The 1,153,433-nt window shown below is 38.9% G+C and overlaps 5 protein-coding genes and 1 non-coding gene across 17 annotated transcripts; 3 read left to right on the forward strand and 3 right to left on the reverse strand.

Moving 5' to 3' along the window:
- Positions 1 to 9,360: 9,360 nt before the first annotated feature.
- On the reverse strand, positions 9,361 to 39,546 carry ESF1 (ESF1 nucleolar pre-rRNA processing protein homolog). Of its 3 annotated transcripts, none has more exons than XM_056487331.1 (14): positions 39,458 to 39,546; positions 37,140 to 37,824; positions 36,078 to 36,406; positions 35,186 to 35,299; positions 34,372 to 34,472; positions 33,164 to 33,316; positions 31,635 to 31,749; positions 30,537 to 30,675; positions 24,724 to 24,885; positions 18,577 to 18,698; positions 17,324 to 17,414; positions 12,647 to 12,714; positions 11,839 to 11,985; positions 9,361 to 11,700 (listed from the first exon to the last, which is right to left on the reverse strand). In XM_056487331.1, exons 2-14 carry the CDS (start codon positions 37,822 to 37,824, stop codon positions 11,401 to 11,403), a joined length of 2,526 nt encoding a protein of 841 aa, XP_056343306.1. In that variant the 5' UTR covers positions 39,458 to 39,546; the 3' UTR covers positions 9,361 to 11,400. The 3 variants fall into 3 exon arrangements, with proteins under 3 accessions (XP_056343306.1, XP_056343308.1, XP_056343309.1); XM_056487333.1 differs by having other exon boundaries at positions 39,344 to 39,509; XM_056487334.1 differs by lacking the exon at positions 39,458 to 39,546 and adding an exon at positions 37,938 to 38,034.
- NDUFAF5 (NADH:ubiquinone oxidoreductase complex assembly factor 5) lies at positions 38,685 to 47,328 on the forward strand. The gene is made up of 12 exons (XM_056486988.1): positions 38,685 to 38,695; positions 39,414 to 39,810; positions 40,357 to 40,397; positions 40,633 to 40,696; positions 41,343 to 41,390; positions 41,492 to 41,595; positions 42,048 to 42,087; positions 43,784 to 43,981; positions 44,819 to 44,879; positions 46,096 to 46,179; positions 46,508 to 46,590; positions 46,724 to 47,328. Exons 1-12 carry the CDS (start codon positions 38,685 to 38,687, stop codon positions 46,808 to 46,810), a joined length of 1,218 nt encoding a protein of 405 aa, XP_056342963.1. The 3' UTR covers positions 46,811 to 47,328.
- Positions 47,329 to 93,387: 46,059 nt separating this feature from the next.
- Positions 93,388 to 935,096, forward strand: MACROD2 (mono-ADP ribosylhydrolase 2). 9 transcript variants are annotated; one of them, XM_056486344.1, is made up of 19 exons: positions 93,388 to 93,657; positions 97,367 to 97,483; positions 115,839 to 115,946; positions 275,787 to 275,816; positions 352,075 to 352,191; positions 583,401 to 583,522; positions 656,042 to 656,072; positions 681,486 to 681,559; positions 849,575 to 849,656; positions 861,379 to 861,420; positions 870,025 to 870,093; positions 882,161 to 882,217; positions 885,479 to 885,544; positions 894,642 to 894,719; positions 895,309 to 895,383; positions 895,879 to 895,968; positions 924,794 to 924,877; positions 930,113 to 930,181; positions 931,971 to 935,096. In XM_056486344.1, exons 1-18 carry the CDS (start codon positions 93,612 to 93,614, stop codon positions 930,172 to 930,174), a joined length of 1,350 nt encoding a protein of 449 aa, XP_056342319.1. In that variant the 5' UTR covers positions 93,388 to 93,611; the 3' UTR covers positions 930,175 to 930,181; positions 931,971 to 935,096. The 9 variants fall into 9 exon arrangements, with proteins under 9 accessions (XP_056342319.1, XP_056342321.1, XP_056342320.1 ...); XM_056486346.1 differs by having other exon boundaries at positions 93,390 to 93,657; positions 870,028 to 870,093; XM_056486345.1 differs by having other exon boundaries at positions 93,390 to 93,657; positions 870,028 to 870,093; positions 931,975 to 935,096.
- Positions 189,858 to 204,294, reverse strand: FLRT3 (fibronectin leucine rich transmembrane protein 3). 2 transcript variants are annotated; one of them, XM_056486342.1, is made up of 3 exons: positions 204,145 to 204,294; positions 196,186 to 196,930; positions 189,858 to 195,106 (listed from the first exon to the last, which is right to left on the reverse strand). In XM_056486342.1, the coding sequence occupies exon 3, from the start codon at positions 195,059 to 195,061 to the stop codon at positions 193,112 to 193,114; it is 1,950 nt and encodes a 649-aa protein (XP_056342317.1). In that variant the 5' UTR covers positions 195,062 to 195,106; positions 196,186 to 196,930; positions 204,145 to 204,294; the 3' UTR covers positions 189,858 to 193,111. The 2 variants fall into 2 exon arrangements, with proteins under 2 accessions (XP_056342317.1, XP_056342316.1); XM_056486341.1 differs by lacking the exon at positions 204,145 to 204,294 and having other exon boundaries at positions 196,186 to 197,059.
- LOC130251944 (U2 spliceosomal RNA) lies at positions 474,610 to 474,800 on the forward strand. The gene has a single exon (XR_008840265.1). It is a non-coding gene; the product is annotated as a U2 spliceosomal RNA (small nuclear RNA).
- Positions 935,097 to 999,207: 64,111 nt separating the features above from the next.
- KIF16B (kinesin family member 16B) lies at positions 999,208 to 1,140,226 on the reverse strand. Its single transcript, XM_056487991.1, has 26 exons — positions 1,140,079 to 1,140,226; positions 1,125,251 to 1,125,320; positions 1,124,143 to 1,124,256; positions 1,120,092 to 1,120,208; positions 1,115,558 to 1,115,655; positions 1,114,941 to 1,115,050; positions 1,114,195 to 1,114,337; positions 1,113,465 to 1,113,633; positions 1,113,183 to 1,113,314; positions 1,108,682 to 1,108,857; positions 1,106,754 to 1,106,819; positions 1,103,014 to 1,103,073; positions 1,079,241 to 1,079,360; positions 1,078,639 to 1,078,690; positions 1,077,236 to 1,077,373; positions 1,072,856 to 1,072,938; positions 1,072,530 to 1,072,618; positions 1,064,537 to 1,064,590; positions 1,061,873 to 1,063,228; positions 1,057,615 to 1,057,773; positions 1,056,671 to 1,056,776; positions 1,056,091 to 1,056,141; positions 1,049,214 to 1,049,336; positions 1,042,608 to 1,042,697; positions 1,020,008 to 1,020,091; positions 999,208 to 1,000,483 (listed from the first exon to the last, which is right to left on the reverse strand). The coding sequence occupies exons 1-26, from the start codon at positions 1,140,123 to 1,140,125 to the stop codon at positions 1,000,325 to 1,000,327; spliced, it is 3,966 nt and encodes a 1,321-aa protein (XP_056343966.1). The 5' UTR covers positions 1,140,126 to 1,140,226; the 3' UTR covers positions 999,208 to 1,000,324.
- Between the last annotated feature and the right edge of the window lie 13,207 nt (positions 1,140,227 to 1,153,433).

The raw sequence follows: 1,153,433 nt of genomic DNA on the forward strand, positions 1-1,153,433 counted from the left end.
GGAGGTACCAAGTTTTTATTAATTTCTGTCCACTTTGTTGTGGAGGTGACGCACTCTTTTTGGAAACAGCCTTCCCGGATCAAGGACAGCTGTATATGAATCCCATTTCCATGATACCTTCTCTGATGGTCACTATTATGAGTCCTGGGAATGAGCTGTCTATGTGTGAGACACTTCATTCTCACAGTCCATGCTGTCCACTGTTCCCAAAGTGCCTCCACACTTCCAGCTCCTTGCTCCTCTTCTTTGTAGAACCATGAAATGAGTCCAGATGTCCTTATGTAAATTTATTTTAGCTGATGCCTCAAATTCTCATTTGCAAAGCTCGGCCTTTTAAAGTTGAAACTCTAAAGCGTTTATTAGATCAAGAGGAGGTTATTCTGGTAGCAGAATTCACTTGATCTCTTGCTCAAGCTCCACTATGAGAAGTGAAAGGATATCCTGACTGCTAAAGAGGAAGTAAATTTTTAACTCCTCAGTTTTCTTTTCCTAGAAACCCAGCTTGTAGCTGCTACACAGTGGACAGTATCATTCCTTCTCTGCAAACAAGCTGTCAGAAAATCACCTGCTTCAGCCAAACAATTTTTGCAAATAGAATTTCTGTGCTACCTCTCTGACAATGAATTCATTCACTACTAATAAAAGCTGTATTTCTAAATAAACAATTTTAATAATAATAAGCTGTATGAAGACTCTTGCAGTGCATTGCTCCATTGCCTAGCAGGAGTTGCGTTCTCAATCCGAGAAAAGCGCTGCCTCCTCGTCCAAGTCCTTCCACACTCTGCTGCTCCTCGCTCTCTGCAGCGCGTCCCCCCGCAGGCAGCGCTGCCGCAGGTGCCTCAGGAAGCTCCCGATGGAGGCAGAGTTTTCCTGCTGGCGGCCGATCCCCTCGATCCCCTCGTCACTGAGGGGGGAGCGGTCAGCCAGGCAGCAGCTCCGTGCCCAGGCCGGGCGTGTCCGGGCCTTCTGCTGGGAGACAGGGCAGGGAGCTCGGTGAAGGGGGCAGAGGGGCTGCGGGCCGGGCCCCCTCGGGCTCTCCTGGGCAATCCGGGGCCTGGCTGGGCTGCCCCGGGCTGCCAGGGGGTGTGGAGAGACCCTCGGCAGGTTCTGTCTTGTTCTGGTGGCTCAGGCCGTCCTTGTTTCCTCCTGGGAGGAAGGGAGCCCACCTCTGCTCTGGGCTCGGGCACGGGAATGGGAAGAGGCAGAGGAGCCCTGGTGCCTGCCCAGGCTTTCCTCTCCGCAGGGGCTGGCGCTCCTCATCCTACAGCTCGTAGCTCCCGGCCCCCGGCAGCACCGTGCCAGCTGCCCGGTCCCCATCCCTCACCTCTGTCCGCTGCCTCTGGGCTTTCCTGCGCAGGCTGCAGCCGAGGCAGAGCGCGGCGAGCAGCAGGGCCAGGGCCAGGAAGGTGCAGCAGCGCCCCTGCAGCGCCCACGGGCTGGCACTGCCCGCGCCAGGGCCCGGCTGCCGCCCGAGCTGGGCGGGCACCGGCAGCCGGGCCCCGCTCCTGGGACAGCTGCGAGCCCTGAGGGGGCCGGGGAGCAGCGAGGCCACGCAGAGCGCCAGGAGCAGGGAGAGCCCCGGGCGGAGCATGGCCGAGCTGCCCGAGGAGCCGCGGGCTCTGGCCCTCAGCCCCGGCTGAGCTGAGCGGTGCCCACGGGCTCTGAGCGGGGTGCGGCATCAGCTGCGATGTCACAAGGCTGTCGCCTGGCAGCCAGAGGCCGGGAATGTCGAGGCAAGGCCACGCCAGAGGGTTGGAGCGCGTGGCTGCTCTGTGTCTCTCTGCCATTGCATTTGAAAATGAAGATAAGAAATCCCACTTCAACTAGGAGCACAACTCCAGACTGAGAATCTTAATTAGGCCTTTGCATATATTTTGGGTCAGGATATATTTATTTTTACATATGGTTGACTTATCTCAATAATTTCATAACACTTCCTTCTCATCGGGTCAGTTTGATTGAACCACTTCTATCTCAAAATATTATTCATATCCATTTACATTTAATTTAGGAAACTGTTGCTTCCACTTTGTAAGATCACACTGGACCCTTTCACTTTCAAGCTTCTCCTAATATTTATCATTTCTCCTTGGCTGTCATCCTTTCCTCAATCCTGATCTTGACCCTCCTTGTCATACAGTTTGCTGTTTTACATCTGTATAGCTAATGAAACAGTAGTGGAGGAATGCACAGTAATGTGACTCCTGAAGAACATGAACAAAAACGATTTAAAAACTTGGGGGGTGCTGGTGTATGAGAGGCTGGACATGACATGGCAATGTGCTCTGGCAGCCCAGAGCTAAACCCTGTTTGGGGCTGCATCTAAATCCCTGTGGGCAGCAGGTGAGGGGGGATTCTGCCCCACTCAGTGTGACCCCACCTGCAGAGCTGTGTCCAGATCTGGTGTCCCAGCACAGGAAGGACATGGAGCTGTTGGAGTGAGGCCAGAGGAAGCCACCAGGATGATCAGAGGGATGGAGCAGCTCTCCTTGAGGAAAGGCTGAGAGATTTGGGATTGTTCAGCCTAGAGAAGAGAAGCTCAGGGGTGACCCAACTGTGGCCTTCCAGTAGCTGAAGGGAGCCTGCAAGAGAGATGGAGAGGGACTGTTCACTAGGGCATGGAGTGACAGGACAAGGGGAATGGCTTCACACTGACAGAAAATAGGTTTAGACCAGATATTAGGAGGAAATTTGAGGTGTAAGGGTGCTGAGGCATTGGCACAGGTTGCCCAGAGAAGCTGTGGCTGCCCCATCCCTGGAAATGTTCAAGGCCAGGCTGGACGGAGCTCTGAGCAACCTGGGGTAGGGGAAGATGTCTTGACTGCACTGCAAAATTAATCCTAAGCAGGCAGGGGCCGACGCTCCGACGTCCGTGTGTCAGTGTCAGCAGCAGTAGCAGAGTTTGTTGCCGGGCGGGTTTAGGTTTCACAGCCGGGCCTGACCCGGGCGGGCCGAGGAGCCCCGGGGAGCCGCCTCCTCCCGCCTCATGGCCCGTGACGTCACCCGCAGCGGCCCGTGACGTCACCCCGGGGCCTGCGCGCTGCCCCCTCACGGCGCTGCCCCCTCATGGTGTGTCCCCTCACAGCGCTGCCCCCATGGCGCTGCTTTCTCATGGCGCTGCCCCCATGGTGGGTCCCCTCACAGCGCTGCCCCCATGGCGCTGCTTTCTCGTGGCGCTGCTTTCTCATGGCGCTGCCCCCATGGCGGGTCCCCTCACAGCGCTGCCCCGCTTGGCGCGGTCCCCTCATGGCGATCCCCCTCATGGCGCTGCCCTCAGGGCCCTCAGCTCCCCCATGAGCAGCCGGCAGGAACTCGCCCACCAGACTTTGGTTTTTTAAAGGGAATTTCGACAAGTTGTATTTCTGCAGCACTTGCTATAGGACTTGCTGATAACACCAGTTTCATTAACTAGCCGAAATACATTTCTTAGCAAATAACTAATGACAGATTGCTTACACTTCCTGCCTCACCAAGAGGAGCGCCATTTTCTTCTCATGTTTGTGGTGAACACAGGTTATACTGTGTATTAAACGTTAGCACCGAATTAAACGTCGTGCACTAAACTAGCAAGAGCCAAAGAATCATAGAACCATAACATGGTTTGGTTGGATGGAGCTTTTAAAGAGCATCTCGTCCAAACCCCCCTGCTGTGGATGGGGACATCTGGAAACTAACTTTTTCACCCCCAGATTTTATCCCATCTTCACCACATCCTAATTGTCCTACATCAGATCTCCCCCAAGAGTTAAGGCTCCTTCCTGGCCTGCCTAATACCCTTTCTATGGCTTTTTTCCCAATAAAAATGTGCTTCCACTTTTGCATTATTGACTTCTTTTTTCAAAGACCAGCCTTACATTTTTTTAACAGTGCAAAATATGTCAGGAACAAATGCAAGTGTTTCTCAACACAAGTTTTTTGGCACACAAAACTATGTGGCTTTTGGAGAGCAGCTTTTGTCTTCCACATTACCAGGTGCTTCCTATTCTGTTGGACCAAACTACAAGGAAATAACATGCAGCCCACAAACCCTCAGGAAACCTTTGGCCTTATTTCACAGATTTTAACCTGAGCTCCAAATCCCAGTTGCGAGTTGCTTTGTTGCCATATTTTATTTGGGTTTTTTTTTTGTTTTATTTAAAGCCCTCGTTCTTCTTGACACTGCTGAAGTGAGCCAAGGAGATTCCTCAAAGTACTTTTTTTTGCTTCTCAGATGACCATAGGTACATTTGAGCTAGGACAGACTGATCTGAGGGAAAAGGAAGGTGTTGTGGAAGTGTTGCAATGCACTTGCCTTCTGGCTGCATCCCTTCTTCGATGTGCAGACTTGGCCACCACAAAAGTGGTTTGATTTTTTGATCAGCTTGAATTTGGCCTTGTGCATTCGCCTCTCTGTCCTGTGTAAGGTCCTGCACACCCTCTGCCTCCCATTTTCCCTTTCTGTGTCCAGCTGTTATGTGGCTAAGAAAGAGGCAGCACATCTGTCTGACTCTCAGCTGCACATATTTTGACTTGACCTGACTGTCAAATCTCCTTGAAGTAGGTTCAAATTGCGAAGGCAGGGCTGTCGTACTGATAGATGGACAATATCATTCTTTAGGGGAGGAAGCTAAAGCCTTGTCAATGTTTGGTCCTATAGCGTTTTCCAGGACTGGATTTCAAATCCAAATGTCTGTTTTCACTTGTTTTTTGATGCATTTACTTAACTTGTCTTTTGCTGCTGGTGACGGTTTTCAACCTGGCCAAATATTTCTTGAGATTTTTTCCTATTTTCTGGTCCTTACTCTTCTGTAGATTTGTGTTGCTACTCCAATAAAAAGGTGATCTCATTCTGTAAATTGTTCCTCAGCAACCAGGTTTGAAGTGAAAGGTTTTCTTTATTCCTTTTACAAAGATTCCAGTTGTGTTTTAAGGCCTGTGGGGTTTTTTGTTCTATTTCTTGTTGATTAATTCCGATTTCTTCTTGCACTTTGTCTTTTGAAACACACTCTACTGGTTTTTCTTCCTAATATGATAAAGAGCTTATCTGCTCCTTTAATTTATTCTGGGTAAAAGTTGCTATTGAAGTCTTTAGACTTCAGTGAGGTTTCACAAAAGATATTCCAGGCAAGAAATACCTGAAGCTTTGGTTTGGGAGGTTTCAGTGCTTTTGGACACCTGTTAAGGACAGAGATGCTGGGAAAGGGCAGTAGAAGAGGAGAAGACTCTTTTTTCCATTTCTTTTAACCCAGGTGAGAGGGCACCCTTAAACAATCAATTAAAGACAACTTTAATGCTTTGGTGAAGGATATGTCTGGAAAGTGGCCATGAGGAAAAGAGAGGGGAAAAAAAAGGGTAAGCACATACAAACCATTACAGCTTCATTTAGGAACTTTGCAACTCACTTCTACAGTCAACAGAAAAAGAAGCTGAATGCAGCAGTAAATACAAACAGGAACTGTTGTCTGGATGATGGCATGCAAGGGGGGAATAGAAACTGAAGGCTGGAATCAATCCACTCGAACACCACATCATCAATCCCCCTGAAAGACTGGCTGATCCTTGCAGGTAGCATAAATAAGCCTGCAGTCTTCTCCAGGCATGCTCGTTGCTTCCTCTCCATATGAAGAGGCCCCTTCTTTGACTCCCAGCCAGTAAAATAATGTTTTTTCCAGATAATGAGCTACTTCAGATGAGGAAATACTCTAGCATCCTGGACCTGTCTATTGAGCATTCCACATACTCCCCGCTGCTCAACACCCACGCGCGGTTATTTCCAGCGCTCATTCCATGGCAGCTCAGAAAGCTCTAGCTCGGTGTGATTGCGATCTGCCAGCCAGCTTTTCAGGGGGGCCAAATCATGAGACACGGGACTTTTGAGAAATGCAGCTTCAAAAATGCGTCCATCACTTGTTGCCAAAATAATCACAAGTAGCGAATCCCTGCAAGGTTTTGTCTTTATTCCTTGGAAAGTGAGCTGGATGCGTGCTGGGTACATACTGGCCACTGCAGTAGGTAGGGCAGTCATCTCCCAGTGACAGCTACAGGAAATCAGGAAGCCAAGACTCGCAGAAAAGTGCTTTTCAGAACCAGAGAACATTTTCCTTCATGCCCACAAAGCATGGTGAAGGTTTAAATATGACAATTTAAAAATACGTATTTTGGCAAAACAGATCAAGTTGGCGACTAAGTAATTCCTGAACTAGGCTCTCTCCACAGGTTAGATCATCTCATTATTGTTGTGGATTTTGACCTGCATGGTTCTCTCTGCAGCTCTCAGTGGCTAATGATTTAAAACCAGAGCTGGTTTATTGCACTCAGGATATTGATACGATTTCAGCAGTGCAGTCTTCGCAGCATCCTGCTCTTCAAGTTCTGTTATACTGATCCCATTGCAGCAGAGACACTTCAGGATTCCTAAACTCACGATAATTTAAGAATAATTAGCAAAATCATTCTCCTACTGGGGAAGTTCTGATCTTCAAGCTACAAATTGAGGGAAAAAGGTATCCATTCTCATCCCTTAGACAAGCCCATGAGCTCTATCAGCAAATTCACATTTTGGTGAAGTTGAGATCAGTACAAAAATCAATGCAGGTTTATCTTAGGACAGAATTTTCAGTTTTAAACTACATCTTAATATATAACTAAATTCATTACTGTTACCCTTTTCCTGTATTTTGTACCTTCTGTCTTTCAAAAAATGTAATTCAGAAAAATGAAGCAGTTATTCTGTGACAAAATAATCTTTGTTTACCAAGGCAACTTGCTTTGCTATCAAAGGTGAATTTTGGGCCTCTTAAGAAAAGCAGATAACTTAAGTGAAAGATTAATTTTCCTTTCAAGTGTGGTCTGCTACAGTTTTGATTTTTCTATACAAGTGTTGCAGTAGCTGTATGGCCACCACCCTGTGAAGCATTTCTACTCCTCTGCAGAGGGCATACAGAGCACAGAATTGTGCCCTGCTAACACTTGGGATGTTCACTGAAGTGCCCAGTCTCCTCTTCTGGATTGAGTGAGACATGAGACAGATGAGCTTCTGTGCAGCATAAAGGTTGTGGCTTTTATTTCATGAAAATAAGTGAAAATTAATACACTGCTGACAAAAATTTCTTATTAAAATTTGTCATTGTTAAAATTTGTCAAAGTTATTTTGCAAAGTTGAGCACTTGGACAGCAAAATATAGAGTAATGAAGACTGCTTCCCTTAACGTGGTATTTTCATGTCAGATTAGAGCTTAAAGAAAAGCATCTGTTTAAGCAACTGCAACAAATGCCAGACCTGATTTCACATGTACCATGCTTGATTTTCTCTCTGACCTGGTTTTGGTTCCTAGCCACTTGTATTTAGTTTCCTCATAGGCAGCTCTAAAATTATCCAAACAAGAAATATGTGGGGAAAAAAAAGTCTATCTTCTGCTTGGTTCAAGAATTGCAGACCTTTCCTCCCTCCAGCTGCAAGGACACCCTTAAACTCTTGGCCAACACCAGAGGCATTGCTCATCAGTGCACAACTCAGGCTCTCCCTGCTGACACTCCTATTGTTACTTCTGCTGAGGAGAAGGACCAACCTGTCCCCAAGTTCTCCAAAGCCCAAGGCATCCATTCTTGGGCCAGCTCATGTACAACTCCGAGTGCCCAGGCATTAACCTAAGGGGAGAAGCAGACAGGGCAATGAGCAAGGGGAGCAGCTGATGCCTGAAGGTTTTGCATTCCACAGAACTGATACCAACTCTTAATCACCTGTAGCAATCACAGCCACCCTAAACCATTCCTTTGCTATTCCCAGTCCTTTTGGTAACCATTTCTGTTAACTTGCATTTTTCATGGACAGCCTGCCAGCCCCTTTGAGCAGCAGTTCAGCCACACACACTGCTGACTGCACTGGGCAGTTTTTCTGATCACACTTACAATGCCCATCCTTGATCCCACTGTCAGAAATCACTACAAACCCCATCTGCCTCAGTCCTTTCCCTCCTTCTTTGTCCCAGAATTACAGAAGGAGGAAGGTCTAAGTGCACTGGGCAGGATTTCAATGCAAAGCCAAGGGATTTGTGCAGTGCCAAGGAGCTCATGGGAAGCAGTCCAGGAGCATTTGCCCATGAAATTGTGGCAGCCAGCCATGAGATCAGGTGTCTGTGAGGATGGGAGAGGAGCAAGGTTTGCCAGTGGAAGCAAACTGGAGGCTACAAGCAATGTTGTTTAGAACTCAACAGTGTTCTCTCTTGTGAAATACAGAGCTGGAACAGTCCTGAGTGGGGATTTCTCTTATGTTAGTGATGAGATGGATAGAAAGTAGTAATGACCTTAGGTGACACTCATCCAGACTGGGTCCAGAACCCAGACAAAAATACTGCCATTTATAATGCTGTGTGTTAAGGACAGAAACTTCAGAACAGAACCTTTCTGCCATGTTGTCTTGCTTCTTACAGGAATGCAGTAACATAGTCCTCAACATGAAAAGTCCATTTTTACATTAAGAAAATTACAGTTCTTTAAAGTATTCCAGGAATTAATGAAAATTACTGTGCCATCAGAAGTACCAATGCTGTTTTTCTTAGCAGAGCTATAAAACCCAAGGCATTTTACATGATTTAAGACAAATGCAAAGCAAACTAATCACTCCAGTACTTTTAAACATAGATCATATATAACTTAAGTTTCTAAGACCTTCTTTACAAAACCCACAGTATTTTGGTTGTTTGCTTTGTTTGCTAAAAAAGTATGTGATGGCACAACTTACTGTTATTTTTGGATACTATCAAAATACAAAAAGAACAAAAAGCCAACTTGCTGTTAATTGGAAATAATACATTTAATTTTTGGATGGAAGGAATGATTGAAAACATACATGGCTCTTCATCTCTTGTCTGATCTTTCTCCGTTTTTAAATAAATCAAACCCTCTTGTGATTTCCACTTGTAATACTAGAGTTTTAAAGGCCTGGCTTACATTCAACATGAGCTCTGCTGGCTGCCAACTTGGAGACAAATTACTTTATAACAGACCTCTGTTAAGTTGCTAGAAAAATTATTTGTCTCACTTTCAACAGTCCCACTTTTTAATGTGTTATTTTACTTCACTGCCTTCACTTTTGCTGCTTACATGACATCTAGTAAATGTGAAAAGTAAAATCATATTTTAAAGTTGAGAGGTTTGGATTTCTACATCCTATTTTCATGTTTCAAAGAATGAGATGGTCAAAACTATAATTTGTTTTGTTTACAACAAGGGATATGGATTGCAGGGAATTCTAGATTCTTACCAGATTTCCAAGATATGCTTCTGCTGGAGACACAGAAAGCATGTCAGATTTTGCTCTCATTGATCTGGAATCATGGAGAGTAGATGATGTGATTTGAATTACTAATTAGTAATTAAAACTTTATTTTATTTTTTTTTAAGGAAAAAGAAAAAAATGCTTAAGAGCTATTAATTTATAAACAAAAAATCCCATCTAAGATGCACGCTCCAGCTCTTCCCAACTAAGATGCCCCCTCAGCACTCGGTAACTTGAGAACAAAACCATCAACAAAACCATCTGATTACATAAAATGGTCATACATTAAGAATTTACAGGATACCCAGTACATGTTACAACAAAATAATTATTCCAACCAATAACTGAAATCACTGGGAAGTCTGCCTTCATCTTTCCATGCATTTTGTCTTGCTATGACATCCAAGTAGAGGCCAGGCTTCCTAGCAGGATAAAGTAGCCAGCATACATCCATGAAAACGTAACATAATTTACAGCATCTAATTTTAATAAGAAGTCCTCACAATTTGTGACTTTTAGATTTTATAACCGGATTTTTCAAATGACTCCTCCAGCAAAGTTCATGTCAAGGATAGAGGCACTGCAGGAGTAGAGAGGTTCTGGTGAGGAGTTTTTCCCACTGAGTCACTCAGCACATCTGGGCAATCTGCAGGAGCAGAGATCCACTGATTCCACATCCATTTCCAGTTCTAGAAGAGCTGAGCCGGACAGAAAAGCACTGATAACACAGATGGAACTCGGCAGGGTGAAGGGATTCAAGGGACAGTGCAGTTTGTTGTTGCCTTTTATTTCCCAACAAATTTGTTTTCTATACAAATTACTAAACAAAGTTATGGGAGACTCTCTGTGGAGCCAGTATTAAAGTAACGCTGAAAATATTCCAATGTTTATGGAGAGTAATTTCATTTAAAATACTCAAGGTCTGCAAGTATTCCACAGGCACATCATTGCAAAGCACTCTTGTAAAATTCATTTCCACCTGTCTTTATATATTATGTTCCTTAATACCTTTGGCTGTTTTGGTCATTCTGCAGCCTCCTATGTGCTAATCCAACTCTTATCTTCTTCACATACTGAGATAAATTTACTTGATATAAACACTGGCTTTGATTATCTACAGTTTTAACCTCTGGTTTAATGGAAGTCTTTGTTTAAATTAGTAGAACATCATAGAAATTGAAAATTATGTATTTGAAATGGAAAATTACCTTCCAGCTCCTTGTTTCCAAAGTTTTCAGCCTTTCTTGTAACACCATGTTGTATTTCCATTAGAGCTGATACAGCAAACCTTTAAACAACATCCTAACAACACAACCCAAACCTTCATCACCAACACTAACATGGGCAAATAACATGGTTTCTAAAATTATATCATCTAGATCTTTGATTTTTTTCTTTCCCCCTCCTCTACTTATTTTTTTTTTTGCAAGACTTAGTGTAAGTATCATATTCATAGAAATGTAATAACAATAGCAACAAGTTTATTTTGATGTAATTTCATTTAAGCGTAAAAGAAAAAGCCACAGCTAGTACCCAAAATTCTTTTGGGCCAATTTAAACTATTTATTTCCAAAGTATGTTAATGAAACACTTCTAAATGGCAATAGTTCCATTAATTAGTTCTATTACCTTCAATTATTTAAAGGAGAAACTAATAAAACATTTATGCAATCTTTTAAAAATCTACAAAAAACTTGTATACAAAATTTCTTCCATTTGTAGTTATATTATTACCTTCTTCATCAAGACACATATGTTTTACAGACTTATGTGGAATTAAAAAATTTAAAACGACTTAATCTCAGCAATAAACCTCAGTGGAACTGTTTTTCTTATTTATAAATAAACCCATAATTATGATTTTTGTAGCCATCTTCAGCACTTCTATTATTTTTAAGAGATGACATGATACAAAATAAACCACTCCAAAACCATAATTTCCTTACATATGTGCAAAACAGTATTTGTTTTTGCAGAAGAAAAGAGTGATTATTACTCTAAATGCTTCAAAATTCACCAGCATAGTTAAATGATATTTCAGAATATTTTTGGTGGACAGGAATTAGAGCAGGCTGCAGTAACTTTAAAAGATGTCTCCAGTTAAAAGGGCTGGGACTAAAGTAAAGTCTTGAGTAAAAAAAGAGTTATTTGAATTTCTGCTTTTTCCTTGCCTGAAACTCTTCAGTTTTATTTTTGACAGACTTTATTAGCATTGATAGGGCAGGATCTATGGTTTTCTTGGCAACCTCTCCTTTCTTTGCCACCTTGTTCTCCTGGCCCTTGTTTGCCTCCTTAAGATCTTGCTCCTTTTCTTCTCTTCGGCGAGCTTTCTCTTCCAGGATCTTTTCTACTGCTTTTGTCTTCTTGAAATTTGGGTCTGACGGATCCAAATTGAACAGGGGAGAAGTAAACATGGCTTGGAATCTTGTATCAGCAACATTTACCTGAAGGAAGAAAAGAAGCATTTATTTTAGGTAAGAGCAAAGCTTTTAATCCAAATAAAACATGAGCTGCTTCAGAAGTCACAGCTCATGAGATTCCTGGAACTGCTCCAGTCACAAAGTCAGGAAGTGCACAATTACCTGGAAGTCATCTTCTAGTAACTCTTTCTTTTTCATTAGAAGTTTCTTTTTCTTCTTGCTCAAATTATGTTGTTCTACAATCTTTTTGTAATTGAAATGTTTTCTGGTGTCATCCTCATCATCCATCATCAGTAGGGCCATTTCAGCCTGTTACAAAATAAGGAAGTCCATGAACACAATGAAATTTTTCTATTAAAACATTCAGCATCTCATTAATAAAGCCTGTATGAGTCTACATTTATTTAAGTAAGTTGAAATAGGGTTAGTATTATTTCATTCCTAAAAACATTATTGGTTTAACATTTTGAGTTGTGGTATTATAAAAATTGTTTTCCTTCTCATTAGATATAAAATAAATGCAAATATCCAATTTTCAAACACAGTAATAATCTCATCTGAAAATTATACACCACAGCTTAGAAATAACTAATGGATAACATTTAATACTGATATTCATATAGCCAAATAAAAACTAATATATCTGGATTTAAGCAATTTCTTTAGTTAACTTGTTTTGAGAAAGAATGAAAAGAAAACACAAAGTAGCAAATAATCTTCAAGGACAAAAATATACACGACAAGGTTTAAACTCACAAATGTTTCATACAATATTGATGTTAAAAAAAATAAAAACTTGGCACTGCCCATCACACAAACTTCTTCTTGGTAGTTTTTGTTCCAAAAGCTCTCACTATTAAAATTGTATAGTTTTATTCTACTGCCATCCTATGAAATTCTGCAATTCCACTCACAAACACATACAAGTACTTGTAGAATTCATGGAATGCAACATTTTACATCACTTTACCTTCTGTTTTTCAACTTCATCTTCATCTTCTGAGGTACTTTCTACTGATTCTGGCTTCTTCTTTAAACCTAGGTGCAAATACAGGGCATGAACACATTTATTCAAGCTTATGCATGAAGGCATAATTTACCTATAGCTAGAACTTTGAACTACATCTCATTTTCTTGCAGTCAGTATTTAAATGTCAGATGTGGCAAAAGGCTGCAAAGTTAAGAAAACACCAAGAAGACATAAAGCAATAAAAATCCACTGAATAGTTGTTCAGTTTAAGGAGGCAGCAACATTCAAATGGCATAAATAAGTCAAAACCATGGTTTTACTGTATTTTTCATAGAGCAGTAGAGAGAACTATCACAATAGTGCAAGCAAACCATGACATCACACCACTCCCAGGGTGTTTTCTGGTAGAAATTAAAATATGATTGACTCTGCTCAGACTGAATATTGTTCTGAAGAAGCTCCCCTACCCCCTAAGCATTCAGATACACAATGCTGATTAGACAGACATAATCAACAGTAACAGCATGAGACATTAGTCAAACCTAACTTCTAATGAAAAGAGACCTGTTTACAAACCCTACAAAATCAAACTATTCTCTTTGGAATGCCTGTAGATCTTGATCAAGAAAAAGCAGGAAAAGCAGAAGGTTTCCTGACCTGAACCACACACTCTGACCTATGAGCTTGGAATGACATTCCCAGGCAATTTACTGCAGTCCACTGGGGGTACTGTTAAGGAAGATATCTGGCTTCATTTTGTTAAGACAGGTTTGTACTCAGACTAGAATTACAGACATGCCAGACACATGTCAAGTTATATCACTAAGGATGCCCTGAAAGATGATGTAATCCTTGAGGAAGGTTTTTTCCTAGTTTCACTATTCCCTTGACTATTTCTACATGGATTCCAAAGTGGAAATGGATTTCCAGAAGAAATATACCACCACCACGAAAAAATAAACTATCCTGATGCACAGTGTCATCAGGTCAAAAACTAAACTATTGATTAGTAGTTCCAGAAAATGTGCAGGAAAATCAGATTCAGATATGATACTGTTACTAAACGATACAATTTAAGTTACTATGTAGAAGGGAGAAATAAATGCCTCCTGTAGGACTTCAACAACTATGGAATTTCTCTTTCAGAAGTGGCTAAACTACAGAAAAGGAGCATAGAGATACAATTAGAGACAATTATATGAGTAGTCAGATCAGTGGATTTATTTTCTTTCCACATATTTTCCAAAGGAAAGTCCTTCAAGTCACCTTCCCTCCTCTTTCCCTCTATGGGGAATCACAGAAGGGATCCTTATGCCTTCAGAGTTTGCCGTGGCTGCAGATGGGACTGAGCAAGGAGTTGGTACCAAACTGAGCTCTTCTCCATGAAAACAAATAAATTAGTAAAACCTTTATTTCTTACTTTGACGCTTGCAGCTAATAAAACCAGCTTGGGATCTAAAATCACCCTTGGGACTCAAAAATTTGTATCATACTGAAAATGGTTCTGCTTGCAAATTCAGAAATTTTCTGTATTTTTAACATACTCCTGCCACAGTCCCTCTTCCCACATACATTCTGCTAGCACCACCACACACACTTGCTGCACACTTACAGCACACTGATTGCAAACCCTCTGGTTTTTCCTAGCACTTCATCCCCACTGCCATCTTTTAATCAGATTTACCTCACCTACAGCAGAAGGTACTTCAGTGTGATGCAGAACTAACTTGTAGCTGCCACTAGCCAGTATAAAAAGTGTCCAGTTTCTGCTGTAATCCCCACTCAGGCTGCCATTTGACTCTTTCTCAGCTCGAGAATTTTGTTTGCAACACTAACTTTGTGCATCAACAACTTTCCAGCTGCCAGTAAAAGCTAATCATAACTTTGAGACTTCAGACACAGAAATTGACCCCAAATCAAAAACTCCTCTCACAAGACCTTAGTCAGAAACTTGAGTCACTCTCAAAAGCCTTACAAAGAGACACAGTAAATTAATCTTTTCATCTTCTTTATCTTCCAAGTACAGGTTCTACAACTGTACTCTGATTTTGTTGTTAAGCTCTTAGGTCCTTGCACTCATACTGCTCCCTTCTGGCTATAAGAAGCCACCAATTCCTACATACATCATATATTAGATAATGAAAAGGCATCTAATGGTTTGGAACTAATAGGAATTACAATAATGTGTGAAGAATTCCTCAAAGGTTCAACAGAAACTATGTTTAATAGTTTGATGTGATCAGTCATCTCCAAAAGCAGGACCTTGCTATCATGTTAATAAGCAATTACACTATTTAGCTATTAAACAGTTTAGGCTACAAGAGTAATTCTGACTTCTCTAAGACCCCACAGAAGCTGATGCAGTAACAGTGAAACTGGCCAAGCCAAACCTGTCTTGCAAGGCTTTTTAAATCAGTATAGGCATCAGTGTAAAATGAGAGTGATAATTTTCTTTTTCTTGACAATATGAAACTGTAGTCAAGCTTCTAGAATGCATCATCAAGGCTCATGTATCTGCAGCATCTGACATTTCAGCCTGTGGTACTACTAAAGAGTCACATGAAAACTGTACAAAGCAAGTACTACCATGAATCCCACACAGGCAGCTTTTGGGCACAGCAGCCACAAAGAATTTGTTCTAGCTTGCCTCTTCCAAGGTGAAGCACCCACAGTGTAAGAATCACTGCCTGCTTATGAGGAACAAAGACACACCTGAGGAACAGGTGCTTTAGTAGACTTCCCATATATGCCAGTTTTCCTTTCACAGCACTCAGAATTTTTATGCCCTTGGTCTAGCAGCTCCTTACACTCTTGCTTCCCTTCAATTGCTTCAGCTTGACAGAAGCCAAGCTACACAAGACCCACACATTTTACAGCCAAAAACTGAATCCAGCACTACTGCATCCTCAGTTTCTGCACTAATCCACATGAGTCTGCAAATGAACCCTGTCATATGCTTTTTCAGCATACTCTAACATAATCTGACAGTCAATTTAAGGGTGAAATTTCTATCTTCCAGGGGAATTGTGGAAGGCTTGTGAAAAATGATGGTCATTGAAGCTGCCTGTACCCTAAATACAAAGTTGGCAGAATTACAGCCAAGTTCAAAGATGACTGTAACCCATTTTCCCTCACTGGGTAAGTTGTGCTTAAAAGCAACCCCAACTGTACACAGAGGCTGTTCTGGGTAAACTTGGTGAAAGCCAAAGTTGTGCTGTGTCATTACCATTAAAATGTAAACTGGCCCTCAGTCAGCCACTGTACTGTCCCTTCAGAAGTTCTCCAGGGCTAACCACGTTCTGGTTTTCTCCTGAATCTCAGTAATTATCAGTAATCTTGAAGACAAAAGCTTCACTTTCTTAATCTTTATGTGTATTTAACTATCCTCAAAGACTCCACAAACATTAAAGTCTATTCTCCATGTTATGGACAAGGTTAAAAAAATGTGCAGATAAGTTCAATCTCTACTGAGCCCCTTTAGGACACACTAACACAGAAGAAAACACTCCTTTAGAGATTTCACAGAGAACACCACACGTCATATGAGACTATCTAGGTAATCTTGCTATTAAAGAAAAATTAAATAAGGAAGGAATGCTTACCTTTACATTGAGTTACTCAAACCTATAAACAAGCCATGCAGAAAGCAAGGAAGAAAACAGCACTGCATGATACTTTGGGCTGTGTTTTTTTCTAAAACATGGACAGGACTCACTCTACTGTTCTGTATTCCAGATTATTAAGCACAAAATCATGCAGATTTTGGGGTTTAATTATTTATTTTATCCTATGATAGGTTTTAACATTCAGGACAGAAGCCTGTGCTAGCAAGTATAAAATTAAAAGTAACTTACCATTTTTAAATGGAACTTGGATCTGCACTTTTATGCTCAAAAAACCCCCAACCAAACAGCAGACTGACAATAATACTAAATATGTTGCTATCTTCTTTATGTTTATTTCTTTCTTTTGTTTTTATGTCATTTTTCTTCTTCTAATATACAATAATATGAGCCACCCTTAGGATCCAAAAGTATGGAACACTGAAACTTACCTTTATTGATTTTACTCAGCAAAATCACTCAAAACAAATTTGCTGTTACCATGGCAAAAGCTAATTTAAACATCAGAATAGAAAATCTGTAATAAAGGTATCCTAAAAATCTAAACTGGGCAAGTTATTTTCTAAAATATTACATTTCACCATCGGGGTTTCTAAGCAGCCAAGAGTACTCCAGTAAAAATGTGTATCTGACTAAGAGAAAAGTGATTTCTCCTCAAAGACAACTTTGTTTATGATACAAAAATATTTCACATTTTTGTAATTGACCCCAAGGTTCAAAGGGACGAAAATATATATGGCTCTTCCTATATAAAAAGAAAAAGACTTCCACAGCAATGGAGTTCTTTTCTCTGGAAAACTTAGGGGAGCAGCTTGTTTTTAACAGCATCATCAGAACTGGATAACCAATGGTCTCTGGTGAAAGCCAAGAGGATATTCCCTACCATTCCATGTATTACAATATGCATAATTATTTTACAGGAACAGTAATTTTAGACAAATTACACCCACTTCACTTAATTCTGAACATTCTATCTCTGTGTTTAGTCCAGCCTGACTTTGTTTTGAAAACTCAGTATTTAACGAAAAGGTAGGAGCTGCCTGTCTTGACTGACCTGTTTTCTCAAATTCTTCAGCAAAATAGGGGTCATTGAGATCAACATCAGGTGGAAGTTCATCTTCACTGTCTTCTCTCTCAGCAGCAGCCTGTAACAAAGCACAAACATTATTATTTCAATCAACATGTAACTACTGTTTAAGTTTCACTGGAATGAGATGTTCTGTTAGTAGCTATGAAGATGAAAACTGAAATACTGTACATGGAACATCAAAAAGCCAAAGCACACTAAAAGTTGATAGCAAAGACAAATCAACAATTTCAACCCTCTTTTACACATTTTTATTAGGCATATCCCCAAACTGTCATGCATCAGACAACTATGCCAACAAATTACAGGATCAGCACTGTTATGTCCTTACTTTATGTTCCACAACAGCTGTGCTTGGGGACAAATTTGAATAAGAAAGTTCATTTTGTGCTGCAGATTTCAAAAATCTGGAGTTTAGATTTAAAATAACAGATTTTCTTACTGGTAGCAGTGTGTCATACACCTTGCTCCTTGACCTGATTTATCAAACTGCCCAAGAATGTTATGGCAAGACAAAGTTACTTTGCTACTAAACAGTGCTGCTTACTCCACTTTGAGCACTTATCAACTTAAAGAAGTTACTCATCAAGTGCCAGTTAAAACTAACTGACATGCACTGAGTAACTCAAGGTGTAGAGTTTACTCTTAGAAGTGTAATTCAGCAATGTGAATTACATTGTGAGAAACTTAAGACTTTAGAGAACTTAGATAATGCATGCCACATGCTTTTTTTTTTTTTTTTTCTCTCTTGCAATTTGAAATTTTAATAGTTCTTTGCAGCCATTAATTCTTTGCTATTACAGCTTTGGGAAACAAGTCTATATTTTAGCACCAAAACCTCCAAACCTACAATTATCACTGGTATAACAACTTTGAATTGATATGCACACAGTAGCAAAAAGACCACTTCTAAAACATTAAAAATGCAAATTAAAGCAAATTGTTATTACTAATTATTTATCTTTACAGCAGCACAAGTAGATAAAAGATGTTTTGTGTAAGCATATGTATGGTCAGCAGTATGCTGAATATCCTCTTGCTCTGTAGGTTTGATGAAGTACTCTCAGTACTTCCATGTGAGTGACCACTGCATATTCTAACCTTAAAATAGCACTGGCAGCTGCACAATTTATTTTGTTTATCTGAAACAAACATTAACAACAAATTAAGAAAACAAACAAACAACCAACTCGCCCTCAAATGGCCAATACAAACATTACCTTTCTCTTTTTCTTAAGAATTCTTTTTTCTTTCTTCTTCTCTAGATATTTTTGCCATGGAGTCAGGTTATCCTTTCCTTCCAACCTGTTTTTGACCATTTCTTCAGCAGTTTCTTTGAGGCCTAGGAAGAAAAAAAAAAAAACCATAGTAAATTAAAATGTGATGAATTTGAATTTTTTTTAATCAACTGTTCTCTCCTTTGTAAAAGAACAATCTAGCTTTTCTTCAACCAGTCTGTGGAAACAACATAAATATTGCTTAAAAACACATCTTTATAAAGATCACTTTACAGGATGTGTTTTTCCAAATAAAACACACTTTCAGCAAAAGCTGTACAAGAGTCAGAAGAAGAGTTTGCTATGTGGTATCTGATCCTCAGCACTGCTGCTGTTCCTCAGAAAGGTCTCTTCTCCAGATATTCAATTGTACAGTCCACAATGAGTAACAGACAGACAGACAGACAGAGAGCCTTTATGTTTAATGTACCACACTGTCATTAGTTAAGATTCTGAATTAGTAACCTTGCTGAAACGTTGCCTCTGTGACAATACTCTGACAATGCTGCAGGATCTCTGGTGACCACTATGTTTTTTCTTCTAGAAAAGTAAACCCCATGGAAGTGCAACATGTCTGGCTCTTAATAATTCTGGCCTAACAGGATCAGACAGTTAAGTCTGGATGTGTTAATTAGGTTTAATTATATTCCATACTTTAGCACAGACACCCATTGTTTCCATGCCCAGCACTTGCACCTGCATAGACAAGTGTGTCTTAACCTTTAAGCTTTTTGTAAAAAGAACAGAATGAAGTTTTCTATAAATATGCATCATTAGACTATTCAAAGATTTAATAACATTGCCCTGCAATGCACTGGAGCACAATTCAGTAGAAGAAACAGAATCCACTTCCCTGGCAGGTGGTAACAGCCTGGGAAATCAAGCATTTTTCTCCTAACTTGCTTCATTCATAACATACTTTTTTCAAACTTCTGCAACAAATCAGTCAGATATCCTACAAGTAACATTGCCCCCATACAAAGTGACTGAATAATCTTGGGAGTTTGTAGGAATCTTGTTTCTGCTTCACCCTCCAAGCCTGATATTTGTTGTCTCTTCCCTACTACTTCCAGTGGTCTCTCTTCAGCATTCTCTTCTGCCACCCCAGTCCAGCCCTGACCTGAACCACATCCTACTCTCTCACTCCTCATCCCAGTTTTATTGCTTAGAAATCACACTCAGACCTCCCCAGATGACCTAGACTAGGTCCCATTCTTTCTCCCAGACTTCTCAGTTGCCAGGTCCCCACTCCTCATCATTCCTCCCAGCTCTTCTCAGTATGGAGGAACTGAAAACAGTGATCATGATGGAAGAAAAGGAGCAGTTTTCATGGACAGTTCTAGCTGTCCCCAGAAGAGCACAACATTTTTTTTAAAAAACTGCAAACACTAATCCCTGGTTCTGTGCTCGCTGACACTTCAAAAATAATTCCAAAGCTGGGGAACTGGTTACAACTTGTTTGAAATACAAAGTGTGAACAAGATCTAAAATATTAAACCATAGAATCATAGGAGGAAAAGAGTAAAGCAAAAACAAGATAAAGTATCCTTCTACTACTCTGGAAAGGTGCCACAATGAACAGTAAGTGGCAAACTGTTACAGTCACAAAAACTGGGTACTTAACCATCAAAAAAATCAGAGCCACGATAAAGGGAGGACTTTGCATAGATTCACTAAAAACATGCCATTAAGAAACTCTTATACAACAAGAACAAATATTTAGTTATCTTCAAAGTCTGTGGAAGCAGAGTCATCAACTTCCTTGAAATTGAAGCACTATAACTTTGGATACTTCATAGTACTTTTAAGGAAAAAATTACTGGTCAGGTAACAACCTTGCAGATTTTCTTTGAAGATAGTAAATACAGAATTTAAAAAAATACATTTCACATCTCCAGCAAAAGAGAGACCCAAAATCTGAAAGGAAGTTACAATATTTCTGATTTATTTGCCTGGAAAATGGAATCATTTGATCCATCTGGCACTGAAGAACTTGGAGGAAAATCCAGCCCTTTCTTGTGGTATTTGGCAGTCTCATGAAAGGCATTAGAGTTTCTCCACAGATTAGAATGGCTTAGAAACTACTGTCCAGACCACTTCCTGAGAATAAGAGTGTATTTAAGTGGTCAAAAGGATTTTGATTGCAGAAGGGGAAAGGAATTGTCTACTTTAGGTAGAAATATTAGCTGGCCATAGAAAGCTCTAACTTATATACACCCTTATAGATATAATTTCTTTTTAGAATTAATGAATCACAATAGTTTTATTTAATCTTCACAAACAAGAGCAAGAAAAGAGAGGAAAAAGGTCATCTATATTAGCATGCAACATCATACTTCAGCTAAAGGATTAAATACTACAGCAAACCTAAATACTCTGCTGTTCATGCTGATGGGACAGAAAGGGATGGGTGCAGGCCAGAATTTTTACTTCTCCAAACACACAGTTTTGAGAACTTATGGAAGTTTAACAGTCTGCAACTGTCACTGTTATTAGAGGCTAGAAAGATACAATTCTGTTCTGAGGAAACCTAAACAAACAAGTTCATGCCTCACCAGAAAAATGAAACCTTGTTGCAGGCAGCTGATAGGAACAGCAAATAGAAATACTCTGATAACAGTATAATTTGTCACCCCCAAATATAAAATATGTTAAGCCAACCAAGCTTTCCTAAACCGTAAAATGCCTGTGAGAAGCCACCACACATAGCAGCTGTCAGGTGTGAGCCCACAGCCTTCTATTCTACCTCTGACCAAAACAAATTTGAAATTTTCCTTTAAGCCTAGCAAAATATTTACATCTCATTTGTCCCAAAGGAAAACTTTTTAAGTTCAAAAAAACCCCTCCAAAAACCTGCATAGACATATGTATGAATATCATCAAGAAACACAGTTGTGATCATCTCTCTTTCCACTTTCTAAAAGAAGCCTTGGAAGCTGGATAAGGATTCATAGTAATTGTTGCTTAAATCAGATATGATTAGGAAAACAGATGGATGCTTAAATATAACACTGATTTTGTGCCTAGAAGAAACAGACCAAAGAGAGTTGGAACTACATCTAATTTATTTTTGCTGGCACTGTGGTTTATTTAAAACTATTGTGATTCAAGAATAACTGAATCATGACAAAGTATGCTTTCTATAGCCATGTGTAAATAACTGTGCCAAAACTCAAAATTTTAAATTAATTCAAATATCTGCCTTTCAATTGAAAAACTTCCTAGATTTAACTGTTGTAATTCTTCCATGTATTAAACATTTGGGCAGGAAAAATTTTGCAATAAGTCAAGCACATTAAAGCAGAACTTGATAATAAAAATATTTCAACAGACATAAACTAGTTCTGAAAAAAATTAAGGAGTCTTCAGAGATTACAAAAACTATTTCTGAATGCCCAGAATGCTCCAACTGAACATAGATGGTTTTGAAATTTAAAAGAGCACATTTGTTCAAGAAAAAATAACATAACAACTAACGTTCCTCCCTCCCATAATGAAGCACAGCCTGAAGCATGTATAAATTGCCAGAGCTATAAACTACTGTTCAGCATGTGCTGCCTGTGCTCCACCATATATAAAAAACATATATAAAAGGGTATTCCCTTCAGGTGTGCAAGACCTCTTCTCTAACTGCTCCAAATCAGTACTGGCAGAATTTTTGACTCAAAAGCAAACTTAAGACACACATTTGCACTTTTACAACTTGTGTTTTGGACAAAACAATATTGTAGTGGTCAATAGCAACAAGTGGCACTGCTGACCTTGTGGAGATGAACAGCCTCTAACAAAGGCAAGTGAACACTTCTATGATTTCCAAAACCTTTGCTCTTCAATAACCCTCTCACTTTTTCAGAGTAAGAAATGAGGAAATGTTAGCATATACTCTAAAATCATAGTTGCTAAATTAACATCAAATACTATAAACCATCCATGTAAAATTCATTGTGCACAGAGTGCACATTGAACCTAAAATTATATGAACGAACCTGACCCTGTGCATGGACATCCAACTAAGTCAGACAAATTTATCCAGGTAGGGGGGGTTTGTTTGATTGTTCAGGTTTTTTTACCATCCCTCCCTCAAATGAGATAAGGATGTAGAAAAATCCTAGGAGTCCTACAAGAAGGTGCAGTAAGGAGGGCTGGACTAGGCATAAGTATGCAACAAATTAAATTTTCTAAAGTTAAGTTCTATTGCAAAAAAACAGAGGGTGCATGCACAGGAAACTGGATTCCATCTCAACTACAGTTAATACTCCATTGCTACTAAATATTGCAATTTACATGTAACATGCAAGGTAGTATTAAAGAAAGCCTCTTAGAAAACTTCTTGCTCTCTCAGGGCAAGCAAGGCTAAAGAGCTTCCTTTGGTCTCCCTTAAAACAATTTTCCATCTCCTCAAAGGAATGGTTTGCTCTAGATTCCTGACTATATTACCCCATTAAGTTGCCCAAACTTTTAATTTACAGGACTTCTTTCATACAATTTGCAAAATTCTTTGAGATAATAAATAAGACAAGTCTCCAAATGTGTTTTTCAAAACCAACACAAAAAATGGTTCCTTTAACACCTAAATACAAACATACATGAATACAAAACACACTCCTAGCAGCAACTGATTCACCTGTGGTTTCCACCTTCACTCTGAAAGGCAACAACAAATCTCTGTAAAAGTCTTATAGAATGACCTATGTATGAAAACTCCTTAGCCTTGAATGCTCAGTGACACAATGAATTAACTACTGAGTGAGCAACATCATGAATGCAAGTACTGACACGCTGTGGACAGATGGAGTACGGCACTGAGCTCTTGTCCTGGCTGCATGATACATGCTTTTTCAAAAGGGTTTTGACAGAATTCATACCAGAAATTACTGGAATTATAAAAGCATGGTTGAAAGCACACAGCCATTTTTAATGCCCATGTATCCTTTGGAATGCAGGTCTGATGAAGAAAAAGGAGTAAAATTGTTCTGTTCAGTTTAGTCCATTTCAGTGAACCGCTACAGACCAGAACATTTCAAACCGAGCAGAATTTCTATTCAGCTGAAGTTACCTGAGTGAACTCAGAATAATATTTGTATGAATCATATCATTAGATATGCATTGCTAGCTGGAATTAACCCATCAGCAGTGAAGGGCCTGGATCCTGGTGTGTGTTTGGTCTTGCTATATGCAGTACCACAATGGGGCTGTGTCCTGACATAGGCTGCAGTCCCACACCTGCTGCACCTTGCTGCTCCCAAGAAGGGAATGTTATACTTCCCTAGGCTTTCAGCTGCACATTTAACCCTCTGAACATCTGTCTATCTGACATGCTAACTCAGTGAAAAAGATCCAGATTTTTTCTTTTCCAGAGTAGTTCTGTTCTTTTTGCAAACAAAATCAGGCTTGCAAAGAGACCTACCAAGTGCAAGGGCTGGTGCAAGCAGTCACAATGAGCTCTGGACCAGGATCAAGGTGATGTCACAGTGCAAACCTTTCCCCTCTATCATAAAGAAAAAAAAGAACTAGACACTGATGTTTGGGTTCTGCTGGGATGCTATATGGTGAAGTTACCATTCACTGATTTCCAGATGTCAATCTGGATCTCACTGTGCCCCAATCATTCCTGGTACCTTGCTTTCTCCCAGAGCAGTTTCACTGGAAGGTCAGTCTTCTCCCTCTTTGCTCCCCCAAGTCTTTAGCATTATGCAAGCAACATTTCCAAACCATTCTCTTCTAATTATACACCATGTTTCCAAATCATACTGGTTTTCATTTTTAAAAGTGTAAGTATGTTTTATGACTCTATAGCAAACACATGAATTCTACTTAAAAAACATCCATAAAGTGATAATTGAAAAAGCAAGTACAAAAAATCCTGGCGAAAAATAATCTATTAAGTGAAACTTACAGCTAAGGAACTAAGTTCAGTTATGTTATTTCTTCTATTGCCCTCACTGTAAACAATCTGGATTTCAATTTATGGGGAAAAAAAAGGGTTTGCTTCTCTGACTATAAATTCAGCCTCTTACACTATATCCCTGTCAGCAGACCAGCACTGCATATCTGCCAAGGCAGGAAAAGAAAGAAAAAACTAAAGCCTACCTGGAACCCACTTAATCTCCATTCCTATATCCTTTTCTTCCTGTTTTTTCTCTTTTTCCTGGATACTTTGCAAAAGTTCTCTGTACTTGGCAATTTGCTCTTCATCATCTTTTTGGCTTTTCTTCGGTTTGTCGTCTTCCATTTCATTAGATACATCACCATCTAGGAGGAGAGAGCAAAGTCATCACAGAAAGCCTCAAGAAAATGAGCAACTGAAGTTATTAGGAAATAAACCTAAGACACACACATTATTTCCAGAAGATAATATAAAATATTTTCACCTATTATTACCCCACAGAGTAGCCAGTTTAAGAATTCCCTTATTTAGATGAAATGAAAAGAGTATCTGAAAAGTCAGAAGAAAATTTGTCCAGTAAATCACTGACTGGGCACAGCATTCTTCACTGTTTTTTAGAATTATTAAAGTCCCTCCCAGCAGAGTAGAATGTAAATCTCCAAAACCAGACCTTCCAGCCCTTTGTGTAGATGGGCATTACATCTGCTAACTTCCACTCAACTAGGACCTCCCTGATTATCCAGGACTGCTCAAAAATGATGGGAAGTGGCTAAGTGAGCTATGATATCTGCCAGCTCCATTAGCACCCTTGGGTGGATCCCATCTGGCCCCACAGACTTGTGTGTCTCTAACTGTGTAGCAGATCACTGACCATTTCCATTTGGATTAAGGGGGCTTCTTTCTGCTCCCTTTTCCTGTCTCCCAGTTCAGCTACCCAGAGAACTGGCATTACTATTAAAGACTGAGGCAAAGGAGGCATTAAGTACAAAAGTCTTTCACTCATACTTTGTCACAGTGCTTCCCTCTACATCCAGTAAAGAATGGAGATCCTCCTCAGCCCTCCTCTTACTGCAACTTTATTTATAGAGACAATTTATGTCTTTCACAGCAGTAACCAGGTTAAGTTCCAGCTTGGCTGTGACCCTTCTAATTTTCTCCCTGCATAAACTCCCAATATGCTTGTAGTCCCCCTGAATTGCCTGCCCCTTCTTCCAAAGTTCATAAACCTTCCTTTCTTTCCTAAGTTCCAGCCAAAGCTCTCTGTTCAGCCAGGCTGGGTTTGTTCCCCCCCAGCTCATCTTTTGCACAGCACATGGGGACAAGTCAGCTGCAGCTGCTATTCCACTTTCCTCCTCAGAAGCTGAGATCTAAGAGGGAAGCATCTGCTCATCCAGAAAGCAAAAGGCAACTCTGTTTTGAAGACAAGTAGAAAAAGAAGACATTTGGTTGTTTCTTCTTCCTAGTGTCCTGAGAAACAAGAAGCTGTACTGGATGGGAACTGAAAAAATCCTTAAGCTAAAAGAGGATCTCTACAACCTGGATAGGCAAGGGGCTACTAGTTAGTATTTATCACTTGTTTTGCTAGGAGAAATTTAAGTGGCAGTGCATATTGTCATTCTTTCTCATTTAGATAGAACTTGTATTTCTTCTGTCAAAACCAACATTTTGAAAACAAATGTTCAACATTGCCTTCAAAAGAACTGTAGGAGCTTTTAATTCTCTAAGCAAATAAAGCACATTTGACAACAGCTGCAAGAAAGGAAAGTGAGCTGAGTATGTTCTCAAAGTTTGTTCAGAGTTCAAATAACCTTGTCAGTGGCTTTCAAGTATCACGCTGTATTGCACAACATCAGGAACCACTTTCTGATGGATATTGAGGCAGCAATGCTTTCTGCCAACAGCTTGTTCAAAGGGTTTTTGAACAAAACACACAAACCAAAAAGTTCTGGGGCATTAACTGCTGCACTGCAAGAGAAATACAATCAACCTGGGAAGGAGAGAAAGGCTAAAACTGACAAAATTTAGAGGAGAAAATACAAGTATATTCTTACTGTTTTCAAAAGAAAGTAGTAATAGAAGTGCTAAAAGATTTTAAAAGAAGAAAGTTCAAATTGTGAGGCTGGTCAGAAACATTCCAATAGCAATTTGTTTTTAGAAGATGACATTAATACAGAGGTTCAATATATTAAATTATATAAAATTTATTATATAAAATGGCAGCTGAGTCAGCTAGGATCACATTCTTGTAATCACAGCGTTGTGAAGAGATCATGTTCTTAGTTTAAGAGATTATATTGCAATAACTGAGTAGATTATTCCTTTCTTGAAAAAACCTCAGTCTTAGAACCAAAAGAGAGTAGAAAACTTGCAGCAGATATAACATCTGACAAGAGAACTGCTGCAAAGCTGAATTTTTTTAAAGGTGAGGGTGAATTTTCTTTCCATGATGTAATGGCAAACCAGAAAACTCAGTTACTGACTTGGATGATGGCTGATGGCTTTACCATAAAAATTGCCCTAAATATCTCAATTCTATCCAGGGTAGTTATCCAAATTCAGATAGATAAAAAATAAAAAACCAAAATACCTACAATGCACATAGACTCACAGAATTAAAACTAAAAGCTTTACACTCCAGTGTTCAGGAATGAAGTCTGAGATAGAGGTTTTTGCACTGCACAACAGCATGCTATGAAAAATTCAATCTATTGACATCAGTCTTGAGCCAGAAAATAATGTCAAAGAAAACATTGGGGTTTAACCCCGTTTCCCCCACTTTCTAAGTACTTCCTGAACAAGGAGCTGTGCAAATCCCATTAGTTCATCCCAACAATAATAAAAAAAAATGAAAAATTTAGAATACAAAAAGAAGTTTATTCAAAGCCTATCACAGTTGATGCCTTTTTATAAGATTTTTCAGGGAGAAAAGATACTGGAAGAAGACAATGCAAACAGGTAATATCAAATGAATGGTAAACATTGAATGATGACATTTTTTTAGATTTTTTGCATTTTCCTTCAGGTCTGTGTAGTCTCACCGTTGTGGGGTGTGCACTGGGTGTAGTTTTTAAACCTCCCCTTGCAAACCAGGTGAGTTTTGTAGCTGCAGCCTTTAAGTGCCTGTCTGTGCAGAGGTGACCTGGCACGACTAGATCCACACCTCTGAGCCAGCCAGACCTGATGCAAGGTTAACACTGGCAATCTGAGTCAGTCCTGGGCAGGGACTCACTGGCTTCAAAATCCCAGGGAGATGTGTTCTTGAACTCCAAGTTACTGGACACCTCCATCAGTTCATATTAACCTCCTAGAAGGAATGCTGACATGACCCTTCTAGGCTTTCCAAGCACCTTTAATTACAAAACAAACCCAACAGTTCCTGCAAACATGCTTTGGAAAAGTATCCAAAGCCTGCATCAGTTGTATCAAGTTTCTGATGCTTCACAGAAAGAAAATAATCAGGTTGTAGTATTTGTATTCTGAAATTTCTATGAAATTTCACCTAGGCTTGGCCAGCTCATAAACTGCTAAACCCTCTTGCTTCTTCTTTCCAGAGACAATAATAAATAACTGCATGTGCTACTTCTGTCACCCTCCATTTCTCAGCCTTCTGTAATAGCTTTAGCAAGTATAAATACATTTGGATACTACTCATTTAAAAAAGGCTGTATCATTATCTAATAAAATGTTATATATACATTTAAATTTATATATGTAGTCGTGAGCTCTTGCACCAAACAGATTTCAGAATTATAAAAAGATTTAATAACTAGTCTGATTCTATTTAACCTTAATTATTGAAAATAAGATTTAGCAGCATTATTTAAACAAAAACTCCTCCCTCCGAACCACTTGATTTCCTTTCTCTCCACCTGTGTACCTCTGGCATCAGAGCAGCACCAAAAAAAAGAGCTACTTGGCTTTGTGGAGTCTTATATTGAAGTCAAATACCACAGGAGACTGGGTTTCCTGCTCAGATTCCTACTGGGGAGAGCAAGGATCTACACAGAGTTCCCTACAAGCCTGGTGGTGTTCAGTGTTTGGAGAACTCCTAGGTTTAACTTTTAAGTTGCCCTTTGTGGAATCACAACTCAGACCCAATGATCCTCATGGGTCCCTTCCAACTCAGGATATTCCATGATTCCATGATTCTATCAAGACCAGCTAATTAAAAAGATTCCTATAAAAGTATTTTATCATATAGTCTGTTTCAGTATTTGTGTGCTGTGCAAAGCAGAACAGAAGAAAAGATTTTGCTCCCGTAAAGATTAAAAAAAAACAACATTAAAAGCTTAGACATAAACCCCACATTGATTAATTTGCAGCATATTTAAAGTGCCATACACTAAGTCACTGGTCCTTATTGTCAAAAAACTTCCTAATTGGGATATAAATGTATCCAAATAACAGAAAATTCAGAAGCAATGTAAAGGAGAAATTTTGTGCTATGAACCACAAAATTTCAGGTCATCAAAATCCCTGATGTTACAGACCTGTTATTTAACAGTAACACTATCATTCAAGATGCACATATTTAAAATTCCATGAAAAAAAGTATTAGAACTGGCCACCAACACCCTGTTTATAAATAAAACATTTTAGTAAGTTTGAAAAGTACAAATAGAAGTCCAGGACATTTTTTTCTCCTTATCAGACTCCTACATTTCCATTCAGCAAGCTGACATTGATTTTTACCATTTGTACATAGCACCACATAATTCTGCTGGATGGAACCCTGACAGATGGAATCCTGTTTTGTATCACACAACTGAATGGATAAAATGTCAGGAACACATTAAAGACATGACAACATAATTCCTCTATTAATAACTTACTTTTCAAAACATCATTTGAATCTAGACATTTCCAGGTTTAAAATTTATTAGTGTGATAAGATTATTTAAGGTCATTTTTTTTCTTTCCTAGCAATGGAATTTTACTCTTTAAAATTGCTGAAGTGTTGCTCACATGAATATTTGCTTTCATCACCACCCTGTCACAGATGCCTTCTTTAACATCATGGTAGCCTTGTACATGAGAGAAGATGGAAATGCTTTACTCTGCATCCCCTGCTCCCCTTTACAGACTTCACTAAGCACTGCTAGAGAAACTAAAGCTCACTATGCTGCAGTTTGAGTTTTTATGTAATGTAAGAAGCAAATGGACATCATCACTGCCAAGATAATGCCAAGATGAGTATGCTGCCACAAGACTTACCAACCTGAGTTTTTCAAACCTATAATGTTTCTTTGCATGCTCCAAGCTCATCTCTGATTGCAGCAACCTGCTTTAATGCAGTATAAATCAATTTTAACATCTGTCTGAAAGACCTAATTGAGATTAATGAAATTTTATTTGCCTTGTAATCTAGGCTGTATATATTATTAAGAGCAGGATGAATTTTAGAATGAAAACAAGCAATTTAAATCAGCAATTTAAACTATATGCAGAAGACTCATGTACCTCACAAAGTTAGATGAAATTCTCTTTATATTCTTAAGAAGTATGTGAATCAAAAAGCATTTTTGCTGTTCATTTAGTCATTATCAACCTTGCATTTCAAACTAGGACTTTTCCTCTGAAAAGGAAACATTTCAAGTTCTATGGGCCTACAATTTATCTCAGAAATTAACAGATTAAACGTAGATATTGCTAAACTTGACAGAGATGTCAAGGTACCCTGAAAAAAAGAGAAAAAAGGGAGTAAGAGGAGAAATAAAATGCAAGAAAATTATTTTCTACTCTGAGGTGCAAGCTCCTATTCAGAAAGCAACTACTGTAGTCCCATGGAAGGTGCCCCTGTCCATGGCAGAGTGTTGGAGCTAGATGGTCTTTAAGGTCCTTCCAGTCTGAACCATTTAGTGATTCTGCTCAGGAGCACAATCATTATACAACTAATATAATATTGTCTGTGTAAAAGATGCCATTCAAAGCATATATGACATTTAAATACTTGAATATTTTGTATTAAAAACCCTGCAACTACTGACTTTGTGTACAACATCAATTACCAAAGTACCTTGCTGCTCTTCCTCCTCTTCTTCACTTGATGAAGCCAAATAAGCTTGGAAATCCATGTCAAGAAGCTCCTCTTTGTTAAAAGTTCTGCTGAGTGATGTTACCCGCTCATGATCTGTCTCATCCCATGTGATATCTACCTTAAAAGTAAGAATGTCAGTTGTAGAAGCTGGAACACTAAACACTGTAAATGCTCTCTTTTTAGGGAAGATTATTTTATACTTTCTATTCAATATAAACCTGTTAGTAATGCTCTCTACAATAACTCACTATAATAAGCATTTAGTAACATGAATTTAATTATAACAATTTGGAATTTATTCTACAGTCAGTTTCAATGAGTTTGAGCTACAAGAAGAACTGAAGAAATCTCCTAATGCACTGAATGGCTCTTCAACAGTAGGTCCCACAACACAAAAACCTCTGTAAACCAAATTTCCTTTGTGGCAGCAGATACTGGTGTTGAAGCTGCCACCAGCTCCTCTCTTTTCCTCTTCCAGCAGCAATTCACTGCTGGAATCACACACAGATTGCAAAGGAGACAATGAAAATCGTTTGCGCAACTGCACCCTCAACCAGAACGTGAAACAGATCTGACTGAAAAATGATCCAGCAGAAAGTACTTATTTCTCAACTGATCACTTCTCCAATCTGCTTCATTTCATGGCCAGATGGAAATTTGGTTGTCAGGAGGACAGGGTAGGAATGAATTTTTACAAGCAGAGGAAGCAACTGTTGAAGCCTGGCATTACTACCAAAAAAGCTCTTACTGATTTATACACGAATATCCATTTTAGGCAAATTAAAAGATTTAACTGTAAATTACGAAGTAATTTCATGTGCAACTTCTCACAGAGATATAATGAGGTCAAAATTCAGTATTTAATTTGTATCAGAGAAGCCCAATCTCCTTTAAAATCCAAACCAAGGTTGCAACTTGTGGATCCATAGCATGCTTAGATCTTTTAATACATTTGATGTCTTTATTTTGAAATGGTGGAGATAATCAGGAATCTTTTCCCCAGTACATATATCATTCATAAGCTGACAGCAAAATTAAACAAATAAGAAAAACATTACAAAACCACTGTAAAGATACCTTTGATGTTCCCATAGCAGCAGATGTGAAGTACTTTGGCTTATAAACAGCTATGTTCACTTCTGAGGCTACATCTTTTGGCTTATCATCAAATGTAACATTATCTGGAATAAATCTAAAAGGCAAATAAAACATGTTATTCCTCAAATACACTGGGAAATTGCATAGTATAAACAGTCTAAGCTTTCATGAATATGGTACATCAGCATGAAAGAATTAGCTCAAATAAAAAGGGGGTAAGGCTGAAAAGGGAACAAAAGAGATGGACAAGTACTCCACACATGTAAGATTCATTGCCTGGCTTCTGCAGATCTGTTCCACATGATTTCAGTGTATAACAACACCCTGTTTGGGAAGTATTTCAATTTTCAGTCTGGTATAAACAGTGTAATGGGTACTTTTTTGGGTGATCTTCTTTGTTTTAAGAGCCATCTTTTCAGAAAGTTTAATATTAGAAATTAAAAAGAAAAAAAATTGAATAAAATAGAACTTGGAAACAGATGAATAAGAAATTCCAAACCTTTTATGTTTGGAATTCATCTTGAAAATTATAATTAGTTTGGAAAAAAATGTTAAAAAGACCAAATCATGAATAACAGCTTGAAAAAAGACCAAAACCCTTAATAAACTACATGAGAAATTACTTGTGACTTTTTAAAATCTTTGCAAATGTAATCTGATAAATAGTATTCAACATTAAAATTTAACAAAGCAGAAGATTAGGAAAACCACTGGAGATTTTCAAACAGCTGTGTTTGTTGTAAAACATTATCAGTGTTTAAAATGATGAAAAGCTACATGTTCCCCTAGCAAAGATGTCTTTTCCAAAATGGTTCAAAGCAAATTTACTGAGTTCCTCTAGAAAATGATTCAAAGCAAAAAACCCTAACTTTCACTGACTTCCAAGAACATCCATAACAGAGGCCCCACTAGACAAGGCTTTGGTCACAACTTTTTATGATTTAGTAACTTTTCTGATTAGAATGAAAGGGGGTTTTTGCAACAAAAGGAAATACTAACAATAAACTAAACCACAATTTTAAATCCTTTCTTTCCCAAACATGACTTTTGGAATATCAGAGCATCCAGCTCATTCACAAGGACTAACATATCTATTGCAGCTTCATGACAACAGCAACAATATCTTGCCCTGTGGTAAGGAATCATGAAAAAAACCCAATTCTGGACCCCTGGGGAGAGAAAAAGAAAAGTTTCCTTTTCTGAATTCTATCACTTTCCCTAATTAAACCAAAAGCTTGAAGATGTAAATGGAACTTTTTATCTGGCTTTTCTGAAAATAGACTCCCTATGCAGAGATCCTCTTGAACTTCCCATATTACAATAAAAATGGTCAAAAAGAAGAAAGAAGAACCAAAGAGAAACCTAACAACTCACTGGATGTCAAATTTATCTTCATATCTCATTTTGATTACAGAATAAAGTCAAAAGAGTTTACTCCAAATTATTACAAGCTGCCTTTAATTTGCTCTCCCTGGCCCAACATGCAAAAATATCACCAGTGGAGTTACCTCAGGTCTATGAAAGAACAGCTACTTTCAAACTCCAGTCCATCACATTCCTCATAAATTTTATTGGCTGTTTCAGGAGAATCACATTCTACAACTGCATAGAAGTATTTCAGTCGCTTAAACTGGTATTCCCGCAGTTTTTCCCTATAAATCCTGCAAAAATGGAGAAATTAATTTTAATTCAAATCATTAAAAACATGTGTCAATTATTCACTCTTCCTAATCTTGTAAGACTAGATGTTAAACAGCACAAAGTTCCACCAGTATTGAGTTTTCTTTGAAGTAAAAAGACTATTTCAGACAGTTTTATTAAGTGTAAAATTTGTACATGACTCCACTGAAAGGTCACAGGGATGAGGTTCAATGAATCTGAAGGGCACAGGTATCACTGAGGTACCTCCAAGATACCTGGAGTTCTCTGTGTTGGATTCCAAAGGCTCTCCAGCCCACTGAGCAGTAAATCCAACACTTCAGGATGCACCTTGATGCACACAATGCAAATGACCTCAGAACATGCTCTACATTCACTTTACACTCTCCTGATGCACTAGAGAATGTCTTCAATGGATCTGCCCTTATTTTAGAAACATCTAGATTTTCTAAATACAGAGCAGTCCAGGATGCATTATACAAAAATGGCCCCAGTTAGGCTGCCAAACATCTGGAAATTCTGGAAAAATATCAAAGCAAAACCTTGAATGAAAGTTTAAAAAAGACATGCCTGAAGGAGCCAGGACAATGGCAGGACTGAGAAGCTCAGCCTAGGATGCCAGGGCTGTTGCTGGTGGCACTCAAGAAATCCCAGTCTGGGAATTCTTGGACTAAGGTCCCTGTTGATTCATCAATAAGAATTTTGACAGTGAGCACTAAAGGGAGTTTACTGCACAAATGGTAATTTGTAGAGGAGAAATGCTGTTTTTTAAGCTACCCATGTATTTGTTCCATTGATTATTCCAATGAGCTACATTGTAAAATTTTGAATTCATATCAACAAGCAAATCTTCTCAAGTTTCATCACATTCATTTATTAAATGCAATGATAATGAACCAGTGCCTGTTGTAAAACAACTTTTGAAATAAACTAAAAAATTATGGTGTTCACAGGACACTTCCACATATGAACTCCTGGAAACATGAGTTGATTGGGATTTCCACTAAGAATTCAATATATTATATCTCTCATTTGAAGACTAAATTAAAGTTAATACCCATCATCCTCTGTGGTATTCTCGGGAAGCTCAAACAGTTCCACAGGTCCTTTTTGCTCTTCCTCTTTTAATCTCTCTTTCCCAAACTCTGAAGGATAAATCTGCAAATACAACAACACAGAACTAATTTTTTAACTGTAGTGTAGTGTACACTAACTAAGAAAAATAATCTCTCCAGGCTTTTACACTTCAGAGTTATTTTTAAGATCAGTAAAGAGATCAGTTTCATAAACTTTAATATCTCCCTAATTTTAGCATAAGCAAAAGACAGTAGAATAACCAAACTGCCAGCTAGGAATTTTAAGGCAGATGAAGAACAACAGGAACCCTGACTTTGTTCATTGTACTGTGGCCCTTTTCAGAAAGAGGTATCTGATTAAAATTTCTCACAGAGCTGAGGCAGACACTAATAATGGAAACATGTAACTTAATGGGCCAGAATACAACCAATTTATTAGTAAGGTCTAAGGCTGGGTGTTAGGTCTAAAGTTGGGTTTTCTGTCATACAGACCACTGAATATTAAACTGATCAAGGAAATGTAGTTTCCTCCTACTAGAACTGAGAACTTCAGTTTTAGTCTGAGAAAACCAGCACTAAGAGCCAACCTCATGAGAAGTCAATGGCTTTGGCCTTTAACTCTGCCAAATACATGCCTGTTACAGCAAGTTAAATTGCAACACAGCTTCTCTTTAAACACATTAATATTTCTTTCCATTCTCCACAGCACTGTCCTACTTCTTATTTTGTAGTCCTTTTTTTTTTTTTTTTTTTTAACAGTAAAATTCAGTATTCCTTTTAGAAACCAGGTCTTACCTTAACTGAAAATACTGTTCCTCCTTTGGGTGTGAAAGAATTAAATAGAGCCAGCAAATCCTTAGCCTTCAACCTATCCCAATCCATATTACAAACTGCCAATCTACTTGTAATCTGAAAGGAAAAAAACATAAAATTCATAGGTTTAATTGTTGACTGTTGTGGGGAACACACAATTCTCTAGCAGAACTCAGTGGTAAAAATCAAAGTCAGCAATAAACTTTGCTGAAAACAATAAAAGCAGCATTGTCGCCATGACTTTTTATCACTTAAACTAGCAAAGATGAGAAGCAGCAATTACCAGGGCACATAAAAAGGACATAAATAGTGAAGTACCAAAAAACAGGCTGCCCCAATCACAGATTTAGAACTGCAGCAGCAACAACACAATTGCTTAGGATTTTGTTATCATCAAGCATTGTCAGTCTTAGGAGCAACCACTATCACTATTGTGAAGCACCACAGTGATTTCTTACACCATGATTGTGCTAGTTGCACAATCCTATTTCACTGTCTCATGATGCCTTAATTTCTTAAGATCTGAGTTAAATAATTAGATTTTTGAAAAGTGAAAAAAACCCCAGTAATGAATAAAAGCCGTACTATTTAAATTCTGGAATTTCTGAAAGGCTCAATTTTGTTTGTCCTTTCACCTGCAGACAGCTTATCCACAGGCATAGGTAAGTGTGGTTAGGGGAAGAGGAGACACCAGTGAAAACTGCAAGTTTCATTGTCAGAAAAATTCATCATCACTTCCATTCTGTCACTAAAGACTGAAAAACCTTTATGAAAAATACTTCCACAAACTGTTCCATAGATGATGGTTTATAATGACCTCATAACATTTCTGAGTTTGTCATGTAGCCACTTTCCACATGCAAAGTATTGTTACCTCATCTCCACGAGGGGCATCTTTATCCAGCTCACGCCACGAGTGCTCGATCTCCGGCTCCTTTGGAAACAGCTCATTCAAATCCTCATCATCCTCTGAGCTGGTTTCAATGTTCCCTATGCCTCTGGCTAGATCAGGCCCACTGTCACTTTCTTCATCATCTTCTGAATCACTGTCATCTTCACCCATTTCCCCATCATCTTCTGGCTCCTCTTCTTCATCTGTTACTCCACCATCTTCTAATTCCTCCTCTTCTGATTCTGCCTCCTCGTTTGCAGAGCTTTCTTCCTCTAACTGGCTTTTACATTTTACACTTTGGTCACAGATGTCTGAGCACAGAAAGATAAACATTGGATACATTTTTATGTTAGAATTACACATGATCCTTTGCAAAAAGGAAAATTTCAGGGCTTTTGCATACCTATTTACAGGAATTCTGAAAGGTGTAATGATGCAGGAACAAATAACAGAAAATATCAGTGTTGTCTCCTTTGCTTGTCTGGTCAAACCTAATTCAATTACTCTTTAGGCCCAAAATTGTATTATCAATCTCAACTGTAATTAAATATTCTGTTGTTTTATTTATATTACAGAAGTAACAGATAGAAAACTATTTCATAATGGAGGCTATACACATGCACGAGCAATATAAATAAAGTTTTTCTTCAAATTACCTGTTCTTTCTAGTCCCCTCTAGTATCAATGGCTCAATGCTACTATGTTTACAATTTCAGTACACAAGTTGTGATGTGCCTTCATGGTATCAGTTCATATATCTTCTGTTCAGTTTGATAAATACAGCAGCGTATATGCTGTTATACATTTTACTTTCATAACTAACCAACAATTTCAGTGCCAACAACTGAAAGGACAGGGATGTTCACAATCTTACTGAAGAATCAGAACTGATCCTATACAGAGCTGACCAACTCCAATCCTTCAGCAGTACTGAATCTGAGTCAGTCGGTGATTTTATAACTAGTCTTGCAAAATATGGATAAACCAAAACATCAATACCCAAATAAACACAGCTGAATTCTCCTTGTTATTCAAACAACTAACCTGATTCTTTTATTTTCCCTCCTAGGGAGTGGTCCCTCTTGGGAGCTTTGACTGACTTAGTAGCACTTGCTTGTGAAGGCTTTTCCTTGTTTTGAATAGAAACGGATCTTCCCCCTGATGCATCTCCTTGCTTGTTTTTCTCTTTAGGTAAAAGGCCCTTTTCCCCCTGAGGGCAATCAACTTTCACTGCAGGTTTCTGTGAGTCCTCTTTCAAGCTGGCCTTAGATTTACTCTTTTGTCCTTCTTTTTTAAGGTCATTTAGTTTAGTCACCACTTCACATGTTTGGTCCACTCCTTGTTGGGTTTTTTTGCTCTCCTCCTTTGAGAGGCCACCAGCAGAATCTGCTTCTCCTTTACCTTTAGCTTTCTTTTTCTTTTTTTTCTTTACCGTGAGTTCTTTACTATCCCCTTCTGAAAGATCAGAGTCAGATTCTGACAAGGCATAAAACTTCTTGAGGTTCTCTGTAGAGGTGTAGTTAACAGGGCGACCCCTTTTATCCACTGTGTATTTCAGCTTGAACTTCTTGTCATGGAACATGGCTCGGAATCGCTTGTCAATCTTGACTTTCCGTTCCCTTTCGGGCATCTCCCAAAACCTGGGATCCCTGGCCACACGGCTGAACCTGCCATCGCTCAGTATTTCCTCCTGGGATGACATTTTTGAAGCCATTGAAGACTTGGACATCTACAAAAAAACCCCAAACATTTCAGATTAAAAAAACCTCAACCAATTAACATAGATTTAGATACGTAACTGAAAAAAAAGAAGGATTAAACAAAGTTGGATTTCTAACTTACACCTATAAAGTTCTTTCCAAAAGCACATATGGAAATTTCATGGCATCACACGTCACCTGGTTGGAAGGAACCTTAGAGATCACCTGGCCCAACATTTCTTGGCAAAAGCATTGTATACACAAGATGGCACAGCACTCTGTCCAGCCAAATCTTGCAAATGGGAATCCACCAATTCCCTGGGGAGATTATTCCAGTGATTGAATGTTGTCATTGAGGAAAATATTCCTCTTGTATCCATAAATGGAATCTTCCCAGTAATAACTTGTACCTATTACCCCTTATCTTTTGCTTGTGACTTGTTTTAAAAACAGTCTCCTTCTTCTCTGTAACCACCTGTCAAAGACTGGAACATGAGGATAAGGTCTCTCCTGAGCCTTCTTCCCTCAAGGTGGAACAAACCCACCTCTCTCTGCCTTTCCTCATATGGCAGCTTCCCAGTCCTTGGCTACCCTTGTGGTCCTTCTCTGGACCCTCTTCAGCCTGTCCACACCTTTTCTGTATGGCAGGAACCAAAACTGAACACAGAATTCCAGATGTGACCTGTCAAGCACCAAATGAGACTTCTTTATCCCTGCTGGTGAGGTCTGGTTGATGGAACCCAGCAACCTGTGGGCTTTGATACAGCAGCAGATTTAGCAAAGCACAAATAATCCTGAACCTGCCACAGTCTTAGCCACAAATTTTGGCTTTGTCAGCTGTGCTGGCAATCCAGAAATCCCCTGTGCCCTGGGCTGCATCCAAAGCTCCATGGACAGCAGGTGAGGAAGGGAATTCTGCCCCTCTGCTCTGGTCAGGTGAGAGCCCACTTAAAGTGCTGTGTCCAGATCTGGGGTCCCAAGACAGAAAGAACATGAAGCAAATCCAGAGACCACCAAGATAATTAGAGGGAAGGAGTTCCTCTCCTATGAGAAAAGACCGAGAGAATTGAAATTGTTCAGCCTGGAGAAGGCTTCAGGAAACCTAATTGTGGCATTTCAATATCTGAAGGGAGCCTACTAGAAAGATAGAGTACGATTATTTACAACGGTCTAGAGTAACAGGACAAAGGGGAATGGCTTCAACCTATTAGAAGGTAGGTTTAGATTAGACAGGAGGAAAAAATTCTTCCCTGTGAGCGTGGAGAGGCACTGGTACCAGGTTGCCGGGAGAAGCTGTGGATGCCCCATCCCTGGAAGTGCTCACAGCCAGGCTGGATGGGGCTCTGAGCAACCTGATCTGGTGGAAGGTGTCCCTGCCCATGGGAGAGGGCTCCGAACGAGATTGTGCTTAAGATCCCTTCCAACCCAGGCCATCCTATGATAATGGATACACCTGGGCTGCAGACACATCCCTCCCTGACTCCCCACCAGACCCACGCACGGGACCTGCGACGAGATTAACCCGGCGCCCACCGCACTACAGCCCACCTGCAGCACCAGGTGCGCCAAGACGGCTGCAGCTCCCGCACCCGCTCTGTCCCCGACCCCAGTGAGGCAGGCGGCCGCCGGGAGGAGCCCCGAGGCCGCTCCGCTCGCACCCACCGCGCCCGGCGCCCGCCGCTCCCTCACGGCGCTGCCCACACGCCGCCGCCGCACGGCCACTTCCGGCGGCGCTACGGCGGCCGCGGCGGGACACGGCTCCCCCGGCCGCGCTGCGCGTGCGCGGCGGGGCCGAGCCGATGAGGGGCCTGGCGCGGCCGGCGCTGCGGGCGGGATGGTGCCGCCGCCTCTGGGCGCTGCCCGCGAGGGCCGCCGCCGCTTCGCCGCCTCCGCCCGCCGGAGCCTCGCCGGGCTCGGGCGCGCTGAACCCCTTCGACCGCCGGCTGAAGCGGAAGCAGAAGAACTGGGCGGCGCTGCAGGCCGAGCCCGCCAAGTGCGATTACCTGCGGGAGGAGGTGCGGGCCCGGGGCGCTGGCGGGGTCACCTCGGGTGCTGTGGGCAGCTGTGGGCCCCGCACTCAGGGGCGATACCGAGAAGCTGGAGCGGGTCCAGAGAAGGGCAGCGGGGCTGGAGCACAAGGCCTCTAAGGGAACTGGGGTGTTCCGGAGAAAAGAAAGCTCAGGGGTCGCCTTACCACTGCTACAACTCCCTGCATGGAGATTGCAGCTGGGTGGGGGTCGGTCTCTTTTCCTAGAGGGTAAGAGGGCATCGTCTAAAGCTCTGCCAGGGGAAGGGCATTAGGAATTTCTTAGGAAATTAGGAATTAGGTTGGGCATTAGGAATTTCTTCACAGAAAAGAGCCATCAGACATTGGAGTGAGCTGCCCTGAGGGGTGATGAAGTCACCGTCCCTGGAGGTGTTTAAGGAAAGACTGGACGTGGCACTCAGTGCCATGGTTTAGTTGACGAGGCGCTGTTTGCTAATAGGTCGTACCTGATTATCTCAGAGGTGTTTTCCAGCCTCATTGATCCTGCGTTTCTGACCGCCGGCTCTCCCCTTAGGTCGGCGGCAGGATCGCGGACCGGGTGTTTGACATCACCAGGTGGGTTCCTTCGTGTACCCCGCCCTCCCCTCATCCCCAGGGCTTGGGGAGAACCCAGGGCATGGGATCCCTGGGGAGACCTGCTGGATTCGGAGCGCCTTTCCCCGAGCTGCCACAAAAGGATGCTCTTTGGGCTGAGTTCGATAAAGCCCTTAGAGATTAGCAGGTGAAACTTAATATATAAAAAATATTTTAAGAGTCGCTTATGTTCTGTATCACTAATCTTATCCTTTAGAACGTTTCCTCTCGCTTTGGATGTTGGCTCTGGGAGAGGTTACATAGCTCAGCACTTAACCAAGGTACTGTCTCTTCATACTTAAAAATGTTTTAAGGAAGCTCATGTGTGTCCCTCCCTGGGGCTCTGTTACAGCTTAAAACAATCATATGAGTCTTGATGAAATCTTCCCCCTTCTACTCCTATACCTATAGTTATAGTCCAAAGCTGTGTGTTGTGCAAGCTATTCTTAGTTCGTTGCCACTGAAGACTGGTCAAATGGTAGTGCAAGGGAAATTATCTGTTCTATAACAGTGGACTTCTAGTTTTGTGTAGGAATATGTGGGTTTTTTGATGAATCTATTGGCCATAGTTAGTTGTTAAAGAGAAGTGTCATATGGAGACTTCGAAGCTATTAACAGTTTACCCTTCCTGAACCACACTGTAAGTAAAGGTGCTTCCTTGGCTGTTAATCCATGATTTATATTTAATTAAATTTATGCCTAAAATTACAGAACGTGTTCTCTGTCACCACTTCTACCTCAGCTGTTCTCCCTGGGAGCAGGTGCCATACTGGGTGGGGAAAAGTGCTTTCTGTATTATATAAAGCTTTTATCAAGAATAAAAAAGATTCTTACTTACTGTAAACAGATGTAAGTGCCAAAAAATTACTTATGTCTATTTAACAAAATAATTTACATATTTAAGAGACTTTTAAAATTTCATTTCAGGAAACAGTTGAAAAACTTATTCAAGTTGATATCGCAGAGAATGCTTTAGTAAGTAGTCTTTTGAATGCTGAAGTGCTTCAATTCTGTGATACAGGAAAGCAACAGAAGTGAGTTTCTGATGAGCTGTTTTTCTTCCAACCCAACATTAGAAAAACGCTGTAGAATCTGAAATCCCGACGGTCAGGGTCGTAGCTGATGAGGAATTCCTTCCTTTTAAAGAAAATACGTTTGATCTTGTTGTCAGCAGCTTAAGGTATGTATTAATAACTTATTTTGTTTTGTTAAAGTTGTTAATATGTTCTTTCCAGAGTAGTTTTAAGAAAATAAATCCAACAGAGATTTCTAGTCCATTAAAAAGGAATAAGAAATGTACTTGCATAGGTAATATGAGCATGCATTGGGAGAAACTGCTATCCTGGTGATTCTTCCTGTTTTGTGTGTTTAATTTCCTTCAAAACTTGGAGCTTCTCTCACTCCTGCATTTTGATGACCTAGGCTCCAGGACTTGCATTTTCTCACCAAAAAAAGAAACAAAAAGCATTATGTGGAGAAACTTCTGTTCTTGTTTGGTATCAGTTTCAAGCATGATTGCACCTTGAGAAACCAGTTTGTGGGTTTGGCTCCTGAGACTTACTTAGTATTTACTGGTATTCCCTAAATTTGATTTAATCTGAATTGATAAAATGTACTCTTCTGTTATTTCAGTTTACACTGGGTGAATGACCTTCCTAAAGCTTTCAAAGAGGTAAGAAATTGTTTTTTAATACTCTAAGTCAGTACTTGCCATTATTTGCAGTGAGAGCACTCTCTATTTCCGGATCTTGTTTAAATAAGAGGCACACAACTCACATTGCACACAAGTATTTTTTGCAATACTTTTGGCAGTTTGAGGAGCATTACTTGATATTACTAATAATTTGCTCCCAAAAATCAATTTTGAATAAATAACTGAAGCACCATATTTGTACAATGTTTTGGGTTCTCCACAGCTGAGATCATGATAACTACTGTCACCTGAAGCAGTGCTATTGATTTTTATTTTTAGCTCTTACTGTTTGTAGTACATATTTGTAGTACAATACTTCTCCAGATCTGCTTTATGGAGCTTGTATTTTTTTTTTACGTCTCAGCTGTTTATTTTGAAATACAACTTTGATCAAGGCATTTTGATTTTGAGATGAGGCAAATAATTCTTCAGGACAGAAACATGCTTTATTTTCAGTAACAGTTTTGGTTATTTTGGATTAGTTCAACTCTTTCTTGCAGGTGTAAACTTTAGTCAAATCAAAAATGTGGAGAAAGAACAAGGAACAGGTTAACCAGTTTGCTGTTTGTTCATTTATTTCAAATTGATCAGTCATTGCATGCTGTTCTGTCACATGTTGGTGGTAGGAATAGGACTACCCTACTATTACTGAAATAATAAAAATCAATTGAAATGCACTCAGTACTTAAAAAAACTTTGAAAGGAAATTCACAATTTTCACTGAAATTTAAGTATTCTATAGAGCCTCAAATATTTTCTCCCACAGTAAATGTAACTAACACTGTGTCACAATAGGGAGGGAACTGGGCTTCTTGGCCAACTTTCATGATTTCTGTGGTACCACTGTCTTTAACTGATGGAAATTGCCTCTAACTGCACAATTTTCTTACCTGTCAATTAAAGGCTTTTTTATTAGCACAGAAAATGTAGCTTGATTAGTACTTCATTTAAAAACTATTGAAAATATTTTTTTTTCAAAAGCGTTGGAAATGCTTGCTTGCTTGTTAGCCTGGTTATGTAATCAGGCTCTTCTGAATGTCTAAACTAGAGATAATGTCCAACTCTTAAAGAAACAAGACAGCATGAATTTAATGGCCTTCTCACTTGGAAGGGGGCTAGAACTTAGACCAGAGAGGAGCTTGTCAGCCTTGGTGTTTGAGTTATGATATTGCCGTTTTGGCAAGTTAATAAGTAATCTTAGACATAGTAAAAATGGCAATACTCTATTGTCTCAGAAGTGCAGAGGTCACTGCTGGAAACTAAAGCCTCCATTTCTCTTAAGCCATTAAAAAGTAAAAAAAAAAAAAAAAGAAGTAAATAGCATACTTACCTTAATCAACCCTCTTTTTAGAAGTAAATTAATTGAGACTATTGTCTTAGGAGTATTCTGCTGAAAATAGTTTTACCCTCAATTTCCACGGTTTGTTCCATGTTTCCTGACTGTAATTTCTGAGGATTTGCTCTTAAAAATAGAAAATAGTCTCTGTTCAGCCAGAGTATTCATTTGCAGCATGACCAGAAGCTGTGTCACAGCTTGCCCTGCAAAATACAGTCAATATTAAAAGTCAACCTTAAAAGTCTGTCACAGCTCTGACAATGGTTGTTTTTGAGTTCATGAAGATAAAAAGCCTAAGAACTTCACATAGCAAAGCCATGCCCTGTTTGTGCCTTGCAGATCCACCAGGTGCTGAAGCCAGATGGAGTGTTCATCGGGGCCATGTTTGGGGGGGACACTCTGTACGAGCTGCGCTGCTCCCTGCAGCTGGCCGAGCTGGAGAGGGAAGGGGGATTCTCTCCTCACGTGTCGCCCTTCACCGCCGTCGCCGACCTGGGACATCTGCTCTCCAGGGCTGGCTTCAACACCCTCACTGTGGTAATTATAAGTAAGAAACCATCAGTCAGAACAATCCAGAGCATCAGAGCTGCTGGAATATTGTAGTAATTATATCAAGATGGACATGTCCCTTGCCCCTCACAGCACAGCCAGCAGACTCTCAGTCTCAAGCTGCAACTGGTGGCCAGCTAACACTCTTTTATATCACCCAAACTCATGGGGCAGGCACAGATGTTTCTACTCTACTCCTCAGTAACCAGTACAGCTCTAATTCATTGGGAGAGATTGCCTTCTCTACTATCCTGCACTATCCTTTCAACCTGTCTTCCCACAGAATATGGAAAAATCAGTATTTGCTAATGTATTGACAACACACTGCTTCCTTCTGTGTGTGGTGCACCTCACTGAACAGGCTGCAGAAATATCCTGGACTGCCACTGTTTTTGGCTTTGTGGTGATTAATGGAACCAACTGAAGTGTATCTTTGGCTTGTGGCCCAGCAGAATTTGGATGGTTTTCTTGGAGAAATGTCAGAGAATGTTAGACCTGCATGAAAAAATATAGACATTTGCTCTTTCTTCTTAAACCAAGAAGAAAATAGTGGTATTTAAAATAAAATTTGATTGCATTTGGGCTACTAAGCAAAACTTTTTAGAAATGTTAAAATAGTACCTGCTTCCTAGAACTACATGATTTGAGCAGAAGAGGCAGATGAATAGAATTGTAGAATGGTCTGGGTTGGAAGGCACCTTAAAAATCATCTAGTTCCAACCATCCTGCCATGGGCAGGGAATAGTTTGGTAGTACAGCAAGGTTGAAATAATGCTATTGGTTTAGCTTGATATGCTCTAAAACTGAACTTCTCAATTCTTCTAGGATACTGATGAAATCCAAGTGAACTACCCAGGGTTGTTTGAGGTTATGGAAGACTTACAAGGCAAGTATATTCTTTGTGGAAACAATGTTTTCTGTATCAGTGGAGCAGACACAGAAGAGTTTTACTGTGTGTTTCTTAACTCCATAGAGTCATGTGAGTTGGAAAGAACTTTAGGAGGCCCTCTAGTCCAACTCCCTGCAGTGAGCAGGGACATCTTGAAGTAGATCAGGTTGCTCAGAGCTCCATCCAACCTGGTCTTGGATGTTTCCAGGTGTGGGTCATCCAGCACCTGTCTTAGTGTTTCACCCTCTTCATCACAAAAAATTTCTTTCTTATAAAAATACGCATAAATCTTATTGCACCAGGGGAAGCATTAGTTTTTCCCCTGCTACCTAGTGAGTCAGGAGATGATGCCTGTCAGGAGATTTGCGTTGAGAAGCACAAGTCAAAGATCTGCTACTTCATGGTCTGCTGTGAATGTTCTGTTTCCCTGGGGTTCCCATTCTGCACGAGCCTGTTCAATGTAAGATGCGGAAAAGCCCTTTATTAAAGGGAAACAGAACCAGTATCCCACACAATGACTTTTCCTGTGAGCCTTTCTAATTACTAGAGCAATCAGCAAACTGCTTTGGAATGAGAATAAATGTATCCTTAATTTGGAGTCTGCTGAGGAGCAGCAAACAATTGAGTAAGGATTTTGTTAATATTCTGATTGCATTTGTCATGGATTGTGAAGCAGTCATTCGCATGCAGTCTGTTGTTACTGACAGCAACTCAGGGCATTTCTTATCTGCATTGATTCCTGTTTGGAGTAATTCCTTAATGGAAAGGCAACTTTTATGCTGAGCAGAAACATTCAGATGCAGAATTGTGGTTAATTTATTTTGTATTTTAAATCTCTTGGACTAGTAATTTTAATTGTTATCTGCTAAAACAATACAGTCTGAATAAATACATGTCTGAATAAACTCTTTGTACTCATTCTTAAAATTAGTTACACTTAAAAGCCTAAATGTTTGAAGACTCAGGCTGAACAAGTAATAATTTGAAATGATTCCTAGCAAAACAAACTGTCAATTGCAAAGCACAGGAATTGAAAGTTTTGGAATCTTACACAGAAGATACTCATCTAATGATCTGTGGTATGTGCTCTTTTACAGTGAAGTGCAGATTCTGTACTTTCTCTGGTTTAGTAAGAATCTGTCCTTAGTGCATGACACTTAACTCATGGCATTTGCTATATCTTCTTTTTCTTAAAGCTGAAACATATTTTTAGGTATGGGGGAGAGTAATTGCTCTTGGAATAGAAAACCTCTGCTACACAGGGAGACAATGCTGGCAGCTGCTGCAATATACCAAGGTCAGTATTTGAGAGGCAATGAGTTCATCTAAAATGACTTTAAGACCATATTTTCTGTGTCTTTTTCTATGACCTTTGTGTAAAAAAAAACCTAAAAACAAATACTGCAGAACAAAATGCCGTTACCATAAGCTATTTTTAACCTTGATTATAATGCCAGGATTTGAACTATATTGATGCAGCAGTATGAGATATTTTTATTGTCCCAAATCTTTCACCAGGAGTCATTATGATGAATATGTCATGTTCAGTTCTGATGTTCTGAGAACTGAGTGTTTCCTGGAGCTGATGGTCTGTACCTTCTCTCTCTCCCTTCCTGCCCTAACAGAAATGTACGGAAACAGCGATGGCTCGGTACCTGCCACGTTTCAGATCTACTACATGATTGGCTGGAAATATCATGAGTCACAGGTAGTCTGAAACTGTTATTTTTTCCATGAACGTGCTATTTAAATAAGTGATATTTTTTAAAGCTTATTACAAAACATTTTAATTTAAAATTAGCCTTATATGTATTTTCTTCTTTGTTTTCTTTTTTCTTTAGGCAAAACCAGCCCAGCGAGGTTCTGCAACTGTTTCATTTGGAGATCTGGCAAAAATAGAAGGACTTCTTAAAAGAGGAAAAAAATAATTGTTCATCAGCAATAACAATAATGTCTTGAAACTTCTATAAAAGTTTTAATTGCAGACAGTCTTCACTTGTCCTTATTTAGTGATGACATCCTGAAATGATAATAAAGTGCCCACAGTAGAGGTTTTTGTACTGTGCCACAGCATCATCTGTGTGAAATGGTATTAATTTTTTGTTTCTAGAAAATACTTGAGCAGTTTGCTCTCTGCAGTCTTTGAGAGAGCAATTCAACTCTTAACTTTTTATTAAATTTACTATTTTCAAAAATAATGCCTCTTCCAGCATTTCAGTATCACAGGCTGCTCCAGGTATGGTTTACATGTCTTGAATACATGTTTTAATTATTTCTCAAGGATAATAGATCATAATAAATAATGATGTACTATAAATTAAAGAATGGTAGCAGGTGTATTTAGGAGACATCCTATAAGAGAAACTACCAGCAAATACAAAGATATAAGTTATGGATTTTATGAGTTGGAAAGTATGAGTAAAATGTTACTGTAAGTATTGTTTGAGATTTGAATACTTGATGCTTTATCTAGACATTGGCTGAAAATTATATTTACACATTACTTTCTATTTTTCAGTGTCAGAGGCTAAAAGAGCAAGAAGACTAATTTTTCCTTCAGCTGTGCCATGGAGCTATGACTTTTCCTGTCTATAACTGCATTACCAGAAATGGACATTAATTGCTGCTAGGACCCATTAATATAAGAAGTTTAGAAAAAATATCTGCCCAGAGATTCCACTTGTTGTAGTGCTCATAGAGATGGGGAGAAGCAGAAAGGATGATGACTATACAACCAAATACACAGTTCAGTAAGTTTTATCAGAGTATCTGACTGGTTTATCAATCCTTGGGGAACTAAGTTTTTAAGTTTATTTCCTAAGCTTTTTTAAGATTAGCCACCAGGTGGAGTTTAGCAGAACTTGTGTGTGGCACAAGCCCTACAGGGCAGGTAGGCAGAAGCCTTCCCGTCTGTAAGGTCCTGAACTAGGGGGTTATTTTATCAACCAGATTTTGATTTTGAATCAGAAATGGGTAGAGAAGGTACAAATCATGAGAAGGAGGGCAGCAATTTTCTGTCCTGTTTTTGCTTACCAGCCTAAACCATAGTTCAAGGCAAATGAGTTCATCTTTTGTTTTCCTAGAAAGGAACAGTAATGCTGCTTGAAAAAGGGATAGAGACTCTAAATGGTCTGATAACCTTTAAAGGCCTCTAAAGACTGAATCAAATGGTCTAATAACCTTTAAAGACCTCTAAAGACTGAATCTAAAACAAGAGCTTGTTTCTGTGAAAGCTTCTTTTTTTTTCAATACTACATCAGTGGACTCAGTGTAAGATACTGTGTCTCTCTACAGGTCTTCTCTGGCTTAAATAAAATTCCTTTTTTTCTGGTGGAATCTCTGGTTCCCACATGTAGACAGATTTCTGTGATGTTATGTGTCAAATTAATGTAACTTTATAAATCATTGCTTCAGTAGGTTAATTTCCAGTCACTTGAACTGGTGGTTGTGACTCAGATGTGTTAAGGGAATGAGGAGGTGGAATGTGCTGGGTAAATGTTAATTGGAGAAGTGCTCCTACTGTGCTTCTTTGAAGTTCTCAAGTTATGGAGAAAAGGAAGGATTTCCAGTTCTTTGATGTAATATTTCATAGATGGCATGCATGAATAGTACACTGTTTTGGCAGTGGGGAAGCATACCTTCTAAACAGGGAGAAACGATGAGTAGCTTTCCTCCTTGTCCTTGGGGGGAAAAAAGGTGTGGGTATTCCATTAATCTGGAAAAGGGGTAGGAAGTGATAGAAGTAAGGAGTGGTAAATATGGCATTGGAGCAGTGTGGGTTGGAATGGGGGAACATGTAACTGGCAGGTTACTCCTGGTTTCTGCTAGTTGCTTAAGTAAGTAACTTTGAAAACAGTTTACTATGAACAGATGTTTTTGTCACAAGACTCTGTTTCATTTTAGTTCTGTTTCAGATTTAAGTCTTTATGGCTTTATAAAATTTAATGGAGAAGAGCATGGTTGGCAGTTGCTAGCCTAGTACTTTGTGTATGCTGAGAGTCAACTTTTGCAGAGTAACTTATAAAAAGTAGTTGTGAAGGTGACATAATGTCTCTTGTAAGCTTAGTTAATTTAAAAAGCTTTATGCATAATACAGAATATCTTTCTTCTGAATACAGAATGAGAAAAGAATTCAAGGAGATAATTATTTTGATTAATCAAAAGCTAGGAGCCAAAAAATAAAAATAAGTTTAGAATGAGCATGGTTGCACTTAATAAAACATGAGTATTTTTATTTTAGAGTTTGAGTCACAGATCAGTGAGTATGCTTAGTCTGGGTCTTTGGTTATAAGATCTGTCAATGTCTAGTTTTATTCAAATCTGTTTAGGGTAAAGGAATGAGATCCTGTACTTTCAAGACTAAGAATTTATGAAGTTAAAACATGAGAGAGGGTTCTTCATTACCTCTAATTTATAAAAATGTCATCAGCAGAAGTACAAAAGGGAAACATACAGAATTAAATTTAACTGTATTTCTTTATGCAGTTTAAAAAAGAAAAATATGATTGACGCTCTTTTAATGTTTTCTGGAAAAACTAGGAGCTAACACTGAGCTTTCAGTTGCAGAGGGAAAAACACACCAAGCTTTCATGTGGTGTTTAATTGGAATTTCCTGAAGCAAAACCTGATCTCGGGGATTAAATTCATTAGAGCATCCTGTTTAAGAAGCCACATTTTAGAAGGCTAGCATGTATGTTAAACCTCTTAAGTTTTCATTTGTCTAACCCAAAGACTTAATATGTTCTTCTCAAACACATGATCCATTTTTGCCCAAGTTTTGGAGCCATTACTTTGGAGGAGTGCAGTTATTGTCATGCTTTGATTGGAGTACTGAAGCAAGTGTGACCTATGTAGGTAGGTTTGATTTCCTGAATATCTTGGGTGCCTTCAGGTGAGAGAAAAGGGAAAGAAAAATAAAAACCTGAGATAGGTAAGTTTATCAGTGTGAGGCAGAAGACACTGAAGGAGTGTATTTGTTGCTTGTAAGGGAAGAACAGCTCATGCCTTACGTAAATCAAGTTGGAATTGATTTGTTGATTTATTGATAGCTTGTAATTAACTGTTAGTCCATGAACTATACATGCAGGATTAATAGCAGCAATATAACAGATAAATGACTACTAGACCCTTAGAAAATCTTAGTAAACACTTTCATATACCTAAGCACACTCATAAAGCAACCCCCACAGCCCCCACACATACACCCTAAAATTTGCAGGTAAATGCTCATCCCTGTCCCTTTACCAGGAGGTTTCAGTGGTATGAGCCCACCCTTCTCAGAATATGTTATCCTGTCTGCTTTCATCATCTGAGGAGATGAAGATGATGTGGCTGTGTTCTTGCCTGGGCTGTTCTGTCACCTGCTAATCCACCCAGTTGTTGGGGCAGGACCCCAAATGTGACACCTCAGGAGTGACCTGTGGTTCTTGTGCCTTGTGTTCTCAGCCCACTGGCAGGGGAGCATGTTCCCACAGAGCTTGAAGTGCCAGGGGCACCTTTTTGGTATCAGACCAGGTTTTCACTGCTTTTTCCTCTATATTGGAAATGTTAGGTCTTTTTATGTTTGATTTTTAAGCTGTTTTTTCTTTCCCACCTAAGCTTTCTTGGTAACTGCCCGATTGCTGTTTCATGTGACTGATGGTTATCTTCATTTTCACACAATCACAGCAGATTCTGACCAAACACCCTCCTAGTACTGGATGTTTTGCTCACACACATTGCACTTGTATTTCTATCACAGCAGAATATCCTATATCCAGGATTTTTTGCCACATTGTTCTCCATATAAGTTTCCCCCATCATTTGGAGCTGTGTCTTGGGATACAAGGCACATTGTTAAAGGAACAGACAAATTCCACAGAAAAAAATGTATCAGTTTGGAGCCTTATTTTGAAGCAGTGAATGATGAATACTGGGGAATTCTACTTGGCCTCAAACTGTGATAGGCCAGAATATATTAAAATTTGCAAGTTTTCTATTCGTAGAATAAAGAGGTTTCATTATTCACGTACAATCCATATAATATATATCAGAGGGAATTTCTGTTTTCCTAGATGACAAAACTACAGGGACAGAAATATCTTGGATACATTTCAGCAGCCTTCCAGTACCAAAGGGGCTGCAAAAGAGCTGGTGAGGAATTTAAAGGTGATGGCTTTAAAGTGACAGGGTGGGTTTAGATTGGATAATAGGAAGAAATTATTCCCTGTAAGGATGGTGAGGCCCTTAGACAGATTGCCCAGGGGAGCTGTGGATGCCCCATCCCTGGAGAAATGTTCAAGGCCAAGTTGGATGGGGCAAGTTTTAACATTTATCTCAACCCAAGCCATTTTATGATCCTTTGTATAAAATGCCACCTTTTTAGCCAAATAACAGCATAAAAAAAGTTATTGTTTTACTTTGTACCTGCATTGGTTTAAATTATTTGAATCTCTAACCTTGAATTTTTTGCATCTAAAGCAAAGCACTCTAATATTAAAATATCACTTATTCTGTGGAAATACTAGCCAAAATGAACAATTTACTAATGGAATCCATTGGGTAACAGGTCTAAGAAGTAGTGACTTAAAGTTTTTATCAATAGTGGAATCATTGTACTCCCTGAGGTTTTTTTTCTTCCTGGAATTGTTTTCTCCCTAAACTGAAGCACAGATGGTTGTATGTGATGCCCATTTTTTTAGCTGTTCTATCATCTTGTCTTCACAAAGTGTGTGTTGCTGTAGCATTCAGGTGCCAGAGGATGGGTTCTTACCAAAAACTACTTAAGGAATGTTTAGAAGTCTCCAATTTCCTTTTCTATCATATATTGTATTTCTAGTTTTGTGAAGATCTATTACTTTATTCCAGTTATAGAAATATTGATTGCTTTAATTTGATGCAGAACTTATAATGTTGCAGAACTCTTGGTTTTATTTCCTAATGTCAGTTGCTTTCACTTCTGTAATTAAAAAAGTAATTTCCATCAAGTACCACTTCAGATTTGATGATTATATTCCCAGTCAATTTCTTCTCTGACTCAAAAGCACGATGCCCAATCCTAGAGTAATATTGCAGTTCTGAGGCAGCAGCTGTAGTAAGCTTTACTTGGTAAACTAATGCTGAACTTCATAGGTAGCTAAGTTCAAAATGTAAGCCAGTCATGACTCAGTATCTACTTTACACAGATTTGCATAGCATCTTGTCCAGGCCTGACTTTTTGTCTGTGATTTTTTTTTTACCTATGACTGTTTCTGAAGTTCTAGAAGAATAGCTGAGCTGGAGCTACTGCCAAGAGGTTTTGTTAATCACTTCTCAAACAAAGCATTCCTCAGATGATTTTGCCTCCAGGATTCAACTTTGAAGGCATTCTCAGGAGGAGCTGTGGTGCTGTCACTGCACTGTTGAGTCAACAGATGTGGAGCACTTACTTGATGCATGGATGACTAATCTTTGATTACCACCTTTCACAAAACAAATGAAAACATCTGTTCTTTTATTTATATGTGAGCTTTCCAAGTAGATGTGTACAATTTTCTTTTGTTTATTTCTGTTGTGTGTGTTCTTTTTCCCTCCTGACTCACTGTATCTTCATTGTATGGAAAGTGAAACTTTGAGCACTGAATGGACTGGGTGATTGTGTCTCTATTCAGGATGTTTTACAGAGTGGTGGCTGGTATTTTTTGGTACCTAAAAGTTTATTGTCCCTTAGAAGATAGCTGAGCACAGAGTTTTAAATTAAATTCTATCCCAAAGATAAGGCATTAAGATAATAGTATGTTTATTTATTAGTCTGTGTTTGGAGCAGACTTAGTTGTTCTGCAAAGGCTTTCCAGCTGCAGGGAAGTGTTTCCCTGCAGAGAGCTAGTAAATCTTCACAAATATAAACTTACTCAGTCTCTGCACTCTTACTCAGTCTCTGCACTCCCTTCTGGCATTTTCTGCTGGACAGCTTGGCTTTGTTATACTGGCTCTCCTAGATCTCTGAATAGTCACATAGAGACTGTGCATAATTTTAGAAGCCTTGAGAACTGAAATCAGAGCCCCTTAGGTATAAAAAGGATCTGAGAGTTAGATCACAGAATGGCAGGGGTTGGAAGGGACCTTAAAGCTCATCTAGTCCCAGTCCACCTTTCACCAGAGCAGTGCCCTGAGTGCTACAGCAATACAAATGCTTCTGTGCACCTGCTTGTTCAACCTCTGCTTTTGAGTATTGCTGAATAACTCCATTTAACTGTACTGTAAATATTATTTGTTTTCAAGCAGTTAACCATCTTGAAAACACATCAGCATGACTTAGTAGTATAACACTTGATGAATTTACAAATGAATCTTGGCATAAGGCAAATGCATTTTAATGCTGTGGTTTGTATGCCTGCCCCCTGCATATTTATTTTCAACTTCCAGTTGATTAGCTGCTTTGTCTTGTGTGTAGAAATGGCCTGTTTAATGCAGTGGGAAGTCGAGTAGAAGCCAGCATTTGTTAATGGATGCTTGGAACAGGCACAGTCAGACATTTTAAATTATTCTAAGCAGAAATTCTAATTTATTTCTAAAGATAGAAGTACAACAACCCAATTACCTAGTTTTCTCACAGAGTGTAATGAGTATAATTAGCATAAAATTGGTCTATAAATTTAATGGGCAATTTCTTGTGTGGACATTGAAAACACTAGTAAAAATATGGCAAGCTATATTAGAGTCCATATAGTAATTTGTTTCCATTGGATGCTTCCTTGACAGAAGGCATTACTGTAAAATACCAATCAAATCTGTTCTGCACAAGGAGTTTTTAAGATATTGCTTCAAACAGGCGTGCCAGTAGGTTTGAAAGTTCCTTCAGTCAAAGAATTTTTTTGGCTGGGTTGGCAGTAGGGATTTTTATCTTTTAAAGATGGTATTCTGACTGTAAGTTCAAACTTGTAGTATATGTGAGGCCAGTTCTGTGTGTAGTCTCATAAGAATAGCTGGATCAGTTGTTCTAAATGTAGAATATACACACAGCTGAAAATAAAGATAATAAAAATACTATTTATTACTATTGAAAGTTCAAGGGGTGCTGGCATCCCACACCAGATGCAGAGGCTCTCAAATCATGATTTGGCTGGTGCCAGCACTTGTACAATTGGCTGGATGTAACCAGCTGTGGGGCATTTCAGAAATTCTAGATGGTGGAATTGAAAGGTTCATTTTCCCTCCCTTCTACAGCTGATTTGTTTATGATGGAGAATTCTCTATGTAAATTTTTTCATTCTCTATGTAAATATTTTCATCTAGTACAGTAAAAGCCATAGCAAAGTTGTGATGACCTGCTGAGACTAAAGTGGTGAAAATTAATGCTGTAGGAGAGAATAGAACAGGAAGTTTCTTCTGCTTTGTCTCTTCCCTAGAGAGTGAATAAACAAACAAAAAAATCCAATCCTGAGGCTTGAAGATTAGGACCAAGTTCTTCAAAGTATGTTTTCATGATGGATTTTTGATTTCATCCTAGTGCAAACTGACATTACTGGAAAGGGAGATAAATGTAAAAGACTTCTCTGAAACAAACTTACCAGTCCTGAAAATGCTTTTAAATCCTTCAGGAGTGCATCCATTTTAAAGGTACTTTTATTGCATTATTCTGTTAAGTACAATGAATAAAACTACAGCTGTGACTGTGAAAACAGCAAGTTATTTCTTGTGCATTAGAACAGCAACTCTCTTAGGGATTTATGCCCTACCACACTTTTCCCTGTCTGATAATTTCATAGCGTGCACTTGCCTGCCTTCCTCTTTTGCCTTATCACTGAAGAAATGAAATAGTTTGGAGGTCCTGGGCTACTTTGGGAAGCTGGTGGGCTACTGTGTGTACTTTGCAACTAGCAGCCTGCCAAAAAAAACAGGTAGTGTGTCCAATTTACTTGGTTGTAGGGCCATTAAAAGATTTATCTTTACATTTCTAGGATTTAACTCAATGTAAATTATTTTATTAAAATATATTAACACATAATTAATAATTCTGTTCCAGGTTAAATCCAAAGAATGTTAATTCTGTGGGATTTCTAACATTAGTTTATTCAAGAAATAGTATTTTAAAGTAGGTATTAAAGAAAAAGGATTTTTAAAAGTTCCTGTACTCAATGTGAACCCCACAGAGAGGGCTGAAAAGCATGGGGCAGTCCATTGCTGGTCTCCTTCAAACTGAGCTGTACTCTGCTAAAATAGAACTTCTTATGGAGAAGTGTTCTTAGGTCTTTTGTTCAGAGAGAGTCACAGAAAAGATAGGTCAAAGTTTTAAATAAATCCCTTGGGAGGGTGTATTCATATCTTACCTGGTAAATCAGTGCATCTCTCTTCACTAGTAGCTGGAGATTGAAGATGTGATTCTATAATAAGGATGTTTTGGCAGTAGAACTTGTAAGAAGTAAAATATTTTGTTGGTCTGTGTAGGAATTCAGATGTGTTTGACTTGGATTGTGAGAACCACCTCACTTAATCCTGATTATAGGAATAGTTATTCACAAGCAGTGCATGCAGGAAGGGGCTGATTTTTGTGGCTGTGCACACAGGGGGTAGATGCTTCCAAGCCCCAGCAGTGTTTCAAGGCTGCCCTCACCTCTGCAGGCAAAAAAAACCCCAAACAAACAACAACAAAAAAAACCAACCCCACAGCATTTAAAAGTTCCCATCTCTGGAAATATGGTCAAGCTGGATGGGACAGTGAGCAGGCTGATCTGGTTAAAGGTGTTCCTGCTCTTTGCAGAGAGGTTGGACAAGATGGCCCTTAAAAGGCCTTTATACCCAAACTGTTCTATGATTCTGTGATCTTACTGAAGTGGAAATTATAATGTATTTCTCCCATAAAATGCTTTGTGTTTGACAAAATAGAAACCAGATGTAAGCACAAAGCAAACCCCTGTTTCCCAAGAAGTTTCAGAAGTTAAAAAAGGACATATGGGTAAATTTGGAAGTTGGCTGCAAGGTCAGGTAAGTAGAGCAACATTATTGCTTGTAAAAGTAATTGTGTTGATTTTTCTCTTCTGTGAATTATTTTTCAGCACAGGCTTTTACCATCTACTGGAAGCAGAACACTTGTGCTCTGAAATGAATAATTAGCTGTTGAAGTAGGTCTGTGCTGTGTCAGTACTGCCTTCCACTTGCCTTTCTTATATAACAGAAATTGAAACTAAAATGGGGAAAAGTTACTAAATCCTATATAGAGGCTTAACTTTTAAGTGGAAATGGATTGTGATGTTAGGAAGATGCTTGGGAAAGATACCTTTCTTTCTAGTGTTCTAGTAATCATGTTTTCAGGATTGTTCTTGTACTGCTGAATTTCTGAGCATATTTCATTAAAAAAATAATAGTAATTCTAACATGGTGCCATTAACTGGCTGTTTTTGCAAAATGGTACTCTGAAAAGCAAATCCTTTAACAGTAATAAGGACATGAAATTCAGCATTGTATGGATCAGATATAGTTTCTATCTTAGGGTTAAAAACATATACCTTTAATTTTTTTGTAATGTACTTTGCATAAATGCTGAATGTGATTACTTTTTTTGTCTGTAGTTGCAGTTATTGGTACTTGTATTGAGCTGTTTTGCAACTTGTCCAGCTCTGTGGAATACAGCTAACTTTATGTTGCTGTCTATAATTAACTTGTTATTAAAAGACATAATTATTTATAGAACAAATTATATGAAAATCCCTGTTCTGGTAAAGTTTACTCATTATAAACTAACCACAGGAGAATGAAATCAGTGATGGAAGGGAAATGTAATTTGCAAAGGTACAGCTCTAATAGAGGAATGTGTGTGATAACCATGAACATCTGTGTCTTTCACTGAGAACTGGAATAGTGAAGACAAGGGAAGGAAACTGAGGAGAGGAAGATCACTCATAACCTAAATGTTGAAATTCACACTCAGAACCAATGAGAGACAGGTTATTACCAGCTCAAGATTTTAAAAAGTAAAGTATCATGTTTTCCATTAACCTTCTTTAATAATTTAGATCATGTATGGTTTTCCATTTCACCTTTTCATGCCCTGCCTTCTCCTTTATATACTGTAGACAACTCTCTGCTAGTTTTTCATTTCCCAGCTGTGTTTCTTAGAGGTACTCAATTATATATCACAATGGTGTCTTCCTTTCCATTTACTGAGTGACAGAGTGCTTATCATTTCTGCATTGATTCATATGTTAGGTTGCCACAAATGCTTAGGCTTAAGACCTTGACATTAATTCCTTCTCTACAGCCATTTATATCAGGAAAACTCCATTGTTTGAGCACTCGTGGAAAGTAAATGCAAGAAGTGCCCTGATACCATTAAATCAAATTCATTGAAAAATATAAGAAGGAAAAAGGTGAAGAGTGAAGATAATATATGGTTGCAGATCTGGAGTTTGGTTAGAATGGAGGTGAGCCTTGTAGCCTGCTTGAGCTCAGGTATTTTTATTGCCTATGCAGAAATTATTAGCATGTAAATCTGACAGCAGGTCACACAGCAGTTTGGCTGGAACAGGTCTGGAACTTTGACCTCCAGATTGCCAACTTCCTCCAGTTGGTTGTTTTCCTTTGCTGCAGGCACTTGTAACTGGGTTTCTATTATTGTTATCATATGCTCTTCTTAAAGGAACCAAAGGCTAAAACTGCAAGCAGTGAAACTGTCCAAAACACAAATAATGTCATTGTTCTAAGCAGTCACAGGTAGGTGCAGGGATGCAGTTTAGGCTCCTGATGAGGGAGCCTCTGCAAAGGAAAGGCAGAAGGCACAAAGAGATGAGGAACAAATCTTAATTGTTCTTTCCGTATGCTCCTTGTTGCTCAGGCCCTGAAGTGCCAAGGTTGCTAAGTGGCTTGAAAATTCCTGAGATTTTTTTTCCCCCAAGTGGAATAAAAGCAGTGCAGAGCAGCACATTTGTTATAGCTCTGTGTTTAGCTGGAATGTACAGGGACTTCTGAGGGCAAAACCCTTGTTTTGGGACCTGACTCAAGAAAGCATTTTTGCTTCCTCCTCACATTACCAAAAATAAAAATCATGATTAGCACTGATGACTGCAGCTATGCCAGGGAAGCTGTATTGCTTCCATGTGATTGCATAGAGTACTGACAGGGAACACAATGCAAACTTCTCAGAACTGCTGGGACATTTGGAGAGGAGAGCTCAGAGGGCACCACAGGCTAAGCTAAAGCCTGAGATACCAATTCACATACGAGGCAGAGACTTTTGAATCTGAAATTGAAAAGCCTAAGTGTCAAAGGTAAAGGAGTGATAAAAACAGCTGTCAACAGTGGGGTGGTCAGCAGCTGGATTCCCAATACACTGAAGAACTTAGGGTGACAAGCAGGAAAAGGGGTACTGTCAAAAGGATCCACTATGGTTTCAGGATCAGAGAGAGAGGAAAACAGGTTTATAAAACAACATGGAAGGAAGGCAGATAGGATTTAGCAACAGCTTCACTGAAGGAGAAATAGATTGACTGTTCTTATGATGGAAGAGAAGGACAAGATTGAATGAGGGGAAGGGATCTGACAAACTTAAAACTTTCTTTTTGTTAGTTAGCTGGAGGTGACAAGGCACACCTTTGATTCTGGTGCTAAAAATGAGAGCTTGGAGTACAGCCAGAAGATATTTAGATCACTCAAAGGCAGAAAATACTTTTGGAAATACTGAGAATAGGTGATGTCATTTAGGTGAAAGAGAGAAGGTGCACCAAAAGAGGCTGCTGTCTTTATGTCAGCTTATTCAATCAGGTTAAGTTTTAGGAGGAGAAATAGTTATTGCTTCTCCTTTCTTCTTTGACATTATGTAGATTGATAGGTGCAGTCATTGAAAATATTTAAAAAGTTATTATGAAGATAAGGTTTGGACTTTGTCATCCTAGTCACTCAGATATGTCAAATTTCAGTGAAGGAAAGAGTATGTTGTAGATTGAAAGAATTAGAAGTAGTAGAGCAACAGGAATTACTTTGCTGTACAAAACACTGATGGGTTTGAGAGGGTTTGACTGGAACAGGTTCAGTGATGAAGGTGAGAAGCTGAAAATGAGAGGAGTCAGTGTGGAGGGGAGTGATGTAGGCTGACTCCTACTCTGTGAAATTCGTGGTCAGCTCAGTATTTCTTGGCACTGTGAACAAGGTTGAGTTTTAATGCCTAAGAGGTGAGGGGAAAATAAATTTCATCTCCCAGAGAGGATGAAAACCAACTCCTGTGGCTGCTGCTACCTGCTAGAGAGTGAGTAAAGTGCAACTATTTAAGACAAGAAGTCAGATACAGTGCCATGGCAACTGCTCTGAGACCAAGCAAGTCTGCCTCTTCTTGCTTTCTTATGTTATGCTTTTTCCATCCCATTAGTCTAAAAGGTTATTTATACTTTGTCTCCCTCCACCCCAGTAATTGTTTGCTTTGGAAAAGGAAAGACATGATTCAAATTGTTAAAGAAAGATAAGAACACAGACAGAGATTTTGAGAAGGCATCAACGATACTGATTGTTTTTAATGGATAGATGAGAAGGTATGCTTCTGTTTTCTGAATAAAAACTTTTCCAGTACATAGTAAAATTAAGTCTATCAGTAGGATTGCTTTCAGGATACAGGTCAGGAAGTACTTCAGAATATCTGTTTTATGTTGGCAGCTTCATACAATACAGTCCATTAGTGTTTGAAGGCCCCAGAAGAATCATGTTGGCTTGAAAATTTCTCAGAGTTTTCATGCTGATCAATAAAACTTTTTGTGCTTGGGGTTGTCAGGAGCTCAGTCTATCTTTGGGGCATCACCTCCTAGGGACATCCTTCAGAATACTAAAGAAGACTTGGTGATTTCAGCAAAGGACCCAAAAGATATTTAATCTTGATTTGACAGCTCAAATGCAAGAGGAGCTACCACAGGCCTTATTTGCAATGATTAATTATTCATTATTTTAAAATGGTGAACCTTACTTTCTGCCTTAAATCTGGAGCTTGCAGCTGTTGCATTGATTATGGATTGCTGTGTAAGACTGTAGCCCTTCAGAGTAAAAACATACCTGAGATTGGATGGTGATCAAATCATATTTTAACATACTTGGATGAAAAATCAAGTAATTGTCTTTAGAACTGCTTATTCTTTAAATAGCATTTAATTGAACTAAGCATGGCATATTTAACAGGGAAGATCTTTTTACTAATTTCCCTCAATTTCTATGCTTAATTTATTTCAATTTTTTGAGGGAACATGATGACTTTTTTCCTAGAAGAGATTAATTTAGCTAAAGACATTCTTTTCTTTTACAGTTTTACTGACTGTAGATGTGGTACAGAACAGATAACTTTTGATGCAAAGAATATTTATGTATGATGATTATGTAAGTGAGAGGTATGGTTGCACAACCTGAGGATGTGAAAACCTGCTGTGCATCATTTTTAATATGCATAAAGTTTCATAGCACATGTTATTTTGTGAAATGATCACAGAATAAATCCTTTGATGACAGAATAACTGCATTCTCAGGACCAAATGTGGATTGATTTCACCAGTGTGAGAAAAAAATATTCAGTACAGAAGTTCTTAGAGCAGCTTTCTAGTTCAAAAGCACTTTTGTAAAGCTGGACAGAAAAGTAGCAACAGAAGTAAGTGAGATTTTACATTTCTGCAGCACAGCTAAGCAACGAGCCAGACCTTAGTGTTTTAATATGCAGAAAGTATTCTGTGCTTTAATGAGATCTTGAGCTTTGGCTCTGAAGATTATTGCCCCTGTGAAGAGCCCTTCAGACTTCAGGTATACAATGAGAATTTGCTTCATCTTTCAGTTCTTCAATTCTTGGAGAGAATTTATTATTTCCCAAAATATAAGCAGCTGTCAAAAAGTATTATATATTATAGTACCCCTTTTTGCTATTTTTAACTCCATCTCATTAAGTGGATTACATGGTTTCTTTTCATAATTAAGTGCAGATTAAGTATTATATTAAAAACAGAAAAAATTGCACCTTTTCATCTGCCGTTATGGAATTTTTAAAGGCAAAAGAACAACTCTGAATTTTTTTTTTCCACTAATGTTGGTCAATCAAATAAATATATCTTGTCCTTGTTGTTGTGATTGTAGAATCAAAAATGTCAAGATGAAATGTGCTCTGTTCTTTCCTACTTAAATTCCATTCAAAGATAATTCATTTTTTCTCTATTCTATTCTTCCATTCTTTGGGTAATCATTACTTCCTTCCAAGATTTTTGTTGGATATGCATTATATTGACACCAGGAAACCTAAATATTAGTAGAGTCAGGGAACAGAGAAAAAATGGAAATCTACTAGGGGCTTGCATATTAATTTGGCAAGTATTGGCTTTATTTGATAAAAGAGTAACATTTCTATTTCCACCAGCTACTTAGAGTCAAAACATCCCATGAAAATTACTTGTAAAAACTCTGCATGTTTTAAAATTTGATCAAGAGAAGCATTATGGACCCAAACCTTTCTTCGTATGAACTTGCTGAGTCCCAAATCTATTTAACAACCTATTTAACATCAATCAATTAAGACTCTCTATAGAAATAAGAGAGGGATAAGTTCTTCCAGAGATTTGATTCCCACCTAAGACTTCCATCACCCTTGTAAGCACCTCTCTGCCTTTACTGCCCATAAGGCAAGGCAGCCCTCTTGCTCCAAGTGCTCCCTTAATGCCTAAAGTTTGGGGAATATAACTTGGTGGTCCCCACTGAGCTCAGTGAAGCCAAACTGCTCAGTGTAACTTTGTCCTGTGTCTCTGGAGTTAAGCTTTACATTTGCCTCCTGCTTTTCTTTGAGTTTGGTTCAGGGATGGTTCAAGTATAAAGTAAGTGTGTTATTAATTATCTCAATCTGGATCCTGGAGAGATTTCTTTGGGTAACACTGTTGCTAATTCTAATTTTTCTGATTTCAAACTAAGTCACCAATTGCATGATTTCTAATAGCTAAATGCTGCTCCCCAGGTTGGGATGTAGTGACAATCAGCCCATTCTGTCACCAAGTGCTCAAGTAAAGCTACAGCATTTTCTGGGAAAGAACAAAAGGCAGCCATCACACTACCCTTATGCACCTGAGCAGCTCCATTAGACTTAGCCATTATCAAGTCCTTAATGATAGCAATTTATCAAATTAGCCTTAAAATAATACATACCTTTTTCCAAAGGCTATACCATTAGCCAAATTGACTGTCTTTATCAAATAGTAAAAAGTTTTCTTTAAAATTAGTCTTTCCACTCACCCCCAAAAGGTGAAATGAGTTTGATATATTCTACATTTTCATTTTGTTTCATACAAATTGAGAAATACTAAAATGCACAGAAATGTTTCCCTGATTAGCTTTTAAATCTGATTTCTTGCCACTAAAAGTGATTATTATTGCAGATGCAGTCCCACTCAGCTGATTTGTCATGACAAAATAGCCGTAGATTAGCGTGGGAGGTGGAAAGTGGCTGAATTTGAGGTCGTGTGTCAAGAGTTAGATATTTCTGCTGGAAAAAATTATTTCTAAAGAACAAGGTCAGATTAACTCTGCTAGAACCAGACAAACCAGCAATTTGGAATGCTTGTTGCAGTGCATTTGTATACATGGAAGATGTTACATTTTGTGAAAACATGAAATGATGTTCCAAAGTATTTTCACTGAAAATACCCTGCTCTGCCCAGCTGATGATGCTATCTCTGAAAGTGCTCAGCAAAGTATAAAATTAATAAATATATATTTATGTGTGTATGATTTATATATATGTCCTTTGAGAGGGCAAGCCTTAGGCACAAGGAAGTACTTAAATCTTTGTTATTTTGTGAAGCCTTGCAGACTATGCTGACCTAATAAGTAAGACTTGTTCCTTTTTTTTCTGACAGTGGAGAGAGAAAGAGACTAACCTTCTGATTCAGTTGCTTTTCCTTACAGCACTGAAGTATAAAGGAGCTTTCTCCTAGTTTGATTCTGTCTGGAAGCCTCAGTTCCCCTTTTGCTGGAGACCTAGAACCTACTTTGATTCCATATTTGCAGCCTATTATCTTTCTTTTGTATTTCTAGGTTCTGTAACTATTGCAATATTGGATCCTAGGAGCTAGATTGAAGTCTTATTGTCCTGGGCATAGTGAAAACAAACACAAGAACCAGCTTCCACCCTGAGAAGTCCTAAAATACAATCTGCTCTTCCACAAGCTTTTCAGTTCCATGAGATTTTCAGCAAATAGTGTGGAGCAGTGGATGTGGATTTGCAGGAGCAAACAGGCTGCAGGTACCCACTTGTGGCTTTACATCAGGCCAGTTAAGATCTCATTCTGTGAACTAATTGCCCATTCGTGGTTGATGTGCCCTTCCAGTTTAGTTGCATCTTAAACTCATCAAGTTAGTGCACATCAGAACTGGTCCATAGTGTGAGCCAAATCAGGTTAATGGGGACAGTGAGGTTTGCTTTGAAGAGCACATTCTTGAGCACAGCAAGCAAAGCCAGGACTGTTTGTGTAAAACTTGCTGATGTAGTAGCACAAACATGATTGATGTCCAAGACACACATCTGCTGAGTGCCTAGGGAATCCTTGTATCCAGATGGATCCTGTTGAAACCAGTGGCTTAATAACTTCTGCTTGGTTTCTATGGTTTTCTGTGCCCAAAACACAGGCCCTAATGACCACACAAGTTTTTTGTGTGTGACAGTGCCTACCTTGAGCACAACTCTAGAAACACTGTTAGAGCAGAGGGCTGAAACTCATCCCCATAAACACATCACTATTGCCTTTTGTGTTGCTCCTGTTTTGCTCCAGACCCCCAGATAATTTTAACAAAATATCTGAGCGTCACCCCCCAAACTTTCGATACCAACACATAGTTTAGTGCTTAAATGCTCCACTTTTGTCCATCTTCAATCTTTTTAATCCAACAACAGTTGTTAATAAACTGTAAGACCTAAGACTGAGATGGAAAAAGAGCAGTATATAGTGACCCAGAGATTTCATTATGCTAAACATAATGAAACTGCATAAACATGTGGGGTAACTAGAATAAACATACACAAGGAAATATTTCCAGTATTCATTTCACTTCTTAGTAATTACTGGATGGTTCAGTAAAAAAAAGAACAGTAGCTGGAAGAATTCAGTGCCAGGGCTTACACTGGAAATTATCAACAATTCATGCTTCATGTGGCTGCAGATATAATGCCAACAAGAAATGAGAAACAATGCTCTTATTTTCCACAATGTAGGGTTTCTGTTAGCTCTGGATGTCTCTGTTAGTTCTGGATTTGCTATTGCTGCACTAAGGATACTATTTCAAGACTATTGGTTTGCAAAATAAGATTCATTTTCATTTTACCATCACTCATGTAAACTGGATGTTCTACTGATGATGCTTTAAGGACAAAAATATCTCTAACAAAAACAGAATAATGTAAGAAAACTCAATTATATTAACTTCAAATGGTAAAATATGGTCTCAGCCATTAAAAATAGAATTTTTTATGAAGCTCACTATGCTTTAGAAACAGATTTAAAAGTAAAAATTTATGACTTAAAGTACAACATGGCTACTTTTTGTTTAAGTGCAGCATAATCTTGGGAATTAGGGAAGCTTCTAGTTAGTGCTTCAGTATCAGGGCCAGAAATGCTCCTACCCACCTGCAGAACGGAGCTTGGCACCATTTCCCACAGGAAGCTTAGTCAGCTCTGTTAAGTAAATTGCAATAGTATGGTTTAAAATTGTATGACAAAACTTAACACCTACTCTTGCAGTTAATGTAGGGTACAGTCATTTTGAAAGAATAAAGTATTTGGGGAACTCATAACTCAGAGGGCTGAGCTGGTTTTGCTTGTAACATCAGGGAAGCAGAACAGGTCTCGTTAGCTAGGGCTCTGCTGGCTCAGCTTGATTTTTAAGAAGTCTTAAATGTAGATCTCTCATGCTCTGCAAGACTAAATAGGATATGAGTACAATCAAAAACAAAGCCATGAAAGCTGTAAAGCTGTACAGTCACGTTCATTTCTTGGCTTAAAGCAGTAGTCCACAGTTGAATTTGAGATTTAAGGCAACAGTGTAAAAAATGCAGCAAGTTATGTCTGATGGAACTTCTGGTGGGGTTATTTTGTTTCATTTTTGGGGTTTTTTCATTGGTTTTGTTTTGTTTTATGGAATATATCGACTACTGAACCTAGAAATGTTTTTTTAGGAATAGGTGTACCTATTTGGTTTAGTAAAGTTTTCATAGGCACACTTCAGAAATTCTGATGAAGAATTGGAAGAGATTTCATTGTCTTGCAGCTTTCATTAAAAAAAAAATCAACAAAAAAATAACAGAAAACCCCATCCACCTCAAAACCTTAAGTTTTGTATGGAATTTAGAATAAGAATGGTCTTGATTGCACTATCTTTGATATTTCCAGTGTAGGCTCCTGAGAACTGGACATAGTCTAGTGAACTCAATGGCTCAGAAATGCAGATAATCACAAAATCATAAAGGCTGAAAGCCCACAAATTAAGCCAATGGAAACTGATGTAGTCTGGGGTATGCTATTTTTGCAGTGTATTCCAAGATTTTTGGTGGCTACAATCTGGAATTAAAAACATGAATGATAATTGAGATTAGAAAGATAGAAATCTACAGCAGATCCTGCAGATACTCTAGTGAAGCTCCTTCCATGTACCCAAGGAAATAGTACTGTAGCATATTCAAAATAGAAGTAATAATTCTTAGAGACAATTCTAGACATATTATTGTATCAGACATTATTTTTATTATTTTGATTGAATTAGTGTCCATTTTATATATTAAGTTGTTTTTGTAAAGAATATGCAGTTCTTCAGAGCCTTTAAAATGAATGAATAGGAAAGGTAAGTGCATAATTCATGGACCATTTGCAGCCCACCATTCTGCACAAGAGGGAAAGTTCAGAGAAAAAAGAAGGCAATCACCTGTACAATTTAAAAGAAGTTGTTGTGGTGTTAAATAAGGAAAAACTAGAACTTCTCTTCCACAGTTTCCTCTGAAATGTGAGTTAAGTCTAAAGGAACAGTGCTAAAGCACTGGAGAGATTTTGACCAAGGCAGTGAAGGTTTTACAGTCGAGAATGACAATTTCTAAATATAACTGCATAGTTTCTTGCAAAGCTGTAACAAACTGCCATCCTAACAATCTCTTATTGTACAATTGCCCCTTAAATTGTCACTCACTACAGAACTCCTTGCTGGTCATGACACTTTTTAAACTTGTCGACTGTAAAACTACAGGAAATATTGCAAAGGAACATTATAGGAAAAAAATAAATGTTTTTTTTCAGGTTCTCTGCAGGAGACCAGAGCAGGCTGCCAGGCAGAAATTTCAAAAGCAGACTTGCTGTCTGAGATGCTATGGGAGCATGGAGCAGCTGAGGAACAGAGAATTAGTGTTATACAAGCCTTCTATTTCCTGGCTGAACAAGACAGGTCTCTTGTTGAAACTTGAAGCCACGAACTAACATGGATCCCTAATATGTGTGACAAAGTGAAGTGGGAAAAGGCAGCACAAGTGTCAGAGGATGTGCCCCAGACAGGGAGCTGCCCCACGTGTCTGTCTCTGGGGTGCATCAGATGAAATGTAGGTGAGTGGAATTGTTTTAGTGATAAAAAGCTTTCATGCAAGAAGCAGTATGGGCAGATCTGATTTGTAGGGATGAGGGAAGGGGTAAATGGTGCTGGGCCTACATGTTCCTTCTCTCCAGATGGTGCCTTCCGTGGCAGTTTTTACCAACTCCTTTGCAGTGGGATGCAGTCACCAAACTGTGCCATGTGTGGTATCTCACTCATTTGAAGTTCATACTCGAAGGAGAAGAGCAAAGAGATCCTGCCAGAGTACTTGGGTGGATTCAGTTCGGCCTTCTTTGTATCTTAACAAGGAAGGAAAAAAGGCAAAGTAAGTGCAGAGGGAAAAGAAATTCTTGCTCAATCCCGGACTTGGTAAAATTGATGCAAAACTTGGTTTGATTAGCATCTATAGGAGTAATTTACAGTCATTTATCTACTTTTTCCCTAGTGCTTTTGTCCTAAACATATTTTGCACTGCAAAGTAAGGCAGTTATCAGCTGCTTTTCTGTTATCCTCCGAGGGGAGCATTTTCTGCTGCTGCTGAATTGCACTCAGAACAGTGGAGAATGATCGCCATGATTTACAAGGAGGCTTCAGGTGAATACCCTGCTGAGGAAGTGAAGGAGCAGGGGCTGATCAGACAAAGATAACTGCTTCTGCCTGGAAGTTAAACGGCTGCCCTTGAGGGGAGACCACATAGGGATCACAGGTTCAATCGTTTCAGGGATGTGGTAATCACTAGATGGGTCATTTACCTAAGCAGCCTGGAGATAGCAATAGCTATTCATTAGGTAGAGCTATCAAACGGATGACTCTCTTTTTTTCCTTTCTTGGGCTTCCCTTCCCTGAGCATACAGAGATCAAAACAGGAAAGCTGTTATATTAAACAGCTCTTAAATTCGGTGTAACAATGAGCTTGGTTTTAAGTAGTGTTTATAAATGGTACTAAAAAAGAATGAAATCCAGAGATGACAATCTACTGCTATTAACACAAATATATTTTTCCACTCATGGATTTGTAAAGTTCTTAGTCCAAATTAACTGAACTTCCTACTTTGGAGAGAGTAATGTCTCAAGAGATTGACAGTCTTCCCTTTTGAGCACAGGAGTAAAAGGAGAAAGATGGGCATTCAAATCGGTGTCATCAGAAGAAAAGTAGACTGATGTCAAAGAAATCTGTAGTTCAAACTCCCCAGGGCACTATGTGGCACAAGAGTTTAAACATGTTATTCAGAGTGCATGGCTAAAGAGCATAGGTAATAGAGGCCAGACAGCTGAGACCCAGTAAAGGGATTCTGTTCCAGTGTCCATAAAACTGATGTTTTGGCTTAGACATTTAGCTTGGATGCAGGAGACTTGCATTCTACTTCAGACAGCCCATGCTCCCTAGACAGATAGTTATCCAACTTCTGTGGTTCCTATGTGAGAAATTGATGTAATAATTCTCTTGCCCATGGTCATGTGCTGGTAACCACCAGAAAAGATCACTGCCATGGTGCTTTAACTCCATGCTCCCTCCACTGAAAGTTCAGAGAAACAAGGATGAATGTGTTTTTTCAGTGGGCTTTGCTTATGAAATATGTTCTCACTGAAACCCATTAATCGAAGTAGAGGTTGATGCATGGTTATTTGCTTGATCTAATGTTTACTGAAGTCAGCAGAAATCTTTCACTGGGTGTTTAATGTCTTCCCCTCCCTGTCTTGCTGTGATGCTTTATGGTCAGTCCAACAGCTGAGGAAAAATGCTTGAGATTAAAAACTCTTAGGATGTGTATTGAGGCAACAAGGATCCAGCAAAAATAATCTGAAGGGTCACATAGTTTATATTATAAAAGTAATTGTAGCCCTACAGAGACAGTGTTAGTGTAAGGACTATTGCAGCCTTGATGGTTTGAAAGTATATGGGAAATAAGGTTGTTTAACTCAAGGTCTAAATAAAATTTAAATGCATTTATTCCAACTTTATTACACTTATCCCCATAGTCTGACCTGCAGAATAAAGTGCCCTATAAGCTGAACACTGAATAAATCTTTGTATTTTATCAGGTAAAGCAATTGAATTTTGAAGTTGAAAATACCATTGTTTAAACTCTTGTAACTCTTTGCTTGAGACATTAGATAACATTAGATAACACTGTCTTGAATTTGCCTTCTTTTCCCAAAAAGACTTAGAAGAATAACTGGAATACAGGCAAGGAACAGAAGCAGGAGGAGCACGTGGTGCAAGGTGTGTCCAGCCCCAGCCCACCCAGCTCTGCTCCAGGACAAGTGGTCCTGGTCATAGAGAGGAGCTTGGTGACTGAGGGGTCACATTCAAGCTCTGGGGGCACCAGTGTCAGCTCCAGACAAACTCAATGCAAGGATGTGGGCAATGCTGAAAGAAGCCAGGGAGGTAGTTCCTGAAATTGCAGGATTTTATTTAGGACAGGAATGAAGAGGATTTCAGTTTTTACTTCTCTTGGGAAAAATAAAAGTTTAGTATAGTCTTCTTTCTCCTTCACTCCTGTTCTGTGGCTCACAAATCCTGACTTATTTTCTCATATGTAAGAGCTATGTGATGAACTCCAGCCGTGACTTTGGCATGTTCAGGCTCTTTTCACATCAAATGCTGTAGGAATGTGTAGGAAATACCTGGAGGACTACTATGACACACCAGTATGTCCATTGAGTGTTTAAAAGGGGATTTACTTTACTTCCTTTATCTTTCTGTTCATAGTCTCCAGAGTGATTTTTATGTCTTTAAGACAAATTAAATGATGAACCTGGCCTGACAAGCAGCATTTAGACCTAAAGACCAAAATTCCTAAAAGGTCTTCAAGTTCTACAGCTATGGGATTTTTATGAATGAAGTAAGAAGCAGACACAAGAGGTCTTCAGGTAAGACACTTTCCACAGTCTCAGTAGTAAGTGAAAATGTCTTGAAAAGTCTGCCATCACTTGATATTTATTCTTCTGTCCCTTGTGAATTATCTTTTAGACTACCATATGGTTTTCTATACCATATTGTTACGCAGTGGTAAAGAGTTCAACAAAACGAAAAATTATTTGAATGAAAAATGGGAATAAGGCTATGACTTATCTGGTTTGTACAGATAAGGGAGTATATGAAATATCATGTTATCAGTTTAATCCATGTTACTTTGGACATTACCACACTTAGAGTTTATTAACAGCAGGATTTCTGCTCTGTAGGTTTTGTACCAGCTAAGTTGCTTAGCAACCTTAACTCCAAGATAACGATGTCTTGCTGCCTGTGATTAAAACATGATTTTTCCTGTATTCTGTTTATGATATATCTAACTTACATATTGTGTTGTTTGCAAAGTCTTTCCCTCAATTTTCATTCCAAATATAGCAAGGTGTATAGAAGTTCCTTGAAGCACTTTATCTTTGAAATTCACCACAGTCACCTACTTGAGTGAATGCAAGTAGTACAATAGTATTATGAGAAAACCCACACTGTACAATAATGCCAAGATCATAAAATGGAGAAGCAGCCTATAGAGCTGCTCCTGATACTGCTGTATAAATCCTTAAAACCTTTTCAGCACAAGTGCATTGCTAATAACTGTGAATAATGCTCTAGCTCTGTGGTTTAATTCTCCTCTTAAATAAATAAATAGAAAGCTCTGGAACTTGCCCATATGTGATGCTGTGCTTTGGAGCTGGTCCAGAAAAGTGCAATAGTGTACTTTAAATGGTAGCAAATGCCTCTTGATAAAACTGGGAGCTGGATCTGGATTCTGTAATACTTTGTTAGTATTACAGAAGTCCACTGGACATCAACACTGACAATATTGTGAGCTAGCATCTGAAGGATGGCACACATTCAAAAGGATATGGGATGGCATTAATATATTTCAAAATATTCTGTTAATTCCCGAACAGCTTATCACCATGGTTACTGACAGGAAATTAAACAAACAGGAAAAAAAAATTAAATGAATCCATCCTGAATAAGATTCCAATGGAATTTAGAGTCTCATTTAAGCATTAGGACCCACAATAAAGAGTTGACAGCTCTTTGGCTAATAATGTAACCCATGCCTACTGGAAGAGGAGGAGTTCTGTCCTGGGATTTGGGTTGTCTGTCATAGATTACTGCCCATATTGTAGGAAGTGGTGGGTTTGCAATGGAGGCCTAGATAGGAGCTACTGATGTAAACTGTCTGCTTCCAGCAGACAGGAATTAAATTGGTAACTCTTCATGGTGTAGAGGTTTGTAACTGAAGTACTGATATTGATATGGATGCAATGGGAATATCTCTATGTGACAGCACCAGAAGTTACAGCAAAGTGTTATGAAACTGAGATCTGTCTTGAACTTCCAGGACATGGTACACAGTGGTAACATGCTGTTTAAATCCAAGTGAGAAAGGAGCACAGCACAGATGCTTCCTCAAGGCAAGACTCTCCATCCCAAACTCAGGATGCAACAAGTTGCAGCACATCATGTGTGCCAATCCTTTCCTTTTTCTCCAACAGGAAAACTCACCTTTCAATCAAACAAAAGTAAAGAAAAAAAATAGACAATGCACAATGAGCTTACCCAAAGCTTACAGCACTACTAGAGTCAAAAGCAAAGTACTAGCTGTCAAAATTGGTAAATGTGTTGTCTTTGTGCTTAAGTATTAACTTAATGCTGCATTCAACTCTCTTCATCTGAGAGATGTGAACAAGTCCTGCAGTGTGGCATTTGCCTGCTGCTTTGAAGGGTTTCTAATGTATCAAATTGTTTGCATTTTCTAGCTGTTTATTTGAACAATTATCATTACTTAACAATTCAGCAATTCTGCTCTGAGTATTTGGAGTAAGTTTTTAGTTACTCACCTGGAATGGCTTCTGTTGCAGTGTTGGGTGTGTGAGAGTGTTATAGAAGTAGGAGGGGAAGGTATCTGTGATACACAGTAATGTTAATGTCTGTAGTGAACGTTCTGTAGACCAACAATTGAAAAACCTGAGCATTTCTACAGTGCTGGATCAACCTGGTTTTACTCGAATATTTTTGTAAAGAACACTTTAAAGAACAGAATTTTTGCTTCAATGGAAACAGAAGTTGTCCCATGCAGGATATAGTTCCCCTACATGAAGCATTTGTTTCAAATGTCTACCTGCCAGGTGGATAAAATCTGAGGTTGTGTTTGGTGCTTAGTTTAAAGTGGAAACTCTGCCTGTTCATATTACTGTTGCTTTAGGTGCCATGGGATCTGAAACAGATGACAAAACTATTCTTTCCAAGGAAATTCATACAACCAAAATGAAAAATCTTGGCTAGACCTATACCAAGGCATAACAGGAATGCAGTAACCTCAATTAAAATACCTTCTTGGGTGACAGGTTTAGGTCACAGCATTTTACTTCTCCAAACAAACAAGTTTATACAAGTAAATATTTGGCATCTGGAAATCCTCCCTGACTTGAAATTAGGCATCAATTAAAGTACTTTAGCTTATGCTGGATATTAGTCTGTGCTAAACAATACAGTGAGAAACAATGGATATACATGTTGAGGATCTCATCCACTGATAATTATGAATGAAATTAATAGAATCTGGAGTACCTGATTTTGTAGTGACATCCCCAGGGAGGAGTTCACATAGTAGTGCTGGCTGGCTCTGGAAATGAAGGTGCATTAAATGATAGTGAGCTGTAATGGGGAGTGAATCTGGTATGAGTCATCAGAAAAGAGCAGCAGGGAAAAACATAATTTTTAAGGGAAGACCTTTAACCCATGTACTTAGTGCATATGTAGTCACAAAGGAGTTTCACTCAGACTAAAATTCATCAGAATTACATCTGGTATTCAAGAGACTTAGGCAAATCAGAAAGTCTTCACTGTGAGAAGTTAAAGTATTTTCTATTTTTGAATTATAGTTAATGTTTTTCCACAGGAAGATATTTTGACCTTGTTAGCATTTAAAGATCAACCTATAACTTTGACAGCTAAATATAGTTTTTGGTGGTAGTGTAAGAACATCTGAATTAAAACAGTCAAAACATCTCACATTATGCACTCAGTCAAAATTCAGGTTTAAAACCTTCTTGGGGATTCATATTTAATATTTAGTTAAACATTGCCAATTATCTTTGGAAGCACAGAATAAAACAGAACTTTAGTAATTGTCACAAAAAGTGACATGGAACAGCATATTCCAATGTGAATGAAGCTCTGAACATAAGTAATTCTTTTAAAGAATAAAAAGGAAGTACATTAAAGGTTCAGTAGCACTCATTAATATTAGTTACTTCCAACATTGATCAGGAAATGTGATCCTCTAAAACTATCTCAAAGAGGATGCTGTCATTTGGATAATTCCATGTGACCCCAATTTATGCCAAGATATATGTAGAAGTAAACTAATTCTTACTGCTTTTCAAGTATTTATAAACTTTCCAGCTGAGGAGTGCTAATTAAAGCTTTATACACTTACAAAGAAAATTTAAAATAGTGCTTTTAGCTTGGCTTTTATAAAATCTTTTTCTTTATCTCTTTTCCTGGAGATGTCATACAGCAGCACAGCTGCAGTGGCATTGTGTGCAGAAGCCCACGAGGTCTGAAGAATAAACCAGGAGCTATTCTTTCCCCTGCATTCAGATTTCCTGTGGCTGTTGTTTTGCTGGCATTGATAGACTCTAATTCAGAACTGAGGGGTTCAAATTGAATTTGAATGTTTCCTAAGGCCTTTAAGAGTAGCTACAGAGCAATGGCCTGAACACCAATAGCTACTATTCCACTGTCTGCCAGCTAACTACAACACATTTTTTTGGCAACAAAGGAAGATCTTTCAAGTTCTGTTTCTCCTCCCACACTCCCAGAGTAGTAGTTCCCATTTAATGTGACTATTACTTGGTAACATTAATATTAACATGAGGTTAGAGTTAATAATGTTAAGGAATAAAAATAATGACCTGGAAGTTAACCTGCAGGAAAAAAAACCTGGTGCAAGCTTACATAAAGCTACATAAAGCAAGAGAGAAAGGACTTCTAAAGCCCTTTGCATTTATTAAAGGCAGGGCTGGATTTACACCCAAAGCTGCTTCCTTGGCAAAGGAAGCCACCAGAGGGTCGGTAAAATACTGTCAGGTCACTGATAGCCCAGATTGGTTTCTTCACCCAGATCAACACTTGTGCCAGTGCAAGGGGACGATGGCATGAGGTAAAAATAAGGAACCAATGATTATTTATTTTGGTGCCAATGCATCTCCAACTTTAACTTTGTGTGAAAAGATAGGATAGTTGTCTTTGGTGTAAAGGAAATTTTTCTTGAAGATTAAGTGGAAGAGAAAGAAACAACATTTTCCTACATTCTACCTAATGCAGCAATAATTCCTCAGGTTGGAAGTGTATCATTCTGAAGCCTGATTGCTGGGTATAAAGTATGTGCTTTTGGAAACCTTTTTTCTACCACAGCCATAGAGATTTTCTCTGAGTAAAAGAGGAACAGAGCATGTAACATGTGTGTGTGCATCTATGCATGCTACACAACTGCTCTGCACCTTGGTAGTCAGCAGGGCTCTTCTGGGGAATAGAGCTGATACTTCCATCAAAAGGGAAAATACACACCCTGAAATTTGTGTTTCCAAATGTTTGTCACTGGCTAAAATAAAATATCTCCCTGTAGTTACTATTTGATAAGTAGAGTACTGGAACAAGAAGTGCTCTCTCTGTAGTAGTCTTGTGCTTCAGGCAGCTGTTCTTTATAGGAAGGTGCTTTAGGTGCTAAAATCTCTTTTATATTCTTAGTGAGCATGCTGGTTGCTTATTTTCTTGTAATAAAGATGAGTGAGGGAATGCCATCACAAGTTATTTCTTGAATTCTTTAGTAGACTTCTGTGCTATGAATGGCTGCTAGAAAAGTACAAATTGCTGCTCCCTCACAAAGAACACACTTCCTTCTCAATCTGTCTTACCTCATTCTCAGCTTCTAAATGAGGATTTCACCTATTTTTGTGTGTGTTTTTAAGGATTACAAGTTAACATTATCTTACATATTTCTTCCTTTGGTTTCGTTATGTTAGAACCTACAGCTACTTGAAGGAGAAGGTTAGAGATTAGTACCTATAAAATCTGTTAAGTCTTAATATGTTTTATTAAGGTATGGCTGTGCTCATTTTTATCTAAGCTGAATTTTAAATGAATATCACTGGTTTTCAGAAGCTTAATTTCAATGCCTAGCTTTTTTTTTAAACATATATAATACCTCAATTTTATAATTATTTAACTTGTAATAGTCACACATTGATGTGAGACAAATTAATCAAAGCATTTATCACTTGGGTAATCATATTAATATACCTTCATAAAGTAACATAATCTTCCTACAGTTATACTGTAAAATGATACATCTTTTTATCACATTTACTGTGAAGTTTGTACTGTGTTTGACCTTTCCCTGTGGTCACACAGTTCAGACCACAGACACTGACCAGTGTCCACCAGATCATGTATTTGAAGATAGCAGTAAGTGCTGTCAAGGGTGGTCTGGATCTCTTACTTTTAATAATATTTTTCTTCATTTTGGTCTTCCCCTCCACCTTTTCTGTTTCCTGTCTTCTGTAATTATTTGTTTCTTCCTGCATTGCTGAGGGAGAAAACTTCAGCCTATCCTGAAGTGCAGCTCAAAGGAAGAGAGAATGAATGAGAATGTTCCTGAAAAAATAGGGAGGGCGTAAGCATGCAGGATACTTTCTAGCCTCTATCTGCAGAGAAGGTCAGAGATTTTTAATCTAGACACAGTGCTTGAGCATTTAATAACTCTCAGTGGTTTTATTTTCTGTGAAGGTGTTCAGTGTCCTCTAGGGCTCCTGCAAGTTTTTGGCACCCACCGCACTTTTGGCATGTAGTTCCTCAGATCTCCTCTCTGCTACATGAAGAAAACTTTCATTTGTCTCCAGTGTAGCTCCTAATAGCTTAATTTGATCCCCCACAGGTTTTGTTTTGGAAGAGGCAATGAATACTTGGTGTCTATCCAACTTCTCCATACAACTCATGATTTTGTAGATCTTTGTCATACCCCTTTTTAGTCATCCCTTTTTCAGATTTTAGAAAAATACATCTTGGGCAAGTTCAAGAAAAAAACCAAAACAGAACCATTTTTAAGGCCTTCAGGAAACACTACTGCTTAGGTACTACACCCTCCATTGTGTAGAGCAATGGGCACCATTCTGCTTTGCTCCATGATTAATAGATGGTGGAGCTGTCTAATTTCATGCTTGTTATGCCTTTATCATCACTAGCAAGGCATTTACATGCAAGGTAGCAATCCTTATCATGATGGGGTTTGTTGTGGTCTGCCAGGTTGTTTTGCAGGCAAAAAGAACCACCCAAATAAATGGCAGCACCAAGCAAAGCTGAGAGATGTTTTCTTTTTCCCCATCTATTATCTTACTGAAGCAGCTTCAGTAGTAAACAGTTAACAGAAACACTTCTCAATGTCTTTTTAAAAAAGGTCTGCCAATCATAAGGAAAGCTAGGTAATGCCATCTCCAATCAGACAACATCAGTAATAATCAAAATAATTCTACTATCACTATTTGGAAAAATTCAGCAGTCAAATTAAATAAGAAATTATTATTTTTGAGTATTTGAGTATAGATTAGTTTACATTCAGGGAAAAATACAATGACTCCAGCTTCTTTTGTAGTAAAGAAAATTTGCTTTCTTTACCTAATTTTATCACAGAATAACAGAGTGGATGAGATTGGGTGGGATCTCTAGGGATGACCTGGTCCAGGTGGTGATTCATTGTCTCCAGAGAGGTTGTGGAGGCTTCATCCTTGCAGATATTCAAAACCTGATGGGATGGGGTCCTGGGCAACCTGTTGTAGTGATCACCTTCACATAAATAAGCAGTCTCTTATATTTAGCTGGAGTTTCCTGTATTTTAAGATGCTTCTTGTCCTGTCTAGATACCATTAAGAAGAGAGAGGCAGTTTTCTTTACTGAAGGTCAGATTGAAGTGAAGAAGGCATCAAGTACTTTGCTTTTTTCTGTGTCCTCTGTCATCAGTTCCCTGTCCTACTCAGGAGTAGTCTCACAATTTCCCTAGACTTCCTCTTGCTGCTGATTTACTTGTAGAAACTCATCTTTTTGCACCTCACATTTTTCAATAATGCATCTGCAGATGAGTTTCAGTTTAAATGTAACAGACAAGTTTCAACAGATTCAGCTAATTCCAAAACTTGCAAATCAGTCTGGTTGAGTTTTACAGATGCTACTTGTTACTTGTTTCACTGAGGAAAAAAATGTCTTTATTGCTCAGTTTAGCTGGAGCTTATGTAAAACAAGTGTCTTACTAGAATTAGCCTATATATAATATATGCTTTCTAATTATATTTAATTGATTTTTGAGTAATGATAAAAATATATTTGGTCTAGATGGTTTAGCATTCTAAAAGCTCTAGGTTAGAAAATTTTTTCACCTCACAAATCCCTCAGACATCTACTGCAGCACTGAAAATCGCTATTGACCATGATATAGATCTAAAGACTGTGTATTTCACAGTTAAAATACATCAAACATTTCAGAAATATTCATGATTTTCCTCTGTGACTGCTTCTTCATTGTGATGTACTCACTGCACACTTCCCCACTGAGTCACTTTCTTGGATCATCAAACAATCTATAATCTGCATTTTACAGAGCAGTTTTCAAAAAATAATAACCTACTTGCAAATGCAATCAAGTGAACAATTATGAATTGGGCCCACATTCAATTAAGAGTTCAGGCAAATGCTCAAACACCTTACCCCATGGAAGCACTCCGGAATGTGAATTGAAAATTAACCCTGTATAGGATTAAAATGCTGAACTGGGAAGGCAGGTCATGTGAGCTCCCAGAAATCAAATGTGACACTTGTATTTATTGACTCATTCATTGTCCTCTTTTATGCCAATATTAGGGAAGATTAGATTGGGGATGTGTTGAGCTTGCATGGCCTGATTTGGTAGTGGAGGGCTACAGGGGTGGCTTCTGTGAGGATCTACCAGAAGCTTCTACCATGTCTGGCAGAGCCAGTCCCTGGTGGCTCCAAAGATGGACATGCCCTGGTCAAGGCTGGGCCAACTAGAAATGGTGGTAATGCTTCTGTGAAAACACATTTTAGAAGAAAGAAAAAAAAAAATTGCACAGTTGTAATTGCCAGAGAAGAATGGGGTGAGAATATGTGGAAGGAACAACTCTGGAAACACCAAGGTCAGTGGAGAAGGAGGGGCAGGAGATGCTCCAGGCACCAGAGTGGGACTCCTCACAGCCTGTGGTGAAGACCATGTTGAGGCAGCTGTGCCCTGCTCTTGAGAAGGATGAGGAGTTGACAGGAAGATCTCACAGGTATGTATGTATAATAAAGATTTTTGAATGTAGAATCTGAAGAAGGTATAGAGATGATAGCAAGTTTTGATGTAAAAGAAAAGAATTGCTGAATGAGTTTTACTGGCTAAGAAGGCAAAGGGCAAGTGAGTTGGAAGGGGCTTTTATGACTTAGAGCAAAGGATAAATCCACCTCAAACAAAAGATGTTTTTACCAAGCAGAAAGATTTTCACAGACAAACAAAAATGTCATTTTGCAAGTAGAGAAAAGATCTCAGAATTTTCCACTGCAAGAAAACTGAAAAACAACTTTTAGCTTAAACTGTAACCTACTAACCTTTTGTGATTGGAAAATAGTAACATGAATATGGTAATGTTAGAGTAGGTATGATAGGCTATAGGTAATAGTAAAGGTATTGATTGGTTGTCGTGTTTTAAGGTGCTCTGTGATGAAAAGTATTTAATGCATTGTAACCAGAACTAGAGGAAGCTTTCAGAGGAACCCACAGCTGTGGCTGAAAAGGCTGTGGGCTGGGCTCTTGTCACCCACGACCCGTGAATTGCTGCATCATTTTGATACAATAAACAGCATTTTAAAGAGCCTGCCTGGAGTTGCATATCCCTCATTTTTAGGCTCTTCCACCCTGCAGCCCATGAGATGCAGAGATCCACCTGCAGCCTGTGGAGGAGCTGTGGATGCCTGAGAGGAGGCTGTGACCCTGTGGAGACCCATGGAGACAGGAGCCCATGCTGGAGCAGCCTGTCCTGGAGGGATGCACCCCCTGCAAGAGTGACCCACCCTTCAGCAGTTTGGAGAGGACTGCTGCCTGTGAGAAGGACTCACATTGCAGCACTTGGCAGGGAGCTGCTGCTCATGACATGGACTCCCATTGGAGAAATTCATGGAGAACTGTCTCCTGTGGGAGGGACCCCACAGTGCAGCAGGGGAACGTCTGGAGTGGACATGGTGTAACACATAAAAGTAGAAGAAAGTGAAATTTTGTTAAAGATAACGCTTTAAATTTTTGAGAGAGATCTGCTTTAGAAAAGCTTTGTAATTCCATTGTCTCACACTGCCAGCATGCTTTACACAGGGCAAGCAGCATGTGGGGAAAGCAGATACTTAAAACCAAAGCTGTTAACTTCCAGTGAGGTGATGTGTTCCAGTCTTAATCTTTGAAATTCATTCAGTGTGTCCTGGATATGAGAAGAAAAGAAATGATGCACCATTTCTTTCAAAGCAATCTTTATTTTGGTGTATTTCTAGATATCAATCATATTAGCAATAACTGATGTAAAATGTCACTCAGTTCTCTGCTTTTATTCTTGATATACAGGATTTAAACAGTCTTGTTATGCTGCTGAGCTGTATTTGCAACATTTGTTAAGACTGACATCCCATACATAAAACATCTAAAAATTCAGCTTATCTGCTTTTGAGATGGCACAAATATGTTCACATAATAGATGAGCTGGAGGAGTCTGGGCTCCTTGGATTGAAGAAAAGCAGGTTATTGGTTGCTGGAAACAGTGTGATCATTGAGAAAATATACTCTGTGTGTGTTGACGTTTAAAAAGCAGGATTAATGGCCCATTCACTGTTTAGAAGACACTTCAGTAAGTATTTAAAGATTCTGTTTTATTAGCACTAGGAATTTCATAATAACATATCAGAACTCCAGTGTTATATATAAAATCTTATATTTAGTGGTATTTAATATTTATCAGATTTTACAGAAAACAAAAAGAAGATATAGTTGTGTAGTAAACATCTTCTGTTTGTCAATATTCATTATTTTGCACCTGTGCTTCTCTATTTTATTTTATTTTTTCTTAAACAGTTCTCATTCAAGGAGGCTGCTCTTTTCCCAGGCACAATACATTTGCTTACATGGGCACCATGTCAACATGTTCCTAGAACTCACAAACCTGGAACCTAAACACTTGTCTCAATAAGTAAGTAAATCTAATAGACCCTTTCCAAGTAGAGTATCTGACAGAATAACTGAGATAAAAGTTCAGTGAAAATAAAAGTTCACTGAAATTCTCAAAAAACTATTGTTTCATTTAGTGTGCCATGGGCATCACAATCACTTGAACATTTTTTTTTTTCCCTGAGTGTTTGCCTGATTGTGTTTCACATTAGCCTAACCTAATTTACTCACATCTGAAAAGCCATGCCAGGTTTCATTCCTTGTAAGTCAGTGTAGCCTCCACAGACAGCCTGGGGATATGTACAGATCCAGTGAATGTAGCTATAGCCTTGTTTTATTATTGCTGGAATTTGACCTAAAAGTAGGAACCTTGCTTCCATTTTTATCCTGACAAAGCTGTTTATTAAGCCAAGGAACCCAAATTCTGATTTTTCCTAAGAAAACAAACAAACTCCAACAAAACACATACACAATTTCCCACCCCTCTCCACCCACCAAAAAACTGTCCATGGCTACTGATATAAATCTTGTTAATGCCTCTCACTGTTAATTCCTGTTTGGAGCTATCCTTGATCTACTTTTTCTTCCTGGAGAACACTCATATGATCAACTTTTCCATAAGGGGAGAATTTCATAAGTCTTTGAAGAAATAAAATTTTAGCATTCCCATTAATATTTCTTCAGATTCTGGAGAACAGTGTCTGGTGTTCAGGTAGTTCCCATTTTAGTTTTCTCTTCCAGGGTGTTACTTTTTCAACTGAAACTTGACATCACTTCTGAAATGGCATTTGTGACCACAGATGGCATCCCATCATCATTGAAGGTAATGGGCACTTTTGCCTGCAGCATCTGCCCTTTATGGGACTAAAAACCTTTTCAGGCTTCTCTCTAATCCTGTTCAGATGCAGGAATAAACCAGGAGAATCCAACAAAACTGACATCAGACCAGTTTTTATGGTTTTATACAGTTTACTTATATTATACTAGCATACAAAAAAATTCAAACATTTTAAACCTGTAGCTGTCATTGCCAAATCATTGCACTATTTCATTTAGATAGCATGATGTGAGTGCCTAAAGAGGGTGATGGCCAATTAAGGATCAAAAGACAGGCAGAGGCAGACCTTGTATGAGGCTGGATAATACACACAAAAAATTCTGCTGGCAGAGTTATATCAGTAAATAAGTACTTTGGCAAGGATTGGTTCATCAAGCAAAGCTGTGCTAACAAAAGCACTTTAATATCAGCCTTGTTGTGGCTATGCTGGAAGGACAGTGGAGAACTAATAAAAATTAAATTCACCAGTGTTTTCTCATTTAGAACTTTTTTTAGACTGGCTTTAAATTGATTTTTCACTAAATAACTACTGCTAGGATTTCTGTTTTCTGTTTTTTTTATTTCCATCTATGCATGATTTGCACTAAGATCAAACTATCTCATCCTGGTATTATATGCTTTGTTTTTTTCAGCTAGGCAGCCTTGTTCAAAAATGCACATAATTTATATTCAGGTAAGTCTTTATTTGCATGAAGAAGTTCAAGTGCAGCAGCTTTTCTATTTTCCCTGGAATATTTTTCATATTTGAAACACGTAACAATTCTAGATCACCTTTTCCATAGCTTGTGTAAGTCTATCAAAATCAAATTTGCTCTAGGCAATAAACCAACCTAAAGCTGAAATACTGGCTGTGACCCTTTGGCAAGATGTAAGGAATTTATCAGTAAAAGTGTTATGCCCCTTTGGCAGTCTCAATTAATTATCCTTGTGCCACTGTAGGTCTGGCAGGTATATTGCCAACCAAATGGCCAGGGTGGACTAAAATAAATTCTGTTACTCCATCTTTCACACAAAAGCTATTTTAAAGCTAAACAGATGCTGTTATTATAGAAATGGGAAAATTGTGCAAATTTACTGCAGAGCTCTGCTGAGGCAGATGTGGTCATACACTGTTAATCTGGTGTTTTAACTTCCCATAAAGGTGGTGGTCTATACCTTCTAACACTATCCTAATCTGTGTGTTTAAACAGAAGTAGAAACCAGAGGAAAATTGTAGCTGATCTTGTGATAGTTTAAGGTGAATATTGCCTGCTGCATCTGGATATTTGGCTTAGTGTTGGGGGACTGGTAGAGAATTGTTCTGTCAGCTCCACTTGAACTAGCCTCATTACTTTTGGATTCTTCCCTGAGGCTATTTCTACCCCATTTTGTACAACTAGAGCAACATGATGAGACTGAAGTTTTGCAGACTTGAGTCTACAACGCGAAATACTAATTTATCTTTTTTTTTTAATTTTTTTTTTTTTTTTATTTTAAGGAGTAGTTGATTTCCCTTGTACAGGAAACTTGTCCAATGAAATTGTCCAATTAGATTGCCAGAAGAAGCAATTTATTATTAAGGTCTGAGAAGTCATATTCTAGGTGGATTTTTTTGTGGATTTACATCCATTATGATTAAATAATATTTTCTGGCAACATTTCATATTACTTAATTTTTAGGATGATGTTAAATAGGGCAAAGTATCAGCAAGTAAGATGAGTGTCAAAACCAGAAATCATCATGAAAACTGTTCTGCTGCCTTACAGAGGCAGTCTATAATAATAACATTTTTAAAAACTGGAATATATATTCCATACACAGAAAGCTGTTAATATTTCACAAACCACAGAAGTGCTTCATGATGAACATAGCATTTTTCTTACTGTTTAAAGTGCTATTTACCAATCCAAAAGTGTTAACCTTGTTTTGAAATGCAATTGAAGCAAGGCCCAAAGAACTAAATTATTTAATAAATACACTGGTTTCAGATGGATTGTTATTAATAAACCTGTTTACTATCCCACATGCAAAGCATCAGCACAAAATAAATTTGGTCTAAAATATGTGCAAGTCTCCAGCAAAAAAAAATTAGCAGTAAAAAGCTTTTGGAGAGTAGCCTATGATTCTCTTGTTCACAGACAAGACTGTCTCTGGTTTAGCTTATTTCCAACGAAAACATTCAAATGCAAGTGGTTTTGGCATAAAATAAGATGTTATTTCAAAAATTTACTACTAAAATAATTGCATCTGGAAACGAATATTAGGTAAGCATTTCTTACATACAAGTCATCTATAGTTAGCACTTGAAATTGAACTCATTTAATAAGTGCCCTCTTCACAAATCACCTCTATGAGGTATTGATTGGATACTAAAAATGAGCAGAACCAAAATTAATGACCACTTCACAAAAGGTGATTGCACTCAAATGTTGTGGGGCAACTCCAGCTGTATGTGGTGAATTTCCATTTTCACCTGATTCTTAGTTTAAGAACCTGGACTGATTAATCAATCTTGGAGGGATTTTCAGATTCCTGCTTTATCAGCAGCAAGGTACAAGACATTGATCGTATGTGTTGCTATATATAACAGCAGCTTAATGCTATTTCATTTTTCCAATAACAACAATATAGCTCACCACAGTAATGATAGTGCATTGTAAGACTTTTTTGAAAATTGCAATTTTTAGCTATTGCTTGAGAGAACACTTACTGTAAGAAACAGTTCTTAAGACTCAGGACTTAAAAATGAGCTCTCATTAGCTCTACCCATTTCTGTGTTCAAATGTATGTCACTGCCCAGTTCTGTAGTGGTGAACAGCTACCAGAGAGAAGGACAGATAATGAGAGATGCTTGTGGCTCAGCTAATCACTAGTAAGTCCATCTGTAGTAAGATGTATGGCTGGGGGAGGGAGAACAATTTCTGTGAGCTGACAGCTGTTCACTGCATCAATTTCTGGGTCCTGGGGACAAATGCTAGGCGATGTATCCCACTGATGGTCCTGTTCCTCCTGAGCAGAGGACACGGCTGCTGGACTTTACTGCTGTGTGAAGTGCAGACCTGAGATCTCCAGCAGCTTCTGTGACAAGTCATTTGGGAACAAGCACAAGGTCTCAACACCTGTGGTGTTGGTCTGGGCAGCCAAATTGCAAAGGGGGGCAGTTGCACTCTGAAGTGTATGGACTTACTTTTCAGCACCTTCTCTGTGGAAGCTGCCCTCCAGAGACTTGTTTGGATTGTATCCTGTTATAGCCATTCATAAGAGCTGTGAGTGTCTCTGAGACATCATCTGATCTCTCTTGTTCCTGCCTGCTGTGTCCTTGTGTCATTCAGTGTCCAGACAGAACAGTAACCTCTGAGTGAGGGCTCCACAAGAACACAAGTCCCTGCAGTGCCCCCTGGGAGTAACTGGAATTGTTGTCATTGCTTTGTGATCTTCCAGTCCTGGCAGGCTCTGCAAGTCATTCACACAAATATCAGTGGTGCTGTGGCCTCACCTCCTGCAAACTCAGGGTACACCCAGTGACTGACCCTCCGTTCCTGTAATTCCTCAGCCATGTGAGCGGTTCATGCTGATTTTTGCCAAGCTTGGCCAGCCTCATTCCCACGGTACCCAGCAGGTTCTCAGCTCCTGCAGGCCTCCACTGCACTGCTTTGGGTCACCCCAGACACCTCCACAGCCTGCCTGAGCCTCCTGGAAGCTGCTTCCCAGGTGGGCACTAAACGCTCCAGCTCCAAAGGTTCCACTAGCAGTGAGTGTGGGGAGCTGCTGCCTATCCATGTTACCTTCAAGTATCTGTGGATGCAATTTGGGTGCTAGTAAAAAATACTGGCATTTCTGATAGTTTTTCCAATTTATTAAGAGAAGTAATGTTCAAGGCAGTTTGTGACTGTGTTGGAGGGACGAAACCTTCTTCCTGATAAATTTTACACTTATGCTTTGAAATGCATTTACTTGTTTTGAAACATTATTTCTCTGTGGTTTAAAAAAATGTTTTCTGTTGCTGAAAATTAGCAAGTTATTGGTATCAAGGTTCATTTAGTTATAAAACTAAATTGTTTTGTTTCTATCCAAACAGAATGTATCTGAGAGACATGAGAGATTAAATTCTACCGAGAATACCACAGACTGCTTCTTGAAAGGGCTTTCAGGAAGGGATTGCTAAAAGAAGAAAAGAAAGAGTAAATTCATTTTCCAGCTTATAACAAAAGGCAGCATAGTAGCACGGAGCTGTAGCCACCCACATGAATAACTATAAATTAAGTAGCTGGAAACAGTGTGATGCTGGTGTTTTAGCCATCCAGCTATCCCTTAGACTGCTATGCATGAGCAGGCAGAAAGTCTTCATTTTCCCTGGAATGGATTATTTGGAGAATTTGCTATAAATCAGCCTCAACTGTACTACTTCTTGTACAAAAGTACAGATGGATTAACAACAAAGAGGACATCAGGACCGCTGTCAAGCATGTAGATATCACAGAGGAGGATGCACAATGCAAACTGCTGTGTGTTACTGTGCAGCCAGCAAATGGCCTGGAAGCAAGGCAGCATGGCAGAGCCATGGGAATAAGGCTGCTGGATCACGGAGCTCCTCCGAGCAGAGTGGGCAGTGACCAGCACTAGAGCCCTGCCCGGCTCCCAGCAGGATGGAACAAAGTGTTTTGTACTCCCTGCTCTCACTGACAAGGTTAGCGCCTGCCTTTGGATTCACTGTTGCAAAGAACATTCTGTATCCGCAGTAAATAATTCACTCACCGTCAAAATAAAAGGAGGGTTTCACGGGGAGTTCGATAGAAACAGAACAGAACTCATAATACAATTCTTGACCAACTTGAGGGGGGAATAAAAACAAACCTGCCTCCTACAGGTCAAGAAACACTTGTGGCCTAATAAAAAGATTAGCGTTGTTTTGGGCACATTAGGAAAAGCTATTACCATACAAACAACAAAAACTAGTGTAACAAGGCAAAAAATAGCTAATAGTGATGAGGACTATAAAAAATGGAAGTCAGAATTACAACATCTTGTAAGAATTGTGATGTAAATATCCTACTTTTCTAGTACATCACATAGTATGTCACTGATACAGTAACTGCTATTTACAAAGCAATAAATTCCAATTGTGGGGAGGACATTTTAATTAACATAATTCAGGCTCAGTATTATAATTTATGATAAAAAATATTTTAAATTTTATCTCCTTTAAAACCTGAACTCCCAAATTTTGAATGAATTTTTGTCAAGTAATATAATTACACTGAATACAGTACACACAAACTGTTGTGATACCCAGGTTCAAAGGTAAAGCAGATATTTTTTCAACATTTCTGTTCTCCCTTCACATCAAACAAATAATTTAAAACAATTTAATTGAGAGGAAAGTAGTGAAGTGAATATGGTGTATATTGCATTAAGATGGGAAAAAAAGAAAAGGAAAATGTAGATATGTTCGTGCAGTGCTGGAAGCATTGCAAGAAAAGGAGCAGGAGCTTGTGTTGTATTTACAGGGGATAAAAATACACTGTGCTAGTAATGGAAAGATGAGCAATAAACAACACGAAGAAGACAAAAGAGTAAAGTAAAATTAGAAAGAAAAATTACCTGGAAAGTAACCATGCCATTGCTTCAGCAGACACCCTCCAGCCCAGCTCTTTCTCTTGTGTTGGACTCTACACAGTATAAATATACAGTTCTTTGCCTAAAAGCCATGCTATCCAGTAGAAGTCTGAGGATACAGCAGGATCAATGCAGTGCAAGAAAGGTACAGAGTGTGGGGAAACACTCACCCACCCTATGTATTGGTAGTCCAGTCAATTGAATTGGAATTCCTCCAACTATTCCTTTAAAGCTGGATTCTAGATGAAAATGTAAAAAGGGTGGTGGTAAACTTCAGCAAATCCAGCCAAGGCTGGGACAGGCTGCCTGGAGAGGCTGTGAATCCACTACCCCAGGAGGTGTTCAGCACAGATCTCTGAGCATCCTGGTGCAACCTTGCTTTGGACTTCTGTGGGCCTTTCAGCCACAGTGTGTCCATGGGTCCTTCATTTTATACGTGGGGTTCTGTTTGTATCACACACACAATCTCGCTGATGTTCACTAGCACCTGTATTTTCATAATCAAAAAGTGCCTTGGTGTTTGTTTCCAGTCTGTGCACCAAAAGGTGTGTAGGAATGGATGGATTTAACAAAAAAAAATCAATCAGAAATGGTGAGAGTAGCAAGCCATTAATAGATGGCATCATTTGGAGGGAATAAAGCTAAGCCAAACAAAATAACCAAGGAAAGGAGAGAGATGGGAAAGCAGACTCGAAAAATTAACTGTTATTTCTTGTTATATATGAAATAAACATGTATTTTGTAGTAGTATAATTCCACGGATTTTGATGATGCGAGTTACCTGTTGAAACAAAAATAGTAAGATATATAATGTCTACATTCAAAATAGCCTCACTTTTTATCAACTGTTTTGTACCAGCTTTATACTGTAAGTAATTTTAAAATTTTGAGTTATTTTTCCAATTCTTACATCATTTATCTATTTTATCTGCTCATTCTTCCAACTCTCAACCAGCTCTTAGCTTCTCCCCACCCTGGTCTGGCAACAAAGTTGTTATAAAAGACAAAACAGATAAAATAGCAGAATAATGACAGTGGATGTCCCCTCTGGTGAGATCTAGATTTCCTTGGTGGAGAATGTATGACATTCTTTCATTTCTGACACTTGAAAGCTTTCTTAATAATGTATTTCAGCCTAATTTAACTATCAGCACGTTAGATGTCTTTTAAAGGTACTCCCATCTTTTATTGGTTTTAGTAACCAATTACTTCCCAGCCCAACCAGCCCCAGTTCAGCTCTATAGTGGCAGAGCATGCTGGAATAAATCACTCGCCTTCTACCCTTTGCAGTCTTTAAATAAAAACCCAAGCATAGATGTAGATGTGTGCAGTGATGAGGGAAGAACCAAAACAAGAAAATGCATGTTTGCCCCTTCTTATGGTCACCTGGCTTGAATGTTTCTAATGCCAGGATGTTGTTTTTCCGGAAAGAAGAGAAGCTATTATTTAAGGAATTTTATAACCAGGGATTTTTTTTACTACTACTGCAGATTAACATTATGCTTTCCTCTGCTAGATGTGATCCCATTTAATTATGCTCTGTCCTTGCAGAGACACTTGATGATAAGAAGGTTGTACACCGCCTGCTGAGGTCGAGTTCCCAGCAGTCAGAGTATGTCAGTGGTGCTGGTGAAGTCAATGGAATTGCTTTTATGTACTTTATGTTTGAGCACATAGTTAAACTCTGCTCTTTTTTCTTTTTTTTTTTTTTTTTTTTAACTCTTATTCTCTATTGAGGTCATATTGGCTTTCATTCTGTTTGTGCTTTCAATCTCTGTTTTTTACTGAGGACATTGTAGGCTGAACAGGAATTCCATTCTTTCAAGAAGAGTAATTTCCTACTTAAAATTTTCTTCTCTACCAAGTAATTTGTGGAATATGTCTTAGTTCATTCAGATACATCTTAGTTCGTTCAGATACAGAATGACTGAGATTTAAAGTCACTTCTGTTTCCAGCAGCCACTGGCAGAGGTCTCAAAAGGCTTGTGCAAGCACCACCAGCAACATGTACAAACACCTGAACTGTGGCAAGCTCCCAGAGAGCCAGTGTGGCATTCCACTCCACTCTGCATTGAGTCATCTCTGAGTTGGGACACTTCTCTTTTCTTCGTCTTTCTCTCTCTGAGCCAGGAATAGTTCCAGGAGCAGAAGACAGTTGCAGTCTGGATCAACTGCTGACTTTTTCAGCATGTATTTTTATCTCTTCCATATGATACTGATCCTGGAGAGGAGCCTAAGTTGAACATTCCTGCCTTTTTTTCCCAGTCTTCTGCTGCATATGAAAAATCAGGTCTGTGGGGTTATTGTGGAAACTGAATAGCTCTTTCTCTTTTCCTTTCTCCCTTGCCTCCTTTGCCTGTGGATGTAGTGAGCAGCAGCACTCACTGCAGAACTCAGGTACAACATGGTAAGCACATGCAGCAATTATAACATGCATCAGTCCCACGTGGTGTACATAATCACACCCAGTACTTTGGAACTGTAATTAGGTTTTGGGAAAATGCTCCATTCATTTATGTCACCAGACTGAACTGTTCCAATATCACTATATTGGAACAATGTTTTTCAAAAGAGTTGATTTAAAATAGGTCTGACTTGAAAGGATCTACAAAATTCTCTTCTAAAAGTTTGTAATGCTGCAACAAATCAAGAATGAGACAAGTGTATATCAAAATACTAAAAAATTAGTCTTGTCACAAGTGTCACTTGATAATGGTCGTGTCACTTAATAATGTGTATATATTATATTATTTGAGCAATTATCTCAAATTATTTATGTGTTTAATATATTATTTATTTACAATAAAAATGATGATATCCAGACACAACTATAACCTTAGTGTTTAAACTGAAACAATGTGCATTTGTTACTTATTAAACAATAGAATCATGCAATCATATCAACAGACATATCAAAAGTACAGAAACATTTGTCTTCTCTTTCTTTGAATAATTTAGCTATCACAATATTTGATGAAGCAAAAGATAGTTCCCTGACAAAGTGGATGAAAATCATAAAGCTGTGAGTAACACGAGTTTATTGCCTTTCATCTTCATCTCCACTCACCCACTTGGACAAATGGGGCTTGCAGTTACTAGTTTCCTCTTTAGCACATTTGCCCAAGGCAGCAAACCAAAGAAATTACAGGTAACAGTTTATCAAATGCTTGCAGGCAGTTAACTCCCACTCTTCTGTCACTCAGCATGATTTTATTAACAGAACCTTGACCCAGGTGTGCCATGAGCTTGAAAGTTCAGTAGGTGGGTTGCAGCTGTCACATGAAAGATGGATGATGTGCATTTTATGTTTTCAATGCATGTTAGTGTATCTCAGAGTGGATGTGCTAATAAAAGGTGACATCTCACCAGTGATACTGGGGGAACCTTGGGAAAAGGATCAGAGCAGTTCCTCCATGTGATAGGAATGGACAGGAGGAGAGACTTCATGGTTAATGTACAGGGGCTGTGAGTTTGCATTCGAATTTCCAGCAGTGGAAACATGCACGGCACAGGCTTTATCAAAATCAGCACGACTGTGTAAAATGCACAGCTTGCTATAAGGTTTGAGAAGAATAATGATGGCTGAAATAAATTTTTATTAAATATAAATAATTTATAAACACATTTTAGAATATTATATTGCTCTGTTATTGGTGTAATACATCAATTTTGTTTAATAGCTACAGATATTATACATTTAAAAAGGTAATTTCACATATATGACAAATGAATTTTTTCTTAACGTGTGAAACTGTCCTCAATGTTCTGTTGCTTTCTTATTTAATGAGGTAGAAACTGAGGAAATAATCTGAATATAGATCTGCATTTTAAATTTTTATAAATAAAATTGATATTTAAATTATGAAATTTTGAATTATTTAAGATACCTTAATTTCATATTTACCTTTTTCACAGTATTCAAGGAAAAAATGAATAAACAGTGTAAAAACAAATAAAAAACTGTTTTCCACTGTAAACAATGAAAAGAGCTGCTTATTGCCATTTTCATACAAATTGTCTTCTTGTTAAACTTTGCCTTCTCTCACAAAACTGCCCAGTTTTGCTACCCATAATTCAGTGTCCACAAACTGACCCTGTACTACATTGTGAAGGTGGCACCAGTTTGCCCTTCCCTCTTTGACACAGAACTTTTCAAATGTTTTTAAGACCACCAAGACTTGGAACAGCCAACTTCCATTCCTATCGTCTCTATTTCTCCAGCACCTGATATTTTGATCTTTTCTTTAAAATCTGCACCTCAAACCAACTCTGTCCTGGTGTGCCACTGCTCCCACACCACAGCTGACCCAGTGCTCATCCACTGGCCCCAAAGTGCCTCCTGCAGGACTCTGGATCTGCTCAGCTTTGCAGGATTGCTCTGCCACTGCCTTCACTTTGGCCAGGATGGTTGATGGCAGTGGAAATGCTGCACGTAGGGGCCTTAATGCTGGTTCGCTTGGATGATCCAGCAGTTTGGATCGAGGCTCTAGCTCTCCTTTGGTACATTTATTCACTCCTATAGCATAGTATTCACTCTCATATTAATTTACATTTCCTATTATATCTCTAATGGGAGCTCTCTAACTGGTCATTACTTTATCCATATGTTATATGTTCATTTGGCAGCTATTACTATTCTGACTAGGCTATATATCTCTTAAATACTAATTTTGGACATTGCCCAGTTTTCCTGTCTTCCTCTGCAGAATATTACCATTCTGAATCTAGTTCACCAGGCCTTGGATGGACTAAATACACACAGATCACTGGACCCATAGCAATTTTCTGTTGGGGCCATTTTCATGCTCATTTTTTCAACAGAACATTTTTAAGCCCTTCTGAGCATTGCTTTTGCCCTCAATGTATACAGCTTGCTAAAGTGTTCTCAGAAAATAATCTCCAAGTTTGCAGCATGATGTTTTCATCCAAATGCTGAAATGTTACTTTTTAGGTGAACTTTCCTACCATGTATGGTAATGCTGATTGTTTCTCTGCCTTTGGGCCTCCAGAATCAACAAGTGTAAGAAGACAGGTCGTGCTCATATCAGTCAGTGGCACAATTTCTTGCTTTTTCAGTGGGATCCATTGTATCACCAGCACCTGAAGAAAAAAACAGTAGGAATTTTCTTACTGGAATTGTAACATTTAGACACTTCTATTTTTAAGTTGAAGACTGGTTTTATTTCTGTGTTTTACCTTGTCTTCCATTTTGGTGCTGGTGTAAACATCAGGTTTAATTTTTTTTCCCCTTTTATATATGTAGCTACTTGCTTTAGATATTTTCCAAAATTATGGCTATTGTAGCTGCTTTTACCTTAAACTGCAGAATGCATGCAGATGGTGTCTACAGGAAGAGAGCTAAATTTTCTCTTTCTCCCCTTTTGGTCCAATAAACATTGATTTATAAAATGTGGAACAGATCCCACAGGACACTAGAATATTCAGTAGCTTGGTAAATATTCAATGATCTAGAATATGCATTCAAATATTTGCTCCACATAATGGATGTAAAAAGAAGAAAGGAAAAATTTACCTGGTGGGTTCTGTCTCATTTTTATTATCAAGATGAGAAAATTGTGCTTGGGCTACCAAGGCACATCACCTAGGCAAAGTGAAGAAATCAGGTAAAGATAACAACAACCCTTCAGGAGGTGATCTAATATAATTGTTCAGATATGCTTTGTAAAGAGGACTCAGTCTGATTTATTAAAAGGTAAACTGGGTTCTTCCCTGCATCACTGAGTGGGATAAGATTAATGATTTTACTGTAAGAAACTGTACCAAGATTAATGGTTAGAGATGCTAATGTTTGTATTTAGCAGAAACTATGAGAAAAGAAGTGAAATGTTGCAACAGAAATGTTGCTAAGTTGTACCTAACCTTTCTTTGGTACCCATGAAGCACAAGAGTGTACCGAAAGAGAAAAGTCAGTCCTTGACCAGGGGCTGCACACAAGACATTCTTTGTATGGTTTAGCTGGAATTCCATTTTCCATATGAACAGACATAGATGCTGTTTGAGTGCAGTCAGACATCTCTGTACCCCTGTGAACTGCTCTGTCCTGGTGAAGCTGTGTCAGATAATAAGCACAGCAAGGCTGTGACGTGTCTTTTGTCACAGCAGCCCCTCATCACTCCTGCTCTAAGTCAAGCACCTGCCGTGCTCCAGGGGTAAGTCCATTCACCTCCACGGGGTCACAAGTGAAGCCAAGAACATCTGTACAGCTGCAGAAAAGCTTTTGTATTTATTTACTTAGTCCATGGAAGTTGGTGTGAAGGGAGATTACTCTTGGTACAGAGCAGGCTGAGCGGCACAGGGGCCAAGGGGCCTTTCTTGCCTTTGGAGCCAGCGGTGATTTTCACAATAGGCGGGAATAAGGCCTGGGGGCGTGGAGAAGTCACGGAATCTCAGAATCAATTAGGTTGGAAAAGACCTTTGATATCATCCAGTTCAACTTTTGAGCGAACACCAGATTGTCAATTGCAATAATGCACCGAGTGACACGTCCAGTCTTTTCCTAAGCACCCCCAGGGGTGGTAACACCACCACCCCTCTGGGAAGCCCATTCCAACGTCTAATGCGAAGAAATTCTTCCTAATGGCCCAAAAAAAGGCTATGTCCTCTTGTTCTGATGCTGGTTACTTGGGACCACAGGGCTGCAGCCTCCTTTCGGGGAGTTCTGGAGAGTGACAAGGCCCCTCTGAGCTTCCCTCTCTCCGGGCGGAACACGCCCAGCTCCCTCCCAGGACCTGCGCTGCAGACCCTGCGCCAGCTCTCCTGCCTTTCTCCGGACACACCAGCGGAGCCCCGCTCCCGGAAAGCTCAGCCCGGCATGGGCAGCTCCAGCAGCTGCTTTTCACCCGGCCGGGGCGGTTTCCCGTGTCCCGGACGCTCCAGGCCCTCACGGCTGCCATCGCCCCACGGGAAGCGCAGGCGGGCGGGCGAACCGGGCCAGGCTCGGGCCCGGGCCCCGGCGCCGTCGCTCGGCAACAGCCCCGCCGCCCCGGGCACAGCCCGGTACCGCCGCAACCCGGAAGCAGAGGGGCGGAGGAGGCGGGCGGGGGGCGGCGGCGGGGCGGGACGGGACAGGGCTGCCCGCCCGCTCCCTCCTTCCCTCCGCCCCGCGGGGCTCCGAGCGCGCAGTGTCGCACCCAAGCACCCGCCGCGCAGTGTCCCCTCACAACGCGCTCCCCCAAAGCCCGCCGGCCCGGCGGCGCCGCGCTCAGGCTCCTCCCGGTCGGTGCGGGAGGAGGAGGAGGAGGAGGCGGCTGCTGAGCGGCGGCTGCCGGAGCCAACGGGCGGCGGGGAGCGGGGCGGGCGCTGCGGGGGTGTCGGGGTAGAGCGAGGCGTGACCCGGCTGACGGGCACCGTGCGGCGGGCGCGGAGCCGGAGCCGGACCCGGCGGGATCAGCGGTGCCAGCGGCGGCGGCAGCGGCGCGGGGCGTCGGTATCGCTCGGCTCTGGCTCTGGCGCGGCGTCTCCTCCACCCCCTCGTGAGCCTGGGGAACCTGCAGCTGAAAGCCGCCGCCAGCCACACCACCATGTACCCCGGCAACAAGCGGAAAAAGCTGTGGCGGGAGGAGAAAGGTATCGCTGCCCTTCCCGGTGGCCGGGCCCGCTTCTCCCGCCTTTACCCCCGCGCTGAGGCGGGAGGGAAGGAGCCGGGGCAGGGGGGAGCTCCCGCTGCCCTCAGAGCCGCCGCCTCGCCGCGGGGTGTCCGGCGGCGCTTCCCGCCGAGGGGACGCGGTGGGCGAGGGGCAGCTCCGGGCTGTGTGCGCTGCTCCTGGGCTCTCCTGGCCGCAACAGCCTCCATGGCAGCCCGGGCGTGCGGGAATCGGGCATGTTCCCCCTCAGCTCGGCGTGCCCGCGAGGAGCGGAGGGAGGGCGGTAAACAACCCCTCTGCCGAGGGCTGCCCGCCCCCGAGTCACCTTGTGGGAGTGTTCCGGGCCGAAAAGTTGGGCACATGCTCTCCCAACGTGCTGCCTCTCCTTTCGGCGCCGCTGTTTTCTGAGGGGAAGCGTGGTGTGTCGGGATCCTTGGTGTGATCCGTTCAGATTCTGGCGTCGTTCAGCCGGGGTGGGATGTTTGGGGTATGGGAGTGTCGGAGCACCCCTACGTCCCATCTTTTGAACTACTTACGTATTTTTATATATATTTAAGGGACCCCCCCACCTGTGTGTTCTCAGTTTATAAAAGCTAAACTCTAGAGCATGACAACTGTGGGCCAAACATTTGGTGCAAACATTGTTTTTTATTTTTTTGGTACTTTCTATTGATCCCGGGGAGAGCAGTGTAAAAATTAAGGAAAAAAATTCACAGAGTGGAGATGCAACATTTATATCTGTGAGAAAAAAAGCTTAATGTAGTAATAGATGAGGAGAGGAAGAAAAACAGATCAGAAGGTCATATTTTAAGTTCTCTTTTTTTCTTCCATCACCTGTGTGACTCTAAGTATGTTTCAGGCTAAGAAGGCACAAGACCAGTTCAGTGAAGAGGATTCAAGTGCACATTTCTGAGGAAAAATTGTTAAAACACAAATTAACTTATTTTTCTGTAGGTTAGTAGCTGGTGTCAAACTCCTCTCAAATGAAGTGAGTCTTTTTCTTTCAAACTGCCTTACAATGCATGTTTCTGTAGTAAAGGTGAGGCAACAAATTTCCACCTGGCAGAAGTTTCTGTTTTCACTGAAGAAGGTACAGTTAAATTGTCTCAAGCATTGTTTGTGTGATCGATTATATCTGACTTTTCCCTTAATGCTGTGTGCTTTACCTTCAAAAAATGCAAGGGGCAGATGGGGAAAAGTTACTGGTAGGCTCTAGTGAATGTTCTTATTACTCCCACTTGTCTTTCAGCTCTGTGTGAATTCATAGCCTGGCAGGTGAACTCAAACCATTGGTAAGGAGGGCAGAGAGGAGGGTCTGGGAAGAACTGGAGCTGCTGACACACTTTTGTGCCTCAGTCTGCTGTGAGGAGGGGGGTCTCCATCAGCGTGGTGATGTTACTGAGTGCAAGTCAGTGCTGCTGAGGTTTTTCCATTCAGGAAGCATTTCTGGCCACAACTCCCTGTCTTTTTTTCTGCCCAGAATGAAGAGCATTTGCAAGTCTTGTGGTCCAGTAACTTTTCCAGCACCATGCTGATGGTGTTGTCCCCAAGTACTTTGAGTGAGGAGGGCAGAAAAAGCTTTTCCTTTCATTGCTGGCATTGCCTTCAGTTCTTAACCCTGTATGACTGTTCTTATCAAGTACTTAGTTAACTAGAGAGGAAAACTACAGAAGCCCAACTTCCTTTGCTGTTACCCTGTCAGTACTTTGGAAATCAAATCCTGTCAGGGTCTGCCTTCACCTTTCACAAGTACCCCATAACTCCTGCACAGCTGGCTGTGCTCACTGGATCTGTTCTTTCCATGAAGCTAAGTGCAGTTGTTCTCAGTCTTTTATATTCTGAAGCACTTCTTAAAAGGAAAAAAAAAAAAAAAAAGCACTGATTGCTAAATATTGAGTTCAAACCCACTGACAATACACTTGCTTTTCTTAATTACCTTCTTGGTAATTAAGGGCTGGTGCACGTCCTCCCAGGGGAGATCATCCTTGAGGACAGCTGAAACCAGCAGGAGTGGAGGTGATTTTAGAGCCTTAGACACAGGACTGGGCTGCTTGCAAACTCCCCAAGTTTCTGCCACAGGCAGAAAACTGTACTAGCAGTGAAGGCTGTTGGGAGCATCCTCTGGGAGGTTTGTGTATAATTAAGACTCAGTTTAAGTTCTTGCTGCTGACTCACATGTGCAAACTTTTGTAAAACTTTTCCTGTAGAGAAGAACTTGTGTTTTGAAGGCACAGGACTGGCTCTGTTGCCTCTTCAGCAAAAGGCACCTGGACTTGCTCTGCTTGTCACATCCTCAAAACTGACACACTCTCTCAGGCCTGCCTACCTGTAGGACTTCCAGTGTCAGATACTTGGAGTTTCCTGTGCCTGGAGCTCAGGTAACAGATGGATGTGCAGCTGTGACCCTCGTTGGTCAGTTCTCCTTGGCAGGTGTAAATATCCCACTGAGATACCAGGCTGAATAAGGAGAGAGAAACGTTTTTATCAGCTGAAGAAACTGGTAATAGTGTCAAAAAATACCAAAATAAACTTATTTTGTTAAGGGAGGCTGTGCTCAAAACTTGCCATATTAGACTGTGCTGACTGCAGCCTACTTAATTAGGAAACTTCATTTTGAAAAAACACAAACAAAAGAACACCAAACCAGACCCCAGTGATTTTCTTTCTTGTTTTTCTTTTTTAAGGTTTGATCTGGGAAGCAGTTTCTGTGTTCATCTCTTGCTGCTTCTTCAATTTGAGATAAAAATATTCTCTTAATGCCTTTATGTAAAGTGCAAATAACATAGGTCTAGTCTTTCCCTACACCCCTAAAAGTTCTTCATTCGTTTAAGAGCATTTATCACTGATTAACGTGTCAAGGAAAACTGTTAGTGTGGTTAAAGTAGCTCAGTGCTACTGGTAAAAACAGGCCCAGAAAGTTGAGTAGAGTTTGGGTGTCTTGATGTTCTCTACTGTTCTTTTTCTTTTCCCCTCTTCTTCTGGGAGGGAAAAAGCTCTTTGTCTTGTGCTGAGCTAATACTAAGCATTGATGAGGTAGGGAGAGAAAAGAGGATGTGACTGCAAAAATGAGTTGAAGTGGTGGGTTTGCTTGCAGTTTTGGGTCATTTGGTTGGCTTTTTTCTTTTTTTTTTTTTAATGTAATAGTCCATTTATAGCAGGGTCTGAAGAAGACTGAGGTTGTCAGTAGCTGTCATACTTGTGTGATGTTTGAGGCTTTACTTTTCACTAAACATCTGAAAAAAGAGGTGGAGAAAACAAAAACAACTGTCTATGTGTTTTATTTAGTGTGGTAACCAGGTGTGCCCTATGAATGTTCAAGTGAAAAATCTCTAAAGCTAAACTTGCTTTTTTTGCCACCCTAGACACCTAGCAACTGACAGAATGTTTGCTGCAGCTCTGATCTCTTTCGTTATGTAGTAGCATTTTGTTAATTTCCCACCCTGCTCCCTGCCTTTATTTGAACTTTTGTTTTTTTAGTTCTGGTTTACAAATGCAGAACCTACAGAACAGACCTTCAAACCTGAAAACTCCCTATCAAACAACAATTCCCGACCAAAGTTGGGAATTTTCCCAACTAAATTCTTTGCTGTTCTCTGATGCAGGAATTAAAGTGGCATTGGTCACTGTGTGGCTCACATGCAACAATGTTGAAAGCTTGCAAAACTTCTCTTATTTCTCTTTCCCCTAAACAGAGCGTTTGCTGAAGATGACCTTGGAAGAAAGACGCAAAGAGTACTTGGGGGATTATGTTGCATTGAAAACTATTCCAACATGGATGGAAGACTTGAAAAGTAAGAGTGAGAGTGATGGTAAGTGAAGTGGGGGAGTCTTAATATACAGACCACTCTGCTTTCTCAGTCTAAAGTTACTTCTAGGAAGGCCAGGACTTAGAACCCATGTTGTTATGAATAGTGATAGCCTAAAATTGGGAGGGGAGTGAAAAAACCCCAAGAAATTTGTTCAAGCTTCAGTAGTGTTCCAGAACTCTGCTGGTATCCCCAGGTGGAGTCACTAACCCCTAAATGTGTGAAATAGATCTCTGCATGAGCCTTACTTTCCAGATACTCCAGCAGTCAACCATGCTGAAATTTACTGAGCATAATGATTTGCCCATAGTCTGGGCAAAACAGTGTTGCAGGTGACCCAAAAGCAGAGGGGAAGTGTGCAAGTTGTGTTGTTTTCTAACTATCCAGAAACTGAAGATGGGGCCTCCCTTAGTTTTCTTTCTTGGGCTGTGGAATGTCAGTCTGGCCTGGATTAACTCCCATTTCCTGAGCCTGTGCAGCCTTATCACGGTTTTGATCACCAGTGGAGTTGTTTAAATACTTAGAGTGAGAACTGACCAAAACTGTGAATCCTATTTGCTTACAGACTTCTCTGCAAGTAATTCTGCAACAGTGCCTCGTTCTTTGTCTAGTTCTCTTTCATTCACACAAGGGTATGGAGGACTAGGGATGGCTTTTGAGCTGGTTTCCTCCTCCTCTTTTTTTTCTGTGTCTTGTTATCCTACTTTGCTGAAGCTTGTGAGTTTTTTTTGAAGGAGTATGAGAATCTAAAGTGCTTCCTGCCTCTGCAGATATAGGACTAATTTCCTGACTCTTTTGTATCATTAAAGGCAAATACTGGCCTGGGTGAAGAGGTGTGTAGAATAACCTTATGGCTGCAGGTGAACATGTTCTTTATGGTGATAGTCCAGGTGAAATGAGGTCTAGAGCTAATCAGCTGTTTTTAAACAGGAAGGCTGTAACACTTATTTTAGCACAATCTGAAGGAGCTCACAGATTTTCAGATGTCCTTGTCAAAAGCAGCTATTGCTGTTGTCGGCTCCTAAAAGCATCTGGAATAAGTTTTGAAGTGAAAATATGTCAAGAGATTGCTGAGCTCTTCAGCCCTGCTGAGTAGCTGTGTTACATCAGTACCCATAGATCTCTCTCTCCCATTTGAGTAGGTCATTTAGATCTTGCAACATCAGAAAGCCTGTCCATCTAGAAAACAAAGGCTGCATAAAAATAAAAAAGATTACCTGACTTCTTGCAAGCTGATTTTGGAGACCTGTGCTATGTGGGAATGTATAGTATGTCATGTGGTTTAGCTGGGAGACTCTTTATCCCTCCTTGCCCAAACTGTTTTTATTCCAGCTACTCTCAGGTTCTCTACAAAGCACTGAAATTCACAGATGTTGTATTACTTGGGCTGCTGAAGGTGACAAGGTGTGGATTTACGTTGTGATTGCTGTTACACTTCACAGAAGCAAAATGTCAGTGTCTAATATGTGGGTTTTGAATCATGCCAGTGGTGAATTTATTTCCTTGTAGCTGCTCTTGCATTCTTTCTGTTAGTACCAAGTACACTGCAAAAAATGCTGGAAGGCAAAAGTTGTGCTGGAGCACTTCTCTGCTACTCAAAGGTTTTGTTACACTGTACATTCAGGAGAAAATATCCGCAGTCACTCTTTTTCTTTGATGTATTTGTTCTAAGCCATGTGTAGTAGTGAACTTCTGGAAGGTTGGGCTGCTGAAATGCTTCCACATTCCAACTGATTAGGACAATTAAAAGAAATGTGTGTATTAATGTGAGTGTTACTGCATCTGTTTAAAACTATTTCTCTTAAGTGCTGGCCCTGTTCTGAAGGTATCAAGTGTGTCTAAAAGCTGTCTTTTTGAGCTGAATTGCAGAAAAACTAGATTTTAAATCTTGCTGCTGATGAGAACTTGTGCTCTGTTTGATGGGACATAGAGAGGGCAACAGGTACAGCCTGAATGAGATTCTGGAGAGAACAAGTGAAGCCCCAGGTGTGATGGAATCGGTGATGATCTGACAGTGCCATGCTCAAGTTCTGATAGTTTCTTCGAGGAAAGGTGGCTGCTTGCACTGGCAAACAGAAGAAGTCTGAAGGGAGGTGGTGGTGAAAATAAAATCTTCTGTGTATTTGTCAAGCCAAAACAATAACTGATGGGGAATTCGGAAAAAATTCTTTACAATTCACTCGCAATACCATATACAGTAAAAAATGACAGATTGATTAGTAAAGCATAGAGTGGCTGTTCAGGAAGAGTGATGAGGAGAAATCAAGAAAGCAACCAAGAACAAATCAAGTGAAGCAGGCACAATCAATCAGCTGCTGGAGTTGGAAGCTGCAGGAGAAGGGCAGAGCATCTGAGCTGGCAGCCATCCCCCCAGACACTCAGTACTCAGCTGGAGATTACAGGTGTTCAGTACTGCACAAATTTTTGTACTGGCTATTAGGAAAAATTGCATGTACAACATAAAACCTTGACAGTGCCCATTTTTAAAAGTTTTGAGTGACTCACTGGAGGGTGTTGGGAGATTCCAGTTAGGCATACATTTTTTGTTATGTGGAAGTCTAATGGAAGATCATTGAAAAGTCTGTATGCAGAATTATGGAAACTGAAATGAGATTTATATTGGGAAGGGACCAATCTCACTGTTGGGGTACTTCATGGGCATTCATTATTGGCAGATTGGAAGAACATACCTTAGCTTGTAGAAGAATGTTTTTTTCCTAGCCTTCCTTTTCTCTTTGATAGAAGTTGTGTTCAGAACTAAATTCTGAAGAAAACCAGCAAAGCTTGGCAGAAGTTTGTGTTTTGGTAAGGATGGAAGTCTGTAATACAGCAACATAACGGAGGGATGTGCATCTGTATAAAGTCTCCTGAGGAGTAAAGTTACTGAATTCGGAATGATAGCTGACAAGGGCTTTGTCTCTTTGTAGCAGCAAAGCTATTAAAAACATTTAAAAGATCAAAGAGGTAGTGTCTTTTACAATTCTCTCCTGTGACTAAAAAAAAATACCTACATTTTTTGCAGATCTCCTCACATGGACACAACTAGCCATAAGGAATTTGGTTGGTGTATGTTTTGGCATGGAATTTGGTCAATGTTTGTGTTAAGTCTTGGTTTTGGGAAGAGGGTGGCACAATGTGGAATGCAAAGACTAAGCTTGGTGCCTAGTTTTCTGAGCAAAGGGAAGCAATCTGATGTGGGCCTGTTCGTTTCCAGAAGGACTGTCAACACCCCTGATTTTTGGTGTGCTGCTTGCCAGGCTGCACAAGTGGATCTCAGAGGTCAGGTGTTGCAGCAGTGGATAGAAAAGGGATAGTTAGTGACCAGTGGCCCTCTTTAATGTCAGGGGGTAGTGGTAGGAAGACAAAACTTTTGTTCTTGAAGTGGTCCTGTAAATATAAGCTTTCTCTGGTTTAACTGTATTAAGAAATAAGGAGTTGCCCACTTTGGAGATAAAGAATGAGCTTGCCGTAGAGGTCTGGATAATGTGAATATTTTGTAATGCATCATTCTCCCCACTTGCTATCCTTCAGATACACCAAAAGCATGTACATCTCATCTGTTTTCTCATGTACTTTGAAACAGAGTGTCTTCCTGACATCACGTGAAGAATGAACTTGTTTTGTGAAGCTCTGGAATTTATATCCCTTTGTTTCAATACTATTTATTACATACCACTTTGTTAGGCACTCATCTTGTACAGCAACAGGAGCTAGTGTTGCTCGGTGAATAAAATGCCACCATGCAGACTAACAACTAGAGTGTGTTTTGAAGTTAAATACATATATTAGTTTTTTGTTGGGTACACACTAATTCCCAAAGATATCTTTACTCTGCAGTGGTGACTTTGAGAGATGACTTTTGAAAACTTTTCTGGAAAGTGTTTTTAAAAATTAGAGTCTTGGGAATTTGTTGTTGCTGAGTTTTGTGTGTCACTGGTAGAAAAACATTTGTTGTATTAATTGGGTAATTCAGAAGATGGAATAAGTGATGTTTAATTCCAGGCAGCTGATAGTCCTCCTGACTCTCATAGCCCCTGGCATTCATTGATATGACAGTGATGCTAAGAAAACAGCTAATTCAGGTGGTGATTTAAAGATCTTTGCTAGTGGTAAGAATGACTTTTCATAGGATGAAGTTAAAATGGAAGGAGGTCTGCAGTCCTTTTAAACAAATCTTGAAATGCGTTTAGATGTTTTGGCAGTCTCTGAGTCTTTAATCTGCTATTTTTAAAAGAAATTGATATGGCTCTGACTATTCAAATTAATCTATTTTAATACTGAGGGTTTTATGTTTAATAATAAGGTTTGGCTTTAACAAAAGCATCGTTGTACTATGAATGCTTAGCTTTCTAAATACTCCCAGTGGGTTGACACAAGATTACAGAGATGAAGCATGTAGATGAGCCACTTCAAATATTTCATGGTGGAAAGAAAATGTGTGGTAACACTGAGCTCTGACCAGCATTCCAGCCAGACAAGTAGGAAATAGCATGTTTCTAAACCACTCAGTATTATCAGTGATTTATACAGAAAAAGAAATTATGTTCAGCTAGAACATTGAGATTGTTAGATGAGTTTGACAATCACAAGTTCTGTCGGTAAGAGCTGTATGAAACCTGTGTGTTTCAAGACCACCCCCCCACTAAAAATCCATCAGCTTTCATTGTGATTTTTTTTTTCTTATAATGATGGTAACAACTGTCTTTATAAGAGATTTGTAGCTGAGTGACAGGGATGAAAGTAAATTGAGGCAGCTGAGTGCAATTTTTGCTATCTTTCAAAAAAAGAGATGCTTTTGCTGCTGAAACTCTTGGTTTGATGAAGTTCAGAGTGCAGCAGTTTTTCTGCTGAGTATACACAGAAAACAGCAATAACTTGTGTGCCACTGTTCAGGGTCTCCTCTGTTGCCTGTGGCCCTGAATGTGAATTCCAGCTTCGCTTAAACTAGTGCTGTATTCGGTTTTGTCCTTTCTTTTCATGTGTTGGCATACCACTGTTACTCATGCTAAACATCACCAGGTCTCTTCAAGACTGCTGTGTTTAAGGTTAGAAAGCTGTCTCCTAGATGCACATGGAGAGCATTGCTTATTAATTGCTGTGTATAATAGCTGGGGAGCCCCATGAAGAAAATAACAACTGTGGTTTCTGTGAAATGTGTGAGGATCATGGTAATTAATTATTTTGAATACTTGTGAAATTAACATGCTTTTTGTGGACGTGGCTCAAAATCACGTTTGTTCATTTCTGCTCTCTGTCCGTGTTACATGCATATTAAGGAAGCAGCAAAGGAATAAGAAGGGTAAGAAGAGCAAACTATGTTTGCAGCTTCTTAGTCTGTGCTGAAGGTATCCAGGAGTCTGTGTGCCCATGGCATAATGTGGAGTAACTTTAAGGCTGAGTTGGTATTTGGCTGTGATAGATATCCAAGACTGCCAGGGCAGGAGGGTGTAACCAGATCTCTGTGTGCTCTTCTTTGCTCAGGCTCTTGGCTGTCCTTTCAGGATGTGTCCTGAACAGATACAGAGCTGCAGAGTGGTGCAAATCTGACCATGATCTGGTGACCCCACACACTCTTCTGGCTTTCCTGATACATACCTTGGCTATTGATTTCTGAAGCTAGACTTGCACAGTACAGAGATGGAAAAACTCTTTGTCGTGGTTTAACGTAGTTTAGTTTTAGCTGGGGGAAAAAATCCATAAGCAATGGAAGTGATTCCCTGTAAGGACCTTGGCAGCTTCCTTTGGACCTGACAGAACCAATCAGCTGGCTAGTTTTGAATACTGACACCCTGTTAAACCACTTAAGAGATGAATACACCTCTGTGAAATCACATTTAAAGATGAACAAGGCATCAGTCCTGTGAGTGACAGAAAGGGTGGAGACACTTAAAAAAAACCCAACACGAACACACTGAGGTCAGTGAAGAAGGAGTCAAATTCCAGATGGGAGGGCAATGACAAGATGCCTTAGTCTTGGGCTGAAATTCTCTTGTAAGGCTGTGTTGGAGATGTAACTGATACATCAGACTTTTTTTCCCCTGTAACTCATGGAATGCATTGAGGGTATGTAGGGTTGTACCCATAGCCATGAGCAGAAGTACCAGTGTTGAAGCAAGCCGATGTTGAAGTAGCTGTGATCTAATGAAAAACTTGAACAGAGAGAGAGAGATGAGAAACCTTGTCTCAGGGATAGAAAAAAACCTCTGTTCCCAGAGATAAGACAGTTTTTTGTGTCTATACTAGAAGAGCTCATCCTTAAAATTCACCCCCATGAGTGACCCATAGTGGTGGTTGTGGAAACCAAACTGTGGGAGGGACTTTATGATTGCAGATTTCTGGGTGACTGCTATTTGTGAAAACTAAAACCACGAGAGAGCCGTTTCTTGTGGAAAAGTCTTGATGGCATGGTAGGAGAGATTCTTAAGTTCCTCTAAGTGAACTGAAGAAAGATTATTTTAGAAGTGGCAAACTCCCTGAAAATACCAAATTTGTCTCTATATTGTCAGTAGAAAAGCAAAAAGAGTTGGAGTGAGAAGAAGCGGTCTGAAAGTTTATTCTGATTTATTACTATTTCTTTTCTTTTAGTTCTGTTAATAAGGTTGTTTTTATACTGTTTAAAGTTTTGAGCCTGCTTTGCTCTCCCTCTAATCCTTATCTTGCATCAGAAAATAAGCAGAAAATATTTCTAGTGGGTGCACTGGTGTTTGGCCAGCCCTAGACCCACTACATTACTTGGTGCATTGGCTGGAAATTCGCATTGGTGAACCAAAACCACTATACTCTTCAGGTAGTTTAAGTTTACTTGAGCATAAACTGAGCAATAATCTGTGTGTGTGCTCCTTTGTTTCTGGAGGTGAATCATCTCTAGTTACTGATATCCCTGATATATGTAGATAAATTGGTGTGTTTAGTGTAAGGAGTGGAGGGAAACTACAGTAAACAAAAAGACTGAAGATATATTCAGTTGACCTTGTGATTTGCTGGTAAGCTTCACACAAATAACTTTCATAGGATGGATTAGCTGCTGAAGAGATGACACTTCTTTTACAGTTTGCATTAAAATGTTTTTGGGAAAAACAAAAAAGTTTTCTTGCTTTCAGCAAGTATGAGATAAAGATTCTTAAAAAGTTCAGATCTGTTTATATAGATTAAGAACACAAAATCCAGTGTAGCTAATCCTCTCTCTAAGAAAGTAAATCACTTGTCTTTGATGTAATTAAGATGATGACTTCTCTTTAAGCTGCTGCTCTGTGACTTTTTTAACAAGGTAACTTCCATACAGCATTAAGCTTATACAGGTCCTGGATAGAGTTATTATTTTATGGTTCTGCATGCAGCTGAGAAAGCTCTCTTATCTACAGTGACAGACAGCTCCTTGAGGGGCAAAAGTTAACCATAGGAAAGGATGCTGCTCTCAACAATAAATTGATAAATTGTTGTCCTTACTGAGGCCCTGAAAGCTCTTGATGGGTTTTAGGGAGGGATAGTAGGTGGAGATGCAAAGGGAAGTTAGGCACATCTTTGCCAGAAAGAATAGTTTTAATGTTTAATTAGTGGTGACATGAATCTTGACCAGAGGAATAACTTTCAAGCTTCTGTCCTATGCAATTTGAGAAACAATTTTTTTTTTTTTTTTTAGCTGCTGAATATCACGAGGCTGAAGTTTTGTACAGTGGTCCCTAAGGAAGTACTTAGTAGAGTTGGGAAGTCAAGATGATGCAGTGTGCTGTCAGCTGGCAGGCTTGTTCAGGGTGTGAGGGAGGATGGCTTTAGCAGCAGTGATGCTTTAAGTTGGGATGTGCTGTTCCTCAGAAACTGCTGAGAAAAATTGCAGGTTCCATCTTGGAATATTTTGGTGGCTGACTTCAGTAAGATAGTTTAAGATACGCAGAGGGAAAAGTAGCAGGTTATACATTTTGACTTCTGTCTTTTATTTGATTTTTATTCTTTTCCATTCTTTTTTTAATATATAAAAGATGAGCTTCTTTTGAGTGTGGGGGATTGCAGGATTAAACACCCAAATTAATGTATTGCTCTACAAAGACAATTTCAGTAAATCGTTTAGCTTTGCTCAGTAGGGTAACTTGGCTAGTGCCCTAATTCATAATTTATGATGGATTGTGGCATCTGTCCTCGCAGTCTTTTGCAGACAGATGTGAGCCAATGTGCCAATCTGATTAGAAGCCCTGTACCTATGATTAGGTTGAGCCCAAAACCAAGCTGTTAAACTGTACCCTTGTCATGGCTCACTGATGTGGATCTGTTGCCTGGCTATGTGACTTTAAGATATTTTCAACTGCAGGTGGAAAAAGCTGATGTCTTTCTGCAGAAGATGGAACCCTCTCTTGATTAGACAGGTAGAGACGTGTATGGCTTGGTTTAATTTGATGTAGCTTAGATATGACAGGTATTTATGAAGGTGCTGAACTACTGCCTCAATGAGGATTTGCTGCCTGGTTCTGTATAATTAGTGATGACACATGGTTGACCACCCAACTCTGGGTGTGGGAGGCTTGCAACAAGTTTGAAAACTAACCTCACACTGAAAGGAAGTAATGATGCTGCTTTAACTCCCTTGATGGTGTTGGGGGATCACTGGTGCAGTTTAAGCACACCAACCTCTCTGTTTGGATCATGTTAACTAACTGTCACGTGTAGCTGTATTTGCTTCATGCACAGTTGAACACTTGATTACACGTGTTAAAAACCCAGTCACTGGAAATAACATAAGTCTGGCTTCCCTTTTTTGATTCTGTAGACCCAAACTGCTCAGCATGTAGAAATGTCTCTTAAGCCAGCGAGGGTCTGTATAATTGTAGTGTAGAATCATAAGATTGTTAAGATTGCAAAAGACCCCTAAGTTCATTGAGTCCAACCATTAAATGGTAATAGTTACTCTGTGAAGTGATACATGGCTTTCTCCATGTGAGGACATCTAGCTGATGTGTATTTGGAAAATCCAATTGAGAGAAAAATTCTCAGCCCTGTAGGAAGTGCTGCTTATTTTTTATAATGCCCAGAAAAAGCTGTTCTGTGGTGGAAGGAAGGCTTAACAATCCAGTTGAAAGATGTTAAATTTGGATTTTGCACAGATTTAAAAACCATTGAAATGATATTGAAAAATATTTTCTATTTCAATGTGCAATGTGAGGGAGAATCATAATATTTGTGCACAGAGATTGTCCCAAGACTTGCAGCCTATTACATGTTGACTTGGCATGTTTACAGAAATGTGTCACAAAGGCCCTCACCAAAGTTTTCAGTTGGTTTTTTTTTTGGGATGGGATGCTGTAGAATGCACATGTTGGAAAATGGAGCCTCTCAGCCTTGTGCTGATGTAGCCAATAAATGTATTTCTGAGCGGAGGTAGTTCTCTGCAAGCACCTTTGCACTGATAGCATCCCTGGCAGTTGGTGGTCAAATGTGTAAGAAGAGAGTTTTAATTGCTCTAGAGTTTACCCAAAGGCTCCTGTCCAAACAATACAGTCCATCTCTAATGCAGAGTAGGCATGAAGAAAAGTGTAGATATGAAGAAACTGGTTGCACATCTGTCTTTCTTTAAAACATTTCCCTGCCTTATCTTGCCCTTTGCTTTTTCACAAAGCTTGTTTATGCACTGATGGGCTTTTTTGATGGTCTCCTTGGTATGGCTAGTTAGACTGTAAAGTGTTCCAAGTTCTGTGTTTTCCATTTGCTACTCAGGTATGACTTGTAGTGGAAGTTCAGCCTGCACTGGACTTATTCCCATGTGCTCAGTGTAACCTTTTCTGTGTAAGGGACTCTACTGCTGGCCCACAAATGTATTGTGTATTGCAGTGCTGTCCTTCAGTGGTGTTTCCTGTTGAATCTACATCCGCTGAATACAAACCCCACTTCACGTAACTGAGAGTATAGGTCAGTCAAGTTTAAAGAAAAAATAGAGTTCCTTTCTGGTTTTTTCCCCTCTTTCTGCATTCCCAGCAGTGTTCTTACTGAGGAAGGATTCTTAAGTCTACTGCAATAACTAAATCCAGGAGAATAGGTGATGTACACTGACACTCTTATATTGACTTAAAGGCTTTAAGGTTTGGTGTGTCTTTTATTTCTAAGTAGATAGGTGAAAGAAGATAGAGCTAGATCTTTCTGCTAACTGCTTGAGAGTTTGTATTCCATTTTTAAGTCTTTGAATGAAGCAAGCATGACTTGCAACACAAATGAGTAGTGGTAGAGTTGTCTTCAAGTATTCAAAATTTCCTCTGTCCCTTGCTGTTTGGGTTGAACCTCCAGTATTCTTCAGTGTAGCAAATTACATCTGGTATCTCAGGGAGTAAGGGAGAGAAAATGCTGCAAGGTAGCTCTTACCTTGCCTTATGTCTCCATTTAGAAAACATCTTTTGCACCTGCATAAGAACTTAGTGTCTTGGTTTGAAAGACAGGTGTCTGCCAAGAAAGGTGGGAAGTTCCCTTGGAATGAAGAATACAACCTCCTTCCCTCTGAATTATTATAACTTGGAAACTAAGGGGCTTTCAGGCACAGATATAGGAATAACAGTTTTTTGCTGGTATGTGTATGTATAAGAAGGCAAACAAACAACAACAAACAAGAATAGAAAACCCAGTAAGTCTCTTCCCACTCTTTAAAGCCATTTCCCCTTGTGCAGTTCCGGGCACAGCCGGCAGGGGGCGCTGCTGGCTCCCGGCGGGGCAGGGCGGCGATTCCCTGCTCCAGCAGGGGGCGCTGTGGCGCGGGGCTCTCCCTCACGGGGACAGTGGAGGGTGGGCGGCAGGAGAGAGAGAAAAGGCGCTTCCTTTATAAACCCCACGGGGCTGCCGGTCCCGGTGCCTCTCTGGATGGTGGAATGAGCTGTAGCAGGAACCTCTGAGCAGCAAGCTGGAACTGCAGGGAGGAGCAAAATCCTGGAATGGTAAAGGAGGTGTATCAGAAACTCCGCAGCTCTAGCTGTAACCGCAGGGGTGTCCCAGCAGACAGGGTTGTGTGGCTACAGTAGCAAAAAACCCAAAAAAACCCAGAGCAGTGGCAGGGGCTGGGCAGTGGCTGCCAGGCTCTAGAACAGGGCAGGGAGAGGCACCCATGGAGGGAAAAGGGGCTCAGAGATCCCAGGATTTTCCCTGAGTCACCTCAGCAGATGGTGAGGGGCCTTTGTTTGGTGAGGTCGGGTGTTAATAAGGTCCCAGTGCATCGGCCACTCTCAGGAGCAAAGCTCCACTCATGGTAGGAGAAGGCAGAGGAAGGAGAACCCCTCTGTGGTAACCAATTCTTCCCACAGCCTGTATTCCCTCCAAATGCCAAGAGCACGGGAGAAAGCTCGGAGCTGCACCCTGCCCCTTCCTCCAGCCCAGATCTGGTGATATCTCTGCCCTTCCCAAAGGAACCCCCAGGCAAAGAGAGACAGTAGCCACCTGCACCTCCCCTGAGCCTGGCAACTTCTTTTGTCTCTCTCAAGTGCCCAGTCGTTTTTGTCTCTTAGCAACATATGGGAGAAAATTCCCTGAAAGAACAAAAGGAAAAAATTCTAAACCCCAACACTTAGCTACCTGTCCAGATACTAGAAAACTGAAATTCCTTCTCCCACCTGCTAAGCTGTTGTCACTCTATGTCAGGCAGAGAGGTTTTTAAATGACAATGCCATGAAATATTTGCTGATGGGTTTGCACAAGTTTCATAGTTTTCTGGTAGTAACATTTTAATTCCAAGCTGTACTGCAAGTACTACAAAAGCCTGTAATACTCAACTAGAGAAGTCATTGCTCAGCAATGGTGTAGGGAATTAAAAAAGTAGAAAGTGTAGAATAAAAATTCTCTGACAGCTTAATAAGTTAATGAATGAAAGTAATGAATTTGTGGTTCCCCATTATAAACTTGATTTAATCCTCCTTCATGCTGTAGTTGCTCACCAATTTAAATGGGTTCTCACATTTTGGTAAGTAAAACAGGTTAAAATACCTGTTTGGTCATGAAAAGTAATTTTTCTTCCAGACTGTTTATAAAGGCACTGCTGGTGGGATGTTTAGGATGAAGGCTCATAGTTATCCCAAGTGGTAGTGGATCAATTTGAACACACCAGGAATAGTTGTATGAATGCTGTGACATTTTTCTTGAAGTGGAGGCATCTGCTTTTGCCTTGGAAGGAATCCAGTAAAGCAGAATCACCTGTAGTCCTCTAGTTTTCTAGAAAAGTATCAACATACTCATGGGGCAATGAACAGGCATCTAAAGCAGTGTCATGTATTTGTGTCTCCATTTTGGGACTTACTGTTAATTAGGAGCTCTCTGTAGTAGAGGGAGGTTATAAAGTAGGAATTGAGTTTGAGTCAGTGCAGTGTAGTTCTTGCCTCCATGTGACCTTGGCTGGCCATTTGATGCACTTCAGTACAACTCAGGCTGCCATTCACTGAGAAGAATCTATATTGGAATTCTTGGTATCACTTGGAGTGAGGTACTGAAAATCAGGCTTGGACAAGAACTTAGCAAAATAGTGTAGCCAACAGTGTTTTTATTCCACTGTACCATTACAAAGTCTGGAAGCCCTCTGAATGTCCACGTTATAAAACCAACCAAACAAGACAGTGATTGAATGGGTTTCTTCACACAGACAAAGCACAGCTCCTTCTGAGTCACAGCTGAACCAGCAGCCTTTTCTATGGACCCTAAATCATGAAATCTCCAGTAAGCATGGCAACCAGAGCAGCTGGATGCTGACTCTCCAAGTAAACATACAAATACCCAAGGGTCTCAGCCTACTTGTGTTGTGTCTTTGCTGTCAATGTACGTGCTGCTGAAGTGAGAAGACTCTGATTTATGAATTGACAGTTGCATGTCCCTGCAGATAAGGGTGCTTCACAAATTAGAATTGGGAATGTTTTCCTGTTCTTGTTCTCCTCGTTTGTTATTACTCCTTTCTCAAACTTCGTTTTTTGTACTTTAGCATTCCATACCAAGTCTTCTCTCTGTTTACAAAAGCTTCATAAAAAAGGCAAGCTCCTCCTTTCCTTCTACTTCTTTCTCTTCCAGACTTAAAGGGTTTTTTTGCCTCTCGGCTTTGTTATTTCCAGGATGTAGAAAGCTGTGTGGGATAGACTGAGAAAAAGGTTGTTTAAGGACTATGCAAGACCTTGTAACACAAGAAAACTGCATTTTGCATGAGCGTTGTGTGGGTTGTTCAGAGTGACTGGGTGTTTTGATCAATTCTCATGGTACACCACTCTTTCTGTCTGTAATGTGTAAATGTTTTCAGTGGCTCCCATTTAAATGTGGCTGAAAAGTCAAGCCTCACATTTACAACCTTATTTGAGGGCTGCTGGTAGCCATATCACTGTGTTAGACTTGGCCTGAGTGAGCGAGCTCGAGGCTTTTCTGGGTAGCTGTACAGGAGCGAGTTAAGGCCCCTCAGATGGGGGATATTTCCTGTCTCCTGTAGAGCCTTGAGTAGGAGATACCATGACCTCCTGACCTGGAAGAGGGGAAAAGTGTGGCCTCAGGCAGTGATGCAGAACTGGAAGTGTAGTTCATGCACCAGATGAGCCACAAAGATGATTAAAACATGACTGGGGGCTGGAGCATGTCCTGTGCCTGGAGAGACTGAGAGAGCTAAAGTTCAGCCTGAAGAAGAGATACCCCAGATAGGATCTGATCAGTGTTTATAAAGATAGAGTGGAGGGTGTAAAAGAGATCTCTGCAGACTCATCTGTCATACACAGTGATGGGACAAGAGGTAGTAGACACAAGTTGAAAGAGGAAATTCTTTCTGAGCATTGAAAAACAAAACTATACGCATACTGTGAGACTGGCTGAACACTGGGACAAGTTACTTAGAGAGGTTGTGAAATCTCTGCTTTTGGAGATAGTTTAAATTCAACTGGGACAGGGTCCTGGACAGCTTGCTCTGGGTGACTTGGTGACTAGAGGTGCCACCCAACCACATCCATTCTGTGATTAGTGGTGAATGTTTGCCTCCAGAGTTTGGTACTTGGCTGTAGTCCTCAGCTCATCCAATTATGCCACTTGGTAATTAGCTGAAACAGACCTTACTGGCAGTGTGCAGCCTGGGAGAAGGTGTTGGTGTTCATCATCAAATGCTTTTGACTTGCATGTTGTGCTGCGTTTCTGGCTGGGTAGAAAGTGATTTGTCTGCAACAGATGTTTCTTCCTTGTGCTCAGGTTCTGATCTCGTTTAAGTCCAAGAAGTGATAGAGCAGATCTGTACTACAAATCTGAAGTACTACAGTGCATCTGCGAACGCTTTTCCCCTGGTGATGGAACATATGGAAATAATGCTTATCTTGATTTAGATAAGCAATTGCCTTTCCTGTACAGTCATCCAGGCTTAGTAGGAGTAGAAGCAGACACATAATATTACAGGTCTTACAATCTGTCTTTTCTAACGCTCCATAAGCCTGTGCAGAAACAAATGGAATGGGAAGTTGTGTTAGATGTGAGATTAGTAACCGCTAATAGTTCATCATTTTTAGTCTGTACAGGAAATTTATGGAAACAAAGCATTAAGAAAAAAAACAGACACTGAACGGAAAAAGCACAGTGTGGGTAGCAGAATTGCTGCTGCACATTCCAGCAGGGTCAGATGCACTCCTAAAGCTTGCTCATCTCCTTTCTGTTTTCAGCAACCCAAGAAAAGTCATTAGTGTCCCAGTGAAGTGTTTGCTGACTGTTCTTCCAGGAGTGGAAGGGCTGCCTCTGGTCTGGGGATAATGTGATTCTTGTCCTTTGCTCAGGTTCTTTTTCCAGATCCTCTTAGAGAAGCCTTCCTCGTGGGGATGTGTCTCTGCTAGCAGCTCCTGTAGCGGGGTTCAACAGACTTACTTTGGTTGAACTTGGAATTAATTCCTTCAGCTGTGGATTCTAAAGCTGACTAGAAATGATGGAACTCCTATTTTCACTTTTTTCCCCCCTTTCTACAGTCTGCTACATGTTTTTATGAACTTGAGGAGAAATGAGTTGTGTGACTTGTTTAACAAACTTCCCTCATAACAGTGTGAGCCTCACTGCCAGCAATCCTCACTTGTTCTCTGATTTCTTCTCTTATTGGCCTTTGCTCATAGAGTGCCAAGAGACTTTTACTTGGCCATAGGTATTGCTTTATCCTATGGGGCTTTGGTATCTATTTTTATTATTTCGTGTGTGCTCTACTCTTTCATTAACAGTCGTTTTAAAATGCAAATGTAGTGTTTTTCTGTAATAAACTCTTCAAGCTGTAGATTTTCTCTTCCCTCTAGTGGTAAGCTCTTTGGTATTGCTGTAGGGATTTCTGTAATTGGATGCTTGAGACCTGTTTAAAAAATGAATACACTTTATATTAGACTTCAAATCTCTGGTTATTTGAGCAGGGATTGAGTTTCAGGGCTGATTTTTCAATGCTGTAGGTTTGTGCCATCCTTGTTCACTGCAGCAGCTGAGTACAGTTATGTCCTGGGCAGGGGCTCCCTCTAGTGAGATGTTCTGACAGTCCCTTGGCCACTTGGTTCAGATGAACTTCATCCGTTTTCTTTTCAAGTGCAGTTTTCGTGGACTCAGTCTGATGTGTTTTTCTACCCTTGTGCAAGCTGTAAAGGCCCTTTTCCTTAGGAGTGATCAGGAAGGAGCTGTAAACAAAGCTGAGGGCCAGGACTGCCTATTTTCTCTATTCGTGTAAAGAGCTGGGGTAATTAGCTGCATCCTACTACAAGCTGTGGCTCTGTGGACTCTGAGGTGTTTTAAACACGACTGAAGGACAAAAGGATCGTGCAAGAGGAAAAGCTAAATGAAATTGGACTGTATAGGCAGAGGGGTAGAAGATGATCTAGAGGGGGAAAAAGTGGGTGTGGGATGTGAATGTTCAACTGTTTCTGGTGAAGATTTTCAGCAGTAATGTATTAATGATGCTGGGGCAGAGGAGACAAGAGGAGGACCTACAGGAGTGTTTCCACTTTTGTGTGTTGTCAGTATTAGCTTAAGCGACCAAATTTTGGAAAGGAGGTACCAGGATTAACTCCATTCTTCGTGAGTGTACATGCAGAGATGATTTAGTGGCCATTGACTTCAATTTCTCATATTATTTCTCATAACAATCAACTTGTTTGCAAGACTAAAGTTAAAACAGAAGTAAAAGCTGTCTTAATAATTTTAATAATAGTAATAACAATAATAATAAGCTGTATGAAGACTCTTGCAGTGCATTGCTCCATTGCCTAGCAGGAGTTGCGTTCTCAATCCGAGAAAAGCGCTGCCTCCTCGTCCAAGTCCTTCCACACTCTGCTGCTCCTCGCTCTCTGCAGCGCGTCCCCCCGCAGGCAGCGCTGCCGCAGGTGCCTCAGGAAGCTCCCGATGGAGGCAGAGTTTTCCTGCTGGCGGCCGATCCCCTCGATCCCCTCGTCACTGAGCGGGGAGCGGTCAGCCAGGCAGCAGCTCCGTGCCCAGGCCGGGCGTGTCCAGGCCTTCTGCTGGGAGACAGGGCAGGGAGCTCGGTGAAGGGGGCAGAGGGGCTGCGGGGGGCCGGGCCCCCTCGGGCTCTCCTGGGCAATCCGGGGCCTGGCTGGGCTGCCCCGGGCTGCCAGGGGGTGTGGAGAGACCCTCGGCAGGTTCTGTCTTGTTCTGGTGGCTCAGGCCGTCCTTGTTTCCTCCTGGGAGGAAGGGAGCCCACCTCTGCTCTGGGCTCGGGCATGGGGCTGGGAAGAGGCAGAGGAGCCCTGGTGCCTGCCCAGGCTTTCCTCTCCGCAGGGGCTGGCGCTCCTCATCCTACAGCTTGTAGCTCCCGGCCCCCGGCAGCACCGTGCCAGCTGCCCGGTCCCCATCCCTCACCTCTGTCCGCTGCCTCTGGGCTTTCCTGCGCAGGCTGCAGCCGAGGCAGAGCGCGGCGAGCAGCAGGGCCAGGGCCAGGAAGGTGCAGCAGCGCCCCTGCAGCGCCCACGGGCTGGCACTGCCCGCGCCAGGGCCCGGCTGCCGCCCGAGCTGGGCGGGCACCGGCAGCCGGGCCCCGCTCCTGGGACAGCTGCGAGCCCTGAGGGGGCCGGGGAGCAGCGAGGCCACGCAGAGCGCCAGGAGCAGGGAGAGCCCCGGGCGGAGCATGGCCGAGCTGCCCGAGGAGCCGCGGGCTCTGGCCCTCAGCCCCGGCTGAGCTGAGCGGTGCCCACGGGCTCTGAGCGGGGTGCGGCACCAGCTGCGATGTCACAAGGCTGTCGCCTGGCAGCCAGAGGCCGGGAATGTCGAGGCAAGGCCACGCCAGACGGTCGGAGCCTGTCACCGTCTCAGCCTGCTGCTCTTTCTTGCCACTGTGGGACAGGCCTCAGGAACTTGGGGATGTGCTCAGCAAGGAACTGCTGACATGTCTGAGTTGGTATTCTTGAGCTGATGGAAATGGAGGGTAAGACTAGAGAGACAAATTTGTTTGGACTGTTTCTACTTTCTCACTAAATATTGAGGACTGTTTTTGCTTATCAACAAAATTCACTTGTTTTGAAGATGTGAATTTGATTCACACTTTTTTACCTCAGCAAATGGATTCTGTTTCTGACCAATAGATAAACTCAAGTTTCTTGCGACTTGTGTTGGAAATAATTTAAAAAAAGTAATAGTAAAAGTGAAAAGTTCCTTCCTCGGTTCATTTCTGGTATGTGCATGTCTAACTTGGTGAAGCTTTGGGCAGTATGTTTGTGCAAGGGTTCGAGATAACTGAGCTGTTTTATAGACTGAATTGGATATAAATGAGGTGATGCACAATTGCAAGAATTCACAGGAAAAAGGGACCTATGGTCACATTATTTAATAAGAAATCTGTTGCAAGCTAGTGTATGTTGTCTTCACCACCTGCCTCCTAGCTGAGCAATTTAAGGTGATAAAACTCCAAGTTTAAAATTCGTGTGGATTTTTTTTCAGGCTTGTTGTCTGGCTACATGTCTTCAGAAGTCATTCTGAATTTTGGGGCTGTTTGCAAATGGTGTGCTTGCATATTTTTGTACTTATTTGGTATATTTCTGGATTGGAGAAACTATTACTGTGGTTAGGATGGTAATCTTAATTCCTCAATTTGTTTTTGCAATTTACACCCTTGTGAGTACCAAATAAATTTGCTTGATGGATCTCGCTCCAAAAATATGTATGTTTCTACGGTTTTGTAACCAGATGGTATGTGGATAAGGATTCAGTGCTTCCTACTAGCTTGTATTTGGAAACAAGTAACAAACAAGCCCTGCGGTGTCAGGGCAGTGCTGGTGTCTCTGTGGGTTACCGGTGCCCTCTCGAGGTGAAACCGAAAGATGCTGCAGGATGACAACAGCAGTGTCACCGGACTGCTGCCTCTTCAGGGCTTGGAAATAATGGCCTCAGACCCACGCTTATAACCTGATTTTTCTGCTTTCTTGGTTTGTAGGTGAAAACACTAAAGAAGATCTGCAGGGGAAGAAGAGTCTGAGTGAGAAAGTTTCTCTCTACAGAGGTGACATTACGCTGCTTGAGGTTGATGCCATTGTTAATGCTGGTAGGTAGTTAAATATTTTATGTAGCTGTGTCCTGAATCCTTTCTAGTTCCATGGTACAATTGTGAACTCTGAAAGGTTGCCTAAAACTGGTGAGTCCTGTGGAAATCTGTTGGAAAATGTGGCTTTTCCCCCAGTTCCTTCATACTCCATCTGTTCATCCTGTGTGCACTGCCTGTAGCAGGGATTATTGTGAAACTTTTATAGCATGGTCACCATGAAAAAATTAATGATCTTGTGTCCATCTTTTGACTTGGTTAGCTCAGACTTCACACTTTGCATTGTAGAAAGATCATTTTTGTTGCTAAGCTAATTCCAGCCTGCTTTTCTAAATCAAGCCACTTTTGGACCAGGTAATGTGAGAACTTTAACAACAAGGTGCTAGTAAAACAGAATTTGTTTTATATTATATTTATATTATATAATTTGGTTTTCATATTTGCTTTCTTGTTGGGAGGTTGTATTTTTCAAGTTTTTGGCCATGACCTACAGATTTTTAAGTGATTTAGTACCTCTTAATGCTCAGTGACCGTCTTTCCATGTGTGCAGCCAAGGTGAACAACTGTGTGTAGAAATGCCTGTGCAATTAATTAATTAGTGTATTAGATTATAGTAAGATAGCTCAGTTTTTTTTTTTTTTACAAAAAATGATGGGAAGGTTTACCCCTATGCATATGCCCATAGCCAAATCTTGCCTGCACTCTCCACTCCAAAAAGAGTGTGTGGTTTGTGTGTCCTGAGGCTGAAACTTTTTTTCCCTTAGTATATGAGTGGCATTGATTAATTTTCAAGAACTAATTTTGGTGGTGTTCATTTCTTGGAAGGAAACGTGCTGCAGTATCTTCTCTGTGATGGAATAAAGTTCAGAGGGACTCAGGGTTGTAATGGCCAAAACGGATGTGTTTGCTTATCAAAGGAAAATGTCACGTGGAGCTACTGGTTCATGTCTGTAAAGAGCACAGCAATGTCTGCTCGCACAGCATATAGGGCACTGAACAGACTCTCTTGAGTGTTTGATTGTATAACATCCCACTTGACCAGTGGACCTCTGCTGATGGGTTTTGTGAAGTACAGGTGGAATCTTCAGCCATTTCAAAATATATTTTTGCATTCCAAGTACAGAGGCTGATATTCCCATTCAAAAAAAGATTAATTAATCTTCCTGTTCACTGATGCAGAAAAGCCTTCCTAAATAACAAACAATACAGTAGCATCCATGTAATATGATCCTCTCCTCACTCTGTTGACAAGGCCCCTGAAGCTTTAATATTTTAATATTTTTTCTTCATTCTTTTTTAAGATGATTTTTTCCAGTAGTGCTTTTGCTAACTTCTTTACTTTATTGCTTTCCGGTAAGTCAATATTAGCATACTTCTCTCCATTTATATTTAGCTTCTCTTTGTTCATAGACCTCCCTTGAATTCCTGGCTGGAGCTACTTATGGATGAGCTTTAGAATAGGAGTGCTTCACATTTCTTGATTTAAATCCCCCTTAAATTCTCCTAAAAGGTCCAAAAAACCTATATCCCAGACTGCAAATTATATTATCTGCCTATAAAAATATTATCTACCTGCCATCCTCGTGAGAAATGTATCTTTCTGAGGAGGAAAAAAAAAAAAATCAAATCAACACGCATTGATATGCAATATTGAGAAAAGGTTTAAAGACCACTCAAAACAGACTGAGGTTGAAAGACCTGAAGAGGGACATAGCACTGAAAGTATCTAGAAGGCTCAGTTGTTTCTACTGTTGTATTCTGTAAATTGAATTTGGGCTTAAAGGGAGATGCAGATTAGATGTTGGCAAAGCTGTTTATTGAAAGGAACATGTTTATACAGTGATATTTTTGTGTATCAGATGGACACAGAACAGCAGTCCTACGGTCAGGGCATTGGCACAGGTGGATTTTCAAGATTCTTTTAACTCTTTTGTAATATTCTGTAGGTTTTAAAGGACATAATATGTTAACTATTACAAGATATTAATAAGTTTAGATTAAAAGACTAACCTACAGTTGCTTTGGAAAAACCATGTGCTCTCTGTATGTCAGTGCAGTAATTAAGCTAAGCCTTTCATAGCTCATGGTTTCAGTGTTACTTTTTTCTGTTAACCTTTCAAACTGTGGAAGATAGCTGGAAAGCTACATGAGGAAGGTGTTTTGGTTAAAGATCCATATTATTGATGCAAAACATCTGCTGTGCTGCAATTCTTTTTAAATCCAACAGTTTCAGTGAAATTGTACTGTCTCTTAGACAGTATCTAAACACATGCTTCTGCACCATTTGATGCTTTTGCAAAGAACTCCAAGCAGAAAAACTGCTTTTTCTTCTGCAACTGAAGTTATCCAAGCCTCCAAGACATATCCAAGACATAGAGCAGTAAGTAGCCACAGTACCAGTTTCTGTAAGTTAAATAAAATGCAGCCTGTTGAATATGAAACAGGAGACAGGTTTATTGGAGGTAAACCTGTGCAAGTTTTTTTTTTTTTTAATTTAATGCCTTTTTACTACCCCAGATGTTAATGATTGTTTCCCTCCTATCTGCTGCAAGCTCTGGGTTAGGAAGGGAGGAAGAGACCCTCTGGAGACTTTCTCTCTGAATTTAGAAATACCATTAACTGTCTCCTCTAATAAATAGTTTAAAATACAGCAAGTCATATCCAAATTAAAACCACAGGAAGATACAGGTTGAATGTTTACATTGATTTATGTGAAAAACTAAATACGCTTGAAATAAAGGAAATGGTCTGGCAAATTTTGGGAAGGGTTCCAGATGGTTCAGATTGTCTCCAGATTTGGATGCAAACATATTGGTTAAAAAAATGTGTATTCTTAAATTTGTAAGGTCGAAATGAGGCATAAATTAATATAAAAGGTGATCTTCTGTAGCTAAATATCAGGGTATCATTGATGAACATTTCTGCAAAAGGATCCTTTTTTGTCCTAGACTTTCAGCAGACAAACTGGATGCTGCTTACTTTCCAAAAATATTTTACATCTAGTTTGTATCTTTGCTCATTGTGAAAAGAAACACATCAAAACAGCCTCTTTGAAATCATTCAAGACTGTAGTGAGAAACTGAGATGCATTGTGAGAGAGAAAGGAGCTGATGTGCGATTTTGCTAAAATTGATGTCAATTATCTACCCCTGTAAATGTCTTATGCTTACACAATGGTTTCCTAAAACTTCCTTACTATTGATGGCATCGCAGACGGGTATTAGTTTAACTTGATATTTTGCTTAAGGTGTTCTCTTATGCCATTTCCTTCATACATTTCTTAAAGGATTCGGGTAAGACTTGTATAAAAATTTTACTTTTACTCCTATATCCTCTTCTGCACTTTTTAATTACACTCTAAGAATGTAAACAGCCTCTCCTTGAGGCATGTGCTTACTGCATTAATCTGTGCTGACTGGCCTTTTTAACAGATTAAATGTTCCTGGATGTCACTTCATCCTGATGCCAAAAGTGCTTCAAGCACTTGGAAGTCAGATAACCACAATTAGCCAGCATCTGAATAAATTGTCAGAACAGAGCTCAGAGGGGATGTGGTGTGTCTGTGTCTAGGGAGAGGAGAGAGGGGCCATTTAGTCCCTCTGGCAATACCAAATACAGAAAGAAGCTGTAAAAGCCTGAGTAAGCTTTGAAAAACAATTTCTTTAGTATTTATAGTATCAACTGAGCTGTAAAGGACTACATTTCCTCTGCATTTTTAATAAGGAAATCTGTGTTGCTGCTTATGTCTTATGCAGTAACTATCTGAAATAGGTACAGGAATGGTATTTTGGGAGTGGGTGTGTGTGATGGGGATGTCTGTGTACCTCATATACCTTAAGCAGCAGTTTATCTCTACTGACCTCAGGTATTCATTCACTTCCTACCTGTTAATAAATCTTACTGCCCAGTTATAAGGAGGCATGTACTAATATGCTTGTGCGGGAAGATCAAGGGGAAACCGTTATGTCAGGGGGAAAAAAGGATTCTCCTTATTTTTATCTGATAGGGAGGAGGAGGATGACGACTTGCAGAACACTGGAAGAGATAATATTTCTTCTTATCTTTGAAAAATATTCTTGGTATCAGTACAGAAGTATGGTACTGAGAACAGAAACCTTTCATCTTCAACAAAAAGGAAGATGTTCATGTCTATTCAATTAGATATTACCGGTAATATGTCTGTACTATTGCATCCAAGTTTGCAATTAGAGAGTTGCTGCAGTTATAGCAACTAGGTGTCTCCCTTTAAACTGTATTTGAGTGCTGCAATTTCTAATTTCTAATACTCAAGAATTTGGGGAAGAAACCCTCAATTTTTAAAATTAGTATCTTTTCCATGTGAGAAAACAAATGTGATTTACAGTCTTCCTCTGATAAAGAGAGAAAAGAGTTGGTGACTAACATAAGATCTCTTTATGTCTGATTTTTACCAACCTCTGATGCTGGAATTTAGTAACTGAGCCTCACATTGCTCAAGAAGAGCATCACACATCTTTCTGTGTGATGTGAGTTGCCTCAGCTGGGAATGCTGGTTTGGTAGGAGTGGGTTCCTCAGCTTCCTTGGCACAGTGTGCAGGGCCAGCTGAGGGAAGGTGCATGGAGGTGATGGTCTCCTGATTGCTTTAAGAGGCAGAGGTGTTTCCAGGGAGAGAATTACAGCTGAGTTTAAACAAATTTGTAAGAGTTTGGAATGCTTGTTGTGCTGTACCTCCCTGTCCTGGTACGGAACGTGTGTGGGATTGAAAAACACTCAATTTTAAATACCCTGTGTTTGCTGTGCTTGTTGCAGGACTGGTTTACACTGGAGCCTCTGCATGACAATTTATAGGATGAAATAGATATTTTCATATTGAATCTCACCTTTCCTTGGGAAATACGCTTTTCTTCCCTCAGGCTTCTGACTTTACAACCATGTTTCAGTATTTTTGTGCCACAGCAATATCTTTATCCAGCTTTTTTATCTGGAGATAGCAACATATTTTCTTCCAGATTCATAATTTCCTGCCCTTGACCTTGAATATGACTGTTTAACTTAATGAGCTTCTTTTCTCAAGCTGAAAATTACACATCAAGGTAGAAGAGCTATGTATTGATACTGGGAACTGAATATATTATCAGTGAATTGCACTTATACAAGTGTGTAAGTATAGATAGGGACTGAACTCTGCCTTTGCACACAAACAGCTCGTTAATGCGCAATCAGTTACTGCAGTTGCCTTGAACTTGGTGCTTAATGAACAGGTGGGGAAAAAGGATGGATTCTAATCTGGAACAGATCTGACATCAGGCAATTTCACTGATTACTAATCCATTTCATTTGGCAACTTAATTTATCACACAGAATTTTCATCTTGTAACTTCTGAAGTAGAAATTACTTAAGAAGTGGCCTGTCTGAATATTATAAAGGTATTTGAGTCAGTCACTGAACCTGATCTGGTATTGTGTATACACTTATTCTCCGCCTTTTTATTTTACAGTGACCAGTAATTCTTACTCTGGAGCTCATTTGAAATTATTCTTCAATAATTTGCTATGAAAACAAGTCCATTAACTCAAGTGTTCCTGCTAATGAACATGGAAGAAACAAAATGTAAAATCTGCCCTTAAATTGCTCATAGCATTTTGACATGGGATTTTTACATATATTAGTATTGATTTTTTTTTTTTTTTTTTGTGGGTGGTTTTTTTTTTTTTTTTTTCTCCCTTTGGTTGAGCTAAACATAATTGGTTGATTATACTGGGAGCTTCTTAGCAAATTTGGTGTCCATTAGAATGTTTTGTAAACATACTTTACATGTTTTATCCCCAGTGTAGATAGGAAAATGGAAAACTTGCATTGAAATCTCTTGTATGGAGTCATCTGGTATCTGCCTATGTAACTTACACTGTTGTAATTTCCTCTAGGAATAGAACCAATATTGCTAACAAATTGTTGTTAATTTGGTTTTCATCTTTACTGTGAGCAGACTGTGGTGTTAATCAAAGGTTTCTCAAGTTATTTTACAGTTGGTACAATTACACTTGTGTGTAAAACCCCAGACTAATTTATATACAGTCCTCACTTACTCATCAGGAAAGTCGATGTTAATAGTTGAGGGAATCAGTCATGCTCAATTGTGACATCTGTGAGTGAGTTTATTACTGCTTTCTGTGGAAAATGCTTTAAGCCTGGCTGGTGAGCAGTAGATGTGGTTAAACTTGCCCTCTGCTTTTGGTCTAATTTCATTTCAATGCTGTTCTTCCCTGCAGTGTAATATTCATTTGGATAAAAAGGCTGTCTATAGTGACAGTGGTCAAGAGAATGAAATGGAAGGCAAGTACTTCTGGAGGAATGGTTTAATTTAGGTGGAGAACTGTAGCTACTTGTCAGTCAAACACCATTTACTGTAACTGTTGCCAAGGGTTATGACTGAGGAGGCTCACTCAGAATTGCACTGCAGAAAAGGTGGTTGCAATGCACTTTAAAAACATCTCAGGTATAATTAGTACAACTCAAAACTTAAGCATTAAAAAAAGAAAGGTTTGGCAGTGCTACAGACACGTGTCAGGGAAGAGCTTTGTTCCTTGTTCTAGGGTGCTTTGGGAAAGGGAAATGAATAGTGGTGAAATATTTTCTTTCCATTGTTTGACCAGTGTGCTCACAGCCATCTCATGTAGCTAATGGAGATGGCATCTGGGTGGAAATGTGCCTCATACCTGGATGTTATCCTGCCACACTGTGTGTGGTGCCAGTGAGCCAAGAGTCTTGGTTGGTGGAATGGAGGCCTCAACCTCGCATGCCTCAAGGAGAGCTCTGCCACTCAGCCTGCCATATGGCCAGGCACTGCAAACAGATAGGCACTGCATGTTAATGATAATCAAGTGATGATTTCAAGCAGTGGGATGTGAGCATTCAGTGACTTACTGAGAAGCCTTAAAAAAAAATAGAGAAGGAAATGTACTTTCCACTGGAACAAAACACTCAAAAGGCTCCTTAAACTAACAGATTGTGGGCTGAAGCACCAGACACAGATGTTGAGGTTCAGAGTTATGCTTTTTGACTTTGTGTTATTCTGTGCTCCCAGAGAAGTCTGAGTGGAATGAGAGGAGTGTACATGATCCTTATATCTGTTACCTTACTATCTAAAATGGTTTGCCCAGACAAGTTATGGATGCCCCATCCCTGGAAATGTGCAAGGTCAGGTTGGAGGGAAGTTGAACAACCTGGATTATTGAAAGATGTCTCTGCCCATGGTGAGGAGTGGTTGAACTAGATGATCTTTGATGGTTCCTTCCAAAACAGGCCATTCTGTGATTGTAGGAAATACTCTGACACAAAGTTCATGGCCAGCTCTCTCCTCTGACAGGATTCAGCATAGTCTGTCTTTTGAAAATCTAATATAAAAATTGGCAAGATGAGTGTTTTAGTAGCCTTATCTAACCTCTGATGGTCTATAGTAGCTGGATTTATTGACAAGTCTGTCAGTGTTGATGCTTTCAGGACAATATCTCTTTTACCTAGACCAGTGTGTTCTCCTTATTTCTTTGTGCAGTTACTGAACCCATTTATTATCTCTTACCCCAATGTGATTATTGATCCTTCATGCCATGGTTACCTTGAACCTTTTCTGTGTGTGCTTATTCTAGAGAAAACCAGCAGTACACAAGCAAAACACCCGCAAAGTTGGATTTCTTCACAAGTCTGTGACTTCTCTGCTTTGGGAAGCGTGGGTGGGTGTGGGATGCTGTGAATCCTTTCTGACAGCAGGTGGCAATAGTGCCCCTGCTATTGTAAAACCACTTTTAGTCCTGTGTACCTTAATTTTTCTGGACATAAAATCGGTGATGACTTAAGCAGGGGGAACAAAATGCATGTATTCGAGGTGTGCTTTTTGGATTGGCCATCGATACAGCTCGGGCTTATTAAATGCCGACTCCATTTCGTTACGTGTGTTCAGTGCGTGTTTGAAATAGAACAGGAGACAGGCGCGGTTTGGAAGAACTGTAAGCATCTGTTTTACTTCATAGAGGAAAATATTTTGGAGAGACCTTGCTATCAGCCTGTCTTATCGTACATTTGACAGTGCAGCTGTCATCTTGACTGTGCCAATGGAGCAGAGTGGTGTAAGAAACTGCTCAAGGTCGTCTTGAACAATTATGCTTAGTTTCAAAATATTAAATCCACTTTTAATCAGGACTTGTGGGGGATTATCTAAAGGATTGTGGGTTTTTTAAGCCGATAGTTGCAACAGTGTTCTCAGTCAAGATAGGCATGCAACATTGTTGGTTTTTTCAAGCTTTTGCGTTTAAAAAAACCCAAACAGTCAAGTATTTCCCAAATGTTGGGACACAAAAGAGAAGACTACTTTGAGGCCTCCTCTCTCTACTTACAAAATACTGGCAGTGAGAGGTCAGCTGGTGGGCTGAAATTATCCCTGTAGTGTTAATATTGCCCCTCACACTCCCCTGTCCAGATGTTTGTACTTTCCTCCCTTTCTGTTTCTAACCATGAATATATTGGGTTGTTGTGGGTTTGCACAGATCTTGTCTCAACACTATCCTGGTCACTGTAAGTAGTACAGTAAGGTCAGCACAGGAATTACCATTTCTATATGTGACATCCATCTCATTAAATATGTGCAGTTAACTATTGAATAGGGGAAGGTCTTTGATTGGAGCAAGTAAGCTTTAGGTTTTTCTTATCTAATTTGGTAGACGCAGAAGATGGGGAAGCACAGCAGTAGTCAGAGTTGATGTTCAAAACTGTGCAGCTGGCTGACCCTGTCTGTCTCCCCTGCCTTCTCGGGCAGGAGGAGTTGCTTTTGCTTAATTCTCTCAGCTGCTGAATCTTCTACCCTTTCCTAGGGTTTTGGGTTTGCCTAGTGCTTTGCCATTTGCTGCAGGTCTTGGAAATATTAGTCCCTTGAAATACAGCTTCCATTACTTGTTAAATAAATAATTACGGACTGTGAAATGCAGTTTAGGTTTTGTTTTGACCTCTGGCTGTTAACAACCGATTTTCTGAGAAAAGAAAATCATTTCTGTTAGCAAAAATGCAAGTTGCTTTCTTTAGGAATTTAGAATGCCTCTCGCCTAGAAATTAGTATTAAGGGTACAGCTTGGCTTTAAAAAATCTGGGCTCCAAACTCCTTTGTGTGATGTGCTGTCACAGTCATAAAAATTAGTGATGGCAGCTAAATATACATCAAAGGTCGGTGGAAGCTTGTGAGAGCGGAATTTGCTTGTTAATCCGAGCACAATGGCAAGTGTTTGCAACGTGTGCAAGGAGTAGCCACTGGCATGTTAATATACTGTTGTTCAGAGCTGTTTGGATGTGTTTGGGAATTGTTTTAATCACAGTATCGAAGATGCTGCAAGGCCCTGTGCTTTCCTCACAGCAGTGGGGTGATGAGCTGCTGTGCTCCCACACTTCTTCTCTTCACTCTTAGGTGACAGGAACATTCAGGGCTCACCTGGATTTTCACTTGCTCAGTGTGTTTGAATGGCCAAGAGGGGACGTGGGTGGTCCCGATCGCTAACACGTTCCTCCTGGCTGAAGAGGAGCTATGTGGAGCTCTGCAGCTTCTCCCTGAGCTGTGCCCCAGGGCTGGCAGTCTTATGGAGAAAAGGTGCCTTGGCTCTTGTAGGAGAGGATGTTGTAATGGCCCTTGTTCTCTGACAGTTTCACCTGTGAAGCCGTGGAGCCTGGGGCTTTCATTGTCTATTGTGTCTGAGTAGTTGAAACTTGTGGGAAAAACTCTTGATTTGGAGAACTTTTTAGGATTATTGCTCCTTCTTTCTTTTTATCACTTGCATGTCTGTGCTGCAGTAACTTTAATCTGGTATGCAACATGAATCACTTAAATATGTCTCTGTAGCACCTTCATTTTATGCTTGAAAGCTGGTTTCTGTTGAGTAATAAATAGAAATAGTTAATATCTGGCATGCCTAGTTGTGGGCTGCCTGAAAAAGATGGTTCTGTCAGCTATATTTGATTTGTATTTAGAATGTTTTGCATTGCAAATCCATGTTAGAAATACTTTTAAAATTTGAAGTGTGAACAATATTCCTTTTTCAAGGGAACTGTACTCTTGTGTCATGTGAAATAACTTCTTATGTGAGAAAGAGGTGGTATTGCTTTCAACTCTTATCAAACCAGGTTATGGAGGAATCTAAGTCTTCCCTGTGACTTGATATGCCAGATAATGGTAACTGGCAACATATTCCCTTTACGTTTCTAAGAATTTGTGCTGTATAGGCTATTTCAGGGGAACTCTCTTTTCTCATCCTGTCAGGTACTGTCCACTTTGAAGAGATTATGTTGAGCAGTATGGTCCAGGTCACTTGACTAGTTCTGAATTTCTACAAATATTTGTAATTTTATTACTCTTTCTGAAATGAAAATCAAATTTTAGAATGATTTTCAGAATAGTCAGTCAATGAAGAATGGTGCATTTTACCTGCAGTTCACCAAACCAGGGAAGCTGAGAGAGAGAAAAAACTGAGAGAATTTATTAATGACAACTTACTTCCTAAGTTCTGAAACAATTTTCATTTTAGATTGTCCATTACCTTAAAAAAAAACCAACTAATTCAACCTTGGGGGAAGGGTAGACCAGGGCAAATGCTTACTTATTGGTTTTCTTTGATTCTTTGGATGAAGGCATCTCTGATTGGAGGCCAGACAATTTTTGCGACGTCCCAGCAGAGTTTTGCCAACCAGCAGTTCAAGCTTTGGCCATGGTTCAATTAATTATAGTCCCCTTCCCCCACTAGATAACAGCATTTCAGGGGGCTGAGTGATCAGTATAAGGGCTGTCTCACCTCAAAGAGGGATTTCTCTGTCTTCCTCCTCCCTTCTGAAATAAAAGAACCTGCTTAGGAGGCCCAAACGTTTTGGCAGGGCTCACAGCCCAAAGGCTCTTTGGGTCAGGAGTTTACAGCTTCAGAGGCTGCAACTCCAGTTCAGACTAGTCCCCACTGCCAGTAATAGATGAGGTGAAACCAAAAACCGTTTCTTGAATCTGAAGTGAATCCCTGATGGACAACCAAAGGGGTGTTTTTAGGTGGGAGTACTTATCTCTGTAGTTCTTATCAAAGACCCAGCAAAAGATTTTGGGCTCCCATCTCCTTTCTTAGCGCCCATGTCCATGGGGCTGAGTTCCATGTGGTTTCTCTTCTGCCATACTGGCCTTGTCAAACTGAAACCAGGATTTGACACAGAAAGCATAGCTCAGCAATATCTCTTCTGTCCTGTCCTCCAGTGCTAGCATTCAGCAGAGCAGCTTCTGTTGACTACAGCTTCCCTTCCTGCCCTTTCTACCCTCCTCTCTGGGGAGAAGGATGTGAGAGGGGAAGTGTGCATGGTGTTGTCTCTCCTTAGAAAGGCCCCTGTGAGCTGTAACTGGATGTAGCCTTGTAGTTACAAATTGGTGTCTCAAATCATGACTTCCTGCCTGTGCTTTCAGCAGCCAGGGAAGCTGTGCTGATGTATTTAAAATTTTTTATTTGGGCCACTGCTAATCATTCAGGAAAGCCAGGCTTTGTTCTTCTTGGCGGCCTTTTTTAGAGAGCCAAGGCTGTTGTGCTTTGCCTGAGGGTGAGAGTGAGATGGATGGCACTTTGGTGTCTCTGCTATAGACACTGTGCCTCAGGAGTCTCCCTGGAGCGCTGCTGGAGTCACTTCATATTTCATAATTCCTTGCTGACAATTAAGTCAATTTGCTGGTGCAGGCATGATGGAGCTAAGCTAGGACATGTTTCTTTTTTAGCCAAGATATGTAGTGGAAAGCTCACTCTTTTACTTTGATTAAATTGAAAACTGAAGTCTATCGTTACCTCCCCTGGCTTAGAACCTGAATCTGATTTATCAGAGGCATTGTCATCCTCTCTTGCTCATGAATTTATTTTCCTTTTTTTTTTTTGTTTTTTTTTCTTTGGGATGCATGTGTTTGTTGCAGCGGGTTTTTTTGGTGTATTTTTTTTTTCTTTTTTTTTTTTTTCTGTCTAATGAGAGGGAGACTCAAGGCAGGCATGCTGTGATATTTGCTGCTGAAGGTGGTGTAAAGCATCACTCCTTAGTAAGAAAAGATGCAGCTGTGAGCTGGGGCCTGTGGAACTCCAGTGGGCTTGGACTTGTTTGTGGCAGTGATGCAAGAGCATAGTTTCATAGGCTTTAGGAAAAGGGCACAGACACTTTGGATCTGTGCAAGATGAGTAGTCTCTCCTCTCCAGTGGTCTCCTGAATCAAGGGATTTAAAAAAAAAAATTCCTTGGCCAAATGCAATATGGCTCCTGCTAGGAATATTGCTTTGATTTTTAAAATTTTTAAGAGTTTTTGTTACCTCTGCTAAACACCATTATCTTACAAGTCTTGCTAAATATATAATTTAGAAATTATAGTCGTTCTGTCTTGGGTTTAATTTTTCTCCAGTCCTGGCATGAATACAGTGCTGCAAATATGGACTCTAGTCTGGTGAGACAGACAATGATTTAATGTCAGAAGTGGAATTTTGGGTGCTTTCTGGTTGTGGTGAAATCAGTTAATGAATTGGCATAACTTCTTTGTTTGGGGTTGTTAGGCTGTTTAAACATGGGCTCTGTCTAGATGATGTTTATACACTTCAAGCATAATATTTAATTTTCAATATCTGTATTGTAGCATAAAATGTGTGTGTATATTTGCCCTCTTTGTATTTTGCTTAAAAAAAAAATTAACTGCAGTTTTAAGTGTTTCCTCCAGACCAGCTAAAGAAATAGTCTGAACCGTCAGCAATCTATGTGGCATTGTGCAAATACAGAAGATAAATCCCATATAATTCGTAAGACTGAAGAGTTTTTAGTTACAATTCTGAATTTTGATCCCTTGTCAGTGCACATAATGAATCTGTTAATTAGGTGAGAAAAAAAAATGTGCATATGCACAGGAAATTAAATCAGTTGCTGAACATTCCTAGGCTTTTAGTTCCACTTTGGTACAAACTGGTCCAGGTAACCCAGAGGACTGGCTCTTAGCAATATTGAGGTAAATCTGTTAGTACAATTTCAGTGGTGCATACGTGAACGGAGTGTTTTTATATTCCAGAAGTTTCTTTCAATTATATCTTCTTTTAAATTATTTTTTTCCCTTTTCCGTAGAGTGTCATAATTGAATTTTGTATCATGCATGCTTGTGTAGCTGATGAGAGAAGAGAATAGTGAGAAAGGTGTTTGAAGGGATTGTTACTACTGCTTTTCTACACCAGTGCAGCTAGTGGCTCACTTTTTTAACACCTGGCTGAGATTAAGGTGTTAACTGTTATTTGTTAATGGTTATAGGATTTCTATTCTCAGTTTATGTCAATTATTTCATCTTCAGGATGGGAAATCCCCATCTGTTACTTTGAAAGCATTTTTCTTCCTATTTGTCCAAAATATTTCCTTTTCAGACTGTATGGATGACTCTTTTTGATACCAACACATCATGCTTCTGAAGCTTAATACCCACCATCACATGTAATAGCTTGCAAGTTTAATGAAAATGCTGATTTTAAATAAGGCATTTGTGTCACTCAAAAGATTTGAGTTTAAGCATTGAACCTGGAAAAAGCTGCACAAGTTCTTAAATGTAGTGCAGGTGTAGTCACGTTCACTTGGGAAGGATTGTTCATACATAATTTAAGGACATATAAAAGTCTTGAAAAGTGATGTGTTAAAGTACTATTTCTCATTGAAGTTTCCCCCCCCCCAGTATTTAATAAAAAGGCACTAAGTTTTGTTCTCTTTAAAAGCTGCTCTCTAATCTTGTAGTTCATTATTTCAGCTTCAAAGTGTAGTCTGTACAGAGAGGCAATGAGGTGTATCCACATCTAGAAATTAAGCAATAATCATGTAGTTTAGTGTTTCAACAGGCTTTGTTCATTAGAAGGTACAATGATCCATTGTAAGTACTTGCTGTAGTCATAATTTTCTTAACAGTCTGAAACTTAAACTCTCCAAAATTATTTTTTTGAGTATATATTCCTGACTGAAGTGGTGCTACCATGGGTACCAAATGTGTCTTGTGTAATGGTAATTGTTCTGTAAAGTCTTTATGAGAAGAATGTCAAACATTGTGTGTTGGTGTAGTGTGTGTGTGCATGTGTACGTGGCTTTGGATTAACCAGTAACTCATGCTTGCACTAAGAACAAGAGCAACAACTGCAGACATGGCAGAATGATTGGAAAAGCTTCTTTAATTTAAGCACTCCTAAACAAATTGAAGCAAGAGAAGGAGTAACAAAGGCACACTGGGAGTCCCAGACAAACGCTGAGAAAAACAGAGAAAGGGAGAATTAAAACTGAAGTGCTGCAAATGAGTGGGAGAAGGAAGTTGGCGCTGAAATGCAGGAGGACAAATGGGGAAGAAATTTAGTTGTTTGATGGGTTTGAATTATTGAGGCTTATCTAGTCACTGAGTCCATGGAGTCACTAAGACAACACCTCCAGATTGTGCAGATTGGTCAGTAAAACCGTAGGATGTGAAAAAAATGATGCTTTAATTTGAGAAGATGAAGGAATGATGGGCTAAAGATGTGAGTGGGAAAGGGCCACTTGACCAAGGTGTTGTGAGTTGGGGCTGTAGTTCTGTGGCAATTTGGAATCTTCTCAGCAATCAAAATGAGTAATACTTTACTCTGAATAAGGGGGGGGGATGGTGTCTGTGTGCTTGAACTCTTCCTCTAGGACCTGCCAAGCCATAGCTCTCCTGGGCAAGTGCATGAAAATGTGGAAGTCAGCTGTACTGAATTTCTTTTATAGTTTTTTTCTGGGTTTCTTAGACTTTTCCAGCCCTAGTGAAGCAATTTGCTTTGGGACTGTAGATACATTATTTTTATTGATATTGTTGTGCAACGTAATTGTAAAATGCTTACAGAGGATGGGGAGGGAGAGAAGTCTGTGTTTTTAGTTATTTTTGGTATTGCAAATGGACTGTTTGTTGCAGTAGCTGAAGCACGTTTTGAAAAGCTGCTGATTTTCAGTTACATTTTACAGTGCAGACTGTATGTGTAGCCTAGAAACTGCAAGAATAAGCCATGGTGTCCAAAGATCCCTGGAATCTGGTAGTTTGTGGGGAGCAGTGTCCTGGTGCAGTCGTGCTGGAGCTGGGGTGCTGCTGTAGGATCTATATACAGGTCCCATGCTGTTGTCTGCTGCACGTCAGTTCTCAGCCAGCAAGACCAAGTGCAAAGCCACAGATCATCAGTTGTTAATTATCAGTGTTTAAATCTGCCCCAAAGAAATGGCAAACTGCATGATAACCACAGTTGCCTTCACAGGGCAAGAGGGGAAAAAGGTTTGTGATCTCAGACCAACACTGGTCAATCTTTTGCCTCTTAACAAGCATCAAATGTTTTATAAATGGAGGCATAGTTAAAATCAATGCTGTTTTGCTTTTTTGGGGCGCTCAGCAGTGAATTTATTTAGTTTTTACTGTGGAGACTTCGGGTCACTAGAGTGTGCTGCAGTCCCAGCCCTGGGCTGGTGTTAGCTCGCCCCAGTGCTTTCCCTGCCACTGGGCGACTGGGAATTTTTCATCACGTTGCTTTGCTGTCGCCCGGGCAACTTAAGTGAATTTCCCTGCTGTTTTCTTTGTGTTGCACCCCGCTTCCCTGGCAGTGAATGACTTGGTGGCTCGTTAGCTTGGTACCTGTGTGCCCCTGGAGAGCATCTTGTTGTTAAGTATTGTATTGTCCCTGTGGCTGCCTTTATTTTGCTGACTGAGGAGCCCATGAGAGGTTGCCACGCTGATAGCTTGTGAAGAGCTGGTATCAACAGCATTTAATTAAACCGTTTATAGGTGCTGTGTAGTAATGTTTATGGAGTTCAGCTTTGGAGCTTTGTAGTGGTGAATGTGGGGAAGAAAATGCAGACCTCCTGCACAGGGCTGTGTATGGAAGAAAGCACATTGTGTATACAGAGTTTGGAAATGTATTCATTTTATTTATCAAAAACTTTGGTCTTTTTAGAGTAAATATGGTCTGTTTTCTATGTTGCTGCAAGTTACTCTTTGATAGAAAGGCAGAAATTGAAAATATAAATTTTTTTTATTTTTTTTTTTTTACATTCAGTGCTTTTTTGCTTGCTCAGGAAAACTTTGCAAGTTGAATTCCTTTCATTTTTTTGGTGAAGGCTGAGGCAGTCTGGATGTCTAGCTTGAGGAGAAATCCAAAACCGTAGAAATGTAATTAAAAGGTTTTTTATTACTTCTGCTGTCCTGTCTTATTTTAATTAAGTTTGTCCTCTGATGAAAATTGCGCTCTGAATTATAGTGGGAAATCCATAATGTCGTCTCTTCTTCTTGGATGAAGATCACGGTTGACAATTCTCCTCTGCGGGCACAGTGAGTTTCTAATGTGAGGAGAGAAGCTCAACCGTGCAGGGAGCAGTTCTTGTAGGGACAGGGCTAAAATTGTGAGGCTCCATACAGAAGCAAGGGACAGTTGCCTTCCATCTGAAATATGAGATTAACCTGTGTTCTGTGTAAATATATATTTTTCAAGTTGTGATTTTCCAAAACCAAAGCCTGTTAAGAAAAAGCACCATCATGTGTACATTTCTATACCTGCACATTTTGCATCTTGTTACTTAAAACTCTGTTGGAAGGAAAAGGAATGCAAATGCAGAGCTCACCTGAGCACCCCAATCCACAGCAGGATTACTCAGAGTTATGAGCTTCAGGCTCCTATCAAAGCCCTCTCTTCCATTTCCCTCACAGCTCCGTGTGCTATTCCATACTCTGGGTTCACCTCATGACTTATTCTGTGAAGCAGGCACACCTTGTGCAATTCAACAGAGAACTCTGGGAAATACAAGTGTGGATTAGGACAGTTAGGGAAAAATATTCTGCTGAAGGGCCCCCTTTCCTGTTCTCTCTGTTAACTTTGACTTTATGCAAAAATAGGTTGTCCAGATATTTTCCCTGTAGAGCTTGTGAGTGAGGTGGCCAGATCAGAGTGGCTGAATCTTTAAGTGCTGTTAGTGTTTTATAGCAACGTGATAACATTATTTAATCTGGAACTAGTTATGGCTACTAATATGTCTGGAATTTATGCCAGATGGTAATTTTCTTGTCTAGAATGATAGAAGCTAAACCTGAAAAAAACCAAACCCCAACCATACAAACAGGTCTAGCAGCTTCACTGTGCATATACTGCACAGAGCTGTTGTGTCCGGTGTCTTTAATTGAACATGAAGAACACAGGTTTGGCATAGCAACTTCTGAAAAATAAAAATTCTCTTTACAGGCCAGTGAGAGATGGAGACTTCCTGTTAATTTTTGTTTCACTAATATGAGAAATATTGTTTAAATTATTTTTGAGCTATATGTTAAGACTGTAAATTTCCTTGGAAAGCTAGCAAATGGAACATGCCTGTGAAGAGATTAAAGTAATTATACTGCAATGCTCCACTAGCAACAGAGAGCAGTGTGGGATAAAATTATTTGGAGACATGCCAAAGCCAAGTTTGGTTCCGTTTTAAGCTAAAACTAATTAAAGTTGTCAGGTCTTACAGTGGTCAAAGGTTGCTTAGCTGCTACTTGAAATAAATGAATCTTTTCCTCAGTCAGTAGTGCTAACAGCTATGTGTTTGCAGCTGTCTCATAACAAAAAAGCTCCAGGAACCTTCTAGTTCTAGTGTGTATGTTTCCCTTTGTGCATGTCTATTTTAGCATGTCAAATAGTATATCCTGTCCACAGTATGGAGTTTTAGAGTCTTTTTGTCTGTCTGCCTTCTCCTTTGTGATTTAATTTTGCTTTTGAGGAGGAATTCTTAGGGAAGAAACTTCCTCAGGAAGCTACTTTAACTCTTTCTGATTCAGAAAGGCTGCTTTGTGTCTGTATGTTCTGTGTACTTAAAATAGCTATACAAGAGTTATGAGAACATATATGAGGTCTTTTGAGTGTAAAGTCTGATAGAATATTACATTTCCTAAAATATTCCAGTACCCACAGGGAGCCTACTTTTTCAAGAGCATGTAGTTACAGGACAAGGTGGAATGGATTCAGATTGGAAGAGAGTAGGTTTAGATGAGGTACTAGGAGAAAGTTCTTTGCTGTGAGGGTGCACAGAGGAGTTGTGGCTGTCCCATCCCTGGAAGTGTTCAAGGCCCAGCTGGATGGGGCTCTGAGCTGTCTGGTCTAGTGGAAAGTGTCCCTGTCCACAGCAAGGGGTTGGAAATAAATTATCATTAAGGTCTTTTCAAATGCAAACCATTCTATGATTGTGTAGCTCTAAATTTTTCGAATGTCTTGTGCCAGATACAATTGGTTCCAAATTCTGTTAAATGGGGAGCTGTTGATCAGTAGCAATGTTTCCAATAAACACTGACATCAAGGTATTCCAGTCAAATCAAAATACTCTCATGGCATTTTGAAGGAGTTTATACTTCTGGTCAGTAATGGGTTTTTGCAAGAATCTGTATAGGGAATAACACTATTTGTAACAAGGGTACGCTATCCGTATGTTCCTAAAAATCAGAAGTTATTGAGAAGAATGGAATTGAAGATTGTTCTTTTGTTCTTGTGATGTGGTGTTAGGTGTATTACTCCAAGTTTGATCTTGGCATGTTAAAACTGAATTTCTTCCATCTTGCATTTTGCAGTTTGTAGGAGGAAAGTTTGCAAATGTGTTTTGATGTTTTACATACTCAATTCTGGCAGCCTGACACAAATTTGGAAACTGCTTCACTTATGCACCTGTGCATATGTGCAAGCACACATGTGTTAAAAAATACAGCCAAGCAGGCCGTTCCTTCATGCTTTCCTTATGGATGAGTTGTAAAACTTAGGCACTCTTTGCCTTTTTTTTTTTTTTTTAATTTTTTTTTTTTTTTTTTTTGGTAGTAGGGCTCAGGAGTGGTTCTGGGCCAGGTTGCTGAGTGGAAGTGGTGGTTTTGCCTGTCTAGAAATAAATTTCTTTGCATTGGTTCAACTAAAACCCCTCCAAAAACAACAACAAAATGTTGATAACTTTCCAAACTAGTTTTAAGTTTTATTTTTACATTTAGTGTGATCTGTTTGTATACTGGGAGGAAAAAAGATCTGAGAGGACATGTAGTAAAAAGGATGATGCCAGTTTTATGTGCTACTGCTGCTAAATACATTTTATCTAAAATTTCACCAAGCTCTACTGTAGATTTACTATGAAATTTATGTCAGACTTGTCTGGCTAAATTCAAAATGGGATGATGAATAATTTGGCCTTGCAATTTGTTTTTGAGCTTGAATTTTTAAAAATTTCTTTTGTTTTAGGGAATAGCTTTGAAGTGGTACTTCTCGGTATACTATGTGTGTATATATGTATTTTACTACTGATATCCTTAGTGTGTGAATATAGTTAGGAGAATTGAGGAGATGAGCTTTAAAGTATGAGTTGGGATTGGATGTCTGTTGACTCCTGTGGTTTTGGGTGTCTCAACCCTGCTATTTCATTAAAGGTATTGAGTTAAATTGATGTAGGGTATTAGTCTTAGGAAGTAAAAGAGCTTGAAGGATATTGGAGGCTGCAAAGAGGTACTTTTATAGCAACTATTTTGCCAGGGTATTTTTCATATATGAAAATTGTAAATTTATGAGATCAAACTGGTTGTGTAAGACTTGAGTCTTTACATCTATAGCGTCTGTGTATAATTTCAGCAGTCATGTTTAAGTGCAATTATGAAATAATACTGTTGCCTTTCCTGCAAGTGTTTGGTGTTGTAGACTTCATCCTTACAGCAAATTCTCTCTGTAGCTCTTCACAACAAAAGCCACTGCACAGAGGAGGCCTATTTAACCTGACTGGAGTGGCAATCTAAAGCGACGCTAACAAACCCTGTGAGATTGGGATAGCTTGTACTTGGAGCAGGTGCTCTCTAAGCTGGGATTTAGCAATTTGTTGCCTCAAACAGCCTGTCTGACCAGAATGTCAGTTTATGAAACTTCCATGGAGATGACTCGAGTGATCAATGTGTAATGTTAAAAACTTAATCAACCCTTTCTGTTAAAAGGAAAAATAGACTTATGCTGAGGGCTTTTAGAAAATCAAGGAAGTGCAATTCCTGGGCTTCATTTTTGGGTGAAAGAATCTTGAAACTATTTATTAACAATAAAAAGAAGGTACATGATAAGCATATTAGACTGGATGCTGTCTTTAGATGTTGCTCTCCTGAGAGCTACTCAGCCATGGCAGTTCCTCCACTGTTTGAATCATTTTGTTCTGTTCTGTGCTCATGGTTGCAGGGAACTTAGGCTCTACGTGGAGCAGCAGCCTCTAAATGCCAACTTTCTTAAGGCAAAAAGTATTTTAGGCTGTTTGCTGCTGTTGCTGTAAATTTCTTTCACCGATTTCTTTACCAAACTCCTCTGTTTAGGCCATCTCTCTCCCCATGGGAGTAGCCTTTCAGAACACATGTAGCTTCAGTGTTAAACTTCTCTTATGGTAAAAGTCATTAGGCAGATTCGTAGTCAGCAGGTCATAAATGGATAGCAAAAGGACTGGACATAAACGTATGCTCTAACGTCCTTAATGGATCAGTCGTGGATGCAGGGGGGATGCAAGGGGAAGGGACTGTGCAGTTGCCAGGCTGATGATCTCGCTGAAAATCATTCCCTGTTGCTCCCATCAGCGAGAAGATCCTGGTTAGACAGACTATTAGTCTTGTTGGTAAGGCATTTCTTCTTAACAGTATCATGGAGTAGGTGTTTCTCAGTCTTAAAAACCAAGCTGCTCAGGTTTCTTAGGCTCATTTTCACTAACTTCACCTGTCAGCAGGAATAAGTTTAAATTTTCATAAAATATGGAGGAAATGCTGCTGCATTTATTTTTTCTATTAGCACTGATATCTGGAGCCATTCTTCCTTTGCAGGAGCAAGTTCTGTAAGCCAAGTCCACTTTCTCTAAATCCTTTTTCTTTTGCCTTGTAATGAGTGGCAGTTGAGTTATTTCAGCACCATGAAGCTATTTGGGATGCCATGGAGTGGCAGAAATATTTATATGTATGCACTTCAGTAGTTAAAGCTGACCAAGGCAGTGATGTGAAGTGGTGCACTCTATTCCTTGAAACAGGAATAGGCAAGTTGGAATAGCCAACAGGAATACCTGTTGGGATTTGCTGTTAGGTGCATTAATAAACAATAACCACTAAAATGGAGATGTGCAGCCATATGCACACACGTGTTTCTCACCACAACATTTGAATCAAATACAGAATATATAGAGGAAAGTATTTTGTTCTTTCTGTGCACGCAGAAGTCTGGCGTATTTTCTTGTGAAGTTCACAGTGGATTACCAGATTTTTTTGAATTTGCTTTCAAAACTACACTGTGTCAAACTGCACTTGTCACTCGAGTTGCTAATGATACCTAGAAACCTTATGTTAATCACTGAAATCCACAAGCCCCAGAACAAGCAAACAAATCAAAGAAGTAATGGATTAGCTTGTTACACTGTCCTGGATGACTTGTTTTTCAGCATGTGTATGGGGATTGCTTTCTGCTGCCCACTGGTTATTTAATCCTGTTTTAACACAGAAATTTGGTGGAAAAAGCTACTAAATCTCCTTTTCTAAAACAGGTCTTCATTGTTTATTATGGAACAATTAAAATGAGTGTGACTATCTATTTATGAAGGCACTAAAGCTTGTAATACTTTTCATGTTTGCTTTGGGTTTATTAATAGTTTTTCTGAGGGTACCAGTGCCAGGTAGGAAATAACGGACTTTTGAAGCAGAAACTGCATGGTTTTGTAATTTTTTTTGTTTGAAATTTAGGATTAAGCTATGATTATAAAGGAGACAGGCCTTCAAACTTTGCCAGAACAGAAACTGTAGTGTTTCAGTTACATGTCTTGGTTAATCAGTAAAATTAATGAATTTTCAGTACTTACACATCAGAAGATCATTTGAGTACACATCTGTATCTGTAGTGGTTTTTATCACAGAATCCTTTGCTGTAAGTATTGAGTATTTCTGATATTCTATATTTCATGGAGAAATACAGAGGCATTTTTTTGCTTACTACTGGTAGAGAGTAAATATGCTCTTCATCTTTCTCAGCAGTGCTTGAACACATAAGTATCTACTGCTTTACCATGAAAAGCCTCCCAAGCTTCCAGGTTGCAGCTGGTGAGAGAGGTCACGTTTATATGTGAGAAGAGATTGATTGAACCTGCTGGCTCTGCTGTAATTTGGTTATTACCCATTGCATGATCGATACCGCGCAAATAGAAAACTCAAAGTACAGCAGGAGTGAAACTCTCGCTTTTCCTGGTCAGCCTTAACTGGAGGGGCTGCTGCTGGTCTCAAACTGAAAAGCTCTTACTTTCATCTCTGGTCTGCAGTGGAAGGACAAAAGGGAGACTTTCAAAAGCAGTAATGAGAATCAGGAGCCGAAATCCCATTGACTTTTAATGAAGGTTAGGGGCAGATGCTTTTGTTGTGCATCAGAAACTTCCTCTTTCTCAATTGTTCAAGTTGCTGATGGTGGATGAGATCTGTCTGTGCCACCTTTTGGACTCCTACAGGAGCAAAAGTTACCTTGAGTTGTTTGCTGTGTGGCCCGAGCTAAACACAGATCCCCTTTACTTGTTTCCATGCGGAACAGTCAGTAATCACACCCCCACCTTTGTCCTTCTCTTCTGTGTGCTGCAGAGCCTCTTGAGAGATAAAAGCACTGAAAAGTTACTGCTTGGTTACTCCGTGCTGCAGCATTGGGTATCTTCAGAGAACAGAGTGAATATTTTCCCAAAGTTAAGTTGTTCTGTTGTGTGAGAGAAACTTTATCTGGTGACCTACAAAAGATGCTGCAAAGGCCTCTATCAAGCAGTGTTGGAAGTACCTTCTGTGTACCTACATGTGGCTGTGCTTACAGGAAAGTGAGTTTAATCATTAAAATACTTCACTGCCTGAAAAAGTCACCTCCCTAATTTTTCTTTGATAATATGTGAAGCTACTATAATAACTTCCACATTTTATATAGTGCCAGTCACAACCTTGGAAGAAATGCTGCTATGATACTTTTTTGGTTTTTAAATTTTTAAAAGACATTTAGATTTTCCTCACCAGGTATTCTTTTCCCATGCTGACAGGAAGCTGCTCCCGTGATGAGGATTGGTTGGCGCACACGCTGCTTGCAAAATGCTCTGCAAAGTGCCCACGCAGCTTTCCAACTGTGGCTCTGGTACTCATGGAATAGGGTCACAGCCTGCATGAGTGAAGCAGTGGGGAGGGAGGAGCATTGCTTTGGGAAGTATATGGGAAAAGCAGAGAATTATTTCTTTGAGACTTGATACAACATGGAATTAAAACTAGCTTTAAGTCTTGTTTGTAGTCTCCTAATTGCCAGCTGGTTCCCATTTCTCTGCATCTGTCAACGTATTGTGCGCCATAATCTCTGGGAATTTAGGACTTGATTTGTAGTAATTTTTGATAGAATTCTTGATTCCTCTTTTTGTGCTTGAAGATCTTCATATTTTGTGTGCTTATTGTAAGTGTTTTTGGTTTTTAAACATGAAACTAGTTTAACTATGGGGAACCTGCAGCAAGTCCCTCTGTATTTCTGCCTTGTGTTAGGAGTTGAAAAGGATCTGTATGCAATCCTTACTTCTTTTGAAAAAGGTCTTTAGATGCATTATGGATGAAGTTAGAGACAAAGTGGTTTTTAAAAAGTTTATTTTGCATAGTCATGCTCTATATGAATGTACAATCTATACTTATTACAGTGACTAACCTGGTGTCCATCTTTTTTGCTTGTGGCTTTCCTCCACAGTTCAATAATCTTCTTTATTATTCATATATGAAATGATGAATGATTGCTTTATAAAATTTCACCAATACGGTGTTGGGGAATATTGAAAGCAGTGTAGGTTCACCATTTGCCATGAGCTGGGTTTCACAAATATCTGCTCTTGCCTGAACTTTTACTTGCCAAAGCTGCTCTTCCATATGGGCTGTCTGTAGGAAATCAGTGTTCTTGCAAATTCATGGGCTTACATCCATGGGTGTTGTGCATGGATTTCACTTTACCATTCCATATCAGAAAACTCAATATCACAAGAACAAACATACTTTCAATAACATTTTGAAGTAATCTACATCAGTGCTTGTTTTTCTTAAAGGTTAGAATATATTTTTATAACCTGAACAGATACTATTGGAACACAAAGCTGAGGTCTCTGATTTTGGCTATTAATATTACACCCTTCAGCTGTTCTGTCTGCATCTTTATAGTTATGTAACTTTATTTTTGGTTTAATCTTTTCATTATGTAAGCTTTTGTCATTTTTTAAGAACAGATTATGAAAGCACAAGTCTGAAGAAACTAGTCTTGGGTGCTTCAGGAAAAAACTGAACATAAGGGCAGAAGTATGGCAAATCTTTATTACTAATTTAAGAAAGAAAAACAATAGGAAGGGAGAAAATAATGTTTTCAACCACTAGAGCAATGTTTTTTTGGCTATTGCCCAGTAGGGTCTTTGTGCTGGATAGTAACCTCCTGTATTACCTTTATCTGTGTTTTATGTTACATTTGCTCAAAACCTAAACTGTTTTCTGTGTTTTGATTACTGAGAATGTGACAACACATTATTAAAAAGTACAGATCTTGGAAGTCTGCAAAGTAATTAAAGTACATAAACCACCAGTAAGAAGCACATAGCAAACAAGTGGTTGAATTAAACCAATAACTCTTTAAATATAACCTTAGCAGCTCATATACTGACATGGAGGCTGTACTACAATTCCTACCAGCATTGCTTTCATAACGGTAAGAGCTGAAATACAGTTTTAGAGACTTCATATAAAAAAAAAAGCTGCTGGGAAAGATAAACAGGAAAATCTTACAAATATGAATGCTCAGATTCTGGGAATATAGAAACCATGAACGAAGTTGAAATGAAAGCCACGTTTGAGATACCAAGCCTTAGTTACTGAATAACCATGAAACAATAGGATGGCCCGCTGAAGGTAATCCTCTCTTGATAGAGCAATGCCCTCTGCCAGAGAACAAGCACAAAGGTCCAAAGAGCAGCTTTTACAGTTTAAACTGTAACACACTATGGTAATATAAGGATTCCTAGGCTCTATGTAAATGCTATAGAATTTGTATCTTGTATTACATTGGTTTGTGGAAATTAGCATATTCATCATGGAAGAAGATTTATTGTATTGTAAATGGGAAATTGCTCTCTCTTCTCTCTCCCTCTTACTTACTCTCTTTACTCTCTCTTCTTACCCCTCTCTTACCTCCTTCCTATTACCCCACCACCCTTTTATCCCATTACTCTTTATCTCCCCCCTTTTATCTCATTTTGCCCAACTCTGGGCTGTGCCGAACAGCTCTTAGAAGGGCTCTCTTATAATAAACTGCAACTGTAACTTTTAGCATATACAGAGGCTTGAGTTTTGTCCCTGACCCTCTATCTTGACACAAAGACTCCTGCAAAAAGCTTGGTGGGTTTTAGGTTTGGTCTCATCCTCCCTCCCCCATTCACATGGATTTTATTCCTCAGACTGGTGTTCTGCAAACTCTTATGTGGGCTTGAGGATGGAGTCAGTACCTCTCGCTTTTTGGTACTTAAAAATTAAAATGAGAGTAGGTTTTCCATGTGAGTTTCAGTAAATATTGTCAAGGCTCGAATCATGTTTGTTGCTTTGCAAAGGGAAGAAGTGTTGCGTAGGAAGCTTTGAAGGGAACACAACTGAGAAAGTGATTCTTGCAGGTTTTTGATGGACTTTGATTTAACATCATTCCCACAGTTTGCTTTCTGTTAACTGGTGAAATTTGGACTCAGGATTGGCAGAGTGAGCTCTAAGGAGAGTTTAGACTGAGGCTTTTCTACCTTTACATCCATCTGGTTATAGTATCTGTGTTCTGATGGGTTTGCAAATGGACTTTTTCTGGTTTTGCCATGAGATTCACAGAATGACAGAATGAACTAGGTTGGAAAAGACCTTTAAGATCATCTAGTTCAACCTAAAATCATCTAGTCCAACCTTCATTTAGTTTCAGCTGCTAGCATATTTTGGTTCTGGGCTTTGCACAGCAGCATTGCCAGCTCAAGGATGTCCTTCATATTTCTGGTTTTGCTAAGATCAGTCAGATGGTATCCGATGGATGAATGGCTTGCTGTGACAGCATGTACAGGATCACAACTGCTCCTGCCTCCCTGGTGATGGACGTGCACGCAGAGCTGGGATGCTTCTCCTACTTGCAGCAGGAGAAATGGGCTTTGCTGCTAATTCTCCAGTTTAAACTACAAAATAGAATTTTGAATGGTATTAGAGCCATTAGCTGGATATATATAGTTATGGTAATAAGACCTGAGAAAATGCAAGCTTTATCTAATTTTTTAAGAGACATGTTTTTATGGAGTATTATTTCTTTCTTACCTCTGCAGCTTAACTTACCCCTTGGGAAAATAAGTTTGCTCAGTGTACCTCCTACCTCAAGTCCCATGTCTTTCCAGCTTGCAGACCTGTATCCATGTCAGGCTGCATTGTGGTTTTGATCAATCCTGTGCCAATCTGCAGGACAGATGTCAAGCTCATTTTTAGGTATCTAACTTTCATCATGGGGGGAAAGAAGAGCAAGAGCCAAGGAGAAATTGGATCTATGCAAGTATTAATTCATTTGTGTGCTTCAACTGTCTCACCTTTCTTTTTTTCTTTAAATCTCTTCATTAAAAAAAGAAAATCTAAAGTACTACTACAGGTTTTCATGAAGTCTTAATAACCTCTCTTTTGGTGGTGGTAGCTTTAACTCAGCAGAATTCCTTGGAATGATTCCTTGGTGTTGGTGAATGTCATAATTAATGGGATTTCTCTGGAAATACGACAGGTAGCCGGGGCTTTGGAAGCAGAAATCCTTTGTAGGGAAGAAGTTAATGAGACAGACAAGTCGCAAAAGCATCCACTGAAGTTCTTCAAAATTTTCCTTGTGCTGGGGCAGCTTTCTGCTTCCCTTCCAGTGCAGGCTGCTGCACTTAAAAAAAAAAAAACAAAAACCAAAAAAAACCCGATTTAAACCTCAACTTCCCTTGTCTTTCTGCCTCTTAGGAAAAGCAGGGGTCTGGGTTTGGTTACTTATTCTGGAGAGGGGCTGCCCAACTTTTGTTTTTTGTCTCATCAATGCAGCTTTATGAAACCAGAGATATTTTTGTGGAATGATAATACTGAAGACATTTTGTTTTCTTAAAAGTTTAATGTGACTTAATTAGGAATTTATATTTCCAAATGAGAGAGAGCAAGATTTGTGAGTGTATGTTCTTAGGTTTCTCTTAGTCATATCTTTTCAAATTCAGCGTTCTTGATGCTTTTGGAAGAAAACAACAAAAATGTCTGAATAATTTAAAGCCATCTTTAAAGCAATATGTTACAACAATTTTCTTTTCGAAATTTGTGGCAAGGCAAGATCATTCTCTTAGAACTGTAATGCAGGAATTTAGTAGAAAATAAAGATGCATCTACAGTATATGGTAACAGAAGGATATCACTGAGTATTGTGCTAGTTATGGGACTATTAAAAGTTACAGAAATATTTCTTGTTCTTTCTATGGAAATTATCATCTTTCCTTGACTCACAACAGGAATGCTCAACTAGTAATTGAAATATCATTGCCAGATATTTTGAATACATTGTTTTCCTTGAGAAGGAAAAATTATCAACAAATTCAAGCGTGTATTTGGTTATGCCATATGTAGAAATAAGAAATTTGAATATTCATAAATAATTTCCCTTGGATTGCTAATGAGTTTGACAGGCAAGAAAACAAATGGCATGCATTTTTATTCATTAACATCATTATTGAATTGAAGAATTATTGAAAACTTCTTGAATCTTATCTCTGTATCAGACTCTAATTGCTTTTAATTCCCTCTGACTTTTTTTTATCCCCAGCCTTTTTAAGCATTGTACATTATCTGAAACCAGACATGTGGGATTTGAGTTACGCCGAATCTGTTCTTCTGGTGTTCTCTGTGCTTTTGGCCATATGGGCCTCTTTGTTTTTCTTTTGTGAGCCTCCTTAAAAGCCTTGTAGCCTACAGTTAACAGGAACACTTGCTTTTTCCTTAATTTATATTTTTTCCACTTTTATAAAGATATTAAAATCCAGGACAGGAGAGCAAAAACAAAAAAAGGGGTTATTCTTGTGAAGCATGGATGTTGTTAGTGGCACTTGAGTCAGGGCAGCCCTCAGTATCAGTCCAGGATGGGGGATGAAGAGATTGGGAGCAGCCCTGCCAAGAAGTTGGAGGTGCTGTTGGAGGAGAGGCTGGGCCTGAGCCAAAGAGGGGGGCCACCAAGTTGATAAAAAGATGGAGCTCCTCTCCTAAGAACAAAGGCTGAGAGACCTGCGATTGTCCAGCCTGGAAGAGAGAAGGCTTTGGGGTGATGTAGTTGCAGCCTTCAGTACCTGAAGGGAGCCTACAAGAATAATGGGGGGCGATTGTTGACAAGGGCATGAGGGCAGAGGGCGAGCTTAGATTACATATTAGGAGGAAGTCCTTCCCTGTGAGGGTGGTGAGGCACTGGAACAGGCTGCTCAGAGAGGCTGTGGATGCCCCATCCCTGACACTGTTCAAGAACAGGTTGGATGGGGCTTGGAGCAGCCTGGTCTAAGGGAAGGTATCCCTTCCCATGGCAGTGGGTGGGAATGATCCCTTCCAGCCCAAATCATTGTGATTCCATGATTTTATCTTAATACACTAAAAAAAAAAAAAAAATCTGTTGGCATTTCAAGCATAAATACTTTGATATGGTGACATTTTATTGAACTTGTTTAAGCTCTACACAGACTGGGTTTTTTCTCATTCATCTATCTGGAATTTTTTTCTTTTCCTTGCTGCACAAAAAAGTTTTTAAGCAGCCAACATCACTTTGGAATGTAAATACAAAGGATAAAATTCCTCTAAGACTGAATTTAGGTTTGAGATTGCAGTGTAATGAAGAGAGATGGAGGTAGAGGTAGAGCTTGGTCTTTTTTAATGACATTAATTTTTCTTGTAGCTACTTTGTGCTTAAACATTTTAGCTTGATTAAAATGAACCTAAAGGCACTCCTTTATTCTCCTTGAAATTTCCTACTGGGCTTCTGGAAAGCTTTTGTTAACTAACGTTTGCCTAGCTCCTAACAGCAGAACTGTGGCTTTCAGGTATGTGACAGCAAGCTGGAAGCTGACCCACACCTGGTGGGCTGCATCAGTAGTGAGCCTCAGGGTGAGGTTCCCCATTGCCTTGGCAGTGACAAATTTTCCTCTATCAGCTTCTATTTACCCCTTTGTTTCTTAGCTGTTTCATACAAGTAACCAAATTCTTGAGAAATATCTGTGTTTTGAATTCCAAGTGTTTAGAAATCATTGTGGTATTTGTGTTCCTAAATTATGCAGTTGTCTGGGTGACAGCCTGGAGAGGCATCCCCTGGGTGAGAGGAGGAGGGTGAAGGTGTCCTGTGGGGGTGACAAAGGCACAGTGCACATCCACTCATTTCTGAGGAGTGTGCCTGCAAGGAGAAATTATGGTTTGGAAATTGGAATAAATTTGAGAGAGCAGAAATTTCAGTTGGATGATAGAGAAGATTTCAGAGCTTTCTCCTGTGGAATACAGTCACAGCAGCTGAGCTCTAATGTGAAAGCAAATGCAACATGCTGCCTGCATCAGCTCCAAGATGAGGGATGGCCTGGCTCTGCACAGCTTGTGCCTCTAAAGCAGCCAGGAAGCCTGAGAGCATTTGCATTTTCTGCCTAGAATACAAGCTTTTCCAACACACACATTTATAATTTTGAAGTTTGTAATAGTAATGGAGTCAAAACTGCTTCATGGAATGAAATTTGCAAGGAAGTGCTGCAAAGGAAGGCATTTCTAGTGCAAGATTTAGATTCATTCACCAAATAACCTGTTGCAGAATTGAGCTCTCTCTGGATTCAGCAGATGAGATGCTCACAAGCCAGGTCTTCATAAAGCTTAACAGCAGAAGTTTTGTGCATTGTAAACAGGAGCGGTGATCCTTTTCAGGGAACTTGCCAGGCTTCTTGTGAGTCACCAGTGTCCTGGTTTGAAGGACAGGTGTCTGCCGATAAAGGCAGAAGTCTTCCTTTGAAATAGAGACCTTAATTCCACTCCTCCACATTATAAATGTTTGAATCAAAGACTCTGAGGCAGAGATAAGGCGGTAGGCATAACAGCTCTTTTACTAATATATCTAACCATACAAGCAAAAACAGCAGCAGTTAAAATTACCAACAAAACAGAACAGATAACTCGGTTCCAGTCCTTTCTTTAGCTGCAGGCACACTCTCTGCACTCGGTCCTGGTGCTGCAGACGGAACAAAGCCCAACAGCTGCAGACAGGCGAGAGGGGGCGGGAGCGGCCGCGCCGGTCTGGGGTGGGAGCGGGCTGGAGAGGGCAGCTCCTCGCTCACCGTTGGGTTCTGGTGCTCAGCTGTGTCCGCAGAGACTGGAGGCTGTAGCGGGGCGGATACAAGGGCAGGTGATCGCAGAGGGTCCGGCTCTCCTGCCTTCAGCTGCCTGGCTCCAGATGGGGGGAGTCCTCCTCCGAGCTCACTGGAAACAGGAGTCTCCTCCCCAAGCACGAGAGGCCCTCGTGAAGCCGATTCCACCTACCCCTTTTGTCTAGAGTTGTCAAAGGTCCTGGGTGTAACCTGGTGTCCTGGGTTGGTGTTGTGATAATGGGAAAAATTCTTTAAATTGACACAGTAATAGAAAAACACTCAACCCCCAACAACCAAGTTCTTAAATTAGTCTTGAAACAGGGCACTGCTGAAGGAATTTATGGGATAGGTTTATAATCAACTGATAGTTTAATTAATGTAGCATCTTAACTTCTTGTCTCCAATTTAATTTTTCCCAGATGTTAAGTTTTAATGGAAGTCTCTTCAGAGACTCATGAGGTAAGTAACATCTGGGGAGAGCATTTAAGGCAAGCTTGCATGGAAGTGAAACAGTATTCCCCTCGATGTTACCTTACATGTCAGCACAAGGCAGTCCTGAGGTTTGGAGAGCTTTTATGCATTTTTACATTTTTATGCAAAACACACACACAGTCTTTCTGATCGGTCAGCTTGGCTTAAATGCAGCTAATCTCACTCCCATGTTCCACTTTTCAGTCCTTGTGTTGACTCTGTTCAGAGCAAAGATTGAGATAAAGACTACTTTTCAGTATCTTAATAAGTTTTTGCTTTTATAATACAATGTAGGAATTATAGGACAAGTTATCTGCATTTTCTATCCATATGCAAATACTTAAAAAATCAGTATTGTTAAAAAAACAATATATCAGTCTTCAATGATCTAGTTGCTGTTTCTTTAGTTTGTGTGCCAAAGTGATTTTATTTCCAAATGTTTCATGTTTTATGAGAATACATATAAGGACTTCTGAATGGTAGTGCCCAAACCCAAAGAGTAGTAAGAAATGCTTTCCTGAAGTCCTGTGCCAATGTTGGGACAGTGAAGCACTTGGAGATATGTTTAAAGGGTTTAAAAAAAAAATAAAAAATCCCAGAAAGCTTTATGTTAAAGCACATGTTTGTCCATATGTTTTAGATAGGCTATCTATATTTTTGTAGAAAACTGATATTAAATGGAAATTCAAGCCTTGGCAGCTTTCTTAACAAAAGACACTTGTGGTCGGAGCACTGAGGTCCCAGGACAGTTCCATTACTGTAATTCCACAGCGTGAGCTTTAAACCTATCTGGAGATTTTAATGGATCACATGGGCAGTAAATCTCTTTGTACCTGCCTTAAGCCATATGTTACTGATACAAGATGTTGAGCTGCCTATCTCTTTCACTTGGACGCAGCTGTGCGCTTCCATAAGGGCTGGGTTTTGAACTGTAAAGGGAAGTTTCAGATTCCATTCTTCTCCCCTGTTACAGGAAATCTCATGCTTTCTAATTTCAATTGTGCAATTTCATAGATTTTTCCAGAAGATGTGTCTTTTTGATACATTTCTAAATCTAATGAAGCTTTTAAAAATGCTTTATGACTTTTAATGTAGTCCCTTCGTTCTTCCATTCTCTCATGCATTTCCTGTTGATCAAGTTTCTTTGTTGTTGCTATTTAAATAGCATGCACAAAACCTATTTGTATCCAATTGATATTGCTGAGTATCAATGCAAAGCAAAATTAAACATTAGATTTAAATAATGGACTTGTTTTTCCTACTCCTTGTTTATTATTTTCTAATATAATTGTAATCAGTGAATATTGTAAACAATTCATATAACTGGGAGACAAATAAAGCAGGATTGAAATTTTATGCCTGATAGAACACACAAACTGTTAATGTCCAAGATGCAATTTATTTGTAATAAACTAACAATTCCCATTTGCAACTCTAACCACTTTTCTGAAGGCTGCTTGTTTTATTTGTTTTTCAGAAATCATATTAGTTACTTCACATTTCTTTTGGGAACACTTTATATCACTGGTTGAACTCCCACCCTGGATATCTGAGACTGATGTTCTCCCTCAATAACCAGGACCTTCTTTGCTGCAGTTTCTGGAAAAAAATATTTATGGCCATCATTCAGTAAATCATCTATAGCAAAGGGAAGCTTCTTCCATCCAAAGTATCTTGGTAGTAATTGTAAACCCAGTTCTTCTCTCTTACATGTAAGTGGCACAGAACGTAAGGCAGTTACTTACCACTCTCTCTATGCTCATTTTTTTTCAGTGTCAGAGGAAGAGTATATTTAAAAATGGAAACTGTAGGTGAGGAGGAGGTGCTTAGCAGTCTGCTCCTCACAGAGCTGCAGTAGTAGGCAGCTCCTTTCTCAAAAGTATATTTTAAATAGCAGAGAGGAGGAACCTCTGTAGAAAAATTTTTAAGTAGTATGGGAGTAGGGTGATGACAGCAGAGAGTAATTTTTTACTACATTTTGTCTTTGTAAGGAGTAGCTGGTTTTGAGAGGGTGTAAGTGAATGAGGAGGAAGAGCCTCCATGGACAGGGTTGGAGTGGTGGTGGGTATATGGTGAGGTCAAATGGCCAAGGAGGAAATTAGCAGAACTGAGGGGGGAAGACAAAGTCTGAATGTTGGTGTGAATGTTTTGAGAAGAAAAGAAGTTAATGATGTTTACTTGACTCTTCAGGATAAGCTTAATCCTGTCAATGATGTTAAAGCACATTTTTAGTATGACTTCTGTGTCTCAGGGAATGATGACTAGAAGCTTAAATTTCTGTGGAAATCTTAATTTCTTTTAGCATTAAGCAATATGAAGCTTATTCTTTCAAAAAGAAAATTGATGCAGTTTTTGCTCATTTCAGCAAGATGCAAATTATATGTGTAGTATTGTCAATAAAGTTTATACAAGATGCTCTGTATTCATTGTCTTAGGTTTAATGAGCTGGGCTAATTATACCGTACCATAACTAACCAAGTAATAACCAAATTGATTTTTTTCTTCTACAAGATGCTCTGGGCTTGTAGCTCTCAGATTTAATATACCCATGTAATTGCATAATGTTGCAGTTCAGCAAGTCACCGGGGAGTACTTGGATTGTTAGTAGCAGCGTGAGAGCCAGTAGCTTCTTGTCCATTTTGTCCACACTTACAAGCCTGTCCTTGGGAATCACAGAATGATTTGGGTTGAAATGGACCCTAAAGACCATTTAGCTCCCCACCCCCTGTCCCTGGGCAGGGATTGACTCTGGCTTCTGAGGAAAAACCTTGTTATCTTAAACACAGAGTAGCTGAATTTCACTTGTCTGTGTGTGGGAAAGAAGCCTTTCTCAATTTCACATTTTAATTTTCTCTTATTTCATTGAGTCAAAGGCATGATGTTTTTGTAATAATGAGTATCTTCTGTATTTTTTCCTGTCTGTGGATGAATTTGCTTTCTTTTCCACTGTCCAATTTGGCCCTCTGCTTCTTCTATAGTAGTGGAGCAAGAGCACCTCTCTGAAGGCAATCCAGCCTTTCCTTAAAGAGGTGCCCCAGAGCTGAGGTAGATTCTTCTGATGTAACTGATATCTCTCCATTCCCTATAGGCAGAGATGGGAAGTACTTAACCCAAGAAAAATGTCTAATTTAGACATTTGTCTTGGACATAACACATTAAAAGAAGCATCTTTCTCATCTTTGCTTGCAATAACTATCTGTTTCAGTCTATTTCCAGTTAGTTGGACTGGATTTTAGTGGATGTTTCTATCTGTTTACGCCAAGTCAAGTGGCTTCTTCTTCAGGAACGTGGGCAGCCTTTGAACTGAGACACCTTAACCAAGTGCTTCCCAACATGTTCTCCAAGCAGCCAGGTGGTGTTCCCAGGTAAGGCAGATAGACTTGACTTCCATAAGCAGATACAGAAGGGTCAGAGCCACATAAACTGACATAAGTTTTTTTGTTTTGCAGCTTGGTTTGTGCTGAATGATTTTGTCGTATTTTCTGTTACCTTTCTTTAAGCAGCAAATAAAAAAAAACAAAAACCAACCCAGTGGATTTACAATCATTACTTGACCATCAGTGGCTTCTTGATTGAGGTAAAACTCTTAAGCCATAGGGTAAGTTGGCCTTTATACTTGTCTTTTTAATAGCTCAAGAAGGCTTGCTTTTACCAACAGTATAATTTGTTTGCTTTTTTCACCCCTCACTTTCTTGAAGAGTCAGCAGAATATAAATGACAGATACTCTTCAAATAGGTACCTGGTATTTCACATCATTCGAACTAATGCTGCTGTTGCCATAATGTTGCAAAAATGCCTCCAATGCATCTGTTTTCCTGGGACTGAATTAAATGTTAATTTACAGTGCCATCTGCTTGGTTTTGGTGGCTGTGTCAAGTTGCAGGTCAAAATTATTACTTGTTTGCTGTCAGGAGAAGGGCAGCATTTGCAGCACTCAAATCTTACGCGGAATGCTTGGCTGTAATTGCAGCCTAATGTGTATTTCCCTTACCTCGCTAGGGGGAATGCACACATAGCTAGGATCTGCTGTAATTGTCTGTGGCCCTTCTCGTGTGCTCCTTGGTTTCTGCCGTGCAGAGCTGCCAGGCTGTGCAGCTCCTCATTTGATGCTCCCTGAGCCTGTGGAGTGGGTGTGGCACTGCCGGGAAGCAGACGGTGACCTTCTCATCTTGCACAAGTGTTGAAACCCCTCCTTTCCACAGCGATCAAAAGCTGTTTGTAATTTCGGTTCTACGATGGTAGTAAATGTTGTAATCTCAGTCTTATGACAGTAGTAAATGTTGGGTTTATTGCTAGGTGAGAATACTTTTAGCTATTAACTATGGAATTATAAACTGTACCTCTGTGACAGCAAAAACTAAATTCCATTCTCTCACTTTGAACTCTGGCTGAACAATGTGTGCTAACAAGGTAGTGTGATTATTTTTTTCCTAAGAACCTGTGTTTGAATTAATGTGGAATTTGTGACATGCAGCCTTACTTGGAAACTCATTATAGTTCTAATCATTACCTAACACTTCAGAAGATAACTACACTTAATCTGTTTTCAGACTTAGGTTGATAGTTGGTTTTTTCCACCAGAATTTGTCTTTGTTGGTTTGGTTTTATTCTTTTCATGATCAGATAAAAAGGTAGTGAAGAAAGGGGATGATTGATGCTTCTTTGCTGTTGTTTTTGCCCTGGGGACACTGTAGGAGTTTGTTTTGATCCAAAAGTGATAAATCATAGAATCATGGAATGGTGAGGGACCCAAAAACCATTTCATTTCCATCCCCTGCTCTGGACAAGGACACCTTCCACTAGACCAGGTGCTCAGAGCCCCTCCAGCCTGGCCTGGAGTCAGGTTCAGCAGACACACATGAGCAGAGCCGTGCATATGCACAAGAAATGGGAGTAGTCAAAACCCCTTTAATTGAGCTTACAGGCAAGTCTTCCCTGTAATTTGTCATCCTTGCATTCCAATAGTTCCTGTTATTGAAGTTCCTTAAAGCTGTAAAGCAGCAGCTGAGGATGCTCAGTTCTGACAGGAGAGTACCTGGACTGTCTGCTGGGATTTTTATTCGACATTGAGAATTGTGCTAGACGCTTTTTAAGAAGTAATTGACTTCACTTTTGCAAGATTTGCATTTCGGTGAATTTCATTTTTCTAATGTAATGTCACACACTGAATTTTAAAAGTTTTGGCTTATAAACGCCATATAGAAGTAGTTAAAATTACTTTATTTTTTCATTTAGCTTCCAGTAACTTGAAGTTATGACATATCTGTTATCAGGCATATCCCTTTCTTTTTTCCTGGTCAGAAATATGTTCTGATATTTTAACTTATCTTCCCTCTTTAAATGAAAGCTGCTATTGAGTCACTCATTTGCAATGGGCAGTAGCTTCACTCAGAAACCCTCTGTAATAATAATTTCTGGTAGGTGCTCTTAACACATCTTTTTTGCCATTGACTTAACTTAGCTCATGTCTATTGGCACTGTGAATGGCTGTGTAAAAATTCATTCCATTAAAATGCTTCATGCTTAGTGCTACCATGCAAATGAAATAATTCAAGACAGTTTTTTGCATGTAAATTTTTAAAAGGGATAAAAGCAGTAGAGCAGTAATGTGAGTCTCTAATGTGTTCATAGAATGAAAGATCAGGTTGCAATGACTTCTTGAAAGGCAACAAAAAACTTGTATCTTTGCTTTTATAACCCAAAATTTGTTAAATGTTCAGAGGAGGGAGCACTTACAGCAGTTTAATTAATGTATACTTTGTTTTTCTATATAAGAAACAAAACCACATTTTGATGCAGCTAAAATGGAAATATTTTTTCTGTAAAGGTTACAAGTTAGACAAAATAGGACCTTGTGTTTCTTCCACAGATTTACTTCCATCCTTCACCTTCAGCTGGCACCAATTGAATTACCTTGCTCTGCATATAGTGGTTTACCCAGATGTATATATGACGGTAATTGACAGCCCTGACTTTATTGCTATTTCCTGTTTATTAAGAGCTAAAATCCACCTCTAAATCTCAACTACAATGGTTAGGATTAAATTGCAGCTGTCAGTTTTAAGTCAGGAAAACAAATGGTCTTTAAGATTTCAGTTACCTCTGTTAAGCAAATGTTGGGGCTTGCAAATTCAAATAAAATGAATAAATTCTCCTTGTAACTTAAATTTTCCTCCAATATTGCAAAAGAACTGAGATTTTTGGCATGGTTTTTATTTTTCTCTCCTACTATGTGTTCACTGTATATTGTATTAAGTGTAAGCAACACATGTTTAAAGAACTGAAAACCTCCAAATCCTGGAACTGGAAAATATTATCTAAAGGAATGAGAAGCTTCAAGGAGTACTTTTCTCCTGGCAAATTACCTTTTTTCTGGACACAGCTCTTCAGTGTTGGATGGCTGCACTCTTTTGCTCGTTCAGGGATTTGGAGCGGGGATGGTAGTGGTAGAAATTCAGGATGATGGAGAAGGTGGACAGGTGTCTTTGTCTCTGCTTCCCCTTGCTTCAGTTACTGAAGTTTTTTTACCAGTGGTGTGTGTGCATCAACAGGCCAGACATTGTAAAAAATTCCCATACCTTGTCATGGCCGTGCTTTTGGTTTTGTAATAAAATCTGATAAGGAAAGCTTGTGCAGTCTTTAAATAATTAATCCACAATTAGACATTTGTTCTAACTATTCAAAGTACATTTGAATAGTTTCTTTTCCTGTTCTGTCTCCCTAACCTACTTATGCTCGTTAGCAACAGCTGCCAAACACAGTGTAACAAAGCAAAAGACTGAACTCAGGCACAAAAATGTCAGATCTTGAGCATTGTAGTTGGAAGCACTTTGCCGTGTGTGTGTGCCCATCACCAGTTTACGTGGGATTTGGTACTGGATGTGAAATACAGATTTGTTGACCTCTTAGTTTGCATTTAGCTACTTTAAATGACATTGTACTTAGTTGTGGTAATTTTCACAGGATGAACTGCAGTTTGTTAGCGTATTTTGTTTCGTAGATGTAATGAAACCAAATTATCTTCTTATGTATCTTGTTATGCTGTAAAAGATAACAAAGGATTTCCCTGAGTGGGCACAGGCAGAAGCTGTAATCAGGAGCTGCTGGGGCCTTTCAGTGGTGGTTGTGGCACTTACGAAATGTCCAAGTATGGTGTATTTTTTGGCAAAAGCTCTTTTTTTTTTGCACATTTGTATGCCCTCAATGGTGCTGCTACCAGCCAGAGGATCATGGTAATAGTTCCCTTTGCTGAGCTTTTTCGGACAGAATTCGCATGAGGAAGGAGGAGGAACATCTTAGATATCTGATATTTAAACTTTGTCTAAGGAATATTAGTGAGTGTTTTTATTTCTTTAAAGAAAAATAAAAGGGGGGGTGAAGAAAAAGTATTGGTGACTGGCTCATATTTGTTATGAAATTGTTTGGTTTGTACATTAATGGAAATAGAAATGTAGTCATTGTTTGTGCATAAATGCAGCTGGTACTGCTTGGTGCCAAAGAGAAGTTCCAGCAAATCCTATGGAACAAAAACAGTAGGGGAGAGAAAGGATGATTCATACCAGTAAAGAAGTTAAAATACCATGAAAAAGGAAAGGCAACTCCCCCAAAATTGGTTGAGGCAGGGATGTTCCAGGGGATGCAGTGAAACTCCTTAATGGTGTTCAGCTTCTGCTGAGAACTCTGAGGGAATCCATTCCATGCCCATACACAGGTGGGTGCAGTGTTGGTCTCTGAAGGGGATGATACTTTCCTTGCCCAAACTGCTTGAGCTTTATGGGCACAGTGCCAAACTTATTACAGGCACCTGTGACTTGCTGTTCTCTGTGAAGAAACATGTTGCTTTGACTCAAAGTTTCTTAAGTGTTTTTTACAGACAGGTAAAAGGAAAGTTGAAGCTACTGGGTGTTTTTCTGGGGATGAGCAGGGAAGGTACTGCAGTTGGAATTAAATTTTGTCAAAACCCCTGAAGACTCAGCAAGGTATTCATAAGATTTGACAGAAGAATCCTACATAGGGTAGGAGCTGGCAAAGCCCTGAAGTGCCACATTGTGGGAATGTGACAAAACGTGGCAGATTTCTAATGGTCTATAAAAATAGAGCCTGAGAGGCAGCGTGTGCTGGTGTCTGCATCAGTGAATTTCTTCTCCCTTAATAACGATGCCCTGAAGGCACCATTCAGTTTAGCTTCAAAATGGTTATGATCATTAAAAGCAACAAGCTGCTTCAAAAGTATATTGGAATTTAGGATACTTGATTTCAAAACAAGAAAAGAAATTACAAGGCTGGAGCAAACAAGCCAGGACGTGTGGTTTCAGGTTGTAACTCTTCTGCTTTATGAAACCAGCCATGATGCAGCTGTTCAACTGCAGCCTAACATAAAGCATCAGTCAATAATGAGTACTTTGAAAATAATGGAATTATTACCTTGCTAAAGTTGAAAAATACATGAGGGAAAGTTGGTTTCTGAAAGAAATGAACTCAGAAAAAGAATTTTGATTGCATTGTGCAATAGGGGATGTTGCACTTGTGGTACAAGTGCTTAAATAGTTTAAAAGTTTTGCATGAAATAGTTAGATAAAACAGATGAGTAGAGTAAAATCAGGCTCTTAGAGGAAAAGTAAATCTGCAAGGCACAAATGACTCCTTATGGAATTTTTATCTTAGAATTAATTATTGATATATATGCATGTGTATATAAAAAAATATGTATCCCAGTAGAGATAATAGCCAGAATTACAGGCTGGGTATGAGTCTCAGTTAATTGTTTGATTTTTATCACTTCTGCAATATAAATTTCTAAATTTAGTATTTAAACAGTAAGTCACTGGAACGTTCACTTTCACACAAAGTGCACAAGGGCTAATTAAAAGAGCAACTTGCACAGAATTGTTTATATGATATCAGCATTCATGTTTAAGGTAGCACATAAATCTGTAATTGCTGTTTTCTTGTTAATTACTATTACTACAAGGGTTTGGATCGTTTGAAAAGGAGTAGCCGTTTCTACCACATGTAGCTTGAGTTCCATGTCTAATTATCAATAACTGTAACAATAGTTGTGTATCAGCATTTTTTACAAATCTGACAATGTCTTTTAAAATAAATGAGAATAATTTCCTCTGATGGAAATGTGAAACAATTCTTAGACTTCATAATGAGAGATGATGCCAGTTCTGTTTTGGAGTTTATGGATTGAGTAAACAGTGAATCAGTCAGACCTGTTGCCTGTGCTGTCTGTAGGGTACCAGGATCACCAGCAGTTCATTGCCCCTGTGAGAGCATGGACTGACAATCTCAGGTGAGGTGTTTTGATAACACTTACACAGTGTTGTCAAATGCAGTAACTAATTTGTGCTGTGGTGTCTGTTACTACCTTAAATTAATACATTTTCTGAACTCAGTTTCTTACCTTCAAGTGTGCACAGTAGTCACATGTGATTCTGCTCCTGCAGCACTACTTTCGCATCTTTACACAAGAAATACTACCCTAGTACTACCAGAAATTGAAGAAAAATCAGTTATCTTATGAGCTAAAACATTATTTTTATAAAAATCATCCTAGAAACCTGTGATACTTCAGCTTTCTCAGCAATTTTATCTGAATTACTGTTTCATCTCTTACACCCTCCTGCATAGTAGCACCTGGAGTTTATTCTCCTTTGATGTATTCTGGACTCTTAAACATGTCAGGGATGTTGTTTTTGTGTATGTTTTTAGTTTTCAAATGTTTTAGGGCTTGTATATATACAGTCAGTTTGTACTATAAACATTTCAAGCTAGCCAGTCAACAATTTGTGGTGTGCAAGAGAGTAGCAAAATCAAGGTGTAATGGTTAATAAAAATTGCTTGTTTTCTGAGAGGAAGGAAGAAGGAATTATTGAAATTATTTGGAATTTTTCCTTTTGCTTCAGTCACTAAGCCTGGATTGAGCTTTAGATAGCCAGACTTGAAATGGATTAATTCTCATGATACTCTAAATGAAGACTTAGTCAAAATTTTGTGAAATCTGGATCTTGATTAGATAACAAAACTTCTAGTAATGATCTAGGCTAAATTGTTTGAACCTGTTCTCTATTTGCTTGAGGGAAAGATCCCTCAAGCATGAAGAATAGTATTTTTTTTCCAGTTTCATTGTGTCACAAAAAAAAGGGAAACAAGACGATATTTTGTGCTTTATATAGCACAAGAGGGTCACCATATTTTTTCTTTACTGTCTGCTTTTCATCCCTTTCATGGGCACTGACCAGGAGTAATATACTGAACATTTATCTCCAGTATAAACTCAGTACCATGTCCATGCATTTCTGCAGGAGTGAACACAATTTTCTTATTCTTCGTGCTGTAAAAGGCCCATGATTTTTTCTCTGGAGTGTCCATGCAGACGTGCACTGATGTAAATATGTTCTTAGACCCAGATGTCACAATGCATCTTTCCCTCCGTGTCTTCCAATGCCACCTTTACATGTTTCCTTCTTTTTGTTTTGTGTTTTTTATTTTTTTTTTTATTTTTTTTTTTTATTTTTTTATTTTCCCACCTGGCTGCTGGCTGGGACAGGTTTCTGTGCCCTGGCAGATTCCTGCTTTGTAAGACTGGCAAAATGTTAACCAGGTCTCTGTAATCCACACCAACTCCATTTGTTGCCAAACATATAACTTAGATAAAATACAAACATACAATAGCTTTAATCTCTGCCTCTGAAGTTAGCAAACTGAAAGTTAATGCAGGAAGGAATGATCCCAAAAGTCCCTGTCCTTAGGAAATAAGATTACATTGGCAACAATTTTGCCTGTGGTATGATATAATGCTTTCCTATCAATCAGAAGTGTAGTCATTTGTTATTGTTTTATCAAGTATTATAGCTCACTCAGGCACAAATGTTATTTACTGCCTTGAATTGAGTTCATGGATCACTGTACTATTCAAATACTCTTTCTCTGCTCTTTTTGACCCCAGTTGCAGCTGAACTTCTGAATGTGAAGGCTCATTGCAGTTCGGACTAATATTGATTTCTGCTGCTCTTGTGGGGTGTATCTGCTTCCAAGCTGAGTAAAATAAAGAAGGTTTTTGCTTAGCCCTGACTAATCTTTTATTACAGCCTTTCTCAAGATCATGATGAAAACCAGCTGTTTTTGTCTCTGAGGTACCTTGGCAAATATCTTCCCTTTTTTACCTTGGAGAAACTTTGGAAGATGAGGTTCAAAGACTCACAGTACCTTGAGTTCCAGAAAATGCAAAACCAGTATGAATTTCGTTTTGTACTTCTTAAAAGCAAAATGATGTTATTGCTAACAGTTGTTAATTCTGCATTTGAGAACATAGTTGCTGCTTCTGCAAGTGTTTTCTGGAAGAAAAATTGGCATGGTTGGAACTGTAACAAAATGAGTATTATTACAAATCTGCTGAATACTTGATTGTGTGTGTGTGTTTTGCAGGAAGATGAGATTTTAAAAAGTCTTAATGCTGTGAAGTTCATGATCTGTCCTCTTGGTTTCCAGGCTTTTTCATTCATACATTTTGTCATTCATCAGAATTTCTCATTTCTCTCAAATGTTCTGTAATTCCTAAGGGAATAGGGAGTACTGCCCTGGGTCACATTCCTGTTCATGCACAAAAATTTTCATTTCCCTGCAAATGTTCGTCATTTGTTTATCAGATATTTTCTGTTTCCATTTAGGAAAATTTCTGGAATTTACTATAGCAGATTGTTTTTTCTGATATCTTGAAATTTCACAGAATCTTCTTTCCTCAGATGCTTCTGAGAAAAATCTCTGGGTTTTTTCAGTAACAGTGGCAATTTTTATATCTTAAGACCCTGTATCCCTCAGTCTTACTTGGCTTTTGCAGTCACGCCAGCATATTTCTCAAGGTAGTTAAAGAATGATTTCTTTCTTTCTTTTTTACTTTAGAGTTATTTTATTCTTCTGAGGGAACAAGGAAAAGAAACAAAGTGGAAGAGAATTGATAGCATCACACAAACCCCTGAATATAAAACAGCTGCAATGTGTTCATGTGTTAGGGGAACTTGTGGCTTTATGAATTAACTGCTTTACGTAACTGCTGAAGCTGACTTATTGCCTATGAGAAGTACTGACTAAGGCTATAAAAATCTGAGGTTTTGTGTCTGTAATGTTGTGAAATAGGTGGTTATGAATAAGATTGGTGGTTATGAATAAGCTTATGGATTTACCTCTCTTTATTTCCCCTTCTGGGGCATTCAGAGATGACATGTCTAATTTCTCTGGGTAGCTTTGTTAGGTATCTCAGGGAGCCAATAATTTCATTTGTTGGCTGTGTGTAATGTGTGTAATACCTAGTTTATAGAAATGTGCTTGTCAGTTTAGCAGAAATGACTCCAAGATCTTCAATTTTATTCCTTCCCATCTGTTAACCTGGCTTCTTTGTTCACCAGGCTACATCTAGGAAATACAAATGCAACGAGCCAGAAAGCTGGTAGGGATCTAAATCTGCATAGAATCAAAGTAATCTAATTCTATTGCTGCTCAGGGAATTCAAGACTAAATCCTGGTATTCCTGATTGATCAGTGCAAGAGCACTGATCCAGAAGCCTCGAGTGCAGCAGCAGGAAGGCGATGCAGCAGCAGGAAGGCGAGTCCGTCTGTCTCTCTGCCAGCGCTCCTCTGACATATGGTGGGACATATGGCTCTGGCAGGGCTGCTGCCTGGGCTGGGGATAGGTGACAAGCTCTGGATGGGCAAGGTGGGATCAAACCTCACCTCTGATGGCTTTGTCTTACCCTACACCATCCCAGGGAGGGCTCCTTACCTCGAATTCATCAGTTGCTCTGGTTTTTGGCAGGTGATGAGAGGTGATTGCACAAAGGTGGCTGAGACCATCTCTGAGCTGATGCTGCAGGCTGCCTCTGCTGCCAAGAAGCTCGCAGGGTCCTCTGCCCACTGGGTGAAAAATTATTTTAACTGTTTTAAAAGGGCTTTATCCTACTTTTAAATATCTTTCAGTTGCATGTGGTTTTTTCAGCCTCTCCACAGAGGATGCTGCTTTGTAAACTTGGATTTCTGCTCACCCTTACCTTTCCCATTCCAGTCTGGAGAGTCGCAGCCTTCCCAGTTTCCTGCTAATGTGAATGCACAAATGTTTTCAACTGTACAGTTTTAAAATTGTAGGTTGCTATGTAAGGTACAGTACTTGAGCAGCATTTGCAGTGAGGATTTGCTGGGAAATAAGCAGGAGTCAGACCAAACCTTTTTCACCTAAGAGAATAAATGTCATTGTAGAACTGTACTTCATGGATTTGTGAAGAATTAAAAAATGCCTTTAATGAAACTTCTCAAGAGATTTCAGATGATGAAAGCATAACGTAAGGGTGAGGCTAAGCCACTGTGTGTTTGTGTTTCTTGAGTTATTCTCAAAGTCTTCTGTGTCACTAGAGTTCTTGAAAAAGAAGAAACAAAACCCTAAAATTAAGGGAGATTGTTGGGTTTGACGTTAAATCATCCGTCTCTTTTATTTTCCCCAGCCCAACTTTGCCACACAAACATTGCATTCCTCAGATATCATTGGGTTACTCTGTGCACAGGAAAAGCTAGGAAGCTTTTATGGACATCTTCCCACCATCTGCTGAAGGCAGACAACCTGTGTGAATGTGTCTCTGATTTCGCACCAGTTGCCCAGCTGGGGTTGAAGTGGTTAGTTCTGTTTCAGAGTGAAGCATTCCTGCTTTTTGGACGTTTACATCCATCTCACGACTAGGCTTTTTTGACAATTGCATGGTTTTGTTCTCGTCTTGTTTGTTGCAAAATGACTCCCCCTTTTTTTTTGGTGTTAATTTTATGTCCATTATATCCCAGTACCTCAATGGCTGGTCACTATGTCTGGGTAGGCTGCATGAGGAGAGGTGGGAGGCTCATGTGTCACCCAAGTCACTTCTCAACTTCTAGCAGTGTTTTGGAGCCCTGACTCTGGTCCTAGGAGCTACAATTGTTGCACAGTAGTTTTTACAGTGTTTTATCTAAACAGATTAACAAGCGTATGTCTAAATTTTGTTTCCAGCCCTGGTTTTTGTGCTCTTTTTTTATCTCAAAGCATCTTCTATTTGTCTCTACTTCCACTCTCTTGCTGTGTGCTTATTTCTCCTTCATGGTCTTTTTCTCAGTCAGTGACTTCTTCAATTTTTCTGCCTTCCAAGTTGTTGTAGTCAAAGTCTCATCTCTGTTTCCTAATAATCTGACAGTTTTTATTTCACATTCTGCAACTTTCACAGAATATGTGTTTGCTAAACCTCTTTCCATGGACTGTTCACTATTTCACTGTTCACCAGTCTTGGATGCACTTACATTCTCTCATGTATATCGATAGTGCTTTCGATTTTTTAGTTCCAAATCCTCTTGTTTTGCTCTGGTTCCCTGCTGCTCCACATTACTTACCTCCAGTCTTACTCAGGAGCTCTGAACTCATATAGAAAAGCCAGTCCTTCTCCAATATCTTCCCAAGAAAGGTGGGGAAGAGCAGAAATTGAATCCAGCCTCTCCAGGAACCTTTGCAACTGTGGACTTTTTATGGAGGTGTCACTTATGCCCAAATAGGGAACCTTGCCCTGTACCTCACTTAGCAGGTCAAGCTTTATCCAAACATGCTTGGCATATAAAAATGTGACACACTTTTCTACAAAGACTTATTTTACATAGTGGGATATGAAGATAGGGTTTAAATTATTTTGCATAAAATTGTAACAAACTTTATGAGGAAAAACCTACGACTTTTTTTAAATCCCTTGTTCTAAGACAGGATATAAATTACTTAGAGACACAGGTAAATTTTATATATTCATCACTGAGTAATCAGGTTTTAACTTTTTTTTTTTTTTTTCCCACTTTTTTACCCTCCTTTTGGTGTTCCATCATAATGATTCATTCATGAAAATCTGCTACTCATTTCTGGAGACAGTGACATGAGGGACAGATGAGGTTACATGAGGCAGAAACTACATTAACATTATATATATACATTATTATATAATTATATTAACATTACTTTGTTTTTCTGAAAAACTTATTAAAGGGAAGTTTAATTAGAGCTTACCATTAATGTATAATTTTTTTTGTTTGTGGATTTTATTTGTTAGTTTCTTGTTTTGTTTTTTAAAAAAGCTCTGGGCATGATGGTTTTTAGGTGTAGTTTTAGGGTCCTGCTGCCAGACAGAGCTTAAAGGTGGGTCTGCAATGACTTCAATGAATGTTAGAAGGCTTTGAAACAGGGGGAAAAAGGGTAGATTTTATTATACTATAAACTAGAATAATTGACTGTTTAGGCAGAAGTCAAATTATATGGGAAGGTGTAAAAGAAATTAAGAGGTTCACACAGAAGTTGTTCCTTGATTGCTGTGTCTTGGCGAGCAGATTCATTTTCCCAGCCTTGATTTCAATTGCCCACTGACCCTGGTGGCAAGTCCTTACCTTGAGCTACAGTGTTTCCCTTGTTTAGTGTTGTAGTTTTTAATAAGGGTATGGGAAGGCTTTTCCAGGCCTGTCTAGTATTGGCTGCAGTGGCATCTGAGCACTGAACATGCAGTAGTAAATTTTCCTAGAGTGCTTTCAGCATCCTCTGATGGGTAGCTCAGAGACTGTCTGAATACAGGTGCTTAACCTGTAGGGTCTCAGCTGCACATCCTTGACCTTTGCAGTGGGAAGTGCTGTGTGTTGGAACCTGAACTTCAGCACATCCCTGTTTTATCTTCTCCCCAGGTCATGGTGATGAACACCACGGCTTTACACAGTGGGGGTTTTGTCAATGGTACTTCTTTGGCCTTGAAACTGGCCACATTCTCTCTATTTCAGTCTCCAGCCCATCTTTTTAGCCACTTTGTTATCTTGAGAAAAGAACAAATGTTAGTAGATTATTTAACTGTATTCCTTTGGAGGTTGGCTTATTTTTTCCTGAGAAATCTTTCTTTGCTTAGTTCCTCTTAATCTTTTGAAAGGTTTGTTTTCAGGGCACAGTTAACATGATTGGGACACACAGCTATGTTAAAGGACTGAACACTGAGAAAACTTAATATGTTGAGACAGCAAGAAATGGGAATGGAAACTTTCTTGTCTTCCTCAACTCAGTTTTCTATTTCAGTAGTAACGGAGAAAACAAAGTAGGGTGACAGCACTGGGAAATATGAAAACTAATTGATGAAATTATAATTATTTTTGTAAATAACTCTTTCTAATTATAGTTCCAAATGGGAAAGGCATCTGGGTGTCACAGCAGCAATAAAAGTGATATAAATCTGATAGGAAATTACATAACTTGTCTGAGACTTGATCCCTTCTCTGTTAAATTCAGGCTGCTGCATGTATTTGCATAGGAGTATTTTATTCTTATTGAAATAATTGTGTGTTTAGCCATTTTCTTTTTGGTGAAGTGGCAGCCTTAAAGGCAGCTTTGCAATTGCAGATCAGTAGTGACTGTGTTCAGAAAAAAATAATCCATTCTGTTGCATTTACTGGAGCAACAATACTGTAATGTGTCTTTTTGTCCAAAGCAGTCTGAGAAGTGCTTCATTACAGAATTGGTGAATTCAAAGGATAACTGTAGTGCTGACTAAAGAGTTCATTAAATTAACATAATTTTAAACTCTATCAAAAGGGTTTTAGTTTATATTTAAATCTTAAAATGATAGGGAAAATAAATGTATTTTTCTGATTAATTTTTATTTATTTATTGAAAATTTGAAGGGAATAACTCTGTTTTTTATATAGCAAATACATCATATTCTTTATAAATACAAATACAGCTTTTCCTAATCTGAAATGGTCTCATTGACTTTGGCACTTTACCTGTATGTTGTAAACTTCTGTGTAGCTGCACAGAAGAGGTTGTTTTCAATGAAAATTACACATTTTGAAATGACAACAGATAGCATCTTAGAAATAACAGAAATAAACCCCCAGTCTAGAGGCAATTTTTCCTCTTTGATTTGTATTTGGGAAAGGGGAGAAAAAAGCACAGCGACATATTCAGTATGTCAATGTCTGATTACAAGATACTGGTGCACTGACAAAGAGTAAGAGGTCATCTGTGTTTCTAGCCAGTTTCTGCCACTCTTCTCTCAATTAAATATGCTAACATGGCAAAAAAACTTTGTGTCACTGACACATGCTTTAAAATCTTCATCTGGAGGCCTGTTCTTATTTCATTAATTTTCCCTCAGGTAGCAGTGCCTAATTATGAGCTGCATTAAATCTTATATAAAAGAGGAAAAATCAGATGCAGATAAAATCAAATTTCCTTTTTCTTTTATCGGCTTTCTGGGGGCAACATTTGAACGCAAATAACTGTAGAGACAATTAAAAATATATCTCTGACTTCAGAGATCTTTTTGAGCCACAGGAACTGGACAAATTGGAGCTGAAAGGACCTTGGCAATTAACATTTTGCCTTCTGCTTCTGTGTTGGACAATGCACTGAATAGCCAATTAATTACAGATGTTTCAACTTGTGGTTTTAGGTCAGATCAGAGATGGGGCTCATGCCTCTTGATAGATATTTTTTTTCCTCTCCTTCTCTAGTAACCTAATGAGAAAAATAAGTAGTCCAGGGACGGGGGTAGGTTGGTGAACTAAATGTCACACTCACAGTGTTGGACCAAAGTGGGACTGGTGGTGTGGGAGGTGTTTTCTCTGTGATGGCTTCTTTGCAGTGGCCTTGCTTCTCTTCTGCACAAAGGTTTAAAAAGCAAGGGTAGGGTAGCATTGAACTAATTAGAATAAGTAAAAATCTGCATATTCTACTGGTTTTCAAGAAAGCCTGCAAAGGGTAATTGCTGATTATTTTCCATCACTGAAAATTTTGTCTTTTTTGAATTGTTTTTGTTATAATAGCTATTGGGTGCAAGAGTTGCCGAGTGGGTGTGGTGGTTGTACTGCCCTGCTTATTTGCAACCTCAAAAGTAGCTGAGCTTTGATACTGTTGTCAACAGATTTGGAGATGAATTCCGAAATTCTCTGGGACAAGGGATTTACTGACTGCTATCTCAGCCTGGGTTTTTGTGGAAAATTTAAAATAACATGAATGAGGGTAGGCTCAAAAGCTTTCTGCATCTTGCTGGCATTCTTTTGCTAACTCTTGTCCCCCCAAACTCTCTGGAAACCAAAATTAAGGCTGTTAATCTGTACACATTTATTGTACAACCTACCTCACCCAAAGGCTCTCTCTCAGGAGACATTTTCCTTTTCCTTCCTTCAGTACGGCCGTTTGCAAGGCCAGCAGTTCACTGGATGCTGACTATGGATTTCACTTGGCCTATAAACTATATTTTGCACCCACAGAGCAGAAATCTGTGCACCTTCTGCATCTAGGTAGTGCTGCCAGCTTTCAGCAGCAAAGACATTGGTTTAAAAAAACCTAAGCACAGCCATGAGAGAGGATTTTGTGTTTTTCTGCCTTTAGTGCATAATATTCTCCTCTACCCTTCAAACTTTGAGGGAAGTCTCCAGCGAGTGACATATGGCTGATTAGGTAGAAAATGTGTGCCTGAGCCATATTAATAGAAATGTTGGTGGCTGAACCACATTAGTACAGACCTTGCTTGTTGGGATCCTGGGAGATGATGATAATGCTTGTTATGAAATCTGGAAGTGACAAATTAGCCATTAGGACTTTATAGCCAACATTTTTATTAAATGCTTGATGCAGGGTCTCAGAAATCGATGTGCTAAGGGTGTAATGTTATTGCTGGCTTGGGCCAGCTGAGAATGTTACTCCCAGAGCAGCAAGAAAATATTAAAGATCATCTAATTACATGCAGCATCTTAAAAGGAGGCTCAGAGCATTGATATGTACTTCTAATTTTGCTCAGTTCGAGGGACAGTTATGGCCTGATCCCTGAGAAAGCAGCTGAGTTTATTTAGGAGATAGAAGTGGGGAAGATCAAGGTGAGGCTGAAGGAGTGTTAGGACGTGGAGGAGGATGCTGAGCACCAGTTCAATGGTTGAACCAGAAGAACCAAGAGTCAGAGCTCTTCTTCCCCTCAGTATTGTCCCTTTGGGCTGGCAGGGGACAGCATAGGCTGTGCTCTGCTGACCACTAGATGCAGAACAATGTGGATATTTAAAGCTGCCATGCTCAACAGTGCCCGGAAATATGTGGTTTCCAAAATCCTGGTTACTCTGGTCCTGGGGGAGATCTGGTGGTGATTTTGGGACTTCTTTAGTTCCTTTCTTTTGTTGTGTGAGAAGCTGTTCAGTTGGGTGGTTATGGGCTGATAGTGAAAAAATCTCAAAGTTCCCTGATATTAAACAACACCTCTCCTTTTCTCCCTGTAATGGGAAGATGGGATAGAGGGCTCAGGAATAATTCTGAGTCTGTAAAATTGTATTGGATGGAACAAATGAAGTTTCCAAATAAATAGGTGTATATTGGCATGATCTAATTTTAAGCTAATAGAATATGTTTGCTGCTCAAAACCCGTTTCATTTTCTTATATCTGACCATTCAAAATGGGTCTGACTTCAATTGATTCTTGACTTTAAAATATCATGTTTGGACATCAAAACATGAATTAATAATTCCATTATCCTGTGTACCTCAATTTCAAATTTATCTGCATCAAGGAAGAAGCCTTCTAGGGATATTTTTTTTTAACTGGAAAAAGTCTGTTATTACTTGAAAAACCTATGTAGAAAGTTGCACAGTTGCTAATAATCTGGGACTCCCCCAGTGTATATTTTTTCCTTGCTTAGAGTATTTGCAATTAGCAGTCTCTATCTCAGTGGAATAATTAAAAAATAATTTACCACTTGGAAAGAATAGGTCTCTTCAGGCAAACTGCACTGCTATTGGTTAATTATTACTAATTTTTGGTTATCTGATAGGGTTCTTTCTGACCTGACATCTGCATAATGTAGAAGCTAATGAGAACAGAAATTAAGCCTGGTAGTTGACATGTCCTCTACTCAATTTGAGAGAGTAATGTGGAAAGAGATTAAAAATAAAATTGTCAAAGTGGGACTTCAGCATTACTTTATATGATGCGCCAAATTTTTATATAGATGGATAGATATGTGGAGAGAGAAAGACACACATGTGATTTAGCAACCTTCACTTGATTTTTTTTTTTTTTCCCTGCTAACTGAAATACTGACAGAACATGAATATTGCTATCTACTCTGGGTAACCTTAATACCTAGTTGTGGTGGGACTTGCCAGAAAATCAAAATTTTCTTCTTTGTTTGCAATAAATGAAGTTTTTACTTGGGCACTTCCTAAGGATATATTTCCATTGCATTTCCATCATTCTATCTTTTACATTTTTAATGTATCTGAGTATCACTTCCATTTACAAACTGCACCGTTGTCTCTATTCTGTTTGCTCTACTTGGTTGGAGAGGTGAGGTCTTGCTGCAACTTGTGAGAGTCACTCTTGCTCTACCCTACTGGTTCTTGCCTGGTGTTAGACCCAGAAGGTTTTCTGCACCTCTCCTGGCCACAAAATGTTTATGTCAAAGCTGGAACTATTAAAGGGGCTTATTTTGAGACATGATGGGAGATGGACACTCTGGAATGTGATATTGTTTGGAGTCACAGAACCATAGAATGGTTTGGGTTGGAAGGGACCTTAAAGGTCAACTTCTCTGGGCAGCCAGTGCCACACCACCCTCATAGGGTGTCTAGTCTAACCCTTCCCTCTGGCAGTTTAAGCCATTTTCTCTTGTCCTATCACACTCCATGCCCTTGTCAAAAGTCCCTCTCCAGTCTCTTGTAGCCCCTTTAAGATAGTGGAAGGTGCTCTGAAGTCTCCGTGGTACCTCCTCTTCTCCAGACTGAACAACTCCAACTGTCTCAGCCTGTCCTGAGGATTGGTGCTCCAGCCCTCTGATCCTATTTGTGACCTCCTCTGGACTCCCTCCAACAGAATATTTCATACTTCAAAATACTCTGTGTTTTAGCATTGTGAAAAGTAGCACATAAATTTGGGAAAAGAAGACAATCCTTAGGCTGCTAATACAAATTAAAACTGACTTACAGGCACATGGCATAAATAGAGTGCATGTGCAAAATAAACTGATTGTTTTAAAGCAAATAAAGGTGAGATACGTGACAGGAGCATTACAGAAATACTAATCTGATGTTCACCTTGGGTTTTGCAGCTCTTATACAGTGGTAAAAGGTGGTTATATTTGGATAAGACCAAGTTATTCCTATTAGCTGTGGACACAGACATGTATTCAGAGACAAAAGGCCGCCTAACATATTTTGGAGGTAGTTAACATGTGTGGTTGTGGTTTTTATTGATCCAGAAGCATTATCCCATTTTTAGAAAATGCTTCATTTTGCTTCTGTTGGCAGCAGAGAAATAGAATAATATTACATTTTTAATTTTTCTTAGTGAGAAAATACCTGTATCCCCATTCAGGGAATTATTATGATAAATGAGTAAAATCTGCTCCCCATCTCAAAAACAAAACATTTTTTTTCCTATTCAGAAGGCACATAGCTCACGAAATATGACGACAGATGCAAACAAGCGAGTTACAAAGCCCTTACAATAAGATTGCAGCACAACTTTTGAAAAAGGGGGAGTGCAGCACACGAGCTGAAGCCATCTGTCTCTGTTACAGAGCATTCCTTCCCTTGGAGAGCATAATTATGGGTCTGGCTTTTCTGTGCTGGATTTTTACACAAAATTGTCCCTAAGAAAAATAGAATTGATCCAGAATAAGGTGATTGGACTGTGGCCATGGAGTTAAAATTACAATTGCTGTTCTCTATCTCTGCACTGGCACTCGGGGAAGAATAGTGGAATCTGTGGTAGTGGGTTACTGATCTTGTGGCTTGTCATTAAAAAAAGCTTTATCAATAATAGAATTTATTACATTGGAACAATTTTTTTAGGGGTGGCAGGTAAATTCTCAGAACGCTGCTTTAAGTGATAAATTGCTTTTGGGCTTGCTAAAGATTAATGATATCTTTTAACTAAAATTGAAACAGCAACTGTATTTTATTTCTTATAAGGGGGAGATGGAGCAAATGTTAGTATTTAGCTTAGAATTCTGGAATGTAATTTAAAATCTATTTTCAGATAAAATACTACTGTTTTGAATAATGCACACTGGTATATCTGAATCAATCAAATTAGCTATCTCTTGTTCCATTTAGTCATAAATGACTTATGAAATAAAAAAAAAAAATTAAGCCTTTATATTGTAATAGAGCTGTATCAGGTTATTTTTACTTGGACCACAGCTGACTTAGTCCTGTCCCAAAGTTAAGACAGGTGGTGTAGAAGAATTTAGCACTGCTCTGTGCAAGCCATTGTATTGCTTATGCAATTTCACATGTTTAATAAATGAGTCTTCTAAAATAAATACAATGTAGAACAGAATCATCTCAAGTGGAAATAAGATTGTTTTTATCTCCTCATGTTGGCTCTGAACTTCGTTTCATGATGGAGGTGGTGTCAAGTATGGAAGCGGTACTGAGATGTGTCTTGACACAAAAAGTAATAATGCAGTTAAGAGAAACATTAGGAGGAATGAATTACAATGATCTTTAAATGCTTTTTACTTGGAGAACTTGAGAACATTCAGCATATTATTAAAAAATAAAGAAGTTGGTTTATATTTTGTATGTACCTATTCCCTCTGAATAACTCTGTCATTGATCTTGCAGTGGCGCATCCTTCTGCTGGCCATGTGCAGACTGTCATGGTTTGCTATTCCTGAAATTTAATGGGATATCCAGGAGAATCCTGCTCCTTGAAATAATAATATTTATCTTCTTATAGTCTTGACAAGTGTTTCAGGAACGTCAGATTTGCCATCAGTTAGCTTAGCAACTTTTTACTAGCTTACAGTCATGTAGCCTCTGTGCACATATTTGCTGCTTTTCCTGCTGGGCTAGAGGAAAAGCAAGCCCAAGGAGGTGAGGGAGGAGGGAGAATGGGAGGCCCCTAAAATAGAAATGAACCCCCAGTTGTCTCAGATCCAGTATCAGGCTCTTCCTGGCTTCAGGTGGCCACTTCTTTTTATTGGTGGTAAGAGGGAAAATCTCTCTTTTCTCTCTGTACACTCAGAATCAGTTGGCTCTATGAAATCTAGAGTTGTCTTTAATCTCTATTTTAAAAACTTGCACAAAAGTTTGGCTCTGAAACGGTTTCCAAGCTTTGTTTCTGTCTGGTCCCTCCTTTGGTCTTTCCTTAATGAGATTCAGCTTTAACATCCTTGTTCCCTTACGGTGGACAGGCAGATGCCAGTGACCTGCAGCCTTCATTTTCCTAAACTGTTCTGGAGCTTTGGGTAACATCTGATTTTCTGTTCTCTTCCAGTCTTCCAGTAGCAGATGCTTATTTTAAAAACAAATATTAATGCATTAGTATGCAATGCTCAGAGCGGCAATTTGAGAACACAGTTAATGTGATTTTCCTGTTCTGTAACACTTGTTTTCCTTGTATGCAAACTCTGGTGGAGCAACTGTGACAGTCTTCTCAGTTGAAATTTGAATATTAATTTTGCATTGGCTATAGGAGCTGGTACCAATGTAGACTTTAATGAGGCTGGCACTCAAAAGCATTCATGTGTAACTGGTGCTGTCTTGAGAAAAGATGAAAACACTCTCAAGTCACCAAGGGGCAGCTGGAGTCGAGGAGCAGCTTGGCAGCTTTTATTGTTTCCTTGACTGTCTCTTCTAGCTGGTTTTTCTTAGCTCAGTTGATGTTCTACATGAATGTGCAGGATTTCTTGCAGTTTCTGTTTAAGATTTTCCTATTCATTTACTACTCCGTCTTTTTCTTAAAAGGCCGAGACTTAACATTTTTGGAATCGAGTGTCAGGCAGCCCCTGAGATAAGAGAATTAGGATAACAAAAGCTATAGGGAATGGAGGATAATTGTTATGTAGCTTCTGCTCACTGACAGAAACAAAATCTTCTCTCTTTCTGTAAGATAAGTCAGTGAGGATGTTTGGACATCCTACCACATCCCATGCAGGGAATGAATTATTTGAGATGATGGTTGTTGTGGTTTTGCGCAATTTCTCTGTTGCACAATTTCTGTCTGGTGTTCAGTTAACTTAGAAGAAAAATTGATGCATAGCAGTGAGTTGCATTCTTTGACAGTGAATTTAGACCTTTGGTGTGAGTTTTCCCAACAGGTTTTTATTTATCTTGTAGGTATATAGCTATTAATATTCACAAGTGTTCTTAAAAAAAGAAACGCCAAACATCCCACGCCCCCCCAACCACCTGTAAGTAAATGGCCTCCCCACAGTGCCCAAAAATAAGTGGTAAAACCCAGCTCTCCAGTACTGTTCCTTAAAGGATCTTTGGCAGAATTTGGCTATGAGGTTTCCAGTGCTGAAGCTATAACTTTAAGTACATTAGTAGGCTTTTTTTTTTTTTTTTTTTTTTTTTTTTTTTCCCCCTAAGAGGATTAATTGGACAGATTTTCAATCTAGCCTGTTAAGGAAACTGGGACAAGTTCTGCTTGCTTTCTGCCATCAGTAATTCCTTCTGTTTACTGGAGCTGCTTATCTGGAGAGAAACACTAACAGAATTTGGTCCATTATGGATAAGCATTAAAAAGTAAAATAACTGAGTCATAGCAAAATGTGTGTTCTCTGTGGACAAATGCAGTGAAAACTCTTGGGGGCACCTTTGAGTGGAGAAAGGGCATTATTTTGCATGGTGTTATCAATCCATTTCCCATGTGGCATTTCAGGGAGCTGATTCTTACTCTGCTCAAGCTGTAGCAATTCTCTGGTTGGCTATGGCAGTGCTTGGGAGAAAACTGAAGACTTGAATTCTTCATAAATCTGTGAAAGGATTCTCAGTTTGAGAAACATAGGTTGAAGGATTTTCTGCACATTTTGCAGTGTGTATTGATTTCCTGTTCTGCACCTGAAATATGAAATGTGAGGTAATTTCCTAGTTACATGGAGTATTGGACTAATTCCAGAGGGGGACAGATGACTGCCAGTGGAGCAGAGCTGGTGTGTTCTGTAACATGTGTCTTGTTCTGTACAGAGACAGGCAGGTAAGTAAGTGATCTGGTGGAGTGACTTAGGAGAAGAGGAGTTGTGGGAGTGGATTACAGCCAGCAGCTCTGCTTCTAGCTTGTGCCACTTGGGGCAAATCACTTCAACTTGGAGTGAAATACTGTTTTCATTAATTCAGACATAAACTTCTCCTGGTTTCAGTGGAATGTGTTTTCCTCCTCTGCAGTTTCTTGTGTTTTCTTTCAGATATAAGGCACAGGTAGGAAAAAAATGATACAATATTGAGCATCATCAATGTTGTTGCAATGCTGCCAGCAGAGATGCAAGCAAATAAAACCGGTTGTGGCTGCATGTATTAAAGGTTTTCCTTACATTGATGCTTTCCTTGGTTATTGAACAATTTTGCATTTTCTCATTTCCATATCTTCAAATCTGTTGTTTTAATGATATTTTGTTGACTGTCTTTTAAAACATATGGTTTCTGCCAAATTTGCCTGTGGTGTTTGCACATCTAACATTATTGTACTTGTGTGACTCTTTTGTACACTGGAAAAAACCCCACCCAACAATGGAAATTGTCTTAGGAAATACATGTAAAAAATTACTTAATGCTGTAAATGCATAATTAATCTAGCCAACCATCAGAAAAAATACATTGTAATCTATACAATTATTTCCAGATTATGACATAATAGACAATTGTCTTGGGTTCCACAAATTAAAGCATGGCCAATAAATTGCCTATTGAAGATGGTTGAATAATTGCTGGTGCTTAAGGCTGGACTTTTCTTCTAGGTTAATCTTAGAGCAGCTTATATGAATTTATAAATAAAGCTCTTCTTTCCCTGCTGGCTTCCCAGCCTGCAGTGCAGTCCATGCACGTCCAACTGGTCTTTCTTCTGCTGTTACATGTCTGTCTTTAGGCTCTAGCTGGAGTTTATGGCATGCAAAAGTGCTTTAAATTTTTCACAGAGTTGGAAGAAGAGGTAGAGAGGAGAAGTTTCAGGTACCAATCTCCCAGGTTTTTAGAGGGAAAAGAAAGATAAACATTGCCAAGGAATGAAACCACTGTCTAACTTTCCATAATCGGTTAACTTTCAGTCACTGCTAACTGTGGCCTGATTTGAACAAGCCACATAATAGTGAGCAATTATGTATAGGATTATTCAGTATAAGCTAAACATTAATTGTCATATTTGGAATGAAACAACAGCATCTTTGCTCTAACACCAGAGAAGAATGCTTAGCAGTTTGTATTTCAGCATGAGAATGCGTTGGGAATTGGTCCATTGCTAATGAAACGAGTGGGCAGAATTCTAGTTTTAATAAAAGGCTCCTAAGGACCTTCTCTCACTTGTTGGTTTTTTTGAACTTCAAAGAAAATCTTCTTTGCTGAGAATATTTGTTTGAATTTAGTCTTTATTTTTAACGTGAAGTTAAAATCAACACTGCCAGCCCAGTTCTAACAAAAGGTAGAATGCAGTGTCATTATATATTTCATTATAAATAATTCATTGTATTATAGGTGAAGTATGTGTTTACTTAAGAGACTGAGTATGTGACAAGGAGGAAAAACAGTGGCTAAGAAACTTCTTCGGAGGCAGAGAACAAGGTCTCATCCCCAGCCTCTTTTTTCCAGCAGGCTTTCTATGGTTCATTAAGGCAGCTGCTTTCCTATAATCATGGCTATACAGAAAACCAGAAGCAGCTTCAAATGTTTCAGGGCAAAAGCAAATCTGTGAATTCCGAAGATTATTGAGACTCTTAGTCAGCAACCCACCACTTTCCCACTTTGCTGGTTGTAGATAGTTCAGTAAAGCAGAAATTATTATTTAATATGTGCATGGTGTGGTCTCTGTTCATGAGCTTACTGGGGTTGGCTGCTGCAAACTTGTGCTCTGCCACTTGTGGCAGCACCTGAGTCTGAGTTTGGAACTGAGGTTTCTGTAAAGGGCTTTTAGGCAAACAAGTATTTTCTTTCCAAGTGCTTCTTGGGAGTAGTATCTCCTGAGGAGGGCTGTTCTGAAAAACTTCTGTGTGTGTGGTGGCTGTAACTCTCATCTTGGAAAAGGGTTTAAAGTATTCCCCTATTCCTTGTGGTGTTTTAATAGTTTTTGCCTTCAACTATGACTACTGGAGTGAAAATATGTTAAGTATATCTCACTATGCCCTGTGACAAATTGAAGGTATAAAAGTACACACTGTTCAGGTGAAGTTGTTATATGTTACTTGTAGGGAAATGAAAAAAAAAAAATCTATTATTGAAATTAGTGGCCTTATATTTTTTCTAATTTAAAGATTAATCTCTTTGAATTGATAACGTGCTACTTCACAGTGAAGAGCTCAGTATTTTTGAATCCAAGTCCTTAGTTTTGGAGGTGTGTTTTATGTAAGTATTCTTCATTTCAAACTATGGCTATGATATAGCCATTTATTGACTTAGTGTGCAGCAATCCTGTGCAACGCTGGAGTTCTTTGATGTGCAAGCTTTAGGAATAACAGATTAACCTCTCTCCCTGGTAGATGAAGAGATTTATTTTTCATCTTTTTATGAAACTTCGTCCAGCAGTCATCAAAGTCTGTGGAAACCATCCTATTTACTTCAATGGGAATTGAATGAGGAACATGATTTTTGTGGTCCAGTGTTTAAAAAAAAAACCAAAACAACAAAAACTTTGCAGTAAAGTCATAATTGCATCCAGATGAGTTTCCTGAAGTGCTTATGAAGCAACTGGAGATGCCTTGACATGACCAAATTCAGAATGCCACTTGTTTCTGTGTGTGGAAAAATCCGACACAATCTGGAAGTAATTAGTCTGGAACCAGCAGCACTCCCTGAGCAGTCCTTTTCAAATGAGTTGCAAATAAAAAGGCTAGGAAATCCCTAATAATAAGTATATTATCCGCTGTGTGTTGTGGAAGATGTTTTTCCAGTAACATGACTTCCATTTTTTTAATGTGTTTTTGACCTGTGTCATGCTGTCTGTGCAGCATGCTGAAATAATAGTTCCTATAGTTTGATTTTTTTTTTCTATTCTTCTGTAAATTACGCAGTCTTCTGGGCCAAAATCTCTTCTTTCATTAGCAACTGGGACACTAGATTGTAATTTCTAAGCAGTACTAGTTTGGTAATGTAGGCACAGGGGCCTTTGCTGTGGACAATTTTCTGTACTCAGCTGGATCCTCTTGTGAGGAACTAAGAAATTTGAATAAAATACTTAAGAATAAAACCAAAAAGAAACCCAGTTAAACAGGGAAATGGAGATAAGTGCACACATAATGTTCAGCAGTGGATTTTTTCCTTGTGGTGTTGCTTTGTCTGTTGTGATTCATTCCCAAGTGCAGCCATCTCAGGGCAGAGCATCATCCTGCCTCTGATGGTGTGCAGTAGCAGCTGTTTAAGGAAGACAATAAAAAAGGCAAAAAGCTAGTAACAGCCCACCAGAATTATGTTCCAATCTTCAAAAATGGGCTGTAAATGTATCTCCCCAATTTAAGTGGAATTACTTGTTCTGTTTCAAGTAAGGGAAATATGAAGGCAGTGTGGCCCTGTATATTCTTCTGTGAGGTCAGTGCTGAACTGCTGAGCTACTACTGCTTGACCCTGAGAAAGTAGGATGGAGCAGAATAGAGAAGAAACTAAAAATTATAAAGATCTGATTTTTTTGAGAGGCAGAATGTACAAGGATGGAAGCATTTTTTTATATGCTTTTTAAAACACAGTACATAGGAGGTGTATTTCTTAATGTGAAACAGGAAGAGGGAACAAAAGAGGAATTTCAGAAAAATGTACTGATTGGAAACCAGCACGACATAATATACTCTCTAGCTTCTGAAACAGAGAAGCAAAATTAACTTTTTCAATTCTGTTATGACTAGCTGAGCTGTAATGTAATATAGTAAATCTCTCAGTATTATGTAATAAAATTAGTCGAAAGATGACAAAAGCATAAACCATGTATTAATGAAAAAGCCTTGCAGGACTTGTATTTAAATTGGATTGTGCCTGTTTGATTTATGCTGCTGTGTAAGTACACTTGGCTCAAGTGTTTGTGGAAGCATGGACAGTAGCCTCTTATTCTGTGTTTGCTGTTCTTTTTCATTGTTTGCTTTTTTTCCCAGCATTTGGAAAGACATTACTAAACATTACAATAGCATTGTCATTTATAGGATAGTGGGAATAGATGTCTGTTGTGCAGTCTGAGAATATAATCAGGAAGAAGCAAAAAGGCCTTATTTTACTGCAGCATGGTAAATGATAGAGTTGCTAGATTGTCTTGAGCTCACTTGGCTCAGCTTAGATGAACATAAAACCCATCAGCAGCAAACTTTTCACTCAAGCAGTATCAATGCATGTTAAGAGGAAGCACTCCCTTGGTTTCATTTAAATTGCAGGCCAACTCTGCATGTGTTGATATTTCAGAAAGAAAAATATACTCAAATACCCTTTTTTCACCAGCATAATTTCTGATAGTATCTCTCATGATGCTGTGGGTTTAATGATGGTGGTGACTCTTTGTTCATACATAACGTGCATAAGACTGCATGCTGTGCAGACCCTGTTAGCAGCTTTTAAAACAGCCCCCCGAATCAGTTATGAAGATCTAATTTATAGCTGTGAAAAATGAGAGGAAACAGAGGTGGCTCTTCAAGATCCAAATCAATTCCTTTCCTTCTGTCTCATCCTTATTTCTGCTCCCTGCTCCCCTCTGCTGATAGAAGCACCCCTTGATGCTTCATCAGTATATTGTTTTCAGCTGCAGTGTGCAAACACTGTCAGTGTTTTCCTATCCTGAGACACTAGAGCTTAGCTCTTCCCTCTTTCCATTTAACTTGACAGATGTGTTTGAAAGCTCTGTCCTGAGCAAAAAAATACACAGATATGGGAAGCTGCTCTCTAGCAGAGAAAAAGAAAAGAAAAAGTAAAAGTAAAGAAAGTAGCATAATGCTGTGGGAAGGATTAAAGAAATACATTAAAATTGAGCTTTTCTTTCTAAAAATGAAGTTAGCTTAAGTGAGGTAAAGCAAAGGATTGAATATAAGCAAACATGATGCTAACTGCTCTGGAGTGAAATAGCACAGACTGGGGACTCAGATGTGTTGCTGCTTTCCAAATCCTGTTTGCTTCCAGCACTATTCCTGGATTGATTCCTGCCTTGCACTTCAGCCAGGCCAGGAGGCTCTGTGCTGTAGTTGCACGGTGATTAGGACTGTGCCCTTTTCCCTTGATTGGTGTGGGATGTCTGTCATCCCATTGTCTGCTGCAGAAGGCACATCTGTCCTGTGTCTGGGGCTGCATCTTCCATGGAGCAAATCCCTGACTGGGTGCTGGGCACTCTCAGGCCTGCAGGAGGTGGGGATCCCGTGTCCCAGCCGTGACAGCACGCCCTGGCGCAGTCTGTCCTCGTGTCACCTGCCACCTGCACGGCGTTACCTGAGTGGGAGCAGTGGGAGGCAGCGTCTGGCTCACAAAGGCTTTCTGGAGCGCTGCAGGGATGAGGTAACGTTGCAGGATTTAATGGGATCCACGTGACTCAAGTTGCTGATACCAATGCACTGATTTGTGTGCTGATGGATCTGACAGGCGCCCAGTCTCCTGTGAGCCCTCCACCCTGGCCTGCGTTACGGAGATGCAGTGAGGTAACACTCATGCCGCTGTGGTTTCAGTCCACCCACACGCACCATATGCATAATTTTCCATAAAGGATGACTGTCGGGATATATGTGATCTCAATTTAAGACAGTTGCACGTACTCTTATTTTTCACATACAACTGTTTAGCTATGTAATTTATCTAACTAAAACTAGTTGTTGAGCACCCAAGCAAATTGGGTTGATGGAATGCATCGTGTGATGCTTATTTAACAAGATTCCTGATACCTGCTCTCTTACTTTTCTGTTTCTCAGTTCCACTGGATATCTTGTGTTTGTTAACATAAATGCTTTTACAGGAGGTTTTGATAAGTATGAGGTTATTGTTTGCATTCCAAGATAAAGGTAATGGTCAGCTTTTCAGAAGTGCTCATTTAAGTTAGTGGTAAATCCTTCATTAGTATCAAAACTAGTACAGTTACGGGAGCACACAAGCAGTTTTGGAAATGATGTTCTAAGAAGGTATCTGCTACAGGATAACAAGCTCGTTGCTTCTGTTGCAATGTTAGAATTTGTCTATTTGCATAATACAGAGCAGTAATATTTCAATTTACAATTCACAGATAAGCATTTCAGATAGTGGTTTCAGACACGACTGAAATTTGTGAATGCTTTTCAAATAAATTGAAGGTTTTGAGCACATTTTGTTTATATTGGGAAGCTGAAATTGTACTCTGATGCCCAAGCCTGAAAACAGAATGTAATTTGGCTTTCGTGTGTAAATGCTTCCTGAACAAGGGGAAATACTGATACAATTTGGTGTTTAGTTGTGCATGTAATAGATATTAACCTAGTCATTCTGTACTTGCATTGTAAACTTGATGGTTTTGTTAATTTTTTGGCTTTAAATAGAAAAGGCTGCAGTTCAGAGGGGCTCAGGATAAACTTTTTGGTATTTTAATCAATATTTAAGGGTAGTGCTAGTACCAAAGAAGCCTTGCTTGCGTTAGAGCTGTAATAAACCCTGCTAGGTTGAAAAGGCCTCCTGTTTAATTGTGCACTTGTCTCAACTGAACAATATTGCCGGAGTTTTTCCCCTGGTTGCTGTGCTGGGGATTTTGGTTTAAAGTATGATAAGCACAGGGTGGGGCCTGGGAAGCATTTAGAGTTGGTGGTTCTCCTGGGCTGCAAGAACATGTCTCCCAGCCACAGGATTGTGGTGCTCCCTGATGCCAGGGGAGCTGTGTGAAGATGAATGTAGGAGTAGTGGCAGATGTGCTGACTGAGGAGCTGCATCAGGAGATGCAGAGTGAGAGAGAGATGGATGTAAAGTCACGTATGATGTCTGTGATAAACATGATAAAAACTTGCTGAGGAGCAGCTTGGATTACAAAGAACTTTGTGCCTCTTTCATGTCTCACGATAATTAAATGCTCCATTTTTATTCAACTTCTTTCAAATGGGATTCTAATTAAGCAATAACTAATGAAATAAGAGATAAAGCATCAGCAGATTTCTGGTGGTCAGAGATGTGCCCAGGGCAAAGTTTAAGAAAGTTTTGTAAAACTTGTGTTTGAAACAAAGCAAAAATATTTGTTACTGAAGCAGGAGACAGATTCTGTGAGTGTAAATGCAGATTGAATTAATTTTCTTAGTGTTATGCTGAACTGAAACAACGTGAAATTCAATATGTATTCCTTTTAATGTGGCTGCGATATCATCATCGCAAATTAAAAAAAAATGCATCTCTAACTAGATAAGAAGATGCTATCAGGCACTTCTAATTTTAATTAAGGTTCAACCTATTGGAGGAATATATATTTAAAGAATTAATTAAAATGCCGTTTGCTGTATAAGAGATACCAGTATAGGAAATTAGCTAATTGCAGTATCAAAGGGGATCTGTGCTTTGCAAGCTGTTTTGTGATACTAAGAAAGCATCTTCATGTGCATGAGAGGGACATCTTGGAAGAACCAGGGGATGATGACAATGACCTTCTTTCTGGGTTGGTTTCAGTAAAAGTGGTCACTGGACTTGCTGCGTCTGTGCACGTCAAACAGTGTTATTTCAGTTTTTGTTTTTCTATGGGGTGGGTGGCTGGCACCAATGCTCAAAATACTTGAGGTAATTTGACATAATTTGATTGCATCATGGTAATCTTGTCTCCTGCAAGAAGGGCATAGATATCTTTAAAGACTGGAGCCTTTCCATGCTATCACTCTTGATAACCTTTTTATCGCTGCAAATTTGGGTGAAGGTACTGCTGGAGCTCCTCAAAGATCAAATTGTGCTTTATTTAATATTTTCATTAGCAGCCTTTACAGAAGAATTCAAAACTTGCCAACAAATTTGCCAACTCCAAAGCTGAGAGACAGTGGCAAGGCGGGGGAGGACTGGATTATTAAGTGAGAAGAACTGCTTTCCTCTGCCATTAATTGGTTTTAGGAGAATGTCATGTGCTTAAGGACGGATGACATGAATTCCTTCTGTAAGCTCAACATCCCCATTTGCGAGCAGTAAAGAATGAAGGTGTCCTGTCTGTACTTAGGAAGATGAGTTTAAACTGCCACAGGTCAAGGAAGGGTAATTAGGATAATGGTGGAAGGATCAGCCTGTATTTTACCCGTAGCCTGGAAGAACTTGGCTTCAGCCTAGAAAAATAGAAGCTGAGAGGAAGTAGGATTGTTTTACATTAGTTCATGGTAGAAAAAAAACCCAAGCAAACTACATTTATTTCAGCTAAAGGATAGCTTTAGAGGGTTGCATGTGGTGTGAATTTGGACTCAGCTTCATCTGACAGGCAGGTGATTCCTCACCCTTTTTGTAACTTCCATGGGCACGGTGCCTTGAGCATTTATTTGCTGGTTTTGGCAAACTCCAAGGTCAAGTGTTGGAAGTGTCTCCCCCGGAGCACATTTATTGGCAGCTTGCTTTCTTTGAAAAGGAAAAACAAAGCTTCTAGGAAGAAGTACTTAAAAAGGGAACTTAATGCATAGGCAGGCCTGTCTTCTTTAAGAATTTAGTGCTGCTCTTGGTGGGTGTGTGGATGCGCCAGACGTCTTCCAACACCTCTGAGTAGGTGCCAGTCTGTCAGATTAGCTCAACTAAAATAAACCTTTCTCCCACTCCGTGCCTGCTATCAGCCCTTTGAGAGAGAATTGCCTTTTAAAATGTACTGGGGTGTTCGCTGGGCTTTTATTCTGTGGTTTTAAGCTCGTTTTGAAATGAGCAGAGAGAAGGTGAAAAATGTTGGATGCTTTTAACACTGTAGTTTAATGATCTCCTCCTTTGAGCCTGTTTGTGGAGAGGTGGCTTGTCTTGAGCTGTTCTCTCCTTTCCTTGCCTGTTTTCCACTAGAATGTCTCCTATTGTGTTAAGCCAATAACCCTTTTTAATAGGTCAGCATAGAGTATTAATGAGCTTTTACACTGTGGTTATAAATGTCTCACGTTTCTAAGAGTAGGAGCAGGAAATAAAAAATATTGCCTGGATTTGTTCTCTTTTTTTCAGCAGTGTGAAACAGTTGATCTGATTTAGAAAAAAAAAAGCTTTGATCAATCAGAGCCTTTTAGCTTTTGTTATTTAAAATGCTATCCTAAGGACCAAGCATTGTAGCACTTGCCTTCATAACCACCTGTTTTAGGAAATAAAAAAAAATACAAATTTGCTGTGAAATAAATGTGTTTGTAACGAGAGAATTTTGCAGGGCAACCTGCAGATAAAAGTTGAGAGTTTTTTGTTTGTCTTGTGAACCCACAGTATGTTTGCTTGGCTGTGATGAACCTCTGCTTGCAGCACAGCAGAGTTTTGTCACTTCCTCAAAAAGCAGCAGAATTAGTGCTGACAGAGGTATAAATGTGGCAGGTTTGGCTTATACCAGGGCTGGCCAGTGTGATTGACTTGGTGTAACGTGTCCAGGTCTCCATATGGGTGGCAGGTCTGAGAAAACATATTGTACAGCCCAGAAAATAGCATAGTGGGAAAGGGACACTGTGGTTCATAGAAGGTGGTGGTGGCAGCTCTCACACTCCTGCCTCCCTGCCAGTCTGAATTGCAGAGCTCCCCAGTAATGTCATCCTTCAGAGTTTCTACAGTTTCATTTCCTCCAGCACAGCGTTGCTGCTGGCAAGGCGAGGTAGCCCTGGTGCTGTCACTTCCATCTGGTTTTCAGCCACAGTTGTCTTAGTAAACAAAGGGCTGAACATCTGCAGTTTTGCTTTATCCAATGATCCTATAATGCTGCAAACAAAGAAAAAGCTGAAGGCATTTGAAAGTAGCTTAATAAATTAGTATTAGTATTGTAGTTTGCTCACTCTTTACTTTTCGCTGCTTAGCAGAAATTGCTTGGAAGACCTATTAATGTTATCGTAAGAATGATGATGCTGTATACCAAAAAATATCTGGCCATATGCTTGTATCTTTATTTTAAAGGACAAAGATTAATGAAATGTAATTTAAAAGGAAAAATAATTTATTATTATACATTATGCTTTCAAAGGAAATGAAGAATAGATTTAGAGCACTAATATTCCCATTTGCACTATGGCTATGTATATAATAAGTGGTTTTGAGAGATGAGGTGTCATGCAAATAGTGTTCTTGAATGGCAGAGTAAATATCACAAATTCTGCAGTGTTAGACAATCTGATGAAGACTTGCATGGATTTCAGTATTGTGTAGCTGACTTCCTATCTGGTTAGTACATTTTGCATTCCTCTGGCATGTTGTGCTGATTTCTTCTATTGCTGCTACAACTGAGCCAAAAATTACTGGTCCCTTTCAAGCTGATTAGAAGAACATTTAAAAATCATTAGTAAAGGAGAATGTTAAAAAAAAAGGCCTTTCATAGCACATTTTTAAAAAAGACTGTTCTATAAACAGAATATTTTCAGTTTTTAAAATAAAGTTGGAATGTAAGTTGATCACTATGGTTGGAGGAGTGAGCAGAAGTGGTGTTTGGTTTTCTTTTCCTGCTAGTTCTCTTCTAATATGAAATACCTGGAATTAATGCTGTTGCCTTTCCCCATATAGAAAATACTGATTTTTTTTTTTCTGGGCAGGTACAACGATTACTCCTGCAAAACTGTCGATTTAACAACAAATACCCCCAGCACTTTGCAGTGTTCAAGGAACCTGCATCATCAGCATATAATCCTATACCACAGGTATTAAGTAGTGAGTGATTTTTTTACCATTAAAGTAATAGTCAAATCTGGGTCAGCTCCCAGAAGAATAAGGGTTTAGAGGTCTTGGACAACATCCTAGTGCCCACGTATGAATTGGCTGCTTCCCTGTTGTGCTTCAGTGGTTCAGGGAAACATTGGCAGTTTTTCATGTGCTCTCTGAGTCCTGGGCTGAGGTTGCTCATCCGTGGGCTCACAGTGCTGCTGCTCTCTTTCGAAAGAGAGAGATGTTTCAGGCTGGCATGTGGCATCTTGGCACTGAAAACAGAGCTGCTTTTAGATGTCTGTCCTGCACCTGAACAGGTGACTCCCTAAATTTATTCTATTTACTCATATCAGCTCGTTGGGATGCATAATATTATAAAATAGTCCTGGTGCTCCTGCTAATTTTTCTGTTAATGGACCCAAAAGAAAAAAAAAATCGTCTTGCAGAAGACAGGTCTACTATCTTGGAAATGTTTGAAAATGGCTGTGGGCGCTCAGGACCGCTCCTTGCCTCCCTGTTCTTACTGCTATTGAGCTTTACAGCATCCTTTTAACACAGCACTAACCTGCTCAGCCAGATGGTAAATGTCATAGAGATATCTTCGTGTTTGTTTGGGGTTTTTTTCTGTGTGAGGTGAAGTAAACTTCAGTAAATCTCTCATCTGATCACGGAGAGTAAATTTGATGTTGCTTTTGGGCATACTTATTCCACATCCTCTTTCCTACTTGTTTTCAGGACATAAGTGACACTAATTTGCACTTGTACAGTTCCTCTATCTTGATTACTGAGCAGGCTGGATGATGTGGAGATTAACGATGACATTTTGAAAGACCAAACGCTTGCCAGTGTCTTTAAAATTCTGTACTTTTCCTTCGTTGTATGATCAAGCCCTGAGGGGGGATGGCAGAGGCAGCTTCCTACAAATGTGAAAGCTCTAGAAAAGATGATCCCTGCCTTGTTTGACAGATGAAAGTTTCTCCCAGTGTTAGTTTTTTGCAAAGGAAGCAGTATTGACTGTCTGCTTACCGGTCCTAGCTCAGGTAACAGCACCTGCTGGAGCTCCTTCTCAGCAGGGGAAACATTGTTTTTTCCACTCATTAGTGGCACTTTAGCTGATTGTGAGACATGGGAACAGATGGATGCCTTTGCAGTGACACCTAGCATGGTTTATTTCCCTATCCTCAGGAATTCTGCTTCATTCCCAGGAAGGCTCAGGCCTGTCCTAGATGGGTTCCTCAGCTGACAGTGATGCACCCAAGCATACCCTGACATGAGCTGCTTCTGTTGTAAGACATTTTCATACTTTGTCCTTAAGCACCAGTTCATAGCAGCACTGTAGAGATTTCCATGAACTACTATGAGAGACTTCACTCACCACTCATATATTGACTTGCAAACCTCAGAAAGAGGTCAGTGTTGTGGGGATTTGACCTAACAACTTCCTAGAGCTGCTGAGCAAAAGCGAGTAAGAAACATTTTGGAGAGCTAGATTTATTTTCTCTTTCCTGAAAGTATTGCTACAGAAATCTTTGCATTAGTCAATTGCTGCAAAAATTTTGCATAATCCAAACCAGGCTTGCGTTAATACTTCACTAGCATCCTTTCAACCCGCTGAACGCATTTTAATTGATTTGCTGGGATTATACTGAAGGATAAAGTTAGTCTTTATTAGCACAAAGAAGAACAGTAGGTAATTTTACATTTTATTTTCTCTAAATAAACCAACGGTATTTAATGTAGTGAGTGCTTTCAATGGTGTTAGGTACTATGTAGAGAAAAAATACAATACCTGTCAGAAATAAGCTGATGATGGCAGCCTGCTGGGAACTGAACTCATTGTAATAAAACCTCCCAGACTGGATTGGGTGCTGTTCCTGCTTCTTGCCTGTTCATGCCCCTGCAGGCTGTTTTTGCAGGGTGTAAAGCCACTGCCAGCAGCTGTCAGGCTGTGCAGTGCTGGGCTTTGGGGCTCCTGTCCTTTGCAGGAGGTGTCAGCCAGGCCATGGCAACGGGGCTGGAGCCTGGAGGAGCTCAAAGAGTGGGATTAGAAGAGCTTACATCCTTTGACTGTGTACCGGATCACTGCATTGAAATCACTTTGATAGGTGCTTTTTGAGGATTTTGCAGGGTTGGTTGTTTTTTGATTGGGGGTTTATTTGAAGTCCCTGAGACTGGGTTGCTTTCCTCCCTAGTTTTGAAACAACACCAGCATTGAGTTTAAAATGGATATTGAGACAATCCAGTTTATACTGACTGTGCCAGCAGGGTGCTCCTTCATGGGACACAGGATATCACCTTCAAATCCATATCAAAGAGAGACACTGTCTTTCCCTCCTTTCCCAAAGTGGTGTGGTTGCTTTGGGAAAAAGATGTGTTTCTTGCATGAGCAGCTCCATAGGTCCTTTTGTCAAAATAATTGGGTTTGTGAAAGTTTGGTTTTGTTTTTTTTTTTCCTTTGAGTAAAACAAGGAAGATCTCTCTACAGCATCCAACAGCACCCTTTTCCCTCTAAATAGCATCCTAGTATAATGTCTCTGGTCTTTCCCTCTCCCATCTCTAAGACTCTAAAAATTTTTTGACAAACCATTTTTTGCACTTCTAGTATTTAATTACTGAAATTATTTAAGTGTTAAAGAAGTCAGTTGATAACTTATATGGAAAATGGGAAGGGAAAATGGATAGGAACTGTACTGCACAAGCACCCATTTACTTCTGTGCAGAACATGTTTTAAAGAACACTGGGGAGGTCCTCAATAAACGTGTGCTCATCATAGCATTGGTATGAAGTCATATAAACAAAACCTTTAAAACTTATTTTACAGGTAATGCTGGACATTACATCAAATCTTCCATGCTTGAAAGACAAACTATTTGTTTGGTTTTGATTTTGGTTTTTTAAAGAATAGTGTAGGATAGTAATATATTTCAGAGTTTGGGACAAAATATTTTAGACAAAACACAGAAATTTAGGACAATGTTTTTTTTAACAAAACCAGTCTTATTAGTTTTGTTTGGGTGTATTTGGCTCTTTGTCTGTACCCATGGAATGCTTTGATCAGTGCAGCTCTGTCCCTAGGCCAGCAGATAATGAAAGACCTGAGCATTTCCTGAGACAGAAGTTATAACTAAGTAGTTGTTATTTTTTTTTTCAGTGTAATTCAATTCTCAGTAGTAGAAATGTGATTTTGTGGTATTGCACCTCTCCTCCTAAATTCACTTTAATTGATCCTTGTTTATTTAGACTTCTTAAATTTGTATATGGAACACGGGAAAGCAAGGATGGTAAGAGCAACTTCTTAGGAATGTATTATTATTATCTTGTTCCCCCCACCCTTAATATCATGTATCTGTAAGTTCAGGGAATAGTGGAGATTTCCAGGGAAAATATTTTGTGATGCGCCTGCCCTAGATTTAAGTGCAAACTCTTTAAGGAGAGTTCAGCACTATTCCACTGTGTATCAACAAGTGTGATTAGCAATGAAGAGGTTTTTACACATGTAACAGTCCTGTTTACCGAACAAACTCTCTCAATTAACTTCATGTAATTAACAAAGGGAAAAAAAAAAGGAAGAGCTTAGAGATGGTGGTTGTCCTGCTGGTGCTCAATGTTTTTGGCCCTTAAAGGTACTTAGAGATTTTCCTGTAGTCAAAAGCACCAAGGTGAGTAACTGGGAGAGGTGAGGGTCTGTCTGAGACAGCCATAGTTGAGCTGTGAGGTCCTACATGCAGTTCCATAGCTGCCTTTTTTTCCTTTGTCCAAGGAAATTGCACGAGATCAGCAATTTAGTTCCCCCAGTGAGATTCTCCTGACTGCTTACTTCATTTGGCTGCCAAGTGCTGAATTTCAGCAACCAGAAAAACTTTCAAGACCCGGAAATACTGCGGTGTTTTTCTTAATTTTTATTTTAGCATGCTGTATGTCATTTCTGTATCAGGGAGAAATGAAAAGGTTTTTAGTGGATGAAGTAGGTTACATGCCATTAAGGAGTTCTTAAGGTAAAATAATTGCTTTAAAGACATTAGGCAGAGATTCTGTGTTATCAGCTAATGCCCTAAAATTGTATTTACTCACTGGGTTAGCATTTCCCTGTATATGGCTTTCTTTCTGTTAATGAGCTCATGCTCCTCGTGGGCAGTAATTTATTCCATCAGGCTTTGGAAATAAGTGTCTTAATGTTTCTTGAGAAGATTACTGAAACTAGGTAAACAAACAAAATACCACAGATTCTGTACCTATCTACACTCTTACGTTGTTGCTCAAACTGTGTAGAAAATGAAATAGTTTGAGGAGGAGTGCAATGCAAATAACTTGTGTCCATTAAATGTACCTGAAAAAGGGTGAGCATGTTATACACACAATCAGGAAGAGCATAAGGTTTATACAGGCTTGTATTTGGGCTATAATTCTGGAATAAGGGTTAAAACATAACTTCTTAAATCCTCTGCTTTTTAAGCATTCCTTGGAAGAAGGGTTTATCTTTTTAAAAACTTACTTCTGTACTTCCTCATTGAATCCATGGAAAAACAACACTAAAGGAAGCCAAATTAGCTCCACGTTGCAGACACAAACTGGTAGCTGAAGATGATATGTAAGGCAAAGAGGCTTTCTCTTACTGCCTGTTGAAGCTGCTGATGCTTGGTCTAGTAATTTAGGAAATTCTCTTAATACAGCAGGCTCAGAGGTGACAAAGGCTTAGATTTGCTGTGGCCTCCTGTGTGTAACCTAGCCTGAAAAGACACTGCTTCTAAGCTATTACTGCATTATGTAAATGCAACTGCTCATGTGCATCACAAAATCTAAAAGTCCCCAGGTTTTGATCATACAGTAGTGAAAACAGATTTTTTTTAGCTTTTTGCAATCCTTGCAATAAAAGCAAGGCTTCAAGTTAGAACCCTGGAAAGCATTATTGTGAGGTGAGATGGGAAAGCAGAGCTTGTGGGGACATTCTTTATATATTGTATCACACCAGCACCTGCTGTGTCTGAGGGCATTCAATTAAAATTATCAACCAGATGAATTTATATCCCATTAAAATTGGGAAGATTTGCAGTAAAATTATTTATTGTTCTTAATTGCAAAAAAACCAAACCAAAACAAAAAACAAACAAACAAACAAACAAACAAACAATAAAAGTCAAGAAAAAATATTAAACAAAACTGATCCCCACATCCACCAAAAACATCTGTTTCCATGTTGAAAGCCAGTTCCCTGGTAGGCATTTATCAGGGACTAAGGCCACTGGAGGAAAGCAGCATTACATAAATCGGATGTGCAGTTCTGAGCTAAATAAATTTTTAAATATTTTGCATAAATTAAGGACATTAAATTATGCATAATGTGCATAATTTCATCCTTTTGTAAATGATGTTCCCACAGTTAGTGATTAAAGAACGTGGTGCAGCCCCTTGAGTTGGAACAATCAGACCTTCCAGAGCTCTGTCTATAGATAGATATTCCTTAAGCTCAGCAAGGGGATGGGAGTGTGTGCTAGCACTTGGCTATGATCTACTCCCTGTTTTTGATGACTTAAGAGGGCTGTTCAGGACAGAGTATCAGCCTATATGAATACTATCAACCAGCTTGAACAAGTCAGATTACTTAATTAGCCCTATTAAGACCCTTCTATTTTTATAACTTATTTATGAGTTTCTTGCAAAGCTTAGAAGGTCCAGCTTCAGATATTAAAAGGATGTTCTCAGCTCATGTTGTTAATCTTGAGGGGTTTTATACTCTGACTCCATTAAATTTTCATCCTAAGAAAACAAAAAGAGGCTCTGAAAAGCAGTTAAAGTTGGGAAATTCACATCTGCAGTCACGACCTTTGGGTTTCAGGCATAGGGCATTTATGATGTCCATGTATGATGGACATTTTCTTGGTTGCCAAAATGTGTATGATATGCTTTTGCCTTAGACCATGAAAATCCAGAGAATGTTTATTTAACACCCATTTGAAGTGTCTTGGTTTCCCCCCAGGGGAGAAATGTTCCTCAGACATCACTTAAAGACTACTGTGCTTTGAGTATCTTACTTAATGTCCTGTGCTGAGAAAATAAGGTGATGCTTGCTTTGAGAATCTGCTTTGCCACCCTTTTACTGAGATCCATGTTCTGCTTTTATCTAGGTTTTTAAGAGGAGCAGGAAATGATTTTATGGAATTACTATTAAATCAAACATTGATGTTTACCAAAAGAAAAAGCTTTTAAAGCAATTGTGTCTAGAATTTAATACCTGTGTCATGGTTGTACCTTCAGAGTGTTTGAAAGGGCTCTAATTTCAACACAAGGGTGGGGACTCTTATCCACCACCCCAAAATGAAATTCATTTCCAAAGAAAAAAAAAGAAGTCAAATTTTCATGTCCGAATTCAGTCAATGAGCTTTTCTCTGATGGAACGACCATGAGCTAATTTGGAAGATGAAAACTCCTCAGGTATGGAGTAACTTTATGCTTTGAAAAAAAGAAAATCACTGATGGTTAAATACTGGCTGTGGCTTGAAGCTCTGGCTGTTCTGGTGTCAGTAAAACAGTTAATTAAACAAAGATCAGTCCCAAGGTGATGCTGAAACAGTACATGGATTTGGAAGTAAGGTTAAGGTGTTGTTCTGAAAGTAGAGGGTACCTGTGTGAATTTTGGTTCTGCTCAAAACTATCTCAAACAAATGTGGTTTGGATAAATCCAGGCAGATGACATCTGACAGCTCACTTCTGAAGATCTTATCCAACTTTAGCTGCATGTGAATGTGCAAAATTTTATTCTCTTAGCAGGAAAGTCTATATATATGCTTTAGTGCATTATGTCATCAGTAAATTATTTTAATAGCAAATAAGCCTTTATTAGTTTTGCTCTTGCTTTATTGCATTTGCTGCTCTACATTCAATATGTACAGCATTGGCACAAGATAGCTTGCATGCTCACTAGTGCATTAGCAGGAGAGATGGAAACTGTGTTCCAAGACCATAATACTTTGAATTTGGTACTGTTAAAGCCAGAAGAAAAAAAATAATCAAGAAACCCCAACAGTTGCTGCACATTAGGCTCTGGTAGAATGCTAGGAAATAACAGCTTATAAATTAATCAAGTTTCTCACAGAATCGTAGAATACACTGAGTTCAAAGGAACCATAAGGATCATTGAGTCCAGGTCCTGGCCCTAGTTCTGGAAGGTGCCAAGATGAGACAAAATTAATACAGCTTCCAAAGTACCAGGGTGTTTTTGGAGACAGCTTTCAGGGTAAAACAGAATTGTGGGCAATTCAGAATAGCAATATAAATTTAAAAAGGGACAATGATAAAGAATGTAAAAGATACTTAGCACAGTACTTTAATATGGAAAGTAGTGGTCAAGTGAACTGTGCACATAGGTTTAGGCAAAAACTGAAAAAATTCCCACCCCTTGCTCCACAATTAAATATTGAACAGTACACAGAAATAACATGGAATTCGAAAACTGAGATAAATTTAATGGGGATTAATGTTATTTTGATAAATGTGTTGAATAAACTGCCTACTGTAGTAATCCGCTTTGCCTGCGTATATACCTATCTAACAGAAGGGATTTATGGTGGTGCCAGGGAGCATTGCAGGCAGCAGCTGCAGCACTAGGAAAAGCAGCAGTCTTGAAGAGACAGGCCTGACAGGGAGAGGAATAGAAATTTGTATTAACAGCCAAAGGAAAAAATACAGTTTGGTTTGAAAGCAATCTTTCACTTGCCAAATTGATTTTAACTTTATGTGTGTGGAGTAAAAGTTGCTGTAGAACCCAAGGAAGGTCTCGTACACTCCAGTGTGCCATTTTTTGCATTGACATCACATGTGCTAAGAGGACACCAGCCCTCCTACAAGCCTGATGTGGTTCCCTGAGGAAGACAGAGCCTTGTCCAGGTTTCACTCTTGCTGGTGGAAGGTGAAGTAGGAGCAAATGGGTTGATTTACTGAAGTTGCTTTGGATTTGTACCCTACTGCCTCACAAAAATGTCACATGAAAAGTCATTTTACTTAAGACTGTCATACAATTATCTCTTCAAATGCCAACTTTTTTATACCCTTATGCCCTTGAGTAGCATCACTGGAGTTAATATATACCTGTGCTTTACTTATTTTACACCTTACACCTTATTACCAGGCACTTCTGGCTTAGGTGCCTCAGAAGGCAAAGTACTCAGTGTTGTTTTACCTTTTTCACAACATAAATTTGGAGCCAGCTGGGAGAGAGGTTTTTTAAATAGCTTGAAAATCAAACAAAACCTGTTTAATTTTGTTACTGGAGAACTGCTGGCAAAGAACCAGGCTCTCTTGCCAGTGACCCAGACATTAAACAGGCTCAGATATCAGGAATCCCCGTGTGAGTGTGGACAAAGAACAGGTCCATCCAGTCCCTCTGTGTCATTTTCCTTTCCTGCTCACTGCTCAGGAAACTTTTTGCACATCAACATAATGAAGTTCCCCATGCTCAGTCTTGACTTTCTTGCCCTTGCCTAGATTGGCACCTGATGGGACAACAGAGCAAAATAGTTTTGTTTGGTGCATTACACTGAGCTGAGCACATCGTTGTTCAGTGTAACACTCCCCTCTCCATGGATCCATTCAATGCTCCATGCAGAGGAGACATGGTTTGTGTAAGGTCAGTCAGTGCTGTGCCTCCACTGCTCAGGAAACTGCAGGAGACACTTCTGAAAGTGATGTGTCAACGTTCCATGGTACAGGGAGTTTGGAGAGGAACTCCCCAGGGCACATCTGGAAAATGAGGATAAAAGAATGTGTGTTACTGGAAATTTTGGGTCTGCACGCCATGCACCACTGAAACTCTCATAAAATTGAATTGCATTTGGTATACATTCCTTCTTGCCTGAAATATTGTCTGAAATATTAAATATTTTTCATTTGCTGTTTCTTTTAAAAAACCTCTGTATTTCAGAGGATTGTAACTCCACGTCTTCCCTCCCTTTCATTGTTCACACTGTTCACTGTTGTGAAAACTTTTTTTCCCAGCAGTTAATAATGAAGAAAACCTGCAAGTGTAATACTGTTAACCTGAACACAGAGAGAGGTGAGGCTCATGACCTGAAAAGTAGTAGCTTCCGAATGGGTTTCTTATCAGTGCACTGCAGAGGTGCAGCATAATTTTGAAGTAGTTCTTCAGCTTCATTCATGAATAAGACCAGTATTTTTCATAGTTAAGTTATGTATGAAAAAGTGGGTATTTTATTATTTCCTTTTTTCTTAGTTTTTAAAAGCTGTGATACATGTAGCGTTGGATCAAGGCACACACAAGACTGGCCAAAGGGCATACAAAGCACTTTGGTTTTTAGTTGAAGAAACAGAATGATTATTGCAACAAAGAGCAGCTTGGGGTTTAAACATGAAATAGCTCATAGTTCAGCAGGAAGGCAGAAAGAAACATGTTAGCTTACATATTCACCAAGGAATTTCTGGATAACTGTGACAGTAATGGGCAGTATTCCTGACTGTAACAGCAGTACACTGAACACACTCATTTATGCTTCAGGACAGCTGCATTCCCCTTTTGTCTGCTCACCTTTGGGACCACAGTTTTTGAGACCTTGCTTTTATTGCCTTGGGTTTTGTCCTATTCTCTTTTCTTGTGAAACTGCACTTTCAGCCCTTTTTCTTTTCAAAGCAGTTTCAAAGCATTGTCTCTGCCTTCCTGCCCTTGTCTCCCAAATGCCTGTGAGCATCCATCGCTATTTTCTCTGTAATATACAGACCACTGATTCTGATAAACAAAAATCTATTCCTGAACTATATCTACCCCCTTGGTTTATAGAGCCTACCACTTTTTTTTTTTTTTTTTTTTTTTAATTCCTTGTTAGGAATTTTGCTTTCCTTTAGGGATTAGGTTTTTGAACTCTTGTCAAAAGGTTTAGTCTCATGCATGTCATCAATTTGGTTATTCTTATTTAAACTGGATTTTGCCACTGTTGAATGGATATATCCAGACAGCTGATATTGCCCATTACTACACACATTTTTGTTTATTGAATATTGTTGTGGTTTACAGATTTAATAGACCCAACACTGGAAGTTCTGTGAGTTTTTGTAACCACGTTTTGATCTTCCTGATTTGCCAGGTTCAACATCATTTTATTGATACCAAAGTGAAAAATGGCCTGTGCTTACACTTACAAGGATCTCAGATGAATGTTCTGACTGCTCAACACGGCAAGAAAATTCACTTTCACAGTCAACAAGTCATCTTACTCAGTAGAACACAAAAGTTAAATGGTCTGTAACTTCAATATTAGCAAGGAAAATACAGTACAAATTACTAAAAAATACTAAAATATAGAATTGTGGTCAGGTATTCCCACTACATTAATCGCAGCAGTAGCCTGAAATTTGAAACTTTTAATAAAAAGTTCTTAAATATAAATTATATGGCAAATGTACAGTACATTGCTTTGTCAGTCTTTTAATCCAGTGTTTTGCAGTAGAACAGCAACTGTTAAGTCAGTCTTTTCTTGTTTTCTTTAAAAAACAAAACAAACCCAAAAAACCCAACAAAACCCAAAACAGTTTTTCACGTCCCTCAGTATCATGAGTGTGAATGATCTGAATCTGGAATACCACTGTCTCTGTAGCTCCTGTTACTACTGCTTTCACTGTGGCTGTTCTTGTACAGATTCATGCCGTTAGGTGGGAAAATGGTGTGTATTACAAATTCCTCCTTGGACACTTGGTCACTGGTTATTGGTATCATTTGGAAAGAAGTCTCCCTGATTTCCAGGATGGAGTTATCCTTCTTGGTTCCCGCTTCAGCATAGTCATCTTTTCTCCGGCGTCCCTTGCTGTAGGTGCAGTTCCGGGAGAACAGGGACCCGTTTCTGTGCACGTACCAGCAGACCAGGGCCAGCAGCCCTATGGCCACCAGCGCCACCGCGCCGCCGATGATGGCGGCCAAGGGCAAGCTGGAGTTTTTGTAAGGCTCTTTCTCCTGCTCCCGGTTGAGGGTGGTGGTAGGGTTGTACATCTTAAGCGGCGCCGTCTCGGTCTCGATGCATTCGGGTGTTTCATCGGAGAGATAGATGTTGCTGGTTTCCATGGGAACCATGCACACACGGTACGGTGACTCTGGTTCGAGAGCCGTGAGCAAATAGTCATTTCTGTCGCCTGTAACTATCGTTTCAGTTATAGATCCAAAGGCAGGGCTGTGACCCATCTTGAGCCAGCTCAGTCTCAAAGCAGTCATGGGTAGTGCAACTTTCCAGGAGATGTGAATAGTCTCCGTGCTTACGGATTTCACAAATATCGTAATGATTTTGCGTACCGGGCTTGCTGTGGTTCTGTAGTTTTTGTTTAGGTTGGGAGTCTTGATGTCTGGTTGTTTGGTCACAGAAATGGGCCAGTGTCCCTGGGCCGGGTATAAGGTGTTTGGTACTGCAGTAGTGATTTGGATGGTGCTTATCACACTATCGTCCTTACAGTCAAACAGTTCTGCGCTGAGGTCTTTGATAGCCATCCCACGTACTTTTTCTGGTGCCTGACACATCAGTCCACGTACGTTCACTTTTAAAGGCAAGGACTGTAACCAGTCACGTACCCATTTCATTTTGCACCCGCAGTGCCAGGGATTGTTGCGAAGAAAAAGTTGAGTGATGTTGTCCAGATCATCAAAGACACCCTGAGGTAAATTGCTGAGATTGTTATTGGACATATCTAGTCGATACAACTGCCGTAAGTAAGAGAAAGCATTGGGTGGCACACGATTGATGTGGTTTTCTTGGAGATAAAGCTTTCTTAGGTTTGTTCCTGGCAAATTCACCGGTGCAGCTGTGAGTGAATTGCGGACCAATGACAATTCTGTAAGATTGACTAGATTCATGAAGACTTTGTCTCCTAATCCATGATTATTTAGGAGATTTCCATCTAAAACAAGGCGTTTTAGATTTGTAAGGTCTTGAAGGGCCAGCTCAGAAATTGTGGAAATGCGATTATCATCCAAGCGCAGCTCTTCTATGGTTTTAGGCAAACCCCAGGGAATGGTGCTAAGGTGATTTCGAGAGAGAAAAAGAAGTCTGAGATAGATGTTGTCCCGGAAAGCTCCATCCTCGATGCTAACGGCAGAAACAGAATTATCATCCAAATGCAGTTCTTCCAGATAAGGAATTTTTGAAAGTGAATCATAAGTAATGGTCCTTATATTGTTCTCCTGCAAATGCAGTTCCTTAATGTACTTAGGGAGGTTAGTGGGGAATTCATCTAGGCTGTTGCGGTATAAATATATTCTTTCCACCCTAAGCAAGTTCTTCAGTTCTGAAGGAATCCCAGCATTATTTATTTGATTGTTCTGAAGGAAGAGGGTAGTTGCATCCTCTGGGATTCCTGTAGGAATAGACGTCAAATCGCGATCATTACAATATATGAAACCCATATCACAGCGACATACTGAAGGGCATGGTTTGGCACTAACAGAATAAGGTGCCATGTCAAGTAACAGCCCTATTTTAGTCCAAACTAGGAAGATGCTCCAGGTAACACTAATCATGGTCAGGAATGATGAGATTTCTATACAGTTCTGATCTTCAACAATCTAAAAAAACCAAACAAACACAATTATCCAGATCATCAGTGAAGAAACCGCAATAAAAAAATCAACATTACAGAAGACATCTGAAACACACATTAAACCAAAATTCAAGTGCGTAGATGCATTTTACTCCCTTTTCCTTATGTCAATAATTCCACTACTTGTACTAATTCAATCAACTTAATAGGTTATTCTGCATAGTGATTGAAAATAATATAATCAAGTATGTCTAATCTGTGAATTATTTTGCTTAAGCAACAAGACTCTTTCTAAGGATTCTTTCATGTGTACTGACAGTCTTTGTTCACAGATACCAAGTAAGTACAGAACTGAAGTCACACCAGAGTTCAAGTAAATCATTCTATATCTGAAAGATAAGAAGTAATTCCTAAGCCAGCTAACTTCCTCAGGAGCCCTTAAGTGAACTATAAAACCCTTACCAAACCCACAAGTCTAGTGGTAGCTATTTCAGAAGTTCAGAAAAGCCCTTAAGGCAAAGCATAAAATGCTGACAAAAGGGTGAACGCCAGTAAAGACTTTTCCCAAGTCTTTCGCAGTGCTCAACTTCACAGTGTGTAACTTACAAACACTGTGGACTATTTTGCTTGGTTTTCATGCTTAAGTGAGTGTTCAGAAAGGTGAATGTTACAACTGGCAGGTAACTGGTAGAGCTATGGCTTTCTAGTTCACTGGATGAAATATTTCATTACATGCTTAATTTCATGTTTAAATATTTGTCATTCTCAAAAGTCGTCTTACTAAGTAGCACACTCATAAGAGTCTATTTGGCAGGTTTAACCACATTTTCCCATCTTATTAGTAGCATGGTATAAATTAACTTTTGAGACTGAGATTGTACTTTGCATTGGTAGTGTGTTTGTACACTGAGCTCAGGTAATTAGCATTTTTATAGCTTTTAAGACAACATAATTCAATTACCATTGTAATTAGGGTTGTGAGAACTCCTGCAAGATGACCTATGCATTAAGCGGTGTCATGACCTTTTCTCTTATGGGTTCATGTATTAATTGAACTTTACTCTCGGAGGCATGAAAAGGAAAATAAATGAATATTGATCCTACCGTATTTAAAGGTATGAGTAAATTGTGTGCTCGAGGATATCCAGTAAAGGGATGTTTTTCTGCCCAGTCACTCTTATGGTTTACTCCATGAAGCAGTTTTTTCTCGATGGTGTTTACTCAGATGTTCCTTGTTGGTGGTGTGTGTTTCCTGGCTCCTGGCACGACACTCAATGAGCATTCCAACCAAGATTTATCATGGTACATAAGCACACCAGGTCCCAGTGTAGAAAAGCTTCAGCTTCCCTCTATTTTTGTCCTCATGTAAGGTCTGTGAATGAAGAGCCTCTTTTGTTTGCTTTAATGCCTTTAGCAGGAATTACTTTCTTTGTAACTCTTACAAACTCTTCTGTGCAGAGTAGTGGTCAGAGGAGGGAACTTTAGCGCCGCGTGATAGAAACCATTCATTATGCTGAGGCTCGAAGGATTGCACCCTCTTCAGGAGGTCAGGAAAGGGATGCTTTTTCCTATCCAGAATTATCCAAGTATGACCTTTGTACAGTAGCTACATCCTGATACATCCACACCTCTTTCAGAGAACCATTTTCCAACTCTCACTTTTTAACACTTCTTCCAAATTTGTAATGCAGGAAATAATTCCTTCTGTGCTGCAAGAATGTAAGTTACTTTACCACAGAAACATCAGGCAATGCAGATGGTTTTCTTCATTATAAAAAACCCCCACAAAAATACGATTTCTTTCCCAGAAAACTCCCCTTTGAAAAGCTTTCCTCGAACTCTTAATGTCCTGCAAAAGTAAAAACAAAAAAATTGGAATTAATAACAACTGGTGCACACTAGTTTCAAGAGTTGCATCCCCTTTACATGAGTAGAACACCTTGTTTTCCCCAAAGCATTGGCATTTCAGCAAGATCCACAGAGCTCTTTCAAAAAATGTTTTGCTGTGTAGTTTCATGTTACTGCAGTTTTGCTGGAACTGTATTTTCCCCTTGTTTCAGTAAAAAAAATAAAGGCAGGGAGTAACAAAGTATTTGGAAATTATGTTTCTCATCTGATGTCAAATACCAGTGTTACCTCCTTGGAGGTTGCTTGGCTTGTGTTGCTGGTAAATAGAGATAGATGATGACCTTCTCCTTGGTTTTAAGTGTAAAGAGAATTACTAATAATTACTGTTCAATAGTTACTGGGTGAAAGTGATAGCATTTTTGCAAAGATATTATATGAATATTTCCCATTTGCAGCATATTGATTCTGAGTTAGGGACTGGCTAGGCATCTGTGTCAGCTTTTTGGCAATACATAGGTGGGTTTAGTCTGTAAAATTTCTATAAAGAAGAAAAATATTATTTCTTTAATTTGCATTTCTTACAGAACACTATTTTAAAACAGCATTCTTAACTTGGGCTACTTAGTATCACTACTGCATAAAGTATCCAGTGATATACCAGCCCCCTGGAAGCCTGTAGGTAGCATGTCTGAAACACAAGTGGTTAAATCTGAAATGAAACAAATCCTTGAGGTTCACTTGCTTTTCCCTTTTGTGACTTCACGTTTCTCCAAGGGACTGAGCACAATCCTCAGAACCAAAATGCTTGGCAGGAACAGTGTGCTGAGTAATGCTTGCTTAGCTGCCTTCCTGGGAGCTGAACTAGAGCAGCTTCTGGTCCTCCGTAAAATACTTTACCTAAAAACAAACGCTGTCTGTTTTAAAACTGCCTTCTGCAATTGGTAGCAGGTCTGTTACAAAACAGAGCACTCATGCTCCTTACAGCAACACAGAATATGCAGTGATATATTTAAATAGATACAAATTCTGCTGCTCTTTTTTCATAGAAAAATGTTAACCATTTAAACAAAAACAAACCTAAAGCCCCTTATTTCAGAGATGGTGTGACTACCCAGGGAGGGAGTGGGAAAGACTCTTCTGCTGCTGCTTTCGTGCTCCTCTGAGCTTTGTTTTCAGCATCTTGTTTTCAGCAGTTGTCCAATGAAAAAAGAACTCAAAATGAGAGACCCCCACTGTGGCATAAATAAGTATTTTTATGTATGCTTTATTTAAGGCTAAAACTCAATCTGTGTGGCCACGTTTTAGAATAGAAGGGAATGCATGTTTATTGGCAACTTATGTAATTTGGGTAAATTATATAATCATTATGAAATGGAACAAAAAAGCTCTGTATTCTTCTAGTGTGTAGTTTTCTTGCTCTGTATTACTCAAGTGTTTGGGGAAAGAAGCCCAGGCCCTATTCCTAAAACTTTGAAATAAACAGAAACTTAGCAGCTGTGGGGAAAAAAAAATGGTGTCTCTTAGGAGCTAATGTGAAGTTGTGATAGGAGGTATTTTCTGGAAGAGTATGGTGAAATAGGAATATAAATTCCTTTAATAGGCCTTTGAAGGTTACAATAACTTTTAAGTACTTAAAATCATAAATTTTCTTTAGAACTCTGAGCTGTAAGAAACTTGTTAGTATTAAGCAAAACGTTGGCTCTAGTATGCATACATTACATAGATCCATGCACACACAGAAAGTTCATTTGTTTTACCCTTCTAGCACATAAACTATTTCCTCTGTGCTTCATTTGATAGTCATCTCTTCATTTATTGCCATTATTATAATAGCAGTAATGTGTAGGATTAAAATGAAAGCACTAAAGCTCATTAAGTTCCTGGAATTTTTTTATCCCTTCTCTCAAAATTACATGAAAACAAGAGCAAGAAAAAGAAAAGGTCTCTTTGGAGAAGACGACACTGTTTCAAAAATGTGGATTAAGACTATACCCCCCACTCCCTTTTCTAAACTTAGAATAGTTTTCTTCAGGTCTTGATTGTTTGATATCTCGCACTTCCCTTTTATATCTCAAGCTATAGCTGAAAACAATGTTTTTGCATATCAAAGGCTCCAGTGATCTGTCTACAGAGAAGAAGGGAATCCTGCTGCCATGCTCCAACTTTCCCCTTCTTGAGCTGTCTCTAAATATTCCCTGACACCAAGTCATTATAGCTGATCCGGCAGGATGAAAAGAAAAGTGACCCCCACTGGTACAGACACTGTGTCCAGGTTTCTGCAGCATCAGATTGGGAGGCTTCATGGACACATGGTTTTGAAAGAAGCCATTATTTTTGAGCAGACCAGATTTTAGAAACTCTGTACTAAAATTAATTTTTAAATGCAAAAATAACTCCTTGTTTTTTGGTAGCATAAGTAACATTGGAAAAAGTGAACAGCAGCCTTTTTGCTCTTTATTCCGAGCTGAATGTTTTCCTGAACTTCTCTGAACCACGTGGTTAAATTAGTTTTCGTGGACTGTGTAAGCAAGTGAATTACCAGAGATAGCAGGAACATGTGGGCATTGCATGTGGACTTACCACTGTGGTACAGCTAAGGGGACATCTCATTTTAAAATGTTCAACATAAGCTGAGCTATAAAAAAAAGAACTACCTAAGAAGAACATAGTATTTACTCCAAAGTATGGAGTCCAGCTGTACTCACTGTACTGTAGGCAGGCAATGGCTTAACAAAATAAATAGTTGTGATATATTTGAAAAGTTGGGATTTTTTTCTAAAATCAATGTCAAAGATTTCTTTCCAAGCTGTGATAAAATCTGAATAAAATCAAGACCTGCCTCACTTGAGGTCACACAATGCTTATTTGAATTTCTAATCTACCTCTGTGTTCTCCAGCAGGAACTCTGGCAGCTCAGTGGCTTCTTTCTTACCATCAAAGTAACAGAGGAAAGGGAAACTACTAGGTATTTTTAGGTTGTAAAAGACAAAACTATTATTCAAAGCCACCACTAGAACATGCATACTTGATAAGCCAGTTTGCTTAACCAGTGTACTTCTATTCCAAAATTAGCTTTGTATTTGTTTAGAATCTGAAACACATCAGAAACACAAAATGTGCTTATTTTTTAAAATACTTGCAAAGTCCATCTACTGCTTATAATGTCAATTGTGCTTAGAAAGGTCACGCTGCAGCGTAAATAGCTTCACCAACTTTTTTTTTTTTTTAAGAAAGAAGTTCCACAGTGCTAATCTAGACTTAAAACAATGTCCACACTTTGTTTTCTTTAAGTGCATTACTCAGGGTTAGTTGATAGTGACAGCAAAATGCTTTCTAAGCACCCTGTCTAGGAGCTGCAATTTCCACGATCATCATATTTCAGGAACGTGCCCCAGTCTTTTGTTTGGTGCTAGGCAAGCAGAAGGTCCTCTAGCTGTCTTTCCAAGGGGTAAAAAATGCAAAGGAGTTTGTTAAAGTGAGAGTGAACCCTTCAGTTAGACTGAATCACTGTGTTGGTGAATTTTTTTTTTTGTTAGAGGTTTCATTTACTTGCAGAAAACTTGCTCCCACTTCTTGTGCAGTAGGAATAATACTGCTTGTGTCTTATTAAGCCTGACTCAAGTGTCCTAAAAAATGCAAATTTTTATGTGATCTTCTCTCAAATGCAAGTAAATCTGACTTAGAAATGAATTCTGAGTAAAAGCTTGACTCCACGCCTAAGATCAGCCAAACCTGTATTTGCTGTAGAGGATGGAAATGAACTACGAGTGGTTCTCTTCTGAAGTTTACTTCTAAAATCTTTCCTAGTTTTGAAGATGCTGGGTTGAAAAGACCCAGACTATTACTCTATTCCTTCTCACTCTCTTGTTTTGACTACTCTGTTGCAGGAAAAGGTTGCATGTTAAGAAAACACTTAGAGGGGGAGTCTTTTGCAATGGATTTTTGTTTTGTGTTTTAGTGCTCTTTGAGCTTAGCCAATTATGGCTTCTAGGTTTTCTTTTGAGAGCTGCTGCTGAGGTAACTTGTCTGGGCATTAAATAAAAGAATAGAGAACAAATGCTGCCATTGTTTCAAGGTAAAAAAATCTATTTTTCCCCTCTTGACAAGTTTAGGTAGAATTATACCTGATAGGGAGTTTCTGGCACAAAACTCCCAACATGTAAAAACATTACTTAAACACTGGATAAAGTTTCAGTAGTTTTATTTCTTTCCTTTTTAAATGAGTTATTTGCTTATCTCCTGATTACTAAGTTTGCTCCTCAAAAAATTAGAAAAAATGTGGAGCTGTAAGAGTGTTTGGATTCTTACAGCTCATGAAAAGCTGAAGAGAGTTAGCGATCCCGTAAGATATGTACTGAACACTTTTCAAGATTCCTGCCCTGAGTGGTATTTGGCTGCTTATTAAAAATAAATGTAAGCAATCACATATTAATTCTTCTGTGCATTCCTGTGCTTTGAAGTGATTAAGGAAAAAACTTGAGAGCTAACTAGCCATTAGCATCCATACTTCCTGCTGCAAGGAGACAAAGATGGCCATCTCCCAACTGAAGCCACTTCAAATACGTGCAACTGCAAACTTTGCAAACTCCAGCAATTGCTTTGATTAGTCACCATTGCCTTACACAATATCTGACAACTTTTAGCTACTGGTGACAGAGGGAAAAGACCAAACCAAAACAAACACCAAAAACCCCAACCCAGAAACTCATCTTAATTTTGTTCTTGCTGTAAAATGTATCCACTTTATTTCTGGAGATCAAAGCTCTCTGTCAGTTTACTACAGAGTTTTTTTGCCCACTGGGGGGTGGTACATGCTACAAAACCTCTGCTTTTAAGAGCCACAAGTCAGATGTTTTTTGCTGCTGTCCAGTCTTCTCTGCTTTAATTACAACAAAGTCTCCTGTTGAGAAAAACAGAGGCAGCCTGCAAAGGAGGGATTTATAAAAAAATAAAATAAATCACTCTTTTAGAGAGTTTACAGAATTTCCCATGCTGATTATTTGCAGTATTTATCTGGTTGTTCTCCAGTTAAAATGGTGTAAGTGTACCAAAAAAACAAAAAAGAAAGAGAATTGGCATTTTAAATAAATGCCAAGGGCTGTCAGTGTTTCTGGTACACAGGAGGAGCACAGAAGACAGGAAAAAATACAGCTTTTAGAAGTGATTAAATGTGGATGAAAAAATAAAAAAGCTTGATAGCAGCATGAAGTAGGATTAAAATAAACTCAGTGTATTTTAAGATAATTGGCTTTCTGTAAACCCAGGTATACCTTTTGTTTATGAAATATTTGAAACCCTATCTTAAACAGGGCTGTATTGTATGGTTTTGGAATAAATTAAAGGAAACTTGAAGGTGGGTTTTCTTTTGAGGGAGGGAAGGGCACTGAAACCTCTTGAGTATGATCTAATGCGTGGCATATATTGACAAGGAAAGCACAGACTGATCTTTCTGTTTTATAGCAAATAATTATTTTCTTTATACACTTGAGTTGATAAAAATGCATTTTTCAGTCTAATTCAAAGAAGCGTTCATTAAGATGCCATATCCCCAGGCAGTAGATGGTGAGCATAACTGATGCTTCTTCTTTTTGGGCAGTATATTTTAGATAAGGAAATTGGGGTCAGGATAATAAACTGTTTTTTGTTTTTTTTTTAAAGTCTGAACATTTTCAGCCTCTTTGTATACTTTGTATAAATGACTTGCACGGAAATGCAAAATGTGAATAATTTTGTTTTGAAGAGGCAAAGAGAAAATGCATTCAGCTAACGTGCAGGAATAAGATTTAATTGTAAAGTAATTCTTCATTTTGATGTGAATCTGGTGTAGAAAATAGTCCCCTGTACTCTGTTAACTGAGCAGAATTGATCCCTTGCAGAAGGGAAGTGACTTGCCTTCAGCCCAAATTAATAACCCGTCGGTAACAGCATTCCATGAATTAGTTAATTACATACACTCGTCCTCGCGTTTGCAACACTCGGTGCAACTTTGCCTGGATGTGCCAGGGTTGAGCTCAAACCCCTTTGTGGTCAGAGAGATTAAAATTGAGGCGACCTCAAAGAGCAGGACTGAGCCAGAAAGGCAGCTGTCTGTGCAAGAGCTGAGCTTTTATTCACCAAGGGGATGAGCCTGGAAACTAGACAGGAATAAAAAAAAAAAAAAAAAAAAAACACAACCAACCAACCCCAAAATCAGAAAGCTGTGCCTGGGTGCTGTGAGCTATGGCAGATGCTGGCAAGCAGAACCACTACGTTGGGAAATGCAGGAATACTCGGGCTTTGCCTGACCAACTTAAGTTGCAGATCCTAATTGTGTTTAAGGAAAAGGGTTAAAACAAAAGATTCTGGTACATCCAGCAGTCGTGAAACGGTTTTTGGGGTCAGAATCACGTAGAGATGCGTAGTGAATTATTTATTTGCAAGCCATCTATAAATTAATTATCTGCGCGTGTACGAGGGCAATCACTTAATACACTGAAAACAGCTGAAAAGTTGATTAGAACTAGGCGAGGACCTATGGAATGGCAGGAGGATTATGAGCCAGCTCTTCTTCCCAAAGAAAGTGGGGCGTCGGGGCGGGAATTTGGGCCTGTTGCATTCTTTCTGTGCAACCATTTTGTTGCCCATCTTCTCGCCCGCAGACTTTGTGGTGCGGGGGGCAGCGCTGCGCAGGGGCGCGAACGCATCGCCTCAGCTTTTTTTTTTTTTTTTTTCCCCTTTTTTTTTTTTTTTTTTTTTAATAGATGCAGCAAGAAGGGATGGAGGGAGGGGGAAGTTTCCCAACCGTGGAAGCGATGCGGGTACGGGCAGGAGCAGCCCGCACCACCCGCGCTGGAAGCGCGGCCGGGGTCCCAGCGCCGCGGGGCGCGGGCGCTGCTCTGCGGGTCCCCCCGCGCCGCTCCCCGCCCCCGCGCACGGCGGGTTCGCGCTGGCTCCTTCTCCCGGGGCCGGGCAGCGCAGGCACCGCTCGCCCAGCTCGGGCAGCCCCCGGTGCGCTCCAGATGTGCGAGCGGAGCCCTCGGCGCTCCTGCGCGCCCCGCCGGGAGGGCGGGCGGGCTGGCTCTCCCCGCCGCAGCGCCGTGCCCGCACCCCGGCGCTGGGAAGCGGCTGGTGGTGCGGGGAGCGCGCCCAAACTTCCCTCCACATCGTCCTCCTCCTCTGCATCCCCCGACCCGCGCAAGTCCCGCGGAGGAGAAAGAGCGCTTATCCCGCGCTTACCTGCGGCGAGGCCGAGGGGCGGTGCCGGCGGCGGTGCCGGCGGGCCGGGAGCGGAGCGCGGTGCGGAGCGAGCGCTGCGCTGTCGCGGGGCGGCCGCGCACGGAGCTCGGCGCGCGCCCCTCAAGTCGCGGCGGCAGCGGCGGAGCCGCGGGGGCGGGGCCGCACGTCACGGGGGGCGGGGCCGGGCCCGGGGCGTGGCGCGGGGCCGCCGCTAGGGGGCGCAGCAGGCGGCGCCACGGCCCCGCCGCGCGGGGGGTGTGTGGGGAGAGCGGCGGACGTGGCGCCTCGGGCCCGCGCGGGGGGCTTTTAAAATTATTTCTTCACCCTTTTTGTTCCCCTTGGCAGAGAAGCGATGGTAGCCGTGCCGGGAGCGCGGTGGCTCTCTTCCGTCCCTCACTTCATTCACCAGTTTATCCCCTAGTGCCCGGTTTTGGGCTGGGCAGGTGATCCCGGTTCCCTGGTTTTGGGTGCAAGCGCCAGGACAAGCCGCGAGTTTCACGAAGGCGCTTTAAAAAAACCCAAACTTTTGAAAACACAAAGAAATAAAATTTCCTCCGTCCCAGTCGCCACATGGCTGTGAGCGGCCTCGCTCCCCTGCATCTCCGTGTCTGTGGCGCTTCGTGTCAGGCGCTGCAGGCTGGGGCAGCTTTGGAAGATTTGAGGCTTTTCCCGAGGTGACTCTGTTTGGAATCATCGGGTGGATAGGAACTGCCTCATTCCTGCCCCACCCGGGATGGCGCTCACCGCCAGATACCTTATCGTGCCCGGCGGGACTGAGATCGAGGATGATTGTCACCTCGCCAGGCTCCAGTCCTGAGGGATTTTCCCTAAAGTTTCTGCTCTTCAAACACAACCAGAAATTTATGGTAATTAAAGGGCAAACTAGAAAATATCTTCTCCAGGTGTTTTTTTGTAAACCCCAGTTTCCTTTACTCATAGCTTACACAAGTAGTGCTAGTTTTGGCAGATGCGGTTGATGTTTCTATTATTTTGGCTTTTTAAAATTTTTCCATCAAATGGGGTTTCTTTCCCTCCAGACAGCTGCTGCCTTCATGAGCATCCTGTTTTCTTCATTAGCCGTGCACAAGTGATCTTGGCCACCTTATGCAGGGTTTTGACCAGCACAGAGCCAATGTCTGGGAGAAGGCAGACTCCCAAAAACTGTCTCTGCTGATCCCAGTTCTCCTTCAGTTGCACTCTTTGCTGGTATCAGAAGAATACAAGACCAAGCTCCATTGATTTCAAAGAGGGCTTGACTTTTATAAATCGTATGGAAACTACCACATAGATGCACCTTTGTGTACAGTTTGAATACTTCAATTGCTGTTGATATCTTTTGTCAAGAACAAAACCAGACAAACTTAAAGGTGGCAAACCTCATTCTTTTTCAAGAGGATTTAAATAAATTTTTAAATGCTGGTTGATGGATTTGATGCTTAGATGTATGAAATGTTATATAGATACTGTATTTATTCTGCTAATTAGAAAAAATCTGGATCGATTTCCCTTGATAAGGAAGGAAAAGGATTTTTTTGCTGTCACTTCAATTCTAATCTTTCCCTGAGGAATGTTAAAACTAATAATAAATTTACTTCAGGTTAGGGTGCAATTGTCTGTATTGATAGTCCTGGCAGTGAGCTGTGCCCTAACCAGCTCAGAATAATAAACTGTATTGCATATACATCTTAATGCACATCTAGCACATTGCAGGCATATGGATACATATGTACATGCATTATATGAACAGTGATACATCAGGTACTACAACATGCCTGGGTCTCATCATGTGGGACAGAAGAATGGGCTGTGCAAATGCCAAGAGTTTGTAAATGCTGTAGCTATACTGTTGATTTATTTTTTTTTAAACTGAGATTCTTTTAAGATTATAGTAGTATTTTCCAAACACGCTGTATATTTGGTATTTCTCATGCCTGACTTAGCTGCATTAGTTAACAGATTCCAGGGTTATGTTGCTGTGCCATGTTGCTAAGCCTTAACACAGATCTGTGGGATGCTTTTAAAAGATGTATATGGTAGTCATCCAGCTATCTCTCAGCTTAATTCCAAGGCTGGCCCAGTGCTTATGGCACTGGTTGGAAATTACAGTACATCTTCCTAGAGAATTCCAAAGGGCATATGAAAAATAATTAGATTTTACCAGGTCACAGCTGCTCTGGAGTACTGAAAGGTCTTTAATGTGCTGTTGCAAGCAGATTTTTGACTGTATTCTTTTATGTAAACTCCATAAATATACTTCTTAAGAACGTGGGTAGCCTTTAAAATACTCTCCACAAAAATCCTCTTGTACATGGCGATCTTAACCAGGTTCTCTATCTTTTTCTTAAAATGTAGGAATTCAAGGTGTCTTCAATTCCAGGAGAACAGAGAAGTTCTCTTAATAGGGATGGAGTTACTCATATGTTGGGACTAAAGATATGAATATTTAACACAGGCGAGCCAAAGACTAGGAATATAATGAGATATTTTAATTGAATTTTTAAGTTAAAATAGTGTTATTTTGTTTATAGAATTAATTAATGCTCATGACACTGAGATTGCAGTTCTTGTCAGACCTACAGGGAAATTACCTTTCAGAAGACACGGTAATCTTGTTAATGCTTCATGGGCTGAGAGGGTTTAAAAGGTGTCGGGTGGGAAATTCAGAGTACTTACACTTCATAATGCGTTTCACAGAGTCTTACTGCAAGTTTATAACATGCTATTAGGTCAGTGTGTAATGATGATGCTTTTTTTTTTTTTTTTTTTTTTTTTTTTTTTTTTTTTTTTCCTTCCTGAACATCCTGATGGTGTGATAAGAATTGAAGTTCTGGGAACTCCCTCAGCCAAGGGTTGACCTGAATGACTCTCCCTGTGACTTGACAGGCTTTTTGGATATACTTTGTCCTGCTGTAGATCAGGTTCCAGTCATATTCATTTCCAGTCAGGACATTTATGAAATATTGAGAAACCAAACACCTTGACTGGGAAGTGAAATTGAATCTGAGATCACTCATCCTCAGTGAAGGAGAGGACTGGCTGTCTTCAAGAATCAAAAGTGAACCCTTGCTTCGTTGAGCATCTCAAGGACAGATTTCTGTCAGATAAAGCTGAGAGTATACTTTGATATTCAATGGAATAAGCTGAAATGAATGTTAGTGGGTTTTAGCTTCAGGCTTTTATGAGGTTATATTGATTTTCCAAAGCAAGCCGTCCCAAATCCAAGTTAGGCATAGGCTGATTTGTAGAGACATGTAAGGAAAGAGGACACTATGATATATGAACTTCAGTATGATACATGTTCTGTAAGATTTCCTGATATACAATAAGTCGAGTTTCTCAGCAAATACATATTGCATTTTGTGTTAAACTTTAGTTTTTAAATGGTCAGAACCATTTCAGAATTAGAATCCAGGTTTGGATACATTCCTTCCAAGTACAAACATTTGTCAAATTCAGCTTTCAGCATTGTGTATGTGTATAGAGTACCTGGTTAAAGTTGGTACTGCAGTTCTGTATCAAATGCAACAAAAATGGGAGTGTAATCAGGCAAGACACTCCACAGTAGAGCTAGAAAGGTATGAAGAGTCCAAAACTAAATACTTATTTAAAATTAGGTTGGCTCAAGTGTGCTTCTTTTCCCTGCCAGAGGAATGTGAGAGATAGTAGTTGTAATTGTGGTTATTTTGTCTCTCTGTAAAGGCCAGGAGGTTAGACCACTGCACCTGTATTTTCTGCCATTCCTCCCATTTCTCTCCATGTTTTCTCCCCTTTCTTCTTTCCAGCTCTCCTAAACAGCCCCAGGGAAATGCCCTGTCAACTCAGAAACACCAGTGATGCAATCACATCTGTATTTTCCCTAAGGCAAATAAACAATTTTGCTTGTGAGATCATGTGCTATGGATAGCAAAATTAAATAACTTAATAGGGTACTTGAAATTGCAAAGCCTTTGAGTAAGGTATTTATTTTTTTATTATTTACAGGACATACTGCAGTGGGTATAGAAAGATGACTACATAAAGTCCATTCCAGCAAAGTTTGCTCCTAATACCTGAAGTTGATATTTGTATTTTAAAAGCAATTTCTTCTATTTGTTAGATGTCAAACCAAGAAGCCACCATGACAAGATTTTTAGGAGAAACAGTGCTAACTCCTTCACAGATACGAAGAACATGGAGTTTTTCCTTGCTTACTTGACAAAGTAAGCGATGCTGTCAGAACAGAATAGACTTTCCTTTAGCTTGATGTGACTTTGAAAGTGTGTTAAAGGGAGGAAAAATAGTATTCCTCCAAAACAACCTTGAAGACTTTAACTGAGATTGTTAGTAATGTCTAGTGTGTGTGAGGAAGAATCCTGTGAAGGAAAAAACCTGCTGTTCTGCCCTCAGGGTAGTTATGCATTTGCAAATTCACATTTTTATGGATGAGGCCTATACTGAGCTGAACAAAGTGGTAAATGCATTTTTACACCTGCCTCTCTAAAAAGAGTTCCAGTAGTACAGAAATAGATTAAAAAAACAAAAACCAAAAGAAACCTAAAAAACAACCTGAAACCTTCTGAAATTGCAGGGGAAAAAAAATCTGGTGCAGTTTTGGTCTTGGGCTCTTTCTTGGAGCTTTATTTGCTGCTTATGCAACAGTTGCCCAGAGCCAGCCTTTGAGGATGGAGAAATATGCAAGGCAGGGGTGATTTGGGGCTTGCTAAGAAGGGGCTTTGTGGTGGATGACTCCTTTCTGCCCATGTTCCTGTTTTGCTTGTTAATGTTGGAACTCATTGCTGCTCCTGCTGTTGCCTGTTTAGACACTGGTCAAACAATCAGTTGAGCTAAGTTCATGTTTCTTGTTATATTTTCATATGCAGCTTTCATAAATCTCAGTTCTTCTTAGGTTTATTCTGAAAGCTTGAAAGTCACATGGCTTTCTCTCAAGTCTTTTTGCAGACCATGAAAATAATTCGTCTGGTCCTTTCTCTTTGTTTTTACTTCCTGATAGCCCCAGAGGATTTTCCGCCCTTGTCTTTCCTCTCCCTGTACTCAGCCTCTCTCTGCCAAGCCTTCTGCATTGGCCCTCCCTCTTACCCAGCTCCTCTCCTCCTCCCCCAGTGCCCGACAGTTGTTTCTCCACACATCAACCCACATGGGAACATTCACATTCCAGCTTTTTGTGCATTGATCTTATGCCGAGAGAAGCTGCTTCTGCTGAACTTTTTTCTCTCCCTCGCTGTCCTTCTTTGGCCCCTTTTGCATGTTAGAGAGTTTCCTATTTTCTTTCCTCCTCCTATTAGTTGAGCAGTTTCACTTAGGTCTAATCTGGTAAAATTACAGTGGCCAAGTTTTCTGCGCTTGTATAATGTATGAGTTCCCCCATTTGAATATTCAGCATTCTCAGTAAACACAAAGTAAGTGTATGGGGATGCAGTGCTGCTGAAGGCATTAGGTGGTGATCTGTAATCTCTACAAAAATGTACACCCCCTGCTTTGCAGGCAAATCAAATCAAAGCATTAGCACACTATTTTGGCCAAATGTGCCACCCCAGTTGTTTGTGTCTAGTCTGTGTTAACATCTAGCAACTAGCCGGAGTCTGTGCATTTGCTGATTTGCTTGTGTAATACCTGGGTTTGAAATTACGAAAGACTGTGCCAGTGTTGAATATATGAATAACTCAAAAGTGTTTATTCTCAGGAAGGACTAAGTTTACATTGTCTGAACGGATTTATTTAGTCGTGAGCAGGGGTTATTATTCTGTCTTCTGTTCAGCAAGAGAGGCTGTTTCAGGAATAGCTTTGCACAGCAGCACTTAATGGGGTTGGCAGAAAGTTATGGGTTGATATGGTCATTAAAAGTGAGTTAACAGGAATTTTGAAATTTCCCTGGCCATGAGAAATGTACTTACATTTGATGAGATTCTGACTCAGGAAAGGGACACACATGCATAAACTTTATCATAGTTAAGAAGACAAGTAAGTTTTGTACAAGGCTCAACCCCACCAGCACCATCTGCGTGAATCGGTGTGGGCGCTGGCGTGTTTTCAGCATCTGCTGGCTGAATGTGCTGTGGAAGGATCCTTGAAGCTAAACAAAAAAAAAAAAATAGTTGTAAGGCATATGTGTGTGTTCTTTCACATTTCCTTTCCTAGTAGTACATTATTAATGGTGATTTTACTTTTTAACCATGAAATTTTGTTTAGAATTGGCCTCAAATGTAAAGGAAATCTCATTCCTCTGCAGAGGCATCTTACTTCCTCTGAGTCTCAGAAGCACATTCAAGTTGGAGAGTTTCCCAAGTATTCCTAGAGCAATCCCTCTTCAGTCTTCACCCAGTTCCAGCACCTAGAATGACTAGGGACACTGAGGAATGAGAGAAGCTCTCCCCCACCAGGTGTCTGCCCAGAACTTGCTGGTAAGCAGGGAAGGGATGAGAAGACCTAAGACCTGGGAATGACTTTGAGCAGGTGATGTACATGCATTATTTAGTGGGTATGACTTGCTGCTACTGAGGATGAAGTTCACTGAAGTGGTAAGAGGCTGGATTTTCATCGGGCTCGGCATCTGAAATTCATTTTAAGCTTCGTATCTGGAGCAGTGTTCCTCATTTTCTTTTTTTCTTTTTTTTTTTTTTTTCCCCCTTCCTTAGTCCATCTTTAATCTCCTTCCTCAAAGGTTTTGTTCTTTGGCCTTTGGTGAACACACACTAATTGCTGCTGCCAATCCCAAGGCCTTGGGGTAAGTGTTGGGAGTCCTAAAGAGAAGTAACTAGTAGGAACCCATAAGAGACTTTCGGCTCTGTGACTCAGGAAAAGAAAGGCATTTTGGCTGACCCCGGGGAGGATGTGGCTGTGCGTGATGTGCAGCACGTAAGAGAGTTGACTTGCCTGAGAAGGTGACAAGAGCAGCTTTGTTAGTGAAGAACAGAGTCTGACTCTTTCTTTGACTTTCTTGTTTCTCCTCTCACCTTACAAGTAAGAACCAAACTGCATTTCACATACAGAGCTGGGTGTGTTTTTGTCTCCCCTAAGAGTGGTCTACACTGTAGTAGCTTTGTATCCAGTTCATTGGTGGGGAAAAAGATTTTCAAAGCTGCTTTATCGTCACTCTTCCACCTGCTTCTCCACCCTAAACCCCACCTCTCTTCCTGAAGGTTTGTGACATTGCCAGAGGCTTCGTCTCCATACCCTTTTGTAAAAAATGTCAAAGGCAGGCCTAGCTCTGCCAGAATAGCAGTTTAAGCACGAGGTCTGTAGCACAGTCATTAGAGTGTAAGTGATGCCATGGGATAGAGAGATCAGTGATATACACCCTTGAGTGGTTTGGCTTTTCATTTCTTTGCTTGGTACTCTAGATGGGTTTTAAAACCAGAATATAAATCTATTTCTAATCTTCAGGTGTTTTGACAAAAACTCGGAGGTGCAAAACGCAGTTTTGCACATTGCTGTGAAAGCAAAATCTGTGTGGTGGTGGTATTGACAGGGCTAGCTGGACCCATGATCTGAATTAAATATGATATGTCTGTAGTCCTAATTAAAGCATTACTGGATCTCTCTCCACATAAGCAGGCTTTCAGATACAGTAGAATGTGTGAGAACTATTTAATTACCACTTATTGACAAAGAAAAAATAAAATCTTCATCTGAATGAGAGAAGCAGACAGAGTCCCTCATTAAAACTGGAGTAGTTCTTGACCTTAGCAGTGATTCTTTAAAATCATGCATTTCTCAAACCACCAGCAGCCCAAACTAGCACATCATTTATAGACTTTGTTCACCTGATATGTACCTCAGCGTATCTTCATGTAGATAAAAAACCATGCAAGATGCTTGTTACAATAACAATATAGTTCTGTACATAAAACCTCAAACCTTTTACAAATAAATTGACCATAATACCTCCTGAGATGCAAAGCATGATTTTTGAAGGTGATTCTTGAAACATCTGCTTTTGTAGTTATTATGCACTGAAACCAGAAGTTTGCCTTGCAAATGCCAGCAGATGCAACACCCAAACTCCAAGAGAATCTCAGGAAGAGCTGTTAACAGCTGCACTGGGAAATTACCTTCATATTTAAATATGAATGCATCTAAAAATAGCCCCAGAGAGAAATGAAAACTCCATTTGTTGTTAGCCTGCCTAGTATTTGTCTTTATTTCTAGTTGATGTTATTTCACGTTATTTTTTGTGGATATAACAAAGCCTATTTCATTTCTTCTTGATCATTTTCCCAGGGGTTGTAGAGAGGTTCTGATTGCAATTGTAAATTCTTTAGTGAGTAAGTCGTGATTGCTATGGATTGTTCAGCCACAATCATTTTGTGCTGTGCCGGGTCAGCTCTGTGCTCTCTGTGCTCTGTGCACACAGCAGAGCCTAGAAGCACATAACAGAAGGGATTCAGGTTATTGAGTTCAGGTCCTCAATACTGCAGGCAAGAGCATCTAAAAATGGGTTTGCGGAATGCATCTGGTTGGCTGCTGCTGCAGAGGGCAGCCCCATCTCCACTTCTGCATCAGCTTGTGTTTGGCCAGGCCTTTAGTCAGCCCAGCTGCCAAAAATTCAGACTTCCTCCCAGAATGAAATACGTTTTGCTGGTGCTGCTTTTCCATGCAGCCCGTGATGATGCCAGACAAGTGCTGTGGGACCATCCTGTTCCACCGCACCCTTGGGTCTGGTGTGCTGCACTGTGGAGCTGAAGTTGGCTTTTGTGGTCAGCTTTAACTGTACTGCAGGTATGCTTTTCAGAGAGGTGAAAAGTCAAGTTTTAAGCCTCATTAGGTGCTCTGTTTAGTCTCCATGGATTTAATGGAAACTTTCCGTGTATGTGTGCGTGGAACAGTTTCAAGTCAAATCCATCCACTCGAAGAGCAGATGAGGCGGCTCTGAATGACAGCCAGTCACACTGCACGTCACAAATTGCTGCTGGCTCAGATTCACGTATTTGTTTATTTACTTCACCGTTCTCAGCTGCCTGCAAAACAACTGCAAAGCCCTGCTGCTTGCTAGTTATGGTTTTCCACCCACCGTCACCATTCAAAACTGACTTCAGTGCTGCATCTGTGAACTTCTGCCTTAGAGGTCTCGTACAGACTTGTTCCTAGTAAGCGTACGAGTTTGGCATATGCAGCTGTCACATTTCTTACGGTTTATGTCGCCTGTCATATTACTACAAAAACATTTTTCTTCTTTGCTTTTCAGTTTCTGAAACTAAAAAAAAATACTCATCTCTTTTTGTAACCTGTAATTCTAGTATTTTTAATAACAATAGATGCCATAACATTCTGTGGCTGTTACTGTGGAATTACTTTGTTGTTTTCCCGATGGTCTAAGGATTTTAATATGTTGGCCAAATGCCTCATTGAAAGGATTGTGGTATTGGCATGGAAACTGGCACTTTCATCAAATTGTGTGGCAGCTGTTCATTTTGTCGTGACTGTAGCAACCCTTTGCTCTCGCAATGTGGTGCTTGTGTTACTTAAGGTTTCAAGTAGAAACAGTCTCATGTAACTATTGATGAAATGTGCAGTGCTTATTCTGGGAGTCCCTGAGCAGTGGGTGCTGCCAAAGACAGGGCAGGATCTCTTCAGTCTTGTGACCAGTGGCTCGAGGAAATGGAATGAAGCTGAGTTAGGGGGGAGTTAGGTTGAATATCAGAAGGGGTTTTTTACGCGTAGGATGGGTGTGTACTGAACAGGTTCCCCAGGGAAGTGGTCACAGCACCAAGTCTGACAGCTCCAGGAGCATTTGGGCAATGCTCTCAGGCACATGGTGAGATTCTTGGGATATGCTGTGCAGGGCCAGGAGTTGGACTCAATGATCCTAATGGATCCCTTCCACCTCAGCATATTCTGTGATTCTATGATTATTAATCTTATGTAGCCAGCTCTGAAATCTACCTGCCTTCTCATCTTAGGGTGGTTTGGGTTCGTTCCCTTCTTAGAGGTGAAGAGAAGTTATTAACATTGGCCATAAGCAGCTTTTGGAGTGACTGCTGGGAAAATACCACTGTACCTCTATAAACCCAAGAATGCTGTGCAGAAACACAAGGAACGTCAGTTTGTCCTTTTCTATGGTACCCCAATCTGTAGAATGCTGTGTACAAGGAAAACATATTTACATAAACTGGGCCAGAGAGCCAGGAGGACATGGTAGGGATTTGCATTTTCATTTTGGCGAGCAAACACGTTGCTGTGTTGTGTTTGTGGCAAAAAGCAGAGGTGGATGGGAATGAAGGCAGCTGTGGCAGCCAAACCAGGAGTCATTTTCCAGAGGAACGATGAGGCATCGCTGTAACAGGCACTGACCTGTTGCTGGCCTGTGAAGGGTTGTACCTTTCAACTTTGAAGCTCTACAAGTTTAATAGTTTTAACCCAAAGGCTTTCAAATTCTGTTGGATATCCTTATAATACCATAGGTAGCTTTGTGCACGTATTTTTTATTTCATCTCATGGCAGTGATATGCTGCCTGGATTATAGGCATCTTTTTGAAATTGCTAATTAAGATTCCTTTAAAGTTTTTGGATTTGCAGACTGAGCTGTCTTCTGTATTGTTTCAAAAGTGGGTGTTATAAATTTTGTAGGCATTAGTGTGTTGTTTAGAAAACAGATGTTTGATATCTTCAAGTCATCTGACTATTTCTGGGTTAGAGGGAGAGCACTGCAGACAAAGAGGAGTTTTAAAACCTGGGCTCTCAATTTGTGTGTCCTGTGGCCTGCCAGCTCTTTTACCTCTTAGTCATCCATCCAGTTAGTGGTGAATGTGCTTTAATGTAGGCACTTGAGGCCTGTTTTGGGTCTGTTTTTTTGAAGTGGAGTTCATAATATTTAAAATTTTAAAACCATTACTTTGTAATGGTGTATTTCAGTGATCTGCAGCAGAGAAGACAAATTGGTTAGTACAGGAGTAAATAATCTCCCAGAATAAGGGAAAAAAAAAAACCACATAGAAGAATGAAGGAAGTATTTCATGGCTTCTAGAACTTTTTTTTATAATCAAATGTGACTGCTTTCCTCTCTGTCTGTGCTCTGCACACACATGCACATGCATATTTTCCTTACATTCCAAATGTTTCTGATCAGAGCAGCTAGTTGCAGGCACAAATGCTGTTAGGAAAATATAAGTCTTAGAAACAGCAGCTATTGAAAGATTAGAAGTGACTGAAAACAAAATCTTGTAGAAGAATTTCTAATGTAATTGTAACATAATTTGTTTCTGCTCTTGCTCTGCTATGGCGTGATTAAGTACTGAATTTGAATCAGCTTTTAAAAGAAAATGCTTAGTTTCATTCCACAGCACAATTGGCAACTAAATAAAAGTTCAGACTGGATTTTTTTTTTTCCAGCCCTCTTTTCACAGAGAAAGAAAAATGTACATAGGGTCTTTTGTATTTTGCAGAGAGGAAGTGTAGCACAATAGACCGTCGGAGGAAAGCAATTCCGATAATCAGTTTTCTGTACTACTTATTACAACTGGTCAGGACTGAGGTTTAATTAAATTTTAGGGATAAAGGACAATAGAGTGTGCTAAGGATGGCGAGTCAGCTTAAACTTAGAATTTCCTGGCTTTAATCCATTTCTGTGCTAACTCAGTAGTACTTCAATGTATGACTTCGGATGGGATTCTCTTGTATAAAAGTAATAACTGTTGAGGTTTTAGAAGTTTTCCAGGGTCTCTTTTGACTACCAGAGTAATTATTTGTTCTTGAGTGGGTAATGGGAGTGTGACACCTGGGAATGCCCCCCTTCTGTGCCAAGTTTCAGCACCCTGGGTTTATGCAGTAAGCTGGCAAGTTTGTTAGTTTGTCACTGTTTTTAAAACAATGCTGAAATACAGTGATTTCAAAAGGATAGTTTATTAAGAGCAAATGTATTTTGACTCTTAAATGTTTTGTATCAAGCTGAGAGAAGATGAAAATAACCTGGTGTGTCCTTATGACATTTAGAGTGGCCTTCTGCATAATGGGGCCCAAATAACCTCTTGACACTATTTTTTGATATCACGGCTGTCACAGGCAGAGCTTCAAAAGGCACCATTTGCCAAGGTGAATAGTCTGCTTCATATCTTAAATATGAACTGTTGCATACTTGTCCTCCAAACTGCCCTTGGTGTTAAAACCTGTTCCAATTTGTGATCTGCCTGGTGGCAGTGGCATTGGACGTTCTCAGCAAGACAAGTAATCTGTGTGATCAGAATTGTCACATATTCTGGGGTTTGGTGGCTGCAGGTAAATCGCTCCTACCTTGCTGTTGGATGTGTGTACTAATTACATTCTTCCGTTTGCCCACACTGAAACAAATTTTCTAGGTTTTGAATTCCTTTTTCAGAGCTTTTCTAGTGCTTTTCTAGATACATTAACATTTTTTCCCCAGGATGGATACACCTGAAGGAGTGATTGCTTCAGTTCGTTGTTCAACCAACAATGCAAATTCAGAATAAAAAAAAGATTAAACAAAATTTGAATTCTTTATTGATGGCATTCACACTTCACACTTTAGCCATGCTTTTTTGTCAGACTGGCAGTCTATACACGTTTTAAAACCAGTTTTGTAGAATTCTATTTCTCAGGGACATCTGTAGTATTAAAAAACAAAAAAAAAAAAAAAAAAAAAAGAAAAGCAGAGAGGACTGTCTTTCAGGGTGCCTGGAATTTAGCTTTTGTGTTCTTTAATAGCCATAAGAATCTTGAACTGGTACTTCTGCCCTGCACTGTACTAATGTTCTGCATTAAGTGCCACTGTTTTAGCATCCACTTACAGAATTATTAGATAATTAAATAAAATATACTAATTGTGGAGCACCCCAAAACACTATGTTGAGATATCCTTTTCATGCTTTTTTCTTCACACACTATTCTTTTGTGAGTGAAATGCTTAGCTAAACTGGCCAGTTATTGCAGTCTGTGCTGCACTTTTGCATTACAATAGTTTTTCTTCCATAATGATGTGAGAAATTAAAAAACCCAACATGATAAATCAATACACAACTTAGATCTTTTGCATCTATCTGCCTTTTGGCTGCTGTTATAGGATACATTTGTGGTCCTGCGTGGTATGGGCTGGAATACCTAAAATCTGAAAAAATTCTAGGCTTAAAAAATATGTTTGTGATTAGTTAATTCTGATGTAGAATAATTTTATTAAATAAATTAGAAGCTATAATAAAATGGAGGAGACACCTATGAATTTTGCTGATGCATGATTAAAGTGAAAACTGCTTCACACTACCTAATTGTATAAACAGTGTTAGTAAGCCTGATTTTATAGACTGTAAATATTTGGATTGGTATTTGTCATAGCATTTAGTTAGGACAAGCCCCTATACTGTATTTATTCCCAGCCTAAGACATATGCTGCTTTTACACAGATGTTCCAAATCAGTGTATTCAGGCTGCATATTCCCACCTACTTTCATGAATCATTTGTAAAGGGAGGATGGAAAACACTGACAATTTTAGCAAATGCCATTCCACAAACCCATTAATAAATACGTTTCACATACCCCCAAACCTTGAATTAACAACAAACCTGATACGAGGATGTGAAAATGATGCCTATTGCCCATTTTTTCCAGTGTTTGTGCTGTAAATGGTACAGGGAAGGCTCTTCAATAATTTTGCTCAGTGATGGGCTACATATTGCTTTTACAAAGGCCAGTTTTCTTCTGCAGACAACAAAAGCTCTAGATTTTGGTTTTGTTTTGTTTTGTTTTGTTTTGTTTTGTTTTTTTTAAATTTAATTTTAATTGATTAAAAATTATTTCTGCTGGTCTTGCTTATCATATAACAATAAAGCTTTAGGGCAATTGACCTGCTGACCTTAATTCCCAGGAAACTGTCACATTTCTTCTTTATTCCTTTGTTCATCCTAACAATGTGACCCAAAATACGACCGAGCTTTAAAGTTTCTCAGCGTAGTAAGGTCAAGCTTTAGTCGCCATAGTTACAGTTCAGCTCCGCGGGTCAGAGGGCAAACAGATTAATGATGTCAGACACATCTTTAAATGGTTCTTACACTGCTTTGCCATGCGGTGAGCAGCTGAGCATATTTGAGATGACAAAGGCCTCCTTAAGTCTTGCTAATAGGAGGATCTTTGGAGACGTCTGATGGAAAGGTCCTTTCCGCTGCGCGCCACCGTTCAATATCGAGCGGCGGTGGGCACCGGTGGCGGCTGCTTCGCTTCACACTGTCACAAGAATATTGCAAAGAGTGGATAAATAGCTGCTGCTCCCCTGCGCCTTTCGTTCTGGGCATCTGATTCCTTTGTCCAGGATTCAGTCCCGTGGTTAAAAGCCTCAGAGAGGATGTGGTAGTAAGCTGGGAGAATATATTGCCGTGCTCGATGAAAGGCGTGCGCTTTCCTCTGCAGTGGTGAGGTGAAGCCAAGAGATCTGTGGTCGGTGTGCCTGTTTCCTGGTAGTTACTAATAAAAGCCCTTCTTCATACGTGTAATAGTCAGACAGAAATTAGAAACATATCTACATTCTTCCTCTAGATAATGAAACTTTTTAAATTAAAAAAGGAAATATGGCTCACTTGATGACTTACATGGGTTCCTTGTGGAATAGGCCTTGGTGGTTTGGTCTCACGTAGCCCATTTGTATCAGAATTCAACAAAACTAAGTAGATGTTTGATCATTTTACTTTATGGCCAGGAATGCTTTTCCTTTATAATATCTTATTACTTGCACACCTGCACTGTTGCACTTTTTTCAGAGAATGATGCATGTTGCACAAAAATGAGAGGCTGTGGGTGACTTGACATCATTGCTATGGTAGTTTAAAAAAAAAAAACCAACAACCAAAACGAAAACCCCCCCCAAACCCTAGCAAAGCACTTTCACATGCCCTATATCCCAGTATCTTCAGCAAGCTTCTGATTTTGAAATAACATCTGTGTGAACCGTGAATTTATTCTTGAAATGGAAATCCAGCTAATGGCTTGTGTAAGTCTCCAAACTGAATAAAAAGAATGAAAACTTTATCATGAAGTATGGAAGCAGCATCATTATTTTTTATTATATATGTACACTGTCCTTCAGGAAAATGAATTATCAATTCATCATTGGTTAGCTGACAGCAGGAAAGTAGGAACTGTTGATGTAAAACTAATTTAGATGAAGAGGGGAGTCAGAGCCTTTCTGCAACAGTGTCCTGGAGCTGCTGGATGGAAGAATATTTGTCAGTCTTGGGCAGGACTTGGTTACCTGGTGCTGCATTACAGCCTTTGCTTGTGACTGGCAGAACTGTGCAGTATTTCCTCTTCAATCCACTGGAATTAATTGCAACAGAAGAATCTGGACACCCAGTGGTCAGCAAAATAAATGCTGATCTGTCAGGTCTTATTCTATCGGGCTGTATCAAGGGCATAGCAAACAAATATTTATGCTCTTTCAGAGTCATTAATATATTACTTATGCCTCTGAAAGGTGCACTGTTAGCTTTTTGGATCATTTTCATGAACCTTTTTTATCTTTATATTTGATTTTAATAGATTCTGTTCCCTTCAGTCTTAAGTTTTGGGAGTGCAGTGCTGGCTTTATTCTAATACTGATGAAGAATAGACCACTCTAATCAGGTTCAAATATTTTTTTCATTGTTGCTCTGAGGTGAAAGAAGTTCCTCATTTTCCAGTGTTACTTTTCCAGCATTGTAGGATATATTATAGCCCTTTCTCTACAGCTCTCTCATTCCCTTGGCCAAGTGCAGTTTCCTTTTTTTCCTCAGAGCACTAATGTAGTACTTGAGAGTTACCCCGTTTCTTGTATTCACTGGTGCCCTTCTCCACCAGTCCAAATTGTTTCACTGATACTCACATCCTCCCCTGTGAGTGGTTGCTACTTTTGCACTTATTTTTTCGCCTGAAGTGAGTTTTGGTTCTATCAATGCATAGAATCATGCATGGAAAGTTTTGGGTTGGAAGGGACCTTAACAGTCATGCAGTTGCTGCCGTGGGTGGGGACACTTTCCACTGGGCTGCATTGCTCAAAGCCGTATCCAGTCTGACCTTGAACAGTTCCAGGGATGGGTCATTCACAATGTCTCTGGACAGCCTATTTCAGTGCCACCCTCACAGTAAAGACTTTTTTTCCTAATATCTAATATAAACCTATTCTCTGTCAGTTTGGATCCATTCCCCCTTGTCCTGTCCCTCCATGCTCTTGTAAATAATCCCTCTCCATCTTTCTTGCAGACTCTCTTCAGGTACTAAGAATGTCCCCCCTAAGCCTTCTGTTGTATAAATTCTTTGAGGCTTATTAGTATTTTGGAGACTTCCATATGTCAGCTGTGTTTAAGAAGTTAACTAATATTTTTGAAGTATATTTCTCTTAAGAAGTAACTGAGTTCATCTTGGCCTTGGGAAAACTGAGGAGTTCTAAGTGTGTGGCATACCTGGATATTCTAAATACTGCAGCTGCGCCTGTGGCATGCAACCAAGGTGAGAGAGGGGGTCTGACTGCAAGAAAACTGGGGCAGAACACCAACAATTCACATGGATAGTAAATCATGGATAAAGCACTGGGTACTAAATGAGCAGGGCAGGCACTGCTGGTCCTTATACAGGTGCCATGCCAGGGCCAGGAGAGCTGTTTTCAGACCAAGATATTCTCATTCCAGGTGAAAAAGCAGCTACTGCAAGCTTTCTGCAGGAAAGTCTTCCACTTGTTTACTTACAGCTCTGTGCACCTTTCAGTTCCTTATCAGCAGAACAGCTCAGCTAAGGGACTTCTTAATGTGGCAGGTTCTGGACTGACAGCACTTGTATCCCCTGGGAGCTGTCAGATACTGTTGCTGGGGTTTGATTTGCCTGTGATCATTCAATGATTAGTAATGACACTATTTCTTTATGGTCATTATTTTCAGGGAATTTTATGTGATTGACAAGACCACATAATTAAGAAAGATGAAAAAAAAAACAACCAATACCACCCCAAACCTTGAGCTAGCCAGCTCTCAAAATGTGCTTTGTGATGTGAGAAAATGTGTTTGTCGTTCTGTAGATGTGTTGATTTAGACACTGACGACGTAACCTAAGATCCCTTGGTTTCTAGAACCTTATTGTGTGTGCTTTACTGTTTGAATCATTAGGAACTGCATCTCAAATGGAATTATTATTCTGTAGTGCTGCAGCAGACAAAAGTTAGCCTCAGTTTCCATGTCCTAGTCATGAAGTGTATTAAAGGGGCTTGCATCTCCTTAACAGATGGATTCCCTACTGGATGCATACTATTGGGATATAATAAACTAATTGTAAACCTGATGAAACAAATGGTAGAGGAGCAAAAAAAAAATGTATTAGAATCTCTGGCTACAATTTACATGCCATATCCTTCTAAAAAAACCCACCAAAATCTAGGAAATTTGCCAGTTTAATAGTGAGTTTTTCTAGGTTTTAATTCATATGTTTTGACAGATGTTGTAGCCACATGTTCTGATGGATTTTTGTGTGTCCATTAAGCACCGATATCCTTCACTGACTTCAGCCACAACATGGGAGATGGCAGTGAGCGCCTTTGCTTAACCTCCACAGAAAGGGACTCCCTTTGTCCAGCTCCAGAGATCCCTTGAAATGATCCCTTGGAATAGCAGAGTTTGCTTTCCCTGTTTGAACACTCAGAGTCCTTTCGTTTGCAGCCACTTCTAGGGTAGTTCTATGAATTTTCCCTGTGCTCCCTAGCATTGCCCCTCCACTCGTCCCTGTGTCTAAGCTTTCATTCCTGGTGAAACTCAAGGCTCTGTTACTGGCCCACATCTTTCCCTATCTGAAACTAATTCTTCTTGATGGTCTTGATGGGAGCCTGTGCTAGTCACGTCAAAGGTCTGGTTTCTTTCAGGGCAGTACTTGATAAGAATGGAAATTTCCACAATCCTTTCCTGATGTTAATAGAGGAGCTCTGATTTATGAGAGATATAATTCTTCCAGTTTTAACTTTTACAATTCATGAAGTCGCTTGTGTCTGGGGTATTATTAGATTAGGTATCCATTTTCTTAATAAAAAACGTGGATAAGTGGAGGCTCAACATGAAGATTCAGAGAGGGATCTGTAAAAAAATTACTGAATAATATAATTATTTTTCAGGATAATTTGTTTTATACTAACCTTACTGGGCAAAATGTGCCCAGGCACAACTTGCAGTGAATTGCAGTCTACTTCTGAAAAACAATTTTCATGTATGATAATTAAGTTGTGATAACTCTGTGCTATCAAGTACTGTGGGGTTTTTTTTTCAACACGACGTACAACAAGCCGCTGCTGTCCTCATCACTGCATCAAAATAAACCCATTGAACTAAAGCTCCCACCATTTTTGTGTCTCAAAAAATTTATTTGGGAAGCTTCTAATGAAAACTTTCCAGTGTGAAGAACATTCCCTGGACTTTGAAAATGGCACAAAAGAAGATTTTTCTAAGTGATTTCCTAAAACCAGAGTCTTAGAGCACTGCATGTGTGGTGTGGTTACATGAGCGACTGTGTACAGCGACTTTTAAGCCATTTGCCAATTTAAGACAAATGGGAATTAAATGATGGGGGAAACCTGTAGTAGCCAAGTCTACTGACATGCTGCTTTTTTAATGTGAAGTTTATAAAAACCCTTGAGTGTCGTGTCTGATCTGATTGTCTACCATTATAAATGGTGTCTGGCAGAGTGGATGTAATTTGTGTACAAAATGAAACGAGTGCTTAAGGGTAAAAAGTACCACAGCTTTTTTAATATAAACACAAGCACAATGCAGGCTGCTTATGGAGGCCTTGCTATTTTCCTGTATTAAATCTCATCATTTACTGTGCCCCTCTACTTAGGTAATGCTTCATTTTAATTCCATTCATTGTGAACAATCTTATTTTTATAAAGCATCTGAGATTTCTTTTTGGTCAAGAACTCTTTTGAAGTGCCTGGGAGTACTACTTGCAGCTGCATAAATGGTTTGGCACTGTAATTAAGATCCCATTTCTCAAAGGTATATGAGAGGAGAAACAAAAAGGGACTTCTCCTAATCTTGTTTACATCAAAAAATGGCAAGAACAAATCAGAGACTATAAAAATAATAGTAGCATATGTGGAGAAAGTCAGGAGCAGGCAAGGAGATGTGGGAGGTACATTTTCTTTGCAGATGTTTAGAGCAGAAACTAAGTAGTGTGACATACCTAATATTGTAAAAACAATATTTAAAAAGTTGATTTAGAAGCAGATTCAGAAAGAGGGAGGCGTTTTTCCCTTGATAGAACTGGAGATAGGGTAATCATCTTAGAGAAGGCTTGAAAATCAAAAGGCATAAACAAAGTTCAATTTAGTTGTACATGTGTATCCTTTCAGCTGGCAGACCAAATTATTCTGATTGTTTCTCATCAGATTCTAGTCCTGCTGTTCCATGCTGTTTATATTAACTTCCATTAACCTACATGTTTTGAGTGAAAGTTTAAAATGGGCTATGAAAATTGCTTTCATCACTTCTGGATTTTAAAATAAGCATCAACACTGGATTGTTCTGTGCCTATAATAGATTAGTTTTAATCAATAGAGTATTGATAACATACAATAACATAACCCAGAATGACTGCATGCCTTTAAATGGAAGTTTAAATGCTTAATTATTTTTTTTTTTTGGTTAGTGATTTGAATAGGTTTGTGACACCCAAAGAAAAAGAGTTGTCTTTATTTAATGCTAGAATTTAGATATTTAGGGGTTTTTGCTTTTGCAGTTGAGATGTGTTACTGCACTTTAATTTAATGGACTTACAGTAGTAAATCTATAAATTGAGAAGCCTGAACTTGCTGCTTCCATGTACAGGTTAGCTTTAAGTTTGAGTTCATTTTCAGTTCCTTCAAAATCATCAGTGATGAATACAGTCCAAGGATCCAAGAGTATATATATATGCATATATTTTAAGCATTGTTGTTCACTGAATAATTAATGTGAAAGCTGCTCATAAAGCTTGGCCAGTAATGTACCTTTGAAAGGTATTACCATCAATATCTGACATGACTTTGATTTCCACTAATGATATGTAACCAGGAAGAGTGCTTAATCTGTCACTGCATATAAATCACCGTAGCTGGGTGGTCAAGGAGACCACTGTATTTGGTAGTTTGGGAATGTAAATCCCTAATCCATCACTGGCAAACTGGATTTCTAAGTGCTGCTTTATATGTTCCATTGTAGGTCTTTGTTTATAACGTATTTCATGAGTTTGGAACTCGTAAGAGGTGAAACTGGGCAGAAATGCATTTAATTAATGCTAAAAATCCCAGCACATAATGCTCATTTAAGTAAGGAGAACTAAAATGTAGAGCAACAAAAGGTGAATAAACTATAAATGAGCTATGAACTACTAAGTAGCTGTTACATTCCATTTTAGAAGCAAAACAAATTAATGCGAAGGAGGGAAGAAAAAACCCAAGGAGAAAATGAAAAAATGTTTGAAGCAGAACACAGATAAACAAAGAACACAAATAAAAAGTAGTGCCAGGAAAGAAGCAGGAGTCTGGCACAGGCAAAGATGCAGGTACAAATTGTTTGGTAAGGCACACACAGGCATAGGGTGTGTGAACATGGGGTGTTTTATCCTCATTCTCCAGGAGAAGAAGTGAAGATGCTTTAGCCAGTGCTGTGGAATGACTTGGTATGGAGCTGAGATTGGAATTGGGTTTGATCAGCCTTCAGTGAGAAAGAAGCAAAGGCAATTAGAAAGCCATTAAGAGCCTGTTGATACACCTATAGAAGACTTGGCTGGGTGGAAAAATTATTCTGTGTAGTAAGTGACACGTTTGGGTGACAAAATATCACCAACTTGGTAAGAAATTAGTTCTTTTTGTGCTGCAGTTACCTTCAGAATCACATCTTAGGCTGATCCTGTTGGAGGAAAGCAAAGGGAACAATGGGGATTCGTATTTCAAGTCTGGTGAACTGAGTGAAGAAAATAGCCTTAATTTTTTTTGTTGAGTAAAAACTGTCTTTAGTATCCAACTAAATCCTCCCCTTTTGGGAAGGGAAAGCAAAGAAGCCAGAGGATAATGGAGCTGTGAGCAGAAAGTGTGATGAGTTGAAATAATTAGGCATTGCTGGAAAGAGACACTTTTTGAGATTATTAAAAGTTTTGCAAAGAACATAGGGTTGTCTAAGTGAATTGCAGCCTTTTGTATGCATCACATGAAGTAAGCATCCTGAGGAATAAATTACAGTTGAGTAATGTTTGACACTCTGCAATGTATTGAAAACTGGTTAAAAATCATGAACAAAGCGATGCAGTCAGTTGATGAATCGGTTGGCCATTTGCATTTTATGAAGATTTATTAGTATATATATTGTTTTAGGGCTTCAGGCTGAAATGATAGATAAGAAAACTTGTGTACTTTGAAGATAATACTTAGTTTGAGGAGTTCAGGAAAAGCCAGTGTAGAAAATGAAGTTGAGGAAAGGAAAAGGGAGTTATCCTTCCTGGAAAGTGTTTTGTGTATCCAGAAGAAAAAGGCGCCCGATAAATAAAAGATAGGGTAATAAGTGGTTATGGTGAGAAGGGACTTAGTGAGTAATAAAAATTATGGGTATAATGTTATAACTTGTTTTTCTCTGAAAAACTGAAAGTTAGGGCTGTCCCCTAGTTGCAGATAACTCAGATACTCATTATACAAAGCAGCAGTCAATGGTTGTGTGTAACCAGCCAAAACCTCTGCAGCATCCCATTTTTCATATTCAGAATCCCAGGAAAGTCAACCACAGCCCCATGATCTGCTGTACCATGTTGTCTCTTCCCCTGTCTCTCCAAGATGGGCTGGAGGTTGGAGGGGAGTACAAAATTGCTACCTTAGCCCTCCCCTAAAAAGCTTCAGCTCTTCACATTTTGCATCAAGCTGAAAATGGTTCTTGTGTCAAGAAGTAAAAGTAAGCTAATATGAATTTTTCCTTAGAAGTGGGAGGTGAAGAATATGAGACACGGATAAAGTACTGAACAGAACTTAAAAGGCAAAACAACACTGCCATGTCTTGATTGGATCCTATAAAAACATTTACATCAGTATGGTAGTTACCCTTTTGTTGTTGTTTTTGCAGTCTCTGAGACATTATATAGCAATCATTTAATTTCTGTGTTTACTTTGAAATGAGCTAATGCAGAGTGCTGAGTTTTCTGGTTTATGACTAGGTTATTTCTTCACTGTATTAAAATCCCCTCAAAGTTCTTTAACAAGCACAGATCTGTTGATAATTGAAATCTAAGAATCAGCTCTCTAAACAAAGGTCAAATATTTTTTTCCTCCTGTGCTAAAATAAATATTGATTAAGTACATTCCAGGGCAATAGAAAAGCTAAAGTGAAAGAATGTTTCTGGTTCTTTGGTTCTCTTGTTCTGGTGAGTAAGAACATTTAGCTGTGTGCAGGAATGGAGATCATGAGGCTGATGTGGAAGCAAAACCTGAATAGGAGTAACTCGGTCCACAAACCTTTCTGACTTAAAATTTGCAAATCCCAAAATACCTAAAATTAATAGGCCAAGTTTCCTTGGTTTTAATAGAAGCAAGCTGATTTTTTTTGACTAATCTATGCACATCTCCTATTACAAATTTAGTTCTGCTTTTAAGAAGCTTTTAAAAAGAGAATAATATCCCCACCTTTCTTTTAGAGCTGAGTTTGGAGGGGTTCTGTGTGTCATTTTTAAAGCCCCACTGGCCATGGTTAACCCCCCACTCCTTCTACCCAGTGAAAAGTGCATGTCCTGCACCCATTTTCACTTTTGTCTTTAAAACTGTAACAGGAACTTGTAGCAGAGTGCAGTTTTATGCAGGCTGACTTTCTTCTCCTGTTTAAGCAGAAACAAATATTCTTTCCGATTTTGGTGACAAGGTGCTGTGTATGTAATTTGAGAACTAGTTCAGGACAGTAATTGCTACTGTGTGACATTTTGTGAATTGATGCCACGAGTTTTCAGGTTTTCATGGATTTTTGAATTATAGTGGATCACCAGTAACTGCTGATTATGGCTTTGCAGTGCAGAATTTTAAGAAGAAACAAAGCAAAAATGAGGTTTCATGTAAGATCAAGCCCGAGCTGCATTCAGTCAGATTCAAGGGAGGCTGATGAAGTGTTCTGGAGGAGCTTATTTCTACCCATGATGAGCTGCTTAGTTGATTGAATAGGTGATTCAGTCCCTGACAGCTGTCAATCTTTATGTTTGCTTCTGAGCTTCTGGTTTGCCTCATTCATCTTAATCTCTGATTTTCTTTTCAAATTTTTTTTGGCTTCATCTTCTGTGCTCATTTCCATTCTGGTCTCTGTGTTGCCTCTTCCTTTTGCATGGCAAACCTTTCATCGCTTTCCTGGAGTCCTCTCCACATGCAAAGATTAAAGCAGGCTGCTGGTTTTAAATTCTAATTTAAAAAACCCCAAAAAACAGAATCTGCAGGGAAGATGTTATATTCTAAAATCTTAAAAAGCAATCCAAAGATGAGTAATGAACTTCCCTTTGTCCAGAATGGCTAGGATAAGACAGTGAGAGAGATATGTAAAAGATACCTCAGTTGGCAAGTGGCTGGTCAAAAATCGAGATGAAAATGTCAGAATGAATATGTATGTATCTGTCCAAACAAATCTTTAAATGTGCTTTCACCATCTCCTAAAGTGAATTCCACTGAATTTTTTTTTCTAGGGGAAGAGAAAAACTCAACAGGAGAGGAATGTCTTTTAAATTTTCTCAGAATTTATTCTGAATTAATTTCTTTTTTTTGTACACGCAGAACCCTCTCCCCAGCTTATGAATAAAGTATTGTTTTTGTTGTATCCAGTGGTGAATTATGAATAGGAATGTCTAAAAAATGGAAAGCTACAGTAGGTTCCAGACTATTGACTGAAATTAGAGATGTTTAATACTTCATTTATTATAGACTGACTCTCCAAGTATTGTAGTTGACTAACCTTGCAGTTTTTGAAAAGAATTAAAATTACATATATCATGCTGTTTATTGAATTGAAAGTCAATTGCATTGTTTGTATAGTTAGACTGCTTAATGTAAATACATTTTAAAACTGAAATAAGGTTACTCCAGTGCTAGAACACTGAAGCCAGGAGGCCTCGAACCTATCCTCAGATGTGCTGCAATTTTGGGACCTATTGTGTCAGTCTGTCAGTGTTTGTGTCCCTGGCACAGGAACATGTGAGTAGTGCAGGAATTGAAGTAGCTGACTTATAAATTGTGATAAAGGAATAGCATGCAAGTAATTATGAGTGCCTATGTTTACGCTGTTTTTTTAAGTAATATTTTATTCACTATGAAATTCTCGTGTTCTTGAAGGGATCTGGTCTTAAAAGCCTGTCCATTTAAAGTCTGCCCACTGTAATAATTTAAAGACAAAAGACTGTCCTTTCAGTTGCTGTGCACAGCAGATTAGGTGAAGTGTAGTTGAAGTTCAACAAAGTTTTTCATACCTCAGAAATACTTGGCCTGGTTCTGATTTATAGGAGATGAAATTACCAGTCACACACACACAGAAAACACCCCAAGTGCTGTATTTGCTTAAAAATCAAGTATGCAATTTAAAAATAATGTTTGAGTTCTGTTGTGAGCGTGACAGTATTTCAGAATTAGTGGAAAGCTCTTGTGCCTGTGGAAGCTTTGAAACGGGAAAGGAGATTTTATCTCTTCTATTCTGATGCTCATGTGCTCCTCTGTGTCAGATCTGCAAATGTTTTGGATCCAGTACTGTGTGTTGCTGCATAGCACAGATGATAAAAGATGAATTTTCCCTGTTCCTCTAAATGATTTTGTTTGTGGTTGATCCATGTGTAGTGATGACTCTTTTTTCTGGGGGTGGTGTGATGCTGGGGAGGAGGAGAGGTGCTAAATTCAGGTTTATAAACTGAATAATAAAAGATGTTCACACCTTCAAAAATGTAATCAAAATGATAGTTTGGCCAAAAGTGTGGTAGTTTTGCAAGTTTTTCCAACATGTTTATTCAAGAGTAAAGGGAGCTTTTCCCTCTCTGTGTGGAAACTATCAAAACCCAGGATGATGTACAACTGGGGCTGCTTTCCTGTACGTGGCTATAGATCATGGTTTTGCAGTACATGATGCTTTCTGCTGAAAGCACAGGCACAGGCACAAAGGGTTGGAATGGATTTATGGACTCTTCCAATCTAACCCTGTGTTCAGTTAGATCAGTTTGCTTGGGGTAGACTCTAGCCCAGCTTCCAATGGCTCCCAGGATGGAGATTCTACAACCTGTCTGAGCCATCTTCTAGTACTTAACTGCCCAAATGATGCCTTATGTTTTATTGGAATTTCCAGTTAATGGAAATCTAAGATGGCAGGTGCCAGGACATTGTGTGGAGGATAGATAAACATGCACTGGGGTGTTTCTTAGTAGTGCAGTTTATTCTGTGTGGTGTGTGACATTTTTTGCCAGGGTAATGAGGTAAATGCTTTGACATTCTGTGTTCTGCATCTGCTCTTTTGGCTTCTTTGTTGTGGAGGGAAAGATTGGTTGGACTCTGGCTAAGCTGACAAGAAACATAATGTGCTGTTTATTCCTGAAGGCTTGAGCACTGGGGCTCAGGAATCCTGCATCAGTCCTTAACACATGCCTGCAAAAATCTGGGTGTTTGAGTGATGGGATCCAGTGATCATCAGTCTGAGGGATTTTGTTGCCTGCACTGTCTGTGACAGCCATCAATTGTCAGATCAGATTGTGTTCCTGCCGTAGATGCTGCTTCTCCACACTCCCATTTTTTAAGCCCAGACCATCTCAGTGCGTGTGTTTACAGCGAGATCTTGGTTTTTGCTAGCAATATGCACTGTTTGTTTTCATGAAACTGCATTTCCACAGTTCTCAAATCTCTTGAGCTTGCTGTGGAGGAAACCTCTGTTCTCAATCTCATGCTTTAGGATGAAACATGTTAGTAAGGTAAGATCCATCTTACTTCCTCTTATGTGCCTAACCTTTAAACACCTGAATGTGAGCTACACGTCTCTCAGGTTACAATCAATGGAAAGAAATGAATCACAGAAAGAGATTCAGCTTGATTAAATTAGGAACTGAGGATAAGTTAGAGTAATTGCTGTCTTAAGCCGTTTATTCCTTTCCATTGTCCGTAGGAAACTCTGACAGTTAAATGCGAGCTGATTGCGTTAACCCGTGGAAACCTTACCTGAGGTGACTGAAATCCCACCTTCCTGTTATTGTACCACACTTCATATGTTCTGCTTGCTTAATTATGGATGCTGCTATAGCAGACAGCCATTCTGTCTGTTTAATGTCACAAATTCAGTGCCCGATACGCTTTGGAAAGAGATTTTGGGGTGAGCGACGTGTTACCATTTAAATGTTTGAACGTATTTTGATGTGACAGCTATGTTGTCTAACTAGAAATCAGTTTTTTATGAGTTCTGAGAAGGATGCAGCATTGCATAAAGGTAGCTGACAGCTTGTGCATGCTGCTCTGGAATTTCCAGACACAAAGACTATGCAAATGTTGACAAGGTATAAAAATAAGTACTTGGGAAGTATTGTACTTGGTCTGGATAATAATAAGACTGGTTTTAGCCAAGCTGTTTCCTCTGGTGGCCAGCACTCAGGTGTCCGGGAAGCCACCAGATGACGTCCAAGGAGAAGATGTGGGGTTTTTTGTTTGCTTGGTGCTTTGTGGTTTTTGCCTTTTTTTTTTTTTTTTCTTCTTCTTTTTTTTTTTTTTTTTTTTTTTTTTTTTCTTTTAGGCAGCTAAGCCATCTGAACTGTTGTCATGAGCTGTCAGAAAAATCATTCTTTGAAACATGAAGAGTGACTAGTATTTTCGAGTTAGGAGTAAAGGCAGAAATAAAACTTAATGTAGAAGCCTGAATCTATTACAAGTTTGTTAGCATGGCTTTTTTCATAATACTATCCACTTTGTGGATTGATGGCATGGAAACTGTTTTGTCTAAGAAGTGAAAAATTAGATGACCACTTGTTCCAGAAAGTTAAAAAGAAGATGCACCTGACACTTAAAATTTATGGGATAATTCCCTGCAAATGCTGGACTTGAGCTGAATACGTGTACTTTGAGATTGAGGTAAAGTTGTGGCAACACTCAATTGTCAGGAGGATAGAGCTTCTTACTTGTGGTTGGGTTTTGATGTTTATTTTAGAGATCTTCAAGAACAAGATAGTATTTGGAAGATACTTTAACAGCAAGTGAGGCTGTCAAATATACATGATAAAATACATTTTATTTTGTGCTTTTGCAATTCACCAAATGGATAACCCTGTGCTAAGTGTAGAATTTATAGGTAGAAAAGCACTGGGAGAATATAGCTCAATATTCAGAAATATGCTGTCTATAAAGGCAATGAAAACACGTCTCAGCACTCGGAATGGCATTCATTCATTCCTTCTTCATCACCAGCTATTGTGATGAAAGGAACTTTAGTAAAATACTCCAGCATTTGATTTTTCCATATCAGACTGTAAGGCCCCCAAAAGTTCTATGTAATTTCTTTTTTTCGAGTTTTCCATTCTGTCTTCACTAACTTACAAGTTTTGTCTTTCCCTCATGCATGTTTTCTTTTGCCAAGATGGAAGTGTTGTGCTCTCAAAATGTTAACCTTTCCAACATCCCTGTGAGATATTCATGCATGAATACTGTCTCAGTCTTCAGGGATGATATTCCCCTGGAGCTACAGGAGGATATTGTAGGAGCTTGGACTAAAGCTCTGGAGTCCCTTGCTGGAAAGCTCGTGCTCAGAGAGGTGGATGATGCTGTTCTAGGCAGTGACAGGCTTTTTGGGGTGAGTCAGGAAGTGCTGGTCGCATGAGAAATGTTTAGACTAGGAACAACTCCAATCAAACAGATCTCTAGGGATATAACTGTCATGTTTCTGAACAAAGAATGATCAAACAAAAGCTTACAGTGAGGTCTTAATTCAGTCCATGATAAAGCATCCTCTGACTTCACTGAGGTCAGATTACATTTTGAGTATCAAAAACCTGTCTAAAAATTATTATATTTTAATACATTTTTTAAAGTAAATTATAATAATTAATGCATTTCTATTGGCATAACAATATAAATTAGGGGTTGAAAAGATGAATAACTTTTCCATTGTACATTAATATTTAACTGACTCCAGAGATTTTTGTCTATGTAATAAGTGAAAAGTGTTGTCTGAAAGATTCGACTTGGGATCTTCATAGTTACCAACTGTAAGTTTTTTATACTGTATTTAATACTGAAAGAGGCATCCTAAAGTAATTTTAAGTAACATCAGAATTTTGCAATGTCCTTTAAACATCTTCAGTGATGTAAGAGAGTGACCTTTCCATGCTTGAAAAAAAGAAAAAAGAAAAGAAATAATTGCCTTCTACAGGAGAGCAAATTCTGTGTACTATTTAAGTGTTAAAAAGTCACCCAGGTAGGAGAGGCTTCTTTCTCCTCTTGATCTGCGAAGATAAATGTAAGCATTCCAACTGCAGGCTCTTTGAGTTAGGGTAGCAACTGTTTAGACCTCAAATAAAAAGATGCTGAAGCACACTGTTGTACAGTTAGGGTAGCAACTGTTTAGACCTCAAATAAAAAGATGCTGAAGCACACTGTTCTACAGTTATTTCATTCTGACTTTGAGTGATTCAAGCAAATACTTTTATTAAAAATTCAAGTGTCAGTTTTGATGTTTAGCTTTTTTATTGGAACTTTAAAACTTGAGGCTCATGGTAGTGCCTTTCAGATGATTTTGATTTACCTATTAGTAGATTTTACTTTGGTGAAAAGAAGTATGTTGTGCTTTCAAACAAAAGAAATATCAGAGGTGATTTTTTATTTGCTAGCTGAGCAGAAGAAGAAAGCATAAACACATTGGTATACTCACTCAGTTTTGTGAGCAGTTCTGGTTGGTAAAGGCTATGGTAGAAGTTTGGTCTGCTATTCTTGGGGGGAAATGTTGAAATTTGGGATCACCTAAGTTGCCTTTCCTCTTCCATACAGTCATTAACAATGTTGGGGCATTCTTTCATGCAATCATGGAATGATTTGGGTTGGAAGGGACCATTAAAGATCATCAGTTCTAACCCTCTGCCACGGGCAGGAACACCTTTCACTAGACCAGGTTGCTCAGAGCCCCATCCAACCTGGCCTTGAACATTTCTAAAGATGTGCTATCTCTAAGTTCTCTGTCTCACCCCTGTCACAGGGAATTTCTGCTTAATAGCCCATCTGACCCTACCTTCTGTCACTTTGAAGCCATTTCCCCTTGTGCTATCACTCCCTGCCCTTGCAAAAGTCCCTCTCCTGCTCTGTTGTATCCTCCTTTGGGAATATTTGCCTATTTTCTGAAGTTCTTGGTTGTTTGTTTTAAATGTAACCAATGGAAGCTTTCTCCTTCTGTTGCTAAGAGGAAAATGTTTACTTTTTACAGTGTTTCCATTTATCTCTTCAGCTCTTGCCTGGGGGGGTGTGTATGTGTATATTCTTTTGCTGATATGAATTATATTTTCTGTCTGGAGATCATAAGTTTTTTTGAAAGCGAAACAAAATGATTAAACTGAAGGCAACTATATTATTTGAAGCTGCTGTATGTGTTTATCCTCATAGTGCTTAATCCTTGACTTTGCCTCAGGCTACTAACCCTAGCTGGTTATTAATTCCTTAAAAATGCCCTGAGCCAACATTGCTGCTGTTATAACTTGTTTGGGGCTGAAATGAAGTTGACGTTTTTCTTAGCTACAGCATCTTCTCGCTGTAATGTCACGGGATCAATTGGTTTCAGCAGTGCTGCTATTTCACCATGTGCCTTGAAAAATTTGTTTCTTGTACAGCATCTGTTTAAGACTTCTCAAGCTAACGTTTAGTCTACCAGGCATGTAACCTATTTTAATGAAGGGATGTCAGATCCTTTGGAAGTACTCTTACTATGCAGATCCTAAGTGGCCTATTATGAAGAAATCCGTGGTTTTACTTCATGAAACAAAAGAAAACCCTTCGGCAGGATTAGAAACTTAGGCCATTATGGTGTGGGAAGAGGACAACTGTGAAATTGGGGTGAAATACAATATGGTTTGAAATACTATAAACTTATTTTTGTATACATTTTAGGGATTATTTAATAAACTACTTAAGAAATGTTGGCCTGGCATGCATGTATCTGAGATACTCCTCTTCTGAATATGCAGCTGAGCTTCTTCCAGGCTGGAGTTTAGATTTTTCTGTTCTAATAGAAGCCTTCCTGTAAAAATCAAAATGCTGTAAAGTTGCAGATTGGCTTCAGGATCATCAAAGCACCTTGGCAAATTATCTCTTGAAATGATACCAAAAATGCAGTTGAGATGTCCTGGTGAATTCCACTGCCAAGAGAAGCTTCTGCACAAGCAGGTGTGGCTGTGTGAAAGCCCAGCCAGCGAAGGAGAAGGAGCAGTGTGCATCTGCCAAAAACCCACCTCACTGTGCTTTTCTACATCTACACTTTATTCTTCATGTTAAGCAACTCTGTCTTTGAGGGTTCTCTGAGACACACTCTTGTTTTTTTTTTTGAATAAGGTGAAATTTCTTTTAAAGTAGTAGGATCACGTAAACACCTTCAAAAAATTTCCACCCTACTCCTTTTTTTCTCCCCTCTAAATTTTTCATTATGAAGGAAGTTTTGTCTCCAAGTTTCTATTTCAGAAATGAGTGACTTTAAAGACTATGGCAGAAATCACATCCCAAACCACTTCTGCTACCTTCCAGGAAATCTTCCCAGCAGATACCTTGGAAGAAAAATAATTTGATTGAAAAAGAGCAACAGAAGGAGATCATCCATTACCAAGAGTAATATTTAGCAGTCTGCTCTTCCCTTCTGAGGAAAGAGGTCCAAAATATAGAATACTTTTAAGATTCCTGGGGTGTCCAGCCTCCAGAGCATTTTCCAAATTTGGTACGGACCAGGCAGATTACACTGTTTCTAATCCTTGTGTGAGGGACAATACAGAATGTTGTTTCAGTGCATCTTTGTATCAACATATAAAGAAGACTTCAGCATTTGAATAATAAAATGTCAACTTTTAGTCCATAATGTTACATTTATTATATTTCATTGACCTCCTTCTCATAGTGCCAGAAATGATTCAGTTTACTATTTAAATAGTAGTTAATCATTACAGATAATTAAAGCGAAGCCTGTGTGAAGAATGCTGAAAATCTGTGAATATTAAGGCATGAAATAATTTTATGCAAGATTTCTGTCATGAATATAATATGAATTAATTTCATCCATGCTAAACAACTTTATTAACTATAAACTTGTTATCTCACCATTTTCCCCGTAATGACACTTGTGAAAGAAAAGTTAACAAGGTGATGAGTGAAGGCAAGTAGTGGCCCCATGGCCTGGGAGTTCCAAGGCAGCTAGTTTTGAGTCAGTGGTTATAAATTATACTTCTGTAATATTTATAATGTTTTTCCGTGATCACATAATAACTTACTGAAGTCAAAATGTGAGATGCATAACACTCGTGGTATGTAAAACATTTCAGAAATTAAATGGAGGCTTCCAGCTGCCTTTTCTCCAGGGAGGGAAGTGTGTCTCCTTTGGGAGCTGCATGAATTTTCCTTAGACCTGTGAAGTTTATGTGTTACAGGGGAGGAGAAGAGAAGGTTCAAGGCTGGATGTGTAATGCTTCCTGAAATTCCCTTTTGGAGCTGCTTCTGCCACTGCTGTTCTGCAGCAAACTTTCTCTTTGGACAATGGTGATCCCAAAGCAAGTGGCGCTGGGAAAGCCTGGATCAATGTTATACAGTCTATAAAAGCAGTGGAGAAGCTTATTTAGAGAAGTGCTGATTCTCATGCTTTAGAAGCTAGGAATTAAATGCTGGAAATGAAAGATGATAAAGTAGGACAGATTTAGTTTCTGTGTTGAACTTGGTTCTTCTGGCTGCACAGAGAAATCTGTGAAGATTTTGAACATTGAGCAGAATTGGGCTTGGCATCAAGACAGTCTGGATATTGAATCAAGGGAGGCTGATCTGGTTTCAGCAGAGTTCCCTGCTGCAAATTGAGGTTCATCTCCCTGAAATGTGCAGCACAGGCTGTGGTGAGGGAGGGAATTAGCAAAGGGTTAAGAAGTGCGAGTGGTTGATGAGAACAGCTAAAATTTTCAGAGCGCTTCTTGTGTTTTCAGAGGCGCATTTGCGGCGCTGAGGTTGGCGCAGGAGAAGGCAGGGAGCTCCTGGCAAGCCGACAGCTCATCCCAGCTTCACAACGTGACCAAATTCTGCCGGCGGCTGGGGCGGGGGCCTGCGGTGCATTAAAGATCTGCTAGTCAGGGGAAAAAAAAAGCGCGAGTGATTTCAGTCCCATCCCCCCTTTATCTTGCACAGCCCCTCTCCGTGCCCTTGCTTCACGCACAGCCCTGGAGGCACAATCTGGTTGTTTCAAGAGGAGCTCTGATCTGGAAAACATCCCCTTTCTTACTCGATGGTGCTGCCAAAGATTATTGAAAGCCAGTATCTGCTGACTCCAGCGACAATTTCTAATAAGTTTCCCATCACCAATTTCTATGGTGATGCATGAACAAAAAAGAACACAGCTTGACTTTCAGCTCTGGAGCTATTTTTACAAGGCTGGCTCTTAAAGACAAAAGAAAACATTTTCTTTCTAAACTGAGCATATTTGACACTGAAGGTCAGTCAGAGATAATATGACCAGAACTCTGGTGTTTATGCACTCATTTGCTTATAGAGCAAATTAAACGATTTAATGACCTGATGACTTCCTCTTCTATCATCCCTAAATGAAATATAACCCTCTTCACCCCTTCGTGCACCTCTCAGCCCATTTAAAGATCTTTTAAGGGTTTTTTTGGCCATGAAATAGGCACCTTCCATTACCCTTACCAGGTGCAGCAACTGGAATTCCTGAAATGAGATTCAGGGGCGTTGTGTGATTGCTCCTGCCATTATGCAGATGGTAATTTCTTCCCATGCTAATTATTATCAACCAGCTAAGAGAAAGATTAAAAAGCACTGTGTTCCTCAACCCCCTCTTTTTATTTTTTCCCCCCCATTATATTCTCTGAAAGGAAAAAATAATCCTGGAAACCAGTTAGTCAGGGAAATGCAGAGAGTGAGTATCTGCTCAGACCCTCACGTGAACCTCGCCGTCCTCTGAGGACCGGGAGAGGGAGGGAATGAGGGGGAGAGGGAGGTGTGGATGCTTTTATCAGAAGGTGCTTTTCTCAAGGTGCCCGAGATAAAGGGACTGACATTCTTGCAGTGCTCTAGTGGGGGTAGAAGAGTAACAGGATCCTGAATTAGGTGGTTCAGTAATGTGCCCATTTTTTCCAGTCCATGTAGCTCTGCCTAGTGCCTCAGGCTTCTGGAATGGTGTTTCTATGCCACTTAAGGTCTTAGATTTGTACTTTGCAAACCAGAGAAGATGCAAGGCATGTAATTTCTTCATCCTCACCCTGTTTCCCTGGGTTTTTTTTGGTTTTTTTTGTTTTTTTAATACGAAGTTCAGCCCAACTGATGGTTATGATTTGGGGAATTTTTTCTTGGTTTTGTGGTTATTGTTTGTTTGGTTGTTGTTGTTAGTTTTTTTTATTTTTTAATCAGCCTAATTGTGATATTCTGTGATAAATTTTACTTAGATGGAAATGTAGCAGATAGTGTATTGAAATCCTGATTTTTTTTTTTCCGACTTTACAGTCTTTTTTCTAATGTGGGCTGTGGTTTCATTACAGTAAGTTCCTGCTTTGGGACTTACGTCAGATTCACCAGCTGCTGCTCTCTCAAAATAGGCAGTGTGCCAGTACCAAGGATTAGCTGGGTTACTGTTTGTCCCACCAGTTGTTTTTAAAATCTTTAACTGTGCAGAAACATCCCTGTATGCCATCCCTGCAACTCAGTGCCTGATGCCTGCTGTTCCCACTCTTCTTTTAAATTTTCTTCCTCAAGTCATCTATTTTGCTTGCATTTTTTGGATTCTTTAACTTGATTCAGGAAACACTTTTTTCAGTGTGTTTGTGTTTTCTTATAAGCTAGCAAGCTTTCATATAAATGCCTTTCTTGTCCTAGGTGAAGGCTTTTTGGGAATGGGTTTCCTCTGTATATCACAGTGGCTGCAGCATTAGGATGCTGCCATTAAAATGCTTATCACAGAGGTGAATGACTCGCTTTCCAATAACCCTGGAGGAGAAAGCAGCAGCTGTAAGCAATGCTCACCTAAACCACAGTTTACTTGACTTGTGGAACAATTTTGTCAATAAAATTACCTCTATGCTACAAGAGTCATGGCTTGGAGACCATGGCTTTGTGAGAGTTCTTCTCAGTCCATCAACTTCACTAATAAAGCTGAACTGAAATCCTAAAGTGGTTCCTAAATTAAGCTCAGAGTTGAGCAGCACAGCTGTATTCCAGGGAGCAGCCAGGGATTTGCCTTGCAGGGGTTGCCTCAAGTACCAAGTGTGTGTATTTCCCTGGAGGAGCTGAGGCTGTGACTGCAGGAACCCGGGGCTGGGCATCCCTGTGCCAGTGTTGGGAGCAGAGATACACCCCTGGTACTGTTGGTGCACTATTTCTGCACTCCCAGGAGAGCCTCTTGGGACTTATCCTGGGTTTCTTTCTACTAAGATGCTTCTGCCTTCAACTCTCCCCCTTGTCCAAGTTAATCATGACAGTTTTGGAGCAGCCATGTCCTTTAGGGCAAATAGCAGGAAAGTTAAGGGAAGACCATGAACACTTTGATGTATTTGCTGCTGTGCTCCCTGAAAAGATGACAGGTTTTAGCTCAAGTTCATAAAAGAAATCTGAATTGTAGCTGCAACCCAAGCCAGAGCAGCCAGTCTGGAGATACAGGGTCTTTGTACTTGTACCAAAGGTGATGGTATTGGGCCAAAACAAATGTGGGAGCCTTGGGGAACCAGGAGTTAAATGAAGAGAGACTGCAGGGCTGTTCCTCTGCTCCAGGGCAGCTGCTTCCTTCCAGGCTGTGGGATTGAACTTCATTAACTGCACTAGTTCTATCAGAGTGTGTTTTAAGATCTACAGAAGATTTATTCTTAAAGGGAAGAAGATGATTTTGAGGCCTGTAAGATAATGTGAGCATAGAGAAGAGCTATGTGGCAGGAGCAAGAAAGTAGTTTGTCTGGGGGAGAAAAGAAGACAGATTTAAGAGGATATTTTCCCTCTTTGCCTCTAAAACCTTTCCAGATAGAGGGTGGGTCTTCACTCTCAAACCCTGTTGTTTTTCCCCCCGCACTTGGTTTTGCCAGGTGGGTAACTTGTGATGAGAAGTGTGTGGAGTGTCCCTTACATCCCCTTCAGTGTCCATCTTTGTTGGCAGCCATACATGGAAGTGGGAAGCAGGGATATTTAGACTGTTAATGTGTGTCCTGAATGAACATGTTCTGAAAAGCTTATGTTCAGAACTCCCCTGGATTCTGCAGCTTTCATCAGCTCTTCAAAGTGTCTGATGAGAGTGACCCAATTGCTGCTGCACTGCTGATCTGCCCAAGCCATGTTGTTTCTCTTTAAAGAGCTTATCTTTTGCCTTGACTCCCCACACTTGTCTCCAGCAAAGAGCTCAGAAACATCATCAGGTGATATTTTTGGGAAGGACACTTTGTCAGCGTTTGTCTAATGGATGTGTCCCATCCAGAGGAATGTGCATCAGGCCTCCATGAGTGCATCAGGCCCACTCAAACATACTTCTGCTGCATTTAGGATCACCTGAGGAAGCCAAAATGAAAATAATGGGAGAGGAAAAATATGCACCCTAATTCTAATTTAATTAATTTTTGTGCAGTTATAAAAGTGTATATGAGAGTTATACCACTTAATTAATATGCACAGACATTTTCAAAAGGCCTCATGTAACTATCTGAAGGGAGCACAGTGGTGGTCCTTGGGTTCAGCCCGGTTCAGGCCACCCTGCACAAGGTTCAGTGCTAGCCCATCAAAGAAGACACCAGATACTGTCAATAGCTTGGCTGGGTGGCTGAAAGTCTTGAGCATCTTGTTACTGCTTCCTAAGATTATTTTTAAATCTCTACATCTTTTAAATCTCTGCCAGTTTAGAGGTATCACCAGCATGTGCTGAGTGCTGGACTTCAAAATACTCGGTTCTCTTTCCCCTGCCTTTCTGTCCCATTATATCCGTCTTTGTTTTCCCTCTCCAGGTCTACAACGTGAGCTGAAAAACTTGATCTCATTAAAAATTTTATGAAATCTTCCCCATGCCTGGAAGTGTTCAAGGTCAGGCTGTATGGGGCCCTGAATAACCTGGCCAAGTGGAAGGTGTTCCTCCCCATGCGAGGGGGGTCGGAACAACATTGTCTTTAGGGTACCTTCCAGCCCAAAACATTGCATGATCCTGTGAAACGTGGTAGCTGCCAAGGTGTTGAAGATTAATTGATTGGGGAATTCATTGGAAAGATCTTGCAGGTATTTTCCAACTTAAACAATTCTATAATTGGGTATGTTTGATTTGCATTTTTAAAAAATGTTTTCTTATTGTTACTTTCACAGATAAATAAGTTAACCCTGGCATGCCTCCACCAAGCTCACTTTGGTGGACTCTTTTGTAGAGCAAAAGACAAAAGGTTCCAGCACTATTTTTTTTTTTTTTTAAATTTCAGCAGTATCTCTGTTCTTATGGTAATGTGCCTGGGTTGCCAGTACTCTGAGTGACAGGAGGAAAAGGTGATACCTTTGATGCTTTGACAGCTTGGACCTACTTAGCAAGCATCCTCCTAGAAGATATTCTTTCCTTATCAAGTGCCACGTTTCATTTTGTAAATGACATATAATTGTGTTGGCCCACGTCTCTGTGGCTTTCCCTGGAGACAGGAAATACAAAATAGTTCGATTTTCTGGAAGCATTTCATTGTCTCATGCAGTGATGCTAAAGACTGTGTAAATCAGACCTTTTTAAGTGTTGGCCAAGTGACATTGCCATGCCACTAAAGGATGTTCTTTGTTGAGGGGAGAAATATATGCTTTGTGACTTTAATAGATTGCCTTAAAAATCAGCTTAAGGAAGTTATAAAGAAGACAGTCAAAAAAGCTTTGCAGTCCAAGGAGTGAAATTTAACGTTAATGGTAGCCTGAACTGTGGTTGCTTGATTGTGTTAGTTTATGTTCAGGTGCCAGGTAACAGCATGATTCCAACAATATGGTTTCATTGATCCCCAAACACTTTTTTGGTTTGATTTAACTTTGTCTGTGGTTGATAAGCCACACTCTCGATGATTCAGTGAACTGTCACAGTGGTCCTTCTCGTCTCTGTATCTTTTTATTCCTGTTTGCCCATGCCATCTTCCAAGGCCCTGTGAGCATGCACAGGATCAGCAGCAGATGAAGTGGGTAACCAACTGTGGGCTAGGACCTGATCCAGCAAACCATTAACAGGGGCCTTTTTCGCTTACGTCAGTGGTGTACTCCTAAAGGTGAACATATGCTTTGGTGCTGTAGTGAATCAGCCTGCAAGAACATTCCTAAGTTAACATCAGGGCTGTCTCTAAGAGGAAAAAGGTGGTTTTTTTCCTTAGCAGTGCTGATTCAGTGGTGTCCAACAGAGCTTTTTGGAGACACAACCTGAAAATTATTTTAGGTTTTATTGCAGGAGAAAAAAAATCTGGCCTGTTTCATTGTAGGTAAGAAAATCAGACTTAACGTGAAATTTAAGAAGAGGTGCTTGTATCTGGAATGGACAAATGCTGCTTTCTCCTTGGTTGAGGTTTGTAAAATTACTATGTCCAAAGTTTGGAGGTAATGAGAGAGTTTCCTGCTGTTCGTGGTTGGAGCCATGCTTCTTCTGCAAAGAGAAGTAAGACTGTCCAAAATGCTTACCTAATGCTTATCTGAATTAAATGTTTTGCTTTTTACTAGCAATAAAGTTGTATGTGTGAGTTGGTATAGAAAGGATTATTCAAAGCATAAAGATTAAAAACAAATTCCTTCTCAAACGTTTGTATGAACCCACCCATATCAAGGTGGCTGTAATGTTTCCACATTGTTACAGGTGGTAGTTTGCAAATACACCAAAACAAGAGAATTACATGTTTAAAGTGAAATTTATTGGTTTGACTATTATTTGAAGGTAGTATAGAAATAGGACAGTGGAGATCCATCACAAGGTTGGCTGTAATGGCTACAGTCTTTGTCATTACCAGTTCACTACTGGGAAGCTCTAGAACCCTAGAAAGTTATGGCTCTTTAGGAAAACCTTATTTTTATCCTGTATGTGAAATATTTATGCTGATGGCTTAACTGTTTGAAAATAGTCCAGTTCTTCTTTCATGACTGAGACTCTTACAGACCAGATTTCAAGAATAGAAATAACAGCTTACACAAGGGATTCTTTGCAACCTACAAGAAAGAGAAGCATAAAATGGTATGAAGATACTATTCTGCATATAAAAACAATGTTAAGCTTGTATAATTTATATAAAAATGATGGCTTTCTAGAAGGGTACCTTTGTACTTTGATAAAAATAGCATTATATAGTGAGTCAATCTTAATCTTTAAAAGGGGATTTTTTGAAACAGCACTTAAGAAAACTGTGCAGAAAGAATCCAGGTGTTGAGATGGGTTAGATTTTGGATTTCTTTTTGCCATTCAAGTTAAAGATGGCAATTAATGCAGTCATCTTGATTTTTTGCATTTAGTCACTCAGCATAAAGCATGAAACTCCCAATTGAAGCCTGCATACAGCGGGTGATTGCTTCGTACTATGCTGAATAAGGCTGTTTCTGAACTGTGACTGCATCTAATCAGCACAGAGTGGGCTGACTTCACACCAGTTATTGAAAACACATTTTCATAAGTCTTCTTTCATGATAAATATCCAGCCAGAATTCTCTTATATGTTGTAGTATGCATTGCTATTGAGAAATGTTTAGCGGTGCATGTATAATGCCAACCGTACAAATACGGGTTTGTAATATTTCTTAGCATATGTGTTAGGAATTCTTGAAGTTATCTCAGTCTTACAGTGTATCTGTGCTGAGCAAACCATGGCTGGGGGCCAAATCCATTTTACAGCTATCCAAAACAGTCTTGTGACCAATCAATCAAGTTTACACTTATAAAATGCCCATAGTATAAGCACCTAAGGCACTGTGCGTAATCCATATGAAAATAAGTATGATATACTATCTCTGAATGGTGAAGTCAGGTGGAATTAGACATGTTCCTCTGAGGTTGTCGTAGATAAAGGAAGCTGGTTCTGTAGGAGGAGATGATTAACACATGGTACAAGTGCACACAACTTGTAAGGCCAGTCGCACTATGAAGATGTGGATGGAAAATTGATGGAATGTCTGAAGGGAATGAAAGGGTACTGAATAAGAAGTTTTTATAAATGGGACACAGTCAGGCTGCTGAGACTTCTTCTGCAAATTGCTGTTTAGCCTTATGGAGAAGGCTTCTCCCTCACAAACACAACTCCACAAGCTTCAGTTATTTCTAAAATTTACCTGGTGTTTTTAAGAATGGACAGCCCTGAGGCTTACTGGATTTTGCAATAAGGGTGTTGCTAAATGGTCAAGTGTGCACTTGGCAGTATTTTTTTTTTTTTTAATAAGAAAAGGAGATTACCTCCAGGTCAAGAGTGAGAAACTTATTTTTAAAAACAATGGGGCCAAAAAACCTACAGTACATAGTATCTCTGGATACTGCAGTTTATTTAAGAACCAAAAAGAGAAGAGACTTTACCCTGTTTGATGATCTGTGCTCTTCCCTCCAGGATGATCTTGGCCTTAGGAGGTGGCGCTGAAAGTCAGGTTCAGAAGTAGCTCCAGATCTCTGTGCCCATGCATGAGCCTGAGCTCCAGGTTCTAACCAGCATCTTCCCTTCCTTCTTCCCACTTCCCAGGCCTCCCATTTCCCCAGTCTAACAGTCCCACGTGCAGAAGCACGTGTGATCTGCCTCCCAGATTTTGGTTTCTGTCTCGTGTCCATACCAGCTGCAGCTAGCAAGTGGCAGGTTTGTGTTTGAGCATTCAGAAGTCCAGTTTTGCTGCCCCCAATTATCTGCCACCCATTAGCTGTTACAACTTAAGTGACTTTTTTTTTTTTTTTTGCCTACAACACCCCAGCACTCAGCTATTAGTAGGCTGCTGGTGCAGCTCTCAGCATCCCACTGCTCTGTGTGTGTCACAGCAGGAACATTCCAAAGAAAGCGGCATTTTTTGAGGAGGGGTGAAATGGTTTAGACAGTGTAGAATTTATTCTAATACATGAATCCAGTATTTAAATATGCAGGTAGACAAAATTGCTTCCTGTTCTGCTAATCCTTTGCTGGGTAATTTACAGCCTACTGGGACTTCATTTCTAGTCTTTTCAGCTTTCGTTGATAAAGATGCAAAAAAGACAGACATGTACAAAAGGACTGTATATAGCGTATAATTCATTTCGTAGAGCTGGGACATCTAGCTGAATGTGCCATTGATTTACCCTGGCACTAATTCCTAGTGAGTAGCTCATTTTGAAAGTAGCTACAAGTTGGCATATTTGCAGGAGCATTGAATTCTGGCATGCAGTCACCGTTGTATTAAAAACATGATGTGCAGTGAGTCTGGAGAGCCTTTGGAAGTGAGATCTCAATAGAAGCTCGAGTTGTATTGTTACTCTCAGTGCATACAGCGTAAAAAAACCCAAAAAGAGTAAGCTATATATGTTACCAATAGTGTGCAGTTTAGGGAATGGATTTTTCTTCCAAAATGTGTCAGTGATGTTGTGTTTATTAAAAAATGGTTCTCAAAGCCACTTTAAAGTCCATATGGTATCTGTTATGATTGCCTTAATAACAATTGCATAATTATGTGTATTATATCCTTATAGGATTGAATGTGCAACAAACATTGCTTGTGAGCAGCAAGTTTTTATGAGATGACAGCTGTTTTAGAACCAAAATTATAGCTTATTTATTGTGTGTATGCATTTGAGCTGGGCAAAAAATAGCAAAAGAATGAAATCTGCTAAAGGACTATTTCTCACTAAGTGTTATTTTGCAATAAAAGAGCTGGTTTTATTCTAAATGAACAATAAGAATGGGTTGGTTGGAAATAACATATTTCTGTAAAATAAGATGTTTCAAAAGGATGCAGAATGTACCAACTACCAAGGGTTTTTTCCTCTTGCCTTGGATGGGAAAGGGGAGCTCCTTCAGAGCTGGATAACTGCTCAGTAGTGGAAAGTTGTAGTGGAAAAGATGAGGGATAAAAAGCAAGGATTGGCATGGCCTGGGTGGTAACAGAGGGGAGAAAAGGGAGGAGCTGTTGAAAACTCGTGTTTTTTGTGGGTCTGGTAATGGAAAGTCTCTGTGCTCAGGTCTGGCAGGGCCAGTACAGTGCACCTTGTACTGTTACCCAAGCATTACATGCAAGAGTGAGTTGAGTTGAAAGGATTGGTTGCAAGAAGGTTAGCTCTAGACTAGGATTCTCTTTTCCCCATTTGCCTTTATTTTTCCAGAGGTCTGCCTGTCTGAAGGAGTGGCAAATACAGTACCACTAAAAAATGTGAGGTTCCTCAAGACTTTCACGCTCTGTAATCACTGTATCAGAAATAATGGTCAGGGGTTTAGGATAAGTTGCAAAAAAAAAAAAAAAAAAAAAAAAAAAAAAAAAAATCCCTTGTGAAAATGAGTATTTTAATTGAAAGTTAGTTTTCTGCTGGTATTTACTTCTCAGAGAAATGTGTGTCAGTTACAGGTTTTAGGAACTTGTTGAAGGTTACATAAAATCCAGTGTTTTAGCTTGCACATTGTTATTTGCAGAGACTGTCACCTTCTTGGGGAAATTTATTAAGTGCAAGGTGGGAACTTGTAAAGCTGTATTGAGGAGGCTGGGGGGGAGGAGTTCAGGTGGGTGTCTTCATTCCTGCAGATGAGCTGGAGTGTGGTTTCCAAGAAGGGGAGGAAAAGGTACATGCAGTACAAATGAACAGACATTTCATAACGAGGCTTATAAGGCATTGAAATTCAGGCACAGCTTCTGTACAAACACAAATCAAGGCTCTTGCATGTGCAGGAAAAAGCTCTTATTCTGTGTGAACAATCTTGGCACAAAAGGAGTTTTCAAAATACTATAAGTTTATTAAAAAGTGGTTCCCCAGCATAAATGGATGTAAAATTTCTGGTGTGTGTTATGAGTGAGTGTCCCATTGGTTGATTCTCACCGAGATGTAAAACCAGGAGTAAGAGTGACAGCTCAGCTTTGCCCTGCAGTGATACTGTGACAACACTGTTGGACAAATTCCCTGTAACACAGGATAAAGGTTGATCAGAAATAAACTAGGCTACAAAGAGCAGCTTCAGCGATTCCAAAAATCCTGAGTGCCTTGAGAGAAAAATAACAGAGGACAGAATTCTGTATAATCCCTGCTTAGGCTATGGATCTCATTCCTGCAGGTAGCATGTCTGTGGCTGAAGGGCTGTTGCCTAGAAGATTGCTGGGTTGTGTATTGTAAAGAAAAGCAAGGTGGGGTGATGGAGAAAAGGAGAATTCAGGAGACAGGAAGTTGCTTAGAGATATCACTGCTGAAGGTGAGAGCTCAGGGCCTGCATCCACCTCTAGGTTTTTCCAAATTTCAACTCTCAAATGCCTCACCAGCATTCGTTTACTGTATTGTATGCAACTGCATGCGAGGTGGGGGCCTTGGTTTCAGGGAGTTTTTTGGAGAGCTGCAGCCATGGCAAACAAAGGGCTGTAGAACATGGGGTGTGTGGCCCTTGCCCAGGCAGAGGTGTTGCAGAAAAGCCTTCCCTGAGCTGCTCACTCCCGTGGCTCTGCTGCTGCTGCTTGGCACCCAGGACCCCTGGGACTGCACATGGAGCATGCAAATCCTCAGGAGTCGCCAGCTGTGCGCTGCTGGTGCCTTCTCAGCATCATAACAAGTGTCTGCTTGGACAGCCAGTGGCACAGAGTTTATGTGCTCTGACAATTGACATGGGCAGGAGAGAGATCTCTCTTCTGTAGGGCACGGATTTTTGTAGATGGTCTTGTGGGAAGAAGGACTGTATGATGGCTTCCTTTGAAAATGCTGTGTAAACTCAGAATTCTTCTCTGCTCTGTAACAAAAACAGTTTTAGGTTTGTTGTTTTTTTTATTTCTTTTTCATTTTCTGGTTCATTTTAGACATAGCAGTATGCCAGATCCTTTGAATGGTAAATACTGGCAGATTGGATCATTCATCTTTTGTGGCAGAAATTATTGTCAATGGTGGGAAACGGTGATGTTGGCTATTTATGCAGTGATAGTTGTGTTTAAGTAGCTGTAAATTGTGTAGCTCCTGCTAATATCTCTGAAAAAAATAAGCCAAATAAAATGCAGTAGAGTTTTATGGTCTTGGGTTTCATTCTGTGGCTGTGTAATTTTTTATTTTTACCAGAGCTGTGAAATGGTTGTTGGGCTCGTAATTTAATGGAAATACTTTGTGAAACAGTAAGCAGGTTATTCAGTATTGTCTGTCGTCTCTGATGTGATTTAAAGCAGTTTAAAAAAATATGAATTTACAAATTTCGAGAGCTCATTACCTAATGCACTGAAATACAGATGGAAAGAAATTATACAAGTATAATGGCTGATCCTATTGGGACCAGGCTGCAGGATCTTTCAAATGTGTTGTATCCTAATCATAATAGAAGGTGTAATTTCGAAGCACAAATACTCATTCCAATGTTGGCTTTTGTTTGGAAACTATTTTACTGAACTCCAGAATGCCTTGGACAGAAATTTAACAGATTAGGTTATGTTAGACAGGAAAGGTGTTTATTTCTTTTCTTTAACAGTAATGTCAACAGGTTTTCCAGTGGCCTGGAAGCTTGTTTGCAATTTAAAGGACTGGAGGATTACTTTCAGGAGAAAGTTGTTTGATCAAATGCTAAGTTCTGATGGAAAAAGAATTTCTGATGGGGAATTTTTACTTCTAGGGGAAAAAAACCCAAAACTCTCTTAGCATGACATGTTTAGATCTAAAACAGCTTCCTAGTTCTGATTTTTGCTAGCATAAGCTTGTATTAAAATATATATGTGTAAATCTAGAACAGAATGTTACACTGAAACTAAAAAGTAAGATGTTTTTTCTTTTTCCAGAAATGAGCTGCAGAAACTTATGACTGTCTTTTGGCTTTCTTCCACTTCAGAATATGAAGGGTTTTAGAAGTGGGATATTTGGAATAACAGGAAATATAATTCCAGCCAAATGCTAGTCTCTGCAAAGCAGTCAGATAAAAGATTGTAATTTTGATTTAAGTTTTTAAAGTTCAGACCTTGTAAGGTGCATGCTAGAAAGCATCATAGAAGCATTTGCTGATTGGATGTTGTAATAAGATTTGAGGCAAGAAATTGTGTTGCTTGAAGAAGTTTTGGATTCTAAGCAAAATAATATATTTCCAAGGTTTTCTGGATTCTTCCGACATTAGTTTGGCACTGTTAATATTTGTGGTACTTTTTCTGTCCAGAGTTTCCAATTTATGAGAATTAATGAGGTACTTCAAGACATTATATCTGTGGTTACAGCACCGTTGCTGTTTGTCTTTCCCTTGCTTGAAGCTGGTGTTTGTGAGTGAACAAACCATCTGTCGTGATGAATCTATTGAAGAATTAATTTAGGAAACATAAACATTTAGTCTTTCAGAGTTATTTTTAAGTATGGAGATGACTCAAGAGGAAAGAAAAATATTGCTGATTACATCTGTCCCAAATGTTGTAGGTGTGTAATGCCATTCATTAGGCTGATAGAGGTCTTGGTAGAGGGTTTCCACTTCAGCTGGAAGATGTCCCTTCACTTAACTGGACACTAAGTCTACTATGAGTAAATACTTGGGACTCTCATCTTCTTGGCATAGTCATCTGCATCTGAGAGTCATCTGCAAACTCTGTGGTGATGAAAATGGGCTTAATTATATGGTGTGACACAGCAACCCTTCATGCCAGCAGGAAAGGACATGCAGTGGGATCGGAACAGGTATGTTGAAAAAAAACAGTGTTTGATCTGTAGTAAGAGACCCTTAGAACTAGGCTAATTTCAGAAGTGTTACAGTATTTTTCCCTCTTTGATTTTTAAGTCCCAAATGTTGCAGTGGAAATGTATGTTATATAAATTGCACTGGATGTCAGAAATCAGTTTTCAGGTGAATATTCTGGTACCAAAGTTTGTCTCCTCTTAAATCTGGGAGTGTATCATGAAGACTTTTGGTGGAACATACGGAATGATAATGCTGTGGTATAATACACATACTGGAAGGGATTTGCACTGATATGCTGGTAACCAGGAAGAGCAAAGAATTTTCCTTTCCTAATTTTTAGTATCAGAGATGTTCTAATATGGATTAGACCATTCATCAGGGGAGAAGAGCCTGTTGACATAATACAGGCTGAATATTGCTTTGGGATCAAATCAACCACTTTTGCTTTCAAGAAACATATATTGAAAAAAGAAAAAAAGGTAAGTACAGTATAAAATTATCTGGTTTGCTTTGCTTACTTTCAGGTGAATACCAGAAGTAAAACTTCAACAACTTTGGTCAATCATTTAATGATTACAATCATCAGTGCAGTTGAAATAGCGTGCTGCTTTAAGGCCTGTTGTTAAATCTAACTTGTTCAGGCTAGAAAGAAGCTTGAAAATAAAACAACATCAGAATCTTAATGGTTCAAACACCTACATGTTCCCACTAAGCAATTCTGCTGCATAAATATTCTTTGTTCTTCCGGTTTTGTATCTGCCTGTAGTCTTCAGGACGATTCCTTGGAGATCAAGGAGTCAAGCCAACCAACACAAATACAGAAGTGTTGACAGCAGAGAAGAAATCTGCCTCTTTGCAGTCTGAATCTTGGGTTTGTCCGAGTTTCAGTGTTGTGCAAAAACACTGGAGCATGGGGCTCTGAGCACTGGGTTGAGTTGCTCATTTTCCTGAATGGAACCTTAACATGGAAGTCCAAATTCCTAACTTAAACTGGCACACTCCTTTTCTGATTCTTATTTACTTATTGCTTGTTGATTAGACTGTTTGCATTGGTTTGACTCACAGGACTAATTCTAATTATTAACATATTTCTTTCTGTTTCTTATTAGTTCATTTGGTATTTGGAATATTTTTGCTTTGAAAAAAGATGTAGATGCCATCAATAGAAATCAATTTTTTAACTGTTTTTATTGCATTGGCTTTGCCAGAGAGGTTGATAGGTCTGAAATTTTGGGGAAAGATAAATCATGATAGGCTTTTTTCAAAAGATTAAACAAAGAATTTTGGTTTTGTATTTAATATACTCAAAATAATTTGCATATTGATGGCAGCTATTAATAAAGAAGAGTTGCACAGATTAAAAATATTTATAAAAATTAATATTTTTAATTGAATTATAGCTGTCCTTATATGCTATTATGCAAGTTTCATGTCTAAAATTGAGCATAAATATTCAAGTGAAGTTCTTTAATACGTTAAAATTCTACATATGTGAAACTCTTACTTCATACTTGTCAGATGAAATTAGTTTCCTGCAATAGGAAAATAAAAGGAGTTTTCTTAATTAAGTGACATTTTCCTATTCAAATTCATTTCTTCTCATTTTGTCACCAGTTAAAGAAGAGGTTGTAGAGACAAGTTGCATACCTGTATGCCAGGATGATCGGGTCAAAAATCTGTGATTAATAAAGTCTTTTTGTTGTAACTATATTCCAGACAATTCCATCTATTTTGTTCTCATCAGAATCAAATTATAGCAAATACTTGCTTTACCCAGGATCCTCTCTTCCCCAAGAGCCCTTCAGCATTACTTGTAGCACTACCTTGAAATACTAATGAATTTAAAAGTACTGGAAGAATTTAAGCTGATTACATTTAGTGCCTTTTTTCTTCTGAAGGTGTCTCAGGCTCACTTGTCTTTCTTTAAGTGGAGCATTTTTGGAGGTTTTTCCATTTGCACACTTTGCACATGATGCCTTCCAGGATAAAGCCTTTACCATTGACAGTCTGCAAATTAGTAAAGAGAAATCAAACTCTTATTCCAAAACTGAAGATGGAAAAGATGTGGAAATGTCTTTAATGTCATTGCTATAAGTAAGGCACATAGCAAAAAGGTCTACTGAGGGAAGGTCAGTGACGAGCTCGTTTCTGTGAAATTTTGGGAGGGATATACAAAATGCAGTGAATGCTCCCCACCTCTCTCAACTGGAGAGATCGATGCTTCAGCAAACTGTCTTGTTGGAGACTTAAATATTTTGTCTTAAGATAAAACAAATATTTCCCAAACTTCGTGCAGAATGAAAAAGGTGTTTTACTAATGGTGTAAATGGTTGGCTGAAATGGTTTTGGTGCACAAAGTGGCAGATGTAATGTCATTATGTTTAACACCTTGGGAAGGCTGAGGCCTGTAAGCATTTTGTGTTCAGAATAAGTTATTAAGAAATGTAATAAAAAAATGATACTTCTAACACCTGCATAAACAGAGCCAGTGCCAGGTTCGGAGTGTGCAGGAGCCAGACTTGCTGTGCAATGAGTAGAAGGCATGTGAAACTTGTTGCCAAATGGTATTGCAGTTGCTTTTGGTTTAAAGAGAGACTGGATGAGTTAATGGATGAGAAGGTCACTGAGGATTATTTAGAAACTAAAGGCAACTGAAAGCAGGTGGAGTATTAACAAGAATAACTATATCTGGGAATACTGTGCTTGATTATCCTGTTCTTGGTCATTTTTTCACGCCTCTGTTACAAATAGAATCTCAGGCCTAGTGGATCTTTGCTTTGAAAGAGTACTGCAGTTCTTGTGGTCTTTCTTTCCAGAACACCATCTGCCATGTATGAAAGGTCAGATACAAAAACAAACCAGTAAATGGCAGAAAACATGGTCTATTAGAACATTCCTGTGGTGGTATGTGGGAAGAAGTCAGTAGACCAGTCACGTATCCATCCTGCCTGGCTGTTGTCTCTTCCTCTCTGCAGAACAAGGCTGAGTTTCACAAGAAGACAAAGAAATGCTGGAAGGAAGATTAGGGCTGGGCCTCTGTGTTTGTGCTCTTATGGAGGGCTGAAAGGAGTTACAGTCTCTGTTTCCTATCCCATGCTCTGCCTGATGTGAACGGTACAGGTGGGAGCATGTGGAGGGGAGTGGGTGATCTCACAATAGTGTCTTAGGGACCTGCATTCCCTGCTCCCATTTCGTGCCCCAGAGTTTCTGCATCACTGCTCTCTGTGCCCTGTGCCAGCGTCAGCACTTTCCCTGGGTTTGGGGCTACTCTGCTCCATTCCCAGGCTGGTGGATGGAAAGGGGAGGAACAAGTGCTTCTCCCGAGGGCAGGACCTTTCAGATCTTGTTTTGCTGCTTCTGTACGAAGTGGCAGGCTGTCCTTTTTAGCTGAGATTAGCGGGCACGAGCTTGTCAGCAGGAGCACTCATTTCCTGGAAGCAGGACGTGGAAAAGGCAGTTGCAGGGAGCAGGTTAAAACACAATCCAGTAAGAAGTTGCATGTAAAAATCAACATGGACTTTAAACTCTCCATGGGGCTCCATATTACTGGCAAACAAGCCTTGCTGAAAAGCACCAAGTATGCATACTGGATCATCCTTTGGGAATAAATGGCACATTGAGCCTCATTTTTACTTCACTCAGTTGCTTCATTATACTGACCCTCTGTCTTTGAAGGACCTGAATTTGTAGAGGCAGAATAGGTATTGATTTCCTTTCCTCTCTTCTGGAAAGAATAGGCTTTTGGATCTTTTTATTTTTCAGTTTCCGAGGCTGTAAATTAAGAGGTATTGTATGGATCTGGGAGCATGGTGGTCTTTAACTTGTATTTGTCCAGCCATTGGAGTATAGAAACAGCATGATCATGAAACAGCCTATCAAACTCCATCAAAATTTACTAAGTTTTGTCAATTTTTTGGGTCACAGGAAGTTAGATTTTTTTAAAGAAGCTGTGTGGAATCCATGCTTGCTTGTAGAGACACAGTGGAGTTTGACCTGATGTAGGAGAATGGTTTGTAAGGATGGTGCAGAAGGTTTAGCCAGTCATGCAAAAGGAAGAAGGAAACCTGCAGAGAGGAGGAGGAGGAGGAGAAGAGGAGTCAGTGCTGTGTGGGGTTGCCTGAGAGAAGTCTGCTGATGGAAGGCAAGAAAAGTTGTTAATAAAGGACTGGTCATGGTGCTAGTAGTGTCAGTCTCGACATAATTACTACAGCCTGGCCCTTACATTGCAAAAATGTGTGTCTGAACAAGGAACATGGGGAGAGGGCAGGGAGGAGGCTGCAGAGGTTATTTGGGTCTCCTCACCATAGTGAATTAAGGGAACAAATCCTCTGTTCTGGGCCACTGTGACCTGGAGGCAGCACACAGTGGTCCTTGGGATGAAGCACTTGGAAAGGATGAAAATGTCATCTACTTTGCCCCTGTATGCTGTTACAGGGGTCTCTCTTCCTGATGGAGGAGCAGGCAATATGGTTGCACTTAGAAGGCTGTGAATTTTAATTGTATGCAATAGTTTTTGAGTAGGTTTTTTCCTACAGTCTGTTAGGACTATGGAGTTGTTTAGACTTTTGGTTAGTTACAGAAGCAGCAGCGACACTCAGTCTGACACAGGCAATTAAGTATTATATTTTCAGGATTGGAAAGGCAAGGATGCTTTAGAAAGAAAAATCAGAGGAGAATTATGATTGCCTGTGAAGCCTAGATAACACTTGTAATATTTAAGATATATATACTTGGACAGTGACTTTCATTGCAGTGATTTAGGAATTGATTTGTAGAGGCAGGTTGTAATACTTTATGTTTTTAATTACATCTGATAGCACTGAAGCCAACAGCAAAAAATAGTGTGATGGAAAACCAGCTAATTAGGGTGTTAAGCCCAAACCCAGCCCTCTCTAGAGGCAATGTTGTTAACAATTTTTCCATTGTTGCAGAGCGTGGGTTCAGTTTTAGTCCGTAATAAAAGATGCTGAAATAGATTTCCTAGAGTTGTCTGTGTGAGTAATCATCTTCAGTGGCTGTGAAAGTATGGAGGAATATCTGTTTATACAAGTTGCACATTCTCTGGCAATCAGCATTTACTCCTTTTGATTAGAATTTAAGACTGACTGGCATATTTTCCATATCATATGTTGGAGTGTAGAAAAACTCTTAACTATTTATGTGTTAGTTGCAGTCTTAATTTCTGTCAAATTTCTGAACTTCACTTTGGATAATCCTGAGGTATTGTCAAAAAAGTTCCACTGATTGTGATGAGATGCAGCTGATAACTTGTATAAAAACCCTTAAATAATGAGTTACTGAAGTTAATTGATTTTTTAAGTACTGAAGTTGGATTCCACTGTCTTATTTTATGTGTGTGCATGATATAACAAAAGAATCTTTCTTAAATAATATGGTAAATACTTCTGAATAGCAAGCTTTGACTATTAAGGGCATAGCTTCTGGAATATATCCTTGGGTGCAATTTAGTACCCAGGTATAGAAGGGAGGAGCATCTGCCTTGGAGCAAGAAGTTTTTTCTCTCCTTGTCAAAGGAGAAAGCAAAGATACAAATGAAAAATAGCAAAACAAACCAACCAACATATGCAGTAGCATTTCCTAAGAAGACTGGCATGGCTGCTAAGATAAAGATGCTTGCAAATTTAGAAGTTATTTGGAATTGCCTAAGAGGATATTAGCATATGATTGTTTCTTAGTTAAGCAACCCAAAGAAATGTGCCTTCACTGTATCTCCATCTAAATAAAGAAACCTAACAAAACCACCAAACCTCCTATTTTGGCCCACAATATTTTTTCTTTCTGGAAAAGTGGACCTAGCCTGAGCATCTCGTTGTTAGGCTGACCAGTGGACCAGCAGGTTCACATTGACAAGGATGAGGCTGTTGTGATAGAATTAAGAGAAATGGTCCTTGACCTTCTAAGCCTCTGGGAAGCAGTGGTTTAGAAATTCATAGCCTTTAAAGTCATGCTTTTTGAGAGTCAATATATCAGCCAGGAATTCACCCAGCTAAAGCTTTCTATTGTCTGCTGCTTTATGTGTAAAGGGCTGTGTTTAGTGAATGCTTTGCTATTTCTTCCCAGTTATTTAACCTTTGTTTAAGACGACTGAGGTTGTTTCATTGCTGTTGCCAGATGCAAGTGGCATCTTTTTGTGCTCGTTAAATGGGCACTGATGATGTGCTTCAAGTACTCCAAAAGGTTTCCCCTTTTAATACTGTAAAATAGGAACAACAACAAAAATGACTACAGTTGAGCTTTTACAACTTTTTATTTTTTCCCAGCAGTCCTGGAACTCAGGTGAAAACAATTTTTCTGTAGATTTGACTAAACCTGGTGCTTTTTGGAGCAGGTAGATCTGAAGGTTGGGTGAATCTTTCACTGATAACGTTTTTATGTGTGGCTTATTCCCCATTATGGCTCTTTGTGGTTCTGAGCATTGTTGATGTTTCAGAGGTCAGGGTACTTTGGATTAGCTATGTAAAAATAATGAAATTAAGGAGATACAAAGATGAATAAGTGAGTTTGCCAATATTTTGTCTTTTTAGTTTTGAGATGCTCTGATCACCTCTTCCACATCCTGATGGGCAGCACACAAACCCCACCGAGGGACCAATTGCCATTAGAGGGTAGTGCTGAGGAAGGACTAAACTTTATAAAGGAATGACTCAGGCATGCAAAATCCTGCAGGGAGAAAACAAGCCAAAGGCTGTGTAAACATGGCTTCTGTACTGTCCCCTGTGCCATGCTTAGTTGGTGAGGGTTGACACTGCTGTGGAAAGCAGGAGTTAGCTCATGCTGTTCCGTGACTTGCCTGTCAGCAGCTGGAAAGTTGTGCCATGTGTTGAAATTCCGAGTTTTCCACTTTGTGTAAGCTGTTCCCAATCTGTCTCGTTTTTCTCACAAAGTGGCATTTTGTGTAGAGTATCCCAACAATTTTATTTCTGAAAAAATAAGGGGAAAATATCTTTATTCTCCCCATTGTGGAGAAAATAGCTGTTTTATGTCCACTCAGAAGTAAAACTACTTTGGTGCATTTGAACTGAGCACTTGCTTTTCAAGACAGAGTGCTTCTCCCATAATCACAATTTTTAAAGTCCTCTTGGTAAGACCTGCTTGTGATTTACTTCAGAATAGCTTCTGTGCCCAGGAGTATCCAAGCTTTACTGACATACATACACCAGATCTCCTGTGGCATTTGGAGATAGTTTAGAGTGGCTGAAGAGACCATATTTCTTCATGGAGATAAACTCTGTTTTCTGCACTGTTAAGTGCTCTGTATTTGCTTTACCTTCCTATTTAAGGACTGTTGGATAAAATTATTTTTCAAATATACCTGCTCAGTCTCTGCTTTCCAGATGATGTATTACAGACTTAAACTTCTTAACTGCACAGAGTTACAGAGCCCGACTTTACCCCAAGGAGTTCCTGTAGAGCAGGTGGCAGGACACTGGCAGGTTAATTTATGTAGTAAAGCCTCCAGTTCTGTCATTAATTCTGGTTTCCACTGTCTATTTCTGTGGCTAGAACCTAGAAGTTGCCATCGGCATTCCATCATGAAAATATGGGATAAAAATCAAGACAAATGGTCATAAGTAAAAAAACTTGAGGCTTTAATCTAAAAGTTAGTTTTTAGCTAATTGCTGGAGGAGGGTTGTTATTTGACCTACTACAGTGGAAATGTAATCTCAATACAGGATTTTGCAGCTTTATTTGTTGCTAATTGCACGAACAAGTCAAAGAAAGGATGGGGGAGAGTAAAGTTAATTTGAGAAGTGATAACTCTTCTGAGACAAATCTTAAATCTTGCTGAAACAGGAAGGTTAAAATAGTACTCACTGAGCACTAAATTTTATTTTTCCAGTATTTCTATCCTGTAGGCTGATTAAATTGTCCAGTCTCGAGGGAAGCAAGGGTTTTTTCTACGTGTGGTAAGCTTGGTATTCAATATCCAATTTAGGTTGTTTGTTTAATAATTCAATATTTGTGATGAGTCTTAGTAAGTGAAACTTTTTTGCTTATACGTCTGAGTTGTTGTTGAAAAATGCCTTAATATCTGATCTTAAGAGTGTAAATATGCATTTATGTCCTACATACTTGTTTTTCAGCAAATAGTATGATTCCACAACACACCTCTGTTTGCAGTTTCATAATTATACTGCCAACATTTATAAGACTCCACGGGACAAATTTTAAGTGATTGGTATGGCGTCCTGTAAAATATTCTTAAGGGCTTTGATTTTGATAGAAAGAAATTACCATAATGCATAGGAAAAGATAATGGCTATTCTTCAATCAGCTACTTCCTAGTCTCCTGTGACCTTTTAACTCCCAGGCTGTCAGATAAGGTTTTCCAGTTAGCAGCTGCATTCCCTCTCAAGAGAAAGCTCTGATAAATTAATTTGAATCTGAATTTTTTTCTTGACTTACCCCAGGAGTGTGTTGAGGTGTCTTTATTGAAGGATGACCCTGAAAGACAGAAAATAAGGGAAGTTTCAGGCAACATTTATCAGGGCAATTAAAAAAAAAAGTTGCTTTCTCAAACATGCATGCTGCTTGAATGAAACCTGCATTAGGCACTTATAGCTGCTTGTTTACATATTTACCTTCTTTCTCATTTAAGTCCCTTTAATCCAGTTACTGGAAAACTGCATGCGCTGAAACCGAATGGCAAAATGTCATCCTGCAGTGGAGAGCTGGCTAGCAAATGGGCAGAGGGCAGCTCAGCAGAGCAGTGAGGGGGGCAGAGGGGTGTAGGAAAATAAACTGGTTGGGCAGCACAAACCTAGGGAGGTGGAAGGCAGCTGAGAGAGGAAGCAAAGAATGGAGAAGTACCTGTAGACAATGTGGTTCTGAGAAATGTCATAGGGGCAGCCTTGGAGAAGGAGAGAAATGTTCAGATTAGGTCAAGGGGCAGGGAAACCATGAGTGGGATTTGAGAGCTGAGACAAGATGAAAGAAAATTGTGGAGACATTATCTTTGTCTCTGGTAGAAAATCTAAGACAAATAGTGCTTATTGCCCCTGATAACAATGCCTCATCTGGGCTCAAGATTATTTCTTTTCTCAGAAGTAGCAGTTCCCAAGGGTTGTTACTGCAGGTAGTGGAGTTCTTGCAACTGTCTTTATTTATACATAACTGCAGTCATGGAAGGGTGAAATGGTTGTAGAAGGCAATCCCTAGCAGGATTCTCAGGACAGAGAGATGTCATGAGCAATGTGAAAGTACAGCTGCTAACTTAATGTTCCTACAAGCTGACTTTACCTTGTGTTAGTGGGGGCAGACTGGTCAGAGTCGGTGTCTGATATGTTTCCACTTGTGACAGTATCTGGGAGTGCTGGAATGCTCCCACTGTACCTGCTGTGTGCTTCTGCCAAGGACTCACTGCAGTACTAACGCTGGATTTGTGTGTGTGTTACTGTGGCAGAAAGCCTGGACTTCCCTTTGTACCGTACCAAAGCGAATGTGTTGATCTGCTCCCAAACCACTGGGGCCTCTTGTGCTTCAAGATTTTGAAAATTGCTCCCAGTTGCTCTCTTAATCTTCCCCAGAATGCAGATTTCCAGCCCTGAATATGCATGGTAAAGCCTGTAGGTCTAAAGCTAGCTGGATCCCTCATACAGTCAGTGGAAAAGAGGGAGTTTGTTCCACAGGATGGGGAGTTCAGTGGCTACATCCCACTTGCTTTCTTGAAAGACTGATGGCTACCTGGGGAACCAAGGAGAGCAGCATATTATAGTAAATTATTTGTGAACATCCTGTGAAATCTAATCTTCCAAGCACTGTCATTTACCAATTCCCAATTTGCTTTCTGGCCATGTGGTTTCAGCAGCATTAGTTGCAGTTGGCCGGTTTAGCAAACATTTTTTGTCATTATGTGTATTTGCTATTACACTCTTCCAAGTGTAAATCATGGAAAGTAAAATCATTAGGCAGTTGAATAGTAATAAAAGTATCTCAACACGGTGTTCTAGAGATACCTATGCAGCCATTTATAAAAGGAATAAAATGAAAGAAAGAAGAAAGGAATATCAGAGGAAAAATGTTTTTCTGTTTAAAGGTGCTGTATGTTTTATTAGTTTTCTTTGTCACCGAAATAAATAAATATTTTTTCATTTTGATGAATTTAAAAAGTAGATGACACTATACAGAATTTATAGTTACAGCTTTTTAAACTGTAGCTGTGTAAATTCTCAAAATATTTCTTGGGTAAGAAAAAGAAAGATTATAGTTTTTAAAAAAGATTTCCTTGGGATGCAGCAAGTTTTCTTACAATTTTCAGACTAAGATATTCCATGAATAAACATGGTCTTGCATCTTTTCTCATGGATTTTCTTCTGGTGAGTTTTTTAAACAGTGTGTTGAAGTGGAACATGCCATCTTTTTTTACTGCATTTTTAAAGAAATTCTTTCACTTGTGAATTCAGTACCATTCATAAATGATTGTAGTCCATTATTAAATAGATGATGTTAATAAAGCATTCTTAATGCATTTACCAAGCATCTTCATTAATATTGGTAAAATCTGTTTATATTAATATTACCAGCTTCCAGTATTACAAATTTTATCATTTTGTCAATTACCCTGAGAAGTAATGCACAATTCAGTTCCAGCTGGCTGGGTCTTTATCAACCCTGCTCAAGGCTGTCAGGGTCTGATGCCTGCCATGCCTGTACTTCTCCTTTACCTGTTGAATATGATTTTGATGACAAACATAGTGAAAGTTCCTGTATGGAATAATACTTTTACACCATGGCAACAGTATCAAAACATTACTGCTCTTCCTGCACTCATTTTCTTTTACTGGTTAGGAAAGCAGTTTGTGACTGGGGAGCTCAGGGTAGTCGTTTTTTTTTCCCCCCTCCCCTTCACTGGATCTCAGGGCTCAGTGTAGGTCAAAAGTTCCAAGACAGAAATTGTGCATAGATTAAGATTAACTATAATGCATAGAACTTTAGAATGTTCTGAGCTGGAAGGGAACCACAAGGATCATCAAAGTCCAGCTGCTGGCCCTGCACAGGACAGCCCCAGGAATTACACAAACTCCCCTTAAATAAGTAAAAGATCTGTGCCAGTGTTGCTCATCCTGGCCTGGCTCCCATGGGTCTGCTGGGTTTAGCTGGGCTGGGTTTTGCTGGGCTGGGCTGCTCCTGGTGAGGCTGCTGAGGACAGAGACTTGTGAAAGTTGGCTGACAGCGTGAATAACTGGCTGGAGGAGGGAGGTCAAAGCATCTGATGACTGGGGCTTCTAGTGCTTTCCAACAGTAACTGAAAGAGGTATTAATTTTGTCTGTCAAAACAGACTAAAGATGTACTTAGGCACTGAAGATTATTCATTTAAATTATGAAAAGGCTGAAGTTACAGTGATGGATGTTTTGGAGGATGCAAGAGGGGACTTATTTCTATTTTAAATATGAATTCACTGTGGAGCTGTCGTAACATCCCTTACCATAAAAAGTAGAATTGCTGAGCTGCAAGATTTGTTTTCTGAAACTATGCTTAGAATTTATCCAGTCTTCTGCTTCAACGTATTTCTCAGATTAGGAAATTTAATCTCTTTAAGCCTGGCTGTTTAGTCAGTGGTGACCCATGGGGCAGTTGTGGCATGAGAGCTTTCCATGCAGCTCTGAGCTTTGGCTGGATCCCATGGGAGCCTTGTAGGTTATATGAAAGGTGCTCAGACCTCCAAAAGGACTTACTCTAGGAAATGCAGGTTAAGTGCATTCATTCTTCTCAAGGATACTTTGGGCCCACCAGCAGGTGAATTTTTCTTTATGAAGGGCTGTTCTGTGCACCAGACATTATACACTTCAAATCTGAGCTTCATTCAAATGGCAGTGATAGATGTTAATATCCTGTAAATTAACATGCACTGTTTCAATTCCAGTTCAGCTTCTTTTGCTTCATTTTAAAGAACTATCTTAGATGCCTCAAGCAAATACAATTTTATTCTCTTAAATATTAATTTTTAAGTAGCAATGCTGGAACATATAATGCAATTGCCTTTTTAGCAGTTGTCTGATCCTGCCATGTGAGAAGCATTCATGTGGAGTTTTCATCAGTTTGTTACACTAAAGCAGCCTGTGCTAAAGGTGGGGGTATCCCCCACTAACACATACAACTGCTTTTTGTGTTGTTTCTTGTAGGCCTTGTTGCAGCTTTTATAACCACAGTTCTTTAAAAAAATAGCTTCATGAAGGTATACTTAAAATGCATAATGTGAATTTAAAGTATAGCTACATTGATGTATCTTCTGGGGGAAAAAAAAGGAGACAGAGTTCTTGCATATCTTACTTTATGATCCTTTATGATCTTGCCTTTGTATGCTTTCTTGTTGTTTCTTGCCTATCTTTTTTTTATTTTTTCTTCTTTTTTTGGTATGTGTGGTTTCAGGGGGGGTTTTCCTTGTTAATTTCTATGAGTGTTTTTGGTTTATTTTTTTTGTGTTGTGTTGTTTGCTTTTTATTTTTTCTCTGTTCCTCTCTTCTTCCTCTGTTTTCCAACTGCTGATCTGGCAGAGGAAAACCAAATTTTATCCTGAATGGAGCAGAAAATAGCCATCAACTAGTAAGGAGTTACTGCTGGTAGATGCATGCTTCTGGGATATTGAAGTTCTTTCCCCATTTTATTCACTGCAGGTTTAATAAGTGCTTCAAAAGGCAGAACCTTCAGGAATTTCAAGGTATCTCTGCAGCTTTCCCCATCTTCTAAGAGAAGAAAATCTAGGAAAAACCTGGGAAAGGGTTTTGTAAAATACCCTCTTAACTGATCAGGATAAAACAATTGTGTGTAAGGATATATGCAGACATCTTATCTAAGTCTAGAACTTGTTTTGAACTTTGAGTGAGATTTATTGTTCTTTTAGATATGCTTGATCCCATTACAGCCTTTAAAATGTTTAGGGCCAGGCATTTTAGAAAAAAAGTGGTGAATAAGTGACTTGCATTTACCAAAAGTATGAGGCTTCTCCACCCTAGGAGTTCCTATCTTGACCTTGATTAAATAGTCCCTCTAGGAGAGCCCTGTAGACACAGACAAAGCCTTGGTGTGTGTTTGCTCAGAGAGGTACTGCTGCTTTCTGCAGCTCTTTACAAAGTAAGGGACTTTTTAAAGAATTCATGGCTACAGGTATCTTGGCACAGAAGGGGGCTTTGTGAAAAGCACGTGTGTTGTCTTGCAGCAGAGTGGCCTTTTTATGAGAGACACGACATGTTTCTCTCAGAGCATGCATGGTTGGTAGGGCTGTATAATTCACCTTTCTGTGTTTCTGAGCATATTCCAGGATGCCAGAATACTTCTGTGGTATTCTCTCTACCCTCTGGATCCCCCCAGTCTCCATTATTAAAAGATCATGCACATAATTAGTTAAAAACTTGCCTTGGATTTAACAAGTTTCATTTTCGGAGAAGGATTGCATTTTTTGTGATGAGTGCACATGATTGGCAAATTCAGCAAAAATAAAATACTTGTTCCAATATTTTTAGACTTTTAAATGCCACTGTCTGTTTTGCTAGCACCAATCCTTGATTTATGGCAGTTCTGCTTGCACAGGGATTGCAATGTCTTCTAGTAAGAGTCACCAGTCTGCTCTAGCCCTTCCTTGCACAGATCAGATGGCTGTGCAGTATTAGTAGAATGTAAACTAGCAGTTTAAATGGGATTACTGGGATTAGTCATCTGGATGGAAAAGATTTAAAGTAGCCTTGATTGAGGTCCTTAGAATTGTGAAGTGGAGAGCAAAGCCATTATGGACAAAGAGGAGATCATGGGAAATAGATGCAATATATGAATGGATTTGGTTTATGTTTTGGGTATTTCAGAAGAAATAAAGGCAAGATATTGCCTTTCATTGCTCTGATCAACATGGAGGTTTTCTTGTGGCAGGAGAAACATATCATGAAATAATTTCTTTTTAAATGTGGCATTTCATAACAGCAATAAGTATTTTTACTGTGTTAATCAAGTAAAGGAAATATAGTTTCTAAATGTATAGTGCCATGTGTGTCCAAAAGACTTGCTTAAGACACCTTTCATCTCACTGTTTTGTTATTAGAGCAAAAAGACTTTTATATAGGCCCAAAAGACTGGGTAGGAAATACAGATTAAGACTCAGTGGATCTACACAAGCCCTGTGTAATCAAGGTGTTGCAATATTGAAGTAATAAACTCTCCCCACAGTTTCACACCTTGGAAGTAGTCTGTGCTGAGTTTTATTCTTGGCTTGTAGCTTGCTATTTCCACCTCCTCAGTCTGATAGCCCTTGTCTAAGGAATATTGGAATTTGTCTTTATTTTTGATCATTTTCTCTTGCACTTGCAGTATCAAAGTGTTGTCACCCAGTTCTCTTCTGCTACCATGTGTAGTTTTTCTCTTTTGTTCTAGTGTAAGAATTAAGGGTTTTTTTTCATTGTAATTTTCAGTAATTAAACTGATTAGAATTAAACTGGTGGGGAAACTGCATTTGATTACACAGGCAATACAGAGGAGGTAAAACTCATCTAACTAGGTTCCTTTCCAGCCTTTAGGCTTTTAATAGCTAAGTTAATTTCCTAGAGGAGTATGGGCTGATTGAAGGAAAAACTATAATCATTAATTGCAGTAGATTTAATTTGTTTGAAGTATAAAGAAAAGACTGCCTGAGACTTTGGGGGAAGAAAAGAGCCGTGCTCCAGTGCAGTCCCTTATTCCAGCCAGATCACTGTGGATTTTGCTGCCTCTAACGTACTCTGGTAACATTTTGGGACTGGTGGGTTCTATAGGTACTGGTAGGAATGGTACCAGCATTATGTGAGATAAATGAATAGGGCACCTTTTCCTGCAAATAATGACCATAAACTTATGCAGGGTATTTAATCATGTGGGATTTTGACTGCAGTCTCCCTTCCTGATGCTTTGAGGACAGCAGATCCTCCAGCTCCACCGAGCCATCTCTTTGCTAATGTGTATATAGAATGTGTGATTGATGTGGCTGCTTTTCAAAAGAAAACAGAATTCTCCATATTCAATAAAGTTTGGGGGGTTTTTTGTCATATAATTTATATCTCCCTGATGGTTAGAGCACGTGACTGGTGTTCTGGGGCCTCTCTTTATTAATTGCCACTAGAAAAGTAATTTTATATAGAGCTATAAAAGATGATTCATCTTTTCTTTTCTGAACAGCTATAAAAACATACTTTACCTGCCTCACAGATGTGCATGTGTATGGCATAAGATGCCTGTGATGTCCTTTGACATTACTAGTCTTTGTATTCATATAAACAACATTTGTACTCTGCCTGATTTTGTCTTTGTTTTCTTAGTACATTTTTCAGAATTACTCAGCTGCCTCATAAATCACTCTAGCAGTATTAGAATAGTGAAATTAAGTGTTTGCTGTGCACAGATCAGATGATAGCATCCTTGTTTGTATTTCTTAGATGTGAGATAGACCACTGGGAGTTACATACTAATCCTGGTTTCAAATGGCCTATGTGAAAGCTTGGAGCTTCTCAAGATCTTTATTTTTCCTCGAGGTAAAGTATAGAAGGAAAAAGAACTCATTAAAATATCATCTCATTGACAGCAAGGCATTAGAAAGTTGCTCTAGGTGGACTGCATATATTGCAGCATTTTGGAGAAGAATGACTCAACTTGGACCAGTGTGGTTTTTGAACCACTGTTCATCCCAGCAGAGTTTTTGAGCTACATGTATTTGTTTCCCCTTTTTGCCTCACAGAAAGATGGGTAAACCAAAAGCATAAAAGGCCTTATTTAAGCAGCACTTTAAAAATGCTCAGTAACAGCGCAAAAAAGGAGCAACATACTTTGAAGTGATTAATCAGCTTTCCCGAATTTATCTTTGGTTTATTTATCTGTAGAAATTGTTTGTAGGATTTTTCTTTCCTGTACTCAGTCCTGAGCTCTGATTCAGGAGCCACAGTCCTTTCTATTGAGACTCTCAGTGAGAATACTTTGTAGGCTACACAAAATAGCTTGTGATTGGGTTGTGGCCCATGCAAAGGGGCAAATGTGTTCTATTACTTGTTTTATGTGCTGATACTGTTCTTGAATTAGTGGGCAAACTGTGACTAGAAGCAATGGAAAAAAAAAAAAAGTAGCAAAAATAGCAAGTATGAGCAGTTCTTGCGGTTTTGGGTAGCGGTTATGTCTGAAAGGATTTGTGGTGGAAGTGCTTGTGGTGATAGTGGTAAATTAACCACAAGCATCTTTGCCACCAGAGGGTGAATTCACATCATCTGTCTTGGGTTCACAAAACACAGATGTCCCATGTTGCCACCGGACACTGCCTGCCTGTGTAGGGAAATCAGTCCTTCCACATGTGCTCTGCATCCAAAAGTCTTGGCTCATCTAGGCTATGGAAATGTGTTGCCTAACTGGGAATAGCCCTGCATGACAAGGTAGCATGAGTCCTGCTTGAAAAAGGCAGCATTTCCACATCTAAACTGACCAGTGGAACTAGCAGGAAGCAAGGACATGAAATTGTAAGGATGATCCACTGGTGCCTATGTAATGAAGTTATTGATTAGGAGTTGCTACTTGATGATTATTTTTCTGTCTGCACAGCATTATCAGCATTGACAGTGTGACATCCTGCCCTCCTGTTGTGCTTCACAGAAAATGAAGGCTTCTTGTCCAGCATAACTTCAATGAATTTTTCATCAAAGCCTCAATGCCACTTCTGCCAGATATTACCTGCTGGAATGCACAACCTTATAACAACATTGCCTGTTTACTACAATTGTTTTGATAATAGCTTTATTCTCTTTTATCATTAAGAAGTGCCTGTAACCTTACTGTTTAAGAGGAATCTTAAGAGTATAACATACTGACTCCCTGCTTTTTTTTTGTGGCCACAAAGAGCAGGTACACAGGTGATGGGGAGGGAAATGGGATGCAGGGCACTGTTTGCTAGGGAAGTAACCACAGAGCACAACTCGATCTGATGGTTTTTGGGATAAATCACAAACTGTGAGCATCTGCAGCTAGGAAAGATTAGAAACCCTCCACAAGCTGACAGGAACAAAGAATTGTCCCACACAATCTAAAATCTGTCATTGCCAGGGATTTCATCTGGGCTCTTGGCTCCGTCATGCCTTTGAAAATATCTTCAGGCCTTCCCATCATTTTGATTATTTGTGATCCTCCTTTTCTTTAAAGTTCCTGAATAGAGTTTTTAAAGTTTTCAGGGACTGTGAAAATGATACGCTAACAGTATTTTTTAGTGTATTTTTTTCAAACTTTAGTTTATGTTTCTCCATTTTAAGATGTGTCATGGACTGTACGTTCCAAGAGCAGTAAAATGGAGAGGATGATCGATCTGACTAAGCTGACTTACTTTTATCATAAAAGGGGCAGTTTCTGATGTCTCTGATAGAGTAAGTTGATGGCTACACTTTATTCTTACTGTCTTTTATGGTCTTCTCCAGATTTTTTTAGGCTATAACTTTTTGAAACAGACAGTTAAGATAAAGTATGAATAGTATATTTGACAGCAAGATAAAGAAATATTTTGGACAATATTCTGAGAGGCACTGTATGATGTCCAGTCCATATTTTACCATAATGCATTATTCCTGGTTTGACTGAAATACTGAGGTTATTAAGTTCCACTTCCCCTCACAAAGAAGTACATGACCGTTGTTATACAAATATTTAGCCCTATAGGAGCAGTTTGGGCCTGTGTTTGAAAACAACACCCCCACGACATTAAAATACATAACCAGGTTCTTGGTTTCTTCTGTAATGTGGCTCCCACTGACCTCAGTGGGAGCTGCTTCTAATTTCAGGCTATATAAAGAAAGGATCATTAGAGAGGTGATGCAACATGATCATGTGCAGAGCATGTTACACTCACCCAGTTGGACACATTTTAAAGTCGACTTCAGTGCTTTGCAGGCTCTTCAGCTCCTACAAGTCTGCGCTAGTTGCTTGCAGGAGCTTGTAATTCATTGTCAAAATCTTCCTTCCAGGCTGCTCTTGCAAAAACACTGCAATAACAGCTTGCCTTCCTCTAACTTAGAGGCAAAAGTTGCAAGTGAAGTCTTGTCTGTGTAGCTGAAAAAAACCGAACCGTACCAAACCAAAACACCAGGGCTGTTTCTGTTTTGTAGGGCATCAGGTATCCCTTTTTTCTTCTTCTTTTTTTTTTTTTTTTTTTTTTTTTTAAACTGAATTGTTCATGAGTGTTACTATCCTAAGGAAAAACAGTAGTGTGGACATGTACTACTTTGACTAGAAAATACACCCACTGAGGTCACCCTGCAGCTGGAGCAATGTCTACCCTTGCTTGGTTTGCCTGTGAGTAAAGCAGTGTGGGATGTGCCTGCACCACAGGGAAACTCTTCCTGCTGGTTGCCCCATAGAAAAATGGCAGGGCAAGGCCCCAGGTAGCTTCTTTTCAACAATGGTCTTTGAGTTCGTGACAAATTAGGGTTTTAAAAATTGATTTGAATTGATTTGTTAATGTTTCAGGACTGAAATGTGTTAGTTTTTTCTTACCTTTTGACTTTGTTTTCATTTTCAGAGTGTAACTTGCTTTATTACAGCTTTTTGCAATCTGACATTTTCCTTAGAGAAGTCAAATATTAGGCAGTTTTTTTCTAGCAAAATATTGAAATGAAACCTAGTGATAAGCTACATCGTAAGTACTGGAGCTATGTTTTAAAAATTGAAAATAGAAGACAAAGGTCATAAGATACAGGTAAGCTTTGTTAGGTTCAGAGCTGGCTGTAATTTTGAAAAGACACAAGCAATAAACTTGAAGAACTTCGCTCTGATATTTTTTTTCCCCCCCCTGTTTTCCAGATAACATATTCTAGTTCCTTCGGGATACTGGAAAGCTGCCTGAGTTATACAAATTTCACTAATTATTTTGGAATAATTGCTACCAAAACTGTTTTTCTAATTGTGCTAGTAGAGCCTTGGACCACGTCTTACTTTGTTTTGCATAGGCTTTTAAATATTGATGATGATTCTACTTAAATGGATTAATTATATACTGCAGCACTTTGATTCCCTTTAATGTTACATTTACAAACCACACAAATGGCCTAAACTGTGTGATGAAGAATGGGCTCTAGTAGACCTGAATATTTTTGTCCTCATTATTCTGCACTGAAAGAAGTTGTTGTTGCTTTACATTTCAGCTCAGCTAGATTGTTAAATACCTTCATGATCTAGAAGGCAACTTTTAAGTAGCTGAGGAAACTACAAACTGATGCACAAAATGGATGAAATCTTAATTCATCTCTTTCCCTTTATCATCTGGTAGTGCGTGTGACAACTTATAACCCTGTATTTTAGAATGAAATTATTCCTGATTTGTGCTTTTCTGATGTTCCCTGAAATGAGAGGAAATGAGCATGGCTTCTGCAAAGGGGCACACACAAAACATGGCCAAGGATCTTTCTGTGCTGGCCAGCCACACTGAGCCTTCTCTGACTCCTCTTCAAACTGCAGGTTTTGATTCAACAAGTCTGTTGTCTTCTCCCTCCTGAGGATGACATCAGCCTCATCCAACAGGTTCTTCTAACTGTCCTTCTTGGGGCACTGGCAGGAAACCTTCTCCTTTTGCATCACTTTATTTGTTTTAATTTGGAATAGATGGTCCTGTCTAGCTGAAATTAATACCACTAAGTGGGTATGAAAAGTGTGAATTTCATTGGTAACCAGGAAAGCCTGAACTGCTGTTTTTGCAAAAATTTCACCTGGAAATGTTTTGTGTAGTTGTGTTTGGGACCATTCTTAAAAAATAAGTTCATTTGGTTTTTGGGATATTCTTTTAAGTTACATTTTTTTTGTTGTGGTTGTCTGACTTCCCCACCAAGAAGCAATTTTGTTGCAGTCCTCAGGCTACTGTAAAGTTTAGACTTCTTTTAAAGCTGCAGCCTAAACTTCAGCCCATATGGAAGTTTATACTGCAGTATTTAGGAAGTACTCTGTGCCAAACACCTTCTCTCATGGATTTTTCTCAGGATGTGTTAGTCAACCTCAATTTCTTTTAATTTTCTTTCAGCCTGCATGAAAGCAATTACTGTATTTCACTGTGGAGTAAAACCTCTGTCATTCTGCTCCCTCTGTTTTGAAGTTATGCCTCTGATTAGGCCAAGTTGAAAATGTTATCCTGATAGCTGTGTGCTCATTTCTGTCCCATGCTGCTGACTGCTGCCTTGCCTGTGTTGGGTTTTTGGTGCATTTGGTGGGTTTTTTTTACTCTTCATATCAGATTTCAGAGATGCTTTGCATATGACTGATTAAGCTTAATGGATGTAATATATAACTTTTAAAAATAACCTTCTTGCAAAAATGCACATTGTGTATTGAGTTGATAATGTATTAGAAGAAGAAAAATAACTGAGACCTTATGACAGTTATTGTTTCCTTATTGAATTCAGAATGCTGTGAAGGCAATTTCCTTGACAGGATCAACTCCAGAGCACTTACTAGTATGCTGATTATATTTTTTTTTTCCCCTTAATCTACCTCTGGCATACACTTTACAAGCTTGAAATTAGAGACAATGACTACTTTATTTGCAAAGATAGCAAACCTTAGGTGTTTTTTTTTAAAAAAAATCTGTTCTCTGTATAGAATTTGAGTGGGGAAGAGAATGTCACAGGTTATGATGAAAGTAAGCAAACCTGGAGAAGAGCCACTTGTTTGTAGGAATCTTCTGTAAATTGTTCCACCCGTATTCTGGAGCTGTTTCAGGGGTATGGTTATGTAAATGTTTTAAATCAATCTTATTTTGTAGGCCTAGTGGTTTTCTAATTTCCAGTAGTCTCTGCTCTGCATCATTAGCCACTGACATAACTTTACCAATCTGGCCCAGTCTGTTGTTATAATGTTATTTTACCTCTCCTGATTGCTGTGGCTTCATATGCAGGAGAGCATTTAAAATAGAGTGGTGACTGTGTTTTATTTACTATACCTGCTGCAAAATGACTTCGTGGTCTTTTAGCCTCAAGCTTTTTACTTTAAGGCCCCCAAACATATCTCTGGCTAAAAATGTGTGGATGTACAAAGTGCAGCTGTTATCTCACTCCTCTTTGTTGTCTCTGTTTTTTTGAGAGAAGATGAAACGAAATGCAGTGACAGGTAAGGGTGTCTCACAAAACACGTAGAAGAAATGTAGCTTCCCATTCCATAAATGACTGTTACTCTGCTCACCAGCTGCCTCTTATGATGTTTTATTGATGAATAAAAATGGTGTCTGAGGCAATAGAATGTCTTACATCTTACAATACTGCCAGTTATAAAGATGTCTCCTTGAATAAATTTCACAATTAGAAAGTATTGACAAAAATATTCAATCTTTTTTACATCAAAATAAGCTCAAACATCTGCTGCCAAAGTCAGACAATATCAACTAATCTTTTAAAAGTATATTTTTATTATACTGACAGATGCATGGCTGCATGACATAGATGTCAATTTAAGTTACTAGTGACATTAATACTTGACAAAGACATGCTCCCAGAAGAATTTATGTTCTTAAACTGTTGTCAGATGAGTATATGCCAAGGAAAAGTAATCAGTTATTCAGCTATGTTGTTAACAAAACTAAAAGTGTGTTATCTCCAGAGACATCACAAAAATTGCTATTCACATCTTTCCTATTCTCTAAATTCGTCAGAAGTGACAGCAGAAAAATAATTCTGTGCCTGCAAATGCCTGTTTTACCAACCCGTACACACATCCTTCACTTTCTGTATATCCTGGCAGGAGGATTTTCAGTTTCGTTTGAGGTGAGCTTCTTCAGCATTCAGTTGCTTTCCTCTAAATTTCAAATAACCTTACTGTTTGGCAAGAATATTGTTGTAAAGAGAATGGTGAGGAAAATATTACTACCACACCAGAGTTTCTTGTCTGCCTATTCAGTCAAAAAAGTGTTGGAAAGTGATACAGTGTAACTCATTAAGAAGGCTGAGATTTAAAACATTGATGTCCAGTTCTTATTTTTCAAATGTGCTGGTATATTCATTAAAATTTGTACATTTTAGTAACCTGAGCTTCCATTGTGGGTATTCCATAATAAGGAACTAAGCTTATTTTAAATTCTTTCCTTCCAGGTATTTTATTTTCTTTACTTTTTCCCCTTCTCTCCCCACATTGGTTTTTGTGGAAAGAATTTAGTTTCTTAAAGCAAGAGTTGATTTCTCAGGGAACTGCATACTAATGTTCACTAGGTTTCTTTAGCAGGGCTGTCCTGGTGCTGTTAAAAAGCAAATATATCTAGTCCATTGAGGTTTTAAGTAATTTGAAATACTGGTTGAATCTGGGCTATAAACATCTCATTAAGGGCTAAATCATAATCCTTCGTGATTAGATACTGTTTTTTCATTGAAGTGATTTTTTTTTTTTTTTGAGCAAGTTTTTTCTTAGAGATGAGGCTGAGCTTCGTAGAAACACTTTTTCTGCTAATGCTTCTAATGTCCCTATTAAAAAGAAACCCAGAGCTGAAGGGCTGAAAGCACTCTTAACATTTGCAGATGTATTTCTGTTCAGTGTCCTGAGACAGACTGTGAAGATGAGATGTCTCTCAGAATGCAGCATTCAAGTCTCCTTTTAAAGCAGTGGTCATGCACAGCATCTCTAGAGCTGTAATTTGTGTCATCATGAAGCCACTATTTGAGGGACACTGCAGAAACTGGTCCCCAGATATGGTGCTCTTTTTTAAACTTTTTTTTTTTTTATTTAAGTTTGTTACTGGTGTAGGCAAAAATATTTAAAATAAGATGAACTCTCACCTCTGCTGCCTTTTAAGGTCCATCGCCCCTGATCTTTTGGATGGGGCTCTATCAATGTGTGTTGTGTTTTAGTCTGGCACAGTAGTCTGCTGGCTGCCTGATCACTGTATATATTAAAACAATATTTCAACTTTGTATTGTGAGTAGATTCTCAGAGTTAATGCTCAGGAATCTATTGTGGACTGTAGTTCTTAAGGAGGCAGTTTCAGAGAGGTTGGGCAGGTGACTTTGAAAGGGTGATATGGGGAATGAAATGAGGTGCAAGGAGCCCTGACTCACATTTCTTTGGAGCTCTTCTTACTCTTGTTTGCTTTCTTTTATTGTTCTTTGCCTTGGTAACTTGGTAGTAATCCAGTCTTCCTGTTTCCTCCCACCCCAGGTCTCCTGTGACCTGAGAATCTTGTGCAGCTCTGGAAAAGAGAAATAAGGACAAGGGGTTAGTCAAGATGGATTTACAATGTGCAGTCATAAAATCATAGAATCATAGAGTGGTTTGGCTTGGAAGGGCCCTTAAAGATCATCCCATTCCAGCTGTCCTGCCATGGGCAGGGACACTCTCCACCAGATCAGGCTGCTCAGAGCCCCATCCAGTCCAGCTGGGATCACTGCCAGGGATGGGGCATCCACAGCTTCTTGGGGCACATGGTGGCAAGTGTTCTACCTGTGCAGGTTTGGCACTAAAGACAACCCATGGAAGTGATGTTTTTCTGAGAGGAGTAGCTAGTTGTGGGCAGACTGTCAGTCGAGGAGGGGATTTTTACACAGTGATCAGATTTCCATTCTCCTGGGTGGCTGATCACTGTGACATCAAGGCCATGAGTAAACTGTTTCTTGTTGAGGAATCTCCATAGACTGAAGAGACAAGTTTCCTCTCCCTGTGTAAATTGGTGAAAGACTGTTTTTTTAATACATGATAAACCGACTGATTTGTTTCTGTACATTGTCAGTATGAAAGAAAAGAAGTTGTGTGGGGAGGAAAAGTCTTCTGAAAGTTTGGTTCTGATTCTTATGACTTTTCCATATAGTTTCTAGTAATAAAGGTTTATTTGTACCCTCTAAAGTTTGAGCCTGTTATGCATTCCTCCTAATCCTGTCTCACAGCAGGAAATGAGTAGATAATTCTAGTGGGTGCACTGGTGATTCAGCCAGCACTAAACTCAGGACATACCTAAGGCTGGACATGCCCTTAGAGAGAGAGGAGGAGCAGCAGTGTAACCTGTGGGGCAGTTCAGACCCTCCCAAGTTTGGAGGTTGAAAACTTCCTGGGACCTTCTGCTGGTTGCTCATACAGCTTCCCATGGTTGAACCTCTGCAGCAGGAGCAGGTTCCAAAGTGTTTTCCAGCCCTTGATTGTTTGGGAGCACTGATGTACAAAATGCAGCTGCAGGTAAACACAGAGGGACAGAGAGGAGAGGCTGTGCTTGCCTGGCCTCAACATGATGTGATTGCAGCCATGGGGCTGTGCTGACCTCTGGGTGGGAGAAGATTCATTAGGTGCTAAGTGACAAGTTACTTCTGTAGTGGTAAGACTTTCCCAAATACAGAAAAAGATGTGTGTTTCATTGAACTATTCAGGGAGAGTCTGAAAAATCTGAAAATAAAAATTCTTGCTTTTTGACACATTATCTTTCTAGAAAAGAAACTGTAAATATAAATCAGTCTTGTTCTTTCCTGGAAGCATAGGAAAATGGTTTGATTTTCCTTCTATTATGCAAGCAAAATGAAAAAAAAAGAATGTCTGTGAATTATTATTGTATGTTCAATAGCTGTAGTAGATGCATTGCAGCCAAAAATCCATTTGAACTGTTTTTACTGTTTCTATAGAGAAGTGTGTGGTGCTGACTTATATGTTATTAAGAAGTTTTTGGAAAGTCTTGGAAAGATGAACATTGTCAGGAAAGCTTAATGAGAGAAACATAATTCTCTGAGAAGCCATTGAATGAAAGTTTGCAATGGGGATGTTGGCTGGATATCCGAAGAAACTTTTTTAGCAGTGGAAACTTTGGTAACAGGTTTTAACTGTGTGTCTCAAGTCTCTCAAACATAATAACTGAAATCCTAGAACGTGACTCATGTAAGGATTAGAATAGTTTAATTGTAGGTGTATTCTGTAGTGCTAAAAAAATAAGCTGGAATAGCAGGCAGTAGATGACACTTTGTTCCTTTAAGTTTCTTCTGATAAGAGCTCTGCTGATTTCTGTTGAAGGTAGAAACTTTACTGATAGACTTTTTACTGCAGGGAAAGTGATTTTACCTGTTACAGGAGGTCTTCGGAAGCAGCTGTAAAAATACATGATGCTGGTTTTATTTGTTTCTTTGTTTAATAGTGAATTTCAGTCAGGTAAATATAGCAAGATTGATGTTATTTGTAACATGTCTGCAGACATTTAATATTACCCTCATTATATCTTTGTCAAAGGCAATATATACATGGCAGTATTTGTTTCCTGCTAGCACTTTACAGAGGATAGCCAAGAGATGGTCATCACTTAAAGATAATTATGTTGTTTTTTAAAGTTTTCCATTTTGTGCGTGTTGCTCCAACCTTTCTGTGTCTCCAAACAAGCACTTCTTTTTAAATGGCTCCACATTACTTTGTTTCAGAAAAAAGGCTTTTTTTGGTCCCATTTTCCTTCATCTAATGTTCCAGAGTACTGGAACCAGACTTGGATGAGAAAAATGCATGAGAACATCTCTCTAAGTCTTAGTTTTGAGGCTTCCTCAATGACTGTGGGACAACTAATCCTAGGATGAGTAACTAACTTAGTTAATTAGTTTGCTTTGATTTGGTATGTTTCCATATGCTGGATGTAAAGCTGCATTTTTTTTTTTTTTTTTAAAGAACACTGCATTTTGACTAATGTAGAAATACTTCTTGAGGAGTTACTTTTGAACGTGGATCTTGGCTGTGATGGAAAATCTGGCCTTCTGATGAAGGCAATGTCAGGGAAAGTTGGCTGCAAATACTCGAGCTGAAAATGCATATTAAGTCAAAGGTGTTTGTAGAATATCTGATAAAGAAGAAAACAAAGATAAATGTCAATTTTATTTAAAAGTCTCAAGAAAAGAAAAAAAACCAATGGGAGGGGATTTGCTGTTTACAGACTTCTATTGAAGAAGCAGAGGGAAATGATATAAACAATAACATGTAGAGAATACCTAATTTATTCTGTGTGTCTTGCTGTGTACTCTTGTCTGGAGGCAGGGCATGGTTTGAGGTATCTATTCTTTACTCATCAGGAAACAGTAAGAAATACTCCTGTCTCTCCTTTATACTCTTACTTTATTTTAAATATATTCTGATACAACAAGGATTTGTTTCCCTCACATTTAAAGGGCAGGTTTAGAAGCTTAGACATTCCTTCTGTTTCTGCCTGGGCAGTGAAAGGAAAATATTTGGCATGACTCCAATTGTGCTAGCTTAATTTGAAGGACCATCTTGTATCACCATGGTCTGAAAATTGCTTTCCATAAGTGATTTATCAAGTTCTGGCCTGGGTAGCTGGATGGTTACAGTGCTGAGTCAATTAAGCCTGCTGAGGGAAATCCCAGCTCAATTGCACAAAACCTTTTACATCAATGGAGCCAGGATTTCTCATTGTCATCCCCAAAGGTCCCATGGCATAGAAAACAAGGAGAGATAATCAGAAGTTGCATCAAAGTCTATTTAAGTTTCTCTACAATGAAAATTTTAAATTAATTTGGTAATCACAAAGGAATAAGGCTTATAGAATTATAAATGCAGGATTGTAATTTCATAACCTATTCAATGCTTTAGCTTTAGTAATTGTATTATTGTTTTGTTTATTAGCTCGCATTTTCAAAGATATTGCAAAGGTAAAGATTGTGATTGCAATTTACAATAAGTGATTATTTTTGTATTAAGTGTATTAAGGGAAGAGGAGCAAAGTTACTGAAACAATGGAAAACCTCTTGTGAAACATCTGTTTTGGTTTCTTGTATATTTACAAAGCTCAATACTAACAATTCCCTTTTTGTTTTTCTTACAGCTAATTCCAGCCTTCTTGGAGGTGGAGGAGGTGAGTCTTTGTTTAATGCTTAATTCATTCTTAAACAAACATGAAATATATGCTGGACCAATGCAGAGGCTAGTTGGTTATAAGAGAATATAAGTTCAGAAGTTGGAAATATAAATTTATTAGATGGAAGAATTTACCAAAGTCAATAATCTTTCCTATCATCAAGAGGTAAGGTATGCAACTACTGCTGAATTTGTTTTCACCTCTAGGACAGAGTAGGGGCTGACACGTGTATGAGGCTGACTAATACATAAAGGAACTGCTGGACAGGCTTATGCTGTGTTGTGTTTTTGAGTATTTAGGCTTTTGAATTTACCCCAGGGGAATCTCAAATGTATGATTATTAAACAATTTTAACAGAAATGCTGAAATATTAAAATACAGTAAAATGTCATTTTTGTAAATGAGTGGGGCTTTGTCTTTGTACTTTTTAATATTTGTATGGTTCAAACATGGTTGCTTACTTCACTCTGTTTGCCAAAATAGTAGAATAGATTTCAATACAAATCTTTGGTGCACATCAGAGATGCTACTAACATGTCTACTAGTAAGGCAGGGATACTCAAGTACATATCACTGTATTGCTTCCAAATACATGGATGCTGTTTTATTTTAGTAGATTGTTGCTACTTTTGGTGTTACCGTGGCCATAAAATCTACATGAGTGGTAACAATTCAGGAAAGATGAACCCATGAAGAGTTTGATCACAGTTTCCAGTGACTTCCCCTGCCACCCAGAGGGAAGTAAGGGAGCTCAGTTCTGGAAATTTCACAGCGCAGGAGCGGTGCAGGCAGCAGCTAATCTTCCTTCCTGGCGGGAGTTAAAAGAACTCTGTGATCAGAGCTTACATATGCAAGGGTAAAGGAAAGGGCTCTGTGAAAAGACAGGAGATCTCTGTTGCTTGTGAGGCTGCAGGATAAGTAGTCAAGACTTTTGTTTTAACTTAACAGGCAGCTCTTATTTTGGACTATGAAAAGGTGCTTGACAACTAAATAAAATCATCTAAATAAAACCATTCACGTTTCTTAGCTGTATGTCTGGACATTAAAGTACAGGGCAGCCTTACCTGTTAATCCTGTTGGATTAATCTCTTTCTTTTGATTTGAGTTAGTTGTTTGCAGTATACCAAATTTTTCTTTGTTTAAAAGATAATCCTTTAGGAGGTAATCCTTTGCTAGCTGTTCCTGTTTCTGCAGAGCTGTTCTTGTACCTCCTCTCCAGCACTTGCTCCCAGCTGGTAACATCGAGAAAAAAATATAAATCAATGCAAATGTTCAAATTCCAATCAGGTTCCCAGAGCACTGCTGCTGCTGAAAGGATTTGGCTATTAACTTTCCATGTTATTTATTCAGCTGGACTGTGCTTCAGAAGTTGATGTCTGTTCAGCGTGGCCCTTGATAATGTGGCTCTCCCTTTGCAGCAGATGGGATGAGCCTATGCTGTGGGTCAAGTTGGGATTTTCTCAGTATTTTATGTGTTAAAAGTGGCAATTAAAAATATGTTCTCTCCCCTCATAGCAGGCTGAGGTGATGGCTGCCCCTTCTCCTCTTTTTCTCCTCCCTCCCTCTTCCTGCCCTGACATCTTTTGGGGCTTTTACTGCCATTTTAAAAAACAGTGTCTTCAGGGCTGTGAGGAAGAAGCTACTGTGGGAGTTTGGGTTTGGGCACACAGTGGGTTCCTCCAGGCAGGGAGTGCTGCAGCCACCATGGCCAGAACCCCAATCCTTTGATCTCTGGTGGAAGGATGCCAATGTGCCCTCTTGCTTGTGGTGCAGGTAAAATACCAAATAGGCAGTTTAATGGCTTAGGGGTGACTGCTCGTGGCTGAGAGGCTGTGTTTGTGCCCAGGGGTAGGGCAGTGATGTCTTCAGAGCACACTCACTTGGGGTTTCCACGTTTTCTGAATAAAAACCCTGAGAATTTCATTGCTGAAGCACTCTAGATTTTGGACAGGCACCATGGGGTGCATGTTTTGGAGAAGCGGAAAGTGTGTGGGGTCTGTAGGCTGGATCCTGCTCAGAGATGCACAAGATAGAGCAGCCTTGGCCAGCCACCCACCTGCCATGGGCAGATGGAGCCTGGAGCCCCTGGCTTTTGGAAAAATACCTTGGTACTCTCCACAGGTATTTCTCTGTAGAAAAAATGTTTGCAGTCCCAGAGGAATGGTCGTGGATTTTGCATTCTGGGTGTGTTTTTTTCTTTTATCCAGAAGAAAGTGATGGTGTGAAAGTGATAGCACTCTGTGTGAAATATTGATAGTGAATTATTAAAACTTTATTATATACGTAAACACCAAAGCCTTCTTTTGATTGCAGATGCTGAATATTTATGATAATGCATAATACCAGCGTAGTTTTTCCAATAATAGGATTCAGATCTCCTCAGTAGTGCTCATTAATTTAATCTCTCTGTCACTGCTGGAGGTATGAATACATGTGTTAGTTTTACAGAGAATGAAAACTGGAAATTTCTGCTTGTCCAACCTTATGCAACAGGTGTGATTTTGAGCTGCTTTTGAGCTGTTCTGTGTTTGAAATCTGTTCAGAACTAAACACAAATTAATTTGGAATAGTTATTTGCACATCCTGATCTAATGTTTGCAGATTACTTTCTCTGAGTGTTAAAGCTATTTTCTGGGAGAGACCTGCTAAGAAACCCAATGGGCAGTGTTGTGGGTGAACATCATGCACTTGCTTGCAGGTTCAGGGGCTGGTGGTTTTGGGTGGATGCTTATCACCCCTGCATCACCTCGGAGCCACATCAGGGCATCCCTTCCTGTACTTTGATTTCCCAGAGCCAGAGCAATGGTTTGTTCTTGCATTCCTCATTTACATGCCATCAGTTCATTTTCATGACTATTTGGAATGAAGAGATAAAAGCACAAAAGATACCAGAAACAATTTTTCATAGAACTGTTTAATCATAAAATCAAGAAACCCACAATGGAGTCTTTAGTTAAATATAGATGTTGAAAGTTTCTTTCTGCTTTTCAAATATCTCAGAAGTTTCTAGGATTTCATTATGAGTTTGGTGAGTGAGCCTTTTTTCTTTTCCATTCTTTACTGTTTTTAATAATTGATTTTTAATTAGGAGGCATATTTCACTTTCACATCTAGGTTTATCACACATTCAGCATCTCACTGCTAATAACTTACATGGAGCATTATAACTTATTTGTGCATCATGTATTATTCGTCCCATTATGTTCAACACTGCAAAGATGAAAATTATAAAGAAAATTACCAGCATTTGGAGGGAGTGAAGAAAAGCACTTGGTATTTTGAGAGAAAGTAAGCTCTTTTAAAAATGTGACATGAATTTTGACTTGAAATCGAAGTGCCCTATTTTGCTTGGCAATCTTTTTTCTTTACATTCTTTCACATTTGTGTCAAGGAATTAAAGCATATGATTTTATGTACTTTATTCAAGCAAAGTGAGCAAGAGCTGAGGTTTGTCCTCCCTTATGGCTTTGGGTAATCTGTGGGGATATTTTTGGGTATTGTGTGCTGCTGTTCCCACCTAGTATTCAGTTATTTTCCTCATGGATCATTTTTCCTGTACTTGATTTGCTGACTGTAATCATGTTCTTGTTTCATGCTGATTTCTGCATTGGCTTGATTTCTTTGACCTTAAAGTGAGGTTATATTTAATTTTGGATATTTTTTACTCCCATAAGATTTTATTTCCTAGGCTAGTATTTGGGAAGGAGAGATCCTTTTAGCATGTCCTATTACGAGCATAGTTTCTTTCAGCTCTGTACTTAAAACTGGTAATTTTGTCATTACAAACTCAAAGAGAGGACAGGTTATATTTGCAGTCTCTTGGAAGCATCATTTAGATCCAGTTTAAGTTGGTTGCTGCAGATCTGTCTGCTTTTCTGTTTCTCTCCATCTCTCTCTCTCTTTTTTTTTTTTTTTTTGCCAGTGTGACTATTTTTTTTCTAAGGCTTTTGCAAGCACAGAACAAAATTAATTCCTGTATGGCCACAAGTATTTTAGCATATCTTAAATGAGGACCAGACCTACCTGTGTGCTCTGCCAAGATGTATTTTGTAGTTAGAGTTTTAAGCAAGTCTTATGGCATGGGGAACTTGTGTTCATGGTCACAGCAGGGAGCTGGGTTTCTCTGTACTTTGTTGCATAGACTCCATTTTGAACTTGGGATTTGCTTCTTTTATATCTATGCTATGTTATAATAGTGACCAAGAAAAGTGTTTTTTCCCAAAAGAAATTACCACAGACTGACTTATATCCTGGAGTTGTGTCCTTTCAAATGTGTCAACTGCTGTTTGCCAGCCACCCTGTCTATTTGTCAATTAATTGTCAGCTAATTAGCTAAAAAATCCAGTGATTATCCAGTGAGTAGCGTCAGGAAGGAGCAGCTGACACAAATATCTTGACATCCCTCCTCTTAGCCAGGGATAAATTTTTATTCTCATAGCTGTGTCTTAGGTACATCACTTGCCATGTCCAGCTATCTTCTGATAGTTAAATCCCTAGCAAAAAAAAAACAAGAAAGGAGGTTTTGCACTTTCTTAATAGTAACTTGACATCAGTTTACCAAATAAATATTAATGACACTGAGAAGTGAAAGTTGTACAAGAGAAAATTGGAGGCAGGAATGAGACAAGTTGCAGAGCACCCTGTAGCAATACATATAACAGAGAGGACTTTAAATACCAGACTTGCCCTGCACTTGCCCATTCAGAATGTGTAACAGGAAGAAGACAAGCCTGTTTTGTCCTAAACCAGGACTAGATGCTCTCTGTTTTGGATTTCACAGGGCTTGGATTTGATATTTACATAATTTAAAGGCAAGTGAAGCAGGGGTTTAAATCCAAAGTTCAAATTTGTGCATGACATGTGCATAACATGAAATGCATCCCATGAGAGGGAGCAGAAAGAGTCTGGGAAAGGAGCACTGACAGGATTCTTTCATCAAGAAAATAAGCGTTATTATTTTGTATTTTTTTATGTCAGTCTGCTGGCATGCTCTTGTATCATGTCAAATGCATTTGTCAGATTGGGGTGTGCTCTCACAACAAATGGCTCCATGGAACAAATGTGCTTCATCTGGGATTTCAGCTATCTTCAAAAGCTTTCAGTTGCTTTGTACACTGCATCGTCATAGCCTAGGTATGTAGATAATGGCTATGAAGGTACAAAGATTTTCCTGGTGAATAATGACCATGGGAAGAACTGATAATTTAAGGCAAATGGCCATTTGCCTTTGTTGCTAATTAATCCCTTTTTGCTAGAAGATTGCTGCTGCAGTTCTGTAGGGTTGTTAAAATGTTTTATCTCCTTTTACTATTTGCATGCTGTTCTTTTTCATCTCTGTAAATAGAGTGGGTTTGAGAGGGCTGTATCCACGAGTTCCCCCACTGCGACAGTGCATCAGCCAATTAAAATGTTAATATTTATGTCTTTTTTTTCTGCTCAGCTGTAATAGTTCCATTGGTAGGCCAGCAGCTCAGGGTAGACTGTAACCCTTTCAAGGTGTTTGGTTCAGCCCAAAATCTTGTTATTCATGAGCTTTTTGTTGTATCAAATCAAAGCAGATAGATTTCTCTGTAATTTAACATATTTTATAGAATTTATTCAAACTTCCTATGCAAGCAAACTCTTTCTCTACAGGTCAGTTATTCTTAAAAGCTTCCTCTCTCTCTCTCTCCCTCTCCCCCTCTCTCTTTCTGTATTTGTTTGGTTTTGCCTTCTGTCATTGCAGCAGAGTTTTAATTCAGCTTTAAATAAAAATTAGTGGATTTTCTTGTTTCGTAGTGCATCTAGAGATACAATGATGAAAGCTCTATAAATAAATAAACACAGTTTATTTCAATGGGCCCTTAACATAAACTGCTGTGGTTGTATTTAAAATGTGTGCTCTACTCTAGTTTCTTTTTTGTTTTTGTTAAAATATGATATATATTTTGCTCTTTGGCTAAATAGGGTGGCAGCTTCCTTTCTCCAGTCTTTTTATACAATCTTATGGATAATAACCATAAACAGGAAGTCTCTGGATTGATTTTAAGTATTTCTCAGTTGTTGCCTAATTGTATCCTGCTAATTACTCTTTCCGAGCAGTTAGTTAAAAATAAATAAATTATGTTTTGCTGTTTACAGGAATTGATACATCTATGTGATCAGTTTGAGGTTTTCTGGTTTTGTTTTTTTTAAATGTTCAGCCTGTGATTCTTTAAAGGCGTGCTCCTGTTCCAGCTGGTGATACAGAAACATGATTGTCTGTTTTATTCATGTTAATAATCTAAGATGTAGTCCATCCAGTCATACTCACTGCTGTCCTCAGGCTTTTAATATTGCTGCTGCAATATTAATAATAAATTTTATAATATTGCTGTTGCCTAAATTGGGCATTAGGAAGTGGTGTTTTACTTTTCACTCATCACTTGTTGAGTGCTCAGTCCACAGCGCTCTAAACTAGCACTTAATTGTGAGGTTTCTTTCTCAGATCATTGCACTAGCTCTCCTCATTTTGTTTAATTTCATTGTGAGGTGATTACAGTGTTATGTACTCACAAGTAAAGCATAAACATACACACTTTCTGCTCTCTATACATGACTTTCATATATGTATATGGATGTCACTATATATGTTTTTGACTTGATCTTGCAATTGCTTCATAAAGTCAGATTTAGCATGTGTGTACATAAATAAATGCATAAAAACAGGACATTAATTTTCTTAGACTGGGACCTTTGGTTCATGGTCATTGAAAATCTGAGGCACTCTTGATACAAATCAAAGGTGAAAAGGCAGGTGGTTATGTAAGGAATGCATTTCTTTCCTTTTTTCTTTTTGTTTCATCTTGGGGGACAGAGCTGCAAATCTGGGAGAGAGATCACAAACGACAAGTGATCGTTCCTAAGTGACAGATACCACCTGATGTATGAGGCAAACCAGAGCCTGTTTGTTATGTCAGTGCAGCATGGTCTAAAATGTAAACACATTTTCCCTGTTCAGACAGATACATGTATGTCTCACATGTCTTGCATGCAGAAAAAATAATTTTTTCATTTCATAAGGTGCTGATCAGTCATCTTGGAGCCTTTTGTTGAGGCTCTGTTCCCGTGGCTGAAGATGGGGGGCACAGGTGCCAAGGGGAACCAAGGTGGGAGTGCCAGAAGTGATGCACATCTCTGTGTGCTGCAGTGAGAACCAAGCTGAGCATTGAATGTATGTATGCACCAGTCTACAGAAGGTGGTTTTTAAAATTAGGCACTTGGTCGCTTTCCTCAAAGAAAAATCAGTAAATTGGGACATCTGTCAAAGGTGTTCTGTTTCTTGCTGAACAATCTCAACAGTGTCCCTTTTGCTGAGGTAAGAATGAAGCAGACACGGCAGGAAAGAGGTGTTTTGTTAGGCTCAAACAGTGGGTGGTGATGTTTTTAAATCTATTATTCAGAGGTAAGATCTACAGCTATTTTCCTGGTCCTGAGGAGAACCAGGAAAGGAGGTCCTGTAGGACGACCAGGCTACAATAGGAGGAAAAATGCAAAATGCAATTTAAAGCATTTAAAATTATTTTAATTGGTTTTACAGGGGGGTAGTAAAAGAAATAGAAGTGACATAAAGGAGTGATGGAGGTACTTGACTTGTAGATATAGAGGCACTTTTGAATATCAACCCATTTACTGAAGCTTTCATGCTGGTGTACCTAAATACAAAACAAAGTCCTTAATCAGTAGAATGTTTCTTAAAAGTATCTCTAAGCCCCAAGCTCATTAATTTCTACATCAAATGTGTATACAGGTGTGAGCATGAAGGCATAGAAAAATGGCACCAGATGTTTGCTGATTCTTGTTGGTTATTCTTTTAAAATGCTCCTGTCCAATAAAAGGAGAATATGGACATTACATAATTCTCACACCTCCCAGAAGGAAGGAGAAGATCTCTGTACTGCTGTCTGCTGATGTACAGAGATTGGAGATTGTTATCGCTCTTAATTCCCCACCTCCTGTAATGAAAAGAATTTACAATAGTTTCTTCTTTCTTCTAATGAAAGCAATTACTTCTTAGTCACTATATTTTCAAAGACAATTTTGAATAAAACCCAGGATTAAACTACAGAGCCAAGGAAAACCCAAGTATTGAAATTACAGATATTACAGAAAGAGTTTAGAGCTCTCCTCTTGCTGCATAGAATGAAGGAATATGAAATCAGGTCTGAATTCACCTCTCACCTTCTATTTCAAATTTTCTGCTCTTTCTGCAGAGCTTCACTACTCATTTATGAATTGCTCTTTCCTGATCACATTTTTTCCAAAGTTCTTTCTTCTAAGCAAAGTACTTACAGATTTTATAACATTTAGCTTTTCAAAAGCCAAGAAAATCTCCAGCAGAGTAGATGGCAAGATAGTGGAGTATGGGAAAAATCTGTCCTTTGTTTTCAGTGTGCTTTTCTTCCTTCCAGCATTAAGAACCTTGTATCAGACAGTCTGAAGTGGAATGAACTTGTGGCATAATACAGAAAATGAAATGTCATGATTGGTAATGAAGGATTAAGACTCTTACATCTGTGGAACTGCTTTTTGAGAAGCTCTTTAGTGGAAGACTGGCATGTACAAGTCCATCTTTGCAGTTGCTCATCTTTTTGAATTGATAATATTGGGTGGAAATGCAGCTTAGAGTTGCTAATTTTCATTCTAATGACATACGAAGTAGGCAGCTCTTGTTATTTAAGAAGCAAATAAAAACCTCCCTGCCCTTTCTAGGGCTTCAAGTTTAGCCTGAATGACTTTGTAGGAACAATTACAACTTTGTTTTTAAAACCAAAAGTAGTGGGGAAACAGTAATCTGAGATGTCAAGTGGCCAGGGCTGGTAACTGCTGAAAATGGCGTGGACATGAAGGAAAACACGTGGTAAACCTCGTTTCTGTGAGCATTATTATCACACAGTCTAAATACTCCACAGACCTAATTACTTTGTGAACAGAGAAGTAATGTTTTCTCCAGCTTCCAGCTGGAAAATGTGACTAGGGAACTGTACATTTTACAAAAGGTCCATGTAGAAAAGAGCAAAAATCAGCTCCCTGAAGCAAAGCAAAAATGTAAAAACTTAGATCAGTTTTGCAGGTAGAAATTTTGATTCCTGTTTGGAAGGAAGAGGAATTTTAATTTTTTGTATGGATGTTATTGGTAAAAACAGGATGGTGTTTGGAGGAAGGAAAAACATAGTCTGCTGAGAGCAACTTTCTGACAATTAGACCTAATTGGTGATACAGCAAATTCTCTGAGGGAATGGCAGGACTACCAACTGGAAATAAGTACTGCTAGATAAACAGTTCTACACTAAAGGGAGAAAATCTGTATATAGAACAAATGTGATATATTTAAGGCTACTACAATTAATAATTTTAAATACAGTGTTCTTATTGGGCCTTTTTTTCATTATGTTAGAGAAACACTGTTCATTTCTAATTTTAATTTGTATAATATTAATAAAAATGTTTTAAAATATTTGATGATAGAAGTATTTTGGATTAAGAAAATATTGAATTTTATTATCAATCAAATGTAGCCTCTTTCAACAGCTGAAGAATTTCAGTGATTCTCCTACAAAAAATGCTACTTTATATGTAGAATAGTTGGAGTTTTTTTGTCCTTACCGAGTCACCTAATTGACATATTTTTTCCTTGTTCTTTATGAAAATGCCTCATAATGTGTAGGGTTTATAATTCAAGTTTCTTTAAAAGCTGATTTTCTTTTAAAAATATTTTTGCCATTTGGACTGGCAGATCTGTAGTGTTGTAGTTTTGGCTACATATACAGTAGCAAAGAACAAAATATTTTTTGTCACACTTCTGTTACAGTTCAGTCTGTTCCTTTTACATTATCAGCTTGTTTCTCTGGGCTTCACAGAGGCATCTGCTTTAATTTTTATTGGGCAGGGCTGCAACTTAGCAAACTGGAGTAAGCTTCCCAAATAATTCACAAATGTGGTTGATTATATCAATTATGTCTTGGCTGAGTGATCTGTGAGCGTATTATACACACACAACGTTAAAAGAATGTTATTAAGGTGCAAATCCAAGTACCTAAAGTTAGGAAGTGCCAAAATTGAAGTTGCCTGGAGGCTCACAGTCTCTATGCATGTGTGTATGTATATGATACTGCCTCCAACTCTACAACTTCACTGTTCTTCCAGCTGGAACATCATCTCAGGCATCCTCCTCGCTCAAAGCAAACCCAATATTTCAAGTCTGGTCTGCACACAAGTATTTCTATGGTACTTAGCAGTTTGGTATATGATTTGATAAGTAAATTAAAGATTTCGTGGGTAGTTGATTTGTCTTCCCCAAAACAATGGTGTTGCCTTCATCAAAAGAAGAAAAAAAAAAATCAAACCTAGAGATTAACATCAGAATTTCTAATTTTAAGGCCTAGGATATGCAGCATTTATTTGGAGAATGGAAGTCCTTTTTTTTTTTTTTTTTTTTCAAAAAGTAGGTCTGATAAATTCCAAGTGATTCTTCAAGCTGCAAATTGTATATCAGTTTAAGATGTAACACTGGATTATAAATCATCCAGTTGAAATATACCTTGAGATTCCCACCTTCATCTCTACTTCTTGTTCCCAGTATCACTACCTGCATTTTACAGTTTACTACTCCCTTATTCTCATCCATTCTGAAGACTGCAGGCCTAAATCTACATCTTAAAGAGGAATTTGGTTTAGGGAGCATTTTTACTAGAGTAATTTCTAAACTTTGGCTTTAAAAAGGTGCTTTGATGTGATTAAGGAGCAGAGATCTGATTGAGAGAGGAGTGATGGGTGTGGAAACAAGTGTAGAGAGGAAGAGATGAGTGATAACTTCCTCTACTGCTGGGCAGGTGGTAATGTGAGACTGTGTTCTCAAGCATTTGGGATGCAGGGAGTGAGTGTTCCCTTTCTAATTTTCTACCTTAATGTTCACTTCTAAAAACAAGTCTCCATGTCTAGCCAGTCACAGTTCCTCTCTGCCCCTGGCTCACCATCCAGTTTCATTATTGGGAAATGGTTTACTTTTAGTCCCAGGTCAATTTCCCAGATTCTGTCTTTGAATTTTCATGGCTGTGCCCTTTCATAGCCAGCTGTATTCTTATGCCATACCCTAATCACAGCTTTAGTCACCAGTCCCTCTCATCTTCAGTCATATCATCAGCCTCTAAATGCAGGTAGTGGCACTTCTTCCTTTCACCAGTTTGTGCTGGGATGAAGGGAAAAATGTTCTGAGAAGGCAGTAATTTCTTAAGCCAAATGAATTCATCACTCAGACAAATGAAAGAGAACTGTCAATTTCAGAGCTGCTGCAAGTGAAGGAAAGTTTATGAAAGTTTATGAAAGTTTATGAAAGCCTGCACTTGTCACTGGCCTATTTCTTTATCTTCCCATCACAATTTTGATTTAAAATTTTTAACCCAGTGCTGTTCCATGGCTTTTTAGGAATGAAGGTGCTATTGTTGCTGTAAAAGGATAAAACCCCTGGTGCTACTACCTTCTTTGTATTTCTTCACCCTTGATGACTGGGCAGTAATTTCTCCATGGGGATTATTTGTCCAAGGGTGGGGCCTCTGTTCAAGGCAGATACAACCCAGCTGCTGTGGAATTTCTCCCCTTCTCTGGGCTTAGGAGCAATTAGCACTGCAGGCAGGACTGCCTGCCCTTGCAGGGAACAACAGATGCAGCAGAAAACTTTTCCCTTGAAATGGCAGCTGGACAACAAATTGAAAGATTAATGAGAAAATTATATTTCAAGTCACTTTTTACAGCAAGGAAAAGTCACATGTCCTCACCATGAAGTAAGACAAGAGCTCTTACACTATAAGTTTATACATAGATAACTGGTGGAATGAGTCTCAAAAAAAGGGATATTCTTTATAACACCAGGTCCAGATAACAGTAGTGTGTGAGTTTTGAAGGAAATTTGCTCTGATGACAGGTCAGTTTTTCATCAGGAGCTGGAAAATTGCAAACATATGATTATTCAAATAAGATGGTATCTGCAAATAAGATATACCAAGCAAATACTGTGAAGTTCATATGAGATATTATTATCTTTCCCTTTGAGGCTTGATTCGGCAGGAGCAGTTGATTTTTTTTTTTCAACATAAAGAATGTGGATGTTTAGAGGAAATTGTTTGATTATAAAGGAAAGAAGTACCAGTGGGCATCAAATATTAAATAGGATTCTCTCTTTTTCAAAATTACTTCCCAAATTGCATGCTATAAAATTTTAGCAGTAATGGAAAAGCTCCCAGAAGACCCTTCATTATGTCTTATTATTACAGCATATGTGAGGCCATGATACCCTTGGTTGCTATAGTTCCTTATTTATTCAGGAAAAATATGTTTCATGGCTGCACAGCTGGGTAACCTTATGCATCCATAGATTTCTCCAGAAACAATCTTGTATTCTATACCCCATAATACATTGATTTTCCTTAAAAATATCGTAAACCAGGCTTCTTTCTTTTATTTTAAAGTTTTTATTTCTTAAGTTTATTTTTAAAGCTTGTACTATTCTTAGTTGCCTAGTGCTTCTCTGGGCTTTCTTAATAATGGGAAGGTTTTTTACCAGGAGAAATTGCAAATTTTAGTAATGCAGCACAAGTATGGCAGAGTTCAAACTAACCCAATGACAGGTTTGCCATCAAGGATGAGGATATGGCTTTACTTTTCTAAAAACAACCTGAGCTCTTAGTCAGGCGTTTTTCTCATTTATGTTATTTAAATCCTAATAGTTCTTATTGAACAAGTTGGATCAGGTCTCCTCTGGAACTCTTAGCAAAAAGCTGTTTAAATAATATGTAGCTTTAGGTGCTAGATTTAGTTAAATATCTGTCCTGCCAGGGGAGACAACTGTGAGCAAGACTTGTTTGGCTTCACAATTCCAGTGGTAATGTTTAAATTATTTCACAGCCCTGAACTATCCAGGAAGGCTGCTGTGGTCCCTAAGAGCTTTTTTGGGCAAATTAATGCCCTAAAACATGTAGTGTAGTAATTGAGGAAAGCTGATTAAATGTACAAAGCATTTAAATATCCATTTTAAGCTCACAGTAATTCCTGACAAATTGGAGTATCTCGGCATTTAGAGAACTACAGACTTGCAGTGGTGTGTCCATTTGCTGCGGAATAGAACCTTTGGGATTACGAGTTTGTGACATCCACAGTTGTCTTTGGTCATACTCAGTCTGATCTGTCATGGTGTGGGTCTGAAAGTTTGTGAGTACAGTTCTCCCTAAGATGGTAGAAAACAATTGGAAACTTACTTGATAATAACTGTGGAGATCATTCCTTTCCCTCATGTGACTTTGCACACAGGTGTCACAGCTGCTGATCTTTAGCAGGCTGGGAAAAGGGTATTCCAGGTATTTAAAAAAATGCTGTAGATAATCAGGGAAAGCAAGACTCGTTCAGACAGTATCACTTTTGCTTAGGTCACTCTTGGTGGAGCATTCTCAAACTCCTCCTTTGTCTTCTTGCTTGTTACTTTGCAGCTTCCATAGGCAGTCTTTTCAAGTTCATCACTATCTACACCGTCATGCCATTGAAACATTTTCCTGAAATCTTAATTTATATTTTTTGGTTGTTGGTACAGCTTTAAACCTTAAATTAAAGGGTTCCTGTTGCTTTCAGCTGGGGAAGAAGCTGTTGCATCGTTCTGAGCCTGATCTGTGAGCAAAGCAGGTGCCTGTGAAAGGATCAGGACACACAGGAGTTTTGTAGACTCATTAGTTTGTTCCACACTGCCCAATCTGGTTTTGCTTTTGTAGCACAAAACATCTGTCAACAGCAGTGCACCTGAATTTCTGGGGAGAGAGATGCCAGCAGTACTCCTGCCTGCTCCTGTTTGGGTAAATCTCACCTAGATACAGTTGTCCTGAAATTACAAAATGGAACAAATCGCTGTCTCCTCCTCATCTGTGGGAATAAATCAGAAATGGGAGCTGTGGGCTTGGCATTTAAGCATTTCCATTTGTAGTACACTGACATACTAATGATGGTAATTTTGCATTTGTTACTACATGCCTAATCTAATTAAGTTTCTCTTAGGGTACAATTGTTGTTTTCTGTATTTAATTATGTAACCACCAGGTGCAAGTGTTAATAGTAGCTGAATTCAGAAAGCAGTCTTTTATCTTTGTACTATGCAAGAATTATTTTCTGTATCTTCAGTTTGCAGTGAAAAAAGTGCTTACACTATTTGATTGCTCCAAGGAGTTGTAGTAGCATTTCTGATTGATATACATAGGAAGTACTAATGAGTTCTGAACACTTATATTACTTTTAATTTAGATGTGTTCAGAGCCATTTATGAGCTCTACATTTTTGGTTTCAGGTGTTGCAATAGTTCAGGCTCCCTTTCCCAGGTATCCTGTTGATTTTTGAAGATTGGCAGACTTGCCACACTCCCCAGCAGATCTGCTCCTGTCTGTTTGAAAAAGTCTGAACTATGCAGGGGTCTGTTGTCTGAGGCTGAATTTCATGGAGCACTGGTGAAACTGCTCCTGTGACTGCCAGCCTGGCTCTGTGAACTTTTTGATACCATTTTATTAATGCCTGTTCAAACATTTTGAAAGAGTTTTCAGCAGAATTCTTTGCCTGCAAGAGTAAACTCAAGTATTATTTTTAAAGCTCAAGGATCTGAGCTTTGAAATGATGTACAAGTATGCTTAGAGACAATTGACTCTCAAAAGGTTTTGAAATTATAACGTTAATTTTTAAATAAAGTGAACAGGAAATGCTGTAAATGTTTCCACTTGCAGATTGGCAATTGTTTTAATCTACTAAGTAAAAATAAGCAAAGCTTATATTTTCTAGCTTCTAGTCATTAATCAGTAATCTATTATTAGATAAATTTGGCATGAAGTGTAATACAAAAATTAGATAAATTATTGATGCATGTTTATTCTAAAGCATAAGATACCCATGCAACATTTCCATTACTAAAGAAAGAAAATTATCTGCAGAAGCATTTTGCAACCTCTTGTGAACAAGTATACATTTCTTTGTAGAAGTATGGCCTGTATGTACCATCAGTTCAAGAATGCTGCCAGCATCTCTTAGTTACTTTTCAAGGATTCATTCAGAGAAGGATTCTAAGCTGACCACAAGACAGTGGTAGTGAACCAAAATACACTGCTTTTTCTTTAAGAATCCTGTGGGATCATTTTGCCTTGAGCTGTGAAGTGTGATTTTACAGTTGAACCATTTTCAGTATAGAAATATAAAAATTCCAATTTATTCTGGTGCAATAAAGACCATATCCACTGATTTAATTCTACATCCAGGTAAACAAGCTGTGCCTGATAATTTTTTTTTTTCATTAAGCTTTCCAGGGCTGTTAATGGTAGAGATCTCCCCCACTCCTGCCATGTTTATTAGAGACTTAAGTTGTTTCAGGTTCAGTTTGTTTCTTGCCCTTCAGGCCTTTACTTCAAACTCCAGTCCTTTGATGGTTTATCACAAAATTTGTTCAGAGGCTTCAATTTTTTAAGGTAGTCTTTTAATTACTACTGATTATGCATTGCATCAAAGAAAAGTGGTTGAAAACTTTAAAACCACATATAAACTATACATGAGTGGGTTACAGTAATGTATGTTAACATACTGCTTTTTCAGAAAGAGCCTGTTAGGGACAGGCAGCCATGTTTCAGATGATGTGAAAAATAGTAAGCTTGACTTCTGAGAGCAGCTTGCTGGAGTTAGTGGTCAGGTTTCATTAAAAATGAATTAAAAATATATATTAGAATAGGTATGTTTAGTATCAGTTCATAGAGGTCTTCAAATTAGTATCAGGATTAGATCTTCAAATTAGTATCAGGATTAATGCTTTCTGGCAGCAAGGCCTGATACTGATGGGAATAACAACTTTTCACTTAGTTACTATATGCTTTTGGCTTTTGGATTAGTTTTCCCTTTATTCCTATTCCAGGAGCTGTTTTTTTCCCCAGAAGTACAGTGATTTATTTGGGTGATAACACACAGGCTGTGGTATTTCAGAAACTGGTATCAGTTTCCATGTAGGGATGCTTGGAAAAAAGGAAAATAACACTATCTTGCAAAAAATATGCTGGCCTCATTAGGTGCAGAAGTGTCTCAAATGGGCCTTAAGCAGCACTTTGGCTTCTCCAGCTTCTCAGCATGAAAACATGTCTAAGTAAGTTATATCATTTCAGGACAGTGAACAGCTTGCTTCAGATCCAGCAACTGTGTTTATTCTTTGGTTTTGGTTTTTCTCCCAATTGAAGAATGTCACTCTGCACTGTTTACATTTGCATCTCAAAACAATTAAGCTAAAACAGCTTCATAGGATTGGGAGCTGGCTTTCTCTCAGGGAGAGCTTTACATTCAGTTTCCAGAGTCATTCAGTAGACAGACTTATTTTTGTGGGTTGTATTTTTTTTTTTTTCCCCAAGCTGGTGCGATTTCATTTATGTTAATCTTTCTGAAGATGTTTGAATGCTGTTGATTTTGAATTGTGCATATTGGTAGGAACACTTAGATATATTTTCTGTATAGTGCTTTAATTATGAGAAAAACAACTTATTTATTCTGTATTTAGTTTTATTTCTTATTATATCTTTGGGTATTTCACTGAAATTCCTTTTTCATGAAACAGCAGAGTAGTAAGTAGTAAAAGCTTTCCTGTCTTTGATTACAGGACCAAGTATTAACAAAATGCAGAGACTTTAGTCCTTTAATTTTTCCATGTCCTTGTACTGTGGTCATCTGTGAAATAGATGAAGAGCTTTTCTAGTCTGAACTGAACTTGATTTATAGCACAATTGTATTGTTCTAGTGCTTCACAGCAATACTACAACACGTAGAGAACTTTGAACAGACCCAGTGTTGCCAAGTTTTAGGAACACCATCCTGCTCTCTTCTTTCATCCCTTCCCCATTTGCAGATTTCATCAACCTGCAGTTGCAATACGTGTTGATGAGCAGGCAATCCAATACTCCTCTGCTCCCTCCTACAGTCACCTGTGTTTCTTTCTCAGAAGACAAACCTTTAAAAGTAATTCTGCCCCAGGGTGAAGCACTGGGGTGTGAAGATTTAGAAGTCTGTGAAGCTGAAGGCCCTCTGAGCCTTCTTATTTCTGGATCCTGATTCTCTTTGCTCCTTGTGGGATGAAAGAGGATGCCTGAGGTTTGAGTGACCTGCCTTCCTATTGCCATTGGTTGAGAACACCAAGTGATGTTCTGGGTTTTGTCTGAGAACGCCAATGGATGTTCTTGGATGAGCTGTACAGGAACAAACAGGTCAGAACTGTGTGTGTGGTATCTCCTGGAGGGGCCTACCAGCAGGGCTGTGTGAAGGCCACATGGGACATCAGTTTTGTGTCCTATGTTTCTTATTCAATGCCCAGGCTCTTTGAGGTAGGAATGATCCTCTACAGATTCTCTGTCGTCCTCTGACCTGAACAAGTTCCCTGTCAGAGTGTTTTCATGTCTCTCCCTACTTGCCAGTGGACAGAGCAGATGTGAAGGAGGGGAAATGGGGGCTCAGTTTCTTACAGTCTGAAGGAGACCCTGATTTTCCTTCCTGTGTTTGTTATGTCCCCCCTGCACGAAGGTTGTGCCTGCAGAGCTTGGGGCAGCCTGCTCCCTGGAGTGGGTCAGCAGAGGCAGGCTGTGGGAAAAGTGCTCCTGCTTCCCAAGGCTGGTGCTATCACCTCTGACATTCCCTGTGCCCCAGCAGCCACACGTGAGACCAGCATCATTTCCTCCACTGGTTTTGCAGGCAGTGCAATCCCAGCTCAGAGGTCTGCTGTCAGCAGGGATTCAGAGGGCATCGTGTGGGATTTAGCCACTGTTGCATATACAGTTCAGAATAATTTTCTGTTCCTTTGATAGCTCTTGATGTGTTTTATTCAGTTCCAGTCTAATCAAGTTAACTGTTTTAGCACATTGTCTTTCTTCAGACCTTTTATAGAAGGCTGGTGTAATCTCTCTTAAAAAGAAAAAATAATTCCCCTTTCATCTTTCTGGCGAGATCACTTTATTCATGTGTAGTGACCTGGCTCAGCATTTGATAACTAATGTGTCACTGAAAGTTCCTCATTACGGCCCCAGCTTGCAGACCACCTGGAGTGCTCCATTATTAATGTGAACTTCAGGTTCAATTTTTAGATCTGTGCAGGTGCATGTGCACTATTCATTGCAGGCTGGTGACACTTGCCCCATGAAGGGCCAAGAGTACGTGTGGCTGAATGTGTCTTTTGGGCCTATGGAGCATTTATTGTTCTGATAGCAGCCATAAGAGGAGTGTAAGCACTGAGGCTCCAGCTCTGTGTTGATTACAATCTAACTTCTGCTTTCCTTGGCAATTGTCCTTTGATATATAGGCACTTAATCTCAGTGCCTGCACAACAGAAGTAGAGAAGCCAGAGAGGGGAGGATAAAGGGGAAGGCACACTCCAGTTAAACCAATAACATGGGAAAAGCTTAGTTCTTATTCCAGACATAAATGTATCTTTGGATGGTGGATGATAGTTACATGGCAACCAGGCACTGCAGGGCCCTCCAGCTTGCTGCTGGTTGTAGTGCAAGATGTAAGTAATCTTGTTGATGCAGCCAGGATGCTGTTAAGACGATGAATTTAGGAAGGATCTTACATCTCCTTGATGGAAGACTAATTTTGTCTGGATTTTTTTTTTTTTTTCAGTAGTTGCTTAAGCCACCTAAACTACTCTAGCCATCCATCTTTGCATCCTGAAATCAAATAAGTGACCTACTGAATTAAATCTCTGATCTTAACTTGTTTGTTTTATAGTCTAAATAAATGAAAAGGCAGGAGATAACGAAAGTCTGATGTTGCATACAAATCAGTGGAGCAGTGGTACAGTTGCAGGGTTATTCATTGGTTTTACTGACATTTGATTTTCAGGGTTGTTTCCTTTTTTTCAGGGGGAATTTCTTTGTGAACTTCTTTTTGTTTTGGTTTTTTTAAAAGAAATATGTAAATAGCAGAAGTGGGAGGAGAGGTGTATTCATAGGAGCAATGGAGCTAGAAGGACAAAGGGAGATGGGCTGAAAAGGAAAGGGAAAATAATAGTTCTGAGTGTGTGAAAGGGAGTGGGAGGAACAGGAAATCAGAGTGTGAGGTTGCAAGCACTGGGAAGTGTGGGCAGGAGTAAATTGGACTGGGAAGGAAAATTCCTGAAATACCTTGTTTTCTTTAAAGACACTAGGCTGATTATAGTAAAATAGCTTCTGCTTTACTCACTGAGGACCAGGTCTTGACATACTGTATCTGCTAAAAACAAGTAGTAGAATACATTAGTCAATTTTTTTATGAAGAGCTAAAGCACAAAAAGGTACTTTCTCAATAGCTTAGTGTTTTAAATAAACATCTCCCTCAAGTGCCAAAGGATTAAGGGTTTTAAAAACTTATACAACTTTATATTATTTGTGTAGTTCTTTGTAGTCATTTTACTCTTATTTAAACTGAATATATGTTGATTTGGGTTTTTGACATATGTAAGAGTGGTGCTCTGTTCTTCTCACAGACAAATGAGAGTATTTCAGACTAATGTTTCTAGTTATGGCCAGAAGCACTAGAAAGTGAAAACTCTGAGATGACTCTGAAAATTTTTGTTTTCCCTTAAAAAAAACCCTGTAAATTAGATTTCTAGGCACTGATTTTCTAAATTTGTTGTTATTATACTGATTTTGCCTTTTGGAGTTGTTTTCAAATATGTGGAAATACCTATCTTATAGCATTTTAAAGTGCTAAAGTGCCTAAAAATATATTGAATAGTTTAGAATTAGTTTAAAACACCAATTAGTGTTATTTAATATCTGATATATTTCTCCTCCACACCTTAAATATTTAGAGAAAAACATCCAAGAATTTGTATGGCATATTTTAAGTGTCTGGTGAATGTCCCTTGTGAAATAAATTATTTTTATTGCAGTTTAGAAAAGTACATATTTAATAATGAAATGCTTTGCTTATGTACTTACATAACTCCAGTGTACAATACAGGTCCAAAGGTCTTTAATTAATTATAAAGGCAGATCTTTAATGACAAAATAATGGCTCTGATGTATCTGTACCGTAGGGTTTAGATATTAGAAAGGTTTCATATCTTTCAACTCTTCCTTATGTGATATTACACTGGTGCCCCAGACATTTTTTAATGCATGAGCAATCAACATAAATGAAAACTAGAAAGCATTCATGTTAAGACAAGAGGCAATGTTACTTTCAATAAGGTGACTTCAGAAAACTCTCACACAGATATTTCACTGGAGACATTCTGATTTGACCTCTATCTCACCGTGCTTTTTTTTTTCTGTCTCTCTATTTTTAAAATATATTTTTTCTTTTATGATTAAACAGAGGAGAAGGGGTTTGTAAAAGCCCTCCAGAAAACTGGCAGTTCCTTGTAGAATTGTAGGTCTTTCTAATTTCCATATATTTTCCTGCAGGAGAATGGCTCAGAGCACGTTAGCCTTCAACCTTGGCAAGTGTAGTAATACATCTGCAGTATTATGATTGAAACGTTATACCTGCTTATTCTAAAACTGACATGAGAGGTGACAAATGACAGAGGCATTACTGGGTCAGGTGAAGTCTTTGTCATAATCCCTTTTCCCTGAACTTTTAGCTGGTGCAGCAAAGAGAATCCTGTTTCAGGGATTATTAACGCCACCTGCTACAAAATTCCTTTGGGAAGGACTGGGGTGCTTTGGATTCAAGCACTGGCTTTGAAACATGCAGGAAAACGGCACAATCTCTGCAGACACTCTAATGACTACTTTGGGTTTGGTATAAGCCAGTCTTTCCACTGCAAAAATGTGTTATTACTAAGGATATAAATGCTCTGTCTCCCATTGCAATGTAAAAGTGAATTTTCAGTGAATTCCTTAAGATCTTGCACTTGACAAGATTCAGAGGTACAGTCTGCTGCAATGAATTGTGCAGCAGGGTTGAACTGATCTCTGGTCAAAGCCCCTTGGTTTTGGGTAGCACAAGTAGAAAGCTCTTTCTCCCTTATACAGGATTTTTTAGTTCTCTTTCTTCTCAAGCACTGTTTCATGTTTTGTAAGCTTTGCCTTGTGTCTGGTTCATCCACAAGGCAGATTCTTCCCTCAGGAAGAAAAAGTGGGAAGCCTGTGGGACAAGTGTTTTTCCCTTTGGTGGGGTTCTGTCCTACTTCCCTTGTGTAACCAGAGCCCATTGGCAGGGCAGGAGCATGGTGCCTCCCTGCCGGGCTGCGGGGTTTGTGCCTCAGCTCCAGCTGCAGAGCACAGGGGAAGGTACCTGAGCAGAGCCGGGGCACAGAGTTTGACTCCTGTTCACCTCCCATTCCTGTGCTGACTTCTGGATTTTTTGAAAAGCCAGTTGAGGGAAAGTGCCTCCTCTTAGTCATTGGTCTTGATAGGACTGGGATCCTGCCGGAGCTGCCTGAGGCAGAACAGGCAGAGCAGAGGAACAGGCAAAGTCCTGGGCTCTTTTCATCACAATCTCTGATTGCAGATCCCTCTGGAAATAGGAGGTGAATCTGTCCCTTTGTATTTCTGAGTGAAGTGAGTGCTGATTGATTTGTCAAGTGATTACATGCTCAGATGAGATACTGGGATGTAGGGTTTGATTCCTATTCAGCACCACAGCAATGCCCAGGCAAAGCTTCATACAGCACAAAGAAGATTGTAGTCATTGTGGGGGAATGTGTACACAGAAATCACCTTTCTGAATGGCTTTTTTGAACCTTATTCGCCATTGCCTCTCTTAGTTTGTTTTCTCTTGGCAGAGTTTTCTGACTTTGCCCTTGCAAAAAGCAGAATCTGCTGTTAAACTGTTGGACAGAAGGACCTGTTTCCAGAAAAACAATCCTGATGTGCACTGGGGTTAATTGCCTTTTTTGGGTATTTTTCAACCTCAGGGGCCATAATGTGTGCCTAGGCCATGAGGAGGTTTCAACTTATCAAAAAGAGCTTTAAACAAAGGTCCTGGTTGATTGGCATGTTTATACCTTGGAAGATGAATCCCCTCAAGACCCAACTACCCAGGGTTTGTTCTTGGCTGATCATTTTGTTCTGCTGTCCCCTGTCTGACATTATTGCAACGTATTATTTACAGAGTCAAATTTACAGTGTTAGGGGATCTGCAGTCTCCTGTAAGACAAAGCTGTTTCCTACAGTTTTAAGCCTTGAAACCTAAAAAGAGATGGCATGTTGCACAGTTTTTAGGAAATATGTGGATGCTGTTTACTACAGTTATGATTTCCTAATATATATGTGTTTCTTGAAAGGTAGTTTTCAATATCTGAGGCATACTATGAGTAATTTTTTTTCTTTTAATTCAGACGAGGAATTTTATATAGGACAATCTTAATCAGTCTTTTTTTTTTCATGATGTGGCATGAATGTAGTGTGGCTAATCTTGGAGTCTATTTCAGAAATCTGAGGCTATTTAAAACAATTCTTGGCGTAGTAGTTGCTTTCTAAGCAGTGGCTCTTTGCTTTGGTGGAAGCAGGTTTTTTTTTTTCTTCTATTGCACATTAATCACACCATGTTCAGAAAAAGCGACTCTCTGATTAAGGACATTGCTGTAGCAGAAGAAAAATAATAGTTTTAAAAGTTTTTTTTTCCATCAAGCCATTACTAAAACTAATATAATCTTGAGTTCCTTTGAAGTTGTGGGTTTGAGTTCACTGTGAGCTCAACCAAAACTCTTTCCATTGCAGTTTGGGCATCTGAAAAACTGAAATAGCAACTTAATTGTTGTTTGTTTGGCCAAGACCTGTTTGGATATTACCAGATTGAAACTTCTGGGTCTGAAAATGGAGCAAAAAAAACCAAACCAACCCACAACTGAGAAAGATACAAATTGATAAACCAAAGGCAGCCTAAATGTTAAATATGAAATTGAATTTTTTACATGTATTGGTAGAAACACCAGTGAAGAGGAGGCTGATCTGGAGAGAATTAAAAACATCGCTGCTGAGCTGGAGTGAGTCTGAATCCCTCAGTTCTGCAAGTCACTTGGTGATGGTGGTCAGAGGCTTCAGGAATCTCTTGGGACTGGCTTTCTTTGCCTCAGGGACAAGGATGGGCATCTATCTATCCATCTAAATATGTTTGTATACACAAATATAATAATTTAGAAGATCTCATTTCGGTTTTTATGCTCTCACTTTTTTTTTTTTTGTCAGCTGTTTCAGTTGCAAAGGGTTGTTTGAGACCAGCTGGATAAAATTATCTAAACTTCTGGGACTTGCAAGAACTCAAAAGAGAATTAAAAAAAAGGCTTGAAGTGTGTTTTGAAGTGATGTATGGACACAAAAGTGATTGACAAGCCACTCAGCATGGGCCTGATCTTTTGAAGTCTCAGAACAATATAGCTTTTGGGGAGGACCTTTTTTGTTTGTTTACTCCTTCTCTAGAAGCCAAGTTTCTGAGTTTCTCTGGGAGGTCAGAAAAAACACTTTCAACTCATCTTAGGGTAAAATAATGCTGCTCCTCAGTGGTTTGTCTTTCCACTGCTGGCATGGAACCCAAGCAGAATTATGCCTTGTTCTGCTTAAGTTTTGTAACAACCTCTCCCAGTACCTCTTGAATTACCAGTGGTAATCCAAAACACTGATATTCCTTCCAGATGGAGATGGCGGTGTCCAGATATCAACATAGTTTATTTAGGAAGTGAGGATAATTCAAAAATGAATACCAGAAAATACTAAAGGCTATACTGTTGTTCTGATCTCCTCAAGATGGAGCAAGGGAGGATTGTGTGTCTTCCCCTTCCTGCTTTGTGGACAGAGCAGGGAAAAGGGGAGTTGTTTGCATGGTCTGAGAGGAAATCGGGTTCTTCTTAGAAAAAAGGCATGAATAAAATGAAAGGGACTATGTGCAGTACTTAAATGTTATCTGTGCTGCTGCTGGATCATGGCATGAAAGGGAGGCCTTTTGGGAGGAAGCAGCAAGACAATACTGCCTTTCTGGGCACAGGATCATTGTCTCATGTCTGGACTGATCTCTGGAAATCTAGTTCAGGCAGTAATATTAAACTTCCTTTAAACATCACTGACTTGTTGAAGTGATCAATGTTTTCATTTCATTTTGTTGACACATTTTGGTGGCACATTTTCAGAAATCTATGGCTCTCTACCTACATTCACAAACAAGAAGAGGCAAACCAAACCCAGGCTCTGCCAGACAGTTTGTGTGTCTGAGAATTTCTCACTGCCTTGGCCGTGTGCTATATGCATAACTTCCTTTGGACAGGATAGTACATTTTAAAAAATAAATATGGCATATTAAGAAGATGGCAGTCATACCTTCATTGCCAGTTTAGAATGTGCCATTTATAAAATGGAAAGAAATTTCTCTTAACTTGCAAAAATAAAGATATCCCTTGAAACACAGGAAGAGAATATAACTTGTTCCTTTATTCCACAGAGATATTTTGATGATCAAACCAGATATAGAATTCCTGTGTGTTATGATTTTCCTTAGAGTCATGCATCTAATTCCTTACTTTAGCATTCAACACTTCATGAAACATACAATCATCTGTGTTGGGGTAATTTATTTTCAGTCCTAAAAGGTAAAAAGAGTGCTGATGCTCACCCAAGTTTCTTTGGCACATGCATGTAGCTCTTCCTGCAAAGTGCTGCAAATAACAAAAAGCAATTCTCCATTTCATTAATGCACCTCAGCTTTGTTATTTGAACTTCCTGTCTCATATATGTAATAAGTGAAAAGGAAATGAGACTTTGGAGGAGATAATGTAAACACACAATATTTCTGTGGTTTCACTGAAATGAAATGAATGCCTTTTGTAAAAAGCTAATTATTGCATTCAGACCTAACATGGAGCTGGCCAAGTCTGTAGTGCCTCCATTATTTCAGGCATCAGGTTTTATGAAATACAGTATTTCATACTGTAAATATTAAGGTGCTTTATTCTTTGCTGACTTTTGCATGTAAAGCAAAAGGAAAACAAAAACCGGTTTTCTTCTCTCTTGAGTCTCAGTAGTTTCCTGTCATCAGTCTCTTAATGTTTGTTAACTTAGAGACAATTTAATTTTTGGTACATCAGATTTCACTGCGAGGGTGTGTTCTTATATGTGCTGCATGTAGGTAAAGTAAACTGAGAATAAAGGAACTTCAGCATAACACAGAAATATTGAAATGAGTGCTCAGGCCTCCCTGCTTGTAACCTCTTCTCTAATTCTTAACTCTTTTGTCCTGGATTATTTTCCCACCCTTCCAAGTAGGAGTTCCCCAAGTCCATGTTTCTGTCTAGTTTCCTTCCCCTGCCCCCAAGCTGTTATGATTCAGTTCTTAGATTAAATAGTCCAGATGTGTTTGTAAAAGTATTGAATTTTTTTGGCTGAAAGCCATTCCTATTTTTATTTTTGTTTGGGTTTTATGTTTGTTTGTTGGGGGGCTTGGAGGGGGGGCTTCTTTGTTTATTCTAAAGTGCAAAATTTAAAATCTGGTGAAAACAAAACTCTTGTCCTTCTAATTCAAATTCTAAGATTCAAATATTTTTTTTCTTTTTGCTGATGCATTTCATCCTTCTTTGCATTATGAGTTCTAGAAATGAAAAGAGATTTATATCTCTGCTGCATATATTTTTCCTTTGAATGTTTAATTGCTGTCAATTTTGACCACTCTCTCGCTCTGTATTATACGATATTGGGATTGCAGAATGATAATTTTTTCATGTTTTTATCCCTCTTCCTTTGGGCAGTTCTGTGGTCTGGGGGTTGATAATTAGGTAAGTTCATTCAACCAAATGCCCGTCAGCCTCACTTTTATTTTAGTTCCTGTGTTTTGTAAAATAGAAAAAACCCTTTCTTTTGGATCTAATAAAATGGCCTAGAAATAATCTATGAGTAGCATATTTAGATTGGCTTCATAATCCTAAGAGAAGAAATTATTTGTTAAGTGGTTTGTGTATGTCACGTTTAGATGTCAGAGATGAGTTTGCAGTAATTGCCTTTGGCCTTTTAATGGCAATTAAAAAGCTTTCTCTGTCCTCACCAAATACATGAACAAGGGCACAGTGACTGCAATACTTGTAATTTTAGAAATTTCACCTACATTGTCAATGTTTCACATTTTAAAAATAGAATTAGTACTATGCTATATGATTTGTGTGTTTGCTCAGGAATGATAAATAGCAAATAAACATCAGAATACTGTGTCCAGTTGTGGTCTCCCCAGTACAAGAGAGATATGAAGCTTAATTGGCTGTTAAAGGCTTTCCTGTAGGCTGAAATATCTGAGAACCTCCACACATCCAGCAGCTACAAAGGATTTGGTGAAGGTTGGCCCCGAGTTTTTAAAGATACAGGAGTCTGAATGATTAAAGTGAAATACCTTTCTCATGCCAGAAAAGGATTCAAGATGCCTTTTAGCATCCCATATTTCTTGGTTTGCTTCTCATGCAGGCAGTTTTAGAGAGGAAAATGCAGAGAAAGGTGTCAAACTCAAATATATTTAAAATCTGATCTTTGAGAAAAGGTTGACAGACTTGGATTTGTTCTGTATGAAAGAGAATAGTGATCAATTGTTTTCTGTGCCTGGTGGCTACATTAGCAGAAATAACAACTTAAAGTTGTTGTAAGAGAACAGACTTCCTCCTAAAACTAGGAGGACATCTCAGCTGCAAAACCATTAAATAATAAATAGGCAGAAAAGCTTTTTGCATGTTGGTCAAATATTTGGCAAGGATAACATAGATATTTAAGTGGCATCAGAGAGTGTGAGATGATGAGCTGGGTGATTTCTTGAGATCTGTTCCTAATTTCTTTGCATTCTGTCTGCAGCAATGTCTTCTTATTTGCATCAGCCTATTGAGAGAGACTTCAAGGGATTTTTTGGGTGGAAAACCCGCAATTTCTGAGGAGTCATTATCTTGTTTAGATTTATTTAATTGGACATTCAAGCAAAGGAGGTGTCAGATTATAGAACTGAGCTTTATTGCTGCTGGATAAGGAGGGGAATTAAGGGATTGCCAGAATTGCATTAAATATCTGAAGTGCAACCTTCTTGAAATGCATTGTTTGGATCATCCCTAGAGCCATCCACATCTTCAGCACGTTTTTCCCATGAAATCAAATCAAATGCCTACAGGCCCACCAAATCTATTTTCATAGGATATCAGCAAGTTACATTTTCTGTACAAAATGTATCAAGTCACAGTGAAAAATATGCTGATAAACAATGTAAGGATGTGAGGCCATGAGCACCTTATTGTCCTCAGCAGTTTAAGGACCAGAGGAATATTTTGGGACTCTTCTTCATAGAATAGGAGTAGCTGATGTCTCAGTCATCATTCTAAGTACACATATAATTAACATTCTTAGCTTCTATCTAAGCATATAGACATTCTCTGTGGAATTGGAATGGTTTTATTTCAATGAGTAGAGAAAAATTTTGTACAGTCCTCTGGTAAGTATGAAGTGCTAACCCATGCATTATAATAAAAGATATTCCAATAATAGACTATTACTTTGCTAATAATGTTAGTTCAGTTAAGAGATGATCACTTGTATGCAAAACCCTTCTGGGATGTTCTCTGATGTAAACAATTGACTTTAAGTGAGAGAGAAATTGCTTTTGTGAGCCATAATATGCTGGTTGTGTGACTCTATAGTACTTTTTAGTTTGCAGTGGGAAACACAGGCTCTTGTTATGGCTGGAGCAGCAAAATTGAGGTCATTTATGCACTGCCCTGAAATACTCTTTTCTTGGGCTGTGTCAACAACAGGCTGTTGTGTTCCAGAGCTGACTGGCCAATAGCAAACTTAGGTACTGGAGAAATATTGTTCTTATGTGTGAATATAGATATTGCAAAGATATACTTATGTCCAAAAGCTGAAGGCTTGAAAACATCTATGTTTTGTATCCTCCATAATACTCCTCCTTTCCTCTTCTCCTTTTTATCTGTCATTTTTGTGTTTTCTATGTGATTGTTAGGCCTAGATTTTAGTAAGTGACAGCATTGTCTTCTCTGGGTATCTGTTGGGAATTTCTTAGTCCTTAAATCTAAGAGTAGGGGATCATTAACAGTTGAGCAATGTCTTCATTCCTGCATTCATAGTCATTGAATATTAAAAGAGATTTGGTCATAAAATGCTACTAAATAGTGGTTTAAACAATCTGTATGAATATTGTTTTTCTCAGAATCAAATTTAACTCCTCTCTTACATGGACTATTACTTCACCACTTTTCTATACTGTTATCTATGAAAAATGGTATAGAAAAAAAGTTGAGTCTTCTAATTAAAAGTTAAAAAAGCAATATATCTAGAGGGCTTGCATGTTCTATATCCATGCAAAAAAAATCCTTTTTCTGCAGGAATATCAGTTTAAAAGATGACTAATTTCTAGGAAGACCCATTTAAAGAGATAAAGGATTATGCAGTCTCTAAGTATTGATCCTTTGTGTACAAATATATGTACTCTTTCTCCTACTTTGTCAGGAAGGCTTGGATGATGGTGTGCAATATTAGATCATTGTGTAGAAAGAAGAGATATTAGCTTCTTAGTCATTGGGAATTACATAAATTCAGTCTGTGCTTAGTGTAGTGTGTGTCCCACATAAAAACTCGGAGTTGATATACTCTGCCTGTATGTTGCTTAATAAATCAACTTTTTATTGTTACAATATTATTCTCTGTAAAAGTGTTTTCATTTGCTTTATATGAATTGGAGTTTCCACAAGTGAAATGGTCCAAGCAAGTGTTTTGATAGCTCATGCAAGGTGTTACAAACTTCAGTCCCTTGGAAAGGTGTTGAGAGTATTTCAAACATCTGCAAGCTTTTGTTCTCATTGATAACAGCAATACATCTATTTAAAGCTAGATTGAGGCAACCAGGTATTTTTTTTAACCTCTGCAAGGTGATTAGGGCTTTCGAAAATTTGGGAGTGATGAGCTACAAGATTCAGTGTTTCATTGCTCAGTCCTGAGCTGTGCAGATTTCACCCTCAGTTTTCAGGTCTGAAAGCTGAGTCCCATTTAAAAGGTAATTGTAGCAGACTAGAGAATTTTAATTTCTGATAAAATAGTATAATAATCTGTGCTGTTATTCACTCACAGTGTCAAATGTCATTAATCTTTTTGTCAGTTTTAGGGGTCTAGGAAAAGCCAAGCACCTGATTACAAAGTTCTTAGAGGGTTCTTAATGCAGCTGTTTAAGGAAGAGCAGTGGTGGGTGGGGTGGATACAAGGGTGAAAGAGGATGCTTGCCCAGATCCTTTCCCTTGCTATAAATTTTATGCAAGTTCAAAATTAGTATTTAAGCAAATATTTTTTTTTACTATTGTGAGTCTTAGCACATAAAAATATTCATAGTTTGAGAGGTGAGACAGATCCAGATTACAAGTTTTCTTTATGGCTAAGTATTCTAGATGTCCTGAATCATGCAGTCCCTTTTATTACAGTTGGTCTGTAAAGTGCAAAGCACATCATCCTTCCCTGAAATGGAAGAAATGCAGAAACCCACAATACATCAGGAGAGGGTTGGAGATTGATGAACTCAATATCTGAAGAAAGTACTGAAACATCATCATGAGATCAAAATGAAAGGGCAAATAAAAAGAGCTTAGGTCAGCTTTTAAAATGTAATATTCTTTGGCTAAGATCCTACTGCTTCATGCTTCGATTTAATCTGTCAGGGCAAAAGGGCAAAGGTTCCCATGATTGCTGGGGAGGGTACAAGATGCATGACAGAGCAATTTGCTGAGTTTCTCTAGATGAGTGTAGACAAAGCTTGCATGTCTTTGCTCTTTGTCTCTCTGACAGTAGCCTTTAACATAGGCTTATTGTTCACTTTTTGGGTCACTGAAAAGCATTTATAAGGTATTTGTGGTGCAGAAAGCACATGAAACTGTTTTCTAATTTGTCTTAATTGCTTGTCTCAGTAAATGGTTAATTCCCATTTGTATGTGCTCAGCAGTTTAGAAAAAAGGTGTTTGTTCATATTTGAAATCTCTGTAATTGCCAAAAGCCCTTAGAGGTGTTGGTGGATGATCAGCTCTAGACCACCTAAACCCCTTTATTGTCACTTTTACTTCACTTTTAAAAATGCTAGATGATTATTTTACCATTTGTGCCACTTTGCTGAAGTTGTACTTAGTCCTTTTTCTCTTTGGAGCAGTATTTTGTCATTTGAGGTTGTAGTTCTTGATTTCCTTTGGTGACAGGAAAGGTTGGTTTCCATCTGTGTTAACCCTTTGTTGTGCTGCTAAAACCCCACGTACTCAGATTGGCCATAATGTTACCAACCAGTACATGCCTCTCCAAGTCAATCAGGTTTTGGCAGCAAATGGAGGGAAAGAGGAGCACAGACACATGCCTAAAAATCTTCTAATTTGGCCAGAACAGTTATTTCTACGTCAGGAGAGAATTCCATAAGTCTTCTGCCATTCTGTGCATTACCACTAACATGCATAACTTCTTAGGAAAATGGAACAGTCCTGGCTTTTCAGGCTTCTAAATCGAGTTATTGATCCTGCAACTGGTTATTCCCAAATGCAAGGTCTTTCCAAACAAATGCAATGGCCTGTTTCAGAAAATTTCAGAGATGTGGAATTCAAGTCCACACAAAATGCTGTCTTGGTTTAAAGAGTTAAATAGCTTGGTACACTTTACAGAAATAGGTTAGAGGATTAATGTCTTTTGCTTCATTTAGTTCAGCTATACTTTGCTGATACTGAGACAGAGAAAATGTCTTGCAAACCCATGTTTGCCATTAGCTTGACAAATGTAATGTCTTATATACATCTTGCATACTGTAGTAATGTTTGGTAAATCACTCATAGAGCAACAAATGACTTAGATCAAGGTTAATTTTGGTATGGAATGGCAAGACCACTGGTAGACATAAAAACAGAGAGGGTAAGACTTTACAAATTATTTGGACAGTTCTTAAAAGTAATCTCCTTTAATCTGCAGTCATTCCCAGCGCATTTCTGTACAAAAGAGGAATGTGACTAATGAGCCTACAGTAGGTCATTTTACAGCCCAAGTTTGTGTCATCATATTAAGCAATGAGTGATAGGAATTTAAAAGAAATTATTCCATGCATCACGGCTTTCTGGATCTGAGTAGCAATTCCCAGCAGCCAATGTAGTCATGGCATGCAGGACATCAGTTCACCAATACTTTAGACTTTGGGGAAAAAAGCTATTAAGTCTGTTGGTCAGACTTAATAATCATTTTAGAGTCATCCTCTTTGCTTTTTTCCCTGTTTTTTAATAACTGCCTTTGAGTGTTTCAGTTGCTTTATTTGAAGAGAAAAATATACTAGGCAGCCCATAATGCTTTGGACTGTTGCCCTGAGCCAGGCAGTGTCCAGACACAGAGAACAGCTTGAGCAAAGGTCAGCACCTGAGCAGTGCAAGCTGCACACTCAGTGAGGGGACCCAAGGCTGAGGCTTAACAAAGAATCCTGATATGAATGTTTACAAAGTGCCAGCCAGAGCTTGGAACAATCTGAGCTGAGAAATGCTTGCTTCCCTTATCAGTTGCCTAATTTTGGCTTGTATTTTTCCAAGGTATAATTCCACTGTTTTACCAGATATGACTGTGTTCATAGCCTTGGAAATTTTTAGAGAATGCTAACTTGCATGCTGGCTCTGGAGGTAACAGTAACTTTTCGTAATTTTTGTGAGTGTGTTACCTAAATTCACTGTGCTAATGCACCTGCCTGTCCCAGCAGCATCACCTGATCTGTGTCCACTAAAACTCTGCCTCAATGCCCAGCAGGAGCTGGGCCTGAAAAACCTTTCCTATTGTATCATTTCTCTATTTCACCCTGACTGAGCACATTTCTGTTTTCAGGATTGTTCCAGCTTAGCACAGATAGTTCCTTAAAAGAAAAGCAAAGAACTTATTTCAAAATAATTTGTTTGTTGAAGTCACAAGAGCAATGAAAACCAGTGTTTACATTATGATCTTTTAAACAAATGAAAATTAAGTGGGATTTTTGTTTTGCCTTCAAGTATTTTGTGCTGCATCATAAGATAAATCAGTATCCATGATTTTAAGTAGCTTTATTGTTTGTTATGCTTTCACTATTTTTCTATTATTTTTGGCATGCCTTTCTCTGCTGATGCTTATGTTGACATTTATTCTGATTAGTTTAAATGAAGGTTTTAACCCTGGCTTTATCCTTTTAGATGGCATTGCTTATGAAAGAGTAGGAATAGTAATTGTATCTAACTATGCAATGCATTTAGGTAGTTTGTATTTAATGTCTGTAACAATACATTTCTTTTCCGAAGGAAACGAGCCATGCACTTTCTGTGAGATTTCTGTGTTCCTATGTTCAGTGGCTCAAAGGAAAATTCCCTTTTCAGGTAGCATTTTTGCTATACAGGGGAGTATAAAGCTTTGAAGCGTTCAGCTTCTGGCATTGTGCAAAGGCTGGGAAGATTGTTCTCCTTTGTGTATGGATCTAGTGATGGAAAGTGCCTGGATTCAGGGTGGTGACTGTTTGTTTGATTGTGTTTTTCAATGAAAAATTAATAGCACTGAGGTGTCCTGTTTCATTCTTTCTGGGCCCAGTTTGGTAAGTTATTGGATTCCTGTGACTGTTGCTAATGTGGTGTGAGGTGAGGGCACTCAACACCCTGCAGATCTGATCACATTTGAACCTCTTCCTGCATGGTGCTGTTACTGATTTTAAGTCTTTGTCTTTCCCTCCTTTGTTTCTGCATGTTGGAGGATTTCTACCTGCAAAACTTACATGAGACTTGCCAATAACTATTTTCAGTGAAGTGTAGATACAACCCAGCTTTTCTTAATAGCTACTTTTTCTTTAATTTAAAACCTTTTTTGTTGCTTTTGACTGAAATATAAATAGGATAGGGGATCCCTTTTACTATTGGGATTAAAAAAACAAAGGAAAACACTTAATCCAAGATAAGAGTTTCCTTTCATTGGTTTTGTGCAATATGCTTCAGGAAAACATTTGTTCCTACACAGCCTGTTTCATTGACTGGTGAATATCATATCACAGACAGTTGGAGAGTATGTATTTGTCAGGAGCACACTTTTCATTCCCTATAAACTAAAGGGTTTCCATTTCCTTGATGCCTGTCATTTGACAAAGAGTTTGAGAAGAATAGTAAAGCTAAAGTTGGTTGGTACTAACTTTGGTGAAAGCAAATCCTTCCCATCCATAGCCTACATAAATGATGTGTAAACTATCAGGATTAAATCATCAAATGCCCAGAATGATTTCTGCAAATCTAGCAGCATAGGCATTCAGTTACCCAGACGAGTCTGTAGGCATTCCCACGGGGTAAAGCCTGGCATCACAAAGTATCCAAATCAAACATACAGTTAGTTAGTTGATATAAGAAACCCTTTGTCCTGTTTAAATATATATTCCACTTTATGTTCTTCTAATAGTACATCTGTTTTCTAGCTAGCATTGGAGGTTTTTTTCAGCTGAAGGTGAAAAAAATAACTATACTTGGTTTGAGCAGTCATTAGTATTGGAGTTTTTTGTTTTGTGGGCAGAGTAAGAAGACAAATGAATAGGGAAGCTGAAGAAGTGTTCTTAAGACTAACAAAGAGTAACTCCTTACTCTTTGGTTGTATCACTTTGTCTGCAACTGTGGGTTTTGACAGTCTAGTATTGGCTTATTTTATGATTATGAGCCGAACAGAAGCCTCCCTTTTCTCATATAAATAAATTTTAGAGCTCCTAAAGAAAATAAAAATCTATGTACCAAAACCTTTTTATAACAACTTAACTTCTGAGAGTGAAGGATATCTGTCTCCAGTGAAACACTGGTGGCTGATTTGGTTTAGTTAGCCATTGATTTGTGGACCAAAAAATAATGACAAGTTATGTAAACTGGTCTGAAAACTCAAGGTTGTTACCCCTAGCATTTACTTTGCATTTTTCAACCCACTTTCCAGCATCTTGCATTTCCATAGCAGTAATTGAACTTGAAAAGTAAGTAGTAATTGATGTACCAAACCTGCTATAGTGTGATTTAGGTTATCCAGTAAATCAGGCTTCTCTCTGACATTAGAGAGATGGCATAGCATGTTTCAGATGATTAAAGTCAATCTACTACTAAGGCTTGAATTGAGTGTTGTGCATTTAAAAGTAGTGTGCATGCAGAATATTGCCTGAAAATGTGGAAAAAGTGGATGTTATTTCCTAACATTAAAAGAAACAAAACACACTCATGTAATTAGTACCCTAAGGAAAGGAATCAAAGCTATGTAAGATAATTAAAAAGGTTTGTGATAAGCACAACTTCTAAACTAGTTTGTTGTGGATGCACTATTTTGATTTCTTGTGATGGCTACGTTCTTGGAATCTTGTTTGAGAGGTCAAACTGCCAAAAAGTCCCAGGAGCTTATCAGGCTCAGACAAATAACAGCCGTGTTATAAAAGAGAAAATAATGCAGGGAGGAGAGAGAAGAAGGACAGAAAAGTACATTTGGAAAGGTCAGAGATATTCTCATAAGTACTGGTGGCCAGTTTTCTACTGATTTGTTTATTTTCTGTTTTAAGAGTGTTTGTTTTATGGTGTTGTAGAAATAGTACCAAATGTAAAATAATATATTCTAAAGATAATTAATAAAGCCAATTATTAAGGGTCATATATTCTTAACCTTATCTTTAATTTATGAAATCATAAATTCATTTGAAAAAAGGCAAGACTACTATCTAGAAAGCAGATGTGAGAGCCAAGAGCTTTGGATCTTTTCCAGATGGTTGTTCTGGGCTGTGTACCAGATCTATTTGCAATAGTAAGAAATTATTTTATGGGATCCATTCACAGTACACTTGATCCAGAGCTTCAGAGAGGATCTTCCCCAGCCTGCTGTGGGTGAGCCATGAGTCTCACAGCTCTTGCTCTACCCCAGGAGATTTGCTCTCCTTTCTTGGATCTCTGCACAAATGGTACTTTTTTATTTTTTATTTTGTATTTGGCTTATTATCATTTGTGAAATACACCATTCTGAAATGGTGTTGGAAACACTTGTGTGGCAAAACCTCGTGAATGTAATTTTCAATGAATGTTTTGAACAATACTGAAGGAATTTGGAAACACCTTATAGTACACAAATTAATTCTCAATCTTGCTATTTTCTCATATGTCAAACAGGATTTATCTCCTTATAGTCCACATTCTGTAAAGCAGAAGTTGTAGTTAGTGATAAAAGGTGCAAGAAAGTCACAGCTTTTAGTTAGAATGAACATTCTCATGTTTTCTTTTTATTTTAACTCAATTCTTATCCATGTTTGTTCTTGTATATTTAAACCATATCCTTCCTGTTATCAGTAGATGCTCCCTAATTAAAAGCTTCTAAAATGTAACATAAATTAAGCACAGAGGAAGGAGTCAAGAGTAAACAAATGCTTATAACTAGCTTGCTGTGAGTCTGGGGTGTAGCTGGTTTGCATGGATGGTTAAATAAAGCTTAAAAAGCATCCAAGCTTTAAATCCTGAGACAAAAAACTTGGAGCAAGCTGGATTACTACCTGAGACAAAAAGCCCTATATGATTCAGGAACTGGAAATACAAACTGGATCATTAGTGATGTATTCCTTGCCTTTCTGTCCTAACGATATTGGCATGAGTGAATCTTGATGTCAAAGCAATCTTTGAATTTTTTGTAAGTCAGAAATGGTAACTACTTTTTTTTTTTTTTTTTTGCATTATCAAGATGATTTTCTGTATGGTGAGTTATTGCTTCTTACCCAGCTCCTCTTCTGCTCTGTAGCACTGAAAGTCTGCTGAAGGACGGCTGAAACGTAATAAAGTACATCTCAGCAACAGTAATTCTGAAGCCATTGACACAAATTATTGCTATTATTGCTCTGGTAGATAGTGCTGTGTCAGGCTGAAATTGCATTTGGGTGCCTTTTAAGTTTCTCCACTCTTCTCTGCAGTTGGGCAGAGCATCAGTTCAAGACCCCCAAGAGCCATGTTAATTACAGCATCACTTTGCAAATTTACTTCCACCTTTTTTTTTTTTTTTTTTTTTTTTGGTGGTGTTAATGTCATCAGTGTATTCTAATTTCCTCAATTCAGATAGCAGTGATTCTGCCAAAAATAGTTACCATGGAATTTCTTGTGGCCATGATGATTTTGCATATTGATTTCTACTGATCTTTTTAAACAAATATGTGAAATGATTTAGCTTGTAGTCCTTGTGGAATAAATTATCTTGTCAGGCAGTGGAAAATATAAGCTTCTTCTCCCCAGGCAATGTGCATGCCAAAGAGAATAACTAGTAATAAGAGAAGTACCTGGCTAGGATGTAAAAAAAAGTGCTAATTACTTTTGATGGGAAAATAAGATTTTAATTGATTTAATGTCTTCTGATACATTCAAGACACTTGCTATTAGTAATGAACAAGGCAAATCAAGAGCAGCTGTAACTGTGAGGAACTAGATATCAGAAACTGAGCTGAGGTTACTAATACCTAGCTTTTAATATTATTCAAATGGACAGCATCCACATTTCACTCTATTTTTAGGGCTTTTTTTCATTTCAGTATTTGAGAAGTCAGAGTGAGACAAGAACTTGACAAATTCTCATAACCGTTTGAATAATACCTTTACTCTCAAACATGCCATGACATTAATTGTACTAATATTTAGAGTTGCTAAAGGAATTTTCATCATCATGTTTTAAAAGACTCTGCACAAATAGATTGGAAATGTTAATTCCAGTGTACAGATAAGAAAAACTAAGCAAAATCATTTTGTATGTTTTAATGGTGAGATGTTCGAGAAGCTGGCATTACATTCATCAGTTCTCTTATTTCCCATCTGTTCCTTGAGCAGCTGCATGTGCACGGATTTTTCTCTTTCCCCCAGTTGTGGGCAGAGAGCAGAGGCAGATGAGTGGAACAAGGAAAAGCAGCACTTGAGCCCTGATACTGGCTCAGGTTACTGGGTGTGTTTGGGTGGCTGGCAGGAAGCAGCATGGGACCATTGGAGCAGAGATAAGGCAGGAGGGGAAGAGGGAGCAGGATGCTTTGCATGCTGCCTGGCCTGTGTGATGTGGGTTTAGGGAAGAAGAGTGTCACTGAGATGAAACAGGCTCAGAACAGAGATTGACTTGGCAGGAGCCTGTCAAACCAGTTGCATGCGAAGCTCTCAGGCTTTGGAGATGTTCCTGGTCTCCCCATTCCCACCATTTTCTACTCCAGCCTATGTGATCTGCAGCTGTGTGTTCATCTGTCCTCTCTCAAGTGCTCCTTTTTAATCTAATATGAACTTTATTGCTATTTTCCTTTACTCTTTTTCTCTCTAGGTTTCCTTATTTTACTTTCATTTGGTTTGATCTTCTGATTATGCCCTTTCTGACATCATTTGGCTATTTTGCTTTCCTAATCATTTCCTGGCAAAGCCCCTTCCAGCTATAGGAAAGGAACATGCATAGCTCATTCAATATTTACTGACCATCATATTCCCTCTGTTTCCAGGCTGTGTTAGCAAATCCTTGTCTGTTGGACATTTAGAGAAGGGAGCTGTCATTTTGAAAACACTTTATCCATTAGTCTGTATTTGCCTGTTCATAATCCTCTGTCGCACAAGCACTTGAAAAATTCCATTGTGTGCAGTGCCAAGCTGTTCCTCCAGAGGCTCAGGGCTCTGTCAGCTCTCCCTAACTGGAGGGCAAGCAGCAGGTTAGACTTGCCCACATCAGATTACTTCACTGTGGCCATTTATTTCCATATGTTTAAAGTCAAATCAGTATAGGATGTTTGAAAAATCTCAGCCATAAAGTTTTAATACATAGTTTTAGCAGCTCAAGTTCCTGATGACAATCTTGATCTCATTCTATGTACTGAATCTTAAAAAATGTGGGTGAGTCTGTGCATATACCTACAGACAGCCCTGACTTGGGCTTCTTTTGTCTGTTCATTGCATAAATAGAACTTTTTTTCTTAAAATTACTTCTGGGTCATTCTGAGTTATTATATGAAGAATTATTAACAGAAATATATTCTGATTATAATTTTACAAATCATATAAAGCATTTTAAAATAGGCATGTTTAAGCATGTAATTTAATAATAAAACATTATTATTATTGGGTATGAGTAAAGACCCTAAGAGCAGAATTGCCTGACCTTGATTTTCTGACTGTATCACTTGCATGGCCACATTATTCTTTTGCTATGGTCAAAATGAAAAAAAGAACCTGGAATTGTTTTCATAGCCCAAGGAAAATATGTGGGCAGTAATAAGAAGACTGGTCATGTCAAAATCTGGAATCATTCTTCAAATTTGCTTTGAAAATTAAGCTTTTAACACCAAGCAACTGGCTCTCTTGAATATCTTGTTTCAAGGAAAATACTGCAAGCAATAAATTGCAGTATCAAATGGCCACTGTAACTAAATCTTGTTCTTTCTTCAGTGGCCTCAGGACAATTGGTCTAAAGTCTCCTTTAAAGAAAAGGGCTATAATTACTACTGCACTTGTTTGCTTTGCCTCAGATGTAGAAAATGTGCTTCCTCCTCTTTTGTCCCTTTTATGGCTATTTTAGCTTCATCTTTCAGTGTTTAACTGTTTATGTCTAAATAGATTCTCTGTACGGTCTAAAGACTGCAAGTGACTAACATGCAAATTGGCAAGTTTTCTGATAAGTTCAACATCAAAATTAATTAATATTCTAAAATAAAAATTGTGTGTTTGTTCTCGATGTACAGAAATAGTAATGTTTACGTAACAAATGATCTACTGATTATGCTTCTAATGAGATTAAAAAGCACACACTAATTAAAAAGATTAAAAATCCTTTGGAATTTGTTTTTACTGGAAATTAATACTCAACATTTTGCAGGACAGAGGGTCTTGGCAGATTTAAACAAAGCTGTTTCTACACGGTTGCTGATACTTATAATGTACAATAGAGAAAAGAGTGTTTTATGAATGTTGATAAAAGATCAACACTAACACCTAACAGATGGGTTGTATCAGGAGAACATTTGCTAACAATACTTGATCTTAAAGACCTGCTGATACTTCATGGAAAAGATTTTTTAAAAGTTTCAGCATAGATTAAAGAAAAAGGCTTCTAATAGCACAGATTTCACAACTGTATACATTGTTTTAGTGGACTAATTAAATAGATCTCATTCTCTGAATTAGTTCTTCCACATGTCAGTTTATTTGGTCGTGGGTTCTTCTGTAAGACTGTAGGGTTTGGTCTCAGCATTACAAATAGACTTTTGTACATTGCATTCTTAAAATGCATATGCAGAAACTTTTGAGACAAATAATTAGATTTACATATTTAATTAAGTGAGTTTAAATAGCAAGCACACTGTGAAAAGATCATTTGTGCAGAAACTTTCTGGCTTTTCTAGCTCTCTAAGATGGCAAACCAGGCTTAAACAGTTTGTAACTGGAGATGAATAAGAATTCAGAGGCAGAGAGATGGAAGTTCATTGTTTGTAAAATATTTATTTTGCTACAGTGCATGAAAGTAATGAATTTCTAGGGGCATTAAATGATTCATATTCTCTTTAAAGGAAAAAGTTCTTCTTGCTGTAGTATGAATTATTTTTAAAAATACATTTGCTAAGATCTGCTGTTAGCACAGAGCATCTCTGACTGTCTCAGGTACCCCTGTGACTGCCAGTCCAGACAAGTGGAAGCATGTCAGTGCCTTGGATGTTTTCCTCTCTTTTGCACTGGGATCTGAAGGACAAAGCCAGTGATGGTCTGAACTGGAGGGACTTAAACTTCCATCTCTCATTACTAAACTAGAGATGTACCTACTTGATGTGATGCCAAAGAGAAAATGGGTGATGCTGCCAGGGTAGCTTCTGTGAAGCTTCCAGAAGCTTCTCCCATGTCCAACAGAGCCAATGCTAGCCAGCTCCAAGATGGCCCTGCTGCTGGCCAAGGCTGAGCTCAGCAGGAAGGATGGGAGAGTCTCTGGGACAATGTATTTAATAAAGAAAAAGGGTTACTGTGCAGGAGCAATAGCAGCTGGATGGAGAGAGGAGTGAAAATGTGATTGCAACAGCCCTGCAGTCGCCAAAGGCAGTGCAGGGGAAGGGCAAGGAGGTGCTCCAGGCACCAGAGCTGATTCCCCTGCAGCCTGTGGTGCAGCCCATGGTGAGGAAACCTTGCTGGAGCAGGGGGATGCTCAAAGGAGCCTGGGACCCCTTAGGAAGCCAGTGCTGGAGCAGGGGGATGCTCAAAGGAGCCTGGGACCCCTTAGGAAGCCAGTGCTGGAGCAGGGGGATGCTCAAAGGAGCCTGGGACCCCTTAGGAAGCCAGTGGTGGAGCAGGGGGATGCTCAAAGGGGCCTGGGACCCCTTAGGAAGCCAGTGGTGGAGCAGGGGGATGCTCAAAGGGGCCTGGGACCCCTGAGGAAGCCAGTGCTGGAGCAGGCTCCTGACAGGACCTCTGGACCCATGGAGAGAGGAGCCCATGCTGGAGCAGGTTTGCTGGCAGGACTTGTGATCCCAGGGGGGTCTTACCCTGGAGTAGCCTGTTCCTGAAGGACTGCACCCCATGGAATGGATTCACATTGGATAATTTAGTGAAGGACTGTGTCCCATGGCAGGGATCCAACACTAGAGAGTCTGAAGAATCTCTCCCTGGGGAGCAAGGAGCAGCAGAAATCATGTATGTGAGATGAACTGATCACAGGCCACCCCTCTATCCCCATCTCCTGTCTCCCTGTGCTCTTCTAGAGGAGACAGAGACATCAGGAGTGAAGCTGAGCCCAGGAAGAAGGAAGGGGTAGAGGGGAAGGTGTTTTCAGGTTTAAGATTATTTTCTCTCATAACTCATCTCTGATTTGATTGGTAAGAAATCAAATTTCCCAAAGCTGAGTTTGTTTTGCCCAATATGGTAATTGGTGAGTGATCTCTCCTGCCCTTATCTCAACCCATGAGCCTTTCATTATATTTTCTCCCCCCAGTCAAGCTGAAGAGGGAAGTGATAGCCCAGCTTTGGTAGGCACCTGGCATCCAGCTGGGGTCAACCCACCCCAGCTGGATACTTCAGAGGTAGATTGATCCTGTGCATACAACCATCTTCCTACTGCTTGTAAATTTGTCCCCTTATTTGTGCAAAATGAAATATTCATCACTGGATGTTTGCCATGTTTATTCACTTTTTATATTTTTGAGGTAAAATTGCTTTCCAGTTCCCAAGAATAAGACTGGTATTGTTCTATGAAATAGCTGTAACCCTTCTGAGTTTTGGAGTTTGGATTCAATATTTGGCTACAGGACAAGCATCTGCCCCTGTCTGATAGTATTTTATTGCTTACACAAGTTTTGACCAATCGTTACATTTTCAGTCTTCTTAATATTTTAACAAACATATTCAGTAAAGAGTGCATCCATGTGGAACATGGTCTGCTTCAGAGATGAAAGAGACTTTTTAGGCAAATATATTTACATGCAGCTCTCCAATGCAAATAATAGTGCTATTTCATTAGTATGAAAATAAGCTGAGGAACATTTTTAAGCACACAGATAATTCCATGTCAAATGTCATGACTCCTGCCAGGATATTTTTATAAATTGGTTTTCATGGCTGATTTTGAGCAGCACCTGAGCAAAAAGTAAACAAAAAGTGGCCTCATGCTCAATAGCAAAAAGTAGATTTTCAGAACATCCATTCCTTCTTCTAAGTCAGGCAGTGTCATCTGGGGAAAAGCAGCCACCTATGCAGTACAATACAATAGAACCAAATCAAGTCTATACACATTGAGTTCAAACTAGCATTTCCCACCTCTTAAGTGGTTCTCCATACAATAATTATCATGAAGCATACTTTTGCTGTAAAAGAAACATTTTCAATGCTATTGCTGTCAACCTGTGTGCTGGGGAGACCTGTATCTGAAATTGTGCAGAATAATTTGCTGTTATTACACATCCTGAGCTGCTTTGCCCCTGTTTGTAATCTCAGTTCTCTTTTTTCCTAAGCTACTGTACATGTAAGTGTTTTCCCTTATTAAACATGTCTGTGAACATGTCTGTTGCTCTCTAAGGGCTTCAAGTCAAGTGCTTGCAAATGTTTTCAGTGTGGCCCACATTTTTTCTTTACTTTAGGTTGCAGAGTCTGTGCCTTCCAGTTCTGACTTTATATCCTGCATTTCTGCTTTATCAATACTTCAGCTGTTGCTCAGAAGGAAAATAAATATTTCAAGAGTATTTTGTTCCTCCTAATGCAGTTCAGCAGTTGCAGAGGACCCATTGCTATCAGATAATAGCAAGCTTATCTAGAAACTTCTTAGCTCAGCACTGGTGAAGCACAGATGACATTATGAGAATCTGTGCCATAACTGATATTTTTCCCACAGATACTGTAAATTCCAGGTAATGAGCAAAGAGTGCATTTCCTAACTTGTCCAAATTAGTTATATGCATCAATGCTTAACAGGAACTTTTTCATCATGACAAAAATCTAGCTCTGGGAAAAAAATATCCTCCTCATTCCCAAAGGTAAGCAGTTTGAATGGCAGACTCGAAGCCAAATGTTGCCTCACTGTTGAAATAGCTTTGTTAAATCAAGCTGAATTCTGCCTCTCGTGTAAGCCTAGGAAAAAAAATATTGTTGCCTTTGTATTGAGTAAATCAGAACTTCTGGTAACAGAATCCACAGCAGCATGAAAATGTTTTGTGCTTTTAGAAGAGAAACTGAAACCAGAAAACTCTGTTAACAGGCCCTTGTTACAGATTCAGGGTATAGCTAGTTGGCTGGGATGAGGAAAAAAAATTCCTCCAGGCAGAAATGACAACTATGTTTTGAAAACACTTGAAGAGGGCGAGAAATAAAGTCAGATTTTCCCCTGGCAGTTGCTTAGCAAGTTCAATTCTAAGACTTCTTGCACACAAACCCTAGATCAGTGTCCTGGGCTGCATCCAAATCCCTGTGGGCAGCAGGTGAGGGAGGGGATTCTGCCCCACTCAGTGTGACCCCACCTGCAGAGCTGTGTCCAGATCTGGTGTCCCAGCACAGGAAGGACATGGAGCTGTTGGAGTGAGGCCAGAGGAAGCCACCAGGATGATCAGAAGGATGGAGCAGCTCTCCTTGAGGAAAGGCTGAGAGATTTGGGATTGTTCAGCCTGGAGAAGAGAAGCTCAGGGGTGACCCAACTGTGACCTTCCAGTAGCTGAAGGGAGCCTGCAAGAGAGATGGAGAGGGATGTTCACTAGGGCATGGAGTGACAGGACAAGGAGGAATGGACCCAAACTGATAGTGAGTGTAGATCAGATGTTAGAATGAAATTCCTCACTGTGAGGGTGCTGAGTACAGGTTGCTCAGTAAAACTTTGGCTGCCCCATCCCTAGAAGTGTTCAAGGCCAGGTTGGATGGAGCTCTGAGCAGCCTGGGATAGTGGGAGTGTTCCTGCCCATGGCAAGGGAGTTGAAACTGAATCATCTTTAAGGTCTATTCCAATTTAAACCATTCTATGATTCTGTGGTGTATTACTTAGTCTTTAGACTTTGTTTCAAACTGTTGGTGTTTATATGTGTTTACATTTGTGCTTCTAGCTTACCCATTCATGCCTGCTGAGGATGGTATTTTACCGTGACACTCCATGTTCCTTTGGAGGTGTTTCTCTCCCTTAGTGCTGGATGTTCACTTATATCAAGATGCCATTAGAATCAAGCTTTAATATAATTTGGAGATCGAGCTCCCTTCACTGGAAATTTGGAAAAGACAAGAGTTCACAAGGGTGTGAATGGAAACCTGCATTAGTGTATTTTTATTTTTTTGTCTGGGTAATCTCCACCATGGACTGAAGCAGGGAACTGCACGTTTTGCTTCTCAGCTGGGCACCTGTCTGGGAGGAAGAGAGACTCCTCATGGCCCAGGCAGTGTCTGGCAGCTGTACTTTCCCCCTGTGTGATGACAGCTAATAGGAAGAAAAACCATAATTTCCTGATGAATTTGTTCATCATCTTTCTTGGAAGCAGCTACTCCCATTAGCCTGTTCCTTCCACCAACAAACATTTTTTTACAATTTTCAAATGAAAAAAAATCCCCCCTGCCCCCTTTATTTTTTTCTTCTTTTTTAAAATCCCTTGAGGTTCTCCTTTTTGACAAGATGAATCTTGTTAGGTCATCTCTCCCATCTGCTGGCTCATTCAGGGTTGTCTCACCAAAGCAATGATAGCTTTTTGTCCAGTTTAGTGCTTCACTTTCCCCTGGAGAGGAGTCTTTAGGTGATGGTCTAATGCATCTCAGTGGCAGCTACTTTGTGAGACGTGACATAGAAATGCCTGGATTTTTAATGCAATGCATCAGCTTATGATTCATATTTAAAATACTTCACCTGCATGAGTAATAACAATTTAAAAAATACCCTCCTTAATAACCTATTGTTTGTAACAACAGTTTCCAGGGCAGGAGCAGATTAAAGGAGTCAGAACTGATTTAGCATGATTCCCCTTTGAGATTCTTCAACACGTGAACTACACAATTTGTTTGTTTGCGAAGGTTTTGAGGTTTGTCTTTCTGTATTTAAAGTTAGGAAAAAGCCATCTCACACTCACATATCTATAAAAATTCCCCTTTAATCTGTACTACCTGTTTGTGATTGGTGTCTTTTTTCTCTTCTTTGTTGGGGTCAGAATAGCTTTTCTGTAGAATGTTTTAAATGAAAATCTGCCAGGAAAAAAAAAAAAAATCTGAGTTATATGCTCCTCAGTAATTTACAGCATCCTGTGTCAGAAGCTGTTCCAGATGGTTAATTATGTATATGTTAGATATGAACCTTGTTTTTGCCTGAGCTTTGCTGGACTCAGATCTTTGCTTAGTTTATGATATCATAGAATCAGAAAGGTTTGTGTTGAAAAGGTCCCTAAAGATGATTCAGTTCCAACTCCCCTGCCATGGGCAGGGACACTCCCACTATCCCAGGCTGCTCAGAGCTCCATCCAACCTGGCTTTGAACATTCCCAGGGATGGGGCAGCCAAAGTTTTACTGAGCAACCTGTGCCAGTGCCTCAGCACCCTCACAGTGAGGAATTTCATTGTAACATCTGATCTAAACTCACTCTCTGTCAGTTTGGGTCCATTCCTCCCTGTCCTGTCACTCCATGCTCTAGTGAACAGTCCCTCTCCATCTCTCTTGCAGGCTCCCTTCAGGTACTGGAAGGTCACAATCAGATCACCCCTGAGCCTTCTCTTCTCCAGGCTGAACAATCCCAAATCTCTCAGCCTTTTCTCAAGGAGAGCTGCTCCATCCCTCTGATCATCTTGACCTGCTCCAACAGCTCCATGTCCTTCCTGTGCTGGGGATATACAGGAGTGTTTTTGATGTCAGGTGTTTCTGCTGATGTGTGCTGCAGACACATTGTAGACAGCTTATTCTGTCTCACTATAATTTTTGTGCCCACTGGAGGTAGAAGGTTTACCAGGTTGTTACCCATTTCTCCCTTAGCTCCAGATGTGATGGGTTCAAGACAGCCAGTTCTTGGTGGACTCCTGCTTCATTTGATGGATCCTGCACCTTGTGGGGCTGGGGAACCATGGTCCAAGGTGTTGGTTTGTTACATCTCAAACAGTAACCACAGTAACACAGCACTGGACATCTGAGCCTGTCCTAGAGTCATAGGCCTCAGCTGCCAGCTGGTTTGGTTTTAGTCAGGCATATATTCCTATTTCATTTTTTCTTTTTTTTTTTCCCTTGCTCTGAAAAGATACTGGAAAACTACCTGCTATTTATTTTGATGTTCGCCAAAAATATTTGAAATATTTAAAATGTCTTGATTTCCTTAGGGGCAAAGGGAAAGGGCAGTAAGGTCTCTAGGTATGTGTTCATAGCAGTTAATTAAATGCCTCTGTCACCATGTTGTGAACAGGCCCCATAGGAGTCAGTAAATAGCAGTGGCCTAAGAGTTAAGTTATGTCTGGGGAGCTGTTGGCACAAGAGTGTCACAAGGTGCTGCACCCTTGGCACCTCCCAGATACAGACCTCCAGCCAGCAGCAGCATGTGATCCCATCAAAGATCTATAAACTGGGGGGAGGGCACAATGCCAAGCAATAAAAAGGGACAAAAGACATCAGAAAAACCTGAGGAATAGACTGGAAGCTTCTGACACCTTATATTGTAAGGGACAGAAAAAAAGCAAGACAGAAACACTTTCACCGACTCCCAGAGGAAGGGAAGAGTGACACTTTATGCTGTTTTTGTCAGAAAACTCAGTGGGGATGAATTATAACCTCACTAAACCATACCCCCCACTGCTGCTTCTGTGTCCAAGACAAAAGATATTGTGGTTGGGAAGAAGTAGTTGTAGGGTGTGATTCTTTTCATGATCTTTTTCTTTTCTTTTCTTTTAAGACAACAAAGGAGTACAGCTGTGAACTGATCTGATGTAAACATCTGCAGAGATGAATATTTTTGGTATATTTATTTGATCTCAGCCTTTAATCTCTTGGCATTTTATTAGCATTTGTTTATAACATTATCATGTTCCTGTAAGGACTCTCACCCTTACAAACATCCATTGCTATTTCCAAAAAGGATGCTCAGCTCCACCACAGACCATTTTAGATTTGGAACATCTGTGATTAGTTCAAATTTCTGTCCTAGTGAACTTGTCAATATCTCTCTGAGAGATAATCTCATTTTCATATTACTGACTTCCTTAAATTTGAGTCTATGTAAAATTATTCTAAGTAATAAGGACTTATTGTACAAAATCACTAAAGACAAAATCTTAGTAGTAACTTTGAAGATAAATCACATTTTTCAGACCAACTTATAAAATAAATCCTACAAATACAGTTTTATTTTTAATCAAAATGCTATCAGGACTTTATTCATGGCTGCATAAATGCCACTGCTTAGATATAAGTATAGAACTACCTGTTTGTAATTTTAGATACAGTTATATAAATTTGTTCTGTTTGTGTCACATAATGAACTGAAGCAATGCTGCAGGCAGTTAATGAAGTTTGCTCCAACTTATAAATATATCTGCAGAATTTTTCTGCGTAGGTTGTGGCATTAAAATATTGTTATGCTGTACTGCTACTGACATTGTTGCTCTTAACAATAACATCAAAATGTGTGGTTACTGCTATTTATTTGAAGTGGGGGTTATATAATTTTTTTGTGGGCAGTAATGTCTTTTTTCAGCCTGAAAAATGTAATTTTTTAGTAATGTTTTTACTCTGAAAGACACAGAATGTATTTCCTTTTGGTAGACTGCTCTCTTCCCCTGACAGTCCGTTCTGAGTGTCAGCTGGCCTTTTTTTTTAGGGGCACGGTGTCAAGGGGTCTTGTAACATCTGGTGTTGTGATCCTTCTGCTTCCCCTCATAGAGTGAGGCACCTTTCCTTCTTCAGTTTCTGAAGCACAGCAATTCTTTGGACAAAAAAAAAGTATAGGTGCAAAGCACATTTTCATGGGGTGGAAAGACATTTTGCCCCTGGAACCACCCCGTTTTGCTGTTAGCCACCTGGCCAACATTTAGTATGAAGTCACTTTTCACATCACAAGCACATCCTACCTCCTGTACCCACTATGAATTTCCAGACCACTGGTGAATGGTGGGTGTGTGGTCCCATATTTTGCACTAGAAAGTCACTGACTTGCATAAAATAAATATTATCTGGGATTGAAGAAAACCTTGCAGGAAGAACAATACATTTAAGGTGGTAAAATACCCTAAATAATGTTGTGGTCATTTAAGTTGGATTAACCCTAGAAAGAAGGGATGGTGAAATTCTTTTAGGATTTTGAATTGGCTGGAGCTGGGAAAAAGATCTGTCCCATGGCAAAGCCAATAGATTCCAAAAGCCACGTTGTATTTGGATGTGGACTACAGTCTCTCTCATCTTACAGAGAAAACTTGAAGTGATTAGGCAGGACAGAACCAAAACAAAAAGGTTTTGCAGACAATTTCCCCTTTTGTCCTGGCTGGCAGCTTCCTGCTTTCAAGCTCTGTTTCAGTCAGCCCAGTGCCCTTGGATAGCAGCAGGGTGATGGGAAGAAGGTTTTGGAGAGCTGACTGCTGACCCCATGCCTCCTGTGGGAGCCTCTGTCAGAGCATGGGCTCCCCACATGTTGCTGTGGGCCCCCCCTTTCTTGTCTCCCCTTTTCCTTTCCAGCCAGGGAAATGCTCTGCTGTAGGAGGGGCCAGCTCCTTCCAGCAGAGAAGCCAGTCTGTCGTGCTCCCCAGGCCCCTTTATGGGGACAACACTTGGCATTGAGAAGCTAAACAACAGAGTGCCTCTCAAAATTAGATTCCTTTCAGGTAAAATGAAAGATTGGGAAAATGGCACTTTCTGGTAAAAAGCAGCTTTCAGAGTGCAACAGTTTGAATTGTTCTGCAGCAGGATTACTCTTCAGGTTTGGATCAGATACTCAGTTGTATGTCAAAATCAGCTTCTTCTCATAAGAGGGTTTTATGTTCTCTTTTTCTGTACTAAATCTGCTGTTCTTGACTTCTCCTGAGGATACCTGTGGCTGTGGTCACTGCAGATCTTGTCTGGGCATGAGCAGTAACCAAGAGCTGCTGGAGCCAGGCCTGCACTATGGGATAAACACCCAGGAAATTTATCCTGGGCTTGGGGCTGCCCTGGGCTTTTAATATCCATGTCCATATCTGTGCACTACACTGCAGCAGAGGCACAGCAGCACAAGCTGGGGACTGAATTGAATCCTGCCATACCTGGTTGTTTCAGCCAGTAAGCAGCTTTGAGTGTCACACATACCTGTCTGCAGCTCCCCTTCATCACAGACATGCTCCTCCAAGAGCCTTCTGAGTGCTGCTGCACTCCTGCCTTCCCCAATTTCTGTGGTTCCACCTTGCATGGTTATGAGTGAATTCAATGCTGTGAATTCTAATTTTCATGTCAGGTGTCTGTTCTTCACACACCAAATGAATGTGTGTAATTTCAGAGTTTTCTTGGCTGTGTTTTTGGCTTCTGTGTATTTTTGGGAAGGCAGACATTCTTCCTAAAGCTTCTCAAATAATTAGTTCCCTTTAGTTAGTTTATTGTTTTGTTATATATATATATATTTTGTTAGGTATTATATATGAGTGATCCTTACCAAAACAGGTTTTTACTGAAACAAGTTTTTACTGGAGAGATGGAAATTCATTGCATCACTGTTAATTTCTGTGTTTGGCAGCTTTGTTATATCTCTGGTCAGTAGGGGATTTGCCCCAAAGCATATAACATATAATTTGTCTCTTCTGCTACCCCTTACAAATAACTCCAGGTTGAACTTCCAGTGCTGTACCTTGCTGAGGACTATTAGGGACCATCACTGTACTGATACATCCCAGGTGCAGCTCCCCCAAAGTGCTGTTCATGTGACTGAAGGATTTCTGCAGAGGGAGATGAAGGTGGAAGGGTTGTAAAAGGGAGAGAAAGAGGAGTCAGGACATTTCTACTTGTGTAAATTAGAAGTTGAACTATTGGCATTCAATGGCCTCTGCCTTGCCTCACAGAGCATTTCTCTCCTGTTATGTTTTAAGACAGTGCTGTGGAGCTTTTATAACATATCCATCAGTGATCCCAAGTGTTACCATTTGTTATATGCAGTATGTTCCAACTACTTAACAAATTCTCATTATTCCTTAATTGCCTGTGTTTTAAAATGAGGTGTGGAGTTGTGAGACAAAATATTCAGGCACTTACCTAGACTTTGAATCATAAACTAGATAAATGTTTTTTTTAAGAAAGCAGAAAAGCGAACATTATCTAAAGAAAGAACTGCACTCATGGGCTTTTGGCAGCAGCATGTGGATTGCTTGCTTTTATACCCATGAAACTGAATTTCAGAACATATTTGGTTTGTTTAATGTGCACCTTGTTTATCGAGCTTTTTAGATAAAATTATCTACCCAGATGTTTGATCATCAAGAGGAAGCCAGTTTAAGCACAAGTTAATGCAGTTGTCAGTTTTTAAGTATTTACTTCTCAGCAGTGGCCCATTATTGCAAGTTTCGTGTCTCTGTACAGTAGAGTTAGGTATTAATTAAATAGAGGGTTAAGTTATATATTGAAAAAGGGGAAGTTGATAAGTCATAGCAAGGAAAAGCAGTAGAAAAAAAATAACTTCAAGTTAGACACAGAAACTGTATGAGTTAGTATTTATTGACTGATGTTGAATATGGCTCTTCTATCTTTGCTGGTGAAGGCATTACTAGATCTGTCTCCAATTTCTTTACAAAATGTGCCTGCATCTTCTTCTCCTTGTAGCAAAGGTGAAGCCTGCAGCCTTGGCTCTGAAAGCCCTGGGGCACTGACAGGGTCACCTCACACAGACATCTCAACCTGTGTCAGAACAGGGACTGCACTTGTCACTACTTCAGTGCACCATTAAAAAGAGAAGAGCCTTGCAAATCAAGAGCAGAATGAAGTTAGGACTAAAATCCAACCAGTTCACTTGAATGCCATTTTTTAATGACAGCCCATCACTCCATGCTATGGGGGAAGCGTGTTATTTTCAGTAAAATCATAGGATGTACAGCACTGTGTCTGGGACATATGTGCACTTCCATGTTTTTATTGCACATGGGGCATGGTGCTTCAGCATCCCTGAATCTTCAGGGTCCCACAGCTCACTCGATCTTCATGGCCTTTTATATGAGGCTCAGTCTGTGACATTGTTCCCTAGTGGCAGAAGCAGAGACAGACAGATGGCAAAAGCCATTCTTCTGTTGAAAAAGCTGAGGTGGAGACAGGAAAATGGAAGGAGAAAGTATCTGTATAAATGTATACAAAGAGGAAGATCAGGAAGGAGAATAAACAATGGCTTATAAGGGTTAAAAAGCAGGAGAAATCAATGTCCTTTTTCTTGGTTAATGTAACCAATGATTTAAGAAGATCTCTGCTGCAAATTGTCTTTACTAATTTTTCTGAAAGCAGGTGATGCAGCAACGATATTCTCACCATCTTTATTTCTGTCTAGCCTTCAAAGTTAAAATTTTCTGTATGTTAAGATACCACATTCTGGTGCATAAAGCTTGCTCCAGCATCAGCAAGTTTCAGGGCTCTGGAGCATATTCCTCAGAAATGGGAAAAGCAGTCAGAAATGCTGTTAATAAATGAGACAGAGACAATGTGGCTATATAAATTCAGGAAAATTAAACTGGTAGTACTTTTTTGTCATAGTGGAAAACTAAGTCACAGGTCATCAGGTTGGCAAGTACCTTTGTTGCTTCCCTCCCATCAGGCTGCAAACCCCTCAGACAGATGGTGCTTCATTGCCCTGCAACGTGCCATGGGTGTGAAGAACCCACAGCCTGTGCAGATCCCAGTACATGCCTTGCTATTCCCACCTCACCCTCATCCTTCCTGTCATAGTCCTCACCACTGCTTTCCACTCCATCACTCCCTGGCGTGATTTCACTTGAGACTTGCTGTTTCATATAATAATCCAGGAACAGGATGGTTAGATATATATGCATAAATATAAGGAAAAAAATCCTCAGTGATTCTCTAATATCTCCATAAGCAGTCTCATCACATTCTTTTTAATTTGTTTGTGTGCAAGTAATTTTCAGCAGGGATATTGGAAAGTCTGAGCTGGATTTCAGTATGTTCTGATAGTTGACTGCAAAATTGTTTTGCATTGTCTCTTTCTTGACACACTTTGTCTCTCAGGAAAGATTTAGCATTTCTGTTTCACTCCAAGTCCTTCCACACCACTCAGGGACACATCAGGCAGGGCTAATCCCACAGAAGTGATAGGGAAGGTGGTAAGGAAGGAGGCTGCAACATACAGTGTAAACTTGACACATTTTTTTACTTCTGTGAGGAGTGGAAGTTTGGGTTGGACTTTAGGAAGATTTTCTTCACAGAAAGGCTGGTTTGACATTGGAATGGGCTGCCTGGGGCAGTGAGGGAGTCACCATCCCTGGAGGTGTTTAAGGAAAGACTAGATGTTGCACTCAGTGCCATGTTGTAGTTGACAAGGTGGGTTTGATGATCTCAGATGTTTTTTCCAATCTCAATGATTCTGTGATTCTATGACACAGGTTAACTATTTGGTTTGGGTATTTTCTCATATGTTCCCATCAAAGACAAAGCCCATCTCACTTGACTCAGAAAAACAAAATACTGGAAAAGTGTACTAGCATCTGCAAACTGCTCTGCACTGGAAAATCATGGGCTGTGGTTTGTCTACAGTGTCCACATACATGATTGGAAAATTATTAAGTTCTTGGGAAGTCTGATTTCATTAGGCTTGATAGGCCTTCATCTGATGGGCCTTTGTGAACATTTTAACTTCTCTCTGTATTTCCTTAAATCTGGAGTTTTAATGCAAGTTATTTCTATCCTGTTCTTTCACACTGCCCTTCCACTGACTGCTTTAAAACAAATGGAGCTTTTCTAGCACATGTGGCTTTCCAGAGCTCAGCTATGCTCCCTGGAATAGTAATTGCTTTGCCAGATCAGTGTTTTTTGGAAAGGCTTCCAATCAGTGATCTAATAAACCTGATATGTTAAAATACTTCAGTATTCAACAAGTGTTTGGCGAGACGAAGGATGTTCTTGGACTCAATATCCAAGAACTGCAGAACACGTAGTGTCTTACTGTGCTTGCAGTGCTGTAACTGATTTTATACTTTGGTGCCTGTAGAGTTGTTCAGATTTTTTTCCCCCCAGTTTTTGTTTTTTTCCCTGGTCTGTGATTTTATTCCTGAGCATGTACATTGGGCAGGTCAGTGTTCAGAAGTGGCTTTCTCCAGCTGTGTGCTCTCCATGCTTATTTGCCTGGTGAGAATTTGTACTAATACATTTCCTTTAACTGGATGCCGAGCTGATTGACTCTGTCATCACCTGCTGGATTTTCTCAGACCTGGGGGATTTGGGGAGGCCAGTGGGAAGATGGAACTGCTGTTCAGCAAACCTAAGTTTAGTTGTTCCTACTCCCTCTCAGAAAGAGAAGGACAGTTTCCAAAGTAATTGATAGAAAAAAAAGAGGTAAAAATCTTAACAAGACACTAAGTAGTTTTGTTGAGAGAGAACTTTTCTAGGAACAGATGGAGGCCTGAAGAAGACCTGGGGTCTTGTCAAGGACTGTTTTTATATCTTTCTCTTCCTAGATTTTGTGCATGTTGACATCCACATTGTTTTTTAATATACATATGTATATATACATATACACACACATGAATAAAATCAATTTTGAAAAAATGGAATGATGTTTCCTGTCTCTCTGGTATTGGCTGAGGAGTTGGCCCATTGACTTGGAAATCCCCAAATTTTCCTGTCTCTACCCATATCTCTTTTTTTCCTCCCCATTAAAAAGAGTTTTGTCCTTTCTGATATTTTTCCCCAGTTTGTAGAAAAGCGAGGTCAGCAATGGTAATCCCAATAAACAGGGCCTGGGGCTGTTTCTCTCACAAGCCTGCTTTTGTTCTGTCAGGCATCTATGCTTTGATGGGAAATTCTTGAAGACTGTAGATTTGATGCCTCCAATGTCTCTGAGAATGTTTTAAAACCCTTTTAAAAATTGCTGTAGCTCCAGGTGGCTCTGATTAGTGACCACAGAGAGCACTGCTGGTTTGCACTGGTGTCAGCATGTAACAATGAAAGACCATCCCTGCCTTAAAGAGCTCATGGAGTAAGAAGAGGACAAGAGACAATGAAGTGGTCATTGTGAATTTTGGGTTAGTCAGTAGCAGCTCTTGTCAAGGAATCCCTTCTGCCAGCAGCTGGCTAGGTGAAGCAGGCCACTCTAGGTCTTTATTTGCTTGCAGTCTGTATCCAGGAAATAAATATCAGTGGTAGTGAGACCAGCTGAATTTCATAGGTAAGTTATTAGTATAAGAAAAGAGGCAAAATGTTTTTTCCAGGTCTACCAAGTCCAGCAGAGGAGAGGGGACTAGTGTAAGGAGAAATGTGGCACATGAGAGTGGGAAATGGCAGGAATAACTCATTCTGTGGTTAGGGGAGGGATTTGTTCTTACTTTGGGCTTCAATACATGTTGCACATCAAGTCCATCCTGGGCTTCAAGCTTTTCTCAGGAAGTGCACCAATTCTGTTTGCCTAAGTCAGTACAGGCATTTACTGTCCAGATTTTTGAAGCAGGGTGAAATAATGATGTTGTAATAAAATATTTGATGACTTTAATTTCTCATATCTAGGTATATTTTTTACTTGTGGAAGGACCAAAAATGAACTGAATACTTTCAGTTGGCATGCTATATCGTGTTTTAAAATGATTGAGTTAATCTATAACATATAATCCTTTTTTTTTCCTAGTGACTTCTGAGATTATGCAGTACACTTAATTTTCAGAAATAGATGTTTAAGCTATGAGAACATGAGACTGGACTGCCTGCTTCTCTCCTTCTTGTTGTCCAAGACTTCAGGAGTTTGAAAACACTGTTGACTTAGATTAGATTAATCTTAAAGACTTTCTGTTCCATTCTCCTGTATTTATCAGTGATAATATTCTGCTTCTGTAATATGCATCCAACTCAAAACATCATAAAAGGATCAAGTGGGTAATAGAGGTTCAAGATGACCTGTTTTCTTCCCAGAAAAATACACAAGATGGTGAAATAGAAGCCCAGACAAATAATTATTGACTTTAAAAATAGAAAGGAAGAGACAAGCTACATAAAAATAATGAAGTCCTACCTTCAGAGACTGCTATTTAGCCACACATGAAAGAGCAGTGACCTGTGTTTCTTGTGAAGAAAAGATGATGGCAATTGTTTTTCTAGAAAGCTTCTCTTCTAAAACATTTTATGCTGAATTACAGAAAAAGGTGTAAGTGGTATACTACAGAACAAAAAAACCAAAGTGGATTTAAATTAACACCAAATAGTCGTGATAAATTAGCACTCACTATCATGATAAAAGTCTAATAAGGGAAGATTTAAAAAAACATTTCCCTTTTCACCCTCCACTCCTGAAGAAATTAAATAACATTGACAGTTCAGGCACTTGCTAGAGAAGGCAACCTGGGTGATTAATCTGTTTAGTTCTCTGACTGACATTTACACAGCTAATTGTGTAGTGATGATGCTTCTTTAATAGGCCTGAATATTAATGGAAGATTTGGTTAAAGCTGGAAATTGTTTGTTTAAGAGTATCACTGGAGAAATAAGAATGCTTCATCAACTTCAGAGTTTCATCACAGGTTTTATGACATATCATGGAACTTTAGTGCTTTTACAACTTGTAAAAAAACTTGCTTGAATGTTTGACATTCTGTGCTTCAAGGAACCCTGATTGGCAGTTGATTACCCTTTTGCTCAAGTCATTATCTTCTTCAGTGAAATTAGTTGGCTAGAAAATTGCATTGTAATTCATCAAGGGGAAAGGAGCATTTCAAAAGCTCTTGAGAGTATGATCCTTTTTATTTAGTATACAATGTGAATTATTTTCCTAGCAAGCTCTTCTAAAATGTCCTATTCATCATATTATAGCATCTTGTATTAAGTTATTATCTTGGTCTTCATTTCACTCTTTTCACCAAAACTGGGTGATACCTGGGTTTAAATTAGCTCATGAGTAATACTGAAGGAAGTGTGTACAGGAGTTTGGCTTTGAATCAGAAAAGCTCTGAAACAAGTCTTTAGAAACTAACCCAAGTGCATGGAAAACTCCTCTCTTTATATTTAACACAATGCTAGTAGTCAGATGTTATTCAAAAGGGAAGTTTTTTGAAAAAGCCATGCTAATAAATAATGCACAAATGTTATGGTAAGGTGAGGAAAATGTATTTGCAGAAAGAGCATTAGTTTTGCAAAGTCTATAGTGTAGTGAGGAAAGCTAAGGCAGTGGTTTTGATGAATGCTCCTCATTACCTAAGTGGAAAGCAGGGTGCCTGAAGCACAGTGCTAATGAGGGGGAGCATGCTGGAGGTCATCTGCTGGAAGCACTGGGGAAGATTTTCCCAGTGGCTTCAGGGACCCAGCTTGTCTCCTCCTGACACCTCCCTGCTCTCCCAGGGGACTGCAGGAGCTCTTGGTCAGATCATGACATGAAGCAGCAGCGAGAAGATGGGAACTGCATTCCTCTGAGGAGGAATTCCTGCTGCCCCATCCCCTGCAGCCACATCAGGTGACACATGCAGAGACTGACCAGCTCTGGTGTCTGGGGACTGTCATGCCCTGCATCAGGGGATGGACTGCAGGTTTCTTCTCACTAATATTTCTGACTGCTGTGCACCATATTTCAGTCTGATTCCCTTCTTGCACTTGGGTTGTGGAATATAACTGATTTTCTGGGATGGTGTGTCATGCAGTGTTGATCATTCTCTTTTTCTTTTTGTCTTTGTAGTTCTTTAATCTCCAGCCACAGTTTAAGGTCACCTTAGGTATAAAGAGCTGCTTTTTGACACACTGAGTGTCACCAGCTTCATTAACTTCAGTTTTTTTATACAATTAACAAGGTTTTTGATGGTGTTTTACTGCAAGCATGCTTGGTTTTAGATGTTTTAAAGCAGCGTCTTGTTATTAGAATTTCTAGAAGTATTAAATATATATTTAAGTAAAATACAGCCACGTGTGTACCTTAAAATTAGCTACTGTGCAGTGATTATCCAATGGAATTTAATTCCTAGCTTGCTGATAATTTCTTCCTGCACAGAAAGACAGAAAACTTTATCGTCACACTTAGCATTTCTCCTGTGAGAGTCTGTAAGAAAACACTTGTCAAATGAAATAAGAACATTCTTGATGTGTGTTTTAATAGCAATTAACTCTCTGGCCATCCTCTAAGTCCTTAATTAAAATGATGGGTTTGTATGTAGTTCCAGTATTGACAGACTTGTCTGCCCAAGACCATTTAATGAATCACCGCACCATTGAAAATAATGGGCATCACCAAACTTCTCTGTCTTCTCTGTGCTGGAACAGGTTTATTTATCATGCCATTCCACTTTCACTGCCCCTTTACTGTTGCCACTGTTTGCTACTGTTGCCTTTTACCTGATAGATGAGTAGCAAAAATAATTTGGGCAAAACCAAATTCATTTAAATTGTATTTACCATAAATTATCTGAAAAAAGAGTTGCAGAAAGTTGCCTTCTAACTTTGAAACTCAGAGTTTTGCACATTTTGTGTTGCATGTTTTATATCTTTACTCTTTTAATTATTGCTGTTATAATAGAACAGGTGGGGTGTTTTTTCTTTTGTAAAATCTTAAATTCCTATATTAATAAAACATACCTATATTACACTCCATTCAAAATATTTGTCAGAAGGAGTAATTAAAATTAATTAGTGCTTTTGGTAAAGGTGTAATTGTGCCCTAAAGGTATTGAGCACTGGACTGGAAGATGTTTTTAAGAGTTTCCAGTAAAGTAAACAAAAATTTCTTTAAAAGCAAGAGTGCTTTGAGAGTCAACCCCTATGATTGCAGCTTGCCTCTGTGTGTCTTCCCTAGAGGAACTCCATAGTTTCTCCAGGAAGCATTATCAGCTCCAAGCTGTTCCTCTTGGCGACCGGGCTCTGACCACACGATAAATTATTACTCCTCATGCATCAAATATTGGATGGAGGGATTGGTCATGTGTGCTCCTCCCATCCCCAGATGTTACATTACGATATGCTAACCCAGAATGATGTCCCAGCCTTTCATTATTCACAGGAGTCAGAGCAGCAGCCGGTGTAATGATGATGGTGTTTGGCGTATCTGTAGTTCTTCCATCTGAGGAATGTAAAGTACTTTACAAACACTAGTTAAACAAGTGGTATCTTTCCATCATTACTATTAAGTGGCCCTGCTGGAATAATCAGCCTGCTATTAACTGGAGTTTCTCTCTTCTCCAGTCATATTTAGCATGGTGAAATAATTGACATACTTACTGTGTGCTCTTATTTCCTTACTTCCCCTGTTCCTTTTACCTTACTCCTTTAGGGCTAGTTTTGGAGGGAGGAACTTCATTTTTAAAGAATGTTTGTGCTCTAACTGTGAAACTGAAGAAAAATCATTTAATGGGAAGGTTGTTTTATAAATTAAGAAATTGCAAGAGGTCAGTCTCCAAAGTCAGGCTCTCTAAGGCTCTGTCTCAATGTGTGTTGCAGAGTAGCTGAAGAAAAAAAAAAAAGCTGCTTTCTTGAATGTTTATAGAGTTGCCAGAACACCTTTTAGACAGAGGGAGAAATAGAATCTTAAAAAATTGTTTGGGAGTACTGATGGGCTACCCTGTATGGTTCTAAAGCTTCTTGGCAATATTGCATAACTCTTCTGTCTAGGAAAAGTATAAAAGTTGCAGACAGCTTTTATCTAACCTGACAGGGTGCAGTAAAATGTGGTGCTCACAGCTCAGGAGGTGCTATCTCTCCAAATGCTGCCAAAATATATTGGTGTGCCACAATACAGGGCTGCTTTATTAAACTCCCTAAACGAGAAAGTGGGAAGGGATTTACACATTTCCTGTCTCACTAGCCAGAAGTACCTCTGTTCCCTTTCTTAGGGAAAACCATTTACTTGTAGGATATTCACTTTATGATTTGAGACCTCATATCACTCATTTGCTTTAAAAGTGTGAGGGAAGAAAACCAGCAGAAAAGGCTTTGCTCTGTGGCTTTGCTGGTTGTTGCTGATGGGCATTTTGTAAACTCTGGTGTTGCTAAGTCAAGAAGTCATCCAAAGGGGGAGGGATATCTTACAGCTACAAGGAGACGTGCTTTTCTCCAAGTTAAAAAACAGTTCTGGTCCTTTCACAGCATATTTTCAATTCCTTTCCCTGACAGATGTCAGAGTGACACCATTTGAACAGGCAGGGGAACATGGGGCATCTTCTGGATTGTAACTTTAAGTCACCAATACCTGTCCTTAAAGAATTTCCAAAATCTGTCCTTCCAGTTCCTGCCTTGTTTCTCAAATCTTCTGAGCTAGATGAAGTATTTGAACACAAATGACTTCATATTATGTTCCCATTCTTTAATGTGATCATTGTGCTTGATAAAGGATACATATTAGCAAAAAGAAAATATACAAGTGTAGATTTATGCTTCAAATTTGTAGTATTTCTTCTTCTGGTAAAATTGACTAGAAGCATTACAGAAGGTCTGAAGCATAAGGAAAAGAAATTAAATTTCATGTTTTCTAATCTTACACACATTAAATTCCTTTTACAATGATTTTTTAAGCTGTGCTATGTTAGGTCAGGTCTGTTACTTGGCTCTTCTGGGGAATGTCTGCATATGTTCCTGAGTGTAATAACATTTCTTCTTTTTTCCATTTTTTTTTTTTGTTGCTTTTCTTTTCAGTAGTATAGAAGAATTACATTTATGCTCTTGGGAACTGTTAATGGTTTTGATTCAGTAAAGCACTTTTTGTATGAATAGATAACATTTATCATTTGCTTAATAACTGTCAATTTATGTGCTAATGTTGAATAATCAAAAGTAAGATAGAGAAAACACATTTGGTTATTTATTAATGCCATTTGACTGTAGTGTTTTAAGAAGGGCCATATAATTATACGTGTGAGAGAGACATTGGCAGCACAGGTATTTAGAAAGAACTTGTTTGCTTGTTGAAAAAGGGATATGTTTGACAAAAGCTTAATTGTTGTTTTCCCCTACGGGTGCCAAGGAGGAGCAGCAGTGCAGTTGGTGTGGTGCTTTGTGCATTCACCCAAGCGTCTCTGCATCCAGTGGAAAATGCTTTCAAAATCCTCATTTGTGAAGAGGCATCTCAGAGGCCATTTACCTTCTGCACTGCCTCAAGTGTATTGTATCCAATTTTGGTTTTTTTAAAATAATTATGCCTCTTTTTGTATAGCATAAATCCACTTCTGCTTTACTTTGTAGCAGTTTTTGTTTTGATGTGCAGTGAAGCGGTATCTGGCCTAGTGTAAGTAAGTGGAGGGTGAGAACTGGGGAAAAAGTACAACAATCACACCTACTGCAGCAGGAATGGGAGCAGAGCCATGAGTACCTAATTGACTATGGTGATGGCTAGGCTCATACACACATTATTTTTGAGTGTTTTAGCAAGGCTTGAGTTTCTTTCACAAAGCTCAAGACCTGAATATGTTTAGAAAGGATGGTTAAAGAGACCAATGGCAACAAAGGGGGAAGCTTTCCTCTCAGTTAAGGAATCTTGTGTATGGCAAGAAATCACTCTCCTTGCTGTCCACTGCATTGTGGGAATGATTAATTTTGTCCTTGAGATTAACTTAGGAATTCATCTGTGGAAATGAGAATAGTGACACTGGCTACTGGGTCTTCTGTCTCATCCTAGCATTGATACACTATAAAAAGCTTTACATATGAATCTCTGCACTTCTCCCTTTCCCCTGCTGCAGTCCCTCTGATTTTTGATGTTTGAAGGCATTGAACCTTGGGTTATATGGATATATAGTGTTACTATTAAAGCACTTCTGCATCATTTTAAGTTTAAGCATAGCCTGAAGCCATTAAGTAGAAAGAGGTTCAAGAGGAAGGAAGGAGCTCTTTTGGAGCTGTTCTGCAATGATTTTTTTGATCATTCACAGAATTCTGGAGGCAGATGTGGCCAAGATCTTACAAATGAAGAGGCTGGTTGGACTCCTGAATCACAAAGACCTTTAAACAGACGGTGCCAAATTTTGGACTAAATCAATTGTGGAATTACCAAGGGACGCTGTCTTTTTTGGGAAATGCAGTTTAAATGTGCCTCTGTGTTTGACAGGGACAAAGTATACCTCCTGATTTGCTGGGATTAAAACTTAATTAGGCCAGATTTCTCTGAGAAGCCCTAACAACTGTGTTCTCCCTTAAAACCTGCAGGTTAATGAATAATAGAAGAGAAAGATTGAGCATGGCTTTCTAAACTTTTTTCCTTGTCACTTTTTATTCTGAACTTTTCTGGGGTATCTATTTAAAATATCAAGGGAACATCAGTAGGTTCAGAATGATTAACTCTGGCTCTAAAAAAGTGCAAATGCTGTCTCATAGACCTATTTTGTTGCTTCCAAGTAGGTAGACTTGCAACACTAACTCATATTTGGTAGGGAATCTGCTGAACATGAGAAAACGTTCTGATGGAATGATGGTCAATCTTCCAGCAATAAATGCTAGAGGTGGAAGTTCAAGGCCTGATGTTCACTGAATCATCCTGTCAGTCACGTCCATGATCTTTCCTGTATTTAATAAGTGTCCTTACCACAGGTGCATAGACTTCTCTTACTCATTCACAGATAGGCTGATTGCTATAGTGTGACCTGGGACTCCTTGAAGTCCGAGACAGTTTTGTCAGGGATTTCTTGTCCGACTGGAAAGGAAATACGTGATAGTATCAATTTGTGCTTCGTTGTGCCCCATCCTATATAAGCAGTCTGCAAATTTTGAAACACTCTTACTCTGGTTTCCTTCTGCTGTCTGTTACCTACTATTAATTCCCAACGCATTATTTAATCTAAGGGTTATTTGCAGATGTGTTTGATAGAGAGTTGCAAGTTTCAAAACAAGTGGATTTCTAAAACATGGCATCCCTAGAGAAGCTAAAACCTCTGTTAAGCTGGGGAAATCCAGGGCAACTCCACCATTATGTGCTTTGTTGGAATCAGGTAGCAGGAATCAGGTGTGTTTCAGATTAGCTATAGCACACGTGACTTTTACCTGGCCAGAAACTCACAAAAGTCCAGGTTGGAGGTGTGGAAGAGCTGAGTGTGAATTGAGTGAAGGGGAGGCAGGAGATCTGGGGCTTTCTGGAACTACAGGGAGGATATGAACAGTATTGGAAATTCTACCCATCATTTTACCCTCAGTTTGCCTCGCTGTGTTTTCCTATTTGTTGTCCATCTCCTTTAAAAAGTACATAAAATTCCCTGATAAAAGAGCTGTTAAAAACAAATATTCTTGTAGTATCTGTATCTGTGCTGACATACACATAAAACATTATTTTAGAAGGAATGACATATTGGTACTCAATAAAAAAATCCTGTTAATTTTTTAAAAAATCATGAAAGATGTGTAGTTCAACAGAGAAAATTGTTTCACAAAGTCATAAACATCACTCTTTACAACATTACTCTATCCCACTTAATTTTGCATAATAATATTTTTAAAAATGCTTTAAAAAAATCTTTTGTTGGCATGTTTATGTGATTTCAATGGGAAAATAGGTTTGTTCAGGCAAAGCAATACTTAAACTCCAGGCCTTTACATGTCAGTGTGAACTAATTAAAGTCATATTTTGCAATAGGTCAAGAGATCAGGAAGTTTGCCTTCTAATTAGAAGAGATAGTTATAAATAAAACCTCATTGAAAAGAATGAGTAAAATTAAGAAGATCTACATGTGAGAAAAATAAATCAGGACCCTGGGTCTCTGCTGGAGGCTGTGTTAGAAGTCACCCCTTTCTTTTTTTCCTCTCCCTGTGTTACACAGAGAGACTTGAGGCCTCAGCCTGTCTCTCATTAAGGCTCTTTGGGCTCATCCCTGAGCCGGCAGCACCAGCCCATGTTGTGCATACCTCAGTCCTCAGATAACAAATAATAGCCTGGCCTCCCCAAACAGAGTCTGCCTGCAGAACTCTGATCTGGGTTGTATTTGCTGTCAGCTTAGACCTTTCATCCTCCTTAATACTTTAGCTACACCTATTTTTTTGTGGTTCTGGCTGTCACCACAAACGGGCACCTTGCCAAACTGCCTAGGTGTCGTCTTGGGACTGTTTTTGTGTGAGCCTTTTGTGCCAGTTATTGTTTAGCTTTCGTTCTTCCATCTTAATAATTGAAAAGCATTTATTTTCAATAACATGTAGGTGTTGGGTGTTGTTTTACCCTGGAGCATAAACATAATTAGTAAAAATAATAACAATAAACAAATTTTAGATGGTGGAACAGCTCTTCAGCTTTTTCTGTAATTTTTCATCCCTTCAGAAGGATGGAAGGCCAATTTAGTTCAACTATGCATTTGTTTTGTAAAGGGAACCTGAGCAGGTGGTGGGACTGCATACCCTTAAGGCCCAAATCCAGCCTAATTTATGACTCTATGAAAGCATATATATTGAAAGTAAAATACATTAATACAAAAGCTTGTAAATCTAAGATATGCATTTATCAGAGTGAAAGGCACCATCTTTCCAGTGATGCTGGTAATAGTGCAATACAGGGAATATTTATGGTGTGGGACTGTAAGTTAACCATTGGTCTTCTGGAGACCTGTTAAATGTCTTGTTAAATGTTTCCTCAGCATATTCATCCATGTTGCTTTTAGTTTGACCTTAGATGCGTGTTTCACAAGGACTTTGCTGTGTAAAATATTGTGTATAATACTGCGAAGGTGGGGAAGGATTTCTTTTCTCCATCTTCCCATCAGAAGTAACTAGAACCATGGGATTAGGTTATTTGTGTAAGTTTTCTTGATGCTCTAAAGGAGTTTGTCAGTCCTGTCCTCAGTCTCATTCCTGACGCTTCATCCTTAACACATCCCACTGCAAGCAGAACATATTAGTCATTGTAAGACAGGGCTTGTTTGTGCCTGTACCCTGGGGTGGCTGCTGAATGTTTTTGTTCTGCCATTGCTCTGTTGTTTGTTAGTGCCTGTTTGCAACTAAAACCTTGAGGGATGAACATCCTATCGTGCTGACTTCTTTGTGTGGCTGATACAGAGCTTGAGTTTGATGCGAGTTGTTACTTTGATCTTTTGAACTTTGATTCATACAGGTTATGGGGCTCAGCACCAAACTGCTGCACTGAAAATGTAAAGATTTGTTTTATTTGAGTGAGAATGGGGCTTTTCCCCTTTATGTGCAGGTACACTAACTCATCTGTGGCTAAAAATCCTGAAAAAATTCAAATAAATTTCAACTCAAACCATTTCATTCACCTTGCTTTTTATAGTTAGGGCCTAGCATGTGCTTTTGAAGGAAATTCCCATGTCCCGTGGGCAAATACTTTGGTATTTAGCATTATCATGTACCTTGGAGCACGTGAGCTGGTTAAAGTACACTGTAATGTGTCCCTAATGCATTCCTCTGGAATACTGGCATTCAGCCCTAGGACCAGACAAGACCTACCTGAGAATAAAAATAACTAAAATCCCTAAACAAAAACCCTCTCCACCATTAAAAAGCACCTGGACTTTATGTAGTATTTATACAACAGGTTCTCACCACCAGCTGTTTTACTCCACAGGTGTGCTCTTATTGGTCCTCTGCATTTGCTAATGAAGATGTACCCAAAGTGGTAAATTTTAGTAGAAAAATGCAGTTAAGTCTTAATATCCCCTTTGTATAGATGGCTGTTCACAATGCCTTGCCCAATTCACCATAGTCTCTTCTCCCAATCCAGTGTATCACTTGCTATTTGCAAGCCTTTGACTGCTGTGAAAGTAAGTAGGTGAAGCTGTTCTTAAAAGTGGGTTTTCCAACAGTGGGTGGACTAATATTAAGAATTAGGTTGAACTTGATTCTGCATTTGATGCTACTGACAAACTACTAAGTTTTGTTTTTTTCTTCTGAAAATGGATAAAGATTTTGTGCTATAAATGTTTCCAGAAAGGAGGCCAAACTTGAAGAGGAATTATTGCCAGGGTTCTTTACAGATACAGTCTTTGAAACTTCAGTATTGTAAGCCAATGTTACCTATCCTCTCACTTTGTCATGTTGGTTACTCCTTTCTAATGGTATCAGGCTGCAGTTTAGATATAAACTACCTATGGTTTAATGCCTCTGATGTAAACATTCCAATGTAACTCTTCAAAGAGATTAACTCTTTGTGATTTTGATTTCTCTGTAAGCTTTTTAACTGGCACCATCTCTTTCGTACAATGCTACAAATATATATCATTACCTCTCCTCCTTTTAATGAAAGCTGGAAAATAAAATCAGGAAGCTTAACTATAATACCAAGTATCACAGGATATATATTGTTCAGTCTTTCTACTCATGGTTATATATATGTTCTTTTAAAACTGTATTTTTATATATTGGAAAGATGCACACTTGAATGTGTTTACTGAAGCTTTTATGGGCTAATGTTGTGCTGCTTTTTCATTTTAAAGCCATGTCTTAGTGCTCTTGTATTATTTTGTTAATATTGCTCAAACTGCAGAGCACTTGAGGTGCTTTGGCCAAAGTGTTGTTCAGAATTACCTCTTTAAAAAATCAGTTAATATTGATCCATATCCATAGAACGTTGCTATGGGATTGATGCTGTTTACTCGTTAATCACTGCAGACTGAAGCTCACAGTGTTGGCAATGTGACTTGTTTGTTACATGTGATGATCACTTTATAAATGTCAATAAAATCAAGACAAAAACCTCTAGTACAACTGGAACTAGCAACTCAGTATTTTCCTCATTATTTTTGGCAGCAAAGTAGTCTTACAGAACAGTATGCAATAAAACACCAGCCAACTGAGTCCCACACTGTGGCTATAATTACATATTTTTGTTTGCTAATCAGTAGAATTTTTCTGTGTACACTATTATACTTTAATGGTTCTGTTGCAACACCAAATTTACTACAATGTTCTCTTGAAGAAAATGGCACATAATGATTTTGTATTTACTACAAGAAGATATTAAACTAAATAATACATAATGATGCTACACAGATTAACCAGCTCTTTAGTTCTTCTGTTCCTTATCTATGCTTTAATGGTGTTTCAGGACAAACATAAAGTTATTTGGGAGGGAATTACCAAACTGGTAAATATAGCCATCTGTGTGGGATGTCTTGTTTCTTACTTGAAAACTATTAGATTGTAAATTTAAGCTGTGCTTAGTACTTTAATTTCCCTTCCCACAACTCATGGAGCATAAGGAGGGTTGCAGCCGGCTCAGATAAGTAATAAGTTCATTAATTATAGGTTTACCTTTTTTGTAGGTTAAAAAAGCTTGTGTGGGACTTGATTAAAAGGGCTCTTGTGGTGTGGCCCTGTGGAGGGCTGGGCAAGGAACAGCTCAGAGAAGCTCCCCGTGCAACTTTTGGAATCAGTCTTGCATTTAACTCTGAAGCTTGCTTGCCGTTATCAGGCTTTGCACCCTTCTCAGGTTTTTTATATTATTTCTGTCCAAAGTGATTGCACTGCAGATAACCCCCAAGTACAGTGGCCAATGTGGAAGGCATGTTATCTCAAGCTTTGCCATTATCTTGTTTTTATTTCTATCATTAAATAAATAAATAAACACTCAAGGGTTTTTATTCTTTTTCTTTTTATTCATTATTATTCTGTCATTAATTTCCACTAGATAATTTTGAATATATCTAATCCTAAGTTAGTATAAGGCTTTTCCATTTACCTTGGAAGTAGAACTTTGCTGTCAGTGACAATCTGTCCAGCAGTGGAAAAGGAAGGCATGGTCTGATACTGTAGATACAGTGAATTTTGTGTGAAGGTTGTGGTTTTTTATAGTTTGAGGTATAAATCTAATATTTTTATAGATTTGATTTGTCAGTTTCTGCAATGCAATCTGAGTATTAGTGTGAGTAAATAGTTTCTCTTCTGTATTTGATTTGCAGTGTGAGTCTGTATCAGGATACAATACTGGATTTACAGGGGAAGTTGTATTTAGTGTATGTGATACTTTTGCATGTGGCTGAACAAGTTGATATTTCAGCATTGCTAAATGTTGATTGTGTCCTTGATCTTCTAAGTTATCTTTTGGCAAGATCTAGAAAGCAATCTTTTTCTTGATTGTTGCACATATGATTTGTCACAGCCTCTCAACAAAAGAAAAGAATATTTGAGAATATTTGTTTTTATGGGTAATTGCATCTCAGGCTTGTGTTAAAATGCTGTCTGAAAGAACCTTGTTCATACATAATTTACTGGTTAATCTAGTGTTTACCTTTTTCTTCCCTTGTATTTATTCCGTTTAGAATACATTGTAATATGTTCAATTGGTTTACCTATTGCAAAGCAATTTTTTGTATAATTAATACTGTTAATTAATCTGGTTTGAAACAGCACTCCAGATTGAGAGGATGTTTCTGTGATTGCAAACTGAGAAGTATCTCAACCAAGTTTTCTCCTTTCAATGGTTCCCAATAAAAGTGAATTAGCAGAAGTGAAAATGGTGCAGGAAATAGGAAAACCAGCTGGTCCTCAGTAAATAACTTTAAGTTTTCCTGTAAAGCCTTGCTGTGAGCCAGAGAGTATCTCCTTTGTTGGTGCTCAGTCTTACTCCTTTGTGCATTCCAGCTGCTGCCCTAATTTAGAGTTCCTACCATCCCCATGGTTTTTTTAAGTCCCCTTTGAAGTATGCCCAGCATTGAATGTACTTTGCTTCTTGACCTTTCCTCTGGTACTTTCTTCACCCTCTCTCTCTCTCTCTCTCACAGTTGGGATATCATGGAAACCTCCAGGAAGATTTCGTGAATGGTCAAACTAAGCCTGTATTGGTTAGAGGGAAAGGGAAGAGATGGCTCTTAAAGAAAAAATCAATCAAATTGCTCACAAAAATTGTATAGGATGTAATATTTGAAGTTGTAAATCATGAAAGCTTTTTCTTGGCAGATTTGCTCACCTTTCTTTTGAAAGATTTTTCAGAAGTGGAGCTATTCACCTTGTACCTCCTTCGTCTGGCTCCGGCTCAGTGTCTTCTCCCAGGCTTTCTCAGAAGCTTTAATGTATTCTTTCATTCCAGCAGTGATATATAGTGTTCTGCTGCTTGCTGCACCCTATGGCTAAAGAGAAAAATCACCTTCTCCCATGTCTGGATTAGTTATATTTAATTAGAAGTCATATTTCCTTATGGAAGCCCTCAGGCTTCAAATCCACAAAGACCTATGTGAGAATGTCTTCCTTCCACATTCTCTGTCGAGAAGGGCTTTTATCACCTCCCTTTGCATTTTCGTGAGGAAAGAGTGGTTAACATTACACTTTTTTTTTTTAAGTTTTCACTATACCTTTAAAATTCTCTGGAATGACGTGCCCAAAGCCTTTTGGGCTGTGAGGATGCATCACTGTTACAAGGCTTCCTTTTACGCAGTCATTTTACAATTATTACTTGATAGCCTGCTCCATCTAAATCCTTGACCTGTGCCTGTCAACTGCAGGCTGATCATAGTGAATAAATTTGTATAATCACTGCACGATGACTGCTTAATAAGTGTACTCCAAATAATGCAAATATCTATTCTGGCTTAACACAATTCATCTGCTTTGACCAGCCCATGCACTTAGTATTTTCAAAAAATATGTAAGTAATGGAGCACACCACTGCAGTCTCCTGTCTTTTTGTGCTGAGCTCTAAAATGCTGAAATGTACAGAGAAGAAAAAGATGTATTACAAAAAAAGCCAAAGAAAAGTAGACATCAAACAACAGAGAAGAAGCACTTGGCTGTATGAGTTGTAAATGAGGTGGAAAAAAGCCCCCCAAAAAAAAAACTTCCTTAAGGATTATAGAAAGTTTGTCTATTTTCATTCTGCTTTCTATGTTAGCAATATGCCTTTACCCAGAATAACCTGTGGTATTAATTTCCTTGTGTGCATTACACAGAAGACTACATAAAATTGGAAGATACAAATTCAAAAGCGTGTTTGAGTCTGAGACCCTTAAAAAATGCTCAAACCATACCCCAACCCAAAACAAAAAAAAACCCAAACCAAAATGCCAAAACCACAAGGTAAAAAGCAAGGCCATAGTCTTACAGAAAGGACATTTTTCTCACATTTGTGATTTTTTCCAGTGTTGTGGAAGCCCTGGTAATTTATTTTTGTTTTCTTGCCCTCTTCTTTTAAGCATTTTCATTGGCCATCAAGTGACATAGGTTGTTGAGACAGATGGACAGCAAGTTTTCCATTTCTGTTTTCTTTATTGCAACATCAGAACATCAGTAAATAGCTTTTTAAAAAATGAAATCTGATTTTCATTGCCCAATAAGACATGCTTTTATATTATTATCAGATACTTGTTCCTTTAGCCTTTCTCTGAGTTTAACTTAAAGTGTCTGAGCAGTGCAGGAGGAAAAAGAATCCATAGTTCAACCACACAGAGCTTGGTATGACACTAGCAGCCCAATGTCTTCAATAGCTTAATAGCCATCATGGCAAAGATGGTTTCAGGGAGATTTTGAAGGCAATAATATGGATATTTGCTAAAGAAATTACAGTCCTGTAATAATAGCACAGCAACATAAATAAAAATCCAGGACAAATTGGGCATCTTAGCAATGAAATGTAGATAAACCTTTGTTGTCTTTCCAATCTGTGCAATATCCAGATGGAAACAAAGTACTGTGGCTGCCCAGGAGGCTGAGGAAAGGATTTTGGAGTGCCCAGACCCATTTCTTCAGGGTGATATCACCTAAAACAACTTGCACCTTCTGCATAGCTGTTTTGGGAAGCTGGGGGAGCGAGCTGGGAGGAGTGAGAGCCGAGCTTGGTTTAATAGCACAGAGTAGGTTGAATTTCTCCAGACTTCTCACTTCCCTCCTTGGTAAACAACAACAAGCAGTTTTTGCACTCGCTACCGGGAGGTATTTAGGCTTAGCTGTCTCCTTTCCATCTGGAAAAGAGTGTGGCATGTCAGGTGTCTCAACACTAACACAATTAAAAGGAAGTGAATGGCTCCTTCACACATGCCTTAATGTCAGCAGTTTGGACTGGGAAAAAATGGAGAAGCACTATTGGAGCCTTTCCTACTGTTCTTCCTTGCCAAAAGTGTGACATTCAGACAGGTTTATCAGCCCTGTGTTTCTCTGAGCCCTTATGCTGCCTGAGTGGGCTGACAAAAGTGTGAATCCTATTGACATTATAGCTCTCATCTGCAAAATTGGAGCAGAGCACTCGAAGACTAAGAAAAATGACGTCATAAGTGTGAGATAAACAAACACTTTCTTCATTGTTCAGTTGCTTATGGAAGGAATTTGCCAATCATCATTGCTAGCATGACAGGACAACTTTGACTTGGCTTTTTGTTTGTTTTTAATATGAGTTTCTGGTATCCTGAGATATTTAACTGAAAAAAAATACTTTCCAAAATTTGTGAGTTTCCTGTTGGTTTGTTTTCTGTCAAAGTAGGAATAATTGGCTGTGTACAATAAAGGTAGGACACTTAAATTTTAAGAGATCCATGGGTGAGCTTTATTTTGAATTGTTGTTGATTTCTTTATCCATATGGGCTTTTTGTCAGTTTATGGCAAGGACATTGATTATGTTGGATGTTTCAGCTGCTTTTACTATGCTTGACTGTGAACTGCATCCAGATAAGGTCAACCTTCTCTTAAAACAACCAGTAGGTTTTAAAATTTAATTTCTAGTACTTTTCACCGTGGCAGGCAATTACTGGTGGCTTGTAATGCTACATTTATAGGATTTCAGCTAAACAATACTCTAAAATACAAGTTTCCCATGTCTGACTTAACAATAAGGTTTACACCTGCCTTTGTTACGAGTAGTTTTGTTCCTTGCAGTATCTATGGAATAATGGTTTATTATTTTTTATTACTACTTTTCATTAAACTTGCTCTGCAGCGTGGTTTGTTGGGGCTGGGAGGATCCCCAGTTGTAATCCTAGCTGCTGGAACATCCCTTGTGCAGCCTCAGAATGTTGATTCCTAAGAAAAGAAGGCACTGCACAGAGAATGTGGATTGATACATTAGGTGTTCAGTAGTTTAAGCATCAAGACTTGCAGGTCTCATTTTGGTCTTAAGTTAGGTGCATGCACCAAGAGTTTCTGAAAGTAAGAATATTTAAGGAACACAAATGTAGATTGTGATGAAATGTGAACCAAATTCAGCAAGTAGCCATCTCAAAATAAATGGTTCCTCCGTGCTTTCTGTATTTAAAATGGAGAGATTTTGAGGATAAAGCTTAAGAACATGCTTTTAAACGCTGAGATTTTGGCCAGAAAATACCATATAATTGCTAAGTTTTTAAAATTAATCATGTTGGAGGCCTATAAACTGGTGCATTGATTAAAAACCTTCAGTTCATTAAACTTCTCAATGACAGAGTCCATCTCAGTAATAAAAACTGCTGCTCCCAGCAGTGGACTGGCATCTGTGTTATGATCTTTTTAAGATCCCCACCTTTGTTCATTAGACCAGCACCTGTTGTCTCTTGATGGGCAGGATTTACTTCCTCTTGACATTGGTCTCAGAGGTGCAGTTACAACTTTGGCAGCAGGTGATTCCAATGAACTTTGCAGAGGTACTTTAGCAGAATGAGGCTGGGTTCCATTGTGAGTTGGTTCATTGAGTTCTGTGAGTTGGATTGTTACTTGGGGGTTCAGTGGTGGCTTTTTGCAGAGTGGTTGTTTTTCTATTTTTGTTTATTTGTGATTTTTTTGTTTGTTTTCCTTCTGGTTGCCACACACATCCTTGCAATGGGCATTTTTGGAAGGTCCCCAAAAAGGGAGGCATAAAGTAGTTTCCTCTTCTGTCCCCAGCAGTGATTTAATGCAATGACATTTTCCTGCTTTTGTGCACTCCTGGCATTTGCCATGTGGAAGAGCAGTACAACTTCAGAGATATATCAAGCACAGGTGACTTTCTTAAATAAGAAAACCTCATGAATTTCCTACTAAAAACGAGAAATGAAAATCAGAAAAAGCACCAGAGAACAGGAATTACTATGGAAGAAAGGCTATACAGATTCATGAAATGTAACACAATAAATCTGCATATGTTGTTTACATCATAGCTTCACTTTTTTCAGCCTTGCACACAAGGTCACAAAAGAAATTTGGGCCTTAGTATTCCTGCAGGAGTTTGTCTTTTTTGCTGTGGTGTTAGATTACCTTACCCTTTTTTATTACCATCTGCACTGCAAGGCTAGTTTTGCTGAGGTTTTTTTTTTTTTTTTTAAGCAGCATCCCATGATACCTTTAATTCTGTGTTTCCTGTGCTTTTGCTTCATTTGCAATTTTAAGAGATTTTCTGTAAGAAATAGGTTTGTTCTATATTGTATACCAGTAAATTAGCCAGTTTTTTTACTATGTAACTTTAACCCTTCAATTCTGGAGCACAAATGCAATTGTTTTTCAATAAATTAATTAGAAAGGATTTCACCTGTTAGTGTCCTTCAGTGCACAGGGAGAAATATGGTGTCAAAGATTACATACTTTTATTTAACACTGTCCTTTTGTGTAGGATTTTTATTTTGATACCTGACTTTTTTCGTGTATTTTAAGCAATTATTTTCAGCTGACTTCTTTGTGCAACCAATGCCATTGACTGCAGGAGCTTTGAAAATAGTTTTTCTTCATTAATGGCTTCTGGTGTATTGTTGAGAGAACAAAGTGCTGTCCCCAGTGGCTTCTGAAACTTATGGAAGCATGCAATGAAATAGCTATTATTTGTCATGAAAAAACCCAGAAATTAGAGTACTACTTTTAATAGCTTTACACAAGCATGAACAACTTGAACTATAGAGGTGAATTGAATCTGAAGTTTCTTTGAGCCACTTTTTAACCCTCAAAATATAGTTCATGTTTGTAGGTCTTCAAAACTGAGAAGCCCCTTCCATGTGCTTGTCCACCCAAGCATGGTGAAACAAGAAATACAGAAACCCAGGTTTTTCTGGGCTCTCCACACATGAAGGCACTGGGTAACATGATCACTTTTCAAAACACAGGTTGGCCTTCATTAAGTCTTTGCAGTTATTCAAAAGGAGGAAGAAGAGGAGAAAGGTGTTCTTCCACAGTAAGGATAGTTAGGAGCCCTCTCTTTAGTACCTTCAAGTACTGATAATTGACAAGCATGCAGATCAGAGATGAGATTTCTTTCAGTTATGATTGGCAGTTTCATCTGTGGGGTTTTCCCACATCTTTCCCTCTGATTTTAAATGGCAGGTCACTTGTGTATGAAAATGACCTAAAGCATATCTATGTGATTTCCATGAACCTGGACAGGAAGGCAGCCTGTGGAAAAGAGGCACACTGAGAGGTGAGGCAGGGTTTCAAAGTGAAATCACATTTTTATTGGTTGTAGAAAGCAGTCAGAAAGCACAATTCATTATGGATTCCATCACTGTCATGTGATGTCAAATCAGATTGGACTGGGTTTTTCAGCCAGTTGCATAATGGCAATGGGATATGCTCTAATGTTTCCCAGATCTGTTTGGAATAATGCAGATAAGCATCTATATAGCAAACTGAAAATTGAAAATACAGATGAAATATCTGAAACCAATATATCAAGGGTTCTTCTCTTCCCCATTAATTTGGCAGCATGCCATTATTAGCATGTAAATTTCTTCCTCATTACTACAGAATAAAAAAATGTCTTTGACCATCATTTTTCCTTCCTGAGGTTGTTGTCATTATCTGTAATTTCCACTAAGTTTCCCTGTTAATAGTGCTTGCCTCTCTCTACACTGACATTACAAGTTGGTGCACACTTCCAGAAAACAGAATATCTCATGTAATATTTTGTACATGCCTGTTCCCTGGTTTTTTCTTAATTAATGTGGTTAAGACATGTTTTAACAGAGGCTGAAGAATCAGATTTGTTAATCTACTCTACCTTTGCAATTATTTTACTTTGTGTTATGCACATATTTGGCCATATATTTCAGTGCTTGGAGTTTACTTTAAGAATTATCTAACTTAAGTTCTGAAGTGTATATATTATTGGAAACATGGAGTATTTCTAGCATGAGTTATTTAGTTATGAAATAAAAAATGCATGTGTAGGCCAGAGGTCATCTCTATTCATGTATTTAATAAAGTATGGTAGGAAAAAGAGGTTTTTATGAAAGTTTTGGGTGGTTTGCTGTTTGGATTTCGATTTTGTTGGTTGTGTTCTCCCTCTCCTTTCATTCTTCCATGTCATCAGTCACTGAAGTATATCAAATGCTAATTTCTACTCTTCCATCTAAGCCTGTCTGGGGTATTCAATCATTTTCTCTTGTGCCATCTTTATAAGGGAGGTATGCATGTCTACTTGTTCCCTTCTGGCAGATGTCTTCCATTTTCCTTGTCATATGTCAGGATTGGTTGTGATAGAATTGATTTTCCTCTGTTAAGAATTCGATTTTTTTCAATTATTCCTTCATCCTTCTGGAGCTTCTTTGCTTGTACAGGCTGGACACAGACATGTGGATTCAGCTCCAGGAAACTACTGATAGACCATGTTTATCACAGCTATATTGGTATAAAGAGCACCCTTCCAACATGAGAGGGGTTCTGGATGGGGAGGGGACCTCCTGTGTGATTACAGCTGCTCTGACACATGGAATGCTGATATTGGGCATTTGAATCCATCACAGATTTACAAGTGGCAAACCTGTGCTTCCACTTCCTTGGCAGAGCTGATGGTTTTCTTCTGCAGGTCCTGTTGTTTGGCTGTGCTCTGAGCTGGATTTGTTGCTAAAGTGAATGGAGTTTGGGGAAGAAGAGGTTGGTTTATATAGTTAAGAGAGCAGCTGAGCCTTGCACAGACACTGCTCAAAGGACAGTGCCAAACTGTTGGGGACAGGAAGGATCCCAGGGGTGGAAATGATTCCTCAGCCACCAAGAGAATCCTTGCATGGACTTGAGTGCTTGTCCAGTATTCCAGGACTTCTCCCTCTGTAAATAATCATGGAGAAAGTCCTAAGTGTCTGTGTTGTTTTTATGTTGGTGTCTCAGGAAGTACTAAGGCTGGTAAAGATTGTGGTGGTGCTGCTTATAAAAATACACTTGAGGTTTCAATGCATACTGGTTTACTTATCCTGCTTGGTTTGGAAAAGCATTTAATAATTGGGTTAAAACAATTAAATTGGATATTATGAGCCCAGGATAGATTTCAAACATTCTTTCTTCCCCCCAGTGTTACAGAATATTATTCTTGCAGTAGCATCTTGGAGTCTGTTGAGCTGAGATTTTGGGTAAGTTAAAAACAAAAGTTCAGCTGAGGTAGAACTTGGTGTCTTGGGACAGAGATTATGCAATGTGCTTACAGCTGGGGGCTTAGCATCCATGGTCTTTTCAATAAACAATTTTAGAAAATTTTATTGAAAGTGCAGTATCGCATGATTCTTTAGTTATCCTTTTCTAATATAAAATACTACAAAAACTATTTTGAAAATCAGTGGCAATGTGTCCAGGATGGGCATGGAGTATTACAAGGAACTGCATATCCAATTTTAATGTGTCACCTGAATATGAACTCTGGTACAGAACTTTTCAGAAAAGACAATCAGGTTTCTAGCACTTAGCAGAAGACAGATTCATCCATTTGAAAATGTTGTCTGCCTCCCCACTTGGGGATGCCTGACTTCAGGAAACACTCAGCACCTTATAAAACCAGTTATGGCCTGAGGGTAGGAAGGGCTGCTGATCTCAGGGTGAGGGAGTTTCCCCTCTCCCTGTGTGGTCGGTGGGAGCACTGAGTGCCATGGGTTGCCCAAATGTGAGTCTGTGGAAAGCTGCACAGCTCCTGCTGTGACCAGGTGATGTGAATCTCCTGAAAACTCATCCCCCCCTTGGCTTTCCAAACCTGTTTTGGTTTAATTGCTTCAAACGTGCTGCAGGGCACAGCTCTAAGTTTGAACTTGTTAAATTTGAAATAAAATCTAAAATAAAATCTGAAATAAATCTTCAATGATGTTCATACAGACTCTTCCTTTCTTACCTCCACAAGTGTTTGTTTAGCCTTTCTACTTGAGCTTATTTTACCTTTCGAGTTGATGTTGTAGTTTATGTGAAAATTATTTTTTCTAGTTGAACTCCACAACTGCTGCTGAATTAGGGCTTTACTCTAATTAATAAGTTCATGCATACACTACTTCCTTTATTATTTTCTATCCTTTTTCTCAAACTTTTTGCTATAATTACAGTAAATGATTTCTTGGATTGCATGTTGAGAGAGCAGAATTGCTGTGCCAGCAATAAAACAGCCTTGTTTTATTCTTTTACTGGCTCCTGAGGGTAATAAGATCTATGTACTCTACTAATTTTCTTGCATACTTAGCTGCAATTGCAACCTTTAGTAATTATTTTTTAATCAACTCCAAAATATTGCATGAATAATGCAAAATTTTAAAAGTGGAAAGATTAAAAAAGCTCAAAAGTATTTTTTGTTTCAGATCAATAAGCATTATTTCTTGGAATTTTTATATAAGGCATTTGTAGAATGGTGACATTAATGACCTGCACAGTTGTAGAAGTATCAGAAGTATGTTGTAAAAGAGAGTTTGGCATTTAGGTGGGGATCAAATTTGTTTTCATAATTTGTAGTGAGAATTTCTTAGAGCCTTCAATATGATCCTTTTCTAATACTGAAACTTTCATTCTACTTCACATTTTCTAGATGTTTCCTTTTCAATTAGCAGAGGTTGACTAAACACTGTTTCTTGCAAAACTCATTGAAATAAAGAATTGTATATATTTAGATATCAACTTACAGATCAGTTGGGTGTAAAAAGGGGGCAGTAAATGTTTATGACCATGAGAGAAGACAACATAAAAAGCAGTTTTTAATGCATCCTGGTTTTGTTTTGCAGTGGATGGCTGCATCCACCGAGCTGCCGGGCCCTGCTTGGTGGCCGAGTGTCGCAACCTGAGCGGCTGTGAGACTGGGCAGGCCAAAATCACCTGTGGCTACGACCTACCTGCAAAATGTGAGTCAGGCCTTTCTCTGCTCTCTTGTTTCCTTTTCTTGTTTTGTGGCTGGTGTGCACAGTTCATTTCCCTCTAGTCTTAATTCAACGGGGTATTCATTTTATAAAATTAGCAGTGGGGCTTAATTAAGCGTGTTCTGTAATAATGTCTTCCCCTCAAAGCAATTCAGGCTTCTCTAAACGATTATTTCACCTGTGTTATCCGATGGAAACTTACATGGCTCTAAAACATAAAGCATCTTTCATGTTTGTTTTTTGCAAGCTAAAACCTATCCTTTCATATGCATAATAAAGGATTTGAAATGCTTTATGAAATATGAACAAAATATACATTATCATATTTAAGTTCCGTGGAGACAGTTTTTGGAAATGTTGCATATTTGATGTTCTTCATGCAGATTCCTTGATTGTGAATACTTTGAGGGCCCAGGAGATCAAAGTGATGCATTGTGTTTTCAGCTGCTGTGTAGTGTCTGATTGGCAATTACTGTGAAGGCATCTGTCACACTTTAGCTTTCAACAGAGTGTAGCTCAGTGCTGGAAAGTTTTTGCACTTTGAAAGTGGAATTGTCAGAATTTTTCTGCCTGTTTCAAATAGGAAGATGGTTATTTGACTGTGTTGTGTAGATGTTGAGCTTGTCTTGGAAAACACTAACATGTTGACAGCACATTGGTCAGCCAGTCTATTATATGAGAATATGAAGTAGGAAATATTTGCAAATTAGGATCTCAGAGAATAGTGTATTAAGACACAAAGATATAAATACCAAGAAAGTATTGCAAACTTCATAAAAATGGAATTCAAGTTCTCTTTTATTTATCTGGGGGGATATGCAGGCTGCAGCAGGAACATGGCTCATTCAAAAATATTTAGATCTGATATGAAAATTGTTTTCCCAGCAATTTTTTTGCTCTTGCTATGATGACAATGATGAGAGCTTCCAATTATTTCCTTGACAGTGGTAACTTCTATGTGCAAGAAAAGTTTGCTATATTTTATATATAGTTTTATGACATGGTAATGATCATTTATGAAGGGCTTATTTGACTAGAGGTCAAGGAAATTGTTGAGGAAGTTTCAATGTGGTAGTTAGGTTGGGTTTGTATACCAAATCTTCACCAGATTCCCATTAAAGGGATAGGATTGCTGGATGACACATCATAATTTACTCTGGTGGGGATGTTTAGTGTTTAATTCTTCACCTTTAACCAAAAAGTATCTCTGGAGGGACAGAAAAGCTGCTCCATAGTAGGTGCACAATTCCTCCCATGTATTTTAGTGACAGAAATTAAATACAAAGTATCAAGGAGTTCAAGGGATTGCTTGAGTTGGGTTTGAAAAATGGGATCCTGTTTGAAGGCTAAAGGAAAACTTTAGTTCTTCATGAAGGAATAATAACCAAAACAGTTAGAAAATCCATTATCACTTGAAGTTGGAAATAAAACCTGTAACCAGGCATGGGGAAAAGCCAATATTCTTCTTAATCAGTATTCTTAGAAATTGAAATTGCATCAAAGCCATGTCTATTTGTATTTGATTGTGCATCAACATGAGAAGGGGAAAGGATACCTTTAACATCAATAGGGAGAGAAACATAAAATTTTCATGCAGAGGCTGAGAATTAAAAAGTCTGATTTCTTAGCTTTTTCCTTAAAATGTATTCATGTTCTCACCAAATGCTGTTTTCTTGTACTTTTGCCTCTACAAACTTTAGTTTGCTCATTAAATTATTGTACTTTAAACCATTTATGTGAAAGTGATCAAGCAGTCAAGACTGGTTTCATATTTTAGACAGCTGTAAAGCTAGTGGATATCTTTTGTCACTCTGTCACTTTGTCTGAATAGTATGGCAGTTTAACAGTGGGAACTCTTGCATTTGACTTTTGTGAGCAAAGCAGCTCTGTGACAGGAGGTGCAGACTCTCCCATCCTGATCTGCTGTGACCCAAGGCTGTGTGCCAGCAATTTGCTGAAGGTTATGGTTGACTGCTAACCTCCAACTTTCACAAGCAGTTGGCTTTTCATTGATCTGTTTGTGGATAGGAGAAACAACTACAATAATCAATTAACACTTTTTTGAGTAGTGAACTATTTATTCTGTTGTCTCTGTTCTTCTTGTGTATGTAGTTGGACAAACAATTATAGTAAATGTAAAATGCATTTCTTAGTATGTTGAATTGTGTTTGGGTGGGGTTTTTTTTTGTTATTAACAGAATTCTAAAATGTTACAATTGCATTTCCTACCCCTGGGATTTTCCCATTTCAAGTTCTTGGTCCTGAAATTCTTTTCTTGGAAACAGTTTGCTGAATTCAGCAAAGCTGCCCTGGGATGCAGCAGCCTGTGTGTGCTGTATGATGCAGGACTTGGGCTTCAGCAAGGACTCCATCTTAAAAAAAGGTTTAGTATTCAAAGATCATGCAGCATATTGCTTTGTTTTATAAACTACTTGGAGGAAGCTGGGATTAAGTTTGGCACTGAGGGGAAGGTATGCTTTGTTAGGTAGGCAGTAGTTGGTAAATAAAAACCACTCTGGCCATCTCCTTTATGATCTATTGTATTTTTATTGAGTACTTTGTTGTATTTGCTTAGGTTAAATAAGAACTGGTCTGACAAATAACTTCTTCATAGTGGAAAAATTGAAAAATAATATCTGACTGAAAAATGCAAAGATGTAGGATATAAGCTGTGATTTGTTCTTGGTGCATCTGAGTCAGAAATCAGCTTGTGAAATACACAAGTAACAGCAAATGTTCAGGGAGAGAATATATACAATAGTTCCTAATTCTCCTCAGCTCTTTATTGTAATAATGTGAACAGACCAAGATTAACATGTCTGTGGCCTGGAGATGTTTCTTTATGAACTTTTCAAGATATACACTTTTTTATGCCAAAAGGTATTCTGTTGGAAAATAGAAGTCAAATAGAGTTTTCTAATTACCAGTTAATGTAACATTCGGTACAGTTTTACAGAAATCAGTGTAATCACCATCTGCCTCCTGTGCTGCAAAAGCCTACACAAAGCCCCCCCAAATGCCAACCAAGTTATTTGCTGAATACATAATTTGGTTGATGTCATCTATTGTTGTTTTTCAGCAAACACCTCTGCAGGCACCCAAGTTTCCATAGTGCTCTGGAGGGCTGAAAAAGGCAGTGCCTTTTGCTCTGAGACAGTTTCCTTTAATGCTGTCCCAGACCAATCATCAGTTATTTAACTTCTGTACTTCATATTGTTGTTCCTCTTAAAGAACAGTTCATTCTAAATATTGTACAGCTGATCTTCAAACATTGAGCAGTACTCTGATTCTGACATGCTTTAAATAACAGATGAACAGTATCTGTTTAAAGCTCTACAAATGCTTGTTTTCTTTCTCATTTGATTAATAGTCTCAGTTGGCTGTACTGGCAGAAAGTGGTCTGGATGTAAATTGTGTTTATGGCTGGAACGAGGGGTCCATAACAGCTTTGTGGATTGTTATCTGCTTGCAGAGGTTCACTATAAAAAAGGACCCTGTCAGGACACATCAGAAAATAGAGTCCCATTCTGCCTGGTATTTAACAGGCCTAAAAACAATTGAAAACCAGAATGTGGTACCCTGATCTAGGCAGGAAAGGACCCCCAAACTAACTTTTTTTCTATTGTTACTAAGTCTAGTAACAATTTCTTTCTTTTTCTGAAAAATGTCTGATAATAAAACCCCTAAAGCTAGGAAAATAAAATCTTACTGCCTCTAATATGGGCTAGAACCAACCATCAGTAAATCTGAAAGGTGGACTTTTGGTGGAGACACCTTGCTAGGCAGTTTCTAATACAATGGTTTATGTTCATAATAAATCTGTAATATTTAGAATATTTTTTTCTGTTTGCTTGACATTTTTAGTACTTTAAGCACTGTCCCTGAGTAAATAGCATATAATAGCAAGTCTTCTGGTCCAAGATCAGCCTGGAGTAATAATGTGAATGTGCTCTGAGACAGTTCCTGCTGTGAAATAAGTAGTTTGGAGAAGTGCTAGTATTAAACACAGTAGGAGGAATCAGCTTTTAAATTTGTTTAATCAGATTAAAAAGTGGAGATTAAAAAGTAGAGATTAAAAAGTGTGCTTCTGTTATGCAGACATGATTTCCAGTCTTTAAAAGATGAATATTTGCAGAGTATTATTTTCAAGTAAGGCTGTAATGGTACTGATTTTTAAATGTCTCCTAATTTTCTTGGAGATAAGTTTGCAGAGCTGTAATTAAAAGGTTGATTTATGCAGAAATGGAACTCAAAAACTCTATTGTACTACGAAACTGGCCAGGTGGAACAACAGGGCATAATATTCAAGGATATTTTTCAGATTTCCAGGATTCCCCAAAGAAATTTGTGTACTTATTTTTATTACCTTGTTTCTAAAACAACACATAAGTATTATTACAAGTTATTCTAAATTTCTGATGTCTGAGGGTTAAAGAGCTGCTTTCCTCTGTATGCTTCTGATGGTTGTTTAGTTTGCTACCTCCCTCTTTATTCTGGTAAAAGGTAAGTCTGGGAATTCAAAAATATGTCTGGAAATTGGACAGGAAGGTGTAAAAGTGAACAATATGTGGACAAAACAGGTTGCTTAGAGAAGACTAGCTTGGCTGCTAACTCTCACTTGGTCAAGATCCTTGATCTTCTCCCACAGTTGATGCATGATTGACTGAAGTTTGATGAAATTTCAGTTAAAAAATGTACAGCCTAAGGTGACACAGTCATTAATGGCATATAAACTCATAAAAGTTAGGAAAGTTTTCCAGCAGAGATGTATTTCTACTCTTTATGTCAGATGAGAAGCCTCACATTATTGTCAGCCTTGTGCCCAAACTGCATGACACCTCCTGGGAAGGCAATATATAGCTGGAAAAACCCAGGGATTTCCTGAAGCAGCACTGAGCTGCAGCAGCTCTTTGCCATCCCTTTAAATCATTGTTGTTGCTGATACATTAAAAAACAATTTGAAAATTAAGCAAAGCTAGTTATTACTAATCGAAACTCCAAGACCTGTTTTTCTTGAGAGATATTTTTCTTTTTCAGATTCCTTTGGGAAAGGTTTTCTTTATAGTTAACAAAACCACTTACCACATATTTATGTGTTTTTCTTCTGAGTGGTTTCTGGGTTACAAAGGGTTTTTTTATGTGATCATATTATGTTTTTTATGACCATTTTGAAAGTAAGTGAAGTCGTGTCTTTATTGTGTTTTAATTTGATCTAATTGGCTCCAGTCATCTTAATGACCTGCTGTATTCACCATGAACACACATACATGCCTATGTCATGAATGTGTTGGAAGGAAAGTATTAATGATGACTTCTTTGGTCCTAAAACCTCCTTAGGTTTTAGAGAGGGTTTTATTGCAAAGCTTTACAGCTTGTCTCTTCCTTAGGTGCAGCCCCACACCCTACACACATATGAAAAGAGAGAAGTTAGGACTCCTGGGGATGATGGGGAATGCATTTATCAACTTCAGCTAAACAAGTTCAAACATCTTCTTTCAGGGTCTGTCATCAGTTTGGGAGGAAAAGGGACAAGTGCTGTAGCTACCAGAGGTTATGAATCAACAAGAATCTTCCATCACAAGAGTATATGATCTGTGTCCTTGGATTTGAGCCTAGCTCATGACATTCTTTTTAATGGATAGATTCTTTAAAATTTAATTTGTGAATGGACCCAAGTGTGTGTTTGGCAGTGTTCTCTGCAGTGTCATGCTGTGGTTAACTCATGGCATGCTCTGCTGGAAGCTGTCGTTTCACATCTAATTGTTTGGTTACAAATGTATGTGTTGTGGCTAAAGGAAATGTTTTACTATCGATCCTCACTGCTAAATCTAAATCCTCCTCTTCTGGGCATCACTTGTTACAATCTGGTCACTCAGTACTGAACTCCAGGACAGAATTGGGCATTGAGAAATTTTAGAGAAGCCCTGAGTCATTTGCTCAGTAATTGGGTCCACCATTGGCAAAAATACAAGGTGTGTGTTAATATGCTGTAAAAACCTGATGCCATGAATTTCCCTTTCTGGCCTTACTTCTGTAATTCTGGACAGCTACATTTTCTGCAAAGGTCTGATTTTTGTTACTGAAGGCAGTCACAGAACTGAGTTTGCAGGGTGATGTGTTTGGGACAGCAGCCTGCCCTGTTTATCACAGTTGTTTGGCATCAGCATCCAGCACCGTCTGGAAACCCCCTTGATGGAACAGAGAGTGAGTTACAAGGTGTAAACACTTTCCTAATGCTTAATTTATGTGGAAGGTACTATTTAAAATATCTCCTAATTAGGTGCAAAAGAATTTGCTGGTATATACCTTTCCACACTGGTGGTATAGAGTCATTCCTCAGGTATGCTAGTGCTGGAGCAGAACATTGTGACCCTTAAGGCTAATATATTTTATTTCCTCCATACTTGGATATAGTTGGTCCTTTTTACTGAAATAATAATAAAAAGAAGAAAAAGTCTAATGTGTGGCAGAAAAATAAACAAAATTCTCATCACTACAGATAGCTGACAATGAGAAGGGGTTAGAATGGGTTAGAATGGAGATATTTATACTCCTTTAAGTGCAGTGGTTGCTGCTCCCACTCTAATATGTTCCCTCAGTAGTCAAAGCCAATGCTCAGTACTTGAAAATTAATCTTTGATGCATGAGATTTTGTCTGCCTGAATTTTGCTTGTCTCATTTTAAATGGTGATAGAAATTGCTTACTGTAGTAAAACACAACATTAACCTCAGAGTGTGTTGGCACTTGGTGATTTATGCTGGTTTAGTCTCTGATAAATATGCAGCCTGTCTCCCAAACCTGGATTTAGCTTATAAAGTGTGTTGGCACAGGCTTGGGGCTCGAATTAGTTCACTAACTGCTGATCCTTCATTTCCCCAGGGTAGCAAAAAGGTTTAAAATTGGAGCCCCTCAGAGGTCATTACCTTCATATCATTTATTCAGATTAATAATAATTATATGATTGTATCTGGAACGTTTTAAAAACAGCACAGCCTAATTTTCTTTCTTGAAAGCAAAGAATAGGATTCCTTTTTGTGCTGAAACTGCACGTTATGCAGCCAAAAATATGAGGAATTATTTGCAAATGGAAGTAATCAGATGGTAGGTAACAAATAAGGATTTTCTTTCTACTATTTTGAAATAAAGCAGAAGGAATAATATGAAGCTGGGAGGTGCTGTGATATTTTTGGAGTTCTTCACTCCCCCACAAACCTCACAGTTGAAGTTTAAAGGTGCTAATTTGGTTTTGGGGATTTTTTTCCCGATTATGTTTTGAAGGAATAATACAGACAAAAAGCCAGGACTGTTTTGTGAGTTCTTTATCTGTAATGTAATTGCTTTAGACCAGGCTTAAGTGGATAGGATGAAATCTTTGTTTCACCCATCAGAGGAATTTTGAGGCTGTTCCACATAAAAATGTTTTGATCTATATACTTAGGGGATTTTTTGTTGAAAACTAAGGTCAAGCATTTGAAACATTTTTCTTTAGGAAGAAAACAGCAGGTGTGAGACTATGGGGTATAAATAATGCTTTAATTACTGTAGGAAGGAATCTAAAAACACTGATTAATCAGATAGTAAAAACAAGTAAAATGGGTATTATTTTACATGTTGAAGATGCTGTTTCACTACTGGTGAAAAGAGAATATAATCCAGAATGTTTTGCTTTCAAGTATGGGGATCAAAGTCATGTGGATTTTTTTTTTTTTTTTGTTGCTGTTCAGCACTAGAAATTAGTTCCCCCTTTATTTTAGATTTCTGATAGCATCCCCCTTTTCTTAATAGTGCCTTCACACAGATTCTTTTCTTTAAGTTTTGTTTGACTCGTCATGCAAGTTGAAGACTATACACTAGGATTTTTTTATTAATTTCTTATAACTCTCAGATTAATTTCTTCCTTGTTTGGTATTTGTGAGTTTTTAGTGATGTTTATGAAGATTCTTGAGTTGTCATCAGTGATTTTTTTACCTTTTTCAAACACATAAAAAGCCAAAGCAAGGGATGGAGGAGACACATTTACATTACTGTATATCAGATTATTTACATCAGTGCATTTCTTGCAAGTGTTGTACCATTTATTCTCCTCTGAATAGATGGCATTATCTTTTGGATTATTAGCTGATAAGTAAAAATAGATTCTGGATGTGGTTTATTTTTGGCCATTTACAGACTACTTGGAGAAGTTTTTAATGGTTTTGGTCAGGGCTTGCTGGACTTGGACTGAAGTTTCACTGCTGGGAATACAGAGGAGCTTTGAACTCCATCATCTGCAGGGCACAGCAGTCTGATCTGGGATTTAGACTTTTCTGGATGTCTTTAAATGTTAACAGAAAACCCAAATGGTGATTTAAAAGACTCAGCAGTAATCCAAGGGACTGAAAATAGTTCTAGGACCAGTTTTAGGAGGAAACTGTATTAATGAAAGATCTAATACTCTAAATTTTTGATGGCTGTTTCTGCCCATGTGTTGGTTTGTAGGTGAGTGTCATTAGTATAATATAAATTATACAGTAAGAAGCTAGAAGAAATTATTAACTAAACAACTATCACAACCTTTGAATTACACCTTCTTACATGCCCTTACTTAGCTATTTGTCATGATATTTATCTCTCTTCTGGCTCCTTGAGAAAGTGAGTTATACTGAATTTCCTTCAACACAGTGGGCTGACATCTTGTATTCCTAGTCATATGTCAGAGAGATGGACAGAGAAATGTCTGACCATCTTAATGTTTCAACATGACAATGTGTTGGAGCTTCACTGCACTCTAAGTATGGTTCCTATTTAGTTTTTCAATAAAAATAGCTGGTAGCTTTCCAAGGCTTATAAATAAAAACAAACATACATAAATGTGAAATGGTTTGCAGCACTAAAAATAACCCCTTTGATATATGATTACATCTATGTCTGTCTGGATCACTTTTTTCTTTTTTTGCAACTTTCTCACTACACTTTCAGTATAATTTTATACAATGTATTCATTAGAATTAAAACACGTGGGTTGGCTTTGAGAAAGTAAGAATACAATAAGAATATTGTTAAATATCTCAGTCTGTAAACAGCAGGTCATCAAGACAAGACTATAAACTGTTTGAAGTACCCATGAACACAACAGTTTCTATTGAAGTCTTTTTGTTTTAACAGCTGCATTACTCAATTTTAATCCTCCAGCAGAACTGGGGAAGCTCCACATGTATTTATATGTGACGCAGAGAGGTGAGGAAAAAAAACCCTTGAGACTTTGAGGTGTCATGGACCCAAAATAATGTCATGTACATACACTCTGAAAGCCCACAGTTTTGAAAATCCCAATTCAATCAAGTAAGATTGCATTTATGTCACGTATAATCCTGTCAGAGGTGTAATCTTGTTCAAAACAACTTTTTTTTCTCCCCCCCACTAAATGAAGCAGAAATGGTCCCAGGCAAGTTTGAAATCTAGTTTGTTGCAATACAGCCCTATTCATTAGAAGCTGAAAGTGAAGTTAATGCAAAATTGACTGGGAAGCCATGGGCATTGTTGGATTTCTTTCACTTTAGAGAGCTGAACAAAACAAATATGTAAAAAAAGTTACTGTAAATCACAATCTTACACTTGGCAAAGAAAGATAATTTCTGAGAGTGAGTTTTGCCTTTAAATGTTTAGCCCTAGCATAAAGAAGGATATAAAGCTCCAGAACTATGGATCCCTGCTCTGTGGGTTTTGGTTTTGGCTTTTTTTTTCCCCCCCACAGGACATAAGACATAAGAACTCTCCTTTTGTTGTGATTTATTGCTAAAGAATATTTATTACCTGTCTTGCTTAGGGACTACCACTGTGTTAGCTTGGGAATAATTAGGGTAGAAGTAAAGAAAACTTGTATTATACAGGTTTCCCACCATAGGGAATTCAAAGGCATCAGAGAAGAGGCAGAAGATCCCTGATGGAGATTTCTGAGTCTATCAGATACAAGGATGTCCTTTTGCACCTACACATCCATGAGTCCTTTCTCTTTATGGAACTTTAATTTTTAGGTTGGAGTATCTGGGGTTCTCTCTGCCTTCCCCAGACACTTTTTGTCCAGTTAATGTGACTTGTAACACTTCTAAGATCTCTAAAACCACAGTAAGATTTCCTTTCTTTTTTTTTTTTTTTTTTTTTGTTTTTTTTGTTCTCTGTCTCTTTGTTGTTGGTTTGAGACAAGGCTTTTTTTAGCTTTCCTACCAGCTGGTTGTGTCAAAAAGAGCAGTTAGTTCATGGGTCAGAGAATCCCTTGTGATCATGCACAGAGGGTGAGTCTGAAAATGAGAAAGGACTTCTTTGGTCTTTTTTTTAGTAACAATATTTTAGAGGCCCAATGACCATGAATCAGAAATGAGTAAACACGAATGAGTAAATCCCCTGTATGGCAGACACAGCATTTCTGAAAGGAAATCCTCTAAGGTGGAACAAACCCTCACCTCCTATACAAAAGAGCTGGGGGGCTCTGGCCTTTTTCACACTGTGATGCTGCTTGGTGTGTTGTGTTTTGGCTGTAGCAGATGAAGAAATTGTAGCTTCAGAGCTCATTCTACTGCTCCTCCCAAACAGCTCAGAGTCACCCTCATGCCTGCAGGGATGCAAAATTTTAAGTGCTTTTTTAAAATTAAAAAATGCCCCTCCGTGTGTGTAATCCACACTAGACACAGGGACTAGCATGACAACAATGGGAAGGAAAAAGTTCCCAAATCTGACTTAGGCTGACTGGTTTTTATTAAGAAAGGAACATTTAATTTTTGGAATATTCTGTGCTTTAAAAGTATTCTTTGAATTAATTCCAACTATAGATGTGACTTTTGTATGGAAGTGATACCCAGTAAGGACAAACTGAGGGTTTTAGAGCAGTTTGAGTAATCCATTGAGCTGGCATAATTTGGTAATAATTTTCTGTCACTCTTATTCACTGTTGGATTTGAATCAGAGCTGTATAAGCAATTGCTCTGTAACCCATTATCTAATCTTCTTCCTTCTAAGAATCCTATTTTATTAAATAAATGGTGGTTCATATTAGATGCAGGTATGGTAAGTCCCTGTCTTGTGTTTCTTCAGGAGTCTGAGATTTTGATGTACCCCTGTAGGGTGAAGGAATGGTTTCCTAATCTGCCTAGTTTTTTTAGGGGGTGAATTTGGTGTCTTCAAACATTGGGGATCTTTAGGCAGGGCTGGTTGCACTGAGCCCTATTCTGAAATAAATGTTTCCAAGGGGGGTCACCTCTTAGTAGGGCCCCTTATAGCCTCACGTGCAAAACACGTTTGTTCCCCTCCCACACTTCCCTCACTTTTCCATATTATCTAACCAATGAACGTATGTTCTAGCCTATGGCAGAGCAATTCAGTGTGTTTCTTTAAAAGTGGGCTTTGTTGTTAACTATTACCTTCAATCCCTCCTTAATACAAACCAGTGATGGTGCTCATTTGAATTCTTGTGTGTTTTATTGGAGAAATTGTATTGGGGATGTGCTGTTGATGTTTGGGTAACAATGTATTTACCTGCCAGTGTTTGAAATCATAAAAGCACCTCTGTTGGCTTACAGTATCTGGATGTTCAACATCAGGAGCTGTGATTTGGCTCCAAGCCCAGCATCCATTGCATGTTGTACCTTTAGCCTCCAAACTGGTAAAATGGCAGGCATACAATTAACAGTGTACAATTAAGTGTACAGTTTCTTCTTTACATGCTGCTCCCGGCAAGTGTGTCATCCTTCTCCTGCCTCTGCATTTTTCTACTTCTTCAAGCTTTCCTTCCTCTTTCCAGCACTTTCTTGTGCAGTCACTTCAAGTGGTGGTTTCTCAGTATTATTATTATGTATTTTCATGGTTATTTTACTCTTCATCTGTTATGTACCTTGTTTTAATATATGCATTAAAAAGATAATAGACATTTCCTTTTTCTGACATGAGGTGCCATACTCTCTTCCATATGTTCAGGGAATCCCCCTTCATTTTATCAGTCACAGCTCTTGAAACATGGCTTGTGTATCAATGATCAAACCATACCCATTTTTCATTTCTCCTTCCTGCCTATCAGATATTGAGAAATGGTTGACTGCAATTTCTCAAAGTTGCAAGAACTAGTCTAAGCTTGCCTTCTGATCAAATAAAGTCTTAAGACATAATGCTTTATAACAGGCCAGACTATGATTAAACACATGGAGTTTTAACTTGTGAATACTTGACCAAATAAATGCCATAATCAGCTGGAATAGATGGCATGTGATGATTTGCTGGGTGTGAAAATCATTCTTTATTACTTTCTTACCTTCTTTATTTCTTACTTTCATGACTCGAGTTTTCATTTACAATCAGTCTTTACAATATACATAATATCTTTAAAATTATTGGTTGGTTGGTTTTTTTAAAAGAAATTGTGGCTTTCTAGAGGGTTGTGTTTTAGGTGTACATAGGGAATTATGTGTTCCACTGGTGGGCTGAGCAAATATTTTTTTATCTTGCCTACTGTAACATCACTCATGACTAGTTCCTATTAAAAGTGTCCTGAGACTTTGATAAGAATCATGCTTTTTTCCCTTTTTAAAGGATCACTGTTTTTGAAAGCTAGAAAGACTTCTTTGTCTCTTAGCTTTTGGTCTCAAACAGAATGCATTTCTTTAGCTTTAAAATGTGAAGTTTCTGTTTAACCATGGATTGTGAGGTCCCTTCTTTTGTACATTTATGTTTGAAGGTATTCATTTGAGGGTAATTCCAAGTAAAAAGAAAGTCTCTTGTAGCACACTGGATGTCTGCAGGTGTTCTAATCTCCTGCTACATCACTGTCTGGGAGATTTCACCTTCATATTTAGGGAGTTCATTCGGGCTAATCAGGATTGGCAACTCTGTGCAAATGAGATTGTAAATGAAGCTTGAAAGTGGAATTTATTTTAAAGAAAATGTTTGGATTAAAGAGGCTGTGTTATATTTATCTTCCTAATTTTCCTCATCCAGCTGAACACCCTTAACATTTTCATATTTTCTTATATTAAAAATTTTGAAGATCAAAGAAATTAAGACAGATTATTAATATAAACTGCTGGTTTTTTCCTGAGTATCAGTCTTACTTAATGCATTCAGAGTGTAATTGTAATGTATGGAGAATTCAGTCCTACCAAACAAGCTGAGAAAGAGACAAGTAAATTGGTTTTCCTTCTTCATTTTGATATGTCTTCTTGAGAACAGTGTTCTGCAGCAAAGAAGGTTAAATTATGGCTCCCATTTAGGCAGCAGCTCTGTGTTTTAGGAGCAGCGGGAGATGTTATTAAATGCCATTTCTCCCTGAAGTCCTTCCTAAACTCAGTGGAGTTGGTTTGAAAACTGATAGAGCTTTGCCCTTCATGAGCAGCTGGCTTATCTTTATGTTTCTGGAGACTTGTGGAATTTATTAAATCCTTTAAGGAATAAAACCGGCATATACTTTATACGCACAGATTTGTATCTATTTCCTTTTACTTTATTGACGTTCCATGTGCGTGCAAGGTCAGTGGTGCCTCTGGTGCTGCCCGTGCTGGCAGAGCTGTGCTGTTCTCAAACACTCCCAGTTCTCTCCCTTCAAGTTCCTGCTTGACTAAGAATCGTTGTGTTGCTCTTTTGCCCAGTTCCTAACAATTCCCTGAGGAGCTGTTTTCACGTTTTGCAGAGCATTTACATTTTATCTTTGTAAGAGAGGAGTTTTGGCATCAATATTTTTTTTTTTTTACCTTAATGGGATTCATTTTGGAGTTACCTACACAACCATTCCCACATTCCTGCTTAAGTATGAGCCTTCAGAATACATGGAACAATAACCATTACGTATCAGAAGATTAACTAGACTGGAGAACAATTAAAGTTAGTGAAGCAAGAATCTTCAAGTGATGTGGAATGATTTTTGAAGCTTATGTCAGTTTTGTGAGAGCTTTAATTTTACATCCCTATACATTTCAGATTACTTGACAATAGCTAGCTAATAGTAGGGTGTAGTTTTTCTACTTAGAGAAAGGAATGGAGCAATTAAAAAAAATTAGTTTCTTTCTTGAGAGGTAGAATGGTTCTTGTTGTTTGAGACTTTCTATGAGAAACAGTTCAGTTTGCCCTCTGTTGAAGTTGTCATTTCAGCAGCCTGAACAGAGTGGTGGCAGAGAATTTTTGCTTGTAAAGCCTTTCGAGGAGCTTAATGTAGTTTGCAAGTTTTCCTGTAACATTTAACAACAATTGGTTAGGTTGTGGCAGTGTCACAATCTATATTTATGTATCAGGGGTGGGTTTTCTTACCTTGGCTTGTGCCCTTTCTGTTAAAATGGTTGCTGTAGAGTTAAATGTGCTGTCTGTGTAAATCCATTTCCATTTTGTGGGTAGCACTGAGTGTGTATGTTCATGTAGCATATGGTCATGTTCTGAAAACAAGTGAAATCTAAAAAGAAGGAATTTCTCAAATGCATAAATGAGCCCAGATCTTTCTGAAGGACAGCAATTTCTTGACAGCCAATAATTTAATAATTTTTTTCCTGGGCTTTCCCAGGCATGTTTAATGCATGTTTGTAATTCCAAAACAATGGGAAGAATAACATTCTGGGATGTCCTTTTGAACAAAAGAAATGCAAAGCTGGAATGCTGAAATTAAGGCTGGAATAGCTGGGAAAAAAGACAGTTGGTTAAGAGATGTATAATTTTGAAGGTATTAATTCTTTGCAGTCTGAGCTGTCATGTTTCAGACTGCTTCCTGCAGCAGAATATCAGAAGCTACCAATTCAAGTTGTCAACACAGAGTAAACAGTCAAAGTAAATTAAAATTGCCCTCTGTGATTTGTTGTCCCAAGGAATTTGAAAGGAAGTGGTGTTATTGAGATCTGTTATTTTCTCAGCAGGGAAAGCAAATGCGCCTTCCTAAGACTTATCTGTCACTTCCTAAATACCTTATTCAAAACCATGCATATATTTTCATTTGTTTGTGATAGGCATAGAAGTGGGAAGTCCCCATTCATCCCTACTGCTCTCAACACAATATCTAACAAGGTTGACAGGTCTTGTAATTTGTTTGCTGCTTCTATTCTTTCATTTCTTTTTCTTCAGTTCACAAAAGAGCTGTATTCCAACTCCTGTCACTTTTTGTGTGCTAAACTCACTTCAAGTGAACCTACATTTAAATCTCAAATCTTCTGCTCTGAATTAAAAGGTGACTGCACTTACATGAATAGATTTTGAGGATGAAAATAATAAGCTTCAGTAGCTTAAAATTTCCTTGCCTAAATCTGTTAATACGTACTAATTCTAAACACTCTAGTGCTGATTTAAGACCTTACTAGGAGCCTTTTTAGAGAGATTGCAGAATGAGTGGATGGGTACTAGGCACGTGGAAGGTCTGGCCTTTAAATAATTCTCCAGATAAAAAAGAAGCAAAAAGGCACTGGGGAGCCTGAAGACTCTTGCTTAACGTGTGCCTGGGGTTGAAAATTCATTCCAGCAGTCTATGATTGCTGCGAGCATCCAGATGCCTTAAGGAAAGGTTGCAGCTGCTTTATGGGGTGCATTGCTTGATAGAAGATGCTGCTGTCAAACCTCCAGGCATGCATTTGCATTGCCTGGGAGTGTCATCCTGGCTGTACATACCTGAATTAAGGGCTTAAAGTATTATGTTATGGGGGGGAGGGAGCAGATGAGAAGAGGAATTTCAAACTCTGACCAAATACAGAATTTAGGCCAAAATGTTGCCTCTTAGCTCCCTGCCATTTTCCTTTGTTAAAATTCAGTGAGATGTAAAAGGAAGAGGAATAATGGGGTGATGAGTTGCTGCATGAAAATTTCAAGGAGGAGTTTCTGTTTTGTGGCCCTGTGCCAAGAGCTTTCTTACTGTGTGACTGTTTCATAAAATGAGTGGAGTAGTGGTTGAGAACATGGGTATATTGAAGGTGACTACAGTAAACTGTGTGACTGCTCTGCCCATGCCCTGAACACCAAATCCTGTCAGGCTCTGGGCACCTCTAGAGCAGCCAGTGGAGTAGCAGAGCCACTGCTAAACATTCCAACTTGCTTTACAGGTTTCCTGGCACCTTTCAGCTGTAGATGGAGGAAGAATGTACCAGACTTGTTGAAACAGAGCAATCTATGAGTGCATGGAAAAAACTCTTCCAGCCGTACCATGACTGGAGATAGGGTGTGTCCTGTGCAGTTTGGGATGGGAAAGATTGTTTCTGGAGGCAATCATCCTCCTCTTGCCTCTGCCTCTCCCCAGAGTGAGCTCAGAGGCGTGTGTAGGAGAAGACCCATTCATCAGGGCCAGGTCTGCTGTCAGAGCCTGCTGTGTGTGGCTGTAGGGATCTGCCTTGGAGTTGTGCTCCTTAAAGCCTTTGTGCTTGACACCATGGTGCCCTGCTTGGTGATTCCTCAAGGCACAAGCTTGTAAAAAAGAAATCAGGAGGCACAAATTTCCCTATCTGGTCACTAGGAATGAAATATCAAACAGTTTTTTAATTGTTATTAGATCAAACTTCAAGACGTCTTTCTTAATTTTTTAATTTGTTTTTCTTTATTTGGTTCCATGTGCAATAGATGATGGGAAAAAAAAGGGCTGTTTCATGGTCCTCTGCAGGGCCAGGAGCTGGACTCTGTGATCCTTCTCAATTCCTTCTTCCAGCTCAGCATATCTGCCATTCTGTGATCATTTATTCAGTATTTGGGGAAAGTTAGTCCAGATTTAAGGTGTCTGTTCCAGTCTGCTTCACCTCTGAGCTGCATGATTTGCTTCTAATCAAGGGCTTTGTGCAGCATGGAGGATCATGGTATTGCAGATAACAAGTTAGACTACATGGTAGCGTTTCCCTCCCTTTTCCTTTTATGCTTTCACAAAGCAGAAGAATGTTTTCCCTTGTGTTTCTTGAAGGAATCAGTGAGTAACTTTAGGGAAATATAATTATTTTCTTGGAAGACATGGGGCTTAAACCTAATACTGAAGCAGCAGGTGAAAAATCATAGTGAAGCTGGTTTTAATGTGGGAAGTGGAGAATGTGTAATTGAAACAGTATGCTGATGAAAAGGCATTATGTGAAACTGTCAGAAGTCATTACAATACACTAATTAACATTTTGCACCTTAGCTTATGCTGTTGTGTGCTAATATTTCTTCCTCTTTTGCCTGTTATATTCCTTAACCTTTTTTGCAAGTATTTGTAGGCAGGCAGTGGTATTTTCTGTACTTTGCTCTTTTAAAAGCTTTGTAGACAAACCTGTCACCTGTATAATATGGATTTTCCTCTTGATAGCAATTTAATGTGTGTGTTTGGGCTTTTGTTTTCCTAATGCTTCAAACAGATTATAGCATAGATTGTATTTCATCCTAAGCAGATAATGTCAGATTGTAAAGGGAAAACTTTATTCTGTGCATGTGACTGATACATCGCCTTGCTTGGCGCTTATCTCCCTTATGTCCTGAGCTTTTTCTTGAGAAAGTCTCCTGAAAATAACAAATTGAAACAGCCCAATAGATCTTCATACCTCACAGGAGTTCTGGAAATGCTTCAGTGTGAAATCACACTGTTAAAATGCCATCGTAGCGTTTATGCACTACCTGAGGAAATAACAGCTTAGGGAGTAGGTAGGGCAGGAATTGGTTCCATTAAAGAATTTCATCCAGTGCACTAAATTTAGCTAATAATGCTTTAGACTGATTACCATGATCTTTACATACAAATTTTGCCACTGCTGCTCTTCTATTCTCCCTAGCACATCTACACAAAGTGAAGTTTAATGCCTGCTGCAGATTTTCAGTGCCTTTCTAGGCTTCAAAACACAAAAGGCAGGACATAAGCTGATGCCCAGCCTTTCCTAACATGCCCACACTTCATGAGGTTCACTTGAGGAACCCTCCATCCCCAGATGTGCCTGCTGATTCCAAGCACTGACAGGGCTTCCTTCTGCTCAGATATGTTTATCCATCTGCATAAACCTTACCTCAGTAAATATTTTAGGAATGGAGGAATCAAAAATTAAAGATGGAAATGGGGAAAGTACCATGTGTTGAAGTAAATCTGGGATGAGAACAAACACAGTGAAATCAGACTCCTGTTTCTCTCCCTGGTGATGGATTTGAGATGGGAGCAGTTCTTTCAGGCCTGAAGTATTTAGAGCAATTTTGCTTTTTTCCAGAGCCAAACATGGAAAACTTTAGTACAGCAGGGGCAAAAGCTCTCAACAGAAAATTCTGTTTATGGAAACCGTTGTGCAATCCATGACTGTCAGGGCTTTACTTGCTCCAGTGTGCATGCCCACATACACATCCCTGCTGAAAAATACCATTTACAGTTAATGCCTTAGGCACATCTCCAGTGCAGTGAACATGTATAATTTCTAACATAATATTATGTGGTAACTGTTGGCAAACTGTTCATGCCATGATGGAAGTCAGCTTAGATTAATTACTTCTTGATGTTAGGAAATGGCAGCTCTGAGAGGTACAAGCTGTCCCTTGTGCTTCAGAGGCAAGTTACTGTCACGTCTGGGCTAGTTCCTCCTGTAGGTGCCTGTGTTGGATGATCTGGGAACACATGAGTCCTTCAGAGGATGCTGCAGGGGCAGGGTGTGGATGCAAGGCAGGGAACAAGGTCTGGGCTGTGAATGGGGTAGCCTGGGGGAAGGGGGTCACTTCCACTTAGGGGTACTGCTGGAAGGTTTTTCCTCAGGCTGTGGTTGCTGTGATCTATTCCTGAACTTTGGCACTGCTTGTGAAATTGTGTTTCCTCCTCTTCACGCTCTTTGCGTAATCCTGTGAGAAATCACTAGATATGCATCAGTCCTAGTGCTGCTTCAGGATTTCATCATTTCCCAGGATCCTGGGGAGAAGGTGGGAACTTCTGGCTGTGATCCTTTCTTCACTGAGTTTAGCAAAATATGTTTTACATAGATGGAATTTTGCAAAAGCATGAAGGAGCAAGCTTTGGCTGTTTGTGAAACCCAGGCCTTTTACTCCGTGCAGAAATATATAAATAACATTTCTGGAAAAGCCTTTTGCTTTGCTCTCTAAGGTTGTGTCTTCATAATAGCTCTTCCCTAGATTTGTTCTCAGTTTACAGATCTATTTGAGTGGTAAGAGTAGCCCAAATAATTACTTAGATCCTCATCTTCCCTTTTAATTTGACCAGGATGATTTCTGTAGTGAGACAGTCCAGCAATTTTAATTTGGAAGGTCGTTGGTGCCTTGAATAACACAAATAATGTGAATTATACCTGTAAATTATAACTGGTGTTGGAATTATCTTTTAAATCAAACTTACTTGATTTGCTCAAGTTCCTTTTTAATGCTAGATTGCTTTCTGTGTCTACCACTTTAGATCGATTGGTTTGCTTTTCTCCTGTCAAGGCTTGCCACTCCACTGTTATTATTGGCAACTCTGGAACACTTTTAATGTCCACTCAGTAAATTGAACATTCATTGACAGCTGTTTTCCACAGCAGCTAATGCAGTGTGTCATCTCAGTTATTTCCTACTTTAATGTTTATTTGAGTCAGAAAACAATGGCATTTACCTGGGCAACCCTGATTCTTTTTCCTTTGCTTAGTTAATGTACTGTACCTACAAAATATAGGATATGTTCAAGTAAGGAACCAATAAAAAAGGACATTAATATTGAATCTCTGAGATGAAACTTGTATGTAGCATGCTGCCTGATGTAATAAGCTAACTTTTGAAACGTGCTGCAAGTACAAGAATTGTTTTGTTGTTTTGTTTTTTTTCCTGGCCAGACTGTGCTCTCCACTTTCAAAAAATGATTTATTCCTTTCTTCTCTTTTGATTTGGTAGAAAATAAACTTCTTAATGCCAACACTAGAAGATTTGCACTTATATGGCAAGAGTGGAGTGGCTTTGAACTGACAGAGGGCAGGGTTAGCTTGGATATTAGGAAGAAATTCTTCTTTTTGAAGGTAAATGAACAGATTGCCAAGAGAGGTTGTGGATGCCCCATCCCTGGAAGTGTTCAAGGCCAGGCTGGATGGAGCCCTGAGCAACCTGGTATAGTGAAAGTGTCCCTGCCCATGGCAGGAGGTTGGAACAAGATGATTTGTAAGGTCCCTTCAAACCTGAACCATTCTGTGGTTCTGAGAAATCTATCAGGCAGTCAACAAGAGTTTTCTAAATCTCACTCTATTACTTTCAGTAGCACTGTCAGATATTTATAGTAAAAGCAATTATGTTTGGTGGGGGTGGTGGTGATGGGGACAGACAGGATGGGAAGCAGTTATAAAATGCCATTTCTCACAAATGGTAGATGTCAAACAAAATGTAAAATCTAAAGGTGCCATGTAAGCTCAGTTCTCAGAACCTTTGTTTGGAAGACGTGAGTTTTACTGACAGCTTATGACAGAAAGCTTACATTTTCCAGGGTGGGCTGAAACGTGGCTGAAATGGATGGCAGTCAATCTCAGCCATTCACATCTCTGGTTTTCACATTTTGATGAAGCTAGAATGAAATGAAAAAAATACTAAAGAAGCACAGAATTTAATTAGAATTTAATTATGCTTAATTATTAGGGTTGTGTTTAATTTTAGGCATATAAATAGGCTTGCTGAAGGGAAAAGGACATATTCTTTTCATTGCCTAATAAGACTTTTGTCGTATGTGCACTCTTCAAGTAGTTGGATGTTTCTGATATTTTAACATGAGGATCCTTACAGTCATCCAGTTACACAGGCTTTTTGTTAAATAGGCTTTAACTCTTTATTGGAGTTAGTTAAATGGGCTTTGACTTGTTCCCTGAGAATAAATAACCTGACCATTGGATTATCAAAATGGATAATGCAGCCATGTTTCATTGCCTTAGTTAGGATTTATACCAGCCACTTAGTTTGCCCTTTTTATTTACATTTGTCATTTTCATCCTTTTCTCCCCCCACTGCAAAAGGGAGCACGTTTCTCACTGTTTGCATTAATGAGCCTTTGATGCCATTGCTAAATGTAGCAGGTGGGGGCAGCTTGTCCTTGATGTCTGTTGCACACAGCATTATTAATTTCTCATGTAGAGAGGATCTGTTGATATACTTTCATATATTATCCAGACTAGATGCTCAGTTTTGTCCAAGGACAGTCTTTTTTGTGGCATTAGAAGTCTGACCCAAATAGAAAACTTTTTTTTTTCCTGTGCTGTACATTGGCACAGGTGGAACTTTTACATCAATGCATCTTCCTGCTTAGAATATCTGCATCAGAGTGGATTAGACAATTACTCTAACAAAAATGCGTATCTTCACACCATCATAGGAAAAATTACTTAAACAATAAAGAATTGCATTTTTCACCATAAAGGCTAAGAGTTTTAAACATCTTTTTATGCATCTGGCACTAAAGAGATGGTATTTTACAGGGTTTCTTTCTGTTGGCAGCATTTATTATTAGAGCAGAAGTGTGTTGCATTTGAGCTTAGACTTAGATCTGCTTTTTACCCCCAGAGTTATACAGCATAAGTTTTCACTTCTGAAAGTTCATCTGTGCTGACATTCTCATTTTTAACTCATTAAGAGCCTCTAGAGCAGAGAGGCTGAGGTATGCTTTGTGGTCCTGAATTTATATATCTCTTGGGTAACAGTAGAGCCTTGAAAGCTGCAGAGAGCTGAGTTTCAAAGAATATGGCAAGCCAAAAGGTTGACTAAAATCATGTGTCCCTGCACCTAACCCCATCACCCCAGTCATTTTCAATTGTTCATTGGCATATGCTTTTCAGTCTTGTTCAATAACAGGTTTGCAGACCTTTGACATCTCTATTTAAAAATGAACTGACAGCTTTCCAGCAACAGCTGGTAAAAGGCACTTCTAACTGTTCATTATTAAATGGATTTTTAAAAAGCATGCAGTTTCATATTTTCTACTTTGTCTCTAAGTTCAAAATGATTTTTAACTAAATTTTTTGTTTCTGCTTGACATAGATTTAGCTTATGTGTAATATGTGTTTTTTACTGACTGAACATTTCCTTACATGGGAAGTGTGAAACCAACAGTCTTGGCATGGTGTGTCAGCATTGTGAGTAAATTTTATAATTGGTTGAATTGCTTCTAAAATGTTACTTACAACAATTTCCTCAGATACTGCTTCTCCAATTTTTTATGCAGTTCAAAGAGACCACACAGATGATTGCTATTTGAATTATTTTTGCAATTTAAACATTGGGGCATCCCATTGAAATGCAGTAGCAACTGTTGGCAGTATTTCTCTCTAAATTACTTTACAAATAGGTCAATTTTCCATCCATATTCCTGGTTAATCTAAACAGCCAGGTATGGAGGGAATGTCAGGGCTTTTCTGGAGTCTGCTGGCAAAGGTTGTAACAAGGAAATAGTTTCTTAGCCTAAAAGCTTGTCCACATGCTTACACATTCCTAAATGCAAATTTTAAAGCTAATTTCCCTTTCAGTATTCAGATATTTCCTTAGACTGATGGAATTTTCTTAATAATATGAAGTGCACGGCTGTGTGTTTATGAAAAATCTGAAGCCTTAAATTTTCAGTGATGGCAGTAATCATCATCTAAGCAAAAAGCATTCATCTCCCTGCTCTGATCTTCAACCACTACTATCATGCTACTGAAAGCTCCCCAAATATGTCAATTTGCTTTCAGACTTTGATCCTTGACTCTTCTCATGAGTTCCCCCAGGGCAACATTCCACTTCCCTGACCATCTTGTATGTAAATTGTTTTCAAATGAGTGAATTAATCAACATTGCAGAACCTTAATTGAAAATACAACTGATGATGCATGTCAGTTCATTCAAGTTAAAAATATATTTTAATTTTCGTGTTCCCTGGAGCAATTAGCATTTCTCACTTTTAACTTTTCAACCCTTCAATATTACACAGGGATTTTAACCTGAAAAATACTGAAATTACCATTGTCAAATGCCAACTTTTAACTTATCTTCTGTTCCATGCCGTGAAAACATCCTAAGAAATTTTAATCAAAACTTTTTGAAGACAGATAAGGAAGAAGTTCCCACCAGGAGATAAATGATGGTAGTAGATGTGCAAAGGGACAGCCTGTTGGCTATCAGAGATAGACATTTAAGGTCAAGTATTTCACTTTTTTCCTCTACAGTTGTACCTCTAGTTTGTTGCTAACACAGTTGTTACTGTTGGCCTCAAGCAGTGCCTTCCCCATCTTTTTCAGGATATTAGATGAATAAAGTGGCTCATGTGATTCAAACAGCTGTACTAGGAAGAAGGTGGGTTTTTTAAAAACTATTCTTATTTTTAAATTGAAGAGCTTATTAAAAAAGAAGCACTTCAGCAAGTTAAATTACTTAATGCTGCACATCCTTGGAACCCTAATCACTTCCAGATGGAGCAATTTATACTTCTAAGAGAGCACTAATTTTTAAAGTGAATAGGGGGTTTGGGTATCTGCATCTTAGAGCACCCTTGTATATAGCAGAGCCAAAGCCCTTAAAAAATTAAGCAACCTAGTTTTGAAAATAAGTGCTTTATTTTTAAACTTTATTTAAGTAGCTCCTATTAAAATCAGATTTCATTTCCTGTTGCTGTTCATATGGCACTCATATGCATTCTTTTGAAACTGCAGTAAACAGAGGAAGGAGAGTAGGAAATGTAATTTGGTGAAATACCTCTGGAAAGACAACCTCTGTGTAGGTGAAAGTGAAATAACTTTATATGTGCCATTCAAAACACTTCTTAATAATGGCTGACTTCACTAAAAATCTTCTGTTTCTCCTCACACACCTTGTTTTTAAACCCCATTTTCATGTTATCTTTTCCAGTTAATTGCTATTCAATAACTAATCCATTTCTTTTTGTGTTGTGGGCCTGAGGAGATGAACACACCACTCACTGTTGCAGCGTTCAGACATCCTCTCTACAAAATCAATGCAAAATCACAGTGTCATGACTCACTCCTTGGCCTCTTGGGGCACTTTCTTACAACAGCCACAATTTCTTAGTGATCTAAACATGATGTAGCAGAATCTTTTTCCCAGCAGTGTTACACAGGCTTATATTCCCTGGAAAAAAAGGGTTGAGTTTAGTGGTGTTTGCTCAGAGCTGTAACTATCCTTAGAGAGTGTAGAGCCTCTGCAGTTGAAATAAATACCAAGAAAATACAACTTCTATAGACAATTCCATTTGAAATTTTAGCTGTTTCTAGTTGGGAATGTCGTGTTTCTTTCAGTGAGTGTGATTTCAAAAGATGGATTCATGGTTAGCCCCACAGCTCATTTCTGTTTCATTGCTTAGCAAATGAAAGGAAAGAATAGTCCAACTTATCTAATACTTTAAATTAAGTCTTGAAAATGCTAAATCACACGTTCATTTTGCTGTACAGATATATGTGAAAATTTTAATAGAGAGTTCTGTGTAATTTGCTTTTTTTTAGGGTCAGTGGAGAATAGTCTGGGAAACATGGTAAATCATGGAAAATTATAGACATAATTTTTTCTCTTTGTTCTCAGAAGAAAAAGGGGAAGCAGCAGGAGAGCTGTACTGGGATAAACTGGTCTGTAAGGAGCAAGTGAATCATGCCACGTTCACTGGCATGTTGATACCAAGATAACACCAAGTATATGCCCTCATTTTTTTACCTTGTGACTTTTTCTGTTTGTGTGGTGATTTCTTGGACAGCCAAAGGCAGGTTTCCAGTCACACCCCTTTGTCCCAAAAGATGGGACAATGAAGGGCTGTCACTGGAACCTGCCTGACACATCCCATAAGCTCATTGCTTCTAATAGCCAAGGAAAAAGCTACAGCACAGTGTGTGGCTTTCAGCTCACATGTGGTCCTTCCCACTTCTCCTTTAACATGCACCACTGTCACTTTCCCCTAGAGACAGAAGGTTTTACTTAAAAAAGGTGCATTTTATCATGTTTTGTGCTTATCAGAGGTGTTTTTATTTCCTTTGAAGTCAGTTGAATCCTGAAACAAGCCTGGATTCTCTTTGTGTTTCCTCCCTAAGTGCAGCCTCAGTAATTTATATGGATATTTTATTCTTAAATATCAAGATATTTAAATTATCTGTAAATTTACATTCCACATTTTTCCAACATAGATTGTCACAGAAAAGCTAGTTCTTAAAATATATCTTAGATCAAAATACAGTGTATAAATTTTAGGAAGTTCACATATTCTATGATTGTAGGCTAAGAATTTTCCCCACCATGACAATGAGTTTCTAAGTTGTAAATGCAACCTTTTTAAATGAGAATGTATTAGCAATTAATTTCTGAAAGCTACATTTTCTGTCATTACCGTGTGTCTATGATGGACTCCACATACAATCACTGGAACATGCACATGGAACATTTTTTCTCATTTTGAATTTGTTAAATATTACTTGAGTAGAGCAGGAAATATTTTTTTATAATTTTCATGCTCCAATCATTGGGTGATAATTACTTTAGTATTGGGAAGAGTAAAGGAAAAGAGCAATGTTATGAAATGCCACCATTACAGAAATTACCAGCTCATGAAAACATGTAAATTCATGCTGTTAACATTTGGCACTCTTGGTTGCTGGAAATTTCCCTTATTCTTGGATTGTTGCTGGAAATTTTCCTCTATCAAAGGTTCATATCAAAACCAGAAGTGTGTGCCTTGATATATATTTACTAAGTATGTTTATAAAAGCTGACACTGTAAAATTATCAAAAATAAAACCTTTTCTTTTTTTCTGGAGCACGTCATACTCTCAGGACGCAAGATTTTATAGTGGTGTGGGTTGGTTCAGCATAGGATTTACAGACTTGAAAATTTGCTACTGCTCATTTAATGAAAGCTAGATTACAAATGAAAGACTATGTATTCATGTGATATGTGAAGCCTAGGCCTGCCTTGCCAGCTGGTCAGCTGCCAGGTATAAATTACACTGTAGGTATTTTCATGTAGAATATGGATAACATACTGCAATTTCTGTGTTTAATTTATTAAAGTACAGTGAAAAGCAATATATAGTCAGCATTTGTGTCCTTTAACTGCACACTAGGCATATGCTTTTGTTCTAAATGTAATCAAAATTATGGTATCTCAGATACCACTTAGTGAAATCCATTGGCAAAGGCTACAGTTTTTATTGTGATGACTATATTTTTGCATGTCTTTAAACTGAATGGCTTTGCTGTTGCTGCTGATTTTGGAGGCGATGTTCTTTTCCTTGCAGCATGGTGCACAGCTGCTTTGTGGGACAGGGAATGTGGTAGGGTTGGTGGTACTCCCACTTCTCAGGTCTGCACTAATAACAGGGAAATAAATCAAAATCATGACTCTGATGTTCTTCCACATGTTTCTCACACCTGCTCCACGGGTGGCCATGGATAAGTTCTTAAATAGTCCCATGGCTCAGTTTAAAGTGCCTTGGTCTATATTGGCAGCAGTTTGCTTGTGCTGAGAGAAACATCCCACAGGCACAGACTCTCTTGGAAGATCATTACAGCATAGGATATGTGGCTTAGTATAGTTTAAAAGAATTCACATGCAAATCTTCCATTTGGACTCAGTACAGGTATAGTAAGTAGAAAATTATTGCATGATGCCTTCTTCTTGCTAAAGTAGCTTGAAAGTTGATGCAAGGTTATCTTTGAAGATTCAACTGCCAATTAAAGCAGTAGCAACCTAATCAGTCATTACAGCATACTGTATTTTAATGACCTGAAGAGCTAAATCATCTTTTTCATCTTTGACCATGTCTCTATGTATTTTATTTCCATCTGAGATGGCAGACATTCAAATGGTTTTCAAAAATTGGGCGTTTACTCCTGAGGGCCAGGATGTCTTTATTTTAGCTAGTCTGCAGGAAGTTTGAGCTTTATGGAGATATTTATGCAATAAATATTTATACCAATATTTATTGTTAACTGTTATTGTCTGATCTTTGCTGCATAAAGAAGGTTATGTGTCACTTTTAAAATTCCTTTCAAATTTGCTTAGTATTCCATCTATGAGGATATAAGCTCTCCAAAGAAAAAGGTTTATCTTGTGGTCCTGACACATACTAAAAGAACCCAACTATCCTTTGTAACCAGGGCAAAATTTGGGTTCTTAGCCCAAATCTGTGGGCTTCTCTAGCCTCTGTATAGTGAATTAGAGCCCTGAATATTTTTATAGCTATAACCTTGAGCAGTTGTTTTGGGATAGATACCAATAAATATAATGGGTCCACGGGGAAGAGACAGAGCATTTTCAGATTTATGAAAGGGAAAAAAATCAATAGTCTCCCTGAGGCTGTATAAGTCATGAGTAGTACCAGTAGTTTTATGCAAAGTTGACAATATCATGAAATATAAACCCTTGGTTTGGAACTTTACCAGGAATTAAAGTGGCATTAAAAAGAAAAGTAAATGTTTTGGCATAAGGATTAAGAAGGTGGTTTGTATTTCTTATCGTTTTGCACTGCAAATTCCTTTCAACTGAGCAATAAAAGATGGTTCAGAAAAGATTTAAGAAGAGGTTGGTTCTCAGTCCACATGTCTCATCTGAATTATGTCTTTCACCACCCCCTATTAAATGTGTCTGTCTCTGAGGAATGCTCATTTTATAAATGGTGGATCGCTGAGACTGCTCTTTAGCTAGCTGGATGTCGTGGAATTAGGAATAGATGCTGATTTTGAAACCCTTGTATGTGCTATCCACTTAATGCATAGCAATAGCAATTAAATTGCAAGTAGTCACATCTACATACACAACAGTTTTGAGAAGTCATCTGGTTTCTCCCAAGTCTCCCTGACTGTCCTCCTCTGCAGATCCTGCTTTGGTTTTCAGGTTGTTGGTGACAAAACAAAGGGAAGAGAAAGAGGAAATGCACTCAAGTTTAGAGAGATATATCTATATATAAAAGCATCAATTGTTACATGAGGAACAGAAATTTCACTGTGGCATGGATTGATATGTGTGTGTATTGGAAACTGTACTTTTGTCTTTGAAGGATTACTTCCATAAGAGTGACCTGTATTCGTGAGTGAAATGAAGGGAAAATAATTCTGTGCTGGATTGTGGTTTAGTGCTGTCCTTTCAAGTGCAAGTCCAATTTGCAAATCATCATCTTCTGTCACTATTCCACATCAGTATTTTTAAAATTATAATTTTTCATTTTCTCAGATACATTGCAATGTATCCAAAGAGTAACATTGTCCATAGGTGTTTCACTTCTAGTTGCTTTCAAAGTCTGTTGGCAAGGAATTTGGGCTGACTTCTTATGGTACTCTGTCATGTTGAGATTGTGGTGTGTTGTTTGAAGATGAGGAAGATTTCATTGAGGAAGTTTCATATTTATTTTAACTCAGTATACTACAAATTTAGATACCACAGAAAAGGTCACACAATAAGAACATAGGGGATGTTACACTGAGAGGAATTGAGAAGTATTATGTTTCTGCTGTTCCCCAAAAAAGAAAGTTTTGTTGTTGCTGGAAAACTGAGAAGCTTAACAGCATGTGAAAGTTTTTTCCATTCTTTATCTACAGTATAAAAGACTTACAGGAGATACTCGTTTTACATATAGACTGGAAGAGAATCCTGCTTACTCCTGGAGGAGAATCCTGCTTACTCCTTGTTAATTATGGTAATAGAGGTATAAGTAAGAAGACCTATGCAATCTATACTTGCATCTGTGGAGCAGCTTTCTGGTGGAGCTCGAGGCTGGGTTGCCCAAGCAGGAGCTGCTGGCTCTGCCTGTGCAGGTCGATTCATGTGGCCAAACCTCCTCCTGCTGCCTCCTGCCCCCAGCAGCCCTTGAGGAGGGCAGGGAGGGCTGAGTGTTGGAAATGTTCTCCTCCATGGTCACAGACAGCTGTGTTGTGAGCAGAGGGTAACCACGTCTCCTCCCATGTGAATGGTGTGTTAAAAAAATACAGGAACCCGTGCTTGGGTGCAGAACTTGGCAAGATGGGCTTTGCAGGGCTGGTTACTTCCACCACCATCTGTGATGCTCACCCATCCTTCCTGCCCTGGCTTTACAGAGGGGAGGGGACTGGAATTCTGCACTTCCCATCTCAGGGTTTGGCCATGTCTGTGGTCAAGAAGATTGAATTGTGTCAGGCTCTGTTTTAAATGTAGTACCTGCCTATAGTTTTTAAAATGGAAAAAAGAAAAAAAAAGGCAAAACAAAGGAGACAAAAAGTTTCAGCTGTTTGGGACTTGCACGCAGTTTGGATATGCACAAGTGGAAATAAATTTAAACCTGCAGTCCTAAAGTAAACAGATATGACTGTGAATATACACAGGGAGCAGATCAGTTGAGCTTTACACAGTCATTTTTCAAGTTAAACATGCTTTAATGTAAGCCATAAATTTCATCATATGAATATTTTTATGAGCTGTATTTCATCCGTTTATTACTCTGGAGTTCCAGATAGTGACAACAGGTAAATACAGTGCCAGTTTGCCTGCATGTTGAGTCACCAGAGCCTTTCTCTCCTACACATTGTTTGAGCAAGGCTAACAAATTACTGGTATCGTTTCAGGCATATTTCAGTGAGATTTTTATTTGACAGTGCAGCTGCCATGATTTCATGCATTAGTCCAGGCTGCTAATTTTCAACTTCAGGTTCAAGGTGGAGGTTCTAGTTTTGAGGATTCAAATGTATTGCTAATGGCAGTTCCTTCACAGTATTTTCACCTATCTTGGGTCAGATTTTACATTTACTTGGATCTTGACTCTCACCTTGTAAATGAAAATAATTTCTAAATATATAAGATTGTGGTGCTCATGAAGCAATGAAATACACTAAAAGTAATATACATCTGAATAATTTGCTGTAGATTTCAGACAGATTATCGTACATATGCCGTATTGCATGCCCCTGTTGTTATTTTAAAAAGTCTGGAGTGACTAAGAACCCTTTGAGAAACAGGGTTGTGAAAGAGAGCTCTGCCATAGGCAAACAAAATCTCGATTCCACAAGAATATTCAGGTGAGGATGTGGAGTCTGCTGGGGAGACTGTGGCCTGCTAAGGATCAGATTTGTGCTGTCTTTTCTTTGGGTGCTTAACTGGGGGATCTGCAGATGTGACTGAAGGAGGCACACCCACCTCTCCCTCCTCCCTCCTGAGGAAGGACACCTAAGTTGATAATTCAGGCATATTTGTGAAGTGTCTGATGGATAAACACCACCCTTAAGCATGGGCAAAAGACAGTTTGTTACTGGAAAAGTGTTTTGAGGATGGCAGTGCATGTTGGACATTATGTATGTCCTGTATCTTTAAAAGGCAGTTTAGTATTTTTCCTATGTGTACCTGAGAAGTAACAGTCTCTTTTGAAAGCTTTACTGCACTGATCTACTGAAGTAGATCACAGCACAGTCCAAGAGCCAATGTAGCTTCCTAAATTTGCTTTTCCTGTTTCAGTCTTATTAGTATTTCCATCACTAACTTAAAATTAATCAGGGCAGACAAGTCCTTGCAGCCATGAAGCGAAGTGCTGGAAGCAGTTATTGCTTTTGTGAGTGCTGTACTGTAGCAACCCTGTCTGTGGCATGTACCAAAGCACAGCAATTTGAATTTTGGGAGATGAAGGAACTAGCTCCAGTGTTAGAAACCTTAATCTGCAAATGGTATAGAGCTTTGAATGCAGAGTGACCTTGTTTGCCAGGCAAGGCTCCGTGCCTGAGAGCTGTACAGTAGCTTTCTAATTCTTTTCCAAGAGTAATGACATCTCTCATCTGTGTGTTGATGACAAAATTGCCATGTTTCTAGCAAAGGGATTGTACTGTATCATGTAATCTTCTTCTCTGTCTTCACTCAGAAAGAGATTATATTTGCTTCAAAACATCATAGTAACAAGAAACTGATTCTGTGAATTTGAGAATAACATCCTCTCTCTGCTCCAAATACCCAAACCTTCTTTTGATTGTTATTCATTCCTTTATGCAGGGAAATCCACCGTTGCCTTTGGTCATTGCAGCTTCTTATATCTTCTACTAGTGCTACACTTAAAGATTTTGTCATGGCAATTGAAATAAAAATTGTATGCTGAATTGGAAATGCTTTATGGTCCTTACAGTGGATAAAATATGTTAATTTGTGTAAATGCTCTTCTGAGTGCAGATGCTTGCACTGAAAGCATGCTTATCTTAAAAGCTGCATGTCTTTCATTCTTATATATGCACAGTTTATTTTTTTATTACGTCTAATATTTCAGAAGAGTTTTTAAAGGAGATATTGGAAGTTAAGTGAAAAAAATGCCCCTCCTTCCTTTTTCATAAATATTCATGGTTTCATAGAATATCTTATAACTGAATTGCTATTTTCTTTTGAGGTTTCGTATGTTCTTCCCCTTTCCCCCCTTTTTTCTCATTCCTTTATGCTTCATTTCATTGCTATAGATTAGCAATGCTAAAGAATGCTAGGTTGGCTGTGCCATTATATGCTTGACATCAAATCTGGTATGTGAAGTGTTAGTCTGCTCTCTTTTTATGTATCTTAATAATGTGTGATAACACACAAGCGAATTAAGCAGAGTTAGTATGATGACCTCTGTACTTCCAAGGTTTAGACTATAAGCTGAAGCATTTATTTGTGTGTCATAGTTATTTAGCTTATAAATAGAAATATATGCACATTGCCTTTAAGGCCAGCAACCACAATATTGCATATAGGTTAACTGTGAAGAAAAACTTAGTAAGAAACTTATTTTGGAAGTACTTCTTTTTGAATGCTCCTTATTGAAAAAGATTTCTGTCAGAACTCACCTGTTAAATTAATATTCTGAATCCAATGGTCATAGCTGAGACTACAGCTTTGTTCCCAGGCACAGATATGAGAGTAGACTAATTCTGATTCAACAGAAGTGTCTTGTTTTATCAGATTCAATATTTTTTCTCATTGATGGGATGTCATCTTGGTCTTCCTGTTTTTCATGGAACCTCTTTTACTTGAAAGGATTGTTAGTATTGATGCCAGGTAAAGCAGAAATAAATGTCTGCTACCAACAGCAGGGCAGTACCATTGCAAATACTGACCTGCTAGAAAAACATGTGCAGCAAAATACATGAATACATTTTCCTTACAATAAAATGTGGGCATATATAATACTATAATCATTAAATATTCATTTTTTAGATTTTCAAGTCTACACCTGCAGTAAATCGGTGCACTATGTAAGACATAAAGGATGGATGGTGCAGTATGGCAAGAGTAATGAATTTCACTTTTCCTGCTATGAAACCCACAGAGCTTGGTACCAACTGATCATAAATAAATGCCCAGTAAACAGCAATGTCAGCCCCTGTAAGGAGAACTTTGGGGTAGATAAATCAAATCTTGTTTAGGACGTTTTTCTCAGTAGGAAAGAAATACACAAGTCCTTTCTGGATGTTATTCACTGCTGATTATTCACTGCACAGTTTTGTTCCATCTCATTCACTGAATTTCAATGTATTAGACATTTAAAATTCAGTCAAATGCTGGGGAGAGAGGGTAAAAATGGCAAAGGATGAGGATATTCAAATCTCTCTGGAAATGTAAGTGTATAAAGCTGAAAGCTGGCAGTGCACCATAATAACAGAGACCTGCAGTCCTTTTTCCCTGGTCAATAACTTAGTCAAAAAGACAGCTTTGTGTATATTACAAATATATCCTTTAATAATGTATTTCTCTTCCGGAGATTTGCCTTTCTTCCCCTCTTTTTTTGCCTGTTTTTTACCGTGTGCAATTTGCATTCATGTAACGTGTTCCTGTTTGAGTAACACAGACACGTAGGGCCATTTATACAGCCCACACCTGCCCATGGCTTTCTTTGGGGCAAAGCAGCAATGGCTGGTAAAATCCCAAATTTGCTTGTTAGGGCTCACCATGGATTGCACTGCATTGGGAAAGTATTGTGGAGAAAGCTGTGATTTAGTTTTTTGCTGAACTTAAAGTTTCTACTATTGCTTCTAAGAAAGCTAAATAAACAGAAACAGAGGTTATAATTTCTTGTCCTTTCAGTATGTCCATGGGAATGGAAAATCCAGTCATTTGTCCCTGGTCACATCTAGGACCCCAATAGAAAGGGAGGTCTTGAAGAACTGAGTGTAGGGAAAGGTGACTGTACAAACGTAGAATGTGTTTAGTTAAAAAATAAACTTGTTTCTATGCTATATATACTGGTCTGAAATAAAAAATGATACAATTCATTCCAAGAAGCAAATAATATTTAAAAAGTATAAAGCACAGGCTTATACTAGCCTCGTGCAGCCTAGGAATAAAACTGAGATTCAGATTTATTCCTCTGCTACAGATGAGCCACAGTGGAGTGTAAGGCTTTTGTGGTCAAGTCTGGAGCTGGCCATACATGTGAGTATTTTCTCACTGCTTCCCTTCATTAGGATTCTTTTTTAGGTTCTAGGGGTGTTAGATTTCTGCCCATTCCAATTTCTTTTGCTAGCATGTTTGAAGATAGCAGGGAGTCTAAGAGATGAAGAGCTTCTGAGATGAGTTACATATGTAAAACGTCACAGCAGTTATGGCCCTGTCATCAACTCCTCTCTTTCAACAAACAGACCAAATTATAAAACCAATGCAATCTAAAGCAATTGCCTCCTTCTACTTATTTCAAGTGCTTTTGAGTGGAAAAGGTCCCCCAACATTTAAGTGAAACACTTAAATAAAATTGCTCTGGCTGTTTGAGCTCAGATGTGGTTCTACCAAAGAGAGTTGTTGAAATAACTTCCTAAATCCTGCAGATGGATCTCCTGGCTGTTGAAACCGTAGATTTGGACTCGCTGCAATACTTGTCTGTGCCATGGCAGATTGGAGGCTCCTCTTCCCTGTCATTTTGGTTATGTTTAGTATGTATCTATAAAGTAAAGGTATCACAGATTATGTGACCTAGCTCACTGCAAAAGCCAGCTCTATGACCTTTTATAATGTTGAATAATAACAACAACATCATCAATAAAAATATCAGCTTCCAGTGCAAGTCTTAAGTACTGCAGTGATGCTGAAGTTAATGATAGAATTAATTTCTTTCACCAATAATGATAATATGGGTTAATATAATATTACACGGATGAGTAAAATGATTACTTGTACTTTGTATAAATAAAGGTTAATAGCTAAATATGAATAAGCATAAGCTGGACACAATCAAAGTGTAAGGAGAGGTGAAATGCCTTGGCTAAAAATATCCTGGATGTATATAAAAGGAATTGTGGAAGATAATGTGGGTATGTAGAAGCACAAGAAGAGGAGGATCCTTTCCTCTTTATGAAAAATATTTAGGACATGAATAGGAAAATGTTAGAGATTTAAGAGATAGCTACTAAAATTCTTCAGCGGGTAAGTAAATAAAAAACTGTAGAAGAGGCTATTGGGAAGGAAAAAAGGAATGCAAACCAAGAAGTATGAATTTCATTTGATAGTGAAACACTGGCAATTTCACTGATAGTTGGAAACATAAGGGATGCAATAAGAAAGAGGAACAACTGAATTTTTTCCTGTTGGTGTTTTTAAGATGCTGCTTGCCTATCTGAGCTATGAATCCTGTAAATACATAATGTGGCAAGGGAATGAAGGAAAAGTGGATATAAAATGGCCTGAGAAAAAAATTAGTTTTGGTTTATTCTGCTTTACTACAATAATAAATGAAAAGGAAATTATGATGTAAAATGAAGAGCAAAGCAGGCATAAGTTAACACATTTAAAGGACTTGATCCAGTTGGTTTAATGTGTTTAAGAGCTCAGTGTATATCCTGTTGTGTCTCAGATGAAACGCTCACTGATGCACACTAAAAGAAAATAGATGAAAGACTCAAATTTTCAAGGCAGGTAATATTTTTTTTTAGCTGTGAAATCTGGCTGCCGATGCATAGAGATTTCCTGTTAAGTGAAAACAGAACAAAGGAAAACAGAGATAAAATCTCTTCTATCAAACTCTACTGCATCAAAGCATATAAAGCAAATATTCCTTTTGCATTTGTTTAGTGAATGTTAGTGTCTGAATCTTCGAAGAGACTTTGGTCCAGAAAATGTCATCAACAAAATCAAAATTTCAAAAAACAAGAAGTCATCCTTTGTTTTTGCCAACACTGCACTGTAGTTTTCAGGAGGTAAGTAAGAATTCCCATACAAGTGTTGTAACCAGCCATAGGACAAACATGGGACTATTACACTTCAGCAATGAACTGCCAAGGCTTCAGAGAGCTTTAATGTCCCCCCAAAATCCTGTCCCTGCCATCACACATTTAACCCCTTTGTGCCATGGCTTGTGGTTTTGTGCTGTAGGACTTGTGGACAATGGAGCAGCTGCCTTTGAATCAGACACATCACTGGCATAGTGGCAGAGGGAGTGATGCTCTTTGGAGACAGTTCTGACTTCTACCACTGGGTTAGTAACAGCAACAGAGGAAATGCTGTAAGCATCAAGGAATTCCATGTTTAATATCACCCTGTGGGCCTGTCTGCTTTAAACATCTTTGGCTACTGAAAATCACTCTTGATTTTGCATCATGAGGAGTCGTAATCTTTTCATTGTCAGAAAATAGAACACGATTAATATGGAACTATTTGGATATATTACATCCATGCTTTTTTAAAATATTTTTTAACATACTGTAGACAGAGAAGAAACCAGTGTATTTACTGCAAAAGTATCTTGAGTTACCATGGTGCTATGTTTTTGAAGTCAGTAGTGACTTTTTTACCCTGAATCTCTACCCAGATGATCTCAGTATCTAGCTTAGATATGAGAGCAAGAAAACCTTAGGCCTGGGAAAGGGAGACGACATTTACATAAAATAAATGAAGGTCTTTGATTGCACTCAGTTACACAAGATAATGGGTTAGTGTGGTCATTTCTTTGGGGAAGGTTTTTATTTTTTGTTTATGAATAGATTTAAGGAGCAGAAGACTAATGCTATAGCTCAAACTGTTCAAACTGAAAGGGCGGATTTGCCCTAATACAGTTTGATAGAAGCATCTAGGAAAATGATTCAAAAGGCTTTTTCTGAATTCCTTTGATCATGTAGCTTTCAAAGCATAATCAGACTGCTCTTTGGTTCTAAAGTAGGGCATTATCAAAGAACATGTGCTGCATAACATCTTGCTTCTCTGTAGTCAACCAACTGCATCGCTTAGTCTCTACTTGGAGGGATGCGACACAAGCCTGTATGGTTTGTCTCAGTTTCTTATGTTTGTTTTTACACTTTTAATGTGTTGTATTAATAGAATAAGAGAAGCCTCCCCACTCTTGTGGCACTGCCTCTGGGAATGCCATTCCAATACAAAGAGAAATGCAGTGCCACCTGTGCAGAGCAGTCACGTACGTCCGTGTTTGCAGTACACCGAGATCTGGGGTTTAGCTGCCTTGTAGGTTTTATGTTTACAGCTCAGTTCTCTCCACAGGCTTTTTTCCTGTATGCTTTGCACAGCCAAGCATTCTGTACACTTACCCATGCCTTTGTGACACAGCTTTCTTTGTCTTGCTGTCCCTTGGGCTGCTTCCAGCCTCTTGAGACGAGAGGTGTTTACGCTCCCTGTCTCAGATAGCAGTGAACTCGTGATGAGGCAGCCAGGCTGATGCTGCTGCTTGGGTGTTGTGCACTTGGAAATCTCAGTCCTCAGCAGTAACGAGCTGTGTGTCTTGGGTGTTTAATTCATGCATTAAATAGAAAGCTTTCCCGTGCTTGCTTCAGTTTTGTGAACTTACCACATGAAAGGGATTCTTTACACTCCTGAGGTCCCTTGGGCATTGATCCATAGTCTTTATCTGTGCACATAGCTGCTCTGAGAGAATACAAGCTTTGGAAAGCTTGTCCTTTGGTACAATCCAGACTAGCAGGTATGTTTGTGTTCTTGATGGACTGTTTGTCTGATTCCCTGGCTGAGATAGTAGGTTTGTAGATAGAGTCTGTACCCAACATTCAAGCATGTTTGCCAGAGGTAGCTGGCTGATCCTGCCTGTCTTCAATGTAAATGAATTGCTTTTCATTTATTTTCAGCAACAAGGAATTTGGGGTTTCTGAAATGGTACGTTGGGCTCAACTTTGGAATTAATCCAGTTCAAGTTTTCTAATTTGTTAGAGCTGGTATGCAAATGGATGGTTTAGATATGGGTGATTTAGGAAGTGTAGCAGCTATTTTGATTAGGAAATCAGGGATCACTGTGATGGGAATATTTTGGCGGATTTCCACAAACACAAAGAAGTATTATTTATGCTAAACTACTATGCTATCACTTCAACAACCAAAATTGAGCATTAATCCAACAGATTAGTCAAGCCTTGGTAGTACAGTACCATATACCTGATGCTGTATTGTGTGCTCTGCTGGCTGCAAACTGTGATGGCCACTCATCCCTGAGGTAGATCTGGCTCAGCACAAGGAAAGCCAGTGGGTGACACCTTTCTTCCCCAACTTCCACTTGCATTTATACACACTTATTCCACACATTGTTTACTAGTCTTGTCCAAAGGATTTTGTGGGTCAGAAGTGGTCTGTTGCAGTGTGTCCAGAGGGCTGTCACCAGAGAGAGCTCATCCTTTCTGACCTCTTCAGATGCCTGTTACCTATTTTCAGACTGGGTCAGAAGTCGTCATGTTTCTTCAGGGTGTTGCAGTCATTGTATGACTTATGACTGGGTATGATTATCTTTGCCTTATTGCTTTTTCTTTCAACTCTGCCAAGCACAGGCACTACCAGGTATTTCAGTTCCTACCCTATGACATGCCCTCTTGAGGTATTTTTGGGGTAGAGGCCAAACGAGATGCGTTCCACAAATAGTCCTTATGCTGCAGTGGAATGGGGATGGCCCTGAAATTACATGCACCTCACATCACCTACATCAGATAGCATTACAAAGGAATTTTGCTGCAGCATCAGATCCTTTCTAATTGAAGGGATATCACTTGGGACTCTTCCTTGAAGACTACCCACACATTTTCTTTGAGATTCAATCATGAGATCCTGTAGTGAGGAGACACCCATTGCGTTGCTGAGCAGATGCCTTTGTAATCTATTTGTCTGTCTGAAGTCATCAAAGGTGAGGACTTCTATACAAGAAAGCCCCAAACCTACATAAACTTGCTTGTGTAAATTTTGCATTACGTGTCTTCCTAGATTAAAACGTGACAGTTTTCAGGATGGTCAAGACAACAAATCCATGCCAGCCTTCACTTGGATGACCAAGCATGTTCAATAGAAGGCATGATTTGGGATTTTTTTTTTTTTTTTTATTTTTTTTTTGCCAAGTGTACATACCTACTTATGCAAAAGAACTTTACATAAAAACAACTTCAGGATGGATGATGCCTTGACTTGACTCAGTTGAAGGGACCCCCTCCCAAGTATTTTTCTCTGAGTGTGGCTTGTGGGCAAGGAATGGAGCTCGACACAGTCCTGTCAAGTCTCTGAAAGAAGGGAAACCCTGCACCACCTATCTTCAACTCAACAAAGTGCAGCTCAAGTTTCATCAAAGCTGTGGGGAAATCCTGTTGTTTCTGCTTTATTGCTTCAATGAAATGAAAAAAAGAAATATTTTGAAAAGCGATCTTTTATCTTATTTGGCAAATACGGCCAAGTTCTGCCACCAGATTTCCCAGATGTAGTTTATGTAATCACATGGTGCAACTCCTTGTTAAAAGAGGCAGATACTATGTATGTGTCAACATACAACTTGCATATATTAGAGTGAAGAAGATCTTCCCACGTGTGCACTTCTCCCTTCTCTGGGGCTCTGGCACGGGAAGAGCAGGAGTATCAGGATTAAGAACACACTATTGCAATCTTACTATAAAACACAGCAATTTCTTTTCCTTCATTTCTCTGTTTTAGGATAGTAATATTTTTTGAGCAGTGAAGTATTGTACACAATTATGTTATCCTGGCTTGCCAGGCACCAAGTCTTATGAAATTGTTACAGGGCTTTAGAAAAGACCTCCTGTCATCCTCTGTTTAAAGAGCCTTGTCTACCAAAACATAAAGCGTCTTGGTTATTATTAAATGCTTCAAAGTGAAATGATTGTGTGAATCAGAAACTGACATTTTCCCAACGGAGAAAGAATTTCTGAGAATTGAGAGTTTTCTGAAACAGAGTTCATCTTTCATGAATTGGATGCACTGCTGTAAATTTGGTTGCTCCCTAATCAGCTCTGAGTATGAGCATAATTTCCATAAAACTTACCCTCTATAATGGTTTTTCACAGGTTCACAGCTTCACAGAGGCTGTGATACACTAAGACTTGAAGACAGTGTGCATTATACCATAAATACTTCCTTTGCTTTGCACAGAAATCTCCTGTGCTCAGCATTTGCATGCCATTACCTCGCTCACAGCTGTTTATGAGCAGTGCTGCTGTCTCAGCTCTGGGAACAAACAGGTTTGGGCATGCATGTGAATGACATGGTTTGTTCCTGTCTGTTTCACAAGCCGGGATTCTGGAAGTGTCTCCGTTCTCAGCTTGAGCGTTATTCTCAGTACTAAGTCTTATTTTCCCAGGCAGTTTGTTGAAATGTGCTAATGAGCCTCCAAATATTATAAAATCAGGGCTCCCATGGTTGCATGTTTTCTAGTTCAAAAGCTACTTCTTGTGGCAGACCCAGGTACAACACACTGACGCCATCTGAGATCATTTGCTGTGCAGTTTGCCTGCCCACACCCAGAATGCATGTCTAGTTTGCTGTTTTAACACTAGTGTTGGCTCAGAGCTGGGTATTAAAATATTTGGCCTGAGGTACATTTTTGATGTATGCTCATTTTCTTTCCATACTAAACCAATGCAAACATCTTCCAAAGCAAACTAGAAAGCAAATGCATATATGTAGCATGTTGCTCAGTAATAATCTTATTTTCAGTCTGAAATAGCTTACTTTAGAAAGTTAGTTTATGCCATAGCAGCTTCAGTCCGACCTGTAAGCTGTACATACATTCATTCTATTTTGCCATGTACCACCTTCCTTGCATAGAGAGAGTTCTCTGAGAAGGTTATCCTTGGTGCCTCTCGGGCATCCTCTGCAATTTTTGTTTCAGGATAAGAGGATAGGTTCCTCAGACAGAACTCTTCTTTCCCATGCCACCAACATTGTCTCTGGCACAAAGGAATACCTGACAAATTCTCTGTTATTCTTATGATATGAGCAGCCTTAAGCTGCTCTTCACTTCATGCCTCAGTAACATATGTGACTTGATTGATTGCAGCCTCCTGCCTTTTCTGGGGAGAATGGGGAAGGGAGAAAGTGTGATTGTTCCCATCACAAAGCCTTCAGTTCTCTCAGGCCCCTGCTGGGCAGTATGAGTATTCAAATTAAGTTTTCAAAGGTAGGCAGTGACTTTTCTTCCTATGTCTGTAATCTCAACTAAATCACAAAGTAATTAACGTACGTGCTTCCACTAGTACACTCTTGGCTGTACACAGCATGTAAATACTTGGCTTGGTAAAGCTGAAGACTGTCTTTGAAACATTTTGCCAGATTCCTAACTGGAAAATAGCTAGGTGATTTTAATGGCAATAAACTTACGAGCTTAATTCTTAATGAGCTTAATTCTTTAGCATTTTACTCCATTTTTTGAAAACAAAATTTCCAGTGGAAAATATGTGAATTTTTGATTACAGTTTTTTGTAGAAATGTTTAGCCCAGCTCAGTTCAAAATGCTGCATAAAGTTAAACACCCAGTGGGTGTCTTTCCAAGGTTTCACAGAAAACCTTGATGACTTCACTTTTTCTTGTTTTTGTAGTGCTCTGTGGTTTATTTTTGCCATGTACCTGTCATTTGGGGCCCTTTCTCAGCTTTGGTAGGAAAAGAAAAAAATCACAGCTTCATTAAATTGGCAATGTGGTTCTTATTCTGTCACTTATTTGGAAGTGTGAAACCATTTTTGGTAGAAAAAGTAATGCTTAAATATTTCTTATGAAGGAGCATTAAACTTCACCTATGAATATTATGAGTAGGTGGTATTAACCAAATCAGTTCCACATGCTGCTACACTATGGTCTTTTAAAAGTGAGGTACATTATTTTTTTCATGGATTAAGATTTTAGTATTTTAGTAACCTGTATTTTAGTAACTCTTTGCTGACTTGTAAGGTTGTGTTAAGTATAATTTATAAATATTGCTAAAACAACCCTCTCCTTAATCAGACAGGAAACAGGGTAGTTGTGCTTGTCCCCAGAAAGTCTGTTCATGTGAATCCAGTTCCCTGGAGCATCCCATATGCACTGGCAAGAGGAAATTGCTCACTTGGACAAAACTCAGGAGATACCAAATTTAGATTTTACTATCAAGAGTTTTATCTCAATCTTTGCATTCTGTGATGTCTCTTCTCCTCACAGCTCCCACTCCCTGGCTGTTCTTGACAATGTTCTTTGAACTGAGTTATCAAGGAGAGGGGTCAGAGCACAACCTCGTGTGAGTCACTCCTGCTCCTTGGAATGAATTAGAGCTGGACTTACCTGTTCACCTGTTTTTCATTTGTTGTCCGTGGAGAAACACTTCTGCTAAATATATTTATTAGGGATTTTTTTTTTTTATTTCCTTGAGTCCCTGAAATATCATTAATTATTGATCTCTAAAAGTACCTTAAAGAACAAAGGGAAGCGAATTGATTTGAAACATTGACAAAAAATACATTAATTTATTTTGCTAACAATTTTAAGTGAATAGGAATGATTTTTTGGAGGGATCTCATTTTACCTCTCCCAATGTTCTTCAGAAGTGAAGAGAGAGAAAGAGAAGTGTCCTTGCAGGAGCTGAGTGCTTTCTGTAGTATAAATTAGCTGCATTAGTGTCTTGTGAATAAAACAGAGTGAGTGTCTAGTGAAAACACTGCTCTAACCCCACATGAACGTACCATGTGTTTCAGTTGAGAGTGTGAAAAACTATCAGAGGTCCAACATAAACTTTGGATTCATGGCAGGGTAAAGTGCACCAACAATATGTAAATGAAAGTATAATTCTTTTCAGGGATGGCAGTTTTTCTGTATTTCAGATGAATGCAATTTATTAATATGACATTTACAGTTAAGAGTATCTCCCAACCATCTGTAACATTCAGAGATGTTAGTTCTTAATGATTTTGTCTCTCTGTGCAATGGCATTATAAGTATCTCTCCAAAACTTCTGGCATTGGAGGAAGTGTATTCTACAGTCAAAGTGCAGTAGCTTGAAAAAGAAGTGTGATGTTATTAGGGCTAATTGTGTGTTATTTTAAAAGCTGTTTGACATCTAAGGAGGGATAAATGTTTTCACACTTCCAAGGTTCAAACACAGCACACTGTCCTCACACCAATTACACTGCTGTATCCTATGAAGTGATCTCTTTAGCTTTCAAGCTTCTCTTTATATCCTTGATATTAAGTAGCTACTCTGCTTAAAGATTTGTAAAGAACTGGATTTTTCTGCATTTGCACTTTTTTACTATATGTTAATGAAGGTAAAGATGATTTTGGAATTAAAGTGCTCTAACGTACTACTTGAACCTAAAATTCAAATTAGATTCACATCTATACAGAATAATACTTGGAGAAGAAAAATTTCAAATTTGAAGGCTTGTATCCCATTGAGGTTACCTTACTATTTATTGTACAAATTACACTTATGCACTGGATCATTTAGTGTTGGGTTTTATTGCAGAAAAGCTTGGAATTTCCTTCTGTGTTACATGGAACCAGCATTTATTTGCTTTTGAATGCAAGTAGGATCTTTCTTCCTCAGATTTTCATATCTGATTCAAGAATTTGTATTTTAATATCTACATAATGACATTTCTGTTTAGATTTGTATCTCTTCTAAATAGAGTACAGAATAAGGATATGGTTGTAACGTGTTTTACATATGCTATGAATACTTTAAGAAAGGAAGAAAGAATGTCAGTTTAAAAAACCTCAAAACAACAAAGGGGTAATGCAAAATTTTGTAGTGAAATAATAGAGTAGGAGTAAGTAAGTCGTTACATCTGGGTATTGAAAATCTGAGGTTTACTTTTCTTAGTGCCTCAAATAAATATTTTAATTCTCAGTCACAACTAGTAACTTCCAAGAAATGCTCATTCACATTTTGGCATAACAAACTCCACAGGTCCTTCAGGAATAATGGTTTTCTGAGTGGTGTTTTCTCAGTTGCACTCTTCACCAATTGCTTTCTCTTTTGAGTGGGCAGGTGAAATGGAACTAAGGAAGCAGAAGTGACTGAACAGTGCTGGTGGCTATGGTTGCAGGGAGGGATTTTTAGGAAACAGATGGCTGTCTGCCAGCAGAAGAGGAAGAGCCCTTCACTCGAGGGCTTAAAGAGCACCTCCCAACTTTGATTGCAGTGCAGTGTGAATGAGGGGCAGACCTGTCCTGTGCCATGGGTGGGAAGAGTCAAACTGCCTGGGAATCAGAATCAAAAATCTAGAAAATGTGTGTTGAGTATGTAGAGAAGCCTAGATGAAGTTCTTGGTTTGTATGTATTAGAAGACAGTCTGAATAAAATAAACATACAGACAGAGAGCTAAGTGCAGGAAATGCAGGAATGAAAAAATGTTCATGTGATTATGTTTAGTTAAAAAATTCACCTTGACTGGCAGGGTTCAGATGGAAACCTAGAGGAGTGAGGCAGCATTAATCAAAAGGCAGGGAAAGAAGGTAGTAAGAAATTGTCACATTATCAGTGGAAAATAGGAAGAGGAAATCATGTAAGAGAGAGGATGGAGCAATGAATGCAGAAAGACCAGAAGGAAAGGCATGGCTGCAGTACTAATATTGATGTAAGCGGCAGGTTAGGTGCTGTAGCCTGTGGAAGAATATCGAGTTCTGCTAGTGTACAGAAAAACTGCTACTGTTTTAGAGGTGCCCAGCAATTTTCCTTATAAGCCTCTCCTTCAAAAGTGAAAATAATGAAAGGTTAAAAGGCTACAGCACATTCAGAGAGTAGCAGAAAGCAGCTCATTTTGGCGTGTATCCAAGAAAAAAGCCACTGGTTTGGGTCTGTAGTGGTACAGCAGGGCTGAGAGAAATCAGTTCAGGTCTGCAGGAGGAGGGGAAAGCAGGAAGGAAGAGATACAGGATGTTTTTGATGGAAAATGCCCAAATTTCTTAGGGCTACCTGCAGTCTTAAGTTTGTCAGTCATGACACTAAGTGTCTTCAACAAACACTAGATGGAAACCTTAACTGTTTTTGAAGAACAAAAACATAGGAGCACGAATCTGTCAAATTGTAGTATCTGATATACTAAAATAAATACTGTATTCCACAGAGACTGAAGAGACATTGCAAAAAATAGAGCAGCACTGAAAAATGAGCCCTGAATTGTGATTGGCATAACTTTCATGACCAAACTTGCAATCTCAGAAATACAAGTTAAAAGCTGCATGGTTATGAATTGGAGAAAATCTCGAAATTCTCCATCTTCATTTTAAATACCTAAAGCAGAGAGGATGTTCCCTTCTTTTTTTCTCTGAAGGAGAGAAGTCTTTTGGTCCTTATGACAGAAATGTCAGCATTATAGTAATAAACCACTGACAAACAAATGGGACTTGCCACAGATTTCAGGGGACCACAAGAAATATTGTCTGCATAGTTATTTGCTGAAGCAGATATTAAGTGATCCATTTTTCCTGCTGTTTTCCAGGTGACATTTTAATGCTAGCTTGTGACAGCTGCATACTTTAAAAAATAATAATAAAAACAGTCCTGGTAATGTATGAAAAAATACAGAAGTGATTTATTTAGACCACACAAGTATAAAAAACATCCTGGTTAACAAGAACAGAAATTTAAGTGGCACCAGAGTTCAGAGAATATAAAAAAGATGTTCTTATTTGGTAGCTTGTGGACTAAAACACAGTACTTAATAATGCCTCTTTCAAACATAAAAACTTAATGAGAAAAGCTTGTAAGTCTAAAAGAGGTCTTTTTAGGAATGTGCATGTTTCCATACTCCATTTTCTTGTTAGACATATTAATTTCAGTAATTTTCAAATCACCAAAATTCTGAATCAGATATCAGTATCAAACATTTTCCTATTTAAAGAAGTTTAGTTGCCAAAAGGGAAGTAGAAAGGAAATAGGACAGACCTTTAATAGCTATTTGAGATTCATCTATGCACTGCTGAGAAGCCACATAGAAAGTCTAGAAAGAAATTGTTTAGAGTCCCATAAAAATAAGTAAGATTTGCTATTATAAGAAAATTGTTCTTATATAATGCTCATTCCACAGTCCATTTGATACCATTTCAGCACTGTGCTATCTTAGCTTCATTATTTCATGGTTAAGAGGGCTCTCAGGCTAAGCCCAAGAGAGGATGGGTGCATCTGTACTTGTCTAGGACCACTAGATTTGAATTTATCAAATTCCCAGGCCATCCTGGAAAGGGACAGTTATTTTTTTCTTTTTTTTTTCTTTCTGTCCCTGACAGTTAGAGAAGCATGTTATGTCTTGCATGAGACAGCTTTTCTGTACTAGATTGTATGTTTTATTTAACCAACTAGTTTCTGGCCTGGAGCAAGGCAGAATAAAGGTGATTTTTAAAGAAGTCTGTAACTCTGTGCAATTAGAGTTGATAGAGCCTGTCAGTGGGACAGGGCAGTTCCCATCTCCAACTGATGCACAGCTTCTCAGCAGGGAATAATCAGCAGCAAGCAGCATCTGTGCTTTCCCATGTGAAGGCCACTGAGGTTTATTCAGGAGTCAGGGGTGTGGAGCAGGATGGCTCCAGCAGAAATCCTGGATTTAGGGAAAGATGATGTAGCTTTGTGAGGCCCCAACTGGGAAGGATTCAGGGATAAGCAAATTGAAACTGAATCATCTCTTCTGGTACTCAGTTTTGAGTTTGGGCTTTGTTTTGTTGAATATTTTTTTTTGTTTTGGATTTGTTTTTTTGTTGTTGTTGTTGTTTGTTTGTTTGGGGTTTTTTGTTGTTTTGGTTATTTTTTTGGGTGGCTATCAGAGTTTTATCCAATTTCATAGTCAATTCCTATTACCCTTCATCTGACCTTTGTTCAGGAATAGCACATGTACTGTCCTTATGGCAGCAAGAATGGGATCTTTTTTTCAACAGGGTCTCTGTTAGCCCTCTACCCATTTACTAGAAATCATTAAATTCTCATCTTTATGGATTGCTTTGTTTCTAATGCTCTATACATTAGGAGTTTTTACTTTCCTCTAAAAATCTAATTTCAGACATTGAAACCAGTAGATGCCCTATTTCCCAATGGTACAGCAGGAGAGATTAAAAAGAAAACAAACCAGTACATTGCTGAGGGACCAACGTGCTCTTACCTAACTAATCAGTATTCAACCATTAATCCTATTCTTTCCCAGAAAGCAAAATCTCTCCCTTCAAGGTTGCAGTTACAAGCTATTCACATACCCAGATGGCTTATGGGCATTATCATGACTTGTGAATTGAATTAGTCTTCATATGGAGTTCCATTTTTCTTCTATTCTGAGTTGTGTTTGCATAACTTATGGCAAGGGTGCACTGAGAACAAGCTTCACTTGAAGCCCTCCTCCTTTTTCCTGTGGAATCACAGTGGCCAGCAGTGCCTGAGAACAATAACACTATTTCAAATGCCTGACAGGCATTCACTGGTTTATACATGATATAGACTTTTCCTCCAAAAACAGGTTTTCATCATTGGTACTTGGCATCACTGATAGGTTGTCAGTGAGAAAGGAAAGAGTTCAATGTGGTCATGATGAATGAATTTGAAAATGCATGATGTTGCCTTTGAAGGTTTAGAAGCAGGATTGCCTGGGTAGACACACTATGGATACCAGCATTTTGCATGGTATAGTAATAAATGCAGATGCTCCATCTTTATCTCTATTACACACACTGACATCTGCCATAAGCATTATATTTGCTTGCTGAAAAAGAGCTTTTTCCAGCACCCTTTTGGTGCACAGCTATATTCTGAAAAGAGTCTTTCTCCACATTAGCCACATTTATTAATGACTCCAGCAGAATTTTTTCACCTCTACCAATTCAGAAATTTAACATGTTCACCTGCAGCCTATTGTAATTCAGGTCACTGCTGGGAAATGGAAGCTCAACATTTGCAGATAGGCTCTATTTCACTGAATGTGATGGATGTGGGTATAGATTCCCTGTACACTGAATGGGGTGCACATAAAAGCAAGTATTCTGTCTTGCTCTGAACGTGATGAATGTGAGACTTGAATGCCTGGGTACTGAAAACATGCAGTGCCTGAATGGACAGGTAGACTGTATCCACACTTCTGATCTCTGCTGCATACCTATCCACACTAGTCATTTTCTTTGGTGCCTGCTGAGTGCCAGATTGCAAGTCTCATAGAGGGGGAATTCAGTGGGAATCTAAAACCCAGGATTTGTGGGCCACTAATTGAGACAACACAGGAAATATCAAGGAGCATCTGTTCCCTACACTGACATATTCTAAAATAATAAAAGCAAGGGGAAGTTTCATCCTTTCGTTACTTTGGTAGCCTTTGGTGTAAGGAATAAGTGTGGGATGTTTGTTGGGGTTCAGAGTTCCTTTTCTAAAGGGGACCAGTTGTCAATAGCCACCTTGCAGAGATGCAGGATACCTGCTCTGCTTTTCCCTGCTGGAGGTGAGTGGACCATCAGTAATTGGTCCTGCTCCAAGTTTCTTGCAGGTCAGGCTGCAACTCAGCACTCCTCGCTGGAAATCACCAGTGTAACCTTTCTCAGAGGGAGAGGGCACTCGGTGACATGAAGCTGTGTGATGTGGTGGGCAGAACAAAAAAGCTGCTTTTTGTCTCTGACATGAACTTTTTGTAGCATTCTTAGATTTGCACAACCCAGGATTTTTGTGCTGTGCAGCCTAAGAAGCTGGGCACTTGCAATTTCCACTGGAAACAATGAAAATGCATTAACTGTGAGAAAAATGTACTGATTTTAATTTAAGAAAATAAATAAAAATTATGGGGCTATTTGGGAATAGAAGACCGATCTAGGATCAATATCCAAAGCCTTTGAGAAGGGGCTTTAATTACTTTCAAAATCCAGGATGGAGCAGAAAGTCTAGTACTAAAACAAAGTGTAAGCAGGGAATGGCTGGCTTCAAAGAAGCCAAACTTTCTCAGTTTGCCAAGAATCATTTTCTACACTCTGGTCCCAAGCCATCCTGAGGGCTTTCACACTGTCCCTGTGCATGCTCTCTCCAGGCAAAAATGGCCAGAACAGAAGACTAACATTAGTGTGGAGCTGGAAGAACAAAAGAGTAAAAGATAATTGATTCAGAAGAGAAAAGGGACTTGCAGAAGCTTAGCTGCTCTCAAACAGAATCTCAATTTTATTACACAGAGTAGATTGCAATTCTCAGTGACAGAACTCTGCTTTTCTTCTGACTTGAGTTTCTCCAGTCATTCTGACAAAACAGTAAAAAATTACTTTTTAGGCCCTCAGGGGCTGATGAGGAGCTGTTGGGATTTACAGTGTTGATTAATAGAGTATGAACTGTCAAATCTGAAAGGCAGCTATCCTAAAAATGCCAGGAACATCCCTCTGACACACAGCATGAGTGCACGTGAGCTGCTTGAAGTGTTTATTATAATATTAATAGTCATGTGAGGTGTGCACTGCACTCCTGTGCTTTAATGTGACAGCAGTTTTCAGGTTGTTCTTGACAAAGTGTCTGATGGTGCATCCCCACAGCCCTGAGTGAATACATTTCATGGTGTGTCAGCTGCCTGAGCAAACCTGCTGCCTGCCCAGCATCTCTTTTGGTGTCCCACCACTTTTCACACAGCTTTTGGAAAGAGCTGTTTGGATTTTCAGAGTATCCCTTCGTTTTAGGAATAGCACAGACAATTCTGAATTGGAATTGTACTCCAGTGAAAGGACTTGGAAACATTAGCAAGTGTTTTGCAGAAGAGCAGCAAAAGACTAAGAAAGGGTTCATGCCAGGCAAGTGGACAGGATAAGAAAGCCAAGAAATATTTCTGTCTATTCTCTTCAGATTTATGTAAGCTGGTGGTAGTTGTCTAATTTGTGCATGTGCAAAAGGATAAGTTCTGCTGAGCTGTCCTTAATTATTTATCCCATATACATATATATATATATATATTTTTTAATTTTTTTTTTTACACAGTGGATAATGAAAACATAGAGTTTTTTTCTATTGATTTCTTCTCTGTCAGTCTGATGGTGCAGTAAGTGTCATATTTGTGACATTCAGTCTAAACTTCAGAGATGTAACAGGTCCTGTTAAGCAGAAAAAGAGACTTTGAGGCCTTGAAAGACTCCAGACTAAATATTCATCCCTTTCCTTGATGAGCTGAAACAGGAATGTAGGTACATTTGACTTTGGGACTAACCTAAGTGTCTGCAACTCTTAAGAAAATAAAAACCAAACCCAAAGCTAGAAAATGCCCTCACTGTTCCCACTGTCAGCTTTCTGTACATTTAGAGCTAAAAAACATATTCAGGAAAGAGAATTTAACTTAAACACATAGCATGGTTGGTTTCTTGCCCTGAAAAATGAAGGGTTTATTTCTCTTATACAAAAAAGAAAGTAATATAAATATTGGAGTATTTTTTGCTTTTCAAAAAAGAAGTGATTTTGCAGACAGCATGCATTTGTTTTATGCTTTAGTCTGTGTTTATAAAAAGCACATGCTACTGGTAGTAACTGGAGTAGTAACTGTGGAGCTTTATTTGGTAAAAGCTCTTCAGCAGAACTGTTTAAAGATTATACAATTACATTTGTGTAAGTAACTTTGTATTTTCTGAGGTGCTTTAAATTTTCAGTGTAAAAGAGACATTTGGATTATTTGGTTTTAATTTGGTTTACCTAGAGGCCTATGGAAACAAGTTTGAGAGCAACACACAATCAGGAACAGTTCCTCTCTTCAGTAAGAATTTGAATAACTGTGTATTTGTCTATAGATTTGCAGCTCTAAATGACTGTCATTATTAGGAAATAGGTAACTCATACCTTGTTTTTCTTGATCAAGTTTGAAGTTGACAGTTCAGACTGTGAGGTGTGAACTTTAAATGGAGTGCACTAGGAGGAGTGCACTAGACTATAGGAGGTTTAGAGGGTGAAAAAGTGTTAGTGCTTTAGCTGGACAACTAAATACATTGGTAATCACAATTTTCTGTTAAATACAGTATTAACCCCAAGCACATGCTATATTTTTATTAACTTACAGGAGTTGGGCTTTATATTTATTTTCTTCATTTTTTTACTTGGCAGTATTTAAAATCCATATTTTATGTACCCTTATTCAGACCAAAACAAACAAAAAAATTAAAAATAGTCTCTGTGGTGAAAATCTCTTACTTATTGACACTTACAGAAAAGAGACAAGTAGATTCCTGTAAAATTTCCAGGAATGCTTGAGCCATAGCAGCCATAGTGCACTTTCTCTTTGCTTCTGAAGCTTTCAGGCTGCTTTCTGACAGCCATCACAGCTTGTGCTTTGTGCACACACACATTTTGATAAGAGGGAAAATTACAAAAGTGGAGAAGATGAATTTTGCCTTGAGTGACCTTGGGCTCCTAATTGCTGGCTAGTGAAGAAACACCCCTTTGAAGTGCAAAAGACTGGGACTGCAGAAGTGGGAAAACAATCTCTTGGATATTTTTCATTGCAGAAGTGGATCTGTAAATGATAACCAAAGAGCAGGCTATTCAAGAGTTTCTTCTCCTCTTGTTCTTTTCAATGCTTCCCATTCTTGTGCCACATTCCTTGTGCCCGCTTTGGCATTTGGAGATGAATGCCATCTCATATGGTGACAATAAGGCCAATTCAGTGCCCTTCTGTAGGACATTAGGCTGTATGTCCAGCTACACGTAAGGGATTAATTAAATAGCTGTGAATAGCATGTTTGAGACAGAAAGGTCACTGTCAGCACTTGGTGTGCTTATGCTAACCCGTTATGTTAGGAGAATAAAATGATGCATTAAGCATAATTAAACGTGAATTTGAGATGCTTCAAAGCAGAACCAGTTATTGTCACTTAATTGACTTGGTTGTGTTTTGTGTAAATGGTTCTTCAGACTTTATATTCTTGTATTTTTATAAGGTATTTATTCTCTCAGCAGCCTTATTCAGTCTTCTTGTCAGCTATGTTATGCTATCCTTTGGTAGCATAATTGTATTTATAACTAAGTTATTAAATCTTTCTTGTTTATCAACTGGTATCTATCTGTTCTAAAAAAAGAAAATATGTATTAGGAAAAACACCAAATAGATGAGCACAGGAGGGACAAAGAAAAGAGAGAGATGAGTAAGAACTCTCCACGCTGATTATGTCAGGCCTGCATGTATGTTCATGTCTTGGCCACACAGATCAAGCTGTGATGCCCTCTTCATTCTTTATTGCCTTGGATGGAGCTCAGGGCAAGGAGAGCTGAGTTGGAGCACAGCCAAAGCCTTGCACTGTTTGTTTCCCTGCTCTGTCCTGAGCTCACTGCATGTGCCAGCAGATCTCTCCTGCCTGCTCTGCCCTGCTGCTGTCACCTTCCCAGACTTACCAGCCTTGGGTCAGGAGGTTAAATCTCAGAGGGTCTCCACCAGGAAAGGGAAGCCCATCATCTTCATGGCCCCATTGCATCAGGCTCCTCCTCTTTGTGCCCTTTGCTGTGCCCATGTGATGCTGCAGAAGAACCAGGGTAGGTCCTTCTGTCCACCTTTAGGGGCAGATAGGCTGCAAACTGCAATCTCCTGGACACAGCTCTGTGATACGAGCTGGATGCTTTTGTTGTGGTTATTAGTGATATAAATTGAACACCACTGTGCTGGGCACTGTAGGAATGGATAATAAATGGCAGTCGTTGTCAGAAAGAGTTACCAGTTCAGATTGTTTTGTTGTAAATGATGAGGCAATAGGCTGCTAATGCACAAATTGCTCAGGCACAGGGGAAATACTTAAGTACTACTGTCATGATGCTTTCTATGCTTAATTTGCTGGCATTATTATGTCATACTGGTGAGTTCATCACCCTCTCATATTGCTCTGTGTTCATAATGACCAGTATAATTTAATTTGTGTGCTGTTCTTTGAAATGATTTCATATTCACAGTGTATTCTAAAAAAGAAAAATACAGAGAGCAGAAATGCTGACTATTGTTTGGGAAGGTTGTTTGCCTCAGTTTTCAATAATGGCAGATGAAGACATTTATTACGTGTATTCAGCTGGCTTTTTCTCACAACGAGAGGTTATCACTTTAGTACTGCAGGGTAAGACTTTAATTGCATTCATCATACATGGCAGGGGATTGGCTGGGATGGCCTCTGAGGATTAAAACTGTTTATCTGAGTATGAAGGGATCATTTGGTGATCTGCCAGGGCACTCTTGTTGTGAGGGCAGGTTTTGCTGTCAAGCTGAAGAACCACTCAGATAAGCAGGCTTTCTGTGCAGTTACTTTGGGTGCATGAAGGCATCAGCTTACCACACCTGCATCTCTGACCCTTTGGCTCACCCACTCTGCTCCAGACCCTTGTGCTTACATATTAAACATCTGTATTTCAGTCCCTGGGGCCATGTTAGCATTCTCTTTTATCTTATTACAAATACATCACCAGAGGTGGTTTTGTTCTTCATTCTCGTGGTTTTATTCTTCAGCTGATAAAGGCATGTTTGATCCAGAGCACAGTAACTGGTAACTCTTACTGGTAAAACAGGAGCCCCATGTGTAGATGATGCCACATCCATCATCTTCTGGAACTTCATGGGTTACCCAAAAGTATAATCTCAATTAAGACAAACAGGTAGTGCATTCAGAAAGTACCACCAAAAATGCATTCCTAAAAAAAAAATAAATTAAATGCCTTTTTAATGGAGGAAACCAGCATTTGGTATTAAACAGTTATAAACTTAATAAATGTGAACTTCTTTTATTGAATCTTGCTGACAGACAAGTAACTTAAATCTTTACATGTAGTAACTCTATTTATAGGAAGGTTCTGTAACAATGAGAAGTCAGGCTCTTGCATTGCCAGCAGAGCCTTACTGAGAAAATATTGTTTCAGTTATGAATTTATACTGCGTCTCTGATGCACCATGTAAAATTAACTTTTATCTCTAGACAAGATCTAAAACGTTTCCAGCAGTTCACTTGAAAGGATGGGGAAAAAGAGCTGTGTGTTAACTAAGAAGATGACATCTTGCCTGAGGCAATCTGCTTTTCTCCTGGCTCTAGGAGGAATTCCCTGTCTCCTAAAGGTCTGATTCTTTGCAAGTGTTTTGTTTTCTTTCTTTCTCTTTAAAAAATATGTAGCTGTAGTCTTCTCAGGTGTTTTATGAGTCCCAGTTGCCAAAATGAAGCAAAAAAAGGAATAAAAATAACCCATATTCCTGGGTAAGGTGAATCATCTGTTAGCCTGCCTCGTCTCCGGCTTAAGTGCAGTGTTTGATCCGCCGGGCTCTGGGGAGCTTCTGATCCTGAAACAACTGGAATCCATGAGAGCAAATTGATCTGGTTTTAAAACAGGGGAGGTGGTGTGTCTCACAAGTGCTTTTCATTGGGAAAATGATAATTGAATACTGTTTCAGTAGCACTGCAGGGGTTAAGCTACCGTGTGTCCAACAGGAGGAATCCCACACCTGTGTGCCCCAAACAAAGGGATGGTGCTCCCAGCTCTGGGTACCACAGGTCTCAGCTTTACAAATGTATTTATTTATGGACAATGAAATACTGTCTGCTTTATAAACTTTGAGAACAGTGAATGGCAAAAAAATCCTAGTCTAATAGCAAAGAAATTTTTCACTGAAAAAGTGAACAAGTTTCAAGTTCAGTCTGACTTCATGAGCAGACTGCCTCTGTGTAAAAGGCACTCCTAAGGACTTGGATTCCAGAGCATGCCACTAATCAGAGCCCTGATGCTGCTTTGAAAATCACCATGGGAATACAAATAATAACCATTTCTGTGTAAATTAAAATATAAATGAACTCATACATAAACGCTGTCAGCAGCTTTAATATTCAAAATGCTACTGAGCTTTAATGTGTTTTTCTGTCCACTTAGGCAGGAATTCTGCCCTTACTCATTCTCAGGTGTAGTACTGGGCCTCAACATCTGTTTTGAAAGTCCTCATGTAGAAACTGATCCTAAGCTCCTAAAAGTCTTAGGATATCTGATATCCATCTTATTTTACTGATTTCTAATGTCAGTGATTGGGGGTAAAATTAACTTCCTATTATGCCACAGAAAACCCTCTTAACTAGGAATCCTGTTTGTCTTCCATAAGCGTTTTTCATTTCCATTAGGTGAGCTTAAGGTTGTAAGAGTGTGGGAACAGGTCCCTGTGTCACATCCTGGTGCCTCCAAAGGTTAAATAAGTGGAATAAATGTATGAAGCAGGTCAGGAAAGACAGGCAAAACCATGATCACAAATTCTACACATCACTTGTGTATGGAAAAGGTAAAACTGTTTGCTAATGATAAGAGCTGGAAAAGTGTAGGAAGATGGAGATGTGTAAGGGAAACATGGGAATCAGAACAGGAGTATCTGTACTTTTCTTCCTTGTTCTTCTGTAGTCCTTAAATCTGGCACTTGAAAGGTCTCTTTCCTTTCTCAGGAGGTGTTTGGCTGTGTATTTGTCTAATGGGTTTATGTAGCTTTGTTTAAAATAGGGTCTTATTATTTGTATAATCATTATAGAAGCCAAAACGTTACAGACCTCCAGAGATTTCTTTAAAAGTGGGAACAAATATATTTTTGAAATTTTATTTTTAATTTTAAATTACAGGAATGCCAGCTTCTGGGGTTACAAAAACAGTGCTTTATAATTCCTGTGCAAAATATGCCAAAATAATACACTGGAAGCCAAATTTTTTTGATTTTAGGGAAGGTGGCAGCAGAAGTGTTGGCATACCTTAAGTCAATATTAAGCACCAAAGGATGAAAATTATTACTGGCCTTGGGGAACCTTCTCTTTCAGTGGTGCTGTTTAGCATGTTGTAAGGTATTCTCCTGAGAGAAAGTTTCCCATTCAAAGCAGGAATAAGAATGCATGAAATAAAGTGAAAATAATTGCTTCTATCACCTTGTAAGACTTTGTAATAAGAGGTATAAATACTTGTCCATCACAGAGATGTTGCTTTTCATTTTGAAGAGTATTCTGCAGATATTAAACCATGAGTTCCTTTTGGGTGAAAAGGGACTGTCTCCATTTTTGAACCACTGTTTTGAAGGAGGCTATTTTCCTTGAAAGCTTTGTTGACCTGACTCTGTGCTTTGTAATGGACAAATCTAAGATGTTTCAGCACGTCCCTTTCTCCTGGAATGGTTTGTTGCATGAGATGATGAAACCAATGGTCCAACTTGTGAACCTCTGTCTTGGCAGGCAAGTGTGTCCTGGCTGTTTTCCAAGTACCTGCAGATCCCAAACTTCCTTAGGTTACCTATAGCTTAGGGTCTCAGAGGGAGCTCTGTTTGTTGTATCTCTGTGAACCAAAAGGCCATTAACTGGAAGGGTCAAAGTGTTAATGGAAGGAATAGTCTCTGCTTGCCATTATCTTGGAAATGTTCTGCAGGAACCAGGGAAACATAACACTTGCTGCCTTTTTTCTGTAGGTGGTTTCTAAATAGGTGACCTCAGCGTTCTGTGACTAAATAAAGAGATTAGATGCTAATACAGAGGCCAACAAGACTGAACTTGCTCAAACTGCCAGTGCAGAGCCACGCTCCATTATGTGGCCACTTTGGTAGCATCGGGTCAAATTCCTCCTAGATGAGTAAAGGTCACAGAGATTGTATTGCTTAATTGCCTGACTTTCTCTTTGTACTCTCTGTTCTTATCCCTTCGTGTACTCCAGGAGAAGAGCACTCACTCTCTCTGGGACTTGGCTGTAGGGAAGGTACAGCACTGAGAAAAGATAAAAGGAAAATTTCAGGTTAAGGTCATGTCACTGATATACTGACCAACTAAATAGCTTTGCAGAGTGTTTAAAAATGCCCCCAAAATAGTGGAAAGCATTAAAAACAATGTGTAACTTTCTTCAAGATACACACATTGTTCCTTAAACAGAACATGAGTATGTTCTTTGGAGGATTTCTGTTCAGGATTGTGGTGAAGCTGCTTCATGTGTCATAAATTCTTTTATTAATTAATAATGCTTCTTATAACCCCAGTTTTGATGTTTAGAGTCTTCTGGAAATGTAGAAACAAATATAAAACATAAAGGTAGTCCATGATACATGACATAAAAAAGTCACTCCCTGACAGAGAAGTGACATTATATCAGAAAATTGGAGAGGATCCTACCAAGACAGTTTAGATTTGCTTTTTGACATCCAGCTTGCATTTGGTATCTGTCTAGCTATCCACCATCCATGCAACAGCTCTCAGGAAGGATAGTTCAGAGGTTCCAAAAGCCAAAAAGAATAAAAGGAGAGTCCAGACTGAAACGCTAAAGACATTATATGCTGATATTTTTGTTTGTTTGTTTGTTTGTTTGCTTTTTAATCCTTTCTTATGTTTTAGGCTTGGGTACTTATGTAATTTGGATTGGGTTTGGGACAATTCAATGTGAACTGAATTATTAGCCATATGAGATAAATTCTGTGTGGATGTGAAAAGTTGAATTGATACATGAAGTTTAAGTTTCTTGGTCCAAAGTAGCACTTTTTAATATATATTTTTAAATACTGTGCTAAAAATAAAAAGTCTTGATAGTCTCAGTTCAGCTTGCAGACTACATTTCTTGCATTTGTCTCCATATTATTTTAAAACTGGCTTAGAACTGAGGTAAATTAACTGATTGTAACTTAAGATTAGAATGCATATGCAAAGCATATTAAAGATAATAAAGCATTAATTAAAACTGCACATATGTATATGGAGAGAGTTTATCTAAAGCATGAGTTCCAAGAAGACTCTAAAAGAGTAGCATGTCCTTTGGGTTTTTTGAGCCTAAACTGGATCAGAGCCATCACTGCTGACATTGTTCCCCAACCTATGTTCTGAGTTGAATGAGATCCAGGCATGCTGCTGCTAATCCTGGTTAAAAATACTTTCTGTGCATGCCCATAAGGGTCCTTGGGCATGAGGAGGCTGATGGAGAGGTGACAAAGCCCAGAGCAGGTTATGCCCAAGGCACTGTGTGCTCTGGCCAGCTGTGCAGGATGATGTGATTCTGAAGTTGGGGTGAGATTGTTGGCAGCACCAGTTATTGCTGTTGCTTGATTGCACTGATTCACAACAGAACCAGGTTTTGATCAAACAAAGGGAAGAAGAACTGCTCTCATGTTGAATGTTATCTGAGATGGCTCTATCCATTTCACCTTTGGCTTCAGTTATTTTGGGTCATACAGTAATTCACTTTTCCATTTATTTTTTCCTCTTCATTCCAGTAAGATGCATTAGTGATCAGAGTCATCCTGCTGTGGAAAACATCTGGCAAAATTCTGCTATTCTGTTTGTCAGCTGTCAGGTTTTTTTTCAATTTCTTTCCAAATTACACTATTTCTTTTTACTTTCCATATATTAAACACTCCAGTTCTTAAAATTACAAGTGTCTTGACCATTTTATTCCTGCACTGTGAATATGCTGCTTAAGGGACATGCCACACATGTTAAGCTAAGAACAGAAGACACTTTGGGGAAAAGCATTAGACTGTTCTCAATTAGAATTAAGAGGAAAGACTGAAATTGCAAAACTCAAACCATTGTTGAAAACCTTGCCTTCAGTTTGACCCTCATCATATGGTTTCTTATTTCATGGCGCTAATCCAAAATTTGTCACGAGTCCAGTTAAACAATTTTGCATATTTTAAAGCCTTTGCAAATTCTCACAGCAACTTTCTTACTCTCATTGCTGCTGTTTTTGTTTTGTTGTCTTATAAGTGAATGTTTGTCCTTTTCTTTTAGTGTTTTGATTCATAATGCTTCTTTTAACAGAAAACTGCATACAACTTGTGAATAAGATCACATTGTTTCTACCAACTTTATTTGTAGAAGGGAAAACAGACTTGAGGTGGTTCTGCCACATTCACATCCATGAGTTATCTCTTGCTATGCATGTGCAATAGAGGTTACATAAACTTCACTAACAAAGTAGTTTTCTTTCTTTCCAGGTGAATAAATACTGTTCATTAAGATAAATTATTAACTCACTGTTATTCATTTCAAGGGAAGAGGAATTAATTTAATATTTTTACATTGCTGATTTCATAGATAATATTCATGCCAATTCATTCCTGACTATTTACAAGATTTTAAACTTTTTCTCCATTCCCCTGTAAAAGATCCTTGCTCACTTATTTTGGCTTCTGTGATCTTAAGCCAACAGACTTTGTCTTCTTTTAAGGTTGGAGGTTAATTGGACAAAGCATCTCTTCATTCAATTTCAAAGTCTTCTATCTGATTTTTCACATGGTGGAAAGACTTTGAACTTCTCTTGGAATGTCAGATCTCTAAAAAGACTTCAGGGAACCTGTAATTTTTTGCTCTACTCCAGGGGTCGGGGCAATAAATGATTTTTAGGCCTTTCTGTGAAGGCTGCTCAGCTAATGCCACCTACTTCAATTACAGTGGCCACAAGTCTCCAGTAACTTGCCTTCCCTTCCACAGAAAGAGGGTGACCTTTTCAATTGATGCATAAATGAAAGAACATGCATGAAGTCTTTCAACAGTATTTGTGTCTAGCCACCAAAGAGAACCTTCCTTGGGCTAACAAGAGAGAGAAGTGGGGAGTCTAAAAGCCTGTGCTGAGGGAGCTGCTGGGAATTTCAGTCAGTGAGGTTGATCAGAGTGTTGTGTTTTCATAGCCCCATCACAAATATTTTGTGGAGGCTGTATTTTGTAGTTGTGAAAGCATGTGACAGGATAACTACTAATAGTGATGTACTTCTCTAATCTGTGTTTGCTGAAATGGATCCTTCATCTTGTCTCTGAAATGGATTTTTTTCATATTATCTGCTGTGTATTTTTGCTGTACATCTTTGAGACCCAATAACCCGTAGAGAATTTTGTTTAAGACAAAAGAGTGACTCCTGCAGCAAGTAAGTGAAGCCTTCTCCCATGTAAGTTGTAATTGAGGTTATGGCATGGCACATTGCCTTTGGCAGAGTTCTGTTGCTGAGAAACTCAAACCATGATTTTGAGGCTGTTGCAGTGTAAGCAAAATGAATTAATTATTAGAGACATAGGAAGAATTAGAGGCAAAGAAAATTGCTTCTGGAGTGAAATACGACATATTGACTAGGGAAGAGAGAGAGGAGGAGAGCAAACAACTTAGTAATGAACAATCCACTTTCATGTAGCTAATGGCACTTTAGCAGATCTGCAAGAGTTAGTCTGCTGGTTGGGTTGGCTCTCCACAGGCTGTCAAATGTTTCTTAGAAAATTATTTTTTTTTAATCTAATTCTTTCCATAGATTTAACTGTGATGTTCTGTTAAGGGGCCTGACAGGTATCAAATCACCAATATTATGGCCTGCAAGTTGGTTTTAAATATATTTTTAAATTAATTGCAAGAGCTCTCACCTCAGGAAAAGAAAACAAGTGGAAAAGAAAGAAACAAAATGTGGGTTTTCATAAATTTGAGTAAAATACTGGCCTGATTAAAAAATCTTTTCAAGTTTAATATTTAAAGAGCATAGAAGTAAATTTTCCTTCTTCATCATTTGTTGAGTCAAGCCTTTCTTCCACAGAAGTACACAGTACTTCAATTTTGTGTTTTTTCTTACTATCTGCTTTGGAAGAATGTTTGTTTAAAATATTGGATGGTCCCTGAGTGAATTTAGGTCCTTATAGCGAAATAACCAACCTCTGCTTGGATTTTCCTGCATCTGCTGATGTAACTTTATACCCTGTGAGAGGCCTTGTAGAGATGGCAAGGAGAAGGGACTGTTTGAGATGTATAATACATAGCAAACTTGCCATTCCCTCATTTTCCTCTGTCTTCATTACTTTGTTGTTTATATTTCCTTTATTTTTACACTTTTATTTTTAGACTTTCTCATTGAGCTCCATTATTTTGAACAGACATCAGTGAAGCCATAATCTTTTACTTTTTTCAGGATTAAGGAATGCTGTGAGTCTCCCTGCCCTGGCAAAAGGGATTTTTCAATCTTTGAATTTCCTCACACATTTCATCTTATGTTTTAAAAATGTTCCTGTTGGTTTGCATGGGAATGCTCTGGGAGTACAACAGGTGGATCTGATCAGTTCAGTCTCTCTCCTCTTATAAAGGAGTGTAAATCTGCTGTTGTGCAATGTTATTCTGCAGCAGTCCACAGGAACTGATGATCATAGAGGAACACACTGCCTCTGTGCTTAGTGCTTTATAATGTGAGGAAGGTTTTGCAAACTTACAGTTAGGTCACGTGCATGGTGTTTTTAAGAGTTCACAGGAGTACCCTTATCTCCTTGTTTTACTTATTAAAGCAGTTTTTAAATAAGAGAAGGATGCATCTCTCCAACTCTCACCTATGTACAGGTATAGTTTCCACCCTGTGGGAAAATCCAAGTTTGGCAGAAAACAGTGAAAGGTAAATGTTATTTGACATATCCAAGATTCTACAAGATAAAACTGTTTTTGGTGGTACGAAATCTAAGTAACTCTCTTGGTAAAATAGATCAGATCCACACTGGAGCAGCTAAGAGGAGAGGAAAACTTTTGAAGACTTTATCTTGGAGTTAAAAGGTGGGTGTTAAATTCCCACCCATTCCCAACTTCTCTTTGAGGTTGGAATATGAATTTTGTTGAAAGTCAGTTGGATTAGTGCATTTGGAAATGGTACCTTTAACAATTTTTGCAATGGTTTAATAAAGATATGTTATAAATTAATGTATTAATCTGTTCAAGTTGGGTTCAGATTGAAATTCAGGCTGATTGAAGGAGGGAACACTGATCTCTCAAGTTCTCTCACCATTTTTTCTTAATATGCTTGATCTTTTTATAACAGACTCCAGCTTGCCTTTCTGTGCGTGGTGCTGACACCCTGAATTGAAAATTATGGCACAGCTCAAGGATGAGATCGATTGAAGTGCTTTTTATTACTGACTGTTCCCAGGCAAAATGTTTTAAGCAAACTGTGTAATGGAGGAAAATCAGATTATATGGGGTGCTGGCCTTAAAGAGATCTTTATATTATGCCTTCTGATAAAACAGAAGTGCATTCAAATGAGTAATTGCAGTGTGTATACAAGGGGGAAAAAAGTGTATTTCGACTGCTTAAATGAATGAAACTGAAAATCCACAGAATTGAGTTGATTTTTATGTTGTTTGACAGAGGACACCCAGACTGTTGGAAGACTGCTTAAGTACTCTAACTTTTAGATTTGGAGAAGCCTGAAAAGCTGACAGGTACAAGCAAGCAGCTTTTGAGAAGTCTGTAGCCCTTTATGTCAAAAAAAACCTACCTGTGTCATGGAAGTGAAGTTTAAAGGCTGGGATCCCCCACAGCCATCTACAGATTATACCAGTTTTGAAAGAAGAAATGTTGCTGGCTGCAGTGAGTCAGATTGAAGATGTGTTTAGCTAGTGTCATGTCAGGTGCCAATGAGAATATCCCCAAATCTCAGATTATTAGTCCATTTTCCACATATTTGTAACAGAGAGATCCTCAGCCAACAGTAGTGTTTTTTCCCTTAAAATAAACTTATTAGATTTTAGTTTCCTGAATGTTTATTGTTGCCTTTGAACTCTCATAATGCTTCACATTTGAGTATTCTGTCACTTTATTCATTCTTGTATTGCAAGTTTATTAAAGAACCTTGTTTCTATTTGGGGTTTTCTTCAGCCTCCTTGCAGCCTGTAATGTGTGACTGTAGTGGTTGCACATGAACAACTGCTACTTCATCATCTTCTCCAGGCCACTCAAGTTACTATAATCTTTCATCATAATTTTAAAAGTAATAACTGTTAGAGTTGACATTTAAAAATATTTAATGTTAGTAAATGAAAGAGAGTGGGAATTTTTTTTTAAATCTTAATGGCTTCTGTGTGTAGGTTAGGGCTACGTGCTGAGTTCTTGGAGCCCTCTGTGGGGTTTGAAGGAAAGCAGTTCTCTGTTAAGAGAAGAGGGTGGTGTCCATGTGTTCCTATAAACACAGAGATTTCATGATTGCTGGAGGGGTGTGTAGAGCTGCATTTTCTTTGTTTTGATTTGTCTATTTTTACCACTCCAAGGTAATGCCTTTGATCTGTTCGTGTGGTTTGTGTTCCACCCAGGGAGCAGCCAGCTCTGTTCTCCAGGGTGAGCTTTACCTGTGCTGTTCTTAGGAGAGAGGGGCATCATTAACACAGCAAGCATCCTTTTTCTCTTAATGCAGTGCTGCTGCTTATATGGCCAGCTCATGTTTCAAAGGGCAACACACTGTGGTTGTTTCCATCTATTTTGCATTGTGCATGTTTTGCTTTGCATCTGCCTTAATGTAATTTGCTTTATGTTTGCCTTAATGTGTTGGTTGTGAGAGAGGGAGGCGTCTCTCTTAATGCAATTATGGTTTATCTTTTGGGATAGCAAACCTCCTGTGGGACCAGCTAGTTCAGAGGGCTGGTAGAGATGCACCAAAACCTCCCTTACAGGATAAGCTGTCCTTTCTAGCTGACATTGAATAGCTGACACAAGAACCTGCCTTAATAAAGTGCACATTAGCCAGCAGTGATAGCAGAGAGGTCAGTGCCACGTGTGAACCTCTTCCTGACTGATATCCTGCTTCCTTCTTCTGCCCAGTGTGTTTGGACAGTGTTGATACAAACTTCACAATCAGCTCAGAATTCCTCTCTGAAGTGTGAACCTCAGTCACCTGTTGGTGACTCGGTCTGGCTGGGTTTGTAAGAATAGATAACAGGCCACTAGATATAAAAAAAGAGTGGGTTTCATGAAATCTTGTAACAGCTGATGATGGTTTATTTGAGAGGAATAGCAGGCAAAATGGTAAAGGGTAAATACACACTGAGAAAAGGGAATGCTTGCCTATAATTAATTAAAACAGACCTCGGCAGTTCTTAAAGCTGTGTTCCTCATCCTGTGATAGATACTTCTCTGTTCATAACAGATTGCCTTTGACAAGGAGATGGTGTGTTGTTTCATAGATAAACTCTTTTTACAAAATTTAATGTATGTGTTTTTAAGGATTTTTTTTTTTTTTTTTAATTGTGGAAATGATGGATAAGGTGCCATGGCTCCAGTTCACCAAAGCACTTAAGCATGGGCTGAAGAGCTCTGATGAACAAATTGCTGATAAGGGAAGTTCTTTAGCTGTCTGATTAAAAAAAAAAAAAATTTTTTTTTTTCCTTTTTCCTGGTATCCCTTCTTCCTGCCAATGGCCATGGCTTTTGTACTAATGCTCAATATAACATGGTAGAATTAGAAGAGTAACTATTCAGGCTGGTTTTGCAAGACACAGTTTGGAAGAAATTAGTGCCACTGAGCTGCAGAACCACGCATTTTCCTTCTCAATTTGCTTGTGTTTAACAGTTTGAAAATTGGCCATTGGTCCCTGAGGATACATGTATATATTTACTCTAATTTTGGGACAGGCACATTGTTAGAGCACAGTTGGTCTTTACCACCTAGGTGGAACCTGCTGTATGCAACAAGACTTCTGAGCTCTATTCTTCTTGGGGTTTAGGATGTCATGCCTTGGTGACCAGATTGAGAGGATCTTCATTTGCCTTTCACAGTGAATTTATGGCCCTTGGCCAAATTAAGTTCTCTTGATGCAATATGTGCATGGGCGTGGAAGCACAGATAGAAGTTCTGGCTTCCCTGCAATGGGATAATGGAAAATCTGTAGGGAATGGGATAATAATTTCCCCATTATGAATGGGCATAAGAAATGAGTTTTCAGTTCCACTAATATAAGTCTTCTCTATGCCCACTCAATTTACTGTCTGCTGTGCCTCTGGGTCTGCTCTGAGAAATGCTTCTGCACATGTCTAGACTGATTAAAATTCATATAAATAGATGCTTTCTATATGAAATGCATTTTGGCACTGTATTGACATTGGAATATATTACTCTCTTAGCCTTTAACAGTTGAACAAATTTAAATAAAGTGATGGCTCATTTTTACAAGGTGATAAAATGAACATAATTGGGTTAATAACTTAATCTGGCAGCCTGGAATTAGATTGCACGTACCTGTATGCACGAAATTTGATTAGAGAAAATCAGATTTTCCATTCCACTTGCTGCTTTTGTGACCTATGGTTGTTCCATATCACTGCCTATAAGGAGCCTGTTCAGACCAACCACTCCAAATCTGATGGTGTCACTCATTCCAACTTCAGTTGGTTTTTGTCTGTAGTATTTTCTTACTACAGAACAACATTTGTTTTCCTTTAATATTGCTAATCAAACTTCCTGTAGAAATGTCAGATGAATTTTGGGGATACTAGTACAGATACTAGTTTGGCTTCTTAGAATTTGCTGTGTGAACTTATTTTGCTTAAGAGTCTTTGGTTTGCTTTTTCCTTTTTTTATTTTTTTTTTTGTTTGTTTGGTGAATTTGTTTTTTGGGGTTTTTTTTGGGGGGGGGTGTTTCTGTTTTGTTTTTTTTTTTTTTTGTTTTGTTTGTTGTTTTTTTTTTTTTTTTTTTCATTTTGTTTTGTTTTTTAATTCATTTGACATCAGATTTCAATTTCAAAGAGCCTCACAGTGGAGCTGATTTCACACACTTGCTCAGTCACTGAGCCATCAGCAACTTCTGTCACCAGGACTTCAGGAACAGAACAAAAACTGCCAGACCCTAATCCTGGACACACTAAAATTATTAGCCTTGCTTCCTTGCCTGACTAGAAGCTGCAGTAACATCACTCTCTGCTTCAAATAAATATGTCCACTGATAGAAAATATTAAATGGGATAATAAAGCATAGCTTGTTGAGTCTTGTACACAGACTCATAGGCAATGGTCACTAGGTGATTTATGGCACTAATCATCACTGACCTGCTCATTACTAGTTGTGTTGATGTGCTTCCACCACATTCTGCTTTGTAGCCACTCCTTCTCCCTCTTAAAATATGAAAATACTGCCCTGGGACCACCAGGTTATATTTGTGACATATGCTCATGATGTGGCGTAACAAATGAATTCTAATTGATTTATTACCCTTTCAGGTTGGAAAACTTATATACAACTAATTTAAATGTTGACAGCAGATGAAAAGCTTAAATACCAATTGCTGTTCCAGGAGAAAAGTTGTTTTAAATTAAATACTTAAAATTCAAATTTAATGTAGTCAAGTTTAGCAATTGAATAGACTTTAAATAGAGCATCAAATTAATAGATCTGGAAGTCTCTAATGTTTGAATGAACAAATTAAGGCATCAATGCTCATTATTTAGCCTTTTAAGGATGAACTAATGTCAAAGCTGAAGGAAGGCTGGCAAAAGTTGCTTTTTCCCAGGACATGTTCATTAGTCCTTGGTTTTATTGTCAGGAGGTGCAGTAGCCCTTCCTGGGTGTGATGGATTTTATTTTCAGTGCTGTGTTTGGGTGTGTCAGGCTGGTGTGTATCTCCAGGTGCTATGGGAAGCTGATCCCCATGCCTTGACATGCACATGATGAAGGTTATATAAAAAGTTCAGCTTATATTCTAATATGGGTAGACTATTTTCTTCTGTTCCAGATGTTTTTCTCCCTATAGGCATGTTATTAGCAATTTTATTCAGTAGAATCTGTGGCAGTAAAATACTATAGTATTGTTCACTTCTGATTATACTTTTTAAATTGCTTTTTCTTGCTTCCTGTTTCTGTGCAAACTTTATGTGTGTATATCCTCTATTATAAAACACTTTTGCATTGATTACAGCATCCCTAAAAGTTCAGTCCAATTTGTAGTAAATATTTTTATTGTGCTTGTTAAGCAGATACTATATATTCCTGGTATTATATTACAGTATTATGTCTGTCATTGTAGACCTGCAAGGGAATGCAGATGAAATTAATATCAGAATTTCAGGCATCTTCATGACATCTCTAAATTCCTTTTCCCATACAGGTTTGTATTCCTAGGATAGTGTCTTTCTATGTAAACACATTGAATCTCAGATTTAATTTAAGAAATGATTGTTTTCTTATCATGGGCTCTTGACCAATGTATGATTGCAGCTAAAAAACTGAACCAAATGTTATTTTGTCTAAGGCATGGACTGTGAGTGTGCAGCAGAGAATTTAAGACTCTATTAGTTGAGTGTTTGCACTTCAGATGCTTCTATGCATGTTTTCTAAGATAAAACCTGTCACAGAACATAAAATCATCCATATCTAAGAGGTGAAAATAATTTAGGAGCACAGAGAGAATTAGTCTTTTTTTACAGAAAGACAAAAAGTTGTTTTCCCTGTAGAGAAAGGCATAGAAAATATCAAATAATTGCTAAATACAATGGCACAGTGGGGAGAACTTAGTTATTTTGTGGTGCATGAAGAAAATGGGAGAAGTTTAATGGAACTGAAGAAGGCAAGGAAATCAACAGCTGACATTAAAAGTGTGTAATGTTTCATTACTTACAGCTCTAAAATATTAAGCCATGCCTTTAAAAGAAGCAAAAGCAAAAGGTGGAAGGTGAGGTGCTGGGATTAGACCTTTGTAGGTCAATACTTAGACGTGAAGGGAAAAGCCTCTCAAGTTACTTGTGTTCAGTCAAATGAATGAACCTGGGTTTCCTCTGGGGATGTGTCCTTTGTCACCTGAACATCCCCAGTGAATTCACAGCAGCTCCTTTTCTTTCTGCTGCCCTGGACTGCACAGGAGACCCTTAGCTCTGCTGGGTCAAAAGGCTTTGGCTTGGGTGAGGCGTGATTTGGTGATGGGGCTGTAAGTGTGATGTGATGGATTGTCCAAGTGCTGCCAGAGGGGATGTATAGCTGCAGGCAATGGTCTGTCTCTCCTCAGCAGATGCAGGAATGTAGGTGTTTCTTTAGGTCTGTCAGCCTGTGTTCATGATACTCTGGGAGTTTAATTGTCTCAAGCACTTTCATGCCCTTTCATTTCAGTTTTGATGAAGCTGGCCAAAAGGTTCAAAAGTCACGTTCTGGTGATGGAAGAAGGGAAGCTGTCATGGCCAGAGCAGTCACACAAGCCTTTTTGCTATGTGAAACTAGATCTAAATGAGAAAAACTGGGTTTTGGAAGTAATTTAAATAACCCTGCTTCAGGGCAAAAGATGAAGTTGGAATACGTTCACAAAGTGGAGAAGACGTTTATCTTTAAGCATAATTTTATCCTTTAACTGTGTCCATCTGGATTTCTTATATCTTTCCTGGAAACATTTGGTATTGGCTGCAGTTGGTGAAATGATACTGAAGAAGTTGAATCATGATCTTGTCTGGCGATTCCTAGACTGCAAAGTCTACCATGCTGTCCTCATTACTCTGATTAATGCAGCTTACAAATATTCTCCTTTTACTAAGTTATTTGATTGTATGTGCTGATAATTTAAGACATTTTTATTCCTTCCAGAATTTTAAACCCAACTTCTGTTGCTTTTGAGAGCTGGAGTGGCTTGTGAAGGGATAAGAAAATGCTACCTTGCTACTTTCCTCCTTAAACGTGCCTGAAGAGCAAACTGGAACAGCCATCCCTGACTTTTGAGTGGAGCATATGTTCTGTGTTGATCCAGATCTCTGCTCTATAAAAAAAGGGGAGAGCTAAAAGAGTTGCTGACAGACCAGCATAGTTTTTGTGGTGTGTGATACGTGCCAAATTTCCAGTGATCCAACAAAGCCATCTGGTTTCACATTTATCAAAGGTCAGTACTTATGCATTCTAACAGCACAGCTGAATTGATTCACTGACATGAAGGTAATTATGAGCTCAGGTCAGAGTGATGAAGGTATAGCAGTGAAAAATTCTGTCTTTTGATGTCCATCCTTTAGACTGTACTGGACTGAAGTGTTGTTAAATTCTATATTTTCTTCAGGGTATGTGGATGTTGGTGTCCACCAAACCACCAAACTTTTGAGAGAAAAGCATTGACTTTTTAGAACTATCCAGATTTTTTTTTCCTAGCAAAAGTCCTAGAAATTAAAGTAAAAAACTGGGGAACTTTAAACATGGCATTGGAGAGGGAAGGATCGAAGGATCTGGTAGATGTCTCTCTGACAGAAAAGATAATAAAGCAGCTTTTGATTTGTGACTTCATTTTAATGATTCCAAGTATATATAGATTATGTCGTTCCATTTGTCTATTAAAATGCATTGATACAACTAAATTTCAGGATCTTTATGAAACAATTTTTCTTTTTTTTGTTAAAGTTTCATTAGCTCCTCATACAAAAGCAGCAGAAACAGAGCAGAGTTTCGGTCTCCTGGTTCACACATTTGTCTTTAGTTAGCCCAGAATTTGAAGCACCAGAATCATTTTATGCACAGTTTAAACTATGAGGTTTTGTGGTCTAGAAGGATCACAGCCATATGACAATCTCTGCCTATAAACAGAGATACTGTAGCTTGAGAGTGAAAGGTGCCTTAAGACTTAAGGGATATACATATATCCAGAAAGGATCTACCATCCTTGTGTGAGAGGTTGAACTTAGAAGATCAGAAGTTCCTTGATAGTATTATATTTTTATTCACTGATATTATTCCATGATTTTACTCTGTTGATAAAATTTCCATTTTACAGATGAAGAATGGAAAGCAGGTTCATCCTCCTGAACCTAAACAGAGTTGAAATGCATGATATCAGTAACCACTCAATGACTTCATTTATTTCAGTGCCAAGCAAACTAGATTAGTTATTTTATCCTCTCCTCAGAAATTCTCCTGTGCCAGTGTGCCCATGAAACCTCAGTTAAGTGCTTTGGAGAAGTTATTTTCCCCCAAAATGCAGGGTTTTTCTAGGAGTCTTTAAAGAATAAGGGCCCAAATCCATTATTTTACTCTTCAGTTTGAATACATCTGACATGTTCCACTTCTGCTCCTTCAGGAGGAAGGGAAGGTGAGATCTGGAACACAATAATATTTACTGTAATTCTTAAAACCAGGAAGGAAAGATTTCTTTTTCTCTTCTGTTCTCATCATCATCTGAAGTAAAAGCTTCTATGGCTGAAATTCATGAAGAACTATTCCTCCATCCCAATTTGAACTCTTCTAAGGAGAACAACTTTTGTAAGTCATCATAATCCAAATTCTTCCCTTTCAACAAAAAAGCATTCGGAGGTATTGATTACTTTTCTTCCTTTCTTTTTCCTCTGGTATGCTCTAGTAAGAAAAGTTAAATTTATTGCTAAGGCTCATGTTTCCTCAGCTTTCTGTGGGAACATATCTTACAGTGCAGCCTGCTTGAGCCCAAGAATGTTTTGAAAGACAAACACTTAGAAGGTAACCCATTTTTGTCCTTTGCATTGTGAAAGACTACCTATCCCTCTGATCTAAGTTTTCATTTTGGCACAGTTTGCCAGCTGACAGCACTCACTTGCCACACTTTAATTACTCTTTTAGAAATCATTTTAGAGGTTGGAAGATGTCTGTATAAAACTCCACCAGTGAGAACTGAGTGGAAGTTTAACTGTTGGCTTTAGCAAAGTCAGGATTGCATCTTCTAGCACTGTTAAGTGGAAAGACAGAAACCCTTCCTGTCAGTAACCCTTAGTTGTGGAACTGCACTGGAATTATTATTAGAACATTAATGGCCCAATAAGTCAAAGTGGTTCAAGCTACTGAGGGCAGCCTAAGATACTGCTGGGTAAAACCAAGGTGACATGATTCACTGTTTTTGAACATTTATTTCTTCTCCCCTTACAGCTCATTGTTTCCCACTTTTGGTGAAGGAGGCAAAAAGTGGGAAGAAGAAAGGCAATCCTGCACTGCAAAGTTACAATTCTATCATGATTAGTTTCTTACAGATTTAAAGAGTAACTATTAAGTCATGGTTGAATGCATTGCTGTAAAATACAGTTATTGAGTGGTTTTGCTTCTTAGCTTTTACCTTTTCTCCATAAAATTTCTGCTTGATTGGCCAGGATTCAGTGAAACCTCTCATTAGGGCCCCATGGTTCATTAGAGCTTAAAGAGGCATCACTGAAAATTGAATTGGCTGTGCTGTGATTCTCTAGCTGCTGTGGTTAGTAATCATCTGATGTGATGCTCTGTCCTTTGTAAGCATCAATCTTTCTCAACCCCATAGTATGTGTTAAGGAGTTAATTTGTTTAGCATCTAAACTCTGAAATGCAGGATCAGAGAAACTCTTTGTACAATGTTACAGAATATAAACAGGGAATGCATTTCATTCTGAAATGTTTTCAAGAAATTACTGTGATGATCTGTACAAAACACTGATTTTCACACTTGGGTTTTCTTCATTACCTTTTGATTTGAGAGATGAGACAGACAATTCCTTAGGCTTGCCACTGCCATTAGCCAGATTGATAGTCAGAGGAAAAATGCCATCATGAAAAATCAGTCTTTAAAACTTTTCTCCCCATCCCCCAATAAATGGAGTAATAAAGCCTAATTATGTTTTTTAATCAAAGTTAGAGTCATGTTTGCCAGAGCATGAATGTGATTTGCATATGTAATTCATTGACTTTGAAACCGAGTCTGTCCTGATTTGAATTGTGAAATAAAATATATGGAAGGGGATGGGCTCTAATTTAAGAAACTAATGACTGAATTGGTGAAAACAGCAACAACAGAAATGTTTCTGCATGTGCAGCACAGGGAATCCTACTTGCCTCCTTGCAAGGACAGCTGCACCTATTAACATGTGGTTTTTGGTGAAACAGGGAGGGGAGGGAGCCCATGACATGTGAAATGATGGTACAGTTAATAGCTGACCTTTGATCTGGAGTGATGGTGATGTGACTATATTTGACCCAGGAACTGGTACCTTTGTGCCCTTCAGCTGAAAATCTGACATTTTACAAAATATTGCTCTTTTAAATGGCAGTGTCAAGCTTTTTAAACAGGCAGAAAATCATTCTTTCAATGAACTCTGCCTTCCCTGCCTTGCTATGGAGGTGCAGAGTACCTGGAGGAGGAGAAACACAGGATGGCTCCTCCTAGGAGCAGGGAGGAATTTCTTTGGTCCTCTTGTGTGAAAATAAATATTAATTCGTATATTTTGTTGTTTCCATCCATAAATCATCTGCTAATTGCCAAGAAATGTAAGGATCATAGGTGGCTGTAGGTACACAAGGAGGTTTTGAGTTAGATGAACATGTTCAAGGAGAGCTTGCAAGCCTCTGCTGTGGATATCAGTAGTGTTCAAATTTGTTATGAGAAAGCCCCTGAAAGAATATTGCAGCATTTGCTATCACATAAACTTGGGTTTATCTCAAATAATAAAGACTAAGGAGCAGTGATAATCTCCAGTTTAATCTATGTACTCTGTGAAATGAAACATCATGCAAAATTACTGGGGTTTTGTCTCTGGGGAGCTAGAGCATGCTGATACAATGACATATTTAATCAGAAGGAATATATTTAATAAGAAGGATTTATGTGTCAAAAACTGCAACTAAATGACACAGGAGCTGCTTAGAGATACGAAGACACAAAATTTACACTTTCTATTCCATTTCTGTGAAATGAACATTTAAAGGTCAGGAAGAAAGGCTAGTATTTGCATTTAAATGGAGATATTTTGAGTTGAAATGGTGATTGCTGACCTCTGTCCTGACTCAAGTGGATTTTTGTTTTGTTTTTAGGACTGAGAATAAGGCAGAAAAAAAAAAAAAAAAGGTTAAATTACTATAAATCAGTAAAATGCTTCAACTAGTCTCAGCTTCTGCATTATTGCCATTAAAGTTAATGTTTCTCAGATTAACTTGCATTGAGTGACGATATTAATGAGTAAAGACTGTTTTCCCATTCTCCTCTTGCTCTGTGAGAGGTGTAGGCTAGACAAAAGATGAAGATACAGCTGTGACTACTCTGTTGGTCCCTGCTTGGGCCAAGCTGTGTAAATACAGAAGTCACAATCCTGAGATTCAGGATTCACCTGTTCTGTGGTAGCACTTCAGGTAAGACTCAATTTGGTCTGTGTGCCAAGATCTTGAGGGAATTTCACTTTTTGTCACACCACTTAGAAGTGTGTGCAGAAAAAATTCCGTGTTATCTTCTGAGAACTGCCTCTGAAATGTCACCTGCATCATCTTCTGAGCTGTCAAGAGTGGCAGCAAAACTTTCACTTATTTGTTAAAGAACCTCCTTGCAGCAGGGGTTTGCTGCACTGGGAGTAGAGCAGTAGATGGCAGAGACAAGTGGAGAATGCACAACCTGAAAGAGATTTAAAAGGTGCTAATATTTATAAAGAAACCTGCTATTCTTAAAACTTTGAGAAGTAATGCTGTGTGTTCATGCAGTATATTACACTGTAGGTAATCTCTGTGATTAGGTAGCATTTAGATTGCCTGTACAGTTACTCTCTTTAAGCATAGGCTGTATATTTCAAATTTGCTAGATAAAGAAGATTGAGTAGTTTCTGGTATTTTGCTGATATCTTCCTGAAAAATTCTAGTGTTAAAACCACATGCCTGTGACTTGTTTTTATAATTCTGAAATATGCAATACTCATATGAACTGTTTGGAGCTACCTGTCCAGACTGGCATCTGCACATAGTCACAGTACTAGGAGGAGGAAAATAAAAAAAACCACAGTAGGAAAAAGTTTTTATTACCCCTTGGTAATGATAACATCTTAAGACTTATTGGTAATAAAATTTTCAGCTAGAAATATGAGTTTTTAATTGATCCTGCCCTTTTAATAAGTCATGTCCAGGCTTAAAGATTTCTGTTCCCACAGACTTGAGCAGGGGTGAAGGGTCAGCTCTCCTTGTAACTGCTTGCCTCTTGAAAAAGGAAGAACTCCTTCTTTGCTCAGCCCTCTGTTGTGGGCAAAACAAGATATTGAATTTATAGTTTCATCTGTGCTGCCTCATGAGTGACTTCCAAAGCTGCCAGGGTGACTCCTGTTTTTTTCTGAGAACACTGCATTGCTGTATATCTTGGTCTTGAGATATCAATACGTTTTTTCAGTCAGAAACACACTTTCTTTTTTCAACATGACTTCTATAGGCTTGCTGCTCTGAGAGAAGTGTTTCTTGCCTGATCTGGTTTTTGAATTATTAATCATATTAGTTATGATTAATACCGATCAAGGCTCTTAATTTTCTGGTGTCAGTTTTGTAGTGAACACCCCCATCTCCCCATGATAGACTTTTTCTTTCCTTATTAATGCTGAGAGATGCCAGAGCTCATGGCTGAGCAGTCAAGTAGCAGAAAGTTCACAGCTTCCTGCAGTTGTGTTCCCTAGTGTCAGAATTCTGCCTGAAGAGATGCTGCTTGAGCGCTGGGAGGAATGGTTTGAAAATTAATGAGGTTACTTTGCATGTGAGGACCATTACATCTGTATGTAAATACAGTGATTATTTATCTTCAGCTGTAAAAGGAGTCAATCTGTAGGAGAAGTGTGGAATATGTAGATAAATATATTTGAGCTCTGCCACCTTTATTTCATCAAAGATTTGTCATATTTTTTGATACCTGTTGGCTTTGGGAGTGATACAGAAAAAGGAACATGTTTTTGCTGGTAAACTGTCCATCATGTTAGCAGCTGGAGCCAGCATAAGTATTCTTACCTGAGTAAGATTGGCATCTCCTGAACAAGAGCTTAAACTTAGCTGGACTTGGCAAATTTTGAGTATTCATCACTTACTGTTGAGCTTGGGCTTAACCATCGGAAGGGTTTTTCTGGATGGTGCGTGTATTAAACCTTCAGTGTGTCTGTGGACCAACATCTTTACCTCAACTGTGTGACAGGAGGTTACACTCTTCTTCTTAAACAAGATGTGCTTGTAGACCTGAAATCTCCTAAAACATATTTCACTGTACGCACGAACACATAAATATTTCAGTGTCAGGAAGTAACAACGTATTCTCTTTTAGCTGAGGAAGGTGAGACTGCTTAAAACCCAAGATTGTTAGTATAGAAGCTTCTAAATTCAGGGCTCATTAATCAATTTTACAATCAGAGCAGCAAAAATAAAAAGTGTATAATCTAGAGCTGTGATTATTTCCATCAACGACAGCAGTTTAAAATGTGACTTGTGTAACTAAGGTAGTAAGTAGGAAATTAAAAAAAGAAAAAAATTCCCCCAAGACTATAGCATTTTAAATTTGAGGTGATATAACAAGCAGGAAGCAGCCAGGAAAACTTATGCTCCTTGCTTTTTGCAGAGTGAACAGTGAACTTTTGACATGCTGACTTAGAGTCTTCATCTGAATTTGCCTAATTTGAGATACTCTAGCTTCACATCTTCTGACATTCACCCAGGTCCCAATTCCTTCTGGCCAGGAATCCTTTTATTTATCTCAGCCAAAGCCATTTTTTACAAGCCATGCTAGGTAGCATTTCACATTTCTACTGGGGACATTTGTAAGGGGAAGAAAAGAAATTGAGTAATAAAAGTGAGAAGATAATTGTCAGGAAAGTGAAACAGCAAAAAAGGAAAAGTGATTTAAACAAAAGAAGGAAAATCCAGCTAGGAATTACTTATGTTTTCTCTGGTCTACTTTCATTAATGTGGAAACCAACTTGCTGAAGGAATGAGAACCTCTTGTGCTAGTCTATGGAGAGAAAAAATAGAAGAAAACATTTGCAGTGCTGTGAACCTGGTCTTGCTGGTTTTGTTTTGATTTCCCTAGTGCTAATAGCTTAGAAAACAGCAATAAAGATGGACTGTCTGCTGCCACATCTTATTAAACACTCTGTGTTGATCTGACCTGAGTGAGGTGGCCAGGCAAGGTGGCTTCTGACACCCTCCAGAGTACAAAAGGGACCAACAACCTTCTCAGCTTTTTGACAACAACTCAATGAAAAAGGGAATTGTTTTTTCTTGGTATCTCATGGAAACAGCAAGGCAGGGAAAGATTCTCAGTTTAACATGGGAAGCAAATGAGAAATGGCTACCAACAGGCTCCTCAGCCACTGCTCACAGTGCTGCCTACATCCTGAGATGGTGTTTTCAGGACAACCATTCTATATTGTATAGTGTGTTTTGTATTAAAAAGTATTTGATACTAATAGAGATTCTGATTTTTTTGGTGTGTCTTTAAGTGGTATTTTGGAAAACAGATGATGTTCAAATTGTGCCACATTGACATAGAGTAGATCTGCAATGACTTATCAAACATAAGTGAGTCACTGACCTTAAATTTTGCATGTGTGATCCTGTTGGGGTTTTAAGATTTCTATAAATCTTTCTTAAATAAATAACTTTCTATTGTCCACTACTTAAATATTCCCAAGCCTGGGAAAAGTTTAGTTAGGAGCAACATTACTGTGGTTGCATAAACATGTGCACCATCTGGAGCCAGCACCACAAACAGCACAAACATGGCTTGGCTGTGTAATGAAGAGAAATCTCATGATCTTCTTTGTAGTGATGTTTGGAAACCATAAATATAGCAAAACATAAAGCTGTCACAGTACATGACAGTGGCAGCCTACTGAGAAGATAATCTTCATGCAATTAAGGTTATTCATAGTGGATTTTCACCAGTAAGTGATTGTAAATTGAAGATGCAGTAGCAATAGAAACACATCAAATACCCAGGTCTCCAGCTGCCCTAAAATGTGTATGTCAGGCAGTCACTTTTGCAATTACAAACACTGTACAGGTCCCATTTGCTCACATGCATGTATTTTTGTGTTACCTTTGTATGGACATCATTTCCATGGAAGAATAGACTTGCACTGTCAAAATAAACCACTGCAAAAATGAGTCCCCTGCCCTCAGCTGATCTGAAGAAATTCTATCTGAGTACTCATCTTCATAGCCTTGTATTTCCTGTTCCTTCCAAAATATATTTTTAAAATTTTTAGCAAGGCTTAAAGAAGATAAATAGAGATGTGTATGACACAGGTGGCAATTTATCATTATATCCTGACTTCATTGTGTGATGTCAAGAATAATGTGTTAAAATCTTACTTTGAATGGATTTAGGTCCTGTGAAGTTTGAGTACTTTTTGCTTCATGTTCAGCTTTTAAAAAAATCCAGTTGATAATATGAGGATTCTAACTTAGTCTGACAGATCAATGGAAATTTAAAGTTGTCTTGTCTGTCCTTTTTATGTTCATTTTGTTCCAATGAAAATACTGCCACATGGACATTGTCAGTCATCAAATAGCACTAGGATAGGTTTCCTTACGAATTTTGGCTGTCAGCAGCATGTATGGAGCATAACCCAGAATGGTTTCAAATTCCCTCAGCCCCCATACATTACTCAGCAGGAGAATAGGTCTTGATCCTTTCCCCCTTAATTTTAAATAGTGCCTTTCCCAATGCATGCTAGATCTTAATAGATTTTATTTTAGATTTGCTTATGATACAAGAACCTGATTTGATCATGTGTTCTGCACAGCATTTTCCTGTGCATGGCCTAAATTTTGATTTAGGAGCTAGTAAGCTGGGATGAGTATATAAAAAATACAGTTGGCAATGACTTTTTAATATCATCAAAAACTTTCTTATAACCCCTTTTGCATGGACTTGTTAGAAGAATGACAGACACTAAAGGGAAGATTTAATTAGATGTCAGCTTTGATAAACTAATTTGTTTAGAGACGTATCTGGCAATAAGTTGGACTGCACTGCAGGTTCCTGTTTGTATCTGACAATTTACATAGGGGTGCCTTCATCTTCTCTGCCTTCCTGATCTGATTTCTGTCTGTGGTCCATCTCATCCCTGTGGCAGGCATTAGAGCCCAGCCAGAGGCCTTAACTTTTGTTGTCTTCACCTTTCAACTGATTTCAAGGAACCAGACTTCCATGGAAAAGCTCCTTGCCCTGGACATCTGCCGCTTGCTAATTGATTTAATTAAAGCAGCAACATCCTGATCTGCCTGGATAGATACTGAAAGCATCCATGGGGCTGCTGGTGGTGGTGAAAGGAATTTGAATATGCCAGAGAGAATCCTGACAGAGATTCCCAATCCTGAGAAGGCCATCAAAGGCAATGAAATGTTATCTTGCTGAAAGCCTGTGGCTACAAAAGTGAGTTGCACTTGAAAAAATACATAGATCTACCATATACCTTGTCAGCTAGGACAGAAAATGTCCTGCCTTACTTAGACCTCTTTCAAAATCAACTAACTTAAACAGGACCTGAGGATATGAACCATAAACTAGAAAAGGTCCATGACCTCTTTCATCCTGCTTGACCAGCAAGAGCTGCCCTGTCTCTGAGGCTGTGCCAATCATACTTTCTCATTTCAGCTTTGCATTGTGTTAAATGTTGTTTTAATTAAAAATAAATAGGCAAAATTACTCCTTAGAAGTGGTGTCCCAGAAACAGAATTCTTCAGGGTATTTTGCTAAACTTAGGTTCGTTTTCATCAATTTTGCTGGCAGACTTGGAGGATAGGTGTCAGTTCTGTGATCTCAGTTATGTATGTTAAAGCTAAAGGAATAGTTAAAAGGTTACAGCCAAAATTGACCTTAAAGCTGTTTGATGTTCAGATCTTTCATGTGTTGACAGGCCTGCTCAAGTGAAGGGTGCTGCTTCAGCAGGAGTTTTCCTCTTGTCTGTAATGCTCACCTGCCTCTTAAAAATCTCACATGCAGAGTGGAATTTATGGGGCTGTTGACTTCTAGCTTCTGGATTAGTCAAACTGGGTCCCCAGTAATAGTGCATTGATCCATTCCCCAACAAATACACATTTTAAAGCTGGAATAGATGGTTATACAATTGTCAGTGTGTGTAGGTTTTCCCTCAGTAGATAAGTGAGTAGTGCTTTCATCTGTAGGTCATTAGTTACTTCTCATTAGGCCTAAATTTTATGGTTCTTTGTTTCACCAAATAATATACGCCCTCAGATAAACCCAAATACCTTTTCTTATCCTTTCATTGATAGCCTTCATGGTATGGAAATGGTTAAGCCCTAGGAATGCTTAATCATTCCTTAGCCAAGGAATGGATGGAATTTATTCAAGATGCACTGTTCTGTATGGGTCTTATGCTACACAGAAGTATGTCAGAAATGTCCAGCATTTCAACAAGCATGGAACTGTGCAATGGGACTAATTCCTGATGCTCTTGTTTGTCTCTTACCTCTGCCACCAGTGGGAGAAAGGTGAGGGGACCAGAATTCTGTTTCTGCAGGATCTTGTGCTGCTTTTCCTTAGTGTGCATGAGCTGCTCCATCCCTAATTATGTGCTAGGTTTGGTGTGTAGTTATGAGCATTTTGTCATGGCAAAACTGTGCCAACCCAACTAGCTGGGTTTTTTTTTTAAAGTTTCATTTTCTAGCTTAGTCTTGCCAGCCCACAGCCTTTGTTTTTTTCTTTCTGAGTCCCTGCAGTTTGTCTCCATCGTTTGTGGGAGTCAGCATGGTGTAGTGGTTAGGTAATAAATCTGGGTTCCTGGCTCTGGTTCAGACTTCCCATGTGATTTTGATAAATCATTTACCCTTATTGCCTCAATTATGAAGCAAAAAGAGGTAATACTTACTTACCTCACAGGCACTGTAAAGTTAAAATGCTTGAAAGCTCTTTCACCTATTTCTCTGGCTAGTTATGTGTCTTTTGTCTTTCTGGTGGTTTTGCTTCCATACTGAACTTTGACTTTGGTGTCTTTTTTTCCCCACTTTCTCACTCAGCCACTACCCATTTTGTACCACACTTATTTTCTCCATAGTGGAGGGTTGCAGCCTCTGGCTTGTGATCTGTCACTGTATGGGTCATCCTGAAACCCTTATCTAAGAAAGTCTTGTTGAATTTTTTATTATGCTGCAATTCTTTGGGGTTTTTTTATGTTCAAACTTTGCAAAATTGTGGCTTTGTAATTTCTGCTTTTTTCTGTGTTTCTGCTTTGTTAGTTTTCAGTTAAGTTCTCATATAAAGGTTCAAAGCCACAGTGCCCTTTCATATATTCTACTTGTGCTTTTTTCTTTCACTTAACCTTTCTATATTGGTTTAAGAAGCATCTCTAGGATATTGCACTATATTCTCTGTTAGGGAACAGTGAGTTTTTCAGCAGTAATTACCTCCTTACAAATACACCTGTATTTTTAAACAAAGCAAAACCTTTTATGTTTTGAGGCAGAGTAGATGTGCCTGGGCACCTATGCTACTTCAAACAACTGTTTGTGCAGTTGTATCATCAGAGAACACATATTTTATGTTCCACCATGAGCACCCTGTCACAGGGATTATGTAAAAGACAGATGGAAAAACAATCGTGTGAAGAGGAATATGCTTGAAAGTTGAGTACTATTGTCCTTTTTGTTTGCACATTTATTTTGCATGATAGATTTTAAAACAACATCCATAAAATTTGGGCTGCTTTTGTTCCATTACCTTGGGGGATGAACGCTCATCTTTTGAAGATGTTTTAAAGTAAATCTGGGTCCATCCTCTCTATTAATTGTTGTAGTGGTTAAATATTCCAAATATTTGTAAGTTTTAAGAAGATTAATCTACACTGCATTTTAAGAAGGTTATGCCTATTTAAAATTCACTAATGCTACCTGCCAGGATTGCAGGTGAAAACAGTCTTGTCCCTGGTCACTGAGCAAACAGGATGTACAGCCATGCTGTTATTGTGAAATATGCTGTCTGGCTTTTGGGTTTTTTCATCTCTCCCCACTGCCAGAAAACTTCAGACTTCTTTTTTTTTTTTTTTACCTGCACTCTATAGTGTCCCTGATAGAACTTGGAGAAATGTTTACTTCAAGTCCAGAGCCTGTCAGGAGTTGCAGGCTTAATCAACAGGCCCCATGAGAGATTACTGGAAAAGTGATTTAAGCTCTCAAGGTTTAGACATTTTCTGCAATCCTTCGACTTTCAGGGTGTGTGATGGAGTCTCTTTACCCCAGTTCTCTCCATCTCTCTGCCTCAGAAGTTTTGGGATTTAGTTTGACATACCTTACAATCTCAAAGGGTTTTGAATCTCACAAGACAGATTCAGACCCACAGAGCACAGAAACGTGGTAGGTGCTTTTATTTTTAGCAGCAGGTCTGTTCAGAGGTGGTTCATTTAATGATCCTGTCTCTGGCTGGAGCTCCTGTTCCTCTGAAACTCTCCCACAGTGAGGAAGTCTGATAGTTTGGCATTTGGAAGCTAAATCAATAGCATCCATTCAGGAGGAGAGAGATCTGCAGGCATTAGTGAGAGCAGTTCTTGCTCCCATGCCACTAACTCTTGTGCCTTAAACAGAGTGAAAGACACTTGAACTGAAGTGTATGTGGGAGTTCAGTGTATGCAGTTAGTCCCCCTTCTGTAGTGTTAACTCTAAGGTAGCAATTAGAATAATGATTGTGCTGTTTAAACAGCACCTGCTTTTTTCCTTTTTTTCCTGTTTTGAATTGGCACTTTAAAAGCCAGTGATCAAGTTATTGCTTTATTAATGTAGATTTGGTGAATATACTAACTAATGACTTCAGAATTTGATGTGACGTGAATATTCTATTAATGCAGAGGAAAAATTAGGCTATCATCCCTGTCAAGCAAGAAACAAAGGGGTGATAAATGGGATGGATAGTTATCCTAGCTCCATGCAACTTTGAGGTACCACCCTGAAATTATCATTTGAAGAGTTATTTTTAGAATGAAAAAAGAGTGAAATGAGGCAGCACTTGCTGTGTGTTAGATCCTTGAATGACAATGTAATGGGACTTTGCTGGACACACAGGACAGCAAAGTCATCTTGTTTCAACTTCAGCATCCATCACTGGTGGTTACTGCAGTGCAGTGTTGGGAATGAGAGTTAATGCCACAGTTTGCAGTAAAAACTTGAGCTTTGTCTCACAATTTTTTATTTTTTTTTTCATTTAAAAAGCAGCAGAGTCCCCCACAGTGAAATAGCATCTGCCAGGTATTAGGGAGCTGTTCTGTAGCATCTGCAGCATTGTGCTAAGGACTGCCTTAAGCTCTTCCCTCCTTCAGGTACCATTTAATAGAATGAATACTGCAACCATTTGTTCCAGAGGTATATTCCTCTAAAAGGTTTCTTTATTGATTTTTTTTTTTCCAGTGTTCCCTTTCTGTAAGTTCTGTGGAGTTTAATTATTAGCTCCACGTATCCTGATTGAAATCCAGACTATAAAAAATGGAAGTTTAAATTGAGACTTGTCTTTTGGAGTGCTATAGAATAGTTCTAAAATAGTTGCTATAATGTATATTTTTCTGTTTACACTGTTGGGTAAATGAGACAAAAATGAGAGCTTCTGTCTGAATTTTGTTATATGAAGCCATAGTCTCAGAGCAAATGCCTGTGTGATTAAAGTGGTATTGAAGCATTATTAAAAAGCTGTAATTTCAAATATTTTATGCTTTGTTTCACATATACTGCATCTACAGTGAAGATTAGTTTCTTAATGTAATTCTGGTGCTTGCACTCTACTGAAGTCAAAGAAACTTTTCACTGGTCCCTGTTGGCTTCGAATCAAGCTCTTGGTTTAAAGTATTGATTAAAAGAGAAATTCAATCTGAATGGAAAGCCAGGATAATTGATACAGCAAATGTGGTGAATTAGTAAAAAGAAAAAAAAAACAAACACAAAAAAGTATCTCCCAGAAGATTACATCCACATATGTAATTTGTTCCTTTGATTTCACACACCAGGTTTCAGGTGCTTATTAAAAAAGCATCTAAGTAGTGATTTTGTCTGTACCTACCCATCCTTGGTTTTCTCCTCTGTATTATTTTCCTAATAACTCTGCCATTTAATATATTTTGTTTTCCTAGTATTTATTAGATTGCTATGAAGTAAAAATATGATCAGAAGAGACTTAATTAAGGGCTGCTGCAGCTGCTGAACCTTAGAAGACAACATACTGTAGCATTGAAGATTTTCAAGCACCCCAATAAAAGAGGATGTGCCTGCTGGGAGAACCAATATTGTCATTTAAAATCTGGTGGCCTAGGAGGGAAAATCAGAATGGTTCAAAGTGTCTGCTGTATTCCTGTCTTCCCTAAATCACAGTCCTCCTCAATACAAAAAGCATGTTTAAAAGGGAAGGGGAAAGCAGAATGGAGTAGCTTCTCAAACAGCTCCCTGAGGTCTGCCATATCTAAATGCTGTGAATGAAAAGTGCTGAATTAAATTCATGCAGTCTGTTCAACAAATCATATGCTTATAATATCTGTGTTTTTATAGCCTTGGGAGGATTATGCAGCAGAGAAAACAACTCAAAGATAATGTAAGTGCAGGAAACATCACAGAACTTTGTTGTGCAAGCCTGTTGCTTTTCAAGTCACGCTGATTGGACAGACCAATACTTGTAGTTTAGAAACTGAATTTCAACTGAGTAAATGATGTTTTCTATACCCCTCAAGGTGGCTGACATTTCAACCATCCAGATTAGTAAAATAAAAGGAAATTTGAAGGACATCTAAAACTGCAGCCCAGGTGGAAAGGAGAGTAACGTGTATCATTTGCTGCAGCCCTGCCTTCTGGGGATACAGTCAGCTTTTGATCTACAAACAGAAATTTAGAAAAGAAGGGTGCATTTTAGAGATGCACTCTTGATTGATGATGGATAGCCCTCCCTCTCTCATACAACACAGCCTTTTCCCCATGCACCTTTTACCTCTGGCAGATCTACTGTGTCAGGAAAATCCATAACCCTTTTGACAGCAAAGCAGAGCGCTGCTGAATCGATCTCTTCATTAGGCTGCAGGTGAGACCCCTTCCCAACACACTGAGGCCAAACATTCCTGGCCTGGCCTTCAGCCTGGGAGAAAACTTTGAAGACTCTCAGAGTGCAGAGAAAGCATCTGTAACAGCAGAGGACCTTGTATTTTGGTTTTTCATGAGGTCAGCTGTTCCACTAGTGAATTTAATGTGGTAGGGAAGTAGTTTGGGGCAAAGAGAGAAGGAGAGGGAGGAGATCTGCATCCTTACATACCCAATGGTTTAGTCATGCAAAAATCACCCTCCATATCTTCAGAATGCAGTTCATAGTCTTAAAGTTCAGTCTTGCTCCTGGGAAAGGCCAGTGTGAGATGCTATTTCACTATGAGTATATGCTTTGTAAATTATGACACCCATCACTGAAGTGTGGTCCCAGCATCCTACAGAAACACCCACATTTTGTCTCAATGAAGACACAATCATATTCTCCCAAACACATACAATGGAATTTAATGCAGGTTTATTTTCCTTAACCTTCTTTCCAAAGAAAGAAGGAAAATATGTGACTATCAGCAGACATAAGGAAGGGAAAGCACATTTATTCTTTTTCCTGAGAGCTTGTTCTCATTATCTTATGTGTCTGTAAAATCCAGTTTGATAGCCAGCATTTGGTGGCTTTCATTTCTGAATACTCTATTCCAACCTTTGGTTCTCAGGTTCTGCTTTCTAAACAAGTACAAATACACCAAAAAAGAAAGATTAACAGTAATTTCTCTCTTCAGAAGTTGAGGTGATACCACTTTTCCTTTCAAAAGATTTCTGTTTTTAAATGCAGTTGTGTTTGTTTGCTGGGTTTTAGATGTTTTGTCATTCCATCTGGTCAATTACATTTCAGAGTCATAGCCAGATAAGTTATATTATATTATTAGTCAAGTATTTAAAAAAAAAAAAAAAAAAAATCTTTCAGTTTGAGTTTGTCTGGCCTCACTGAAAATGCTGGAAGTTCTATTATATCAGTTTGTGCTTTTAGGCAGAGCTGGTCAAGAATTTTCCAGTATCAACTTTTTCTCTTCAGAGCTCACCAGTTCTTCAAAAGAGAAACATTTTCAAGAAATTGATTTCATATGCAGCTGATGAACCACAATTAGTAATTGAGATGTTATCATTCTGTTGCCTACTTTTAAAATTTTAATAATATCTTCATTTTTCTACTTGTTCCTAGTATCGATTGGTGAATCAGATGTGTTTCCTGAAGTCTTTGCAGTTAATATTTCAGTGGTCCATGAAAAGGGAAGAAAGTATATTTGGCAATAAATTGTGGAAAAATTATTGATAGATAAACCAACTTAGAAATCACTTCACTTTTCTTCATATCAACTTATCTATGCAACCAGAAAAGTTTATTCAGGAAGGAGTGTGTGAAGTTTGATACATGATCAAAATTATACACTTCTGATTTTTCTGTGCTGTTATTTTATTTTTACTAGAGAATAAAAGTGTTTCTGAGCATCCCTCATAATTCTTTTGGATAGGAGATCAGTGAAAGTGTGTCTAATAAATTAAAAAGTAAGTTTCATTCCTGTATTCAAAGGGGAGTCTAATGAGTGTTTCACATAGTAAACTGTAGTGGGTTTTTTATGAACAGGCCTGCCATGCTTGTGGTGAAGGCTATGTAAATTACACCCATGCATATTTATTCATGTACTTCTTGTGGGAATATATTTAGGGGCCTATAAGCATATATCAGAATTTGTTACAGGGAAGGGAACTTATGAGGAAGGCTTATTATCCCAAGAGTGGAATTAAGGTGAAATTAACAAGTAATTGAAGTTATCTTTGATCATGATTTTTCATTCCCTTTTTTTCCCTGCTCTAAGGAAGTGAATATTTTTGATGTTCAGTAGAGCAGTACAATGCAGCACACAGAGGCATAATGCTGAATTTTCATAATAATGTTTGTAATGCAAATGAGGGACACTTCAAAAACAGGTTGATTAGCATTTCTTAATAAATTGCCAGTCTCCTCCTTTTTTCTTCATTAATTCTCTCAGCAGATTACATAGCTAGATTTTAGCATCAGTGAATGTGAAGTGTGCAGTGGCTTCTTGTGATATAATTATTTGGTGGCTCTAAATAGTTTCAGATTGTGCGTTTACAGCACTTCCTCCAGCACTGAAGCACTACAGTGAATTAATGAGCTGCTTGTCACCTCTGGGACCTTTCCTTTGAAACCCAGTCTGCCTTCATGTGAACTGATACCATTGCAGGCCAGCAGCTGGGAAAAGGTTAGAAAATGAATGAGCTCCAGGGACATTGCTGAACTTCCACAGGAGCATATATTTACTTTAGTGCTGTTTTTCAGAGATCAAACCTGGGGAAATGCAGAGCTGCCTGCAGTGCCTCCCACTGAGCACACCAGCCAGCCAGAGGATTCCCCATGGTGTGGCTCTTGGTGATGTGCTGTGCTCTCCTCTCCTGCCTTCCCTAGGTCCTGCAAGGGAGCTGTTGACAACAGAGTCCCTGGAGCAAACAAGTGGCTTCTCCTTCCTATGAGTCATTCAGGTTCCTTCCTAAATATTTTTGTTGTCTTTTTAATTGCCAAAGACTCCTCTTGGTCCCTCTTATCCTTTACTTCACTTCAAAATAATTTATTCTCTTCCTTATCTCCCAAATCTTGCTTTTGCTCAGTGTATGTTTTTTCAGTCTCCTTTTCCTCTGTTGTTTCCCACTGGGAGACCCAACAAGCAATCTCCCCTGCCAGACACCTGTGAGGAGCTGTCTGCTGCCCTTTTTTTGTTCTCATTAGAGAGACTTCAGAGAATGAAATGCTCATTGTGCTGCTTTGATTTTAGAGGAGAAACAAGAGTGACATTGTGTGAGCCTTCAGTTCAGGGCATCAGTTGTAAGCATCAGTCCCTGTCCAGTTTTGATCCAGTTGAGCATCGCTCTGCTGGTCAAATTACTTTTCCTGACTGCTCAAGGCAACAACAAACTGAGTTTTCAGGGACTGTGTTTAAATAGTATGTGCAACTTGTGATGTGCATTCAGATTGCACAGCTGAAGTTGGAAATTTAAAAGCCATGGAATAGAATCATTGATTCACAGAACAATTTGGGTTGAAAGGGACCTTTAAAGCTCAGCCCCCTGCAGGGGACATCTTCAACTAGATTAGGTTTCTCAGAGGACAAACTGCAACTCCTGAATGTCCCTGGAGAAGCTCTGAGTTAGGGATACTTTTATCTGCTCTAGTTTTTGGGTCTTAATACTGTCTTGCCAGTGGTTTCCAGCATGGGGCTGCATGGCTGTGATCACACTCTGTAACTACATAACATAACATGCTGCTTCTAGGATTCTACATAGGATTCTTTTTTTCTTTTTTTCCTTCAAATTGGAATGTAGAAATAATGTATAACACTTGCTCTCATTAAGATGATCCTTGGCCATTAAGATGGCCATTAATTTGTTAGTAAATTTTCTTGGCAGTCTTCTTCCTTTAGTATGTGTTGATTTTGATGAGGTAGTTCATCAGAAGCCTGTTGTAAGCCATTTTGTATGCCTTCTGTCATTTTAGCTGGTTCTAGATTACCACTGGGCAGTCAAGCCAAGGCTGGAAGCTCTGTTCTCTGATTTCCCTTCCACCACTGCAATAAAGTTGTGTTGCCCTCCTTTCTCAGTAACAGACTCACTTAAAATTGACATTTATCATAAACCCATGATTTGCAATATTGATGATTACTTAAGCTCTTTGCTTTTGATTTTGTGTGGGATCTTAATAATTTTAAAAAGAAATGCAGCTCCAAGAAGCTGTGTAGTTTTACAACACAATAATGTGTGGCAAGTTTTGCTGTCCTGTCCTTTTTTATTGGATTTGAGGAGAGAGGGAGATGCATTATTTTAAAAATACTGTTGCTAGATTAATCAAGTGAAGAAAATTTAATTGTGGCATTACCTTCATTTCAAGAAAAGTGTTACTTTATTTTTCCCCTTCACTTTAGAATTTGAATTGGAGCCAAGGCATGGTTTGGAAGGGGCTTCCAGAAATTATTTGGTCTCTCTTTCTGTTGCAGGACTTAGACTTGATTATTCAGTACATTACCAAGCTGAGCCTCAATTTTTTTCCAGTAAGAAGATTCCACCACTTCTTTGAGCAATCTTTTCCAAAGTTCAGTTGTCCTCACTGAATATTTTTCCCTCTATATTCATCTGTGTTTTCCCCTGCAGCAACTTGTGTGCATCACCTATGTTTTGAAAAAATACATCCTGATGGGAAGAGTGCCTCTGCTTCCTCTATATGTACATTTTTCTTAGGTAGTGGAAGTTATAACGATTTTCTGAGCCTTTTCTTCTCCAGCCAAGTTCCTAAAACTTTTCTTCATATGAGAAGTTCTCCAATCTAATTTTTCAGTGAAAAGTTGAGAGCACCAAAACCAGACAATCATTCCAGGAATGACATAACATGCTGAGTAGAGTACAGAAATCACACCCCTTGGCCTGCTGTGGTTTGGGACAGGGTTGTCTTCACTGCCTCAAAAGTGCCCTGCTGACTCTCATCCACCTTGCTGCCTGCCAGGGCCCCATTTTTACAGCAGAGCTGTTTCATGGACTTGTTCTGTCCATGTTGTACAGCTGGTCCCTAGCTCAGCTTGTGCTACAGCTCCAGGCATCACCAGCCTCTCTGGCTGGAGTGGTGTTGGGTCATGACTCCTGAAACAGGAGGGAATGACTTGGACTGTGAGTGTTCTGGAGGAAGGATGTGCACACCCACACAGCCCCTTCTCTGCAGTGCTCTGGTACTAATGAAGGGAACTGGTGGTTTAATTTCTTTATGCCTATAGGAGCAATCTGGTTTTGATCATAAAGAAATTGTAAGAGTATGAACTGTTCCTCTGTTGCTTGAAAATGCCTGCCTGGCCTTAGACACTCCTGGAAGTGCTGTAGGAACTTGCCAGGCTTTTTTCTCTCCCTTTTGCAAGATGACCTGCTCACTTTGCCTGCCCTCCAAGCCAGGCATCGAGATCCCAGCTCCAAATCAGAGACAGAGGCTGTGTGAGCATGGCCCAAGGGCTCAGGGAAGTGGTTTCCAGGCCCACCCAGACTGGAGCAGCAAGTCTCCAGTCTCTTGAGAAAGACCTGTCATGTTTGTCACAGTGCCTTACCCAGCAAGGCACAAGAGGGGAGGAGGCAGGAGGATGCACTGCACAGCCTCCCCAACCACCCAGTGTGGCTTGTTCAACCTCTGCTACTGCCTCCAGCAGCTTCCCTATGGAAGTGTTTTTGGAACATAGGCAGCAAACTCAGTCTTTATGCAGCTCTGTCAGCCATTGTGTTATGGATTTACTGCCAAAGTTCTGATCATTTACTGAGCTGACAATTGAATTCATTTATTCCGTGGAAAATGGGGCTGTGCTGCCTGTCACATGAAGGTGAAACAGCTGGAAGATCTGTGGGAGGATGATCTGGCTGAGAGCATGAGGCTGGGATGGGAGGGCTGCCCAACCACAACACACTGCTGGCTGAACAAGAAGCAGCAGTGATGGAGCTTCTGCTCCCTCCTGCCCAGTTACCCAAAACCTAATGGCTCAATGTGATGTCAGGTAGTCTGGACAGCTGTGCAAGAGGGGCTAAGAAGCCAAAAAGCTATTAATGATTCTGAAGGACTTCATATCTGGAACTACTTTGAGAGCCTGTGGCTCTTTAAATGCCTTGGATCACTTGAAGTAGTTACACAGGACTCCTGGTAAATGGATGATGTTGGGCCAACCTCTCTGTTAAGCCTGTGGGATATTTGTATGATTGGATTAGGTCAGTTCCTAATCAGATCTTTTTTCCCTTTCACAAACCAGACTCAATACAATGTAATCAGAGAAGAGCAGCAAGAATGCTAGCATGGCTTATTCTAATAAAGTGAAAAATCAACCTTAGTTTTTTTACGTTGTTGCAGTAATTTATTTTAGCAATTAAAAATTAATTCAGTCAGAAAAACGCTCTAAAGACATGATAATGTTGCTAAGAGCCAGAGCTAGGAAGCTTTCCTGGCTTCCCTTAGAGCTAGTGGTGAAGCAAGAGATGATCAGCATGGAATCTGACAAATGGACTAAGTCTGCATTCTTATTAGGTGCTCAGAACTTGACTCAGAATGACTTTTCAAATGTGTGGTGGGGAAACAAAAAGGAAAATATGTAAATATGGCAAGTTTTAGTTTAGGCTTGAGAGGAGAATAGCTTAGCCAGTTTATTAGCATTCACCTTCAGAAATTGTTTCATTGTGTGGCTTAATTTGTATAAATCTTCAATGAATAAAGGAAAAAAAAAAATACTCTTTCTCTGGTAACAAGTGAAGTGCAATGCCCCTTTTCAGGATTGGTGAAGAAACAACCCTTTTCCCCATCATTTCAAGCTTCCAATTGCTTTTCCTTCTCTTATTCTTTCATTCTTAACTTAAAACATATTCAAAATTGTGCTGCCATTGTTTGGTGAAGGTGAAATTTCAGAAAGTTGAATATTCAGAAATGGGACTAATCTGATTTATGTTACCTGTCCTCCTGGGAGCATTGCTTTGCTTCCAGGTATAAAGACTCAGGAAAGTCAAACAGTTCCCATATATTCCCACTCTTATACCCCCTGTATCTGAAACTGCAAGAGAGCTTGGCCCAAGACCTAAGGGACTGTGACTGGTGGGAAGGAGAAGACAGATGTGGTCATATTCTGACCATGATACCAAAAAAGCATCTGAAATGCCTTCCTTACCCTGACAGTGTCCTTGGCAGAGCCTACTAAATGAAAGCAGTAGCTGGACCAAAGGGGAAAGAAATCATGAGAGTAGGGCCCCAAGTTTCATCCCAAAGTTACAGGAATACTGGAGTGTTTTGAACAGGCTAATGATGGATGGCATATTCATGCTAAGAAAAGATTTTGGTAAGCAAAATAAACTCCTCCAATTAGTTTCCACCATGATTCATTTAGATGTAATTTTCAGTTGGACTTGCATCTGGACTGATGTCAGCACTGGAAGATCAGTTTGCTACTGAAGAATGTGAAATTGTATCTGGAAGGGCACTGTAGGAAGTGGGATCCATTTCATCAGTTTCTTAGGAAATTAAGTTTTCAATTAAAATAAAATGAATTTATCTTCCTGGAGATAGGCCTGTAGAGACTTACATTTGGGTCATTATTCAAATATCCACAAACAGATGGCTCCCATGTTTCTTTACTTACAACCCACCCAAGCAGAGAAAAAAGCCCCACCAAAAATAAATCCCCACCAAAAAAATGTCCTGTCTGGAATATCAAAACAGTTCCCTGAAACTGTACTGTCAGTCTAGGATATTTAACTTGTTTTGATCTCCACTGGCATGCAAGAAGAGAATATTGAAATAGGTAGGTATGTCTCAGTGTTTGATATTTGATATTTTCAAAAGTTAATATTCTGAAAGCTGTAGTCAAAGAAGGTCAGTAACTATTTTTTTAATGTATGCAAAAGTGTTGTGGTCTGAGTTGGAGGAAATAACTTGGTCCCATATTGAGCTGGAAGCCTCCAGCAGAGCTTGGGAAAGGTGTGAAGTTTTCCACTTGGGATCATTCCACACTTCCCCAAAAATATTCCCATCCCACATGTTTACATATGGTTCTTAAAGTATTTGCTAACATTTCCAAAATGTCCACTACTATTGAAAATAAGCCTTTCTGAACCAAGGGTCAGTCTTTTTTCACAGACACAGATTATGGCTGGGGAGGCAGGGGGTTTGTAAGCAAGGAGTTTGTGTTTGCTCTCAGATGGTGCTAGGTAGACATTTGGGAGTGCTCAAAGCTTTCCCCTCTCTTCATCCCTGCTTTCATTTCCAAAAAGCTGGAAACACTATGAGTATGCCAGACAAATGGAAACTGCATTTTTAAGTGGAGAAGGAAAAAATTAAAAAATATCAAATAGCATTCACTACTTCAATTTAATGTCAACAGCTGGAGGTGGCAAACAGAAATTTGAAGAATTAAAATAATCATAGATTTGCATTCACAAATCCATGGAAAGAGAATTTCTCTTCAAAATGTCCCAATCCTGAGATGTGTGCAATAAAATATAGGCCATAACATATATGACAAATGTTGAAGGCATGGCAGAGTGGAGGCAAGCACTGACCAAGAATGTCAGTTTGGAGAAAATAAAACAGGGTAAAGGGGAAAATAAAGGAAGAATTTTGAAAGGAAACATGTTGAAGGATAAAAGCTGGCACTGCAAAGCAGTTTAATGTGCTGAGGTATTGATTCAAATGCCCTATGAGCTTTGCAAAGAATAATGTGATGCTCTGCTTTCCCTGGAGGTACAGGTACAATAAATTTGAAACAATTCAGATCAAGGGGAGAAAAAGATGTTTCTCAAGTCTGGTAGAAAGATGAAACTTCTGTCATTTTCTAAACCCAAATTATAATGCATTTTACCACACTTGAAATGCCACCCTAATTTGGGAATCACTAGGATCTGGGACTGCAAATCTCTCTTTCAAAATTCTAAGAATTGTGCAAATGAATTTATGAGAAACCCCAGAATCAGCATGGACCTTTTTTCATACACAAATATTGTAGAGAAAAGGACAGATAGAGAAATTCATATATAGAAAAAATACAAAAATATTTTTCAAGTAAAACTGAATTCCCAGTAGTTGCTGAGTATTGCTATTGACTTGACAAGAGCAGAAAAGGACTATTTTCAGTGAATAGTGTATTAAGTAGTTGGAATGTGAAGTGTTTACTAAAATAACAGTAATTATTCAAACCAAGATAATGGCAGCAAAGTTGTTGGGAAGCCTGTGGAATGTGATATGTTTGTTTGCTGCAGCATGAATGCTGTGGGTAAGTTTTTGTGTTTTGTTTTGTTCTGTTTTTTTACAAAATGCTATAAAATTTTAAAGAGTTACTTATTTTTTATTTATTTTAAATAAGCTTGCACCATAGCAAAATCTAATCAAAAGGGAAAAATACAAATGGTTCTTCAGCATCTTCTGTCTGGAGGCAATAGCTAAGAATATATTGCAATACCTTTGATTATGACTTACAGAGATTTGCTGTTCATTATAAGGGCTGCATCCATATCACTCAAATACAGCTAGAAGCCTATTAAAGAACTTTTGTGTTCTCAACTGCAAAACTAAACTGATTCTGTGCCTACTGGCAAAGGCTGAAGTTCCCATTGAAAAATGGATACAATATGTAAAGGCTTTGATTTTGTATTTTTGACAGCCAAAATGCTTTAATGTCATAAAGGATGTATTAAAATACTGTGAAAAGGCATTTTTAATAATTTTATTTGTTAGTCAGCATGTTTTCTAATATTTGTTTTTTGCCTTTTAGTATGAAAGTGAATGTGTTATCTGCTATTATCTCTTTAGATATACAAATGTCCTTTTTCACAGATGCATATGTGTGTTAAGAAACAGAGAGTTACTTTAATATAAAAATTGAAATCCAACCCCATGCAGTAGATGCCAAATGAGAATTGATTTTTTTTTCAATTTATATACAGGCAACAAACCACCAACACACCATCTTCAGAAGAATTTTCATGATTTTTTTTTTTACAGTTTTAAATATACACCTTTTCCCGTGTTGTTAAACTAGTGGGCAAAAACACCCCATGTCCAGATATTTTAGGTAGGATTTGTTGTGAGATACAATTTTTTTTTTTTTCTTCCAACAACCTGCTTTGTTCTTTATATAATTTATAGGGGAAGACATAAAGTAAGCTAATGAAATAACTGGGAATGGATTGGCATGTCACATACAGGTTGGAATGACTGTGATGAATGGTGGGCATGGGGAGATGAAGTGGTAGCTTGTGCTCAGTATGATCCATAACCTCCAGCTTCAGAAAGCATCCTTAATCATGACAGCTGGAAAAGGGAGAGTCCTGTGGATAACAGAGGAAAAAAAAAAACCAACCTGGATTTTCTCAACATTTCTGTTGTTGGTTTCTGAACCCCTTTGGTGTTCCACAGCTACTTCAAAGCCAGGAGCAGTGGGAACAGCTGTCCAGCAGCTGTGGGATGTGCCCAGCAGGACCTGCACTGGCAGCATCATCTCACTCTCATGTGGGTGTGAACAGAGGGGCCTCCCTCTGCCCACCTGTTGATTTCCCAAACTGAAGGGAAATTAATTGCCTACCATTTTCCAGTGCTCTTCCAGGTCTCTTTGAGGCTGACTAATGGCTTCCAAATGCATTTGAAGACAATTTCCAAAGAGAAGGAAGGAGAGGCAGGTGGGTGGAAGGAAATTGCCTGTGCCTTGTTTATTCTAGGGAGCCAGGATCAAAGCAGAGCCCACATGTGCATTGTGTGAATTAATGTAGGACTGGGGTCTCACACAGGTATGGTCCATTGCCTCCCTCTCCATCACTGTGAGCTGAGACCTTTGCCTCCCAGCCCTGCACTCTGAGTGGGACTGCTGCAGCTCAGGTCTTGGCAGAGCTGTAGGAAATTCATTCTGAGTGCTTCTGATACTGGGGCTGGTTATTGGAAACTGGGACCTCCAGTGATCTTTGGGTCAGGTGAACAAACTCCTCTGTTTACAAGGAAGCACCTTGTTATTTGGAAATTGACTGCTGAGCAGTAGTAATTGTATAAATTAGCATTAATTTTTAAAAATCCCATAATATCAGGAGATTTTGCAAACCAGGTTAGCAAACACGATATGCAAAAAGAATGAAATATTGGGCCTCAGAGGTTGGGCTGGATGAGGAAGCAAAGAAAACCATTACAATAAGTGCTGCCAGCAGTGATGGAGAGTGTTCCAGCAACTTGACTTTGTGAACATAAAAGTGTGTGTGCATAAAAACATCAAGATGCCAATCTAGGGGAAAGTTGCATCTCTAATTGTTGTAGTACAGATGATAATTAATCAAGATGGACACAGCTGGTTTGGTTTAAACATATCCAATGAGTTTTGTATGGTAGTAGCCAACTCAGCAGAGCTCTGTTCAAAAGCAAAATCTGCCCTGTGTGAAACTCTACATATTTTCTGTGGATGTAGTCTCTTGGTGGCCATTTATATTTTAGGAACTGACATGTTCACTTTCATTAAACTTGCCTGAAAATGGAGAGCAACTGTTTAAGAGTAGGGCTGTTGACCTTACATTTCACAAGTAATAAGATTTTATTTACTGTAGTTACTGCAGGCTTACTAAAACTGGGAAAATATTTTTAATATTTTACCATTTCTGATACATAAATATAGATACATACACTATTCCTGTACATTGTTCAAATGAACAACCAAAAAATAGTTTAAAAAATATGCAGCTGGGCTGAAAAACATCTGAATGCTCAAGTGCTGGTTTTGGTTTAGCCCAGGAATTTTCAAGCCAAAATATGTACCAGTTTCACCAGTTTTCAGAGCTGATTTTTTCTTTTTAAATTTTGGTTTGATATGCAAGTCCTTCAGGAAGCAGATGGATTTCTGGCATCAGTATCACCCTCAGACAAAAAAAAAAACGAAAAAACTAGGTTTCATTTTAGCCAAAGAGTGGATTTTTTTCTGCTGTGTATATTTTCATGTCTATGCCTGTGATTCCTGCCTGTAGTTTTGCTGTATTATATAGTAGCAGTGCTTTCACATGGAGTTTTCTTTATAATTTTCCTGTGTTTGAATTTCTGAATCTTCCCAGTAAGAAGAAAAAAAAAATCACATATTATTCATAATTTGAAATTATTTCTGGTTTAGGTAAACCCCAAAAGATTTTGAAAAGATCATTAGTATTTTGTACAGGATTTGATTATTCTCTGGAGTTGTACTGCCTTTTCCTTTGGACCATGTCCTTGCCCAAATTACAGATCTGAGAGAGGCTGGGTTGGGATTCCAGATGGGAAGCTGCTGGCTTTTAAAATTTGGTTTTCATAGTGTTTTGTTTTGTATTCTGAGAAAATACAGAGAATGAGGAAATGTATCCAATTAAGTAATAAAGTAGTTTGCAATGAAGATACTTCAGTTTTGGGTTTTTTTTTTCAAGCATCTGAAATGTCACAGGCAATGACAAGTAATTACTTTTCTTACTGGGGTGCTTCATCTGGGACCCCATACATCAAACTGTGGAGTAGAGATTTTGGCTGTGTCCTATGGGAGGCTACAGGATATGTGGAATCCCCCATCTTGCTGCTGTTTCTGACACTTACATTTTCCAGAACAAAGCAAAGGAACTGTATTCACTTCGACATCCATGGCACATCAAATAACTCTCGTGACTGTGACTGATCAAATAACTCCTGCACTGCAGCCCTGTCAGGAGGGGGGAATTCAGAGGGAAAAGCCTCATAGGCAAAACCATACAGAAGGGCTTAGGAGAGGCAGGCTGAGGTGGAAAAAGCAAATTAATCCTTTTTCATAACAAAGTGTTCTGTTTGAGTGTACCAGCAACATCATGGAGGAGGGGGAGAAAGAGATATTCCCTGAGTTATAATAAATAGCAAATAGTTTGGTTAGGTCAAAAAATGATTTGCTTTTTCTCCATGATGGTAGCTGACCCAGGAAGATGTGGCAGATCTGCTTGGTTGCTGTGTATCTTTATTTCCTGCTGCTGCATTCAAAGTACTCACAGAATAATCTACTGCAAGTTTCAGTACTGATCATTTACCTAACCCTGCCAACATTAACTAAGAACAGAGAGAAAATATGAATTTGTTTTGATCTTTCCATGACCTGGCTGCTTGAGGACATAAAAATGTATACTGTGATTATGATGGTTTTTTATTAGTTTGTTTATTTATTTATTTGATATCCCTTTAAACAAAAGGACTATGGCATGAAAGTATTCTGGATTTCTAAAACATGCTTATCTTCCATTCTTTTTGAAATCAGAAAATTGTGGTTCTGTGTAATAAAATGGTGAAGCAAAGGCAATTGGCTTGAAGAAGTTCTTTTGTATACTTAGAGAAAACCCAAGAGAGTGGCTGATTTACACCTCAGTTGAATCACATGCTGATAATTTAGGTGTCTCTGTCTTCTGGAAGTGTTAGGCTTGTGCTTCAACATGCAAAGTGACAGCTAAATTTTAACTCAACTCTATTTAATTTCCTGAATGGATTCCTAATTACCTGCCAAAACAATATAGATGTTAGATTATGGACTAACACTAGTTTCTCTGAGGTACAGATTTTTAGCAAATAGGCAGGAGGTCTAAGATCTCCTGTGATATGTTTTAAAATTTTGCATTCCCTCATTCTCCCTTGTTGGCATTTATGCTCCCTCTCTTGACGGTGAGCTGGAAGTGACACTTACCAAAATAACTTGACAAAGATGCTTTCAAAACTGTCACTTCCTTATGATAATGTAATTATTCCTCATTTCTTCAGATTTGCAGCTTCTCATGCACATTTTTATCTGCTGCTTTTGGAATGGGAGCATAATAATACTGAAAGGTAACAGTGTAAGAAAAATCTAGAGATTGTCAGTTACAAATGTAGTTTTTGGTCTTGCAAATCCACAGTTTTTGAAATCAAAAAGCAGTATTAAAATCTGACCCAAACGCTGATTTTGCACTTAAACTGTCAAATAATCACTTACCAATATAAACTTCATTTCCTACATATTAATGAATCACATTTTAATGCAATAGCAAAAGGCTAGGTTATAATTTTCCAAGAGTTAATACTGTGCTTCATAAAATTGTGCTTCAGGAAAATAGATTTTTACTATGAAAGTATTTTTATTTTATGGACAGTTTCACTTTCTCTGGAAGGCCCCAGAGTGAATTTTGGATGATTGAAGTAGAGTTTCAATAAGAAGTACAGATATGTTTGACATGATTTAAATGTTGTGGGTTTAATTGGATTTTTTTATGATTTCAGGTTAATTACATGTAACAACTTGACAGTAGCAAGACTTAGGTAACCATTCTGATGAGGTAGTTTTGTTAAAGAACACTATTTATTTTAATGCCATTCTCTGCCTCAGTGACAATATCTGTGGCTATAAGAATGTGTATTTTAGAATTTCATCCAACTTGAAGGATGTGATATTATGTGGAGCCTCTCAATGTTAGCTGCCTTTCTTGCAGGATGAACTGGAGATCCTCTTTGGATTCCAGAGCTTGAGCTTCAGCCATAGGTTCCTGAAGCACATTTACCATCTGATGTTTTGTGATGTTGGATTTTTATTCTCTTCTGTGTATGTGAAGACTGATTGGCTAGGGTTAGTGAAATATTTGCAAAATTCTATTCTGTTTTCTTGCATAAGTGCATTATTTTAGTGACTTTTTAAAAATATTCTTCCATATTTGGGTTTGTCTGTCTACATACAAAAACACCATGTATATTATTTACATTACATCCTATACAGAGTTGTCTGTATTTTTAACACCAAAACAGTGATGGCCCTAAAATATGTATTTTTTTCTGTAGTGTTGACAGTTTTAGTTTATGGACAGACATGTGCAAATTGAAAGGAAAAAGGGACACTCAGAAAATAGTAATGTCACAGTAGTACAGTCTCTGCATTGGATGTAATACTGTATATACTGTTCAGTAAATATTGCCCTCCAAGGGGAATGGGATTCTATAGGCATGTATCTAAAATTCTTGTTAATTGTTAATGTCTATAATTACTAAATATTGTTGTAAAGTCATTTTTAAAAAATTCCAGTATTGGAGGAGTCAGCTGAAAATGTCTGTGTGACATGCCTGAAACAGATTCAGACATCTCTGCTGAGCACAAGGAAAGACCTGAATACCAGGATTACAGATCCCACAAATCCCCTGCTCAATTTTACACAAGGATCAGGCAGTTAATGTATGCAGTTAATCTATTTTCAGTGCAGTGACTTGCAGCTGCATCCCACTTCATGGGCAGATCAGAAGCTGCACTGTAATATCTGTCCAGCTTGTACCATTTTTCTTGGAAGGCTAATTGTTTAGCTTAGGGCATGTTGTATTTTCTCAGGGTATGCTTAGAAATAAACAGAGCTCAGGCAACCTAAGCCTTGCTGCTCACTGGTAACTCAGCCATGTCTGGGGCAATTGGAAGAGGAGTTGGAGGAGCCCAGGCATTGCTAATTTAGCTCACCTGGGTGGTCTGTCCACATGACACTTCCACAGATCCTGTTCTCATGTTTACTACAGCCAGTGCTTGAAAACCCTTTGGTGGTTTTCACGATCTTACCCCAGCTGCAGATGCTGAGGGGGACTGTCAGCAGGACAGGCAGGTGAGGCAGGTTTTCCAACTTGTCATTTTCCAAAGTTAAAAGGATAACAGCCTCCAAAACCACAGTGCCTCTTCAGGCCTTCAGTCTTTTATTTATTTTCAAAACATCCCTCTCAAGCTGTCCCATTTCATTTCACAAAGATGTTATTTGCATGTATCAAGGGCCAAATCTGTCTGGAAGCCTGGCTCTACATTTCAGGGAAAACAAACTCGGAGCCTGGCTGCTGGTATGCAGCACCTACAGTAGCTGAGCCATCATTTGGGATGTAAGGTTTCATAAAATTGCAGACACTCTGATGTTTTGCTGAGCTAGGAGGAAGTTTGTTGGTGAAATCAATAAACTCTCAAGTTTTCAAGTCATCAAATGACTTGAAAATGAGATGGTTCTTCTTTTCTGACAAAGAAAATCTTCAAATGTTTCAAAGTACGAAGTGATTTGAGCTTGCAGAATTGGAGGTCCTCTTGGCATCTGTATCACTTTGGGAGGTGGGAGCAAGTTATGTAGGCTGTTAGAATTCCACATTGAAGCTTCAGTGTGCCTACACAAACCTCCTGTGCATGAAGACCAGGATGGGAAGGCATCATCTTGCCTGTTTTGTGCCAGGAAACAAAGAGCATCCCCTGCCATGTGCCAGTGTGCACCCAGTGGTAATGAGAGCTTCCACACCAGAACACGGTGCCTGACAAGCAGGGCTCAGCCACTGTTTGTTTATTTGGGTGCAGATTTCCATCACATCAGCCTTTCCACATTTGCATATGCAAACAGGAGATCTGAAGGGTAACAGCTGTGAAAATACTTGTTTATGACCTACCTTACACACACTATATGTGTGCAAAAAAAAATTACAAGCACACGTGTATAGGCACACCGTGCTCTGTTGTGTGTATTTTGGACTTCATTAGCTTCCATCCACAAGTAATTAGAAGTACAGTCCAGAAATACTTAAGACTGCTCCATTTCTTCTCCTATCACTTTGGATTCCAATCAGCTCTCTTGGAGCTCAGCATTTAGTGCAGGCTCCTGCAATTAAGCCCTTCCCCGTGGCATTTTACCACATGGTGTCATGCTACAGCACTGTTTGCTTAATCGCCTTACTTTGCTACATGGCAAGTGTTTCATTAGGAACTGTGAGGAATTTGTTATAATGCAACATAATCTAATGAGGGCTTGTCTTCAGTCAGGACACGTTTGCATTACTGGTTGATGTGATTATGTAGGTAAAGCTTCAGTGTAAAATGGACTAAGGAGTCTTTTGCACACATGTCTAAAAATAGAATTATGTTATTGCTAAATGAGTACCTGCAAGGGTTGGTGTGGTTAATTTCATAGCTCAGCTGTGAAATAATACAAAAGACTTTTCTTTTAAAAAGTTCAGTCTTTTAAATTAAGATGTAAACAGTAATTCTTTGGAGAGATACCACAGCTATGTAATATTAGTGTCATTCTTGTTTTACTGTGGACAGACTTAAATTTAGCATCATGTCATAAAAGCATGATGCATGCTTTTAATTTGAACTATAAAAGTAAGCTGAAACATTGCCTTCCAGGTATTTGAAATGTGTCCTCATCTTTGATTTTGCTAAGAGAAAAATTGTGGGAATTGGTTTAGAGGATGTGATTCAAATTCATTTGCTTGGAAGAGCCTTAATTCATGGTGTAATCTAGAGTCTGGCCCTGCTAATAAGGGTGAAGTGTAATTATTTACCAAATGGCATTGAAATGGCACCTATGTTAAGGACTAAGCACATGCTGAATTATTTGGATAAAGAAAACCCATGCTTTCAGTGTTACCCAGTGGGAAAATGCTGTGACTTCCTATGGACCACAGGTGTGTTCAGCTTTCATCTCCCCAATGTGTCTCCTTCACCTCCTTTTCCAGACTTTGTGTAAATCTCTGAGCCAGATTTACTGTATCTTAATAAGAATGAAATGCAGATTTCTAGCAGACTAGGATGCTGGCAAATGGGCAACTCAATATTTGGAAATGTTTTTTTACCTCTTATTAATTGTATGTTGTCAAGGAATGGAATTTTGAAACTCCTTTTTCTCCTTTTCTCTCACTTCTCTTGATTTTTCTCTCCATTTTGTCCTCTTCCTCCTTTTCTACTGTGTTTGAATTTGCTTCCTTGATTGCACACATTTTGTAACTGTAAAATGCTGAGCAGTGAATCTCCTTTTGCACTATTTCCACCCCATTCTGCACATGATTTACTCTCCAGTGCACAAGCCCAGACTCCAGTGCACACTAGACTTGGCTTTGCACATGGCAAAGGCCTTGGGAAGGACATGGACTAACCACTTCAGGGAGTTCCTTTATCTGCAAAGCTCAGGTAAGTCACTGTCCAGAGAAATGCACCTGGAAAATCCATTTCTCCCTGCAGCATGCAGAGCTGGAGGGGCTGAGCTACAGAGAAGCCCAAGTAAGATGTGAAGGCCAGAGTATTCATCATCTGGACACATCACACTGCTTTGTGGCTTCATTTTTAAAAGAAAAGGAAACAAAAAAAAAACCCTTCACAAAACTCCCAAGCCTTTATCTCCCTCTGACTGAGAGCTGCTAGCTTATTTTCTAGAAAAATATCTAAAGTGTTTGGTGCTAAACTTCATTTTAGATGGAAGTTTTTAGGGGCTTTACAAGATGTGTGCAGAAGGTACTGTTAGCAGCAGATGTTTAAGCTTTTCCTAAACAAGGCATTCTTTAGCCAGATGAGGTAGCTTGTTGTTAGGCTGAAATACTGATCTAGAATCATGAATTCGCTGGATTCCAGGTGTGGAAGATAATGTGTTTAAAAACTGCTGCTTTTTTTCCATCCTGCAGAGTTTCAGTTCTTTCTCTTTTGTACTCCATCTCTTCTTCTAAGATATGATTTATGGATTCCTGAACATCATCAGGAGCAAGCAATGCCCTGTCCCAGCAACCTAATTTTGATAGGAATGTATTTATACCCAAGATTAACAGTTCTTTTACAATTTGAACTCAACCTTTCACTCTGCTGCTACACTTCAAATAACAGGTTCCTTTAGGACTTTTGCCATAATAAAGCTTTTGAACATAAATTTAAAAAAATGTAATATAGGCTGATTTAATAAGTATCAGAAGCACTGAAAGCAGGTGCTTTGCAATTTTCCTAGGTGCAGGTTCTCCCAAACCTGTGGACAAGCTGTATTTTGCATGTATTTGATGCCAATTTAATTTACAGACTGTATTATATAAGTAATTATTAATTATTATGAGGTATTAAAAATAAATATATTTAATAATAGGTATATCAGATTCCAGTCAGTTGGTATTTATTATCCAGAAGATTTTCCCTTAAACAATGGAAATATATGGCTTGCACAGCATAATTATAGGCTATGGTTTCCTTTTTCTGATGCTGTTCTTGGGATTGGTTAGTAGGAAATCAGGAGTATCTCCAGTCCAGGGACACCTTTGTGCTCCTGTACATGCATGCACACAGGTGAAGCAGGATTTGATCTGTCTGTATTTGTTTCCAGCCCCTACTGTAGCATGTTGTGTAGACTAAAGGAGTACACAACATATTTTTTTAACATACAGGTTTAGTGAGAGGTAACTCCTTTTCCCTTTGTTTCTTCCCAGCTCTTCCTGGAAAAAGCCAACCTGTAAGAAACAGGTGGGAGAAGTAGTCATTTGAGTTTCATATTGTGGTATGGATGGCCTCAAAAGGATTTTATAAATTTATGGCCTCTGTCATCCAAAGTTCTGCTCTTTCATTGCATTACAGTGGGTTGGCTGCCGAGTTCTCTGGTACTGTGCTCTACTTGAGCTGTTTGGAATATTACTTTGAGAATTGGAAGGGCTCTGGGGTGCTAAAACTGATTATGAGATTTTTCTTTGCTTGACAAGATGAGCAGATCCATGTGAAGTATAAGGCAGTTATGTGGATTGACAGCAGACGGGTTTCAGTCACAGAATCATGGTGTGATTTGCTCATCTTTGTGGTGGCATGCCAGCAGAATTGAGTTTCAAGAGGATAATTGCACCCCAAATTCTCAGTTCAAGTTTCATGTTTTTTGTTTTTTTTTTTTTTTTTTTATTATTCTTAAAAGGATTCCTTCCATTGACTTATTGAATTCTGAGAGTTCTTCAGAAACTTTGTTTATAATTTGTCTTACTGAAAATCAGAGTCAAAGGCGATATATTGAGCAAAACCTCCAACTATCCAAAAGTCTTCAACTCAAGGGTCCCCAATCCTTATCAGTAAATATTCCCAGTTGTGAGGGAATATTATCCTTCAGCATGCATTTGGCAGTGATTTTGTGTGCTGAAACCTCTGCTGTGTAGGAGTCTCTGAAGCCTGGTTAAGTGATCCTGGCTTGTTACTTCCCACCCCAGAGATAACCTTCCCTACTCAAGTACCTGACCCTCTTAAGAATCAGGAGTTAATTCTATGAATGAGGACTGTTTTGAGTGGTAAAATAATCCCTTTGGCTAACCAGGATAAGCCCAGAGACCAGACAGAACCCTTTTGGGAAATTATAGTTACACTTTCCCCAATAATAACACAACTTTCACAACTCCCCATGCATCATGATACAATTTATTTGGCTCTGCCCACAGAGATTGGCTGAGGGCTGTGGCTTTTCTTAATCTGCTTTCTTGAGAACCACTTGCTGCAGTTCCTGATTTTCATTTGTACACTGGAAAGTCTCAGTTCAGGTTCCTGTTGCTTGAGTCCCTCTTCCCAGCCCCTTTCCACTCCTCAGCTGAGTCAGTCAACTCAGACTGCTGATCTGGGCATCAGGCTGGGCTCCTGCTCAGCCCCAAATCTGTCCTCACACAGCAGGTTTGTCCCTTCCAAACCTCCTCAGAAGGCTTTGTGATGTGATGGGAATACTCCACTAACACCCAGAAGTTTTGGGACAATGATGTCTCCCAATGAAGTCCCTGGTAGCTGACACTCCCAACTCTGCTCTCCAGGGCTGCTGTTTATCCCATCCTCTTTTCTGGTGTTGCACAACAGTTCAAAATTATTTCATGAGCTGGGGGCTCTGTGAGAAGGTGCTCCTCACCTTGTCAGGTGACACATGATGCTTTAGATTTTGAGACTGTAATACATAGTTCTTTTAAGACATTCCTGTTACTTTCATTACTTGTAATCATTCTTTTATACAATCCTGAGCTTTCTCTATTATTCCTTCTTCTGAAGTTATATCATGTCTGAGTAGAAATCTCAGTTTTATATCTTGTAGGAAGCTGAGTTTTTACTCTGAAATGATGCTGGTGTAATTCAGCCATGTTCCAGGTTATGACCTGATAGATTTTGTTATGCTAAAGTTCACTTTTGATCTGGAAACCAAACTCCCAAGATGCCTGTGAAGAAATTCAAATTCCTTGAACAGAATTTTGTTTTCACCTGCCCTAAATCAGTCATCTGGGAGCCTGGCATACTATATTCAATGTACTGAGAAATTTTTTATAGTTGTGTGCAACCATGGGAATGGAAACCAGCTTTTCATCACTTCTAAATAATCTAGAGATGGTGGACATTAACCCTGGGACAAAATTCAACTCACGTGTACCAGTCAAGATCCAGTTTAAATGATTTTAAAGCTTTTCTTTCAAATTCATTGGGTGACAGTGGGTAATTCTTTAATAAAAAGCAGTTGTTTTCATTTTTAACGTTAGTTACAGGAAAATTTACGATGTATTGTACTTCTCTGCAAATATTCAAGTGCTCTTCTGGAAGAAGGTATGCAATAAATAATTTTATTTATACACACAGAGTGGATATGAATACATTTATTAGTATAATAAGAAAGCTTTGAACTAAAATGCTTGTGGATTTTCTAAATCTATTTTTACTAGGCTTTGCAGTTACATTATTTAATGGAAAACTTTCACTCCTGTTAGTATACATTCAGCCTTGTCTGAAAATTAGCAAATGGCAAAATACCTGCTGTAACTACAAACCAGAGATATATGAAAGACAGAAAATTTATCTGTATTAAATCATTATGCTTTAATCTGAAGTATTTACATGCCTTTTAATAATACTGACAAATCTGAATGTCTGACAGTGTGTAGCAGCACTTGCATTAGCATAGGTTTGCAAACAGCAAAGTCAAGAGATAAGGTGTGGGCTTTTTTCAGGTCTAGTGATTTCTTTTAATTATTTCAGGCTCATGGTTTCTGAGGAAATGGGTTGTTGGTTTTATTTCTCGGGGCTACTGTTATGTAACCCCCCCCATCTCCCCAAAATCCTTAGTACTATAGTTTTCTCCTTAAATAGGCTTAAAACACACATGGGAGCTTTAACAGGTAAAGAGAGACATACTTAGCAAGGACTGAGTGCAAGACTGACAGTAGCAAAGCCTCTGAGCTGGAGGAGTGACTTCTTTAGCTGCCATCACCAGCAGCCTTGCATGATCTCCTTAGGCCTGATCCCAGGGAGCACTTGTTCCACACACCCAGATTTGCATCTCTGCAGCCCCTAAACCTTTTTTTTCAGAGACACACTAATGCTCTCCAAAGTGACTGTAGAGGATATAATCCTAGCAGTGAAGCTTTTGCATTTCATTTGTCTCAGTGACTCACATTCAATGTCATGTGCACAAATAAAAATATTTGTCTGTAGCTGGCTATTCTTCCAAGAACGACAGATACAGGCTTTATCCTTTCTAACCAGCTAAATCTCCTCCTCTGGCCTTAGACTAGATTCTGGAGGCATTTGCAGGAGATCTCAAGAGAGGAGGAGCTATCTTCAACTTGCCACCCTTCAGGATAAAATTGCACTTAGGAAACTTGAAAAACTGAGAATCAAATTGCTGTTTCTGCTTTGATTCAAACAAGGGTAGAGATCTTGTGTCTGTTAGGGAGAGCCTGGCCTCAGAAAAGGTGCAGGTAACAGTTTCTCCCTGCTCTGCAATGGTGCAAGGCTGGTATTGGATTCTGTCCCTGCATTGCTATATAAAATTGCCTTATCAGAGGTGATCAAAATTAGATTAGATTCTTAGTCTGTGAGGGTGACATGTCAGAAGATGTGAATTTCCCAGTGAAATAACTTGTATATCAAACAGCAAGATATGCCTGCATGCATTTTTGTGTACAGTGTAAACACCCACAGATCTGCTTTTATTGCCTTCTTTCCTCCAGTTGAGATCCTGTGAAATCCCACTCAGAGAGGGGAAGAATTTATGACTGGATTTTATCTTGTTGTTTCTGCTTGTGCATTTGCTCTGTATATTTTTGAACTCCCTATGTATGCCTGTGTACTGTGTTATAAATTTGGGAATAAATTCACAAATAATCTTGAAGAAATCATTGCAGTGCAATGCTTTCCTTTAGGAAGGCTTTTTGGTCCTGTCTTTGCTTTTATGAAAATGTGGAAATAGGCTGAAATGCTGAACAGAAAATATGAGAGAATGTATTTTGCCCTTAGTGTAGATTTTAAGCTGTGCTTAACAAAACCCTAGTGCCTTATGCAGCACAGCAGTTCCTCCAGCCACACACATTTACTCTTTCCACCACGAAGGATTTGTTGTTGTTGTTGTTGTTTTTATTTCTATGTTTTTTAGTCCCCTCTTTGTTCTGCAAATGTGAAGTGTGGTATGTTTCAATTCCTTTGCTCCCCGGAAATGTTAAAGCCATTTGCTCTTCTAACTGATCCCTGCTTGGAGTGTTTCATTACTGATGCAATCTCGAGGTGAGCATTATAAAGTGAAGTATTATTCTTGATCTCACTGTGAAGCTGTAGGGAGTCAAACTGCAGGCAGCCAATGTCAAAAACGCCTTTTCTAAAGGATTTTTTTCTTTTCCTTTCCCTTAGAGTGAGGGTGAAGTGCATTTAAGGCTGTGTTTGCTGATCTTGAAGCCCGGGATGTAATAAGTGAAACGACAGAGAAAAATATGACCTTGCAAAGAATGAGACGAATAAAATCTACATGAGCTTTGGGAATAATGGAAATGAGGCACAGCCCAAATGAATGAGACCTTTAAAGGTTGCCTTTCCCTTCAAAAAGGGTTTTGATACAATATGAAGCTTCTAACAAACGGTTAAGAAAAGACAATTATGGTGCTATCCATAGGGTTCAGAATTCAAGGTGCTCAGACTTGCTGCAGTTTGACAGCCATAGAAACCATTTCCATTTAATCTATTTAACAAGAATGAAAGAGTGTTTTCGTGCTCTAAGTATGTAGAATATTTGGTCATTAATTTGGTTTTATGCTGTTTTCACTGCTGAGATTTGAGCATATTGTGGAAAATTAATTATCTTAACACATACCATACTTATGAAGTATTGATTTGCCTTTTCCAGTTAGAAAAAATTGTACCTTTCTTTCCTCTTAAATTGAGTTTATTTCTTCAGAGGAGTTAGACTGGAAAATGCTTCATGAAAAGCCAGGATTTTGAAAAGCGGGGTGTATTGAGTGGATCTTTTGAAATGAATTTGAAATATTTTGGGCAGCTTTCTTTCACTGCCCCTCTTGTAATGTGTCAATCCCCAAAGAAATTATGTAGTGCATCTGCAGCCGTTAAAGAATGAGATGATGATGCAAGTGGTTATTATTGCTTGTTATTATTTATTAATATTTATTATTATTACTATTGGTGGTAGTAGTAGTAGTAGTATTTAGTAATAGTATTGTTCAGTCATGTCTAAAGTTTTTTCCTCTGTCCCTGTCTCCATGTAACTAAACTGATGAATTTTTACATTCATTCTAGAGCGGCAGGTTTTGGGAAAGGGAAAGAGAGATGGGAGTAGGAAGGAAGTTGGTTGGTTTGGTACACAGGGTTTGTTCTAGTTGGGTTTGATGTTGTTTTTTTCTGTAGCTTTAGAAACAATGGAAAAAGATTTATGCTTACTTTAATTTTCCTGTTGGTTTTTGCTTTCTATGCCAAATGCTCCTCCACACCTCTTGTGAGTGGCACCAGTTGCCCATTGGTGCTCTTCTTGCAAATCCCCTTGTTATTACAGTGTGTGCAGTGAACCCTCCTTCTCCCTCTGTTGCCCTGCTATGCTTTTCCTTTCTCCTGTTCTGCCAGATTTCACTTGTGATTTCTGTAGCTGACACATGAATGCTCAGAATTTGAAAACAGCCCGCGGCTGCAATTAGCCATTTGTCAAGGTGTGCATGAACCAACGGGGCTGCTCGCTGCAGTTCTGTCCTTCACTTGATCTGCTGACACACACCAAAATTATCCTCTTAGCTCAATGAATGAGAAAAGTCCCACAGCAACAGAAGCCCGTCTGGGTAATATATAAAAACCCCATTGTGTGCATTCACCCTTCCCCCCTCAATGTAGAGTTGTTTTCCCCTTTCATCTCAGTGTTTCTGAAGGCAATAAAAGCTTTGTCCACCAGCAGTTATAAATATCTGCTGTGCCACACCCCCAGTTCAGTGCTATTATGCTTTGGCTTGTATGGCTGGAACCCCACGAGGCATTTTCAAGTGTCTTCTCCATCCAGCTGAAGCAGTTCTCATCACTCCAGAAATGTCTTTCTTTAGCTTATAGGACAGAAGAATGAGCTCCCTTCAGAGCTTAATAGACCTCTGCTTCACACAGCAGCTGAAGGGGAGCTGAGGTAGTGTAATGAGAGCACAGGCAATCCAAGTTGGAAGTAAAATACATTTTCTCTGTGATGTGCTCAACCTTTTCTGCCCTGGGGCTTAAAAACTGAAATCGACTCTTTAATTTCGCGTTCTCCTCCGTACACTGAAATGCCGCTAATGATTTGAGAGAGTTAACAAGAGGGTAGCAAAAATGATGTGTCAGAAATGTCTGAGGCCATAAAAATTCTACAGGCAAAACAATTTCAGTCATGTCAATGAATTTTGAAAATACCATTTTCTGTCTACTGGAGGCCAAGGAAGAGAACATGCTGAGTTTATTTGTGTCGCAGTATTTTTACAAACTCCTCATTATATCAAACTTGAATTAAAGATTGGTTCAAACACAGTTAGAGTGCTATCACCCTTATTTCTTTAGAATAGCAAAATAGATGAATTTTCAAATTTAAAAAGAATGTAGAAAACCTAAAGCACTTAAAAACACAGATATATTTTGATGGGGGCTTCCTCCCCTGCCTTTTTTTTTTTTTTTTTCTTCTAGAAGCAGTGCTCTTGGGAGAAAGGCTGGGATTTTTGATTCACCAGTTCAGTTGTTCTTACAAATGTGACATGTGTGGTCTGATTTTTTTTTTCTTTTTCTTCTTTTGCCATGAGTTTTTATTGGACAAGCTTGCTGTGCGTCAGAAGCACAAGGTTTCAAGGAGATTAATATCCATTTCCAGAAACATGGCAATTTGTTATGATTTGTGATTCATAAAGATGGCTATTTACACCATCTAAAAATGTTGAATAGGACATCTATTATTTAACCTGTCTAATTTTTTTAAAGTGCTATAAAGAAGTTCATTTATTCAGTAAGATAGTTGCTTTTCATGACACTTTAACATCTGTTTCCAAATGATATCTTCAGCTCTGCAGCAACACTTAAATCTGCTTTGGAGTTGGAAGCTATTACATGTTAGCAATGGCATACAATGCAATTTTAAGCTGTTCATGTGTATTTAAAATAAGATTGATTTACACTAGTTTCTTTTTTAGGGAGCTACAACTTAAACTAATTCTTCATGATCCAAATGCATTTAAAACTGGTTCATAAAATCCTCACTCAAAACTACAAAAGTCAGAAATCTTTCAAAGCAAGTTTACTCCAGCATTACTGTCACAGCTGAGAAAACCCAGCTTCCTGACAACTGTTTGGTTGGCTTGGTTTTTTTTCTTTTTCCTTGATATTGTCTATTCTTAGCTCACAAAATGCAGTGTAAAAATAAATTCTTGCAATATATCCTTTGGTGCAAATCAGCTGGAGATACAACTGGGAAGGTAGATTCCTCAGAGAATAGGTGTGGGTTTTTAACAGAAAAATTGCAAATAAGAGCAAATCCCTGAACTTGCCTATATGCACCTGTGTTCCACACACCTGTTTGGGGTGTGCAATAGTGCCTGGTCCCAAATTGGTCTCTGGCTGGCTTTAGCTGAATGGGCCTGAGGAAACAGTCCTGAACTCATCAGGAGAAAAAATTTTTATTTTTTCTCTTTTTTTTCTCTCTTTTTAAGGAATGTACTCTTGGCAGCTACTCCCATCTTGTCATGAGGCTTACATTTGGCTGGACATCATACCTAGCTTCTTATCTGGCTTCTTCCAGTTAGGAACAGAGCTGTTTCTGCTGCAGTGAAGCCTCTGATTCTTTTGGAGTGGGAATGAGCAAGGAAGACAATGAAAAGCCACTTAATCAGGCAGAAGATGATCTAAGCATTTCTCCTTTGCTGGCTGGTGGGCAATCACTGTTTCAGGTTCTGGAATTGAAGAGAATTGCAAGGGCATGAACACAGGAGGGATGCTGAGCACAATGGATAATACTTTGGGAGTACCTTTTGCCTGGGAACTCCAGCAGTCCTTCCTTGTGACCTGCAGCAGGGCCAAATCTGTGCTGTGTTGTGACCAGTGTTTTACAGATCCATGGTGAGATGGAAAGGCAGCCAAATGTCCTATTAGATCCCAAGGCAAAGGGAGACTTGAGCTGTTGCTGTCTGATTAACATCACAGTAAATGGGATCTGTTAAGTCTAAACAAAATTTCCTTTGGTCCCCACTTTTGAGCATACTTTTATTATTTTTAATGGATTGAAGCTGACAGGAGATTTGTGTAAGAAGATTTTACAGAATTCTAATGAGAACAAGTTCTTTGTCAGCGTACGACAAAATCCTGAATCATTCACAGAATGTGAAATGGTGTTAGTGTTATCCAAGATTATTTACAGAATATTTATAAATGGCTAAATGGTTCTCTGTTGTGTGTTGGAGACATTTGTGGGCTCTGGAAGCCCTGAGGCAGCAAACACCACTCTCACTACAAAGGGAGTGGGTAATGACTGTCGGTAATCAGCAGGAGCCAGGGAGGGCTGTGTGGGCAGGGAGGCTGCACACTGTGTTGGGAAGGGCAGAGGTAAAGAAATCACAGAATATTCTGAGTTGGAAAGGACCCACAAGGATTGCTGAGTCCAGTTCTCAGCCCTGCACAGGACAGCCCTAAGAATCTTACTAATGTGCCTGAGAGCATTGTCCAGACATTTCATGAACTCTGTCAGGCTTGGTGCTCACAACTTCAAGCCATTCCCTGGGGGCTCTGTCACTGGTCACCACAGAGAAGAGATCAATGTCTGACCCTCTTCTTCCCCTCATGAGAGGAGCTTGTAGACTGTGATAAAGTCTCCCCTCAGTCTCCTCCAGCTGTACAGACCAAGTGCCCTCAGCTGCTCCTCCATACAACTTCCCTTTTCACCATCCTTGTGGCCCTCCTTTGGATGCGTTCTAATAGCTTTATGTCTTTTTTTTTGGGATGCTTAAGACTGCAATCACTTTTCTGGAGCAGCTATGCCTGGAACATGGTTGGCACAGGCACACTGTTGATTGATATTCAGCTTGCTGTTGGCCAGGATTCCCAGCTCCCTTTCCATGGCCAGGTGAGAGCTATGTAAACCCAAAGGGAGAAAGCAGAAACCCTCAAAGTCCTTTGTGGCTGCCTCCCACCTGGTTTTGCCCCACAGTGGTTTTGTGGCTGTCAGGAAGCCAGCAGTGGGTCAGTAACTTGGCCAAGTCCTGCTTTGGGTGCTGGACACTTGAGATTTCCCCAGGGGAAAGGTAGCAGCAGCAGTTCCAGTGTAGTTGAGGTATTTGATGGTCCTTCCTGAGCACACCTGCTTCTCTCCCAGCAATTGCAGGTGTACAGAAACCACATGCTTGGCTCTTGTCTGAGGGGGTAATTGCAATATCCTTTGTGTAGCTATAAGCAAATGTAAACTTCTGCAAAGGCAAGAAATACTGCATGAGGCATTTAATCCTTATTAGACACGTGGCCTGTTTTCAATACCTTTCCCAAGTCCTTTTCTGCTCTCTGGGAGCATATGGGCACTGCTAAAATAATATATGAAGGAGGAAGCAGAATTTTCCAGCTGCCTCGGTAGTAGGCTTCAATTTCTGGGGTTCATAGATTTGTGTAAAATTTATCTTATCAGTGTCTCGTGTTTTGATGACTATTTAGTAATAATGGTCACCCACACAGTGTGCTGGGACACCATGCTGTGTGCTAATGAGCACTCCCAGAGTTCTGTGAAGGCCTCAATTAATCATCATAGTGCCAATTAAAAAGGCCATTAGAAATACTGTCCGTAGCCATCAATCCTGCATAGCAGTTCCTTCTCCAAGAGGTGCATGTGTAATGTGCTCAGATATGCACACATATCCAGACTCTTCTTTGCAGGTCAATATGACCCGGCAGAGCAATTGGGCAAAATATATTGGCAGAGGCAATGAATTTATGTTCTGCCTTACATCGTAACTGCAGTTAGATCCCAAATTTGTTCTGATCTGCTAAATCTTTAATCAGGTTTTGTTTCTGCAAGTGTGACCTGGGTCTTCATATGGCACAGTTACACTCAGGCTCTCTTTGGAGTTGCTTTGCAGTATTATCAAGGTATGATTTTTAAGGCTTACATTAATGAAATCCTTTTAGAACCACACTTCCTGGTGGTTTCTTGTTTTTGTTGTTGTTCTTGCTTTTTTTTATGAGGAAGTAGACCTCATGCTTTGAGCAAGGGTCTAAAAATTTTTAAGGTGCTATGGTTCTGGTCTGCTCTTGTAAAACATCTGCCTGAGTTGTTTAAAGTTACAGTGAGGCTCTGGAAAGCCCTGTTTTCTCATGCTCAGCACAGGGAAGCTGTGTTCTGCAGGAAGAATGGAACAGATCTGTAATAAGTGAACCTTTATCAAGAATCTGGAGCTGAACTCAGGATTCTTCTCTGCTGTTAGCAAATACTTTATGAAACAAGTAGCAGATATGCATGCTATCACCCTGTTATCACAGAAGATAATCTGCTAGTTCTGTCTTTCACTTCAATTGTTCAGGTACCAGATTTTTGATAAGTGGATCTTGCAATGGATTATATGGATGTCGGCATCAATGTGCTGCTTCACAGTGGGATATCAGTTTGGCTTTTTAGTTGACCAAAACAAAGCAAGAATTCAAACAACCAGTCTACATTAAAAAATAATAATCCAAACAAACCAATTCCAAAATTTTGCAGTTTCCAAATCCCACAAATTACATATAGAGGCTATGCATTAAAAGAAGCTCTAAAAGAGAATTAGAAATACTCGCAGTTTTGCCTAAGTCTTTGCCTTTGCATATGATTGTCATAGTTTAGTTTTTGATAATGTGATCATAGAGATCAAAAGAATTTTTTGATTGCAGAAGAGGATATGGCTCTAGGAATCAGGCTTGTGGCTCTAGGAATCAGATTGTGTGCTGTGCCCCTGTACCCCAGCTTTTATCCAGGAAATGGTAAAATGCTTTTGTCAGCAGGGAGTGGGAGAGTTTGCAAACAGTAAATAGCTTTGTTGTAAGTAGTCACATGTTAGCATGCTGATCACCAGGAAAACTTGATGATATTAAGCATTTTGTATTCAGAGCTTGCATTCAGAGAAGGGTTTTACAAGGCAGCCAGAAATCACAATAAGGCCAATTATTAGCTACTTTATTTTCATTCAGTGAGACCCTGTGTTTGTCATTTGTAGTGGGGCAGAGGAAAGATGTAGCTAGTTAACAAATGTTCAGAGTTTAAAAGGGTGACATTTTAAATTAGTGTATTTGTAATAATAAAGGAATGTAAATCTTGTATCTGTTAAAAGGAAATTTAAAAATGAAACCTCTTTTTCTGCCCTTTAACTGAGAATCTTACGATTATGTTAAATCCCTAAATGTGGCTTCATTATTCATTTCCTTTGTACCAGAATGTAAAATAACAGGAGCTTGAGGGTTTAGTGTATTAAAAAAAGAAGTAATCCTTTTTCATTATAACTTCTGGTAGTGTTTTAATTAAAGGTATTAGGAGAACCGTCATGGTTAACACATTTTTAAATTCTTGTACATTGTGCTAAAGAATATCTAGGAAGGGGATTATGTGCATAACTTGTTCACTCACAGTGAAGTAGACCAGATTTTGTTATTCTTTACTGCTTATCACCTGCAACTCGATCATGTGTATTTACATGGCAGAGAGGAAGAATAGGAGTGTCTTTGTGTGTGAGCTCTTTGCAGTTTATAACAAATCGAGACTGTTTTTGGCAAAGTTCAGTGTTGTTTATTCATACTGGAAAAAACTGGAACTACAAAAAAACATTTAAAGTTAAAGAAAAGACAAGTATTTAGCAGGCTTTGTGGCTTTCTTTTCTCTCATTTTACCCCACCACCTTTCCCCATGTGCCCCCCAGGCATGCCCTCATAACTTGTTTCAGCCTGTATTTGCATGTGCCACCTTTGACAAAGGTTTTTGGTGATTCATTCTGATGGCCCTTGCTGTTCTGCTGGAATCATACCCTGTTACCTGCCTGGCATCCTGGGATTGCTCTGCACTGCCCCAGTGATGGGGTATCATTCATTGCTATCTTTCTGCAAATTCCAACAACTTAAAAGTGTAATCCAACAGAATTCTTCACAAGCTTCCCCTGATTTGGTGATCAGCATTTTAAGGCAGGGTTTTCCCTTTTTTCTTGGAGAGTTTCCATGATGTCACTACCTGTAAAACTGTGTCTGAGGTACTTCACAGGAATGACCATGAGTAGTACAGAGTAATGTATGAAAATTGCACTGATTGGAGTGAAAAGTTTGGGGTTTTAACCTCCAATGTTCTGAATGAGGATGGAGAAGACACTTGGGGTTGCTCCCAGAAATTTTAATGTAATATTTTCTGGTGTAGATTATGAAAAGGTTAAACTGTAAGCTTCTAGGAGGATATTTAAAGGCAGAATGGTGTTTCCACTGACTCCTGGGCATCTGTGTGAGCACAGAGTGTCACCACTTTTAACAGCTGCCAGTGCAGCTGACCTGGGTTTGAATGGAAAGCTCCTGTTGATTGACGTTTAAACAAAATGTTAATTTGTTTACATGCCATGGGGTCCCAGTGGGACTTGCTTAGATGACCACATGCTTTGAAAAGCCAAAGTTTTGGATTGTTATAAGGAATCTATGCAGTTTTTCTGTTTGTTCTTTGTATTATTGCTTTCCTCCAGCAGATCTGATTCACTTATAAGGTGGCTTTAAGTAGGTCTTTTCACTTCCATATTTAGCTGAAAAAAAAGTTAAACTTGTGCCTGAATCTAGCTGCAGTTACTGTCTATAGGCACATAAATCCAATTATTAGATGAGTCAAGATTATTTTTCAGGGAGAAAAGTATACCCCTGAAATAATAGCATCTACTGGCTTCTCTACTTAGATGAGATGAAGAGCTGTGTGGTTTCACTACTGTTTTGCACTTTTTTAACAATTAGTAAATAATCTGAATTAACTTTTTCCTGTTTACTTTTTGAGTTATTTAGCTGACTGCTGATTAACTAGCCAGGCTGAAAGCAGGTTGGAAAATTTGTTTAGATTTTTTTCTTTTCTTAATTTTTCCTTTTTTCTGTTCTCCTTTTCCCTTTTCCCTTTTCCTTTTCCTTTTCCTTTTCCTTTTCCTTTTCCTTTTCCTTTTCCTTTTCCTTTTCCTTTTCCTTTTCCTTTTCCTTTTCCTTTTCCTTTTCCTTTTCCTTTTCCTTTTCCTTTTTTTCTTTTTCTGATCCCACCTCATTACAAGGTAGGTAGGGTGGCTGTGGCCTAATTGCTTTTACCCAGATAATTAACATCCATTCAGAAATGTGGGTCTTCCTTGCATGTTTTCCCCAGATGAATAGTTCTCAAATTTAGTTACAATAATATAATAAATGCAAATTTATATTCTTATGAACATAGCAAAGGGAGCATAAAATAAATTCATACTTATTCCCATCTGTGCTTGGTACGAGTGCTGATATACTCCTGAAAAAATTAGGTCCAAGTGTTTAATCAAACACAAAATTTTGTCTTTTCTTATTACACAAAAGCAAACTGTTTATCTTGCAAGTATTTGAAGATTTATAGAGTCCATGTGAAGAAATTTCTGCCCATTAATGCACATTATTAATGAATGCCTCTGGTTCATTTGGGAGTTTTGTATGTAGGAACCAACATTAATAGACTGGTGTATGAAAATTTGTCTAAAGTGCCTGCAACAGTATTTACTTAAGTGCAGACATCCCATAGAGATTTGGCAGTGCCAGCACTTCAGCAGAGTGCCCAAGGTGAAATTTTATAAATTATACGTTGGGTATTTCAGCTGGTTGTAACATTAACTAACTACATCAGACATAATAAATAGTATTGTAAAATATAAATAATATAATTGTTTGAGAAATTACTAAGGGTAAATAGTTGCTTTAGTTAATATTTGTTGAGGTGATATGAGATGCTAAATCTGAAAGAATACAGAATTGTGTAGTGTGTCAGCTGACATGTCACTGAGTGAGCTCTGTCATTCCGCTGCCCCACCTAATCACTCAAAGAACAGAATAAATTTTGACTAGCAGACTATGTCCTTTTCAAAGGACCCCTCAGTTAAATGTTTTCTGTCTTTCTGCTTGGGAATATGTATATGCAGACAGAGGCACACGGTGTCTCAGACATCTCAGAAGACAAAACTAGAGACTCTGCAAGTTTTTGATTTAATGGCTGTTGTGGTATCTCTCAGTTATTAGCAGTTTGACACTCATCATTCCAGCCTAAGCAGCACTTTGGGCCATTGAGTGAATTGAAACTCTTGGCTTGACAGCAGATTTCAGAGGAGCACAGTGAACTGTAAGAGCTGGTTTAAAATCCCAGATAAGATGGAAAAACAGCCCCCAAGGTGTCAAGTGTCTATGCAGTGAATTTGAGGGTGCTTTTCATTTCCTTGCCAATGAGATGAAAATGGAGCTCTTTCCCTGAGAAAGTGGGAGAAAGCAGCCATGCCACGTAATAGCATTTTGCAGGAGAGGTAATGTTCTCTCCCACAGGAAGCAGGAGAGCAAACTGGTGTCTGTCACCTTCCTCCCCTCCACAGCTGCTCCTTGAGGCTGCTGTGAGTAGAGGGCCAGGCCCTGGGTAAGTGGGGAGAACAAACAGCTCTTATGGAGTTTATTCCCTTTATCCCTTCTGCAAAACCAAGGGAAGCCTCTGATAATTCACTGCTGGTGAAAATGACACATCCAGTTTTTACCACCTCATGCATTTTCTTTTGATATGTTGGGCAAAGTGAAGAAGTGTAAAATTGAGGCAGGGGCAGAAGAGGGGAGGAAAAAAGGAAGAGCAAGCCCTAAAGAGTGAGTCATACAATGCCAGCCCTTAAAGCCAGAAAAACACTATTCAAAATTGCTGAGTATGAAACAAACATCACCTGGATCAGCTTTCCAGCATGACAGTGATAAACATGTGACCAATAATTCAACCTGACAGAGCAGCCATTTAGGAATACAAATATCACAAATGCTGTGTTCTGCTTATGCCCCAGAAACTCAATATGTGAGCTGGGACTTTCCTGACAGCGCTGTCTCTCCTGGCTCGCCTTTGATGAGCATCTTCCACGGGAGAGCTCAGCCTTTCTGATCCCATTAGAGGAGAGAGGCTCTGTCTCTGTGGTCCTTTTTACAACCCTTGTGCTTTGTGTGCAGGGGGGATTTGTTGAGTGATGTATTGGGACCCAACGTGTCACAGGCAGGCTTGTTACAGATGAAACCCTGTTGACAGAAAGGATTAGCTGCAGCCGAGAGAGAAAAAACAAGAACTCATATATTTTAAGGACAATCGTGGTGCAAAGTTTTGGTTATTTATTGGGCAAGTAGATAGTCAGGGCTTTGTGTCATTAGAGATTCTGTACCCTAGGAAACTGGCAGTGATTTCAGCCTGGTACTGCCAAACTGTACTCCAGAATCTGAGGTTTCATATGAAAGAGGGGGGGGGAAAAAAGCAAAAGAAACAGAAAACCCTCTATACCCTGCAGCTGCAGAAAAATACTCAGAATCTCACTGTGACCAGGGCTGTGTTCTTGTCTTGAGTCAGCAATCAGCTTGAAGCAATACCTTTGAGAAGAGTGAACTGTGCTGGTCATTTCAATGCATGTGAGGTATGAAGCCTGACATGTTTACACAGCAGCTAGCTCACTTCAGTCCTTTTTTTGGTGAAAATCTCAATGTCATGCATGCTGTTTGAGAACATATTTTCTTAGGACACAAGAAACGAATCAGAAGGAAGGTCTATTATTTGTCATGTAAATAGGAATTAATGTTAAACATAACTTCTGCCCTTCTTCTCTCCCCACCCCACACCCCCCAAAGAAAAGGGGTGAGGGGGTAGGGGGGGTGGAAGCAACTACTTTTCAAATTGTGGAGAAATGGATAAACAAGGGACATTTTCTTTGCCCACCAGCAAAAGCTTTAGTCATATCCAGACTCTTGAAAAAAATCAAAACAAAACCCCCTTCTTCCTCCTAACCTCTACATTCTCTGTAGTACCATATGCCCCAACTTACAATTATCCAGGTTTTCATACATTCCATTTCTGCTCTGGCAGCTATACAATGTACAACAATTGCACAGAGTCAGAAGACAAATCTGGGAGACACCAAGAATAAAGAATTCCGTGCCAGTTTAAAACAAACGTAGTGAATGTGGAAGTAAATAACATAAGTAAGACTGGATACTGTTGGTGTTTTTTTCATTCTGTGTGTCTGTCTAAATGTCCAGTCTCCAATTCACATAAACAGTACTGTGAATTTCCCTTTTTGCTTCAGCTTTGCTGAATTTACATTTAGAGGTTGGAAAATGCAGGGGATATTGAACCTGATGCTGATGATAGCCCCGAGTAACCTGTTAATCAGTGGAACTGTTGTGTGGTTATATGGCTCACATCATGTTTGAGCATTGGAGCTCAACATGAAAGAAGCACTGTAATTGCTAACAATTAGTACTGGCTAAGCTCACAAGGTTTACTTAAGAGTCCCCTCATGCCAGATTCATATCCAAAATGTATCTGAACCATTCAAGAGTCTGGGAGGTAATACTTTGTCATTGTATAGGTAGAAGACTTGTGTATGAAAGGGCAAGGGGATTGTGAAATAATTACTGGCTCTGCATTTAATTTGAGTCAATGAAAATGCCAGAATGATTGAAGTGTTTATGCTGAAGATCAAGAAGTTATATTGGAATAGGGTAATCAAATCCAGGAACATCTCCTTTAAATTTTTTAATATTTCTCAGGGAGGAGATAATGGAGGGCTATCAGAGTATAGCGAGGGGAGTGTTGGAAGGAAAGCCAAGATCAGAGGTCACACCTGTGTGAAGTGATGGCTTGAAAATGACAAGTAAAAATAGAAATATGCTTCCCTTGACAGTGATGAATTGGTTCCTTGACCTGAGGAGGAAGACTAGAGGTGGCTTTGCACTGTGGAGATGGTAATTTGATAGTGGCTATTATGGGTGAAAAAGTTAGCCAGTAAAATACCGTGGGGAAAATGCCTGCTCTCAATTAGGTATGGCACTCATGCCCCTGGGCCTCCACTGCCAGGGAGCTGTGCTTTGCTCCAGCCTGGGATACTTTCAGGTTTCATTTTTCCATGCTTTCAGTGTGATTCTCCCATCCCTGTTTTCATTCCACCTGTTCCCAGCATGCCTTTGACTTCGTGTTTGTCTGTGCTTTGCTTACCTTCAGCACAGGAATATTCTGCATCACTCACCTGTATTCATTCTTCTTCTAACAACAAAAAACCTCATGAGGCTGGCAAACTGCTGGGCTTGGCTCAGAGTCAATATTGCTAAACCTGAGATTGTACATACACTTTCCACAAAGTGGGAGGTGGGATCACTCATATCTTGCTCACACATCTCTCATATCTCAAGGGCAGGAAAACATCTGCCACTGGCCTATAACTGTGCCTCTCTGCAAGCAATAAATGCCAAGAGTCTTGTCTGCTTTTTACATACTGAGACAAAAAGTATGTTACAGGCTGCTGGTGGCCTCAGAACATGAAGCATGGATTTGGAGGTTAGGAGAGGTTTGCTTGCTTTAAAGAGGTCCTGATCAAGATGAATTATGAAAATGGCAATAAATCCTATGTTTTAAAAGGTAATAAACTGACTATTAATGTTTAAGGCAGAGCTCCAGGCAAACATGAGCAGCAGACTGAACCATTTACCTTTATCTACCTTCCTACTCCATAACACTCAGCAAGAGAAGCAGAAGCATCCTGAACCCTACAGGGTCTCCCTAGAGGCCCAAAGAGTCAAAAGTGCTTCAGACACCAAGTTAATGAGTTTTGTTCCTTTTTGTGTAAGTTTCTGTCTATCTGACCATGTTAATCCCTTATGTACATGTGACACTGAGCCATTTCTCAGCTAAAAGTACTGAGTACATTGCAGTTTAGCATGGTGGAATTAATCATGTGTTTGGGCACCACAAGTTTTATTTTGTTGTGAAATAAGGTGGATGGAAAATTAGAAATAATAAATAGTGAAGTGCCATGTTTAGCACAGTTCTTTTCTTCTACAATTCTTTGTAAAAATGTACCAAAGGTTTCTTCTAAAAAGTTGAGTTTACAATGAATAATCTTTCCTGCATTAGCTCAGGGTTTGATTGCTTGCCCACCCAGTCAGGAGATACCAGCTACTGCCAAGTTCCAATCTGTATGCTATCATAACACCAATTTGGAGAATCTCAACTCCAGTGACCCATTTGGGGAACACTCATACCCATAGTGCTCCCTCATTCTCCTGCCCTGGATGTGAAGTCTGATTAGTGTTTAGACATTGCTTTGAGATAATGATAATGTGCCTTTTAATTAGCATCAATATTTCTAGTCTTTTGGGAAATAATAATGTGCTTCTTTTTTACTCCTTGACTGTTGACAGATGGCCACTTATTAAACATCATTAAATTCTGAAATCAATCATTTTTGTGCTTTATAAAATATGCTCATCGTTTAAAGGAAATGATAAATATAGGAAGGAAGATTTTCCACATGGATTGTGTGGACTTTGATGCAGTGCTGCAGCAGTAATTGATGGAGGGAGGCCTTGTTTTTTAAGACATTATGAGTATAATCTCTGAGGCCTTGTTACTCCCTTTCAGTATATGTGTATTTTAGAAGCAGCTCTTGTATGGAAGTAGCTTCTGAGACAAAGCCACTATGTAAACCTTTAAAAACATGAAATTTTGAGAAGCCTGTGCTTATAGGCAAAAAACATTTCATGCATTTACACAGGGTTCCATATTGTATGTGGTTTTGTGAATGCCATGAAAAAGTAAAGATGGATTCCTGTGGGTCTGTTATTTGCAGCAAGGCTTTATTTGACTTGATGCATTCTTGGCAACAGCCTCCAATTCATTACTTGTGAAACTTTGTTTAATGGGTACAATTACGATCTGCATTGTGCCCTTGCTCATCTTAATAGCAGTATTAATTTGCAGGAAGGGACAAAAATCATCTTGCAGAGTTATCAAGCCGTGTTTAGGCTTTCTGAATGCTAATTAATTCAGAGCTCAAATGCTGTACCTGCTGTTTAAAAGGCTGGCAGCTTGTATTCATCACCTGAGTGACAGCTGTTCCTTGCCTTTTTTACTCTTAGAGAGTGGGCAAGATTAACTCCTTCCATGCTGATTACTGCCATTTTGAAGTAACAATTATATTCAACATTTAAGTGTTTGTTTGTTTGTTTGTTTGTTTTCATTAACAGATTTGCTGATTTTGACAGCATATTAGAGAAAGGAGTGGTGACTGTATGTTGTTAAGAGAAATTTCTAAATATTTCTCCAAATCACTGTTATTTTTCCTGGGTGGAAAAAAAAAGCCCCAGACAGTTTCAGTGACATTTGATGCCAAATACAGATCCTCCATGTAAGGTAAAAGAGAAAGAATTAAAATATTGTTAAGTCAGATTTGAACATTTTATAGTGAATATGGAATCTGAAGAATCTTTCTCCTGGAATCAAATCTCTTTTTTAATAGTAATTGTCAAGAAAATATTTATTAGTCACAATTAAATTTAATGTTCGCTTAGGCCATTAAAATGTCACAAAAGCAGAAAAGTAAAATTTTATATTTTATATGCTGCAATCAAAGCTCATTGAGTTGCTGTTTGTTAAACTGAACTCCCCTGCTCTGGGAAGAAGTGGCAGTCTTTGGTAGTAAAGAAGGGGGCTTAAAGGCATGCAGGTGATTTGATTTAATTTAATTCATTAATGAGAAAAAGCATCAACTGGTACAATGCAGATGTTCATGTGCAGGTGTTGGAGGATTGCAGAGTTTGCCTGAGTGACTGAGGAAGTGAGATAGTAATACTGCATTAAGTTCCTTCGTTTTCACAGAGGAACAGATAACTGAAATATATATATATTAGTTCCATTCCTCCTTTCCCTCCTGCCCCAAATTAAAACCAAACAAAATTCCACAAGATCTTCCAGTTGGTGTTTTAGGGTAAATCCAGAGGTTTTTTTTTTTTTTTTTTTGTGTTACTTTGAAGACCTACAAAGTCTGGTATGTGTTTTGCTGCATAAATATTTCAGACATACGGGTGTGCAGTAGACATGTCATAATAATATAAAATTTTCATTCACCTTTTGGAGGCCCTGTATCTTTAGGGAAACTCAGGGGTGGACTTGGCTAATAGCTCAGGGCTTTGATTCTGCTCACATTGGGTTTTATGCATTCTGACTCAGTAAATCTCATTAAGCACATGCTTAACTCCAATATTCACTGTTCATTCTGTTGACTTCAATAGCAAATTAAGCACATGCTTTAGGGAAAGGTGATTAAACAAAATAACAAAGCTATGCTATTAAAATATTTTAACTCATTAAAATCCCGTGGATTTGCTGATTCCAATTCACTGAAAACTCTGTGCTGAAAGTTAAACAATTATTTTATAATTGGCTGAATGTCTTGTGCAGCTTGGAGCACCAACAGCAGGATATTAGATGGGTATTGTTGTGACAATGCCTTTTACTTGTGACCTGCTGTTGTGTTCCTAAAAATAATTTGTGATTATCATGAGTGATTGAAAATATCATTGCTAATAAAAAAATTTCCAGGTTTGTTTACAAAGTTTTCTTGAAAATGAAAATAATTTTAAAGACATAACTGTCTTTTTCCAAATAAAATAAAAACTAAATAAAAATAAATAAAAACTAAATAAAAATAAAACTAAAATATCTTTTGTTATTACTCATTAATTTCAAAAGACTTTTTTTTTTTCCCCATGCACAGGGATGGTTTTTTGATGAATTAGCAGTATTGACTTAGTGCTCTTCATGTGTGGACAATTTCTCTGCTAATTTATGGTGGAGTTTGATACCGAGTAATGGTGCTTTAGCAAGATTGATATTTAGTCTTTGAATTAGTGTGCAAGATGCTCTAATGAGTCCAGCAAGCATTAAGAAAATGCACTACAGTAGTTTTGTTTTTAATAGGTTATTTATTAAAAACTCCCTCAACTTTTTAGAGTTTGCGAAATAGTTTCTGTAGGGGAGATGAGTTTCTGAAAAAACCTCCTTTATGATTCAGAAAAGAGAAGATTCCTTAAATATTTGGGCTGGGGGCATCCAAGCAGCAGGAGCTTGGAGGTCAGAGAGAAGGGCTAGGTGTTTTCTCTTTTTATTTAGTTTACCATAGAAGAAATAATCAGATCAAGACTGAAATATTTTGAGAGGCTAGACATGGCATCATTAACTTTCCCAAGTTCCTGTCCTGAAACTGTTCCTGTGTGTGTCAAATCATGAGCTCATTGAGATCCTGGAGTGAGTTATTTGGGGTCTGTAGTCTGTCTGCAGCTTTTTGAAATAAATCTGAGTGATAAAGCTGCATAATTGTTGTTACTGTGGAGTTAAAATCTTGGGATGATTCAGTCTCAGCGTGCGCACTGAGCCAGACCAAGAAACCATCGAGTCTGCTGATTTCTGTTTGCCTCTTGACCTTTTGGCAAAGATCAAGTGCAGCATATGTTTTTATCAGTTTAATATCTGTTATGTCCTCAACTGGAGGATTTTATATTAAATGAGTTTGGGGACTGGGAACTGTGCTAGGAATTTACGCCATCCCCTCCATGCGTGAAGCCTGCTATTGCTGTGCCTCTAGAATGGTGTGAAAAAAAAAAGAAAAAAAGAGCAGCAAGTCCCTTAATGGCCATAAAAGAGTGCAAAGGGAAGAGCAGGAACAGAGCAAACATAGATTATGCCTCTCCACAATGTTCTCTTAATTCCCACCAATTTTCAGCTTAGGGAGTTGCCGAGCCTCCATAAAATCCCAAATAAAATAAAATAAAATAACACTTCTGATTTTATTTTAATCTTGTTCTCACTGTCTTCTCAGTCTGTGTTAATATCTATTTTGTAATGTACAGTACTATAAAATCAGATTATCATCCTCAGGGCTGGGTGTTACCTTGTACCTACTGGGTACAGTGAGCCTACACTTGGTCTCTCCTTGCTGATGAGCCAGTTCTTGCATCACTGGTGCTGTCTATTTTCACTGATCACTCTTACAGGTAGTGTTTTTCTGAAAAATGACATAAATACCAATCAGAAATAACTGCAGAGTCCAATAAATAGGAAACATTCTGCATGATGGTAAAATGCAGCATTCAGGATTTGATTTGGTTTGATTAAAGAGCACTGGAAGGAAACAGATGTGATTGGTATCTTTGAGGAAACATTATTTTTTAAACACAAGTGTTTAAAATATATAAAAAGGCCAAAAACTACGGAGAGCTGGTGTTCACTTGAATGTTTTTTGACTGATTAGATACCAACTCAGTCCCTTTAGTAAGCTGTTCATGCATGCTGCAGTCAGTGGTGGCTGCCAGGAGCTGGTTTGATTTGGCCTGTGACAGAGTCACCACTGAGGTCCAGGTAATGCAGCAGGTGATCACAAGCATTGCCCATGGCATCCTTTGAAACACTAAAGGCCATGTTGGTATGACAGGTTGAAAACTGGGTCTTCTATTAGAAATAAAATTAATATAGTTCAGATAGAGAGTGATCAAAATCATTTTTAGATGACATAAGAATTTGACCCTTCAAGCATGTTTTATTAAGTATGTGAGGTAATGCAGAATGGAGGAACCCATGTCACTGTAAATTAGTTTCCTTGAGTTAAGTCTCATTACCAAGACACCTTCACTTTTTAAAATTATTTGACCTGCCATGGTTAATAAAAAGGAAGTTAATTTGGTGTGACATTTTTGGTGGTAGCTTGGTTCACTACCAACTTAATTGCAGTAAAATAAAAGAATAGTTTCAAAAAACCCCCTAAACTTCACGTTCCTTGCATTTTGATTCACTGTGTGATTTACTAGTCCTTATTTATAGCCTCAGTATTTCAATTAGGACACGTTAAATAAAGCTTATGTGGGGAATGTGGAATTAAATGTTTGTTGACTGTAATTATTTTAAAGTTACTATTTAATGGAAAATACTATATTTTGATTATTGAATATTTCTGCTTAGATCCAAACCCAGCAGTCTGCAATATAGAAATCCACTGCAGCAAAATGCCATCTTATTACTATGCATGCTCTGATGCTCACAGGTTATTGTCAATATCCAGTGTCTACTAGTGAGGAAGGTTTTGTTTGTCATGGGAACAAAATGATTGCTCCTCGTTTTTCTAGACTGCTGAGTTCTTTAAATGAAAAGCATTTTGATCCTGGAGTAAATATTGATTCTCTTTTTTTTCTCTCTCTGAGAAAATTAATTTAGTGTGTGTTATATGCACCCAGGTGAGGTAAGGCCAGCTCAGGACCCCATGAGCTGCTTCAACCTGTGACACAGGCCAGCATTCAAGAAGTGGCTTCATTAGCCCTAGGTCAGCATGTGCATGCTGGTCCTTTTGGAGAAAGTCTCCTACAACAGAGCAGAGAAGGATCCATGTGCCATTTGCCTGTTGCAATAGGATCCCAGATTTCTCATTTTCAGCCAGAAAGCAGTGGCATCAATTTGCCAATTTGCCAATTTGTTGAGTGTTCTGTGCCTTAAAGCCAGGTGGTCTGGGTGAGGCCATGGGCACTGTGCCTTTAGAGACAGCCTTTGGAGGAACAAAGACATCTGCATTTTGCTATAGGGATTTTTAGCCTGCAGAAATGCTCTTCATAGTGCATTGGGGCAAAAGCAGAGTGGTTGGCAGTAGTCAAGTCTTCCCTTTATCAATAGACTGCAAACATGGAAAAGGGAGTGCAGAGTATTAATTAATTCATTTACAAAACTGAGCATCCACTGCTATTGCCACTCCTCAGCTGACTGGGAGAATCCTGAGATTGGAGCTCCTTGGCATGTCCTTAATGCACACAAACAGAAAGAATTGGCAAGAACAACACAAAGAGTTGGACAGATTTCCTTAAAGAACTGTGCACTGCCACCTCCTCCTTTTAAAGAACTGAACAATTTCACCTCCTGATTTTTGCAGCTCTCTTAAGAAGAAACTGAGAGATATCTGAGCCTTTGCTGATGACCACAGTGTGTCTGCTGCTATCCAATCCCAGTCTGTGTGCATCCCTGTTGGATTTAAAGCATCAGCTCACATTACTATGGAAGCTGTGCCGTGCAAGTGCAAAATTTCTTCTGCCTCAACTTGAAACTTAACTTTCATTAGTAAATAAACAGTTAGACCAGATTGATTAGTTCCCTTTGGAGAGTGATACTGTGCTATCATGATTTCACCATTACAAAAGCAACAATTAGCATTCTAAGAAAATAGCTCCAGTGGAATTGATTGCAGCATGATTTCCTTTGTTATTTGTAAAGTCTGTATAAGCTTCTGACATCTTGAATCGTTGAATATCATTGTAAAACTGTTTTTTTCATGTTTGTGTTTTTACTGGTTTTTGTATTGTATCATCAGCCATTTCCTTAGTAAAAAGTTTTGAAAGGATGAAGAAAAATGGAAAAGGAGAAGGAAATGTTAGGGACTCGTATCTCTAGCACTATGTTGACTGTACATCTGAGGCACTGTGTTTTCATGCCTTTCTTCCAGAGCCAGCACTGTTGAATTGATGATGAATTAACATTTGATTTCATTTTTGGTTTTTGACTCCTAATGTTTATTTTTTTTTCAAAAACTTCCACCACTGATAGAAAAACGTTGCAAAAAGGGCTAAAATATAACTTGCTTCTTCTATGCCTCAGAAAGCACAATCCTATCTCTGACTTTCTGAAAACAGTTAAGATTGTTTAACAAAGTTTGAAGCCTAAAACAGGGATTCCCATATGACCTGTATTACCTCTCCTCAAGGGAATGCATTTTCTTAAAGTGATGATTTATGAGATTCAATACTAATGTCAAACTTCATTCAGCCATGTGAAATAATATAATTAAAACACCAAAATAGCAGAATGCAAGCAGCAGAACATTGTTGAACTTGTAGATATTTCCACATAGGTGATGTAAATTTTGATGGAAAAGTGATATGAGTGTTTTAGGCATGTCCTTGTGAGATGTAAGAAAAACAAGCCTTAAGCAAGTCTGCTATTTCCCTCTTTCTGCTAAAGATTTTATCCAAAGAGGAGGATGTAATATTTATGTGCAATAACAGCTGCATATTTTTAGAATAATTTTGAATTCTTTTATAGTAATTCTCTGTGTGATTAGAAGATACAAATCAGATGAGGTAACAGTTTGTCCCATTTGTGTGAAGTGATTTTCTAGGATAAAATTACATTTCCTTCTAAATGCAGTATTTATTTGGGAGTAAATTAATTAAGGCTGAGTGGATAAGTATCTGCTGTCGTTCTGCAGTCATGACATGGCAAGACACTAGCTAGCTACATGCAAAACTCATTTGTACATGGAAAAAGTAAAGTGCCTGTTGCTTTTAGTGCTGTTATGTGATACTTTGAATAAATAACTTAATTCCATGTTCAAAATACTCAAAGGTATAGTATTTTATTATTGGTATTCTTAACTAGATTGCAGCTTTTTCCTCATTTGAGAGTTTTGCTCATGAGACAGGAATGTGGTCTCTGTGCTGTGCCCTAACAGGTTTATTATTTTATCTGTGCTGTGGCTTGAACAATTGAATATAATGTGGGTCAAGCATCCCACAATAACTCCCAGGTTGGGCTTTCCTCAGTGATCTTCATTGCTGGGTAGGACTGATGGGGAGGGGGGTTTGTCAGGGGGGTCATGATTTTAGTTGCCTAATTACTCTGTATGTGTTGGAAAACTGGGTGGTTTCCTTGTTCCTCTTCGAGGGGAGATTTCATGCAGAAGAAATGCATGAATTTCCTTCATGTTCAAAGCAGTCCATTAGGACAAGAGAGAAGTGCACATGGGCTTTCCACTGAGCTGTTGCAGATCACTGGCTTGGTGTCTATATGTGGTTAAACAAAATTGCTTTCTGTGCTTAGTCCAGTCATCCTGTGTCATATTCTGTTAAATTGCTTTTCTACCCTAAAACTAAACTAATTGCAAAAGGGTTTTTAACATTACAACATGGACTGTAAAGGTTTGTGCTTCTACATAGCTGTTCTTTTGTGTGGCTTTTGTGCAATACTGTTTCAAAGAAAAATGGATGAAAAATGAGTCTTTGTGCTGAATCTTTGCTGTGTTCAAGTGAATATTATGAGAGATGATATGGCTGGAGTTTAATCATAAACTTTTCCCTTTCCTGACAGTACTGACATTTATTTTCTAGACAAACAGATGAATCTTAGATAACGAGTTGTTTTGATCATGTGTGTTGTTAATGCAAAACTAAGGCCCATATATTTTTACCCCAAACCTCTTTAAAATTGTCTTTAAAAGACTGAAAGCCCAAAAGCTGATATTATGCAAAAACTTATGAACTACTCTAAAAGTTACTCCATTCAGGCTTCAGCCTGGGGTAACAGACCACTGCTGATCCATGTGTAGGGCAATCCATCATCCAGTGGACATGTCCTGGCACATACCACTGGAGCCTGAATATTTAGCAGCATTCCTTTTTTTCCATGGGAAACTTTACCTATGGCTCTTGCTGTGAGTGAAGTTGAGTGGTGCTGATCCTCTGTGATCCCCATGAGTCCCCATGATTCACACTAAGCTTTTTAGAGGGTTTCACAGCACTGCTGCACTTCTTACTGTGTAATTGTCCAAACAGCCTCCAACAGAACAAGGAAAGGAAATGTGGATATGAGAAAGAGAGAAAGGCAATTGAACAGGGGGATACTAAATACAGAGAATACAAGAGAAAGCCTTGACCAGATTGAAGCTGAGAAATGACGTGTTCCATTTTTAGCATCCCTTTTTGCATGAAGAGCAATGTAAAGGAGCACCATGTTCCAAAGTGTGGGGATATGCATCTGCAATATGTTGTTGGATACTGAAGCAAAATTTTGGTACTGTGGTTGGCTTCCATAGTCACTTTGGGAAGCATGATATTAAGTATTTCTTTGTGGAAGAGTATTAAAGCACATGCAATTCAGCTAAGGTAGTAAATTTAGTCCTTGAACCTTTGTGTTTTTGTGATTCCAAAAATATTTTGCTGTGTGTGCTGTTTGTTGTTTTTTTGGGTTTTTTTTTTTTAAATGGGTTGTCTAATCTAAAGGCCACATACAAGCCTTCAAGTCTAACCTTTTCATTTTGCTTGACGCTGTTGAAGAAGATAAGAGGGGAATGCTGTCAGAGAGTTTACACAGAGGATGGAGAGGGGTGGTGGTGAAGGGGATAATGACTTCAGCTCTGATTTTCTCCCTCCTGCTGCAACAAGGCATCTGTATTCTCTGCTGGGTGCAACCAGCCTGCAGGAAGCTTTCCTTCCTGCAAGCAGCAAGTCAGGAAATCATCTGGGAAATTAAAGAGACATCAGAGCTGGACTTGTGGTGACTTGTTAAAAAGAAAAAAAAAAGAATTATGGATGGATGTTGAAGGGTAATGATGGGGAGAGCATGATGAAGGACATGGGTACACTTCCACCTGCAGTCTTGTAGGGTAATAGTGCTGTGGCATCAGCTGCCATGAGCTTCCAGCCATCCATAGAGACAGATTCACATACAAAGGTGAGAGCCCAGTCAAAACTCAACTTGCAGCTGCCTGGCACTTCATGGGGACCACTGGCAGCAGTGAAGGAGGAAGATGGCAAGTTGCTGGGCTGAGATTAACTGAAGCCTTCTCACCATATAATAGTTTTTCATACCATCATATTCAGGCAAACATGTACAGTGTAACAGTACATGAGTTATTTTGCCTAGCAGTCATATTCTTCATTTTGTGCTGCAGAAACAAACGATTTTTTTTCAATTCCTTTAATATGCTCTGCTCTTTAATTAGCTGGTCTACAGGCAGCACATGAACAGCACTCTCCAATATTGTTTCAGGAAATGAATAGCATGTGTGGTGCTTACACTGAGCTACAAGAGAAGTACAGACTGACATAAGTTCTTGTTATTTGCTTCCATATGAACAGTTCTAAATGTCCCTTCTTGAGAAATGCACATTTGCTGCATTCTGGCTCAGGGAAGGCTGCATGTCTATTAGACATGCTCTCAGTGGAGAATTGCTTATCCATGCCTGATCCTGATGGGGTTCACCTTCCAAAAGTAACTAGCATAGGTCAAAAGTTGGCAAGATGGATTGAAAAGTGTTTCCAGCTGATGGAAAGGCTTCTGGTCACTAAGTGGGGGAATTTGTAATCTAATCTATTCTCAGTGGAAAACCAGCAAATAGTCCATGTTTCAACACAGACAAACTATTCCAGTATCTAAGTGTTGACATACAGGAGTTTTTCAAACAGCACAGACTTGAATCAAGTAGTTTTGCATTAAAGGCACAAATGCAAAGTATCTTCTTTAATGGTCTATTATATGCCTAAAGAACTTCTTTGTTTACTAGTTCAGTGAAGTGTTAATGGTCACACCTGGATGTGAATGTCTCCAGACTCCCCTTCCTCTTCTAGATCTTACATTCATTGATTCTGCATGCCAGATTTCTTTCTTTCCCTATCTAAATTCATCATATTTTCCCTTCTGTAGCTGAAGCCTTCCTTCCTTCCTTTATCTGAATAGACAACATTTTCAACTTCCCTATTTTCTCATCCAAATTTTTTTTCCTGTTTACTTTTTTCACTCTTGCCTGTTTGCCATGTTTAGGTTGTTCCATATGCCATTTCTTCACAAGTTGTTCCCATATTGTCCAATACTTTGAGGAAAACACAAGTTCTCAGTTGTTACCTATTCCTCTACATGAAGGAGAGCATGCTGTGAGCGTGGGATGAATGAGTGGGTCTGGTTGGGCAAAGATGATTTTATTCCTCCATGATTTGCTTAGTTGCTTTTCTTTGCCTTCCATTCCTTCCATCTGTCTCTGACTGTAAGCAGAGTGTAAAGCAAAGGAAGGGCCAAGTGTCTGTTAAGTTTCCTGTTAAAATACAGAATAATGATGATGATGTGAGTCAGAGACTGGGCACAACAGCTTAGAAGTGCTTTATGTATATTTCTTCATTATAATTACCCTTAATTTTATTCCATTGTTTGTCCTTTTTTTTCCCCCATTTGTACCTCTCCTAGCTCATGTACACATCTAATTGAGATATTATAGGAGATCTATAATCAAAGGTGTTACTTTCTCCATTGCCTGGAACAGGGGACTGCTTTGGTGTAGGAGTTGTACCAGGAGTGCTGAGCTGCCCTTCATGGCTTTGTGCACAGCTAGTGAAACCCCCTGTCACACCTAAACTCAGACATCCTCACCCTGCCCTTCTCAGATCATGGATTTCATACTCAAACCGGGGTATGCAAATTTCTAGTTTAAATTCAGAACTAAACAAGGCAAGGAGTTCTTTCAGTTGTTTTGGTATAATCTTTAAAAACAGTTTCCAAACCTAAATTCTCCCAACAAGGACAATCAGCAAAGACAGATTTCCATCGCATAGGAGCAGTCTTGTTTGACTGTTTTCAACTGACTACTGAGATTAAATGGAATTTCTAACAAGTCTGGTTACAGACTGGTCAAGCATATTATCTCTAGTTGTACTTGTGTGTTTCAAGCCTTATATTTTGCAGTAGAGATTTATTTTAGCACAGTCATTTTATGGTGCTTAGAATATTTTCCTGCTCTGCATTGCTGCTGCTGTAGATAATGGATCACCACTTGGTTAATGTTTGATGGCAGTTACAGTGCACCTCTCCCAACGTGAAGTGTCCTTATGTCTTTATACTAGAACTGACCTTCAGGGACAGTAAACATATTGTTTGGCAACAAGTTAATTACAGACTTTATCTTCCAAAAACATTCATGTCATGGGTGGGATAATTAAGATGTCCTTGCAAGTGAAAAAACTTTGTGACTTATAGTAATGCTCCAGCGTAGGTGGTAGAAACCGAGGTCACAACAGTATTACAAGAGCTGTATACTCATGTTATTTTGACTAAATAATTCTCCTCTTCAGGCTATAAAAGTGAAAGATGGACTTAAATGATATGTATGGCAATAAATTCTGTAAGTCTGTAAAGAAAAACAAAGGACTTGTGTTGTCCAGGGTTATGATGGGCAAGCAGAACTGATTGTATTTGATTTACTGTGGGATTCATTACTAGGGTTTATTTGGTTTTTGTCCCCTTTCCTCCTTTTAAGGCCTCTGTCTTTTGTAAATCATTAGGATCATATTGACCCTTTCTGATATTGTAATGTCAACTTCATGGTGATAAATAGCTAATTATTTGCAATTGATTTAGGCTATAAATTTAAATATGACAGAAACAGGTGTACCTGAGATTACCTTCAGAATGGGTTAAGGGGGTTAAGTTTAACACAGCATAAATACTTTGCAGAAATATTATTATTGAAATGGAATACTTCAACTAGTGGAAACTGTCATAAAGATGTTAATGAGTTGGGTTTTTGTTCCTGAAAAATTTTGGGGAGGGAGGGGAGGAGTGTCCACTGAAGTTCCACTTCTGGAGTGTTCAGTCTCTAAGCTGGAAGCATTTAGTTTGGGTGGAGTTAGGAAGTATTTTTTTCACAATGCACATTCCAAAGAGGACACTGAGCACTCTCAAAAGTTGGAGCTCCTGGTTGAGCACACTGCAGAGTTACTTTGGGAGTGCAGCTTGAGTGAAAGTCCTTGTTGGCTGGCTGAATTAGGGCAGGGTGCACAGTTCAACAGCCCCAGCACACCTTTGTATTAAAACAAAACCAGGGATGAATACACACATCAGTGTAATTTAAAGATCTGAATTGTAATATTTGGAAAGAAACATGGATTCTGCACATGTTCTCTTTCTCAAAACCTGGCTCAAGGAGATCAATAGGTCTGCTAATGAGCTACTCCTGAGCTGCTGTTTTCTGTTACATTCCAGCAGAAGTAAGTAGTCCTTTTTTTAATGGTCAGTATCATCATGAACAATCAAATAACTTCAGAATGAATTTTATTTTCTTCAATAGAAGGGAAGTCACAGTACAGCCACAATATATGACAGATGAGGACTCATTCCTTGCCAAAATGTAGCAGGAGTATGAAGGATTGAAACATACATTCTGAGCTCTTTTTCTGGGTATCTCTTTGTTAGGATGAGAATGTTTAAGCATCCCAACATTTGAGAATAAGAGAATAAAATGGGATTTACACACAAAGATTGATGGCATTGTATCATTCATGTGTGATGCAGCACTGTTAACATCCTCATGTGTAAGTGGTACAATTACACAGAATGTCCTGGCTGGGTGTAAACCAACTGCAAAGCAATAGAATAACACCTTCAAAATTATTAATTTTGAAGCTGTCTTTGTGACTATCTGGAAAGTTAAATCCCTGTGTCTTTGCACTTATGAAAATGTTGTCCATATATTTGGGCATGGTGTGTTCAAGAAAATTCAGATAATCTCTTCCAGATTCCTTCATTATTAAATGGCACTGGACTGTGATTTTTACTGTGCAAATTGTTTCAGGGGTTCCATGTTTTGAAATTCCATCTCCAGCCCTTATCTGGAAGCTAGTTCATCTTTGTTTTACCCTCTGCAGTACATGAGAGCTGAGCTCAGATGATCTCTCAGTCAGGATGAGGTACATCTTAAAATGAAGTTATCAGTGACCATTGCATGCACCATGTAGCATTTTTGTATTCATATAAACTAGACAGTTGTTGGTGAGCAAGCTTTTCACTTTTCCATGTTTAATTTTTTTAAATATCCAGTTTCCTCTTTGATTTATTGTTTTCTAGAAACTTCATATCCTGTTTTCACAATGTCTGTGTTGTTTATCAGGTTTACTTGTGTTTTCAGCATAATATGGATCTGTTTAATTTCATTTGAGGTGATTTTCTTTGCATAACTATGTGCAAATAAGGGTTCTGATAATCCCTTTCTTTTTAAATCAGCCAGTTTAATATTTCTGTCACTGTTGCATGGAGATGAGAGACTTGACCTATTTTTAAAAATGAGCTTTTTAGCTTTGTTAGGTGCAGGAGAACAGAATTTTAGAAGTTTTAGAATTTATTTAATTAGTTGCCATTAGGATTTGCTGGTGCACACATGGATGATATTTTCATTTTAATTGTGATCATTTGTAATGAAACTTTGTGGAATTCTTTTCTTCTTGTAACTCCTTGGTGCTTCCTAACCTTGTTAATGTTCTTCAGCCTTTGATTTTTGACCTGCTATATCAGCTTCAGCTTTTCTACATAAAAATTGCTTGGATTCTGCTGAAATATATAGATTATCCCATTGCATATGCATTCCAGAGAAAGGCATGAAAGGTGATTCATATATGATAACAATTATTTCTGATGTGACATTTACCCCAAAACTATATTAAGTTGTTAGCCCTGGGGAAAAAAAAAAAAAAAAAAGTATTTTGTTAATGCTATTCTGTATTCAATGGCTTTGATGATACTTGTTGCAAATGTTTCAGATTACCATCAAAACTTCATTATCAGTGATAATATATTAATGCATAAAGTTGACAGAGGGGATGACTGAATGACTATTTCAATACATAATTAGCTGGGTGTAAGAAGATCTGTATGCAGTGATCCTCCACAGTCTTTATATAAAATCTGTTAGAGACCAAATTTCCTTACTGCCCTGTTACCATTCCTAAAGTGACTAATACCAGGTTTTTTTCTACATTTTTGAAGAAGGTATGCATATGTTATAGAAACTGCATGTTACAGAGTTGAAAATACATTTTCTTTCAATTTTTGTTTCAATATTGGTATCACTGACACTAATAATATAATTATAAAGTCAGCAGAATGTGTAGCCCTGCCATCAGTCTAATAAACCAGATCAAAATACACTGTGTTTATATATAATAAACCAGATCAAAATACACTGTGTTTATATTATATATCATCAATGTACCATATATTACCATTATTTACAAGTATTAAGTCATTGAAGAGCTCTAGTAGTTTCTACACAGACAAAAAAAAGTTTGCAGAGATGTTTGCAAAGCAAAAAAAAGGAGTAATTTTAATGGAATCGTTCCAATAGCTGTCAGTTTCTTCCTTAGAGATTGATAATTGAAAGGTTTGTTATTTTTTTTTAGGAAGGGAAGATGGTTTCGATTATCCAAAGGCAGTAGAATGTTTAACTACCCTTCTGCTATCAGTGGACTTGTTTACATTAGGATTTTGACTAAATTGAGGTTGCACATATCCAGATGTTATCTGCCTGGGTGACTTTTTCATTTACTTTGGCAGGGGATTTGATGGTGTATTGCTACCATCCCTTTGTCATTTTTCACATTTTTCACATCACATTTCAGGCTACAATTAGCCTTTCCTTTTCTAAACTTCCACTAAATTTTTAACTCTGAAACTTTTGCTCTTTTTTTCTAAGGCTGAATCCTTACTGAAACCACAAATGGGATTTTGATCTCCACTGCAGGTTTTCTCATTGGTTGTCATGAGTAAAGCCAAGGTCCCAGACAAAAAAATGCCCAAGATATAAAAGAAACTTTTTTTGTTCTTGATTTTTATCTCTGTTTGTTTCTGTTGTGCTGAGGGACAAGAGATGTATCTCTCTGCATTCACTCTGCAATGTCCTTCAGCAAGGCAGGAAAGACAAAGCTCTCCACCAGGAATGGATTTCTCCCCAGCACCCAGTGACCTCTGGTGCCAGTGGCTCACACAGAGAAGCAAGGACTCCTCATACAATAGGATACAGCAGGATAACATTCCAGAGAGTATCAGTGGGGAATTGTAGAAAACATTTGCCAGGACTACATAGTAGAAAGAAATAGTCTGTAGTTCTGAAACACAGCAACAGTTGGACAAGACTATCATTTAATTCACTAATGTCATTTTTCAGCACCAGTGGGGGTTAGGAGTGGGTTGGGAGGGAGAAATATCCAAGCCCAGAAACCTGCTGCTTAGGATTTGCCAGGTTGAGAACCAGCTTGAATAAAGAATTCCATTTTTTATATCTTTAGAGTGCTAAAGATGTAAAGTGGGCGGGCGCTCAAGCTCAGGAGCAATCAGACAGAGCTGCAGCCAACAGAAACAGACATTTGAAAGTGTAAGATCCTAATCTATGTCCTAGTGAACCTTTCTGCTGAGTTGTTTCACCTCTTTCAACCTCCAGACCTTCTGGTTGCAAATTAAAAAGAGTTCATGCTGGTCCTCACGTGACTCACTGATACATTAGCTCTGAATGGAGCTCCACTTATTAATGTTTTTACAGTCTTGGTAGATCTAATCCTATTTCAAGGCCTTTAAAATGCCAACTTTTTATTTTAAGCCTGCTTTACTTTTAACTACAATATTTAGCCTCAGAGTGTGTTTGTGGGATTTTTCCTCAAAGGCATTTTCCCTCAATGGCATTTTAAAAAGTGTGAGGTTTTAAATCAGTAAAAGTAGTGAAATTTTACATGCTCTTTTGCATGTGTCATTTAAGCAACTCTATGGTGTAACCATACTTTGGAGCATTTGAATCAAGCTGATCTAATTGTTGCTAATACTGTTTATTTTGGAAATGCCTGGAAAACAGCTATTATTACCAGTGCAGAAGCATATGGAGATGGGTTTATGTTCTCTTGTAGTTCTCTTGTAGTAGCCAGGGGTGACTGATATTGGTAGGAGTTTAAGTTAAAATCCACAGCATTACTGTTAGCAAATATTTGACTAGTTCCAGTTAGACAATAGGAGAGAGGAGAGGAAAGGGAGAAGAAAAATTGATTATGAAGATGCAAGATAGCTGGAAGGAAATGTGATACTGAAAAGGGAGACATAAATACACAATGAAACTGAATTGAACGAGGGGAAAGTAAAGATGATCTGCCAAGCAAAAGAGCAGTTAGCACAGGAAAACATAACAGAACAAGACATTTATGGATCACCAGAAGTACCTCTTTTTGGCAGCTGTTGCAGCTGCTTTTACAGGTTGGAGGGTGATAGGTCTCTCTCTGAACATTTTCCCCCAGGACAAGTGATGGACTTGAGATTTGAAATTAGTGCCAATAATGAGATAGTTTTAGATGTGTGCCTACAATTTGCACAGGGCTGTGCAAGAGGTGAACACAGAACTTTTTCCAATGACTTCCCAGCCTACCTGACAGGCACAGAGCCAACAGGTTGTATGTTATGGTGGTGAGAGCTCTACCTCCTTTTCTTCCTTTTTGTGAATTTTATAAGAGAGCAGGGATTTCTCCACATTGTGAGTCATGTTTGCAATAGGCAGCTGACTCACTGTTCAAGGGCCTGATATCTCTATGGGATTTGTGAGATTTGAGAAAATTATTTTTAATTGTTGGGTCTGAAATACAACATGAAAAGAAGTCTTGTGTACCCTAGGACATCTGCTTAGTGGGGAACTGCAGTGTTAGCTTTGTGCACATTTGGGCAATATCTTGTTTAGGACCAATGGCAGAGAATCATAAAACTCTCAGGGATTTAATTATCACACTTTTTTCCATTGGCATTTCTGAGGACATGTTTGTTCTTCATAGATGTTTTTTTGAAAAATGGTGTTGCAAAGGTTGGAATTTTGTTTTTACAGGATTACTTTACACAGAGAGAATAAGGCTTGTGGGCAGGTGTTAGAAGCCTGACTTTTCCCTTTCCTTAGTCTCTCCTTTACTGTGGCACTGATCAGATGCTTGGTGTTTAATTGCACTGTGTCATTGGCAATTATGGTGTGGTCAGAAGGAAAGGGCAGGGGCAGGGGAAAATTTACCAGTGTTGCTTTGCAATTCAGCCAGGTTGCCTTCAGGAGATCCCAGTAGATCATTCTGCTCTTTGCTCCTGGCCTTGTATATAATTAATTTGGGCTGAGTGACTGCTTTTAAATTGTTTTGTGGTAGCTGCTGGTTCAGAGAGCAGGTCTGAGCTGTCAGCCTCTGAGCTGTTTACTGCTCACAGGTGTCTTCTCCATTGATGGTAATAATTCACTTGGAACAAAATAAACCAGGGGCTGAGATTCCTGTGTCCTCTTCCTCTGCAGAGGTGGGAGACTTGAGAAGAAAGGGAATTTAATAAACACTGGAGCAGAGCAAAGCAAAGAAACCAGGATTAGTTGTAGAATCAAAATAATTCTGGATTATTTGGGGAGCTGGAGCAACGTGGTTGGAGGACAGAGGGACATTGTTGCCTAGACAGAAAACAGTGTGCCAAAGGACACACTAAATTTCAAAGCCATTCAGGACTGAAAAAAGTGAGGCTTGGGATGGAGGGGTGTGTGTTTAATATTTTTGGTTTTAGACCCTTCTATCTCTTCCTATGTCCAAAGCAGAGGTTCATAGGACTTCTTTCAAAGCTGTATCACACATGTATCATCCTCTGGTCACTGGAAGGTGAGGCACCATAATCCAGGGTCCCCGGAAGGAAGGAGCTATGAGAAATGAGTAGATTTAAGTGATCAGGTTGTTAATTTTTTTGTGAGAGATGTTGTGAAGGTCTAGGGAAGCTGGGGATTATCCCAGTAATGCTTGTCAGAGGACTGAGCAAGTTATACCAAAGGAAACTTGAGAGCACTTGGATACAAACCATGTCTACTTACAACTTAAGAACTGCAACTGACTGTTTCCCTGACAGCTTGGCAGGTTGGAATAACAGGGGGAGACTGGAAAAGAGCAGAAAGAAATATTGTACAAAGAGCTGCATGGCTGATTGCATTGGTGCCTTTGTGTCAGTGAGTCTTCACCATGAGACATGCACAAAGGCTCTAGAGCATGTATGCACATATGGTGCCATTCTTCTTACAATTTCTAGGAATTATATTTAAATAAAAATATCAGTATCAATTGCTACTTGAAGCAGATTTTCAGACTCTAATATTCAACACACTGTATTTCATGTCATGTTTTATTCCTGTTAACAGTCAGGATCAGTTGGAAGCAAGAAGGCACAAACTGGTTTTGATGAAGGGTAAATTTTATAGAATGAAATGTGCAAAACCCAAAGAGAATCCCAGCTTTAAAATCTTACTTACTAGTTACTTTGCTTGTTGGGTTTATGAATTGTAGCTCACAAAAGCAAAATGAAACAAACTGTTACCAAACTTTATCAATCCAAACAGAATGTGCAGAGGTCAGGAAGTGGCAGAAAACTGCATCCTTCAACTCTTCAAGAAAGTCTGCAGATACCAATGGTAGTTTACCAATTCCTGCCTGGTATGCTCCCAGATGACTTCCTAGTATCCACACCCTCCACTCTGATATTCTTTTTATTTGGCCTTTTTATAAAAAAGTTGTTAATCCACTTTCTCTAGACTAGATTCAGTAATTGTTCACCCACTTCGTAATGGCACTCACCTACTTTTAATATTATTTCCCAAAGTAAATTTGAACTCAGCATAACAGTATAATGCAAATACAGCAAGGACAAAATAACATCCATAAATTCACTGGCTGACATTTGCCCTTGTTTCTAAAAGAAATGCATAAATTCTTTACTCTTTAATCTTACTAATTTCAGGTTGCATGCACAAGCTTTTATCTTTTGTAGAAACTACAAAATCAGAGCATACATTTTGAATGCTTTAGAGCTAGGAGGTGTTAATCTTTTTCTCTTGAGTTCAGATGCTTTTCACCTCTTCCTAAAAGTGTTTCCTTAGTTCAAATTTGCTATGCTTGTCTCAAGCACGGGAATGTTGCCTTGGATCATTTGCAATGAACAGCTGCAAGGAGATCTCAGAAAGAGAATATGCTAAGTAAATTAGAGGGTTTAGCTGCACAGCAGTCAGCACTCTTTCATCTGTGATACTGTGTGCTTGTCTGTGAATTTGGGAATAAGTTTCCAGAGTTCCAGAAAGCTCCTGGTTTTGATATGTGGAATCCCAATGAGCAGAAACTTCTGACAGCAGCTTTTCCCAGTATTTAATCTTCACAGTGTCAATGAAGGGAAGCTCAGATTTTATTTCTCCCCCATCACCCCTTTCTGCACAGTTAACAGTGACTATTCAGAAACTCCTTTTCTGAAGCTTTACTGATGAACTCACACTCACCCTGAATGCCATAGTATGAAAGCAACGTCCCTTGACCTTCTTTACATCAAGAAGGGAAGGTGTTAAAACAACCATATTTTATCCATACAGCTGTTGCCTTTGCTGTCACTCATGCTTTAACACCACTCTTTGATGTTGGAGAATTTCAGTGTAAAGTGACAGCCATAAATCTTTGTATTGGTAAAATTCCTGAAATGCAGTTGCTACATGCACTTTATTGTATGTTCTGTACTTCAGCCTGCTACCTGCTGATGAGATTGAAAGCATTTGGGAGAAGGAGGGGAAGGAAGGGGTTAGGTGGATTTTTTACATTTTTGAAGTGAAAGAACATTTAATATATTCAGGTCATTATAGTATATGACATCATTTAATGGTCATCTATGTAAGGTAGTAAAAGAACTGTTTCCAACTGCTTCTCCATTGTGAAGTAGCACAAACTGTTAGGATAACTCTGTGAAACAGGTTTGAAAAAGAATGTTGGAAAAAATGGGTTTAAAACGTGTAGAAAGCACAGCATATTTGAGATTGAGGTCTATGCAAAATTTAATTTTCTCTCTTTGGAATATTAAGAGCAGAGTAGCGCTGAATTCACTTGACAAGTGAAAAAATTAGGAAAATATGAATTAAGCAAAACTGGTCTCTGATTTTCATTTTGTATGTCAGGATAGAGCAAAATTAGTACCTTAAGAATAAGATGCTGGTAATAAAGGTTATATAAGATATATTAGTCCATGCTGTCTTTCAGAAATCTCTGAAATACATGGAGATTTTGAAAAATAATAGTAGTTGCTGAGCTACCCTAAGAAGCAACACTTTCATCTAAAAAATATGGATAAATCTTGTTTACCTGCTGAACTGTAATTTGTCATCCTAAGGTTTATCTGTCATTTTATGTAGGCACAGCAGCATGCCTCCTCCAATATTTTATCTGTAACCATCACAAAACAAGCTGGTTTTCATTTTCAAAGCAGTACTTTCATCATGTCCATAACTAGAATGTACCATATTTTCAATTGGTATGTCAGAGGCATTGTTATAAATACCCTTTATACTCCTTGAAAACTCTTGGCTTTATTAGAAATGGTGTTTTATATTTTTTTTTCCTTTTGGAGCAATGGATAAGCTGGTTCTACATTAACATTTCTGGGATTTATGGTGTATCTTACACTACAACTGTTAAAAATTACACACACAAGCATCTGCATGTGTTATCCTAGACCAGTAATAGTTACAAAACCTTTCATTTTGCTGCTAGGAGCCAGGATTTCAATGCAGCATTCCAGCTGCTAATGGATATTCGGGGCCCTTCCGGATGGAGTCTTGATTAGCAGATGACAGATTAAGAGAAGAGCTGTGTTTTATGGTTAGGGAGGTTAAACAAAACTCATGTTGCCTTTTGGATGGAGAGGAAGAAGGGTCATTCAGAGACTTCACAGGAAGTCACAGGAGGAGAATGCCACGGTGATTGATGGAAGTTGTCCATTATTAAACACTTTGAGAAAACTTTTATTCCCTCTGAGTAAATCACCTAGCTTGTGCAGGGCACAAGTAGAGAATTAATTTTGTTGCCTTTTGCTGGAAATATGTCAAATGGTATTCAAGCCAAAATTTAGGAAGGGAAATTGCATAGTGTATTTAAGCCAGTTGTGTGGTTGATGTCCTCTTTGAATTTAGCAGTTTTTATTATTTGGTAAATGATGTTATGTTGAAAATTCTCTTTTTATGTCAAGGTTATTTATATTTCCATGTCCAGATACATGAAATAGACCTACTGCAGTTAAAAACTTTTTCTGTGAACTAAATATGTAAATAGATTGATTATTTTCATCTAACTTAGAATACTGCAAATTTATTTTATTCTTGCAAAACACTATTTAAATATTACTTAAGGAAATTACATTATTTCAGTTGCTATTAGTATTTGAGTTTGGTCTGTCCCCTAGGTAAGAAAATCCAAGCTTGGAGAATAGTAATTTTGTATGTGCCACATATTGTTAAAATGTACTTTTAGCTGGGGAAGCTGCAAAGAAGTTCAGACTCAAAAAATACCTTTGGCTAATTCTTCCAAACAAAAATGGTACATGCAGCCCCCAAAGGGCTTTACAGAGTGCTGAATCCCCAGGGAATGCAGCCCTTGATGGATAAAGGTAGGACCTGTTCTGTTGGACAGCCCTGGAGATTTGGATTGAGATTTTCACCTTGAATAAATGTGGGCTGGAATCTACCAGGAGCATAAAATAATAATATCCATGAGGGAGTGTGGAACAAATGAATCCCTTCTAATTGCAGAAAGGCTACTGAATGTTTCTGAGCAGCCACATTTTGCACAAGCTTGAATCTTTGTATTAATTCTAGGTGTGCCTCTATATGGCAGGAGAGTCTGCATGGTGCATGTCTGAATCACCATCAAGGGGACCTTGGCTGTGAGTAAAGGATCAGGTTTTCAGCCATGTGCAATTTGGAGAGAAGCTTTCTGTAGGCAATTATTTTAGTCTCTCATCTTAATTAAATAATAATTTAAATATGATTCAAAGCTTCCCATCACTCTGGAAGAACAGATGGAGAAGACATTGCTCAGGAAGTCCTCTAAAAAATATTCACATCAGACTTATTCAGGTTTATTTTGTGCCAGGTGTTTCTTTGTGCAGGAAACCGATACTCCTGGCAGTCCTGAATAATTAGGATTTACACATCTTCTTTTAGACTTGTAATCTGTGAGACAAAAGAGAGATCAGGTTTAGCTCCTTTTATCTGACACTGGGTTTCTGTGACCTACATGTCTTGTGACAGATAGCTGGAAATCCTAATGCAGTTGGCTTCTTTGTACACCAAAGTATGTTATCAGCTGAAATATGCAAAATTCAATGTTGGCTACACAGGTGAGCTGTGTAAGCATCTGTGTAAGCCAGAATCCAGGAGTTAAAGTGTGCCACTGTTCCCTTAAAGCCTGCCAGCCAACCCAAAGGTGCCAAAATTCAGGTTTACACTGCTTCTATAAAAAATTCCCTGCATGGCTTCCTGATTCATGGAACACAGTCTGAATTGCTGTCAAGCACCTTTAAAATTTCAGACTAATAAAGTGAAATAATCAAAAATAAAAAATTAAAAATGAAATAATCTGAAGTTCAAGGACCTCAGAGGCCAATACAGTTTTTTTTCTTTGCATATACAGCTACTTGAAGATAATTTTGGAATAGATTGCTGTTGTTTGTCAAGGAACCTACAGCAAAAATCTGTGCTGAGATTTCCTTGTAAGAGAAGGATGTAGGAAGACAGGTCATCCTGGCCATTGCCTGTCCCAGTACCAAGTGCTCATCTTTTGATTGCTTAGAATTCTGCTCCAAATTTTTTATGAAAGAGCTTCTACTGAGACATTAACAGCCTGTTAACTGACCTGGGTTTCTGCCTCAGAAAGAGGTGTGTGTTAGGAAAATGTCAAAATTGGAAGATCTGATTAATTTTTCCTGCTTTTAACTTCAGTTTGGATGTAAAGCCAATTCCTAATCTAAATCAGATGCAGCAAAAGCTTCTATCCTCATAGACATAGACAGCATCATTCAGGTTGGAGAAATGCACTGCATCCTGTATTTCCCAAAGCCAGATTCCAGGTAAAAATCCCTGGGTTTCTGTTCCTAGGCAGTTCAGCAAATGGAAGCACATTTACACTGAATTTGAAGCATGTTGCTTTGTTTTATTTTTCTCTCCCTTATTTTTTCCTATTCTCTAAAACAGTTTATCCCTTATTTTACAATTTTTTTTCCCTGCCTATTGTACTTTTTAATTTCCCCTGTCTTTCCTATTCTCCATATTTTCACTGCTTTGAAAAGTAAATGCTTCTGTTTTGGTGCTATTCCTCTGTCTGTTGTCTTTTGCTTCTTGTCCAAATATTTTTGTTGTTTATTTGCTCAGCCTTCTCTGGTTATTCTGCTATGCCAGCTTTAAACTACATGGTCTAAATGGTTCTTTTTCAAAGAAAATAATCTGGTCTCCACATATTCAGCTGTGCTCTTTTGTCTCTCATGGCCTGTTCTTACCTCTGGTAAGACTTAAATAACACTATAATACATTAATTGTTAAGGCATCATTAAAAATAGCTACAAAACCAGCAATATTCTTGTATTCTGGATGGAGAAGCACAGATAAAGGGAGAGACTGTTCCAGGATTTTTAAGTGATAATTTCCTGTGTCTTTCCCTCTAGGGTTCCTCCCTGCAAACGTGGTGCCTTTGAAAATTTGGCTTTATTGTCATGATTTGCCTGGAGCAGAGTGTAAATAATGGAGTGAAAATAGCTGCAGTTGCTCCATAAATTGTTGTGAGTTGCCTGATCCCAGGTGAACAGCATTGCTGGTGGGGTGCTGGGGGGGTTAAGATGCAGGAACTTCCCAAACATCAGGCAGGGTGCTGGCAGCCACAGAGCTGCTCTTCCCTTGCTAGAGCAGGAAAGCCCTTTGTAAAATCCAAGAGAGAAGAGCTGGTTTTCAAGAGCCTGGCACAGGCTTCCACAGCACAACAAAGGTTTTCACAGGTTATGAAAGGTGCTTTTAATACTTCAGTGAGAGATACAGAGATCTGCAAGAGCCATCCCAAAACCACAGTGGGCCATGGCACTCCCCTGCCCCTCCCTGCTCATTAACACATTATTGACTGTGTGTTACTTTTCAGTTCCAAGACCCACAGTGCCTTTCTCATATGCAAATACTTGGAATATTTCAGGGTGTTCCTGCACAGGGAGTGAGAGGATTGCAAAGTGGCCTTTTTTCAGGTGCAGCCCCTGGTTCTAACCTGTTCTATCAGTACAAAGTGCCAAATGAAAATGAATTTAAAAGAAGCTTTTAAAGAGGCCTCCATTACATAGTGATGGTTGAGTCCTCTCTATTGTGTTTGACCCTGATTGACACCTAACAGTTACTGGCACTTTTAAAATTTAAGTGACTTTGGCTTTTTAACTTAAAATGCTTTCTCCCAATTAATATGACCAGGTCTTGAACTGAACTCAGCTTATCCCAATTGATGGTCCTCTGTGTAACTCTCCTGACCAAATTTCCTCAAAGGCTTTTGGAGGGAAGCAAAGAAAGGGATTGACCTTCTCTTTTTCAGGCTTTTTAAAACTGGCCTCCTTGTAGAGATGCCTTTAATTTCAGAAGTCATGCAGCATAAATCCAATGTGTTCTATTGCTTGATGTAGTGAACAGGCTTTCTGTGCCTATGAGATGAAGTGTTACACTAAAACAAGGAGCCTGTTGTTGCTATATTTTCATTTTGTGTTACTAAAGATTCCAGCTGACCTAAGGCATTAAAACTGTAGCATTATGTGGTAACCAACAATACAGGCTTGAAGTCTGTGATAAGAAAATGACAGAATGTTTTCTACAAATAAATACAATGGAAATAGTAAAATAATAAATCAGAAGACTCTTTAAACTCTCCAGCTTTTCTATCTAACTGATTCACTCTATAGCCTACAGAATCTGGAGAATTACATTGCACCTTCCCTTCATGGTAAGTCTTCATTGCCACACCCAGCCTTCCTTAGGCTGCATAGTGAATTTTTGAAATTTTTCCTGTGTCCATATTCCCCACCAATGCTGCTTTTAAACTTCACTCAAGCAGCAACACTTTATCTCCCACAATTATTTTGCAGTACTTATAATTTCTGTTTAGCAGAAGGAGACACCTGGGGGTAGAGCTCATAGAGCTCTAAACAGATTTTCTGCAGTGGTCTCCATGTCCTGCCTCCCTCCATCTTCAAAAAAGAGGCTTCCAACTTTAATGATTTTTTAGTATCACTATCCATTTCCTGTTAGATTCAAACTGGGTTCCTCATCTATTAAACTCTCCACATGTAGAAGATTTTGGACATCTTTTGCACCCATTTTGCTATATTTGTGAGGAACTTCTACAAAAGGTTACCAGTTGCAATAAAAGTTCTTGTATGGAAAATGTTATCTCAAATAGAAATACAGATTTTTATTAGTTGCTGCTCCTAGCAGTAAGAGCTGAGTTGTTCCTGGTGCAAGGAATTTTCAGTGGGACCTGTTTGGGCTCTGAAAATATTCACCAGAAGACAATCCAAGCATTAGCACTTCAGATTGCCACACACCTGGTGGCATTGCACAAACTGCTCAGGCTGTAGCAGAATCCTTAGTAGATTGAAAATAAAATCTTATGTGGATGACAGTTTTGTCAAAAGAAGATCTCAGTATTCATGTGAAAATTCATCATCCTGGCTCATGATTTGATTTTTGTAATGCAAAAACTGTGGCTCTTTAGATTTACTTACATGTGACATCTTTGTTTCCTTTGTTTTGACAACTAGCCCTACACATTTGCTTGTAAATAATTTTTAAAAAAGCACTTCCATATGACTTCTTTCACATAACTTCTTAAGGATCTACTTAATGATAAGCATAAGGCAGGTTCAGATGGTTTGGATGTAAGTTCACTTCTGAATAATCATGTCCTTAATGGCTTTGCTAAATTGAGCAGTGGCTTCCAGTCAGCAATGGCATGTAAGCTTAACTTCATGCTCAGATGTTTTTTGAGTAGGGATATTTTGACTGTGGGCCTCCCATCCCCCTAGGAGCTGACTGATCCAGAAGAAAGAGGTAATATGAAGAATTGCTTTTCAGAACAGATGTGTGAGCTGCTTTTTCACATTACTGTTGCCAAATTTCCTTCTTTCTGAGCTTCACAGGTACAGGCTGGTCCATTTCCAAACCATCACCTTTCTGAGGTCTCATTTTGTTTCATTTGTAGCCCTGGCTTTGTTGTTTTGGGGACTGGTTTTGGTTTGTGCCAGAAGTGCATCCAGCTGTGGCAGTGTTCTGAAACTAGAAATAACACTATAGTTTATCACATTACATTTGTGATGATAAAAGTCCTTCCTTTTTGAGTTTGTGCATTTTTTACTTTGACTAATTAAGGGAAAATGGTTTAACTACTAGCATGTAAAGAAAGAAGTTTGGTTTTTTCATTGCATGAGTGTTAGCGTAGTCTCTGCCATTCTTACAAGGAAAGAACAGCTGGGAAGAATTTTAAGACTTCGATACTGAAGGTCATAGAATGGGCTCATTTTCAGTGTTTCCTTAGAAATAGACCTTAAAAAATCAGCAATAGGTTTTTCCCCTTATGTGCAATGATTTTAAAAGTGGTGTAGAGGATCTTGTAGAAACCAGAGAATACTGAGGGCTTTTATCATAGTTTTGTTTTCATTAATATAAAAAAAAAATCTGGGATAAAATATTTTTATTCTGTTATTTCTTCTAACTCCTTTCCAGCTCCCTAGATATTTTGGAAGGTGTGTGCAGGAGCCTGGGAGTGTCATGAGTTACACAAGACAACTTAAATATAGATATGGATGTTAAAGAGTTCTGTAGCTGCACCAGTACAGATAGGGGATAAGAAGAGATAAGGGGGGAAATGGGGCTTTTATAAGAGCAGCTGTCATATTGTGAGGACAGGACTGCTGGAATGGGTGATGGGGAGAAAGGCCCCTGGTGTGCAAGATTCCCAGGAGAAGGTGGGAATGAGCAGCTGATTATATGCAGCTGTGGAAGAATGGTAAGAGAATCACAGTCACAGAATCTCAGAATAACTGGGTTGGAAAAGACCCTTGAGTCTGACCTATAACCTAACACCACCATGTCAACCAGAGCATGGCACTGAGTGCCACATCCAGTCTTTGTTTAAACCCCTCCAGGGATGGTGACTCCATCACCTCCGTGGGCAGCCCATTCTGATGTCCAGTTGCTCTTTCTGTGAAGAACTTCTTCCTAATATCCAGCCTAAACTTCCCTTGGTGCAGCTGGAGACTGTGTCCTCTTGTCCTGTTGCTGGTTGCCTGGGAGGAGAGAGTGATCCCCACCTGGCTACTCCCTCTTTTCAGGCAGCTGCAGACAGTGGTAAGCTTTATCTGAGCCTCCTTTTCTCCAGGCTGAACAACCCCACCTCTATCAGTTCCTCCTCGCAGGACTTTTGCTCCAGACCCTTCATCAGCTTTGCTGCCCTTCTCTGGACACATCTGAGCACCTCAGCATCCTTCCCAAACTGGGGCACCCAGAACTGGACACAGTACTAAAGGTGTGACCTAACCAGTGCCAAGTACAGGAGAGTGACTTCCCTGGTCTTGCTGGCCACACTGTTGCTGATAGAGGCCAAGATGCCATTGGCTGTTCTGGCCACATGAGGACACTGCCAGCTAATGTTCATTCTGCCATCAGTCAGTACCTCCAGGTCCCTCTCCCTGGCTGCTCTCCAGCCATTCTGTCCCCAGCCTGTGGCACTCACAGGGCTGTGGTGGCCAAAGTGCAGGAGCCAGCACCTGGTCTTGTTAAACCTCATATTGTTGGATTCAGCCCATCTATCCAGCCTGTCCAGGTCCCTCTGCAGAGCCTTCCTGCCCTCCAGCACATCAGCACTTGCACCCAGCTTGGTGCTGTCTGCAGATTTGCTGGCAGTGGACTCAATCCCTTCATCCAGGACATCAATAAAGATACTGAACAGGACTGAGCCCAACACAGATTTCTGGGGGACACCACTGATGACTGGCCACCAACTGGATGAAACACCATTCACCACCACTTCAGACCTGGCCATCCAGCCAGTTCTTAATCCAAGACTCCATACCTGTCCAAGTCGTGGGCTCCCACCCTTTTCCAGGAGTGTGCCATGGGAGATGTTGTCAATGACTTTGCTGAAATCCAGGTAGACAACATCCACAGCACTCCCCTCATCCACCAGGAGGGTCACCTGGTCATAAAAGGAGATCAGGCTGGTCAGGCAGGACCTGTCCCTCCTAAATCCATGCTGGCTGGGTCTAATCCCTCAGCTGTCCTGTAGATGCTGTGTGGCCACAGAGTCATCCCTTACTGTGGCCAGTAAGATTTATCCCCTCTGGTCCCATAGATCTGTGAGCATCTAAGTAGCTCAGCACATCACTAACAGCTTCTTTCTGGATTCCAGGGGAGCTATTCTGCTCCCTGTCCCCATCTACCAGCTCAGGAGGTCAGTTATCCTGAGGACAACGTGTCTTCTTGTTGAAAAAAGTACCTCAGCCTTTTCCTTGTGTTTGCTAACTGTATTTTCCCCCCAGGTCCAATAAAGAATGGAGAGATTCCTGGATCCTTCTTTTGCCATTAATGCATTTATAAAAACTCTTTTAGTTATCCTTCACAGGAGTGGTCAGATTACATTCTAGTTGGGCTTTCACCTCTCTAATTTTCTTCCTGCATGACCTAGTGACATCCTTAAACATTTTCTGGGTTGCCTGCCCCACTTTCCAAAAGTGATACACCTTTTTTTTTCCCTCCTTAGTTCTTTCAAAGCCTCCCTGCCCATCCAGGCCAGTCATCTTCCCTGTCAGCTTATCTTTAGGCACACAGGGATAGGCTGCTCTTGCACCTTTAAGATTTCTTTATTTCTTAAAATATGTCCTTCCCTGCTTTGTTTTTAAGGGCTGTTTCCTAAAGTATTATCCAAATCAATCTCTTGAACAGGCCAAAGTCTGCCCTCCAGAAATCCAGTGTGGAAGTTTTGCTGATGCCTCTCCTTGTTTCACAGAATATTGAGAACTCTCTTATTTCACATTATTTCTATTATTCCCCAGACAGCCTGTGAGCTCCACATCTCCCACCAGCCCTTCTCTGGAAACAGCAAGTCTAACACAGCCCCACCCTGATAGGCTGACTCCCTAGCTGGAACTAGCAGCTCTTCTCCACTCACTCTAAGAACCTCTCAGATTGCCTCTCCTCTGATGGTTGAGTTCCCAGCAGATACCTGGCAGGTTAAAGTCTCCTACAGGAACAAGAGCTGGCAATCTTGAAACATCCTCCAGCTGCTTACAGGATAATTCATCCAACTCTTCATCCTGGTTGGGTGGTCTGTAATAGATTCCCACCAGGATATTTGTCTTGTTGGCCTTCCCTGTGTTTCTCACTCATGGGCACTCAACTTTATCATCATTAATCTCAAGTTTTACACAGTGAGGGAGGGTGAGCTCCTGAAATCCTGTATTATTCTGATCCTCAAGATAGCTGAAGAGTTGGAGGAGACAGAGCTATCCCTCAGAACAGGATGGGTGGATGTCAGGTAGGGAGGCTGGGGAGAAATATTAATTAGTGCTAGCCCTCTTTGGGGCCTCCAAAATGTAGGTTCTGGTGCTGGCTTGGGGTGATGGGGAGAGGGTGAAGATGGAACTTAGAATGGATTTATATCATGTTGTCCTTGAACTGGCATGTTTTTAGTGGCCATTCTTTATGTTTCCGTGTACTAACTGGATATTGGTTTTTAGTACTACCTGTTACTCAGTTAAGGGAAAAGTGGTTTTAAAGGAATTCAGGTAAGAAGCCTTTTGTATACTGCAAAGAATTTAATTAATCTGTTCTTCAGGTGTGTTTCTTCTGCTGTTACATTTGCTGAAGAAACTTGAGCTTGAATTGCTTTGCATGCTGGAGTGGGATGAGTTGAGTTTAGGGAGCAAATGATAAGGTGAAGAATATATACTAAAAATAACAAGTGGTCATTTGTTTATTTTGTTAGGGTGCTGATTATTGTTTTCAGATATAGTGGTGGAAGTAAATTATCTATAATCTAGTTCAATGCAGTTATTCAGATTAATTTACTTTTCATACTGTACCAAAAGTTCTCATCAAATCATGAACTGTAACAAGTCTTGATTTAAAAAAGAAAACCCAAAACCTAACAACCACTCCAGCAGAGCTAAGTGTGTTGTTATGCCCTTAATTCTGTATTTTACTTTCTGCATGCAATCATTTGTATTATTTGGAAATCATTATGTGGTGTAATGGAAACACTCTAAGTGCAGAGCTGTCTTTAGAAAGAGATTTTTAGAAATAAATGGGTTGTGGCAAGGGATTACTATATAAAATACATCAGCATACACAGAGTATCTTCCATATTTAGTGGCATTACAAAAATATTCATAATTGTGTTATGTGTGGAGGAATTCTTATGGGAGCCATTTCATATAATTAATTTCCAATAATTGCATTACTGTGTAATATCATATCACATGAGTAGATGGATACTCTGTGTGGTGGCTGGAAACTATAAATGGCTAATTCTTTAGTTCTTCAAAGAGAATATATCCATACAGAAGTTATGTTGTGCAAGGATGATAAGGCAGATGAAGTGTTGCCTACTCTGTGAGGAAGCAGCATCAGGCTTTTCCCAGCAGGTCTCTATTAGGAGTGCCAAAGAACTTGTGCTTTGGGTCAGGGAGAACTTTCTTATTTATGGTTTTGGAGCATTCACAATTGAATTTGGCTTTTTATTATTTTCACCTCACTTTTGAAATCACAGTACATAAGAATTCTTTGAAGTAAGTTTACTGATGTAAGCTCTGAATATAACAGTTTCATTAAAATATAAGACTTTTGACTTACAGGATATTCGAGTTCTTTGTATGTCCTCTAAGAACTAATAGGAGGCCTGATTAAAGATGCAGAGCCTTGTCAGACTGCAGGAGGTGCTTTACAGAGCTTTTGGGCAGATTTCTACACAGAAAAACTGATACCTACCTTCACAGTGCTTTTTAAATCTTCCATTTCTCCCCACCCACTTCTGTATTACCTTGTACAATGACAGTAATAACAATAAATATACCAGAAATGTCACTTAGAAGTTAAATCACTGTCTATTATAACTATCAAAAATATTTTTAATTTAATATACTTGATTGGAGATATTAGTTTCTGACAGTAAATTACTGCTTACTAATTATGGCTGTCCTCATGCTAGTAGAGTGGATTCTGAGTTTTTATTGAGGTTTTATTGGTATTTGAAAATTAAAAGAAAATTATTTTATTTTATTTTTGAAGTTAAGAGATGTTAAGCTTATTACCAGTGTTTTTTACTTGGTTGGCCACTTTAGGCCAAGTCCATCACAGCTTAGTACTGATGGGAGGACTCTGATCAGTCTGAATGACTTGGCTTGCCTGAGAAGGTGGAGGAAAGGTGGCATAGGTGGAAAGGTGACCTTATGGGTCTTTTCTTTTTCCACATCTTTTTGTTTTTACCTCTTGAATTTCACCATCTCAATTTAGTATGTGTAGCAAGTATCTCAGGATCAGGGTGAGTGATTTAGTGAGCTGGGATCACAAGGGTCTTCTTTGGTATATGGGAAGAGATGAAGGATAAATAGAGGAGAGAGCTAGGAGAACACAGCTCTCATGATCTGTTAGGATCCAAACCAAAATACTTCAGCTTTGTTCCTGCAGTGGAGAGGGGGCTCCATAATGGAGTAGCCTTTTTCTTGTGATACCAGCTGGGGGGAATCAGGCTAACTCACACTGTTGAAGAAAAATGAACAGGAAAGTAGTCTTTAGCTCCTGTTTTGAAAAGTTTGTGCTAGCACAATGTCAGATGGGTTCCTTTGGCTGTTGCTTGGCACTCAGAGCTGTGCCAGTGCCAGCCCTGCCCTGCTGATTGCAGCACGATGGCAGAATGACATCTCTGCCCTGCTGTGAGGTTTTTGCCAGACTTTGTTTTCTGAGCCTCCCATTGGGAGAGGGAAGAGGAAGTGTTTAGAATGCTACCTGACTGATGATTTTTAGTGAGTTCTTACTACAGCTGGGTCAGCACAAGGTCAGTGCTGGCTGTGCCTGGTGACACTCGTGTGCAGCAGCTCTTCAGCACGAGTCTGTGTCCCTGGCACTGTCCCGAGCCTGGGCTGGCCTGTGCTGCCCACCCAAAGGGTGCCATGGGCTGGAAGGTGCTTCTCCACAGTGAAACAAAGCCAGAAAACATTACAAACCTATTTCTTCTCCAAGTCCTGAGAGAAGTAGGTTTGAGAGGCTGAGAGGATTGGGTTTGTTCAGCCTGGAAAAGAGATGGGGTGACCTTATTGCAGCCTTCCAGTACCTGGAGGGAGTGTACAGGAATAAACTGGTACAGGTAGTTGGGGGTGCAGGTTGAGTTCTGGGTAGGAGCCTGACACAAAAGGCCATGTATTGCTTTGTATCTTTTTTCTTTTTAGTAGGCTTGGGATTAACGTCACAAGAGATGAAATTTCATGTTTGGACTCAGTTGATTATTAATTCTTATTTACAGTACAGTGAGTGCTACAGCACTTCTTTTTTTCCTATCCTAAACTAATGGAAATGAGCCCTGTGATCCCAGTCTGCTCATAGTTGCTTAAAATGAAAAGCTGAATCTGAGTGTCTTTGTAATTTGGGGCTTTTTACTACAATTTTTTGTTTCTTATGTTTTCCCCATCCTTTTTTTTCCAGTTATAATAATTCATACAAAGTAATATTATTAGTATAATTAATATTATATTAATATTATTAATATAATTAATATAAAGAAATGTCAGACAAATAACATTCTACATTCTTCTAAATATTTCAAAGTATGGAAATATTTAACAAGCAAGAGAATATTTTGTTGAAGCTCCCCTAATTGGCAAAATATGGAATCATAGAATGGTTTGGGCTGGAATGGACCTTAAAGATTATCTAGTTCCAATCCCCATGCCATGGGCAGGTATGGCACTTATTGGACAAGGTTGCTCAGGACCCATCCAGGCTGACCTTGAACACTTCTAGGGATGGGATATTGAGAACCTCTCTGGGTAATCTGTTCCACTCATTCAGCATCCTCACAGTACAGAATTTATTCCTAACATCTAATCTTATCACACTCTCTATCAGTTTAAAACAATCTGTGTGTGACTAATAGAAGGCATTGGTATTAGAATGTGCAAACTTTTTTTGTTTTTTTTATTTTAGTGTATGTTTCACTTTTATATGATAATAGAATCCCAAATTCTACGTAAAATGTATTAAATTTAGCATACTTCCTTAAGAAAGTCTTTGTCAGCAGCATCTGACTGTTCAATAAGACTGCAATTATCATATGGCAAATGGAATGCCTTTTGGATGTGAAATCATAAGGATATTTCTCCTTGCCTCTTCCTTCAAGGCCATGGAAATGGAGAAGAATTTCAGTAGGTGCATGTGTGTGCCTGGTTTTACATTTGGATTTTAAACAAATGCAGGGTGAAACTGTAGGTTGTGCATTTTTAGGCACATTAGGCATCATTGGCTGCTCTTTTGCAGTTTCAGTGCTCTGAAAGAACAGTTGCCTTGATCATGAGGCATGAGAGATAAGTGATTCTGGCAAATTGAGAATGTAGCAGAGATGTTTTCACCATTTAAAAATGCAGCAGTATATCCACTGATTTGTTAAATCTTCTTGTAAATGAAGTGTGTATTCATTTAGCATGTTGTGTGGACTGGCAGGTGGATGACTAATGGATTGCTTCATATTACTCAGAGGATGCAGAGGTGAAGAACAGCAAACACCCAGAAACAGTTAATTCATCTGTTCATCCCACCTGAGCAGCTCTTCAAAGCCCTGCAAGACTGAGCTGCCTCTCCAGTTTTTATAATGTAATGTAGCATCTACATTAATTAGTGGTTTTGGTAAGAGGCCAAAAGGAATGTATTTGCTTCTTAATAAGAAAATAATTATTGTATAATTTTCTTTGACTGCATCAGCATTTTGCAGTAGTTTTCACATGAGTTAATGAGAATCTCTTTGCAGAAGAATAATCTTTCCTCTTTTGGTGGGTAAAATTTGTGCAGGAGTTAAAACCTACTGGCCCATGTGTTTGTAATGTCTGTAGCACTGAGGGCTGCTCAGAATACACATTTTCCTTTATGTTTATTTTCCATGCTTTTTAGGAATTCTGTGTTGGTTGTTTACATGAGTAGCTAATGGACTAGCTTTTTTATTCTTAATGGGAATGGCCCCTCCTGATGTGCTAGAAGGTCATCTGCTGATTTGTAAAGTGCACAACTCGAGGAAAATGAGTTCATTTACTGTATCCACATTAAAATTAATATAATTTTTATTTGAATATATTCATAGCTGCCATTTTCTGATTACTCCACCTAATGGTATAGAAACCTGACAGTCTGAAGGAGGGTAGGAGCAGGTGACAGAAGATTTTTGATTACCTTTTTTTCCTTGAGGTAGCCACAATGCTCTCCAAACCTATTTGATGTTGTAGTATTGCTTTTTCTCCCCACTGCTCACCTGTCCATGATTTGTGAACAGATCATTTAACAAATGATCACCTAAATCCTGTGGCTCTACAAAAAGGTAGAAAAACTAGTAGCCAGGAAAGATTCTCTAAATGCAGGGGAATTAAGTGCTTGACACTATTAATAATGTTTTGGCCATCACAGGGCTGACATTTCTTAGTTGACAGAAAGATGAAAAGAAAAGCAAGCATTTAGACCATCTGTTTGTCTTTAAAGTGATTTGGGATCTGAGAAGACATCTGATTTCACTAAAGAAGCTAAACATTCTGAAGAAGATAGTAGTAATAGTGTGAGCTAAAGGGTGATCCTGTTTTTCTTTTCTCAAGGCTAATGGAAAACAGCTCATCAGAGATAGCTCCTGTTTTCTCTAAGAATTGGCACAATTTGCTTAAACTGGAAGACTTTAACTGCACCATTCTCCAGGCCTGAAATATTTTAATGGCCCTGTGGTTTGGAAGAACAACAGGGAAATGATACTCTACATATATAATATATACTCTAAATTAAAAAAAAAAAAAAAAAAAGCAAGTGCCTCTACCCAGTAAGGGTAAATGTCCCTAAAAAAACTACCCAGCAGTGCTTTCTTGAATCACAATGAGCATGAACATTGCATGTATTTTTCAGGCCTGTGGAAAATAATTTTGTGGAATCCTTATGTCACTATGCAGTGAGACATCTGGATTGTGGATGGGTCATGGTTTTGTTGTTCAGAAAGCTTCAAGTTTTGCAGGGAGTGAAATTTGCTTTGGCTTGATTTCTCCTAGAGAGCAACAGATGTTTCCAGCTGTGCAAGTTAAAAATCCTTACCTAGTACCAGCTGTATTAATTTAGGATGGCTACTTCTTGTAGATGAAGTAGCCTATTATCCACCTACTTAATGTTGGGTAATACTTTGTGTTAAATTAACAAATAAACATGCAATTTGTTGCTATTGTCTGTGCTGGCACCTGGAGATGAACGAGGCAAATGCTCTGGAGAATCATCTCCCAAAGGTGATAAACATAAATACTTCTAAATTGGTAGCCTCATCTTTTCATTTAAATGCAAAGAAGTAGGTTCAAATTTGGGAATTCTAATAATATGATCTGTTAAATACAGAAAATAACTTGAACTGGTGATTTTTGGATCTTTTGCATATATCTCTGTAGGTTCTTCTGAAGAGTTACCAATGGCAAAAGACTGGAATTATTTTATCAAGGAAATTTGTTCCTTGATACAAGATACTTTCTCTATTTTTTTGAGAAACAGCATTTACTCTTGAATGAATACAATAGTTTCTGGCTTACAGGTTTAACCCAGTTTTTCAATACAACATCTGGCTGGGAAGGTTGCTGGGATGATACCTTGACTTGTAAATCTCACTGTGGAGTCAAAGTTGTGTGTTATGGATTTGTATTTCTAAAGGCAAATACTTTTTATCACCAGCAAAATGATCATGGTCTTCAACAGGATTATGGCTATCCCTCAGAAAGAAAAACTTGTATGACAATTTTTCATTGCAAAGGAGTGATAAAAACATTGCATATGAAGATGAACTAATCTTAGGTTGCATAAGGTCATACAAAGATTTTCTTTTTAATCTGAAGTGCCTCTTCACAGGCTAATCTTGTAATAGTCAATCTAGGTATAAAAGTCACCTTATCAGTATAGAAGGAAATAATTAAAAAAACAACTTTGGCTGAGTCACATTCTCAGAGAGCACAGCCTTGTTGAAGATGCCAGTTTTAGATACTGTACAATTTTATACATTTTTCTTGATTTCTGTCCAAACTGTTAAAATAATGGACCAGCTACATCAGGGACTTGCAAAGGACTTCCTTCTATGTGTTGCTGGTTTTTATCTATGCAGATCACTTTATGCTTGTTGTAGTTGGTGCTTAAAATGGTTTACCTTACAGTTTTAAGACCAAAGAGTAATCATGACATTATGTGACACTTTACAACATTTGTAGCTGTGTCCTCATTTTTGATGGTATAAATGCATTGAGGGGAGAACTGCATCTTAGTGAGCTTAATGGTACTGATAGAATATCTCTAGTCTTAATCAGTCCCTGGAGCAACCTAAATCTGTATATAATGAGCATTCTGGAAACTCTGTGTCTACCTCTATTGTTAGAAATCAGAGCTTAGTGGGGTTTTTTTTTGCTTTTGTAATTGGTGTGATGTTCAACTTGAGTAAATTTCATTCACATTAACCTTGAAGTAAGTAGCTTCAAGTTGTTGGTTGTTATTTTTTCATGTCTCAAGTGTTTTGTTTCTCATTTCTTTGTGCTTTTTATCGTAGGGAATTGAAATGGAGTTAATAACTTTTATTTGTTACAATGTCTTTTATATTCTTTGTTTGAAAAGAACTTATTTCAGTTGCTTGCATAAGGAATGAAAATTAAAAACAGGTGGTATCAGCTCTGCTGCACTTTTAAGGAGATGCTAACAAGGCTGCTGGGTTCACAGGCTTATTGACAGAAAACAAATGAATTTTATCCCTTTTTCCTCTCTTCACTGCTTTTTCCTTCTTTTTCCTCTTAGTTGTGCTTTTCTGGGCAGGCATAATAATTGAAGTGTACAGCATATGATTGTTACTGACTGGCAGTGTGGCAATGTGATGCAGCCTGCACATGGCTCTTGACTTCCCTGCATGTGAGTTTGGGGGCAAAGTTGTTTTACAGCTTTCTTCAGGAAAGACCTGAAAACAGCTGAGGAAGGCTAGATTACATTTTGGTGCCTTATAGGATTCTGTTCCTGGAATAGAAAACTCAAACTTAATTTAAGGGTCTGAAAAATACTGGAAATATTTTAAATAGAATAGTGCAAAAATGGCTGTGCAACTTTTTGTCACTACTGTTATCCATCTGTGTGAGCTGTTTCTCACTCAGAGATGTAGCTCAAGGTGGAATTCTCTTCTGAGAGTTTTTCTTGGCTTTCCTGTAAGTTTGTTGGTTTTTTTGTTGTTTTCCTTAACTAGTCCCAATGTACATATTGTGGAGAATAACACCAATGTTGTACAAAATAGTTCTTTAGCTGGTGCTGTGGGTGTTCTGTTACCCAAGAGAATTCTGTTGCTTTCTTTACTGACTTGTTTTCCACTTTTCCTCCTCAACATTTATTTTTTGTGCCTTCATATGGAGGTCTGCCTTTTAATGCATGATCTTATTTTCTTTTTCCACATCAAGGCATCATTTTCTATTTCTTTATCCTTTTACTTTTCTGATGTTTGGTTTTTTTTTAAGACCAGTGTTGCAAGACCTTTAAGCATATGTGTTTATACATGTATAGAAAAGATGAGCAGTGTCCATGTAGCTATTTCTACATAATAAAAACAGCACCAAGACTTTTTGGGTCTGTGCTGAAAGGGAATGTGTGCTTTACAGCACATTACTGAACACTGACTGTTTCCTTCAACCATTGTGGTATATTGCCTTAGTTGTATTTTCCAGCCCTTTCATATGGAGATGGCACTGAGCCAAGGAAGAAAACAAATAGCTAAAAAGAAGGCAGAGAATGTGCTCAATCCTTTGTATCATCTCCTAGACAGGGTATTATCCTTTTGCAGACAATCCTTGCCATTTGAGCAGAGATTTATCTGATAAGTATTTCATGTCTTGCATGTATTCCCTGCACATCTATCACTGTGCTGGGATTTTTCACTGGTGCCTCTGGTTTAAATGGAGGCCCTTCCACTTGTCCTGTTGCAGAACATGCAAAAAAGGGAATTACCATGGCCATGCTTTGCACAGCAGGAATGATCATGTTTGGCATTGGCATGTTACCATGTCATACAGGATATACTGTGCTCTGGTCTGGGTTTGATGTCAGTGACAAAACCATGTGGAAGCATGTAAGAGATCTCACACACATTTAATTTGCAGTGGTTGCCTAATGCTTTGTTCTGAGTTTCTCTTGGATTTGTCAGTTTTCTCGTATCTTCTCTGAAATTGCTGAGCATGTTTAGAGAAAAGCATTAGGTGGGAAGTGTCATGTCTTTGTCATGAGTTGAAATATTGCAAATAATATTTGTGTTGAAGGATTTGTTCTGAAACACTCAGATTTTCCCCATATTTTTAATATATGAATTTATTTTATAGATGAGCAAGTCTTGCAAAATATATATTTGTTTAATTTTTAATGCTATATCATGACATACTAACAAGTTGCTATCTCTAAAAGGTAAAGAAGAATCCTTTTACTGTTTTATACATCACATGAAACTTTGAATACCATGAGTGAAATTTGCATATTACTTTATAAAACATTACAGGAAGCTGCAATTTAATGATGTTTACAGCAATCTGAAAGAGGCAGAATTTTTTCTGGTGGTGCCATACTGAAGAACATTTGTGCATACAATTACTCTCATAACTTATTAAAGCTAGTATGAAATTTAAATAAAATTGAGTTGAAGTTCAACTGAAATCTGTTTAGTTGTGGAGGTTAGAAAATTACAAATCAGGTCTGTTAAGTAGCTAGGGTTTTTTCCAGTTTTACATTTAATCACATTTATTCCCTGTTCAGCTACATTATTTGCTTGTTAAATGCACAGGAGAATATTTTTTGTAAATTATCTAAACTTTTAATAGCTTATGCACACAGGTTCTAGGGAGAATTAGCACTGCCAACAGAAATACATTTTAGATTAACTGCTAGTTAAAATGTCTAGATGCAGAGGTCAGGCAGATTTTTCATGTATAGAAAATAAAAAATAGCAGATCTGTGAACTGTTAAGATTCCCTGAACCAGGGTGTGTTGAATGGAAGGGGCGATTTCCCACCTGTTTTGAGTCTGGATTTGCAAAGATGAGGGGAATTGTTAATTTTGTTGTTGGTTTTTTTGTTTGTTTGTTTGTTTTTGTGCAGTTCACACAATGCACAAAACCAATTAGTGTTTTGTACAATGCCATCTTTGAAACCAGAACCCTTCTTGATCATCTTGCTGGAGTTCCTTCTGATTATCTTGCTGATTTTGGAGAAATCAGCTGTTTGACCTTCAGAAGGAGCACTGTGGGTGAGCCTGGTGCCACTCCTACACATGGGAATACTGCTGAGGTGGAATCTCCATTTCCACATGTGGGCTGTAGCAGCATTAAGCACTTCCCATGAATTTGCAATGGAAAACAGAAGAGAAGTTGGATGAATGTAGCCCCAGGTCATTAGGAAAAAACCAAACAAAACACCAAAATGCTTCATACTAAAAGCCATTCTTTCATCTTGGAACTTCTTGCTTTCTCACTTGGTTTATTGCAGTGTAATTGTTTTATTTGTTGTGCATAATGAACATCTCAATGACATTTCTGTGAAGTTAATCAACATTTTTTTTTAACTACCAGTCAAAGGAGTAACAACATGGATGTGCCTAGCCAGAAGTTGAGAAGCTGACAGATTATTGCTCATAAAATGCTTTGGAAGTGTAAAATGCTGTTTCCAGCAGAAGTAATTTAATCTGATTGTTTTGTTTTGTTTTGTTTTTTCATTATGGCATGGGTTTGTGTAGTTTTGATTCAGAATGAGCTGCTGCAGTTGGAGAGTTCACACTTGTAGGTACCAGAGGTGCTTGGCTCCACCCAGGTACCTTGGTGCCCAGCTGGGGATGTGTAACATCAGCACTGCTCTGTCTTGCTGCTTAATTATCTTTGTGTGCCAAGAGAGCACAGGAAAGAAAAATGTCTTTGCACAGCAATAATCAATAAGACCAGCAGTATTTTAGGCCTCTGGTGATCACAATTTAGTTGTTTTGAAAACAATCACAAGAAAGACTAATGATTTAGGGCTTGTCATTTGCTGGTTGTTCCTGGCAATTCAGAAGAAATTGTGTTAGGAATGGGATTAATTAAATATTCTGTTTATCTGATAGTCTTAGTGAAGGTTTGAAATATTAACTGTAAATTGTACTACAAGGTTTTAAATCAATGGCCAGCCTTACTGCCCTTCAAGGAAAGGAAAAACCTGGGGGTCTCCACATACCCTGCCAGGTCCAGCTCCATTTTAACTATTGGGAGTTAAAACAGCTCTGCAGCACAAGCTTTTGCAGTACTGAATTTTTTGCTTAAAGATGTTATTGACCTTTATGTAAAAAAAAAAAAAAAAAAAATTACTCCTTTATTTTATGAAAGTGGGTTAGGCTAGAAGTGCCAGAATTATTATTTTCATATTTACATGTAAGGTACGAGGGAAAATTCTATATCATTTTCTGTTAGGTTTCTGCTAAGCAAATTAGTTGGACTATTGGAAAGTTCTTTAGATTTAAGTGAACCAACTAGCACAATCTCTTTTTTTCTAGAGTTAAAATGCATATATATTTTTACTTATGATAACTTTTCTTCATTGGCTTTTCAAGGTGAGAGAGCCAGATAAGTGCTGATGGGTATTTGTCATCTTGAATGGTAAGGCCAAGTTTGCTTTTGGGAATAAAATTCCTGGATTGAAGGAATTACCAATAGGTTAGCATACATCTTGTGCAGTCAGTAATATGCTATGTTATTTAATATAAAATGCTACACCTAACTCAGCATAAAAAGTGCAGCCTTTGAGACTCCAAATAATGTGTCTGAGGACAGGCTTGGGAACAAAATGTGATCCCCTTGTGAATTTATTGTTAATATAAAGTAAAATTTATGAAGAAGTAATTTTGACTGAGCGGTAGAACTGCACAGCAGCTCCTGTGAGGACAAAAACAACAAGGATATGAAATGAGGAAATGTCCAGTGAACTCTCAGCTATTTACTGTGGCATGAAAACTATTGTGGGCTGCCCATCATCAGAGAGAGGGTGTGGAAAGGCTTCTAAAATCAACAGTTTTTTGAATTTATGTTTTTCTAGCCAGTGTATTCTCAGTATGATGAAGATGGAAAAAGTGCCCAAGTGAGCATGGAGCAAGGAAATGCATCCCTGGGTTTGGGATGTGGAGCAACAGTTCTGTGTCAGTGCTGAGGGTGCTCGTTCACTGCTAAACTATTCCAAAGTCTATTCCAAAGAAGAAAAGAGACTTTGTTCTTGTAGGAGGTGTAGAAATCATTAATTAATAGGAGAAAGTGTAGCAATCATCTCCATTAAAAAAAAAAAAAAAAGATAAGGACAGAGTGTATGTCTTTCATATTAAGAGGTTTTGGTTTAAAAATTTAGTAGTCATTAATTTTCTAAGTCTTATGGGAAGAGCTCAAGAAGCAATTGGTTCCTTTTGAAGCAAAGATGCTTCTCCTTGGATGTCCAAAACCTTTTTTCTAAGTCATAGACTTAAAATAATTTTTAATGGAATTTCCTTTATAGAAAAGAATTCATATATACTTATCTATTGATCTAAAGCAGCCTTGTAGATATGCAAATATATTTCTATAGAAGTTATAATGGAAATTTATTTCCATAGAAAGCTTGAGACTACAAAATGTCTTCCAGCTCCAAATTTCTCTGACCCTCTGGTGATATTTTATTTTCTTGCTTTTGCTAAGAGAGTTACTTGAAATATGCATTAGTAGTTACTTCTCGTGGTAGGTCCTTGAGAAAATGCACTGAAATTCATTTTAAGCTGCAGGCACTACAATCTGCAATCTGTAAGTCTGTTGTAATTTTTTTTGCCTTGGAGATTGAAGAAGTACACAGGGCTGTGCATAGAAATGGAAGAGAAGCCTCAGGCTACGCCCTACTGCTCTCCTGGGCTGGTACATTCTCTCTTGAGGAGGTGGGAAGAAAGCTGCTTATGCAGAGTGTTTACTGGTTTAAAGGGCTTTGTGATCAAAATGTAGCACATTTCTGTGTTTTAACACATGTTCATGTACTTGAGGAAAACAGTGGAAGGAGGATTCAGGATATAGTGGAAGGTGTCCCTGCCTGTGGCAGAGCAGTTGGAGCTAAAGGAGCTTTAAGGTCCTTTCCAACCCAAACCATTCTGTGATTAATTTAGTTTAGTTTACATAAGCAGCTTCTCATGCAGTGCTTTGATACCCTATTCTTCCTTCTGAGTAAGTCTCACTTATATGGGAGGTTGCTGAAACAGAAAGAGGGTTTTTTTGATCTGGTTTTCAGCCCATAAATTTAAATTTGCATTAGAATCAGGCAATATCTGCTTCAGCAGGGCTTCCCAGGATGTGGCTCAATGACTCATGGCTGGAGTTGTGTGTAGTGCCCCACTCCTTGCAAACAGTCAGATGCAAATCTTCCCTATACTTTTTTCAGAACAAATAATTTCAGACAATGATGCTTTTGTTGCTACTTTGGAGTTGTACAGGACTAAAATTGTATAAATAATACTTCTGGATTGTTCTTACCCCTCCATTATGTAGATAAGAGAGAAACAATAGAATTTTTTTATTACTAAAATGTATGATCTTTGCTCAGCAATAAAACTCTCCATTTCAACACAGTGGGGGGGGAAACTTGTATTGAGGCTTTCTCTGCAGCTATGCATGGAATCAAATGCAAGTTGGAAATATGTGGCATGCAGAGGGCTCAAGGATGAAGTGGCCTATGCTCATTTAGGCTCCTTCTCTGGGAGCCTCAGGTTCCCACAAGAATATTTTCTCTTCTTCAGTACCATTCCAGGTACAGGACAGGTTTTCCTTTTACCAAGAAAAATTAGAAACACATTGTATTAGAGAATGCTTAAAATAACAAGCAAGCAGGCAGTAGAGATATGGATAATTTTTTTCCAGTTATTTGCCTTTGATTCTGGGATTTATTCAGAGAAAAAGGAAGTTAACATTTTGTGATAACCTATTGAACAAAATTTCAACATTTAAAATGTTTCACTTCCAAAGCTCTTCAAATTATTATAAGCAAGGTTTCTAAAATGACATGCTGCTGTGCATCAGAACTTCTTCTTCCATGATATCAAATGCAATTCTTAAAGTTTTAAAATAAGTGAAAAGAGTAATTGAGTTCAGCAGCAGTACAGATAGGCCTTGTGGCTTATCCCGGAATTTTGTGGCATTTTTGAAATTTAAACTGCTGTTTTTGTCTTCTGTTTGTTGAATGTGGCTTCAGGAGGGTAATAATATGTATGGTGTTGATGCCTGGACAGGCTGACCTGGAACAGAGACTAGACAGAGCAAAAGGAATAAAATAGGTATTTATTGAAAGGAGGATACACCTGGGACAGTGCAAGAGCCTGGCTGGAGCTACACCCAAATCAAATCCAAGATGGATCCCAGTCACGAGTTTTACACTTTTGTAAGTTTTGGTTCATCTACATCTTGGGGTCAATTGTCCAACCCAGTCCCAGGCCATGAAGTCTCAGCCCCCTGGCTTGCCCCCTTTCCTTCCCTGTTGTTTTGCTTTTTGGGTACCAGTTGTCCGTGATTCTGTAGCTGGGAAGGGATCGTTCTGTCTGACTGCCCTGTGAAGAGAACTTACTGGCACCTAATATGAAGCTTCAGAGTTACACACTAAGCAGCAGAGATTCTGAAAAATATAAAAGCTAAAACCCAAGGCATCATTTCCCCTAGTTTCTCAAGAGTAAGGAAGATAAACACAAGGTGAAAGAAAGAGCTTTAATACGCCCCCAAAGTGGTAGTTTACAGTTGCTGTCTGTATTTTTCTGCATGTGTGGGAGAGGGAGAATAAAAATGTAACTTTCCAAATGAAAAGGAAGATGAAAGGCAGGCATGGAGTTCCAGTGATGGAAAGCAAGAGGGAGGGAGCCTGCTGTGCTGGAAAACACGGAAACCTCTCCAGAGTGAAAACATTGGGAAGCAATTGAAGCCTTGTTACGAGCCTTAATGCTTGAGAGTGTCAGTGCTTTGTCTTGCAGTGTCAGTAATCTAATTTAATTTTTTTTTTCCTACATGCTATTATAAACTTTATGTTGAAATACTAGAGAAAATTTTATTTGGGAATTGTTTAGGAGATTTGGAGGAATTTGAGATGCTCACCTCTGAAACTTTTCACTTGAAAATAAAATATATTTTCCAAGCAATATGTGATTGAATTTGAATACAAATATTTACCTTTGCAAATATCTTTAATTAATGGGAAGGTATTTTTTGGCTTTACTGCTGTGGTTCACTTAAGGCCAGCCTGCTACCAGTACAAAAAAGACACATTTACATATTCCATGTTTGCACATGTGCTTTTCCATCCAGTGTGTGCAGTGTCATTGATCGAGACAAATAGTTTGTAGCTTATCATTTTAGGAAGGCTCATGCTGAATATTAAGAAGAGAATTTTGGAAAACTTACTCTAGCTAAAAAATTTAATCAGTTGCATATTTTGATGTTCATTCTTGTATTGCAATTTTTCCCAATGCACAGGTCAGAAAAAAAACCTCAACACTCTATCTTTATTTCTTAAAGTTTTCCTGAAATGTTTTGGTTTTAAGGCATGCTGTTCAGAGTATGATTTCACACAAGGAACATCATAAGTTTTCTGGAAACTTCTATATTGATTTTACCTGACTAAATCAGGTAAATTTCTTCAAGGAATTTATTGTTATTTGCTAAAAAAAAAAAAAAAAAAAAAGGAAAAAGGAGGGTTAAAAGGAAAAAGCTTATTGAATTTCAGTGTGATTTTCAAAATCCAGTAATAAAATAAGTAATATGGCTGAAAAATGCACATTAGAATTAGATTTGACACCCTTATTTGCTTTATGTCTACCTTTATCTTATGATGCATTATTCATTGGTATTATACAGACTACTTTATTAAGTCTTAATCAAATGTGTTTTATCATAAGTGTCAATTCAATATTTTGCTATTGTATTTCTATTTTTAAATACTGAGCTTTTTGTAGGGGAATGATAAATGTATGGCAGTTTGGCCAGGAAGGGACAATTTTATATTGGCATTTTGTAAAATTGTCTATAAATTGTAATTCTACATTCTGCTCTAAAATGCCTGTGGATTCAGTCTGCTCTGTTTGCTTATAGGAAATTGCAAAATTGGAGCAGCAAAGTGGCTGATGCATCTTTATCACATTTGGTTGTATTGGAAAAAGTGTTTATATGTGAATGTGAATTAAGCCTTTTTTTGATCAGTGCAGCTTGATTGCCCTACAACTATTCAGAGTTATGTGGATGTGGCATTTGGGGTGTGTGTTCAGAGTGTGATTTTGTGTGTAAAAACAGAGTAATTGTGCATGCTACTGTACACAGCTGTGTAATTGCATAGGTAAGGATAACATGGCTTTTTACAGTCTGCAGTTTGGACTTGTAGGTATTTGGATTTGCATCAACTGTACTCAAAAAATGATTTTTTTCTGCCTTTAGTTGGCTGGATAATGTAAAACACTAATTAGCATTTGTTTTAAATTACAATGTTGGCCCTGTTTCCTTCTCAGCACGACAGCCCAATTATGCTCTAGGAGCAGACCTGGACAGCTCACCCCACCTAGGGCTGTAAGAAGGCTGGAGTTCTGCAGGGAGGTAAAAGTTAAAGGTGATCATTTTGAATTTTCAGCATCTCAGCTGAAGACTTGCATTTTCCTTACAAAAAAAAAAAAAAAAACACAAATAGGTTAAATGGTTGCTTAACAGTCTCCCATCTGGGAGGCAACAATTAAGTGGTTTCCATGTCACTAATCAATTTGTTTTGTTATTCCCATAAATTTACATTTCTCTGCAGCAACAAAGACTTGTCTAACTACAAAGCATGCTTAGAAGGCAGTGCTATTTTTCATTAAAAGGCACTAAAAGACAGAGCATTTACTTGGGCTAATACAAACCCTTCCTTTTTCTCTATAAATTCTGCATTAAGCTGCACTAATGCTGGTGGGAGTTAAGCCACGTATATGGCCTCAGAGGCTGCAAAAAACTCATTCACAAACAGAATAGATGATGTTCACTGCTGATACTTTTTTTCCCCCCTCCAGGCTGACTGTGCTGTGTGGTAGGAATACACATCATGACAAACAAAGCAGTATTTATAGTAGTATTAGGAAGTTTATAAGCTCAATAGCAGTGCAGCACTTTGCACTGTTACAAGTTGTGGCTCTTTTGTCTCAATTTTATGACCCTGAACACATGGCATCTAGGAAAAAAATGAGGAAATCCAGTCTTGAAGAAGGGTTGGGAAGTGTCTAAGTATTATTTCTTGTGCCATTTGTTAATAGAGCTGAAGTTAAGGTGGTGGTGACCTGCCAAGGGCCTGATGCAGAAATGCAGTCACAGCTCCCAGTGCTCCTCTGCTGTCTCCATCAGCCAGTGCTTTGCTGCTGATGGTCTGTGTGCTTAATGACCAAAAAAAATAAAAAGCTCACATAAAATTTCTGCTGTGCCAATCAGATTCACTCCTGCCACTCTCAAATACTTGAGTCTGCTTAAATAAAGTGATGGCTGCGTGTACAAGCAGCCTTTAACTTGTAAAAAAGGCAATTTAAATATGTGACCAGCCTTTTCTTGCATGAATGCTATCAGATGCTGTTTGTCCAAATGTGCTTGAGTGAATGAAATTAAGTCTGTATAAAAGAAATACAAGAACCTTGCTTTGAGCTATGAATAGCAGATGGAATAGTGCTGGAGTCGACATACTTGACTTTTTCAGCCTCACACTCTATATTCACTTGGATGACTTTATAATGTAAATTTAACAGGTCTGTAGAGTTTTTAAGACAAAATAAGCTGTAAGAATGGATAGCTGTAGCTCAAGAGCAGTTAGGAAATACTTCTGTGCTGAGATCATTGGAAGTCTGCTGAAGTTTAGTTTCAGAATTTTAAAGGGTAGGATGGAAGTAGATATCAGAAAATGCGTGAATTACTGTGAATTTTATAGTGTTTTTTTGTGTTTGGGTTGGTGGGGTTTTTTGGTGTTTTTTGGTGGGTTTTTTTTTGTTTTTTGTTTGTTGGGTTTTTCGTAATTTAAAAATACTAAAATGCATTCTGAAGTTTATTCTCATTCAAGTTGTAATGCCTACCTCTCCCCTTTTGGGAACAAGACCTGTGGTTCAATAGGAGGCTTTCCTAAATCCCTACTTAAGCTGCTTGGGCTCAGTAGGGTTTTTCTTTGCTTTGCTGGCAGTGCTGTGCTCTGAGTTGCATGGACATTCTGAGAGTCATCCTTTCTGAAAACAAGACAAAAATCTTAACTGAATAACGTGGTGCTGAGTTTGCATCTTGGGATATGTTGATATCATTTCTGATTTCCTTAAAGATTTTGTTACTGTACTCAAGCTATGCAGGAGCTTCTCAGGCCTTCATAAAACACATTTATATATATAGCCAAGATACTTAAACAATCTATTCATAAAACTGCTATTTTGGGTGAGTATTGTGCTCATACTTGATCCTTCTGTGGAAAGTGTTTTCTTTGAAAACACGAAGTCATTAAAGGGAATAGGGAGGGAGATGAACATAACAGTCATAGAGTATATGGAAAATTTGGGGTGGCTTTTTTAGTTACTTATATTGCTTTCTTTCCCCCCTGGCAGTCATCAGATCCCTTCGTATTAAAAAGCTTGACAGATGTGATGATGTTTTCCTTGCTTTACCTACTTCATCTTTATGGCTTCCAAAAATTCAGTCTCACTGCACTTTATAAGCTGGCACCACAACACATGTTTGAAGTCTCTTAATAGAAGAATATATAAGAACTGCCACAACCTTTTGTCTTCTGGTGAATTTCTACTACCAGCTAATGGACTTTTGCCTACTCCTTGCTTTTAGTATCTTGCCAGTGGGATTTATAGAGGATTTGCTTTAGGTTTCCTTTCTTGATTTGTAGGAAAAAATGTTTTCAAATCTAACTATTTTTGGATTTGAAGATGCCTCTGGCTTTGCCAAATGTTTTTTTTTTCCTTTTTCATATTGAAGTAAAAAGTAGTATAAAGCTAGGGAAGTGATTGACTTGAAATTTGTTCATGTTTTGTATTTCTGATTTGGGTTCAAACAACAGATTTTGTAGCTTGAATAAGAGAAAACAGTTTGTAGTTCCATGTTTATGTATAGATATTAAACCTATTGTATTGTTTTAAAAACTAAACAAAATGTTTTCTTTGAGTTTATCTATTCTGGGTTTATTTTTAAAGAAGTGAGAATGGTGCTTGCCTTGTCTTGCAGAGAAATTAATGGTTCTCTTTTGAAAAACTTATGCAATTCCCACAGGTAAATATTAAGCATCTGATATATGCTACAGTTCACTGGAGGGCTGGGAAAAGAGAGCTTTTCACATTATCTGTGCCTCTGCCACCCTCTGAAGTAGGAGTAATTTCTAGGAATTGCACCCATTCTTTCAGTATTTTCCACACCTTTATCTTCCCTTCCTGACCACCAGCTGTTTTCCCACTTGGCACAATTTGTCTGCTGGAACTGCTCATGCAGCTCTGGGAACTCCAGACAATTCCAGTTGTGGGAATTGTTCCTAGGCCCCATATTTCAGCTCTCCATAGATATGTGTGTTTCTGTATTATTTATTATCAGTATAAACACAAGTATAAAGGACTATAAATATCAGGATTATGATTAAAAAAAAAAAAAAAAAAGCCTGCAGAAGAACCCATTATGCATGTTCTTCCTGGGAAGGTGAATGACCTTTAAGGGTAGAAAGTCCTGATCTTACTTTCAAGTATGTCCTGGGCTGGGGATTTATTTCAGACCTTCAAAACACCAACCCTTAGATCCTGAAAAAAATTATATTTTTAAAATGATGATAGTATTGCTCTTTTAAAATGTGTTTTTAAATGTATGTAAAAGTCTAGGATTAATTTGCAAGAGGAGTGCATTTTCCCTTTGGGATGTTGTAATTATTTTGGAGACTTAATTTATCATGTGTTCCCCATGGAGTCCTTGAAATATTAGTTTGCTTTCTTGAGGTTTCTCTGATGAACAGGGGCAAATTTGGGTATTTGATCCTCCAGCTAGAGCTGCTATTGGTATGACAAATAGATCAATTTGTGTTTCTAATTATGCTGATAATGTTATATTCAAATGCTTGATGACAAACAAACAGATATATACATTGTGGAAGAAAATAAGATGTCTTTTCCAAAAAAGCGTGATGCTTATCTGAAATTTTTTCAGTCATTATACTTTGAAATGTAACATTTATCTTGGCATTCAGCTTCATTCTGTACTCTTGAAGGCCCCTCTCTCATTTATTACTGTTAGCATACCAGAACAAATGTCTTTCAGATGTGAAAAATCAATCATCTCCAAAACGTCGCCAGTAGTTATTTGGGTGGATTAATGCAAGGTGTTGGGAGAGGAAGGTTGAAATGAAATGTCATAATTGAGCAGCACAAATTACCAAAGGAATAATAGTCAATTGATCAAGGTTCCAGCTTGAGAAGCCTTTTAAAAAATAAAACAGAGGGGGAAAAAATCCACCTAAAAAAATAATGTAAGACCCTCTACCAAAAGAGAAGCTGGGACAGCGATACACAAACTGTTCAATTCTGGAATGGGCACACACTTTGTGATTTAAGTTCATTGAATACAGCATGAAGTTCTTTTCAGATTTTTCTTTGTTGGTCCTGACTCTGTTTTCAGACCTATTTCATAGTTCTCTGGAAAATAGAAAATGGAGGCCCTTCATGGACTTATTCCATAATCTCTGATGCTTGAGTGTCAAATACAGAATCTTTCCCATCAAGTCCATGTAGCTTTGCACCTGCAAAGGAGAAGATGAATAATGATGGTCTTACCAAATGAGTTGCAGAGAAATAATCTTTTTTTCTTCTACTAACAGCTTAAATCAGCTGCCTACAAATGTTGAGTGTTTTAGCTGATTTGGGGTAGGATAAATCCCATCTGTGTAGCTGAGAGGATGTTGTTCAGATAACAAACAAATTGTAACAAATCTCTTTTCCCCTGTAATGTGCTGAAGAATAATTCTTATGAATAAGAGATCACCCAGATTTACAATGTTCCACTGAAATGATGGAAAACAGATTGCTGACTGCTGCCACATTCCTACTATTGTCTTCAGTGACTGAAGCTTCCATGAGAGAGAGGAGGGTCATTAATATATTATTAAGAAATAATGTATTATTAATATAGAATATTTTGAAAGCAGAGGAATCTCTCAGTATCCTGATGTTCTTAATTTTGTATGTAGATGATCAGTCCCTTTGCAGCAAACAAGTAAATGTGGCAGAAGGAGAAATATGTTATCTAACTTTACAGTGAAAGAGTGTCTCCATTTTCTTGTGTAGGTGGACCAAACAGTGAAAGCTAAATGATTTTGCTTGGGTAAAGAGGGGGGGGAGATTAACTTCCAGTAATGCTTGCAACCATGTAGATTTTAGGGCAAGAAAAACCATGATGGACTGTAATACATAAGGCTTCATTGTAGTGTATCCATTGCATTGTAAAACATAGAGACTCATGAGAAGAATATTTTTGGATTTGTTTGGGATTTTTTTCTTTAAATAATTTATACTAGTTAATTCAAATAGCTTAATTTAATAGCTTAATTTGCTTTGTAATTTGTATTATAATGAGCCATTTTTTTTCCAGAAAACATCACTGAGGGTAAGGGGTCTGTGTCATATTCTCTGAAATCAGAGTGCTTTTGTGGAAATTGGGAAGCTAATTATGAAATGCCAGTTGTCGTTGCTGCAAACTTGTAAGACTGCAAGAGAAACAAGATTTAAATATAAAACACAAAGCAGAATATGACAGATGTTTCAGAGTTAACCCTGAGTTGAAAGGGAGTAGGGGAGGGAAGGTATTGTTTGATAGTATTTTGACATAGATTTCAACTCATGGAATTGAGTTATGCACTGTGATGTTTTTTTAGTGTAGATTCAAAAGAGGGTATTGAGAAGAAGCAAGGGAGTGATACAAGGTAGGGGAAAATAAAATGTTGATTTGTGAACTCCTTATACAGCTTTTCTCAACACAGGCTTGACAGGTCTCTGTTCAGGGAGGGAAGTTCAGGTCAAAATTCAATGTTTGCCCAGGCCAATGAGACAGTGGTTTGTTAGTGATAATGCTGCCAATGTTCTGCTTATAATATTCAGAATATTAGCTTGAGCAGGTAAAAACTATTGAGTTTAGCAGTTTATATATTATTTAAGGTTGGAGATATAACTGGAACTCTTTAAAATTCCTGGGCTATTTTCTGGTTTTCCCAGGCATACTCCAAGGAGTAACCCTTGGTCCTACTGAGTTAAATGGAAAAATTAATATGGAATCTGAAGTCAGAATTTCTTTTTTCTTGTATTCCTTTACAACCATAGAAAACTGGTCAGTTGAATAAAGTCTATCTTAAAACAAAACCCTTATATACTATGATACTTACAAACTTTCCTTAATGAAATATGATTAAATTAACTGACACATTTATTCAAGTTTGCTAAATAGTGATTTTCTCCTTTCTTGCCCTCCCTTCACTGAAATGTGGATTGGCTCCTTTAACTATGCTACCCCTGCTCTGACTTTGAGATCTGCATTCAGTTGGAATCATCCTCCAAAAGAGAGCACCAAGTGATCTGTGTTTAAATTCTGTGTATTAATTTGGATTCAGCATAGCCCTCTCAAGAGACCTGAACACAGCAGGTCTATGCAGCCATACATCACACTTGGAAATACCTCCTCCAAGGTGAACTGTAGCTTCTCTTTATGAAAAACATTTATAAATTAGTAAAGATGAAACAACAAAATTCAAACCCACTAAGAAATTAAATAGTTTTGTTTAGATGCTAAGTAATTCAGCATGGATCATTAAAATTAATTAGAACTGTAAGCTTATTTTGAAGCTGTAAGAATTCAAAGCAGATGGGATTTTGAAGGAAAGGATAATCACCCTTTCTGTATCTTTCAAGAGTTTTAAAAATAATTTAGTGATTTTAATAACACTCAGGCTAGTAGGTTCCTTCAGCTGGTGTGCTAATGGTGTAGTGGTGCTTTCCCTTCTATCCCTTGAGGTGCTGCACTGAGTTTTCTAACACACAGTTGAAGAACAAAGCTATTGAAAATACTAATCTTCCTATTAATAAACATGGTATTTTTAAAGTTTATCAGGAGTCACCAATTAGGGAATGCTCACTGTTATGGAAGAAACTGTGGCATGTGGACTGGAGCAATGATTTGAGCAGCATAATTAGTGACTAAATATTAAGATGCATTGCTTTGTGTCTTGGTTGGATTTGGTGCAAACTTGTGCTTTCAGTCTGCCTTTAACAAGCCTGGCTCAAGAAGCTGAAGTTGTAAGGTTGGATGAAGGCCAAAATGCAAATTGCACAGGTGCTCAGTAAGTGAAGAAGAGCAATAAAGAGCATCCTTTAGAATACCCACTTAATTATTTCACATTTTAGCATTCAGATTGCTCCCACTTCCAAATGGCCATTTCTAATTTTCTGCCAATACTTTGTCCTGGTAACTGGTGTGGCAAAGGGCACCAAGATTTTGTTCTGTGTATAGTAGTAGAATATCTGATGTTAGTTTTGGAGGTAATATGGGTGTCTGGGGGATTGTGAAGATCCAGACCAAGGACATCTGACTGGGAAGCAGTGAGATCCTCTTGGAGCATCTTCAGTAGTCTGGATATCTCAGATAGCCTTTGGTTTGAACCTGGCCCCAGTTTAGAAATAGTCCCCTAATTGTTCCATTTACTGATGTTCTAGTTTATTTGCAGACCAACTACATTCTTAAACTTTTGTGATTTTGAATTTGAAATATTGAGTCAAAGGAAATAAAGATTCCTTTTTATTCCACATAAGCCTCAGCAGTACTGTCTGTGGCCTTCCTAAGCATATAGACTGTGGCCAGGTACTTTCTAGGTGAGCCAAACTCTTTGCTGGAAACCCAGCTATTTGAAGCTCATGTTATATTTTCCATGTCCTACTTAGTCTTAGCTCAGTGACTGCAAAGGAAGCCTTTGCTGTGGGCTGATGGAGATGTGAGCTGTCACTTCATAGGTACCCACTCACTTCTCAGAGGACTGGAGATCATAAAGTGCTTTAAAGGTAAATCAATGGCTTCTATAATCTATTAATTGACACCATGTAAGTTTAAAGGGAACATTCAGTGAGTCAGTTAGCCAAATGTCAGTGCAGAGCCCTGGGAAGAGCAGAGCTTTGAAACACAGCAGCTTTTACAAACGAAGCCGCAGGTTAGAGCTAACCCAGCCTGTTTCTTTCTCAGTGTGCTTGTTCCTTCCACATACACCATCTTCTCTGGGGGAGAACCCTCCCTGCCCTCTCCAAACCTCAGTTCTTCTGTGTTAAATAATGGATGCAGTTAGTACTCTTCTAGTATGTTTGGAAATAAGTCTGCCAAAACAAAAGCGCTATTTTAATATAGCTTTTTTTCCAAAAGGAGAATTAAGAGATTTCTTTCCAGCTGTTGTATTTTTTGACTTAGTCATAGACTCAGCTATCAACTCAAACTGGGGAAGTTTAAAGGAACTTGTTCCTACTAGGATTGATATTTACCAGTTCTGAAATGTTTTTAAGATTGAGGAAAAGGGGTTTGAATTCTGCATTTCCATGTACATATACATGAAAAGTTGTTGGTTATGACACCTGGCTATCACCAGGCATAAACCTGATCAGTGTTTTCCTTAATGTCCTGGGAGATGGAATGGAGTGTGTGCCCATTTGGAAAGAGAATAACAAGTTAAAGAAAATCCAAGAGAGAACAATTGGAGATACAGAAAATGTGACTCCATGAGATTTGAATAGGAGGAGGAGAGATTTAGATTGAGGAAAAGAATAAAGGAGATGTAAGGGATTTTTTTAATATGTAGTTTTACATTTTAAAAAGTTGAATAATCTTTGTGAAGTATAAGAGGAGCAGCAACAGGATAAAAGATAGTTAAAGCCTAGGAAAAGCTGTCTCCTTATTAAAATAGGAATGGAATAAAACAACATGGGAAGGTGATGGAGGTCTCATTATTGTAAAGCTTTTAGGAGAGTTGGAAAAAACACTTTACTTAGTTGATTTTATTTTAAAGGTGGGAAATAACTTCCCAAAATGCCTGACAACCCTGCCCTCCAATGGGGAACTGTGTCCCTATTTTGTGTGAAAGGGGTTGCTGCACTGGCAGAGGCCTGGGAGTGGGAGAGAATGACTGGGTTTAGATTTGCTGGGTTTTTATGTAATTAGTCACTTTGCAGCTTAGAGTCATAGAGTCGTTTAGGTTGGAAAAGACTTCTAAGATCATTGAGTCCCACCCTTTAACACAGAAGAAATGCAAGTGCTTACATATCTTGTAAGTGTTGACAGTTCTTTCCATAACTAAAGGAGGTCTTTTGCAGCTTTGTAGGAAGCCCTTGTGCTGCAGGGAATTTTGTAGCAGGGGAGCTACAAAATTAGCACATGAAAATGCAGATTAAGTTATGAAAAACTGGCTTTTGGAATATTTCTTCCTTAACACCAAGAGTGTGTAGTGTGATGCAAGACTTGTCAGGAAGCTGACAGAGAATGAAGTTGATAGCCTTGCCCATAGGTGAGCTCCTGATGGGCTCCCTGTAGTCAGATAGCTTGAAATAGCTTCTGGGTTTTTGTGTTTTTTTTTTTTTTTTTATTTCATTGAAGAATATGTGATGAAGTTCATTACAAATGCAGCAAGTAAGAAGGTCAGACACCTCGCTGCTTTGCTGAAGAGTTTGATTAATCAACTGTTGATCTATAGTGAGAGAAACAATGTAATTAGAAAAATGGATTAACTGTAAGTAAGCCTAAATCACACATTTTAAAAAATGGTGTAGAAGGAAATCCTTTCTCAAAAATTAAAATAATCATAAATTTGGGGTTGCAAGCATATTGCTTTTCCTTTAGAAATGAAGTCTTGTATATGTTACCAAAAAAAAAAAAAAAAAAAAAAGGAAAAAATATAAAAAAGGGGTATCTGTTAGCTACGTAAGAGTGTGTCAGCCATGTCACCATGGATTTTCCTGTGCTGGGAGGGTAAGTGCTGTCAGGGAAGGGTGTAAGCTGTGCTAGTGTAATGCAACCATATCTGCTGTACTTTGGAGACAAAGACAAAACCATTTATTTGGGTGGAAAACAAAAAAAAAAAATATTCCAGCAACAAGGTATCTTCTAGACCAAACCAAACAATCATCAGCAATTAAAAATGCAGTTCTACCTCCCATCCAGAATGGGATTTGTGTGCCTGTAAGTGTGTGTATCATGGGGGCAGGAATAGTGCTGCACTGTGGCGCTGAGGAACAGCTGATCTCTGTTTCCTAGGGCCCAGGAAATGCTCAGTTTGAGGTTACACTTTGTGGCTCCACGTTGCTGTAAATGTGGAAGGGAATGTAGTATGAACAGTGAGTGAATACAGCTTACAAAAGAGCCTTTTCTTCCTTTTTTTTTTTACTTCACTATATAAACCACTGCATTTCCCTCCCCAGTAGGGAAGAGCAGTGCCTCACTCCTCTGCCTTCTCCTCATTTCTTTATTTTCCCTGTTTAGCTTGAAGCTTGCTGGGTTGAAGAAGAAAAGTGGGTGTCTCTTAGTGAAAGAGAGCAACACTTTCATTTATTTGCCTCTTCTGAACAGGAGCATGTGGATGTAAATGCTGCCCTGTCTGACTGGGAAACAAAAGTGTGTTTCCCTCCTGCCCAGCCCTAAGGAGACATGTTCTGCCCAAGGCCACATCCATTGTGCAGCTGGCAGATTTAAGGAGCCCACCACAAGCAGTTCAAGCAGTCAGCAGGAGCTGAAGCACTCATTCTGCTCAATGGAGCACCTGAAGGGACAGCTTGTGAGCCATAGAACCTAAAAGCTGTAGGAGGCTCAGTTAGTGCTGTCTCTCCATCTCAGGACTCCACTTGTATTTGGTAGTGCTCAGTATTTTTGGCAGCTTAGCCTAGCTTTGTTTCTGTTGTTAATAAATGTTTAATGTTATACATTTTGCATTCATGGTGTGTGATCTCTTTTCAAGCCTACCCTACTTCCTCAGCTCTGACAATGTCCAAACCTTTCTGTGTGCTGCTTTCTCAGTTACCATCACAGAAAAATCAGTGGGCTGGAAAGCCTTTCTGGTTACTAATGTGTGATTGAGTTCTCTTTGTACCTTGCAGAATTGGTTTTGGTTTTTGTTTCTGCTTTGTTCCCAGCTGTCTTCCAGCAGGAGCCTTGTATTATGTAGGATGGTGGGAGATCTTCCTCACAGCCTGTTCCTTCACTTATCTCACCACTTTCCCAGACTCTCTTGCTGTTTTCTTTCTTTGCCTTGCAGCCACCTTCTCATCTTCCCCTTTGCCCTTTCCCATTGTTCCTTTCTGTTTTGGGGATTTTTCTCCCCCGTTCTGTTTCATCTCCCTTGGCTATTCCCTACTCCCCCTCAATCCTTTGTAATTGTTTGCCAAATGTAGGACATCCAATGGGATTGGCCAACATGTATTTTTGCAGCTGCTGTATGAATCCAGAAGGGACATTCTGGATATTGAAGCTGCTGTTTTCTTGTCACTTTGTATGCCTGAGTTACCACCTCGAGCAATAGAACCAAGGGAGAATGGGAAAAGGATTTTGAAGCTGCCAGCTCTTTATCCATAGTTTAGGGATTATGCCCACAGTGGGTGGGTTACATGTACACAACTTTGCAGCTCTACAACTTTTATCTCCCCTGTATCTAGCAGTGCTAATTCCAGTAGGATTTCAAGTGGTGAACACACTTTGGTACTGAAGTTTAAAATCAGTTGTTGCTTAGATTAAGCCACGTTCTGTAGAAAATGTGCAAAGATTGTCAAATGTCACAGGGGGAGGCAGTCAGAAGAACAGACCAGCCTGCAGCTGTTGCAAGCTCCAGGGAAAGATGGTTTTGTGGGCTGAGGAGGGTAAGGAGTGAGGCTGGGCACTGGGATTTTGTGGCTGATGGATTAAGAGTGAGCTGAGATTTTACTTGTTAGTGTTTTTCCTGTGGTTCACTGCCCTGGCACGTCTAAGCTTAGGAAAGTATTGCATTTGTTAAGGTGACTGGTGAGGTGAGAATTTCTAACACTAAGAGAAGCCATGCCATGTGATCTGGTACATTTGGTGGGGTGGTGGGAAGTGAAAATCATGGAATGAAGCCAACAGATGCCAAATTACTTTCCATTACACTGAGGAGCTTGCATTAAATTTAAACAGTTGTAAATCCTCAAATGCAGTGGCTTGGGGTTTTTACTGGTCTGTTCTTCAGCTGAATAGTCCTTAGTTTGCAGGGGCTGCATAGGAAACTTCTAGTTGCTGCTTGGGAAGAAGCTCTGGGTGGTTTCTGGTCCTTGGTGGATCCCAGACTCTGGAGGTAGAGCCAGGCCTGGGCAATGGATGCCAAAAAACAGAATAGCAGCTGGCCACACCTGAGGGCACTCAGGGTCACAGTATCCATACACAGCTTCCCCAGAAGAGAGCTGAGCAGGGAGGGTTTCAGGTTTCCCTTTATCCTCATTCTCCCAGCCCTGCTACAAATAGTTCTCCTATTTGAATTCCAAAATAAGACACACAATTAATTTCACAATTACCTATGATCAAGAACGTGACATGTAATTTCTTTCTAACTCAAATACTATGTGTTTGAAAATCCAGTGTCTCTTTTGATGGAAAGGATTTTGTTTGTTTGTTTTTATTTGTAATAAACATAGAAGCTTTTTAAAATATGTTGAGAGATATAAAGTTGCTTAAAACTTACAAACTTTGAGATACATTTTTCTGTGAAATGACATTTGTCGTTATTGTTTTCTTTAGCTGCAGACATTATTTGAAGTGAAATTAAATCTATCTGGAAGCTCTCCAGAGCTGTAGAGCTTTAATTTGTATTTTCATGGCATCCCACTAAAATGAAAATTCAGTGTGATTTGTGATTGCTTAACTGTGATTGCTCAACATGTCTTGTTCAGTCATGGTTCCTATCATATTTTTCAGCCAAGAGTCCCTTTTAAGGTGACAGGAATAAAGTAATTTTGCATCCTAAGGTTATAATAGTTTGAAACTGATACCTTCTCTTTCTTCCTTCCTTTTTCATGTTTCTATTTTCTTTCAAAATTTAAGGTGGATAGGCCAGTTCTGCATTGTTTTGAAATAGAAAAATTTTCATAAAAATGTGATTCATTGGAGGATTTATTTATTTCATGGTTTAGAAAACTTTTTTTTTTTTTTTTTCCCTTTTGGTTAAATACATCACTTTTTCTTATGCTTCCTAGGAGTGACAAGGGCTTTGGATTTTAGGCCAGCAAACATCAGCTTTAATGGAAACTTGTGACAGAAGGCAGGGCTGCCTTTGATGTGTGTGGATTGCTTTTTCACATTAATACATTCTTTAAAAAAAACAACTCCCCCCACCAAACTTATCCATAGCAGAGCCATGGATTTAGTCTGGTTTGGCTTAAAAAAAAAAAAAAAAAATCAGCAGGTTTTCCAGATAATAGAAGAAATAGCAATTTTGGATGTGCAGTGCTGTTTTCAGTTTTGCTAACATGCTAACATACAAAAGATGATAAGGGAAGAAATCAATGCAAAACCATTCCAGTAACTAAATGGATCTCTATTAGTTTTCAGGCAATTAATTTTTAGTGGGCATTTGAGTATGTTGGGTGCTTTATTGCTGGGATGGGAGGTAGTATTAGACTTGATGGGGGTAGAAGAAGGCAAAAAGTCTTTTTCTGGTCCAAATGAATATGACATTCTCATGTTATGCCTTTTTTACAGACATCTTTTCTAACACCTTGCTTTTTCCCAGTGCCATTGCCAGTGCTTTTCATTATTAGTTTGGGTTTCTGAGGAAGTTTGTGCTATAATCAGATTGGCTCCATGGAAAATTCTGCTGTATCATTACACTAATGCAGAGAGCACCCATATAAAGCATAAAAGAGGAAGAATGGGTTCAAATTTTATATTTGGATTTTACTGCTTTTCTGGTAGTAGCATCAGCCCTGGTTAGATTTAGTCAAATAAACTCAAGGCTACTCTATTGGGGCTGTGAAGCATAATGGAATAGCAGAGAAATCAATTTTTCTACTGTAGGACACAGCTACTACAGCTACTCTGCCCCTTTTAAGGCTTGTATTCATAATATGTTATTAAAAAGAAAATAACACTTTGCATTCATATCTCACCTGTTAAGCCATTTGAGTTTCACTGAATGAGGCTGAATTTGTAAGCCACAAAAGGTGACTAAAATGACAGTGGCAGTAGCAGGAAAATCTTGCATTGCAGTAAACTAAGTCTATTGATCTTGAAATGAAAGTTCAGTGGAAAAGCTGATGGAAAAAGTAGCAGAGCACAGAAAGACAAGCTGCACAACTAATTCAAATGAACTGGCTGGCTGTGAACATTCATGTGAAAGAAATGCTAATGCAAACAGTGCAGAAGAAACCAAAATGAAGGGGAAAAAATACTGCTAGCATTGTCACTTCTCAAGTATCCATAAGACATGAATTCATATGGAAGAAGAGGTGTTAGTGGTTAGTCAAATAAACTGAAATGTTCTGTGATATCTGTGGAGTACCTGAGGTTTCTCTGCAAACCCCACTCTTGAGTATGCAATGACTGGAAGTCCAGAACTTCCACACCATTTTTAAGAGAATATTGTGAACGTGTTACTTGATCATAATGTGTATTGAAAGGGAAATGCAGTCAAAGTCCATCATAGTTTATCAATGGGTGCAGTAAAACAATATCAACTCCAGAGACATTTTGAAAATAGTTGACAGGCAGCTGTAGAAAGGTTGCAAATTTCTGTTCCTTGTCACACACCTGTGAGCATGTGGCTTACATGATGTAATGAATTCAACTACAGGAAGGATGCCCTTCAAAAATACAATTGACTGTCCTGGAGTGAGGTGTAGGAAAAGCTGACATGGCATCTCACAGTTTCAGGCAAGTCTGCTGGTGAGTGAATCACATTCTTTCTCAGAGAGGCACTTCTAAGTCCAGAGTCTCACCATATTTGCAAAAGGGTGGGGTTGCTTCCCTACAAATCTAACTGAACTATCAGGAACAATCAGAGGATAATTCTGGGAATATAGATTGAAGTTAATCAGGGAAAATGTCAATCCTGTAAGAGGTGCAACACAGAACACATTAAGAGGGCTTTTTAGAAGAAGGTGGCCAAGTACAAGGAGGAGTCAGAGGAGCAGTTTTATTTTCTACATTATTATTTCCAGTATAAAAATTCCAAAAGTGATGTATTCATTTTCTCTCAAATTGATCCTACAACATAGCTGGTCTCCCATAAGACTACTGAATTTTCTGACTTCAATAGTGCAGGTAACAAATAAGGAGATAAAAAGAGATAAGGAAGATGATACCCAGAGTTATCAGCAGCAAAAAACACCTTACCCAAAATAAATATATTGATGTACCTGTGCACAGTTGCCAAAAGGCAAATGTTACACAGAGTCATAAAACTGCATAAATACACACTGCATGGAAAAGGAATGTGATATAAATCAATTCTTTTGTGAATTGTTTAGAGTCTGGATCTTGTTTTCAGGTCACATCCAGCCAGTATTGTCAGGAAAGCCTGTGGTATTTGGGATTTGGATTGAGACTGTTACACAGGTTTTAAGTTGGTTTAAGACTGAAATTCTAGTTTTAGGGGGCAAACTTCATTGCATTTAGGAAAGAAAGAATTGTTCTGAAGTATTTCAGTTTACCCATCTTCTGATGATCACAAAAGCCCCCAATACCCCAGGCTGTTTCTTTTTAAGGGCTGTTTTTCATAAGCACTTCTTGATCTTGTATGTATTCATAATGAGCTGCATCTGTACTGCACAGCCACAGATAGTGGAGAAATGTGTCAGGATTTCTTTTTAAAAATACTTTTCAGCTTTCATATAAACAGTCAGTGATGATCAAAATGAAAGACAAAACATAACCCAGATGAAGGGTCAGCATCTGTGCAAACTTGTATGCTAAGCACATGTGTGCCTGGGTTGTATCCTCCACAGCAGTATGTATAATTTATCATGTGGTTTCACAGCCCCCTCCAAAATGAACCCCCTACATCCCAATTTTAAATAGTGTATGTTTGCATAATGAACAAATCACAGTGGACATCAGATAAAATATTGTCAGAAATCCTGAAACAGCTAATGCCTAAGTGTGAATCTCACAACTAGTTCCAGGATCAAGACAACCTAATCAAACACAATATGTCCCCTATTGTGTTATATAGCTCTACAATATACATTAGCCCATGCCATTCTGTAATTTCATTTTTCTGCAGGAGTTTCACAGCTGAATAGCTAACCTGTGTTTCAGCCTCTGCCTTGTGTATTAATGTAGGGAAGCTGACAGCTTTAAGCAGAGAAAAATACATAAAATGTGTTAGGGAAACATTTTGGATAGGTTCTGCTTTAACTGAAGAGGATTTCATAGCATGAAAGCATGACAACAGAAAGTTCAGTGCTTTAATATCTAAAATTAGCTATCACTGTAAGTGCTAATTGAGTAGAAATATGTTTTCAAAAAGCTGTTAGATAGTGTGTACTCATCTGATGACTCCTCCTCCTTAACAGCTCTGCTTTTATCCGTGAAGGGTATTGCCTCAGCACAGATCAAAGTCATCAAATATATTCTGCTTTACAAATAATGTATCTATTTTCTTTTCCTTCTAACAGATATTCCAAATAAAGGGAGTTATTAGAACTTTCAAGACAATTTAAATCAGATGATGGTAGTGGTACTGAGTTGCCAAAACCGAATGATACAGTGTCAACATGAGAAGAACAAACTATTTCCCGAACGGTCTGTTGGGCTTTTACACCAATCAGACTGCACCATATTCCGTTCTCAAATACAAATTCCCTTCTCTAATTCTCTGATAACTCCCCCAGATAGTGACAGAAGTATTTCAGGAAGATTTTGAGCACTTCAGCAGCTTGGGCTAGGGAAGGATGAAGATGAGGAGTCCCTGTTGTGTCGGTGCAGTCCAGGCAGGGCTGCCTCTGCTGTCGATGCCTGCTGCTGGATTTGCAACATCTGCAAGTGCAGATGGGCTGCAGGGGGCCGGCACAGCTCAGATAAGTGTCAGTTTTACACCCAAACATATGAAAGTTAGGGTGGAAATGGATCATAATAAGATTAAATTCCTGTGAGCTTGCCTTTTGTGTCTCTTGCCATGGATGTACAAGCAGCAGAGGAAATTACCAGCCATCAGCCTTCAAGGGTTTATCTCCCTCCACCCCCCCTTTCCCTTCCTTGCATTGCATTCAGTGGCAGCAATCAGAAGAAACCAAGTACCTAGGTTATGCATTATTTACATAGGTTGACATAATAACACCTTGATGCTGCTGTGTTTGTGAGACTCTGCAGTTGCATTAAGACATCTCCGGTTTAAAATGCAGGACTGGAAGTGAAAAGATGAACAGTCTGCTTGAACAGAGCTGTGCTAACATGGTAAATGTTGTCCAGACAAATGTAATTTTAATTCTTTGCAGAGAGCATAAAGAAGCATATGGAATGCATAAACTTTGCTGAGGTAATACAGCTCGAATTTTTGATGGTACACATTGGCAGTGGATGCTGATGAGACACATAGCTGGACAGATGAGAAGAAAATAACTGGAGGGATGAAGGAAATGTATGGCAGTGTGGCAAAGCATGTGGTTTTGTACAGAGATGCATTAATTTCATTTCCTAGCAGCAATGTGCTTAGAGAAGTGTTTCGATTACCTTATTACACATAGTGTCAGAAACTGTCTTTAAAAATTAAGAAAAAAAATTCTGATTGCCTTCATCTAATTATCTGGAAGCTTAAATGTGACATCTGTTATTCTAAAGAGTTTCCCAACCTCTTTTCTGTATCCACAGTTTATTGTTAGAGGATTTCTGAAGGGATTTGACTTTGTCACTTGGCTGTTTTGCGAAGCAAAAGGCAGTGTGAAAACTCGAGCTTTTCAAAAGAGTCTCTAAACAAAATCAGATAGAATTCTAGTGTAAAATGAAGAAAGAAGGAGAAAATGATAGCCTAGGCTTAATGTTCTGAAGGCTGTAATGCATGTTCGGCATGTGGTGTCTGGTTTTGCAGGATAGAAGGCAGGATGGGTTCAGGCAGGGCAGACCTGAGGCAGGCAGGGTTGTAAAGACAGTCTGATTTTCTTCAGGATTGCATTTTTTAATCCTAAGTAGCAGTTAGATATCCTAGAATTTGTAGGTGTTCCTCAAACATGTAAACTAGGAAGGGATAATAGTTTAAATTCAGATTTTTCATGTGTGTTGTCTGAAGCACATTGACTATGGCTCCCCTGCTGTTTTCTGCTGTTTGTGCAAGTCTTCACTCTTTCATTGCAGATAATTAGTTCCTATTTTGCAATAATATCAGAAAGCGTTGGATTATTTTTATATATTGGAAATTTCTGAGTGAGTTGAACAGCTTTACAAAACATCCAATCCTGAATCTCTGGCTGAAGAGTATAAGAGATGAATTGAGAGAAGAGTTGAGAAATGTGGCACATGGTAGTATTTTTAAAAAGAAAATATTATGCATAGCTCAGGTTTGGTTGCTTTCTGAAATTGTACAACATTCTGCAAATATAAGAGAACTCATATTTTTGCATAGTTTGCAGTTTGACATATTTGGACTCTGATAGTTTCAAAAAGTAAAACATCCCACAAAACCAGTTGAAAGCAATTACTCAGATTGTAGCTGCAGAGGAATTGATTGTGATAATGTCTCATAATGTGAGGGTACATCCATATTTTTATTCCAGGGAACTATGTAATTACTTTTTTCATCTCTTACTGTGGGAATGCTTTCTGGCTCTCCAGCACATCCTATATATGATTGTATGACTATATATAACCATGTAAACAACCATAGTTATGATTATGTTTCTGTCCATAGGAGGATAGATTAAAAGTTTTGCTAAATGTTTTTTTTTCTGAATATTGTTGGGAAGATTCTCTATACAAAAAGATGAAATCCAAACTTGAATTTGGGACGAGTCATAGGAGTAAAGCAGAGAAGCAGTTAAGAATTTTGTTAATGCCACACAGGAGAAAGGGATCCAGGTAAAATAAATTTTATATCCCAGCTGGTTGCACTGATCCTCTTGCACACATCCTTGTAAGCTGAGGAGTAACTTTCTTGTGGGGTTATCCTGAGCCTCCCCAGAAGATTGCATTGCAAAACCAAATGAGTTATTACATAGGAGGTTAAAAACAAAGGCAACTACTAGCCTTGTGCTCTTGCAAGAGTGGGTAAACTAGTCCAGGGCGGTCCCTCAGTAAAGTGTATTTAACATTATGCTTACTTGTTATGCAAAATATATGTAAATTTATGTAGATATACATGCAGAATAATAGCTTTGACCTCAGGCTGTTGGCAAGATGCCAGTGTGGCCCTGGGTACTGCAGCACTTTTGATCTCTATATCCTGGCAATTTCCTGGGATTATGTTATCATTTGATTTTTAATGTGAGTTTCAGCCACTTAACAGTCTGATCAGTTTCCCTTTTACCACCAGCTTTGCTGGTGCAGAAGTAAACAAACGTATTTATCACCCCTGGGATCAGTAAGTGCTAATAAAGTTGCTGTTGCTTGCATTTTGGGTTTGGTTTCATGACAGATGCATTGTAAATGAACGAGTGGTGTTGTACTTGTGCCACAGTGCAGCAGGAAAGGGAGAGATCCAAGGTGAGAGCATCCCTGGGGATGGGTGTGGGATGGGTTTCTCAGCAGCCTCGTGAGCCCCTGAGGCTCCCCAAAAACCAGCCACGATGGTGGCACTTCAAGAATGATGTTTTGGAAGTCTTCATTTGGTTTTAGCTCCAGTAACTTGATGTTTACAAGGGACTAGAAATGTCTCTGTAACAAACTGTGGGGTTTTTGTTTGCTTGTTCAAAAAGCTGGCTACAGTGTGTGAAAGCTGGTTTTTGGAAGGGATACTGCTTGTCTTGTTATGTGTGAAAATCCTGTAATTTTATCTCTGAAAGTCTACTTAGATGTTTGGTCTTACATGTGTCCCTCTGGGAATCCATAGTAAAACATTCCCTTCCGGTAAAAAAAAAACCTAAAAATTAAAAAAAAAAGTCACTCTGGCACCTCAGGACATTATCATCCACATTTGTCTTTTAAAGTATTCTAACTCCCGGCCTCAGCTATGCCCTTTAAACTAATTTTTTTTTTGCTGTTCCTGGCAGATATTTCCACTGGATATTTTCTGTTAAAAGTTTTAGGTTTGGGATTTTTTAAAGAGATATATACAAATTAATTAATTGCTGAAGTCTAACAGACCTTACTATGGCAGCAGCACTGGCTGTATGGCCCTGGAGTTTCTTGCAAGGTGGTATTTGTTTTGTAGTACAGATTGTTTTAAAATATAAAAATAATTTCCACGTTAATGTTCTATCTATTTGATTTATAGAACAGAATGTTATTGTTTAATTTGCCCATGGAAACAATTTCAATTATAGGCTCCCACTCATGTAATCAAATTTGTAAAATAAATAGAAAGAGGACAAATAAAATGTTGCCTTTCCCTGCACTCCAGCCAGGAATTTTGATTCCTTTTAAATTAGTAAGTTCACTTGTATCTTTTCATTTTTTCCTTTCCTATGACATTAATGTTACAGGACTAACAACAGTTTCAGAGCACTATTAGTTCTGTGTATTGAATCATTCCTCTTGCATTTTCATTTCCCTGTTCTTACAAGTGAACTTGCTGTTCATCAGCTTAGTACAGGCCTTGGAAATATGACCAGACCTGTTCTCATATATGTCAGAGCACATTGCTGTTCAGGAACATGTTGACACAGTGAGTTTGGGAGGCAGAAAGATCACATGTGCATTCAAACAATGAACTTGGTATCAAGCCACCCAGAAAATGCTTAGAAAAATTTGCATGAAATAGTAATGAGAACAAAAAGCCAAAGAGCTGTTGCATGCTGCCCTGATCATGTTTCTCACTTGAGAATACTTCAGAGATGCTTTCTTTTCATGTTGTCCTTGGTTCCTGACCTTCACCTGCTTTCAACACAGTCACCTTCCCTCTAACTCATGGGAATTAATTCAAAATTCCACTATGGAATTAATAATTCCATTCATGGAATCATGGAATGGTTTGGTTTAGAAAGAACCCTGAAGATCTTCTAGTTTAACTCCCTGCTCTTGGTCAGGCATTCCAGCCTGATCAGGCAGCTCCAAATCCCATCCAACCTGGCCTTGAACACTTCTAAACTGCTTTAAGGGTAAAATATGAACCTGATGATGATGCAGGTGTGCCTCTTCCCAGAGGGCTCTCTCTTCTGTAGTCCTCCCCATGGGCATAAGAATTCTAGAGCAGGAATAAAACAGTACTGGATTTTCTTGAATAGTTTGTCAACCCACAGGCTGGCTTCTGTTAAGCCTTGTCACAGTTGTGGCTGGGCTTCTTCTTGGAGTGTGTTGTTTTTTTGTGTCTATTAGCTGTAGATTTTCTTGTTAGCCTTGAAGGTCACTTTGTAAATAAGCAGCAGCTTCCTTGTTTACTGAATGGAAAAATCTGTCAATAGAAATGTGGTATGGAAAATGAGAAACCATTCCAAAAAAAAAAAAAAAGAGTGGAAAGTGTAACGCAAGTAGCTTCGAGCTAAAGATTTTGTGGTTTCTCACAAAGGCAGACAACAGGATCTCTTAGATTTTGAGCCTCCTGTTGGGCTCATTATATTTTCCTAAATGTTTTCCAAATAATAATCCAGAGTGAAATTGAAACCAGTATTTCTCCCAGGCTCTTAGATCTCTGATGCTTACCATGACATCATAGCAGCATTACATTTTGCAGACAAACAGCACACAGAACAAAGATGCTGTACTGAAAGGGTTTTCCATTTTCTTTGGCTTAAAGGGTTTTTGATGTTTTTACTGGACTTTGATTGCAGAGTCCTGTAGTGTTCTGTGGGCACTAAATCCTCTGTAGTTCTAAATTATCACAGAATCATAGAATGGCTTGGGTTGGGAGGGACATTAAAGGTCATATAGTTTCAATCCCCCAATGTACTTTGTAATAAAGAATTCTAGTGATTTTTGAGAAATAACTTTAATTTCCAGCCTTGCTTCTTTAAGATGAAGAAAATACTGAATTTTCTTACAGAATGTAGACATTTGGTTTTACATTTTTGTTTGATGTTTGCAAAAAAAGGGGATTGTCTTGGGTGGGAGTTGTTTCCTTGTGAGTGAAAATACTTAAGGAGGTAAGTACTTAAAAGGCAAATGTGTAATTTTTTTATGACCTGTCTTTGGAGCAAAATGAGTCTATGACTGTAATGGTGAAGGGATTATTTAGATTTAAAAATGAAGATTCAGTTGTGTTTCCAAGCAAAGCTCCATCATTGGACCTCAGTTCTAAAAACTATTACAGAACTGTTGCACTGCTTTTTCTGTAATGACATCACTCATTTGAGATAGCATTCATGTGGCCACTTGACTTGGTGGAATTGGACAGATGGGGAAGTTTTGCATTTTCTGTCAGACTCTGTTTCATCAAGACTTCAGTGATCCTACTGCATGGTCTTGAACCCTGGGCTTTCCAAAAACTTGTTTCCACAGAGAATTTTCTCTCTTCCTTCCAGATAGTGCCTTCCATCACCTCTATTCCTAGCAGGATAGCATGTGCATTCCTTGACTCTGGACTCTGTTGTGAAGGACTTAACTTGGCAGGACTTGACTTAAGTTGGCAGTGTTCCTTTGTTTTTCCTGCTGATATGCATTCATTTCACCTTCTCAGTACCTTCTTTTTTCTTCTTTTTGCTGGACTTCACATCAGGGGAATTGCAAAAGAGGAGGAAGGAATGGAACCTCTTATTTGTACATTGTGAGGATCAAATGTTTTTATAAAAAAGTGATAAAATTATTAGTTCTCTGCAGTGGTGTCCTTGTGGTAACAGTATTTTTCTGGAGTCCTTGGATTTTAGTGACCTCAATTGGGAGATGCTTGTAGGGGTAAGTATGTTTGCCCTTGCTTGATTGATGACTTTTGATAAAGGCTTGCTTGGCTTTAGCTGCAGGACTCACTTTTTTACATGTGCAAGAATGATACTTTTAGAGTTTACAGAGCTCATCCATTCCTCTTCCTCTTTTGTGCTGCAGTGTTTGGGCAGAAAGGTCACATTTGGTCTTGGAGGACTGTGGGCAGGGTGGTACAGAACATGCTCAGGTGGGAGAGAAACCTGGGGGTTAAAATGAGAAGGTAAAATATGGTGGTTTTTTCCAGATGTGAATGAGTCATCTCTTAGTGTAATTTATTTTGAATTTGCTAGTTCTTGTTGCTTATCTAAATTTCTCTTATCCCCATGTTCATGTGTATTTTAGAGAATTTCATCATTTTTTTTTTAACCTTTCAGCCACAATCTGCTTAATTTTGTTTAAAATTAATTAATTTTTTTTAAAAGTAGAGATAGTAAAAATATCCTGATGAACTTCTGGCAAGCTGCTAATTTCTCTCACAGATACACGTCACAAATAGAAACACTGACCTTCTGGGTTTGTTCAGTTGTAATGCAGAAATGGATGTTCTTTAATTGTTCACTTCAGGATCACAGAAGCACAACCACAATCTCATCAATATGCACTCGAGGCTTAAGGAGCTCCATGCTGTTACATCTGTGTAATTTGGGAAGTTTAAAATAGGCTTTGCAGATGTTGGGAGTAATGGAGCGTGTTGTTTATTTTTTATTCATTTCCATCGTATGTCATACTCTGTATATGAATAGTCAATCACGTTGGAGAATGCCTTCCATAAGGATTTCCTGGGTTTCCAATGTAGCTTGTTTATAAATATTTAACTTTAGTTCCTTAAATTTGGGTTAGGCAGTATTTCACAAGGGTCTCTTATGTAAGCATGAAATACAAATTAATTTGTTTTATAGGTAGCAAATACTTGAGTTTTTGGTGGTTTCACCAATATGGATGACTTGCAGTAGGACCATAATCCTTCTAAAATAAGCTGGTGGAGCTTTTTAAGTACATATTGGAACAGCCAGAAGTTAATACCAAAGATCAGTCATTGTCACTTGTTCTGTGCTGATGTGATTAAATTCAGTTTACAGGTACAGTGATATCAACAAAGTAAGAAATCCTCAGTGTAAACTGGGAAGTTACTGCTTTTCCTGAAAAGATGCTCAACAGAAAATTAACATGACATTAATTTTGCTGGTCAACATGTGTTTTGTAATGCTTTGAAATTAGCTTCAACGTGGATCCCAATGTGCAAATTCATTATTATTTGTTACATTAAGACACTTAAGACAATGTTTTGCCTGCTACATACAGGAGTAATTGCTGCTGCTTTCATTACTGTGCTGCAATAACACATCCTTCTCTCACCTGAGTTACCACTTTTCCACCTCTCTGTTTTGCACACATATTTGCTGGGCTAAAGAATAATCAAATGAGATCAAATTCAGGCACAGACCTGGTCTCCAGACATCTTCTGGGTCAGCCCAGTGTTTTTTTGAAGACACAACAGAAACACTTGAGCTTCAGAAGCTCATTCCAGACTAAGAGCAGAAATTCCTATCCCTCATTTGAGTCTTCTTTAATATAAGATTAGGAAATAAGTAGCATGCCCACGTATTTGTCATCCATCTTGAAAGAGGAGGAAGTGAAGCTGAAGCTGGTCTTGAGTATTATTATCTCATTCCCTGTTTCTGGGGGAGAGCTGCATTGCTTTAGGAAAGAGTAAAATGTCAAACAAGCATTTGCTGTAGGTATAATGAAATTTTCTGTACTGATTTTACTAGCAACTGCAGTTTGGGAAAGAAATGTTTATATCTTAGCCAGCTGGAACTGCATTGGACTGTAACTTATCATTCATGCTGGAATTTTGGTGTCCATGTGTTCAAAACCACAAATCTTGTTAAATTAGATCCAGCTCTTGCATTTATGTGTGTAGTATATGATATTTAAAAGATAAGCTGTTATGCATCTGCTTATTTTAGTGTACAATCAGACTTAGCATGTTAATGGCCATCCTCAATGCCAAATTTTACTCATCAGTTACAGTATTAGATTAATTCTAAACTTTAAGTTTTTTATTACATGATATTATAAGTATTCAATATGAAAAAAAAAAAAAAAAAAAAAAAAAAAAAAAAGTTTGGGTTTGACTTTCCTCCATATGCAGTGCTTTTATTCATACATCCTGAAACTAAAATTTGGAGACTTTTAATTTTCTAAGTAACATGCTGCTAACACTTAATATTTAAAATAGGCACAGAATGCAAGTAATTGTTTTATTGCCATCGACATATGTCTCTACATAATTGCTTTGGCTTTTGCCCTGGGTGAGTTAGGAGGTGGCAACCATGACTTTTTATATTCTCACCACCCTGCCTCTTTTTCTTTCCTTATTTTTTTCTTACCAGTTGCAAAGAAAATGAGCTTTTAAAAATTTTTAAGCTAGGCTCATACTTGTACCCTACTGTCTTCTAGTTTTTTAGATTTTAGTGTGACCTGCTGAGAGACAGGAAACAATATAAAATCTAAGTTTTATTTTCTCTGGTATGGAAAACAACCCTAGAGAAATTAGTGAGTGACAGACATACTTTTTTATTCTGAAGCCCCTAGAACAGCAGTGATACATCTTCAGCCAGGGACCTAAAAGTAGAGAAGTACTACTCAGAGATTTACTATATGAAAAAGTCCTTTACTTGAAAGGAGGAGCCCAATTCCTTGGACTTACCAGTAGAGGAATGATAGTCTACATGATATGGAAAAAATGAAGAAGAATTGCCAGCACCATTAGAAATGAAAGAGGTTTAGTTATCTCTGGAATATTTCTCTCAGTAGTACTGTCCTGCAGTGTTGTATTCTGCCATGCACAGACTTCCCAGTGGAAGTCAAGGAGCTGGTCTCAGCTTCAAACAAGTAAATAGTGACTTTTCTGTAATCCATCAGAAAATTATTACCTTTCAGATTTGCTGTTTAGCAGAAGCACATCAGCTGGACAAGGTTTGGGTTTTGGTTTGGATTTTGTTCTGAGCATGAGGGTTCTGTAATACAGGGCTTTGCCAAGACTTTTGGCTGTGGAGCTGATTCCCTATGTGGTCTTCCTGGATGTGCTTGGAAATCTGCTTTCCTGTGAGGCAGGGAGGGTTTGTTTGGTAAGGTGAGGGGTTTTGAACTGTAGGGGATAGGAGTAAGGGCATGGGTGGCATCATGATAAAGCTAAGGGTCAAATCTGGCTCCAGCTGTGCAGTTACCAATATGATTGTAAGCTGAAAGGATGAAATACGTGAAACTGAAGCTCATGCAAAGGTTTGGAAGAAGGAATGTTACAGGGAGGTCAGAAGAAGAGGAGCAGAAGGGTCTGGGATGGCATTTTCTGTTAGATTGGCTTTTAAAGCCTGTTTGGTATGGAGTGAGTACCTGATATTTCCATTATGGGCTCACACTGCTGCTGCAGCAGGTGTTGGCTGTGAGTGCCCAGGTCTGCTCCTGTAAAGCAGATTTCTCTGGAGGCTTCAGAGACACTCTGTGGGAGTAGCCTCCTCTGAAGGAGAAGCCCTTAATATTTGTAATTACAAAGTGCAACTGGGATGGCCACAGACAGAAGGCCTGGCACATTGGTGACAGCTACCTCAGTGCTGTGATTCAGCTCTGCCTCAGAAATAGGGAGCAACATGATAATATCAAAGACCAGCTTCAATTTCACTTCCTTCTCCTTCAAGACTAATTTCAAAATAAATGTGTAGGGATGCTTATTTCCTGATCATTTACAAAAGTTATTTCAATGAAGGATAGTAATTTCTGCTCTTAGTCTAAAACATTCTTCTGAAGATCAAATGTTTCTAATGTGTCTGAAAAAAAGAAGTTTATTAGTAGCTGGAGAAACAGAGCAAAAGCTCAACTATGCTTAAAATGTAGTATATGCCACATCAGTGCTAATCACTTAGTGCTATGTGGCATGATGCCTTTAATCACCTATGAGAACTTTCAGGAATTGTTAACATTTTCTTTCATTTGTATAGCAATGTCATTCTCTTGGTTTTTTTTGAGGAAAGAATAACCCTCTGTTGGCCTATGCAAATAAATAATCTCTTACTGCACTTGAAACAGAATGATTCCCAAAGGAAGATGAGTGGCAAATCAAACTGGCTGCAAATGAAAGTAACCTCTCAGACCAGAGTTACAAATGTTTTATTCAGATGAACAAAGTGTCTTTATTTTAGCACTTTAATCTATTTTCCTTTCACTTTTTTCTAAATAGCAGTGCCATTCTGAAATGACAAGGATTGATCATTATATTACTGTTGCCTAATTTACCTCATCGCTCCTCTGTAGACAAGTGAAAGTTCAAGTCTTTTGCTGGGTATAGCTAATATGGAATTTTTAAAGTTTGGGGCAATATATTTCAATTTTTGACAAAAATGTAAATAGTTTGCTGCTTGGATGATTAACATTTTAAAAAGAGATTATTAATATCTCCAAAAGAATCAAATATCTTGGTTTTAATTAGTTAAAGGATTGTGTATTTGGTGCATCCCAAAATGATAGATTTTTCCCAAGTCACCTCTGTAGCTGCTTATTTAAAATTCTGGATGCTGCCTTAATCTGGATAGCTTTTGCAGTCAGTATATTCAAAGTTCACTGAAGTTGTTCTTCTTTGTTATTCTGCCATGAATTATCTGGTGAATAATGCTTTGTAAATATTGGTGTAGTATTGTTATATTTGAACACTGTAAGAATGTCATTGTTATAATTAGATTAAAAAGACACATTTTTTGGCAAAAGTCCTCCAGATAAGCCAGTGTGTTTCAGTGAAACTGCCCTCAACCAGCTGTCATGGATTATATAGCAGTATTCATACCTGCAGGATTGATGGGGAAAGTTTCATCAGAAAGGAAAAATGAAGCAGGGAATACTGTATTGTTTCTGCCAGTTTCCAAGGCTGAATGAGAGAGTATTGGCTGTTTTTGACTGTAACCATGAACTTTTCTGTTTGTTCCTGCCCTGAGCCTGCCTTTGCAGTGTATTGGATCTCTGTCTCTCTGCCAGCACTGCATGTGTTTCCATGTTCAGGAGGATTTTGGATGATCCAGCCCTCGGCTGCCAGAAGTGTAGCCAATGAACTGATGCTCCCAAGGTCACACATAATGCACATGGGTGTATTTCCTTGCTGTAAACTGTGTTCACAGCCATCCCAGGAAATGGAACTGGCTTTGGTTTTTGGCTTTGGCCAGAGCTTCAGACAAATCTGCCTCTTCACTTAGAGCTGGGGAGAGAGAAAGCTGGTGGATGGAGGGAAAAAGGAAGCAGAAACAATGCATTTTATATGGCTGCTGGCTTTAATTAAAATCCAGTGCAAAGTTTACCAAATGCACATTTAACAGTTTGTGCTAAAGTTTAGTAAAAGCTTATTTAAGTGCTCATTTGTTGAGCAGTTGGGTTTTTTAGGCAAAGGATAGTTGATGCTGGCAGTATAGAAGATTCATTTATATCTCTGGATTGCAGTTAGCACCGTTCTTGTGCTGTTGCTTTTATTGGTTTTATAATATTCTGATGCCAAGCAAAGGAAACACTAAATGTAATGAGGCATTTTTAAAAGTGTTTGAAAGCAACAGAAATTCCTGTAAATTAAAATCAGTTTTCTCTAAAGCAAATTAATATCCCCTTATATGTATGCATGTTTTTATTGTGAATGTATCTTTATGAAGAGAGGGCCTGCATTTTTTCTACAAATGCTTATGCAGATGAGCATTTATTTCCTTCTTATTTTCTTTTTCTTTCCCCCAAAATACAAGTTACTTTTGTATCTGAACATACAGAGGGCGAGCTTTGTGCTTAGTTTTGCATGAATGGAAGCAGATACCAAAATCGTTGTAGTCATCTGGTCTGATTTTTTTTTTTTATGCCTCTGCTGTGCAACATAGGAAGTGTTTGGCCTGGATTCCCCTGATGTATCAAGTCATGTGGTGCAGGCACCACTGTTGACATTAGCTGCTCCATAAAAGAGAGCTTTATATTTGTGTGTGTTCCCAGTGGGCTGTGTATAATATACAAGGAACAGCCTCCTCAGCAGGACACCCAGACACTGGAAATCATGTTTATCTCAATGGTCTTTTGACTGCAGCTCCTCTGAGAATCCAGATAAAGCCTAATGTGTCATACACTGTCACATGAACCTTTTGTCCAGAAAGCCCAGGAAGTGCAAACGAATTGAAGCCCCCAGTGTGAATCTATGGGTAGCTGGGGAGATATAACCAGACAGCTGTAGGCTGTGTATTGATTTCTCACTTCTTTAAATTCAGGACCTATGACTGTGCTATCACCCAGTCAGCAGCACAGAAGGACCATGACCTTGTTCTTGCTGATGTCAATGGCAGTTTTGCTGTTGATTTCAACAAGAGAAGTCTGAGATGAGAGCTGGCTGCAGGTCCTGAATGAATTTTTAAGTGAAAACACCTAACAAGTTTTATTTCTTTGGGGTAGTATTTAACTATTTAGGTTCTCCCTCTGACATCTATGCAAAAAAGAAAGTTCTCCCCTGGAGCAGTTCATTGCAAGACTAATGTTGAAGTTTTATACTGCTGCACATTACTCAGCTCCCCTTGTAAGGATTTTATTAATTGGCATTATTATTTTAGGTGTAACAAAGGAAGGATGAAGAGAAATTGTAAGATGTGGTGAAAGCTTTTGTCCCAGCAGCATAGTATTCATTGTGATTTTAAAGATGGTGAGCATTGATGACTGTTTAGTATTCCTGATAATCAGGTCCATCGCTCTGGTGAACAAGTTAAGCATCCAGATGAATCAGAGCTAAGGCACTGGAGAAGTGCATCAAGACCACAAATCATTTTCTGAAGAGGGTTTTAAAGATTTTTTTTTTTTCTTTATGAGGACAGGCTGATTTCCAGAGATTTGTCCTTATAATCCTGGGAAATACCTTAACCAGTTAACTTCCTATTAACCAGAATTCTCCCATATGACCCTGCAGGTACCTCTTTGGGAGCAAGAACAAATTTTTTTTTTTTTCCCTGATAAACCCCAGAGATATGGCAGAGATATGATCTATTGAGAGAGGAGCTGAGAGCTGATTAGATGTACTAATATTTCTCTAGCTGTACTGGCACTTATGCATGAAGAGTCTAAATATGGCACCTGAGAACTGATAGAAGTGAGAGCAGGATGGTTATAATGAGATCACAATGAAAACAAGGTCCTTACCCTGTTGGTAAGAGGCTGGGGCTGTGTATGACTACTTCACTGACTCAGGTGCACAGTTGAAATCACATTACATCACAATTCATATCACACTGTATGGTTTTTTAGATGAAATTCATGCTTTCATAGTCTATTTATTTGGCTGCACACAGACTTCCTTTCTGAGTTTATGGTGATCACAACCAAAGGTTGAATACACAATCTTCTCTGTATCTTGCTTTACTTTTGTGTTATTTGGTTGCTTAGTTCATTCTGTCTATTGCCTTCACATCCAGCTGGGGCAGCTTCTCAGTGAGCAACATCTTCTGTGATTAAATACCCTGTTGTGGAGCTTGGCTCAGGAGCTTCTGCAGTTTTTAAGGATAAGTATGGAGGAAAAACTAGATAAAAGTCAGCTCCCTTGCCCCATGCAGTCTATTCATTTGGTTTGTATTTTGAAGATGGCTTGTCAGAAGGATTAGAACCTGATTTTAACAAAAAATAAGCGGGAGGGGGGAAGGCAGGTCCCAGGACTGTGCTGTGCCAAATAATGTGATGCTAGTATTTAATATTCAAAATAGTTTGTTTTGATCACATTTACTGTTACTCAGAAGGACTGAGGAAAACATGAACAAGTGTGATATCCTGGTTCTGCTGTGACCTCATAAGTAGGAGTTGATGCTCTCTTTTTTCTTTCCTTACTCTTCCTGGTGTTTTGAAAAAAAAGGTGAATACCATTCTAGTGTTTCATTTATTGGAGAAAGTCAGCAGGTGTTTGCTAAGTGACTTGCCCAAGACATGCAACCTGTCTGTGCTAAAGGCTTGAACAATAACTGAATTGTCTTGTGTTCTTTATTGCATATATTTGTGAGAAGTACTTTGTAAGCTGCTTGAAAGGAAATGCAGGGAGTAGGGGTCTTACAGGCTTGTTTATCCATAATAATATTTGCCTTTTGAATACTAATTTTTCAAGTTTTCATTAATGAAAGTGAAAAGAATGAACATAGTAACCTTGTAAAAAATAATTTTCCAGTTTTTGAAAGAAGTGGGAAGTCCATTCTGAAAAATCCTGGCTGTTGAGAAATCTATTTCAGTTTCAGTAGCTGTCTCTGACCCCCAGCTTTCCAGTTTTGCTTTAAGGATGTGAAGAGTTTGACAGTCCTACACATCTGTGGAAGGATAAGTAAATGAATTGTTATGAAGGAGTGTTGAAAGAAGTGATTGTCATTGAAGAGTTAGGAAAACGTTAATGTTGGGATTGACAAGGAGGTAATTATACTTCAGTAGCTTTGTATTCAATTGATGTTTACTGGCAGGAAATCTGGAAAGTATTTCAGAGGCCTATAGCCTGCCTCCTCCTTATTTACATTTTCTGTCTCTTCTCTGTCCTCTGGTCTTGTTTGTCTCTTTCATCTATGCACACTTGTGTGTGTATTCACTTGGGAGGGGTGGGTTTAAAAAAGCTGCAACCCTCTTTCTCCTTTCACTGGATGTAAAAAGATTTTTTTCATTCCAATTAGAACTGAATTCAGTTTACTGGAATTCATTATTCATTATGAAAACCATATGGGCCCTATTCTTACACTTCATATCCTTGCTGTGCCTTTGGTTACCTGTGCTGGGGTCAAGGGGACAGTTCTATGTTTAAATCATTAGATGTTGGGGTCCTCTCCTCTCAAACACCCCCAGTGTTTTTAAGGCACTGTCAGAAAACTAATAGCACTGGGCTTATTTCCCACAGGGAGCTAAAAATAGCAGAGGGAGGAATGACTGGGGGCTCAGTGTGGTGAGTTTGGGTTTCTTTATTGATTGAAGTATTTCACAACTGAAGTTTGCCACAACTGGGAAGTTGCATGTTCCATCTGGTCCAAAGCTAGAGGCTCTGATGCCTCAAGAATCTTCACATATCCTATCCCTGTGTGCCCAGGAGTGCATGGCATTATCTTGTAAGATGGACATCTTTGTAGCATTGTGTGAATGAAAAGGTTGTTTTTTCCCAGAGCCATCTAAATATTCCTCTGTTGGAGGTTTTTAGCTGGGGTGCTGCAGATGTGTTTGAGCCAGCACCAAGAGCAAAGGAATTGGAGTTATTTTTGTTTATTTAATACCAGCCTGTTTATGGAGGAATTACAACAGTCAAATCTTGCTCCTACAGTGCCTGAGCAGAAGATGTATGCAATTGTCTCACTGTTCAGCACACCAAGAAAATGATGTTCCTGCTGTGATACAGCAGTCCTTTCTGGGGATCTAAGGGGCAGTGGGAATGACCCTGTGAGAAACAGCCTCTTCAGGTGAGGGAGCTTCTCTAGGCTGCTCTCCAAAGGGCAGCTGCTTGGGCAGGAGAGACACACAAGATCCAAAATGTTTGGAAGCAGCAGAGCAATTCCTGACAGTGATGCCTTCCCATGGTAGCTGCTGCTGGGGATGTTTCTGGCAGGGAGAGGGAAGGGCTGGTGCTGTTGCTGTGCTTTCATCCAGCAGTCACTGAAGGGCTCCTGCCTGTGCTTTTCCCTCAGAGTCCCAAAAATGAGCAGTTGGGTTTGGTATTTATTTGGTACCAGCACTGCAGAGATCGTGGAGGTAAAGCTGTCTCAGTCCTGAGTCCTCTTTAATGTGCATCTCCTGTGGCAGAGGTTGGTTCTTGCTGCATTAGGGCTGGCCTTTAGGAGCTGGGGGATGAAAAACAAATGCTGGACCATGCTGAGCACCTCCTGTGTCTGTCAGTGGTGCCAGCAGCTCTCCATAACTGGCCTTAGCAAAACAATCACCTGGCATTTTACCAACAGAAATAGCTGCAGTGCTGATTTTTAGAGGTGCTCAGCACCATCTGCTCTCACAGGACTCACCTTACAGAAGAGAAGGTTAAGTGGCTATTTAATCATGGTCTGTAAGTACCCACTGAGGGATGAGATGTCTGGAGCAAAGGACTCTTTAGCTAGCAGACAATGCCACAGGATCCAGCAGCTGAGAGGTGAAGTCAGCAAAGATCAAACGGGAAGTGAAAGGTGTATTTTTAAGAGATGGTAGTTAGTCCTTAGAGCAGCTTGCTGGTGGATGTGCTGAAGCTGTCTATCACTGCAGGCATTTAAAGTGCATCTTACACTGTTGCCATCACAATCAGTTGGGCCAGACAGAGTGGCTGGGCAGGGAGGAGCTCTGTGACCTGCATCGTGCAGGAGGTCACCCGAGGTGGTCACGGAACCCCTCTGCCTCCAAACAATCCACCTGGAGTCCTGGGTGCTTCACAGAGCCCAGCATGACTGGAGGGTTCCTTGCAGCACCTCTCCGACTCTCACAATGAGTTTTCAATCCCTGGTGAGCCACAAAAGTCTCTTTGTGTGCAGAAGATGCATAAGCCCTATGGACTGAAAGTAGCATTACTGAGCTGGGGATAAAAATTTAAGTCCCTGATCTGTGTCAAGCAGAGCAAGTTCTTTCATCAGAAGCTGCAGAATTAGACAATGTAAAGGCTTGAGTCTAGTCTGCCCCATCTTCTTAGCTGACTCACCTGTTGACTCAAACACTGAAAGCTAGTTTGAAAAAGTGAATCTCTATGACATGATTCAGCTCCAATTATATGAGATATTTTTACTACCATTTTCTATTAGATCATGTGATCAGGACCTGTGAAAATCAGCTTTGAACAAAGAGGAAATGAAACAATTCCATCGTGGTTCGGACTGGAAGAAGTTTTGCTGTTGCATTGAAGAAATACTGTCACTCTGAAAGTGGAGAATTGACTATGACAATTTTCTTGAGGAACAGGGAGAGATGTTTTGTTGTGGGTTCAAAAGAGAGAAGCCACCTAGGGCAGGCAGTGAAAGGTCTTTCAGTGGCAGTGTGCACTGTGAATAAAGATGCTGAGGATCACAGGAGAGAGGCAGTAAAGGAGAAAGGGCAAGTGTTGCACTTGCTGCCTGGGCAAGCTCCCCAGCTGGGATCACTGGACGTGGCTGATCAGGCTGTGCCACAGATGGGATCAGATCTGCCTGTGCAGCACTCATGTCCATGCAGAGGCTGGAACAGAAAGGCTGAGGTTGAACCTTCTTGCTCCCAGTGCATGGGATGCTCTACAATAAATTAATGATGATATGTGGTTGTTGGACTCCATGCAAGCGCTTAGGCTTGTGTGTTCTGTAGAATGTTTGTAGGAGGTGGTTGCCTAGATTTCAGTTTTGGTTTATTTGATGGGTTTTGGATTGCTTTCCTGATGCTGAGAAAACATCCAGAATCTGAACTGTCAGGAAGGATGGTGTCTGCTTGCAGCAGGAGTTAGCTCTCCCATGATGACAGTGGTCACTCTACAAATAACACCATTTTTCTGATGGTGAACCACTGGTTTGTCCCTATATCTGAAACTGAAATCTTGGCTCACATGACTGGCACTTCAATCTGCTCCACTTGGTGGGTCAGCATTGCCCAGGCTCTAATAGTACATCTGACACATAAGACACATGAACTCAGTTCCAAGACAGGTTGAAAAGAAAAAGAAGAGCCTGTCTGGGCTCCTCAGCATTTTGAGCCTGTCAGTCACTGCTGTTTGCTGCCCGTGGAGGGCTTAGCTCTACAGGAAAAGCTTTTCCTTATCAATGTTGCCACAGAGCACAGGGGTTTGCTTTAAAGCTTCTAAAGAAAGTCAAGAGGTTTTAGAGATGTAAGCTTTCCCTAGAATCCACTGTCACTTGTATGTTTCACTGTTAATACTAATAAGTTAATACTTTATATGCCTGGAAACAAATGCTTTTTCATTAATACTGGGAAGGTCTGGAGGCTATTTGATTTGTATGCTTGCTTGATGAAATTACAGTCTGTCTGTGGTCAAAAGGATGTTACATGGTAATTTACATGGCAGGGCAAGTCTGAGAGCAGGTTTAGCTGACACACCTGGTAAAATGTGAGGCAGTTACAATGTTTTTGGTTCCTTAATTTGTCTCTGAGGTATTAGATGAGTTTTGATTTTGCACAGGCAGTTTAGAAGCGAAACGTTTAGATTTAGCCTTTTGAATCTTTTGCTTTGTGATCTTTCTCGTGCATATTTTAAGCATGTCTGAAATAATTGGTAAACTTTACAAAACAACTTAGAAACTTGATGTGGAAGGAAAGTATAGCCCTCAATAGGTGGATGATTTTGGACCATAACTTTTGGTACAAGATTTGTCCTCTGGTATTCAGAGAGGAATCACAAATGTCCATGCATCATGGGAAAACTCTGTCCTGGTCTCTATGTCCAGTTTGAGCTAAATTTTGTCAAATCTGGCTTTCTTGTTTTGTCTTGAGAGCTCCCATATTACTTAGCAGCACACTGCCTTGCCTCCTTGTTGAACACACTCTGACCTTATTGAATAAGCTGTGACAAGTGTAACAAGGTGTAGCATTAACAGAAGATCAAAACAAGTGGCCTTCAAAGCTCGGACTGGAAGTCCCCAAAGCCTTCTGCAGTTTTTCCACCCTCCCTTTCACTAGCAAATATTAGACTAAATTGTCCAAATAAAACATGCCAAGGGGAAGGGGGCATGTTCTTCATGTTGAAGAAGAAGAATATGCACTCAGTTGCAGTCCGGTAACCACAAGTAATTTGGACTAGCATCTGGTGTTTTATATCTGTGGGCTTCAGCTGCAGCTATTATCATCAGGGGATTGGGGTGGAGAGGGAAGCAGGGAGAAGGGACTAGACTTGATTGGTTTCTGTGCTTTGGCTAAGACAATTTAAACTTTGTGAGAGTCATCTGCTTCACTTCACAGAAACAAAAAGCAGATGGGAAAGAGGATATAAACCAGAGAACAGTTAAGGTGCAAGGTTAACAGGAATAGCTGTGTCTGCTCTTGAGATACCTGCATATTTCTTTGAATAACAAAATATATGATTAGAAAAACAGGTGTAATAAGATTTGTGTTCATTAGCAATAGTGCAGTTGTAATTGTTCTATTATTGCCTTTGTACCACATCAGCAGAAAAAATATTTATGTTTGATGACATACACTGGAAAAAAAAAGCTGGATCAGCAGTAATAGGATAAATGGATCTGTTTTGAAATATACAAAAAATGTTATAACACTGCCAGTAGCATCATTTAAATGGGTGTTTCCTTTTTAAAGCTGACTGGGTGAGAGTTGCTTCTGCCAATAGAAGCTTGAGCAGAATTAACCCATCCCCTGCAAGACTTGTAGCTGGAATTGCTTTGCCTGAGTGCCCTGTGCCAGCCATGTCAAAACTGTGAAGTGGACAGTCTGGGTGAACTATTTCAGGGGCTGCTGGTGAAAGCTTTGCTGACCTTATTTTATCAAGAATGCTCTCTGACTTGGGAAAGAGAGAGAAAAGTATTTCTAATCATTTCAGTTTCACAAGAACAAGCTGCTGTTCAGCTGCATCTTTAACTGCACGAGTTAATTGAGAAGAAAGCAGCTCCAGTCATGCTCTCTTCTGTTGCCAGGCCAAGTACAGCACTGGAGTGACTCAAAGCAATAAACTGCCAGTGTGGTCATAATCCAGGTTTGAATAATTTGCACATTCATTTGAGAAAGATCTTTTGGATCTCACTTGTAAAGCCCTGGGTATTCTTGCAGCTTTAAATACAATTTGAAGGAGCTCAGAAGAGAAGGGTTTCACAAACAGTGAAATAACCAATGTCAGGTAGTTTCTGTAAACAAATACTGGTGTTTTTTTTCTGAGTAGGTGATATGTATTGTCACCATTCCTGGAAATGTCCAAGGTCAGGCTGGATGGGACTTGGAGCAACCCAGTCTAGCTCCCCATCATGAGATGCTTGTACTCTTCATCACAAATTTCCCAGGCTGTTTATCCCACAAAAACTGCAAGTTTATGGCCTCAAACCCAGGCTTGCATCAAAGGGAGATGTAGCCACCTGCAGCCCCATCCAGCAGTGTCATCTCTCTGCCAGGCCCAGCACAGGTTTTACCTGCAGCAGTTAAACCCTTCCAGCGCCCTGCGCCGCTCAACTCACTCAGACATTTTGGCAGTCTGATGCTTTATTGGTGTTTCTGCAGAAATGGGAAACATTTCTTGCATTATGTTTGCTCAGTCATATGCAACAAGGCTTTGGGAAAGAAAATTTTTGTGTGTCTCCATAATACCTACAGATTTGTGTGTGTGACGAAGAATGAAAACACGTTTAGGCAAACAGGCACATGCAACACGTACACCTATGTATGTAAATATTCACACATTTACTTTCTTTTATGCTCTGATATCATCAGAGCTATTTTGTAGAGGTACTTACATAGTTCTGGACTGAATACTTTCTTTTTGCTAATGCTCTAATTGTATTTATAAATGTAGCCACTGCAGTATGTTTTAAAGTGGCATCAAAGTAGTTATTTGTGTATTACTAGGATTTTATGTGCTTAGACTATTTTAATGGCAGTTTTCCAAATATATGTGCTTGGCTCTTTCTTTACAAGAAAAGTAAGGAGTTAAAAACTAAATTTAAGAATCTTCTGGTGTTAGAAATGTGTTAGTTTTTTCCCAATACTCCCACCGACTTCAGTCGATAATTTCCAATGAAATGCAAACATTCAGTCCACGTGCTCACTGTGAGAATTAAATATGAATGTGGCACAAAAGTATTTAATTGTGATATTGCTTAAGCTCATGTTTTCTCTAATAGCAATAGAAACACCACATTTCCACTGGTTTCCAGTGTTTCTGAAGCGTTTTCTTTTCTTCTTTCTTTTGTTCAAGCATAGATTTTTGGTGGCTTTTATCTTAAAATATTAGTAGATGTATTTGCTGCTACAGAAATATTGTTTTTTCTGGCAGTTACAAAAACTAAAATGTTTCACATTGAAACATTTCAGAACTATGGGAAGCTTTGGAAAAATCAACTAATTTCTTTTTGTTCTTTGCAAACTTGGCAGTGTTAAATGTGAGTAATAATAATAACAATAACAATAATAGTAATCATCATCATCATCATAAATGCTATTGCAGATATGCAACTTGTGTGCATTTTCTTAGTCAAAGACATTTTTAGTGGCCAGTACTAATTTAATTTGTATTCTAACAGCAAAACTATAAACCTAGGACACAATTCACATTAATTATGCCTCAGATCAAGCTCCAGTTTGGGTAGGAATTGTCAGGATGACAATCACAAATAGAATTTATGATTTCTGCCTTAACTTTCTGTTTGACTCTGGCTGTGCTAGGAACCTGGATATTAATTCCTGAATTACACCTGTGTAGTGATAAAAATGGATTCTGTACATGTGGCTTTTTTAAAGCCAAGAGTAACCTGCCCAATGGAAAGTAAACTGAGAGTCATATGGGAAAATCTCACAAGTCTGAGGAGGGAGAGGGAGGCAAAATGTTGCCAAGAAGTGGAATGGAGTAATTTGTGATGAATTTTTTTTTTTATTTTCTTTATTTATTACATGAAAGCCAGTACCTTACTAGACCTGGCAACTCAGAAAATGATTTTCCAGTAGAAAAAAAAAGGGCTACATTTACTGAGTAGGAGTGAAAAGACCATTGTTAAATTAATTTAATTCTGCACAACACAGAGTTCATTCTCTTTCAGGAGAATTTTAGAAACTGGCTGGATTTCAAGCTATGTTTTAATGCAACTTTTTGGCTGCCTGCCTTCTCAGAAAGTCAAGGGCCTCTGCTCAATAACTGAGTATAAATACAGTCAGTGCAGTAGGCCTTTGTTTCAGTCATGCAGAACCAATTTCTAGTTTGATGGTATCACTGTTGCATATTTTTAATTGAAACTGTTGTGAGAAATACTGACGTAAATCCTCATCATTATTCTGGTTTTCCCCTGTAAGATTATGGTGCTGTCTGACTTTGTTTGATATTGCTGTGATCACCAGCACTTACATTCAAACACAGACATATCCCCAAATTTGGGAATTGGGGTAAGAACTACCTTTCAGTGATTAAAACCAGAGTACCAGGGAGTACCAGTGTATTCATTAGCCTGTTAATGAAATGCTTCTGTTAATGCCAGTTGAAATAAAGACTTAATAAGTTTAACATGGGGCCATGGCACAGCCCCAGCAGCCCTCAGTGCTCTTACTGAATCTAAATATTCATCTTGGTAAATATGCCTGATGTTTATTCCATAGTGATGACCTCCTCTGCTGCCCAAGGAAAAATAGTGAACCTCTACTGTATGTTCAACACACCCTTCAAAACAATATTTTTAAAATAACAAGCATTCCTGGAAAATCTGGTTTTCTTCCTTCTTGAAATTAGCATTTCCCATTAATAAGGCATCTCTTTTGTAAAGACAGTCTTTTAATCAGTAATTCTTTCTGTCAGTGGCTCTTGTACAGAGAGTTAGATGCTGAAAAACGGTGTCAGCATAGTGGAATTGTAAGTCACAAACAGTGAAATGACTCATACTGTGTCTATAAAGTTTTTGTTTGGAAAATTCTTCTTTCTGCCCCTAACAGGTACCTGACTCCCAAGAGGAGGGTGAAAGTCCTAAATATTCAATTTAGAAAATTAATACAGTCTTAGAGAGTGGAAAATTTCTTTTTCCAGCAAGGGTCAGATTTTGAAATCCATCCACAGCTTTTGCTTGACCTTGCATTTGGAAAGGTTATCTGAGGTTTATCTTGGTGACCTCTTCCAGCCCCTTAAATCTTTCAGGTGTCTGGGAAGAATTTCAAATGCAGCTCTACAATACCATTGCTATTCTGGGAAATAGGACTTTTTCCATCTCCTGTTTTTAAAGAGTGATGCTGAAGCAAAGGCAAGACAAAAAGATGGAAACTCTTTACTGAGTGTCAGTTTTTGGAGGATATTTGTTTCTGGGCTGTGTGTATTCAACAGCCCTTGAGGGGGTTAGGGGATAGATGTGTTCTGTGACCTGTCCCAGTGAGAATTCTGAACTCTGAACACTTTGCCCCTTTTTTAAAGTTGGGATTGGACTAGAGGGTTAATATTTCATCATGTATCTATAGCCATGAAAATAAGTCTGGTCCTTAACTGATTCATGGCTCTTTTCTGTACTGTTGTGATCTATCAGTTCTTTAATTTATGAGATAAGGTGACAGAAATTAGTAGCAACATTTAGCACAAGTGATGACAGCTACAATGCTTTAAAATATCAAAACATCTCACTTCCTTTGGTCCTCCCTGCCTACCACATCGTTGTTGTATTGTCTTATTTCATTTTGCCATATAACAACCTGGCATTTTAGAACTGATGCAAGGTTATAAGTGGTTGAGTTTTATGTTCACCCTCAGTTCACTTTTCTTTTTAAAGTGATCTTACTGTGTCTGTTCAGGGCAGATCTGGTTATTCCCTCTACTTTTTAATGCTTATATGGTAGTTAATGTGTTTTTGTCACCTCCTGCTTCTTGCTCTTTACTCTGTAAATGTAATTTAAGCTATGAAAATCCACCTGTAGCACTTTGCCATCCTAGTCACTTTAAATAGGTGACATTCCCTGGAGGAAAAGTAAATTTCTAGCTTTTCTGTGTGCTGACTGAGTAGCTAAATATTTGAATGTTCTCAATATTTAATCAATTAGATTTTTCAAAGGCACACAAAAAAGTTGGCAATCCTCTTGTTTGTTTATTAGTTGTAGGCTCAAGAAGGGTGATTATATATTGTGTCACTAACAGCCTGAAAGGAATATTTGGGAAGACTAAGAAATGTAAATTTGGTGAACAGTCACCAAGTGGGAACAAAGACAGGGATTATAGGAAAGAATTTGCAGGCAAAGGCAGATTAAAGGGACTTTGTTTTACTCATTAGTTTCTGTTCCTTCAGGAGATCAGCTACAAATCACCTGAAAAGCTCAAGAGTCCACTTGCAGGCTCTGTGCACTTGAAACTACGTTGAGTTTTGCCCTCACTTCTCCCTCGAGTACCAAACTAATTGGAAAGAAAAAGTATGTCTACTTTGTGTGTGCTGATGGGTCATACAGAGCATTACAGAAAGTTTGCATATCTAACTTTTTAGCTCTCTTCCAGTGTTGTTGTTCTATAAGGAAAACATGGCCCAAACACTGTCGTGGCTCACTTTGGCCAGGGCACTGGGTAGACCCTTTGGGGCAGTGTATTGCTCTGAAATTTGAGTAGTAAATACTCAGCTTCCTCTTGTGAGAGCCAGCAGAGGGGCAGGCACTGATCTCTTCTTCCTGGGGGTGATGCCTGGAAAGGCTGACCTGGAACAGAGACTAGACAGAGCAAAAGGAATAAAATAGGTATTTATTGAAAGGATACACCTGGGGCAGTGCAAGAGCCTGGCTGGAGCTACACCCAAATCAAATCCAAGATGGATCCCAGTCACGAGTTTTACACTTTTGTAAGTTTTGGTTCATCTACATATTGGGGTCAATTGTCCAACCCCAGTCCCAGGCCATGAAGTCTCAGCCCCCTGGCTTGCCCCCTTTCCTTCCCTGTTGTTTTTGCTTTTTGGGTACCAGTTGTCCTTGATTCTGTAGCTGGGAAGGGATCGTTTTGTCTAACTACCCTGTGAAGAGAACTTACTGGCACCTAATATGAAGCTTCAGAGTTACACACTAAGCAGCAGAGAGTCTGAAAAATATAAAAGCTAAAACCCAAGGCATCAGGGGGAACCAGTGAAGGCACTTGGTGAATTTGTGTCAAGAAGAAGGGAAGTGGCTGGATGTCAGGAAAAGGTTCTTCTCCCAAAGGGTGGTTGGGCACTGGAACAGGCTCCCCAGGGCAGTGGTCACAGCACCAAGCCTGACAGTTTTCCAGAAGCATTTGCAAACAACAATCTCAGGCACATGGTGGGACCCTTGGGGTTGTCCTGTTCAAGACCAGGAGCTGGACTTCATGATCCTTGTGGATTCCTTCTAAGTCAGGATATTCTGTGATTCTTAGTAGGAAAAGCAGTGTCAGGATGTGAATAATAATGCTCAGGGCCTTGTGACCCTTTCTGCTTCTGTCTCCTGGGCGTCCTTGGTCTAGGGAATGCATTTGCCTTCTGTGATCTCTATGGGTATGTAGTTTTAAGTTGGAACAAGCTTTACCCTTCACTATTTTTTCCTCAATGAAGCCTTTGGCAAAGATCCCCAACATCGCAGTTGCTAGGTCTACTTTCTAGGAAGTGTTTTCAGTACATTAGTTAATGGTGTGAGGAAGGAATTTTTTTCTTCTAGCTCCCAGGAGCTGTAGAAATTTTCTCTTCTTGGCATGGAAAATCCAGTAGGCCTGAAATTTCCATTCCAGCTCAGCATGGTGATCAGGCAAAGTCTCATGTAGATCACTGAGGAGCGCCCAATTACAGCACAATTTTCCTAATTCCGTCAAAAGTCATTTATCCAACGGCTTGGCCAGCAGTCTAAGTGCAGCTTGAGATTCATCTTAGGTAATCTGAGCAGACAGGTAGAACAAATTAAAGGAATAACAAGGTGGCATGGGGTAGGTTGGCAGAGCACAGCTTCTGCTCCCTCATTTCCCCTCCAACTGTGTGAATGCCCAGCTGAATTGCTCCGGACACTTTGAGGCTCATATTCTGCTTTGCACTACTCCTGCTTTCATCAGGTGTCACTTGGAAAAAGCCTTCTTGGGAATCCTCAAAGCCTATTCTGTAGGGAGACAGGAATGACCAGTTTATTTCCTTGGTTGTTTTTTTATTTTTTAAAGTGATCCATGTGACTTCCCTTTGCCCTGCAGCTCAGTCTCCAATTCTGCACTAAAACTAAAATCCTTAATCACCACAGAAATTGCAAATTCTTCATTGTGAGCAATTACTCTAGGGTCTGCCAGAATGAAAAATTCCTTTTAACAATTGCGTGTTGATAAGTTTGGTGTGGATTGTGTTCTGCATGATCCCTAATGATTTTTTCTTCTTTGCACCCCTGTTTTAACTCTGCATGCAGTTTGTGTGGAGGAAGAAGGGCTGCCGTTCTGTGCAAGACACACTTGCAAAACTTTTTGTGCCTTATTGTACTAAGGGTTTTTTTTTTTTTTTCCACTAAAAAGCAGTTATTGTGTGCAAAATTTGAAATTTGTGTGACAATTAACTTTTTTGTTTCTGTGTTATCAAATTAGCACATCCTAATACACTGTAAGTGTTACTAAATTGTCTGTTAAAAGATGTAGCAAGTGAACTTCGTATTTCAATTCTCTGCCTTGCATTTGATTATGTAACTGAAGAAGTCTTGAACACTTGGCTCCTTATGCTTGAAATAAAAATAAAATCCTTTATTCAACATATAGAAGATTGGCTCTCAAAAAAAAAAAAAGGTTAAAGCAACTTGTTATGAAAATACTAGCTGCTGAGAAAGAGAATAAACATGTCATTAGATATTTAAAAACATATAGTTTGCCTTAAGCATTCTAATTGTCATTCACATTCTGTTCTGTTTAAAAGGTTTTGTCTAATTTATTGACTTTATGCCTTCAAATTATGCTTTTTGCATAAAATATAGATGAAATTCTTGAAGTCTGAAGTAGGAGACATATTTGCAGGCCACAGTCCCATACAACACTTTAGCATTCCATTTAAAAATAAAAACTAAAATTCAAATAATTGCAGATTATGATAGCACAGCAATTTACATTGGGTGTAAATTTGGTTGGATGCACTCCCTTTGACTGTTAAATACAGATTTTGGATCTAGATTCATGACATGATATTTTCCTGCCTGCTGTCATGTGGCCCAGAGTTTGTATGAGAAGCCTAGGAAGGGGTTGGGATAGTGTAGAACCCATAAATACAGCAATGTTATTTGGTTTTTAATTGTATTGGAATTGATGGATCTTTCACTAAATCTATACTGCTGCCAGAAGGCCATCAGGCAGTGAATTTACAAAGGCTTTTACATGATGTCTGGCTGCAGTGTGTCTCTCAGGCTTTAGTGATCTAGCATTTTTGTCTGTGTGAACACATCAATATGGTTGTATTTGTAAACTCTTCTTGGGGTTTCAGTTGATTCAGTGCTTCAGGACAGAGAGCAACTGGCCAAGTTTCTCAAAAAGACTTTTGAAGGTTTTGAAGTATGGGATGACCTTCTTTGTGTTGAGATCTTTCAGAATAAAACAGCATCATAGTCAAAGATCATGATCATCCCTCCAACTCCACTGACAGGGTTTTGGGAATCTTAACATCTGTTGTCTAACTAATAATTTTGGCACTGAGCAGAAGTATAGTGCAAGACACAAATAGTCTGTATTTGTGAGCCATCTAACAGAGCTTTGCATCTGACTCATGGCAGTGCTGTCATGGACTTGCTTTTTGTTCCACTTATTCACAAAATAAATTATCTTTGTTTCAATCCATCTGTGTTGGAAAAGTCCACAGAACTTCCTCCTACATGGGCAGAACAACAAGCTTTGCATTTGCACCAAGGCAGCTGGTCCTCAAAATCTGCCTTTCTTTCAGTGCTTTGAGTTTTAAAATGAAAACACAAAGTCTGCTCCTGACAGGTGGTGAGGGTATTCTTGGTGATGGCTTGGAAAGTCCTGGACTCTGTAGATGTGGCTGAATGGGGCATGGGGATGTTTTTAACTGCTTCTGCTAAAATGGGTGCTTCTAGTGTAGATAATTAAAATAATGTAAACCCAGTCAATAGCTACTAGTCTTGCACTGAAGAACTATCTTGTTTGGATTATTTTTGTAGTAGGAATTAGGATTTCTTTTCCCAAAATACTAATCAGGTTCTTTCACAGGGATGGTCAAATGATGGGGAAAACAATTACATCTTCAGAGACACAATAGCACAAGTACTTGTTTCTACTGAAGGTTAACAGTCTCTTTTTGCAAACACATTTTTTATGTGTTTACTGTACTCACAACCTTTCATGTGATACATGGTCAGTCCCTGGCATCTGAACCCTATAATTAAGCATCTGTCACCACTCTAACCATGACATGTCATCACATCCAGGCTGGCATTCTTTTTCAAGTGCTCCAAATGTTTTAGCTTTAGATCTCATTCTTCTAACTGAAATAGTGTTGCTTCTCATTGATTTGCAATGTAATTTTGCATAACAATACAATTTTGTTTTGAAGTTTCTAAAGAGTTTTTTTTTATAAATATCTAGTCTAATAAATCAGATGGTGGACAATGCATTGATTTTGCTTTATTCAGTTGAAAATTGAGAGTCTGATTCTTAGTGAGTGGTGGGAATGCTCTTATGCTAGCTAGTGCCCAAGAAGAGGAGTACTATTCTTCATTACTGAGTTAATTAATAGCAGTTTATATTCTCTCAGGGTAAATGGCCCAGTGTTCTTAATCATGTCAAGCTTCTCTGATTTATGTTTAGTGCAACTTTTTTTGATGTAAGGCTTACTATCTATTTTAAAATACAGTGGTCCAAGGGTGGGTATAAAATTACTTTGTGGGTTGGAATGACTCACTCTTATTTTGCTACTGATGTGCTTCTCAAAATCTGTACAATTTTACAATCTGAAGAAGCTACACAATACTTCAGAAGGGTGTGGGGTACAGTTTATTTTATTTTAAATTTGTGTGAAAATGATGTTAAATTCAATATTAAGTTTAAAATTCAGCTCAGTACTGAACAATGAACAGATTCTTGTACTTGCATCTGTTTGATTCTAGTACCATTGAAATATGAACACATGGTTGTGTGCTCTGCTGGATATACAGAGCATTTACAGTTGAGCATCTATTTCAGTATGGGGATGAAATCTGTGGAACTGACAGCTTGCCATTTTATTCTGTGTCTAATTTTATTTTTTTCTTACACATAAACAAGAGAAAAAAGTAAAATACTTTTCTCTTTGGTTGTTCTGGTATACAGATACTGTTTAAAGTAATTTGCTTTACTGTTTGAATATCAGATCTATGCAAAGCAACAATGCTTTAAGATCCATAGCCCTGCTGACTTCAAAGCATCAAAGAAAACAGTTTCCTGCCTGGTTCCCTAGTACACTGTCCTGCTTTTCACTTAGCATAACTTTGTTTTCTCTGCAACAGATTTTTTGGCTAAGGTGGGTACTGAGCAGGTGAAATGTGATGGGACATCTGACCCATATGTGAATATGGTGGTGGCTGCCAAAGTTGGTCATGCCCAGGGTCACTCTGAGTCCTAGGGGCCCTGGCTGAGCCACAGAGTGGGGTCATTTTTCTTTTGACTCACCAGCCAGGAAATTATTCTGTGGAGATATTAATTTGGCCCAGAGAACTGACCTCCTGCTCTTTGGAGGGAGAACCAAGTCACTGGTTAATAGTGGTGCATGTGTCCACTAACAAGGAGGTTGAATTACAGTCTTTTCACTTGGTGTTCTCACATGGACCTATACCAAGGAGACTGGGTTGAGAAAACTGCCAGGCTAAAATGGAAATAAATATATGCATGGGGGGAATAGCAGTGTTATAAAAATATTCATAAAATCTGTATTTAAATAACACAGTGCAGCATCTTTTGAGGGATGCATATTGTGTGTAATAAAGTAAACATTTTAGGCTAACTGCTGTAGGTGCAGTTTATATGGCAATGAAGCAAACCCTTCTGTCCTTCCTGTAACTCACTCACATGGCAGGCACTTCACAGGACACTACTGTGCCCTGGGGAGCAGATGTTCAAAAGGAAGAGAAGTGCCCCTACACCTGTGGTCCCTCTTGCAGAGCTGTAGTGGTAGAAGTCTTCCTCTGCTGTGGACACAGGCTGGGTGAATTTGGGCTGAAGAAGATTCCAGGGAGACCTTTATAGCAGCCTTCAATACCTAAAGGGGCTGCAAGAAAGCTTTTTATAAGGGCACAGAGTGATAGAACAAGGGAGAATGTCTTCAAAGTCACAGAGGGAAGGTTTAAATTAAATATAGGAGAAAGTTCTTCACTGTGAGGGTGAGGAGGCACTGGCACAGGTTTCCTAGAGAAGCTGTGGGTGCCCCATCTCTGAAAGTGTTCAAGGCCAGGTTGGATGGTGCTTGTAACAACCTGGGGCAGTGGAAGGTGTCTCTGAGCATGGCAGGGAATTTGGAACTAGATGATCTTTAAGGTCCAACCTAAAATATTCTATGATGATAGGTGATGTCTATTCTGATGGCAGTTTACCTTTCCAGCATGCTGCCTAGTTTCTGAATTATCTGCTTTAAGTACATAATAGCTTGCTTCAGTAAATGTTATTCTCTACTGATGTTTGTTTTCAATTTTCCTACTTCTCCTTAATCTTCCACACCCCTTACTCTCTAACTTTATTGTAGTTTAATTATAAAAGTATGCAACTATAATAGTCTAGTAATAGACATGTATTTCCTAAGTCAGTATATGAATATTTCCCACTCTTTATTGTAGGGATAGCAACTAGAACAGCAAGTAAAGGCTTGTTGATGGCTCTCCTTAGGCACACTCTGTGTGCATGTTTGCAGGGAGGAATAGGTGGATGTCCAGATTTGTGTGGGTGCTCTTACTCTGCACAAGATCAACTGCTTTAATTGCTCACTCTTCCTTCATTCATCTTCCTTAAGATGCTGAATCAAAATCCCATTCCTCTGCTAATCTTTCTCCACATCATATATTAGATTTCATAACTGCTCCATAATTTCTCCAAGAGCTAACAGATCATCAGACACTTGTAATAAAAGTGCTGTTTCATTCCAGTTGACTACACAGCACAGTCATACAGCCTGAGTATCCTAAAGCTTTGGAAAAGGGAGCAGCAAGAAAACATGCTGAAAATGCACCATGTGCAGCAGAACTACACTTCAGTGCAGAGCTGTGAGGGGTAAAATACTGCACCTTTCAGCCCATAATCTGCAATCCCATTATCTCTGAGCCATGAACTGCATTGTTGCTGATGCACAGGCTGGATTATCCTATCTACTTTTTGTATACCATATATCCAAAAGTTGACACCTTTATGTTGTCCAACAGTAGATCAAGTTTTACAACAGCAACAAAGGATTAAACAGTTTTCTGTTGGGGACATTCAGAGGATAAACAGAGCTGTGTTATAAGAGGGAATGGCAGTCAGCTGTGTTACCATCTGGGAGAGAAACATTGAAGTGCTATTAATATGTAAACCTTTCAGATTTTATTCTTTATATTGAGTTTTTTGGGGTTTTTTTTAAGAGTTGCCAGCATTCCTAAAGAACTGATTACAATTCTGTAATTGTGTAAAAGGTGTGAAAGGATGCTGCAAATAGCATTACAGCAACAATTAACACGAGCACAACTATCTTCTCGTTTGCTTTTAAGGTGTCTTCTTCAGACACTAGAGAAGCAAGGGTACCATCAGATCAGGTTTGTGTATGGCAATAAATCCACTGTGCTGCATGAGCACTCCATTTGAGACAGAAGAGGACAGTGCAGATTCTTCTCCATCTCAGCAGAACTTATCCATATGTATGGCAGTTACTCTTTCAATTCAATGTGGTAATCACTTAAATATCCTAATTGGCTAATTTTATTAGTGCATTCACTGCTAATGTGCTAATTGTTTTATTTCTGGGAAAGCTGTAAAAAATTATACTTGATATTGATTTATTTATCTTCTGCTTCATTTAGTTTTATTACAATATGGCTTGATTTCATTCTGTATTTCAGGAAATCATTATCATAGAGAAATATTTTAGTGAAGAAGGGTGGGGCAGAGTAAAAAATGGAGAAGACAGATAAATACAAGGTAGAAATTTTGAGTTGAAATGAATTTCTTTTGTGATCAGAACACGTTTGGCTGCATTTCATGGATTTAGTTTCCTTGCAATAAAATACAAAAATAAAAGCCAATCAGTACAAACTCTCCAGGGTTTTAATGTCCTGGATTCTGGTCAACATGGCCCAATTGCCTCTTTACTTTCATGAAACATCAGCCTTTTGAAAAGGCTCCTATAGCTGTGTATAATTGCTGAGACTGTACAGCCCTGAGCTGTGGAAGGGAATTAGCTCCCCAGAGCCAGGATGCTTTCCTTTGAGGGAAAGCAGGGGAGGAACAGCTTCTCATCAAGATGCTACCAGGTGAAGTACAAAAACTTCCAAGTCCCATCTGGGAAGTCCAGCTCCCTCTATTACAGGCAGAGATTCTTGTAATACCAATTCATCAGCCTATTTGCTATACTTTTGCTGTGCTCGTTATTTTGATGGCTGTGTTAGTTGCTCCACAGGCCAGTGCTGACATTTTTAGGGGTGAAAAGCAAGTAAATTCTAAAGATAAGCTTCAGTTCAGAAAAGAAAAGAATGTTTATGCTTAAAATTGAGCCCACACTGGATGCAGCATTTTCCTTCTTTTGAATTTACTGGGTCAAAACTTGGAGTAAGACCCATGATTTTGTCTGATCAGTTGTAGGTAATTCTAGAAACTTTATTCAGCTTACAGCATTTGTGGAAGGTGCACAGGTTTATCTTGATTCAGAGCTGTTAATGACTATCAATATGGTTAAGGGCTCGTTCTTTTTCTGATATGGGAGAGGAAAAAAGTGTGTTCTGACCTCTGTAATGTCTCTCTTTTGTTGTAGCACATCTTAAACTCTACACACACTTAATTTCTAAGTAGTCCATATCTTCTGGTTTTGAATTTTCCTTTTAGTGATGGAAATAAGGAAGGAATTCAAATTCACTGAACTGTGAAGCCATTAAAGAATCAAATACAGCATTTGGAAGGGTCAGCTGGATGAAAACTAGACTTGAATATCCAAATAGCAGAGAATGCTATTCTTAAAGGCTCTCTTTTTGAGAAGTTACCACATTGGAAAAAAGTGCTTCTTTTGATGAGAATATGTATTTGGCAATTTTATAGCTTATTGGTTGTAAGATATGTTTTGAAAATGTGTTGCCTGTTTTCTCATCATAAACATCCCCTTTACATGACCTTAGAGATGCCTCATTGACTTTCTTGCAGTCAGTGGACTTTGCATGTCATCCCTGATGAATCTTTAAGAACCCTGAGGCTTTCTCTTTTTAAGGATTTTTGGGTTCATTCTCTGATGTGGATATCCTTCCTCTCTTAGAAGTCCTTTTCAGCACTAAAACAGTGTTAGGTTTTCCTAGAAGTCAAGGAGGTTTTGGGTAACAAGTTTTCAGGATTAAATAAATTGTGCTCTGTCTCCCTGGCTATATTGAACACACTTCTATCCATTGTTCGTTTGTTTTTTAAAATAATTGTGCCTTTTAATGCAATATGTGGGTTTAAAATCTCAGATGAAATGATTTGGGCAGGGATGCGAGCAAGTTCATTCTTAAGGCTCTTGAATCTTCTTGAAAAGCTTTCTGGGGCCTTTAGCAAGACTGGAAACTAGTGAAAAGGATACTGTACCGAAACTTCGAAATACAGGTGGGTGCCAACAAGACTTTCATGAATTTTAAAGAACCTTCTACCTGTCTCTGTCTGTATTCCTGTACAAGAAATCTTTTCTTCCACAGGAAGCACTTTTATTTCTACCCTGGGCTGTATGTCTCATCTCTGCTATTTATTCTTAATATGAAATTTCAACAGTATGTGCAGCTTACATCCACAGTAGGCATTTATCACTTGAAAGAAAGCTTTAATTAATAGAACCCTAATTTAATGAGGTACTGAGCCATGATCTTGTAAATTCTGTGGCACAGAGAATCACTTAGTTCAGGTTCACTCATAACAATCCTCAGCAGCACGATGTGTTTTATGACTGTTTAACAGATTTTGATGTTAATCTAGGAGCCCCTATTGGAGTGACTTTGTTCTTTATCTTGTAAGCATATTTTGAATTAACTGTGTTAAGTTTTTAAAGCATAACTTTTACTTGCCTTCTGATCAAAATGTCTGAACTATTCACCCTGGGCCGTTTTTTTCTTTTTTCCAGAAACCACTCTTGTTTAACAGCTGCAGCAAAGTAAACAGGTTATTGTAAATGGGGGAACTGCACTACTTAATTAGTGGCTTTATTTTTTTCTGTTTTTACTCAGAGTCAGGATTAAAAACACGAAGGAGATGAATTTTTTCATGTTTAGGCTTGGTTGTTTATTAAATCTTATTTAAAGTACAGAGAGTTTTGTAACACTCCTAGCTACTGCTAAAAGTGAGCAAAATGGAGATTTGAATTCAGCTAGTTACAAGGTCTTTTAAATAATTTAATACAGAATTAACACTTATATTATTTATACTTTTGACCAATAACTAAATTCTTGTGACCTGCAGTGCAGCACTATGTAATTAGAAACTGCTACGTGAAATTATGAAGAAAAAAGAAGACAGAAAGAGACAACACTCAAAACTCTCTATCTTGTCGTATTGCTGTATTCTAAAACTTCAAATTTAAATTTACCACGTGAAATCACACACTTTTAACTACACACCCATGACTCTAACTCCATCACTCAAATTTGGAAGCCTTCTCCAAGGCCTCAGGTCAAAAGTACTGTTCTCCAGGGGGTCAGTGTCAGAAAGCATAGAAAGCACAAAACTCCCAGGTTTCTGGGTTACAACAGTTATGGCATTTCCCTTATCTCCTCCTCCTGGGACTTCAGGAATGTTCTGTGCAGGAGGACAGAGCAGTTTTGGTGGCATGGTTGATACCCTGGCTGAGATGTGCTGATTTGGATGTGCTGCACTTGACACAAAGGCAGGAGGTGGGAAGTGAAGCATCCTCGTATTTCCGTGTGCTCAGGTCTGAGCCCATAACCTGCAACCAGCTCTCCCTGCTCCCCAGGGGCAATTCCAGCATGCTGGAGACAGAGAAATGCATCTGCAGATCCTTTTGCCTGAAAATGCTTCGTGGGGTGAAAATGGTGGCTCTGCAGCAGTGTGAAAATGTTCCCTTTGTGGGAGGGATGCCCTGGGGCAGCAGTGCCTGCTGCTTTCCCTGCTGTTTCCCTAAGCAGAGCACGTAGGGGAATTTAAGAATGAATCCCTGTGTAAAAGGTTTTTTGTTTTTTTTCTCCCTTCTTTTGAAGTATTATCACTTACAAGAAGCCATTCAGGTCGTTGTGAATGTTTTTTTAATGGGGACATTGTAAAGACAGACATGGAATCAAGAATGAGAAATGTCAAAATAGTTCCCTGACAATGGAAATAGAGCACCATTCTGACAGATTATAAGCACTAAATATACAGCTGTTTATCTATACTAAAATAGGAAATTGATGAGACTCAAAGCATGGGGTACACTTTTTCAAGTAATAACCATGCATAAACTAAATTTTTAGTATTTCATAATCCAAATGGCCCAATATTTAACTGGGGTTTTTAAACTATTATGGACTTTTAGTACTATTTTTTTAAAAGACTGAGTAGAATCAAAAATTTTTGGGTTGGAAGGGACCTTAATGCCCAGCTAGTTTCAACTCTCCTTCCATGGGCAGGAACACCTTCCCCTAAAGCTGGTCACACAAAGCCCTGCCTAATCTGGTCTTGAACACTTCCAGGGATGAGGCATCCACTTATTTTTTGGGCAACCTGTGCCAGTGCCTCACCACTCTCATAGGGAAGAAGTTTTTCCTAATTTCTAATCTAAACCTATCCCTTCAGTTTGTAGCCATTTCCCCTTGTCCTATGAGTCTGTGCCCTCTTGTTGCCCCCTTTAGGCCCTGGAAGAGGCTCTAAGGTCTCCCTGGAACCTTCTCCTCATTTCAATCTTTGGATTCTGCACAGGTGGTTTCTGGGCTGCCAGAGCACATTGCTGGATCATACTGAGTTTCTCCCACACCAATTCCTTCTCTTCAGGGTTGTTCTCATTCCATTCTCCACCCACCCTATACTTGTGCTTGGGTTCATGCTGACCTATGTGCTGGAAATATGTTTTGAGCAAATTGATGTGTTATTTAATATCTTACTGATTCACTACTGTTATGTGAGCACATAACATTACACCCATCTCCATACTGCAAAATTTACACTTGAAGTCTTCTTTTGCAGTTTTAAAAAATGTGCATTTTGTAATATTGGAGTTCAGCATAATCTTTTGACTTCCCAATCAACATCTACTTCATATTACCAAGGAGCTCCACTTCCAGAATTTAGCTGATGCTTTTGTTCAAATTATTGGTAAATTGTTTTTGTACTAAGATCAGCAAACTATGAGAATAATTTTATTTGAATCTAAGTAGTCTTCCTTTTCAAGCACTATTGAAAGAAAACTTAAATCAGCATTCAAGTTACTATTCAGGCTCTGTTTTTTTTAAGTGAGGGTGCATTTTTGTTGTCTTGTCCTACTCATGTTGTGATGAAAATGTAGAATTATACCTTCTGAGGCCTGTGGTTTGTACCACAAATAAATGTAGCACTACCCAGCTTGTTCATCAGCTGGCAGTTGATAACATCAGCAATGGTTTCCATTGCAGTTGCAAGTTCCAACAGTTTCATTTGTGGATTGTTTTTTTGTTGTGTTTTTTTGGTTGTGTTTTATTTTTCCTCCAGAATTTAGCAGAAGTGAATGTGTATTTACCTTGACAATCCCATTTCAGGGGATATTACTAGGGACTCCTTTTTGGAAGTTTCACTGTGTTCTTCTTGGATTTGAACCCTTGCTGAACACTAAGAGCTACTCAACTAGTTTTTTTACAATCTGTTGTCCTGTAAAGTAATAAATGGCCCAAATTTTCTACACACTAATTAAAATTCCATTTCTCATGAATTCCTTAATTGAGAGCAAGTCATTATGTGCTTTGTTGATTCTTAAGTGCAAAGATAATTGCAATGGGCAGCATGAAAGTGGTTTGATTATTGCCTGTCGACTCTTGTGAATTCTAATAGGTCTAATTGCATAGCATCAATTCATCATCTCAGCATCACTTTTTATTATTAGCTCTCTGAATTGTAATGTGCTCATAAAGAAGTGCAGTAGTATATCAAGGATGACATGGTACCTGGCCTATTGTATTTTTCCTTCCTTTCCTAATGTTACTAGTGAAATTAGAAGTTTATGATATGGTCTCCCTTTCCAAAAACTACTTCAAAATTTGTCTCCATGAAGAAAAGGATACTGTCTTCCTCTGAATTTGCATTTATAATTTCTTTGCTAAGTGATAGTCTGTCCTTTTTTTTTTTTTACTTTTCTAAATCATTCCCATAAATCCAGACCATCATGTGTTGGCTATGAAACATCTATCAAAAGCTTTATGACAGGGTCCTTTGTTATTGCTGAATGTTATTTAAATTATGAGGATTCTAATAAGGTGAAGTTCCCAACAAAACTTCTGTTGGTTGAGAAGTAGGGCGAAGAAGCACTTAGTTATATAAGAATTTCATTCTGTGGGAATTAGGAAATTAGGATTGGTTTTGTGGAGTGTCTTTTTTTTTTTTTTCTAAACTGTTACCCTAAAGCCAAGGGTATCAGTTTAGAAGAGATCTTGAAGATGGCTGAATATAACTAGAGAGTAACACACAATATTTTAGCTAAAGATTATGAAGTTCTAGATTAGTGATTTTTAATATGTTTTACTGCAAATATGCAGAAAAATCCTAGCTTCTGTCAAAGATGAAGTTTCTACTAAGCCAAATATTTAAATTATAAACCATGAACACTATCAGCACTAATACAGGGTAAAAGTTCCCTTTTGAGTTTTTTTATGAATGAAAAGATGCCTTTGTGCTTATGTTCAAACTTAGCCTTTTCCCAAGGCTTCAAAGTGTAGTGAAATCATCATCCAAGATTCCTCATCCTTGGCCTCTCCCACCTGGTACTATTTACAGACTTCTCAAACAGCAGCCACCAGCAGCCAGTGCTGCAAAGTGATTTTCCAAGTCATTCAGCAGCACAGGAGTGCATTAGGAATGGACTGTGTAAATGGCATTGTTGAAGCAATTGGATTTTCAGTGTGTTGCTTTCAGGCTCAGGATCCACATGGAAAACATTCATGTGTGTAAGGTGGGGTTGTTAGCCATGATTAGTATCAACCATTTGGCTTGGTTTGATAAAAGAAAGAAAAAGTGCAGTGGTATCACAAGAACATGTGAAAGCACATGTCTGCATTTGATTTTCTTCTCTGCTGTCTTGCCCAACATGTTTTTGCCTGCTTGGCTGTATGTTGCTGAGCTGGTCAGGTCAGCCAAATAGTGTGCTGCTCACATGCTCTGGTTTCTAGCTCTTTGTGAGCAATAAGAGCTGACATTATTCTTGAAGCAATTGCTTTCACTGTGAAAATACCACTTTGTCTTTCTGACAACCCACACAAGGGGAAACAGCACTGTGAAGTACAACTTTGCACATGGACTTCAAAAAAGTCCCTCTAATTCTCAGACTGGTGTTCAAGTGGCAATGTTATTTTGCAGACATTTCTTCTTTTCCTGGAGAAACAATGCATTGAATTTGTGGACACTGCAGGTGGCAAAATAACCATTTTTCCTCAATAACAAGTGCAATAAAATTTACAAATATTTTTCTCGATGTGGTTTCCCAGAAATGAAGCAGTTCCCTTCGGCAGGGGACAGTCTTGGGTTTGGTTCTGACACTTGTCACCCTTGCAAATTTTGTACCATCTCCCCATTAGTTTTTTGTCAAAGGCATTGATGCCATTTCTAGTCCCAGTCTTTCTGGTTCCCAGTTCCTAAACCCCAGTATTCCTTTGGAGTGACTTGAGGTAGGAATTCTGCACTGCTGATTATTGTGAAATGCTTGTGACAGGCTAACAGCATGCTACAATATTACTGAGCACAGAGGTTGGCTTTATTTACATTTGTGTTTCCTTTACAGAAAGTCAAAGCTCAAGGATGTCCTTCAGCAGCTCTTTTAGCTCATTGCATGACTTTCCAGAAGGTTGTTTAAGTACATTTTTCTCAATTGAGCTGAACAAGAGGTGACACCAGTGTTTCTCCAAGGACTCTTCCTTGTGACATTGACATGGAGAACATTAGCAGTGCAATAAGCCTGAGCAAGTTGCTAACAGTTCACTTTGCAATACATTTTTTATCTTGAAAAAAAGATAGTTTCCCTGTTTCTTATTTTGGTATGTTTGCTCGTGCTGAAAATTCAACTGTTTACAACTTACACTGATGCAAAACACTTTCAAGATGTTTGTCAAAGCTTGTTTTTCCCTTGGAACCACAGGAACATTACATACTGTGTGAAATATCATGCCACAGGTTTTTGCTAAATACCCTGGCTGGATGCATTTCATGTTTGTACTCAGCTTTTTTTGTCTGCCAGCCATTCTGAACATGTTTGCTGGAGACTTTTAGCTCCTTCCCACCTCAGTGGTGCTCACCTGTGGTGATGGAGAGCTGATCTCTGTTGTAAGCAGGCAACCTCTGTACCCCAGCTGGCAAGTTGCCTGGCTGAGCTGGTCACAATCCATGGGAGGCTGGAAATGCCTTAATAAGAAATATTGCTCAGTTAGATGTTGTGTTATGAACACAATCCAGAGAGTAAATGGAGTAAAGATGGAGAGGCTTTTTGTCATTTTCTATTCTTGTTGTTTTCTGTTCTTGCCTTTTGGTATCTCTCTGAGCTGGAAGGCTAAAGAGATCAGATGATTTCAATGTGCTGCTTGTGGTATCTGTGAAAGCTCTGTTCTGAAAGAAAACTGATAAAAGCAGTAAGGGCAGAGCATCATGGCCAGGCACAGCCATCCTAGTTTCTTTGTCCCTTGACCTGTCCTGAGTCACATCCTGCTGCCCTGTTAGCAGAGGTGTGAACTGAAGGGAAAATTGTAAACTTGGCCTCAAATTTAAGGAATCCTGAAAAGATGTAACAAGTTGTGGGATGTGTCCTGTTTGCATTGAGCAAAGGCTCTGGTGGGCTGAGCCTGTGTGTAACAAAGTGGTGTTAGGACAATTTAAAATTTTACCTCCACTGTTCTCAGTCTTGGTTCAAGACTTACATTTACTGAGTTCTGCTGGAACAGTAGTTGGATTTATTAACAATATAAATTAGCCTCTTTTCTCTTGTTTGAATTGTCCAGAGAAGTAATAGCTGTTTATTACAAAGCATGCAGGCAGCAGGGTTGAAGCACTGAAATTCTTCTCTAAATCTGTAATTTTTTCTCTGTTCCATATCTACAGCATAGATAATCTGCCCATAGTCTGTGCAGTCTTTCTATTTCCCTCCTCCCTATAGAACCAGGCTTGTTTGTGCCCTGCCTCCATCATCTGCTGGTTTTTCTTTTGGAATGGACTGTAGAGCACTGGATTCCAAGTGCTGATATTTGTCTCATTGCCAGCTGATGAAACTAAACTATCTTTCAAACTAGAGAGCATCTCTGGGGAAGAGGTGGGAGAAAATCAGTCAAAGGAATTTATCTTGGCATGTAGAGCATTCTCACAGCTTGGTGTCTGGAATATGTTGAAATCAGGAGGGTGCTTTACTGTAGTTTCAGCCACCTAAAATTAAAATATGATTGATGATAGAAAGTGAGATTCCTCTTCTAGGCAAGAAGTCTCATTCTATGGTTCAAAGAGCTGTCCAGTTATTTCACTTATCACACTTATATGAGGCAATTAAAGTGGCACTGCCAACTGGAAATCTGGTCAGCTTTTAAAAATGAGTTAAGCTTGCTTTCGAGTGCTGCATCATATGTCCCTGTTTTCATTGACTGGATTTGACTGAGTTTGGGAGAGAGGTTTCAATAGTAAATTTATTTTTTTCCCTCTTTTTGTTGTTTTGTGATGGGCTCTAGGTATAGCAGGGCAACCATCTCTTAAGGAGCTGACTGTAAACAAAGATCTTTTAAATGCAGCTTGCTGAAACTTCAGGAGATAAATACTTTAGGTCAAGTAAATTAGAGACTGTGTTTTTCTTGGGAAAGTAAAAAGGTAGGAAAAGTGAGATTTTACCTTGAAAAGATGAAATGGTAAGTGTGCATTCCTTCATCCTGAAGGTGTGCTCTCATTTCTTTTGCTGGTGTTTGGTTCCTTGTTGCCTTTAAGCAGTAGTCTCAACAATTTCTGTGAGATTGCTCCCAAATTTAGAAGCAGTTTGCCAGTTTGGAGCTGTAATCACTGTGTTTATTGCTATGAGGAGAATAAAGTATTCTCTGTTTAGAATGGAGTCCTGTAGCACAGTTTAAATGAATCCTCAACTCTGTCTTTTTAAACTAGGATTTATTGTATTTTTATTTTATTTTGGTTTCAGTCTTTTAGTTTTCTAACCTTCTCCTCCAACTGCATCCACCTGGATTTGAGAGGTGAAAAATGGTCCCAAGAGGCTGCACAAGGCTCTCCTATCTGCATTGCAAGAGCTATATTGTACTGTTTATGGCAAAGGAAATACTGAACTTTCTTTGCATGGTTTCCAGCATTCAAACTTGAAAGTTACTAAGGGTGATTTAGCTGCCACTGGTTTCTTTAGGAGATACATGGAGAACCTGTGATTTTATCATCTTTTTCTGTTTTTCTTAAAGAAGACATGCAAAATACTTAGCAAAGCATCTAATTTCTGCTGTGAGGGATATGTAGATTAGAGAAGTGTCAAACAAAATAGATGTGCTCCAGTTTCTGAGGTGAGAGAAGCTTGTTTATCCCCAAGAAAACATATAGGCAAAGTAAATGAAAAAAACAAATGTGGGAACACTCTTTGTAATGTACTGCCCTTAAGGAAGAGATGCATAGCTGAAGCTATGAATAAAATAAATTTGTCTTTGAAACTCTAAGTTGTACTTTACCTCTTAAAGGAGCCAATAAAGCTTCCTCTTAAGGAAACAATTCTTTCAGTATTTTTATGAACTTTTTTACCTGAAGTGATCTGATTAAAAAATCCCTTCAATGGGCAGATAAAACCAATGCTGGCAGTTTCCCCTCATTTCACCTGGGGTTATTCTGCTGCTAATGGGTTAAGGGCTGTTTAGTTTGGTCTTCTGAAAACTTTGTGCTATAATCACCAGTCCTTTCAGGTGAAGATCAGTGTTTGATAAGCTTTTATGCTAATATTCTTAAATTCTGCATAAAGAATATAATTTGAGTAATTCAATAGTTTCATGAGTGAAAGAAAGCCTTGAAGTATTGGCAGAGTATTTGGGGATCTGCTTGTATTTAAGATGTTCTATGGCCATGGTAAACACAACATTGGATTGTTTTCTTTGTTTCTTGGATGTCTTCCTTTGTTTCAACATCCTACAAAGAACTTATAGTAAATAATAAAGAGCATTTTAATATGAAATGCTGGAAGTTACCAAAACAGAATTTGCATGGGAAAAAATCCTTAAAATAGGAAATAAAGAGCTTTTGCTATGGCTTGTTAAATTATCAGAGCACTCTATAGCACTGTTCAGCACTCAGAGGAAAGAAATTTAATTCTGTGTATTAATAGTTTTTAGATAAAAGTAATCTGGTACTATGTTTTATAGTCAGGCTGAGTGAGGGTTTTTTTGGATTTTTTTGGTGGATGGTTGAGTTTTCTGGTTTATTTCTGTTTTGTTTTGGGATTTTTGTTTTATTTTGTTTTGCTTGTTTTTCTGTTTTCTCCTCATATCCTAAAGGGTATATTTATGCTTTAATTGTGCAATACTCCAGCAGAGATAAGTAAATTCACTTCAACAGAACAAGGCTGGACACTGGGAAGAGATGAAGTTGTGACAAGGGGTCCATGCTTTGAGAAACTGAGAACATAAATTCACTCATTTCTGATTTCTGTAATTAATCCAATTCCAAAACTAGAAGTGAACTTAACTTAATCCCCATTTGCATTTTTATTACTTGATTTGGTTGCATGTTTTTTTGGATAATATTTGCAAGATTCTCTACTGAATCAAGAATCAAATGGGATTAAATATCCCTTGAATTTTCCTGGCTGGTTTTATACCTTTCACCAGGTTGTGGATTTTGGTGTAAAATTTTTATGGAATGGTAGACTGAAACTCTGACTTAGTGTCTGAAGAAGAAATACTCTCAGTTTAGGGCAAGCAAGTTTATTTTTGAGTGTTGAAAAGCCTTATGAAATGATTTAAACCCAAGCTCGCTCACGAACATCTTTTGCTATTCAATATAGTAAAAAACAGCGAATCTTTGTGGCTCATGCTTTCCTGTGTATAAACAAAATACAGTCAGGGCATTTTTGTCTATAGCCCCTCCACTTGCAAAGAATAATAGTGAAAGGTGGAGAGCATTGCTTGGGTCAAGGGGATCACTTGGTGTTTGTTTTCATGAGCCACTCAATGAGGAGTGAGTGCTTGGCTGAGCTCCTCTGCTGCTGCAGCAAAATGAGGTTTCCTCTAGTGTGTGTAGGATGAAATCTGCTGGATGCAGCACAATTTCATCTCTTCTGTTTTTCCTAGGTATATTAAGGTATTTATTTGGGTAGGAAGGTAGGGAACAAGGATAAGATTTGAGCATTTCTGCTGCGAATTCTACCAGCAGAGATTAAAAAAGAAGCCAGGAATAACAAGTTGTGACTGTCATAACTTCATGCTCAGTCTTGTCATGTTCATTTCATGTTCATTCGTGTCACACTCTGAATATCCCAAGTAGAGCTGTCGCCTTTTAGCTTTACACGTAGGCAATTATTTCCATGGAAGTTGTGAGGCCGTCTGTCTAGCTGCTGCTTTGACATCTGTCATCGTGGCACTAAATTGCTTTGTAAAACCTCTTACTTTGGGATACAGTATAGTGTCTCTTAATTGCACCACTTGCTCCTCCTGCCTGAACAGAGCCTACTTTTGTTTCTGACATTAATGGCGAGGCGCTGATGGCGGAGCGATGCCGTGAGCTCGCTGCTGGGAGGGGAGCTGCTCTGGGATCACACAGACATGCTTGGGCCTTGTATTTTATGACAAGCATGAGTGCCAGAAAGGCTTGGGCTTTGGTGTGGCTGAATTCTCTGGCCTGCTGTCGAGGCAGTGGTGTGACCATTGCAAACAAGCCCTCTGTGTTTTGCAGCTTCCCAGCGATGCTGCGCGCTCGCTCTCTGCTAAATGCAGGCTATTGAGTGCAAACTTGTGTGCCTCCCCAAAGGCTCTCTCAGACTCAGCAAATCCCTCTCCTCTCCCTTTGGGAATATTGTTTTCTGACTGTCTGTGCTGCCTTGTGGTTAGGATATACATCTAACCCACAACGAGGGATGCTGGTTAATAATTTACAATAAATGTATTCTTTACCTTTCCTTGGCAGACAATGCCATTTAAGTGAAAAATGGCTTGAATATTTTACACCAATGACTTCTAGATATCGTAGCATTTGCAGCTAATGAAACATTTTTTTTGTGTTCACCCAAAACAGCTAATTAATCACTGAAGACAGTTATAAAAGGTACAAAGTTCAGATTGAGCAGCACTTATTCCCAAGCCTGAAGACCTGAGACTGACTCTTTAACTGCTCATAAACAGAATATGTACCTATACAAAGCAGAGAAATGCTTTTGAAATTAGGAGTTGTATTGTTTGTAGTCACACACAGCCTTCAATGATTTATAAAATATGTCTTACATTTATAATATTCAGCTCTGCTAATCTACTTTTGTAGATTAATCACAATTAGACTGTGGCCCTGTGGGATTCATTTCAGCTGAACTTAAAATTAACAGTTGTTTCTTGCACACTGAAAATGCACTTTTTATGTGCAAGTGCATGTAGCTAGAAATAGAAAATGAAAAAGCTGAGCAATTTGTATAGCAAAGCAATAGGCTGCTCACATGCCTGAAAAATAAGGATAGCCAGTAAATATGTTTTTCTAGAGGTAATTCCATTTGCCACCAACTGAACCCCAGCTATTCCTTTTCAGCACCAATGTGGTGGGTGCTTATTGTGTAAATCAACTGATAATATTTACAAATGGAGCCCTTAATTCTCTGAATTTTTACAAGTTTGGGTGTTTTTTTTTTAATTTGATGGCGAATGCAGTGCAGTACCTTCCTTCTTGAAATTCATGTGGTTCCCACTGTGATTGACAGAGTACAGCTTCATTATGCAGTTGGCTGGATGGGCCAATTATGGCTATGAATGTGTAAATGGGGTGAATGAGAGAAATATGTAATTGATTCTGGCTGTGGTTCATTAACAGTGTGAATGCACCACACTCACATCTGTAAAAGGAGTGAGAGAAACTTAGTTGTACTTTTTTAGTTGTTGGGAAAAGCTCACTGTGCTAATATTTTTGCCATCTAGTGTCACCTTTTCAAAGGACAAGGGAAGAGTAAATTACATTGTCAGTAATTTACATCAGCCCTCCAGGTTGGTTTTTGAAGCACAGGCACTTCTCTTCACCCTTCTCAACTGGAAGTCACGTTTCATCCTTGCCCATGCTGCTCTGCCCTTTCTCCATAGCAGTACAGTTAAAAACTTGGGTGAGAATGACTTTTTTAAGAAAAAGACCTGAGAAAACAAGCCTCATTGGCCTTTTTATACATAAAGTTTGTACTCTACAGCAGTTGTAGTTTGATTTCTGAAATATCTCCTTTCCTTATAAACACTGTTTTAAACCAACAGCTTCATTAGCATTAAAAGCAGTTTGATCCATTGTTGTGGCCTGAATGCCAGATAAGGATATACCTTCCTTGGGGGCTCTCCACCTCAATGTACTATTAAAAATGTAAGCAAACATCTCTGCTCTGTGTACACAAAGTGATTTATGGACCCTTGGATTGCAGCTTTCTTTTTAATGAAGTTTCCTATCAGTGCACTTGGCTGGAAGACTGACCACAGTAAATCAGCAACTTCACAGCAGTGCTGGCAGCTTCTTTTGACATAAAAGTTAAAATGCTACAAATGGTTTGTGTGGCATTCTCTGAGTGATGACTGTTCCCTTTTTTGACCTGTTCACTTGGTTTTGAAGATCAAAAACCCCATGTTTTGGTTTTTGGGAAATGTTTGCATCCCTTTCACCTGTTCCACTTCACTGAGAAGTGCTCGGACCCCAAAGGGTGCAGATGCTACAAGAGCAAACAGGAGCAAGCTTTTCAGGCCAGTCAATATATTTTGAGTTTCTCTGCATTTCCTCCAACTTAAAAGTTCTTCTGTTTCATGCCAGTGTACCTTCAGAGCATGGTCATGACTGGTGCTCCACCTGCCTTGCTGCTTCAGTCAGTTTTCCTTCTCTGGTGAAACTCATTCCTGTGTGTCCATCCTGTGTTAATCCTTTCATGTTGTGTTTTCCTTCAGAAAGCCCATGCTCTTCCCCAGGGTGGATCCTTGCTCTGGCTGGGTGTGGAAGGTGCCCTAGGGCTTGCACATCCGTGCTTGTCCCTGCCAGCAGTGCTGGATGTTTACAATTGAGGCTGGTCCTCTAGTGGGTGGCCAGAACAGCAGGGCAGCAGTTCTGCCCCGAATTTCCTGTGGACAAATGTCTGTAGACCTCCCCTACTCCTCCATCCTTCAGCTCTCTGCAGGGGATAATATGTGAGCAGAAAGGAAACTTCATTGTGACAGACAAGCTTGAAGTTTGACAGTCTTTGTTGGTGCATTAAAAATAAATGGTGCTGCTTCAGCCTGTGAAGTCTGGTCCTCAGGTAGTAACTGCATGGGCTGAAGGAAGGGGAAGAGCTGGTTTGTTTTCTGGTTTGTTTCCTTTATGCCTGTATAATCTCACAGGGTTTTGCCCACCTGCAAACTTTAAGGTATTTTGGAATAGATTGAGCAGAATAACATGTACTTTAGGAAATGTGTGTATGCACTGATTTTATTGATATGTACAACAATAAAATTATTACTTCCCTATTTGTCTGCTGACCATAAAGCACTGGCATATTAGTAATGCTGCTTTGCTAATAAAATCTTTATCATGTGTTTCAGAATAACAATGTGCCTAAGAAAAGCATTTCTTTGCCAATAATATGCTGTAAACAATTACAATAGTTGTGATATTTTATAAACCAGTTCGTAGAATCATGGAATTGGAGGTGACCTTAAACATCATCTAATTCCAATGCCCCTGCCATAGGATGCCTCCCATTAGATTGGGTTGGCCAGAGCCTATTCAATTCATAAATTTAAACATAAAAGCTAATAACTGCACTACAGGTTACTTATTTACATAAAGTGGCTGGTGCAGCAATGCAGGATTGCTGTTGTTATGAAAATGCTAAATTGGGAAGTTCTGAAAAAAAAAGATGACAAAAACATTTTGCATTTTTTAGAGCAGAGGCTTAAAATTAGTGTTTAATAATGAAAGACTAAAGGAATGGAGCTAAAGATTTAGTGAGTGAAATGCATCTAGAAATTATACTGTGGGAGTTTTATACAGAAAGACCCTGAGTTTCATATTTGTTGTGTTCCCCAAAACTCCTTTTTTGCCTTTAAGTAATCAATGAATAATTTAAGCCATTATACTTCAGCTTTCAAGGAGCTGCACATTGAAATGCAAGAAACTCAGCCTTAACCAGAAGAGGGAAATGTTTTTATGATTCTTTTCTTTATTTAATCATCCTTTACACATTCTTTTAAAGTTGATTTTATAGTTGTTCCTTTATTTGCTTGTTGGCTGCTGGGTATTGTGAATTTGAAATTCTTCGTGATAACTCTGATCTTGGTGTCTGTAAATGTAGAGGGAAATTGAGATGAGATTCATGAGTGCATTCCTTTCCCTGTAGAATCCTAGAATCGTTTAGGTTGGAAAAGACCTCTAAGGTCATTGAGTCCATCCAGTAACCCAGGCTGCCAAGTCCACTGTTAAATCTGTTAAATCATGTCTCTGGCTCAGTAATTGAAGCTCACCTGTCATAAAATAAAAAACAAGGGGAAAAAGTCAAGAAGTTTTGCTGTTTTTTTTTTTTTTTTTTCCCTTTCTCTGAAGTTGCCAGCACTTCCAAGTAGAAATGTTCCTTGGAAAGTTTTAACCTCCAGGAAACTGCTATAGTCATAAACAGAAATTACAGTATTTGATAATGGAAGTACTCACACAACCTTATCTCTGCACACAAAAGCAAATTTTAAACTAGCTCTTTCCTTTTTTCCAAGTCCTTTCTTAATAGTTCTCAGTTTGTGATAGTAGCTAAAACCCCATGTGAGAGTACAACTCTTTTCTGAGCTCACAGGTTGTTTTGGTGTCCTCCTGGTTGTCAGTGGATAAAGGCTCAGCACCTGCTTGATGGCTCAGTTGTAGGGAGGGTTCTCTGGAGCTGGTGTCTGGCAGCTGTGACATTCAGCAGAAATTATCCAATCTGTCCATCTTGTTCCTGCAACTGGAGAAAATCACTGTGATCAAAATGGAAAGAAGAGTTCTCAACCTTTTATTTACTTCACAGGAGGGGGGTTTTCTGTAGCAGTTGGAAAATTTAGCTCTTAGAGGTTTCAGTTTCCATCACAGTGGATTCCTCAGTGTTTCTGGGCACTGGGAATCAGATGTGCTTTTATTTCCTTATTTATCAATTCTTTGTGGCTAATGTATAGAAAAGATTTTGAATTTTTCAGAACATTATGGCTCAACATAAAAACCACTTTTTAAATAGCAAAGAGCAGGATTTGATGGATGATGCTGGAGTTTAAAAAGAGACAGTGTACAATTTAATGTTAGTTTGTCCATTTTCTCTTATGCTTTGTCATATGTTGGATGGAAATCATCAAAACCAGCTTGGACAAAGAATAATGGTGTTAATTCTGCAGGATTTGTGAATAAATTAAAATATTCTGGAGTGCAGCAACTGCAGATGTTGCTTGGAAACCTGACCCACATGGGTCAGAAACACAACCTAAAAGGGGACTAGCAGCACTGCAGTTTAAAGTGTTGGCCTAATCCCTGTTTGTGCAACACTGAAAAAAAAAAAAATAGTGACACTGTTGGTTTCTGCTATACATTGTAGGAAATTATAAAGAAAGGCAAAAAAAAAAAATCTGCCACCATAACTCATTTTATTATGCTCACATATGCTATAGAGGAATGATGTGTAAAAAGTAAATGTACTTCATAAGAATTGGGGAAATAGGAAAGGGTGAGATAAAAAAAAAAATATGGTACCTTTTAATTTATAGATTTCTTTTCAACACTTTTTTACTCCAGGCTCTTGAATTCATTTTTCTTACAGCACTTTAGAGACTTTGATTGATTGCAGCATCTGATTTTGATGAGTCCAAAGGCATCCTACTTAAGATGACTGTGCTTTCTCTTCTTGCTCGTTATAAATTTCTTCAAACAGAATATTTTGTTTTATTGCATGGCATCTCCATCTGGTCTGACGTGAGAGGAAAGCATGTTTTCTGAATAACCAACACATTCCTAAACCTCAATTTCTCTTCTTTTCAAATGGTTGCTGAGGAAAAACAAAGATGGCCTGTGTATCACCAGCAATGTGCTGAGGTTCTGTGTTGTGAGCTTTCCCAGTGAGTGGACTTTGAGGAGTGAGAACAACTGTTTCAAAGTTCTACACTGTTTACAGTTGTAGAGCCCTTAGGATTTAGAGGATTTGTGCAAACATTTCATCTCTCATGTGTGTGCATTGCAGTACACATGTAACAAGCATTCACTGTATCTTTCTCCTTTAGTCAAAATTCTTCAAAATTTAACCTTTACTGATTTATATTTAATTATTGCACATGTAGATTATGATGTGTTTTCCAGTTAAATACTTTTGCTTCCATTGTTATTCCTACCTTTGTATGTAGCTATAATACCAGATTGGATTGAAGTGCAATAACAGTAGCATCTTTAATGTTTCTTTATCTTCTTTTTTTTGTTCACTGCAGATGTGATCCATACTGTTGGGCCAATTGCAAGAGGCCACCTCACTGACACTCATAAAGAAAACTTAGCAAGTTGCTATAAGTCCTCTCTGAAACTGGCAAAAGAAAACAACATCAGATCAATTGTAAGTATTGTGGGAGAACACATTCTTGCTTTTTCTAGTTTGGATCTTACTTTCCTTGATGTAGAATAATTATGATTGTAAGCTTCCAGATATATTTCTTGCCTTACATTTCTTGGTGCTATGAAAACCCAAAAAATTAAACGTGATTTGGCCAAAACAATTGTCAGATGAAAGGGCTAAGCTTATTTTAGGGGTTAGGGAAAGTGTGCCTGGTAGTAGGAGTACAAGCATCTGTCTCATTAGAGAAGGGAGGAAGCTGGTCCCATGGCTCATCCTTATACTGTATTATTTATTTTAAAAACCCTAAGAAGCCACTGGTCAGGAAGCCACTGCATGCAGTATAGCCTCCTAAATAGCTAAGAAGTGATTCATTTGTTGCTTATTCTACCCATTAATATTTCTTCCTATAAATAAGAGTATTGGTCTATTGTCACTGGTTTTAGCACCCTCTCAAAAAAATAAATAATAAAATAACCTATTATGTGATATTTAATCAAACTATAAAGTTCACTGAACTTAACATACATAATACAGTGTTGTACCTCAAAAGTGCCAAATTTTCAAAGGCCACAGAGAAAAGGAGTTTTTTCCACTCGACCTCTGGAGCTTTAATTCTGTAGCTGACATGATTGCAGCTTAAATCTTCACATCAGCATAGGTTAGTTCCTGGTAGGTTTGAGAAAGAATTTGTGTTCTGAGCCTGACTTCACACTTTTGGGGTCATTTTGGCTGATTGTATGATAGCACCTATGTTTGGCAACTTAGGATGCAAACATACACACAATTTTAGAAAATGTAAGCTGAACTAATGGTGTTATATGAGGATGTAATATTTAGTAAAGGGAAGCTATTAACACTGAAATATCATAAATGGAAAATAAAGCTTTTTGAGGACAGGAGCAGGACAGCTTGTAGGGCTTTGAACTGAAGTTAGATGTGCCCTTCAGAGTCAGACCTGATGAATATCACTTACTTCTTTTTGGAAAAAGAGCTCTGCTCTTCAACACTTTTTGTGCTCATGACATCCTCTCTTTGCTTCTCAAAATGGTGCCCAGCAATCCCTTATTTTGCCATAATACTAACCATTGTGGGGTTTGTTTTCTTTGGTGGGTTTGGGTTTGTTTTTTTTTTTTTTTTCAATTCTAAGCATAAAAATTAGAGCTGAAAACAACCTTGGGTGGTTGGCATGTTTTGAACTGCTATGGTGTTGTTTAAACACCAAAGGATGTTTTTGTCCTGCTGTGATTCTCACTAGAGCCAGTAAGGGCTTTGCTCCTACATCCATCCTTGTTTCTGCCTGCTCTGTCCAATTTGGGGCATTCAGGTTAGTGTGAATAAAGTTCCTGATACCATGTGGGAAAAAGAAAATAGAATATTGATTATGAAAGGGTGTAAAAAGAGTATTGAAATTACAAAGGAAAAACTTTAGTTGGCATTGGTCAATGTAGGTAATGCTTGTATCTGGAGGGAGTCTGTAATTTTTAGGACATTCTAGGTGGTAGCATGGTGTTTAACATGGAATAATCAAAAAGGGATTGTACTCATAGAAACTAGGCTGATATTTCATGAAAACTGGCCTGATGTTTTAATGAGAAAAGATAACCACAGGAGAAATCATCCTCAGGTTACTTCCTTGCTGGTTAAGAGTTGTTGACTGTGCACCTGTTTGACATAAAAAATACTGAGCACCCAGACTTGCAGAACACAGCTGCACAAACTGAACAGGAGCCAAGAGCCATTCATTCATAGCAGCATTTAGAAGCTTAGCAAGCAATATGGATTTTAAAGGCCATATGACAAATCATGGGCTGTTCTGCAAAGCCCCAAGTTCAGTGATTTCTGTGATGCCTTGAGAAATGAAGGCTGTGTGTCTGTCCTAATGAACAAATCAAACCTGGAGAAAAGTAAAATGTATAATTCATTCAGTTAGGGAGCAGTAGTGAGTCTGAAGGAAAAGAATGCAATGTGTAAGTGGGTTTCACAAGATCCAGTACTGTAAGTGTAGAGGGAAGGGAAAGAAAGTGAATTAAAATTATCTTTAGGTTTCTGAGGCATGCAGAGACATGATAGATGGAGAAAAGGACTCAAATTGACTCAAATAGACAACATTTGAGTGTAGATTGGGTTATGGCAACAGAAATATTTGCAGTACAAAGAAGACAGACAAAAATTGGGAGGGAAAAAAAGGTTATCTGTGCAAAATAAGGAAGAGAAAATCAGCTGTGCCCATGGATGGCCTTTCAGATTGCCTCTTTAACAAGAAGGTGAAATAAGTATGTGACAGGGAAAAACAAGGAATTTTAAAGTAGATAATGAATAAAAGGAGGAAAAGCCATATGTTAATGACACATAAATAAATAGCTATTGGTGCTAGCAAGTTGCAGAATGTTAAAATTAACTAAAGCAGAGAGCATTGGTGCACTAGTGATTGTAATAACTGAGAAGGAAGCAAGAAGACATTAGATTGTAACAGCACAGATCTGTTACCTTCAAAACAGAAAGGACAAGTCTAGAAATTACTGCAAAAAGAGGAAAAAGCCCCACACAATTGGAAGTATTTTGAACGTGAATTGTGTCAAAGGAGTTAGAATTGCTGGAGGCATCATGAATAGAGAGTGATGATGAATGGCAGTGTACTGAGCTGGACCAAAGCATGCAGGGTGACTCAGGGTGCACCACTAAATGCAGTTTAATTTAACATCCTAATGATTTTTGAAGAGTACATAAACACCTCATTAATTACATTTACAAATGATACTACAATAGGCAGTGTTGCAACCACTAGAAAAGGACAGAGATGTATGATAAGAATTGATCAGAGACTGTGAATATAACCTCATCAGCATCCACTCCAATACCAGAAGGGAGCTTCTGCCTTTGTTGCAATGGAAGAGAGGTCAGGAATGTAGCTGGCAGCTACAGTGGAACTGAGCACAGGAAATGATGGAGTAGCATATGGTGGGGAAAAATAACCCAGTTCACAAATAGTCAAAGTGTGTCAGAAAGCCAGCACAATGAGGAAGTGGTCTTGAGTAATAAATCTCAAATTAGATGTACTTAAAGCAGTTACTTGTTCCACTATTACATATTGTTGGCTGGCTCTGGAGAAATGATGGGTGCCACAGAGATTGTATTTCAGTTCAAAATGGACTGGGGAGAAAGGAATGGGATTCAAAATCTCTTATATGTTTGTGTCTGTAGTTGTTCTACACACTGAGGAAGGGAAGCAATAGCCTTGAAATACTGTGTAAATTCGAGTTGCAGCTTTATGGAGGGGAGGAGAGAACAATATCATCATGTGTGTGACAACATGGCAATTAGATAGTGTAGCTGAGAGTTATTTAGGTTGCATTCACATCCAAGGTGTCCAGGCATGGATGAGAGCAGCTCTGGCTAACTCTTAAGGGGGCAGTGATATCTCATCTGAACATGTTATCATCTTGGTATCAAAAAAAAACAAAAAACAACAACAAAAAAAACCAAAAAAAAACAAGGCTACAGCTGAAAATGAGATGAAGAAATGTAATGAAATGCCCATCAGAGTGGTTGCCAAGGTTCATAATCTACCAGCAGCCCAGCTGTGGGTGAGGACCTGCATAGCCATTAAGGCAGGAAGGAAGAAAAGCCTCAGGAACAAATTTGGATCATCCTCAGGATTGCTCAGAGAAATCACAGTCCCTGGCATTTGTATCCTGTTTTCTGAAAGGTTTTGTATTCAATATGAGGTTCCAGATGCCATATCAGCTGTTTTGTACAGAGTTAGCCTCTCTCAGGTCTTCTACTCCATCTGCCTTGCAGGTTGCCCAAGTTTGTGTCAGTGTGTGTCCTTGTTATCTTGCATTTCCAAATCCACACATTGCTTTTTCCTCTGCACTTTTGTATGTAGCTGTGCTCCCTCTAGGACACTTGTGCTGCTGTCTGACTATTTGTGTGGTCAGGATGAACCTTTTGTCTTGGATGAATCTTATTTATATAATCCTCTGTCTGGTGAAAGAGGATACTTGAGGCAGGTTTCTGTTTATCTCCTCTTAAGTTGGTACAGCTGAATGGGAGAAAAAAATATTTAAGGTAATTCAAAGAGAGTAAATAGTTGGTGTTTGAGCAAATTAATTTTCTTAAATGTTCAGAATAATCTCTTAATGGTAAAAAAGTTGTGTTTTGATGCTGGTCTCTTGCACAGTACTAGGGATTGCATCAATTAAATCTCTGCTGCCTGAAACACTGGAGACACATACAGACACCAAATCTTTAATGAAAGAAGATATAGTAAAAGCCAGTCTAATAGGTGCTTTTCCTCCTGTTTTTCTGTACTGGTTTTCTAAATAAGAGTCTTCCAGGCCAATTAATTGTAAGGTTATCAGGCAGACTGGGGGAGTTGTAATCACTGTTTTCAGATTTTAAATTGGTCCCCTGTTTACACAGTCTTTGAAATTATTTACTCTGTGTGCTCTAAGTTTTTCATGGGACCTCTCATCCTGCTTTTCTTTGCATGCACTTCTTTGAAGCCATCTGATACCCTGGAAGCTTTCTGAACATCAAACACTTCCCTGCCACCTATTTCATTCAGACTTAGCTTGTGGTTAAAAAGAAAAATTTCAATCAATTGCTGTCAGTCAGAGCCAGGATCACAGTTAGGGACTTAATGAACTGCACAGAAAATAAAAAAAGATGTTGTGTGTTACTGTGGGTGGGATCCAAGCCAAAAGAGCTGCAGTGTGTTTGCAGAGAAGGGAAGTTGTGCTGGTCCCTCACTCAGAAGGCAGGGCAGGCTTCTCCCAAAATGGTTAAGGAAATGGAGGGGTTCTGTTTGGGACTACAACTCTGCTGTTGTTCAGGACTGTGTTGGGAATTGCAGTCCTCAGGAGCTCTTCATGTTGGCAGGGGGTGAATTGTAAAGCTTTAACAAGAAGCATTTCTTTAGCCTGCACCCTCTGACCTCCACCTCAAGGGAGAATTATAGGGGACCAAAGGGGGCAGGAGGAAATCCTCTAAGAATGTGGCTTTTTGACTTCCAGAAGGAGCTCTGCTTGTCACCAACAAATATATTAACAGCATTATATACAAAATACAGATTTTTTTCCTGTTTTTCCCCTAGAGTCATCTAGGGAAAAGTTTATGCTGTTCTAGAGTCTTAGCTTGGTATGGCACTAGGAAAACACCACACTAAAAAGATCTGTCTCTTTCTGCTTGGGTGTTTGTGCTGTGAATGCAGAAAGTTGTCCTGCTCCAGGGAAAACCTCTTAGCTGGACTTCTCAGAACAACCACACTGTTCCTCCTGTCTGAAGTGCATCAAAAGGCAAAAGGGCATCTAGAAATAGCTCAGCTGTGAGAGGGGCTATTCAAGGGCTGGTTTGCTCATCATCAGGTCGAGTGGAAAAGCTGGATGGGAGGATGGCCAGTGACCTGTAATGATGGGATATTCCTGGGGAGAGTAGCTTGTGTCTTTGGGCTCTGAATAAAGTGTGTCCCTCCTGTGCACACAGCTTATGCTGCATTTTGGGGAGCTTTTTCACAAAAGTGTGTTAAATAGGATCAGGAGGTGCTTTTTGAAATTCATGTTTTGCCTCCATTGCTGGGGTCTTCAGTCACTGTGCACAATGTGTGGTATTAGCTGTGCATTTGCAGGGGCTTTAAAATTAGAGTATCATTTGAGGCTTCATTAGATAACTATTTCTTTCATTTACAATTAAGTTAATCTACAGGGAATTTCAGCTCTTATCCTTTTTTAAGGTGTTTTTTTTAAACAAAAGTGATTTAATTATATTTTGTCTGTGATTGGCAAAGTTAATACAAATACTTGTTTGTACAGAAACACAATAATTGTTCAAGGCAGTGCATAAAAATACATCAGGAAAGGTTCCTGCCACTCACCTGTTTATAGCACTCAAGAAACAAATTTTGTTCATAGTCTAAAATATTTGTCTCCACCTGTAATTAGGGATTTAAAAATAAGTGTGCACCAATATTCTTGGTATTTGTATCCACTTGCAAAAGGAGCTGTGCTCCTGCTAGGCTGCACATTTTCACTGAGGTTCATTTGAGTGGAGAAACGCTTAGGTCTGTGATTCCTGAATCTTCAGTTATAACCCACAGACTGAAATTTTCAATATCTGTTTCAAACCCTGTGTGTTTTCAGCTCCTCCTGTTGTAAATTATCAAATTCATGAAAGAGGAATTTTAGTTGAATTTTAGGAAGATGCTTAAAAAGGTGCACTGTTGTGTATTGGTGTAACAGTTTGGTTCACACTCTTGCCTTTACCTGTCTTGTTCTCTTCTGCTGTAGAGTTATGTTTTAGGGAAAAGCAAAATGATTTTTTTTTTTTGTTATTTCCAACAAAACTGATTTCTTGCTAAGGATGTTGCCATAGCAATGAGTTATAAGTCTGAAATTCCTAAAGGCTGGCTTTATCCTCTTGTTTTCTGATACAGATTTGTATCCATCAATCAGAAGAGTTGCTTTGGAAGGAAATTTCCACAGTATCATAAATCCACTTAATTTGTCCTTTGAAACACTTGTTTAACTTGTAAGCTATGATATGACTGATGTTATGTTTTCAGACTCAATTTTCTCTCCTGCTTAGCCTTCCCCCTTTTTTTTTTCCTTTTTAGCTTTCTTCTTTTAGATATTTTTCAGATACTGTCCTTAAAATTTAATCTACTACTTTAAGTTTTTCAGTTTGCCTAATGATCCGGTTGGCATCAAATAAGGAGGTTGTGATCTTTCCCTAGGGTTCCAGAAATTATTATAGTTGGCCATATTTTTCTTAATCAAAGGTGAATCTGCTGCTTTGTTTTGGATGTGCTGCCAACCATTTATTCCAAAATGATCTTGGTAGATAGAATTGCAACCCTGTTTCTTCAATAAGGGTTTCATTAAATGAGATGCATTCAGTGAGATCGAGTGTAAATTGCTCCACCTAAACAGAGATGCTCATTCAATTGAAAAAGAATGATTGAAGCAGTGGACAGAGATTCCTCAGGGAGTAAGCTGAAGTTTGTAGTGGATGATGCACTGGAGTGTGTTGACATCCTTATACTGGTATGGGAAAACCAAGATCGAATGACAATTAATCAGGAAAAATTGTGAAGTCACTTGTTGTGCTGCTGTGTCCAGTGGGAAGAAGACAGTGTCTCAGCCAGAAATGGAGTTAGAAACACTCCAAAAACAGAGTGGAAGGGAAAGGATTTTGAGCACAAGGTAGAGAAGACAAAAGATGAGGAATGTGGGAGGATGGATTGTAAGAGAATGGAAAGAGTGCTAAAGGCAGTCACCCCCTGACTAATTTCTGAATTACAGAAATGGGAACAGCCCTGCACATCCAATGAGGATGGGTGTTGTAAAGAGTGGGGTAGCTGGGCCAGGGGGAATTGGTGTTTGCTGGCTGTGCTGTGAGGAGGAAGGGCTGTGGTCATGCAAGGGACAGTATGGAGTCAACTGGAGATAGAAGGAATTAATGTTGTGGGGAGCTGCCCTTGGGAAGGGTACAGAGAAAAGGTATGAGAGCTGGTAAGACAGTGAAGTGCTGAGCCTACCATTAGTCAGGGGAGATTTTATAGAGGGTTTTTGAAGTGATGAGTGACTGAGGAAGGGGCTGCCTCAGTCAAGGCACCACCATCAATTGATGCCCTGTGTGGGGAGTGAAGCAGCTTCCCATAGAGGAGGTAAAAAAAACCCTAATGCATAAAAAGCTAGTAAGGAGTAAAAGTAAATTGTTGTCTGGGTTGGGCTCAGGGCAAGAAGAAACAGACTGAAATTACAGGGTTGGGCATTTAAGTTTGAGATTGTGAGTGGTTTCCTAAGTGAAAGGTTGGTAAAACAATGGAAAAATTGTTTAGGAAAGTTGTGGTTCCACCAGTATGTGTAGGTAGGCTATAACTAGCATTTAAATTTTGATTCTGCCCTTGTCTGGTTATATATTTCCTAGGAGGAAGTGGATTTGTTTGATTTGATGCTTGAATTGTATTACAGTGTTTCCTTACTGTGGCTAAGACTGGCAGAAGCAGCTCAGAGGCAGACAATGATGAGTTGTGAACATGTTTTGTAGCAAGGCACCACTTAGAAATTATTTGTTGTAACAGTGATGATGCTGTGGCCTGATGTGATTCTTCCTTTTGTTAAAGTATGTATGTAATGCTTCCTGAACAGGAATATCCACACCCCCCTTAGGGATGAATATCTTAGCTTGGGTGTTAGGTTTTGAGCACAGACAGGAACAGCCCAAAACTGAAGAAGTGCTTGAACCTCTGCCAGCAGATGGATCTCAGGGTGCTGGGGCTCAGATACTGCATCAAGAGGCCAAAAGCTAATACAGACCTTTCACCCACCTGGGTCATCTTTGACCACAAGCTGTCTAAGATGGTATAAAGAAATAACTGTACTGCTTTAATAAGCTGCATTGCTAGGTACTCTCAGTTCCCCATTTTGTTGTTCTGTGGTGTTACTGTTGTAGCTGTTCTATAACATGGTGGTCTTTGTGATGAGGAGAGGGAAAAAGATGAGTTATTTTGGGGGGGGGTTTAATGAAACACTGAGTGAATACTTTGAAAAAAACATCCTGAACTGGCAGGGAAAGAAAGGAAATTACTTGTTCAGGAATAAATTCCTCAAGTTTGTGTATGTGATGGGTTTAATGTGTGATAATTTGCCAGTCACACTGTGGGAATTCTGTGCTTAAAAGGGTGAAACTTTCTAGACAAACACTGCCTGTTGGCTCAATAATTGGGGAACTGTCTCATTAGGGAAGGATAAAGTACAGATCTGTCAGACAGTGGACCACAATATTCGTTATATGAGACAGCTCATAAAAGCCAGGGATTGCTGGAAAGTCTACATCATAAAATATAGAGGAAGAGAATGTTTGATGTTCCTATGCAGAGGAAATTGTGCTTCATTTGGATTGAAAGAGAATTTAAAAAATAATAAGAGTAGGCTAGAGGGGTTCTTATTTGCATGTACATCTCAGCTGTGTGGAGCCAAGTATTTAAGAAGCTTGTCATTATTTGAATAGCACATTCTTCTAATGGACATTTCTAGTGAAAGTTAAGCATGTACAAATTCCTATCAAATCCCAGAGAAGTGGTGAGCTGTGGCCATCAGGCTCTGTGCAAAGTCCTTGTGCATTGTCCTTGTTTCTTGCTTCCTTTATTGACCTATTCCCTGTCACCTTGTTGGCAGTCTGCAGGCTCTTCAGGAGGGCTCCTCTTTGCTCCTTAAGGGCCATCAGTGCAATCCCTGTTAGAACTCAGGGGATTCACAGCAGCAGCAGTCATGTGAAATAAGAGTTGCAACAGGGTTGGTGTGTTTGGGGTTTTTTTTTGGCACTGACTGCTGTGATTCTTTCCATCACCAGAAGTAGAGTCAAATTTTACTGAAATTAGAAATTGCTTATTCACTGGTTTTGTTTTTTTTTTTTTTCCTAGAGGTACCTTCTGTGATGGCTAAAATGTATGAAGGGCTTACTGGCAGATAGTGACTTAGCAGTGCCAGATGGTTTTTTCCCCTTGCATTTTGATGTTGAGGAAGAGAATGTGTGATGCTGCATTTTATCACTGCACCACTCTCCTGAGATCCTTGTCACTTGGCTTTTATTCATCTGGTGATTTTGAGACACTTCTGTATATCCCATTTGCTTTTTGCAAACATTAGCATAGCTATGCAAGGAAAAAACTATTGGTTGTTCTTTGAAATTTCTGGTTTTTTTGTTTGAAATTAGTCAATTTTTCAAAGAGCAAATTTAAAAATCAATTATTTTTATCATTGTTTTTATATTTACATTGCTAATATGCAGCAAAGAAATGTGTAATTAAAAGTATAAATTATTCTGTGTATCAAATGGGCATCATAAAACTCACTTAGGTTAGGAAAAAATAAATCATGACAGCATAATATCTATTCAGAGTAGATCTATTGGAAAGTAATCATGAGGAACAATCAGAAGGGGCATGGTTTTGTGAGCCTTATTTGACAACTCATTAAATATGATTTTCCTGAATTACTAGTAGCTGCTTGGAGCTGTTTAAATTATGCAGAAATGGTATATTAAATCATAGTTACATATAAAGAAACAGCCATGTTCAGTAGTCAGTTACAAAATTTATACCTTTTCCTGAGAGGTTTTTTAATATTATTCCTGTGGGATGATGTCACATTATCTTGTAAGGTCTCTAAAGTATAAAATCCCTGTAATTGGAGTCATATAATTTAAGTAATATGACTGGTACTTAAGTATTTATCCCGATGAAATATTAATTTCTTTCATCTGAAAAACTGTTCTCACCAAATGTAAATCTACATGCAGTCTATATTCAAGTAAACAGTTTAGCAGCCTGATTTTTCAAAGCTGGCTCCCATATCAACTCCTAGTGATGCCTTTCAGTTAGGATTTAGAGTCTTGTTCACAGCAGAGATGAAAACAAATAGAGTTAGTTGCTTTGGTAACAGAAAATATGATTTAAAAAAGATGTGTTACTCTAGTATGACTTCCTGTGGCTTGTCATGGAAGGGCATCACTGCTAAGGGAAAGAATAATTTTAATTGGGACCATTATAGGTAAATGAATTTTTCATTTGCTTTTGTTATGCCTTTCCTAAAAGATGACTGTGTAATTGAAAGCTGTAAGCCAAGAACACATATTTCTGCGGACTGTAATCAGCTGTAGCACATTTAGTTTGCTAGTGGTCTTACTAAAAATTATTATTTATTTTATTCTTATTGGAATATCACATTGTAAGTCTTTCTCTAAGGAGATAAATCAGTGTATTGCTGGGTTTTACGAGTTTCCATACCTTTCTGAACTTTCTTTGACATATACTGGCTGTATTAAACATTTATGAATTAAATCTTAGCCACAGAACCATGCACTTCCAGAGAAGTTGATCTCACACAGGACAGTTGTTTTTGTTCATACTGCTGATGGGGTTTGGACAGAAACCTTTGATGTGATGATCTCAGTCCTGGTGTTTGGGCAGAATTATCCACTGACACATCCTCCTTGAACAGCTGAATCTACATTTCCATAACCAGAGGGCAATTTTTCCCCTGCTTGTGTGAAAAAGGAAGACTGAAAGCATGTCAGAACCCACAAGAAAGGTGAGAGCATATGCCCAACAAATTTTTATATTCTGTACTGTGGAATGCATCCCTCCCTTAATCAAGCAGAGACAGAGTCAGGCTTTCTGCAGGGAATTTTTCTGGCATGGTAGTGATGGGATTGATCCTCCTAGTTTGTAAGCAGATGATGTTTCAGTGCAACTTCTCTGTGTTCATTACTTTGGCATGCCCTGGATTTGTCTGTGCCCGCCTTTGTGAATGTGCTTCTTTGTGTTTTCTCAGGCATGTTGGAACCAAAATGTGCCTGCCCACCCCCCTCCTCCCACCATTGTCATGTCCCTGAGTGTTTGTGAAATACAGAAAACTTTGTACCTGCCTGCCTCCTGCAGGAGGAGAAAATGCTGCCATTAATGATTCTGGATCACTAAAATGTGTCTGATATTGATCTCAAATCTTCATTCCTACTCAGTTCTCATTTATGTCTCGAGTCCTTGTGTGAGTTTTTTTCCAGCTGGATCACTGTAGATCAGACTTTTTTTTTGTTAAAGCAAAATACACAGTGGTGCAAAGCATTTCTCACACCTTTGTTATGTGCCAGCATTCCTGTTTGACTGTTCCTTATCTATTCTTCCATTTTCAAGTACACCAAGCCTAAGTTTGGTGACAAGGACAAGCTCAAGACAAATATAGGTCATCAAACTGTCACTTTTACTTTCTTTCTGCTAAATTCATGTCTCCCTTGCATTCTAATTTCCCTGTTTATGTACTGTGGTGCCATATTTTCTTTCTTTAACAGAGAAACACATTGTTCCAAACATGATATTATTACTTACTGCTATCTTGAATCATTGTGCTGTTGTCTGTAGCTTTGTTTCTTTGTTTTTCTCACTCACTGTTCATGTACATCCTGTTTTTGATCCCTCAAAGTGTTTGAGTCCCATAGGATATTTATCCATTTTTCTAATCTTCCCTCATTGCTCTTTTTGTTCTTTATTCTCATGTGTCTTCATTATTTCAACCCTTTTGGATATTCTGTCAAATTTTTAAGGGTCTGTGAGTGTCAAAGCCACTGAGTTGCATTAAATAGAACCAAGGTTGTATCCAGGCCCAACTAAAACAGAAGATACATAGGAAGAGAAAAACAAATTGCAATCCTTAACACATCTCTTCTCCATTGCCCTGGCAGAATGTGACATGTAAGCTCAGTTTTTGCTGCAGAATTGACATCTGAATGCTCATAATTCACCTGTTCTGTTCTCTCTTTTCTCAGGAAAGCAAGCAAGCCCATAGCACCATATGCAGTTATATTCAAAATAAAACAGAGAAACTAAAAGGGTTGGTGTTTTTAAAAGAAAAATGCAGTTTCATTAGACACCCAACCATTTGGTGCTCCAAGAGCCACTTTGCTAGAAAGCTGTGAGGTGGCAATGCTGCCTGGTTCAGTTGAACAAGCTGCCATCTGAGATGATGTATATTCATCATATTTCACCCCCAGAAGCTAATGACATTAATGATGGCTAATTCAGCTCAGGCCTGATGGTAGCAGTGACTACAGCTTGTAATCAGGCATTAGAAACATCCCACTTGATAAATTCATGGGTGCTGAGCCAAATCACCTACTTCACTTTAATTAAAATTGCTCGTGATCGATGTTTTTAAAAGCAGGAGCTGCTGATGTTGTTAATCACCATTTATTGTGCATCATTTCAGTGGTACATCCATTTCCCTCATTTATTTCCCTCATTTTATTTGGGGAGGGAGATAATTTGCTGTTGTCATGTATTTGGCCTTAGGTTTATTTTTTGGAAGGGCTAATCCAGTGTTACCACCATCATCTGAGGAGTTTCTGAGATGACTGAAATAACTTTTCCTATTCTGACTAAATACTCACAAATCTTGACCATAAAGAGCTCCATCATAGTCACACCATCTGTAGTCTCTGAACTGGGTGGCTTGGATGTGTTAGTACAATTTATCATCATACCTTTTTTTGCAGTGCAGATGTACTTTGAATAAATGAAATAATTTGTCTTTATTATCTTGTTGTTAAGAAAACCAGCCCTTGAGTTTTTCCCTAGTGAGGGGCTTCTCTGAATAAATATGCAAAGTCATTTCACAAAATGACTTTCTCCTGAATCCCTTTGTACTTAGTCCCAGCAGAGAAGGGAGAGCTGAGATGTTTTATAAAACAAATGCATGCACCTTGCAAGTTTTTATGAGGTAATTTGGGGAAAAAAATGGAATGCTACAAAAGAGCCAGGAAGATTCTGGTTAAATGACAGGCTCCAGAAAAATGCCTTGGAGTAGAAAATGGGAAGTTAAATTCTTGCTAGTACCTAAATTACAGTCTGGACTTAATAAAAGCATTTTCAGCCAAATAAAATGGTATGTAGTTTGGACTGAATTGTGAAGGGTTTTGTTAGTTAAAGGTAACAATTCCTTTGTAGCTCTGGCTTCTGAGCAGTTCCTGTTTCAGCAGTGAAATCTAAACAGGAGAATAGCAAATAGGCAGGAATACTCAGCTGTTAATGCAGCATAAGCATAGGTCAGAAAGTGCTTGAAAAATCCTACCCAAGGCAAGCTTGCCAATTGGATGAACACTTGTGGAGAGGCTAATGAGAAGCAGATGCTTAGTCCTTTGGAGTTCAGCAGGACTGGGGACAGGTGTTAGGAAGGTCAGGTGTTTGAGGTCAAAATCTTCCTATAAGTACATATATATATATATATATATAAATCAGGCATATAACCTTTCCAGTTTTTGTGAAGTTACAAATGTCCAAGTGATGTTGTTTAATTAAACTATTCCTAGAGAGAGAGACTTGGTGCTTTCCTGGCTTTGCATCTGTTTTTCACCTTGGTGTGTGCTGGGAGTGTGGCAGCACCAGTGTCAGCATGAGAGTTTTTACTGAGATGATTGCATGTTTAGTCTGTGTATCTTCTGGCATGCAAAAGAGTTTGGAGTTGGTCCTTTATGATGCTGAATTGTATCCCCATTCTTCTGTTTAGCCCAGAAGTAAGTTTTGCACATTTAAATCTACATCTGAGAGTGAAAGAGGGGGGAGAAGGAAAAGCAGTGGAATGTCTGAGGCAGTGGGAGAGAGCTCTCCTTTGCTTTTAGTTAGTTTTTAGCTAGCTGAGAAGTTCACTGGGCTGTGATTTTTCTGTTTCTTGGAACTGATCAGCCCTGCTCAGGACTGAAAACACAGAAACAATAATTTAAAACTTGAACTGTTATGAAGTTTTTTGCCTTATAGAAGTCTTAGGAAACCTTCTGTGCTTCTATACTCTTAACTTATTGGGTTTTTTGGTTTGTTGTTTTTTTTTAATGACTCAGTAGATCTTTTTTGTTTTGTAGATCCTGAGGGTTCTGTGGGCATCAAGGGAAGTGCCACCCTGAACTTAGAGTCAATGAGCTAAGTTCATGTCAAATGATGGCTCACTTAGAAAAAAAATGGTTTTCTATGTAAAATTTTGGGAGGCATGAAATCTATAAATAAAGGCTGTGTGTACAGTGGATCACTTTCTTGTTTTCCCTGAAGTTTTTTTGGTATATTTATTAACCTCCTCCAGAATACATTGTGATGTTTAGGCTGATGAATAAATAAATCAAAACCTTTAATGCAGTAGGCTCCCTTAATGGTGAACAATAAACTTGCAGCTACACCACTGTCCTCATCTGAGTTATTATCAGGAGAAATAAAATCTTTGAAGGGCTCTTGAACACAATAGAATTAATTGTGTGTACACGTTGGGAAATGCTTGGTTTTAAGAAAAAATTCAACCAACCCACCAAAAAAACCACCTCTTCCCCACCCCCCAAATAAATGAAAATGTTTGTCTGTGAATTGAATGATCCTAAGTGCTTTCTCCCAGCCACTGAGGATGAAAAGTTTGGATTCAGCTGAAGCTACTGATGTCAAACTCCCATGTTTGGAATCTGAAGCAAATCTCATAAATTCTCAGCAGTCAAAATATCTTCAGCTGGCATAACAACTGCTATCAAGAAGTAATAATCAAATCTCAGGTGGCAAAGGGAAGGCTCTGTACGTGTTCTGGTAAATCACTTATTACCATGTTGATGTCAGAAAAAAGCACCAATGGAAATGATCAAAGTGGGGTAGTATTCTAGAGCAGAACAGGGTCAAAAATCTAAGTTTTTGCAAAAAGGCTCACACAATTTCATATAAATTTTCATTTTATTATGACCTTAATCATTGTTTACTTGGGGTTTCACTTCAGAAGTGCCTCAGCTTTTGCTGCAAGCAATTTAAATGTGCTTATCATAGATTATGGTCCCTGTTTTCCAATCACTTAAAGGGAATAAAAATTATTAAAAGCTTATGGAAAGTCATCATTTAAAAGACCAAAATGCTGGTATACTTTGAAAGCTAATAGGTGACATTTGCCATAAGGGGTAATGATGGACAAAGCCCCAGCAGTGGAGTAGTTGCAAATATTTGGGTATCTGCTGGGAGCTGAGTGCAGGCATAAGCCTCCCAGGAAAGAGAGATTGCAGCCAATTTATGAATGCAAACTGTACATGGAGAACCAAGGCTGATCTTATGTTTGATTTGTTTTTCCCTGCCTTGGTTTTAATGTTTTTTTGCTTTGAAGTAAGGTGGGAGCTTGTGTTTGGGTAACAGGCTTGAGTGTGAGAGCTTCATGCAGGAAGGATTGCATTCTTTGGGGATTGACTGAGAGGGGGTTAAAAACCTTGTGGAGTAATATCCAGCATGGAAAAAGACATGCTGAAGTGATTAGGAAATTAAATCTAGAGGAGGACTGATTATAGGATTGCTAACAGAAAGAGTGAAGAGTAATACAATTTTAAAAATTACCTGGTTGAAGAACATAGTTTGAGGTACAGTATCTCAGAACTGGAAGGAGACAGACAGGGTAGCAAGTGTTGGATTTTTATTATTTTTATTTTTGAAAGGAATTCTGGCTCATGAAAAAGCAAAATCTGAGATGTTTTGGGGTGACTTAAGGGTTGCATCATCTATAAAACCATCTAGAAAAGATCTATAAAAAGGATGAGAAGCTAGTGAAAAAAAAGAATTAAAATGGAGACTCTCTGAAAGGGAAGGAGGAAAAGTCAGTGAGGTATTTACCAAGTAAATATTTTCATGGTACAATTGGAAGTTTGTTTTTTTTCCTTGGAAAAGCAAATAGGCTGGTGTGGACAGGGGCAGGCTGGAGCAGAAGATGCTTCCATTTGAAGCAATGCAGGAGTGCCTTGGCCACCCCATGGAGGCCTTATACATATGTAAATATTTACATAGGAAATGAAGTTTACTTTTCTTTGCATGGGGCTGCTGTTGTGAAACAGCTACCACTGAATCCTAAGGACTCACTTGCCACCTGCTACTTAACTGAAGGAGTGTGAAATTGTGTAACAATACTAGGGACTGTCAGTGGAAATCATAACCTGACTCATTAATGCAGCTTTTGTAGCAGTAGGAAGAAGACTGTAACTTTTCCCTCCTACATATGGAGTCAGTAATTAGCCAGTGACATTGTCAGCATTGCACTGGTGTTTTTATAGCACCTATGGATGAGCTGTTCTTAGGTGACTTGTCACTCCATTATAAAAACTCGTGCTCTGGTCCACACGGAATTTTGAAATACAGCAGATGGGGAGAGGATCTAAGAGTTTTCTGAAGCAGATTAATAAGAAAAGCCTGGGGTAAAGGGCTGGCACATCCCAAACACCCAAGTACTGTGTGTGCTGCTGAGCAGAGGGGCTGGCTCTGAGTGAGAGTGATTCATCTCACTCTTGGTGCTGGGCACATCCTCCTCTGCAGGCAGGGATGTGCACACCAGTCTCCTTCTTTAACCTGGGCTGGAGGCTGCCAGACTGCTGGCTGCTGGTTCATTTGGGGGAAATATTCCCACTTCTCATTCTCCTGCTCCTTCTTTATCTTTAGTTGGAGGAGAGATTACAAATACATTAGAATTATGTTATTATTAGTCACTTTACTGAATCTTACATGTTTTCCCAACAGACGCAGATTTCTGCATTGCTGGTTTTTTTTGGGTTTAGTTTTTTGTTTTTTTTCATTGGACAGTGTTCAAAATAAGGAGTGTTTTGGAAAGTCTTTTTATAATACTACTGAAGTTTGTAATGTGAGCTCCACAGCTTAGCCTGAACTATTTTTAATTAGCAGTGCTTTGTTTTTTCTACATTGTTACCCAGATATACAGAACAAATGGAGAAAGGCTAATTGATTTACCTTGCTCAATTTGTGTTAATGCTTTTGATAACATTTGACATCATTTTATTAAGTGTGATAGAGAAGGGAGAGTTGTGGAATGTTTTGTTCTTCCTGGTGTGTTATTTTTGGTAAGTGTCTGGTGTGCTTTTACATAAACCACCGTGCTAAGTCTAAGCAAGAAAGACCTAAATATCCACTGAATTACTCCTATTTGCATTGAGAAATTAACTGTAATTAGCATTCAAGTTTTAATGATACTGTATTTGTGAAGCTGATAAGGCCTCTGGGAATGTGATGGCAAGAAACTTCTATTGTTTACTATATGCAAATCGAGCCACTTAGCTTTAATTAGAGGTTGAAACCTGGAGCAATTATCAGCAGTTGCTTTAGTATTAATGAGCTTGACAAAGCTGTCCATCATAGTGTTTTATAAGATTGAGAATTAGAATGCTTAATCCCAGTTGGTTCACTGTTCAAAGAATGTGCAGCCTTCATCAAGCAAAACCATTTCATTTTGTATGCTATCCATTACATTGGTTCCAGTCACTGCAAAGACTGAAATCCCTACAAATTTGTATAGCTGCTATTTGCTGCAGGATGGTTTGAGAGTATGAGATAATTTCCTTTAAGGCTTATATTGCCAATAGTTTTGTTTTTTTTAAAAACGAGTTGTTCTAAGAGCAGTTGTGCAATTGCAATACAGAATTTAGTTGCTTGACATCTGAATATTAGAGCTTACAATAACTATTGACTGATGAGTTTCCTCACAAAATTAGCTGATGTCTCCTCGTGTGTGATGGTGATGGATATTTCCTTTCACATCCTGATTTTAGTAGAGGATAACAAAAGAGATATAAGGGAATGAGAAAAAGCTTATAATGCCTAGCTGCTGAAATGTTTTTTATTTCTCTCTCAATGGAAGCACTAACCATTAGGGTCTTCTGTTGCTGCTCTTTATTGCTTTTTGCCTTTTAAAAGCAGTTTTTGTGTTCAAGAAGTAAAAAGTTTCCACAAAATATCTATATGGGGTGTTTAGCAATTGCCACTTGAATGTTGGTGCTTTTAAATACACTGTTGAAAGTTTTCTATTTTTGGATTAATTCTTTGGGAAGCACTTCTCTCTTCCAGAAGCCTTTAAGTAATTATAATAGGTACTTTATATGGGGGGGATATATATATCCATATATTAAAAAATTGTAAATAAAGGCTTCATATTTTTATTTTCATTTCATAGAAAACAAAACCTAATTGAGAACTTTCTCATGCTCTCACAGGTGAGGCTGAAATGAACCCACCCATGGATTTTTCTTTTTTTTTTTAGCATTACTCAGGTTTCTTAGGATGCAAAAAAGCTTTACTGCATTGAGTGATGATGCACTGCTGTCTAACTGCTGACCATTTGGGTATGAAATGGGATTTTAGTCCATCTGTATTTAAATACTGGAGATTGTGTTTTCAGCAGAGATGGTAGACCAGAAACATTTACAGAACATTATTTATGAGGTGCTATTTGAAGGTACAAAGTGGGGGTGAGCTGTGGAAATGGCTTGTGGCACATGGGAAGCATTTTTGAGGTGCTGCTCTGCCATCAGGATGGATGTCTGGGTTCTTGTGTGGATGCTGCTGCTGCCCTTCCTGCAGGGTGAGTTTTTTCTTTCTGCTGGGGGTTCCCATGCCACTCCAAAGACAAAGCCCAGTTGCATTCTTAGTGTTGGAAGGCTCATATTGAAAAAGAAAGCCTTGTTTTCAGGGGGAAGGACAGCTGTAGAAAGCTTTAAAAGGTTAAATAACTGTGCATGTTCTAGATCAGGATCTTTGACAGCTGAATACTTGGGGGAAAATAACATTGAGTCTCATTTGTTTGTAATTCTGAGCAAGGCAGAACAAGATGGAAGAGAATTATGAATCAGGTGTGGAGATTCTATCACCAATTTATTCCTCCAGGAAAGCACAACTTCTAAGCCATATGCTTTTTGGTGAAAACACTTCTGAATGTATCCTAGGTGAACAGAATTGAGGTTAAGGGACTAATGCTCAACCTCATAAGCAATCAATTGGGTTGTTATGAGCCATGTTGTATAGGAAATGTAGTATATAGTAATTTTCTTTGCTATTTCATCTTTGAGAAAAGGCTAGTTAGGGATCATCAAATAAGTGATCCAGCTGGTTGATCAGAAATCATTAATTACTAGCTAACTCTCCAATCTGACTGTCCATATTGGGCCAGCTTTGGTATAATCATATTTAACAGTAATCTGTATTTCACATCAGGTAATTTGATTTAAGTAGCAGACCAAACAGGCCACTAAAGGATAAAAGACAGCACATAAGTTACTTATCTTAGTGAAGCTTGTTCTGTGCTAGTTTATTATTAAGTAGTGAAGATGGGATTCATTTTGCCCCTTTATCCTCTGGCATGAGAAATAATTAAAAATTTCTACATATATAATTTCCTTATTGATACTTTCCCTGCTATTAACTTTATAATAACACCATATTCAGTTTTTAATACCTAAATTACATAAGGCATTAATTCCTCAGAAGTTTATTTTTCCTATCTTTTCTCAGCAAGGAAACGGTGATTTAGTCTTGCCCTAATTCACTCTGAAGGTTAAATGTGGCTTCAAGAAAAGGAGGAATTGGTGGTGGTGTTATTTTTAAATGCTCCAAGGCTTTAAAAGTTTTTTTGGCATACTGAAAATTTACCATTATTATATAGTAGTATATATTTAGCATTTGTCATCTTTTCTTTCTGGCTCCTTTTAGTTATTATGTTCATAAAGATAAAAGACCCATAAATTACCAGTGAATCAAAACCACATTTAGCTGTAGTTACTAATTCAGTCAGGCAATGTTTCTGGTTTTGTTTAGAGCTCTACATGTCCCATTACTTCTTTATATTTATAGCCATTTACCCACAACAGCTTTGTTTATTTTTTTTAAATAGGTGACATACACAGCACTTCTTAAACCCTTCCAGTGGCAGAACCTTTTGTTGGTGTGTTTTCATTTTCATGTGTTACCCACTTTGTTTAAAGTTTATTTGAAATCTTCATGGCAAAAACCTGGAGGGGGAAAATTTGGGCATTTCTATTACATTCATTTTATTTTATTTGAAAATTTGAAGTAGGCTTAACATTAACATTTCTCTTAGGAAAGCTTTTGCCTGTTCTCTGATCAGATGTAAACCCTAACAAACAAGCATCACTCTGAACATAATATAAAATTTGGAAGTAGGGATTGCATTTGCCAGGCTGCCATAGGCATTTTAGAAGGTACAGTGCTATTTATTCTAGATATAACTCTTTGAGTTTGCTTACATCAAATACCTCTTGCACTTGCCTAAGTGGTAGCTCTGATAAGTTCCCCAGTAAACATCACAAGGTCATTGCAATTCATTCCCAGGAGCTGCTCCTCGCTGTGGAGCAATCACTTCAAGGCACACGCTTGTTGTTTAGCAAAGAGCAAAAAGAGAGATGGGACATTGAGGCTGCTTTAGAGCAGCTTTGATCTTCTCTTTCCTAACAGCAGTGCACAATGGTAATTACAGTTCCTTTTAAAACGTGCTGCAGAGGTAGGATAATAAGTGAAAAGGGAATTTTCAGTCATTTTCAGTGTCGATGAATGCGTTATTAACTCCCAGTGATTTTGCAGATGCTATTTCTGCCAGATGAGCCTGGATGAGGAGTGCTTGCCAGATCAGCTATTTCAGGAGCTCTGTTTTCTGCACTCAGCAAGGGATGGTTCCAGTCAAGTCTAGTTGTAAATCCAAATCTGGGAGACGGGGTGTCTGTTCAGGCTGCCAGCATATTATGTTACCCCAGCTCTGATTCTTTTGTCTAGAGCAAAAATGAAAACCCTGCTAGAAAATTCTCTTTTTGATGACTGCAGCCTTGGCTGGCTGGCTTAGTTATGCCTCGTGGAGGGCAATTAGCTTTGCAGATGTCTCTGGGCAAGGCAGTGAAACTGAGGAGGGCTGCAAAGGGAGGCCCTTGCCATTCAAAATGGACCACCCCAGATGGGTATTGGAGCACCAACACCCATGCAAGGAAATTCTGGCATCACAGAGTCATGGAATCATTTAGAAAGGAAAATACCTTGAAGATTATTGAGTTCCATTGAGTTTTCATATACCAACATTTGTGGTATATGAAATTTGAAAAAAGACATTCAAGTGACTGTGACTGCCCCAGCATCAAAATATCTAAATCTACCTGTCACTGAACAGCTGGTTATGAATTATTTTTTTTTTAAGGAAGAATTTGGAATTTATTTTAAATCAAAAAGTTGAAGTGTTAAGTTTTAAAATCATTCTAACCCACAGATTTGTATAATTTTTCTTTGACCTGAGTGTTTAGACCAATCCCAATCCATGTTTAGTGGAGGATGTAATGGCATTCCTGAGCTGATAAATGGCAACAAAGCTAGCGATCAGTTTTAGTAATCCATTGGCAGCTTTGCTTACCAAAAAAAAGTGGACATTTTGAAATGACTTCAGCAAAAAGCTAATCAAGCTTAGTCACACTCTCTGAATAACTAAATTCTGCCTAGCAAGTTTGCTTGATTCTACATATGTTACAAAAATTGCAGTTTTGTGGTTTCATGGAAGATTATCTGAACTAATAGCTTTTCAGAACAGCTCTGCTGTTAAAGAATGTGAGAGGATTTCCTTGATTTGTTTTTTACTTGTTTTTCCCCTGGACAGTATTACAGGACTAAACTTGTCTTACATTATTTCATTCAGTCTTGTCAGTTGTAGCTCCTAATATGCTTCAGTTATCATTGTCTACAACAGTTGTGATGCAGTGAAGGAAAACAATTACAGCCAGTCAAAACATTCACATGAAGCTGCAGTCTTTTTTCATGTTACATTAGAAAGTTGAATCTCAGATTTGTAATTTGGAATTTGTGTTCCATAGAATTGGAAACCAGAAAAGAATTTCTTAAGGAAGCAAATACTGACACCTTTAGCAACATGATTGCAACCTGTTTCCCCTGTTATCTTTAAAATGCTGATTTTTTTTTTTCTTTAGAAATCCATCAAAACCTCTGTTCCTAGGAATTATTTTTATCAGATCAGTTGGGAAAGTTTCTAAGAGAGCTTCTTTGATTCATATGCATTTTCTTGTATAACCCGATGGAAAATATTTGGGGGATTGGCAAATGCAGTTAAAATTCAATAATTACTACAGTAAATTAAAGAATTGGTCTAATATTTTTTAAAAGCCAAAATAATATTACCTATTCTGAGTAGGTGTTTTCTGAAAGGAAAGTTTGATCAAATTTTCTTGTGAAGATAGTGCTCCTTTTTAGAATTCACTTGCAGCATTATTTCTAGCAAAAGGTGACAACCAAAAACATTTACAGAGGACTTGGACTTAATGCTCTTTCCTTGAACACCAAGAAATTTAAATGGAGTTCTCCATTGTTTATATGTGTTTTTCTTGGATATCTTTTAATTTATTTAATTCATTATTTTATTTCTCTTTCAGCCTCTCAATGCATCTGATGTCTAGTATTCACAGAAGTGGCTCAAGGGTTTATAAGTAGAGTGGCTTCAGTAGGAAAAGAAAAGAATAATCTTACAGTATATTTGATGTGTAACTGTCTTCTCTTAAGAGTTGGTAGCAGGAGCATTTTTAAAGCAAGCACATTCTCATTGCAGTTGTCTTGAATAGCTCATATCAGGATTGAAGCCATTAACCTGCTGGTGACACTGTTGTCACTTGCACACTAAGGAGTGAGTTATTTTAGAATAATTGAATCATTTGGATTAAAAAATATTTTCAGATTCAGTCCAACCATTAACCCAGCTCTGCCAAGTCCACCACTGAACCTTGTCCCCAGCTGCTGCATCTTTTACTACAATCTTACTTTTACAGTTTTAGTTGCTTGTCCTCTATAACAATTTTGGATTTTTTGAGGTGTTTTTTTATACAAGTAAAAGAGTTTCCCCATCCTGTTGACCTCAGTGAGATTTGTTTTCAGTCCATATTGAGCTAAAAGTTCTTCTAAAGAGCTCTGTAGCTGTCTTCATTTTGCTCACCATTAATAAGCATAGTGTTATAGATGGTGTTGAGGCACCTTGAAACCTAATTTGCTTCCTTTAGGTCTGCTCTGGTAATATACAATAATAAACCTTTCCAAATTTTTATCTGTTTTTGTTGAGCCATCTGGCTCATCCTGTGAATAAAATATGTAACTCTCAGGAAAGCATTTATAGCCTATCCAGTACTGTTACTATTAATTTGAAGTTCTTGGAAACTTAATAATATTTTAATTCACAGTCCCTTTATCAAAGTGTGCTGTTCTTGCAGCAGGAGAACTAGGAAGGTTTCATTGAGTCCCACCATGGATCTCACTGACTCCTGTGTCTGCTCTCAAGGAGTGGCAAAGAACAAACACTTGGAGAAAAGAATGAGCAAAGGAGTAGCATGCACAAATATTGTTTTTTCTTCTCTTTGTTTGCTTTTCTTAATCTCTGCTAAGCACTGAGCTGGGTTTTTTTTCACAATTACACATAACTCCAAGCTCTTGTTTCTGAGTTCTAATAGCTAAATTACAGCTTATCATTGTGTAAGTAAAGTCAGGAATGTTTTTTCAGTGCATGTTAATTTGCATTTGTCAACATAGCATTTCATCTGCCATTTCACCACCTAAGCAGTCAATTATTGTGGCATCCTTCCTCAGCTGTTTGCAGTGGGATTTGTTTGTGAGCTGCCTCAAACATCTCTCAGGCACAGGTCCCCAGCACAGGGCAGGGTTTGGTGATGGATGCTCCTCCAGTCTGTGTGAAGCCTTAGGGGTAAGGTGAGAGTGCTGTGACTGCCCCAGTACATTAATTTTAAGTATTATAATATTTCTGTAAGGGCTGAACTGTATGTGTCAGTGTTAGAAATGCTTTTTGTCCAAATTCCTTTCCTTGCCTTCGTTTCTTGGCTTAAATTTTTGAAGTAGATCATTGGAGCTTTCTTATGGTATTAGGGATACCTCACTGGCTCTTCAAATCTTTGTCATTTGACTTGGGCACCTGTCTTAGTCTCATTACACTTTTATAGAAAACATGTCTGGAATAAAAAAAAAATACACCTGCAAGATGTTAGGGGTGTTTTGATAAAGCATGAGGCTTCTGACACAAGATCCCCCTTTTGCTAGGACCAGGTTTTTAATTTTATACAGGTTTTATGATTTACCACTTCTTCCAGAAATTATGCTCCTGGTTGTACTGCTGCTGGCTCTGAATGATCACACTGCCTTTTCTGCTCCTGTCATTGCTTGTGCTGTTATTGTTGTTCATGCTTTTTTTATAATTGAATCCTTTCTCATGGGATTGCCACAGCAGCTCCTCAGCACATCCTTTTTCCATGGCACTGGCTAAGGCATCTTTGGTGAGCTGTTTACAACAGCCAGACTGCAAATTTTGGTAGTAGTAAACTGAGCTAAACCACTTTCAGCTTTTTTAGATAACTGCTGATGAGAGACATTGGGGTGCTTGGCTCCCAGTGGGGAAGTCAATAAATGAGTGCTGGTGTGAAATAATAAGGGATTTTTTTTCTTAACATATACTTCCTTGTCTTTCATTTGTGCCTTAAGAACATTATTGTCAAAAGATTATTTGTCTCCCCAGAAAAAATGCCATACATTTGTTTTGGTGTATTCTTAGGGGGAAAAAATGGAACAACCCATCTTGGGCAGCTCATTAATTTGGATTAGGTGCATTTGCATTAGGTGCATTTAGGTGAGGGAAGAGTTGTTTTTGGCTTAGATACATAAGTCTTCTGCCTATGTAGGTCTCTTTTTTATCAATGTGTGCTTGAGAAGAAGGCAGCACTTTGCTACCTCCTTAGAGAAAATTCTGTTAATTTGATGAGGACTGTGAGGAGTGTTTCTGTTTGTAATTATTTTATTATGGGCCTTCCAAATAAAATTTCTCCTAAAGGAGGATTGTACAGGGGGAGTTAGAAAAGCTCATTAATGGTGATAGGATATAAAATGCAAACCAGTAAGAAAGGATATGACTGAATCATTGAGACTGTGTCTAACTGATGATATCTTGCTTTTAAACAACTAGTTTAAATGAAAAACAGAGCCCTGTCCTCATTCTTCCCCAGCTAAGTGATGCTTCAAAACACTGTCAAGGTGTTGTGCAAGAGTTTTATTTTCATGAGTTGATTAAAAAATTCAAAGAAATGTTTAACAGAGGATTTATTTGAAAGAAAAAAAAAAACCTAATGAATGCTTTAGTCAATTAAGAGACTACCATGGGACACCTTTTTTCCTCAATAATTATTACACTTAATATTTTTGATGATTCGTCTTTTGCCACAGAACGCAATTAAAATGTCAGTTTTTAAATAATAGTTTTAATAATAATTTCTCTGACTTTATTCATGTTACTGGGAACTTCTAATAAAGATTTTTTTAATCAGCAGCAGTTCTATTTCTTGATAATTAAATGCAATTTTCATAATCTTACCACTTTTAATTTGTCCCTGAATGATGAGAGACAACTGGGAGGTTGGTGTAGTGCTCATAGTCGAGGCCACACTGTTTTAAATTTGAATCTTGGAAATCTTGCAAAACCAGTGCTTGGGTAGCTTTTTAAAATGCATATAAATCTATGCTTACTGCTGGAAAGTGATAGAAGAAACAGGTTGTGACAAAGCAGTTGGCAGGAATATTGGATTTTTGAAGATCCGTTAAAATCTCAAAATCTGATCTCACAGGGAAAGAAATATTTTCTTAATTTCTGAATGATTTTTGAAGGACAACAGAAAGGTGCAGGAGTTTAACTGCCTTATTAATCACACTTTACTGCTGCTTTACCCACTGGAAGCAGAGTAGCCAGAAGGGCCTTGCTGTTTTGGCCTTACAGATTCCCATTTCTCTGGAGCTGGGTGTTAAGAGTTGACATTTTGATCCAGCTGAAAGCTTTGGGAGTTCTAACTGCATGGTGATTCCAGTGATGGATAGATTTGCAATTCTGTTTTGAAACATTTGGGAGGAAGGGATAGGTTTAGGGAAGCCTAATTTTTTTTTTTTTTAAATCAATTATTTTGATTTCTAATTCAGTTTTTGGAAGGAAAAAAATGAGAATTGAAAATGTCACTCAAGTCCATTGAGTTGTCGTAGTGCAAAATATAGAGAATGAACGTGATTGTCAAGTGGAGTAAGAGAGACATAAGAAAAATGCTACAGGATGCAACTTCATGAATAAATATTACAGAAAAAAAAAATCTGTACTAATAATGAGAAAGTCCATATGGATGTGCTTGCCTTGTTCAAATGTGAGAGAGAAGCAGTCAGCACTCTGTCCTATTTCTGTTCAGAAATGCCATCAGGTTTATTACTCTTTGCTGAGTTCAGGCAGACATTGCACTTGCAGCATTAAAGATGTTCAATTCTTTAGCCTCCACAAGAGACCCTACCCTTCCCCTGATTCATCCTCAGAACTCCCATCTAAACTTTGAATTGAAGTAAATATTGTCTCTTATTCAATGTTAAGAAAATTCAAGCTTTACTGAAACCTTTGGCAAGCAGGCTAAGTTATGTAAATTTATTTTTGAGCTGTCCTGTGGTGGGGAGTTCCACTGTTAATCTTATGCTATTGGTATGAGTGTTGGTGGCAACATGAAAAAAAGGGGAAATAAAATCATCCTTTTCTTTTTTTTCTCCATATTAGTCACCCACTCTGTACTTCAATCTTCTTCCTTGTTATGCATCTTTCTTTCCAACATATGAGTGCACTGCAGGTTTAAATCAGTGTAAAATGAGCCAGCTGGGACACCAAAAGCAGAGCTGCACTGCTGTGTGGGCATTGGCACAGCTGGATTTGCTCTGCCTCATTGCACATAACCCTGTGTGATGTAGATACAGCCCAGAGGAAATGATCCCAGTGTTTTCAGTCTCTTTTCATAAGGGGTTTTCTGGGCACTTCAGCAGTCTTTGAACTCTGTCTAATTCTACAAAATACTTTTGGTGGTACTTGGTGTGCTCATAACCTCACAGATGATCCATGCTGACACCTGTCTAGTGCATGCCTGGCTGTTTCCAGAGCTTTCCTGCTGGCAGTGATTCCAATTAATAGTTTTTCAATATCAAAATACATAGCAACTGTTATGGAATACTTGTTATCTTTAACTCTGAGTTAACTTGATTTTATTAATGGCTGTCCATAAACTGTAATGGAATGCTTAATGTAGTCTAACATTCATAGATGGTTTGTTCCTCTGCTTTGTCCCCTTTCCTTAAGGCTAAATGTTCTTGCTTTCCTATTCTGCTGTGTCCAAAGAATTGTTTGAAAAAGCAAATATTCTCCTATGTCTGGAGCTCAGTGTGCACTCACACAAAAATCTGCAAGGGAGAACTAGAAACAAAGGAAAAATATTTTTTCCAACTAGAATTTTTTGAAAGATTTAGAGAAATTTGAAATACAGCTGTTTGCTGTGTTTCTAGAATGGAAGCTTCCTGATGAGGAAGAGGTGAACCTGTGACTTAAGTGAGCACAGAACTGCCAAAGCAAAACTGTTCCAAAAATACCATCCCACTTGGTTTTTATAGAGGTTGCATACTTTATTGAGCTCCCTTGTCTTTTAAGAATCATAGTACACATCGATTTTCTCTTTAGTTCTATACTTAAATGTACTTAAAATGTGATGATCATTTTTTGGACTCAGGAAAAGTTACAACAAGAGTAACCACATAGGTGTTTTGTATATTTACATCTTTTGCATGTAGACATTATCATATGCTGACTGTCAGAAAATATAATGTTGCTTCAGAGTTTATGATACTACAGTTAAATTATCAGACAGCCTTTTTTATGGCAACATGGAGAATATTTGTGTCAGAATTGTTTCAGTATTCTAAAAACTTTGTGAGTGAGGCAAATGAGGTTATTTAAAATTCTGCAAGGCATATTCCATGAACAAACATATTTTATGGATTTTTCTATTCAGAATCATTAACAAATGTAAAACAACAGTGCAAAATGTCAATGCATAGGTTTGAAGGATTGTCTCTCTGAAGTTCTATGGTGCTCAGTACAAATAGATAGTTTGGAAGAATGACCCTTTTAATGATGATTTGTGGCCACTTAGCAATATGATAAACACAGGAGTTGCATTGGCATGATGTTATTGATGGCACAGGCTGGAAGGGATGGGTCATTTGCTGCATTAGTTACAGCAGCCCTGCACAGCTGAGGAGACAGAGTAGGACAGGATGACTGCTTGCTGTGGCACAGGAGGACTTCTGGAGCAGCAGAGGCAATTTAGAGGAATTGTAAAGGAGAGGCTCCTTGGGAGTGAGCCAAACCACCAAAGGTTCCATATGTATTACATTTTTTCCTTTCTTTCCTAACCATTTTTAAGCCTGCTTCAATTTCTCTTGTCTGCTCTGAACAGCTATTTCATGTTGAGTTTACCATGGAGGTTAGTGATGCTGAAGCACTCTAAGGTGGGAGAGTAACCTTTTCTATCTCCCAGTTCTAATTCAGGTTTTCATGGTGGTAAATGACCTAGGTACTCTGCAGGAGAAAAGCAATGTGACCTCAGAAAAACATTCTTTATAGATACTGCATGATCTAGGTCATGTCTTTTGCTCTGTTGCCAGAAATAAATGGGGCAAGAATATCAGGAACCTGAGATGAGGTATTTGTATGTCTCTTGTGCCCCAAACCTTTGCTCAAAGTCTTGCTTGAACTAAATTAAGTGCCTAAAAGTTTGCAGTACTTTGGGAAGTGAGGAATGACTTAGACTCTTGGGGAAGCTCCCTCCAACATTTTATATCCCTTAATTTATAACTAACAGCTTAGATTCACAATGGTTTGCTGTAGGTTTAACTGGTCCACAGTGACATGTTGGGACATGAGCAAAGCCATATCAGAGTTGTGTGCCTGCTTTCCAGCAAATTCAATGCATCTGGACATGCTGTGCATAAATTCTGAAAGGGCAGTTTTTTGGATGGAGGGAAGGAAGAGGAAGAGAGGAAGCAGCTTCCTATCTGATGCATATAAATACAAATATAGTAAGCAAAATCAGATGATTAGAGGCATAAAATTTAATATTACTACCAATCTGGAAAACATGAATGTCTGGACTGTGGAAGTTCCTTCTCTCTAAGGGTAAAACATAATAAAAAATCTTTCCAGAAGGAACTCCAGACAAACAGAGGAACAACCAGAAAACCTGCCTCACGACCAGATATGAATTGAATGTGAAACTATCAGAACACATGAGTGGTGGGATCAAAGTAAAATGCAGATTTTAATTTTTTCTTCCCTCCACGTTCCTGGTGAGATGTTTTTCCTGTCTTAAGTCAGGCACTGTACAATTTCCAGTCAGTGACTCCTTCCCTGCCTATTAGGAGTAAGAAAATGAGGCTTGGAGGTACAAGGCACCATGAACTAACTTAGGTTATCACATCATACCTGCCATTGTTTCCCTGAGAAAAATCACATTGTTTAATTTGCCACTTTTGTTCTTAGGAGTTTTGTACATCCTCCGTGAATAGTTTTAAAATACTGGATCAAAATACTGTTCACTGGAAAACTTAATTACTTATCACTGAAGGGTACTTTGCAAAGGGATGTTATTTTTTAACTCCCAGCTGTTTCAGTATTGAAGAAGTTGAACATGAAGTTTTTTTTAATCGTATTTTTTTAGGAAAAATGTGTTTTGACTGTTCATGCAGAGGTGGTTGAATCAATTTCTTCAAAGTGTCTAAAAAATTCAGCTTAGGATGTAGCCTGAGAGATGGAAATTTGAGACTGTATTGAAACTGAAATTGTCTTAAAAAGAAGTGCTGTGATTTTAGATAATCTTAAAGCTACTTCTCTGCATGCTCCATCTACAATAAAAATCTGAGAGAATTTGTGTAATATTAATCCATAAAGCTCAGTTTAGCAAGAGTGTAGGTTGGTGGAGACATTGTATTAACCTAAATAACTTGCTGAATCATGGACTCAAATATGAAGTAAAATGAACTCTTAAATGGTTAAAAATGAGCAAGGCAAGTAGGTGATATAGTGTAAACTTTTAAACTCAGAATTTTAATGGCTTTTTCCCTTTCCCCTTTCTGCCAGTTGCAGCCTGGTATGAAGCTGCCACTATCTCTTTATACAGAGTAGTTCTGTGGGTCATACAGATTGCATTTGTTCAAATTTTCAGAATGTTACACTTACTCTTCTAGCTAATGGGTTTTTGCTGTGACTAGTATGTCTTGGTGAGTGACTTTGGCAGTATGAAGGGATCCTCCATATCTAAAGTTGAAATTCCATTGTTGCAGGTAAATTTTGCACCCTACATCCCTTTAATCACTGGAGAAACAAAAGACACCTTTTTGTTTGGCTGGTTTTGGTGTTGGTTGGTTGTTGGGGTTTTTTGTTGTGTTTTTGTTTGGTTGGTGTTTTAGAGTGGGGGATTGTTCGGTTTCCTCCAATGTGCAGGAGAGTTTTTCACTCTGGGGTGTTTTTGTTTGGCATCAGGAGCCTACAACACTTATCCCCACCTTTAGACATGCTCTTTAGGGGAGATCTGCAGTCACAGGCAGGTTGCTCACTCTCAGGAGGACCATTTCTCTACAGAGCTGCAAGAAGGATTTCTTTAGCAATAAAAGGGAGGTTTATGTTCTGGTGCAGGCAGATGCTTCCAAAGGTCAGAGCTGCAGGCTCCAGCTCTGTTACCTGATGGATTATGATGTTAGTGCATTTATGAAATGCATTCAGTACTGAATCAGCCCCTCAGTGCAGGTGCTGCTGTAACATCAGTTTAAAATGAATGAGAGCTCACTTAGTTAACCTGCCTGTTGTTCGTGTTTGTAGGTTTGTCTTCACAAGAGCACCTTTCCAGATTCTCAACAGAAAATATTAATAATATGGTCTGCCAGTAACAAAAATGCATTGCTGCTCTTCAGGGCAACCTTACCTTGCTGATACTTCACCAAATCTGTCTCAGTGTAATTTGCAAATGTCTTGAGGTTGGTATTTCAGGCAGTCTTCCAGCCTCTACTGTTTAACATCCTCTCTGTCCTACTTCAGCTTTTTTGTAATCTTATTTCTCTTTTCAACAACCTTCTACATCTCAATGTCTGAGAGATGTTAAATATAATGTTTATTACTACAGTACAACCAGGCAGTCACATCTGTTTTTGTCCCTTGCTCTAGAATCAGTCCTGAGATAGGACTTGCCCAACTGCATCAGGCTTGATGTCACTCCATCCTCAGTCCTAAAGCTGGTGCCTTGTGTCAGGGTGCTTCAGAGAGGCAGTTCCAGTGTTGAGCTACTGAAATACAGGCAAAAGCCATTCCTAATGATTTGGGAGATCATGTTGGAAATACTTGTTATTCTTAAATAAAGGAGCAGGCGAAATGTACAGACAACTGAGCAGCTGATCTCTGACAAACCCCTAACAAATCTGGTAAAAAATTTGCTGTACCTCACTGACAAGAATTTCTATCCCTAAGTTTGGGATATTACCTCTTTTTCCTTTAATTTTGAAGTTTTGTTAATTAAAACACTTGGATAATGAAATGTTGTTAATAATTGAACTGCTTGAGACCAGTTTTGCAAATAATTTGTAGGTCTGGAGTTGAACAAAAGTCTTCTTGTGACCAAAGAAATATTTTTCCCCAAACAAAGCTAGATGTAGTAACCTGCTTTAGGCCAGTAAGAGCCCCATAAAACAGGTTGACCTCCTGAGCTTGGGAAATGGATGATTCCCTGGTGCCACAGCTTTCTCCTAAACCTCAGGTGATTGTCAGTCTCTTCCTTATTGCCTTCTGATGTCCCTGTTTCACTTATTTTAGATAATTAAATGTTCTTTTGGCTAGATACTTGATGTCGAAAGACAAATGGAGCTTTTTTTCAGCATTTTAGAGAAGCAGGTTCCCTGTCCAGTTGTCTCCAATTTGATTCTATAAACTGGAGCAGCTTCAAAGGGACAGACTGAGAGAACTCCTCAATCTCTTAGGTGGGGAAGTACTCTTGGGATATGAGGAAAAAGGAATTTACCTGTTTTCATTACCTTATACCATATGTGCCCTTCTGTTGTACTGAAGGAGTGTTTACAAAGGGACTGTGTAAGAAATATCTAGAGGTTCTCACCAGGTTTTAGAGAACCCTTCCCTTGTGTTATTTATGCATCTGAAGTGTCTAGTCAGTCATAGTAGAAAGCTTCATTTTGTGTGTGATAGAAGAGCAAGAAGCACATATGAGTTGGAAAGAGATGTCAAATTGGTCACCTCTGAAATCAGTCTGTTTCAGTAAACCACCCTATTGATCTGCTGTGTTCTGCCCTTAAAATTATACCTGTGACTGGAAAAAAATTATTTCTTTAGCAAAGTTTGATATAATATGATTTCCTGCTTCCCAACAGCATATCTGTCTTTAGTCTGCAGAGTTCAATGCAGTGTCAATCAAGTATGTGTAAGTTTTTTGTTAGATATTGAGTTACTCTTTAATCTGGATTTAAATGAAGACTATTGTATAATAATGGCACTGTTTTGCTCTCTCACTGGAAGTTAGATTCAAGATGCTGTAAAGCAGTATTCACTATCTCTGGTACTTGTTCAGAGTTTTCCTTTGGGCTGAAAAAACAACATTTGTAAGAAGAAAGAGTGTGTTCCATATAATGAATCCAATCAATCTCTAAGGAATGTTAATGACTCTAATTACTAAAAATTATGTGATGCTTGATTGTTTTAATAATTTGGGAGGAGCTGGTGTTTTATCTTGACTGCAGTAAGCAGTTGTGATGACATTTAAAAACCCCTTTCCTTCAGGGAAAGAGTGAATCCAATTTTCGTTTATTCTTTCATTTGCTTTTGGTTTCTTGCTAATGTTTTCAGATTATTGTCAAAAAAATTAAGGTAGGATTCTGTTTTGGTTATCACAGAATATTAATTCCCTAAGTTATTATTGTACACAGTGAAGATTAGATAGGCTTGGGTAAAGGGCAGATGTCTTAGAGGTATCTGGTGCTTTTTTTATGACATAAACTAGAACCTTTGTTCTGATCTTTTCAAATCACGTGGAGAAAATATTGAATCTAGGCTAGAGTCAAGCAAATAGTTATGACCTTCATTTGAGGCATTAAACCTTTGTTTTGGAGCTAAGATTTTGTTAGGCTGGAGTGTTACAGTTCAAATTCAGAATGCTGAAGTTGAGAATAAGCTAAAGCAATTACATGAATATGCTTTACTTTGGATGTAACTTGTATTTCACTGTTTTGGTTTATATTTTGCACTGAAATGGTTTCTCCTGTGGTTCCCCCAGGGTCTGGTATATGGTTTAACCTTTCCCCTTTTCCCCTGGCCAGACCTGATTGGCTGTGATCCGGGGTTCCTCCACCCCTGACCCTCGGTCTGAAATTCCCCGCATCCCCATGCTCGCTATTTTTTCCCTGGACCCCTTCAGGAATAAAGCTTGGATCATCCTGGGAAGAAGAGACTGTTTTGGTCTTTTATCTCATTCCTGCAGGATTCCAAGCCTCCTCCTGGTACTGAGCTAGCCTAGAACCAGAGAGGAGGCACAGGGAATTGCTGCAGTTGGCGCCCAACGTGGGGCTTTCACGAAAGTTCTCATGTGGTAGACACTCAAGGTGGCAGTTCACAAACCTTTTGGAGGAATTGGCCACTTTCAGGGTCTCAGCATCTGAGGCAAAACATCATCATTCTTCATTGTGGAAGGTTTTGGAGCTGAGACATGGCCATGCCATCAGGTAACCTGATCTGGTGGGTCAGCTGCAAGTTAATGGCTGTGCCTCACTATGGCCAGGACTGGCACAGCCCATGGGAAGCTCTGGGATTGGAGGGAGATCTTAGGTGGTGTCCTTGAAAAATAAAGATGTAGCTGATGTGGTGTGTATTCACCTGCTTCTCTACCAGTGCATTTGTCACCTCACAGCCTCAATTTCCCTGGGTTTCTTTGATCCACTTAATTTGTGGAATTGCTTATTATAACTCAGAGATGGAATTAGTGATTGCACTTTTTTTTTAATTCTTTCTTATTTGAGGCCCTAATAAATCAAGCTTATAATAGTTGAGAGCTGTTTAACCATTGCACGCCTGCAGTCAACCTTTCACAAACTATATGTAACTTTACTTTTCCCTCTCACTGGGCTGGCTGTTTAATTTTGTGTTATTCCATTTGCAGAGCCAGCTTTGCTGATGCTCCTGCACCTGTTTCTAAGGCCAAGCATTTTTTCTTTGTCTTCACTTGCTGTATCTCTTGGTACTGAAGTTAACACCGTGAATCAGATGCATAATTGTATCTCATTACTTAAATCACCAATCTCTGTTAATAAAGGCAGGGCACTTTTTATTTTTCTTTTGCTATGACAAGGTCTTTTATTATTAACCATTATCTAATAAGACAAATCTTGACCAAATCACCTGAAAAACAAGTGAGCTAAAATTTGCCTAAGGAGTACCCATAAATTCAACTATATTAATACTGTGGGTGGACATGAATGCTATTTAAAACAGAACATTGCAAATGTAAAATTGGTTGCAGATCTTCCTTATCCATTTTGAGAATCTCTCTGCCAAGGGTGCACTAACTTGTCTTCTGTTCTTTTTCACTTATGATGCTTAGTATTATCCCAGAATTAGCAAAGTCTCTCTTCTTTAAGCTTTTTCAGGCTGAAAGGATGTCTCTGTTTCTCTTCATCATTGTGTGATACATGAATATGAATTGTATACATAAGTGATTGTGTCTGATGGATTGATTTTTTTTTAAACAGTGTTTTACTAATGTGCCATTCTGAAAAATGAGAGGTAACTGCTGAAGTATTAAAATACTAAAAAAAAAAAAAAAAAAAAAGAATATCCTTTAACACAATGCTACATAAGACAAGGATTCCAAGCTATCTCATCACTGTTTTGATAGGATATAGACTGGGTTGGAAAAAGAACCATGGAATGGTTTGGGTTGTAAGGGACCTTAAAGATCATCCAGTTCCAGCTCCCTGCAGTCAGCAGGGACATCTGCCAGTAACTCAGATTGCTCAAAGCAACCTGTCTCTGAATGCTTCTAGGGATGGAGAATTACCAGCACATTTGTATTACAAAACTTCTTTTGGAATGGCTGGTATAGATACACACATATCATTTCCCACAGCTGTGGCAGTCCCAGACAGGCAGCATACTTCCTCTCTAATTTTGGCAGTAGCTTTCTCAGTAGGCTTTCCTCCAGTGCTTTAGAAATGTCAAACTCCCATTAATATCTAAGCAATGTCTTACAGACATGAAGCACTTACCTTGAAGAGTTGCATGTGCTGAACTACGTTTAGTCCAGGACTATTTGTTTGACTGTTTATGGTGGTGATGAAAGTAAAGATACAGGTATTTTTATAAACAGTGTCCTTTCCTTTGGAATGAGATTAGTAGGTGTATACACATCTGTTTGTGAGAGAAGTGTTTATGGAAATGGGGGAATAAAAAGTGCTGGGGAAGCTTCACCTTACAGATGTCATAGCATCATGTCCTTGTTTGCCATTAGATTTACTTGTGGCTGTAATAGTGAGAATAAATTGCATCTGCACTTTGTGCTTAGCGTGCATCCATCCCTAAATACTTTTACTGTTCTTGATGTAAGCAAAATTAGTTAACTTTTTTATAATTGCTTTAGTCAAACTGTTGTAGACACTGCAGATGCAGAGAAAGCAGCTTAAAAACACAAAATATATCTGGAATGAGGGAAGAACATTCATGAACATTATTGTAAGTGCATGCATGAATATCTACTGTTACTGGAAGTTAATTTACCTTAGATCAGTATTAATTTATATTAGTAGTAATTTTAGTCAAGGATCTGGCTGAAGGTTTTCAAGTATGTTAAATTCACTGAAGTCAAGAGCAATTCTACCCTGACTTCATAACAAATGGATTGAGTGGTGCTCAGAAGTTACTGAAAGATCCTTCTCCCAATGTTTTTATGGTCACTGGGGAATGTGGTGTTTTTCAGAGATTCCCCCTTTGATGTTGCAGCTGGACACCCAGTTCTGCAGTGTTTTTTGTTGTTGTGTGCTCCATGGAGATCTAAAGAAGTCTTTCCTAACTTTGGGTCATGGAGGAATCATGATGGGAAGACAGCAGGATGCATAACAGAGATAAATGGATTTGCTGCAATCTCAAAATGGATTTCAACCAATCTGAGTTTTAATCTGCTGGAGTGTGTGAGGGAAATCTATACTTCATTTTTGACTTGGTTGGTGGTTTGAGCTTTTTGTTGTCTAAGAGGATGCTGGTTTCTTCCATTCCTGTTGTCAGGCTCACCTACATGAAGATGGTAAAGCTGTAGTAAGTGAATTGCTGTGGAGTGAGACACAAATATGAATGGGCTGGTATAGCACCGTATCTCAGTAATAAATTTGTGGTTTGTGTTTTAATGTATATTACCATGCTAAATGAGCTTGAAGATCCCAACTCTGAGCAGTGGATAAATGGCCTCAAACACTGGTGGGTTTCTGTGTTCATTAGGGGCTTATGCTGTGAGCCATTACAAAATGGAATTATTTCTCCACTTTGTAACAAATTTTCTACAGGTCATTATTGAGGTCAATAGCTTGAATGTTTGAAAAGTTATCTGCAGGGTTATTTGAAAGATCTGTTTCTCTGAGGGATAATTAAGTTAGTTATGTTTACAATATTTATGTAACTCACTAATGAAATTGGATGATTATAAAAGGGAATTCAGTGACTGAACACAAACTTGGAGAAAAGACTGAGATAGACATGAGAAAGAAGCAATAGTGAGTAAAAGCCTTGCATTCCCCTCATTCCTCAATACATTATAACCATAAAATTCATGGTATCATCTAGAAGCAGCTCTGGCACTTCTGCTCAATCGATGAATATACTGCTGTCCCTTTGTGCACTTGAACATGTCCAAGAGTTGAGTGAGTATTCAGAATAAAATTGCTTTTCTCTGTGAGGCAGCAGCAAATGGAGGTGATTTTTCACATTAGCACATTTGTGTGCTCACTGGTGGTAATCTGGGAGTTGGGGATTACATAAAAACCTGATTCCTTAGTGCTGTCCTGTCTTTTTTTTTCTAAAAGGAAAGCTGTTGGAGTTTTATTTTTTAAAGTGAGGGGGAAAAATCACTTCACTAAAGCAGAGAGTGGTGCTGACCCAGCACAGCAGCGTGGTTCATTAACAGGGGCTCAAAGCACTTCCATTTTCATATCAGTTCTCAGTAATATATGGGAACCTGCAAAAGCAGATAAGATTTATTATTTAATAATATGACCTTATCCCTTGCAGTGGCATATAAAAGATATTTGACAAGGCCTTGTTCAGTGTTGACTTTTTTCCTGCATGCATAAAAAGCAATCTGAAGCTTTAACTGCATAGAGTAACTTCTTGATATAAAGAATTGTTTGGTGGGGAGGGTGAAGATATTTCTGTGACCATGGATTTTTTTCTCTATGAAATCTGCCTGTATTTTGAATTATAATTAGTTATTAATGAGCCCCATGCAGACTGAAATTCATGTCATCTTTTGTAGACTGCAGTGCAGTGTTTTCTATAATTCATGAATATTTTCTGTGTAATCACAGAAGACCTGAGGTTGGATAGAAGATCTGGAAATTTTTTTCTGCTTTCTCTACCCAAAGCATGGCCACTGCCAGCAGGTTGCTAAGCATTAATATCCTTTGGGGTATGAATATCTTGAAAGATGGGCACGGTATGACCTTGCTGGCCAAATTGTTTGGTGTTTGAACATCTTCTCAGTAGGTGTTGTTATAGCAGGTAACCAGTGATTTTTTTAATGCAAAGTTTACATTTTTGGGAAGCGCTAATTTAAGGTGGCCAGATGACACAAATTCTTAAACAAAAAGAAAGGAGATTATAAATAACTCTTCAGAGCTGAGTAACATCTCCACTGTAATAATTTACTCAAAGGTACCTGCAGATGAAATCAGTAAAAATCCCACTGTCATCTTTGGTGGGTGCTTGGGTAAGATGATGAGACTTGAGCTTGTGAAGGTAACTGTGTCACTGTAGTCTTGAGGACAGGAATCAGGACTCCTATTCCAGCAAGGTGTCATTTAATTTCAAATGTGGGTTTTTTCGTCTCAGCTGATGAGGTGAATTATTTTATTTGTCAAAGTTGTATTGAAAGGAGAAAACATCAAATGAGTTCTCCCTGAGAAACTTTCATTTGAGCAACCTCCATCTTCTTTTCAAGTCCGTGTCCATGTGTCACAGATACTGTTTTGGATGGAATGATCAATGAGAAGTTATTTTGTCATGGAATGAGTTAACTGATTTTTGCTGCAAAGCTTATGAGAACTGAAGACTACCAGGAATCATTTCTGTTTATTAGAATGAATCCTTGAGGTCATTCTCAGGATATCAAAGCAAAGATCTTAATTAGGATAAGTTCCAGGTCTTAAAAAAATTGATTGTGATAGCTTAGGAAAGTGGAAAGGATTTGAAGTGCATTGTTCTTAGCATTGTCAGAGCTGAAATTTTTGATTGAATTAGAAAGATTTTTAATAGCTTTTTTTTTGTTTTTTTTTTTTTTTTTTGTAGGCAGAAGAGACTTTTTTATGTGCTGGTTAAAGAGTTTCACTTTCTTTTTAATAAGGCTTAATCTGTTGAAACCAGATGAAGAATGCACATAATGAGAAATGCAGGAGTTACTTTAATTTGCATCAATCCAAGGTTTTCCAGTTTCTGTGGAGCTATAAATCCACACACAGACACACATATATATCTGGATTTTTATGTATTAATAGATTGGTCTTTTATATTTTTGTAGAATTGCAGTGAGACTTGTGCAATACACAGAAATAACCTGGTTCAGGTTTCTGCTTTACATTTAAAATTGTTTCATATAATGATTTTGTCAGTTTGCTCCCATTAGAAATTTAGCCTTATTTTGGTCCTCAGGGAGAGAGGGGGGATCAAGCTGCCAAATGATCCATATTGCTGCCAGGTTTTCCAGAAACTTTGGGTTAGTTTTTAGTCTTTCACTGCAAGGGAGCAAATCTCTTGATCAGAAGAGAAGATTAGTTTGGCAGGGTGAGCCTTAAGCTGCATTTGTCGATGTTGCAGATCCACCACCTTGCTTGACACTTTGCTTGCCTGATTTGAGAGCGATTTTGAGCTGCAGTAATGGGTGTACTGAAGATGAAGCAGGCAAGGCTCTATAAAGAGGTTGCTCATAGCTGCTGGCACTTTGCCTGGGGCTGGGTAGGAGTCACTCTCACAGATCAGAGGGGGAGTCCATCCAATTCCAGGTTTGCTGTCCCCCAGCTGCTTCAGAAAATCAAGTTCAGAAGCCTGTGGCACAAAGTTAAGGGATATCCTGCCCTGACCTACTTTTTAGTAGGTCTAGCTTCAGCTCTTGTTGAAGATGCAAGACAGTGCATCTCTTCTGGAATGCTTATGATGCATTCAAATTTATTAGTTGGTATTTTTGTCTACTGCTTTATTTGCAGTGTAAAAACCAAACAAGCACCAAGTTTTTTCAATTGCATTCAGTGACACTTTGATCTCTGAGAAGGACTGGAAATTCCTAATAAGTATTTCTCGTGCGATTTATTCTTGCATCATTTTGTGGTTTGCGTGCCTTCCTCTCTCTGAGTGCCTCCTGTACTGTCCAGCAGGATAGCCATCACAGAGGGGTCATGCCAGGCTGGAGGAGGGAGAGTGATTCCTGGTCTGGCATGCAGCTTATGTCATGCATGCAAATCAAAATCAGCAGCAAGAGTCACTTACAGTCTGATCTGTAAGGCAAGAGAATGCTTGTGCTTTATTCACTGCAGTTCAAGCACACCATTCTGCCTGTTCCCTGCATTACCTGCATTTTGTTTGCTGCTTTTGAGGTGCAAAATGTACAAACTCCTCCTGCATAGTATCACTTTCCATGAACCCACAAGGAACAGCAGTATCACATGTATTTTTTAGATTGTAGAATAAATGGTGGGCCTGTAGTTACATAGGTTTTTCTTTTAAGTGGTATCTTTCTTGTGAACAGTGTATTATAAAATGATTACTATTGGCAAGAGAAAATAAAAGAAGGTTGAAGAGTGTATAGAATTTCTGTTACTGTTAGTAAAAGAAAGAAGTACAGTTAGTCACTTGCTATAATTACTTTATACTATAAAACACCTATCCTGTCTAGCTTCACTGTGACTTTCTTACAGCTCAGTTTGATTTATGGTACATACTGAGCTCTCTTGGAATGCTGCTGTGCATTAGTATGAGCATAAATCTTGTATTTTCTTTTTGAATTTGACATTTTTGCTTACCCCAACTTGCCACTATTAAATTCTACAATATCCTTTGCATGTCTTTTCCAAGAGTCAAGCCCATGGTGTCCAGCTATGTTTTGTCCTCATTATAGGTGTTAAAATGATGAAAGACCCTATTCTTGAACTCTGCTGCCCTGGGTGTATCTCAGCACTTGATTGTGTAATGCTTCTCTGGGCCTTTTAAACCCTATAAAAATCAGGGGAAATGATATATGGAAATGAATATGAAACACTTTGGTGAGGTTTGGGGTTCTTATTTTACAGCTGTTTGTCCTGCCTGTACTGCATTTGAGCAATGATGCAGTAAAGGTGAAGGCTAACCTGGAAAACTTAAAAGCTTTAAAAATGGAGGGGAAAAACCTTTGGCATGTGGAGCAGAAAAGGGCAGACTTAACAGACAGATTTCCAGCTTCCTAATCAGCAGCAACAGCAGGCTGCTGCTAAACCAGCTTGGTTCTTTATTATTTATGGTAAACAAGTTATTTTAAAAGAGCTTCATAACAACAGTCCCATTTCATCCCTGACTTTTCTCTAACTGCTTTTCCTCCAGCACTTCATTTCCAGCCCCAGCGTTTCAATTGCCTGGCATACCAAGAATTACCATTCTCTGCTGGTTTATGGGGGAGCATGTTCATGCTCAGTAGCAAAAGCACATTGTGTGTAAATCCAAGGTGCTATCCTTTTGTCTGGCACATTGGTTTTGAGTTTGCTGTTTTCAGGAATGAATGGCTGGTGTGTGAGCCGAAAGCAGCATCGGGAGGATGCAGCAGCTCGGCCAAATCTGTCACTGACTTTACTAAGTGACACAGGCAGCACCAAAGCAATCAGTGCAACTGTCTGCTGTGCCTGCCAAGTACCTTCAGCTTGCATTGTGTGCCAAAAATACTTTCCACAGCTTGCCACAGATTTGCTGCAGTGACTTGAGTCAAATGTGGGTGCTGGAGGAAAATTGCAAGGAGTAGGAAAATCAGTTTGTGAGTTCAGTGTGAAGCTGCCACTTAAAAGAGATCAAATTATGGACCCTCTCTTTATGGTGGGTTTGAGCCTTTAAAAATATTAAGCAGGGGATTAATGGTTTTTTCTTTTGAACTTCTGCTTCAGCACGAACTCCAGGTCTTCTCATCCTCATCATTTGGTCTCTTGTCACACTCCCTTTACATTTTTAAGGAATTTTATTTTTCCCTTCCATCTGCAACTTACAATTGTTTCTTTTTGGCTAAAAATAATATTAAAAATACCCTTATCCAGTCCTGATGTTGCCTTTCCTAAGGAAAAGTGCTTTAAATTATTTTTTTTCTGGGCACCTTCCCCAGATATTTATTACAGCCTGGGTTTAGTTTTGGGTGTAGTATAAAACGCCTTTATTGGGAGTTTTTTGTTGTTCCTCACCTTTGTGGTTATGAGAGTCCCCTGTTTCCTCCCACTTCTACTTGCCATTTGAAGACATGAACTATTCTGTGTTTCAATATCACTGCCTCAGCAATATCTGGTAGGTTTGCTTGTTTTTTTCTGCCATGCCAATACTAACCAAGATGCTTTCCCTTTTGCTAGGGTCTGTCCTTCTACTTTAGCAGGGACAAACTTCTCCAAAATGTGACTATTTCTGGACCTCCAAACATCCTTTCCCCAGCTCTTTGCCAGAGGGCACCAGCCTGATGTCTGAGTAGGGGTGCTGCTCCTCACTCACTTGGTCCCATCAGTCCTGTCTGAACCTGGCAGCTCCTGGGAAGCTTTTGAGGTGCTTCCTACAGAGCCTGGGGCTCAGGAGAGCCACACAACATGTGTGGAGTGGTGGCACCATGGGTTCTGCCCCTTTGTCCCTTACTAAGAAGAGTCACACCAATTCCTGAGGGATCCAGGTCTCCCCACCTGTCCCCTCTCCTAGACATCTCTGCCATCCAGGATTTGTGAGTGAAGACCCAATGGGTTGATTTGATTACAGCAAGAGTTAAATAGCTGGTGGGAGACTGAAAATAAAGTTGCAAGCTGACCTTACCCTGGTGTTGCTGCCAGCCCAGGCTCTGGAGTGTGTCCTGCTGTTCTGCTGGCTGTATCCTGGCATGTCCCACTGTCAGACCACAAGCTGAGCAGCTTGCACAGCCTCACTGCTTTTGAGGGACCCCCAGCTGCCATCTAATCCAACTGCCAGCTCAGAGCAGGTCTGAGTAAAGCAGAGTAGAATTTAAGAAGTAAGAGATATAGCGACAGCTGATTAATGTAACACCCTGGGCTCTGCACAGAGATTAGGCATGACAGTAAACTGGAACAAAAGGGGCTGGCAGAGGGGATTTTGACCTGCATTAACCCTCCCTGTGTGCTGATCACTGGATTTGTGGGACACCATCAGAGAGCAGATGAGAGACAAGCTGATGGAGGTTAGAAAGAGCAGGAGGTTGTTAGGAGAATTCACTAAACTGGAAAATTAAAAACAAATGCTTGTTTGTGTACTGTGTGCTAAGAAAGGAGTGGAACAATACAACCTTGTTCAACCTAGAGAATAGAGGGCTCCAGGGATACTTCAGCACCTTCCAGTACCTAAAGGGGCTCCAAGGAGAAGGATTTTAGGCAAGAGCATGTGGTGAAGAACAGGAGGAAATGGCTTTAAAATGACAGAGGACAGGGTTAGATGAGATATGGGAAGAAATTCTTTATTGTGAGTGTGGTGAGGCCCTGGAACAGGTTGCCCAGAGAAGCTGTAGGATGCCCATCCCTAGAAATGTTTAAAGCCAGGCTGGATGGGGCTTGGAGCACCCTGGTCTAGTGTAAGATGTCCATGCCCACAGCAAGGGGTTGGAACAAGATAATCTTTGAGGTGCCTTCCAACTCAAACCATTTTGTAATTCTGTGAGTACAAATCAAGTGAAAAAAACATCATCACATGTAATTCTTGATATCTGAGAGATTTTGCTTCTAGTGCTTGGGGTATTCAGGTATCGGCACATATTTCATTTGAATGGTTTTTATTTGCATTAATTCTGACCATTCCAAACTTTCTTTTTCACTTTCTGCTTAAATTTCCAGGCTTTCTTAAAATTGGAAGAATACTGATAAGTCTTTGTGTTGACACATCATAGTAATTTCCAAATCATAACATCAGGGTCATATCATAACAAGGGATTGGATTTGCTCCATTCCCAGGTACCTGCAGAGTGCACACAATATGATACCAGTACTTTTTTTATACAAAATTTTGTGATGGAAACAACCCTACCATGTCTTCTCAATACATTCACAGAATTAAGGAGTAAAGTTACATTTAGATCCATTGCTTCATTATGATGTATCATAGATCTGATTTAGTTTATATTGTTTATTGCAGGAGTAGACAGGTAGCGTGCAAGATATAAACACTGCAAATTCAGTATAAACACAGGTAGGACCTTGTCAAAACTAGCAAAAGAGAGTGACATGATATTTGGAAATGAAGAAGCTGAGCCCACAAAATAACAGCTGCAAAGTTTTTATCTTTAATGTCTCCAGTTGTTGCAGTGAAAACAAAACCTTTGAGCAAGAAAATAATTTCCATAACTTTGCTCAGTGTTCTGCAAGGAGTGACTGATCTGAAAGAAATACTGAAAATTGCTAATAATTCCCTTTAGATCTTGCTTAAGGAAAAGAAATACTGCTTCTGCAGTATTCTACTGATAAGTAGAAGATAAGTTACCAAGGAAATATTCTCCAGCAGCGCTTGGGATCCCTTCTCCTGCTGAGCTGTGGGCGAGGGAAGCGTTTCCACAGCCAGTTCTTCCATCTGTACTCCAGCAGGCTGGCAGCCAGGGATGGAGCCTGATCAACAGCCTCAAGGGGATGTGGCTCACCAGCCAATGAGTAATCTGTTTGGCTGTTTTGTAGATTGATTTAATTTTTTTTTTTTTTTTTTTTTTTGTCCAGCTCGAAATTTCCAGAGTAGCAGCCCACCTGCCAGTAGTCTAGCCTTTGCCAAATAATTTGTGCTGGCATCCAAATTATCTGGAAAGTCCAATTAAAAAAAAAAAAGGAAAAAAAAAAAGCTGCAGACGGGAGAAGAGCATTGAAGACATTTTGAAACTGTTTCTCTAACGGGAAAAGATTTTTTTTTTTTTTTTTTTTTCCGAAGGAATACAATTCTGTTTGATTTCTGCCTCCTGTGAATGCACAGTGCTTCCCTACACAGCGTGTGCCCTGCAGTGGGGTGCAAACCAGTCACTTAAGTGATTTGAGCTGAGGAGACCTTGATGGAAACTCTCCAAGAAAAAAATCTGTGTCCTTGCAGGCCCATGAAGAGTGGGTTGGATGGTTTGGTGGGTGGCCCTCTTTCCTGTGAAGTCTGTCTGTCCCCCCAGCTGGCTGGGCACAGCATGCAGGGCTTGGGTTTACTGAGATATAGTGCAGCTCAGAGTTGTGTTAATTTACAGGAGAGTAGATTGAATTGGAGGTGAGCTGTTCCTCTTTGCAGATAGGTGAGCTAAGGAATTGGAGTAAAAGGGGTGTGGATGCTGAGGGATAAGTAGCAACAGAAGATGGCAGATGTGTAGCATCATCCAGCCAGTGTGTTCTGCAGAAGGTGGGTTGTTCTGGAAACTGAGACACTCCAGGAGGCCAAAGACTGGAATACTTCTGCTTTTGGGGTGAAGGGAGTTCAGTCCTCCCTTATCTTTCATAATGTTATTCTATCAACTTTAGATGCCAGATGTTTTCTTCTGGTGGCATCATGAGTCCAAAACATTATTTAGAGAAGGAGGTGTTTTGCAGCAGGTTTTAGGGGTTGATTCTGTGCAGTAAGAAGCCCTAGGGGGATGTCTTATATTTGGTTTACATTAAAGCAGTAGCTCAAGGCATATGTCCCACCTAGAGACCAAGCCAGGTGCCATGTCCGGGCAGAAGGGTGGATGGAATGAAGCTCTCCTGAGCTGGATGGTGCTCTGGCTTTCTGGTCTCACATCTCCCTTGGGGATGTTCTTATTCCCCTGTGATTCACTATGAGCAAACTGCAGGCTGCTGACTTCTTTTCAAACTTCTTCTGTTCCTGTTTACTTTGGACAGAGCAAAGACCTCCTGCAGCCAGCAAGACCTAGTCTTTGGGACATGAAGTTTTCCAAGTAAATGTCTAAGGCTCATGCTGTGGCAGACCTTCTGGCACGTGAACAAAGATTTTTAGGCCAGCTTGTACAAGCTTGGCAGCATACACAGTCTTGTGCAGTTTGGCTTAGCAAAATGCTGTATTCAGACTCTGCAAAGTATTTAAATATGTGCTTAACTTCATTGCAGTTTAGCAAAACAGGTAAGAACCTTAATGCTTTGTTCAGGGGTGGGCCATAGTGCAGGAATTTAAGTAATTTTCACAATCAGAGCTTCTGTTGTTTCTCAACAAAGGAAGAAAAAATAGCAACAGAAACTTCTGTTAGAATTCACAGTTACTCAGTTGCCACAGTAAATACAGCCATTTCAAAAGACTTATTATGAGACTAATGTAGCTGATAAAAAGCATTTGCATTTCAAATATTCTAAAGGAGCATTCACTTTTTGGAGAGCAGTGGGTCTTGGGTTTCAGTGGTTACCATGTTTTTTTTCTCACTGCATTGCTGGCTAACACAGCCGTTTGTTATATGTTGATTTTGGCAAACAAAGTAATATTTAATGATTTCTTTAGTTTGCACGAATTTATGGAGTGCACTTTACCAACATTCCCAGTTGCACTCTCTATTGGGCATTTTTCTTTCAGTGTGTTTCATTTGTATGCCAGCATTGCTTACAAGTACTAAATCATGTGCCTTACTAGCCATTATAGGATTGGTTTTAAGATTCAGCATTTTCATTACTTTTGCGAGGGTGTTTTTCCCTTTCTTTTCCATTTGGCATAATTATGTGCTTGTGATTAATACCTGCATAAGTCAGCTAAGCACTTCTCTGCTTGAATGTTAATCTCTGTCAATTCTTCACCCACTAAGTGTGAAGGTAATAGTATTGCTAACTCGCCTCTGTGAAGCTGCATGCTGAAAAACGTTTCACATTAACAGGGTAATTGAAACTGTAGCTAATGTATTGGTCAAAGTTGGTAAGCTTTCTAAAGGCTTCTTGCAGAGAAATCCTGTGGCAATTATCCTAAAGAATAGACAATGTATGTAGTGAGCTATTCAGACTGGAAATTCAATGCTTTACATACCATTTGGGGTGCTGATTTCATCACTGTCCCTCTTTAGGACATTGGAAGGACTATTGGTGGAGTAAAGTCTCATTCAAAGAGAATAAAAGGCTCTGTAATTTTGTTTTGTCCTGTAATGAATGCTCCTCATGATTCAGTGCGTGGGTCATGCTTGCATCCTGTGGACAGACTTTGTTTTTCATGGTTTTTATGTAACCAGAGTGAGTTTTAAAGTTTTCAAAGTCTTCAAATTAACAGAGTACTGGAAATCCTTACATGTCACCTACCTGTTTTTAAATTTAAGGGCTGTGTTTGCTCCTGCATTACTAAGGCTGAGTTTTGGTTTTCTGTATCACATCTGTGTTCCCTTTGTCTGTCCTTTAGCTGTCTACATAAGCCAGTTGTCTGAAGTTTTACATGGTTTTGCATTTTCCCCTGAGGAAGCTGGGGAAAAATGAGAACAAGAGGTGCAATCTGCCATCTTAAAATTAGCAGCAAAACTCTTGTCATAAAGGCACAATATCATCCTAGTCTGTGAGCTGGTTCTTTCAGGTGACAGGGCAAATTGGTTAACATATAGCTTGCAAATTGTTTTGATAAACTTTTGTAGACTAAGCCCATGTTCATTACAGGAGTCAAAATCACTAGAGGTAGCAGGATGGAAAAAACTGGATGTTGCCTTCAACTCTTCTTTAAAAACAAGCCTGAAACCAAGAAAATCTGTGAAATGAAATTGATGCCTGTTCAACTGTCCAGTTGTGGGCTTTTATGCCAAATGCCTGACACTTTAATTGTTAGAACAACTGGAATTAGTAGAACAAACTGGTGGGTAGGGAGAGGAGCCTGGGACATGGAGGCAGGAAAGCAGAGGGGGAAATAGTATAAAATGAACTTGGATGGTTTCCTGCCAAACATGGGTTTGGTTTTGTTTTGTTTTGAAATTAAGTTTTGGGTTTCTCTAAGCTCTGTCCAGTGAAGTTTTTAAAGTAAAATGCAATACCTTCCCAGAAATATCTTTTGGTAAACTTCAGTTATATACTACATAATAAATATTCCTCACCAAAGTACTATGAATGTGTTTCAGTACGGTCAGAATACATTATTACAGTGGTTATTTCTGGGTTTGGACTGCTGTAAACTTTATAAATGTAATTTAAAAAGGAAAAAATTCAAATGTGTGGTTACCTCAGCAGCTATGGGTTTCTCCTTAAAAATTCAATTTATGCTGTGGATGCTGTATGGATCAGTGCCCAAAGTATCCTAACTATTTTGGCATTCCATGAGCATGCTGAACTGTGAGTGACAGAGCAGCTCTGTGGAGCTCTGCAAGGAGGAGCCTTGGGGATTGCAGGCAAGCCTGGTCCTTTTTTGTCAGGGTAGTGTGCAGAACCATGGTACTAATCCAGCTCTTCAACATGGCAGCATGTTTTGCTTAATTCCATAAAACAAAGCATAATAATCAGGTCAGCTACATGCAGGCATTTTGCAGTGAGCAATAAACAAAGTAAAACAGACCCCTGGATGGTGCCAAGAGAAAGGAAAACCAGCATTGCCTGTACATGGCAGAGAGACAGGTGGTGTCAGGGAAGGATGTGCAGGCTTGCCCTTCTCTCTGTACCTTTTTCAATAGTCTGAACAAAAAAGGAGATGGCAGCAGTAGGAACACAGTGAGTTCATTCTGAGTAAGGAGCAGATGATGATGTGTCTGACAACTTGTGCCCCATAGACAAAAATCAGTGTTTTCAGTCAAGCAGCAATAGTCCCAGCAATCCCCTTAAACTGCTTCCTAAGATCTATCACCTAACAAGGTCACAGCTCTCCCAGCACCTCCAGGAGTGAGCTTTGGCATGACCAGTTTAGCACCAATCTCATTTACCCACACAGGCTGGGTTGATGGCTGCATGACAAGTACCACAGTCTCTAGTCTGACCCTGAATTTGGAGGATTTTCATCATCATTAATATGCAGTGACAGATTTCTTTATTTGCTGCAGTTCTCAGCTGGACCCCCAACTACTGGTTTTCAGGATACTCCCTCCCTCTTTATAAAGATCTGCTTCCAAGAAGTCCCTTTAGAAGAGTTAGAACATATGAGCAACAAGTAGTTGTGAGCTGATTTTTGGGATGCTGAATGCAGTACCCATGTGGACACTTCAGACTCTGTATCTTTTCTCTGCCAGCCCCTACAAAAGAGAAATTTGTCTTTATGGTGGACTTTGCTAACTTCTTTTGACATGTAATTTCCAAATTTCATTGAGGCAACAGCTCAGATCTGGTCTGAGGACAGGGAAAATGAAGATTTGGAGCTGTTTTTGCAGTTCTTTTGAAATATGGTCTTTCACTTCATTGCAGCAGCTTGTCCCTTCAAGGTCAAGAAAGCTTACTGCTTGCTGGTTGTTAGCATATCACCTGGCAGCAGAGCTGAAAGGTAATCTTACAGCTCAACAGGGATTTTACAAGATATTTACAGTATTTTAAGGCTGTTATCAGGAAGAAATAGAAGTTTAAAAGAGAAAGGTATGCAGAACAAAAATTGGAAAACAACTGTGCTCCTAAACTAGGTGCTGTTTAATTTAACTAGTCTCATAGATTTATATGATATGAAGTAAAAACAGAATATTGTCTTTATCAAATTAGGTATGAAATGTTTTGGAGGGGGGAGATGATAATAAGACAATACTCTTGGTAAGGTGATGTGAAATTTAAGTCTGCAAAGTTCAGAATTTCCTTTCATTTTTCACTATTGGTTTTGGCTTTAGCTTTGCATCCACTTTCATTCCTACTTACAGGCATCCTTTTGAAGACCTGATTTTAGGTCATCAAAATGACCTAAACTGTGCTCACATCTCCTGGCAGATCTTGCATTAATAAGAGCATTTTCTGCTGCAGAGCATTCCTGGTACAGTCAGATGCCAGAAAAGTCACAGCCACCCACATGTTCCACTGCTCACTTGTAAAAAAGTAGTTATCCAGCAAAAGCTCTCCAGCTAGTGCACAATTTCTTGCATTTTCCAGTTGCTAAGTATATTAATAGCATAAAAAAATCCTGTATCCATTGTAGATATTAATGAATATGTTGTCTCCTAAGATGAATTAGAGTGGCATGTAAAAAGTCCTGGCAGAACTGTGGAAGTTAAAGTTGGTACAAAAAAAAAGATGTTTATAGTGTGCACACTCTTGTTTTTCTCCTCTAAACAGCCCAGCCTGAGTAAACTGAACATTTTAGGTATTTATACTACTTTTACCTCATATTTAATTTTTGTGTTATTATTGACTGAAACATTACACTTATTTAAAGAAAACCTAATATCTGATACCCTTAGTTGATGTTTGTTGTGAAATTCTGTATCTTACATATCTCCAGTGTTGTAAGAAATACACATTAGGTGAAAATAGTGCTATATCAGAAGCATAGTTTTATACACACTGTTTTAGAAAATGTGTATTATATACTATTTCAATATAATAAATAATTGTTATTTTAGCAATTTATATAATTTCATTAATAATGGGCAGTGGTACAGTGATAAATTTAGTCAAGGCAAGGTTTGCTGAAACTAGTTTTTTGCTTACATGATACGTAACATTAGATGAAAGAAAAATTAGCTATATTATTTATAATGATACATTGTGTATATAATATGAAAACCCAATTATTCTATTAACAATCATGTATGATATAGGGACATTTCAGAAGAGAAGAACAAAGCTGTGTTTTCACAAGATGAAGGCTAGAAAAGGCAATGTTTGATGTGTGTGCTGAGTTAATTTGAAGGCATCCAGTTACAGGTCTGGCTTTGTAATCATTAGTAATCTCTTCCATTACTTAGTCTTTTTATTATTGTTGTCCTCCTCTGTTATTTCTTTTTCACATTTTTCAATCATGTTTCTGTCTCTTACCTGTAAACTTTTGAAAGCTCTTTAAGTCTTTAAAGACAATCCTTTATTTTCTGCTTCTTACTTCAAACTACATGCTGGAAGGGCACAGAGATTAAAGATCCACCACTACACAGAGTACATTTTATTTTCCTCTTAACTTCTAAGGGACTTCAGCTGACTTTGTTAAAATAATAGAGACAGCCAAAATCTCTTGCCAGCCCCTCCCCCTTCCTCCAAGTCCCAAGGACTTGCTTTTTCACTGAAACATAGATGGAATATTTTGGGAAAGGAACTTGAAAGCCTTAGCCATCAACTCTTACCCATTAGAGGTATAAGGAATTGTTTGATGTGTTTTCAATAAGCAGAAAATGAGGCTGGAAAGGCAGATTTGCCAGCAGATTGGTCAAAATTGCAATAAGTATACAGAACAAAACAGGGTTGTTTTTTTTCCCCAGATAAAAATCTAAGACATACATTCAGCAAAGACCAGTCTACAGCAATCTGCTACAGCTAAAGATATCTTGACAGCCAGTATCACAATCACTCAAAATATTACCCTGGCAGTTACAAATTCCTTCCAAAAGATGCCCAGTCTCTCTGTGGATCAGCTGGGGAAGTAAGGTCTCTTTTTTTAGTTTCCCTTTTCAAACATTTTAGGCAAATCCCAGGCTCCAAATGGCAATTCTATACATTTTTAAGTTTTGCCTGGACTCCTGCCCTAGTAATTATTTTGGTATGTTTTTTAGCTGCCTGGTTTTTTTAGCTTTGCAGTTAACACTGAGGCAAACAAAGCACAATAGCAACTCTCTGGTTGTTAGTCATGTCCATCCTGCACCCTCAGCAGACAAAAGGAGTATCCACGTCACTTCCCCAGTGTGGATAATGAGGGTTTTCTGTCAGTGCATTCACCACCAGACACCCCTCTGGCTGCTACAGCTGCAGTCTGTGTGGGCTGGCACACGAAGGCTTTGTCATAAGATCTCTGGTGTGTGGGTCTTGCTTCCAGGGAAATGATGTATAGGTTCTTTTTCCACCCCTCTGTAATTAAATCAGCCCGTGATCATGATTGAATTATTGGTCTGACCGAAGAAAATCCATCTTCTAGCAAGTTGCTAAAGTAGCAGGAATGATTTCTCTTGTCCCAGGAGTTAACCAGCACAAAAAAATCTCATAGACTTTGGGCAGTGATATACTGACAAATTAAGTCAGGGCAGGCTTTGGCATAACCATGTTCCTGCTGAAACTCCAATGGCAATGACACAGTTGGTAGAAGAAAGGTAACTCATGTAACCATCTTCAGAAAAGGGATGACTTAGATTAAACTACCTAAAAATAGCTCCAGGAAGTAACCTACAGAAATAGGTTAATTAAATAGTGAATGGGCATTGGGAGAACAGACAGGGACTAATGTGATCATTAAGTTGACTCTGTGCTAAATTTATTCAGTAGCGGAATTCAATTTTTCCCCAAGGTTAAAAAATGATAATTCAGGAGTGCAGAGAGTTGTAGGGCAGCTGACGTCAATCCCCATCCCCTTTCCACTCCCCAGCAGAAAGCACATCCCTTTTGGGATGGTAACTCTATATAGATAATGATAACAGTGCATTGCACAATTAAAACTGCAGGGTTTTCAGATTACCATTGTAATTTTTAGATGGATGTTATCTGTGAAGTTTTGCCATACAGCAGTCAGATTACAAAGATGGGTCTGGTGAAACCTACTGTGTCTGTAGCTCAAGATAATGGGAAAATATTTTGGGAGGAATGTCAACATTTTGGAGCTATTCTCATTTTACCCTGTTCATTGTTAGTTTTTCTGAGGTATTTTGCTTTAATGGTTGAAGCTGGAGGGTGTTGATGGATATGGAGCCTGTAAACTTCAGCTGCTGATAGAAGATCTTTATGCCTGTCTTTATAGTTGAACTCATGAATAATAGATCAGATGAGAAAAATGCAGTACTCTCAGGCCTTAGGCAGCCCATCCTGGCTGAACTCAAAGACAAGAGAACAGTGGGAGATAAATAATAATTTTGCCAAGTTTTTCTCAGCTTGTTTTTACTGGGATCTTATGTTTTTTGCTGTGGACCAGTCAGCAACACATCAGCTTCAGCTTTGGTGTATCAACTAGCTGTGGTGTACCTGCCTTGCAAGGGGAATGCTGGCCATGATGTGACAATGTCCTGATCCCACATCTCAAACTGGGAAAAGCTCCTTTATTGGTCACCTGGCCACAACATCTGCAAGGAGGAGAAGGAATAACTGGAGTTTGGTGTCTGTAGCACTGATGATAGTCAGTGTTGCAGACAAGATCCAGAAAAGCCTGGAAGAATTGCTTAATGCCTCTCAGGGTAGGGAGGGAAAGCTTTGCAGCATAAGGGTTCAGAACCAGAGAGGTGAAAGAGATTTTGCAGGTAAGCTTCAACCTGCAGACACATTTTCCTGAAACCTGGTATATACTCTGTGTTGCTAAAGTGAATGAAGTGCCATTGGTAAAGGCAAGAGGTGATGTACTGGTGGTAACTTGGATGTGCTCAGTGAGGAGACCTGGAAAAAAAACCAACCTGTGGATGTGGCCAAAACTAGAAATAGACAGGTGGGATGTTTTTTGCTGTAGGGTTTCTCAGAGCAGCATTGGGGTTGCTATTAGAACTTCTAATAGTTATTTCTCTAGCAGAAGTCATTGTGCTCTGTGGCCATGTCACATTTTAGTCCTTGGCCCATGACTTTGGCTGTTTCTCCAGGACAGGAGCTCTGGGGTAAGAGCCAGTCCTTCAGCTCAACCTTCCAGCCTTGGATGACTCCACAGGCAAGGAGCTGCTGAGCTAGGAGCTGCCTGAGGCTCTGTGTTTCTCCTTTGTTAGGGAACAGGTTTTTAGTGTGTGATGTTTTGTGTAAGCATTATGTTAATGATGTACCTGACTCATGCTGGTAAATTTATTACATAATGAAAATGACTCTATGAAACCCCAGCCTTGGGCTGTGCTATGAGGGCAGGCTGTGGAGAGCAGGGACTGACTGGAAAAGCTTCTCAGAGAGCTTTTATATATTTCTAAAATATATAAATTCAGAAAACTTTTTCAGCTGAAGCACACAAGGTTATTTCTACACGAAGTTTGATTAGCAAAGTGCGGCTAGCATGGGAAACTTCCAAAAAGATATTAGAGGTCTTTTCCAGAAAAAAAAAAAAAACAGTGAATGAGGAAATCTGCAAGCATCTGTTTGATAAAACATAATCCAGCTGGGGTAATTAGATCCCAGTAGGATGACTTCTGGTTTTACTTGTCTCCAACCAAAGGTTGATTTACAGTAAGATGTCATTCCGTCGAGAAGTAAAATGGAATATTTAATCAAGATCAGGGTAACAAAAACAGAAGCAAGTTAATTCTGAATTTAGGAGTGCACCAAAATGTAAAATAATTCTAAAGTTTCTCACCTCTGTATTTTGCTAAGGTGAAAAGATTTTTGCCTTTTGTTTGTTTGAGGTTTTTTCGTTGGTTTGGTTTGGTTTCTTTACATGGCTGAATGTTTTCTTTGATGCTCTGTCCAAAAGCAATTCTCACTATGTGGCTTGCTTGTATTGCTCTGTTAATATAGGAAGGCAGATAATGTGACCAGTGTTTATTAATGAGCAGCTGATGGACACCATTTTACTGCTAGAAAAACCCAGGAAAATTATAGAGTTTTGCAGGCACTGTGGAAGATGTGTCTGAGCAACTATTTTACTGGTGTTTGAAGGCACCAGAAGTAGCAGACTTCCAGTCCACCTTGCTCAGGCTGCTGCTTAAGATGCAGCAGGACATCTCAAAGTGAGGCTTAGTGCCTCTGGAAAAGAAATCCTTGAGGCAGTAATGTGAGTAAAGCAAATGTGCATATGGAGCTGAAATTCTTGTCCAGTTGTTACAGAAAAGCTATTGCTGTTAGCAGGAGTTCAGGAGCGACTTGTTCCCTGTGCTTTTTGTTTCTCAGCTCCTTGTGCCTCATGAATTCACGTTTGCTCTGAATGTTGGGTTCTTTTGGCTGTAGTTTAGAAGTCGAGGTGTTGAAATTGTAAAGAAATAACTTCTTTCAAGAGTTGAAAATGGGCAAACTGCTGCTGGGAGGCAGCTGTGTGAGGGATGCTTAGCAGGGCTGAGAGTGGTGTTTCTGTGGTTTGAAGGCTGCCTGAGCACCTCAGTCTGCAGGATACAGCCACCTTCCACATCCCCACGTGGTGCTGGGTCAGTGCTCACACTGTGAGCCTGAAAACAAAGCCTGGGGTTTGGCAGGAAGAGTGTTTGCTCTGCATTGCTGCTGCTGATGCACAAGCTCAGATTCCATTTCAGCACTGCTGGGAGCAGAGGAGCTGTCTGGGCTGGGACAGATGGGATCCACTGCTCTGGGTGGAGCAGTGCAGTCCCATGATATGCTGCAGGCTTGTGCTCTAAATCAGACAAACTCAGGGATGGCTGTGTGCTGCTTCCAGAATTTCTTCTGCTGATCTAACTTAAAAAAGCTTGGTTCAGGGGGAGTTCATCAGCAACTGAAAGGAATGCCCAGATTTGCACTCCAGCTGCGAATTTCTAGTGAAAAACCCAAAAACCAAACACAAAATACAACCCCAGTGCATCAGGCAGCTACACTTCCAGCTCTGATACTGATTTTTTTTTTTATTTCACATTATTTTTCATTTCACTTTTTTTGGTGAATACACTAGGAAATGAAGTTATTTCATTTTCAACTATGGTTTGATTATCCAGTAAATCTGTTCTGGGGCTCTTAATGCTGCAGAAAGGCTGCCACAGCCATGTTGCTAAACAGTACTGGTCTGGCATAAAATCATTACACTGGTTCAATTTCTAAAACCTTGTCATATTTGGTGTTACATATCTGCATGTTACTAATTTTTTTTCTGGATTAAAATTTGTCTGCTATAGTGTAGCCAGCTCAAGGCCAACAGAAACTTTGTACATGGGGTTCTGTCTCCTTCAGCAGAAACACGGTCATAAGCCCATCACAGTAAATTTTACTTCACTAGCAAAGTAGTTTACAAAGTAATTTTTATGCCACTGATGTATTCAGATATTCACAAATCCTTTTCTGGAGTGTGTTTTGTGGCAGTAGGAATGCAGGAGGAAATGCATGAAACTAAAAAAAAAAAATATTTGGGGCAAAGTAAATACATGAAGAACTGTGCAGCAGTCTTAATTCTAGATTTTTGTGGCTGTGGAATGCGTTGTCAGCCCTAAAAAGCACTTTTTAACCTATTTTTATATACAGAGTATATTCAGTAGATCCCAGGAAATAAATAATGTAATAGGTACCTCAGAGAGCTTGTCTTTCTAGAAATGTACAGGACATTGAGGTGGCTGAATAAAAATTGTTTTGTTTGCCAAAGGAGATGCCTTGGGAGGTTCAAAACCACTTTTGTTTGGAAGTGGTCTTGACAACACTTGTTTCTCCCACTCCTCCCTCACCTTTAATGTCATGGCATGCTTTTATGGCAAAGTCTGTTTATATGCAAATAATTCCTTGATGGAGAAACTGGCTTAGTCAATATGCAGCAGCCTTCCTAGGGCTCACAGGTTTTACAGGGCAAATAAAATCTCATACCGTGGTATGCTGCAGATAGGTTCATTTGAGTGGCATATTTCTAATATTTCTGTCCTTGAAAGTTGTCACTCAGCAGCTAAGAGTAGAGCTGCTCCCTCACCAGTGGGCTGGGAGAAAGAATCAGAAGAGTACAGTGAAAAAACTCATCGGGAATTTAATAAGGAATAATAATTAATTAATTACTTTATAATAAATTATTAAATAATAATTAAATAGGGAAATCGAAAGCTATGCACACATGCCAAGCAAAACAAGTAATTTAATTCAGTTACAGCTTGCAAAGGCCTTGGCTCTGTCTTAGCACTGCCCAGCAATAACTAAAATATCCCTGTGTCATCAACGTGGTTTCCAGAACAAATCCAAAGCACAGTCCCATACAAGAAGAAAATTAACTCTATCCCAGCCCAGACCATCAGGGAAGTGTTGGAATTTCCCCCCATTCTTTCAATGTGGAGAAGTATCTCCATAAAATGGCTCCAGAAATAATAAATAATAAATAATAAAATGTGTCTCCAGAAAAATGGCTCCTTGATTAGAGTAGGTTCAACTAAACCTGTTGCTGCAGTTCTGGTAAATGTTTTTCTTGAAATAAGAGAGAAAATGACCTATCCAAAGACTACACCATGAGTCAGATTCAGAGTTTTTTGTATCTGAGTTGAAACAAGATAAGTGATGTTTGAGACACCTCTGCTGGAAGTATTTCAGGTGATGGCTTCTGTGTGCTCCTTCTGTAGGGTTTCAAATTGCCCAGTTTGGTCTTTTTATTGTGATGTTTTAATAAAATACTAGCTGTTTGTCCTTAAATTTTGACTGAAAGTAGAACAAAGCTTACATGAAGCTGATGTTCCCATAGATATGCATAACCCACCTATTACTTTGTTTCCTCCTCAGTTTTGCTTGGGAGAGAGCTGAACGTATTGATGAGATTGAAAATCATATTTATGTGCAGGAAAGATGTTGACAAAAAGGCAGCTCCAGTAAAAGGTTTCAGTGGAATCAGGAAGTGAGGAGACCACATGAGGTGCAGTGTGATAGGATTGGCTTCACCCCCACAACAGGGACAATTGCAGAGAACAATATGTGGTCCTATTTTCATTTGAGGAGATCACTCTTTCTACTCTTTCTTCTATTGGCCAAAAGCCAATATTGCAAAGATTGAACACAAGGCTTCAACAGAGCAGACTCAATGTCAGCAGAGGCAATATTGGGAGTGCCATCCTAGTCCATCCCCAGGCATTTTGTTGCTGATCCTACACCTATTCCATTTTAGGATGAGTGCTGTATTGTCTTTCAGCACTGAACTCTGAGCACAGACTGTGTAAAATGTACTGCCAGTATCTATCACATGGATACTTTTCCTTCCTGACTAGTACAATAAGAGTTGGTTGTTTTCAGTTTTTTAAAGATAAAGAGTTGCCATATTCTAATTTCTGATGACAAAGTTTGATCAATTTATGCTGTTTCTCATAATAATTAATAGCCTAGGCTTAGGGTTAAGACAGTGTGGATTTTATTTTTATTTTATTTATTTTATAAAATTTATTTTTTTGCTAGTTTCTTTTAGTATCTAATAACTAGGAACAGCATAGGTAAATGTAATTTTATTGACATGAAATACAAAAGAATGGACCTTCCAGTCCTTTATGAAGTGAATTATTATGCAGTAGAAGAACATTGATATTGCATGTAACTCGAATTATTTGATAGTTAAAGTGCATTTGGAAATTAGAGATAATATTGAGAAAAAAAAATCACTTTTGTATACTGCTGTCTGCTAACTGTACATCATCTGTCTCTTTTGGGGATATTCAATTCATGATAATAAGGAAACATAATGAAACTACTGATTTGAGCCATTGCTTCTTGGATTTAATTCACTTCTTGAGAATTAAAGTAAAACAATCAGGAAAATCATAGAATTGTGGAATGGTTTGGGTTGACTGACCTCAAAAATCATCTTGTTCCAAGCCCCCTGCTGTAGGCAAGGACACCTTACATTATCCCAGGTTGTTCCAAGCCCTGCCTTGAACACTTCCAGGGATGGGGCATCCACAGCTTCTCTGTCAACTTTTGCCAGGGGTATCACCACCCTCATATTTAAGTTTTTCTCCCTCCTGCTCTTATTTATCCACACAGCTACATGTAGTAAGGAAAGTTGTTTTGTGAGAAGGAAGCATTAGTATTTTATCAAGTAGGTTTGCTACTTCTGTGTCCTTGGAGGTTCTGCATTAAAATCCTGATACTGATAAATTGATGATTTACAGTGTCTGCAGTTACAGCCAAATCTTTGATCTTAGAGGTGCTCTTAGAGTAAAACTTCCATCCTCATTGCCTTTCTCCTTCTATCCTCCATCATCACATGCTTTTCCTTCCAGTTCTCAGACAAGGCTTTTCTGTCAATGCAAATCCATTATAGGTGTCCTTTAGCATCCTGAGTGATGGCATAACCATGTCCTGGAAACTCTCAGGGCTTGAGGAGAAAGGACTACAGTTTTTGCCAGATCATATACATCTCATTTTCTCTGAGTCACATTATGGGATTTGCCACTTTTTATTCCATACCATAATGCTAGACTTATGGCCATACTGGTTCCAATGTGGTAAAACATTCATGTCCATGTTAATGATAGGTGAAGTGGTAGCCAAAATCCTGAAGTGTATTAAAGTTGGTTTAGCTTAATCTGTGTATTTTAATTTTCTGCTTTTTAGTTCATAAAGAATTTGTGGGTTGTCTGGACTGATCCCAGCAGCTGAAGAGACCAAATCAGTCATAGCTTGTGTTTTTTTTATTGCTGGTTATTTAAGGACCAGGAGCCCACTGAAGAGGTAGTGTTAGCTGTTAGGATTTGACAAAGTGGAACACCAACTTACAATTTGTCAAGTTTTTTAGACACTAGGTTTGAAGGAGAGAAATGAGACAGCTTTGTGCTACACTTGTAGTACTATATTGGTCATCAGCCAAATCATCCTCAATATATTCCATGTACAGCTGAAACCACAGCATTTTGATTTATCATTAGTCAACGTGCCACTATTTCAGAGGAGTGCTTACTATCACAACATCTGTAAAATATAATAGTTTCTTCTTCAGAAGAAAAACCAAAACCTTTGCAGTGCTCTTTGTCCTGTGGCCACAGCTGGCTCGGGTGAGCTGAAGCCAGAGCTGCTGTCACAGTGCTCCATGTGCCAGTGAAGGCAAGGGCTGACATTGCATGGACTGAGAAAGGTCAGGGTGCACTGCTCAACAGCATGTCATGTTCAAGCTATCTCCCTGGTTTATTATTAGAACAGCTCAGGATTTGCCTGAAAAGTCACATGGATTGGCCTCCCTGCTTTCTGCTTGCTTGGACTTGCACTTAGAATTGTTATTTTTGCCCAGCTCTCCCCATCTGTCCTGGGCAGTGTGTGCCCCCTTAACTGAGCTAAGCATGAAAGTCTTGTCTGGACACTCTAGAGAGAGTCTCCTACTTTTTTTCTGGCCCCAGCTAAACCATGGAGGCTTGTGGTGCAGTGGCAGCCTCCCTCCTTGCTGGGTGTTTCTGAGAAAATAAGCAGCATCGTTCATTGACCGAATAATAGAGCGAAAAGGATTCATGGGATGGAGAAATCGATAGCCTTCAGAAGTTATGGATTAAAAATCAATTAGCAAATGGGAAATGAATACAAGGAATAAAAAAGCTGTTCTCTCAATGGAAGAGGTTAACAGCAGTATTAAAGGAAGTGGTGTCAGAACCAGTTTTGCTCCATGTATTTAACACTGTTTCCAGCAGTGCAGTAAAGAGGATTGTAATTTGCTGATGACTTAGAATGACTGACGTTATATATAAACTTCAAAGACTTTAGATAAAAATTGCAGAATCCACAATGGAATCATGTAAATGACTAACCCATGCATGGACTCTTAATTAGTTGTAACTCCTTGGGGAGAAATTTTCTGAAAGTGATTTTGGATGAGTTCTTGAAAACAGCTCTGTCTGGAAAGGCAAATCAAATGTTCAACTCTTAAGATGTTGCTGGGGATGGTATGTTTCTTAGGGGGCTCTATAATGAGAATTCTGTTCTCAGATGGAACAGTGAGTTACTTAAAAAAAAAATAAAAAAGAGCAGAAGTAGAGATTTGTCAAATTTTTTTAATGTTATTAACGTTGTTGTACTCAATATGAAAGGTGAGCATAAAACACTTTTTGTCATATAGATAAGGCATTGTAGTGTTTTATGTTTTGGATTCAGAGAGCTGTTCATTGTGCATTTCCTAAAGCCTCCTACAGCAGCACATTGGGAAGAAACAAAAGAGAGCAGAGGGAGAGTGAGGCATCTCAAGGGAGTGAGAGTGCTGCCTGGTGGCTGCAGCAAATCCAGCAGGGATAAGGAGGGTCTGTAGCACCTTCATGATCAGCACTGGCTAGTGTGAAACACATTTCTTGTTCATGCTACAGAGAAGCAAGAGCACATCATGAAATAAACTCCCCTGCTTGCTTCACATCTTTGCACACAAAGATGCCCTTTGCTCAAAAGGACATCTGCAGAAGAATGGGATGGAAGACTTGCTCTCCAAAACCCAGCCTTGGTCAGGGCAGAGGAGGCTTCTGGTCATTAGCTATTTTTGGAATTGCTGTTCTGATGCAATTCTTTGCTTTCACAGATTTTAGCTTACAAAATACCCCCAAAACTGCATAGTTTTCCAGTTTGTTCATAATTTTCTTAGATAATTATGCAGAAAGTTTGCTGAGGAGTGCTGGGTCAGACCAAATGTGTGCCTTAGTGCTCTGCCTTTGCTTTGGCCAAAAGCTGATGCTCAGTGGGGAGTGTAGGGATGGGGTAAGCATTTAATGGCAGATGACAGAAAACTTCCCTGGCCCTGGTTTTACATCAGGTAGGGACTTCTTGATCCACAGCTTTTATCTTCATGCTTTAATTTGCTCATTGGCTTTTTTCTTAGGTGAATTGATATTATTGATTTTCACCTCCCATAAGCTTTTCTCATTTCTGTGGCATCCACTGTTTTATGTGAAGAAGAATCTCCTTTTATTCATTTTTAATTTACTACACATTGGTTTCATGTGATATCCCCTAATATTTTTTGTTCACCTGGATGTTGGAGTTGAAGGAACCTTAGTTGCTGTACCTACAAGGTGGTTGTAACAATGTCATTGTGTGCTGCATTACAATATGTTTTGTTGCATTGGTTATTTAATTGTAGAGCTTTGCTGATGTGTAAAGGGGACAATGCTTTAACTGAAGAGATTTTGTTGTTTATTTTCATTATAACTTCAGCTGTTTGTTTTTTAATATAGAATTAGTCTTGATAATCTGTTAAGTTTAATGTAGTGTTACTCAGTGATATATTGCAAATGATTTAGCACTGTAATTCAGCTCTACAATGTGATTATTATTCAGCTATATTTCTTTTCTCACAACTAGGTAATTCTTGATTATATTAATAATTTCTGAATATTACTTGGTTCTTGAACTGATGTTTAATAATGTCAGCTTTTAGGGAAATAAACACTGTGTCTCCATCTACTGGATACACAAAGGGACCTATGCATTTTGCCATATGTAATCTCCTCTTTGCTAGCTAACGTGGGAAGAATTTAGAAAACATGAGTGGGAGGTCTGTCAGATGTGGGCAGTGGATGAATGAGTCCCAGTGAGTAGAGTTTGAGGGGAGGAAGGACAGAAAGGGATGGAGAGACACACTTTGCAAAGTACAATGTGCAAAAGGTCAGAGAAAATGTGGCAATGCCTATAGGAGCAACAATCAAATCCCTTAACTAGTTGAAGAAACATTTAAAGGACTGTGGAAACAGATGGTGCATGAGTTAAAACTGTGCAGGAGCAACTTACCTTCTGCAGCAATTTCAGCAAGACAGTTATTTCTGTTACTCTCTCATTCAATCACAACATGCAATTACTATAGCAAACCTTCTGTCACATTGCACACGTTTTCACACTTGTCAGAGGAGAAGTCATAGATTAAACAATATGGTTTAAAGTACTGTTTAGTTATGAATTTCATAACTGTATTTTAGTGTTATTTTAAGACAGAAGTGTTCTGTTGGAGTAGACCTTGAAAGTAGAACTAGGGGGGATAGACTCTGGAAGAATAACAAGTAGTGTTGGCCCTACAAATCCAATGAGCACAAATAGAAATTTATGCATGTTAATGCCTTCAAATCAGTCTGAAAAGAAGCAATTAGAGCCCAGTTGTGGAGCCACTACATGTGAAGAACACTCACTGAAATAAATGGAAATGCTCAGAGAAAAGACAGAAAAAAGGACTGGGGCTTTAATACTCTAGCAACATTTCCCCCTTTGCTTTTATACAATCTTTACCATGGCACATGGTATGGTACCTTTCAGTTAACCCTTAATTCTCTGCAAGGTATTTGAAAACAAGAAACTGTAAAACCATCTAACCATGCTAAACCTTTACCATCCTCAGGTACTTAAGTTTTTAATTTCCTTCATTTTCCTCCCTGCTTTGGGATTTTTTTGGTATTTTTTGGTGTTTTTTTTTTTTTTTTTTTTTTTTTTTTTTTTTGTTTGTTTGTTTGTTTCTTTGTTTGTTTCTTTGTTTTTTTGTTTTTTTCGGTTTGTTGGTTGGTTTTTTCCCTTTTCTCTGTGCTACATTTGTTTTCCAGAGCTGGTGTCTCTTTGACATGGACATTTGACATGCTTTTGTCTCTCATGCTAAACAGTTTGCATGAATGATAAATATTAGTAATGCAAGTGGTTATTCCTTATAATGCTTCTTGAATAATAATGTGTCTCTGGTTTAGACCTTTCAATGTCTGTCTTTCCTTAAACAAAAAGGAAAGCAATGACACAGATTTCAACATGCTTTTTTGGGTTTTTTTTATATGAAAAAGGCATCTGGGGGTAACTCAACCAGAAAAGAAAGGGAAATCAAAGTGTTTGCTATATTTTTGTGCTTCATTTTGATTGCTCTGTGCAGTTTTCTTCATTTGGGAAATATGTATTTAAAAAGGGAGAAATCTTTATGCCTGTTATTCACTTCTGCTGTTTTTGCCATTTTAAAAATATACATACCAGTTATTTCCATACAGAACATTTAAAAGCAGGAAGAACTTGACAAGTCATTATGTTACTTGAATTCAATAAAAAACCTGTCTGGATCGTTATATTAAACAGAAGGACATAGAAAATTAAAGTCACAGCTCCATTTAAAATTGTTAACCTTGTATTTTTGCAGCAACACCTCTCTAGAGGAGGAATAAATGTCTGTAAGAGAATGAAAGCTGAAGGAATTTAGAGAAAATAGACATATTTTTTCAGATTTGGTTGTTTTTTTTTTTTTCTTTCTGCTTTTCCCATATGTGTGACGGCCTTTCTTTCATTGACATTGAAGTTTTATTGAGACAAATCTTGACACATTTAGCAATGCCAAGGAAAGCGTTATGCATTCATTCAACTTGGTAAGAAGCAGTGTTGGGGTTAGTAAGAATGAGGAAATGTGTCAGAACCTGCAAACCTGGATTGGCCTCTCTTCAGGACTCCTCATTTTCTGAGTTCCCCTGTTGAACACATTGCCACTGATTTTTCCAGAACCTTCTTTCAGGCAGCGAGAGTGTTGTTCTCTGAACCAAACATAGTGTGCCAAAAATGAGGTATCCAGAGCTGATGACCTGTTTTTGGTAGTACTGGTGCAATTTAACTTGTTCATTTGTGTCATTCAACAGCAGTTTGAAAGGGAAAAAACAATGGTAATAGGGTTTGGATTGCAGTTGAAGCTGAGGGTTTCTTGCTGCCTGCAATGTCTCTGAATCAAACCACAGATGGTGGTGAGATTCCTGTAGCTGCTGCTTTCCTTGCACAGGCATTCCAGCAATGCCTTAGGAAAAAATGTAAAGTGGATCTGAGAGCAGATGTGCCCCAGCTGCAAGGGAAGTGATAATGGAAGCAGTGAATTTGGAACGGGGCAATCCGTGATTGGGGAGGAGTGTGCAGAAGGATGGAAACAGAAAAATGATAGCGTGGGGTGACAGCAGGTAATAAATAGTGAGGGTAAAAACACTGCACTGAGGGGGGATTCAGGACAGCCACAGAAATACCTGCAGGGGTTGTGCCTGGGAACAGTAGAATACAAGCTAAAAATATGAATAACCTCCTTGATCTTTATAAAGAGCCTCAAGTTGTCTTTGCCGTGATTTATGTTTCCAGACCTCCTCCGCAGAATTACAGCCACATAATCCACAACTGCTGTTATTTATTCTGGATGAAGAAGGCAGTTTTGACTGTGATCTCTCTTGACATTTTCCAAGGTCTATGCCTGTCTCCTACCTTTCATCATCATGTACTTCTTCAAGGCATCTCTCTTACCTCTCTCAAAAAGAAACACGCATTGCAGCCGCTCACCCTGGACCAGAGTGACACAGATGTTGCAGGTTAGGGGAGATCAATTGCATAGCCCTGCTCCTCTTCACCTGGGAGGATCTTTGAGGTGTTGACGAGATTGGAATCCAAAGATGGCATTAACCCACTGTATTTCAGTGCTTAGGGTGGCAGGAATGATATAGAATAGCATCTCGCTCAACAAGGTATTCTCCCTTTTTCATTTTACAATCTGTGTCAATGGCAGTGGGAGCTATTAGACCTGCATTAAAATTACACATTACTTTATATAAATGGAAGCTATAAATATCACAAATAGTAAAAAAGTAAAACTGCACTGAGGTTCAGAAGACAGTATATCTAAAACCTTCAAAATTAAGGGCATTTAGAGAAAAGCCTCAATATCCATCTGCCCTTAATTTACCTCATTATTCTTGTTTGTCAGAGTATGATCTCACTGCTATGTTAATGTCATTTAATAATTTTTTCTTGCAAGGCTGGCTCAGATCTCAATCCAGCCACAGTAAAGGTGCAGCAGTATTTCCTTGAGTATGTTGGTTTAGATGAAGCAGTAGGAACAGGCTGACCTAGTGTTAGGGATGAAGTAATTGTCACTGTGCTCAGTAAATACTTCTGCTGCTGAATATCTCCTTTCTAAAGCTTTTATATCAATGTAAAGTCTTGTGGTTTCTTATTTCTTTTTTCTTTTAATTTGAAATTATTACAAATGTAAAGCTAATTTTGATCTGTAGATGTGGCACAATATGGGTTTGAATGATCTAGACACTAAAATTAAGCTCATTAAGAAGTTGCTAGTAAGTAATGACCTGGATGCTGGAAGTGCTGATTCTGCATAAGGTGTGTTCTATCCCACTAACCTGGGTGGGTTTGGGCCAGGCTTGCAATGCCTGTGTCTTCTGAGCATCATGGATGGCTCAGCATTGACATTTCCTGGGATGGAAATCTGTACTAGCAGATCTGGTTCTCACAGCTGTGCTCCTGGACATGAAACCAATGCACAATACTGAGGGTTCTGTGTAATTCTTAGTTGATTCTGTGGAGAATCAGAGTGTATTTGTTTGCCTTGGAAGTTCCTGCTTGTCTTGTCAAGCTTGGCTCAACATTTTTCATTAAAAGTAATTTTATATTGAATCAATAGAATAATATTTCTGTGGTGAGGACTCAGAAGAGAGAGTTCCTGAATTTTTCTGGTGAGTACATATGATTTCCTGTTCTGAGGGAAGGATTTGTTTCACCTAAATTTAGCTTGGGTGTCTAGCTTCTCTGTGTAGTCAACAGCTCACCACAAGAGCCCATTCATTTGACCTGAAACAGCTGAATTGCCCTCTTTATTAACTGTAGAGAAAACCTCAGGCCAGAATTCCAGCCTGGGAATGGGAAAGCAGAGATGAAACTGGACCCCAACTCTCCTCTTGGCAATACACACATCAGATGAGGTCTGTGGATACCACAGGATCTTGTGAGTGGGAATACACCAGTGGGGAGGACATGGCCAAAACCTGCTGTGCAGGTGCCTTGTCAGGCTGAAGAAATGGAATCCCTTAATACAATAGGTGTTTTTAAGTTAATATGATAAAACAATATTATTAGTCTTTGGAAAATAGTCCATAACCTTCATTAAAAAAAAATAAAAAATAATAAGGTCTGTATCTGCATTTTTCTTGAGAAGGAATTTGCATCTTCAAGCTCTTCTCAAAATAATTAGACACTGAGAGTTCAGGGACTTAGAGGCAAACCCAGAAACTGCTCTGTAGCACCATGAGGCTGATGCAATAAAGGCCACATAGTTGAATGTTCCTTTCTGTTCTTGAAAAAGGAAGAAGGATTTTTAATTTCTTGCTCTTCAGCATGAAGGAAACTCATAACTGTTCTCTACTGGGGCTGAAAGCACATCACAGATGTGATTCAAAATCAGTTTGTCATTCATTTCAAGCCTGCTTTGGCACAGGATGGTATAGAAAGAAAAAAAAATAAATAAATCTGTTCTAAATTTGCATTTGATATTTTATTCTTTCCTTATCATGTGCATTTTTGCTGCTTTAATTGGTATTTCAACTGCAATGGCTTCTAAACATCCTAGGCAAATGCTGTCTTATAAGCCCAATTATTGTATTTGTCTTTTTTTTTTTTTTTTTTTTTTTTAAAAAAAAAACAAAAAAACAAAAAACAACAACAAAAAAAACAACTAGCTGAGCTGCTGGGATTTACAGGCTGGTGGTCAGTGGAACTGGTCACCAGCCCTTGTCCCCAGGGGCTGACTGTGGGGCCAGGGCTATTAAAGATCTTCATTAGTGTCTCAGATGATGGGGAAAAAGCACCCTGGGGAGTTTTCAGACAACAGTGAGCTGCAAGGGCCAGTGTTTGATCAGAAGAATTGACTGACTGACTCTCTGTTGGCCAAACAGCAGAAGAGGCTCTTAGAGACATTTTAGGGTCTCAATCTCTGGAGATATTCCAGCCCCTACTGGGGGTGGTACTGGGTGACTGCATTCAGGTGGCCCTGCTTTGAGCAGTTAGGTTTCATATCTCAGTATTTCTAAATATAAATGCATGATGATTTTTAAAATATGTGCCAAACTGTTAATTTGTAGCTCCCCCATATGCTTTTCACTTTAAGTACAAATATTCAAATAGTTTAGGGAAAAAAACGGGCAAACCTCACCCGAAAACTGAGTTTGTATGTGGAGAAATCAAATTATTTGACCCAATTTCAGTCCAGACCTTTATCCAGGCAGTTAATTGAGCTATTATTTTCAATTACAGAAAGATTCTAAATTTGAAAAATTCAAAATAAAAATTTGGTGAGATTTCTAAAGTAGTGAGCCATCTTAGTTTAATTCCTTAGTTTAATGCTCTGCTGTCTTGTGTCATTGTAGCATCTGGTTTCAATGTCTTCAGAAGTCTATCTTAAATTCATGTAAAGTGAGAATACACAGATGCTAAAAAGAATTTGTAATTCTTAGGAGTCATTCCTTGATGTTTTTTCCCCACCCTCATTGTTGAATGAATGTCATTTGGTTGAAGTTTTTCATTATTTCAGGAAAAAAAAAAAGTCATTCATTGTGTAATCTGAGACACATAATTTATCAATGATAATATTGCCACGTGGCACACAGGTCAAAGGATGATCCTCCCCTAACAGGAAGTTTTAAAGATGCTGTTTTTGCATTTCAACCTCCTTGGTAACTGCTCCCTTGTGTAAAGAAACAAACTTCAAGACCTCAACCTCTGTGGAAATACTTACCTAAAGCAGTGTGACCAGCATGGAGGGGGAACTTGTGCAGGTCCTCTGGAAGGAAACCTGACAGGTGTTTGTTTTCTGAGTTGTGTTGAATTCCTCTATGCACTTATTGCAAGTTGTTTTAGCTGAACAGCATTCCTTCCATCAGTTGTGACAAGTTCACCACACACCATTTTGCCACACAGCTGTTGCATTTTTATTTTAAATTTGATTATTGCTGCCTATAATTTTCTAAAGCTGTTGTTCTTTGGAAGAGTCTTAAACCCCAATACAGAGAGGATATTTCACGTTGGCTCTGAATCTCAGCTTCAGCTGTAGTTGCTTTGTAAGCTGTCAGCATCCTTTGAGAACCTCCTCATGGCTGATATGGAAACTTACAGGCTTGTGAAACAGCTGAATGTTTGTGTTTCTACCAAAAAATTCCCTCCAACTCTCTTGGCATTTGGGTGCCCAGTGTATGACTGTGATGAGGAGAACCTTTGAGTGTGCCAATGAGGGAGCTTGTACCAATGCCTAAAGGCTTGTGTGTGAGATACTACTGTCAAGACATTGATTATTTTTGAGGTTATGATTACTTAATTTAATCTTTAGGGACATAACAAACATGCTAGTATTGTTTGTAGTGAAAACTGAGCTTAAATATTGTCATATTCAATTGCTCCTTTATTTTTTCCTCTTTTTCTTTTTTCAGGATAGGGAATTGTGTTGGAATCCTCAATTTCTGAACAGAGAATTTTCTTTGAATGATACTTACTTCCAAAATCTGTTGTTTGCTAAATTATGGATCAGAATTATGACCAAAAGAGAATTAATTTCAGGAGAGAGGCTTGGAAATAGCATAAGATTTTAATTTATTTTTCTTCCAGATAGCAGTATCAGGATTTTTAAAAGGCAAGGGGATAGTATTGTAGTTAGTGGTTTATAAAATCATTTGGGTTTTAAGTTTGATCTAGTAACAGCAGCAAACCTTGACTCTGAGTGTTTGATTCTATTCATCTTAAATATGTGTATAGGTACCTTGTGAACAGTTCTTGTAGCAAAATATGTAAATTAGTCCCTGAAGTTTGTAGTTTTAATGTGTTTTTTGAAGTTCAGTGGTTTTATAGAGCATGTTGTTTTGGAAAGCACCTAAGGTGCACAAGCTTTTTAGGAGCTTTGGCTGCTGAACAGTACTACCAGTAATGCAAGGTGCATGAAGGAAAGGCTTTCAAACAGGAGAATAAACCCTCTTCATAAGATGATGCAGAGAAATCAGAGAAGGATTTGTGTTTGATATTATTTTTATCTGCTGTGTTATATGCTGGAAGAAAAGTGTTTCCCTTGTATATGGCTTGGTTGTGGCAGAAATGACACTGGGAAACCAGTTCAGGATGCTGAGCACTTAATTTGATAAAAGTCCTTGCTCTGGATATGCCATTAGGAGCTGTGGCTGCAGTAGGAGGCATCTGGTCATGTAGACTTAGCAATTATATTCATCTCATGTATAACACTTTATTCTTTGCAGCTCAGTGTGAGCTAGAACCCCTTGATGTAGATAAGCCCTTAAGTATTTAAATACCCAGGTCCTTCTGACTGAAATGTCTTAGAGTCCAGCTTGGCCTCTGCATGGTGACTATTGTAAGTGTTCCTCATAAAGCTGCATTACATTTCATCCTAATTACCACTGCTGCTGTTGCCTTGGAAAAAACACATTGGATGAAAAAGAACCAGAGGCTGAGCGCCCACATCCTCCCCTACAGGAATTAAATCAATTTCAGTCTTACAGTACTCACAGACCTGATTTAATTTGGCCTCTTTCTCTAGATGATTGCAAAAGCACAGTAGTGGGGGGAGGCTCCTGCTTTTGTTACTTATGTTTAACTTCAGAGTTGTGTCTGTTTTGAGTGCTATCAGGGTAGCAACTTATTAGCCCCCAAATAAAGCAGACATGCTATTTTGGTAGCAAAGAAATTAAAGGTTCATAAATAAATAGTGGTTACCAGCAACAAATTAAGATGAGAAACATTTTTATTGTGAAAATAGGAATGAATGTTACCTACTGTGAAGTGGATTTTTTTAATTGAAATCAGATATGTAATTAAGTTGTTATTAATTATGCACAGGAAAGGTTAGAAACCTTAACATCTTTTGTCCATAAGCCAGATATTGTAGTATGTTGATATCCATGCTGTGAATTCCCCATTACTGCTCTGCCAGTAATTTCAACCTGGCATCTAGACTAAATTGTCTCCCAAGGAGCCAAGAGGAAACACAGCTGATATGTGTTCTTGGGCATGGCTCTTTCTTGAATGAATAAAAGCACTGTCACATTTTATGAAATTGCATCTGCTGGTTATGTGCTGTGATCATCTCTGAATGAGGGAGAGGGCAGAGCTCATCTGAGTTATGGCACAAACCCATCTTCCAAAGGAACTTGATGGGATTTTGTACAGTCTTGTATATTCCAGATATGTTTCAGCTGCATGACAGAAACTGAAAGCAAGGTAATGATTGTGCTTACACAATCATTTTTACAGTGTTCAGAAACACACACAACACACAAATTGCCAGCCAGAGCTTGCTGAGTGGCTTCAGAGCACGTTATTCTGGGAATGTAGATGAACAAGTTTGACAAGTGGCTGCCATGCAGTGCTGAAAATGCAGATCTCATCATCTCTCTCTGAGCAAAGAGAAGGAAGCTTGTTCCCCTGGAGCCCTCAGGAGCTTGAATTTGGCACCCCAATACACAGCTGTAGTGCCAGATGTTGGCAGTGTGTCCCATGGTGCAAATCCCTTCAAGGTCCCTGTCACAGCTGTGAGTAGGTTCATTTCATGGTTGGGCTCAGAGATCTTTTACAACCTTAAAGATCAGTGATCTTGCTTAGAGGCAATGTCAGCCTTTGCTTTGCAGCTGTGATGAATCTGCAGTGATCTAGGGGCAGCTGGTGCTCTTTGCTACTCCTCCAGGCCAAGGTCCCCATGTGGGTGGCTTTGTCACACACCTGGGGCTCTGAAGTTATTAGTGGAGCTGTGGCCCATGGGCACCATGTGGAGCCACGGGGTTGATGGAGTTTTGGAGGTGCTGCAGGACTGTTTCCCCTTACCTGGTTGTGGGGCTGTCTTAGGCTGCAATACAAAATGTGACTAAAAGTGTTTATTCTCTCACCATCTGCTGAAACCAGGTGGGGCAGTGATCCTTATCTCCACTGGAGATATTCTCTGCTAATGGGCCATCTGTTAAAACCAGGTGGGGCAGTCATCTCCAAGACAGGGGCTAGTAAAAGAAGGAACCATTCATGCTCTGTTACTTGTTTTCTGAGGCAAATGAGTATCTAAGACCCACATTGTTACTCAAATTCTGCAAAGAATGGAAAACAAAACACTTGTTTGGAGCAATTCTCTCTTAATGTGTGGAAACTGCAACAGTGGTGAATTTTAAGATCTTTTTCTAAACTGGACAAAATTGTCCTTTATTCTTCTCTCTGATTGCTGAAGTATTTGTTGCCACTTCAGCCTGAGCTCTGTAACCATGTGGTGGTTGTTTTTTCTTTTTTCTGCTCTATTCTTCATTTCTTTAAAGAGCTGATTCTTGTGATTTATTTGGTACGAGCTACAAAGCTAAGTACTTTTCAGGATGTAAGTTGTAGTGGCTATGAGAAGGAATGAGACTATAATTCTCCTCCACTTTATTTTAGTTAAGTATTTTCAGAGGGGTGGGGAGGATATATTCTTTCCATTAGACCTTTCCTTTCTTAATCACCATTCCCTAATTAATTCCCTGGTTAAATATAAAGCAAGCATTAGCTTTGAATAATGTTTTCCTGTGTGATTAAGTAAAGAAGAATTTCTTTTGTATGATGACTCATTGCTGGGGGATCTGGAGGGAGCCTCAGGGTGGATATTTGAGACTTTGGTCCCAGGTGCTCTCATACCTTTGAGCTGTGTCTGCTGTCAGTCCAGAGGTGGGAGGCAAAGGTGATATCACATATCAGCTGAACACGAAGAAAATTGCCTCTCTCATGAAACAAAGGCTTTGTTTTTTCCTGATGGAAAACTGACTCTGGCTCACAGAAATGCAAATCTCAAGACAACACATACAGCTAGCAGAAATGTAAATTATTTTTCTTGCTGGCACAGTGTCTGTAATATTTCTTGTTGCATGATGTATATTCTTTGGTGTCCAAGCTGCCCCAGAAATGTACTCTTCTTTTTTTTCACTAGCATCTTCTAGTTTCTCCCCCTGCACCAGTTTGTAAACCTTTGGCATGTAGCAGTACAGCTGTGTTGGGTCACACCATAAACCACATGTCTGAAAGAACTGAGGTTAAGAACTGAATCAAAAAAGGAGATTATAGTGAATGAGGGCATGGCAAAGAGGCATAACACAGTCTAAGCTGGCCAAGCTTATTTTACTGATGAAGACACATTGTCTAACTCTACCCAGATGATACGACTTTTGGGTTTTTTGCTACTGTAGTAGTTTATGATGTTCATTTTTAGTTCATAGCATTAAATTTTAGCTCAAAAGGCAGTATTAAGAATGATTCTGTGTTCAGGTGTTGTTTGTAGCTCAAGATGTGAAAAAGAATGCAGCTTTATTAATGTGGCAGGAAGGAAAACATATGGAATATATTTCATATAATGACGTGAGAATGCCTGTGATTTGACTGATGTATCAGTGAATGCTACAACATATAACCTCTGGGTGTTGAAAAACAGGCATTTAAAAACACTCTTGGTTTTGATAAAAAAGTATGGTAAACAGAAATCTGATCTTTTTTCCCTTTCATTTGTTTTGCAGGCCTTTCCCTGTATTTCAACTGGAATTTATGGTAAGTCACACCCTTGATGTCACTTATTCTTGTTCATTTTTCCCTATATATTATTGATATTTCAAACAGTGATATTTCACATCAGATGTCTTATCAGTCCTTTTTTCTCACTAATCTATTTATACTGTGTTAAATAACAGAGACCCAAAGTCTTTGGGTGTGCTGGGAAGTGGGGTACTGTTGTGCAGCCCTCAGAATAACCCTTAGAGCCAAGATGTGCAGCTGTGATTGCACTTCTGTAGTGACTCTTAAACATGCTGTTGTTTCAACAGGGAATAATAGGGGTCTGGCAAAGTGTTCCATCCAGAAGGGAGGAAAGAAAGATGTCACCATGTCCAAAACTGACCAAAAAAAGAAAACAAAAACAACAACAACAACAAACTAAAAAAAAACAAAACAAAGAGAAACCAAAAAAAAAAAACCCAAGCCAACTTGCTAGAGTAACAAGAAATTTTCCTAGTTCCCTTGAGTTTTGCTACTGCCATTTTAGTTTATTAATTTACATGCAAATTTACATGGCCTGAAGGAACTGGAAGGAAATGGTTATTGTAAGTCTCTTGCCTTGTTGTAATCATGAGGTAATCCATCACTAACAGTCAACTGGCTTTTGGTTGGCAATGTGGAAGAAGTGAGCATGATATTTGAAGGAGGAAAGAAAAGTTCAGGATTTAGAAAAAAATTGAGCAATTTAAGAAAACATGAAGACTACAAAGGAATTTTTTTTTCCTTAAACAATAACCTATGTTAATTTTTATTCTATTTAGATCCAATAAATTATTGTAGGTTTGATTACTTAAACGATTTAAATTTTTTAAAATAAGGATGTTTAAGGAAACATGTGGATGCTCCATCCCTTAAACTGTTGAAGGCCAGATTGGATGGGACTTTGAGCAGCTTGGTCTAGAGGAAGGTGTCACAAGGGGGCTTGGAACCAGGTGATCTTTAAGGTCCCTTCCAACCCAAACTATTCAATGATTTTATGCTTAATAGCAATAAATAATAATTTTATAAAGCCATTATCATGTAACAATGTAGTATGACATAAGTCATAACATACAGTAATTGTTAGATAAGATAATTTGAGCTTTGACTAATTAGACAATTCAGATTCAGGAGGGGAGAAAGGAAGACAGAAATATTTAGTTCCTTCTTTTTCAAGGACCTCTTATTAAAAGTTTTTTGATTATTGTAAATCTGAAATAGGCTAAATCTAGTTCAGTTTGAGTGCTGAATTCCCTTCTACTTGAACTGCACTTCCATTGTTGTGGAAGAACATGCAGATGCCATTTCCATGAGAGCTAGAATGGTTGAATATAAATCTGCTTCCAGATAAAGCTCTGCCTCAGTTTTTAGTTTTGGTCCCCCTTTTGTACTTGGAGACAAGCTTTGCAAATTAATTCTTGACTTATTGGTTTAAATCTTGATCTTTTACATAGATACATTTTTGTTATTATTTTAGAAAATAAAGCAAGACATGCTGTAAATATATGAAAATTACAAGTAAGTGGGATGTACAAATAATAATGATAGTTCACTTTCTTTCAGAATTGGCCTAGTTAATAGAAAAGTCTCAGCAGGGGAAAAATATGGTTCCCTGAAGCCAGCAGAGAAAGTTGGAAAGGATCTCTGATAGGAATCTTGATTTTATGTGAGGTTTTTGATGCTTTTTTCAAAGGTAGCTGTGGCATTACTGAAACGTTATACACTGCAGCAGATACTTTTTCTCTAATTGTTTGCTGTTTTCACTGTTGGAAATAAATTAAGATGCATTTGTGCTAAAATGCTCTGGTTTTAGGAGGCTGCTTTATTGGGTGGGGGGATGGGGGATTGGTTGTACTCTTTAATTTTAATAAATACTTTCTATTACTCAATCTGTAAAACACAAACCCCACAAAACTATGCTTTAATCTTTTTGGTTTTGTTGGAGTTTTCCCCTTTAGATAAAGGCAGTGTCTAAGATGAAAAAGTGGATCAGCTTCATTCCTGGTGGCCAAGCTGATTTGGGTACCTTTGTGCTGTGCACTTAACACTGGACTGTCCCAATAAAGAGTTACAGAAGAAACACACTTGTTTCTTCATCTTGGGTCCATACAGACAAATTCTTTCCCTTCAGGAACCCTTGGCTGAGGATGCAATTTCTCCTACAAATTGAAATACAGAAATTTGCACGAGATCAACTGAGTATATCCAGTTTGAGAATCTGGGTTGAGTTCTGTTCCAGACTGTTGTGGATGCATAGATTGTTCACCTTCCCTCTTGTCACTGGGACAGAGTGTTCACACTTCTCTGGGGAGCAGTCCATTCTTGTTTTCATCACTGCAGGGCACTTTTTACTCCCATAAAAAAAGGAAGCTGGGAAGAAACAATCAAGGAAGGCTTTTTCTGAGGTCTTGGCAAAGATTGCTTTCCAAGGGAAGAGTGTTGGAGAGAGGAAAAGCCTTCCCTCCTCCCCAGACACTTTGCTGATGCTCCATCTCCACCCATCATGCTGTGGATGTTTCAGCTTGAACAAGTCACAGCCTTGAAAGGCCATTTGGCTCCTGCACCATGCCAGCAGTCAAAACTTGGATTTTTCATGTGCTCCTGTTTGAAGAGTGCTGGCAACAAATCCACTCCCAAAGGATCTTCGATTTAGAAGTTTGATTCAAATGAGGGATTCCATCTTTGAAAAATGACACAGATAGCAACCAATGCTAAATGTTTGTAAGGACTAAAAAATAAGTGAGAATCTGCCAACAGGTGCTCTGGGAAAAATTCCTTATGAGATCCCAGATCCCTGATATATTTTCCTAAGAGATCCTTGCCACCTTTAACAAGCTTAAGAGCTGCTAATCAGTCTAAGAAAGCAAAGGTGGTGAAGGTTTACATCCCCATGGATCCCTGGGTTACACTCTTGTGTTGCAGTAAATGCTTTTGTTTGTACCAAGAGCTGTAGTTTCCCAAATAAAACTGTTTTGGGAGGAGGACTAAGGATTTACATCCCTCCCATGGCATTAGGGAGGTATTGGAGTATCAAGCTACACCCATCCTCAGCAGCTGTTTAGTAACACACAAACATAAGCTAGACTAGTTTGATTTGTAGGAATTTTCTTACATTTTTTCTTTTTCTTTATAAAGCAATTTTACTATCTGTTTTGAAAAAAAAAAATTTTAAAAGGGTGAAAAAAATCTGTAGACACATCTATAGTTCAGAGGGTACTAAGTGCTATTTTAGGCTGTAGTATGTCAGATTTTCATGTTATACCAGTAAATCACCATTTGCATGTCCAGTTTCCCTTTGATTACTGTCTTATTTTATTTGAGATATCTCCAGAAGAGGGGACTAGGGGGGAAATGCCACTTTCTTCAGTAGATTTTCTGGAAGAAAACCTCATTAAGAAGCTCTCCACAAATGATGGTGTTTGCAGCCTGCAAAGTGAACAAGGATGTTGGATGTGGTGCTACAAACCTTGGAAACCACAAAGTTAAACCAAGGGTCTGCAGGTGGATGTGAGGAGACAGGGTTTTTTATGTTTGTCACAAATATGTTGAGAGATCATTATGGGATGGGCTACATCTAGAAGGAATTGAAGATGTTATGGTCTGTGCACACCTATGTGTTACCTCCTTACTGTAACTTTATGGTAATACAGGGTTTACTTTGTTCTGAGATGCTTCTGTTGCCAACATAAGCTGCTCTTCAAAAACAGGAACTAGTGTTTAAATGTTATTTTAAACTTAAGGGAGAGGGGGGGAAAAATTAAAGTGGAGGGAGAAAGATGAAACTGAATTCTCCAGTTGGTGTGTATTTATATCTCTACATCAGTATAGCTGTATGAATATATATCTTATATATACCTCAGCTTGATTTCATGAAAATTATGTCCTCTGTCCTTTCTGAGAAGAAAGATAGAGGCAGCTCTTAGTTTTCTTATCAGTTTAATTTTAAAAACACAGAGAGAAAAAGACTAAATGCCATGAATGTACTGAATGTGGTGATTTAGGTGGTGGAAATGCACAGTTTCACTGCAAACATCATTATTACATTGGAGTAAATCTTGCTGCTTTTAGAATCAGAGCACTGAGGCTTACTTGTAGCTTTTGGCCTGGTCATGGCAAAATATTGCATGGTTTTATTTGCTGTGTGTTGCTAAAGGGAAGTCTGAAAAAAAAAAAAATAGAGCAAAGTAGGCTGTGTGTATAGGAAATAGAATCTGTTCTCAAGGGAGGATGCAGGGAGGGAGCACAGATCTTCTGCTCTGCTTTAGATTTGGGGGAAGAGGACCAAAGGACCTTTTGCCAGCTTGTGTCACCACTGTCCTGACCCCCAGTCTGTCCTGCTCAGGTCCAGAGAGTGATTCATCCTGCCACAGAGGCTGGGAGCAGATCCATCAGCTCCTGTCCCCATGGGGTGATCCAAGGTAGATTATAACAAGGGATTAACCAACAGGTGTTCTGCTGGAGGATTAGAAAAGCCCTCAGAAAATCTGAGTCAGAAGACTAAGCCAAATGTTTTCAAAGGCAGAATAAATTCCTGACACAGGGTTAAAGGTTGAGGCTATCTATTTCCATCTTTCTCATCTATTTTTTCTCATTTGTCTGTTGGCATTCCATTTCTGGAATAGATGTTTCTTTAATGAGCAATTCTAGTAAGCCTTGCACTGTCATCTTTCCAAGGAAGGAGTTAGCTGTAAATTTTTCACAGCCATTATACACAAATTTGTAATAAGTAACTATGAAGTCATTTTTTATTTATCTCCAGTCTGGTGCTTTGAGTTCCTGTCACCATTTTATGGGATCATCAGGATTTGGATATTGTGATGTCAGTTGAGGTTTTCCAGGAAAATGGATATTATCATATAAATTATTTGTGACAAAAAAATCCCAATCTAGCATGTCACACAAGAGAAGTTCCTATTAAGGAGATTTTCATAACTAAGCTAATTTTCAAACTTGATCAGCAGCTCCTCATCCCTCAACTGAGACCACATCAACTTTTTTGACACTGTGTTGTTTTAAAAGACCTTTTTTTGTAACTCATTGAGAGTTAATTGCATTTTGTTATTTGCTCCATAATTGGCATAATATAATATGTTCATAAAAATGAAGATATATGATAATTTGTTCTTTGACACTTCTTTGAGTCTGGTCACCAGTTAAATAGATTATTATTAAAAGTAATGGTAACAGCTATGAAATCACTATTATAATATTCAAGTAATCCTAGAAATATAATTACTACTTGTATAAAAATTTGTTGCATGCATTATTGAACAGTGTTCTTATTTCAGACAGTGTGGTGTCCATGATACTAATTGGTGTCTTCCTATAATTTAAATACTAAAAAAATTATTACAGGGAAGTGTAAATTGATGAGCTCTCAGCAGTCTAAAATTAAAATTCATGTAATGTATTTAGCAAGGAGAAGCTCTAACTTTATTCCAGATGAGAGACTTAATAAGCTCTCTTTTTCAGTGGAAATTAGCTTTTTATGGATAATGTAGTTTGACTATCTAGAATTTTATCTATTCTGAAGGTCTTGCTGACTGGTCCAATTTGCAGCATTTCTCCTGAGCATGAAAGGACAAATCCTGTCCTTCATTCAAATGGCATTTAGTGACTGTCCTTAAAAATTTCCCTTTGAAAGCTTAGACTGTTGACTAAACAGTTGCCTCATGGCCTCTTTTAGTCTTTTCCACGTTGTCTTTATGCAGAAATAGAAGTCTATGTAGTTACTTTTTCCTCTTATTTATATTTATATTTCAGCCATATTTATATTAGAGATATATCATTATTATATCATTATTATTGCACCTTTAAATCTTTCAGCTGTCCACCCTCTTTAACCTGACTGCCTGGGTTCTACTCAGCAAGAAACAATTCTGTGCTCTATTGCTCTTATTTCATAGTGTTTTCCATCTTGAAGCTCCCAGCATGGCTCAAGTTGTTTCTGCAGTGAGCTCTATAGGTATCTCCAGACTGAGGAAAAGACATCTCCAAAAGCATCAAAAACATGTTGTGCTTTGGACATTTTCCCCCCTTTTTCCTTTTACTTTTTGTATTTTTTTTTTTTTTTTTTTTTTTGAGCAGGTAACTATCCTGTAAAGCATAAATAAGCTGGGAAAACTTTCTGGTGTTCAGAAAGCATATTGCAGAAATCATAAACAGGGCTGGTCAAATATATTATTTGCTTTCAGATTTGTGGTTTTCTATTCAAAGAATTAGGAATGTCTAATTACCACGATGAAAGTTAAAACTCTCTATTGTTGTATACCAACAGAATAATTTAATTCCCTTTTCTAAATTTTCTTGGCTGATGTCATGAAGATAATCTGATGTGTTTGTTCTGTGGCTTTACACTCTGGAAAAGCTAAAGCTCTTTGAAGCTAATTTGTTAAGAAATGAATTGAAGCAAGAAAATAAAGCTATGTGGACTGTGTGTGGGCTGTGCACTGTGGCATAGCTAGTCTTGTACGTAATCTTAGTTATACCATACACTTTGAATACTTTAGCAGCTAGAAGCAGCTCACTAATGGCAAGATTTCTATTCCTAGATGATCACCCACAATCATTTTAATACCATGCAGTTGTTTTATCTGGAATTTACAAATGTGAACAGAAGGAAGCTGCCATGAAGCCTGATGAACACGATGCCCTTAGTCCTATGATTTAGCCTCAGGAAATCAGCTTCTGTTTCCCATTAATTCCTTAGTTTTTAGTGCAGGGGATCTGTCTGTGGTCTGACCACAGAATATTGTGATGCTGGGCCTTATTTGTCCTACCTTTTATTCTCCATAGCAGATATTTACTCTTTATTTATGCAATATCTATTGTAATGGTCCTAGTCAGTGCTGGAGCCCTTAATACTGCTCCAGTACAAACATAGAAAGTCACCATGTACGTAAATTTACCAAAGTCATCTCTGATTCTTAACTTTGGTCACTCCAAGAAGTTTGTAAGAAGAATGTGTGAGAATATGGAGGCTTTTAGGTGGCTTGTGAAACATAAAAATGTGTTGCTGTTAGGGTAAATATCTTTCTCCTGAAATGAAAGAAAGGATCAACAGAATAGACCTGCTATTCTGAGTCTCATCAAAGTACCTGAACATCAGTTAAGGCTCTGAGGGTCATTCCCTGTGTTGTCCTTTTTCCAGCATCTTTGTTAAATTGGAATGCTGCCATTTATCACTGGAAAGGGCAACTGCCACTGAGGCAGAATAGCAGAGCTGGATGATTCTGTGTAGTGAATGACTAATCCTGTTTCTAAGCCAAAGTCCTGTTTATAAGATGTATTCTGCAGCTCTGCACACCGCAGATCGTGTCAGCAGCTGGGTTAATGGAAGGCTGCCCTGGTCCTGGAAGAGAGTTAGTTGTGCCTTTTTCTCTTGGGAATGCATTTAGAGCTATTGTGTGCTGCACATGTTGGCAAAATGTTCACCTGTCTTCTATCTCAAGGTGTATAAAATAATAAAATAGTATCAATTACCAGGAACTACAACAATGGAATCAAGCATCTATTGCAATGCTCTGATTTTTATTTTTATTTGGTTTTTTTTTTGGTAGAGAAATGGATTTTCTATTTAACTGGTAATTTCTGAGGTAACAAAAATATAGATTTATACACATACTTGGAATTTATGCAAGTGAAGTAACTTGCTGGTGATTGTATCAGTTAATAGAACAACTTGCCTGCATGCATTGCCAGGACTGAGGTGTTATTTCTCAAAATCCGTATTAATAATTATTAATATCAGATTGTTATGGAATGGTTTCCTGTTTAATTAATCTATCAAAATCTGATTATTCTATTTAAGCTACTTTCTTATATCAATGAAATATTGCACAGCTAGTAAGAACACATAAGGCTTATTGCAGAGGAAATGCAACAAGAGTCAGAATTTACCTTTCTGAGAGTTCTGTTGGGGAGAAAGTTAAAATCCTTTCCAGAGCTTCTGTGCAGAGCAGAATCATTGCTATGCTTGTTTATTTGGCAGTAATTTTATACATATTAAATTCCCCTTCAGGTTTATTCAGGGTGAGGTTTGCAGAAACAAATGTGCACCTTCTTGTTGAAGAGTGTTAAGTCAGAAATTCAGTACATACTAACAGGGTGACTAGGAAAACAAATGTGAACAGGTTTTTTTGTGTACCTGCCAGGCAGGCAGGATAGAAATCAACCATTTATGCTGCAGAGCTGGTTTGAACAGGGGGAAGTCACCTTCTGCTTTAAAATACACTTTGGGTCAGGCTTCTGCTCAATAGAGCTGCATTTGGTGTATTTCTGAGCTGTCACTCCTGCAGAAAAGGACTGGTTCAAGGGGTGTTCTGCGAGAAGATAACTGTAATGGGCAATCCATTTCTTCATTTCCACGCCATAGCCAGCCTTGATGAATTAATCATAATCAAATTCAGGCTGCAGAAAGGGGGTGACCCACATAGCACAGAAGAAAAATGAGGCCCTGTGCTGGCATGACAGACTAATCCTTCAATTCACCCATTTGACTGAATGAGGGGACTTGTTGTTGTGCCTGTCACCAGCAATGCCCATAAACAAACTGCTCACCCTCAGTCAGAGGGTTTGGCAGGTGTGATCAAGGGTAGGAGAGCACCCCAACACCTCATCCATCACCAGTGTGGGACACAGAGCTCCTGGGTAAGTCCTCAGGAGGAAAAGTCACAGTGGCTTACAGGATCCTCCTGCCTTGGAGAGAGAACAACCTGAATTGTGTTTGTGGAGTGATTTTGTTTCTGATCCCACGGGAACCAAAATGACTCCTTGGTTTGGCTGGATGTTTATGGCTGCTGCAAAAACCAGCAAAAATTTGGGTTGAAGTTTAGATTGTATAAGGGTCCCATCCAACTCAAGCCATTCCATGATTCTGTTATATTGCTGGCAGGTCTAAGTGATTATAGCTTCACACAGACTGATTTTTGTTCCAGGGAACAGGAGGTAAGTTGGTTCCAGATGGAAACTTAAACAATGGCAGCGTAAAGAAAATTATTTACTCTGACAGCTGTGTGGAGAACTTTGGAACTTTTGGTAGATGTTTGCTTAACTTTCTTCTTATCTATTTTTTTGGAGTTATGCAGCAGCAGTGTGGCTTCGAGGGTTACATAAGAAATATGGGACTCTTTTAACTGGCCTACTCATAGTAGTATTCATACTCATGTTCTTTACTTAATAATGTACTTTATCTATGGTTATGATTTTAGGTTTTCATCTGGTAACTGAAATGGAAACAGAGCTAAGTTCATGCTGGAGCACATTGGTTTCAGAGAAGCTATGGTGATTTACACTAGCTGTGAAATATTCCATTGCACTGAGAGGAATAAATGTGGTTTTTTATAATTGATCATATTCACCTTGAATAACTGCATTGAGCTCAGCAGAGTCCAAAGTACTGTACCTTTTAAAAATATTTGATTTGGGCAGGGAAGACTTTATCCTATTTTTTCTTGAAGGAGTATCTAGCCCCTCAAAATGAACATTACTTTAAAGTCAGATTTGTAAACTATTTGTATATCTCTTTTATTCCTTTCAGTATATTACTTATATATATGAGAATGAAAGTACTTGCTTTCCTATATATTACTAGATGATAATCTGTATCTGTCATTTTCCAATTTAGTTCTGGACAATGCAGCATATCATTTTTCCCCCCTTCTCTCTGTGATGTTTGAAAGAACCCATTAATAGAAATATGGTGTAATACTATTTAAAGGATAATAATTTCTTGTATGTGATGCTGTGGCAGTGGAAGACTTTTTGGCCCCTTCTGTTTAATTTCTCTCTGGAATACAAACATTAAACCTTCTTTTTCAGGGAGTAGCCCATGTAGAAAATAAAATAATTCATCACACATTGTGACTTGTTTCTCTTACAAACCAAATTTTGGGTTGCTTAGTCCAATTGAGTGGCACTTCCAGGTCACTCATTGAGGAATGTGCTGTTGAATGTGAATAATTTTATGCCATTTCTGCATGGAGAAGGCCTGGCTCAAAAACCCCTGAGCTAAATAAGAGCTGATATAAATGTCAGCACATTGTTCTAGCTACCAGCTAGTACTGTATTTTCATTATCCATTTTCTCATTTCTCAGTTTTGATGAACAAAAACATATTTCTCGATCACAAAAGACACCACATGAAGTGTTTGGCACTTGCATGAGAAAAATACAACGTGGGGGAATATCTAAAATTTAAGATTAAGAAAAATCAACTGCTCAAGTGGTGACCAGTGTGTGGTGTGTGGTTTCAGCTTTTGGTACCAGCCCATTATCCAGTGTTGGAAAAGTGGAGTATCAGTTTTATGCAGAATGCTTATCACAGTAAATTGCCCAGTGTAGCTCCAGACAATGCAATCATAATAGCTTCCAAACTGATGCAGTTTTATGGATTCAGAACATTAGTCATTCTCTTATGTCCTTAATTACCATTAGGTAGTTACACTTGTGTCTGTAATAGGTGCTAAACATTCTGCCACTGATAGGTTTTTAACTATTCTTTTTGTTGTAGCAGTAAACACACTCCAGCTGACTCTTAGGAGGCCAGAACATTATTTTTTATCCTAGTGCCATTAGGAACATGTCCAATGACATTTTGAGCTGTGTTTGCTGGTTGGTTTTAGCCTTCTGGGTTTGGTTTGGTTTTCAGGGTGGTTTTTTTCCTGTCTTTAGGAATGAGAGTAAGGAAAAATTACGTTGCTAAGGTGACACTACTTAATCAAGAGATGATGATTTTTTTTCCATTTTTGCCTAGTTTACGAAGCGAGAAAGAAAGGAAACCTGATGGATTTTTCACAGTGTTAGAAACAGTATAGAAGAAACAGGTGATGCTATTTACATGCTGGCCATGCCAGTCAGTGCCCTAGAAATCTTCTGTTGTATTTTGCTATCAACATTATAAACTACAATTTATTAGTTTTCAGTAAAGCAATGAATCACTGATGTATAAGTAGGGCCCCCCCAAAAAAAAGATGTGAGATTCAAAGCTCCCTTTTAACCAAAGCTGCTAGCCATGATTCAGGTAATGAGAATGCATATTGACAATGCTGCCATGCCTTCCTAATGAGAATTTCATGTTGTGGAGCCCTGTGCCATCTCTCAGTTGTGTAGTTTGATGGAGTTGTCACCATTTTTTTGACTATAGGTGGACAGAAGCAGGGACTGTGGTTTACCCTGATTGGTGGCCAAGAGTTAGAGAATGTACAACTGACAAATCTGAGTGTAACTCCTCACAAATATTTTCAGTTGATATTTTTCCAAAATTGTGCAGAAGTGATGTGGAAATATGTAGCTACTCTAGCCTTGAATTTCTTCCATAGTGCCAGCATGTTCAAAATTGTCTTACTAAGGGCAGTCAGTGATGTGGAATTGGAGGCATTTGATGGTAAAGAATTAGCTTCCAAATCATTTCTTACCTTGTTCCATGTTTTCAGAACTCTCTTTCCTAGCTGTTGACCTTCCTCTGAGTTTTCCATGTTGATTGCATGGCATTTATGCTGACCTTAACTAAGCTGAGCATTTTCTGAAAAGGAATAAATAGAAACATTTCTCCATCAGCACTAATGCCAATAAAATATAGGCTTAAAGTTCATAAGTAATATATATTAAGTTTAAATTGCATATGATTTCAAGAAATTATCTACTTTTTAAAAATTGCATTTAGACCAATTTTTACAAATTACTGAAGTTTCATGGTATCAAAGCCTTCTGCTTGGAAGAGGTCACCTTGATATTTGTACTGAATACATTTCAGCCTTGGCTCCACATTTTATCATTCTTGATGTCTTAAATTTTCCCTTACCTCCACAGTTTTTTTTAATCTACTTATTTTTATTATTTGTTTTTATGACTTACTGTCAACATATTTCACTGATTTTCTACTTACTAAACAAAATGGTTCTGTCTGAATTTCATGTGTAGCCTTAATTTTGTAACTTTGAATGTATGATCCATGCTGTTTAGGTTACTCTGTATTTATTGCTTGTTTTTGTCACTGCCTACTAAATACATTAATGTCTGTGCATCTCTAAATTGTAAGGCTGCTCTCTTCCCCAAAAATGTCAGGGTTGATGATGAAACTTTCTTTTCCTTCATGATGAATCTAAATATCCACACAATAAAGAGAAGAAGATAATCCTGAATTATCTGTATATAATGTTCAGCACTTGAGACAGTATCATCACACTAGCACATGTTAGATGCAGTTATTTAAATACACACTTTATTTTATCAAAAACTGCCCAAACCACCACCATCAAACACCCAGAAAATCCTATCTAAGTACTATTTGGCTACTCCAGTTCCACCTGCTGTGAGAATGCTCAGCCCACAGCTGCCCCAAGCTGGACTCAGCCTCCTCAGGTCTGTCAGTCTACTTCCCACCCAAACCACTGCAATACCAAAAAGTGTGGCTTGGTGAAAAACCACCTACACTGAAGCTGTTGGATCCAATCCAACTCACTGACTTGGCCCAAAGCAAAGTTTGTCCACACAAATGTTTCAGCCAGCAGGTCTGAGCATGGAGTAACTCCTGAGGGACAAGGATGTGACAGCACCACCTTGGTTTCTTTAAACTGGATAATGTTTTTCCACACTCTGAACTTGCTTTTCTCCAACTGGTTTGTGGGTTTTTTTATTTGTTTACTGGATTTTCAAAAGTACTTCGATACTTTAGAAGCATCAGTTCCTTTTGGTGTGTTTCTGATGGTATTATCCCAGGCAGCACATGAGAAAGGTAGATGTGGAATCTGATGGGAATCATAAGAAGCAAGACTGATGTTAAAATTTTAGCACAGATGTCCCAGAAGCTCACACATTCATTGTTTCCTCCCTTGATTCTGTTATTGCACACAAGCTCTTTCAAATTTGTTCTAAGCAATTTTTAAACTGTTTGCAAAAGTATGTCTGACTGCTAACATCTTTTTCCTTCTTCCTGCTCTTCCAATCTGTTTAGAGGATTTTTTTCCAAATTCCTGCTGGAGAGGGGATGTCTTAATTTGACTTCAGTTCCCTTCTTTTGGTGTTTGCATGAACTCAGATAACCTGCAGCAATTAGTCTTTTGGTTTCTTCAAATTATTTTGTTTCATAGAGGTTTAATTGTAATAAATTATTTTCTAAGGAATAGAAATCCTTCTTCTTTAACCTTTCTGAATTATAGAGATCGTTCTTTCATTTGGATGCCCACCACTTTATTTCTGTATTCCTAGAATACTTTTAAGTTAATACTGCTGGTTATATGATGGATTCAACATAGCTTGATTAGTATCTATTACATTGCTAATAAAATTTATTTTTACTTATTCTTCAATGGTTTATATAGCAACTGTGCCTTTCCTTTTTTGTAATAATTTAAAATAATAATATTCAGACTTTCAGTGGCATAACCCCACAAACTTTGAGTATGTTACTCTTTTTCTGTCTCCTGGTAGTTACTGTAAGTTCATCAGGTTTTACTTGTACCAAACTGCATGAGATTATTTTGCAAAGTTATTTTGTAAATATGTATAATACACATAAATGTAGGTATTGATCTCATTGGATTTGACTCATCAGAACTGTGAGTTTTCCTGCTTTTCTGTGGGGGTCCTTTCTTTAGCAATTGATCTCTAAATAACAACCTTATTTTTTGGGGGGTTTTTTGGGTTTTTTGGTTTTTTTAGTTTTGTAAATCTAACTGGAAATTTTACTAGAATTGGTGTATGTTTGTGTCCTCAAGTACCTTATGTTGATCTCACCAGCACAAGTACTCTCATGCCTTAATTTTGCATCCTCTTCCTTTCTTACAGTTTTTCTGCATGTGGTTGGAACTTCTTTTTGCAGGCTTTCAAGATGAGTGTTTTGTTGAACAAAAAAAAAAAAAAGAGTAGAATAGGTAGAATGTTTTATGGCAGAGGAATCTGTGGTTGTATGGTGGCTTGATGTTGGCTGGCAGATGCCCACTCAGGCACTTGATTAATTCTCCTCCCCCTCAGCAGGACAGAGGGAAAAACAAGTTGAAAAATTAGTGCATTGAGATGAAGACAGGGAGATGACTTGCCAAGTACCATAATGGGCAACACAGTCCTGATTTGGGGAAAATGAATTTATGTATTGTCACTTAAAATAAGTTTACTTAGTGAGAGGCAAAGGTTTCCCCTGCTTCCCACCTTGCCAAGGCTCAACATCACACTCCCAAATCTTCTCCCACTTCCAGCAAGAGGAGCTCACAGAATTGTTTCTAATTTTTTTCCCCTCACTCCCAGGTACTGATTTTTCCCTTTCTCATGCAATGTAACATGCATTGATACATACACACAATTTTCAGTCCTTTGTGCAGTTTTGGTTGTTTTTTTTTTTACTGATTTCTGTTCCCTGAGGTGTGAGGAAAACTGAGCTATGGAGGCTGGTGTCTGCATACAAGTAATTCACTGAAATAATCCCAACCCAACTCAATATTGCAGTGATATTTTTCACAATCTGGAGATGTGCAGCTGTCGTGATAAAGTGAATTATTTTGAGTGTTATTGTAGTGAGGATGCTTTGATAAGGTTAATGGAAATCAAATTGACTAAAGCTGTTCCCTAAGCTTGGTTTTGTGTCTTATATTATTTTTGATGATATAACAAGCTCTTTGGGATGGACAACTTCTGTTTTTTTCGTATCCCCCCAATTAAAAATCTTCTATTTTCCCTCATTTGCCTCATTGCTTAACAATCAAGGAGGTTTCTCCATGCAATGCATTTAATGCTTTTCCATATCCCTTCTGCTAATCTGCCTGGGATGTCATGTTTCCAAGAGGATTAGTTGTGTTTGGCTGTGGCATGGACGTGCCTTCAAAGGGTGGTTTTCCCCAGGCAGAGTGTGGGTCATCTCATGCCAACCGTACACATCACCTAAATTTAATAAAGTGCTGCAACAAACAACCCCTTTTCCTTCCACATTTAGAAGGAAATTGAGGTGGGAGGTCAATTTTCACTTTAAGATTAGGTTTGGAGATGCCTGGGTTTTTAAGTGGAGGTCTTTAAATCTCACTTGCCTGACAGGTGGTAGGAAATTTACATTTAAATTGTCCAGATCAGGTTCTTATTTGTACTGCATTGTTGGACAAAAGAGATTTCTTAGACTTCCAAATCCTTTGCTGCTTGATCTGACCAATCATAGCATTGGTTCCTTTGTTTTAAATCTGGACAATTCTTCTGACTAGAGTAATTGTCATTTGTTCTGTCATTGTGACTCAATTTGAATATTGTTCAAAATTACTTGAAAAACCTGTGTGTTCAGGCTTTATGTTTCCCCCTGAAGAGTAGCATCTCTAAAATTAAATAAATTTACTTTAAGGCTGGATTTACCACTGTTGATCTAACCAGAAATGTTGATGTTTGTTAAACCTTTCTGAATGCTAGGGAATCCCATTCATTGCTAAAGCATCACATGTTTGCTCATATAATGATTTAAAAATAAATTTATAAAACCCAACAATATGCTGGCAACTTACTAGAATACATGTTGAAAATGCTATTTAAAGAAAGTTCAATAAGACCTAAAGTTCATATCAAGACTAAATTGGATTTGAGTTTCTGGAATTGCAAGTGCCATTAACTGGTTATTTAATTTCCTTTTTGATTGAAGAATGCAAGACACAATAAAAGCATAATTGGGAGCAAAATGCAAATTAGAGATGTTAGGAGAAATTATATTTGTAACAAATACTTGTTTGAAAATTAATACTGTGATCTTTTAAAACACTGAAGAATCTGATGAGATCTGGGTTATTTTGTTGATCAGCTACCAGAATTGGGCTTAAAAAGCAACTGCTTCTTGGGGGAATTGTTAGTCAAAAGTGTTCTGATGAGGGTGTTCCAAGAGATAAGGTTATTGTCATGTTTTACCTATTAATGGTCTTTTTATACCCTTCAGCATTTGAGGTCTTGCTGAGAGCATCAGAAGTGTAAAATGCATTTTAAATTTCAACTTTTCCTTATTCTTGCTTTAATCCAGTTTTTCCTATTATTCCCAGCTTTAGCAATCAGCTAAACACTTTTCATCTGTCATGTCTACTGCTGTAATCTCAGAACATGCAAAAAGGTTTTTCAGTGCAGCACTGGGAGGAAGTTTGAAGGGGTGCTAGTGGATTCCATGTAGTTTTTGTTGAAAAGTTGTTTCTGCAGTACATCCTGACATGAAGATAAATAGTGTAGATTGGCTGGTTGCTGATAGGTACAGGAGCATAAAATCAAATAAGGCACATTGTGACCCTTGCAGGACAAAAAGAAAGATATGTGGAGCTGACCTCTTTCCTGGCAAATGACTGCTACTGAAGTGAAGAAGCATTTGGACAAGGGGAAAAAAATTCTTCCTCTTAAAAAATTAATGCATAAAATTGTTGAGGTAGTGCAGTGATTCATCAAGTCCAACAACCTGCACAAGCACTTGCTTTAGCAGTGTACCTGTGGTGTGTGTTCACACAGCATGAAGTGTCTTTCTGTGCAGTGAAGAGCAAACCATCAAACATCAAATTTAGAATGCACCCCCTCTTTGTTCCTCCCAAGTGTACTGGCATTTTTGAACTCCAGATTGGATGGAAATTTTCAGTTTTGAGCTGTTGTAGATTCCCTCAATACAATAGCTGCTGGTGTGATGCTTTAGTGTGGTTTACTGCTGCCTCAGGCAAGAACTGAAAAAAATCCACGGTGTGAATAGTAAAGACAAACCAAGAATCAATAATGTATTTGTTAAAAAGACTAAACTAAGTAGATTAAATGTGCCAGACATAGTGTCTTGCTTTTTCACCCAGTCTGACCTATAACTTTCTTCCTCATATGTCTTTTGGGAAAAAAGATAAAAGAACATCTTTATTTCTCTGTTTTTTGTTTTTTTTTTTTTTCTTTCACAAGGAGTAAGTATATATTGTTTCAGCTGATTATGTGCTCCTAGGAAATCTTTGATTTTCCTTAGAGAAGAGATAAGAACAGTGTTTCAGTAGAAATAATGTCAGATAGTTTTGTTTGTTCCTGTACGTGGATGGCCTTACCCAAACACTGTGTTGGTTTTAGATAATCCAGCCAGGTCTTTGTGTTGCTGCTAGAGCAACTGAACATGGTGGAAGTGATTTAAGGGCTAGAGCTGGGGGTTTTTTTATGTGTTTTTGTATTTTTTTTCACTATTGCTTATGTATGTTTGATTCCTCTGAAGTTTCTCAGACTTTCTATGCTGCCATCTTCCTTCATTTTGCTGTGGTGGCATGTGTCCATTACATGTGTTTCCCCAAGTTCTTGCAACTCCTATTGAAGAGAAAATACTGACAGCTCCAGCAAAGTCAGTAGCCCTGACATTTTCTCTCACATTCATCCCCTCTTCCCAAAATCCTACTTCCCATCTTGCAACAAGAGGTTTCATGCTCCCTCCCTCTCCTCCTCTTCCCCCACCTCAGTCTGCTGCTCCTCAGTGCATTTTCCTGGCTCCCTCTGTCTGCACAAAGATCCATCACCCAGAGGAGTGAGCCTCCCATGGCAATTCCCAACCCCTTCTCCTCCTGCCCAGCCTCTAGTGGCAGATACATTAGTAGACATCAGAAACTCAGTAAGGATTGGCACATCAGGAGTATCTCTGCTTCAGATAAACCTTCAATTAGAGCCTGCAATCAATAGCAAAATGCCATGAGGAACAGCTCTTGGCAAGGTACAGAATCATTGCTTTATTCCCACTGCTGAACTGATCATCCCTTGGTGTGTGTCAAGAGGGGCATGGCACAGTGTCAGTGGAGGTTAAGGAGTCCAATGCCCTGGACCACACATTCCAAGAGAAAATACCAGTTTCAAGTGGAATTCAGGGTGTGTGGGGGTTGGTTTGATTGGGTTTTATCTCCTGTGGCATTAGCAAGACACTTTAGGAAGGCAGGATTGATTCCTTACACTTTGCTGCACTTGAGAACAACAAGGCATTTTTATTTAAATCAGTGGGTAGAATAAATATTTAACCTTGTTGCAGTTGTAACTACACGGAAGCCAATATCCCATTGCTGTGCAATTCAGTGTATGATGGGAGATTTCACAGCTGAGTAGTGCTTTACACTTTGTTTCAAATTACTTTGGCTGTATTATGTTGCCACCCTAAAACCCAACTTGCTTGCTAAATATGGCAAAATAGAAGATTTAATACTCTGCATTAGGTAGCTCGTGTACACTTTGAAATGTCTTTCAATTAACATTTCTTTGTACAATGTTTGTTTCTGGAATAGCAATTCTGGTTATGGTATAGAGTGTATTTAAAGGAGAATGATGTGCTTGAGCTCAGGAACAGCTGCATACATGTGTTTAAACAGCTGTGTAATTTACACAGACATTGCATATACACTCTCATAGGTAGATTTTATAATTGCAAAACTACCTACATGAGTATATCTTCCACTTGCATTTGCATTGTATGTGCTTTCTCCTCCCACAGGAGAATGCTAATGGCCAGAACAGTGAGATCTTTTTCCTTTCAGTGTTGCATTGGTGTCTTTTTGTTCTTTATCCTACTATGCTCAGCTTGAAGCCTTAATTTTCTACTTGGGCATTATAAATTTCCTGACAGACAGAAAAGCTCCATCACACAGCACAGTAAACAGCACAGCTACAGAGCAGTTTTGCTTCCCAGAGCCTCCAAGTATTGCTTCCTGTGTTTTTTTTCTAACAAGACTGCTACATAATCCATTTCTCCATCATGTGATCCCCTGCAAGCATACTCCTTTACAAATGCTGGAAAAGTGAAACCAAAACCTTGACTTCTAATAAAAAAAATATACTGGCTACTGCAGAAAAGTGAAATTCTTACACACATGCAGCTCTCCTTCAGAATGGCATTATGATATTTCTTGCAGTGTAGGGGAGCTTTGTTCATGCTCAGTAGTCCAAGTGTAAATGCATTTTTACTAAAAATTCTTCCCCTTCCCAATGCTAATAAATATCAAACAACTCAGTAAACTTGAAATCTAGTTTTTCTTCAGTGGAATCTTTGGACTTATTGGTGCAAGCCTCTGCACATTTAACCTACCTAATTGCAGTGCATATCTCTGTGCAGCTGACACTTACACAGTTATATGGCAGGTATTTGTTCAATTATATCAACATGGCAGAGTGTGAAATGAATCGTGGTGTGATATTGTGTATTTCAAAGAAAACAGCTGTGACCTAGTTTGTCCTGCATGATGGCCACCTTTTGGCAACCCACTTCTTTCAGCTGTAGCCCTGAGCTGAGCTCAGATATAGATCAGAAAAGCACCTGAGCTATGGATGGTGCAGGTGCGTTGATGTGCTGATGAGACAAGAGGCCAGCACACACTGGGCACCTTTCTTGGGAGGAACTGAAAAGCCTATAATGATTTCTTCAGAATAATGTTTTGTTTATGCATTTTGAGAATTTCTTTTTTCCCCTTTTTGTTTTACATGAATGATAATTAATTACTGCAGCACAGTCTGTGAAGGATACAGTGAATTGGTACAGCTTTGTTTCTCGGGGTAGCACAAAGGTTACTGGCTTTTCACAGTACTTAATTTCACTTTCTTCGAGTCAGTTTTGAGTGGACAGCAAATAAGGTTTTCTCTGACTGAATGAGTTCAGTAAGGCAAGGTAGGTTATTTAGCAGAAGATTCATGGCTCCTCTGTTTAGTCTTCATTGCAACTGATCCAAATGAAGGTGCTTTCTTTCCAAGTTATGAGTGGCCACAAAAATGATCAAGGTAAGAACTTAGCTTGTTTGTCCAATGACTAAGTGACAAAGGTTATTTAAAACAAGAAAAAAAAAAAAAAGAACAAGAAGAGTAAGAGAAAAAAGCAAAAAGGATAGCAACACAATAAGCTTTTTGTTAAAATACTATCATCTCTTTCCAAACAGAAGGGATTTACCACGGTAATGGGAATCAACCTAGCATGAGCAAATTAATTTTGACTACTAAAATAAATCTTTGACAAGATGATTATATAGGATCAGTTGCAAGATTATTCTGTTTATTTCACAGCTGAAGGACAAGTGGATGTATTGAATTAACCCTACCTTAGGCATGCTGGGCTGTACATCTCATTTGTTCTTTTATTGTCATAAGCACTGTCATCTGCATTGTCAATAGCTGGCCTTAACCCACATGGCTATAATGAAATGCAGTTATTTATGTGTTGGTTGTGATTCAGGAGGTATTTACAGTACCAATATTAATACCAGGTTTGAGAACATGTATGGAATAAAGGCTCAGTACCTTTTTTCTCTTCTTTCCCGCTTCTTCTTTCCTTTAAAACATCTTTATATTCCGTGCCATCTGGTGCTGATAATTCCCAGATAGCAAGTACTTGATGCATGGTGGAGATAGCCTGTCATCCTGACTGCAGAGATGGCCTTCAGTACAGTTCCACAGTTTAAAAATGTGGCAAGCTACTATTTGAAGAGCATCATTTATATATCTGTAAACATACTGACAAATTTATAAACTTAAAACATGGAAGTTTTTCCATTTTAGCAGTCTTGTTGATTAAGCCGTGGGACTCAGGGTTGATTTTAGCACACAGGAACAGTCTGCAAACTGTTACATCTTGATGTATGCACAAATATGCCAGTGTAGATATTTTTCTGAGAAAATATGAAAACACATAATGATTATTTGTGTTGATGTGCATTTGGTTCTTTTCATGATTTGCTTCAAAATGAAGCCATTAAAACTGGCAAATAAGAATATTAAGCCTGTGACGAGCCTTTCAGAATCCATAGAGAAGGGAACATGTTTTAAATGAATAAAAACCTGCCTAAGCACTTAGGCTGTGCTAACAAAAAGATACAGACCTTTTTTTACCAGGATGAGTTCATTTACAGAAAACATTAGGCATCTCTGTTAAACTGACAAATTATAGCACTTATGCCTGCAGCTACTGAAGTGATTTTTCTGGATTGACATTTTCTTGTTAGTGTTATAACCCTCCTGTTATAGACTGTTATCTTAATCCTCAGATAGATCATATTAAAGTTTGATTACTTAATACCTGTGTTTTGTTAATGGGCTTTTCATGGGGAGGTGGCATTACCTAACTGTAAGTTAGACATTTTTTGTAAGATTGGATCTAGCCCAGTAAAAGAAGCAGATAAAGCTACCAGCATCTCCACATAGTTTGGGAGTCCCTGAAATAGATTTCTGTTAGTTTTGTTTCACAAAATCCTTGTTGCACTGTTATCTTTTGAAGAGCGTTGTGCAGGGCCAGGAGTTGAACTCTATGATGTTTGTGGGTACATTTCAACTCAGAACAGTCTATAATTCTATGAACTATGGGTGTGTTCTTCTGCACAGATAAATTAGGCAAAGAGAAACAGACAGTCACAATTAGAAAATGTTTCTCCACTGAATTCCCCAAGCACAAAAGATTAAGCATTTACACAAGGGTGTCTAACAGCAGGGAATTCATTGCATTTTTTCTGCACTTTGATGAAACAGGGGGATTTATGTACTTGCCATTTGCATTCCAGGGAATAAATACAAAATGTAATGGGAATGTCAGTGTGTATCTCTAGTTACTATCTTAGTTCTGCTCCACACTCTTCTCCTCTAAAACAGCACATTTATTTCATATCAGATAGATCAAAATAATTCTGCCATATCTTATCATGCCTTTGCAGGAAAATTATGGCCATGATGACTGCAAGAACTCACACAGCCTAGAGCTTGCTTTGGCAGCCGTTTCACAAGTTACAATTTCCAGGAATAAGTTGGTGAAGCTGTGGAAAGAGTTGCAGAGTCTTGTAAGCCTGAAGACCTCTCAAAGCTTTCCTAGGCTGTCATTGTGGGTACCAAAAGCACCTGAGCTCAGGTGGGGTGTGCTTTATGTGGTGGTAGCAGGGTACACACCCTCATTCCTACTGCCTTAGAAGGCTTGTACCCACTGTGCTGTGATGATGGAAGCTGTGCTCTAAAGGATGGCTCCTGAACTCAGAGGGGCACCAGGGAAGTGGCTGCTCATATCCAAGATTTTGCTGTGCTTGAGGAGTTGGGATCCTGGTAAAGGATGGTGAGATGTGCTCACTTGGCACTGCAAAGTGCAGGTGGTGGCACTAAAATTCTCACTTGCTGCAGCAGCTCTTCAGGCACCAGACACAGCCTGCACTGTCTTAGTGGCATAGCTGGGTGTGTTGCCAAGGTGTTTGCTGTGGCAGTGGAGGGTGTTGAAAGCTCATTCCAAGTTGGATATGTGATAATTGATAAAAGATTCGTGTTAATCATAAAAGTATTGGAGTATAAACCAGAATACTTACATGTGAAGTGAAGCATGGGCACTAGATAGTGGAAAGTATATGATTAAATCACTCTGTTTTAAATCCCCCTGTTATGAATACTAGGTTTTCAAAAGAAGTTGTATCTACTACCAGTTTGCAAAACCTGACTTTCTGCTAGTATGATAGATTTTGCAAAATCAGACTTCCTGCCTTTGTTTGATCAATGCTGCCTATCTACAAAGACCAGACTTGCCAATTTCTGCCAGTTTTTATCCACCAAGACCAGATGGTTATCTGTAAGACTTGACTGTCACCCAGAGACTTTATGGATGTTTATTCGACCACCACTGCTCACCTGGCAAAATTAATACAGCAAAAAACCAAAAGTTATTGATTACAATGAGAAACCATACTATAAAGAGAAGCTGCAAACCAAAGTTCTGTGGAGCTCTGCTTGCTCCATCTATGTAAAATGAAGCAATCTAAATTTTGCTGAATATCGAGACTTTTTGTTTCTCATTTATAACAGATTCCTGTGTCTGTGCACCACACACCTGTCCATGACACACATCCTGCTATGGTTTTCTCCAGGCAGATAACCACAGTGAAGTCCTGTACCTCATGCCTGATGTGTGCTTTTTTGTGCCTTTGTCCTTTTCAGTATGCTGGAGGAGCACTCACTGCAGTAACATGGCCCAGTGTCACTCATTACTTTACCTGTTTTATCTTTTGTGAAATTGAGCCTTTAGCCAGAATTGCCTGAGCTGCTGCTCCAGCAGTCAGTAAACTGTGAGGCACCTCCAGCTCATTTCTCTCAAGTAATTTGATTCCCACGTGCCTCCTGAGATTGCTTTCTGTCTGAAAGTGGGAAAGGGGGGATGGGGGTGCAGATGGGAGCAGACCAGAAATGTTATGGCAGGCAAATGTAGATTAGAGATGAAAACAATGCAAAATCATGTTTTGAAAGATCCCATCTCGCTTTATCTTCCTTTAACCCAGTCCTATAAATAAAAATGTTTTTCTGTTTGAGAATCAGAGACACAGGGGCTTTTGTGCTGGTGCAAGGTTTGCAACAGGAGGCTAATTCCATCCTTCTTCTGCATATAGTTAGCAAGATAATCCTTTCCATAAAATTGTCAGAAATGTGTGTAAAATGCTGATTAGATGATTCTTTTTTTAGGGGGGTAGCTGATCATAAAAGGCTCTGATGGATTTCAACATATTTTCTGAAATTATACACAGAATTTAAGGCTGTTTATTTAGGTAGCTGAGCTGTTTCCTTTACATTGTGGTGACTTAGAAGTAATTGAACACCAGTTTTCTAGATAAGGTACCATTTAAGGCTGGTTAGCATGGCAGCAGTTTCTAAACAGTGTACAATTTATGAAGAGATTCTATACAATCTCCAGTGCTTTATCACCATTTTGGCCAACTACACTGCTGCAAGGGATTGAAAAACAAGCCTGAAAAGTTAATCTTGCTGGAGGGAGAATTGTTCTGAAAATAAACCATTCAGTGCATAAACAATAGTCTGAAATATGCATTTGTCCCTCTGCATGGGTGTTCATTTTATGTCCAGGCAGAGCTACCACACTCAGGAATAGAATTTCTGTGTGAAAAAGTTTGTTAGCTAGGATATTCCTGATTTGAGCAGATGGTCTGCTCAGAGCTCTGTTATTTTGTATTATGAAAATGAGGCTGTTGGAAGTCCCTGCTTTGGGTTTCATTCGTGGTCGTTAGTTGGTGTCATGAGACATATGCCTTGATGATATCAGCATTATTAAATGTTACAAGAATTTCTCTTCCCAGCAGCAATAGCAGTATGCACAGTAACATTTGTAGGTCTAAGCTAGTTTTCTATATTTTATCTAAGTGTATTTTTTTAAAATGTAAAAATATGTTTTATTGAGAAATGTATTCAAAGGAGGCACATGCTAAATGTTGGTATTATCCAAAATTTACTGTTTTACTTGCTTTTCATGGTGAATGGTTGTCATCTCTCACTTCAAAACAGTACACATGCTGCTGGAGCAAATCTTTGCAGAGGCAATTTACAGGGAGTGATGTTTTAGGAATGTGATTCAGTGGAGGGATTTTGGTTTGGGTTGGGTTTTTTCCTAATCTTGCATTCCACAAGATCTGAAAAAGGGTTAAAAAAGATAAAAGTCAAAAAGCTGAAAATCTATAATTTTTTGTAGTATCTGTGTTTCAGTTTGTGGTGCATAAGGGTGATGTATGATGTAAGAAAGGCTGTATCTCCACAGCTGTATGCCAAATTTCATGACTCTTTCTAAGCCTGTTGCTTGCTTGTCCACTGTGCCTGCAGCTGCACCTCTTCAAAGCCTGCTCTATTAATCTGACCTACTGAGAGTGATTCATGCAGCTTATGGGGTCTTATTTTTAAATCCTCACAGAAATGATTTGCTGCCCCCAGGTTAAGAATTGAAAGGAAAATTAAATTAAGGTGCCTAACTAATGAAAGCATCGTTGGATTTAATAGGTAGAAGCCATCAAAGCAAAAAGTCTGTATCCCTGGAAAGATTTTTGATATTAGTGCTGGGGGGGAATTACTATTGCTAATGTATCATGCAACATAAGGCCTTAAGTTCATATGCTTATGAACTCCATGAATTCTTTAATTTCCAAAGTTGTTTGTTATGATTTAGGTCATAACTTGAGAGATTTCCAACTCAAACATTCTGTCTGTATAAGGCCTTACAGCATTGGGGTCATAGTGTGGTGTAGTTTTGCTGACAGATGGATTGAAAAAAAGAAAGCCTTAAGAAAGCCCTTATGCCTTAAGAAATGTCTGAATTTTTCTTGCTGCCATGAAATGTAAGCCTAGTATTTGTTCCTGTGATATAGGTGTTGAATGGTTGCCTGCCTAGTATGACACATGTACACAACTCTTTTGTTTCTTGTTCTCTTGAGCAGTGGACTTTTCTTAACTAGAGTCAAGTAAAAAAAAAATCTAGTAAAGCATTGTTGTGCCTATTCTCAATTTCTTTAGCTGGGGAAAAGTGTAGAAGATGTTGCCTAAAACCTTTATACAAATTTATGAAGAAGGGAGTTGACCAACTGCAATTCCAAAATATTTTGAAGAATAAAAGCCCAGATTTTTGTTTTCTTATAAATGAATAAATAAATAAATAAATAAATAAATAAATAAATAAATAAATAAATAAATGCCTTTTATTTGTCTTTTATTTCTTCTCTTTTTTAGGTTTTCCAAATGAGCCTGCTGCTGTCATTGCCCTTAGCACTATTAAGGAATGGTTAAGCAAAAATCACAATGAGGTAAGGAATAAAGTATTTTTTTATTCTTTTCAAATTTATGTTTAAGGTTATGGTCTTTGACTCCAAAACTGTGAAAAGAGTAACATAGGCTTGAGCATTGAAGTCTTTTATTATTTAGTCTTCAGACCAGTGAAGTCAGGTCAGGACAATATAGCCAGGGGAAGATTTTTATGTCTAAAGCTACACCAGAGTTCAAAGGAAATACCTTTGTTTGAAACCATACTGTGCATTTCCTGTGCATTGTAATCTTTCCTGGCAAAGCAGAAGACTGTTCTCTTCCTAAGCTGTTTCTCAGTTTCAGAGTTTTCAGGTAATAATGAGGAAATTCTTGGAAAGGAAATGTGCATATAAGTGTCAGTGGAAACAACCACCAAAGGTCAGTGGTGTTCCAGGGTCATTTTGCAGTAAAGAGCTGTAAGATCCTTTTTCTATTTTCATTAATTTGTTGGTTTGCTTACTATTAAGTGTTCATTTTCCCAGAAACACTCACTAAATATATGAATTTTTAATAGTATTGGACATCTTCCAGTGGCAACATAATAGTGATTATTTGCACAAGACAAAAAATGGTTCTAACAGAAGGATCTGCATCTCTCCCTTTTCTACTGTTTGTCTTTCTGTGTTCCTAGTGTTGGATTGCAGAAGTGCAGCAAAAAAGTGGCAAAACAAATAAAATAATCATGTCTTAAACTGACAGTCTGCCTTTTCATGATAGCCAGCAGATTTCATATAGTTATAATTATTTGGTATTTTGTCTGAAAACACTGAACAAAGCAAAGTGGAGAAGCACTGCATACAAGGATATAATTAATAATATTTTTCCTCTGGCAATATATTCAAGAAACCTGTTTTTCCCAAGAATCTGATATGTCAGGGTGTGAATTTAGTGGGTTTATGTGCTTCAGTTTGGGGGTTTTTTGCCAAATTTGAATTGAAAGGAAGTAATATGTTGAGATTTGAGCTGTGCAATTGAGGTTTTCAAACCTGGAAGTGGACTAAGGAGTTCATACCTGTTTGGACACTGATTTTGTAGCAGTGACTGGTTGTTTGCTGCTCTCACAGCTGCTTCCCACAGCTGGAAATCTGAGCAGTGAACCAGTTTTGGATGGACAGACTTCATTAACATGATTAGGGCCAAAATCTCAGAATCTTAGCCCTAAACTTACATTTTTGGGATCTTCTCTGTTTGTAATTTTAACCTTGATGTGCAAGGCTAAAACCAATATGTTTGCGGTGCTTACCATCTTCTAATTTCTCCTAGCTTCATTTTTACGACATAATTTAAAAGGTTAGGCTAAAAGGTTTGTTTTTGGTTTTTGCTCCAGAAATAAGCTTTTCTTCCTCAAAAGCTGAGTCTGTATTGTATATACACCTGCTTTTTTCCTCAAAAACTCCAGTTTAACCAGAATTACTTCAGAAATAAGTAGCTGTAGTTTATAATGTTTGGACAGTGAAAGGAGCCTGGGCTGTCCTAACTACAAAGCAATTATTTAGTTATCAGACTCATCTTACACCACAGTTGTTCTTTTCAGTTTGGACTATTAGAGCTCATAGTTTTTGTCTTAAATGTTGCTTTCATAACATCCTGAATCCCAGCCTCACCAAGCTGGGGTCTCACTCTGTTTGATGCACTTGAAGACATGTGGGTGGTGCAATTATTGCACATTACTGATTATGAGGATTCAGAGCTGTTCCCCTAGAGTTTTTGTTGATATTCACAGGAAGTGGAGTATTAGGTTTTTGTCAAAATATGGTTTGAGGATTTTGTTATCCACAGCTTTGTACTTTCTTACATGAAGCTTACCCTCTTCTTAAGGTTTTTCCACAATCCACTGTCTTAAGTTTTAGGTTATGGCATACTAGCATGTTTTACATGTCATAAACAGCACAGCAGCAAAATTTTATTGAAGACAGCAGTAACTTATGCAGTAAAAGGGATCTTTGAGAAGCATACCATTACTGGGTTGCTGTTTTTTAGTGTGTATACCAAGGTGAGCAAGGTTATCTGGTTTAAAAGAACTGATGCAGTTCTGTGCCAGGTGTCAATTTGATCCAATTTATGTTGTTATGGAATCACAGAATGTTTGCATTGCAAGGAACCTTAAAGTCCCTCCAGTTCCAGCCCCTGCTATGAGCAGGGATGCTGCCCATTCCACCAGGCTGCTCAGGGCCCCATCCATCCTGGCCTTGAGCACTTCCAGGGGTGTGCACTTACCCCCTCAGACCAGATTTTGTGTTTTGAGTAGTAATATTATGCATTGCCCAAGCTTTTCACCAAAGTAGCTCATCATGCAGCAATGGAATGAAGAGTATTTTTTTTACTTTAATAGTCTCCTCCTATTGCACACAGCCATATGATACAGTCCTCTCTACAAAGTTCTGTCTTAAAGACAGATCAATTCCCACTGCACCCACTAGGTATTTAAAGTCACATTTTCTACTCTGGGACCAAAATCTCTGACAATCTGGCATGAGGGCAGCTTTTCAGAGTGCTGCCCACATCTCATTGCTCTCCTGCTACTGCCTGCACTGGCAGGATGAGTTGGTGTGTCCTGGTAACAGCCTCTCCTGAGCAAGAAAGGTCTCCTACACTTGGCTCTGCCAGAGTTAAATTAATCAAGGTCAGCTTCTTTCACTCAACCTGTGTTCTGCAATCTGCCTTACCAGTGAGAAGGTGCTGCTCCTTTAGTCCCAGAGGTGTCTGGCAGCCAGTTGTGCCCTTGGACCTAACCACTCACTAAGGTCTCAAACTCTTTGATTGTAGAATGTGAATTGACTGATTGAATTCAAGAAGTTTTACTGTCAGACAGGCAGCATGTTCACTAGGGAATCTGCCTCCATAGCAATATACCTGGCAAAAACAGGTAGGTGAATAAGATGGAAAACTGACAAATTTCCAAGTCTTTTGTTGTGCTCTCCAGCAGCCTCTCCAGCAGTCTCCTCTGCCTTCCAGCAACCCAAGAATCTGTGACAAATTTGGGAAAGATAAGGCAATATTCTTGTTTTCACCTCTCTACCTCCCTATATAGCATCTTTCCTTTGATGCTATAATGAGGATTTTTTAGATATTGGCATTAATTCCAAATATAAATAAATCAGTTGCTATATTCCTTAGTCAGCCTGAAAAAGTAACTTGAATGACTCCTGCAATCTGTGTTAGAGTCCTGCAAATTTATCTGTCATAGACTTTAAAAGGCAAGTGATTTGCATTTAATAAAAGGTTTTCTTATTCAAGCCCATGGTTGTGCTTGACCCCTCAGGTGTTTGTATAAAAACTTATTAGCATGCTTAACTCTGATGTCACTTAGATGAATGTCTCATTACCATGCAAATGGAGTTAGCTCCTTTTGGAAGTTAATTGTTACAAAGCAACAGAGAGATATTTCTATTGTAATTTACTCATCATACAGCCACCATATTCCAGCAGCCTAAAACTCAACTACATAAAGTTGGCTGGGAAAAACAACCTTATTGTAAGAAGTGTTCTGGACTTGTGTGTAGCAGCAGCACTGTTCCACTCTGGGAATGAAGCCCTTAGTCAAACTAATCTCTGGCCATGCTTTACACCAAGGTTTGCTGACTTGCAGCCAGGGGACAAATCTAGTTTAGAAGCTGGTAAATGGTGTTATGCTGTGAGTGTAGTAATCTCTTGGAGCAAACTCCCAGGTATGGCCTCAGTCAGCAGTAGTGGTTAATTTACTGCAGACCACCTAGGCTATCTCCTTAGCAAAAAGTGTTTTCATTCACATTGCACAAAGTGCTCTAGGGGTTTGATAGAATTCTTCAGAGCACAAAATAGAATTGGAGTCCACTCTTTAGGAAATTGCACCCTGGCATTCATTTTAAAATGCACATTAAGTTCTTTAAGCAGGTCAGAATGTTTCTGGGATAATTTATCAAGGTTTGAGGTGTTGCCACCTGGTTTCTTGTAATGGTATCTAAAAAACATTGTGACAGCTTTAAATACTATATTTAGTATATATATAGGACCTCCTACATTATTGGGGGTGATGGGGAGAGGGTATCTTTGGGGTTTTTTTCTGGCAGATATCTAGGAATGTTTGCAATGGTAGAAATCATCTACTTTTTCTTTGCTGTGTTTCACAAAAGGTTGAAAAATAAAAAGATTTCAGTGTATGCCTCCCCGTACAATACGCTGACATGAAAAGCCTCAGGACTTTTTCACTGCTCAAGAAAAGACTTCAATTTAACAGCACATTTAGTTCAAAGTATTGTTCTTTCTCCTGCACATCATCTCACAACATTTATTACACATCCTGGTAGAACAACAACTAGGAAAGTGCAGTGGCAATGTGTGTGCCATTGAAATAACTGATACAAATTAAAATAAATGGGAAATAAATCAACACATTCTTGGTTCCTTTTCATTAGATCCATTGCTGAAGAGAGACTTTTTTCTTATTTTGCCTGAAGTACATGAGACTTAGGTCCTTGTCTTTAGGTTATGTATCATCCCACAGCCAAAAAAAAAAGTTAACATTTCCAGCAGAGCAGGGTAAGCCAAATCCCAGTCCAGCTGAAATTAGTGGAACTTTTTAATGGGGGTGGAGAGGTGGCCAGGATCACACTTGCTGTACTCCTCCTGACAAAAATGTTCATGAGGAAACCCCTCTTTGTCTAGTTAGGCACACTCCAAGATGGGTGCCCTGCACCCTTTGGTACTGTGCTCCATCCAAATATGACATGTGGGGGTAATTCCCACTACTAAGGTAGCTAAAGGCAGGATATCTCACACCTGCAAAATGCTGCTGGGTGCTGGTGACCAGTTTGGAGGGAGATGTAGTCATGACCTCCCACTGCCTGGAAGGGCAGAGCAAAGGGAGCTGCCACCTCTCTCTATTGCATAAAGCAGGCTTGCCTGAAAGAACATTTAATTATTAATTTTAATTTGTTTTTAATTTCTCTAACCCCTTTCCTTTGGTGGTCTCAGCAATCTAATTCAGGTTCTTCATTCTTCAGAGACAATTAAGTAAAGTGGTATCTTGACATGAGGGCTGGTCTTTATCTCACAGAAGGATGCAGATGGAGACAGCGTGCCTTGGAAAATGTTGCCTGATGCAGTTCCATTTAATGTAACCTCAGTTAGATTCCCCTAGGGCAGGGCAACCAACTTTGAACATGTATTCTAGAAAGGGGTTGAGTAGCTAGCTGACAATATTTAATTAAAAGGAAGCAAGTTTAAAAAAACCTCAAATGTGTATATGAATGCAAACAACTCCCCTTAAGACAGCATGACTTTTATTTTTGATTTGTTAGTTTTCACGTTTACAGTCAACAAAAATTTTGACAAAATATATATATTTATGCCTAAGGTGATATCTTGGGCCTGCAGTGACATGTATTTATTTAAAAGAATATTTATTACTCAGAAATAAAGCCCTGAAAATACAGGTTTTGATTGAAGCCACTGACAGATCCTCAAGGACAGTAAGGGTGCCGATAAAAATTCATCCGGCTATTTTGGTCGCTCTGATATGCCACTATCACTTGATTAACATAATCTCCTCCCCTCCCCCAGCACTGTTCTCTTGGGTAGGTTAAAAAATGATCTCCTTTCTATTTCTACATTCTAATTAGGTGGTAATCATATGCTGCTCTGATTGAAATGAAAATCAGCCATCATGGCACTGTCATCTTGCTGAAGTCGAGAAAAAAAATGCTTTTCAACTGGTACAAAATTAAAATGATTTACTTGCTCTGTGTAGCTGCTCTCTCACCAGGCTCAGAGAGATTCAGTGCTGTCCCCAAAGCCCAAATCTAACTATCATCCCTACAGACAATTCATTTTCTGAAATGATAAGGCAGCTGCCAAGGCAGCAATGCTTTTCTTATATGTTCTTCAGGCTGCTGTTTAGTTAGAGGGGTGGTAGAGTGAAGCAGACAAAGCCTGTCTTTGTTACACATAATACTTTATTTATTAACTTGAAAAGGTTTTGGTATTTTTGCTGCAGCTACTGAGAAGCAGGCAGGAAGGATCCCTCCTGGACAGAACTAGAGGTCATCATGGCTGGGAATGTCCCAGGCCAATTCCTGTAGTGTGGTTTGAGATGCTAATTTGTGACCAAAATGAAACTGGGAGGAAGGACTTGGAGACATGGCTTTCTGTCAACTCTTCCCTCTAAAATTTGTGAGGATCAAGGAAATCCGTGCATAGTGAAGATGTTTTTGCTGAACACATCTTTGTAAAGGTTTGTCTAACCTTCCTGCTGTATCAAAAACACGTTCAGTAGCTCTGCTACAGCTAATGAGTGTCACTAATTCAAAACAGAGCTCTGCATGGGTTCTTTCGTGTTTGCAGAGTTAACTATCCAATAATTGAAATTTGCCAAAGAATTTTTTCTTTTTATCCTTACAGTTTAATAGCAGTTAGGATAGCAGGAGCCTGGATAGCTTCAAAATTCTACAGGCATGTAGCTAAATTTAAAAAATTGTCGCTGCTTCAGGGCTGAGATTTTGTCTTGTTTCTGTGATTTATTTCTTTCCTTTTGATTTCTGGGTGTTTGGAGGGGCCTTAGAACTGTAGTAAGCAGTGTGACACAATACTTAAAACTAAGTAGAAATAGTTTTCCTTCTTGTTACTTCTTTCAGGATACCATACTGATATTTCTGTGCTGGCTTTCAGCCAGAAATGTGATAATTTCAACTGGCTCCTTAAATCAACACAGAGGAGGTCCAGCCTTCATTTTGGAAGGATTCAGTTATTGTATCTGCCCTTCTGGGGACTTTAAATCAGCTTGTGTTCCTCATCCTGTGTGTATGTAGGAATAAATAACTGAGGAATAACAATCCATGTAACACGAGTGAGATTCATGGATAAAATACTTCACAAGTAATGGAGAAATTGCTTCAATCTTCTGAGCACTGCACATTTGTAAATCCGGTGAGATAATACTGAAATACAAAAATTTACTTTAGGTGAGTCTCATACTGAAGCAGACATTGGATCACCCTATGAAAAACCTAACTGGTATGAAAGAAATGAGTGTAAACGGAATATTTTGTTAGGTTTTATTCCACTTTCCCATCTAAGATCTGGCCAATTCCCACCATTATTTCTGACCACATCAGCCATCAACAGAAGGTCACAATCAAATATCAAATACAGAAGGAAACCCATATGGATCCTTATGGCCAGAGTGCATTCCCTGTGAGGAACAGAATCAGTTTATTGCTGCTAGACCTGGGAATCTTGACATATAGCTTGAGATATATGATTCTGACATTTAATAGGTTAGATGATATTGGCCACATACTTCATAGGTTCTATATCCTACTGTATTCCTGGGAAGGTGAAAAATAGGTCTGTCTATTAAATATGAAATGACAGAACAGATGAGAAGAGCACTGTGGATGTGGAGAGCATTGACAATGAGGACCTGTGGAGACATGGGAATGATGGCAGGCTTCCAACATAAAATAACTGAAAATGAATACAGAGCAAATTGCTCAAATTCAAGTATGGGCACAGTTTAAGGGTGCATATCACCTTCCTACTTAGACTTCAGGACAGAGTATGTGATTCTTTCATTTATTTGGGATTAATGAAAAAATGGAAGATAAATTAGGTGAGCTCTGAAATTGTTCATTTCCATAGGAATTGTAAGCAATGCTTCGTGGAAAGAGTTTTTGAACAAATGCCACACAGAGACTAACTCAGGTTTCTCCTTACTTCTAACCTGATCTCTCATGAGATAAAAAATAAACTTTTACAAGCATAGACTGTTTACAGCTACTAAATCTAAATATAATTAATTTATTGAAGTCTTTTTTTTCTTTTAACCTTCATAAAAAAGAAAAGGATGAATGTACTTTGGGGCTGGTAAAATAAGTAGAAAACAACCAGTGGTTAGATGATAAATACAGGTGAGGGTGAAAGCAGAATTAAGTAGCTTTAGAAGCAATAAAATTTTACAGTTGAGATGGAAGTTTCCATGGCACAGAGCACAGCTTGCAGTTATGCCTTGTAAATAACAAGGTCAGGGTTGCCACATCTCTCTTATTTTCTGTCTGTCTTCATCCTGATTCAGGAGCACGTTTTCATTCTGGAGTAAATTTGCATTTACCAGAAGTGAATTTGGGAAGCTTTTCTGAACCAGGAATATTGATCTTCTCTGAACTGGTATATTTGTCTCACCTTTGCTATTAGACCTAAGATATCACTTGGTAGGACACTTTCCAGCTCTTTAGTATTTCAGGCTGAAAAGAAATACCAAGAACCAGCTTCTGTATTTTCATCCACATGATCAATGCCCAATAAATCCAGGGGAATAGGTGTCCTTTGGTTTCTCCCCCTTTCAAGAAGCCAGGGCCTTTCAGGAACCCATGTCTAAATTTCCTAGATTTGATGATATGCAAAGAAGGAATTTTTTTCTGCATTCTTTACTGGTTTCTTCCATGCAGCTTTCCCCCACGCTTAAAAGGCACTGTGCATTTAAACCTCAATCCAGCTACCTATTTTCAGGTTGGGGGAAGGGTTTTATATGTGATTTTCAGCCTTTTCTGCTGGAAATTTAATCTTTCATTTAAAGCCCCTTTGGGTTTGTAATCCAAAAGGTTAGAAAACCTAAGTCTTCTATTTGAATATCAATAGTCTTATCCTTTAGTTGAGATAGTGATGGATTGTTTTGTGGATAAAATGCAGTCTAAATGAATAATTTCAGTTATTCTTTTTACTTTCACATTTTTTTAAAAGTGCATGTCAAATGCCTTCTCCCTGTGGGGAAACAAGTTTTTGAACTTGCTCTGTTGCTTATTGTTGTGCTTATTGTTACAGGAGTTGAGTGCTCAAACCTAATAAGAAACAAACTTATCACAGAGCACTTTGACTTCCCTGAATTCAATCCTGATGGCTGTTGGATGATAACCTCTTCCCTGTGGACATTTAAACAGACATCTCCCTTTGGGGTTCCATATAATAATATATGATCTGTATGATGATAACCTCTTGATGGGAAATGTTTCAGGAGGGACAATAGCAGTGCTTCAGTCCTGCTGATTGTGTTCCTTGTTAAAACCTCTCCCTACAGAAATCATAGAAAGTTCATTAATATTTAAAAAGCAAATATGTTTCCTTTCAGTCAGTTGAGGTGCCACTGCCCTTGATTTTTTTTTTTTTTTTTTTTTTGATTCTATGAACTTTGATACAGTGTTATATAGCATAACTGCAATATCTCATTAATATGCATGCTTAGCTTTGTAGAATATCCTAGACATTTTTTATCTAGTGTGATTTTTGTGGGGTATATCATATGAGAATAAAGTCTCATCATGTGTGTATGCTTGTCAGATGGGTTCTAAGCCTTCATGGGAGTTTGGGAAATGCCTGGCATGCTGCTGATACTGAATCACATATTAGCAAGGTGGAGTTGTGTATATTAGAAATTGCTTTACTGCAAATTATCAAATATATTTGTAATTCAATGCTCTGAGTGTAAATCCAAAGGGCAAGCTTCTATAGGCTAACACTAGTCTTTAAAGCCCTCCTAAATTTTACTAGAGGTGGAATTTTTGCATCACAGTTGCTAACAAGGAAGGGCATAGGGATGGAATCATTCCTAATCATGGAATCACAGAATGCTCTGAGTTGGAAGGGACATGCAGGAATTGTCAAGTCCAGCTAGGGTGGCAGTTGTAGTGTTTGTTATAGGAGACAGAGAAAAAGCCTGAATTAGCTTCCATGTTGAAAGCATGGGCATTTGAAAAAAATAATGGTTTATTTATTAGCACTTGTGGTAGTGTGAGCGTGGTGCTTCAGTTTTTGCAGTGCTGTCTTGGAGACAGAGAGGTCTTTGAGGGACAATCCCATGCCATGCAATTTATAGCCATGGCATTCCAAAAATAAATCAAGCTTGTATGATGCCTCCAAATAGCAGAAACTGAGAGGGAAAGAAGCAACTATAAAATTTTTATGAGCTATTAAGAGAATAAAGAATTATACGTATATGATACCACATAAAAATACTACTTCAATGTGAGATTGCTCAGTGAAATGGGATTTCCACCTAAATGATGAGTAACATAGCTGGTGATTCATGGTCATCTTCTATGTGTGTGGGAAAAAGGGATCCTGCTGCTGTCAAATGAGCTGAGATCTAGGGTGGATCTGTAGCTGTGGACAGCCATGGAGACCTTGGAAGGTTTTTCTCTCTGGCCTGGACTGGAAATAAGCAGGGGGAGGGAAGGCTGACATTGTCTCTTACCCAGAGAATTGGCCTGAACTTTAGAAATGAAGCACTGAGCAGCTGTTTGATCCAGATTTTTAGTTGAAAAAATATCTTAGTTAAAAGAGAGACCTGCCATAGATCTTGCCAGTGCACTGTTAACAAGTGGGTTTTCTGAAGTGCGCTGGTGGAAAAAGTTGATTTTGGATGTCCAGCATATCCAAAGCAGTCACATGGAGTAAAAATGAACTGCAGATACAGGGATCTGGCAGGTTCCAGTATGCCTTGCTCTCCCCTCCTTTGTACTTTCTTTCCCTTTGCAGTTTCTCCCTTTTAGCCATCCCTGTTCTGCCCCTTGTGTGAGTGGTGAACTTGTCCATTTATATTCAGCTTTATTGTCTGGGCATTTGGCTGAGTGCTTTGGATCAGGATGTGGAAAACAAAGGCTGTGCCTCCACTCTGGGTCCATCTTGTGTGCTGCAGCTCTTGTTTTCAGGTAGGGATTTCAAGTCCAGCTGTTCCTTATTGATCCTTTAGGGAAGTGGCAGGTTGAATCAATTATTTGACATGCACATTCTCTGTTGGCACAATTCTCCAGAGCCTTATAATGGCACAAATTATGATACTAACTAGTGAAAAAAAAGAAAGTTACAATTGGATATAGCAATTAATATGCAATTAAGAGGGCATTCTTTTTTCTTCCCAAGTATTTTTTTCCCCAGCTATTTTTAGATTTGAATTGACTGAATAGTTAAAGAATTGCTTTTGGAAAGGAGGATGGGAATAGTACTTTTTTCCTGAATTAGCTTTGATTTTTCTTCCTGCAGGGACAGCTAGAAGCACAGACAGCTGTTATTTAAAACAAAATTGAACATAAAATGCTATCAAACCATTTACTATCTCTGAACTATAACACAGCAGTTTTGAGTTTTAATGATGTATTGTTTTTGATTATGCACAGCATTGGTGTTCAGACTTACATTTGTTTAGAAAAATGATGAGATTTGAAGGTAAATGGAGTGCATATCTGGAAACAATCTATGTGTAAGGTATTTTGTTCATTTCCTTGATGCCCAGGGTAGTGACAGAGCCCAGCAGGACGAAACGAGGAAGAGGCTGAATGTGTTGAGCTGTGCATGGGTTGAGATGTCAGCACAATCTGAAACGACAAGGTCTGGGAGCAAAAAGAGCAGAGCAGTCAGAGCCTCTCTTTGGCCTGTGGCAGCACTGCTGAGGCTCCAGCACGGTGTCAATTTGTGCCAGCGCCTGGAGCTTTTTGTGACAGTGGCACATTGTCACTTTGGCGCTGGGCTGGGACACTCGGGGTCGCGGAGCAGCCCCAGTTCAGCCGTGTGCCCCCTCTGACACGTGTCACCTGTGCCATGCCTGACCTTCTGATGTGCAAGCAATAAAGGCTCTGTATTTTAGAACAGTCTCCAGAGCTGTCATGTCCCAGTTTCCAGCCAGATTAATTAGCACCCCTGTGAGTAATTCCACAGGCAGTCATTTCGAGCTGTTAATTTTCTTCCGGATTATTTTCTTCTAAATGCTCTAGAAAGTGGTTTGGAAGAAATTTTCAGTGGTTAGTAAAAGTATCTGTGCATGTGAAGCCATAGATGGTGTATATTTTATAAAGCTTTGTCAAGTCAAAATGTATGACAAGTATAAGGTTTTTGCTGGCTGGGTGGCCTCTGTGGGCTTTTGCTAAAAGAGGTCAAATTGGCTCTGCAAACTTAAAACCACAACTGTACTAATTAATGTGATAGGAAAATGTTAGGAAATGCAATATAATTATTCACAGAACTGGGTCATAATTTCTTTTGCAGTTAGTTTTTGAGCATGTTGTCACACCACAATGCTTTCCATTAATAATGAAGACATTTTGGAGAAATAGTATTAGCAGCTGGTTGACTGCAGTTAATTGATATATTATTGTATTCCAGCACATTCTGTCAGGGACTGCAGTGAATGGTTTAAAGGCTTCTAGGGAGAAATAAAACCAAGATAACCAAGGAGAGGTTATTTAACTTAATAGTTCTCAGGCTCTGTATACCCTGGGTCAAGGAGGAAAATTACTGAAATACATAGAGAATGTTGGTTTAGAAAATAATGATACAATGATTAATAAATGTTGTCTGTGGGAATAACACACCAGCTCTTCTAGGAATAGGTTAAGGCAGGGGAGCTCCAAAGAGTTTTAAAACCTGAGTGACTAAATGGCATAAATCCATTTTCCTATGGATTTAATCCAGGCGTCTTTGTCAAAAATTGGAGTAATGAATTGACAAGGAGTTTAAGGAATGAATCCTTTATGAAACTGAAGTGTGCTAATTACTGCCTTCCCCTCTCCCCAAATTAACAGAGCTGCAGATAAATGAATCTTTGTTTTCAGAGTGAGAACTAGAGAAGAGAGGCAGAGTGAAGCCCTGGAGAGGATTTAGCAACTCCTTCACCTTCAGGTCACCAATTCCAATCCAGGCTATTTTGTTTTTCCATATTTGAGAGCTTCCCAGCCTCTGTACTAGTCTGAAATTGAGAACATGGCTTTGGTCCTGATCCCAATTAACATGGCTCTAGTTGTACTGATGGACATTTATGCATTGAAAGAATCTTATTCTGCAGTCATGGCACCCAGAGATTTTGCTTTTCTCTCCAGAGTAGCTTGGATTAGGCACAAAACAGCAGCCTCTGGTGTGGATAGTTGCAAATGTTCAGGGGTGTAAGAATGAATTTCTTCTTACATGTGCTTATTGCAGGAAAGGGAAAGTGAGTACTTCAAAAGAACTGAGCTATTTGATCACAGAACATTTTATTGTACAGCTAATTATGTCAAATAGGCTGAACTGACATAGGCTTTAGTGACTTTTTTGCTGTATGTATAATTAGATCTACAGAGTTGTTTCCTCAGCTGGTGTCAGGCTGCTGAGCTCTATTTAAGTCATTTTGCATCAGCTAAGAAGCTGGACCCTGTTATTTATGGAACCATTGGCTGTTTATTATACCAGAGTAACACACAGCCAAGTTCTGTACCCTAAGGAAATATAGGCCAAGATGTATTAAGTCAGAAAAATGGTACCATGTTCACTTCTAAGTAGTGATTTGCTAATCTCAACCTTCAGCACTTTTATTTGGCACTTTTTAGAACTTACAGCAATTAGGTACAGAAGTAAAGAATTGCCATTTTGGGGATGGACTTGAAATTCAGACAAAAACTTGTGGGAGGATTTTGATCTTTGTAGTCTGTGCAGGTATGGAAAAGTTTTGCAGTTGAAAAAGAAAGAAACTCTCTTGAAAGAAAATTCAAGCTTCCAGATTCTGTTTTAAAAGATGACACTAGAAATACCAGCTTTCCCATGCTAACCACATTTTAAGTTTGAGGCCAGTGTTGCCCTGATGCTTCCTACTGAAAACACAGGTATCCCAAAAGAGTAGCACACTCTGTATCAGTTAAATTATTTTAATACAGTTAATCTTTTGAATTGTGTTCAAGCTGTTAATGGATATTTTTAGCTCTGTAGGCCTTGGAATGCAAAAATACTGTAGAAAATGCCAATGTCTAATATAGTGATTAATAAAGTTACAGTCATTTACCTCAACTACTGCTTTGAAAAGATGCTTTCCCTCACACTAATGATTTCTGCATTGTCCTTATTTGCATCACAAGCATTTCACATCACAGGCATTTTGCTGTTCTTGATCTTAACTTATTAAATCCTTCTTGCTCATGCATGAATGTGGACAGCTGGATGCCACTAATGGGGCAGCTAGTGCTACCCAGTGGTCTATAATCAACATCCTGTTGCCACACATTAGCATCACACTGCATGCCTGAAAGGACTAAGAAATTTGATTTGTAAAGCAACAGCTGATTAGGGATGATTAACAAAAAGAGGGTCATGGATATTGTGTAACACTGACTCTTGTCCTTTCAGAATCCAGCCTAGAATGGCAAATCTGCTATGTCAACGTGAACAAAAATAGATGAACCATTATCCAAATGTTTTTATCACTAATCATTTCTCAAAAGCTGTTCAAAACCAAACACATTTAAAAGCATTTAAATGAAAACAAAGATGGAAATTGTCATGAAACCATGACTAAGAAAATATGACTATTTTAAACAAAACATATAAATTCATTTTTCTGCAGTGTCAATGGAATACAATATGCCATGATAAATATATAAAATTATTACTAAATTTACCTTAAATGCCTTGGTAGATACCAGAGTCTTCCAGATACTGAGGTTGATTTGAAGACTGTAAAAAGAAGCAATTTTCAATGGAGAGTGAGATACACTGGGAAACCCAAAATTGTACCAGGCACTCGTGAATGACCACTGAAGAATATAGGTAATGATTTCAGTGTAACCTGTTTATACCTTATGATAGCTCCATTTCTTCAGAGTGCTCTGTAAGCATCATCTGCATCTGTATGCAGGACTGTTTCCATTTTGTAGTTTTGGCTGGCAGTGTTTTTCTTAATTAAAAAAAAACAAAAACAAAAAACAAAAAACCCAAATGAACAATAATAACAAAGCCCCAAAAAATCCCACAACACAGAAAGTCACAAAAGATCAACCCCAGAAAACCCCAGTAAGAGCTGTAAATCCAACAGTTCTTTTTGCATATCTTTCCTCATTCCTCATCCTGGGGACCTCAGTGTATGTCTCTGCTAATCATGGAATTGTTTAGGTTAAAATCATTTTGTTCCAACTCCCCTGCCACACCTGCCCCTAGACTAGTTGCTCAGAGCTCCATCCAACCAGTGATGGGTTTCAGATTCTTGGCCACCCCAACACTTGGCTTTGATTAGATGTCAGCAGCAGTGGACAGAAAGTGTCATTTCCATGTTTCAGTAAGGCTGAACCCAACCAAAATTATTTTGTAATACTTACAAATATATTACACAAGAAAAGGTATAGATTGTTTAGATTACCTGCTTCCTTCTGTCATACTTCACTGGTAATTACTAAAACAAAACAAAAAAATGTTTGTATTAAAAGCTGGGCAGAAAGGGAAATACTGATTGCTGCACTCTTGGTTATAAACCACAAAGTGATGTGGATTACAGAGCTATTGGTGCACTCCTGAGGTGCCTGTAGGCAAAAAAACCTAATGCAATCACAGGGTACATAAATAGCCTTCTAATGTACAAACTGTTTCAGTTCATCACTGTAGTGGACATTATTAAGATAATTATTTGATCCTTTGTGACTCACCATTCTATTGTGCTGTTATACACATCAATCTAATCTAATGAATATGTTTTGAGGTACAATTTTCATCTCTTCTTGCAAAAATGGTTTATTGCTGAAGGCAGCCTTATTAAAGACTTGTCACTTCAGAGTTCTGGTGACAATAAATGTTTGGCTGTTCATTTACTGGCAGGTCACACAGTTAAAAACAAAAGCAATGCAGAAAGTGGCATGAAAAAAAATGGACTGTTTAGCTGTGTGCCTTGGCTGGTTCTATTTCTTGTCATTTTGCTTGAGTTCAAGTTGGGCTTAAAACAGGACATTTTGTTCAAACAGCAAAAGTTCAGAAGGTGCCTGAACATACATATAAAACACAATTCAAGGTTCAAGCAGGAATCTATTTTTGACCCAAGTCTTTTGTTTATGTCTTATGGTTTTGTTGACAGTATTTTTGCTAGCTGATTAGTCAGCAAGTACCAATTCTATGTATGTTTGACTGATTAGAGAAATGAGAGTGGCAAACAGAAAAGACTAAAAGTAATACTAAAATATTATTTCTATGGTTTTTTTCCCCCTGTTTACTTCTTTTTCTGTGTTTTCTGAGATCAGTAATATGCAGCTAGACAACAGAAGATATAGATTAGCTATATTTTAGCTCTACTTTCAGTGAGAATATGTCAATAGAGAGGTCATAGGCTTGTTTAAAAAGGAACACTGATATTCACATTCAATAAAGAACTTTTGGGGAGGGAGTCAGAGGCCTACAATTTTGATGGATTTGTATGAACACACAGCTACTTGTGTTTTTTATTGTGCTGAGCCTCTCGGTGATGTTTTTGACATTTTTAAGTGTGATTATTGCCAAAATACCTACAAATTTTGCAGCTTAAGGGGAAAAAATAAAAAATTTCAATTCATTATTTGCACCATATGGCAAAAACGTAATGTTTAAGGGAAGGCAGCACTACAAAATTAGATCAAAAGCTATTGTCTGGAATTCAGGATGTTAATAGCAATTTGTGTCTTTAGAATGAGAATGGAAGAAGGTAAGGTATCATTTATAAATGCAATTATAAGCACAATAAAAATGCCAATAGGCAGCCAGTTTAAGGCAGCTCCACACTGCAGTTCCTTGTGCTGGCCAGCAGTTGTGATTCCAGAGCATTTTGCACTGGGGAACAAATTCAAGTGTGAGCACTGCTGCATTTGCATGTGGCAGAGCAGCAGTGGCTGGCAGCTGGTGATAAAGATGCATCCTCACCCTCTGGTTCTGCTCTTCCTCATCAGCACAGAGGTGAACAGGGATGTTCAGGCTCTTTATCTCTTCCACAAGGGCTGTCTTTGCCATACAGTGACAGCACTGCAAGAATGGGCACTCATTGCTTATTCTGTGAAACAGTGAAGAGAATTATTTCCAGTGCTTCAGAGGCTTCTGTACAAACATTTCAAAAGGAAGAAAACAAGAACATATTAAAGCTCTCAATGGCTTTTCTTCTCTACTTTTCTATACCTTCCTCTCCTTTCCTTTCCCTCCAGAGAAGTAAAGAAACAAAGCAGCTGCTTTCTGACATTTATCATGGACATTAATTACATTATCTCCAGCTTCCAGAACTGGGGTATTGCAAGGATTGTATTAACAATTGTGGCTTTTTGAAAGTGGTACATTATCAATACAACTAAGTAGGAGTACAGGATCAGCAAGTGAGGGAAGGTACACATCAAGAGTGTCCTCCTGATTTTGGAATCAATATTTTATTACTTTAATTACTTAGGAGTAAATATATCTAAGGAGTGTGTATTGCTACTTGTTTATCTCAGAATTTTGTTTTCTAGTCTAAGCAATGCAAAATCTTTCTTGAATTATAGTTCATTCTGGGGAACAAACTGAATTGTTTAGTGCAAAATTATGAATTAGCATATTGATTCTGTATAATTATAGTTATTTTTTGATGTAGGATAAAATACCTTTAAAATTTTGCAGCAGTAACACTTGCATTATAAAAGCTATAACAAATATCTTACTTTTAAATAACCTAAATGCAATCTCCCTTTGGATGAGATCCTAAATGAAATCCTGTTATTATAATGGAAAGATGCTACAACAAACTAGTTGCAGGTAGTTGTTTGTCCAGGCAAGTTTAGATTTTAATTCACATACTGATTATTTTAGAAATGACCTAAAAAATACTTCTAGAAGATGCCAGTTTAGAATCATACTTAGAAACTGAGCCTTACCATGAAAAAACATGGTATTGGATATGTGTCTTTGAGGATCATGAGAGATGTCTGAGAGATAATGCAGGGTGGCTATTTAAATTTAGATGTACTCAGTCTACTTATTGTCATAGAAAAGTAGGTTTATCAAATAGTGGAAAAAATTGACTTTAACTGTGGAATAAAAGTTATGATAGAAATAGAATAAAACTGTATGAGTATATATGAATATATGAAAAAATAGTTTGGAAAAATATATGGAGATAAAACATGAAATAAGATAGTTTTTTACCACTGAAACATGATTCCAATATCAGGGCCACTTCTCAGCTCCTGTCAGTGAAGTTTGGAAGTTTTATCACACATGGCCCTACTCAGGGCAGGTAATTTAACATTTCACCTCTCAGATTATACAATTTGAATGAAGAATCCAAATACTTTTTCTTTATATAATCTTGTAAGATTTTTCCTTTTAATTCTAACAAGAGACATATTTAGATGTTCAGGGCCCTTCTTGAATAGGGTTTATGAATTTCATCTGATTAATTTTATCTTTCTTAATGAGTTTTCCTAATCAAAAAGTCAGAGTTCAAAAGCAACATGGGTTGTACTTTAAGCTAATGAGCAACTGAGTAAATTCTAAAATTTGAATTTATAGAGCTTAGCACATTTTCTCTGCTTTTGGTGATGGTGGTGAACATTAAGAGCAGAGTTTTGAGCAAGAACCACTCAAATCTGGATGCAGCACTGACAAATCTGCCAATTTGTACTGTAGCTATTTCTGCTCTATTGTAGGAAGTTATCCATGCTTCCACACAAAGCATGCAAGATCTTTTTTGCTTTATGCTATGTTGAGGAATATGTTGCTTACAAGTATTTTCCTCCTCCTGGTACTTGCATCCCATCAATTAAACAAAAGGTCGTAAATGGACAATAGAGTGGAGTCCTAAGTGAATTACTCTCTTCTAGCTACAAGTATTCCACACTATTTATATAATTTCCCAAAATATTACTAAAATGTTCCTTGAGACCTAGAAGAAGCTGCTGGAGTTTTGTGATAGATCTCTATGCTTTTTTTCTGCATCATTTTAGGCAGATACAGCTCGTAACTTTATCTAAAAAACAAAGATGAAACTTGCAACTGGATTGTATAGGGTGGGAGATGTTTCAGTTATTTGTTTAAAAATAGTTTATTTTTCTGTGCTGCACTGTGGATCTGACTGTGTTGTCCGTGTTTTGATAACACTGGAAGTTGTCTATTCTTAGAACACGAGTAAAGGCTGCAGAAATGGAGGGTGGTTTTACTAGACAGAGTTTAGTTGAAATCAGGAGCTGTTTCAGTGCAATTTTTTTCACCCCAGTTCTTCCCCAAAACACTGATTGGGTGGTCTTTTTATTGCAATTCACCAGATGTGCATCTCTGTTTTCCTGCAACTAAAGACATTTTTTGCAGAGGTGGAATGCAAAAGGGTGTGCTCTGTGTCCCTGTTGCTGGGAAGGATTGTACTGTCTTGTGCAGGGAAAATTCCCTTTTTCCTGAAGACTGTGGCCACTGTAGAATTTTTCCTGAACTGAGCTACATAAGATGGACATGCAAGCAGCTGGAGGATAATGAAATAAAAGTGATCCTGCTGTGCCTTCCTTCACCTCTCTTTAGGAGGAGTGTGTTAGGTTGTCTCATCATGGGATTATTTACTTTAAAATAGTGATTCCTTCCCTTGCCATTGGTTTTTTTTTCAGACTTTTATCATCCCCATGATGAGACTAACACAAACTGTAGAAGAATTACAGAGAGAAGTCTCTTAGGTAGAGGTTCAGATTGTTACCAGCAACAGCACTACTCTGAGTACTCTTATATTGATTTTACTCTATGTTCATTCTCTTATCAGTTTCAGATGCTTTTATCATACTGTCATCATCTTCCAGCATGCAAGGAGTAACATCTATGAAAATACAGTGATCCAGTGACCCAATAAAACTGACTACAATTTGGATTTATTACCACATATTTTGAAACTTTGCCATTAATCCTCTAGGTTCAGAATGTATGTGGGGCATACAGATAAGTATTTTACCTATGCTTGTGTTACTCAGATTTTTAAGTCTTATGCCAAGCATAACTCAGATGCTTGGGAGACAAAGTCTCATTAACTTTCTGTGAGAAATCTCAAAAGCTGTCCATGAGAGCTGGTGTCCTGCATGACTAAATAATCTCTGGAAAGGTAACTGATGCTCCTAAAGAGTGAAATACTTCTGACAATTTTTTTTTTACTTCAGTTGGACTCCTGAGCTATCAAGGCTGTTCCTCAGAGTAACTGCTGTCATATGGCCTCTGTCACTTCCAGTCTAAGGTTGCTGCCACCAATATCATCCTGTGATGGTGCTGGGGTGTTGTTAGCTGCTTTGTGGCACCTTGCCCAGGACAAAATTCAATGTACCCTCAAGCAAAATGATAGCACTATGGTTTTAGAAGGTCACTGATCATCTCTTTGTCATCTGGCATTTATATATTAAATGGGGAACCCTTCAAAATGACATTTCAGGTAATGAAAACTAAACCAGTGTGAGGGCTGGTACATACCTATACAGATCTGAACTGAAGCCAAAGCACATCAGTGCTTTCCTGTGGGATCAGTGACATTTAAGACCTGATATTAGAAAAGGAGTCAGTCAGAAGTTCAGGCCTTCTACTAAGGACAAGTTGGAAGTTGTCATTTTGTGATGTTCTAAAGGTATATTTTTCCAAATCTTTGAACTCATGTTAATAAGTGCTTTTGTTGAGATGCTTTTATCTTCCAGAGCAGGTTTTGTGCTGCCAGGTACACATTGCCCAGCTGCTATTTGGCCATCATTGTGGTTGATGTCTGTAGCTGATGTGGTTGAGTGTTGTGGGGCAGCTCAGAGCTGGTATTTATGTATTATTTACAAGTATTATGTATGGTATTTATATGCCCTGTTTTTACCTGCTTCCACTAGCAGATAGGTCTGGACTATTGGATGTGGCTGGATTATGGATGGTCTCAGAGGAATCTTGCTGTAAATCTGTTATCTCAGATTTGTGTGAGATTACTTACAGCCCATTTCTACTACTGGAACAATCAAGATTGTTTGTATGAAGCAACACATTCAAATATGTTCTGTTCTACAACTAAAGACCCTCTGAAGCAGCATATGGTATCTTCTTGTACATAATAGTGAAATGCAACTGGAGATGTGACACAAACAAAACAAATTATGTGACTTACAGAGCAGGACAGCTCACTGAGCTAGATCTCAAAACCACCTTATTTTAAACAGTGTCTCTTTAGCAGAATACATGCTAAATATTGGACAGCTGATACAGCTGTTAACCAACTACAGAGAACTGCCATCATGCTCTGTCTCTTCCAGGTTCCTTGATTTATGGTTTCCTGAATTGCAGAGGCATCAATCTACAGATGTGGTCCATTTTGTTAACCAAGTCTCACCAAATTCAATTGAGCTGTGTACAGAAGTGGAGATTTCCACATTCACACATTCTCACAGTGAAGCACTTATTTAATCTGTCCTTTGTTTCTAGAGCAGAAATTTTAGTCAATATATTTATTATTAGGGAGGCTTGAGCTTAAGGAGAAATCCAATGAAATTATGTTCTCTTCATTGAGAAAGCATTTATCATTTGGTGCTGCAGCTATCCAGGATGCTGGAAAATGATGACTTTTGGCACATGTGCAAGAAGCACATTGAAAGATGAAAGAATTTCATGGGATGCTCACACTCCACTTAATACCTATGTGCCTTGGAAATCAGTGGTACAAAATAAATATTAGGCTGCAAATCAGCTGCATGAGACTCTGGCTGATGATCTAATGTAGTCCTGATAAACTGTTTAGTTCTCTGTTGTAAGCAGATCTCTTTCCTAGAATCTCCAAGCTCCTCTTCTTCCTGAGCTTTAAGAAGAAAGAAAATAAAAGTTTTTTTCCCTGAGTTTGGCTGCTCAGAGAATTGATGCCTCAGGATTGTTAGGTACATGCACAGCAACTTAGGGGAATAAATCTCTTGCCTTTATGAATACATGGAGCACTTGTCTCTTTTTCTCAGCAGGATCAAGCCCTTCAGGCAGGCAAAAGCAGACAGCCTTTTAACATCTGTTTAACTCTTTCTTGTGTCATTTTGTGCTTAAATCCATCATTCTTCAGTGCTTCTTTAAGCTTAGCTGAAGCCATCTGCTGAATGGGTTTCACTGGGGAGAGAGAAGTGTGTGTGCATAGATGGATAAGCATTTAATATCATTTCTACAGTTTTCACCATATTTTATATTAGATGTGGATTGATTCTTTTAGGAGTTTCTGTCAGAGGAAATGCTGGAAATTGATGATTGAGCTATCTGTGCCCCACTGGCTGCAATAAAGTAAAAAAAAAAAAAAATTAAAAAAGCTTTGCAAGTCTTTGTAAATGTCCTCCTAACTTTGAGACATGTGTTTGTGAAATATTTGCACTATGCCTTTGTATATTGTCTGTGCTTCCAAACTGATAGTTCCTAAAGGTTTGGCACAGAAAGAAGGATTTGATTGTTTTGTGATGCCACTGTCGTAAAGATTTGCACACAAAAATTGATTCTCTAGCATTTAACACCAGTTCAAAAATGTTAACATATAAAATTGAATACAAAGTTGTCCTTTTTTTTTTTTTTTTTAATGAATGCTTTGTTAAAGGAATGTTCACAGTCTTAAGCAGTATCAGTAGAAGTGAAATTATGGAAGCTACCTTGGGAACTACAAAACCTATAGCTTGTCTTAGCACCCTGCAAGTTTAATAGCTGCACTAAGAGCTCCTGTGTCCAAGTGTGCCCATCTCTAGTGTTTTGCAGTGAACAATCTGTCAGAAAGTGTTCTTTTCCTTTCTGAGCTTTTATACCAAAGCTGTATGTATTGTGGACCTGAATATGCATGAGACTATAGATTTTCATATTAGGCTTTATTTTCTAAGTTTTCCCCTCCCACATCTGGAAATCATTTCTTAGAAAGTATCCTACCCTATTCTTACCCTCTTCAGTAGATGCTTTTTGATACTGAATTTGCTTTGTGTTAGGATATCTGCACTCCTGCCTTCATCAAAGGTTGTTTCACTCTGTTTTGCTTTTATCTGGACATTTTCAGTGAAGATCTTTTACTTTGCTCTCAAGTTCCTTTTCCTTTGCTATCTCTAAGCCATTACAGATCTTGAATTGAATTTAACTTACAGAATTACAAAAAAAAAAAAAAAAATCCACACCACTAAATTGAATGCTAAAGGCTTGAACCATACCCTTGATGTGCTGGTTTGGTTTGGGTATTTTTTCTTCTTCTTCTACCAAAATGTTGTTTTGAAAGGTACAGAAAGCTCTGACTGATAACATTCACTTCTTTCCTCCAGGTAGACTTCCAAACAAATGTTTCTTGCCACTAAGAATAGTCAACTACAAATTGTGCCACAGAGAAAGAGGAGCTACAAATATTCCTTTCCCCAGACTGCAAAATGAGTCAGATTCTTGCATGGAAAAACCCAGAAATTCTTAGCTTTAGCCAGGGGTAAAAAAAAAAACAAAAACAAACAAACAAACACCCCAACTTCTAAAATGCCCCCATTCTTTCCAGAATAAATGCAAATTACATTGCAACACCTTGCCATCCCCAGTCCCCTGTGGAATCAACAGGAGAGCTGCACCAGAATGCAATAGCACCACCATTCCTTTTCCTGCCCACCCACTGATACTCAAGGCAATCAGCAACATTTTTGACCTCCCTCTTACCCATCACAAGCAAGAAAATGAGAGTGTCAATGGAAGCATCATCTTTGCCCCACAAAGAAAATTATCAGCTCTTCCTAATCAGGAGCCTTTTAGGGTATATCTATTTCCAGAAATGTTTCTGAGTTACAGGGGACACTTTTCTCTGTATCACAATAGCATGTGAGTCTCCTCCATGCCCAGCTGAGTTGGTTCAGGATCTCTGGTTTCCTGGTTTTGTGAAGCCAGTCTTCCTGCTCTGGTGGGGTTGGCCACCACAAGGTGTGCTGGTGGGAGCATCACAGGGTTGTAGAATGGTTTGGGTTGGAAGGAGGCTGAGCATCATCAGTGCCCCTCTGCCATGGGCAGGGACACTTTCCACTGGACCAGGGCCATGTCCAAGCCTGGCCAATGTTGGATGGGGCCCATCCCAGCCCTGATATTCATTGGCATGAGCAGTCCCTGCACCATTGTGTACAATGGCTTTCTGTTAAATTTGATATCACTGTTTTTTTCTGCTTGTCTTTTTCTTTGTCCAAATATTTGCCCTTCCTTAATCAATCTTTCTGAAAGCAGAATTGGCTTCAGGTGTTTGATGTGAGGTAGTGCAGCTCCCATCCCTTTCTCTTGGCATGCTGTCCTCTCCTGATGGATGTTGGTGCAATGATTCCTAGAGGTTCTGCCAGAAGCAGCATCTGGCTCTTCACTTCTATCCTCAGGCACTGTATTTGCAGCTTTGAACTTGCCTCTGTGTGTATCACACTGCTCACGTGTCACCATCTTCCATTATCCTTTCCTGAGCACTTGGTTGGCAGTTTCTAAAGGCAGCATTTAAATTTTGAGTAAATTGTGGTCCACATGAGTTTTTGAGAGCCCAGCTTCTTTGAAGGAGGATCCTCTCTTCATGTTGCACTGTGCAGGAGTTCAGGTCACACATTCTTGTACAAAGTAAATTTGAAGATCCATTCAGCACCACAGGAAGGCCATCAGAATTCCTGCATTGCTTTCACATGGTGTTACTTCCATGAAAACAGGACTTTTTTTTTTTTTTTTTTCCTCTACTAATCCTACACAGATCTATAATATGTGCAAAGGGTTTGAAGCTATTCTGTTTGACATCACTATCACTCATCAATGTTAGTTGTGGCAAGAAAGGCTTTCTGTTATGGAGTACTTGCTTATCAATTGAAAATATGTAATTCTAGATGTATTGCCTTGGCATGTGCTAATAGACAAGTATTTTTAAAGAATCATAATATGAAGCCAATGTAGTACAGAGTACTTTGTTTTCACTGTATGCAGAAGGGTTTGAAAAATTGGCTTTGTACTTTAATGGAATTTTCCTTTGGCTTGCTAATGCCTGGAAGCTGTAGAATCACTTTCATCTATCTAAAATGAACTATGCATGAATTTACTCCTGATGGAAGAGCAACACCAGTTGAGATCAATTCCCACTGTGGATAAAATCCAGTTCTGTGCTAGTGACCAGTTGAAGGCAAATGCATCACATGCATTAAGTCCTAATTTAAAATCTTAAATGAGACTGAAGTAGTTCACAGGTTTTATGCTGTCCCCCTTCACAGGAATGAATGTTACCCAGTATGCACCCAGAGAAGATATAGGTCAAATTACTTTGATGTCTCATGAAAAATACTATAATTATTTCTTCTGATAATATTGGGCTTTTTCTAATGTGATTTTATTATGAATTTTGCATTATTTGCTCACCTTAAAGCATCAGATCCTGGCATCCTGTAGGAATCACATGGGGATCTTGTAGCTTTTATGGAAAAGGAGAGAGTTTTTTCCTCTTCTGTTTGTTCTAAAGCAAACTGAAGACCCAGTGTAAAAGGAACCCAGAGGCAGAGAACACCATTCTTATAAAAACATGACCTAACAATCTAGAAAGAGTTAAAATTACTGAAGTCAGACTGACCTCATTCTGTTTCTTTGAGTGATCAATGCTAGGTGCTTAGACAAGGAGAAAATTATAAAAGGAAAAAGAAGAGGAGATAATGGGGTAAATGCAAAGTGTTTTCCCTCACTTCCTTGTTCTTTTCTGCCAGAGTCTACTAGTCATTTCTTTTATTAATTTCTCTGATTTGTTATCATTGGACTGGCATAATAAAATAATTCACTTCTATGGAAGTGCTAGATGTGCTATACTAGGTTGTCCTTGAGTCTTTTATCATGGCCCAATCCTGCCTCCAAAACCCAAGAGATTGATATATATTTGCATTGTGTTGGCAGCATGAAATTTATTTGTTGCTGATTGGTGCCATTAATGGAGCTTCTTTGATATAAAGTATTTGTGTATGTGCCAGAGCAATCATGGAGTTTTGGCATAGGGAAGCTAGATGTGAGTTTATAGAAGCATCAGGAAATACACACTTCAGGATCTCCTGCTATCTCTTACTCAATTTATAGTGGATTTTACTCAGGGAATGCTAAGTAGTGGCAAGGGCATCCAGCTATGAATGTTTATTTTCACACTAGTAGATCCTCCAATCTCAAGAGGAGCTGCATAGGAGATATGTGCACTTACATAAGTAAATAGAATTTTGTTCTGGTTTAGTCAATATATTGGGGTTTGTTTGTTTATGAAATGATCAAATGCCTCCCTGAAGTTGCTCATGCTTCAGTCCTGAACTGGACATTTAGTTATGTATCAGCTACTGATATTGAAAGAAAAGACCTCACAAAAATTCCTTAATCTTCATGTTTCTTTCTTTAAAATTCTGCATAAGGAGCACTGATAGCAAGAGGAGAGATAAAGTGCTGATACAATTTAATGAGAAGACAAATGCTAATCCCATCAGCCGTAGTGTTTATGTATGGAATTGTTCTTCATGGGAAGTAGATGCTCTTCTGTAGTTTCCTAATTCCTTAGACAATGCAAAACCTCCAGCTCTAAGTCTGATTCCTTGGATGTGCTTTTATTTGGTGCACAACAATTGAGGATAAGGCAAAATGAGGTACAGTCACAAACCTAAATAGATAAACAGAAATCTCTTCCTTTCATTGCTTATTCTTTGTTCCCATACTTGTTAAAACAGCCAGAACTTATTGCTCAGCTGATAAATAGCAGAGAATCCATTTTTCTCCTGATAATAAAATGACCAGTTCCTAAATACTAAAAATCTTAAAAATCTTCTTCTTCTGTGTTTACTTCTCACTCTTCAGAGTACATGGAAATGGTTGGCTGGAAATATTTGCCATTCATAATTTGTGGAGTGCTAATTAGACAGGGTTGAATGAACAGCCATCTCAGCATGAATCAGAAAGTCAGCACGTGAACATAATGCAGATAATATTCTTCTGAATTTTCTTTAACTACAATCAAAATGTGCTGTTGATGAGCAGCACAGTGAGTAAACCCACATGCCTTGGATTTTTGTGGGTAATGAGCACAAAATAGATGTTCAGAAATGTATTGTGAAATGAGTATTTGTGGAGTATGTTTTCCATCATTACTGAATTTCCCACTCTGTAAGAATGTTGGTTGGTTTGCTGTGAATAACATTTCCAACTGTAGAAAGATAAGTAAAACTATATAATGTAGAGTTTTCTGCTTCTGTAGTTTCAGCTATTTGAAATACAAATTCATTTTGTGATCCTGTGAACAATTCCATGCCCTATCAATACAATTTAATCTAAAAGCCATTGCAGTGAAGTAGCCTACTGGATGGTGTCATGAAGATGGTATCATAACCAGGAAGATTTGCTCTTAGTTAGCTAAAAATAATTTACTCTGAGCATCACAAGGTCCAGTGAGATGCCACTGAGAACTGATGACATTTCAGGTTTATGGCCTATGCTTATCTTGGATTCTTCACCCACAGCAATTTTGCAAATTAGTTTGGTGATATTTCCAGCTCTGCAGAGTGCTCAGATGGAGAAGTAGCTGAGTGAAGATTCTTTCCCAAGATCCAGTGCCCTGATCCTTCTTTCCCAAGAGTCACAAACAGAGTGCTGGCTTTCACCACTCTTTGAGACCTGCTGCTGAACTCTGCCTCATTCAGCCAAGCATACAGACTCAGAGGAGGAAAATTAAAAAGGGTCATATAAGTCTTTGTTTTCTTTCAGGCATGCCATGAAAACAGCTATTCTGGGAATAAGATAAAAGCTTTGCCCATCTGTCCAGCTGAGGCCATTTGGGGAGCCTTCAGTTCTGGCATCTTGCTGAATAGCTCTGTAATGGCATGATGCATATGAGCAAGGTAAATTCCTGGGAAGCTGAAAATTGGATGCAAGCAGTGGATTGGTGTCATTTTTTTCATACAGAAACATTTAGATTTATGATTCTCCTGAGTTAGACTATGAATTCCTGCTTGTTTTTCCTGAAGTCCTTGTGTATATTGAGGTGATTTACTTGCAACAAAAATGAGCTTACTGTGTGAGTTGTGTCAAGTAAATAGTAGGTTTTTGATATACTGCTGTCTTACAGTTTCCCTATTAAACACAGGATGTTATTTATGGTTATATGCTTCCTCCTCAGTGATCTTGAGTAGTGAAGTGTGTAGCACACTGTAATAGATATTTTTAACTTTAGAAGACCTGGTTTAAAGTTAGTGCTCTTTTTTCCTTACTTTAATTAATGTGCTAAATAGTGTCTGTACAGATACACAGACACTTTCTAACTGTATGCAATATATATTATGCTCTTTAAAAAGTGGTTTCTGGGAGATTGAGAGTTTTCCTTCATTGTTTGGCTTTGGGAAAGAATGGGGCAGTGTCAGGAGAACACTTAGCTCCAGTGAACACTCATCAAGCTCTGGGAATAACTATTGTTGTTTTCTGTGTTTTCAGTGGCCTTGCTCCACAGGTATGTCCTCCACACAGCAAAGCACTAAAGCATGTGCAAAATTTCTAGGATGTGCTTGAATCCCTTGCTAACCCTTTTGAACATGATAGAGCACATTGCTTAATGTAATTTCAGGCTTTCATTGTTCCTTTAGATGTTTGATGGCAGTAAATCAAATCAAGTAACTTTGTATGGAGGATCCAAATTCAGCTGCCTATCCAACCTTTTGTCTTTTTTGATATTTTGGAGTGGTATAAAACACAATTTGTTGATATAATACATAATGTCTGTATATGTAATATAAATATTTATTCTGTAGGAGAAGGAGAATATTGAAGCAAGGCTCATATCCCTCATCTCTTCTAAGCTCTTTGTCTTTTGGGCTGTAAGGCAGTTTTAAATATTCCTGTTTCTTGATTTGCTTTCATATTACCTTCCAAACATATTTAGCATACAATTTATTTTTATATATGCTGTTCACCATGCAGAACATCATAAAGTACAGTCAGAGAGAGAGAAAGCAGCAGAAGAATTCTCTAGTTACAGTGAGTTGCAGCCAGTCAAAAAAGGAAAGAGCAGTGCATTAAGATGCAGTAAAAAAAAATGAAAGTTGAAATTTTAAAGTAGTAAAAATGCTAATCAGCATGCTGGAGTGATTCATTGCAGCCTCTTTTCAGAGATGTGCACTGTTGTACACTGCTTTCAGTGCTGTTATTTGCAGGTATCAGCATATGCTGTGTATCTTCCTGCCTTCTGAATGCTGGAGTGTGGACATTAATGGGACAGAAAAAGCACAAATTTACTGGGAAATTGGATAAGATCTGGGGAAAGAACAAACAGCACAGAAGTGAATGAAGACTATTACATGCTGTATTTATAATGATCACAAATACCTGCTTGCCTTTGAGAAATCAGCAGCCTGTTCCATTACTGTTGTCAGAACAGAGTTTGTATTTGAGGTGATCTAAAGGCTTTGGCAAGCTATTTATTTGTTTAAAGCATTTGCCTAGATGCATTAGAAGAAAGTTTTTTCTATTGCAGTAACAAAAAAAAAAAAAAAAAAAAAGCTTCTATAAATCAATTAGAGCACCCCATGCTGAGCTTGCTTTATGCAGTGATGGCTTTGGTGAAAAGAGAATGACAAACACTATTCTTGGTGTAGCAGAGCTGTTATTTTAGGGTGAGGAGGCACGTGGACTCTTTTATGTAAGATGTAGCAAGCTTGATCTACTTCTGGTTGCCAGTATTCTGCCAGCTAGAGAATTCTGCCAGTTAGGGGTCCCCAATCTACTAGATCTTATTTCCATTTTTTTTATCCCCCTCCTGTGGGTAGGCAAATGTGAGAGGTGTGATTCACACAGAATAAGAATAGCCTTTGAATTTAATCTCTGAAATAAAAAGGAACATCAGGGGAACAGAAAAGCATGCAGTCAGTCTCACCATCAAAGTGTGCCATTATCCTACATGTCTTGCATTTCTTTATTTTTGGGATCCAGCTAGAGCTCCAAATTCCATGAGAAGAGCTTTTCTTGTCAGATTATCAGCCCTCTTTCATTCACTGCAGAAAGTGCTGGAAGATACAACTTCTGGTTGTTTTCTTTGAAGAAGTTTGGAATGTATTGGTGCTTATGTACTGTGTCAGGCAGGATACACTAAACTGTATTCAAACACAAACTTTCCCTTTAATGGTGTTATTTCAGTGTAAACTGCTTTTTTACAAGCTACATCTTTCAAAAATAGATTATAACATACTTGATAATATTCAGGATGTTTTAATTTGACTGGAAATAACAATGTATTTTAGAACCTCAACCCAAATGACTTCATAGTGTGAATAGAAGTACTAATCAAACATATTTTTCTAAAGATGTATTTAAAATGGAGATATAAAATTTCTAGGAAGATTAAAGTGCTGACTTTTAAAAATGAACTTTCCACTACAGGCTATCATCAATGCATGCCAGCATGACTAGAGCAGACTTTTATCATGTTTTATTAGTGTATTCTATATGAAGCTGTATAAAAGTGACATGTCTGCCACCAGTAGACCAAAGCTAAATGCTATCATCACTACAAGGGCTTTTTTTCCTAAAATCAGCATTTTTTTTTTTTTTTTTGCACTTGTCAGTGACAGGGTTTTTGCCTTTGGCTTTTGGATAAAAATCAAACAAGATCTTTTGGCACTGAAATTGAGATGGTGAAGGTGCACAGAATGCTCCTGTGGCATCTTCACATAACTCTTCAGTCTTTGTTGTTTGCAGTAAATTATTTAGCAGCAGTTATTGTTAAACTGGCACATACAGGGGCTTTGAGGTGCTTTTTGCTTTGTAACAGTATAAACTCAGGGTAATGCTGAGGGGATTAAAAAAATTATCAAGACATGATGTAGTTAGAGATGTTGCAGAATCTTTTCCTGACATCTTTATGTTGAACAAGTACCTGAGCATGCATTATTATGTATTATTTTATAATGGACACCATTTAGATAATTGTGCCATACAGCTAGAAGTCCTATTTTAAAGAAGTAACAGCCTAATTTGAAGTGCAAGTGTGACAAATGAAAAGGGAAAAAAGCAGAGTGAGAACTAAAATTGCACTGTTATACTGTATCTGTAGCATGATTCTTTCCAAAAAGCATTTTTTATCCTCAGTACTACTTAGTCATAATTGGTTAGATGGGTTTGTTTTGGGTTGTTTTTTTTTTTCCTGGCTCTAAACTAGAGATGAGTCTTGAGGAAGGATTTGAAGTGGGAGAGAAAGAGTGCAGATTAGTTCAGAATTGAGGCAGTTTTGTGCCTGGCCAGTCAAGCTTTGGAAGGAATCATAGAATCTCAAAGGTTGAAAAGACCTCTTAGATCATTGGATCCAACCATCAGCTCAGCACTGCCAGCCCACTACTGATCCATGTCCCTAAGCCCCACATATACATGTTTTCTGAACATTTCAGCTTCCCTGCACAGCCTGCTCCAATGTCTGGCCACCATTTCAGTGAAGAATTTTTTCCTAATATCCAGTCTAAGCCAGCCTAAAAGAGATCTTTGCTGGACAATGGCATTACTCTTTGCTATGTGCTAGGAGAGTAGGTTGGAATACAGATGCAATTATCCTTTTGTGTGTGTTTTTACTTACAAAACTGACAGCAAATTGGGAAAAATACCTTGGATTTCCTTTGATGTGGATATGATTGTCCCTGGGAAGGGCTACTTAAATAACCACGGTCAGGATAGTAAAAACACTTTGAGAATTTGTTCTGTTAACAAACAGAACAAATCTGCTGTGCTCTGCTCTGCTTTAGGAAGATTCCATCTCCATCCACTCAGGCTGCATTGCCCTATTTAGAAGGATCAGCTTCCTGACTTTCTTGCCTTTGTTTCTTCACTCTTTTTCTTCACACTCTGTGCCCTTTCTGCCACCACCAGGCTCTGTAGTCCTTGGATAGCAGAAGCTCTGAGTCCTCCTACATCTTGAACAACTTTTGCTTGTCATACTGGGTTTGTGTTCCCAGTTCCTTATTCCAGTTCCTTATTCCAGTTCCTTATTGCAGCCTTCCTTTCCCAGCAATGGCTGATCACACCTTTCTCTATGGAAGTGCTGCTCATCCTCCTTGGTTCACACATTGAAAAGCTCTTAAACTGCCAAATTTAGCTGGCCAAGCTGACACCTCTCCTCCTCCTATACATTAGTTTCACATTCATTGCATAAGTATAGATTAGTTTCATATTTGTGACCCAGCAAGATGCTGCCAGTCCCTGGCTGCTGTCAATCTCTGTTCTCTCTCTTGGGAGAAAAATGGGTGACCAGGGGAAGGCACTGCCAGTTCTGCTTTTCCTCCCCATGTGATGCAATCTGACAGGTGCCCTGTGCTCCTTCCTATCTCTGAGAGATGCAGGTTTTCATTTATTTGAGTGTCTCTTCTTCTTTCAAAGAACCCAGCCAGAGGATCTCCATTTCTTCTCCTGCTTGTCTCAGAGGCAATTCTGCACTTTTTTTTTTTTTTTTTCACAGGGGCTGATTGTTTTTCCTTCCAGGTTAATCCCACAGCTGTCTGTTTCTTAAAGTATATCTTAAAAGCCTTGTGCTGTCTCTACTCACACCAAATCATTTCTCTTCTGTGAGAAACCCCACCAATGTCCTCATAACTTTGGAATTCACCCTTCCTCAGCATTCACATGCATTCATTAATATTGACCACATTGTGGAAATACACTTCTCTGCAAAATTAAAGCTCCACAGATACAATTCAAATAAAGACATTTACTTAAAAGGTAGGGCAGAGGTGGGGTTCCTCACAGGAATTCATATATGGAAATTAACATTATCATAGTGAAAGTAGAAGCCAGGCTCTAAAGGCCTTACATAAGTGCCCTGAAGTCATAGGAATAAACATAATCTCCTTTCCAGAATTCAGAAGGATGTGATCATATGAAATGGCTTCTCTAAGAGCAAGGATTGGTAATAAATCTTTCAGATCAGGGATGCTAAATCAACAGAGGATGATAAAGTGACCTGGCCCAAAACTGTTAGTCTGTTCTGAGCAATATGCAGATCTTTTGAGTACAAAAAGGAAATGAGTAATACTTAAAGGCACAAAGTTTAATGGGAAACTTGGATAAAATGCAAAGATTGTTTTAGATATTACTGAGCACCTTTCCTTGATAAGACACTTGACTTTCTGTTTGAAGGCAAAATATTAGATCTTACCTGCACAAAATTCAATATTCAATAGAAAATTTTCCTTAGCTAAAGAAAGTAGAGATCTATAGAAAATTGTATAATGCCAGCTGAGAATGGCCACAGGTCCTGAACTGTGGCCATGGGTTTGATTTTCTGTTATTTCTACTGGTGGCTTCTATGTAAGAGTTAGATGAAACCACTGGAATTACTTGATGAAAGTTGTCAGGCTTTTTCTGCCCATACCAATAATAGATGATGTTGAAGACTGAGTAACAAAAACATGATTAAATTTGCAGGGGAGTTGTAAGGTAATAGACACTGGGGTTAATAAATTTTTCTGCTGGATGAAGTAAGTTCATCAGTTGGAAATTACAGAGGACAAAGGCTCAGAATTATTAAATCACATAATGGCTGAGAATGAGTGATGTGATGTGATGTGATGTGATGAAGCCATGGCCAAGGCAAAAGCAGTCTGGGGAGGGATGGTATGAAACATTTCAGTGAAAATAGGCACACATTCATGATCTGAAAAATACTGCAGAAACCTGATCTTGAGATCATTGTACCATTGTGATCACTTGTGTTCAAGAACCATAGAATCAAAGAATGTTTTTGTTTGGAAGGTACCCTAAAGTTCATCTCCTATTCCATCCCTCCAACATGAGCAGTTCACCTTCCCCTACCCCAGGCTGCTCCAAGCTCTATCCAGCCTGCCCTTAAACAATTATAGGAACGGGGTGTCCATCACTTCTCTGGGCAACCAGATTTAAAGGAATACAGACTGGAACTGGAAAACAAAGGGGAGAATTTACTTTTTTGAGGGGGGGTTATAAAATTTGGCTTGTTAAACCCAGGAAGAGTTAGCTGAGAGAGGGGATACATCAGGCAAGTAACAGCAGAGCAGCTGCTGAAGCTGGAGGGTAGCATTGGCACAGGAGCAAATTGAGATAAACTGACCTGAAGCTATCCACTCAACTGTCTGAGTGGGAAATTGTGAGCAGCCTGTCCAGAGGGGGACAAAACAGGTTAACTAGTTGTAAGATACAGCTTAATGCCTTTGGGGAGGGAGTTCATGACTTGGTTGTCAGTGACCAAAGGAGGCAGAGCTCAGGGAGGAGTGGGACAGTCCAAGTTTTCAAACAGGACCACCTAATGCTACACTGTTAATTCTATATTTAAGCAGCCAAATTAGAACAGTCTAGAGTATTTAGGTTTTGCTTTCCCTAGGAAGTACTGCTTTGGTCAAGAGAGATATGTACATCCTCAAGTTTTCACATAGTTACTTTGGTATATAAAGCACATAGAGGGGGTTAACACCAAGAAGAGCTCCTGCTGCAGCAAAATATTTAAACATCATAATTCCATAGATAATTCCATCATAATTCCAAATGTGAGGTTTCAGAAGGTGACCTCATTTTTTATAGAAATAAAAGCATTCTACCTAGTTTTCTTTAGCTAATATTTATAAATAAGTACATCATTAGGATTTCTACATTTACTAAAATGGACATGGCAGATTCCCTGTGTTGTTCCTATCTAAAAAGGGTATTGGGACAGGCTTGTAATTTTCAGAGGGACAGTTGGCACTTAGACACTGGCATTTATGAATGGTCATATTACACCTTTCTTTTTTTTTTTTAATGCATGTAGTGCATGAGGCTTACATGGTTTGGAAATATTACAAAACACAGTCAAATAATATTAATGCTTCTGACATTAAAATAATACCTAACTGATAAATCAAAATATTTTTCATCACTCCCCCACACTTTCCCTTAAAAAAAAATTAGCACACACCTCTTTCCTCAACATAAAGCACAAACCCAGCAAAACAGAATTTTTCTTCACAGAGCAAAATAAATAAGAAGTGATTGTACAGATAAGAAACATTCTCCAGAGTTTAAAAATGAGCACTGGACTGGACTGGAGCAGAATCTCAGTCAAGTATTTAAGGGTAGTTAGCTAGGAAAAGGATGTGCTGTATATCCTGGGCTGAATGTGGCAAGAGAACTTTATGCAGTCTTCCACTGATCTGGTTTCATGACTTGAGAAAAAGGAGAGCACTTTTTTCCTCTTCCTTTTTGTTTCTACATTGTTTCTTGATCTTAATGAGATTTGAATAAGTTCATTTGAATCAGCCAAAACTTGTGCTTGAAATAGATCTCTCCAATTTCTTTGTACGTACATTTATTCCAGATGCTCCCTGCTCAGCCAGATACTGAAAGAGTACTTGTGAAGCCAGTTGCTCTGTCCTTTGTTTTCACTTTAAATCACAGCAATTAAGATATTCAGTAAGTATATTACAATGCAGCCCCAAAGCAGTAACACTTTGAAATAATGCATGAAGATGTGTTAGCACGTTTGAGTTGCTTTCCTTCTAGGTTGTTACAGACAGTGTAACTGTGACAGGCATTGAAAGAAAGTTGCCTGCAGGTCATCTTTTCTTACAGGCTGTAGAATATGTAAAAAAATTAGAAATTGTGGAGAGGATGTATCTTATCCCAGAAGAGCTGATACGAATGCAACTGCTTTCTTTTCTCCAGTACCATTTCACCAAGCACATATCAAACTGTAATTTTATTTTAGACATCCCTCTACTCCTGCAGTGGCTTTGTAACTGTAATATCACACAGAATCCAGCTCCAAACCACTCCAGGTGCTGTGCAGGATGTTGTGCACCCAGTGTTGTGAAGCCTTGGGTTTTAGCTTTTATATTTTTCAGAATCTCTGCTGCTTAGTGTGTAACTCTGAAGCTTCATATTAGGTGCCAGTAAGTTCTCTTCACAGGGTAGTTAGACAAAATGATCCCTTCCCAGCTACAGAATCAAGGACAACTGGTACCCAAAAAGCAAAAACAACAGGGAAGGAAAGGGGGCAAGCCAGGGGGCTGAGACTTCATGGCCTGGGACTGGGGTTGGACAATTGACCCCAAGATGTAGATGAACCAAAACTTACAAAAGTGTAAAACTCGTGACTGGGATCCATCTTGGATTTGATTTGGGTGTAGCTCCAGCCAGGCTCTTGCACTGCCCCAGGTGTATCCTTTCAATAAATACCTATTTTATTCCTTTTGCTCTGTCTAGTCTCTGTTCCAGGTCAGCCTTTCCAGGCAATGGTTCATAAAGGGATGGTATCACAGTCCTTGGTTAGCAAAGAACCAGAGTAGGTCACAGAGTAGGTACCCTGTAGCCATTGTAATAAAACTTTTATTTACATATAGTGTTTTTATGGTTCTTTTTATAAATGATTCAATGTTTTCCATTTGTGAACAGCTCCACTTAGCCTGTCAGTTAATCTGTAACCTCCTTAATAAAAGGTTCTGAGCAGAAGACTTAACAAATGCAAATTTCCTCTCAGAATTCTTAAGGGAGATTGCCTATAGGTGAAAACTGAAACAATGATAAAAGATGCTTCCAAGGACAACTTTTAAATCTGCTAATTGCTCTGATAACTGTATGTGGGATTCTGTAATCAATTCTTTCAGAAGAAAAATGGAAATGTTCTCATTAAAACATTATATCAGCTTATAGCTACGGTGGTGTTCTAGAGGGATTTTATTTGCCTGTTTTGTTTGGGCAGAATTGAATAATTTTAACAGAAGACAATGTTGTAAATGAATCATCTTGCATGATAATGCTGAAAATGGTTTTTCTGTGAATCTGGACTGAACTGGCTTGAGTATTTGAAAAATGGCATGGAGATTTTAATAAAAAATAAATGTTATTCCACAGATGTGGCAAAATGTCAAGGACATATGTACACTTAAGCAGCATCAACGAGGGTGAACTTTGCTCATATGCAGGGTTTTTGACAAAGCAAAAATTTGAAAAGTCATTGTATTTAAACTATTTCCACTTAAAATGAGACGAGTTAGAAAAGGACTGAATTTCTGCAGTCTGGTGGTGAAAATACCATACTCTTCACCTTCAAGACATAGGCTTCATTCTGTTTCTTGGTTCTTATCCACCTATCCTAAATAAAATACTTCCATACAATCAAGGAAAAAAGAACCTCACAGAGTGAACCACAGTCATTTGTAAAATCCTCAGAAGTCTTATAATTCATTTTCTATGTTCTTCCATCCCTCCCAGTTTCACTTTCAGATGTGGCATCAGGTAAACAAGTAGAGACTGGGAGGGTCCCAAGGCTGGTCCTTTAAAGACCTGTTCTTTCAGCAGAGGTGGCAGCACAATCAGCCATGTGTGTTTGAGCCCCAGGCAGTAGCTGACTAAAGTGGCTAGAGTGGTTGGGTTTGTGGTGATACTACATATTTAACAGGAAAGGAGAAAAGAGGCAGAACATTGTGACAAGAAGATGTCACTTCTTTTATTCTGTGTTGCTGTCATATGCTCTTTTTTCCCCCCCTGCAGAGTTTTCCATTGAGGCTTTTTTCTGTCCAGAAATCAGAATTTTTTTCCTGGCCAGAAATCACAATCATTTGACAAGTGCTGGCCTCTGTGAAATGAGCTGAGCAGTCCCATGCCAGGTGTCCATTTCACAAGACAGAAAGCATTATTGTCGTTGGCAGCAATTAGTTTGTGTGCTGGCAGCCTCACAGGGGATGTGAAGGATTGAGTGGTCAGGGTGGCAGTGGTCACCCTTTGAGGTCTCTGTGCAGAGACATCTTGGCACAGCATTAAGCTCCATGTCAGAAAAGTCGATGGATTGTGTTTCTTTACCAGGCTTTTGTCATTTATTTTTAGCCATTTTAATTTTTTAAAAGGCAAAGAAAGTAAAAACCTTGAAGAAGTATTAATGTTAACTGGGGTATATTTCCATTCTGAAATCCTGTCTCTAACTTTTGATGCTGTGGGATTCTTTTTTCCCCCTTCTCTAATCTCAGGGAGTGGAATTAGTTATGCTTTTACATAGAAGTCCCTCTGTACCTGTTGAGGAAGAAGGGCCAGATCTTCTAGATCTGTGGTGATTGTTCTGAGTGTTGTGAAATGCATTGCACATTATTCTTATGTCTCCCCAAATTTCCAACAGAGCAAAACCCAGCAGTGATAGCTATGGCTTGTCATGTAGATCTGTGGGTTAGATTTGTGTGCTCTATCAACATGCACTAGCAAAATTAACATAAAATGCACTAGAAGGATAATTTAGAGATATTTGATTTCAAGTTCTCTAGCCCTTTTATGTCCCATTTTATGACCTGCTTTCCATTGCTTGAGAGTGTGCCATACATTCCCTAGCTGCAGGATTTTTTTTTCTCTCCAGGATGCACAGATGGCATGTGCTTTGGACAAATCACAGCTAAGAAAAAGATGCTGTTGTTTCAAGGAGCTTCATAAGGATGTTGTGTCACACCATATGTGGCAGAATCAAGGAGATGGAAAAAATTATGGATGCTTGTAAAAGAGGGAAAGGATGGAATGGTGGCCAAGAAAGCTGCCTTGAGAAGTAGTGCCTGTCTGGGCTTGTGAATGAGTCATCCAGCACAACTTTAATAGAACTTCTGGATGTGTCCAAGGAGAATTATTAAGGTCTGGCTTTTGATGGCTAAATAGCTAGAGTCAGCACTAGTGAGAATGTAGGCTCCTCAAATAGGATGTTTAAAAATAAGGGAGGTTTCTTTAGCTCCTGCTTCTTGCTGTCCCCAGTTCTCTGCCTGTATGTTGCATTGCAGCAGTGCTTGTTCACCCTGCTGCCATAAATTCATGGATGTCTCTAAAATCTGGAGACAAACTATACTTGGGTGCTAGGGAAAAGCTAACATTTTTTAAGAATGCTTTCAATAGCATGTGAGTATAACAAGATGTGGATGAGGAGAAAAATGTACTTTACTTCTTTAGTTCTTCAACTTGTTCAGAGGTAAAGAATATTAATCATGCTTGTTTTGTGAACATTGTATTGCACATAGGAGTTGAAGGATAAAGAATGTGCAAAAATATACTATATGCTTATATATTTGTGTAATTCAACTTATTTGTCTCTTTCCATCTTGCTTCAGCATGCTTTGTGTGTGTTTAAGGCAGTAAACAGAGCAAACAGGAGCACAAGTTAACAAAAGTTTGTATAGGTGCATTCTTGCAGATAAGGGGCAGGTCATCCTACTTTACTGTGTAGGGCAGGCTACACAGTAATGTAAGATGGTCTTAGCAAAGGTCAGGACACACACAAGAACAGTGTGACTGCATTAGAACTTCCAGGCTGTGGAATTGATTTGCTGCAAGAATGAGTCATTCACTCATTTGCCTTGGGGAGAGTGCATATGACATGCAGGAGTTCATTAACAAACAAAGTTTGTGATTACACTCGAGGACAATAGAAAGGGATTTGTGCCTTCAGTACCTCTTGTCACTCTTCCTGATCAGAGTTTGGAATGGTTTCATTACCTTCTGCCTATTAAGAAATGTTTTCCTGGATATTGAATGAGCATTAAGTCCTATTTCTCAAGCTACAGGGAAGAACTGATCTGATCAAAAGAAAGTAGAACAGACCAAGTATCATCTTTTATGCACCTTACTGTCCATCAGATCATTGTCCATACAGGTGGTTAAACATCTGTACCCACCAGGTACCTATACTGAAACTTCTTTCAGTGCTTGGAAACACTCAGAGAAGTGTCTGAAAGATGTGATGGATTTGCTGAATGTTTGCTTCAGAAGTTTGTTTTATTCAGAAGGCATAAGTGAATAACTCTTGAGAGAGATGTGATATATTTTATTACTGAGAAAGATGATGGGGGATACAAGATAGGATGTGGGAGGACACATTTCTGACCATGTGGCATTACACCAGCATGAATCTAAATATGAGAATAAAGATATAATGTAGTATTTAAAAAAAAATAGTAGTCACCTAACTGCCCTATATAAACCCAGAAAAAATTATAAATATCATGTTTGTCCAGAGTCAAATCAGGAATTCAGTTCATGTACTTATGTACCTGTTAGGGGTTAATATGTGATGCAGTTGTAATGTCAATGCAGGAGCAATGCAGAAAGTCAGGAAAGCAGGGAGAGGTTTCCTTCTTTTGTGGAAGGAGACAGAGCTGCTCACTAACTACTAAGTGCTGACATTGTGTCTTGCAGAGACATTTGCACCTCTAAGGAAGAAAGCAGTGATTATTTTATTAGAAAAAAATAGTAAGACCACCCTCTGGTTAAGGTGAAATTAGAGTGCATTTTGGAATGAAAGATCAAATCTGTCTGGACACATGGGAAACTTCAAATGAGAGATTTGCTATAGAAGTTTGAAGGGAAGATGGAGACACTGAGGGTGAGCTCTGATAAGTATTTCCAAGGGCTTTCTTTTATTGGAAGCTGTCCATGGGGAACCTCTCCCTTACAAGGAAATTTTCTGATAAAACTCAGGTGTAGGCACTGTCTAGCAGATACAGCCTCAGGCATAAACTCTGCACAGAAAGTGAAACTGTGCTTTGAGCAGAGAGATGTATAAACAGAAAAATAATATTAAAGCATTGCTTTACTTCCATTTCTTCACCTATGTCTTTTATAAAGTTGTGTAACTGTGCTGCTTATTTTGGATAGTCTAAATAAAATTATTTTATTTTAGTCTATAATAAATTGTCCTCAAACTTTAGCACCATTTTAGTTACAAGAGCCAGGTGGGAAAGCTTGGCACCAGAGGGGTCAGGAGAGGAAAAGGTGTCAAGGGATGATCCTGGCATGTGTTGGTATTATATCAGGGTGTCTGCACAAATCCAAAACCTTCAAGGGAGCATGCTGCCCATGCTGCTAGTCTAAATGTTATTCTATTCATTTTTGTCTTGTATTTTAGGAGCACAGTGAGGCCAAGCCACTGAGCTGGGGGATATTCTGTGATTTACCTGGATTTGGTTCCAGCAGGTGTGACTTAAAGATGATTCAATGAACTGAGCTTTTGGCCTGATTCTATTATCATTTCCTTACAGAACTTTGAGTTGAATTTAGTAAAAGGCAAGCTTGGCTTTCACCTAGCAGCCTTGTTCCACAGAGAGAGCCATAACCTACAATTCACAGTTTGTTAGAAAGGGTTTGGTAGGACCTTGAAGTGAAAAATACATACCTAGATAGAATCTTATTGTGCTGTTTTCTGTTTGAATTCATCCAGCCTAGAAAGGCTGAGATGAGCTGCTTATTGTCTCTCAGTGTTGCCTTGTCAGACCTCACTTTGTGTGTCTGATAAATTCTGTTCAAAGCTTCTGAAAAATTGTGTTGAAAAGTTTTAGGATCTGCAAGCCTTGCTTACCTTCACAGGTTTGCCAAAACCAGCTATAACTTCCTTGCCTTACCAGTATTAAGCAAAATTTACACTTCTGCTCATTGATTTATCATTATCTTGTGAAGCTGTAAGAATTAACATAATAAAGTATGTTTTCTTCTTTACTTAAAAGGCATTTTTAGTTTTATTGGAAAAAGTTTTTTACTAATTGCCTGTCCAATATTTAATTTTTTCTTATTCTGATAACTTCCTAAAATGTTGCAAGTTTCCTCTCTAGGGAAGAGAGAAATACCATTGAAAGTGGTACTTAATTTAAAGTAAAATTAGCAGATCTGCAAAATGATTTGTGCATTGTAGATGGTGTTGAGTGAATGCTGTGGACTGTTTTCATGTATTTATTTCAGTGCATAGGATGATTATGTACAGTATCAGTGCTTGCCAAAACCACTTCTATAGATCAATACACACACAGCTATAAATCCTAAGCATTTAGCCCAAATTAGTAATATTGTTTTTTATAATATTAATCTTTTATCCACCTGTGCAGCCAAACACTTAATTGAGACTTTTTGCTTTTCCATGTTTCATTTTCAAAAAGGGTAGCCAACATTCATTAGTCCATAGATGTGGATTGCTATTGGGGAAGGGAAGATGGGGGGGATTGGTTGGGTGTGGAGGGGAGGTGTGTTTATTTGTTCTGGATTTTGTAGCTGTTTTTCTTGTTTGGTGGAAGAGTGGGTTTAGTTTATATATATATATATATATATATATATTTTTTTTTTTTTTTTTTTTTTTCAAATTGGATAAATTTAGGAAAATATATAAGGTCTTTTTTTTTTTTTTTTTTTTTTTTGAAGAATGTGATGTGGGCTGACAAACTCACCACCTGAACTCTTGCAGTGTTACCTTAAAGGCAGGTTTATTGAATGAAAATGCAACACATGTACTTGTTTAGGGCATATTTAATGTGTAGAGAGGAACTCAAAGTGGTCATCCAGGAGAAGCCAATGAATAATCACACTTGTACTGAGGCTCAGCAGTTCAGCTCTTTGGAACTTGAGTGGCCTCAAGCACAACTTGCTCATTTTATTAAGGGTGGAGTGGGAGTGTCAGTGTACATTTTCATAACTCTGAAAGGAGTCAGAAATTTTTAGGTGTTCCATCCAGCCTTAGGGCTAATGCTACTTATTTTGCACTGTATAATCATAGTTACTGTTCCCCAAGGCAGCAAAGACTAGCAGTGTGGAAAGCCTGTGAAGTAGCAAAGCCTGAAGTAATGAAGGAGCCTAATTTTCCTACTTTTTAAAGGAGATGTCAGAAATTCATTTTTCAGTCTGTTTTAATTTATAAAAAGTTCTACAGATGAAGCCTAATTTTAACTTATTACCCATTTTCTGAAGATTACCTTCCCTAACCTCTGGCAGGTTTTGGGTGCAGGGCATGTATTTTTGAGTGGATTTTACAGGAACATGTCAACATATGGCTCATGGAAGGAGTGAAAGGTATGACTTTAAAGCCATGAACCTCTAAATCAAAAGGGGACTTTAAAAAATCATTTGCATCATTTCTGCTTGGAAGCATCTGAAACTAAAGGAGTTCTGAGCTACCCTAAGTCTACATTTTTTTCCTTCTGTGTTTTGCTTAATGTTGCATACATGATGCAGTTAGTAGAATCTAACATCTTTTGAGGGACAGATCAAGCTCTCCAGGATGTCATGCTTAAAATCTGGAACAAGATTATTTTTATTGCTGGCAAAGGCAGCTAAAGGAAGTGGAAGAATGTAGCTGCCTACGATGCAACAGTTAGCTAACCTTCCAGATTTCCATCTCACCATTGAACCAGGATTGCTTTCTTCATTAAATTTATACAGTAACTTAGTTTAAACTCTTCAGCCATGCTCATAAAATTAAATACTAGTTGAACTAGGGTTGTGATAATATGATAATATGAGATGCCTTTTCTTTTTTCACTCTAATTTCCTTGCCTGTGAACATTTTTCTGATATCAAATGAAGGTGACCTTGCCTGATTTTTCAGACTATGAAATGTCTCTTGAAAGACAACTATTCAAAATTTTTTTTATGTTACATTCCTTCAATACTTGCAAGAGGATAATTATCTTTTCTGAGAGAAAGAACCTGGTGAAATATTTGCATTGCAATTTGGAAGTTGATGCCTCTCCTTTATATTATCTACCAATCCAACTGAGAGGCAGCTCATGTAGCACTGAAGGCTTAAGTTTATATTTCTCTCCAGCACTTCTGTTTTTTCTACCTGCTCACCATCAATTGCTTTAAAATTACTCCTGCTCTTTCACTAGGAGTACATTTGGGGTTTTTTTACAGCTTTCTAGCATTTTTTTCTCATTTTCCTGAGTAATTTTAAGAGCCCAAAGGCCTCCCTAAGTGTAGAATCATAAAACTGCTTCAGTTGGAAGAGGGGTTAAAGATCATCTCATTCTAAACCCAGCCATGGGCAGGGACACCTTCTACTAGAGCAGATTGCTCAGAGCCCCATCCAGCCTGGCCTTGAGCACTTCCAAGGATTGGACATAATCCCCAGCTTCTCTGGGCAGCTTGTTCCAGTGCCCCACTACTCTGCTAAAAATATATTTTTGGTAATATCTGATCTAAGCCTACACTTTTTCAACTTAAAGCCATTAACTGAAAAAGAACAGTAACAGAAACATTAACAGAGAGAGATGGCATCTTGCTTTCTATGTGTGTGTTTCACACAAAGTAGAGGACTTCCCTTTAGGTGCTTAACATTTCCATCAGAAAATCTGATGTAACCACTGCCAAAGTGCTCGTGCTCCTCTGTGGCTTCAGTCAGCATTGGCTCATTTAAAAAGACCAAGACTGAGATTTTCAGAAAGATGCTACTCTGTTGTCAGGTTTTATTCCTGAATTTAAAGGACCAAACACTATCTGCAAGGAGTGTGCCTTAGTGGATTTGTTCTGGTTTATTCCTGTGACTGAAATCAGAATCTGATTTCACTTTTTTCCTTTCTGCTGTTTGTCATAGTAATGTTATGTTTGATAGTCGTAGGTCAGAGCTCATCATACATTAGAAAGACATTTTTCACTCAGTCAAAAATATTGCAGGTTTGCAGGCAGGAATAACTGTTTTGCAGATAATGTGGGTCTTTTGTAACTTTTGAATTCTTCTGTACTGACCTAGGGCTGAGTTTCTGCTCCTCATCATCTGCTCAGTGTGCCAAACACTGGGAACAAGGTCACAACTGAAATTGGAAACAACCTTTGTCAGAAAACTTTTCTTCTGTGAGAAACAGAATTGTTGGAACTGCTTCATCTCCCACATCTATGCTCCCAAGAAATTTTAGAGTTAAGACTGTCCTGAGTTTACATTTCTTTATGTTTTATTATTAGTAAATGGCTATTCACAGTTGTGAGATGATTTTCCTTTGTGAGTTCATCAACTTCTATTGTTGCATTGCCATTTTGATAACTGTTGAAGCTAATGTTTTGGTCCCAGGAGGATGTGAACCAGTGAGTAATTGAGTCACAATTTGAATTATGCATGTAGCTGTTGGCTGCCACCTCCCATTTCCCAGTGTACTTCCATATAATGATTCTCCTGATTATAGACTTTTTTGATACACAAAAATGTACTTTTCTGGCTAAATCATAATTAAGCCAGGAAGTAAGTATGTTTAGTTCCTTATGCTGTTCAGATAAGTAATGATTTACTATTTGCACTTGAAAGCTATTTTAAGGTCTTCTAATGGAAAGCTTTTCAAGGACACCAAGTTTAGGACAACCTGTTCATCTCTTGGCATCCTCCATGGCTCTCATAGTGTCATTAATGCCTCCAGTTTATTCTCACCATGTAATTGCATATATTTTTCCTGCATGCTGCTGATATTCAGTTTATTTAGCAGGATTGAACTAGGACCTAGGTGACCAACTATTTCTAGCTAAGATAGCACAACTGAACACCAGCATTAATGAAAGTTCAGTGTTTAGTTAATTAGTGAATGTGAAAGATCTGGAATATGTAAAGGACAACAATGTCTGTGGCAGCAATAGATTCTTATTTTCATTCAGTGTTACCAAAGAGGTACTTGAAGATTGAGGGTGTCCCTGAGATTTTAATATTCCTGTCTTTTTCTTGATGATGGATTCTGTAACGTGTTGTCTCTGCCTACCAACAGGAATGTCATACTGACACAGCAAGGTGAGTGGAATGGGGCAGGAGTGGCTGGTGTTCCAGCAGCTGTTTCAGACTTCACAGTCTTGTGTAGGTGCATGTACAGCTATCTGTTTTTGGGCTGTTTAGGCATTAATTAAGTTGATTTTTGTGGCAATAATACAGAAAGTTATGAAGCAGAATTACATTCAGGACCCTTTGTCCTCCAGTTCTGTAAGCAGGGTCTTCAATTCATTGCTTCTGCTGCCCCCACACCTTATATGCTCTGTAAACAAGGATCATGTTCCCAGTCCTGTCCTATCAGACATTGTGGGTGCATTGAATGACATCCTAACCTTTATGTGACAGTGATTGAACAGCTGCATATCAGTAAAGAACTTAAGGGCAGCTGAATTTTGATTGAATGGCAAAAGTTTCCACCTTGATTTGCAACAACCAGGCTGCTTTCCATCCTTTTTCCTGCAGTCTGCCTCCATTTCCCATCCTGCCTAAAAAAAAAAAAAAAAGAAAGCAGGTTTCTGCTATTCTTCAGCTGAAGTTATTTTACCTTTGATCATCATGCAAATTTCTGGCCAATTCAGGCAGAGCTTTTCAAACCATGTTCCACCAAGCAAGCAGGGGTTTTCAGTCACTCTTCAGCACAAAGCCTTGCAATCTAGCTCTTTGTTGCTTGTGTTCAACTTCCAGGCTGTACTCCCTCTATCCCATATGATTATTCACAGCCCTATTTTGGCTCTTTATGAGGAAACTTGTCCCAGCATCCAGTACCCCACACCTGTTGCAGGTGATGCTGTAGTTGCTGTGTCTCCTGCCTCCATGGTTTGGGATCAGTGCAGAGCCATACCAGCACCCTGAAGCATTTCTTTGCTTCATTTGTTTGCAGCCTTTCAATATAATCAGCAGCAGTGGGAATATCATTGCTGTACCTTTGCAAGATAATTTGGACACATCCAAGGTTACTCCCTTGATGTTGTCTTCACAATTGGTATGGATTAGATCTAGGAAATATAACAGGACTGGCAATTATTTTGCAAATATGTGATTTAAGGGATATCAAGGTATAACTTGGGGGCTTTTTAGTACTACAGCATCAACATCCTATTATCCCAGGTGGGAGAGTCTTACCTCTGCCTCTGCTGGGAAACAAGTTCTCCAGGTGGGATTAGGGCTTATGAGCTGCCATGTGTATCCAGCTTCTTTTTCTGAGTGCAGAAGTTTCTGCTTTTTCAGTCCAAGTGATGTACACCAGATAGGCTGATACACTTCAGGCTTGTTTCACAAGTAGTAGGATGTAGAGCTTTTGTTAAAAGCCAAGCACTAAAGTGTCTGCAGCAATTCCAAGCCTTACTGCACTGGGACTATCTGATACCTCCTAAGTTGTCAGCTGGATTTAGAAGAATAAAATTATATTCTAATTATAAAATTATGAAGAATTGAATCCATAGTGTAAAATTATAATTTTGCAGTGTTATATTTCGATTGTTGAGTTGTAAACTCAGTCATAATGCTTTAATAATAAAATTAGTTTATTTAATAATACAGGCAATTGAAAAATTCAATCTTTATTATAAAAATAAAAATATTTATTGAATAATTACATTTCTCATTAGATTTTGGCTTATTTAATTTACTTTCTAAACTCTTTTTACCTCTCTTCTTTTTCAGTGATTCAATAAATTAGACTTGAAAGTAGAGCTCAGAAGTTCTTGTTTTATTATTAAAGGTTCCATCATTTCTAATAGGTGTGGCCATCCTTTGGTGATGCTGTCTCAAACCCTTTTTCCCTCTCTGATCCTCTATTACTTGTTCCACCACAGAGGTCTGCTAGTTTGATTTTGCAAGTTAGTAAGATTTTCATGTGACAATTTGTATGGAAACTCTCCAGGCTGTTTTGTTTATATAAAAGCAATGTGTATTTGTTATTATACAAATATACATCACACATTATATTTATTAATATACAAACAATGTATATTATTAATATACAATGTATATTGTTAATATGGTGTTTGCACTATATAAAGTCCTGTTATGATGCCTGTGCTGGATCCTCATCCCACATTGGAGAACTTGCTATGCTGTTGTTTTCCAACATGAAGTGTGTCTTTTATGCTGTTCATTTTTAAATATTTTAAAGATATTATAGCTAAGAGTCCCTTCTTTTCTCCAGGTACAGAATAGCACTGTTTTACATCTTGGAATTCAACAAGTCTTGACTTCTCTTTCATTGTTGATAAGCTTTTAAAGGTCCTTCTTTCCTGAAATACCCTGGAGATTGATTTATGAGTTTTGAATTCTGCACATATAGCCTGGTTGATAATCACTACTGCACAAGTGCTATTCCTATAGATGAGGATTTTTATTAACACTTAGGATTGCAATCTCTTTCTGTAAGAGTACACAGGTAATTTTTTTTTCTTTATACTTCACTGATATATTTGATTGATTTGACTTTGTGTAATTTTAGACAAACCCTGATAAGTGAGGGTAGGATTACTGTTGGTGGGAGTATCTGATAAAAATTTATGAAATAAACCATTATATTTTTTATTTTCAAGATGTCCTAAGTGTTGGGTAATTTTGTTTCTCATCAGGTTTTACCTGAGTTAAACTTACCTTCCAAGCCATTTTTGCCTCTTTACCTTCTCAGTGGCTCAGTAAAACAATTTTACCACTTCTGTGGTGAGAGAAGCAGCTGCTTATTGCTCTCCAAAACAGAGATAAAGCAAGTGATCATCAGTTTTGAAAGAAGTGTAATTACTTTTTGGCCAAGCCAGTAGTGCACATTAAGACCTGTGTTCCTGGAGAACAATGTACATTACATGAGCTTGGCATCTGACATTTTCATTCTCTGTGAGCTGGGCTTTTGAAATCTCTCAAAGTAACTTGTAAGGCTTCTGTGCAAGCTGTATCAAATCTAAGCTTTGAATTGCCCTGCTCCATATCACTGGACTTCTCTTCCATCCTCAAGTACAAGCAGAGCATGTTTCTCTTAGTTTGCAAATTCATGCAGAAAACTTACCTTTTTGATTTAGGATTTACTAGATATTGAATTTTATGTCAGTGTTATAAGATCCAGTGGTGTTTTATCTGCTGATTAGTTTTATAATATAAAGTGCCTGGTGATGCATTGCATAGAAGTTGCTATAAAAATAGTTTATGGTGTGATAGCAAGGAGAAATGTGAGGAGAGCAGATTCACTTTATTAGATGAGCAGGAGTCCCCAAGCAATCATTTGTCAACAGTAGTTAACAACTGGTTTATCTTCAATCACTGAACCCTTAATAAACATGGTTTTTAGCAGAAGTGAAATGCTTATATTGAAAATAAAGTAAAGGGAATTTACAGGTCTGTCTCAGTTTTATCTATTAAGGTAAAAAATTTGGATGCATATCTGGTTTTTCCACTAAATATCTTTTCCAATGACTGTTGACAAAAACAGGCATAATGAAATAGTCTTTCTCAATGTTATGTGAACAAATTCCTTTTCTGTGAAAAAAACAGATGAAATTATATGTATTTGTTTAATTTTATTATGTCTATGATATTAGACAGGGAAGAGCACAGTCATTCTGTGTAGAGAGGTCTTATTACCTGCAAGCACAAATGTTTCTTTAAAGCTATTTTTCAAGTGCAGTCTATCATATTATGTCCTATTTGGTAGAGGCAGTTTGTTTTCAAGCCTTAAGGACTGTAGCCTTGGATATTAAGAATTTTGACAAAATCAGCATCAAAGGGCAACTTGGGCAGTTGGCTCTTCACAACAATTAGCCAAGGAATTTCTGACAGCCCTGGTAGGTGCCATGGGTATTCTCATCTTAGTTTTACAAATGGAGAGCTTAAGACTTTGGTTAAAGGTTTCTGTGCATCTCGGTTGGTTTTGTTGTTTGGGATGGGTTTTTTTGGACAGACTTCAAAAGTATTATCAGAACTCCTGAATTTTGGAATGAAGTTTGTTGTAAGACCTTTTAAACAATAGCAGTAATTTCACAAGTGTCTGTGTGTGATTGACCCTACATCAGCCTGGGCTGAAGTTGGGGCTAAGTGTAAAAAGACAGATTTTTCATACGTGGGCTCACTTCTCCTGAGCACAATTGTGTTGTACCTGAGCTTCAGTGTGGGATTTGGGTGAATTTTGTTTCAGAGGACATTATTGGCACCTAAATGTTAGCTGCAGATACAAGGATTGTCCTGGGCTGGTTTGTCTGCTTGTGGTTTAGGGACAGGTTTGTTCACCTACTATTTCTGAAGTCAGTGAAATTGAGGGAAATTGGCTCTCAGCAACTGAAATGTGTGCCTTAACTGCACTTTTCAAAATAAGGATGTGCTTTGTGTGTAATTGGATAACCAGCACTTGTGGCTGTGACATCTGATCTTTTTATCAAAGACAAGACTGCTAAATAATGAGTGTTTGAAAAGTAAGGTTTGACATGGACAACAGCAGCCTCATGTCTTTTCTCATATGTGTATTGAACTGTGAGCATGACTGTGGAAAGGTAAATGTAAGAAGCTATAGAGTATTCACAGAAACACAGAATGCTTTGGGTTGAGGGGAGCCTTCAATATCATCTCATTCCAACACCCTTGCCAGGGGCAGGGACACCCTTTCCTAGACCAGGTTGTTTAAAGTCCTGTGCCAACAGTTGTGGATTCCTTTGAATTCTAGGCATGTGCATGCTTTGGAAACCCCTTACTGATATTAAATTACATACTTGGGAAAATAAAGGTATAATTTTTTTCCAACACTTGCCATGCTGACTGATAAGTGATTTTCCATCCCAGAATCACAAGGTTGGAAGAGACCTCCAAGATCAAGTCCAACCCATGCCCTGACACCTCAACTAAACCATGGCACCAAGTGCCACATCCACTCTTGTTTTACACACCTATCAGCTGAGATTCAGGATTTTTTTCTTGGGTATATGTTGTAGCTATTATTACTAATTTACACTCATTAGCAGTTCTTCTAATTAGCTTGATGATAAGGCAGTCAGCCCTACCATTTTTTCCTTTAAAGTTCTAGATATCTTAACAGAGTGGGAAGTAAAGTGGGGGAAACATCATTTTATGCAAGAGCCACTTAAAGATGACTTCTGCCAAGGTCTTTTAATGACATAGGACCTTTTTATATGGTAGATGTCTAGTTAATGAAAAAGAAAAATGTGCCTTTTAATAATTAAAAGGAAAAATCTTTCCACAAGCTACCAAAATCTAAAAGATAATAGTTGAGAATTTCAAAAAGTTTGAGGAGAAATATCATAATGTGAAAAATAGGAACAATTTGAACAAAGCCACTCTAAGTAGGCTCTGGTGAGGTTAAAGAAAAAGAAAAATAAATTAGTCCTTTTGGGTATATGTTCCATTATGGAAAAATATAGAAATCATATATATATATATATATATTTGTCATTATTAATGTAAAAAAGGGGAAGTTTCAGTTGTTGTTTTTAATTGACTCTGCTTCAAATTCTAAGAATTTTAATGCAATATAAACAGTTTTTTCCTGTTTCTGAAGGGAGAATGAGTAATACATGTTATTATTGAAACCGAAATACAATTTTGTGTGTCTTCAAATTGGTCAGTTATCATTTTCTTAAAATCCCCATCTCTAACAAAATTCAGTGCAAATCCACCTGAGTGGCATTGTTATAATAATTGAATATCAGAGTTAATGCAATATTCAAAAGGTTCACTTCCTTGTTTTCTCTCTTGCCTGTCTGTGTGTGAGATCAGCAGTTAATGAATCTTGAGGCAGCACAATTGTTCTGTTAGCCTCTCAATATATATGTGGACTTTTCAGTAGAAAGGAAATTTTTAAATCTACAATTTAATGTCTTTTCATTGTCTAAGAGCTGTCTTTTGCTAGAAAATATTATTTCTCTGTATTGAAAGGCTGAGAAATGAAATATGCTAATAAAAGGATATCTGATTCATTATCCAGAGAATAATTTAATGGGGGTTCAGGAGGAGGGATTAGAAAATTTATGATACATATTAAAATGTGTTTTTTGGTTGAATCCATGACACATTTTTCTGGGCTTTTTTTACAGTAAAAGATAAATTGTGACTAATATTAAATGGGTTATTGGAGGGCAAAAGAGGAGGAAGTTTTATAATGGATTTGGATCCTCAGAGCCAAATCAACAAGCCAGGCTATAGGATTTCAAAGGGCACATATATGAAGTTTCTAATTATTTAGTTTACAGTAGCACCAAAAGCATCAGCTGCTGCATAGACACCCTTGATAGCAAAAACTCTGTTCTGGAAGTTTCCATTCTTAACAGTTAAAAAATATAGGGTGAGGAAAGGGTGAAACTTGTTCTTTTTGTCTTGCTGTGCCTGTGACAGTTTAGCAGCCTCAATAAGCTCAAGGAGGGATATGGGATATGGGATATGGGATATGGGATATGGGATATGCAGTGATATGGGATCTGTCCTGCCCCCCAGTGCCAGGGCATGTGGTTCCACCAGTCTGTCCTGTAGGAAAAGGAAAGGGCATCACAGAGGAGCTTGAGCTCCCTGTGGGATTAGCCTGATGTTCCTTATCTCCCTATCCATTTAATAAGGGAAGTAAATTGTCCTTTCATTTTAAAACAATGATGTCCAGGCTGTCTTTGCACATTATCATCATCTCATGACTTGAGGCAACACCACCCAGTTCTCCCATGTTGGGTCTCTTCAGGCAAATTGATAATAGAGGCTTGTTTTAATCTTCACTGTGTTAGAAAGAACATCCCTAATATTTACAGCTGCTGTTTAATACATCTCCTGATAGGGCTTTTATCCTGTCATTCACAAGATTGATTTGTGCCCTGATTTCTGTGGCAGCAGGACTCCTGAAGGTGCTCCAGAGAAGCTGCCAAGCTAAGCTGCACTAGTTCTGTCATCATTTTCATTGCTGGGAAGAAAACATTTTTCTTCAGCGTCTGCTGCTTCTCCTTTCTTGATAGAAGGCACTTTGCATGTGCTGTTCCTCTCATAACACTTTTTCTGTCATGTCAACAGTCAGGTGGAGGAGCAAAAGTGCAACTTGCTGTCAATGAAGCAGGGAAGGAAACTTTCCCACTCTTCTCCACTCAGGGTTGCTGAAATAGCTGTGCCCCTTCAGCTGTTTGTTGATGTTTGGACCCAATAATCTTAGAGGTCTTTTCCAATCCTTATGGTTCTGTGATTGCCTTGCTGCTGGTAGCAGCATCTTTATCTCTCTGCTGTGAAGGACCAGGGCTCAGGAGCACTGTCTGCTGCTCCCAGCCTGGAAGGCAGTGCAGGAATTGTGCTTAGACCTCACTGAAGGCCAGAGGAATTCATTTATTACCAAAATATCTGAGTACCAAGGGGAACAGAGGGCCAGGCTGACCCTCAGGTGTACTGTACCTACCAGGGCTTCATGAAGTCACCTGCATGACTGTAACTCTGTGGGAGATAAAGTGATTTAAAGCTACACTTGGGCAACAGTAGTATAGAAATATGTGCATGTCTTAAGGATCACAAGGCTAATGTAGTGCTGTGAGAACTTTTGGCATGGTAGTGAAATTTTGAGTTTAAAATATCCCTGAAATCATGTTCTTTGCAATAAAAGCTTTTATAATAAAATCTCGTTCAATGGAGATACATGACAAAATTTAAAAATCTCTCTGACTATTTCTGCAAATTGCATGACTGCATAAGCATTGAGCAGTGCCTTGGAGAATATAAAGTTCTCAGATTTGTGTAGATCCCACTGGTCTTTAAAGCATTACACATACAAAGTGAATCTTGGGTCATTCTTCCCTTGTAGATCCCAAACCAATGAAGATTAATGAAATGGTGAATGCCCCTTATTTTTTCAAACCTTAGTTTTAATGATTCTGAATTATCTAAATATGTTCAATACATCTTTAGGTTTACAGAAACAGGATCTGACTTTCTGGCCTCCAGCAAAAAACCTGAAATTGTTGTGACACACAGTAATTTAGCTTTAAGCAACAACCACTTGGGATAAGCTGATGGTACAGTAAAAGGTACAGTAAAAGAATATGAGTAAGAAACCCACAGATCATAAGTATTTTCATATTGCTCCCTAATCCTGCAGAGGGAAAAAATAGTGTGTCTTGCACTGAGTAAAGCTAGCAATTGAAAAACATAAGAATGGGGATTTAAGGCACAATGACAATTTCATGACTCTTCATGGTTTCAGGAGGTTTTTCCCTATTCCTGATTACTACCAGAGGTACTACAGTAAACAGAAATTGTTTGCCTAATAATTGCTGACACATATTTTCTAAACCTCTTCCATAACTTCCTTGCTTTTTAAACCCAGCATCATTTAACACCAAACATCTAAATCTTAAAATAAACTGTCAATGCTGGTTGTTTCTCACAGCTGATATAAATATGAACAATATAAGTAGGCAAACATTCTTCAAGTAACAACACTTTCAGTTGTACAACTGAAATGCTGATTGCCTCTTCCAGAGTATTTTAAATATGGGTTTTAAATGAGCTAAAGTAATGGATAAAAGATGAGAAATGGTACAAAAGGCTCTCTGTGGTAGGAATTTGTAGACTTCTAATGCACTCAGGCTCTCTAGTATATTTGATATGGTTCTGGAAGAAGAAAAGATTAGGCAAAAAATTCTGGTATTATTCCTTACATTGCCATCCTGTCTTCAGGTATTGTTGTGTGTAGATTCCATGTAGGGATGAACAACCCAACTCAAAGAAGCAGCGCATTTGTCAGATTGCCAAAAAGTGTCTCATCGTCCTTGTGTTCTACCACTTCCCTTGTGTTTGATCAATAATGCTTAGTCTAACATCTGCCAAAAGCCAGTGACCCCACAGCACAAATGAAATGAGCTTTGCTCCTGTTTCTGTGGGTTGTGGTAACATAAGCCAGGCTGCAGCCAGCTGTTCTGAGAGCGCTGGTGAGCGCAGACACGAGTCTCACACGGGATTAGATGTCAAGCTAGATTGTATATTACATGTCCATAACTTGGCACAAGCTTTCTGCATTGCAGGCCTGGGAAGAGCTCGGTATGTACTCCAGAACTCCAGAAAAACTCAGTTCTCTGATGTAATGGGTGGTGTTTGCACTGCTTAATTAGTGGTTTGTCGTTATTTTCTTCTGATTCACTCAGAGTCAGGATTAAAAACACAAAGGAGATTAATTTTCTCATGTTCAGGCTTGGTTGTTTATTAAATCTTACCTGAAGAACACAGAGTTCTGCAACACTTCCAGCTACCAGCTACAAGCAAGCAAAATGGAGGTGAATCCAGCTAGCTACAAGGTGTTTTAAAGCTAAACAGTCCAATAAGAAATAACATCTATATTATTTATACTTTTGACCCATTAACCAAACTTCTGTGACCTGCAGTGCAGCACTATGTGACCAGAAACTACAACCTGAAATCATGAAGAAGAAGGAAGAAGACAGAAAGGAGACAACACCCCAAATCCTCCATCTTGTCCCATACCTATCACTATATTCTAAAACCTTCAAATTCAAAACCCTTTACCATGTGAAATCACACACTTTTATTTTAACTGCACACCCATGACTCTAACTCCATCACTCAAATTTGGAAGCCTTTTCCAAGGCCTCAGGTCAAAAGTATTGTTCTCCAGGGGGTCAGTGTCAGAAAGCACAGAAAGCCCAAATAAACCCAGGTTTCTGGGATTCAATACTCTGGTACTTTCCTTAAGAAAAGTTAGACAGCTACTACTTCTCTCTTTCACCTCTGACATTTGACTCTTGGCTCTCTGGCTGCCCTAAGCCCTCTTCCCCTTTTCTCTTGAGCTGTGAGTGCACATGAAGCTGGCTTCCCCTGTGTGGTCATTGTTGTTTTAAGAGGAACATGAGATACCTTCCTTGCTTTGGGGCAAGACAGCTACAGCCAGCCAGTTCCAATCTCCAATTCTCCCTCACTTTGTAAAGAGCAAGTAAAGACTTATGATTGCCTAGCTAGTCTCTAGGTAAGATACAACCTCTTCTGCTTGTCTTCTTTCACCTGGTCTCCTTTCTGGGATCCTGAGTATCAAAGGAAGAATAACAATTTGCCTTGTGGCAGTTCAAAGTGTGTGTTTCATTCCTCACCAGTCAAATGCCCCTGCTAGTGAAATCATCACAGCCCATAGCCATGTACACAATGAAATGTGAAGAACTGAGAAGTGTATTAGCACTGCTGTTCATCCCAATCTGGCAATTCCGGGATTGGGACTGCTTCTTTCTAAGACTCATAAGTCTCAAAATTTAAATTTCATAGGGGAAATCAGAATGAAAATCAAAGAAAACATAGTAAAATATTCCAACAGTAGTGGAAAGGGTAGTTAGTGATGCTGTAATCACAAGCCAAATTTAAAAGTGTGAGTAAGAGGCAATGAAAATTGAGGGCCATTCTTATGTTTATCTTAGATAGATACAGCAATTACTGTGGTTCCTTTAATACTGGCAGAGAAGGCCAGCACTATTTTCAGCTAAATAAAAGGAACCACAACAATGAGTAACTACTGATGCAGTACACTCACAGAAAATTTACATTTTGAAAGGTATAACAAAAGCTATATAGACTAGAGTTTTATTTTAATAACAGAAGTTTTTCCTGATTTTATAGGAATTCTCCCTCAAGTGGGATATTTTTATTCTATGCTTTTGAAAGATGTGCTATGAGTCACCTGTCTGAAAATTGCTATAAATGCCTATTTCCCCTGTGTCCTTTTGTGCATTTAGTTCAGCCACCCTCAGCCTGAATATTTAGAACAGGAATTCTATTCAGGACTGTCTCTCCACAGTCACAGAATCATAGGACCATAGAGTGGTTTGGATTGGAAGGGATCATAACCCCCTGCTGGACATTCAGCCTGGCCTTGAACACTTCCAGGGATGATCATCCACAGCTTCTCTGGGCAACTGCTCCAGTGCCTCATCACCCTCAGAGTATTTTTTGCTAATGTCTAATGCAAATCTCTCCTCTTTTAGGTTCAAACTGTTCCCTCTTGTCCTCTTGCTATCTGTTCCTCTAAGAAGTCACTCTCCCTCCTTTTTATAAGCCCCTGTAGTGCTGGAGGGCTGTTAATGAGATCTCCCTGGAGGTTTCTCTTCTCCAGGCTCATCCCCAGCTCTCTCAGCCTGTCTTCATAGGAGGGGTGCTCCAGCCCTCTGGGCATCTTGGTGGCTCATACTGAAGGACTACCTGGCACTAAACCTTCCTGAGACTGACCATGTACACCCCAATTACATGAACATTTGATGGAGCTCAGGATCATGCTGGTCATGTGGATGGGAATTATCTATGAGGTTTTAAGGAATTAAGGAAAAACAAGAAAATTTGCTGTCTGGGTAAATAACAGTTGTAACTAGACTTAAAAAGTGAATAGGAATTGCAACTAAATTTAGACCTGTGTCTAAATATTAGATCTGTGTAATACTGTATCAAATAGAATTACAGATTTTATCTGATCCAGTGTAGATGTATGATCAAATTACCTGAGACGTGATATGGAGCTTATGATAGCTTCAGTTATTAGGAATGAAGGTGAAAAAACACAGATAATTCCTAATACATGGCTTATCCCTTTATGGCACTGTTAATCTACCAAAACAATTTTTGTCTAGTGTGATTTCATAGATTAAATTTATTTCAGTCCATCTTTGTGTCATGGAGACTTTCATAACTTAATGCTGGATATTCAAAAGTGGGACTCACTGTATTATTTACCCCACAGTTCTTTGGGATCTGTTTACCCAAACTTAATGTGGGCTCTGTTACAGGGCTGCTTGTCTTGGTCTACAGCTTCCACAGAAGTGGAAGGGCCAGCACCTATCTCTTCCCTCTGGTCACTAGTGACAGGGCACCAGGGAACAACAGTGAAGTTTTGTCATAGGAGGTTTATATTGGATATTAGAAAAAAGTTTTTCACCCAGAGGGTGGTTGAGCACTGGAACAGGCTCCCCAGGGCAGTGGTAACAGCACCAGGCCTGACAGTGTTCATGAAGCATTTGAACAACTATTTCAGGCACATGGTGTGATTTTGGGATGGTCCTGTGCAGGGATAAGAGTTTGATTTGATGACCCATGTGGGTCCTTTGCAATGCAGGATATTCTAGTAGTCACATTTAGTTTAATTTTTAATCCCTCATTACTAGTATTATTTTGGTTTGTATCAACTGAGTCAGATTGTCTCACTAGAATGCCAGCATTGGGTCAGTAGCAGAAATGCTTTAAATCTATTTTCATTTGTCTGACAAAGGAGAAAAGCAGTCCCTGAAACATTAGGGAAATCCACTTAGTCCACTATGAAATATGGATATGCTAAAGTCAGTCACTGAAAATCCTACACAGGGGAATCAGGAGAGAATAGCAGGTACATAAAAATATCTATCATTTCAGATGGGCTGATGACATTATAAGTTTTACAAGCTAATGTGAGTAATCTGCAGGTTTGTAAGCACTTCAGTGATGTCCACAACTTAAACAGAGGAATCTTTAATACTTGTAAAATATGGAATTGGCTGCTAAGTTGCAGAAAACAGAGATAAAATTGTTGCCCTTGTTAATGTTGTTATTAAATATTCTTGTCTCTTTGCCTATCTCTTCTTAAACCACACTAATCAGAGCTCAGAGTTACACAGTCATGGTTGAATGCCCTTTCTCTATTGCATACATTTAATGCTCAGACTTTGCATCTTGGTGAGCTGTATCTCGTGTTTGCTCGTCTCTGTGACAGCACTAAAGTACCATGAATATTTATCAGGTTGATGGAAAGTATATTAGAAATCAGGATCATTAAATTAAATTTAAAAAACTAATCAGTGCTTAGTATCATGATAATTTTATGTGAAGTCAAATTCTTTTACCTTTTAAAATGTTCTTCTTCATATGCTCATGCTTATTGAAATTGTCTATTGTTCTACATCATATTTTGGCCAAGGAATTTTCCAAGGGCTCTACAAGCCAACATCCAAATATTATTTTACATTACTTCATTACTAACATGCAAACTTGTATTTTAATTTTATTGTCAAATACCAAACCATTATACTGAGGACATCAGAGCTGCCAATACATTAATTGATTGCATTATCACAGAATGGTTTTGCTTAGAAGGAACCTTAAAGATCATCTAGTTTCACCCTGACACATACAGGAGCAAAGCACCAGCCTGGGCAGTTTAAGATGCCTACTCCTCAATTCCTGGGGACAGGCATAGCACAGGAGCTGCAGATGAAAGGGTGGGACCCACCTCAAATCTGCAGATGTCTTCAGAATCTCATCTGACATCAGTTCTTAAAACAAGCCTCAAACAAAACCTATTTTTTTTCCTCCAAGGGCACGTGTATTTTAGTGTATCTGTCATCTCTAAGTTCACATTAAGAGTGGCTGATTCTATTAAAACATAAGTATAGAAACCACAAACACACAAATAATCAGGATTCAGTGGTAGACACAGACTGTGCATTGCAGTCCACAGCAAATATTTACTGGAATGACATAGAAGTTGTCCAGGGTGGCATGTTGAGCAGGGTGGAGAAAACCTGTTCATTTTTAAAACCAGCTCTACCTGGGTTTTATTTTATTTTACTTAGTTTTCTTAGCAGAGGAGAGCATGCTTCTGTTCTGAACCAGGCACGAGCCATTTTGTTCTTTATCTGATAACTGTTCTGTACAGTTTCCATGATTAATGCTAACCTGCAGTCCTGTACTGTGTGAGACAGCATCACCTTCAGATTCTGAGTGCCACTGAATGCTTGAGTTTCTGCTTTCTAATAACTGGGAAAGCAAGAAGCATCGTTCGAATATAACCCAGGCATTTTTCAAAATATGGAAATTATTTCAAAAGGCTAATCTAAATGGAAATCCAGTATTTGCTACTGAAATGTAAGACCCTAAGAATAAGCATTCTGTCTTCAGAGTAAGACACACAGCTTAGTCCTTACATTCCTTTGGTAACTGGTTTATGGGTTCATTTAGATTTTAGCTTGTGTGCTTGTTTAAGGTAGACTTTCCTACTGCTCTGTGAAGCTGTAAACCACTTTTCTGTTATTCTGTGCTGTTTTACACTCAGGACCTTACAAAACTTTTCAGGGCCTTTAACAGAGATGACAGTGCTGGGGTTTCATTACGTGGCTGCCTAAGTACTTTCTCTTCATATCAAAATGATTTATATGTTCTGTACCTTTCCCATTTCCTCTTTGGAGAATGCCAGAAAAGTAAGGCCAGTGCAGCAATTGCTATGATTGATACTATGCTTTTGAAGACAGATGGGAATTATTTAATGCTAGGGGACTTTCCAATTAGCTCTCTATCCTACTAGTGTTTGGAATTATCAGTTAATTTTGTGTGCAGGGTTAGCTCAGCAACTCCTGTCATGGGCACCCTTAGCTGCACCAAGAACTGAGAAGCTAATATCAAATAAATTTCAGCTGAATGTGATATCACCTGAGCTGGAATAGTTTTCCAGGTATTTATTCAGGAGTGATCCTTAATATTGAAGATATTTCACATCAGTATGGGGCCACTGCCCTTGAGGAAATTTTTCCAGAGCTGAGCCATGTAGGAGTGACCTTCTTTTAATTACCTGGTTTTCCATTGCTGATGAAGGGAAGCAAAGCTGAAAGTGATTGATATTCTATTCGTACTGCTCTACTCTGAAATTTATCAAATAGAGGTGAAGCACAGAGAAGTGGAGGTTTTAATGGCTGGTAAGTGGTCAGAGACTCTTGAGACACTGGGTTTTTGCAAGGCAGCACTCCAACACCTGGAGTATAGAGTACAGAAAATCCTGACATATTTCAGGAAGTGTGATTTGGACAGCAGCTCCTGAAATTGCCATTTTAACAAATGTGTTGGCTGATGACTCTGACACTAGAATGTTATTGTCTGCTTTTTAAGAAGAGGAGTAAGACTGTTGTAAGTGAATGCTGGAAATGTGTAAGAAAAGTCTGTACAGGGAATTATGAATATTAGTTATTGTAAACAAAACACACAAGGTTTTCTCTCTGATAATTACCCAATACTTGGCACAATTTCCTGCCCCCCAGCTCCACCTGACTGAGCTTTAAGTCACCTGACAAGCACCCAATTTTAAGAAACCAACTCCTTGTGATATGGAAATACATTGAACTTTGCAAGAACCCAAGTGATGGAACTGTACTGGGAGATTGTAGACTGCTATGCTGGTTTTGTAGCATTCCTCTCTGCTAAAAAGCTTAGATTGTACTGCATGATCAGTATTATCTCCCCTATTCAGGTTTACAGTAGCAGAGACAGTAGTTCAAGTAAAACGTTTTCCTAGAAACGCCCTTTCCTGTGGAACCATATTTATCAAGAGTGGGTTTGTTTGCACGTGACATGCATTTCTTTAAACACCCAGAACAATGTGTCCCACTCCTGCACTTACTTGAGGAGTGAAACTGCTATTCATTGGGAACAATGTGAGTCCGTGTAAGAGGTATTTCTATTTTTTGGGCTAAATAATAGTAGTTACTGTTTCACGGCCATTCTGAAGAGAGGCATTTGCCTTTTGCATTATCAGAGAAATATGAACACCACTAATAAATTATTTCTTAATCTACTGTAGGCAATATGTCATTTATATGTATATTATATGTATATTTATATGTGTATTGTGAGAATTAGTTATATTTTCTTACTTGCTACCAAACAGAGTGAAAAGACTGACAGGTAACATGCAAAGGAATTTATCAGTTATTTTCTACATTAGATTTGTTGCTATCCTTTGTTTTATTAGACCATAATTATAATAAATCATTAAATTCTCATTACTGAGGAGATTTAAATTTGTGAAAAATCTCACCTTCCTTTAAGGGGAAGGAAGAATAAGGAATATGTGAGTCTAGAAATCCCAGAGAAGTAAATTCTTTTAAAAAAATTCTTCTGCAATTCTAATGACCGAGCTTATCAAATGTCACTACACTTGCATGGGTATTCTAGATTAATTATTTTTTACCTTTTTTTTTTTTTTTTTTTTCTTTTGCCTTGCAAATATTCATTTTTCTTTTGTTCAGCTAATCAGGTAACAAGTAGCTGCCCATTGTTATCTCCATGTTAACTTGAATGCTGCAATGTAATTGAACTCTTTCTTTAACCTTATCTAACAACGAACTCAAGTGAATTGAAAATCTCTAGTATCATCATAATCCTTTACTTATCTTTCTTTGCTTAGGAGCTAAAACATCCATTGGGCTTGACTCACCTGGAAGATTTATAGAATATTGGTACTCTGAAAATTGCTGATTCAGTCTCTTCAACTTCCCATGGTTTATGCAGTTGCATTCAACTTATCTGACTGTCCAGCCATTGTTATGCTGCTCTATCTCTGCCACTGCTAGAATTTAAATTCAAAAACTCTTTGCAGCAGGGATTGTAGGCCAACTCCAGTTCTTTTGCCTCCAACAGGAGTGGTGTCAGGAGATTCTGTAGGTCAGGATTTACTTCCTAACCTTTGCTGTGCTCTTGCATCACTGATTAACAGAGTGATCTCGATAATGTAGACAATATGCAGAATTGTCTGCATTTCTGGTGTACATGAATAGTCTTGTCTGCCATGCTGATATGAGGACACCTGCCCCACAATGGTAAATGCAGTCTTTCATTGATTTGGGTATAGGAGAAGTTGCTTAAAAAGCATTTTTCTTGTGCTGCTTGTCATAAACAGAATGGGGAGGATTCCTGGCATTCATCCTGCATTGGGTGTATCTTACACCTGGATTTTATTTTCACATATCTGGAGATAGCCTGCCTTCATAGTAATTAAAAATAAATCCCAGAGGAAAAAGAAGTGGGGCTTGTGCTTTCAATTTTATTAGTTCATCTCTGGAGCCTGAGAGAGATTTTCTTTCTTGTGCTGCATTGTGATTGAGACAGGATATGATCCACTGTTTAGGTAGTTGCTTAATAATTATCCTTGAAAACATAGGTAATGCCATCATATTTGCAGAACACCTCATCTTCCACAATACTGAACTGTGTTTACTCCTAAAAATCCTTCCTGTTTCTTCAGCTCCTGGGGCTCAAGGCCAGTATAAAGCAGACTGAGCTCTTTGCAAAATACAATTTTTAAGCCTGTGCAGCTAGATTGTTTCTCTCTCCTTTTTATTTATCAGAACTTTACCCATACTGTTTTGTTTTAGTGGAGAAAATCAGGCAATAAGCTCAGGGTCTTTTTTTTCCATTATGTGTCTGTCTCCAACTATTTGGCCAGAATCTGGCTGTTGAATTGCCCTCTAGAGCTTTAATTTATTTTGATAGTGTAGGTTTAGAGACCTGTGCCTCTCCTCTCTTAGCTGTTGGGAAGAAAGGAGCAACACAGCCAAGTCATGCTCTGGTGCTGCAGAGCTGCTTGTGCCTTTCCAAGGGTTCACAGGCCCTTCCCAAGAATCCAAGGTGTATTTATCACAGGTGTAATCACCTTTACAGGTGTGATGTCAGGTACAAAATTCTGACTTAAAGAGAATCAGATTTCAGTAGGTAAATTTTCTTGGAAGCATCTTAGGACTTTAAATTTTAGCATTATGATGGTAGGTAAACTGTTAGGGTTGATGTGTTGTAGGCAATTACATTCTGGCTATTTAAAATCTGTCACAGAATCTGATTCTGCTATAGAAAATCATCTAGTTTCAATCCCCCCAATGAATGTTCAGTCTTTGTTTTAACAAATCCTTTTTTTGACATGTTGTTTTAATATAACAGTCAAGCAGCATAAACCCATTCCCATCAGATTCTGTTCATCTTCTCTCTGCACCATCTTTCCTCTTTGCAATTTTGCACTTGCCTAATGTCCCTTGCAAACCCAAGCAGGCTCAGGCAGCCTTGGTGCTTGCACCCCTCCTGAATGCAGATGCTCCCAATGGTACTTGTCTCCAAAATGGTCATGATTGCACACCCAGACATTTCCTAGGAGCTGCTCCTGGCCTCCCAAAGCCTTGCAGCTTACATTATTGATGGCTGGGTTGTGGTTTGGGCTGTTCATGCCAACAGAGATCACACAGGTCCCAATTATTTTTGCACTTGTCTAACCAATTTTCTGCTCTAAGTCAGATGTTTCTAGAGAAACAAAAGCCTAAGAGCAGATTTGTGTTCCTTGACAGATGTTTGAAGGGGGAAGAGATTTAAGAAAGCTTTGTATCAGCAAGCACTAAATTAATTAGAATCAATACTTTAGGAAGGGATGTTTTCAATGCCCCATCACTTTACATCAGGCAGCCTATGATTTGGAATTGCAGGCTGAAGTCATACCATCCTAAATTTTCCTTAGATTTAACTTCATGTGAATAAAATATTGTCACATGAAAGGGAGATCATTCTCTTCTCCCTCTTTCCTTTCTATTCCTTCTCCATCCTCCTCCTGTGTTTTCAGGGAACAGATTGTGTGACTTCTTTTTTTTAAAGGTCTGATTCTTTTAGTGACCCTGACTGCTGTTATGTTTGTTTTGTGTATTGTAGCATCCTGCAGGAAATGTCTAATTGATTGTTATAATAGCAATGCACAAGAAATTGTTCAAAGTTCACTTATTCATGTTGAAGTAGTTTTTGTGCCTCTCCCTTGTTTCACAAAACCTCCTCTTTGCTTTATTCCTGATGTTTGGTATGTCAGACAAATGCTCTTGTACTGAACAGAGCAATTAAACATCTGATCAGTCATGAGAGCATTTTTTCTTTTCACAGCAAGCACTTGTACTTGCTTTGTGAAAATACTGTGCCTGCTCTAAAGCTACTCAGACTGCTTCAGGGTTTTAGATCAGCTGCAAGTTCCTCTTTAGCTGCTCCAAACCTTGGAAATTGAAAGAAGTACTTCTGTTAATGTGACAAGATGTGATGATACAAGATGAAAGTTACTTGGGTTATGCCATCAACCACAGCCAGTGTCTGTTTCTGCATTTCCTTGGAAAAATTCCCCACTGTTGCATTTTGGCTATAGGAGCATCAGAAAGGATAATGCAACATTATGGAGAAGCAAAAGAGAGCTTTATTTAAAGAAACACTACACTTATATAGGGTAGCACATGCAAAACAGAATAAAAAAAGACTCATTGGTCCAAGAAGGCAGCACCTCTTTGAAAACATACTTTCTACAAAACATCACATCTCCAGCAGGTGTTTAATCGTTGTTATAATTTCTTGTCCTTGAGCATCCTGAGAAAGGGCTGCTTTCTTGGCTCCCAGCAGTATCCTAACAACACCCCACTCCATCATAGCCAGGCATTTCTGTCAGATTGTAGTAAATTTATTTGTATGTTTGGACAGGCAAGGAATCACCACCCAGCAATTTAAATTGTCCTGTGTCACAATAGGAACTTACTCCCACATAGGATGTGCTTGAATATCTGGGTTTTCATCCTTCCCATTCTATTTGCCATGGTGTAAACAGGGTGGATGTGTCCCAGAGTGTTCTAAAGAAGTCTCTCTCACTGGTACTGATGGGTGGATGCAGCCTGGGCAGGGAGAAGCAGAGTGTTTGTCACAGGTGCCATTTGCAGTGCAGAGGGTGCCCTTGCCTTCTGCCCTCGCTCCTCTAAAGACCAAATCCTATTCTGGGGAGGACAGAACTTCCCAACCCTGCTCTGGGAAGCAGGCATTTCCCTTGGAGTGAATCTGTGGTGAGGACAGGGCAGCCCTGCTCCTGCACACCAGCATGTGCCAGTGAGAACACAAGCACATTTCCATTGCTGTCTTCACCTCTAAAGAACACAGATGAAAGTGGCATCCCGCAGACCTTGTTAAAAGGAAAAAAATAAAAAAGAAAGCCATCAGGAAAAAGGATCTGACATATCTGTTGCTCTGTGTTGCAGAGCATTTTAGCATCTCTTGTGAATTGCTGGCTGCTCTCAATTCACACTTATTAAATGGACATTCGAGGCACTTAGCACCTTGCAGGGGGCATTCAGCACTGTTTAGCATCAGTGTCTTCCAGGGTCTTCACTTCTGAAACAACCAGCTCTGCAAAGCAAAATAAAAGTTTGTTTTGACAACCTGTTGTGATGTATGGATCCAATTACCGAAGTCTCCACACTCATGTTGGTTCTGGAAATTTTTTTTTGGATAGTAGAAGCATAATCTGAAACAAGGAATTCTCCTTTATGTTACATTCCCTCTAGGCAAAAAAGTAAATATAGGGAGGAAAAGAATTAATGGAGCCTATAACTCATGGGGGTGTTGTTTGTTCATATACATCACATTACTCTGCCACGCTTACTCAGATTTTCTCATCATTCTTTCTCCACTCCCAGCTCTCCCTTCTCTTATCATATTTTTACATCAGCATAGCATTTTGGATTTCGTAGAATCTGCTCATAATTTACTCTAATGCTAGCAGTGTGAATGTTGGAGATGTAATTTACACCATCGGGTTGAACTAGAGCCAGGCACGTCTCTAAAAGCTGCACCTGCTTTCCCTAGGCTGTATTTAGTGGAATTTTTCCTATAAGATTTAATTCATATTCTTTCTGGGAAAATGTTTAGTGAGATAACAATTGAAGTTAGGGTTAGGGGGACAGTACAACTTGAAGTTCTGTAATGTAGATAAAATATTTTCCAAACATTTCAGGTATCGCAAAATGAGTTTTGAATTGTGTGAGTTTCTCCCTCTGCTCTTTCTCGTTGTTAAATCCGTGTTCACTTTCATTTAATTTCCATTAAGAGCATGTCCTTTTTCTGATTCAAGGAGAAAACAAACAAACAAAAACCCCCAACACAAACCAACCAAAAAACAAACAAACAAACTAGCAAAAAGCACACAAAAAAAACCTGCAAAAACCCCACCAAAAAAAAAAACCCACAGAAAAAAATGAGCCACAAAAAAAATACAAACAACACACACACCAAAAAAAAAAAAACCAAAAAACAAAAAAACCCCTTTTGTACAAATAAACTTTCTTTGATCTGGAGTGATGGTCAATCACTGGCCCTTCCCTCTTACAGGAGGGAAAAACATAAATTTTTTCTTATAAAGTAATGTCCCATTGTCAACATACAGCATGGAAAGCAACATATAAAGAATTTTAAAAGACTGTTATTCATGGCCTTTTGTTATCTGAAATTAATGTAACTTAGTCAAGACAGTTCCTTTTTCACTGTGATTCAACATTAAAAATTGTAGACCAGGGCTTTGAGCAGCAAGGTCTATTGGAAGGGGGTGCTGGAATAAGATCATCTCCAAGGTCACTTCAAACCAAAACCATTCCATGATTCTCTGGGAAACAAGCTTATGGTTATGATCAACAAAATTGGAGCAGCTCCCCCCCTACCTATGGCACAGATAAATATTTTATTGTCCTATTTGGGATTAGGAAGAAGCCATCTATACTTATAAATGTGGTTTGTTCTCTCGCTGTCTTGTTTTTCATCCTTAGTTCTTTTAAGAAAAGTTAGCCCCTGAAAACAAGAATATATTTTTTAGTGGCATGAAACAAGATTCTGTGATTGTGTGTTGGGAGCTCAGTCCTGAGAAGTGCAGATGATGACAAGAAAAGGCTCCTGATCCATATGAAGGGCAGTGACACCAGCAGCTTCAGGTTCTTTCTGACTCTTTTAAATTTTGGGGGGTTTCTAAATGAGATAATAATGCTTGTCTTTGAAATGGGGAAATCATTTAGGCTTGATCAAATCAAAGGTGGTAAAAATCTTTTTCTCTTTTAACATAGTCACAAGCTGGGATGCACTGACTTTCAGGTCTTTCTAGAAGTCTCTGAGGCTGTTTTTGTCTTTTATGTCTCTCTTATGTAAATGAATGGAAAGTTCTCTGCATCCCATGCAATACAATGGTTTGGTGGTTTTGAGTGCTACAGGAGGGCAAACCTCATTGCTGATCTCTTTAAAATACCAAGAAATTAACTGTCTTAGTTGGTAAATCTAAAAAAATACATGAGCTAAGCATATTTGTCATTGGATTGCATGAAGAGACCTGGTACAAGTGCCTAAAACTGCTAAAATGTCTGGGGTCTATAAGAGAGGAAAAGATGTTTACAGAAATTCACTTTGCAATTTATTATCAGAATTAAACTCCTCTATGGCTGTAACCTGTGGAAGGTTTTGTGTCAAGAATGATAAATGGTCAAAATGCTGGTAGCAATTTATATTTGCTATTGGATTTCTGCTCAGCTAAACATCCACTTAGAGCATTTACTTCTTGGTAGAAAACATTAAAATAAAAGATAATTTTTTGTTTTCTGGTAGAGAAAGGAACAGCTTGTGGTACCTTTAAAGAGCTCATTGCAGCAGAGCCAAGAAAGAAAAAAAAGAAAACAAAACAAAAACCCAGAACAGATTGCTCAGCCTGTGGCTGGACTGGTACGAGCAATCTGTGCAAGATTTCTCCAGAGGAAAAATCTTGAGGCTTCTGCTGCTGAGAAACGTAGCATAGAGTGGTGAACTGAAAATTGTTGAAAAAGCAGAACCTTTACTTAAGACAAAATCCAATCCCAAAGAGTTCTGCTGTGCCTGTGATTCTGCTGTTCAGCCTGCATTCCTTTTTGCAGTGTTTTTCTATTCTAAATGAGTATTCTGCTGGGCTGGAAGTGGAGTCTGCAAAAATTTCACACCTGGGCTGTTACAGGAACAACCTGCTCCTATAATTTAATCCTTTAATTTAACTTCTGGTCTACCACAAAAAACATTCCCCTACTTATGAATACTACATGGTTCCCTTGGTTCATCTTGCAGTGCACTGTTGATTCCAGATGGAAATTTGATGCCAATCAATACTACAATACTCTCCTGTTTTCTTGCATGTTTATGCATGTTGTTTACTGTCATAACATAATGCTGTCAGTATTCACTTGATCCCTTGTTCAGAAGTGAGGAATTTCCCTTTCCTAGAGGAGGCACACCTGGAATGAAAATAATGATTTACATAAATTGTGTCTTTGCTTAATATGGAATTTGGAATCCATCTGGAATTTGTTGCAAAAAGCAGGGCAAGTGGCAACTGATGATGGAGGAGGAATATCTCAGTGGGGCAGAGCCATGTCCTCTTTGCTGTCAAACTGTGAGCTGTGGGGAGAGTCCACCTAAGGCAACCAACCCAGTGCTCTCAGAGGGTACCAGGATGGGGTAGCCTGGGTCAAGTGAAGCCTGGGTCAGCACAGAAGTGGAGCACAGTAGATCCCAGTTAGTACATCCCTCTTTAAAACAGTGGCAGGTGATTTCTGCAGGCACCTGAGGGAGCAGGAAGTGGGACCATGGCTGAGCTCACCCAAGGCACATCACCCAGGCAGCCCCTGGACTGTGGCTACCGCTGTGGGAGGAAGATGAGGGCTTGTTTTATCATAGAAAACTCAATTCACGAGTATCAAGTGCTGTAGGGTAGTTTTCTCTGTTGGTTCCACCCTCTCCTCCTGTTAGCTGCTTGCTTAGAGCTCATTTCTCAGAGCTCTTCCCCAGGATGGCAAAACTCCTCCAAAATCAGTGGTGGGGTCATCTCTGTAACCTACATACTGACACAGTGTGTGTCTGTTCCACCATAACACATGCCAGGCAAGATTTTTTTGTACTAAACACATCCTGGAAAGGGGTTTTTGTTGGTTTGGGTTTTTTTTAATATGATATTCCCCCCACCACCACCACCTCTGAGCTAAACAAGATGTTTGGATTCTTTGGCAAATTAATCAAACAACATCTTCTTCTCTTGCCTTTAGAAACACATTTGTGAATTTGCCACTCAATCTTCTGAAAATCAAGCTAGGTGCTCACAATGGCTTGTGAGTGTGCACAGGATGTATTACCTGTTGACAGCCTTACCCTGGAGTGCTTTAAAGCTGTTTTAATTGTGGTTGTTCACCCTGTTCTTATTCTGTTTGAAGTAAATATCACTTTTATTTCAAATTAAAATGCCTCCAGATTAAATACTGTGAGTTTTTGAAAGACTTCTGTAGGGATCTGTGCCGTTTGCAGTAGATACTGTCAAAGGCAGTCAATGAGCAATGACAGCTCTGTCATCTCATGTCTAGTTGCCTGAAATATATTGCTCTCCCCTTGCAGTTTTTGTGCATCTTTATGATTGAAACACATGAGGCTTGATGCATTAAGGGAGTTTCTTTCAGAAAGCTGTTTCTCCTGACAATATCAAGTATTGCAGTTCTGCATGTTTGGAAAGCTGCACCATTGCTGCCAGCCCAATTAGTTCTTTAAGGCTGGCTGGAAGGGAGAGGGAGAAGTGGTTTTCTTTCTGTTGAGAAACCTGTTTAAAGCACCTGCAGAAGGGAGGGTGAACTCTCTTACCCAAGCATGAGGTTTTTCAATACTTGTCTCAGCTCTTAAGCAGTCACATTTCCCAAAATAATTCCCTCTGTCTCCTTCACTTGTCACTGCAACCTAAATTGCTAACCCTTACCCTGTAAGGAGTGGCTGCTGCTGTTTCAGTAGACCTTCACTAGGGCCTGTTTTTCACGTGTTGGAGGCTAGAAGATTATTTTTAAACAAACCTTTTCTGGTTTTTCATTTGGCTAACCACAGAACTGAAACTCTGGTCCAAGCATCATCTCACATTTTGGTTCCAGCTATCTGTTTCTTTTTCTTTGGATTTCCCAAATTCAGTTGTGGCCTCTTCCTACCTGTTAGGGATGTTACTGTAAGACCATATCCTTCTCTTTTGTCTTGGCCATTTTACTCCCTTTTTTTTTTAATTTTATTTTTTTAGTGCCTTTTTCTAGCACAACAGATGGGTGTATTAACTTCTGTGGCTTTTTTCCTTTATGATTCCACCCTGTGAACTCACCTCCTCAGCTAAGCCAGCCTCTCAGTTATATTCTTAGATAAGATCTTTTGTACACCCTGCAAATTATTCCCCTTGTTCTCCTTGAAAACATTTGTTAAAATTCGTTATATCCTTTAATTTCTTCCTTAAAATATCCTTTGGCATAATAATTGCAAAGTGGTTGACATCTCTCTTCATCCATCTGTTGTCTCTTATAATGAGGCAGTAAAATTCAGGGCTATTTTTTTTTTCTTGTTCTCACAGTATTTCTTAAGTGAGCCTTGCTGTTCCAGTGACCTCTGACAAACTGCAGCAGGAGCTGTTGTCAGGGCCAGACAGGCTGCTGGTAGCTGAAGGGTTTTCTCCCTCTGCATTGTTATCACAGTCTTTGCCCTTAGTCTCCCTTTTGTGTAACCTGTTTTTAGGTGACATCAGGGAAATGTTCCCAGAGGGTGAGAAAACTGCATTTCCTTGTGCTTTGCTGGAGTGTACTATGCACAACATCCCTGGCAATCCAGAAAATCCACCTTGTGGATAACCAGCTGTTCTTTGTTCTGAGAGCAGCTTCTGCTGCTGGAAGTATCAAATCTCATCATTAACTATATGAGGCACAATCTTGTCTGCTTTCTGCATTTCAGTGTCAATCCTCGGAGGGAAGAGAAGGAAGGAGTGTGGGTTTGGTGGAGATTCATCATTGTGTAAACAAAAAAAAAAATTTTTAGGTTTATTTAGCAACAATTGTGCCCTTTTAATGCTAAGCAGGCATTTAGCAGTTGCAGGTGACACTGAAATCAAGATATTTAGAGTGATGGGGATCCTCTGATGCAGAAAACTGTATGACATAAGAGCTACAGACATTTTTCTCTAAAGTGTGACAACAGTGCCATCCATTTGTACAGTGTGATCAAGGGCCTTTTACTAGCAAGAGCTGTGTCTGAATATTTTCATTATTTCCCTAATAACAGCACACATTCCAGGGAGTTTTGCATGAGCAATGCATTTCCTCTGAGGCATCCTGAGGAAATCATATTTACTCATAGGTGGGGGACAACCAGGCTGGACATGCCCTGGTGTCCACACCATGTCCCTCAGTGGCACACAGTATGCAAACAGTGGCTCCTGTAGCACTGCTGCAAAGAAATCATTATGAATTTTAAGTGAACTGAAACCAATTCATTAAGACCTATTTCTGCAGCTTATTCTGGCATAGTTCTTACAAGAAAAGAAATCGAGTCTTAGGCTGGAGTCTAAAATAAATGAGGTGTGGTTGCATCATTCCTGGTGTTTATGCTTTGTTATCCCAAGGTGACATTTCCCACAGGCACGACACAATGGCCAATTAGTGACAAAGCAACAGCATCAACACAGAGTAAAGGCATTCCTAATTCTCTTTTTCCCTCACTTTCCCCTAGTCATAGATGCTTTATGTGTATCACTGTGCCTGTTTCTTCCAGCTTCTCCCTCTCCTGTTGTTGTTTCCTCTTCTATCATCTTTCATGCTGGCAGCCCACTGCATAAAGGCTGGGGAACTCTTGGAGAGAATTTCAGGATTTCTGTTCCCTGGGATCTGCCTCATTCCATAAAGAGTCATGCCACTCAGGCAGGGGATGTGTTCCTAACAGGGAAACCAACATCTTTATTATCAGGATAAAAGGGAGAACTCTTCTTCTCTTGGCTAAACTTGGAAAGCTAGTCTGAACTCTGATTCCCTTGAAAACAGGGCATCTTTTTCCATCTTTATCCACCGATTTTAGCAGCATACACTAAAAAAAAAAAAAAAAAAAAAAAAAAAAAAGCAATAAAATAAATACCTAAATAAAAGCAATACCTTTTTGCTCAGCTGTTTCTTGCCATTATCAGATTTATGTAGCTGTTGGGTATGTATTAATTTCTAAGGCTGAGAAGACTAATATCATCAGCCATAATTCTGTGGGGTTCTCCTGAAGCCATTACCATAATTAAGATAATGACATTTAAAGCGAGTGTTTATTTCATACTGCTTTGTATGGCAAAATATAATTAGGTGTTTGGCTGGATATGTATATGGTTGAAAAGGGTTTTAGAGGCTGAATAAAGTCTGAATAAAGCAGGAGTTTAACTCAGAGTGAATCTGGAATTTAGAGCAAGGATACCATGAGCACACCATGCAATCTGCTAAGAGAGTGAGAAGATTTTCTTCATTCCCCTGCACTTCAGGAATTCTTTGTCCAGAGTGACAACTGTACCTTTAAATTTACAAAATTTCCACAGGTCTTGTGCTAAGTGTGCTGATGTAATTTTGTAAATATTTATCTGCCTTACATTTGAAGCAAAATAAAGAACAGTTTCTTAGTGCACCCTGCAGTGCAATGTGGGCTTTCCCTGCCATGTGGGAACTTGTTTATGCTGCCCACACACACCTGAAGCTTGAGATCCCAAGCAGAAAAGCAGATTGCAAGTGAAGAATTTAGTTATAGGCTACCATGTGGCTCTAATCCTTCATTTTTTCATTTGCAATAGCAAGTTTTGCAGATATTGATATGGCTAAAGGTGTGTGGAAAAGAAGTTGATTTCATGCTTCACAATGACCTTTTAGGCTTCACTTGATGCCATTTGTCTTCTTTCTTTCAGACAGAAGTTCTCAATTTTTTGAATGTTAACCAAGGGTAAAACATAACCTGACTAGGTGAAGTGCACCTTTTATGTATCTCACTTGGCATGTAAAAAAAAAAAAAAACAGACGGAGTGGAGGAAAGGATGCCCTATCTACTAAGTAACTGAGTAATATGAGGGTCAGAGAGCAGGAGAAGAGGAAAAAATATTTAAGATTAAGAATGTCAACTTCTTTCAAAACCAATTGAATGCTGATTTAGTTATTTAAGTCAATGTTTGTTACACACAGAACTAATGCTTCTAGTTCAGTATTAGGTAAAATTAATTATATAATCACATGATGGTTTGGGTTGGCAGGACCTTAAAGGTCATCTCATTCCAAATCCCTTGCACTGCTTAGGGACACTGTAAACTAAACCAGGCTGCTCATCCAAGGAGGTTGGCCATCAACCAGGCTGCTCATTGAACCCCATCAAACCTGGTCTACACTTTAACAAGTTTAAACTATTATATCTTTGAGGAAACAATTTTTTTGTTGGCATACTCCCAGGAACTCTCATCCTAACAATGCTTTCTCAGCCAAGTCCTGGAGATGGTCTCTCTTTTCCAACCATTGTAGCACACACTGCATCCATCATCCATTTCACCTTTCCAGATACTTCCCTTGTGAATACTTCTACACGCATGAAAAATGATTTCTCTGTTTTCTATCAGTCAGTGATCCCTGAAAATATTTATTCTTCCCCCTATTAGCATAGTGTAGTGGACAACATCCATTTCAATGGAATAACTCTGAAAGTCAATTTTTGAAACAGCATCACTCTCAGAGTTTCTAATGAAAGCCTTCTTCTATCATATTGGCTAGAACAATTTTCTGTGTTTTTGGAACTTTCTTTGCACCTCTCAGTCTAGTTTACTCAGGCTTTACTGTCTGGTTTACCTAGGTGTCAGAGACTGGAAAGGGTGATCTGTTTCAAGACATTTGGAGAGCTCGGAATGTGTGATGGAGTGCCCTGCCCCCAACACCCCCCAGCTGTACAGTATCTGTCAGTCCTGACTGTCAATCATGTCAATCATGGGAAAGCATCCTTCCAGTGTCACCCTGAGTGGCAGAGAGACTGCCAGTCCCACCTGGGAAGAAGGCTCAGCATGGGCCTTTAATTTAAGAAGCCTGGCCATGGGCAAGCACGTTGTTCTTTAACTCCACCTTCATCTTGGAGCCTTACATCACTGGAGCCCAAGAGCTATAAATCTGTCTTTCTATATGTTTCCTGTTTTTCTGGTTTTCTCCCCTTCTTCTTCTTCTTCTTCTTCCTCTTTCTCTTCCTCTTCTTCTTCTTCTCCTCCTCCTCCTCCTCTTTCTTCCTCTTTTCCTCCTTCTAAGTCTCTTCTCATGAAACATAACATAGGCTTTCTGTGTTCAGTGGGCTAAGTCTGTGCTGTGATAAGTGATGTTATGCAGTATTTACTCATTTTCCAATGTTCCTTAATTTTCTGGTTTGTCAATAAACTTTTGTATATTTTTGCCTCTTGAGAATATTTAGTTGGAATTTACTCCTTTGTGCCTACCCAGAGCAAAAGAACTTTGGTTTAGCCCCAGGCCTGAGTGATCAAGGTGTAAGACACTTCATACTCTTTTACAAATCCTACCATAAAAGCTCCTCAGTTCACCAATCACCTTTTGTGCATGAAATTATCTAATTTCTAACTGGAATGAGCATCCAAAAGGGATACATGTGCTCATCTGTACACACTGTAGAGACACAGGAGCTAGCAGTGAGGTCTGGAAAAGCCTGATGGTATATTTTCAAAGGAGGCTGGTCATTTTAAGCATATTCTGTTTTGTTCTCAGTTTGGTTTATTCTTAAATCTTTAGGTGGTTTTAATTTGTTCTCAGTTCAAGGTCTGCCCTTAAACTGAAATCTTATTCCAGTTAAATTTTATACCAAATTTGCTGGTTTCAGTGAAACTAGTTTTATTTCCTGTGTTTAGCTGTACTTTAGAGCATGGTGCCAAATTTGGCAAAATACAGGGAAATTAAAAATAAAGTGAAAACTAGGCTGTTAAATGATTTATCTCAATAATGGACATACATGCCTCCCACCTGCATACAGTTATACAACTAAAATTACAAATTTGGGTACAATTAAGATTTTTTACAATTAGACCTATGAAGCTTATCTTAAACAGCTGTTTCCAGCATTGCATTTTGCTGTAATTGGAGTCTTCTTTCAGCTGAAGTCCAAGATGATGTTCCATTGAAAAATTGAAAAGGGGTTCATAAAGGACTGTACAGTTTTGTAGTAGGGAGAGGCATGTTGAACTCTAACATTTGTGTGAATGAGGTTCTCTTTCAGTGGCCAAGGATGAGGGTACTGCTGTTAGCACCACATGGAGCAAATTCCTTTAGCTCTGCTGATGAACAGGTAAATGTTTTAGAGATAAAAGATAAGGAATCCAGTTCTGGTAACTACATTAGTGATTGCATTTTCATATGAGTTTTGTCTCAGTTGTACATTTCTTCAAAAAGAAATACTGCCATCACAGTTTCTAGCATTCCAAATAAGCTGGAAGGCTAGAAAAGGATTTTAAAGGGAAAAAAAAAAAAATCAAGAGTGCTGTGACATTTTAAAACCCTTTTTTAAATGTTTTGCCAGATTCATGAGCTTTTGCCAGTCTATTCTGTGATACTTAAAATCATGAAACTTCAGAACTTGTACCCATTTGTTACGCTATTTGTATTCAAAGTTACCAAAAGCTGACATTAATTTTTTTCTGAGCCCTTTATGTCTCATGAGGAGTGTGCTGGTTGCTGGAACTGGCTATTTAGGTATTTTAGATTCCTTTATAAAAAGTGTGGTCTTTGTACTGTAAAAGAGAGAGTTGCAGCTGACATGCTACTTGCCCTATAAATACAGATATTTTAAACATCACACACAGGAATATATGTTTACTATGAGATTTCTCTGAGAATCATTCCTGACTGTGGTATTGGACAGGTACTAGAGGACAAATCACTTTGAAGTATCAGGTATCTAAGATTGAAATGGCTCCTTTTGTGGAAAGAGCTGTCTAAGAACTTCAGTGCTGGTGATTTTTTTGAAAATATGTCAAATTCAGTAGACCCTAATAGCAGCAAATTATTTTTTCAGTCTGTGGCTTTTAGAGTTCTGTTACTCTCACTTTCCACCACTTTCCTCCTTTGATTTACAGACTTTGTGTGTAAGATTCAGTACATTTAGGCAGATGCAAGCAGCTGGAAGCAATAGAGTTAGAGCACTTTGAAAGGCTGAATTTTCACAAGTGGTTTGGGGTTTAGATGCTGGGAGTCATTATGTGGTGCTTCAGAATAACATTTAGAGAATTTGCTCTCCTGGCAGAGATTTGAAAGAGTTTATTCATGGGTTGTATTTCACTTCTAAAAAGTTGAATAAAATTACATTGCATTATATTTTTAAATGAAGAAATCTGATTGAACCATGCAGACACATTTTAGAAGGATATGTATTCTAATGATACAAATCACTACTTTTATTCCATGTATTCATAAAACATGTGCTCCCAGAAGCTTTGGAGAGAACCTTTTTTCTTGCCAGCTATATATAGTATAGTGAATGTTTCCTTTCAACTCAAGCCAACATCCCATGTAAACATGATAAAGTTAGCTGCAGCAGTTTTATGGAGCAGCAAGAATTTGTGGTCTTACATTGTGGTTTTTTTTCCCCCTTTGTTGCTGTGTTTTTTTCACAACTGTCCTTTCTATCTTTGGAGGCTGGTTTCATTAGTTGTTATACAAGTTTCCCATGTTTTAGCCATACCTCTCTGTGATTCCATGACCTCCACTAATTCTATGTTTTCTTTCCATAGGCTGTTTGCAATACTGACAACATTTAGAGGGGCACCTAGTTATAAGCCACACAGGGCATTATTTTCTCATATTGTGTCCTCTTGTTTATGACATGTCAAGTGGATTGCTCCTTTCCTCACTAACAGCAGGGAATGAATCCACCACAAGGCAGAGTAGTAGTCCCAGATTGTTTCAGTGAGTGAGTGTTTGCTGTAATTGCCATTCCTGCAACAAATTTTTCCACAGTTGCAGGCACTGTGTGTTATCCTTTCCTTGGCTATTTCCCTTGCTGGTTCAGTAGCAGGGTGAATTTTCCCACATCTATTCCTGCTCATCCAGTGGGTGGTAGGAGAGGAATGCCATGCCAATTATTCCTGGTCTTTTGGATAGTGTTGTACACTGATGTGTTCAAATAGAAAACATGGATGTGTGTGACCTATAAAGGTACATCAGAGCATGTGCTGCATCCCTGATTTCTGCAGAGCCCAGGTAACACAGAACTGATACCTTCATCCATCAAGCTTTCATTTCTGTACATCTGTACATTCTTTTAACTACACAAAAAAGCTTGAGAGGGACTTTTTTACAAAGGCATGCAGTGATAGGGCAAGAGAGAATGGCTGAATGAGGGAAGGTTTAGGTTGGGTGTGAGGAAGAAATTCTCCAGTATGAGGCTGGTGAGGCACTGGGAACAGAGAAGCTGTGGATGCCCCATCCCTGGAAGTGTTCAAAGCCAGGCTGGATGGAGCTCTGAGCAACCTGATCTAGTGGAAAGTGTCCCTGCTCATGACAGAGGACTTGGAGCTACCTGAGTTTTAAGGTCCCTTCTAACCCAAATCATGCTATAAGAATCCATTAAAATAGTTTCAGGCACTCCTCTTTCAGAATGGAACACAAATGACAGTTTTGGCCTTCTTTAGAATGAGTGTGATCAGAACATCACCTTTTTTAGGAATGTGATCATGCAGAGTAACATTTTCAGGGAGCTGGAACTTGCCAGGTTGTCTGTGCTGAATTGACAGAACTAACAGCAAAATACTACAGCAGACAGAACTGAAAAGGCTGGGATAAGGCTGTATGGGATACAGTGAAGTGTGGAATTCTTCAAAAGAAATGGTGAAATATCATAAGATCAACTTCTAGTAACAATATGCATGGTCTTAGTGGGCCTGTAGCCATGTAGGTGTTCATATTTGTAATTCTAGTGGCAGTGTGTCTTCAGGACCAATTTGTTCCTTTCTTGCTTAAAAAAGATAAGATATTTAGACAGACTTTACTATCTAGCCTAATTTCAGTCTGTTTTGAACTATTTTTGCTCCTTTTTTAAAAGCACCAGGCTTTGATTGTCTCTGAAAAGGTAATTTTACAAAGATTATAACCTCCACTCTGCTTTTGTTAAATAAGAAAACATAGTGACTCACATTCTCTTATTAGAAAGTCTGTTGCATGGAGGTGATTTGAAACACACCTTTAGCAGAAGTTGCATTTTAATAATACGTTTACATGTGGTTTCAAAATAATATCAAGATAAATCTTTTATTTCTCTATCTAGACTGGATACTCTCTGGGGTAATTTCTAGCCAATTGTGGTGATGATTTATATAGTTGGTATATTCTACCTAGGGAAATAAAAAATGTGAAGTAAAAGTTGGAATAAGCAGCTAAAATGGTCCCATTTCCTGCCTGACAATTTGCCTTTTGTTTGTATTGAAGTTGATGCAGTCTGGAAGAAAATAATACACTGGTTTTGCACTGCAGTTCTTTAAACATTATTACCCTTATCTTCTATTCTGTTCAACTCTACTATCCCAGTTTGAAAGAAATTGAGGTCAAAAGGCCCCTAAATAACCATCTGGTCAGTAATAATACAGGAAACTGATAGTATTGGTATTTTCTACAAAATATCAGGTGCCAGCTGTCACTTGATGTTTGCCTACTCCACTTCCACAAAAAAAAAATTAATCAGGATTGTTTTGATTTTCAGAATAGCATAAATTTTGCATTTGGAGTATGAAAGGAGAAAGACATTTTTCTTTTTAAAGGGGAAAAAAGAGGAAAATAAAATAATGATATCTCTATCTTGATCTGTTTTCCACTCAGTGCTTTCACTCTGGAAAATCTGTTAAATTTTTCTGCGTTCCCAGTTTTTAAGTGCATTTGCAAGACACAAAAGGTCTTGCTGACAATGAAATTCTGTGCCAGGTGTCATTTCTCTTTGGTGCTTCATATTACTGTGCTGAAAGAAAAATAAAGCCCAAGTTGCTCAAGTAACAGATGTTTCTACCCATACCCAGTCCCTTTACCAGTATAGCATTAGACATTTTTCTCTTCCAGGGGCCAGTCAATCTGAATTTTCTGTGATTCCAAATTCTTAGCACCACAAAGCAAATGTTCATAACAAACAGAGCTCTTGACTTACAGACTGTGAAATTCCTTCCTGAAAGAATGAATGACTCATTTCACTGTTCAGCTTCTGAGTGCTGTATGGATGACATTATTTGGATTGATGTAATGCCACTCAGCATATTGCAAAATCCTTCCCACTTGTGGGGAAGCACATGGGAACAAGTTCATTTTTGGTCCTGGAGAGGCAGCAAAATACTGTTTAGTGGAAAGATTGGAGTGCAGCTTGCAGTCTACTCTAGAAAAAAGTCAGGGTTTGGTGGCCTCAAGGTGTGGTTGCACATCCTGGTCATTTCCATCGTCATTTCCGTGGGTGAGTAATCACCACTTTGACCATCAGCACATTCAGCTGCTGCTGCTGCCAGCCCACCTGGAGGTCCTTTAGAAACCCTTTCTCCCCACTAATGAAATGGTGTCCAGGGGAGGTACCCTGCTTTCCATGCCCAGTTCATCCACTCTTGTACAGCCAATTGATTTGGCCCCTGGCAGAACTCTGTTTTGTTATGTTGTTATGTTGGAGTTATTTGCAAAGACTTCACTGCAGGGTTATGCCAGAAATGAGTAAAATCAAAATTCTGCATTCTTCTATTAGACTTAATTTTATGTATGTACAAACACCATAGATACAAATATAAACACATTTATTAAGCCTTTTTTTTTTTATGTAAAATGGTCCTATTATAGGGCATTTTGGAAAAGCAGTTCTCAATTCATGCTGAAGACTATTTCCACTCTAAGCTAAATATTGATAACTGCCTGGTCAATACAGGTTAAGAGGCCAGAGTTGATACAAAGGACAGTAATCACTTCATTCACAGCAGTGTCATTGGGTGCAGAAGCCACATGCTCTAGGCCAGGCTAGACTGTGGGCTATTACATAGAGGACAGAAATTCTGATGCTTTCTTTAACCTTTTCCATAAAAAATGAGATAGATTGTGCACAAGGACAAATAGTCAATTTGGTTGTAAGAATTAATGATTCTAGAGAAGGGCATTGGTATATTTTACAAATATAATTATAAAGTGCTCTCACATGGCTGTGCTCTTTGGTACATACGTAAATCAGAATGCAGAAATTTATAAATAAAGTATTTATCATATAAAGGTTAATGATGAAACAGCTTGCAGCCAAATTGAGCTGATGTTGCTTACTTGGAGGCTATCTTGAATCTCTCTGGGCAGGGGAAGGCAAACAGCCCACCCAAGCTTCAAATGCTATTAGTTCCAATGCTCAGTCCCAGCAGACATTCACCTGTACGAGTGATGGGCTCATTAGAGCTCATTAGTTAAGCTCAACTGCTGCCAGTTTGCACAGGCAACTTGATTGTGTGGATTCCTAACAGACTGTGGTGGGATTGCTGTGGGAGGAGGCAAGAAGGAAATCTTTGGGTTCAGCTGATTCCAGAGTCAGCTGACCAAAAGTGCCTTTGGCATCTGTAGCTGATGATACATTAATCAATTTTTTGCAGCATCTTCATATCATATTTTCACTATGTTTAACTTTAGGGCAGAATATAATTTTTTGGCTGAGTATTGGATATTTAGGTAGATTTCAATCTTCCAACTTACTGGAGGGAATGTGCTTGACATGTATGAAATGGAACTTTTATGAGTATTGCTTACCAAGAGGAGGGCAGCACAGCAGGCAATTCCCTGAAATTCCTTATATCTAGTTCATGTTTCTCCAAGTTACCAAAATCTCTTCATCCTGTGTCTTTGAAAATAACTAATGATATAGCTTGTAAGGTTGAGACAGCAAACTGGCTCAATTTCAAGAAAATGTACATTTCTCCAATGAGTGTCAGTATATTTGCTTTCTTTAGGGACAGAGGCACATCAGCCATTAAAAGTACAACCATTGCTCAGCAATAGTGACAGGCAGGAACCATCCCACTTCATTACCTGGGGACAAAGCTCAGGAGATTATAAAGGCCTCCTATGCAGTGATCAAATATTTTATTATTGTTTCTTCTGTTTCTGGCTTTTCTGAGTGGAATAAGTGACAGAATATTGTACTACATATCAAGAAATAAAGCAATAGAATTCTGTTAGCAGTTTAGATGTGACTACAGTTTTGGTATTTCTTATCCTGGTTTCCCAGCAATGGATTTTCACACTGCCTGCTTCTATCCTTTTGTTTAATTCAGTTCCTTTTCTACTTTTTCAAAAATACCTGTGGCTCTCAGTGTAGCATTCAGGTTCTGTGTTACAGAACACTTCAGACTGCTTAGAAGTAAACTTGCCATTTCTGGAGAATGTTAATTTTATTGTAGCAAAGAACTGGTCCTGAATGTTCACTCTTCTACAAAAAAAAAAATGCAAAGAGATACTTAAACTTTTAAAAATAAATCTTCAGTTGGGACTGTTGCTCTATCAGGTTGCTTGGAAAATATTTGTTTTGTTTTATTATTCACAGCCAACGATTGTCTTTGAATTCTAAAAGTTGGTTTTATAGGGTATGTTTAGTCTTAGACATGCAAGGGAAATAGTAAAAGTTTAGAGGCTTTAGGATTGGACCACTTGAACTTGAGTAGGGCAAAAAATTGTTATATTGGTGGATGTCCAATTTTATGAAGTGAACAGTTTCTTGGGGAGTGGGCACAAGTTTTTCCTGCTTTTCTATGTTTCTCTAATGTATTTGACAAAGGTAAGTGGTGAAATTGGCAGAAAATCTGATAGTTTTCTTTGGTCTGAAAGGTGGCGGCCTTTTTAGAAGGTTTGGGCAGATTTCAGTATCTGAGACCATTAACTTGGTTTTTCTGAGTAGTGACATTTTAAAAGTACGTAGGAAAAGGAAGATGATAAAAGCAACACTAAGAGCGAGATTTTTTTTAGGTTTTTTTTTTTTTTTAGTTTTCACTGAATTTGTCATGGGGAAAACTTTTCAAATTGAGGTATTATTCTAAAAGAAGTTTGTGGGAATTTATATGGTTTTTTAGTACCTGAACAGTTACATAAAACTTTTTGAGCTTTGGCTTTTGTTTGCACCATGAGATCAGCCTGGCTATTCTAGCAGCCTTTGAGAATATCTGCACATATTTATGGACTCTCAAGTTTGAAAACATCTGATCTTTGGGTTACAGTGAGGTTCTGGCCAAGTAAATTCACCAATCATTCCAAATATTACCCAGAATGATAGCATGCCATTTCCATCATTATTCAAATAAAAGAGCCACTGAAAGCTTTTTTTTTTTTTTTTTTTTTTTTTTTTTTTTTTTTTTTTTCCCCCGAAGTCCCCATTAAACTAAAATATGGGGAATATAGGAAGTGTGCAGAAGTGGATTCCAAATCTCCTCGTGAATTGTCAAAATTGATGTTGAGATGAACTGTTAGAACACAGGTTGGAGCCAGGAAGTCACTTTTCCTTTCTAGAGCTCAAAATGTACTTGATACAGGGGGAAATTAAGAGGGAACCTAAGGGAGCATCACTGTCCAGTGAATCCTTGATGCCTGCAGTATGGGAGGGACTGAATTTCCCCAGGAATGTTTTTAACTTCTGTGGGCACTTCCAATTATGTGGAGGAGTGAAGGAACCCTCCCAGGACCACAGCTGGAGCCTGTGATCCAGGATTTTCCCTGTGCTGTGCCACACAGGCTGAAGGTCCATGCCACCCACAGGAGCTCTCTGACCACGGCTGAGAGAACTCACCACAGCAGATTTTTTGCTGATGTATAGCAATAACAAGTGCAAAAATTCTTCCTGCATTAAGTATTGAGGTCATGTCACGGAATCCTAGAATTCTAAGGCTGGAAAAGACCTCTAATATCATCAAGTCCACCTGAACCCAGGCTATTGCATTTGGCTATAGGAGAGGGGTGAAAAGGATAATACAACATAGCTCCTGGTGTAATGGAGGAACAAGAGAGAGCTTTATTTAAAGAAACACTACAGTTATATATAGAGTAGTTCGTGCAAAACACAATAGAAAAGACTCATTGGTCCAAGAAGGCAACACCTCTTTGAAAACATGCTTTCTGCAAAACATCATGTCTCCAGCTGGTGTTTAATCATTGTTATAATTTCTTGTCCTTGAGCAGCCTAAGAAACCCAAGGCTTAAAGGCTGCTTTTTTCCTGGTTCCCAGCAGTACCCAACAACACCAGGCCTGCCAAGTCCACTACCAAACCATGTCCCAAAGTGCCACATCTGCACACTTTTGGAACACTTCCAGGGGTGGTGATTCCACCACTTCCCCGTGCAGCCTGTTTCAATGCCTCACCACCCTTTCAGTGAGGAAATTTTTCCCAATATCCAATGCAAACATCCCCTGTTTCAACTCAACAAGACTGTTGTAACCCAGAAACCTGGGATTTTTGAGCTTTCTATGCTTTCTGACACTGACCCCCTGGAGAACAGTACTTTTGACCTGAGGCCTTGGAGAAGGCTTCCAAATTTGAGTGATGGAGTTAGAGTCATGGGTGTGTAGTTAAAATAAAAGTGTGTGATTTCACATGGTGAAGGGTTTTGAATTTGAAGGTTTTAGAATATAGTGATAGGTATGGGACAAGATGGAGGATTTGGGGTGTTGTCTCCTTTCTGTCTTCTTCCTTCTTCTTCATGATTTCCGTTGTAGTTTCTGGTTGAACAGTTAGTGCTGCACTGCAGGTTACAGAAGTTTGGTTAATGGGTCAAAAGTATAAATAATATAGATGTTATTTCTTATTGGACTGTTTAGCTTTAAAACACCTTGTAGCTAGCTGGATTCACCTCCATTTTGCTTGCTTGTAGCTGGAAGTGTTACAGAACTCTCTGTACTTCAGATAAGATTTAATAAGCAAGCAAGCCCGAACACGAGAAAATTCATCTCCTTTGTGTTTTTAATCCTGACTATGAGGAATCAGAAGAAAATGAAGACAAGCCACCAATTAAGTGGTGCAGATACTACCATTTCAAAGACCATTTCCTCTCATCCTGAAGAATCCTGTTAAAAGATTAAGAGAAAGGACAAGTAGCAATTTGGAAGCTAGGGACACAGAAGGACTTTAGAGAGAATGAAAATGTTGTTAGGAACACCACCCAGTTGTTGGCAGGTGTTTGTCCTTCTGTGAAAGGTATAGGAGATGTTACTGATGCCTAAAAGCAGGCAGGGAGCACTGTTCTCCAGGAAAACACCTAGTGTGGTGCCAAGGAGTGTAGAGGTTGATCCCCTAGAGCACGAATTCTGGGATCTGACCTTTGCTGCCTTATTAACATCATTGCTAACAGTGTTAGACACCTGGCAGGGGATGTCTGACTGGGAATTGATCTTAAAGAGTTGGAGAAAGTCTTGGTTTGTGCAGATGCAAATGCAAAGCTCCGTGCAGGTGCTCCCTGCAGTCAGCACCATCTGCTCTTCTTGCCACTCCCACCCATCCCAGCTGCCTGCAAGACCTACTCTCTGCTCCCCAGACAAGGCTGTCCCTGCTGGGAATCTGGTCCCTTAAAGGGTAAGCCTCCACTAAATTAATTAATATGTATTTTTTCTGCCAGTTATTTTTATTATTTCAGGAGTTTATTATTTCTGTCCAGAAATCAACTCAGGCATGCCAAGGCTTCACTGTATTTAGCAGTATTTTTTCTGTTACATCGAAGATGTGTTTCTTGAGATGGTTTTTTTTTGTTTTTCTTTTGAAGTTTGGGGAAATTCCACTTTTAATCATTAATTTTAAAATTCAGCATAGTGATTATAGTGATTATAGTTGCTTATAGTGATTAAAAGAAGCAAACCAAAACAAAAGTTCATGTTTGTGAAACAGCTTATAGATGCTGAACATACTCTTTTTTAAGTAAGTGTAGAATGAATAGAGAACTTGAATTAAAAAGCAGTGTTTCCAGGCAATTGGATACTAACTTCAGATGTTCTAACTGCAAAACCAGTTAATGAGTGCACTGTGTACCCACCAACATTGTCAGTGTTAGCCTTAATAAGGGGCAAGGCAATAGCAACTCAGCAACTGTAATATTTAAAAGGGAACAAGTTCCTGGAACATGATGATTTAAAGAATTGTCTTTCCTTTTCCTGGGATATACATCAGTGTCACTTCAGTGGCAGTTAAAGGGCAGGGTAACAAAGTGAAAAATGACAGCTCAGTCCTCAAAGTGAAAAAGTATTTGGTATGTATGGCCAAGAAATGATGTGATGGGGCATGGCAAGAGACTGACTGCAGCAAATTGGATGGCAGAGTTGGCACTGACCTTACCAGGCTGCCAGAATGTCATTTGTAAGCTCCAATCCGTGCTCATTCTGTTCTTCATGGAGTAAAATTGGCTGAACTGCTGCTCTTGTTGAGTATGTCTGTTCCCTGCTCTCACAACTCTCAATCTATTGCAGCCTATGAGTCACAGAGAGAGAGTTTTGAAGGATACAGTGCCATCATCTTTGCTGTCCTGTATTTATTGAGGTGATGGCCCAAGGGCATTATTTTAATGATGCACAAATCTTCCTAATCAGTTTGCTGTCCTACTTTTTACATATTTACATTCCGTTTTTCATATTGCAAGAGAGAGATCTTGCTTTCTTCCCATTCCCAAAGGGCTGTTGATTTTTGTTGAGAAAGGTCTGGGATCACAGGGGACATAATATTTTTAGGCTGGACACTAGTCAGCTGTATCTAAAGGTTTTCCATCTTTAGGAAAATGGGTTTGCACTCTTTACAGTGGCTATCAGTCCCATCAGTTCTGATGTTTTGCTCTGCTAGATATGAAGTATGACCTGAAATGTTGCACTCTCCCAGTTCACTGTAAACAGTGTATTTTAGAGCTGTCAAGTCTGTGTATTATGCTCCTGCTCATATGCTTTTATTTATCTTTATGAAAAACCTTTGAAGTTCTCACTAATAAATCAGGAATGCAGCAACTAGTCTAGAAAAGTACAAATCTTGGGAGTTGTATTGATTCCATAATGTACCCAATCTTTCTGGTTAATGCAAACAAAACTGCCTAATTTTGTATGTTTTCCTAGTCAGCTGATGCACCTCCAATATATGTCTGTCTTAAAAAGATGAGGGATAAAGAACTTAAATATAAAACATATAAATATAAAAATACCTCTACTCAGTATTTGCATAATTGAATTATTAATTTGTGGCATACTTTTATAGTCATCCTTATGAGAAAACAGCATTGTTGCCAACCCCAGAGTTTGATGTTAACTGAGTTTTGAATGCTTTAACATTTATATGTGTTTTAACATTAGAGACCTCCCAAGTAATTTGAACTAAGCCAGGAGAGTAAATAGTGCTTTAACACCTCATTGTGCAACATGCCATTTATAATTCACCCCCTGTAACCTATACATTGACCTTGGGGGCATTTTGCAAAAGCCCCTTTCTTTTCAGGGCCACCAGTGGTAAGTAGAGTGTGTCTGATGACTGGAAGAGGAGGATGTGAACCTATTGTTTGTACCTGTACATGGCACTTTGACACAAACACTTCAACACTACTCAGCTTTATGGATTAGTCACAGCTTGGATTTAAGCAGATTTTCTGTTTTTCTTAAAGCAACATCCCAGTTGCTGCAGTTTCTCTGCATGCTGTTAGATGGTTGTGATGCAAGCAGGTAAGCATGGGGATAAAATCAGTTTAAAGAGGTAAACACCCCTTTCCTGATGCATTGCTTCGTGGCAAACTTGAGGAAAGACTATACCATTCTATTACTTTAAAGTTGTTGAAGAAAAGATCATAAAAACAAAGAATAGTTTGAGTTTGAAGGGACCCTTAAGGCCATCTAGTTCCAATCCCCAATCAGCCAGTCACTGTGAAAACAGAAATACTCTGTAGAATACAGTATATCTTTTATTTTCAGCAACATGCACAGAAACCATTATAGCCAAGTCAAATCATGCTCTATGATGGCAACATTTTGGGGTCTGATGCCTGTTGGTTAAGAATGTCATGTTTACAGCAATACAAAAACCTGTTGTGCTTGAATGAAACTTAACCCAGGGCTTAATTTTCTGTATATCTTCAATTGTGTATGACCTGGAAAGGATTCAATGTGTCTTTTGGTATGTAAGTGCAGAATCAGTTTCTGGTGTTGTTGATGGAGCAGATTCAAGACCAAATGGAAGTATCAAAGTAGAGAGTATGCAGCACTGGTAGGTCAAGATCCAAGGTTGGATGCCCATCACTGTAACCACTGCAAGGAAGATGGCAAGAAAATTACTGACTAAAAGCATGTGGGGATATTTTTTTTTAGGGTTTTGGGGGTCTTTTGTTTGTTTGTTAGGCTTTTTGTTTTGTTTGTGTTTTTTGTTTGTTTGTGTTTTTTTGTTTTGGTTTGTTTGGAGTTTTTTTGATGGTTTCTATGGTGGCAAAGGCTTCAACTATTGGTGCTTTCACCTGTTGCATTTTTTTTCCCCAAGAACTGCTATGTTTTCAGTCCTAGCTGGAGAGGGCAAAGTGTTGAGGTTGCTTGGAGCTAAAAATATAGTCTAGTAAAATACTCAAGTATTCTCTGAAGGATATGGTTAGATCTAGAGGTATATCTGAGCTGTTCTGGCATGGGATGCTTAGTCCCATAGTTGACTTTCTAGGTGAGTGGTAAAGGAGCTGCCTGAGCTGCACATGCTTTAGGACCAGAGTTATCTGCTGAAATTCTGGGCTTCCCTAAGAATCTCAGCTTCTTCCAACCTGTATGTGCACCTGAGCATGGTGACAAGTGGCTAACATTGGGAAGTTTTGCATCATCAACCACTCAGAGTCACTGGAGGAGAGCTGAAGCTAAAGACAATTGCCAGATGCCCTTGGGGCCTGGAATCTCACTTGAAAGACTTATGCTGATTTACTGCTCACTAATTTTCCTCTCTTTTCCCTCATGTTTCTTCCTTTCCCACATACCAGCAGAATTCCCAGTGGTTTAAACCCTGCAATTCAATAAAGCAACCCTTCAATTCAGGAAAGAAATGTTTCCTGTGGAGTTTGCTCAAGGGAAGTTATCAAGGTTTCCCACATTTCTGGGTGGGAGTATTTCTGGGTGGTGGTATTTAACTTTTAAAAAGGAATCCGTGGATAATTGAAAATGGTTCTTTTTGCTACTGGCTGCACCTGGAAGAGCTGGTGATAATGGTAATTAAAGGTTGCTGCACACTTGTGTACAGTAAATCACTGTTGTGCTGTGCTTTTCCCCTGCATTTTTATTACGAAGAGAACAATGCAGTATCATTTTCAGTGATGCTTTGAAGACCAAAGGGACAGAGATTGCCATCTGTACCAAAGCAATTGTCCATCTTATCTCACTTTCATCCCTGACAGCTGCACAATCTGAAACTAAAGATTGTTTCTCTCTTAAAGCATTAGGATGTCATTGCAAACTAATCACTTGATTCCCTAACCTTGGCTAATAGCCAGTGTTTTTCAGTGCTGCTTTCCTGCAGGTGGTATAGCCAGGACCTGTTTTTTTTGTTTTTTTTTTTTCTCAGTGACAAGGTTTTCGTGTGCCTTTTCAATCTAACATCAACAATTTGTACCAACAACCTCCTGGGGGAAGGCTGAAGGTTGCTGCAAATTTTTGTTATGATGAAATAAAAAATGGGTGATTAGACAGAGAGATTCAACTAATATTAATCAGTCAATGGTTTCAGCCTGAGAAATCATCACAGACATCATCTGCCCTTGCATTTTAACATCACAACAAGAATTTTCTTTTGAAGTATGAATGGTAGCCTTAAGGCACTTTGAGGCCACTTATACACTGCATTTCTATGTAGCAGATTTTGGTAAAAATCGCTTGGGGGGATTTTTGAGACTTGTAAATGAATCCTTATTGCTGCATTTGAGTCAAATATATTGTCTTGGCATACAATTGAATTTCAGGAACAGAGATGTGAGTGACTTGGCAGTGTTTAAGTATCAAAGTTTTAATGGATTTTCTTCATTTTACAGATTTAATCACCACGTAGTAGGCATGTCATTGATTTTTAAGCATATGAATTATATATGAATGAATTATTGACTCCAGCTGGGAGCTTATTTTAAAAATCAGTGGCATGATATGGCCATGTGTCCTTCTGCTGTTCTCTGAAATTTGCATAGGGCTGGGGCTTGATCATTGGTTTGTATTAATTTGCCACCCCTGCCATGCACCTGACAGGAGGCACCAGTGGGATGGGCTCAGATTCCATCCTTTACCCCCATCAGTCCAGTTAACACCAGAGCAGGAAAGGTCAGTGGCACCTCAGGATAATTTTCAGATCTCAGTAAAAGCCCTTTACATCTTATCTCTCCATCACTTATCATTCTTTCTAAAGCTGAACTGCTTGTATTTTTCCCTGATTTTCCCCCTACATAGGTGTCTGCCACCACTTCTGGCACCGGCAGAGATGTTAGAGGTGGAGGGGGAGGAAAAAAACCCCAACCTATCAAATTTGCTTTCTTCAAAATTCTGGTCTCTATTTTGGGTAGTAAATTTATAGGACAAAACAGAATTAAAATTTTTACTGCTTTACTTGAGCCTATAAAATATAGATAGATAAATAGCAGTCAGTGCCTACGAAGTCTTGAGTAAGAGTGAAAAATTGGATAAAATCATTTTGTGTAGGGGATGGTTTGGTACAAAATAGCCAAGTGAAGGAGTTTGATGATGAATGATTAGAAGGGGATGGAGACATTTATCCCCAGGGCAGGAAGAGGGAATGGATGAAGAAAGGGAGGAGAGGGAAAAAACTGACAATAGTTTGCAGCAATGCTTTGTATCACAAAAATAATGTTTCCAACCAATGCCTCCCACCCAGAATTTTCCAGGGTGGAAATTATATCTTTACTTTGTTTTGAATAAGAATGGGTAAATACAGAAAAGTGCAAAATAATCAGGAAATTATTTGAAATTGATAAAAACAATTTTTACAGCCAGGTAAATGCAGCAGTCTTGCTGGGGGGAGGATGAGAAACACAGAAAACTAATAAAGTCTCATTCAGTGTGACTCATGCAGACCAGTTGTATTGATGACAGAGGGGAATGTTGTCTGCTTTGGGGTTTAGACATTTTAGCAACAGAAATTGTGTTACTTTCTCAGCTTGGCATTCCCAAGACTTAAAAGAGTATCTCACAGGCTGGTTTAGGAAGCAATATACAATTTAGTGACATTACATCTAGCATAACACTTCCAGATTCATAAAATTGTATGGACTAAACCTGTGTGCTCATATGGGACAAAATTCAGGAACATATACATATAGGTCTAGTGTTGCAGCACAGCAGAAGGACTTGTCTAAATTCTGTAAGATGTCAGCTTCACCTGCAAGTGAAGAAACTGCAAGTATTTATAAGAAGCTGCAAGTGCCTCTCTGACATTTACTATTTGTAGTCCAAGAGCTGACATCTTATTTATTCCACCTGGGACTTCACAGCCATGGTAGTTCTGAGCTACTATAAACAATAAGCTGAAAAATTTTCTCATCATATTTTACTGTCAGAAATCTTTCTTCTGTAGCCTTCCCTGGTTGTGTCAGTGGACTGTGTGTAGCAGAGAGTGTGTTGGCCATTGTATCTAACTATGTTTTCAGGAGAGATCATTATTTTGTAACAAGCACTTCTAAATTGAAAGGCATTAAATTTTGCAAGCTCTGTCATTGCCAACTGTTCTAAGTTCTGGTGCTAATCCACATTATTCATCTTACTTAAAGCCCATAAATCAGTGGTTTCTTGTCAGTATCTTGATGCCCTATTGCTAACCTATTGTATCTTTCCTCCTAAAGGCGACAAAAATTAATTGATTTTGAAGATTAATAATAAAATTCATCATTAATGAACAGATTCTTTACAATATTTTAATTGATAGGTTGTATAATATTTAGAAGTCAATGGCTTTGCTTGCCTTGAAAACTAGTATTGAATTTATTGAACACCATGGATAACCATTAGTTACAATGACAAGAATAAATTGATTGTTTTCTCCATGATTTTTCAGGAGTGATGCTGTAGCAGCACTTAATCTCTTCTCAGCATTTATCATAAAGTGTAGAGACTCTCTGAGAGTAATTTTGTATAGTAATGGTTGGCAACAGATTTAAGAAGTTGTTTCAGTGCATAAATAACTTGGGAATGAAATGTTCAAAAGGTTGGGGGGAGTGTGCTGACAAGGATTTAAGAAATAATAACATCTGGAATCCCTGTTTCACAGCTTTTTTTACAAGACTTAAATATTGTAGGTGCCTTTAGAGAGATGTACACAGCACAGACAAGACAGCATGACATAAGTAAGACATCAGGGCACAGGAGAAAATTCTTTATACAAATCCTTCTGTGAGGAGCTTTTATTTGGCTAAAAGCTTTTTTGTTCTAATAGATTTTTCTGCTTAAGGGCATATGGAGGGTCAGACTGGAAATGTGAATGTATAGATTGTTAACAGCTCTCTGCTGCCCTGTGGCATGGACCTGCTTGCCCAGGCACTTTTATTAGAAGGTAGTGAGGTTTTTGTGGTTGTTCAGGGCAAGGACCTGCCCTGAGCACTTCTGCAGATTTCTTCTCCATGAGAGAATATCCTAGCTGCTGAAAAGGACTGAATGTGGTACTATGGATACTCAGCTCCTGAGATCTCACTTCATGTGCAAATTCAGGTACTTCTAGTGCTTCTCAAATCTGTGACACAGACAAGAAAACAGCCACCCTGAGAGGGCATGAAACACCATGTGGTAAACTACTGTCCATTTTCTACATGAATTGCAGTGATTATTTTTTAGTAACTTTGTATTATTATTATTTTATGCATTATTTATGCATTATTATGTATTATTATATTATGCATTTTATGTATTATTTTAAGCAAAACTGGGTAAATTGTTGTCAACCTTTTCCATTTGGTTAGTGTCACACAGCCTGATAAAAGCAGCTTTCTCAGGTGCAGCAATGTTGTCAAGAGCTACATCCAAAGAAGCAGCAGGTTTCCTAGCAGAAAAAGACACATCTATACACACCTGGGGACTCAGGTGGCTCTCAGGAACCACTACCTTGGCTCTTGGTTTTTGAAACATGCCAGGGTGTAATAAGCTGAAATTAATATGAGGATTATTAGGCAAAAATTTGCTCTCCCCAGCAGAAGCACTGAAGACTGGAGATGTTGTTAGATACCTCTTCAAGGTTTCCTGATTCAGGAGGAACCATTACATCTCATCTAATACTAGCACAAGAATTATGTCTGAATTTTCTTTGGGCTGTTAGTCTTCTTGTGTCTCTTTCCCCATCTGCTGCAATTTGGCCTTACTCTAGCCTGCTCTGTTTTCCAAATGGACCCCACATGGGCTGTGCACATAATGTTGTCTCCATGAGCCAGCCCTTTCCCTGAATAGTTTCAGCTTGTGTCCCTCACACATGGCATTTTGTTTATTGTTTGCTTTCTGCAGGCCTGATAGTTATTGTATAGAACCCTGTCCCTGATGACCATGACACTAGAATGAAACCTTTCACTTCAAATTGTTTATAGACACAAAGCTAAAGGGCTGAGGTGGATTTGTGATCCTGTCTGTGTAAAGCAATCTGTAGAATGCCATGATTTTGAAAAACTGAGTCATCTCCATGGGTATCTGTAATGTAAAAAGCACATTTAATAAGTTTTTCAGGTTCTCCTTTATTACCTTATCATTGGTCCTCACAGTAGCTTACTCTAATGGTGTGAGCATATAAAACACCTGTGATAAAATTGAATTTCTGATAATGATTTGCACTGTGAACCTAAAAGAATTCATTTAAAGCCCACTTGTGAACCTTTCCTTCCATATCAGAGCAGCTATTTCACAGAATCAGCACTGAAGCAATGAAATGATTCTAGGGGGCTGAAATGCTTCCCACCTGGACCTTGAGCTGTCTCCACTTGCTTCCATAAAAAGAAATGGGATATTTATCTGTCTTACAAATTATTCTGAAGATCAGGTGTTTTCTGTTTAAGATCTGTTCAAACATAATTTTTTCATGGAGGAAGAGAAATTAATTACAATTGCTCTTCCTTTTGAAACCTAAGGTCACTGTGCACCTCCTCTATAATTTCTGGGGTTCAAGGAGGGTTTCACTTTGCATTTATTTTTTGGCCACTTTATCTATGGCAGTGTCTACTTAAAATTAGGCATGAACATTTTCAGATTCACCAGCCAAATATATGAAAATACAAAGGCAATGGGATGAAGCTCATATTTTTATGTTTTTCTGGCCTGATGCCCTGCTAATTGTGAGAAACAGAGAATGACATGCTGAAGACAGGTTACTGCATGTAGCAGAATCCACTTTCTGCCTGGAAGGGGCAATGAAGTCTGCTTTGCATTCAGGGTTTTTTTTTTTCCTGGCATAACTTATGCATCTGATACTGAAAATCTGGTCCAGAACGTTTTACAAACAAACCCTAGAGGCTGCATGTATACTAAAATAGCACTTTATGTTTTGTTTACATCCCTTGCAGAGGATTGGTATAATATAAATTCCTACTTGAGAGATCCTAGTTCTGTATTTGCTTTAGGCATGCGTTCATTTTAGCTTTGTAGTTCTGTAATCTTAAAAAAAGGCCAAAAAAACAAGGAGCCTCAGAAAGTTTTGAGCAGAAAAAGCATTAATCTATATTGTTGCCTTTAGCCCAAGCAGGCAGAGTTTACAAACTCTCAACCTTAGGAGACAGGCAATCTGTACACTGATTTTACTGGCTCAGTTTGTGACTCAAACTGGAAAAGTTCAAACATCTAGTAGTTAATGCCACACATTCACACTGACAGCCCTGCATCTTCTTCACAGAGCTTTTTCTTTTGATCAGCCTTGTTGATGTTGAGCTCCTGCTAGGTGTGTGTTGTGATTAATGTGTTTGCCCCATTGAAGCAGGGAATAAGCTGGAACATCCCAGCTGCTCTAGCTGTACCAATTTAAGCAGAAAGCACCATATTAGTAAATACTGAGTCCTAGCTTGTCTTGAGTAATGGCACTTAATCCTGAGACTCATATCTGACCTAATCTTGAAACAGCCCCCACTTATCCACTTATGTGGATTGTGCTGTTTCTTGCTCTGCTCCAGTGCTTAGCTGAATGTGCAATGAAGTAATTTGCTCTAGTACCTTAAATTTATGCTGCTCCAAGTTCAGGGCATGATCTCTTGTTTCCCCAGCCAGATGCATGGAGCATTTGATGATCACTGTCCACTCTGCCACGTCTCAGTGCGTTCTTGAGTTATCTTTTATAGTCTCAGACACATACATATTTATTTCTTCAAGTCTTTCTAAAAGCACTTTTCTAAACATTTCCTCTGTGGTTTTCCCTGGACTTTCACCAGTTTGCCTTTTTTTCTACATGAGACCTCATTGTTTTTGAACTGGTGATAGCAATGGAACCAGTTGCTCTGGCCATTACAAGTTACACTCCTTTTAGTGCATTCCTAGAATAATGGTTTTCATCCTTTGTGGCAAATTTTGCATAACAGTGTTTAGTCACTCATCCTCTGATCCATGTCAAATTCCTCAAATCCTATTTTCATAGGCTGGCACTAGCCATTTGCATTTGTGACTTGTGTGTTGTAGGTGAAGTGCTTCTCATTGTCTTTGATCTCAGACTGCTTCTCCATTTCAGCAAGACTTGTTTTCTAACTTCATACTCAAAATAAAATGCACTTCTTGTCTGTTTCTTTTTTTTTTACTGGCCAGTTTTATATGTGTGCTCATTCCATCATTAATTATATCAAGTCAAGCATCTGAGCCCAGAACAGAGCCATTGATGCCTGTTTTGGTACATTTTCTAGTTTTGCCAGGAAATCACTGGTAATTGTCCCTGGGAACATGTTTTCGGATGGACTTGCATCTGTTCTGTTGTGGTTTCATGTTAAACTACATTTCTGGTGGTTTGCTTTGGAGCATGTCATGTGGAATATGTCAGGAACAGGAGTGAAGCCAAGGCAGATCCCATTCAATGCTTTCTCTCTAGTCCACTTGAGGAAATTAGGTTGGTTTGACAGCATTTGTCTTTAGCAGCTCTGTGCTGGCCATGCTCAGGCATGCAGTGATCCTCTAGATGTTTACTTGGGGATGGTTAATGCAATTTCTAGAATTAGAACATTTTTAATGTAATCTATTGCTCTGTATTTTCCTAAATCCTCATTCTCTTGAGTTTTCCCTTTCTTATTTCCTACCTCCTTTGGGATTTCTCCCATCAATCATGAATTTTTCAGGAGAATGGTCAATATTCCCCTGAAGTCTCTGGAGTGGTTTCAACAGGCTTCAGTGTATTTACAAGCTCCTGTTTTACTTAATCTTTCCTTACAATATTTTATATCCTCACACCTGAATAATCCATTAGCTCAGGAATTGTGACCACATAGTAACTGTTGTTCATTCTGCATGACAGTCAGGAAAATCCAATAGTAGTTATGTAGAAGATGCTCTTTGTTTGTAGGTTTAGCATTTTTTTCTACAAGTATGACAGAAAACAGAATCTAAGAAAACAAAATAACTGAAAGCAAAACAAAACCCTTAAAAACAAAAACAAAAAATAACCCCTGTTCCCCCTCAAATAAAAAAAAAAAAAAATTAAAAAAATAAAATAAAATAAAATAAAATAAAATAAAATAAAATAAAATAAAATAAAATAAAATAAAATAACAAACGAACCCCAACAAACAAACGAACAACTAACCAGAAAAAAAGATCTGGGAAATATATTTCTAAAGTTGGAATTTTGGCAGTGTTACTCTGTGTATTAATCTGTTTTGTGAGTGGTCATCAGCAGTACTCATACATCCTCCCATGAGGACCTATGTGTGTTTTTCTCTGTGGCATTGCAGATATTTACATCTCTAGCCCACATTTTCCACCTTTGGTTTGGCTTTATCACCTCATGTTTGCCAGTTCACAACTTGCTAGAGGGAAATTATTTCCCTTTTATAAAGGAAGTGGATTTTCTCCCATCTCCTCTTTGTTTTTCTCTGTGGATGGGGAAACATTTGGCCCTATTGTCACGAAGTGGTGTTAGAAAAGTCCTTAGAAAGTGGTAACAGCACTGCATATGGCAAGAACTATAGATATTGTGGACATCACAGATTGTCTGTTCCATTGAAATTCCAACCATGAGGCTGTGTGGGTGGTCAAAGATGAAAGAATGAATCTTGATAGCAGAGAGAGGATAAAAGATAACTGGAAGTGGCAGTTGAGTCTTTACCTATATTTGAAGTGGAAAATGTGTGTCCCTAAGTGCCAAGTATGAGAGGGCATATCCAAATAGGGGTGAACTGCTGAAGCTGCATCAGCTTTTGTGGCACTCTTTTCTCAAAATCTGGCAACATCTTGGACTTGCATACCTCAAATCCATTTGGCTTAGCATTTGTTATTTGGGGGAAAAACCAACAGAATCTTATGATGGAACAGCTCTTGATGGCAGGAACTGACTTACACTGGTCAAAATACATGAGTAAAAGGATATAATTACGTTAAGTAATGCTGGTGTCAGTTCTCTTTTTAATTTGAAGACAGAAGCACTTTGAATGTGTAATTAACTTCTTCAAATTGCCTGTGATGCTATGGCCAATCATAATTAATTTTATTTTGAAATTGCATCCATGCAATTCAGTGCATTGAATAACATCGTAATCAAAAATAAAATTTTCAAAATATTGTTTTCACTGGAGAAGGTTGCAGAAGGAATCCTGTAAATCTTGTCATTTTTGGGTCCATATAAACGTTACAGGCAAAGTTTTATGCTCCGACTACATTCTGTGTGTTTTTCAGGTTATTCTGTGCATTTTTCAGGTTTTTCTACTTGTGACTATTTTTTTTTTAAAGTCTAACTTTTCTAGCTCTAGCAGATGTGTACATCAAACGTTTATAGGGAAAAATATTTTCACTAAAAATGAGGTCTCGTGAAATAGAAAGAATTTTTATTATGTTGCTTTATGCACGAAGCATTTGTTTTCTAAACACTATGGGCATATAAACATTTAAGAAGAAATGCTGTATTTTTGTCACAATTTCTCCCCAAGTGATACTTGCAATTGTAGAGTTCCTAAGTTTACCCAGCTTTATACTTCTGATGGCATCCTGGAGCAGTGATTTAATATTCTGCCGGGACCAATTCCAGTGTTTGAATTCTTGAATCCTGGAACATTACTCTTGGTTTATTGGCACTGCAGTTGTTTCACCTTCCCTGATTATGTCTTCCTCCCATCTATGGGATAATATAGTTCTCCTAAGAATAAGAATGGAGGAAAAAACCCATGGCTTTCTTGTCACAGATGCCCTGATTATAAACCTGGGGAAGAGAATGGTGATGAACTCGTAGGCTTTCTGGAACATGCAAGATATCAAAGTACTCTGACTTTAATGTCTTATTTTGAATGCATCCTAGAAATTCCATCTGGTAAGGTCACTAAAGGTTTGGTTGCATTGCTGTTAACTTTTGCCCCTTATTTCTAGCCTGAATTTAGTGAATTTCTTTTTTGACCCATTTTCTTTAATCTGCAAGGTTAAAGACCCTATGATGTTGTATTAGGTGCTCATGCTTTGTTGATTATAGAGCTGAAACAGAGTAATTCAGATTGGCAAGGAGCTCTGGAGGCGTGTTCTCCAATTTCCTTGCTCAAAGGTCAGCTGTGGGCTGCATCCATTTGGGTTTTTAATCTCTCCAAGCTTCCAGATCCCACATTATAAATAATTTATTCTATTACACAAGATACTGGAGGTCACCAGTCGTCTTTCTAGTCCTCCTTTATCCTCCAAGTTGTGGAAGACAACAGGGTTTGTCAGGCAGGATTTGACCTTGGTGCTTCCCTGATGATTTTTTTCTGTTCTCATGTTGTCCTTTATGTGCATGGAGATGGCTTTGGGAGAATTTGCTCCATAATTTTCCCAGGAAATGAGGTGAGCTTGACTGGCCTGTTGTTCCTTGTAACAGCCTCTTCTCCCTTCCTTGCCAAGGGGAAAGTTGTCAGAATTTTTTGGAGATGCAGTAGCATCAAGTGGCTACCCAATATCCTTACTCATCGTGAGCAGCATGTCTTCTTCACTTGCTGCTTTCTAGGACAAAGTCCTCACTCCTTAAATACAGTCTTTTTGTCTTTGTTTCTGGATTTATGTTCAGTAGCAGCTGGGTAGATGTTTGGTCCTTTCTGGCCTCTGCTTGGAAAACACCCAATTCAATTTTAAAACTTGTCAGCTGATCTTTGATATATTTAATGTATTGCATTAAATTTGTAGCTTTCCTATTTCTTAAACAAAATATTACTTGGCACTGAATTGCACAGCTCGGGGAAATTTATCATCTCAGCACCTTTAGCTTTATTAACCTTAGTGTGTAATGTCATTGCCACAGATCTTGAGTGAGATTGACAAGGCCATAAACACTTTTAACTTCTATAGTCCTTCTTTAATTGCTTAAAAAACAGTTGTTTTGCTTGTTCCATAATTTTTCTCAGGACTGATTTCAGGTGACAGATCTCTACCTACCCACTTTTTGTTATATTAGCTTGTTTGCTTTTTTCCAAACCTCTTGAATTTTTGTACTGTTCAAACAGTTATTCAAAATTGATGTTGATGGTAAAAATTGCTGCTTGAAAACTACTCTTGGAAGGTGTTGCCCTGAAGCTCATGCAGGCCTGCTGATTCAAAAAGGTCTAACTATAGAAGTTTCATTTAAACATCACCCTTGGTTACTTTGTGAATGGAAGATAAATGTTATCATCATTAAGTGGTATGACATATCTACTGACTTATTTTCCAGATACAGGAGAGAGATTTACTGACTGCTTCCACCTTTTACAGCATTATTAACAGCTGGTCACATTTGTTTGATAATCCACAAGAAAAATCGCTGTGACTCATTTTGTTCCTAACACAAATAAACTCCCTTTTACTTCTTGTTACAAATGATTGCCAGTTTCTTCTGTCCCCTCTTACCTTGCACTTTATTCCTACTTTCACTGTACAACCACCTCTGTTTAGTGCCTTACTGATATTGCAAAAGTAATGGAGTTTATTTCTATGCTGATCTCCACACATTTACATTGCAGGGTGAGGCATATCCACAGACCAAATCTTTATTTTTCCTTCAAGGTTTTAATGGCCATCTCTTTTTTCACTGTTGAAGCCATTCACTGAGTGCATGTGCTTGTTTATTCATGGAGAGCTGTTTTCCTTCTTTCTTGTGCCAATTTTTTTCCTATCTATAGATAGCCATCTTTCTTGATTGTGAGTTATGAGGCAGTTGGTTCTATAATTAAAATTTTTAATTGTCTGACATAGTTCTTATTCAGTCTCCTTTTCTTTTTTTCTTGGTACATAAACATTTTTGGTTTTGGTGAAATCACTTTTCTCAAGAAGCCTCAGACTATTATCGATTTTTTTTTTTTTTTTTTTTTTTTTTTTTTTTTTTTTTTTTTTGTACGATGAAAATAACCATGTCTAGAATATTTCCATGAAGATACTCAAGATTTTTGAATGCAGTTGATATATTTCTATTTATCCTGTTCATATCTAATGCTGGATTTATCTTTTTACAGACTTTCAGTATTTTTCAAATTTTTTAAATTCTGAGGAAATTGTTCCTACAATTTATCTCTGCATTGAAAAAGTTATCACAATTCCACTGTGCAATATTAGTTGTGAAATTAAATTTATGTGGTGCTCACCATTGCACTATCTCTGATGATCTGAGCAGGGTTTAGGTAATTTTATCAGCCAAGATGGCCTGTAAGTATTTTTCAAGGAAGCAAGAAATTTGAAAGATGGATAGAATTCTATTCTTCAATTTTTCTTTGTACTCTAAATCAAAAGGTATGGAAACACATACTTTTGAGTAGTTAATAAGCAAAAAAAACCCCATAAAGCTCCAGGCTTCATCTTCTGATATGCTAATTCTGGAAATACAAAAGAGCAGTGAAACCCTCTGCAAATGGAAACCGCGGAACGCCTGACAACAATACCCTTGCCAGAACGCTGAGAACCATTTCTTATCTCAGCAAATCCTTCCAGCCTTGACTGTCATATTAGCCAGTTTTATTCTTCATTGCTTGTCTTTGATCATCTGCTGCATTATCCCATGGGAGAAAGTTATGCCCATTTGCCTGTGAGCAGCTCGCAGTGTTTAATGAGTATCTGCGCGTTCTATCAAGGCTTTAGAAGCTCTTCTGCTTGGATAAATTGAGCAATCCTTTCATTAGGAACTTGCTGTTCCTCTCAGAGACAATAAGATAATGAGTATTTTTTTTTTGTGGGTGGACTTGCACATTGCTTTTTTTTTTTTAAGGATATTTTTTTGCCAGTGTTTTAGTTTCAGCTGGATCTGAACACCTCATTTATTCTGGTTTCTGCATTATAGTTTAATGCTACCTCTGTCAAGTCTTTCCAAGAGGTAGTAAAAGATTACATTTGTAAACACTAGTGTGTAACATATTAAAATAAAAGGTATCTTATTGATTGTGACATCTGACAAGTTGTTCATCAACTATATCCCAAAAGAGACCAGTAGTTAGAAAATGCTTAATTAATCCAAGTCCCTAATTTTATTTTCTTTTTAATATACATTAGCTGTAATTTTTATCTTGCCTGTTCTAAAGTTAATGGTGTCAATAGTATATAGGTGCAAATTTGACCTAAAGAACTGCAGTGTAAGCATATACTGGGTAAATCTCTTGTCCACTGCATTTTATGTTGGATAATAATTTACTTTCTTTTTATGCTTACTTTAGACTGCCTCAATTTAATTTTATATTCCTCAGTACCTATAAGATGTTCCAAATATAGTTAAAGATGTTTATTTGTGACAACATTGCTATTTCCTTAGAAAATAATTTCTTATCGTGAAACGTTATCACTTCAAGTATCCTTAACATTAAGGACCTTGACTTAGCTTTGATATTTCTGTAATAATTAGGAAGAAAAAGGAGAAGTCTGACCACTGAGAAACGTTTCTCAAGGCTGTAAAATAAAGTCACACAATGGAGCACTACAGACCCCATGAACCAGCTGGTTCCTGGGAACAGCCCAGGAGATCTTTTTGTGCCCAAATTTAGATAGTGAAATGCATCTGTGATGCAAGCACCATTTAGAAATCAGGCCAGCTACAAATGAGAACTCTTTGAAAAATTAACTATTTCTTTTTATTTCCTTTGCCAGGGAACTTTAATTTCATGCATAGATTTAAGTTACTTTTTGTTATTATGGAGTGTTTTGAAAGCAAATAACCTTTTAAGATAAATTTTGTTGTGCTTTAGAAGAGTTTTGGAATAAGCCTGTGGACTGTTCAAAGTTTTCAATTAAAATTAAAACAGGGAAGGTTCTTTTTGATGTTGGCAGACTGGTGGGGACAGACCACGTCTTTGCTCTGCCAGTCTCAGTTGTGTTGGAAATTCATCTGCATGTCAGTTCTTTGTGTACAGAGAGCTTCTCTTTGGAAGAATATTCCTCACCTTTAGTGAGGATTTAAGGGTAAAAATGCTGATTTTGCAGCAGATAAGATGAAGTTAGTATTTCCTCCCTGTGCATCTTTTAGCCTTGCAAACCAGCACATGATACTGCTTCTCTCTTAATAATCATGGAAGGCAAATGGCAAAATGTACCATAACTTTAATATTAGAGGGCATGGGACAAAACCTGCTCAGTTTTTGGTTTTTTTTTTTAATTATTCCAGAGGACTTGGAAACTTGTTGTACATGTGTGCTGGAGAAGGATGTTCTCTAGATATGGCAGCTGCTACCTTGAGGTTTCATAGCTCACACAGTGCCTGGTTAACAGAGCAAAGCTTCAGAAACCAAAAACACATGGCAGATGATTTCCCAGCATGGAGGGGCTGACAGGCTGCTTCCCCTCTTTTTCTCCCACTTCAAAGGGAAAAGAAAGATGAAGTAAACTTCTAAAAAATAACATTTTCTGGTTTCTGGAAGTAGAAGTTTGGAATAACATAACACAAGGCTTAACAGGTAACGATAGCTAAGGAGGAATTATTTAACTCATATAATAGATACCTTAGTTTTGAATTTAAGATATTCTTCCTCTGAGAGCTAGAATTGTAAGTGAGCTCTGTTGGTCTGCAGGAAGTATCTGAGAAAGGGAGGAAAGCTTAGGCAGCAAGGGGCAGGACTGGGAATGGCAGATGTGTGTCACCATGCAAATGTGAGAAACTGAATGATGAGAAGAAAGTAATTTACTGGTTTTGCAACTCAATTGTGGATTGTAAAAGTGCCTGGTAGGCAAAGGTGGTATGTGCATGGACCACCAATATGAAGTCAAAATTTATTGTTGAAGACTGCAGTGTTTAACCCACAGGGAAATCCAGCAGCCAGAACTTCACTGGGCTGTGACTGAAGTGCTGCAGTGCTGTGAATCTGCTGAGGTATTTCTGCACCATTTCTGCTCATTTCAGTGCTGGACCCCTTGTGCTTTTCTCAGATTTTATTAATTTGTGTAGGTGAATTTACTGTCATCTAGCCAGTTACCTGTTGGAATGTGCCCAAAGCATAGTAAGTATTAGTTAGTGCTGGCAACAAAAAAGCTAATCAAACAAAACTCATCCACTCAAACTCAAAACTTTATTAGTTTTACTTTTAAACTTTATTAGCTCGAGATACAGAAAGGAAAAGGAGTTAGTTCAGAGCTCATAATTCAGAAAATCCAGTTGTCAAATACTCAATGATAAATTTAAAATCCTAGTTTAAGTGGCTGTTCATTGGCTCTCCTTCAATTTTGTGTCACAGCTTAGCTCTTTTCTCATGAAAAGATCATTTAATAAATGCATTTTAGGTCACTTGGAAACTGTTGTATGGTACAGGGGGAAGTGTTTTTCCCTTCAAACTGCTTGGGTACTGTATGTGACAGCCCCTTCAGTTTTATACCACAGTAGATCAGATACATCAGATCACTTCCAAGATAAAAGTACTTTGAATGTGTTCGTGATCTTTTAAAAGGCACATTCCAGATCTTTGTTAATTCCTTGACCACCAACAAAAGAATTATATAAATACTCATATAGCACAGTACTTTTTAATGAAATAGAAAAGCTCTTCAGCTATTAGCACAGCAAGGGTTAATCAAACCTCTTTCATTACCCGTGGTCCAAGTTCCATTATTAACTTGGCACAACTTAAGCTTTATAGAATAATGTCAATATGCTGCTCAACAGGATTTATTTATAATCATCTCATCCTAATATTGCTCTTTACTTGTAATTAGTACAAATACAAAATTATGTGGTGCTAGTCACTTCCAAATTGATTTAAAGAATGATAAATAATTTTCAAAAATTTATAAACAGATTTGCTAATAAGACACCCTTAGAAGAGACTTTTGCTGATGACATTTCAGGCTGTTACCTCAACAATTCCATAATTAAGTTATTAAAAAAAAGAAAATTCTTTTTGATTTCCAAATAAATACAATGGCATGAATAAAACCTGATGCTAGTGGTGTTGGGTACAAAGTTTTCCTGCCTGGATTTCCTTCCTGCTGAAGACACACATCAGTCTCAGATCCCAGATCTATGCTAGCAAGAAAAGATTATTGATTTCAGCTGCCCTCAATCAGGTTGGTCACACAGCATGGCTGTGTGCAGTAATTCAAGGTGGGTTTTAAAACAGAGCATTACCTACTCTGCTTTAACAGTCATGTGAACATTCTTGATGAACACTAAAAGTAAAAGTGGGTGATGCAGTCTGCTGGATTTTCTGAGTTGACTTGGGGAACTTCAGTTTGCCCCCATTAGCCTAAAAATGCATGGGGTTTCAATTCTTGGAGATCTCTGATGTTTGCTGCATTTTGGGGCAACCCTGATGGAATCCATATAAAAATGATGTAAAGGCATAGTACAAAACAATAACAACTGGAGAAATTTAATGGAATTAGGCTTCACTTTGCTCATTTGCATGGAGTGATTGTCAAGACTGTCTGAAGAGCAGGTTACAGGCAGACTGCTAGGGATTGCATCATCACCTTCTTAATGACTTCTCCATAAAAGTTCTAACTACCAGAAACCTTTTTTTAATATGGGTGCATCTTTCCAGAATCAAAACACCATGGAAAAAAAAAAAAAAAAAAAAAAAAAGAAAAAAAAAGAAAAAAAAAGAGAACAGCTGGACAGAAAAAAAAACAGCCTCTCCTGGGCTGGGAAGAGGGAAAGGAGCTTAATATTTTTTAGATATGCAGGATCACTAGTTAACTGCTTAATAAACACAAGGTGCCTTAACAACTTTGCAACATTTAAGGAGCTAATGATGAAATCATTATAGGGTGAGTAGAACTCAACAGAAGAGAAGACACAAAATTCACAGATCATTGCTTTGGTTCTCACTGTCCATTCACTACAGTCCATTGTCCCAATGAACATCTTTTTATCCTGCCTTGGCAGAGAGCCATGTGTTAATATTGTAGTAGTATTACACCCAGTATATAAAACGTTAATACTTCTCTTTTTCACAATTGTGTCATCCCCATAAAACTACTGAAAGAATCCCTGGGAATGATTTTAAGGATCTAGGAGAAACATCTCAATATTAAGGAAATGGTCCAAGTCCTTATCTCATTACACTGCCAGAATGACTGTTCTAACAGCTAATAAAGACACTTGTAAATTCTTCCTCATGGAAGTCTGTCTTGATTTTTTTTTCTGTTGCTTCTAAATGATAAAATGAGCTGAGAACAGCAAAATATTTAATTGGGTTACTAATTAAATGTCAGGCATGGGCTGCCTGTTTAAATCCAAGGTTAACTGGCAGTTAAGAGCATTTATGACAGATCTCTAGATCCAATGTCTAGAGATATGCAAAATAATAAGATGACCTCCTCTGGAATATGTTGTTTTCCAGCCTTAAAATGTATTTGTAGACTTCTTATCACTATTTTTTTACTTGATGGTACTGCCAAATGCAGGGAATCACATATCTCCTTTCTCAATAAGTGTGCTTTTTATAATCAGCATGTTAAAAAATAGAGTAACTACTAAGCTGAGATTGCAGCTAATTCAGGAGATTATTTTTGTTCAGATTCTGCAGAGGAGAAGATTTTGTGTTTTAAAAAGAGATGCTAAAATATAATACTAAATTAAAGCTCAAACCTCTTTATTTTTGCATTGGACTCAAGTGAGCTTATTTGCAGTGGTACTCGGGAATTTGTGTTTCATGTGATTGAAGAACCTGACACACTCTAATATATTGCAGAGCAACCTTCTTGGCATAGACTAATCCTCATTTTATAGATGGGGAATAGAGTACAAAGAGATCAAGGTATGTTGACACTCCCAGTGGGAGTTCAGTCTAGATAAAAGCTTTAGAGGAGCTGTTTAGCCCTGGAAGTGTATGGAGGCTCTGCTTAAATTTCCCTATCCTGGTTTTCATCAAGGTAAATGAAGCTTTATGCCAGCGTAGCATGCACGTTTCTGAAGAAGTTTGAAAATCCCACATTCTCTCATACAGAAGGAAAAAAGATCTTTTTCTTTCCAGAAAGAATCTGTTTAGAATGTCTTACTTGCATTAGTGCTGATTTAAATATTGATAATTTTAAACTATTTGAAAGCATGGATACTTACAGGTATGCATTTTTTTATGTATACATATATATGTGTGTGTGTACCTGAAACTGAGTTTCCTAAAAAAGTTGTTGAATGGCAGGTGAGTTTTTGATATTTTTTTAATAACATTTTTAAGAAGCTTTGAGCCACAGGATTCTGCAGGAGAATTTATAAGCCTCCACCTAATAAAAGTGTATTGCAACATAATACTGGAATGTCACTTCACTGAATATATTTTTAAAACCAGAACAAAATCCACCTCACAACTCTTATCTTGTGCTGCATGCTTCATCACCATCATGATGATGGGCAGCAAATCCTTGAAGTTTTTGAATGAGCTGGGTAGTATGTTAGTATTAATTGGGTGAGACAGATGAAGTAGTGCCAGACAACATTCAAAGATGATATTCTTGTAGCCTCAAGGTAAGTTTATTGTAGGCTGACAGCTTTTGGCCTTTATTATGTTAGACTTGTGGCTGGTTTGTCAGTTCATCTATTGTTGGTATAAAATGGAGGTCAGATGGTCTGTTTGGCAAAGACAGATGACCTGCTTTGATCAGCATCCCCAGAGATTACAGCCAAGTCTGGTTTTGTACTTAAACAGAAAGTTAGCTCTCCTGAGGAGTTTCTCACTTGTTTCTCACTTTGGGAGCTGATAGTTTGCCCTTTCCTTCTTCTGTCAGCTTGGTGACTGAGAATAAAACCTTAATGTTTCATACCAAACCATCTTTTTCCAGTCTTTTCACTTCTTTTGAAAACTCATTTTAAGCAGCAGAGAGCACATTGTGTTTTTCTATGTGCAAAGTTGCTGGCCATCACATTCAGTCAGGAGGTTTTCCTCTTTCTTCTGAGCTGTGAAATCAGCAAAGGAAAAAATTTCCCAACCCCTTGAAAAGCAAAATACAGATCCATGAAGGCACTTTCAGTATTTTTGAATACTTTGGAATAGATGTGGTTTCATAGTGGAGGGTTATCTCACTGAAACTGAACTACTTGGATTGCTGCTGGGCAATAAAGAACACATTTAAGAGCTTTCTTGGTTTAGGGGCTAGTCCTTCATCATGTTCAATTTGCAACTCAGAACCTTTGTGACTAGCAAGCAGTTCCTCCAGTGTGTGCTTGAAATGTCCCAAATTCTCAAACATTTTTGCTGCAAAAGGAGAGAAGATGGAAGGATGGCTCCTTATATGAGAAAATTAGGTCTAGCACATATATTACATGTAGGTCATTGCATTGGTCACCTTGGATGGATAAAATCAGCTGCCCCTGCAGCAGAAGTACTTACTTGCAACCCTTCTCCAAAAGGAGTTATTTTACCCAACTTCTTTTGTTTCTTTGTCCCAAAAACAATGGAAAATGGAATAAGTCTTAATTCAGTTGATGGAGACATTTTCTCAAATAAAATCATAGAATGGTTTGGGTTGGAAGGGATCTTAAAGCTCAGTTGTTTGCAACTCTTCTGCCATGTATGGGGACACCTCCCACTAAACCAGGTTACTCAAAGCCCTGCCCAGCCTGGCCATGAACACTTCCAGGGATGCAACCTGTGCCAGTGCCCCACCACCCTCATACTGAAGGATTTCTTCCTAATAATGGTGAGTTCTGATTTTCATCTCCACCAAAAGAAGGGCAGTGGCTTTCTGCACTTTGGATTGACAGAAGCAGTCATTCTGCTCAGGTTCCTATGGTGGTCTGAGCATCTGCAAGGGATGGGAAAAGAAAAAGATCTACCAAAAACCATTTAAGTAGTCAGCACAGATTGTAGTTGCCAATTAAGTTGGCTGCAGGGCTCTAAGGCCATATTAATCTCTCTGTAGCTCTGATGAGCAAAGTAAAGTAGGCTGAAGATTTAATAAAAACCTGCAGATTCTGAGAGTTTTTTACATTACAGATCACTCAGTGTCAGAGCTTTATTCCTACTGTGTGGTGCTGTACTTCATGTGCAATCATTCATCAGTCTGTCTGAGATCAACCTGAGGTCCTATGAAAATATGAAGGAAAGGTGCATCTTAAAATCCAGCATGTCTGGGAGCTAGAATTTTTATGTTGAAGTCTGGCTTTTTTTCTCTATAGGTAAATCTGTAAATTTTTCTCTATAGGTAAATCTCTCTGAAAGTTCATCCTGAAGTTGAGCAAAGCTGTTGTGAATAACAGCTCTTGCCAGGAAAGAGTTCCAATGTTTTACTTGAAGGTTGCCCTAGAGCAAGTCAGTGGATTTTTGAAGATTTCTTATGCCACCTATGTGGCCAGGCTTTTCCACCTTTATTCCAGTGCTCATAGAAATGCAGATTGAGGTTCCTGATGAAATTTCAGAGGTGGGTTGCTTTGGTTTAGCAGTGTGGAGTTTGTTTTTTGGCTTATAATGCTGTGGTGCGTGGTGGTACCAAGAGACCTTCTGTAAAGAAATTTCTGAGGCTGGGGACTTTCAGGAGGAGTTACTTGGGATGTTTTTAGTCAAAATCTTAAGCAGGTCACCTGTAAAAGCAATTGCTTTGTAATTGTTGCAGTCATAATTCATTGAAGATATTGCTAAAACCTTTGTGCAAGTGATATGTGTGTTACATAGACCAAAAGACATACTTTTTTAATTTGAAGCATTTTTCTGAGCTCTAGTTATTCACAATGACTAATAACTCTTTCAAAAACTGACCAGACTCTGTTTCTTCTAAAGCTTCCTCTTATTGACTTGATTTTCTATTGTTCTGTGAATGAATTCAAAATTTTACCCCAAAAAAAACCACTAACACGGACATTTTAATGAAAATCTTCTTTATTAATTTGTGATGAAGTGCCTGGCACAGGAAAAGTATAGGCTGATTTTCAGTCCATTCAGGACTGTGTGGCTGCCAAATATTAAGAAGTGAATGAGATACATGAATGAGTGGAGGTTATGATCTCTGAATGCCATGGATATATAGCACAGGTCTCAGTCTTTTGTCTGTGCAAAAAAGATAGAAAGCTCAGTGTGATATTATTGGCTAATAATGATGTTATTTGGTGCATGATCTCTGTTTGGAACACAGATAAAACACCAGCTGTTATCTGTATAATGCACACATCATAGAATTTGGTTAGTGAAGCAAAGTCTGCATTTAAAATCAGTTGGATCAGTTATACCAAGTCTATTTTAAATCCAGAAAGGCACCATATGAAATATTAGTGAATCTAAATATTCTTCCAACACATAATTGGCAGCCATTTTTCTATCTTAAAGTTCTTTGATTATTTAAATTGCTCTGTTGTGATGTTAAATGCAGTAGATGGTGATCCATACACCATAAAGAAATCAGATGATGAAGAAAAGATAAATTTGTCACCTGTTCATTAGAGAAACATCACAAGTCTGAGTTCAGAAGGGAATATAAAGTGAACTTACCTCATGATTATTAAGGTCCAGCTGTTGTTACTTGACAGTGGGCTCACATACTATAAGGGTAAAATATTAGAATTTTGAAAGGTTCTTTTTACCTGCAGGAAAGCATGACAAATGAGAATTACAGCATACCACGTATTTAATTGCATTTACCATGACATCTAGCAGATGCTGGAGAAAACAGGATCAATAGTTTTGTGTCCTGAGGGAAGGTCAGCTCACACCAGATGTACCAGTTTTCTTCCCCTTCTTATATAATAAAAAGTGTGCAGTGAATTGATTTAAATCTTACTTGAATCTCCCTAGAGAAGTATGTATGTAATAGCATTTCATCTTTACTGACAATATAGGTACCATCCATTTACCCAAACTCATTCCACCATGCTAATGAGGCAATCTTGTTCTGAAAGAACAAGCCATTAGGAGGAAAGTTTGTGTATGGAAGCATAATGCTTCTTAATGGGGTATACAGAGACTTTTGCTAGTAATCACTGGGGAGTCTAAAATGAGAAATAATGCATTTTTGCCAGTTATATTTTCGTATTATTTACTTTATCAAAAATGCAAAGCTTGAGTTAAGCTTGGCTACAAGTTTAGAAACAAGAATGAAAATCACCTTTACAGGAGAATATAAAGTGTGGCACAGTGTATTGTGTGAAAAGTCATTACTGTAGCACTGGAAAGAAAAATATATACTTTTGGAGGAGAACCTGATGGATGGTGTGTTATCAAAGATGAATTTTGACACCTGCCTGTCTTTGGATCTCAAATAAATCATCTACTCAATTCTGAGTTTATTTAATCCTTACTTTATAGGTATGTTCTCTACTAGATAGCTGAAGCTCTATCATAAAAATGGCAATGGCTTAAGAAAAGAGATAATTAATCTGTATTCACCTTCAAATTTCAGATTGCTGAAAATGGGGCAAGTTACTGTATCTCTGCTTAGATGGAAGTTAAATCTGCTGGATGCTGTCAAATGTTTAAATTGATGAAAGAATGATTTTACAGATGGGTCCATCATTTTTGGATACCACCTGAGAATTTACTGCTATATAGAGGTCAACTGTATACGTAGAAATGTGTAGTCATTTGCTGCTTTGGAGGAGATTTCCTGGAGAAACCATTTATTAACTCCATGGTGTGGTGTGCAGCCTTGTACTGTTTGTTGAATACACAGGGCAAGTGGTTATCAAATAGATGGCATTGCAAGGTCATGAAATTCCTTTTCATGCTGGGTAATCATACCCTTTGTAGATAACCAGTTGCCCTGTACTCTCATCCTTGCAGCAGGGTAAATTACAGAATCCCTGCAGATGCACTTATTGATTTTGGTGTGCCAGGTCTGCAGGCCAGTTATTTACTTACAGCAAACACAGGGTGTAGAGGTGGCTGTTCCTGGGTGCTTGTCTGCTTTCATCAGGCATTACCAAAATGCAAGGGTGACAAGATCCTCCTTTTTCCTTTCTGCAAGAATGGCTGTACCTCAGGCATTTGGTCTTCTTTTCATTTATTGGCAGTTAACAATGTAAGTGACAATGGAGAATTCTGTTTGGAAATAGCTGTTCCTTCACAACCATCAGCCTTTGATGTGAACTTGTTATTTGTTCTACCTGGTCTATTAAGATGATTTGATGAAATAGTAATAAATTATATTCTCTGAGACTTCTGATGATGTAAAGAAAGAAGTTTAGTCATTGAAAGTCAGGTTAAGAGATGAGGATCATCAGTGATCCAATGAGTTTTACCTCAGGTGTGAGTAGAAAAGCTGATGACAATAATTGCTCTTTCGAGTTTAATTGCTTATCTAAATCTGAGTTTGAATAAGGTTCACAGCAGTAATGAGAATCTGATATTTTCTTGTGAAATTTCAGTCTTTCTAGCTCCTCAAAGACAGACTAAGCACTCACAGCCTCTATGCAGAGTGAATGGCGAGTTCTGGTCCTTGAAAGAAAAAATTGAAGACAATTTCTTTAAAACATCTCTTTTGTGGCTTCTACAACCTTAGTGCAGAGGACATAGGCAATGTAATTGGTAAGCAAGAAACCAGCTGCAAAAAGGGCAAAGCAGAGCTGAGGTGAAGTTGGAAAGGGGAGGTTGAAGGAAACAAACCACAGATACTGTGCATGCTCAATGGAAAGCTCTGCATTTTACTGCCAGGTAGCATCCTTGGAAGGAATGACCTAAATCCATTGTATTTATTTATTAAAATATTACATTTTAATAAACTATTTGTTAAATATTGTTAAATATTGTTAAATCCATGCCCTTTATGTATTGTTTGCATTTTTGCCATAAAAATTGAAGATGTAACATGGTAAGAAGAAAAGCAATCTTTGCAGATTGAATATTCCGGAGTTTTAATAGTTTTGCAAAACGAATTCTCAATTTTGAGCCTACAGATGAAATTTTGTTGACTGATAACACCTCTTAGAATCAGGTCCTTTCCCCATGTGAAATGAGGAGACCATCTGGGAAGACAATATTATTTGGGGTTTTCCAGAGAGGGTACATTATGAATGGAGAGCATTGGACAGTAACTTTATTGAGGCTCAAAACCCACTCTCGCTTTTCAGGGTTTTAATAATGGCCAATTAAGTCTATTACATACATGAATTATTTATTGAATAGACCAAGGAAAACAGACATAAGACTTTAACAGATTACTTAGTACACAGGGTAAACAAAAGAGACACTACTAGTAGATGAACAATTCAGTGCACAAGTGAGGTACCCATATTTTTACAGCCAGCAAAGAAATAGTATGGATTAGGATTCAATGTATTTTACCATCCAGTTTCTGATGGGGCATACATGTGCTCCTTTCTCTGAATTTCCAGAAGAGTATCCACAGAGATGTGTCCAAACTTTGTGGGAGGAGTCCTGCACATTTCCAGGGAGTGTGTAGGAGGCTTCTGTCTGGGTGAAAATGCGTGTAGCTGCCTCTATAGTGTGAAGCAGTGCATTTCAGTCAATGATATCTCATTTCTATCTTTCTCTACATCTCACACACCAGACAAAGATATTTATTCTTAGCTGGGGGTCTTGCCCTCTTGGCAGCAGAGATATCCCCCCTGTTGGGCATCTGTCCCTGGGTTATCTCCCCCATATGCACCAGTTGTCTGGAGAAGTGGAAGGGAGGAATCCCCTGCCAGAGGGTGTCCTTCAAGCAGAGATCTGTTGTTGCTCTTTTCAGCAGACCAGGGAGCAAGCTGTAAAGATGTTCACTTGATATCATGAATAGTCATTAGCTAATGTTGTCAATAACACATCAGATAAACACATCAGAGGGAATTCCTCAAGCAAATGTTGCTGGCTGCAGAAACCTACCACATCTCCTTCCTCCTCAATTCAGCGTACAGAATGTGCAGGGAAAGAAAATCAGTTCAGATAATCTATTTACCCAGCCAGAAATACAATCCCAAAGAACTCTGGAAATGAATGCTTTCTGTTATAAAATTAGTGTTTCCCAGATATTTTAGGTTGGTGGTTTTTGTTGTTGTTGTTGTTTGGTAGGAAAAGACATGTGAAAACACTTCTATCACTTTTGATTATATATATTTCTTTGCTCATGCAACAAGGATTGGATGGGTCTTATTATTTGAAAGTGTTTTCATTAATTTAATGACAGTTTTCCCACACTTTTCAACTGTGCATGATCAGGACTTTTTAATGTAATGGATTTTTTTCTGAGAAAATAATGAAATACTGCTAATCTGACCTGAGTGCTTTCAGTACCCAGATTAGATTTATAATCTGACACAAACCAATTAACCTGGTTTTACTCTGGGCTCATAAAATATGAATGATGCTGAAATATTTTGAATAATTGAATACTTGAATAATGGATGTGACTTTAAGCAATATGAAATACAGGCATATTATTTGTGTTGGAGGGAAAAAGGGCCAAGGCTGCAGGCACTGTTCTGGGTTTTTTGCTGTCCAGCCTAATTTTTGGTTCACTAACATTATAAATATTGATTAATGAGTTTGGTAAAGATGTGACAAAGCTGTTGCTGCTGCCTCATGTTTGTTTTCCCTTTTCATTGAGCAAGATATGGAATCTTGTCCAAAAGACTGTAAGTGATAAAAACATTACAGTCATGGGAGAAATGTACTGTAAATGGCATCTTTTAGCTGTGATTTCTGCCTTCCATCAGCAAGCAGTGATTGAATCTACTAAATGAGAGAAGGTTGCTGTGCCAGTTAGGGCATTATTGAAATGGGTTTTGACATAGACTGTTGCCTAAATAATCAAAGATATCAGCAGGAATAGGACATTGGGTATACAGTGTATCTAGTCTGTATAATGTTTAAGCAACTTCAGGATTTTTTTTCCTTGTGGCTCCTGGCTGTAAGAATTTTCCTAGTTGATGTTTTTGATGTCTGCAGTTGGTATGGCTTGACTTTGTTCCTTTGTTGAAAAACAGCATGTTGAAAAATCATACGAGTCCCCAGAACATTAGAATAAGAGCAGAAGTTAGTCTTATAGCTAAGTTAAGCTTTGTGAAAACAGAAATAATGTGGAAGTATGTGAGTGAGGAAAAAAAGGGGAACAGAAGGAGCTGTTGAGAGAAGAAGTATCTCAGATGGTAGTTTGAGTAACCATAGTACTGTATACCTGGAAAACGGGGGGGAAAAGGGAAGTGCTGCTTAAGGAAAAAGAGCTGTGATCCTTTCATCACCTTAGGTGTGCTGTCCTTGTTTACAACAGGGCTGCTGTAGAAGGATATTGTTGCTTTTTGGCTATGGGAGTGGTTGAAAGGATAATGCAACATAGTTCTTGGTGTAATGGAAAAGCAAAAAAAAGAGAGCTGAATTTAAAGAAAGACTACAGTTATATATAGGGTAGTTCATGCCATACAAAATAGAAAGGGCTCATTGGTCCAAGAAGGCAACACCTCTTTGAAAACATGCTTTCTGCAAAACATCACATCTCTCACATATCCAGCAGGTGTTTAATCATTGTTATTTATCATTTCTTGTCCTTGAGCAGCCTGGGCTGCTTTCTAGGCTCCCAGTAGTGTCCTATTATTTGTTTTGAGTAGCTAGCTGCTTTTTAAAAAAATCCCAGAGGGCCAAAGGAGAGTCAGGCACATGGAGTGCCACCTGGGCCATGTAAGAGCTTTGGCCTTTCTCCTGAGTGCACTCACACTGGTCATATGGGATCTGAAAGTACTTACAACAAATCCAGTTGTGCCACGGCTGCCCGAGATTGCCAGGCTAAATTTACTCTTAAACCAAGGTTTCTCCTTCTCCTGCCCCATCTCTGCTCATGATTTTTACTGTTATTGCTGTTTTTAATGTGCAGCTCTAGGAATGAGCTGAATCCTTCAGCTGAGTCAATCTCACCCCATTGAATGGAGAGGTGCAGCAGGGAGGTTGGCTGGTACAGATGAATGCATGCTGAGCAGTGCTGCCATCTGCATTTCATATGATGTTTGATTCATGGGCTGTTCTGTTTCAGCTCCTTTTAGGCAAAAGGAATTAGGAATGCTGTAAAATACTTTCAGTCTTTTTATTCTTTTTGTGTGTTTGTTACAGCGGGGGGAAAAAAGGTAAATGACAGATTTGTTGTGCATTTCTGTAAGCAGTAATGGCATTTCAAAAAGAATGCAGCTGGAAATATTACGTGGTAAAATCCTGGTACAAAAAGATTACTTATGTCAGATGGATTCATGTTGCATTCTCTTAATTGCTGCCAGAGCCATGATATATAAAGTCTCCAAAATATCTGGAAACGTGGAGACATTATCAACAGGAAAGTGCTTTAAAATATATATATAAACACAGCTTTTTATTAAACTCTGGTGATTTTTCTAGGAGGATTGAGATCTCCTTTACATCAGCAAGTGAGAAGCTCATGAGGTATATCATTAGCAAGTTCCTGCTTCTTTCAGATATTTTTTTGGGCCAATCTGTTTTCATCATGATCTTGGTCTAATCAGATTCTACTGATTGGTGGCTTGTGCAGAGATTTCTTATTTATTTTCTTTGTGTGAGTTTTATGCTCCTTTAGCAGCCTAGGGATGGAAATTTTTGCTGGAGCACTTTGGTTTCCCTTTCTCCCAGCTTTGCTCCTGTTGGATGGTTGTTGGAGGGGTGCCTCTGTGTTTGTGAGAGGCAGCAGGCTTTCAAAGGATTATGGGCAGATTTGAATAAAACTTATACAGAAAAGATTTCATGGAGAAGTTTCTTTGCAGACAAGCAGAAATATAAAAATGCATTCATTTTAGTGGCACTCTTCATTCAAAATCCCTCAGCTAAGAGAATACTGAAATGGTGGAATAGGAAAATGCTCTTCTTGCCCACTTCTTATGATCTCTCTTTTGCTCCCATGGGAGCCCAGGTTCAGCTGTCAGAACCCAGGAGAAAGCCACAACTTAAGGATGTTTCTATTCAACCTCCCAGTCCTGCCATTTCTCTTGTAAGCTCCTGCCAGGAAAGTGTGACGCCAACACCTCCCACTGTGGCAGGCTCTTATCAATGCCCTTGGTGACTCCATCCATCACTTATATTCCAAAAACATAACAGAAGCTTCTACCCTGGCCACTTTTAATGATCCTATATTTTGTGAATGCAGGACATGACAATGTGTATAGAAAGCTGGAGTATTTTCTTTTTTTTTTATTAATAATTAGCTATCTAATTGCATGTCCAAGCCCTGTTGATACATTTGCACTTGTACATAATTAGGGTTTATTTGAAGTCCTGCTGTTTTAATGGTTTGCCTCCACTTTCTACAAATTAAATTAGAGATAAATTTAATTTGAAGTAATAAAGCTAAAACAAACAAACAAACAAAAAACCCAACAAAACAAATACCAATCAAAAATAAACAAACAAAACCCCCATAAGTTACACTGAGCATGTTGATCCATCCCAACTCATGCAGCAGTGGTTTCTGCAAGCCTTCAGCATTGAGGATTTGCCCTGTTGAACTTGCCTGAATAGTATTTACTCTCTCAAGTAATAGCTTGAAGGAAGCACATTGTGGGACCCATTAGATGTGTACCATATTTATAATAAACCTGCAGAGCTAAGTACCAATTACAGGTACATACCTGCCTAATAATTTGTTATACCCAAATTATATCCCACAGTATCTGCATTTTTGTCTAAATGCCAACAATCTCATTTGTCTTGCTCCTGGCCTGGATGCTTACAAAGATATAGACAGAATAAAAAATGGTATCATTATCTTTCTAAATTAATATAATGGAGAGAAAATAAAATTAAGAGTGAGGCAGGAAATTGTTAATATGTTTATGGAATTATTGTTATTGCATTTGTGAAAATAGGTTTTCATCTACTCCTGACTCTCCTTTTAATTGCAGCAGACATTTGAGTAAAGCTGGATCAAGACATTACTGGTTTTTTAAGTTGTTTCTATGCAGTTGCAAGTAGGCAGATATTATATTGATAAGCAAGAGGTCAAAGGTATATTATCACAAAGGGAGAACTCTCAGTGTTCAGTTGTGATTTGCCATTTCAGATGCTCTGGTTAAAGATCCTTCTGTAGAAGTTACTGAGAGAGTACAGAATCATAGAGTCATTAAGGCTGGAAAAATGAACGGTAATATGGATTATTTGATTGTGTTTATATTCTTCCTTTGTTTCTTTTCTCTGGTGAAAAAAGGCTTTGTGTTTGAAAATTCACTGATGATAACTGAAAATTTACTGATAATAATTTCCCTTTAGATGCCTCTGTATGCCATAGCCTCATCATTTTAATAATGTGCTGGAAAAAAGGGGAATACTCTGAAGTACCAGGGCTGCTCTATTCTGATTTGGGAGTCCAGAGAACAAAGAATGAGATCAGGAGATGATGAGCAGTTCCTCCTCTAAGGTGATGGAATGGTCAGTGCTCCATGGCTGGCTTGGGTTGACTCCACTCTCAGGAGAATCTTTTTCACAAAATGTGGAGCAAATCTACAAAGCAGTTACTTTCAGAGAAGCATTGAATTGGCATAAAATAATTTTTCTGAGGATGAGTGCTGCCTGAAATATAAATGGTCCCTGAAAGCATTGATGATCAAGGTCAAAGACTCTGAGGTGCCATTAGATAATCTCACATAAGCTACAATTTCTGTGAGGCCATGGACATGTGTGCCCATTACAGCTGTGTCAATAGAGGGAATTTTTGTTAAGAGTCTGGGTAAACCCTCTGCATCTCTACCAGGATGCCATGTTCTGCCACTGTTTCCACCAGCTACTTATTTTGTAGTGGGGAAATATTCCCAATTATTTTTATGTGACATTGTACATATAATTAGACCTTTTGGGATGCTTAAAATATATGTTTTGAAAAGTTTGCCTTTTTTTTATTTATTTTTTATTTTTTTTAAATTTTGAAACTGTGGGCATTATCAGCCCAGAACTAGATTGCTGATGAAATAATATTGCCCACTGACTGTGAAGGAAGAGGCAGATAAGGTGTTTTATGTTGTGGTGACAGCTTTCAAAGCAGCTTATTCCAACCATTTAGCACAGGAGGAAAAAGCATTACTGTGTGCCTGAAGGAATTTTGTGCTACAAAACCTACATGTAGTTCATATTAGAAAAGATTACATACATTGAACTAAAAGGTTGATGATCTTAAGGAGATTCAATTTCAATACTGATCCTCTGAGAGTAGGCACAAAAAATGTGACGTTTCATGTTCCCCACTGTAATTATGGCATTCAGAAGACCCCTAGTAAAGAACATTAAAATGGCACTAAGTGTTTAAAGAAGAATTTTTTTTCTGGTTGAAAAGCAGTAAAAATTAAACAATGGTAATTTTGAAAGTGTTTTTCCAATATGAGTCCTGTTGCCTTGTGTGGCTGGTGTTCTGGCTTGCCACAGCATCTGCATATGGAGGAGGGAGGTTTTATGAGCCATTTATTTCATGTATTTCTTAACTTCTTAGCAATGACAGCCTTCCCAATCTTTTGTGTAGCTCTTGAATTGCATCTGCCCATGATTTTAAAGTAAGAAATTGTGATGAGGCATCCACCTGATGTCTTCTGTTACTCATCAGAGAGCCCTCTGTCCTTAGCTGAGAGGAGCTGGTGGCAGAAGTTGCTGTCCCTGAGAGGCACCACAGAGCCTCTCAGGGATGTTTTTTGGAAGACAGCACAGCAAGATGCCACAATGACTCCTCCTCCAGGCACCCTGTAGGAGAAACTGCCCAGTTCCCTAACCTGATCATTTTTGGTGTCCCCTAATAGTTGTCCAGTTGTTTTTCCTGATGCCTAATGAAGCCAAGTCTTTGCTAGTGAGGCTCCCAACTCTCTTCATGGTCTTTGTGCCCAGATGGAATCCTAGTCTTGTTGTCCAGCCTCATGTTTTTCATCCAGTTTTAATGATACCAGTCTCTCTAAGCTGGTTTTCTCCTCTCCCAGTTTACATTTACCCATGGAGGTCTTACCCTCTCATGCAGAGCAACGCCAGCCCCCTTCTTCCAGCTGCTGTCCTGACAGATCTGCCTCCCTCCTCCTCTCTTGTGGACCCATTTTCCACACTCTATTTTAGTTTCTCATCATCAATTTTTTTTTTTTTGTAATCAGTCTTTAAAATAAGAGACAAGTAGTTATTTTAGAATGGGTTATATGGGAGCGACTCTGACAATGGATAATCCTTCAATAGTTGACATTTGGAAGCAACATTCTTGGCAGAGATTTCTTAGTAGAAGTGTGAAGCCTGGTGGTGTTTCAGTGGTTCTGTGGATTCTGACTGCAGTCCATCCTGCTTGATCTGGATTTATAAATACCAGAGCAGTTAACACTACTGAGGAGGTTATTGGCTATGTCCAAATGTAAAGCTGTAAAATAAATATGAACAGGGATGTAATGTGCAATATGAACAATTTGCTTAGAGCTAAGTGATCATTCTGCTGTGTGTGTTAGATTAATTGGCAACATCTTGGTGTATCCAAACTTGGATTTCAACAAATGGAGAGGAAAAAAACCCGCAGTTTTTGAAAAATGAGTGCATTTATAGTTGCATGTGGTCGGTGATTGCTGAGGTTAACAGCTGCTCATTTTACTTTTGCTGCTTTTTCAGTCATAAAATAATATCATGTTCCAAGCAGAGGATTTTAGGAAAATACTGAACAGATGAATAATATTAGCAAGTTAGTAACTAAATATAATAGAAGAGGTATGCATTTCAATGTATTCAATTTTGGGATTATGGAGTTGGCATAGTGTTAAAGTGGGTCCTTACTGTTAAACTATCAGACACTGAAAATGATTGCATGTCATATTATCATTTATTTGATTTCTAATTTGGCTTCAGACAAACTCTCTTACCCAGATATTCACCTAACTATAAAAACTGGACAGTCAGTGTAAGCTGCTCACTAGGACTGAATGAATCCTAAGTGTTTACTGGTGATATAAAAGGTGTGTAGGCAGATATAAAAAATGAGTAGGCAGAAGGAGTAGGGGATTGTCTTCAGAGACCTTAACGTTCTCAAGCTCCTTTGTGCAGTATGCATAGGGTAATAATGATATCTTAATTAGCAAAAATTACAGCTTCATCTCACTGCTTGAAGGGACCACTTAATAATGTGAAAAAGTAAGATTGCATTTTTTTATAACCATTACTTTCAAGAACTGGATTGAACAAAGAATTTCTTTCATTGGTCTTTGCCACTGTGCATTGTGGCTGGGGAGGCTTTCACCTCACAAATCCCCTTTATTGGGAACCTGCCCTAACCAGCAGCTCAGGATCTGAAAATGTATAAATTTGGCGTGCCTCTGCGAGCACCCATTATTCTTTTTCTTTTTGCAACTGAAATAAGCAACATGATGTAATTAAAAATGAATGTTTTCTTTAACAATATAAAAAACTGAGAGCATGTCATGTCAGGTATTTGTATTTGTTATGTCTTGCAGCATCTTCACAATGTTTAATAAATATTTATATTTAGTGTTGAACTTGGCACCTGGAAAGTACATACCCTAAATAAGTTCACAGAAAATCTGGAAATCTTTTTTTTTTTTCCTAAGAAATTTTAGATTCACTACTATGCTCCATATTTCAAGGTATATTCATTTTTGGTATAGCTTTCATAGTATTTTTAGAAACTGTTGGAAAAAGTACTTTTCAGGCAAAAAGAAGAGGTGGTCTGTAGTCTCTGCATGCATTCAATGATAGTGGTTGAGATTTCAGTACAAAGTGGGGAAATGGGTGACAAATGTGTTTATTCTCAGCTCTGTAGTAATTAGCCAATGAGCTAATGAGATACAATTCTGGTCTTTACCTGTTTCTGCCAGAAATATTAACTTCAGTTTTTTAAAATTGATATCTCACTCTCCTTAAAGTAATGACCATTCTATGGAGAATAAGCAGAGAAAGCAGGGGAAATTCCAGCTTGGGGAGAGCATGAACAGACAGTTTACAAGTAGCATGATGTGGCAGAAATATCAGACATCCAGAAAATTCATCTTTGTTCTGAAAGTCCTGCAACTAATGGCACAATTAATAGTTTTGTTGTTTGTTTGGTTGGGGGTTTTTTTGGAGTTTCAGATTAATATGCTGAAAAGGGTGCTTCATTTATCTGTTGTTAATTTAGTAGGCAAGGATAATTCATAACTTACAAATCTCACACACTATTTATATTTTTTGAAGGCTGATACAATCCCATTTCCCAGATGTAATACAAGCAGGGCACCAGTTCAGAAGCTGCTGCCATATCCACTTAATTAATAATATTCACCTAGTTTAAAATCTGGGTGAGAATAATGAATTAGAGGAACACAGATGTAGTCAAGGGAGATATCAAACACATATCTAGCATCAAAACTGAAAAGGCAGAGAAAAAAATCAACTTCAGCTCTATTTCAAGTGTTTTCTTGGATTTTGAAGTTTCCATTTCCTGAAGCAATGTGTGGGGGAAAAGCACTCCAGCGTTTGCCAGAGCAGCAGTAGCTGTACACTTAGCACACAGCAGAGTCTGCATTATTTCACAGCTGTTTCAAGGGAAAGCATTTAATCTCTTTTTCTCTGCTGTCTCAGCACAGTAGCTGTGCTTCCCATGTAGGTCAAGAGACCACGATGATGCTGGTCTCTCTGTGCTGCCATCAGAAGTGTGTGCTAGCTTGGAGTCCCAGTGGGGCTTGCTTTCTGATTTTTTATTTTTATTATTTGGGTGCTGAGAGGGTGAATGAAAGGTCTTGTTAAATATAAATAGGAGCATACAAAGCAAAAAAAAGGTATGTATAATAAAAAAATACAGGAGCAGTGCTCTGTGTGATAGCTATGTTGAGCATCAGTGGATGCAGCTTTTTTCAGAGCTGATCTTTTTGCTGGTGTTTTGTTTTTTCCCCCTTTTTCCCTGTGATTACGCTTTACTCCCTCTATGGTCTCTTCCACACCTCTTAGCTTTTCCTGACCTGTGTGATATTGAAAGTACATTGAGCATGTGGAATGCCCTCATCTCAAGTTTTGTCATGCAGGTCCAGTGACAGCAGAGATCACACTGGAATTGTTTCCTTCCCTGCAATTGTTTCCCCAGTGTGAAGTTAGACCTCCGGTGCTCTAGACACCAACTTCATCGGGTTATCTTCTTAAATGAGCAAAGCAGCTAATAGCTGCTATAAAGCTGTTTATTGCAGAAGCACATCAGTCTCAAAGGCACAGTCACAGACATTAAAGTCCACGCTAAGTTTTGGCATGGAGTCCCAAACAGAAGCAGAAGCTGCTCTTGTCAAGGTCCCGGGAAGCTGATGTTGCAGCGCCAGCTCCTGTCTTCTTCTTGGGTGTTGATGATGGCAGCGAGGGAGCAAAGCAAAAGCAGATCACAGAAAAGCAAAAAGCACCAGCTCTCCCCAATGCATGCTCTTATACAGAATTTCCCCAACAAGCTAAGACACAAACTCAGACCACCACCCCTTAACCTATTAGAATTCTAGTTTCTGAACACCCCAGGGTATGTATAGACTGCACATTTCTTGTTCTATCTGAAAAATGCAAGCAATATTCTTACTGTAGCTCTATTATGTCTAAGTCCTGTCTAAAACTACATTCCTGGAGCCACCACTGAAAACATCAGTATGTTTTTCAACCTTCACTGGAACTCGCGCTTCTACTTTGACATCTAAAACTTTTACTTACTAAAAGCATTAGAGCTCATACTAAAACTTACTGACTCACTTACTTATCCTAAAACTTAAACTTACACCTCTACTTCTATGTGTGAGTGGCTTAACATACTTCAATCCATCCAAAGGCTTTAATTCAATCCCTGCACTCTGATTTCTCCCTGAAGAATTCAGAGGGACCCCTGACTCACTGACTCCAACATCCCACTGTCAAAACACACTTGTTAAGTGTGAGCAGCAGTGAAAATAGAAACACAGAGTGAAAATAGAAACAAACAGAACAGCCAAGGTAGGGGTAGAGACAAGATGGCTCCAAACTGAAAGAGAGTAGTTTTGGTTTGGGTGTTAGAAAGAAATCCCTTATTGTGAGGGTGGTGAGGCACTGGCACGAGTTGCTCAGAGAAGTCGTGGGTTCTCCCATCCTGGGAAATGTTCAAGGTCAGGTTGGATGGTCCTCTGAGCAACCTGGTCTAGTGGAATGTGCCCTTGTCCATGGCAAAGGGGTTGTAATGAGATGGTCTTGAAGATCTGTTCAAACCCAAACTGATTCTTCAGTAAGACAGCAACTCTCTCTACCTGTGCCCCACTCAATCTCACCTAAAGCTTTTTCATCTCGACATCTAAAATTGTCCTGTATGTGCATATGTAAACCAGTGGCCTTGAAATTAACTCAGTCATCAGTGGTGAAAGTTCAGTCAATAAGATCAGGAGTCATGTCAAGACTAGAAGGAGTTGAGTTTGCCTCCCAAAAAGGTGCATGGGATGAAGGTTTTTGTCTTTCAGTGACACTGGTCTAGTACATCCATTTCCTTTACCTAAGACTTATTTTGTAAGGAAGAATACTGTGATATTTTGTGAAATGTCAAGTGATTATCTCAGCAAAGATTGAATATCAGTGGCTTAGCTGAACAAAAAAAAAATAAGAGAGAATCTCATCTTTTATATAAATGAGAGAAAAGCTAGATAACTCTGTGGACACTGACCTCCAGTTTGTTGTAGGAGCACATCACAAAACTTTCCAGAGAGAAACATGGCTTCAAACAGGAATCTTCTCATCACTCAAAGTGGTGAGTGACTAGTGGTGCCCAATAAATAAAATTGTTCTGTGCATACAATAATAGGAAAATCAAGATCATGTTAATATATACTGCAGCACAATTGGAAAATTGGGATTTGCTGGTTAATTCCAGCTGTGGGGCACAGACACCTATTAGAAACTAGCATATTTATGTCAGATTTTTTTTTTTAAAGTAATTTCAGGATTTTTGCCTATGCCATGACTTCAGATGGGGTTTAGGACTGCTTATTTTTTTCCCCTTGTAGAAAAAAAACCAACCTGTTTTGCCTGAGGTAGGTAAGATGGAAATATTGGTTATTCTAAAATAAGAACCTAAAATAAGAAATGTTTGTATCTTAACAGATATGCCTAAGCCACTAAAATTACTGCCTTGATAGAGAATTTGGCCTAAAGGAAAACACAATGCTGGAGCTGGTCCTTCAGCAAGACTTCCAGATATTTCAGTTTTATGATGGTCAGGTCATGATTTCTTTCTCTGCCACCCAGCAAAGTGTTTGACACTTACTCCTGGCTCCTGCCCCACCCTCAGAGAATCCTTAAGAGTACAAAAGGCCTCTAAAATCATAGAGTTCAGTCATTAACCCAGCACCACAGTGCTCACCACTAAACCATAACCCCAAATTCCACATCCATGTGCCTTCTGATCACTTCCTGGGATGGTGATTCCATCCTTGCTCCAGCCCTGGGGAAATGGTGAATGGCAATGATAAAAAGGAAAATTAGTCCTTCTGGTCCAAATTTTACCAAGAGATTGTGTCAGGGTGAAAGTGTCTCAAGAGTAGGGAAGCAGTTGGGCTGGGTCTGAGAAGACAGGCTCTCTTATTTTAGCTGTCCTACTCTATCCATGAACCCATGTTGCTAAAAACTTGTCATCACTCATCCCTATAATTAGGAGATTAATAATATGAAGTTAGTTATTGCAATTTAAACATTTAATGTAATTTGTGATTAACATGCCTATATGTCCCCATCTACATGTGTTTGTACACATTGGGGTTTTTCACCAAAATATTAAATTTTTGATTATAAAATAATGGAATTACCTGTATTCACTTCACTTTAAAAGAACCCTCCTGAAATAAGAGAAATGCCTGTTATGTTGTGCATCTGAACATGCATGTTATCAAAACAGTGAATATACACTTAAAAATAAATACATGAAAGTATTCATTTGCATGTGTATATTTAAAATTGTATTGATATTGTATATGTGTCCAGGCAGGCATTTACTGTAAATACCAGATCAGATGCAGGGAGGTCAGTTACACTGAAATTGCTTGCAAATGTCACTAATTTGTCTGTGCTGTATGAGAAAAGCACAGTCTTTTCCTTCTTGCTGTGGTTCTGTTATTGACTCACATCTCATATCTTGAAACACACTGATGATAAACACCAGTGAGCAAATAAAATACTCTGTAAAATATTCTGCAGGAGACTTGTTGCTCAATGTAATGAATTTCTGAGCAGTGTCAAAGCTCTTTGAGGGCTAGTGCTAGACATACCCATTTTGTCTGTTGACAGAGTAAATTTTAATTTAGCAGATTTAATTTGTATTTTAAGAGGCAAGAATGTGTGTTATTGGAGTAATTACTGTAAATCTCTTTAATTATTGATTTCCCCCACATAGCAGGCTTGACAGTTTACCAGATATAATGAAGGAAAAGATACACATTAGCAGGATGGATATGGAACAAACAAGCCTTTTCAATAGAGACTTAATTCATTTTAATAGATATACAGTAATTACCTGGGAAGTAAGACTGTTTTCTTCATTGTGACATTAATGATTCAGATGAATCAACATGGAGGTGATGTATAGGTATATTGTAACTGTGTTTAGAAGACCACTGTTGGCTTATGGAGGACACCAGGGTTGGTTTTAAAGATGCATAAAACCTTCAAATTTACTCATCTCTTCACTGGTAAGTAGAATTTGGTCATAACATATATGTATTTCCTCCTTGCCTCTCATCTTTAACAATTTCTCCATCTTCATTTGAATTACCCAGGAGAAAAGGAATAAGTGTTGCTCCTAGTTGGAGCATGCAGGGCCAAAGGAATGAGATGAGACCCCATGCTCTAAAGCACACCCTCTGCAATTTGCTTTTCCTAGAGAGCTGAAGGCATGAGGCACCCTTGGGGATCAAATGTGTGATTTTGGGCATTCCCAGGCATTTTGAACCTGCTTTGTGGGCTAACAAGCCCTGTATGTCTGTATTGGACTGTTAACTGAAGCCACCATTACAGAGAACTTGAATTGGTGCAGGTGCCACCTTTTCCTCATTTTTTTAATATGCTCTTGTTGCTTTCCATTCCTTAATGATAACTTCCCTAGAAGCACAGTCTGGGTCAGCTCCAGTCCCTGGGAAGGAGCTTAGCTGCCATGCTCACCATCCCTGTTCCCAAATTCACATAATCCACCCTTAAAAGCAGCATGAATGTGTTGTTATGGAGAAGTGTTGTGCCTGCTTTGAGGCAGATTTCAGCCACGTTATAGGCCATAGATAAGAGCACAGAAGGATGCTCCAAGGGCTCAGGTTTATCTAGGATATGAGAGGTTTAAAGCTATTAGTGTGTATTCATGTCCAGGAAGAGCAAAGATGCCTGTAAGTGCTGTGAATTTCTCTACAGCTGATACTATCATACAGAAGGCAAACCCAGGTACCAGCAAAAAAAAAAAAGCAAAGAAGCAATAACAAAACAACACCACTTTTGATTATTACTTGGTTTTACAATACAAGTTCCTGCAGGCAAGAAGGGTTGGAGGGCATTCCCATGGATGAACAGCACCTGCATCATGGTGTGTTTTACAGTCATTGCAAGACTGCTTTGAAAGAGTTCAGGGTTTGTGTTGGGAAGCTCTGGGTGGTTTGTCTCATTTACCCAAAGCAGGAGCTGGAGAAACATTACTGAATCACTATCATGACATACAGTAACAAGTCCTTAAATAGTTTGTTTGACAGAGTCACCTGAAGTTTTAATTCCTTGCTTGAATTTAAGAGCTGTGAAAAGGCAATGAGTGCACAGAGGCAAAGGAGACAACAAATTGGGGCTGTTTCTGACCCACTGCCTGCTGTGTGTCTGGTTGGTATCAGAGCTCCATGTGGGAACTGGCTGTGGGGTGGGATGGGATGGGATGGGATGGGATGGGATGGGATGGGATGGGATGGGATGGGATGGGATGGGATGGGATGGGATGGGATGGGATGGGATGGGATGGGATGGGATGGGATGGGATGGGATGGGATGGGATGGGATGGGGAGCAGGCAGTGGGATGCAGCATCCTTTCAAATGCACACATGCACTTTCTGGTGGTGTTCATAAGTTAATGTCAGGAAAGGTGTAAAAAGCTTCAGTAGCTTTGCTGGCTGCTGCAGTTCCTGTGGCAGTGAAATGGAAGGTTTGCTGATATCTGAGAAGGTTTAAGTCCTGACTGTGGGCAGCTGATTGTGAAAACTGCTGTTGTTGTACAGTGCATGGCCTAAAGAGAGAAAAGGCCAGATGGTGGCTAGGCAAGTTTTCTTTATTCCTTCAAAGCCAGCTGCCCAGACTGTGCACACCACCAAGTGAAAGAGCTGGCTGGGGTTGGAGCCAGCTCTTCAGGGAATACCTCACAGAAGGTCTCTGCTTCTGGCAGAAAGCTCACCTTTACAAACAAAGGGGAAAGGTGGCCTGCACAGCCTCTTGTGACAGATGCTTTGCATGCCTGACAGGTGAGAAAGCAAAGTTTTTGTTGTGTCTGTCTCGTGATGGATCAGTTCCTCACTGCCCTTCACTGGAGGGAACACTGCTACCAACAGTGAGTAGACCAACAATAACAAACAGCTCCTGGAAGACACAAAGTCAGATAGTTGGGACAGTCATGAAAGGTTGATGCTCATGGCATGGCTGTTTCACAGGCATCAAAGCAGAAACACAGAAACAAGGAGGGTGGGAACTCAGTGCTGTTATGGTGCAGTCTGTCATGTCCATGTCCCATCTTGTCAACAGCAAAGGGATGAACAGACCTTTGGATGGATATCACATGCACATAGAAAAGCTTTTTTCACATAAATACTTTCAAATAATTACATTGAAGAGTTCACATAATGCTTTTACTAATAATGTGATGATGCCATGTTGAGTGTCATAGTGACAGTTGTGGTGACTACAGTCTCTAAATTTAACTAGTTGGTTTGTTTTCCAATGTAAAAGTGGTTATGTAGTAAAAACTGAAGAAACAATGTAAATATTAATTTGAAGGCAAGAAATCCCTAGCTACTACAAATCTGCCTGCAGAGGTAACTGTACAGGCCTGTTGAGAATATTATAGACCCCTGGATTCATACTCAGCATGTGGTTTTATGTCAGCTTACAGGACTGGAATTAGCACTTGATTTTCTCTAATTTCTGTGCAACTTAAAAATCTGTAAGATCACAAAAATAAAAAATGCATAATCACGAGGAAGATAAATGTGACAGTGAAGAAAATGTGGAAAACCTTTTTTGGTAATCTCAGTTTGTACAGCAAAGGAAACAACTAAACTTTTTCATTGCAAAGGACTTGACAGGTGGCCTAATGATACTACTGCCTGTTTTATGTATCCTTGGGAAATATTAGGAAAAGCTGAGTCTCTTACTCTTTGTGAATCAAAGTTTGCACTACTTAAGATTGCTGAAAAACTAGGAGTCTAAAAGCAAATGTCTTATTTCTTGCCATCTGTGTGAATGCTGTTTTCTGAGGAATTGTAACCTTTCATTGACTAGGAAAGCTATTTCAGCACCATGGTTGAATTTCAGGGGAGTACTAAAGATGGTACAATTCTGTAGAAAAGTAATTCTCTATTATTAGGAGGAAAACATAAACATATTGCAAAAGTTTCTTCTGTTTTGAAACTTTCCAGTAATTTGAGAGCTAGTTTTTGCATGTAAAATGAAGGAGCCTTGCTGGCCTCATTGGTAGTGGTAAATTCAATTAGGAAGAAGTCCATGAGAGAAAACAGGATATAAACCATCTTCTGTAAATTAGTATCCTCACATGGCTTTCACTTGTTCCTTACCTTGACTTTGACTTGTGTCAGGCATGAAGAACTGGGTATGTAATTCATTAGTGTCATTATTTTTATCGGCAAAATCTTTGATTATTTTTAAAAACTAGGATAGAGACTTCTTACAGGCTTAATGCACTTATGGCACAATCAGTATGTATGAAGAAGGAGACAAAGATGTTTACATAATCATAAAAAAGTGGATTTATGGGCCTATTTCTGGTGCACTAAATTTTTGGCCTCTCTAATGTAAAAAAAAATAAAAATTTGTCAACAAGAAACATTTGAGCTTTGAAGGGTGAGGCTGGTGCTCCTGTGATTGTGCAATCTTTTCATACAACAAAATCTCATCCACTTGCTCAGCCATAAGGATATCAGACTTCCTTCCTTCCTTCCTTCCTTCCTTCCTTCCTTCCTTCCTTCCTTCCTTCCTTCCTTCCTTCCTTCCTCCCTCAGCAGGCAAAGAAATGTGTTTGAAATAATAAATTAATAAAGTATGAAGTAATATAATATATATAATATAAAATAATAACGTATTCTTTGAGGAGATGTTCTTTACCTCAGATGAGACTTGTGTTCTTTAAGCCCTGCAATTTTCAAATTGCTTTCACAATTTATTCATTAGAAGTTCTGCTTGGTTTTTTTTGAACTTTTGGTCATCAGGCAGCACCAACTGTCTATTAAATAATTTAAATGTTATTTTTCAACAGGAAACAAAGAGAGTTGAATGGCTTGGGTAGAAAATCTCACAAAGGTGCAGTGTAATGTGCTCAGGAAACTTTGATAGTAATTGCTTTAATGAGCAATCAAGTGTGCATTCTTAAAGTCTCAAGCAGTTAAAAAAAATAAAATGCCATTTTGAGAGTGACATATCTTCTTTCTGTTTTGACATTCAGCTGCATTAGCGTGCACTTGTTACACTTGTGGCTCTAAATCCCACTTGTCAGATATTCTGAAATCTACTTACACTTTTCACCCAGGGCTCAAGTTCCTTCACCCTCAAACCACTTCACACATTTCAAGTGCCTAAGTGCCAACAAAGTCTTCCCTCCATCACACAATGTGCTGCTATTATCACTTCCCAAAAATACAGAATGCAATGGGTAATTAATAAACTTGAATGCTAATAAGGAAGAAATAGTGCTGCTAAAAGCAAAGTAGGGCTGAAAAGGAGTTTTTCATTAGAATTCACTTAAAACACTTAAAATCCACTTTGCTTGCAGAAGTCACCCTAGGCAAAATACCCTGGCCATAGAGAGTAATGTTTTCAAATGTACTTTGACATCCTAAACTTTTTTCCTCTTTTTTTTTTTTTTTTTTTTTTTTATTTCTTTCTGTGTTTTTTCATCCTTCTGTATGTTTAAAGAAACAATATATATTCTATATATGCAAAAACTAATATAACCTCGAGGTTAATAATTTTTCTTTCCTCATGGGATAATAAAAGGGATGTACCATATTCCAAAGTGCTGAATTTGTTTTAAAAGAAGAAGAACATCTGATCTTCAGCCTCAGCACAGGTCTGCCTCTCTCCCTTATTTTTGGAGGCATGGATTCTAGCTGGTATGTGCACATCCAAACTTTTCAGTTACCTCAGCACCAATCATTAGCAACTCTCAATATAATGGCAGCTGATGGTGTTTATCTATTGCAAGATTAAGCTGTTTGGACTCAATTCTGAACATAGTTAATTCTGTAATTAAGCATTTGCTTATGGTCCACTGCCTTTAAAGACCCTCAGTGCTTAGCTCAGGGGTTTGCTAAAGTGCTGCCCTGAACAGGAGCCAGAATTTGTACCCAAAACTCCTTGTTCCTCTTGCCCCCAGGTTGTATTTAGAAATGTTCTCTGATTGACAGCACTTCACTAAGATAATTGCATGGCTGAGCAGGTTGTTTTAATGTACATAGCTGTCAAAAGGTTATGTACACCTGCAGGATGCCATCTCCTTTCCTCCCTGACTAATTGTGCTGCCTGCAAAATGTAAAGGAGCTGGTATTGATTGGAATGAATTGGAGAATGAGTGGCATTAGACTCTCACAATACTTCAGATATTGATGGGCAGAAGAGCTAAACCCTCTTAGGAGCCTGCCAGTATTGGTGATGACTAGGAGGGATACATGCAACAGGATATTGAGAAATTGTTCAAAATATTTGCTTACCACATTAATTCTGTAACCTTAAGACATGCCAAATAGGTTAAATAGATTATTTTTATTCCTTTCAATTTATGCTTATAGATGGAGTTTTATTCTCTGTTTGCTTTTGTGTTTGGGATGTATCTTATTTTCATTATGTCTAGAAACCCTGTCTGTGAAAAAAACAGGTTGGACACAGTGTGGGGACAGGATTACAACCCTTTCCCTTATCCATAAATGCAGCATACATGTTACCTAAACAGACACTCCACTTAAGAAATGAGAGATTTATATGTATGATTCAATTCATTTATCATTCAGAATGATGAATATATTTATCACAGAGAAACTAACCCAAGATTTAATGTTTTGTCCTATTTTATTTCATTTTCTTACCTTTATTGTGTGTTGTGTGTCTCCTTTGGAACATAAATTGATGTCAATAAATTAATAATTTTCATTGAGACACCCCAGAGTATGAACTCAGTCTTTTTCCAGTACAGCCAGATTATTTCATTGATATTAAAAGCTGATGTGAAACAGAAATGAATACATAGTAAATCTTGATGATGAAAAATTCCTTTATGGAAATCTATGTTTGTGCCACTAAAACATCCATACGACTGTAAAAATTTCCATAAAAACAGCTTGGAAAATATGTTTTGTAAGGACTGCTTATGCATTTAACTTCAAACACCACTGTTTCTCAGAATTGTTAATTCCTCTACACATTTTTCCCATAGTGGTAACTGCCATATAAGCAAGATATTGTTCCCTGCATGTATTCCTAAGGTACTTGGGTAAACTATAAATCAGTGGGGAAATTCTGAGTTTGAACTAATTCTTAAGCTTGATGAAGTAAGAGTACTCTTTTATTTACAGAATTAAAAAAATAGAGACCAAGACATTTTAGGTATCCACCACACCAAATGGGAAAAGAATTGAGCATCAGTGGTGCTTTTAGTCTCTCTTTTCAAGTAAAAAATGTTCCAGAGACATTATTTATGCTTTGAGGTGCTGGCCCAGCCATAAGATTACGAGTTTATTTTTAAAAATTGTTTAGTTCAGCTTTATTGAGTTCAGCTAGTTTTTTGCTAATTCACTTTTAAGGGCTTAATCCAAACTTCATTCTGATGGTGAAATTTTTTTTCAAGTTATTTAACTGGTTGATAGCTAGATGTTCTGTGCATATGAACTGCAGTGGTTGCTTCTGATTGCAGTGAGAGGTTGGCATCATCCTTTAGTCCTTGATAGAAATATGTTTTGGAAGTTGGGACAAAAGTAGATGATGTAGCACAACCTGCTGTTTTCATCCACAGAAACAATTCAGATGTTATTTTAAAGTTGTTGCTTCATTTCTGAGCTATGCTTTCATGCAGCACTTCTCTCATAGTGGGTCTATAGGCTGCTAAAAGTGGCCTGAGGAGCACATGCAGGGATACTTTGGTTTCCCTTCAAAGGCTTCAGCCTGATCTTGATCCAACTTTCATTCTTGTCTTTTCAACTCAGAACCATGGGGTTGAATTTGGAGTGGAATTTGGTGTTCCCCTTTGGGGAAAAAAAATTAAAAATCTGACTAGGCTTGGTTTGGGAACAGTAGTGTTCTATCTCTTAAACTTAGAAAAGACAACAACAACAACAACAAAAAAAAAAGTCAAGTGGAGTTAGGTTAGGTGTTGTCCATATATCATATATGGCCTATTGATCCCTGGGTTGGCCCTTCTGAGAGCAAGCCATGAGAGGAAACTTCAGGGTGAGATGGAACCAGCTGTGTGCAGCCAGCAGCCTACCAGAGCCTCTGCATCCCAGGGCACATCTGCTTCTGTTTACAGCATCACTTTTGGTAGGAATGAGAATGAAGTTTAAGTTCCCATTGTTTTTCCTGCTTCAAACTATGGTTAAATTTTGAGATATCGGTGTTCTTGCCTGGCAACACAGCACTGAATAGAAATTATATTTTCAGGTGGGAGTCACAGACATGTATTTATTGTTTGAAAATCTACTTAGCTCCTTTGCTGTTCAGTGCAGTGGCACAGCAGTGCTGGGGAGGAGGCAGAAGTGGATGGCACTGCTGTTTTTTGAAGGTTAAGTGCAGCCTTCCCTGTATTGTCTGTTCTTCTTACAGCCTGTTGCACAGAATGAAAGGTGTCTGCTGTGAGCAAGTTGAGCAAATGCTGCATGACTTTAATTCATTCTGAAAAGCATGTATGGTAAAACACATTTGTTTACTTCATCCTGCAGAATGGGGCCTTTAAGTCTGTTTCTAATTTATTCCAAGTTAGAAATAGGTAAATGCAGAAATCATGCATTAATAAACTCTCTTTATGTTCCTAGCTGGCATGAGAAATAACAGTTGTGGATCACTGAAAATTACTCTGGGCCAACAATTTTGATGTGATTTTAGGTTTTATTTTCAGCCATGCAGGAATTCTCCTGCCATGCTTTCTTTTGCTTTTGTGTTTTATGAGCAGTTAGTCTTTTTGTTCGTCCCTGAAGAAGGAGTAAAGCTTTTTTTCTTTTCTTTTCTTTTCTTTTCTTTTTTTCTGGGAGAAGAGAGCATTAGCAAAGTCAGTGTTCAGTGTTTATCCAGTGTTTATCACCAGTGGAAGAGCTAGTAAAAATAAATACATAAAATGAAAGGACAGATTTGCAAGTAGTTATTTATGGAGCAGACAGTGTTGGCAAATTATTTGGATCTGCCAAACAGCAAAATTTAGCAGCCAAAAAATAGCTTTTATTTCTGAGATGCTTTCTTCTGTGCTTAGCATCAGCCTTGTTTCTGTTCCCATTCCCCTTCATTTCATCTCTCCATAGAACATGCATCTTTCCACTCCTTGTTTCTCTCCATCTTTTTCTCACTGTGCCATTCTGTTTTCTAGTGTTGTCTAGCATCTTTATTTCTCCACTTCACAGATTTTTCTTCTTCTGAATCCTGTCTGCTCCATGAATTCCAAAAGTCCTGTGACTACCATATTTGCAAATTGACATTGCCAGAAAGAAAGTTCTGCTTTAAGCTGTAACTTGACAGTGCTCATGTATTTGTATTTTTGATAGAAGCTGTTATGCCTTGTCAATTTGTACCATATTTTGTGAATGTACTTTTGGAATATGGAAGAGAAGAGCATGATTAGTATGCAAATTGACCTCTGAAATATGAAAATGTACAAGACCAGAATCTTATTTTCAATAATTTTTTTTATTTCCACTCGAAATAGAGAACATCAGCTAGGAAAAGAGACAGTTCCATACTAAAAAGAGAATATTATCTAGTAATTAAAATGTTCAATGAATTTCTTACTTCAGTCTGATCTACAGAGTGGGGTTTTTTTACATGTAGCAGAGCAAGATAGTTGTTAGAAATTCTATTTTGCTTTATCTCTTTGCTCCTTAAATAAATGATGTGGTCCTTTTCTTCTGTCAGAACATGGACATAGATACCTACTGCAACCCTGCCAAAAGGTCCTTAAAGGTACAAGATGAAATCCATTGTTCTAAATAGGTTTTGGCATGTTTTTTTCCCCTCTCCTGAAAGAGGAAATTTTCCTGATTGACATCTCCATTGCCATCCTTATAATGGCTGAGCCTAAACCTGTATGGCTAATGACAGGGTAGTCCTTGCTGAAGCAATTCTCCAACACTGATATTCATCTCTGAAGTCAGGGCCATGTCACAGTCAAGGATTGTTTGGTTCCCCAGCATTTCCTTCTGCTGCTGCAGCCATTGATGCCACGGGCAGTTATTTGTCTTACTGTCAACTTGATCATTGTTGTTTGAAAACATTGTCTGACTTGAGCTGCATGACCTGTAGTATTCTCTTAAAGTTGTGTATGAAATTCTTTTGCACTATTTAACTTAAAAATGCAATCTGAGCATCAAAATATTATTTCGTACGGGGCAATTGGTGAAGCATGCTTTTGTTGTTCTTCAACATGTCAAAACAGATAACAGAATTATGAAAAGAGCTCAAAACTTGTCTACCTTTGCTGTCAGGGAAGTCAGTTGAAAACACTCTTTTGTTTTTCCAGAAATGTCACACATCTGAGCCAGTACCATTAATGAATGCCAGCAAGTTCCACCCAGAATCATTATATATATTTCTTGTTCTATTTTATTGCTGAATTCAGCAAGGGATATTTTTTCCCCTGTGAGGGAAATTCCAATGTATATATAAGCTGAAAACTTTTTGGAAAATTATTTCCTGGAGAGGAAAAAAAAACTCTAAAACTTTTCAAATTAATATGCCCAGCATTTAGTTATCATTCAGCAAAATTACATGCTATTATTTTTTTTCTGTTTTATTGGATTATACTTGTCTACCTAACAATATTTTCAAAATGTGGCTTGAATTCTGCAAACATTTATTCCTGTACAGTAAGACTGGAACTTTTCCTATGTATTGATTGCACTTCTCCCTAGCTTTACTCCAGGTTTCTCACACTACCTTGGCAAGTGACTTCAGCTGTGTCATCATAAATTTCCCATATGTAAAATGAATAGAATAATTCTTACCCCAGGGGGATCCTTGTGGCTTAGTTCCTTAATGGGAGAAAAGGACTAAATAAAGGCACTGTAGAAGTTTGGGAGTATCAATACTAATACACCTGTGAGTCTACAGGCATTCAGTTGTCACAGACCAGAGGATGAGAGAATTCAGTGCAAATTTCTATAAATGCAATCTAATCTACATCTGGAGTGAGAACCAATTCCTGCATTATACTCCTCAAAGAAATATTTACTCAGCTGCAGAATATGTATCGTTTTAGCAAACATCAAAAATTATGGGAGTTTACAACATTCTACAGCAGTAACCTAATTAACTCACTGTTGATGAAATATTTCAGATGCCAGAACTAAAATAATTATATCTGCAGTCTCAGCTGAGGACAGTATGCTGGGAAATAACATAGGGTCAGTTCTTAGACTAGTGTTAAATAGCACAGATTTGTTGATTTTGGTGGAGCCCCACTGATTAACTGCAGCTGAGGGACTAGTCTGCTCCTTTTCAGCTGGAAATTAAAAGAGACTTGGGCTTTAAAAAAAACAAGCTCAAGCCTTTAAAGCTAGAAAGGTTATACCTTTCACCAGCACCAGAGTTTTACAGAATATGCTGCTCTGAAGGATAAATTCTGGTTCTGAAGTGTGGGTGAAATACTGTGTCTGTTACTTTTTCCCCTGGGTTGATTAAACTTGGAATATAACTAGCAGAGTATATTGGTAATTTATTCACTTTCAATGTGTATTGTGGAATTTAATGCCTTAGTTGCTTGTTTTTCTTTTAACAAATTTAGCATAACATGCTATCAATTATTGAGTGCATTATGATTATCTTGAAAGATACACTTAATCTAATGCTAAACTATGCCAGAGTGCATTTTGATTGAGAGGGAAAAATTCAAAATCTAGCCAGGACATCTCAAATTCTGATGGAGATCCCTGATGCCTCAGGCCCCTTGGGAGTGAACTTGACCAAACAAAGCAGGAAAAGGACAAAAGTTTGGATATAGGTCAAGAATTTCTAACATTTAAATGCTTTTTAAAAAATTTCTCCAAATAACTTTATGTTGTGAAATGTTGGCTGGGGAGCAATCACCATGCATGATTTAGGAAGCAACTTTGAGAGTGCTCAACACAGATAAAACACAGTAAGGGCTGGGTCATGACTTTATCACTTCTTTACTTGCTTATGATTTAGTGTGGAAGCCTCAAAAGTCAAGTCCCAATTTTTAGACCTTCTGGGCCATTGTTTGCCAGAACATAAGAACTTCAGAAATAGGAATAGAAAATTTTATTTCTTTTGTTGGACTGCCATCTCTCATCTCCCCAGTTCAGTCCTTGGCTGTTCTGCCTCACTTGGGTAACTGATTTGTTTGTGCAACTGTGATATTTTATAGGATTACTTCACACTATCAGAGAAGTTTATATCTCTTGAATATTAAGTGATTTACTTCAAACTCAAATTAAATTGCTATTAGGAGAGTTTGCAGAAAAAAGAGATGGACACTTAAGTATTGTTTTCCCCAGGAATGAATTAGTGGTGGAATCCAGGACTCTTCTGGCTATCATGCTTCATTGCTTTTCATCAATTCAAATGCTCCTCATTCAGCAATTTTTTTGGTTGGGTTCTGGTTTTTTGGGAGGTTTGTTGATTGGTTAGTTGTTTTTTGTTTCTTGTTTTTTGTTGTTTTGTTTGTTTGTTTCTTTTGGGGAGTTTAATTTTGCATTTCATTATGTATTTGCTGACTAAAACATCTCAGCATTGTCTTATTTTCTGTTATTTGATGATGTTAGAATATTTGCCTCATCTTTTCCAATGGCAGGCTTTTCAGGTGACACCTCCTTTTTCTTTCCATGGAAGAAAGGATGAGGGACTTTCTAACAGCTATAGAATCAGCCCTTAGACAAAGGTGTTAATAGTGCCTTTTCTCCTTGTAAAGTATTCCCAGGAATGTGGACCATCTAGTAAAATAAACACCCCCTGTGTTCTTTGGCTTAGGATGTGACATCAAAGGGTCATTTATGGTTCTGTTTGCCAGGTGTCACTTTGTTCACAGGGCTAATTGAAGTTGTATGGGAATATATATTGGTTAAAAAGTGGAAAGATCAATGAACTGATTTATTGTAAACCACAGACACAAATTTTACCTCTTGCTGCAGTTAGCAGGCAGACTTTGTGTGTAGTGGGGCATGAAGGGGCATAGAGATTTACACAGGCCAGTCATACTGTTAATTCTTTCAGAGTTTTGGAAGAGATTGAGCTTTTGATGGGGTCTTTTCATATTTTTTGGCTATCAGGTTTCAGATAGAGCACAGAAATTGGTAACATGTGGAATGAGGTGTCCTGTGCTCCTGTGGTACCATTCTCATTGGTTCTACAAGCTTGGGGAAGAGACTTTATGTGGCTCTTTTGTATGCTGGAGTGCCTCGGGTTTTATTGTTGTGGCAATAGTTGTAGGGAAAAGCAAATAAGGTATTTCCTTGCTTCTAAGCCTCCCACTCCTCCCCTGTGGCCACAGTGCTGTTCAGCCCTGATGCAAAGGCTGTGGCACAGTCTCCCTATACCTCTGTGTGGGATGGGCATTCAGGAATGGAATTCCTGCCCCGCCCACCCAGTTCTGCTGTGTAGAAACCTGCCAAGCTGGGTGTGATGCTCCAGTGAGAAGGATGGAGGACTGAGCTCCCAGTGCCCACCATGGCATTTGCCACACAATACCAAGACAGCTTCACAGCTCTTCACAGCTGAGACTTCCTGAGCTTGCTGAGCTTGCTTTAGCTTCTCATTTAATATTGAACATAGCAACATACTCAGGCTGGCTGTGAGTATACTTGCAGCCAGGGGTGTGAACATGCCAGGCTTTTCCCAATTTTAGCAATCTTTAGATGCACATAAATTACATATTTCTTTTAATTGGTGCATCATTTAATGCATCTTTTCACTATTTGCTGTGTGTTTATCTGTTTTTTAAATGCATTTCCAACCAACATATCTTCTGCCATTGGTCTCTGGTGGCTACTCTGTGTGTATGCAATTATCACATTTTTCAAAATGAACTAATTATTGAAATATATTTCTCTCAATGCTTGCCTTTCCCTCCAGCTGCACCAACAGTAGAATTTGTTATTAGGCAAAACATATTGACCTTCTTGTCACTGTGTTTTTGCATCTCCCTCCCTGATTACACCTAAGCAATACAGCTGGATATCCATATTCATATTGCTCTACCACAGGAAAAAAAACAGTCCATCTGCATAGTCTTAGCAGTACATTCCCACCTGGAATATCCCATCAATCAAACCTGGGAATGCACTTTCCAAACTAGGAGTGCTACATGGTGTTGTTCTGTGTATGTCATTTCAACATTCCATGTAAAATGAAAACTCAGAGAATGAAATCTGGGAGAATTAAAGAAAAATTCCTTTAATTCCAAGGAAATTACTCGAAGAGATGAGGCTGCAGAATGAGCAGAAAGAGAAGTCTGAAATATTACATTGCACCAACAGAATTTAATTAATGGTTCAAGGAATTGATTATCCTGATAAGCTGTTCAGAGTGAAAATAAATAATGCAGTATCAGTAATTAAAAACAGTGCTTAAAATTAGTTACCTTGCATTTCTGAAGCATTTTTGTTACCCTCACAGTAAGACACTGTGCCTGGTGAAAGCTCTTCATGCCAGGAGAGGAGCTGGGGAAACAGAAAACCAGACTGCCCCAGGGACAGTTCCCATGAAAATTTGGGAAGGGAGAGTGTGTTTACTTTAGCTGGCCAGATGATCACAAACTGGGGGCTTGTCCATTCTTCGTCCTGCAGACTCCTGTTTCACAGGTTTTTCTTGATGCAGTGGGATGAAGTTATGTAGGTGTAGCAACTGCTACTCTGCTGGCTGTAAAAAATTGGTGGCATGTGTGGAACAAAAAGCTGCTTCTGCTCCCTCAAAACAAGTCCCCGTGGAGCTCCAGGCAAAGCCAGGCTGCCTCTCTTGGTTTGAATCTAAAGATTCAAGTGTATTGGCAAACATCCCTGGGTGATCCAGTGTATTAACCTGCTGAAAGCCAGCAGACCTGAAGGGCAAAGGTTGCTGGGGCACTTCAGAAAATGTTATCCTGTAACATTATTCTCAAAGATCAAAACCCCAAATTGGTTACACCAGCTTAAATGAAATTACCACTGCATGCTAATCTTCTCTCAAACCACTTTTGCTCTGGGGCATCATGTGTTGTGGTCAGAAGAAATCTTTCTTATTTCTCATGCTGGAAATTGTACAGTAAGAGTCAAAATCTGGTCGGGCTCACCAGTGTCATGGTTTCAGCTGAGTTGATTAGTTTTGTGAATTAATCTTGCTAGCAGCAAAAATGAATCTAACTGATTTTGAAGCATCTGGCACTGACAAGGATGCTGGACTCAGTCTGTTTTGATGTAGCAAAAAACAGCTCCTATGTTTCAGAGCTGAAATTCACATACTTGGATGTGAGCCCATGGTCAGTGGCCATCTATTAGTGAGATTGCTGCTCAAGGCAAAGCTGCCTTACTTCAAAAACTGGATTGAACTAAACTCAGGGAGAATAATTCAGAGTTTGGGATTTCTTAGAGTCACAGGATGTTTTGTTCAAAGATCACCTCGTTCCAACCCCTGCTGCAATGGACAAGGACACCTTCCCCTGGACCAGGTTGCTCAAAGCCTGGAGAAGAGAAGCAGAAGGGAAGGAAATCCCCCCAGATGCCCTTGCACAGAAGGCACAGGCCATAGTGCAACTTCACCCCATCTCCAGCCACCAGCCCTGTACATTAAGTCCCTGTATACCCTTCTCATCCAGCCAAAGCTCCACTGGAGATTATTCAGCACAGAACCATCATCTTCATTGCCCTGAGCATATGCAGCTGGGAAGAGAGAAAAAGAGAGAAATTTTATATATATAAAAATATAAATATTTTTATATTATATAAAATATAATAATATCTATACATACATATATGTACATATATGTACAGATGTACATATATATGTATATATTCATATATAATATATATAGGTATATATTATATGTGTATATATATCTATATATATGTATAATATGTATATATTATTATATATAGGCATATAATAATATGTATAAGATACATTTTATATAATATATTAAATATAGATACCTGGTATTTTTATATTTTAAATAAACATGTTCATATATATATACTTATATATGGAGAATAGTAGCTGTTTTTGCAACTCTTGCAGTAAATTTGGTTTAACCACAGGGGATCTCTATTACAAATTACACTCCTTATGGAAAGAGGGGTTTGACTTTTTGTTTGTTGCATTGGCTGGTACCACTGCACAGCTATTTCTCAGTTATGGATGTGAGCTCTTACCAAGTTAATGTGTTTGCACTCAAATTAATTAAGGATGACTTCCCTTACTGTTTCTGTAGGAAGTTAATAAAAATTATTTTTTTCTCCTTTTTGCATGAGTTTTACACCTGAAAGTGCTGAATCAGAATCTAGGATGATCAGAATAGTTTATAGCAGCAAGGCAGAAATGTCCTATATAAATATAGTTATAACAACTGCCCATATATCTGCAGAGCTCTAGAAGGGTTCAGCTGATGTTTTATTTAGCAATGATGAAAAAGCTTATGGAACATTAATAATTATGAACACTTGAGCCCTTTGTAATGTCTCAGGCTACTTGTCTTGAAAAGTGGATTTTTCAAACTGTTTATGGGAACAAAAAGCTCCTTTTTTCAATGAAGCTAAAGGGAATACTAAAGGACATTAAAACATAAGGTACCTGTTGGTTGCCTCCAGAATAAGCTGCACAGACCTTGCATGGTGTTTTATTCACAATATTACAGAGCAGTTAAATGCTGCCTTTCATAAATATGTATTAGCTGTGTTTGTGTTTTCCAATTTATTATGTTAGGTAGGGAATATCAGTGCTGCATTTTAAAAGCAGCTATCTCCTTCTCTGTGCATTTGTCTCTATATCCTCAAAGAGGAAAAAAATTGTTTTAACTACCTTGCTTCCTGCACAGTGCCAGGGGTGTGTTTTTGTGACATTGCTTGGTATTTAATTAAAATAAACATAGAGAGGAGAGATTTCCCTGAGGAAAGAAGTTGACTAATTGAGACTTCTCCACACTAATTCAGAGTATTATTTTATGAAACTGTCTTTTTGACCTGCCTAGGTTCAGGTATGATTAGAAGCTGCTGTCACTAATTCTGACTTGTCCATATAGGAAAAAAAATGTGGGTGTTTCCATAATGCTATGTTTTAAGTGGAGGCTGTGTAGTAAGTGGGCTTGAATAAAAGTTATGGGATTCTTGTGCTGCCAGTTACTGTTCCACTTACAAATGTCTGGTGCTGGGAAGGATGAGCTACTGTGCTCAGGTGAGGAGCTGGAAGTTGTTAACTTGCATTAACTTGATCACTTTCTCAGCTTCTCATTGACTTTCTCAGCTTCTAACCTAAATTCTAAAATGTAAAACCCCAGCCTCAGTGAAAAGCATCGTGTTTTATGACTGAAAGGAACTCTCTAGTAAATCACCTCTCCCTGCAGAGGATGCCTTCAGCAGGACATGGTGATGCCCTCCAAGGTCTCCAGATGCTCAGAGGACAATTTCTGCTTCACTTCACCCCCCTGATGCTTTTCACACGGTGGCTGTGCTTGAGCTATCACTGCTCCTGCTAACTGAGGGGAGAGAGCACTCCATGTTCTTTGGGCTGGCATTTGGAATTCTTCCCTTGGCTCTCCCTTCTGACCTTGGCAGGATCCATGATGCAAAAAGCAGGCTGGAGCTAGTCTGCATGGATGCCTAAAAGGGGCTTTATCCATCTTTATAGCTGTATTTTTAACAGCATCTCAGGTGTGGGCTGTAGACAATGTTCCTTGATCCACTTTGGTCAGGATTTTTGTTGCACTGTGTCTTTAAGAACTTCCATTTGTTTTGATTTTCATGTTTTTTTAAAATACCCATTTCATTTATTTTTCCCAGACTAATGCATATGAATTTAAGTATTTTTTTATGTACTAAATATAACCCTGAATGTGAAACTATTTCCCTTATGAAATTTCACTGTAAAATATAAGTAATGGTGATATTTCTGCAGAGGTATTTTTAAAAAATAAAGGAAAAAGTGTTATGTCCATGGCATAGAAACTATAAGATGATTCAAAACTGTATATAAGCTTGTCATTTTCTGATAAATTCTTCATATTTTCACACTATTTTCCTATTCAACTCAATTAGTTTCAGCCAAAGGCATTTAGAGACATCTTCCTTATAGGAATTGATGAGTTTATCCAGTAATTTCTGTGTTGTAATTTTACATAATTAATAATTTTTTCATGCAGAATGCTTAACTTTTTTTTTTTTCTAAAATGCATTTGATAATTTTTATTATAATTCAGCATTTCTGGGAATACCAGTAGAAGTGAGTGATAATGAAATATGTGATTTCTGTGGATATTTACTAGATCTATGCAGTCATTGTCCTGGAAAACAACCACATCTAATAGTGAATATGGCACTTTCTAAATGCTGCTTTTGTAAGAGGATACTGCATCACATAGTATCTGTGGGTCAGGTGCTTCCTGCTTTTGGCACATCAGTGCTCCTCATCAATACAGTGTCTGAGAGTCATCCTAATGGATTTTGAATGTGTTTCCACTTTTAAAAGGTAAGAAAATATAATTTGGGTTTTCTCCTGTAGGAGCTAGGAAACAGTGATTCCCATTTTGTTTCTAACAATGATCCACAAATACAGGTGCTGCTGGGTTTCCTCATATATCCTGTTTACAGTAATTGCAGTCCTTCTGGATATTTAGAATGGCTTTTGTCTTCTGTTTTGTATTTCAAGAAATTGATGATAAATGACCTTTGGATTCTTTAGCACTGATTAATTGCAGTTCTAATGGGCTGTTAAAAGAATAATAAGTGCAGTAAACTGTTTGCCACCACTAACAAGGATAGAGAGGACTGACTTTTGAGAGAAGTTAAACTAATTGACTTAAATATAGTAGAATGGCCCCTGTGGGTGGCAAGCTACAGGCAATCGGTTTTTTTCTTACTGAAGTCAGAACTTTTAATATGTTTGTACTACTGCATGTGCATAATCTGCCCTTTGCATTAATTATTGGTTCTGTAGTAACTTTGGAAGAGGGTGCTGAAAGTAATGGCAATCTTCCAGCTAGCACCTCTGAGGCATGGCTTGATTTGAAGATTAAAGCAACTCCATGCTTGGAGTGGAATTTCTAATAACTATTAGCCTATCAAAATATTGCTATTTTTGTATGGAAGATGACTGGATTCCGACCTTTATCTCTATGACTTTAATGGAGCTGTGCCAAATTTAGATCCATTTAAAATCCTGGTCAGCCTAGTCTAGTAGAAGGTGTCCCTGCCTGTGGCAGGGGAGCTGCAACAAGATGTTCTTTAACATCCCTTCCAACCCAAACTATTTGATTTTATGTAAAAGCTAGCCAGGCTCTTCTGGCTTGTGTGTTTAGAAGTGTAAAATCATAATACTTATTTCTGAGCCAGACTTACAAAGTGTCCTAAAACACTCTACATTTGGCCCACATGGCTCAATCCTAGTGGTTCTAGCAGTTCCCCTTCCTTTGCCTTGGATCAGTCCTGGGGATATGTTTTAGAGGCAGTGTGCAGGAGGATCATACCCAACCTTAAGCAAATTTAAGTGCAAACCTCCCAAGTACCTCTTTGAAATACTACTCTCAATTTAGCTCTTTGCTGCAGGTGTCAAGCAACAAATTTCAGATCCCACTTGTGCTGACATTTGCTCTTGGGGAGAAGGAAATTAGATTTCTACTAGTCTGAAACCAGAAACAAATGTTAGAACTGAGAGCAGTTTGTTTGAGCTGTAATTTGGAAGGATGCAAAAATAATGAGGTTGGTAGCTGAAGCTGCTTTTTGCCCTTCTGTGCAGGAAAGCAGAAATGATCCCTTCTTTATTCACAGATTTTCTTTTTTTTCTCTGATGTGTGAGGTAAAAGGAGGGAAATTTCTGACTGTAAATCCACCCTTCAGAATTGCCTGGTCTTTTCACTTTCACATCTGGCTGACACTGGTGCAGATTTTCCTTCCTTTCTGTGCAGCTTGGCATTAGAGGCTTAGGAAGAGGTTTTCCCCAGTAAAACTTCCTTACAAGTTGGGTCTATTTTGGTGCTCAAAGAGAAACACAGAAACCATGGTTGTGCAAAGAAGGTGCCCTATGAAAAAGGGAGATAAAGGCAATATCAGCAAGTCCTTGGCTCCCAGCTCTTGCAGGGACCACATGCAACCATGAACACATCCCTGTGTGGAAAGAGAGGGATTCAAAGTGCCCCAGGACTGCCAGTCTCATGACAGTTTTCTTCTTGCCTACACAGGGAAAACTGTTTGAAGGGAAGGAAGCCATGAGCAAGCCAAGCTCCTCTCTGGAGCAAGCAGGAATATCTCATGGGTGTCCTCTGGCATGTGCCAGAGCTGCACTGTGTATGCCAGCAAAGAGTGGGACCATACTTCCTTCTTTAAAGAACAGCTCTTTTCTGCGTTTATTGATGTTCTTAGTTTATTTATTAAGCCATCTGCCAGGTATGATATGAAGATTTTGACATCAATATGTTACGGATTTCAAGTTCTCTTCTTTCCATCGCATCAAAGAGAATGCTGTAGCTGCCTAAAAATTAAGAGAACTGGAGGAATACATCTTGCTTTTGTTCAAGAGGAAAGAATGGAATGAAAAAGAATTAGAGAAAACATTTTAAAAAAGCCTGTCCATCCTCACATGGGTCCTTCCCATGAAGTGTGAAACTTCATAGTTACTGTTTATTCTCTGTGAACAATTTTTCCATCCAGCTTGTACTTATAGAATCACAGAATGGTTTGGGTTGGAAGGGATCTTAAAGCTCTTCTAGTTCCAACCACCCTGCCCTGGGCAGGGACACTTTCCACTAGATCAGATTGCTCAGAGCACCATCCAGCCTGGCCTTGAACACCACTTGTCAGGTTGGAACTAGTCTACAATTAGTTGAATGCTAAAAGGCAAGTCTGGTCCCAAGACTGAGGAATTTGGAGTCAATTATTTGACTCACAGAGGTACAAAAGTCAGAAATCTTGTTAGCATATAGGTACCAATATTTTCTTCCCATGCTAGGGGCTTATTTTCATAAATCCACTTTTCTGCCAGGAAATTTAAATACCCAGTTTTTCTTTGCCCATTGAAATTCATTATAGTATATTTTCACTAAAATACACAGCATAGTGTATATTTTGAGTGTTTTAGTAGTTACTGTATTTAGTCCCTAGCCACAGGCTCAGAGCAGGCTGTTACAGAGAGTATAAGCAATGGATCTTTAAACATTCTTTAACTGCTGGGAAAAGGCAACATATATTTCTGTAGAATTTTCTGGACTTAGCCAGTGAACAAATGTGACATGTTTCTTCAATGATGCTACCTTGGATATTGCTTCTTCCATTTCTGTTTCAGTATCATTTTTTGAAACTGTCAAAAATCGGTGCTTTGAGTTTTGAACTCAAATATAATTTTGGAGATATCTGATCAGCACTGGAGATTTCCTCTTTTTTATTTTTTTGGCTAATAAAAGCTAGAACTTAAATTAAAAAAAAAACAAAAAAAAACAACAAAAACAAACAAAACGGACCACAAACCATACCAACATTGTTTAACCAGTTTGGATTTGGTATTATGGCTCCTTATCAACACTGGTGAATGTTTGCATCCTCACATGGTGACAATCTTAGCCTTTATGATCCATATGAGGATGACCAGAATTTCCTGGAATATATTGGACAAACAGGAAGATGCAGTACCTAGAAATTGTGAGAATTTTTCTCTGCCTAATTTGCTTTTTTTGGACTGAAATTGGTTGTAGAAACTGGTTCATGACTGCCATCCAAACCTCCACCAGCTTAAGAAAAAGAATCAAAAGCACCAAAGAAAGCAGCTTATTAGAGGAAGAATTTCTGAAAGCACATCAGAAAGGTGCTTCAAAATAATTCAGAATCTTTTGAATATCAGGTGAAACCACCATAGTCCTCAGATGAGCTGCAGAAAGAAGAAATGGCAGAATTTTTTTTTCATGACACATCATGGCTTTTTCCCTTGTTATGCTCTTAGAAGGGTGATGTACAAATATTTGTTCCCTCTTTCTTTGACCTTCTGGTGACTTTTAGCAGAGTGTCATCCATAAATAAGGAATTTGTCTTCATTTATTTTAATACCTAATCTTCAGGAGGTATATTTTCTGGCCCCTTGCAAATGGATATTACAATATTTTGGCCTCTCAGCCTAGTGCATCCACGTTACCAGCATTGCAAGAGTATAGACACAACAAAATATGTAGGGTTATTTTTAATGTATTTCCAGTACCTTATAATTATGGATGACTTCACATCAAATGTCACAGGCTTTTTTAAAGTGAAATAGAGCAATCTAAGAAACCTCAGAAGAGTGTTGTAGGATGCATTTTAACAGAGACAATAATGTGATGACTAAAGAGATGATGAGCCCAGTAATGCTACCAGCCACTATCAGAATGAATGAGCTGCAGATGAGGAGAGAGAGATGCATCCAAAGCTGCAAAAGCACAACTAATCCATAGGCTGAGCATCAGAATAACCCCTCAAGTGACTTCACAGCCTGGAACTGCTGTAAGGAGTGTGCTAATGTCCTACTGATTAAACCCCAAGGTTTAATCTTCCATGTGTTCCTCCAGACTAATGCTTTTCTTGTTCCTTTTCCTTGTACTTGATTTTTTTCCCCCCCAGTGTTCCCACTGTGGACACTTTGGCTTTCCTGGGAGGGATATGAAGCCACATCATGCCAGGCACTAACAAAGCTTGGCAAGCAGAACATCCAAAGTGGGGCATTCAGGTCATCTTAAAACTATTCCATTGTTCCTCCTTGTGAAGAATGGTGGTGGAACATGTTGTTTAGGCATCTCTCTGGTGCAGGGAGCTAAAGCACTAGCAAGACAGATGACCAATATCAGGAGATGGGAGAATTTCAGAAGTCCTTAGTGGAGAAGTTGGATATAAACCTGTTTATAAGGCATGTCTGAAGGAAAATTACAAATGGAAGATGATTGTTAAGTATTTTGAGGTAGATTGATGTATTAAGTGTACTTCAGGTGATGAAAGTAACCAACACACTGAGGTCTGACTGCTTGAAAAGTCAGAGGAGTCACAAGTCAGTGGCAGGATTACAATGGGGATGGAACAAGACTTCAGGGAATGGAATGGTGCTGTGAGCAGCTTCCTTGGAAGAGAAAGGATTACTCCTAGTACACAGTCAAGGATTTAGGAACAGTATTTCTTCTTCTAAGAAGATTTCAGGGGCTAGAGAGAGAGTGAGGGATAGGTAAAAGGTGAAGCTGAGTGAGGAAGACCCAGGGCAGCCCCATCACACACATGACTGTGCTGTGCTGGAAGGACCACATGCCATTTGTTTTGGGCTCCCACCAGGGCAAGGAGTTGTTATCTCAACATCTGTAGCTCACATCTACTGTGCATAGCAAGGGGCAGAACATTGCTACTTAAAATTAATGCTTACTTAACATGTAAATTTATTCACAGAGCCAAAAATGTTGTGAATGCATTTTAATATACTTCAAATATAGGCAGAATGAAATAAGGAGGATGTCATCATATTTATGGGGGCTCATTATAGAAACATGTATTTTCATAAAGCATACATCAGAGCCCAGGGAGAAGGCAGTACCTTCAAAATAAACATATCTTAAAAAGATAACCATATCTTAAAAAGATAAACATACCTTCAGCATGGTGTTTGACCCATGCTTTTACTTCTTTCCCCTCAGCTACTTAAAGCCCACTAGAAACTGTCCTCATTAGAGTATCACTTGACAACACATCAAGTGGTTTGCTTACAACAATGGGATTTTAAAAGGAAGCTAAAGTGTAAATCTTTAAACTAAATGAATATGCCAAAGTTGTTAAGATAATTTTATGAATACTTCTCAGTGGAAGGAGAGCACAGCTAAGAGGTGGAAATCTTAACAGATAAGTGTTAGTGTCTGGAAACTGTACAGAATTATTTAACCTATTAGCTTGTTAACCAAATGCTCCTTGCACTTAACCTTATTTTCTGAACTCAGGCTGTGCCTAATATTTACCTGCAGTTAATGAGGTAATGCTGTTAGATGTGGAGGACATCTACTTCTTTCTTGGACTTCTTGTATTTTCAAGCTTCAGCATTCTGATAGCTTGTCAGAGAGAGACATCTGGAATGTGACTGTTATTGGAGATTTTTTGCATAGAAGATGGGAGATTTGTTCAAAATTTGTGGAAAGTATCATTTCTTAATTAAAAGCAGAATTCTTTGGAAGATGCAGCCTCTATTTCTCCTCAGTCCTTTTATGCCTCTGATTTGGGGACAGAGATTAGTTTTTGGGCTGAGAAATTTTACCTTGAGATTTATAGTGATTTATAGGGTGAATCTTTCTAAAAAGAGACAACACTTTGCAAGAAGACACTGGTTAAACATCTGTCTGCCCACAATATACATTTGCCCTCATTACCATATGTAAGCATCTAGGAAACTTTCAAAGTTTTCAAGATTTTTCAAGACATTTTATTTCACCATTTGTAAAATACATCTTATTCTCATTTATTTGTCCTTTCCAATCTGTAACTGGGTTCATTTTAGTCAGGGCTGCAAGAAGTCTCAGCACAAAATCATAGCTGTTCTTTTCATCAGCCCAGCCCTTCTTCTGGCACATTGTGCTACCTTTCCAAAAATACAGTTCTCTTCTGCTCCCCTTGTGTGTCTGGAATAGTCTTTTCCTTTGTATGCAGCCTGAGCCCTGTAAACATGGACATGCCAGGAGTCTTTTAATAAATTAGCTGTTAGCACATTCAGAACTTCTAAACGATGGGGTGTGCTGCTGCAGCAAGGGAAGAATTTTCATCAGATCAGAAGTTGTTATCCCACTGGGAGTTACAGCTCAGGAAACTGCCACCAGTGTTATTAGCAGCAGATCCCTGGCATGTCAGGGGAACCCAGAGATCAAGGCTTAACCCTTCCACTGCCCTTGTGGACTTAACTGGTCATCCAAATGAGGGTGAGAGAAACCCATCCAGAGGCACTGTGCAGAGAATCAGAGAGTTTTCTCTAATAATGGAGGTCTCCATCCCAGAAATGCAAGCAACCAAAAGCATTACTTTAATGCAATAACCTTTGGTACTGAGTCAGACCCAGCAGCAGGTCAGCATGGATACCCCATACCTGGTTTTATTTCCTTCCCTATTCCCTAGGCTTTGCAGAGCAGCTCTGAACAATTTGCCAGTTGCATTGGAGATGATGTAGTTATTGGAAATAGATTCCTGCAGGATTATAGGTGTGATCACAGTGCTTGACTCTTGAGACCTGTCTCAATAACAAGTCCTCTTACTGATTTCCCTTTATGTTGAGAAGTGAGGTGATCAGAGGAGATGGATATAGATAAGCACATTTCCACTTCCATGAGGACTGGTTAGAGTCTGCTGGAAATCCCATTGCTTTGGAAGAGAAAAATCCCCTGTTGCTTTCCAAGTTATTAATATGTTTGTGATTATTTTATTTAAAATACCTCTGACTGTTCTTACAGTATTGTCATTTCTAGGTTTAACCACATAACCATCTCCTGATATTTGCTAGCTATTTTTGTTCCCTCTTATTTATTTAAATGACTTAAGTGCTGCATTCAGACAATGGCCACAGGTAGTTGCTTTAACAAGAGAACCAGCAGAGAAATTGCTGTTTTAATACCAGCCTGGGAAGACCATTCCCTGCCAGACTGTAAGAAAAGCAGTGTCATATTAGGGGTAAACCTCACCACTTTCAGGGGAAATCATGTAAATACCAAGCAGACAGGAGTTTAGCAGCAGAAGACAGGAAAAAAACCACAACTATTTCTTTGTAGACTATCCAGCTGTGTGTTAGGTATAGCATTCCTAGGAGTGGTTGCCTCTGTAAATGGAAACAGATGGGGGAAATGCTGTGTGCCTGCCTAACCTCTGCTCATGCTAATGAGAAAATCCTTGGCCTGGGTTCAGTCAGTGTTGCTGTTTTTCTTGGAAGGTTCCCTGGGCATCTTACATGGTATATAATGCACAATGTCTGCTTAAATAAGCTTTATGAAGTGTTTTGTGTATATCTGTTCTTTGAGATTTGGCATTGTCTCTTGGGTTTTTATAGGATAGGCCTTGAAAAACAGCCATCCTCCGAAAAAAAACCAAAAACCCACCAGAAAGCAGAGACCCAAACAGCCTCCCAACACACCAGCTTTGGTAATTCAATACCACCACCCATTCCTTTGCTGTTAAATTGATGCCTTTTGGCCCCTAAAATCCTGAGCCAGACAAAAGAAGTAGAAAGGACCCCACAGCTTGAAAACTGAAGCTGTTGTGGCCTCTAACAAAAGCCTTTGCTTTGAAAAAGAAAAGATATTTGTTAAACTACTTAAGGAGTTAATTTTCAGTCACTGAGATTAAAAAAAAACAAAAACAAAACATCATGTTAAAACAAGCATTGCAAGACATTGTTTTTGTGTCAGGAAATTAAAACAGTAGCCTGTGGATGCTGATTCTGATGCTGATTCTGAAGAAGAATGTCACCCAAATCCTCTACCCTACACATCAGCAATGATCTTCCAATTTAAGGTGTGGTTCTGCCCTTTCCTGTTTCTTGTGTGAAGAAAATTGAGCTGAGGGCCAGGGGGGTGTGGAGAAGGAGGAATGTGAGGTATGTGTTCTGCTACTTTTTATTATTGATTTCCCAAAATTAGAAGTCTGTTTCTAATAGAGAGGAGGCTTAAAAGCAATCAATAGTGTTTATCTTACAAGGCAGTAGTTCAAACTCCAGTGGAAAGTGCTGTAATTCACCTTTTCCCTTGTTACTGATTCTCATTTAGTGCAGTGCTGCACAACAGCTCTGGGTTTCAGTGCTGTAAATCCCCTAATTATGCACTCCCCAAATATGTTAAAAATAATATAAAAATGTTAGTCAGGCATTTCTGGCTTTATCTCCCTCTTCCAGCACTCACATTCTGTTTGCAGCTCACTACAACTTAACTATGTGTTTTGTATTGGAAAGATTTTCTATTTTTTTTGGTTCATTTCACTTTATTATGTTTCAGCAGAGCTGTGACATGCACTTAGATATCTTTACTGCAGTTGTTTCATGATGAAAACAGATTGCCACTGTAGATACATCACAATAACAAGTAAGAGAAAATTCAGGCCACCTTGCTTTGTTTTGATGAGCTACTGTAGCCTGGCTTAACAGGAGAGAAAAAGGAAAAAGAAAAAATAAAATAAAAGGAAAAAAAATGGGGGGAAAAAGAGAAAAGAAAAGAGAAGAAGAAAGGGAAAGGGAAAGGGAAAGGGAAAGGGAAAGGGAAAGGGAAAGGGAAAGGGAAAGGGAAAGGGAAAGGGAAAGGGAAAGGGAAAGGGAAAGGGAAAGGGAAGGAATAACAATAAAAAATTCAATCAAAATAGCACCAAATTAAGACAGATTGAACTTCTAAAATAAACACAACCTGAACATAAAGGAAGTATGTTGCTCTGAAAGTTATGATGTGGTTAAAAACTCCCAAAAACTGTAATTCATGTGTATGTCTTATTTCAACAGTAATCATGTTTTGGTTCTTCTGATTGAAAATATTTTTAATGGCTACTTTTTGTAGCTTCCAGCCTTCAGAACCTGTCCGTGGCTGCACTATTTATTGAGAACAACATTTTCTTTTTAAGTTGTACTGATGTTCACTGAAGGAATCCTGTCTGCAGCACCTCCTGACTCACCAGCTCACATCATGGACCCTCAGATCAATCCATTCACACTCACAGGAGCTGGCAACAGGCAATGTGATTGAAGCAATTACCTTTCCAGATAAACACTGATATATAAGAAGCCCCACAAAGGCTTCCAAGGCTACAGGCAAGATCTTCTTAAGATTATTTTTAAGTTTTCTTGAGCTTTTATTCTTAGTGAAGGGAAGGTTAGGATAGTGATAGCTCTGTGACTGGGAGCTCCAGCTGACTACAGCTCCTTGGCTTGCTCCATGCCTGGCAGCATTGCAGCAGCAGGTTCTTCATTTCTCTGGGATTGTTCCCCAGTGCACTATTCCAGGCTCCTGTGAAGGAGCTCTGCAGGGAGGTGAGGCATAGAAACACAGATCCAAGTGTCCTGCAGCACGTGGCAAGAAAAGTGCAGCAGAAAAAAAAGCCTTGTTCCCAGAGCTGTTCCTTCTGCTGCTGGAGTTCATCAGAGCTGCTTCTTCAATGTTCCAGGAGAAAATGACCCATTCTACAAAAAAAAAAAAAAAAAAAAAAGTTGGTGCCTCTCTTTTCAGTGCAGTAAAAAGAAAATATCTATTTGGAGAGATTTGTATGCAGGTAATGGCAGGATGGAAGTGACACATTTTTCCATGGGGGCAGAAATGTGCAATGCTCATCACAGGAGAGCCTGGCCCAGGTCTCCTCACAATTGAAGTGAGTTCAGTGTGGACAGGTCACAACCAGAGCAGCCTTTCAAATCATGTTGGGGAGTTTCAGCCAGGTCTCCTGCCTCTGCTTTGGTGTTTTCCTGGTGTTCCTCACTTCTGAGGAATGGATAATGCAGTCTTATTGTTGCCAGCTCTTGTGATATTTGATGTTTCTCTGAAAGCTTGAGCTTTGAAGGCCTACAAGACAAAGGTTGTTTTTTTTTTAAACTATTTCATGTGTGATTTTGATATGTTCTAGTCTTTTGTTGTTGGAAAATACAGATGAAAGCATGAACTGAGTTCATAAAAGCTCAGAAATGACAAGGCAGAAGAGATGCCCACATTTATTAGTTTGTGAAATGCTGTGATTTTTAAAGCTGTCATCATGATTAAGGCTGTAAATATGGTGTTTACAGCCACAGTATGTTTTTAGTTCTGCAGGCAGCATGAGGCATTATGAACAGAATGCTCTGTTAGTCCCAAAGAAGTTCAATCACTCCAACAGAATTTCTTAGTAGGCAGAGTTGCCTTCTGAAGAGGAGGATGCCATCTTCATCCTGCACAACTAAAAAATAATAAAAGTCTTCCTCCCCCAAGATAGCATCATCTTGCCATTGATCAAAAGACAGCTCAAACATCCCTTGAAAACTGGCATTTTGAGAGATGGCAGATTTGAAATGTTACAGCTAAAGGACTTCCATTATCTGTAATACAAATCCACATTTTAGAGAGTTGTAATTTAGCCATATACAGTCACTGTGCTTTGACACTTGGCATAAAAATAACAGCCCTGGAGCAGATATTTTTATAAGAGAAGATATTTGAGGAAATTGATTTGACTTTTCAGAGATTTAGACATGTTCAACTTATCTCTCATCACATTAGTCTTACAGAAGTGAAATTTGAGTCAGTTACCAGACACAAGAATATGGAGTTTTGGGTGATTATAACATGATCCACAGCAAGTAATAATTTGGTTTTGATGATGCTGAATAATGTAAATGCAGGGACATGTGTGGGTTTTAACATGGGACTACTGAACATTGGAGTCAGGAGCTAAATCAGGTGGAGTTGTCTCCAGGATCATCTTTGTGGATGCTCCATGTGTACATGCAGGTGAAATCAGAAGTAAAGAATCTGGAAGGAGCTGCTGGGCTCTACAGTGGTCTCACTGTGTGATGTGGAAAATGGCCACTAATTTTCCTTTCTGTGAGATGAAGAAATTCTGTCCTGTCATTGTACAAAGGTCTCAGAGAACCAAGGTTGCAGGGAATAGGTTGGAGTTATTAAAAAGAGATGCCAGATAGACTCACATCTCTTCTGGTTGTTGGAATTGAAATCTACTTTATCTACTGCATTTGCATGAGGTATGCTTTTATTCTTTCTTTTGTTCCCCCTCCACCTACAGCAGATATACAGCTAGTGTACAGTGTTACATACATCTGTAACTTGTTATTACTGAATAATGCACATATCTGGAATGCTGACAGTGCCATAAGGATTTTTTAACACCAAGCATTACTGAACCTTTGGAGCAATTGCATGAAAGCCAAGTGCCAGGTGAGAGGCTTTGCTGTGGGAAATTGCTGTAGCCCTCCAGGAGCCACAGTGACTTGCACCAGCCCAGCCCTCTGTGTCACAGCAGCTGACTCTCCTCTGCCTTCCTGCTCCTTCCCTATTCCTGTCCAGCTAAAATGAGATAAAGCTGTTGCTTTCTGAGTGGGAAAGACTGAGAGCTCACTACAGAGTCAGGCAGAATTAGTGCAGGAGCTGAGCAATATTTTGACAGGCTTGGAGCACCCTTCATCTTGACATGGGGCCCCCCAAAGCTCACATGATGCTGGGAGCTGGTGTGGGATCTCACTGTGTTTACCTTATGGATAAAATATGCAGGGCAGCTGCCCCCCTGGAAAGGTTTGTTAGCTGGCACAGTAAACCCTGTAAAAGGTTTCATCTGTTCCAAGCCAGTCAGTTCAAATATCCTTCCTTTTCTTTTCTTTCTTTTTAAAAATCTCCAAATTAATTTCTCTGTTTCAAGTGGGGCAAATCAGTCCAAACTTTACTGAGCAATGTTGACCACATCAGATATTTCCCACTCTTGTTTTCCTTTTTTCATTAACTGGAGAACAAAAAAATGATGCTGAATAAATACACACACCTATCACTTATCAAGGGTGTAGCAGGGGAGTTGTTAATAGAGATGGGTGCAGGCTGTTACAGACAAGGTTCTTGAAAACTCTGTAAATCTGAACATCCAGAAAGACTTTTACCAGAGAAATTCTTGGCTGGGTTTATCCCACACAGACTAATTTATATTATGGATAGGCATGTGTTTAGACAAATACAAGGCATGCATAAAATATCTCCTGATTTGAGAGCAGTAACAAGGATGGAGTGCATTGCCACCAGGTCAGCCAGGGAGCTGGAAACATGGGGCTGACCTGTTCACAGGTGGTACTCAGGCCAGCTGTAAGTCATCACTGTTCCTCTTAACTAATCAGGAGAATGATGTAGTTTTATTGGTTTCTGGCTATTTTAGACTTTCCCCTGTGAATGTGATCATGGAGAAGCAATTTTGGGCAAGGCTGGGATAGCCAGGCTTATTTTTTTTCAAGACAGATGCAACAGATGTGCTTGTAGGTACAAAACATGACCCTTGTGAAAGCTCTCTGAGCTCTTACTTGTAAAGGAAAGCTCATGGTCATAGCATTTCCTCAGTCACAAAGGATAGAGGGGGGGAAAAACAAAGTCCAGCCAGAGGGGGATTATAGGGAAGCAAATCACAGCTATGATAGGGAGAGATAATGATGATACCATCAAGTTCTTACATAATCACCTTTTCAAATGATCTCCTTTTCACCAGGACATCAGAAAATAATCTGAGACCTACAGCTCTCACAAAGATGAAAAGGAATAACAGTTCTGTATTACATCCATTACACCTGTTACATCTTGTAGAGGTCAAAGAGAATGAGTTAAATCACAGCTAACACCAGTGAGCCACTCTTCTCAAATATTTTGTGCAAACGAGGAGAATGCAATAAAGGTTTACAATCTCTCTATACAATGTTAATTACAGAGTTTTGAAGGCACTGTATACCTGGTATATATTGTGAAGGACTCAGTAATAAATGTGTTACAGAAAATTTCCAGCTGGGGTCCAAATAGGACCATTTAAAGATGTTTTACTGAACAGAAGTGCCAAATCTCTAGGTTAAGGTTTGGCAGTGAACCAAAAATACTTTCCACAAGAAGTGATTATTATGTATGATTCATACAGTGCATCCACATGAGTGAAAATAATACTGCTTAGCTCTCAGTGCTCAAAGTGCTTTTACATTTTCAAAGTGCTGTGCACACATTACTTAATTAATGGAATAAAGTAAGTTACACTTTTATGCATTTAGCATTGACATTTTGACAATAAATGGTTTTGGAGACTTTATATGCATCAGTGCATTTGAGCAGCTTGTATAAATTGTTCTGATGTTCTCAATTGTATTTGAGCAGCATTTTAGTAATTTAGATGCATTTTACCTTATGATGAGCAGATAGATAGAATGAAGGTTATCTGCTGATTGCAATGTGCCATAAAAAAAGGCAACTTCTTGTCCTTTCTAGTAAATCATAAATCTGCTCACTTGCTTATGTTCTGGAATCCACAGCAGAACTAAACACACCAGTGGAAGTCAAAACCCACTAAAAGACATCATTAGTATTCCAACTGCAGAAACGGAGCTCCATCCAGAAGATGGATTTTGTGGAATTGGTATACCCAGTGTTAGGCATAGGGACTTGGTAGAGTGCTGGAACATCTGCTGGCTGTTTTCAGAGGAATGTCAGCCTATTACCATCTATTAAAATTGATTTTAAAGTGATCCCTTAGAGATGAATCTCATTTTTCCCCTATCAGTCCTTATGAAAAGTGTTGGCATACTGTCGATATTTATATCCCATTGGTTTGGGTTTTTTTCTTCTAAACAGCCTATATTAGAGTTGCAATATCCTCTGTGGAAGGCATCTGTCTATCATATCAAGCTGGCTTAATCACCTTTTACATAAGGATGTTTTGGCTAGATTGCTCTCCCCAGCTCACAATGCCAAACCTAGAATCATATCTGCTCTCAAGCACAGATTTTCCTTTTTGGTCCCAGCCTCTCCCAGCTACAGACTTCCCAAAAGCAGGCTCTGAGGTGCAGCCATTCCACAGGTCGACCCAGTCAAGTTCTTGAGTGTTTGGGAATAAGTATTTTAGATCAAATTTGCCTGACTTGCTGCTCATTGTAGGAGAAGGTTGCATTTAGGTCATGCAGACACCTGGCATGGATTCTTCCAGGATGCTGGGAATCAAGCATTGCAAAATCTTATAAAAATGGCTAATCATTCTACAGTCACTGTTTAACAAAAATGGCATTATTTTGTTGAACCCACCTGAGTGTTTCAGGCACAAATGGGGTGTAGCTCTAGACATTCAGTAAGCAAATGATCCTGAGTTGATCTTGTTTTTGGAAGAGACACTGGACTGAGTATCCTGGTAATGGAAGTGTTTTTTCTAGCAGTACTGTAAATTTAACAGCATCCACTTTTATCTGGTTCTGTCTTTTTCTGGTGGCAAAAAGATTATCTCCAGCATTAGAATAAAACAAATACAGCATTTAAGAAAATCAGCCTTTGTCCTTGGAAAATGGCCTTTAATGGCTTGCATTAATGAGATTAATTTGATCTCTAAAAGACCAATAACTTAATCATATAACATTTTCTTCAAGGAGAGAGAGATTAGGTAATATTTACATAAATAAGATTCAGTATAGGTTTTAGTAAGACCAGTGGTTTCAGAGCTGTTTCAAGTTATGCCATGTGGCCTTTTTTCTTGGGAAGCAGGTCTGTTACCCCTTTACTTTGCTTCCACAACAGGAGTTGTAATCACCTCATTGGGTAGGAATTAATAACTTTCTATACTGATGTTATCTCTACCCATGCTAACAGAGGCTATATTGAGGGGCTGGGAGGAGAATTTGCAGCACATTGCTGCATCTTAGGTGGGAACTTTTCATCCCCTAAAAGTGCAACTTTCATGACATCTGCTGAATTTTTGGAAACCTAGATGTAGTCAGACAAAATTGGAGTCCAAGTGCCGCTGTCATTTTCCCAGCAGGGTGGGAACCATTTGGTAGCACTGACCCAAAACCCCTGTGAAATCATCAGCCTTTGTACAAAGAGTGACAAATGTGAACATTAATGGAGGATGAAGGTGAGAATGATAAAAGAAATGATAGCAAACAAGGGAAATACTCAGTGGGAGTTTTCTTCTGGACTGCTCTCATTTACATTAGGTTTGAGAGGGTTCATGAAATCATGTATTTTGAAAAGCTTTCTGAGGTGAAACTTTCTGGGCTTTAGATGCTTACATAATTTTGTATGTGGAAGTCATCTGTCCTCTTTTGATGAAAATACTTTAAAAAGTTGAATTTTAAACCAACTTTGTAAGATCCAGACAGTTTTTTTTTCCTTTGCAAATAATGTAGAAAATATTGTGAAAACATCTGGAAAGTATCCGAGTCCCTGAGGGGGGTGAAACCTTTGCTCAACCTCAGTGAGAAAATTGTTGCTGAATTTAGCATGACTGCCTGTAACAGTGCACTTAAAAAGTTGTTTAAACTGCCCTCATCTTCCAGGAATTGTTTCTCCTGCTCTTTTTCTGCAGTTCAGCTGTTGTGCACCCTTCAGGAGTCTCAGTACCAGCAACAGGGAGCTTTGCTTTCCAGGACAAAATGGGATCCCCATTGCTCCTCCAGCATCGTGCATCCTGGCACTGGCTCTAGCATCCAAACTTAAATTATTCATTATTTAGCCACTGGAACAGTTTGTCCAGAGAAACTGTAGATGTCCCATTCCTGGAAGTATTCCAAGAAAGGCTGGATTGGGCTCTCAGCAACCTGATCCAGAGGGATCCACCTGTCCGTGGCAGGGGGATTGGAACCTGATAATCTTTAAGGTCTCTTCCAACCCAAACCTGTGCTTTGTTGATTCTCACACCTGTCTGAAGTGTAGGAGGTGCCATTACTTGGTCTCTCTGTGTGATTTTAAGCTCTGGGGCTGTTTTGTATTCATAATCTTGCAGCAGCCACTGTGATAATAGCAAGGAGGTGATCACATTACTGTGTTCAAGCATATTGTGGTTTTTGAGTGATGGAGTCTGAGCAAGTAATGCTGATTCTCCTGCTGGCCCCAGGAAGGAGTGGGAATTTTATCAGTAGATATTATGTGGTGCTGAAACAAAGCTGGCAAAAAACATCAAAACCATGAGAATTTTCCAAAGTGACACCTCAATCCAGAAAGAGCTGGAGCACAAGAGTCTTGGGAATTGTCTGCCACAGGTTCAGTCCCCAGACGGGTTTAGGATATTTGTAATCATAGGGAACTTTGGGATATTTAAGTCCAACTTGTACTAAAAAGATAGTGAAAAATTGATGTTGTAAGGTAAAATGTGATGCAAAAACTTGGCTTATGGGATCTCAACACCCTGCTTGATTGTATGCCACAATTCCATCTTATTCAGCGAAGCTCCACAATGAGGATCTAATGATAACTCTCAGTAAGCTGATGATTTATCTCCTCCATAAGGCATGGTTGTTGCAAAACTGCCTATCAGATATTTTCAGAGTACTATCCTTCACAAGCCCTTATTTAATGCAGTGATATTTGCATGCACACTCTCTCTTCCCATTTGCCATTTTGTCACTGAGATAGCAAATTACATTCATCAGAACCCATTCATTCCCTGAATGCAGGATTATCTTGGCTGTGTCAGCTGCCCTATGACTGGGAGCTGTGAAAAATTGAGGTGGCCTTCAGATATTCCAAACATGTATCTTCAGAGGACAGTAGGTATTAAGCTGGAAAAGAATAATGGGCTTTATGTCATCGTGTTTATGTGGCATAGGAGTGAATTGTGCAGATTGATGGATATCTTGGTAAAAACAAATGCATTCTTAAGCTACTCTACTGGCCCTTCCCTGACAAGTTTTAGTGACCATCAAAAGGAATATACTGAGATGTTCCCTTAAATCCTAGGCTGGTTTTACGGGTTATTTCACCTTTAGGAAAATGAAAAACTTTTTGTAGTTGAGAACAAAACCACATGTGGACTATTAAGGACTGGTTATTTTATAGCCTGTCTGTGTTTATATAACAACTACAGGACTGTCACATCTTATTTGTCATATAATTGTGCAATAAGTAACTGGGACATACACAAGTGGCTGACAACAAATTGTGAATTCCTGTGAAAATGCTGTTATGATTTCTTGTTTGAGATCCTGGTTCTTTAGGACAACCATTCTGCTTGTCAGGCATTTGCTTTGTTCACACACAAAAAAGTAACAGCTCAGCATAAAGAAGGCCAAAAGGGAAAGTTCTACCTGCCCTTGAATAATACACTGCATTAAAAAAGGTATTGAAGGTATTCACAGAGTGAATTCTCTCACAAAGAATAAGTAACTTTTAAAAAACAATCAATGTACAAGGGAAAAAGAGTTATCAGTATTGATTCACACAATATATAGATGCATTGAAAAGATATTTCCACCAGAGGAAAAGAGTGGTGTGCAGTAAAGTTTTTGAACTTTGCATGGGACCATGCAAAGTCACATGATGGGTTGTTTTTTTTTTCATCTGTAGCATCTTTGGTCAAAAGAGAACAGGAGGAAAAAACCGAGGGTCCTACTCTACTCCTGCTGTTCTTGTTTCTCTGTGACCTTGGGCACATCATATCTTCACCTGGCAGCAGGGATCTGTCAGAACTAACACAAAAGTGGAATGCTGACCTGTGCTTGAGAACTGTGGGTAAAAGTGGTTCTCCACTGGAAAGTTTTATGCATTTTAATATGTTTCAGTTATGTAGAGATAGGCTTGAGCCATAGTGACAGCAGTACTGGTGTATCTGGTACCTGTGATACTGGGATTATCAACAGCCCTCAGCTCTTGAGTATGAGCAGACCTGTAGGACCAAGCACAAAGGACAGGGAGAGACATTCTGGCCATATTTTGAATTTTATTGAATTTCAGTGTTAAAGGTGTTGCTACTTCATTTTGTTTTAGAGGCAGAGATTGCTGCAAAGCCTTATGTACTAGGATGCTGTTTGTATTAATATTTTAAGCTGGTAATAAATTTCTGGTGGTTTTTTTTTTTGTTTGTTGTTTGTTTGTTTTTTTGTGTGTTTTTTTGCTTTGGTTTGTTTTTTTTTAAATTGCCCTTGGACTTTTAATTATCTTTCACTCCAAGCTAAGTATGTGTTCCATCATGAAATAGGATATTAAAGCTAAAGAAACAAAGGATGTTTCTAATTTTGTTTTTTAACTACCATAGAAACCATTCCACTCCGTGATAAGAATAAATAATTTTATAATTCATATGGTTTCTATTTTTTTTTCCTCAATGGCTAACTAAGTAATATGATGGTTTAAGTAAGAGTTGCTTCTTCACAGCTAGTCTTCCACAGGTATTTGCTCTTGATGCAATATCATAACTCTCCATTAATACCATTACTTATAAGAGGTTTGCAGTAATGTAAATTTTTATTTAGGCTTTTGCTTTGGATTCCAAAGAATATCAAAATTCAAATCCATGAAAACCAGAGAGCACAGTTCTGAGAGAGTACATCTCTCCCTGGATTGAAGGGTAACCCAGAAATATCCTGTTTGCCTGAGGCTGGGCCCATTTGTATGATTGCAAGATCAAGTAAACACGGGGTGTTCTGGCTCAGGTCTGCAGTGGCTTTGAAGCTGTGCCAAGAGAAAAGCTCTTAAGGCCAGGTGAATAGCTCTGTGAACATCATCACACAGTTCATTGATTGTCAAGTTCACCGTATCACCAGTCTGACACCTCTGCCCTGCTTAAATCTTGTTCCGAGGATAAAGGCAGCACCAAAGCTTTCTATTTGCCATAAATACATGACTGAAGTTCTTCTTGAGAGTAATTCTGCAATTATAGACCATGATGTCATGCCAGAAGGAGCAGACAGTCAGCTAGGCTTTATGCTGTAATGGTTTCTGTGAAATTAGCAATAATACCAGGAGGCTGAATTTTAATTGACAGTGCTATGAAATAAGTATTTATAGGGCCTGAAGCATTCAACTTGCGAAAGTGTGTGAAAACTTCTGGTGTCAACCCTGCTGGTCTCCAGGGGGAGATGCAGTCCTCACTCCTGGTTTGGCCAGACAGGCTGCTGTCTGGACAGCTGGCCAGATGTTCGTGGTGCTCAAGAAAGGAAGCATCTCTGGCAAAGTGGATCACAGCTGCTGGGAGGTATATGGCAGATGGCTGTGTTATTCTACAAAGCTGGTATTTCCATCTGTTGGCTGCAATAGGATTACCAGAGGATCAGATCAGGCAGAGGGTAGGCTGAAGCGGGGAGAGGCAGCAGGAGAGAGAATCATCTACCTGTTCTTCAGCTGGGCAGAACCAGATGTTGGTCTCTATTTCTGGATGTAGTCAGTTCAGCGCATCAGCTCAGTTACAGGCAGAGAGGAACTCTGTCAGAAAAACAGAAAAGAAAGAAACAGCAAATAGGGTCCCTGAGGATAAGCAAGAGCTATGGACTTCAGAACAGAAAACTGAGCCCTTGTCACAGAAACAGAAGAGATTTTACATAATGTGCAGGGACCAGCTAGAGCACTCACAGCTTGGTCCTAAAGTGCATGAAAAATCTCTTGCTCCTTATTCTGAGCTTTTCACAGCTGAGATTTTGATTCAGTGAGAGCATGCCTTGGAAACAAGACTTAGGTTGCTTTTGTTCTCATTGGTCTCTCCAAGGGAAGTTTTGCCAGGTTATGAAAGCTAACAGGGCTGTCCATGCAATCATGGTCCAAACAAAGGAAAATGTTCAACATTGTTGAATGTTAGGAAGTTTAAGTTTGGGAGGAGCCTTACAGACCATCTCATTCCAAACCCCCTCCTTTGGGGGTTGTCCTGGTTTGGAGGACAAGTGTCTGCTAAGAAAAAGCAGGAGCCTCTCTTTGAAATGGAGAATGTAAACCTTTTCTAAATTATTATAATTTTGAAATTAAGGGGCTTTCAGGGAAAGATATGGGAATTAGGAATAACAGTTCTTTACTAGGAAAATTAAAATAGAAATACAGTATTACAAAGAACAAACCCAAAACACTGACAGAGTCAGAATCCAAGCTGACACCCGTCAGTCAGTCAGGGTGTTGGCACAGTCCCATTCAATGGTGGCTGCATCCTCCTGCAGTGGCAGATGTGGTTCAGTTGAAGCAGTGATCCTGTAGAAGGGTGCAGTTTTCCTCTGAAGGTCCAGTGATGATGTGGAAAGGTCTGGTTTTCCTCTGGAATCCAGTGGAAAATGCTGCTTTGGTGTTCCAGTTTTTATCTAGGTAGGAAAGGCCTGTCTCCTCCTCATGGCTGGAGCATCTCCCAGGGGGATGATGTAATTTTATCACTCATGCAGTGGAACTCAATGGCCCAGCAGCAGATGATATCTCCTGGAGGAAGGATGGGTTGTGGAAAAGATAAAGATGATTGCCCCAGCTGGTTTTAAAGATGCCCATTAGCAGATAATATGCGCCAAGAGATAAGGGTCACTGCCCCACCTGGCTCCACCAACAGATGGTGACAGAATTCACATTTCTGGTCACATCCTGTGTTGCAACCCAAGACAGGAGTCTTTTACTAGACCAGATTGCTCAAAGCCCCCTACAGCTTTGAACGTTCAGAGCTCCTTTCTTAGCAATTTAGTCAAGGCATATTGATGGGTTCAGGCAGCTGTGAGCTGTGTCTGTGAAGGATATCTTTGAGAAAGTATATAACATTTAAGGTAATTAAATGCCTGTATCAGAAGAATTGAATTCTTGAGGAGGCAAATGTTCTGTCTGGTGCTGCAGAGTATAGGTGCCAATCCAAGCATGCTGAAGTCAATGAAAAAGATCTCTGTTTTGCTTCACTGAGTTTTGAATTAAATCCATGGAATTTTGATAAACTAAAAATATTTCTGCAAGCTTCTGGTGCTCACTGTTGCCTTCTGACAGTAGGCCGTAATGGGATCAGGCAGGAGTGTTTATGAAAGGGATTTGCTTCACCTACAAAGAGCAAAAAGCTGCTTCCTTCTCTTTGTGCTGTATTATCATTCAATTTGGTATTGGGAAACATTTTTTGTAAATTCACATTGTTTTTCTATCATGTATTTTCTGGTAAGATTTATGTGATGATGAAACTTTTTGTTGCATATAAAAAGCAGTCACTTCCTGATAGATAAATGTCTTGATGCTGGAGACATGCATGAAGTACTTGGGAGTGCTGAAACACACTTGGGTTTGTTTTCATGGCAAGCTGCTGTTTTGTTAGGACACAGGGTGGCAATGACATGGAAACACTCATTATATGAAATACTCTAGAGAGCCTTTTGGTCAGAGTTCTGCTTCAGATCTGTGTTGGATATATCCAGCTTGGCACTGGGGTATATGTACAGCTATACCTATGAAAGCATTTGGCATGTCCTGTGGATTGTGCTTGGTAAAAACTCTTTGAAGCAATGCATAGGTGCACAGCCAGGTGTTCCTGTCCCCTAGGAAGGGTAATAGGAATTTCCTATTCCTATTTCTAGAATTCCTCTTCCTAGATAGGGAAATGAAGCCAGGGGAATCACATAACCTGCCTGAGACCACAGCAAAAGAACTGTGGGGTTCTATATACTGAGAACTACCTCACCAAAAGAGCTGAGATAAAAACATAGACATTTTTGATGCTAAAATATATTGTGAATCACAGACAGGCTTGGGTTGGAAGAAACCTGGAAGTTCACCTCATTCCAACTCCCCTGCCATGGCCAGGAGCACCTTCCACTAGAGCAGGTTACTCAGAGCCCCATCCAGCCTGGCCTTGAGCACTTCCAGGGATGGGACATCCCCAGTTTCTCTGGGGAACCTGTGCCAGGGTTTCCTTCATTGTAAGGAATTTCTTCCTAACATCTAATCTTAATCTCTTATCTTTTAATTTAAAAGTATCCCCCCACATCATCCTATCTTTATATATCCATGTAAGAAATCTCTGGGTTTTTTGTAAAGGTGTAAATTCCTACTATAGCTGCTGCTGCAAGCAGAGATGTGCATGTAAGCATGCAGTGTCCTCCTACACATTGCAGTAGAGGGCAGGGTCCTTTAGGATGAGCTTAAGGGACCCTCAGCAGCTTTCCATCATTCCTGTGGGTGTCCCTGAGCACCCACCTGCCCAGCCTTCCATAGGTGCTCTCATAGACCATCTGTGGTCTGTGAGTGAACTCACCCAGGATGCAGCAACTCACCAATAAATTGAAAATTCACGACATGTAAAGTGCTCTCAAAGCCACCAACTAACAAAAGCCTAAAGATCAAAAACCAGGAAGAAATTTTTTTGCCACTCTCTTTGCACTTTCTAAGATCAGTGCTGCTGCTATTAGACCAACTGTGCCTTTATAAGCATATCTCATGAACTGTAAACAGCAGTGGAGATTGTTTTCAGTTCATGAGATATGGCTGTATCCTTCAGAAACTCTGTGTTAGAGTCCATTCTACTGCAAAAAATGTGTCCAAGGCCAGTCTGGATGGGGCTTGGAGGAATCAGATCTAGTGTAAGGTCTTGCCCATGGTGGGGGAATTGGAGCTGGATTATCTTTGAGGTCCCTTCCAACCCAAACCATTCTGTGATTCCAAAAAAAGTAGTTGGAGTCCTGTAAGTCCTGTAGAAGTTTACTTAATTCTTATCAGGTGCTGCTAACAAAACCACCTGGAAGCTATCTCCATAAAAATTAAATAAAGCCTGGCTAGGAGAGCAGGTTAAAAAAAAAAAAAAAAAAAAAAAAAAAAAGGGTAAGAAAAAAACAATCAAATGTACTCACAGCCTTGAGCTGTGAAGGTGCCTAAGTGAACAGCTCATGCATTTTAACTCCCTGTGCTGCAGTGCTCTTTATTTTGGGGTTCTTTGATCCACCTATTCACAGCTGTAAAGTGAGCAGAATTTAATCAGACTCTGACAGGGCATGGTTGATTTTAATACGAGCCTTCAAAAAAGAGCTGTCAGTCAGGGATGAGCTGTAATCCCTTCAACCTGGAACTCCTTTACAGTTCTGCTGCAGCTGAGTGGTGCTTGGTCAGCAGTGGAGGAGCTGGGCATCTCAAAAGGCACTGGGGTTATCTGGGCACTGTCAGGGCAGTCTACAGGGCTATTCCTTACCCTCTCTAAAGGAGTGGTGTAATGAAACTGGAATTTCCAGGCCACGTGAGAGGAGGGATTTCCTTGTTGAATAAGGAGTGGCTTTCCTAACTGCACATCCCAAAAATCCTGCTGAGCTTTTGTGGGCCAGCAGGCAAAGTAGGTTGTTAGTCAATTAGATTAAACCTTTCATTATTGTAGCTGGAATGGGCATAGTGAGGACAAAAGCTACTTTCCACACCTAATCTCAAGTTATTTTAGCTGGGGATGTTAGATAAAATAGTCAGTGACTGGCAGAATGATAAAATAGGGGTTAATTTCAGATTTACTATCTGCCAACACATACTATTGGATCAGATAAACACAGGATTTCAGCTGTCATCACAATATCTTATGCATACTTAAAAATAGAGCAGTTTTTCTCACATCATGAAGAAACGGAACAGGTTTATATATAGGATGTGTGCAGTCAGGAGGCTAGAAATTTTGAAATAGTCTGCCAATTCTAGAGAGATTCCCTATTTTTACATTAAGGAATTATATTATAAGTAGTATAAATTCTCATGGAGAAGTTTTATCATTGCCAGCTGCGCTGAATAAATACAAGTAAAGGGAACACCTTGAGAAGTTGGACTATACAGAATGAGGCAAATTTCTGTAGGAGTTTGAGCACAGAATATAAGAGATTCAGAAACTTCTCTGTGTGGGAATATCCTTCCTCCTCTGCTTTATACATTTCCATCCTTGCTCTTTTGTCTGTTCTGGTTCATTGGGCCTATCACCTTTAATGCTTGAAAGTCTGCAAGGCAGAGAGGGAAGTTGACAATGTAGCAACACCCCAGCAATATCTTAATCCAATTCTCACAAGAAATGTGATTTAAGCATTGCTGATTAAAGTCTCCCTCCTGAAAACGCACAGCTTAGGCAGAATCATAGAACCATAGGATAGTTTGGAGTGGTAGGGACCTTAAAGATCATGTCAAACCTCATGTACGTAAAATGTAACACTTTTTGGCAACGATGCTTTATGTTACAAATTGGTGAGTATGGAGAGGAGTATGGCTTTTGGGCTTGAGCACACAGCTAGTATTTGAGTTTTTAATTATATCCCTTTTGAGGAGTAGCTAATGCCATGGTCCAGAATATTTTTAAAATCCAGCCTGGTTTGTTTAGGAGGGATGCACAGAACAGCTTGGCTCTGCAAGCATCATATGAGCAGACAGCAGCAGGCAGTTTCCTTGCTGGAAAATCTGCTGATAGGCTTCCCTGTTCTGCTCTGCTGCCTTCTCTCCTGCTCACAAGCTTCCTTCTTCCTTAACACTAACATATCTTGTACCTTCAGTCTCATAGAGTGTCATAGAATCAGTAGGGTTGGAGACCTCCAAGGTCTTCACATTTAGCCTTTGAGTGAATTCCACTTTTCCCACAAACCCATATTGCAAAGTGCCACATATACTCATTTTTTATCATTTCTAGGGATGGGAACTCCATTATATCCCTGGGGAACCTGTTCTAGTGCTTAGCCACTCTTTCAATGAAGAAATTCTTCCAGATATCAAACCTGAAGTTCCCCTGGTGTGACTTGAGACCATTACCCTTCATATTATTGCTAGCTGTGAAATTACACACCTAGTCTGATCATTCAGATTTTGTCATCACCTTTCATTCCAAGATGTCCTTGTTAGTAGCTGCTGGTATTTTCCAGCATAACTGGTGCTTGCCTGCTCTCATCCCCTTCTGTATTCTACTGGGCTGCACCAAAGTGAGCTCAGAAATTATGTCCTGAGCTGCTCAGCATAACGGTGTCTTTGAAGCCAAGGCTTGGACTTCACTTCTAAGACCAGCTGCAGCAAAAGGACAGCATTTTCTACTGAAGATAAGGGAAAGAATTCACTTCTTGAGAGCATTCCTCTCACTGTTTCCCTGCAGGGGAGAGGCTTATGATTTTTCTAGCACATGCAAAGGCACTCTTGAGGAGTTCTGCTGTGACAGATTGTCCTATTGCCCGTGGAGACACCATGACAGCATAAGATGCCAAATTTCCTATTGCTTGGGCTTCATCCCTTTTTGGTTAAGCTCTTATGCACTTCAGAGAAAGAAATGATTACTGGGTTGCAGGTCCCTCAGCTCAGCTGTAAGAGGGTTTCTTTGTTTTCCATAGCACCCCTCCAAGCTGGGTTTTGGCTACAAAGACATTTTATGCTGGGCAATGCACACAAATAACATGAAGGTATTGCAAGGCTGAGGCCCAGTGTGGGTGTTTTTTAGCCTTAAAGGCTTTAGATTTCTGGTTTTTGTTTTGTTTAGCTTTTTTATTATTTTTGGTCTGTTTCAGAAAATCTTTTCACACACGGTGATCTCCTAAAGAATTTATTTGAACTCATTGGTGGGTGGTGCATACATTATGGGCTGTGGTTTCATTGATATGCTCAGCCTCACTAAGTAGATGGCATATTAAATGTTTTATTTACCCTGTGTGCTACCTGTCATCTAATCAGCTTTTGTGTTTCTGCTGCATTGTGTTTGCATTATAGTGAGAATAAGTGGTTTCATGTAAATTAAAACCACATGAAACCTTTTAAAGCCATTTTAAAACACTAAATGGGTTTGCAAATAGGTTTGTCGGACAAGGATTGGAAAAAGAGCTCTTTGCTTACCTATTTACTCTTCTGTGTGCTTATTAGATGTCCCCACGTGACTTTTTCATCAAACATTGCGTCCCAGTTCTCATCTGGAATGCCAAAGTCGTTTATACAGTGCTTGAGAGCAGTTTGCATAAACAGGAGGTAGTTAACAAAGAATACAATTGTGAGCTGCGATTGCAAAGGTTGTATTATAAATTACAACACAGATGTACAATAAAGTCAAAACATGCAGCACTGTTTTCTTGTTTGCCTGGAGCATAAAAGCATGTTGGCTTAAAAGTTTCTTTGCCTTTATTGACTATTGTTGCCAACAGGGATGATTGTGGTGCTTTCACTGAATCATTTTGTTTCTTACAGGTGGATCGTATCATCTTCTGCGTCTTTTTGGAGGTTGACTACAAAATTTTCAAGAAGAAAATGGGCGAGTTTTTCCCTCTAGGTAGGTATAGTAAGCAAGCACCATTTGACTTTAAAAAGGCACACAGGAAAAATGCAACAGTTGGCATCTTCTTTCCAAAGCCAAATACTGAAATGTGAACTTTCTTTAAAGATCAGCTGCACATAGAGGCTCTGATCCTGGACAAATGCAGACATTTAACTACATCTAATACTGCTTTTATATGCTCAGTACAGCTAATCTCTTCTCTCCATGCTCTGTGTGTATCTTTTCCCAAAACTTGGTGCATGGCACTGGCTCTCTTGACTCTTGAAAAGGAAATTATTTGCACTAATGTATTTAGCTTCTTGTGTATATTGCTTTTCCAAACGCTTTGTACACACTTGGGTCTTTCATTAACAATGCTGGTAAGGTTTCTCTGGGTCTGAAAAGATACCACAGGGGTAGGAGTCCAACTGTGTCTGAATGAAGACTTTAAACTTGAGCTGTCCCTGTGTAAGAATGAATGGGAGAAAGATGGCTCTCACTGGAGCACTTGGGAAATGTTAGCCATTCATCTTGGATTTCACACGGGGGGTTGCTTTCTAGATATAAGGAAACCCGGTGGATAGTAAATTTGCTAATCCCCCTCCTCCTATAAACCTGTGATTTATTTTTATTGTACATCATTATTAATCTGCTCTCCATAATTTTATCAACCCTAAAACTCCTCCCATTTTATTTTGCTTTGTGCTTACATCAGTCCAACTATGTGTGAAAAGATCCAGATTTTAATATTCTGTTTTATCTCCCAATACTCCCTGTGCTGTCTGTCTAGTAATAGGAAACAGAGCTTTAGTGTGTTCAGAGTCATGGGACTGTGTTGTCACTGTAGCCACAGTGGTTTTTTCCTTTTGCTTTGTCTGGTAGCATGGAAATTGTGATATTTTTGTCTACCTCACTAAAACAAAGCTTTTTTGTAGATGACTTTGTAATCACCAGTTTGCAGTGATTGGCAGCTGAAAGTTAAAGACCTATTGGATTATTCAGGTAGCATCAAATGATGTCTAACCATTTAGTAATATTTTTGTCTGGAGCACACTGAACATGCATTTCAAGAAGCTGCATTCATGTCTAATCCATTCATTGAGTGATTTTATTTTTTTGTCAGTGTTTCCAAACCAAAGAATAAAGTGGCAGTACCCTGCCTACTGCTGCTGGCTGTGTTACTGCCCTTCAGATTAAGTGAGAGAAGAATATAGCATCAAGTTGTCAACAAATCAAGAGTATTAATGCTCACTTTCATCTGTAAGGCCTTGGAAATTGTGGTGTAAAGCCTGGTATTGTTTCTGTAAATGTAAAACCCACCTGGGTTTGAAAGTCTGAGAGACAAGAAGCTGCTTCAGAGCTGTATCATGACAAGCCCAAAGGCAGAAAGACAGTAAAGTGGAAGATTTATTTCATTTGGATTTTTTTTTAAACTCCTTGAACTCCTGTTTGCAGAGAACCTGTGCAGCTGGGTCTTGTGATATAGAAAAACATACAGTTGCATTACACCATGTTATGTAGATGATCTGCCATACCATGGTTTTAAAAGTATGTTTATCCTCATGTATGTAAAGGTTTTATGATATTTTTTTTGCTCAAGCTAGAATTGGGATTCTGATATGTGACACAGACAGGTGGTCATAGTAGTGACCCTCTAAATCCAGTGTTTTACATATGTGTCTATAAAAAAGATTCATCCAAAATTTACAACTGTCCAGAGAAAGTTTAGTTCTCAGTATCAGAAATTCAGATAGATTATTATAGGATTAGGTATAGATTATTAAAATACCTTAGGACCCATTTTCAGAGACTCCTAGTCACAATTTTCTCATAACTAATGATTCTGATCTTGATATGCCTTGATGTTACTAGATCTGCTGTCTAATTAGCCAGTGCCTTAAAAGGAGCCAGTTTAGCTCTAGAGCTTTGTTCCTGATGCAGTGAAGGATTTTCTGCGGGTGAATCAGTAGCCAGGGATTGGGGAAATTTTTATTTTAGTGTTTTATTTTTAGTGTCTTTAGATCTTCAACTTGTGAGGAGACAGGGAGAGGCAGGACTTTCTTCCCAAATGACTCTCCTATAGTGTTTCCTTCACAGAAGGCTTTGCTAACATGGTTCTGTGTTCAAGGAATTAGCAACTGCCTCTACCTTTGGCAGTAAAGTCCTGATATTTTTACTGTGGAAGAAATTTATGAAACTAGTGGTTTTATTTTGATTTAAAGGAAATCTATTAATTTAGTGAAAATAAAGTCTTTAAGGATAGACTTGCCCTAAATTTAAATTGATAGGAGACTATCTAAACACTCACAGGAGAAAATAACATTGAGGTATTGCTTTAAGCTTAGAAAAAAGACTAAGCATTTTAAAAGTTCATCTTGCATTCAGAAACATTGTGAAATATATCTACTTTAACAGATGTGGACAAAAATGCTTAGAAAGAAGAATATATTCATGGAGTTATATACATAAATAGTTATTACTTTAAACCCACTGCATTAATAAATCCAAAAAGACATGCAAGTGCTTCATCTAGTCAAGTGATAATGAAATGAAGCTAGAATTACACCTCAGTGCATTAGAGTAAGTGGAATATAGATATAGGGAAATTGTTCCATTAGTTGAACATATCATTAGGCCTATTTTGCAAGTGGAATGCCAAAGAAATTAGTCAAGTATTAATATTGATATGAAGAAAACTGCCAAGAGCCTTGTCATTTTCAAACTTTAAATATATAGGGGGAAGAGACAGACTTGGAAGTAATGTCATGTCTTAGCAGTGTAACAAAGCTGTGCAGTAACTGAGCAGTTGTCACTGTTTCAGCATTTCTGATTCAATCTCAGTGATTACAGAGCCCAAGCCAGAGCCTGCAGGCTCCAAGAGGGAGCAGAGCACCACTTATCTCCAATTCAGACATAGGTTCTCATGTCAGTCCTGTCCAGAAAGGTCCTGGATTGGTTCATCAAAGGGTCCTAGTCAAGGCAGAATTTTCTATTGATCCTCTGGGGTTTTGCTGACAAGATTTTGTATATTCTAGTAAGAAAAGAGCAGTAGAATGAACAACTTTATTAGCTTAAGATGGATTGCTGTTTTAATATATTAAACAGTGCCACAATGATGGGGTTTTTTTTCTTTTTATGAATTGGGTCCCATCTCCTTGTGCAATGATATAGCCCAGCTATTCTCCCTTCACCAGTGTTGGAACATTCTCTCTACTTAAGCTGAGAGAATGTCTTTCAGGCAAATAAAATATCTTTCCCTGCAGTTCTGGCTCATATGTGTAGTTCCTGCATTGCTGGATTCATTGCTATTAGTATGAGTGAGTTTTCTGGGAAAAGAGCTGCTACTTAGATAATTTTTTTCTTTTGGAATGCATTGTTTCTTCTACTAGAACTCTATATGGAGTCTGAACATTAGACATTACTTTCCTTGCTAACTAAACATATTTATAAGACTTACCAGCAAATTGAATCCCCCCTTGAAAACTTTGCCAACATTTACCTTGGAGTGATGCATACTTCTAGGATTCTATACATAGGAGGAAAATTAAGAGCATTTGTAAACAGTTGCCAGCTGGAGCAAAGGTACCTTTTTTCTTTCCTTCCTGTATTCTGTGTACACAGTTACCCAATATGTCAGACAGATAATCTTGTAAGGACCTTTGGCAAATGCTTATTTTTCATGGTGGCTGTCATATATTATGAACAGTTTATCTTCAGTTGTAATGCTTAAAGTATTTCTAAATCTACCACCTCTTACCAGTGGATTGGAGAGGAGAAACATTTTTTTCTGAAAATGTTTTTAGACAAAAGTAGCACTATAAAAGGGATGTCCTGTGAAGCTGCAGCATCCAAGGTTATTTTACTACTTTCTGCTTTAAACACAGTAACAAAACTACTTCCCTAAAGCATTGCAAAAATTTTTGGAGAAAGGATGTTTGCACTTTCACTAGGCCTGTTGACAGATGGAAGGTGCATGCTTTTAGACTCATGTCCTTTTAGAGCTAATGAAAGGATGCTGAGCCCAAGAGCTTTAGCTTTTTTTTTTTTGCTTTTTTTTTTTTTTTTTTTTTTTTTTTTGAACCATTATCAGCTGGTGTTAGAAAAAAGAGAGAGATGTTGCTTCATCTTGAGAAAACTCTCTTCCCTCTATTACAGGTTATGATATTTAATGCATTTTCTGCTTTCATCCTGGTTGATGAAAACACTGTTTCCCCTCTCCAAACCCCATGGATGAGAGCTACTGCCTTATAATAATTCTGTTCCTTCAGGAGGGTGCACAGCATCCTGCTTGTGCATAAAATGTGCAAATATATTACAATTGCAGAAGAAATCCATTGTTAAGAGATCTCCCAGGCTTGGAATCAAATTGGAAACTGTCTAAATGGCTGAATGAAGGCCTTTGTATTAAAAAGACCAATCTCTGCACTAATACGTGAGCAAACTCCCAAGCAGGGGCTGTAATTCCTGTGCTGGTATTGAGAGGCATCTCTCTCTGCTTGCTGTGGCAGACCACTGGGGCTGGAGCAGTCCTCTGCACGAGCACAGGAGTCATAAGTTAGCCCTTAGTAAGTAATCCTGTATCAAATGGATAATTCATCTGATAAATTTAGCCTCTCTATTTGCATTTGCAGCGTTCGTGAGCCAGTTCGTTTCCATAATTCATCACCTGAATGTATTCCACAAAATATTTTTCATGGGCTCTCAGTGGAGAGGTGCCAAGCAGTTTACTGGAAGTGCCCAATATCCTTTAAGGGAGGCTTCACCTGGGCAATGATTTGCCTCATAAGTCACAAGGCTCTGGTTTTCTGGCTGGTTCAGGCTGGAGTACAAAGGCCACCAGAGCTTGAGGCCCCACAGAAATGTCCTTTAGGGAGTAAGATCTGGGGGAGTTTGATATCTCCTTGCTTTTCTTCTCCTGATCAGTAAGAGCCATCCTGAATGGTTTTGGTTGGAGCTGCTTTTCCTGTTTCCATGCAGGTTTTCCAGGTTGTCTTCAGAGCTGATGAACACCTGTGATCTCACAGGGTGAAGCTGGAAGCAGTCAGACTCTCTTGGCTGCTTTCCCTCACAAAGCTTCCAGAGATAAGTGAGGATTTTTTGGTGGGTGGAAGGTGGAAGGCAGCAGTCAGTTTAGAGAAGTTATGGCATGCTAATGTCTTCATCAGGGTGCAAAATGCTCTCTGCATCACTTGAACTGTCTTTATATTGGAAGATATCATACTCAGATGGCTCCTGCAAGGCCCCTTGTTGAGGGACTTAATTCAAACTAGCTGGGGAGAAGCACAGCCCCATTTTTCCCTCTGATGGTTCCTTGGCTCTCAGCAGTGGAGGCTTCCAAGGAAGCACTGCCCATCTGGAGGAGCATCTGCCCATAGGCTGGAGGAGCCTATGCACTAAAATAGGATCTTGGCTTTGCTCTAGTTCTCTCCCACAGCACCTTCAGACCCTGATAAAATATCCATCCAGTATAAATAAGTTGCTGTAAAAACTGTTCTTAATCCAGAAATTTAAAATAGCCACAATGTTTAAAATACTTGTCCATTTTGAAATTTTACCTCAGAAAGTCTCCAGGTCACTGAAGGCTAAATGTGTCTATAAAACTGTAAACCAAAATTTTTCTATGACTTTCTGTCTTAATTTGCCATGGTAAAGACTGTGCCAGTCCTACCTCTCTTTGGGGTTGTCTGTTTTGCCCATTTTGCCAAGGTCTCAGTGTAGTGCAGGAAAGTGATCAAGCAGCAGCTCAGAAGTGGTGCTTGGGGGACAGAGTTTATAGTTGATGGTTCAGATACTGTTTTCAGCATCTTAGGAGATATATGCAGATCAAGGAAGGGTTCCCAGCACTTTCCAACATACCAGTGGGTTTTCAGTACCTAAAAAGAAGTTAATGAGTAGTTTCCCACTTCCTTTTGAATCATAATAAAAACTTCCTGCTATGATCTCATTGGAATTATTTTCTGGCCAACTGCTGACAGAGAATTGCTCTAGACTTTGTGTGTTGCAAGTGTTGGTCACCTAAAAATGTGGTTTGAAAGAGGCTTGTGATACTGCCTGCACTACGGTCTGGAAAACCATTTACCTCCTCATTCCTGATGGCAGCACTGTCACAGCTTGGAGAGCAGGGCATGGATCAGCAATGGGACCATAACCTATAATGTTGTCAGGAGCTTTTGCTTTGCTAGATGGAGCCTCATTTTCTTTGTGTCTTTGCATCTTGTTGGGGTCTTTCTTGTCTCCTTTTGTGTGACTGACAACAGAGCCTGCAATCAATCCAGAATTCTGGGAGAATGTCTGTTTCTATTTGTTTGTCCACTCACTCCAAATGGGAGACACTTGGATAGGCACTGCATTGGTGGCAGGTGGGTGAGGATGCCCTTGAAGGCACAGGGGTCATTTAGATGCAAGGATCAGGTTGCTGTGCATGATAACAGCATGAAAGAGCTTAGGAAGATGATGAGCCTGTTATTAGAAAGGTGAATATGGAGCAGATATTTGCCATCTCTTGTAACACAAGGAGTGTAAAGTGTTCCAGGAGATGGTGAATCTGTATGAAAGCAAGCAAAAGGAATTGCAATTACAATTACAATCTAAGAGTACTTGATAGGAGGTGCTGCAGAGCCTGTAGGTCATGGTCTGTGTGTAACCCTAGGCTCAGGGAGTGACTGAGATGGAGAAGTGTGTTGCTGTTCTCTTCTGTACTCAGCCCTTCACACATGGATGCCTGGCACCAGAAAATGAACAAGCAGCTTTTTCTGTTTAATACATTATGTGAATACATCTTTGATCGGGGATCTTTACTTCCTGCTTGTTGGGTATTGTGGCATCTCATTAAAGCATTCCAAGGGCATTTTATGTCGTCATCAAAAATATCCTGTCCTCTCTGGCCACAGACTCCAAATTACTTCATGTGCTCAACTGCTTCTTATTTCCAAGGATGCAGTTAAATTTTGGGGTTGTCTCATTTGATTACCTCTGCCATAGGTTACTGGTGAGATGTTGTTAGAGGCTTGTATTTGCAAATGCATCACCATATGCAAAACATGCCATTATGTGTGTGACTGTTCAATTAACAACCAATTTAGCACTTGTGTGAACAAAACTTTGTTATTTTCAGTATTTTAGGGCAGAGAGGAATACTGTGAATAGCAGTTACTGCATGGTCTTAACATGCAGCTGAGGTTCATGTGGTTTGTGTGGTTTGTATTTTACAGCAGATCAGGCGACACGGTTTGTAAAAGAGGTCATCGATGTGATGACAAAAAATTCCCAGTGCCCAACTTCTTAGGAGATTGGTAGTAAGGATTTCTATTTGATATGGCTTCAAAAGCTACAAATACATCCTACATTCTGTGAGGTTCCAGTATTGTGGGACTGGTGTAACTAAGCAACACAGGAAGGAAACCGGCGCTACTGCTGCGGCATGGCCAGGATGTACAGAGTGCATCCGTGGAAGTTTCTTTATAATTAGACAAAAAAATTTAATGAAACATGCTCAGTAGTAGGTGGGGGTTTGTGTAGTGTGCTCTATATGCAGGGCTGCATGATGAAAGGATAGAAATAGAACCAAAAGAAGTCCTATTTTTACTTCCAAATCAGAAGAATGCACTTTTTTTTTTTTTTGTTAAAGATCTTTTTGTTTTATCTTTTTCTTTTTTTCTTCTTCTTAGGAGCACTGAGGATGAGGAAAAGTTTTATAGAAAGTATAACTTTTGACTAGGAGAGAAGAGTCAGTTGATCTCATTTGCCAGAGATTTCCAAACCTACTTTTCCTCAAAGAAAATATTACCCTTTTTTGTGCTATTTTCTGTCACATTTCCCCAGTGGAGAACTGAGTTGGAGGAATCGAAACAACCGAAAGAGCTTGGGAGATCCTGAGCTATTGCATGCCTCATATGTGTGTTTGGGCTTCAAGAAACCTTCCTGTGTGGCTCATTTGACATTGACTCTTATGCTGAGGTGGACATGAAGCCTATACACTGTTGAGAAGCTCCTTTTGGGTATCACCAATGGTTGTAAGCCCCCAGAAGTGATTTCTCAGTTACTAATTATTGTAAATATCTAGAAAATATGATTATAAATCTCCCTAAGGCTTTGAAGGTGGTCATGCAGTCAGATGGTTGAAGCTTTGGGATACAATTTTGGAAAAAAAGGTGTGGGAGATATAAATATGGACAGTGAGAACCTGCTTGGCCTTTTCAGCTGCTGGAAACCTGATATTATCATGGTTTAGATGGTTTGCCACAGGTGGGTAACCTTGCCCACACTGCTGGCTGCTCAGAGACTGGACACAAAAAGTTTTTCAAGACTGATACAAAATGAGATCCATTTTCCTCAAAGATGTGAGACTGCTGAGCTGCTCCTCCTCTGTAATCCCAGTGGAAATAGTACAGGCGGATCATGGAATACATGCTAGGGAAATGCTTGACAGCAGAAACTTTTCGAGCCAGACTCCTATTTTTGCACTGCAAATAAGCTCAAGAGGATGGCTAAAGCTTTCAGTGCTGAAATTTGGGGGGGGTTGGAGGGGGTGGGTTGTGTTTTGGTTTGAGATTTTATTTTAAGACATCAACAGTATGATCACCAATTTGTCATTTCAGTCTCCTATACAGTTCTGCCCATCTCATTGCTCTGTTTGGCAGAGGGGAATGTTCATACAAGCTGCAGAGGGGATTTTTATCCATTCCCACAGTGCCCTCCCAGTTCTCTCCTAGTTGTGGTCAGGACATGGAGCCATGCTTGCAAGGAGGAGCAGACTGAGACATGTAGGTTGACTAGAAATAGGGAAACATCTGGAAATCGGGGAACTGCAGAAAATGCTGAGTAAAAATAAAAAATCCTGAAGGATGCAATTAGGCAGCTGAGGAAAGATTAGGGGGAGGCAGGGAGGAGCCAGCAGCATGCAGTGCTGTTGGGGAGTGCCAGCAGCCCAGGATGCAGGACCTGAGCACAGATGAAGCAGCAGCCTCCTGCAGCTCTCATGTAAGGGCTTCTCAGTGCACAGTGTTTGTACAGTGCTGGCTTGCTGCATGCTAATGTGAAGGAGAATGCAAATGGAAGTGTGAGCAACAAGGAGGAGGTGGTTTAATGGCTTTGGGGATTAGTGGAGTTATTTAGAGCTTTTCACCTCTCTGTTCCTAACATAAATCTTTGCACAGATTGATGATTTTAGCCATCTGGCTTGTGTTTGCTTGCATGCCACAACCTGGGAGACAGGGAAACAACCTGACCAGCAAGGCAAAAGGCAAAACAAAAGGATCTGACAGAAGGCATCCCCTCCTCCTGTGTCAGTAAGAATAGATATAGTGTAATTTCTCCATTTCCCAAAGCTCAGCAGATAACAAGGGAGAGGGCAATGAAAGAGGCACAGGCATCACTCAGTGCATGACCCCAGCATGGAGCCTGTGGCTTACACAAAAGCTTCTGCTTTGAGCACCTTGCTCTCAAATGTAAAGCTCTCTGATGTTTAGAGATATAGTTACCCCAATAGCCTGGGAGTTAGAGGGAGTTTTTCAATCATAGGTTGACTTTCAAGTGTAAATGATTTTGTACTTGATTGGAAACTTCTCCTACACATCACTCATTTAATACTTTAATTTTATGTAGTATACCTCCATTTATAAACTGGAAAATTTTGCACACACTTTGGATTAGAAGGTTTTCTTGTGTCCCAAGCCTTCTAAATACTGATGTGACTTTTCCTGGGGATGAGCTGACCCTTTCTGGTAGTCACTGTAAATTTTCCTCTCCCTCCAGACTGCCAGGTCAGTCATTCCTGTTCTAGCAAAGTTGTCTTGGTAGAACTTCCTAAAATCCAGGGCTTTAATGAGGAAGTGATGTGAGAGGTCATTGTTCTGCTTCTCCAGCCAGAAGAGTAACCAAGTGTGGGTAGATGTGTGCACACACTAGAGCATGTTTTGCTAGTCAATTATTTTTCAGCAGCTCTCAAGTGAGGGTGAGAGGTACAGAGGATCTCACCTCTGTTTTTTCCAGTGGGGGAGTTTGGACAAGAAATATTGACAACATGTATTTAAGGAAATGTTTGCTGTTGTCAAAGATTCACTCTAAGGTTCTTCTGTGGTTTTATCCAAGTTTGCTTTGGGACTGACTGTCTTAGTGGTGCATATTTCCAACCAAAACAAACCTTTCAAAGGCTTCCTCTACATGGGGTAAGAAATTGTACAGGGAAAAAATTTAGAATTTAAAAAACAAAACATGCAAAAGAAAAACAAAGCTAGGTATAACAAATCTAATTTGTGGTAATCTTGGCACTGATTTTGCTTTATATTAGGCATATAGAACTTCAGTAAAAAATATTTTTACTGATTCAGAACCAGTAATCAAGGAACTGCCCTTAATATTTTTTTCAGGGGGTAAGTGAATACATTTTTGACATAGACTTCTAAACCACTGGGTTTTATCTCCAAATAATTGGTTTTGGCATAGAGCTCTGTGAGCTAAACATGGTGTTTATCACTTCAGCCAGCCACACCAAGGTCAGTGAAAGAGAATGTTTTATATTTAACAGGGAAATGCTTCTACCAGATGGATTAATAGTGTGAGAGTAATAATTACAGACACATGAAGTGGCTGGGGATTGCTGTGTGCCAAAGTGAAACTCAGATTCGTACCTAGATTGGGATAAATTTTTCAAAGGAACTATAATGACTCAGAGATCGTGTCACCAAGTTATTGGGAGCCCAGCTTCCATTTTCAGAAATGATGTAAAGACTTCATTGCCTTTCAGCAAGCCTTAGGTACTTTTTCCCAGGAAAAAAAAAATGCAGCCTTTAATTCACAATTGGTTCACAGAAGCAGTCTTTGCCTCTTCATAATTATATTGCATAATGACTTCCCTACTTTTTTAATAACATCAGATTTCTTGTCTGTGTCCATTATCACTAGCTTAGAAACTATTCTGTTGCTTTGGGAATTTCATATTCCAAGTCACTTACAGAATTATAATTAAGAACTTCCACAGAAGACCAGGTGATATATGTATGTTAAGATTCTGCTGATTTAATCTCATATCTTAGATTAATTTGAAACCTTATCATGCTGGTTCTATTATAAATGCTTCCATGGAAAGAACATGTTATTGGAAACTGAATAATTAATAATCTCTGTATTTCCAAATGTTTTCTGAGCAGTTTGTTGAACTCCAGTTGAAAATCCTGGCTCTGTTGAAGCCAATGAGAGAATTCCCATGAGCTTTACAATATTTTTCATTTTCTTATCCTAAAAATTAATTGTCAAAGCTCCTTAAGGTTGTATGTTGGGGATTAGGATATTTTCCTTCTGTTTTCTTTGGCTTGGGGAATTTCCCCCTATTTGTTGCTAAGAAACAATAAGGACTGGTATTTAAGATAGATAAAGGATATAGGGGGGCACAGCTGGCTGCTGCTCTCTTACCTGAGGAGTTTTTTCTTGGTAAAGCCAGAGTTACTGTGAGATTTTGGGCTGGGGGACAAGGTTGGGCACGGCCTCTAGCTTGCTCTTTATTTGCAAAATTTTATAAATTATGCAGACTTTAATTCCCTGTCTTTATTCCCTGCATTACCTGGTATCTGGTAGTAACCTGTATCTAAACCTTCCTCCCCATCCAGCTCCAGATTTCACTGTAAAATGTTAAACAGGAGGAGGCAAAGTAAAATATGGGCAATTTGAAACATGAAATATTTAATTTAAGGTGTTTGCTGCTATTCCCAGTAACCTTTTTCTTTCAATTTTTGTTTGACAGGTGATGCTAATGAAGAAGGGGCTCAGCTGAGTCAAGAGGGGGGTGAGTAAAGAATATTTTATGCTAAAATATATCACTTTTCTGAAGCATAAGCCAAACTGAAAAAAATCTAGAGAATAGTTGCCTTAGTCAAGATAAGCAGTGCTAATCATTATTGCAAATGTTACAACAGTCATCTCTGGTTTTTACACAAAATTAGGGTGAATGATCTGTCACAATAAATAGTGCATGGTAAGACCAGCTGAGACTATTTTTTTAATATCATCATCTTATGAGCCTCTGGACAATAATTCATTGCTTTTTATCAATAGCTAGTTTGAACATGAAGGGGAAATAATAACAATTCTTCAGTCTCTTTGTCTGTAAAAAAGTGTGAATAGAGCAATTCTTGAGTCATTTGCCATTCTGAATAGTGGCAATGAAAACAGTAGAAAAGCTCTTCCACAAACTCTTAAATACACTGAGCTTGGTCAGACAATTGTTCAGAGGATTTTTTTCCTGGTCCTCATAGTTTGTTGTTTAAAACAAATGCCACTGTTTAGGGTTTATTGATGACATGAAATTGTGAATAGGTATAAGGGGAAGAAAGGCCAGAAGAACAAGAAAAAGAGAGGACAGAGGATTAGATAACTCCCATGAGGACAAAAGCTTCCATTCAGGAGATTTCTGCTAGTTTTTTTTATAAAGTTAATAGCCCAGTTAATATTGATCAGGTTTTTGTAACAGACTTCTACCATAGCACCTTCTGATACTTTCCCTGCTGACCTCACCTGGAGGTTCTCAGTGAACATCTCCTCTTCCATATGGATTTCTGTGCAGTTCATCTCCTTTTATGTGCAGAGTAGCTCCCTATGCTCCTCTGCCTCTCCTTCCATACCAGCTACCCCAATACCCCAAGGTCTCTGTGATCCTGATCCCATCATGCTCCAGTGACTGTGCAGGAAAATCCAGCTCTCTTTATGAAAACATACAGGGTCAGAAAGGAGTGCCACATGGGGAGAGGCAGGGATATACCAGCCAGAAAACAGAGCTAAAAGCTTTTGAAGCAGGATCTTGACTACTTAAATTGGCAAGATTGTCCTAAAGACAAATGGATTATGATCATTTATGCAACCACTTAATTACCTGAGAAATTAGAAATACTTGAAGAATGGTGCATATACAGAGGTGTGAAAACACAGATATACACAGATAGTTATGTGCTATACTGATGGATTAGCACATTCTTTTATGGCTGTTGATTCTGGCCTGTTAATTTTATTACATATAATTGTAATTACATTTTGTTGTCAAGATTACTGGATAGGAACTTTTACTAATTTCAATACAGTTAGTGTGATTGATACAGTTGTACAAACATATATAAAAGTAAATGAAAAAAGCCTGTCATTATATAACAAACATTTGCCAAAGATAATGCTACAGTTAAATTTGCAGTCTAGATCTAACATTTCTAATTTAAATTTTTATGTTCATCGTGGCATGTGTATTTTTAGAAGCCAAATAATTTTGTATTTTTTTGTTATCTTGTTTTTTATGGAGATTATGCACATTAAATTGGCGTGGCTCTTTTTTTAAAAAGCATTTTAAATTAGAATTAAAAGGAAGTGCAATTCTATTTAATAGCCAATCTCTTATTTTTTTTGTCTTGTATCCTTCACAGCTTCATTAGTTTAGGTAAAGCTACATAGGAAGGGGAAATTATCTGGGAAATTATCACTGAATTATGTAATTTGAGGAAGATATTTCCCTGTCTCTTTCCTTTGTGCATATGAGATAGAGCAGAGCAGAGCTTCCCTTACAGCTCTAGGATAATGTGAGCTTCAGCAGCACATCCTTGGTTATTTCTTTATCTGTTGGAGGTATTTTGGGAATCAGTGCATTGGCTGTAATCAATTAATACCTACAAGGCTAAAAATAAGTATATTTTGTATGTCCACCCCAGTAGTGTAGCAGATTACAAGAGTTATTTCATTTTTAACCTATTTCTGTATGGAGTTTTTAATGATTGTAGGATGTGTTTACTGGAACTATAAATACAAACATAAGTTTTGCATTGAGGGGAGTTTTCATTTTTATACTCAAATTTTTATCGGTTTGGAAGATACTTGCCTATTTGTCTTCAAAGGGGAAAATAGAGAAGTAACTTCTAGTCTAGTCACCACTTGAAGATATTAATTGAACAATCATTCTTCATTCCCCTTGACTTCATGGGTCAATACTGCAGCAGATGGAGTCAACAGTTGGCACCAATGTTGATGACCATTTTTCCTTGAGCTGTCCAAATCCCCAAACAAACAATCGCCAAATCTGCTTTGGGGTGTTTCCTCCAATCCTTTTGCTTAAAGTGAAAAAGAGAGGTTGGATTCTTAGAGAGCACATGTTGCAGACTAGACACGTATAGGACCTTTGGCAGAGATTGAAATCTAAATTTACCTAAATTCCTGTGCCTCAGCTTCCTTTTGGCTGGATGTTTCTGAGGGCCAAAATCAGACCAAGAGAAAACACAGAGAAATACAAGGGCACAAATGAACTGTAGGCTTATTGTTTCTGTACCAATTACCCTTTGAAGAACGTGGTAGAATAGTGAGGTAGAGTTGCAGAATCTGACCTAGTTTAAATCTGGTGGCAAAAATTAGAGGGGAAAAAAACCTCTGATCCTGGTTTAGTGTCTGCTGAAGGCAGTGCGAATTTGTCCATTGCCTTCAATGCTCACCAGATTAGGCCATAAAATTAACTGGGAGTAAGAAATAGCAGATTACCACATGGGTGTATTATTGAGTGATGGATACATTATGAAAGTAATCTATCTTGTGTTTTTACCATCCTGAAGTGCAAATATCTCCTTACATGCAGAAAGGCCTTTCTTTATTTGATTAATCATCAAAATAAGTAAGAGAATATCCTAATTGCATCTGTGTCCTGGTTTAAAGAACAGGTGTCTGCCAAGGAAGGCAGGAACCTTCCTTGGAATGGAAAATGTGACTCCACTTCAAAATATAACTTTGAAATTTAGGGGCTTTCAGGCAAAGATATGCGGAAAGGAGTAACAGTTCTTTACTAGTATGTGGGTGGATAACAAGGCAAACAAAACCAGCGGCAAACAGCAGCACAAACCCAGTCCCAGCCTCTCTCTTTCCCCTTGGTGCAGTTCCGGGCACAGCCGGCAGGGGGCGCTGGTGGCTCCCGGCCGGGCAGGGCGGGTGCGGTGATTCCTCCGAGCCTGCAGGGGGCGCTGTGGCGCGGGGCCTCTCCCTCACAGTAATGGCGGGCGGGCATGAGGAGAGAGAGAGGAAATGAACTTTCATTTGCAAAGTCATGGGAAGCAGCCAGTCTCAGTGCCACTCGGGAAACTGAATGGACTGCAGCAGGAAACCTTGGAAGCAGTAAACTGGAATGGCAGAGGGTCGGCACACCCTGGGGCGGCAAACAAAATGTAGCAGAAACTCCAAGGTCCTGTCTGAAGCCATAGGGTGTCCAGGGCTTGGGTTCCAGTGAGGCCAGCAGCTGAGAATAGTGGGGCTGGGTGGGGAATCGCTCCCATGGATGGGGAATAGCTCTTGTGGATGGGAAATCGCTCCCATGGATGGGAAATCGCTCCCATGGATGGGGAATAGCTCCCATGGATGGGGAATAGCTCTCATGGATGAGGACTCACTCCCATGGATGGGGGATCGCTCCCATGGAAGGGGAATAGCTCTCATGAATGGGAAATCACTCCCGTGGATGGGAAATAGCTCCCATGGATGGGGAATAGCTCCCATGATGGGGAATAGCTCTCATGGATGAGGACTCGCTCCCATGGATGGGGGATCGCTCCCATGGATGGGGAATAGCTCTCATGAATGGGAAATCACTCCCGTGGATGGGGAATAGCTCCCATGGATGGGGAATAGCTCCCATGATGGGGAATAGCTCTCATGGATGAGGACTCGCTCCCATGGATGGGGGATCGCTCCCATGGATGGGGAATAGCTCTCATGAATGGGAAATCACTCCCGTGGATGGGGAATAGCTCCCATGGATGGGGAATAGCTCCCATGGATGAGGACTCGCTCCCATGGATGGGGAATCGCTCCCATGGATGGGGAATAGCTCTCATGAATGGGAAATCACTCCCGTGGATGGGGGATCACTCCCAGGGATGGGAATTGCTCCCATGGCACTCCCAGGCGATGGCTGGTCCCAGCAGGGCACAGGGTGCTGCCGGGTCCCAGCGCTGCACAAACTCGCTGTGAGCTCCCAAGCAGCAGAAGAGAAGCAGAGAAGCAAAGCAGTGAGTTCCAGACACAGTGCCAAAGGAAAAGAAAAAAAAAAAAAAAAAAAAAAAAAAGAAGGAAAAAAAAAAAGGATGGGGGGGCGGTAAAAACCACATGGCAGCAAGTATCTCTTGTCAGAGATTGTGCCGTGGGGCTGTGGAGACAAAACCACCCTGCAGGAGCAGCTGCTCTTCTCCCCAGCTCTCACAGGAAATCCCAGGCTGGCTCTCACCCATTGCCATACTCCAGAGCTGGGGGAGGGAGGCAGTGACCACACTGGACAGAAAACAAAAACAGAAACAAAAATGAGTGTGGGATAAAAAACATCCCCAAGACAATCTGCCTGATAATATCCATTAATATTTATATTCATTCTATAAAATCAACAAGCAGGAATGACCATTTTGGTGAGTTTATCACATAAAATCACTGCTTATATTGGACATACTAGAATAAGAAAAAGTATTTAAAAATAAAAATAATCCACTCTTGTTAAATACACACACTCAAACCTACTGTTCTAATGGCATTTTACTTACAGGGTTTTAACCCATCAGTCTGTTATTCTGAATGCTGAGTCTTGTAGCAGTTCCTGGCTTAACAGCACCACTTAATTTGTAGTACTTTGAGGTTATCATGTGTCATGCAGTTGGTGTTAGAAGGATTTGAGTCAAAAGGGCAGATATAGAAATAGCAGGTCCAGACCTGTGCAGGTCTACAACTCAGTTTTACTATGTGAATGATTTCCTACATAACCCAAGACAAGGACCAGATGACCCAGTAGTTAGTCTTTCCTGAGTGTTTTCATTTCCTTTGTTTTTTTTCCTAATGGTAAGAGAATTGACTTATGTCAGCACATAATAATGTTATTATATGCTGACATAAGACAATTATCTTACCATTGCCATTAAAAAAACAAAAACAAAAACAAAAACAAAAAACCACTCAGAAAAAACTTTCAGTTCTTAGTTTGAGTCCTCAACCTGTTCAGCTTCATTCTCTGCCAGGTACCAAAGCCTTTTGACCTCATCTTTCTGTCTGTTGCCACACTACTGTCATTTCCCATCAAGTAGTTGTTCCTAATAAATGCCCTGCTGGTTGTCCTCTTTCTATCCTGATGGTCCTAATTAATCACCTATTCATTACTTACAAGCCACAGCCAGTTAAAACAACAAGATGAAGAATCTCATTCACACTAACAGGGTTTAATAACTAATAACACCTTATTACAATCAAGATACAAAAATACGTAATTTTTTTGCATGTTCTATTGTATGCACGCCCTTACACTCGGAGATTGTTTTTTTGGAGAGAGACTTCATCTTTTTTCCTCAGATGAAAATAGCAATCACTTGGAAGAAGGCAGATTTGGGAGTTGTGAAGGATTTTGGATATAGGTTACTTGGAGACAGACTGTGACATTTAAATATTTGTTGACCCTCGGAGTAAGCCTATAAAGAAGAAATATGTCTCCCAGTAGCAGAGCTTAGAAACCGTTTTGCACAAATGATCACAATTAGAAAAGCTTTTAATATGATCAGTTCTGACACCTGTCCAGGTGTGCTCTTCCTAAAAATAAATTTGCAGACAAAATTTCCATAATATTTGGCTAACTGTTTGGAAAGACATACACGCTGCTGGAGAGCAAAAAGGGTTAAGAGTTGTATTTTGGCCATGGTAAACATAGATCCTTTTCTGTCTCTGGAATCAGGGATATCTGCTAAAAAATAGTGAAACTGTGATTGAAATCTTGTTCTCCTGGGACACTGCCTTTACATCCTTTTGTGAGTGTTTTGAAGGCTCTTTATAGAGTGCAAAAAGATGATTTCTTCTGAGACAGCAACAGTTCTGATTTCTCTGAATGTTCATCTCCTCTCTCTCCATCTTTGGGCTGTCAGTTAAGATGTTGGTTATATTATCTAATGTATTCAAATAGTCCTGAAAGACCTGGCTGGACATTTGCACTTTAACTTGATTGACATTTGATGTGTGGAACTGGAGGGAACTTCACAGATTGATTAGATGATAAAATTCTTCAGTAGAGGAGAAAGTGTTGATTGAAGCATTCCTATTGATTCAGTCCCCTAATCTGAGTTATTCTCAAACAAAAAAAGACAATTTAGCAGGTAGTTCAGAGTGGCATTTGGACCAAAGAAGCTACATGTTGATACGTCCACTATAAATACTCAAGTTATTTTTTAAAAGAAAGTGAGAGCATAAGTGAATAAGTCTTCACAAGTCTGGGTTTTTTCAAGATCTCTCTTTTGTATTACAGTTCTTGTTGAACTCTATCAGCATTGCTCCTGAGCCCCTTAAAGTGTTGACATAGCATGTCTTTATTTGGCAGGTTTTGCCTTTACTTTTCCCATGGATTTTCTTGTGGTTACTCCTGCCTTCTTCACTCCAGAAAGAAATTCATCTTGGCACTTGAAAACTCTTGTTTTCCTCCAAACACTGTGTCTGAATTTCAAATTCAGATGAGCAAACATGATGACATGACACATGACATGTCCTGTATTAAGTGCTTTCAGGAGCAGTCTACCACCTGGTAGCAAGCCAAACCTCAAGGCTTGTTCTGCTTTGCAGCAACCCACATTATTTACTGATTGCTAAGGGCTCTTCATGCTCTGAGCTGTATGTAGTTCTATAAAGAAGTGTACATTCCCTTCTAGTAGAAATCTATAAGAGCAATGTTCAGTTTGGCTTTTTTTTATTTTTATAATGCTCTTTCATTAAAATTAAGAAACTAAGATAGAATTTAATTTCTCACATACAGATCTCCATTCTGGAATTTTTGCTGGTATTTTGAGCTGTCCAACTATCCCTTGAATCTCCAAGTTCCTCTCTCAGATCCTGACTACTTTCATACCTTCTGTTCCAAAATTTTCACTGTTTTTGTTCTTGTAATAGTGTAATTGTGGAAGGGTAGCAGATAAAAGGGGAGGATCTACGACTCTTAGTAGAGTGAATTCCTTCATGAGAGCTGGGCATCTGATTGTCCAGAGCTGTTTTAAAATCCAGCAAAATTAAGAGTAGATGATTGTGTGGTGTATATGTGACAGCAGGAGAGACCCTGGGAGTTTTTGAAACACTAAAGCAATTTATAAAACACATGAAATTAGTTTTTTTCCCAGTTGTTAATTAGCTAATCAGTTTGAAGTAATACCATGATTCTTAACTTTCTAATGGCAACAGCAATAAGGGTCAATCATGTGAGGTCTTATGTCTTCCTGAATTTCCTGGTTGTAAGTGGTCAAAGTTTATTGCCAGCACACACAAAAATATGTTTTCTTTAGGCTTTTCCTGCACCCACCCACCTTGTAGCCCTCAGTTAGCCACAAGGAATCAGAAGGTTTGACAGAAAGTCAAATGACAGAAAGTAATTTTCCCATTGCAGCTGAATGCATTCAGTAGGCACAATGAATTGAGTTTTAATTGTCTGTCAGTCACTGCTTTCGTGGTTAAGCAACATTTAAAGAATGTTTTAATTAGGGAACCTGCTTGCATAAAATGTCTTAATTTATGAATACCTTTTATGCTTAATTTCTAGCTTGGCCTCCCTTTTTATTAGCAGGCTTTCTCTGCTACCAGTTTGTACCTTGAGGTGTGTCATGGCAAACAAACAGTAATGTTATCATTTATGTTAAGACAACAGGATATTTTGAAAATATTGTAGAAAAAGTTCATTACATTTAAAGTTTAACCACGTGATATTAAACACTGTGTGCTTCAGTCCATATAAAGGAGATCTCACATTTAATTGGCCTCAATTACTTTTTACCCCCTTTCTTCCAGCTTGATTTTGCTTACTGTCTAAAAGGCTGGAATGGATTTTTTTTCAACTTGAACATTTCTGTCTTGTAAAGTTTTCACTTCCTTAACTTCACTGTCAAATTTGTTTTCCTACCTCTCATGTAATTATTAATTTCAGTCTCTATTCATTGGTTGTTGTGTTAAAAAAGTGAATGGAAAATTGAGCTGAGAGAAAAAAATCATTTAGTTCAGATTATTTCTCCACAGTTCCATAATGAAGTATAATAAATACTATGTTTACAACTACAAATTAAAGCATAATTTGGTTGAGGATTATGATTATTGTTTCTGTAATGCTCGTGAAGCAGTATCCTATTTCAGTATGAACTTTCTTCACTTCTGTCCTGTGAAAGTCAGAGAAAGTCCAGTCCAGGCTGAAAGACACATGTGTATTATAAATTTCATAAGAGATGATGCAATAATAAATTTAAATAACAGAAAGATAAGCATTGAGTACTGAAAGGACTGCTGAGATAAAACATACAGTTGTGGTATCACACATGGTAATATAACAGTATAACAATGAAACTATTTCCAAATAATATATGTAATTTATATTTTTTTATATTGAAAGAAGGCCAGCCTCCATCTCCCACAAAGAGCAAAGAAGAGCAGCCTGAGGACCTGCAGGATGATGCTGAAGGTAGGTGGTCTCACAGCTTCTCAGGGCTGCTAATCAATTCACATTTTGAAGAAAAGTTTATTTTGAATTCTTGGAAAAGAACTGGAAAACTTTGAGTTAAAAATGCTCTTTGCTTACACTTGGAGAGTTCTTTTTGGCCTAGATAAAGGGACTAAAAATCTTTTGAATATATTTCATCCCAAGGTAGATTCACAATTACAAACCCAGTTTTTATGTGATGGGCTACTGATTATTGCTTAATAAATTGCTGTTATTTTATCTCTAACCAGCTCTGACTTTATGTAATTTAAAAGCACAAGTGTAATCTGTGTTATGCAGGGCTTGGGTCACAGTTTGGTTGGTTAGGTTGGTCAGTTGCTAAACATGTAGCAATATAATCCTCACTTTCCTTTTCTACAAAAATTTTTTGCAATTTTCCTTTTTACAATTTTTATGTTTCCAGACTTTACACAGTGCAGTACATCTCTCCACAGTTAGAAGGCACAAGTGATTAACATTATCCCTATAGTGTTGTTCCTCTGAGGATTTTTTCTTCCACTTGAGTCTGCTCAGGGAAGCTTGTCCACATGTATGGACAAAATTATCTGTGTTCTTCTAAAACTGGATCAAAGTATATTTTCCTAATCTCTATTTCATTGGAAGAGTTGTTTATAAGATGTTTACATCAGAGGCTTACTTTCAGAGTGCACCGTTTCGCACTGCTTTCAGATATGTGGAAGGGCAAAACAGCCCAAAAATTCCCCTTCTGTGAAATGGTTAAAAGGATGAACCTTAATCTTTAATCCATGATAGTTCCTTATCGTGGATTCTTTTTGACCTAATGTTCCTCAAATGACACATCTAATTTTGCACCTCAACCAATAGCTCCACAATCTTCAGCATTTTGACCTAGCACTGTGCATTCAGCTCCTAAAATATTCTGACTAGGGTATAGTGTGAGTCACAAAGAGCAGAAAAGTGGTAACATCTATCATTTTAAGTAACTGCTAGTAACATGCTGTCACTAACATTGTGACTGGTTGTTACAGGCAAGTCATTAAAGCAATAGCTGTCATCACCTGGAAGGTGTGGAGGGACCCAAGAAATTTCATCACACCTGAGAGTCTTTCCTTTCATGCTGCACTGAACTGAGATTAAATTAAAATACCAATTTTGTGTTTGAATTAAAGAATTCAGTGATGGCAAACCACATGTCTATTTGTATGCAGGTTAACCCACAGCTGGGATTGTGGTGACACTTTCAGTGTTCCTAAACAGGCAGAGCAATAGTTGTTTTATGATACACTCTTACATGGAGGGTGGCTAAATTTTTTTATTGCATCAGTATCTTGAAAAAAAACCAAAACTAAACTAAAGGAGGAGACAAAGTATTGTCAAACTGTAAGGTTTTCTTCCATTCAAAAAGTTACTATGTTGTTTCACTCTTTCTGTGGCTCCCTAGATACAGTTTCCTATTTCTCTGTGCCCATCCATTTTTCCCAGTGACCTACTGTTCACTTTGTGAAGCACAAATAAATGTGTTGGAAGGGCAAAGTAAACAGTATGGTAGTAGAATTATTGCATTACTTCTGAGCTGTAAAATGCCTGAATTCCTTGAATTTGATGCCATACAGTAGATTTTGCTGACATAGAATTGAAGTCTGTAAAACACAACCACTGTTGCTGGATTTGATATAGCTGGTCACAGAACCCCCATCTGCTAGTCAGGAAGCAAACCTGTAATGTTTAGGATTGAAAGTTCAGATTTAGCCTTGAGAGTTGTTGTGATGGAGAAAAGAATAGATGATTCAAGTGTTTGCTGAGGGTCCTGTGGAGAAACCTGGATCAGATTTCTTTGGCATTACCTGTACCTCTGGAAGAGGAGACAAGAAATTGGCATCCAGACACTGAATTCCTGGCAAATTGCCAAGTGGCTGGAGTCTAATGTATCACACCTGTGAGCCATTTCCATTGAAGTAAATGGGATTTGCACACATTTGTCTGAGAAGAGGATTTAGTTTCTCCTGGTCTAATTATTAGCTGTTGGTTTTGACTAATTAAAAGAACTTTTAGTGGGGAGCCTTGAAGATTATGAAAGTTCTGAATATGTGACATGAACCACAACTACATGTCTGAATAATTTTATTTAGGTAGGTGCTTGTCTTCACTTCCAAAAAGCTAATTTTTCTTTTTAGAAGAAAAACTGAGTAGCTAATGCATATAAACAGTCTTGAGTAAAACACAACAAAGGCAAACGCTGCCTGAGGTCAATTTGGTTGAATTTCCCTTAGGGTAAAACTGAAGTGCTTAGTGGTTTGGTGTGTTTAAACTTTGGAATAGTTCACTTTAAGTACAGAAGGAAAAGCAAAAAAGAAAGGGAAGGGGAAAGGGAAAGGGAAAGGGAAAGGGAAAGGGAAAGGGAAAGGGAAAGGGAAAGGGAAAGGGTACCAAACTCACACAGGAGAAAGTAAACAAATATAAAAAACAAATCCCTAGAAAACAAATGAAAACCCCCCAAAGCCCTACCTTTTATCAGTAAAAGCAAGCCCAAATTTAACATAGAATATCATTTTCTCCTTGGTAGTATGACCACCTATAAAACATTTAACAAATATACACTAAGACATGGGAAGAACCCAATGTATTTTCCTCTGGTTGGTTGGGAGTATCCTTTTAGATTGAAGATGGGAATACAATTTGCAATGGTAGCAGCCTCGTGTCTGCCCTCATGGCAGTCTCTGAAACCCATTCCACTGAGTTCAGCAATATTTCTGCTGCAGTATTTTTCTCCACTTCACCAGGCTGGGTCATTGGCTAGAGGTAATGGAGCAATATCATTTCAGTGCATGTTAAAACCTCCACAGAATACTAGGGAAAGTAAGTTCCTTTATTATTGCCCTCTTTGCAATCAAGGAAAGGAGAGTAGGCTGTATGTAAGGAGCTTGTTTTGCACTAGGCTAAAATAAACACTTGACATGCTAATGAAAGCAATCTTATACCAAACCACTAAAGTATTAATGGTGTCTGTTATTATGATATTAGATATATTGTTGTCTGCCTGCAGACTGTTGGTAGAGAGAAGTGTGAACTGCACAGCAGATTCTTATGCCAGTAGTTTTCATAGATTTTCACTGCAGAGGTATTGTCTGTGAAAATGGATAGACTAGGAAACCTCTTTTACTCACAGGTTCCCTGCAGTATTTCAGGTTTGACATGTGCAAACATGCCAAATAATTTTCTTCTTTTTTTGTTCTTTTTTTCTTTTTCTTCTGCCACTTTCCTGAATCCTGGGAGATTAAAAGCAGCCAGGAATAATTTTGCCTTTCCCTCAGTCAGGTGCATTCATTGATTGAGTGATTGTAAAGTGTCAGATGAACAAAATGTTTGGTACCAAACAAAACATATGCATGTCTTACTTCAGTAGCTTCATAACACAACCTTAAAGTGGTTACACAGACAAAATGGCAGTACTTGTCACAACATAGCAGCCATGAGTTGGCAAAAATGCCACAGTCACCCATTCTCGTCCTACTTATTGCCACCAAGCAAAGGCAAACGGTTTATACAAAAGCCTAACAAAACAAACATTTTAAATGTTCCTTGTTTCTCTGACCTACCTCCCCACGTGTCCTCCCAGATGTAGTGAACAGCACAGTGTGTGCAATAGGGAGAAGCAAAACTGTTTGCCCTTTCCTTCTTGATGGGATTTCTCAGATATAAAGCAGAGCCTGCCAAGGAGCTTCTCCATCCATTCCCTCCATGGCCCATGTGAGACCAGAATTGTATCAAAGATGAGTAACACATCTAGTAACAGCAGCACAAGGGCCTGCTTTTTCTCTTCCTCCAGCAGAAAAATAATCAATCCATCCAGCAAAAGCCATTTCCTTGCCATCCTTCAAGGGATGTAAAGACAGAACTGGAGCCCTGGAAGTGTTTTACTCCGTCTTCTCTCATAAGCTGTTCCTCAGATGAATGATACATTCCTCCTGATAGATACATAGGCTGTTGGTCTCCCAGGATCACCTGTGGAAGGAGCAGGTCTGTTGGAGTTATTTGTCCTGGACAAGCTTTGTCTGCTTTCCATTCACTTGGTGGGAAGGAGAACAGGTTGATGCATAAGCCAAACTACAAAGTTCAAAATGAACACAAGTCACTTTTAACAGAGTTGATAGTGTTTGTTCCTTTGCCTGATGGGGTCATCACAATTTGGCCTCTTAGCTTTCAGAGATAACATCACATGTCTGAATGTTGTGTCAGAAATCCAGGCTCACCAGCTGGCACCTGCCTGATTTGGTGGAAGCTCTGTCCATGAGAGATGTCAGTCTGGTGATTGAAGAACACAGCAGAAATGAGGCAAAATAAAACTACATCTTATCTCAACAACTCATTGGTCCAGCAGGTTATGGCCATTTAGCAGGATTCTCACCAAGAGGGAGGCACCCTAGCTCTTCATCCCTTCTCCCAAAAAAGGTTTTGTGAAATGGTGAAAAGTGCATAGTCTTGGGACCACAAAACAAACCTCTGTTTATGGCTTAATCCTTTAATTGTGAGATTAACATAAGGCTCCCCCTTCCTGCTTCTCCTTTATTTGCCATGAATTTTGCTTCTGTCCTGCTCACTCTCTGTCTTAGTGGAGAGGGATGTAGTGTGTGCACCCACCACAGTCCATGGCACTTGGCTTGTGCTACATCCCTCCAAGTGGGCTCAATCCTCTCTGGAGCTAGTGGGATGCACACAGTAGCTGGTCTTTCTTGCCATTACACAGAAATGTTCTAAGCATCTTTTCTATGGATCTTCTGCCACTGTGCAGGCCTGATTGTCTCTCTCTTTAAGGGAAGAGTTAATATTATGTTCTGCAGTTGATAGCAAGGGGTTCTTTTATCCCTTGATAAACTTGTACATTTGTACTTTGCATCCCACGGGGCAGTCATATTCTTCAGTAAATTTCTGCTCCAATCATAATCTACTAAAAATGAGCATCGAGACACATAATTATACTTCAAAAAACACAGTCCTTTATTCAGCCTTAAAAGTGTTGTTTTTTATTAAGATAGCTTAGAGCTGACTGTCTTTGCCACAAAACCTAATCCTTTAATAAAATGTTAAATTAAGATAAAGTACTACAGAAGAAATTCCCTGGGAAGGATGTGTATCAAACATGTCTGTTGGATGTTTCACCTTAATGCAGATGGGTTATATCTAAAAAGTGGCAATTAACCTCCATCCACTGTGATTGATAGCTTCTCTTTTCACTTCTGTTTTGAAGTCCACCATCTGTCCTGGCTGATTACAGCTTTCAGAATATTAGGTGATCACCTTGCACTTAGCCAGGGGTAAAATGGGATGTTATCTATATTTTCAGTCATATTTTCTCTCTGAACAAACATTTCTTAGAAGAATTCTTTTCATTGGTGAAGTGGCTTCTGCTGTTCCATTCAATTGCCATGCAGTCGCTGTGCAAAACTCAGAAAACATAGCTCATTTTGGCCTCCACAGGTGATGTGCAGTCCTGTTGTGTCAGCCATTTACCCATTTGGGTTTCTTTTAGCAACTGAATGTATGTCTGTGTAATAACACCAGAAAGACACTTGCAATTCCTGTTTTTACGCTGAATGCTGCGGAGTAGATTGTCTTCCTTCTGAGATAAGCTAAGGTGCAAAAGACTGAGTTACTGGGGTGACTAATGCAGTGTTGTCAGAGGAGAATTCTACCCAAAGACACACCCCAAGACACCTGCAGGGGGGTTCATCTGTCAAGGAATTCATTGCTCATTTCTAAGCATGATGTGAATAACAGTAAACCATCATGATTGTTCAGGTCCAGTGCAGGAGATGGAGCTGGTCCCTTCATTCCAAAATGCTGATGTGAAGTAGTCCATGGTTTTGTTTGCATTTTGTGAGGATTTTTTATGAGTGTAGTCTTCTCTGTGGCTTCTCTGTCTGTTTCTTCTGTTTGTGAAAAAATCAAAATAGGTCTCAAGTTTTATTTTGACTGTGGCTTGGAAAAGGAGCCATGTGGCCATCCCTTTTTAGTATGTAGTTACTCAGACTTCAGGCACACTGTGAAAGGATGAAGAAAGACTAAATTTATATAGTAATTATTAGATTTGTAGGTTTATTTTGCACTTGCCTTCATGACATCATTTTGTTTCTCTTGGATAGGACTAATTGTAGGGCCAGGAGTCAGGGCTTCTTTATACTGCTGTGAACTCCACATCAACTCACAGGAGCAACTTCTGTCCCCTTTTCTACACTACAAGAACAGTGGTAATACTGTGCAGCATCTATATTGCACAGTCTGAGTCAATGGAGAGTTAGACCCAGTGAAAAGCCAAGTGAGCAGAGAGTGTGTATTTTTTTGCATCAAAATGCCAAATTTATCATTGTCCTCTGCACAGACTGTTTGTGACATCTAAAACATTCTGGTTGAGTTGGTCAGCTCAGGCTTCCAGGAAATGTCTCCTTCATTTGTTTTGAACCATCAGAGTAATAGTGATGCCCAGCATCTTTGGCAGTGAAACGTTCCATGTTCCTTGCCCAGCACCTGTATTGCACAATCCAAGTCAATGGAGAGTTAGACCCAGTGAAAAGCCAGGTGAGCACAATGTTCCCAGCAGTGAGTTGGGACAAACCAGCATGCTCTTGTCTTCCCAGGACTTAATTTGATGCTGTAGCTGTTATCTCCTGGTTCTTCCCTAACCAGAGGGGTTATAATAAAGCTGAGTTAGTTGTCTTCTGACCCACAGAAGAGTGAAGCAAGGGGAAAATGCATGGTGACTTCACCCAGCTTTAGCCAAGACTCTTGTGTTTCTCAGGATATTAAATACGTGAAATACAATAGTTTTATTTTTAACCTCTGAGATAAGCCACTCAAGCTACAATTTTCTCATTCTTTTCCTACGCTCCTGGACAAAATGCTTCATGGAAATGAAACCCTGTTATTTATTGGACTGACAGTTTCACTGGGTTGGGTGCATTCACAGTATGTTCAGGGCTGCATCTGCAGCGTGGTAATTTGTTAAAGCAGCACAGAGGGAAGAGTCTCATAACTCCATTAAACAATTACTGCAGATAACTTGTTACTAACCCTTCTTAAAATTTACCCCAAAGGGGTTATATACAAATAATGATTAAAACTGACCTAAATCATAATTTAATTAAAAGAAATTAAAATGAGAACTGAAAATGTTCAGCAACCTCAGGCCACCACATTAATGATTCACTTTAATGTGTTTGTAGTTCTGCAATAATGGCCTTTGTGTGTATGTGCTTCTTGGTTTATGTCTGATATTACTGTACCACTGGAATAGTTTGAAAATGGTTGCAGGCTATATGATCTCAAGTGCCTACATGGATGTACATGTGCTTTCTTCTCACATTTTAGGGGTTTCAGTGAAGCCAGCATATCTACTTGTTCAGAATGCAGATCAAAGCCTATATTTTTCACTTTCTCATTGATTAGTTTCTCTGCTATACAATAAGGACCTTCGTGACGTTAGTACGATTACCAATGGCAGTATTTCTGTGCTGTAAAAATGACAGTTCAAAACTGGCATCTCTTGTCTGACAGATCTTGGTTGTACTTGTATTTGTTATACAAGAAAGAAGCACAGGTCAGACCAGTGGAGAGATGCTAAAGTCACTGGCCATGCAGAAAAGCAGCGGATGCTCCTGGGCTTGCATGGCAGAGACATTCAGAGATGTAACAGGATCAAACTTGGTGCCCCAGGATGTGGCACCTGCACAAATTAAGATGAAAGCCTCAGTTGTTGGCCCTTTGTCACTTTTATTTCTATCCCAGGAAGGACAAGGAGGTTTGAAGAAACCTTATTCTGAATGTTGACACCCTATGGATGATAGAAGTAAAGCTTTCTCAGTAGCAAAAACAATTTTATTATTAATAGCCTCTGTGTTCATGAGTTGGACTTGATGATCCTTGTGGATCCTTTGCAGGATATTCTGTAATTCTGTGTTGGAGGGGTAGAAATGGACTAGTTTGTACTAGTTATGCAATTCTGCATATTATATTGTCTGCAGTTCTGTTTTCTTCTAAAAAATGTCTTTTTGCACCAGCTTTTGGTGCACTGACTTTAGCCCCATCTCTAAGTATGTCGCCAGCTGCTTTTGAAGAAAGGTGCTGCTGAAGAGGAGTAGGTGTGCAAGCAGACCTAGCACTTCCTCAGCTCTGAAATGGGAAGAGCCAAGAGGCCAGCAGGCTGTTAATATTTTTGACTTGCCATGTTTGTCACAAGAACAGTGGAAGATGTAAGAAGCCACACGTTTCCAGGCTCTTGCAGAGAAAATGTGAAGAACACTAAAACCTGCTTCAAGGGTTTGTTCCCTGATCTTTCATTGGGATCTTGTCCCATCCCTCTCCTGTCTCATGACTGGCTTATTATTTGTCATATTATCTGCTTCATTTGGGGGCTGCCACTGCAGCTGGCACCTCACTGTGCATGCTAAATGCCTCTCCATAACAGAAAGTGGGCAGGCACTCCTGAAGAATCCTCTTTTCTGGTGGAGTTAGAAGTGCCACTTACTCTGCCAGCTTGCTGAGCATGCTGATTGAGCCTTGTTTAGCCTCTTTTCTACCAAATACATCATATGGGGAAGGGGAAGGGGAATAGATTTTCTTGATGACCTCAAAGAAAATGCCAAGGGAAGACAGCAAGGACCTATCAGGCAGTAGTCAACTTAAAAAAAGAAAACAGAATATATGGACAGAAGAAGGTATTATAGTGTCCAATGTGCTTATTTTGTTTGTACAGTACTACTACTACAGTAATCCTCAGACTTCTCTTTTTTAGAACTGACTATCATGCCAGGGGGAAAGAAACAGATGTTCCCATTTGTCTTGTGATGTGGCTTAAAATAATTTACATTTTCTGGCCTAAAATGACACAACATGTCATTTGCCACTTTTTGTATCTCCTTTGGAGTGAGTGACAGATTGCTGTTCAATTACCAGTGTAATAGAAAAGCAAATATTGTGAGGACAGCTTTCACCTAAAGGAAATGCAATTACTGATTGCTGCAGTAGTGGGAAGAGAAGGATGGCAGATACTGTGGAAGCCATCCAGTGGAAAAGACATTTTTATTATAAATAATGTCATAGGGAAGACTCAAGGAAAATGTACTGGCTCTGGCTTTTCTGCCTGGAGAAAAGGACAGCCGGGGTGAATAAAAATATGATGGAAAAATTGTCTCACTACTCTTGTAAAGTATATTTCCAGCTCTTTGCCTTGAGGACGTGCTCCTTAAAGCCTTTCTATTTGCTCTGCACCCAGTTCCAGTGGAGAGCAATAACTGCAGAAAGATTCCTCATCAAAGACACTCAGTGAGAGACTCATTAGAAAGATTTTTTAAAAGTGGAAAAACCTGTTTGTCAGAGACTTTGGGATTAGTCACTTCTCCATTCTATAGTTTGCTTTCTTGTCAGTGTATTCATGCTCTGCTTCCTCACTTTCTCACAAGATAAATAGATACTCCAGGCCAAGCAGGGCTTAACCATTCCTTCTGCAAGTCTTTTACTTGAGCATCACTGGTCCAGTCTTAATTTTTAGCATTTCCTTTTCTCTATTTCTGCCAAAGCCACTTGCCAGGCACAACACTTACTGTCAGTACATTGACCAAGATGGATTTTCATGTCATGATCCAGTCATGGATCATTGGATTGGGTCAGAGTGCAAGAGGTGAAGTTTCTGCCAAACTTCACAAAACACAAAAATGTTTTAAGCAGAAACATTTTTCTTTCTAAAGGAACAAAATGAAGTGAAAACATGTTGAGAATCCTGTATTATATGTTTTAGCACACCAGTTCTCAACAGTGAATGTCCAGTGAAATAATACATTTAGGATTGAGAAAATGTGGTTTACCTGATAAGCTGCTGAACCAGATGATCATTTAAACTTCCTCCTGTAGTTTAGGTTTTCACTTAAGCAAGAGATACAGTTCCTTGACAATGAATATGAATGAATCCTAGAAATACCTGGTTTTAGTCAAGTAAGTTGTGATTATAGTCATAATAATGGATGCAGAAACAAGTATCATCTGGAAATGGAGTTTTAAATTGTGACTGCAGTAGGGTAATGGCTGGTTTTAATTTCATTTATGTATCAGTAGTTACATTTATGCCTGATCTGCTTTTTCTGGTTGTAAAGTTCTCTCTGCATAGAGTGAAACATGTTACACTTGACCATAATTGAACGGTTGAAGCTTGAACACTGCTCATTTTGCAGTGATGCAATGATCTCTGTTGGTCTGACCTATTGGTAATGATTTTTCCAATGTCACTGCACTGCTGTGTTACAGGATTGTCTTTATTTATGAATTGCTTGCTGCATAGCTTGATAATGCCAAGCCTGTGTTTTAAGAGAAATGGGGTGGGGGAGAGAAAACTTTAGCTAACTTTCTGTTTTGCATATGGTCCTCCTATTGTGTGTGGACAGGCAGAATGGTGATTTTGAAAACAATACCTTTTCATTTCAAGTCAGGGAAAGAAAAACCCCACAGGTTTTGTCACTCCATTTTGGTCATCCACATAATGCAACTTTTTACAGGTTAGAGCTCACTAATGTGCTAAGAAATCACTATGGAAAGTGATCCATTAAGGTTAGAATTCATATAAAGAGATACCAGGAGGGCAGGAAGCCCAAGTCCCCACTGATGGCCTTCAGCTGTACCCTGGCCACCTCTCTTGTCTCAGGTGAGGGGTGTCAAGTTCTTTCTCCATCTTCTCTCCTCCTGAGAGCAGCTCTGTGCAGGGCCAGCCTTGGAAATAATTCTCCACTAGTCCCATCTGCTGGATGCCAGGAAGAATTGCCTGCTGGAAAGAGGGAAAGCATCCTACCTCAGCCTTTAAATATCAGCTGGGTGCAGTGTGCCACCAGATGTACTTCTGCTTGTGAAAAATATGTGCTCTCTCTGTTTTCCTTCCATCCACCTAATCACATTTGGACCACTACTATTCCCATCACCAGGTTCCATGTGTTAAGTAAAAGCAAGGTGAACCAATACAAGGAACTTTAGCTGTGTTGCTAAATCAGAAGCTGTAATCAGAAAACCCAGCAGCCAGCAAAGATCACAGCAAAAATATATGTGCATCATTATCAAGACATTTCCAGGCCTGGGTATGAATTTCCCTTCTCACAATGTCTATGCTCAGCAATCAACTTTTCAAGTACTTCATTAAGGCTGGTACTCAGCTGCTCTTGTGGTGCTGCAAAGCAGGGAGTGTGGCCACAGCATCCTATCCTGCATGCAGCTCTGCAGCCTCTCACATTGTTATGAATCTAAGAGAGCCTTTTCCATCCCTGAAAATAGAGAATTCCTGATATATTTCTAATCAGGGCAAGCAAAGTTTAAGACACCTCTAGATATTTTTCAGGGTGTTACCCATTCCTCAGCAGTTATTTGCTGTTGGGTGCCTGCCTTTCAAAAGGGAGCTGGAGGGTAGAAAATGATTAATGAATGTGAAGTAGTGGAGAAAACTGGGAATTAATGTGAATGTAAAAAGGGAGGAAATTAATTCAGTCCTAGCAATCTTAGTTTGGTTTGATGTGCTCTCTTCATTACAGCCATTTGTGATGCATTTTTATACTTTACACTAAGTGGCATTGTGGCTTTTGTTTTAGAATTCAAATCAGTTGATTCTTACCTTCCATAGGCATTGAAGTAAGTTCTGCAAGTCAGAAACAAAGCCACTTCCAGGATCCTGTTGAAATATTACTGGAGGAAAATAATCCTAGGGAAAAACCTCTTTATAAAATACATAGAAGTTCAAGCAACAATTTCATTTATTGTAAACTGTGTTTAGGGAAACATCCTTTTATTTGCTATTGTTATTTTCAGTGAGCTGATTGAGATAAAATTAATAATCCTCATCCTGTGATATAAAAGCATGACTGATTTAAATGGACTGGTCCTGTTGGCAGGTTTTTTGGCTTAACCTTGCATCTCTCCTTTTTTATCACAGCACTTAGCTGTAAATTAGCATTTTGTGGTAAATTGGTTACAATCAATATTGCACTGCTCCAATTACCAATAAAAAGATGTATAATAAATAATTTTTATGTGTTTTTCTCAATAGGTGGTAATGGCGCAGCAGATAACACTGATGAAAGTAAGACCCAGAGCCAAGAAGCAGGTTTGTGCCCAACTCCTTAAGGCCTGTCTTAGGTTTTATCCACTTTGGTGAACAATAACCTTAGTCACTGCCTTTGGAGGGGAATGTTTGTACATTTTCACCAGATTAGCTCAGGCCTTGAGCAGTTCTCCCATTAGAGCCCAAATCTTCATTCATTATGAATGAATGTGTTGCAGTGCAGGAATGCAGACCCCTCTCCAGTTTACCAGCTCTACCTTCTTCTCCCTTTAAGGTGCCTAATCTAGCTAATCCTCTCACAAGAAATAAATAATTTTTCCCCTCTGCATGGAATAGGAATGAGGGAATGAAATTTGGGGAAAGAGAAAGCAAGCAGCAGGCTCTTTCTGATGAAAACTCAACTCCTGAATATTTTTAAAGAGTATTTTCAAGTTTTAAAAAATTGTCTATGCAAGTCACAGTGGTTATGAACATTTAAATCCATAGGAAAATATTGCATAGGCTGTGAGTGAATGTCAGAGTTCACAAGTGGTGGGTTAAGTTCAATATGTTGGAATACAGTGCCACTCCATGCTCATAAGAGATTTTATTCTCTTTATGGTTGTATTTTTCATGCTGCACAACTCTGTTCCTTGCAAGAGACAGCTAGAATGAATTAGCTACCAAAAGACCTGAAGTGGCAATCAAAATGTCTGTCTATTCTCTTATTTCTTAAGTATTTCTTTAACTGTAGTATCACATGTAGCACACTGCTTTTCTCAGTTGGTTAGGATTTTTTTCCTATTGTAATGCAGAATGTTCCCTAAATGTATTTAAACCAGAAAGAGTAAAAGGGTTTTCTTTGGAATTTGAACTGGATAAATTCAGAAGGCCTGGATTTGCTTATCTGTATTTGCTTCCTGTATTATGGTAATGAGAAGTCCATTGAATGAGGATCTTCTTTTCATCCTGTGCATTGGCCACTGTGTAGGTAGCAGGGCAGCTTTTCTCCCTACCTTCCACTGGTCATTGCTCTGCAACTGAGTGTTAACATCTGATATTGCCTGTACCTGCTTGAAGTCCTTCTGTGTTTCATGTCCTTTTTGTCACCTCTTTGTATGTCCCAATGCGGGGCAAGCAGTGGGAAGTGAAGGCAGAAGAAAACAATTTTACAGATAAAATAGATTCCCATGGGCCTCAGCAAACTTTATCCTCCCCAAGATAAGTGCATGGTGGTGTTTTTTAAGTGCTGGAGGGCAACCAGTTATCCTTCCCTAGTTTTTTCACTTTCATGATATTGTATTTTAAACAGGTTAAGGGGACCAGAGGGAAGAACGAGTTATTCTGTGTGAATTGAGATTCTGTTTTGAATCTCTGACTAGACTGGAGCATATCTTTTTCTAAGCAATTTTGAGCTTTTAACTTTACCAAGTACTGTTTGACTGCTATCTCACCTAAGAGCTGATACTGCCTGGAGCTCCTGGCTCCACTTGCAGAGGTTCCTGTTAAACCTGATTATGGCATCTGCAGATGCCCAATACAGGCCACTGTGCTTGTCACTGATAGTCACTGATGGGGTGAGTATTTCAGTTTGATTTAAGAAAATACTCCTTTTTTTTCCCCAAGAGAATTAAGGAATAACAATATGTTGAAACTACTGCTTTGCTGCTGTAGGTGTTTTAAATGCACTGTGCTTTTCCCAAAACTGTTTGTTATTACTTGTTGCAATATGAGCTGTCAGAGCAGGTTTATCAGAGCTGTGATATACATTCTTTTGCTATCTTGTATTGGCACTCATGTTTCATTATTCTTATGAAGAGTGTCAAAGAAAAGATCCAGACATTTGAGATCCCAGATCCAGAAAATGTCATACTTTAGGGACACAGTTTAGGTACATGCCTAAAGATAATGTCATGCCCACTCACAGCCCAATATTCACCTCCTTGGGCATAGGCAGATTGTATTGCAGGAAAAATGGTTTGGCTTAACAATTTTCCCACCTTGTTTACATAGTTACAGGAACAGAGAGGGCCACCATTACCCCAAGTTGGTTAAATGCACTTAGTGAGTCTCTGCTGCTTTCTGGTCTATGCATTGCAGAGACAAAGCAACTTTGAGGTTGTTGCTTTTCACCCTTTCTTGGCAGTAGAAAATTACCTGATTTTCCAAGGTACACAGTTGTATGCTTAGAAGATCTCTGAACACTACAAGTGATGACTGTTACGAGCAATCCCATCAAATATTAAAGTTCTTGTTTGTATTATCCAAACCAAAAGGCTTAAGCTTACTCTGAGTGTGACAAATCATATCCTTTGATATTGGTAAAGAAAATATAGGACAAAAAATTGATGCTCTATTCATACCTGGTCCATTACATAAAGATTTGTATATTCTCATTATAGTGAAAAATATTATATTATGGAGAAAACTATATATTATATACGATAAAGAAAACTAAAGTAGTGGAAAAAAAAATAATAGTCTGAGAAGACTGAAAATTTTCAACTGTGTGGGGTTTTTTTAAAGTCTGGCTTCCAGTCTGTCACCAATGAGCTTCACAGTTAACACATGGAAAAACAACATGGCAGGTGGTTCTGAGCTCTTGTTTCAATCCAGTTAAAAGTGCTACATGGCTATATAAGGAAAAAAAAAATCTCTGAATCATCAACAACAAATCTTTTGAAAGAAGTTAAAGTCTAGAAATTAAAACAAAAGCTTATAAAGATTTTAGAACTATAAAAAGCAACAAGAAAAATCAACAGTGAAAGTGAAAGCATTTTATTAACTTCAGGTACCAGTTGTATCTATTAACTACAATAGTTTTACCTGTGTGCTCTACTATTAAAAAAACTCCAAGCTGCAGATTTTTTTGGGCTTTTTCATTTCAGGCCTGATTCCTGAAAGCTTCTATTTTCAGGAAAGCAATTGCATCTAGTAATTTGGATTCCAGTGGGATTCATGGACAGGATTCAAGTTAAGAATGACTTAATTGTTTTTTCTCTAAATATATGGATTGAATGAAAAAAAGAAATCTCAGAGCAAGTAGAACACCAGCCTACCCATGAAAGAGTAGCTGTTCCTCTCTCTTTATTACGAGAAATTGAAATACAGATTTGATCTGGCTGTATTGGAATGTTTACATCTTGCTTAGGAAAGATGATCAGACCAGTAATAGCCAGTGAATGGATGGAAGCCCAGTAAATGAAATTCAGGTCCAGTATCTATTCTCAGTAAGGCATAACACTTTTTTTTTTTTTCAGTAAAGTGGTTCATCAGTTTTCTATTTAATGAATAGTTTCTCTTTCATTTCCTTTGTTCTTATAGGTGAAACAAAACCTTCAGCTGTAGCCAGCCTATCATCAGAAGACACTGAGCTGAGTGAGAATAAAGGTACAGATTGGAAATTATGTTTTGAAATATCCCATCCCAAGAGGACATTTCATGAAACTGTTTTTTCCTTTGTCTGGAAATAGCCAAAATCTCAGTTAAACAATACAGAAATAGGTAAAGGCTTGGATTTTCATTTACAAATGTCTTTGTAATGAAGTACTTGGAAGCAACTGTTGTGCTGATAGGAGAGATGCCACAAATTCTTAAGTCCTCTTGTTACGGAGTTAATACTAAAATATCATACGTGACGTATCCAAAATAAGCCCAAAGCTTGGGCTCACTGGGGTGATTCACAGGCAGATAGTTAAGCATGCACATCCATCTCAGCAATATCAGCTCCCTGCTCAGTGCTCTCCTGATGCAGGAAAAGAAAAACACAATAGCTATAAACACATCAGGAGGAGACAGGAGGAGATGAAGTCATGATAGAGAGGCAGAAAGTAATGTTTATCTTGTGCAGACTGTGCTGGGCACTCAGATCATTTAGTTTGTAATAAATATTTAAACGTGTCACAGGGTCAAATGACAGGGAGTTTAGGAAACAAGAGAGATTATCTAATTTAAATGTTTCAAGCTGAGATTTTTCCTGTGGAGTTGATGGTTTACCAACAGATAGGAACCAGTGCATAGCTGTATTGTTTTTGATATTCCTGTGATAATCATGCTATTAGTTGCTTGTCCTCGTCTACATTTTTTAGCATTTTTGTGGGGGTACATCAGGAAGAAGTCTGGGTGATATACAAAATATTTGCTACTGGTGATAATCCAGGAGTTATGCTATCTATAATAAATACAATCCATCAGTATGGCCTTCAAGAAAGACTAACAGAAAATTTTCATGCATTTTACTGAGATAACATAATTATTAACATCCATTAAGTTGTTTATTTTAAAAGATTTAATGTTTAATTCAACATTGCTACTTGACTCTCTTTTCATTTTTCTAGATAAGTGTGACAGGGTGTGAGATCCTTCCTTTTTGTTCCAAAGCCACATCCTGGACAGCCCACATACTTACCTGATTATGAGTTCAAAGCCTTGTGCAGGTTGATTTAAGAGCTCTTCTAACAGATTGATTGATACTGCAAAGAAAAAGAAACCACAAACCTTTGCTGGAGCACTGGCTTTTGCTTTTGATACATCACAAATTGAAGTTGTAGCAAGGGTAGTGGAAGGCAGAAACAGTGATGAATTCAATCCCAGTGTGGTTGGTGATAGCCTGTCATTAATATCTCCTGTTTTGATGACATTTGGCCTGTTTATGTATTCTGTGTCTGGAAGACTCCCCATTTTGTGTGTTTTGCAACGTTGAGGGTCACAGTGAAGTTTTGGGTTTGGATTTTCCTTTTCTGTCTGCAGTCAGTGATGATCCTGACTTGAGTGCTTGTTCCTAACTAGGAAGATGACTGTCTTCTGATATGCTTCCCAGTGTGTAAGCCCTCCAGGTTTTTATGCCATTGCATTAGAAGTCTCTTCTCAGGAAAGAAATAATCTTTGTGTGAGAAGTCTCACTTTCCATATATTAAGAGTGTATATAGTGTTTCCCCCTCTTCTCTTGTGAGGCTGATGGAAGAGATAGTACCCTGGGAGATCCAAAGTGCATTATCTCTTTGATGTCCTACCTCTCCTTATAAGAAAGATGGGTAGGGAAAAAAGAATGAGATAGACTCTCCTCCATAGATTTTGTTTGTAAAACTGTACAAGTTAAAAAAAAAATAAAAGAAAAGAGGGAAAAAAAAAGAAAGAAAAGCTAAGACCATGTTTTCCTATTTGCTTGCTAGTTTTTTTAATGGAAACAAGAATTTTGAACAGCAAGGCAACCATGAACTAAACTATGGTTTTAATCCTTATTTCCATTGGTAGATTTTCAGCTTTGCAGATTTTTACTGTGAGGGTGCTGAGGCACTGGCAGAGGTTGTGCAGAGAAGCTGTGGGTGCCCCATCCCTGGAAGTGTCCAAGGCCAGGTTGGATGGGGCTTTGAGCAGCCTGGTCTAGTGGAAGGTGTCCCTGCTGGGGGCTCGGAATGAAATGATCTTCAAGATCCCTTCCAACCCAAACCACTCTGTGATTCTTCAATGTTTCTATAATTTCAGATTTTGAGGTTTTTTTAAATAAATTCTACTGTTATTCCAGCTTTCATATTATTTGCCCATTGAGTTAACACATCAAAAACCTCCAGGTTCTGGAACATACTCATTTCTCTAGTTTATCTTCAACTAAATGAAAAGGACATAAAGCATTTAGAGAAGTTATGTTTTCCCAGTCCTTCCACCTAATTACTGTAAAAGATTTATGGCAAAGTAAGCCTAGCTGCACAATCCCAAAATGCATAGTTTAAACCACTGTTTCCTGCTATGAAAGTTTAGGTCTTTCAAATGCCAGCTCACTTGTGAGTGCACCAAAACAAGTATTTTGAGTCCAATTAGAGTTGACTAGCAGTTTTTCTGGTTTTTTTTTTTTTTTTTTTTCCCCTCATATTTCTGGGATTAGAATATAGCAAACACATTGATATAGTTATTGCTCTAAAACGTGGTGATATTCAAAACAGAGCACATGCATCTCTGCTACTTTGAAGATCTAGTATTTTTGTTGTGAGTCCTGTTTATTATTTTTTTAAAGGAGAAGAGGGAGGATGAAAGGGATTTTCATGATTAGAGTGTGGGGCAGTGCAGGAATTACATTTTGAGGGGCTTCAATTAAAATGAAAACCTCCTGTGAGACTTCAAATTTCACATTAATCTAAAAGTATATGTCTTCTGTTACTATAGGAGAGATACTGTCCAGGAATAAAAGTCCACACAAACCCAGTTTGCAAATGAACTCTGAGCAAACTAATTTTTTGAGTGTTCATCTGTCTTCAGAAAATTAAAAAAAAAGGGGGGAGAACAGTCATACTTCAAGAATATCAGGATTTTAAGTGCAACAATGTAGAGGTATCCTCTTATTCCAGTGTGTGCCAAGTTTCTCTTTCCACTGTCTGCAAAGAGCTCTTGCAATTTTACCCTTAAACACTTGCATGCTTAACTGTGATCTCTTGGGGGAGAGCTGACATCTCCAGGCAGCACCTTTGCAAATGCTTCATTACTGTGCATATGGAAGTAGGTCCTTTATATACAGCTAATTTTAAGTGAGAGATGTTTCTTTCTGTGAGGTGTAAGGGCAGAACAAAGTGATTAAAGTCATTAATGTTTATGCAGCAGATAAAGGGTGTATCAAGCAGGCTGCACTCAGTCTGATATGTCTGTCTGTACAAGACTGTGCTGGGGGTACAAATTTATTTTAAACCATGTAGTATGTACAGATTGGATTGAACCTGTGCTTATTTTTTGTTAAAGAGAGTATGTGTTCATGCACGTGTGTGTGACAGAGAGTGTTCTGCATCTTCATCTCAGTTGCCTTTTCTACCAATTAATATTTAACTCAATTTAATGGTTAGAATTTTCTGGCAGGAAAAATGTAAAAAGGAACTGGATTTAGTACAGGTGAAGCATAACTCCCTACTATGCAAAGTTTCTGTGCACAATATGTTGATTATAATTCATTAGCACTTAATAAGAAGTGAATTTTCATTTGAAGGTTAGCTAAATTAAATCATATACCAATTGGTTTTTAAAATAGTGATTAATTATTTCCAGGTGTTCACCAAAGTCTGGGTTTCTGTGGGAATGCCATTGAAAGCAAGTCAGTTTTTCTGCATTCTCTGAAATTGAGTCAAATGCAGTTGGCTGGAGGGCTTGTGTTTTCAGAAACAGAATTAGTATATGCCTTGGCTAGGGGTTAAGCCCTAAAAATTTTCTTTGGACAACCCAGAAGCTGGTAAGTATCCTGCCTGTAAAATGTAATGGATATAAATTCCTCTTTGGCCAGCTGTAGCTCTCAGTATGGAAAAATCTTGATGTCCTAAAGACATAAACGATTGAGAAGGGATAAAGTGAAAGACAGAGCATTTCAAATGCAGGGGAGCTGTGCAAATTGACATGAATTAGTCATTGGTAAGCATGTGAAAAAGATTGACTGAAAGGCCAATATGCTCAGAAAGAGGTGTTTAAAATCAGCTCGTAGGTATATATTAAGACATCTAAATGACTGACCTGATTTTGAGAAGTGCCGAGCGCTCAGCAGCTACCAATGAAATGTTTTTACTTCACCCTTGGGCTATGATTAAACCTAAAATTTCAGCCTGGAAAATTTCAATTATAGGTAACTGAAAAAGAACCTTTTAAATGAAAGAGTTTCAACCCCCTCAGCCATACCTGTGGCTTTGCATGCCTACTCAAGTGATAACGTTTTTCTGTCCCTTGGTTGAAAGGATTCCTGTGAAAGCAAACTGGCTAAAACAAGCTAATTTGTGGGGTTTGGGGTTCTTAACCAGGGATGTCAGCACCACCACCCAACCAGCCACTTATTCTCTTAACAACTTCCACATGGTTCACTTCGACCTGTTTGTAATGTGGGTTATTCACTTCTTCACATTTAATCTGACCTGAGTTGTGCATCCAGATGGGTCCAGCCCCTGAACTATTCAAGAGGTATTTCTGCTTTACCCTTCACCAGAACTGGCATCTGCAACAGTGAACACTAATCCACTTACTGGTTTATTTAAATCCTCCTTATTTTTAATATTGGCTGACCAGGAGCCATTCAGCTGTGCTCCCATCAGCCCAGTGAGATCCTGCTCTTTCATCTCCTCCCTCCAGTCCTTTCCTCTGGACCAAGGCTCCAACCAAGGCAATCAGATTTTTCTCAGCTTTTTAATTTCCCAGAGCCCTGTACAAGAGGTCCTGCCCCTTATGTCAGGAGAAGGATGCTCACAGTTTTTGTACCAGCTGCACCTGGAATTTCTCAGGTGGACAGAAGGTGAGATGCCCTTCTGTCAGCTTGAAGCACAAACAGGTGGAAGAGGTATTTGGTGGATTCCACCTGCAGAGATGAACTGTTTGGTCTATTACCTGAAAACTTGATGAAGTATTTCTATAAGTTATTGCACCTAAACAGGTCTGGTTTACCAAGCATTTTAAACTTGGGCTCCATTAAATCTAATCTGTTATAAAGATTGATTAAAATGAAATCTTGGTGGATATAAAAATAACATTTTAAAGTCAAAGCTCAAGAATCTCTTCCTAACTTCTCATAAATCATCGTTTTATAGTACGTCATTTTTACATATTTTCCTCGATTTATGAGACAAAAGAATACCCTAATCATGTGGCAGTCTCCATGCACACCATTACCTGTAATTTTAGATGTCTGCTTAGTTTCTTTCACTCTGGAAATATTCATGTAATTTATCACATTATGCTTTAAAAAAATAGCATGTACTGAACCTCTTTCTTTCCTAATGGCCAGCATTTTCCCTCTTTGATCTTCTTACACCTCCCTAAAACATGATGATTTATCTATGCTGTGTACAGGACCCAGGTGTTTTGCACATTAGAAACTACTCAGTAAATAAGCCATACAGAGAGTAGCTGGGGAAGTGAATTTTAAAAGATCATTAAAACCACTTAACATTTAGTTCTTACCAGCTCCCCTCTTCCTTAGCTTTTGCAAAATCATGTTTGAGCAGCGTTGCCTTATACAGTCAAAAGAAAAAATGAATGGTATGGAAAAACATGGGGATTTATGCAGGATTTAGACAAAATAGTGCCTGACTATTGGCAGGAAGGATAGGATTGATAGTTTACTGCAAGCTACAAGCTTTTCTTGGAGATGAATTCAACATACAGTTGATAAAAACAGTGAATATACTCGTGGACTATTCTGGTCAGTTTATTTAAAGCCTAAATATTTTGTAAACAGGTGTTAAAGTCTGGGGCTAATTCTCAGGTGGATTCAAGCATGCAGACTCACAGGACACTTGTTTCAATAAAATGGAGGGTAGCAGAGACAAGCACTCCTGACATGGAGACTGCCACTCCAGCCAGCAAGGAGGAGTTTTGAGAGAACTAAGGGATGCTCAGACTTCAATGAGCACTTAAGCTCCTGATGTGCAGTAGATAAATGTGGCCTATCTTTGGCTTATTTATGCAATTAAATGTCCTGTTTGGTTCATTCATGTGTGCCTTTAGGAACTGTGCTCTAGTGTGGTATCAGAAACAGATTTTTTTTTCAGTCCTGACTGGAGGAGTGTTAACTTTTACAGTCCCAATTTGTACTTTGCCATTTTTAAAAAACAGGTGAATAAGAGGAAACCAAAGGCCTTAGGGACAGCCAGAGTTCTTGTAGACCCTGGAATCATACAGGACTATAATACTGGGCTTATGCACAGTTGCACAAGGCTCCAAAGAGCTAAGTGAGCACAGGATCAGCAGAGCCTGAGAAATACCACTATTCTCCTGAAAACTGAAACATAGAAAGTAGTGTTTACTGAACACTGCCTTTGGTTTTACACTTTCACTTTTGCTTGGCACAGATTTGCTTCATAAATCTGGGTTTATTCCTTTATTTTACACTTGTTAATCCTAAAAGTAAATCTGTCCTTGGACCTTTTGGCTTGAATATTTAGTGCAATATTTGGATTTGAAAAGAAGGAACCTTTGATATGGTCTTGACCTTAAGGATTTTGGAATTCAGAATCTGCATGGTAAAACCAATCAAGACAGGCTCCTGCTGCTGAAATACATCTGGGACACTCTGACTAGCTAGGCAGTAACTTCTGTCCATTCTCTATTATTTTCAGAGACCTGCCTTGCAAAGAGCAACTTGCAAAAAATTATCATTGTGTATTACCTGGGATAATTTGGAATTCAGTGCAGTCAAATTGCTCTCTCAAACAATGAGAGCAATAGGACAGCTGTTTATGATAAAAATGAAAGTTTAGAACAAGATTACAATTCCTTAAGAATAAAGCCCATGGGACAGACTGCCAGCTGTGCCAATAGGTGGGAATAGCAATGACACCTCTCCTCTGTGATGCTGCACAACCAAAGGCAGCATGATAGGGCACATGCATTAGCCAGGCATGAGGCTTCTTAAAATCCATTTGCTGTCATTGGCCACTGCATGTAATTGTGCCAGTGATGCTGCAGATTGGTTTTTGCATTAAATTTGAGTCATTCCTCATTCTGGGAAAAAAGGTGGCACCAGTGAACTGGAATTAAGGGCACCAGTCTGGGAGTATGAAGTAGAAAGAGGTGTGGGATAAGAGAGTGATGGGGGAGAGCTGCTTGCATCTCCCCCTCCCAACAGAGATGATGCTATCCTTACCATCACTTTTGACTGCTTGAAGGGCTGTGTTTGGGCCCTGGCATCATGGTACTCAAGGCAGAGGACTTCTGATTCCAGCTTTGCCAGTACAGTTCCTTTTACAGGCATGCAGCTGTATCATATAGAAAAACACATTATATTAATTTAGGGTATGGAGTTACAGGTAGTACAAATCTTGGTTTGTCTGAAATTCTGAGAGCTTTGTCAAAAACTTGAGCAAAGCCAGAATTTCCCTCAATGTGTTTCAAGTTCGCTTGAAAAATTCCCTATAGAATTTTTTGCTATTCCCATTTATACCAAGAGATCCTTCAACTGGATTTTTTTGATTAAACTTGGAATTTGATAAAATTCTAATTTAGTTTTGCTCCAGTTCAGGCTGATAAGGGTAATCCTTTGAACCTCATTGTAGTATTTAGTATGTAGAATTTAGTAGTGGTCTACCTAAGAAGAGTGAGTAGAAATATAAATTAACAGTAGGGCAAAAAAAAATGCAGCAAGTATAAAATTTAGCAAATTGTACATCAGTGAGTTATTCTACTTTCAAACTTGGGGTTTTTAAACTTGCTGTCATACCATGAAAGAAGTAAGAAACTGTGCAGGTAATTAAATATTTGCCTTGGGGGATTACTTGCAGTTAATTAAAGCCATACAATTTCAGCACATACCTTTCCTACAGATTATTAAATCTGGATCAGATATTAACAACCCAGCTTTCTACTTATCCATCAGAGATTATTTTTTGACACTTTCAGGAGCTGGGTTTTACAGGGGCATCCTTGGCTATATTGTAAGATTTGCTCAGCTGTGTTGTAGAGAGGGACCTTCCAGAATTTAAGCTGTAAAAACACTGTCATGATGTAATTTATTATCACGTGTAGGTCTTTTGGCACCATCACTTACTTTTTCCACTGAAAAGGATTTTAGAAAGCATCTCACATGGGAACACAAACAGTGATTTTCTGTTGCTGCTGTTATGACCTGGAGTGGAGTTACTCTGTGGTTTTCACCATGTCCAGTTAGATCAACACTGGTTTTTAATGAGGCTCAAAAAGAACTCTTTATCCAGTGAAATCTGTGTGTGATGAGGATGAGCAAAACTAAATCGAGTGTCTGTGTTGCTGTATTACCTGAATGCAGTGAAACTATGCATTCTGTATTTCTCCATTCCCATGCAAAAACTGACTGTTTTCAGAAAAATGCTGTTTGACATAACAAAATAATGCCCTGTGTTTATGAAGACCCCAGATAGCACAGCAATTGGACTTTCTGCCAAAATGTAATTTAAGTCTCACTGTACCACTGGTTCCAAGTATTGCTTTGGACAGTTCCTTTTGATAGTCTGCCCCAAAAAAGTAAAGCACTTTTGGCCACAATAATGACATTGGGAGCTTTGTCATGAAGTGACATGAGGCTAGGATTTGCACAGGGATTTATGGGATTTAATGTTTCTGGAAAGATTTAAAGTTTCTGGAAATCCAACCATGAAAAACTGTTATTCTAAATAAATAATAAATCACTTTATTTGTCTAGTAGGTGGTTGGTGCTATTTCTCACAGATTTGTGCTGCTCCGCTCATTAGGAATAAAATTCTTGGTAGTGATGCTGATTATTCTTATGTACCTTTCTTTGCCAGCTCCTGGTTTGAGGTTTGTACTGACAGCAAAAAACTGCTCAGTAAGGGTAGGGATTCTGAAATCAACTTGAATAATTGAAATCCACAAATATACTTCTGTAATTTATAAGACTGTAGTTAAACAGATGGAAAATTGGTCAGTGTATCAAAGTGCCAAATATGAAGCTGGCACCTAAGAGCTCCTCTAACTCAAGTAACTCCTTTTCCAGTATGAAAACTGCTTCAGGATTTATTTGTTTGTTTGCTTTTTTCCTCAGATTCCCTGAAAGACTCCAAAGGCATGCAGAAGGGTGATTCAGTGAATCCTGTGGGGGGTGAACAAGATCAAGCCAAAGGTAAAGTTTTGTATCAAAGTTTTTTAAGACAGAGATAATGAACCAGTGTGAAACTTCAGAGCTTCCAGTGTCAGCACCCAGTGGGTTTCATCCTGACTTCTGCCACCTTAAGGAAATGCTGTTGGCTAGTAGAGGCTGTTTGTCAGCCAGATGTGGGGCTACTGGGAAAGCCACATCTCTAAATATCCATACTGATCCTGGGTGCATAGCATTGGTATCATGTCCTCCCATGTTGCTGTTGTGGTTCTGAAAGCCTGTGGGGTGTTTCTGTCCTTTCTGCTGACTGTCAAGTGCAAGTGCTTTACAACAACTCCTGTGAGAAACAGGGTCAAGGCTGAGCTGCAAAAAGAGAAAAACTGTAAATGCTGCAGGTTTTGATCAGCTGTTTAACTAACTTAATGCTTAGTATTGTTAAGTGGTATTTTCATATATAAAATGTGTCTGAAATTGTTCACTTAATAGAAAAAAAAGTGGTACTTGGCTTAGAAGTACCATGCTGTGTGTGAGGTTCATGGTCTGTTGTAATGAATTTAGCATTGCCTGCTCACAGCATCATCCTGATACCATTTTCTGTTTGTTGTATTAACAGGACAACAGGATGTTTCTGCTAATGAGGAGATAAAAACTGGGGCAGATTCCCAAGGCTCCTGCATGGAAATAGAAGGTACTCCTTGTATCTTGAAATCAAAAAGCAAGATTAACAAGCAAACACATTAACATAGAATCATGGAATCATAGAATGTCTGGGTTTGAAGGGACCTTAAAGATCATCTAGTTCCAGCCCCCCTGCCATGGGCAGGTACATCTTCTATTAGGCCAGGTTGCTCAAAGCTGCATCCAACCTGGCCTTGAAAATGTCAAGGGGTGGGGCATGGACTGTGTGTGTCTCTGGGATTGCAGTGAGCCCTGGTGAAAACCCATGTTTGGAGTAGGCACATGGGATTTTGTGCTGAATCCCAGAAAGTTGAGTATCTTCAAGGCTTTGCTCTGAATTAGAGCCCCTTGGATTTCCTTGGACAGCTTTTTTATTTGTACTCATGGAGGAAAAGATCCTTTTCCTCTGCCAGTGTTTTTAATGGCAAAGTCTCTAGTGGGTGTTAATCCTTTCATGTCCATTCTGAAAAGCCTTACTATTCATCTCTTTATCAAATTTATTCAGATCCACTGTTGAACCAAGAAGACACAACAGAAGTTGAGACACCTTTGATTCTTGGTGCAGAGGAAAAGGAAGAAAGAAAAGAAGAAGGAGGTGAGCCTATGATAAAACAGATGGAGACAAAGAATACTGCAGGACTCATGTTATCGTTTCCTATTGTGAGGAAACATGGAAAGAGCACATAAAAGCTCTCTTTCCCCCTGAGAAAAAAAATCTTTTTTTGTCTTACCTTTGAGTGTAGTTTTGATATACTGGACTTGGGTATGCATAGAAAGCTAAGTGCAAAAAAGTGTGTGCTTGGGTTCAAAAGTGGCATTTAAATATTCTCGTTTTTGGTTTTTTGCATTTAAGCACATAAATGGGTATGATAGTTATTTGTGAGGTCATTGGTAGAGATTTAACTAAAGAGTAACTAAAAGTAGTAATTCTATTGAAGAAAGCAATATTTGAAGTGAGAATGCCATCTTCTGAAGCAGTATTTTTTTAATGGGAGTAAAGTATTTAAAATCTTGGGAATACTTTTACAAGGAAATGTAAAAGTTTAAGTGTTGGATGCTCCTGGGAACCCTGCAGCCATCTCACCACTTGTAAAGGCACATGTTTATATAAAAATAATGTATTATGTAAATAATTCTCTAATTTTAAAGTAACTGCAAGTTAATTATATGGTCATTTGTAGAGCCCAAGGATGAATTTTACAGTTCCAAATTAAAAGGCAGACATGATTTTTATTGAAAATTCAGGTCAATACTAACTGTGTTGTCCTAATTATGAAGTCCTTTTCTCAACCACATTGACACCAACTTAATTGCAAACCTGTGTTAGCAATATTGACAATTTTCTTCACTGCAAAGCCAGGTTAATAGAACCTCTTTGTTCATATACAGCTAAACAATATTTCCATTCTTTTTTTTTTTAAATTTTAATTGCCTGTCCAAGTTGAGACTAATCACATCTGCTTGTTATCATTTGTGATAATGGTATTGGTTTTGTGCTGTGTTAATGAGAATCAAGGTAGAATTGATGTAATTCTTATGTTCAAATTTAGGTAAATGGTACCAGCCTACCTCAGTGGCAAACCCAGGTTATGCAATACAGGCTCACTCTTACTGCAAATACCAATGTCATTTTGTTACTCTCCTCCAAATAGAAATTATTTACGTATTATTTTATGCATCATCACAACTAAATTGAACAAAATGTACCTTCATTTTCTCCTCTTTACTACTTTAGTGTCCTCAACAGTTAGGAACAGTCATTTAGGTCTCAGAAGAGAGATTATATTTCAACATCTGTTCTACTTACTGTTAAAATATGCAATGTTAGGGAAAAGCAGGTAATGTCAGAAAAGCATTGCTCTTTGCACCTTTTCCAGCCCTTGATTTAAAAGTTTCTCAACTACTAAGTTTAAAAGTTTCTTAAATACTAAATAAGTAAAAAGTTCTCGCTAAATATTTTGGAACTTGTTCCTGCCTGCGGTCTCAAGTGTTGATACTGTGCAGGATTGATCTGATCCAAAGCTTGTTAAAGTCCATAAAAGGAGTGTCATCAATTTAAGTGATCTTTTGGTAACTTCCACGATAAGAGGAGATGTGTTGAGTCTGTGTGCAGGATAACAGCATAAATATTCTATTCAGCTTCTTTCAAATGTACTGTCTGTGGGGAAAATAAATGGGTGGTCTTGCAGAGCAGGAGCAGAGAAAGAAATAAAGCCTTTCCCTTGCCTTGTTTCTTTCTTATGGGTAAAAGTACCCTTGTAGCTCATCTTGCTAGATGCTTCTGGTTCTGGTGGGCACAAATTCTGCCACATGGGTTTTGAAAGTTTGCCATAAAGTGAAGTGGGTCTGGACAAAAAGAGATAAAAAAAATTAAATCAGCTAAAGTTCAGACTGATAAAATAAGATGTATTTCCCAATGTGAGACTCCTCTTAATGGAAAGAGATTATCTGGCATTAAAAAGAGATTTAATATGTGACATTATTTTATGTAACCCAAGAGCTATCTCCTAAGTAATTCTGCTAAATAGTTTTCCAGCAGCACACACAGTACATTTGATATAGGATGAAATACTGTACTTTTGTCTAAGAACATGGGAAAAAGGCTAATGTGCTAGTCCTGTTAAACAAAAATTCATGGATCTTAAGTTGGTTTGACCCATTCTGGATCTATATGCATAGCCAAATGTAGCAACTACTAAATTACAAACTTTTCTCTTCTACATGAGATTTTTTGTGTGTGCTTTCAAACTCATCCCAGAGCAAAGGTAGCACGTAATTGCCTCTCTCTTCTCTCTGTCTCACTGGGATCATTAGATTCTTGGGAGTCATCTGCAATCCCTTCAGTCCTCAGAACTGGAGCTGTGTAGGGTCCAGCTAAAGGACCAACAAAGTCTCTTTTCCCTTTTCCAACCTAAATCTGGATTTCCACTCAGTTACTGACTGCGGCTTTGAAGTATGCTAGGAACTTTTTCAATGATGTGGTTTTCCATGGAAAAAATGTCTGTTTCTTGCTGGTTTAGACACATGTCTCTCTATACATGAACTTCTGGCAAACCATAGGTCATCTTCTGATTTAATTGCACAAATTTTACTGCCAGCTTGTCTCTGGGGTTTTTTAAAGCTTGCAGGGTCCTTTCCGTGTAGCTCATTTCACTTCACGGCTCCAGGGTCGTGCTATAGTGTGAATTCCCAGGGAGTCGCAGATCCTGGTGCTTTCAAGGTTCTGGGATGCTGGGAGCCCAGAGGAATGAAGAATCAAAATCTTGGCAGTCTCACTACTGTATCCCATTGCCAGCAGTAAGAACCAAGCCAGATTACCCTGAAGAATGTAACAATGTGAGGCACTGTGTGTTTCATAAAAACCTGGTGTTGCTTTATCCAAAATCAGTAATAAAATATCACATGTGCCAATTTATTCCCTTTTTTCCTACTGTAACTTGAAGTTACATATTATGAGGGAGCAGCTGAAGAAAAAAGGCAAACTAAGATGCCTTTTTCATTTTTTTTCCAACTACTATAATGCACTCATTCTGGTTCACAAAAGAATAATGAAAATCTATGTTTCTTATAAGATTGGGGAATATATTCAAATCCCTTTATTAAAAACCAGAGCAAGTGGTGATCACTGATCTATTTGCTGACTAGGTAAGTGTACACAGTTTTAACAGAACTTTTGGCAGTCCCTTTATATGTGCACTTGGAAATCATCCTGTTGTGTTGTAATGACCGTGCACTCAGCACTTATTTGTCGGTTTAATCAGTACATTTATTCCACAACGCAGTTTGCAACACATGAAAGTAAATCCCATATTTGCATGAATATGCAGCCAATTTCTCCTCTGAGCCCACTCTCACTTCTGTCATTTTATTTCCCCTCTCTTTCTATCTCCCTTCATCAAGACATTCAATATGATGTTTCTGTTGGAGTCCAGGGTGTTCCCCTGGCTTCCCTGGGTGCTTCTAGACCCCCCTGGCAGGGGAGTCAGAGACCCTGGCAAGGTGCCCAGGGGTCTTGGGGGCTGGGCTTGGGTCCCTGGAGAAATTTGCCAACATTGCAAGAAGAATTGCAAGTCATAAAAATAAACAGAGTATAAATTAGACCGTTAAAAGATAGAAAAGTGAATTTTTAGAAATGTTTATATTAGGAGGTTTGAGGTTAAGATGGAGGATTTGGGATGTGGTATGCTTCTTCCTTTTCCTTCTTCATGCCATCCATGCTGGAGTGCCACCTTGGCATCCTTCAATTGGATGGGGACAAAACTAGACATTACAATAAGGTTGTGGTGTATTGGAAAATAATTGTAAATATCAAATACGTAATTTAGAGTATAAAAGATAAGTCCTGCCTCCACCAGGCAGATTCTGCCCTGGACGTCTAGCAAGCAGACCGCTGTTCGCTGGACCAAGCATTCCTGAGATAAGGAAGAATAAACCATGAAAACCTCTAAGAGAGCCTCCTGCAGTCTCTCATCGGTGGGCATTGGAAAGAGCTGGGTTCCAGACCACCTGCATGTCCTCCAGAGGTAATCTCAGGTCTAAGGAGACACCTCAGGATGTGACAGGTTTCCTTCACTAATCACCCTTAACTCTTAAAGTTTAACTCTTTGAAGGGGTAAGATTTCTGTCAGAGCACAAGGAGATGAACAGTTATTGCTGTTATTTCTCTGTTTTCTCTCTTCTCTATTTGGGCTGAAATATTTTGTCATCTTGTGCCGTTTGGACTATAGTTTGATCTTGATCTGAGATGTTTCTCCACATGAGAAACATTTGAGAGTGGTAGGGTAAGATCCTCACCTTAATTTGGGTTAGGTCTGGCTCAGGGGCAAGCGGGGGGGAGGTTTCCATCATTTGCAGTACATGTCATTTCCTTTGTCCATCTTCTGATGTGCCTTGTTTACTCTAAATTTGAAGTCTGCCTAATTTCAAATTTGACATCTGCCAAGTTCTGTTCTACCTAAGCCCAGTTTTGCTCAACAGTCTTTGTAACATGAATAGTTATAACCTGTAGGCAACACTTTGTCCATTCTTGTCCATTTTGCTTTAGCAGGAGTGATAATTTTATGGCATAATCTTAAGAGAGAATAAAATATTGCAAAATGTGGGGGGAAGAGCTCTCATGTTTTATCGCCTCAGTCTCAGGCATTTATAGGATTTTGTATGCATTGGTACAGTCATAAATAATGTCAAAATAATGACTTTGTTATCAAACAGTCGAAAATTTCAAAATGACATTGTGGCTACAGAGAAATGAAAAAGTTCTTGAGAAAGGTCTTTTTGGACAAATCTGACATTTTTTATTACTGATTCATGGCAATTTTATTGCTTAACCAAACTCCTTTAATTCTTCAAGTGGAGAGAGATGAGACATTTATGAAAAAAATATAAAAGTCCCTAAAATTCCCTAGAATCTTTAAATAGATAATTTCATCTTTTTTGGAAAAAAAGAGTACTTTGGATTGCTGTGCCTTCTGAACATGTAGTACAAAGGCTCCAACTTATTTTATTCAGTTGCATAACGAGGAGGGGAAGAAATATCCTGAACCAGATATAATGTGTTTGGTGTTTGATAAGAATCCATATTGAATAGATCAGATGCCATTTTCTGGACTGTTACAGCATATCAAGACACTAAATAGGAAATACATCTTTAAAATCCTATTCTAACAGACACTGATGTTTGGCAAAGAAAAGAAAAAGTGCACAGTTGGACCTTTTGCAGAAATGCTGGAATGGCTGTGGAACCAGAAAGTTGCAAATGGGTGTTTAAAGCTCTGAGCTGTGCAGAGATATGGGCTGTTGGAAAGCAGTAGAGGGAACTGTGGGAGGTGTGCAGGGAGATTAGGAGTGGAAATCCGAAGAGGTGCCTCACTTTGTATGCCTTTATTTTCTCAAAACTCCAGTGAGCTTTTCAGCTGTAGTATTAGCCAGTTGAGGAGATTTTATGACTAGATTATGTTTGCCAGCCCACTGTGCTGAGTTTGTGGTGGTCCAAGGGCTGTTTGGTCTGTATCAAGCACTCTGCCCTCCTGAAGGCATTATAGCTGTAGCAGAAAAGGATATCCAAGGATTTCTATGCCTTATGGAAGTAGCCAGGTTAGACTCACCTGCATCTTCTCTGCTCCACTTACACATTGCAGGCTGCAGAAGAGGAGTGGGGGTTCTTCCCCACTGTCCTTGGGTTTGTGTTTGTGTTTGGGCTTTGGCAGTTGTGAAGTGGGAGGTGTCCAGGCTCTTACATCAGCAAAGAAGCTTCACTGATGGTGCAGGATGGGGCAGCAAATGGGATGCAGACCTCCTACAGGCTTTCCTGAGGATGCTGTGCATTGGCAGTGTGGGTGGTTATTACACTGTCAGTAGTCTGCTGTAGATATTGATTTCAGTCTCTTGAGGGGAAAAAAGTCATATTTCATTACTCTCCATATATCAGGTTCTAGCCTGAATGTACATAAAAAAATAGGTGGTGCAAGATTAATTTGAAGTTTTAATTATTTTTCATCTCTTGCAAGGAAAAATATTTTTTTTTTCTGTATGCTTTTCTAATATGAAAGTAGAAAATGTAAGGAATTTTTCAGCTTAAACGTTTTGCTTGCTGTCACAGTCACTTTATGTTACCAGATTTGATGGTAAGGGTAAAAGACAAAAAGCCAAAAGGAAAGAAAACAGGAAAACAACAATAGAGAATACTGTAACAATGATAGTGTTTATTATCTCTATTTGATTGTTTTCTTCATTTCATTTACAGTAGACAGAATAGAAATAGTATTATGAATTGGCATTTTTTATTGCATTAAAAAATATAATCTCTTTGTTCCTGCTGAATGTGTTGACAATGCAGCCTTTGTTTAGTTTAATTAACTTAGGTTACAGCACTGAATTGAATCACACTCAGCATTAAATCAAGTAAAAGAAGCTTTAGAATTCTTTTCCATACACAGAAAATGAAAAGAAAGAGAAGAAGTTAAATCCTGAAAGACGCTGGAGGAGAAACTGGAGATTTTTAATGGAATATATTGGAGTGCCTTTTTCATGTTGATTTTCCATGTTGAGAATGCCAAAAAATATAAAATCATGAAATCCCAGTGAAAAGCAGATGCTATGATGTCGTTCTTACTCCTCATATGTTTATAATAGTGCTACATGATATTGCAAGTTTTTTACTTTTGAGCTACAAGTCTTGAAGAGCTTTAAGATACTGATAATGCCCTTTTCACATATGAAAAGTGGGGAGATAATAGAATCCATATTCCAAATGGTGGGGTCCCAGTCTACCAGGCATTGGTTTAATCTCACCCCTCCAGAGAGACAGCAGTGCCTTATGCAAACAAAACATGTAACTCTTTCAAACTGTCTCAAATAGCACCCAAGGAATGAGGGAAAGGAATATGGGAGAGAGTCTGACATCTTAGAAACAGTTTCCTGTAACATATTGGAAAAGTAGGACTCACTGGCCAAGGACTGCACTGTTACAGATGGCATTATAGCCAACAGTATTTCTAGAAATAAGCTTTAGCACCTCCAGAGATATGGCACCACTTTAACATACACTGTACAGCTACAGAGGTATCTGTTTGAACAGTGAGCTTAGTTCCTATGTGTCACAGTAAGAAATTCAGTCTTAAATTAGAATAAGTCCAGCAGACCAAAGAAGTGCAGGCGGTTTCACCAGGGAACAATTTGATCCCTCACAGACAAATGTTATGTCTTTGTGCTTTCTTCTGCAAAAGGAGTCTTCCTTTTGTTAAGCATTGATGAATTTTAGATTCTTACTTTATTTAATAAAGTTTGATTATGATGGAATATACACAGATCCAACTAAGCTGGCTCTGGAGCTGGAAATTCTGTGCTCCCATGTACTTAGGTTTTGGATGGATGTTCCACTTTGCCCAAGTTATGGCACTATGTCATAGCTGTTTTCAAAAACTCAAATGGCCAGACACTTAGGGCAGCAGGGAGACAAACTGCATTTCATCCAGGAGTTTCACAAAATAGAGTGGAGTCCAGTCATAACTGGGTGGAAACCACACAGTGGGAGTGGAGAAGGTATGATTTGGACAACTGTCTTTTTTTTCAAGTACAGAACAGGAAGGAATGAAAAGAAAACATCATATGCCCTAGGACTGAAAGATTCTGTAGCTTGTTCTTTGAGGAGTGGAAGAACATTTTCATTTCACTGTGTATTTCTGTATTTTTTCCTAGTGCTGAGGTGAGGAGTAAATCTTGTTCTCATATGAGAAGTGTGGCATTTACTCACTCTATACTGTCACATGGATCAAGAGACACACTTTTTGATTCAGCTCTGTCCTGTTCTCTCTTCTGTGTATTCCCACCTCTGGCTCTGCTAATGAGGTACACCATGGCTTCATAGCTGTCCTTGCTTTTTGTGCTTGGAGAGGGAGGCCAGAGCCTGCTACACAGTGAGGGGAAATGTGTGTACAGCCTTGTAAAGTAGAGGTTACTTTGCTAGGGCATGACCCCAGCTGAGATTAAACCTTTCTCACTGCAGCTGACCCAGAGCAGGAAAGATCCCACCCAATCTCACTCAGATCTTTGAAGCATAATGCTTTCCTCTGGATTTTCTCTTCCTGTTTTCTGAATTTTATGCATAACTTCTCAGCAGCAGGTTTTCTGTCCCCTCACCTTTTCCTAATGTGGTTGACAGGTGAACATTCTTTTGAGGTCTTGCCATCTGGAACAGTTTTCCTCTGCTTGGTTGGCTTTTATCACATTTTGCCTCCAGATGAGCGTGCAAGGTCATCACCAGCACACCTGGCCCATAGTATCAATCCAAACAGCCCAAACTGACCTTGCCTCCAGCCACTCTGAATGATCTACCAGGGAGAAAGCTCTTCCCTCCTACATCTCTAGGGCTGCAGCTGAATCAGGCAGTAGTGTCATCTCAACATATTGGTGCAGAAGTGCAGCTCTTTGGGACTTTCTGTTATTTCACAAAAAGCTCAGCATCTCCTTTTTGGGGTCTTGCAGGATCTCTGAGGGCCCTTTCCTGGAGTACTCCTGTATGCTGTGCATGTGCTCATAGCTGCAATTAAACCAGTGCTCTGAATGATGAACTGTGAGTTGCAGTCTATGGGAAACTGCAGAAACACTTAGTTTTGTTTGAGAGCATCCAAGAGAAACATGAAGAGTATGGAATGGTGGGGTTTTTTTTACTTTCCTGTACACATGCTTCAATGCTTATAATGTACTTACTTGATTAACACTGTACTTTGCTGTAACAGTTGCCAATTATTTTCCTCCCAGGTTCAGTCTTGTGACTGGTATCCTGAGGTCTAAAATCCTTTGCTTTCTACAGCCAGCAAATTTGATGACCTTCATTACTGTTTCACTGTTGCAGGGTCTTTACACTGAAATTTTGGGATATATAACCCCTTTGACTTATTATTCCCCTTTGTGGATGTGCTTTTACTGTTTGTTCTGCAGTCACTGTGCCAGTAATCATTTCTATCACAGAGGCCAAAACCACCTTTATTCCATTTATATCATCCTAAAATCTCTCAATACTTACATTACTTGATAGCCCTTGAAAGACAGCATGTCTACACATTCAGCATTTTCTTTGTGGAGGAAATAAGCAGTCACTTACAGGCTATATCATTCTTACCTGGACAGAAAAATTGGTTAAACTCTGTTCTGGATTTTGAGCAGAAAAAGTCAATAGCCTCTTCTCCATTGCCCCCTGGTTACAGCTAACAGTGGTGTATAGTCAGGGGGTCAGGATGGCAAATTCACTCTATCAGGGCCTAGAAAACATTGGGATTCCCAATTTGTGGCCAAATGCTGCCACAGTTACTAGGTGTTTTATTCAGGTAATGTACAACTGCTGAACGTGTTTTCATGATCTGTCAACCTGAAATGTAGCACAAAGGTGTCAAATGAGAACAAATGGATATATCTCAGGTGCTCTAAAATATGATGTCGATATGGTGAAAAATCAATGCCTGACTCCAGCAGCTCGAGTCAAGGAAATTAACTTGCCTGATTCTTCCAGCTATCCTAGCTAGAAGGAAGATTAGTAGGAAGCTCACAGACAGAGCAGGGAGGTAGTCAGCACAGCTGGATCTGAGCATCACCCCCTCTCTGGGGTGCTGGTACTTTAGCATGGTGCCTGCACCAACCCAGCTGGTCTGGAGAGGTCAGAAAACTGAGGAGGACTTGCTATTATGAGTGTACAGCAGCTTCATTGCTTTTTGTTTTGCTCTTTTCTGAGCATTGAAAGGTCCCTACAGGTGACACATTCTATCAGTGCTGTCCCAGCAATGAAAGGGGCTTCCCGCATGGCTGTCTTGCAGGAATCTCTAAGACACAAGGATCAGGGGTGGAACCCTTCCAGCATTAATTCAGATTTATTTCCAGCATGCTCTGATCAACAGGGTGTGAGGCCAGGGTAAGCACTGGTATGGTCCCTCTCCCTCACTTGGGTTCAGATCCTCCCAAGTTTTGCAAGGCTGCTGCCATCACACCTCAGTTAAGCCCTTGGCCCTTCCTGTGATCTCACCTCACAGATTCAGGGTGTTTTGCTGTGATCCTTACCAGCACACCCAATTCTTCCTTTAGATGTCAGGAGCTCCTGTCTGGTGCTCACATTGATCTAAAGAGCTGGATTGCCAAAAGAGACCAGAGCTGTGCTCTCATTTTTTGGGACTTCTCCCTTGGGACAGCAGATACTGTACAATTACCCTCACATAAGTGTAGCTAACAGGTTCCACACTCATCTTGGTCTGGTAAAACTGCCTCCTCTGTGGTTTTGGTTTATCTCTCTGACTTCCAAAGCAGTAACTGTCCAGTGTGTGGTAGATACAGCTATTGTGGTCTTTTAAAACTGTTGTCAATGTTTTTAATGCCTGTATCACCATAAATCTGCTTGCACATAGAACCCTGAGTCTTGAATTGCAGCTGACTGAGGTTACTGGGAGGTTACTGGCATGTCTCTGGAACCACACAATGGTACTGCAGGCTTCTGCAGCTGGAACACAGCTGGTTTTCAGGGAATGCTTTTGTAGCTTGGTTTTGAATCTTCTGGCATTGCAGTATGGCCAAGTTTGCTTTAAAAAGAAAAGAAAGTTAAAGGAAAAAGTCTTTAAACAATATTTCCAGTATTGCCGGCTTCCAGCATGGCATAGATTTTCTGGATGCAGTTCCACTTGCAGATCCAGCTGGCTCTTGAAGTGTGTGAACATGAAAAGCAGATGATAAGAAATACATTTATATCTTGTACCTATCTAAAGGAACCCAAGTTATCTTAGAAATTGATGCATATAGAGATCACAGAATCTGCTCATGAAACTGTTCCCTCTGGCATTAAATACAGCCAATGTTTAAGAGTTCTAAGTTAAAGGTGTGATGTTTGAGACACAGGAAATCTTTCCAAAGTGAAAAGAACTTTCAAGGGGAGCCTGAGGGAGAGATATTCATGTCAAGATTTGGCTGTAAAATATGGTTAATGCCGTTTTTTCTTATCACAATTGCTATGGGATATTTAACCACCAGAGGTAGCCATGACCTGAGGCTTATATCTGACCCTGGAAGCAGCAGTGCCATGCAATGTATTAGATTGCCAGAACCATTTCCTTCTTATAATGAGGTCAGCCATTCAAGGATAGATATAGCTTGCTCTTGCCCAGCTTGTGAATCCAACTAGATCACCAGCACACAGCTGAAAAAACTGGAGAAGGATCTGCATGTAGGAGGGAAGGAAATCAGCTACACATATTCACATTCCAAAAGTGAGAACGAGCACAGCAGTGCTTTTTGGCAAAGTTTTGGTCACAGCTTTGGGTGCTGAAGCCAGCTTGCTCCTTGCTAACCTGCACCTGTAATCAGCTGGATACATATCCATCTTCTCCAAGAGAAGGCAGGACAGCACTGGCAGAGCTCAGAACTGATAAAGCCATTTAGAGCAAAGATAGCTCAGATTTTGCTCCAGTGTGTGAAGTTTGCCCGTTGAATGTTGTGATTTTTCTCTAGCTAGTCTTAGAGATGAGAAAACACAGCTGAATCTTATCCAGGCCTGAAGAGGCTGGAGCACATCAGCTGCTTTGCCATATTGCTGGAACACCTGGGGCATTTGCTTTGAGATCTAAATGCAGGCTGTTCACCTGTATTGCCAAGTACAACAGAAGCATCCTTCTGGCTGGCAGGGTGAGATTAATTTAAAGAGAACACCATCTGTGGAGCCTCAGAGAGCAGCAGTCAGAAGAAACAGGTAGAGAGATCACCGGGAATAATCTTGTCCTCATCTGGGGCCTCACCACCTGGATCTATTACCCACCATTTCTAATTAGCAGATGTATCTTGGGAAAAGCTAGTCCTGCTTTCCTAAGGATGCGATTGTTACTAAGAGAAGTTGGTTTTGCTGAGCTTTGTAAGTTCATTTTGTGAGCTTTCACAGGAATTTGGGGTGGTAATGGTCTTGGTAGCCCAGTCATTAAGAAGTCCTGTCCCTCTCTGCTGCAGAATCCCCCTTTGTCTTTCCCCTTTCTTCTCAATGCTACTGCCAGCTACTCCAGCTACTGGCTGGAGATTTTTCACCCTTTCAAAAGCTTTGTATTTCCCCATCTCATCCAGCATGTCTCAGCAATGCTTAAAACCTAAGGCTTTTCAGGCCCCCTTTTTTGCCCCTAGGAGATCAGTTAAGGACTTGAACATTTTTGATAAAGTGCTTGGAAAGCAAATCCTTAGAGGCAAGTCATAGGTGCAGGAGAATGCTATTTAGTGTTATTTAGTTGTTTGTTTTTCTTCTCTCTCTTCCCTTTGTCTTGTCTGTCCTCTCATCCATCTATCCTTCTGCCCAACCTCTTCTTATTCAGAACATATCCTCTGAATAAAACACAGCAAATATAATTTGCTGACCAATACTAGGAGACCATTTATTTAAGGTGTTTTAATTTAGGGTTTGGGATTCCTTTTTTTTTGTTTGCTTAATTCCCACATTTCCTTGAAACAAGTTTGTAAGCTTTATTTACAAATCAGACCAGTTGAAAGGAAAGCCTGGTTAATTAACAGAAAAATGTATTTGCATCTTGCTTTGTGTTTGACACTGAATATAATTTATTTCTGCATTGTCACATCCACTCTGTTATTATTAAATTGTAAGCTGTAACTATACAGCTGCAAATGAGATCTTAAAAAAACCACAAAGCACAACTTTTCCCTTATTCCTTCCCTCCCTCCCTGTAAAACATGAGAGCTAGCTGCTTAACCATGTGAAGCACAGTTTTTGTGTGAGATTCCAAAAACCTCAGAGATAACTGTCGCATAATTTTGCCACATAATTGAATGGCTGGTGTTTTGCATTTACAGGTAGAGGAGAGCATCCAGCCATCAGGTGTTTGCATCACTAGAATTAAATGCCTACTACTTTATCTGCTCGGGAGATAAATATTTAGATAGCATTAAAATAGTTAGCTGTATATACATGGAAATGTCCATGGATGATGGGGGGAAATGTGTGAGGGGGTTTCCTTGCAATCACAGAGGATGTGACCTCAATTACTGCAGTTTTTTCCCAGACTCTTCCCTTCATGTTGTATATGAAGTTGTTGCTGCTGGGTGCTTGCTGCCCAGAGGAGGAAAGTGCCTTATCTAAGGCTAAATTAAAATGCTCTTCGTATGCTACTCCGATTCTTGGCATTTTTTTAAGCCACTGAGGGAAATAAAATGCAAAGAGTGTGTCTAAATGAATGCACCGTGTAGGTTTATGTCATGGGGGAGTTTTATCTCTGTAATGGTGCTCCCTCCATTTGCGTAACTCAGACTGTGGCTGAAGAGGAGCCCGGGTCCCCTGTGTATTAACATCCCTGTTTACAGACAATGTGCAATCTTTGAAATGCTAATTGGCTTCCTTTTAAGCGAGTTGTTGCATTTTTTTCTCTTCTATTTGTTTTCCACTAAAAGAAATGTTAGTATTTTTATGATGGCTGGCGCTTAGTGGAGCTCCTCTGTATAAAGATAACAAATGAGTTATGTGACCTGACATTCTCTCTGGGACTGTGCTTAGAACAAAGCGGGCCAGTGGCATTTCAAAGCCTGCTTTTAAAGTAGTTGGTTATACACTCTGTTTATCAGAATCACTAGGAAATGCCATTTCTCTGGTATTTTGCACCTTCTCTTAATTGACTGGGAGGTGGAAAAATCTTTGGGCAGAAACTTACAGCAGGGGTGTTGGAACTATGGATGATCTTTAAAATCCCTTCCCAAACTATTCTATGATTCTATGATCCCAGGAACCAAAGGACATATGCAGAAAGCTTAAAGCTGTTCCATGCTTTCTGTATCCCTGTTCTGTCCAAGAGCTTTAAGTAGTTGGGTCTGCTGCAGGCTTTGGGAAAGAAGAGGTGAGCTCTAAACCTTTGAGAGCAGCTACTGCTGGTACAAAATTCAGGGCAGACTTTGGAATTGACATCTCAATTTTCCTCTTCCTGCCCTGCTGCTGTGAGTTGCTGAGGAGGAATTGTCCAGAACAGCAGGGGCACTCCTGCTGCTGGTAACGTGGAATAAATCAGAATTTGGAAGGTATGTCCATAGCAAAGCTGGAGGAAGGTGCAGGGGGCTGGTCCAGCCTTGGCTGTGCTCAGCCAATGTGGCTGAGGACACCAGAGGGACTGTCATCCAGCATCCCCAAAGCCTTGATGATGAGGTTTGTGACAGTGCTGTGTTTCTGCAAAATACTTCGTCTTTGATCCAATACTCTATATAACCAGGAATTTTGTTTTGGCAAGAAGGCAGCTCTTTTCCCCCACATTGCACAGGTTTCTAGTTTCTGGAGACTGCACAGTTTTGTTGCTATAAAGCATCATGCACTTAAACTGATTGGCCCACTAGCAGGCCTTGGCAAAATTTTTGAAATAAAGACACCTTTTGGAGGCCTGATATTCAAATCACTGCTGTGCTCTCATTGAGAGGGAGGCCTTTTGTTATAAGCATTGCTCTTTCAGTGGAAACCTGGCTGCACATGGCCACAATGCCAGTGATCCAAGGGCTGGACTGTAATGATGAATGCCAAAAAGCACTGCTGCCTTGGCTTACTCTGGGAAGTGCACAGAATGTGATCCATGGCACCTAGAGTTCTTATCATTTCCTTCAGATATTTGCACTGTTCTTTCATCTGTGGACTGTGAAAAGAGCTGCATTAATTCAGGGTTTGTAAATTGGAGGACAGGCAGAAATGAAATGGGTCTAAACTTTTAGGCCTGCTATAGTAAATATGCCATGAAAGGAAGAGTAGGTAAACTAAGTTTAGAGAACTTTAATTTGGATTCGTTTTCATTATATTTTTTATTGTACATTAATGGTTACACTGTTAAGTTTTCGCTCAGAGTGTGAATTGCTCTGTGTAAGGAAATGAAACTTAAGTGAAGAATTTTTCTGATAGGAAACATTCAGAAGGAGAAATAGGATCTTTTTACCTATTAGTATTTTTACTATCATAATTAATGGTTACTGCTGTATAGTCCAGTCTCTAAACTTAAACTGGAAATACCATGCAAAGTGCCCTTCACAGTTTTCTTTATCCAAGGAGTGCACAGCCTCCTTGGATAAAGCACATTCCATGATTTTGCATGCTCATCAGCCTAATTGAGGCATCCCTTTCATGGACTGCCAATGCAGTGGCACCACTGTCTTATACATGGATCCTCTGTGACCAACAGGCTGGCTCTAATGCTTAAAAAATAGCTTGCTTGCCTCTGCCAGAAGTATTTGTGTCATGAATGACCAGTAAACACATTCTTAAATGCTTCCTACTGGGTAATAAGAAGCAGCTCCTTCTTGTTCCTTCCTCCATGAAAATGTGTGACAAAATTGAAAAATACTCATGTCTTTTTTAATCGAGAGGGGTTTTAATTTTCTTTCAGTTTTTTAATATCAATCTGGTAGCTTCAGTTTATAGTTCTGCTAAGAGCCAGCAACATTTCTCTGGAAATCTTGGGATTCACAGGATACTTTTGTATGACTCTCTTAAAACATGACATTTCCCATTATACTATCTGTTCTTTTAAACCAGGAAAAACAAAACATAATTTGATTCAGGAGAAGGTTTTGTTAGAAAAAATTTTATGGACTCCACGTGTGCCTTTGCAGTGGATTCCCTGTAGAGCAGGACCACCCCCTGCCTGCAGAATGCAGTAGCTGCTGTGGCTTTGTGGCTTCTGCCAATCTCCAGCCTGAGCTAGGCACAATATTTCCAAATTATGGCAGGTTTTATCAAGCTGAGGATCAGTGCTTGGGTCCCTTATAAGATTTCCAATCAGTTATCAACATTGCCACAGATATCCAAGGTGATTTGAAACACCCATTTAAGGCTTATTTCTTCCCTACCATCCCAAATAGTCTACACCTGTTAACTGAGATGCCACAGACCTTGGCCTTAAAGCACATCTCACATATGGACCTCTTTTTGGTGCTTACATCAAAATAACTGGGCAGCTAAGTTGGGAAGACCTAGATCTGCTATGAGCTACAAACTTTCTTGGCAAAGACCAATGTTGTGTCTAACAGACTCTCTCCTTTTAGGCTCTGTATCATTTAAAACAGGTTCTATGTGAAGGTGTTTATTTCATTTCCTGTATTTTCTTAGGTACATTAACATCCAGTACATAGCTGTGAAAGACATTTGTTTGGTCTCTTGGATTGTCAGATTGATGGTTTTTAGTGCATTGAAGCGTAGTAAAAAATTGAAACTATACAACTATGAGCCATCTAGAGTTTTAAGCCTTCTCAAGAAATCAAGATATATATCTGAAATACATTTTTATATATTTAAAGAAATACAATAAGGCTTGTTTTAAAGATGGTGACATTTGCTATTTTCAGTGCCCAACAAAACCATGATTCAAGGCCAGTGACTTAATTCTAGGTGACACCTCTCCTAATCTTTTATGGCTTAATCCTTCAGTTTTGTCTGTGACTCTGAGGAAATGTCTGTCAGGGCTGAAGTCTGTTGCATCAGGAGATTAGCACTTCTGCATTCTTTTGAAATCTTCAGTAGTTCCCATGAAAGTAAGAGATGCCAAGGTATTTGTAGACTGTGGGCAGTGACAATCCTTACACCAGCATACAAATTCTTGCAAACCTGGGCCATGTGCACATTTATAGAGAGCACACCTGTAGCCTCTAATTCTTACACTTGTGCTGTGTGCTGGCAAAAGCTCTGTATTACCCTCCAGCTGTGGGCATTCAAGGGAGAAGAAAAGGGGAGATGTCACTGCTTTTTGACACAAGGCTGAAACCACTGTGTCAGGTTTTTTTTCCTAAGCTCAAAATACTTGAAAGATATATAATGGAAAGGCTCTAGGCATCTGCAAGTTCCTAAGCTAAGAAGGTCTTATTATGAATAAATCATAAAGTATGGTCCAAATCCAGGAGTCTGAAGAATTTAGCTTGAGGAAGTGTTTTTAGTGTGTGCATGTCATCCTGCTTCAGTGGGACAGAAGTCTGCCACTATCAGCTGCTAATACAATTATTCTCTTCTCCTTTGGTGCTAAGATTGCACATACAAGCCCTTATGTTTTTCTGGCACCCCGTAGGAGGGAGCTGGCATTCCAGGAAGGGCTAAGTACTCCAACATGCCAGCCTGGAATCCAGTACTTCTCTATGGCCTGTGGTATTTCTGAGGATCCCACAGCCCTACCTGCTACATTCTGGCTGACCCTCAGGACAGCTTTTTGAAAGGAACTCATGTTACTCATCAATTACAAAGAGGTTTTGAGGAGGTGTTACTGACTAGTTTCAAGGAAAATCATAGTTATCTTTTTAGACTCAAGTCTGCTGGTTTTCATGATAGACACTAGTTTTGTTAGGAGTTCTACAAATTCTATTGAGGGAAAAAGAATGGAAAAGCCAGGTTGTTGGTTATAATGTCATTTAGTTTTATAAGCACAGATTAAAGAAGTGGTGTTATCCTTAGTGCAGTGAGAATTGGCATGGATTTTTGAAGTCCGTGTTTAGGTTTCAAAATAGACGCCCTGAATTTCAAAGATGCTGAGCACATCCAAACCGCCTTATGAAGTGAGCCCCCTCTGAAGCCAGACAGAGCTGCTGGGAGCTTGAAGCTTATGAAAAACAAGGATCTAAACTCCCTTTTGAAGTGCTCCTAACGTTAGTCAGCTATTGTTGAAAACGCTGACCTATGTGTGCTGGCATCTGGAATAACCTCTGTGTTAAAAGATAGTTTGATGGATAGAGGGGATATGATCTCCAGTGCTCAAGGGAAAAATCCTGCATTTTTTTTGAAGTGTATTCTCTGATAAGAAACATACTGAGACAGTTTCATCGTCCTCTTTTTCCCTCTCTCTTTTTTTTTTTTTTTTTTTTTTCTTAAAGAATTTTGTTCAGACCTTGTGTTACGTGACTTTGGCCTCCAGTTTCTATTTGGTGCCTTGGTGTAACAGAACTTCGAAAAATTTTCAATAATATGGAGTGAAGGCAGGATAGTTGAGGAAAAATATGCGTCAGCTTTCCAAAAAAGTTGCTCCAGTTTTCATCCAATGTCACAGTAATGATCTAGACATAATCCAGCCTTGGTCTAACTTTCTGTTTGAATTTACTATCTTTGATACAAATAAGTGTCTGGTGTATGTGAAACTTTGTGTAAATTTCTGATCCCTTGTTCTTCTGCTTGTAAAGTTTCCAGAGTGACCAGTAACAGCAAGGTGGACTTCTTCAAACAGTGAGAATGAGGCTGTGTAAGGGGAAGCGTGGTTTGGAATAAAGTGGTTTGGGAGATGAAGAAGCCTACTGTACATGACCCTTCCACCTAAACTGAGCAGAAAATCTCATAAATCACAGGCCCTGGGTGTCAGTGATGATAGGTGTCAGAGCTGATGAACCTGACTGAAGATTTCTCCATAACAACTTATTGTAGTTCTTATGCAGGTTGCTGGCTTTTTGCCTGCCTCTACTACTGAGTCCTTGCATGGGGTTGAGAAGAAGAAAAGCTGCCTCTCTTAAGTGTTTTGCAATCAGAAAGCTGGTTTTGGTGGTGTCTGTCTACTAACTACTTTTTTAGGTGACTCTGAGAAACACAGTGGCCTTTCTCTTGAAGTTACTGCTGTGCTCAGGTTCTTTTCCCAGGCAATCAACTGGAGGCATCTCCATGACTAGAGACTAATTCAGCACAAGCACAGCAAATGAGACTCCCTAAAATAAAATAAAAAAAAAAAAAGTGGGGAGGGACAGGACACAAACAATACTCATTAAAAAAACCCTATGTTATGTTTCTCCTAACTGGAGAAGGAGAAAAAAATATTCAGTTTCAAGCAAATAGGTCATATCCCTGTTTTACAAATCTGAGGTCAATTGGGCAGTGCTCTGGAGCTGTTTATAGAGAGGGAGGATGATGGTTGTTAATATTCTTTGCATCATATTATCTAAATGTAAATTCCTGTCTCTGATATATTCTAGTTATACCCTAGAATTTATGGAACAAACAGAATTAAATGTGAAAAAGTTTACAGGAAAAAAATCTGCAGCTGTCGTTGTGTAATTTTTACTGAGAGCTTATATAAATGGAAAAAAAATCAAAGACAGCAATAACACTGCACGTTTTATCTCATACCCTGTGATGCATATTAGTGTTGTTTCCCATCGTGAGCCAGAAAGAGCATTTACAATTTTAGAAAACTCTGCATAATGTGCAGTGTTTCTCTGCAAGAAAAAGAAGCAAGTGGGCAACTGCCAGCACTGACACTTGGTTTTTCCTCACCTGCCAAATTGCTATTCTGGAAGCACTATTGTGGGCAGAATTTTTCTGTTCCACAGTGGTAATTTTAAATTTGGTCTTAAAGTATTCTTCGAGAAACAGAGCAAATAAAATTTACTAATGTGGCAATCTAAATCCAGTCTCTAGCCTTGCCAGGAAATATCAGCTATGCCTGCCATCATGTAGAAATACTCTCCTGTGGTGCAGATGTTAACACCCAGGCTGGTGGATTACTTTATCCTAAAGCAGCCTACAGGAGTTACCTTCTCCATTGTGCTTGTCAGTGTTTTGGAAATATTCTTGGCTCCATGCTAGGAGATGAGTGTGAGGAGGGCAGGTAGATTTTTCAAGTGTTAAACACCAGCTATGCTGTCACTATCTGGTTGTGCATCTTCCTTGGTCCCCAAGAAACCTGATTCTTCAGAGCTGCTACTGGAATTGGTAGAAGAGCATGATTGCCACCACACAGCTCAGCTGCTTGCTGTAGTATGGAGGTTGTTCTTTTAGGCTTGTCTCAGTTTGGGAATATGTGGCATGTGATTACTGTTATCATACAGTGTTTTGGGTTGGAAGGGACCTTAAGAACTCTTTAGTTCCCATCCCCCTGCCATGAGCAGAGACACCTTCCAGTAGACCAGGTTGCTGAGAGCCCTGTACAACCTGACCTTGAAAACTTCCAGGAGTGGGTCACCCATAGCTTCTCTGGGCAACCTGTGCCTCACCACACTCAATTTGGGGTTCAAATCACCACTCATGATTTAGGTCTTCACATGCCTTAGTTATATACAGTCCCTATTCAGAAGAGGGTGTGGTTATTCCCTGCTGGTATTATAATTTATTCTCATTTAGTCATTATTTGCTGGGGAAAATGTCTTACTCCATGTCAGTGCTATAAAAATTTTGCTCTTATATTGATCCAGTTAGCACCAGAAATTAAAAATGGCATCCATGCTTAGGAGGAAATACACATTTTCAGTATGTTTGCTTTCCCTCCCATTCCTTTGAGGCTGGCTCACTGCTGGAAACCCCAGTCTGGCTCTCACCCATTGCAATACTCCTGAAGTCAAGGGGGGCAGTGATCACCCCAGACACAAAACAAAAAACCAAAAATGGTATGGAATAAAAATCCATCTCTGAGACACTTTCTTTAATTTTTAATATTTTTTAGAATTATAATTATTCAATTATAATTGACACAATTATTGTGCCTTGGCAAGGGAAAAAGAAGTGATAGGGTTCACCTGTAAGGTCTTTGTTATTGAGTGTGCTGCTAATTACTGCTTCTTTACAGGCAAATGTGTTTCACTTTGAATAGGACATTGAAATGCTGGAGTAAGTCCAGAGAAGGGCAGCAGAGCCCTTGGTGAAGGGTCTGGAGCACAAGTCCTAAGAGGAACAGCCAAGGGAACTAGGATATTTAGCCTGGAGAAAAGGAGACTTCAGGGAGGGACCTCACTACTTTCTACAAATCCCTGAAAGGATGTTGTAGTGAAGTGTGTCTTAGTCTCTTCTGCCATGTCTCAAGTAAAAGAAATGAGGAAATGAGAGGGAGTAATTAAATATTAGGGGAAAAAAATCACTGGAAGAGTGCTTTGGCATTGGGGTGAGTTGTCCAATGTGGGATCATCAAGAGGCACCTGGATGTGGCACTTAGGGATACAGTATAGGCATGATTATTGTAGTGTATTGAGGGTTTGACTAGATTATCTTGAAGGTTTCCTCCAATTTTGTGATTCTATGATATGATGATCACCTTGGTTTTGGAAAGCAAACAATTTTCTAAAGTTAAAACAGAATACTTGGGCAGGAGCTGATGAGCCTTCAGAAGGGCAAGCTCTCTTTCCAAATTGCACAGTGTTTCAGTAAAGTATGCTCTACCTCTAGTTATCCAAATTTTATTGAGGATTGTGGAGCATTTTATTGTTTTGGAATATTATAATTAATTTTTACTTTGCATGCTGGCTATGGTATCCTTGCATCACAGAAGATTTGAGAATTGCAGCACACCTATTCCTTCCTGTTCCATCTATTAGCAAAATAGATATTCAACTTCATGTGCCTCTCATTATTGTAAATATTGTGCTCTATTTTAAATTGCCAAATTTAGGTTGGGGTTCTCTGGATAGATATCAGGGAAGAATCTTTTCCCCACATTGTATATTGTTACTGCATTTCAGTTAGACCCATGCACTGTCAACTGCTGTCCACTGCTACTTTGAAGCTCATTATTCATCATTTTGCTTGAAAAGGAGTTGAACAGAATATTTTTAAGGCTAGTCTTTTTCTGAGCAGTGACCTCTTTCAGAAGCAGCAGCCTCAGAAATAAGTGGTTACAAGCCAGAAGGATGAGAAGTCCCATTGGTACATTATCATGAGCTTGGGCAAAGCCTCCTTTTGCCCTGTGTGGATGGAGTGGGTTCTTCATGAAAGGTGAGGGTGCTTCTCTGAGTGGAACTCTTCTAACTTCCAGCTCTTGAGCCATTTGAGGTTCTCTAAGGTTCTTCCCCTCTTCTTCCCCATCTTTTCCTTATAATTTCTATTATAAATATAGTTTATTTTCACTACATGTACCCATCTTTCCTGCTGCTCAAAGCTGAGGACAGGCTCAGTCTCCTTTATGTTTGGAGTTATCCCTTTGGAGCAAAATGCAAAGTTTATTCCCCTTTTTTTGAAACAAACAGTGTCACATTCTGACAAATCTGTCCTGCTTAGGAGATCCAGGATCTCTGCTATCACAGTCTGCTTTTCTGCAGTTTCCTCAAGATCATTTGAAGAGCTCAGAAAATGCAATGAATGCCAGATTGAAAAGGAAAAGAGGCAGAGTATGTGCTGCTGGTGGCAGCACAGGCTATTACGTAGTTCTGGAGTTTTCTTGGATAAGCTGAAGGGAAAGAAAGGCCTATTGGCTCATCAAAATTAGGGCCAGGAGTCCTCAGCGCAGATTAATGGTGCAAAGAGGAATTAAAGCTGCAGGAGAGAGCTGTTGTGCTACCAGGTATGTGGTGATGAGCCTGGTGAGTGTGTTGAAAACAGTGATATTGTGATGGGAGTAGAGGTGCAGATATTCTGTGTAACAGTGGTGGGAATTTTGTACCACTTATTTAGTGGTTTGTCTCAGTCTCCCAATTCTGGCTGTCTTTCAACAGGCTGGCTGATATGGCTATGGAATTCAGAAGATATTTATGAATGCCCAGCATCATTCCCTCTGGTAAAAGTTGTGCCTCAGGAAATATGTAGATGTCTTGAGGCTTACACAAGAGTCCCCTAGTGCTCTAATTCCTCACGCCTACACAGTTTTTAGGATGAGGCAAGTGGTGATCAGGAACTGAACCAAATCACTCATGAGTTTCAGAAGCAGCAGGAAAAAATGACAGAATGGAAAACAGATGTAATCATACAATTTCTGCTCCTTTCACTTGTCCTAATGCTATCTGCCTTATTTGTAGGCAGGGATAGAGCACAAGTGCTTTGGAAGCCATTCAGGAGAGGTGATCTACTAGTTTGATCACAACCAGGCAACATTTTAGTTGTGTTAACAGCCAGCAATTGAGGGTGAGATGAAATTTTTGGGTGCTCCATTTCAAACATTCTATTCTGCAGCCTTCTTCTGTGATGAGAGGTTTCACCAAAAGAGCATCTGGAAAAACGAAAACAGTTTGGCCTTTTACACATTTTCCAGAATTAAAAAAAAATCAGAAAGGCTTTTCTTGAAACAATATGCCTTGTATTCATCAAGAGTCTGCTGTGTGCAGGTTTATCCTGTTTTTAGAGAGAGAATAAGATACACAAAGTGGTCTTGATGGACATGAGTGATTTTAGATGTGTAAAATTTGTGGACCATGTTGCTGAGTGACAATCCTCACTAGCCTCCTGTTCCCACCTTTGGAGAATGGTAGGCACAATAGGATTTTACTAACAGTATGTTTAATAAAGGGCTGGAAGGAGATAGGGATAAGCAGATCTTAGACACTTTTAAATTGCATTTTTTAAAAATTGCCTTTCAGCTTGAGCTGGAAGTAACAGTGGCTGGGAGCAGCACGATGCCTTTAGGTACAGTTGTGTGCACAAACACAGAGAGCTGAGCTGACACACATTGCACTGGAGGGACAGGGAGATTCATTGCTCTTTGTTACTCTGGAAAACAAAGCCAAAATGCCAAAAAGGTGGGCACACACTCCATTTAGAAATGAGGGGACTGCAACACAAGTCCAGAATGATGCTCACTCAGTGCCTTGAAAAGCCCAGCAAAGCTGGTACCGTACCCAGCACACCCTCCTCTGAAATCTGCACCCTTGAGTTTTCTTTCATCTCTGTGGTGCATAATTGCTGGGGACAGGGTGGTGGTTGATCAAGGTGTAATATTCCTGATATAACAGATGGAGTTGTTTGTTATTTACTGAGCCATGCTGAATAGCGAGAGGCACAGTGGTAATGCCATTCCTGAAGACTGGGAACTGTCAGGCTTGACCTGTGCATTGCAGAAGGACAGCAAGGGAGAAGATTGCCCTCCAGCTTGAACTTAATGAAGTACAGATGGAAAATGATTGCTGGTTTTTTTTTTTTTTTCTTAGAGCCCCAGGAGCAGCAGGTTGGGTGCTTATACCTGTAGAGCCAAACAAGAAGACAGCACAAATATTTGATGCAGTAGAATCCGGTCTGATTAAAAGGGTCAGTCGTCCCAGATGGATTTCAAACAGGAATCAAACAGAATCTTTGTAGCACAGACAGCTTCAGTTTCTAAATGAGGCAGCATTTATTATGTTACCAAAATACAGCAGTAAACAAAGTACATGAAGGCTTTAGAGTCACATCAGCAGAGTGCTACAATGAAATGACTGGAAAGAAGTAAAAAAAAACAACTCTGGCTATTTGCAGAGCAATAAAATGGGAGCTAGTTTTGACAGATAAGACAATGTAGCTGTTGGTCAGAAGAGCTTTGTCTGGTTTTTTTTGGTTTTTTTTTTTGGCAGGGGGGAAGGTTGGGGTTTGGTTTTGTTTTGGTTTTGTTACTGCAGATGAAAAATAGTGCATTCCAATTTTAAACAGAGAAATTTGGATTTATTCTTTTTTAACGTGCCTAACTCTCAGAGTCTCATGATTAGGGGAAGCATATTTATAGCTAAACTCAAAACAATAAAATAGTAGGTATGAACTGGAGAAATCTGGATTGTTCAGAATAGCTGTAACATGGTTTTCATATTGCATAATGACAGAGATGATTTTTTCAAAGTATATAACACAAGTAGAAGCAACTGCTCTATGAATAATTTACAGCTAATGAATTTCTTCAGGTTGCACATTGTCTGTGGGCAGGATAGTATTTTATTTGAATTCCTGTGGCAACACCCAAAATTGCAGAGCAGACTAGCTATGGGAATAATGGCACTGTCATTTTGCCTGTAAACATAGTAGTTTTCTGGATTGTTGTAGTATTGACAGCTCCTTTCTCCCTTAAATATTCAGAATGATCTTAGGGCCAGGGAGTTTTTAAAGATTTAAGTTACCATGGAGTATGTGATTATACTGGCAGAACTAATTTACACACAAAACTTGTTCTTCTGTTTGTGTTAAAGTGAGTCTCTGACATTATTAACCAGGTACTAACTAATAGCAGGTTCCTGGTTCAGAGCCCACTTGACATCCCTGACCCACACCCAAGGCTGGTCTCGAAGGCTCTGCCAAGAGAATTCCTCTTGAGACTCATCAAAGAGAAATAAACATCCTTAAGATAAGCAGCCCAGAGCAGAAACTCAGTTCTTGGTTGTTACAGCTTCTAAGCCTGCATTGTTGCCTGCTTTTGTTGCTTGAAATAGATGTAAACCTTGTGCAAAGGGAGATGGAGGATGATGAGGAAGACAAGGGTTACACTTTTTTACTTGTTAGAATTTATTGGGGGTTTGGAAAACAGATGTCTAACCTCTATATTTGGGCAATTTTTAAATCGATGCTAAGGTACCAAGAGCTACCACAAGAGCTTCATGTTAGTCATGTAAACAGTACGTGAATGTAGAGGGGAAAAAATCATATTTCTCTAGAGAAAATGCTGTATTAACTGTAGGTACATAGAACAAGTGACTGTTAAGGGGGAAAAAAGAAGAGATTAAATAGGAGTACAGACTTCTGTCTTCTTGGTATATACTTGTCTCATGCATTGGAAAAGGCTGGGAGCCCTGCTTGCCCATGCCAGCAGCCCAGTGTTTTTTAGTGCTGGGATGGTTGTGTAACCAGTTGGCAAAGGGTTCAGGTAATGAGCTGTGGCAGGAGCACGATTGGAAATGGGAATTGATATTGAAAGCAGTATCTCCCAGGCTCCCTCCCCTTCAGGAACCCTCAGCTCCTGCATGGAGACTTGAAACCCTTTGCTTGTTTGTGCTTTAATCTGAAGAAATTAAATTGAGGGAGAGGCCTCATGAATAAATTGGTTGTCAAGGCAGTTTCTGGTATTGATCAAATGCTGCTGTTTATGTGAATTGGGCTGATCTCAGAGTGAACTTGAATTGACTGTACAGCAGGGGAGCTATTTTGGATAATACCCTTTCCACATGCATGGTGAATGTTCCTGTGTCTATCCTGTAGTAATAATGAGGAAGAAATTAAATTTATATTAACTGATTTTGTAAATCTTCCCAAAGAATGGTATGGTAAACCGTGCAAACCTCCTACCAAGATTTGCAGTGGTGCTCAGCTTTGTAAAACTTTAAAATATCTTCTGCCTAGTTTGCCCCTGAACATTGTTTCCCACTATAATTTTCGTGCTGACAATATCCAACAATAAACTCCCAATGTAAAAAACATTGATACTGCAACAATCCCCTCCTAGAAAGGATTGGGAACAGACTTTAAAATGTGGAAAGAAGGTGAAAAAGAAGAACAAAAGCAACTCTTCTGAGAGTACTTATGATCCTAAACCTCTGGAAAAAGTAATTTTGCAGATCTGTTGATGCTATTGTTACTCTTCCTAGCCTCTTTCTGGGCTTGCCACCTCCCATCCCATGCCTGATATCACTGCAAATGGGAGACAACAGGAACAAAGCACATGTGCAGAAATTTTCATACACACACGTGTGTCCATAAAATTTTCATTAGCCTCCATTATCACCCTATGCCAATAAACCTTAGCACCTGTCAGCTGCATGAGAGATTTCTGAAATGGAAAGTGAGAAACCTTGCAGCAGCATGGTGAAGCCAGGCATGCCAAGTAGCTTAAGATCTTGTGGTAAGGGCTGGGAATTTCATGTGGTCATCTTCAGGCAGTGGCAAGGGGACAAACTGGAAGGCAAGGCATAACCTGTCATATATCTCCTCTATTTGGTTAATAAATGGTGGTTTAGAGGAATCAAAGTCAGATTCAGAGGCAGCAGCTGCCAGCTGGAGCATGTTGGTGTTCAGTAGTGTCATGGTTTTGAAATCAAAACCAGTGAGAGACTCCAAGTCGGAAGATAAATTTAATAGGAAAAAATAAAAAAGATAAAATATATGCGATATATGCAATAGTACAAAAGAAAAACCACTGAAAGAGTCAGAATACAACCTGACACCCCACTAGTTAGGGTTGTGGTAGCAGTCTGGATGGAGTGGTCTTCTCAAAGCAGCGATCCTGTAGAAATCCTGACAGTGATCCTGGTAGCTCTTGTTCTCTGCAAACCAGTGGGTAAGGCATGCTTTGGTGTTCCAAATCTGTTTTTATCTAGGTAGGAAAGGCTTGGCTCCTCCCCGTGGCTGGAGCATCTCCCAGTGGAATGATGTAATTTTATCAGTCATGCAGTGGGACTGAATGGCCCATTAACAGCTGATATCTTCCTGGAGGGAGGATGGGTTGTGGAAAAGATAAAGATGACTGCCCCACCTGGTTTTAACAGATGGCCCATTAGCAGAGGATATCTCCCACAGAGATAAGGATCACTGCCCCACCTGGTTTCAGCAGATGGTGATAGATATGCCCCTTTGGGCATATCTTTACATTGTAACCTAGGACAAGCAGACATCCCAAATACCTGTATCAGACATCAGGGTGTCTTGGTAGGTAGGGCTGCATCCACTGCAGGCTGCACTCATGTAGAGATGGTCAATAGGATAAGGGGGAATGGTTTCAACACGGAAGAGTAGGTTTAAAACTGGATGTTAGGAGGAAATTCTTTACTGAGAGGGTGGTGAGGCTCTGGCCCATATTGCCTTGTGAAGCTGTCATTGCCCCATCCCTTGGAGTGTTCAAGGCCATGTTGGATGAGGCTTGGAACAACCTGGTCTACTGGAAGGTGTCCCTGCCCATGGCTGGAGGATTGGAACTAAATGGTTTTATGCTTCCTCCCAGCTCACCTGATTATTCTGAGATTTATCAAAATTTTTTTTTTTTCATAGAGCTGCTTCCGTCAGATAATCAAAATGTATCACAGTCAGAATGTCTATGTATGTTCCCTCATTAATCAGTGTTCTCATGGTCCCTCAAATTTCATATTGATTTTGCCAGGAGAAGTCAGGCAGGGATTTTGAAACACCTGTTCAGTCTTGCACTTGACAAATTCCTGCCATATACACATTTGTGTGGGGTCACCTGGGTTTACCTTTTGCATGAGCCAAAAAGATAGGTGAGTGAGCACTGGGAAATCTTGGGGGTGTTGGTACATAAAAAACTACAGGAGATAACCACACTCACTCTCATGAATTCCCTGGAGAAGCATCTGGAGTTTGATGCACCCACAAAGGGGCCATTTCAGGCAGATATGCAGCATCCTCAGTCACAGATGTTTACAGGCATTTTGTCTGTGGGGAGATTATTTTAAACCAGTGAGGAAGAGGTGAAGCTGGTGATACAATGGACTTAAAACCCCCACTTTAGAATTCCAAAGGAAAAAGAAGGAGGTTTTTGAGAGAGAGTGAAGGTTTTATCTGTGTTGCTGAAGGGGTAAATTATTTTGGTTTAAGAATAAAAATATTCCTGAAATATCTGAGTCCTTACTACACTCCAATGACTCACTATAACCACCCAAATGCCTGGATTTTAGTGACCAGTCCTAGAGTTCAGTCACAGGGTGGGTGCAATAGGCTTTACAGCAGCCATAGAAGTAGAGAAGTAGTATGATGGACTGTAAATAAAAATTGACTTCTTAGCCAATTGCAGAATAGTAGAACTCTGTCTAAAACAGCAAATCCATTTTTTTTTTTCCTTTTCAAATATTGTTAGGATTTGAATCTAAGCTTCCAGACAAGCCTGAGGCAGAAGAGATAAAAGTGTTGAGTTACAGTGATAAAATGCATTTTCCTACATTCATATTCTAGTTTGTGTCTGACTACCCAGTGTATCTGAACTCTTCACTGTATTTATTTTCTTTCTGCTAGCTAGAGAAACTTTATAACTGTCATTAAGTCCCCATCATATATTGCATTTTATGAGCAGAAGGGTTTCTTTAAAAGTGATGAGAAAAGAATGGTGGGGAGACAGAAAAACACATCACTATTCGATTTTTAACAATCCCAGTTAAAAAAGAGCCCGAATTGCTACAAATATTCAGGCAATTATTTTCAAACCATGTTCTCCCTATATCCTCTGTCCTCTTCTCTAGTGGGTGCCACTATACAATAGTGGAGTCTAGAAAGGTAAGAGCATGACAGAAGGAAAACAAAAAAGCCAGCATGATGAGTCCAAGAATTAGACATTAATCAGGTACTGTGAGTATTGATTTTTCTCCTTCTTTGGCTTATATTATAGGGATACAAGAACAAGAGGAAACTTCTGTGGAACCTATGAAAATTGACCTTGCAAGTCAAGCAGCAGACGTTTCAAATAAAGATGGTATGTTGTTCCATTATTTTCAATTAAATTTTTAGGGTAATGGCTTTAAACTGATGAGGAGCATGTTTAGATTGGATATTACTAAGGAATTGTTCACTATGAGGGTAGGGGGGCCGTGGAACAGGATGTCCAGAGAGCTGTGGATGTCCTGTTCCTGGAAGTGTTCAAGGCCAGGCTCGTGGGGGCTTAGAACAACCTGGTTTGGTGGAAGGTGTCCTTGCCCACGGCAGGGGAGTACAACTAGATGGTCTTTAAAATCCTTTCCAGGCAAAACCATTCTCTGATTCTGTGTATTGTCCTGAAGTTGATACCTTGCATTGCCTTTCTGGAGTTTGTTTTTATGTTTCCTCCTAAAAAAAATTGAGTTATATTTATAATCTCTTCAACTGAGTCTTTTTGAGGGTTTACTGTCTTGTGAGTCTGGTGGAAGCAACTTTCAGCACTGTAGCTCTGCTTTTTGAATTGATTGGGTTATCAACTGTTATTAATGTGTTCAGTTGGTATGTTCCACACTGCCTGCCTTTTAACTAAGTAATATTTTAGACCCACTGTAATGTTGGTCTTGATATAAAACTGGCCAAGAGGTTGAGGGTGTAACTGCAGTCAGAAGATTATTTCTGAATATTTCTGTGCTGGTGCCCAACTCCATTGAGGGGGAAGTGTTTGGCAGTTTAACCACTCTGAACTTGTATGTTAGTCTCATTCTAGGTTAGCTGTGATTCCCTTCCCTCCTCCTTCAGTATACGTGTATAGCTCTGTCTGGTAACAAGTCTCTCACTAATACTTTTACTGTTAATAAAACAACCACAATTTAGTTGATCCAAAAGCAGTTCCATTCAGGTTTGTGGACATAATCAACCCAGAATTCCTGACTTGGAAATTATGTTCCTCCAACATTGACCTCAGTGAGCCAGTGATTCATCTGTGTGGCAAATTCCAGCAAGGGCTGAGTACTAGGATGCTACATGAAATCTGAAGTGTGTAACATCCTTGTAAACAAATAATTGACCTTCTTGACTCATCCTGTATGTAAAGAAATAATGGTGGGAATCAGCACACTGGTGCTTAGGCTTGGGTGTGCAGATCCTTTTTCACTCATCTTGGTCAGCTCTTGTAGCATAACAGCCACACACAGGGTTCTGTTGGGTTTTACACAGAGGGGCTTTTTTACTGCCCCAAACAGCAGTGGGTTTAGGATCAGGTGTCCAGTCCTCATTTTATACCCACAGATCCTTTTTGTAGTGAGGGCTATTTTTTAACTCTTTGTTTAACCTCCACAACACTGGCATAATATAAATTGAAGGCACATTTTTTTACATCTCATATTCTTCTTTCTATTAGTTGCAAAGAATCTGATGCTGATCTCCTTTCTCTGATGTCACATTAATTTGAATCGGTGACTGATTAGATACTGGCTTGTAAAGAATTGTGCAAACACAGGAAAAGCAAGTTTGCATAATGATTTTTTTAAAAAAATACTAGAGATTATGCAATTACAAGTAGAAGTGCAGAATAAAGTCAAAGCAGCCTTCTTGACTCATTCTTTTAACAAACCCAAAAGTCATAGTACATTAAAACATTTGAACTGTGAATCCATGGGATAGTTTGGGCTACTTAGTGAAAACAAATCCAAATTTACTAAAGGAATATCTTAAGGGATTTCTGGCTGGAAAGGAAAGCATAGCTGTTTCAACATGTGCCATAGGACAGGACAGCAGGACCAGCTGGCATTTTCTGAAATGAGGATCTTGATAGGTTTCTCTGTTTCAAATCTTGCTTATCTTGTAAAGTCATCTACATATGACTCATCTTGCACCTTCCTTTTCTTTGAACTTTCTAGGTTATATGAAAGGACAGGAAAAGGGTGTTTGCTTAAGTTGCCAAAAAGTACTTCACTTGTCTGGGAAGTTTTTATTTCTAGACAGTTTAAATTGCTATTAGGATTATATTGCAGGATGTTTTTTCTTTGTGAACATATATCGGGTGTTAAAAAAAAAATAAAAGAGAGGAAGGATCAAATTCATTCGCTTTAACAGTAATTTTTATGTAAATTGCCTATTTTTTGCTCTGGTCCCCTTCTTTCCACTGCAGGAGATCTCATTGCTTCACAGCTGAAAGCACAAGCATACATCACTGCATCCCCCTTGGCAGCCCAGCTCTTGTGGTTTAATTTCATGTACAATGGCACAGTGAAAAGTGCATTAGAGATGCAGAGAGTTTAGACAGCTCAGGTGGATCTCAGTATTGGTTCATCCAGTGGGCAGGTCCATGAGAGTGATATATTTGAGAAATTACTATTATTTGAGACCAGGACTTGATTCTCCATCAGGAAAACTGTCAGAAGGTGCATCTATAGCCTGGATTAGGGCTGTGTATACACACACATTTTTGTCCTGCCAGTTTCCATCAGCCATCAGAGCAAAGACCCCTGTATATGAAATTTCTTGTATCCAGGACAGATTTGCTGATTAGTTTTTTTTAATGATGGCAAATCCCACCTTTGGTGACTGGATTCTTAGATGGTATTTCCCTGATAGCAGACTTCTCCTCCCTTTCTCCTCCCTTTCTCCTCCCTTTCTCCTCCCTTTCTCCTCCCACCAAAGCTGTAGAGATTACTAAGGCAGTTTTTAGTTTCCAGATTCTATTAGATCAAACTTCACAATGGTGTTGCTCAATCATCTTTTTTATTACAAACCTTGGAAAGCTGCATCCTGATTTAAATCAAAACACTAATATTTTGGTGTCATCTGTTGTCCAGCTCTATGGCATAATATCCTAGGCTAAAGAAATGCACTCACTGTCTTGCAGATGGCTTTAACTTGGCTCTCCAGTCTCCCATTTTCTTGTCTTCTCCACTTAGATCTGTGCTGTCACTCCTGGCTAGCTAACCTTTAAGCACATAGCTGTCTTGCAGGAATGAGGAATAATGTTGCACTGCCAAAGCACATCCCCTAGGTCAGCAACAGCATCAATGCTGTGATGGATGGGAATTATTTGCTTGGTTATTTCTTCTCCTCTTGCAAGGAACTTTCTTGCTTTTGGGGGAGAAATCCCTGCCTGGTCATCATTTGAGAGCTGATAATTTTGGCCCCAAACAGGTCAAAATTTAAAATATTTAAGACAGAGAATGTCCACATTCATCACACAGAGATGTCAATTTCTGGCATAAAAACCATCTGTGAAGGTGCAGAAGGAGGTGCAGGTAAAACTGCATTTAGGAGACGTGCACCTCTTTGCAGTCCAGGTGCTTCTCAGAGTTGGCTGATGTAGCACAGTATGGGGAGGTGCAACAAGACTACTAAAGTGAATTAGTAGTTTAAAACCTCTAAAAATCTTGCTTGTCAGGGAGAAGCCCTATTTTGACTTGTGATGTGATTGGATGTAGAGCCCCAAGGGCTAATGATGCTGGGAGGAACCGAGGGCTGTGAGTCACATCCCCACCACACCTGGTGGCAGTTCTTCCATGTGTCCTTGTGCATGTGCTTCACTGCTGTGCTGTTTTCCAGCTAATCAGAGAGAATTGTGTAGTTTTCCCCACAGTGGTGTATATTGGGGTTTGCTCAGTGGCCCTTCAGACAGACCTCCCTGTCCCTAGTAGAGCTCATGCAAAGAGCCAAGCTCCATCACAAATACATAAGAAAAGATTCATCTGGGATGCTGACAGAGCCTAACCACAGGTTTCAAGTCGAGATTTATTTTGCAGGAGGTTTCTGTAGAACATGAGTGAAGGCTGACAGTATTTTCACCAAATGCTGCCATTGAAGCTGGGAGAGGATGCTGCTGTCAGTGTGCAGCAGCCTTCCTTCAATGTTTTTTTTTTCATTAAGCATCCTGTCTCTTCTATGCAAATATGGTTAAAGAATATAAGCTTGCTAAATGTGATGTGCATCAGAGCTCTGTAATCAGGAGAGGATACTTTTCGTATTATTCATCACATACATCCAGGAAGCCATTATAGTATATTCTCTGCATATGGGTGGTAAAGAATTTACAAATAATTCATCAAAACTGTAACAGGTACATTGACATGATATTGATTCAGAAAAGACATCATACTGCCTGGCTGGAAGTAGCATAGTTATTGATTTTGGGGTTTTTTCCTTCCTCTCTCCCATCTTATCCTAATTTCCAAATCTCCTACTCATGTTTGAGGCTTTTTCCCTGTCATCCACGTCAAATGCCTCATAATCTACAGGTGATAACACAACACGAAGCCAGAGTAAAGAAAACATTGTTTTAATATAAATGGCTGCATTCAAATTCAGTGCAGAACAAATACTAGATGCTAGTCTTAAAACTGCAGGTATTTATGTTTAGCCTTGCTATGACCAGTCACACCTGCCATCATTTAAATAATAGTTTTGACAAATGTCATGGTGAAATGAGTTTAAGTCTTCTATTGAATTTTTTATTTTTCTTTGTTTTTTTAATTTTTTTTTTAATTTTTTTTTTTTTTAATTTTAAATGAAAATCAGGTTGGCTTTTCAATGGATCTTACCCTAACAATTATTGTAGGAATATAGTGACATTGCCTCTGCATCCTCCCCTAGGTTCTGGCAATTTGCAGTTCAAGAACTTCTGGAAGCAGCATCTCTGTAACTGAGACAGCATCAAAAGTGTCACAGCTTGACTCCTGAAGTTCAGGGACATGGTTTATTGGGACTTGGCAGTGTTAAGTTTTTGGTTAGATTCAGTGATCTTAAGGGTCTTTTCCAACATAAATGATTCCGTTTTTCTATGGAAATGGATCTGTATTGATCCTGTGGCTCAACCCTGAGTCAGCCCAGGGACTTTGTCAGAAGCCAGTGTTTGATTCAGAGGGTCAGGATTTGAATCTGAGGGTCAAGACCACTTAGTCCAGCAAAAGTCTAGATCACTCTTAGGCAATGCCTGTGTCTCTGCCTGTGGCCTACAGGGAGAGATGAAGATCCTTTTGACCTCGAGCTGGACTCCTTGGTTAGGTGCCAAAGTCAGACTGAATGGATGTGGACCAAAGAGAAAATCTGAAGTCAGAGGCTGGCCTTTGCAGTGATGCTAAAGCCTTCCTCCTCACAGGACTGTTTGTGTCCGGGGAACTCCAGGTTGAGATGGGTCCCCTAAGAGACCTATTTGATGACTTAAGGGATTTCTTAATGCAATAAATGTCCCTTTTGGTTTAAAAGCAGTTATTACTCACATGATAAACTTAATGAGTATCATTAATAGAGTTTAATGACCATATAATTTCTTTTTCAGCTGAAATGAATAGTCAAGTTGAAAGTATAAACGATCCAATGGAAACAGAGCAGAAAGCTTAAGTAACAGGTAAGACCTTCACAACTATTTTTTCTCCTCTATTTTCCATACAGTTTCTTTATGAGAACTTGCTTTGAAAGCACCTGAATTAAAGTTAAAATTTACCAAACATTAAAAAAAAATAGGCAGAATACAAAGGAGAAGTAATTGCCTAATATGACCTGTGTTACATAATAAAGACTTGATTTGTCAAGCAAATATTATAGCAGCAATCTTCAGCTGTAATGGGTTTAGGTAGTGCATGGTCTTAAATCATCAGAAGGCAAAACAGCACTGAGATAAGAAACAGAAGAATAAGTGAGCAAACAATTTTTGGCATTGCTTTGGAAAATGACAGGCAATTTATATTGGTTGGAATGAAGCTCAGCTCTGTACGAGCTGTGTTCTGGGAACAAAAGGTTCACATCATAAGGGGTTTGTTGCCCTTGACTCTCCAGTACCTAATGTCTTTTCAGCAACACCACTGAAAAACAAGGCAAAGTCAGAGATCTGCCTTTTGGAGCTCTGCTGCCTTTTGGAGCTTTTTTTAGCTTTCCACACTAAATTACAGTGCTGTGGCTGGAGCAGTGGTGGCTGTTGAAGAAGTGTTTTTCATAGGCATAAATAGCATTTCTTCTAGACTAAAATGAATAATGTAGTGAGGAGACAGAAGTCCCCTAACAAAAAGAAGCAGTGGCCATTTCTCACTCAGAAGTGGTTTTCAGTGCACACTGCTTCCTTTGGTGTAGGGTTTTTGAGAAATACCAGTATCACCAACAGCAACATGCTACATTTACCCTTGTAATGAGGTTTCATGTAGCACAAGAGCAAGATACACAACACCAGCTGTAACACAGAGATTTAAAACACAAGGTTTTATTATTGAACATGGCTCTTGGTTCTTTTCAGCATACAGGTGATGTGCTACTATACTGCTGGAGTGAGAAGCAGCCCAGATGATGTCCCATTTAAAAAGTACTGAAGTAAAAACAAGATGCACCCTCAAAATATTAATTAAAATACAGCCTCCATGAGTCTTTCTCCCTCTCCCTTAGCTTCTTGCTCAAACAAAGAGGAAATAATGAAATCCTTAACTTAAAAATACATCAATATGTTAAAATCCTTCCTCTGTTTAAAAAAGCAGGTATTTGAATATTACAGTTTCCATGTGTTAATATGTTTCTCATGCTGCATTTTCCCATAGAAATTATTATCTGTGAATGTTTAGGGCTGGAGCATTTTTTGCTCATGAATTAGCAATCAATTAATAAATCTCTTCAGTTCCACTGCAAGATATGGCTTTGCAGGCATCTTTCTGATGCAAAGGGGCCAGATCCTGGGCACACCACGTCCTGCTGGCAGTTCAGTGGCATGCTCAGGATTGGAAGCAGACATCAAATTCATTGCAGCTCTCTGTCAAAGCTGTCCAAACTCCATTTCTACTGTTTTAATTACTAGGGGCAATACCTAGGGAGGATTGTTCAGCCTGTTAAACCTCAGAGAATCTCACAAGGGTCGTTTTGGAGCCAAGGAGGTCCATTTGCTTCCTATATTTAGTACTTCATTGTGTTGTTTGTCACCTAAGCACCTGACAGAGCTGGTGGTCTCTGGTATCAGGCTGTTGCTTGATGGTGCTCTGGAAAACCAAGACACCCTGATGAGCACAGGTAATTTGCTCACCCAATAGTAGCTGTTCTATATAAGACAAAAAATGAAACCGTAGGCATCTATTGCTGGAAACATGAGACCTGAGTTCTGTGCAGATGTTTGAAAATTTTACCTTTTTCTTTCCTCCTTTTTCTCTGCTGCTGTGGCGAAGGAAGGATGCAGGAGAGGAGAGACCCAAGGAAACCCTACGGGCAGGCGCTGACATCCTACAGCATCATTCTTGGTGAAAAGAGCACACAGAGATGATCAGCGGTGGGAGGGGGGGAGCTTTTGGGGGAATGAGTCTTTGCTTTTGATTTCTCTTTGTTCTTCATTCCATTTTGTTCTGTAAGCCTGTTGGAAACAATCATAACTTCCCAGCTCTAACAATGTTTTGCAATTTGCCCTGCATTTACAACAGTTTCTTCTGTCCTCTCTTATTGTGAGTCCCTCTCTTGGGTCTTCTTTCCTCCTGCATCATACCATCAGTAGCCTGTTTCCAGGTCCACCCCTTTTCTAGCATCTTTATCTTCTTTCCCATGATCAGCCTATGCTATGCCATGTCCTTACATATGAATAACACGTGGCCTCAAACAGCCAGCATCCCAAATCCATCCTGCTTCTTCCAGTTAGTTCTGCACATCTCAAAACCAGTGCTGTAAGTATGACCTTTGGGTACAGGTAAGCAAAGGACATTTCCTCCAAGCTGGAAAGACTGTGCATTAGAGGCATCTTTAAATACAGCTCCCAGCTTTAACAGCTTCACACAGTAGCTTTTGTGAGCCCTCATTACATTTTCCACTGCATATGCATGAATTTTTATTTTTTTTAAAGCAATTAACAGTTATTTGGATAAGAATGTCTCTCCATATGTCAATTGTTCTGCCAGCAAATGCTGCACTGAAATTTGTAGAAAAGGAGCAAAAGTTTTTCATGTACATTTCCCAATCGTACTGTAACCAAAACTGACTGAAAATACACTGGATGGGAGAGCACGTGATGTGTGCCCCTAGTGGGATGTGCTACAAACTGTATTTTAAAATGCTGCTAAGAATAATTTGGTCATTTGAAGCAAAGTAATTGATTCTAATTTGATAATTTTAAGAAAAATAATTGATTATTTTCTTTTTTTTTTTTCACCCAAAATATTCCTGAATCGCAGAATAGATATTTAATTTCTGGCCAGGAAAAAAGAAAAGTAAAAAAAAGACATCTCTCTATCCTCCTGTGATCTGGGTTCATCCCAGCTGGAGCAGTTTCAATGATAAATCCTGTGCTGGAGTAACAGCAAGTCAAGCTTACCTAACATGGGCCACGACAGTCAATGGCTGTTAATTCAGAAGGGTGTCGAGGAGAAACAAGGATTAGAAAGGAAAACAGGAAAAGTGTGAGATTACACACAGAGAGTACAGCCCCTAGAAAGGCAGCCCCCCACACCTCCCCTTCTCTGTGGGGCTCCAGCATGTTTGCTTGGGGTGGGATCAGAGGGTGTTTCTGTGTGCTGCCTCAGTGGTGTATTCACCTGGGTGTGACTAGTGCCAGAGGGGCTCTAGAGAAGCTTCTTCATCACCTGGAGTGGATGGACAGCTCCAAATTGGATCAACTGTAGGAGTAAGTGAGCTAATTAATCAGTTTGAGAATTTTGCTAAGATAACCTGTATTTGGTAACTGCAGTTCCTCTGGTTCTTGTTCTCTCCAAATCCTCTTGAAGGGACTCCTTGTTCCCTTTGAGGTGCCTCTGATGCTTTCCTTTCCCAACCTTGGGGTCATGCTTGGCAGAACATGTCTTTTGAGATGTGGACTTTTCTGCATGGTCCCTTATGTTTCTGTGTGCTTTCCATATTGTGTTATGATTGAAACAGGCTGTCACAATAGGTGGATAAATGCATCAGGAGGATGGTATAACTGTGATAACTTCAACAGACTATCCAGTCCCTGAATGTAGTTGTGTACCTGTTTTGACAACATTAACATTAGCCATGAACCAGATGTCCCTCTTTTTTCACCAACTTTGGTTTTAGCAAGGGAACCAAAGGAACAGTCCCACAGGAAGCTGGATGCTGAGGTGTGGTCATTCAGAAGGAGATAAAGATTCATTAAATGTCTTGTGAAGACTGACTGGTAGTTAAAGAAAAAAAAATTAGCTACAAAGATGCATCATAGTAGACACTCTCTAGTCCCTGACAGTAATTTCATTTTGCTTTTTATTTAACCTTAGTAGACAGTAGTGAGTCTTTGAAACCATTTGCCCAATGATGTGTCAGCAAAGCATAAAGTCCAGAAAGTGTAAAGCAAGGAAACCTATGAGTAGATTAACTCCTTACTGTACTGTTTGCAGCCTTGTTTGTCTTCCTTTGGGTAGGTTTTGATTTAAATTGTTGGCATTTTTCACTACTCATAAAGTGAGTATACTTCAGCAGCATGAGTTCTCAGCTGTGTTCACAATAGTCAATGCAGTAAGTCTCTGATGTTCTTCAGGAAATGCAGAAGGGTAAGAAGCGGATTTTGTAGAGGAACAAGTGTAAGATGAGGAATCACCACACTGGTATTTCTGTCAAGGATTTTGCTTTAAACTCAAATGTATTCACAGTAGGTGGTGTAAAGGGAGTAGCAGCATTTGGGTGCTAATGTTTGCATTCAATGTAAGAGGCTGTGCTTGATTGTTGTTTCTCCTGTGTCTGAAAGTGCTCACCCCTACCATTAGGCACAATATTCCTCAGGCTGGTGACTGCTCCCATGATGACATCCAAAGGTGATACTTAGTCTGTAATAAAGGGTCACTGCAGCTAATTGTCACTCTTTCTATAAAGCACTGAGAAAGCCTCTCTTCGAATTAACACTGTTCTGCTTTAGGACTTGAATGAAAATATATTAAAAAAAAAAAGTTTTCTCTATATGCAGTGCATGCCAGCTTTGCTTTTAAAATTACAAAATTTAACAGAGTATGTGGATCTATTTTCTTGGGGAAGAGGGATTTTTATCATATTGTTCATCCAGGATTTGCCTTACCCTGACATTTGTGATATAAGTTTTAAAAAAGTGTAAAAATTGAAAAAGGTAATTTTCTTGACCAAAAAATATGTTTTTACTTCAATGCAAAGAAATGTAGAATGTTGCTTGCAAAATGTCTTCTAATAGATGGTCTAGTAGTTATATGGGTTAACATATGCCTTTTTTGTTTCTTTGTCATTTACATGCTGAACCTGAGTCTTGTTATTTTCCTTGTAACTGAAAGAACCAATGCCTTCATAATTACCTTGTTAAAGCAAATAGTTAATAAAGCTTGTCCTGAAGACAAGGCAGTGCCACTGCTGTGTTTGTGCTCTCCTCACCATGCCCATGGTGCAGAGATCGTTTTGGTTGCCCATGAAGCACGTTTTGGTTTGGATGTGTCGTCAGCAACGCACGCAGCCAGATCCTCACTAAAATTTGTCACTCGGCAGATTCTTGTAAGGGGGAATTGTTACAAGATTTTGCAGCTCAGAGGGGAAAAGGCATCTTGACTGGTCCCACTGCTGCACAAGAGATGTTACAAAACCTATCCTGTTGTACTAAATCCCAGCATCTGTTATCTGTCAAAGAATACTCCATATATATGCAATCCACAGGTATAATAGAGAACTATGTATCCTAGATCTTATCTGTCCTTTCTACCATCACTTATTCCAGAAATGGATAGGTAGAGGATACTTCAAAAATCACAAAAGTAGTTTTTTTTCTCCCATTACACTGACACAGGTGAAACTGTGTGCACCAGCCCAATCTTACTCTTCTCAGCCAAGGCTTTAATCATCAATAACTCAAGTGAGGGGGCTGCCTGTGTAGGTTCAACACTTTCCAACAAATGGCTTCCTTCTCTTTCCTTATGTGCACCCCTTGGACTGCCCAATGGAAGAGGAGAAGGTACAGAAGATGTGTGCCAGTGGGGAATGTCTGCCTGTTTGCTGTATGTATGGTTTGAGCTAACCTGAGAGAGAAATACCAGCAGTAGCTGTGCTTCTCACTGGCTTCAGCTGTTCTCACTTTATCTCCAGAACTGTACAGCACTGGAAGCACCTACTTTACCCCCACTGTAGCCTATTTCTGCTGCAACAGTGTGTATGATTAAAGAGAGCACAAATTGCCTTCTTAGCAAGGAGAAAGTAGTGTGCATCCCAGCCCTCCTGACTGGCACAACGTCAAGAGGAAAAACTCCATGCCGTTGGAGAATGAAGAAGGGCATGTGTTTGAAGTAGCACAGGTCCTCATAGAGATGGATATTTTTCCAAAAGATGTGGATTAGGAGAGTCTTCTTGGGAGGTTTCTAAACAAGGTCTGAAAGGGAAGGTGTTAGAGTGGTGGATTTGTGGCTGGGAAAGTGTTCTCTGGAGCTGATTACATTGGATGTCAATTATGTCTACAGGAACAGAGGCCCTATTACCAATTTCCCTAATCAGCTTCCCAGAGAGAGGCTCCAAGAAAAATTGGGTTACCTTTCAGGATTTCCATGTGAATCTCCTCAGAGGGTTATGTGCATGCTTTAAATTGGCTTTGATTCATCTCCCTAGCCCCCTCACACAGCAGCTTCCAAAGGGGTCATTATGACCTTGGTTTATTTGTAAGGTAAAAACTGTGCTTTGGGATTTTAATTAGTCTTGGGATTGGACTTCTTTTTCTTGCTTTTCTTTTTTTCTGTTTTAACTGAAGTAAAAGTGTCCAGAGGCATTTAAATACCCTAATTTCTCGTTCCAGTAGAAGTATCAGCAACTCCTTAAAGTAAATGTCAAATCACTATTAATTGTTTCAGAATTCACTGATAAAATATTTATCATAATGAATTCCTTCCCCAAAAAAAAAAAAAAAAAGGAAAGCCAAAAAGATTCCTCATGAAAATAGGGACAGTGGAGGAGGTACTTGGGGAGGCTGCTCCATCTGGTGGCAGCTCAGGGCTCATGGTTTGGGGGGCTACATCTGTTTGCATTACACACATGAAATTTCCCTCCGGATAACCCTGTACAGCATCATCCACTCCTGGGTAGAACAAGTCCATGCACTTGGTTGATGTTGGAAAATGTGGTTGGCATTTGCCACTAGACACACCTCACCTATTAAAAACAGTCACCAGGATCTTCCTGGTTTTCCCCAGGAAAACATGGAACAAGTTTTTATAAATAATTTTCACTGCAAGTCTGGGTAACTGTGCTGCCACCAGCTGTTGCCCTGTGCTTACAAGTCCTACTAATTTCAGACCAGTTTCCAAGCACCTGCTTGGTAGAAGTGTCATTCTGAATGGAAAATGTAAGCCTTAAGTATAAGACTTTAATACATTTTTAAGCTATATTGCAACAACAAGTCAGGAAATTGTTTTGAAATAAAAGCAGAAAGAGAGGAGAGATCAAATCACAGGACAGTTAAAACAAGCAGCAGAGATCCACAAATCCAGAAGCACACGAATCAGCATAATGAAATTAAAAATCTCTCTGCCCAGTGTGTCCTTCACAGAAGAGAGTGTTTATTTTTTTTCCTCTGCAGAAAAGGGAAATGAGAGGTGAGGTGCTGAGGAGATACTGATTGCCTCTTTCCCCAGTCGAAGCAATTTTTATGCAATATATATTCTGTATTTACTATAAACTATATATAGCAGATGATGGGTAGTTAATTCTTTTTACTATATAGTATATATTATTATATACTGTATGTGTACTGCACCTAATTTAATTAGATAAAATGTGTGCTCTATAGAAAAAGATCAAACTTGGGTTTATATAATCCCTATACACAGGTAAAAGCTGTAACACAAAGTCAATATTTGCATAATTTATGTATTACATAAACTAAACCATCCAGATATCATCTAACATGGAGATAGTATATACCAGCAGTCTACTACCAATATTGTGGTTTAGACCACATATATAATATTTAATATTCTATGTAACTACATATACACTAGCAGAATAGTGATATTTTATATAAGATAAATATATCTTGGGATATAACTGAACACTCTGTATTATGTAATATATAATCCCTATACTATTCCATTGTATACTACCCCTTTATGTCATATAATATATTTTTGTCATACCACATAGTTTTTGTCATACCACATAGTTTTAAAAACCAGATTAACAAAAAAGCACTTCTGAGTGTTGTTTTGTTGCTGTTTCCAGTCAAGCCTAGTAAAAAACTGTAAAAGAGAAAAAAATAGAATTTAAGATCTGAAAAACCATAAAGGCTGTAGTCCCCTTGCTTTTACACTTTGTCAGTGGAAGGCTGACAAAACTTGTGATACAGAGAAAACATTCTGACAGACCTGCACACTTGTTTCTTTTCCTGTCACAAAGGGGCCCCTGGACCATGTTCTGGTTTGGGATTTTTCTGCTTGACTGTATCAATATGCAGTTGGATGTGGGGTAAGCTAAAAATTTTTATCCCAGTGAGCACCACAGCAGCTCTGGAGCTAATCCTATCTCATAGCCAAGGGCTCTGAAAGAACAGACACTGTCCTAAGTTCAGGCCAGATTTCAGCAGGATGCTGGAGAATTGGAGGGATGGGAGATGGGGATATACCTGTGTGCTTGGGAATGGGAGGAGTGGCAGAGACTTTGCTCCAGCTGTGGAGAGCATGTGGCAGCCCCAGCAGTGTGACCCCAAAGAGGAGAAGAAAAAAAAACAAAACAAAACAAAACAAAACAAAAAACCAACAAACATGCAAGCAGGAAAACAAAAACATCATCAACATCATCACTTTTATTTAGCCAAAAAGAGAAGAGAGATGTAAAGCTGTGACCAATGAAAGTGTCTCCTGCTGTTTTAGCCTTGCTGTGGATGGAAAGAAAAAGACTGAGATAAAGCATTGCCTCCTTTGCTTTAGCAGACTTACCCAGATCACAAGCCTTTTTTTCTTCTGGTGGAGACAACCTGCTAGACCTTCCCTGCAACAACTAGCCTTGTATGTCAGCACAATTGAAATTACTTCTGCTAAAACTCTGACTTGCATAGCTGAACCCCAAGGAGAAGAAGACTTAAAGACAGGTTATGCTTTCAGGCTTGGTCATTCCCAAAAATGGCTAAAAGAGTAATAGTGCCATAGGAAAGCAGAAGCTCCCACAGGGAGGCAGGAAGATGTTGTAGGCAGCAAATGGCTGCTTTGGTCCAGCACTGCTACATAGCTCACCCTTCTTAAGCCCCCTATGCCAGGGACCTGCTTGTAAGAGATGATATCCCAAAGACATCTGCAAATCCTGGGCTGCCTCTGTGATGCTGCCACAATCCTCTGGTCCTCATCATGAGCCTGAGCCTCTGGTAGTCAGCATCTTGTTCAAGCCAACATCTTGTCAGCACAACCCAACACTCACTGCCTCCAGTCATCTTAATCTAAAATCAACCTTAAACAAACCCTTGTTTCAATAAAGGTGCAGCACTCATACAAAAAAAAAAAAATTACCCAATTGTATTATTTTATTTACTTTGTTCTGCCTTTACAACCCATCTGTAGCATAGGGCATGAAAAATCCAGGAAACTTAAGAGGGGTCAGGAGCAACTCTTGGTCCTAGTAAGCCATAAACAAAAGATGGCTGAGGTAGTGTCAGTCATTAAACAAACCATCCAAAGACACCCTTGCTATGAACAGGCCAAGCACAAGCCAAGGTGTCCTTGGCAGCTGTGAAAGGTACATCTTCCTGCAAGACTATAGAAAGCAAAGAGATGCAGGGATTTGAAGCCCTAATATTAAACAAGTGGAGACAGAACGGGGAAAACAACACACAGAGCACAGAACACCAGTGAGCACCAGTTTTAGTGACCCAGGCCAGCATCACTCCCTCAGCTTTCACATGAGCCTCAACACAGCAGAGATACAAGGAGAGAGGCAAAAAGAGCAGTCCCAAAACCTCCATAAGATGACATCATTGCACACATCAGCTCAGGGCTTGGTAAGAGAGGAGACTGAGATGCCTGCATCCAGCAGAGGCAGTGATGGGAAGGAAGAACACAAGGGATACAAGAGCAGGATCTCAGAAAGCCAGGATACGTTTCTTCCTTCCACACTTCTTACACAGAAAAAGCCAAACAAGCATATGACTCTATCCCTTATATGCCTTATCTCTACAAAAATAACCAAAACTTGAAGGCATTTATCCTGAATCTTGTTAAATTGTTTTCTTCACTGCTTCTGCAGAGCACTCAGTGCCACAGGCTCAGTTGCCTGTCCAGAGGATGCATTTTTTCTGTTGTTATTGCATTTAGCACCTTCCCATTTGTTGGACATCTGCACCTTGGGCCACATTCATCATTGCTGGTAAGGGAGCATGACTTAAATATCTTGTTTCTCCTTTGGGTAAGGCATCTTACAGGCTGCCAGCATGAGAAGAGAAGGATAAACAAATACAAATGATAGAAACAAAGAGAGTGGCTGGAAATTACAGTGAACTTTTGGATTTAGCAGAGATTATGCTGGATACAAAATAGAGTTGTTGTCTATCACAGTGATCTACAAAACATCCTTGTCTAAAAAAAAAGAAAAATGGCAGGAATAAAAAGTATAAATAGTTAACAAGAAAAGTAAACTTGGTATTTAGCCTCCTTTTCCCCTAGGGTTCCATGTGTTTTCTGGTCACTGCTGTTGTCCCTCATTGACAAAAGCAGCAGCAGAGCACAAACTAAGGGGAAGCACTCATGTCTTGGCTTTAACATATTCCCTACAGGTGAAGGTCACACTATGCAGTTCTCTTGGCTAAACTGCACTAGGTGCTGGGCAGGCATGTTTACAAAATATTTAATTGCCAGTCACCCCCACCAGCAGGATGGGGAGAAAACTGGAAGTGTAAGAGTCAGAAAATTGTGGATTGAGATAAGAACACTTTTATAAGGGAAGCAAAAATCAAGCATACAAGAGAAGAAAAATAGGGAATAAATTTCACCACTTCCCACGAGCAGGCAGGTGGTCAGCAATCCCCAGGAAAGAAGGGATTCATTACATGTAATAATACTTAAGAAGACAAACATCATAACTCTAAACTCTCCTCTTTTTTGGCCCATTTTATATGCTAAGCATGGCAACATATGACCCAGAATATGTCTTGGGTCTTTTGTGATCAGGTCTCCCATCTTTGTCTCCCCTCAATTCTTGAGATTTGCAAAGCCAAGTGCATTTCCAGAATAGGAAAGGGAAAACAGATACAAAAATAATTATGGCTTTTTTTGAGTGGCTGAGCATAAAGAAAGATTTTAAAAGAAAGGCGTATTGAAAAAAAAAAAAAAAAAAACCAACCTGGATTCTGATTTCTGTCTGAGTCCTTCTGCTGCTTACTTAACCCACCCTGTAATGGGCAGGGGGAGCCATGGCTGGCAGGGTGAGAGGAAGGCATTTTCCTCCCAGGGACAGACATCACATTCTCACAGCATTCCTGAGTGTCCCTCGAGCATCCTTCTCCAGCATGATTTCCCTAGTCTCACAATAAACACATTGCCTTCAGCCCAGACACATCCCCTTGATTAACACCAGCTTCCATCTGCAGCTAAACATCCTCAGCTTGCCCTCCAGGACATGGGCTGCAGCCACCAAGAGAGGCATCCATAAAAATCCTTTGAATCAGTTTTTGCTGCTTGGGGGGGGAGGACTTCAGAGGACAGAAGAACACATAGAGAACTTGGGTTCTTTAGGAAGTGAACCTTGTAGCAATTATGTCAAGACAGACACAACTGGCATCATCACTTGTCCTTTATTAAAAACTTTTTGTGCTTTCTCTCAGTAAACTTCTCTCAGGCAACTTCACACAGCACTGATTCCTTCTCTCCTCTCTATAAGTTTCCTTCTTCCTTCTGCACGGCTGGCTAAACCCCAAGCTATCCCTTACCCTGTCCATCCCTCACACATCTTCTTATCTTGTCTGTCCCTTGCACAACCACGTCTCTTTCTCCTCACAGCCAACAAACCCTAGTACTCCAATCCCAGCGTACTCTCTACCAGCTAACCCACTCTTTTATAACACCCATCCTCAGTGGGCAAGGCTGTCTCCACTGCTCAGCAATCAGTACAGCTGTAATTCATTGAGGAAAATTGCCTCCTGCACTATCCTTACAAACTATTCTGCTACAGAACCTAATTTAATCTACTAATTTAGATTAGTAATTTATCAAACAACTTGTTCCTCAACATGCATCAGTCCCTCATTTCCTCCCCCTCATTGTGGTGGCCACACAGGGGCTCATTCCTGACCTGTGAACATGCACATCTTCAGTTCAACACACACCCCCTTGTCCAGGCTCACCCTCTGCATCCACTATTTTATTTATTTTATTTGATTTTGCTCCATTCTATTTTATTTACATAAATCACCTTAGCCAATTCTCTAGCTCCATGAAGTGATGGGGAATCCTCCTACCACAATACATTTTTTTGGCACAGGGCACGAGAAAGATGTAGAGGGGTCAGAGTAACTCCACTGGAGGGTCTGTATCATCACATGTCCCTGCATTCAGGAAACAGCCCCCTGGGAGTCAAATCAATATCAAACATTATACAGGAGTAACCATGGTACATTTGGAGTCTGTTTCTCCCCTGGCATGACACTAGATCTGCAGAGAGAAAAAATGTGTTCTGCAGCTGATTTCAAAGAAGTTTTTAGTCCAATATCTATCAAAATTGGACCTTTCCCTGTAACGTGGTCTAGGAAGAAGAAAAACTGCCCATGCAACACCAGCAGAGAAACATGCCATGAGGAAGAAAATAACTGAAGGCTAATGGCACAAACACATTTTAACAATAAATATGGCCATGCTGCAGAGAACACTCATTTGTATATAATGAATGGGAATCTAGGGAGACCTTTAGCTATTTGCAATGAGAACAGGAAGCATGTCTCAGAAATGCCAGCAATGCTCTGGGCATGATAGCACTTCACACCACTGCCCCCAGGAGCTGTGTGCTCCACAGACTCCCATGCTGCATCCTTCCTGCCTTCTGCTGCGTGTGCTTTTTCTGTGCTGGATGATTTCTGTCCTTGCCTCAGGGTAATAAAACACATTTGTGTGCTTTGGTGTTTCTGGGAGGGAAAGGAAACATTTTCAAACTGGAGAAAGCCAGAGAATATGCAGGCCTTTACTGAGCTTACAAGGCCTGCACTGTGCCAGTGTTTATGTGTGAAATTAATTTACACAATAAAAATTTTTAAATGATGCCTTGTTAGTGCTCAGCAATGCTTTGTCTTTGTTTAGCTGTGACTAAACACCGCTAAGTTGTACAGGAATTAAACTGACCCCAGCAGGACCGAGTGCCTGTGTTTGAACCTGGGCTCAGACCCAGCCTTTCCTCTTTTCACATTGGGCAAGCCCTCAAAACAGGGGATTCCAGTGCCTGGAAAGGTTTTTGTAGGGGGAGCCAGTTGGTGCATATGCCAGACTGGGGAATTCAGTCTCTTGCTTACAGAGTGAACAGCAGTGCCAAGGTCCCCTGGGCCTCTGGCCCAGGGACCACAGTGTTCAAGAGCTGGGGATATCTATCCTGGTGCCCAGCTCTGTGTTGGGATGCAGCTCCTAGACTCATAGACTTATTCTCCCAAAATAACATTATTCTCCTCAAATCACAAAGATGAGGAAACAGAAAATTCACAAATACTATCAAAGAGATTAAGAGGAAATTACTAACTATATGGGCACCTTACCTTTATTTTTTTCCCACTAAAAAAATATGCGTCAAATAAATTTTTGTCCTTTGAAAAACACCCCTTCTTCTTTTAGAGCTGTTTGCCATGATGAATCAGAGGTCTGTTTTGTGGTTATCCTGCTACCCAACAGTACTATGGAGGCTGTGGTCTCATACCCCTCTCAATCCTTCTCTGCTGTCTTGCCTTGCTGACATCCTCCTGTCCAAATTTCTGTCACTTTTATACATCTAAGACAAAAGAGAACCACCTTCTCCATGTTCTGCCTCGCAAGAAGCTCATCAGGGACCCATCCTGACATGAAATGCTCAGCAAATTAACTAAGCCATCTCTAATTAAGTGCAAGATGACAGTGCATGCATTTCAAGGTGCCATATCAATCAGAGCTAATGGTGTGCCAATGCATCATTCAAATATAAACTTCCTGCTTCTCCAGGAATCGATACATGCAAATAAAACTACTAGGCTATTTAGATGGTGTAATTCTTATATGTAATTCTGATTATTCAAATCAGAAAGATCTCAAGAGGAAAGTTTAGACAGGTCTCTGAATGATCTGTGCTGGTGGAAGGTGTTCCTGCCTATGGCAAAGGGATTGGAACTCCGTGCAGGACAGGCAGGGGGAGAGGGGACATTGCCAGGGGACAGCTACACAAACACACTAGACTGTGTTTTTTCTAGGAGAGCTTTCTACGAACATAAAAATTTTCTAGAACTTGACGTTTTCAATAAGTTGAAAACTTATTGCAATTTTTCAAGGTGTCCACTGCAAGGGGAGTGTAGGATTGCATTAGGATCGTATGTATTTTAACCCATTGGCAACTAATTGCCAGGCACCAAACAGAAATAACTTTGTGACAGGAAAAAAAAACCTGAGACAAGGTATACTACAAGACAGGGTGTCTCAGCATGGTCAGATCGCTGCTGGAGGCATCTGAAGCAGATTAACCTCTGTGCAATGTTTTTAAAGACTAGAAGAATGGACAAGGCCCAGGATTAAGGAGCTCATTTATCTTTGTACATCTCCCTGGGTCCATTCTTGAGCTGGTCTCTTACAGTGTCCCTACAAATGCTACTGGCATTCTGCCAGGCAAAGCCATATCCATCTTTGAATCAGGGTGAGGTGAACATTGGCCACTACAGGAACTTCTGGATCCCAGTAACTCAGAGGGACACATAGATATGTGAGTGCATCCAGGATGAGCCTTGAGGCACCTTCATCTCACAGCGCAAGCAAAGCTCCCCTCAGGCATATGTACCCTGTCCACTTTCAGCTCTGCAAGACAGGCATCATACTCCCACAGGGCAGATGATGACCTGATTAGGCGGTATGGCACATGGCCTTGATTAATCCTCTGAGCTGGAGCTCACTCTCCTCTCTGTGAATTCTATAGTAGCGAGGCTTTCTCTGACAGAGACATCTCTAAATGTGGATGATAAAGCACTCAGCACTGTTGATGTCCAATTGGGAGTGTCTAAGATATTGTGGTGTTCTGATTCTGGATCACATTGTTTGGAGTTTAGCAACTGAAATTTGTGAAAGTTCTGATTTAGGGCATCAAACTCTGCCCCTAACCCAGACAGCACCCATGATGACAGGGTATATTTCCTGCATGCTATTTCATTAGCACACCTTCCTGCAGGGAGAGTTGACATCTTTAGTGGGCACAGATCTCCTTGGGGCACCCTTGGTGTGTGCTGGAGGGTCAGCTAATTGGAGAGGCCACAAGACACCCCTTGCTCATCTAACAGCCTCAGGAGTGACAGCACCACTCAGGGCATGAGGCATGTGCTCATCAATCACATTGCTGTACGACACTTTATAGTGGCATTAAAATATTGTAGCGCGTACAAAGTCCTAAGTAATGGTTAGTTTGGGCTTGGAGACATTGTCTGTGCAGCTGTGAGTTCTGGAGGCTGCACTCACTCCTGCAAAGACAGTGCTGGAAGCAAGCTAACAGCACTGCTCCCTGACACTGGATTATGATGACCATGCTCTGTGCAAGTATTCTGTTCTCCTTTTAAAACCCTGCAAGGAAAAAAAAAAAAAAAAAAAACCAACAAATACAAGAGGTTTTGCTGCATATTAAGCTTTTTCTGTCAATTTTGGCTCAGACACAAATTCTGCTCAACATGAGCTTGCAAAAACACATCTTCACTAAACAAAGAGCATAGGCGAGCACAGAAATAAAGATGCATAAAGCAAAACAAATACCAGAAAACAAGGCAATAATTCTCTTCTTATGAAATTAGAGAGTTGACATGATCATTTTCCTCATTTGAAACACTAAACAACCGAATCATGGCTAATTAGGGCTGCACTATTCATCAAATATGCCATATTGATTACAACATGCTCTGAAACCAATCAGTCTCTCCATTCTAGATACTGAGCTGTAAGTGAAGCATCAAACACAGCCAATGTTTCCTGGTTGCTATGGATAACTTCACACACAGTTCAAACACCCAGCGACCAAAAATATTTCAAACACATCATCCTAGTCTTTTAACAGCACATCTCTCCTCCCATCCTTCTCACTCTTCTTATTTTGGGGGATGTGCAGTGTATTCTTATTTTGGGGAATATGCAATGTACTCAATGCTGTATCAGCCAGAAATGTGGTGACAAAACCAAAGTATGACTGCTGGTCTCTGTGGATCCTTGACTGGCACTTAAAAGCATTTTTAAATATTGGAAGGGAATCTGAAAGCAGTGGATCAGCTCTCAAAAAGGGATTTGTTTAATTTTTAATCTGCTTTTAAGCAAATTTTTAAATCAGCCCCTAATCAAGTGAATTTGTATTTCAATCCATTGGGGCTTATTTCCTGGAGACCTTAAAACACACACTCATCATATTTCTCCAGACAGACATACATCTGCCCTGGAAGATGTTTTTGAGGAAAAAAACAGGGTAAATAAACTCAGGATTTCCCATCTACCTGATTTCCCCCTTCATCCCCAAATCTCCATTATTAAAAAAGTATCCACTGAGCATTAAGAACTAGCACACACGTACTTCTAGATCAAGTTTAAATGGGAAGGTAGGTCACAGCATGCCTTGGGCATGGGCTAGGGGAGGTCACACAGCATTTGATGAGAAAACACCTTTTACCCAGAGTGGGAGTCAAAGAGGCAATGCATGGTCACAGTCCTCACATCATCTGAGTCTGCGGTCTGAAAGAGATACAGGATGTATCTCTCAGGAGACATTTGGTGCCCATGCTGGAGAAAAAGTGCTTCCTTTCAAGCTCTCTCAGCACAGCAATCATCAGACAGGAAAGAAAATAAAAAGTGAAACACTCTCTGTGTTTACCATTTTAGGCCAATTGCCCTAATTTCATGGGGAAGGTATTAAGTCCTTCTTCTGAAAATGTGGGTAGGCAATAGAAAAAGAAAAACCCAGCACCTTCTGTCTGGCATTTCTGGCAAGAAATAATTTACCATTTGGAACCAGAGAGTCATAGAATGGATTGGGTTGGAAGGAATTTTAAAGATTGTCCATTTCCAAGCCCCCTGCCACACCTTCCACTAGAGGTGGAAGCTGAGTCAACATGCTCAAAGCTCCCTCCAGTCACTATTTCCAGAAATGTAGCATCTGCAACTTCTCCAGCTGATTTCCCAAGACTCCTCAGTCTTATTAACCACAAGTGCATGCCAGCAATACACAAGACCTGAAGTCCAGAAAGATGAGCAGCATGTTATTATTTAACTTAGCGAATTAAAAAAAAAAATTTTCTCAGTTGCAGTCTTCAGTGAGAAGCTTGCAGCAATTGTTTGAGAGTCTCGGACAATAAAGAGAAAAACTAATTAAGTATATGGAGAAGAAATAAATATTTTGCTTGGAGTGAGTATGACATATTATCTCCCTTTCATTAAAAACTGGGAACTGAAGAGTGGATTTTTTTGGGGGTAGGGGGGCAGGGTGGTGATAAGAGTCGTGTTTCCAATGAGTTATGAAATATAAAAAAATCAATCAGACGTAGATAGTAGAAATGCTTTAAATCCAGTCACGCTTTCTGCACCCTCTTACAGAAAGGCTGTTAGGCATTTTTAAAAATGAAGGAGAGGAAGAAAAAAAACAATCAAAGAAAAGAGAAGGGGAAGAGAACAGCCCCCATGCCACAGAGTTTGTTCACAGATGGGTCAATCTTTGTCCCACTAGCTTGGATGATAGCAGAGTTCTGCTTGTCAGACTACAAACTTCCCAAACACTTATGCCATAGGTGTACAGCTGATTGGATGCCTCTTTGAACAAAATTGCTGAGTTTCACTCTGGTGAGAAATGGATGCTTTCTCAGCTTCCTTTAAATGTTCAGCTTTGTTTTCAGCCAAAGCCTGTCCTCAAACTTGGCATGTGAGCCTGTAGGAGAACTAGGAAGGGACAAGGCCAAATGATGAAATGGCACTCCCCAAAGACACTCCTCTCTACAGAATCCCTAGGGGACTCTAGTAGAGAGCAAGGGGCTGGAGGAGTATGGACTGAAGGCTCTAGAGGCCTGTGATGCTAACAAAGAGCAAGATCCAAGCAACATACATTCAAGAAACCTACAGGGAAAAAAAAAAAAGGATACACTTCCTTATCTTGGAAGAAAGATTTTGGATGCACTGACTACACAGAACAGAAATTATCACCAAGCTTGAGATGTGCTGGAAGCTGTCCTGCAGGACTGAACTAATTCAGAGCATCTTAAAGCAACTGACAGACTTATCTGCATTTCATCTCTTCTGGATAAAGTCCCTGAGAAAACTTCTTGAAAACGTAAAGTTACAGAAATCTTTTATGTTCCTAAAAAGCTCTCATAGATTTTCATTTAAGAAAATGTATAGCTATTGGTGTGCCGAATCAAGACACCCTGAAAAATAATTGAATGTTGAAAAAGCAAATCTTCAAATAAAAACATGAAAGTGCAAGAAGTTTGTATTTTAAATGTTGTTGGTATTTTGTAGTCTTTACAGACAGATTCCCATGTAAAAAAAAAAAACTCCTTCCCTTAACCACCCTATTTTGAACAAGATATAGCAATTTGCCTCAAAGGAAAACACCCTTAATTATTGTTTGAGGTCAAAGCCTTATGGAGCCTTACCCAATGAGAGTTTTGAGTAGGGGGCTTTTCTCTCAACCCCAAAGGCATCACCACATACCTCATTACAAAGATATTAATCCTCAGACTAGAAACTGATTCATCTGCTCCTAGAGAAATTACTGTCAACGCATTAAAAAATTATTTGGAGTTCCATTTTGGGTCAATTATATTAATTGAATTTTCTCTCTCCTATCTTCTGTGCAAAGGACATCAGATTCAACAACACAGACCATTTGGGTGGCCTGAATTGATACAGATCTTTCACAGGCAAGCGTACAATCCAATATACACCAAATAATGACAGGTGTTTTCTTCCAGATTTTGTTATGGAGTCAAGATGTCTGAAGATATGCAATTTAGTCAAGAGATTATCAGCTTCAGACACCCAAAGTCCAGAGGAGAAGCCTTGGCACTGCTGATGTTGAAGGCAGAGCAATGCCAATATCAGACATCTGGAGCTGGACATGCTGTAGGAGATCCCTGGATTTCTGGAGTCATGGATATACAACCTCTCTATTCTTCATTTCCCAGGACCCTCTCTTATTTGACAGCTGCCAATTTGCCTGGGTCTTTCCTGACACTACCTTCCTCTGCTCAGCTCTGCAGCAGGCCTCATAACACACTGCTTGGGTTCTAGTTTATTGTATGCTTTAAGTTCAACTCCACCCCATCTGCTCCCACATTAAGATCCTTCTGGATTTGCTCTGTCCCTTCCTTCAGTATTCCAATGGTAATAAAATCAGGAGCTCATAAAGAAGCAACCAAACTAAAAGGCAGAGTACTTATGAAATGAGCAGTCATTTAGCACAGTGGTTTTCTTCTAGAAAGCAGCAAAGATTTTGAGTCCATTATTTAAGAAAACCTATCTCCAGCTTTTAAGAATCAACACTTGAGAAGAGATGATGGTGATTAATTTTAAAATCTGTAATCTTCCACCAGTCATCTACTCATAAAGAGCAAAATTTTTATTGTTACCCATTCAGTTCCTTCAATGTTTGGCCTGAGTCAATGCATGAATCTTTTTCCCTTCCCTGAGACAAAGGGAAGGCCATCATTTTGCCTTCTCCACCACACAGCAGCCAGTGTGTTCTCCTCCCCAGGCATTTTTAGATTTTTATTCTGCTGGTGGGAGAGGGGGGGAGAGGGGGGTAAGGTTCTGAAAGTTCAGTATCTAGCATTTATTCAATCTTTTTTTCTGTGCTGTGCAGGCACCTTGTTTTGTTAATAAACAGTTGGGGTTTTTTCACTTCCACCCACTGGTATTAATTTTTTTTCATTGGCAGAAAAAAGGATTACTGAAGCCCTTCTCTTTAGAGAAAACACTAATTCCAGACCATTTTTCTCCTAAATTTGTCTCTAAACAGAGACACATGCCACGTGCTCTGGCTATCTTGTATTTGCTTCACCATCTTTGACCTTTCAGTATCTTGTGAATATGTCAAAATATATTTTGCCCAGCGAACTATCAGAAAGGAATTGGCTTGCACAGCCCATTCCAACATTTCTGAGCCAGGACTTAGGTAGCCTTATTGGCCTCCATGGGGTGATAACACATTAAAAAGCCCCTTTTGCCATCTCATATATTACCCAAAATGGCATGGCATGGAAATATTAGAAGATCCAGTATTCACAGAGATAGGTTAATTTTAATGATTAACTGAGGAACTATTAAATTTGACTTCACTGCTCCACTGTCATTATGGAATTAGTATTAACAGCCATGTACTTGCTGCAAGATATGTAATGAGACTTGCTGGAAATGACAATGCCAAGGATCTGAATCTCTATAATTACAAACTCAGTACATATAATTTAGGAAGAAAAAAAAATTAAATATCTCCCATGAGCCTCAGTTAGTTGCCAAATTGTGCTTGGGTCCCTGGAATGTGAAGCCAAATAATTTTATTTTTCCTCCCTCTCGTCTTCTCTCTGAGTCTCTTGCTCTCTTAGTTGCTTTTAATTAAGCCTGGATAAAATTAGCAGACAGAAAATCAACACTTTTTTAAAATGTCTCATTGCAGGATGATGGCAGGACAGCTTCTTGAAAACTCAGTTTTTCATTGCAATGGCCATAAAGAGTGCAGTAATGTCAAACCTCCTGGATAACCTGTCATGGCTGCTTGGGAAAACAGAGGACCAGAAGAGAGTAAATCCAAGACTTGTGGCATTACCCTTTCCCCCATCCAAGTTGTAAATTGGTATGTTAAAATTTGCCACTCCTTGCTTTGGTGGCAATTCCCTCCACATGAAACACATCTCACTTTGGTCTCCACCAGCACCAGTGTCATTTTTCTTTGTCATTTGACTTCATCTCTACCTCCTTTCTGGCCCTTTTCCACACTTTTCTGGCTGTATCCTTTGTTTAATGCATCTCAATCCTCCAGTGAATAGGCTGGTGTCCTTTGAGGATCTAAGCTCCCTCCTCATCACTTGTTTTGGCTGTTTTTACTTTTCTGTCAAGAGCATCTGATCCACTCACTGGAGCTTCCTATTCTCTGACAGCCATTTATGCCTCATCATCTTCTCCACAATTGCATTTTTCACTTTGTCTTCTCTTCTTGATCTTTCCAATCTTTCTAAAACCTTTGTTTCCACATATATTTCAACCCTTTTCTTACCTTGTGCTAATGTCTCATGTCCTTACACCATCTTCAGGGCAATGTTCACCTTTAAGTGATAAATCTTCCTCTCATCCTGAGGACCTCACTGCCCCTTCAGGCTCTCACATATTCAGTAGATGAACAACTGACTCTCTGGACAGATTAATCAAGTAGGAAAATTTTTTCCATGATGAGCCCTGGTCCTCTTCTGCCAAAATGAAGAATATCCTGTGGATGGCAGAGGGTCTAAAATGGAGCCTTTTACAGTACAAAGAGACATCTTGGCTTTGATATTTTTTCTCCAATCTTTTTCTCCCCAGGGATGATGGACAAACAAAATCCTCGTTCTTACCATCATTTCGTAATACCCATATGGGCTTGATGTGTCACCTTCTGTCCAAAACCAAATTTTATCTCCAATCCTGCATGTCTTCTCTGTTATCTTCCAGGCAGGAGTTATTTATCACTGACTGAATAGCAGCTCTTGCCCCCCAAAAGGTCTGCTGTACTCACCTGCAAATTTACTTAAATTTCCTTTTTTTTCTTTAGCCCAGTCACAGTGCAAACATCTGCTCTGTATTACACAAAATACAGAAATGGTTTTTATTTTAAACACTCTTCTTCTTCACAAGATACAGCCAGTGCACTGTTTGGTTACCTGTAGAGAATGTCTATGTGATGCTCTCTCTTTCCTAACTTCACTCTCTAAGAATTACAAAGACTAAATTTGACTGTTTTAAGGGGTTTTTTTAAAGTGAAAGTATGGGAGAGTATTTTTACTCCAAAATTCTCATCAAATATTCCTCTTCTGTGGCTCCTCTTCATAGAGACATCTCTACTGAGTTGATAGTGTCTGTAGTGCATCCTAGAAAAGTTGTCCTGAGCTGTTCCAGAGCATCCAGGAGATACCACTATGAATGTGTTAAAGCTGCTTCTAGAGATGCCCTTCAGCATCCACACTGGAAAACTGTTGTCAGGAGAGCCAAGGATCTGGCAGAAAATATCTGTTCTAATTGTCTTTTTATTGACAGCATTTCTGTAAACCCTGCATCAAAACAGAGGGAGAAGTGCAGGTGGCAATGCAGTTCAATTGCTGTGGATTTATCTCTAGAGAAAGAAGGGATTAACAGGCTTTTCTCAGATGACTCTGACACTTGTGCTTCCTCCCAGATGAAGTTATGAAAGTTTTTTTCAAGACATACAGCTTTGGGATATGAAAGAGTAAATTGGAAGTGTAGTTGTGTATTACAATACACAACACAAAGGAGCACAAGAACAGACAAGGCTGTTGGGATTCATGAATTTGGGTCCTCACTGTGGGGATAAAAACATGTATCTGTGAATGAAATAAGAAATTCACTGTTTTTATGGAGTAATGATGAAAAAAAGGAAAAGAGTAAAGATTCCTTGTGGCCCACAAATCTGTTCTTGTTCAATAGGGTGTTGCTTTTATTTTTGAAATTCACCCCATGGTGCCAGAGTGGCCACCTCTGTATCCTAATTGAAGATGCTGTCTGTGCTGCTAGTGGATGCTGTTTCAAGAAAAAGTGTAAATTGCTGTAAGTCAGCACCCGTGAATATACTTCAATATTTGAAGTCAATTTGTGGGACACTTGTTCTGTTGCTCACCTGCTTGTCCTTTATCCTCTTGTTCCTCCTTTTCTGCCTCTTGTCAGTAGCAGCCTGTCTCTGCCAGCCCAATCAGGGTTTTTTTTTCCTTTTTTTAAATAAACTGCTGTGAGTTCATGACCAAAACAAACCTTGAAATACTTTGAACAGACAGATGATGATACTGCTGGTCCAAGGTTTTGAGTGACTGTTATTACCTTGTACTGTGCTTAACCTTTCTTCAGCAACAAAGCTACAAGAAAAAGACAGAAGCCAAGGGAAAAACTACATTTTCTGGAGTCAGTGCTCTAATTTCTCCTTTTTGACATTTGCACATACTGTTTTGTCTTCAAGAATATAGGATATGCCCTTCATAACAAAAGAAAATAAAGGTTGAGCTGTTCAAGTCTTTTGAGCATCCAAAGGAGGTGCACAAGGGTGGTGAAAGGTCTGGAAGAGAAGCTGTATGAGGAGCAGCTGAGGTCACTTTTGCAGACTAGAGGAGACTGACAGGAGACATCACTGCAGTCTAAAGCTTTCACAGAAGGGGAAGAGGAGGAGCACTGAACTCTTCTTCCTGGGGATCAATGACAGGACTCAAGGGAATGACCTGAAGCTGAGTCAGGTGATGTTTGCTTTAAAAATCAGGGAAAGGTTTTTCACCCAGAGGGTGTCTGAAAGAGGCTCCCCAGGGAACCAAGTCTGACAGATTTTCAGAAGTTTTGGACAATACTCTCAGACCTAGGCTGAGGTTTTTGGCTTGTTCCCTGCATGGAGTCAGGAGTTGGACTTGATCACCCTTGTGGGTCCCTTCCAACTCAGGATATCCTACGATTCTCTCCTGTCTTCCAGGAAGTATTTGGGTCACCCTTCAAGTTAACAGTTAAGCTGAGTTAGGGGCCTCTGCTTTTCTTTAAAGAAAATAAAAATAATACCATTTTTGATGTCATTGAGTGTCTAAAATCAAAAGTTTTCATAGAGAGATCTACATTGAGTTACATGGCATTGCTTAGCACCAAAACCAAGTTACTGCCCTGTACTTCCTACAGCCAGGTAGCCCTGTTGTAGGAAAAAGCAAGTGGGGAATAACATCATGGCAACTGTACATGTTCCATTGCACAGCTTCTCTGGGGACACATCTGAATGGTCCTCTTGGTACTGCCTGTGCACAGCCTGCCTTGCTGCCCAGATTGCAGTGGTAAACACTATTTCCCAGCACAGCTCAAAAGTTGTTACCCATTGGTTTCTCCACTTCTGCTTTATGTTTTATCCAAAGTCACAAGTCCAAACAATCAAGTATTTGGAACCCTTCCCTGGCTATTTGTTATTTGTTTATTGTGGAAACAAATCTCAAAGTGTTAATTGACCTCCTTTCTTATCAACTAATTCTTTTCAGTGGTTTGCAGAATGAAGGTGTTTAATATAACAGATATTGCTTGATTTTCTTTACTATTCTTGAGGCAAAGTTGGTGTCATTCCTAATTTTCTCCATAGCATCTCCTCATAACAAACCTGAGCAGCCTGCCAACTTCCCTGGCATGGTAGGAAGTTTACACTCTCCCAAGTGCCTGCTGCACTCTGATAGCATTCAGTAGATACAGGGCCGTGAAATGAAGCTTCAGGAAGGAGATGGAGAACTGCCTGCAGGTGGGACCTGTTGGCTGGTGATGGATTTTGCTGCTGTGGCAAATAAGGGATATTTTCCTGTGAGGCTTTTTGCCTGTCCTCTGCTCTCTCTCTCTCACTTCTTCTGGCTGCTGGACTCCAAAAATACTTTCTCAAAGCAAAGTGATGCTGCAACATCAAGGATAGGAGTAAAATTATTAATAACTTCAAATAAGCAGGGAGCAAGATCATAACCAACTGTATAGCTGTGAGGCCTTCTTAAGGCAGAAAGAAAAAAATAAAAATATATGAAATAAGGTTAGTTAACTCTGCCACCTAGATGAACATTATATGGATAAATATTCTGTACACATGCACCATTCAGCAGCATGTTTAATTTGTTAAGCACAAATGGATTCAAAAAGTGAGCCCCTTAATCTTCATTACAACTGATGAGAATGAATTGCAAGACGTGGCATTATTACTCTGGCATGATTCACTTCATGTGGAAACCTCTGAAGCATTAAGGAGCACAAATAGGCTGAAGCATGGCCACTTTAGGCTTTGCCATCACCATCTTGACAAATCTGAGCCTGTTTTCTCCTGCACTGCAGGATGCATTAAAATAATGGCAGCCCAAGAGCAGCAACAAATAAAAGCAGGCAGAAAGCTCTCTCACACATAAGAAGATATTAGAGGAATTTGCCTTCTATTTCCAGAAAAGATTGCCACATACCCAGTAAGCAGATGCCTACACAACTCTTCAGCCTTTGCAAAATATTGCTTCATGTTCCTCATTTTATGGCAAAATAGGTCATCAATTTTGAAACTGCTCTTTCTAGGCTTACAAGTATTTCAATTAACGTTTTCTTCATTATAAAGAGGTAGAGCTGCATCACTTTTTGCTCTTAGCTTTTCTGTCCAACATACCTTTCTTCTGGGCTCTCTCTCCCTTCTGCTGTCATTGTTCACAGAGCTCTTCAAGGCTTCCTGAAAAAGGCCATTACTTGAGCCATCAGTCTAAATTAAGCCAAAAAAGAAATTTAAGTGTGAGCAAAGCTTGCACACAGATTGCTCCAGCCAGCAGGTGCCTCTGGGCTGGGCAAAACACACTTGAGTTTCATAGGCATGACCATAAGCCTTACTTTGAATATCAATACCCCAACTAAATTCTACAAAATGGTAATGGTTTAGCAGCAACCTTTCAGTGTAACCCTATGTGGATGCCAAGGTCCTTAAACACAAGAGTCCAGGCAGTCAAGTGAGGAACCAGGAGTTCAACACTGCCAGAACAGCCTTCCCTTACCACGTATGCAACCACAGCAGTAAATTATTTTTGCCCCTGGCACGGTGCAATGACCTGGTCATCTGAAGCATCTCAGAAGATTTTGACCTCATATCTCATTAGGAGAATCCTCTCACCACTATTAGTTGTGATGAAGCTGCTTCCATCTCTGGTTTTCTGGAGATGAGCTAGAGTTCACAAAAAGAAGCCTCAGAAATTAAAAGTCCTAAATGTGTATGTAGAGTAGATTAGACCTTCTATATTATAGCTCCATTATAGCAAACCCATAACCTTTCATGGACACAAGCAGAGTGATTGCTATTTAAGAATAAGACTTCTCCTTGTAGCCAAAATTACATCTTCCCTCCCAACTCTCAATTAGATGACAATCATAGCATTTCAAATCAACAGCTAATTAGCACCTCTCTGTACTTTCTAGACAGAGATGCAACCTGATCATTCATTCATTCATTCATTCATTCATTCATTCATTCATTCATCATCTCCATTTTTTTGGACCTACTGCTTTAAATCCTTGAGGCAGGAGCAGAAGCCTGTGTGGACTTTTGAAGATGATCCCTACAGAAGTGGGGTTTCCCAACAATACTGGGAATTTCCCAGAAGTGGAACTCACCCAGCAACCCTGTTCTCAGTTTCCTTTCTACAGCTCTACATAACTTAGTGTTCAGGAAGCACCTGTCATTGTGTTGGTGTTTGATCTGTTCTATTATACATATTTTTATAGTAAAGAACTTTTATTCCTTTTCCTACATTTTTACTTGGAAGACCTGTAATTTTAAAAGTTATAGCAATTTGGAGGAAGGGGTCTTCTTTCCATTCCAGGAAAGTTTCCACCTTCCTTGGGAGACATTTGTCTTTTAAACTAAAACACCCTCCCATCTGTGATTTGGGTCTACAGAGGGTAGGTTCCTCTGGCATACCAGGTTCAATCTTCATCAAAGGTTAAGTTCAAGACCCTTAACCCAAGTGCCTCTGAGGATCTGGTTCAGTTTGCTGTTGAGAGGCCAGGTGTCCCCAACAGATCCTCGTATCGGATCTTGACTAGCTCTTCCACTTACTTCTTTCTCCTTCTCCCTCAGTTTTGCTGAACTCCAAACAGTCGTTCCTCATGCTTGTGTGTCCTGGTGAACACTGTGACTTCTCCTTAATGTACTGTTGAGGAAGGATGAGGAGGGAATCAGTCCCAGCATATTGGTTATTAGATTTTGAGGAACCAAAGGCTTTTTCTGGCATTTCAATCACAGAAGGAGACAGCTCTGTTCTTCTTCAGTGGAACTTCAGAAGGAAAACTTCAGAAACAAGAGGAGAACAGGCTGGCTCACTTGCTCTAGCTTTGTTGGTATTAAATCTGTAAATAGATGTATAAATTCAGAGCAAGGTTTTTCCTTTGTGTGTTTGCTGTCTGAAAAAAAAAAGGGTGGACAAACCAGATTATCCCTTGGGTGTTTGGCCACATCACAGCTTCTTAGAAAGAGATTTGCATCTTAAAATGTCTTCCCTCTACTGGAAAACTTGTAGTTTCTCCCTTGGCACCCCTGGGTGCAGTCCTTGGGCACCAAGGAACAAATGAAGGTTTTGTGTTGACATGTCTGTCTGCAGAGGGATAGGGAGTGAATGATGGGACAGGGGCAGCACAGAAACCCCCCATTCCCAGAGGCAAAAGAGCAGGCAGGCAAACAGCTTAATTTAGAGAAATTAATAATTTGGCTTGCCTAAAGACCTCAAGGTATCACTGATTATTTTCAGGGGGAATCCCATGCTGGGAAGCTTTAATTAAACTAAACAGCTGGCAAAAAAAGGGTAGAGAAAATGGATAAAAAATGTGCAGTGTCAAAGAGTTATTAATATAAATATTAATAATTAATATAAACCTGAAATCTCACCAGGGATTAAATCCTTCCCTGCTGTTGCAGAATGCCCAGCTCCCCATCCTCCCTATCAGCTGATTTAGGATTGAAAGATCTCACCCTGAAAGATGGGGAAGCAGCGTGCCAGAAGGGATTCATGCTCCTGTTGGAAGAGAGAGGAATCACACGGCGGGGAAGCTGGCTTTCCTCTCATTGCTCCAGTGCTGGCTGATGGCCAGGTCTTCTGGAGCTGCATCACCTTGGCTAGAAGTGAGGTGCCAGAATCACTCCATCTTGTATTTTGGAGAGTACAGAAATGGACTTTTCTTTGGACTGTCTCCTTCAGACAGCAAAACTCAACCCTGTCCAGATTGTATCATTTTTCCCCAGGCTTCTCTGGGCAGTGTTGTGATAGTTTGCTTGGCGCAAGGATTTTGTTGCCCTTTCCTCGCTGACTGTCTGAAGTTGGACCCTCTTGCGCTGCTCTTGTTTGGAACTCCAGGCTGAAAAATTTAGGCACTGGCTTTGCTGTTTTGCTGCATTATTTCTTATGGCCAGGGCTGAATAAATTTATTTTTACCTGGAAAGCTGCCTCCTTTGCTTAAGTAAGCATGGGGGAACCTGAAAGTTCTTTAAAATAAAGCCTCATATTGTAAAATAAGTGGGTACATTCAAATGTGAGTCATCATGCATCATCATCATCATGCAGCACACTGCAGCTCCTAAGTGAACCTGAGGATTTCATGATTCCTCATGAGAAGAGTTTGCCACATGTTGGAGACAACCTTCCCCAGCAGCCAGGCACTGTGAGCTGGGGTAGATGATGCTTTGTGCCTTTTGCAGAGGTAAAATACTCACTTGCATCGATCCACCCATGGATTTTTTTACTCTTATCTAGGATACTAGCAGAAGTAAATGGAATAAAGATTTTCAGAGAAGGTTCCAAATTTATTTTAGGGTTGGTTTGCTGATCTTCATGGTTGCAAGGGCATGAGTTCAGACACAGTTGGTTCAGAGGCACCCCTTCTCGGGTTGAAAACCAATAGGCAGTTGACAAATCACTGGCAGCAGTGTTTCCTGGCCCACAAAAGCACTCGTGCAAGGGAGGCCAAGCATGAACCCACTTCCTCTATTATGCACTGCTGTGCCAGCTCTGAAGATTGAGAGCCCAGAGGATGCAGATCACAACCCTTGGTGCTGGGCATTACAGTGTGCTTGGTGACAGCTTGAAGCAGCATGGAGTGAGGTTTCTTCCCAGCCATGGGGAATTGTGATGATGCAAACCAGAAATCTCTCTGGCTGTGATGGGGCATGTTGGAGCCAAAGTGACTGTGCCAGTTTCCTGCTCCTCAGCCACTCTCCTCCACAAGCTCTGTGCTTTGCATATTGCCAACTAATGAGAACATTTAAATAATCATTGTTCGAGGGAGGCATAATTACTAGCTCTTAGTTTGCCCACTGACATCAATGCTATCAAAGAAGCCTAAACACACACTACCTTTTCTGAGGAATTATCACACTACAACAATACCTCTGTCTCTTATTGATCCACCCATTGAGGATTATGCAGAGCTGTTGACAGATAAGACTGAAAATATGAAACAGCCACTGTGAAGCGCTGGTACGATACAAAGCCTTTACTGAATACTAATGTGAGCATTCAGACTGCTCCTTGCAGATAACCTAATATTTTTCTATGTTAACACTCCACAATGAAAGGAATCAATTATATCTATCTGTCCATATAGATTTGGTGCTGCGTTTTTGGAAGCTTAGTCTCGTTCCTTCATTATTGAGCAATCAATAAAACATTTCAGTAGTATCATTTTTCTGTTACATAATGCAAAACCTCATATATGTCTGGCTTCAGCCAGTCCTCTATGTTATTCTTTTGTGGAGGTTGGATTTATAAATATTTTTTTCCCTATGACTTATGAATTAACTATATAAAGCAACCCTGACATAGAAATCCAATCTGTTCTTTCACAAACAGTGCATTTTGTTTCCTGCTTACAAGGAAAAATATAAAAAAAAAAGATCAGCAATAACAAAACAAAAGTCAGATGTAAATATTTAGTATATTCATTTTCTTTGAAATAACTGTGACTCTTCCCTTTTCAATAAGCTAAAGAATAATTGTCAGAGCAACATTGGCAGCTCATTGAGGGAACTAGAACTGAAATACAGTCCTGTGCAGGGGGGCTGCAGCAGTCTCGTAGATGGGTGGGATTGGAGTGATGGTCCAGCCAGGCTGTGAACACGAGCAGTCCAAAAAAATATCAGTAATATTTTACAGCAGTGTTTGGGGAAGTGGATGCTGCTCTTTGTCCTCCCAGGTTTTGTTACCTTGATCTCCTTTTTCCTCAGAGAGATCTATCACTCACTCTGCATCATATGTCCCTGCAAAGCTTCTTCAGCCCTGGTCTGCCAAAAAAAGAGGTGAGTAAGACAGTGAATTTAAGCAAAAACCTTCAATAACACATACCTGTTTTGCCAGTTGATGGGTACAGCAGGAAGAACACAGACACCAATGGAAAGAATGCTCTTTTTTTACTATTAATATCAAAGCAACAGAAAATAAATTTATACATTAAATAAAACAATAAGTTAACTATGAACTCAGTTCTAGTAACAAACAGAATAAGCAAGATACTAAATCATTATTATATGAAAAAGAGAATAGTGAAAGAGAACTAGCTCCTCCACAAGTTGCTGGGGAGCTCCTGTTGCAGCGACGATTTTGGGAATTTTCCCAGGAATTTTGAGGTCCTAGCAGCATGTCCACTCCTAAGCTGCTGCAAGAGGGTCCAGCTTTTACAGACCCAGATCAGCAAGCCAGAATGACTTGCATATCTTGCTGTGCAGAAACATCTGGTGGCACACTTCCTGAAGTTCCCAAACCAGGGCTTGGCCAGAGTCCAGACCATGGCTGGGAGGGTTTCTTAACCCACAGACAAACTTTTGGTGATACCAGTTGGGAGGGTTTCTTAATTGTCATGCAGACAATTACACAAGATCATGCAAAAATCTCTAAAGCATCCAGTTTGGCGTTAAAACAGCTAGCATGGGTGGTTTGGTGAGTCTGTAAACAAGGTTTATCTATTTTTAAATAGCTAGCTTAGGTGGTATTAGTTATATAATGTACAGGACTCATCTGTAAGCAAGCTCTGGCTCCAACCTGTTGTCCAGACCCTAGCACTTCAAAACCCCATTTTAAAAACTAATCAGAAGTTTCCAAATTTCCTAGAGAACTTGGCATATGTCCCCAAGGTCAGCATGAGAGGACCTGGGTTTTTTCTTTTAAACAGAAATATGCTAGAACAGAGTATATGTTTATCTAGTTTTGTGAAGGAAGTTTTCAGCTTTTAAAAAAATCTTTGTGAGGGAAAACTGTACCTTGACTTTGGATTAAGAAAATCAGCATTCACCACTAAAAGTTCTTTTTTAAAACAAATTGTGTTTTTATCTTGTGTTCTCTCACAAATATTTTGTGCACAAGAAAACTCTGAGTGGTTCTCTGTGGGTTGCTTTTTTACTGTGTCTAATGGCATATTGTTAATTCCAAATACACATACACTATGAGCTAGATATACAAACCACCAAAAAACTACATAAAAATATAAATAGTAATTATATTTGCCATATAGTTTTTGATTTTTAGGATTTATTTTAGTATTGTTTCCCAGTCTTTTTCTGTAAACATAAAGGATATAAACCTGGAAGGAGGAGGAGAGGGGGACACTTATTTTTTGGCATCTGGAAGACAATAATTGTCAGTATTCTGAGGGGTGATCTAGCCATTGTTTTCTAAAGCTTTCACAATATTTCTCAGCCATCATTACTCCTCTCTCACTTCTGTTAGAAGAAGTCAAAAGTCTGGGTTCTTTTCCAGGCTGCTTTCTCACATTAGTAAGGACAGCAACATCAACATCTGCTCTTTCATATTGACTGTTCTGACTGGTTTCTCCCAACTCTGGCTAAGACTGCTGGCAGGAGCCTGCCCTTCCAAGGGAGCAGGGTGATTCCTCCAAAGCCTTCCTTGCCACTAGCAGAGCCTTCTCAGCCCTGTGCTCTCACACTCTGTGGTTTGGTTAATTGACTGTTTGCTTCCTTCTTCTTCACTAAGATTTAAAAATGTCCCTGCCTCTATTCTGAGGTTGTAAATAGAGGAATAGAGGACCGTGTTCAGCTTTTAAGGTGTGTCTGAAATGCTTGCAGGCTTTACCTTCTGTCAAGCACTGAATGCATCAAGCTGTTAGTGCCAGCGAACATACTCAGTCATCACCAGACAACAGTGACAGTGAGCAGAACATCAAGGTGTAAGAATGAGAAAAGATGAATATCAGATAAACATATGCATCTGTAAGAGCAACAGTGCAATAAAGGAAATGTCAGGGAGACTCAACAAAGTGTTAACAGAAATGGTTTTTCAAGCTTTACTGAGTTAAGCAAAAAAAATTTTGAAAACATGGCCAAGGAGTCATCAATGCAATAATAGTTTTGTAATTCCCTCTGAGAGCCTAAGAGAATGGTATGGAAAGAACTCTGCATTCCAGAGCTTTTCAACAGGAAGAATACCCTAAATCCTACGAACAGGAAACCTGAGGCCCTGGTCAGTAACTAACAGGAATATGATATACCTGCTCATCAGAAATGCTACTTTGGAATTGAGAGAAAGAAAAGGTGCAAATAATGCTTTTCTTAACATCATCCACAGCAGGCCATGAATGGAATGGAATGGAATGGAATGGAATGGAATGGAATGGAATGGAATGGAATGGAATGGAATGGAATGGAACCAAGTGTTTTCAGTTGGAATTAACCCACAATGGTCATCTGGTCCAGCTGACCACTTCAGGTCTTGAGTACAAGTTCAAGAATGTTATTAATGTCATTATTCAAATGCTTCTTAAAATGACAGGCTTGAGGCATAGATCACCTCTCTAGAAAGCATTTTCCAGCGTTTCTTACTTCTCAACTCCCTAATATCCAGTCTAAAACTCACCCATTTATGCCTCTGGTCCTATGGCTCTTGGGAGCCATCAATTCAAGGAGTATTCACATATGGCCAGAAATATCTTCAACATCTTCTGGATACTGACATGGGGAAAATAAAAGGTTCACTGGGACAGGAACATTGAATCAGGGGCATTCAAAACATGGCAGTTCTGAAAAAGCAATGGAATTCTGGAATATGAATGGAAGTGAGGAGCCCACATAGAGGGTTACTCTCTGCAGCACACTTGGGGTCATGAAGTGAAATTGGTGTTTCAGGACCTGAGGGCCATGGGGGAAGTTTCAAGATTCTGAAAGCTTGGGTTATTTTTCTGATTTTCTTCAGTACAGGAATTTTGATTCTGTAATCATTTGCGCAAAACTTTTCTTTAAGAAAATTAACTTAATGAATCTTCTATAACTAAAAGGGCTGCTTGCAGAGGGACATGATATACCCTGACATCTCTGGGAGCATCTGCTCTCAACCAGGATTGGGACACCCCTAGAACAAGTCCCCAAAGCAGTGTGATTTCTTAGTTTTTTGAAATTGGATTGCATATGGAAATATGGATTACATACCTCCCACCCAGCTATAGCAACAAATGAAAGGGCCAGTGATGAGAAATACCATGTCAGGGGAGAAAAATCTCCTTTGATTTAGAGAAGTAGAGGCTTAGCTAGTCCACAGAGAGGAGTATATACATCAAAGAGTCAGCCTGTCATCTGCATGTTAAATGCCTAAATTAGGCTCTCAGTTTACACACCTGCAAAATGCCACAATTTCAGCACCAAACAAAATAAGCAAGATACCCAGTCATTACTATATGAGAAAGAGAATAGTGATTGAGAAAGATGCATCACCAATTGGTCTAATATATTACCATCATCCAGACCCACAGCTGCTGGAGAGCCCCAGTTGCAGTGACAATTTGGAGAACTTTCCCAGGAATTTTGAGATCCTAGCAGTGTGTGCACTCCTAAGTGAGATCTCCAAAGTTGCTGCAAGAGGGTGCAGCTTTTATAGACCCAGATCAGGAAGTCAGAATGATTTGCATATCTTTTTGTGGGGAAATATCTGGTGGTGGCTTTCTCCCAGGTTCTTCAAATTGCAAGTTGGATGCCTGCATTAGATCCAATTCACAGTGTTCCCCTCTCACCAACTCCAGCACATTTATCAATCTCCACTTTTCTAGTGCTCATGTAGTTATTACTACTAAGTAATGAAACAAATAGACATATTATAGACTAAACATGCATATAAAGCCTAACAAAAAAACAGATATTATATTAAAGAATTACAGTCTTATATAGGCACTAACAACATCCTGGGGGAAAAAACAAAATTATGCAGTTTTTCCTTTGTGGTTCTGCAATCCACAGTGAATCCATAGTCATTCACTGACCTGTCCATAAATCCAGAGGGGTTTGGTTCTTTTTGCCCCCACTGGGTTTTCATTTGGTTAGGTTGCTTGTAGCACCTGTGGCATAAAAAAACCCTATGAACAACTAGCCTTCTGTAAAACACTTATAAATGCAATCATGCAGTAATATGTAACAATTATTTGCTGGAGAAAAAACACACCACATCTATTAGGAACACTTCTACATGCATATTTAAAATTCATAAATACTGAGTTTTGAAATTCTGTCTTCCAGATCCAATTACTCTTACATTTGTGATCTCCAAAAAACTGGAAACAAATCTATTTTTAATTTTGTTAAACTTAATACACCTATAAAAATAGGTCCTTTTCCCCCAAGCCTAGTTCACAGTAAGTGTGCCCTCCCCATGGTCTCTGAGGTCTCTGAGTAGATTTTAAATCCTCACATCTACAATTCTTTCTAAGGGCCTGATAGTTTCTAGTCGAGAGAATAAATTATTGATAGGGACCTAATGTGTGCAATTGTTTCTGCAAAGTAGCTCCCATGTAATGAATTAATTTAAAAAAATAAAATGGAGGGAATTGTTATAGTGCTGCAGCATTTGTTCAGAAAGCTTCAGTCACAAAAATGCCTGACCTAAAGTATTTCCTAGTACAGGAGAAACTGAAGTATTGACTGTGTAGCAGTCACTGCTCTTGCTATAACTATTGGTGTAAATTTGTCAAAAGAAGGAATAAATCAACTTAGTAATCAAGTCAACAAGCTTTAAGATTACCTTCTCCTCTAAAACTTCTGGCAATGGCTACTAAATCAAAGACATCGTAACAAATTAGCAAACTATGTTACAGCAAAAATGAAGTTTAATGACACATATAAACTGCCAAAGTTTTTAATCAATTCTTTGCAGCTTGGGTCTTAAATATTTAATAATGGTGGTATAATGTAAAGATTATCTCAGAACAAAAAAGGAAATTCCCTAGTAAAGTTAGCAATGTGGAAGAGACTTTTTCCTCTTCGAAACTCTCTCTACAATGCTACAGCATTTTCACACTAATTTCAATTGGCATTTCAGTGCCACTTAAATTAAACTACCAAAACAAAATATAACTGCAAACAAACAGATCTGCTCATATCCTCCTACGTTTTTAAAGGTATGAAATGGAAGACAAGAAAATTACTAGGAGATAATCAAATTACAGAATCTCCTTTCCCACAAATAAGGGGTCCTCTTGGGAATGAAACCAAACATAATTTGATGTTCTCAAAATCGCTATAGCATTTTGCAAATTTTGCATGTTTTTTATGCCTCTGTTGATTATATAATATCTTTAAGTTGCAGAATGTCTTCTCAGAAAAATGTTGACTTTTCTGAACCATTTGCCTCCAGGAAAACCAAAACTTTTTCTGGAGCAAATCTGTCCCATTTGAAAACATCAAACCCCAAAGTAGACATGAGAGGCAGAGGTAAGAAAAGAACAGACAACATACAGGCTTTTAAATTGTGTTCAGTACAGTTCAAGTTCTTGTCTAATTTTATGCTGCTGCAAATAGAGGACATTAATGGTATCCTCCAGCAATTAATGGAATTACATTCATATGAACAAAAGGAAGAAGAAAACAAATTACTAAAGCAGCTGCAGAGAAACAAGACGGGTTTCCAGGTCTGAGTGCAGAAGCATTTGTGAAAAATCGGGCAAAGAAGAGAAATGATGAGAGGACATATATTTGCAAGAATGAAAACACAGAGATGACTACTGGGACCACTGCTGGAATGTCTTAAGAGAAAAGCAGCTTTGTAGAGAGAAGGGGTCAGAATGCCTCCTGCAGAACTTTACAATCTGTCTGCAAAGCCAAAATTATTAAATTGTCTATGTGAGTAAAAGCTGCTATGCAAATTTGAATAAAGACAAACCATGGGATAAGAATCACTTGCTAGCTTACATACTGCCATGACATCAACATTTGTCAGGAGCATTTGGCACTTGCCTGTTCACCTTGGGATTCATTTTCAGCAGATTTGTGTTCCTTTCTGTGCATATGTGCCTCTGTGGCTTTGAGAGGGGTGAGCCCAGAGAAGTCAGTGTTGACTTCTCTGCAGATGGGCTCTGCCCCTACAGTGTTGGCCATTGAATCTGTGTTTTTCAGCCACTCTGCTGGGCCTTGGAGTGTTCCCAAGACCTCTGACCAGCCTCCCTATGAAGACAGTGTCTGCTTATCCTCGTGCATATGCCAGCTGGGAAATGAATGTTGCATTAGGCTCACTGCAGAGTGCTTAAATACAGGCAGGAGATGTGTGTGTTCTGAGGAGGGGAAATCAAGTTGCCTAACTTCGCCTGCTGCTGCTTGCAGGAAAGCTACCTGGTTTGGGCTATACTGCCATGGTGAGGAAGCAGACCAGCCAGGAGCTACTTGATGGGGTTGCTGCAGCATCCTAGAAACCACAGGTAAAATGCCAGATGCAGGAGATGACACACTCCATACTTTCTATAATTCATTTCACATCTCATTTCCTGAAGATGAGACCATAAAGTCCAAGTGGTTTTTTTTTTCCACAGGGGCTTACTGATTACTGCCTATTAATTGTATTTGTGTTGTTTCAGTATTTTTAAGCCCCGAGAAGCAAGATTTTCTTATGTGACACTCTCCGACTGATAGTATCCTAATCCTTATAATATTGTCCCAGCTGCAAGGAGTTTACAGTCTGTGGGAATGAAATGCCACTCAAATGCTTCAAAACCTTGGAGCAAGGATGAATTTTGCTATCAAGTGTGCTTCTTCTGAAGTTTGAACCAATGCTCTGATCAGCAAATTCCCAAAAGGAATGTAAAGAGAATACTAAGCTCAGCATGCTGCAGGAGATCCAGAGAAAAAACTCTGTGCAGTGCTTGCAGGAGTCTCTTTGGCTGATGTGCTATGGTGAATAGTTCAAAGAATAAAACATCACACTTTCTCCTTTCTTCTGCAGGCATCAATGTGGCCCTGGTGATCCAGGTAAGTATACAACACAAGCAGCAATTTCTACTCAGCTTTCTGCTGAGGGGTCTCAAAGCATCCTTCTCTACTAGATGTGCAATTTTTTTAACAGAACATTTCCATTTTCTCTCCTTGTGCTTCGCAGTTGCCACCATAAAATCTCAGTGTTACTCTTATGCCACCCTGGCTAAGACCTGTCCCAGCAGTGACATTGGTGCCAACAGTGACTGTGAGAATAATCCTGGTTCGAGACTCCATTTTTATGACTGCACCACTGTTCTGGGTTTGGTTTTTCTGTGAATTTTCTCCCACCACCTATCTGGAAGAAAGGCTATGTATTGCCTGAAAGACAAATGGGGGCAATCAGAAAACAAAAGATGCGGATGGATATCACAATATTTCATTGAGATGGCCCTGGCTGGGGCGGGTTGCAGGTGATACCATGAGAAAAAAGGTGAGGGGGCTACCCCTGAGGTTTGGCTGGGTTTTTGAGCAGTCTGGTTTCCAGGTTCAGGGGAGGAAGGAACTGTTCCCAGCAAAAACTCAGCCAAACCCCCGAGGTAGCCCACTCACCTCTTTTCTCTTGGTATTCACTGAAAAACCAAACCCAGAGCAACCATTTATCTCAAAAGCATGCACACGCATATATGTGAAAAAGCATTTTAAAGAGGTTTCCCATCCTAATGAGATGCAGAAATTGTAAGCAAGGCTCAGAAAGTGACAAAATGAACTGTCCTTGCTCTTGAAAACAACTATGAATCAAAGAAAAAGGATCCTCTAAGTAATTTTTTAACTTTTTAATCTAATTTTGGTTTTACATGTGGTAGGGAGAAGAACTCTTCCTCCTTCCCTGGTTCCCCTGGTAGACAGGATTTCATCTAAAAGGCAGTATGAGCATCCATGCTGCCAGGTTGGATGAGGAGAGTGTCTTCACCACCTATGATACCAGCGACAGAAATACACCAGTATGCTCAGTCTTTCTTGTTGATGTCTTGCAAACGAGAGGACAGGGATGATGGAGATGGAAGATGTGAGCAAGGCTGGAGACTTCTGACTCACCTGAGATGATACTGAACTAAGGCTGGACAGGATGAAGGAGTGCAGAGCAGTCATAGGTACAAATCAATATCCAAACACCCGGCTCTAAACAAGCTGGTCTCATTATAAAGTATTCATATGGCAATATGTGAAAACCTAATTCAAAACACAACACAAGACCCTTCCAACCACATCAGTTCTGAAAGTTGTGACTATTACAGGATTTCTTCTCCTGCTGTAGTCCTGAGCATATCATCCTTTGTCCCTAAAGCTGATATGCCATGAGCAGTCTACACCATATTGGGATCTGGGGAGTTCAGTTGTACTGAGGAAAAAGCAAAAAATCCAAATGAAGCCGGTGACTGCTCACTTTAACATTTCAAATGTTTGTTAAACTTCAACAAACACAACAAAGGACTGAATAAGGAAAAAGAACAGCACTGGGAGCGTGGCTGTCTGCCAGAGGCTCACCCACAAAATGACTGCTCCACCTTTTATACCCCTGGGGTTGCATCAGCCAACCCTGGCCCCTCTCAAAGTCTGCCAGCCAACTTTTCTTCACCGTCCATTGATGGAGACCTTCTTGCATCTTGATTGGAGGTGAGGTGCTGTCTTGCCAAGCCTTCCCAGCAGCAAGCCTTCCCCATTCCCAACTGCCCTGTGCAATGTACACGGTCTACCTCCACAAGTCCCTGACAATGAAGCCTGTTCAATGGCAACAATACAGGGGGGAAAGGGCACTATGGGGAGAACAGAGGGTGTCCAAACAACAAACTACAAAAATATAGCCATACATCAACAAAACTTCTCTTAACATACGCACAATATCCATCTCTCAATTGCAAGAGCCAATCATCACATCTATAACAAGCCCAGGATGGCAGCAGCTGGTCTGTTGAAAAAGAAATAGTTCATCTTGCACTGGTCCCACAGAGGTGGTTGCACATTTGAGGATGCACTGGAGCCACCAAGGGGTACATCTGGACATGAAGTCCTCCAAGCACAAAGGCATTTAAAGAAAACTGACTCAATGGCTGGGAATTGTTTTCCAGGCGTGTATTTATATTTCCTTGGCTTCTTAGGAAGACCCTTGGGGTGCTTTTCTTCTGCATCAAGGCATGCACTGAGCAAAGGAATTCCTAGCCAAGGCACTGCAGAACTGAGAAACATTTGGTGCTGCAAGTAAAAAAGAGAAACATCCAAACCTACATCTTGGTGAAGTCCATTTGATGATGCCTCTGGTTCCCTGATTAATCTATCCTGGAATGACAGCATCATCTCTCACACGCTCCTGGTTTTTTCCTATTTTGCTTTTAGAATCATAAAATAATTTGGGATGGAAAAGACCTTTAAGATCATAAAATGCAACCATTATCCCAGCCCTGCAAAGCCTACCACTAAGCCTTTGCCCCAACAGCCACACATACACATTTTTAATTACCTCCAGAATATTTTCCCCATGTTTTGTCCTTCATTTGACATGTTTACAGTCTTTTAAAGTTAGTATCAGAGAACAGATTTAAAGTTAATATTTAAGCAGAAAAAAAAAAAACTTTTTAAAAAAAAAGAAAAAAATTTTAAGGAAAAAAATTGAACTTTTATTCTTCCCCATCTATTTGTCAATTGCCTAGTGAAAATATTTTCAGTGTTCCTGAGTATATCATCCTTGAGGGAAAAAGTAGACAAATATATCTACTTTGTATGGTTAATTTTAACATCACCTCTTTCATGTTTATAGCTTTACCAACTGCAATGTTCATCACAGAGGAGCAACCTATGGTCTGCCCCAGGGCAACCTGGAAACATCTCAGCTGTGTACAGAAAAACCTCAACAGCCAGATTTGTCCAGAGTAGCTAAGACCCCCAAAGAAAACCTGCAATACAGGTAAGTTTTATTGGATCATTTATTTTCTCTTTGCCTGCTCTCTCTGAACACTGTCATAAATCCCTTGGGCATTATGTAAGGGAAGACTTCTGTAAGAGCTCAGGGCAGAGTTCAGCACATGGATGCTCCTTCTTCCTGATAGATCTGAAACCTTCTTTCTATATCCTTCTCCGACTGGCAACACATTTTTCTTTCATTTAAACAAATTCTTAACTATACATTCTAATGAAGAACAACAATTCACGAGCAAGAGGTGTCTGGTACTGCGCTAATGGAGTGGCATTACATGCTGTATCAGGTGCCAAAATAGCATTTATTACCAACCCTGCTGAAGCCTCAAGAGCTCAAAGGTGGATTCTACAGCTGGCACACCAAAAAAGAGACACAAGGAAAATCACCATTACAAAATATGTATTAAATTTTAACTTCCCCTGATGCACAAGATTGTTTGGATTATCAGGTTTGAGTTTTTTAATTTGCATTTGTTCAGATTTAAAGACTGTTATTATGAGACTCAAGATCAATAAGAAATGCTTTGTTGCTTTTGTTTATTTTAAGGAAACTCTACAGGCATAATGAAAAGTTTTAATCTTATTTCAGAGATATAATTTTAAAAATCACAGCTTCTAAGAAGGTCAATATGGCTTGATGGCAACATTGATTTTTGGAATATTACTGATACATACACTGAGGGGTTTTTCTAAGATAACTTCCATCCCTTCAAGACCTCTGTCAGATATAATTTGATTGGTAAATACCTACTCCAAATTAAACTCATATAGTAATTACGGTGCCTCATCACAATTTATTGGAAAACTATTCAAAATCGTCAAGCAAGTAATAATTTTTCTTTTACTTCACATTTGGGACTACACGTTTTTTTTGTGATGGTAATAGGTGATCCCTGAAGTGCAAACTTGGTCCTACCGAACTTCAAGTGTTTTGGATAATGATTTACAGGGGGCAACAGTTTTCACATTGGTTTTTAAAACAAACTCATTTGACAAACTGGGTCTTTCTTGCCTGCAAATTGAGGCTCATAGTTTGCTGTGTGTCTCTCAGAGATTTACTATAATTCATGCTTAGCAAGCATTTTGGAAACTTTAATTGAAAGGGTAGGGGTGTTTATTTACTCATTATTGTATTGCCCAGAGAAAACACCAAGCTTGGAGTGAGGATTGCCACTATAGAATAGCTGTCTGATAAATCTGTCTCACTGACTTTTGTTTTTCTTTATGGGAAAAAAATTGTGAGTAGTCTTCTGCTGGGGCTGGAGTGAGAATGAGCTTGCAGCCAGCATGGAGGGCTCACTCAAAAGGACAGATCAGCTATCACTCAAACACTTTCAGTTGCTCTGGTCTATGTGTAGGAACAGATGGTCTCACTTGCCTTAGCCCCACTTTACCAGCAGAACCAGCCATTTTCTATGAGTACATTAGTACATTAGCAACACTGCCAACACAACAACTTGCTTATTGAATCTCCCGCTCAGCCCTTCCATGGCTCATTTAAGCCATTTCACACTACTCTTGCATATGAAACAGATTTGTGGCTGTAACCTTGAGGGCAAGGAAGGATAAAAGTTTTGTTCCCACTGAAGTGAGATTTCCAATGGCAAAGCAGCCCTCACTCAGCAGGTACACTGTGTTAAAAGCTTTCACTAAAGAGAAATCCTAGCTGTGGCTCTCTTCAGTGATCCTGTGGTAATGGATATGGGTTGAAAATAGTCTGATTTATTAATGGTAAATAACACCTATGACTGCAATGATCCTAAATAATCCTCTCCCCCAAAGTGTACAGCCTTCAGAAATACTTTCTGAGAGATAAGGCCCAGCTGATGTAAATGAGTACCCCTCATTTTGGGGGACTTAGTAACACCAAAGATTACAGAAGATGAGCTATTAGCCTAAGAAGTAGACATAGTGCCATATTTAAGTAAATTCTTGGCCATAACCATCATTTTTAAAGGTGTTAATGAACACTAAATATTGTTTAAAAGCTGTTCTTGTATCTTTGTACAGTAAAGGAGGAGCCAGTGACTGCTGCAAATTTTCAGACAAAAATAGCATCTTCATTGGGTTTGGTTTTTTTTCTCAGCAAATATGGGGCAAAGACTCCAAAGACACCTGTCACCACACTTGCAGATGTTTGGGTTTTGTCCTGCAAATACCTCCTGGTTGTCTTTCTGGTGTAAGGAAGGCCTGAAAAAAAAGCTTACAAAAGGAAAAGGACCTCAGGCACAGATGTGCTTGTGAATCTTCTTTGCTGGACTCCACCAGGATGTACCATGACGGAGACACATGGAGTCCGTGGATTAAGAGACTTGTATGGAGCTTTCACGAAGGAAATCCTGATGGTGATATTACTCCTTTTCCAATGAGCATCTGCTAATGCCCTCACCCCTCCAAATATGATTGCTTTGGAAGCCCCATGCCCAGGGTTTTTCCTGTCCTGCCTCTGCTCCCAAAAAATGCACAACCTCAGTGGCCCCATGTCATGCTGAGCTGGCCACAAGACACCTCGAGGGACCTCCGCACGGGGAGACCAACCTCATGGAGTGGGTCTGCAGAAGGTGCTGTTCCTGCAAGAGACCAACCAGAGTCTTCACTGCCAAGACCAAAATGAGATGATTGCTTGAGACACGTGGGAGATGAGACTGCAAGATCACCCCAGAGCCAGTGAGCCTCTGTCATTATTCTGTATTCTGGTGTGTCATTATTCTCTCACACATAAACTCGAAGCAAGGTCTGGAGCAGAATTTGAATGCAGCATTTCAGAGGCAAAAATCATTCCCTCTTTCCAGCCAAATGCTGGCAGATATTACAGACACATTAGAGTAGTCGCTTTGCTGCAAATAGAAACCACTAATATCCGTGCATCTTTGAGGTTCAGAAAGGGTAGATGAAGCAGATCAGAAACAAAAAAAAAATAGCAGTCTACATTGTATAACTCCCTGCCATTCTCTTAATTAATGTGAAATAATTCCCGTTCCAAGCATACATGTATAAATATGTAAAATATACCTTATTACTTTGTATTACAGCCCGCTGTACAAGCACCTGTAAATTTGAATTAGACACTCTCCACAAAGTGCTAGGCAGGAATTTAACAATTTCTCTAATAAAGCGGGAAAATTTGCCACACTTTATACTGTGCTATTTTCCAACCATAAAAGGTAAACATTCCTAACCACCTTCAAAACTAAATCTCAAGCAGAGGAATACACAGAGGAGTATCAGGTCCTGGTGCTCATCTCACTAAAAATGGTCATTCCTCTCTCATATACCAAATTGGATTAATTGTCTTCAATACCAGCATTATGAATTAACTTCTCATTGACTTCAGGATTTGAGATGTAAATTAGTCTATGCCTTGAGAAGTAGCACTGCATCAGACAAATGCTTTCCATGTCACCCTGTGATACATATGTTCAAACTCCTATTTCCCCCCAAAGCACTTAGATTTCCCAGCTTTATAATCTGCATTACTCCAGTGAACGGGCATAAGAGACAAGCACTTTTGGAGCAAAGGCAAACACTGCATGATCTTATGGGGCAAAATCAGAATTATCTGCACGGGCCTCCCTTTCCCAGGCTACCTGGAGTAGTCAGACTTTGCAACACTTTTTTCTCTTTTTGGTAAATATGTTTGCAGGGAACTTAACCTTCTAAAAGATAGTTAATTCTCTAATTAAGCATTTTCTCCCTCTCCCATCAGTAACAGTGAAAATACATCAAGACAAATTCCCCACACAGGATGCCTTTCTAAATCCCCTGGACAAATTCAGTTAACTGCAGTAAGAATATGAGGGATAACATCTGAGGCCCCTCCAGCCTTGCAGCCAGGGACCAGAGATGTCTGTTCTCTTTGTAAAGTTTTTCCATCTGCTCCCTCTGATCACAGAGAGAATAGAGAGAAGTACATAGTGGAAATGAACCATAACTTATACCCTGTATGAGACTCCACTTCCAAATTAAAGGAAAAAGAGAGGGAAAAAATAAGAGTGCTTATTAACAGTAGAGTTTGCAGTGGTAAGCAGATGCCTGGCAGGGCAGATGGACATGGCAGCCCACAAGCTTGATGTTTGGTGCTGGAAGAGGGAAGAGCTTCAGTGGTTTGCGTTTTCCCTTGCCTCACTCTTGTTTTATAGCAGGTAGTGGTTGCTCTTATCTTATGCAGCAGACTGGGAGAAGCAACGGGACTGAATCTACGCTTAAGATATCAGCATTTTGGTAAGTCACAGGCTACCTAAGAAAGCTCTCTTTTGTTCAATTGAGCCGCATAAATAATTCAAATGAGACTTTTCATGCAATGAGAAATAAGTCATTTGCCTTTAAGACTTCAGGAAACATCATGAAAATTATTCACTGACTCTGGAAGCATGATCCTTTTGTGAAAAGGCTCCTGGCAATCCCTTCTGGCTGGCAATTTCTCAGCAAAGGCAGAGGGGAACTCCTGCTGAGTCACAACCAGGATTTGGGTTTCTCCTGTGATGCTCAGCCCCATGGAAGCTCTTTCTGCACCTCCCAATGCTCAGCTGGTCCCTAACATCCCTCACAGTGGACAGAGAAACCAGCCCTGGGCACTTATAATATACCCAAGTGCCCCAGCACCACTTGCTGCACCAGGACAATGTGTTTGCTCTGATCATGAAACTGGGTGCTGTGCATGTCCTGGACTCATGTCACCTGCTGCAAATCCCCCCCAGCAACAATCTCATATATGAAATATGACATATTTTTATTTACCACCAAGAACAAACTCTGCTCCCAGTTACCTTTCCCCATGCAGAAGCCAAAGTTCAGCTAGAGAGCCGTAAGACACAGCTGCACAACAGAGGAAACACCACAAAGACATGTAAGCAACATGACAGTCAGTGAATATTCTCTAATTATGCTAGAAAAAACAGAGATGAAAAGCCCACACCACCTGACACTTGGCTGCATCACCATGGTGCTAATTGGCTGCAATTAATGAGGTGGCAGCACTGATGCTAGAAAGAGCCCAGGCCAGAAAGGAAGATCACTGATTACCTAAAAATTTAGGTTAACCATGAAGATCTCCCCACACTATTTACACTCTGCAGCCAGCCTTGGAAAAGCTTTCCAGGAGAGAGGCAGGAAAATGTGAAACAGAAGTCCCAAAATTCACAGTGTTTCAAAACTGACCAGAAAAGTCACACTCCGTGCACACCATAAAACCCTGTGGCAGGTGGCAAGCACAGGTCTGAAAATGGATAGTACATTCAAGCTGTTAATGTTGCAAGAGACAATTCATATGGATTTATTTACTGCCAGTGTCTATAAGGTGAGGCAGAGAGAGAGGATAGGACAACACCTTTGAAGGGCCAAGACCTGGAGTCACATGGAACCTACACCAAAATCAAGAATAATCCATGAGGGAACAGTTTTGCATAGCCAGCACAGCTTTCCAACTTCAGCAAAATCTTTGTCCTGCAAGAAGGAAACATTTGGCCAGGAGTGGGGATCCAGATTTGAATGAGCAGCCTTAGCACAGCTATCATCATGTTCCTTTACTGAATCAAACTCAAAAAAACCACAAATCAGAAAATAACATAACAAATAGGATTGAACTGCCACACAATTGTTTCCAGGAAAATGTTAATGTCTGATCCAAGGCTCTGAAGTCATTTGTCATCTTCTCCCTGTTCCTAAAGATCTGTTCAGACATGTACAACATATCTTGTCCATTTTTTTTGTCCATATAGAAAGCTATAAAAAAGCTAAGAGAAATCTATTAATTTTAAACAACAGTAGGGCAATAATGCTCACTCTCTTCACAGCTGTTGTGGGGACTAGTAGTAGTTTCAGTGCTTTAAAAGATGTAAGTCCTGTGTTACCACAAAGTAGTATCAGGAAAAATGCTTGGCTCTCAGAAATAATTTGCGTTTGTGTAACTTTCACATCTTTCAGCTCAAAAGATAAGGTCCCAGATTATAAACAGATCAGAGTCATATATATAGATATGTATGTATAAAAGAACAAAAGAAACTAAAATCCTAACCAACTAGTCAAAGTTCTATTTTATTAAAAATCTATGGCTTGATTTTCTTCTCATTTTTCCCTAAGGGAAATGCAATTACTAATCACCTATTCATCGAGTGAGCCCTGAGTTTACCTTGTTCCCTTCCCAGGGACACCCATGGCTCACAAATTTAGGTGTGTCCATCCTGGAAGCAGGAAGGCATCCAAATGAGAGTAACATTATAATGTCCTGCCTCTTTTTCCTCTCTCTCTCAGCATTGGTACTGCCACACAGCCATGCAGCTCTGTGCTCCGTTGTTTTGGGAAAATATAGAAGAGCAGTTTGGGGTGCAATGTGAGTACAAACAGGGCAACAATTAATTGCAGGGTCAATTCAGTGCATGCTGCAGTTGCCATGCACAAAGAGGCTCTGCAAAGGGGATCTTTACCATGTGTCCTGGCTGATGGCTACCCTCAGAGAGATAAAACTAAGGTTCACTATGATAAACAAACCCATTTCCCCCAGTAAGGTGCCCTGCAAATCTGTGGCACTGTGAGAGCTGGGAGTGCTGCTGGAGCAGATCTGGAGCATGGCACTACTGAGCCACTTGACACGATGCCTGTGATGCAAGAGGTCACCATGGAAGTAATGGACCAGCATTTTTCTTCCACATACTTGGGCTGTGAACAAAACAAATTGTGATAATTGTGTTCATGTTTTTACAAGTGAGTAAAAATTAATTCCTTGCCTTTTATGGTTTGACTTACTTTCACCAATATGTACTGGTTCAGCTTATACCATCCATTCCATTAAAATAATTAGTATAAAGATTTATGCAATCTTAGAAGACTTTCTGCCTTAAACCTAATTTGCCTTCTGTGTCACTCATGGGAAATCAAGGACTGAAATAATCAAGGAAGGAGGACTTCCCATTTAAAAAAAAAGCCTTAAGAGAACAGTGTTTCTATTTCAGGATGCACTTAGGCAAATACATTCTTTTCTTCACTTATGCTAATCCACATGCTTGGTGATAATAACCTTAATGTTATATTGCTTTGACCCATCACCATTGCTCAGGATTTGCAGCATGATAGATCCCAGTCCTGACTTTTTGCCACATAAAATAAAATGAAAAAGCAATTCATACAACCCCTTGTAGGAAAATGGCAGACCTCAAAGGAAATGTGGTCAAGATATAATTTAATTTAGGTGTGATAAGCTTCACACATCTCTCAGTCATCAGTCAATGAACTTTCTATCTCATTCATTAGATGGGTTAGGCTATTTTAAGATTTATTTTTTTAACTCTTATGGAGCCAACTAAGAGATAGTCAAATATGTTTAAAGATGCTTAAAACAATGCAATACCTATAAAAAAATGTGAGGCATTACTAGGCTGTGAGGGAATCTGTACCAGAGAATAATCAAGATTGCTGAAGAGCCAAGAGGTGCTTTTGATGGAAGGCTGCTGGATGTGGGCTCCTTTCACCATTCCCAAATCAGCTCTCCGTTGGCTGACTCAACTTGACTTCATCCTTCCATAGCTTTCATCAGCCTGGTGCAGCCCTGTCTCATGTAACTGTGGATCTGGGAGCAGATGCAAACAGCTGGCATGAGGTCAGAGCTGGATAAGAAAGTACCTGAAGGCCAGGAGAAGCTGTGACTCTACATTTCATATATGACATACTGCTGTCAGCTGCAGGCTTTTATGCACTAAAACACTTCTGGTTGTCACATGGACTGTGACAAACTCAGTGAATAGGAGAAAGGATACAAAATACACAGGGCAAACCAACAGCAGACACCATTATTATCTCCTTCATCAGTTTTAAAGGACTAGAGTAAAAATAAAATATATTTTGTTTTTATTTAGGTCCCCATCCACAATTACTGCTTCCTTCTGCTGGCCCCTCCAACAAAAATGGGCAACCTGATCTGGTAAAATGTGTGCCTCATCATGGTAGGGAAGTTGGAAATAGATAAGCTTTAAGATCCCTTCCATCCCAAACCATTCTGTGATTATATGAGTGCTGCCTTCCCTCAGTGTGACTTTCAGTTATCCTTACAGGAACCAGAGGGGAGAAAATCACCATCCCAGCATAGCCCACCAGTGACTACAGCTGTCGGAAGAGGGTGATGAGAAATATTGGCTCAGATAATAAATCTTACCTTGCAAAAAATGCCTCGAGAGCACAGAAGCAAACCAGCAATTTGACTTCTTTAAGGTCCTCCGTGGCAGTAGAGTACAGTAAAACAGGTGGCACTACCTCATTTTTCACATCTCCCCAACTTGTCTGCTTACAGAGGGCTTTGTGTCTTTCCTCTGTCATGAGATGTGGAGCTAAAAGTAAGGTCGGCCTGGGCAGGATGAATAAGTAGTGGTAAGTGCTTAATGCAAGCACTCTGTATACCTATTGTATTGGGCATTAATCAATCAGCTTCCCGATCTCTAATTGCCACACTGGCTCGGGTTTTTCCTTTTTCTATAAAGGAAAGGCTGAGTATTTATATCTAGAATCAAAAGGAACCCAACATGCTTAGTGCACATGAACTTGAGAAGATGCTTGCTATTTTCAGTGTGTGAAAAAAACAAAATAGAAAGGTAGCAGTTGTAGAAGGGGAGGAAATTTGATAATGTGACAAAGGTTTCACGATTGGTCAGGAAAGCAGCCTCCCTTCATCATTTTAAGAAAGACGCTTGAAGAATCAGAAAACAAAGAAGGTCACATAAAGCCTTTGCTGCAAAAGAAAAGCATATGCTGCCCAGTGATAAATATCCTTCTGCACAAAGCAAATAAACTGAGGAGCTCACTGTGCCCAACAAACAATAAAACAAACTCTGAAGAAGCAGCCCAGGGTGCAAAAGATGGGAGAACAGTCCATGCATGGCAGTGACTGACACAGGACCTTTCTGCAGGAGAGGGGCCACTGCACACTCCGTGCCATTGCTGGGCCAAAGGCACAGACTCTTGTCCATGAGCTGGGAGGTGACAGGACTGGCTGGTGACAGAGAGAAGGTGGTTAAGTGATTTCTGCCTGGGACACTGCATTGCTGCAGCCCTGAAGTACAAAAGCTTACACCTGATTTTGAAAGCAAGCAAGATATAAAGTGTTCTCCAAGGCTATTATTAAGTAGAGAGGGGTAAGTCCAGTGATCCCAGAATAACAACACTTTGGGATGAAACAGGTCATGAGGCATGTGTTGGTTTTTCATGGCATGGTTTTGGTAGCAGGGGGGCCACAGAGGCGGTTTCTGTGAGAAGCTGATGGAAGTTTCTGCCATGTCTGGCATAACCAATCTCTGATGTCTCTGAAAATGAACATCTGGCCAAGCCTGGGCCAATTACAGATGTTGGTAATGCCTCTGTGATAACATACTTAAGAAGAAAATCAAACCAAAGTGAGACACAGTTTTTTTTTTCTAGCCAGAGAAGAGGAAGAGGTGAGAATATGTGAGGGAAACAACATGGAGACACCAGGGTCAGTAGTGGAGAAGGAGGGGGAGAAGGAGGAAGAGGAAGTGCTCCAGGCACCAGAGTTGAGATTCCTTTGCAGACCTGGTGATGACCATGGTGAAGAGCTGTGCACCTCAGCCCATGGGATCCATGGGGGATGCAAAGATCCACCCACAGCCCATGTGGAGGTGACCATGCCAGAGCAGGTGGATGCCTGGAGGAGGCTGTGATCCAATGGGAGTCCTGCTGGAGAGAGAGGATACCTGCTTCCAGGCTGGAGCAGCCTGTCCTTGGAGGACTGCACCCCGTGGAAAAGAGACAGACCCACATCACAGCAGGTTTGGGAGGGCTGTGCGCCCGTGGGAGGGACTCACGTTGCAGCAGTTCCGGCAAGACTGCTGCTTGTGAGACTGGAGCCACACTGGAGAAGGTCACGGAGAACTGTGTCCCGTGAGAAGGGACCCTACAGTCTCACAGGGAAGTGCTGAGATCCCCCCACGCTCCAACCTTTCTTCTGGCTAGCTCCAGGTCAGAGATGGGGGGGATTCGGCATGGACAAAGCAAAAGACCAAAGGAGGCTCCTTTTCCTCGGTGTATCCAAGCGTTTACTCCTGAACGGGGTTCAGGGAAAAAAGAGAGACAGAACAAAGGAGCGGCGAGGAATTTCCAAACGCGGATCAGGGGAGGCAAACTGATCTGCAGCCAATGCAGCTGCACCGGCGGGGCGGGGTAAGCGAGGGCTGAAGCAATTTCACAGAACTTCAGGGGAGTACAGAACAAACCATTTTTCTCAGTGCAAAGTAAACCAAATTAGTGAAATGCAACTGGGAAGGACTCGTCTCCCGGAGCAGTGGAAGAAAACCTCGGGTGATGAACTGACCAAAAGCCCTGTGCCCTGTCTCCCTGAGCTGTCAGTGGGAAAGAAAGAGGGGTTGGGAGGAAAAAGGTGTTTTTAAGGGCTTATTTTACTTCTCGTAATCCTCCTCTGACTGTTATAAATAATTCACTTTGTACTTCTAATTTGAACCTGTTTTGCCCTTGTAGTGTTTTATCCCAGTCCTTACGTCAACTCATGAACCCTTAAATTTTTTCCTTTCCTCTGCCTAGCTGTAGCAGGGGAGGGCAAGTAAGCAGCTTTTGTGGGTGCCTGGTGTTTGGCCAGTGTCAAAACACAACTGTCTAGAAGGAGTTTCTTGTACCTCTGCCAGCAGAAATGGGCTTTTGTCATCATCTCACTCAGTTTCAGCAACTTCCTTCTGTTCAAGTTGAATGTTAAGAACAACCTTTTTGCCTGTGGCAAAGGCCAAAGGTTTCTCAGCATGCAAACACGGGGTTTGGGTTTGGAAATCAAAACACAGCAAAGAAATACAATGTGAACACTAGCATAGAAAGCAAAATTTCATGCCCCTTCTTTCAACTTCATGGCCATTATCTTACTGTACCAAATTGTTGGGCAGTTTGGTTAAATAATTAACTTATTTACATGCACACAAAATGAGAAAGAAAATGTTTCTGATACCAAGAGGGTCTCAGTGTTTGCCTGTTCTCCCCTCCCCTGTTTGGTGATTGATATTTCAGCCCTTGGCTTGGCAAGCCCCATGCTCTGAGGGCACATTACATTCTCATAAACACAATTTTCTCTTATTTATATTTTTAGGTACAATCTAAAATTATAAAAAGCCAATTTGCCAACTGTCCAGAGGGACAGCAAGCCTAGAGGATTGCAGTATTCCTCAAAGACTCTGGTAATTTCTCGAAAGACAAAGACTAAGCAAATCTGGCTTTTCATCTGCAGCTTCCAGTTAAATCACCTTCAAAGTGTAAGCTTGGGAAAGCAGTGTCTAGTCTTCCTTGTTTATCCACAGCAGATTCAGCTATGTGGTGAAGCAAAGTCTCCTTTCAGAAGTCCTAAAACAAGAACTTGGCATCAAAGCCTCAATATTCCTGCAAGAGAGGAGATTATGACCATAGAGCTTTGGAGGTGAACCAACTTCTTGGAAGATTCATATTCCAAGATCAAGGTGAATCTTCATCTTCCAGGCCTATCTGTAAAAGTTGCAATCTCTCTGAGATATAACATGGACAAAATTTAGGTCAAAATATAAATGAAAGTTATTCAGTGGCCCGTAATATACTCATGGAGAAGATCTGTAATTTTAAAAGAATTTTAAAAGAAAAACTCAAAGGCTGGTAAGGCCTCTCCTTCTGAGCTCTCTGAATTCTGATTTTTATCAGTCTCCATGCCAGATTCCTCACTCTGCTTGTAAATAATCTTCATGCAAAAGAGCGGTCAACATTCTTGACACTAATTCCTAAGTATTATTTTTGAGTGAAAATAATACTGCAATAATGAGATGACCCAAGAAATTTAAAATATTTTTTAAAAACACCATAAAGAAAGCCTAGTTATCTAGTCCTAGATACAACAGGACTGGAGACAATACAGGGGCTATGATGTTTTCCAGTTCTGTCAGTGTGAATGCACTGTAGTGAATTACAGACCTGCCATACAGAGCAAAAACATGGTTACATACCCAGAGGTAAGAAACGTTGATATCACAGTTGTGAAGACTTTGCTTCTGTTTGCAGGTCAAGGAAGGGATTCAGAGTGCCTCTATAAGCCTGAGTCAGGTTTCTGACAAAAATCATTCAGAACTATTAAGCGCTAAACATCCACTGTTCTCCAAACATCTCCCAGATCTAAGGGTTGTGTAGTGAGGAGAACACCGACCACAGCATTTGGCTTTGATCAGGTCAGCAAGATGTTTTACCACCCATGTAGTAAATAACCAATTCAGCTGATTTGACCAGCATGGAAACAACCCTCCTCCTGTTCTTGCTTCAGCATCATTTGCATAGGCTTTCCAAGTCCTAGGATTGTTTATTTTCCATGTCTTCCTAATTTTGCTTTCAGGTGAAAGGCTTGCCTGTGCTGCCAATCATGCTTTCATTCTTGTGGTCCTGGTGAGAGAAACTTATTGCATTTTATTAGGCTCTCATAAATCTTCCAAAGTCTGAGGATTTTATCAATTTCTGTGCTTCATCTTGTCAGTGATCTCATTTTTTTATCTTGTCCCATTCACTCCCTGAGAGAGCTTCAGCCTTCAAAAGTCCCCTGATCCCACTTTTCCCTCATCTCTGCCGCTCCCTTGGTTTAGTCTGATTTGGTTAGTGATCCTGTTCACCAGGGGCAAATCGCACCTGAATCTCAGCAGTTGAAGGGATTGCTATCAGTCTCTGCCTTGTGCCTTTATCCAGGAGAAGGTTCAGGAAGAAGCAGAAAGGGGTTTCTTGGAGCTCTTTCCCGAGATTATTTTGCAGATCAAATCTGCTTCAATTATGCTTGCTCATGAATTAAATATCACCCCTTCCCCAAGCACACTCTTTACCAGGTGGATGTGGTACAAGCACAGCTGATTACAGTACGATTTACATTGAGCTGCCAAGGGAGATATCCCGTGCTCCTCCAAAGCCTTTTCTTTTTCACAAGTTCTGAGATTAGTTGATTTTAAGTATAGCCATGAAACCTGACAAGCACACTTTATACTTCTCAAGTGCATTCTCAAAGCATCACCACATAAATCCCCTGGATCTTTTCCAGAGCATATTCCCCTTAACCCTTCCACAGCACCTCTATCTGGGACATTTGAAGGACAGGTGGAAGCAACAGTTTGCTCAAACAGACAAAATATCTACAGGAGAGCAGGTTATCAACTGCAAATCAAAGGCTTTATCAGCATAATTGTGGATCATAGCATTAAATGGGAAGAACTAGAAAACCTTGAGGAATTGGGGAAAGTTGAAGAAGAAAGAAGCTCTGTATTGCAAGGCAGGCACGTGAAATCTAACAAAGCATTTGCCCTGTTTTGGTATGCAAAAGATGAGTGTGTATTGCGGGAACATAATGTAAAACAAAATTGTAAAACAAAAAATGACAAGATTTTGGCAAGGGAGCTGGGCTGAACCACCATCGGCTCACAGAAAATTTCCTCCTAAATGGTGGTATGAACAAATATTTACAGTGGAGCCAGAGATGCCAATATCAGTGCACAGCCATCATTGCTACATTTTATTTTATGCAGCAATGAGATTCCTGGAGTGTACTGCTTAACTCTTATTGCTGCTGTGATTTTGTTGGCCATATAAATTGTGTTTTGGTGAAAAATTATGCCTATTATTTCTGAGCAAAGGGGGAAAGAAGCACTATGGGATGAGATGCTGAGTGAATCTGGACAAGGGATTTGCTTGGAGACTGTTTGATCACTTCCAAGGCCAAGTAATTCATGGTGACCACCACAATCTCTCCCAATATGTTATTACTGCTTATTTATACACAGAAATCATAAAACATAGATATCCTTGGAAGTAGTCAAGGCCAGGGGCCATGAGCAGCCTGATCCTTGCCTATGGTGAAGGGACTAAATGAACTAAATGAAAATGAACTAAATGAAACTAAATGAACCCAATCAGTTCCAGGACTCTATGTTCATTCGATGATTTTACTCCTGTATATATATACCTCAAAGGAGCTTGGCATTACTCAAGCAAAAATAATTTTTAAAAGCTAGCAGGAGAAAGGCACTCTGTTTTTCTCTCAAGCTGGATATTTTCTTGAAGACCACTGAGCCAAGTCAGCAGGGGAATACATGGAGCTGCTCTTCCTCCTGGGGGATTTCCTGGCTCAGTTTTCTTGATATCACCTCTCGGTTCTCAGACCTTTTCTGTACACATGCCCTTCTCTAGATTAACTTTCAGGCAGCTGAAATACCCAGAGAGATAATTTTGTGGTGAAATAACTGGATAGCACAGGGTTCTATAGGTCCCATGGAGACCAGTGCACATGTACAGACCATCACTCATGGAAAAGTGAGACAGAATTAAGAAAAATCACTATAGAAAATAAGACCAAATTGGCCCAAATTCACAGAAACACTCTATCACAAGTATATCACAATATCACAAGAGACAGTTTCACATCTGAAAGGACTTTTCAATCCACATCTGAAGGGTAGTATAAAAATGTTACAGGTTATTTAATTTGGCCTTTCAAATAGTATAAATTGGCAAGTTCAGCCCCAATATTAATCACAAGATAAATGTTAAGTCAAGCTGAGTTATTTTTGCTGAATTTTTCAGCCTGCACTGCCACATTTGTGACCATTTTTCTTACGTCTTGAGGACTGAAGTAAAAAATAAAACACTTTTTTGATGAAAGGTGATACTCAGAGATTCTGACTGCCTGTGGTGTTTTGTAACCCTTAATACCATGAGACACGTGGTAGGAGCTCACAACAGTTAAACCTCAGCAGGGCTGTGCCTCCATGGCAGTCTGAGCCTTCATCATTGGGTTACTTCTCCCAGAAATTCTCCTCTGCAAGATCTCACACCGTTCCCTTTGAAAGTTCATCGGATTGTGTTATATATCACGATATACAATAAAAAATAAAATGCTATTTTCTTTATCCCCAGAAGGCTTTTAAACAAGAGAATACTAATTATTTACAAGATTTCTTTGTAACATGTTCAAACTTACAGAAAAAGGACCCTTGGAGCACAGTGAGCCTTGCTATGAATCATCATTCTCTCCAGCTGTTTAATTACTCTGAGATTACTAGTGCATATGATGGTCTGCACTTTTATTAATGAAAATATCCATTATTTTTCTTTTATGTGGAGCCAGGGCACACTAGGAAGCCTTCTGCAGCTGAGCCCTTTTTGTCTACAATATGACTTAGGTAAAATATGCCCTCAAACACTTTTAGATGGTGATGGATTTAACTGCTAGTGATCCTGGTCTAATCATAAAGTGACTTTGAAATACTATACATTTGAAAAAAATTCGAAGTTTTTCAGGAAACAGGCTTTGGGCATATTCAAGTGATAGGGAGGAATGTGTCTTGCTGAGAACAGCACTTTGATGAACGATTAAAGAACAAATGAGTTAAGCCATGTTAAATGCATAGCTGTGCCCTGAGCACCCTTCATCTGTGGAGCACCCAGAGCATTTCAAACAGGAGGAAGTATTTCTGTGCAAAGGAGTATTAGATCCAGATCTGCATGCCCCCAGCTGCTGACAGTGCTCAGTGCTCAGAAAAGCCCATGTGAGCACGAAACCAAATGGTGTGTGATCCAACAAACTCAGTTCCACATGGATGGCATGCATCTGATTTGTATCCCTGGGTTAAGAGATGCATCATTTGTGGTTAGGAAAAAGGTACCTAGAGACTCAGACTCATGGATGCTATATGGGAAATACCACAAGACCTGGTATGAAAGCATTTGCCCATAGGAAGAGAGTCATGGTCGTATCTCTCAACACCAGGATTTGTTTTCCAGGTGGTGCTGCAGAGAAGGGATCAGGTACATTCTCTGGTCCCTAAATTCAAGTGCCCTGTTAATTCTTATCTCCCTTTCAAGGCTGTCACCAACGTGGTAATTGTTGTTTCATCCTTTTCCTGCACCCAGCTCTATGTTTACATGATGGCAGTGCTAAGAGCTTTTGAGCTTTTTCTTCCATCTCACAAAGGTAGGACAGATCCATACTTCATGTCCTTGGGGAGGTCAGGGAAGAGATTTTCATTTGGGAAATTCCTCCCTGAGTTACACAGCCCTTGATGGAGCAATCGATGCAGCACCCTGAATAGATAATAGATAATTAATTACAGCAGAGGAAAGGCAGACACTCCTCAGACATCTGTGCTTTTCGTTTTTAAAATCAAGGGAATGGCAGTAAATAAATGAACATATGGAGGAACTGAGGACAGAAAGGCAGATAATGCCTGCTGATCCCCTGGAGCTAAGGGATTCCCCAATCACTTGCAGAAACACCATCTGAGAGAAAAGCACAGACAGGAAGTGAAAGCAAATACATTTAGCTCAAGAGGAATTAGATGCAAACTACTGGCATTCCAATTTGAAAAGCATATCCTTAGAAAGGATACTAAAGGCTAAATCCTTCTTTTTCAATCTGACAACCCAACTTTCATGTGAGACTATGTCCAGTAAAACACCACTTACATCACCAGAGGAGCTGCAAAAGACAGTGATGCTCCAATATATTTTTTTAGCTCTGGACATTACTGTGTCACTGTGAGCCGCAGGAGATGCATAAGGAGGTGGCATAATGCTTGTTTGCAGAACTTTTATGGCTAATTGACATTACTGCAGAGGTCCCCAGATAGCCTCTGGCAGCACTGGATGGCTGAGCTATGGAAAACTGTCTAATGCTGCCTCCTGTATGGTACCCAAAAAGGGGCCATATTTCTGACAGAAACTTCAGCAAAGAAGTCGTGGACATAAATATATCTAAATGTGTTAAATCTGAGCAAACACACTTGCAACGAATTTCTCTTCAACCGATATAATTGTCTTACACATTGCATATTTCCTTTAATTTCCACATTCATTTTGAGACAAGATAAATCCCTAAGGGACCATCAAAGCATCTCATTCAAGAAATATCAACATATACAAAGGAAAGCTTTCCTTTCAACCAGAAAGGCCAGCTGCAGAAGCTCACAAAGGGCTGGCTTTTGTTTTGTTATTCTCTGTGTTTAGCTCATCCGTCCAGGGAAGTAACAGGATGTGAAGACAAATTGCAGGAGAAGGAGAATGTTGCTAATGATTTCCCTTTCAATTGCTTGCTCAGCTTTACCTTTGCTAGGAAGGATTACCTGTTGCTGACAAAAGATATCATCTTCACTCAGATTAATTGCACTCAAATTAATTACTGGCATGGACCAAGGCTGGCTACATGTAACATTATTTCAGCATGTTAAATCTAAAAAAGTTTTAAGCAGAACTTGCTGTAATAGGACAGCACATGGTTCGTCCAGTTAGATATAGAATTTCTGACCCTTTACTCACATCTAAATAATCTTTTTAATGTGATCTGAACCATGATACTTGGGTTTTCAAGCCTTTTCTTTCTCATTACATCTTCTCCCTTTATGTCTGCTTTTCCTACTTTCCAACATGATTCATCAAAGCACGTTGCCCTGAGCTTTATTAGGTGAATTGTGGCAGCCCATTTCCCAGCTAAGAGCCCTGCAGGAGCAGTGTTCTGTGCTGCTGAAATCGCATCCCCCTAAAAATATGCCACTTTCATGATTATATTTCCCCACAGCTCATGGTGAGTGCCTCACACTCTATAAAACACTGTAACACCACTGACTTCACCCAAGGCCCAGCAGGCGCATGTTGAGGACTGAAGCCAGCTTCAACCATCCTATTTAAGATTTTGCTGATGCAATGAGGAAAACCAACCTCTCCATCTACCAAAGCCTCCAAGAAAATTCGTGTGTGCTGTGCTGGTGCAGCTATCAGGTGGCACAGCCTTATAGATGATGTGCTGGTGCCACTCCAAAAGGGAGAGTACCACAATTCTTCCTCTGAGATTTTGTGACACTGGGGATGAGATTAGCATTAGCTTCACCACATGTAAATTTTCATTAGGTTCAGCAGCTGCCTTATTAGCTATGAAAGAATATAAGTGGAGATGAGAAACTAAAAGAACCTTAAACATTTCGCTCTGTCCATACCCAAACTTGGCACTCAGCAATGTTGCAAGTGTTTGTTTGCCACCAGCCTGAGGGACTGCCCTGAGTCAAAGTGCTGAAGGAATTACTCCCCAGCAAGGCTCTACCTGGAGATCAGAGGAGCAGACCAAGGAATCAGGTTTCCTCACCTCTAGCTGCAATCTGCTTTGAGAGGCAAAGCACCTCTGAGCCTGGCCAAAGCTCTTTACAGGCTAAACCAGGAGTCCTGAGCTTAAAAAAATGCTCATTGATGGGTGTATAAAGGGCTTTCTTTCACTAGAACTGAGCTTGATGCTAGATAGGACAAAACCAAGAGTTTGGGATCACTCTAAAGCAGAACAACTTTACATCCAAGGAGCTTAAAATTTCCATGATTTCTCATACAGCCACAGGGCAAGACACAAAGATTATACTGAACAGCTTGGCATTTTTGCTCATCTTTTCTGTGTTAATAAATCAATAATGTGAAAGGCAAGAAATCCAGAAGGCCCTTGTCAGCTACTCTGAGGGGACTCTGCCTCTGGCTACATCCAGGCAAGCCTTACCATCATGGGATGACCACAACGTGACATTGTGGCTGCTCTGCAGAGACAGACTACAACACAACCATGAGGCACTTCTGTTCGTGGTTCTGAGCAAAACCCAGACACACATAGTTCCTCTCAGGGCCAAGCATTGGGTCTGGTCAATCAGAATCAAGGCTGCCATCTTTATGCAGGGCTTACTTAGGCAAAGCTCTGTTACATACCTCATGTGCCAAAGTGCGGTGTCCCACAACTGGAACCCAGGAGAGGACAGCCATGGGCCTAAAGGAAGAAAGCAGAATCTGCTTCACAAGCCCCATGATCCCATGTGAGCCTCTTCCTTTGAGCTGCCACCACAAATCCAAATAAACACAGAGCCCCACAATGCCTGATCAATATGTGATCAACTGTGCCCAGCACAGTTCAACTGCTTTGTGATGATCACGTAGCTCCTTTACCAAAGGTTCTGTCAATATGCTGGCAAGCAGCTAGAAAGTTAAATTAGCTCAGTTCATACATATTTAAGTACCATGACCCACATCATCAAGCTCAGGCTTCAAATATTTGTAATGGCACAATTAGCCCCAGGCACATTATCTCACTAGTATCAGCAACTGTATATATTTATCTACAAATCTCACAGAGGGGAATTAAATGTTGCTGTCACTGTTGTCAGGGAAACAAACTTCTTCTAAATTTTTAATTTTTTAATTTAAAATGTTGTATTCTAAGCAGGGATAGTCATTAAAATTGTATGAGAATAAAGGGAAAACAAAATCTGGTGTATCTACCTACAGTGGAATTGATGTTCACTGTAATTACAGCAGGTAACAGAGGGAAAAATGTAGTGTTCATGCAAGACCGTGGTTATGAATGTTTCTGCACATTGCTTATGATTACTGTTGCTTAAGAAGAAAAAATAGGTTATTGTACACGTGTAAATTCTTGTCAAAAATTGTAGGTTAGAATACACAATTTACCTTGTGTACTGCAATTTTTATGTAAATACTAAGATCATCACCATAAAAATGGTTGTTCAGTAGAGACAGACAATTATATAAATGATAATTTGTGTAGTAAGACATAATAACTGATATCCTAATCTAGTACTTTCACAGATTTGGTGGTACAGTGAATTCTCCCTATTTGAGCAAACATCTTCTAAAGCCTCCAGAGATGGACTGTCATATCTATTGGGAAAATTGCTGCAATGTCTTGTCAAGGCATTTCTGCAGAAGCAAAAACAGGCAAGAGTAAGAGGAAAAAGTAAGAGGAAAACAACGTATTTTGAATCGCATAAGGTAAGACTGCCAGTCTCCAGCTTTATAGATCCTGAATTACTTGTAATCTCTGATTCAGTGAGCAAGATACAATACATGTAAATCTTTTTTGAGCCCACTCCTCCAAAAACCTGCATGCTGAAAGATTTACCATCCTCTGCTAATCCAAACTCACTGCCACATTCTCTCCACTTTCCATCTCCCTGTGCTAAGTCACATCCAGAGTTTACTTTTCAAACTAATGTGTGATCTGTGTAGCCAGAAAATGATGCTGTGCTCTCAGTCCATATTGGAGCACTGCAGAAAAAGAAGGAAATCACAGTGAAGAGCTTGCAACAGAGGTGGGCAGCACTTGTCCCTGGGCTGCCTGCACCCTTGGGGTCCTCCTCACCATCTGGCCAGGACTCTTCTTTCCACGCCATGCAGTGAAGGAGCATTTGGCAACAGTCAGAAGGAAAGTTTGTTTTTCTGCTTTTCCTGGCCTTGTTTGTGTTACCTGAGCTAATGGCTGGCAAGGAGGGGCTCTCTGGGGTACCCCACGTGGCTGCAGAAATCTTGGCTTTGATTTCTCAAACATGCAAACCATCTGTCAACAGCTTCTGCACTAGGAGCACGGGCAGGGGGATGCCTTGGAGCCTTTCACTGCTTTTGTGTCCTGGCATGGCCCTCTGGAGCATAGATGTGCCCTTCCCCAGCCTGCACCTGAGCTGGTCCCGTGTGTGCACAGTCACACAGCCAGACTGGCTGTAGGGGACGTGCCCGGAGCTGGGAGATGTGCAGGACAGCTTGGCTAGACCCAAGAGCCCTCCTGCAGCCACTCCAGACCAGCCTGCACAGCCCACTCCAGGCCTCTGCGGTGCCACTAGCACCACCCCCTGCAGCTGCACCGAGGTCAGAGAACTGCAGGAGTTTTTATAATTTGGCCTATGGCCTGTTAACATGGGATACAGTTCTGCTGGTTTCTACTCCCAGGCCCTTCGTTCTTTTTCCTTTTTACAGCTGTGGATTTGTTTGGTTTTCTCTCACGTCTGTCCCTGAATAGAAGACCTAACAACATCAGTTCTTGAACATTTTTGTGATGGGGTTAGTAAAGCAACATAATCTACAGCATCAGCTGCAAATTTAACTCCTTGGTGTGCCAATAAGTTCCCAGCTTCAGTGATTTCCACTTGATGGAGTTGGAAAACCCTTTACATTTTGCACCAAGGGGTTAATTTGAAAAGGGACAAGCGTTCAGTTTCAGTTACAAGCTTAGGTTTAATAATAAGGGAATGAAAACATTAAGTTACCTTGAGATCAACCAGTATAAAATTGTCCTTGAAGGTGTATTCCTATGTGAAGGTGAAAACAGGAGGCTCATATAATAAAGCTGGAGGAAGAGAGGAAATTAAAAAAAAAAAGAAGGTACTTCAGCTTCCGTTTTCTCCCCTCATCTCTGCAATATGTAAGGGAACAGTAAAATTGCACAAGGCAGTGAAAAGGGATCAAAATGACACATGCATTTAATCAATTAAACAAATGAAACTGAAAAGTGATTTACTTTAAAAAGGGCTTGAGCAAAGGAACCAGAGGAATGGAATATCATTGATAACCTGCAGAGAAACCACAGAGCAGCTTCTTCTCCATGACTTGTGGGAAGTAGTAGGAAGTTAGCAGTGAGGCCTGAGTTTGATCAAGTAGGATAACTTGGGGAAGGGGTCTTAGACTTGGCTGTTGAGGTGCCAAAGCGGCACCATCACCTTTCTTGGTCCCCTTTTGCCTCTACCATCCTGCCACCACAATTTTCTTGAATGGTGAATATTGGCCAAAGTACAGACAAATCAAAGGCTCACAAAAGAAATCAGTTCTTTTAAGTTCAAAGTATCTTGTCCTTGTTTTGGCTGGGGTAGAGCTACTTCTCTTCTTACAGGCTGGTACAGTGCTGTGCTCTGGATTTAGGACGAGAAAATGTTGATAACACACTGATTAGCTGATGCTAAGCAGTGTTTACATTAAGGCAAGGACTTTTCTGCTTCTCAAACCACACCACCATGGAAGAGGCTGGGTGGGGCAGAAGTGCTGGGACAGCTGACCCCAACTGGTCAAAAGGATATTCCAGTTCACATGGTCCAGCATAAAACTGGGGAAAAGCTGCTCAGGAGCCACTGCTTGGGAATTGGCTGGGCAGCACTCAGCAAGGGGCAAGCAACTGTGCTGTACATCACTTAATTTGTATATTCTAATTACTTTTTCATTATTATTACTATCCCTTCCATTTCTGTCCTATTTCAATCCATAATTTTTACTTTTTTCCTCAATTCTCTCCACGAAGGAGTGGGAAGTGAGTGAGCTCCTGTGTGGCATTTACTTACCTGTCCAGTTAAACCCCAACAGCACCTTCCCAGAGAGAATACTGTTGGAGGTTAGGGTTTTTCATTATTTTTCTGTTTTTCTTTCTCTCAGAGAAATTTCTCCCATTTGTTGCCTAAGAGATGGGAACGATGCTTAAAAGATGTGGCCAAGATGGGGATAGAGGCTGCAGCTGGCTGCACTCTCTTACCTGGGGGCTTTCTCTTGGGAAGGGCAGAGATACTGTGAGATTTTGGCAGGGGGGTGAGGGGCTGGGCTCAGCTCCTCTCCTGCTCTTGCTCTTGGGACAGCAGATGAGACCATGCTGCTGTTGACATGGGGACAATTCGCTGCCACCACAGAGTTTTGTCCTTTACTGCTTCGCCTACCATGAATGAGGCCTTGCTCATCAGAGCGGCCATTGAACTGGGACCTTTTCGACACACAACCGCACTGGGAAGGACCCTGACCAAGTACCCGGGAGACTCAGGGGAAAGCCCTGTATCCCAACCTCTTTGCACTCCAGAGGAAGCGTCTCCTGGCTGTTTGCAAGAGCTGCTGCTGCTGCTTCGGGTTTTTTGCAATGCTTTAACCTGATACCCCATGTGCACCCGGCTCCTGATCCCACTTTGGAGTTTTTGCTACACTTCATTTGCCACCCTGGGGTATGCTCACATCTGGTGTTCCAGCCTGCTGCTCCAAAGTCCTTGCTACAGTCTATCTTACCATCAGGATTGGCACCAGGACCGGCTGCCCTCCATTCCCACCCTGTGAGTTTGCAAAAGCAGCGCCTTCTCTCTCTCTCCTCATGCCCGCCCGCCATTACTGTGAGGGAGAGGCCCCGCGCCACAGCGCCCCCTGCAGGCTCGGAGGAATCACCGCACCCGCCCTGCCCGGCCGGGAGCCACCAGCGCCCCCTGCCGGCTGTGCCCGGAACTGCACCAAGGGGAAAGAGAGAGGCTGGGACTGGGTTTGTGCTGCTGTTTGCTGTTTTTGCTGTTTGTTGTTGTTTGTCTGACTTGGATGTATATGTATATACATATTCTGTTACTTCTTTTCCCATATCTTTGCCTGAAAGCCCCATAATCTCAAAGTTATAATAACTTGGAGGGAAGGGGATCACATTTCCATTCCAAGGCAGCTTCCCACCTCCACACCTGGTCCTTTAAACCAGGACAGACACTGACCAAGAAATTTCTAGCAGAGAGCTCTATGCAGCCTTAATGACCACAGCCAAACTTTTATGTCTGGGTAATAAATCACTTAACCCAAGAAAGTCCTGTTGTTGCTGATCTTCCAGAGTATCATCAAGGCAGTCTCATTTTGCAGCCTTGTCAAAGGTAATTCAACAGTCTTCATAATGGTATAGTGAAAATTATTGTGAGCCTTTTGTCCTGCAGTGTGCAGGATGCTAGATGATTTGTAATAAACAGGCTGAAATTTGCCCTGTAAAATCTCATCATGTTTTTAAAGGCCAGATTACTCATTATGACTTTTAAATTCCACCCTAGATTTAATTCACACAGAATGAAATATATGTTGGCAATACACCCCACAGAGTCCCAGTCCCTGTTCAAACCCTGTTCCCCCACTACAAAAGAAGAGGGGTAGTGAAATCCCCTTGCATACAAAATGAGCTCTGCTGAGAGATGCTCTCATTTGCTGATAAACTTGACAAATTTGAGAAATACTGATTCTATTCAGTAAATAATGCTATACAAATATTAGGTTACCACAGTTTATGAAGTTTGTGATACCTTTGTTTTTCCAAGTTCTTGGTTTTATTTGTTTGATCTGGGGTTGGTTTTTTTAAATTTTCTTGCAATTTTTTTTTTTTTTTTTTTTTTTTTTTGCGTACTTTCATTCCCCACTGCCTTTCCTAACAACACCTAGAACTACTCACACAAAAGATACAGCCAGAGTCTGGCATGTAATTAAGATGTTAAGAGGTAATTTCATCTGGGCACATAAACCTGAGCACCTGCTCATGAAAGCAGGTGCCAAAATCAATATGCTTAGGCAGCTTGGAAGCTTGTCCAAGGTTCTGATTTCACACATTGCTGATCAACCTCTCTATGTTGGAGACCAGAGGATGTCCGCTGTACCTCCTGGAAACACTTGCTTCCCAGGACTGGCATTTTCTTTTATCCACACAGATTTAATGAACGCTCCCAAGATCAAAACAGGACAGATCTGAACACAGGACAGACTGAAATATGTATTTAATTGTTCACATTCTCTTATGCTAATCATCCAGAGGCCTCCATTCACACTCTCTTGCACTAATCTTTCAGAGGGCTCCACTGTCTCTGCATTGTCCAGCACTATTCTCCTGTTGCTCAGCTACTAAAATAATGAGAATTGGAGGTGGTTATGGATGAAAATATATGCCATGGCTTGTTTTTTCAGCAGTACAGCATTGCCTTCTCTCCTGTTGAACTCAATGAGGAAAACAGGTGATTTGATACACACGTCATTAGTTTCCATAGAACAAATCTTGAAGCTCTCATTATCAGTAGATTCATTTTGCACCTATTATCAGCATGCTACTCTGTGCCACGGAAAGGAGTAATTTGCAACCCATACATCTCCAAGGTACTCACATTTGGAAAAAAAAACAACAAAACACCATGATGCAGAAGTCCTGAAAACACACTGATTTCCCAGGTAGAACAACAACATCATTAACAATTTTCACCTGCTCATTTTTGAGATTCTGATTTCTGTTGAAATTCCCAATATCAAAAATCAGACTGATTTTTGCAGAAGACAACTAAAATGTGGTTTCAGCTGACGATCTTTGATCCATTTAAGGAAATAAAAAAACAGACAATATCTCAAGGTAACATTAAAACAGGTTAATGTGGAGCACTGTTGAGCAAGGATAGTGACAAAAGGCAGAGTCTCAGAAAGCCCTAAACAAAGCATTAAGTAGAAGGCTCTCTCCCCGTAAAAACCTTGTTTGAAGAAAGGCTCGTGTCAGACATTGATTAAAATTGAAAAAAATATAGCAGAAGCAAATTTAAAAAAAATGAGAAGGACTTTTAAAGTCTGTAAACTTTTTTCTTAGACCTATTTCTTTTTCTGAGACCAGTTTCAAAAAACAACCACCAAAGTGCTGCCAAAACTCTCTGTGAGTGCAAAAGCTGCACTTCATGCTCCAATGTCAGGACAACTTTGGAGAAAATTGTCAGTATTTATAAAGAAAACAAAGTTGTAAAGAAAAAAAAAGATACAAGGTTTCCCATGCTTCTACTTGCATTTTTGCTTCTGAGGCTTGTTACACACTGCAGACATGAGGCTAAAGTTTCTGGTCCAAAATCTGACCTCCACTTTGTTAAACATGAATGTTCACCCTTAATGACTTCCCCACACATTCCTTTTAAAACTCCTTCTCAAAAGGACAAGTATCGTTTGTGATCAGGTATTTTCAGTCAGTTGGATGAGCTCTTTTACGGATTTAACTGCACTAGACAGGTGGACAGGTGGAAGTTTATGGAAGCATATGGAAGTTTACCTGTTTCCAACAAAATTCATTTTCAGGTCACAGTTCATGTTCCCTGTTTCTTTCTCAAGTTGCACTAGGGGAGGTCTAGATTAGATATGAAGAAAGATTTCTTTGCTGAAACGGTAGTCTGGCACTGGGACAGGATGCTCAGAGAAATGGTGGAATCACCAACCTTTGAAATGTTCAATTGATGTGTTAATGTGGCACTTAGGTACATGTTTTACTGGAGACACAATAGCACTGGGTTAATGGTTGGAGTTAATGAACTTAGAGGCCTTTTCCAATATATATTATATTTTATTATATTTTTGTTCCTAATCAACTTTGTTTTCACTGTATTAGGAATAAAAAGGTACATGTACAACAGCATTTTTGTTTGCCACCAATAATAACACAGCACTCTCTTAAAATAATAAAACAACTATTTTAAAAAGCGGCAGGACTCAGTATATTAGAAATTCACTTTGCAGCTTTGCCAAGAAAATATATCCAGACTTTAAGCCTTTAATTGGTTCAGGGCCTATGCACAGACCTTAACTGCTCATGAAGCCTGTCCTGCAAAGGAATATCTTCTATTTCCCATTATGAGATTGGAAGCCAGAAAGTTTTTGCTCTTTAGCTTATCAAGTATGTTTCTTTTTCCAGAATCTAATGAAATACAGAGAAAATAAACCCATGAATGGACACAAGAAACTTGCTAAGGTAAAAATAATTAATTTTTTTCCAGTTTTGGGGTTTGGTGAGCTGGGAGCATATAAAATTACAAGCTTTATCACCTATTTCTAATTCCCACCTGCAGGAGTGAGGAGATTGCCAGGAGCCATTTATTGGCAGGAATTTGAGGGCTGCTCAACCTCTTGTCTATGAGCAGCAGCATATTCAGGGGAAAAGCACTTCTAGTTAAAGGAATGCAGGGTCAAGACCAACAAGAAGGTTTTCCTCAAAGTTTTTTTGCATTTTGATCATGTTATGCAGAAAAAAAAAAAGCCAAGCACCATTTCCAGTATGATTTTTTTGCCTTTTTTTTGTGCAGTCCTATTGATGAAAAACTGCTGTAGGCTCAAGCAATGATATGAGCCAAGTGGTTTGGTGGTTTTAATAGAAGCATGATTTCAGTTGCATGGGTAAGTGTGATAGCCCCATTATAGTAAAGTACTTAAACACACACTTTGCCTGAAATATATATAGGACTGATACATAAGATAGGTTTTACTTAAGGACATTTCTCAATTACTGAGGCACTTGGAAAAAAACCACCAGCCATACCAGGCCTGAAAATAACTTTCAAAATTGTTGAAAGTGTCAATACATTGAAAATAAAATTAATGGACAATTTTAGAGCCTGGGGATATCTGCAGAAAAATGCAATTGGAACATCTTTAAAATGGCTAGCAATTTTGACATGTAATTCAGCTTCTACTGAAAATTTCTCAAGAAGTCTGATTTTAAAGACTGTAGGTTATAAACAGACATCGTATTTTTTACTGAGGTAATTATTCAAAGATGCCTCTTAGCTTAGCCTGCGCTTGCCATCATTGATTAAACTCTGGATACCAGTGAAATATAGTTAAGAAGGTGGAAAAAGCTGGTAGCCTGGGGTTGTGGTCCTAATCTCATGCTTACATTCACAACTCTGTAGCTTTTAACTTGATGACATTGTGAATAGAGTGATTAAAAAACTTTGTTATTTGCAATGTGCACATTTGACAGTGCAGGTCAGATAAACTAGGTAACATAATTTAACCACCTTAGAGGCAGGTTTACACCACTGGAGCATCTGGTCCTCCCTGAATCAGTTTCTACTATAGACAGCAATCCAATACAAGTCTTCTTTTAAATTCAAGTAAAAAAAAATAATATTCAAATTTTTTCACTTGACTTAACTCTTTACCACATAAGTTTTTCTTAAACAGGTTCTCCAAATCCAAAGTGATATGAAATACCTCGAGGAGTCCTGTTTGCTTTTGCCTTTTCATAGCCAGTATTCACCATGTGGTGCAACAGAGATCTGCTTGGCACACTGGTAGTTTTTCAGGAAAAACAACTGCAAGAAATGGGTTTATCTGTGCAGCAGATAAAGCAATTTACCAGTTTTCGGCCTACTAGGTCCTTTCATAGAAGTGGCACATAGGAAATAATGATCTACAGTTATGCAAAATCATTTTCCTAAAGACTCTGAGGCATTAATTCTTTATCACACTTCATTGCAATGAGGTAGGAAAGGGAACAGGGCAAAGGAGAAAGAGAAACAGAACAGTCACTGGCTTTGAAGTGAGATTTAGGATCATTTATTTATCATCCCTAATTTCTGCCTCTGAAGTATTCATATGGGCATCAGAGCAAGACAGCCATATGCACTTACCAGTCTTCCATTAACTGGTGCAACACAGAATTGCAGTTACTCAGATCACCATAGGAACCCAGCAAGCACCCAACCTCCACTTTCTGATCTGGGAAGCACCAGCAAAGCCAAATAGCAGAAGGAAGGGAAGACACAGCCTTATGATCAGGAGTATGAAATGTACACAGAGGGCCCTGGAAGAGCCTGGGCAGGTGTAATAAAGGAACTGGGCAGAACAAGGTTCATGAGGCTGGGTCCCTGTCAGTGGTCAGGCACAGGCAGTTAGTGCTCCAGTGCATGAGGGAGTCCAGGAACATCCAGGACCCAGTGAAAAAAACCAGTTTGGGAATCAACAGGTTTGATCAGAATGCTTAGCTTCCCAATGGAAGGTATTAAGATACCTAAGTCAGTTAGAGTCAGAAAAAGCCAGACATATTCAAAGGCAATAAATCCTACCCTGCTGATAATAGGGCTTAGAAATTTTACCCTAATTTTTGTTTTCCCTGAAATGAATCAAAATTATAAAAATACTCTCAAAATTTAAATCATCCATTCTTTTTTTCTCTTTTTCTTTTTCTTTTTCTTTTTCTTTTTCTTTTTCTTTTTCTTTTTCTTTTTCTTTTTCTTTTTCTTTTTCAATTGGAGATGCTTATTGTGGCAGGCTATGATTAGCAATGGAACCCAGTTATCTTTATACATCATAATAGAAGGACCTGGTTTAGAAAGGACCTTAAAAGTCCTCTAGCTGGTGTTTCTTATCAGGTTTCTCACAGCCCCATCCAGCCAGGCCTTGAATACCTCCAGTGAAGGAGCTGCCCACAGCTTTCTCTGTGCAACTTGTGCCTGTGCCTCACCACCCTTATAGTCAAGAATTTCTTTCTAATATTTAATAAAAACAGCTTAAGACCATTCCCTTTACCTATGCCTGCCTTTGTCCCTCTCCAGCCTTCCTGCAGGATACCTGTAGGTATGGGAAGGGACTCTAGAAGGTCTTCCCAGGCTACCAGATTTGTCAGGCATGATTTGTCTTTAGTGAAAGTATATTGACAATCACTAATTACCACATTATTTACCATGAGCCTTAGCACAGTTTCCGAAAGAACCTACTCCATAATATTGCCAGGCACTGAAGTAAGACTGACTGGCCTTCCTGGGCCTGGGAAGACCCTGGGTCTTCTTCTTTTCCCTTTTTAAAAATAAGGGTTATGTTTCCCTTTCTCCAGTCAGTGGGAACATCAACAGAATGCCATCACTTCTTAAGTATGACGAATAGTGCCTTAGACACTTCTTTGACCAGCTCCCTCAGGACCACGGATGTATCTTATTAAATGTAAAACACTGCTGTTCCTGTAATTTAGCATGAAATAAAAATGCCACCAGAGTTCTAATAATAATTGTCAGTGACATGAAATAGTTTGATTACCATAACCCACCAGTGGTCAGTGATGCCAACTCACAAAAAATGCTTCACACAAAACTTAACTTTCATTATGCATTTTAATAACAGAAAGTAATTTAATTCTGATTTTTATACAACCAATTATACATTAACATATACACATACACAATTCCAGTCACAGTGTATACATATTTTTGAATCTGCAGCAATATAAAATGAGTTCTACCTGTATATACATGTGCAAGTCTGAATAAGTCCTGAGTAATTTTAAAGTAATATTATTTAAATCCTGTAAATTTTAACTGATGCAAATAAACCTCAGGTTTTACAACTATTGTGAAGAAGCTATTTAAAAAACAATATATAGCACTTTGCATCAGCTTTATGCATAGCTATGAGCTCTGTACAGTGCAGAGTTTTCATTTACAGTCTGAATGATTACGAAATCTGAAAAGATGCTGACTGTGTTATTTGGTAACTATTGCTTCCTTTGCTTCTTTATTAATGGTGAGTAATTTGTTCTGCCTCCAAACAACCAAACCTGGAAGACTCTGACAAGATTTAAATTATATTTTTTCTGCTGCATATATTTTTGTAAGCATTCAAGTTATCCAGGCCCTTTAATTCTTCTGAGAAAAACTATACAATTATACAGTCACACAGTTAAACAGTGTATCTGGAAGGGAAAGAAAATGAAACAACTGTGGAGTATGATCATTACCTTAAACATGACACTATGCTATAAAGAAACAAAAGAGGAACTGTTCTTTAGGGAACAGCTTGGACAGAAACCAAAAGGCCACTCAGAAACCCTCTGTCAGCGTGACACACTGCCATGGTAAACATGAGATGCTCTCGAATGGCCAGAACAAATTATCTGAGCAAATGGGAAGGAAGCACTGCTGCCAAGAAGGGGATCCAAACTCAGCATGAGAGTCAGAATCTTTGTACAGTATTAACATACCAACTTACACAAAAATGTCTGTATACCCCATGCCAGGAGAATGCAGGCACCAGCTTGAGGTGGTAAAGGGCACAGGTTAGCCTGAAGGCATAGCTGTCTCTAATTGGCGCTGCTTGGATGTAACTTTCCAGGTATGGAGGAGATACTTTCTTTTCTTTCCCTCATTCCTCTTACAAAAAAGTGAAGGCGCCACTCCAACCATACTCCATCAGCATAAGGATCCTGGCCCAAAATTTAGCTGGTCCCATGGCTGCTATAGTCAAAAACGCCTTTCCTGAAGAAGGGTGAGAATTCACAGATGGTGTATTTTGACAACGTTAGCCCCACTTTATCAATGTTCAGTGGAGATGATGGAGATTTCAACATTGCAGAGAAAAAGCTCCTGAGGTATTTCTGTGGAACGAAATGTAAAATGTCGTAAGGTTTACTCGATCAAATTGAAGACAAACATTTTGAAATACTAAATGAACTGGAAAAAAACCAAAAATATTTCCATGGGCTGTGAATAGTCCTTTCAATAACCACCAGTATTTAAATCCATTAAAAAATAGTCTACTGAAATGTCTGTCTTAAGCTCAGGAAAAACAGAAAGTAAGTATTTTCCGCTTCCTTCTTATGCCCAGCTTGGCAACTCTTTTATTTTGTTGTTGCATGATGCTTCCTGGTTTATTCTGCAGTCATGTAATGCTTTCTGCTAATCGTGGCATGCTAATACTATTGTATAAGCATCACCAAACAAGCACATGCAAACCTCAAATCCATTCTGCAGGATATTCACTACATATGGATACAAAAGGACTTTTAAAACCTTTCCTTTTTCATTTCTTTTTTTTTTTTTTTTTTAAGTCTTACTAATGAGAAGCATGTGGGAGACACTTCCTTCCCTTCCCATAAGTTAATTTTCACCAACCACTGTGCAACTTGCAATCACACTTTTACCTAGAGAAATTGGGGAATGTACATTAAGACAGGGAGTTTTCACAAACCTAACAAAACTTCCATCATATGTGAGTTCATTTAGCATAACTTAATAACTTATAAATGTAACTTTTGAACAAAACACTCTAGGTAAAAGGCTTGATCAGATAGATACTATAAATGCATCCATTATCACCCGAACACCTGCAAGGGAAATCTCACCTGGAGGGATAAATTCCTTTTCTGTACTGCAAACTGACCATAGAAAGAGATAACTTTCAAATCATTCACTAGTCTTGCACTCCATGGGAAATATATCTTCAAGCCAGAGAAGCACATTCTCCTCTGAAGAACACAACATTTAGATATTCAAATGCAGTAGCTTTGGGGTCATGGAAGTAGTTTGCTCAGAAAACTGTCCTAATTGTTCACTCATTTCTCAGGAAGAATTCCTCCAAACTATAACAACCTGCTATCTTTTTAAGAAACCAGCTGTTTCAATATTGCAGAAAGAAGGAAAACAAACAAACAAACAAAAACAAACAGAAAAAAGCACCTGAGATAAAAACTATTCTCTTGGCAGAAATGGTGAATTTTGTATTTCATTCAGATCTGCCACAGGTTGTATCAATGTTCACGAAAAAAATTCATTACAAAAATGCCTTCAAGATGAACTGCAATACACTAAGAGGTAATTTAAAGTGAGAAATAGAGAAACATTTTTCATAATTAGTTCTCAAAGGATGGTTCTTTACAAAAAGTCCCAAACCAGTAATTCCTGAAGGATGAATATGGTAGAAAATCAAATGTAAAACATAGCATTCCGTTTTAGCACTGTGCTGAAAAGTTACTGCAATAATTCTAGTTTATGACTACCAAAGGCTCAAAGGTACAAAAATATCTCACTGACACACACAACACAAGACCTACTGCATTCACCTTGGTATGTATGGTCAGATAATTGACTGTCATGCCTTTTCTGTAAAGCCATTACTCATTGTTTTGGCATGATAGTTCTAATGGCAAAGTAAAAAAATCCCTCTGCTCTAAGCACACACTTATGTGACACACTAGGAACAGCAGGTACACTTCTTTTCCACATCTGTGCTCCAGAGCTGATGAGTGAATATCACAGATTCTTTGAACACAAAAAAGATCCTTGGGAAAATGTCAACAAGCAGACCCTACCAGATAACGATGGATTAATTTTGTATGAAGGTTTCCTGCCATATGGCTTAATATTCTGTGCTCTTCACCAACCACCCCTGAACAAATTAGCCCTCTTATAAAACCCAGACCTGTGTTTACCCTGTTTGCAATGCTGGTATGTTAATACAGCCCAGAGCTGCTGTGCCCTTGACACAAAGAGGCTGTTGCTTCATTGAAATACAGGCTGCTCTGCCCAAAGATGCTGGCTGGGAGTGTTCCCCTGTAGTGAGGAAACAGTGACTAATGGCAGAAGTGTTCACATCACAAGCATTGATCAAAGAGCCATGGCAGGGCACTACAGGGAAACATTGTTCTGTCCTGTTAGCTGCAATGGACAGCAAAGTGGAAGAAAGTGACAGGAGAAAAAGAAGAGTGCTCCTTGCAACGTATGGTAAGATACTTCCCAAATTCAGATGTGACAAGGAGAGGAAAAGGGTCACAGCAAGCTGGGAAAGGGGCAGGAGCAAGTGACAGAAATGACAAAAAATTCCTTAGCGATCCAGAAAGGATCGGAAAAGCATGGACTTTGTTGCAGCCCAGGAGGCCACTGCAAGCAGCTGGAGTAGGAGCAAGGCTGGATGAAAGGATCTCCTCTGCCAGCACTCAGTGGACAGGAGGAGATTTTCCAATCTTTTGTATTAAAATCAATTTCTAGCAGCAGATACAATTTTTGTCTATTTACAGAACTCTTCTGATGTGTCCTTGAAAAAAAGAATTCTTAGCAGAGACTGGCAAGCTCAGGATGCCTTCATAGGTCCAAATTTTATACAAATCAATGATTTCCTACTGATAGCAACATTGTCCCTGGCATGCAAAGCACTGTGTAATAGCTACGAGATTTGTATGATTATCTAGGAAAGAAAAAACTAGTTAACTGCCAAAATATTCCAACACGCTTGGTTTTATTACTTATTTTTGTTTGTTAAGACTCTGACCATTTGTTCTGGATTATTTAGTCTGGTAATCAGTGTTCTTCCAAATACACTTTGGTGTTTCATTTCACTAATAGCATTTGACCTGCTATGCTGCTGGTTTGCTGGAAAATATCCTAATGATATGTTTGTAAACGTCTCGGTGTGAGGGCACAAAACCCTGGCACTGTAACAGAGATGTAAAATGGGCAACTTACACATCAATCATGTTGGTTGTTCTGGCTAAACACACACTCAGAAACACCAGTTTAGGGAATAGAAATACTCTGCATGCACAAAACAAGGATAGAAAGCCAGGTTAAAAACTAATCCAAAATAGGTAAAGCAGTAGTGTTTGCCCTCTCTGAAGGCAATTCAACCTTTAAGCCCTCTAACTTATAATTTATGACAGCTGTATCTGCAAGTTTTAACTTTGCAAATGAAACTAAACTGGAGAAAGCGGTATAAGGCCCAAAGGCTTTTCTTTCTTTACCTAGTCTGAGTAGTTTTCCCTCCCTTTTAATTATGTGAATAGCAAAATGGAAACCATTTAAAAAGCTTATTAAAAATCATTTTAATAGGGTTCACCTTTTTAGCAGTAGGCCAGTGTTCATCTTGTGCTCAATTCATCAGCACAACAGTCATTCTAATAATTTTTGCATTACTTTGTGATGTGGGGACTTCATAATTTTATACATTTTAATGTAAAGCCATAACTTAATTTAAAGTTATTAAAGTTAATACAATCAAAAAGCTTTCTGAAATGTGAAAGTCTTCTTATCATCCTTTCAATTGTGGCATATTTAAGAGGAATTCAGTTCAGTGACATTGTTCTCCTAATCCATTACTAACAGTGATAGCCTCAGAGACCAATAGCAGAGCTTAGCAAGAATTTGGTTTTTTCATTAAAATTTGGTGTGCTTAAAAACTCATCAACTCTGTTACTTTCAAAAGTGAAAACACTTCAAGCTTTTGCTTTCATACCACTATGTCTAGCAATTCCCTAAAAAAGTCAGTGCTTAAAATACTTCAGAAGTTTCATTTTAAAACTGGCATTAGAAATACCACCTGCTAAAATATGGTAGAGCTGAAAGCACCAGAAAGTTTAATAAGATAAACCTTACAAGGCTTTTGGGATTTTTTTAGACAATAACTTCTTTTCTGTGAAACAATACAATCTTTTCAAGACCTTCATGTCAATCTGACAGTCAAAAGTTTTACCACAAGGTTATAGAAGGTCACTGGTGACAGAGGCAGGACTAATTAACTTGCTCATCTAACTTCTAACATAGGCTCCTCTCTCCCTTTAATATAGATGCTAGTTCCTCCTAGCACCAATCACATAATTATTCCGTGGATGAGTGTTAAGTGCTGCAGGCTTTAAATCAGATCTTGATTTGAATTATCCATAGAGCAAAGCATATACAGGTATCACAGCTCTTTCTATAGGATACAAATCTAATTACCAAAAAACCACAAAGCCAGACGGATTGAAGCATATTCTCTGAGTCTAAAAAAAAAAACACATTATGTTGTAATTAGGTATTTGCAAAGTCAGCTCTTCCCAAGAAAGTCTGTACCCCAAATCAAGCAGACAGGCACATGATTTGCTTCCAATTTGTGATCACAAAAACAAGGATCTGTTTAGAAGACAAGGAATGCAAAGGGAGCCTGCTGGAATGCAGAAATGAGAGGGCATGTCCTCCTCCATGTGTCTCCTAAAAAGAAATTGTTGGGATTACACAAAGGAAAATCAACATTTGGGGATCTTTCTCCAAATTAACCAACTTTCTCTATTTTGGACGTTTCCATTGATGTGTTGAAAAAAAAAAAAAAATTACTTCCAAGGTGGTTTTTCAAAATACCAAGTACTGCAGAAATGCCAGCTATTATGTCTAAGTACATCCTACTGCCAAAATAAAGCTGGGCTGAAATGGCACTGACATGTCATTGTGTCCCATAGAGACTTCAGGTTGGCGAAAGGCCCTGTCTAGGACATGCTTTAAATAGAATATGGTAAGAAAACATAAAGTTACCAAGAAAAATAGGATTCAGACTTTTCAATGGATTTGCTTCTTCCTTGTGGATTTTTTTGTTTTGGTTTTTTGTTTGTTTGTTTTTTGGTTTTGGTGGGGTTTTTTTGTTTTGTTTGTTTGTTTGTTTGTTTGTTTTAAACTGGCAAAGAAGAATTAAGGCACTGTATAGGGAGGTAAGTTAGGATCAGAATGCAGAAGATAGGAACTTTTAGGAAAAGGGCTGCAAGCTAAGCCAGCTCTGCTTCATTCAGGACATGCACCACATCTCAATCATCACCCAGGACTGGATTATCTGGGTCAGGTATGGAAGACATGGACAGCCATTAGCCACAACACAAAAAAATTAATTTACAAACTGAGTTCCAAGGGAGCAGGTTTTCTTATGCTAAATATTCCGACATGATGTGCCTTGGCATATTCAAGCTGTCCAAACTGAGGTGTTTTGGAGGCAGCTATCCCAGCAGGCTCCTCCTGCAGGTCACAAGTCATTTCACTACAGTTAAGCTTCCCTTTTATGCCTTCCACTCAAATCATCTCCCCTTTCCTCTGGGCCTACCTAAGGCCCAGGGAATTTTTCTCCCATTTGTTGCCTAAAAGATGGGAACAACATAAGTAAAGAGAGACAAAAGATGTGGCCACAACGGGGAGGAGGAGAGAAGGTGTGCCATTGGCTGCAGTCTTTTAGCTGGGAGGTTTTCTCTTGGGAACTGCAGGGATACTTCAAGACTTTACTAGGAGCCTGGGGATAGCTTCAGCGCTTCAGCACACACTCTCTCTCTCTCTCTGGGATTGAAGGAGGGATAGCTGTGGTCTTGGTGCTGGACTGCAGCTGCAGGGAGAATTCACTGCTACTGCCCTTCACTTCTTCTCCTTATCATGGGTGAGCCTCTGCTTGCAAGAGGGGCCATTGAACTGGGACCTTTTCAATACCCAACCACACTGGGAGGGACCCTCCTCATCTGCTTGGGTGCCTCAGGGGAAACCTGGAACCCTGACCCCCAAAGGGGAAAGTGCCAAGAGAGAGAGGCTGGGACTGGGTTTGTGCTGCTGTTTGCCTCATTATATATAGCATATAGTAAAGTATACTTTACTATTTACTATATACTATATATATATATATTCTTCTAGCAAAGAACTGTTATTCCTTTTTCCATATCTTTGCCTGAAAGGCCTGTAATTTCAAAGTTATAATCACCTGGAGAGAAAGGAAGGTTCTCACCTTCCTTGGCAGACACCAGGCTTTTAAACCAAGACACTGGGGCAGTACGACTGAGTAATGGCTAGCTTAATGCTCTGATAGGTCTCCAAGTAGTTTCAGATCCATTTCTGGATTTATTAAATTTGAGCAAGCAGGGAAAGAATTTTCAGATAGCAAGACTATAAAATATGAGGTACCATTGTTTTGGAGGACAGCAATCCAGATTACAACTAATACCTCCACCTTCACCAATTCCAGATTCAGATCGATTCCCCACTCACTTTTTGATCTTTTGTGGGCTTTTTCTTTTTTCTAATAAAGAAAACATGAAGCTTCAATTCTTTTCCCTGACACCTTGACATATGTTGCAAGATATTATAAAGTAGATTTGAATAAAGTACATGAGCAGAACAGCATGTGATATTCAATATCCCAAGTGATATTTCAGGCCCCTCAGGAAATACCTAATGTCACCTGTGGATTGGAACACATTTATCTCCTGCACATATCCTTAAATCATTCTGTGTGGTTGTGATTTCAGAGCAATGGGAAAAAGACTTACTGCCTGGGAGACCACCTGGTGCCTGAAGGATCTAATTTCTGTGGAAAAACTTGGAGAGAAACGGTCTAGAATTATGATGGGATCACCTGGCCCATTATCTTTTGCTGAAAGACCAGGATGGCTGGGTTCTCCTTACAATAAACCCTGCAAGATCAGACATTTCAAAGCCCTGCAAAGCTTCCTTGAGGAGCCAAATTTGACAACTGCCTCCAGAATGTGACTGTCCCGGGTGCCAGAGACCTTGCTTAACTTGCAGACAATTTGTGTGCGCACTTTTTAGGAGAATAAAGACAGATCCATGTTGAAAATGGCAAGTCACCATCACAATAGTCACATTGATGCTGGGTAATTTTTTGCCTCTTTTCTTTTCTATATTCTCTGTATTCTTTACATATATATTTATAGCTTTGTAGACTATTATTGCATTCATAGCTAGTTTTCCCAGTATTCTTCCCTGCCCTAATATGCAGAAAGACAAAACACATTCCAAAGCCCCTATCCTATATTGGCTCTTCTTAGGAACTAAGGTGGAAAACCAGCTCTTTGGGATGTATTTTTCATAAACTACTTCAGTTTCCATCTAAGGGGGGAGGATTTAGAAGGGGCTTTATCTGGAGGGGAGTTGCATCACCACTGGTGCTCCTAACTGGTGATTTTTATCAATTATGCTAATTTGCTAAACTTATAAAAAACAGTGTTCTCCTTGTGGGGGTGAGCTTTTGCAGACATTTTCCATATCTGCCCCTGGAGGTTTCCAATAAAGACCAGGCTTTATATTACCTCCCATACTAATATTATCTCAAAGGAGTGTTTCATTTTTGTTTCATTTATAGGTTCTTAAGGCATCAATACCTTATTAATAGAAGAGGGGTTATTTGCTTCAGGTTGGCAGGCATTAATTAGCCTCATGGCTGGATGAACATAAACCAAGAATAAAGGACTGGCTCATTTTAATCAAACTCTTCCTGCTTACTTTGATTAGGTCTCATCAGAAGCGAGGCTTTTTACAGGTAATGCCTAGTAGTCAGCAAATAAATAAATAGACTGAGAACATCCCAATCAGTATTACCTTACCCTGTGTTTGCATGGCTTACAAGTTGTGTTGGTTTCACGTGTTTGGGGGGAGGGGTGGATTCACCTCAGGGCAGGCTCCATGCGGCTGGGGAGTGGGAGGGGCTCTCCCGTCTCTGGGAGCTTCCCCTGTGAGCTGCTGGCACCAATCAGAAAGCTGATTTGGTGATGGACAGCTCGGGAAACCAATGAAAAGTTATTTCGCGTTCACAAATCACAGTGGATCAGGTTTGCTGGCTCTCTTTCAGCTTCCGGTCTCCGGGGATGGTGGTCCCTGGCCGGGGGGGCTGCAGCCCGGCTCTGGGCTCGGCCTGGAGTCCGGCCCGGTGCCTCGGCTCTGCGGGGGCCCGGCTCAGCACCCCGGCTCTGCTGGGGCCCCGGCTTGGGACCCCGGCCCCAGCTCTGCAGGGGGGCCTGGCCCGGCCGCATGGTCCTGGCCCCCCATCCCTGACCACATGGCTCCAGGCGGCCCGGAGCTCTCCTTTCCACGTGGCATGGCCAAGCAGGGGGGATCGGGGAGCCAGCAAAGGCTCTCCCTTCCCCCCTCCCCTCCTGGTTCTGAGAGAAGAGGCTTCCAGCTGCCCATGCTGTTCTTCATGATCTGGATACAATTGTACCTTCTTTATGTCTGGATAAGATCATCGATTTTCTAAGCTCCCCTGAATAAGAAAAAATAAAGCATAGAGACTACAGAGGTCAGCGGAATGGAGATAAAGTTCCTGGTGGGAAGAGATTGAAAAGATGCGACTGACAAGTAGCTGAAAACCTTTTTTGTGGGCTAAGGGGATTGTGACTTCACTAAAATTCCTTTAAACTGTGAAATATACTTGGGGAGGTTTGGATGCTTGAGAAGAAGACCTTATTTTTGCCTTGGGGAAACAGAGCTCTCTGTTCTGGGACTGAAATGTGAACAGAGACTGAAGCTATTAGCTAAGAAGCTATATGGGAGAAGATGAGATTGAAAGCTCCTACCAAAAACGTGTGTGCCTATATACATCTATATCTATATTTATCTATCTATATCTACACACATACATATATGTTTTTTGTGTGTGTATATATATACAGTATATAGCAGTTATTTACCATTATTTTTTGTCTTACACTGTTCTGCTTGTTAGTAAATTGTTATTTCTTTACTTATCTAATAGTATCTCATTCCTTATTGGTGGGAAGGGATTGTTTGAACCCTTAAGGGGAAACAACTCATTCCAGAGTGTTGTGCTTTAAAACTGTCTCACACCAAGACAAATTTAGTGCCCAACTCAAAAGAAAGAAAGTGAAAAAACAACACTCTTGTCCTGAAGACCTTGTACTGGGTACAACACTTACAGGTCACCATGCTACCTGCTTTAATAATAGCTATCTAATTCCTTATTGATGGGAAGGGATTGTTTGAACCCTTAAGAGGAGACAACTCATTCCAGAGTGTTGTGCTTTAAAATTGTCTTACAGCAAAGAAAAATTTAGTGCCCAACTAAAGCAGGGCACTACATGGGAAAAGAGAGCAAATGAAAAAACAACACTCTTGTTCTGAAGACCTTGTATTGGTTACAACACGCACTGGTCACCATGCTGCCTGCTTTAATAGTGGCTTTCTGGCATTTAGTTATTTATACTTATTCACTGATATTGACAATTCTACCCCAGGTATATCAGGGACACAAACCAGGATTGCTGTGTTGATATACTCTGTGACAATAATGTATGAAAAGATAACATCAGAGGCAATGAGAGTTATTATCTGGGATGTGTATTCCCTGCTCTTTTACTGTGCTGGTCTCAGCGGCCTCTTTTGGGGGTTTATTAATAATTGCACCCAGCCAGTTGTGGGGGAAAAGTAGGGGATAATTTTTCCCAGCCTTTTACCTCCTTCTCTCCTTTCAGGTTTGGCATGCCACATTTTAAGAATGTTCAGTAGCCTCTGGATGTTAAAGACATCATATTTTTCTTTTTAATTCTGTTAACTATCCTTTACATGGTCTACACCATTTTCAGAATCAGAGCTTTCCAGAGACATTGTCCAGAGATCTATCCCAGCAGTGGAAAATTCAGAGTGGTATGGGATGTGGGAGGATGTAGGCCAAGCCCTGAAGGAATTCTCTGCCCTAATAGCTTGGAACTTTCCCCCTGAATAAATTCAGAATCCAGCTGAGGTGAAGAAATATCTGAAAAAAAATTTGTAATGACAGATCTAAAGAGAAGAAGGTTATTGAAATGTGCTGAGCCCTGGTTAATGCTTATCGCACACGGCTCATACAGCAGCAGGTACAGCCAGAGGGGCAGGAGAACAAATGAGCACCCTGGTCACTCAGTCTGCAGTTAAAATAGAAGGGCAGCCTAAGCCAATAGCAATTGCCCCTGTCCAGGAAATCTAAAACCAAATCTCGATGAATGATAGTGGGGAGTCAGGACCCCCACAGCCAGGAGAGGAATCAGAAACAGAAATAATCACTGAGTCTTTGTCCTTAGAAAGTCTGTACAATCTGAGAAAAGATCTCACCTGACAGCCTGACAAGTCTGTATTAAGCTCGTTGATCAGAGTCGGAGACACCACAGGCGATGGTGCAATTTTGGACAGCACCTTTGAAGCAAGGCACTTGGGATTCCTGTCATATGATGTGGGTATTGACCAGAGAATCAAAGGGAGGCCTGAACCTCTCAGGCTCTGGACATGGCTCTTAACAAGTGTGAAGGAGAAATACCTTTGCACAGATCATCTCCAGCTGCAGCAAGGCCTTTGGAAGACCATGGAGCAAGAAACCCAATGCTTGTGAGAACTGGCTGTGATAGAGGTCCCTCTCTCAGAAGACAACCAAACCACTAAGAGTCCAGAACTGGCAAAATGTACAACACTGATATGGCTTAATCTCTCACAACTAGGGACACAAGCCTATGCCCTAGCACCACTGCAGTGGGTTGAGAAGGATGAGACAATGGGCACTATGACAAGTAGGTTTCGAGTGTATGAAGACCCTACAGAAGCCAAATGTCATCTATGGAAATAGACCTGACAGAGCATATGTGGAAATCGGAAGACAGAATTGCAGAGACTCATCAGAAACTCAGCAAGGAGCTTAAGGAAGGTCTTCTCCAAGTCTTGTCAATACACACCAGAGCCCCTGTTATGAGAAGCAGACATCTCCCAGGTAGAAGAGCTGACCTGTGGTTCTTTCCATATGAGCATGAGGAAGACATGAGAACATGGAATGGAAAGCCTACTTCTGTCTTGACAGAATAGGTGCATAAACTAAAGGAGAAAACTACTAACAGAGGGAGTTCCACCAGAATGAATGTAGCTCCAGTTTCCCAAGAGTGAGCTGCTAGGTATAACACAGGGGAGGATACCATATCTGATCCCCTTGAAGGAACCTCCAGAAGGTATGCCCAGCATGGCAACAATAGTCAGAACTAAAAGAGCCAGATAGAGGCCAGAGAAAATCAGGTCTCTTGGATTGTGTAGCTCTGACAGCCTGACACATCAGAACCATAATACAAGATTGACACTGGTGTGCAGTGTACAATACCATCAGCACACATTTCTATTGCTGGTGTGACAGATGGGTAGTAACAGTTGACTCTGTTGACAGCTGAGGTGAGCTTGACTGAGAAAGAGTGGAAAAAACACCCTATTGTGGCTGGTGCAGAGGCCCTTTGTATTCTTGACATGGATTTTCCCGGGAGTGGTTATTTCAAAGACCCAGAAAAACTCAGGTGGGTTTTAGGGATAGCTGCTGTGGAGGCAGAAGGCATTATACAGTTGAACACTTTCCCTGCTCTCTCAGAGGACCCTTCTGCAGTAGGACTCTTGAGGGTGGAAGAACAGCAGGTACCAATTGCCACCACCACAATGCATCACAGGCAATTCCACACCAACTGAGATTCTGACATATAAGATGATCCCTGAACTGGAGAGCCAGGAAGTGATCAGTAAGGCCCATTCATCCTTTAATAACCCATATGGTCGGTGCATAAATCTGATGGGGAATGGAGACTGTCATGGCCTAAATGAAGTTACACCATCACTGAGTGCTGCTGTCCTGGACGTGCTTGAACGTCAGTACGAGCCTGAGTCCAAGGCAGCAAAGTGCCTTGTCCCTGTTGATACTTGCTAATGTATTTTATTCCATTTCTCTAGCAGCAGAGTGCAGGCAACCCTATGTGGTGAGTCACAGAAGCTACTGGAGGACAAAGTGGCTCCAGTCAGATTGCAGAGTTGAAAGCCATCCAGCTGGCTTTGGACATCGCTGAGTGAGAGAAGTGGCCAAGACTCTACCTCTACAGTGAGTTGTGGACGGTAGCAAACACACTGTAGGGGTAGCTGGAAAGGTGGAAAAAGGCCAACCAGCAGCACAGTAGAAAACCAATCTGGGTGGCTGAAGAATGGCAAGACATTGTTACCTGGGTAGAGAAGTTGACAGTGTCAACTTCCGTCATGTGGATGCCCATGTGCCTAAGTGTCAAACTAATGAGGAGCACCGCAACAACAAACAGGTGGATTGGGCTGTCAAAATCAAGGTGTCACAGCTAGATTTGGATTGGTAACAAAAGGGGGAGTTTTTCCTAGCTAGGTGGGCCCAGCAGGGAAGAGATGTGACATACCGATGGCTCATGACTAAGGGTGGACTTAACCACACGTGCCATAGCTCAGGTTATCCAAGATTATGAAATATGTGTGTGATGCGATCAAACAGGCCAAGAGGGTGAAGTCTCTGTGACATGAGGGGCAGTGGTCCACACATAAGTATGGGGAGGCCTAGCAGATTGATTACATCACACTGCTGCAAACCTGCCAAGACAAGCACTCCGTGCTCACAATGGTAGACACAACTACTGAGTGGCTGGAGATGTACTCCATGCCTCATGCCACTGCCCAGAACACCATCCTGAGCCTTGAAAAAAACAAGTCCTGTGGTGGCATGGTAGCCCTAGGAGAACTGAGTCAGACAACAGGATTCATTTCAAGAACAGCCTTATAAACATCTGGGCTAGGGAACACGGTATTGAATAGGCGTACCACACTCCTCATCATGTACCAGCTGCAGCTAAAGTTGAGCGGTGCAATGGACTATTAAAAACAACACTGAAAGCAAGCAATGGTGAGACTATCAAGCAGTGGGATCTGCATTTAGCAAGAGCTACATGATTAGTTAACACCAAAAATTCCACTAACTGAGCTGGCCCTGCCCAATCCAAATTCGTGTACAGCAAAGTTCCTGTCATGCATATGAGAGATATGTTAAAAAAGACTGTTTGAATTAATTCTGCCTGGAGCAAAGGCAAACCTATCTGTGGGATTGTTTTTGCTCAAGGTTAAGAAGAGGGATGGGAAAACATGTTATCTACCTCAGGGGAATTTGACTTTGGGTGAGAACAGCCTGTAAGGTTAGAATGTACCACTGGTTGCTGAATGTCACTGCCACTTCATATTTTAATTACCATGACAATGAGAATGGACTTCTCCAGTCATATCAGTCATGGACGAAATTAACTCTGTCCATATCTGGGGGACGGCCAGTGACCAGTGAAATTGCATTTGTATATAGTCATATGTAGATACATATAGATACCTGTGTTTACAGTTGGGATGTCCTGGAGTAATCCATAATGTTATTGAATTCCACTTCTATCAGTGCCTCCCAATATTTTTATTGTGTCGTAAGACTCTACCAAAATGAGAACTCTGTGTGTGGAGGGGTTGTTATTGTGGGTGCTTTTAAAACTGGCACTCTGAGGCAGCTTCCAGCTTTTTTTTTTTGCCATGGGGTATTCACTTTGTTGTTTACCTAGTCCTTGTTTAGGCAAAGGCTTTCCTTCCCTTTTTGGGTTCTCTTTTCATTTTCTTTTCCTCAGCTCAGAGTTGTAAGTTTTGAGTTGCCTTGGGAAGAATTCCACAGGCACCCTCCATACAACATTCCTCTGGGCATGTTTAGAGGTACCTAAATGACTTTGGAACTAAGCAAATAAGAATCAAGCTCCTTTAAGCAACTAAACTGCACTGAAAAATACTGGGACTTACATTTTTAGCCTCTTGGGAAAGTCTCCCTATGTTTTTCATGGACATCATAATGCACATTCCTTGAATCAGTTTCCTCCAAAGCTGCACATGTGAAATAGATTTTACCTCTACAACTCCAGAAATGCTTGAGTGACACTAAATTTAATTTTACCCAAGGTGGTGCTGAAATTTACTCAAATTCATATATCTTTTAGAATTTTCTTAATGTGCAAGCATTCTGAGAGATGCCAGTTATGATTCAAGGTGAAACTGCTCTCTCAGGTTTTCAAAACTCAAACTATTCATTATAGCTATTTGGAGCATTTTGCTGTGCAAGTCTAATGGCATGAGCACATTATGGTGAATTACTATTAAGCCACATCAATTGAATTAACTTCTGAAGTCAGTCTACATCCCAAATTACTACCTTATTCTGCCTTAAATTTGTTTAAAATCCACAGGACTTATTATTTCTTACAATGTCTGCATGCTAAAAGCTTACATTTATTTGCTTCATGCAGCTCCAATGAAAACTGAATTGTAGGCTGGCAGGGAAGCAAAAAAAAGGCAGTAAGGGCTATGATTTACAGGCAGTCTATCAGTGTGAGTCTTCTTTGGGGAGTGAATGGCTATACTGAAAAGGATCAAAACAGACCTGACTAGTGAAGGAAAGCAATCTCTTCTCCAGAGCACAAGTCAAAATAAGTCCTGTCAAAATTTATTTAGAAAGAATAGAACTGAATTTAGCACACATCCCTGGGCCAGTAGTGACAGTGTGTCATCTGCTGGAGTAGGCTTGGCAAACACCTACCAAACAACTTGACATGCATCACCCTCTGCTTCCTCTGGTGAAATCCCATGCTGAAGGATAACTGATACACTTGCTTTGGAAAGGGATAGCACTGAAATCAGTGTCCTTGCTTGAGCACTCCTTTTATTCACCTGCCCATATCTGTATGCACAGAGCCATTAACGGAACTTGCGATGAAGGTACACAACTTCAAAACTTGATTTGTAGGAGCATGTTAGGAAATTTATTCCATTCTGACAGCAAAACACGTTACGATGTGGAGCTAAACTGAAGCTCAAACTGTATGCTGTCCCATTTTCTAAGCTTACTAAATTCATGAAAAACATACTTCCTTATTTTCTGGTACTCTGAAATACGCAAATCCTATTTAATTCTTTGGTTGTAATGGAGATAAGCATTTGATCACAAATGATAATTTTTGAGGTAGATAATTTCTGAAGCTATACACTTAAAGAAAGAAACAACAAAATTCTTCTAAAGAGATATGTATATTATGCCAAGTTACTTCTAGTAAACTCTGTAGAGCAAGGCTTCAGACCTGATTTTGAATTAGGCCCAGTGTTTGAGCAAATAAGACCACACTTGCCATTCCTTTTGCATCCAGTAGCCTGTTGAACCAGAGCTTAAAATTAACTCATCCAGAAAATAAGCTCAGACCATCTTTATCATGTGTTTCTATTACAAGAATAATGTCTTGTAATATGTAATATAATGTTTTAGCTGAAGGTCTTCAATATTTAATCAAAGTTAATGTTTTATTGGTATGGGATCAACAACTGACCTATGCAAAGTTCTGCTTCTTTGTATCTAGTGAATGTAACCAATAAGTAAAATTAATTTTATTAATTAATTTTTTGAAGCTAACAGGGTCTCACACAAGAAGCAGAGCCACCCCAAAAAAGTTTAAACACTTTCCTGCTGTATAATGTTGACTGGGGATGTGGCTGGAGACAAACAACATGTCCCTCTGCAATCCATGTGACAAAAGCTCTTTTTATTGTTCTGCACCCTCCTTAAGTAGGGGGTCTGAATTAGGGGCAGTGAAACAAAGAACTGTGGGGAGTACTAATGAAGTTCATACTGAATATTCAGGTGATGAATAATCTAAAATCTTAGTAAAATATTTCTGTCCTCATTACTTCAAGGAAAACCTCAAGATCTGAGGCAGATTCAGGCATTCTGTTTGCTCAAACTGCTGATAAATATTTTGAGGGTTTTTTCCTTCTTCTTTTTTCATTTCTATTGCTGGCTTCCACCAAGGTATTAATTCAAAAATTAATAAGACACTTAAATAACAAGAATCAATCCAAGTTCAAGAAAAAGGTGCCATTTTCATTATTTCACCTTTTCCTTAAGAACCATTGTCCTGGAGCCAACTCAGCATAATGTTACTTTTAAAGGGGAAACACATCATGACTAAATTTAGAGCCTTATTGACAAAAACCCAAAAACCCTAGGAATCATCACCTCCGAAGGAAGTCAAGTGAAAATACAAACTAAAAACTAAACAAAGGATTTGACTTCTAAGTTAATCTAATTTTGGAAGGTTAATTTTGGCTGAAGGTAACAGTAATATTTCAGCCAGTTCAGTGTCTACAATACTTTCCCCAGACAGTTCTACAGATTGGACAGCAAAATTGAATTATGTAGCTCATTCAAGATTTATTTCTGCCTCTTGCATTAACACCTATCATTGAAATCTCACTGGCAGACATCAGGAAGTGAGGAGGTTAAGGACAATTATATTATTAATTTTAAATAAATTGAGCATGTCTATCTTTTAAAGAGGTTCAATGTACCAAGAAAAAAAGAAGAGCAGAGGCAATGCCAAAAAGATGTATATGCTTCTACAGAACTTGACATAGGCTCACATTACCATACTGTTAACAGGTCGACTTTCATTCCCTGAGCTCTGTAAGTGGCAGCAAAAGACAACACATGACTCCTAATGACTGTGAGCTTTATTTCTAGACCACAGATCACAGGATATTTTGAATTGGGAGGGACCTGCAAGGACCAAGTCCAACTCTTAATGGAATGGCCAGTCTGGGGATGGAACCCACAATCTTGGTGTTACCATCACCATACTCTAACCAACTGTGATCCCTAAAAACCCCACCAGAGATTTTGCTTGTTTCTCCTTTTGCTGTCTGCAAACCAACCTGAGGAAATGCAGCCCTGTGAACAGGGAAGAGGAAACAGGAACAGAGACAAGCAGACAGACTGAGGCTTGGGAGAGTTTCTGCCTTCCTTTAAGCAACAACCTGTTCTGATTTTGTTGGCATAACAGTTGTTTTTTCCTAAACAAAAGGGACAGCAAGGGCAGGACAGAAAGTCTAGTGGGTTCATGAATGCAAGGCTTCTGACTGAAGAGTCAAGAAACACAGCTCAGTCTGCTAAATCTGCTTAGACTCCTGCCCAGTTTCTCAGGCTGCACAATGGGAAAACAGGGTTAAAAATAATCTTTATTACTACAACAAAGCATGAGTTTAAGAGAAGAAGGAAAAAGAATAGTCAGGAGAATGATATGATATAGAAACACAGTATCTACAGAAGCTGGGATTTCAGGAAAACTTCTTTTTAGTGTCATTCACAGACCTAGCAACTCACCAAGAAATAAAAGATACTTTGCAGTTAAAACAGGAATAGGTACATTCACTGACTCAGTGAAGTATTTCTTGTGGCAAGTACTTCCTTTACAAAGTTATTCCTTAAAAAAATATGTAAAAATTAATATACATGATCTGAATTAACTTTTTAAAAGGAACCTATACTCTTACCTACTGATTTCTATTTGCTAGAAAGGATAGATACACACTAACTTCTATTCACTAACTTTACTCAAAAGAACTCTTGGCTGTTTCATTTAAGGCGGATTTAAGCAAGCAAACTTGGCTCTGAAGTGAAATCACAGTCTTTAAACTGCAAACCAATTAATTCAGAGTTTTGCCCTGCAACAGGTCCCTGATGAAAAGCTAAATTAATAGATTGCAATAGGGTATTTTGAGTATTTTAAATACAATTTAGATGTTTTCTCTTAAGATGTATACGTTAAAACTTGCACATTATTTTCCAAAGCTCTATGGCAATGTCAAATACAGTCCAAAAGACTTGATATTATACCAACAAACACCAAAGCAAAAGTGTTTACAGTGCAGCTACACATCATGCTGGAGATCAAAGTCGAGTTCTCAGGTTCATGTCACACAAAAACACTTCATGTAATGTGCTTTCCTACAAACAAGGCATTGTGAAGCTTTCAGTAAGTTAGGATTTGTACCAGCTAGGATAAATAAAAGAACTTAATGTTATACACAAACCTTGAGCATACTGTGATTTAAAAATCACAATCCTTATAAATTTGGGGCTCTCTGAATTCTTTTACTCCAAGTAATTTCACCTCTATTATGATTAAATATGTCCACTTCTAAGCCCAGGCTGAAATAAGGTAACACTACATCTCAATCTTCAAACAAAGCAAACTCCACAACAGCCAGCCCCCCTGATTCTAATTGTCTGGAAAGGTAGCAAAAACCCCTCTTCTATTGTGGCAACAATCCTAGAGATGATGTGTAGGAAATACTAAATTCTTCCTAAACTGTCTTGCAAAGGGACAAATCTAATTAGGCACAAGGAACTGCAGTTGCTAAGAGACAACCTGTGGGAAGCACTGAACTACCCAAAGCTATTTCAATGAAGAAGTTCAGGAAAAATGATATGGAGTTCCAGCCTAATTAAGATGCATGAATTACCAATGTAAAAAACTGGAAGAGCAGAGCAAATTCTTTATTACCACCACTAGCACGACCACTCCACTAATAATCTTACATTACAAAATATTTGTTCAGTTTCTCAACACTGTGAGTTGTCAGGACTACTGAGTTGAATGGACAAGCGGCATATGAAAAAACATATTCATGTGAACAGTTGTCATATATTCTTATGCTTGCAAAATATATAGGTAATAAAGTTTTAATGAGCTAATTTAGTTAAAATGGATATAATATAATTTAAAATTCAAACCTGGCTATAGAGCTCTACATACTACATGGCCATGATCAAAGCATCGCTACACACAGCAGCTTTAACATTAGAATTAGAATTAGAATTACAATAAAATCTGTTAGTAAACCAGTGAAAGGTCAGAAAGATTAAGGGATTAATTTTTTTATAAAAATATGCAAATTGAGTAATAGACTGGAATATGGGCATGCTTTTACGCTATCTATAGGGGATGTGAAAAAATATTCATTTTGTGCTTCTTGTAAGATAGCACCACATCAGAAGTCAGTGGGAGGATGTTTTGTTGGTAGATCAAAGAAAAGGTGAAGTACATAGAAAAAGTTCAAGTCACCTAAGAAAATATTCCAGTTTTAAGCAATCTACTTTTACATTAATTTCTCTAAAGCTCTACCTAATGCTATTTTAGCTCCACAAAAAATATAATTCTTAATGACTTGCATGATCAAGTAATTCCCATGTTGCTACAATATAGTTGCAGGGTGTACAGTTTAGTCTTTGACCATGCCTCTTCTTCTTTCCCAAAACGTCACCTCCTGCCCTGGGCTGCAGTAAAACATGCATTAACATAGAAATACAGACCTAATGTGTGATAGGAGTTCAGAATCATGCTATCCACACAGCACTGTAGAACTACCAAATTAACTCAAACCCTCAAACTCAAAAACCTTTTCCACAATAAAATTAATTTTTAAAATTATTGAAAGAAAAAGAATATGTTCACAAAGCTGGGTTACAAAATAAAATTCAAAGATGCCTAAATATCACTTTACTTCTGTCATGAGATATTTGGATATACTATGATAAAATGGTAAATCTGTAACTAACAGATTGCATTTAAAGTAGCAGTATTTTTTTTAATCTTGTCTTGCACAGAGACCAGCTGTCTACAGTGAACACTTACCTCACCCACCACCTTTCCCCCTTAAATAAATCTATCTCCTATGAAGATCTCTGAGAGTTCCTTTTTTTTTTCCTAGACTAGAAGTAATTTCTTTTTTAAGAGATGTTTCCTTACTTTGCAATGTACTGCTGCCATCTCCTGTGTTAAACCAGGCAGAAAGTAACTTGATACTTACAAACAGGCTATTTAATGTTGATCATATGGGAACGGCTTCTGTTGGTCAAGCAGGGAGTACTCCACCTAAACACACAGCAGAAGCCTGTAAAAAACTGGGATTACCTCTAAGTGACAGCGTCGTTCTGCAATCACTCGCTCATCCTTGTTTCCAAAGAGCTTCTTTGGAGGGAATTCTAAAGTGGCAACCTGGAAGACATTAAAGGATAAATCAGCATCAGAAGTGACAAGCTGAAATGAGAAAATTCTGTTTATACTACAAAGCAACTAGGAAGAAGAAACTGCCAGATATTCATGAGCTACACTATATGCTATTAGTAAATACCACATTATACATTTCTACTCCGGTTATTGTGATCTGCTCTGTAGTATTGCTAAGATAACAATGCATTTTGTCATCAGAGAGTGACTGAAAGAAAATTTAGGAATTGGACTGCCACTGTTTGCCCACATAAATAACAGAAATTTCTAATCCAAATGTGATGTGATAGTATCAATCAGGAAGTAAGAACAATTTCTGCAGGAAAAGTGTATCTTAAGAGGCTGCATTTAGCCTCTTAAAATCTGTGGTCTCCAACTGTGATATGGTAGTGTAATTTGTTCAGTTTTACTTATATTCTATCATAAATGTAAGACCATTGGATCTAAGAACTATCACTGAAGTCATGCTCTGAGAGATGCATTGCTGGACTCCAGCCAGCACCTGACCTGAAGCTCTTCTTGTGGCCTGAACCACCACTTCTTGCAACTCAGCTGTAGCTCAATGCCATTCAAACATGTCCATGCTGGAAACTGACAGCTCTAATTTCACACATGCAGGTAAAATCCTCCTTTATCACACTGAAAAGGAGAACAAGGCAGTGGCACAACTGATACATAAAACTATTCAGATCTCTACTTTTAGTTCTTCCAGAGAATTGTTCAAATTTATCTCCTTATTTCTCTTTCCATTCCATGGTGGAAGGGGGGGGGCAGGGAGAGAGAGAAAGAGAGAGGGGGAGAGAGGGAACTGCCTCCCCTTTTTGTATGCCAACAAATAAAATGCTTGAGCTAACTAAAGGCAGCTATATCTGGAAAACACACAATAGACTAAAAAGCTGGTAAAAAATACCACTGAACCTGGTCTGCTTAGCCACTACTGGGAAAAATGCAGGAGAAAACAGGTCCTCTCCCCATAATTTGTGTTTGCACTTGAAGGTAAATCAAACCAGCACTCACATCATGAGAAAGAATAATGCAACTTCCCACTAGCATTGCTGGAGTTGTTTTGCAGGTGAAATCCCTGAGTAAAATTGCCTCCTGCATTAATTCCCCAGGTTGTTTGATGATACTGAATCAATAAAAAAGATGCATCATTTTCTAGTCTATCAGCACATACAGGACTGTAGAGAATTTATGGCTGGTTACAAGGAGCAGACATAAACTGATTCAAATGAGGAGCTCCACTATTAACATCAAATGTAAGCATTTTTAAAATACAGAGGAATTCTGCAATATCAATAATTTATTCCCACTCTCTGGTTCAACTCCAACTTCAATAATTTTAAAGAAATGTCTAGACAACTTAAAATGATAAAAGTGATATGGGGCACCAGAGGAGATGGAAGAGATGTCTGCTCTCCATCAATCTTGCCAGTATGCCCCAATTATATTCCTCAAATTTCTCCAACCATATCCTTCTCAGTGTACCTGCTTCTTCATGTTGGCAGGACAAACAGTACACAACCAAACAGTATTGTATAATAATGTCCTGGGGACTTATTTTCACTGCATTGCTCACTTCTTCACCTATACATGATTATAAGTACTAATACTTTCAAGGACTTCAAAATCCCACACCTGCAGAAATAGTGTTTTATTAAACAGTACTGCACCATGTCACTACCAGGAACAAAGAAGGTAAAACAACTACCACCACAATCCCCTCTCAGCTATAGGGAGATTGCTTTTTAAATTTATTTCTAATAAATACTTTTATTATAGAGTTTTAAAAACAGTGTCTATTAAAAAACAAATTGCACAATGAACCTACCACTACAGCATCCTTAGACCTACTCTGTGGAGTCAAAGCAAGGTCTTAAAGCTAAAATCAGGAATGATTTCTTATCCAAATTAAGTTTAATCTGAACAGGAATTTGGGGACTAATTCTACATAATTTTGGGATGAGCAAGTTGTTTTCCTAAGCTTTCTGGATGCACCTTAGAAGAAAAACAGTTGTGTTTTATAAAACCAACGTGTTTTGTTAAACACTTTCAAACAGAAGTAGATACTCACATTCTTTTAACATTTCTTAAGTCCCAAATCACTACCATGCATATATCTCTGAAACCAAACCGAAGGCCATTACTACAGTCATGAATTTAATATGCAAGACAAAGGTCTCAGCCAATAAACTTTGCTCTGCAATATTCAAAGTCATGACACATACCTACATGAAAATCATGAGTTTATTGCTGGTCAAGAAGTGGAGATCTAAACACTTTGTAAGTAATAAAAGCCACCAGAATATCAATTGTCGAACTATTCTTGACATACATATATAAAATTAATATGTTTGTAATACGTCGGTGTTGCCAGTATGTGTATAGAATATACCTATTTATACATATATGTCACTTGCAAGGATTTTTCATCCTGCAAAGGTATCTTATAAAGGACTAATCAATTACTGCAGATGGCATCTCTGTGGGGCCAGATGCAGAAGTTAAACAAACCTCAGGCCTGTGGGAACATTTCTGAGTCCCACACTTTCCCAATGTCCCCTGGCTCCTCTTCTAGCCAAATGATTGGCATATGACTAGCTCACGAATAAAGTACAAATGACCACCCATCTACATGACAGAAAATGCTCCAGCCACAAATTTCATCATCACTTCAGCAACTCAGTTATTTCAATGGGTTCTACTCCATTCATGCCGACAGTCTAATGCCCACCAAAATGAGAAAGAGACATTCAAAACTCTGCAGGCTTGAGTTTCAGGCTATCCAAACACTTTATGCAGACATGAGAGCACTAGTTCCCATCTACTTTGCAGCTTGAAAATTATCTTTGCAACATAAGAACTGGATGCACCCATGCAGTGAGGTGAATTATGCAGCCCTTTATGTGTCTGAAATTTCATTGTAACAGGAAGCCAGTCCATTGTACTATATTTATATAAAAATACACTGTTAGTATATTTACCAGAGATCGTGTGCTTATTATATATATATATATATATATATATATATATATATATATACACACACACCATTGATCTTCGACACATTGACTTCATGGTTTAATGCAGGGAAAAATATGTTGCTGCAAGAGACCCACAAAAATACAGAGTGACGATAAAAGATTCTTATCATAGTTTTGGTTCATAAAAAATGAATTAAAAAAAGCTCAGCAACACAAATACACTGAAGTAGTGATAAATGTTACAATAACTGCCTATAAAAATCCTCTGTCCTAATGTATTATTTGATACACAGACTCTGTATGTGACTGTGTGAGATTGAGCAAAGCAAGGTTCAACAGAATTTTGAGGCTTATTTAAAATACTTTACTCATTTAAGTCAAAGTGCGGTAGCAAATATTTCAATAAATTCAAATTCTGCTATTAGTGGTGCTACCTTTATGAAACTGTACAGTAACTTCAGTGGAGATAATCACTGTTACAGATTAATGCACACAGTTCAGTAGGTGACTGAGCAGCATTTGTTCTGGCACTGAAATATGTAAGAGATCTTGCAGGTATGTATTTTGCATCAAGATATTTGCCTTGGCTCAAACACTATAAGGGAATTTCACTCTATCCAGATTCAGGAGTATAAATTATTCTTTCAGAATTAAATGTCTGTGTACCCTCTGGCTCAAATTAATTCTTCAAGGGTCTCACCTTGACTATGAGATAAACATTTTGTGACAATGCAAGGTGTAACAGTGGAACTCAACAGGTAGCAAGGTAAATTATTCTCCTTCCATTGAATTTCTGAAGCACACTATTCCCTTCCCTGTCCCACTTGCTGCAGTGGCAATGGAAGCATTTGGCAGTCTTTTTTGGCAGGGATGTTTTGTCATTTTCTAGGGCTGCTGATGAGGTGATGTATTTTCTGTCAGGGGAAATTAAGAGGCATATTCCCCAGCCTGATAGGAAGAGAGGGCTTGAATGATTTCCTGAGAAGCTTCTGTATGTAGCGTGCAAGATTTCTAATTTTTATTCTGACAGCTGAAGCATCTCCCTATTAAAATTAATCACTGCATAGCTGCAATCCAAATTTCATTATATACATAGGAGTGTGTCCATACATGCATACTTGTATCATGGGCAAGGCTGGGGCTATGCTTAGACCCAAAAGGCAAAGCCAGATGATACATTTTAAAACAGTACAGAGAGAACTCAAAACTGCGTATCAGCACACCTAATGTCTTTTAAACTTTTTATGGTTAATTATGTTTATCCTACCTGGCAATCATTGCTAGGCAGTAGCAGTTGTGGAGAGAGGCAAACGTCATTTGCAATTTACTCCCTAATTTCTTTACGATAAATAAAGGCCATGTTTTATTTCTGGGTCCAGTATTACTTATAGGCACGTTATTTGTCTGCCTCAGCAATATTATCTGTAAGAAACAATACTTGCCTGCCACAATGGAGTATTTGTGAGTTAGTACAATCAAATTTAGACAGTATTAGGTTCAGCCCTCAAGTGGAAGGTGCTTCATACCCAGTAGATGTTATTCCACTAAACTTAAAGCTGAATGGATTCCTCTTCTTCTCCCACATTTCAGTCAAGAGACTGGTTTTTGGCAGGTGTTTAATGCTCGTAAGAGCAGATGGCCAAACAGCAAGTGACCCTTTTTTTGGTAACCTATTGTATCTTACATACAACACTGACCTTAGGATTCTGAAAATAGCACATCCCTAACAACACTGGTATGGAAGCAAACCCTTTTGAAGTGAAACCATACCTCATAGTCTCCAACTACTGAGCCCCAGGGAGAGATGCAAATTTGGAGACTGGCCTTTTGGAAATCAAGAGAGTGAAAACGAAGGATCCAATACCATGAAATGCTCTGCCTAGGATGGGGTGCACTCTAACTTCAGAACCTTTATGAAAAGTAGTCATCAACATTTGAAGGGTGCAATTTAATTTCTATTATAATCTCCACTGACATTATATCTGCTTGGGGACCTGATGGATTTAATTCAGTTCAGGGGTTTTATGGTACAGCAGAACAGAACATGTTAATGAAAACTCTCATACAATACTTTGTAGATGGTATTTCAACATATACAGGACCAAAGTAAAATACCACATAATACAGCCATGTAGGCTTGTCACTTCTGAAACACAAAACTGCTAGAAGAGTTATGCTCCCTAAACATTAAAAAAAGTTCCATTTTCTGACATCAAGCAAAAATCTACAGGATTGAAACATCTCATTATTTTTGGCTGGTACAGTCTATGTTTTAGTGCCTACAATAAGGTAAAAGTCTTTTTTAAAGAAGAAAAACAGGGCAGACATTGATGGAGGATGAGTCATCTTTAATCTTTCATCTCAAATTCTCTTTGTACTTCAATGTTTTGATACATTTAAATGGGGGGAAAAGGAGGAAAAAAGAAAATTAAGGAAATGCTAACTATTAAAATTAAATAGTCATCTTCAATTTTCATGTTACTTTCACAACTCTGAATTTTCACATTTTTCAAAAATTAGGTCTGACTTTTGATCCTTTGTACCAGAAATCTCTGTCACAGATGAGAAAAATCAAAGAGAGAAACGTGGCATGGTTTTGCAGCCACTGTGGCTGCACCTGACTTGATTTTGCAGAGAGTAATGAAAGAAAAAACTCCTTTTAGTTTTTGAAGTTTAAAAAAAGTAACTTAAGCCTCAATTTCTCAATACATACTAAGACTCCCAGAGTCTAAAGAAACTAGACAGAAACTGTATTTTTAACGAGGAACTTGCACCCAGTATTTAGGGATTTGTCAAGGTGCAAAAAAACGCTATGCTTCCCTCCTTTCCTGCATGACCTAGCTAATTCTTTTCCCTACTCCACTGCCCATTTGCAATCCTCCCTACTATCTGCCAGAAGGGGAGAAGGATTTGATATTCTCAAGAGGCAGCATATCCAAGGATTAGCCAAAGCTCTGAGGTGGACCCATATCAACCTTCTAATGGAGTGAACTCCCTCAAGAACGTTGAACAGCAGCAACACAAATCACTATTTATTATAACAAACAAGGCTAATTAACCTCCTAAACTGAGGAAAATTCAAATGACCAGGAAATAGGAATAGGAAAAAGGATGTAAGCAACCTTCCTCTTACACAAGGGTCCCTGCAGAGGGGTCCCCAGTACCAGCCCAACAGTCAATCCTTCACTGTCTTTGAGGGGAGCAAACTCTGCTCAAGGTCTTTGTAGTGCTTTTGAGAGCCCCAAGGAGCTGCTTTAGGCTCATCCACAGCAGAGCCTTTTTTCTTCAAAGAAGCTGCCCTGAGTACCATTCTTTTCTTTCTGCTATCCAACCATTTTGCTCCATGCCAAAAGTTTACCTAACCACAGAACTGGTTTAATCTTTTGATTTCTGGCTGGCAGGGGCAACTCCTGGTTTGCACGTTGCTTTTTGCTTGGCCCCTAATGCAGCAGCCCAGTGAGCCAGGTCTGTTTTATTCTGTAGAGCACACACCCCATTGAGGTCAGAGTGCACTGGAGACCATCCTAGGGTTAGCCTGTCAAGCAGGAAATTTATCAACTTCTCCACTTTACTTAGACTGGTTACAATTACTTGCTTTTTTCCTACTTATCCCACTGGACCACCATGCATATTTATATCTATATTGTACCTACATATATCTATTTCTCTGTCTATATATATGTATATATTTTAGTACCAAGAAGCACAAGCACTTACATCTCCTCCCATAAATACATACAGCTCTGTTGCAAGTCAGGATGCTGTGACTAACCCCAGTAAACTGGTATTCACCAATAAATGAGCATCTTCTCAAGACATACAAACTCTCTGCTCTGCTGTCTTTAGTTCTGGGTAATTCTCTTTGAACTTTAAATCTTTTGCCAGTTACCTTACTAAGACAGGCATAATTGCTTCTCCAAAGAACATTTCAACTCTGTCTATCCCACTTAAGAGGGACAAGAACAAAAAAAGAGAAATTATCCTCTGAACTACCCTGAAACATCCCTATGATGATGCAAAATTACCAAATAGGATTAAACATCAAAGATTTCTCACTTTGAATTCATGCCTACCTGCCCATCAAACAATCATTTGTAATTACCAAAACTGTTTGAGAGCTCTCACATCCATGTTTCTCTTTTAAAGCAGCAAGATGACCTAGACTTAATCTGCAGTTTTGGAGCTATGGTGAGATGTGGAGGCTGTGGTTTATCACTGTAATTTTAACTCCATTTAGTTTGCCTCCTACTACCGAGAAAAATCTAATTAACTGCAGCCAAAGAGATTACCTTACACTATACAAGTATTTTCCTTAAAGCAATTCTAGACTACCCAGAATAATAGCATACCAAATTAGAGCTATAAACATGAGTCTATATAATATTTGACAAATTACTTCATTGTTTGGTCCATTATAAGCAGTACAATAATATTTAAATATAGAATACTATTAAAATGAGCAATAGGATGTAACAAAGTTCATTCAAACCTTGCATATTTCTACAATATTATGCAGTTTGAGGATTTTAATCTTTTATAAAAATCAGAAGCTAATATAGCCAGGGCATCTTTCTAAATAGAAATCAATACCTGTATAGCTCTTAGGATTACCAATGAAGGAGAGAGAGACAAAAATTGGGCCAAATGGCAAAGAAAATAGTTTAAGTTTCATATGCAGGCATATAAAAGGCAGAATAAGATAGTGCAGAAGCAGCTTACATCAACCAAAGGATATAGCTGCCTTAGAGATAAACCAGTCAAAACCAAATAAAAACATTTAAATTTGAGTTGTAGATGTGTTTGGAAAATAAGCATGAAAAATTCCTAACATACTATGTCTTTGCAACCTTGATTTTGCTCCCTTGTTAGTCTATTCCTTGCCCCAACAGAGAAGTTTCTGGGGGGAAAATACCAGCATGGCAGACCATCATCTAAGACAAGGGTATGTGCTGACCTAGAGATTAAATGGACAAGTTTAATACCTACTGTCTATGCTCTTAGGTTATGATTTTGCCAACTAAACATTAATCTTTGTTCATGTAGTCTCAGGTCTTGGTTAGTTCTTTAAAGAAATAGCAATATTTGCTGGTTTTGCAGGTAATGTCTTCAAAGTTCAACACATTAATCAATCTTTATAAAGGTATGACTCAAACCCCACTTCTCAAATAGGTTATAAAGTTATTTTCTGGAGATCTCTGTAGGGTTTATTTTTCTTTCAAAAATGATTTGGGATTTGATTCATTATGTTCCTGCTGTGACTTCCAGCAAGGTCAAGGCCATACCTGCAATAGCACAAGGTGGGCCATGCATCAACCCCTACCTTCACTACGGCTGCATACAATCTTGTCCCAACTCTGCATCACATTCCTGCTGATGCAGGTGTCTATCGGGCCACTTTGACTCTACGTTGAGAAGTCACAATATAATTTGATTTATGCAACAGAAACAGGCTCAGAGAAGGGGATTGCCACAGCAGCTTTTACAGCTCTCCCTAAGATTTCCTTGTTGCACATGAACTCATCTCAGTGACACCTGGCAGTATTTATGACACATCCCCATCTCATGTGACTGACTGATGCCATAAATTTCAGTCATCCTTGCCTTTGAGAAATGTTAATAATGAAAACTCATCAACAAGCAGTAATGATTTGTACTGCTGACTAGACTGATGCCTTTCTGACTACTCAGAATTAATGGCAGATCTCAGGGTCTTAAAGTACAGCTGTCACAGAGAAATACACCTGCAAAAAAACATGCAGTATGTCTTCAAGTGTGATTTGTTAGAAGATATAATGTGTTAACTCTCACAACAAACTGGACTGATTACAAGAAGTTAGACAGCCTTCTGCATCATTTAAAGTGATAAAACCAGAGAAAAGGCAGCGCGCGAATGCACACAAATGGAAAGCTTAAAAGGAACGACTTAGTCCTCCCTCCAACAGTAAGAGTGATGGATAATCACACAGGCTATACATTCATTTTCACTTGTGTCTAGTCATACAGACACTTTGGAACTAGCTGTTTTATCACCAACTTAAAAACTCACAGTAAGCCTCACTGTCTTGTGTTGCAATGCAGGATGCATTCTATCACCATCTGTTAAAACCAGGTGGGGCAGTGTTCTTTATCTCTTCCACAACCCATCCTCCCCCCCAGAAGATACCTTCTGTTAATGGGCCATTGAGTCCCACTGCATGACTGATTAAATTACATCTTCCCATTAAGAGATGCTCCACCCAGGGGGAGGAGCCAAGCACTCCTACCCGGATATAATCTGAGATTTGGAACACCACAGGAAGCTTTGTTACACTCGATTCCAGAGAAACACCAGACCCTTCTACACCAGCACTGGACCTTCAGAGGAAAACTGCACCCTTCTACAGGACTACTTCAACTGAACCACATCTGTCACTCCAGCAGGACTGCAGCCACCATTTAATTGGACTGCTACCAACATCCTGACTGACGGGGTGTCAGGTTGTATTCTGACTCTGTCAGTGTTTTTGCTCTACTGCATTATATTTTAATATTCCTACTGAATTGTAGTTCTGAGTTGGGTTCTCCCATTGGTTTGCTTTCAAACCAGCACACTCATACAAATTTTCCTTCCACTATTGCTGTTGCCACCAAGTAAAGCTTAAAATGACAGGTAACTAAATGAATGCAATAAACTTAACAGATGTATTTTCAGGAGCTTGCTTGGCAAAGGATTTTGAATGTGCAGGGCAGAAAAGCAACTCTGGATACAGAAAGAACACCATCACTATCAGTTTTATGAGTAACACCATATTTAGTACTGCTCTTGAGAGTCAGAATGGTGGGTAAGAATAGGTATTTGTTTCCAAGTACAACAGAATTTCTTGATCAAGCACTTAAAGCTAAATGCTTTGTGAGACCCACATAAACATGGAAATCTCAAAGACACACTCAGGAAACAGCCAATGCAGTATTGAACCAACATCATTACTCAGGGAAGGGGAGAAAACAGGGATGTGTTTTACCATTGCAAAAATTTGGGGGTAGATCACATGTCATTAATTTCATAATTCCCATCTATCAAATGCATTCCAGAACTGTGTTTTTCACCAACAAACACTGTTTCACTGGGTCTAAGAGTCATGTTGCTCCACCTACACAAGTTTTAGTAACCCAGGAAAACAAGGGAAAGCTAAAGAAACCACATTATTTTTTTACAGCAACTTTACAACGAGTTACAGCACATATGAGCCTTCAGGTACAATCAGAATGGAAATTCTGCTACTCCAGCTATTAAAATAAAACCCTGCAATACATTAATTTGCAATTACTTTACATTACTGGTACTATAAAAAAACTGAACTTAAAAGTAAAGGTCTCCTTATTTATTCCCTGATTTAAAAATAAAATTGGAGTTAGATTTGAATGTAGAGTGAATAATTTAAGAATTTAAAATACTGCTAAAGTTCTGTTTCAATTATTTTCCAAAGAGGACATAACAAGGCTAGGACATACAGTGCTCAGAAGCAGTTTTAAAAATTTTTTTAAATTTCCTGGGAAATATAGAGTATACATTCAAACAGCTTCAGAGTACCTGCACTGCTCACAGCTGTGCACAACACAAATATCAAAGCATCGTTAATACCCAGTAGTACCTACAGTTAAATATAACAGACAATAATAAATTCAGTAGAGAAGAAATTAGCTGAACAAAACTATACCTTTAATTCTTTTTACTATTCACAGCATTTTAATCAATTATAGATAACCATGAATTAATAAAATGTTTTAACAATGCATCCCAACATTTGGTACCCATGAGAAGAGTGCTTTTTCATCTCACTCTCACTCACATCACTAACAATCTCATATTGAATTTTGGTTTTCAGACATGGCCAGGCAGCTTATCCTCCAACACTATTACTCCTGGCTTTGGTTCTGAAATATGTCCTACAGTAAACTGGACAACATCCTCTGCTTTCAGTCTTCTCCTGACATCTTCAATTCTTTATCTGCAGTTCAGTATTTTTTCCTGAAGGCCACTTCTTTGTGTTTATTTTCATATTAAACCACAAGAGACTGTATTTTATTGATTTTTGTCATGCAGGCATGTCTAATAATTTTATTTTTTTTTTTTTTGCTTGGGCTTTCTTGCTTTCTTTAGGCTCTAAAGAGATCGACAACTCTCTTTTGTAAGATGGAGCTTTCTGTATGTTGTGTTACAGAGACAGATAGTAAAAGATCCTTCCACTTTTTAAAAAAATATATTTACATTACAGCAGTGAAGAGAGCTTTACAGGAAGATCTCACTATGAATACAAAACAAGGCCTTTAGAAACATATTTAGTAACTGTGCTACCAGGTGCACAGGCCAGAGAAATTTGTCTTCTTCCGTTCTTCTAAAGCAAACTCATTTTAAACTGAGAAACACAGTATTATTTTCACTATATTGAATCTGAAAGATCATTGGCAGGAACATGATAAACTAATACTTAAAAACATCCTTCAACAAAAAATGCCTCCTGTAGATTGTAAAAATGCTAACCTTAAGGTTGGATTTAGAATCATGGAATGGTTTGTGTTGGGAAAGACCTTAAAGCCCATTCACTCCAACCTTCCTGCCATGGGAAGGATGTCTCCCATTAGACCAGGCTGCTCCAAGCCCTGTACAACCTGGCCTTGAACACTTGTAGGGATGATGCAGCCACAGATTCCCTAGGCAACCTTAGTGCCAGTGCCTCACCAACCTCATGGGGAAGAATTTCTTCCTAGGATCTAACCTAAAACTCTGTCTAACTTGACCCTCTGTCAATTTAAAGCCATTCCCCCTTGTCCTGTCACCCCATGCCCTTGAAAAAAGTCCCTCTCCAGCTCTCTTGGAGCCGCTTTAGCTACTGGAAGAGCCTAAGGTCTCCCCAGCATCTTCTCTTCCCATGGCGGCTCCCTCAGTATGTCTTCTTGGGAGAGGCACTCCAGCACTCTGAGCATCTTTCCAGCCTTCCTCTGGATTCTCTCCCACATGTCCATCTGCTGCCCACAGTGCTCTAGATGCAGCCTGGAATGCAGCTGGCTTTCCAGGCTTCAAGCACACATTCCTGGATCACACTGGTGTCATGGGCAAACATGCCCCTCCTTGTTTGGGAGCACAAGGCTCAGCATAGCACTTCTGCTCTTTTACTCTTCTAGAGTAGCTAGAGAATCTTGTTTATTCTCCCTGTGGTTGCAAAGAGAGGAAAAACCTGAAATATCCTACTCAAAAGCTGCCTCATGAAGCATAAGAGAGGCATGGTATAATCCTCCAGATTAGAGAGTAAATAATAACAGTTTCACATGTGCAATTGTTCAGTAATTCCATCTAAATATGTAAGAAAAAAAACACAACAGGCAGTATTGTTCGAGCCTGACAATTTTTGTTACTCTCTATGCTATTTGTTTAAAATTAATCAGGGTATTTTCACAGAAACTAGAGTCTGAGCTGGGTCACTGTATCAACTGGTATGAAAGGATTTGACTTGAAAGACCTACTTAATCTAGCAGCGTATTCCTGACAAATCCAACAAGAACAAGCTGTTCACAAACCCCTTGGAAGGCAGTGAGACTGTCACTAACAGCTAATGATTAATGGTGCACATGTCCAAAAGTCCCCTAAAGGAAGGTAATAGTAGGGGGAAAAAAAAAAAAAACAAACCCAGAACAGCAGAACCTCCAATCCTCCCCTCTGCTTTTCACTAAGCAGCACAAAAACAGAGACACAGAGTTGAAGCCTAAGGCATTCCCCAAGCCAACCCATGTTCCAAGTCAGGAACAGCTAAGAAATAACTCGGTCTCAATGAGCACCTAAACCACTACCTATATTGTCTAGGAATTCTTCTAAGAGGTATTCCTCTCTCACAGACAGCTGTTATCCATATACAACTGTTTTACTGATAAAACAACATTAATATTTTTATGTTATGAAAATTCGGTAGGTAATTGAGCAGAGCCTTGAAAATCAGACAATCAAATGATCAAAGGAATTATTCTGTCAAACGATTCATAAATCATGAGATGATTGACTCACACCTCTCTAAACGCTTTTTTTCAGTATCTATGTTACTCATGTACAAGACTTTTGCACAGCACAATCAATGAAACCTGGAATTTGATTAAACTTGTTTCATTCTGAATCTATCAGAAGATTGATAAGGCTTAGAGAACTGTCTGGAAGCTCACAGTTTTCACTTGCTGCTAGGGAAAGACCAAAAAAGTCCAGGTCTCATCAACAACCCCAGGACAAAGGTAAGGAAAGGAGAAAAGATAGAAGCTGTATTTCTGCAGAATCATATGGACCAAGCCAAGAAAATTTTGCTGCATGAATCTAGCACCCAAAACAACAACACAAATTAATCCCCTAACTGGGTTTTTACAAGGGTCTTACACATTCAGTTTTGTGACAAGAAATTCACACACTATTTAATTTTTAATTTTGTAACTAGAAATAGATTGAGAATTGTGTATTATGCTGGAAGCAAATATGCCAGAGGGTTTGCTGTTGTCTCTGATGCTCCAGACCTGGTTAGCAACTATGAATACAGAGGGACCATTTGGAATAAATACAGTTCCCTGTAATCAAGCTTTCACTGAACTACATGATATGATTAGCAGGGATGTTTTTCACACTTTACTTATGGGAATGAATTCTCCTGTTCATTTGTCCTGAGAAATATGCTAAAAATTTCATTAAAAAATTTCAGCAGTCTCATGCTGCAGAAAGAAAGGCCAGGTGAAGCTTCTAAGGATCCACCACTTAAATCCCATCTGTAAGTAGTGGCAAACTAGTTTTAATATGGAAGTAGTACATATATAAACCTGCAGGCTTGCAGAATGCTCTGAACATAATACAATTAGGAACAGGAGCTGGAAACAAAATATGTGACAAAATATGCTTCCTGTGTATGCACTTCCTGGCTGTTCTGGGTGACAAGAATATGAATGTTAAAATTAACTATATCATAATTACCGTAATTTGTACTGAAGGAAGCCGAAGGCTATAATTGCAAGCTTGTGTGATAGTATTAAAGGGTTTACACACAAACCCCTTTATGTGTTCTAAAACTTACTTTCAATATTTGTGGAAAGATGTATTACTAAGCCTACTAAATTCCCAGGCTAAAAAGTCAAAATTAAGGTCTGCCCTTACTTTAGGATTCATATTTCAAAAATTATTTTCTACATACTTTTTCTACATATAATTCTGCCAGAATATACACCATGGCATTTGCTATTTCCAAGCACATCAATGTTACAAATAATTTTCATTTTCACCTGTGCCCTAATACACAATTTCCATTAGGAAAAAAAAAACCAAACAAAACAGGCTTTTAGACTATTTATACATTCTTGGTGTTTGTCCTATGGTTCTCATATTAAATCTGTGAGTCCTATTATAATTTACCATTGTTTAAAACCAAAGCTACAGTACATTAGTCTTGATTATTTGGAAAAAAATCCAAACCAAATTTGCTACTTCCTGTCTAGACACCCAGAAACATCCTTCCAGTTCAGCCAAAACACATCAACAAGCTTATTTCTTCACTGTATCAATTTTTCAAAGAAATAGAGAAATCTTAAAATATTGTTAGAGACTATGCTTACAAAGGGTCATAGGGCTCCATGAAAGAGCCTGAACTGAGAATCCCTGTCCAAATAAACCTGAACTTCCTAAAATAATGAGATAGCATTTGTAGCAATATATATACAATCATGTTCAGTATTATATGCTACACTCTGCCCTCTCTAGTGCATGTAATCCCTGATTTTAAATTGCTTCTTGGTCTCAAGAATTTCCAAACATCAATGTCAACAGCGAATTAATTTGTGAATAGACTGGGACTTCAGTCACTGCAGGATCAGAACTCTGGCATAAGCACAGCAGGTTTCAGAACACAATAATTTTCAACATTGTCTTAAGAAAGTTCAATTATTTACAACTATACTACTCTATGCTATCCAAAACTAAACACTAGAAGAATCAAAATGTCCAGAATTTTGCAATCAATGTGAGCATACTACCTACCTAAAGCTTACATACTAACTAAATATACAGTTACTAATGCCAGTAAATTATAAAATCCAGTGGGGCAAAACCAGTGGTTTCTGGCCAACCAGCTTAATGCAATAAGCTTCTGACTTGTGCTGCCAAATTAGCTCCTAAGCTCCAGAAGCTCACTAGTTACATGGCAAAGGGCTTTCCAGCCCTGTAAGCCAAGAATCTCAGTCACAGAATATTAATATAAATTTTGCATTCAATAAAACTCTACAGCTGCAGTGTTATAAACCAGAACTGGAACAGTCAGACAGCCAAGATCCCAGCCCAAACACTACCCCAAGTGTTCTGCACAAATTTGCTGGCTTATTGCTCCACTCCTAGTTGAATTCTTCACTGGAAGGGAGAGAATTCTGCATGTCTGGTAAGATATTCAAAATAATTTAATCATTACATAAGTACACAGAAATTGCCTAATTGTCCTTGAGATTACTGGCGAGGGGGAAAGAATAAAAATCCCCAAATTTGCACCAACCACGTTTTGAAAGTTCATTAAATATTGCATTTCTCCGTCAGTGATCTCTTCCAGAATCCAAGGATGTTCTCCTAAAATTAATAACTTCACCTCAAATTCATCCCCTCTCCATTATGTGTGCCAGCAGTTCATGCTGAAGATTTCTTCCACTTATTACTTATCAAGAGCACCAGATGTATAGACCACTTGAAAAGGAAACAGAGATCCTTCCTTGGCAGTCACCCAAAAGAGGAGTACAGAGTCAAAAGGAAAGGACAATGAGATCAGTCAGTGCTGGCTCCATAAACAGTTCATGACTCTTCATTAATCATTACATAGCTGAACTACATCTGAACAATAAGTAGTAGTAGAAGACTGTTTAAAATGAACTTAAGAAACAATTAAAAAACTGCTGTCTGCTCTATTTTATTAGCAAATTACACATTATATGATGGATGATTGTGAGTATGGATGGATGAAAAAGGTATTGCCACCACTGAGATGCAAACATTTGTATTTCTTCACTGAGATGCAAAATACTTCAGATGAAAAAGAGATAGAGGACTTTTGGAGTTTTGAAAAATCTGAAATACTTTAAAGTATTTTTAAATGTTTCTAAATAAGCTTGCAACAAATGTTTTGATTTCAGTATATTTTCAAAAACATTCCCTTAGTACTTCTGAAAAATCAGAGAAATATTTTTCTGCTTTTGAGTTTCATGCAGTTCTTACAGGTTATGACCCATAATTATTTTTAAACTATAAACAGTCCCTTATACCCTGAAAGACACAAATATATACTTATATACAGACCTCCAAATACAGATGTTAGAGAAATTATTACATTCTGTTAAATAAGTTAGAAGTCAATAGCTTTGGCACTCCTGCTGAACAGGACACACATATGTCCTCATGTCCATGAATGAATCTACAAATGCAAGCATGCCTTGTAGCTTCTCCTTGGCAGCTCTATTAGGATTTTCTAATATTTTAAGTCAAGAATCACTATTAGCAATAAAAATGCCTCTATGGAAGGTGCTTTCCTTAACAACATGTAGAGGTTTTTATGTACACAGAAATAGTTTTCAAGATGACTGACAGCGAATTCCATAAGCAGAGCCTACAGTGAAAACCCCACAAAATCTGGATGCAAGTGGGACTTAAGGACTCCCACATGAAGGAGGGACTTCATAAACCTTGAATTTGTTTAAGCCAAATAGCAGCTATTTCTCTGCTCTCCTTTAACAAGGGTAGAGACAAAAAAGTGCTAGGAGAGTGAGGAAGTGTTAGGAGAGTGAGATTTTCCTTGCAGCAAGATGTGGATCAGGAAGGAAAGTTTTCTGCAGAAACCAACACTCTGGTCCTATTCCAAAACCAGTAACTGGTAAGAAAAGATGAAGACAGAAGGAAAAACAGGAGAATCTAACTATGGAAGTTCTCACTTCTCTATTGAGAATGAAGAGTCCATTTGCTCTCTAACTAAATCAAAAAGTGCATTCATTAGAGAGACTACTGCAACTGAAAGCCAAGTATGGTCTTAATTAAAAACCCAGAAGTAAAAAAATGGTCATTAACAATCTAGCTGGAGCCAAGAAAAGGACAGTCATGTAGGCTTCCCCAAAAAATAGACACTGTTAAATGCCACTGGCTCAGTCTCACCCTGTTGCAGCTTCTTCAGTCTTTCAAAATTTGCATGTGACACATTTTAGTTAGATAAGCAGTTGTCAGCAGCCCCTTAATTACATTAGAAGAAATGTGCACATATATATGTTATAGATGACATCTTGTAAGACTGGAAGATATTAGGTAAGTTTCTGCTTTTGAAAAAGATACTTTTTTTTAAAACCTTCCTAATAAATCAGTTTGCCAAGACATCCCTTTGGGAATTCAGTGGCAGAAACATGAAATGCAAGATCAGCAAATTATTAAAATACTGATATAGTAACTCAGAGCTGAGCAACTAATGAGCTGTAAAGTTCACTTCTAAAAGCAGGACACTCATATATTAAACATGCCCACAGTATTTTCACTGTTCATTATAAATATTAATTTAGAGTGGGAAGGTGAACTGTGCAAAATCAAACTCAACTCTGATAGATTCTGATAAGATCCTTTTAAGGATCAAGTTTCTCTGGAATAATACAAAGTGACTAAAGACACAACTCTGCCAAGTTTGGTATTAAAATGCATTTTAGCATCATGGTGAATCCTAAATTAGTTCAATGACAGATGAGCAGAAGCAGACAGATGAGTTTCAATTTACCAAACAAACTGAATTGCTACTCACTTTGCGAAACTAATCCAAAATTACCATAAATTAAAGCTATGTTAAATAAAGGCAAAAATATGGAAAACCATCAATCTTTCACATATGCAACACTGTTAGTGAAATTCCTTCAAAGAAAACAAATGCCAAATCTTTACTGCAGCAGACAATATTTTATGTTTCATCCATCACAACATGCTCTTCCCCTCTGATAAACAAGGACACAGTAATTTGTAGAAATGCTGATGAGTAGAAGAAACTGCATATTATATACATCTCTTCTGCCCACAAACCTGCCCTTCCTTTGTGATGCTCCAAGTCTCAAAGCAAGAATGGACACAACACGACAGCCTGTGCTGTGTAAAACAGAGAAGACATCGTTCAGTGCTGCAAGGGTTCCAGAACAGGTACTTACATGGCAGTACCTATCTAAAAGCACTAGCTGACATGATCAAATGCTCATTTTGCTTCTCTTAATTTTTAGTATGCCTGGTATTTAGCAAACATGAACATATTTGAACCTCTCTGATAATTTAGTGAAGGGAAAGCTCAGCCAAGGCTGAAGAATGATACTACTGGCAACCTTGTAAGACTTGGTATTTGCAGTGACTTACAAAACTTCTTCACAAAGGAACAGCCAGCTTAATAAAAATACCCTGTGTTTCCTACACGGAAATTAGACACTTATGCTTTGGCATAACTAACCAATAATGCCATTAATGCACTAGATGTGGATCTCAGTAAGTTTACCTAGGACACAAACATATGGCAACACAGAAGTGTCAATAAGGAACAAACGGGCACATTAAACTAGCAAATGTATTGACCTTGCAAGCAAAACCACAAACAGAAAGAAGATGATAAAAGAAAATAAGCCGCAGAAGAAAACTGCCTCTTTAAGACACTAATAAAGTGAGTAGTGTAGAGAATGTAAAATACAGATAAAATCCACAGGAAAAATATTAACTATGAACTGTTAATGACAACAAAAACAGCTTCAGTTGGGAAGACTCCAAGGTGAAGAAACCTGTACTCTGGGCTGACATCTTATCCTGTTGTACACTCTTGGATGCTGGATTTATTTTGACCTAGTAATACCATTCATGTTGTTATGGTTTTTCAAAACAAACAAATAAATAAAAATAAAAAAACAACCACTCCCTCCTGTAACACCAAAAAAAGCCTGAATTTGTACTGTCAGTCACAAATACTTGATTTCAAAAAGGTGTGCTGCAGCACACGGGACATTTTAGTAGTGGCTTTAGAACATCAGATGCTTCCTGAATCCAATTACTACCTACAAGAACGAAGCTGATCTCCCTCTGATGCAACTGTTAAAGAATTCAGTTGTTCCCCAATGTACTGTCAGGACCAATAACCAACTCTGAAGAAGAGTACTCTAGCATATTTTCCTAAATGAGGAAAATTAGTCTGCACCAGGATTCAGGTGGCCCTTTTCCATGTCAACTGGATGAGTGCCTGGCTCTGTTTTCTAGAGTTAGATGGAATTAGGATATTCTTGTTGACATTCTATAACTCTAACATCCAAGAGGAAAGGGCAATTTATTCAAATAAAAATATGATACTGACGTTCACAAGTAATATTTTTAAAACATTCATGGACAGAAAACATTTCAATTTCCCATTAAAAACTCAATTTTACCTTAAAAAAATTCTGTCATTTAAAAAAGATTACTTAATTTTATTTTCTTTCTCTCCTTTTCCTTTTTAAAACTTTTTCTTAGATATTTGGAGCACAGTAGTTTCCATTTCTGGTTCTCATACTGTTTTGAAAGGGGAACAGTCTTAAGCCCCAGACTCAAGGTCTGTTCCATGCTCATTTCATTTTTAGCTTAAAGCATATGTTAACAAAGACCTAGAAGGCATGTGCACACTGCATGGCATGTCTCTCTTTCTTTATCATTTTCATATATTTTAATCTACTGCCCATGAATATATGGCCCAAGCTTCTTTACTTGTGCTAACTCTCAAATCAGGGTCACTTTCATTGCTTGAATGATCTATTTCTTCTAATATCCAAGGTAACATGTAGGAAGGAAGAAAAACATTAATAATTAAAAGTTAGATGTGAAAACTAAAAACTGTAATTCCATAAATGCTCACTCCAATGAACTAAAGCTCCAACAGACACAGCTCCTCATCCTGAATGACCAGAATCTCCAAAGTGGTCAGATCAATTTTTCATTTTGCAGAAACCTGAAAGCCGGGAGAGTACGAAAGGGTATCTGTGAAGCAATGCTCTTCTTTCAAATGAGAAGTTGTCAGGAAAAAAAAATCTGACTGCTAATATCTTGCATTGAACAAAACAGCAAGCTCCAGGGAATGCTGCCAGTCAGCAGTGAAGGGATTTTACGGCCAGAAGCAACACAGTCATTGCAACATCCATCCTACATGAAGCACCCTTGGATCTCTGAAGTGCTGAAGGGCTTAAAGGACACACATCATAGAATCCTAAAATAATTTGGGTTCAAAGAGACCTTTAAAGGCTACTGAGTCCAATCCCCTGTCGCAAGGAGGGACGTATTCAACTAGATCAGGTTGCCCATAGTTCCAGCTAACCTGCCCTTGAATATATCCGGTGATGAAGCAGCCAATCTTCTCTATGTAAAAATTGTGCCATTTTTTCTTACATTCTATTCTGAATCAGCCTTCTGCAGTTTAAAACCATTATTCCTTGTCCTACTGTAACAGCCCTGCTGCAAAATCTGACCCTATCTTTCTAAAAATCCCCCTTCAAGAACTGAAAGGCTGCTATAAGGTCTACCCAGAGCCTTCTCATCTCCAGGCTGAACAGCCCCAACTCTCTCAGCCTCTCTCCAAAGGAGAGCTGCTCCATCCATCTGATCACTCCAAGAGGTCCATGTCCCTCCCTCCTGTGCTGAGGATTCCAGAATTGGATGGTTGAGTCTCACCAGAGCAGAGGTGGAGGATCACCTCACTAGACCTGCAGACCACTCTTCTGATACAGCCCAGGACACAATCGGCTTTCAGGGCTGGGTCACGCCTAGCCTCTCATCCACAGCACACCCAAATCCTTCTTGGCAGCACTGCTCTGAATCCCCTCATTCCACATCCTGTTCATACCAGAACTGCCTGCACCCAGGTGCACTTGACTTGTTGAACCTCATAAGATTCCCATGGGCCTATTCCTCAAATTCATCTAGGTCCCTCTGGATGGCATCCCATCCCTCATGCTTGTGAGCAACACTCAGCTTAGTGTCATCTTCAAACTTGCTAAAAGTATGTTTATTCCTTCTGTGTCAGCTGATGGAGATATTTAACAGCACTGGTCCCAGTATGGAATCCTGAGGGATAGCACTTTTCAGTGACACCCACGTGGACTTTAAGCCATTGAACACCACACCCTGGATGTCACCATCCAAGTGATTCCTCATCCACCAAAACAGTTCACCCATCAAATCCATCTCCTTCCAATTCAGAGAAAATGGATGCTGTGGGGATCACGTGTCCTGGGATGATTCCTAATGTCACTGTATTCCGTATTTATCTGCATCCAAGAATTCTTAGTCTCCTTAAGACTCTGCAGACAGAGACCTTGTATGTCTGAGGGGGTGCTATTGTGGGTATTTTCAAAATCAGCCCTCCCAGGCAGCTTTCGGTCCTTTGCTGTGTGGTGTTTATTTTGAAGACTGTTTGGTCTTTGCTCAGGCAAAGATTTTTCCTCCCTTTTTGGGATCTCTTCATTTTTGTTTTTTTTTCCCCATCTAGGAAAGAGTGGAGTTAGTAGGTTTGATCTGCCTTGGGGTCAGTTGTGCAGGTGTCTGACAGTCGCCATGGGCTGCTCCCCAGCAAGCAAGTCCAAATCAATCAGCTGCCTGCTCCAGAAGAGAAGACTACAGGAGCAGAGCCTCTCTCTGGCAGCTTCGGCTTCACAACCATAGCCATCCACAAAGACTGCATTTTGCAATTAGAAACTGTTCCAAAGTGAATTTGCAAACTGCTGGCAGCAAAAAAGGCCACCCCACGCCAGCACCGGCAGACTGGTCCTTTACCCTCATCCCACAGCCACAAGTGCAGAGCACAGCAACAGCAGCAGAGCTGAAAACAGCAGGAAGAAGCAGCAGGCAGATCCCACATGAGCTGCAAGTCCTCGTCTGCAGCTAAAACTGCTATGTAATAAAGCTCCTGCTTTCCCAAGAGGAATGTGATGGCATCTTGTCCCTTTGTCCTACAAGCCTGAGGCTGTTCCCGCCTCATGTCATCTCAGGAAAAGCTATTTCTGGCATTTTGGGTCTCTCTTTGTTCCAGTGGGGTTGTGAGGTTTTTGCAGTTTGGTATCTAGAAATTATTTACCCTTTTTTTTCTTGCCTTGTTGGGATTCCGTTTGTTAGTAATGTGTTATTTTTTTCACTTATATCTACTCATATCTAATTCCTTATTGGTGGGAAGGGATTGGTTGGAATGAAGGGGAAGGTTATTCATTCCAGAGCACCTATCTCTTTAAACATTTTAACTCTTTAAACCAAGACACCATGACAAAGGCCTTACAGATGAAAAGAGATGACACCCATAGCTCTTCCCATGTGCAGCCATACAGCCACTCCATCATAGAAGGTCACTAGATTGGTCAGGCAGGAACTGTGTTGCTGAAATTGTGCCGGCTGTCTGAAATCACATCCCTTTTTGAGTAAACATATTTCAAACCACTTTTTTCAAGTCTCTACCCTTTTCAGTAAAAGAAGTTTTACCAAAACTTACCTCTGGGTACTTCAGCTTTAAAGTTTTATGCAATTCTCGAAAACGACTGTACCGCCGAAATACTGTCCATGTCTCATCCAAGACTGTTATCTAGACCAGACAATATAAAAAGAAACAGAAGTAAACCCACACAGTGTACAACAATAAAACCCTTGCAGTATACAAGGTTTTAAGATTAAAATAGACAGTTCTTAGTTGTCCTAAATCCAAAAACTTTTATAAATTTACCTAATTTTTCTTTCATTACATGAAAGTTCACGACAGAACTGTATTTAATAAAGAGCACTGACTGCAAAGCAAAAAAGCACCTGAATGCATTTGTTCCTTAATCCACAGTGGTTTGACAAAACTGTAAACACCTTAAAACATCCCCAATCCCTTCTTTGTGCAGCTGTTTGATTCTCAGTATTACAATCAGTGGATATTCCATTAATGAATAAATAACATCCAGAATAAGCGTAGTGTAGCCTCTCGAAATATTCATGGAAATGTATATTCTTATACATAGATATTGACAATTAATAAATACATATTTCTTAGGCACACAGAGTTCATTACCACACAGAATGGGATTCCAGTTTGTAGGGTAAAATCTTATACCAGCTTTTAGTAGAAGATATTCCTTTAAGACACTCTTGGCCTGTGTCTTCAAAATTGTGATGAACATTCCATTTATATATGAAGTTTTCTTAAAATCAATATAATTACTCCTGTGAAAAAGTGCATAACAACAAGAGCAAAGAGGGAGAGCAAACCAACCTTACCATGGCTAAGTTATTTGCAAAATTCTCACTAGAACTGAGAACACCATCTGAAATTAGGTGACATTAATTAAGGACATTTCTAACTGGGTCATAAAAATGTTGTGACTAGAGCATTTAACTTTATAATCAGACGTCAAAAGTCTTTGTGCAGCTCTAGTGATCCAAGATTACCAAGAAGCCAAGCTGCAGGGTGAGCGAACATTATTCTACACTGACTAGCAGAGATGGAGAGAGCCAACTGCATTGCATAAACTGCTGCATTTTGAATCAAATAGGCCTAATATGTGGCATTACCCCGTCTATCTATGATTTTATGCAGGAAGATAAAAAATAAGCCTTTTCACAAAACACATCTCACAAAGATACAGGCTTTTTAATCCTAAAGTAACTCCTCTAAAATTAACAAGTAGTTCTCTCACTACTGAGTGTATCAAAAAGTTATGGAGGCAAAGAAAGTTGCAATGGAGTAGGATAACTATGAGTAAGAGAAACAGAAATCAGAGCAACAAAGCCAGAAGAAACCAAGCAAAAATGCTACTACCCCACACTTAAAACAAACTCATTCTTCTTCATCCCTGCGCCTTTGCTGCTGTATATGGAACAGGGAAATGAGGGGAAGTGTTTTGAAAACCAGAAATTATTGTGTGTTTTAGGACAAGAGGAATGAGGTTTGGGGTGGGCTTTTTCCTATTTTTACCTCAATTTAAGACTAAAGATGAAAGCAAACAAAACAGGCCTTCTCAAAACTTTTCACAAACATTATAACATAGGTTCTTCTAGCATGTAACGACAATGAAAACTCATTATCACTCAAAAAATTTGTCTTTCATATCATGAACACGCTTCACTGCTACTACAAGTCACCATCCCTGGAAGTGTTCAAAAAAGGGTGGATATGGCAGCACTTGAGGACGTGGTTTAATAATGAACATGTTGGTGCTGCTGTGTTGCTGTGTTGATTTGGACTTGATCTTCTTAAAAGTTTTTTCCAACCTTCACAATTCTGTCATTTTAGGACACCTGCACAATGGACTACATTCCCTCAATATATGGTTAGCAGTTTCTCAAACTTTACAATTCAGGTGAACAGATTTAACATTCATAGGCAGGTTTAACTAAAAACAATTAATAACTGTTCAGGAATATGCATGTTACATTGACCTTAATTAACCAATTAACCATCCTGTTTTGAATAATTAAGGCAGAGGACTGTGTGATTTCAGTGTTCAAGTAGACAATCGTCAAGTGTAACTGCTAATCATAAAACAAAAATGTTACTCATCACTGCATTCTTTTTGCTTTAATTCTGTCATTTAATATTTTAGAGTTGTGAAAATTTGCTGTGATAATTTCATTTGTATATGATCTTTATTCAAAAAGGACCTCTTTCTCCAGGGATTTTCACAGAAGACAAGCAACCTAGCACAAGACATTCTGGACTCCTCCACATACACAGCCTGGGGAATAGCAGACATGTCATGTTGGCTGTGCATCAGGCAGCTGTCTAGGTGACAGGGTGGCATCAAACTTATATAAATCAAAATGCCTGCAGCCATTTATTTATTAGCTTTCTTCTACAAAATTTAATAACTTGATAGAGCTGGACAGGAAGGAAAACAGCAAAGTCATGCATCTGTGCTGCTTGAGAACTGGTTTATAGTGGCTTGGTTTGACCTGACTTGGTCAAACCTGTCATCCTCTTTGTTTACTTTCCAAATTCTTGTAATGAAATTGCAGGTAATTGCAAAATTTTATTGTTGTTATAGCTGGTACGATTGAAAAACAAATTTCAATGCTAAACGAAGTCTTAACTGGCCCCCAAAGCATAGCAATAATGTTATTAGGACAGACAGAATCAAACTCCACTTGTAATAAAGAGAATTACATAGCACCTGGCATAGCAATAGCACTTCTAGAACATGGCCTTTTACTCCTACAACTGATCCAACATGTCTGAGTTGGGATTATTTTCCCACATTAAGAAAAAAAAAGTATGACTGACTATAAGCTCTTTAGGAATGGGACAGGGACAAACATATGCAGATATTTTGAACAACAACTAAAGCAATTTTGCAAAGCCCTTTGCTTTTTACATAATTTGCTGATACAGTTAAAAGTATTTTCTTAAGAACAAAAACCATATGGTCAAGTACATCTGCAAGACAGATTTTGGAATATTCTTATCTAGGCACTGCTGTAATCCTACAATTCCCTCAGAATTGTGGGTTGTTTTGTTTTTCTCATTCAAAGGCACCATTTCCTACGTAAAGCCTATAAATCTTAAAGGAGATATCACAGTATTGTCTCCTTATCTTTTCTTCTCATGATGACTGACAGAAAATAACGTAGGAGACCATTTTCAATCGATTCCACTGTAAAGCACATCACAGAACTTTTTCTGACTCATAGCAACAGAAGTAACCCCACGGCTGGGGGAGAAAAAAAGCAATATTCCACCTATTTCTGAAAGCAATTAGAAAAAAACAGGAAATGTCTAATTCCTTTATCTAGGTTGGTTAAACTGTTGACAGTCATCATGAGGACTCGTATTTCTTCAAATGGACCTTGTTGAAACTCCTGACACTATGAAAAAAGCATCTGAAAAGCTAAATGTTTTCTAAAAATTTCTTACAACCTTTTTTTATTTTATTATTGAGGGTATTAATCTGATAAGGTTGACAGAATATCAGACTTTTTACTAATACAGGCAGTTATGGGGCATGCATCATTTTCCTAAAGAACTATGTATCAATGAGAACTGCCTCTGCTTTACTCCCGCTCTGCAACAGTTCACCAAACTCAGAAATAAATTTAGACTAGAAATGTGGACTTTTTGAACAGATCCAACACAGCATCTGGCTGAATAGAAATGCAACTGGATCTGAAAGAAAGTACTGTTTTAGGGTGGATCTGACTGGATATTTTCTTATAGAGTACTTGTCAGACATCACTAAAAGGCTTTGAAACACAGTAAAACCAGTTCTGAAAGAATATCAAACAGGATAAATAAAAGGAGGGAACTCAGAACAAAGAGGGAAAGCTGAAAATGAGAAGGCTTGAAATGAGAATGAGAAGGCTTGAAATGAGAATGAGAAGGCTTATCTACAACTTTCACTACTGTCAGAGGATCCCTGCAGGGCTGTGCTTGATTCCAGACTTTGTTTCCATCACCTGTTCTCAGGAGACCCTACGTGTCTTTATGAGAGCTGGAGATCCACCTTCCCTGCTGCCTTGCTACTCCTGCCAGCCACAGGCACCATCCATAACAGATGCCACTGGTTTTACTGATGCTCTTCCCACACTGTTTCTAGCACAGCCTTGTCTGAATATCCTGACAAAACATGAAAGGAAGGGGTGAATACAAGAACAGTTCTCTGGCATACTAATTCAGCTCTAACATAAATATGTTTAGACCTGATTAAGCTATTACTGTTTCATCATGTCTTTAAAGACAACACATAAAACTGCCACTCAAATGAAAGCTTTTTTGAAAATGAATCAATTCATATAGAATACTTAATAGCAGACTAGCACAAACAGCTCCATGACATATTCCTGCTGCAAAAGAAGGTGCTATCTTAACGCTAATACATTATCAGTTTCTTCCTGTTTTGAATTCTCTCCACTCGGTTCTTGTAGGACTCACTTAACATCTTTAATTAGCATCTGTATCCAGTGAAAGAACCTGAGTGGACTGAACATCCTGCAGGCCTACCCCCATGTCTGTATTGACAAGATGCTGAACCTGCACTAAAACAAAATGTTGTTGGATACTATGTTAGGGTTGATAAACTTATAAATTGACTGTGAAGCTGCCAAGGAAAGTGGAACTCATTCTCTCTCTTATGGCATATAAACAAAATTATCTTTACTACTGCATGTCACAAGAAGAAATTAATACATTTTTTATATACAGAAGTTTATTGTATTTGTTCGTTTATGTAACAACATGCAGGATTTAGCCACAAACACAATGACTAGAAACATCTGTTGAAGAAAATACCTTTGAGATACTTAGGATTCACAATTTTGGGGACTGTCTTAAAATTCAACTCGATCATCACCTGTCACTTTGTCAGGTTCCAAAGTGCTATGACATGCAGATAGGTCAGCGACCCATTTTCCCGAAAGCAAGAGAAACCTTGCTGAAGAAAGCCTATTTAGGACCTAGCAAAGGAAATGAGATTAGCAACACCTCAGTCCTTTCCCACAACTGACATATATTTCAGATGACCTGAAAATAAATTTGAACTAAGTGAAGTAAGGTTGAAATCAGGAATTATTTTTACAGTTCTTTTGACAATTATTTTGACAGTATTTCTGACCTATGAAGGAGATATTAAATGAATAGGTACATTTAATCTCCCCCCGCCACATTTTCCTCATTTTAAGGCAAAAAAACCTAAACAGACCTACTATTCCACGTGTTCTAATTTTCTATAGAATAACTGTAGGAGCTTCTGAAGATTAATACAGATCAAAGTAGAGCTGGGAGCTCTGCACAGAAAAGGTTTAAAATAGAAAAATTTCTGGAAGGTTTGGGGATTGTAGCATGGGGCTAAATCCTGACTACAGCAGAAGCAATCCATTGTGACACAGACCTGGAGGGAAAAAAGCATTAGCAGTTGATTGATTCATGTGAGGGAATGACTGTAAGAAATATCTCCAAAACTGCCAGACTGCACATAATACTCCTTCAACTGCTTCCTTTGTGCTAAGATCTTGTACAGACTTACATGGCTTTTACCAATGAAGGGAGAACACTTGGAAAAGAAATCCATCAACACATTCAGAACGGAAGCTACCTTTCACTTTTGCCATCTTCACTAACCATTACCTAGTCTAGTAAATCCCATGTGCTGAAAATTGAGTAGAAAAGTCCTTGTGGAAATTTCATGTGCACTTATTCGTCTCTCAGCATCTCCCTGGCTCCAGGCTTTCACTAGCCCCAAGAAAATCAAAGTTCAACAGGTAAAAGGAGGTATTCCACCCACAAATAGTGTGGTATGTTTCAAAATGAAAATTTAATTACCACAAAAAAAGCTAGAACTGCCCATCTTAATAAAAACCTTTTCAAAAGGGAACACAGTTCAAAAATGGTCCTTTATAAACATTGTGAGGAAGGTCACTCTTCCACCTCACAGCAGCTAACGAAGCATCTGGCAACACATTCAGTAAAGGAGGCTGCCAGTTCTGTCTCTGATACCATGTACATCAGTTATGGTACAGATATGTCCATGCACACTGAGAACATATTTTCAATTAGACCTTAGATCTTGCTTTGAAAAAACACTGGCTGCATACCAGAGGAGACAAAATTAATATGCTTTTGCAGCCGCAGCATTTCTGCGCAGAAAATCAACTAAGAGTTTGGAGAAGCAACACCTCGGAAATCCAGAGTGGAAAGAACCAGAACAACAAAGAGAGTCTGAAAGGAATCAAGCCTTTGTCATGCATATGTGCAAAATAGTTCAACAATGCTTTCAATGCTTTTGCTATTTCAGGTAAATATTTCAAATCTAAGCCTTTTCTATACCTGACACTTGCATCTCAATAAAGGGCTTTCCTATAACCAATATGTATTTAATCCTCATCTCTGGAACTCTTCAAATTGAACTGACATTGGCTCTGAAACTGCTTACCCCAAGAGTCTGGCCACTAGCCTCCTCTGTACAATCAACCCATCTGGAAAATGCTTGTCTTTATAGTGTCCTATACTGTGCATTCTTCTCACCTCTCTTATAAAACAGTATTGAGGTCAATTACATAAGAGAAAGAGAACCAAAACTGCACCTAGTGGAATGCACCTAGCATTAAAGAAAAGCAAATGGTAAGCACTTACCTTTATTTCAAACTCATAATGTTCATCCTTTCCCTGTCCACACAGGACATACCGTGGAATACTAATTTTAATTGGGTCCTTTAGGTCATCTGGATTTGCTCCCAGTGAACGACAGACCATCCGCTTTCATGTACATACCAAATAGAGAGAAGAAAGGAAAATCAAAATCACTACGTAGGGAAAAAAAAGAAAAACTTCACTGAAAATGAGAAAGTGTTCTTGGTCAGAGAAGCAGGAAAAGAGGAGGCAGAAATTACTTCTAAAATGAAGGAATTCTTTGAAAACAAAGTGGAATCTTGTCTTTTAAGCAAGCATATTTTTATGCATATAAGAATTAAGGTGAAGTGTATAAAAAAAAAATCCTTTATTTGAAAAGGCATTTTCAGCTTAGATATCAAAAACAAGGGAAAGCAGAGGACTTTTTATTACCTCCATTTAAAAAATTGTGTATTATTCAAGCTTTCACAGTTAACTCTAATTTTTGTACATATATATATAATTATTATTATTATATATAATAATAATAATAATAATAATAATAATAATAATAATAATAATAATTATTATTATTATTATTATTATTATTATTATTATTATTATTATTATTATTATTATTATTATTATTATTATTATATACATTTTATAACAAACATTTACAATATCATGCAAAGCTGCAGGGGTCTAGGCAATTCAGAAAGCTCTGAAACTTTAAAAGTTCAAACACATTTTATAATTAAATAAACAATCCACTGTCAGGACACATTCCTTCCATTTTTAAAATCATATCTGAATCCCAGAAAACTCAACTATGATAAATTTGCACAGTCTGGACAAAATAATCTAAAAATTTATTTCCAATGAGGGCTAATTCGTCTGACAGCCAGATGAAATATGTAACTCTGAAATTATGTAAAAAATAAAACATTTTTGCAACTGAAAATATTAATGCTTTGCAGTCACTATGCCCAAAAGTAGCATAAGCTTTTAGAGTAAGTACAGAAGTTGCCTTTAAGGAAGTCCTCTACTTGTGCCATTGAAGGTATTTGGTCTGCAAACCTTAATGAACTGGCACTTAAAAAAAAATAACAGCAGCATGACAAATATAAATTAACAACCAAAAAGACTGAAAAACTATCACTTTAACGTTATGACTATGTTATATATTTGTATTAAGCACTGCTATCCACCACTTGAGCTGTAACTGTATTCTCAACATTCATCTTCTTTGTAGCAACTCCCGGTGACTTCCACTACACATAAGACTGTGTAGGAGCTGGAGAAGTATTTGGAACTCATTCATAAAAACCTCTGCCTGTTACAGAGAGCCTTTTGACATGGTCATAGCTCTCAAGAAGAAGAGGCTGTTATTTCATTACCAGTCAATTATAAATGAAAATGTAATTTCCCTTAACACTAGTATTAATAAGAGTGAAAAAGAAAATACAAAGAAAGTGAATTTTTGTTCCACTAAGTTAATCTAGAGTATATTTAGCATAGCCTTTTTTTTTTTATTTTAAGAAACCATTTTAAAAGTTTATGTTTGAATGGGAAAATATTTTTAGCCACCTTTGTTTTCGCAACAAATATTGTCTCCTGTCCATTCTGCTCTTCTGTAATTACTACCCACATTACTGGCTTTTCAGCTAAAATTCATTTCTGAAGCACTGAAATGCAAGTTCTTTCCTACGGGGAAAAGAGAAGTTCATTCCCCTGAAAACAACATCATCTGTCTTAAAACAGCAATAAAACCATAAAGCCACTCTTAAAGCCACCTCTGTCAACACATAATTTATTGGCAGTAATTTTCAGAGAACTATACAAACAGCTAATAGGAAAACAACCCCAAACATGAAGTGTTGTGGAAAATGAGCCCTAATACATTAATAATGCTTTGATATTTATAAACAATGATCTTTATGTTTACATCGTAAAAATAGAAGAAATATTAGAATAAAATATACTGCTATGAAGCTCTTTTTCATGAAAGTGCAGAGTATTCATTGAGTTAGATTTTTTTTTAAAAGCACTGAAGAGAAAAAGCATTATTTGGAAACACAAGATGCAAAAACATTTAACTTTGGAGTGTAATCAGAAAAGAGATTGGTTGCAGAGATTGATGTCCTTTAACAGCCTTGATCAAGAGAGTTCAAAGCTGACTTTGGGCAAGGCCCAGAAGAAATGCCATAGTGATGTCAGTGAGGGAGCCACTTCTGAGCAGGACTGATGTGATGATACTACTCTGTCTACTCATCTGTGTACACATTATTTTATTAAAAAGCCCCCACAATTCTCAAAATAACATGACACATTTTGCTCATTTTTGGACTTCCTTAAGGAGGTAAAAATGTAACAATAAAAAATTCCATAATTCTTTATCCAAACAAGTGTTCATCCTTCCAGATATAACTTCCCTACCCAATACAAGCTATTTCTTTTTAAATCCCATGTGAGTTACATTATCATGTCCTAACATATGGTAAAAACAAACAGGAAATGTTCTTATACTAAGAGAGAGACTGAAGTCTAACTCTGTGTAGTAGATTTCACCTCTGCTTGGCAATATGCTTACAGAATTTAGAAATTCAGATTAGATACTACTGTTTTTTCTGCCAAGAACCGTCTTCCCCAAACAAGGCAGATGGCATATTCAAGCAACAGGATTGAAAAGATATTCAGCTCCCCTTACAAGGAAAGAAACAAAAGATAGGAGACAACAGCTTATTTACTATTCAAACATCTGACAGTGCTAACAGGTAAAATACCCCTTGTCCTACACTAGAGGAAAGCCTCAGCTAATGGAAATATTCTACTAATACCCAATAGCTCCATTTTTTTTCGAGATGTAGTAATAAACAACTGTAAGAGATGCAATCTCACAGCATCAACAACCCCATTAGTAAGCAAGCAGAGAATGATGAAATTAAGGCCAAGAACATTACATGGACAGAACTCTAGAGTTAAACTCACTCCATCTGTCAGGCAGTGTCCCCAGTTGTCAACTACTTAGCTGGAGCATAAGAAACGTGCACACAGATGGCAGACCCCCCCAAAACATCTGTCTTGCCACAGCAGCATGACCAAAGGTTGAAATGCTATTTAAAGCACGACTCCTTTTGCACTTGTGGCAAATTTTGATATGAAAGTGCAATAAACCTTAAATATAAACTCTGAAGAAGAGTTGTCAATGCTAATATTCCCAAAATTTTACATATAAAAGCTGTAAGCATCTGTAGTATTAAGACTATACAGTGAAAATAAGATTTAAAAAATCTGCAGATGTGTTGAAATATTGCGATCAAGAGCATGAAGTAAATGAGGAGCATGAAAAAAAGAATCAAAAAGATTATGGAAAAGACAGTCAAGGAGGAACAGAGAACACATTAATGAAGATAGATAATACATGGAAGGAGCTAGAAAACAGTCAAAATGGAAATTATAAGACAGAGGGGTAATTATAGTTTTCATCCACCTACCATATAACATAGAAGCACTTAATTTCCTCACTTTGCCATTAAAAAGCATTTCAGAGATGTACAAAAGGCAAGCTCTCAATAATTATTATTGCTTAGGTGAGTGTACAGAGCCTGTGGTATTTCTTTAGAGCTCAATGGTCCCTTTTCTCTATTGATTAAAAAAAGCGGGGGGGTGGGGGGGGGTGGGGGGGGAAGGGAAGGATTTTATCAATATTTATTAGCCTTTTATTTTGAATGTATCTAAACTTATTTGGATTTCAAATAGTCAAATGCATAATTAGCCATAAGGCTTCTTCACTTGAACTGAATGTTAATTTCCAGATTTCCAAAGGGATATGCAAACTGCTTTGAAGAATTGATGGGATGACTGTCAGCTGAGTATTTATTTCTTTTTCACAGTATTTAGAAAAAACAATTCCTGAATCAGGTCCAACCTTGCTCCTTTTAGAAAACACAAGCTCATTTTTTGTGCACTTCTCTTCGTCTGGCAAAACTGCACAACATATATCATTCAAACTGTACAACCAAAGGCTGTCAAATTGTGATCACTGGCATGAAGCATCCAAATTATTAGGTGCAGAAAAAAAAGATATTATTTTCCTAAAAGAGATCTATATGAGTAGTTGCAAAAACAAGACTCCTATACACAGTCTGCTTAGCATAGTCTTTCACTGATGTATACAGCAGTACGTGAATGTCACTTAATGAAGGTTTATATTATTTTTATATACATTATTATTTTTTATCATACTTTCATAGAGTAAGTAAACCAGGTCAGCTAACCCAGTTTGAAATTTACAGGACAATTGTACTCCATTTGAAAAAACTAATTTATTTTTATCTGAAGTCCAGTCCAGCGAAATCTGCATCAAATCATCTTTCAAGAGCTGGTGATTTAAATAAACATAATCATCCAAACAATCAAACTTCTCATGTTGCTACAAATTCTTTGAGTGAAGTGTTTGTTATAGGTAAATATTGTGAGTAAGTCATCTTAAGCAGAACCCAGAAGTTGAACATTCTGTCCAGCAAAGCCAACTTGAATCCCCTTTATAATGCCGATAGGAACCTCACGAAATACTGCCAAGGAACTCTGGCAGGTGCCTTGTTCAGCTGACAAAACAACAACATACAAAATGGAACTGAACAAAAGCAAGCAAGCAGGTTCTGGGTCCGGTTTTCTGCAACTGCCAACAGCGAGCCAACAGATACCTTTCAACTCCTCCATCCTAAAAGAAATTTGAGGTAAAGCACATATGAAAAATTCCAATACTTTTTCCAGAGAATAGACCTGAGGTTTCAAAAAGACAACAGGAAAAGGAAGAAAGTTCTGTCCTAACACTAAACTGTTTTCTAGCTTTTATTTTTTTTTTCCCCAACAGTATGCAAATTCTTCAGGGGGCTTTCTCACAAAGGCTTTCTCACAAAGGCATCAGAGATCTGCTTATGCACATTGTGACAGCCTCTTGCAGTGGATTGGCTGAATGATCTTTTCAGTATGAGCTTTAGCACCAAAACTAGTCTGGGATCTGTCTTGATTCATGCCTGACTTGAGGAACACATTTACTTGCAAGTTTCTTATAAATGGCAGATTTTTTATTAATGCTACTGCTTGGGCACATCTCTCACTTCCATCACACAAACTTCCCAACTCCTTAATTTGTTTAGAAACCACTGCACTGCTGACCAGCTGACTATTGGTATCTCTGTAAAAGCAGGAAAAACTTTAAAAATATCCCAAACTGGAAGCATGTTTTGGTCTTGCATCAAAACAAGAAGCTATTGACTTAAAAGAAACCAAATCAGAGGCATTGTGTGTTGGAAGCTGAGAATTACTAGACTGGTCTTCAACAATCTGTTGCACTGTCTTTAAAGGGCTCTTATCTTTTTAAGTTTTTGTTTCAGAATGCACATTAGACTGAGAAAAGAGAAGGCACAATATGCTAAAGCCAGTTTGATCATTAGACCCATTAAGGATCCTGCAGAAGACATCTGCTTCAAGTGGGAAAAATCAGATTCAGTTTTTGAGCTGTAACAATCTGGAGAAGTAATTATTTTATCTTCACAATGACTGAAATTTTCAACCTTGTGGAATGAATAAGCCACATTAATAAAGTCAGAACTATGTAAAGAAGTAGATAAAAAATTCTGACATGGAACATTCCTACTCTTTAAAGTATTAGTACTTTTATAATGAATTTAACTACTTTTAATGTCACATGACAAGCAAAGCTCTCCTGCTCTGAGTTACTCCTTTCATTTTGAAACACCTTCTCTGATGTACAAGGGGAGGAGATTCTTCCAGAACTGGAAATAAATCCAGCATCTCTGTATATTCCTTCTGTCTCTTACGGTCTCTTACTCCTGCATTCTCTCCACACAACTCAGAAGCACAACTACCATCTTTAGACAGAAATGGAAAACCATAGTGTGGCTGCCACTGTTGACTTTTCTGTTAAAAATTCCAAAAGAAGAAAATAAAAATGTCTTTGTAAAATCTTTTGACCCGAACATTTCTTAAACTGAGGATTGATTTTGATTAGATTTATACAATCATTCAAAAATCAGTACAATCAAGAGAGAGAGAGAGAAAATCCAACAGAAGTGACTGATATCTGATTAAGGAATAGTTGAACTTTTCAACCCATTCCTGCTTTTTGTTTATACAGTATACATTTCACTTGGTTTATATTTGCTTTACTCAAAAACCCCAGCAAAGTCAACAGGCAATGCAGAAATTTATAAGCCCTTAATTTTTTTCCCACACATGCACAAAAAACTAATCCCACAGCAGCCAAGAGAGTGCAAAAATCCAACACAGCTGAAAAACAACAGTGTTAAAGAAGTTCAAATTCAAGATGTTCAGCTCTCCTATTGTTACAGTTTAAATCCATGAAGGTATTTAGCATTTACTCACCAAGACAGTAACTGTGTTTCAACTGTGTTAGACAACTAAATATGATGCGAAGGGTCTAAGGTTTAAAAATACATAAATACATGTACAAATCCTTCACGACACACAGTCTGCCTGGTTCTCCTTGCTAAATTACAGACAGTTCATCATGAGTCAAAAATGTTCTGAATTCAGACAATCATTAAATGTTCATTAAATGCTTTTCTCCTCTAAAAATAATGAAAGGGATACTGCTCCAGATTAAGAATCATGGCAAAACAATGAAGAAAGATCCATCTTAACACCATACCTTTCAAACAAGGAAAATCTAGGTCCAATCTGAAACAAAATCACTTTGATTCCAGCTGGTAAGATGCACCACTATCTCTGTTAGCCATTAATCTTGCTGTGAATTCAAAATTCTAATTATGCAGCTAAACATTATGAAATTTAATTACAGGGCATGCCATAATTTAAGACAATCATTTCATTCTGACAAATTATGACCTACCTCATACTTCAACTTGCGTTGCATAGTGCTGTTATTATGCCTCTCATTATCCTAAGCACAAAAAAGGTACAGGAGGTTATTAAAAATTGTCTTTCTTGTATAAGTTAATTTAAAAGTATTCCAAGGAAGAGACATTCTTTATAACAGATTAAAATATCAATCAATTTTTATTAAACCACTGGCTTAGAAGTCAATAAACCCACTCTTTGGATCAATTAGATCACCAGTTTTTGAACAGACATTTGTTTGCAGGTATGAAATTCCATCCAGAAAAACATTAATTTTCATCAATTAAATTTTTTCTAACATAAAACAAAATTTTATCCGCAAGCTTCTTATTGTCATTTACACACTCTTTCCTACCAACCCCCCCCCAGAATACAATAGAAAAATGCCACTGGAAATAAAAATATTATTAAAATTTTAAAAACTGATATTATAGCTCACTTACTGTTTACATTTTTGATAAATTAAAAGTAAGCAAACACAGAAAAACATGAAAATTACTGAATGACAAAACTAAATCAGTCGTTAGACATGGTCCATTGAAGGTCAGGATGCCTCATCCATTTCTGCTCACCTTGAAACTTTCTGCAGACCAGGACGCACTAACATGATTATACTCAGCTTTATGATGAATATTCTGGAGCCTTCTCTGCACTTCTTGTTCAATGAAGGCATTTATCCTTTAAGATACAGAAAAGTATGTGTATGCATGGAAAAATAATGCATTTTTACATAAAAATCAAAATATACTAAAAGGCTTTTAGAAATGCTTTTAACCCTAAGTACTGCACAGTTCTTAATTGGCAGGCTTAATGTTTAGATGAGTTTTATCCCTCCTTAAGGAAGGAATACTGACTTTTAAATGAGTATTCATCTAACAGGCAAAGGTTAAAAATTCGTTATTAATTAAACAAATTACTAGACCACAGGTTCAGCCATGGCTATGAGTGTAGCTCTACACACAAGAGGCAGTGAGGCTACAAGTGATGAAGAAAGAAGAAGGTGGGGGTCACATTTTAGTAACTTAACAGCCTGCCTTCAGTGCTGCTGCAATATCAGCAACTTGGGCTAGTAAACGTTTGGTCTTCAAACAGAAGGGATGCTCCAAGAGCTGGTACTAACAACTGCTATGTGTAAGTATAACAAGGGCAGAGATTAAAGATTTTAGTGATGCCAGGCAGCTGTCCTTTTAAAAAGGGTTTAAGACCATTAAATTTACTTTGTTGCCTTAAGCATATATGAAGCAAAACCATATAGACAAGTAACTGTAAACTCAAGAACTATTTAAATACCTTTCAGCCTACAGCTTCCCAACCCTGTATTTTAAAACAAACTGCACAGGAGCAAAAGCTGAGGCTATTGGTTACTTACAATAGAACATAAATTTAATTTCCAGACCAGTCTTCCAGTACAATCACAGTATTTAAGTCAAATCCAACCCTGGCAGAATGGTCTTTCAAAATTATTTTTTTCTGAAGCTATTGTTTGCATTCCATTTCAGGAATGCAGGTTACCTACCTATCATCAACCAGTGGGGCAGCAGGTGGCTGTGGTTTTGTTGGGCTGGCAGGGGAAGTGCTATGGGAGAGTCTCTCATCTAATACTCCATGGTTTCCTTTCTGAGCTGCATCACCCTCATATATTTTTTGCTTCAGCTGCTGAATTTCCTGGTCCAGGCTATAAAGATATTGTAACATGTAATTTGCTTTGGTTTAGAGTTGATTCACATAGTTCTGACGAGAAGTAATGTGCCCTGGTATACATGTAGGTAAGACTGTAGATGCTAGCATTTATGAAGATTTAAAAAACATAATTCTGCTTTAAGCATATTTAGATAGGAAAATAGAGACAGCTCAAAACCACATTCCAAGAGTAGCATTAAGTCAAATAAAACAACTTCAATAACTTCCATCACAAGAGTTATCTAAATCTGTACGTTAAATATTAAATCATAAGACCTCATCTATCTATTAGAATCACTTGAATAAATTCTCATTTTTACAGAACTCTGTAAGTGACCTCAGATATTATCTTCCATTGTGAAAGTGAATGAAGAAATGAAGGGCAAAAATATTAAAAACTCAAAATACAGCAGTAATAAAAAAAAAAAACCAAAACAAAGAAAACCTAAAACATTGATGTGGCAAAACTTCTCTATAAGAAAATCTTTAAATGGTGTACTACACATGTATGTTTTCCAGTTGTTCCAGTTTTACTTTTGAGAATTCACCAAAATAAAAATATAGTATTTATTTTATATATACAGGTAAGAAATCATCTTTTGAAACCTCCATGCATTCTTTATCAAATAAATTTAATTCCACCCAGATTTATGCACAGAATACAATATGTAAAATTGGGTACTGTGTTTCTGACTAAAAATGCCTGAAGCATTTTCTTGGAAATAAGAAGCACTTATTGCAATATTCATCACATTAAAACAAAGTAATCTGCAGAACATCCTTTTCAGTTGTAAAGTAGCTGAGATTAGATTAGTAACACAGTAATAATCTTCCCCATTTTCATTAAAAATTTTTGTCTCTAAAAGTAATTGTTTTTCTAGAGATTACTTAGAAATCAAATATTAAAAGAAAATAAATTCTTGCAAAAACAGGAGAAACTATGCAATGCTGGGCTTCTACCACTTCTGCTACAATTGTATATATCTAAATTGAAGTGCAATTCTATATTCTTTCCTGCGGGTTAAATGAGAAAATTAGAGAAATGATGAATGCTGAGGCTTATGCTGAATTGTTACTTCATTTTTAGAGTGGTTTTTGCAGCACTGCCAGAAGTCATCTATTTCTTTTGATTAGCAGCAAAACAATCTTGTGTCCTGAGGGTAAGTGGATGAAAGATGGCTGATGTATACAGGAAAGTATTTGCATCCATGGAAAATCAATTTAACTACAAAAATCAGATTTACATTGAAGGAACGAAGTTTAGCTCTTGGTTTGTAAACATCCTACTATGAGAAGATATCACTTATACAGCTACAAACTTCGTCTTGTGATCCACCAGTAAGCACACTGAACTGTGCCCTCCCACTTGCCTCAAAGATGGCTCTGAAGGTGCTTTATGTTCATTCTAGTGCCCCAAACCTCTGCCAGTAAAGCCAAAACGTGTGTGTATGTGCCAGTTTAACTTCAAATTATCTTTTGGGGGTCATCCCTATTGCCTTGGGGTGATTCATAATGATATTGAATACCATCATTATCTGTGCTAAAAACCGTTTCTATATCTTTAAGATCTTGAAGCCACAGACCTGAGTGTTGGGTGGGATCGGGGGGTGCAGGCATTTTAAAAAGCTCACCACCCAAGTTTTTTCACAGCTTTTCACAGCATGGTATTTGCCTTGCTGGTTCCTTGGTCTTTGCTTAGGCAAAGCCTTTTTTTTACTTTTTAGTTTGTTTTTTTTTGCTCAGAGAGAAACTGCAGTAGCAACGTTTGAGCTGCCTTGAGAATGAATTCTGCAGCTGTTTGTCCAAAAACCTGTGGCTTCAATCCAGCTGCCATGCCTGCTCTGCTGTGCCTTGCCATGGGGAAGGAAGCTCTTCATCTGCCCCTGGAACTGCTCCGTGAGGCTCCTGCCTTCCTGAGATAGATCTGAATAGATCTGACACCATCTTGTCTGAGTCTGGCAGAGCATGAAGCCATCCCAACAGGTCTGTATCAGAATGGGTATTCTCCAGCATTTCGGGTCTGTCTTTTTTTCAGTGGGGTGGTGAGGTCTAGTAGTTCGATATCTAGCAGTTATTTATTCCCCCCCCCACCACTGGCATTCTTCTTCTTCATAAATCGTTGCCTTTTCACTTTCTTCTATTAGTATTATTTTCTTATTGGTGGAAAGGGATTGTTGGAACTCTTAAAGGAGATAACTCATTCCAGAGCATGCTCCTTTAAATTATCTCAAACCGAAATACCTGTAGGTGAAAGAATTTTGAGCTTCTATATGATTCAAACAACTAAAAACCATTGTATCTAGTTATGATGGACTGACACTTGTATAACACTTGAAATGAATATTGCATTTAAACATTTTCAGAGTTAACACTGATGTGAACCAGAGCACAAAATTACATAATGGGATCTAGATAAACAATAAAAAAAAATACGTAATTCATATGCTTACTACGGCATCATATACTGTGAAATGTAAACTCAAATACAAGACCAATAAGTAGCCTGAAATGTTTAACATATTCTCATATATCTTAGATCTTTCTCTTGCCTCAACACTCACAAAAACATACTGAATTGAATTATTCAGGCCCATGGGCTATTCACTGAAAGACTTCAAAGTTTTATTTAGCCTGTGCAAGAGGACTTTGAAGTAAACAAGGAAAAAACACAATTAAAAAAAAAAAAAAAAAAAGAGACAAAAAAATGAAGAGATCTTTTTACTTCCTTAGTATCTTCTCCAAATCTCAGTTTTCTGGCTGACAACATTTTTTTTCACTTATCACACAACTCTATTTTTGTGGAACCTCCAGTTGTTTATAGTTCATTTTAGTTAAGTGAGATGCTTAGTATAGAAAATGATATTTTATGTTCATGACAATTTTGGAAAATAAGGACAATATACACAAAATGATGAATCAGTATTGCAAAAGCTTAACTAAAAGCCAAACAATGTAGCTATAAATATTGAAAAAGTGACCTCTACACAGTCTATATAAAGCAGGTCTTCTGATAATGATTTAAAAGGAACAGAATACAGAAGAGCTCTCCAATTTGGCTACAGGCAAGTTTCTTCTTTTAGATGGTTTCTCCACATCTGTTTGAAGAGCTTATAAAAAATATTCAGATAAATTAGTGAAATATTTAAAAAACAGATGACAAATGCTACCTCAAGAAAAAAAACCTCATTTTTTTCACTGATATTCACAGGTTTTAAAGCTCCAGTATAAGCAAATCAGATAGTACATTCAAAAATGGCAATTCTGCACTTTTTCCATACTGCAGGGATTGAACACATTAATCTTAATGAATTTTTGCTCAGGTCAAAAAAAACCCCCAAAAGATTTCTTCCTCTTCTTCCACAGAAAAAGATCCTTCCCCACCTGACTGACTTTTTTCTCTGAGCATCCCGTTCTCAGGCTAAATGTTACACTACAAGATATCTTGAGTATAACCCATGACATTGCTTCTGTGCCTAAAAGGGACTGTCACCACACTGGGCAGTATTAAAGCCTCTGTGTATTTTCCAATAAGCTTAAAAACCAACATCAAATTTTACAAGGATATGGGTCTAGCTTATTTTTATTTAGCCTTGAAAACAGGGCTATTAAAAAATTAAACATTTACCCCCATTTACTTTTAATACCAGAAGGGTTCAGTTGAGAGAGACAGTTGGCAAGTTTACTGTCCAAATCTTGAACAAACATCTAACTTGTCACTAATAAAGAAAAAATGAAAAAGTTACACAGAAAGAATTTAAGAGAAAAAGGTTGTTAGATGGTATATGTGTTGCAAGGGCAGAGAATAAGGATGTCTGAGCTTTCTACATAGGTAAAACAATTTATGTACTGTGATGGGTAATGCAAATAATATCCTGCTGAGGATGGGATAAGCATCCAAACATACCAGAACTTAGTTAGTGAGCAAGAAACCTTCAAAAAGCAGTAGAGTTTCAATTCCGGATAAACTGCTTGAAACTCATGAAGAAACCAAAGCACTGGGACACTGAACAAGTTTCAGTCTCAACATCCAAGGTATAAAATTCTTCCCCTTTTGTGGACAGGTTCTGATAAATGGAAGATACTGCAGCACTCACCGTTCTCGGTCTTGTTCAAGAGCTTTCTGCTCAGCTTCCAGACTTGCCTGCAGCCCTGCCTGTTCGCCACAGCTGTCGTTCAAGGTGGCCAGCTTCTGTTTCTGCTCTTCAATTTCAAAGTCTATGGTGGAACGACGCTGCAAAGCAGAATGCCTCCTTTCTAACTTAGCAACAGCTTGCTCCAGTGCCTCTCTCTGCTGCTTTTCCCTTGATTCAAGGATTTCTTTCTCCTTTTTCCGAACCTTTCCTTCCTGCCGGGCTACGTTGGCTGTGAATTCAAAGGTTTCTTGAAGCTGCTGCAGCTGATTTGTGCTAGCCCTATACTGTGCAAGCTGCTCTTCTTTTTCTTCTATTTCTTTCTCTATTTGATAGAGAGTATTATCTAACCCTAACAAGCCCCTATCAAGGACTTCAGAAGCTCTTTGTTTTTCCTCTAGCAGAGCTGGCAAATGATTACTCTTCAGGTACTCAAGCTGGCGTACTTTAGATTGGAGCCTGTATTCCACTGGCTTTATCTTGTCAACTTCTTCAGCCTTGAGTATGGCATCCACAAAATTTTCATCATCTCTATTGAGATTTAAATGTTCTTCATGTGCAAATTTTAAGTGTTCCAGAGCTCTTTTTTCATCTACTATTTCCTTTTCTAGGTGATCCATTTGTTGAATTAAATCTTTTTCCAAAATAGCCAACTGTTCCAGCTGTTTCCTTTTAAACTCCAGAAAATCATGCTGTGCTTTCTCTAACTCTTCATGGTTTTCATCACCTTCAGATCGGGCTTCCTTGACTTTCAAAAGAGATTCTCTGATCTCTTCAAGATCTCTTCTCTCTTCTTCTACTCTTTGCACATCCCCTCTCTTCAGGAGCTCTATCATGACCTGCTTCTCTCGAAGCTGTTCCTCTAGGTGAGCCACCAGCATCACCTGTTCTCTTTCCTGTTCTTCAAGTCTCTTTTTTTCTGATTCCAGCTTAAGATACTGCTCATCTTTTTCCTTTTTTAGTTTTTCTAGTTCACGAAAAATCTGCATTTTCTCTACTTTTTCATTATGATTAAGTTCTTGTAGTCGCTGCAACTCCTCTTTCACCCGGTCAAAAATTTCTTCCTGCTGCTTTTTCTTTTGAAGCTCTATCTCCTGTTGTTCCCGTAATCTCTCTTCTTCAAATTTTTCTTTTTCAGCCAGCAAATCCTTTAACCTGCTTTCAATGTGAACACTTCTTCGTTTCAAACTCTCCTCCTGTTTTCGTATTTGCAGCTGAACGATTTCTGTCTCTTTGCGCTGTGACTCTACTTCTTGCTGCATTCTTACAAGTTCTGCTTTGTCAGATTTTTGTTTTTCTTCCATCTCTTCTATTTGTTTCCTACAGTAAAACATTTACATGAAGTTAAAAAGCCTTGGACTAAGATTTTTGACTATATATAACTTTATTTTTTTAATAGTTTTGTTTTGCTACAGGTTAAGATGCTTCATTGCTTGGAAATGACTCAATGCATGAGACAAATCAAAAAGATATTCATAGAGTCTGTGTCAGTATAAAAAGCTGTGGATACATAAATTATAAGAAGACATTATATAGCACTTATGTTATTAAAAAATTAGACTGTATTAGTTCTTTCAAATCCCATAAAAATATTAAGAGAACATATCCATGTACACAGTGCATAGTAAATATGTATTTTTGTTTACATACATATAGTCTCATGCACAAAAACTTGTATAGAAGGACTTGATTAGCAATTTGCCTCACCAAATTTAAGCCAACAGATGAATTAAAAAAATGTTTTCACTTTAGGTAACTCCAACTGAATTAGTGATAAACAGGGTTACAAGATTTAAGGCAAATTATTACATCCTGTGTAATCACTCTTACTTGAGGGTTACCATTATCCCCATAATACAAGTAGAGACAACCTGCAAGCTGACTGCTTATTTTGCCAGAAGAATTAAAGTACAAGCAAATCAATTTCTGCACAATCTGAATTCAAATTCCACCAACATAAAAAAAAAGGATAAATATCAGTTGCATTTGTTGTAACTATGTCGCGTTAGTTCTGAATAGTATCTTAGGTGCTTAAGTATTTTTCTGAGTTTACTTCACTTAGTCCAATTGCATTAAGAGCTCTGTCAAAATGAAGCACACCATCTAAAGCTGAGAAATGTTTTCAGCCTGTGAATCTAATCAGTGATGAGATCTGTAAGAAGGCACAGCTATCCGTGGTCCTAGCAGGTCTGATGAGCCAAAAAAACTCAACTCCGTTTGGCAGCCAGTAATAATGCTTTCTTTTGTATTCCACACCAACTTCCACATAATGTTCGGAAAAGCATGATGAGCATGCCCATTCCACATCACAGTTTGATGTAAGAGAAGCAGAATGTAACACGTGAGTTTCTTCTATCACAATTCAGTCCAAAGACGAGTAAAAATAAAAAGAGGTATTAATTAAGAATGCAATTTGCCACCTTTTAAAGTAAAACCACAAAAATTAAGAGCAAGGGTAATATATTGTATCTACACAGTCTATCCAGAATTTCTTTGCTAAATATCAGTTAGCTCCAATTCAGCTATTCAGGATCATCTTGCCGTGATTCCAAATTCATGATTTAAGAGTCTATAACTTGTATATACAGACATACATACACACATAAAAACCACAGAGAACAATGTTACCTTTTACTTTCTAATTTTTCAAGCTCCTCTCGTTGCTGTCTCTCGAATTCTAGCCTGATTAAAAACATAAAGAATACAGCAAAAAGTTTGTTTCCTGAGTATCACAAAAATAGGAAGACATGATATAATTTTCTGTCTGTTTTGATGACAATGATACAAATGAAGTTTTGTAAGACTACTTTCTACAAGAACAGAAAATAGATCCTTCATTAAGGTTACAAATTAGGTATCATGCTGACATGAGTATAAATAGAAAAAAAAATTAATTTCTGGGGAAAAAGTATTTTAAAAGTACAAGACATATAGATGTTAGCATAGCCTCTGTGAGTAAACTACATGCAGACATGGCAATCAATAAATAGAAATTTAATTTCTCTACCTTAGACAGATCGGTCCTTTTACAGGGAAAAGACTGCCATGGGAGGCAGGGGGAAACAGAGTGATCAATTGAGAAAGGAATTGATAGAAAAAACATATTAGCAGTACAGAATACTTTAAAATCAACAGCACTTTGTTTTATCGGAGGTTAAACTGGTTAGATTCATAGAACATTTACCACATTACATCTCAGAAGAAGAATTCAAGTAATTATTCTTTCTAAACACATTTTTCAAATGCCAACGACAGCTAAAGTAATTCTCTTCATCCTATGGTTTATTAACTTAGCCACTTCTGAGAAGGGAAAGGGCTGCAAAACTACAGTAGTGTGTGCTCATAGTTCTGCCATTTTCTTCCAAGAAAAAGAAAAAAGTCCCAAATACTCCTCAGATGTAATCAGTAGGGTTGACAAACCCCAAACAGCACAGAACACAATTCAAACCCATTCATTTAAAATATGTTGAGATTTTAATGTATTTAGTTTGACAAAGTTTTGGATAAGCACAGGAGAGCATTTTATGCAATTTTTTAGTATCAGCTTTTATTACAGTTGTACACAAGTGTTTTTCTTAATTTAATTTGAAATGTTTCTCTTTCATTTAAGGAACTTTTCAATACCAAATATTAAAAAGGCAGAAAGAACCTATAAATGGAATAAATTATTCAACCAAATACACACATATTCAGTTATTTCAGGCTTGTTACAGCATAAGGATATGTGGGTTAGACAAAAAAAAATGCATGCAACAAAAAGAAATTGCCCTTGGAAATATGCAAATAGTACACTAATAATCTAATGTTATAAAGCTATTGTAACAAACTGTGATTCCTTATGTTCAAGAAGCATCTTTCTAATGGCAGCAATATGGGAGAATGACTACTTTCACAAATTCCAGATTTAATTTTTCCCCATTTCTCACAAATTCATTTCAAAAACTGTCTTCTACAATCCCTAAGCTATTAGCCAATGTAGATTTTTATACCCAGATCCAGGCATTTCATGTAACTTTCATGTAACTGTCTCACCAGAGTCCCATCACACTTGCATTAAACTAAGGTGGGACTTTACAGCAAAAGGACAGGTGATTGTAACTAGTATTTTCAATTTGATCACAACTGCTGCAGCAACAATGCTGCAGAAATCCACAAAGTGGATGCAAAATCCATAGCATTGAAAAGGAACAAGCAGCAATCTTGGAGGCTTTCAGGAATCAAAAACTTAATCCAGTCGTTAACACGTGCTTTGGGTTTTCCTTCCTCCCTTTTTTTTTTATTAGAGCTATACCTCAAAATTTCTGTTTGGCTGTGATCTGCTATCTGAAATTCATAGATTTTAGCTATCACTTACCTAGGGCTTGGCTGATAAAATGGCATCATTATTTCAGTCCAAAATAATATAGACCCTGGAGAATACAGCTCTGGCTTGTAGAAATGCAGGTTTCCTTTAAGTGCTATCAGATGTAGACCATCTTTGATCTACACAGTTGGTCTAGACAGTCAGCAAAGAACAATTTGACTGTATTCCCATGCTTAGTTAAGCCACAATGAAGGAAAATGTTAGATCAGCTAACATAACATGCAAAGAGAGCAAATCCAGAGCAAAACCTTTTGGTGTTTTGACTGGCCTATAAAACACAGAATTTTTTTTTTATAAGCATAAAAATGGTAACTAACTTTTGCCTGAGATCTAATACAAAGAAAATGAACCATCACAGCAATCAGTCTGGTATAAAAACAGATGAGTGATTAAAAATTCTGTGAGCTTCTCTTAGAGGAATTGTCCCTAAAACATTCAACAGTGGCTTTAGGACAATCAGTTTTACCTTAGACTGAAACGAAGCCAGAGGTGCCTAAAAAGTTGTTCAGGAAAAAGGAGTGAATTGTGCAAAACTGGTTCTTTCTTCAGCAAAAATGGTTCTTTCCCAAAGCAAAATATGGATCATTACTACTCTAGTCAACAGCCTCCAAACGCAACACCGTGGTGTTTTATAAATGCATGTTTAATGCATTTTAGACCACAAAATACAAAGACAAAAGCTATTGCTACCTGGAGACGCCTAAGATGGTCTGAGCTCCAATGAAGGCTCTCCAGCAATGAGATTATTCACGGTGTCTCCATTCTCTAAGGTGCTCACACTGCAGCCTTTCTTCTGCAGGGGTAAGAATGATGCCAGTCTTCCTTAGCTGGCTGCCTATTTTCTTAATATATTTAGGAACTCACCACTTTTGAGACCTCTGGAATATCTGCTTCAAAATCATTGTGGGCTCAAATTATTACAGGACAGGAGAGAATCTGAGGAGGCAGGACAGGCTTCTTTAAAAAGCTACTACGAAAAAGAAACCTCAGCAGCACAAAGGAAAAAAACTAAAACCACAGAGGCTGTAACAGATCACTGCCAGTTTAACGAAGTACATATGCAAGACTGATGTTTTCGTGCTTAGCCTATCCTAATAAAAATCTTTTTCACATAACCTCTACTCCCTTTATTCATGTGAGCACTACTGTGAATAGAAAAAGCATATTAGCTTGAAATTAAAAAGAAACACACAGATATTAAAGACCAGAATCTACTCTTTCTTCTTTTGTAGATCTATCACAGAGGAACTTAATCTGATCAGTGTTGAATTAAATAGACACCATTTTCCTGGAAAGTGTGTCATATCCAGTGATAACAGCAGTGTAGATAAGCTGCAGAGAAAGGAAGTCAGTTCTACTAGCACAGTATTGTAGTAGCTTAATTTGCACAGCACAAAAATGCAATCTGATTCTACATCTGTTTGGAAAGGCTGAGTACTGCCTGGACTACAGAGATGTTACAACACCGGTCAGTATGCCAATTAATGAGATTAATTTTTAAAAAAAGAACAAACAAAACCCCCCATACTAAACTGTCAGAGACTGAAATAGTTCATGCCTCAAACACTGATAAAAAGTTTTGCTCATTGTAACAAAAACTGTATAAATAAGCCACAACCAAAGAAGCCTTCCTGAATATACTTGACAGGGACTTTGGACCGTGAATTAAACCACTAAGATTTAAGGCCACATCCATGGGACATTCACATGGCAGGCAGCTGAGGGGGTGTCATAATCCATCAAAGACCCCCCAAAAGCCATTCTTGAAGCTAACTCCCCCCCACCAGGGAAAGGCCTGGGTTTTCCTACCTAGCCTGAGCGTATATTAAGCCATTGGATTCTATGCTTTTTGGAGGGACCTTTACCACCAAGAAGACCAGCTGGAGAGAATCAACAGAGCATCACTGGGATCCATGGAACGGTGATATTTTCCTTATTTTGTCTATGTCAAGCCCTTTCTGTCCTAGCTATTCTATTTCTTTCTTTCTCTCTCTGTCTCTCTCTCTCATATTTACTGTCAAATAAAATCCCTAATATTGTCACTGGCATATGGTCTTGTTTGCACCTTAATTCAGGCAGAGGCATTTCTAAGAACTTTAATAACCAGATCATGATATAAACCCGTGACATAGACCCAAGACAAGGATTCTCATCAGTAGTTTTACATTTACATTATCATGTAGCTAACAAAAGGTCCACAAATTAAATCTTCTGCATAAATCTACATGCAAAATTCCATTTTATCCAACAAGCTTGTTATCTGAAGCAGAGTTCCATGACAAGAGATTAAAGACAATGACTGGGAAAAAGTAGAACAAAGAATTTTGCACATTAAGCCAAAATTTTATGCAACAAGTTTGTTTCCAACATATGGGAAATCAACAGACAAAAAGCCACATGCAAGAAAAGACCATCTGAAAACACTATTAAGGACAATGATGGTTTTCACATGGAAAAGATACAGTAAGCAAGATCCATCATGCTGCTTTCACAACTGAAGGTAATACTCCACAGGCTCTTCTGCCATTGACTGCTAAAGATGCTGGATCTTATCAGAATCATTATTGCAACTTACAAAAATTGCAAATTTAGCAACCTCTTCAGGTTGTTAATAATGAAACTGGAAGAAAAGACTATATTGACAACAGGCAGAATGCTAGTCAGCCGCAAAAACTGCATAGAAAAAAACCCAAAGGGCCAGCTACTGAATCCTGAACTGCACTGGAGGTCAGCAGTATAATGTCATATTGAGAGAAAGTGATATTCCAATCTATTGTAGGAAAGGGTCATAGCATTGCTCCTGATCAAACAAACAAACAATCCTCAACAAACTAGATTTCATGTAGGATATTCTTTTCCATTCTGTACTTTTCCAGAATGCAAGATGCTCCACCCCATTTCTTGTGTACAATTACCCTGCCTTTGATAATCAGAGATATAATTTATTGTTTCATCCAAGCTGAACATAGCCACCACTATGAAGAATAACCACTGTAATACTTGCTTGGCAGTATTCTTAGCTGGAAGTAGAGAGTTTGGAGTCTGCCTTATTCAAAACATATTTAACTTACATTTATCCCAGCCCCCTGTTACCCTTAAAATAACACCTTCTGAACAATTATCTCTTTGTGACAACCTCACTACACAATCAGAAAAATTCCTGTGCTGTTTCAAGAGGAGATCCAAAAAAGCAGCATTAGCATCAAAATAAATAAACTTAAAGTTGTCAGGGTACTCCAGCCTAAGCTGAAAAGCTGCTGTTGCCTAATTGCTGTCCATAAAGATGTATCAATTACAGAAAGTGTTTTCTTCTACCTGCATTTGCAGCAGTATAAAAGCAGAAATAACTAACATTTTGAGGTTCAGAGTTTTTTGCAGGGTTGGGATTTTTCTGAAGGGTTTCTTAATTGGTTTTGTTTTTTGGGGGTTTTTTTTGGTTTGGTTTTTTTTTGGGGGGGTGGGGTGGGGAAGGGTTCACATATGTGTTTTTTTTAAATCACTGATCTATTAGGACAACTCTCATCTCCACACAGCATAAATCATGTATATTCTTAGGTGTGGTATCAATTATATGAAATGTGTCCTGGGCTGCATCCAAAGCAGCATGGGTAGTGATCCAGGGAGGTGACTCTGCTTGGGTGAGACCCTACCTGGAGCGCTGTGCCCAGTTCTGAGGTCCCAGCACATCAAGGACATGGAAATGCGGAAGAATGTCCAGCTGAGGGCCACAAAGATTGAGGGCTCAGATGTCTGGGCACCTCTTCCATGCAGACACGGGAGAGAACTAGGGTTGCTCAGCCTGGGGAAGAGAAGGCTCTAGGGAGAGCTCACTTCACCCTTTCAGTACTTGATTGGGAATGGGGACAGATTATACAGCAGAGCTGCTGCAATAGGACAAGGGGTAAAGGTGTTACACTAAAATAAAGTAGATTCAGAATAAATTTAAAGTTTTTTACAATTAAGGCGGCACAAATTGAAATTACCCAGAGAGGTGGTGGATGCCCTGTGCCTGGAAACATTCAGCGTCAGGCTGGATGGGGCTCTGAGCAACCTGGTCTAGATGAAGATGTCCCTGCTCATGGCAGGGGAGGTTGGAACTTGGTGACTTTCAAAGATCCCTTCCTATTACATTTGGTAAAACCTTACAAAAGAAAGGCCTTACAAAACATGGTTCTTGTTACTCTGGTTAAGTGTAGCTAACAGCTAGCCTGATAAATTCCCATGAGAAAGGAATTGTAACACTGAGAATCAGCTTGTATTTCAGTCTATTCCTGTGGGAACAGATTGCACCTGTGAGAAGAAAGACTCCTACCCATGTGAAATTGGTCTTTACCCAGGAGAGAAGTACATAAACATGGTTAGAGAAGAATGTTTTGATGGACATTCCACTAAGCATTACCATATAAACATGAGCTGCATGCAATAAAGATTCAGCATGGTGCACAAAAAAACAAGTGTCTCTGTTTCTGCTGTGACACCTTCCAAGCCAAATGATTCTATGATTCAGAAGCTTCCTCACTCAGAAAAACATATGCATGTTACAGCAAGTACAGAACAACTTCAGATAGGTTTATTGCTCACAAGCAACTGACCTAGCCTTCCTTATGCATTATGAGCCTTAAGCAAAATCCTTTGTTGTGTTCACAAATTAAGCAGAAAAAATATATAGTTCTCCAGTACAGCTCACAAATATTAACTGAATGCAGACTAGGGGAAATATATCAATAATTAACCCTCTGTTTATAGTTTTTAGTTTAATAAGACACAAGCATAAAGTGTTCAGGAATGTTATGAGTATTTCACCTAATTTTCTTCTCAATTTCAAGAGCAAGAGTACTCTTACAATCACACCCAAGAAAGGAAAATTCACACGAAAAGTTAAATGGAAAAATGGCAATGTATTGAAAAATTGCTGCATACATTGACAACCTAATAATAATATCCTTACTGTCTGATTTTCAGAAAAGTACGGCAAGATGCAAACTGATAAGGAAAAAAAATAAGAAGAAGAATGTGCAATCTACTCTCTTTTTTAAAAATTATTTTTAAATTAAGTAAGGTTTACAGGAAAAATCCCTCCTGTAAGGCAGGGATTTGGCATTATCTGAAAGACAATTAGACTGCTTCAGCTGGGAAATAATTTTAAAGCACACCTTCAACTGGGCCTTGTCCACGCCATTATATTTTGCTGTAAATCTGAGAGACTAGTGAGGCAATGCTGAAACAATCTGTCCCACTCTAAACTGACTGCAGAGTTAAGGTCGGTGCTATCCAGTATAATGCAAGTATTCATAACGATATTACAGCACAGTAACATTATCAATCAGAGAGAAGCCCAGGATAGCTCACCAATAACCAGAGGTAACAACAGCCAGGAACTTTCCCCAACTCACAGAAATACTAGCAACCGTCAATGAAAATTTTTAGATTCAATTATTTGAAAAGCTGAAGAAATAGAAAAGTATACTTATACTACGCTTTTTTAAAATCTTCTTTATTATCCCTATCTGAAAACAGAATGTAATTTATTAGCAACCAGCTCACCATCATGAGATCTCTGTAAGTAGCTCAGTAGCAAAAGAGTAACATCACATTTGAAGTAGTGTTATTAAACACACTCCCTGTATTTCAAACATCATTTAACTAGAAATTATTATTACCATCTGTCCAGTCTTTCTAAATTCTAAAGGATAAGGAGAGATTCCCAAGTAAAACTTGGAAATAAAGCTGCATTATCCAAGGATATAATTCAATTTAAAGCAAATTTTTCAAAAGTACATAGGTGGTCAAATTGCCTCATCTCATACTCAAAACACAGGCCCTCGCTATGGAAAAAAATTAGAACAAAATACCATCAGTTCTCAGTAAGTAGCTTTAGGAACAGTGGAAAAATCACTAAAAACAGCTTTTCTACCATAAACATTCTATGTCATTGTAACTGCATAATAAAACTTTCTTTCATATTTTAATTAGGCCACTTACTCACAGGTACTGGCAGAGAACACAAGACATTAATTTCTCAGCCTTTTTATGCTTATATTGGTATTATATGAACTCAAGAAATCTTAATTTTCAGTTCAAAATGCATTTTTCTCAGGAAAAATCGTTAACTTGTAATTCTGAAGAAAATACAAACATAAAATTTGCCATGTCATTATTTTGCTGAGCTGCTTTAGTCATAATGCTTCTGCGACATTTCAAACAGCTAAAATGAAGAATGATTGGAATTATAACAACTGTATTTTAGAATTTACTCACCCTGGATTATAAAGCATAACTGCTGACAGATTCTCACAAGATTTAGAAAGATCAGTCATAGACAAACTGAAGGAAGACAGCAGCCCACTCTAACAACAGATCACAAAATAAAAGTATTAGACAAGCCTTAAAAACTCTTACTTTGATGAAATACTAACTAAAGTACATGAAATTTACAATAATTTTGTAATTTACAATAATTTTGAAATTTACAATAATATTGTAATTTCATTACAATAATATTATTTACAATAATAAAGGCATGTCTATATTAGAAATAAAATTATTTAAAGGTTTAAATCTACCAAACACTAATTTAGTCTCACCTTTCTTTTCTCTCTTAGCTTAGCAGCTTCTTTAGGGTGGTTAAAGCGAAACATGTTGGTTCTTCCAAGTAATATAACAGCACCTGATGAAAAAAACACACACCACTAACGGACAAGATTCTGCAGTTGAAAGTACCGTGTAATTTTTCAAACACGCAACACATAAGTAAAGACTTCCATTAAGCAAGAACAAAATGAAAATGAATCCTGACAAGTGTATAACCATGCATAGCCACAGCTACCTTAACTGATGCATACAGTGGATTCCTTTCTCTTCCTACTTAAACAAAAACAAAACCCACACATGTTTACACACTGCATGAATGACTGACTCAAGGTCAGTCATGTTCATGGAGTTCAGTTAAAGAATAAACACAGGGAGAGGAAGCAGCTGCCCCAATTTGATCCATATACTCTTCAACAGCGATACTTTGGAAGCCACCAGCAGATGCAGATTTAACAGGAACACCCATAAATGTGACCAAGAACAAACTTGTCCATCTGCTACTGATCGCTGGTCAGTTTTGAATCCAGCCACACTAAAAGCTCCAGATTTCCATTATTTGTACTTTAACATTTTCTTCTCCATGTGGAACACGGGAGTTTATTGTTACTCAAAAGAGCATTATTAGACTTTTCTACTCGACAGCTACTTTCTGATGGAAGAACCTTGAATAATTCACATTGCTCAATGCACATCTATCACTGTATTTAATCAGTTAAGGTATAGGTCACAAATAAAGAGATTCCGAGCAATTCTTATCATATTTTAAAGAAATGGCACCAAGACTAATACTTCCCTACTAAGAAGTATATTGTCAGTGATGTCTCACTACTGTCATAACATGGAAGTCTTCCAAATTCAGCACCTCAGAATCAAGCATTTATCTGTCAGTCGGTACAAAGCATTTTTAGAAAGAAAAAATATGAAAAAACTGTACTTAAACTCACCATTACAAATTCTTACCACTTGATAATGACATGATGTCTTTAGCAAGGAATGCTTATCTTAAAATCAGCTTAATCAACTCAAATTAGGTGATCCAGTCTTAGCAAATAAATGGCAAAAAGCACTACAATCACTTCTTGCTTTCTACACAACACCTCAATTTTGGCTCACATTTGCAGTCTGCCTTATTAAAGTCTCAAAAATAATTACCTTTCATAAATTTGTAAGAAATTCCTTCAGTTACTTTCAAGCAAAGATAAAAATAATTAATTGCAAATTTTTGTGAGCGCTTCACTAGGTGGAAGCGACGTAAATAAATTAATTAAATTTTCAGAATTAACAGTTACAGAAAGGTGCCCCTAACTTCATAAATATCAAGGAAGACAGAAGGGAGAGACTTAACAGGAAACACATGAAAATCAGTCTTAAATGATGGGTCATTCAAATAACTCCTAGATTTTTCTTTTAAGTACAGAAGCGTTGACAGTTTGGCCCAAAACCCTGAAAACTTGTTCTAAGGTGAGGATATATTTAAAGCAAATGATGAAATGTAATTGTGAATATTAACTCAGTTACCTTCAGAAATCCTACCATATGTTCTTATGACTAAAAAAGCATTGTTAGTTCAGTTGCATTTACAAAAAAACCATGTTAGCCAGAATTCACAAATGATTGAAGAAATCCATAGAAGGAAGTGGCAATTAATTACTATGCCTCTGATTTTTTTTTAACACCATGACTGTCTAAAAATTTAACACGTTTTTAAATGAGCAGCTATTAATGATGAACGGAAACATTTAAATATGTCAGCAGTTAATCAGCGTTACCTAAAAGGGGGTATTTAAGGACCCTGGCAATTCATGCTGTGAGACTAAATGCTAACACAGCTGGGATAAATGGATTGCATGAGTCCTTAAACTAGTGATTTAATCAGTTTTGCACACTTAATGTCACGGTTGCCACCTTCCTCTCTGACTTACACACACAAAAGGTCAGCTTAGGCAGTTGTTTTTTACAACTTAGCAACCCTAGCAACCCTTTCCCCTTTGAGTTGCAAATTTTTGTCTGAAGAAATTAGTGAGGGGAAAAAAGCCGTATTTCCACTTTTAGCAGTACAAAAGTCAAGTAGTAATATACATCTGAAAGAGGGAAATTGCATCCAAACTCCTCCTTTCTTGTGAGGCGCACTGAACATTTTCTGCCTTTAAAATGGAGCGGGATAAAGTAAAGATGATTCATCACAACTCAAATTTTATTGTTTACAGTGTTATTTGCTGTTAATGTCAGCATTTCTGTTAATAAGAATTTGCGCATTAGATTTACTCAAACTAAGACCAAGGGGGTTGGGCTTTTTTTTCCCCCCCCTCTATCTGTAGTAGAAACAAGTACATATGCCTCTCATTCTGCATGAAGAAATAGGCACTCTAAAAAAAACCCAGTAAATTCCATCTCTCTACACCAAAACTCCTTGCTTTCTGCTAGCAGACTTTATAGAAGCATTTGTTAGAGTTCAGAAAGGATTCTCCTTGTTTAACACTGCACTCTTCTTTTGTTAGCCTAAGCTTGCTCTGAAAGCTTCTTTTCAAAGAAGTAATGTGAGATTGTTTTTCAGCAGCTGAGTTGTCACAGCGTCACTCCTAAACAGGTCTTTTTCAGCTCCTTGCTAATTGGGATGATACTGGGTGCTCCTGGAAGATTAAACATCGAGAAGCTCTCCTGTTCACTTGTCAGTCAGTTCTTTCCAGACCAAAACAAAGTTTCTTTTCTCTCAACTGTCCTGGTTGCTTTTTAATTTCCAGATTTTAAAGCTTTTACATTAAAATTTTAATTCTCTAAACTTCCTAAGGGTTAGCCTCCCCCTTTTTGTCATTTCCTATAGCTGCAGCAAACAGATACTCCAGCTCAATCTCCAGCTGTACAAGAGAATCTGGCAGTAGTATTAAGTAGGACCAACCTGAAACTTGGGGAGAGGGGCAAGGATGTCTCTGACATTATATTAGGCCTGTAGAGATCTATATTCTTTTTCTTAACATTACAGCAATCTGGCATGGAATTCACTTTGTGTAAAAACAAACAGAATCAAAGGGTAACTATCAAATCATAACCAAGATTATGAAGTTGCTGGGGTTTAGGATTTTTTCTTTTGTCTCTTTCTCTTAAAGAATTTTCACCCATTTTGTTGCTAAGAAAACATAACACCCAGTACTCAGGAGAGACAAAAGAAGTTAAGCTTGGGGAAGGAGGGCACTGGCTGCGCTTCTCTTGTCTGAGAGCTTCTCTTGGAAGGGCAGAGATACCAAAGAATTTTGCTGCGGAAAAGGAGGCTGAGTGCAGCTCCTGGCTCTCTTGGCTTCACAGGAAAATGGTGGAGCTGGTGTTCAGGGGGGAATGGGGGGGGAGGGTAAATTTGTTGCCCCCACCGGAGCACAGACCTGCCCAGTTTCTCCTGCCATGGGTGAGCCTTTGCCCTTGAGAGCAGCCACTGAACTAGGACCTTACGGGCACCCTACCTCACTTGAAAAGGACCCTTACCATCTCTCTGGGTGCCTCAGGTGAAAAGACTGGGGCTCAAGGTACATCTTTCCAGCTGTGTGTGGCAGAAGGGCCTCACCGCCAAAGCCCAGATCCGCTGCTTTCTGCTGCTGCCTTGTGCTTTTTCACTGCTCTCTAACCCGTACCACCTGCCTGTCGGGACACCCCATGGCTCCTGTTACAGCTGTGGAGTTTCTGCCACCTCTTGCTGGCTACCCCAGGTGAGCTCACCCTCCCATTACAGACACTGCTCCGAGGCTCCTGCTGCAGCCCATTTTTGCTCCTCAGCCCATCCGCCATTACCGTGAGGGAGAGGCAGCCGAGCCCGCGCCACAGCGCCCCCTGCTGGAGCAGGGGAATCACCGCCCTGCCCGGCCAGGAGCCAGCAGCGCCCCCTGCCGGCTGTGCCCGGAACTGCACCAAGGGGAAAGAACTTTAAAGAGTGGGAAAGACTTTATTGGGGTTTCTGTTCTTGTTGTTTTTAACATTGCTGTTGTTTATTTGCCTTATTATTCACACACATACCAGCAAAAAACTGTTATTCCATTTCCCATATCTTTGCCTGAAAGCCTCTTAGTTTCAAGTTATAATAATTCAGAGGGAAGGGGGTCATATTTTCTATTCTAAGGAGGTTCCTGCCTTCCTTGGCAGACACCTGTCTTTCAAACCAAGACAGAAGTGGTTGAAATTAATAAAGAATTCTCTTCTCACCACATGGCAATTCTTTAGCAACAAAAACACCATGTGTTTTTCCTGGTGGTTTTGCACTGTAGTTGAGAAGACATGAAATTAAAACTAATTAAACAAAAATCCCCTTATATATGCACAGATTTTTTTCAGTGTTCTGCCAGGAAGAAGCAAAGACACGGCCTGAAAAATAACATTAGGCTAGGTAATACCTTGGTTGAGGTGTGTGGGCTCTGTAATCTGAATACCATTCACAGAACACTGCGCTCCATTCAGTGGGATGAGGTTCACAGTACCATTGAGATTTTCAAAGATGCAATGCTCACTTTCAAGATCAAGGCCATGAAGAACTAAACATAAAGGAATAAGATAATATAATTAGACTCCTCACAATCAGTAAGATTAAAATGCTAATAATAATTCATTAAGAACACATTGAACTACATATCAGAGAGTATATTTTTGCTCTATTCTGGACAATGTCTTCTTCCTTCCTTTATCACGTCCTGCATGCCTTAAATATTTATTGTTTTATTCTAGTGGAAAGAGGTGTGCTGGGTTGGTTTCACGTTTGGTTTTTTTTGTGCATGATGCTCTTTAGTCCTGTGTTTTGATGCCTGGTTAGCAAATGCTCCTTTCTTTCCAATAAAAACCAGAAAAGTACAGTTCACATATTTGTAGAAAGAGATTCTTTGACCAGTTCCTGGAGGAAATAATGAAAACTTGCAGACCTTAAGGCAATCACACTTAAATCTGAAAAGACAAGATATAAGATGCTATTGTTGACATAAAGATGGCTGAAGTAAAGTTCTTATGCTCTTTGACATTCAGAGCTTTTATCAGTCAGTTATGTTACTTTTTACTTTTTCTTCAAATAATGTGTGATTATGTGTACTGTTCAATAACACAAGGCTTCACAAGTTTGGCAGTTTCATGGAATTTATTAGAGTAATTTAAATCCAGGCAACTTTTGACCCATGAAAATATATCAAACTGAGTTATGTGACTCTCTGATTCTCACCCAAGAATTAAAGTATGCAGTTTACTTAATGAAACTGCCTTCCAGGAACTTATGTAAAGCTTATGAGACAGAAAATATCAGTTAATTGCATTGGTAAGAAATCAACAGGAAAACCAGTAGATTTTTACCAATTTTTTACATAATTTTTTAAAACTCAAATCTGAAGTTCTAAGACAATCTTACGTACAGTAAGACAATAATAATAATAATAATAATAATAATAATAATAATAATAATAATAATAATAATAATAATAATAATAGCATAACAATACTGTCATTATACAAAGGTTAAGAGAATGATTTTGCAGTAATTGCGACAGGTGCTATCTGAAAAAGAACAGTATTTTTACAGGATGCTGCTTCAAGAAAAGTAAGAAATAAATTGTAACAAGCATAAGAATATACTTAAAGCTCACAAGCTATACTAGAAGTCATGCTCTTTGAAGCAAATCCCATGCAATTCAGCTTTCAGATTTTCTAAAAATTAAAATACACAGAAAAAGTAACTTAAAAGGGAAAAAAACATATGAAGCTTAGTTCACATGTTAGGATACTGGAAGCAGAAAGAATATAAAAATGCCAATTTCCATACCAATATCCTGTTCTGTTATAGCATCTTCTCGGCCAACATATGTTTGGCCCTCCTAATTAAGAGAGAAACACACATTATTTCCAGTTGGAATCTCCTTATTTCCCCCACAAGAATATAATTTATCCTTCCACTTTTTCAGGGTAACCTGAATGAAATATATATTTAACATACACAAAAAAAAAGGAATCATGTAGCATTTTCAGAATGCTTTCACAGTCTTTACAATATTGTAAACCAATTCAAGTTTCAAGTGTCCAATGCAGAACCACCTTTGCAGTTTTGAAAAAAATCTAGATTTAGATTTTAAGGTCAAAGTTTATAATTACATGAATAACAAACCAATACACACAGATAAAAATATGAAACACCTATATCTGGTTAACCAGTTGGCTCTCAGGATAAACCTAAACAGATATTTTAATTTCGTAATTTACAACCTCTTAAGAGCTTTTCTTACTAGAGCAGAGAAGCATAAAGAACTTTTCTCGCCATAGTAATGTAATGAGCACTAAATATAGATAGCAAATCAATACTACAATTTTTCTACTGAAAAAAAAATCACAAGGCATATAAAGGGTATAGAAACGCAGACATGTACTTACCTTCAAGTGGTACAAGATGATACCAGTACTGAGAAGATCGTCATCAATGCCAATGAGATGAGGCAGTTCAGAATCTAACACAACACCTATCCCTTCTTTCCTCAGAGCCAAAGTTTGTTCCTATAAAGGACAAAAATCTATTTATTAGGATATGTAAGAATACCCCTCTTCCTTCTCTTTCTAAACCACATTTAATGTAATTCCTCTCTGTCATATCACAGAAAACAAAACGCAATTTTTTAGAATTTTTTTATTTTACATTTAAAATGTGACTTTTTTACTTTTTTAAGCATTCCAGGCTTGCTGTTGAGAAATCTGTGAAGGTGTTATTTGAAGGAAACCAGACAAACAGATGAATTATACCAGAGAAAGAACATCAATCAAGAGTGTAACAAAGCAACACTGTCTAAAAGCAAGCTATGTGCCACCTTTCACAGAGGTAAGGAGAATTTCAAACTCCTCAGCATTCAGCACAGCTAAAGAACAGAAAACTAAAAACTTATCAACAGTCCTTTAAATAAGCTGAACCTTGCATAATAAAAACCCCAGACTCCTGATAATTCAGTAAGCCTAAGCAGTTGAAATTGCATGAAATACCATGCAATGTAAGAGAAGCATTGCCAGTAGTAAATAAAAATAAGAGATATTCACAGCGCAGAATTTAAATTCTTCAAAATTCCTTTGGGCCACTTTGTACAGCCATCCATAGGCTGAAGCATCATTCAGCAGGAATTCAAACAGGAGATTTCAGCCTTGGATAAAGTAATGTATGGTGTAGTACACAACAGTCTAGGCAATAAATAAAAAATAATTATAGCTTTGAAATAAGTTTTAGTATTTTAGAAGTTCAATTTTCAAGTTGAAACAGAATCCTGTTGTCTTCTAGGCCTGCTCTACTGCCCTATTGTCCCCCTATACTTGCAAGTCTAAAGAAGAAAGCAGATGTAAAATCTCATTTCTCTATGGAAAAAAAAAATGTTGTCAATATTGATACTGTCTAAAAATTCCAAGTATGGATACACCTGGGCAAGATGGGATGATGACACAACATATAAGAAACGAAACAAAACTGGGAAATGTTACTCTGGTCATGAATTATAAAGTTCTCCAGCATTCAGAAAGAAAAAAATAAGCTGTGATCATGTGCAGCTCAAACATTCACAATGCACCCAGATATTCATTTATATTATAAGAGTCATATCATAAACCTGAAAAATGCAGCTTAATTAATTGTTCAAGTGAAAAAGCAATTTCAGTCAAAAATACCTATGACATATTAGATGTTTACAGAGTAGCATCTACTGTTATACATAATTTATAATGTTCCCATATAGCAAGAATGAAGACAAGACCCTGAAGACCAGTGACTGGTTATTGCTAGCACCTTCAGCCAAACAGAATTGATAAAATATTAAAAGCTGAATATTTTTCCGAAAGTTTTTTGAGGAAATTTTGCACAACAAAGCATTTGCTAATGTCCCTGACAGAGGAAAAAAAAATAGACATTCCAGGAGACAAAAAAATTATCACTGGGTGAGAAAAACAGCTCACAAATAATTAAGAATAAAGAAACAGTATGATTCATTATTTTCCAGTCTTTCAATATTCAACACATTCTTACTATAAAAAGAAATAAATCATGTATAATTGTGATTTTAAACAGATGGATTGCTTTTGTACTCAGATCCAAAATGAAAGAACATAAATTAATTGAGTTTTTAGAGATGTATTTTGTAAACGACTACCATTTACGCACGGAATGCATCGTGTTAATGGAAATTTTAGAAGAAATGCAGCAGACAGTAGCTGTGATTAACTATATTTTTTAGTTTAATACAGGTTGTAAAAAAGCTTTTATCTGCAGATACAATTTACTAAAACAACCTGAATTTTAATCAGATACTCCTGAACGTTAAATGCTTGGCTTAAAATTTAATTCCACATTCAAAAGTTACTTCAAGGATGCCTCCAAAAGCCAAACTGTGCACTTTTGCCCCAAAATGAAATCACAGAAAAATCACCAACAATAAATCTTTATTCCTTTGTTCTCTAACAGTAAGAGATAGAAAAGAAAAAGGCCCAAAAGAAGTAGTCAAATTGCCCCACTTTCATCCTCAACAGCATAGGAAGAATGTTTCTGAAGAGCAACAGACCTCTTTTGAAATAAATTGAAGGTCTGTAAGTTATTACAAGAGAAATTATGGGGTTTAATCTGCTCTTTGATTCACTTCCATTTGAGCCACATAATTTTAAGTGGAGAATCCATAACTCAAATTACAAGAGTATGAAAGGTCACTGTCCCTATTAAAAATTACTAATTCAGAAAATTTTATTAAAATCTCGAGATGCAGTTGAATAAAGTTGAATGTACCCATGTACCCTCATGCTTCTTTGCTTGAATTATCCTTGAACAGAAAAGTGAGTACATACTCCCTCAGAATTTAAGACGTGATCACAAGCTGTGGAAAATCAAGCAAGTCAAGTATTATCCACAAAGGAGCACTTCGGTTGGTATAAGTGGCTACTGTGCTAGGAGCAGAAAAAGGTTTTCTTGTTTGGGAGCTGCTAGATAAAATGGACTCACTTGAAGAGTGGAAACTCAGAAAGTAATTCTGAGACAGAATACAAAAAACCATGTCTTTAAGTCAAAGTGATTATATTGTATATTTAAATTCTTGTCTCTTTGAATTCAGCTCTGACTCAGCTATCAGAAATATCCTATACAGTAAACTTATTTACATGTATATAGAGAGATATAAAAGCTTTTGTGAAAACTAATTTCTTCTGTACTGTACTTCTTCTGTACTGATGCATTAAGTTTACTGTATTAACTGATACCATGGCACCTCAAAATGGAGATATGATCTAGTAGCTAAAGAACAAATCTATCAAGTTGACTTGAGCTGCAAAGTTCATCATCATCACATACAACTATCCATTATAAAGACCACCACTGTGACACACAGGATGTCCTTAAAGGGATCCCTTTAAATGCACACACAAAAATAGAAACACATAGCTTTACTTCTGGCCAGCAAGATATTGAATTAAATTTTTTTAAAAAGTAGGTCCAAATGCAATTTCTAACATTCCTTTACCAATATAATGAAGAGGAAAACATTATGGTGCTATTGTCCCAGCACTAATTAAAGAGTACATGTAATTAGTGCACTGCAGTGAACAAAGCCTTTCAGGGGAGTTCAATTTTTGTCACACTTTCCAATATAAAAGTGCAATTCCTTTATTTAAATACTGAACAGATAGCTGCTGGCACACAGTCCAGAGAATACACTGTACATACACTTTCAGTAAAACATGACAATTTACTTGGCCAGCATGATGTTCAGATTTCTACATTTAATTATGAAAAAACCCCACATGATATCAAATTTTAAAAATTATGTGCAAAAACGTGCAATGGCAAAAGTCTTGGCATTAATATTTTACCAGGCTATGTATGACAAAATTCTTATGCTAACAGGTACTTTGGGTGCATTTGATTTTATTGAAAGTAAGTTATTATATCCTGAGTTCACAAAAATGTCTGACTATACTCAATGGCACAGCACTAATATTAAGTCCTCTATAAAATGCATAGATGTAAGTGGCACACAAGTGAAGTTCCTAATTCTTAACTGGCTTTCCTCCTGGCATGTATTCAAAACACTTTTCATTTCTTTTAAATCACTGGAAATAAATGTTACATTCCTAGAGGAAAAAGATTTTCCAGAGTGTTCAGAATTCAAATGTTCCTGAAAAAGTTGATTTCCAAACCCAGCAGATACATGGCATTAAAGAGACTATGCAAACAGAAAGAGGAAATAGGGTGAAGCAGCCTCAGCTGGTCATGCCATAATCACCATGGGTAAAAATCCAAAACTTCTCTCACTGAAGTCAGAAATGTATATATTCACCATCACAGGACTATAGAAGATTAGGTGACTTCAAATCACAGTTCCACTGCAGAGGTTCTGGACAAACACAGGAAGATGAGGGCTGTACTGCTTTACTACAGCATTGAATACCTGGCAATACAGGCAAACCCACTTCAAACCCAGCTCATACACGTGTGGCCTCAGAGGGCTACAATATTTGAGTTTCCAGTGTCAACCCTTCCAGGAAAAGACAAAATGAGACAAAAGTGCGGGCAGGACTGTGATGAATGTGCAAAAAACCCATGGGGGGAAAATTCCCAAACAAGCAGTAGCTCACTTGATGTTTCTTATATGAGGAAGTAGAAAAGAAAATTGATCATCAGCAGTTCAAAACCAAAAAACAACCTCCTGTTGTTAAGAATAAGGACACTGCAGACACCAATAATTGACATGGCTGCAAGGAATTTCCTGGAAAAAAGGTGAGAAAAGGAAAAGAGGTACTTGTGGACAAAGGCACAGGTATATCCATCACCTGGGGTTCCCTAACTTCAAGAATTACTGACACAGAAAGCACAGGATGTTTTCTGGAGAAGGATTGCTATCTGCTTGCCCTGTTTTATACTCCAAAATTGAGTACAGCTGAATAAACCATAACTCACCTTCACAGAACTTATTCCCATCATTTGAGTGGCATAGTCCAAATGCAGGCTTTCAATGGATTAAAAATACCAGGATATGAGAGGAATATACTGCAGACAGACCTCTGTTTATGTTTACATAAATTATCTGAATAATTCTAGATATAATTCTTCTCAAAATGCTATATAAACAGACTGAATACTCCTCTGAATTTTCAACTGCATTGCATGCTAATTATTGTATTTATAAAGACGACAGTTAACTACTGAAGTTGCATTCACGGTATTAAGAGGCAAATGTAGCAAAAAATTAGTAAAGCTGCCAGTAAGCCCTATAAAACACAAGAAAGCTGATTTGATTGGTTAAAGAAAACTTGAGGAAATTCTACCTCTGCTTGAAATGCCAGCAACATTTTTCCTACCTGAGGAGAGTCAACTGAAAAGTGACCTGTGTCACAAGAACTGTGGCCAAATACCATAACAAGTAATTTTATAGATTACACTCAGGCTTTTATCCATTATATAATGTAAAATTATTTCAAACATTTGGTCTGAACTTGATAATAGCCAGTTTATACTCATGAACTTTGCATCACTATTGACATCCAGCTGAAATAATTACTTTCCTTCTCCAGCCTTTATTCATTGATACTGCCAGCAGTGGTGTCTATTCTCCTAACTGTGGTTATACTATGCCAAACTCCAAGCATTTTCCCCCAGGAGATGATGAGGCTCACTATATCCCAGTGTTTAGCACATCCTTTCTCAAATTCTTTGCTAACTTCCAAGTCACATTCTCAGTGTGTATACAATTTTGCCAGCACCATGTACACCTCTCTTTTCCACTCACTGCACACAATATTATCTGATCCTTCCAGATTCATGTGTCTTTCATGCAGACACACTATATTGTGACAGTAAAGTCTCATGCCATCCTCCTCCTCTTCCACAGTGTATTAATTCCCTCGCATTGCAAACTATTTACCATCAACGAATCTTCTGTTATACTTAGTCTCACCCAATCCTCCCTCAGATGCTCTGCTAGAAAAATTAGCTTTAATACAGCAAACTTCACCAGTTAACACATTTAAAGAAACCATTAAACATGATTGAGCCCCAAAATGTGCTCCAGGACCACCTCCCCAAAGCACCTACAACTACAAACTTCCCTCCCCTCCCAGTACCACTGCTTTCATCACATCCTCTGTATAAGTATTTTTATTATATTTATATCCTAACTTCCACACTACATAAATAAGGAAATAGTTTCCCATATATCCCAGGGTCAAATGTTCCATCAACATCCACCAAGATGAGAACCAGTCCCACATTGTTTCTAGTAGGGATCACTGTTACATAGAACTAGATCCAGCACACACTGAGCAGACAAACCAGGATCAGCCAGCCCAAGGAAAAAAATCACAGACTACAGAGAACATGATATTCATTAAACAGGAAATTACTATTTAAAAACCAAGATTGACAGGGAGTTATGACTATGATTTTGTAAGACATGGCAGATAAAAAGACACCATTTCAAAGTCTTTTCAAGAAAATAAAATTAAATTTTCCTCACTAGTCCAGCAAATACAAGCTATTCAGAAGGCAGTATCAGTCAAGTTTTTGACTCATTCCACAATTCACTTCAGCATAACAAACATAAGTCAGAGGCACAGTCGTGAATTTAACATTTGCATTTAGCTTTAAATGCTTAGTTCCTCAGGGCAATATTTTAGCAAACTATTTTTCATTAGTTTTATTTTAAGAACAGAGTTTATAACTACTTTTCTGGAAACTGATGAAGGTATAATCACCTTACCTTCTTTCCCAGACATTATGTGCTAGATTGTACTAGGTCAGTTAAAGAAAATAAAAGCTGTCACTTAGGTGATGCTTTTAATGCAGATTAAAGGCCTATTAAAAGGTCAGAAATCATAAAAAATATATTCTATTTGATCTTAAGGCAAACATTTGAGGATGTTACAAAAAGACAGGATAAAGTGCCCTTTAAAAACTCTCAGTTTGATTTTGTGTACCCAAAGCATAAAATAATTGGTGCATTAAGCTGGCACAAACAGCATTAGCAAGTGGTTGTCCATCATAAACTGACCAGGATTTTTGATACTATTCTTTGGTAAAGCAGGTAAACTCAGCTGAGGAAACTGAATTTTTCTTATAAAAACATCTTCCCTTTATTCTAATTCCAGTGAAACAGATCTCATCTATATTCCAATTCTATCATTAATACTATACAAGATAAGCATATAAAATATAGATATAAAAACTGTATTACTATACATAGTATACTGTCAATTGGCTTGATTCCCCTAAACTGAATCATTTCTAGTAAAATGATTGAAAGCCAGAAGATACAGAGGAAATGCCCATGTCCTCATATCACATATAAGGAAATTACAGTTCATTTCACAATTTTAATAATGAAGTAAAAATGAACAATCATTCTAACTTGCAACAGCCCAGTACAGTAATTAAACTGCTTTAAAGGACAACATAAGAGGACATCAAATGCTTCAGGTGTAATTGCAGTACAATGACCTCAATTTCAATTATAGACAATAATGAATCACATGTACAGATGCCAAACAAGATCACAGCACCCTTTAAAAAGCTAGGTTGAAATAGAGGATAAACACAAAATAAGGGGAAAGTACAAGATGACAAGAGTATAAATCCAGAAATATAGTCAGAGGAAATAGGTACTATATGAATCAAAGGGAAGTGTTCTCTAAAAATAAATTAAATAAAAGCAACCTATACTGAGATATCTATAATCTGGCATCAGTTCCTAATATCAAGGTCAAAATAATTATCATATCTAATTAAAAATAAAAATACTGAAATCATATTTCATAGCCAAGACACACATCCCAAATATTGACTGAAGAGTAAAGTTCCCACCACTTTCTTTTTATGTTCAGCAAAAACTGAATATAAAAATTCAGGAGGGAGGAATCTCTTGCACTGCACTATGTAATCTAGACTAAAATACATTATGGTATTCTTGGTAGATTGCAGTTTTGCCACATTTGAGTATTTTTAAAATTTAGGGCCCATTGAGTCAATGAAAGAGAACTAGCACAGCTTTGCCAACATTAACAGAAAATAAGGCTTCCTTAAAAGATGCAAACCTGCTGTACTTCTGGGGAAAAAATGCAAAGCAAATTACCCAAAGCTCAAGAAGCAATCACTGACAACTGCATTTTGCTAACTGATCTGAACCTTAACTTGGCTAGCTGTCACCTTTTTTGCATTCTGAAAAAAACCTTCAGGGAAATACTTTTTGCTAGCTAATCTAAAGCAATTAAACAGGAAGTTGTGTTCTCCCAAGGAGGCATGGCATTTGTTGTATTTGCATACTGTAAGAAATGAGGCAAATTTTATTTCTTCAGTGGAAAAGCTTTATTAAAACTATTATTTTAAAACAGTAATTTTTAAAACTTTACTGACATTTGAAAACATGAACGTGCAAATGTTGCCTATATCATAACAGCCTTGTCTCTCACCTGAATTCTCAGTGACTTCTGACAGGTACCACTGCACCTCAAAACTACAGATAAAGTTTTTTAGATATAGTTGAGGTGATTCATTCCACTGTGTAAATTACCTCAAAATAAAGGATTAATGCTCTGATATACTATAAAATAGAGCACTTTCTAATGACTTACAATGGTTGGCAAGTGAATATCATCCACCATAACAGATAGAGAACAGATCCCCTCTTTCATTCCTAAGCTTTGAGGCATACAGGACACCAAGTTTCATAATACCAGAAGTTAAAGAAGACCTCACAATGGGTCTAAATCTAATAATTTGAACAAAAAGGTGTTTGAAATATTCATTTAAATGCTTCATTATCATAAACTATCAGGATCACATGAAAAATCTCTTTTAAAAATTCTGCCAAAAAGGATTTTGTGACACAGAAGTAACCTTGAATTTAACACGTGCAATACATCCTTCCCTAATGAAAACAAAGTGATGGGTGTATTAAGACCAACAAGATCACTGGTAAACAAAAACTACTTGTTGAAACCAGGACAGACTTTGATATTGCTCTACCAAAAGCAATCTATGACATTTAACTTTTAAATATGTTATTTTATTAATAGAGAAAACTTTTAGACTAACTATATAAAGCAGCTTATACTTAGACAAAACTACAGAGATTTAAACATAAAACCAAATATAACCAAATTCTCTCCCAGGCATATTTCAATTAAGAGTATTAATGACTGTTTAAATTCAGCTAATCAATTTAGGTCTTAAGAGACTAGCAACTATAAAGGAAAATGGCCAAAAGAAAATTCCTCAGGAGGAAACCCTCTCAAATTTCCCTGGGTTTGGGATACAGTAAGATACAATTTCCATGGGTTAATAGAATCTTAACCTTAAAATCCTCCTTTGCCTTTCTGTTATGTTCCCTATATATGACTGTAACTTGGGAACTCATCGAGGTCAATCAGATCATGGCCTCCTTCCTTTCACAAGTCCATGCTGAATTCTGCAGCCACCTTTCCACTGACTGAAACCAGGGAAAGAAATAATAAGAGAGAGCAAGGTGATCACATAATTAAAGACTGTTAACAGAGGCAAATGGCAGACAGACTACTGTAAACCAGCTGGGCACTTCAAACATCTACATTTCAGCTTCTCCAAAGCTTGACTTCATACTTATCACATTATCAGTTGCACTTCTCAATGGAAAAAGCTTTCCTTGCAAAGTTGGGATATGCAACCAAAAAGACAAATGGATCTGCACTTTCTTATAAGGGCCAATTAAAAATTCAAATGAACACCAGAAGACTGAAACTATATGCTTCTTGTCTTTCACACAGATAATTCTTGGTTATATGACAGTCTGCCCGAGCATGAGATTCACTGTTTTCCCCAAAATTCAGATTAGCCCTGCAGCACATAACTAGTAAATTAACAAATTCTGCAGATCAATTGGCATATCAATATTTCAAAGTCTGGTTTTATCAATTCTTATCAAAAAGCTGCTATCACAGAAACACTAATGACAGGCAGATCCCACTGTGGGGGGAAAAAACCACCAACCAAACAGAAAAAACACATACACAAAATGCTAACAAGCAAACAAAAACAGAAAAGCAAACAACCCAGACAACTATGGACACACTATTCCTTCATGGAAAACATAATGTACAATTGGGTTTTTTTTAAGTTTCTGTATAGTTTATCTTTGTATGATGCCTGGAAGATCGAATTTTGAATTGTTTCCCTTGACCAGAAATTCTTCTTGAAAACAAGCATTCAACTGGAAAAAAGCAAGACAAACAAATCATCATTTTTCAGAAGACTGAAATATGTTCTTTTCATGAGTTACATCAGCAGCTTTTTTTTGCCTACTATCATAGAATCATAGAAGCATTTGGATTGAAAGGGACCCTCACAGTACACCTTCAACTAGACCATGTTGCTCACAGCTCCATCCAGCACCTTGTCAAACCCTTGTGCTGACCATGCCATTATCCAGACAAAAAAATAAGGCTCTGATTCTGTAGCCTGAGCACAGGAATGCAAATGAAGGACGATGCTAAGAAGCTTCCAAGGGCAGGAAATAAACCGATTTCACTCCTTATAGCATCAAACTGCTTCTTCAGACAATCAAAGGTCTGAGCACTTTTGGATTTCTACAAAGAAGTTGAAAGACTGTTCTTGATGTTTTGAAATATAACCCATCTCAGATTTGTTGCTTTATGCTCTGTGGACACAGGAACAAAATAAGAACAACAAGGAGCAATGAAAAACAGGTGAAAACAAAAATAAACTTGCAACTTTTGACAAGTCAAGGGTTTAGAGTGGTGTCAGTTCAGGTATCATAGAGAAAATCTGATAATTGAATTAAAGATATTCAGAACAAATCTTTCAGCAATAGTTTGCCTGTGGGAAAGGCAGGCACAGAAAGCTCCCAAGGCCTTGTGTATACAGGCTCAGAGATAGAGATGGATGCAATGCTTGACCTAAGACCTAGGAGAAGGCTTGGAGAATTAAAACATTAAAGTGAAACAGACATGAAACAAGAATGTAAGTTTGTAGTTCAAGTAGAAATATGTTTTAAGCAAATAGAGATACGTATTATGTAACCAAAGCAATTGGTTAAGCAAGACAGTAAAAGATTTTAAAGTTTAGCAACAGAACCTGTTATAAAGTTAGTCAGAAGCTTAAGATGTATCAATATAAGTTTATGAAGTGTTATATGATTGGTTGAAAAATGATGCATTGTGGTAAAGCCATGAAAGAAAAAGCAGTTAACGACTGGTGTAAGAAGACACTAGCAAACTTTGTAGAAAGTATTTGATTGGTTAAAAATTTTATATAAGGCGTTGTAACTGAAAATTAGATGGGCTTCTGATGTTATGGTGTTGGATCTAACACCTTTAATGTCTTACCCCTCTGTGAGACTGATAATGCCATAAAGCAATAAACCATCTTTTACAACATCTCTCAGTGGTTCCCATCTCTAGTAAAAGGTATTTGTCCAGATCTTGCAAATAGGACTCCAAAAGAAATTAAATGTGAATATTTAACAAAAAAAAAAAAAAGTCCTACAGAAGCTGGCATTTTGAAGATTATTAAGTCCTTGTCTGGTCCGTTGTGGATTTATTAGTTCTAATTATGTTTTCTGTATTTACATAAGGGCAAAATCTCCAGACATGGAAATGGTATTCATGGATGAACTATTACTAGGCCAGAAGCTGCCTGAAACCACAAGTCTTTTGCTGAAAAAGATCCTGCAAAACAATGAGATTCTTTCACAGAGAAGGAAGTTGCGCTTGGGAAAAGAAAAAAGTACCCCATAGAATTCTGTCTAAACCCAGTGTTTTTAAGAATTCATACAGCCAAATCCACTTCAAAACAAATGGGAATTAAACACCTAAAATACCTTCAATCACTAACTGATATTTCAGTACCTAAAATACGGATAACCTGAAACACTAGCTCATTACCCTCCAACAAACAAAACTGAATCTGCACTCTCTTTAACAAGACTCTTAGTGGATGAGTCAATCACTGCTGACGAGATATTTTTATATCCTTCTGGGAAGAATGTAGTGGAAAGAGAAGGATATTAAGTTACATTAGATTGTTGGGGTTCAGTATACTCTATACTATGTCTCAGTAACATTTTCAAACTCAGATAGAAAATATGTAAGTGTATCAGAAGAAAAAATTCTGCATAATAAAGAAATCTTTCTATGGACCAACTGGAAAAACCTACAAAAATCAGAGAAAAAAATTTGGAAACAACAGAGATATGTTCAGAGCGTAAAATTTTCTTAAGGAATTATGTCCTTTAATATTTAATCTTTGTTACACTTTCAAGCCTAATCAATAAGAAGGGAGATTTAACCTGTGAATCAGAGAGCAGCAAACAAGCTCTAAGTGATGTCCAGGTGTTAGAAAAACAAAGTTCTCACTGGTAAAATTGCCTAGTTAAGGTTTAGGGCTGGCATGCTTCAGTGATCTCAGACCTAGGGAGAAGTTAAAACTTGGGAAGAAGGATGTACACTTATAGTGGGCCCAGAGAATGCGAAATTTACGTGTCACAAGGACATATGGCAGAAACTCCAAGATAAGAAAGAAACCAACTCACCAATTGTGCTGAAATCAGCTTTGACTGGGTAAAACGCAATTTCGGCAGGGGAGATCAAAACCACCAACCCTAGAAATCCACAGACCCTAAAGAAGAGAAAGCCTGAGCATGCAGACTCATTCACATGGGAAGTAAGAGAATCATTAACCAACAGAAGAGGGAATACCAATAAATACCAGAACTAGGTGACTGGTAGCCAATGTACACTAATTCCTTTGTTTGTTAAAATGTATAAATAATAACAAGTTCTGACTGGTGTGCTTTATTTGTAGAATTCCAGGAAGCACCCAGGGTTGTTCAACTCTGAAATAAAAGTTCAATGTCTCTCTCTAGTGTGTAATTATTGGTCTGTTGCACACCACGTAACAAATCTGTGATTTTTGTGGAGAAGAGCTTTTCACGCTTGCATTGAGGACTTAAACTACCAAAGGCCAAAGAGATGACACAGACCCACTCCTTACTCTTGAATGCTGCACTGCCATCCAGAAGACAGACAGACATTTCATCAATAGTTCTCCAGACAACTAGCATATACATAGTAACCTCCCAATATAAGAAAATACTAGAAATGGATGTCAAGAAAACTAAAAATACCAGAATTTGGGAAGTTATTAAGAAAGCTGAAAATGGAAAAAGATTTCTCTATGCATAATATTGCTCAAAGCACTAAAAGAGGAACAAGGAAATTTCACTTCCAAGTATGAGAAAATATTTACTGTGTGGACAAGAGGAACAAGAGGGTAGGAGAGGAGTAAAAATGTATTTCAAAAGATGGAAATCTCGTTTGGTCTTACTAGCAGTATTTCATTAAACGGTGAAGGAATAAGCACAGCTGAATATTTAGCTTGCTATGTTTTGGATGAAAACAGGTTACATAAACATCCTTCTTGTTCTATATCTTACAAATACTTATAATCAGATCAGATAAGACAAAATACTAACAGCTGAAAAAAATTTGTGCCTAATTGTGACTGACAATTCCAGGGTTCAAAAAAAAAAATAAAGAGTTCCAAGAAAACGAATCTCTAAAATGTCCGAGATTCTCATTGAAGTGACAGCCTACACATTAAAGCAGGAAAAGCTCTTTTGCTCTGTATTGTATCAGTGAAGCTGCTCCACTTCCTAGTGAGTGTCTGTTTAAAACACTTTTATTTTTTATAAAGCTGCATATACAACATCAAATTTCTATCCCATGTTTTATTTCAGTTAGACACAGGTATGGCTTCTGGAATAACAAAATAAATTTTGAATCACTAGCCTCAGAAGTAGTACATGCTATTTGGGAGGAAATGCAAAGAGAGGAGGAGATATGGAACATGCCATCAGTGGAGGTGTATGCTTTATAATTTGTGCACATGTCAAAGTTACATTTGGGACTATCCTGGGACTTTAATTAAAAACCATTTTTGAAAATTAAAAATAATGCTCTTCCTTTATAGGCAATAAATTATTTATATAGCCATCAATTATGAAAGGGGATACAGATTTCCTTGTGCATATAGATGTTGGATAAGGCACAAACTCTTACTGTGTCTTCTCCCTCTAGATAGTGGAACAAAGAATTAACATTATACAGTTGTCTGTACTGGTTTCAGTGCATTTAAAACAAAAGGTTTACTTCATTCTTCAGAGATGAAGAAACCTCTGCTATCCAAAACCACAAAGAAAACCACCACTGCAGAAACTTCCTAAGCAATTTTTCCCCCACTTCCCAGAGCATTAGATCATAGCACTCTCATCAAGCAAGAAATGCCAATTAAAGAGTCTGCAAAAAGCAAGATCAGAAACTGCAGTTTTGTTGTGAGCAGCTTACTTTGAAAATACAGGTGCTCCTGCAGCCCAGAGGGGCAATAACAGCTCTCTGCAATGAATGGCAGTCAAAAAGGCAGATGCAGAGTGCAGAACTGCTTAAATGAGCAACTGCTAAGACAGTGAGGCTAAAATGATGGAAAATTAATCATGCAGTTCCTGTAAAGAATAAAGAAATTACAGGAACAGTTCTTAGTCTCATGTGGCTACCTCACCTTTTCCATTTTTCATTACTTCTCTTTCCCTCTCGGAACAGGACCTCAGTACTGACATACAGCTGGCTAAGAATACACAGAAACCCTACTATTGTGGTGGCACCCCAAAGCACCTCTACATTTAATGTGCTGCAAGGATTTCCATCAGAAGCCTTGACATATTCAAAGTTATTTTTTAGGAAATTTGGCCTTCATTACTGAAATTTCAATGACTAACTTAAGCTGAAATGCCTGCCCCTTGACACTTCAGACTTTCTTGCACAGACAGAGTTACTTCTGACATCTGAGAAAAATCCCCTGAATAGAGCTGCAGGATTTGGCTAATTGTTAGCAGAGGTTCCTATTCTGGCTTTCTGGACACTAGCATGTAAAATCCTGTTTTCCAGGGGCTTATAAAACTTAAACCATCAAAGCTGCTACTTTCCATGCTGGAGCATCTACTGCAGGCTGGTTTCTGTCCCCACTAGCTTGGCCTAAGGTAAAACTATTATTCTGTCTCAAGATGTAAGGCACCCAGAACAAATTTGGTTTGTCCCAAGAGAAGGAAACTTCAGTGTCTCCTGTGTGTGAACACACTGAACACACACTAGCCTCAAAGGACAAGTAAGTCTACACAGAGCAACAACACTGACATTTGGGGCAGAGAATAACACTTCTCTTGCCATTACTGACACTACCAAGCAGGAGATACTACACCTCCCAGGTAGGAGACAGTAACTCCACCCTCAGTATTCATCATGCTGATATCTAACAACAGGAAAAGGCCTGGCTGGAAGACAAAGAAACAAGCTATTTTCATTCATCTCTTCTTAGATATACATTACAAAACAGCCTTTAATTACATGGTAACGTATTTTCTACAGGACCTGTAAACAATTCATTCCATAGACTCTATTCTGGGAATGAACTGAGAAAGCAGTGGACTATTAGCTACAGGACTCCTACCTCATTTGTTGCTAAAGCTGGATGATAAATGAGTCAGGGAATTATAGAGAGGAAAAAAAAAACCTAGGCTCATAGCAAATATATTTATTAATTTTAAAAGCTATTTTGCTGTTTTTTGCATGTTTCCAGGGCAATGGAAGAATTAAGTGTTTCACTTATCTCAAATTCTGTGTAATGTTTACCTACATATTAATCTCTACTTCTCTAGAGATTAATCTAAAGTAATAGATTGCTTTAAATCTGTTAAATTGTTCCTCCAGATCAACATGTAACCCATGCTACTGAACAAAACTGGAGGAAGAACTATGCATACTAGCAAGCAAGGAAAAAAAACAGAGTTCAGGACTAGCAACACACCAGTGAAGACTTTTGCAGAGGAATATTCATAGTTAGATACACATTCTTGACAGGTTACAACAGACACAGTCTGTGCTGCCACCTGTGTTTAAGACTGTACGAATCAAGGCTAATGCCCAGCTGCCATTTAAGATGCAAAGTCAGGTGCACAACAGAACCATGCACTCAAAGGTATCAGAATCACACAGCAATAAACTCCTAAATACATTGCTAAAAACGCCAGTAGAATAAAATGGATCCAGCATTTTGTACCACATTATCATCAGAAACAGCTCATTTGTGAGGCAGATATAAATTTGGGGTTCATCTAAACTATTGATGTTGGAATGCTTCTTTCCCATCCCATAGCCAAATCCAAAGAGAAATTCACATTTTGTCTCTCTCTCAATACTTCTCTGCTGATCCTTAGGGAGAAGCAGCTTTTACAATATATTTCTTCTTCTTCTTTCAGGAGCTTCCACTGATTTCAATTTAGACACCTTCCTGGGACAAGATAATTAATAGGAAAGCAGAACAAATGCCCAGGAGGAACTGCTGAACAAGTGGCATCTGAGCTGTAGAAAGGATTTCAAAAGCAGCCCATTCTGTCTGACTCCCCTTCATTTGAAAATCACCTACAAGCTCTAGTGATGCATTAAAGCTAAGCATGGTCTGAATAATCTACAAATGCAGGGCCTTGGAAGGAGGAAGGCTTTATGGCTACTCCTAGACACTGGAGGGCCTCTTTTGAAATGCACAGCCTTACCAAACAAACTATTCAACCCTGGCTTAATCAGTGGTAAAAGTGAGCTCAGAAACAGTTGTCCCCATTTGTGCTTCTCTTACAGCCCAGCTGATTTCAAGTGGAAAAAACAGTTTAAAATTGAAATAAAAAACAATCAGTAGCATTAGGCATCTCTTGATCACAACTTTCTAGCAGAAACTGAAAGTTAAAAGTGGTTAGTCCACCATAAAGGCATCACAACCAGCTATAACATCTGCAAGCAAAAAAGGAGATTTCTTCATCACATGAACACAGGTGGCAGAAAGACTTGAAAGCAGACAATTACTCCTTTTGAAATCTACTTTTGACTGCTGCACTCAGCATTCCTGGGATCCTTTCAATACTGCTTCTATTAGGTAAAGAGCTACAGTAGATGAGCAGCACCATCTTCCAATTCAGTACTTTTTTCATGCTCTGACAACAGCAAGCCAAGGCTGAGATGGATAAATTACTTAGGTAAAGTAATAATCATCACTTAATAATGGCATCTGTTCAGCCATATAGTATGAAAAAAAAACGTCTCTCTCTTTTAAGGTAAAATAAATCATATTTGGATAATCTCTATCCAAACTCAAATTCCAAAGGCAAAATCTTCTGACCAGAATAGATGATGTTTTAACTACAACCACTACTAGTAACCGCTGCACTTGGGAAATAAATACATAATGCACAAGGCCAGGTATAAGAAAAAAAATTCTAATAAAACGAGAGCTAAACTTGGTATTATTCATCACTGCTTAGGAGGCAGGAGCTGTGGGTAAATAATGTAAAAGGACCAAGAACAGTAAACATTCCCTTGTTATCAGACAACTTTCTTAAAAAAAGATGGGAAAAAATGAACAAACTTATTAAATTTTCATGTACTGAAACTCAATTGCAAATCTACAGAAGTGATTAATCAAGAGAAAAATGTTAAAATGAGCAGTTATAAACAGGAATTGTATATCATTGCCACTGGTGTTTCAACTGCAATTTCCAGTGGAAGTAATTAGCAGAAGCAGCTGGGTGAAAGACCTCTGTCCAAAAGCCTGTTTGCCTTCTAAGCTGTATTACCTGGTAAAATAAAATATACTGCCTCTCTCAGAAAGTGATCTTTTACATCCCTAAAATATCAAGGATTCAAATTTAAGAAAATAAATATATTTTAATGGCTTTAGCTAGATTTGTCAAACATTCTAGATATACTGTCAGTTGAAAAAGAGGGCTGAAAAATGCACTGAAAAATAATTGCAATAAATCTTAATGCATATAATCCCTTTACAGGGCATCACAACTGTGGATTGTTTTTCAGAAGTGTTTTTGTCACAACAATTAATCAGGTTCTTCAGGACTTGCTCCTAAAGCAATGCTTTGGCATTCTTATAAACTTACTTTAGTGGATGCAATGGAACAGCAATGAAATTCAAGATATTGCAAACCATTTTCCCTTAAAATATCAGAATTAAATTAACCATGCAGAAGAACCTGATTATTCTATCTGCAGTGACATCTAGTGCAAGAAATCAAAATTACAGTTAAATAGGCTTCTAGAGAAGAGATGCTATTTTCATTTGAGTGACCAAGATAAACAAGAATAATTAACATCAGCCCTCTTAAAACTTTCATAATATCATTTCCTCTGCACAGCATTCACAAACCAGCTGAAGGTAATTCTATTAAACATAATATGCTAATAAGAGACTACTTAATGTGAATGTGCATTTTTCTTTACCATTCAAATTCAGTTTGCTAAATGAACATATATTACATAATTATAACCAAAATGAAATTCCAATATGTCTAAGAATCAACAAGTTTACAAAAATTATTCACTTACTGAAAGAGAAAAAGCCTTTGAAACAATTCCTGCCAAACATACAAATAAACACATATGCCAAAGCTGTGAATGGTTTAAATACAGTATCATGTAGACATTGTTTTATATACAAATGCATACCAGTCTTGTAACTCCACTTTTTTCATTTGACCTGTAAATAGAACCAATTTTAGAACCTGTTCTCCACAGCATGTGAGCAGAGGTCTTTAAAACTCACATGCACTTTTTAAGAGCTGGATTAGAGCCTATTTACTTTTTAGAAGTTCTACAGTTTGTTTTCTGGGAGCCCAAGAGCTTGTACAACTCCTCTACCCTGACAGAAAGTGGAAGTAGACACTAGAATTTTAGGTGAAAGCAGAAGGTGCTAACTGAGAGCACTTCTCACCTGAGAACTGTGCTTGTTAAAGCAATGACATGAAAGAATGAAGAAGACAAATGCTCATCAAAGGGAAATATACTGGGGCAGAACACAAAACAATGAGAAGAAGAAAAGCAGACAAGTGGCTCAAGATTAATAGGTAGTAATAACAAGGCATAAAACAGCAAAATGGTGATGGTTTCAGGCAGAACAACAGAGACAAAAGTGTTTTAATACCTTTCTGCAACTGTGGTTTAAACATTATCTGGAAATGAAAATAAATGTAGACAAATGCAGCATTTATATAGAACATAACAAACTGCTCTTGACAGAGTTCACTTGGTATACAAGCCACCAGGGAAACCAAATTGGTAAAATAAAATATATTTGCTTGTGTCACGCTAATCTACACCTCCTCATGAGCCACACAGCTGCTCTGAGTTTTGGGCTCCTAGTGTCTTTGCTGCTTATAGCCAAGATTCCTAAAGAAAGAAAATTCCCCTGCTTAGGTGAGTATATCCACCAAAATAATAGTTTGGGTTTAGTGCTGTCTTGGGTTGCAAATTTATTCATCATGGAAAGTCAAGGGTATTTTACTTTCCCCAAAACGAGGCATGAAATAAACAAACAGTAGATGTTAATACTTGAAGATAAGCAGTTTTCACATAGTTTTCTTCCTCATGTAGGAAAAACCTACATGAGGAATTAAATTAAATTAAAATTAAGGCATAAATATGCACTATCAAGCAGTAATCAATCAAACAGCACAAATAAGAAAAAGAATAATCAAATAGATCACCAATAAACAGTGTTCAATAACATATTTACACACGTGGTAAAGTGCTGCAGCAGAATTAGTATTCTTGATGCAAGTGAGGTGGTGTCACTAAATCCAACAGGACAAAGCCAGCTGAAGTAGTGACAAGTTAAACTATTGATCACAAGAATAAGACACACACACAAAACCTGTCCTTTAACAGACTCCAAAGACAGATCTCTCTCCATCCTTTGACATCAGTTGACCACCAACACACAAAGCTAATGACAAGACTAGAATCAAACAACAGGATAAGCAAATAAAAGAGAACTTTAAATCTACTTCAACCTAAAAATAATTTTTTTCAATACCTTTACACTAGCGACAATTTACGTACATTACAAGGCAACAGCTCAGTCATACCAATTTCTACACAAACAGAAAAAGAGAAAGAAATGTAAAAGAAAGTTGGGAAGAAAAACCAGAACAGAATTATTAAGGAGTGCACATTTTAAAAAGGTTAATCCAAAAGCCCCTAAAGGTTAGGAAAAAAAAACAAAACTGAAACATGCACAAAGGACGACAAAAAAAAAAAAAAGGTGACACTAAAAAAAAAAGATGTCTAGGAGAATGACAACATATGCAGTCAAATAAAGCAGCCACATAAGAAGTCCTCTACCAATTAATTAAATTACCAATTTAGAAAAAAATCAAAAGTTGGACAGGTTACTCTAACATCTAAGACCCCATGACTGATCTTTAGCAGAACAGTACAAAAAGGACTAAACTAAGGAAAAGAGCAAACAGGATTTCTTCCCTCTTCCTCATCTTTTTGGGAATGTATATGGATGAACACTAGAAGGCGGCAAAAAAAAAAAAAAAAAAAAAAAAAAAAAAAAAAAAAAAACCACACAAAGATCTAATGAGCTTGAGATGAAAGCTAAATGCTCCAGTTAAGTGCTGAGGTTGTAAGACATCTGAAAACAGAGAAGCAATGTAAAGGGACACTGTTTTGTAAGGTACAATCCTATTGTGATATTTAAAGAAATACCCAAAGCCAGTGGACTTAAAACCAAACACTTTGGGTTCTAATGCAGTATTTTACCCAATGGTGAAGCATCATCCACATATTTATTAAATTTATAAAGCATTAAAACATCCTTGGTTTTATTAAAACAGACTGTAATACTAAGTAAGTGTATTACAGTGAGAAGATCAAGGATGAAAAACAAACACCACTACTAGAAACAATACACTAAGAACATGCCAGGCTACACAATACAGAATCCTTCATATATAATCAGCACAAATTTAAACCCTGATGTGAGCAATGTCCTAAGCTTTGACTATAGAAAATGAGAAGATTTCGGCTTTAGGTGTGAGTTGACAATAATTTAAACTCCAGAGGAAGCCAGACAGTCACTCTCCAAAAGGATTATTCCAAAAGCACAAAAGAAAAAAAGCACACTATCAGTGCTACCACCCCACACCAAGACATGTCCAATCTGTCATTAAGAGAATGAAGGACTATATACAAGATGTTCACAGCTGATTGTGACATTCAGCCACTGCACACTACCCAAAATCCAAAATTCACAACACTTGGAGTTAGGAGAGTTCAACATACTCACTTCAGGTTAACTACACACAAATGTCAAAGGGGATAAAAGCTACCAACAGAAATTAGGAAGAACACTGGTATGCACATGTCAGCTGTACATACGGTACAGTGCTGACTAGAATAATCGAATTTTTAGCTGCCAAATACTTTTTTATCAAAAACTTGCCTTCACACGGTATTTTCTGTTCCTTGGTACTTTCCAGCTGGGTAGTATTTTCCATTCTCTATAGATTATTTTCAAGGTACCATTTAGATGTTGCTGGTCTAATTTTAAAGAATGTTCAAAATTACTGGCAAGGGTAAAAAATTTTAAGGATCATCTTCCCTGCAAAATATTGTTTCTTTGTCAGGCATCTTTGCCTGATGAAAGCACTGTATTCACTGAAAGCCAGGTAACTTTTTCCAGCAATATCTGTTGATCTAGTGGAAGACACCAGCATGCCCTGCAATTCTTATTTGCATTTTACAAGGCTTATTCAAACTCCTTTCAATTATTTTGGATTTAAACATTAACAGATTTTCCCATCAGTCTGTGAGAAAAATTCAAAACCATGTGAACTTTAATATTTACAACTTAGTACAAAAAATCATAACTACATACAATAAAGTAGGGAATCCCATTCAGCTACAGACTTGCATCTCACAGGCATATGCCAAAGATTTGGAGCAAAAAGTGATAGAAACTGAAATGCAAATACTTGCTGACAATTACTGAATTATGGTGTGGGGAAAATGGCAGGGTTAGGGTGACTTCAGTGATGTGGACATAGAAAGACAGTCTCATTTCTCAGAGTGCAAAGACAATTTGTTTTTACAAATTACAACGCATATGGTCTTTGTGTGCAAGGGAGGGATGTAAATTATGAAACAAAAATCCCAGTGAACTCACAGAGAATCCATAACAAAAAACACCACTGCTCTCTATAAAGTTTAAAATATGCTTTCCAGTGACTCTGATGCCTAAAAGGGGTAAATGATGCCTTAAGTTTTAGCTTTTATATTTCTCAGATTCCGTGCTGACTCGGTTTGGGACTCTGAACTTCATATTAAGTGTTGGTAGGTTCTCTTCACAGGGGAGTTTAACACCAAATTCCTTTTTCAGCTTCAGAATTGAGGACAACCGTTACCCAAAAAGCATAAACAATGGCAAAGTGAAGGGAGTGGACCAGGAGGATGGAACTTTGTGACCTGAAGCTGTAACTGGACAATTGACTCCAGTGGACCAAACTTAAAAAGGTGTAAAAACTTGTGATCAAGATCCATCTTGGATCCATCCTGGGTGTAGCCACAGCCGGGCTCTTGTGCTGCCAAGGGTGAATCCTTTAAAGCTTTTTAGTAAATACCTACTGCATTCCTTTAACACTGTCTTGCCTCTGTTCTAGGTCAGCCTCTCACAGCCATCAACTCAGCCTGGCAAACTTCCAAAAAGCTCTTTCCCACTCATATGCTGTCACTGATTTCACAAATCATTAAACAGGAAGTTAATAAAAATATGAATACCTTCAGAGAATTGGCATAAAATAAAACAGTACAACTAAGAAATCTTTTTCAGACTTTCAGGGAGTTTGGGACAAAGAAAGTTTAGTCAACTGCCTTTAACCCAAAAGTGGAATATAAGCTATATTAGTACACTCAACTATCATCCTATGAGAGTGCAGTTCATACAGAAGCTGCAAGAAACATGCTACAAAAGCTCAGTACTAGAAAATCAGAAATTACAGCTTATGTGTTTAAGTCCTTTAGATTCAAGTACTTAACAAATGCAGCTTTCCCTTGTTTTTATGTATTGTTCAGTTAACACCTCCTCTGATTCTATAATTTTGGTGCATGAATCAGTGCATTTCCAACATAGTGCTTTCAAAACTTTCCATATGCAACATAATGTTCACTTCCACAATTGACCAAAATTCACAAATGCTGCATGTGACAATGGACTTCCCAATCCACAGTGAATAAAGAAAGAATTAACAAAGTTTTATGTACATATGGATGCTTCAAAATAACAAAACAACAGAAATAATAAAGTTGTAGCCAAAACATCTCTGATGAATATGCAATTGATAATTCCCAGTTCAGAATCTAGATAGACATTAAACAGTCCATTCTGTCATGCCAACTGCTAAGTAGTTACCAACCCTGCTCCGTTCTCTCTGCTATTTGTGCTTTATTTTTATTTTTATTTTTATTTTTATTTTTAAGCACAGAGCCACTCAACTCATGTGGAAGTCAGATAAAAGACAGTAGTGAACTTGAAGAAAAAATTTAAGAAATCAAAAAGTGATACAAGAGAAAAAAAAAAAAAAAAAAATCAATCTTGAGATCAGTGACATGAAGAATTAAAAACTTACTTCTAAGTTCTTGCTTGAATAGCACTACAAACAAGTAATGTTCAACAAATCATGAAAACTTGAGCTTTGTTTCCAAAATTTTTATTTAACAGAACAGTTAAAACATTCGGCAACAAAAATATTAGTCACCATGTTAAAAAACAGATTGTGGGAATTATTCCTCTGTGTGTGTGTGTGCATGCACACATGTGCTTGTACAAATGCATGGAATCATCAGGTAGCCCATTAAAATATAACCTCAGACTGCCATCTTAATCATGCACCAAACACTAATACAAAATCTCACCAGGACAATGGAAAATCCATATCTACTGTCCACCACATCCACTGAGATACCCAATGTAAGATAAGAAATTATTATTCACCGCTCTTGTTGATACCACACCAATACCAAGGATATGAGGGATCCACTTGTCCCTGGCCCAGGCTTTCTGCATTTGTAACTCAATAAAACTATTCAGCACTTCAAAGATTTGTTAGAGAAAAGCTGTTTTGCACTGTGAGGTCACCATGATCAATAATAGAAAAAATTGAGCCAAAGGAGATTGCTTAGAAAAATAACTTTTTTTTTTTAAGGAAAAATACTAAGTCGAGGTCAAATGCCAAGAGGAAAATTTATTTATTTGCCTTACTTTCAAAATATCTTGCGTTTCATTCCACTTGTTAGTCCACTCTTTGGTCAGTTCTTGTACCTATGAAAGAAAACAAATATTGAAGAAAATCACATCTCTTTCCAAGTTCTTGATAAATGTATTCTCAAAGAAGTACTAAGTATTTGAGTAATTCTTTCTGAAGTTTAATACTTAAGCATTTAGAAGAGCACTGATGCTTCTGCAGTGAGTTGCCATACCTACAATACTTCTCCCTCAAAACACAAAATTCTTATTTACACTGTAAAATGAAATGCAAGTCTGGAATAATTACTTCAAGTAACTGTCTTCCTTCAAATAGTTTCATGAAGTGCTTCAGTCCTACAAAGTCTACTGCCACAGACTGATCCCTTAGCTATAACAGGACAGCTCCTTTCCCATGGTACAGGTAAGCATGTTAAGGCAGAAATCCCCTCCAGAGGATGGCATGCAGAGGGAGAGGCAGAGCAATGGCCTTCAGGAGCAAACCAGAGCAAAATTTGCTGCAACTTAGAAACTGCCCACTTCATTGTCATCAGCACAGAAGTGAGAAGATGCTTGCAAATGCATTACAGACAAGGAGAGCATTGGGTATCGAACTATTTTGGTTAGAAAAGACCTTAAGATCATCAAGTCCAACTGTTAACCCAGCACTGCCAAACCATTACTGAATCACATCCCTCTGAAGTGCCACATTTATAGGTCTTTTAAATGTCTCCAGAGATGGTGAACCAAGCACTTCCCTGGGCAGCTCTTTCCAATGCTTGACAACCCTTTCCATTATGAAATTTTTCCTAATATCCAATCTAAACCTCCCCTGAACCAACCTGAGGCCATTTCTTCTTGTCCTGTTGCTTTTCACCTGGAAGAAAGCTGACCCCCACTTGGCTACAACCTCCCTTCACGTAGTTGTAGAAAGTGAGGTCACCCCTGAGCCTCCCTATTTCCAGGTTACTCCTCCCTTACACTTGTGCTCCAGATACTCCTCCAAATCTCCTTGTTCTTCTCAGGACTCACTCCAGCACCTCAGTGTCCTTTTCAAAGTGAGGGGACCAGAACTGAACACAGCACTCGAGGTGTGGCCTCACTAGTGCCACGTACAGAGGAAGAATCACTTCCCTGATCCTACTAGCCACAATATTGTTGATACAGGCCAGCTGCCATTGGCTTTCTTGGCTACCTGGGCACATGCTTGCTCATGTTTAGCTGCTGTCAACCACCACCCCAGTCCCTTTTCACTGGGCCACATTTCAGTTCCTTTTCCTTCAGGCTGTGGTGCTGCCTGGTGTTGTGAGCCAAGGGCAGGACCCCACTTCACCTTATTGAATCCAATGCCACTGGCCTCAGCCCATGATCCAGCCTGTCCAGATCCCTCTGCAGAGCCTTCCTACCCTCCAGCAGACCAAGACACCCACACACCTTAGTGCCATCTGCAACCTCAGCGAGGGTGCACTTGTTCCCCTCACCCAGATCATCAGCAAAGACATTAAACAGGACTAGCCCAAATACTGAGCCCTGGGGAATACCACTGGTGACTGGCTGCCAACTCCACCACTGGATTTAACTCCACCACTTTTCCTGGCTCAGTCATCCAGATAGTTTTCTGAAACAATGCACCTGTGAAAGCCATGAGCAGACAGTTCCTTCAAGAGAACGCTGAGGAAGACTGCATCAAAGACTTTCCTAGACACCAGGTAAACAATATTCACAGCCTCTTCTTCATCCACAAACACTGTCATCCTCTCACAGAAAGAGATGATGTTGGTCAAGTAGTATCTGACTTTTCTAAACCCATGCTGACAGGGCCTGGTTGCTGTGTATATGGTGTGTAATTGGACCCAAGATGATCCACTCCATGACCTTCTCCCAAACTGAGGTCAGGCCAACAGAACACTCAGGATTTATCCTTCCTTTCCTAATCAAGCAGGTGTCCACCTTTAGTTAACTTTCATATAATGCCATTGTACAAAGAAAGAAGTCTTTGATGCAGTTGCTCCAAACAACTCCCCATTTGCCACCTGCAGCTATTTTTTTGTTTTTTTCAGATCAGCTCCAAATTAATCCTTGACAGCTACAGAAACTTCTCTCATCTCTACCTGCATCTCAAGATTTCAAAAAAGACAAGTAAGCACACTTTTCAATGCATCACTATAATTCCTGTGCTGCTAACTGGAACATTAAAACAAAATAAATTTCAAAAGATTAAAGAAAAACATGAAGGAAATCTATCACATCTCTATTCACCATACCATAGCAATTTGTATTGCTTAGAAACACTTCATTTCATTTTTAATTACAATTTTTCAATTAAACATTTTTAAATTAAATTACTCTAAATTATTCTTTTATAATGAAAATCAACTCATGAAAGAAAGCCACCATATACTTGTCAGGCAATATAAATATGGTGATAAAGTCTTTAAATCTATACAAACAAATTAGTCATTGCATTAATTCAATTATAAAAACTATAATCACTGCAAAATTTATCAAGAATTTTCAGTAATTATGTCTATTGTAGTTATCATGAACAGTAATCACATAACCTTTTAACAAAGCTGATAAAGGTAATAAAATATGTTTGATATACACCCCACCCAGCAGGATAAGCAGTGTTACTGTCAGAACATGAATAACATATTCTAATTAGCTGACAGTCAGCAATTTATATTACTGAACTACTCTTAGAGAAAAGCTTTTTGTTTGTACTCAAAAATAAGACTAAGGATATAAACAGAACAGGATTCTCAAAGCAAGACATTAATTGTCTAATTCTAAAGGTTCAAGCAGCACCAGTGCAAACCCTACCATCTAAACCAGCTGAGGAGCCCTTTTTTTTTAAAGGCATCACATCTACATTTGATTGGCTTCTTTTGACAGTATTCAGAATTAAGCATTTCCTGCCACATAGTTGAATAATTCCAAATACTTCCCTCTTGCCTCTTCCAAAGCCTGACTTTTACTCTTTCTTTATAAACCAATTTCCAACAGCTTTCAAAGCAAGCTAATATACAGAAAAGAATTAACAGAGAATTATACAATAAAGAAAGAAAGATTGCTAGTCAGAGAAATGATAGTACCATTATATCTACATTCTTCTGGATGCTGTGAGTTATCCAAACTGTCTGAAAATTTTTTCCAGCCTCTACAATCCTTAGCTGGATTATTTAACAAACTTGGTGAGAAGTATACTGTGAAGCACACTTAGATCTAAGACCCTACCCCAGAAAAATAGCTAATTAGGCACTCACTATATTTGTACATACAGATTTAAATACTGAACTTTTATAAAAACCACACCACAACTTATCAATTAGTTCAAAGCATAGAAGAGGTGACCATCCTCCCCATAAATCTTTTGCTGTTTTTTCTACACACTTAATATTTTATTACTGTGATTACTTGCTATTCATTACTGCCACTTAGTGGCTTTTCCCTCTCTAGTTACTTACAAACATACTTTTTTAGTAAGGCAAGCTGATCAGGGAACAAGTCTTTTAATTTCATTTTCATAAATACAATTACTACATAAATATCAAAGATATTCTGTTCTTAGTTACAGTGTTATATTAGCAGGATAACAAAGTTACTAATTCACATACTTTTCATTTTGTTTTGTTTGGTGTGACAAAACCTAGCTGCGCACAAAAAAAAAAATCCTGAAAATTAAGAACACTCCTGCATCCAGACCACCTTTCCTTTTCACTGATGTTTAAAAGCTGCTTTATGAAATTAAAACTCACCCTTGCTTCATTCTGCTGAAGCTTTTCTTCCATACTTAAAGCTGTCGGAGAATCCAAAAGTGCAATCTAAAATCATAAAAGGCAAACACCAATTCAAAAAGAAAACAGTCACAATTTCTGGGTGAACCAAATGAAAGGCAATTGTTCAACTTTACTGAATCTTTAGAATAAACTCCTTTAAACTTTAATATACATCATTTTTCCTTGAAATACTGTAAACAGAATAATCAAAATCCTGTCAGAGCAGGTATTTCAAAAACAAATTGGTTTGAGAGTACTATTTTCACTTGCTATATTCGCACAGCTATACACACAGAAACGAGACACATTTATAACAGGTAACTCCTAATACAGCCTTCTTTATATTTCTAAAAAACATGAAAATTTATTATGCATTAATAGTTATCCATTTTGCTTTAATACCTACATATACTGCTTTATCTTTAATAACTATATCTTAAGGTAACTGGCTTTAAAAGAAGAAAATTCCTGAACAATACAAACACACAGGCAGTACTCATTGTATGTGACGCTCTACACTGAATCCAGCACCATATTTTGGTAATCAGTATCTTCAGATCTACAGAAGCATTTGCAATACAGTGTTCTGGTGATATGAAGGAAAACCATGAAAGAAATTATACAGAGATTTATACTACAGTGCATACATAACACACCACCTGCTGTTTTATCAACCATCACAAATTCAATGAACTTAAATGCTTTATTGTATCCCATACAGCCATCTACCACATTCTACCTAAGAACCAGATTTATTTTGCAATAACCACTATTTTACAGCTTGAAACTAGGTCAAAGCATTCAAAATTCACAAGGGGTCCAAATTACATCCACTTCGCTAACTCTAAATTAAACCATAACTTGAAAATAAATTAATTTTTCCCTCCCAAACAATATGAAAGAAACACAAGTAATTCAATCCCATAAAGAGTTTTTAAATTGTTTGTAACATAGCAGAGGTCTCTGCTCCAATCATCTACAATACCCATTTCTGCTTCCAAAGTGGTTCTCATCCCCCTTTTCAGCAAATTTTTTATAGCATGAAATCCAGCTGAAGTCCTACCCTTCTACTAACAAAGGTCCATGCTGAACTGATATTTCACACTGCATTGGACATCTAAAACAGAATTACACAGTTCTAGGAACAAATCTAAAGTAGCACTTTAGATACTCCAAAATTATATTTGCTCAAGTATGAAATCTAGCAGTCCTGAATGGCATTATGTAGAAGAACAACTGGCCTGAACCAACTGGATATTCCTTATTGCTGCTTTGGTTTCACCACCCTGGGAACACAGGAGAAACTAAACTTAACTGAGTCTTTGTAGCTACTGTTTACAGCAGATCATACTGACAGAGCAAGAAAGAGAATCATGCAAAAGTGAAGCAGAGCATGATTTTTGTTTTCTTACACCACCATTGAAAATATTTTTACATATTTAGCATATGATATGCCTTCTAATTTACTGGACAGCCAAACGCAAATAAAATGTATTGTTTAAATCCATCATACTCTACATTCTCATATTTATGCATCTTAAATATTTTAAAACTTCTTCTAAGATACTACACAAAGTAGCTGTTCAGTCCATCAGGACAGACCCAGAAGGTATGTTCCTGCTCAGTCTCCTTATGCTGTGTTGACTACCTGTTCCACAGCACACTGCAATCCAGCTCAGATCATATTATGAGAAAGCTAAAAGCTTTGGGATGACAATTTATCCCCCCTTATGTTAAAAGAGATAATCTGGTGGCCATATGGAAACTGATTCAGTCAGGAAATTAATATTCATTCATAGCCTCATAGAGCTTGTTTACTCAAATCAATATAATGAAAGATAATTACATTCTAGAAATAGATGTTATAACTCAAGGAAAATTACACATAAATTCCAAGTAAAGCTAACCTGATTCCCTTGAGCAAGCAGGGCTTTTAACCGGGCTATTTCAGCTCTCAGCTCACGGATCAGTTTGACGTTAGGATCCTCATTAATAGTAGGCTTGTTGATGATGTTTTTGGCTCTATTTGCATAGCGAAGTGTACTTAAAGTTTCTCCATAATTGACATCAGCAGGTGAAATAGCTAAGGACATGAAATCAGAAGAAGTTTATCTAGCACCATATGTTTCATTTACTGAAGTTAGTTTATATTTTAGAAGTCAGATAAATTCAATGTGGGTGAAGAGACAGAAATACATCATTTACCAGTATGGATACAATTTGTTCCAAATCCACTTAACTCCACTTTCATGTCACTATAACTTTACATAAGTAAACACTGTATGACATAAGTGTATTAGGATAATCAGGTCTAACAACCAAGTCTTGCAAAGAAATCTTTCTTGCCAATCTATTTAACATTTACATTTCCCCAGTAAACATAAATGTCTATATGAATAGACCCACAGGTTTTCTTGCAATTTTTTACAAGAACAGTCGGGAAAACAGTGAATATGTTTTAAGTATCAATGTAATCATTGAAAAGACATTCCAGGTAAAACACAGTAGGGAAATTAAACCGCATCAAAACAAGAAATAACCAGACAGGAGAACCAGAACAAGAGAAGAGCTTCTATAATTTACAAACCTAGCTGTTTTCCTGAGCTGCAGGCATCTGGCAGCACACAGAACTGTCAGCTATCTGATGCATCAAGAGAAACCAGTACTACTTTTCAAGCTACCTAACCAGGAAAAACAATGCCATTTAAATGCAAGTGCTAATGCCATGCTTCCTTTAATTTTCCTAACAATACATATGATGCTCCAAATTTAAAAGATAATTAAGGCATCCAAATAGATGAGAAAACATTCCAGAAATCTTAATGATGAAACTGAACAAGAGATCCAGACAAGCAGACAATGAAAACACCTGAAAAACTAATTAAGCAACTAAAATAATTTCTGTCAAAAACAATAAATATTTTTTTTGTGGCACAGACTGAGCTACAGGAGATGCATTTGGAAACAGCCTACACTTCCCCTAGCTCACACTCTCACTTCCCTGCTTTATCTACTGTCTCCTCTCCACTACTCAATTATTCTCTTTCTGGAAGGATGTTACCCATATGTTACAGAAATACAACAAATCAAAATCAGACATGTTTTTCTACAGCCTTTCCTACAGTTGAAAGTGATCTTCCTGCATTTTTTTGTGCTTAATTATAGAAAAGGCAGGACAAATCCAGACAGCTTGTTGGGCTGTTAGGGAATTCTACCACAACACCTACAACAGTAACTCTACTGTTGGGGAAAAGATCAACATCAGGGCTCTGCCTAGCAGAAGCATCACTAATAGAGGAGGAAGTAGCTGAAAAAGAAGCTGGGTACTGTAATCATTAGTATAGGTACTGAAAGTTCATTGTGTTTCTAAAACTTCTCTTCACTATCCCTTTGTCAAAAACAAAAAAAACCAGAAGTTACTCAACCATGGAATTGCAAGAAAGCAGCAAGAAGAAAGGTGCCAGCACAGCTTTACTTAAAGAGCCAGAAAACCAAAGCAGAGTCTGGTCCACAATTATCTATGGGCACTACTATGATTCTCCTGAGGAAAACAAGTAGCATGGATTCCAAAAACAGCCCCAAAATCCTGCAACAAAGGAACTGCTATCTAGAGAATGTGATTAGCTCTGAAGTACCAGAACTTCATCTGATTTTATTCCCTCAATTCTCCTATCCCACATTTCCAAAATGGGGCTGGCACCAGTTAAGACCACACTTCATTTGAGCAGGAAAGAGAGAGAAATTTCAGAGCTGCTTCTTCTCCTCACATCCAGTGGTAGCTGGACAAGCTTGACAAGTGGGTCCACAGGTACACAATGAGGGGCAGTAAGTCCAAGTTCAAGGTGCAGCACCTGGGTCAGGGCAATGCCACACAAGAGTACAGACTGGGAGAAGAACTCATTGTGAGCAGCCCTGCAGAAAAGAACTTAAGGGTTCTTTTTGGTGGGTGAACATGAATCAGCAGCCTGTGCTCAAGGCCCAGAAATCCTGCTGCATGCTGGGCTGGCAAATGGTTTTAAGCTAAAAGTGGAGAGAATTTAGATTAGGTATTAGGATAAAATTCTTTACCCAGAAGGTTGTGAGATACTGAAACAGTGAAGTATTAAGGCCTGAACAAGAAGCCCTGAGCCAAAACTGACATATAGATGAACCCACAAACCAAATATTTATACATATTTGGTCATTCAGAGAGTACTGTTACATGTTCATTCAATATGTTCATTTATTGGCAAAACGTGTATTTACCTTTACGTATCTAGAAACTGGATAAAGCAACATCTGCCTGGTGGATGCACCACAGGAGTTCCCAGTTACCAGGTGTTGCTCTCCAGTCCTTCCTGTGACAGTTTTCCCCCACAGCTGGTGTCTCTCACACTTGGATGATGTATCTTTATTAGGGTAAGCTGGTCATGAATCTGTCTTAACCACTATAGGCATTCTTTCATTGTAATGATGAGGTGCACTTCTTAGCTTATCTTTTTGTAATTCTTCGCTAATTACTATATCCATTGCTTAGCTTATCCTTTTGTGATTGTTGGGACTGTGTATCCTTTTGTGTAATTCTAGTCAATTACAATGTTCCTTAATTTGATGTCTGTGTCTCTGACCCTACCCACCAGCAAAACAAGGCTGGGCTGCACAGGGCTCTGGGCAACCTGGTATAGGGGAAGGTGCCCCTGTCTATGGCAAGAGGGACGGAACTAAATGATCTTTAACCATTTCTGTGATTTCCAACATCCAAAATCCTCACCTCCCCTTAAACATCATCCTGGCTTCACTTTGTTTTTTTGGGAATGGAATTCCCATTCCAATTTGTTGACAAATCTGCAATACATACAGCAGAGGCAGGGTTCTAATCCACGCAGACCCTCCTATGGGTAAAAAGGAAACCATGCCAGTTTTCAAGACAACTGATCATAATTAAATTTAGACAAGAAGTTAAAACGTTGCATGCTTTTAGAAAGTTAGATAAAAGTGACCACCTTTCCCAAAGGATGTTGTGTTGGTTTCACATGCTAGGGCGGAGGAGTGGATTCGCCTCAGGGAAAGCTCCATGAGGCTGGGGAGTGGGAGGGACTCTCTGGTACCTGAGGGCTTCCCCTGTGAGCTGCTGGGACCAATCAGAGAGCTGATTTGGTGATGGACAGCTCGGGAAACAAATGAAAAGTTATTTCACTTTCACAAATCACAGTGGATCAAGTTCTCTAGGGTCTTTTGGTTTCCAGCTCCCAGGGGGTGAGGTGGCTCTGGCTGCTCTGGCCGCATGGACGTGGCCCCCGGCTCCGCATGGCCCCGGCACCAGCCGCGTGGCAGAAGAAACCTCCAGCTGCCCATGTGGCTTTTCTCAAGATCTGGATACAATTTTAACTTTTTTATGCCTGGATAAGATTTTCGATTTCCTGAGCTCCCCTGAATGAGAAGAAATGAAGCATGGAGACTACAGAGGTCAGCAGAATGAAGATAAAGTTTCTGGTGGGAAGAGATTGAAAAGATGCAACTGATAAGTAGCTGAAAACCTTTTTTTTTGTGGGGCTATGAGGGGATTGCAACTTCACTAAAATTCCTTTAAACTGTGAAATATACTTGGGGAGGTTTGGGGTGCTTGAGAAGAAGACTTTTTGCCTCAGGGAAATTGAGCTCTGTGTTTTGGGACTGGAATATGAACAGAGACATTTGATAGAAAAGGAGATGAAGAGAATTTTGTTTTTCAGCAGCCTGCCTTTAAAAGTGTGCATCGTAATCCACAACATGGGTCTGGAAGGACTCTGTAAATGGGAGGAAAATTCATGGTTCTGTAGGTCCTGGGCAGATGCAGACTGTGAAGGTGAAGACACCCCCTAAGCCATAACTAAAAAAGGGACTTTTTTCTCTTAAGTGAACTCAACTGATTATTTGGGTGGATAACTGACTGAAGTGTTTTCTGTATGATGTTGTTAAGGAATGTGGAATGAAGGGAGGAGGGAATAATCTAGGAATCTTATTCTGAATTCTTTTTTTTTGTGTTATTAATAAGTTTCTTCTTGTGCCTTTTTAAGTTTTGAGCCTGCCTTGTCTCTACTCCCCAAATCCTATCTCTAAAAGAAATTCAATATATTAAAATTGGCAAAACCCAAGTCACACTGTGACAGATGTCAAAAGAGACCAGGTTGCTACTAATGCAACAAAAAAACAAGTTTGGAACAGGATTCACACCCCAGTATAGACTAGATGCACAGAGCTTTAATTACACTCTGCAGAGTGTAAGCAGAAGACAGAATGTAACTAGAAAGCTCAGAAAGAAAGAAATCACTAATATGTGTAAAACATGTTCTGCCTTAACAAAACATCTGGAATCTAAATATTTACATCCACTCCTATTAAGTATGAACTATTCAGAATTTTAAAAAACACTAAATTAAAAATACTTACTGGCAATCATAATAGTTTTGGAGTTTCCTCCTAGGCTATCTTTTAATAGCCAAGTCAACACAGAGTCCCTGTAAGGCACGAATACTTGTTTCTTCTTTGAAAGAGGATTTGTTGCATCCTGAGATAAATCAGCTGTGATGAAGAGGTAGAAAAAAAAAATTAAAATTAAGTCTTTTCATTCATTTTCAAAAATGTGTTAGGCCATAATTTGTGCAAGTAAACAAAGGTATTTAATGAAAAAAAACATCTCAAGACAGACAAGCACAAAAACCAGAGACTTACCTAAGGCAGAAATTACGTTTCCCAGAGTAACTAGAGATTTGTTAATATTCCCTCCTTCCTTTAATCTAACCCCTGTGGCACCAGTGGCATCTGCTCTCTCACTTCCAGCAAGATCTACCAAATGAATCTTGCTAACAGTTTCACAAGGCATTTCAGAATCAAATTTAGCCTACAGAAAAGTAAAAATAAAACAAAGAAAAGTATGTTAAGCTAAGAAATACTGCACTTTTACTGAATCAAATTTAGTGGCCTTTTTCATTACATGGCTGAATTTAACTTGTTTACTATAGCAGATCTTGAGAAGACAGGTGTGTTAGAGGTGCCAGTGAAAGACATTTGATAATGAATGGTTGCATAACTCCCATATTATTTCTTTAAATTGTAATATTTGCAACTTTTTAGATGTTTACAGACAAGCTGTGAAACTGAGCTGTAATTTACATCATGCAGTGACCACGTGCTGCATTCATTTTATTAAGCTTGCAACATTTGTATTCTATTTATATATTGCTTTCAACAAGTTATAGCATGCACAGACAAATTTGCACTGAATTTCTCCCCCACCCCCAAGTTCTCTTCATTTAGCAGGTCATCCATGGGCTTTCTAAAAAGCCCCCAAAAACAACAATAAAGAGCAGGAGTCATTAAAAAAGTTTACTACATAAAGGTAACACATCACTATGCTCTAAAGAAACGCGTCCAATTTCTCTAAGGAGTTTTGTTTTGTTACCTGAGTGAAGTTGATTGTGAAAATGGCATGAGACCTGCTACTAACATCATTCATTCCAGTTGCAGCTGTCGTCCTATTTATATTTCCTGCATCCATAAGCTCCTCAACATCAGTATAATTTTGGACTAAATGTTTAGACAAGTCTGAAGAAAAGCAGAGTGTTACAGTATGCTCATATATGTTCTTAATTTTCTTTACAAAAATATTCAAATTACCCTCACTACTACTAACTATTGCTGCAATTAGCATTTATTGTCATACTTGTTTATCACCTAAGGAGAGGAATGAGGCCTCATACGAACACCAGACAACTTACACATTTACAGCAAAAAAAAATGCAATCTTACTAAATTATTTAGTGGAATAACATGAGCATAATCCCACAAGAGACATGAACCTTCCCTGGTAGAGAACAGATTAAGACAATTAGATTCTAATAGGTTTTCACTTCATCTAAATATCTAAGACTTACACATTATAGTCAACAACCTATTAAAATCAATTGCATCTCTTAACATTACTTAAAAATGTGTAATAAATGTACCGATAAAAAACTAATAATTTTAGGATTAGGAAAGCAAGTAGAGATGAAAATTAGAAGCTATTCCTTCAATGCTTTTTATCAAAATAAGGCACTGCATCCATCATAATTTATAATTTAAAAGATAAAATGCCTTGTACAACTATATTTTAGAATATATTAAGGTAATAAAATATGCAGTGTGAAACAATTAAAGTGTTTTTACCCTCAACATATGGCCCTTCTTTTGGATGTTCCCGTATTCGTAAATTATTAGTTTTTGATGACTTCCGTCGGAGAAGATCTCTCACACGTTCGTTATAGATTTCCAAATAACTGAAAGAAAAAGAACAGAAAGCCACTGACTGATTCAAGAGCCTTTTATAAAAGGAAAGCCATACTAGCACAAGTTTGAAAGCAAGACAATTGGAGAAAAAAACAGATCAAAAGTTGGCTTAAGATAATAATGATACAAGGTATTGTATCATAAAGGAAAAAGGCAAAAAAAGCAAGAAGAAAGCAGAAAGAAATCAGACATTAGGAAGACCAAGATCTCCTAAAGTTAGCCTGAAATAAAGGGCAAAAAAAAAGGAAGATGCTGTCCAGTAGCAAAGGCATTTGCACTGTCATATAAATGCTGCAATATGCACAGCTCTTGGCTTGAAGGTACAAGTACTACACATTTTGACTATAAGTGCCTATAAAAATCAATACAGGACTGAGGCCAAGCATAAAAAGTCATTTTTTAAAAATATGCACTTTTCCCAGAGATAAAGTGAAACAGAGTGGTTGTAAGTGAAACAAGTTTGACAACCTGCAAATTCTTAACATGCCAAGACCTACCTGACTTCTGTTCGAAAGGATGCCTCATTCCGCTTTGTTTTTTCACTTATTTTGCTGAATAATCCTTCACAAATCCGAGGTATCAAACCTGCGTCACCCTGCAATAACAACAATTCTTAAGTCCAAGGCTATATATGCATGCACAATATAATTTGAATTTGAATATAATATAATTTGAAAAATAAAACCCTAGACTAACGGAGAGTTTAAGACTCCAGAAAAGGGAAAAATCAAAACTTTTTGCAAATACTTTCTTGCCCTTTATTTAACTGCAGTCACCTTGCCACTTTAACCCTTTTGTGTGTGGAATGTACAGCCAGCTTCATTTCTTTGCTACTGGAATACATTTTGTCCCTGTCATTCACTTTGAATAATCCCAACTACTTAAGGCAGAAACTGGCTCCCCAGATTAAGTAATAAACTGCCTTATCTCACCAGTATCTTAACTGCTTCTATCTCATTTCACTGTGTACTTGGCAATAACTGCAGAGAATAGGACAAGAGCCATATACAAACAGCATGGAACACTCTCATTCATACCCCCAACTCTCAGGTCACAGTCCTTCCTGTGTTGAAAAGTGCAGCAGGCCCTCTGAATAAATTAGCATACAATGACAAAATTAAACCTTCATTCACCGTATGCCACAATCCAGCCAAATTAAATTCGATATTTAACTACTGAATGTTTGTCTCTGCACATAAAGAAATTTTATGCATAAAATGCTTCGTTGGTTTAATAAAGCAAACTGAATAAAACCTATTCCACTAAAATACCCAGAAATTTAGCATGCAGCTTTCCTTGCTGGTCCAGGAAGAGCCTTCTCCAACCAAGCAGTAAGCTATGATGGTGAGGGTTTTCCCCAGCAGCAGAGGAGCAGGAGAGTGCCATGCAGGTCTGGTCTCATCTGACATAGGGCTGCTCGCTCCCAGCACATTCCTTTGCCCAGATAAAACTCCTAATTCATCATCCAGTCACATCTATTTTTAATTACACTTTATCCCCTCATTTTTCCTTTTCCTAGCTTCTTCCTCCTCTTAATCAGAGTCTCTCTATCCTTCTCAAACCAAGCTTCATTCTTTGAAATAATAACCTATTCTCTGCTCCTCTCTTTCCTAGTTCTTCACATGACTGCACCTTGGGTTAAAAAAAAAAAAAAAACAAAACAAAAATAAATCCTAGATTAAGGGAGAAACTTGCAGATTAATTTTTTGGGACAGCTGCCTCTGGCAATGGAGGAGCAGCATTTCCCAACATCTGTCAATTATCAATCTCTATTTCCAGGTAAAGTTTCATGTACCAGTGTTGGAAATTCACGCATACTTTTTTTTTTTTTTTTTTTTTAACAGAAGAGGGAAAATTCGTTTATATCTTGCTTGGAAACAACTGAATAGCTTTAATTAAAGCTTAGGGGAAAAAACATGGAAGATCTATCACACAGTTTTAGGCAAATCATTAGTGTCTGACATAATTCAGCAACCACAAAGAGAGGCTTAAAATAGGAAGTACAAACTCTGAGTCATTTCAACCTTAGCAATATAAGGTTGAGAAAAGAAGCACACACAGTTCCCCAAGTATTATGCTAGTAAAATGTACATCTTAAAGAATGTACACTCTTTATTGGAAACTAAATTTAAATACTTTCTTATTTTCACCCCCTAGGGCTGAAGGGCAGGATCAACTAGAGCTAGGACTATTTTTTTCTTTGGCCTACAGAGCTTCCAGACATCGAAATCAGAAGAACCAAAATAGGTAGTTCACTCCAAAGCTGAATTTTCTCATTAAAAGCCTGTTCTTCTTCTGTACTATCTAACCAGAAAACTCCCTACTGCAATTTAAATGTACTGAGTTTTGCCCATCTACCTTGAGCACAAGGAGTAAATTATTCTCTGTAGCAGCCTTTCAGGTCTTGTCTTTTAATCTCCCAGTCTTGCCTTCTCTGCACATCCAAAATCTGACTTCCCTGATATTTTATAGATCTCTGCTCATTTCAGTATCTCTGCTCAATATGCTAACTGGCCCACATATTTCCTGAAATGATTGCTGTGCACAAAATTGCAGAAGAAGCCTTCCAGAGCCAAGAACAGCAAATAGTGAAAACAAAATGAGAACAGAACCCAGGCTTTTAAAAGAGAAGTAGGGAAAAAAGAGTATTTATTTCCAATTCAAGTTTTCTTATAGCACTGTAGTTTCTCTGACAGGACCATCAATTTTGAGGCATTTAACTTGCCAGCTAAGTATACTTTATATACACTCTGTACAAAGCGAGATTAAAGTATTTATGTATCATGCCAAGAAGATTAGATCTTAGTATTGAATAGTGTCAAACAAACTTCAGTATCTATTCATTTGCAAACTGTTTTGATGATTACAGTCATTATATATAGTGAGGCAGTCTCATAAAAATGTCACTTTTATAAATTTCTGAAATAGAAATCCACGCCTAGGTCGTGAGATCTTTTCTGGTTACAAAAGTCTATTCTGCTTATGATATAAAGGTACTTATTTTGTGACAACTGAAAAAAAAAGATTTACAGCTGATTTACTCTCCTAAACTAGAGGTGGTACCAAGAGCCCAATCTTACTACATTTCAGAAGAGTGATCTATCCAAAGAAGGATAAGTGTTAATATTCTCCTTTTCACTTCTACTGGGAGAAGACACAATATATTTCTTTTCCCAATTATTCAAGAATGAAATCCACAGAGGCTGCTTGGCAAACAGGCTTCATCAGTCAGCCTTTCTAAACTGCTCCACTCCCAAAAGTTCAGAAGGTCCTCTTTGTCCTTGGACAGCCAGAGACCACTGAGAGAAACCACTCCCATCCTTTACTCACAAACTGCCAAATACCTCCTATCACACCTTCCTCTTCCTGCAGTGCTCAACAGGACACAATCTTTAAAATTAAACTTCCTGTATAATCTCATAAGGGTCTGGAGAACTGCTGTCATGCCAATTTCTGCTTCTCACCTGACAGCCTTCTCAAAGAGCTTTTTAGTCTTCTGACTCTTCAAAAGGTTTAAAAAGCACATATCTTCAGAAAAAGCTGATCATTAATTTTCTCAAAATCAGTATCTCCTTTTTTTTGTCTCAAGTTGGGCATAGAAAATCAGCAGTAACATTTAAAATGTTTGGCTTTGTTACTGAACAAAAATTACTGAGTTTTGTACAAAACAACTGAGCATCACTTAAATAAACTTCCTCCAACTATAAATATCTTTCTTTAAAAGAAACAGCTTCCAAAACCTCTGATTACTACTAGAAGGTGTGACACACGAAAGTGTTAGTAGCATACAGACAGAAGCAGTATTAAAAATTCCATAAAAACATGCTCCTGCAACTGCATAATTTTAATCCATTACAATAAACATATACACCTGCTCACTTTATGTGGTGCAAGAAGTGGACATTGTCTACCTGAACTTCTCCAAGGCTTTCAACATGGTTTCCCACAGTCTGCTGCTAAAGAAACTAATGTGTTATGGTCTAGACAAGGGGTCTGTGTGGTGGGTGGAAACTGGCTTACGCCGCACTTAGAGGGCAGTGGCAAACAGCTCCTTGTAAAACTGCAAACCTGTCATGAGTTGGGTCTCCAGGAATCAATATTGGGCCCAATGCTGTTTAATTCTTCATAAGTGACCTGAACAATGGGACCAAGTGTAGCACAACAAAGTCTGATGAAGACACCAAACCAAGTGGCGAAGTCAACACTTTGGAAGGAACAGCCACCCTGGAGGACGACCTGGATAAGCTGGAATAGTGGGCTAACAAGAACCTTATGAAGTTCAACAAATATAAGGTCTTGCACATGAGAGAACACAATCCAGGAATGCAGCAAGGGCTGGGATCTATCTGGCTGGAGAGCAGCTCTGTGGAAAGGGACTTGGGGGTCCTGCAGACAGCAAGCACAACATGAGCAAACTGTGTGGCAAAGAAAGCCAAAAGGATGCTGGACTGCATCATAACAACCAGGGCAGAGATAAAAAAGTCATTATCCCACTCTACTCAGAACTTGTCAGGCAACACCTGGAATAGTGCATTCAGCTTTAGTTTCTGCCATACAAAAAAGATGTGGACAGGCTGGAAAGGGTCCAGATAAGGGTGACAAGGATGACCAAAGGACTGGGAAGCTGCCATGTGAAGAAAGGCAGAGAGAGCTGGATTTGTTCAGCCTTGAGAATGAAAGGCTTAGAGGAGATCTTATAACCATGTTCCAGTATTTAACAAGTGCCTACAGAGAAGATGGAGACTCCTATTTACAAGGAGTCATGTGCAGAAGACCAGTGGTAATAGACACAAATTACTCCTGCAGAGAACTGGATATAAAGAGGACCCTTTTTCATGAGGACAATCAGTGATTGGAATAATGCCCCCAGGGGAGTGGTGGATTCCCCAACAATCAACACTTTTAAGATTAATCTGAACATGATGTTGGGCCATCTTGCCTTGTCCACGCTTCTGACAAGAGAAGTTGGACCAGACAATCCTTGAGGGCCCTTCCAACCTGGTATTCTGGTTCTATGAAAACACAACATACCGCATTTCCCATCATGGTATAGGACTTCCCAGATCCCGTCTGTCCATATGCAAAAACACAGGCATTATAACCTTCAAAAGCAGATTTAAGCACATCCATGCCAAGATTTTTGAAAACCTAAAAATTTAAAAAAAAAAAAAAAAAAGTTTTAGTCAACAGAAGCTTGGGGAAGAAGACTGTAATCAGCCCAGCATGGCAAATATTGAAGAATACTCCAACACAAAGGCAAAACACAGAGGTATTTGCTACAAAAGAGAAAATTAATATTCCAAATAAAATACTAATTCTTACTACCATATTTTGTTTGCAGCACTGTTTGTTTTGTATTTCCTTCTGTCACAGAATACTTGACGTGTCAAATTGCTACCTTGCTTTTCAAAAGTCCCAACTTCTTTCAGCAATCTCAGCTACTCCATTCACTTTTCATTATTGTTATTATCTTTCTGTATCTTATATATGTTATTATCTTTTTGTATCTTTGCCAACTCTCCACATTCTGTAAATATCCAGTCTCCTTCTCGAAAGGAAACATTTCAGTGATTCTGTCAGTTTCTTCCTTTGTCTTTTGGGAGGGTTTAGGTTGGTTGGTTTTGGTTTTTTTCTTTAATCAAGTGTAAGAACATGACCCATAATCTTGTCTGTATTTTCCACCAAGGGGCTTTCACATAGCAATGCTTTTTAGGTTGGCAAACATGGAATCTTGTTTTAAATCTGGTAAGTGACCCTCTCTCATCATTTAACCCCTTCCCTTTTACCCACAACATGTTATAACTAGTAATGATCCCTCTTCCACGTCTCATAATATGGGACTCTGTTCTCACCTAATAAATTCAGCTCTCACCAGATGCTTCCCCACCTTCCTCTACAATACTGGCTCCAACTCCCCTTGCAGATTAGCCTGACCTTTCATCATCATTACCCCTCATTTCAATTTATACCCCTCACTGGGCAAGGAGTAAAACTTGGTGCAGCATTTGTCCCAATTAAAATATTAATCTGTGTCTCACCATTTAGACATGATTTACAAAAAATCTCATAGATGCTTCACTTAGTTTGGCTACTTGTCAGCACTTTATGTGGTTTAAATTCTTCAAGGCATACAAGCCATTTTTAATACTGAATGGCACAAGCACAGTATAATCTCACAGCTTCTCCCTGGAAGGACTGCTAGGTAATTTCTTTAATCACTAATCTTCAAATGTGCCTTTGGAATATTCCACTTGACCTTCCCTTGAGCAAAGGACTCACAGTGCTGTAACCAGTTATATTTCTCAAAGAGGAAAAATAAAAATAATAGCCAAAGCTACTTTATTCTTTCCTCTATTTTTCTGTGTCCAAGTTTTTACCTCACCAAGTCTTTATGCACTACTCTTTTGATGGAATTTTCCTTTTTAAAAATTTTTGTATGTCTCACACATGATTTGAGGTAGTGCACAGGACAGGTACCGTCAGCCTTTGTGTTCAGACACAAAGGCTTAACTGCACAGGTTAGAAGAAAAGACTGTTTGGATGGGATACCCCTTTGTCACAAAATGGCAGTCAACATCAAAATTCTATTTGTTTCTCAGTCAGGAACACAAACTAAGAAGCTTGATGGCAATTTGCCATCTCCACACTAACTTTGTAATACTAAAGTGCATTTTGCATCTACAAGGCATATTAATAAGGTATGTAGTATTAGACAGATTTCCACTTCTTATTTTTCTGCCTTTCAAATGAAAAAATAAAACAATCATGAACAAAGGGCACTAGGCAACCACATCACCAACAATCAAGATCAATTTTATTCCTTGGCAAGATGAATGTGAAAAAGAGGCCCTTCTATGCCATTGTGCAGTAAACTGTAATTTCTGCAGAAACTTGATAAGAGCTTAACTACAAAGTCTTCCAATTAAATATGAAATTATTAACACAAGCAGAACAGTAGCTTGTGCTGCATATGTTTAGGAGTTCCACTCCTATAGTTTAAAAACTCCTTTTGTTTTTGAAGTACTGCACAAAATGTAATTAAAACAACACCCCAGAAACAATATTTTTGTAGCTGAGCAAGAAAAGTTCACACTCCTGCCAATACAGACATAGGAGGTTGTGGAACACACTGTAATAGCAAAATATTGAACACAGACACTGAAGCCATGTTTACAATTTATCCTATCATTACCAATCATAAAACTCACAGCTTAAAAAAATTATTGCTCCAGGCTGCTGCAGCCATCACTATATGCACATTTTAATTTATTTTTATTTCTACAGATTCCTGACATGGGCAAGTTACAGTAATCTTGCCTCCACCTGACCTACTCTGAAACAGATAAATGGCACCAAAAGGAAAAATTTTGAAAAGGGAAACTTGCCACTTACATGTGGAAACTGGGCATCAATACAGACCACAACTTGGATATCTATTTGTATGCATTCAACTTTACTTTGCAAATGGTTGTTTTGGTAAGAATTAACATTGTTTCACAGTAAATCTGGATTCTGGAAATAACCTGCACTGCAACAGCAAGAGCCTATGAACACTATGAATCTCCTCCTGGGGTTCCTCTAATGTGGTCTTGTCTAACACACCTTTCCAGAAGTACCTAAAGGCAGGTACCTAGAAGATCCAAGAATTAAATGTCCATAAATTTAAGTCAGGACTGGTCCATAGGAAGAAGCTTCATTTAGAATCATAGCAGAAAAATACATTATTAGAACTGCTTTAGTTAAAATAAATAAATAACTGACTCTACATGCTCAATTTAAAGCATTTGCCAAAATTCTAGCAAAGCCATATGGCCTGAAAGAATCTCAGGTTCAAATCATTACTCTCAAACACATTACTATTTCAATTTGCCACAGTGCTGAAGTAATCAGGGTATTTCTACATTCATGGCCAAATAAAATGTATGTTTCCTGGTATTTCAAAAAAACATAGCAAAAAAATGTGTTACTTAAAAGAACACCATCAAGAATTAACAATCCAGAAAGTTTAAGAATATACATGACCAAACCCTAAAATCTCACTGAAATAAAAGAAGTATTCAGAAAATAAGAGCACATATCACCCTGATGGTTAAACAAAAAAAAAAAAAAAAAAATCCAAGTCTGTATTTCTTATCAATTATAGTCATGATATATATAATGGCAAAACTTGTCAATCTCATAAATATTTTAAAATGGCTTCAACTTACGGCTTCTTATGACTAGTTTTAATTGTGAGGCTTTTTAGGATTAGCCATTACAGCATCCGAGATTTCAAGGGTTCCTGAATAGATTGGATACATACTAAGAAGGTATAATACCCAGCTGGCTTACAGGATATTCAGTAAAATGTTGCACTATTTTAAGGGGAAAGAACTACTCTCACTTGAAGCTTACAGAATCAAAACCAAAAGAGAAGGCAGCAATCACAACTTACTTGAGATTCACTTAATAAATTTATTAGGGAATGGGAAAGAACTGAAAAGTTCAATGTTCCCATGAAATGCAAGGTCACAGAGGGTGTCTCTGTTCATCTAAATAAAGCCTATAGCTCCGAGTTTAATTTTCTGTTCTGACTATGCAGAAAGAAAAAGTGTTTTGTCCTTTCTTAAGGTGAATAATCAAGGGAGGAGGAAACAAGAATCTTCTTCAAAGTGTAGCAAGGTTTTTGGACCAAGGAAAAAAAATGACCATCAAAACAATCCACACCGCACTTCAATCAGATAAGAATGTTTCTAAGTGAATTAAAGTTATATGCTTGTTTCTCAAAAGTGATTTTTTCTAAAAAGCTTTTCAAAACCAATTTCAGCGCTTAAAGATGTCTTTTAACTTGACCTTATACAATGCTAATCAGACAAAAGAACTTGAAAGAAGGCATTTTGCCTGCTGTATTGGAAAACATGCCATTTACATTGTTAGATAAGTTTAAAAAAACAAGAACAAAGCAAAATTCAAATTCTCAGGTACCTAGAAAATTTCTAAATTACAGAAGAGCACTTGCAATGGAAAAAAGTTTCATGGAATGCTTTCAAGCCAAAGAAAAGGGAAAGGAAAAAGATAAATTATTAACATTCAGAAATCCTACCATTTCTTGACAAACAAAGCTGGGACTTTTACTGTCTGCTGAGAAATAGGAAAAATCATAGGTAAATGTTTTTGTTCTTTCTCGTCCTGTGTCTCCAGTAGCCCCCTCTGGTATCTATTTAAGAGAAGAAAATAGAGCTAGTACAACACATCCTGATGAAGTAATTAAAAACATTTGACAATAAATAATCAGAATGCAAATCTAACATAACACTATACACATTTAGAAATGTATGATGACAGGTCAGATTATGATTCCAACAACACAGACAAAATTAGGAGAAGGTATGCCCTTCTGCAAGAAAGACAGCCACATCATAAAGCAGCACAGCAGGAATTGTTTGGATTTTAGCTTACTGCTTCTAACCCCACAGCACATTTTTGTCACAGTAATTAGGTTCAGCTAAATGGGTCCATATATGATGTTATTATAATCAGGAATTATCCTACACATATAAATTACAGGAGCCACAGAAATGTTTGCACTGTGAACAGTACTTCAACATGAAGTCATGATTAAAAAGGTGTGACATACCTGCTGTTCAAGGCAATCATCATGCTCAAGACATGATAGCTGACACTGTACTTCAGCAATACTCAGCATGCTCCAAATCATTCTAAAGAAACTACACACTGAAACTCCTTTTCATACATTAGTCATGAGAAACTGTCTTGCAAAAAACAATTTGCTGCACATGGCTTCTCTTGCTTAGAGGAATGTTAAAATATACCATCATAAAGTAATAGCAAGTGATGGGTACTTTGGGTTTTGTTCATTTTCATGGGAATTTCAGAAGACTTCTACAGATGAAGCAAAGATTTTATAGCTATCAGGAACATACCTCTATTCTATTGTTGGCTTTCATCTTCCAGCTAAGTGAGGGATAATAACCTGAGTGATAAACCCTTGAAGAAATGATGAGATAGAGCCTATAGAGCGGTCTTCAGAAAACCACAGTGTAGCAAGTTAACAGTGTAACCTGGTTTTTCCAAAACATTACTCAAACACTGTATTTTAACAACTAGGGACTATTGACTACAGTGATGCTTGCTGCATATTTTGGCAGCTATTGAGTTACAACTTCATTTTATAAGTTGTGTTTACTCACCTTTAAGTTTGTGATTGTTGTTTTATTTTTTTCCATTGAAATAATAAACTTTGCATTAAGATCCTTTTCCCTGAAAGACAAACAACAGACAAATATATTAAATAAAACATACCACAGTTATCCAGAGTCATATTTCCACCCATCAGCCTGCCACAGTCAGTTCTCAGAATAATTAATTTCTATTTTATTTTTTAATTCTTGTACCCAATGTTTATTTACTTCTATGGTGTCTATTTGAAGAATTTGGGCTTGCCTCCATATCCCTTCATCTAGAAACAGCAGAAGCTTGAGGAAACCTGCTTCAGAAATTTAACTCTGCAAGTCAATTAAGTGGTTTGTTCTTAATTGGAAGTACTCTGACCCAAAGCCCAGTTAAGCCAAATACATGACTCTAAGGAAGGGCAAAACAGATCACAACAAGATAAGCCCCAGCTTCTCATCAACATTCCAACAGTTCCCACCTATCCATATAATCTAGGTAACAGGCAATCAATGTTTAAACCACAAAAATCTAGTATACTAAAACTCTCTTAGAAATAAGGTACCAAATGTGTTTTGAGTTCTGATGCATCATAGCAGTGAAGGACAGAGGCTGTACTACCAACAAGAATTACATAGGCTTGTGGCTTCCCAAAGCATAAGGATGCCAGAAAGGAAAAAATCCAGTTCCAAAGAAGTGTTTTCATGAACTCACATTTATTTCACAACTGTTTCTGACTCTTTTCAAAAACTCCACACAAAATTGTGAGCTTGGTGTCAAAACCCAGCATGTAACAACCTGCTTGCCAGAGATGCAATTTCGCTATTGTTAGTCATAAGAGCAATACAGGCTGCTCCTGAGTGACAGCCTTGAGCATAGCACTGCCTGTGCTAATGAAAACATGCACATGGAAAAATGAGCCGGAAGGGAAAGATGCACAGCACACAAAACCTCACTCTTCAAATTTTGACATGCCTCTCCCAAAATCATCTGCTATAGTCACCTGACAAACTGGTGGGCCTGACCAGTGAAAAGCAGAGGGTTTTGAAGCAATAAACAGCTGCTTCACCATATCACTCAATATCTCAGCAACTACTGGATATTCATTTGCACCAGCACAAAATGCAGAAGAGAAACTTCTTCCAAATAACAGGTTCAGGATTTTAGTGATGGTGCACTAGATCACTCGATTCTCTGTTCTCAGCTACTCTGTTCATACTCAATTTTCCAGCAGAAATAGTAAAGAAAAGAAAAACCTATTTTAAAATCTACATTAATGAATAAAGATTAAGCAAATAAAAATGCTTAATTAAATATCAACACATCAGGTTATTTTCTCCTCCTGAACCAAATCTCCTCATACAGCAGCACTCAGGGACAGCCTCCAGGATGTTCTCACTGCTCTGTCATACACCACGTGGAGTTTCAGGATTACAAGAGAAGAAAACTTGTAACTCGTGATCCCCTGGCCTCTAACTAAATGACAAAGTGATCATGCAGGCAAGTTTCTTGGCACAGACACCAGCCCAGTGCTGTAATTACCCCTCTACTGTTGCTCAATTCAGCTAGTCATCCAGCAATTAATTACAAGGAGGAAAGAGGAATTGGGGGGGGGCACAAAATCAGATAACACTGACACTTTATCTTAATATAACAATGTCAGTGTTAGTACCAGATATGCTTAAAAGAACTAGTATCCTTCTCCTGTAATTGACTTGCTAGATGGATTACTTGGGCCAAGTTTTATTAATTTCCTCACAAAGGGAATATGGGTTCTGTAAAACTGCCCTAAGCTGAAGATGATTTAGAAGCTGTAACAAAACATGGCAGTTCATGGAAGAACTCCAACAGACATATCTCTATGTCAAGCTTCTTCCTCTCCTTCCCTTACATTATCTGCTTATTTTGAGGGCAAAGGCCAAAGCAGTTTTGCATCTCCATGGGGATCTAGTTGAAACCATGCTACAGACAGCCAAATATTAGCAGTATCTCCAGATTTCAAGGCAACTTCCAATGACCTATGTTCATTAAGTCTCTTACCCACACCAAAACATTTTGAAGATCCTCCCATAGAGGGGAAAAAGCATGAAAAGGTGAAAAAGTACTGTGACATCAAATATAAATCAACAAAGAAAGCTTTAGAAAAAGCTTTATTATTGACCTGCACGATCTGTTTCATCTTTTTTGAAGATCATCTTTAAGTTCCTTCCTTTAAGGCACTTCAATGGAAAGTTATTAATAGAGTGATTTTTTATTAATCCATTCTGTACTATTCAGACATTAGAGCATTTTTTATAGCTTAACCAACAAAAAATTCATGATATTATGATTTCCTTTATGGGAATTATAGTGACGACCTGTCAAACACACCTCAGAAGAGAACAGACAGAATGAGATGCATTTCATCGGGGGGTGGTATGGAAAAACCTAAAAGGACAGGACACTTTTCCCAAAAAGCATTTAAAAAGATCACTTCAGCAAATCACCAAGGCTGCACAGCCAAGGATACATCCACTACCTCAACTGCCTGCAGAGCATCTGTTTTGAAACAGGTGATCTGTCAAATATACTCTTGAAAATACATTTCACTGTAGAAATTTAATGGAAAATCTGTTGGAAGAGAATTATACTGAGGAGCAGATGTGCGATTTTGTTTCTTAACTACTCAAAAACACAGTCTGAAAGTTCATAAACCAACTCATGCTCAATGGCATTTCTTTTCAGCAAAGTTCCTTCTACTTTTTTTTTTTTTTTTTTTTTTTTGCATTTTAGGCACAATGTTAGTTATTTCCTGCTTTATCACTCTTGTTCACTACCAAGATATTGGATTCCAGAAACCTGGGGTTTTTGGGATCCAACACCAAGATATATTTCTGGGATCACTAAACTAAAAGCACAGGAATTGCTTAATAACTGAGAGAATTCAAGGTAAATTTAACTGAAAAACATGCACAAAATGTGGCACAGAAAAAAGTTTTCATTTTCTGGTACCTTGATAATATAGTAACTGTGTATTTTCACTGATGTCCCACTCATACAGCCCAAGAGCTTTCCTTTGTCAGAGGTAACTTAAGAGAGGAACATGAATTCAACTGCATGCTTTCAAAAACCAAGCAAAAACCTTCCTACACAAGAAATTCTTCATTACTTTCTGTAACTACAGGAAAAGCAAAGTTGTTGCAATCACACAATTTCTCTCTCCAGTCAGAGGTTTTTGTTTGGTTTGGGTTTGGTTTTTTTAACATCTTCAATGCTTAACAAATCATTTAGCAGAAAGTACCCTTTTAACAAACGCAATTCAGTATCTGACACAGTTAAACTCTGGAAGTCTGTAAGTAAAATATCTTCATCATTTTTTGGGGTTTTTTCCCATAACATCAATAACAAATAGTTTAAGTGTAATGCTGGCTGAGACCTAAAACAAATCAGGCAATCTGACCTAGTCGCACCATTCTGGAATTCCACAGTGGTACTACATGATTACACTGTATGAAAAACACAGTTATCTCCACAGCAGGGCAGTAACACAGCATATTCTAAGCTTCCTGAGACCAACAGAGAAAGAAGGTGAATGAATCTCTCCAAATCCTGATCTCCAAGTGACGCCATGGTGTTGACTGATACAGCTACAAGGCCATAATTAAATGACTGAAGATGTGTTTACACTAATATGTTAAAGTTAACACCTATAAATTGTACATCAAGCAGCACAACTGCAGCCAGAAATCCTTCAGACTCTGTTTGAAAGGAATTCTCAGGGCATCCAGTGACAGCTGATAAGGGTAGCAGCCTCCCCCTTGTTGAGGAGAGCTCGGGAGCTCCTTGACAGCTGCCCGTTTTCTTTGACAGCACATCTTCATTATCTTCAAGACCTCTACTATGCTGTCAAACCAAGCTGACATCAGCCAAGAGATTCAAAAGCCCTAAATGAGCCCAGGCTGTCTGACAGATGAGCTGTGCTAGCTCTTGAGTTCCACCTTACTTTCAGCCAGACAAGAAAACGGAAGAAAAAACTCCTGGGCACTAAATTTAAAAGAAACAGCTTCCTAATGATCAGATTGCTTTTGATTCAGTAAGAAGCAGAAACTCTGCACCTATGTGGTACTTTAAAAGAGAATTTTGTCAAAAAGCACATTTTGTATGGGCATAGGGTTTTCTGTGAATCTTCATAATTTGCAAGTGTAAATTTATTTCCCCATTCCCTTCTACTGGTATTAAAACAAATGGCAAATTTTAAAAATAATCAAAAGAGAGAGTTCTGCTAGTCCCAGGACTTTCTCCACTGTGCAGCTGAAACCAGAACAATAAATCCAGTGGCAGAAAATGCAGACACAAGGGAAATCTTGTATATCTCATGAAACAGAAATAATCTCTATGTCTATACTAGTACACACATATTGGTTCTCGTACAAAGGACAGCCTAGATTAAACACTTTTAGCCATAAGAATAAATTTTACCAACAGCACTGAAAGCCAGCAGTTTAATATACTGCAGTAAGGCTCCTAAAATATGAACATACGGGTATCCTTGTGCTGTCTTCTGTCAAATTATACCAGGTGTTCTTGGGAGAACTATGCACACTCGCAGTAACACACACAGATTGATCACTATATTAAATCATTAACCTGACCTGTTTTTAAATTTTTTTTGCAATAATATGTGAGGTAGATCCATCTCCAAAGAACTCCGATCACAACTGGTGAGTGGCCACATGTGCAAATTTTTAAATCATGAGCAACAGCTACTTCTTGTATCTACACGCATCATGGTAAATCTCCCCATAACCAGGAAAAGGTTTAATATGCAATTAGAAGACTACCTCAACAGTAACTTTCCTGCTATGCCTGCATACTGACCAGGTTCAGTAATGATATCACCGGTAGGAACTAGTCCTGTACTGCTAAAGTGTAAGATAGCCAAATGTGAATCCTCTTCTTACACATTTCTGATAGCAGCCTTTAAGAAAATGTAGCAAAAGCGCATCTTTGGCAGAAGCAACACAAAATATAACCTCAAACACAACTGTTGATATGAATGACATCCTGGAATTCTGTTGTAACTATTATAACACTATGAAGGTTATCCAGGACTCCTGGATTCCAGCCCATGTGATACCTGTTCTTAACATCTTGTTTCTTCCAATTTATTTCCTTTATCCCTGCTATCCCCAAAGACAGTATTGTCTTAACATCTTGTACACAGCAAAACATGATTCAGAAAGTTTCCCTGCAGTGTCCTTGTCTTTTGGGGTAGGAAGTCCTCAAATTAGAAACACAGATGGGAAAAAATTGTGCCTGACTTCATAACCCTTTTAGCTCCTCAAGTAATCCACTGTCATTTTTTTCCTTTACTGAGGCACACAGAAACAATCTGGACTGAACAACAAATGAGTTCAGTTATCTGAGTATAAATATCTTTCCAATGTAAAATCATACAGAAAAATATAAGTTTCTGCATCTCACTATTGCTTTGTATTTACAATATAAACTTTTTGAAGAAGAGTCCTCATAAAGCTAATATTTGAAGTGTCTGACTCTTCAACAATAAGAACTTCAGATGCTGATGCCATCTATGCACTGTGTTAACTCTGAAAAACCTTCTCTCAGTAAATCACCCTGGCTTTGTACTCATAGTCCCTGCAAAATTGAGTACTTGGCTCTTCAATCAGCTATTCTCACCAACAATACCTGCCTTTCAGACACTCAAGACTTCTAAGAGTCTTCAAGTCCAAGGGCTGTTAGGTTAGAAAAGCTGAGTGCTAACCCCATTTATTTCATAACTAGTTTTAATTTCAAATAAACAAACCCTGAAAAACAAATAGACTCACTCTTCTCTCTCTTCAATTCATCAGGAAAGCTATAATTCAGACAGACTTATTCACCTTTTTTCTTCTGGTCACAGGGAATTATCATTCTCAACAAAAAGCAGGACCTAAAAGTATTTTATTGTTCATCATTTCAGTGATGTAACATGCAGAGATAATCTGGCAATGTCTTTGATAATACTAAAATAAAGGACTTGCAAAACACTATTCTAAAACAAGGCTTTTAAGTCCAAAATGCTTAAGACCAGAAAGTTTTGGGGACTGCAAACTGCACATGAGGCCAGTTTAAATACACTGCCCCACGTGTCCATGCTGCCACAGTGCTCCAGCCTGCTGGCATTGGAAGGTCTTTGTTCTTCAATGCTGAGGGAGACAGATAAAACAAGGTAACGATTGTAACAAATCCACACGCTTGAAAACTTTTTAAAGCATTTGAATTAAAGCACTGAAGAGGACAGAAAAACAAGCACACATAAACAGAGGCTGTAAGTGGGCTTCCTAACCTCTGATGGTTTATGGAAAATGAACTGTGACTCCCAGCTATTAACTCTTCAGTTACTGGGAATCCAGTACATGGCTGAAACTCCTTGGAGCTTCTGCAGCAGACAAGTCCACTCAAGGTTTGCTGCTCACAAACACAAGGATAAAGCTCTGCACTTGGGGACTCTGATCCATCTTCTCTCATACATGAGAAGAGCAAGATAAGAGCAAGATACAATTTTAAAGACTGCATACCCCATTTATCCTCACTTCTGTGTATAAAGCTGTGCAAAAACCACTGAAGAGGAGTCTGAGATAGAATAGCAAGCACAGGAGCTACTTAATAGCCAACCAGGTCTAGTGTCACCTTCCCATCGAAGCAAGGTTTCCTCTAATGACCTTCTTAAAAGGTATTAGCTTCTATCCAACTGCCTGAGCTTTCATTCCCCTCAGGAGATTCTTACACAACCTGCACTATCTCACCAGCAGTAATTCCTTAGATACTGTTTAAGCTGATCCATTATTAGCTTCATTCCATTACTCTGGAGGTACTAAGAAGGAGCCATAAAAAAGTATTTAATTTCTCTTTTCACCATTTCAGCCTTGAAAATATGTCTAGATTTGCATCTTCTAACCTATTTTGGTAGACACAACACAGAGAGTACACATGTACTTGATACTCTTTGAATCAAGAACTCCCATAATTTCTGTTGATCTTTTCCAATATAATTCAGATAACGAGGTTCCAAAAACAGGATTTTATGAGATATTAACACAAGGGCTTGCTGGGGGAAGCACCAACCAAAGCTTCAGTGTTTGGCTCTGAAATGTATTTGCAATCAATCATTACACTGAGAGTGCAGCACACTCAATTTCAAATCCATTGCTTCTAAGCAGAAAAGCTTCAAAAATTAATCACCAAGAGAAAGGGCATAGAAAGAAAAGGAAAACATTCAAAGCATTCAAAGACCATGTACTTCAGCACAGGTGAGAAACTGCAGAGAAACAAACCCCAGAGAGTGCTGGCATTCTCTAGTGCTAAGCCTCTAAGTTTCAGCTCCCTTGAACGCTGCTGACATTTGCTGTTGTGGAAAAGCCTGAGTCCAACAAGTTTCTCTAGAATATCCTGACCTGTGGCATCCAAATTCCCAGTCAACTCTCATTCTTTCTGATAGCTTCTCTATTTGACTTGAACTTCTTATTTTAGCAAAGGACACTCATCTCAGAGCCTGCCCCTTAACCCAGCTGTCCAATACTGTGTTTTACCACCCTTATCAAATGCATGGTTAGACCACCTTCAATTTATGCTCCTCAGAAGAGCAACTGTTCTGCTTTACCCTTGCAATGTTCTCCTTAAACTCCTGAGTAAAATAACTTGGGTGTTTTTTCCCTCACCTCCCAGCTGCTTCTTCCATTCCTACATAAACAGACCTCAACTATTTACCTACCACTATCTACTAGTTTTACACAAAAAAAACAAAAAAAAAAACCTTAAAATAGATTGATTATAACATTTCTGACAGCTCTTATTCTTATGCATGACAACCAACACTTTTCTGTAAGGCCACTAGGCTCTTTTTTTTATTATTTTCTAGTCCTTCACGTTAATGCTCTGCTGTGAGCAAGTTGTTACTTCTGCTTCAGTTGATTCAACAGTAGGTTCTCCAGTCTTTCCTCATTTTTAATGGTCTGTCTATAGCCTTATAATCCAGCTTACTACGTCCCTTTCTCAAATATATGATCTGTGTAGATACCATTTAAAGGACCCTCACAATATACAGCACCTATAATTCTTAGTAAACACTGCTGACTCAATTACATCTTCATTCCAGAGCTACAGACAGCAGTAACAGCCAAACTACCATCTCTCATACCTTTATAATCCTTAAGGGCATTTTTACCTAATCACAAATGTTTATATCATAATTTATTGCTGATACCTGTTCTCAAAGAACACATTCTCACCATGTCTGACATCAAGTACCACAAAAACCAGGGAAAAACAGGTAGATTTGCATGTCCTACCCACCTCTCTTTACTCTCAAGTTTTACATCTTGAACACATGGCCACACAGAAATCATGTCATTTCACCTATAGGGTAAAACACAGGTGAGATTCCCCACTCTGTAACCCACAAATGAACAAGTACTAGGCAGTGATTATTAAGGAGAGATGACGTGGACATTGTCAGGCTCATGTTCACTCCTCTGCTCCTCCCTTTAGTAAAGGACCTATCCTGAGAAGATTCATTACCATACTGTAGAACTCTTCCCACAGTTTATTCCTCTTGAAAAGGTGAGAGATAGAAAGTAAAATCATTTCTTGATGTATCTTACAAAACTAAGAACACTTCTTTCGGAATTTTTCAGTGCTCTTAGTATCAAGTTTACATGATCCAAGAACTTGGATCAGTCTACACAATTATGCACTGATCCAGTCCTAACAACAGAAGCAGCACACTGATGAAGGGACTTATATGTACATATATGCATAGTTTACTTTCAGGGAGAGAAATGTATCTACTTTGCAAAAAAAAAAAGGAGAAATCTGCCAGAGGTTATTAAATATGTTCAAGGTCCTGAACACAAAATGTGGCAAGGTTAAAAAGCCACATTCAGAACACTTAGTTCATCTTGCCAACTCAGCATCAAAATAAATTTTTACTGGATTCAAACTCAACCACATAAAAAGGTGGAGGCAAGGCAGATATACATTCACCCCAGGCACATCACAGCCTCACCCTATGCCTAAGGATCTTTCAACTTCTTTTTACAGTAGAGAAATTGTACATTATTATAAATCAAATCACAAGCACCATTATAAAAATGGAAATTCCAACAGTTACCATAGGAAATAGCACTCAGTTTGCTCATAAATGTCTTATCTTCATTAGTACAGTAGTTCAGAAAGAGACAGTATTGCAATACTTGGCCATATTTAAGCTCTGAATTATAAATCTGAGATCACTCTGTACACCTCTTAAGAATAACAACCAGCAATCAGTGTTTGGAAAGAGATGCAGTAAAAATTTCCCTGTGTACTTCAGAGACAGATATAATATATAGCTATGAGTGTCCTTCCTTCTAATCACTCCATCATTCCTCATTTCACCTGTGATACATTGATGTTACACACATTTTGTCAAAACACTCTCTCTTTATAAGCTCATGAAAACTAAAAATGCACACAATAACTTGAAAATGAAATATATACAGTAACTCATACTTTAAACTTGTAATTTATGAGACACCAATTCATTCCCTCCTCTCTGCATTGACAATCTTATAATACATTTTCCATGCATGTTTTTTGCTTCTCTTCTCAATTCTAAAAGCATGGATATTTAATGATAGATTTCATACTCCCAGTAAGTTCCTACCTAAATCGCTTGTAAACATTTAGAATGGAAATTGAGAATTCAGCTGGCTCTTCACTGTTTATCTGTTTATTTCTTTTTCCTGCTACAAAAACACTCCAGTCACAAGTTCTTTGTAAAACAAAACAGCTTATTTTATATCTCTGTCCTTTGCACTGCTTTATTAACTTGAACTGTTGAAAAAACTGCTATTGATACTATAGACTGGATTGTGCCAGCAGTTATTTTTGAAGATATTGATTGTAAATTTCCCAAGGTACTCCGCCTCCAGCTCTGCATACAGAGTTGCTTAGACTTACAGGCATAACCAAGAAGTTATCCAAGAGGGCCAACCTTACATCTAATGAATAATCACACAGACTGTATTTGTGGATTAAAGTATCAGATCTTAACCCAAACAAATCCCAGAGTCACATAAAAGCAGTCTCTAAGCAACAGAACATATTTTCTCTGTCTCCCCACTGTCAAAGAGAAAAGCTTTTAATCTTCATGCTATAATTGTGAATGGCTGCACAACCAGATAGAGCACTACAGTGTCTGACAGGGACTTCTGCCATCCCCATTGATCACTTATGTTTGGAGAGCAAATCCAAGAAATGTGTGCATTCAGGAGAAAAAAACCTGATCATTTAAACACGAAACCAAATTAGAATTTCTATTTCATTATACTGGCAGTGAGAGGTGTGCAAAAGTCTAGGCAACATTTGAATTAAATTCTAAAAATGCTGAGAGCACAGGGTAAGCACAAAAAAGAACTTACTGCAGTGCAGACACATGTTCTGATGTCAGCTGCATCATTACAGGTAAGGACAGCACATGACCCTCATTTAGTTTGTTCAGCCAGTTAAATACAATAATTTGTGCAAATACAAGAAACAGACAAAAAGGCCTAAAAATCTCAAAAACCTTGCATCCCTCTATTACTTCATTAATTAAAAGCCAAACAGAACAGAGTTACCAGGTGTAAGAAATTGAGAGCCACAGGAATTAGTGGCAGTATTTGGAAGAATCAAGGTGATATTTCCTTTACTAAGCATCAAAATATTTTTTTCCTATTTAGTATATTTAGATGGCTTTATTTAACTGACTGTCTTGGGGTGATTGATAACGATAATGTATCCTGTAATCATCTGAGCCTAAAATTCCTACTGTACCTTTAAAACCCTGCAGCCGGGAATGTTGGGGGGGAGGCACTAAATTGGTTTTTGGAGCAGGCATTTTATAAAGGCTGCCCGCCCAGTTCAGATCGCGGCTCTGTACGGCTGGTTTTTGCTTCACGGGCGATTCGATCTTCGCACAAGCAAAGGTTTTATTCTTTACTTTTTTCTCGGCTTGGAAAAGCCGCGGTGGCGATCTTCAGGCTGCCTTGAGGGCGAATTCCGCAGCTTCCTACCCGAGAGCCGGAGGCGTCTCGCCCTAAGAACGACTCCAGCCGCAGCTGCCACTGCCCGCGTCCAGCGGGGAAGGACAAGGACACCGAGTGCTGCCAGCTCAGCTGCCTCGCCTGCCCTGCCACCATCCTCTGCCTTGCCGTGGGAAGATGGGAAGAGCCTTCCTCGACTGCTGGAGCTGTGCCATGAAGTTCCTGCCTTTCCTGACGCCATGCTGTCTCTTTGTTCCAGTGGGATGGTGAGGTCTAGCAGTTTTGATATCTTTTTCTACCTGTTAGTATCCTGTTTGTTAATTAAACCATGTTATTTTTTAAACTTTCCTCTACTGGTATTCATTTTTTATTGGTGAAAGGGATCACTGGAATCATAAAGGAGATAACTCATTCCAGCATGTTCTTCTTTAAATTGTCTCACACCAAGACACTGACAAAAATATAAAAGTGGCTTCCTGGAACACTAATTGAATTCTAGTTTACATAGAGAAGAAACATTAAATGGAAGCAAGAAAATACTACTCCCTCTTCTTTAAAGACTCTGAATAGAGGAACATAAAGCAGTGCATTTATTTGAATTGTGCAGACACTCTGCATAATACAAAAAAGAGAGCCAGAATCAGGTGAGGTGTATCCAGATCCCAGATATCACACTATGCAGAAGACAGCAATAAGTCACCAAGAGTCATCTGTTCAGCGTGTGAGCAAATAGTGCCTCAAATCTGATTACACTTCTCAACAATCCCATCTTATGAATGCTTCTACTGTGTTGGAAGATGAAACTTAGAAATCATGGTGTCCAAATCCACTACCTTGCCACAGCAAAATACATTAAACACTCAAGCTCACTTGCCTGCAGATTTCTATCCTATGACAAAAACCAAGGCTTTAGCCAGCTGGCAGGTTTTCTTGCTGCCTTTACAGAAACTTACAGCTATAAGCACAGACTTAAAGGCTGTCCTGGCAATTCAGTGTTGAATGAGGGAAACCAAATGACAGATGGAGACTCACCAAGTAACTGAACTTTCTAAGCTCATGCTACAACTGGTTTCAAAGCAGTAACTGTAAAGCCATTAGACATACTTTTATCACCTTATGCAGAGATAGACTCAAATTATTACAGTGTAACATTTGTGTAACACAATTTGGGATGTTACTACAAGAAGAATAGTTGAGGACTTTAACACCACCACTGAAATTAACAAACTCTTTACAAGTCAAGTCAGAGAAAACAAGATTAAAAATAAATCACAGAGGAATTAAAAAAAAAAAAAAAGTTTGTTAGCTAAGCAATGGAACAGCAAGTAATCTTTAAATGACCCTCCCCCCATCACGTTTCATTCCAAGACCCATGTTCATGACTTAGTACACAATTACCAGTGCTATGACACCACACGGTGCAACTGCTCCATAATGCAGGAGTCATCCTATAACCATTCATCAACTGTGTCTTCTCTAATTAAAAATGACTCATGAAATAAGCTGTATTATATTATTAAACTTCAAACAAACCAAAGCAAGTTTAACTAAATTAACTCCACACAGCATCATGTCAGGGATTTTGAAATTAAGTGCTGGCGAATAAAACACCTGCTTGTTAAAGTTATTTTGAAGGGGCAGAAAGGCCTTTTCTCTGTAAAATTCCCAGCAACCCAAAAAGGCAAAGGGAGCACAGCTGAGAGAAATCATGTGCAAGGGAACATTTGCCAAGGTGCCCCTGCCTTGGCAGGGGGGCTGGACTAGATGATCTCCAGGGGCCACTTCCAACTCTAACAATTCTGAGTAACCACTAAGAAAAACATGATTACTGCTCCTTGCTTACAGGTCACCATTTCTTTCCTGTTGCAATAGGAAAAGCTATTGGATCCTCTCAGGCCTAGGATCTCAGTTTCACAAAACACAACATGAGTCCAGCAGTGACTGATAGCAAGGAACACCGTGACCCCAGTACTGGATCCCACACCAAACACCAACTGTGACTCTGAAAAAAATCAGATTTACTTAATTTACTTAATTTTTTTAATTTACTCAATTTTTTAAATTTACTTAATTTTTTACTTAAATTTACTTAATTACTTAAATTTACTTAATTTACTTAAATTATTTAAAAGCAACATCCCAGGGCACTAAATCCAGCCTCGTTATAATGTTGCATAAACATCTAACATCATCCCATAAACTCCAGGGTTTTAGCAACTTAAACTGGTAGGCTTTTCACAGTTTGCACGGCCAGACACCAGTTTTCAGAGTAAACTGCTTGTTGCCACACAGCTGTGACAAATGCCATTTTCTCAGCTTGCCCCTAGGACCACACCAGGCCTCTGTCTGCCCTTCTCCATCGTATCACGAACGATTTTCATAATTTTCTTGGTATGCTCAGATCCAGTCCCATCCCAGTTATCCTCCCACATGCAATAGAGACACCAGATCCAGAGTCTTTGATATTCCTTTACCACACCACTTGCAAACTTCCACTCACGGGTTACAGGTCTGTGTTTCCACTGCCTATCACAATCACCAGTCTTCTCTTCTGCCCTGTGCTTTCTATTTCTGTGTCTCTTTTGTCTCTTAGTGGATCACAGGTAACAGTCCTCCTGCAAAACTTCTCCATCCTATCAAAACATTGCACCTAACAAGTCTTAATAATACCCTGAAGACCTTTGCTAACTGTTGCCAGAGATTCTTGAAGGAAAAGTGGAGTGTATATATAGAATAATTTAAAAAATTTTAGGAAGGGAGGGAAGAGGGCAGAGAGGAGAGGCAGAAGCAAGAGGATGTGACAAGATTCTTCACCAATGCAGACCTCCAACCACTCAGCTCCATCCACCTCAATTATTCAAAACCAACGTGCAATATTTTCCCCTCCCTACCTTCATCAGCTCTATTTTCATAAGGTTTGTCTTTCCCTCACTGAAAACAACAGGATATTGAGCAGCTTTCAGAATGTGGCAAATTATGTGTTTTAAACACCTGAATCAGATCAAGTGAGAGAAACAGGAGAAGTCTGATTGGCTGCCTGTGCTTTAAACCACTTTTCTTTAGAAATGGCTACATCACTTCAGAACAAGGGAAGAGAAAGAACACTGGCAGTAGAATTGGAGAGTTCTGCACTTATGGTTCTTAAATTAGACTATAACTCTGTCGTGCATATATTATGCACGTATTTCATGAAGGAAAACGATGTTTATTTCCCAGGTACATCTAAGGAAGTGGGTGATGAAGTCCTGTCTATACAGTGAATGCAGCAGACTGCCTGTTTGATATATATACACCTAGATAAACAGACATATTTTGAGCATGAGCTGATAACCTTTAACCATAATGGCTCCAAATGAACTACACAACAATCTCTCTCTCCCAAGCAGGTAGAAAAGACTGATGTTTCCAGACAAATTAGGTTTCTTTCACATTTTAGAAGCCCGACTACACAGCCTTGGCAGGTCCCTCTTCTCAAAGTTTTCTATCTTCATCAGAGTAACTTTTCCGTCATCATAGAAGGAGCAAAGCAATGTTTCAGATCATGACAGAGTGAACTTCCCAGGCACAGACCCGCTCCTCTCCGCTTCACCGCGGAGCCACTTCCCAACCTCCCGGGGAGGAGAAGCGCTCCCAGCATCGCTCCCGCTGGGCAGAGCGGCTCAGCCAAGCCCCGGGAGCCCCTGAACTCCCGGCAGAGCTCCGCCTCCGCAGTGGCTGTCACCGCCCGCACAGCCGGGACACGCCGCTCCTCGCACCCCTTGCGAGCGACTCCGGTTCCGCAGAGAAGACGGCCCCGCACTCACCTGCGGTTCATTGGCCGCACTCGCACGGCCACCTTCACGGAAGCCATGGCTCATCCCCGCCGGCCCGAGCTGTCCCTCGCCACCGCCCCGCGCCCCGCCCGCCGCCGGGGCCGAGCGAGGCCGCCCCCAGCCTAGGCCGTGTCCCTATGGCGACCGGCACCTGCCCCGGCGGGCGCTACGGCGGCCGCGCAGGGACACAACGCCCCTCGGCGTTCGCCTGCCCGGCCGCGCTGGGGCGGAGCGGGGCAGCTGCGGGAGGAGGAGGAGACAGAGGAGGAGGAAGGCCGGAAAAGGAGCTTTGGGAGGAGGGTTAGACTTGGTACTGTGGGTGGGAGTATGGGAATTTCTCCATAGGGCCATCCACCCATCCATATAAGTATACATTTATTTATTTGTTTGTTTGATTGTTTATTTATATGTATATATATATATATATGTAAATAATAGAATCTTAGATTCAATTGGGTTGGAAAAGACCTCTGAGATCATGAAGCCCAACCTTTGACTAAACACCATCGTTGTCAACTGGACCAGGGCACGTCCAGTCTTTCCTTAAACACTTCCAGGGACAGTGACTCCACCACCTCCGTGGGCAGCTCATTCCACTGTCTAATCACCCCTTCTGTGAAGAAACCTCCTGAAGTCCAACATGAACCTCCTCTGGTGTGGCTTAAGACTACAAAGGGGTCAAACCTCACCTGGCTACTACCTCTTTTCAGGAAACTTGGTTATGTATGCTCATATCCATATATATACACATATACATATATATACATAAATATAGCCCTCGATAAACATGTAACTCCCCATTATACATAGACAGAAATTTTTATATATAGCGTTAAATATAGTTATTTCTATATTTATATATTTATATATTTATATATTTATATATTTATATATATGGGAAAGATAGCTGTATATTTCTTTTTATCTATGTATCTGTCACTTATATCTTTGCGTACTATATGTTTCTACATACATCACAGAATTGTTAGGGTTCTAAGAGACCCAGTTCAACCATCCCATCAAGGTAGGGTCACCTAGGGCAGGTGAGACAGGAATACATCCAGGTGAGTTTGGAATTTCTCCAGAGAGGGAGAGTCCATGACCACCCTGGGCAGCCTGTTCCAGTGATCTGCCACCCTCAGAGTAAAGATCTTCATGTTAAGCTGGAACTTCTTGTGGTTTAGTTTTTAATCCTTGTCCTGTCATTGGGAGCCATTGAAGAGAGTCTGACACTTTTCTCCTGGCACAGAGATATTTGTCTGTATTGATGAGATTCCCTCTAAGTCTTCTCTTCTCCACACTAAACAGGCTCAGATCCCACAGTCTCTCCTCATAAGAGAGGTGCTCCAGATCCTTAATCATCCTTGTAACCTCTGCTGGAACATCTCCAGTAGCTCCTTGTCTCTTGTTTATGTATGTACCTATATATTTAGGTACATATATATTTAGGTATATATTACACAATAAATCTGGGGGTTTTTTTGTTTTTTTTTTTTTTACAGCAGCTGTCCTGCTAGGTATCAGCACTGACTCCATCCTTTGAGAACAACAAGAGGAAGCCAATTATCATCAGCTTGGCAAAAAGTGAGATAATAAAAATATTAAATTCAAATTTATATTAAATGCAGCATGCTGGAGCACCTCTCCTACAAAAACAGGGTGTGAGAGTTGGCATTTTTCAGCTTGGGGAAGGGAAGACTCCAGGGACAAAGGCATAGAGTGACAGGACAAGGAGAAATGGCTTCAAATGTACTTAGAGAGCAGGGTCTGATTGAATATTAGAAAAAAATATTTACTATGAGTGTGGGTAGGCACTGGAACAGGTTGCCCAGAAAAGTTGTGGGTGCCCCATCCCTGGAGGTGTTCAAGACCAGGCTGGGTGGAGCTCTGAGCAGCTTGGTCTGCTGAAAGGTGACCCTGCTGATGGCAGAGGGTTGAAAGGAGGTGATCTCTAAGGTTCCTTCCAACCAAACAATTCTGTGATTCTATGAAATAGCAAATATTTTATTTGGCGCTATCAGTGACTAGAAACTACACCCAGGATGGAGACACCATTTAAAACATTGTATGAACATAGTTTCATTCAAGCCACTAAACTGTTGACAAGCCAAGAAAACCCAGTTGCCAAGACACAGAAGATACCAGATCCAAACAACTCAACTTTAGCATGACTCCTGTTGACAACTTATTGTCTCCAAAAAGGGGAAGGAATAAGAAAAGAGACGTGACAGTAAAATCATTACCTGACAAGCAGCTGGCATCAATGGCAAGTGAGATCTCACAGATGAACAACCTGACCTGGGAAAAGGAGGAGAGCAAACAAGGGAAAGTGAGAGACAGAAAGACCCCATGTTTACACTCCAGAGGTGTGCAGGAACAAACAGGGTAAGAGAAACACAGCCAGGACAGAAGAAATTTAGGGGATGATTGACTGATGGAGGTGGGCAAAGGGGATGGGGTGGAAGGCTATCAAATACTGAATGACAGCTGAAAACCAGGACAAAAAGAGATGCCATGGGGCTGGAGAAAGGAGAGGATGAAGAAAGAAGGCATAAAAATGATGTCCCCAGCAGTGCACAGGTCAACTGAGAGATGAGGTGACATTTGAATGGAGATGTCAGGTGCAAGGGGTGGTTTTATAGCAAACCAGAAACTATTATATGTTCAATTTTCTCAAGAAGGAGGAGGAATGAGAACAAGAAGAGGCCAGGGCAAGGGGTTAGAAAGTCTAACTGGTGCAGCAGCTTAGAAGAAAGAGGAAGAAATATAGGGCCATATAGGAAAGACGCAGGAAGGAACAATAAATGAGAGAGGGAGAGAGCAGAACACATTGTTGAAGATCCAGGAGGCTTTCAACAGCCAGACAGGACCTCTGACCTGCAAGTCAGAGATTAAAAAGTCCTCTGAAGTTTTGGAAAAGGAAGTAGTGAATTTCTAATGTGGATTTTTCCTGAAGTTTCCAGTGACATGAAAGGACAAACACAAGGTAAAGATGCAAGGAGGGAGACAGCTGGTGTTGCTGAGATAAACTCCAAGGGTAAGAGAGGAAAGTCAGAAGTTTTGACACCAGTGTGAGAGTACCACGTACCAGAGATCACAGGGGAACTAAAAAGAAGGAAAGTTATCAGCTCTGCTGATATGGGAAACACATATGCATATGATAATACAGAATTTTAGAAGTATATAATGTGCTCAGGTAGGTGGGGGGGAAGACAGAAATATATAGTTTATTTAGCAATTTTGTAAAAGTAGAGAAACCACTTGTAATAGAACATATGAAAATGCGACTTGTTAGGTAAAAACAACTTGTAACAAAACACATAAAGAATTTAGTTTCTAGGTAAAGGTCATAAAGATAAGTAGAATAGTATGAAAACTCAGTAAAGCAGAACTTGGGTATTGTGAAGAATCGATAAAGCAGAACCTGGGGGCTGAGAAACCAGCAAGGACCAGGCTCCTGGTTTTGGCCAGGACAAGCTGACCTGGGAACTAGCCAAAACCCCACTGCTCCTGCCCAGCAATCACCTGAGGAAGACCTCTTTACTTCATCAGAAGACCCCTGCCCAGGATCACCAGAAGGTGTGGCACAGCAGAAAATTAATTATAATATGGATCACAAGGAAGCAGAGAAGGGGCCAGGATGGGCAGGCAGGTTTCTGCTAGCAAGCTTGGGGTTAGCTCGAGCAGAACCCAAGGTACAATTGGTATTTTCTGCTATCTTGCTGCTATAATTCTTACTGCCACGAATATCTTGTGCTTGTAAATTGTGCTCATGTTAATACGTGGTGGAATATATGGTGTTTTAAATTTACACTTTCATCTTTGATGGTGGAAAATTTGGTTTTGCTAAGTAGCTAAGTTGTTTTTGGAGCCTCTTTTTGGTAAAAGAGTGGGTGGTTTGGCGTTTGTATTCATTTTTGTAGTAACACTGGCCTCTTGTGTCAAAAGATACAATTACAACCGGTCAGTAGTTTTCTGAGTTGACAAAAGTGGCTGAGGCTTGAGCTCAAGCCTGGAGAGCCCGACCAACTAAGGATGCTCTTGAGAGATGGTTTCAGCTCGAACCAGGGGATTTTCTGAATGATGGGGTGCAGTGGACCCTTGTAAGGCGAGAGGACAGAACAGAGAATCGGGTCTACTTTGGAGGAATATACTCAGACTCAGGGTCATTATCTGGTTTTCGACTGGGAACAACCCCCATTTGAGAGAGAACTGAGAAATCCCAGTATACAGGGACAGCAGGGAGTAACTCCCTGTTTTGTGTGTGGGCTGATAATCTTTCCTTGGGGATTGGGATGGCATTCAGCCTGGGTTCTCCTCTGGTGTGAACAGTGTAGAAAGAAGTGATATTGCATATCTAATAGGGGAAAGCTATATGGCCCAGGTGTACTCCTGAAGGGTCACAACATTATAGGCAGAACTTAGCTCATGCTGAATGTGAAATAGTGAACATGGTCTGTGGAAAGAGCCATTTGGTCCCCGAGGTTTGCCCAACCCATTTCCCATTTATTTTTAGTTGATGTTCCCACAGAAGGAGAAATCAGTGAAGACATCATAGCCCAAGTGTACCCTGGAGTGTGGGCCACTGAGAAGCCAGGAAGAGCTAAAAGTGCATCACTGGTAGAGGTAGAGCTTAAAGAGAGACATTGACCTGTAAAGATAAAACAATATCCCTTAAAGAAAGAAGATAGGGAAGGAATCCAGCCGGTAATAGAAGAGTTTTTGCAATGGGGCTTGTTAAGAGAATGTGAACCTGATTTCAACCCTCCCATATAACCAGTGGGAGAAACCTGATGGGATGTATAGAGTGGTCCAGGATTTGAGTGCTGTCAGTGAAATAGTAGAGGATTTATATCCTCTAGCAGCAAATCCATATCCTTTGCTAACAGTATTAACACTATAACTAACTTGGTTTACTGTTTTAGATTTAAAGGACACATTCTTTTGTGTCTCCCTCTCCATGAAGCCAGCCAAAAGATATTTGCCTTTGAATGGGAAATTCCTTAAAGTGGACAAAGGACCCAACTCACCTGGACTGTGCTGCCTCAAGGATTCAAAAATCCACCCACCATATTTGGCAATCAATTTGCCAAGGATCTTGAGTCTTGGAAAATCCCACCAGGGAAGAGAAGATTGTTACAATACCTGAAGGACATCCTGATCGCCTCGGAACAGAACACACTTGCGTGGCCTGGATGGTGAGTCCCTTAAACTTTTTAAGACTCCAAGGGTAGTGAGTGCCTGAAAAGAAAGCACAGATAATGTGGTGAGAAGTCATCTACTTGGGCTATGAGATCGGTGCAGGGCAAAGGACCTTGGGACAAGGCCAGGAGGAGGCTGTATGGCAGACACCAAAGCCACAGACTATACAAGAGAGCTTTTCTCAGGATGACTGGGTGGTGTTGCCTTTGGATCTACAATTACGGACTACTGGTTAAGCCCCTGTATGCACTGATCAACAGAAGCATCTTCAATGAGGTAAACAAGCCACACAGGCCTTTGAACGGTGAAAAAAGGCCCTGATGTTAGCTCCAGCCCTGGGACTCCCTGACGTGGGTAAGCCTTTCCTTTTGTTTTCTCATGAGAAACAGGGTATTGCCCTAGGAATATTGGCACAAGATTTGGGTCCATACCATCAGGCAGTTGCCTACATTTCTAAACAATTGGACACAACTGAAAAAGGATGGCCAGGATGTTTGCATGCAGTAGCAGCCGTGGTGCTAACATCCAAGAAGCACAAAAATTCACCTTGGGACAGAAAATGACTATGCTAGTGTCCCATATAGTGTCTGCTGTATTAGAGATGAAGGGCAGGCACTGGCTTTCTCCACAGAGATTCCTGAAGTCCCAAGCCCTAATGGTAGAACAGGATGATGTGGAGATTGTGGTCACTAACACTGTCAATCCAGCTTCTTTCCTTGGTGGAAACACAGGGGAGCCAGTGCACTATGACTGCTTGGAAACCATTGAAGCAATGTACCCAAGTCTCCTGGATTTGAAGGATGCTCCTAAGGAAAATGCAAAGAACTGTTTCACAGATGGAAGCAGCTATGTCCTAAATGGCAGAAGACATGCAGGATATGTCATCACCACCTGCCATGAGGTAATAGAGTCAGAGCAATTGCCCATCAATACCTCTGTGCAGAAAGCAGAGATAATTGCCTTGACCTGTGCCTTGGAATTGGCCCAAGGTAAAAACATGAACTTATGTACGGATTCAAAATATGCCTTTGGAGTTGTGCAGGCCCATGGAGAAATCTGGAAAGAAAGGGGGCTATTGAACTCCCAAGGGAAAAACATTAGACATGCAGAAGAAATTCTGAGGTTGTTAGAGGCGGTACAGCTCCCAAAGAAAATAGCAATCAGGCACATCAGAGCACATCAAAAAGCAAATTCAGAATTAGAAAAAGGAAACAAGTTGGTGCATAGAGAGGCAAATGAAGCAGCCAGGAGAAAGATAAAAATGGAACGAGCTCTAATTCCAGATGGAAGAATTTCCCTTAAAGGTAAGCCAAATTATAACAAAGAAGATCTGAAGTTAATCACAGATCTGAAAGAGACATACAATGAAAAAGGGTGAGCCTACACTCCAGAAGGAAAGGTAATCATACCTAGCCATCTAATACAGTCTGTAGTAGGGGAGAAGCATAGGAAGAGGCACTGGGGAGCAGAGGCCCTCTCATTAATGAAACACAAAGAATTTAGTTCCTAGGTAAAGGTCATAAAGATAAGTAGAATAATATGAAAACTCAGTAAAGCAGAACTTAGATATTGTGAAGAATTGATAAAGCAGAACCTGAGGGCTGAGAAACCAGCAAGGACCAGGCTCCTGGTTTTGGCCAGGACAAGCTGACCTGGGAACTAGCCAAAACCCCACTGCTCCTGCAGAGAGATGGGGTCAAACACCTGAGGAAGACCTCTTTACTTCATCAGAAGACCCCCACCCATGATCATCAGGAGGTGTAGCACCACAGAAGACTAATTATAATATGAATCACAAGGAGGCAGAGAAGGGGCCGGGATGGGCAGGCAGGGAGGTGTGGGTTTGTGGGATCAGTTTGTATTTAATCCTGAAACCTGTCTTGACCATGTATGTATGTATGGTGGAAATATCCCCCATGTGTCCCAGCTGGAAATAAAATATACCACTTTACAATTTTTAATTGTAAATTCTTTATTCCTCAACATACTACCATGTCAGAGAGGTGTTAATGGGAGAGAAATAACAGGGGTGGTGGGAAATCACAGAAGTAGCAATAATTACCTAAAAATCAGCCAAGGACTGGGTCACCCTAGTGAGCACAGGAGCTGACACACTGCAGCAGCCAAACACTTAGGCAGGAGAACCCCTACCAATGAATTGGACAAACTGATTAAAGCCTATTGAAAACTCTATGTAGGGCTATGGGAGATGTGCAATAAACCAACAAGGAATAGTAAGAACACATTAGAAAAATATATTAGTAAGCTAAAAATTGTATAAGAAAAAATAGACATGCACATGCATGAATAAGAAAAAAATAGACATGCATAATAGATAAAAGAATAAAAGCAATGGTAAAAGCTACAGAGGGTTCCTAGGAAAGTCAACCAAAATGTAGCCTAAGTTCTAGAGCATCTAGTAACACCTCTCAAGCAGTTGTGCTTTCCTGTTTCTGCTTACCAAAGCTTTTGAAGAAAGACTCCTTGTTCAGTAAACACATGTCCACATGCTGTGTTCTGAGACATCCAGCCATCAAGGGCATATGAGCTTCTCCACACTCAGAGAAAACACTTTTCTACTTCCAAAGTGAATGCCCATTGGAGCTGGACCAGCTAAGGCACCCACAACACACGTGGCATGAAGCAGTAAAATATCCCCAGGCTTTCCCATCCTCCTAAAATTCTCCCCAGTTTGCTACTTCAGAAAGTTCTCTCCATCTCTACACCGGGACATGCATGCTGTGTGCAGTCAATGGAGACTAAAGCCTGACCTGGTTTGGTCCAGCAGTGTTGATGAAGCATTCCCTGTGGGATGTAGCCAGCATTGAGTGTTCCTCTCTCTCCTGCCCCTTGGCTCAACATTGAGTTTGCCTGAACTTTGCTGGAAGCTCTCACCAGTTCAGTCTGCCCCATGAAATTATTACACACCACGTGTAACATCTCCTGCAATTTCAGTCAGGGACAAGTGAGTTTTATAAGAAGAGGACTCAAAACGAAGGCTGCTTTTCTAGGGCTGCATCCTGTAGTTAAGCTGCTCAGTGGAAGTTCTATGGATTGAGGCTATAAGAAAGTCACTCTGTTACCAGCTTGGCTTCTACAAAATTTGTCAGAAGGGATTATTTTTGAGTCTTCTAGACATAGATCTGTCTTGGTTTATAGACAAGTTTAGGAGAAAATGCTCTGTAATTAGTGTTTTCTCTAAAGAAAAGGGTTTCAGCAATCCCTTCCCATGGATAAGAAATTAGTATTAGTGGATGAAAGTGAAAAAAAACACTTGTTTATTGACAAAGTGCCCACTCAGCATGGGGGGGGAAAAAAAGAATAAATGCTAGACAGTGAATTGTCAGAACTCTACTCCACACATACATACACACACACACCACAACAAAAGAAAACCTAAACTGCCAGGGAAGTGCCACATGGCAGGGAAGAACAAAATGGCACCAGCTTTTGTCTTGGGGAAGGAAAAAGTTCAGGCAGCAGCTCAAGGAAAAGACAGATGGATACCTGATGAATCTCTATTGTTGGTCTCCTCTTCACAGCAGATGAAGCTGCTGGATTTAGGGTTCTCTTTTGGCTGGGTCAGTTTTTCCAAGGTCAGGCTGGGTGGAGCTGCTCTTGGATCTCCACTGATCCGCAGCCAATGCTTCTCCCATCGACTCTCTGATCTGGAACCAAAACCAAGCCAAACAGTTCAAGGAAAAATTCAGAGGCCACGAAAGGATTGTTGTGGCAGCCTCCAAGGCCAAGGAAAAGGAAAAAAAACCAAAAACAACTTCTTGCCTGAGCTAACAAAAACCCAAGCTAGCTAAGCAACAAAGCAACGCCAGTCCCCACCAGCACGCTCAGGAGTGAGGCTTTCAAAAAAACAGTGTCAGAGCCCCAAGGCTAAACCTCAGCCCCTCTAAAGCTACAGCAGCCATTTTTGGGCATGGAGAAGATGATTAATGACTAGAGTATCATCATAAAATCACCCCAAGACAAGATCAAAGTAGACAATCCCTCCAAAAAAAGCAATATAATGGTATGTAAATATATGTACCCATACCAAGCACTTCAATCTCCTTTCCTTATAAATAGTGAAAAATATAGTTGTCAGTTTCTAAATACTAAATATTTTACACTCTGAAACACCTGGTAGTATTACAAACCCAAATAATAACGAAACTCAAGGCATGTGCATTCCCAAATATTTCTCTGCTCCTTTGGTATGTCTTTAAGAAACATGTATTCAGATAAAATTAATGAAGCATTTCCATGGGTTTTCCTCACATTGTCACAAAAAACCCCTCTGCTACCCTTGACTAGGAGTTGAGAAAGCAAGATCCACCTGCAATAGATATTATCTTCAGACTCAGAGGTGGGATCTCTGGAGCTGCTGCACTATTCTAGCATAACTAAGTATCATGCATATATTTTTTAGAGAAAAATCTTTGACAGAAGGCTTTCTGCAGTGTTTTGCAGAACAAATATATTGATATACTAATTCTTTTTAGAAATTATTTGCATTACTCAAACTAGTTCAAAAGGGTCAGAGCTCCTTTTATGCACATATAGCACAGATAGGATATGGGTTTACACACAGCACCAAATTAAATTACAGCTGGAAAATATTCCAGCCTGCTCACAAGAAAACGAGTGCTGCACTGGACTGGCTTTTGACCACCCCCTCCTGCCTTTCCTTCTTGCTTTTATTTGGGTCCTTGCAATGGACCTGCACATTCAGAAGCACCTTCAGGCACTTACTGTCCTTTCCTGGGATTGCAAAACTGGTCCCAAGCACACAAGATGGATGACAGGCTGGACAGTACTAGTAATGAGTGATACTGAGTCTTTCATTCAGGCCCTTCTGATGCACACTCCCCTTGACAATGACCACTTGCCTTTCCTTGCATTCATATGCAAATAGCCTGGAAGGGCAGGAAACAATGACTTGCCCAATGGTTACCTCTTACCTGCTACAATACACTTGTCCTATCACAGTTTGAAATGTTTCTAAGAAGGAGACATCGTCCAGGACATCTGCCTGATCTTGCTGAGATATCCATCCAGCTGGCAGACCAGAGATGGGTCAGAAGGATGGGCATCTCCTCCCCGGTGGATTCACCATTGGGCAGAAAGTTGTCATCAGCCCCAGATCAGTTTGCAGATTGGCAAATTAGCATTTGATAATTTGATGCAGAAAGGTCAATGCTCACTACTAGACTGATGAAGAGAGCTCTCCATGGAAGGTATTATCTTGTCATGGATCAATTCATCAGGAGAGTCATTATTTTCTCCAGTCCTGGGAGTCCTTTGGAGAAAACACTTGCTCAGCATTGTCCTCCAACCCTGCTGCTGCAGGGCTATTTACAGCTGTGCCACGAAGACTCAGGTGTCATTACTGCTGTCTCTCCTGAAACAGATTGTAAACTCTTTTATCTCAGCCAGAGGAATCCTCCTTCTTCTTTGGCTTGATTTTCCAATCTGTCAAAATTATGAGGAATAAACAGTATTGCTGATTTCCAGCAGCATACATACACAGTCCTCCTAGTCCATGCACACAGTCAGCTTTCCTGAGTTCATTCTCAAGCCACATTTTAGTCTGTATTGGTACCCACTTTGCACAAATCACTTTTGTACATTTTTTAACTCACACTTGTATTCCAGTGGAGGAGCTTGCCATGGATAACTTTTTAAAGGGATGAGTGGCCCTCTGCTAGGCCTAGTGAAGCCAGAGCTTCACTACAGATTCCCAGTTGAAGGCCCAAATGGAGCCATCTGATGGATAAAAAATAAAGGATATCCTAGTATTACAAATTTAATAAAGTACTATGTGAATTCACGTTAAAAAAGAAGAATTATCTCGTTTCCAGCAGCTCTCAACGTGCAATTTCAAGTAAATAAGAAACAAACCATCAGCTTGAAATTCTCATTGGCAGCTGCGTATTTTTAATGAGCTGCCACCAGCCCTAGGGTTTGATATTTCCCACTTTGACATTTCATGCCCTTGTCTTTTTATTTTAATGAAATGCCATGGAATATCAAGCCAATCCACCTTCCAGGCTCTTACCAGAGGAGCTGGATAGGAGTGAGGAATTTGGGAGAGCCCAGGAGGATCACTTGGAGCTGGCACTGTGTCCTGGTTGGAGGATAGGTGTCCAAGAAAAACAGAAGCTTCTCTTTGCAATGGAGAATGTAAACCCCCTCTCTCCAAATTAATTTAATTTTGAAATTAAGGCTTTCAGGCAAATATATGGGAATAGGAATAACAGTTCTTTACTAGGAAAATTAAAATAGAAATACAAAGAACAAACCCAAAACACTGGCAGAGTCAGAATACAACCTGGCACTCTGTCAGTCAGGGCGTTGGTAGCAGTCCCATTAAATGGTGGCTGCAGTCCTCCTGCAGATGTGGTTCAGTGGAAGCAGTGGTCCTGTAGAAGGGTGCAGTTTTCCTCTGAAGGTCCAGTGATGATGTGGAAAAGTTCAGCTTTCCTCTGGAATCCAGTGGAAAAATGCTGCTTTGGTGTTCCAGTTTTTATCTAGGTAGGAAAGGCTTGTCTCCTCCTCATGGCTGGAGCATCTCCCAGAGGGATGATGTAATTTTATCAGTCATACAGTGGGACTCAATGACCCAGCAGCAGATGATATCTTCCTGGAGGAAGGATGGGTTGTGGAAAAGATAAAGATGACTGCCTCACCTGGTTTTAAAGATGGCCCATTAGCAGATAATATGTGTCACGGATATAAGGGTCACTGCCCCACCCGGCTGCATCAGATGGTGATAGAATACACATTTCTGGTCACATCCTGTGTTGCAACCCAAGACACACTGCCAGTGTGGGATTAGCATTCTTGGGAGTAGCACAGGCAGAGCAGCAGCAGCAATTGCAGAAGACAAGACAGGGCCTCAGCGCCTTTGGCGGCAGCAGCAGCAACCACAGCTATGCCAGGCTGTGTGCCAGGGCTCTGCTTGCCACAATTGGAGAAATTATCTTGAACTAAAGGGTAGCAGGTCTGTTTCCCTCTCCTCTTGTCATTTGCATCCAGCCCTCAACATTCACAATTATAATGGTGATAATATTATCCAGGATGTGACCGTTCCACCTGTGCTTGGCAGAGAGTCCATTCACAGCTCATCCAGCAGCTGCACGTTGTGATCCATGAACACTGCCTGGCTTTCCAGGTCCATCCCATCCTGGAGATCCCACCACAAACATTTGGATATTGTTCCATGAGAGGCTGGTATAGGAGACAGTGGCCTGTTTCCAGTGCAGATAGCACTTGTGCAGGGATCCTCCAAATTCCTGGCTGGAGGTATAGGGACATGGCTAGCCATGCTGAAAGGTGTCTGTTGCATTTTAGGCTATAGGATAGCAGCAAAAAGGACAATGCACCATAGTTCCTTGTGCAGTGGAGAAGCAAAAGAGAGAAGGAGAGCTTTATTTAAAGAAACACTAGACTTATATAGGGTAGTATATGAAAAACAAAATAGAAAAGACTCATTGGTCCAAGAAGGCAACACCCCTTGGAAAACATGCTTTCTCCAAAATATCATGAGACACTCACACGACTCTCACACACCCTGCAGGTGTATAATCATTGCTATAATTTCTTGCCTTTGAGCAGCTTGAGAAAGGCAAGGCTTCAAGGCTACTTTTTCCTTGGTTTCCAGCAGCATCCAACAACAGGTGTCCTCACTGGTCTCCCCTTACACAGACTGTCCTTTGAGCTATGAGGGAGAGTACAAAGGTTTTACAGCCATACTGGTTTAATGTTGGGGTGAGGAAGCAGACACAACTCCTTGCCCTGCTGTGGAAGGACCTAGAGCCTGCCAAGGTGCAGATGCAGCAGGATAGAGAAACACCAATGCCCACACTAAAAGTTTTCTGCTCTGCTGGGCCACAGGAAAGAAGAGTTTGTAAATAACCTTTGAGTTGGATCAGGTGGATCAATCAAGCAAAGACTCAAAGTACTGAGTGTACATCATAATTTCTAAGCTGTGTTGGGCTTGATCCAGAACTGAACCAGAAGAGCTTCAGCCAAAGCTTAGTTAGAACTGAACTACAAAGTCACCAGTCTGCCTCTACTGCTTTGATCTCCTGCTAATTGCTTCATTCACTCTTCTATGAACTAGTTTTCTTTTTGCTGTGCTTTCCACT

This window comes from Oenanthe melanoleuca, chromosome 3 (genome assembly GCF_029582105.1).
Source record: "Oenanthe melanoleuca isolate GR-GAL-2019-014 chromosome 3, OMel1.0, whole genome shotgun sequence".
Classification (NCBI taxonomy): domain Eukaryota; kingdom Metazoa; phylum Chordata; class Aves; order Passeriformes; family Muscicapidae; genus Oenanthe; species Oenanthe melanoleuca.

Bases quoted from the DNA above. Each gene is read 5' to 3' on its own strand.
- ESF1 (XM_056487331.1), bottom strand. From the start codon at position 37,824: ATGTCCAAGTCTTCAATGGCTTCAAAAATGTCATCCCAGGAGGAAATA. The intron at 36,407-37,139 runs GTTAGTTGTTTG...TTCTGTGCTCAG, and splicing joins AGGGAAAATAAAAGAATCAG to ACATCTGTGACCAAAGTGTA. The intron at 17,415-18,576 runs GTAATGTTTGTA...GCTTTGTTACAG, and splicing joins TTCTTAAGAAAAAGAGAAAG to GCTGCTGCTGAGAGAGAAGA.
- NDUFAF5 (XM_056486988.1), top strand. The intron at 41,596-42,047 runs GTATGTATTAAT...CTGTTATTTCAG, and splicing joins CTTGTTGTCAGCAGCTTAAG to TTTACACTGGGTGAATGACC. The intron at 46,180-46,507 runs GTCAGTATTTGA...CTGCCCTAACAG, and splicing joins AGCTGCTGCAATATACCAAG to AAATGTACGGAAACAGCGAT.
- MACROD2 (XM_056486344.1), top strand. From the start codon at position 93,612: ATGTACCCCGGCAACAAGCGGAAAAAGCTGTGGCGGGAGGAGAAAG. The intron at 882,218-885,478 runs GTTTGTGCCCAA...TTGTTCTTATAG, and splicing joins GACCCAGAGCCAAGAAGCAG to GTGAAACAAAACCTTCAGCT. The intron at 895,384-895,878 runs GTACTCCTTGTA...AAATTTATTCAG, and splicing joins CTCCTGCATGGAAATAGAAG to ATCCACTGTTGAACCAAGAA.
- FLRT3 (XM_056486342.1), bottom strand. From the start codon at position 195,061: ATGATTAGTGTTACCTGGAGCATCTTCCTAGTTTGGACTAAAATAGGG.
- KIF16B (XM_056487991.1), bottom strand. From the start codon at position 1,140,125: ATGGCTTCCGTGAAGGTGGCCGTGCGAGTGCGGCCAATGAACCGCAG. The intron at 1,056,142-1,056,670 runs GTGAGCAGAAAT...TTTTGTGCTTAG, and splicing joins GGTCTGCAGAAAGTTTCAAG to GATAATGAGAGGCATAATAA. The intron at 1,049,337-1,056,090 runs GTAGGTCATAAT...TGTACATGAAAG, and splicing joins AACGCAAGTTGAAGTATGAG to CGGATGGTCTGTCGTTCACT.